General features: G+C 38.5%; 3 protein-coding genes, 3 non-coding genes and 3 pseudogenes across 6 annotated transcripts; 4 read left to right on the top strand and 5 right to left on the bottom strand.

Annotated features, from left to right (window-relative positions):
* Positions 1-45,901: 45,901 nt before the first annotated feature.
* SDC2 (syndecan 2) lies at positions 45,902-180,670 on the top strand. Its single transcript, XM_066266006.1, has 5 exons — positions 45,902-46,507; positions 155,080-155,191; positions 171,180-171,313; positions 178,311-178,446; positions 179,389-180,670. Exons 1-5 carry the CDS (start codon positions 46,448-46,450, stop codon positions 179,550-179,552), a joined length of 606 nt encoding a protein of 201 aa, XP_066122103.1. The 5' UTR covers positions 45,902-46,447; the 3' UTR covers positions 179,553-180,670.
* On the bottom strand, positions 119,972-120,185 carry LOC136332554 (small nucleolar RNA U3). Its single transcript, XR_010730769.1, has one exon. It is a non-coding gene; the product is annotated as a small nucleolar RNA U3 (small nucleolar RNA).
* A 40,322-nt stretch (positions 180,671-220,992) lies between the features above and the next one.
* CPQ (carboxypeptidase Q) lies at positions 220,993-818,441 on the top strand. The gene is made up of 8 exons (XM_066266010.1): positions 220,993-221,141; positions 327,803-328,264; positions 400,418-400,625; positions 462,133-462,340; positions 575,562-575,673; positions 662,677-662,768; positions 698,475-698,676; positions 817,934-818,441. The coding sequence occupies exons 2-8, from the start codon at positions 327,835-327,837 to the stop codon at positions 818,095-818,097; spliced, it is 1,416 nt and encodes a 471-aa protein (XP_066122107.1). The 5' UTR covers positions 220,993-221,141; positions 327,803-327,834; the 3' UTR covers positions 818,098-818,441.
* Positions 272,797-273,540, bottom strand: LOC136328502 (proteasome subunit beta type-6 pseudogene; annotated as a pseudogene).
* LOC136332786 (small nucleolar RNA SNORA73 family) lies at positions 321,557-321,760 on the bottom strand. Its single transcript, XR_010730924.1, has one exon. It is a non-coding gene; the product is annotated as a small nucleolar RNA SNORA73 family (small nucleolar RNA).
* On the bottom strand, positions 700,352-700,466 carry LOC136332717 (U6 spliceosomal RNA; annotated as a pseudogene).
* LOC136328567 (SERPINE1 mRNA-binding protein 1-like) lies at positions 732,351-733,036 on the top strand (annotated as a pseudogene).
* Positions 818,442-990,416: 171,975 nt separating the features above from the next.
* TSPYL5 (TSPY like 5) lies at positions 990,417-994,263 on the bottom strand. The gene is made up of 2 exons (XM_066266005.1): positions 992,060-994,263; positions 990,417-991,104 (listed from the first exon to the last, which is right to left on the bottom strand). The coding sequence occupies exon 1, from the start codon at positions 994,161-994,163 to the stop codon at positions 992,928-992,930; it is 1,236 nt and encodes a 411-aa protein (XP_066122102.1). The 5' UTR covers positions 994,164-994,263; the 3' UTR covers positions 990,417-991,104; positions 992,060-992,927.
* Positions 994,264-1,116,370: 122,107 nt separating this feature from the next.
* On the top strand, positions 1,116,371-1,116,504 carry LOC136332375 (small nucleolar RNA SNORA42/SNORA80 family). Its single transcript, XR_010730646.1, has one exon. It is a non-coding gene; the product is annotated as a small nucleolar RNA SNORA42/SNORA80 family (small nucleolar RNA).
* The last annotated feature ends 36,929 nt before the right edge of the window (positions 1,116,505-1,153,433 follow it).

Here is a 1,153,433-nt window from a genome sequence, read left to right as displayed (position 1 = left end):
TTCTCTTTGTCTTTAACTTTTTGCTTTTTAATTATGATGTGTCTTGCTGTGGGCCTCTTTGGGTCCGTCTTGTTTGGGACTCTCTGTGCTTCCTGAACTTGTATGTCTATGTGCTTCACCAGGTTAGGAAAGTTTTCCACAGTTTTTCTTTTCATATAGGTTTTCAATTCCTTGCTCTCTCTCTTCTCCTTTGTCATCCACATGATGCATATATTGATATACTTAAAGTTGTCCCAGATGCTCCTTATACTATCCTCTTTTTTTGTTTTTTGGATTATTTTTTCTTTTTGCTGTTCTGACTGGGTGTTTTCTGCTTCCTTATCTTCCAAATCTTTGATTTGATTCTCTGCTTCATCTAATCCAGGGGTCCCCAAACTACAGTCTGCGGGCCGCATGTGGCCCCCTGAGGCCATTTATCTGGCCCCTGCCACACTTCCGGAAGGGGCACCTCTTTCATTGGTGGTCAGTGAGAGGAGCACATTGACCATCTCATTAGCCAAGAGCAGGTCCATAGTTCCCATTGAAATACTGGTCAGTTTGTTGATTTAAATTTACTTGTTTTTTATTTTAAATATTGTATTTGTTCCCATTTTGTTTTTTTACTTTAAAATAAGATATGTGCAGTGTGAATAGGGATTTGTTCAAATTTTTTTTATAGTCCGGCCCTCCAACGGTCTGAGGGACAGTGAACTGGCCCCCTGTGTAAAAAGTTTAGGGACCCCTGATCTAATCCCTTATTGATTCTCTGTAATGTAATCTTCATTTCAGTTTATGTATTTTTCATTTGTGGCTGGGTTTTTTTTTTTATGTTTTCTAGTTCTGTTTTTGTTTCCTATCTCTTTGTAGAAGTTTTTACTAAATTCATCTAGTCTTCCCCTATGTTCATTGAGCATCCTTATTAAGCAGTGTTGAAGTCTGCATCTAGTAGATCATTCATCTTTATTTTGTTTAGTTGTTGTTGTTTTTTCCTGGAGTTCTGTTTTTGTTTTGTTTTGTTTTTTGTTGTTGTTTTTTTTTCAGTTGGGACATGTTTGGTTCCTCATTTAGTCAGGCTTCATATGTTAGGTATGTATTAGGTAGAATTACTATATTTCTCAGACTTGGTAATATGGCCTTATATATAGTAGGTGTTTTGTAGGGTTCAGTGGCATAGCCTTCTCTATCACCCAAGCTGAGCACTGCATATGTGCTACCCCCTGCCCCCCATATAGGCTGTGTATGTCCTCCTATTGTAGTTGAGCCTTGATTGCTGTTGGCACATCAATGGGAGGAATTTACCTCCAGGTAGATGGGCTACAAGGACTGGCTCTTACTGCTGTGGAGGATCAGCTGTGCAGGGCCAACTCCACAGAGCATGACTTACTTTAGTGGGGCTCTAGTGCTCACTGAGTCCACCCCTTGAGTGTGTCACTTGTGGAGATGGTTGGGTGGTTGTGTTTTGATGTGGTCTGAAGCTGTGTGTCCACCAGGTACACTGGCTCTGGGGTCTCATGTGAGGTGTAGGCCAAGGTCAGCTGCTTGTTGTATTCTTCCCAGAGCCATCTGGCATAAGCTCTGCAGATGGCTGCTAGTTGTGGTGAGTTTGGAGGTGCCCAGGAGAAGCTTAGTTGTGAACCAAGGCCAACTGCTGCTAGTGCCAGGCCAGGGACCACTTAGTGAGAGGTATAGGGCACACAGAGGCCAGGTGTTTCTTGTCTGAGAGATTTTTAAAAAGTCTTCAGCATGAGCCAAGATTGGCCATATGAATGAGGAAATAGCTGTCGTGGACCTGCAAGTTGGGTGGGACAAAGTCTCTGGGAATAATCAGGGTGGGGCAAACAGTGGTAGCCAGGTTGATGGAGACTCAGATATGGTGCTTGCCTGATGGCTCTGTTTGAGGGGAGGGCTCAGCAAAGGAAGAAAGGGCTTTGACAACACTCCTGTCTGGGAGAAAGCTGTCCCTCCAGTTTTCTCCTGATGCCAGACACTTCAGTTCTTCCCTGTATTTCCCTGGTGCCTTTCAAACAGCTGTCCCAGTGCTAGAGCTCAAAATGAATGAGTCCGAGTAAGTTTGTGATAGATCCGTGTAAGACAAATGTCTGGGACTCTAGTAGCCCTTTGTCTTACTCAGGCACAATTCTTGCTGTTTTTTACAACTAGAAGTTATGGGAACTTCTCTTCCTGGCACTACAACTCTGGGCTGAGGACCTGGTTTGGTCAAGGACCACTCACTCCTCAGAAGGAACCTACAGAACTGCGATATCCCTCCCCCACATGTGGGTGTGGGCCCAGCTTATGGTGCATATCTATGCCTTCCTATAAATCTTAATGTGGCTTCTTTTTTAAATCTTTAGTTGTAGGACTTCTCTTCAGCTAAATTTTAGGCATTTCTGAATAATGGTTGTTCTGTAGTTTAGCTGTAATTTTGATGTAATTGTGGTAGGATTCTAGTACTATATTTACATATGCTGCCATCTTGATTGGAACCCCTAATTTTTATTATTTTGATACCAGTTGAACTTATCTTTTGGAGAAAACACCAAGAAAACACTTTGGGTATCTGTCATACTGTATGATATCATCAAGTGGGGACACACACAGTGTTTTCTGTACACACAAGTCACTTCTACCCTTGGTGAACTTTCCTTAAAAACTGTGGGGGAACTTCCAATGCATAAATACGGTCAGTAAAATTATGCATTCTACCAGAGAATCCATTAGCCTTGGGCAGGTACTCTGAACTCAGTGTGGGCCTATAGGTTGGGATAAGGTGAATGGGTTTTGGAGAAAAACTGACAATTCAAACAGCGGACTATCATTGACTGGCTACACTTGCCACATACAACTGATGTCCTAGTTACTTCCATGCCAGCCTTTATGTTTCACCACTTATCTAGGGCCAAACTTTTTCCATCTGGAAGCACTGTTAGACAGTTGTGGCCCCCCACTGATGAAAGGTCAGGGCTTGAGTAGAGAGTAACAAGGTAAAAGATATATAAAACTTCATAGTTATTTCTGCAGCTTTTACTCGCCAATGCAGACCTGTTGAGAGTTTTCCCAGGAAGCTAAAAGAATCCTTCTGTCCTTTAAAGTCACACTGATGTGTCATTCTGGGGATCCCCCAGGAAGTCCTCAACCTATTTGAGCTATGAATTTCATGCCAATGGAATGAGTTACTGTTAATATCTGTTAGGTTCTTCCCCATTTATGAGCCATTGAAAAAATGTTCCAGACTTTTGGAATGTTGTTAACATAATTGGCATCATCATCACTGTCATCATTACTTAAGTAAATTGACTATGCAGTCTTCATAGCATTTTATAGCTATCCTTTGCTGAACAATTTTCTGAACAAAATCTTCCTAGGCTAACATTGGATGAGGTTTTAGAACACACAAGAAGGAGCTTGATGGGAGATTTAACAGGGTGTGGGAAATAAAAACTGGGAATACTTAAAAGAATTAGACAGTCATTAATAGCAGCTATTATTTACATAACAAATTCTCAATGATTTTAATATTTATAATATCAATGACTATTTATTTTACTTATAAAATTATCATGTAGTATAATTAACTTTGTTTTTGTTGTCCAGTGCTACAAGTTTTAACAGACTTAGGGATTCATGTAACCACCACCACAATCAGGATATAAAACAATTCTATCACCCCAGGAAACTCCTTGTGCCGCCCTTTGTATAAATACCCTCTTCCACTCCTATCCTCTGACCACAGACCATCTATCACTATAGTTTTTATCTTTTAAAAAATGTCATGTGAATGCAATTACACAGTATATAATGTTTTATGACTGGCTTCTTTGACTCAGTGTAATGCTTGTGGACTCTGAAGAAGATACCTACTAAGAAGGGCTCCTGGTCACTAACTAGGCTTAATTTAAAGAAAAAACAAAAACAGCCAAATAGTCATTTATAAACAAAAACATCTCACACAAGAGGTGCTTTGAAAGAAGCCTGCACTGAACTGCCTGCCTGCACTCTGTTCTTGCTGTCTGAGCCAGACCTTATAAAGGGGTTCCTGGAATTTTATTTTAACCAAAGGACTGAGACTTCCCCTGTCCAATAGGAGCTGTGCAGTTATATCTCAAATAGCACCTTCACTGACCAATCAGGGACCAGTGGTGGGACTGCCCTCTACATAAGTTAACTCCCCTCTGGCTCGCAGAGTTCACTTTTTCTTTCCACTGAAGACAGAAGACTGTTTCTCTAGCTGGAGCTGAAACACCAAAGACCTATCAGGACAGAATAGGGCAGAGCAGAGAAGGCAGAGTGAAGTAGACCAGAGCAGGTAGAATAGGAGCAGAGCAGAGCTACTTCACCCTAGGGTCACCTCATAGCTGTACTGTTGCATAATTGAGCTGTAACATATTGAGCTAATCCATGTTCATGCATTCTCATAGCAGTGCTATATAACAATTGAGCTGTTTACACAAAATATTTTCCTTCTTAAGGGCACCTGAATTTGGGGATTCCTTGCCATTGAGTTGACACTGATGACCATTGGTTGACATGTCTTTGAGCCTCACACATTTTGCCTGTATAATAGTTTGCTTCTTTTCATTGTTGAGTAGCATTCCACTGTATGCATGTACCACGGTTCATGCATCATTTGTTAAAAGGCATTTGGGTTGTTTCAAATTTTAGGTAGTCAAGAATAGAGCTGCTATAAATATTTATGTACAGTGTTGTTGTTTTTTGGTATGAACACAAGTTTTCATTTCTCTAAGATAAATACCCAGGAATAGGGACTACTGGTCATATGGTAATTCTATATTAACTTTACAGGAAAGTTCCAGGGTGGCTATATTCTTTTGTATTCCCAAATCAGCTATGTATAAGAGTTTTAATTGCTTTGCATCCTTACCAGTACCTGGTATTGTCGTATTTTTTATTTCAACTCTTGCATTAGGCATGTAGTGATTTTTCACTGTAACCACAATTTGCGTTTCCCTGATGGTTAATGATGTTAAAAAGCTTTCCTTATGCTTATTTTTATATCCTCTTTGGTGAAATATCTGTTCCTCTATCGCCTGTGTTTTAATTGGTTTGTTTTCTTTCTGCAGAGTTTTGAGGGTTCTAATGTATTCTGGATTTAAGTTATTTATGGAATATTTAATTTGCCAATATATTCTCTCAGTCTGTAGCTTGTCTTTTCATTCTCTTTACAGTGTATTTCATAGAAACAATGTTTTTAATTTTGATAAAGCCTAACTTATGATTGTATTTCTTTATGAATTATATTTTTGTGTAGTATCTAAGAACTAATTCTAAGTGATAAATATTTTACTGTTTCCTTCTAAGAGTTACATAGTTTTAAGTTTTTACTTATAGATCTGTGCTCTATTTTGAACTAACTTTTGTATAAAGTGTAAAGATAGGCCAAGGTTCATTATTTGCCTATGGATATCTAATCATTCCAACATCATTTTTTTAAAAGACCACTTTTTTTCCTGCATTGACTTGCTTTTGCACAGGTGTCAAAATCAAGTGGTTATATTCGTGTGGGTCTATTTCTGGATTCTCTCTTTTGCTTTATTGATCTATGTGTATTGTTTCACCAATACTTCCACTGTCTTGATAATTGTGGCTATATAGTAAGTCTTAAAATCAAGAAGTGTGGTTACTTTAACTTTATTCTTCTTTCTCAAAATTTCAACAACCGGTTTTCAATAAGCTTTTGCTGTGAGTCCAACACCATACCAAGCGTCTTACATGAATCATCTCATTTAATCTTGACAGTAAAGCTGTGAGGATGTGTGTCAGTTTAAGTCTGCTAAGAAGCAAGTGTCAAAGTGGATTTAGAAGCGCAATAGTTTTATTGGGTGAAATTGCTGTAGAAGCTAAAGAGGAGAGGGAGCAAGAGTAAGAAGGACAGCCTTTGGGTCATGTTGTTCATCTGTGAAAGGAAAGGAGAAGGACACTCAGTAGCTGGAGACTCAGATTGTAGCATGGCTCTGAGAAAACTTCAGCTAGGGTTATAAGGAAAAATCTAGAGCAAAATTTTCTGATTAGAAGAATACCATGTTAAGCAAGAATCACCAAGATTCTTATATCTCATGGTGCTCAGCCATTGGCTGAGATTAACCTGGGAAAAGTTTAGCTTGCTATGAATGCTGCAGAAGAATTAAAATCCAAAATGATCTGATTCTATTCTCATTATTTATCCAAATGCAAGTTACATCTCATGGTCAAATTTAATATTGCAAACATGTAGGATAATCTGAACCTTTCCTGCTCAAAAATAAAGATCTTGGGGTTAACAGAGTTAGACATTTTATAGCATTTTTTTCTGTTCTGGCAACAACAAAATAATAGCAGAGCTCAATATAGTGCTTTTCTAATGGCACTGAGATTCGTTTCTCTAGACACAGACAGGGGACTGGACTTAGAATCTATTTCTTGTCTTGTCTCCTTATGAATTGATATTTTTTTCTCTCCTTAATGTTGTTGATTCTTCCTCTTCTTCCTTTCTTACCCTTCTGTGTAAATTTCTTCAAAAATCAAAGTCACTATTTACTCATGTCCTCCTGTCTAGTTAAGCGGCCATCTGTTTTCTGCTTTATTACAATAGCACATTCAGAATACCTTTAATCAATGTTCTCATTTACCATTTGTAAAAAAGGCTAAAAATGATGAGGCCTCTAAGCAATGCCTATCACTGACTGGGAACACTGTCATTGCAATTTGATATTCTAGATGCTTCCTCTTGAACATTTTAAAGCATCTAAGTTTGTCCAACATATTTTTGATGTGTTTTGAATGTGTGTATTGACCAGCAACTGACAAATTAGGATTTTTTATTTACTAATTTTTCACTTATCTTTAAGAGAAAAAAAAACAGTAACAAAGGCAAAAGGTATTCTTTTTAGTAAAAACAATTAAAACATTGACTTAAATATATGTAGTTCTCTTTATTTGGGTATGTGCTTCCTTATTTCAGTCCTGAAATGAACCTGTGAGGTAGATGGGGCCAGTGATATTATCCCCACTTTACAGATAAGAGAAATGTAGCCCAGAAAGTTAAAGTGGCATCCAAGGTAGAATTGTAATGAAAGTTCAAGTTATGACGCAAATCATGTGTTCTCTTCTCTGTACTTGAAAGCCTGTATATAACATGTACTTGAAAGCCTGTATATGTAAACATAGAAGATATACAAACCTTTAAAAAAGTAAATAGTTGACAGAAGGCTTTGAGTGTTTGTGAACATGAAACATGCTAGACATACATATATTTTTAATTGATTTGAGAGAGAGAGAGAAACATTAATTTGTTGTTCCACTTATTTATACACTCATTGGTTAATTCTTTTTTTTTTTACAGAGACAGAAAGAGGGATAGATAGGGACAGACAGACAGGAAGGGAGAGAGATGAGAAGCATCAATCATCAGTTTTTCGTTGTGACACCTTAGTTGTTCATTGATTCCTTTCTCATATGTGCCTTGACCGCGGGCCTTCAGCAGACCGAGTAACCCCTTGCTCAAGCCAGCGACCTTGGGTCTAAGCTGGTGAGCTTTTCTCAAACCAGATAAGCCCGCACTCAAGCTGGCGACCTCAGGGTCTTGAACCTGGGTCCTCTGCATCCCAGTCCGAACTCTATCCACTGCGCAACCGCCTGGTCAGGCTCATTGGTTAATTCTTATATGTGCCATGACCAAAGATCAAACCCTCAACCGTGGTGTATCAATGTGATGCTTTAACCAACTGAGGTACCTGGCCAAGGCTTATACACATGTTTATGTGGCAGCCCAACCATCCACACTAGCGAAAGATTAACCTGGAGAAGGTTTCAAGACAGCTGAATGAATGAATGAATGAATGAATGAATGAGGTCCTTTCCCATATTGGGGCAAAGCATCCACTTTTAGCATAGGGTTTCAGAGGGTAACCACCAAGTTCTGTCTACAGTCATCCCTTGCCATACTGCGGTTCACTTTTTGCAGTCTCACTGTATGGTGGATTTTTATAATTTTATTTTTTTTAATGGGGTGACATCAATAAATCAGGATACATATATTCAAAGATAACAAGTCCAGGTTATCTTGTCGTTCAATTATGTTGCATACCCACCACCCAAAGTCAGATTGTCCTCTGTCACCTTCTATCTTGTTTTCTTTGTGCCCCTCCCCACCCCCCATCCCTCTCCCATTCCCCCCTCCCCCCCGTAACCACCACACTCTTATCAATGTCTCTTAGTTTCACTATTATGTCCCACCTACGTATGGAATAATACAGTTCCTGTTTTTTTCTGATTTACTTATTTCGCTTCGTATCATGTTATCAAGATCCCACCATTTTGCTGTAAATGTTCCGATGTCATCATTTCTTATGGCTGAGTAGTATTCCATAGTGTATATGTGCCACATCTTCTTTATCCAGTCATCTATTGATGGGCTTTTTGGTTGTTTCCATGTCCTGGCCACTGTGAACAATGCTGCAATAAACATGGGGCTGCATGTGTCTTTACGTATCAATGTTTCTGAGTTTTTGGGATATATACCCAGTAGAGGGATTGCTGGGTCATAAGGTAGTTCTATTTTCAGTTTTTTGAGGAACCACCATACTTTCTTCCATAATGGTTGTACTACTTTACATTCCCATGTATGGTGATTTTTAAATTGTATATATCTAATTTTGTATCACGGATTTTTCGCTACATCGCGAGATTTTGCGATATATAGGTATTTTTATATACTTATTTTAATTATTTTTGCATTAAAAGAAGCATTTTCTTGCCTAAAAATTTGAAAAAAATATAAAAATATGTAAAAATATTAATTAAAATATATTAGTATTCACTGGTGAGTACCCATATAGAATTTTTTATGTTGTTAAAGTTCCATAGGTTTAAGAGTATAGAAAGTGTTTAAGAGCATAGGAAGTGTTTATAAGAGTCTAGGAAAGGTTACTAACAGTGTGAGAAAGGTTTATAAGAGTTGGGGAGGGTTTATAAAGCCTTAAATATATATATATAAATAATAAGATAAAATATAAGGTTGCTACTTCGCAGATTTTCGCCTATCGTGGGATTCTAACCCCTGTGATAGATGAGGGACCACTGTATTCCAGAACATCCCTTCTTATGTCATAATGTCACATTTTTCTCCCATTTTCCCTGAAAGTCCTCCCAGGCAACCTCTGCTAAGAGTCAGGCAATGAAGGTAGAGTGTTTTCCCTACTCTAATATACCAGAATATGTGCTGATTACATCTAGCCTCCTCTGCCCTGTCATTTCCACCCTTATCATCTGACTCAGCATATTGCTTATGTGTTTGTCTCCATCATTGAGTGAACAACATAATTTCAGGAGCCCACACATTTATCTTTATATTCTAAACCGCCTATTACAGTTCCTGGGATAGTTGGCTCTCATGAAGCAATTTTCCAAATAAAGGAATGAGAACTTTATGTTCAATATTAGGGCTAGATTTTCTAGCATTCAGGTGAGGAGGAGGATGAAGATGAAGAAGAAGAAGCTGTCGGTTAACATTTATCTGCAATTTTTACAAGCCAGGAACTCTGCTAGATCTTTTTTCAATCCCATTTAATTCTCATACCAACTGTTCAGAGCTAGGAATTCCTACTAGCCATATACACATACTAGAAAACTGAGACTTATTGGGGTTAAATAATCTGCCTAAGACCACACAGTGAGTTTGTAGCAAAATTATTTCTTTTGGATGCCAAGGAGTATAGTCTCAACTTCTGTTATTCTGCTGCTCTTTCAAAGAAGACAGGAAAGATTCCTTGAAATCAAGCCACCTTAGATTTGGGGAAAGTATTTTAAGTAGAAGGCAGAGTCCCATCTACAGGTCTTCAGAAAGCTGATAGCTGTGATAAGGAGATGAGACCAATATACATATTAATGAGACAGTGATCCAGATGCATGAAGTTGACTATATTCACTTCTTTGTGAATAGTCACACCTCAACCAGTTAGTGAGTACTCTATATGCCCACATCTATTTTCTTAATAATCCTTCCAATGACTCAAAAATTATATATTAGCCTCAGTTTACAACTAAATAAATTCTAATTAGAAAAAGTAAGTAATTTATACTAGGTCACAGAGATAAAAGCAAGTGGTAAATTAGACTTCCACAGGACTGCAGAACCCAGATTACAAAGCCCATTCTTTTTGCATTCTGAACCAGAAGTGGTAGAGAGGTGGTAAGAGGAGTATGTTTCCAATCATACTGCTAAATGGAGACATCTTTGTGAAAAGTGAAGATCTTTCCCAAAGACTTGTAAATCTGGTATAAACTCTTTCAGATTAGCTAATAATTCAGTCAGGATATTATAGGCATGGAAGCTAGGAGAGATTAATATTTCATCTTCTATCCAAAGATGGTAGATCTGTATGAGGGCCACGTGAGGCGTCCTGAGTAGACAGGGGAAGGGGAGACAGGGAAAAGTCTGGGACATGAGGGGATGAAAGTACTGTAACCCACGGGTTCTTAAAGTTTGAAAAGTAGGTAAGGCAATAATGAAGTCACATTCACAGTTGCACCAGGGACTGGCCTTGCTTAAGGAAGTGAAAGAATTATGTCTTGGAGTCTTATTCTTGGAGGTAATTCTGCTTATTTTGTTATTCTGCTTATGTAAGCAGAAGATTAATAAAAGAACTAACATTTTTGGGCACTTTATATTTGTTCTAAACTGTGTTCTAAGTAAGTTTTGCATGAGTTATACCTCATTAAATTATCACAACCAACTATTAGGTAGTTGACTCTCAGCAAATATAAATTGAGTAAATGAATTCTAATTTATTAAACTGGCTTTTCAAAAATTTAACTTAATATGTTTGGAGTGATTTTCAGATGGAAAGATAGTGATTTGTTGCATTCTTTTATTTTATTTTTAATTTTTATTTTTTTTGTGATAAAGAGAGGGACAGATAGAGTCAGACAGGAAAGGGGAAAAAAATGGATGATAAAAGCATCAATTCTCCATTTCTTCAATGAGGAACTTTAGTTGTTCATTGATTGCTTTTTCATATGTGCCTTGCCCAGGGGCTAGAGCAGACTGAGTGACACCTTGCTCAAGCTGGTGACCTTGGGTTCAAGCCTTCCTCGAACCAGATGAATCCACACTTAAGCCAGCGACATCGGGGTTTTGAACCTGGGTCATCTGCATCCCAGTCTGATGCTCTATCCACTGCCCCACCTCCTGGTTAGGCTGTTGCATTTTTTTAAATGGACACACATTATTCTGTAGTTATCTTTCTTTCTTTCTTTCTTTCTTTCTTTCTTTCTTTCTTTCTTCTTTCTTTCCTTCCTTCTTTCTTTTTTTTCCTTCCTCCCTCCCTCCCTCCCTCCCTCCCTTCCTTCCTTCCTTCCTTCCTTCTTTCCTTCCATCTTTCTTTCTTTTTTTTTAAATTTTTTTAACCAGAAGAGGGGAGATAGACTCCTGTAGGCACTCTGACTGGGACCACCTGGCAACCACTATCTGGGGCCAATGCTCAAATCCACCAATCTATTCTCAGTGCCTATGGCCCATGCTTGAACCAATCGAGTAACTGACTACAAGAGAAGAAGAGCAAGAAAAGGGCAAAAGGGAGGGAAGAGAAGCAGATGGTTGCTTTTCATGTGTGTCCTGACTGAGAATCGAACCCAGGATATTTGCATGCCAGATATCTGCTAACCAGCCAGAGGTATTCTGTAGTTTTGATGTATTACAATTTATATAACCATTCTCCTATTGTTAAATGTTTAGTACGTTTCTATTCTCTTTATTCAAATAATAATTCAATGAAAATCTTTGTTCATGCTACCTTGTGTGCATTGGCAATGTTCCTGTAGGACAGATACCAAAAGTAGAATGTCATAGTTGTTTTTTCAAAAAAATTCAGGCTTTATTTAATTGCTGAATTGATGAAATAGCTCTAACTTCTGACCTAAACTGGCTTTTGAAACATTATTTTTCTGTTGTAATGTAAAGCTGAAAGACATTCTTTTTGAAGATAGGAAGTATAAATTATAGGCCTTCTATTTTAGATAATAGACCAAAAAGCTACATGTAATCATAACAGTGCTACAAAATTCTATTCTGTTCTTCAGCATGAGGCAAATAAAAATTTTCAGAGTAATGAATATAATTTTGTGTTTGATGTCAAGTTCAGGCTTTACTTTACATCTCATAGTAATGCCCTACATTACTCATATTTTCAACTATTTCTTTTTGTAAATTTATTTTTTATACCTGGAACACCAAAATATGAGAGGAAAGGTGCAAGTGAATACTCAGGTACCTTTCTTTTAACTCTATTTTGTATCTGCATATACGTTAATTCCACTATCCTCTAAACACCTGAATGTATCATTTTACAAGCAGAATGCACTTGGTGGGGAGTTCAATAGAAGGTGGAGAAATACAGAACTAAACTAGAATGTCACCTGTGAGGGCCTCCTCTATGGAGAAAGCTTTCAGACTCTGAGAGAACTACAGATAAGCAACCCAATGTCCATCGACAGATGTGTGGATAAACAAATGTGATTTATACTTACAATGAAATACTATTGAACCATGAATAAATATTGAAGACATTATTTTAAGTGAAATAAGCCAGTCAAAAAAAGGCATATTCTGTATGATCACATTTATATGAAGTAAGTAGAGAAGTTAAATTCATAGAATCAGAATGTGGAACATTGGTTGCCAGGGGCTAAGGGAATGAGGAAATTAAAAGTTACTATTTAATGGTTATATAATTTCAGTTTAGCAAGATAAAAAGTCTGTTTCACAAAATTATCAATATACTTAATACTACTGAACTGTATACACATAGAAAAGCATAAAATACTTAAAAATCTGTAATTTTAAAGAATTACAGATCACCTAACCCAAATAAAAAGAAATCTGCTAATTTTGTGTAACCTATCATCTAGCTTATATTTACAGTTGCATTCTCAAACTTATTTTATTTTTCAGTTGTGGGAGCCTAGACCTCAACAAGTTGACTCAAAATTTAAAACGACTAAAACATAACATTTCTCTCTCATGTAACAGCACATGGCAGGCACTAAGTAAATGTCTGTTCCATGGACAAATGAATAAATGTGGGTGATAGGATTTGCATACAAGCCAGAATATCAGCTATGAATCTCATTTTACAAATTCAGGTATGAAACATATGTGACTTTAGTCTTCCATAATTAAAATTAAAATATATTTTGAACCTTTCTTCTAGGTTAGGTGGCCAAAACTAAATCTGAAACAGCTCCTTGCCACCCTGTAGTAGGTAGAATAATGACCTCCCCAAAGATGTCCACATCCTAATTCTCAGAACCTATAATAGGCTGCCTTATATAGCAAAAGGAATTTTGCAGATGTGATTAGATTAAAGAATTTTGAGATGGAGAGATTATCCTGGATTATCTGGGTGACCCAATGTGATCAGCAAGGGTCCTTGTAAGTAAAAGAGGGAAACAGGAAAGTCAGAGTGAGAGATTTGCAGATGCTACACTAAGGCTTTAAAAAAGGAAGAAGAGAGGCACAAACCAAAGAGTGTAAGAAGCTTCTAGAAGCTGAAAAAACAAAGAAATCGATTCTCCCCTAGATCCTCTAGAGGAGCCCTGCTGAGCTGAAACCTTAACTTTAGCCCAATAAAACTTATTTCAGACTTCTGACCTCCAGAACAATAAAACCATACAAATATATTATTTTAACCACTAAGTTTGTGGTAATTGATACAGCAGCAATAGAAAACTAATACATACACCATCCCCACTTTGCTGTCAGTGGTAACTAAAGTCTAGACTGGAGGGGCAATGCTGAGGCAGAACAGCCATATAAAGTAGAGACCCCCTGGATTCAAAACTCAGCTCAGTCACCTGCTTGTTTTGTAACTTTAGTGAAGTTATGTAACCTCTTTGAAAATATCTTCTTCCTCATCTGTAAATTACTGTCTTCATCTGTAAATAGGGAATAATATCAGTATCTACCTCATTGGGTTATTGGGAGGAACAAAAATGTTCATATAAGGAAAGGGTTTAGAATAGTGTATGGATGCAAAAAACACTATACATGTATTAGCTATCATTGTGGTTACTCTTATTATTGCCATCTGGTCCTAGGCCTTGACTAGTCTATGCTGGTTCCTGCAAGTGAGCCCTCATCTGACACCACAGGCTGTCCCAGGCCTGCTTATATCTCGGTTGATTCTGTTCCAGAATGCTCCTCCCATTATGGAAAGCATGATGCTGATTTCTAGGCCAATATGAAAGTGAAGATGTTAGTGACTCACCCAGATCACTTAGAAACCCTTTTACTTTTTGGTTGATATTCTTGTCCTCCTAGCATCTGACAGTGCTTTTTCTAATGGCTCACCCCTGAAACCTTGTCCAGAAGATTAAACTTAAGCAGTGGAAGCCATCTTGCCCAAGTTAAGACGCCCTCATCTGAGGTCAGGAAACTTTGGGAAGTATACAAAAGTCTTGCATGCTTTTCTCAAGGCAGGACAAACTCTGCAGTACAATTTATGCTCCAGAGCTTCAGAGAGTCTGGGGAAAACCACATTCTTTCCCTGCCCTATCCTGTTGCCCTCACTACCTTGCAAATGACTCCTGAGAGAACTCCCTCAATATATCATGAGCATGTGAAATTTAGTCGTAGGATCTGTTTGCAGGGAGCTGAACTTAAAACATGGTCTAAGACCTCAAGACACTCGGTAGGGACTGTGTAGGGAGCAGTGGTAAGTAGCTTAGTCAGATGATAATAAAAAGCTGTGGATTACAGAGGAAGGAGTGATTGGGCTGGAGGAGGAGGAGAAAGTCCTCATGGAATGGCCTGAGCCAACATTCGGCCTGTATACATTTAATTTAAAAAGCATGCTTTTATATTAAGCTCCATTCTACCAGCCACCTTCAGATGTCATAGTGCCTGTGCACACAGAATGTGTAATGCTATTTTCAGCCCAACCTTATTTGTCAAAAGGCATTTTTTTTTTGCTCAAAAGCAATAACACTTCCTCCCCTTAAGGTTTCCTTGTGTCCTCATTCTTAAAAGTAAACTTAAACGCTCAAATTTTTGTTGTACCTAGAAACCAAATAAAAAGTTATTTAGGGAAGTGAAATTATGTTTGTACTTTTCTTGCATAAATTTGTTAAAAAGATGAAATAAACCATTAAAATTTGAGACATCTCAGCAGTTCATAGCATTATTTTTTTGTTTTATTTTCCCTTTAGTTGATATAACCTTTAGGTTTAATATATAAGCATTTATGCCATAGTGTCTCAGTGCTTTGCGGTTTTACTTCATTCTATTGTCTGTAGTTTACTAGTTTATATTTCTTCCTGACTTCCCCACTATCCAAAACACTTCTGTCCCCATTGAAACTTCTCTTTCATGTCATCCATACAAATGCTTCCCATGTACACTTTTTTTTTTAAACAAAGGAACTGTGGTCATTGGCAAGCTATTCTAGGAGTTGTAAGAATATCATATGGATTCCCTGAAAAACAAACAAACACTGATTATATGTCCCACTGGAGGAGCAGATAATAAATCTAAAGAATAGTGTCTTCCCAGGATATAAGTGTTCAATGGAAGGAGCCATCAACAATGACTAGTCATTTGCCATTAAACAGAACAAGGAAAATGGTAATGAGTGACTTTCCACTTCCCATTTGCTTCTTTATCCTCTTCCTTCTTTTCTTATGTGGACGGTTGTGGGAACCAAACACAACTCAACTGAGCTATGGGAACTACCCCTAAGCTGACTCTGAGGTGACTGGCCTGGAGAGGCTGCTTCTGCCCTGGCTGCCCACTGGCTGAAAGGCTGCAGGTCCTCCCCCTGGACCAGGGGTGCTTACTCCTCAAGAGACACTTGAAAGAGATGAAAGACAAGGTACTTCTTCCCTGCCCTTTCTGTCTACTTCTCACATAGAACCACACTGGCACCTAAGTTTTGACACTTTCACTTGGCAGTCTCCAATATAGTTCTCTGACTTTTGCTATTTTAGAATGTAAAACTGAAGCCTGAAAAACAGTGATAGGAAAGATACTTTTACTCCTTCCTCTAATTTCTCTCTTTAAAATATACTATATAGCCTGACCTGTGGTGGCGCAGTGGATAAAGCGTCAACCTGGAAATGCTGAGGTCACCAGTTCAAAACCCTGGGCTTGCCTGGTCAAGGCACATATGGGAGTCGATGCTTCCAGCTCCTCCCCACCTTCTCTCTCTGTCTCTCTCTCCTCTCTCTCTCCCTCTCTGTCTTTCTCTCTCCCTCTCTGTCTTTCTCTCTCCTCTCTAAAATGAATAAAAATAAAAATATATATACTATATATAATACATGCTTTAGGACTTTCACCTATACATTATTTTCTATAGTTCTTTACCCTTTTTAGTCCTAAACCAAAAATAGAGATAGAGCAGAATCCAGATGCTTTACAAATTACTTCAAGGGGAAATCATGAATTGTGTATAAACATAGCATGTAGTAGTTAATTATACCAACTATTTTTATTTCTAGCAAATCCTTAGAAAATGTGTTGGTTGTCTCCATTTAATATAGCAACAAAAACAGATTAAAATAAAGTGATTTGTTCAAAATTCATCACATGCATGGCAGAGGAAAAGCAAGAAACCAACAACTCTTTGATCTGAATCCAAAAGAGTCTGTATAGCTTCCAATTTAATGGAGGAAAAAAGCTGTGAGTACAAATCTTTGAACATAAAATTAAAACAGAAATATAACTTCTAGTCCATTTGCAAATTGTCAGAGAATGTAGCCTCCAGTTTTAGAATTTTAAAATAAGTCTCTTCCAACATTTGAATGGTTTTAGCACCTGCCTCAATTGAGCCTTTATTTAGATTGCTATTAGCAACATTACTATTAAAGAGATTTTTCTAATTAAAAAGAAATTAAATGCTTATATATCTTCTTTCAGTCCCCACCCCTAAATGTAGTTTGCTGTTTCCTATTGTCTATAAAAGCAATCATTTCCAAATTCCACCTCAAGCTAACATGTGCCTTTATGACTGACTCACTTCTTAGGTATCTACCTGGAAAGCACTGAAGCTATGTAGAAGAATGGCCACTTTAAAAAAAGTATCCTTTAGCCTAGTTAAAGGCAAGCAAACTGAGATGTACCAAGAAGAAAATTCCATCAGGGAAGGAGAACATCAGACCACAGTAGAAAGAGAGAAAATAATTGATGACTTCCCTCAGAATTATCATGTTTGGGTAAATTTCCTGGATTACATTATTTTAATTCTTTACAAAGATGAAGACACAACATTTTTATTACTAGATAAGATATCTACCCAAGGGTGTGATCTTATATTTTAATTTTAAGAAGATCTTTCTTGTTGTTCTGTCTTCAGCATGTAATTTGCTCAAATGGAACTACAGCTATTTTTGCCTCCTATTTCCCTGTTAAAAGGGGAATATTTTTGCCTTCTTTCCCTCCCTAAAGAAGTTAAAAAGAAAAAACAACCCTGAGAATTAGAGTTAAAGTCATTGCTTGTTATTAATTTTTTGGTTGTATTTGCTCCTGTTATTGTTTAAAATAGCTACCTTTTCTAAAGAGTTAGGCTCCTGTAAGCTCTTTAGGACTAAAATAAAATTGGGTTAGACAAATAAAATTAAATGAATGAAATATTATTGATGGAGTTAAAAGAGGACTACCAGTATTCTCTATACTTTTACAGACCTTTGCCGTCAACATATCTATACTATGACACGGTCCAAAAAAGAGGCAGATATTTTACAGGCTGGTAAAAGAACTTATGGACTCAGGTTCAAAATCTTTATCTGTAATACTAATTAAAACTAATTTGAGTTAATGATCCTTGGGGAGATTTGTGATCCATGTGCAAATTATTATTTTAAATTATTTTCCAGTAGGGTTCCACATAATGGAAATGAGTATGATTCTATGACTAAGCAGAGGTGAAACTTTATAACAAAAACAAGCAAGGACTGGAATGAAAAATATTTTCCCAGAGACACCTTGAACTGAATCAGGTACTTATTTGTTCTGAGTGATTCTGTTGAAGCGTGTCTGGAGGTTAAGTGATGGATTATATAACTCCAAAGGCTCTTCCCATTCTTGCAACCCAATGATAATTCTCTGGGCAGTACATTAGGTTTGTGTTGTCACAAAAATGGTGGCTTGGACTTCTTTTCTGTGACTCCAATAAGAACTATATATGTTGAGAGATTTTCTACTTTGGCTCTCTGTCACTCTTTCTTCCTGAAGACAATGAAGACAGATACAATTATCTATAAAGTAAAAAATGAAATTAGAGTCCTACCTTATACCAAACACGAAAATCAATTCCATTTGGGTAAAGATTGACATGTCAAATGCAGAACTTTAAAAATTCAGAGTTCTGTAGGTAAATTATTTTTGAGCATGGATATTTTAAACAATACCTCAAAATGTGCTAGGCATGCAAAAGAAGCTTGAGAAATTCAACTACATTAACACAAAGAACTTCTACTCATCAAAAGAGGCCTTTCAAAAGTGAAAAGATAAGCCACAAACTAAGAGAAGGTCTTTGCAACGTATAACACAAACAATATTGTCATTAGAGTTTAAAGAACTTTTTAAGTTAATAAGAAAAAGATAAACAATCCAATAAAATAATAAGCAAAAGAAATGAAGAGGTATTTTATAAAAGAGTAACATACATAACCAAAAAACATTTGGAGAGATGCTCAAGCTTATCAGTAAGAGGGGAAATGCAAATCAAGATTACAAGGTGCCATTTTATATCCATTTAATCAGCAAAACTTAAAAACATTTGATAATAACAAATATTAGAAAAGATGTGAATAAACAGAATCCTTGGACATTCCAGGTAGAAGAGTAAATGGATATACATCCATTTTGGAAAACAATTTGTCATTATCTTGTCAAGTCTATCTCCTGACTCAGCAGTTCTAATTCTAGGTCTATAACTGCGCACTCCCTGAATAATAATATTTTTGGAAATACCAATAAATAAATAAATAAGCAAACAAATAAACCCAAAACACAAATCATTTATTTGTTCTGTGGAATATTCACCCGATAGAATGAGTGAACTATAACTATCCACAACAGCATGGGTGAGTTTTAGGAATATAATATTGAGTGAAAAAGTGTGACTGAGATATAAAATAAGCAAAACTAAGTAACATTGTTTACACATGTATAAAAATAATTAACACAAAATTCAGGTTAGTGATTGTTTCTGGAGTTGAGGAAGAAAGGATATTGGTAAATTTAATTTGGGGGTTATTTGCACAGCATATTCATAGGTTTTTATTAAAGAATTAAACAAAAACAAACAAACGTAAATAAATAAAAAGAAGATAGCTGTGCACATACCAGAGATGATGGAGTTTGTAAAGCAAGGATTCTGAATTACCAGATTTCATATATGTGATGTCTCCCTAAACCCCCAAAGGAGAAATAAATAAAAATAAAATGTGATTTTTTAACTGATTTATTTATGCTTTTATGATATTTCAAATATTTTAAAGTATCTTACAAATTTCAATCTACATATTGTATACTATTTCACAATACTTTTACCCCCCCCCCCACACACACACACTTTGTCTGTTCTTAGTGTTTCCTTTTGGCCTTACAGTTGGAGAAATAGACAAAGAAAAAAATGGCTAAATGTTCTTTACAAAACTCAGTGGTGAGCCTAGAAAAATGACTTTCTAAGCTTTTATCTCTATATCCAACAATACACCAGTACATAATTCAACCTCACTAGCAGCAATGATGTGCATTCTTAGAGCTTATCATTTTTACCTGTAGGGTGACTTCTTTTCTTAACTAGGCTTGCTAGAGGCTTAATTCTTTTTAAAATATTTTCAAAAAATTGATTTATGCTTTGTTAGTTTTCTCTACTGCCTGCCTATTTTCTGTATTATTAATCTTGACTTTAGTATTCCCTTTTTTCTACGTATCCGAGTTTATTTTACTTACTTTTTATAGCTTTTTAAGTTGGAAATTTAGGGACCTGATTAGAAACACTCGTTTCTAATATATAAGCATTTAAAGCTACACATATCTCTCTAATCACTGCCTTAGCTATATTTCACAAAATTTAACATACTATTTTCATTTTAATTCAATTAAAATATTTAAAATTTACCTTGTGAATTTTTTCTTTGATTGATTGGTTATTTAAAAATATGTCATTTAATTTCTAAATGCTTGTGTCTTATCTAAGTACCTTATTGTTAATACTTTCCAATTGGTTATGAATTTCTAATTTGTTTCTGCTCTAGTCAAAGAACATATTCTGTCAGATTTAAAGTTTCTGAAATCACAGAGACTTATTTTAGGATCCAGTTAATGTTGTGCTTGGCTGAATGTTCCATATAAACTTGGAAAGAATGTGTATTCTACAGTTGTTGAGTATAGAGTTCTATAAATATCAGTAAGGTTAAATTGATTGGTAGTTTTGTTCATATCATTTATAGCCTTACTAACTTTTAAAATCTTTTTCATTTTTTCAGCTACTGACTAAGGAGTATTTAAATATGTTAGTTCTGTCAGTTTTTGGCTTCATGTATTTTGAAGCTCTTTTACTAGGTGCATACTTATTTAGAATTATTATTATTCCTGATGAATTGACACTTTAACATTATAAATGCTTTTCATCTTTTGTAATATTTTTTATTTGAAGTTTATTTTCTATTATATTAATATAGTTTTTACCAGGTTTATTAGGCTTACTGTTTTTCAAGTATATATATTTCTTATTATTTTACTTAAAAACTATTTGAATCTTTGTATATAAAAGTGCATTTCTTATAAATTGCTTATAGTTTGGTCTTACTTTTTTCATCCAGACTGATTTCTGCTTTAAATTTGTGTGTGCAATCCATTTGAATTTAATGTAAATATATCTATAATTGAGTTTAAGTCCATTTTACCAATTTCATTTTATTTATTTCATATGTGATAAAGGATGACCAACCAACCTGGGAAACAGGTCAATTTCAGGTACACCATAAGAACCGTTCACCATCAGATCACAATATGCTTCCTTACCTTATCAAAGTCTAATTCAAATTAATATTGTACCTCTTCATTTAAAATGTAAGATATTACTATAATTTTATTTCCTACCCCCTCTAATCTTTTTGCTATTTCTCTAATGGACTTTACTTATGTATACATTATAAACTTCAAACTAAAGAGATAATTACTTTTGCTTTAAACAGTCATTAGTGTTTTTAAGAAATCAAGAGAAAAAAATTAATGGTTATACTTATATAACATTCCTAGTGTTCTTCATTTTTGCTTATATATTTAGATTCCATTTGTTATCTAAATCCTTTATCTGAACTTCCTTTAATATGTTTTATAGTGCATGTCAGTTGGCAATGAATTCTCTCATCTTTTTGCTTATTTGAAAATTTCTCTATCTTCAGTTTGCAAGGATGTTTTTGCTAGATATAGAATCTTGGATTGACAATTATTTCCCCTCTTGTAGCACATTAAAGATAACTTCCCACTGTTTTCTGATCACCAAGTTTGCAGAAAAGAAGTCAGCTGACATTCTTACTGTTATCCCCTAATGTGTCTTTTTTTTTTTTTTTTTGTATTTTTCTGAAGCTAGAAACGGGGAGAGAGTGTCAGACAGACTCCCGCATGCGCCTGACCGGGATCCACCCAGCACGCCCAGGGGCGATGCTCTGCCCACCAGGGGCGATGCTCTGCCCCTCCGGGGCGTCGCTCTGTTGCGACCAGAGCCACTCTAGCGCCTGGGGCAGAGGCCAAGGAGCCATCCCCAGCGCCCGGGCCATCTTTGCTCCAATGGAGCCTCAGCTGCGGGAGGGGAAGAGAGAGACAGAGAGGAAGGAGAGGGGGAGGGGTGGAGAGCAGATGGGCGCTTCTCCTGTGTGCCCTGGCCAGGAATGAACCCGGGACTTATGCACGCCAGGCCAACGCTCTACCACTGAGCCAACCAGCCAGGGCTCCTAATGTGTCTTTTGCTTCAGACTTTTAAAAAACTTTTTTTAAACAAATGAGGCTATATCAAACTAAAAAGTTTTTGCACAGCAAAGGAAACCATTAACAAAATGAAAAGACAATATATTGAATGGGAGAACATTTGCTGATACATCTGATAAAGGGTTAATAACCATAATCTATAAAGAACTTATAAAATGCAACACTAGGAAGATAAACAATCCAATTTAAAAATGAACAAAGGACCTTCACATCCCAGTCTGACACCCTATCCACTGCGTCACTGCCTGGTCAGGCTAATGGACCTGAATAGACACATCTTCAAAGAGAACATACCGATGGCCAATAATCATATAAAAAGATGCTTGGAGTCACTAATCATCAGAAAAATGCAAATTAAAACAACAATGAGATATCACCTTACTCCTGTCAGATTGACTATCATCAATAAATCAACAAACAAGTGTTGGAGAGAATATGGAGAAAAGGGAACCGTCAGGCACTGTTGGTGGGAATGCAGGTTAATGCAACCACTATGGACTTTCCTTTAAAAAATTAAAATGGAACTGCCTTATGACCCAGCAATTCCACTTATGGAAATACATCTGAAGAAACCCAGAATACTAACTCAGAAGAATACAGTTTCCCCTCACCGTATCGTGGTTCACTTTCACAGTCTCACTGTATCATGGATTTTTAAATTGTATTTATCTAATTTTGTATCGTGATTTTTTCCCTGTATTGTGTGATTTTGCGGTATATACATATTTTTATATATTTATTATTTTAATTTTTGCAGTAAAATAAGCATTTTCTAGCCTAAAAAATTGAAAACAATATAAAAAGTATTAATTAAAACATATCAAGAGAGTATTACTGTATATTCACTGGTGAGTACCCATACACAATAGAATTTTATATGTTGTGAAAATTACATAAGTTTGAGTGTAGAAAGTGTTTAAGAACATAGGAAGTGTTTATAAGAGTGTGGGAAAGGCTAATAACAGTGTGAGAAAGGTTTATAAGAGTGTGGGGAGGGTTTATAAAGCCTTGAAATATATATAAATAATAAAATAAATATAAGGTCGTTAACTTCACGGATTTTTCCTATTGCGGGGGTTCTGGAACCTAACCCCACAAAGAGAAAGGACCACTGGACATGCACCCCTATGTTCATTGCAGTGCTATTTACAATAGCCAAGATTTGGAAGCAGCCCAAGTGTCCATCAGCAGATGGGTGTATTAAAAGAAGTATTTCATTTACACAATGAAATACTACTTGGCTATACAGAAAGGAAATCTTACTTTTTGCAACTGCATAGAATGACATGGAGCCTATTTTACTAAATGAAATAAGTCAGTCAGAGAAAGACAGATGCCATGTGATTTCACTGACATGTGGAATCTAATAAACAAAACCAACAAAAAAGAAAGACTCAAAGACAGAGAACAGACTGACAGCTCTTGGAGGGGAAGGGTGTTGAAGGAGAGGGTGAAATAGGTGAAGGAATTAAGTAAAAGCTCCAACAAAAGAAAACAAAAACTCCACAAACACCGACAACAGTGTGGTGGTTACAAGGGAAAGAGGGTTGGGGGGAGGATGTAGAAGAAGGTAAAGGAGGAATAAATGGTGATGGAAGGAGACTTTGGGTGCTGAACATACAATACTAAGACATGTATGTTAGACCACTTGATATTGTTTTACAAATTACTTTTTTCATCTTTAGTGCTTATGAAGAGAAGAGAGGAGATGGGAGAAGAGGAAAAGGTAGAAGAGTGAGAGACACACAGAGAGATAAGAGAGAAAATAGAGCAGAAAAAATATTTGAAGAAACAGTAGCAGAATTTTTTTCTGATATTTTAAATTTCAGTTTTAGAATTTTCATTTGACATTTTATAATTTCCATTTATGTGCTAATATTTCTTTTTTTTTTTAATTCTCTAGATCTATTATTCCCCTCAAGTTCTCAAATTATTTATAATACAGTGTGTCCGTAAAGTCATGGTGCACTTTTGACCGGTCACAGGAAAGCAACAAAAGGCAATAGAAATGTAAAATCTGCACCAAATAAAAGGAAAACCCTCCCAGTTTCTGTAGGATGATGTGGCAGCATGTGCACATGCGCAGATGAAGATGTAACACCGTGTATACAGTGGAGCAGCCCACGGCCATGCCAGTCGAGATGTGGATGGTACAGAGGAAAGTTCAGTGTGTTCTGTGGCTTGCTAAATTCAAATCCGTGACCAAAGTGCAATGTGAATATCGGCACGTTTATAACAAAGCACCACCACATGGGAATAACATTACTTGGTGGGCTAAGCAGTTGAAGGAAACCAGCAGTTTGGTGGAGAAACCCCATTCTGGTAGGCCATCAGTCAGTGACGAGTCTGTAGAGGCTATACGGGATAGCTACCTAAGGAGCCCTAAAAAATCTGTGCGTGAGCCCACATTGAACTGCACTGAATAGGTATGAAACTGGGAGAGTTTTCCTTTTATTTGGTGCAGATTTCACATTTCTATAGTCTTTTGTTGCTTTCCTGTGACTGGTCAAAAGTGCACCATGACGTTACGGACACACTATAGTTATTTTAAAGCCCTTATTGACTAACATCTTGGTAACCTCAGAGTCTATTTTTATTGACCACACTTTTTCCTTAATTATTCATCACATATATCTGTTTCTTTGCATGTCTAGTAATTTTCAATAGCACTTGGGATGTTGTTAATGATTGCTTTGCCTTCCTTCAGTGAATGTTGAGTTTTATTCTGTCTGGCAGTTGCAGGTCTTCATTTTCTGTCAGCTTGATTTTATACCCGTTTGGAGAGGCTCTATTTTAATTCTATCCATTGTCATAGGTAATGGATAGAATTTATTTTTTTAAAAAAAATTGATTTTAGAGAGAATGAAGAAGGAGGGGGAAGAGAGAGAAGCATTTATTTGTTGTTTCACTTAGCTGTGCACGCATTGGCTGTTTCCTGTATATGCACTGACTGGGGGTTGAACCTGTAAACTTGGTATTATGGAGGATGTGTTAACTGACTGAACTAAACAGCCAGGGACAAGAATTTATTCTCAAGAAGTAATCTTTATCTAATTTTAACTGATACCAGTGATGTTTCTCTGCTCTGGCTGGGACAGGACTCTAACACCTACTAGTACTGTGCAATCTCTAATTTCTCTATACTGCTTTTAGTTTCACTCCAGCTACCTTTACTAGGCTGAGGTCACTGGTCCATAACCTCAGGTTTTTCCAGTCAAATCACATATGGGGAGCAACTGCTTCTAGTTAATGCTTCCCGCTCCTCTCCAACTGCACCCTCCCCTTCTCTCTCTCTTTTTTCTCTAAAATTAATAAATAAAATCTAAAAACAATGCTAAAAATATGGAAACTATAAAACACATTAAAAAAGAAATTATACAGACCAGGTGGTGGCACAGTGGGTAGAGCATCGACCCGGGATGCTGTTGACCCAGGTTTGAAACCCTGAGGTCACTGGCTTGAGTGTGGGATTATAGACGTGGCCCTGTTGTGGCTGGCTTGAGCCCAAAGGTTACTGACTTAAAACCCAAGGTCCCTAGCATGAGCCAAGGTTGCTGATTTGAGCAAGGGGTCAGTGACTTAGCTGAAACCCCCCAGTCAAGGCACATATGAGAAAGCAGTCAGTAGACAGCTAAAGTGCTGCAACTACCAGTTGATGCTTCTCATTTCTCTTCCTTCCTGTCTGTCTGTCTCTCTCCCTCTCTCACTTGCTAGGAAAAAAAAAGAAATTATAAAGAGATCAATTTCTAAACAAAATAAAGAAATAAAAGATTATTAACAAAAACAAAAAAGGAAAGCAAATGAACACAAAAAGTATAAGGGTGATTAAATGTAAAATTTATGTTAAAAAAGATTAATAATAGAACAGATCAATCTCTGGAGCCTGGGAAAGAAGAATCAAAGAGACATGGTAAGGAATGAGAAAAGAATGCAGACCAAAATTTAAGAATTATATGAAATGCTTATTTTTCTAATATGGCAACAAATTTTAAAACCAGAAGAAAAATTACTTTCTGGCAAAATACAAATGACTGAAATTGACCCAAGAAGAAATAGGAAACTTGACTAGAACAATTATGACAGAAGAAATAGTGGTTAAAGAGCTGCCATTGAAACAGGCACCAAGACCAAATGGGTTCCCAGAGCAGGTGCTAACCTCTAAAGAACTAATTGTTTAATGCTGCTTAAATTGGTCCAGGCCAGAAAGAAGAAATAGAAAGTGCTCCAAGTTGTTTTATTTAGTAGTTACAAATTTAATGGCACAGCCTGATCCAGTAGAAATCACAACAAAAGAAGTATAGAACTATATATCACTTTCAAATAAGCTGTAAAAAATTCTGAATTAAATATTAGCAAGTATTATCAAGATATCAAAAACTGATGCACTAAGATCAAGCAAGTTTTATTCAAAGAATGTGGAAGTGACCAGCTACCAGAAAAGCACTGTCAGGGACCAACACAATTAATTATATCCATAAAATTTAAAACCCATAGAATTATATCAATAAATCTTGAAAGGACTTTGCAAAAATTAAAAAGTAACTATTGGCCCTGGCTGGTTGGCTCAGTGGAAGAGCGTCAGCCTGGCGTGCGGAAGTCCTGGGTTCGATTCCCGGCCAGGGCACACAGGAGAGGCGCCCATATGCTTTCCGCCCCTCCCCCTCTCCTTCCTCTCTGTCTCTCTCTTCCCCTCCCGCAGCTGAGGCTCCATTGGAGCAAAAGATGGCCCCGGGCGCTGGGGATGGCTCCATGGCCTCTGCCCCAGGCACTAGAATGGCTCTGGTCGTGACAGAGCGACGCCCCGGATGGGCAGAGCATCGCCCCCTGGTGGGCGTGCTGGGTGGATCCCGTTCGGGCGCATGCAGGAGTCTATCTGACTGCCTCCCCGTTTCCAGCTTCAGAAAAATACAAAAAAACCAAACAAACAAAAAAACAAAACTATTTCTGCCTGACCAGGCAGTGGCGCAGTGGATAGAGCATCGGACTGGGATGCAGAGGACCCAGGTTCGAGACCCCGAGGTCGCCAGCTTGAGCGCAGACTTATCTGGCTTGAGCAAAAGCCCACCAGCTTGAACCCAAGGTTGACTGCTTAAGGCCCGCTGTCAAGGCACAGACGAGAAAGCAATCAATGAACAACTAAGGTGTTGCAACGTGCAATGGAAAACTAATGATTGATGCTTCTCATCTCTCTCCGTTCCTGTCTGTCTGTCCCTATCCCTCTCTCTGACTCACTCTCTATCTCTGTAAAAAGAAATAAATAAAATTTAAAAATAACTTTCTAATAAAAAGTCATAATAAGTAAAGAAACATTTTGATCTTCTAAAGAGTACCCCCAAACTAACCAAAACTGTCATTGTAAATGACAAAACAGAACACACTAAATTGTTTCTATTAATTCAGGAGCCAGATTGGAATGTTTGGTTATCACCATTATTGTTTATAACATTTCCGTGGTCAAATAATTGGAATAGACATTAGAAAAGGTATTAAAATACTTTTTTGCTGATGATATAATTGTATACCTAGAAATCCAAGAGACTCTAGTCAAAAATGTGGTAAATTAATTAAAGAATTTTGTATGGTAGCAGTAAAAAAAGTAAATATCAAAAGAAGATAGTTTTTCTCTAGCAATAAGTTCCTCAATGAAAAAAGAGTAATTTCTATTATAATAATGCCAAAGTGTATATTAAAAAATGAGACTATATGTGTGAAGTTCACAAGATCTATAAGAAAACTATAAAATCTTATAAAAAGTCACTTAAAGATCTAAACAAAGTTGAATATAACATTTTCTGGTTTGAGAAGACTTAGTATTATAACAAATGTTCACTATTCTAAAACCAATACAGAAACTTAGAATTCTAAAATAGTTTAATTATCCAAAATAACCTTAGAATTTATATAGATGAAAAAATACCTAAAAATACCTCCCCACCAAAAAAACAAGAAAAAAGTGTGTAGTTAGAGAGAACAAGATGATTGGCTTTATAAATATTAGAGGGTACTAGAAAGCTGAGGTAATGAAATGCATATGGCATGACATGGAAATAGGTAAATAGATCAGTATATTTAAGACTATATATAAGATGATTTAATAGCACAGTTGTAGCCTGACCAGGCAGTGGCGCAGTGAATAGAGTGTCGGCCTGAGATGCAGAGAATCCAGATTTGAAACCCCGAAGTTGCTGACTTGAGCATGGCTTGTCCGAGGAGCTACAATGAAGAACTGATGATTCTTATCTCTTCCTTCCTGTCTGTCTGTTCCTGTCTGTCCCTCTCTCTGTCTCTGTCTCTGTCTCTGTCAAAAAAAAGTAAATAGCATAATTATAGATGAATATATTAATTATAGACTAGAACTATAAGATGGTAAATTATCATAAATATAGGATGTATACAACTATAGGCTACAACTATAGAATAGACGTAGATGAAGTAACAGCATAGTTGTTGATGAATATATTACAAGAGCTCTTACAAGAAAATGCATAGTACTATGTAGACAAATAGGAAAAAGATATGAACTGACATTGACAGATTAACTCCAAATATAACAAACACATGATAAGATTTTCTACAGACCCATAGTCAGAAAATTGCGCATAATACCAGCAATGAGCTATCACTTCATACTAATCAAATTGGCCAAAAAGAAAGCTAACACCTATGCTGGCTGGGATGTAGAAAAAGGAAAAGAATACTCTCAAACACTATTGGAAGTAGTTGTGGAGGTGTGAGGATTTTTGTTGTAAAGATAGCAAATAACATCTCATAATTGGTTCAGAGGTAGAGCGATGGCCCGGTGTGTAGAAGTCCTGGCTTTGATTCTGGTCAGGGCATACAGGAGAAGAGACCATCTGCTTCTCCCCCCCTTCTCTCTCTCTCTCTTTCTCTTTCTCTCTCTCTCTCTCTCTCTCTCTCTCTCTCTCTTTCCCTCTCCTGCAGCCATGGCTCAAATGGTTCAAGCAAGTTGGCCCTGTGCTCTGAGAATGGCTCCATGGCCTTGTCTCAGGTATAAAATAGCTTGGTTGCTGAGACACGAATCAGTGGCCCCAGACGGGCAGAGCATACAGGAATCTGTCTCTCTGCCTCCCCACCTCTCACTTAATAAAAAAAACAAAAAAAAAACTTTATGCTCTCCAACCTAACAATTCCAATCTTGGGAATCCAGCCTACAGAAAAAAATGCCATTAATTAATACAATATGAAAGGTATTTTCTGTTAGATTGCTTGTAGGGAACACTAGAAACAAAATGAATGCCTATATCAGCAAGATGGCTGGATTGACTATGAAATATGCAATCATTAAAAAAAATGAATGAAAGTTGTCAAGTGACTTGGAAGAGTTTCTACAAGATGTAGAAAGTGTTGAATGGTCCTCACTTTGTAATTTTTTTTTTTAGTGGTACAAGATTTGAGATTTGACAAGAATTACCTTTTGAATATCACATAGTATGAGTCTCAATAAGCCTTTGATGTAAATCCTAACATGGTTGCAGGAAGAATACATATTGATTCAATGCAAAATATAGTACCGCCTCCAACTTTGCTCTCCCTTTGATGCTACTTTTTTTTTTTCTGAAGCTGGAAACAGGGAGGCAGTCAGACAGACTCCCACATGCGCCCGACCGGAATCCACCCGGCATGCCCACCAGGGGGCGATGCTCTGCCCATCTGGGGCGTCGCTCTGTTGCAACCAGAGCCATTCTAGTGCCTGAGGCAGAAGCCATAGAGCCATCCTCAGTGTCCGGGCCAACTTTTTGCTCCAATGGAGCCTTGGCTGCGGGAGGGGAAGAGAGAGACAGAGAGGAAAGAGAGGGGGAGGGGTGGAGAAGCAAATGGGTGCTTCTCCTGTGTGCTCTGGCCGGGAATCGAACCCGGGACTCCTGCACACCAGGCTGACGCTCTACCACTGAGCCAACCGGCCAGGGCCTGATGCTACTTTTTAATAGCTATTTTATTTATTTAAAAAATTTTAAACTATTATTTATTTTTATTTTTTATTGATTGTATTAGGTTGGTAACATTGGTTAGTAAAATGGTATAGTTTTCAGGTGTACAATTCTATAATTCATCATCTGTATATTGTATTTTATGTTCACCATTCAGTCAAGTCTCCTTCCATCACCATTTCTCCCCTTATATCCCATTTTGTAAAACAAATAAGAACAAAACAAACAAAAATGTGTGTGTGTGTGTATTCATATAGTAGATGAATATATGAATAGAGATGGAAAAAAGACAATTCATACTGAGCACCTGGAGTGTGAGAGTGTGCCCGTCAAGAGTAGCAGGGCAGGAAGAGATGCTTTACAGTGCAACATGGGACTGTTATTCATATCACAATAGCTACAAGTAAAAGAACAAAAGTAGACATTTTGAGTTCTAACTCCTTGATAGATTGTATTTTTTCCCTTCCCCTTAGCAGTTTCCTATTTCTATCTAAATTTAAAGGGGTGATTTTTTTGTTTCACAATTCAATTTTCTTTATTTCTATTTCAGAACTTGCAATTTTAGAATTTTAGAATTTTTTTCTAGATTTTTATTTGAATTTAAAGTTGTTTATGCCCTGGCTGTTTGGCTCAGTGGTGGAGCGTTGTCCCAGCATGTGGAAGTCCCAGGTTCAATTCCCAGCCAGGGCACACAGGAGAGGTGCCTGTCTTTCCACCCTTCCCCCTCTCTCTCCATTGCTTTCTTTGCCTCCTGCAGCCAAGGTTCCATTGTAGCAAAGTTGGCCCAGCCACTGAGGATGGCTCCATTGCTTCTGCCTCAGGCACTAGAATGGCTCTAGCTGCAATGGCCCAGATGGGCAGAGCATCGCCCCCTGGTGGGCATGCCCAGTGTATCCCAGTCGGGTGCATGCGGGAGTCTCTCTGCCTCCCTGCTTCTCACTTCAGAAAAATAAGGAAATAAATAAATAAATAAATAAATAAATAAATAAAGTTGTTATTGTGTGTGCATGTTTTTAAAAGATAAAATGATGGTGGGTCCTCTTGTTTCTTATGCCCTTTCCAATGTCTCTTTGTGGTTAGCCACAACAGAACACGTTCTATGAGCAAGTGTTACCAATACTCAAATATTCTATCATTAGTTATAATAAGTGAGAATTATTTGTTTTAAAGGTGTCTTACCTAGGCTAGAAAAGTTAGGAAAGGCTACCTAGAAGAGGTGTGTGACACATAGTAGGGACTCAAATATTTGCTAAGAATGACACTTCTAAACTGACACTGAAGAGGTAACTAGAAATTAGCCAGCCAGGCAGTTGTGAGAACATGTAAGATATTCCAGGCAGAGGAAATACTAATAACAACAACAGACATTTATGACAACTGATATTTATTGAGACAACTTGCATTTACTGCAAGTTTACTAAAATAACTTGCTAAATACCTTATATGCATCAGCTCACAGACTCCGCACATTAACCCTATTTTCTCTAATCCATAAATGAAGAAACTGAGGCTTGCGTTCAGTGGCCTCCTCAGGGGTCAAGCTCTCTTAGAACACAGTAGGAGGTGGAACTCGGATTCAAACCTCAGTCTGTTTGTTGACAAAGTCTGAGTTGTCATCCCCTGTAGTGCAGAGCCTCTCCTAAAGGCAGGTGGAAAAGGCTGCATTATGTCTCTTGAATGTATTGGGTTACTTTACAGGCATGATTATCCTATTTGTTTCACATTTCACTACCTGAAATAATATAGTAAAATTTTTACTCCTGGACACATGTGTACTTTACTTTCTCAGTATTTTATAAAAATGTTTGATGAAGCAATTTTTCACATTAACCTGTAGATGATCCCAGTATCAATACCATTTTATTCAGAGCATCTGTGCATTCTATTCTGATTTTAGAGTCTAAGATTTCTATTTCTATTGAACATGGAAAACATTTTCCGCAAGGTAATTCAATAATTAAAACGTTTTAAAAGAAGTTTTCTTTCTGAAAATCGAAATATTTTTATAATAGTCTTTATTAAAACTGTTCTTTACCTATTATATATGCCTTATAAAGCATTAAGTGACAAGGATTTTATACTAGTTAGAATGAAGATAAGGTAGTCAAAACTATTACTCATTTTTTTTTTTTTTGTATTTTTCCGAAGTTGGAAACGGGGAGGCAGTCAGACAGACTCCCGCATGCGCCCGACCGGATCCACCCGGCATGCCCACCAGGGGGCGATGCTCTGCCGCAATCAGAGCCATTCTAGCGCCTGAGGCAGAGGCCACAGAGCCATCCTCAGCGCCCAGGCAAACTTTGCTCCAATGGAGCCTTGGCTGCGGGAGGGGAAGAGAGAGACAGAGAGGAAGGAGAGGGGGAGGGGTGGAGAAGCAGATGGGCGCTTCTCCTGTGTGCCCTGGCCGGGAATCGAACCTGGGACTCCTGCACGCCAGGCTGATGCTCTACCACTGAGCCAACCGGCCAGGGCAAAACTATTACTCATTTTCATCTGTCTTTTCCGGGATTATTGGTATAGCAGAAACAGAACTAATTAAAAACAAGGAATTGAAGGATATTAAAGTGTCTCAAAGATCCTATAGGAATACATTTGATTTGGGTCTTAAAATAAGCTAGAAAAGGAACTGAAAAAATAATCAGGAACCTACATTATTCTGAAGCTATGTGTCCAGTCCACCCTTTCTGCTTTTCTCTGGTCACCTGCTTTATTCTTTCCACAGTAGAGCAATCTTTTCAATTTTACCCAAGGACCCTTCACCAGTTTTGGATGACTCTCAGGTCAGCATACAATTTAGTTATACTCTGAATTCCTTGGCTAAAGTGATCTGAAGAGTGAATATGATTGACTACTGGCCCACTAATAAATTGCGACCCCTTACATCCAGTCCTACATAATTGTGATCAAGGCAGTGTAGTACCATTTATTATATAGTATATAGGAATCCTCTTCAGGACCTTGCAGAGGATGGATATTTTTTTCTTTTCTCTTTTCTTTCTTTTCTTTTTCTTTTCTCTTCTCTTCTCTCCTTTTTTTTTTTTCTTTTTTCTTTTTTCTCTTGTTTTCTTTTCTTTATTAAGTGAGAGGCGGGGAGGCAGACAGACAGGCTCTTGCACACACCCTGACCAGGATCCACTTGGCAATCCCTTTACTGGGGGATAGTCTGCTCACCTGGGGATACTGCTCCATTGCTTGGCAACTGAGTTATTTTAGAGCTCAAGGTGAGGCCATGGAGCCATCCTCAGTGCCCAGAGCCAACTTGATCAAACTATTTGATCTATGGCTGCAGGAGGGGAGAAAGCGAGAGACAGAGAGAGAAGGGGCAGGGGTAGAGACGTAGATGGTCACTTCTCCTGTGTGCCCTGACCAGAAATTGAACCTGGGACTTCCACATGCCAGGCTGATGCTCTACTGCTGAGCCAACCAGCCAGGGCCTAGAATGGATTTGTAATAACATTGAATGGGGTGGTAGCTAGCTGCCATTAAAGTAATAGTCTACAAATAGTAGTACCAAGAGTAGTACCATTTTACATAAAATCAGCCAAGATTAGATTTTTGTGTCCGACTGGATATATACAAATACAATGCAATAATTTGAAGATACCTTTAGGAACCCTCCCTAAATTCATATATCCAAGATGGCTCTTAGGAATGTTTGGTGTCAAATAGCAATGTGTTCTATAAACAATGTTTCCTTTAAAATTTCATATCTGATTTTTAGATGAAATTTAACATGCACCTTAGTCACAGACTCATGACTTGAGAGCACCTCCTAGTTTAAAAATGTATTAATTCTAACATGTTTCAATAAAATTCATGTACCTACGCAGCAGGTACCTGGCATGTGGCAGGTGACACATATGTTGTTGTTGTTTTTTTATGAATGAATGTCAAGTTTTACCAGTTTAAAAAATATATATACATGATTATTTTGCCTCCTCTGTTTTATTCAGGGGATAATTTATATATTGGAAAATTGTTTTACTTTTCTGCCTGTATCCTATTGCCCGACCTGTAACAATTTTGTTCAACGTTAGCACCAAATCAAATTGTGAAACTCAAATCATCCAATTTCCCTAGCAAAGGGTTAACAGAGGAAAATGGTGAGGACATTAGGAAGACTTAGGCTAAGCATAGATATTTTTAGCTCGCCTATAGGTTTTCATCATAACCTCAGCTCACTTGTCATTATTAGCATGGGTAATTAATAATTGGCTGTCTAGATTTCCTCTTATTTTTCAGGTTCTATCATCTTTAGATTTAGTCAGGGCTGATACTACCAAATAGATTTCTAGCCTAGACCGCCGGTAACATTTCAGGGAATGGCAAGAGGAAGAACGATAAAGCAACATCTTTCTCCCTTAGCAGTTTCCGGTCCTGACAACTCACCATGGAACACAGCACAGTGCTTGTTCATGGTTCCAATGTGATATCATTAGATACCGTAATGACAGAATCCAATGTGTCAGCTCAGGTTAAAAAATATGTCCCTACTAGCTTTCATTTCCATTATTTTATTCTGTCTGATTACCTTTTAGTTCCTGTTTGTTCTCCTTTTCTGCATTTTAGTTTTTTATTTGTTACATTTTCTTTCTTCTAGGATTTTGAGGTAGGATGTTTATTCTTTCAACAACGAGTGAAGCTATTTGGAAAGTGATTGGTTTTGATATTTTACTTGCTGTATCCCTCAAAGCACAACCCTCCAACAGAGGACCTGAAAACACATGGCAGTGAGAAATTTTGGCTCTAGTCACAAGCTAACACTTAGTGTGTTAGATATAATCCACAACATTCTACCAAAGTATAGTCTTTATGGGTTAAAAATACAATGATCAAAACACACAAGTAGACCACTAATAGATATTTGTGTCCCCCAGAGTTCATGTATAAAAATCCCAATTTCTGAGGCAATAGTGTAAGACAGTTGAACTTTGAGAAGTACTTAGATCACAAAGGCTGTTAAAAATCAAAAATTCAACTGAGTAAATTCTAAATATCTTATTGGTTCTGTGCAAACAATTCATGACTTGGAGAGCATCACTTCTAGCAGATAGAAAGGTGGTCGCAGGAGCTGAATAAAATGGGAGGCTTTTATAGGCAGAAAGGGGGGAAAAGGTGTATTGTTTTCAGACAATGTCACCTTCCTTTAGTGGAATAAAAGGTGTTTATCAATCATGTAGATGACCTCACTAATGTTGACCAGAAAATTCAAACTTAATTTAAAATTAAGTTTCCTGGGAGGCCTGACCAGGCGGTGGTGCAATGGATAGAGCGTCAGACTGGGATGCCGAGGACCCAGGTTTGAGACCCGAGGTCGCCAGCTTGAGTGCAGTCTCATCTGATTTGAGCAAAAAAAAAAGCTCACCAGCTTGGACCCAAGGTTGCTGGCTCGAGCAAGGGGTTACTCAGTCTGCTGAAGGCCCACGGTCAAGGCACATATGAGAAAGCAATCAATGAACAACTAAGGTGTCACAATGTGCAACGAAAAACTAATGATTGATGCTTCTCATCTCTCTGTTCCTGTCTGTCTATCCCTGTCTATCCCTCTCTCTGACTCTCTCTCTGTCCTGTAAAAAAAAAAAAAAAAAGACATTCCTGGGAAAGGCTGAAACTGCAATTAAATTAAGTGTTAAGTTTTGGTTTGATGACATGAGGCTTAGCACAGGTGACTCCATTTTGGACTTGTTGCCCCCCCTTTTTTTTTTTTAACAATTCCCTCCTTTTGATCAGACTCCCAGCTTAACTAAGAGATATGGCAAAAATTGAAGACATTATTGCCATTCCCATGTACTGCTCTAAAATTCTAACAGTTTTTCTTGATTTTCTGTGTGGCATTCAGAGGTCATGAGGGTTTTTTGTTTGTTTGTTTGTTTGTTTGTTTTTTTCCTGAATCTCTGTAATATTAATAGGTAACTATTTTAGGTTCACAATTTTTAATTTGGTCATTTTCTTCATTCCTTTTCTGAGGTTCCAGTGTTAGGGAGATCGTTTACTTCGTGGTTAGTGGTTGTGAATATGCATTTAAAGCTTTTGAGAGAATACATCATGTTTATGATTATTATAAACAGGATAATTCAAGGAAGTTCAAGGGCAATTTTCTTCTTAGAGATTCCAAATCAGAAAGATGGGAGAAAACTGGAAATATTAGTTTGGAGGTTCACAGCTAGGTTTTCAGGAAACTAGAGGAATTCAGAATCCAATCCATTTTATAGGTACATAACAAAACTTCAAAGACAATTAACAGGATTATAACCTAATATAGATAATGTGCAAACATAATTTTTCTCTCTATGATTATTCTCATTTTTTTCCATTGATAATTACAGAAAACTAATTTGTTTGCATTAGACTTGGCCAGACAATTTAATAAGTGCAGCAAGAATAGTGATTGACCATATAAGCTTGTTATAAGACTGCTCTGCTAGAACCTTGTAAGCAAGGTACCTGAGAGAATTTTCCAAGGCCTGTTGCAAGAAAAACAGATTTTTATTGACCTTATGCAACTAACTAACTGTATCACCATGAAAAGACTACTGAAAATTTTCCAAATTATGGTGGGATCATTAGGGAAAAGTAAATATTTCATATTTGTTTACAAAGGTATACTTTAACAAATAGCTACATTTTATAGTTTAAGAGGAGAGGTTTTCTTAAGTATGAAAAAATAAAACATTAAAGAACAAGCAGTATTTAACAAAAACTAAAATCATTCTCCTCAATCTATTCAGTTCTGATACTAATTCTTGTTTTATTTGAACTCATTTTTCCCCCTTAGTTCTGGAAATTCTTATTCAGTTTAGTCTTATGATCTTCAAGTTATCAGAAAATTGTTCTTGTCAAAAGTCCTTCCCTTGAATTTTCTTGAAGATGAAGTACTTTTGCAGGAACACTTTTGCAAAATATCAGAGTAAAGGAATAACTGTCCATAAATGACAAAAACTTTTTAAAAAGTTCAAAGGTAGAGATCTGATGAGAGCTCATTATAATGGACTGACAAGAAATTTGGTTATTTCTGTGACACACAACATTTTAAGATAATAACTGGAATTACGATTGATAACGTTAGACTAGGACATATCAGATTTCAGTAATTTCATATAATTTTTAGAACATTCATAACATATACCTGTACAAATACAACATAAAGAAGTCTTAATATTGCTTCATATTTGATAATGATTCCCATGTAATTTTCATTTATTCATTTTTAGAGACACAATAGAGAAAGAGAGAGAGAGGAAGAGAGATAGAGAGAGAGAGAGAGAGAGAGAGAGAGAAGGGGGAGGAGCAGGAAACATCAACTCCCATGTGTACCTTGACCAGGCAAGTCCGGGATTTCAAACCAGCGCCCTCAGCATTCCAAGTGGACACTGTATCTACTGTGCCACCACTGGTCAGGCCCATGTAATTGAACATATCAAATTAGCCTTACTAGTTTACCATCTCTCTTATAAAGAGAAGAGGAGAAAAACTTTTGAAATGTTCTAGGGCATCTTTGAAAAATCCCAAAGTTATTTCCAGGTAAAAAGACTTCATTTAGAATTTGATTCTTGAAAATTTGCCAAGCATATCAAAAGGTTTTCAAATATTTGGTCAAAAGAGATCATGGGTCACTGTGAAACAACACTTAGTTATCCATTTAACCATACTAACAAACACTTCTAAGGCAAAAACAGGAAGTAAGTAGTATAAAAAAGGAAAAACAACACTTTTAATAGAGAACATTCAACTTTCTTAAATAGCCAAACTCTAATAAAGAGAACACAGAAATTATTTTGAAAAGACACCAAAACTTTTTTCTCTAGACAGATTACTTAAAAGGTAAAGAAAAAGCTTTTACAATCTTATATCAAAAGTAGATAAAAAAAAAGAGTAGATCAATAGTCCCAAAAAAGTCTTTAACAGACAGAAAAACAAATTCTAATTTTGCACCAGTTTATATTAGATATTAAAATTCATTTACTGCAATAAATTGATTAAAATCTAAGTCAGCTCAACCATACATAAATATTTCTCAAAATTTCTTTTTCATAAACCTTCTACAACTTTTAGATTTTGTCTTGTTTTTTCTTTCCTACTTTAAAATAACCACGTTCTCTTTCAACAAAATTACTTCATTTTTCCTTAATGAAATGCATTTCCATTCCTTACACTGTCTTTTACTGAAAACAAATGGTTTACTTTCCTTGCATATGAAAATACTATCATTATCTGTAGTAGCTTTAATCACATATATTAGAAGTTTTTAAACCTTAGAAACCTTTTATCTCTAATGGAAACTTTAAGAAGTAAGTAATTGTGAACTGTCTTTTATATTAGCATTCTGTTAGTTGGCAAATTTATAAATACTTTTAATAATTTCCAGGAATATATCCTTCCTCATAATAAATTGCTCAACATGACACAAGATATGTTTACTAAAAGACTTATATATTTTTAGTTTCTCTGAAAATGTAAGCCAAAAGTAGATAAAGCTATGTTCCATAATTAATATTTCAGTATTTTATATTATTTGGAAATGATGTGGATATTAAATCAATTTAACTCAATGTAGCATTTAACTTAACCTAACAAATCTTTAAATTATGAAAAGATTTGGTTGGGTTACCAAAAAGATTTGAAGAAACTATTTTAAAAATCATCTAGCCTGACCGGGTGGTGGCGCAGTGGATAGAGTATCAGACTGGGATGGGGAGGACCCAGGTTCGAGACCCCGAGGTCGCCAGCTTGAGCGCGGGCTCATCTGGTTTGAGCAAGGCTCACCAGCTTGAACCCAAGGTCGCTGGCTCGAGCAAAGGGTCACTCAGTCTGCTGTAGTACCCAGGTCAAGGCACATATGAGAAAGCAATCAATGAACAACCAAGATGCTGCAACGAGGAATTGATGCTTCTCATCTTTCTCCTTTCCTGTCTGTCCCTCTCTCTGACTCTCTCTGTCACACACACACAAAAAATTCATCTAAAAACTTTCTATCTTCCATATACTTAATTTATTTTTCTTAACAATTATGTTTAGACACTCACAAAAACTTCATGAGACGTTAGATAAACTTGGCATCATCCCAAACTAAATCTCTTGCTGACAAATTTTGTAAGAGATAACATAAACTCTGTGACTTTTAGTAAGCCTAGGTAGAATAAAAGTGTTATATATAATGTTTTTTTTTAAGATTTTATTTATTCACTTTAGAGAGCAGAGAGAGAGAGAGAGAGAGAGAGAGAGAGAGAGAGAGAGAAAGAAGGGAGGAGCCAGAAGTATCAACTCCCACATGTGCCTTGACCAGACAAACTCAGGGTTTTGAATCAGCAACCTCAGCATTTCCAGGTTGATGCTTTATCCACTGAGCCACCACTGGTCAGGTGAGTGTTATATATAATATTGATAACTCCAAAAACAAGCCTTTAATTAAACCAACACATTTAAACTAGCTTTAGTACCAAATATTTCCCCAGATTATGTGAACCTAAATTTCATTTGAATTAGTTTCTGTTATATTTCTGAGAATTTAATTTATACAAGCTTTTAATTTTTAAAGCCAATTAAATGGAGTTCTTTTATTTTTTCTTTTTTTTCTTTTTCTCTTTTGTGTGTGTGTGTGTGTGTGTGTGTATGAGAGAGAGAGAGAGAGAGAGAGACAGAGAGAGAGACAGAGAGGACAGATAGGGACAGACAGGAAGGGAGAGAGATGAGAAGCATCACTTCTTCATTGCAGCTCCTTAGTTGTTCATTAATTGCTTTCTCATTTGTGCCTTGACCCAGAGGCTCCAACTGAGCCAGTGACACCTAGCTCAAGCCAGCAACCTTGGACTCAAGCCAGCAACCATGGGGTCATGTCTATGATCCCACACTCAAGTCAGGGACCCCACACTGAAACTGGTGAGCCCATGCTTAAGCCAGTGACCTTGGAGTTTTGAACCTGGGTCCTCAGCATCCCTGGTCTACGCTCTATCCACTACGCCACTGCCTGGTCAGGTTAAATGGATTTTTTCACAAATTAATTTTTGGCAATATCATCTGGGGGTAGAAAATACCATACCTTCACAATACATATATAGGGAGAGATTATATGTACAGACAGATGCAAACAGATCTTATAGCTTCTGTCTTACAATTTTAGCTAGGAATTAGGTACAGTAATACAAAATTCACCAGTTATAAAAAAAAGTTGGATTTAGATTTTTTGTTTGTTTTTTGTAAATGGAATAAGTTAAGGTTACCCTCTCAGACTGCTAAAGCATTTTAGCTGAGAAAAATAGATCAAAAAATGCCTTACAGTTCTACGAACCTTGGGAGGGATCTGCCTTCAAAGGTACATATGGGGGCATTTGAGTTGATGTTGAAGAAATGCAGAGGATCTATGAGGACTATTTTTTTTCCAGTGTCCCTGTTGATTACAATCAAGATGACAATCTCTGGGCTTGTATTTTGATAATGGACCCCTAGAAGAGTAAAATATGAGAGACCCAGATGTTATTTTAGTTCTCCGACCTTGAAGCTGTTGTAACTGTAAAGCCTATAGGTTGGAGGAATTTTGTGAATCTCAGGAGGTAATCCTTTACAAATAGAGAGGCTGGAGCAAGTTGGGTGAGCTCATTCATGGTCTGGAACCTGGAGAAGAGCATCTGGATGAGCTTTAAAATCTGCTACAGATTCACCTTTCTTTTGTTTGCATGTTTAAATAATAGACCTATCAGTGTGGGCAGAGAAAACTGTAGAAATGGCTTATAAAAGATCAGTTGTTATTTTGCCAGCTTTCTCTGAGTCCATGGGTGAATCCATGTTGAAGATCGAGGACCTCAAATATCATTCTTGGGGTTTTGTCATTTTGAGTCTTACATTCATTTTAGGCTTCACCTTCTTCTACCAGCATGTGCACAAACCGATCAAGATCTGGTAGTTCAGCATCGGAGACCTCAACAGTGACTCTAAATTCCTCAGAAAATTTCTGGGGATTCTCCCTGTCAACCTGGGTTTAGGAAATTCTTCTTTTTTAAAAAAAAAAAAACAACTTACTTACTTATTTATTTATTTTTATTGAGCTTTAAGAGAGAGAGATATATAGAAATTTTATTTGTTGTTCCTCACTTATTCATGTTATCATTGATTTATTCTTGTATGTGTCCCTACCGGGGATGGAACCCGCAACTTCCGTATGTCGGGATGATGCTCCAACCAGCTGAGCTACTCAGCCAGGGCTGAAAATCCTTTAACTACCGCTCTTGGTTTGGTCTTTTACCAAAGAGAAAAAGATATCTGAGGAGGACCTCACACAACCTGGGACGGTTTTATTTCAAAAGGTAATCATGTAATAGTCTTTTCAAAGTAGGAATATAGTTCACAAGAGAATTAGTAAAACATGAGTACTCAGGTAAAGAAAGAGCAGTAGGAGCCACATTAGTCTGCCTTTTGTTTTAAGTACTTCTTGTGTTTTTAATATTTCATTAGCCTTCTGCAAAAAAAATAAATCTTTTAATGAAGTTGTTTTGGAATCTTGAAGCCTTTTGGAAACTTCTACATACCAATTAAAACAGGTTTCCCTTTCTGTTTGATTTGGAAACATTTACTTTCAAGTGCACTTCTTAAATGAACCGTCTTATCTAATTGGCCCTATATTGGTTTTAATTCTTGGTTGTTTTTATTAAGCTTTTGCCACTTCTGTTGATATTTATAGCTTCTGGGACCATAGTTTTAGACATGAAATAAGCAGGTGTGCTGGAAGGTAGTACACTCAACTCTGGAATTTAAGGATCCTATTTCTTTTATATCTTTTTTTCCTTCTTCTCCTTTTCCAAGTAAGAGCAGGGGAGATAGAAAGCCAGATTCCTGCATGCTCCCTGACCAGGATCCACCTGGCAACACCATCTGGGGACAATGCTCTGCCTATCTGAGGCTGTATTCACAACTGAGCTATTTTTAGTGTCTGAGGCAGAGGCTCCAAGGACCCATCCTCAGCACCTGGACCAATCAATGTACTCGAACCAATTGAGCCATGACTGGAGAAGGGGAAGAGAGAGAGAGAGAGAGAGAGAGAGAGAGAGAGAGAGAGAGAGAGAGAAGGGGTAGGGAGAGTGGTGGAGCAGCAGATAGTCACTTCTCCTGTGTGCCCTGACGAGGAATCGAATCTGGTACATTCACATGCCAGGCCTGCCAGGCCAATGCTCTACCATTGAGCCAACTGGCCAGGGCAAGGATCCTATTTCTTTTAGCTAAGGCTTTGGGTCTCTTGGAGCCAAACTAATACCTAAAGGTGATATGTCTCTGTTTTGGGGATTGTGTGATGTTTTACAGCATACCTCATTGCACAAGGTTTTTCTTGAGGTTAGTAAGTGACTTAGTGTCAACCTAACCACATTATATGACCAACTTATCCTAACATGGGAGCATGGGAGTCTTAGAGTTAGGTGATGAGCATGCTAACAGCTCTATCCATGCCCACCAATATTGTTGGTTTTGGGGAGGTATTCTGTAATTTCCATTAGCAATAGTCTTTACTTACTGGACCCAGTCCAGCTTAAGTTTGACCCAGTCTAATCCCAGACCCAGTTTGGTTTTTGAATCAACTTCTACTGGTAACCACCAGCAGTTTCCAGTGTAGAATCTGAGGATTGAATGTGGACTGAACAAGCAAAGCTCCCAAAATGGGGACTGTAACTAGAGTTACATACAGGGGGAATTGCGGACTGAACCACCAGCAGTTTCTAGTGTGGGATCTAGGACAGAACCAAGGGATTTCCAATCAAATAGGGAACTAACTGGTAAACCAATTAGATTGGTGCAAAGAGAGCAGAGCTCAGAACTAAGAGAAAGTTACCCATAGATTCTGAAATAGTGAGAAAGAGTGTGAACTCAAAGCATTAGCAGAGAACCATGGCTGTGTTTCTAGTTCTCCCTGAAGCTCAGAAATTGACTTTGGATTCTATTGCTCTCACCAAATATGTTGTACAACAAAATTTAACTGAGTAAATTTAAAAGATCTTATTAGCTTTATTCAATGATTAATGAATTGAATGATTAACTGCATCTCATCGAGCAGTTAGAAAGAAGCTTCCAGGAGCTGGACAAAATGGAAAGCCTTTATAAGCACAAGGGAGAAAACAGTGGATTGTTCAAGGCAATGTCACCTTTCTTTAGGAAATAAAAGGGGTCTATCAGGTGGGTGACCTCAGTACTGCTGGCCAGGAAAATCCACATTGACTGGTTAAGATTACATTCCTGGGAGAGGCTGAAATGGCAATTAGGTTAGGTATTAAGTCTTGGTTTGGTGAGTGGGGTTTAGCAAAGTGACTCCATTTTGAGGCTATTGTCTCTTTTTTAACAGAGCTTAGACCTTATGGATGCGACTAATGTCCTTTTAAAAGAGGCACCACTCAGAATAGGCAACTTCTTTGTATCCAGCTCTTGTGTAAGTACATTCACTATTAGTGATTTTCATATGGTTAGATATCCTTTTGGCCACAACTGTTAATGCATTTGAACACAAGAACATCTTGAATATATAATTATCATATACCTGATATGTTCAACTGTCAAAATGGTACCATCCCCTTATACTACATATACTGTCAATGCTGCATGACCACTTATCAAGAACAAGTTGCTGAGAGTCTCATAAATGTCAAGAGCCTTGGTATATGTCTTTAGGTGCATGGAAAAATCCATTTCTTCAACAGATGCATCTACTTATTCAATTTTATCAATCTTTACCCAAGCTAAATAGGAAGGGAGCTACTATGCTGCTTTTTAGGTGGGATGCCTCAACATATAGCAATTACTGTGAGACCCAGTGAATGAATACATTTTCCCCTTCTATTAGAATTCCAATTTATTTGATATACACTAATTTTTGGAAGAGAATAAGGGGTGTGGTCTTGCTTGAAGGCTGAAGGGCAGATTAGGTCTCTTTTTGGGCTAGAGGTGATATTTTGTCGTTCTTTGTATTTCTCTTACATCGCTCTTTTTTTTTTTTTTTTAAATCTCCTTTTGGAAGTTTCTCCTTATGAAATTCTTCAACTCATAAAGAATATTTCCTGAAAATAGGGCCATAGTTCATTTTTCCAAATACCTACCTTGACCCACATTGATTCACAGGTATTAGCTCAATTTCTGTAGAATCAGAAGCATCTAATGTTACAAATTCCAGCACCCAGACCTTTTTCTTCTTTCGTCTTTGCTCCCTCTTCCATTTCTCTATATTATCCTTTTGGTTGACAATGCCTTAAATTTGCCCATGGGGAGGTTGATCGTTGGCACTCAGAAGCAAAGAACTGGATGTCTCCAATTTTGAGTTGTATTTCTCCAGTTCTCTAAAATTCTTTCTTTGAGCTATATTATGATGGAACATTACTAAGACATTGTAATTCTCACTTAGAGTATGACTGTATTTTATCCTAATATTAAGTTCAAAAATTACCATATGCTAGTGTTTATATATTTACATCTAAGTATCTTAAAGGGTCACAACTTTTATACAGTATATATTTTTAGAACAAAATTTATTCAAGAACTATTTATTGTGTCTTATGTACCAGAAATGAGAAAACTATGGTCAACAAGACAGAAAGGTCCCTGGCCCCCTGGAGTGGGCATTCTAGAAGTAGAATGGCTTCATAATCCACTTATTCCATAAATCAGAGAGAGCATAGTGTTAGAAACTGGAAGGGCATATGAGTTTTCCATGTTCTGTAGCATATTTTAGATATGGAATTGAAAAAACAAAACAAAACACAGGATCTCAGATCAATTACTTTTATTTGGGAAATACATGCTCATTATTTTCTTTAAACCAGAAATTACTTTATCCTTTTTTTCTTTGAAGTTCTCTTTAATCTGTTATTATTCAGGATCTCCATCCAAATTTTCACCAAAATACTGGATTTGTAGTTTTCAAATGTTGACACCTCTATGCTGAAATGAAGCCTATAAAATGCCTTAGGGGCTTAAATCTGTGGTTGGCAGAAATGGTATTTAAGCTCTTAATGAAATTATGAGCTTTGAAAGTGCTGCATTTTGAGTGTATAGGTGGCTTCTTCCACGTTTCTTTTTTTGAGAGGTGGGGGCTGGCGTGGGAAATACTATTTAATCCAGTGTTCTTTTGTTTTGTTTTGATTTTTTTTTTTACCTGTAGTGTGTTCTCTTAAAAAATTTTTTTGTGTGTGAATTAGAGATTTATGAACACTTTTAAAGGCACTGCTTAAAGGCATCTGTAAACTTTGTGTATATACACTGTATGTGTTTTTCCAACTCTCAAAGCAGTATTTTCTTACTGGGGTAATTCTTGCGGGCAGAAAAGCTAAATATGTCTACCGTTGTTTCACCAATCTTTCTCAAAAAATAAAATAAAATAAATAATTAAGAAAGTGAAGATAGCCTGACCTGTGGTGGCGCAGTGGATAAAGCGTCGGCCTGGAAATGCTGAGGTCGCCAGTTCGAAACCCTGGGCTTGCCTGGTCAAGGCACATATGGGAGTTGATGCTTCCAGCTTCTGTCTCTCCTTTCTCTCTCCCTCTGTCTCTCCCTCTCCTCTCTAAAATGAATAAATAAAAAAATTAAAAAAAAAAAGTGAAGATAAAATAGAAAAGAAAAGAGCATGGAGGAAAGAGCAGGGAGAGGGGAGAGGAAAGGCGGGTCGAAAAGGGGGAAATGGAATGAGAAAATTTAGGAGCCCTAGAGTACTGGATGCGGATGAGCCGACCCAGAGAGCCAAAGCACCAAGCCGCCCGTGCCCACTGGTCCCCGGGGCTGCCAATCGGGTGGTAATCCCGCAGGAATTTCTCCTGGGTTTAGCTGGGAGTCGTATTGCCGCCTCCTTTTTCCCCAGACACCCGGAGGAGCCGTAGCAGCAGGCTCCGGAGGGAGGGAGGGAATGAGGGAGGAAATGAGTGAACAAGGGAGGGAGGGGGGGAGGAATGGAGTGAAGGGGGGGAGGGAGAAAGGGAGGGAGGAGAGCAGGGAGGGAGGAAGGGAGGGAGCGGGAGGAGAGGAGGATAGGAGGAGTGGAGGAGGACCCCGGGAGGGAGGTGGCAGCGCAGATGGAGGAGGGGCGCCGTCGCTGAGCCACTAGACGCGCTCCGCCGCGCTTCTCACCATATACTCCCGGAGCTCCAGCCGCGCGGAGCGCGCCCCCACTACTCTGCCCCCAAACTTCAGCTGCAGCTACATTCCAAGCCACCTAATTTATTCCTCAAGAAAAGAAGCTGAGCCACGGGGAAGGAGTCCGCGGAGGAGTAAAATAACAGCAGATCAAGAAAAGCCTCATAGAGCAGCTCCCCCTGAGCAAAAACTCGGCGTCAGGAGTACAGAAACCAACAAGTGAGAAGGCGCTGCGTTCCCGGGGCGCAGCAGAAGACGGGGAGCAGGCGCAGGAGGACGCAGCGAGCGACCCCGAGCCCCGAGCCGGAGCTCCCGAGCCCCGCTCACTGTCGCTGCGGCTGCTCTGTGCCGGATCTCTCTGCGCGGGCTGCTCTCGGTGCTGGGCAAGAGGCTTCATTTTGCTTCCTTGCAAGCGGCAGTTCCCAGCCGGTCCTCGGGGAATATGCAGCGTGCTTGGATCCTGCTCACCTTGAGCTTGGTGGCCTGCGTGTCGGCGGAGTCGGTGAGTGGGCCAGGCGTGGGTCGCGCTCGCCATTTAGGGGTACTCGAGGTGGAGTGGTGTCTGCAGCGCCCGTGGGAATTAGGGACGCCACCTGGGGGTTCTCACCTCGACCTCCGGGGAGCTGCTGGAAAAATGAGCTCGCTCCTCCACCCTTCTCCACCTTGCCTTCCATCAGAAAAGCGGTGCTCTCTGGAGTTGTCCCGAGGTCCCCCGGGATGAGGGCGCGAGAATCGCAGTTTTGTCAAACCGCAGAGTACCCTGAAGTCATTACCAACTTCTTCGCCCTTGGAGGGTCTTGCTGCATTGCCTGGGGAGGACTGAGGGGGAAAGGCGGCTGGAGACGGGTACCCAGATAGGGTTTGCAAGGAACAGGTCCCCCTGCGCGTTACCCGAGACCCAGGGGCGACCAGGAAACTTTGAGGTCCCTTCCTCTGCAGATCATCTCCCCACACCAGCTTTCCTACTTGATTGAATGCAAGTTCTGGGAAGAGGTGGCCCTGATTTAAGAAGCCGCAAGTGTTGGGAGAGGAAAGTTTGCAAAAGTTCTTTTGTTTGATGTTCTCTGTGGTTGGGGCGAGGGAGCAGAAACGACACTACGTGGAAATGCTACCCGCGGAGGCGTAGTCCGCGTTCTGGCTGGGGGTGCGCCAAACCGCCGGAAAATGCTGATGCTCAGGCCACTGAAATTCCCTCCTTGAAGGACCGAGGGCGGCCCGCGGGACCTTGGGGGCAGGAGGACATTTTAATGATTGCACTGGAGAGCGTCATGCAGGTCGAAGCGGGGTGCCTGTGACACCGCTGGGTCGCCTGGCAGCACGGGGGACCGAGGCTTCCTGCCCGCCACGCTCTCGGTCGCGGGCCCTGGCTGGGGTGCGCCCAAGGCCTGGGGTAGTCCTTTCTCCTGAGGCGGCAGGCTGCAGACACTTTGGTTTCTGGGAGTGGAAACTTGGTTTCTCCTTTGGGTGGGTTTCGGTGGCTGGAACTGTTTCCCTACGTCGCCCAAAGAGCGCCCTCTAATGGGAACTGTCTCCTGATCTTCCTCTGGTCAGTGGCGGCCCCTACCTGGGCGCCCCGAGTTTTGTCTGACTAGGTGGAAACCCAAGCATCCCGATGACATCTGCAGCTATATTGCTGTCCGGAGTCTCGATTAGGGTGTGGAGCTGTTTCTGTTCCTTCTAGTTCCCCATATTTCCTCATTTTGCTAACTAATACCGTGTCCATTTCTAATGAACTGAAGTCATCTTCAGGGTGGTGGTGTGAGCTTTTCCTGTACCCTCGGGAATGTAACTTCCCCCTTCTTCCTTTTTCATGTTGAGGCAATTTAGGATCGGGAAAGCTCTTTGGCACTGATCAGCAGTTGGACATTTTTCGTCAATGTGGGAACCTCTTCTTGGACTAGCAGATCTCCAAAAGTTACTGGAGATTGGAGAGCAGGTAGAATTGTACACTGTTGGGTGCTCAGGCTGTAAAATAGAACTCCAAGCCTTATGGATATTATTTCTCTTTAGCAGATGTTCTTTAATCCGTTCAGATTGATAATCTCTTAGCCAGTTTCGAATTCTGTGGGTGGATGTGTTGTACAAAAGAAGGGATTCTCTTTCAGAAAAACATTAGTGCTCATCCTCCCTAAAAAGCTGTACGTGGTTAAGGACTTACTTTTTTGCTGAGACTTGTTCAGGACTTGCTAAGAAATATTATTTGGGGATCCTAGAAAAAGAATGTCTCTATCTTCTGCCTCTCTGGGTTTTTGCATAAATCAGGCAGTAGTGCTCCGCAAGGAAGCTTTCTGGTTGAACTATATATATACCTTGTTCTTCCCAGTGGCACCTCTCTCCCAAACTCATTTTTAGGATTCTAGTATCTCTGATTTCAAGCCAGAATTGGATGCTTTCTAAGTGAGCTGCTTCACTGTGGTAGATACTGTTTTTGGTAATTGGAATATCATCCAAAAGAATGATTAGATATTTTTAAAATGTCAACTTGGAGATTCTAACAGAGTAACAGAGTCCTTGTTAGGCAATGAGTCACTCTTTTTCAAGGGAAGCTGTTTCAAAGCCCAGGATGGCTAATAGTCCATTTACATTGTTTTTCAGTCTGTATTTGTTTCATGTACAGCAACCTAAATGTATGCAAAGTTGAAAGATTTAATTTTTAGTTCTTTAGCCATTATAGCACATTATTTCCAATACTTCTTCGCATTTCAACTTGAAAACTGCTACTGTTTCCTGGGAGTTAGAATTAGTCTTCTGAGCTTAAATCTTCTCTTTAAAAGGAAGAAAGGAAAAATGTTCTGTTAGTGAATTCTTTAGTTTAAGCTAAGCTCAAGGGTAAAAAAAAAAAAAATCTCAGGAACCAAGGTTCAAAGCCATCTGTGAAAAGAAACTGCTGGCTCTTTAAACGCTGGGAACAGCAGGGACAGCCTGTGCGTGGTGATGCATTCATACTTTCCACTGGCAGGTTAGGACTTTCACTGTGGGAGCCATGCAAGGGGAAAGACTGACTGAGTGTGGTGGTAGTGATATGCTGCCGTTTCCCTGTTTTTTACATGACTGTTATAAATGCATAATTTGAGCTGGAAATATGTTTTTCAAGAGGAAGCGTTCTGAACTAGTGGATTTATACCCATGCTTAGATGTGTGTAAATGAAAAGAAACTGTCAAGTCATGTGGACCTGTGCATTACCTCTCAGTGTTTTATGAAAGGCAGGGTTTGGAAAACTTTCATTAGAAGGCAAAATAAAATTAGAACCATATAACTTTTTGCAATTCTTTAAAAATATATATGTTGACTGTTTGAGTAATGAAACATTACTTTTAGTAGGGAATTTTATAGAAACGAGAGCTCTTTCAATGTTAGTTGGATAGTAGGTAGATATCATTTAAGAAGGATAGCTCTTATAAGATCAGACTTGCAGAAGATGGGTGCTCTAGAAGGAATTTGAGTATGCTTTCTAACCCTTAATTCTGGAACCTGGTCCATCTAGTTTTGATGGTGCTCACCTTTTGAAAGATTGTGTAACATGATTACTCAAATGGTGCCTTGAGTAATCATTAATTTGGAAAGGATTTCAAAAGTTCATCTAGTTTTTTGTTTTTTTTTCCCCCAAATGAGATTAGTTTTCAAGTCTCCAGAATCCCTTAGAGACCTTTCTGTACAGCTGTAGGTGGCCTGGTGTCTCTCCTCAGGTTGTCAAGGTCCCTGAGGCTCACCCTGCCACATAGAGCTTGGCCACCTTTGTCATTAAGGTTTATAAGGAGTCTGGTCAAGCCATTGTACTATTGGCATGTCAGCCAGAAGTGATTCAATGGGTCATGTGAGGAATGTTGTCTTAGTTTAGATGCTCATGAGATTGATCCTCCTCCATTTCCTAAAATCAGACTAAAAAGTGTTGCCCGTCATTTTCTTCTTCCCAAAACAGAAGACTTGCCCTTGCTACTGTCGACAGTACATTACAGTATCACAAAATCACCTAATTTTTTCATGGACCAGTAGCCAAAATAAATTTGTAAAGAAAAGCAAGAAGTAGTAAAGAAGAGCCTTTGCTGAAAACAAGCTACTCTTATTTGACTTTTTAGTCACATTTGCCCATATGATTTCTTAATTATAGTCTTTTGTATTTGAATCTTGAAGATGTCCTTGACTCATTTATCTTTGTTTACTTACACATCCAGTTGGCTTCTGAATACATCTATGTATTGTTCATTCCACAAATATTTATCCAGCCCCTAATAAGTGCTCAGGATAAAACAGTGAGCAAACCAAGCGAACCCCTCTGTCTTTTGGGAACTCTCATTCTAAAGATTTAGTTTTCCCCATTCAGTTTTTCTCTCTCTTGGAGCCTTGCCGGCTCATGCTTCCATGTCAACAGCCTTGTAGTTGCCCTTGCTGCCCAGATGCTCATCTCCTGTTTGATTTACCCTTATCACTTTGAACGTATTGCCTATGTCCCCAAACTACAGCCTGCGGGCTACATGTGGCCCCCTGAGGCCATTTATCCGGCCCCCGCCACACTTCCAGAAGGGGCACTTCTTTCATTGGTGGTCAGTAAGAGGAGCATTGTTCCCATTGAAATACTGGTCAGTTTGTTGATTTAAATTTACTTGTTCTTTATTTTAAATATTGTATTTGTTTCCGTTTTGTTTCTTTACTTTAAAATAAGATATGTGCAGTGTGCATAGGGATTTGTTCATAGTTTTTTTTATAGTCAGGCCCTCCAATGGTCTGAGGGACGGTGAACCGGCCCCCTGTGTAAAATGTTTGGGGACCCCTGGCCTATGTTCTTGTTATTATGGTGTAAGTCTAAATAGCTCTGCCAGATTTATAAGATGCTCCATAATGTTACTCTTTCCAGCTGTACCCCTTTGATCACTCTTGGTCATGTTTCTGGGCCTTGGCCTAATGGTCTTACTGTTGTGCATGATCCTGGGACACCACCTATTAACACTGCTTCTCTTTTTAAATTCTGTTGGTTCAAATCCAAGCTCCAAATAGCTTTACATGAATGGTCCAGCCCTTGTTTTTATCTTTCTGGACATAGTCAGGCAGACTGATGATTGAATCACTGAAACAATGTGAAAATACCAATTTCAGAGCTTCCTCTCAGATTTACACAATTAGAAACCTGAAAGGGGGTGGAGTGGTCCGTATTTTTATGAAGGATCTCACATGATTCTAATGAACCATCCACATGTGGGGACCACTGGTCTGGGTTACACTTTTTTTTCCCCCCCCAAAATTAGAAGCGAGGAGGCAGACTCCTGCATGTGTCCGATTGGGATACACTCGGCATGCCCACCAGGGGGTGATGCTCTGCCCATCTGGGATGTTGCTCTGTTGTGGCCAGAGCCATTCTAGCACCTGAGGTGGAGGCCATGGAGCTGTCCTCAGCCCCCCGGGCCAACTTTGCTCCAATGGAGCCTTGGCTGCAGGAGGGGGAGAGATAGAGAGGAAGGAGAGGGGGAAGGGTGGAGAAGCAAATGGGTGCTTCTCCTGTGTACCCTGACCAAGAATCGAACCTGGGACTTCCACTCGGGCCAACACTCTACCGATGAGCCAACTGGCCAGGGCCTGGGTTACATATTTTAATGCTGATTCCATGCTATTTTGGTTTAGTCCCAGGGCTCCCAGCATTTAAGTAGCTCTGTGATGCAGGGGATTAAGGTAGAGTTCAAAGAGGTTGAGTATGGGAGGTGAACAAGTCTGGGTTCAGATGCTGGTACTTTGCCACTTACTTAGTTTTGTCACTAAATTCTGATTCACTTAAAAAAAAACACTACACACATGTGTGTAAATTGGACCTAAGAATGCCTTTTTAACATGATTGCTGTGAGGATAAGATGAAGAAGCATAGAAATTGTTCAAGGCACAGAGGTACTCTTTTTTTTTTCTCTTCATTTTCTTTTTCGGCCTCTTTTTTTTTTTTGACTATGAAACCAGTGAGCTGCATAAGGTATTCTTTTTCTTTATATTTTTTTGGTTAGAGTATATTTTAGGAGATAGTTTGGCCGACTCCTGCATGCACTCTGACCAATATCCACCTGGCAATTCCATCTGGGGCTGATGCTCGAGTACCAAGCTATTTTTAGCACCTGAGGCTGACCTGCTTAGACTAACTGCAAAGCCTCAATGCCTAGGGCCATACTTGAACCAATGGAGCCACTGGTTGTGGGAGGGGAAGAGGGAGAGAAAGAATAGAGGTTGTGTGTGGAGGGAGGCGGATGGTCGCTTCTCCTGTGTCGCCCTTTCCTGGTCACCCTGACCAGGAATATAATATGACCAGGGATGTCCATATGCTGGACTGGAACTCTATCCACTGAGCCACCTGACAGGGCCTGCATAAAATGTTTTTAAGGCCTCTTAGATCTGTGACATTCTGGAGAGGTTGCTGTCACCTGAGGGTAGGGCCTTTGTTTCCACACCTTTGACACCTGCAGTGAACATCTGTTGATAGTGCTGTTTAAGTGCAGGTGCCTGTGGCCAGGGCAGTCTGGGTTGGTTGATTTTGCTGGTGCTTGTTTCCCCCTGGTTGCTTTGGGCAGTGTGGCCTGGGATCAACTAAATACAGCACGTAGTGGTGGATCTGGGCTAGTTTGACAGTTTTGACTCCCTACACCTCTGTTTCATCAACATTGCAGTGTTGGTATGAAGAATAGACAAGCTATTGATGTGAAGTTTCGCATATTGTCAGTGGACATTCATACTTCCTCTTGTTTCCTTTGGCTGGCTTGAGATTCTAGCAAGTAGGAAAGAGAGAGAGTTACATGTGTATTGCAATGAGGAGTGCCCCTGGTCATTTAGAATGAGGTGGCAGGGGTGATGAGTGAGTGTTGGGAAGCTGGGGGCCTTGAAAGGGAGTATTTCTTTAAGGATAGACATGCATGAAATTTCTCCTTTTAGTAATTTGAGCTTTGGATCTTACTGTTAAAAATCTTCATTGAGTTTTGACAAGTCTGTTTCTAGGGCAGCATTAGCTTTAGCAACAAGGCTAGAGGGGTGACTGCCTGTGAATAAGAAAGAATACTGCTGAAATAGAATTGTGAATGTCTGATTTTCTCAGCTATCTCAAAGAATTGGTAGGACTGAGAGAAGGGGAGAAGCCCTGAAATCTTTGGAGATTTCTCATTTAAATTTCGTATCAAATGAGGGAGGCCCACTGGTATGCAGTCAGTGATGTAAGAGTCAGTTCATGGTCTTGGATTCCAAGCTATAGAAAAATGCCGCTAAAGACAAGATGTGTTTTCACATTTCTTTCCTCTGCGTTTAAATATGCATTGTAAAAAATGTCAAAAAGATGCAGTAAATATGCCCTTTACAAAGTACTTTGATATTTATTTTCTTTTCTTATGGTGATACAGGTATATTAAATACTGATAGCACTGATATTTAAGGATTATGGGCAATTCATAGAATTTAGTCTTATGATAAGAATGACATATGGGACAAGATCTCCAATTATTAAAGCAAAGTTATTTTTTCAAGCTTTTACCCTCAAATGAGTAAAAGTTGAATATGTATTTGTGTGATTTATTATGAAATATAAAACTGTAAAAAGTATAAAATATTTAGGGAAGAAGTAATATTTTATACACATTTAATTAACTATCTTATTCCATCTGAGACCTTAGCTTCCCCATCTATAGAATGATGGAATGAACTGGAGGAACTTGCTGTCTTTAATATTTATTTTTTCTGTATGTTTCAGGGTATGATTAGGGAAAAGTTATGATTAACCTCCTCAATAGGTAATTACTAAGTTTCTGTCAAATACTTACTATTTTATTATTGAAGCAAGAAATTTATTCACATTACAGAAAAGTTAAGTCATTTCTCATAGCTGATCAATTAGTTATCTTGAACTAAGTATTTGTTGTGTACTAGGATTATATATTTTGCTCCAAATGTTTATGATCTTTTGTCTAACATTTTCCAATATATTTTCTGGTCTAAGCCAATGTAGCATTAAGATTAACTGATGTGGTAGAATTCGCTTTCATTGTAGATAGAAGACAACAGATTTGTAATCTAGAGCAGTGGTCCCAACCCCGGGACCGGGACCGGTCCGTGGGCCATTTGGTACCGGTCCGCAGAGAAAGAATAAATAACTTACATTATTTCCGTTTTATTTATATTTAAGTCTGAACGATGTTTTATTTTTAAAAAATGACCAGATTCCCTCTGTTACATCTGTCTAAGACTCACTTGACACTTGTCTTGTAAGTTCGACAATTATATTTAAAAATACCACAGTTTTTACACCGGTCGTATAATTTTATTTTGTGCATTTATCCGTCCCACCCTAAAGGCTGGTCTGTGAAAATATTTTCTGACATTAAACTGGTCTGTGGCCCAAAAAAGGTTGGGGACCACTGGCCTAGAGGGCTTTTAGGCATCAGTTATAGAGGGGTTTCAGGCTTCTCATTTAGTTTCCGGCCTAGACCTCCATTTATAGAGCAGGACCTTGAACTGGTGCCTTACCTTTCTCTCCTCTGTAGTCCTGGAGCTGAGTGTAAGTGCTGTGGAGACAACAAGCAATGTGTTTATTGAAGCTTTACTTATAATAGTTAAAAAATGAAAGCAACCTGAATATACAATAATGAAGGAATGGTTAAATAAAAGATTGTAATTTATACATTAAATATGATACCACCATTAAAAATGTATTTGAAGAATGCTTATAATTTGGAAACTGTTTGCAAGAGACAAAAATTTGGACATAAAACTATATAACAAAGCTGGTTATGGAAATAAATTGAATATATACATGTGGATATATATATATAGTATACACAAATTTGTATATATGATAAAATTGTACAGCAGTAAATATATACACGCACACACAAACAAATATGTATAATTAAAACTGGGGAAATTTGAATAAGATTTGTAGACTGTATTAATGCCAATATTCTTGTTGTGATATATTTATAATAGTTTTATAAGAAGTTACCATTGTCAGAAACTGAATAAAGACACACGAAATCTCCCTGCATTATTACAACTTTATGTGAGCCTACCATTATCTTAACAAAAATTTCAATAAACAAAATGGCACCAGTTTTACAAATAAGTTCTGCTGATTATTCAGAACAGTTAATAATTGTTCCAGATGTAGAGAATGACAGAAGGCTCTTCTATTTCATTTTATGAGGTTAGCATTAATTACTCTATGTCAAAACCAGACAAGGAGAGCACAAGAAAACAAGTCTGCTGGCCAGTTTCACTTGTGACCATAGATGCCAACATTTTAAAGAGAATATCATGAAACTAAATACTGCAGTGTATTAAGAGAATAATGATGCGTCCAAGTATGTTTTTTCAAGCAATGGTTCAACATTAAAAAAGCAAAGCAATGCAGTTATTAAGTTTAAGGGAGACAACAATATGATCATCTCAACAGACACAGAAAAGCATCTGGTAAAAGTTCATAAAGATGTTAATATAACGGTCTCTAATTTATGGTTAATTGAAGATTTACTATATCAGGGTTAGTACATCTCTGCTGATGGCTTAATTCATTTGACATGTTTAGGAACCAGAAGGACACTGTTTACTGAGTTGTTAAACAACAGTCTCTAGTTACATGGGTGACAGGTGTGTGGCAGTACAATAAAGTATGGATCATAACATATATAGATTTTAGTTCACATGAAGTTGTAGTCCTAGTATTGCCAAGGTTCGGTTGTGTGCTCTCTCAAATTAAGATAATGCAAGAGTATCCTGGTTGGTTGGCTCAGTTGATAGAGTGTCTGCCCAGAGTGTAGATGTCCTGGGTTTGATCCTTGGTCAGGGCACACAGGAGAAGCGACCATCTGCTTCTCCTCCCCTCTCTCTCCCCCTTCTCTTCCACTTCCCCTCCCACTGCCAGTGGCTCAGTTAGTTCTAGTGTTGACCCAGGCACCGAGGATAGCTTCGTTGATCCAAGCATCAGCCAGAGGCAGGGATTGCCAGGTGGATCCCAATCAATGTGCAGGCAGGAATCTCATTATCTCCCCTCCTCTCATAAAAAAAAAAAAAAAAAGATAATGCAGAAGATTATCTTGAAGGTTGGGAAATCAGGTGTATTGGGGTTCTGTTTTTGGTATTATCACCTAAAAGCTGTGAGACTCTGGGGAAGTTTCTTATAATCTCTGAGTTTATATTTTTAGTGTTAAACTGTGGATTATAAAATTTGATTTCTGGTTATGTTGAAGATTAGCCTCAGTAATGATTGAAAACTTCTAACACAAAACCTGACTCCTAGTAGGTTTCTAAAAACACATTTATTTCTCTTTCTTTCTAGCTTTAAGTTTTGTGATTCTAGAATATGCATAAATTTATATATGCATAAATGTGCATTTATATATGCATAAATATGTATGCATATGTTTCTTGTTTCTCACTTGCATTCTGACCCTTGACATTAAAAGATATAAATTTTACAAATTTATGATTAATTTATTTATTATTTTTTAACCTTAAAAAAAAATGACTTCAGAGAAAGGAAGGGGCGGGGAGACACACAGAAATATTGATCTGTTCCTGTCTATTCACTGACCAAGAATTGAACCCACAACCTCTATGTTTTGCTAACCAACTGAGCTATCTGGCCAAGGCTGCTCGATTTATTTTTTACCAGGCAAAGTGTGATGCTGAATTATATAATACTTTTTCTTTCCCCATCATCCATATTCCAACTTCAGAAAAACAATGCAGTTACTCATAGTTTTAGAGAGCTAAATTATACTCAGCTAGAGCTCAAAATTGACTTGTATACAAGTTGGAATTTAGTTAGGACTTGAAGATATAATGAAATACTTGAGATTATAATTGAAATATTCTTAAAGAATCTCAAATTGGAATCTTACATTGAAACACTGATTTATCTGTTTAATTTACTAATGAATTAAAATCTTAACTTTATTGTGTTCCACTTCTGAACTCATTTAGATAAGAGTGCTGTTTTATTTAATAATATCACTTAATTAGATTTTTGTCTTGAGTAATTAGTAAATGAAGTTTTATGTTTGCTAAGTCAGCTTGTTAATAGTGAACTATGTTAACTACACATTTAGGAAGGGCAAAACTCTGCTCCTATGTTAAAAAGAATTTATGAAATGCTACTTACTTTCAAGCAACTATTTACCTTTTGATTAGGGTAACTGAAGATGGGTCGGGCTCATAGCTAATATATACATTATATACACTATGCATACTTGTTTCTGTCTGATTAGATATATGTAGCAATCAAAACTGCCAGAGAACTACAATTGAGAAGGATAAGAACCCCTCGTAGAAGAGAAGTCACTGCTTTGCCAGAAAAACTAAAAATCCTGAAGCAGCGAAGTGTATTGGAAAAAAATAAGAATCCTATTGATGACTTGAAAACACTTGATTTTCACTTTTTTTCTTTTTTCCTTTACTTGTCTAAGGAAAGACTTTTGAGTGTTGAGATGCACAAAAGATACAATGAGCAAGAAATTTTTTAGAACCTGAATAATCTGTTGATGTTTATATCAGGGGGAAATGAAGCCTTACATTTCACCAGTATAATTCTCCACACTCTAGAAGCTGTGGGCTCTTGAAGGTGCTAGTGGGGCTTATATTATGTGTCAAGATCAAATACTCTTGGCTGATGAGTGAAAGAGGTATAAAGGTGGGGATGATTCTCATTATATTCTTTTGGATTCTTGTTTTTCAATATATAACAATGGATTAGAGAGATGGAATTAATTGACTTTTAAAAGGAAACATATCTAAAGGTGTTTAATCTATTTGTCCAAGAGTACATATTTAGTGGTAGAGTTATAAGTTGGACTATTTGATTCATTGTTATATTTTTCTTACCATGTAACAGTTCTTTCTGGCTCCTCCTTTTCCATCCCCCACATTAATGATTAGCACTGAACAAACTTACTTTGGGCACATGTTTGATGACTAAATGAAATACCAAATGGAGCATAAACTCTATGTTATACACTCTGTATCAGTGAAGTTAATGTGTTTTGGGAAAAATGAATAACTGAAGGTGATTAGATAATTTCCCAATTTCCAGTGAGAATTGTGCTTCGGCTAACTACTTTATTTGTCTGCAAACCTTTGGCTAATTAGGGGAGGAGTGCCGAGAGCGCGCTGGGAGTTGGAAGACCCTGAGCGGTCAGGTAGAAGTTAAGTTGCTTTGTAAATCTTAGGAAGATTCTGTAGACTTGAGGGCAGAAAAGGAGATAAAAGCTTCCTGGAGATAAGAATCAAAACTAAAAGCAAAATCTCATGAATTAAATGTGGAGTTAATGAGAAAAATTGCTGTTGTAGGATAAAGGAAGAAGAGCATTTCTTGGATTTATGTACTTAAAATATGACGGTGTGTAATGCAGGAGGCTGAGGCCTTGTAGGTTCACATTGGATTTGTGCGGACAGTAGGGGGACTGTAGAGCCAGAAAACCATGGGCCATTCCGGTTTAATAGATTCTCACAAGATGGAGAAGCGAACAGGCAGGGGAAACTGCTTCTCATGGCAGCAGGCAAACAGCAGAATGGCCCCTCACAGTGGTGGGCAAGTGATCTGCAATCCATCCTGAGGGCAGGCACTGGTAGCCTCACACAGGCTGTATGAACGTGTCTCTGCCACCTGCTCAGGCACTAATCAGGCAAAGTGCAAGCGAGCAAGCCTAACACAGCTGTTTCCCCACGTTCTAACCCCTTTAGGGTTGCTCGCCTCACAGTCTATGCGACAGGTACGTTCTGCGATGGTCCCTATGTGAGGAGTGAGGTACATTACACAAAGAGAAACAGTACAGCGACAGCAACCAAATTACAAAGGCACAAGCTAGACCAAAAATGACAGGAATTACCAAGGTGCCCTTCATAATGTCTCCCTGAGCACTCTACCCAGGGAGTTAACTCTAGCCCCCTACCCCACAGTGCCAACAAGGCCACCCATCGTAGGTGGAGGGCCTATACCATCCAGGGCCATGTCCATTGGAGCCGTTGGCCTTTAAGGAAGGTTATTGGGGCACGTAGGAGCACGTTGTCCTGCCGTCCAAAGCCCGGCTTGAGTGAAGTGTCCCGGCTTGAGTATCTGCACCTGGATGGGAGCGGCTGCCCAATGCAGTAGGTCCTCCACCAGAGCTGCTGCCCAGTCCGTGCAGGTCTCTCATTCAGAATCCAGAGTACTGTAAACAAGCAGCATGTCCAAATGGTAAGGGAGCTGGTGCCCCCTGTTGTTGCAGTCCCTGCTTAGCCCATTGCTTCACCATAGAACCAGTGAAATGAGTACTGTTGTCACTTTTAAGAACCAGAGGCCAGCTGTAGGCAGCACTCTGGGGGTCCAGAGCCTGTATGACTTCCCTCTGGTCTGGGTTACAGGCAGGGTAAGCAGCAGGCAGACTGGTGGCAGTATCTACACAGGTGACTCCTTACTGGTACCTGTCCGACTTTGTTAAGTGTCCAATGATGTCTATCCGCCACCCTGTCAGTGGAACAGGACCTCTCTGGATCTGTCCAGGTGACACCAGTGGTTTCTGAGGGTGCTCCTTGGAACACATTGCACATTGATTACAAGTTGCAAGTTCCTTTGCATAGGACACAGGCAAGTTCCATGCCTTAACCGAGGCCCACATAGTTTTCTGCCCCACATGGAGCAGATGCTGGTGAAGCCACTGCACCACATCACCTGTGGCACAGTCTCCAACCATCGCACCCTTGCCAAGGTGTGTGCCTCATCATTCTCAGCATGGGCTAGAGGGGCATGCTTGCGACATGATAGACTGTCACCTGCTTCTGGTGTCCTGTTTCTCATAAATCCTGCCACATAACCTGACCCAATAGTGGGCGGTGTGTTACCATTCACTGATTAACATGCCACATAGCTATCCAAAGGGTCAGTCCATGATAGCCCAGCTGTTGGTGCAAATCACTAGAGATGAAGGTACAGGCAGCTAGCCATACGACTCTTAATTCTTCCCATTGGCTGCTTTGGCCTTTACCTGTGCCCATCCAAATAATCTCAGTGGCCTTATGGAAGGCCATAGTTTTCCATCTGGCGGGTTGGGCCCTGACAGAACCATCAGTATACCAGGCATCCTCGGGGATGGGCACCTGCCCCTCCTGGTAGGGACTGACTTCAGGTTCTGCCTCCTGAGCCCCGGCTGCACCTGACTCTAAGGTTTCATAGGTGACTGGACCCAAGACTTCTTATAGTTCTCTTTTCAGTGGGCTGGTGCTAAGAGCACAGTGTTATTGCAAGTATGAACCCCACTTGCCAGGGTGGAGGTTTGGGCCGTACCACTATGTGGTTTGTTTGCCCAATTTCTCACCCATCCTGCCAGGGGGTACGTTGTCCTGACTATAACTGGAGTTGTGGTCGTAATAATCTCAGTGTCTAGGAGGAAGGCATACACAGCTGCTAACAATTTCTCCACTAATGAGTAATGGACTTTAGCGCCTTTCCACAGTTGGGACCAAAACCCAGTAGGTTGCCATAAGCATTCTGTCTCTTGCCACAAGCCCCATCCAGACCCCTCAGAGGTTACATAGATGTCAAGCTCATAGATCTTGGCAGGGTAAAATGCATTTAATGCCTGTGCCACCTAAACAGCTCTCTTAGCTGCCGCAAGACTGAAGCTACGTGGCTCAAACACCAGCCATTTTCTTGGCAGCTGCGAGCCCCATGCTTCCCCCATTTTTTAGTGGCTGGAACCTCTGTTCTGGCTTAAGCAACTGCCCAAGCTCTAATAGGACTCTATTAGGCCCTACCACGTAATTTTTCCCTGTGGAGAAAACTGCTGTGTTTGGCTTGCTCGCTTGCACTTTGCCTGAATAGTGTGTGAGCACATGGCAGAGACACGTGTGTGTAGCCTATGTAAATTTACAGGTGCTTGCCTTCAGGGCAGATTGCCTGCCCACCACTGCGAGGGGCCGTATTTGGTGTTTGTTTGCTTGCTGCCATGAGAAGCGGTTTCCTCCTGCCTGTTTTCTTGTACGCTGTTGTGAACTCTATTAAATGGGAATGACCCACCACTTTCCAGCTCTGCAATTCCTCTACTGTCTGCCAGGCGTCCCCAAACTACAGCCCCACAGGCCGCATGCGGCCCCCTGAGGCCATTTATCTGGCCCCCACCACACTTCTGGAAGGGCACCTCTTTCATTGGTGGTCAGTGAGAGGAGCATTGTATGTGGCAGCCCTCCAACGGTCTGAGGAACAGTGAACTGGCCTCCTGTGTAAAAAGTTTGGAGACCCCTGGCTGCCCAAATACAGTGTGAAACTGCCTGGCCTTGGCCACTAGCATTGTACTCCCTGTCTTCCCCTGCCTCAATCAAGTCTACCCACATGTGTGTTCAAGTAACCTTTACAGACTTGTTTCTCTTGTTAGTTGAGGGGGAGGGAAGCAAGGGCAGCAGCCCGCACAGCCTTGTGGTTCCATGCTTTTTCCACCTCTCCCAAATCTGCCACCATCTATGTAAGTGTTGATGGGCTGCCCCACATAGGGGCTCAAAAGAGCCACTAGTGACCCAAAAAGGGCTGATGGAGCACTACAAAAAATAATGTCCCTTATCCCTGCCATAAATACTTCCTCATCTGGCCCATGGGACCTCAGGTTGAAAGCAGCATTCCTCATACCCAGTTCCCAGAGGACCTGCTGCAGCTCAGTATATGACTGCCACTGATTCACTGGCCCCAGCAAGTCTCCAGCATTCTGCCAGACCGTATGAATGGCAGCCATCACCCATTCTAATAGGGTATGGTTTTCTGGGTTGTCATGGCAGTTTTGAAGACACTGCCTCAAGGAGGAGTGTGTGGTAATGGCTGCTAATTTCTTCAGCTGTGTTCTGGATACCATGATGCCATCCACCCTTGTATCCCACAATCACAGCAACCAAGCTGCTAGTAACTTGGTGGCTTTCTGCTTAAATTTTGCCCTTAATTCCATCAACTCTGTTGATCAGAGTGCTCAACTACTTGTGGAGGGGGCTGTGACTGACCCTGAAGCACTTTTGGCTGCTGGGTTTTTTTTTTTTTTTACAGAGACAGGGAGTGAGTCTGAGAGAGGGATAGACAGGGACAGACAGACAGGAATAGAGAGAGATGAGAAGCATCAATCATTAGTTTTCCATTGCACGTTGCAACACCTTAGTTGTTCATTGATTGCTTTCTCATATGTGCCTTGACCGTGGGCCTTCAGCAGACCGAGTAACCCCTTGCTGGAGCCAGCGACCTTGGTTGGGTTCAAGCTGGTGGGCTTTTGCTCAAACCAGATGAGCCTGTGCTCAAGCTCGCGACCTCGGGGTCTCAATCCTGGGTCCTCTGCATCCCAGTCCGACGCTCTATCCACTGCGCCACCGCCTGGTCAGGCGGCTGCTGGGTTTTTACCTTCTTCATGACCACCTGCCAGGCTCTGAGTCTGCTGATGGCAGTTTCAGCCCAAATCATCTCCTCCTTATTCAGTGACTGCTTTGGCTCTTGTGGCTGGCAGCTCTTGGCCTAAAGCTGAAACTCAAGCTCTTGAACCACAGCTGTGTTTCTAATAACTGCTGATGCCTGCATTCGGCGTCTAGGGCAATCTGGAGTTCTTGAACTTGGGTGGCCTCTTGCACAGAGCTTTCAGTTTCTGTTCACAGGGCTGTAAGAAACACCCAGCCCATAGCCCCCAACAGGGTAACCACAGCAAACCACATGGTCCAGAACAGCCACTCCTCTGTTCCACCATTTAAGGGTGGTGGCTCCATATTGACCTGATCTAAATCCTGCCAACTACATCAGATGTAATGCCAGTGGCTGAGGCAAGACAGGTTCACATTGGATTTGGGTAGATGGTAGAAGAACTGTGGAGCCAGAAAGCAGTGGGCCATTCCTGTGTAATAGATTCTTGCAATGTTGGACGAGCAAACCAGTAGGGGAAAACTGCTTCTTAGGCAAACAAACAGCAAAAACCACCCTTACAGTGATGGCCAGGCAGTCTGCACTCTGCCATTTGCAATCCGCAATCCACCCTGAGTGTAAGGACCCATAGCCTTACATAGACTATCCACATGTGGTGCTGCCACGTGCTCATGCACTAATCAAGCAAAGTGCTTGCAGCTGGTAAACCAGCAAGCAAGCCTAACACTGCTGTTTTCCCCCCATGGGAGAACTACATTTTATTGGGGGATCTCTTTAAGTCCCAGCTCTGCCAGTATCTGTATGACTTCAGGCAGGTTATATAGTTTCTCTGTGCTTCAGTTTTCTCATCTGTAACTAGGAGCTTAGTCACAGTAGCCACAATAGAGATGCTGTGTGGATGAGTCACTGCCTGTAAAGCATTTAGAAGTGTGTCTGGTGTTGAGTCAGCACTAGGCTCAGCGTTGAGGCTGATTGAAATGAGTGCCTCATTAGATATGCTGATCAAAGAAGAAAAGATCCTCTTTTGAAGTTTGAACCTGAGATTGAGAAGGGTGGTGCTACTGCCAGTTAGGAAAGACAGGAAAGACTGAAGTTTTTTCTCTTTTTTCTTTTATTCTGTTTGTTTTAGTGAAAAGGACAGGCATTTAAACCTCTCCAGCTCTTAGTTTTCTGGATAGTGAAGGGCATATTCTAAGTCAGTGGTTCTCAATCCTCTGCACATTAAATTCACCTGGGAGCTTCAAAAAGTTATCTGTACCTGGCCCCACCCAGCACCAGTTCTCAGAATTGATGGGGCCAGGGCCCAACTACCTGTTTACAGAAGTTCCCCAGGTGATTCTAAGTTCCAGAAGATTTGAAAACCACTGTTCTGGATACCTTCGTTGTTCTCCTCTAGCAGGTAAGATTTTGTCATCTTAAAGCATGTTCTCTTCTGCTTGTGACTAAGCCCCATGGAGTACACTGGCTTCACAGGACTGATGTGCTGCTGTCACAGTCTAAACTGGGCACAACTGGGAACCACTTTCTCCCCTTCCAGCTTCTTCCTTTTCTACTCTTCTCCTCAACATTTCTCTCTTCTGGCTCATGCTTTGCTGATAAACTATATTAGTAAATTATGATACGCATTTGAAAGCTCTTCACGTAAGAGATTATACATATATGTATATATTAAGTTTATCTGAGGATGTCTTTAAAAAAATCGAAAGGTTTTTTCTTTCAGAAGGTAAACTTTCCTTAATGGAACAAAGGATGCTTGACTTCTTGGCCTTGTTGCAGAAAAACATGTTTGATCAGGTTATTAGATTTTCCTGAGTTCATGCTTTGAACAGAGATTGTGTTCTACTGATTGGAAATTCTAGGACTTTTTTGAATTTACTGATCATGTATAAGTCCTGCACACGTGTTGTCATGATGGCCCTTTCATTGTAGCTGCACTTTAGTTCAGCTCCTTGGGCCTGGTTCAAGTCGAATTAATTCCATGAACTTTACGGTTTCCGGTTGAAGTAGGGAAGAGAGAGTGCTTTAGGCTGTCCTGTGAATAAGCCATCTGAGTTGTTTTTAGTTCTTGCTTCAGTAAAAAAGCAACCACCCATTATCTAATCTATTCATGGTTTACTTTGTTCAGATATCTAATTTGGGAGCATGTTTGCCCTCACTCATCTCTGAGATACAATTTTCCATCCTTTGAATCAAAGGGGATATCTTTAATTGACTTGGGGGAAGAAAAAGCCTCATTTAAGAACTCTAGAGTTCTTAAAGCCTTTACAAATTGCTCTGCTGGATAACATTAAAATGCTGACCCTTTAGAAACTTCTATTCAACATATATCTGACCTACAATAGAGTTGGAAGAAGTATCATTCTGAGTAAACTGTTAAAGTGGACCACTTGCTATGATTCATAGGCTTTTAAACTCAAGTAAGTCTCTAATATCCAGAATGTAGGTAGAGTGCAGAGTACATTCCTAGCAGCTGTGGCTGATGCAATGCTGTGAGAACACTCCAGCACCTGAAACCCTCCTAGGCACACCTAAGAGGGAGCTCACCCACTGTAAGGAAGTAACTCAGCGCCAACCAGGCAGCTCCCTGACCTTTTCAGCCATTGGCTGTGAAGGACACGCTGTAACACCCTATAGGCTGAACCTGTGTATACAAGCCAGCTTACTTCCTGAATAAATCTGATCTGCGTCACTGAACCTGGTCTCCGGAGTCGGGTCTCTGCGTCTCTGTCGTCTTCACCCCCAGTGGGCCTTGTGCACATAGAACATTACTGTTTATTATTTTGCTGACAATAGGGTTAAATGTGTCTGTTCCAGAGCATTGATATAGCATACAGTTCACAGATATAAGTGTTTGTTCTTGGTAGAAATTGAGGTTTATTACCGAGACTTTAATTAGGTCAGTGGTTCTTAAAGTGCAGACAAATCTGCAGCATCAGCATCACCTAGGAACTTGCTAGAAATGCAGACTTGTGGGCATCCAGACGGACCACATCAGAAACTCCGGGGGTGGAACCCAGCAGTAAGTTTTATAAAGCCTTCCAGGTGATTCTATTGTGCACTAGAGTTTGAGAACTACCAAGGGGTTCATACCCCTGCTGGCACAGACACTGTTAAATGAGAGCCCTAGATATCAGTATTTTTTAAGCTGCCTTAGTGACTCCACTGTACAGCCAGGCTCGCAGGCCGTAGCTGAAGGACCTTGCTTTTCAAAATGTGGGCGCCAGCCCAGCAGCATGAAGAGTAGCACCTGGGAGGTTACTAGAGATACCCACTCTTGAACTGTACCTAAGACTACTGAATTGTAATTTGCATTTTAATTGATTTCCAGTGACTCATAAGCACATTAAAGTTTGTGAAACACTACTTTATAGAAATAATGAGTTTCCTTTTAGAAGTCAGTTCCTCGAACACCATTCATTTAAAAGTGTTTTGGGAAGGCAGAATGGCTGCTTTGGCTTCTGCCTGGTGTTGACCAGGGAAGCAGCCATTGGGAGGAAAGGGATGGCTCCCATAGCTTCAGCTTAAAAGGACCCTGGACATTAGGCATAACAATAGTCTATAAGCCATTGCCAAGTGACTGATAGCAGTTAAGACACTTTCAGGTGCATGTAACAAAAATTCCAACTCAGATTGGTGTAAGCAATAAAAGCGAACTTTTGGCTCAGAAAATGAAGTCCAGAAGTAGTCTGTTTTCAGGCCTGGCTGCATCAAGAGGCTTAAGTAATGTTATCAGCCCTTAGATTTACATATCTTTCAAAGTAACTCCCTTTGTTGGATTTGCTTCCAGGCCTTATACTAATTAAGGTAACAGCTAACCTGTTGTTACAAAGAGATCCTCAAATATAGTGGCTCAGAATAAGTAGATGTTTTATTACTCTTTGACATAAAGGTCCAAAAATGGGGATGATGGGATGGCTCTTCCATGTTCATAGGCAGCTCTTACCTGTGGTTCCAACTTTACTGTCTCCCAACCAGGAGAAAGAATCAAGGGGAGGACATAGCCATTCCTTTTAAGGCCACAGCCTGGAAGTGTACGCATTACTTCCACTTACATCCCATTGGTCAGAACATACTCATATGGTCACAAGGTGCAGTGCAGGCTGGGAAATGTAGTCTCTGCATGGGTGGCCATGTACCCAGTAAAAATCTGGGGAGGTTGTATTACTAAAGAAGGGAAGATGTTAAGATATTAATGAAAACCAGGAGAGACCTTTCATTGTGTGGTGGCAGTTTGGGGACTGGCAACTCCAAGTGAACAGTATGTTTCTTGAGCAGGTTTAGTAGAAAGAGTTTCTTTTCCCCAGCTAATCTAGTGGGTTAGGAAAAAGCTTCTCTGTGATATAGGATTGGCCTGGCCTGACTGTCTCTGGCCTGGATTACATGCATCATTCCTGGAGCTATATGTGGAAGAAGACTTGCCAAAATCCTAAGAACTGAGATAGGAAAAAATTGGTCCCCAAGGAGGAATGGAGGGGGGAGAATGGATGCTGTCTGGAAGGGACACATTTTCTTCCCTTTACCTGTGCTCTGGCTGTTACTCTTGGTAAGCCTGCTCTTCACCTTACCTAATTTTGCCAGGGTAAGGAGTTTGGCCTACACCACAGCATGTCTTAGGGCTGACAGTCTTGAGGACCCATCTAGGGAATGGATGGGCTCAGGCATCACCCTCAATCCATGTGAAAACAACCCCTATTCAGTGACAAAGTATCAGCCGGTATAGTTTGGACACAGACAGTAAAACGAAGAAGTTGGCGGTGCTAAAGCCAGGAGTAGGGGAGGATTTACGGTCAACTCAGTCGCGTATGGAGTATTTGAAGATTATTAGCACATTAGATAAAAGGCATTTATGAACAGATTTACTTGATGAATTTAATAAACATAGGAAATGGTAACAATGTACCTTTGATGTCTTATTTTAATGGTTGGTAAATAAAGGAAATATAAATTTGTTTATTTTTGGCTGATTGGTAAATGCTTTTTCCAAAATACTCTTTTTTTTTCTTTTATTCAGTGAGAGGAGGGGAGGCAGAGACAGATTCCCACATGCTCCCCAACTGGGATCCACCCGGTAAGCCCACTAGGGGGCGATGCTCTGCTCATCTGGTGCGTTGCTCCATTGCTCAGCAACCAAACTCTTCTTAGTGCTTAAAGTGGAGGCCGTGCAGCCATCCTCAGCACCTGAGGCCAACTCACTCTAATAGAGCTATGGCTACAGGGGAGGAACAGAGAGAGAGAGAGAGAGAGAGAGAGAAAGAGAGAAAGAGAAAGAAGTGAGAAGAGGACACAGAGACGTGGAGAAGCAGATGGGCACTTCTCGTGTGTCCTGACTGGGAATCAAACCTGGGACATCCACATGCTGGGCCGACGCTCTACCACTGAGCAACCAGCCAGGACCCTAAAATATCCTAAATGAAATGTTTTTCATTTTTAACTGCTAAAGATTGAATAAATAGAGGGCTTCAATATATTAATAATGAGTGTTACAAAAACAATGAAATGCACTTATCTTTACCCTCTCATTTTCAAAGGTTTGTTTCCTCTAATATATATATTCTTATACCTTTCTCATTGTATAGAGGAATTGAGGTGATTTCCATGACTTCATCTTTTCCACAAACTTTAGAAGAAATGATGTAAACGGTTGATTATATTTATATGTGACCAGAATATTCTAAAAACATACTATGTAATACTCTTTTAAAAAAGTTATAGTCTTAATGACAGAAAACTAATACATAAAGATTCAGAATAACATGCTGTTTCCTAGCTTCTCAACTGAATGCTTATTGTCCTTTTAATAAAAATGTGGATTGAAGGCACATCTGATATAAATGAATTAAAATTTCATTTGCCTAGAACTTTGTGTATTACGTTAATAAGATTTACCCAAAACACTATTGTTGGTTTAATAAATATTAAGAGAGCATATGTGAGTTGCCTTCCGGTGTTTGCTATTTCTCTCCTTGGGCATTAACTACTCTTGTGAGTCTTTACCAGGCTGCTCTTGTTATTTTGTGCCTTGAGGTATAAATAGAGACAGAACCCAGAAGATTCAAACAAATTCCATATCATAAACTATTTGCAGATGTGTTTAGTATTCATCCAGGAGACCCTTTTAGTTTATTTAGTATAAAACTACTTTCTCTTAGCATTCTATGTGCACAAGAGGATCAGTTTTTATAATATTTTATTGGAAATTTAAGCATTAATCATAAAATATTTTATGGAAAGATTCATCATCTAACAAGCACCAGAATCTTATATTGCTTTGGACAATAGGGAATGAAAGGGGTGGAAACTTCCAATGAGACACATTTTGATTGAATAAAAGGGAGACCTTTCTAAAAGGCAGTCAGAAATGAACTAGATGGAGCAGTGAGGTCTGAGCCTGGAGGTAAGCACTCATGTTTGGATGCTTTTTATTTGGGTGGGAGTTTAGATGGTCTCTACAGCTACTTTCTAACCTCAGATTCTGTCATTTTATAGTATTTTGAAGTTCAGTGCTGAGAAACTTAACATATATATATTTTTCTTTTCTATTAGTGGGTCTGACTGAGACTAGACGTTCTTTGTTGCCTTTAGTTGAAGGAGTATGGCATTCTAGGACCAACTTTCTGTTAAACTGATGACAAGACTTCTATTTGCCAAATTTAGAGGGTACTATAACTATTGAAACTTGACATTGCTTCAATCTTCAAGTGATCCTGGTAGGTACTTAATCAGATAGAATAGCCAGCTTGACTGATGTGAACCATTGGGAGATAGGGCCAACTCAAGTCACAGTGCCTTAAATGGTCTTGATGGGGAAGTACTCCAGCAGGAAGAAAGATAGTCTTTAGAAGTGGGGACGTCAGAGGGTCTTCAAGCCAATATCAAGGGAAACAGGCCACTGTCCCAACCTGTCAAGGGTTTGGGGGTAGATACTCTGAGCTTCACAAGCATTCACTTCTTTACCATTTTACGACATATACCAGGTGGCTCTTAGACTGGTCAAGGACAGTCAGGCTGTGTCATGATCACCCCTAACTCATGGGTTATAGCACAAAACTTTCTTTATGAGACGTAGGTGATCATTGTGAAAAACCTTGCAGAAACAAGTGATGGGCAGAAGGACTGTAGGTTAGGAACCATTTCCCTGTCACTTTACTTTGACCAAAGAGCATTCGCTTTGTGTTTTCTTCTTTAATCTGGTGAAACAGGAGAATGCTGGACAGGGAGCATAAGAGTTGGGTTCTTATAGGCTGGCCTTTCTCTGCCAGACACTAGCTGTGACCTCTGGTGAATTACTCAACCTCTTTTGTCTCAGTTTCCTCATTTGTAAAACCTGTTGATCTCTTTAGCCAAACGTATTATATAGTTCTTTAATGGCTGCACTTTTTTTTTTAAGGAAATCTTTTTTTTTTCTAACTTCTACCTACTGCCTTGGAATAAAGTTTTTAAAATTCCCATTCACACATTAATATTGTGCTTTATTCTCATCACTTCTTCTTTGTCAGCCAAATAAATTGGTTACAGTTGTCATTTAGAGTGCAGTAATCTTTCATGACTAACCATTTCCTCTCAGAGATGCCACTCCATTGAGCTGCTGTAGCTCAAGTTTCTTCCTCCCAGATAGGAGGAATGGAGGTTACTTTGAGTATGGGAAATAGGAGTTGGAGTAGGAAGTAAAGTTCTCACAGCGGGGGGGGAAAATGTCCACCTGTTAGAGACAGGAAATAACTGTTGTGAAGGCCAGCTGCCCTTGTTCTGTGGATGACAGTTCCCAGCAGATTCCCCCCCCAGCATTTTAGGCTCTGGATATTGCACACTGGCTGTATGGTTTTGTTGCCCTGGAATATAATAGTTTTGTAAAGAACTGGGGGAGTGATGTACTCTGAACAGATCACGGGGCTGTGCGGAGCTCAAGTACTGCTTCTGGGGGACCCAAGGAGCTTGTGGCCCTTCTTTCTCTTCCAGAGACTAGCACTTCACTCAGCATGCTGTAGCCACAGATTTTCAAACCTGAAAACCTCCCAAATGCCTGTGAAATTGATGGCAGGAATTATTATGAGGCATGTGAAAAATACTGCCCAACTGTGATCATGCCACACCTACCAATTTACAGCTCATTAGCCCCAGGGAATGCCCAAAGGAGCCTTTCCAGTATGATGGGTCTTCTTGCCCAAATGCTGTCCTCACTCTGCTATTAATGGATTCATTCTGGGCATGTTTTGCTAAAAATGCATATTCTTGGTTCCCACCTACTATGTACATTTTAATGTCTAAACATACTGAAGTTACTCAATAACTGCTTTAGGCTGAGAGGCTGCAAAGCTCCGAATGGCTTTCTGTGGCCCCCACACTGATGCTAATTTTCCTGGTGTTTTTAGTTCCAGGTCTGAGGTCCTCAAGAAATGCAAAATTTGATACTTTTCGTAGGATCGAAATATACTTACCATTATCTGGAAATTACTTATTCATTAAAAAATTAGTTTGGCCATTCAATAGGAGAACTGTCAAAAGATATTTATTTTATGCTACCTGCAGTTGAGGTATATGTATCTACATAATATTTAACAGTTTCTTGAGATATAAATCACATATCACAAAAAGTCACTTATTTAAGGTATACAGTTTAGTGGTTTCTAGTATTTTCACAGTTGTACAACAGTCACCACAGTCTTCTTCCAGAACATTATTGTTATTCCCAAAAGAAGCAGTTGCTTCTCATTTCATCCCCCACCAAGTCCTAGTGGTTACTCATCTACCTTATGGTTTTATGGATTGTGTCTATAGGTTTGCCTATTCTGGACATTTCATACAAGTGAAATCATAAAATATGGGGTTTTGTCCTGACCTGTGGTGGCGCAGTGGTTAAAGCGTCGACCTGGAAATGCTGAGGTCGCCGGTTCGAAACCCTGGGCTTGCCTGGTCAAGGCACATATGGGAGGTGATGCTTCCAGCTCCTCCCCCCTTCTCTCTCTCTGTCTCTCCTCTCTCTCTCTCTCTGTCTCTCCCTCTCCTCTTTCTAAAAAAAAATGAATAAATAAATAAATAAATAAAATAAATTTCTTCTTTAAAAAAAATGTGGTTTTTTGTGATTGGCTTCTTTCACTTAGCATAATGTTTTTAGGGTTTTTTTTGTTTTGGTTCATACATCAGTATTGCATTTCTCTTTATTGACAAATAATATTTCATTGTGTGGATATACCAGGTTTTGTTTACTCATTCATCAGTTGATGGACATTTGGGTTGCTTCAATTTTTTTGGCTATTATGGATAATGCTACTTTGAACATTCTTGTACAAATTTTTGTGTGGACATATGCTTTTATTTTTCTTGGCTATATATCTAAGAGTGGAATTGTTGGGTCATATGGTACTTCTGTGTTTAACATTTTGAGGAACTGCCAAACTGTTTCCAAAGTGGCTGTAATATTTTACACTACCATCAACAGTACCCAACCATTCCAATTTCTCCACATTTTTGCTAATACTTATTAATGTCCATCTTTTAGAAGATAGTCATTCTAGTCAGTGGGAAGTGGTATCTTATTGTGGTTTTACATTTATTTCATGACTAATGATGTTGAGCATCTTTTTGTATTCCTATTAGTCATTGTTCCTTTTTGAAGACCTGTTTAAATTCTTTGCCCATTTTGAAAATTTGTTTATTTGACTCATTATTGAGCTCGGGAGTTTTTTATATGTTTTTTTTTTTTTTTACAACTCCCTTTTCTAATAGACAGTATGCAAATATTTTCTCCTATTCTGTGGCTATCATTTGTCCTTTGAAAGCACAAAAGTTTTTAATTTTTGTGAACTCCTATTTTTATTGTTGTTTTTGGTTTCATATATAAAGAATCATTTTCGTACTGAAGGTTATAAAGTTTTATTTTTATGTGTTCTAAGAGTTTTATGTTTTTAGCTATTACATTTAGGTTTACAATTCATTTTGAACTAATTTTTGAATATGTTGTGGAGTAGAGGTAAACTTTTTCTTTGCAATGTGGTATCTAGCCCAACACATTTTGTTGAGAGAGTATTTGTTTCCTCCATTGAATTGTCTTGGCACCCTATTGAAAATCAGTTGACCATACATGCAAGGATTTATTTCTGGCCTCTCATTTTTATTCCATCTATCTATATGATCTGTGTGTAGTACTATATGTACATAATTATGTAGACACCAAAAGGGATCTTAAAGCAAACTTGGTTGTGATCATTGTATTCTCTTGGCTTGAATTTAGGTGTTTAGAAAAATGGGAAAAATTAAAACATAGGAATTTAAGACATTAGCTTTGCTGCATCAGGAGACTTGACTAGGAGATCCCTCAAGCCTCAGTTGAGCCCACTGACCAGAGTGGTACAAAGAGTAGAAGAGTAGGTAGCAGAGCACTTGGTGCTATTCGCTTTTTTTCTTTTATTTTTCTTCCTCCTGAAGTGGAGTGCGTAACTGAATGTTTTGAAGTGGAGTACAGTTCAGTTCTCTCTGGTCTTGGCCTAGCCTTGAGTAGGGATGTGGGTAACTGACCTTCATAAGCTCTGAATTTCCTCCACCCTGTAAACTGATTCTAGGGCCTGGTTTTCTTCATCTGTGAAGTGAAGGAGCTTAACTATAATGCTTCCCCTCAGTCACTTGAAATTCTGTGATTTATGTGCATGACCACTCTTAAAAAATGGTATATTTTATTGTTGTCATCTGCACACATAACTAAAAGAATAAAGATATATACCATTAATTCTCTCATTTTACTGCTTATTCTACTGAAGCTTGGAAGCAGCTAAGTGGTAGGATTGTTTGCAACCATTTCTCTTAAATTATTTGGTTTTAATGGTATAAAAAGCATACTTGTTTGCTCTTTGTAATGTTTCTTGGCTATTTTAATTTTTAATGATGAAATGAATGACATAGAAAAAGGAAACACAAGATTTTGATGTGACACTATGCTTCTGCCTTGTGGATATACTTAGAGGGGTTTTCTTACCTTGAGAGCAACTATAGATAAATAGCTAAAACTTCTTTCAGAATGTCTTAATTTTATTCTTGGGTTTGTGGGAATTTAGAAATATAGGCTTTTAATTGTTCATTCACAACTGGTGCATGAATATAGTGGTAATAATAATTAAGAATAATATGGTTCACCTCTTAAGGTGTTAATTTCTAAAGAGTTTATTTATTTATTCATTTTAGAGAGGAGAGGAAGAGACAGAGAGAGAGAAGGGGGGGGGGAGCTGGAAGCATCAACTCCCATATGTGCCTTGACCAGGCAAGCCCAGGGTTTCAAACAGGCGACCTCAGCATTTCCAGGTCAATGCTTTATCCACTGCGCCACTGCAGGTCAGGCTTAAGGTGTTAATTTCAATCCACTAACTTTTTCTGATATGAAGTCTAGAGAAGTCTTCCAGTGGAACATTTGAAAGCAGTCCATCTTACTTTTCAGTCAGGAAGTGTGCAAGTCTGCCTTATCTTGCTGATTTGTCACAAAGATTTTAATGGCTTGATTTTAATGTCTTCCACCTAAAAGCCCACACTCAACAATATCCATGTAGAGTTCCTTACTGCAGAGCCCTTCAGCATAAGCAACAAATACCAAAGTTTGTATCAAGCGTGTGTGGGTAGCTAGCATCCACAGGTGTGACCCTCTGTGATGGGGACCAGACCTGATGGAGACGAAAGCCCTGTTAGGGGGGAGAATTTGTGTGAAGGCTCTTGTGAATAGAAGCTGAGTCCAAGTGTGGCACCCAGTACATTTTCGGGATAAAAAGAACTCTTCCAGTTTCCAGGATAATAGACTTGAAAATCATAAAGTTGATTTCATGTTATTCTGCCTTGTTCTTTGTAAAGAAATTGTAACTCAAATGCTAAAGTATTATGACATTATGACAATTTATTGGTGGAGTTTCTTATAGAGAAGTTTTTCAAAATGTTTTAAAATAATATTTATTAAAGAACAAGAATAACAAATAGAATGTGTATTCTTTGTGTGTGTGTGTGTGTGTGTATGTTTTTCTGAAGTGAGAAGCAGGGAGGCAGAGACAGACTCCCGCATGTGCCTGACCGGGATCCATCTGGCAAGCCCACTAGGGGGCGATGCTCTGCCCATCTGGAGCATTGCTCTGTTACAACCGGAGCCATTCTAGTGCCTGAGGCGGAGGCCATGGAGCCATCCTCAGTGCCCTGGCCAACTTTGCTCAAGTCGAGCCATAGCTGTGGGAGGGGAAGAGAGAGATAGAGAGAAAGGAGGGGGGAAAGGTGGAGAAACATATGGGCACTTCTCCTGTGTGCCCTGGCTAGGAATGAACCTTGGACTTCCACATGCCAGGCCAACGCTCTACCACTGAGCCAACTGGCCAGGGCAGAGTATGTATTCTTGAAGAATGATTTGGATGAAAGTTGTGTTCTAGGAAACTTTAAAACAATAACAGCATGACCTGTGGGGCAAACGAATGCTGAGGTCACCCGTTTGAAACCCTGGGCTTGCCTGATCAAGGCATATATGAGAGTTGATGCTTCCTGCTCCTCCCCCTCTTCCCTCTTTCTCTCTCTTCTCTCTAAAATGAATAAATAAAGACTTAAAACTTTTTCTTTGAAACAACAAAATAGATGTCTTATGAAAAAATGTAATTATATTAAATTATTTTTAAATACCTCTTTTATTCTGGATAATTTGAGGAGGAAAAAATCTTAAATTTATATCTCATATGTGAAAAAATACTTAAATCCTAATTCATTATGTTTTTTTAGAAGTAGTATTATAACATTAATTATATGAAGAAATTGATAGCTTCTCAGATTTTATGCTTACCATTTGTCTGAGTTAGCAAATAGTTGTTAAACAGTAAATAGTTGTTGGAACTAAGTGATTTTTTTTTTTTTTTTTTTAACAGGGACAGAGAGAGAGTCTGAAAGAGGGATAGATAGGGACACAGACAGGAACAGAGATGAGAAGCATCAATCATTAGTTTTTCGTTGCAACACCTTAGTTGTTCATTGATTGCTTTCTCGTATGTGCCTTGACCGCGGGCCATCAGCAGACCGAGTAACCCCTTGCTGGAGCCAGAGACCCTGGGTCCAAGCTGGTGAGCTTTTTTTCTCAAGTCAGATGAGCCCGCACTCAAGCTGGCGACCTTGGGGTCTCGAACCTGGGTCCTCCGCATCTCAGTCCGACGCTCTATCCACTGCGCCACGGCCTAGTCAGGCCTAAGTGATTCTTTAAAACATATCTTCACTTTTCTCACAGGATTTCCTGGAACAGATGACTTTTGCCAGGTAGAGTTGATGATATAAGAATCCTGACAAGAAAATTTTATAAGGCCATTTTTTTTTTTCTTTTAAAGTACACATTGTAAAAAGCTCTCTTGAATCTACAAAAATAACCCATTTTACAAAGTTAAGCTTTTAGTCACATTATATTTCCAGGAAAACAAGGTAGAATTGTGTTCACTTCAGAGGGCCATGAAACTGAAGTAGAGAGATGTTGTGACTTCATGGAAACACTAGATCAGATGAGAAATTAGTGTAAGATCCATAAATTTAGCAATTTCCAAATGGTTGATTTTTGCTGCTTTTCTCACTTCTACGTTTTTCATGAAATATTGTTTAAGTGAACAGAGAAGTAATGCCTTCGTTAATAAGGAGTCCTATATCCCTGCCTCTCAAAGGCCTCTTACCCCATCCAAGCTGTTTATATGTGATCAGCATATGGACACTGCATGCTTATGTTTTAAGTATTTGCTTCTGGAGAGCCAGCTTGAAAAAGCAAAGGAGAAAAATCCATTGGTATTTGAAAGTTCAATCTATAGAAGATATTGTTTGCAATGTGCCGAAAACATAAGGTCCAAGTGGTCGGAACAGGCCTAGTGCCAGACAATCTCACTGTGAGAGAAAGAGGTCTGAAGCAGTCCTTTTAGGATAATCTCCAACTCAGCAGCTGCTGTCTGAATTTGATTATGCACATCCTGCTCGGGAGACCTGCAGTAACCCTTGGGTCCTTGGGGAACTTCAGGGCTGTCTTGTAAACAAAGACTCTTCCCTTGGACACCCAAGGGCAGAAGTCCAAACAACATGGAGGTTAAAAGAAGGTGGAGCTTTTGATGATTGGATTTGAGAGGACAATCTAGGAAAGAAACCAATTGCTGATGTTGTAATTTTACCAATGAGGAAGCAAAGGCTTAGAGATGGTAATTGATTTGCCTAAAGAGAACCAGTCAGAACCGGAATCCAGGTCTGGTTTTCCGGTTAGAGTTATTTTATATAGTATCACATTCCTGATGCCATGATTCTCTCATCAATATAGAAAAAATGTTGTGTATTTTAGAAAATTGAGCTGAAAGTTAAGAAACTTTAAAAAGATATTTTGGAATTATGTGCTAACCATCTGTTAATATACTGTCCAGACACATTCAGATTTTTCCTTGAAGTGGTAGTATTTTATTAGCGTGTGAATCTTAACAACTGACCAATAAATAGATTATTCCAGTACATTCAATGTGTAATTCTTTTTTTTTTTTTCTAATTTTAATTTTTTTATTTATTTATTCATTTTTTAGAGAGAAGAGGGAGAGACAGAGAGAGAGAGAGAGAGAAGGGGGGAGGAGCTGGAAGCATCAACTCCCATATGTGCCTTGACCAGGCAAGCCCAGGGTTTTGAACCGGCAACCTCAGCATTTCCAGGTCGACACTTTATCCACTGCACCACCACAGGTCAGGCCAATGTGTAATTCTTAAAGGCAGAACAGGCATATTGGAGAGCTGTTGAGAGTGAAAACTTGAGTCTGGGAAGATTGCTCAGAAAACTAGGAAGAATGTTTATGCAACAGACTCTTTTGTTCAATTCTGGTTGTGACTGGGGCAGGGATGCTGCTTCTGAGGATTTATGGCCTTCAGTCTGGAGAAGGTAGGTGGGCTTTACATTATCTATGTTGGAGACCATGTGTGAGGTCTTTGAGCTTAAGGCTGTCCAGGTTACAAAAGGCTTTGTCCAAGAAGATGGCTATCTAGAATTCTTTGAGATTAATGTGTTGCTGTTTATTTCACATCTGTTCTAGGAACTGAAAAATTTCCCTGCTTTGTGGTTGTAGCAAGAGTTCTAGTTTTTCTTCCTTTTTTGGGGAGCTAATTTCTTGTAGGGAAGAATTCATAAAATCCAAGTATATCACTAGAATGTGGATGCCTTCTTTTCTTGCTCAGTTAAAGGATTGAACTGTTGGAGTTTTGTTAGATATAATGGACCTATGTTTTTTAGTAATGTTGACTTGAAGTGTTTTTGACTAAGCAAGACAAAAAAATCAGGATGATCTCATTCACTAAAGTTCTAAGTAGATTTGGAATCTGTTTTTATCTTTTTTAATAGTAGGGTTCCTAGTTGCTGTATTCATTTATAAAGTTTATGTGGAATATGCATTGAGTATCCTTCTCTGTGTCCCACCATCTTTTCTGAAAAACTTAAAAGAAAATACTACATTTAGAATGCTCTGTGGAGATGCAGTGGACTGTTTTTCTTTGCATTTATTCTCTTAAGATTTGGTGACATCTGCAACTGAAAATAGGTAAGGTGAGATCTGTAGTGCATAGCAGGATGAGACTATTTCTCAAATAGGCAAGTGTGAGCGTCTTCTTTTAGAGCTATGCCTTGGGAAATGTCTTTTATTTACTGGCCTAATTAGAACATGTCCGTGTCTGTTTATTGATTGATGAGCTTTTGAATACCTGTTGCCTGAAAGTGAATTTCTCAAGTGGTTACCTGATTTTTTCCCCCTGCTGACTGGAGAAAAGTTACAGCAGAAGGGAAAGCTATGTATTATTTTGTTCTTCACAAAAGAAACAGTTTTGGGTACTTTGGAAAAAGAAGGTATCAAAAGGTCATTAATCCTTTCCTCCTTTGTTTCCTTTAATTGATTGCAGGTCTTGGCCTCCTTAAGAAACACTCCCTGAGTGCTATTCTTATGCTGTAATAATATCAAAAGAGTCCACTAAAGTGATTTTGTTGGTAGGCAATTAATCTAGTTTATATGATATATCATAATTCTTTTTGGAGAATTGTCTGGACTACTAAGGTAGGAGAAGTAGCTTAAGGATCTATGATCTATATTTGAAATAGTTATTAAGTTATCTAATTAGATATTTAGAGAAGTTCAGGATGTACAGTGTCAGATAAAGCCTGCATGCATATGTACTGCTTCTGAACGTCACCAGGACCAGAAGTAACATTCTTCAGGTGGTGGCTTTCTCTAGGAAGGGGAAATATATATGTCTATTTCTGGATTAGTTTTTTACATAAATGAAGTGTATGTCCCATCTGCAGCTTTTTGCCTGGGTTCAGAATATTTTCTTTCCTCTACTTGTCACTTGGCATTTGCGTGGAAATATGTCCTCCCTTTCAGAGCCAGAAGATTCTCTGTAATTCATCAGGAAAAATTTCTCCAAGGGGGGGTATTCATTGCTCCACAGTAAATGGCTCACATTCCACTGATGAACTTCTGAATTTGAAATCTCTTTAAAAAAAAAATTTTTTTTTTAAATGTAAACAACAGATTTCTGAGCAACTAAAATCCAATACTGGATAGCATCATCATTCTCTATAAACTCTTTTTAGAAGATTTGTGGTGTTTTACTGTTCAAGTAAACCATGCTAACATGAAGCTTAGGCTTTTGAAGTGTAGAAGTAGTTCAGAAATAATAATAAGAGATCCCTTAGACCTCCTTGAAGAAGAAAGATGATTGTGTGGTGAATATACATGAGTATCACGTTTAAAAATGTTACTTAATAATTTTGGTTGTGAGTTAAGCTTCCTCTTGGTGGATTGGGCCTCTTGAAAGAGTAACACTTGGAGCCCGAGGAGCTATTGCAGAGGTGCCTTTCATTCTTGGCATTCTGGGAAGATTTACATCTGTAAGCCGGATAAAAATATGTGGTAAGGTGATTACTTTAATTGGCTCGCTATTATAATTATTTAGTGAGAGGTGATGGTGGGATAGCTATTACAGCCCCAGATGCCTGGTAGGAAGGGGAGGGAACTCACGGAAAACAGCAGCAACCTTATAAAATGTTGGTTTAAATATGGCTTTAATAACAAATTACAGTGGCATTTTAAGAGGGATGGGGGAATTCTTAACTATTTGGGATAAGAATTCACAGAAAAAGAGGGCTTTTCCAAGGATAATTGTAGAGGATTCTGCTAATAATTTCTCTTCCCTTAAAATAGTATACGGAGTAACAAGATTTAGTGGGCGTAAACTTGATCGCAGTGTTTGTAAATTTAAGATGACCACTCTGAAGTTGTTGCAACAGACGACACTCAGGGTGGCCCTCATGGTGGTAGTGTTTTAGCTTCTTCGGAAAAGAAGCCCTTGCAGGGTCATGTTGTAAAGCAGAGTATTTTTTTTCCCCCCACATCAAAGGGCAGAGAATGTTCTACAGACAGTGAGCTAAGATGTAGGGAGCAGGCATTCCAGTACTCGCATTGGGAAACTATGTGTGGAATGTCATAGTTCACAGACCAGGGACCCCCAGGGAATCCAGGTGCCTGCCCGCTGCTATTTTCCTAGAGAGAAATGAGTTAGAGGCAAAAATTGCAGCCAGATGAACCAAAAATAAAACTGATGGCTTTATTGGACATTCTTTTCAAGAAATTTAAGTTTCTAATGTGCATATACATCGCTCTGGGGATGTCATAAGTGGCTGACCTTTTATTTGGGGAGCTGCTTCCAGCTGGCTGTGCAGTCCCACTCAGCTCCCTTTGATTCTGGCCCACATCTGCTGAGCATGTGATCATTTTTTTTTTCTTTTTTTTTTCTGTGAAGCACACTGACAACTGGCTCAAAAGATTTAATGAAAACCAGTCAGAACTCATTTCAGTTAGCTATTCCAGCCCTTCTGGTTTCAGATGTAGAAGTTATGGCTTCCTAAAAGTTGCTGTTGAGGGAGGCATCAGGAAGTCCTTTTGGGCAGCGAACTGGGTTTCTTTGTCTTCCTCCCGCACCATGCCTGAGTTAATGATTGCAGAGTGGCTGGGAATAATGAACCAGTGCTGCAAAGCTTGTTATCAGCTGGCTCGAGTAATATTGAAAAATCGTTCCTCCCCCTCTTCCTCCTTTCCCATAGAAGTCAGATCATTGCTGTGGTTACACTTAATAAATACTGCAGACTTCATTGCGCTGTTTAATGGGACCTAATGTAGTATCATTTGTGCACCTCAGTGAGTGGTTCTTATTATTGTGTGGTGTACTGTTCAATCTTGAAAAGTTGTGAGGTCTGAGGACTTTCAAACAATTACTGAATTTTATGGAACCAGAATTTGAGTGAGGAGACTCTGGCCCTTAACAGATCACCTGGATTTCCATATGAGCTCAGGAGGAATTCAGTCACAATAATATAAAATTGTCTCCTGTGCTTTAACTCATTTTAGAAAAATGATTGGAACCCCTGAGCTCCCTCCCTTTATCACATAAATCCCATTCATGATTTCAACCTCTACCCACCGGCTTCTGAGTGTTCATGAGTATCCTGAGGGCCCCCCCACCCAGGGCATTCTCTATTTGTATTGGACCAGTCTAGAGGTAAGAGGTGGTAAGTCTTCTGGTCAGTGTATGATGTCATTGAGGGTAGGAGATGGCACCGTCTTGGTCATTCTGGAGAAGCTTCTGCTTCATGGGAAAAGCCACCTTCTTTGGTGTTGGTGCAGCCTCCTTTCCACTCCGGTAGGCTGGCCTCCTGCCTGTGTTCCGGTATACCAGAGGGCCTCAACTCCTATAGACTGGACTGGTCCACTGAGGTCACTGGACAAGCTCCTCATCAAAGCGCCTTTCCCGTTTTGGTGCGGCCTGCCCCCATCCTGCCGTTCCTGCCATGGTGGCTGCCATTACCTGTGAGCTGGTAGGGGCAGGGAGAAGATGCTTGCCCTAGCCCAGTTCCCCTAGTCTTTGTCTTTTAGGAAACTCCTTGTGAACAAAACTTTCTCTACTGTGTGCCCACTGGGCAGGTTCCTTGAACTCAGACAAATGAGAGAACTGGTACTTGGAAGAGCTGAGGACTGTCACAGACCACACCTCACTGGCAAGCTGGATTCTCCAGGTCCTTACTGATTTCTGGGGGTTCTCCCTTGCTCTCCCTTGATTTGTTGGATTCTCTTCTTGCCTCCATCAGGAAAAGCACTGCTTAGGCCTCAGTTTCTCCGTATGTAAAATTGTAATAGAACCACTACTTTTGTAACTGAGGGTACATCAGAGGATGGTTAGACAGTCTCCAGAGCAAAGGGTCTAGGATGTTTGCATAGCTGTTTATTATTTACAGAGAATTTTCTACACACAGTCAGGCTGAGTCCTCCCAGTAACCCTGTTGGGTAGGCATCATTAACTTTGTTTCTCAGATGAGGAAATTAGGTCCCAGAGATGTTGAAAACAGGCTTGTCAAAATTGAGCGTTTGGCCTGAAGTTTGTTAAGCCTCAGATGGTAGAGACAATGGCTTTGGGATGAGATCTGCAGGCGGCAGTAGGTGTGTTTTTCCTTAGTTATTTCCCAGTCTTTCGGTCCTATAGGCCTCCCCAGAGTGGCTTTGTAGCTATTTTTGTTATCAATCTAAGGAGGTTAAAATTCAGTAAATATATATTGAATATATGTGGTTTTGGATTTAAACATAGGAATCTTTAAAGGGAGTGCAAACTTTAAATTTTGCAGAAAAAGAAGTATCAAAAATCATTTTATATAGGCAAAAAAATTGCAAGTTTGCCTGCTTGGTATAGAGATAATCTCCCTAAAGCAGTTGCTAAAACTACCTCATTACCATTTAATGTCTGTTTCTCATTATGCAGTATATGACCAATAAATGGCATGACCAAATATTTCACAGTTGCAGGAATTTTTTCCCTCCCTTCCTTGAAGTTTAAAAAGGTGAAGTAGATGTCTCTAGTCTGTTTTCAGTGTGATGAGCGAGATAGAGAAAGCTCTAAGGCAGGGGTCCCCAAACTACAGCCCGGGCCGCATGCGGCCCCCTGAGGCCATTTATCCCTCCCCCCCCACACACACACTTCCGGAAGGGGCACCTTTTTCATTGGTGGTCAGTGAGAGGAGCATAGTTCCCATTGAAATATTGGTCAGTTTGTTGATTTAAATTTACTTGTTCTTTATTTTAAATATTGTATTTGTTCCCGTTTTGTTTTTTTACTTTAAAATAAGATATGTGCAGTGTGCATAGGGATTTGCTCATAGTTTTTTTTATAGTCTAGCCCTCCTACGGTCTGAGGGATAGTGAACTGGCCCCCTGTGAAAAAGTTTGGGGACCCCTGCCCTAAGGGATTGGTCTCCTGCTAACAGTGCATAGATTGTGCCAAGAGCTGTGGAAACCCTACTTCTATCAAGGGGGAGGAATTAAGTAGTGAGCAGGGTGGAAAATGCCACCTCCCCCCTTTTTGAAAAATTTTAATGGCCTTTGAAAGAACTTGGGATATATCACAAATATGAAGGGTCAAACCAGGAACCATAAATTGGGTTCTGTATTGATCCCCCCCCCCCCCCCCCCCCCCCGCACGAGGGCCTGATTTCACTGTCTCGGTTGATCCATCTGTAAAACGGACAGTGGTTCTGCTGTCTGGTGCCAAGAGGAAAGCTGAAAAGTCACTCACATGGCACCTGGACCTGCATGGAGAGCTGGGGGCCTGGCCATTGGCCTGGAGGGGAGGCAGGAATCTTCTGCGGAGGAGGTAGCTCCGTGCTGCAGTCTTTTCCTAATGTCGGGGAAACTCTGTTTTTTGATGGCAGAGTCAGATTTGTTCTTTATAACTCCTGCTGGGTTTTGGCATTGACCCATCCAGGATTTCTTTCAGCAGCAATTATGGATTGAACAAATGTGACCCTCAGCAGGCGGAGGGTCTGTGAGAGAGGAGAGACCCTGCTTGGGGACAGGTTCCTGAGCTTCATTATTTCTGCCTCTGGACTGTGCAAATGCACCCTCTGTAGCCATAGAGGCCATACTAGAATATATATGCCAATGGAGTCATTTTTAGTTTTCCAGTGTCATTGTCCTTGTCATTGCTTGTCCAGAATAGATACTACAGGAGACTCCTAAGTGTTCTCTCTGACTGGTGTTTGAACACTAATCTGGCCATCCACTCTCTTATCTCTATTCTGCTAAAACAGAAATCTGATCATGGCACTCTCCAACTTAAATACTCTCTGTCAGCTCTGCATTGGCTCCCTGTTGCCTCCAGTAATGTCCATACTGCTTGCTTACCAGGTCACAGAGGACCCTGTGTTCCCCTCCCGTGTCAAATCCCGGGGCCTGCATGTGCAGCCCTGCAGGCTGTTCAAGTGGGGGCTCTAATCTACCAAGTGGACTTAGTTTTTGGGTTTTAAATCTCCTGGTTTAAGCTGGGTCTCCAAATGCGCTTGGAATCAATATATTTGAGACATGTCAGTAAAGTACATTAAAAAAGAAGGGCATCATCGAATGTTTGGAACAGGAATGTCATAATTAATGTTAAGTAACTGGAGAAGACTGAGATGTTAAGGGATCTTTGCATATAATCTTCAGAAATCAATTTAATAAATATTTTTCAACTGATTGTGTAATTCATTTGGAAGAATATATAGGGTGGGGCAAAAGTAGGTTTACAGTTTGAGTTTGTGAAACAGTTTATTCTCTTTATTTTTTATTCTTTTTTTATTAATTTTAATGGGGTGACATTATTCAATCAGGGTACATATGTTCATCTCTAGGTTATTTTGACATTTAATTCTGTTGCATACCCATCACCCAAAGTCAGATTGTCTTCTGTCACCTTCTATCTGGTTTTCTTTGTGCCGCTGCCCTCCCCCACCCCTTTACTCCCCACCCCCCAACCACCACTCTCTTGTCCATGTCTCTGAGTCTCATTTTTATGTCCCAGCTATGTATGGAATCATAGAGTTCTTAGTTTTTTCTGATTTACTTATTTTACCCAGAATAATGTTATCAAGGTCCATCCATGAAACAGTTCATTCTTACATTGTTATTTATTACTGTATTATTTTATGTACAAACAACTGTAGACCTACTTTTGTCACATCCTGTGTATGTGTCTCTGTATAGATATACACGCATATGTACACACTTGTATACTTGACCCTTGAACAGTATGGTTTGAACTATGCAGGCCCACTTACCTGTGGACTTTTTTCAATAAATGCACAGTTGGCCCTCCATATACTGAGTTTCGCATACATGGATTCAACCAGTCATGGGTGGAAACACTATTTTTCATTTTAAGTTGGGAATTTGTGGATGTGGAAGGCCAACTGTATGCCCTGTATTATGACATTTTATATAGAGACTTGAGCATCCATAGATTTTGGTGTTTGTAGGGGTCCTTGAACCAGTTCCCTGTGGATACTGAAGAATGACTGTAAGTTTTGGGGGAGTCAAAAGTTATATGTAGATTTTCAACTCTATGGACATTGGCACCCCTAACCGCCCTCATTGTTCAAGGATCAACTGTGTACATATAGTATGTGTACATACATATTTTTAATTTGGCAGAGTATTTTACTATTGGAGATTAAATCATAAAGTGTGATAAAAAGAGTATGATGTGGGTATAAAAATATACAAGCAATGTAACAAAATAGTACATCTCAAAAATTTTCAGTATGTAGAATAACAATTATAAGTCATTGGTGGAAGGTTATCTGGTAAAATAAGTGAAATTGGATACTTAAAAGTATCGATACTTATTTAGGGCCTGAACAGGCGGTGGTGCAGTGGTTAGAGCGTCTGACTGGGATGCGGAGGACTGAGGTTCGAGATCCCAAGATTGCCAGGTTGAGTGCAGGCTCATCTGCTTTGAACAAGGCTCGCTAGCTTGAGCTCAAGGTCGCTGGCTTGAGCAAGGGATCACTCGCTCTGCTGTAGTCCCCTGGTCAAGGCACATATGAGAAAGCAGTCAATGAGCAACTAAGGTGCCACAACGAAGAGTTGATGCTTCTCATTTCTCTCCCTTCCTGTCTATCTGTCCCAATCTGACTCTCTGTCTCTGTCACACACACACACACACAGAGTACTTATTTAGGTCCTTGCCTCAGGTCATACACCAAAATATCATCCATGTGTATTGTAATTAAATATATGTTTTTAAAACCTTAAACTAAAAATAATTTGGAGGATATTTGATCTTTGAAAGAGGATATCTTTTTAAGCCTGAATGCAAGAAACTTTTATGTACTCAACTTGAGTACATAAAATTATTCCTTTTTACTTAAGAATTAAAAATGATTAATAATGATCACTAGGATAAAAAAATACACAGCAAAACAAGTATTCATTGTTCTACTATCATGTTAGGAAAGATGTAGAAAATGACAATACTCGGTGCTAATGAGGATATGCTTAGATATACCTTCTAGAAAGAAATGTAATTTAAAATTTTTAAACAAAATATTTAAAAATAGTTTGGGTATTATATGTATACCAGGGAATATTACTATTTAGAAACTAGTGTAAATTATTTAAAAGTTAAAATAATCTTTAATTTTAGTTCTGTAACCTTGGTTTTAATTTTAGTTTCTTTTTTTGTTTTAAACAACCTTTTGGCCTTGGGATATCTATAATTTACTACTGTTAATAATATATTTTTCCGGCCTGACCTGTGGTGGCACAGTAGATAAAGCGTCGACCTGGAAATGCTGAGGTCGCCGGTTCGAAACCCTGGGCTTGCCTGGTCAAGGCACATATGGGAGTTGATGCTTCCAGCTCCTCCCCCTTCTCTCTCTCTCTCTGTCTCTCTCTCCTCTCTAAAAATGAATAAATAAAATAAAAAATTTAAAAAATAATGTATTTTTCCATATAAAATATGGCAAAGAGATAATCCATTGGGGAAAACATACTTTATAAAGGGAATTTATGATCCTTAATGGCCCAGAGCATCATAGTGAGGTATCCTGCTATATAAAAGACAAGTCATATTGGACTGTAGTTCCTGAAATGCTCAAACTGTAATTTACTGTGTGACATTGAACATGCTGCTTTACCTCTCTGGGTCTTAATATCCTTATCTGTGAAATGAAAGAGTTGGGTTAGGTCACAGTTTAGCCACTGAGATACCCTTTGCCCTTACACAGCTGTGCCAAGATTCCGATGCCCCTGGCCTGAAGGTCATCTGGACAGAGCCCAGGGTGGAGACCGCATCACCTCCAGCCAAGGGTGGCCATTTGTTTTCTACAGTAAGTCGTGCAAATACTATTAAAACTGATACCGAATGCATAAAGCCTGTGTGTAGTGAGTTGTTTTAAATTCAAGAGATGAAAGCTAGTGGAAAAGGAGATAATTTTAAAACTCATAATGAACCACCCATCCTTCCCACTCATTATTCAATAAACATTTTATTTATTTATTTTAATTAATTTTAATGGGGTGACATTAATCAATCAGGGTACATAGGTTCAGAGAAAGCATCTCCAGGTTATTTTGACATTTGATTATGTTGCATACCCATCACCCAAAGTCATATAGTCTTCCATCACCTTCTATCTGGTGTTCTTTGTGCCCCTCCTCTCTCAATAACCATTTTAAAAAACCAAAGGGAGAAAATACATCAAAATGTTATCAGAGCCCTGGCCGGTTGGCTCAGCGGTAGAGCGTCGGCCTAGCGTGCGGAGGACCCGGGTTCGATTCCCGGCCAGGGCACACAGGAGAAGCGCCCATTTGCTTCTCCACCCCTCCGCCGCGCTTTCCTCTCTGTCTCTCTCGTCCCCTCCCGCAGCCAAGGCTCCACTGGAGCAAAGATGGCCCGGGCGCTGGGGATGGCTCTGTGGCCTCTGCCCCAGGCGCTAGAGTGGCTCTGGTCGCAACATGGCGATGCCCAGGATGGGCAGAGCATCGCCCCCTGGTGGGCAGAGCGTCGCCCCTGGTGGGCGTGCCGGGTGGATCCCGGTCGGGCGCATGCGGGAGTCTGTCTGACTGTCTCTCCCTGTTTCCAGCTTCGGAGAAATGAAAAAAAAAAATGTTATCAGTAATTATCTCTGGTGATGGGCTTATGGGTGTGATTTTTATTTTCTTATTTGTAATATTCTATATCTTTCAAATTAAGTGTGTTGATAGTGGGTTAAGTTTATAATAAGATTAGTTATTAAAAACAAATTCTCAACTTGTATCTTTCCTTATATTATTCCAACACTCCGTGAGTACAAGTGGCTGCTGTGCTAAGATTCTAACAAACAAACAAACACCAAACAAGGGCCCATTCTCATTATGTGAATATCCTCAGGCATTTCATCCCAGGGTTTCTTGCTTAGTACTTATTTTCAAGGCTGATTTAAAGTGTAAGAAGTAAACTCTGAGCAGAAAGTTTATCTTAGAGTCAGAATCCTTCTCCTTTACTGAGGGTAGCTTATCCTATTTTCCTCCCACAATTCTTTGCTCTCTTTTCCCTTCTCTGTGCTCATTGGAATTACTGAATAATTCTTCTGTCTTTGTGCTCTTGATCACCAGTGTGTACATAGTTAGATGTATGTCCCTTGTGCCCTCTTTGCTAAGTGATGGAGATTTATTTTTAACTTGTCCCTTGTATACCAGTCCCTCTAGTTCCGTAGTTATTACTGTTTTTCCTCTGCCAGCTCCCTCCTGCTTATTTACATCTTTCTGATAATGAATTTTCCAGAACTTTTCAACCTGTTAGTTTAAGCCAGTTTTTGAGCGGGGTGTGTGTAAATGTCTGCTTTTTTCCTGCCCATTGTTGGTTTTATTTTTCTTTGAGGATAAAACACCACATGTATTAAAGTTGTTTAAACCCTATTTTCTCTGACTTCTTAAACAGGTACTTTACATTGACTCCAAATATCTTCATTATCTGAAGACGTGTTTATTTTGTCTAAATGATGGAGGTGGTGGGCACATAGGGAATTGGAAGTGCCATTCTTTTCAGCAAAATTCTACAATAATTAATAGTGGGACTGCTGTGGCATACAGTCATTACACAGAAAAGTTAGAATATACTATAGGATTATTTGTATCAAAACTGGTAGTCTAGATTTTCTTTTTTACAGCATCTTAGTATCTTACAGTGTGCCTTGTCATTCTGGGCATAGCTAATAAACTAAGATATTAAGTAATAAAAATGTCCAATTGGGAGAATGACTAGTAAACAACATTGTAATTATATGTTTAATTTTTACAACAATGTTGATTTCTTACAGTGATGCCATTGCAGTTTGAACCGTTGCAACAAATTTGTTGAGTGCCCCCTAATTATAAAGCACCATGCTCTGCATTGCAGATGATAGAATCTTCACTGTAGTTGGCCATGAGCAGTAGCTCAGATTTGAAATGAGACAATTACAAAATGTCAGAGCTGATAGAGACCTTGAGGTCATCTGATCCAGTGCTTCCTAATCATTTGCACATCATGGCACACTTTGAAAAGTTTGCATGTCTCTCCACAGGGAAACAAATGGCCGCTCTTGGCTAGAGGTGATGGGTCTCCGACCTCCAGCTGCCCTGAGGGCTGCTTGGCATCAGAATCTTGGCACAGCTGTGCCAGGGCATCTTCATTGGAAAACTGTGATCTAATCCAATCCTCCTATTTTACAAATGAGGCACATTTGTATTGACTATTAAAATGCAGAGAGTTTAAGTTACTCTTGTCCTGGCCGGTTGGCTCAGTGGTAGAGCTTCAGCCTGGCATGTGGAAGTCCTGGGTTCTATTCCCAGTCAGGGCACACAGGGGAAGTGACCATTTGCTTCTCCACCCCTCCACAGAGTGAGTTGTTCTATCATTACCTAAAGATGTGTAGTTCTAGACTTGCATTACCTACAGTTAACAGCTATGTGACCTTGAAGTTCCTTAATCTTTCTCTCTCTGCCTCCATTTCCTCATCTATGTTGTGAAGGATAGTAATAACCTACCTTCTAGGTGTATTGCATTTTATAATTAAATTAATAAAATCAAAGTCTTAGGAATAGCATCAGGCACATATAAACTCACAATAAATGTTAGTTGTTACTATTATTTGCCACCATAGATTGTTATTGAGTAAGGGCCAGTAGGAGCCTTTAGGTATAACTGAGAGTTCTGTACTTTCCTAGGCTCAGACAACACCTTTTATAAAAACAGTAGTCACCTACTTGAGTTCTGGGGGCATTAGGGAATCTGATGACCCATAGATACTCCCAACTCTGCATATCAAGGGTACTTTTGTTGGCTTTCTTCTTTGGGGAAAAAAAGCCTACCTCCTAGGACATGGGTAAAAGACGTTTTTCCTACATAGTTAACATTAACTTCAGGTCACTCTTTTGCAGAATAAAAGGGGGGTTAAGATTCCAACTTTTGGCTTTTGTAAGACTGCCTATAATGAATATCAAGAACTCACAGTGCTTTTTCAGTCGTGTGCACCCCCAAAGGATGTGAGGGACAAAGTGTTGGAGCTTTGAATTCAGACAAGCTAGCTTTGGCGTCCAGTCTGTATTTATGACTGAGTACATCCTGGCTGTGCCTTTACCTTCTCTCAGAGTCTTCCAGCTTGGAGCCACCTTCTAGAGGTGTCGTAAGCCACCACGGATGTGGTGGCAGAGACGAGCGAGGTGCCTGGGAAATGGGCTGTTCACTATAAATGTGGCCTCTCTTTTCTGAGTTCATCATTGCTAAAGTAATTTTTTAAGTGCATCTTTGGGCAGTCTTGTTTGGTGGCCCATGTAAGGCTATTTTTTAATGCCAGTGGCTTTTTCAGGGTGACTTTCAATTAATGGTTCTGAATCTCTGCCCTTCTCCCCCATAAACTTTTTAGCATCATTCTGAGTTATTGAAGCTCCTTTAGTTTTATTACCCGGGTCCCAGCCCCCATCACAGTCTGCAGCCTTGCTGTGTTCCTTTCCCTCTCACTGATACGTTAGTATCCTCTCCCCACAGTGTTGCTGGATTAAATACAGGATGCCCAGTTAAAGTAGAATAATTATTTTCATATCATTAGTATGTCCCAAGCACTATTTCGCACATGCTATTATAGATGGCCCTTGAACAATGCCTGAGTTAAGGGAGCTAACCCCACTACCTCCTCTACACACTCAAAAATCTCCATGTAACTTGACTTCCCCCAAAACTTTACTAATAGCCAACTGTTGAGCAGAAGTCTTATCATTAACATAAACAGTTGATTAACATGTATTTTGTGGTATGTTATGTGCATTAAATACTGTATTCTTAAACTAAAGTAAGTTAGAGAAAAGAAAATGTTATTAAGAAAATCATAAGGAAGAGAAAATACATTTACAGCATTTTTGAACAAAACCCATGTGTAAGTGGACCTGCTCGTTTCAAACCTGTGTTGTTCAAGGGTCAGCTGTGTTAAATAGTATTCATTATTTGCAGTTCAGATTCAACAAATTTTTTTGTATTTTTCTGAAGTCGGAAACAGGGAGGCAGTCAGACAGACTCCTGCATGTGCCCGACCGGGATCCACCCGGCATGCCCACCAGGGGGCGATGCTCTGCCCATCTGGGGCGTCGCTCTGTTGCAACCAGAGCCATTCTAGCGCCTGAGGCAGAGGCCATAGAGCCATCCTCAGCACCCAGGCCAACTTTGCTCCAATGGAGCCTTGGCTGGGGGAGGGGAAGAAAGAGACAGAGAGGAAGGAGAGGGGGAGGGATGGAGAGCAGATGGGTGCTTCTCCTGTGTGCCCTGGCTGGGAATCGAACCCGGGACTCCTGCACGCCAGGCCGACGCTCTACCACTGAGCCAACCAGCCAGGGCCAACAACTTATTTTTAAATCTGGCAACCCTGTGATCCTTATGCTGTTCTAAGTCTTAGTCCTACAGCAGCATATTTAGGCTTTGAGAATACTGAGAGGAATAAGAGAGGCTTCCCAGGTTCTCCCTGAAGCCCGTTTTGACTTCCTTAAAAAAGAAAATGCCTTCAGGTTAATAGAGGATTTTGACAGTATTCTGTGATGTCAGGGCATGAGACATACATTTTCTTAGTTTTAGGAGACTGATATGGTATAAAAAAATGGTCATTCACCAGATAAGTGTTACATTAGACAGTTTTACGAAACGTAGAAATGTCTTTTTCATGCAGCTCAAAGGCATGGTGTTGAAGGAGAAAACCTCAACAGACATGATTTGTATTTTTTTTTAAGTGAGAGGAAGGGAACTAGTGAGACAGACTCCCCCATGTGCCCTGACTGAGGTCTACCCAGCAAACCCTGGGGCTGATACTCAAAACAATCAAGCCACTGGCTGCGACAGGGGAAGAGATAGAGAAGGGGAAGAGAAGCAGATTGTCACTTCTTGTGTGTGCCCAGGACGCCCCTACGCTGGGCTGATGCTCCGTCCATTGAGGAAACTGGCCAGGGCCAATTTGTATTTGTTAACCAGGAACATTTATAGAAATGTTTATGGGAAGTACTGAAGTAATCAGGGGTCATGGACTTGCCCCTCAAAGAATTTAAGTTATAGTTGAGATATTTGAAAAATAGAATGGCTTTCCCAACTTTTATTTTTCTCCCCCCTTTTTTTTTCTTTTCATCTCCCCCCTGAGAAACACACTAGGTCTGCTATGCTGTGGACAGGGATACTCAAGTGCAGGTGGGCTGTGGTCTGGGTGCCCCAGGCTGCACTCATGGCTCATAGTATTCTGAGTACCTGCTGGATGTGGGTCATCATGGTATTTATTGAGTGCCCTACGTATGCCTGCCAGGGCTCTAGGTGCTGGGGATGCAGCAGCGAGTGACACAGTCTCAGCCCCAGCCTCCAGGAGCTCGTGCTCTATCCAGTGGGTGTTTTAAAAAATAGAAAGATATCCCTGATCAGGAGGGAAGCCTGGCCTTGGGCAGTGGACTCAGGATGGATTCCTATGTGCTTTCCCTCAGTGGCATTTATAGAAGAGTCTGCTGTTGGCTAGTATACTAGAAATCTGTCCGTGCATTGTTGTTTGAAAGGTATATCTGACCTTAGGTCCCTCATTGAGGAATTTTTAGCAAAATATTCCATAGTCAGTCCAAGTTGACAGTGGCAGGCTTTAATAAAATAGCTAGTCAACCAGTCAGTCTCTCTATTGTTATAAAATAATGAAGGCACCCTCCATGTCAAGTCAGATAGAATGCCTCTTAGTATTGGAGCGTTATCAGTACCTTGTGGGGGGCTACTGTGAGGAAAAATGGTAAAACCTGATAAATTGTAATGACATCTTGATAAATTTTAGGAAGCTAAAAATAATGTACTGTGACAATAAGCTTTTTTGTCCTTACTAGAAGAATTTATAAACAGTAAAGAGTAAGAAAGAAGGCTAGTAGCTCCGGCAGTTCAGATTTTTTTTAAAGGTAAAAAATAAGCTTGATTTTAAGCCCCTTGGAATTTGAACTCTTGCCTATGTTCTAGAATCTTCTTGGGCTGCTTCTGATCCCCATCGTCAAGTTTACAGGTCCTCACAGTGTCCAGGTATCTCAGAGGTTACCAAAGTCTCAGAAAATTTTGACAGCCCTGGCTCAGCGGTAGAGCGTCGGCCTGGCGTGCGGGGAACCCGGGTTCGATTCCCGGCCAGGGCACATAGGAGAAGCGCCCATTTGCTTCTCCACCCCCCCCTTCCTCTCTGTCTCTCTCTTCCCCTCCCGCAGCCAAGGCTCCATTGGAGCAAAGATGGCCCGGGTGCTGGGGATGGCTCCTTGGCCTCTGCCCCAGGCGCTAGAGTGGCTCTGGTCACAACAGAGTGACGCCCCGGAGGGGCAGAGCATCACCCCCTGGTGGGCAGAGCGTTGCCCCTGGTGGGCGTGCCGGGTGGATCCCAGTCGGGCGCATGCGGGAGTCTGTCTGACTGTCTCTCCCAGTTTCCAGCTTCAGAAAAATACAAAAAAAAAATTTTTTTTGAAAGAAGTATACTTAATGACTGATTGCATACAGTGGAGTACTCTTCAGAGGGCTGGTTGGGTTCTCTGTTGGGGAAAATAGCAAATCAGGCAGTAATGAGGTGTTGTCTTGTCAAAAGATTGCCATAGAAATCAGTGGCTTTAGATGTTCAGGAAGTTAAAAGAAATTAGTAACTTTTCTTCTGAAATATTATTGCTTTGGGATATTTTGGTTATTTTGTACTGGTTTCAAATGAGTTTTAATGAGCCCAGCATGTTGTAGTGGGATTATAATTGCAGCCATGAATTTTAAGGATAACTTAGGAAAGAAAAAAAAGTTTGTTTTTCCATTCCTTAAGGGCTAACACACTTAAAAATATCTGTCAGTTTTGTCTTTAAAATCTTATGATTTACAAGTAACTCCAGACTTTAGGCCTAATTGGTTTCTGAATGTTTAATCTTCTGGCATGGCTATAACACAAACTCTCTTTTCCTGCAGGCTATGTGAAATGTAAAACTTATGGTATAATTGGGCCTCCATTACTGGAAGTTGGCTTTGTAATATTAAAAATAACAAAGTAGATATAAAATACATAAAAAATACAAATGTACCTTTTAAACAAATGTTTATTAAATATTTCAAACCAAAGATACTAAAAATAGTAACAAAAAGAAAGCATTGAGGTAAATGTTACTTTTGAGGAATTCTTTCTGCTTAGGTTGAATTGCCTGAAGGTTGTTAGAGTCCTATGTTAAATCCCAATAAAGCAAATATAGGTATCTTTTGTCCATTGCTTGACAGACCTCTCAATTGTGTTATATAATAGGGTTGTCTGTCTCAAACTCTATTGTGTGTGAAAAGTATAGAAATATCACTAAGTTTCTTAATTGCTAGAAGTTGAAGGAGGGGCAGTTGCCATGGCCACCCATGCTCTGATATTAGAGAAGGGTCTTCTTAGCTAAACTGTGAAGGAGATGTTAAGCATTCAACCAAGTCTTCAGAATGCGAAGGGCAATTGCTAAAGAAAGGCATTTGCCCTGAGCCCAGACAGAGGACTAGCTGGGTCTGTACTGTATCCAGCTGAGTAAGCCTTACCAGTTCACTGACCAAGTTGTTGACTCTGGGTCTGATTACCATCAGTTTTGGTTATCCCTGTGAGGATCTTATAAGATGCGAGGCAGTTGCAAGTTGAGCTGTCTTTGGGGTTTGAAGTCCAAACGTCATTAAGATGTTCTTTAATCTGTATGTGCTCGTGTCACAAGAAAGTAAGCCAAATAGAAATTTTAGCTAAAAGACCAAATTTAGGCTGTAATCATTTTATGGTTTTCCGTTTAAATAAAGGGACAAAGCAGGGTCTGGTTCTTTCAAAAGAATTTTATATGTCTGTGTCTATATGAGCTGTTGGAGTTCCCACAGTGACATTAAAGGAAGATCTTTTATCTCTCGTGTTTTCAAAGATGAAACACATCTAAGTGTGAATGAGATGATATAACAGTATTTTCTTCACTTTCAGGTACTTATTTTTTTTTTTACTGATCTTGACTGGATTGTGTGCTTTGCAGGATTACATACATAATAAAGTACATAAGTATTTGTGTATTCATGATATATCGACTCTCACTTCCTGAAATTTTTATTTTGTCAAGAATTACTGAATTATGTTAAGAAGGCAGAAAAAAAACCCCACCCCACAACAATCTTTTATTATTGCTCATAACTGAGTAAACATCAATTTGTAACTCAACATGTATTAAGTATAGTGGATATTTGCCCAGCCCTACACACCACAGGGACCAAAGGAAATGTGAAGAATGACTCTGGCTCCTTTTAAGTTGCCCGGTCTGATTTTTCTGACTACTTATTAGTGATTAAAAACCAGTATGACATGAATTTAATGAGATTTTCATGGCAATGCATTCTGTGCTACTCACATTTTTTCTTTTCTCTTTAATATTCATTCAGTTTTCTTGGGTTAAATAACATTTCTGATATTTTTAGTCTTGTGGTCACTCCTCTGCCCAGGTTTTCCAATTATCTAATAAGGTGTCATTTCTGGATCAAAATATAATCTGATCCTTTCCTACCCTTAGGACATCATATGATAGAAATTAACCAAAGCAGTTCTGACCCATGAACTTGGTTGGGGAAATAGGGCCATCTTGACAGGAAGAGTTGACAGAAGACATGCTTTTAAAACAAGCCATCATATTTAGCTTTATTAACATGGTTAGATCAAGCCACCAAGAAGTTCAAAGGAGTGGGAAGAAAAAGTGTAGCGTTCATTATGAAAATCACCTGTGATTATGCATTTCCGATGTCTGTTCAGAATCTCAAGGAGAGAGGAAGGAAAGGGGAAGCCCCCGCAGGTACAGCAGCAGTGACTTTGACGACCCTAAGAACGCACACAGTATTTCCTGTCGGGGCCTCCCATGCTCATGTGCTCATCTTGGGAGGTCGCCCTCCTGGAGACAAGGGGTTGCCCAGAGACCCCTCCCTTAACACTTCTGTTTTAAACTTCTGTGATTTATGGAGGTCAAGATTTGAAAAGATATAGCAATGTTTACTTATTCTCTAGTGGCTTTCTTTTTCTGGATGAAGAGGTTCTTTTTTTTGGCCTTCATGAAAATGGGTTTTAGCTCTGTACTGAAACAGAAGTGTTAAAATATCAGCTGATAAAATTAAGGAGGGTTACCCGAAAAATCTCAGTTCACACAGACCAAGTGAATGACTGAGTCATGCATTCTCCTGAGCGGTGGGAATTTCTACTTCTGCCTCACGGAAGCATTTTTCACCTGATTTTTGTATATTTTAATTGCCAGTTCATCTGTGTTTCCGTAAGAAAGTTTAAACATTACAGTTCAAGTAAGACACATTTTTTTTTTTCTTTTTTAAGTATGAGAAGGGGAGATAGTGAGACAGACTCCTGCACTCTTCCCCACCAGAATCCACCGGGCAACCCCATCTGGGACTGAATCAACCGAGCTATTTTTCATGTCTGAGGCTGATGTGCTCAGGCCAACTGAGCTATCCTCAGCTCCTGGGGCCCATGCTTGAATCACTGAGCCACTGGCTGCAGGAGGGGAAGAGGGAGAGAAGGGGGAAAGGAAAGAGGAGAGAAGTAGGTGGTTGCTTCTCTTGTTTCCCTGACAGGGAATTGAATCCAGGACATCCCTGTGCCACACCAATGCTCTATCCACTGAGTCATTCATTGGTCAGGGCGAAATTCTCTCAAATTTGAGGGAACTAGTTTCTAGTTTCTGAGGTATAGCTACTTCATTGACTCAAAAGGTATATATTATGGGAAAAAACCCAATTAAGTGTTATATATATATACACACACACACACACACACACACACACACACACACACACAATGGAATATTATTCAGCCTCAAAAAGGAAGGAAATTCTTATACTTGTTACAACATGGATGAGACTTAAGGATATTATGCTAAGTGAAACAAGCCCGTGACAAAAAGACCACTTATATGAGGTACTCATGCAAATTTATAGAGTCAGAAGGGTAGTTACTAGGGGCTGAGAGAAGGAGGAATAAGTGGATACAAAGTTCTACTTTTGCAAGATAGAAAGAGTTCTGGAAACTGAAGGTGGGCATGGTTGTGGAACAGTGGTCTCAACCTTTTTCATCTAATGGCACACATAAACTAATTACTAAAGTTCTGTAGGACACCAATATATATATATATATATATATTTTAATTTTTTTTTTGCTGATATGACAGAAGAAAAGGTATAATTTTGATTCATTCACATTAGACAGCTATTGCTGTGTTGGGTATTGACATTTTTAAATTTGATAATCTAAGGAAAAGAGGTCAGTGTACCTGACTATTTAGGTACTGCATGTTTTAAAAATTCTTGAGTCACACAGGTTAAAAATCTCTGTTGTAGAACATTGTGAATGTACTTAATAATATTGAACTGTGCACCTACAAATGGTTAAGATGGTAAGTTTTTGTGTTATATTTTATTAGTTTAAAAAAGGTATTTATTGAGCACTTGTCTTTTGGGTGCCAATTAGAGTCCAACGACCAACACACAAGCCCCAGGCTTATGGGAGCTCACAGGCCACTGAGAGTTGAGGGTGTGATGCTGCTGGTATAGGAAGCCCAAGGTCACACACTGTGGTTAAAGAATGCTTTGGTTCTAAACTGAGGGGAACCTACGGACCATGACAAGGGAACTGAAACGATTCTTTTTATAATTCCCAACGCTGCCCACTTACTGTCAGGGTGAAATGCTGCCTCCCTGCCACACCCCCAAGCCAGTGCCTTGGGAGCACTAGAACCAGCTTCTCCTTTCACTGGTTTGCTTTCTGCTCCGTCCTCAAATCTAGCTCTGCTCTTCCTCTTTGGCCTGCACTTTTAAATCTTCTATTTGATGTGTGAGTTTCTCCTATTTTAGGCCCATGCCATTTTACTTTCCTTATTGGACTTTAAATTCAGAGAGGATGTGAGCTACACAGTTTGACCTTTGCAGCACCCCGCACAATAAACCATACTTAATGAATGTTTGGGATGAGGGTGAGCCTCTGAAGTTGGAAGCGACATTGCTAATACCTATTTAATTGAAGGTTCTTAGTGCCTCTTTAGCAGTGAAGGATAGATAGTCTTCAGTTTACAGCCGAGAACAAACAAGCCCTTAAGCTTTTTCCAGTGGCCCTTGAGGAATTCGCAGGCAGGCATTACCCCAGTACACACTGACCTGGACTTTGCATCCCAGAGAGGAGAGAGAAACAATTGGAGCAGTGGGGGCATCTTCCTCTTTCTTGTGCATGGTCCACAAATGGGAACTTGGTGCTAGGGTGGGTCTGAATGTTGACTTCCTAGTTCACCTTATTAAATGTGCAATTTCCTTTCTCTCAGTGAATAGACCTTTCTTTCTACCCAGAATAATAGTTGTAAGTAGGGTTCCACATGTACTAGTGTTTTTATACCTGTTTTCCTGGCTTATTTAACAGCTTCCCCCTTTCACTCTCAAAAGTGCCCTGGTTTGGATAAAGTTTATTGCTACTCTGGTTAGAAGTGGGGAACAAGTAGGTAGAATCAGTTATTAGGGGAAGGTGGGAAAGAAGAGAAAGGGAAACATAGGTTGCTAGAGTTTCAGGAGGTGAAGAATTTGAGAAATGGCTATGCAGCCTGGTGTGTTAGATATTATACGGGGCGGGGAATTATTTGGCTTTTAAATTATAAGCACGCTAGCCTAATATGTTCAAGTTTAAAAGTCTTGAGGATTGCATGGGATCAAAGGAAGATTTATTTTAATTAGCCATACTATATAGAATCCTCTAGCACAGGTTAATATTTTAATTAAAGCTTCAAACATTTTTATGGTTAATGTCAAAAGAGTGCTGTGATATACATATACAGCAGGGGTCCCCAAACTACGGCCCCGTGAGGCCATTTATCCGGCCCCGCTGCACTTCCGGAAGGGGCACCTCTTTCATTGGTGGTCAGTGAGAGGAGCACATTGACCATCTCATTAGCCAAAAGCAGGCCCATAGTTCCCATTGAAATACTGGTCAGTTTGTTGATTTAAATTTACTTGTTTTTTATTTTAAATATTGTATTTGTTCCCGTTTTGTTTTTTTACTTTAAAATAAGATATGTGCAGTGTGCATAGGGATTTGTTCATAGTTTTTTTTATAGTCCGGCCCTCCAGCGGTCTGAGGGACAGTGAACTGGCCCCCTGTGTAAAAAGTTTGGGGACCCCTGATATACAGTATGTGTACAATCTCACATTTGTTCTTTAACTATGAAAAAGAATTCCAATCTGCTAACATTCAGTTTTATGTAATTTAGATAATTATAGTTGATATTCAGTATTGATTGACCTTAGGTATTAAGAAAAGCCAAGCTGGTATTGAAGGACCTTGGAGGTAAGACCCTGTAAAGCCAGTATCCACAGCCACCATCTCAGCCACCTGGCCCATGCAGGTTCAGGTTTGATTTGGACAGAGGGCAATGAAACAATGGAGCCAAGAACTGGTGGGCCATTAGCTTTAGTCTTAGCTTGCACCCCGTGGGCAAGAAATTTACACACAGTGGGAAAACACTTCCCTTTCCATTCAGGACTCCCAAAGCCACTGACTTAGCCAAGTTTCCTAGAATCAAAGATTTCTACCTCACCAGCTTTATTCACCTCTGTTCCCCATCTCCTTCTCCCTGCACAAACTCTGCACAAATTGGCTTCTCCTTCAGCACTCCACCATCTTGGCTGCTTCTCCTCTACTCCAGCATGGGCTCCTCCTAGAACATAATCCCTCTTCCCCAGAACAACGTGATCTCTTTTAAAACCTTTTGGCACGAAAGCCCTCCCCCAACACACATTAATATAATCTCGCCCATCCTAAGCAAGAAGGGCAACTAATATCACCTGGGTGATAGGCTTCCACATGGGCAGCGCCATCTTTAACAAAGTGAGCATAATATATTTTATCTGCTCAGCAGACCCTATGAAATCTTTACTAGTTTGAGCTGATTGCTGTTAAGGAGATGTATAGGTTTAAGTGAACAGAAAATCTAGCTGTCCAGGCTTTCCGGTTGGTTGAGCCAGCAACCCAACCATCTCAACTTCATCCTGTTTTTTCCTATTTCCCTGCTCCGGCATCCCTGGCATCTGCTTTAGCCTCAGCCTTGTTCTCCATTTGCTGTGACACTTACCATATTGCTTGAGATTTTTATCATGACAATCAGGGTGTGTTACTTGTATATAAAAATAACTTTTCAAAAACATTTTCAAAAGTTCCCAGTAATATTGTCTTCTATTCTGGAAGAGTTTTGCAATAAGATGTGAAGGTTCTAATTTTATCCATCTCTTTGGATCAGCTAACAATGTCACGGAGGGGAGGCATTATCATTTGTATTTGCATGGGAGGAAACCAAGTGTCAGTGACTTACCCAAGGTGGTAGAGCTGACATTATGAACTTGGACTCAAATTCAGGCCTTCTGGCTCTATAATCTAGCCAGGATCTTACTTTTTCGCACCCAGTTTATTTCAGAACAGTTCCTTTCCACTTAGGCTTAATTTAAGGTTGTGCCACACTATTCCTTATTAGGAAAGAAATAACTGAGGTGCCTTTGAGCTCAGTGGGCATGACTTACTCATCAGCAGGATGATTGTTTGTTCTTTTCAGCAAGATGATTTTATTGATGCAAAATTATCCCTATCCTCTGGATGTATCCAAGAGAATCATGGGGCCTTGTTCAAATATCCTTTTGACAACTCTGCATCGTTCGCCATCCCATTCCATTCCACGTGCTGGGGTTTTTCCGTCATTGTTCTTTAGCTCTTGCCCTTCTTGCTTACTGTCTACCCTCTCAATTCTGACCTCCACTTAACAGACTTACACTCATCCCTTAAGAACCAGTGAAATACTGCTTCATTGCTGTTTTCTCTGTTTATTCTGGTAATCACTCTTCCTCTCCCGAGCTCCTGGAGTGCCTTGAATTCCTCTTATGGCACTTAGCACCCGCTGCTTTGCACTATAGCTGTTTGTCTTTATTATAGTCCTCCCCACCAGCTTGTGCTGAGCTCCTCAAGGGCAGTGACCATTTCACATTCATCTTGGTGTCCCCACAGCACTTAGCCACATCCCTAGGAAACTTTTTTAGAATAAATGCATGGGTTTAGAGATGGGTAGGCCCACTCATAAGATTTGAGAATTGCAGATTTTTAAAACACATGGTTATTATAGGGAACCTTATTATTGATATAGTTATCACCCAGGTTGTACATAATTTAAAAATGTAATTTTATATTTTTATACAGTAGGTTACAGTTTTAAGTCTGCATTACTTTTTATGGGCCTACCATTTTAATTAAATGGCATAGGTGGTTTTTAGAATGCTGCTACCTAGAAGGGGGGAGGTGCAGAGTTGAGGGCTTTTCCAAAGCTTAGTGACCTGGCTTTTTGCCTTGTAGGTATATCCTGTTAGGCTAAGCCATGGCGCAGCTGTCTCGACCTGGCTGGTTTTCCTCTTATAGCTTACATTCATTGCATTAGCCAAAAGAACAAGTTTAAAGGATTTTAACTTCTGCCTGTCCTGGGTTTCAGAAATATTTTGGTGGTTTTGAGAGTTCTGTTTTATGTACACTTACATTTTTTTCATGTTTACATATTTGCATTCTACTTCATATCCCTCTATTTCTGTAGAACTTGGACTGGCCTAGGATTTGGTGTTTTTGAGAACCTCCTCATTTTCCCCCCAAGTAGGTAATTCTGTGTGGAGTCAGAGAAGAATCCACTTCGAGAAACACCAGAATGAGGGAATGAGGGGCTTTGAGATAGATAGACCTTTGAAAATGCAGAAGATTTAGGTCAATGGAGAGGAGACTATTTCTATGCATAGGTAAGGAATAGAACAGAGTCTAAGGTGAGAATGAGCAGGCAAAATTAGGACAGGTGGGCTTTTAACCAGGCTTCAATGGAAACTTAGTTTAGAGCGATGACGTGGGTGCATAAGCGGTGCCCAGTGAGCTGCTTAAACATTCACATTGCTGCGTCCCATCCGCACTCTGGACTTCTGTCAGATTGGGTGTTCTGAGGGTTAGGGTGTGTCCTGGGTATTTGCATTATTATTATTATTATTATTATTATTATTATTATTATTTTTGTATTTTTTCGAAGCTGGAAACAGGGAGGCAGCCAGACAGACTCCCGCATGCGCCCGACCGGGATCCACATGGCACGCCCACCAGGGGGCGATGCTCTGCCCATCTGGGGCGTCACTCTGTTGTGACCAGAGCCACTCTAGCGCCTGAGGCAGAGGCCATGGAGCCATCCCCAGCGCCTGGGCCATCTTTGCTCCAGTGGAGCCTTGGCTGTGGGAGGGGAAGAGAGAAACAGAAAGGAAGGAGAGGGGGAGGGGCGGAGAAGCAGATGGACGCTTCTCCTGTGTGCCCTGGCTGGGAATCGAACCTGGGACTTCTGCACACCAGGCCGATGCTCTACCACTGAGCCAACCGGCCAGGGCCGGTTTTTGCATTTTTAACAAACATGTGACTAACCTTGAACACTTGGATTGATGGGACTCCTGAGTTTATGGAGTAAAAGAGGATAAGCTGGTGGGGTAACAGGGAATACATGTTGGCAGTATATTCATTTTTGTATGAGCTTTTGGGAACATAAGAGAAGACTGGCTGGGGACAGTTCCAGGGTTGCTGAGTAATCCTGGTGGGTGATGTGTGCACTGAGTAGACAGGGAGCAGGGAGGATTAGGAGCTAAAGAGTAGGCCGTTGCCTCGGTAGAAGGTATAGACAGCTGAAAAAGGAGTTTACTCTTCTGTAAACTACAAAGAAATTGCAAAGAAAATTTACATTTGCATAAGCTCCAGAAATTTTTTAGAAAGGCAATCTATTTAATCTACCCCTTAGCTGTCCCTGACAGACATCCAAAATAGCCTAAGATTAGAGATTGGTCTAGTCTTGGGGTTGAACTTGGAATCCATGAACTCTGGACAAACCCTGGACAGAAGACTTTGTGAGTCAACTCTCTGGAAACATAGAATTTTGTGTACACACATTATCTGGACAGGGTCCATGTCTTGATCACAATCTTGACGAACCCCTTACTAGGATTTAGGGTCAGATAATTTTAGTACTTTTCTGATTGGCTGGCTGGATTTCTCTCCTTCTTCTTCTTCTTTTTTTAAAAAATCCAGAATAAATTCTTGTTAGTGAAAAAATTAGCTCAAACAACAAAGAAGGCCCAGTGCCTATGATGGGGTGATGGAAGAGCCCTGTACTTCTGTTGGGCAAATGAGTTTGTAAAATTTGTGTTTTTTGAATTTGCTCACTTTTATTGTTAAAAATGGCGCTGGGCAGCGCCAGGTATGTGATCTGTGAAGTTGCTAATTACCTTCCTGCTTGGGAAGGGCCATTGTTATACTAATGTTGCTGGAGGAGAGGTTTTTGTGCCAAAAATTTTTAAAAAGAAGAAGAAGAAAGGAGAGAAGAAGCCAAGATGGCAGGGAAAGAGAAGAAGCCATTTGGCAGAGTGAGAGCAGGGAAAAGGCAGAGTGCTGAAGGAGAAGCTGGACAACCAGAGGTGAGGGACTTTGGGACAGGTGAGACCTTTGATTCTAGGAGAAACTGGAGAAGGTTCTTCTGGTCGTGGAATCGGAAAATGTGTCAGTGGCTTTGTGAACTCTGACTGAATGAAAGGGAAGTGTGTTTTCCCTGTGTGTTTTCTTGCTGCTGGTGAGAGACTTGAATAAAGGAATGGCCCACCAGTTTTTGGCTCCACTGTTTCTTGACTGTCTGTCCGAATCTAATGGGAACCTGCATGGGAATGGCCGCGATGGTGATAGCAGTGACTACAGGCCCTACAGCTTCCCTGTGGAAGACCCTGCATCTGCTTCTTCATGCCTGTGGGTTGGCCATCATTAATAATAAACTGAACAAAAAGAGAACTGGTGCTTTTTGTTGAATGTGTGATGATTTTTTTTCTGTTCCTCATTGAGCAATTTCAGCGGTCTCAGCTGAATTAAGAAGTGAGCTATTGTAGTGGCAGGGAGGTGAATGCTAGCTGTCACTATCAAGTTTGGAGCTGAGGAAAAAAGCAGGTGTATGAAACAGGACAATGTGAATGGATTTCTCCAGTGTTCCATTAAAGATTTGTCAGAGTGCTTAACCTTCTAACCATCCTAGAGTCTCTGGCTTCTGATTCCTTTGTGGAATTAAAAAATGCTTTTGGGAAGAAGAGCTGAACAAATCTTTGCTGGATGGAATCCCCATATAATGAATAATGGGCCCAGCAGAGCGTCCTGCTGTTAGTTCCTTCTGCTGGTGGTAACCATCACAATGAGCAAAGCTTTTCTGAGCTGGCACTTTCTCTGTAGCCTGTAGGCTGCTATATTGGGTGTGACCATTTTTTAAAAAGCCACAGAGCTAGAATGAAAATGGGCCATTTCTAAATGGCCTATTGATTTGCAAAACCTTTTTGAGTCAGATTGAATGGTCTCTGTGTGAGTTGAGGGGAAAATGCAAGCTATTTTCAATTTATTATTATCTCTTGAAGGTTTGAGTTGACAGTGTTCCAGCAGTCAAGTTCACCTCCTGTTGAAAAGTCTACCTGCATCTCATGTTTTGGCTATATATGAACAAGAAAAAACTGGTCATTAGCTTATACTATAAAAGAGTTCTGCAGCTCCACTTACACGGTGAGTCATGGTCAGTAAATATGGATCTAGAAGGCCCAACTATATGACTCAAGTTCATTCATAAACTTGGAGACCACCTCCCCACCAGTGCTTTCCACCAGGCTATTTATGGAAGAAGCCAGCACATTTATTAGGTGTTGGCTTGGTCAACAGGGTCTGCGTTCATTCTCCTTGTTCATAGTATTTAATCTTGAGGCTAGTCTGGGCTCTTCATAAGAGTTATAGATGATAATAGACTATGTCAGTGTTTTTCCTGTTGCTAAAAGATATCAAGGTGGCTCTTATGCAAAAGTGTGGATCTAGGTTTAAAGGATTCTTTCCTTTTGTTAATATCTGGGCTGACTTGGCATGAATCCTAGTTTGACTTCTATTGCAAACTTTTTATGCAGCTTCTTTAGATGTTGATTACTTCCAACAGTAAGGACAGTAATAAAGGTAGTTGAAATATCTACTATTTGTATTTCCCCAAACATAAAGAGTCAAAGAGGAGGGAAATTCTAAGAACCACAGAAGCTCTTTGCTGTAGAAGCGCTGCCATGTGACACACCTTGAGGCGGGGCTTTTTCCCACCCTCGGGCAGTTTGTGGCCTGGACTGACTGAGGTGCCACCTTCTAACCGATATTTTACCCAGTCCTTTTAGTGCCTGCTTTTTTTCTTGAGGTGGCAAGAATACTGGTGAAAGGTGAGGAACTGTTGGAAATATCTATGGCCAGTGAAATTTCTGGTCAGCGCCTTCCATCTAGACCCCCATTTTTAACACTGAGAGTCCGATTTGCAATGAACGTGAAACAAGGAATTTGCCAATTTGATGGCTGTGTGCTTCATTGTCTTGATGATGTCAAGGTTGGTGGGAAGTAGAATCACAGCAGTAAAAAGGCCCCGAACCCCACCCTGCTTGGAGACAGAACTTCCAAGAGCATTCTAGGAAATAGCACAGGGAGCAGACATCATATTTAATGTGTGTTTGCGGCATATTGTGTTGTATAAAATTGTCTCTTGTCACTTAAATTGAACTCCAAGGTGCCTCTGTACCTTAATCCTCATCAGTCTGTTGTGGATCTCGGTGCTTCCCATCAAGGAAAATAAGGTTGGAAAAGGTCTTGTGTCAGTTCCTCTCCTGAGGGCCTGCAGTAGTAACTCCTATATGTTTGCATTCCCTGAAATGCCTTTGTGTAGGTACTTAAAAAGTATTTATTATTGAATTTAGTTTTTAATGTAATAAGCATTATTTAAAACACATAACATTCATGTCCTTATGTTGATCCAGAGCCTAGAAGCTGTTAGAATATAGGGATATGTGTATTCCTTTAGTTAAAAAAAAAAAAAAGAGAGAATAACCTTTCTAATCGATCGGTTTTGAAAGCCAGCTCACCTTTGAGACTATTCTCTTATTTAGGTTTGAAATTTTACTCTTGAGTTTATTTTTAATTATTTATATTTTATAAATTTTATACTTGGGTCTCCCTAATAGTGTATAGTACTTTTACACACAGGCTACATAGGTCTAGGCTGGGGCCCTTTCTATTCATATGAAAATGGGAACCCAAAATGTTTGTCAAAGATATCATATTTACAAGTGATTAAATATAATGAAAAAATGTAAAAATTAAAATAAAGATGGGAGATAGAATGATTGTTCCAGTCTTACTGTAGGATTTTGGATATAGTAATTATCAAGCATTTGGTAGCAAATGCTGACAGTCATTACCAGAAACAGACAAAGTCCACTGAAAAGGAAAGTTTAATGGCTGAGAGTAGTAGTATCATCATTATTGACACACTGACTTGTTTCAAAGATGCTCCTGAAACAAGGAGTTTTGATGTTTTGATACTCTCCAACATGTATGTATCACATGTCCACCGAATGGGGCTATTCTCACCGAATGCACAGATGCCTAGAATCCTGGGGGAATTACTTGGTAAGACAGCCCTAAACAAGTCTCCAGAGCTTTGTTCTCTAGGCACATTTTGTTTAAACAGAACAGTTCTATGGAAATATACTAAAGCAATTCTTGTTGAAACAGGCCAGTGATGACAGTCTAGTGCCCTTCTGTGATTAGTCCTTGTCAGCATTTGGAACGCCCAGCAGCTACCTGTATAGGTCTCACTCGTTGGGTGATAGGAGTCAAATTGTAATATTGTCAACTCTTGGTTCCTACCCACAGTCTCAGTGATTATCTGCCTGGTGGGGTCCCCAGTGTGCACAGCTCACAAGTTAACTTTTGAGGACTTGGACTTGGAACTTGCCTGCTGCTCAGCCAGTGATTAGCGTGCTCACCTCTGGAGAGCAGGGCTGCCGGAAGAGTTGGTGGCTCTTTCTGAGGAACTCCCTTGGGGAAGGTTTCATTGACCCACACTGGCCTATGCAGGTGGTGTAGGTGCACAAAGGTCCATGTCACAGCCTTGCTATGGGTTACACCGCAGTCCTTCTACAAGTACAAGCCCGAGACAGTTAAGCCTCACCCACATGAATGGGATTAGGAAAGAGAATCTGTCTGTGGTTATAATTTTCCTAATTAAACCGTCTCCCCTTCCTAGGACAGTATAAAATCAATCACTTACTCAGTAAATAATTATTAGTAACTAACACATACATACTGCTTACTTACTGTGAGCCAAGCAGCAATTCTAAGCAGTCTGCCCGTGTTAAGTCATGGAATCCTCACAGCTGTCTCATGAGTTGGTTATGCTATAATTGGCCCCCAGTTTCCAGGTGAGAAAACCAGAGACCAGGAGCAGTTAAGTTACTTGCCCAAGGTCACTGGGCTGGTGGAACCCAGAATAAACCGCACCTTTGTAGCTCCAAGGCCCTGTCTTGAACCGCTCGTACCTCTCGTTGCCAAGTGCAAGCTAGTTTCAGAGTGGTTAATTTGGATTCTAATAGGCTTTTTAGGTGATTAAGTTTGATCATTTATGAGAGAAGGCAGGTCATTTTCCAGACCTGTGGAGTAGAGATAGCAGGTAAGAGACCTGACTGGCTCAGCAAGTCTAGCAGTCTAGCAGGGACCAGGTGCTCTGTGACCTTCTTTCCTTCCCCCCTGGTTCCAGCCCCTGGGAACTTGGTCCCAAGTGCTGTGGTGCCCATTTCCTTTTTCTTGGAATAGATTTGCACAGATATCTACATCTTCCACTAAATATATTTTTTTCTCTTCCTCTTTCCTTTTCTTGAACAAGATCAGCCTGTGTTCTGTCATGGGGGGTGGGGAGTTTGTGCCCCATGAGTCAGGGACTTGATTGGAAGGGGGAGGTGCCGGTTCTTGCTGCCAGGTTTGGGGAAAGTAACCAATTACAGCATTCTTCACCAGGAGTAGTGACACTAGTGTGCATTTGGGTTTGAGTGTGGTTTGAAGTCGCTCTTCTCCAGCTAGGCTTAGCCCAAACCTCTGCTTTACCCTGACCTTGTTCCAGTTAAGGTCTCAGCCTCTAGGCGAATGAGGAATGAAATACAGGTTCTATCTAGTATCTAATATAAAAGTCTGACTTGTTTTCACTCAGAGCTCCGTCATGGGACTACATTGTATCTAGAGGCCCTGAGGAACTTCTTTCACCTTTTGTTTTGATATATTGAAGTTCTTGAATTATATTCCATATCATTGTTCTTGGCAAATGGCAGTTTCAAAATTGAGAGAGAAGTAAATGGTATAAGTTTACAATAGGCCGTGTTGTTACTATACATTTGTCTGAATTCTATCCAGTGTCTAAAAGAAAGGAATTATATGAAGCTAGAGTCTTTTCACATAAAATCGTTTACAATTTGTCTTTTTAAAAGTATTGATTGATTTACCACATTTGCTGTTTGCCGTATCTGAGAGAGTTTATTCTGATTCACGATCATTGTAAGGATCTAAATTTTACTTAGACAACATTTTCTAATAGTCTTACAGGCTGTCTTCCTCTACATTCAAGACTGGACAAGACAAAGGAATTTTAGGTTATTGTATGTTTATTGTATGTTACTAACTTAGAACATACAATTAAAAGTAGTTTTATACTGTTTTGAAGCCTCTTAATCTGGTTTCCTGATTATCCCATTCTTTAGAAGAAGGAACACATTACAGTCCCTTCAGTGAATTTAATTCACTTTTGGGAGTGTGGTATTCCCTCCCCACGTAGGAAGACTGAATGATGAAATTCCTGAGGAGTCCTGAAGCATCTTGCCTTTGTTAGGGAGTTTCTCTAATTCATTAAGCTTATTAGAGTTTTCTGGTATTGAATGAAAAAGAATTGTAGGTATTTCAGGAATTCCTGACTAGCTATTTTATAATCAGACTGAGGAAAAGAAAACAGTTTTAGGCTTAGAGTTCTATATAACCTAGATTTTAAAATTTGAAAATGATGCTAAAATTGGATACCTTTATTTTATAAAATGCTCTATTGCACTGAAGGAGAAATTCCTAAAAGGTGTAAAATGTTTCATTTGATAAATATTTTGAAATAAAATGTGTTTTGTGAGGCATACTATTTAAGTAAACTGAACCCCTATAAACCAGTATTTCTGTTGCTACTAATTTCAGAAAATTTGAATTACAGGCATTCAGTTTTGATAGCTAATCTCTAAGTATATATTCTGTCCACACAGGTTGTATATGAGAATATGTTTTTATAAAATTTTATTTTGTTTCATTATTTTGATTTAAAAAAAGTAATGTTTTAAAGATACCAACAACAGCATAGTGTAACTATAAATGACCTAGAAGTTACCTAACCGGCCTAAAAAGGTTTTTTGTTTTTTAATTTTTTTTAATTTTTTTTTTTTTTGGTGGGGGTCTACTGAGTCATTACTCTTGCTAAATCTGATTGCTGTGAAGCTTCCTTTTAGGGAAAGATATGCTTAAGGGTAACGGGAATTTGTAGAGATAAGCTGAACTCATACCAATGGCAGTCTTAGAACACCTGGCCCTTTTTCTTGCTATTTATTGGCAGTAAGAATTGCACACACTTGTGACAGAGTACATAATACAGCCGCTTAACCATCGTAAAGAGCCACAGATGCTTATATATATATTCTTCATTGCTCTACTTTAGAAAATTGCCCTCAGACCACAAGAGCCACTTGGACTTCAACTTATTTATGTTTAATTTTACACGAAAGGTTTTTTTTTTCTGTCTGGTTTGGCTCCAAGTGCTCCATATAATAAGGTGATTGATTAATGACACCCAACTTAGCGAAACATAGTGAAAGCTAGACCAATTTTGTATTTCTACCAGGAATATTTTGTTTTGAGGAGATTTTTATATGGTGATTACTTAAAATATAAGATTCTAGCACTATACTGAAATATATAAATATCTGATCAGCCTGCAGTCCATCTGTAAAAGGTCATAGGACAAGTTAGCTTCCAAATTTTAATATACTTGAGTTTTCTGAATGATCATCGCCTTCAGTGAAGGTCATCTGGGAGTATTACTATTTTATTATTATTATTATTTTGAGTATTACTATTTTAGAATGTTGTTTTCTTTGGGCACATGTTTCTTAATTTTATCTGATTTTAAAATGAAAAAAGATTTTATGTAGGTTATGGTTATGTTTCAGCACTTAATTTAAAAAATTATAATCTTACAATGTTAATTTGCCAACTTTACAAAGCAATTTCGCATCCTTTGACCTAATTTATTCCTCACAAGAGTGCTCTGAGGTGTAGGGTTAGTATGTATCTTCAGCGGATACACTGAGTGGGACAGAGGTCAGTCCGGAACTTGCATGACTCCCACCTGGTTCTTGAACTGGCACTTGGGACTCGGGTTTACCTGGCTGATTTGGAATCCGTCCATTATGTAATATGCCACACAAAGCTTTTTTATTTTTATTATTATTTATTTTTTTTATGTTAAGACAAAGACACATCCTTAGCAAGGCACACAGGTGTGCCCTCTGCCTTCTGCGCATTCTGCTTCCTCACCGCGTGTTGCCTGCTGCCGTGCCGTTCAGCCTGTTGGCTGCTCCTCAGCCTTTCCTGTGAGCCAGCGTCCTCCTTCCAGGGGCTGCTGTTTCCATGGAACTCTCATCCTTCCCCTCACTCCCCCTTTTACTTTTTCTGTTTTCCCCTATTTAAGGCCTTGTCATTCCTCAGGCCTCAGTACAAGTCCATTTTGACTTTATTCTCTCCTAATTTCACTTACTTTTTCTTGGAAGCACTTCTACAGTTTATTTTTGTGACACTTGCTTATCTTCTTCATTAGGTCAGGCTCTGGAAGGATGGGGAAGTATGTCCCTTTAGCGGGGTCTTTTAAGATCATTAGAACATAGCTGCAGAAATTGCACTTGGAGCCTGACCAGGCAGTGGCGCAGTGGATAGAGCATCGGACTGGGATGCGGAGGACCCAGGTTCAAGACCCCAAGGTCGCCAGCTTGAGTGCAGGCTCATCTGGCTTGAGCAAAAAGCTCACCAACTTGGACCCAAGGTTGCTGGCTCGAGCAAGGGGTTACTTGGTCTGCTGAAGGACCACAGTCAAGGCACATATGAGAAAGCAATCAATGAACAACTAAGGTGTCTCAATGAAAAACTAATGAAGGCCCTGGCCGGTTGGCTCAGCGGTAGAGTGTCGGCCTGGCGTGCAGGAGTCCTGGGTTCGATTCCCGGCCAGGGCACACAGGAGAAGCGCCCATCTGCTTCTCCACCCCTCCCCCTCTCCTTCCTCTCTGTCTCTCTCTTCCCCTCCTGCAGCCGAGGCTCCATTGGAGCAAAGATGGCCCGGGCCCTGGGGATGGCTCTGTGGCCTCTGCCTCAGGCACTAGAATGGCTTTGGATGCAACAGAGTGACACCCCAGAGGGGCAAAACATTGCCCCCTGGTGGGCATGCCGGGTGGATCCTGGTCGGGCACATGCGGGAGTCTGTCTGACTGCCTCCCCGTTTCCAGCTTCGGAAAAATGAAAACAAACAAACAAACAAAAAACTAATGATTGAGGCTTCTCATCTCTCTCCGTTCCTATCTGTCTCTGTCTATCCCTCTCTCTGACTCTCTCTCTGTCCCTGGGGGAAAAAAAAAGAAATTGCACTTGGAGAGGCATATGATATTAGAGTTATACTCACAGGTCCTAGAAGAGGGAGGCACAGTATGCCATGTAGGGGGCCATGTGGAAGGAGTGTCCAGGGAACACACTGAACCAAGCAGGTGGGGAGATGAACAAAAGTGAGGTCCTGTGGGAAATTTCTTTTTTGGGGTCAGGGTGGAGCACACAAGCAAAAGTCTTGAGAGGGTTTCATTGAATGTCACTGGATTATAGATGGGGAAGAGGGCAAGAAAAGGAACTTTTGGCAGAGATGGGCCTTATTATACTGGTGTAACTGGTCACCTGAGTGTGGTATTGACAACCTATTTGTGAGGATGTTGAGGCAAGAGGAACACAAACTAAGTTTTTTATTTTATTTTTTTTAATTTTTTTGGTGACAGAGAGAGAGGAACAGGTAGGGAGAGAGATGATAAGCATCAACTCTTCATTGTGGCACCTTAGTTGCTCATTAATTGCTTTCTCATATGTGCCTTGACCGAGGGGCTGCAGCAGACCAAGTGACCTTGCTCAAGCCAGCGACCTTGGGCTCAAACCAGATGAGCCTGCACTCAAGCCAGTGACCTCAGGGTTTCCAACCTGGATCCTCTACTTCCCAATCTGACACTCTATTCACTGTGCCACCGCCTGGTCAGGCTTAAAAATTTATAATATGTCCTCATTATATTCTCAGCCCCAGCCTGGTGCCTAGCCCATTAGAGGTCTCCTGAATGAATGAATGAATCAATGAATAATTCAGACTTTGTTTTGTCTCCTTTCTTAGACTTTTATAATCATGGGATGTTCGTGCCATTCAGTTAGCATCCATTAAGAGTAGCTTGCACTGACCTGTAGTGGCGCAGTGGATAAAGCGTCGACCTGGAAATGCTGAGGTCGCCGGTTCGAAACCCTGGGCTTACCTGGTCAAGGTACATATGGGAGTTGATGCTTCCTGCTCCTCCCCACCTTCTCTCTCTGTCTTTCTCCTCTCCCTCTCTCTCTCTCTCTCTCTCTCTCTCTCTGTCTCTCTCTCCTTTCTAAATGAATAAATAAAATAAAATAAAATAAGTAGTAAAATTAAAAAAAAAAAAAAGAGTAGCTTGCAGAAATCTCAGCTAGATTTGAACAAATCTGGAATCATTTGTTTTGTTTTGATTTAACTCCAATCAATTAACCAGTACTAATTAAGGGCAAGACAGGGCATGATCCTATACCTCTGTTGTCTTATTTTCTCCATCTTATTTTTCATGTTTGCAGAGCCAACGAGAATGATCCAGGTAGCTTCTGGAAGCCACCTGGTAAAAGTGCACAGATAATAAATAGCAGGATTTATTTAGGGGAGCTCTGCAGACATTTAGGTGCAAATATATATATTATTGGTAGAATTTAATAAAGTAGGCTCGATTTGAAATTTTTCATTTTTATATATAATACTTCATGTTCTTGGAAGTTTTTAAAAAATGAAGCAGGCCACTTCTCAATTACTATTGACAAAACTTACCCTTTAAATACAGTGATACCTTGGTTTTTGTCGATAATCCGTCTGAAAAACAATTGGCAAAATTAGAAACCAATGAAAACCGAGGCAATTATTTCCATATGAATCAATGTAAATCCAATTAATTAGTTCTACACACTCTAAAATACATAGCAAAAACACATTTTATAGAGAATAAATGCAGTTTATTCTTACTGATACTAAAAACAATAAGAAATTTATATAAAATGAATATAAAAGACTAATGTAAAGAATAAATGAACATCTAACATGGCATTTACCATTCTGAAGACTATTCTTGGCATATGGAAGACAACAAGGAGGGGAGAGAGAGGCGCAGATATTATTGTTTGGAAGGGGAATCCCCCTCCGTAAGGACCATAAGTAGCAAGATACTATCTGGGGTCACTTCCCTTCTTGGTCTTTTGGCACTAGGACCAGCTTCAGAGTCAGTGGACCCATGTCTCACAAGAAAGTTGTCCAAAGAGGACTGTTTCTGCCGCCTCTTTAAGATTTGCCTAAAATGGGACAAGACATTATCATCAAACAAGTCGCAAACATGGCCTGCAACAGCTTTGTCTGGGTGATTTTTCTCCACAATCCCCTGTACCTTACTCCACATGGAGAAGGTGTCCTTAATCTCTGAAGAAGGCACATTCTCCCTTGCCTCTTCCTCCTCATCTGAAGCAGCTTCTTCCTCTGCCATCTGCTGCACTTCTAAGTAAAGGTGTTGCAGCTCTTCAGTGATGAGTTCTTCACTGTGGTCATCCACCAACTCTTCCACGTCCTCACCACTCACCTCCAAAACCCATGGACTTTCTTAAACCAACAACTGACTGCTCCACATGTGTAGGGTCATCAGGGGAAGGCTCAAACCCTTCAAAATCTCTCTCGTGCACACATTCTGGCCATAATTTCTTCCAGGCAGAGTTCATGGCCCTGGATGTCACTCCCTGCCAAGCCTTATCTATGAGGCTAATGCAGTTGAGAATGTTGCAATGTTTTTTCCAGAACTCTCTTAGGACAGTTCTGTATCTGATGTCACCTCAAAGCACCTTTGAAACATTGCTTCTGTGTACAGTTTCCTGAAATTTGAAATGACATTCTGGTCCAGGGGCTGGATGAGTGGTGCGGTATTAGGGGGCAAGAACTTCACTGTGATAAAACTGAACGCCTCCAACAATGTGTCTTCCAAACCTGGAGGATGTGCAGGAGCATTGTCCATTACCAGGAGGCACTTAAGGGGCAACCGACTATCCTGGAGGTATTTTTTCACACTCAGGCCAAACACTTCATTCATCCACTCAGTGAAAATTGGCCTCGTGACCTATGCTTTCTTGTTTGCCCTCCACATCACACACAATTTACTTTTAATCACATTGTTTCTGCTAAACACTCTAGGAGTTTCTGAATGGTACCCCAGTAAGGGCTTCACTTACCATCACCACTAGCATTACCACACAACAAAAGAGTTAGCCTATCTTTCATAGGCTTATGTTCTGGCAGTGCCTTTTCCTCCTGTGTAATGAACATCCTCTTTGGCATTTTCTTCCAAAAGGAGCCAGTTTCATCATAGTTGAAGATTTGTTGGGGGATGAATCCTTCAGCCTCTACGTAATCTTTGAATTTGGACACAAATTTTTCGGCCCGAGACTTGTCTGAACTCGCACCTTCGCAGTGCCTAGTAACACTGTGTATGCCAGTGCGCCTCTTGAATTTTTCGAACCAGCCACTGTTGGCCTTAAAATCACTTAAGTACACTAGCACTTGTCCCAGGCATTTTCTTAATGAGATCGGCATACAACACAACAGTCTGGCCTTTTCACATATGATGGCCTCCAAAACAGAATTGCCATCTAACTGTTTTTAACTGATAATAACTGCCCGACATCTTCAATTGTTTGTGATTTCTATTTCATTAGCACATTAATGCCTTTCACTACATTCATTAGCCTTCTTTTTTGTTTTTTGGGTTTTTTTTTTATTTTTCCGAAGCTGGAAACGGGGAGAGACAGTCAGACAGACTCCCGCATGCGCCCGACCGGGATCCACCCGGCACGCCCACCATGGGGCGATGCTCTGCCCACCAGGGGGCGATGCTCTGCCCCTCTGGGGTGTCGCTCTGCCGTGACCAGAGCCACTCTAGCGCCTGGGGCAGAGGCCAAGGAGCCATCCCCAGCGCCCGGGCCATCTTTGCTCCAATGGAGCCCTGGCTGCGGGAGGGGAAGAGAGAGACAGGGAGGAAGGAGGGGGTGGGGGTGGAGAAGCAAATGGGCGCTTCTCCTATGTACCCTGGCCGGGAATCGAACCCGGGTCCCCCGCACGCCAGGCTGATGCTCTACCCGCTGAGCCAACCGGCCAGGGCTCCACATTAGCCTTCTTTATTGCTTCCTTTTTCGCCACAATGGAACTTATCATGGATGGCGACTTCCCATACATGTGGCTGATTTCAGCAATCTTGAAGCCACTCTCGTATTTTCAATGATTTCCTTCTTCAACTTGATCATGTTCCTGGACTTCTTCTTTGGAGGGCTGCTGGCTCTGGAAAGTTTCTTTGGTCCCATGGTGGAGCTAAAAGGAAAGGGCTAAGTTATTAGCAAGGGAGACATTTAACAGGGACAATGAGATTTGAGCACATGTGATTTTATCTCGTGTGTTACTTACATTTTGAAACTGAAAAACACAAAATAAACACATTACACTGAATACTATATATGCAGTAATCACTTACATGTAATTATAGTATTAGCACTCTCTTTTTTTTTCTTTTTTTAAATTTTATTTATTTATTTTAGAGAGGAGGGGCGGGTGAGAGAGAGAGAGAGACAGAGACGGGGGCGGGGGGGGGGAGGAGCAGGAAGCATCAACTCCCATATGTGCCTTGACCAGGCAAACCCAGGGTTTCAAACCGGCGACCTCAGCATTTCCAGGTCGACGCTTTATCCACTGTGCCACCACAGGTCAGGCCAGCACTCTCAATCAATAATAAGAGCACAAAAACACTGGAAAGCAATGAAATTGTTTGGCTAGATGCATAGGGTGATGATCACACAATGAGAAACAACGCCATACTGAGCAGGAGAACGTGTGGGCCGTCCTTTGTTTTCGCAGAATTAGCAGCAAGGTCATGTGGACACGCCGACGAAATCCAAGACAACCAATGAACACTGAGACAAAAATTTCACAGAAAAAATTGATGAAAACTGAAACCGACAATAACGGAAGTCAACGAAAACCAAGTCATTATTGTATAATAGCATTTTCCAAACCAATGTTCTTTCTTTGTTCATCTCTCAAATTCCTTTTATTGACCTTGCAAGTTAAGACAGTCACACAAAACCACAAATTTAACTTCTTTGCCTGCTGCAGAGAGGTTAGAGATGATGTCAGTTTTCTCTAAGTATAGTGTATTTCCAACTTGAGCTTTAATAAATTGCTAAACCTAGTGAAAGCTAGACCTGTCAACTTCCTCTTGAGCTTGATTATTAAAATAGAATTTGTTTGGAGTGAATTATTAGAATCACAAATACATACATATTCTCGTGTGATTAAGTGGCATTTTTGGAAGTCAAAGTTAAACTGGAAAGTTTATGGTCTGTATTATTTTTGTAATGTTATTTCAGATCTCCTGACATTATGTTCTCCTCTTTGGAGCCAATAATTTGAGAAATTTAACTATTTATAAACCAACTTCAGTAATAATTGACTACACCCCAACCTCCACCCCTGCATACACTCCTTTAACCAATTTTAGGATCATAGCTATTAAATATTTTGTCATGTGTCTGGTCAATTGGTGTTTCTGTAAGAATGATGCCATTTTTTTTTGCTGAACAGTATTTTTATCTCATTGATCCTTTCCTCAAACCCAAGAATGCAGTAGCTGTGTTGCGTGGAAGGAAGGTCCTAGAATACCAGGCTGGGATTTTTTTTAAAGAAGATACATAAGTAAGGAGGAACGCAAGTACATAAAACTGATCCTGAGGATAGATGTCAGGGCGTGTCTAAACCATGTCTGCATTTAGTGTACTTTGTAAATAAAGCCCATAATTGGTACACATGAGTAGTTAGAGCAGTTCTAATTGCATGAAGCAAGTCTGAGAAAGGATCTTGGCAGTTGAGGAGATTGTAAGTGCAGGGTAGAGCTGTGTGTCATTTAGAAACGGTTTGCTAGGGTTCAGACATGCTTCTCCTCTGGTGGGTGGAGGTGGGGTGAGGAAAGTAGCTGGATTTGCTCTGGTCATTGGGAAGGAGAAGGGAATTTGTGATTATGGTTCAAGATTTGGGTAATCAGGAGCAATGGTCAAGCAAAAGAGCCGGCCAACGGTGGTTTTGTAGCCAGCAGCTGACGGGCCTTTATTGGTAGGTATGTTGCCTGTTTAGGCACTTGTGTTGGTGTTGTCTTCAGTCACATCCTTTACATTTAGGGAGGAAATCTTTTTAAAGTAACCACAATGACAAAGAATTTCTGAATTTTGCCTCCAGAGATTGACTTAGGGTTCTGTGACTACGTTCCTGACACCTAGTTTTTTTCTATGAAATATTTATTCATTGAATGAATGAATGAATGAATGTGGTTTTTAAATGGAATGTCATATAAATCAAATATCTATTTTTTCAGCATTTCCATAAATTAAATTAAATTAAATTTGTGTAATAAACTATGTAATATATATTAGTATTAAAGCACCCAGGTGGAAAACTTTTTTTGTGTGTGTGACAGAGAGACAGATAGGGACAGACAGACAAGAAGGAAGAGAGATGAGAAGCATCAGTTCTTCGTTGCAACACTTTAGTTGTTCATTGATTGCTTTCTCATATGTGCCTTTACCTGGAGTGGGTGGGCTACAACAGAGTGAGTGACCCTTTGCTAAAGCCAGCTACCCTGGGCTTAAGCCAGTGACCTTGGGCTTCAAGCCAGCGACCTTTGGACTCAAGTCAGCGACCATGGGGTCATGTCTATGATCCCACACTCAAGCCAGCGACCTTGGGGTTTCAAACCTAGGTCTTGTGCATCCCAGTCCAATGCTCTATCCACTATGCCACCACCTGGTCAGGAGGAAAAGTCTTAAATTACGCACTATCTTAAAAGTCATATATAAAAATAATTTCCAGATTCTTTCAGGGATTTTTAGCTGAGGGATGGTTTTATTTTTAGACCTGTTTTTGTATGACTTACTGGAATTGGGGAGTAAATCTACTCATGGTAACTTAATTACTAAATTATCCTCCTTATTCTCTATTCTGGGCTAGGTTGTTGCTATGTGAGATCTCCACAGGAGTAATGGTGGAAGCAAGGTTGGCAAATTCAACACCAGAGCCAAGAGGGACTAGGTGTGATATAGTGACGTGGGAGAGAAAAGTCATGGTTTAAGAATGAGATGAAACTTAAAGGATTTAGGAGTTTGACAACTAGACAGGAGAAAGGAAGGAATTGCTGGGGCATCTCCACTAACATGGAGATGGAGCTGAGTGTGGGTCAGTGAGAAAGGTGATAACCTTCAGATTATGTAAAAGGAGAAATGAGCCTGGTTGTGGGTCAGAGGGTTGGGGATTAATAAGTAATGAGGCCATCAGAGATTTCTGAAGAGAGAAGTAGAGGAATGAAACTGCTGTTTGAAGATTAGCTTGAATGCTACGATCATGAATCCTTCTCATGTCATCAGTATACTTTGTTGTTTCTATAGCCAAATACCAGATGTTGTCTCCAAAAGATTTTGCCTCTTTTTAGCCTAGTGAATGATAATAATGATTCAGTGACTAAACTATTCTAAGTATTAGGTTTTTGTCTCAATTTTTATCTCTCGAAGTTTGAGTGCAAATAAATAATGCAGTCCCTGTTCCATAGGAAGGGAGGTAGATGAAACGCAAGCGTTCTGAAGACAGATTCTGACCATGCTGGAATCAATCCTAGAGTAGTAAGCCAACTTTTCTCATCCAGTTACTACTGGACATTCCTAATGTGAAATAAATTTTAAATGCTTGGGGAGACAAAACACCAAAGCCTTCATATATGAACAAATGTTAGTTTTTGAGTTGGTATTAATTTTGATCTAAAAGATTACAAAATATCAAAATTTCCCTCTCAATTTTCTGTAGAATTTTTACAGCTTTATTGAGATAAGTCTCATACCATACAAATCATCCATTGAAAAAGTATACAACTCAATTATTTTGTTTATTTAGAGTTGTGCAACCATTACCATAATCTAAATTTAGAACTTCTCCATTACCCCCATGGGGAAAATAAAGACATATAAACCTTTTGCAATCACTTCCTCAACCCTGCATTTCTTATTTCCTCTCTTGTTCCTCCTGCTCCTGCCCAATTTTAGCCAACCACTAATATAATTTTTGTATCCATAGTTCTAATTCTTTTTTTTTTAAAACCTGATATTTTATAGAATGTTACCATGAACTTTTGCCATCAGGAGACCTGGGTTCAAACCTCAGTTTATTAGTACTAGGACCGGAAGAAAATTTTTTTAACTTTGTAAAGTCTATTTCTCTATTTTTAAAACATGGGTAATAATAACTACTTCATAGCTTGTTGTAATGATTCAGGGATACTGATGTAAAAGTGTTTTGTTAAGTGCTGCATGAGTTGGTTCTAAAGGAGGTGTGTAACTGAATTATTAAAGGGCTTCAAATATTAATCCTTTGAAGTGTTTGATGAATAAGGGAGAGGCAGAAGAGGATAAAGGGGGTCAAATGTATGGTGACAGAAAAAGACTTTTGGTGATGAACACAGTGCAATATATAGATGACGTATTACAAACTTTATACCTGAAACTATGTGATCTTATTGAGCAATGTCACCCTAATAAATAAAATGTAAAAATAGTTGGTGGAATATAATAGAATGAATAACAAATATTTGGCTATGAAAACAACAGATTTTTATGTTTTGAGGCTATGGTTTTATTATTTATGTGAATTTAGAGTTTGACTTTTAAGATGAATTGGATGTCCCATTGAACCTAGTTTGTTTGTACTTATGCTGTTTTTGGGTCACAAGCCCCTTTGAAAATCTATGCACATATACTTGATTTTATTAAAGAAAAACAGGAGATTCACAAATCCCTAAAACCACCCATATACTCTCTACATGCCAGGTTAAGAGCCCCTGCACGCATTGTCCCCCCCCCCCCCACTCAGACTGCGTTCTCTCCCTCTTACTCTCCCAAAGGAAGAGAAGAACGATCATCAATGGCAAAAGGCAGTTGCACAAGCAACACCTAGAGCCGGCTTCACGCTCAGGAGAGAACACTGCAACTCCTCCTCGTGGTTTCGGGTACTCTACACGATCAGAGAAACCTCTCTAGTAACAAACTATAGAACTGATCCCTGAAAGTATAGTCTTTACACGCATGGTCTTTTAAAAGAGAGAGAACATAGCTCTTCAAAGCTGGGGTGAGCAGTCCCACACACTGGCAGGAAAACATAAGCATCGGCCCGGTGTGTTTGTTTACCCTCCAGTTTTTAATATCCACATAAAAGTGTGTCTAGTATGTGCTTGGATGAGCAAGGTGGATTTGCTTCTAGGTATAGAAAGGAAGAGTAGAGAAGAAATGAAGAGCAGTACCCCTGAAAAACAGAACTGGCAAGAGGATGACCAAGCAAGCAAAGATTCTTTTGTGAGCCAAGCTCCTCAGCCTACACCTGCACATTTTAGAACCCTGTGTCGTTAGTTATGACCCAGCAATCCCTCCACTGGATATCTACCCCCAAAACTCAGAAACATTGGTACGTAAAGACATGTGCACCCCCACATTCATTGTAACATTATTCACAGTGGCCAAGGCAGAGAAACAACCGAAGTGTCCCTATATAGAGGATTGGATGAAGAAGATGTGGTACATATATACAGTGGAAGACTACTCAGCCATAAGAAACGATGACATAGGATCATTTATGATGACATGGATGGACTTTGAGAACATTATACTGAGTGAAATAAGTAAATCAGAAAAAGCTAAGAACTGTATGATTTCCACACACAGGTAGGATATATTGATAAAACCAAGACTCATGGGTATAGATAAAAGTGAGGTGGCTACTAGAGGAGGGGTGGGGAGAGGAGGAAGGGTGCAAAGGATAAATATAAGGTGACATAAAATGATTTGACTGTGGGCGATGGGTACACAACATAATCAACAGTTCAAATGCTATAGAAATGTTTACCTGAAACCTATGTACTCTTGTTGATCAATGTAACCCTGTTAAATTTAATTTTCTAAATAAATTTTAAAAAAACCCTGTGTAAAGAAGAATTGCATTCTCAAGGGGGAGGGGAAGTGGGAATTCACAACAACCTTATTGTGCAAGGTGAGTGGGATGGCCTTGACGGGATACTTGCTATCACTATTGTGTATTTCATAGTGGTCAAATGGCCCAATGGTGCAGCATTCTCAATAGATTTAACAAAAGAAGTTCTTACCATATCTAAAAAGCAGATTTCTTCCTTGCCAGATCTGGTTTCCTTCCCTTAATTTGAAACACATTATCGTGAGAAGATATTTTAATACCAGTGGTAAAATAGTCCAACTAAGATCAAAACTCGGAAGGTTGGGACTGAGAGAAAAGATGAGGAGAAAGCCAAATCAATATTAGAGTGGCCAGGTGGTCCCTGTCAAATAAGAAAGATCACTTGTGATGCAACCTTTAGAAAATAGTCCTTTACCAGATATGTCTTTTGCAAGTATTTTCTCCCACTCCGTGACTTGTCTTCTTATTTTCTTAGCAGTGTCCTTTACAGCACAGAAGTTTTTAATTTTAATATCTCAAACTTATCAATTATTTTTCCTATGAATTGTGCTTTTGGTTTTGAATCTAAAACATCATTATAATACTCAAGATCATTTAGATTTTTCTCCTTTGTTACCTTATCTTTTAGGAGTTTTATGGTTCTGAATTTTGCATATAGGTATATGATCCATTGGAAGTAAATTTTCTGAATGGTGTGAAGTCTGTCTATGCTCATTCTTTTGGCCTGTAGAAGTTCAGCTGCCCAGCACCATTTGAAAAGACTAGTTTTTCTCCATTGTACTGGCTTTGTCCCTTTGTCAAAGATCTTTCGACTGACTTTGTTGGTCTATTTTCCACCACAACCTTTTATTGACTTGAAAATAAATGGACAAGAGGTGGCACCTTTCCCTGGAGTGGCTTCCCTTGCTTGCCCTTGGCAGGGTTTCTGAAGGCTGTGGTCAGTGCGGGGAGTCAGGGTGGCAGGGAGCTGGCTTGGAGGACACTCCCTGTAGGACTGGGAAGTTAGGGAAGTTTCTGAGGGAAAGACTCATTGTTGTCAGTGAAAGTGAGAGGCTTTGTATTACTGAAATGAGTCCAGTCCTTCGTCCTATTCTGCAATCTCCTTATTCCTAACACACTCATTCTAAGTGCTAAGATAATTAGAGCAAAATTTTGTGTAATTTAGAACAAGGGATGCCATTGAAGCAAATATAATTAGTAATTCTCACCTTTAATTCTTCATTCTCATGAAACCTAATAGAAAATTAAGGTTGTTTCAAGCAGATCTTTTGTGCTTAAATTGCCCCGTTTATCTCTTCATATATGCAGGCTAACCTAAATTCCAGATATTCCGCTTGGGGGCCTGGCTGACTCTCCTATGGAGGTCAAGGTTAATTTAGTGTTAGGTTAAGACCTGGAAGATGGGACATGTTCACAAGCAATTTCCATTCTTTTCTCTTTTCTTTTCTTTTCTTTTCTTTTCTCTTTTCTTTTTTTTTTCTTTTCTATTTTTCCCTGAGTGGTATTATTTAACTTTGTGGCTTCAGACCATCGTTTTCTACACACATTACTCCTAATTTGTTTTTCTGGCTCTGTACTCTTTCCTCTTTTAGGATTCCAACCACCTAGCACAGTGGTCCCCAACCTTTTTTGGGCCACGGACCGGTTTAATGTCAGAAAATATTTTCACAGACCGGCCTTTAGGGTGGGACGGATACATGTATCACGTGACTGAGACAAGCATCAAGAGTGAGTCTTAGACGGATGTAACAGAAGGAATCTGGTCATTTTTTAAAAACAAAACATCGTTCAGACTTAAATATAAATAAAACAGAAATAATGTAAGTTATTTATTCTTTCTCTGCAGACCGGTACCAAATGGCCCACGGACCGGTACCAGTCCGCGGCCTGGGGGTTGGGGACCACTGACCTAGCAGACATTTTCCCTTGGATTCCTGTTGGTACCTCAAATACCAAAAGCAGCATCTGCCAGTATTCTCCCAAACTTCCCTTTTCTAGTGCTCTTTCTTTAAATGGTGTTAGTGAGATGTCTCTGCTGCTAGGTCTTAATGATGTTTTTAGTTCTGAGGCCTTATAAATCTCTCCCTTGCTCATATTCCACGAATTTTCTCTAGATTAGACTTCTGGACAGCCTTCCTTCAACTCTTCCTAATGCTTCCTAATGTACCTTTCTAATGATCTCACTTCCTGCTTCCCAAGTTTTCAAGAGCTGACTATTTTTAGTGAGATAGAATTGGGGCTTCCTAAGCTAACACTCAGTGCTTTAAATTTCCTGACCTTTATATGCAGCTTTCATAATTATATCTGCATCTCCCCTCATGGTCTTCCGAATTAACTAAGCTGAGTATTCTCTCTGTACCCTCATTTCTTAAAGTATCTTGTACTTTTTCACTTTTCTGTCCTTGTTTTCAGACTTCTAAGAGAGTAGTCCTCAAACTTGAGTGTGCACCAGACCCACCTGGAAGGCTGGTTACAGCACAGATCACTAGGTCCCACCCCTGAGTTTCTGCTTCAGTAGGTCTGGGGTAAGGTCTGAGAATTTATATTCCTTAGCATCTGATGATTCTGATGCTGGTGGTGCAGGAACCTCACCTTGCAGCTTGAGAACCGTTCTTCAAAGGAAATTTTAAAGCTGAGATGGAAGTATCAATGGTCCATATTTAATTTATTTGGGTTAAAAGAGAAATTCAGTTCTTAAGGAGGCTGTCAGTTATTCAGATCTGAGCGTTGGAACTTATGTACAATTATGTTTTGAATTAAACACAAAAAAAGCAACTAAGCTCTCATTGTGTCAGCTGACAAGCCCTTTGCCTATAAAAGCACTGCTGAATTGAGGGTTATCCTTCTGTTTCCCCTGTACATATTGAGTACACTTGCTGTATTTACGTGTGAGCTACCAGTGTCCACACTCTGTCATTACAAAACAACAGGTCCTACAGATAGTCAACTGGCAATTACCAAACTACAGGCCTGTATTCTAAAAGCAGTTTAGCCAAGCTGTGCCAATGACTTGATGTGTCTTCTGTTACCAGAGCTAGGCATAGTCTTGGAGCTGGTTGGCTTGAGAATTATACCTTTTAAAGACTCAGGTGTCCCCATTTGTCCTTGTGAGATGGTTTTACATTTTAGTCTTGTTTTGATATGTAGGGATCATGTCCTTGTTCCAGCCTGAATGGAAGTGTAAGCACCTGTATCACTAATGGGGGTAGGAAAAGAAGGGTGAGGAGGCACTGGGTACTTGGTGCTCTTTCCTTTGCAAGAGCATTTCCAAGGGTGAACGCGGTTTGAATAGGGCATTTGGAACTTCTTAGAAGGTAACCAGAACCTAATAAAAGATTTTTCACTACTTTTCTCGTTATGTGTATATTCTGCTCTTCTAGACAGCAGACCACATAGAGCTATATATGCTGTTGTAGATAAATGACCTGTGATTCAGTGGTTGGGGCATTTCTATTTTATTTTATTTTATTATTTTATTTTATTTTATTAGCATGAGAGAGAAGAAAGACAGAGGTAAAGACAGAGACGGAAAGGGAGAGGGATGAGTAGCATCAACTCCTAGTTGTAGAACTTTAGTTGTTCATTGATTGTGTTTCATACATGCATTAACTGAAGGGCTCAAGCCAAGCCAATAACCCCTTGCTCAAGCCAGTGACCTTGGACTTCAAGCCAACAATCATGGGGTCATGTCTGTCATCCCATGCTCAAGCCAGTGACCCTGCGCTCAATCTGGTGAGCTTGTGCTCTAGCCAGATAAGCCACTGTTCAAGCTGGCAACCTTGGGGATTCGAACTTGAGACTCCAGTATCTCAGGTCAATGTTTTAACCACTGCACCACCACCAGTCAGGCAGTGGGGCTTCTTTTGTGAAGAATCCAAAAGTGAATGCCTGAAGGGTGCTCTGTGATTGGTGAACATACCTAAAATGTTTCTTTTACGCACTACTGGAGTTTTGATTATCTAACCTGCAATAAAATTTTCCAAGTAAATGCCTCAAGATTCTGGAGGTTCATTTTACAAGTTTTTTTTAAATCTCGTATAGGTAAGTGATGAAGTCATTCCTGCCAGAGCTTTGGGAAAGTGCCTTACCCACTGTTTTGGCAGTTGAAATTTTTTTTTTTTAATTTTTTTTACAGAGACAGAGAGTCAGAGAGAGGGATAGATAAGGACAGGCAGGAACGGAGAAAGATGAGAAGCATCAATCACCAGTTTTTGGTTGCAACACCTTAGTTGTTCATTGATTGCCTTCTCACATGGGCCTTGACCGTGGGCCTTCAGCAGACCGAGTAACCCCTTGCTTGAGCCAGTGACCTTGGATCCAAGCTGGTGAGCTTTGCTCAAACCAGATGAACCCGCACTCAAACTGGCGACCTCGGGGTCTCGAACCTGGGTCCTCTGCATCCCAGTCCAATGTTCTATCCACTGTGCCACTGCCTGGTCAGGCAGCAGTTGAACTTTTGATCCTTTGGAAAACTGACTTGTCTGCTGTTGCACTGTTCTTTGTACAGTTTTCATTCTGCCCCATAAACTTTGATAAGTTAGCAATGGGATATCCTTTTTTCCCCAGGTATATTTATTTATTCTCTAAATATTATATATTGAAGGCTGGCCAGGTAGCTCAGTTGGTTAGAGCGTTGTCCCAATATGCGAAGATTGTGGGTTTGATCTCTGGTCAGGGTACACACAAGACTCAATCAGTGAATGCATAAATAACTGGAACAACAAATAAATGTCTCTTTCTTCCTTCCTCTCTCAAATCAATAATAATAATAAAAAGGCTTAAAATATTGAGGAAAGAAAAGTAATTTTTAGGAAAATTACAAGGCATTAGCATGTGCATTAAAGGCATGAAGTGTATTGAGTATCTTTAGTTATAGGTTATTATGAATATTATATGAATTATATGAATGAATATTATGCTTTAATACATTAAGCTCTTATTTCTGAAGTTCTTTTAGAAATGAGATTTCTGTTTAGTGTTAGTTTGGTTAACTGAGTATAATTGCTGTTTGTTAATTGTCAATTCTTTAAAAATCCTCAGAATTTTTTTCTAGAGGCTAAAGTTCTATTAGAGATGTTCAAGTCCAGTCTGACATTTTATAGGTGAGCACATGAGGTCTTGATAAATCACACTGATCATTGAAACCACCCTGAAGTTGACTTCATCTCTGATTCAGAAGGTATCTCAGGGTCTTATTGAGATCATTGTTTTAAAAATAATCTTCACGGTTTCTCTGTGCTCAAGAAATGAATTTAGGTTACATCTTAGTTTAATAGGATTTTGAAGAGTAGCATTTAACATATCAACCCCAATACTATATTCATATATGGTCTACTATATTAGGCTAGGGGAAAGGTGGGAAGGGGGGAAGAGAATTAAATATTGGGGACACCAATAGCAGTTTCTTCTATAACTATAAACTTAAGAGTGTTGCCTGTGGCTGTTTCTCCTTTTCCCTGACACAAGTCATACCAACATCACACACAGATTGAGAGAGGCAGCATTTCCCCTCACAGGGCCTATAAAGGTCTGGTTGGAAAGGCTGTGTAGATAACTGCTATGAAGAAATTAGATACATTGGACTGCAATGGCATTTCCTTTGAGTGTAGGTGGTGAAAGGCCCATGGATGGATGACGTTAAGGAATCAATGACCTGAAGGTTGTGGAGCTGAAGTTCAGCAACCAGTTGAAAATCTGAGTTGCTCTTAACTCACAGAAGATTTATACTGTTAATAAAATATAAGTTGTCATACCACCCACAAGACCTTGGCTTGAGTGTTCCTTCTTTCCTACCCCCTGTGCCACTCATTAGTCGTGTATTGGGTAAGACCCTCATCTCACATCCTTTTTGATGGCGATAATGCCCACTGTGTAGTCTACCTCACAGGGGTTCAATGAGCTTTACTTTCACTGAAACATGTTGAAAGTGTGTCCCAGACATAAAGCAACAAAATGAAATGTCTGCTGTTTTATTGTGAATATCATGGTTCAATTACAGTTATTATACTGACTGACTTCATTGTGGACTTCTTAGATGCTTCTCTTAAAGAAATATGGGATTTTAATTTGAAAACATTTTGCATAGGAACATTGGAGTTGACTTTGGTAAATGAAGGAGCTTAAACACTTAAATCCTCTCATAGCCTTTAAATATTTCTTGATTATTTAAGAATATTTAATTTGTTCTAATGCTATGGAGTTATAAAACCATTAATGGTATTATAGCTCTGATAAAGAATATTATAGAAGGGTTTTCAAGCATTCTACTCACAACATTTCTGGGAAAAAAGAAAATGTGAACCGTAACCAATTTTAATTGGTCATATTTTACACGCCTTAAGAAGCACTTATGATAACTATTGTACTCATTTGTTTTATGTGAAATACAACTAAAAAGCATATCTACCATGCCAAAAATATTTTTTATTGATTATGTCCCTGATATTGGTATTTTTTTTTAAATCATTCTGACCTAGCTTGGGCATTATTTTCATACTTTAACATTTATATTTAGAGAGGGTATGCAGCTGTTTGTATGTTTTTGTGCGGTTGTTCCAATATATCTTTTCAAAGTTTACAGAAGTGAAAATTTATTAGTAAAATCTCATGGCTATAACAGTTTCTATAAAATGTCATTAAAGTCTGACTTCAGGCAAGTTGGTAGCAAAAAGACAGGGAAGAAGTACCATTTCTCAGTTTCAGTTTGAAAAGAAAATGGTGACTTATTACAAAATAAGTCCTAAATTTTGACATGTTTTGCTATCTTTAATCTCTCTGAGAGTTCACAAGAATAATTTAATTGTCATAGATATTTTTTCCTAAACTTATTCTTACCCTAAAAGCCTTGTTACCCACCTGTATTCTGAGAAGTGAAGTGGAAGTAATATCTATGGAACACCTACTAAGTGCCAGGGATTGTTAGACACTTATGTGCAGGTGGACATTATAACCACCATAGAGAGTAGTCATATAATCCTCACTTTTTAGAAGAAGAATCTCCTATAAAGTGTTGCTGTCATTTGAACCCAGTTCTGTCGCACACTGGAAGGTTCATATTTTTTCCACTGTTTCTTTATAGAGGCATACTACTGACTTTTTCTACTATGCCAGTAAAGCTTATTTTATGTTTTAGGATCAATAAACTTAAAGGAGTGTTGTCTCAGTTTTCTTTGTTTTGTCTTACAAAGTTATACAAAGTGGGAGCCAGGTAAACCCTCTGTCTGCAGTGAAGTCTGTGGGTTTTTCTCTCTTCCTCAGAAGTTTTTAATTACTCTTGGCACAGCTTGTAGTGAAAGAACAGCTTGTGGGGGTGGAAAATGGAATGTTAATTATAACAAATAAAATTGTTAGCCAACTTAAATAGTTGGTTTAAACGAAGAGGGGAGAAGCTTGAATGAATTTTTTATACTCTACCTTTAAAACATAAAAACATAACCAACTGTTGGAGATACTCAAACAACTGTCCAGTTGCTAAAATGGTCATATTAGTCCTTGGTGATGGTACCATGGCTCTCTGTCTGTGTTAGCTAGAAAGGCAAGGGGACTGAAGGGGTGATGTATGTGGGCAGAGAGGTTCAATGACTAGCCTAATGGAAAACCTGGAGGTGGAAATCTTGGTTGGAGTTCTTGATTTATAGATGGAAATAAATACCACAGAGATTAAGTTAGTGCCATTTGCTTGTGTCTGCAAGTCTGTAGAATGTGAACTGCAATTGAGCATGGGTCTACTGAAGCCAGTGGCCGGTTACTACAGCCTGGGTCTAGGACCGTCATTCAGGCTGCCATTTTGGAAATGTAGACCTTTAGTCATGAGGAAAACTAAGGGAAAAGTGAATTCATTCAATAAACATTGAATATTTTCAGTGCTTGGTAGAAGCACAGGTGATTAGGGGAACTCTTCATCTATTTGGGATAGGTAGACATAAGTCAGAGTGTAATATAAGTTAGAGGCATGAAGAGTGATGAAAAGCCATTATGTGATCAGGAAGAGTGAGAAGTTTCTGTGGCCGGTGCTTGGGTGAGATTGGTATAATATTCTTCCATGCTCATTTCTCTTCTTCCTGGTAGTCTCAGGCTAGATATCCTTTTCTCCGTGAATCCCTTTTCCTAATCCTACCCTAAGACTGGGTTAGGTTTTCTTGTTGTACGGTGTTAGAGGAACAGTGTAACACGCTTAGCAGACCATCTGCCCCTTGGATTATAAGTGGCTCTTACCTGTCCCCTACCTGCCAGTAAGTTCTCGTGAGAGGAAGAGCCACATAGACACAACAACCTGCATTTAGTAGCTATGTAAATGAAGTAGAACTATATTAAAGCTTGAATCCAGTTGTGGAGGGCCCTGTAATAATAACAGGTGATATTTATTGATTGCTTACTATGCGCCAGGCACTATAAAAAGTGCTTAGTGCACATTAACTCATTTAATTTTTCAACAACCCATAAAGTAGGCATGACTATTATTTCATTTTACAGATGGAGAACCTGAGACATAGAAAGCTGAATGTGTTCTCCAAGGTGGCTCAACTGAAGTGCAGAGCCTGGCTAGCCCTGGCCATTTGGATCTGCAGCCCTGCCCTTACCCACTGTGCCCCCTGCGTCTGGCTTGTGCTGCTGGGGAATTTATTTATTTATTTTTTGTTTATATTTTTAATAATTTTATTTTTTTAATGGGGCGACATCAATAAATCAGGATACATATATTCAAAGATAACAAGTCCAGGTTATTTTGTCGTTCAATTATGTTGCATACCCATCACCCAGAGTCAGATTGTCCTTTGTCACCTTCTATCTAGTTTTCTTTGTGCCCCTCCCCCTCCCCCTTTCCATCTCCCTCTCCCCCCTCCCCTCATAACCACCACACTCTTATCAATGTCTCTTAGTTTAACTTTTATGTCCCACCTACGTATGGAATAATGCAGTTCCTGGTTTTTTCTGATTTATTTATTTCACTTCGTATAATGTTATCAAGATCCCACCATCTTGCTGTAAATGATGCGATGTCATCATTTCTTATGGCTGAGTAGTATTCCATAGTGTATATGTGCCACATCTTCTTTATCCAGTCATCTATTGATGGGCTTTTTGGTTGTTTCCATGTCCTGGCCACTGTGAACAATGCTGCAATGAACATGGGGCTGCATGTGTCTTTACGTATCAATGTTTCTGAGTTTTGGGGGTATATACCCAGTAGAGGGATTGCTGGGTCATAAGGTAGTTCTATTTTCAGTTTTTTGAGGAACCACCATACTTTCTTCCATAATGGTTGTACTACTTTACATTCCCACCAACAGTGTATGAGGGTTCCTTTTCCTCCATAGCCTCTCCAACATTTGCTATTACCTGTCTTGTTAATAATAGCTAATCTAACAGGTGTGAGGTGGTATCTCATTGCAGTTTTGATTTGCATTTCTCTAATAACTAAAGAAGATGAGCATCTTTTCATATATCTGTTGGCCATCTGTATTTCTTCCTGGGAGAAGTGTCTGTTCATGTCCTCTTCCCATTTTTTTATTGGATTGTTTGTTTGTTGTTGAGTTTTATGAGTTCTTTGTATATTTTGGATATTAGGCCCTTATCTGAGCTGTTGTTTGAAAATATCATTTCCCATTTAGTTGGCTTTCTGTTTATTTTGTTATCAGTTTCTCTCCTGAGCAAAAACTTCTTAGTCTGATGTAGTCCCATTTATTAATTTTTGCCTTCACTTCTCTTGCCTTTGGAGTCAAATTCATAAAATGCTCTTTAAAACCCAGGTCCATGAGTTGAGTACCTATGTCTTCTTCTATGTACTTTATTGTTTCAGGTCTTATGTTTAGATCTTTGATCCATTTTGAGTTAATTTTAGAACAGGGGGACAAACTGTAGTCCAGTTTCATTCTTTTGCATGTGGCTTTCCAGTTTTCCCACTGCTGGGGAATTTAAACTGGTTCCTGGGGGCAGAGGGGTCTGTTAGTGCTGTAAGCAGGGGACTGTGTGGTCCTGGCACTGTTGTGTAGATAGATGGTACAGACAAGAAAGACGCCTGAAACAGTGCCAAGTCAGCCCTGATATGTGAATAGCAAGACATGTTATTGTGAGTTGACCTAATAAATTCACAGAGCACTTACTCTATGCCAGGCACTGTTCAAAGAACTTAACGTATGGAAGCAACCTTAGTGTCCATCAGTAGATGAATGGATAAAGGAGATATGGTATATATACAATAGAATATTATTCAGGAATAAAAAAGAAGGAAATCTCACTATTTTCTACATCATACATGGACCATGAAAGTATTATGCTAAGTGAAATAAGTCAGAGAAAGACAAATACTGTATGATTTCATTTATCTGTGGATTAAAAAATAAAACAGAAATTGACCCATAGATATAGAGAATGAGTTGATGATTGCCAAAGTAGAAGGGCGAGGGAATGGGAATAAAATTAAAAACAATTTTTTAAAATCTGATCACCAGTGACCTGGGCCCTAGCATACCTGACACTATCTCAGCCCTTTCATTTCTGCTCTGACCCTGACATGCTCCAGGGATACAAATCAGCCAGGGCAGAGTGGTGAGAAAATGTAAATATATATATATAAATGGTAACTGATTTAACGCTCATGGCAACCTGTGAGGTAGGCACTAGTACTACCTCCCCCACCCATCTTGTAGATGAGGAACCTGAGATTCAGAGCGGTCCCAGCAGCTGGCAAGTCGCAGAGCTGAGCAAGTCTGGCTCCAGGCTCATCACTGCTGCCCCATGCTGCTGCTGAGTCTTCCTGTAACTGGAGCGATTACTAGTGCTTGTCAGTGCTATTTCCACTCCACATGGTGCAGGATCTCAGAGATATTTTGGAGACAGATTCTTCCATTTGTAAAAGCATCTGCTCTAAAAATGTTTGTCTGGAACTATTTATATTCTATTTGATATACGCAGGCTTAAAGCAGGAAAATAAAAAAAAAAGACACAAGCCCTGCCTTTAAAGCATTCATATTCTGCTAAGGGGTGACAGAAAAGCATATAGATATATAAAGAAAAAAATAATTTCAACTAGCGAAAGGTAAATGAAAAAATAAAACCAAGTAATCTAATCAACTTGTGCTGTTCACTGTGGTAGCCACAGTCACACGTGTCCTTGGACCATTTGAAATGTGGCCAGTGCAAACTGAGAAGTTCTGTAAGTATAAAATACATATTGGAATTCAAAAATATTATATAAAAAGAAAATTATATGGCCCTGGCCAGATGACTCAGTGGTAGAGCATCCGTCCTGTGTGTGAATGCCCTGGATCCTTGTCAGGACACACAGGGGAAGCAACCATCTGCTTCTCCATCCCCACCTCTTCTTTCTTTCTCTTTTTATCTCTCTCTTCCGCTCTTGCAGCCATGGCTCTATTGGTCAGAGCGCATTGGCCCCAGGTGCTAAGGGTGGCTCCGTGGAGCCTCCACATCAGATGCTAAAAATAGCTTGATTGTGAGTATGGCCCTAGATGGGGGTTGCTGGTGGATCCTGGTTCGGGCGCATGCAGGAGTCTGTCTATCTCCCCTCCTCTCAACTTGGAAAAAGACAAAACTAAAAATAAATAAATAAATAGAAAATGATAAATACCTAATAATTTTTACATCGGCTACATCTTTTAAATTCTTCATATATTTTTAAAATAAATTATATTAAAGAAATGGCAAGTGAAGTAAGCTAAGCACAAAGGAACAATATACTGTATGACTCCACTTATATAAGGAATAATCAGATTCATAGAGAGAAAGTAGAATGTTGGTTACTAGGGGTGAAGGGCTCATTGGTACATAATTTCAGTTTGGGATGATGAAAAATGTATGGAAGTAGATGGTGATGATTTTGATTGCACAACAATGTGAATGTACTAATGATACTAATTATACACCTAAAATGGTAAAATATAGGTAAAATTTATGTATATTCCATTTTTAAAAAGCAAAAAATATGTTTTGACTATTAGAAAATATAAAATTATTAATACATGCATGGTTCACATTCTGTTTCTATTGAATCGTACTGGGACAGAGTGATGGTTAAGATGGTTAGGAACAACCTTTTTGAGGAGGTCTTCAAAAAGAGAAGTGATGACTCTGAAATGAGAAAGAATCGACCACACAGAAGCTTGAGGGGAGAGTTTCAGGCAGATGCAAAGGCCCTGGGGTGGGGAAATGCTGTATGTTTGGGTAGCTGGGATCAGATGAAGATGGAGGGGGGTGCAGATCATGCAGCCTTCTGGGCTGAGGTGACTGGATACTACTGATGCTACTTTGTTTAACTTGAAAACAGAAACAAAGTTAAAAAAAGAAATGCAAATTCTTTATAGACTAAACCAGGGGTCCCCAAACTATGGCCCGCAGGCCACATGCAGCCCCCGCCGCACTTCCAGAAGGGGCACCTCTTTCATTGGTGGTCAGTGAGAGGAGCACATTGACCATCTCATTAGCCAAAAGCAGGCCCATAGTTGCCATTGAAATACTGGTCAGTTTGTTGATTTAAATTTACTTGTTCTTTATTTTAAATATTGTATTTGTTTCCGTTTTGTTTTTTTTTACTTTAAGATAAGATATGTGCAGTGTGCATAGGGATTTGTTCATAGTTTTTTTTATAGTCCGGCCCTCCAACGGTTTGAGGGACAGTGAACTGGCCCCCTGTATAAAAAGTTTGGGGGACCCCTGGACGAAACCATAGGAAAATGCTGATATTTCTGATCTACAAAACAGCAAATTCTTCTGACTGAACCTGATACGTGTTTGTAGTTTGAATTTAATTGTTTCATCAGTGATGGGCTTGGTCTGCTAGTAAAGAACATGCTTTGTTTTCTAATTGTTTGTTTTTTGGTGGGCACCTCAGAGGACAGCACCACATTCTTTTGGCTTGTGGAGTATAATACCCAACAACAATCTGTGTTGAAATGGAAGAAGACCTAGCTGGCCACAAATAGAACTGTCACAAATGATAATAAAAAAATCCTGAAGGCAGTACCTTGAACATTTCTTATTTCATAAACCGTCAGCTTTTTGACCCTGATGGTTCTCGGAACCCAGAGGGAGAGATAATAGTATCATTAGCACCTTTGGATCTTGGCTCTCTCAGGGGGCATTTATTATTAACAGGTAGACTTTTTCATCTTGAAAGGTCTAAGCTCAGGACAAGTAAAGGCTCAGGTTGGCCTTCTCAGTAGGGGAGTGTTGCTAGGAACTTAAGTTGGGGTTTGTTTATTCTTATATAAAAAGCCCATCAGTGTGGCTCAGATAGTTAGTCTTGTGGCCAAGTTCTGTTTCCCAGGTCCATCTTGTTGGCCTCACTGTGTGTTAGCACAGCCTTTCCCTGAGCAGAGGGCCTGGGGCAATGAGAGCTGGCTCCACAGGAGGGGCTAAGGAACGAATCATTTTCTTCATAGTCGTTGACTCCAGATCATCTGATGGAAGTGTTTGTTCATATTGGAGGGAAAGATGGTTCATACTTAAAATCTTTTGTTTTGTGTAAATATTTTTGGGGTTTTTAAAAATTATTTATTTATTTATTCATTTTAGAGAGGAGAGGGAGAGACAGAGAGAGAGAGAGAGAGAGAGAGAGAAGGGGGGAGGAGCTGGAAGCATCAACTTCCATATGTGCCTTGACAAGGCAAGCCCAGGGTTTCGAACCGGTGACCTCAGCATTTCCAGGTCGATGCTTTATCCACTGTGCCACCACAGGTCAGGCTATTTTTTGGGTTTTGAAGTATCTCTGGCCACCAGCTGGGGACCAGCGAGTCCAGCCAGCTAGAATGATTAGCTGTTGTGTTCGAACCTGCTATAGAGCAATTCTGTGTTATGTTTGAGTTCCGCAGTGGGGCGGGTCTAGTGGCTCTGGGCTGCTTGGGTATTGTGAGAGGAAGAGGTGAGTGTGACTTCCCCAGGCTCTTTAGAGTTTAAAGTTTACTAGGTATTTGTGCTCTCCTGGGATGACTAGACATCATTTCTTGGTAGCCTAGGTACTATTTAAGCTCATTTTCTAAAAACAATGGAGGCGTGTTATGTCCTGATTGTGATTATTGATATCTAGAGCCACAAACTATAAATATCTGACACAACTTCTAGAGTTCTCATCTCTGCACATATTGTGACCCATATCTGTGGCATCATAGTTGTGTCATCTGTTTTTACTGCCAAATGGTCAACTAATGTAAGTCATTAAATAACATTAATTCAACACTGTGTAGACTCATGAGTAACTTCTATTTCAGTAAGTTCATTTGAGATAGAGTTACGTTTAGGCTTAGTAATAGATTCTCTATTCATTTCATTTTCAGTCCTGATCAGCTTCTTTCCTTTGTTTTGTTTTCTTGCCATGTTTTGCGGGATGATTGTGACCACCCGGTTTAGTTATGGCCGACTGACAATGCTGTAATCTCCCTGGAGGTGGCTGGAGCTGGAGGAACAGCTGGTCACGTTTTTAGTGTGGTCCTTGACCTGTGTAGAGCAAATGAATCTATACAAATGTAAACAGTTATTTGCTGGGTTTTCATTTTACAGTTTTCAGTAGCTGTTTCACAAATTGCATCGTTTTCTTTTTTTTTTTTTTTTTTGTATTTTTCTGAAGCTGGAAACGGGGAGTCAGTCAGACAGACTCCCGCATGCGCCCGACCGTGATCCACCCGGCACGCCCACCAGGGGGCGATGCTCTGCCCATCCCGGGCGTCGCTCTGTTGCGACCAGAGCCACTCTAGAGCCTGGGGCAGAGGCCATGGAGCCATCCCCAGCGCCCGGGCCATCTTTTGCTCCAATGGAGCCTCGGCTGCGGGAGGGGAAGAGAGAGACAGAGAGGAAGGAGAGGGGAAGCGGTGGAGAGGCAGATGGGCACCTCTCCTATGTGCCCTGGCCGGGAATCGAACCCGGGACTTCCGCACGCCAGGCCGACGCTCTACCATTGAGCCAACCGGCCAGGGCCGCATCGTTTTCATATTCATGTGAAACCCAGGAGATTGACATTACTGCTTTTTCATTCTGCCGGTAAGGAAATGCAACCTCAGAGTTTCCGTGCAGGAGCACTGACTTCAGGTTGGATTCTTTCCCACACCTACCAACTGCTGTGTGCCCTGACATTCCTGCAAGTGGCCAAGAACATTATGAGAATCCAATTATTCATCATAAGTTGAGAAACAATTATCTGTCATGTATCATTTCTGTTCTTACCTCAGTCACTCCTGCTGGTATGTCCTGCTTGTTCATTCTTCAAACTCCTGTCTCAACACAGCTTGCTATGTGACCGACCCCACACCTGCTTCTTCCTGTAGTCCTGAGTCAGTATAGGACTTTGCTCCCCTTTTCAGGGTCCAAATCAGAAACCTAGGTGTTAGATTTAATATTCAGGTGATGGTGGGCAGACCATGTGATTGCTAGGGTTCAGGTTTCTAGTTGTAAATTTGGAGTAAAACCTGTCTTGTTAGATATTGGTCATATTTTGAGATGAATACTCTATATGGACAGCAACTACTGTTGCTATTTAAAAAAAAAATCATCATATCCTCTCACTTCCCCCGTACTTAATCAGTTGGCAGGACTGGTGATTTTACTCACATTAACATCATTGACTCCGTTCTCTCCTTTCCAATTCTTCCACCTTAGATTCATCATCCTGATCTCTTTTAGCCCCTCTTATCCATTCTCTATACTACACCCAGCCTGGTCTTTCCAAATAAACAAATTTAAACTTCTCCTTGAAGTCTCGCATTTGCTTACAGAGTAAATGTAAATTCCCTAGTTTTTCCTCGAAGGCCCTTCAGGATCAGACCTTCCACAACCTCATCTCACGTTATAATTCCTGTTCCTGGACACACACCCTCCCCTTCACTGTGCAGAACTAGGTCTCCTTTGAGTTCCCCATATTGTCTTGATCGCCTGAAAGCTGGCATTCTCCATGACTCAGTTTCCCTATTTTCTTCCTGCCCATCACACCTCTTCCCCACTGCCCAGCTATCATACACTCATCTTTAGTGCTGTGGTCTTAGCACCCTACACATAGTAGATACTCAAAGAACAAATAAATCAACTCTTGGCTTCAATGGATACAGAGTGGCTAGCATCTTTAGACTAAGGGGATCTCTTAAGTCTTTAGCTTCCCTGGGGGATTGGCAAGGCTGGAAACAGATTGGATTTTAAAGGAAGACCCTGGTTGGTATCTGAGCCACCAGGAGACCTGGAGTCTGCACCTGGGAACTCGGGGTGAAGAGAAGTGGTATCATTGTTGCCATGTTTTTCTCTGCTATATTAGCAGCAAAAGAAAAAAGAAAACATGTGATTTACCTGAAGTCAAGTGTACTGTAGCTGTTCCATCAGGAATTTATCTGGAAATACTGTTTGGCTATTCGGAAATTAAACCATAATTACCCCCTACATATTCCCTACAAAAACAACAGTTCTTCCCCTAAACAACAACCAGCTGAGAGTGGTTGTCTATGGTTACCAGGTACAAAATCTCTACTAGCTGGAAAGCAACAAAGCCAGGCCTACTGTGCACACAGGCTGTAGGATCTTGCACAGGTGTGATCAGAATCACACCTGTGCATAGTCATTTGACAGCTTCCTATGGAAGGTTCTGAAGCACTCGTCTAGTCTTGGACTATTGTTCTGTGAGAAAGATATTTAAAGCTTCTCAAATTTATGTTACGCCTTACTTCTTTGGAAAACACAAGCAGCGTGAAAAAAAAATTATTCCATTACGTGTATACTCTAAGCAACTAAAAATCTAAGCCTTTCCCCTTCATGAAAAGTGTGGAGATTATTTGCTTTGCTCCTGTAAAAGGCAAAGCCTACTAAAGATGCTTGAGAATTGGCATCTCTTTGACAGATGCACCTGGAAAGGAACCACATGGTCCACCTGCTGTGTATCTGGTAAATGTGAACCTGTGTTAAAGAGAATTCTGGTACCCGGGACAAGGCTTTGTTTTCTAGATTGCTCTCTTTATGTGTGTTTTCTTTAATAATCCTTATGACTGAATTATAACACAGTCAGAAATATAAAAACATCATAGGCATACAGCTTGAATGTTAAAGTTGCCCCTTTAATATATATATTAAAATATAACACATTAATAATTTAGGATTTGGTCCTACCACCATATTTTGTTTAATTAAATTAAGGGGTTGGGGAGAATGGAGATAGGAGTGAATTTCTGAATGCCATTCTCTTGACATAGCTGTGTAAAAACCCTCCATGACTCGTGCTAAGGAGGCAAAGTTTTGTTTTCCTAGTGGTAATATCTGAGACACTCATAACCTGTAATTTTTATCACCAGTTCTGTTTCTTTAGCCTTTTGAATACATACATGAATTCCATTAAAGCCACACACCTATATAAGTGGTCTTCTTCTGTCTCTGTGTGTCAGGTAGGGACAATGTCTGCCACCTAAATCCAATAATTGCTAGTATTCTACCGTATTTACTTTATTTTCTTTTCTAGGTAGAGTTTGGGGTGTTGTATTATTGATAGTAAATTTGGGTCATCAGCAGACTTCCCCTTTGAATACTTCAGCATTCATCCCCTATAAGCAAGGACAATAATATCTTATGTTTGAAAGTTAATGATTCTATAATACTTTTCAATATCCAGTCTATATTCAGATTTCCTCAGTTATTCCAAGCATGTCTTTTTTAGTTTTATTATTTACCACAATATGCTAGAGTTTGTGTCCCCTGCAATAAATTAATGTGTCAGAGAGCACTCCAGTGATTGTGACAGCTTACTAGAGGAATAGCGGTTGCTCCCTTCACTTTATACATGCGGAGAAAAGAGCCGTTTTCCCAGGAGAAGAATGCATGGGCCTCTCTGCTGCTGGCAGCTTCCTTCCTTGTGATGCAGCAGTAGTGGTAGGAATGAATGAATGAATGAGAATTCGTAACACCCATTACCACTATGAATGGGCTGCTTACAACTTTTAGAAATCCATGAATGTTTATACACTAGGTGCAGCTAATTGAGTCTGATACCAAGGGCTGAGGCAGCCAAGTACACACATTGTTAAAGCAACTAGGAACCATTTCTTGTGTGCTGGTTTGCCAAAAACCTGGTGTCATCCTAGCAGGGAGAATAGCTCAGGGCAGAATATTTGGACAGGCCTCAGGCATTTTTCAGACATTTAGACTTCATGATAAAGTAGACTATTATTATTTGATGTACTTTAAAATTCATAGAATAATTGAACAAAAGGTACAATAGAGTTCCATATACTCCTGTAGCCTCCTCATTTTCTTTATTGTATACATTTGTTATTATCATGTGAATATTGCAAATAATGAGTGCTGTTGGTACATTATTATTAGCTATAGGTCACAGTTTGCATTCAGGTTCACATTTTGTGTTGTACAGTTCTGTGAGCTTTGACAAATGTATAATGTCATGTATCTGTCATTACAGTTTCATACGGGATAGGTTCGTTGACCTAAACACCTCATCCCACCTTACCCCTGAGCCCTGGGCAACCACGGATCTTTTTAGCGTCGCCATAGTTTTGCCTTTTACAGAATGTCATATATGTAGTTGAAACCATACATAATGTAGCTTGTGCAGACTGACTCTTTTTCACTTTGTAATACACATTTAATGTTTCTGCATGTCTTCTGTTGGCTTGATAGCTCATTTTATCTTACCTCAGAATAATATCCACTGTACCACATTTTGTTTATTCATTCACAAGTCTTGCTATTTTATTTTAAAACAAATGGTAGAACATTTCAGCACATCGTAGGTGTTTGATAAATAGTTATTAAAGGACCTAGTTAGATTGAATCCTTAATTTTTCTTGCAGGTGTAAAGTGCCAAGGGAGAGTTGTGATGGAAAAGCCAATTATGTTGTTAAGCATTGCTTTCTACTAATGTGAGGTTACTGTTTAAGGAGAGAGCATTTAACCCTGTAGTGGCTTAGCCCAGCAGCAGCAGATGGCTTTGATCTAAGCTTCCAACAGCAGTTTAAATAAAGTCCTAGAACTGCACTGTGTACTACAGTAGCTACTAGGCACACGTAGCTCTTTGAATTTAAAATGATTAAAAATAAGTACAATTTAAAAATCAGCATGTCTGCTGCATTAACCACACTTCAACTGCTCAATGCTCATAGTGGGTAGTGGCTACCATCCTGGACAGGGCACATACGAAACATTTCTATCATCATAGTAAATTTTATTAGACAGCCTTGATCTAAGAACATTCAAATAGAAAGGTGTAATTGCAATTAGTTGACCGGGCTGATTTCTGGTTTCAAAGCTTAACTGTTTTGTGCTGTTACAGTTTTAAAATGGCAGAGAGGAAGGCCAGAGATTTGTTTGCTGGAGAAAAGTTGCTTAAAATAACGTACTGGAGATAAAAAGGTTGCCCAGGCCAGTGAAGCTCTGAAATCCCCCTTGTGTGACAGCCCCAGGAGGTAGGGTTTGACAAAGGTTTAAGCTCTTGATCAGTCAGTGTTAAAGAATTTTACAGAACTTTCAGCTCTTGCTGCTTTAGTTTGGTGAAAAAGCAGAGGGCTTCTCTAATTTGAGGGGTTGGGATGGGTGTGGAGAGGGAGTTAAACTTCTCAACTAATAAATTGGCAAATTGTATACCCATCCCTTCTGTAAACTCCTGTGGTTCTTGGATGTCAGGAATGTGAAACCTGAATGAATACCAGATATTTGCCCCAGTAATTGTAGCTAGCTGCCTTGAAATTGAAATTACTCTTATTTAGGAACAAAGCAAAGAGTGGTTTTCTTGGGGTTTTTTTCTTCTTTTTTTCTTTTTTTGCCGGCTCCTTGGACTTGATCAGATCTAATTTCATTCCTGTGGTAGCCATGCTGACACACAGTATCGTGGGCTGTCAGTCTATTTGATTCCAGTTCTACGTGCATGTTACATATGGCTTTTTCATAGTAAAAGGTAAAATTTAGAGAAACCAAAGAATATATATGGCATTTTTATAAAGACTTTGTGATTTTTTTTTTCTAAATAGAAGTACAGATGACAGGCATTACATTAAATTATACTTTTCCTTAATGTCTAATCTGGAAATTGGCTCTTGATGCTGATGAGGGTTTTTAATATAATTTTTAAATGAATATGTCGAATTGTACTTTATGCGCATTGTAGCTTTAAATACTGACATTTTGCCTTTTGAAATGCTTGACTTTCTATGAGGCCTACTGTGAAAAGATAAATTTGACAGAATAATATAGCTACTATAATTCCTGTGAAATGACTTAAAATATTCTGGTATTTGGAAGCTTAGTCAGGATGTGACCATTTGGAATCATGACTGTCTATAAACACAGGCTTTAGAATTGATAGTTTTCTCTAAGAATAGGCACAGAGAAAATAGTATATTATTTTGCAAATGAAGAATGGGAGTGCCAGATCTCAAATGAAGACAGATTTCCCTTTAATTCTGCTAGTGTCATCTGCTAAACAACCCTTATAAGAGTTGCTGAGGTTTAATCAGTATTTAATAATTATGGCATTCGTTCAACTGACTTTTCTTTTAAAAGCAAACATGTTCCTCAAATGAAAGGCAGGATAACAAACGGAGTTCTTGTCTTTGCTATGGTTTAATTGAATTTTAAATATATATATTTTAATTTAGATGCTGTTTCTTGAAAGCAAAGTCTAGAGAAATTGATTATGGTTTCTTAGCATGAGATTGTTTTCTTAAAAGCCATGAAAGGGAAAAGAATCAATATTAGTGATTTCCGAGTGACAGGTTTTTACAGAGCCCTCTCCCCCCTCCGCAGCACAATTGATTGCTGCTTTTGTAAAGGATTTTCAAAGAATAATGTGTATTAAAAACATTATTCTCTGCTATGAGCTTCAGCAGTTACAAATGGGTTTCCATGGGGGTTGTGCTGCAATGTGACCACTTGAAGGGATTGTGGCTGTCACCGGTGGGCCAGGGCAGTGAGGCAGGGGAAGGGCTATTAGGTGAGGAGCTGTTGGCTTGCATACCAAAGAGGTTACCCAGGCAGCTTGCAGTCCCTCAGCCTCCACAGCAGGAGAGGCACGAAGCGAGTTATTTTTCTACAAGCCGTGTGTAAGGTTAAGCAGCAAGAAGAGGGAGTCAGAAGTATGTCTTTGTTCCATAACCTTGGTTGTAGGCAGATGTGTTCAGTCAGAGTGAGGGATAATAGAAGCTGGTAGCTCCCCAGCCTCCATATCCTGAGACCCATGAGGAGAGGATGTGTCTTCATGGCTATCTAACTAACACATGAGCACCAGGTTGTGCTCAGGCTGCACGCTGATCTTGTACCAATTAAATAATAAACGACTTTGTGGGTAGAGGCACTGTCTCCAGGCAGGGTGCCTGGAGCAGTTAACTCTATTAGAAACAGGCCCTGTCTTGAAAAGCAAGTGACAGGACCCGAATGAGAGACCATTAATGTGGACAGGGCTCCCACGGTTTTTAATTCTCAGTAAGACTCTGTGTCTGTGGGAAATGAAGATGTAACAGGTAGTCCAGGTGGCTTTCATCCTAAAAAGGGAGCTTTTATATAGACCTTGCCATTGATTGCCTCACAAAAGGCATTTGTAGAAATAGTGTGGTCCGTTAATTTGTGAAGAATAGAAGATCTTGAGGATGTGGGAATTTTTAGAAAATGGTGTTTGGTTTATCATCACTAATTTTTCTTTAGAACCTTTGGGTGTTAAATCAGCACAGGGGCCTCTCGGATGGCTCACTTCAGAACTGGTGGAACCAGCTGGTACTACTCTGCTTTCATTACTGGATTCACTTGGAGGAAAAATAGTTCCTTCAAATGGTCAGATGTGCTTCTGACTCATAACTATTTGCTTTTCTTTATGCTGCATATTTTTGGAAAACTAAATGCTATGTCTCTTATGAAATGGTGCTTTTGAATGTGTGTTCCAACTGAGACTTAATTATCACTGAATTACCATGAATCAAACCCTCATATGGGGGCAAAAAATAATAAATAATAATATGCTCCATTAGATAAAGTGTTTTTTAAATATTATTATTATTATTTTTTACAGAGACAGAGTCAGAGAGAGGGACAGATAGGGACAGACAGGCAGGAACAGAGAGATGAGAAGCATCAATCATCAGTTTTTTGTTGCGACACCTTAGTTGTTAATTGATTGCTTTCTCATATGTGCCTTGACCGTGGGCCTTCAGACCGAGTAGTAACCCCTTGCTTGAGCCAGTGACCTTGGGTCCAACCTGGTGAGCTTTGCTCAAACCAGATGAGCCCACGCTCAAACTGGCAACCTCGGGGTCTCGAACCTGGGTCCTCCGCATCCCAGTTCAATGCTCTATCCACTGTGCCACCACCCTGTCAGGCTTAAATATTATTTTTTAACTGAGCATGCAATTTGACCATCTTGCAAAGTTTCCTCCTTCCTCTCGCCCTCCAAATCCTTATAACATAAGAATAAAAGTAAAGGGTTCCATTAGCAGAATGTCTTCATGTGGAGATGCTGGTGGAGGTAGATCAGAAGACAGAAGGCAGGTTTGAGATGGATTAGGTTACGTTATAGGTTTTTGAAGGCTTTGGCCATGTGTTGGTTTGTACAGTCAATAAAGTGTTTATCGTTGGTAGAAAAAAGATTACTATCCACAAGTCTCCTTTCTCTTCATTTGGCAAAACCATAAATATTAATCTTCAAATAAATTACTCAGACACTAACCGAAGCACTTTCTAAAATGTATTTGCTTTGAGATGGCATAGGTACTGTGACTGTACCCACAAAATAATCTTTTGGGCATGGTTCAGACCTCACTGTGACTTGGCTTTGAGTATAAAAAGTTCAGAAGATCTTGACTTCAGTTTTGAAATCAGAGGTCACATTACCTTTTGATTTATCTCGTTTCTTCTTAGCTTTGTTTATTTCCAGCAAAAGGAACCAGTTGTAAATATCTTCTTTAGAAAAGCCCTCCTTGTTTAGGTAGGCACTGTGTCAACCCAAAGGGTCTCTAGAATCAGCAAAAGGAGAGGCAGAACAAAAGACTCCCCTTATAGACAGCCGAGGTAAGTGTAGTAGAGGGGTCCTGAAAACCAGGAGCAGTGTGGGACATCTGCAGGGCTTGCTGGCTTGGCTCCGCTGCTGGGGACTGAGCTGGAAAGGAGCATGTTCACTGGGGAACAGCAACATCACCTTGACATGGAATGGCCTCCTTGCTTCAAATGACCCAGGAGGAAAGATTAGCCAATGAGAGGGATAATTAGATTCAGGAAATTTTAGAACCAATAATCTTGCGATTGAATATCCATTTTATTTGACTTTTGTCTTTGTGACTTCAGATAAAATAGATCAGTTGTGGCCCAAGTGCTGTTTTGTCATTCTGTGGCACTTTCCTGAAGTGTGAACTTTTTTTTCATGCTTGTCACTTATACACCCATAAAGATTTTTATAATATAATGCACTTGTCTCTGTTTGAATACATGAATTGTTAAGTAATTGAAAATTAAGTTTTCAGAAGTCATTTATACTGTTTGGAAGCTGGTCCTTGGTCATTTGTGACCATGACTCATTGGTCTTGTACTTTCAGTACATTTAGCACTGTATGTATGGTTTATATATTTATTTAATTTTTAATTTATTGTATTGGTGTGCGTGTGTTTTCTTAATGTAACAGTAATATCGATTAGGAAAGAAAGCATTCACAAGCCTACTTCACCTTCACTTTCTTTGTTTTCCATTGCCATTTCAATGTTTGATCAAATGGTTATAAATTTGAATAGAGTTGTAATATTAGAAAATATTAAAACAACATATGCTTTTTAAATTTAATGTGTAGTCTACTCATTTTTCCTTGCTGCTCTATGGTATATGATTTTTAATGGCTATGTTGAGAAAATTTACATGTCATACATAATTTACATAGCTACCCCTCTATATTTGGCATTTAAGTTGTCTCATTGATCTTTCTTTTCTTTTTTTAAATTGAGGCATAATTGACATACGTACTTATTGATTTTACTTTAATGCAATAGTCAACACCTCAACTTTTCTTGTCTTTAGAATGTGTCCTTAGGATAATTCCTGAGAGTTGAACTATCTGATCAGATGGTATAAAAGATTTCAGATTTTTCTTAAAACACATTACCAGAGTGCTTCCCAAAGGGCTTGTGCCAATTTCCGTTATTTGGCATCTATTAAATAGTCCAAGCTTCTCTTTACAGGCCAGGAGTAAAGTGTCCATATTTGTATTAACATTCAGTCTCAGTGTTAGCTTAGACCTCTGCAATACAGGCTCATGTGGGAAATCCACTTACCAACTGCTGTGAGGCACAGCTTCTTTCTCTGCGTCAGCTGGAGCCTGGAAGGGCGAGGTCAGCCCTTTGGACTTAAGATCTTTCCCATAGGTTTCCTGAGGCATCTGCCAGCACCCCTATATAGGGTGGAGAATATAGGTGGCTGTGCCTTGGGGCCTAAAATTATAGTAAAAAACCCTTAGAGTGAATTATGAAATCTAAACCAGAGCCTATTGGCTTCCTGTGCTTGCCTTGGAATCTGTTCCATTATGGTAGTTTTTACAAAACACTTCTGAATTAGAAATAAATTCCAAATCCCTTTTTTTCCCTCCTCTCCTGCCAAACTCCACCAGGAAATAACATCTCGTCATTGCAGTTAGAATAGATTAATACTGACCCTATCCAGCACTGGGAACTTTTCAGGTTAGGCTCACACGGCTTCTATTTTTACTCTAGTCTAAACTGTGGTCATATGGATAGCAAAATAAATACTGGAATATTCTAGTTTGAGTGGTGGAGAGGCAGCATTGCTTATAATAACATGGCTACAAACCTCTTCTCTCTGTTTGATATTCCAAAAAAGGAAGAAAGCAGGACTTGGAGCACATCTGTAAGTAATGAACATTTTCCTTTTGTGTGTCATGCATATTCAACATAATCCCACTCGAGGTCCCAGGCGTTGCTTTCATATACTACATTGCTTCAGAGAACCCAGTTTTTGTTGCCAACAAATTTAATTCAAGACAAAGGTTGCTTCCCTTCTCCCTCTGGATCAGGATTCCGAACCCTTCACCCTACAAACTGAAGAATTGTTGCTGTGCTCTGCTTTTGTTTTTTTACCCCTTCCCTCCACATTCCCCCCACCACCACCATGTTGGCTTTTCTTATTGTGGAGGAAGAAGACTGGTTTTTGTTTAGTATTAGCAATATACCAATTTCAGGAGGAGCATATTTAAAAAACCTATTGATTGAATTTTGCAATTCATATATCTCAAAACTTTCAAAAGGACATAAATTAAAAGATCCCTCCAGGTGAGATATTAATTAGTTGTCTCTGTCATTTCTCTAGGTTACAAAGTATTGAGTCTGTCAAGAACTTGAGTGCAAAGTTTAGATTTCTTTCTGCTTGGTTTATTTAGTTAAGGTTCTTAGAACTTTATGAAATGGTGGCTTATAGGAACTGGGGTTTGGATCACAGGAGTTCGTAGGTGATATGCCAGTGATAGGATTCTTGGTAAAAAATCGTATTCTCAATGAATATCTGTGATTAGGGCTGTGTATTGTTACCAAGTCCCAGATTAAAGAGAAATGGAACTGGGGGAACTTGCATCCTACCCATTTGGTGTGTGTAATGCTGGAGAGAGGACAGGTGCAGCATTAAGTGAAATAAGCGTACAAGATCTGGATTGTGCCTGAGATGCTCTTAAATTTACCCAGCAACCACTTCCTGAGCCCACTTACTGCTCTGTAGACCCAACAGACAAACATAGGAAGAAAAAGAATTTTGAAGCAGTAACTATACCAACTGTGAGGTTGGTGAGGCACCTTTTCTGAAAATTATCTTGATTTTTTTTTTTTTTTTTTTTTACAGAGAGAGTCAGAGAGAGGGATAGATAGGGACAGACAGACAGGAACGGAGAGAGATGAGAAGCATCAATCCTTAGTTTTTCATTGTGACACCTTAGTTGTTCATTGACTGCTTTCTCATATGTTCCTTGACCATGGGGCTACAGCAGACCAAGTAACCCCTTGCTCGAGCCAGCGACTTTGGGTCCAAGTTGGTGAGCTTTTTGCTCAAACCAGATGAGCCTGCGCTCAAGCTGGCGATTTCAGGGTCTCGAATCCGGATTCACCACATCCCAGGCCGACACTCGATCCACTGCGCCACCGCCTGGTCAGGCTATCTTGATTTTGTTTAATCATAAATATATATTTAGATGAGCCAAGTGATCCTTTGGCAAGATTTGTTGTTGTTGTTTTTGTTAATGTGCTGATTATTGTGCTGAGCATTTTATTAAAGAAAGATTTTATTTGAGCTATGTTGGCTAGGAAATCTAACTGCTTTGAACCACATTCAGTTCTCAGGAGTTTGTCTATTTGTTTGTTTGTAGACAAAGAGGAAAATTTCTACAGTTAAGTACACCAACTCAGTGTTGTTTTTTAAAATGCTTTTCAACCATTTAAATGTCCTCCAAAGACTACAACAGTGCCTGGCCCGTCAGAGGCGTTCTTAAGGAGTTGGCTGTTTTTTCTGAGGTCATACTTTTCTTTCTGGCAGTCCTCCTCACAGTTAGTTATGAGGCTGAATTCCAGGCTGCCCCTTTTAAAGAGAACAAGTAAGAGAACATTGATTTAGTTTTCCCAGATGTGAGGTAACCGGGTAACTTCTTTAAAAAGTATGGTTATTTTCTTTCACAGTTCAGTTCAGCCTTTCGGAGAAATGTGATGACTGTGCTCTTTGTTGAGTCTTGACCATACGCAGCACAGTGATCTGCTGGTAGGGATGCAGAAAACCTCGCACCTGGTCCTGGTCTGGTCTTCTTCCAGAATGACATTCTAAGTGATGAGGAGGAGGCCCACTCCATGGGAAGCATCCACCAGGAAAATCCAGCCTGAGTGCTGAGTTCCAGTCACTTCACACTCGAATGTGATTCTACCTTTATATAACCTGATCTTTTTTTTTTTTCAGAATTGGATTTATTTTCCTAATGTGCACCAGTAAATAATTTAAATTCATTCCCCACTTTATGGGAAGAAAGTGTGCAGAAGTGTTTCTTAAAGGAAAAAAACCTAACTTTCTATGTAACTAATTAAGAACTAGGATAGATGTTTGAAGCACTTCTGAGCTACAAACCTTTCTTAGATAGGAATTTAAGAATTTTCTTTCACATGTGCCCTCGTCTTTGGCCTTGGCTTTTGTTTGTATTATATACAAAATGTGGAGGAAGCCTGGTACATGATTAGGTACCAGGTAGTTGTCTGAAAACAATCCCTTAACATAGGTATTTGTAAATACAACAATATTTGCTTTATAAACTTATATATTAGTCATAGCTCACATATTCAAAGACAACTGTTTATCTAGTTATAGACATAAGGTTCTTTCTAGTACATCTTTGGTAAAAAGAGGCACCTGGTAGAGAAGGAGGTATTACTAAAAATGAAAGAATGGCATTTGCTGTACACAGCTTCAGGCCTTTTCCATACAGGGAATTTATAGGACATTAGGCAGAGAAGAAACTGTTAAGCTAGAATTCTTAACTCTTAATGCAGAATTTTCCCACCTGTGATGCCAAGAATGTGATTTCTAAAAGATGTTAAATAGACATTCTCAGGGGAGAATTTCCATGGCCAAAGTTTGAAAGTGCTGGATCAAGCAGAGTTCAACGTGAGATTATTACTGTTCTTCTCAAGGCATTTTTACGATTATGTGCAAATCACAAGTAAAGGGGGAGGGGGGAGTACACAGCATGGCCAACACTTTCATTGAGTGTTCATGTTAAATTCTAAATGGGCTGGAATCCCCCCCCCCCAGTCTAAGCTGTAGTTGTCTGGGCACACCTTAGCTCCTTGGTCTGTAGTGGAGATTACTGAGATGATTAAATGTGCCAGTGCTTAGCCCTGGCCGGTTGGCTCAGCGGTAGAGCGTCGGCCTAGCGTGCGGAGGACCCGGGTTCGATTCCCGGCCAGGGCACATAGGAAAAGCGCCCATTTGCTTCTCCACCCCTCCGCCGCGCTTTCCTCTCTGTCTCTTTCTTCCCCTCCCGCAGCCAAGGCTCCATTGGAGCAAAGATGGCCCGGGCGCTGGGCATGGCTCTGTGGCCTCTGCCTCAGGCGCTAGAGTGGCTCTGGTCGCAATATGGCGACGCCCAGGATGGGCAGAGCATCGCCCCCTGGGGGGCAGAGCACCGCCCCTGGTGGGCGTGCCGGGTGGATCCCGGTCGGGCGCATGCGGGAGTCTGTCTGACTGTCTCTCCCTGTTTCCAGCTTCAGAAAAATGAAAAAAAAAAAAAAAAAGAAAAAAAAAAAGAAAAAAAAAATAAATGTGCCAGTGCTTATAAAACACACAGCACAAAAATGCCCGGCACATAAGAAATGTTTAACAGCCAGAGCTAATCCTTTGAACCCCAGGCTGAATGGCTCTGATATCTTCATGTTATAGGTCATTATAGTGCAACAGAAAAGGCGCAGAGGAAGGTAATCAAAGTTTTGGGCTCCATTTTGGCTACTAACTGGATGGTTTTAAGCTAATTTACCACTGTGGTGTTCTGTCTCTTTTGAAAAAAAAAAACAACACAAAACAGGTGATCTTGATTCCTATAATGTCTATTCATGCTCTAAGATTTTATGTTCCTTTGGGCTATACTGAGGCCAGAATTGGCATGTTCATCTTAAGGGCAAGCATATCATCTCTGAGCAACTGTGTGGGAGAAATTATTTCATTTAATACAAGGTGAGGTAAAAGTAGGTTTACAGTTGTTCATATGGAAAATAATACACTAACAAGAATAAACTGTGTTTCACATACTCACAACTGTAAACCTACTTTTGCTCCACCCTGTATATGTGTAAGCTAGCGATAAAATAACTTATCAAGTCTTCTTTGGAAAGATAAGCTACAGTTACAGCCAATTTGGCACTTTGTAATTACCATAAAAGTTAGTATGCATCTGAATCTAAATCAGGACTGGATGTGCCTTTATCCTAAAACTAAAAGGCATCATCTCAGTGTTGTTTTCTATGATGTCATACAAAAATGTAATATCAGGTAATACGAATATTGTACTGTTATGTCCAAAGGCTAATTGTCTGAAGGTTGGGTTCAGGGGTGGGTGGTGTTTGTAAACAGTTAAGTTTTTCACTCTCTGACTTTGTTATTAACCTAAGTTTAAACCCTGAAGTGAATTTAACACCTACTACTTTGAGCTTTCATTATCTTATCGTTTGCACTAGTTGAAGGCATTTAGAGGGCATTCATCCAGCAGATAAAAGAGTGTGTCTTTCAAGGAAGACCTAGGATTTCTAAATAACTGATTTCCACACTGACAGGTTGAAGCATGATAGTTGCTCAATGTAGGCTTTACTTACATAAGAAAAAGCCAACAATTCGATCTGTTCAGTTGCTATCTCACAACTTTTCTTTGCTGAGAAAATGGACAGGTTTGTGATATTTCTTTCTGAAACCAGTATTAATGTACCTGATGGTCTTTTATACCTTGAATTAATGCTTCTCTTCCTATTTATTATAAACACCATATACGTTTGGGTTGAATCATTTTATCAAAATATATAGTTTTCATCATCCTCAAGTATGTAGGACCTAGATCACCATTGCTTTCCTAAACTTTCCATCCTTAAAGGGGTATATTTCCTTTCAAGGGGTCTTATCTAAAGAAAATTGGACCACTGAGTTTTGGTCATGGAAACTGGTGTTTTGATAGAAGTGGCAGCACCTGGCACTGGAATTGCAGGTGAGGTCACATGGTAAAAGAATGTTCAAGACTAAAGATAGTCCCTCTGCAGAGAATGGATTCAAGACAATGGCTTAAGCAAGTGGCTAAGTAGGGAGGCTTGAGTAATGGTCTAGCCCAGGGGTAGTCAACCTTTTTATACCTACCGCCCACTTTTGTATCTCTGTTAGTAGTAAAATTTTCTAACCGCCCACCGGTTCCACAGTGATTTATAAAGTAGGGAAGTAACTTTACTTTATAAAGTTTATAAAGCAGAGTTACAGTAAGTTAAAGCATATAATAATAATTACTTACCAAGTACTTTATGTCGGATTTTCACAAAGTTTGGCAGAATAAATCTTTATAAAACAACTTACTATAGTTAAATCTTTTTATTTATACTTTGGTTTCTCTGCTATCGCCCAGCATGAAAGCTAGAATGCCCACTAGTGGGCGGTAGGGACCAGGTTGACTACCATGCTCTAGCCCAAGATGATGAAGTTGCTGCATTTTGGGATTAGAGCAGGAGGGATGGAGTTAGGAGACAGTGTGTCCCTTGCTTCCCTTCCAGGCTCTGCAGGGATACAGAACTGACTCAGAAGTGCATTCTCCTCCGGGAAGAACTGCCTTGTCTACGGAGGGTACTTAGTACTTCGGTCTCCTTGGGTGAACGTGGCAACAGCGCGCACCTCTATCTCTGTCTCCAGCAAACGCCCCCTCGTTGCACCTAGTTGCTTTCCACAACTTCCTTTTGCTCTCCTGTCTACACATCTTGCATCAGCCAAGGGGAAAAGGTCTGAAAGATCAGCTTTGTTTTTCTTCCAGCTTGTACGCCAAGCCCCATTGGCCAATAGTATTGACACTGCGTCAGTCTCAAATTAACCTCATCACGAAACCCTCCGGTCGGGTGGCTGCTCTGCAGTTGGGGCCCGCACCTCTGCACCCCTCTCTGCCATTACTTTCCTCTGGTGGCTCTGTCTCATCCAGCGACAGTTATTTGGAGTACGTCCTGAGGTATTCTGCTTCAGGAGGCAGACCCCCAGTTGGCTAGGTGTGAAAGCAGTTGTTTTGAGTCACCGTTTTGATGGGTTTGGAGAGATGCACATCTTCTTGTCCCAAGGGAATGTTAGTACATAATTCATTTCCCTTTCCAGACATGCTAACTGCAAAACTCCTTTCAGCGTTCTGTGGAGTCTTTACAAAAAGGAATTTGTCATATTTGCAAAGGTATTTCCTGTTTAAAGGAAGACACTGAAGGAACTCTTTGAGTGTTACCTGCTACAAAGTGAAAAGGGCCAACTTATCAATTGTACTCTGTAGAAAGATTTTGGTAATTCCTTCTATGTGCTTGGTATCCCTGACATCAGAGCAAGAGATGACTGTTAGTTTGATGTGACATTATTTATACCACACATATATAGGGTGATGGAGGAACAAATAGTTTTAGCTTCATTTAAGCACATTAAACCCTGCCAGCCCCTATACAACCTGCAGCCTTGCAGGCCCCAAGTAGCCAAGGGCAAATCAGCTTCTCCAGACATGCCTTGACCTCCACCCCATATCCTGTAGTAATTCAGGCCTGATAGCCTCTCCTAAGGAGCCAGTGGTCCTGGGGAAGTCAATTGCTTGTCAGGCTGCTCAGTGTGCTTGAACTGTGAGAACTGTGAGATAGCCAGAATCTCTGGGAGACGCTTCTGCCCATCTGCCTGCTTGTTGGGCAGATGTATCGATCCAGGCAACTAGATCACCTAATGAACAGAAATTTCATTTACATGCAGGGATTAAATATCTTAGTGTTACCCATGATACATCAAACTTCTTAGACAGAACCAAGAGGAAAATGAAAGTCACCCAATAGGTTGCTAAGATGTAGACGGAGTCTTTTACTTACTTTTAAGACTAGGTTACTTAACTGGATGTACTGAAATGTGCCTGGGACAGGTGATCACCCAGGGTTAGAAGTGAGAGATTTTAATAATAGGAATGAACCCTGCAGGTCTTATGACATGTGTTAACTCTGAAACCTGAGACAAAGGCTAATTTGTTTGAGGGAAGCTCAGTTGAGAAATATTTAAGTACCCATGCACTTTAAGAGGGACAAGGAACAACACAGGTCATTGAAGACCTGCCTTCAGAGAGTTGTACATATGACAGTTAAAAGTAGTGGTGACAGTTTATATCTTAAATTGTGCATATGCTAGAAAACCCAAAATATTAGTTTATAACCAGGGAACAAATAAGGAGTGGAGAAGTCAGAGGCTGTTTTGAAGTAGACAGGATTTTAGAAAGAACAAGAGGGCCTTCCAGATGAAGTGCATAGAACAAAGGTTAACCCAGGCAGGACTGAGAATTGCTCTTAGGTGGGAGCACATATAGTCCAGGCAGCATTAACTGAGTGCATACTGTCTGCCAGGCACTGTGAGTGGGTTAATGATGAACTGAAGTGCAGCCCCTGCGCTCAGGAGCTGTGAGTGTAACAGGGGTCATTGAAGTTGACTATAGACTATGCAATGCAGGGCTTCTGATATGGTTCACAAGCTTTGGGAATTACGGCCTGGAATGGTGATAGCCTTGGAAGCTGGTATAATCAGGGTGGCCTCAGATCACAGAGTTAAGCTCTGACCATTCTAGCAGAAAAATTCCAGCACACTCTTGGCTCAGCGTGGTCATTCAATGCCTGTAAGCCAGACCACTGGAAAGCTGATCCCTAAGGTTTCAGCTCTCAGAATGTGCTGGTGTAGTAGCTCAAATAAAATGGGTTCCCATACTTTCCTGTCAGCTGGCACCAAAGCCTGGTGGGGAATATGGGCTCAGGTTAAAGTGCTTCAGCGTCTCTAGCCAGCAGCTGAAACTTGAGAGAATAAAGTGGCAGTGTTGTGGAGGGCTTGGACCTGTCTGTCCTCCGAGGGAGGTTCCAGTCACAGAACAGACTTTTATTTTAAGAGGAAATCTGAGGAAAGCCAATGTAGTAGGGAAACATTTTTTTTAATAATTCCTGTCAAGAACAAGCATTCTATTTGAATTTTAAAAATAGGACAATAATGAGTACTACCTATTTCCAAACACAAATATTGTTTAAAAGCCGAGAGTCTGCTTTATTTGTTTCTGGGCTTTTCTAAGGCATTGGTGGCAAAATGTCAGTTTACTAAAACCATTAAAAAAAAATATGTCTACTCTGCTTTCAATTCATGCGTGTTATTCTTTTGGCAGGATTAGGTTGAATTTTAACACTCAAACTCTTATTGAAGAGCTAAGAAGCTGTGGAACTGGTATACTTAGTGAGCGATCTGTCATATCTAGTGTGTGACTTGCTGTTACCATGTGCCAGTAATACAAAAAGAACGTGCTTGTTGGGTTTATTTGCATTTTTCATTAAGGAAGGCTCTGCTAAGCCAATGAGCCCTAGGAGCAGGCTCAGTTGAGCCTCACTGGCACTGCTCCTCGGAGGGTGCCATGCCTGGCATCTGTCTGGCTCCGGACTGCCCAGGCGACTGGCGAGCTCTTGGCTGTAAGTGATCAGCTTGGCCAAAGCTGTGAGCATGGCCAGGCTTGCAAACACTCAGTGTGCCTTGATGGATCCCTGGGTGATGATTTAGCCTAAGGGCCATTGTATCTTTGTATTAATTCCCAAGAAGGTCTTAAATGATTGTAGTATTTTGTTGCTTTCACAGTGACTTTGTGACGAAGGGAAAGCTTGAGATGGTTTAAAACTAGCACTGAAACCACTGAAACTTGGGTTTAGTGCAGGGGTCTCAAACTCAACTCAGCATGTGGGCCGCAGAGCAAGATCACAGCTGTTCGGCGGGCCGCACTAGGTCTACAAAAGGCAACTGTTACGCAACACTTTTCAGTGTCACAAAACGACCAGAAACTGTAGTTCGCATCACAACTGCTGTTAACTAAGCTAATATCTAGCTAGGATGCTAGAGAAATGAAAAATACAAGTAGGCCCCTAGGCTTACTTAATTTTATCCAAAATATTTTGAACTTTGTGGATTAGTCTGCGGGCCGCACAAAATTGTTCGGCGGGCCGCATGCGGCCTGCGGTCCGTGAGTTTGAGACCTCTGGTTTAGTGCATGATAGGTGCTGAGGTCTATGTGCCTTCTTCATTAGATTCTACTAGATTAGATTACACAGGCTTCCCTCAGGGGCATTCATCTGTGGTCAGCCCTGCATACATGCTGTCAGGGAGTCTGGAGGAAGGGTAAGGCAGAAATGGGAGTTCAGAGGAATGGAGGAGAGGGAGGGCTGGTCACTGCAGTATAAGCCTGAAGAGAGATAAATAAGCATATTTCTTAATTCTCACGGAAACCCTTCTCTTCCTTTCACAGAGGGCAGAGCTGACGTCTGATAAAGACATGTATCTTGACAACAGCTCCATTGAAGATGCTTCAGGAGTGTATCCTATTGATGACGATGACTATGCTTCTGCATCAGGCTCAGGTAAGCCTGGCTACTTCCACACTCACCTCCATTCTATACACTTGTATATGTGCACACACTGTACATACACAGTGTCCTGGAACTTACTTCAAGGAGACAGGCAGGGTACCAGTGGTTACAAAGACAGGCATGCTCTTTGCAGTCCAGGTGCCTGGGTGTGAAATCTAGCTCTCCGTCACCTAAGCTGTGAGATCTCTGGAGTATATGTACCTTGGCTGAAGCTCAGTTTCCTCATTTATAGAATGGAAGGTTCCTACCACATAGGTTTGTTGTGAGGATTAGAAGGGCTGACACATCACTAGCTCTTGGAGTGTGCTGCTTGGCCTGCAATCAGTGTTCTGTCAACATCAGCTTTAAATTTTATTATTAAGTCTTCCAGTGATGTCATGAAAACCACCCTTAAATAAGTTCTTCAAACACTAGTTTTATAAAACTGTGAAGCCTTTGATAAAGATTATGGATGAGACCAAGAAGAGTTTATACTTTCTTACTCCTGGTATATTCCTTGAAAGTAGAAAGGAGCCTGACCAGTGGTGGCGCAGTGGATAGAGTGTCGACCCGGGACGCGGAGGACCCAGGTTTGAAACCCTAAGGTCACTGGCTTCAGCACAGGCTCACCAGCTTGAGTAGGGATCATCAAAATGATTCTATAGTCACTAATTTGAGCCCAGAAGTGGGTGGCTTGAGCTCAAGGTCGCTAGTGGCTGGAGGCTCCTGGCTAAGGCACATATGAAAAGCAATCAATGAACAACTAAGGGGCTGCAACTGCAAATTGATGCTTTTCATCTCTTTCTCTTCCTGTCTGTCTGTCTGTCTCTCTGTCTCTCTCACTCACTTAAAAAAAAAAGAAAGAAAGTAGAAAGGAGAATGTAGCAGCCAAGTAAAATGATTGTGCAGGGATATCCTCAGCTCCTTGCTGTATCAGTTCTCTGTTGCTTCAGTAATGCTATATACAAACCACCTCAAAATGCAGTGGCTCCAAACAACCATCATATATTTAGCTCATTATTCATGGGTTGGAAATTTGAGCTGGTCTAAATGCGCTCTCGCACATGTCAGTGGTCAGCTGCAGGTTGGGTATGCAGCTATGCTGACCTTGGCTGGACTCTCATATCTCTGGAGCAGCTGGGCAGACTTGGCTCTGGTCCACAGAGTCTCTCATCCTCTAGTAGGTCAGCCATTTGTTCATAGGGTGGAGGCGGAGATACCAAGAGAGAAGTGTGCAAAGCCTCTTAAAGCCTAGGCTTAGAACTGGCACAGCCATATTTGATTGGTCAAAGCAAATTATAAGGCTAACCCTTACTCCACCTCTTAATTCAATGAACTACAAAGTCACATTGCAGGGGATATGGATATATGGGGGAATAAATGATTCTGGACATTTCTGCAATCTATCATACCTTGTAATGTTTCACCTGTTCCAGGAGTGGCCCCCAAGAAGCTGAGAAAGAGGAAGAGCTTGTGCATATGTTTAATTAATGATCAGGACAGGAATTTGTGATCAGCAGCACGCTAGGAAAGTCTTATGCAGGACCTATCTTGCTTTAAATTTTCATTGTAAATTCAACAGATGGTCCGAGTTATGCTGAACATAGATGTCTGACAATCAGATCGGCCTGGGCTTCAGAATGATCCAAAACAAAACCGACTGTCTCTTTGGTATAGGTCTAGCTATATAAGAGTGAGTGCGTTAAGTTAGAAAATGGCAAGCCTGAAAAAGACAAGTGAGGCGGTGGCTGACCCAGTAACCATGAGCCTACAGTGCAATCCTAATGTAAAAATAGCCCTCATTCTCGAGAGAGTGATATATATTGCACACACAGATAGAGTGTGAAAAGAGTGGTTCTCCGTAGCCCGCAACTCTATTAATATATTTCACTCATGGCACCTCATTTTTTTTCTGTAGCACCTCAAAAGTGCTTTGTAACTCTCATCTTGAAAATATCTCAGGAAATAATTAGTATGGATAATTTTTTATCCCCATTACGCAGATCTTAGAATCTAAGAGTTGTTAGAGATCTGCAGCTGTTGTCCATGTCGTTTTGCTGATTTCTGTCAAGAAGGTCCTTAAGTTTAATATAAGAAAGCAGGTGCAGCAGTCCTGCTCCTCTGCTAATCCCCCCATTCCCTGTCGAAGTGAAAGAGGTTTAGAGTTGGTCATTTGAAATCCTGAGCCCTCTAATCAGACAGATCAAGTTGAGGCATAAATGTGGGCTGGCGTTGCGTCTGCCTGGGCACCGGCCTTGGGCAGGTGGTTGCTGCAAAGTTCATCATTTAGACTTTAAGAAGCCACTTGCACAGCACAGAGGATGTTGATTTTCAGCTTAAAGATAGTAGAAGTTGGAGTGACATCACGGAAATGGCGCCGTGAGAAGCACGTCCGACAGCTCTCCCCTAAATCACAACAAATTTATCAACTAGAAACAGAAAAATTTATCCTCGGAGCATTCCGGAGTTCCACACAAACTGAAAGCAAAAGGACTGTTATCACTTGAATCTGAGAGACGAGGGCGTGGAGGAAGCTACCGCAGCGACGCTCATTCAAGCCGCGAGGGAGTGCGCCTGCGGTGAGTCAGCTCATATACTTGGGAACCGCGAGCCGCCGCGAGCGGCCGACGCGAGCCGCCACCGCGAGCCGCCGTGAGCCCCCGTGAGCCGCCGCCGCGTGCGCGCCCGGTCCGGTTGAGCACCGCTGACGTGCCCGGAGCGCCCCATTCGCGCGCGTGCCTTGGGCATTCCACGCGCCCAGGGCGCCCTGCTGACCCGCACACCCAGGGGGCTCCATTATCCTGCGCCTGGTGCGGTCCAGCCGCCAGTGGCGGGGCGAGCGGGAGAGGCTTGGGAGATTCTCTCCGTGGGCGGGGCACCTCACCCAGCCATTCAAGCTAACAATCAAGCGTTGGGGGAGGGGCGTGCTTAGGCAGCCTAAAATACCTTCGGAAGCACAGCTGCGACCCAATCACTGAAATTAGCTTAACCCATAAAATCTGCGCACCCTCGGTTCTAATTGATAAGATCTCTCTCAGTTCAGCGATCCAAGACAAGAGGCGTGATATTTTTTAGTGCCTCTCGCTAAAGGGGCGGGGGCAACTTCTGATTAATAGAGCCTCCATATTCAGGGATAAACGCTAACAAGAAGGACTTGGCAGATAATAAGGTCTATACTACACTAGTCATAAGCAGAGACTAGTGCCTCTTCTTCCCTGCAAAAACAGGCTACAAAGTGTGGAAAGCCTGGGTTGAGAGGTCCAACTAAATGATAGGCGCTGAACAGTCACCTTGACAACAATTGACTCCCACCCCCGCCTGATTACACTGGAGGCCCTGACTCTCAGAGCCTTTCCCAAAGCCTTGCACTGAGTGGGGATAGAGTGGGGATTTCCCAGCTCTTTGAGCCTCTTACTCCCCAGGCAGAAGCAGTTGCAGCCTTATAGCTGGATCACCAGGCTGCTAATTCAGAAAGGGGGGACTAGGAGAGAGAATCCAGGAAAGCAAACTCTCTCATCGTTGGACCCTGCAAACGCCAACAAGCCTTTACTTCCAGCAAGACTAAAGCCAATTATATGACATTGCCATAGAATCCCATCAACTGCAAATCCCTACCTAAGAGTGACACAGGGGCAGAGCCTGGGGTACAGAGTCACCGACCAGGAAGAGGGAGAGAAAAGAAAAAGGAAGAAGTTAACCTCTCAACATCAAGAAAAACCCACAGACTTTACAACTTGATCCACTATTTTTTTTTGTTGTTGTTGTTGTTTGTTTCTTCTATCTTTTTGCCTTTATTTCCTCCACCTCGGTCCTTCTATTCTCTGCCCATCTTATGCTTCCCCTTTCTTGAACTACACTACCCATGAGTGTTGCATTTTATTTTTCTTCTACATCCTCACCCTCCTTTAAGGTTATACTCCAAAACACTTAACTCTCACTCTCTCCTCTTTTGTTTTTGTTTTTTGTCTTGCTTTATTTGGTTTTTTTCTCCTCCTATTTTATTTCTTCCTTCGTTTTTCTCTTTTTCTTATTTTTTCCTTTCTATTCATTTTTTCTTTTCTCATTTTACTTTCCTCCCATATAATCCTCAATCACGAACAAATTAGTTAATTTGGGACTCAAGGCTTTTTTTTGGCTTTATTTCTCTTTTTTGCTTTTGTTTTTATTTTTTTTCTCTTGTTTTTATTTTTTTTTTCTCTTGTTTGTTTATTTTTGTGGCATTTTGGGTCCTCCCAACCCAAGGTCTCCATTGTATTTAGTCTTCGCTCCACTTAATACAACAGATTTTTACTTATTATTTTTATTTTTTCTTCTTTATTATTCTTTTTTGGTCCTTTTTTATGATTCCCTCTTATCCCTCTCATTATATCTCTTAGGTGACCATCACTTACAAGCAAATCATCTTATGCTTGTATAAGATTTTCTTCCTTTTTTTTTTTTTTTTGCATTTAGTAGGTCCCTACTCCCTTTTTTTTGCCCCTTGAACTCTTCACCCCAAATCAGGCCCTCCATTATAGGCACGATATTTCCCTGAGGAGGGGAGAGGAGGGAAAGAGAAGAGAGAAAAAAAGGGGGAAATAATAAATTATTACTGTTTTTTTTTTGTGGGGTGTTTTACCCCTTTTTTTTTCTTTTTACTCTTTATTAATTCTAATTAGTGCTATCAATAAGACCACCCTCAGATGCCGATAAGAAAGAGGAAATCGAATATTATGGATACAAAAGAAAGAGAGGTAACACAAATAGATGTGGAAAAATCTATGGAGAAAACACTTAACATATTGGAAGCCTTGAAGCTAAATGACAGAGAATTTAAAATAGAAATCTTAAAAATACTCAGAGATATACAAGAAAACACAGAAAGGCAATATAGGGAGATCAGAAAACAACTCAATGAACACAAAGACTATATTACCAAGGAAATTGAAACTATAAAAACAAATCAAACAGAAATGAAAAACTCAATTCACGAGCTGAAAAACGAGGTAACAAGCTTAGCTAACAGAACAGCCCAGATTGAAGATAGGATTAGTGAAATAGAAGACAAACAACTTGAGGCACAACAGAGAGAAGAAGAAAGAGACTCAAAAATAATAAAAAACGAGAAAGCCCTACAGGAATTGTCTGACTCCATCAGAAAGAATAACATAAGAATAATAGGTATATCAGAGGGAGAAGAGAAAGAAAATGGAATGGAGAATATACTCAAACAAATAATAGACGAGAACTTCCCAAGCCTGTGGAAGGAACTAAAGCCTCAAATTCAAGAAGCAAACAGAACACCGAGTTTTCTTAACCCCAACAAACCCACTCCAAGGCACATCATAATAAAGATGACACAAACCAATGACAAAGAAAAAATTCTCAAGGCAGCCAGGGAAAAGAAGAGTACAACATATAAAGGAAGGCCTATTAGATTATCATCAGATTTCTCAGCAGAAACTCTACAAGCTAGAAGAGAGTGGACCCCAATATTTAAAGCCCTGAAAGAGAGGAACTTTCAGCCAAGAATACTATACCCATCAAAGCTATCCTTCAAGTATGAAGGAGATATAAAAACATTCACAAATACAGAAAAGATGAGAGAATTTATCAACAGAAAGCCCCCACTCCAGGAAATACTAAGGGGGGTTTTCCAACCAGATTCAAAGAACAAAAGAAAACAACACCACAAGTAACAGCTCCACCAAGAACACAATAAAACCAAACTTAAACTGTGACAACAAAGGAAAAAAAGGGGGGAGAGGATGGAGATTAACAGTAGCAAAGGATGATGAAGTGCAGAAATACTTATAAGATAGGGTACTACAATGAATATGGTAGGTACCCTTTTCATTACTTAATGGTAACCACCCTTAAAAAAACCACCACAAAAACACTTGACTTAAAAAAGGTAGCAACAGAGGAAAGAAGTATGGAACACAAACAAACAAAAACAAATGATAGAAAAACAAAAGAGAAGAATCAAACTAGATACAAAACTAACAGAAAGCAATTTATAAAATGGCAGTAGGGAACCCACAAGTGTCAATAATTACACTAAATGTAAATGAATTAAACTTACCAATAAAAAAGAGTAGCAGAATGGATTAAAAAAGAAAATCCAACTATATGCTGCCTACAAGAAACACATCTAAGCAACAAGGATAAAAACAAATTCAAAGTGAAAGGCTGGAAAACAATACTCCAAGCAAACAACACCCAAAAAAAAGCAGGTGTAGCAATACTCATATCTAATAATGCTGACTACAAGACAGAAAAAGTACTCAGAGACAAAAATGGTCATTTCGTAATGATTAAGGGGAAGTTGAATCAAGAAGACATAACAATCCTTAATATATATGCACCAAACCAAGGAGCACCAAAATATATAAGACAGCTACTTATTGACCTTAAAACAAAAACTAACAAAAATACAATCATACTTGGAGACCTCAATACACCGCTGACGGCTCTAGATCGGTCATCCAAACAGAGAATCAATAAAGATATAGTGGCCTTAAACGAAATACTAGAACACCTGGATATGATAGACATCTACAGGACACTTCATCCCAAAGCGACAGAGTATACATTTTTCTCTAGTGTACATGGAACATTCTCAAGAATTGACCATATGTTGGGCCACAAAGACAATATCAGCAAATTTAGAAAAATTGAAATTGTACCAAGCATATTTTCTGATCATAAAGCCTTGAAACTAGAATTCAACTGCAAAATAGAGGGGGAAAAACCCACAAAAATGTGGAAACTAAACAACATACTTCTAAAAAATGAATGGGTCAAAGAAGAAATAAGCGCAGAAATCAAAAGATATATACAGACAAATGAAAATGAAAATACGACATATCAGAATCTCTGGGATGCAGCAAAAGCAGTAATAAGAGGAAAGTTCATATCACTTCAGGCCTATATGAACAAACAAGAGAGAGCCGAAGTAAACCACTTAACTTCACACCTTAAGGAACTAGAAAAAGAAGAACAAAGACAACCCAAAACCAGCCGAAGAAAGGAGATAATAAAAATCAGAGCAGAAATAAATGAAATAGAGAACAGAAAAACTATAGAAAAAATCAATAAAACAAGGAGCTGGTTCTTTGAAAAGATCAACAAAATTGACAAACCCTTGGCAAGACTCACCAAGGAAAAAAGACACAGGACTCAAATAAATAAAATCCAAAATGAAAGAGGAGAGATCACCACAGACATCATAGAAATACAAAGAATTATTGTAGAATACTATGAAAAATTATATGCCACCAAATACAACAATCTAGAAGAAATGGATAAATTCCTAGAACAATACAACCTTCCTAGACTGAGTCATGAAGAAGCAGAAAGCCTAAACAGACCAATCAGCAGGGAGGAAATAGAAAAAACTATTAAAAATCTCCCCAAAAATAAAAGTCCAGGCCCACACGGTTATACTAGTGAATTCTATCAAACATTCAAAGAAGACTTGGTTCCTATTCTACTCAAAGTCTTCCAAAATATTGAAGAAGAAGCAATACTTCCAAACACATTTTATGAGGCCAACATAACCCTCATACCAAAACCTGGCAAGGATGGCACAAAGAAAGAAAACTACAGACCAATATCTCTAATGAATACAGATGCTAAAATACTAAACAAAATACTGGCAAACCGAATACAACAACATATTAAAAAAATAATACATCATGATCAAGTGGGATTCATCCCAGAATCTCAAGGATGGTTCAACATACGCAAAACGGTTAACGTAAAACACCATATCAACAAAACAAAGAACAAAAACCACATGATCTTATCAATAGATGCAGAAAAGGCTTTTGATAAAATACAACACAATTTTATGTTTAAGACTCTCAACAAAATGGGTATAGAAGGAAAATATCTCAACATGATAAAGGCCATATATGATAAACCATCAGCCAACATCCTATTAAACGGCATAAAACTGAGGACTTTCTACCTTAAATCAGGAACAAGACAGGGTTGTCCACTCTCTCCACTCTTATTCAACGTGGTGCTAGAAGTTCTGGCCAGAGCAATCAGACAAGACAAAGAAATAAAAGGCATCCATATCGGAAAAGAAGAAGTAAAGCTATCACTTTTTGCTGATGATATGATCCTATACATCGAAAACCCGAAGGACTCCACAAAAAGATTATTAGAAACAATAAACCAATACAGTAAGGTCGCAGGATACAAAATTAACATACAAAAGTCCATAGCCTTTCTATATGCCAACAATGAAATATTAGAAAACGAACTCAAAAAAATAATCCCCTTCACGATTGCAACAAAAAAAATAAAATACCTAGGAATAAACATAACAAAGAACGTAAAGGACCTATATAATGAAAATTACAAAGCATTGTTAAAGGAAATCGAAAAAGATACAATGAGATGGAAAAATATTCCTTGTTCTTGGATAGGAAGAATAAATATAATCAAAATGGCCATATTACCCAAAGCAATATACAAATTTAATGCAATTCCCATCAAAATCCCTATGAGATTTTTTAAAGAAATGGAACAAAAAATCATCAGATTTATATGGAACTATAAAAAACCCCGAATAGCCAAAACAATCCTAAGGAAAAAGAATGAAGCTGGGGGCATTACAATACCTGACTTTAAACTATATTATAGGGCCACGATAATCAAAACAGCATGGTATTGGCAGAAAAATAGACACTCAGACCAATGGAACAGAATAGAAAGCCCAGAAATAAAACCACATATATATGGTCAAATAATCTTTGATAAAGGGGCCAACAACACACAATGGAGAAAAGAAAGCCTCTTCAACAAATGGTGTTGGGAAAACTGGAAAGCCACATGCAAAAGAATGAAACTCGACTACAGCCTGTCCCCGTGTACTAAAATTAATTCAAAATGGATCAAAGACCTAAATATAAGACCTGAAACAATAAAGTACATAGAAGAAGACATAGGTACTAAAATCATGGACCTGGGTTTTAAAGAACATTTTATGAACTTGACTCCAATGGCAAGAGAAGTGAAGGCAAAGATAAATGAATGGGACTACATCAGAATTAAAAGTTTTTGCTCAGCAAGAGAAACTGATATCAAAATAAACAGACAGCCAACTATATGGGAACTGATATTTTCAAAGGACAGCTCAGATAAGGGCCTAATATCCAAAATTTACAAAGAACTCATAAAACTCAACAACAAACAAACAAACAATCCAATAAAAAAATGGGAAGAGGACATGAACAGACACTTCTCCCAGGAAGAAATACAAATGGCCAACAGATATATGAAAAGATGCTCAGCTTCATTAGTTATTAGAGAAATGCAAATCAAAACTACAATGAGATACCACCTCACTCCTGTTAGATTAGCTATTATCAACAAGACGGGTAATAGCAAATATTGGAGAGGCTGTGGAGAAAAAGGAACCCTCATTCACTGTTGGTGGGACTGTAAAGTAGTACACCATTATGGAGGAAAGTATGGTGGTTCCTCAAAAAACTGCAAATAGAACTACCTTATGACCCAGCAATCCCTCTACTGGGTATATACCCCAAAACCTCAGAAACATTGATACGTGAAGACACATGTAGCCCCATGTTCATTGCAGCACTGTTCACAGTGGCCAAGACATGGAAACAACCAAAAAGCCCTTCAATAGAAGACTGGATAAAGAAGATGTGGCACATATACACTATGGAATACTACTCAGCCATAAGAAATGATGACATCAGATCATTTACAGCAAAATGGTGGGATCTTGATAACATTATAAGGAGTGAAATAAGCAAATCAGAAAAAAACAAGAACTACATGATTCCATACATTGGTGGAACATAAAAATGAGACTAAGAGACATGGACAATAGTGTGATGGTTACCAAGGGTGGGGGGGGAGGGAGGACATAGGAGGGAGGGAGGGAGAGAGTTAGGGGGAGGGGGAGGGGCACAGAGAACTAGATAGAGGGTGACGGAGGACAATCTGACTTTGGGCGAGGGGTTTGCAACATAATTTGATGACAAAATAACCTAGACATGTTTTCTTTGAATATATGTACCCTGATTTATTAATATCATCCCATTACCATTAATAAAAATTTATTAAAAAAAAAAAAAGATAGTAGAAGTTGTAACTAAAATTTGTAGAGCAATTACTGTGTGCCAGACGCTGTTTCTATCATTACAGCATCTCTGTAAGGACATTTCTATTACTCTCTCTATTTTTTCCCATAAGAAAACCTAAGGTACAGAGAGATTAAGTAGCTTGCCTCAGGTCACACGGTTAGAAAGGAATTGAGCAGGATGTGGACCAGGGGGTTGGACTTGCGAGTGTGTTTTCTTTCATTGCTGGACTGCCTCCTTGTGTCATAAAGCTCCACTCTAGCATAAGGACACCCTACCTAGCCGGTGGGTGGTCCCAGCTGGAAACCGGGCTCCCCCAGGGATTTGGCAGATGTTATCTCTGTCATCATCATATCAAGCTGTGTACTGGGAAAGCAAATTGACTGAAGGAAAATGGCTGAAGGCTCAGAGGGTACTTTCCAGGTAAGGAGATGGAGCCATACTGTATATATGGACTTAGGATGGACATTAGCAAGTATGAGAACTTTACCCATTTACTTAAACATTTATGACATTTTCTGTGTGCCAGACACTTTGCCATGTTCTTGGAACACAGGGGCAGGAAAGACTTGGTTCCTGTCCTCAAGGAACCAAGGATACTATAAATAAAGATGAAAGAAATGAAGAAATAAGAAATGATTGTACCATTTCATGGATGACATAACATAGGAAAGTATTGTACATTAGACATTGAAGAGTTAAATGTAGAGCTTTGGGTAAAGGTGTTGGATTGAATATATACACCTTTAAATACCCAACTAAACTGACAGTAAAGGGATTGCACCTAAACTCACTGGGACAAACAAAATAGTAGACAAGACAAAAACCACAGTGTTTTTGAAAGCTGGGAATCACATGGGCTAGTAGTCAGGGTCTTGGCAGGTAAAAGAAAGCTGAGTTAGCCAGCAGTGGGGCTTGAGGACTGGGAATTGCTGGCACTAAGTGAAGGGTGAAAGTGGTACTGAACTCAGATGATTGATTGAAACTCTGTTTAAGAAGCAAGCAGTCGCCTGACCAGGCGGTGGCACAGTGGATAGAGTGTTAGACTAGGACGCGGAGGACCCAGGTTCGAAACCTGGAGGTTGCGGGCTTGACTGTGGGCTCATCCGGCTTGAGTGTGAGCTCACCAGCTTGAGCTCAGGGTCGCTGGCTTGAGCATGGCATGGCCACTGGCTTGAGCCCAAAGGTACTGGTTTGAAGCACAAGGTTGCTGGCTTGAGCAAGAGGTCACTTGCCCTGCTGTAGCCCCCTAGTCAAGGCACACATGAGAAAGCAATCATTGAATAACTAAGGTGCTACAGCAAAGAATTGATGCTTCTTATCTCTCTCCCTTCCTGTCTGTCTGTCCCTAGCTGTCCCTCTCTCTGACTCTCTCTGTTTCTGTCAAAAAAAGCAGTCAAAGGAGAACTGTGATGATATAAACTGTATGGTAGTAGTCAAGAACAAAGACCCTAGAGCCAGAGTGCTGGGTGAGCATCCCAGTTCTGCCATACACCAACCATGTCCTTGGTAAATTATATATAAACTGTGCCTCAGTTTCCTCATATGTGAAATGTGGAAAACAATAGTACCCACCTCACTGGATTAATGTATGTAAAGTGTTTAGAACAATGCCTCGCATATAATAAATACTATATAAATATTGACTGTTAGAAAAAAGAAGCAACAAACAGATTTCCTGATTTCTTCACACCTTAATACAGCAAAGAGACTCATGCTCTCAACCTCAAAAGAAAACTGGAAGTTGCTTATCTGGAGAGGATAGAACAGAGGGTGTTTGGACTGGGAGTGTGCCAGGCACAATGGGGCTGGGCTACCATATTGAAAATAGAGAGAACAAGTTCCTAGACTAAGAGTTATTTAATGCTCAATTATTCCCAGTTGTCTTCTCTGTATCAGTTCTGGAGCACTGACAGTTTGGCCCTTACGCTCTCTGGGAAATTGGACCATTTCAAAGGAAATAAGTCCATGATGCTGGCATTGAGAGCTCTCCAACCAAACTCACAGCTCTGTCTTCCTTCATGCACGATGCCCACGTTTGACAAACCTCTTTTGCATGCTAGAACTTCTGGTCAGCATTTCACTGTTTCCCTCTTAAATGTGAAATCAACCAAAGATCCTGGATGCTTATGGAAAATGTGAAATATGAAAGAGACCTCCCAACACCCCGAAATTGGGCGAGGACAGAAACTCACAGGCAGATGAGAACTTTCAGACAAATATATTACATTTGGAGGGTTGGAAGATGCTTTAATGAAGAAGAGGATACTATAAATAAAGAGCATTCTGGGAGCTTGAAAGAGCCCTTAGAGAGTGGAAATATTGTGTCAGAAATGAAAAACTCATCAGAAGATGAGAAGAAAGAAATATTTACTCATTTATTCAACAAGCATTTGTTAACTACCCATGATATGGGGGAACAAATACTATTCTGGGTATTAGGAACAGATCAGTAAATAAAATGTAACAATGCTTTTTCTGGTGGTGGAATAATTTTACCTCTTTTTTCCTATATTTTCTTAAATGTTTCTAATTTTAATCGGTGAAAATGTATTCTTTTTTTTATCATGTATTTTTTTTTTTTTCATTTTTCTGAAGCTGGAAACAGGGAGAGACAGTCAGACAGACTCCCGCATGTGCCCGACCAGGATCCACCCGGCATGCCCACCAGGGGTGACGCTCTGCCCACCAGGGGGCGATGCTCTGCCCATCCTGGGCGTCGCCATGTTGCGACCAGAGCCACTCTAGCGCCTGGGGCAGAGGCCACAGAGCCAGCCACAGAGCCATCCCCAGCACCCGGGCCATCTTTGCTCCAATGGAGCCTTGGCTGCGGGAGGGGAAGAGAGAGACAGAGAGGGAAAGCGCGGCAGAGGGGTGGAGAAGCAAATGGGCGCTTCTCCTGTGTGCCCTGGCCGGAATCGAACCCGGGTCCTCCGCACGCTAGGTCGACGCTCTACCGCTGAGCCAACTGGCCAGGGCTATCATGTTTTTTTTTTTATAAGTAGAATAAAATGTTTCTTGGAACATAGAGAAAGAAACATTTTCACAGTGGGTGTAGGGGCCATGCTGATTCTGAGCAGGATAGTAGAAGCAGGAGTCTCCCAGGTGGGAACATCTCGGCTCTGGGTAAGCTGTCTCCGGCGGAGAAAACAGTGAGAGCTGGAAGTCAGGAATGAGAGAGATGTGGTCAAGGGGGCTGACAGTTTTCTGGTTTTGGCAAGAGGGTCAGCGTTTTTGATAAAGATAAATACTGTTGAAGAGCTGCCTGAGGCAGATCAGTCTTCTGTCTTTGACTTCAGATATGCTAGCTTGAGGGGATTTTCTACCTGACAAAATGTTTTCTCTCTCACAACAGATTTTCCCTGTACTCCTAATTTGGTGATTCATATCTGTAGCCATTGTGAACCAGGAAGGTCTTGAAAGCCCTTAAATTTCTTTAATTTCTCACTGAAATATTTTTGTAAGAAAATGACACTTTGTAGGAGGAGCAAATCAAGCATAATATATGTAAAACCTTCCTAGAAAACTAGGTAAGCTGATATAAAAGAGCAATGTATTTCTGGAGCCCTCATTGCTAATGACATATTCACATAAGATGTTATGTGTACAAATGCTTTCAAAAATATATCACATTTGAACCTCTGAGACTGAGTTATGATTTCCCCCACTTTATAGATGAAGAAACTAAGACTCAAGGATTACTTGCCTAAGGTCACAGAGCTAAGAAACACCAGGACCAGCAGTCAGTTTTTTGGTTTGCTTGTTTAGTGCCAAATCCTATATTTATCTCAGTATACCCTGCCATTTCTTCCCTGTGTAATGAGTGTGTGTGCTTAAATTAAAGGAGATCATATACTAAAATATAAAAAAATGAACCACAGTCATAGCTATTGTACTATTTCCAGCACGTTATCTCAGAATTTCCCAACTGCTTATTACATTAACGTGATTCTGTGAGGAATTTGAGGTATTCATCATTTGTTTCTGTCTCAGGAAACAGGTTAATCTGAGTTAGAGTTAGAGTTTGAGATGTTACATATTTCACAAATGATGAACTTAAAAAGAATGTTGTATTTGAATGTCAGAAATTCTCGAGTGTTCTTCTGGTAAAAAGGTAAAAAGAGAGAGAGAGAGAGAGAGAGAGAGAAAAGAAAGAAAGAAAGAAAGAAAGAAAGAAAGAAAGAAAGAAAGAAAGAAAGAAAGAAAGAAAAAAACTAGTGCTAGATGGTAGTTAGTGGTTAGTTACTTGGTGAACAAATACTGGCTCAGTGCCTGTGTGTGCTGGGACTCTGTTAGGCACTCAGGAAATAAATCAGGTGCAACCCTGGGCCGTACAGAGCTTCCAGTCCTGGAGGGGAGACTTCAGTCAATAGTTATACAGATGTGGAATTACAAACTTGTGATAAATGCAATTGTGGTAAGAAAGATGGCACTAAAAATCCATTTAACAAAAGACTCTGGCATAGTATGGAAAGGAAGCCTTTCCCAAAGAATGGCTTTTGTGATGAGGTCTGCAGGTGAGTTCACCATTAACAAGACACCTTCTGGCAGAAGATAAGGGGACCACAGCTGGACCACATGGGAAAATGTCCTCAAGGTAGCTGGAAAGGTAGCCAGGGCTGGGCTTGAGGCACTTTATGTTCATCTCAAGAGCAGTGGAAAGCCACTGTGATAGTTTTAAACAGGAGGATGATGGGGTCACAGTCAGCTGGTGGACAGTGGACTGAAAGGGGGCTCTTAGAAAAAAGGCAGGTGTGGCGGTTCATGCAAAAGATTACAGTGGCTTGGGTGAAGGGGGTTGCCCTGGAACTGTAGAGAGGCGTTAGAGTGGAGAGATGTTAAGAAGATACAATCAATAAAACTGGGTGATGATCGATGGTGTGGTAAGGAAGAGGAAGTTAGAGTTGTGGTTTATAGGGTTGGAGGGTTCCATGCCCTGTAAGGTAGCACCAAGTGTGTGGGTCCAGAGGGAGGGAGATGGTGGTTTCTGTTTGGGATATATTAGAGATGTCTAGTACCTCTCGGTCATTTGAGTGTAAATGTCAAGTAGGCCAGTGGTGTATAAGTCCAAACTTTAGAGGTGATATAAGCTGACATATAAACTTAGGTTTATTTTATATTTTTGATGGTAATTGAAGCCATTAATGTGGGTTAGACAAAAAGAGTAGAGTAAGAAGAAGCCCAGGGCCAAATCTTAAGAAAGTCTTGGTATTTTGTGTCCAAATGAAAGAGAATGAATTGGCAAAGAAGACAAATAGCTGAAGAGGTGAGGAGAAAGCCAGGAAGTCAAAATCATCAAAGCCCAAAGATAATATATCAGGAAGGAGATGATGGTTGACAGGTGTCTAGTGGTGTTAGGAGGTATGATTAGATGAGAACCACTCTAGCCAATAGATCTAGAAATATGAAGGACATTGGTGACCTTAACAAAATAAGGCCAATAGTATGATCACAGGGGAAATCTGAGCAGAGAGAGTGGAGCAGATGGTGAGGAAATGTGCTAGTGAGAAGCCACCACTGAAAAAGTCTGGCTATGCAGAGAGGATTGAAGGCAGCCATGCCCTCAGATAAGTGGTTAGCCATTGAAAGTTCTCTTTTTTTTGGCATGTAGAAGGGAAGAAATCTCTTAGAGCAGAAAAGATTGAACGTTGCAAGTGAAAGAAGGACAGTTTGCAAATGGTCAGGATATTATTATTTTTAAAAATTGCCAGGCTACCCACAGATCCACTTTGAAATCACTTCTTCATCACAGTGAAGACTGATGAATTCCTGATAAGCAGGTATTTTGAAAGAACATGGCTCTTGTCAGTGTCAATCTTAGACATTATTGTCTGATCAAGTAGAAATCTGCATCATGATTCATGTACTCAGCTCATCTCTGCTTTCTGTTCCAGGAGCTGATGAGGACATGGAGAGTCCCGAGCTGACAACATCTCGACCACTTCCAAAGATACCGTTCACTAATGCTGTTCCAAAAGTGGAAACCACAACGCTGAAGATGCAGAACAAGATACCTGCTCAGACGAAGGTAGGTTTCGTTTTGCATTGCATTATCAGGTCACTGTGAATGCTTCTTCATTCAATTATACAGAATAGTTGTTTTTAAGAGGCCCCATTAAAAAATATGTAAGAACAAATGGTCTTTTTGTTACATTACTCTAAATATGATTGTTTTGAGTTTTACTCACCAACTATTTTGTTTCTGTTAAATAGATTTTGATGTTTTGGCTACAGCAAAATTGAGAAGTATAGAGTTCCTTTTTACACCTGGCCCCACATATGTACAGCCTCCCCCACTATCAACAATCTCCACCAGGTGGTACATTTGTTATAAGCAAGGAACCTACATTGACATGCCCTTACCACCCAAAGTCCATAGTTTACATTCTTTGGGTTGTAATTCTTTGGGCTCTGACAAATGTATAATGATATATATCCACCATTAAGATTATACAGAACAGTTTTACTATCCTAAAAGTCCTCTGTGCTCTGCTTTTCTCCCCCACAAAACCCTTACAACCACTAATCTTTCCACTGTCTCCATAGTTTTGCCTTTTCCAGAACACCGTAGAGTTGGAATCACATGCTGTATACCCTTTTCAGATTGGCTTCTTTCACCTAGTGATATGCATGTAAGGTGCTTCATTTATTTTCATGGCTTGATAGTTAATTCTACCTAATTTTATCACCCAGGCCTAGATTATAAATAAATTTATAATTTATTTTTGTTTTTTAAAGAAATTGTTTTGAGTTAAAACCATTGTGAACTTTATATAAGTTGAAACAGTTCATGGAATTAGAAACTCCAGAGACTAGTTGCAATAAGTTTTTTTCTCAAAAGTATCCACCAGCCCATCCTCGGTGAGGTATAAACTTTGACCTATTTCAATGATAATAATGAATCTGAGTTTATCTCTATATATTTATTTTTAGAGCTAACTTATTAAGAAATAAGAATAGAGCAAAGGTACTAGCTAATGAACACTGTAAGACTTGTGATTTTGCCCTTAGTAATGTTATATTGCAGTTAGCTAGCCACCCACTATTAGGTAAACTTTTTAAGTTGGAAAATACATATTAAAGTCTAGAGAGGCCTAGGTTTTAAATTCTGGATCTGGCCAAATTTCTGAGCTTCACTGAGCCCATTTCTCATGGGTCTTTGGGAAGATTAAATGTGAGGAGAAGATACATGGCCCCTGAGACCTAGCAAACATTCTGTAAGTCTTAACTGAATTGGTTAGGGCAGTCAGGACCAAGCCAACTGGCCAAATAAACATGTATAATAACTGCAGTAGTAGACCTTGTCATCAGTCCAGGACAGCATGCTGCTTATGAAAACTAAGAAACACAGTGTTCCCATCTGGAGCTTACCCATCTGTTGGTGCCAAGCTGTAGCAGCTAAGATGTGGAAGGCTGTGTCATGCAGGTAGTGACAGGCTTTCTCTGAAGTAAGAGGTGCCCCTTAGCTGGCAGGAACACAGGTGTGCTTCCTGCCCTTTCATTTCTTTTTCCTCACCAGAGAGCCTTTGACCTTCCCCCTTTGCTCCCCTTCCCCCCATCCTCCACCCTCTGTCCTCCCAGTGCCTATGAAGAGAATCCTGAATGACACAGCCTGAAGGGTGTGTGCAGATGTGGAGCAGCCAGGTCAAACCTCTCCAGACTCGAGTGCTCTCTGTAGGATTAAGAAGAGTCAGTTACTCTTAGTAACTGATCAATTTCACAGGCCAGGTGATAGGAAAGAAGGAAAGAGCTCTGTAAACCCTAAGACAAATATACCTATCATGTGCTGCTTGTGCATGGTAGCTGCTCTGTAAATGTATTAAGCTGAATGAATTTAAGAAAGAAGGGAGAAGTAGAGAAATACAAAGTAGCAGGTGCAGTTGATGGTAGGCTGGCTGAACACCTTAGACCACACGTGGCATGGCTGTCAGTGTGGCTGTTGAACATGCCTTGGCTTACCAAATCTTTATTTGAACTATTTGTCACCATTGAATCTCTTGATGTCAGTGACCATTTGGACTAACTAGATTGAGGCAAGAAACTCAGATTTGACTTTCAGTGATAAAAAATAGTATCCAAAGCCAAATCTAATTTGATGTAGAGTTCTGGTCAGTTGACAACAACAGATTGAAAATTAAGTTTTTTAAAAAAATGGCTTTAAGCCTGACCAGGCAGTGGCACAGTGGATAGAGCATCAGCCTGGGATGCAGAGCACCAGGTTCAAAACCCCAAGGTCACCAGCTTGAGCACGGGCTCATTGAGCCTGAGTGCTGGGTCACTGGTTTGAGTGTGGGATCATAGACATGATCCCATGGTTGCTGGCTTGAGCCCAAGGTTGCTGGCTTGAGCAAGGGGTCAATGGCTCATCTAGAGCCCCCTAGTCAAGGCACATATGAGAAAGCAATCAATGAGCAACCAAGGTGCTGCAACTATGAGTTGATGCTTCTCATCTCTCTCCCTTCCTGTCTGTCTCTCTCTCTTGCTAAAAAAGAAAAAAAAATGCCTTTAAGGAAGTAATTGTGTCAGATCAAGATAAAGCAGAAAAGCCTGACCTGTGGTGGCGCAGTGGATAAAGCGTCGACCTGGAAATGCTGAGGTTGCCGGTTCAAAACCCTGGGCTTGCCCGGTCAAGGCACATATGGGAGTTGATGCTTCCAGCTCCTCCCCCCCTTCTCTCTCTCTGTCTCTCCTCTCTCTCTCTCTCTGTCTCTCCCTCTCCTCTCTAAAATGAATAAATAAAAAAAAAAAAAAAAAAAAAAGATAAAGCAGAAAGATATTTGGCAGATGAGCTCAGAAATTAAGGATCTTCAAACATTTTAATACATTTTTATTCCTAGTATCAATTGTGTTTAATGTAGTAATAATAAATTTCATTCATTCATGGGAGATTTATTGGGCACTACTCATTGTGTTTCAACTACTATTCTAAGTACTGATAATTGATAATATTGATAATGAATAATATTAAAAATAGTGATTAAATTTTTTATTTTGTAGTTAAATGACACAGCTAAATTAAACATTCCCTCTAGGGTACCATTAATGTAGACTTTACTTTTGAATGGCTCTCAGTAGCATTAATGTTACTGTAACTGGTATTCTTTCTAGCTTGTTGTAAATTGATGTGACAAAAAATAAAAACCCAGTTATTTATTCAAGCAGAGCATTTCTCTTAATCTTTTCCTTCCATTACATTTCCATGACATTTAAACAAACAGACATGGATGTGACAGATCTTTAATTGGCTCATTTAAACATCTGTGCTGCCTTTCTGTACTTTTATTTTGTACATATATATGAGAACTTTCAGATTAGTTCTATACGGTAGAAAGAATTCTTCTTAGTCAAGCCCCTGCTTCTATACAATAAAACCTTTCAATTTAAAGAATAAATGTTCTATCCAGAGCACCTGGAGGCTTGTGCATGATGGACCATCTCTCCAAGTGCATGATGACCACAGTTCTGTGAAGACCTGTGATTCCACACTCACAGACTCCTGGAATGCAGGCTGCTTCCTGGCTGAGGGATTGGACTGAGTCAAGAGGGATTGAAGTGTTAACTCAAATGATTTTAAGGACTCAAAAGACCTGTGGGGACATTCATGTAACTTGTCATGACAATGGGACAGAGATGGTATGGATAAGTTAAACTCAGTCTCTGATATCCCAGTAGCTACTTAGGTCCATCTCATTTGCCATCAGAAATTGCTTATCTCTTTCCCTTGTCCCAAACCTGAGTAGCCACCTATTTGAGTTTTCTCTTCCCTCTTCTAAACTCTAGTGGCAATGCTAATGAGCAGTGAAATATTCCTGCATGAGAACCCAGATAATCCATTCTCCTATCCATGGAGTTGTCTGTACTTCTGTCAGACAGCTATTAGTGATGGTATTTCACAAGAAACATGGAGAAATCTCCAGCAGAGCATTGCCAGGGAGCTTTCCTCTGCTGCTTCACTGTAGTACCTGAAAGCCTGGGCACACCTTCCGTATTTTCTTACTAGGATGTGAGACAAAAGTGACATTTCGGGTACGTTTTGCACAACTGTGAAATAATAAGTTATCCACATGGCTTCTGTTTTTTGTAAATTAGAGCACATTGAGGTTTCAGTCAGTATGTGGTTTCTGTGTCTTGGGAGAGTAAGACACTTTATCACTCTTTACTATATACTATGTTCATTGGAAGCCTAGTACTCTGTTTATTGAGGCAAGGAAACATTGACCTCACCTGTTCTGGAGTTCAAGAGGATCTGTCTGATCTAGCTTATGATCCCTCCTAGAAATGCCCATGACCTTGAGACACTCCAAGAAGATGAGATTTTTTTCAAGGTTTTTTTAACCACCTAGACCAGTAGTAGTCAACCTGGTCCCTACTGTCCACTAGTGGGCATTCCAGCTTTCATGGTGGGCGGTAGCAGAGCAACCCGAGTATAAACAGAAAGATAGATTTAACTATAGTAAGTTGTTTTATAAAGATTTATTCTGCCAAACTTAGCGAAAATATGACATAAAGTACTTGATAAGTAATTATTATTATATGCTTTAACTTGCTGTAACTCTGCTTTATAAATTTTATAAAGTAAAGTTACTTCCCTACTTTATAAATCACCATTACTGTGGAACCGGTGGTCAGTTACAAAATTTTACTATTAACAGGGATACAAAAGTGGGTGGTAGGTACAAAAAGATTGGCTACCCTGATCTAGACTTAAGTAGCAGGCTGCCATTTGGGATTAACCCTGACCTTCAAAAAGTAATCAGTCACTTAATTGGGCCACAGCTTAAAGTTCTAATGAAGATTGTTGGCTGTTCTTAGAAAGAGCAGTAGATCTAAAGAGAATTATTGTCTTCAGTAATAGCCCAATTTGTTGACAGTATTTTCCATCAAGAGTGTTGACCAACAAGAACTTCAGGTTCACAGAAAATAAGCAACTCATAGAAATGTCTGGAGAGCTTTATAAAAACAACAACAGAAATAGTGATTAGTGGTAGCTTTCCCACCGCAAATCCATTAAACAGAATCTGTAGTGGTAGGACTTGCATTTTTTTAAACTCTCTAGGTTTCGTTGTAACCGTAAGGCATTCACACAAGATAGACAGTGATGGAACTGAATGTTAGAAAGCCAGCTAACGATTTATGTGTTAATGTTGGTGACTGTAAAGTGTTCTGGGGTTTTACAGAGGTGAAAGATGAGGGCGGGCTTTGTTAAGGACACATGGGCAATGAAACAAGTGAAAAATCTGGGTTGGAGTTAGGAGAAGTAAATGAACCAAGGCAGAGATGTTCAAATCAATTTTGGTAAGTAAGTGGCAATAGAGATAGCTGTGCCGAGGTTCCTACTGGGGATTAAGTTGGAGGCGGAGGGACTAGAAGCCACCCAATATACACAGTCATGAGGTGGTTGCAAGAAGTTGCGTGTGATGTGACAAAACTTGAACAAAGCTGTGAAAATAAGAATCCAAGGCAGGAACCCAGTTGGAGAGAATGGTGAAAAGCAAGTTGACAGGACTGTGACACAAAAAACTGTGATATAGTTTGGAATGTGCAAAAATAATAACTTTGGGGGGTGCAAAATTAAAGTTGGTACCATTAATGGAAATAGAAAAGAAGGTTGACCTGATTCAGTGCTGCAGCCAAGGGTTAGTGTCCTATAGGCTGCTGAGTAGATGCAAGTTATTATCTCAAATTTATACCTTAGAATTGTGGCATACCAAAGAGCCTGAAAGAGTTCTTCATTGGCTGAAAAAACCGAGGTCCAAAAAAGTGGTATGGCGTAGTCATGGTTACACAGGAGCTCCTTGCAGAGCCCAGGTCCTCTGAAGCTCCAGTTCAGGGCTCACTGAGGCCATAAGTACAGGGGACAATTATAGAGTAAGTCTAGGGGATACTCTCCACGGAGTGGGATCAGGAAGAACCCTTGGGGAGCATCTGGAGAGAATCTGAAAGGAAGCTGTCACAGTGCCCTGTGTCACAAAGGAATAGAGTAAGGAGAATTGAGACAATGCCACTGGGTTTGAGCAGCTGAAGTCAGAAGAGTGGTGAAAAAGTAGAGGTCTTATGAAATGTCAATTAAAACCACCTAACTATGTCATTAGAATTGTTATGAACTCACTATCTAACTTGCCTATACATGTGATGGCTATTACAGAAAACCATGAACTATACGGGTTTATCATAGGACTCACCCATTTGGTAAAAACATCCTGTATAGCCAGTATCCACAGCCACCATCACAGTCGCCTGGCCCATGCAGGTTTGGATTTGATTTGGACAGATGGTAATGAAACAATGGAGCCAAGAACTGGTGGGCCATTAGCTTTAATCCTAGCTTGCACCCGGCGGGCAAGTAAAACACACACTGGGCTCCAAAACCCACTCATTCAGGGCTCACAAAGCTACTGACTTATCCGAGTTTCCTAGAATCAAAGGTTTCTAGCTCACCAGACTTAGTCACTTCTGTTTCCCATCTCCTTCTCTCTGCACAAACTCTCTTCTCCTTCAACACTCTGCCATCTTGGCTGCTTCTCCTGGCCTCCTCCACGTGGCATCTCTCTGCTCTCCTCTCTGCTCTCTCCTCTAATGCTAATCTCAGGAATGGAGAGAGAGCAAGCTCTTGGTCTGCCCCACTTTTAGTGTAGAAATCAAAACCTTTAATCCAATATACAAACAAGGAAGTCTCTGATACAAAGTCTCTTATCTGAGGCATAATGGGATTCCTCATGAGAGATCACCACCCCACATCATGCAATCAGTCAAGAGTGTAGGGAAAAGCTTAGTCTTAAAACTAAGCCTTAGGCTATAACAACTGTGCCTGCTTACATCCTGTCCCCCACACACAATGCAAACTATAAGCGAGCAAACATACACATCATATTTACAAACTTATTTGACCAACACATTCCAATTACTTCCTGAACTCATTGTTTGGAGAAAAACAAAACAGACAAAGAAACAAAATCTTTGAAATGTACTAATCCTTTTTAACACATTAAGAAAATCTTTACAATCTTTCTCTTTTCCCATACCAGTCACCTGAAGAAATTGATAAGGATCAAGTTCTGCGCTCTGACTCGGAAAGAAAAATGGACCAAACTGAAGAGGATACAGATGTGTATACAGAGAAGCACCCAGACAATCTGTTTAAAAGAACAGAAGTCCTGGCAGGTGAGTTGCCTCATAGGGATCAGATGAGAGGGTTCTTAAAAGGGCCTCTCTAAGTGAAATTCAGAGGTGTAGTCAAAGCTAGCTCAATGTAACCTTTCTACTAAAAGCAACCTGTGGAAAGAGAGGGGGCTCTCCTTCCAGAATGAGAGGTAAGAGTTAGGCCAATGTTCTTTATTTTTCTGTCAGCTCCATAGCCTTGCCCCTGGCCAGCCATTGTGGGGGAGCTAGGATGGGGGAAGAAGAGGAAGGTTCAGACCTAAATTGTTTCAGAACAACTGGGAGTGGTGGTTGACAGCATGTGAATATCAATGTCTTGCTCCAAGTCATTAAGATTTTAAAATAAATTTAAGAGAAGTAAAAGTTCTTCATGGAGAACACAATAGATACAAATAACAATTAAGGCAATAAAGCTGTTTCTCTAATTGGAACTTATCTGATGAAAGTATTAACATTTGATTTGAAAGTAAAGATTTGTGAGATTTAAGAACGCTTAATCCTCGATAGTCCCAAATCCAAGTCTCAAAGAAAATATTGCTTGCTTTTTTCCCTATTTACTTTTACATAAATGAAGTAAATCATATCATGCTTTGTGTTTTCACTGAAAAAGCAATTAGAAGATTAGACTATGACATGTGAAAACTAAAAAGACTAAAGAATCTTAAAGTATGGAATTAGTTGTGCTCACAGCCAGATTTTTCTTATTGAGGCTTTTGGATGATATTATTAATACAAATCAAAGAAGAAATTGTACCATCCTGGGGAATGTCAGATTTGTACAATTTCCTGGGTGCTTCATTGAATCCAGTATTATTATTATTTTTTTAATGTTGAGGTTTTTCAAATTAAGCCTTTTACGAAAGTGTTGTAAAATAGATTGGGCTTCACAAAACTATTTCTGCAACCCTTGAATCTCTAAGTAATCTTCCTTTTGATGTGTTTCAGCTGTCATTGCTGGTGGAGTGATCGGCTTTCTCTTTGCAATTTTCCTTATCCTGCTGTTGGTGTATCGCATGAGAAAGAAGGATGAAGGAAGTTATGACCTTGGAGAGCGCAAACCATCTAGTGCTGCTTATCAGAAAGCACCCACTAAGGAGTTTTATGCGTAAGACTTCCACGTAGTGTCTCTATTTATGAGATCACTGAACTTTGAAAAATAAAGCTTTTGCATAGAATAATGAAGATCTTTGTTTTTTTGTTGTTGTTGTTATTGTTTTCATTAAAGAGCCATTCTGGCACTTTAATGATAAAATCCCATTGTATTTAAAACTTTTCATGTATTTCTTTAGAACAACATAAAATCAAAACGTAACATCTGCAGTGTTCTGTGAATAGCAGTGGCAAAATATTATGTTATGAAAATTTTCGATGTTCACGGAATTGGTTTAAACTTTTATGCGCAAATATGAGATCATGGTTTTTATTCAGTGGTTCAAAGATGAAAGCTGTTTAATTTGTGTCAGCATGTCTTCAACTGACCAGACCAAGTTGGTCTTACTTTGTTAATTTATCTGTTGTTCCCTTCTCCTCTGCTCTCCCTTCTTGTCCCCTGGAAAATGAAACAGAATTCTATGCCTTTTTGTAGCTGTTACAGTGCAATTTGTCTTTGAATAATTCAGATAATGGTAATTTAGTGTATATGTGATTTTCAAATATGTAAACTTTAACCTCTACTTTGTATACATTTTTAAGTGTCAGGCTATCCATTTTACACTTGCTCTGTTTTTCATTACCTATAGCTTCAGGCAGATTTGCAACTGCAAATTAATGTGTAAAATTGGATTGTTACCAGAAAACTGTTTAATCATACCTGATCAGATCTTCTTTTGTGAGGATTTGATGTGAGTTACTGACAAGCCTCAGCAAACCCAAAGATGCTAACAGTATTTTGAGAAGTTGCTGCAGATTTCTTTGGCCACTGTATTTGCTAATTTCTTGCAATTTGAAGGTACGAGTAGGGGTTTAAGGAAAAATCAGTTTTTGTCCTTAAAAATGCATTTAAGTTGTTAACGTCTTTTTAAGCCTTTGAAGTGCCTATGATTCTATGTAACTTGTTGCAGACTGGTGTTAATGAGTATATATAACAGTTTAAAAAAAGTTGGTATTTTATAAGCACAGACAATTCTAATGGTAACTTTTTTGTAGACTTACAAATAGACATAAATTGTAATTTGGGAACATAAAAACTACTGAATAAATCATGTGGCCTAATAATTGAAAATGTCAATGTTATAAATTTGCACATTTCGGTCAAACGTACATCTCCCCTTTGCTAATGACCGCCTGCTGGCAAGGATGACGTGGGTTTGATTTCCGAGTATTCCACAGCGTCTGTAAATCTCAACCAAAGAGCTCCTCAGTAATGCTGTTGTTACATATTCGCTTTTGAATTGGCCAGAGGAAATCTGAATATATCATCCTGTGTGTATTAGGATGTAGATATCAGAAAATGGCCAGGGTGGGAATTGTGAAGTTTGCAACCTTTATAAGGTAGCTGATGGCAATACTGAGACAAATGCCTGCTTTTGCAAACAACTTTTAGGGCTATAAATTCCAAAGAACTGAAGGGAGCTTTCTGGACTTTGGTATTTAGTTTTATAGATTGATCTACCCTTGAAACTGTGCTCCAAATCTCTCCGGAAGCTTAACTGAAGAACTAACAGATGGAACACCATAGTTCACACGGTAGGGAAGGAGAGAAAGGCATGGAGGCTCTGTGTATCAAAAGGAGACCTCATTGCTGAGGGTTGAAATTGGGGAAAAGCAGTGATGCCTAAGGAGGAGACAAGTATGAGGGTCCCGTGTGCGGGTACTTCTTTTTAACTGAACATTTCCTTTTTCTATTTCACCATTAATTTTGTCTTAAATTGTGAGCTGCCAAAATAGGAAGAAGACGGCAAAAACAGCAACCTTCCCAACATAGAATTTACTTTTATACATGAATTCGTCAGAACATTCCCTGGAATTGCCATGGAACTCATTTCTTTAGAAAAAAATTTTAAACAACACTTGGAACATGTTTACTTAAATTCTTAATGGCCTTCATTCTCAAATTCCTCCCCCATCACTTACAGAATCAATCCACTTTGGAGAGATTAAAGGGAAATGATATCACCTTCTAAAGCACGCTGTCCCTCAATTACTAGGCTAAGAAACTAGTGAGCATACTTCCAACAGTGCAAAGCATAATGAAATTCAGTTCGTAGAATAACAACTGCTTGGAAAACCTATGCCAGGAAGAGAAAATTTCTGGCAAATATTTTGTCACTGCTGTAAAGCAAAATATTTGTTAAAGTGCCAAAATAAAGTCTGTCATGCTGAAAGTAAAAAAAATCATTGTATAGACTGACATCCAGTTTTCTTCAACTGTATGTTTTCTGCCTAGTTTTATTTTTTTACTTTTAAGATGCAATAAATAGTGCTATAAAAAGTGTTAGTTATGATTACTGAGTGAAGGAAAAATTTGGTCAACTATAAATATTAAAGCCAATGTGAAAATCTCCTGTTTCCTTAACCGCATGTAAATGACTTCCTCTGTGTGAATATGCCTTTGTGTTTGAGAGACCTGCAATGTTTAAACTCCCATTTTCAGCATATGGGGGCAAGTGTGATAAGCTCACGTTGTTTTGAAAAGTTTCAACCACAGGTGAATAGTACCTGGACTTCAGGATTAGGACCTGGTTAATAAAATTAAATTGAGGTTGGACAAGTTTATAGAAATTGTCATCTATTAGTATTAAAAGTTCATAGTTTCAGATCAAATGTTTAATGAATTGCTGTTTTTGTAATCACTTCTTTTTGCAAAATAGATGAAATGTACTTGCTTATTGAGGATATAGTCTCTTTGTATAGGGTTGAGGAGACTAAGCTAAATAAGTAGAACATAATTACCTGATTCTGGTTGCCCTAGGGAACTAAAATGTCCTCCCGACAGTGCCAGTTCCTGCAAGAACAGGTTCAACAATAAATTCACAGTTTCTAGGAGCTTATTTATTCACTACCTTAGACATTTTGAAACCTTTAGGAAAATTTTGTTAGGAGCAAAAATATAAAACTTAGAAATATTGCAGAGTTAATTTTATAAGCAGGATCTTCTTTCCAGTATTATTATAATTATATAATGTGGTAGAAAAAATGTACAAAAGTATATTTTTAATACATTTGGTTTCAAAAGGCAGTGACTTTAGGCATCACAATCTATAACTTGAGTTTCTGGCTGAAAACAATGAGATCCTAAGAGGTTTCTGACTAAAAGCAGTCAAGCCAGATGATAAATGGAGTATTATGGGAGGTCCAAGATGGCGACAGAGTAAGCAGATGTTCCAACTGCCACCTCCCAGGACCAAATTGGATTATAACTTAATTTTAAGAACAATCATCTTGAAAAACCAACTTTGGACTAAACAAAGAGGAGTCTATAACCAAGGATCACAGAAGAAGCCACACTGAGACTGGTAGGAAGGGCGGAGACGTGGAAAAGGCTGCCTGCTCCTAGAAGTGAGTGGCTGAGGGTCTGGAGGGACTCTCACAGCAGGGTGGGTTGCCCTGAGAGGTGTGGGTCCTCAGCCCCAGGCTGGGAACCCCAGCCTAAAGCCCCAGAGCCTAGAAGAGGCGCCCACACATTATTTGGTGGTGAAAAGAGCAGGATTTCTGTCTGCGAGGAAAAGACAGGTTTCTGAGATGCAGACTCCCTCTTAAAGGGCCTATGCAGAAAATCTTGTTCACAGCCACTTACTTGGGGCTCCGGTGGAGGGAGAGCTGAAAGGACTGGAGTTGTGTTAGGAAAGTGTAAAGTTGGAGGCCCAGGGAGAAACTCTGTGGGGGACAGCCACTGGAACCCCTGCGCTGCGTCATTCTCCAGTACTACAGTAGCCATGATTCTTGGGCACAGCATCCCCTTTGTGTGGCATCAGCCAGGGAAAAGCAACTGCTCCTCCCTAGGGAGTCTCTTCTACCCCAATCATGATGATGGGCCTTTCTGAGAGGCCAGGAAGCAGGAGGTGCATCAGTGGCTCAGTTTTCTGGAGTTGAGACCAGAGCATTCCCCTACATGCTCCTGACTCTAGGACTGGTGCTTCCACCTCAAGGAGACTCAGTAGAAACTGTCCAGAGAGAGAATAGACCACACCTCTGGGTCTTGGAGGCCACACCCACCAGAATGCTGAGATCTATGAAAAAAGTCTGGACAGACTGACACCTGAGGCTGAAGGGCGGAGCCACATACACCACCCTCCCTAATCCCTGAATTGCTGCAGGTGCTACACTCTAGCAGAGGTTTCTTTAGCAGCTGAGCCCAAAATGCAGCCAGCAGACAGAGACTGCAGGAGGCAGGACTCACAGAAACTCGGCCTTTTAAGTGGTATTTGCTCCAGGCCTAGTGTGAGTAAAAGCCAGCCTAGGAGTGCAGCTTGATATTACCATGAACACCTGGGTCCAGCAGATGTAGCCACAAACTGTATTGTTTGTAGCTCCAAAACAATTGCTGAGGACCAGTCATGGGCAGTGTCTCCCACTGGTCTGTGCCGGGTTCCTGCCAGATAGGCCCAGGGCTGGCACATTCAGAGGTCAGCTGTAGAAAGCATCAATTCAGGACCTAACAACCCTTGCTAGAGTGGTATCCTAAGGAACGGCGCCTCATTCCTGGCCCAGCTGAAGGGAGTTCCACTCTCTGATTAGCACCTGCACAGCAGCTCATGTGCATTGGGTAGGGTGGAGCTTCACAGTCAGCCAGCCTGGGTGCTGGATATCCTGCCCTGCTGGCCTAGTACAGGGGGAAGAGAGAGAGGCTTGGAGCATGGACATTTAATATGTGGGTTCCTGTGAGTCTATTGTTGTATCTGGTTGAAGGGGTTAGACACCTTTGGGTGGGGCACAGTCAGCCCCAGGAGAGGACTCTCTCAGTCTTCCTCCTTGAGACCAGGGTCTCACTAGCTTAAAGAACTTCTGCAGAGAGGACTTTTGGCCACACTCAGTCTGAACCTGCTGCACACCTTTTCAGGGAGAAATAAAATTTGAGTATCCAGCAGTGGCTGAAGGATTAAGCTCTGGAGTAGGGGCCACATTCCCTGTACTAAGCTTCTGACCAAGAGACCCCTGACATAGGGGGTCCCATTAACATTGTATTCACAAACTCAGCTGCACTAACCCACCAAGCATGCAACCTGTAGAGAGATTGGTTGAGTGAAGCCAGACTGAGCCCACACTACAGTCTTACTACAGAAGACTCTGTGAAAAGACCAGGCAGTTGCAAGAGGAGGAGGAGCAGCTGAAAAGTGTGGACAAATCTTACTGAGTTTGGTGCTTTTACAGAGGTGCTGTCATCTCTAATTATGCAGAAGCTGATTCTAATACAAAGGTTGGCCCCTCCCACACTACCCAGGCACAGAAAACGCAGACACAAACAGTGAAAAGTGCAGTAGCAGCAGACTGGTAGCCCACAGCAAGTTATAAACAACAGCTGATGCCAATGCAAGAAGATCTAGAGCCAACACTACTGGTAGTGGGTGTGGCAGACAGCAGTAACCCTAGACTCAACTACCTACACAAGCAGTACACCCAAAAGTGGAATATAGCAGTCACCAGACACTGTGAAGAATAAGTATGCTCAACAGGACAGACTTTGCACAGTGTATAATACACATGATCAAGGTTGATTCTTAGAGACAGCCAGCCTGAAAGGATAACCGTACCCACAAAAGAACCAACTGCATCTAATACTGACATGCAACTAGAGGGAAAATAGTACCCTCAAGAAGCATTCTTAGAACAAGGAAAACAAGTGGCCTGGAGGACAGTACCACTGAGGCCATCTTTTTCATAAAGACCACACAAAAATTTCAAAGAAAGACAGCGCTACCTAATGCACAGACAAAATGGGCAGACAGAGAACTGTGACCAAAATAAATCAACAAGAGAAACCCCCAGAAAAAGAACTGAATGAGATGGAAATAACCAAACTACCGGATACAAAGTTTAAAATAATGATTCTTAGGATGCTCAAGGATCTTAGAGCAACAATAGATGGACATAATAAGAACCTAAATAAAGAGATAGCAAGCATCAAAAATGACATTGAGGCCCTGGCCAGTTGGCTCAGTGGTAGAGCATCGGCCTGGCGTGCAGAAGTCCCAGGTTTGATTCCCGGCCAGGGCACACAGGAGAAGCACCCATCTGCTTCTCCACCCCTCCCCCTCACCTTCCTCTCTGTCTCTCTCTTCCCCTCCCGCAGTGAGGCTCCATTGGAGCAAGGATGGCCCGGGCGCTGGGGATGGCTCCTTGGCCTCTGCCCCAGGTGCTAGAGTGGCTCTGGTTGCGACAGAGCGACGCCCCAGAGGGGCAGAGCATCGCCCCCTGGTGGGCAGAGCGTCGCCCCCTGGTGGGCGCACCGGGTGGATCCCGGTTGAGTGCATGCGGAAGTCTGTCTGACTGTCTATCCCCGTTTCCAGCTTCGGAAAAATACAAAAAAAAATGACATTGAAATCATAAAAAAGAACCAGTCAGAAATGACAAATACAATATCAGAAATTAAGACTACACTAGAAGGAATCAACAGCAGGCTGGATGAAGCAGAGGATCGAATCATAAAGGAAAGCATGGAAGCAGAGCAGAAAAAAAAAAGAAGCTCAGAAATACTGAGGAAACTCTTAAGAGAGCTCTGTCATAACATGAAGAGAAACAGCATCCACATGATAGGGGTTCCTGAATGAGAAGATAACGAACAAGGGATAGAGAACCTGTTGGAAGAAATTATAACTGAAAACTTTCTAAGTTAATGAAGGAAAAAATCACACAAGTTCAAGACGCACAGAGTCCCATTAAAGAGGAACCCAAGGAGGCCTACACCAAGATACATTAGAATTAAAGTGCCAAAGTTAAGAGACAAAGAAAGAATACTAAAAGCTACAAGAGAAAAGCAGTCAATTATCTACAGAGGAGCCCCCATAAGGATGACATCCAACTTCTCAACAGAAACACTTAAAGCCAGAAGGGATTGGCAAGAAACATTCAAAGTGATACAAAACAAGAACCTACAACCAAGACTTCTTTATCCAGCAAGGCTGTCATTTAAAATTGAAGAAGAAATAAAAAGCATCCCAGACCTCAAGGAACTTATTACAACCAAACCAGTATGCAAGAAATGTTAAGGGGCCTGCTGTAAAAAGAGCAAAGGGAAAAATATCTAGAAAAAGAAGACTGTAGATTTAAGAAATAAAATGGCAATAAACAGGTACATATCAATAATAACCTTAAATGTAAATGGATTAAATGCTCCAATCAAAAGACATAGGGTAGCTGCATGGATAAGAAAACAGGACCCGTACATATGTTGTCTATAAGAGACACACCTCAACAAAAAGATACACATAGACTGAAAGTGAAGGGATGGAAAAAATTATTTCATGCAAATGGAAATGAATAAAAAGCTGGGGTAGCAATACTTATATCTGACAAAATAGACTTTAAAAGAAAGGCTATAGTAAGGGATAAAGAAGGTCACTACATAATGATAAAGGCAGAAATCCAACAGGAGGATATAACCATTGTAAATATTTATGCACCTAATATAGAAGCACCTAAACACATAAAGCAGATTTTGATGGATATAAAGGGCAAGATCAACAGCAATACTATAATAGTAGGGGATTTTAATACCCCTAACATCAATAGATAGATCCTCTAGACAGAAAATTAACAAAGAAACAGCTGCCTTAAATGACACACTAGATCAACTGGATTTAATAGATATCTTCAGAACCTTTCACCCCAAAGCAGCAGAATATACACTCTTTTCAAGTGCTCATGGTACATTCTCTAGGATAGACCACATGTTAGGACACAAAACAAGTCTCAATAAATTTGAGAAGATTGAAATCATATCAAGCATCTTCTCTGATCACAATGGCATGAAACTAGAAATCAACTACAATAGAAATGCTGAAAAAAAATTAAACACTTGGAGGCTAAATAGCATATTATTAAATAATGAATGAGTTAACAACAAGATCAAGGAAGAAATAAAAAATTTTCTTAAAACAAATAAAAATGAACATAGAACAACTCAAAATTTATGGGACACAGCAAAAGCATTCCTGAAAGGAAAGCAAGAAAAAGCTCAAATAAACAACTTAACCCTGCATGTAAAAGTACTAGAAAAAGAACAACAAATAAAACCCAGAGGAAGTAAAAGGAAGGAAATAATAAAAATCAGAGTGCAAAAAAAATGACATAGAGGCTAAAAAAAAAAAATACAGTGAAACCAAGAGCTAGTTCTTTGAAAAGGTAAACAAAATTGACAAACCTTTAACCAGACTGATCAAGAAAAATAGAGAGAGGACTCATAAATAAAATTAGAAATGAAAATGGCGAAGGAACAACTGACACCACAGAAATACAAAGGATTGTAAAAAAATACTATGTATGCCAAAAAATTGGACAACCTAGGTGAAATGGATAAATTCCTAGAAACATAAAATCTTCCAAGATTCAATCTGGAAGAATCAGAAAACCTAAACAAACCAGTTACAACCAATGAAATTGAAACAATCATCAAAAAATTACCAAAAAACAAAAGTCCTGGACCAGATGGCTACACAGGTGAATTTTACCAAACATTCAAAAAAGAACTAACACCTATCCTTCTCAAGCTATTCAAAAAATTCAAGAGAAGGAAAGAATTCCAATCTCCTTTTATGAGATAAGCATTATCCTCATTCCAAAACCAGGTAAAGACACTACAAAGAAAGAAAACTATAGACCAATATCCCTGATGAACATAGATGCAAAAATTTTCAACAAAATATTAGCAAACCAGATCCAGTATTACATTAAAAAATATCATACATCATGATCAAGTGAGATTTATTCCAGGGAGGCAAGGTTGGTACAATATTCACAAATCAATAAATCTGATTCATCACATAAACAAAAGGAAGGATAAAAATCACATAATTATATCAATAGATGCAGAAAAAGCATTTGATAAAATCCAGCAGCCATTTATGATCAAAACTCTGAGAAATGTGGGAATACAGAGAACATACCTCAACATAATAAAGGTCATCTATGACAAACCAACAGCCAACATTGTACTCGATGCACAAAAATTAAAAGCAATCCCCTTGTGATCAGGAACAAGGCAGGGGTACCACTTTTCATCACTCTTATTCAACATAGTTCGGAAGTCCTAGCCACAGCAATCAGACAAGGAGAAGAAATAAAAGGCAACCAAACTGGAAAAGAAGTAAAACTATCACTATTTGCTGATGATATGATACTGTAAATAGAAAACCCTAAAGTCTCAGTCAAAAAACTACTAGACCTGATAAATGAATTTGGCAAAGTGGCAGGATATAAAATTAATAATCAGAAATCAGTGGCATTTTTATACACCAACAATAAACTGTCTGAAAGAGAAATTAAGGAAACAATCCCCTTCATTATTGCAACAACAAAATATAAAATATCTAGGAGTATATTTAACCAAGGAGGTAAAAAACTTGTACTCAGAAAATTATAAGACATTGAAAAAAGAAATCAAGGAAAATACAAACAAGTGGAGGCATATACCTTGTTCATGGATAGGAAAAATAAACATCTATAAAATGTCTATATTACCAAAAGCAATCTATAGATTTAATGCAATTCCTATTAAAATACCAGTGGCATACTTCAAAGATATAGAACAAATATTCCAAAAATTTATATGGAACCAAAAAAGAACACAAATGGCCTCAGCAATCTTGAAAATAAAGAATAAAGTAGGAGGTATCATACTTCCTGATATTAAGTTATACTACATCGCCATTGTACTCAAAATAGCTTGGTACTGGCATTAGAACAGTCATACAGATCAATGGAACAGAACAAAGAACCCAGAAATAAATCTATGTCTTTATGGTCAGTTGATATTTGAGAAAGGAGGTAAGAGCATACAGTGTGGTAAAAAAAAGTATCTTTAATAAATGGTGTTGGGAAAATTGGACAGGTACATGCAATAAAATGAAACTAGACCACCAACTTACACCATTCACAAAAATAAACTCAAAATGAATAAAAGACTTAAATGTAAGTCGTGAAACTATTAACATCTTGGCAGAAAATATAGTCAGTAAAGTTTCCAATATCTCTCGTAGCAATATTTTTGCTGATGTAGGTCCCCGGGCAAGTGAAATAAAGGACAAAATAAACAAATGGGACTATATCAAACTAAAAAGCTTTTGCACAGCAAAAGACAGCATGAACAAAATAAAAAGACAATCCACACAATGGGAGAACATATTCACCAATATGTCTAATAAGGGGTTAATAACCAAAATTTATAAAGAACTTCTAAAACTTAACACCAGAAAGGTAAATAATCCAATTAAAAATGGACAAAAGCCCTGGCCGGTTGGGCTCAGCGGTAGAGCGTCGGCCTAGCGTGCGGAGGACCCGGGTTCGATTCCTGGCCAGGGCACACAGGAGAAGTGCCCATTTGCTTCTCCACCCCCCCGCCGCGCTTTCCTCTCTGTCTCTCTCTTCCCCTCCTGCAGCCAAGGCTCCATTGGAGCAAAGATGGCCCGGGCGCTGGGGATGGCTCTGTGGCCTCTGCCTCAGGCGCTAGAGTGGCTCTGGTGGGCAGAGTGGCTCTGGTCGCAACATGGCGATGCCCAGGATGGGCAGAGCATCGCCCTCTGGTGGGCAGAGCGTCGCCCCTGGTGGGCGTGCCGGGTGGATCCCAGTCGGGCGCATGCGGGAGTCTGTCTGATTGTCTCTCCCTGTTTTCAGCTTCAGAAAAATGAAAAAAAAAAAATGGACAAAAGAACTGAATAGACACTTCTGCAAAGAGGACATACAGATGGCCAATAGGCATATGAAAAAATGTTCAACGTCATTAATCATCAGAGGAATGCAAATTAAAACCACAGTGAGATAGCACCTCACACCTGTCAGAATGGTGCTCATTAACAAATTAGCACACAGTAAGTGCTGGTGAGGGTGTGGAGAAAAGGGAGAGGATGTGCTGGTGGGAATGCAGACTTGTGCAGCCACTGTGTAGAACAGTATGGAGTTTCCTCAACAAAATTTAAAATGGAACTGCCTTTTGACCCAGCTATCCCACTTTTAGGAATATATTCTTTTTTTTTTTTCTTCTTTTTTCTTCTTTCTAAAGCTGGAAACGGGGAGAGACAGTCAGACAGACTCCTGCATGCGCCCGACCGGGATCCACCTGGCACGCCCACCAGGGGCCACGCTCTGCCCACCAAGGGGCGATGCTCTTCCCCTCCGGGTCGTCGCTTTGCCGCGACCAGAGCCACTGTAGCGCCTGGGGCAGAGGCCAAGGAGCCATCCCCAGCGCCCGGGCCTTCTTTGCTCCAATGGAGCCTTGGCTGCGGGAGGGGAAGAGAGAGACAGAGAGGAAGGAGGGGGTGGGGGGTGGAGAAGCAAATGGGCGCTTCTCCTATGTGCCCTGGCCGGGAATCGAACCCAGGTCCCCCGCACGCCAGGCCGATGCTCTACCGCTGAGCCAACTGGCCAGGGCCAGGAATATATTCTAAGAATATCAAATCACTGATTCAAAAGAAGATATGCAATCCCATGTTTATTGTAACATTGTTTACAATAGCCAAGATCTGGAAACAGCCTAAGTGTCTGTCAGTGGACGAATGGATTAAAAAGCTGTGGTACATATACACAATGAAATATTACATAGCCACGAAAAAGAAGGAAATCTTACCTTTTGTGATGGCATGGATGTACTTGGAGATTATTATGCTAAGTGAAATAAGCCAGGAAGAGAAAGACAAAGATTATATGATTTCATTTATATGTGGAATCTAATGAAAAAAAGTGAACTGAGGAACAGAACAGAGGCAGAGGCATGGTCACAGGGACCAGAGGGACAGCTGTCAGAGGGAAGGGGGATGAGGAGATGGGATCAGAGAAGGTCAAGGGATTAGTGAAATTATATATACATAACACATAGATACAGATAACAGGACAGCAAATCCAAAGGGAAGGGTGAGGGGCAGGCAATGGGGGACAAGGGAGTGGTGGTGAGGGAATTATATTGAGTGGAACACTTGAATTCATGTTAACACAATAAATTAAAATTAATAAAATAAAAATAAATGAATAAAAAATATAGAGTATTATGAATTATCACTAAAGTTTTGTTTTTTCAGTGCTAATATTATACTGTAATAATAGTAAAATTTGATATTTGACCATTTCTGGGCAATTAGATTTTGCTGGTATAGAAAACTTTAGAGAGGATAAAACAACTGTCTGTCATTAGCAGTAAAAATAGTATCAACATGACTTTTAGTCCCACCCTCCTAACTGGTGACTTCATGCTTACGATTTATGGTTCTAAAATTCCATTCCTTTTTGTTTATCTGCTTCATATGGCCTTTTGCAGGATGTTTTCTGATCAAGGAATCATAGTTGCTTTGGGAGCAACTTGGTTTTCTGGGAAATACCTGGAAGGGTGTAACCCAAGCAATAGTTCTAACATACAAGTGGTGGAGTCAAGCTTTAAGGCTTTAGTTCTTCAGATGTGTTGAGTAAGACTCATTCATTCCAGTTGCATTAGCAAAATAGCATTCAAGCAACAAATGCTTACATGTGCAAAGCATCAGAGGTGTAACCAGTAGATATTTGCCTACTGACTATACCCTGGGCACTCTTCTAGCAGCTGGGGGTGTAATGGTGAACAAAGTAAACAGAGAGCCTTAAAACCCCTACTCTCATGAGGTTTTAAGAGGGGTACATCATGGAAAATAGTTTCAATAAATAAAACAAGTGGTAATTATTCATCGGTGGTGATTTCCATGATGGACATAATGTAAGGAACTAAAGGACCGTATCAGCCCATATAGGCTGAATATGCTGCAGTAACAAAGTCTCAGCAACTTAAAACAACAAAGGTTTATATCTTGCTCATGCAATATGCTTGTGTGTTGTCAGGTCTCTTATTAGTTGTCATCCTCAGTCCAGGTCTCAGGCCAATGGAGTAGCCATTATCCGGAGCACTACACATCACCGTGGTAGAGGGAAAGTAGTGGTGAAGCACATGGTGGCTCTTCAGGCTTCTACGCACATTTCATTGGCTAAAGCAATTACTGTGGCCACACCTGATTTCCGGGGCACCAAGAAGTACCATCCTATTTTGTACCCATAGGAGAAAAATGATATTTGTGAACAGCTATAATTACTACAGCCTGGTCAAGTGAGATCTCAGAGGGTAAGGCTGAATGGTGTGGGGCCAGTTGTGTTAAAATCAGAACAACCATTCGGGGCTGCAGGAAGCCCTAACCAGAGAAGTTGCTTCACATGGCTGCTAAACAAGGGGACAGTGGTACAAGAGGTAGAACAAGAGAACTGAGGAGTGTTAATTACTTTATATTTTTGTTCCCTTATATTTTATTCCCCTCAGAAAGCTAGGCTGATCTCTATGATATAAATGATTTTATGTTATTCCCTTTAATTGCTCCTACAGCACTTAGAATGAACTCCTGACTCCTTACACTTGGCCTCAAGATCTTTAAGGCCCTAGCTGGTTGGCAAAGTGGATAGAACATTATCCCAGCATATGGACATCCTGGGTTTGATCCATACTCAGTGTACACAAGAGAAACGACCATCTGCTTCTCTCACCCTACCTCTCCGTCTTCTCTTCCTTTTCCTCTCCCCAGCCAGTGTCTTGATTGGTTCAAGCACTGGCTCCAGGCACTGAGGATAGCTCAGTTGGTTCCAGAGCGTCAGCCTCAGTCACTAAAAATAACTGGATTGATTCGAGCAACGGCCCCAGACAGGGGTTGTCAGGTGTATCCCAGTCAAGGAACATGCAAGATTCTGTCTCACTCTCCCCTCCTCTCACTAAAATCAATCAATCAATAATGACAGATCTTCAAGAACTGACCACTGGATAGTGCATAGTGAGGAGCACAGTGGGGAAACATGACCAGTTAGAAAGCCGTTATGGTTATTTCAGGAAAAATGGTGATAGCTTGGCCTCAGAAGGTAACAGCAAAGATGGAAAAGACTTGAGAGGAACTGTTTTGAGAGGTAGAAGCAACAGTTTGCTAAAATGTTGGAAGGAGTAGGGAGTAAGGAAATAAAGAAAGCAAAGGTGACACCCATGTTTTTGCCTGAGCAGGGCAAGTCACAATCAAAAGGGCAAAATCAGGGAGTTGGCTGGTAAAACAAGAGTCCCCTTTGGGCCACATTAAGTTAGGACTATCAGGCACCCAAGTGGAGGTGTCAGGTGAACAACTGAAACAAAGACTCTGGAGTTTACAGAAGAGGTTTGAGCCGGAGATACTAATTTAGGAGTAGTGTCCATCATTGTGCCTTTTGGCGTGCTGACTTATTTCCTCTCTCCCCTGCTCTGTTCTGTATAGGAGTCAGACTGGGGAGAGAATGGCCTATACAAGCTACATTTCCCAAGCTTATTTGCCCATGGCTTCCGGGAAAGTTTGGTCAATGCGAGGTACTGGCAGAATAAAGGTCAGGAGGAAAGGAGAAGCCCTTTCCTCTCCCTGCTTACCCTCTCCCTGCTTTGGGCTGCTTCTCTAGAAGTAATGAATCTCCTCTATGGCTGGAATTCCCAGTGGACTGATTCTCCTCAAGTTCCCAGCTCCCATTGTTCCTAAACTCTCATAAACCCCTTTCCCTCTTTGTCTCTCCAGCCTTAGGAGAGCAACTTCCTGCTGTTGCTGTTCTCTGGGTTATCTCACCCTCCCCAGTTGGCCCTTCTAGCTTTCCTGACATCTTTGTAACTATTTCCCTGGACTGAATGCCTTCTATGCATTATAGACATGGGTTATATTTCCTTTCCTGGACCCCGACTGATGACATCAGAGTGAACAACATTTAGACAGTATTAAAAGCCATGGGACCAGATGAGAATATCTGGAGATGTAAGTAGATAGAGAAGGAGGATAGCCCTGGGTCTGCCTTCTAGCACAGTCTATCTTTTTAGATGAACCACCCAGATTCACTCTTTAGCTCTGGTAGCAGGACTAGATTTTCATTTTAGCAGATGCTTAACAGGGAAATAATCTATAACCATGAAGGGGGAAAAAATCTCATAATGTATCATAGAGAGCTCATTTTTGAGCAAATTAATAAACATGTTAAAGTATCCACTTTTACCAGTTCATTAATAGCATACAGTAAAAACCATTGCTTTTTTTTTTTAATTTTTTTAAAGTAATTGAGCAGAGGAGTAAGAACTTTTGAATATTCTGAAAATATCTCTGTTATCTGTGTGTAATGAGAAAGTAGGAAACAAAACAGTAGTTCTTCCACTTGTCGCCTTGTCCTGGGATCACTGAAAGCAGAACTTGCCTCTTTGATGATATTCTGCTTTGGTAAACACCAGGGTTAACTTGGATTTCCTCTGTCGAGACAAGTTTCAAGGAAAAGCAGTAAAAACGGTACAAAATCTAGATGGACTTGGCTCCATATCAGACCCAGAATTTGGGGATCATAAAAAGTTTCTTTTTCTGATAAACAATTTCCATTTTTTCCTTTTTTAAATGTGTTACTCCCCCCACCCCCCCACTCCCACTTAGCTCATTTTTTTCATGTTTAAGGTAAAGATGACATCCACTACACTGGCTTCTGGGAATTTAATGATGCACATTTAATGAGGTGATGCACTTAGTAAGATATCTGGCATCTGATAGAAACTCAATACAAAATCTATTCATTCCCCCACCAGATGTTTCCCAGGCTCTCACTGTGTACCAGACACAGTTTCAGGTCCTGGGACTACAAGATCCAACAAAACAAAGTCCCTGCTCTCAAGGAACTTATATTCTAGTGGAAAGAGACAGATGATAAATATGTAATATATCAATCAGAAGGTGACACTTGAGCAGAGGTTTAAGGTGGTAAGTGATTGAGTCATGGTGGGTGGGGAAGGGTGTATGGGGAACTGGGAAACATTGCAGGCAGAAAGAACAGTAAGTGCCAAGGCTTTGAGTGTGGTCAAGGAGAAAGTGAGCTGGAAACTAGAATGGTGGTAAAGGATCAATGGGCCAGATGGTACAAGCATGTCCTTGTAGCCAATGATGCAATGACCTTGGGGAGTTGTTGCAGGATTTTGAACCAAGGAGTGACATTATCTGGCCTATGGTTAAAATTCATTCTTAAACCTTAGCAGGCATTGGAATCACTGCAAGGACTTGTTAAAACACAGATTTCTGGCCCTGGTCAGATATAGCTCAGTTGGATAGAGCAGTGGTCCCCAACCTTTTTTGGGCCACGGACCGCTTTAATGTCAGAAAATATTTTCATGGATTGGCCTTTAGGGTGGGACGGATAAATGCACAAAATAAAATTATGCGACCAGCATAAAAACTGTGGTTTTTAAAAAATTTAAAAAAAATTTTTAAATATAATTGTCGAACTTACGAGACAAGCGTCAAGAGTGAGTCTTAGATGGATGTAACAGAGGGAATCTGGTCATTTTTAAAAAATAAAACATTGTTCAGACTTATATATAAATAAAACAGAAATAATGTAAGTTATTTATTCTTTCTCTGCGGACCGGTACCACTGAGAGCATTGTCTGGAAGCAAAGAGGTTGCCGGTTTGATTCCTGGTCAGGGTACATACAGGAATAAATCTGATGTCCCTTTCTTTTTCTTGCTCTTTCCCTTCCTTTCTCTAAAATCAATAAAATAATATTTAAAAAACAAATTCCATGCTTAGAAAACAAAACAAAACAAACAAACAAAAAACATAGACTTTTGGGCGCTGCCTCCAGAGTTTTTGATTTTATAGGTGGGTAGAACTTGAGAACTGGTATTTCCAACAACTTTCTTAGGGGCAGCAGCTACTGCTAGTACAGGGAGCCCAATTGGAGAACCACCCCTTCAAAGGGACTGTTTTGAAATTGTGTTGAGAATAGATTGGTTGTGGGTGGTGAGGGGGGGCAAAAACATAACAGGATGACTGGTAAGAGGCTACTGCAGTATTCAAGGAGAGAGACAATCATGATGGCTGAAAGTGGTGAGAGGTAATCAGATTCTGGAGAACCCAGGTGGCCACCAAGTCTGGAAACTCAGGTGAAAACATAATAAGTGTTTTTCTGAGAGTATAATATACTCATCTCCCAGATGGGCACAAGCTCTAGACTCTTCCCCTCTTAGTATATCAGGAATCACTGTCTTTACCAAGTCCACACCAACCTCACTCCTTTCTCTTCTCTCCTATAGCCTTCAATATGTATATGTTATATGTACTTACTTCTGCCTTCAGTTCTAAGTATGCTGAGGACTCAGAATGGGTTTGATTCATCTTGCCACATTCCACCTGCCATTAGTACCTAGCCAAGTTCCCAGCCATGAATGATGGATGTATGCACACATCATCAAATCTCCTACCAGCCCCTTACTCAGTTTCTTTCTGAAATTTAGTAAGGCCCCATATGTCTGGGACCTTCAGCCAAACAGAACAAAACAAAAGATCTATATCATGTCAAAAGTTTAAACAGAATTCAAGTAAGTAGGTGTTCAGAGATATTTGTTAAAACCTTGGACTTGAACTTCACCTATTTAAAACACAGAAAGTGCTCTGATGGGTTAATGGTTTTCTTACAGATGCATTTTATCATTTTTAGATAAATATTTAGCATTTATACAGGGAGCTTATTAGTGTTTTCTTCCTTTGTTCTTTCAATATTTCCGTTATTGTGCCACATAATCACCACACTGGATCCATGCTGTCCTGAGATCAAAAACTACCCTTTTTATGAACCTCTCTCCCATTTATGTGAAGGAGGCTGGGCTGTAAACATGGTATGAAAAAAATTCTTATATGCCATCTTGATTGCTAACATCTGTTCAAATTTCCATTCATAAATTTAAAATTCAGCCTTCTGTAGCCATCTGTTTTCTTGCAACAATCTGAAAAGAAGAAAAGCCTGAGGCAGCTGTGCAGGTGGGAGAAGCGCTTCTGCTTGGCTCGGCCAACCTTCCTGAGCTTCACTTTGCTTTTTTTTTCTCTCCCTAGCAGAGTGAGGCATGCTTTTTTTTCCTCCAAGGTGGGATTTTAGTCTTAGTGGCGTATTTTCATGTCATACTGGGAGAAGAGATCAGGAAATGGACAGTATCTTTTTTTTCTCCCCACCTTTCTTCTTAGCTAATTTAATCATATTAATGCTGTCTCTGGACAATGTGGAAACACTTTATTACTCATTTTATCATTGCTTTTCAGTGCCTTCTGTCTCTATTTGTCTGTCTTTCTCATCCCCCTTCCACCCCAGCCGATATACATACACAATGAGTGGAGTGCCCATTTTATGAACAAGAAGGCAGGAACTGAAAATTTTCTACTGACTTGCCTCCAGTTGCCTGGCAATCTGAGCCGACTCTGGAGGACGGGAACCCATTGCTTGCCTAGATTGTAGGCAATTTTCTAGCTTCCTGAGCCAGTGGGCCTCTCATTGGGAATTTATCTGCGGATTACTTTGGCATGGTTAGTGGATATGACTTGGCAGCTGCAAGACCCAGATGCCAAGCTAGGCAACGGCCCTTTTTTATTTGCTCTTGGCAGTGTCATCTCTGCCTAAGGGACTGGGCTGCTTCTAAAGCCACTTGGCTTTATTCCAATGGTGCTCTTGCAGCAACTGTGAAATGCCTTCGAAAGCTGACATGACATTCTGGTTGCCTGCTGGGCTACTGTACTCTCAAACGCAACAGAGCTTGGGACTCACTTTTAACTTTATATACTTATTTTTTCTAGTTTATCTTGAGAAATAAGTCCTCAGCAAACCCCCACACAGAGTCTAGTTCACATTTTAATGTCCCTCTGAAAACCTCATCAGAATGAGTAAGGACCCACCCATCCAAAATCTTATTTTAATAGTCCTGCACATAAACTGGTGGTTTGTGGGATCACCATGCTGGGTTATATATACTTATTTTCATTCTATCTGAAATTGCTTTTATGTACAGCTCATGACTGCTGTTCTAATCTCCCTGTATGACCTGGAGCAAGTCATTTAACCATTCTGATAACTTCTTGAAATCCCACAAGAGTAGATGATGTCAAAACTTTGCTCTCTTATGCTTGCTGGCATGTGATTCATTGGGGTAATGTTGGTGAGTTTGAAGAAAAGCTTGGCCAGTATTGCTGACACAGGAATATTCAACTTACAAGTTACCCATAGTTCCAAACAGCTGTTGTCACCCCATCAGAAGAGTCCCTGCCACTGATTTTTCTAGGCCCTCATATACTGTCACAGAAACCAGGAGCCAAGCAGTTTCTGTTCCCCTCTTTGTTCTCAGAATCCATGCCCTGTCCCCTTCTCCTACTCTCTGGGCTCCTCACGCTCATATTGAGAAATCTTCAAAGACAAGGTCAGAAGCCTTAACTTTCAGCTTACTGTTGGTGTTTAAAGGGTATGAAACAGAAATGACAAATGCCTGGTTTTGGGGCCCCTCTTCCATCATGGCAGACATCATTAATTGTTCCTAGTACTCTTTTGCTAAGGCCAACCTCAGAACTCTTCCCCAGACAGCATCTGTGCAGCCACAAGTAACTGACTGGAATTGGATAAGAAGATGAAGCCCTATTCACCATTCTCTGCCCTGAGGGACACTGGTCTTGAAACCTTAGTTGTTCTGATTCAGTGATGTTGTTAGTTAAATAACTTATTTAAATAAGTTTGCCTAAGAATGAAACCTATTTTGCAATATTAGTTTGGCAGGAAATGCATTAGAACTTGAAACATGAGTTTACGAAGTGAACTTTTTGAAAGCAACTGATACATAAATTGGAGTTCTCTCAGGTACTGTACTTGGTTATGCGGTGGTAAGAATGACTGCGTGGGTCGAGGCTGAGAACTTGGACAGCCTAGTTCTTTCTGAACCTATTCCTGCTTCTTATTGGCTGTGTGATTTTACACAAGTTAATCCCTTTGTGGCTCACTTTTTTCACCTATAAAATGGGAAGATAATAGGATTACCATCCTCATAATATTATTAGTATGATAAAAAATGTATTATTTGCACAGCATTTAGAATAGTGACTACTATACCGAAGGTACATATGAATTAAAATAAATACCAAATCTGAACTGGGAGGCTATATCTGTTTCCTTTATTCTCTTCATCAGACAAAAAACAGAGTTGATCACAAAGTTTGTATTTGTGTAAGTGAGGTGCTATTGGTACCTATTCATAATCTATTCAACACTTCACAAATATATTAACTCATTTAATACTCCCAATAACCTTCTGAAGCAGGGTATTATTAGTCCACAATTTATAGGCGACATAACTGGCATTTCTTTATGGTGTTAAAATGGATTGATACTCCCATACACAACTCTCAGACATGTGTAGCAGAGTTAGTGACCTGATGCTTATCAATGGCCCTGAGTGTTTACATTACCTTCCCTCTGTCATTCGTGTCCTAATCTCTTCTAACAGTAAAATAGATTAGTTCCATCTTAAGAACCATGGTTTTCTTTTGCATTCTTTTTTTTTTAATGTTTATTTATTGATTTTAGCATGAAAGGAAGGGAGAAAGAGAGAGACAGGAACATTGATCTGTTCTTGTATGTGCCCTGACCAGGGATTGAACCGGCAACCTCTGTGCTTTAAGATGGTGCTCTAACCACCTGAGCTAACTGAACAGGGCCCTACGGACCTTGCTTTAGGGTGATGATTGAGTCCATAATAGGGACACACTCCCAAAAGACTAAAAGTCTTACATTTCTCTTTGTGTGACCAGTGCCTTATATAATGTAGATTTTTAGGACTTTCTTATTTAAATGACTAACCTTTTTATAAAAGCTTATTCTTTCTTATGTTTTTCCATCAAAATTTTTAATCACCAAATCTGAGGATAATAGTCTAAATATTTTGGTGGATTATAGAGGAAGTTTTGACCTTTGGGTTTCCTAAATAACATAAATTAAATCTAAGGACAACAACATCAAAGAAAATAAACACGTTAAAGGGACCTGAAAAACTTGCAATAGAGCCCTTTGAAGGAGACACAACTCGGTGGTTCTTGCTTATGGAGAGATGTCTGGCTTCATGGTCTTGGGCTGGGTGCAGTGGTTGGAGATACTGGCCCATAGGAATAATAAAAGGGTGCAGCTCAGGTTTTTGGAGAAACTACACTAAGAGTGATAGCTAAAATAGAAGGTCAGGCTCAATGTACCATGAAGTATCAATCAAAGAGATCCAGGTGCAAGATCACAGCATGGAAGTAGAGATAAGGAATCAGAGCAACACGTTTAGAGTAAGAAGTACAAAGTGGAACCTGGAGCAATTTTCTGAACCACCGAGACATAAATGTAAGTGCTGTTTATAGTTCCTCAATAACTTTAGCTGACATGACATTCTGGTGGGTGATGAAGGTACTGTTAGGGTAACCAAACCAAGTTAGGCACTCTGTAAATCAGGACTTTTTTGGAAGGAAATACCAGAAACTCTAACTCAAATAAGCTTAAATAAAAAAAGGAATTTATTGGTGCATGTAGCTGAAAGGGGCCAATCTAACTTCAAGTACAACTGATACCCAGCGGTTTAAAAGATGCCAGTACTGTACTTTTCACCTAATGTCTGTCTGCTCAACTCTGCCTCCATCTTTAGTTTGGCTACACTTTTCCCAACCACATATGTCCTTTTTAGGGCGAGGAGAGATGTTTGCAAATAGGGCAACTTCCACCCTCTTTCATCTGTCCAGAAGAATGCAATTTACCTCTTTCTTTTTTTTTTTTATTTATTCATTTTAGAGAGGAGAGGGAGAGACAGAGAGAGAGAAGGGGGGGAGGAGCTGGAAGCATCAACTCCCATATGTGCCTTGACCAGGCAAGCCCAGGGTTTTGAACCGGCGACCTCAGCATTTCCAGGTCGACGCTTTATCCACTGCACCACCACAGGTCAGAATTTACCTCTTTCAGTGTCCGTATTATATTATAAGGTAGACTCTAGATGAGTTTGAGCTATATTTATTCATAAACCAATCACATGGTCTAGAAAACGGCATACTCTGAGTGGTCATTTCAGGTCTAGTGGAAGATGAGCACAACTGTGTCAAAATCACGTGGAAAGAGAGAGAAGAAGTCCCTAGAAGGCAGCAAGTTGCTGTACCAGGAAAGGGAGAAACTGTGTATTTATCACAAACACCTATTCCAAAACCATGAAATGGACACACTTGACGTGCCCAGAACATGAAATATTCTGTGTGCTAGATTATTTCCAACATGCAGGAGAATGATCCAAAAGACTCAGACTGAAGACCCCATAAAACATCTTAAAGTTTCTAGCTATGGCACTGGTCTTCTTCTGAGGTAGGCCTTGTCACTACCTACTAAACCAATATCCACTATGACCACTTCTGCTTGTCATTTTATTGTTCCCGAGAAGATCAGTAAGCAGTCAGTTTCACTGTAACACATGTAGTAGGCAAAGTGCATCCAGGCTCAATCAAGAAAACAAGTGAGATGTCTTGTTTTCAAGACATCAGGTCTCTGGTGAGATGTCTTCTGCCATAGAGGCCCAGTGGCTGTTTCTTTCTTCGATAGAAAATGTTATAATTTACTCACAAATAAGGGGGGGGGGACATCAGTTTGTTCCTGATTTCATTTCTTCCCTTCCTTAGTTTTCTTTCCTTGCTACATCTATCTATCTATCTATCTATCTATCTATCTATCTATCTATCTATCTATCTATCATCTATCTATCTATCTATCTATCTATCTATCTATCTATCTATCTATCTACTTTTCTGTCTACCTGTCTACCTATTTTCTTTTATCATCTATGACACTTATATAGTACTATGTGCCAGGCACCATTTTAAGTGCTTTTTACAAATATTAGCTTCTTCATTTCACATAATCTTCAGATCCTAATCATTCTCTTTGTGTCCTAGTTGAGGAGAGACATTTTATTCCACAGGTTTATGGAAGTACACAAATTGATACTAAAGATTTGGAAAGTCAAAGTAATCAATAATTAAAACTGAGAAAAAGAAATTTAGCTCAGAACAAATCAGCATTACCACCTCACCCTCCCCCCCAAAAGGAAAAAATGTTAACTGAGAATGTACAATAAACCCTCACTTAACATTGTTGATAAGTTCTTGGAACTGTGGCAAAACAGTATATAAAGAAACCAGTTTTACCATAGGTTAATTAATATAAACAAGAGTTAATTTCCTACGGCATCTCATGAATGTTATAACAAAACAATGTTGAGTGAGACAATGTTATTTGAAGACTTGCTGTTTTTAGTCCTGGGTCTTCTGAAAATGATAATTTAAGACTCTCCTCTGGATTACCTTAAAGTGAGATAAATAAATGGAATTCAATCGAAGTTATTAAGAGTCTTCTATGTACTAGATCAGGGGTAGTCAACCTTTTTATACCTACTGCCCACTTTTGTATCTCTGTTAGTAGTAAAATTTTCTAACCACCCACTGGTTCCACAGTAATGGTGATTTATAAAGTAGGGAAGTAACTTTATTTTATAAAATTTATAAAGCAGAGATATAGCAAGTTAAAGCATATAATAATAATTACTTACCAAGTACTTTATGTCGGATTTTCGCTGTTTGGCAGAATAAATCTTTATAAAACAACTTACTATAGTTAAATCTTTTTATTTATACTTTGGTTGATCCGCTACTGCCCACCATGAAAGCTGGAACGCCCACTAATGGGCGGTAGAAACCAGGTTGACTACCACTGCATTAGATACTACACTATACTTATTTGTCCTTAGTGAATGAGACGTATAGTTCCTGCTCTCATAAAACTCTCTGTCTAGTGATAATAGTCAGTATGGCAGAGACTGATAATTATCTCCCTTTTTACGCTATCCTTCTTTACATTTATAATAGGACCTCCAAAATTTTAGCTGTGCATATAGCTTCTAAGCTAAGGACTACTTACCCCAGCACTTTTATGACTAGATTTGGTTATCACATTTTGGTCAACCAAGTGTGAGCAAAAGTAATGCATGCAATTCCCAGGATTATATTGTTTAACGAATCTCCCTTCTTCCACTTCTTTTGCCTCTCTTTCTGTAGTTTGGAATGTTCAGATATGGTGCAGGGATTTAGCTTCAGTCATGGAATGAAAAACACTCTAGCAGCCTATCTTAGCTGGAGTTTCCTTAAGAGAGTTAAACCCTAAAGAAAATAATAAAAGCAACTCTTATCTCCCTTATTCCAAGGACGCTACAAAGCTATACTACTCTAGATACATAGAAGAAAAGTTAATTTATTACCACAGTTAATGTTTGAAAGCATGAAAGCTGATTTATTTCTTGAGAAACCTCTTTTAAGAAATGGCTGCTTGGAGATGTTGAAGCAAGAAGATGGAAGAAACCTGGATTCCTGGATGTCTCCATGCACCACAGCCTCACACCCATTCCAGACAGCCTGTTCTCCTCTGGACTATGTGAGAAAGAAATTAAAGTTGATCTTACTGGTGCAATTATATTTTGTGGTGACTTTTATACAGGTACTGAGAATTAAGACTTCAACATGTAAATTTTGAGGAGACACAATTGAGCCTTTTCCTATCTAATTTAAACCAATAGGAGAAAGAGCATTGGTGTAGGACTCAAGAGGCTTGGTTCAAAGCACTGTGTGATGTTGGGCTAGTTGCCCTCAATGTGAGAAGATAAACAAGAGAACTTTAGGTATTTGGCACAGTCCTTCTGCCATGAAAGGCCACATGAATAGGGCAGTAGCTGAAGATTCAGGGAGAACAACTCTAAAGCAATGCCAGGAGGTCCCTTTTCCATTTGCCTTCTCTTCAGCATTGCTCTAGAACCCCTCTTATTCATGAACCAAAAATTCAATCTGCTAAGGAATAAAGCAGACTCTAAGATAGAAATTACTGTGCAGAAAGATTGTAAGAGAGCACTAAAGGGGAAGAAAGCAGGATTAGATAGAAGCTAATTCTATGGGAAGCTCTGAAGCTCAGATGGCTTTTCAGAGGTGTCCTCCTCTGGATGTGGTCTTGAGAGGGGCAACTGTTTTCAAAATGTGTGTTTGATTTTGTTAAAGGCAGCATGAATTTGTTCTAGAATCCAAGGGACTATATCATGATTCTTTCAATGGGACTTGTTATAAATTCTCTATGGTATATTTTCCACCACTAATAAATCCAATATCCCCAGGGCTACATGGTTTTGTGGTCCAACTTCAGTGTGCAGTGTTCCCTGAACTTTGGGTCTGCTGAAGGGCCTTTTATTGCTCTAATCTCAGTTGGACCTGGAAACATTTTGTGGCCCTCAGTTTTTGAGTTAGAGATACTCCCAGGTGGAAAACACTGACTCAAGTAAGCAAAGAAGCCTACCAAATGTAGTGCTTTCTTCTTCGTGGTGAGACGTGCAACATGCAATCATTTGCTATTTTCTTTGGAAGAATGTTCCAGCATATCCTAGACCACTGGTCCCTAAACATTTTACTGATGTCCCTTCAGCTGAGCTGGGTTAATTTTTCACTTTCTGGAGCTCTTTTATCTTCCAGTATTGCTACCGCTGTGAGCCATTTATTGCTCATCCACTTCAATTCATGTAATTGATATAGTAGAACAGGGTAATGTTCTGTGAGATGTGCAGTTCGCCCAGGTCCCTTTGGACTACATCATGAGAGACGGTGGTAGAATTAACATAGTCCTGGGGCAAGACTGTCCATTCAAAGTGAATGTAAGTTGTTCGCTGGTCCTCCTTTCTAAAGGGAATGGAGGATAATATATTTATCAGATTAATGGCAGTGTACCGTGTTCCTAAGGCCATGTTAAGCTGCTCTAGCAAAGGTACCACATGGAAAAGCAGCTTCAATTGGGACTACTATTTGATTTAATTCACCATTGTGTATACTCTTATCCCCTAACTATATTTGATTTTTGAGGAGATTAAGAGAAATTATGAAAACACCACTGCTGCATTCTATAGATCTTTAAGTGCTAACCTGAATTTACTTTATTATTATTATTATTATGTAAGAGGCAGGGAGGCAGAGAGATAGACTCCCACATGCACCTGGATTGGGATCCACCTGGCAAGCCCTCTACTGGGTGACACAATGCCCATCTGGAGCCAGTGCTCTACTTTAGTGCTTGAGGCGAGGTTATGGAGCTACTCTCAGCACCTGGGGCCAACTTGCTCAAACTGTTAGAGCCATGGCCATGGGAAAACAAGAGAAAGAGAGAGAGAGAGAGAGAGAGAGAGAAGGGTAGGGGAGGGATGGAGAAGCAGATGGTCACTTCTCTTATGTGCCCTGACTGGGTATTGAACCTGGGACTTCCACATGCCAGGCTGATGATGCTCTACCAAAGAGCCAACTGACCAGGACCACTATCAAGATTTTTAATTATGATAATTGTACTTACATTTTTCTGAAATTTAATTACCACTGTTGCGTCTCTATTATCATCTTGGAATTTCATTATCTTCTTAGGGAGTTTAGTTCTTAAAGAATTCTTTTTTTTTTTTTTTTTTGCATTTTTTTTTCTGTATTTTTCTGAAGTTGGAAATGGGGAGGCAGTCAGACTCCCATATGTGCCCAACCAGGACCCACCTGGCATGCCCGCCAGGGGGCGATGCTCTGCCCATCTGGGCCGTTGCTCTGTTGCAACCAGAGCCATTCTAGCGCCTGAGGCAGAGGCCATAGAGCCATCCTCAGCGCCTGGGCCAACTTTGCTCCAATGGAGCTTTGGCTGCGGGAGGGGAAGAGAGAGACAGAGAGGAAGGAGAGGGGGAGGGGTAGAGAAGCAGATGGGCGCTTCTCCTGTGTGCCCTGGCTGGGAATTGAACCTGGGACTCCTGCACGCCAGGCCAACGCTCTACCACTGAGCCAACCAGCCAAGGTGGGAGTTCAGTTTTTTAACAGCACCCTGGCCCACAAAAGGTAGTTACTTCTGAGCTTCTCATGAGAGTTCCTCTCTGATTAGTGCATTTTGATTGCTTTGGTAAATGGCTGGTTGGTGGGTTTTCTAGCCTTAAGTAATCTATCTTGTATGGCCACCTACCTCTCTGAGCCTTTGAGTCCTTCTCTTACTGTCAGCCTTGGCAATTCTGACATTTGTACTTCCTTTAGTGAGGAACATAACTGTTTTCAAGATTCCCAAAGAGCTAACCTAGCAGCATATTAACATCATGTATTAAAAGTTCTTGCCAGGTGTTAAATCTTGTATTGAGAAATGTACTACCATGTTGACGAACTGTGCTTTATTCATCTTCATGTTCTATCTTCCCTGATCCTGCACTTTTATGGTGGGCATCCCATAATATTTTCTGAACTCCTGTTGGTACATATTAGCCAGATCCTGTATCAGCCTTGAGTTATAATCCTTTATTCTCTTATAAGGTCAAGCACAGCCCTAACCAGAGTCTTGACCTTTGCATAGCAGGCCTTCCCAGATTAAGAATTTTACCTTTTGAAGATCTATGTAATGATTAAAGAGGGTCTTCATGTTTTTTTTTTAATATTTGTTTTTGTGTTTTTTCCTTTCCTGTATAGGAGATGAAAGCTTTCTTATACCAAAGAACATTCTAGATTTCACATTTGACTTTTGATTATACATTAATCATTCTCAACCACTGTCATGGCCTTAGCACAACCACTCAATTCCAGTGTTCTTATAATTTCTCCTTACTTATCTAATGCATCAAACCCTCTTTTTTGTGCTACAAATTAAGGAAGAAAATGAATGAGGCAAATTGCTACAAAGGAAATCCTTAAAGAGGGCTAACCACTCAGGGCTACTGTCTGCCAGCAGTTCTCTCAACAGTTAAGAGAATGAAGGCACAGAGTCATGAAACATTGTGGGAGGACCACAGGCAGTTTAGAACTAAGAGTTAGAGCTGGCACCAGCTCTAGTTGGATAGCTTAGCTAGTACTAAAGTCAGAACTTGTGTCTTCTGTTATTCTAGTCAGTATTCTAGTAGAACATGCAATCTCTATGAAGTCAAATAAAGAAGCTCACATTGGGGAAAATCCATGTGCTCTCTCTTCTGTTTCCCAATTCCACCACCCCTGGTCACAGGAACAGGACAGAGAGGCACAAAATTGAGACCCGAAAGGATACTCATCCTAAAGCCTTATTCCAACATTTGGAGGCTCTTCTTCATCAGTTATTAATGCTGCCTTGATGTTGTCTCCTTCCTCTACCCCCCATGCTCAAAGGTTCCTATACTAGCCATCCCTTCAGAGAAACAAGGATGGAGCCAATAACTAGTGATTGTGTGCTCCATCACCTCTCTCTTAAAAGGCAGAGGGCACTGGACAGGAAACTCTACTTTCCATCTCAAGGATTGCCACTACCCACCTTTCAGCAGAAACTCAAATTTATTAAAGAATTTACTCTAACTTATCAGTCTGTTTGAGAAGACAAATTTTTTTCAATGTAAAAGTAATAAAAATTATTTCTAGTAAATTGGAAATTCCATTCATGGAAAAAGAAGTAATAAACACATTCATCTCATTACAAAAATATATCACTATTACATTTTGGTACATTTTATTCCCATGTTTTTTATGATTTTTTTTATTTTTATTTTTCTGAAGCTGGAAACGGGGAGAGACAGTCAGACAGACTCCCGCATGCGCCTGACCAGGATCCACCCGGCACGCCCACCAGGGGCGACGCTCTGCCCACCAGGGGGTGATGCTCTGCCCCTCCGGGGCGTCACTCTGCCGCGACCAGAGCCACTCTAGTGCCTGGGGCAGAGGCCAAGGAGCCATCCCCAGCGCCTGGGCCATCTTTGCTCCAATGGAGCCTTGGCTGCGGGAGGGGAAGAGAGAGACAGAGAGGAAGGAGGGGGGGGTGGGGGGTGGAGAAGCAAATGGGTGCTTCTCCTATGTGCCCTGGCCGGGAATTGAACCCCGGGTTCCCCACACGCCAGGCCGACGCTCTACCGCTGAGCCAACCGGCCAGGGCTTTTGTGATTTTTTTATGCTTTTAATGACATAAAGTATTTTTCCTGCTTTAGACTTTAATATTACAAAATAAACATTTTCCAACTGTTTTAATTCTTGTGAACACAATCGTAAGTGAAATATTACACAGAAAGGAATGTGTTGCTTATTTGATCATATCCTTCTTTGGGGGTACATATATGACAAATATACAGTAAATTGTTGATAATTTTTTGGAAATGTGTCTTTGAGCAAAATGACATAATGAAACCAGTTTTACCATAGGCTGACATGAACAAGAATTAATTTCTTATGCCATATTTCTGATCACAAAAACATCACTAAACTTCTAAATAAAGACCCAAAACATTTCTAAAATTAAACAATGAAATAAATGTGAGCTATATATGCATTTAAGAAAGGTGAATAAAAACAAATAAGAGAATTCTTTTCCAACCTACTTATTCCAGTTTAAGGTCATGAGTAACCATAGCCTATCCAGCAGTTCAGGCCACAAGGTACAAACCAATCTGGGACAGGGTGCATTCCTACTGCAGGGCCACTCAAACACACTCACTCATACCAGAACAATTTAGACACTCTGAAACACATCATGTGCACATATTTGGTATGTGAAAAGAAAGCAGCGGCTCTGGCCTGTTGGCTCAGGGGTAGAGCATCAGCCAGGCATGTAGATGTCCTGGATTCAATTCCCATTTAGGGCACACAGGATACGCGGCCATTTGTTTCTCCACCCCTCCTCTGGGTCTTCTTAGCCCATAGTCATGGCTTGAATGGTTCAAGCACATAAGTCCCAGGTGCTGAGGATAGCTCCCTGTAGCCTCCGTTTCAGGTGCTAAAAATATCTGGGGCCAAGCATTGCCCCAGATGGGTAGAGCATCAGCTCCAGGTGGGGGTTGCTGGGTGGATCCTGGTGAGGGCGCATGCAGGATTCTGTCTCTCTTTCTCCCCTCTTCTCACCTGGAAAAGAAAAAAAAATGAAAGAAAGCAGAACAAATTTTTGGAGAGAATTCATACAGACATAGAAAGATATGCAAACTCCACATAGACATTGGTCTCATCCTAGAATCATTTTTTTTTTCAACACTATAATGAAATGACCTTGAATAAAATATTATTCAACAATCTTCTGTATTTATATAATTAAAACCACCTAAATATGAACCTGTATTAAGCTTTTTAATTTTGTTGCAATCATAAAAGGGATTTTTTTTTAGTTTATTTTCTGAAGTTTCATTGTTGGCATATAAGAAGGCAATAGACTTCTATATATTAATTTTGTATCCTGTGATCTTACTGTATGGTTTATTGTTTCTAATAGCCTTTCTGTGAAGTCTTTGGGGTTTTCTATATACAGCATCATATCATCTGCAAAAAGTGAAACCATTACTTCTTCTTTCCCAATATGAATGCCTTTTATTTCTTTCTCTTGTCTGATTGCTCTGGCTAGAACTTCCAGCACTACGTTGAATAGGAGAGGAGAGAGTGGGCAACCTTGTCTTGTTCCTGATTTTAGAGAAACGGTTTTCAGTTTTTTGCTATTTAATATTATGTTAGCTGATGGTTTGTCATAAATGGCCTCTATTATGTTGAGATATTTTCCTTCTATACCCATTTTGTTGAGTGTTTTAAATATAAAATGATGTTATATTTTATCAAATGCCTTTTCTGCATCTATTGATTGGATCATATAGTTTTTGTTCTTTGTTTTAATGATATGGTGTATTACATTAATTGTTTTACATATGTTGAACTATCCTTGTGATTCTAGAATGAATCCCACTTGATCATGGTGAATTATTATTTTAATGTGTTGCATTTGATTTGCTAGAATTTTGTTTAGGATTTTTGCATCTGTATTCATTAGAGATATTGATCTGTATTTTTCTATTTTTGTGTTGTTCTTGCCAGGTTTTGGTATAAAGGTTATGTAGGCTTCATAAAATATGTGTTTGGAAGTATTGCTTCTTCTTCAATTTTTGGAAGACTTTGAGAAGGATAAGAACCAAATTTTGAATGTTTGATAGAATTCACTAGTATAGCCATCTGGCCATGGACTTTCATTTTTGGGGAGGTTTTTGATAGTTGTTTCTATTTACTCTCTGCTTATGGGTCTATTTAGGCTTTCTACTTCATTTCATGATTCAATCTAGGAAGATGGTATTTTTCTAAGACTTTATTCATTTCTTCTAGATTGTTAAATTTGGTGGCATATAGTTTTTCATAGTATTCTACAATAATCCTTTGTATATCTATGATATCTGTGGTAATTTCTCCTCTTTCATTTTGGATTCTGTTTATATGAATCTTTTCTCTTTTTTCCTTAGTGAGTCTTGCCAAGCATTTGTCAATTTTGTTGATTTTTTCAAAGAACCAGTTTCTTGTTTTATTGATTTTTTTTCTGTTCTCTATTTCATTTATTTCTGCTCTAATTTTTATTATTTCCTTTCTTCTGTTGGTTTTGGGTTGCCTTTGTTCTTTTCTTAGTTCCTTAAGATGTGCTGTTAAGCTGTTTACTTGGGCTCTCTCTTGTTTGTTCTTATAAGCCTGTAATAATATGAACTTCCCTCTTATTACTGCTTGTGCTGCATCCCAGAGATCCTGATATGTTGAGTTGTCATTATTGTTTGTATATATATCTTTTGATCTCTGCTTTTATTTCTTCTTTGACCCAGTCACTTTTTAGAAGTATGTTGTTTAATTTCCACATTTTTGTGGGTTTACTTTTTTTTTGAAGTTGAATTCTAGTTTCAAAGCTTTATAGTCAGAGAATATGCTTGGTATAATTTCAATCTTTCTGAATTTGTTGATGTTAGTTATGTGGCACAACATAATGTCAATTCTTGAGAATGTTCCATGTACACTGAAGAAAAATCTATACTCTGACGTTTTGGGATAAAATGTCCTGTAGATGTCTATCATATCCAATTATTCTAGTGTTTCGTTTAAGGCCAATATTTCTTTATTGATTTTCTGTTTGGATGAATGATCTACTAGAGCCATCAGTGCTATATTGAGGTCTCCAAATATGATTGTATTTCTGTTGGTTTTTTATTTTTTGGATCAGTTAGTAGATGTCTTATATACTTTGGTGCTCCTTGGTTTGGTGCATATATATTAAGAAGTATTATGTCTTCTTGATTCAATGTCCCCTTCATCATTATAAAATGACCATCTTTGTCTCTGATTACCTTTGTTGTCTTGTAGTCAGCATTGTTAGATAGAAGTATGGCTACATCTGCTTTTCAATTTAAAATTACATGCTGATATTTTCCATGCCATGGAAAGTTATTTGTAAGCTTAGTTTTATTCATTTATTAATTTTTTAAAACAAAGCAGGATGGGTGGAACAGGGTAAACATGGGGAAGGGTGGTGGAAGCTACATCACACATAGGCCATTATAAACACTTTGCTTCTTACTTTGGTAAAATAAGAAGCCACTTGAGGGCTTTGAACAGAAGAATGACATTGTATGACTTTCACCATAAAAATTTCTGTTCATATAGCTATTATTGTGTAATAAACTACCCCAAACCTTAGTGACTTAAAACAAGTTATTTTTACCTCTCTTGAGTCTGTGAATTGACTAGACTCGGTTGGACAGTTCTTACTTGATGTTTCTTACTAAGGTAGAAATTGAAGCTCACTGTTTGTTGGGTCCTCAGCTTGGGCATTGACTGGAAGCTTGGGTTTCTTAAGCATAGACAGTAGGTTTCTAGGGAGAGCATCTCAATAGTGACTATTCCTAGAGACTCAGGTGTAAGCTGTGAGGCTTCATATAAATTAGCCATGGAGGTCACAGAATGTTACTTCTGCCTCAATTCTATTGCTCAAGCAAGTCTCCGAAGTTAGGCCAGATTTATTAAGAGGTATTTTAGACTTCACTTCTTATTGATTGGAAGGAAGAGTTGTATAGCAAAAGAGTGTATGGGATAGGAGGTATTACTGTCACTATCTTTGGAAAATATATATAATATGTCTCAGGGTCTCTGTAGCTGCTATGAAGAGAATAGATTGGGTGGTAGGGAAAATAATAGGAAGTGGCAAGTCTCAAAGCCAGACAGTAAGGTGTTATTGTGATAATTTAAGCAGGAGATGATGGTAGTATGGATAAGAATAACAGTATATATAATACAAAGTGGCTGGACTCTGGATTTGTTCTGAAGGTAGAGCCATCATTATTTACTGTTGCCTTGGATATGGGTGTGAGAAAGAGGAGTCAAGATATCACCAAATTTTTGGGCTGGGCAACTAGAAGGATACAGTTGCCAACAACTTGAAGAAGAGTGCAGGTAAAGCAGATTTAAACATGTTAAGTTTGAGATGTCTATGAGACATCCAAATGGAGAAGTTAGCTTTTGGTTATTAAAGTTGAGAGTGAGGATGGAAGATACTTTAACCCATTTCAAATACGAGTGCTCTGTGAATGCTTTCTAGGTCTTGAAAATATTATTGTTTTATATTCTTCATTTTGACCCTGGCCAGTTGGTTCAGTGGTAGAGCGTCGGCCTGGCGCGCAGAAGTCCCGGGTTCGATTCCCCGCCAGGGCACACAGGAGAAGCGCCCATCTGCATCTCCACCCCTCCCCCTCTCCTTCCTCTCTGTCTCTCTCTTCCCCTCCTGCATCCAAGGCTCCATTGCAGCAAGGATGGCCCGGGCACTGGGGATGGCTCCATGGCCTCTGCCTCAGGCACTAGAGTGGCTCTGGTTGCAACAGAAGCGACACCCTGGATGGGCAGAGCATCGCCCCCTGGTGGGCGTGCCGGGTGGATCCCAGTTGGGCGCATGCTGGAGTCTGTCTGACTGCCTCCTTGTTTCTAGCTTCAGAAAAAAAAAAATATATATATATATATATATATTCTTCATTTTAAAGTGCTATATATAGCACTAATTACAAAAGCCAAAACTAATTATACAGATACTTCCCAAACATCCAACAACAGTAGATGCATAAATATATGGTGGTATATGTACATAATGGAATAGTATATAGCAATGATAATGAATGATTCATAGCTATGTACAATAATATGAATATCTCAAACATGAAATTTTATTTTTTCTTTAAAATTTTTTAAATTAGAGTTCACATTCAATATTATTTTGTATTGGTTTCAGGTGTACAACATAGAAAAAACTTTCATTTTTAATTGTGGTTAAAAACCATGTAATATAAAATTTATTAAATGTACTTTTAAATGGACAGTTTAGTAATGTCAAATACATTCACATTGTTGTACAGCAGATCTTCAGAGCATTTCCATCGTGAAAAACTGAAAACCTATACCCATTAAACAATTTCTCATTTTCCCCTTTCACTGGCCCCAAGCAATGATCATTCTACTTTCTGTTTCTATGAATTTGACAACTTTAGATGCTTCATATGAGTGGAATCATACTGTATTTGTTTTCTTGTGATTGGCTTATTTCATTTAGTATAATGTTCTCAAGGTTCATCTCTATTGTTGTATGTGACCTACAGGATTGCCTACCTTTTTAAGCTGGATAATATCTGCATTTTTAAAATTTCATTTATTCATTAATGGCCATTTGGAGTACTTCTACATCTTGGCACTTATAAATAATGTGTGAACAATGCTGCTATGAGCATGCATATGTAAATATCTCTTCGAGACTCTGATTTCAGTTCTTTTGGATATTTTCTCAGAAGTGGAATATCTGGATCCTGTGGTAACTTTATTTTTACTTTTTTTTTTTTTTTGAGAAACCAATATGCTGTTTTCTATAACTACTGCAACATTTTACATTCCCACCAATAGTGCACAAAAGTTAAAGTTTCTCTATATCTTTGCCAACACTTGTTATTTTCTGGGTTTTTTTTAAGTACTAGTCCTCCTAATGAGGGTGAGGTGGTATCTTATAGTTTTGATTTTTATTTTTCTAATTATTAGTGATGCTGAGCATCTTTTCCTATGCTCATTGGCCATTTGTATATTATCTTTGGAGAAATGTCTTTCCAAGTACTTTTCCCATTATATTAATCAGTTGTTTGTTTTTGTTGTTGCTGAGTTTGGGAGTTCTTTATATGTTCTGAATATTAGTCTAGTACTGGATATATAATTTGAAAATATTTTCTTCCATTATTTAGAAAAATTTTTTCACTCTTTTGATTGTCTTTTGATGTACAGAATTTTTTTTTTTTTGTATTTTTCTGAAGCTGGAAACGGGGAGAGACAGTCAGACAGACTCCCGCATGCGCCTGATGGGGATCCACCCGGCACACCCACCAGGGGGCGACGCTCTGCCCACCAGGGGGCAATGCTCTGCCCCTCCGGGGTGTCGCTCTGTTGTGATCAGAGCCACTCTAGTGCCTGGGGCAGAGGCCAAGGAGCCATCCTCAGTGCCCGGGCCATCTTTGCTCCAATGGAGCCTCGGCTGCAGGAGGGGAAGAGAGAGACGGAGAGGAAGGAGAGGGGGAGGGGTGGAGAAGCAGATGGGCGCTTCTCCTGTGTGCCCTGGCCGGGAATCGAACCCAGGACCTCTGCATGCCAGGCTGATGCTCTACCACTGAGCCAACCGGCCAGGGCCTGATGTACAGAAATTTTAAATTTTGATGAAATTCAACATATCTATTTTTGCTTTTGCCGCCTTTGTTATTTTTGCTTTTGTTGTTTGCTTTTTGTTGTCATATCCAAGAAATTATAGCAAAAACCAAGGTCATGAAGACTTTCCCTATGCTTTCTTTTAGAAGTTCTATAATTTTAGGTCTTTAATACATTTTGAGTTAATTTTGTATACAGTATAAGGTAATGGTCCAATTTTATTCTTTTTCAAGTGGTTGTCCAGTTTTCCTCATATAATTTGGTGAAGAGACTTTTCTTTCCTCATTGGTCAGTCTTGGTACTCTTGTCAAAGATTGCTTTACCACATGCATAAGAATTTATTTCTGGGCTCTCTATTGTATTCCATTGATCTATATGTTTGCCTTTATGCCATGAAGTATATTTTTAGATAAAAGAAGCCAGAAAAAAAATATAAACCATGTGATTCCATTTATATAAAATTTACAAATGATTGAGGATATGATATTAGAAGTTAGGCTGGGGGATAGTCTTGTGGGGTGTGTGTGTCTGGAAGGGGGGATGAAAAGGAATTTTAGTGATACTGGTAATATTGTTCTTTGATCTGTGTGCTTATTATGCATGTGTATTTAATTTATACACAGATATTTAGCATTCGCACTATCAGAATTTTTATAATATTTAATATAATCTTAACTAAAAACTGTTGCATATAAATAAACATAATCAAAATCCATTGATGTTCTTTTTTTATTATTATTAAGTGAGAGGAAGGGAGGCAGAGACAGACTCCTGCATGCTCTGACTGTCTGGGCTGCTGCTCCATTGCTCAGCAACCAAACTATTTTAGTGCCTGAGGTGAGGCCATGGAGCCATCCTCAATGCCCAGAGTCAACTTTGTTCTAACCATTTGAGCCATGGCTGCAGGAGGGGAAGAGAAAAAAGAGATAGGGAGAAGGAGTGGAGAAGCAAATGGTCACTTCTCCTGTGTGCCCTAAGAATCAAACCCGGGACTTCCACATGCCTGGACAATGCTCTACTGCTGAGCCAACTGGCCAGGGCTCTATTGATGTTATATGGCTTTAAATTACTATACATGTTTTCTCATGCATAGAGACCTACATCAGAGAGTCATGTGAAAATCAAATCACATTAGCTGGGTGCATCAAGAAATGTTAGCTATTACCAACATTGAGTAACATTTATTGAGTACCAAGCTGGAGTGCCAGGCTTGCTAGAAATTTTTATGAAGTTTATTCAATTTAATCCTTAAATAGGCTTTATTATTTCCTATTTTATAGATGAGAAAAGTAATGCTTAGAAAGGTAAAATGACTCACCCATATCTACACAGCTAATAAATGGCAGAGCCAGATTTTAACTTCTGGGTCATGTAAACTCATGGTGTTCAAATGTTCTTGCTAATGTACTCCCTGGAACATTTTTTAAAAGTTACTTTTATAATTTTCAATATAAGTTTAATAATTACAAATAATAAAAGTTCAAGCATGTTGTAAATATTGGCATATCAAAATATAAAACTGTTATATCACTATTCCAAATATAGCCAATTAAACTTTACATCTTATGATGATTATATACTCATCATCTTGCATTTAAAAAATACTTGAGAAAACTCTTAATAGTCAGAAATTTTACACTGTTCATTTCCTTCCATGAAGTTGTTTTTCCATCCCAATGCCCTTCATTAAGAATTGTATCCTTTAAAAATCTTTAGGCTTCAAAATATCCTGTCAATTTCCCTATCATATTTCTCCACAATAAAATATACACATATAAATTTAATTAAAAAAATTTCTATTAAAATTTTTCTCTGAATTGATTATAATTGCTATACATAATTTATTAAAATGTAAATATATTACACATTTAATAATTAGTTATTAAACATAAATATAAGATTTGGAAATAAATTTTCTAGAAATAAATGAGTGTCACACTTATAGGACTCTGATTAAACAAATTAAGAAAATGTCCTTGGCTTGGTTTCTAGGTCATCTTTCCTCTCGGGTATTTTAGAGAGGTGTGGGATGTGTAAGAGGAATTCTTTCTTTTGTAAAGTAAAAGGAAGGCAATTATAAAAGACACTTTTCAAGAAAATCAATTTTGGGAAGTAGGAGATATTATCTTTGAGGTTCTGAATTTAGAAACTGGTGCTTTAAGACTCTTCATGTCTGTCATTGTCTCTTGTAAGTCTTTGAGCACTATGATAACCACACACTGAAGTTTATACCTGTTGTCCTTGTGTAATTATTAACACCCTCCTGTCACTCTCTAAGAATCTCAATTTGGGTGGTATTATTGGTCATGCCATCAAGTACCCCTTCTGGTTCCCCAAAGAAACACATATTCAGATTTGAAGACCACACTTGTAAACCAAGAAGTGCTGATTTATTTCTTATTTCTTTTTTCTTGTTAAATTTTTAAAATACTTATTGTATACTTATTATATGCCACCTACTTAAGTTACTTTGACATACCTTATTTTATCATCAAAATTATATGTGAATTTCTTTTATTGTGCCACATTTTTTTAACAGATAAGAAAACTGAAAACCCAGAAATTTCCATTGACCAGTCACAACTAGAAAGTGGCTAAACCGGAACCCAAGCCTTGGTGTCCTTGTTTCTAAAGCCTATGCTTACAGTCAAGTCTGGCTTCTGGGTCTTCAATGTGGGACACTGCCTTGGGTTGGTTTCCTTCCCAAAGCATGAGGTTCTGCCTCCTGAAACTAGGATTGTAGTTCAGGCCTGCTTACTGCCAGCCTGCTATTTTGCCCAGATCTCCATCTGAAACACCTTCTACCAGGCTCCCTTTCACAGTTGTCTGCACTTTTTCTACACATCTCTATCCTGGTTCTGTTCACCAGCATCTCTTTTCTGGGTGACTGCACAGTGTCTAATTTATTTGACAAAGGCAGCCAGAGCAACCTCTCTAAAATGCTAGCTTCAACATGCCACTCATCTGCTTTAGTCAGTCCAGTGCTTCCCATAGGATCAAGTCTGAACCTCTTATCAAGATTCACAGGGCTTTTCAAATGTGAACATTAGTCCTATTGAACTTTCTCTTCGTCTTTCTCCAAACCCCACCTGCCTTGCCAATTTTTTGTCCCACACGTATCTCCACCTCCCAAATCTGTCCTCTGCTCATACTTTTTATCTCAGCTTAGATCTCTGGGCTGCTTGCCTAGGCTCGGTGTGCTACTTTCTGCCATTCCAGTGGTATCCTGGAGCCAGCTGGTACAGGCTCTCAAAGCCGATTGCTCACATTACTTCCCAACGGCAGCACTGTGTGACTTGGTGTTGGCATCCACAATGTGAGTATTTACATCACAGAAATTGGCAACTAGGGCTTTAAAAAAGAAAAACTGATTGGTAAATATTTACCAGCAGAACACTGTGCCCCTCCCATATTTTCTGAACACCATTTACTTCTTTATTGATTCAATGAATGTTTACTCACTCACTGCCTACTACATGTCAGATACAGGTCTAGTTGTTGAGAACATAAAGATGGGCAATTTTAGTTCCTGCTATCATGGAACTTAAAGAGGAGAAATGCCTTATTCAAATATTCATATAAATAACATATAAAATGATAATTAGGTTAAGAAATAAAAATCCTTTTAGTAGGATATTTGATCTAGTCTAGGAAGGTTTCCTATGCTAAAATTTGAAGGATAATTTGGCGTTGAAGAAGAAACAAGGTGAGGGAACTTGGCCTATGATGGTAGGCCAAGGGAACAACATGTTCTTTGTTCAGAGGAAGCATGCTCTCAGGAGCAAGAAAAAGAAGACAAGAGGGAGCCAGGAAGTTGGTGTGAGATACAGCACAGGGCTAAGGCCACATAGAGTTTTATAGGCCTTATTAAACAGTGTCACCTTTAGCCTAAGAGCAATGAAAAATTACTGAAGTGTTTTCAGCAAGAAAAACACATGGTGTAGTGGGAACTCAGCATAGCATAGTGGTTCAGAAATGAACTCAGGATCCCGGTAGCCTGGATTGGAATGCTAATTCTGCTGCTTCCTAGTATCTCACTAGTAACTTCTCTGTGCTTCAGTTTCCTCATAGGTTAAAGGGTAATAAAATATCTACTCTAAAGGGCTCTTAGAGCAATGCTTGTTCAGTTAAATAAATAAGAATATCTTTGGTAAGATAGCTGAACGTAGCAGGTGGCCTGAGGTCTAATAGGAGATGCAGACATAAACAAATTATAACATAACATGAAGTAAGCACAAAAGATAGTCGTAACAGAAAAATGAGGGTGACCTTGGTTTCCAGAGGTTATTATGAGCAGAGTGGAGAGACTAGCACTAAGATTTGTGGAGATACACAAGTAACACTGTGCTCTGAAGCTTAAAGCTTAGTTTAGGAAACAGACATGAATAAAACAATGGGGAGAAAATCTTGTGGTAGACGTACAAGAGAGGAGTAATTAATTTCCAATAAAAAGCAAGTGGGGAGGCTTCGTGGAGGAGGGCCCAGCGCCATACTTACTGCATGGGCTCTGGTGTCCTAACAGTTCAGTTCAGAATGCTTTGTCCCTCATTAATTATATAATTTGAACTCTCTCAATGTCCTTATCTGTAGAGTGGGAATAATAATAAAAATAACAATAAGTTTATAGAGTTGATAAGAATTGACAGTTAATGCATGTAAAGTCTTAGCATAATGCGTGCAATAATTGTTGAGCTGTTATTTTTATTGCATTATGAGGTGAACCTTGAGCAAGCACTTTGATCAGCACTAAAGGAATAACAATAGAAAAGCCACAGAACTAAAAAACATCAGACGCAGTTAAAGAACATCAAGTGAGTGTCACTTAAAGTATCATTATCAGTACCACTCCATGAACTGATTTTATGGATTGTTGAGAAAAATATTGAAATTAAGAGTAAAAGCTGAGAAAGAAAAGGAAAACAAAAACAAACATATAGAGTAAGTTCATATTTGTATACTTGTATGTTCTTATGAAAACTGAGGCTTGTAGTTTTTTTGTCTTTTTTTTTCACTGTTTCTAGCATATTTTTAATTGCATCTTACAAAGCTAACAGTCCATGACAAATTGGGAAAAATAAAAACTTGTTCTTTACCCCAGATAGTTTGAGAAGAAAGTGATTCCGAGGAGCTAGATTTGCACCATGGAAATGGTCCTGAAAGGTGGGCCACGATTCTATTGAGAGGAACTGTCAGGCACCTTAACTGTCTTATTGTTCCTCCAACAATACTTTATTTGGTGGGCAACAGGGTTAATAAAAGTTTAGAGAAATTGTTAACAGAGGGTTATGTGTATGTCGATAGATAAGTGGACATTGCAGGTTTTGTGTCCCCCCCCCCCCCCAGTGAACATGTGGTTTTCTTTTTAAATTAAAAGATTTTTTTTTCTTCTGGTTAAGAGGAGAGACCTAATTGCACCATTTCTCAAAGATAACTGTTTGTGTTTGATAAGAGCGTTAAACAAAGGAATGCAAACTTATCAAAACATAGACCGTTGAAAATACGAGAACGCACTCTTTTTGACCAGCAGGGCGTGTGACTTGCTGAGATAAGCTATGCCGGCTATGCCGGCTAATCAGACGCTTCTCCTTTCTTCTTGGGCACTCTCATATAATTAATGCATAAACTAAAGAGAAATGACTCTTCTCTATCTCTCGGTTTGGTTCCTGTCCACCTTTCATCATCGCCGCCTAACAATCCTGCTCAGACAGGAGGGGAAATAACGGTTTAATAATCGCTTACTCGTGGGCGGAGGTTGACAGCCCACGAAGCCTGGAGTTTCCAGACACCATTAGGCAGGTTCGGAGCCACCAAAACTCTCCCTTCAGCTTCGCAGCCGTTTGCTTCCCGGCCCGCACCGCCGCTCATTAGAGCACCTGACAGCGGCTCCGCGGCTGCACACCCCGCCGCCCAGCAGCCAGGCGCCCGCGAGGGGCTGCGGGCGGCGCGCCAGCCCCGCACCCCATAGAAAGGAGCAGGGCCACGGGGCTCAGAACCCAGAGTGACACACAATTCTCTAGTTCCCAGAACCCAGAATCTGAGAGCCGTGGGGTCGCCCTGTCGCCCTCAGGCCCCCAGAGGCCCCGCGAGTCGTTCCCGCCCCGGCCCCTCCCGGCCCGCCTTCCCGCCGCGGCGCAGGGCAGGGCCGCGGGCACAGCTGCGTGACCGGCCCGAGCTGACGGCGGGCTGCGAGCCGGGCACCGCCGCCGCCCCCGCAGCCGGACCAGGTGCGTTCACCTCCCGGCCCGCCGGGCCTGGGGGCGGGCGGGCTGAGGCCGGCGCCGGCCCTGGCCCCCGGGATGCGACTCCTAAATCGGGACGGACGGGGCTGGGAGGTCACTGGGAGACCCGGCCTGCGGCTTCCGTGACGAGAGAGGCATCGGGCTCAGAACTGCGGGAGCCCCGGGGTGTCAGGGGGAGCAGGGGACTGAGAACCGCCGCGAGCAGACTGGGCGGTGCCTGCCCCCCTCACCCGCCCCCCGGCCAGCCCCCCCCCCAGCCAGTCCCCCCCACCCCAGCCAGCTCCCCCGCACCCCCCCCGGCCAACCCCCCCCCACTCCCCGGCCAGTCCCCCCCCCAGCCAGACCCCCCCGCACCCCTTCCCCCTGGCCAGTCCCCCCACACACACACCCCGGCCAGCCTCCCGCCGCCCCGGAGCTTCCCGCTCCCCCGTCTGCAGCAAACTCCCAGCCCCCCAGCCTCCAGGGTGCTTTATCCCGGCCCCCTTGAGGTTCTTTCCGCTTTCTCGTTGCACTTTCACTTTTGGTGACATCTAGGCTCCACTCGAAGGTGGCCGAGGGCAGAGCCCGTCGAAAGGGTCAGGTCCTCAGGGGGACTCAGTGCCAGAAGGAGTGAGGACCTCGAGCTGAGCTGGTGAACTCGGAAATGAGTCAGTGAACGAATCCACGTGGAGCAGAGCTGAGTGAGGGATACAAATACTTACGAAGTGGAAACAGGGGACGCACGCTTACAATTTATCTTCTGGAAGATAGTTTTCAGAAAAGTCATAAATGTAGTTATTCTAGTGTTGCTACTTTAAAGGAGTACTATTCTATGCCGGTTTTAAAGAAAATAATCACAGAAACATCCCCTCGTATTTACATTTAGATAGATTTTCGTATATGTGTTTCTTAAAACAAAATAGGCCTAGGCTTGTTCTTGCTTGTGTTTTGTTTTCTGCATGGGACCTTTGGAGAAGCATTGTCACCATAATATTATTTAATGTATATTTGAGAGATAAGGGTGAATCTGAAGGTAGAACCACATGACTGCTTTTAGTAATTTGCTTGTAAAACATTTCTCTTGCATTCAGGAATATGGCCCTGGGCTGGTTGCTCAGTGGATAGATCTTAGCCTGGCATATGGACCTCGGAGGTTCGATTACCAGGCAGGGCACACAAGAGAAGTGACCATCTGTTTCTCTCCCCCAGCTCTCCACCTTTTCTTCCTCCTCCCCTCCCACAGTCAGTGGCTCTATTGGTTCCAGCGTTGGCCCTGGGCACTGAGGATAGCTTGTTGATTCAAGCATCAGCCCCAGATGGGGATTGCCAGGTGGATCCCTGTTGGGCTCATGCAGGAAGGAGTCTCTATTTCCCCATCTCTCACTGAAAAAAAAAAAAAAAAAAAGAATTCAGGATTATGAAGAGTCTTATTTTCCTGAGACGCTGATTTTGAGTGACTGAAGAAGGCTGACTATACTCCAGAGAGGAAAGGAGAGATATTTATCTGTGTGTGGACACTTTGAAAGTTACATAGTTTGACACTGCTTCAATACAGTTGACTACTGCATCAGTCTTAGGTGTCTAGACCCAGGGTCTGGTAAAGCTGGATGACTTTGGACTTGTCACTTGATCTCTTTAGTTCTCAGTTTGTTAATCTACAAGATGAGGGAGATTTGGTGGGGCCCCTTACTAAATGAGACTTCTAGGAGTCTCTCTTATATCAGGGATAAAAGATGAAATTTCCAGTGATTTAGTGGAATTCTGTTTAGTTCAGCTGCTTTGCTTGGGGATTCTGTACAATTGTGGCCCTCCCTTCTTCTCTGCAAATTGCAACTTACTCCACTTCCTCTCCACATGTACTGCAAAAGGACCTTGGAGCTCAAAATGAGAATAATAGGCTCTGGGCTGATGGGGAGAAAGGAGAGCAAGATTTTATTTTGTATCACCACAGGTTCCCAGTCTGGGGGTCTAACTTCTTTTCTATGCATCCCAGCCTAACAATACCATATACTTTTAATGTATCCAGGGAATTGAAACACTATTAATTTGCATGCATTTAAGATTAGTTATCATAGATCACAACATTTTGAAGCTGAAGGACCTCAGAGATTTTTTCAAAGCACTTAAAAACTCATTCCACATACATATTAAAAAATATTTTGGATGCTATATTCAATAAAAACAAAGCCCCTAACATGTTAAGTTGAATAAAATTAATGTTACACTCTTCAGTTGTTTCAAGTCTATTGGGAGATGTGAAGTCAAATGTGGTGTTTAGTAAAAAAAACCCCAACTTTCTTGAACTCTTTCCCCAAAGAACCAGTTATGGGATCATATGTTGTTCATACAAGGAATGGAACAAACCTGATATTTAAGAGGGACTGACTGCTCACCAAGCACTGTTATATTTATTTTTTTACTCATGTAGCTCCATTTAATAATTAGTGTAAACCTAAGTGCTATTGTAATCCCTACTGAACTTTCCTATATAGAAACAGTGCTGAGAAAATGGGAGAGTCTAGTATTCAAAACACAGGCAAATGGAGGCAGGGTTTCTTCCCAAACGATAGACAATCTAGGGAAAATGTGTGTGATGTCGGAGAATGTGGTCTCTATTTGTGTTCCAGTACATCTATATATAAACTCTGGCTGATTGTGGATAAGTAAATTTAGGATGGGAACCAAGGGGCAGAATAATTAAGATTGAATTACAGAGAATTGGTCTTTATATCATTTTGAAAATTATTGAATTCCATTGGGACTCAGGTAGACTCCGATACTTTGACCTGGATGCACATGCATTCTAATTGTAAACATGTTCAGATTTACCAATTTAGGTAGTATAAAATGGGTGGCATCAAGAGCTGTCATTAGTGACAGGCACTTAGGGGCTTTGAACTATGAGTACCGAGCAATGTTGTTTCTTGGGCTAGCTTGGTGTTCTTGATAAGGTGCTGCCTCCTAACCTTTTTTTTAATGTTAAATATTTACAGTTACTCAAATTAGTGTAAAATTATCATCTACACTATGAAATACAATAAAGTTATATAATATACAACGCCCACTATCCTGTACTCCCTGATGATGCCAAAAAAATGTATCTTTTTGTATGTCTGCACATGCTTATGTTCACTCACAAACGAACTTCTTAATCTTTTTTTTTTTTTTTGTATTTTTCTGAAGCTGGAAATGGGGAGGCAGTCAGACAGACTCCCGCATGTGCCCGACCGGGATCCACTCAGCATGCCCACCAGGGGGCGATGCTCTGCCCATTTGGGGCATTGCTCTGTTGCAACCAGAGCCACTCCAGCGCCTGAGGCAGAGGCCACAGAGCCATCTTCAGCGCCTGTGCCAACTTTGCTCCAATGGAGCCTTGGCTGTGGGAGGGGAAGAGACAGACAGAGAGGAAGGAGAAGGGGGAGAGATGGAGAAGCAGATGGGCATTTCTCCTGTGTGCCCTGGCCAGAAATTGAACCCGGGACTCCTGCACGCCAGGCCGACGCTCTACCACTGAGCCAACCGGCCAGGGCCACAAACGAACTTCTTTATAAAAATGACAACTCTTAATGTAGAAAAGGTACAATGCCTGCATCCCTGTATCTAGGGACAAGAATGCAAGACAAGTTTTCAGGATTCTGATAATTAATCGACAAGTACAAAAGAGAGGCTAATAAAATAAGTGGAAAATTATTTTGTTTCTTCTTTGTCAGTCAAGTTTATCCTCATGGAAGGCGGAGACCAATTGTGGCTGCCTGAAAAACTGAGAGCTAATACCGGTTTGATTTAACTCAGGAGACTGAAATTTTATGCCCTGAAGGCTGGTGTGATGAAATAGACCTCCTCATTGCTCACAATTTATGAAAAAAACATTAGAGCAACAATTTTTATTGCTTTCCCTGGAGCTAGAACTTTAAAATGTACTTTCTTCCCTCCCTATCCTCTTTAAACCACTTAGCTTTTAAAAACAAACAGCCCATTCATGTGTTTGCCACAGCCAGATTATTAGTCCTTTCTCTTTATTCCCGAGCCCTGTTTCTTGAATGCAGCATGGAAGTAGAACTGGTGTGCTTCTGGATCTCTGGAATGTTTCTTCAGTTATTTTATTCAGCACATATTGATTTTAGTAGCCATTTTTTGAGTGTATACTATATGCTAGATAAAAATGAATGAGATACTGAGTTTACATCAGAAAGGAAAATAACTCATTCACAAATTGTACCATGGGTGATGTGGAAGTAGTGGCCACTCATTCTCCTAGGAGAGAGGTGTGAGTACAGCTGAGGAAGACTCTTCACTGAGGAGTACAGAGTAGGTGGATTTTGAAGCCTAAGAACCAAGGGAAGGGAGAAAGGTGTGCCTAGCACAGGCGTGGCCAACAGTTTTTGCCCCTGGGCCAAATTAGAAAGAAAACTTTTTTTCACGTGCTGGACAAAATATTAAAATTAAAAAATGTTAAATACAAAAAAGATTCGTTTAAGTAAACAAAATTTTATTATATAATTTGTTTATGAATAAATGTAAATGAGTTAAAAAAATTTAATATACAATATTATTTTAATAAAAATATAGTTACATATCGTATAAATATCCAAACTGTATCGAAATCAATTGAAACAATATTTAATTAATAGAATGAGCTTGAAGGGGTTATATCGCAAATAAAACAATTATTTTGTTTTACAAACAGCCTGGACACGTTTTCAGTTATCAACTGCAGCTGTTGTCTATGCTACAATGCCACTTGATTCAGCACACTTGACCATAGAAATAACGAATTGTTTGACCTTGGGTGCGCACTGGCAAACTCCGCCTAAAAGAATGTGGGTTTCACATCGCCACTAAACGTCAAACAGTTCATATCAAGTACAGACGAGTACAAAAGTTGTAAATCTTTATAATGGAATTTTTAAAAAAAACAAGTATCACGAATCCATTCAACCAGTTATTGGAAGTTAACCCTAGATTAGTCTAGTTGCACGCGGAATTTTTTTCCGCCTATCACTATCTTCTTAAATATCTCTATTTCTAATAATCAAAGACGCTTCCGCTTCTGAGTAGCTGAGATTTTAAAGTAGCAGAGAATATTAAAAATTTAACCGTGGTCCGCATAAACTCATTATGTGGGCCGGATGCGGCCCTTGGTCCCTATGTTGGCCATGCCTGGCCTAGCAGAAAGAACTATACAGTACATTGGCAAGGAAAAGGAAGGAAGTGCGAACTGGCACTCCCAGGAAGAGACAGCTTCTGTAGAGAGGCCTTGTGAGGTTGAGGCCAGAGTGTGAAGGCCCTTCAATGCCATGCTATTTGGATTTTATGAGAGACTACATAATCTTTTTATTTTTTATTTTTGTGACAGAGACAGAGGGAGACAGAGAGAGGGACAGCAGACAGGGACATACAGACAGGAAGGGAGAGAGACGAGAAACATCAATTCTTCATTGCGGCACCTTAGTTGTTCATTGATTGCTTTCTCATATGTGCCTTGACCAGGAGGCTACAGCAGACTGAGTAACCCTTTGCTCAAGCCAGCAACCTTGGGCTCAAGATGGTGAGCTTTGCTCAAACCAGATGAGTCCGCGCTCAAGCTGGCAACCTTGAGGCTTTGAACCTGCGTCCTCTGCATCCCAGTCTGATGCTCCATTACTGTGCCATTGCCTGGTCAGGCGCCTACATAATCTTTTTTATAAGTTTCTTCAAGCTGAATTTTTAAGCAGAGGATGCTATGTGGATTTTTTTTTTAAGAAAATGGTTTCATGAATAATGTTTCAGAAGAACTGGTGAGGGAAAAGCTGGAAGGTCTGAAGAAAATAAGCACACTGTTGCTATAATCCAAATGAAATAGGATAAGGGTCTAAATTAACCTAGGTTTCAGAGATATTCAGAAAATAGAGAGGGTAGTATTTAATGACTAGCTAGCTGGATATGGAAAATATGGTTGAAAATAATTCTGAGATTTTGGAATTGCTTGATTGAGTGAATGGAGATGCCACTAATGAGAATAACAGGTATATGATGAAGAGAGACAGTGAGTAAAAGTAACAGTGGAATCTTCAGGGGAGGATACAACCTTGACTATAGCTGTAATATGACATCATACAGTGGAGAACTGCCAAAGGCCATGGCAGGTCTTCAGTGTAAAAAGTCAAATCAATTCCATAATTCACTTAAACAGAAGGGAAAAAAACACAACTCCACATTAGACCTGACCATTACATCATAATTAAGATAAATTGCTCAGGACTCTAATTGTTATATACGTTTCAGTGGAGGAAAAATGGTTGGACACTTAAACAATTATAAGCCACCTAGAGAAACTGAACTAGAGCAACACAGGTGAGAGTAGCTGAAAAGAACAAAGAAGAGCAATTGGCAGGACTGTGGCAGAGGGGACCAATGGGTAAGGACACCAGTAAAGGCAGATTTGGAATACAGAGAAGAAACTTGAGCTGGTTCTTCAAATAACTGTACGTCTTTATAGTAAGAATATCACAAGCTTTGATTTCTCATCTTATTCAATGTGTCAGGAAGAGACAAATAGGAGATTGTTCAGAGGTACTGGGCAGAGGGTTTGATGTTATTTTACAGAGAAAATGTTGGAAGACTTTGAACTAAGGGAGAATAACAAAGTAAGATAAAATGAAAAGGATAACAGTTGGGAGGAATTTTCAGAACACGTAACAGATTCTATGACAATAGCTCCTAAAAAAGATGGTAGATTAATGCAGTGTCCTTTTAGTGTTGTGGTATTAGATTTGCTTGGAAAAAATAATTTATTAGTGGAGCGCTTTATACTTTAAAACAGCGGTTCTCAACCTGTGGGTCGTGACTAAAACCATCGGAAAATACATAATGCATATCAGGTATTTACATTCCGAGTCATAACTGTAGCAAAATTACAGTTATGAAGTAGCCACCAAAATTATTTTTTGGTTTGGGGTCACCGCAACATGAGGAACTGTATTGCGGGGCCACGGCATTAGAAAGGTTGAGAACCACTGCTTTAAAATATTTTTAAATGGTCATGAAGGGTTGTATATAGAGAATATCTGTGGAAATCAAATGACACTTCCAATATAATAAAGTCTATAATATAAAACAGTCTTATAAATAAATATTCTCTGAAGCGAAAGGCGAATTTAATGGCGGGCACACCAGGTGCATGCCCTGAGCCCTGACTTTTGAAGGGCCCTGCAAAACCCCAACTTTACACTTTGTTCTAATGTAAGGGACCCAATATTTTCTTCTGTGCCCAGGGTCTCAACCAACCTTAATCCACCTCTGTCTAAAGCAAATATCCCCTTTATAAAGTGAACTTAATAATTCCTTAATATATTGCCTGAATAAATTCAGATGTTCAAATACAGGGTTTGCTTAAAGCAAGACACATCTGCAGTAAGCTGCATCTACACTGATTTGTTATATGTGAAGACTTTTTACCTTGACTATCAAATATGAAGATAGGGATTGGAGCTGGATCCCTTAATCACTAGAGACCAATTTGAAACGTATTGAACATAATGATTTGCAGTTAAATCTATCTAGCTGCCTTTACTACTTATGAAGCACCTCTTAAGTAGAACACTGGGTGGGGCAAAGCTCAGTGAAGAAATAGAGAAACAAACTCAGTGCTGGCACTGCCCCTGGTTGCATGGTGGAACCCACAAAAGATAGTGATGAATGTAAACTCACCAACATGGCAGGCTGGGGTATGGAGACCAGAAACTCTTATGGGCCTTGAGTTTCATATTATTATTAAAATGAAACCAAGTATAATCAAGGCAAAGAGTACTAACTTAGGTCCAGAATTATTTTGTATTTTAAAAGGTAAAATCTATGAAGAAGACAGGCTAGTTGTGACTTTTTTTAGGCACTAAACATTTAAAAATATTTATTCTTAACATACATAAAGGAAATGGTTAGAGGTGAGGAAATAACCAAAACAGTTTGTAGGAAATCTTAAGATCTGTGTTTACATGACAAATCAAGTAGACAAAAGCCAAATAGTTATATATAATAGACAAATGGTAAGATTTGAATACTATCATTAATGAGGTTGAAGAATATAATTCATAAAAGTTAACAGGGATAGCCTGACCAGGCAGTGGCGAAGTGGATAGAGCGTCGGACTGGGATACCGAGGACCCAGGTTCGAGACCCTGAGGTCGACAGCTTGAGCGCAGGCTCATCTGGTTTGAGCAAAAGCTCACCAGCTTGAACCCAAGATCACTGGCTTGAGCAAGGGGTTACTCGGTCTGCTGAAGGCCCGCGGTCAAGGCACATATGAGAAGCAATCAATGAACAACTAAGGTGTCGCAATGCGCAACAAAAAACTAATGATTGATGCTTCTCATCTCTCCGTTCCTGTCTGTCTGTCCCTCTCTATCCCTCTCTCTGACTCTCTCTCTGTCTCTGAAAAAAAAAAAAAGTTAACAGGGATATAGGAAGTTTGAAAAATGATATATTTAATATTATTCAAATATAAGTTCATGATATATATGTATATGTGTGTATATATAATCTCTTAATTGTAGAAAATTTATTTTTTCCTTGAAACATTTAGGAAAGATTGTAAAAAAATTAAAACATGAGATGATGACTTCAGTAAATTCCAGAGTCTTTCTGGTCTTGTGTCTCAGTCCTCTGGTTTAGCTCTTGTTTGAAATGCTGAAAACATTCTTTCATTGTTATCATGCTGTCAAACCGTTCATATAATTCATAATCTACCTTCATATACATATTCTTTTTGTGCCTAGAACATCATTTTGTAATTTTTTTTACTATTATCAAAAAATATGGAATCTATGTTATCTGTGATTACTCTGAAGATGCTTTGTTGCATTTGACTGTGTCCTAAATCATTAATGTCATATGTATTTTATTGCAGAATTTGCCATCTGAAACATCTGGCTGTTCTTTTAAAGATTTTTCTTTTCATTAGCTTTTCTGAGCTGAAGCTTAAGGAAGAAAATCTGCAGCCATAGAAAGACTAGAGAATGAATGGAAGGTCACAAACCCCAGTTACGGTCTTTGAGAAGCAGAAAGCAAATAATGGAATTCAGCGGTATGCTGACTCCATTTTACTACATACTCATTTCAAATTTTAGAGTTTAGTATTTAATCACTCACTAGCACCCTATATTTTAATGATTATGAATATGGGTTTTGAAGTGATTTTTTGGGGGTTCAAATCTCAGTGCTACCAATACCTGAGTGACCTTGGACCAACTAAGTATCTGTCCTATGCCTCAGTTCCTTTATCTGTTAAGTGAGGGTAATGATTATAACCAAAGATGTCCATGCCCTAATCTCTAGACCTTGTGAATGATAGGTTATGTTCCCAAGGAGAATTTAGGTTGTAGATCAGGGGTCGGGAAGCTTTTTGGCTGAGAGAGCCATGAACGCCATATTTTAAAATGTAATTCCATGAGAGCCATACAACAACCCATGTATGTTACGCATTATCCAAAAAAATTTGGTGTTGTCCCAGAGGACAGCTGTGATTGACTCCAGCCACCCGCAGCCATGAACATGAGTGGTAGGAAATGAATGGATTGTAATAGATGAGAATGTTTTATATTTTTAACTTGTTATTATTATCTTTTCTCTTAAAGATTTGTCTATGAGCCAGATGCAGCCATCAAAAGAGCCATATCTGGCTCGCCAGCCATAGGTTCCTGACCCCTGTTGTAGATGGAATTAAGGTCGCCAATGATCTGATTTTAAAGTAGAGAGGTTATCCTGGATTATCTGAATGAACTTAATTACCAGTGGAAGAGGGGTACAGAGAGGAGTCAGAGAGTTAGGGAGATGTGACTATGGAAGAATGGCAAAAGAGATACAGTGTTGCCAGCTTTGAAGATAGGAGAAGCTGCCCATGAGATGAGGACTATGGGTAGCCTCCAGAAGCTGGAGATGGTAAAAATTCTCTCCTTAGAGCCTCCAGAAAGGAATGCAGCCCTGCCAACACTTTGATTTTAACTGGTGAGTCTAGTGTTGGACTTCGGACCTCCAGAACCATAAGATAATACATTTGTATTTACGCCACCAACTTTGTGGTAATTTGTTTCAGCAGCAATAGAAAACTAAAACAGGAATCTAATGAACGGGATAAACTAACAAAATAGAAACAGACTCATAGATACACAGAACGGATTGACAGCTGTCAGAGGGGAGGGGGTTGGGTGCTGGGTGAAAAAGGTGAAGAAATTAAGCAAAACAAACAAACAAACAAAAACAAAGACACAGACAATAGTATGGTGACTGCAAGAGGAAATGGGGAGTGGAGCGAGGTAGAAGAGGTTATAAGAAGGATAAATGGTGCTGGAAGGAGACTCGAATAGGGGTGGTGAACACACAGTATACAGATGAGGTGTTATATATAGAATTGTACATCTGAAACCTATATAATTTTATTAACCGTTGTCACCCTAATAAACTAAGAATAAAAAAGTTAAAATGCGCCAATATCTTACCATTTAAAAGAAAAAACTTATGTATTACCCTATAGGTTTGTTGTTACGGTTAAAAAATGTAGACATTTAGGATAGTGCTGTCTCATGGTCAGTGACATCAACAACAACCACCATTACTTGTTGGTACTTTAGTTTCTTCTTTTTTGCCCTTTTGTCAAAATTGTCTTCTGATGACCCCAAATTATGCCCTTTCCACAAGAATGTGGTCCCACGAGTTTCTCATTCTTATGATTGTTCATAATTAGTTTCCAGCAATTTGCAAAATAGCTACTAAACTATTCCCACCCGTTTATGGCTCCAGAGGCTTCTACACACAGTACCTCTATGCTGCAACTCTGGATTTCCCTATTTTTCTTTTTTTTCCTGATTTTAAATTGGTGGTTCTCTCTCTGCCCTCAGTTCTCTGCTAGGTGCAAGGAGAGTTGTTGGTTGCCATGCTATTCAGTTTTTCTTATTGTTGTAAGGACAAGAGTGATGACTTCCAAGCTCTTTACATGTTTGAGCTAAAATGAGAAGTGAGGGTAATGCTTAAAACCTATAGCTTTAAGGAACTCATCCAAACTCAAGAGCTCTTCATCTTTACATTTGTCTTAGTTATGATTTCTACTCTCTGGTTTTTAATTCACTAATTTCATTCACAAACACGCTCTTTCTGTGTTTTCTATTTTGGTTAATGGCATTCAATCTATGGGATAGTAGATAATGTGATGTGTCTAAAATACGTGGTTCAAAACAGGCTCAAAATCTGGGAGGTTATGCTTAACTCTCCCCCTTTCTTCATCCTCCAAAATGATTACCAGTAAGTAACCAAATGCTGCTATTTCTACCTGTGATAGATCCTGAATTTTTGTTTTTATTTTCTACTCATCTTTTCTTTTTCTTGTTTTTAAGATGTAAAAAAATTTAAAGTTAGCATGATCAGCAGGCATTTTTGTAGTATAATGGTAATGGGTTTTATTTTCTATTTTATTTACTTTTTATTTATTGGAGTGACATTGGTCAACGAGATCCTATAAGTTTCAAGAGTAAATTTCTATAATACCTGTTCTGTATATTGCACTGTGTGCCCACAACCCACAGTCAAATCATCTTTCATCACTATATATTTGGCCCACTGTACCCTTTACCACCCACATCCCACCTCCTTCCCTCTGGTAATCACTCCACTGTTGTTTGTATCTGTGAGTTTCAGTTTTATACTTCACTTATTAGTGAGGTCATATCGTTTTAAGCTTTTTCTGACTTATTTCAAGTAGCATCATATTCTCACGGTTCATATTGTCACAAATGGCAGTATTTTATCTTTCCTTATGGACGAGTAGTATTCCATTAATATATATATATAGTACATCATCTTTATCCAAGCCTCTGTCATTGGACACTTTGGTTGTCTCTAAGTCTTGGCCACTGTGAATAATGCTACCGTGAACATAGGAGTACATATATATTTACAAATATTTTTTAGTTTTTTGGGGTAGATACCCAGAAGAAGGATTGCTGGGTCATATTGAAGGGTAACTATTCTTAAAATTTTGAGGAACTGTTATGCTGTCTTCCATAGTGGCCATACCAGTTTACATTCCCACTAGCAGTGAATGAGGGTTTCCTTTTCTCCACAACCTCTCCAACACTTGTTATTACCTGAATTGTTGATAATAGTGATTTAACAGGTATATGGTTGTTATCTCATTGTAGTTTTGATTTGCATTTCCCTAATAGCTAGTGAAGTTGAGCATCTTTTTATATGTCTTTTGGCCATTTGTATGTCTTCTTGGAAGAAGTGTCTGTTAGGTCCTCTGCCCATTTTTTAATTGGATTGTTTGTTGTTGAGTTGTATGAGTTCTTTATATATTTTAGATATTAACCTCTTGTTGAAGCTGTTGTTTACAAATATCATCTCCCAATCAGTTGATTGTCTTTTTGTTTTGTTGATGATCTCCTTTGCTGTGCAGAAGCTTTTTAGTCTAATATAGTCCCATTCATTAATTTTTGCCTTACTTCTCTTGCCTTTGGGGTCAAATTCATAAACTGTTCTCTATGACCAAGGTTCATAAGTTTAGTACATATGTTTTCTTCTATGTAGTTGATTGTTTTAGATGTTATATTTAGATCTTTGGTCTATTTTGAATTAATTTTTGAATATGGGAACAAACTATAATCTAGTTTCATTCTTTTGCATGTGACTTTCCAATTTTTCCAGCACCATTTCTTGAAAAGATTTTCTTTGTTGTGTGTTTTTGATTCCTTTGTCAAAAATTATATGCCACATACATTTGATTTTATTTTTGAGCTCTTGATCTGTCCCATTGGTCTGTGTGTTAATTTTTCTGCCAGTAACATACTGTTTTGATTGTTGTAGTTCTGTAGTATAATTTGAATTCAGATAATGTGATACCTCTGGCTTCATTCTTTTTTCTCTGGATTGCATTGGCAATTTGGGGTTTTTTGTGGTTCTATACAAATCTGATGATATTTTTGTTCTATTTGTTTAATAACATTGCAATTAGATGAAGATTGCGTTAAAGCTATGTATTGCTTTGGGTAATATGGTCATTTTAATTATGTTGATTCTTTGAATCCATTAACATGGAATATCATTCCATTTCATTGTCTTTTTAAATCTCTTTTAATAATGCTTTGTAATTTTCAACATATAGGAATTTCACATCCTTTGTTAAGTTTATTCCCAGGTGTTTTATTCATTTTGTTGCAATTGCAAAAGGATTTTTTAAAATTTCTTTTTCTGAAGTTTTATTGTTAGTATATATGAAAGAGGTGGATTTTTGGACATTGATTTTGTATCCTGCAACTTTGCTGACTATATTTATTTATTGTTTCTAAGAGGTTTTTGTTTTGTTTTGTTTTTGTGGCATCTTTAGGGTTTTTCATACAGAATCATGTCATCTGCAAAAAGTGACACTTTTACTTCTTTATTCCCAATTTGGATGCCTTTTGTTTCTTTCTCTTGCCTGGTTGCTATGGCTTGAACTTCCATAACTATGTTGAATAAGGGTGGTGAGAGTGGGCATTCTTGTTTTGTTCCTGATTTCAGAGGAAAAATTTTGTTTTCACCATTGAGTGTGATATTGCCTGAGGGTCTGTCATATATAGCCTTTATTATGCTGAAGTACTTTCCCTCTATACCTAATTTATTGAATATTTTAATCATAAATGAATGTGTCTTATCAAATGCTTTTTATTGATAAGATTATATAATTTTTATCCTTTGTTTTGTTGATGTGGGGCCTCTTCATCTTTTCTATCATTGCTCTAGTCTTATCCCTTATTGTCTCTTGCCTTGGCTAGGTGAAATCTTTTAAACCACTCTGTTCTCCACACTGCCTCAAGACTTGGATCATAGGCTAGATCATATTACTTTTATTCTCTAAAGACCGGTGTTTTGATAAATTGTCTGTGGAATAAAGTCTAAATTCCTAATATGGCATTTAAGGTTCTTAAAGATCTGGTATTAAGGTATATCTCTTGGTACATTTCTGGTATACTTACTTATTGTGTTTGTTTTCTAGGTCTGCCATAACTAAATACTGGGTGTCTTAAACAGCAGAAATTAATTTTCTCACAATTCTGGAGGCTGGAAGTCAAAGATCAAGGTGTCAGCAGGCTTAGTTTTGTCTAAGGTTTTTTTTTTTTTTTTTTTGGCTTGTTGATGTCCATCTCCTAACTATTTCCTCACACTTTTTTCTGTTCACACACAACCCTGTTGTTATTGTGTCCAAATTTTTTCTTCTTATAAGGACACTAGTCAAATTGTATTGGACCCAGCCTAACACCCTCATTTTAAGTTAATCATCTATTTAAAGATCCTGTCTTTAAATATAGTCATATTCTAACTGGGGATTAGGACTTCAATGTATGAATTTTCAGTGTGTAGGACACAATTTAGCCCATAACACTGACTATATTTTTCCATGTATTTCATATATGTATATCAGATCATATCATGAGTGCACATCATGACTTGGGAAGGTTTTAAAAACACTAATTCCTGGCTCCTACCCAGCTCTGTAGATTCTGAATTGCTAGGCTAAAATGGGACTGGGAATACATTTGTTACATAGGTGTGTGTTTAATTTCTCCTGGGTGCTTTATAATATTCCAGCTTCCCTAGATGTTTCACCATTTCTGGGAAACATAAATGTACACACCTTAGCCCATGGCTTTCTTTAATTAGAAATACTCTTCCCACAATGCAACTATGAAATGCATCTGTTCTGCAAGGCTGAGCTGAAATACCATCTTCTCTTTTATTTCTTTCTTATTCTTTGCTGCAACAATCTTGTAATACTTTATCATGATTTTATTACACATACTTGATAATTCATTTTATTCTGCTTTGTATAATAATTTGTCTTCTTTTTTCACTAGCTTCCTGAGGCCAAGGATGACATATTCTTTATTTTCATATGTATGAAATAGTTGCAATTGCTCTGAGCATAATAAGCAATCAATTTTTGTAGTATGAACAAATAACTAAATAAATGAATAAATGCTAGTAATATTCTTATGATATTTTACACAGTAGAGCTCATTGGCTAAAAAGAGCTTATGAAATATAAAATGAATGACAGAACTTTTATTCTTGTATAACATATCCTTAACACGATTCATGAACAATGTTCTTAACATGTATTTCTACTTTAGGATTTTAAACACTGAAAAATTCCTCTTGAAAAAGGCATTTGATAATAAAAAGAGAATATAATGAAGGCATCATGCTAATTTGTGATAATGGCATCTTTTTTGTGTTGCATTTTCCAAAGCAGAATATGGTCCCACTCTTAAAGGTGAATGGATTCCCCCATTCATGGTATATCCTTGTTTATTCTCCCAAAGTGTTTTCTTATAGCTAGCATGTTTAGGTGGACTTGTCTATTAGCTGAGTTAATAAGCTGTATTTTCCTGCATCAATGAATAACAGAAACAATTCTTGAAATAATTATATCACTAAGACTCAGTTTCTGAACAGGGATCTAGAGTGTGGAATTTCCTTTCTGTGAATTTCCCAAGAACTACAGTACTAAAACTTCAACTCTATGCTTTCCAGAGATGGAATAGTTACCTATCAAATAATTTTTCCAAAGCCATTTCTGAACAAGGGCAGATAGTAACAGAGATTGGCAGAGGAAGGACTATGTCTACTCATAGGGGAGGAAGGAATCAGCTTTGCAAGCACAGATGAGCCTTTGGATGTGGAAATTTACAAGGCCCAAAGAGCCCTGAAACATCTTTAGAAGCTGAGTCCAGCAGAATAATGGGAGGCTGTGTGCTGGCTTGGCATTGGAGCCTGTCTGGCACAAACTACACTGTAAACAACTCTTCAAACATTTGCATCTGCATACATGAAATTAGATTCCGAAAATGTCCAATTAAACACTTGTCAATGGAAGAAATGTTTGTTTCCTCCGCTGACCTGGTGTCAGCCTGGCCTTTCTGAAGGGGAAGCAGTTTCAGCTGATACTGCTGTATGTTTTTCCTTTGTGGACCTGATCTTGTCCTTGTTCAGAATAAATTCTCCTTGAAAGCCACAGAGACTGTGCCAAACTGTGAACTGTGGAATTAGGTTAGGTGGCTAAAGAAAAATATCCAGGCTTGTGAGTGCTTTTCAAATCCAAGAAAACTACTCAGGGCTTTAGTTTCTTTTGTATAGTTCTAAACTCATGGTGCTTAAAAATGATAAAAGCGATAGCAGCTGAGAAAAAGAGAAAAAGAAAAAAAGAATATGTTGAAACATTTTAAAAAATATAATTCTCATATGGACCAAATTTATTTATTTTAACATTTCAACAGATATATATTGAGCCAATGTTAACAATGGTGTTGTGTATGTATGTGTAATATATGTGTGTCTCTATCCTTGTCAACAGACACAGAAATGCTCAATTATAAGTCACTGTGAATAGTTAGGACACATGATGTAGAAACATAGAGGAAGAGAGGAAGGAATAAGGGAGAAGAATCCAATTTAAATTATTCTTTAGGTAAGTTCAAGTGTATGAGGAAGTAGAAAGCTTTGTGACCTTGAGTAAATTTTGTAATTCTACTACCCTGAGTTCCCTAATTCATAAAATAGGAAACATAATAACAGGAGCTCAAAGGTTCTTGTTAGGATTAAATAAATGTAAACTGCTCACAGTAGCACTTGCCACTTTGTAAATGCTCAGTAAATGTTAGCAGGAAGTTTAAGCATTCCACTGTGGTGAAGGGAAGGAGCCAAGGAGAGGGAGAGAAATTAGAAAATTGTTACACTGTGGAAAATTTGGCTTTGGAAAGGGGAGTGGGTAATGCTTTCACTGGGACATGAGTTTAGAAGGACTCTAACTTTGTGGTGAGGAGGAAGAAAGCCAAACCATCTCATGGTCATAATATTAACTCTTTACTCATGTAGATGTAGAACGCTTTTGTTGAGCATGAGGGGAGTAGGGATAGAATTTGGGGCTTAAGTAGAATGGAAAAACTTTTTAGCAGCTATTCTGGGAAATTTAATAGGGGTCAGTTGGCGATGAATATAAAGGTTACCAAGCAATGCGAAGGACTCGAGATCAGACATGAAGACATTTGGCGTAATTATTGGTGGTGTCATGTTACTATTTGGTAAATATTGGTGGTGGTGTCCTGCACCCTGATCAAGTACAGAGAAAATTCTAAAGTTCCTAGACTAATATTAATATGAAATGGTGGGTTGGGTGGATAGAAGTACAGATAGACTGAAGGTGAGCTATCTTAGTCTGGGTTGCTATAACAAAGTGCCATACACAGGGTAGCTTATAAAAACCAGAATTTTTTTTTTCAGTTTTGCCAGCTAGAAGTCTGAGATCATGGTGCCAGCATGGTCAGATCCCGGTGAGGATCCTCTTCTGGGTTTGCACACTGCTATCTTTTCATGTCTTTACACGAATGAAAATAGAGGGTACAAAAGCTCTCTGGTATCCCTTTTATTAGGGCACTAATACCATTTATAAGGGCTCCACCCTCATGATCTAATTACCTTCCAAAGATTCCACTTCCTAATACAATCACCTTAGGGTTGGATTTCAGCATGTGAGTGGCGGGGGTGGGGGATACAATCAGTTTATTGCATGAGTCTCTTCATCAAGACAGCCAACATCAGTTTAGCTGCTACTCTGTGCCAGACATGTACTGAGTGATGGTGATACATGGATGAAGGAAACACAGTTCACATTAAAATCTTGAAAGTATTTCTTGGGTTTATACTATATACTAGGAAGATAATTCAGATGACACTGATCTTTCTCTTGAAAAACTTTAAGCTTAGTGACAAAATTTGGATAGTTTCAATTTAAAGTGTGGTAGACTTAGAAGGAGGTAAGCAGGTGTGCTAGGAAATGAAAGACAACATTCAACACGAACTGTGAGAAGAGGAACCAGGTCAGGAAAAATATGCTGGAAAAGATTGTGTCTGAGCTAACTCAAGATAATTGTAGGAGAGTGTGGGTAATGAATGACAGCCAGGGAGAAGAAAAAGTAGAGTAAGGTGAGTGATTAGGGAAGAACAGGTAGGAAAAGGTTTTAGAGAGAGGGTGTTTAAGATTCCAATTACCAGTTCCAGCATATGTGGGTCCCCCCTGCATACACACATCCAAACAATTCTCAGACATCAACTGGCTGTCTTGTAATTCAACTCAATTCTGATGCTATTGTTAAAAAAAACAAAATTCAACCGAATAAATTGAAAGATAAAATTAGACTTCCTCAACCATTCATGGCTCAGGCAGCATGCCATTTAGCACATAGAACGCTCTGAAGAGCTTTAGAAAGGGAAAAGATTTTAAAAGCAGAAAGGGGGTGAGAGACAAAGAAGTTACTTAGCAAAGAGTAGATTATTTCAGGCAAGGTCACCTTCTTCTGGAGGATAGCAGGGGTCTGTCCAGCAGATGACCTCACTAGTGCTAACCAGGAAATAAATTCCTTACTGACTGGTTAAAATTACATTCTTAGGAGAGGCTGACACTTCAGTTCAACTAGATATTAAGTCTCAGTTTGGTAATGTGGGCTTAGCACAAATGACTCCATTTTGAGCCTCTCTCTCTCTTTCTCTCTCTCAACACATTCTACTCAGATATAGCATCAGTTTCTACAGGTTGAGCACTCAGCCTCACACTGTGGCCCTCCGCTCACATGTTACCTGTGCTTCAACCAACTAGCTATAGTTTGGAGGTTCCTACAACCCCATCCTTGGATTTGATTAATTTGCTAGTGTGGCTCACAGAACTCAGAGAAACATTTTGTTTATTAGATTACTAGCTTATTAGAAAATAATATAACTCAGGAACAGCCAGGTGAAAGAGAGGCATGGGGCAAGGCTGGGAGCTTCCATGTCCTCTCACAGTGTACATCTCCGTGTGTTCACCAACCTGGAAGATCTCTGAATTCTCTCTCACTCTTTATTTATTTATTTTTTCTTATGTAGGCCTCATGACATAGGCACAATTGATTAAATCATTGGCTGTTGGAAGTTGAACTCAATCTCCAGTCTCACTCCTCTCTCTGGATGTTGGGCAGTGGTACTGATAGTTCCAATCCTCTAATCACACGGTCCAAAAATCACCTTATTAACCTGTATTGCTCTCATCACTTAGGACATTTCAAGGATTTTAGGAAGTTTGTGCCAGAAATAAGGAGGAAGACCAGATATGTATTTCTTATTATGAATCACAATATGAGAGTATGTGACTCTTGCTAAGTGAGGGAAACAGAAAAGATCTAAATTAAAGTGTTAAAAATTTTGTTGGTAGAGGCAGGGGATTCCTCTTTTTGAATCAGAACATTTTGGGGAAGAGATGAATTTGGAGATGTTGAATCAGAATATTTTGTTGTAAGTGAAAGCAATCCGATTAAAATGAGAACAAACCAAAAGAGGTAATGTGTAACTTTTATAACTGGAAAGTTTAAAGATACAGCTGGCTTTAGGCAAGACTGGATCCAGGGCTTGAACAGTATGAGTCATCTCTAACTTTATTGTCTCTACCTCTTGATTCTGCAGACAGGCCCTCAGCATAGGATAGGCAAAATGAGTGTTATGGATTCTTGCTGTATTGGCCAAGAGTTTGCTTAAAGGCTTTTAATCACTGTAAAAAAAAAAAATAGAGGACTGGATGAAGAAGATGGGGCACATATACACCATGGTATACTATTCAGCTAGGAGAAATGATGACATCGGATCACTTACAGTGGAATGGTGGAGTCTTGGTAGCATTGTGCAGGGTGAAATAAGCGAATCAGAAAAAAACAGGAACTGCAGGATTCCATACATTGGTGGGACATAAAAGCGAAACTAAGAGGCATGGACAGGAGTGTGGTGGTTACGGGGGGTGGGGGGAGGGAAGGAGGGAGGGGGGAAGGGGGGTACAGAGAGAACTGGATGGAGGGTGGGGGAGGACAATCTCTCTTTGGGTGATGGGTATGCAACAGAACTAAATGACAAGATAACCTGGAAATGTTTTCTTTGAATGTATGTACCCTGATTTATTGATGTCACCCCATTAAAATAAAAATTTATTTATAAAATAAAAAAAATAATAAAGTTCTAGATTCACATCTTAGCCACCCCAGTGGAAGAACTTTCATTAACAACATGCATATGTTTCAAAATATGTCCTATTACTATTCAGGTGTGGTAAGGCCAACAGATCAGGAGATAATAGCCATTGAAAAGGTAGTTTGTTAGTCAGTTCCCAAGAAGAGGGGGTGTGTGGCATGTCATACAGGGCTACACAGGGAAGCACCAAGGTCAGTTAGGAGGCAGAAGGAGTGATAGAGGGAAAAAGATAGGCAAAGACTATCTGGTTTTGGTGAGTAAGAATGGTTGAGGCAAGGTAAAGTCTTATGATTGGCTAGATTGAGTAATTTCATTGGGCTCTGAGGTGTAGAGACCGTTCCAAATTATCCAGTACCTGGTTCAGGGTTGATTATGGCAGGAGAGTATTGGCTTGGCATGTTAGAATTAGAGAAAGGCAGGAGTTAGAACAGGGGTCTCAAACTCGGGCCCGCTCACCAATTTTGTGCAGCCCGCAGACTGGCCTTTAGACTAATCCACGAAGTTTGATTAGTCTGTGGGCCGCACAAAATTGGTGGGCGGGCCGCATGCGGCCCGTGGGCCGCGAGTTTGAGACCCCTGAGTTAGAAGGTATGGCTTTTGGATTGATTGTTTTGCATGTGAAAAGAATGTTCACAGGGTAGTCTTGGATTCAGTTAATGCTAAGAAGGGCAATTCTTCCTGGTCAGTGAGGCCTCAAATGCCAGAGCATTAAGAATATAGAAAATAAAAAAATGTAGTTAATATACCATATTAGCATATCAATGTCAGAGAAGTTTTTGATAGGCCTTCCTTGGTTTATTTTATCTCTATAGTTTGGGTGTAGAGTATGGAGTGACGAATTCTATTATAATTGACAGCCAAACCAGACCAGAGTGTGAGGATCAAGGGAGGATAACCTTAAATAAAAAGGAAATAGAAAATGGGAAAACATGCTTGGAAACCAAACACTACAGCTACATGGTGCCTAGTCATCATGCCTGAGCCAACCATGTTGCAGTTCAGATTGGTTCTGGGGCGTCTAGACATCAGAGAGACTCAGGTTTTTGTTTGTTTTAACAGTTCTCATTGTACAACATGCACTGCTCCCTGTCTTGATGCCTTTCTTTTGTCCTGCATTTCTATAAGCCTACAGAGTTCCTGAAACTCAGTGTCCAAAAGTAAAGTCATTGTTTTCCAATTCCCTTGACTGGGTACCAGCATTTTCCTCAATGCCTACAACAAAAACCTTAGCTTTTTCTTTGATTTCTTTTCCCCACTATCAAGTCATCTATCTCCTGAAATATCTCCTAGATTTACTCCTTTCTTTCTCATACGTGCTGCTGCCTTTCTAGTTAGGATCATTTTTCTTAATATCGTCAGATTTATTTCATGGGGGGAAAATCATCCTTACGCCCCCAAGCCCCCAGTTATTTGAACATTGCAGAGGGAAAGAGATGTGTGTACAAAGCACAAGGGTGAATAAATGACTAAAGATCTAGATTCAAGTCACTACATTTCATCAAAGATATTTGGTGGCTTAAATGAGAAAATGCATGTTTGAAAATCTTTGTAAACTGTGATATAGTTCAGATAATGATGATTTCTTTATTTCTTATTCTACGCCAGGGGTCCCCAAACTTTTTACACAGGGGGCCAGTTCACTGTCCCTCAGACCGTTGGAGGGCCGGACTATAAAAAAAACTATGAACAAATCCTTATGCACACTGCACATATCTTATTTTAAAGTAAAAAAACAAAACGGGAACAAATACATTATTTAAAATAAACTGACCAATATTTCAATGGGAACTATGGGCCTGCTTTTGGCTACTGAGATGGTCAATGTCCAGTTCCATATTGTCACTGCTAGCTGTAACAAGTGGTATGATGCGCTTCCAGAACCCTGACGTGTGCGTTCTGCGTCACCGGAAGTAGTACTATACGTGAGCGATGCCGCACTTTGTGGCGCTGCCACACACAATACTCCTCTCACTGACCACCAATGAAAGAGGTGCCCCTTCCAGAAGTGCGGTGGAGGTGGATAAATGGCCTCGGGGCCGCATGCAGCCCGTGGGCCATAATTTGTGGATCCCTGTTCTACGCTGTGTGAATTCTTTTTCAAACTCTACTTTTCAGCCTTATCTCCTCTTTCTAAGTGAATTCCTCTCTGACCTCCATTTGTTCCTATTGTATCTTTCGGTACTGTTCACAAACCTGAAATGCTCTTCTTTCTGCTTTCCTTTGTCAACCAGATCTTAACTATCCTTCAAAATCTGACTAAAATCCTACATCTTTTATGGAGTCCTTTTTAATTATTCATATCACCCATATTCTTTTTTACACTTAATTTTGATTACTGGTTATTTACTCTTTAATTTTTGCATATCTTTTAGTCTCCACAATATATTTTCTATTTCTGAAGGCAGGACTCTTCATTTTTACATTTTTGGACTATGCACAGTTCTCGCATATCGTTTTTAAAAAATAGTTGCTAATGAGTGATTGTTTATTGGGAAAGAATACTAACCTGAAATAATTTCACTTTGGAAATACTTTGTGAGCTTCTCTTTTCTCCATGGGAAGAAATAATAATTGTGCATTGATTAGACTGACATGTGCTGAAACAATTTATGCAATTTAACAAAGCTTTATTGAATTCTGAAACATATGGGCAAATGCTGTTCATTTGTTTACTTATTCAGTTAACAAATATCTACTGAGTATCCACTATTTGTCCACACTGTGAATTATTATAATAAATGTATACTATTAGACATTCAGACCTTGAGAATCCAAACATAAATCTGACATGGTCCTCATTCATAATTTGCTTTATTTACATGATGATTTGCTTTATTTACTTGACCAATGATGACATAATTGGATAATTATAAGGCATTTAGAAAAAGTAAATGATATGCTGTGGACACACAGAAAGGAGTAATTCATTCATCTGTCAGTTCTCTATCTCTGCCTTTTGTATCAGTCTCCAGGTGGCTTCTTCTTTATATTCTTAGTTATAGGATTTCTGTTCAGCTAGTGTTTAGGTGGTTCTTAGTGATAGTTGTTCTATAATTCAGTTGTAATTTTGATGTGTTCTTAGGAGATGAGTTCAGGATTTAGGTACTCTGTCATCCTGACTCTGCCCTCTTGACCTGATTTAGATAATCTAGCTATCAGGTCTTTTTATTTTATGTGAGAGGAGGGGGGATAGAGAAACAGACTCCTGAATGCATCCTGATTGGAATCTACCTGGCAACCCTGGTTTGGGGCCAATGCTCAAATCAACCGAGCTGTCCTTAGCACCTGAGGTTGACGCTCCAACCAACTGATCCATTGGCTGCAAGAAAGGAAGAATGAGAGAAGGGGAGAAGGAGGGAAAGAGAAGCAGGTGGTTGCTTCACATGTGTGCCCTGACTGGAAACAAAACAGGGGATGTCTACTCATCAGGCCAATGCTCTATCCACTGAGCCAACCGGCCAGGGCCAGTTTTTCTTTTTATACCAATTATGGAATAGTTCACTTTTTCCATGGTGTTCAAATTCATTTCTAAGTTTAAAATTTCTTAAAGTACTTGAATTTATTTGTGGACTTTCTATTGTTTCATTAATCTTTTTTGTCTATTTACAAACCATTAACTCATCATTTAAAATATATCTTTACAATAGGTTTTAATATTTTTCTGTGTTTATTTCTGATCATTTGTTGTATTTTTCAATAGCTTCCTGGTTATCTTTTTTTATTTATCCTGTGAACTTTGGAACCAATTTGTCTAGTTTTAAACAATCTTAATTGTGTGTGTGTGTGTGTGTGTGTGTGTGTGTGTGAGAGAGAGAGAGAGAGAGAGAGAATCATGTTAATTTTATAAAATACCTTAAGAAGGACTGACATCTTAAATATACTCAGCTTTTTTACCCGTGACATGCTTCACCATTTTATTTGTTCAATTCTTGTGTATCCTTCAGAGAAACTAAAAATTTTTTTCATATAGATTGTATATAATTTTTGTTATACATTTTAATGTTATTTTATAATTTTTGGTTAAATACAATTATTCTTTTTTATAACTCATATCAGTGTTGTTTGTATATATATAGAGAGTAGTATGTTACTATATTATGTTCACATTCATCTACTTTAGTGAATTCTCTTCCCATATTGATTATAGTTTTTTAGTTGGTTCTCTTGTGTTGTCCAGGTAAAATATTGCCTGAAAATAATGATAATTTTACCTCATCCTTTTAAACTGTACACCTAATTTGTGTGTGTGTGTGTAATGTTAATCTAGGGTCTTCAAAAAATTAATGGTGGTTATAGTGGACATCCTCATCTTAAAATTGGCTTTAAAAATAGTAATAGTGTTTTCATTAAGCATGATATGCTGGCTTTTGAGATGCAATAGACATATTTTATCATGTTAAGGAAAAATCCATTCTTAGGGTAGTATACAATAAAAATTTTTTGTCAAAAAGGATATTGAATTTTATCAAAAGCTTTCTTATAATCTATGAAATGGTCATTTATTTTTCTTAGTTGAAGTTTACTTTTTTCTATGCTATCTTTATTGGGATTTTATATCTTCTTTTTTCTATGTGCTAAAATAATTCGAATGGCAATGATGTTAGCTATTTCTTAAGAATTGTCAGAATTATCCTGGTTAACTCAACTGTTTTGAACTATTCTGGTAGGAGAAAATGACAATCTGTCCTAATTTTTCTAAGAACTTTGTCAAATGTTTAAACTCATATGGAGTAAAATTTCTTAGAAAATAATCTATTTATCTTAGTTGTCAAATTCACTCACATTGAATAAGCAAAGTGGTGTTTTAATATTATTTTAATTTATTTTGTTTCTGTGATATTTTTCTCCATTATTTTTTTCCTCCTAAATAAAAAAATTAGGCAAATTGATGGTTCTCTTTTCTATTCCCTCTCTCCTTCCAGCTAAGAAACTGCTCTAGGATTTACTTATTAGTTCTTTCATGTTGTTTTTGTAATTCATTAATTTTAATTTTTATTAATGTCTTACTTCTTTCTTCCCTTTTATTTTAACTTCTTGGGCTGAGTGCTTATATCATCTCTTCCACTCTTCCTTGTTTCTTTTTCTGTTCTTTTTTTTAATTTTTTTATTTTTTGTATTTTTATAAAGTGAGAAGCGGGGAGGCAGAAAGACAGACTCCCTAATGTGCCTGACTGGGATCCACCCAGCAAGCTGACTAGGAGGTGAAGCTCTGCCCATCTGGAGCATTGCTCTGTTGCAACTGGAGCCATTCTAGTGCCTAAGGCAGAGGCCATAGAGCTATCCTCAGCACCTAGGTCAACTTTTCCTCTAATGGAGCCTTGTCTGTGGAAAGGGAAGAGAGAGATAGAGAGAAAGGAGAGGGGGAGAGGGTGGAGAAGCAGATGGGTGCTTCTCCTGTGTGCCCTGGCCGGGAATCAAACGTGGGACTACCACATCCCAGGCCGACACTCTACCACTGAGCTCTTCCTTGTTTCTTAACTTTTTAGCCATATCCCCTAGATCAGTGGTCGGCAAACTCATTAGTCAACAGAGCCAAATATCAACAGTACAATGATTGAAATTTCTTTTGAGAGCCAAATTTTTTAAACTTAAACTATATAGGTAGGTACATTCCTTATCCAGGTAGCGCCTGCACATGGTATTTTGTGGAAGAGCCACGCTCAAGGGGCCAAAGAGCCGCATGTGGCTTGTGAGCTGCGGTTTACTGACCAGGGCCCTAGATAATAGTTATCTTGTTTTTCTATATAGTTTTAAAAACTATATATTTTTTCTGCATTAGTTTAGGTATCCTGCATTTTAAGTTTTGATTAAGCTTTGATGCAAAAGTTTACAGAATTAAAAAATGTCCTGATGGTAGAGTTTTTCTATTTTCCAGTTTTGTTGTTTTTAAGTTTTGCTGCATTATGATTACAGATGTCTATATTGCTTCTACTTTCTTAGAAGTTGAAGGTATTTTTTGTTTTTTTTTTCAATTAGTCAGTTTTGTGAATTTTCCTGGGGAAGATAGTGAATTCTCAATTTTTAGAGCATATCAGTTAGGAATACTATATTTTATTTACATTTTCTGTATTCATATATATTTTGCCTGCCTGTTCTGGTATGTATGGAAGAAAAAGAATTAAAGTTTCCTATTGCTGAGATTTTATTTTCTACTTTGAAACTTGATTTTCTGTGGATTATTCTTTATGGGTAGTGATGCTATATTACTGGGTATTTAGATATTCATAACAATCTTCATTTTGATTTGTACCCTTTAACATTATAAGCTATCTCTTTTTTCATTTAATTTATTCTATTCTGCACTCAAACTCATGGTATTGATATCATGAACCTTGTTTTTCTTTTTGTTTGCTATTGGCTATTATAGCCTTTGTTTTTCCTTTTAGTTTCAGCCTTATTTATTTATTTATTTGTATTTTTCTGAAGTTGGAAATGGGGAGACAGTCAGACAGACTCCTGCATGCACCCGACCAGGATCCACCCAGCATATCCACCAGGGTCCGATGCTCTGCTCATCTGAGGCGTCACTCTGTTGCAACCAGAGCCATTCTAGCTCCTGAGGCAGAGTCCACAGAGCCATCCTCAGCGTCCGAGCCAAGTTTGCTCCAATGGAGCCTTGGCTGCAGGAGGGGAAGAGAGAGACAGAGAGGAAGGAGAGGGGGAAGGGTGGAGAAGCAGATGGGCGCCTCTCCTGTGAGTCCTGGCCAGGAATCAAACCCTGGACTCCTGCACGCCAGGCCGACACTCTACCACTGAGTCAACCAGCCAGGGCTGTTTCAGCCTTCTTGAGTTACATAATTAAGGTGTTTCTTTTGTATGCAGCAGATAGAATTTTGCTTTGAGATTCAATCTAAGAGTGCTTTCTTTTTTTAAAATAGGTATAGTTAGACCGTGTGTATTTATAGAAATAAATGGTTGGTTTTAGTTCTCTCATTATATCTTATTTTTTATTGTTAAATTGACAATATTAACTAAATTTCTGCTTCCTTTTGTGTGTGTATATTTTCTGATAACTTGGAAGATTTGTATTTTTTTTAGCAGCTACCCTTATAGCTTTATATATTTTATTTCTTATTATGAGCACTGATGAATTTGATAATTTCCACTTCTTTTGATCTCTAGTATATCAGAATATTTTGGAAACAAGCAACTGAAAACCCAACTAATGGTTGCTTAATCAATAAAAACATTTGTTATCTCAATAATAAGAAATTTAGAAGTAGGTTAGTTCTAGTATCTCAGTCACATCATCAGGACTCCGGTGCTTCTGTTTGCCATCCCTCAGCATGTAGGCTTTGTCTTCGTGGTTGTCTCTTCCTGGTTGCATTTATATAGGTATGAACTTGGTATATAGCTGTGGCAAGAGACTGTAGGCAGTGCTGTTTTATCTTCTTATATTTCTTCATAAGAGCACAGATATAAATATTTCCTCAAGTTTCACTGGCCAGAGTTTAATCAATTGTTCATGTGGAAACCAGTTATTAAAAGAAGTATATTTATTAAGTTATTAAGACTGGCTTAGATTAATCAATGATGATTCCCTGGACCTGGGGAAAGCCTGCTCCTAGCTCTAACAGCAATGGAGCAGGGAAGGACAGATTTGCATAGGTCCCCACTGGTATCTGCTACCCCTGCCTGTATAAACTGAGGAAATTACCACTTTCTTGACCCCTTGCTCTCTCAGCTTTTGTTAATTATATATTACTACACATTAGGGCTTTTTAACATACTCAACTTATCCTGTAACCATAATCTCATATTTGTTTTGCTTTTAGTATAGTGAATTCAGTACTACGTATTATCAGTTATTTTGTAAAAGGTTTTCATTCATACCTTGCTTGGCTGAAGTTAATAATCCTAGTAAATTTCTTCCAGGAATGGTGAAGTGGAGGGAGTGCATGCTCAAAAAATGTTTGTCAGCTGCCATTATATCCAACAGTTCTATTGGATATAAAATACCTGGTCTCAATGTATTTCCTTGAGACTATTTCTCTAGCGAGGGGAAAAACATGGATTCTATTTGATTTGGCTTCCATAGAGAGTCTATTTATTTGATTATGCTGTTTGAGGACACTAGTTAGGCATATGTTTGTTTTACATTTTTTGGCTTTTATACTTATTGCTATAATTATTATAAAATTTTATTTTTCTGTAATCATTTTTAACTTGGTCATTTATATCTTATTCTGTCACTTTTTCATTGTGTCCTTCATAATTCTTACTTTGCTTTCAGCAATATTCGGTCTCTTTAAGTTGTCTCTAATTTCTCTGATGGTATATTATTCTCCTCAATTTCTGAAGCCTGGTAATGGATAACTCATCTATTTCTATGCCTCATTTTATTACATTTGAGCTTTTCTGTATTAATACTGAATTTTGTTTTATAGAGGCATTGCTTATTTTTGGTTTCATGGCATTGTATTTGTCCATAATTTTTATCTGTTCTGCAGCAATATTTTATTATGTGCCACTTTTCTTCCTGTTCCTTTTTTGTTTTTCCTTTTGTGGCTTGTATGTAACTTTTTTCTCTTTTCAATAGTCATCTTAAAAATGAAGAATGCTCTTTCTGGATTGTCTGTTTGAATAGTTTACAAGGGAGAGGGATCTATGCTGTGTTTCAGGCTAACAGCAAGTGTTCTTATAACACAAGTTTTTATGTACGAGCATTATTTTTTATCTTTTATTTCTCTCCCTTCTCCATTGCCTTTACCTTTTTGAAAATATGGCATGTGCATGTGATTTGTTATTAATTCCCAGCTACCTGCTTTTTTTGTGCAAAGTTTAGTCCAGAAAATCTCTTGCTGCCAGTTATGTACCAACTGTCATTATTCCAAACAAGGAGTGGTTGGTTTCTCCCATGAGGGTGTGACACTTTGGAGAACCATCCTCTATTGGTTTTGTCTCAGGTCTGTGGTCATAGATACTCTTTTTGGACATCTTTTTGCAACTCCATTTGAGCTGTGACACAGGGTTTACATGTCTAGTGCAGGGGGAATAATGTGTGTCCTGCTCTTTTGGATGCTATAGTTGTTGACTTGTCCAGTTTCTATGATCTCTCCTGATAATAGTAGGCATTAGGAAAGATTGGCCTAGAATCCTCTCCCCACCTATAGTTCTAGAACCACATTATGATTGCTTGTTTTCATGACATAAAAATACGACTACATCTGTGGTCTTTTATGGAACACAAAATAAAATATCCTACTAACAATTGATACCCCAAATCTAGGAGGTAATCAGAATTTCTTAGAACTAGTTTCTCCAAGAAAAGATCCATGTGTAAGACATCTTTATATGTCTAAAATGTCCAGCGTGGTGTCTATTTTTTATATCACAACCTCCGGAGGGATATTTTCCTAATGGAAGAATAAATATATAGAAGCTGGTTATATTATGGAGTTGCCATAACATATTAGCACAAATGTGGTAGCTTAAACTAACAGAAATGTACTTCTTCACAGTACTGGAGGGCAGAAGTATAAAACCAAGGTGTCAGTGGGGCTATGTTCCCTCTGGAGGCTGTAGGGGAGAATCCTTCTGCCTCTAGAAGCTTCTGGTGGCTCCCGGTATTCTTTAGCTTGTGACAGCAGAACTTCATTCTCTACATTTGTCTCCATATGGCCTCCTCCTGTGTTGTGTGTCTCTTCTTCTTATGTTTCTTATAAGGACAATTGTCATTAAATTTGATGACCACCTGGTAATCCAAGATGACATCTCAAGATCCTTAACTTAATTAAGTCTGCAAAGGCTATTTTTCCAAATATGGTTCTACTCATAGGTTCTAGGGTTAGGATGTGGACATAAATTTTGGGGATTCCATTTAATCCAATATACTGGTATCTTCTCTGTGTGTACTTCTCTTCATTAAACAATACTGCCTTTGTGAATAACATCGTTCTAGGGGTTTCAGTGTATTGACTGTTACTACTAGTATTATTAATATTGCTACTAGGATCCTTCAAGATGTTTATAATTAATTGAATACTTAAGATCTACATTTGGGCAGTAATGAAAATTTAAAACAAAGTAGAATCATTTTGGTAACTGGTATGAGAGTTCCTTTGCTGAAAAAAAAAGTCTTTCTTGAGAAATTGACTTGATAAGCTTGGATAGGAGTCAGCCTCCAAGGCCTGGCTGGTCATCAGGTTTCTCAAAGAAGCAACTTAAAAGGCCAGAAGGTTAAGAGGGTCACTGACTGTGGTATGAGAGGTGGCTTTTAGGGAGAGACAAGCCAAATGGGGATTTTTTTCATGTGAAATGCTTGTGTTCTGTACAATGTGACCCTTCCTCATTACTCAGCAAATATTAGTAAAATCATAGAAACCACAATGAAAATTTGTTGAGTAGATGCTCTTTGGAAATAGTTGCACTTGATTAAAAGCAAGACAGTGAAACTATCTCTACATTCTAAAATTTAGAAGAACAAGGTTTCTGTGACTGGCATTGTTCCTGGGAAATGTATCTTGAGCTAAATTGTAAAGGCTGGATGCAATATGATTGAGAGAAAGGGCATTCCAGCAGTGAGAATCACATTGGTAAAGGTAGGCATGTACTTAGGGGAAACCTGAAACAAGTCAATGGTTAGGTCTGGTTGGACTGCTGCAGATTCCCATAGAGGTGAAATATTGCAAACTTTTTTCTTAATGATTATAGGACCACCCTGAATAAAACTATAGTTCTTAATAATGTGTGAGCTTTTCATAGTCCATTGCTTTCTACTATACTGCACATTTAGGACGACCATTCACTTTATACTGAGATTTGGCCTTAGCAAGGTTAAAGAGTAGATTGAGGTGCCTGGCCAGGTGTTGACATAGTGGATAAAGCATCAGCCTAGGTTGCTGAGGACCCAGGTTCAAAACCCCAAGGTCTTTGGCTTGAGTGGAAGTTCACAGGCTTGAGTGCAGGGTTGCTTGTTTGAGTGTGGCATCATAGACATGACCCCATGGTCTCTGGCTTGAGCTCAAAGGTCATTGGCTTGAACCTAAGGTCACTGGCTTGAACTTGTTAAGGCACATATGAGAAAGCTATCTGTGAACAACTAAGATGCTGTAACTATGAGTTGATGCTTCTCATCTCTCTTCCTATCTGTCTATCTGCCTGTCTCTCTCTTTCCAAAAAAAAAAAACCCCAAAAAACAAAAAAAAAAAAACACAAAAAAAAACGTAGATTGAGGAAAAGAAGGAAACAGAGAAGAACTAGTTAATAGCATGAGAAAAGAGGCCACCAGAGGTGGGAAAACTAGGACAGATTGGTGTCATTGGAGCTAACTTAGGAGAATATTTTGAGAAGCATGTCTTGATCCATAAACCACATAGCTTAGAGAGGTTGTTGCTCTTTGGCAACATAGAGTTATTCATTTTTAATAACACGTTTCAACACTGTAGATGTGTTATTTGTTTTAGAGCTCTAAAAGTCACAGTACTGAGATTTAAAGAGGAAGAGAGTAGTGAGGAAATGGAGATATATTGAAAAGTGTGGTAGTGAATGGAAAGAAAGGTAAGGAATTCTATGTTGAGCAGGCAATCCAGCCGAGAAGTCTGTTACCAGCCAGGGAAGGTTTGTAACCACTGAGTACAGAGTAGACCTTTAGGGATGGGGGACTAAAGATGCATAGGGGAACAGAGCATGGCATTAGAAATGGTGGGCAAGACCTGGGCCAAGGGGGCAAGTAGAGCTGAGTTGATATGGCAAAAGTAGGGACATCCTTCCTCTGATGTCTCCTTCAGTAAGTGGCTCTGTGAACAAAAATACCAGAAAAGGGGAGAGTAGAGCCTTGACCCCTGAAAATCAGAAAAGGATGGAATCAGGGTCTGTGCTCTGATGTACAGTGGTTTAATCTTTCAGGAGATATGAATTCTGGCAGAGAATACAGACTAAGGAATGTATTAAAGGAAAACATGGTTTGAATTTATTTGATTACTAAAGTTTTGGTGCAAGAGTAATTGAGTGAAAAATAAGCACTGCAGAAGGACAAGACAGAGAAGCGCCATAGCAGGGGCAACAGGCAGCACCGATGGGGTCAGCAGAGCACAGATGAATGGAGAGGGTTGGTAGTGAACTGAAGAGATTGTATCCAGCCTAAAGGGAAAGCCACATGAAACCTTCGGTAAATTGGCAATTACTTCAAATTTTTTAAAATGCTGTATGGCTCAGTGGAAATGCCTAGTGTCAATCTTTGGTCCCTGGGGCATGAGTTTGCCACTTCTGTTAAGTTAGGGCTGAAGAAGCCTTTTGTGTGACCACTTTGGCTTTCTGATGGGTGGCTTTCTTTTTTTTTTTTTTTAACAGAGACAGAGAGAGAGTCAGAGAGAGGTATAGATAGGGACAGACAGGAATGAAGAGAGATGAGAAGCATCAATCATCAGTTTTTCGTTGTGACACCTTAGTTGTTCATTGATTGCTTTGTCATATGTGCCTTGACTGCAGACCTTCAGCAGACCAAGTAAGCCCTTGCTCGAGCTAGCGACCTTGGGTCCAAGCTGGTGAGCTTTTGCTCAAACCAGATGAGCCCATGCTCAAGCTGGCGACCTCGGGGTCTCAAACCTGGGTCTTCCGCATCCCAGTCCGATACTCTATCCACTGCGCCACTGCCTGGTCAGGCTGATGGGTGGATTTTGTTTGAGGTTGACACTTATGATGGACAGTAGGGACATTTCATAAGTTTCAATTTCAGTGATATTCTTCTGACTGCACTGACAAATTGATAAAACTAAAATATAGTTTTCACTGAGAGTCTAGACTTTGAACATTTTTTTGAAATAACCTATAACCATAGCTTCATGATAATATGCCACTAAGTTCAACTAAAATTTGGAAGGCATGGTACTTATAGAGCAATTGGACAGAATTTATGTTGCAATTATTGAATGGGACTTTCCCTATTACCTTGGAACTGGTGACGTAGGTCCAAGATGAGGACAAAGAGGCCTAAAGCACCCCCTATTTTAAAGTGAGCTTCAAATAACTGGACTCAGACACCCAGAGGTCAGTAAGAGATGGCCAAGCTGTTCTTACTATTCTAAACTATCACCACATGTCTCCCCACCCCTTCCCAATTGATAAAAGAAGATATGAGGCAGAGAGGAGAAAGAAGACATTGTTACAGTTTTGAGTTGCTGACCAAATGACCAAATGTTATAGCACTTCCTTCCATTCCCCATGGGGCTTCCTGTATACTGCAGAGCCCTGTGAAAGTTAAATTACTAGACAGGAGTGAGCGGTGTCACAGAAGACTGGCTTCTCACTCCTGGCTAGATGTTGGGTGAGATGAGGCAGCAGAGGCCCTGCTTGGTGCTGTCATTAGCATAGAGTGGAGCTAAGTCTGGTGAAGGAAGGAGAGAGCCTGACAAGTATCAGGTATATGTGAGCTTGAAATTGGTGCCTGCTTCTTGCCTGACTGCTGTGGACCACCAAAGCTGGTAAAGAAGGGACCTCAGGCTAAGTTGTCTAAGAAGACAGAGAGAATACCTCACCCCACTTGGAAGGCCTGGAAGAGAGAGGGTTTTCATGGCTCCTAAGGCCCTACAGTAAAAGCATAGAATACAGAACGGGAGGCCTGAGTTTTCAGACTGACATCTAGTTGGGAGATGCCCCATTTGGTGAGATGGTTGGGAGCATGGGCCACTGGCAGAGACAACATAGAAACACGGTTGCTTCCCTCTCTGAGGGCATGCTCAGTCATGAGGAAGGAGTGAAACAGAGCATTTCTCCAAGTAAATTGTATGTGTCTGCTTAGGAATTGCCAAAATAGTGAAGACCACCAAAAGCCAAGAGAACCAGACCCAGCTAGAAAGGAAACAAGTAGTTCCTCCCCTCCCCCATGCAGCTGGTCTGGTAAGTCAATGCCTGCCACCTCTCAGGTTCTCTCAGGTTTCACCCTCCTTCTCTAACACACTGATGGACTTAGGCTGCAAGACAGAGGATGGAAGAGGGACACTGGACACTGACTATATCGCGTCTTTAATTAAAGAAGGGGATGGGGGAGCAGAAGAGCAAACTAGGCCCCTGCTCCCTCCAAGCCCTGACTTGAAACTTGGCTGGCCCTGGGGATACAAAAAGGAAGAGCTTTAAACTGGATGTGAAACTGGAATTTAAAACATAAATAGATTGAGTCTTAAATACTGGAATGTGTTTCTTCTAATAACTGAAAGTGAATGGAAAGTAGTGGACCCTTCTCAGATATTTTTAAGGGATAGTAATTCACTACAGCAAAATTGGCAGGAGGGACTGGGGAAAATAAAATCCTTTCAAGTTATCCATTGAGTTCAGACCATACAATTACCTGGTTATATACAATATAGTAGAAAGAATATAGCTATTAAAGTCAGAATGACTTGGATTTGGTTTCTTGTTCAGCCTCTTACTTTCCACATCATTTTTGGTAAATTACTTTCCATACAGTTTCTCTAACTGTAAAATGCAACATCTACCTTTCAGGAATTTGGGGAAGATTAAATGAAATAAATTCTAGAAAGTGTTTAGTGTGATGCCTGTAGCATAGATCTCTGGTAGAGGAGTGATAATTGTTATAACTGGACACAGATCTGTTAAGTCAAGGACTAAAGGCCAAACAGCTATCAAATGTGTTTTGTAATAGTTATATATGTCGAATCAGATAAGTAGTTGATATTTTCTAAGTCCAAAACTACTCTTTCCGATGAAGTTCAGTACATTTTCAAAGTTTTTTTTTCTGCTTAATTTGAAAGTTTAAGTGTATCTAACTGAAAGTTAATACTAGGAAAACCGTGAAAAGCGGCCTCTTGTCCTGATCAGAAAGATGAGGAAGCTCCAAAGAGAAGATCTGACACAGGGTTTCTGCCAGCCTCCAAATGTGCCACACACATTTCATTGGGAAGATTCTGTGAATAACATACTCTTGGCCTCGTGAGCATGTTCCTTGGCAACCTTGGCAGGAGGGGATTTTCATGTTGCCAGCTAAATCCCTACCACTTGGGTTTGGCTTGAGTGGCTCTGCTCATGATCCTTACCCTACCCCCAACCCAAGGAACTTTTGTTTGTACAATGGCCATTGTATCTCTTCCTTTCTACTCACAGGCTCTGGTCCAAACTTCCTGTCCACATCCTCCAGCTGAGACACGCACATGGGAGATTTGCTTGTGAAAGTCCAACCTTGGATTTGTCAGTTTCACATCTGGCTTCTCAACTGTCTCTTTATTTTGTTTGGAGCCTTGCTTCTTTGGTGATCCACTGAAACCCAAAGTCATGCTGGCAAGGTGGTGACTGTCTAGTCTGTTGCTGGCATAGACAGGGGCAGATGCAGAGCTCCAGAGTTAACAAGAAGGCTCCTTCTGCTCGTGGATGGTCAGTGTGTCCTTGGCAGAGCCATTGGATATAAGCATGGAGGAGTGGTCATCCCAGAAGCTGTCTAGTCTGCACTTGAAGGAAGTGTCATCTTATTCTGGAATGAAAGCTCCCCTCTCCCCTTTCCTCCCAGGTCTTTTCTCTTCCCTTCCATTTCCCTGTCTCTTCCTTCTTCTTCATCCTTCATCTTCTTCTTCTTCTTTTTTTTTTTTTAGAGAGAGAAACAGATAGACAGACAGGAAGGAAGAGAGATGAGAAACATCAATTTTTTGTTGTGGCACTTTAGTTATTCATTGATTGCTTTCTTCTGTGTGCCTTGATCGGAGAGCTACAGCCAAACCAGTGATCCCTTGCTCAAGCCAGAGACCTTGGGCTTAAGCCAGTGACCTTGGACTCAGCAACCTTGGGCTTCAAGCCAGCAAGCCAGTGATCATGGAATCTTGTCTATGATTCCACACTCAAGCCAGCAACCCTAAGCTCAAGCTAGTGAGCTCACACTCAAGCTGGTGACCTTGGGCTTTCGAACCTGGGTCCTCAACATCCCAGACCGAAGCTCTGTCCACTATGCCACTGCCTGGTCAGGCTGTCTGCTGTCTCTTCTTTCTTCTTTCTTTACCAATGTTTTCTTTGTGGTCTATTTAGTGCCACATTTTTCCCCCACATTTTTGTGCTTTTCTTGGGGCAGAGTGATTACATTGTTTAAAATGATCCTTAAGTGAAGTACTGAAGTGCTGTCTAAAGTTCTTGAGTGTGAGAAGGCTGTGGTGTGCCTTATATAGAAAATGCCAGGTAAACATTTTCGGGTGTGAGTTATAGTGCTGTTTACTGTGAGTTTAAAGTTAATAATACAATAGATATTAAATATGGTGTCTTTAAAAGAAACAGACATAAAAGGAGGTTATGTATTGATAATTTGACAACAATGTAACTAGCAGATTGTAGGAACCTAACCCTGTATTTCCCTAGGAGCCATGGTTCAGTATTCTCTAATTCAATGTTTGTGGTGACTTTATAGAAGCTAACTACCATGAATGATGAGACTTCAATATATATCTTTCTCTGGCAAAGGAGATACTATTAATAAATATTTCCTGACATATAAGTTTGGCTAGATACACAGCCATCTTCTTAAGCAATATAGTAATTTTGCTAAGCCACTACCTAGATTTTATTTCCTCAGTGCATAAAATCCTATACACAGTATCTTAAATAGTGCCTGTTAAGTAGTACTCAGCAAATGTTTTTTTTATTTATTTTATTTTATTTTATTTTTTTAATTTTATTTATTCATTTTTAGAGAGGAGAGAGAGAGAGACAGAGAGGGAGAAGGGGGGAGGAGCTGGAAGCATCAACTCCCATATGTGCCTTGACCAGGCAAGCCCAGGGTTTTGAACTGGCGACCTCAGCATTTCCAGGTCGAGGCTTTATCCACTGCGCCACCACAGGTCAGGCAGCAAATGTTTATTGAAAGAAAGAATGAATGAATGAATAAATGCATTTTTCAAGACTACAAGTCAACCTAGTCTGGTATTCTACATCTTAAGAAATACATGAATGGCCTGATCTGTGGTGGTGCAATGGGATAAAGTGTTGACCTGGAATGCTGAAGTTGCTGGTTTAAAATCTGGGCTTGCCTGGTGAAGGCACATATGGGAGTTGATGCTTCCTGCTTCTCCCCCATTCTCTCTCTCTCTCCTCTCTAAAAGTAGAATAAATAAATTCTTTAAAAAAAAGAAATACATGAATGGACTTGAGAATCAATTAGGACATAAAGCTTATATGATAAGCAAGTTTTTCTAAATCACTTTCTAGTTGATTATGTATTGTTTGTTTTGAGCATTTTTTATGTAGATTTTCTCTATGGAATTGTATATATTTTTTGCTCTATAGATTGTTTATTTTCTCTAGTCCTGTCTGATCAAATTGGAGCCCATCTGTCATGGATAAGAGTGAACTGCTGACTTAACCAATAAAACTTTTATAAATAAAAAAGTTAGCAACCACTTGTGTGGGTACCCTGTAGTCTATTTGGCTACCATAGGGTTAAGAGGTCAAGAAATTAAGGACTTAGAGAGGTCGATTATGTAAGAGTGTTTTGACACATGAAGTAACTTATATATGCCTAGGGACATTATACACACACATACACAGATATATATACACACACATATATTCAACAAGTATTTTGAAGAGGTACTGGTGATGTAATTTGTAATATAAAAATGTGACATTCCTGAGATTGTAACTGTTCTTTGGCATATTGGAAAGTAGTTCTATTTACAAAGCAACATCTTTCATACACTTATTCCTTAAATATTATTTAGCACCTGTTATGTCTGGCATCTGGGATATAGTAGTAGAAAAAGTCACCACCTTTTGAAGTTTATATTCCTTCAAAAAAAGCAGACCCTGGACAATTCATCTAAGGCAGTACTCTCTCCATTGTCCCTGTTCCTGACTCAGCCACTTTCTAACAGGGGTCCCCAAACTTTTTACACAGGGGGCCAGTTCACTGTCCCTCAGACCCTTGGAGGGCCGCCACATACAGTGCTCCTCTCACCACAAATGAAAGAGGTGCCCCTTCTGGAAGTGCGGCGGGGGGGGGGCAGATAAATGACCTCAGGGGGCTGCATGTGGCCTGCGGACCATAGTTTGGGGACCCCTGTGCTAGCATATCACTTGTTGTATTGTCCTCATATTATTGCCTGAAATTAAATTGCTCTTTCATCACTTGTTGTATTGTCCTCATATTATTGCCTGAAATTAAATTGCTCTTTCTTTTTTTTTTTTTTGGTCTATTTGTTTCTCCTTATATAAGTATGTAGTTCCAAGAGAGCAGCTACCTTGTTTGTCTTTTCTGTTGCTGAATCTCCATCACCTGAAATAATGTTTGGTCCAATAGTAGATATTTAATGACTGTTTGACTTTATTTAATTATAATTATTGTTATACAATGAAGTGTATTATAAAAGATCTTGACTTTGTGCAGGGAATGGGTCTTTAAGGAAATACTGATTTAAACTCTGAATAAGTAAAAATTAACTAAAGGGGGCAAGGAGGGTCTATTCCAGGCAGAAGAATCAAGACAAAGCATGGAGTGTGAGATAAAATCAACACATCTGGGATTTAAGACTAGGAGAATGCATCAGATGAGCCTAGAAAGATAGAAAAGGGCAAGACCTTTGGGGATAAAGAGGCTGTGTGTAAGGATTTGGAGTTTTATCCAAAGAGCAGTGTGGAAGCAGTTGAGCTGTAAACAGAAAATTAATCATGTTGCTCTACAGTTTGAGGGGAGACAACCAAACATGTGACTGTTCATGGTCTTGAAGAGCACGTGTTCAGTTTTGGAAATTTTCAATTTGAAGTACTTATGAAACATCTAGTTGAGGATACCAAATCTATATACATGTTTTGGTGTTCAGAGAAGATGTCTGAGAAGAGTATAAACATCTGAGTAATAGCACTGTAGATGGTATTTGAAGTCAAGTGCATTGATGAAATTGTCTAGGGAGAGATTGATTATACAGTTAAAAACTAGGATCATTTCATCTGAGCTTTGGGGAACTTCAACTTTTAAAGACTTGATGAAGAAGGATGAACAGGGAAGAATCTTAAAACAAGAGGGGGCTAAATTATTGATGCTTTATTTCTACGGCCTTTCTACACAGTTCTGTCATCAGTTGCCCAAAAATAGTTTCATCCACCTTGAGCCTACTCTATAACGTGATTCAATTTAACTTCCTGTATTTTAATCATGATTTTTTTTTGTCTGCTCCTCATATTATCCTTGAGAGTAGGGACTTTGTCTCTTAAAATCATGCTTGAAATGTTAACACCTAGCACACTGATTGCTCATGTAGGCATGAAATGTGTCTGTGTTTGAGTGGGAATAAAGATCCTCCTTCGGAAAGATGAGTAATAAAAAAAAGAATTTTTCTCACATAGCTTCTCTCTGTAGTAGACCACAGATGCTTTATTTTAAGCGTTTTTGTTTGTAAATGTGAAATGGTGACATGCAGGTTATCTGCAAGCAGATGGTAAACTTTCTGAGGGGCAGAGGAGTCCAAATTCTTTCTGTGTGCTATCTTTGCATGCATTTTCCCCTGCCTTAAGATCTGTGGTTGCTAGAAGTTACTCCTAGAAGCTGCTGCAACAGAGAATTTGGTGCCCATTTGAGTTTGGAGCTTAGGTCTACCGGTAGGTTTTTCCTTTTTTCCCCTCTCCCTCATGATTGCCACTACCACTCCCCCAACTTTATCTGAAACCCTCTTTTTTTTTTTGCCAGAGAATTTCAGGAGCTAGTTTTATAATTACAGTAATTTTTTACTCAGGATTTAATAATGTTTTGTGTTATTACCAACTCTCCTCTTCATTTTCTATTCTGATATACTTTATTCCGTGTCATATGATTGTTACTTTGGCAAAGAGGTTTCTGTATTCTTTTTGATAATGGATCTAATGATAATGTGACCAGTGTGCAAAGGTCAGTGGGCCTTTCTCTTCTCCCCACAACTTTTCCATTCTTTCTGTATGCCTGTGATAGATAAGCCATCCCCATGCTTGGTTCTTTTTTCTGAGCCAGAGCAACAGCTGTAATGTTGAAGCCTTGCTGTTAGCTGATGATCCAGTCCTTGTTGCCTGGACTCTGTTTTAGTTCATGATCTTTGCTGCCTATTTTCTTTTCTTAAGACTTACTGTTTGTTCATGACCTGTAGAATGTTACGCTTACTTGATTTGTGGATTTTTTCTTTAGCCCCTGGTTTTGAACCAATGACTCTGTTATTTTAAGCCAGGTATGTGTTCTTCAGACTGTGTCTGTTATATTTTGTGCTGCCTGTTATATTTCTCGTTTCTGAGTAACTTGGATGACTGAGCATTTTGTCACCTTTGGGGAAAGCACTGGCATGACTTATGTGTTACTATAGAAGAGAGGGGCTTAGCTATTGAAAGTTGAGGGTCAGTGCCTAGAGAGTATCAGAGGTAGAGAATCTAGCTGAAAAGAGTTGAAGATTTTCAACAAAAAAATTTTATTGATTTCAAAAAAGGTGACTATGAAGTTCTATATACATGAATTAATTGAGTGAAGATCAATTTTGAAAACATTTGAAAGCATACACTTAAAATGACAGCTCAGTGTTAAAATCGGAACTTATGATTTATTCTAAATAATAGTATAATTTTAAATAACATGACCTCATTTATTGACACTAATTGCTTTACATCTTTAGGTTTCAATATATTATTATTGTTAATGAAACCCAGAAAAGTTATGGAGGAGGAAATGATTTTGATTTTTTTATATAATAGTCATTACTTACATCCCTTTGTAATTTTTTTTTATAAATTTTAGTTTGTAATGGTCTCACTATTCAGTTTTTCTATTTTGTTCAACCATGATATTCTGGAATAGTCACAAATATAGGATTAAACTGAAATAAAAACCACTGAGCTCAGTGAAAATATCATCTACCATGCCCATGGCTTGACTCAGCAAAACCTTAATGACATTTCTTTTTTATAATAAGCCCATGTTAGGGTTTTGAGTGTAATTTTAAGAAACGAAGTCCCCTCTCTCAAAGATGAAAGAAGGAATGAACAAGAAAGTTAATTATTAAAATACAGTAAATTAAGTTGAATACCATTCTAGAAATAGGCTGAAAGTGGATGAAACTATCTCTGGCATCTGACAGTAGAACTGTTTAGAGAGTCCATAGAAATAAAGCATCAATAATTTAATGCCTTCTCATTTTAAGATTCTTCCCTGTTCATCCTTTATCAAGTCTTTATCTTTAGAAGTTAAAGTTCCTCAAGACTCCAGCTGAATGAAACCTTTTTTTCTTGACTTTATACTCTCTTCCTAGATAATTTCATTAATGCTATTGACTTCAAATACCATCTATAATGCTGTCACTCAAATGTGTATATTCATTTCAGACCTCTTCTCCGAACCCCAAAGTATTTATGTCCAATTGTCTATTTCTTATAATCCCAGACCTGTCTGATTTACTTATATCTACTGCATTCTACTTATTTTTTCCTGCAGACACATATTTTTTATTTTAATCTAGGAAAAAAATAGGGTGGTTATATTTTTACAATAGCCCTTTAGGCCTTAAAGCATAATTAAGAAGAGACACTGAAGAGATCATTTCTGTCTGATAGAAATTTCTGTGATAACAAAAGTGTTTATCTGTACTGTCCAACATAGTGGCCACAGGTGGCTATTGATCACTGGAGATGTGGCCACCGTGAGCGAAGAATTGAATTTTAATTTTATTGTAATGAACTTAAATAATAACATGTGAATAATGGCTACTATATTGGATAGTACACTTCTAGATAACTGTTTTAATTTCCCATTGCTGTTATTAAAAAAATTACCATCAACTTAATGGCTTGAACAACTATTTTATTTAATGTTTTTATTACTCTATAGTCCCGTAAGTTAGAAAGCTGGCACAGGTTTTACTGGGCTAAAATTGAGGTGCTGGCAGGGCTGCTTTCATTTCTAGAAGCTCTAGGGGAGAATCCATTTTTTTGCCCTTATTAGCTTTTAAGCAGCTGCCTGCATCCTTTGCTTTCACACAATGTTACATCTCTCTGTCCTTTTCTTTCACAGTCGCTTTGCTCTCTGAGTCTCTTCAGCTCTGTCTTCCATTTTTAAAGACACTTGTGATTTTATTGAGCTCACTTGGATAGTCCAAGATACTCTCCCTGTCTTGAAGTCAGCTGTTTAGCAACGTGAATTCTCATTTACCATATAGCCTAACATTTATAGGTTTGGGGATTAGGATTTTAACATTTTAAGCAGGGGGCATTATTCTGCCTACCACATCATCTCCTAAATATAGACCCATTTCATGGAAGGGTAGATTTAGCCCTATATATCTTTTCCAAATTATTTGTTAAGCTAGGCTCAAGGCTGGTTGGCTCAGCGGTAGAGCGTGGGCCCAGCTTATCGAAGTCCCAGGTTTGATTCCTGGTCAGGGCACACAGGAGAAGCAACCATCTGCTTCTCCACCCCACCCCTTCTCCCTCTCTCTCTCTCCTCCGCCCCCCTTCTGCAGCCATGGTTCCTTCGAAAAAGTTGGCCCCAGGCACTGAGGATGGCACCATAGTCTTGCCTCTTGCACTAAAATGGCTCGGTTGCCAAGCAATGGAGCAACCACCACAGATAGGCAGAGCATCGGTTTATAGGGGCTTGCCAGGTGGATTCTGATCAGAACACATGCGGGAGTCTGTCTCTCTGCCTCTCACTTAAAAAAATAAAAGACTGTATATCATTCACCTTAGTACAGGAGTCTCATAATGATTCAAGAACAATAGAATTTTAATTTTAAAAGGGAATTTATATGCTATGTAAGTCTAATGTATCCCATAAATTGTTATTTTCTTCTGTAGAATCTGGAGTTCATTTAGCTTCTGTCAGTAGTTTCCTATGAGGGGTACTCCCTATTTAGCAGCAACATCAGTTACATTGTTGTATAGCTCTAACTATTGTTATTCCAACATCTGGCCCTTTATTATCGCCACACAGTAGCACTCTGGTTTTGATTTTTGGAACAATATCAACTAGTTTTTCCTATGATGTTACCTATCTTAAGACATGGCACTATCACCCACATAGTTGTCTGAGAAAATTTTTGGGAGACCCCTTTGCTTTATCTCTTATCACCACTGTTGAATATCCTAAATACATAACTCCTAAACTATCTCATAGATTTATCCACTTCTTTCATTTTAGTTATTGTACTTTCCAGCCCTAGAATTTAAATCTGGTTCTTTTTTATATTTTCCATTTTTTCTTCTACTCTTATTTGTTTATCAATGAAGATTATATTTCCTTTTAATTTTTTGAACATATTTATAATAACTATTTTAAAATATTTGGTAAATTCAATACCTGGGCCATCTGGGGATTAATTTCTTTTGATTACTTTTTTCTTAACTCTGGATCACATTTTCTTTTTTTCTTGCAGATCTAGCAATTTTTTATTTTATGCTAGATAGTGTAGATGATACATTTTAGATATTCTATGATCTGTTATTGTACTCTGAAAATATCTTCCTTTGAAGAGAATGTTTTTAAGGCAGCTGATTACCCTCAACCTGGATTATACTGGGGTTATGCTTCACTCGACTGGTTGTGTGGAAATCTCGGGTGTAGCCTAAACTCTTTTAATTTATTAGGACTTATCTTTCAATCTCTCTTTCCTCTGAAGAGCTTGTCAAAACATAGTTTTAGGCTTTTCTTGGGCATGTCTAGAGTAGTCTGTACTCTAGGGCAATATTTAAAATTTTTTTTTCTTTATTGCTCTCCAAGGAGATTTTTAAGGCATTCTTCCCCACCCCACTCATTGACCCTTTACACTCCTCCTGTGAATGTTTAAAAGCAGAGATATAACTACATATAGGTATATCTGTTTATGTGCTGTGTAACATGTAAGGCTTTCTTGCTCCCTCTTCCACCCAGGACTGATTTTTCACCCTTTTTATTATATCACCCCTGTTGAGAATGCATGCTTCAGGGTGTGGTCCCTATTCCTGAAGTGAAGGCTTTCTGGTGTTTCTGTGGGATGCCTGTGGGATGAATGAGGTGTTAATGAAATTTTTCCACTCTGGCTGTGCCAGGATGCTAATGTCCTCCACCAGTGCTCAAACCTTTGTGTTTCTGTTCCTTCTTCAACCCTTTAGCAGCCATTCTCTAGGAAGTTCTAGGTCATCTCACCCTATGTGCATATAGGCTAACCTTTAGCAAGTCCTTACTTGCAGGGAGAGCCACATGGGTTTTTGGGGACTGTTATTTTACAGCTTCCTCCTTTCTGGTGCCTGCCTTGTAGATCCCAACTCTTCAAAAACTCCTCACTGCCTTCTCGGCCCAGTGAGCCTACTGTGTTAAGCTTACTGCGCTGTAGATGAGAGGTGTCCCTAGGCAAAAAGCAGGGCAAATGGAGTCCCTTTGTAAGTTTTCCTTCTCTCAGAGATTGTAGTCTTGTGTGACTATTTCTTTCCTAATACCTGAAAATAAGTGTCCATTTTTGTTTGGTTTTATGGTTCTATGGTCATTTATGGTGGGGGTGGGGTTAGTCCTGCACCAATATCTCCAGTCTCCCTCATTTATATTGGAAGCAAAAGTTCTCCCTCTAACACTTTCAGCTCACATTTATAGTTAGTACAATTAGTGATCATCCTGTTGGGATTACAACATCAGCCTTTAACAGGTCTCCTGACTTTTAGCCTCCATGGAATCAACAGAGTAAATTTTCTAAAACATTAGTCTCTTGTTGTCATTCCACTGTTTGAAACCATCTTAGGCATTCTATTTCCCTTAGGATAAAGGTTAAACCCTTTAAAGGGATTCATAGGCCTCCCTTCCTGATTCATCTCCTATCTCCCTCTTCACTGTTGCTTTTCTTGCTCTTTCTTGAACCTTTATATGTGTCACACTGATCTTTTGTAGTTTGTCAAATGTACAGTTGTGTCACTTGCCTTTGCACAACTATTTTCCTACATTGGGAATCCCTATATCCCTGACTCCCCACTTTACATAACTAATTCTGGCTCTCTTTTTAGTTTACAGCCCAAACTTAACTTTTTCTGGGGGCCTATATCAGGATAGAGCCCCCTGCTTTGTGCTCCATTCACTATGTTAATGTATTATTTAACATTTCTCTTGTTTATTCTTCTTATGCCCACTGAAAATACATTCTATAAAGACAAGGATTTTTTTTATCTATTTTGTCCAATGCTATAAGACCGAGCTTAGTACAATGCCAGGTGCATAAAGTTATTCTATTAATTTTTACTGAATGAATGAATAAACAGATCATGTTCATTTCCTTTTTTTTCATAGGACTGTTCTCTAAATAGACAGGATAGTTATTGTGGTTCCTTAGTCTTAATTTCTCTGGGCTACATACCCAGGGATCATAAAGAAAAAGCTGACATGTCTATAGTAGGGGTTGGCAAATTATAGTCAGACTGGGCTTGCTGTCAATTTTTGTTAAGTAAAATTTTATTGAAACATAGCCATGCCTATTCTTGATATATTGTCTATGGCTGTTTATTTTTTTAAATAAAATAATTCAGAACCACTTTCTTTAAAATTGGAGTCTATCCGTTCAATGCTGGTGGCTGAGACCAGGCAGGTTCACAATGGATTCAGGCAGATGATAGAAAAACTGCGGAGCCAGAAAGGGTTGGGCTATTCTGTTTAATAAAGTCTCACAATGGTGAACAAACACACAGGCAGGGGAAATCGCCTCTCAGGCAAACAATAGCAAAATGGCCCCTCACAGTGGCAGGCAGGCTATCGGTCCATCTGCATTCCCCCTGAGCAGAAGCACCCATAGCCTTATATAGGCCATGCACACGTGGCACCACCACATGCTCACGCACTAATCAGGCAAAGGGCTTGTAGCTGGTAAACCAGTGAGCAAGCCCAATACAGCTGCCCCACAATCTGTTTTTAAATATTGACTTGATGTTTAAATATTCAATTGACAAAAGTTCTCAAGAATATGCCAATCATGAAATTCACCAATATTTCTTAATGGCCTGAATGATCTCCCTGACACAAGGGGGCCCTTTTACAACTGTTACATGTAGACTGAAAACTTATTCTATTAATGGGTATTATTATTTAGAGTGATGGTTTTTAAGGCCTCCCACCACCCTTATTTGTTTGCTTTAAGCAATGGAATCCTTTCAACAAATGAAACTTAGAAGAGGCCAAATTATGAAACATGTAAAGGGAGATTCTGTGGTTGAAAATGGCTGTCTTCAGATCCCCGCTTACTCAGTTCATTTTTTATTATCTCATGTCTCCCTTCCTAGGTGGGAAAATCTGTGGTATCCTTGAGAAGTGGAAACCACTGCTTAAGGCATCTACAGAACAAAATTTTAAGGTCTGGTTAGCAGTTCCTGCTCCTGACCTGAGATATGAAGTCACTGGAGGGACAGTCTCACTCAGTGGTGATATTCAAATAATTTAACAACTGGTTCTCTGCTCTAATGACTATTTTATATATCTATATATCTATATCTATATCTATCTATATATATATAATCTGATAGGTAGTTTATTATTTCATGCATTTAATACTTAAATAAGAACAACAAAATAGGTACACAAAATAATAATGAAAAAATACTAAATAATACCTAACAAAAAAAAATAAAACTGCTATTTAAAATATTTCCATATTGCATCTTGATTGGTGTCCTCACTTGCAATTTTTTCAGCCATGGACGGAATGAACATTCCTACTTATGGGTGCTTAGAATACGCTGTTGTGCAGATAAATTTTAAAAAAGAGTAAAGGCCTGACGAGGTGGTGGTGCAGTGGATAGGGTGTGGAACTGGGATGCAGAGGATGCAGGTTCAAAACCCCGAGGTTGGCAGCTTGAGCACAGGCTCATCTGGTTTGAGAAAAGCTCACCAGCTTGAGCCTAAGGTCACTGGCTTGAGCAAGGGGTTACTCGGTTTGCAGAAGGCCCACGGTTAAGGCGCATATGAGAAAGCAATCAATGAACAACTAAGGTGTCACAACAAAAACTGATGATTAATGTTTCTCATCTCTCTTCGTTCCTGTCTGTCCCCATCTAGCTCTCTCTCTGTCTCTGTAAAAAAAAAAAAAAAAAAAAGAATTGATACTTTTCATCATTCTCCCTTTCAGCATGTCTGTCCCTATCTCTCTCTCTCTCTCTCTCTCTCTCTCTCTCTCTCTCTCTTTCTTTCACACACACACACACACACACACACACACACACACACACACACAAGGGTAAGAAATGTAAATTTATGACTTTCACATTGGATGACTGCCCAGGTGCCCACCTTAAAGAGAACGCTGAATACAAGTGCCATTTTAACAACCAGTTCTCCAAACTGAACAAAAATTTGGTATTAGCTCTGCTGAACTGGTGCAAACCAGCTGAATTCCACCACTGGTCTCACTGCTGTGTTCTGTGAGACTGCCATCTTGATTTTCCTAGATGCTTGATTCCTGACAGTTCTTTTATATTTCACCTAACTTTCTGGCTTCAAGATCCCTAGCTTGCAGCTAAATGTTGTAGAAAGCTAACTCCTTGGGCTCAATGAGTTTCAGACGCCTGGTCTTGTCTCATCTTTGGCAGCTGAGGAATCCTTAAACAAGGGGTGACATATACCAATGCTTATGTAGTCCAGGATGTGAACACTAATGAAGGGCCCAGGAGCCCAGGATCAGTGTGACACTATTGGCAGCGGTGGGACTATGGTCACCTGATGATGGGGTAGCCTCTTCTCGTGAGGTTGCTCCCAGATCTTTTGATTTTTCCAGAAAGAAAAGAGAAATTCTAGATTTTTATGTGTAGTCTCTTGATCTCTTAATGTCATCAGTTGGTTTGATATTTGGAAAAATACTGTGTGGGCCTAACAAAATATATCTGACTTTATGCAACCCACAGATGACCTTTGCTTCAATTTTTGGCTTGTCTTCCTTTTGCTTTGGCTGTTGCCTGGTTCCAGCCTCCACCTGGCTGTTCCTGCCAGTGTCACACAATCCCTGGGGTGACAGTTCATTAAAACAGCTGTCAGGTTAACCTTGACTTCCAAGTGATCTGCTACTGAGAGCGGGCAGGAGAATGTCTGATTACTTAGCCTTTGCATCGCGGTTGCCTTAAGTGTTTCTGCCAAATATTGGTACTTTGGAGGCCTGACCTCTTTTGATAATTTTATGTAAGTATTTTTTTAAGTGTTGAAAAGTAAGCATGACAAGAATTCAGCATTTTATTTTTTGATGATTTTCTAACCTGTTTGCTTTTTAGGGTTTCTCTGTTTAATCTTGCTTTAATATTAATCAGGTAGCCCCAATTTAATTAGGAGCTGGATTCCCACCTGTCCATCCTTATCCTAATAGACCCATGGAACAAAGAGTAGTCAGGTTTTGGTTATTGTTTAGAAAAAGAAGGTGTTTAACCTTTCACCATCTTGGAAATTTTTACTATCTTTTGATTTGTGAATTTTAGGCCTTTGTGCTTTCTAAGTATAGCCTTCTTGAAGCAAAAATCTTTGCTTTCCTTGGGACTATTTGGTACATTCTAATGGTGGATGTGGCCAATACTAAGTTGAGAAATTTAGAAAGTACTTCATAAATCACAGTTTTCTTTCATCTTGAGTCAGTATTAGACACACATACTTTCTGGGCCGGCCCACCTGATCTGCCATGTGTGGGATTATGGATGCAGTCTCTGAGATTGAGCTGGTGGAGTTCATTAGAGCAAGGTTCTAATGAGCATGGGTTCATGTATTTGATTCACATACATGTCTGTTAACTTAGCCCAAGGAGAGACTCCTGAATCAGCCACTCTGGCAAATGTATGGTCTTAGACCCAAGAAGAAGGATTGAGTTAGAGTAAGTAATGCTGGTGGCCAAGACCAGGCAGTCTTACATTGGATTCAGGAAGATGCTACAGAAACTGCAGAGCCAGAAAGCATTAGGCCATTACTGTTTGTTAAAGTCTCACAACGGTGGATGAGCAAACAGGCAGGGGAAAGCCTTCTCAGGTCCCTCACAGTGGCAGGCGAGCAATCTGCCATCTGTAATCCACAACCTGCCCTGAGTGCAAGCTTACATTGACTATCCATACATGGTGCTGCCATGTGCTCATGCACTAATCAAACAAAGTGAATTTTGTTTGTGCTTGCAGCTGGTAAACCAGCGAGCAAGCCTAACACAGCTGTTTTTACCCACATTAAGCAAATCCATCATCACCAAGGGAAAAGGAACTGGAAGCATACGTGCTGCTGGATGTGGTAAGTGATGTCATCTGTGGGTGGTTGTGAGCATTTTATTTGTATCTCATGAAATCTCCTAACATATATAATACTGGGAACACTAATTTTAAATGACAGAAACCAGTGGTTTCCCAGAAATCTAGAAAGGGATAGGGAATCTTAGAGCTAATGGAGCTTGGGGACTTCATGGCCAAGTTGGAGCTTAGTGACTATGCTGAAGAGCTCTTGTGTGATTCCTTGCTAGGTGTGAAGCCATGAATACGTACCCTAAGACAATGCTCTCTTCTCATTCAGGGTGAGAAAAAGAACAGAGAGTTGCGTGTGACACTTGACCCATGGCTGTGATGCATATCTGCTGGTTTCACATTTCCTGAGTGTTTTCCTGTGGATATCTTCATTATAAGAAGGACAATATTTTCTAGCTATACCTATTTTTCAAGAATGAGAATTTTTAAAATTATTTTTATTATGAAAAATTTCAAATAAATGAGAATATAATATAATGAGAATATTATAATGAATATCCATATACCCATAATCTTAATAATTTTTAACCTTTGCCATCTTTGTTTCATTTTCAGTGTTTGGTATTTTTTTTGCTAATCTTATGTCACCCCTACATATTTCTCTAAAATATGACTGTTGTCTGCACCCCTGCATACTATTATGATTCTTATTTAAATAAGATTATCAGTGAATGAGAGACCTATCCACAGAGGGCCTCTGGTAATGATAATAAACACTAAGGCAGTAAACTGTTCCATGTTTCCATGTTCTGCTCTCTGTCAAAGCTCACAGACACAGACTCAACTGTGGACACACAGGGCCATAGTCCTTTCGTAAGGAAATTTTCCTTTTTGCTGGCCATGGCACAGAGTTTGAGAGTATAATAATTATATTTAATATATACTTTGAATAATGTAACCTGAAAAAAACAAGTTAGAACCAAGAGATAGAAAAATGAAAGGCAATGAAAGCTACGAGAAGGTCATGGAAAATTTTCAGTGGCCTGAAAGTTGGAGTTTGTTCTCCTCTCTGGAAGTTTACTCATCTCTCTTGGGGGTAAAGAGGACCCAAATTTGCAATAAACATCTGCAGAGTGCTGAGTGTTTTGGGAGAAACTGATGACAGGCATTAGGGGATTAGATTTGGAAAGAAGAAGACAGCCAAAGAAGGAAGTTTAGTACAGAGAGGCAAACAGTGAGAGGGGCCAGCTCATCTCTTTTCTCCTTTCCCCAAAAGACTGGTTGTCAATGGGCCCATAAAATGTTCTCTGATCTTAAAGGTGTTTTGGGAGACTAACTCAACCCTTAGCATTCTTAATCTCTAACAGAGGTTCTGAAACTTGAGTGCACGTGGGTTTCAGCTGGGAAGCTTTAAAAACTACTAATTCCTGAATCCCACTGTCAGGAATTCTGATGTAATTTGTCTCAGATGTGACCATGGCAACAGGATTTTTAAGGACTGCTTCTAAGGAGATTCAAAGACTCATTTTCCAGTTGATTCTAATGTGCACCTAAGTTTGAGACCCACTGACATAGGGCAATTAACTGTATATACATTACCCCCCACTTTTTAAGATGCATTCTATTCCCTCTCTCCTATTAAACCTCACGGAAGCTCAATGCATAAAGAAGATAAAGGTGGAGGTTATTTAGTTAAGATAGTCCTGTAAACTTGCTCATTTGGTACCACTTGCCACTTTCAATGCCCATTTCTTTCAGACTTTCTCATTTACTCCCTATAGCAGCATCTTCACTGAACTAGGATTTGAACAGTGAACTACTAGAAAAAAAAAAGCAGTCTAGACTTTACTGGATTTTAATCATTTACACCTGAATTTGAACCTTGGCTCCATCACTTAACTTAATAACTGTGACTTTGGACAGCTATGCCTAAACTCTCTGTCCTCCAGTTCTTTTATCTCTTAATTAGAGGTCATACCTATCTCACAAGTTGTAGGGAAGACTAAAGTTGGATATAAGTTAGTGTATTGTCAATAGAGATTAGCTTCTTCAACAGCGTAGGCTTTTCTTGAGACGACCATAAGCTTTCAAGTCTGTGATAGGACCAATGGTTTGGTTTAATATTCAAACCTCTAGTTATTCTCGTATTGTACTTGTATTATAGGATGAACACTGATTCTATCCATGCTGGGGCTAAAATTCTTGATTGACTTATAGCATTATAGAAAGAGATGGGGAAGGAAGAGAAGTTATTTCTTGCTGAGTGATGAAGGATGTTGGGAAAACAGCTGTATTAGGCTTGCTCACTTGTACTTTGTCTGATTAGTGCCCGAGCATGTGGCAGCGCCTATGTAAGGCTAGGAGCACTTTGACTCCAGGCAGATTGTGGATTGCCTGACTACCACTGTGAGGAGCCATTTTGCTGTTCTTTTGCCTGCTGCCATGAGAAGCAGGTGTTTCCTGTCTGTTTGCTCATCTGCCGATGCAAGACTTTTTTTTCCTCTTTGATAAACTGTTTATTGAATTTTGTCAGTATGGGATGTCTCTTATTGTATCCTAGAATCCCAGGATCCAAGGAGGTAGTAAAGTGGCAATGGAGAATTTGGGGATCTGGTCTCCCAAAAGTACCTGCCACTCTACCCCCGATTCTGCTATGGATGCCGGGCGGATCACTCCTCCACTGGAGCCATCTCTCTCCACGGACAAAGCATGAGCATTAGCAGTGAATTGCAGACATTCTTCCTTGGTCATGCCTTCCCAGTAGGTAGCATCAACATAGCCATAGATTTAGGAGGTCCCAGAGCCTCCAATGGCAAAGGACTGCCTTACCATCATGCCCCCATGGGCACTGAGTATACCTGCCCTCCTTGGGGGTCCCAGATGGCAATAATGATTCCTGCCATGAGGTCTTCCCAGTATCAGTAACACATCTCTTTAAAGAGGCTGGCTGCAGTGTGAACCAGTGGAGGCTCATTCAGCTCAATACTGTAGAAACCAAGCTGATAGGTAACAGCATCAGCAACTGCCTGGGTATCAGCTGTGGAGCCTGAGTGGCAGCAGAAAATATGGTCATGAATAGAAGTCAGCATGTCAGTCTCTCCGTTGGCAATGTAGGAACCAGTGGTTGTTCTGGAATCAGCCCCAGAACCACACCCCCGTCAAATTGCACCACCTTGATAGTGGTCCCTGTGGAGACTTCCTGGTTTTCCCAGTTGGGGATAAGGACCTCTGGCCCCCAGGCTGGGGCTGGTCCCACTCCTCTTGCAGCTACTAAGGTAGCCACCATCTTAATCCTCTGGATTGAAGACTTTATTAAACGGGTATGGCCCAACGCTTTCTAGCTCCTCAGTTCCTCTACCATCTGTGGGAATCCAGTGTGAACCAGCCTGGCCTCTGCCATCTCATTAGCATTACAAAGAAGAAGCCAGGAGCTTTCATAAAATGCCTCAAGAAATCATGCATAAGTCCCCTTTTCATTAGAATAGCTATATTAAAGAGGTATTGAGAATCCATATGGTGGTGGTGGGTTGGTTGGGGAGTTGAGGTGGGAAGGAGTTCTCTGAGAACCAGAGGTGCACTTTCATGATTGAGGCAGGAATTCTTTTTTTTTTTTTGGACAGAGACACAGAGAGAGTCAGAGCGAGGGACAGATAGGGACAGACAGTAAGGGAGAGAGATGAGAAGCATCAGTTCTTCATTGTGACAACTTTAGTTGTTCTTTGATTGCTTTCCATATGTGCCTTGACTGGGGGACTACAGTAAAGTGAGTGACCTCTTGCTCAAGCCAGGGACCTTAGGCTCAAGCCAGTGACCACGGGGTCACGTCTATGATCCATGCTCAAGGCAGCCACCCCGCGCTCAAGCTGGTGAGCCCCTACTCAAGCCCGATGAGCCAGTGCTCAAGCCACTGCTCAAGCCAGCAACCTTGGAGTTTTGAACCTGGGTCCTCTGTGTCCCACCCAGTTCGATGTTCTATCCACTGTGCCACCACCTGGTCAGGCATGGAATTCTTGAATTTTATTATTTTATTAAAAACAGCAACAACAACAATGGAGCCCTGGCTGGATAGCTCAGTTGGTTAGAACATTATCTGGAAGCTCAGAGGTTGCTGGTTTGATCCCCAGTCAGGGCACATACAGGAACAGATGATGTTCCTATCTCTCTCAGTTTCCCTTCCTCTCTACTAAAATCAATCAATTAAAAAATTAAAAAACAGCCTAATCTGTGATGGCGCAGTGGATAAAGCATTGACCTGGAATGCTGAGGTTGCCGGTTCGAAACCCTGGGCTTGCCTGGTCAAGGCACATATGGGAGTTGATGCTTCCAGCTCCTCCCCCCTGTCTCTCTCCTCTCTCTCTCTCTCTTTCTCTCTCTCTCTCTCTCTCTCTCTCTTCCTCTCTCTCTCCTCTCTAAAATGAATAAATAAAAATTAAAAAAGAATTATTAAAATTTTTTTAAAACCAATAAAAACAATGGAATTTTCAGCAGGCATGAAAAAATATGAACATATTTTTTCCCAATTTAGTATTCAAATATTGATAAACAAAACTCTCAGATAATATAGAAACCTTACTTTTCCTCTTAGGAATATTTTACAGTGTTACTAAGATGTGAAATTGATATGATTTTAACTACCTCCTTCTTCTTCTCACCCAGACATTAGTAAGTAGTGAAATGGCTAGAGGTGTTCAGGGAGATGACAAAGAGAAATCAGAGGCTTGGGGAATTAGAAAGTTAGATGACCAGTAATTGAATAATGTTGAGTAGGATACACAAATCAAAAGTGTTTAAAATCTGTTAAAGGGAAAACTCATTAGGGTTTGGCCCTGTCTCAATGACATTGAACTAATGATTGAAGTCTAAACATGGCCATAGGTAGTATTTCCTGTTTATCTTTCACAAAGCCGGCATCAATTTCCACATCGTGTTCTCTGCATACTCCTGACCTCTATAGAGTGAAAAATGCTTTTTAGTTTCCTCAGAATTAATAATGAAGAACCCTCCAGAGGATATTTCTTTCTGGAGTATGGATAAATGGAGGACTAACACCCAAGGGCAGGTGTCTGAATTAGTTTGGCTGTTTGCTGGGTGCAGTGTGAATTATCTTTAGTCCTTAAAAATGTTTTTGAATTACTTTATTCACATATTATTATTCAAAATATGTGGGGTTGGCTTCTACTCCACCTTAATATAGCTGCTATATTTTAAAATTCCATTCTTAATAGACAAATGAGGTAAAACAACCACAAAAACTCTCAAGAAAAGTGAAAAATACTCACTTGTGACAATAAAACCTGTTTTTGTAATTTGAAATTAAGACTAAGGCAATATCTCTATCAAAACTGTGATACTGTTTCTGTGATGGCCTTTTTCTCATGTTATCCTCCTGCTATCTGGACACCTCCACTCTCATCCAGGTGCTGAGCAGGGCCCCCATGTGGCTCTGCATCAGAGTTTACTTGTCCTGAGGGCCCCACTGAGAGCACCACCTGCAAAGCTATGTCCTTTATGATTTCCCTTCTGGAGAAATTTTCTATTTTTTATAATGCCTTAGTGAGTTGTCCGAGGAAAGAATTTGATAAAAAAAAAATAGCTCAGATTAAGGTATGTATGAGAGACTAATCAATGGTAGGATTTAGTGGTTTTTCCTGATATGTATATACATTTCACAAGGAGTATTCTGGAAATCCCAACTAATGTATAAGTTAACAGGAATTTTAAGGAGTCCAGGTACAGATTTGATGGCTGGGGCAGAGCGGTACGTAAAATATTTCCTGTAGATTCTGTTCCAAATCTATTTTAAGGACAGGACCTATTTAGGTTTTACTTTAGTATCACTAAAATCCATTTTCCTTTTACCTACCATTACCAGGACATTTAAAAGTCCCTTTTCTTCCTCCTCATGCTAAGGCATTGATGACATTTCAATCCTTTCGACTTGTGACTTTCTTAGTATTGGTGGAGAAGTGAAATTTGTAGATTATAGGGATTTTTATTCCTCACTTTACATTCAGTTAACAAATGACTTCATTTATTATCATTCTAATTTTTCAGTTTGAGGCACATCTTTCTTTTCCTTCCACCAGTTTTAACAATGAAAAACTTCAACCCATTATTACTTAATGAAGACATGAGTAATAATAAATACATGGTTCAGTTATTTCTTAGGATAGTCCTGTTTAATAGAAATATAATGTCAGCTCCATACCTAATTTTAAATTTCCTAGTAGCCACATTAAAGAATAAAAAGAAACAAAATAAATTTTTTGGTAATATATTTTATTTAATACATTGTCAAAATATTTTCACAATATGTAATTAATATAATTAGTGAGATATGTTGGGGACCGAAAAGCCAACAAGGTTTTTGCAGTTTAGATTTTTGGGGGACAGAGGTGCAGGGAACTGGCTCTAAACTGACAGTCTGCCCATCTCCCCACCTCAGTTGCCTGATTAAGTTGCAAAAGGCTAAACTCTTCCCCACAACCTCTGACTGATTGTTGAAGATGGTAAAGGCAATTTACATGCCCTTCCCCACAACTCCATGTTAGCTGCCCCCCCCATCCTCTGGAAAGACTGGAGGCAAGGTTCTTCTGTCCTTTGTTTTATGTGCAGTTAAGATGTTATGTATGGTGGGGGTTTTCTGCACTTGGTAAAATTCTTGGATTGCCTTGGAAATATAATCAGAGATCTCATTGATTTGCTAATGGCCCACTTGGCCCTATAAATAAAGCAAGAAGAGGTCGTGGAGCACTCTCTGTTCTTGCCATCAGCAATTGCAGAAGCCTCCTACCCTATCCTTTTATTCTTTAAGCGTATTTTTTTAATTCCAAACTGCTCCCACTCAGGACCTGGAATTACTAGCTGTGCTGGTTCACGGCAATCTTATATTCTTTTTTTTCCCCTGCACTTAGTCTTTGAAAGCTAGACTGTATTTTATAATGACAGCACATTTCTGTTTTTAGTAAAGACCAGATTTCAAGTGGTCAATAGCTACATGTGGCTAGTGACTACCATATTCATAGACTTAGAAAATTTCTGAGTAAGAAGAGTGTAGAATTGTAAGATTATGCCTTGTTTTAATTAGACCATCTTTTCTGTAAAAAAATGTTTAAATCTAGGTATTGATTTTTCTCTTTAAGTTTCCTTCTCCTCTAGTGTTGTTCAATTCAGTAATTTGTCACTGACATGCCTGACATATATGGTTTTACAGGTAAGACATTGTGTACCTCTGAGAGGAACTAGTTATAATACACATGGCTATGTTGTCCGTGCCAGAGAGGGAGTTATTTATGATACTTTATCACCTTTATTTCCACTCTCCATCTTTTCCAATCCCGTCTTTCATTAAGTTCTATTGGTTCTTCCTCCAATGTACACCTAGGATTAGACCATATTTCTCAGTTCGACTACTATCTCTTTAGAGAGGTTGCTACCATGTGGATTATTGCAGAAATATCTAACTGGCTCCCTGGCATTCACTGTGAGTGGTCTTCAGTCAGTTCTCCATGCAGCAGCCTGTGTTCTAAACTGCAATGCCTCACTTCCAGTTAAAACACTCTACTATCGCCTGACCAGGCGGTGGCGCAGTGGATAGAGCATCGGGCTGGGATGCAGAGGACCCAGGTTTGAGACCTTGAGGTCGCCAGCTTGAGCGCGGCTCATCTGGTTTGAGCAAAAGCCCACCAGCTTGAACCCAAGGTCGCTGGCTCCAGCAAGGGGTTACTCAGTCTGCTGAAGGCCCACAGTCAAGGTACATATGAGAAAGCAATCAATGAACAACTAAGGTGTTGCAACGCTCAACGAAAAACTAATGATTGATGCTTCTCATCTCTCTCTGTTCCTATCTGTCTGTCCCTATCTATCCCTCTGTCTGACTCACTGTCTCTGTAAAATACAAATAAATAAATAAAATAAAAAAAACACTCTACTATCTTCCCATGCTTTTCGAAGAGAGTGCCCCTATACTGAGGTAGTCCACAAGCCCTGTGTGATCCGGCTATTACTTATCTAGGACACCTTCCATCTCTATTTTTTCCTGTATGAGGATTTACATACACTCTTGTACTATGACCTGTAGTGCTAGTTACCCTTTTGCTTTGCCTGGATAATTCATTTTTTGCCATCTTTGTTAAGTATGTCTTCCTCAGGAACACCTTCTCCATCTTCCTGACTCTTGAGTCCCCATTCTATATATTCTCATAGTACCACTATTTTTCCCATATAACATTTGTCACAATTCTATCTGTATGGTTATTTTTGTAGTTTTTATACAACCAATGTGAGCTTTCTGAGAAAAAGGGAACCATATCTCCCTTGTTCATGACCTTTATGTTTAGGACTAGCCCAGGGCTTGCCATGTAGTATTAAGCCTTCAATACATTCCAGCTGAATTTATAAATGCACATGCTTAGCCTGTTGTTTCTAGCAGTTTGGTAGCTTTAGGAGGCTTTTCAAGGTTGCAGAACCTTTTGTTGATATGAATCAGTGTTCCAGCTTCTGTTTCAGTTGCAGATATTAGAGTGTATCCAAAGAGTGTTTCTTTGACAGACTGCTAAGAAGCCTGGGAAAGTTCCAGTAGGCATTGAGATGATCACAACATCATCAACTTAGCTTTGTACCATAAGCATAATCTTAAGCACCGACCTCACTTGGCCCCCATACCGGCTAAGGTTGCTATAGAATTGCTAGGTCAGAGGTGTGTGCATGTTCTGGTTACCATTTAATTCCAAATTGTTTCCCAAAGAGGATATATCAATTCACACTGTTGTCAAATAGGGTAATAATTCTTCTTTTATTTCATATGCTCTCCCACACTTGTTACCAGACCTTTATGTTATTGTAAGAATTGTGGTGTAAATGCTGTCTTGTGATTTAAATTTATAATTCCCTCATTACTTATGAAGTTAAACATCTTCTAATTTTTTATTCACTATTCCTGTTTCTCCTTGTGTAATAATAACTTTTGCCATTTTTCTATTGGATTGTTCATCTTTTCCTCGTTAGTTCTCTAAGAGTTACATGTAGTCTAGGCTCTAATCCTTTGTTAGCATTTATATTAGTGATTTTTTTTGCAGTTTTTTACTTTCTTTCAGTCATTCTGTGGTCCTTTTATGAACAAAGGTTATTAATTTTGATATAGTAATTAATATTTTCTTCTATGGTTCCTGCTTTTTACAACCCATTTAAGTAAATTCTTCCTTATTCCAAAGTTATAAGTCAACCTCTATCTGCAAAATTTTACTAATTTTGATCAGTGGTATTTTTGTTATTTTTCAGTTCTTTGTATTTTCTAATTTCCACTCTTAAAAACTAGGAGTAGGCCTGACCTGTGGGGGTGCAGTGGATAGATCATCTACCTGGAATTCTGAGGTCACCAGTTTGAAACCCTGGCTTCCCTGGTCAAGGCATATATGGGAGTTGATGCTTCGTGCTCTTCCTCTCTCTCTCTCTCTCTCTCTCTCTCTCTCTCTTTTTCTCTCCTCTCTAAAATAAATAAATAAATAAATAAAAATCTTTTAAAAATTTAAGTAATTTTGAAGTGTTTAAATTTCAAATTTCCTTTTGTGCTTCTTTTTGTAGCTGACTTTTAGTTTAACTTTTTATTATCAGATAATGTAATTTGTGAGATAAGAAAACCTGAAAGTTGAGATCTATTTCATGGGCCTATTATGTGATTAATTTTCATAACCCATATGTGCTTTAAAAGAACGTATATTCTCAAGTTGTTGGATTCATTATTTGATAGGTACACTTCAGATCAAAGTTGTTATGTTGTTCAGAGTTTTATATCATTAGTGATTGTTGTTGCTTGGTATGTCAGCTAATGAGGTATGTTAAACGTTGTAAAGCCAGCAGCCAGGGCTGCCATCACAACAGCCTGGCCCATGCAGGTTCGCATTGGATTTGGACAGTCAGTAAGGAAACAATGGAGCCAAAAACTGTGGGCCATCATTTTAATCCTAGCTTGCACCTGGCAGGCAAGTAAAACACACACTGGGCTCCAAAACCCACTCACATTCAGTGCTCACAAAGCTACTGACTTATCCGAGTTTCCTAGAATCAAAGGTTTCTAGCTCACCAGACTTATTCACCTCTGTTCCCCATCTCCTTCCTTCTCCCTGCACAAACTCTGCACAAACTGGCTTCTCACTCAACACTCCGCCATCTTGGCTGCTTCTCCTGGTCTACCCCACATGGCCTTACTCTGCTCTCTCCTCTAATGATAATCTCAGGAACCAAGAGAGCAAGCTCCGTTCTGCCCCCATTTTATAGTGTAGAAATCCAAGCCTTTAATCCAATATACAAAATAGGGAAGTCTCTAATACAAAGTCACTTATCAGAGACATGATGGGATTGTGCCACCCCACATCAAAAAGGGTGGGAAAGGCTTAATCCCAAAACCAAGCCCCAGGCTACAAGGATTCTGCCTGCCCACAGCCCGCCCCCAACACACATTAATATCACCTGGGTGACGGCCTCCACGTGGGCAGCGCCATCTTTAATAAAGTGAGCACAATATATTTTATCTGCCCAACATACATCTTCCATTTTTATTTGAATTTGTTCATTTTTTTCTGTCGTCAAACATTGTTAGCTCAATGTACTTTTGAATAGATGTTATTAAATGCACATCTATATGTAAAACATGTTATATATCTCTGGTGAATTAAGCCTTTTATGTAGTGATTCTCTTAATATAGTGGGCAGTTAGACACATGCACAGAGCAAGGACTATAGGCCAGGCAGAGAAGTCACTGGTGTGGAAAGCTCCAGATGCTTAGCAACAGGCAAAACTGAGAAAACAAGGATCTTACCCCAGGGTAACCTTTTCTCTACTATTATATTGCTAGTCATGCAGGTTAGACCTCTTAGCAGGGAAGTAAACAAGGGAGTAGCCCTTAAGCATTAAGTTCCCAAAACAATGAGGTTCTGAGCCACATCAGATACATCTAGGCTTCAGTTGTGTTTCAGCTCCAGGACCAGAAAATCAGCAGAACCAGACTGGCAAGGGCATGGTTGGCCTCAGGACCAGCTGCCTTGACTAATGATCCTGGCACCTACCAATCACTAGAGACTATGACCTTAAAAGGATATACATCTGGAAAGCTGATGAATATTCTATTCAAATTCTCCTCTGGGACTTCCACTAAAATCTCCACCCTTAAAAGCCCTTAGGACAGAGGACCCAGTGCCTCTCCCTCCCAGGATTACACACATGACTTCCTCCTCCTGTTCTTTTTTGCAGGCACGTTTTTTCTTGCCTCTTTTTTTTCCCCTAAGCTCTAAGGGACCCCACAAGACTTGCAACCAGGGGAGCAGTGGACAGCAGCAGCTTTCCCCATGCTAACCACTTGAACTTTTCTTTAAGGTCCCCTTTTCTCTGACTTTCCAGTGAGCCGATAGCACCCTGTCTTGGCTCATTTCTTTCCTGTAATATTTCTGGAGAACTAAAGCAGGCCTGCCTAGGCTCTCTCCTGTTGCTTCTTTTATGCTACGTAGGCCTTTCTTGTTTCACTGTCCAACACTCTGCAACTAATCAGGGCATGTATTCTCTCGAGTGAGTTGCCTGCTCAGTTCCTTCTGAGTTGTAAAGCCAGAAGCCACGGCCAGGGCCACCATCAGAGCAGCCTGGCCCTTGCAGGTTCGCATTGGATTCGGACAGTCGGTAAAGAAACAATGGAGCCAAAAACTTATGGACTGTCATCTTTAATTCTAGCTTGCACCCGGCGGGCAAGTAAAAATATACACTGGGCTCTAAAACCCACTCACATTCAGTGTTCACAAAGCCACTGACTTATCCAAGTTTCCTAGAATCAAAGGTTTCTAGCTCACCAGCCTTATTCTCCTCAGTTCCCCATCTCCTTCCTTATCCCAGATACAAACTCGGCACAAACTGGCATCTCACTCAGCACTCTGCCATCTTGGCTGCTTCTCCTAGCCACATGACCTCCTTCTGCTCTCTGCTCTGCTCCCTCTGCTCTCTCATGCTTGTCATCCCAGGAACCAAGAGCCAATCTCCTGCTCCATCCCCATTTTATAGTGTAGAAATCCAAACCCTTAATCCAATATAGAAAATAGGGAAGTCTCTAATACAAAGTCACTTCTCTGAGGCATGATTGGATTGTACCGCCCCACATCAAGATGGGTGGGAAAGGCTTAATCCCAAAACCAAGCCCCAGGCTACAAGGATTCTCAATACACATTAATATCACCTGGGCGACGGCCTCACGTGGGCAGCGCCGTCTTTAACAAAGTGAGCATAATATATTTTATTTGCCCAACATGAGTGTATTCCTACATAGCTGTGAAGCCAGTATCCAAGGCCACCATCACAGCCGCCTGGCCCATGCAGGTTCGCATTGGATTCGGACAGTCAGCAAAGAAACAACGGAGCCAAAAACTGGTGCGCCATCATCTTTAATCCTAGCTTGCACCTGGTGGGCAAGTAAAAACACACACTGGGCTCCAAAACCCACTCATATTCAGTGCTCACAAAACTACTGACTTATCCGAGTTTCCTAGAATCAAAGGTTTCTAGCTCACCAGACTTATTCACCTCTGTTCCTCATCTCCTTCCTTCTTCCTTCACAAACTCTGCACAAACTGGCTTTTCTTTCAGCACTCTGCCATCTTGGCTGCTTCTCCAGGCCTCCTCCACATGGCCTTCCTCTGCTCTGCTCTCTAATGCTAATTTCAGGAACTGAGAGAGCAAGCTCCCATTCTACCCCCCATTTTATAGTGTAGAAATCAAAACCTTTAATCCAATATACAAAATAGGGAGGTATCTAATACAGAGGTCCCCAAACTTTTTACTCAGCGGGCTATTTCACTGTCCCTCAGACTGTTGGAGGGCCAGACTACAAAAAAAACTGTGAACAAATGCCTATGCACACTGCACATATCCTATTTTAAAGTAAAAAAACAAAACGGGAACAAATACAATATTTTAAAATAAAGAACAAGTAAATTTAAATCAACAAACTGACCAGTATTTCAATGGAAACTATGGGCCTGCTTTTGGCTAATGAGATGATCAATGTGCTCCTCTTACTGACCACCAATGAAAGAGGTACCCCCTCCGGAGGTGTGGCGGGGGCCGGATAAATGGCCTCAGGGGGCCGTAGTTTGGGGACCCCTGATCTAATACAAAGTCACTTATCTGAGGCATGATGGGATTGTGCCACCCCACATCAAAAAGAGTGGGAAAGGCTTAGTCCTAAAACCAAGCCCCAGGCTACAAGGATCCTGCCTGCCCAGAGCCCACCCCCAACACACATTATTATCACCTGGGTGACAGGCTTCCACGTGGACAGCGCCATCTTTTTTTTTTTTTTTTTCCATTTTTCTGAAGCTGGAAACAGGGAGAGACAGTCAGACTCCCACATGCGCCCGACCGGGATCCACCCGGCACGCCCACCAGGGGCGATGCTCTGCCCACCAGGGGGCGATGCTCTGCCCATCCTGGGCATCGCCATGTTGCGACCAGAGCCACTCTAGCGCCTGAGGCAGAGGCCACAGAGCCATCCCCAGCGCCCGGGCCATCTTTGCTCCAATGGAGCCTTGGCTGCGGGAGGGGAAGAGAGAGACAGAGAGGAAAGTGTGGCGGAGGGGTGGAGAAGCAAGTGGGTGCTTCTCCTGTGTGCCCTGGCCGGGAATCGAACCCTGGTCCTCCGCACACTAGGCCGACGCTCTACTGCTGAGCCAACTGGCCAGGGCTGGACAGCGCCATCTTTAACAAAGTGAGCATAATATATTTTATCTGCCCATCAATAGCCAATAAATTCTTGCTTTACCTGCTGCACTTTGTCTCTTGACTGAGTTCTTTCCTTTAAGAAGACAAGAACTGAGGTCTCATGATTTTACTGATAACATTAATACCTAGTAATCCTTTTGTTTTTAAATCTATTTTGTCTGATAAAAATACGACTTTACTAGTATTTTTATTAGTATTTTGTCTTGTAACCAGATAATTAAGTCTATTCATATTGATTGTGATTAATGCTATCTTTGGATTTATTTCTTCCATCTTGTTATGGTTTGAACTGAAGTATTGATCTGGATTGTGTCATGTCCTTGGTTGATAGATGTTCCAATTATTCACTCATGCAATCATCATTCATAACCCATTATGTTGGACTGTGACCCCAATAAGTACAATAGTTTAGGATTAAATGTCACCATAAAATGATGCAGAAACTGGATGGATATGGTTAGCTGGATAAAGACCAGTGTCAGGAAGAAAAAAGTTCACCATCATAATATATTTAAAGGACTATCATATGCATATAAAGAGGAAATAAAACATTAGAAGAAAACGATAGAGCTAGATAAAACAAAGGAATGAAATAATACTTTGTTCACTGAGCAACTATTATAAGCCAGGTAAATTGCTAAATACTTTTCACACTTAATTCACATAACAAACCACTAAGGCAGGAGGTTATCCTCTTATAGGCAAGGATTCTGAGTTTCAGAGAGCTTAAGGAAGTTGCTCAAGGTCAAACAACTAATAAATGGCAGAATTAAGAATCAAACTCAGTTATGTATGATTCTAAAACTCTTGCTCTTTTCACTGAATTATAATACTGAGCAGTGAACTGGTAAATACCAAATAAAGAAAAGCTCTCTTTACTTAAAATTGGTCAAAAACATAATTAAACCCTTATTGGAGCTATTATTTGCAAATATAATCACCCATTTAGTTGGCTGCCTATTTGTTTTGTTGTCAGTTTCTTTTGCTGTGCAGAAGTTTTTTAGTTTGATATAATCCCATTCATTTAATTTGCCTTTACTTCCCTTGCCTTTAAGGTCAAATTAATAAATTTTTCTCTACAGCCAAAGTCCATGAGGTTAGTGCCTATGTTATCTTATATGTAATTTATAGTTTCAGATCTTATATTTAGGTCTTAGTGACATTTACGACAACATGGATGGAACTTGAGAACATTATACTGAGTGAAATAAATCAGAAAATACTAAGAACTGTATGATTTCACACATAGGTGGAATATAAAACTGAGACTCATGGTGATAGCTAAAAGTGAAGTGGTTGCTTGACCAGGCAGTGGCACAGTGGATAGAGTGTTGGACTGGGATGCGGAGGACCCAGGTACGAGACTCGGAGGTCGCCAGCTTGAGCGCGGGCTCAAGGTTGGATGCAAGGTTGCTGGTTCGAGCAAGGGGTTACTTGGTCTGCTGAAGGCCCGTGGTCAAGGCACATATGAGAAAGCAATCAATGAACAACTAAGGTGTCACAACGAAAAACTGATGATTGATGCTTGTCATCTCTCTCTGTTCCTGTCTGTCTGTCCTTATCTATCCCTCTCTCTGTCTCTCTGTCTCTCTCTCTCTGTCACCAAAAAAAAAAAAAAAAAAAGTGAAGTGGTTACCAGGGAGAGGAGGTTGTAGGTGAAAGGGGTGGGGAGGAGGGTATAAAGAGAGACAAATATAAGTTGATGAAAAATGATTTAACTTTGGGTGATGGGTATACAACATAATCAACAGTTCAAATGCTATAGAAATGTTCACCTGAAACCTATGTAATGTTCAGAATATATAGGTTATTAATCAATGTCACCCTGTTAAATTTAATTTTCTAAACACATGACAACACATAATTAACTATCATTTGTGGTAGTGAGTTTCCCATCTTGAGATGTTTCTAAGCAGGTTCAGGTGGCCATATCAAATTTATTATAGTGAAAGTTTTACTTTTGAATAGGAAGTTGTACTTCAGATCAGATGACCATTAGGGTCTATTTCAGTTTCCAGGACCATGTGGATACTGTCCAAAGCTTAACAAATGTCTTTCAAAATTTCCCCTATTTTTTGGAAGTAGCCACAATGTGAACTTGTCCTTTCTTCACTCAGCCTCCTTAACTCACTGAAGTGTTAAAAGATGTGTACAGGTGGGGACTTAATAAAATGCTACTGGATGATAACTTGATGAAAGTCAACTTGGTCTATTTAGATCAAAGAAAAAAAAGTTATGTGCATCTTATAGCATGAAAACATGATTGCAGCATAAGGTTTGTTAATTTGAAATGCTGAAGCCAACAAATGCAAAAGCTGAGAGACTCTATTTAAAAGAGAATATTATTTTGTAGATAGCTTTTAGCAAGTAGCCAGAATTCACTGGGGGAGAAATAAAGTTCTGTTCTCTGTGTCTTGCTTTGTTCATACGGTTTGCCTTGTGAAAAAGAAGGAAAAATTGTTTCTCTCGGCGGCCCCATCAGGCTGGCCGTTCTGTAGCTTCTGCTTCTGTCCACTTATTTTTTTATCCTCATTGCCACTTCATCAGTAACCACTTCCTCTTCTTTAAAGCCCTGTCAAAACATATTTCTTCCAGATGCTTCTTTTGACCCATGCCTCTTCCTGTACCTGTACATCTCCAATTATCCAATAGTGCCAGCTGAAATATACAGAAAAAGGATTTTGCACATTCTTTACTTTGGAGTAGTTCTTTAAAAATTTGTAAAAGTAATTTCACAATTAACTTCTTCCTGCAACATGTGTCTGAGGTGTAGGAAGGATCTTACTATAGGCTTTCGATGCACAGAAAAACTGAGGCACAAGGTTATGAATTGCTAAGTAGTCAGTAGCACAGTTTTGGCACCTTTCATCTCCACAGCTCTAAAAGCCAAATGTTGTGTTTCAAAATATTTCCCATGAGGTTCTGACTCTTAGAGTTTAATTTATGATGTGGATAATACCTGAGATTTGGTATATTTGCAATTGGCTGAGCTCATTATTTCATGTGGGCCAACCAAGTTCATCCATGTTGTTGCAAATGCAAGGCTTTCTTCCTTTCTTTCTTTCTTTCTTTCTTTTTTTCTTTCTTTTTCTTTCTTTCTTTCTTTCTTTCTTTCTTTCTTTCTTTCTTTCTTTCTTTCTTTCTTTCTTTCATCTATCTTTCTTTCTTTCTTTCTTTCTTTCTTTCTTTCTTTCTTTCTTTCTCTTTCTTTCTTCTTTCTTTCTTTCTTTCTTTCTTTCTTTCTTTCTTTCTTTCAGGCTGAATGATATTGCATTGTATGTAAATACGACATCTTTATCCATTTCTTAAAAAAAATTTCCTTTATTTATTTAGAGAGAGAGGAAAGGAGAGAGAGGAACAGGAACATAAATCTGTTCCTTTATGTTTCCTGGCCAGGGATCCAACTGGCAATCTCTGCGCTTTGGGGCGATACTCACAAATGAGCTATCTGGCCAGGGCTCCATTTGATTTTTCATGTATTGGCTATTGTGAATAATGCTGCAATGAACATGAAAATGTAGTTATCTCTTTGTGATCCTAATTTCAATTCTTTTGGGTATATACCCAGAAGTAGAAATGCTGGACCACGTGATAATTCTATTTTTAATTTTTTGAGGAACCTCCATACTGTTTTTCATAATACCTTCATAATTTTTTTTTTTTTTTGTATTTTTCTGAAGCTAGAAACAGGGAGGCAGTCAGACAGACTCCCACATGCGCCCGACCGGGATCCACCCGGCACGCCCACCAGGGGGCGATGCTCTGCCCATCTGGGGCATCGCTCTGTTGTGACCAGAGCCACTCTGGGGCAGAGGCCAAGGAGCCATCCCCAGCGCCTAGGCCATCTTTTGCTCCAATGGAGCCTTGGCTGCGGGAGGGGAAGAGAGAGACAGAGAGGAAGGAGAGGGGGAGGGGTGGAGAAGCAGATGGGTGCCTCTCCTATGTGCCCTGGCCAGGAATCGAACCCGGGACTTCCGCATGCCAGGCCGACGCTCTACCACTGAGCCAACCGGCCAGGGCCCTATACCTTCATAATTTTATAATCTCATTTATCATGCACAAGTATTTCCTTTTGCCCATATCCTCACCAACATTCCTTATCTATGTCTTTTTGATAATAGCCATCCTAACAGGTGTGAGGTGATTTCTCACTTTGGTTTTGACATGCATTCCCCAGTTATTAGTGTTGAGCACATATTCAAGTACCTGTTGATCATATTGACTGTTCTTCTTTGATATCACAGACTCTAATTGCTTTAAATTTGCCAGAAATCTGCTAATTAGCAAGTGATGACAATATACTATTTTTATTATTTATGTCTCTTTCCCAGCATATAATCTGCTTTGGTTCTGTTTCTTTCCTGCATACCTACAGTAGCCTTCAATCTCTTCTCATTCAAGTCCATCTTTTATGCTATCATCAGAGGTATTTTTTGCTGTGTATCTATAAAACAACAAGAACAAAGAAGTCCTTCACATAATTATTTCTTTGCATTACAAAGTATTCAATTTCTCAGCATGGCTTCCTAGTCCTTTTCTAGTATTGGATCATCCTTATGTTTGTGTTTATCTCCCAATTTTATCTCCTTATCCGTCCAGGAATCCTTTGTTTCTCATACTAGTGTAAGATAGCTGATTACTTAGGGTCATCTTATTTTTGCTTTTTTTTTTTTTTTTTTAATATGCAATAGCTTTATATTTTACTCCATTGTTGGATCCAGGGATAATCATATTTATAGAAAATATGCTAAAATATTAATATCTATTTATTAATAAAGAAAACAAACACTAGATTTAGTGTGGCCCTTTAATTTTTTATTTAATACTTTTGTGTACTTATTTTTACTATTTATTACTTCTTGCTATTAGAAAATTAAAAGCAAATATCAAAGAAATCTTAGTGCAAGGATAACTTAAAATTAAGAATATTCTATATATACATATATTACTTAAGAAAAAGTATTTGTCACAACAGATTGTCATTCTATGATTTAAAAAGGAAAATATCGTAATTTGGTTTGTGGAGCATCAGTGTTCTCTGTGGACAGTACTGAGCAGCAGGGCCTGCGTACTTATGTTCTCTCTTTCTGGAAGGCCTTTTGGAAGCCTTTCTTCTTGAGGAACTTCAATACATTGTTAAAGATCCAGCGGATTTTTCACCTTCTCTGCAGAGCCTTCTCTGACCCCTTCTGATACCAACTTACTACTCTACATTTTCCCTGCTACTGGGGATATTTGTCTGTACTTTTTTGTAAATCATATTGAATCATTATCATTATTCTTTCTGCATTTCTTGCGAGGTTATATTTCATTTAGCTTTATACCTCAGGGCTGCTACGGGGTCTGGCACAAAATTGATGTTCAATAATTGGCGTTAAATGAGAGTCTTGTTTTGACTAAGGTATTTGTTCGGTAAGAAAGTTATGCCTCTTATTCTTATCCTAGACCGCAAGGTCTTATATGTACTAGTTAGTGAGAACAGATTGGCCAAGTGATTGGCTTCTCTCCTTGTTCTGGGAAATAGTTCAACTCTGTCAAAGAGCAGTCAAGAAAATTTCATGTATTGAAGGTGATGTGATGATGGCAATTTGCAAAACTTGGAACTAACTACCTTCTTGCTTACTAGACTTGTGTCAGCCTCAAATATGGATTAGGGCCAATGCTTTGATATCTCAAGCAGCAAGAATCAGAACTTTGGAATTTATGATCTTTCATTCTGATCTGAAAATCGCTGAAATGATTTTTGTCATTAAACAACACAGACCTTCAAGGACTGGTTGTAACAGGGAGGAAGAGGCCTACAGCTTGGAGGGAGACTTCTGTCAGCATGAACTAGACTGTGAAAGACTTAGTTCAGGTCTAGTAAAGAACTTGAGAAGGAGGGAAATTCAAGGACACTAGTCAAGAATGTATACGATATTTTAATGCTAGAGGTTGGTTTGGGTATGAGGAAACAGGTACTTTGCATTGTTGGTGAGGATAGTTAATTGGTACTACCTTTCTAGAGAATAGTTTTGCAATGCATATGAAAATTCTTAAAGCTGTTTATAATTTCTTTTCTTTCCAACTCTATTTCTAAGCATTTTTAATGAAATAACCCAACAAATGTATTAAGAGGTTTATATAAGGATATTTATTGGGAACCAACCTTAAGGTTCAAAAACAAAGAACTGATCGAACAAATTGATTCATCTATGCAAGGTAACTTATATAGGCATTCAAATGGTGTAGATCTATAATTATGGAAAAGGGAAGAAGTATACGAAATTTGTCAAATAAAAAAAAGCTGTCTCTTAGACCATAGATAATGATTAATTTTCATAATATATAAATTTATGTATATTTGTATTAAACAATTACTGGAAATTATACACTGAAACTTTTTTTTTTTTTTTTTACTGAAGCTGGAAACAGGGAGAGACAGTCAGACAAACTCCCGCATGCGCCCGACCGGGATCCACCCGGCACGCCCACCAGGGGTGAAGCTCTGCCCACCAGGGGGCGATGCTCTGCCCATCCTGGGCATCGCCATGTTGCGACCAGAGCCACTCTAGCGCCTGAGGCAGAGGCCACAGAGCCATCCCCAGCGCCCGGGCCATCTTTGCTCCAATGGAGCCTTGGCTGCGGGAGGGGAAGAGAGAGACAGAGAGGAAAGCGCGGCGGAGGGGTGGAGAAGCAAATGGGCGCTTCTCCTGTGTGCCCTGGCCGGGAATCGAACCCGGGTCCTCCGCACGCTAGGCTGACGCTCTACCGCTGAGCCAACCGGCCAGGGCCTGAAACATTTTTTTTGTTTTATCTTAATGTTATAAATTTTCTACAGAGAACATAGAATACTTGAATTAGGAAGGGTAATATTTTATTTTTTAAAATTATTACCTATAAAAGGATAATTCCTTTAGATTGGCATTCTCCAGATTTAATGAAGAGTGCTTGTAAAGTAATGACTGAGTGAACAGGTAAATGGCTTCACTCCCAACTTGGCTGTATTAGGTGATATTGGAGAATTTTTAAAATTTTTATTTATTCATCTTTTTTCACTGGAACTGCTTCTGCAGAGAGCTGCTTTTTTGATTCCTGAGATCTTTCCTCCTTCCCTGCCTGGTGTTCACTTTTCAGACACCACCATATGAGGTTACATCCCTGCTATTGTTGAGATTGTGCCCCTTTCTTTGTCAAAGTATTGCTGATATATTTCTGGCTGGCTCTTGTTTTTGTTCATTTCATTAAAGGTTTTGAGAGTCAGGTTTTATAATTCAGTGTCATTCCATCATTTTACACTGAGTCTTTCTCGTGTTATTAGGTTTAGAAAATTCTTCTCTTTAAAATTTGGCAAATATTTACCTATTCTACTTCAATAGTACAGTCATCCCTTGCCATATCATGGTTCACTTTTCGCAATCTCACAGTATCGCGAATTTTTAAAGTGTATATATCTAATTTTGTATTGTGGATTTTTTGCTATATCTTGGGATTTTGTGGTATATAGCTATTTTTATATATTTATTATTTAAATTATTTTTGTGGTAAAATAAGCATTTTCTAGCCTAAAAATATAAAAATATCAATGAAAACATATTAAAAATATTAAATTGAAATAAAGCTTTAAAATATATATAAATAATCAAATAAATATAAGATTGCTACTTCGTGGATTTTCACCTATCATGGAGGTTCTGGAACCAAACTCCCATGATAGATGAGGGACCACTTTATTTTTATTGAGTTATAAAATTTATTTGAGGCCCTGACCAGGTAGCTCAGCTGGTTAGAGTATCATTCATATACCCCAGAGTTGTGGGTTTGATACTCCATCAGGGCACATACAAAAAACAACCAAGGAATACCTAAATAAATGGAACAACAAATCGGTGTTTCTCTTTCTCTCTTTTACTTTTTATCTCTCTCTCAGAAAATCAATAAATTTAAAAAATTATTTGAGATTAATATTTATACAGTATGAATTGAGACCATAAGTTGATATACTTTTTTTCATAATACTTAGCCAGCTGTACAGAAACCATTTATGGAATAATCCATTTTCCCATATTGTCTTATGATATATACTTTCTCATAAATAAATTTATAATATATACAAGGGTCTATTTGTTTTGTTGCATTGATCTATTGATTATTAAGCCAGCATTATACTGTGTTCTTTTTCTTCTACGTGAGAGGAGGGGAGATAATGAGACAGACTCCCACATGAGTTCTTACTGGGATCCACCCTGCAACCCCCATTTGCAGCTGATACTTTGCCCATCTGGGGCTGCTCACAACGGAGCTTTTTTTTCGTGCCTGAGACGGAGGCTTGATGGAGCCATCCTCTGCACCCAGGGCTGACATGCTCAAATCAATCGAGCCATGGCTGTAGGAGAGGAAGAGAGAGAAACAGAAGGGGAAGAGGGAGGGATGGAGAAGCAGATGGTCGCTTTTCCTGTGTGCCCTGACCTGGAACTGCACCAGAACTTCCATATGCTGGGTTGATGCTCTACTGCTGAGCCAATTGCCCAGGGCTGACTTATACTATTTCAATAAAAGATTAAAATTCACTTTATATCAAGTTTGGGTACATTTCCAGTGATTTTACTTTTTAAATATATTGCTATCTTCACACAATGTTTGCCACATACAATGTTTGGCATTATATTAAAAATACAAATTTATTTGTGAGTAATTGACATTTTCCATTCATGTTTAGTTTTCCCCTCAAGAAGCGTATTTTATTTTTTCATTTGTTTAAGTTTCCTTCTCTGTTTGATCTTCAAAAATTGTAGCTATTGTGAATTGGACCTTCCCCTCATTACATTTTCCAACTAGTTATTGCTAATATGTAGAAAACTGAATCTTGAATATATATTTCAAAATTAGCCAATTTGTTGTTATTAGTGTTAACAGATTTTTGATTCTCTTATATTGTCTAGAAAAACAATCATATTATCTTGCACAAATAATTATAATTTCCATCCTGTTTTTAAAGATATATATATATATATATATATATATATATATATAATGCTTTCCTCAGGATTTTAGAGAGAGCAACTTTAGTAATTTGCTGCTAAGAGGTATTGGCAAGTAGTATAAGAGAAATTAAGAAATATATTTTGCTTCCTAGTTCACTAGTAAGATTAAACTTTAAAAATGTGTTGAATTTTATCAAATGATTTTAGCCTTTTTTTGATAATTATGTGCTCTTTCTCATTTGGCCTAGTGATGTAATGTGATATATGAAAATAATTTCTAATATTAAATTATCCTTGCTTTCCTGAGGTGATCCCTACTTGATTGTGTTGGCTTATTATTTTAATATACTTCGACTTAATTTCACTGGCTCTCATTTAGGATTGTATCCATAAATGAATCTTGTCTGGAGTACTATTTCTTGAAGTGTTTTTTAAGAAGGAATATTATGAGAAAAAAAAAAGTTCTATGGTCAGATACATTTGAGAAAGACAGACTAAAACATTTAAATAAATTTTTTTGCTTCAAGTGCCTGGGAGACATTAATATGCTAACATGTGCTATAAATTTTTGAAAGAGTTTTTTCAAACTAGTTCACAATATGGTACCCTCCCCCGCAAATGACACTAATTTCCACAGAACCCACTTTGGAAAATACCGTCATTGGTATATTTTGGTTTGAACTACATATGTTGACCACATAAAGTGAATTGGGATAGCTTTTCTTTATTTCATATGCTCCGAAACAGACTTTACAAAATGGATGCAAATCAGTTTCTTAAAAACTTGAAAGTCCTATAATGTTTTCCATGACAGTTTTGCAAATTACTCCTTGAGAACATTTGCTGTATCTTTCTTGGATATTCAGCTTTCCTAATCCATTAAATTAATTTTATTAATTCATATTTCTAGAAAATTATTCATTTTACAGAATTTTAAAATTTATTAAAGTGTGACTGTAGATAGAATTCCCTTTAATTCTTAAGACAATGTTTGCTCACCTGTTGGTAAATAACATGAAAGGTAATGATATGCCAAATACTTGAAACATAAGTGTATAGCATTTAGTAAATGGTGACCTCTTTTATTTTCTATCTCCTTTTTATTATGTTTCTTTTTTATTTATATTTGTCAGAACTCTGTCAAATTAACAACTTTTCCCAAATAACCACCTTTCTACTTATTTATTTATCTACCTAGTTATCTATTTTTTTATTATTTTAAAATTCATTAGTTTTGTTCTTAGGATGTTATTTTATTCTTCCTGCTTTTTTTGTAGTTGTTTCTTCTTTTCTTCCTAGTTTCTTGAATTAGTTGAATAGTTCATTTTAACAATATTATCCATTAGTACTGAAAATATTTAAGTCTGTTAATTTGAACTAAAAATAATTCTGTGTTTTGTGGTCCTTTATGCACATGGGGAAATACTCAATATTTACAAAAGGGCTTACAGAGAAAAGCAAGCCTCATTCCTTCTCCACCTCGGTCTTCTCAGGAGGTAACCACAGTTCCAGGTGCTTCTAGAGCTGCTCTAAGTGGATTTGGCTCTGAGTATAGCTTTTTCAGAAATGCATATATTAATACTTAGTTATTATTTTCAGCAGGTTTAAGTAGCTCTACTTTTAATTTAAACTTGTCATTTGATAAAATAATAGAAGAGTGGCTTTAAACTTTTAAATTGGATGTTACATTACTTTGTTATTAATTTCTATTTTGATTGAATTGTGATTAGAGAATGTAGTCTATAAATTTATTTATTTATTTATTATCTTTTATTAAGTGAGAGGTGGGGAGGCAGACAAACAGGCTCCAGCATGTGCCTGCCCGGGATCCACCTGGCAACTCCCCTGCTGGGAGATGCTCTCCCCATTTGGAGCTGCTGCTTTGTTGCTCGGCAACCAAGCTATTTTTAGCATCTGAAGGGAAGCCATGGAGCCATCCTCAGCATCAAGGGCCAACTTGCTTAGACCATTTGAGCCATGGCTGTGGGAGGAGAAGAGTGAGAGAAAGAGAGAGAGAGAAAGAGAGAGAGAGAGAGAAGGTAAGGGAGGAATGGAACAGCAGCTGGTCACTTCTCTTGTGTACCCTGACTGGGAATCAAACCTGGGACATCTACACACTGGGCTGATGCTTTACCACTGAACCAACCAGCCAGGGCATATAAATGTATACTATTCATTTATAAACCTCAAGACTTTCCTGAGATTCATGTGATCAATAACAGAGTCAATTTTTATAAAAAATTTTATAGATAATTTAAATATATTATCTCTAAAGTTACAAAGTATATTATTAATTCAAAATAATTTTTATTTATTTTACCTTACTTGATTTATTATTATAAAGTGGTAAATTACTTTTCTTATTAAATTGAACTTTTTTTAGTTTTTATTTATATTCCTGATAATTTTTTTATATTTTATGCTATAATATTTGACACATAAAACTTATTGAGTCTCATATACTTATTTTGCTATCCTGAAAAGTAATGTTTACTTTTTTAAAAAAAATCCTAAAAGTAACAGCTATTCCTGCAAATAATTCAAATAGTAGAGATCATCATATAAAATGTAAAATATTTTTCAGACTCCCTATCTGCAAATTCATACTTTAGTGGTAATTACTTTTTAATATTTTTTATTATTTATGGTTTTTTCTGGTGGTTACTTTCATAACTTTAATAATGTTTATATCTTTCTTCTTTATTTATTAACTATAGTTATTATGTATTGTATTGATTCTTTAATATGAAAGATTAGTTATACTAACTAGTTTTCCCTCTCCTCAAATCCCTGCCGATTTTATTGTTTTTTGTAACCTTTATACTTTTATAAAATAGTTAAACTCCAACTTCTTGATTCATCAGCTTTAAAAGTTTTAAACTTTGTTATTTAAGATGGGAAAATCAAATTTTCAACTTAACATCTTTCATGTTTTTTTTTTCTACCATCCAACTATGTTATCACTTTTATTTGGAGCAGATTTAGACTATTCTGTTCTCTAACTATAAAACATCTTTTATACTGTGTCTATAAGTTAACTCTGAAAGTTAAAAGCTAACTTAAAGATAGCATTTTAATTTTAATAATTATATCACTATTCACTGAATTATTTGGTAGTAATACTGAGTATGTAAAGAAGGTAATGTGATTCAACATCTATGCCCCTAAAAGGGTATGTTTCAAAGGGAAAGATGAAATGGATTTTGTGTTTTAATATTACATCTCTTACTTAGAATTATGTTGTGATTTCATTGTTTTGTATTTGGACAATTTTGGAAAACGTTTTTGTTTTTTCTTTCTGGAATTTTTAATTTTCTTTCTTTCCTGCTCTCTCCCACTCCTTCCTTCCCTCCCTCCCTCCCTCCCTCCCTCCTTTTCCTCCCTCCTTTCCTTTCTTCTTTTCTTCGTTCTCTTTTTTCTTTGACAAAAGAAACATGCCTTTCCACATATTACAATATCTTGCAACTGTTAGTTATAATATTTGTTAAATCCTTTCTTATGTCTGTCTATAGTTGCTATGCTGGGAGTATTCTTCATTTTATTTATAGATTAGTTCCACTGTTACTTACATTCTATAGCTTCCTCTTTTTTCACTGCCCCCCTCCAGCAATACGTATTCAACTGATTTATTTTCCAGCAATGGTACATGAAAGGTTAAACTTTCTAGAGCCTAGCTTTTCTGAAATTGTCTTTATTTTGACCTAATGCTTGAGTGGTATTTTGCTAGGGATAGAAAACTCTAGATTTAAAATAATTTACTCTTAGCAACTTGGAAGTACTGCTCTTTTGTTTTTTAGCATATCTGATTCCTGATAAAAAGTCCGATGCCAAGCTGATTCTATTTATTTTCTAGGTAACCTGAATTATTCCTTCTAGAAAATTTCAAGATTTTCTTTCTACCTTCAGTGCTGTGAATTTTGTCAAAAATATCTAGGACTTGCATCTTTGTACTCATCCAGTTGAACATTTGTAGATTTTTTAAACCAAACGACAGAAATGTTCAGGTTTGAATTTTTTTTTTTTTTTTTTTTTTTTTTTTTTTTTTTTTTTTTTTTTTTTTTTTTTTTTAAAGTGAGAGGCAGGGAGGCGGAGAGACAGACTCCTGGGTGCATCCTGATCCACCGGCAAGCCCCCTACAGGGCAATGCTCTGCCTATCTGGGTCCGCTGCTTTGTTGGTTGGCAACCGAGGTATTTCAGCACCCGAGGAAAGGCCATGAAGCCATCTTTAGCACCCCAGGCCAACTTGCTGGAACCATTTGAGCCATGGCTATGGAAGGAGAAGAAAGAGAAAGAGCGTGAGAAAGGGGGAGGGGTGGAGAAGCAGATGGTTGCTTCTGCTGTGTGCCCTGACTAGGAATCGATCTGGAATTTCCGCAAGCCAGGCTGGTGCTCTACCACTGAGCAAACCAGCCAGTGTGAATTTTTAAAAAAATACTTTTATCTTCAATTATTTTCTGCTTTTTTTATCCTTTGTATTTTTTTAAAATTACTATTATTTCAGTGGGTTTTTAGGAAGGAAGAGTTATGTACAAGTAATTAGTCTTCTTCCTGAACTGAAAATTTGCATTGTAACTTTTGTCAATATTAAATTATCTTTTTCTATTTAATAATTTTAGCCTTGAAATCTTAGTTTTTGTGTCTACAATGCCATTTCCACTTCTTTTTTTCTACTTTTGCCTGGTATAGCTTTACTCAACCTATTAGTTTATACCCCACTTTTTAAGATGTTATTTTTAAGCCACATCAAGTTGAATTAATGCTTACTACCAGTCCTTTAATATTTACTCATCAGTTATTTTTTCATAAGTGAAAAGCAGGGAGCAGAGAGACAGACTCCCACATGCACCCCAACCAGGATCCACCCAGCAAGCCCATTATGGGGTGATGCTCTGCCCATCTGGGGTGTTGCTCCATTGCTTGGCAACTGAGTTATTTTAGCAGCTGAGGAAAGGCCATGAAGCTATCCTCAGCACCCAGGACCTACTTGCTCCAACAGAGTTGTGGCTGTGGGAGTGGAAGAGAGATATAGAAAGAAGGGAGAAAGGGAGGGACGGAGAAGCAGATGATTGCTTCTTCTGTGTTTCCTGACCAGGAATTGAACCCTGGACATCCACAAGCTGGGCCAATGCTTTACCACTGAGCCAACAGTCAGGGCCACTATTCATCAGTTCTTCATTTTGATTAAACCTTGAAGGCAAAATATCTTTAATATTTCAGGAAGTATGCATATGTCATAATATTTGTTAAGTATATTTACATCTGAAAGTGTTGTTCTCATGTGTTGGGAAATCCACTGTATTTTGAGTGGGTGTCAGTTTTTTTGGGCACAGATTTTGTTCTCTAAATGTACACATAAATTGATACCCTTTTCTTCTTGATGTTTAGTGTGAAGTCTGAGACCAGCCTTTTCCTCCTTTCCTCCCCTTTCCCTCCTATTTCCCTTTGTAGCAATTATTTTGTTGCCTCAATTCATGTGTGTGATTATGTGTGTGTGTTTTCATAATAAAATTAGTAATTGATCTAAGTATGATTCTTTTAATGTTTTTAACTAACACTGGAACACAGTCTATTCATTTTACTGGCTTTTCTTAGGTCAAGAAAAATTTTGATTATTGCTTTTAATCTTATTCGTTTTCCCTCTAGCATATCTACAATAAATTGGATATGTATTCTGTGTTCATCCTTGTTATTATCTTTCTTCTCACAGTTTTTGTTTCTTTGTATTCCGGGAGAATTTTTAAAGCTTGTTCTCTATATATTTGTACGTGATATGTGGACCACAGTTTTAACATCACCAGGATCTTTTTAGAAATGCAGAATTTGGGCTTGACTCCAGAGCTACTGAATCAGAACTTATATTTTAACAAGCTCCTTAAGTCATTTATGGGCACAAAAGTTTGAGAAGTGCTGCTGTATCACAAATTCTATTTTCTGCAATGTCATTCTATTCTTCATTGCTGTTAATATGTTTTAAACTCCTGATTACATTTTGGGCTTTCTTATAATTCTTTTGGCAGTTTTTTCTCTCTAATTATTCTGTTCTAATCTTATTTCATAGAGATGGTAAACTTTCACATTTCTATGAAGACAACAAAATATGGTTTTCTGTTTCACCTGTTGTAGAAAACTCTCTTTAGAAGTTTCTCTTTCTTTGAGACTTTAGAGTATTATCCATTTTCTCTTTTAGTGGATGGAGTGTTTTCTTTTCTTTCTTTCACCCCCATAGGCCTATTGTGTTTTGTTTTTTTTTATCTACTTTCTCATTCTTGACTTATGCGACATCTAGCCAGTCTTTGTGTTTATTAGCAAAAAGAATAAGTGGATTATTTATTTATTTATTGTGAAATAGAGACAGGCAGGAATAGGCAGACAGGAAGGGAGAGAGATGAGACGCATCAACTTGTTGTTGAGCCACTTTTTAGTTGTTCATTGATTGCTTTCTCATATGTGCCTTGACTGGAGTCTTCAGCTGAGCCAGTGACCCCTTACTCAAGCTAGCAACCTTAGGTTTCAAGTCAGCAACCTTTGGCCTTACATCAATAACCATGGGGTCATGTCTATGATTCCACACTCAAGCCTGCAACCCTGTGCTCAAGCGGCCGACCTCAGAGTTTTGAACCCGAGTCTTTAAAATCTCAGGTTGACAATCTATCCACTGCACCACTGCCTGGTCAGGCATGAATTATTTATTGCTCCACTTACTAGTCCCATTATTTTGCTGAAGTTTAACCTAAAAATTTAAATTAATGTGTTCTTTGTTTCTTATTTTTATATCTAATAAGCATTCATCTATCATGGGTTTAGATGAATTATAGTTAATATCATTTTGATACATACAACTCTTGCATTTCTAACTCTAAAGGTACATGAAATGTGTAGTTATTTAAATAGTATAAACATTAAATACTTTTCATATGCCCTCCCAGAATGAGAGCTCCTCCTGTCTTTGCTCCCATTTATAAAGGTTTTTCTATTAAACTTTGCTTCCATCTCTATTCATTACTTCGCCAAGTTAGGAGAGCCAAGTTCTCTTAGCAAAAGTAGAGTAGGCAGAGATATTGAACAGGAAGACTGGTTTGATTGGGAGTTCATGACTACAGAAGGGTCCTATGAAACAGATGCTGCCATTTACCATATTTCTGACCACTGCAATCACTGTGTTCTGAAATTTTGTTCAGACTCTAGAGGTGATCAACATATTTTTCTACATTCTTTGGAACCATCCTTTCTGTTTGGTGTGAGAATTGTGATATGTAGTCTAAGAATGCACTTTGCATCTCATTCCCATTGATGCTATATTAAATAGAATTTTTACACTCACAGTGAATGTATCTTTCTTCTCATTTTTGTCTTTCTGTGCTTTGCCAGTTGTTGCTGTTGTGTAAATATGCTTCTGTGTGTGTGGTTCTTATGGTGAGAAGTGAGGAGAAGCTCTACATGCACATCTAGCCTACTACCATGTTAAGAAGTTCAACTATTAGCCTGTTAGTAAATTTTGGTGAGCTAGGTATCTCAGGTGGCTTTTGGTTTTTGCTTCAGTTGTTATTATTATTTTATTATCATGTTTTTATTTTTATTTTTTTTCATTTTTCCGAAGCTGGAAATGGGGAGGCATTCAGACAGACTCCCACATGCCCCCGACCGGGATCCACCCAGCATGCCCACCAGGGGGTGATGCTCTGCCCCTCTGGGGCGTCGCTCTGTTGTATCCAGAGCCATTCTAGTGCCTGAGGCAGAGGCCACAGAGCCATCCTCAGCGCCTGGGCCATCTTTGCTCAAATCGAGCCTTGGCTGTGGGAGGGGAAGAGAGAGACAGAGAGGAAGGAGAGGGGGAGGGGTAGAGAAGCAGATGGGTGCTTCTCCTGTGTGCCCTGGCCGGGAATCGAACCTGGGACTCCTGCATGCCAGGCCGACGCTCTACCGCTGAGCCAACTGGCCAGGGCCTACTTATCATGTTTTTAATTTATCCTCAGGGGCTAAATTCTCTCTCATCTAATTCATCTTGGCTTTCCTTCTAATCTTTTACTTCAGATCTCCTTTATGAGACTTATTATTGCTTCCGTATCCCTTTTCCATTTGCACTGATAAATATTTTAGGTACTCTTATCACCAATGAGACTACTAGCCACTTCCTTAAAGGTAAGAGCTAAGTCTTAATTCTTTGGATTCCCCATATAGTAAATGTGCAATCCATATGTAATAAGCTGGCCAGCTTCATGAAGGAGATAGAAATGAGTTCCCCTTACTCTTCTGTCTTCCACCAATGCTAGACCCTGAAAAAGGAAAGTTGTGAGTAATATTTTCGAAGAAGAATTTGGAACCCCAAAACCCACTATGGAAGTTTCATTCCTTGTTTCCTGGTCTTTTGATCAGAGAAATAATGTATCATCTAGTCTTGTCTCCTGGGACCAAGTCAATAAGTGGCTCCAGGGTCTGCAGGGTGAGCTCACTCACCTTGTTCCATCCTGTGCTACCTTAAACCTGCCTTCACAGGGCACAACTTCTTCTCTTGTCTCCTCTCTTTGAAACGGCCAGTGAAAGAAGAGACTTTAGTATTAGGAAAATGGGCTGTAGAATTCCCAAGTTAGAAATAGACCACATGAATATGGATGAAGCATTAAAACTTCTCTTTGAAGTGTGATTTCCTGACTAATGGATGCTTCTGGGCTGATATTTTTTCTTCTGCACTCAGATAAGTTCTATGCAGACCAATTTGCCTTTTGGATGAACTTAAGAACCTTATGATTAGCATTCATTAGCATTTCTACAACATTTCATATTATAATAATACCTTCTAAAATTTCTCCAACATATTTTTTATCCGAGTGCTTTGCACCTATTATTTTATTTAATATTCCCAACAAATCTATGAAGAATGTTGGGAATCTATTATCATTCCCATTTTACAGAGAAGGAGACTGAGGTACCAATCATGTAAGTGACTTGTCCAAAGTTATGCAGTGAGTAACATAGCAGCATGCTGACCAGGAGCCATGTCGTTAGCTAGCATGGCAAGGGCATGTTGCATGTCACTGTTAGTGACAGGAAATGCTCACTAACATTAAATATTTACAACATACCACCTATTATGTTAGGCCCTTTATATACATTCTGTCATTTAATACTCATTACAACACTGCAGAAGAGGCTACTACTATTACCCCCCCCCCCTGCAATTACAATCAAGGAAACTGCAATTTTGCTAGGTTAGGTAACTTGGTCAAAGTCACACAGTGAGTACTGGTAGAGCTTCAGTTTGAACCCAGTTTCTCCTGATTTCATAATCTAAGTTCCTAGCCCTTTCTTCCTCCTAGTTTTACTGGGCCTAACCCATGAAGGTGTTCAAAACAGCATAAGTTAGGAAAGGCTCTTCCACTTATTATGATTTTCAAGTCACACAGTGAGTACTGGTAGAGCTTCAGTTTGAACTCAGTTTCTCCTGATTTCATAATCTAAGTTCCTAGCCCTTTCTTCCTCCTAGTTTTACTGGGCCTAACCCATGAAGATGTTCAAAACAGCATAAGTTAGGAAAGGCTCTTCCACTTATTATGATTTCCAGGCTCCATTCTCCTCCTATGACTTCTATAGGTCTGGAGCCTATTATTAGTGGTAGAATTGGGAGCTGCATGGCTAAGAAACAGAGAAAGTGAAGGGAACTAACATTGACAGAATATCTATTCTATGCCCTATGGCCGTTAGAAACTTGTATCTCAAGCACCCTGTACGTCTGGTGTTATTATTCCAACTTTATGGAGGAGGAAAGACAGATGCAGGGAGTTTGCACAAGCTCATAAGTGGAGGAGTCAGGATGTTCATCCAGCTCTATCAATGGAGTGGTTTTAAAGGTGAATGAGGAGAACTATTTCTCAAAGGCATAAGGAGGACTTTCACCAACAGAGATGAATTTAGGCCTTGTTGGTTATAGGAATTATAATAGACATTCTGGAGCCCTATAAAAGTATACAATGAAAGAACTCATGAGAAAATCCAAAGAGAAGAAAAACTGTCAAATTTTTAGTCTATATTGCTTAGCTTATGATATCAGCAGGCCTTTGACTGAAATACATGGGAACTGGGACTTAACCAGAAAAAACACATTGGTAAACATCATAATGACACACACATTTAGGAAAATGATGTTTTTAATTTTAAATGCTATGTCGCCTTGCCATATATAGTCAATGCTGGGAAGCTGTGGTGTACCAGGAAATGATTTGCATTTTAACCTTAGGGCAAAAATATGGAGCTTGTAATTATGTCAGAGAGAAGCATAATCTAACAAAAAGCTAAAGCTATATAAGACTCAGGATGTGTGTTGATTAAACTATTGTGTGGCTAAGCATTTTGCCTGAAACTTTATAGGGAACTTTCAGATAAAAACCTTCCTTCTGAGTCTTCAGTGCTCTATTGTTAAAGTACAGAAGTTTGTGGGTAGCAAGCATTTTCCCACTCCTTCTAAGACCTTCCTGGTCTGAGATAGTTTTGAGCAAGACTGAAGAGCTGGGTTTTCAGCTCATGGGAAGAAAGCTACAAGTGTGACCCCATATGCACAAGCCAGCCTGAAGTGTATGATGCTGATAAAATTCAAATAAATTGCTATAAAGACAAGTCGCCTCACAGATACCACTTCACCACCCCCAGGGCCAGGGCTTTCTGCACCTGTGATCCAGCTGCCCTAATTTTCCTCTCTTATCAGCCATGGATTGACTTCTCCAATGGAAAAACTCCCATCTGTAGGGTCTATGGAAGAATGAGAGGAGTGATTGCCCTACCCAGAGAATGGGAGAGAAGGTGTACAAGTGAGAGTTTGGAGAGTTTCCCTTTTTTGTCCATCTTCTCCCTAAGAAAGGTGGACAATAGACATAGTTCAAACAACTGGCTGGCTTTGCATTCACAGATCTAGGTACAAATCATGGTTCTGTCCCTCATTTACTATATGACACTGACCATGTCATTCATCTTTGCTAAGCCTCTTTTCCATTTATGACACTGTGATAATGATACCTAGCTTACAGAGTTGTGAGAATTAAATGAGATAATATGATATAGAATCTATAGGATCTGGAAAAGATACTATAATACTTACCTTCACTAATAGCATCAAACCTTGGCACTTATCAGGGCTTAGTCTCTTTGCTGTTTGTATGAGAGTGATATATTGATAACCACTATGCATTGTGCTGCCCCTTTGAATGAGGCAAAGTTAATGAGCTTATTTAGACCTTTAAACAAATGAAATTTATTAGGTGCAGACCCCCACATTCCACTTGCTTGATAATAAGGAAAGCATGTGTGTGTCTGAGAGATGGGGCTTGCCAAAAATATTTGCTCTATAGCTATGTTATCCTACGGTCACCTGCTGGTGTGGCTTCATAGGATGTATATTCTGGATGTTTATTATGCTATATTTTTTAGCTGGAGTTTATTTGAAAAGTATACAACTGATACAGGACATACATTAAGGATATATAAAACATTCTAAGATCTAAGTAATAAGAAAATAACCCAATGAAAAAACAGGTAAAGGATTTGAACATATTCTCTATAAAAAAAAGACAATATAGATGTCTAATAAGCACATGAAAATATATTTAACATCGTTAGTCATTAGAAAAATGGAAAATAAAATCATATTGTGAAACTATTACACACGTATTAGGAAAATAAAAAGACTGACCATATCAAGTATTGGTGAGAATATGGAGGAACTAGGACTGCTACACCATTGGTAGGGGTGCTTTGGAAACAATATGGCAGTAATAAGCATACACTTATTATATGGCCCATCATTTCTATTTTTACAGCATATGTCCATACAAAGAATTGTACACAAATGTATATAGTAACTTTATTTGTCATAGCCCTAAACTGGAACAACCCAAATGTGTCCAGCAGCAATTGAATGGGTAAATTAACTGTTGTATATCCATTCAATGGAATATAACTTAGCAATGAAAATGGATGAACTATGGATACATGTTACAACAAGTATGATTCTAAAAATATTTATGCTGGGTCACAGATGTTATACATAAGAAGAATAAATACTATGATTCCATTTATATAAAATTCTAGAACATGAAAACTGATGTATGGTAATAAAGCATATTAATGGTTTCCTTGGGCTAGGGGTAAGATTGAAGGATTATCAAGAAACATAAAACTTTTGAGACTGTTGAATATGTACATTATCTTAATTGTAATGTTGATTTCATGGTTGTAAACATGGGTAAAACATCAAATTGTATACTTTTAAATGTGAAGTTTATTGTATGTTAATTATACCTCAAACAAACTACTACAATTAATTTAAAACTTTTGAAATAATGGCTTCAAGAATCAAAAAATAAGGTGAAAAAAATGAGTATTAGCCATCAGCTTTTAGGTCTACTAAAATTTCTATTATCCCAACATCATTTGAGTGACTATTTTTCTTGTATACTTTATAAAATATTCAATCCAAGCTATCAGGAGACTGAGAAGAAACTCCTTACAGTGTTGGCAGCCCTAAAATACAGCATGGAACCACACCAATGCCAAGACTGATTGAGAAAGATTGAGCTTTGTTCATTGAGTTCAGTACCTTTGAATTAAATGCATGCTCAGCTTTGGTTCTGATTGCTAGAGGCTACTTTTTTCAAGCTGCCTCCCCCCCCCCTCCCATTGGATGTGGAATTCAGTAAAACCAGCTTTTGCACATGCCTTTATTAAAGTATGCACCTAGATATGCTTGGAACAGGAGAGAAAAGTAACTAGAAGCAGATTTACTGCAGTCTGGACTTAGTTGTTTGGCTGACCTCTTTCTGGTGGTTTACTGGGTTGATTAGACTTTGCTAATTGATTGGGCTTCAGGGATGATAGCCCAGCAGAGCCACCCTACTCTGGACTTGGACTGAGTACAAACATTCCTAGTGGTCAAGTCATGCATTTTGTTCTTTGGAAACAGGTCTTGGAATAGGATTGCTGGAACAATTGCATGGGTTCTATGGTACAGAAACCATAATGACTTCTAAAAATATGGATGAAGGTAATTTGGCTCTCTTTTGTTCCAGTCTCTAAAAGAAAGACCCCATCAAAGTTCAGAGCATCTTAACCATTTTGAAGTTGTGACATTAAGTGTGAATAATTGGTGTCTGTGGAACTGAGTGAAAGCAAGGCTTACCGGTATTTCTGATTACTATATAGAAAAGAAAAACCCTATAGTTAGACATAAAGAGTTCCATCTAACATTTTCAACCAGGGAATAGCAAGTGCTACAATGCTGAATAGTCACTTGCATTTAAACACCCTATTTTACAATCCATAACCACATTCCACATAGTAATGTTAATACTATGGAGGTGATACAGTAGGAGCTTGAAAGTAGGACATGTTAAGTCTTTGTAACTACTCTTTTTTATTTTGTTAAGAACTTGGTTTAATTAAAACTACAAAACTGCAAGAAGTATTATTCAGAGATAGTGTGGCATGATGGACTCTTGTTTCTGGCCCAGCGTTTCGTAAGCACAGATAGACCAGGTATTGTATTTAGCACTGAAGGGTACCAAAGAGACAACCTGTGTTTTCAATGAGCATTCAGCCTAGATCCAGAAACTGAGAGAAACAGGCAATTATAATGCAAAGTGGTAGAACTGTGGAGAAAGTGCCTAGAACAGGGACCTGAAGGAGGATCACCAAACACAAACTGTGACAGTCAGGGAAAGCTTTTCAAGGGGTGAGTCAAAATTTCCTCATGAAGAAATGGAGGAGGCCCTGGCCGGTTGGCTCAGTGGTAGAGCGTCCGCCTGGCGTGCAAAAGTCCTGGGTTTGATTTCCGGCCAGGGCACACAGGAGAGGCGCCCATCTGCTCTCCACCCCTCCCCTTCTCCTTCCTCTCTGTCTCTCTCTTCCCCTCCCGCAGCCGAGGCTCCATTGGAGCAAAAGATGGCCCCGGGCACTGGGGATGGCTCCTTGGCCTCTGCCCCAGACGCTAGAGTGACTCTGGTCGCAACAGAGCGACGCCCCGGATGGGCAGAACATCTCCCCCTGGTGGGCGTGCCAGGTGGATCCTGGTCGGGCCCCTGCGGGAGTCTGTCTGACTGCCTCCCCCTTTCCAGCTTCAGAAAAATACAAAGAAAAAAAAAAAAAAAAGAAATGGAGGAGAGACTCTTACTATCCATGTGACAACGAGCAAATCATGTTCTCTGAGCCTCCGTTCTGGAAGTAATAATATCCCAATAATATTCCTCAGTGGTTGCTTATGAGGATTGAATCAGACCACGTACATGAAAGCACATAGAAGTGTCACTTGCCAGGGCAAAAGTCCTTACTTTTTTTCTCCTTTCTGCCTCCACCAAGTGAGGAATGTGACTTCCGCAGTGGACTACACACAGAGGTAACATCTGGATGATTTTCAGTTGTCATCTCTGTCACTTTAGCTTATGTTCCCTCTTCTGATTCATTAGGGTCTATCCTCTTTGGAGCCAGTCTGGCCATACTCATGTACAATGCGAGGTGTCTCATGTCCTGTCAGTGACACTTCATTAGAGGAAGTAGCTGGCCTCTGAGTAAGTGGTGGAGGGTGACAAATGCAGCCCCTCAGGGCTGTGTTGAACAGAACAGCACTGTGGGCCTGTGTGGGAGTGGTGTCAGGCAGCAGCCATCATATGCTGTCATGGTGCGGGGAGCTGTGAGAGCAGATTGCCTTAGTAATCAAGTGGAAAGAAGAGAGGACAAATAGTGGAAAATCACTTTCAGATATAATTCAGCTTTGCTCTTGATCTCCATATCTTGTAACTATTACATTTTTCATATTCTGCAATGAAAATGAATGGTGCAACTACTTTTGGGGGATATTCTGACTGATCAACAGGCATATTCCATGCAAGAAAACAATGCTCCAAACTTCGCTACAAGGGGGGCATGCTGTGTGTTCGGCTCCTCTGTTTCCTTTTGTTCATTTTTCTGTGCACTCTTCCCTTCCTAAAACGACTTTGCATTTTCAAAACCCAAATCGCCTTCTCCTATTGCAAATCCACCTAACCTTCAGACATTTTTTTTCTACTCAGCTGTCACAACAAACTTCCCCTCATCTGCTACTAAATGTATCAGACACTATTGTGCAGGCTGTGAGTTGCTGGCTCATTCCTGGGGTTTTCCAGTAGAATCTGATGTTATCCAAAACTTCTCATCTGTTTCAAAGGGTATAATTTCCTGCATTCTCTGGAGAGAAATCAAATGCTTTGCGTTTAGGAAATAGGTTGATCCTTCACAAATTTAGTAGACCTCTAGGCAATTATGGCATGATTATTCTGAATTTAGTGTTTCCTCACCTCATTTCCCATAACAATGACTTGAATGACCTGACTTTGGGCTTTTGTTCATCTTGCCAGTGAGATATCAGGAAGTAAATCACAGAACTTGAGACAAGCCACGGCACCTCTGGTTTCTCTGCTTGCTCCCAAGCCTTACCGTCTCTTCCCCAAAGTAACCAGTTCTCAGTTCCCTTTTTATTTTGTAGTCTCTCCTGAGATCCAAGAATATTTTTCTTTAAGTCTATCTTTATAATCCTTTAAATTATACACCTAGTCTCCTGATAAGTATGATTGTCTTCAAAAAATTGCATTTTGGATTTAGAAATTGCTCATTAAGCAAAAATCACTCTCAGCCGGTTTCCCACACCTCCTTTGTCGTTTCTGTCCCCTCCCTTCTCACCTCTGGACAATGATCTTTTACTCCACACCCTCACCTCTCTCCCAGTGTCTCCCCAATTCCCTTTTAATTTTTTAAAGCTATCGTTTCAATTTCCTGCTGTCAAACATCTGCTGTATCACCTTGCTTTCTCCACTTCCTAGAAAAACTGTTTTATGAATGCGCCCGCCCCTGCCCTGACCCCCCCAGGATAGTTGTGTTGGCTGTGCACTGATATGGCGCTACAATGGTTTTATTTTACATTGACTGATTAGGCACTTTGAATCATTGTTTTAGCTCCATTGCTGTGAATCTACTTGGCTTAACACTTTTCTTTTGCTACCTTTGATTAATGTCTGACCGTTGGGACGAAGAAGAATTAGCGCATTAATTTTCCCTCTTTGAGGAGTGCTCTCTTCCTGTGCAGGAGCCTGAAGCAACAGATGCTGCACGCTCCCGCTACAGAAGCAGGGAGCGCGCACTGAGGCAAGCGCACTTGTGCTCCCAGCTGCTGTGTGCTAGCATGGTGTGTGGCAGCCATCTCGCCACAAGGAGCACATGTTAGGATTTGGGAAAACACGTACCCGCATATCGGATTTTAAAACGGAATGGTGAATCTCTGTTGAGTTTACAGTATATGTATAGCTAGATGGCAGTTTCTTTTTAAGTTCATGAAACTTAACAGCTGTTAGTGAAGCAGCATTTTTATATATTATATGTCTATTTGACAAGTTTAACGGCACATTCTGTGGGTAAATGACTTACTGAACAGGCCTGCCTTGCTTGGGATGTAACAACAACTGTACGCAGCAGCAAGATTCATTGAGGGTCTTTCTCTTTTTTGTTTATGTGGGTGGGGGAAGTGGCTTAAGTGAGGGGAACTGAACGGCATGTTCCAAAGGAAATTACTAAGACCTCTGTCAGAGTGTTCCTTGGAATTTGTTATTAACCAGTTCGGGGAAAGATACAGGAGGCAAACATGCTGTTCAGCAATAAAACATATTAGTACAGTCAACTTACTGTAACCCTAGTTTGGCAAATGGTAATTAAATCTATATATCTCTAGCTTTGTAGTTTTTTGCAGCTGAATCATTTGAAGACTTCTGCACTTTGATTCAAGGAAGGCCATATTCTCTCTCTGGAAGAGGCTGCTGTGCCTTGTAATAGCTTTTTAATATCACCAGATTGAAGACAAATGCATCACTGGTTTTACTGGCAGAAATAAAGCAGTTCTGATTACTCTTTTGTTGGGGGGCCAAGTCTCAGAAAACTAGGACTTTACAAGGTTACAATTCTATTTCCTTTAATCCCCCTTTTTATAAGTTCTTTTAATTTGTAGGACCTCAGAAATTCTAACCTCTAGGGCTACCCACTTTATATTTGGCCCCAAAGGGCATAAATTGTATTCTTCATGATTTATCTGTTCTTTTATCGACTGTACAAGCTTGGTACGGCTGCTGACTGCAGACTTGTGGACACGTGACAGAATCACAGACATAAACCCCTGTTTGCAAGACCATCCATCTTCATGGTCAGCTAACGAAGGAACCAAGAGCTGTTTTCATATACTTTTTGAATTTCAGTACAGGTTTTGCAAGTTAAGAATACAATGTTCTAGAGTTCGTGATTGATTTCACGTATTGGATTTTTAATTATGTTATTTCACTTAACATATAAAGGAGCTTCATACTTGTTTCTCTCAACCCCATCATTGAGGAGCCCTGAGGAGCCACTGCGCCACCTCACCTGCAGGTGTTGTAAAGTACCAAAAGTTACAGAATTGATATTACTATTTTAATAGGCTTAAAGAACATTTTATTAATTTGGGTTAAGGTGTGCAGAGAAATTTTGTGAATAATCTCTGTACTGTGTGATTGGCATAAAATGAGGATGGCCCTTGGCATTGTATTGTAAATGCAAAGGGAAGGAAAACATGGATTCCTTGACATCCCACCACATCTGTGAGGAAAGGGGTGAATGGCTAGCCAGGTGCAGGAAGAGAAAAGCCAAAATAAACCTTTTCTTATAGTAATGAGCCATTTGCGGGCATTTGTCCCCACGGAAACTACCTCTCCCATATGAATGCATATAGTTAATGTGTATGACTCTGGACAAAGAGATGGCGGATACACATTAGAAAATATAGGAATGTCTCTTAATATGTAAAGAGACATCTTTCTATCATTGTGTTGACTTGTAAATTTTGTTTTCTCCAAAATTATGTATGGCTTGCAAATTGAACATGGTCCTATCATGTTAAAGGGCATATGACTATAACCAATAGTGGTAAAGGGCACCTAATTTCAATTTTTGCATCTATACTTCCCACTTGTAAAGCTATAAAAACTAAGTAGAACAAAAGGCCGGCGCGCTCTCCCTCAGATTTCTGTTGGAGTTGCCACCGCTTGGCCAAGCTAGACAATAAAGCTTTGATGTGGAATCGAGGAATTTTGTTCGTGTCTTCAATGTTTCGAGTCCCTCCGGATTAGGCTTAACATTATGATGTAGGTCAAAAGTTATTACATTCAGGTGTATGTACGTTAAACATGTCTACTTTTGAACAGTAATTTTGTTTTCATTGTTTTATACACTCAAGAAACTTGAGAGAGAGATAGAAATCTGGGAAAAAGATAAGTAAAGTAGGTTCAGTTAATTTTCTTAGATGAAAAATGAAAAAAAAATCACTGGCAAACAGTAAAATATCAGGGACATAGAAAAAGTCAGTTCCCTGGTGGATGGGAAGAAAAGGACACTTGACTTCTGTAGAGTGGGGCCATGAGTGATTCAATGTGAGCTGAGGGTCTGCTAGTGGACTTCTCCCAGCTGGTTGTTGTCCCCACACCTCCCAACCCAGAGCTCCTGGGGTTCCCTCTGCAAAGGAGACTGCCAGTTGATTCCCTTTGTCTGCTTTTATCACCTCACTAGCCTGCTGTCAGTGGATTAATTCCCAGAAACAGTGGGTGAAGAAAAGGGAATATCATGCACTGGTTTCTTTCCCACCTATTAGAATTTGTCTCCCTTCAGTCATCCTCCCTTATCCCTACAATGCCTATACCTTATCTGGGATGACAGGTTCAGTAGCAGGGACATTTGAAATGAAGCCTTCTTTTTATGTAATACATGCAGTTGTTTCTTTAAAAAGTTAACTTGTACTTAAAACTACAAAAAAACACTATTTTTGTTATATTTGTATGTGCAATAGAGTTAGACTCAAGTCTCAGATAATAGTGTTTTATCTTTAAAAAAAATCTGTGTGGAATGCAGAAGAATTCGTAGTACAAAAGATTGTCCTTTACATAGAAGTACTGCTAGAGTCACTGGCACCTGCCAAGTAATTACTAGTAGGGCCCATATACTCTTACCGCAACCAAAAATGCCCTCCCTTCAAAATTCCTCCTGGGGCAGTACCATCCATATTGAAAACAACTGACTGAGATTAGTGGGGCTGACACTTTGTACTCCAAACAAAATTGAGGTTTGATTAGCGAGAAAATAGAAGATGATTATTGAATAGGAATTAACAGTGCCTGCTAATAGTAGGAACTGAGTCTTGCTTATTTTTGTATCTTCTCCAAATTCTTTCACAGTTCCTGGCATACAGTAACCTCTTAATGCGCTTTCTGGAGTGGCAGAATAATTGTAATATAAGCTATGGAAAACAGAAATCCACTATTACTTGAATTTTGAAATTAATAAAGAAACAAATCTTCCTTCAGATGGTTTAAGGACTAAACATTATAAGTCTAGGAGAGTGAGCAGGAATTTGGAAGTGGACTTCAACGTGCCACTGTCCATGCTAGAACTTATCATTTCTGGTCCTTATATCTGCTATCCTCTCTAGATTGAAGTCTAAAAGTTAAATTTATAGCAGTAAATTTTGTTCAGCAGCATAAGGTTTAGGGGAAATATTTAAGTTTTCATGTAAGTAATATATTCAGTCTTTAGAAAAAAAGTGACACAATAGAATGTCAATAAAAATCTCAGATCCTAAATCCTATGCCTTCTGTCTTTCAGCACATTCTCTTTTCATCGTGTCCTTTAAACTTCACTTAGCCTATCCATTCTGACATTTCTAGAATCGCCCAAGACATTTTCAAACAATAATATTTTAGGAAAATATTTAGAAACAGAAGCAAAGATATTTTCAAACAATATTATTTTAGGAAAATATGTAGAAGCAGAAGCAAAGGGTTTTGTTTTCTCAAAATATAGAGCTATTATTAGAAAGAATATAATTCACAGTAGGCGAAAAATTGGCTTTGCTTTAGTTTGCTTCCAGATTTAAGTAGAAAGAATGAAAGTGACATTATGAAGAATTTTATCTCTTTTTGTGAAAAAGATAATTTTCTGAAAAAGATAATCTGTAACCATGGATTGTGACGACAATGTATGAAAAGCAAGTCTTTTCAAATAGTTCTCCAATGTTGCCTTTGAATATGTATTTCTGAATTCAAAAGCATGATACAGCATGGGTTTTTAAGGTACAACATTTTGAAGTATATAATACTTAATGTTTCCATAGTTTGAATTCAAGTAAAGGAACAGTGACACAAAAGGAAACTTTTGTGTATAAGAACAAAGAATATTTTTTAAAAATGTTGTACAGTTTAAGTTTAGACATTTCAAATGTCCTATAATTGCTTGAGAATACACTGGATTTATTTATTTATACACTGGATTTATTTATTTATTTTTTGTCAATTGATTTATTAGTAATTTAGGGATTTTAAATAGAAAAAGATCTTAATTGTCTTTGTAAATAAATGATCTGAGTAATGCATCTTTTGTAAGCATGGGTTATTTTTCCCTCTGTGGACATTCCAAGAAATAACCAGATATGTAATAAGTAGTGGCTTCTTTGGAGATTTTGAAGTACTTCTTTATATGCTGTCCTTTCCTGATTTGGCACCTGAGTGAATTCTCCATGCTAGGAGATAGAGGGTAGTGAAATTTACAAGGAAAGCTTCCTCTCCTTTCCTGGCTGCATGAGGGTTGATGATTGTTCACTGTATGCCCTTACAGCACCCTAAGGCATTTTGTTCCCTTCCTATTATTGCTATATCTTCCTCCCCCACAACCATCAGCTACTTGCTGTTATCTCCAGAGACTGTGTTTAAAGCCTCTATGTCTTTGTATGTGTTGCTCCTTCTCTTGGTTGCCTTTTCATCAGTGCAATTTCCACCTTCTTCACATGCCCATCAGTAAATTCCTGTTTACCCTTTACAGATCTGGTCAAACATATGTCCTCTCCTCCCCTCTGTTCTCACAGAATCTTGTAACTACCTCAGTTACAGGGATATTTACATTACCTAGATCCCTATAATACTTGGTAGTCCTTTGAGGTTGTGGGTATTATCCTATACATTTGTACCATCAGTGCTTAGTAGGTACTCAACAACTTTTTGTTAAATGAATGGAGAATGAAGTTATGACTCAGAACAAAACATCTTTTAAAATTAGTAAAGAGGAAGCATTTTAGATGACTAATACTATTTCTTTGTTGATCAACAGAATTATTTGCTCCCTTTGTAGACTAAAAAAATAGTGCTGTAGCTTGCTTATTTTTATTTGACTGAAATGAATGTATAGGGACATTTGTATTTCTGAGATAGGGCAGACTCATAGTCTTTCAGATGAGTAAACCTTTCTGGTGATCCCATAGTGAACTTTACTTGAGTCAGTATGATGCCAATGGTTTGTGCTTAGATTTAAAGAGTTCAGCTTCCAACAACTGTATCATTCATTGTTTTATCCAGTCTTCTCCTTTTTTAGGTAAACTGTTTCTGTTAATATTTTCTATTAAAAATGTGCATTTTTATTTTCCTAAAATTAGCTCTGGGCTACTAAAGCTATCTCTTGGTACTAATACGAAAAGATTTAGTAGTAAATATGCATTCATCTTATACAAACCCTTCTTGCTTTTATACAACAAAATATTTCTACTTTTGGCCTAGGTCTTTTCACTCTGAAAAAGTGTTCTTAGTCCTTTTATGCAAGTAAATTGGTGCCTTTGATCATCTTCTCCTTTCAGTAGACTCCAGGTCTAGAATGAATTATTTTCCTGTATGGTGACCCTAAATTTTTCAATTAAGAGAGAACTTTTTTAAGTGGTCCTCAGTTATTGACCTCTATTTGGCTTTATATAACATTTTGCCTGTATATCTTACTATTTTAATTTTTATTATAAATCTCTACTTCTTGTTTGGAATGTATAAATTAGGTATCAGGTTATAATCTCTTTGTAATTATATATTATATTTTAGTGTTTTGTAAAGTGGAATGTGATATAGCAATATTTTGTTCCATTTTTTGTTACCTTTCCTAATATAGGTAGTTAGTGATAATTATTATTTTATTAATAAAAAATAATATTATTTTCTATTTATTAATAAAAACATTTTAGTTGGGCTAATGTACATTTCTAAAAACAAAAATAATAAAATATTTCAGTAGTATGCCATTGGAGAGATATATAATTATTCATTCTAGCCAAGAATTACATTAGTAATTTTCAGATTATTCCAGGAAAGTCTGGGCTTAGAATCTACTAACATGCATTTAGTGTTTACTTATGTAGAGCATTCTGGGTGATTTTTTTTTCTAGATGATTTTTTGTGTATTTTGTTGTTTTGTGTCTTTGACCTTAGTAAACTTTCTAGTGAGTGGTATTATACTCATGAGAAAACTGATTCACTAAAAGGTAACAAGCCATCATCTTTTAAGTTAACCTACTTTTAAAAAAATAAACATTTATTGCATTGTGGGATTTGAAGGTACAATATTCCAAACAACACAAAAATATCAGTTTTTGTTTTTAAGTAATTATATCTTTTTTTGTGTTTCAAAATTAATTTAATTGATCATGTTAGGAGGCATTAATATTATTATCAAAATGGCATATCATCCCCTAATTCAATTGACATGCATGCAAAAAGATGTAATAATGATAGACTTAGGCACTGTTATTCTCTGAACATACCTTTAAACCAGAATGTAACCTAAGGATGATGTTTCGGTGATTCCGCAAAGGGGTATACCATTCTTTCTCTAAGCCATTTAAAAAAAATTTATTTAGAAAATTAAATTTAATGGAGTGACATTGATTATTAGGAGTACACAGGTTTCAGATAAATATTTCTATAGCATTTGATTGTGTTGTGTGCCCATCACCCAAATTCAAATTATTTTCTGTTATTGTATATTTGTTCCTCTTTACTCCTCATCCCTACCTCCTTCCCACTTCCCAATTCCTTCCCCCTGGTAACCACTTTACTTTTATCTATGTCCATGAGTCTCAGTTTTATGGCCCACCTATGTGTGAAATCATACAGTTCTTAGCTTTTTCTGATTTACTTATTTCACTTAGTATATGGTCTCAAGGCCCATCATATTGTCATAAATGGCAATATGTCATATTTCTTATGGCTGAGTAGTATTTCATTGTATATATGTACCACATCTTCTTTACCCAGTCTTCTTTATCCATCTTCTTTTATCAAAGGGTACCTTGGTTGTTACCATGTGTTGCTCAACCACTTTTATGAGGCTGTCTTGAGATAGATCTTCTCTATAGCTTTTCCTGATCCCCTTTGTTCTTCTCTGTGTTCTCATGCTACTCTGTGTATGAACCTGCTTAAGTATATAGATTTTATTATAGTTATTTGCTTCTCAAACTGCATTTGGGTATCTATCATTGGCTTTCTATCATATATAAATGCATTCAGTTTCTTCTAAAAACTCAATTCTAGTCCTGTGGGAAGTCTATGCTAGTTTCCCCAGTTACATGGTTGATTGTAGCTGCTGGTTTATCTGCTGTCTGGGAATCACAACAAAGGCCTGATTAACTTTCTAAAAATCAGAAGTATGAATTAGGATCCCTAAGCTCTCCTGTATCCCACAATGCTGTCATTATATGAATCTAATCTTTCACTAGCAATGTACTGTGAAATCCTTAATGAATATTTGCAGAATGCTTAGAGAATTTTTAATGAGAAGTAAATACTTGTAGTTTGTCTTAATTAATAAATGGCTTACTAATCTTTTTACTTTTTTTATACCAATAGTACATTGGAAAATGTCCTTCCAAGAATAAATTGCAATCTTGTGAAATATTTTTGATTGCTTAATAAAATTTCACTTTTAAAAAGAAACATTTTTATGATCTCTGTAGAAACCAAGAATCTGGGCATGTATATAGATATAATAAAAAAGAAAGCAGCAGCAATGTACAGTTTTCATGATTTTCAAAATATTTAAATATGATAGCTGGTTTGTATTCCTAAAGCTTCATTGTGAAGGAGGCATGATAAGTACTTTCATACCCTAGGGAAGCTAAGACCTACAGAGAGTAAAGGCTCATTCATCTCTTAAATAAAAATATTGAGTGCCTATATATGGCTACAGTGATAGTTTACTCAGTTTGAAGAATCAGACAGATTTATAAACAAATGAATTAGTTTATAATATAGTTAATTATGGTAGAAATGCAGAAAATGGTGCACATTGCTTTGGGGTATCGTTTGAGACTCCACAGAAACATTGATTTTTAAGGCATTCTCATTAAAGGAGTGGAAACATATGCCAGAAGAAGGGGAGTAGGGTGAAGAAATGGGCCTGGCAGTAAAAGAGAATAAACCTTTGTAGAGACCCAGAGTTAAGAAAGGGCCTGGGCATTTGAAGAAGTGTTAAATTCAATGTAGCTAGAACATTACTGTCAGATAAATATAAATATAAGTATAAAAGTATAAATATAAATATAGTTAAAAATTTCTAATAAATATATTAAAAAGTAAAAAGAGACTGGTAAAATCAATAATATGTTTTGTTTAATCCAATACATATATTTATGTTTTCTTACTTAAATATGAATTATTTGATTTTAAAAATCAAATCAGGTGGGTTTTTTTTTCTTTTTTCCCCCCTTTTTCAAGTGAGAGGATGGGGGATAGAGAGACTGGCTCCCACATTCACCCTGATTGGGATCCACCCAGCAACCTCTTCTTGGGCTGATGCTTTGCCTATCTGGGACTATGCTGGTAATTGAGCTATTTTTAGCACCTGAGGTGGAGGCTTCACAGAGCCACCCTCAGTGCCTGGGACCAATGCACTCCAGCTAATCAAACAATGGCTGCAGAAGGGGAAGAGAGAGAGAAAGAGAGAAGAGGGAGGGGGAGGGGTGGAGAAGCAGATGGTCACTTTTCCTGTGTGTCCTGACCAGGAATTGAACCTGGGACATCTACAGGCTGGCCGAGGCTCTGCCACTGAGAAGAGCAGACAGGGCTAAATTGGGGTTTATTTTACACTTATAAAATATCTCAGTTTTGGCTAGCCACATTTCAAGTGCTCAGTATCCAGAACCTTAAAGATGTATGTATGTGTGTGTGTGTGTGTGGGGGGGTATGTGAGAAAGAGAGAATAAGAATGAAAACGTGTGCACTTTAGAGGGGTAGGTGGGGAGATGAGGTTGAAATAGTTTGAGCCATATGTTGAAAGGCCCTATATGCTGCCTGAATTTGAAATTTAACCTTATATTATACTAGTTTATGACTGTGCTTTTCTAATTATTTGTGGGGAAGAACCAGTTTTTAAAATTTCAGATTTGTTGCAGGCTGATACTTTTACAAAATACAATAGCAGTGTGTTGGTAAAATGAAATACAAGGGACATACAAAGGAAAGTACTATTTCTTAATTATTAAATTTGCAAGATGTACAGTTTTCTTTCAATTGTCATTAAAGATGTCTCAACAGGTGCTATACAATGTCATGTATTGTGATAATAGAAATGATCTGTCTATGGTGTTCAATATGAAAGCCACTAGTGACATGTGGCTACTAAGCATTTGAAATGCAGCTAGTATGACTAAGAAACTGAATATTTAATTTAATTTAAATTAATTAAAATTGAAATAACTACATGTGGTTATTGGCTACTACGTTGCACAGAACTATATACTTTTACTTTTTTTTCTAAATTGAATTTTACTGGGGTGACATTGATTAACATAATATACAGATTTCAGGAGGGATATGTTTATTCTTAATGTCTGGCTCGCTCTACTGTGGACTAGAGCAAAACAACCATGCACCGGTTGTGGTCCACAAACTGTACTTTGAATTACACTGTTTAGTGTGTGGACTCTAGAGGTTTTGTGTGTTCGGCGAGTTACTTAACCTTCCACTATCCCTGGATCCTCGTTTGTAAAATGAAAGTAATAATGGCATTGCTGTGAGGATTAAATGTGGAGGGGGATGCTTAACAAAAGCACAAAGAAGGATGACATCTGAAAGGGCCCGAAAAGGATGAATTCAGTAGGCAAAGAGGAAAGTGCATAACAGGTATGGGAACACTGAGACCCAGGCGGATCTTACTCTACTTTGAGGAAGGGGCAGCAGATAACCGTCCTCGCCCTGTTCCTGCTACCACTATGTCTGTCTCTCTTTCCTAGTGATCTTCAAACAAAATTGTTTTTCTTTTTCTTTTTAAATTTTTAAAAATTTCAATTTACATTTAATGCTATTTTTTATTAGTTTCAGTTGTACAACACAGTGGGTAGATAATCATATGCTGTTAAGAAGGTAGATCTTGCTTGACCTGCAGTGGCACAGTGGATAAAGCGTTGACCTCGAATGCTGTGGTTGCCAGTTTGAAATCCTGGGTTTACCTGGTCAGAGCACATATGGGAGTTGATGCTTCCTGCTCCTCCTTCTCTCTCTCTCTCCTCTGTCTCTGAAAAATGAATAAATAAAATCTTAAAAATAAAATATAATCATATGCTTTACAAAGTGATCCCCTGATATTTCCAGTACTCACCTGGCACCATACATAGTTATCACAATATTATGACTATATTTCCTATGCTCTATTTTATATCCCCATGACTATCTTGTAACTACCAATTTTTATTTCTTAATCTCTTCACCTTTTTAACCCAACCCCCAACCCCCAACCCCTCCTCTCTGGGAGCCATCAGACTGTATCTATGAGTCTGTTTCTCTTTTGTTTGTTTGTTTACTTTGTTCTTTAAATTTCATGTATAAGTAAAATCATATGGTATTTGTCTTTTATGGACTATTTCAGTTAGCAAACGTCATCTAGGACTATCCATGCTGTCATAATGGTAAGATTTTGTTCTCTTTATGGCCAAGTAATATTCCATCATACTAGAGCTTTTCTGTTCACTTATCTACATATTAATGGGCACGTGGGTTGCTTGCATAGTTTGGCTATTGTAAATAATGCTGCAATAAACATGAGGTGAATATATTCTTTTGAAAGAATGTTTTAGATTTCCTCAGATAAATACCCAGACGTGCAATCACTCAGTCATACGTCAGTTCCATTCTTAATTTTTTGAGGACCCTCCATTCTGTTTGCCATAGTGACTAAACTGATCTATATTCACACAACAGTGAACTAGAGTTCCCTTTTCTCCACATCTTTGCCAACACTTATTATTTGTTGATATATTAGTGATAGTCATTTTGACAGGTGGGAGGTGATAACTCATTGTAGTTTTAATTTGCATTTCTCTGATGATTAGTGATGTTAGCAACTTTTCATATATCTATTGACCATCTGTATGATATCTTTGGTGAATTGTCTTATCAGGTGCTCTTCGCATTAATAGGTTGATTTGTTTTTATGGTATTGAGTTGTATGACTTCTTTTTTTTGTATTTGTTTTTTGTTTGGTTTTTTAAAATAAATTTTTGTTAATTTTAATGGGGTGACATCAATAAATCAGGGTACATACGTTCAAAGAAAACATGTCCAGGTTATCTTGTCATTCAATTCTGTTGCATACCCATCACCCAAAGTCAGATTGTCCTCCGTCACCTTCTATCTAGTTTTTTTTGTGACCCCTCTCTTTCTCCCTTCCCCTCTCCCTCCCTCTCCTCCCCCCTAAATTTTAGATATTAACTCCTTATTACATGCATCATTGCCAAATATGTTCTTTCATTCAGTGGGTTGTCTTTTCATTTTGTTGATAGTTTTTTTTGCTGTGCAAAGCGTTTTAGTTTGATATAGTCCCATTTGTTTATTTTCTCTTTTGTTTTCCTTGACCAAAGAGATAAATCAGAAAAAAATATTGCTATGAGAAATGTCCAAGATTATAATGCCTGTGTTTTCTTTTAAGAGTTTTGTGGTTTCAAGACTTACAGCTTGTCACCCTGCACAAAAATTAATTCAAAATGGATAAAAGATCTAAATATAAGATCCAAAACAATAAATTACAAAAAAGAAAACATAGGTACTAAACTCATGGACCTTCGTCATAGAGTACAATTTATGAATTTGACCCCAAAGGCAAGAGAAGTAAAGACAAAAATAAATGAATGTGATTATAGCAAACTAAAAACTTCTACACGGCAAAAGGACCTGACAACAAGATAAATAGGAAGCCAATCAATTGGGAGGTGATATTTGCAAACTACAGCTCTGATAAGGTGTTAATATCCAAAATATATAAAGAACAGCAAAGCTCAGCAACAAACAAGCAAACAGTCCAATTAAAAAATGGGGAGAAGACATGAACAGACACTTCTCCCAAAAGGACATACAAATGGCCAACAGATACATGAAAGGATGCTCATCTTCACTAGCTATTTGAGAAATGCAAATCAATACTACATTGGGATACCACCTCACACCTATTAGATTGGCTGTTATCAATAAGACAGGTAATGACAGATGTTGGGGAGGCTGTGGAGAAAAAGGAACCCACATTCACTGCTGGTAGGAATGCAAATTAGTACAACCATTATGGAAGAAAGTATGGTGGTTCCTCAAAAAACTAAGAATAAAACTATTGTATGACCCAGCAATCCCTCTACTGAGTATCTACCCCCAAAAGTAAAAAATATTGGTGCGTAAAGACACATGCACCACCATTTTCTTTCTTTTTTTTTAAAGAATGTTTCTTGCATGGCTTTTCTCTCAGTCATTGTCCACAGGACTCAGAGAAGCTGTAGAAATATGCAGGCACAGATTCAGGGCCCGGCTTTCTCTTCAACATTGTGGAAATGGACTGTACATCATGTGGCAGAGCTTTATGCTCCCCTTCGCCACCTGGACAGAGAGCACCTCCATTTTCATTGCAGCTTTATTCTCAGTGGCCAAGACATGGAAACAACCAAAGTGTTCCTTGATAGAATATTGGATAAAGAATATGTGGAACACATATAAATGGAATATTACTCAGCCATAAGAAATGATGACATAGTGACATTCATGACATCAATGGACCTTGGGAATATTCTACTGAGTGAAATAAGCAAATCAAAAAAAGCTAAAAACTATGATTTCACATATATGTGGAATATAAAACTGAGACTCATGGACATAAATAAAAGTAAAGTGGTTACCAAGGAAAGGGGACATGGGGGAGGGGGACAGGAAAGGAAGGGAAGGGTGTAAAAAGGGACAAATTTAAGGTGACAGAAAATGATTTAACTTTGGGTGATGGGTATACAACATAATCAACAGTTCAAATGCTATAGAGATGTTTACCTAAAACCTGTATACTCTATTGATCAACATTATCCTGTTATTAATTTTCTAAATAAAATTTAAAAATTGAAAAAGAAGACATTTTTTTTGTTTGTGTGGTTTCTAATTATCAAATTTTAATTTGTTACAAAATAAAAGTGTCTACATTAAAATAGAAAAATAACTCAAAATAGAACTTATAAATAAATATAAAAGATTAGTACACAATAAACCAGAAGTAATTCTATTACAGAGAAAAAGTACCAGAGAGTGACAGAAGAGTGAACAGAAATGCAGAGCTAAATTAGACCTTTAAGCTCATTCCTCACATCTGGGCTGATGAGTGAAAAATATTTGTAGAAGAAAACAGAACAGCATATGTACTCCAAGTATGAAAGAGAGAGAACTTTAGAACTGCCAAAAGGTAAAATATTATCACAGGAAACATATCTTCAAATAGAAAGAAAATTTCTATCCCCCTAAATATATCAACTATCAAATATATCAATATAACATAATTATTAAGTATCTGAAGGACAGAATACCTAAATGTGATAAATATGGTGTAAGATTACTATCCATGACATAGAAATAAAAAGAGCCAATAACCAGATTTTACTTAAAAAAGTGGCATAAGAACATGAACCATAGAAAATGTACAACTTTTATTTATTTATTTATTATTTTTATTTATGTTTTTTTTATTTTACTAGGGTGACATCAATAAATCAGGGTACATATGTTCAAAGAAAACATGTCCAGGTTATCTTGTCAATCAATTCTGTTGCATACCCATCACCCAAAGTCAGATTGTCCTCCGACACCTTCTATCTAGTTTTCTTTGTGCCCCTCCCCCTCTCCCTTTCCCTCCCCCCCCTGTAACCACCACACTCTTATCAATGTCTTTTAGTCTCGTTTTTATGTCCCACCTACGTATGGAATAATGCAGTTCTTGTTTTTTTTTTCTGATTTACTTATTTCACTTCGTATAATGTTATCAAGATCCCACCATTTTGTTGTAAATGATCCGATGTCATCATTTCTTATGGCTGAGTAGTATTCCATAGTGTATATGTGCCACATCTTCTTTATCCAGTCTTCTATTGAAGGACTTTTTGGTTGTTTCCATGTCCTGGCCACTGTGAACAATGCTGCAATGAAAATGGTGCCACATGTATCTTTACGTATCAATGTTTCTGAGTTTTTGGGGTACATACCCAGTAGAGGGATTGCTGGGTCATAAGGTAGTTCTATTTTTAGTTTTTTGAGGAACCATCATACTTTCTTCCATAATGGTTGTACTACTTTACATTCCCACCAACAGTGTATGAGGGTTCCTTTTTCTCCACAGCCTCTCCAACATCTGATATTACCTGTCTTGTTAATAATAGCTAATCTAACAGGTGTGAGGTGGTATCTCATTGCAGTTTTGATTTGCATTTCTCTAATAACTAATGAAGATGAACATCTTTTCATATATCTATTGGCCATTTGTATTTCTTCCTGAGAGAAGTGTCTGTTCATGTCCTCTTCCCATTTTTTTATTGAATTGTTTGTTTGTTTTTGAGTTTTATGAGTTCTTTGTATATTTTGGATATTAGGCCCTTATCTGAGCTGTTGTTTGAAAATAACATTTCCCATTTAGTTGGCTGTTTATTTTGTTGTCAGTTTCTCTTGCTGAGCAAAAACTTCTTAGTCTGATGTAGTCCCATTCATTTATTTTTGCCTTCACTTCCCTTGCCTTTGGAGTCAAATTCATAAAATGCTCTTTAAAATCCAGGTCCATGAGTTTAGAACCTATGCCTTCTTCTATGTACTTTATTGTTTCAGGTCTTATATTTAGGTCTTTGATCCATTTTTGAATTAATTTTAGTACAAGGGGACAAACTGTAGTCAAGTTTCATTCTTTTTCATGTGGCTTTCCAGTTTTCCCAGCACCATTTGTTGAAGAGGCTTTCTTTTCTCCATTGTGTGTTGTTGGCCCCTTTATCGAAAAATATTTGACCATATATATGTGGTTTTATTTCTGGACTTTCTATTCTGTTCCATTGGTCTGAGTGTCTATTTTTCTGCCAATACCATGCTGTTTTGATTGTAATGGCTCTATAATATAGTTTGAAGTCAGGTATTGTAATGCCCCCAGCTTCATTCTTTTTCTTTAGGATTGCTTTGGCTATTTGGTTTTTTTTATAGTTCCATATAAATCTGATGATTTTTTGTTCCATTTCTTTAAAAAAATGTCATTGAAATTTTGATGGGAATTGCATTAAATTTGTATATTGCTTTGGGTAATATGGCCATCTTGATTATAGTTATTCTTCCTATCCAAGAACAAGGAATATTCTTCTATCTCATTGTATCTTTTTTGATTTTCTTTAACAAAGGTTTGTAGGTTTCATTATATAAGTCCTTTACATTCTTTGTTATGTTTATTCCTAGGTATTTTATTTTTTCTGTTGCAATCGTGAAGGGGATTATTTTTTTGAGTTTATTCTCAAATGTTTCATTGTTGGCATATAGAAAGGCTATGGACTTTTGTATGTTAATTTTGTATTCTGTGACCTTACTGTATTGGCTTATTGTTTCTAGTAGTCTTTTTGTAGATTCTTTGGGGTTTTCGATGTATAGGATCATATCATCTGCAAAAATTGATACCTTTACTTCTTCTTTTCTGATATGGATGCCTTTTATTTCTTTGTCTTGTCTGATTGTTCTGGCTAGGACCTCTAACACCATATAAAAGAAGAGTGGAGAGAGTGGACATCCCTGTCTTGTTCCTGATTTAAGGGGGAAAGCCTTCAGTTTTGTGCCACTTAATATGATGTTAGCTGATGGTTTATTATATATGGCCTTTATCATGTTGAGATATTTTCCTTCTATACCCATTTTGTTGAGAGTCTTAAACATAAAATTGTGTTGTATTTTATCGAATGCCTTTTCTGCATCTATTGATAAGATCATGTGGTTTTTGTTTTTTGTTTTGTTGATATGGTGTATTACATTAACCGTTTTACGTATGTTGAACCATCCTTGAGATTCTGGGATGAATCCCACTTGATCATGATGTATTATTTTTTTAATATGTTGTTGTATTCGATTTGCTAGTATTTTGTTTAGTATTTTAGCATCTGTATTCATTAGAGATATTGGTCTGTAGTTTTCTTTTTTTGTGCCATCCTTGCCCGGTTTCGGTATGAGGGTTATGTTGGCCTCATAAAATGTGTTTGGAAGTATTGCTTTTTATTCAGTTTTTTGGAAGACTTTGAGTAGAATAGGAACAAAGTCTTTGAATGTTTGATAGATTTCGCTAGTATAACCGTCTGGGCCTGGATTTTTATTTTGGGGGAGGTTTTTAATAGTTTTTTCTATTTCTTCCCTACTAATTGATCTGTTTAGGTTTTCTGCTTCTTCTTGACTCAGTCTAGGTAGGTTGTATTGTTCTAGGAATTTATGCATTTCTTCTAGGTTATTGAATTTAGTGGCATAAAGTTTTTCATAGTATTCTATAATAATTCTTTGTATATCTGTGATGTCCATGGTGATTTCTCCTCTTTCATTTTGGATTTTGTTTATATGAGTTCTTTCTCTTTTTCCTTGGTAAGTCTTGCCAAGGGTTTGTGAATTTTGTTGATCTTTTCAAAGAACCAGCTTCTTGTTCTATTAATTTCTTCTATAGTTTTTCTGTTCTCTATTTCATTTATTTCTTCTCTGATTTTTATTATCTCCTTTCTTCGGCTGGTTTGGGTTGTCTTTGTTCTTCTTTTTCCAGTTCCTTAAAGTGTGAAGTTAAGTGGTTCACTTGGGCTCTCTCTTGTTTGTTCATATAGGCCTGAAGTGATATGAACTTCCCTCTTATCACTGCTTTTGCTGCATCCCATAGATTCTGATATGTCGTGTTGTCATTTTTATTTGTCTGTATATATCTTTTGATCTCTGCGCTTATTTCTTCTTTGACCCATTCATTTTTTAAAAGTATGTTGTTTAGTTTCCATAGAAAATGTACAACTTTTAAATATCAATTTATTTTGAGTTCATTCCTATGTATGGCGTAAGAAGGTGATCTACTTTTTTTCATATATCTGTCCAATTTTTCCAACACCATTTATTGAATAGTTTTTTTTTCTTTTTTTTTTTTGGTGACAGAGAAGAGAGAGGGACAGATAGGGATATACAGACAGGAAGGGAGAGAGATGAAAAGCATCAATTCTTTGTTGCAGCACCTTAGTTGTTCATTGATTCATTGATTGCTTTCTCATATGTGCCTTGACCCGGGGTGGGGTATACTACAGCAGATTGAGTGTCTTCTTACTCAAGCCAGCAACCTTGGACTCAAGCTGGTGAGCCTTGTTCAAACCAGATGAGTCCTTGCTCAAGCCGGCAACCTCAGAGTTTCAAACCTGAGTCCTCCATGTCCCAGTCCGACAATCTACTGTACTATCGCTTAGTTAGGTGAATATTTTTTCTTTACCCCATTGTATGTTCTTTCCTCCTTTGTCTAATACTAATTGACTGTATAGGCATGGGCTCTCTGTTCTATTCCGTTGATCTATATGTCTGTTTTTATGCCAGTACCATACAGTTTTTATTACTATAGCTTTGTAGTATAAGTATAGTTTGATATCAGGTAGTATGATACCTCCACCTTTATTATTCTTTCTCAAGATTACTGTGGCAATTGGGGATCTTTTGTGGTTTCATATCCATTTTTGGATTATTTTTTCTAGTTCTGTGAAGTATGTCTTTGGTATTTTTTATTGTGTTGAATTTATAGATTGCTTTCAGTAGTATGGATATTTTAACAATGTTAATTTTTTTCAATCCATTAGCATGGTATATGTTTTCATTTATTTGTATCTTCTCCAATTTCTTTCTTCAGTGTCTTATAATTTTTAAAGTACAAGTCTTTTACCTCCTTAGTTAAATTTATTCCTAGGTATTTTCATTTCTTTGAGACATTTAAACATGGGACATTTATAAATTAGTTTCCCTTTCTGATAGCTTATTATTGGTGTATAACAATGCAAAAAATTTCTGAATATTTATTTTGAACCTTGCTACTTTACTGAATTCATTTATCTGTTCTACTAGTTTTTTTATGGACTCTTAAGGGGTCTCTGTATAAAATATTATGTCATCTGCAAATAATGACAGTTTTACTACTTCTTTCCAGTTTGGAGGCTTTTTATTTCTTCTTTTTCTTTGACTGCTGTGGCTGGAAGTTCCAGTACTATGTTCAATAAGAGTTGCTATAGCAGACATCCCTGTCTTGTTTCTGATCTTCAGGGAAACACTTGTAGGTTTTAGCTGTGGGTTTGTCATATATGGCCATTATTATGTCGAGATATGCTCCCTCTGTTCCTACTTTGCTGAGAATTTTTATCATAAATGTGTGCTTGCGTAGTTATATTTTTATTTTAATCTTTTTGTATATTTTAACAGAATTACTATGTAATATGTGATTGTACAGTTTTAATAAATGCTGCCTTATTAATAAAGTCAATCATTGCCTCTTTACTTTTTCATTCCTGGGAGTAATGGTACCTGAATTTGATAGTGGAAGTTGGGCAATGGGTGAGAAGGGAGGGGCAATCCTGTTTGAAAAGCAACCCTTGGGTATGGGTAGATAGCTGTGAGGTTCTTTTCCTAAAACGTGTTTCTTATTTACATAGATTATTTTAGGAAGAAAACAAAGTGGAAGAAAATGAAGTTTCTTCTCTTCATACTTGTTGGTATTCACCTTTTATCCTTTAACTCTGGCAAATCTATATACAAAAATGATATCTTGCAAAAGACTTTTCAGGAAATAAAAGAAGAAATAGCCCACTATAGAGATGTTGCTAAAGCTATCATAGACCTTGCTGTTTATGGTAAAGCCCAGAACAGATCCTATGAGCGATTGGCACTTCTGGTTGATACCATTGGACCCAGATTAAGTGGTTCCCAGAATCTAGAAAAAGCCATTCAAGTCATGTACCAAAACCTAAAGGAAGATGGGCTGGAGAATGTCCACTTGGAGCCAGTCAAAATACCCCACTGGGAAAGGGGAGAAGAATCTGCTGTTATGCTGGAACCAAGAATGCACAAGATGGCTATTTTGGGCCTTGGAAGCAGCATTGGAACTTCTCCAGAAGGTATTGCTTTCTTTTTTTTTCAAGTCAAATTGCTTTATACTTTCTAAAACTAATTTCATGTGATATAATTTGTTATGGTATGCATAATTCATATAATTTGGGTGATAAATAGGAAAGTGTAATCATTTCTTATTCCATTTGTTTGAGTTCTCTACTGTACATTCTTTTTTCTCCTTTCTTCCTTTTCTTACTTTCTTCTGTTACTTTTCTTAAAGAAAGCTGATTGTGTAGGGTTACTTTTTAAATGAAGAATATACAGCTCTTGGAACATTGTATTTATCAGTTCTATTACTTGATAATTCTTCTCTAGTATCACATTAGTATTATTCTGTAGAACATTGAGATATATGCTATAGGATAGACATAAAAACTATGACTTCTTGCAAATGTCCTCAATATGCAGAATTTCTTAGAATTAGTGAGCTGGGGAACAGAATTTTGTTCTGTGCATTGAGTTGATTTGAGTTAATTATTTTATAGAACCTGAGGCCTCTACTGCAAGGAATTATCCCGGGTGGAATTCTACCTTTACTTATTAGCACACTGGCTCAGCTTCATTAAACAGTATAAATGCCTAGATCAGAGATATATTACAAGTCAAGGTGAGCTATCGGTTGGTTTTGAATATAGTCATGGATGTTTTTCATGGCAGAGGAACTAGTTCATAGAAATGAGTTGACTTTCTCTAAAAATATTTAGAAATATTTAACATTGCCTAATGCCAAGAGAAAGACCAGATAAAGAAGTAGATGGTCAGGTTTAAAAAAAAATCTGTTTTTGAAATATAATTCACATATTATAATATTTATCCATTTAAAATATACAATTCAGTGTTTTTTAGTGTATTGACAGAGTTGTGCAATCACTATAACAATGCAATTGTAGACTATTTTCATCAGCCCAAGAAGAAACTCATTAACTCTTACTCTCCATCCCTCCCCTACAAACCTCCTAAGCCCTAAATTCTCTGTGTTTATAAATTTGCCTAGTCTGAATATTTCACTTGCATGAAATAATGCACTCAGTATGTGGTCTTTTGTGGATGGCTTTTTTTTTTCATGTAGCATAATATTTTCCAGGTTCATCCCTGTCATAGCATGTATCAGTATTTAATTCATTTTTATTGCAAATAATAATCCATTTTATAGATATACACATTTTATTTATCCCTTTATTAGTTGGTGAACATTAGTTTTTTTCATACCTTTTTGCTATTATGAATAATGATATAAACATTAGTGCATAAGGTTTCATGTGGACATATGTTTCATTTCTCTTGGATATATCAAGGGGTAGAATTGCTGAGTCATATGGTTACTCATGTTTAACTTCATGAGGAACTGCCAGACTTTTCAAAAGTGGCTATACAACATCACATTACCATTAATGTAGTCTTATTTTTTATTCATACTTGCCAACACTAGTTATTATCAGTCTTTTCAGTTATAGCCATTCCAGCGGGTATGAACTAATATCTCATGTGTCTTTGATTTACATTTTTCTAATGACTAATGATGTTAAGCATACATCTATATTTTTATTGGCAATTTTTATATCTTCTTTAGAGAAATATATATTCAAGTGATTTGCCAAATTTTTAATATTATGGGCTATTTGACTATTTTTTACAGAATTGTAAAGCTCTTTATGTATATGGATACATGACACTTATCAGATTATAATTTATTAATGTTCTCTCCTATTATATGATTTGTCTTTGCATTTTCTTGATGGTAACATTTGCTGCAGAAAAGTCTTTAATTTTGATTTAATACAATTTACTTAAATTTTCTATTGTTGCTAGTGCTTTTGCTATCATATATAGGAAACCTTGCCTAAACCAAGATCACAAAGATTTATTTTTATTTTTTATTCTATGAGTTTTATAGTTTTAATGCTTACATTTGGGTCTTTTTTTTTTTTTTGTATTTTTCTGAAGCTGGAAACGGGGAGAGACAGTCAGACAGACTCCCGCATGCGCCTGACCGGGATCCACCCGGCACGCGGGCGACGCTCTGCCCACCAGGGGGCGATGCTCTACCCCTCCGGGAGGTCGCTCTGCCGCAACCAGAGCCACTCTAGCGCCTGGGGCAGAGGCCAAGGAGCCATTCCCAGCGCCTGGGCCATCTTTGCTCCAATGGAGCCTCAGCTGCGGGAGGGGAAGAGAGAGACAGAGAGGAAGATGGGGGGGGGGTGGAGAAGCAAATGGGCGCTTCTCCTATGTGCCCTGGCCGGGAATCGAACCCGGGTCCCCTGCACTCCAGGCCGACGCTCTACCGCTGAGCCAACCGGCCGGGACACATTTGGGTCTTTGAACTAACTTCTGTATGTTGTGTGTAGTAGGGATCCAACTTCATTTTTTTGCATGTGGTAATTGAATTGTCTCGACATTGTCTTTTGAAAAGACTATTTTCCCCCCACTGAATCGAGTGTATTAAATTAATTGATTTTTAGTTAGACCAACATTGCATTTCTGTATAAATTCTACTTAGTTATGGTGCCTAATCTTTTATATGTTACTGAATACAGTTTGCTAATATTTTGTTGAATAGTTTTACATTTCTATTCATAAGGGGTATTGGTGTGTAGTTTTATATTTTTCTGAGATCTCTGACTGGTTTGTTATCAGGATAATTCTGACCTCAAAGAATCAGTCAGAAACTACTACCTTGTTTTCTCATTTGTTTGTTTGTTTTTTGAAGAGTTTGTAAAAGATTGGCATTAATTGTTTTAAGTTTGTGGTAGAATTCATCAGTGAAGCCCTCTGGTCCTAAGCTTTCCTTTGTGAGAAGATTAATTATTAATTCAATATTTTTTCCTGCTTTAGATTTATTTAAATTTTCTATTTTTTCTTGACTCAGTTTTAGTAGATTATGTCTTTCTAGGGATTTATTCATTTTATGTAACTTGTGTATTTTGTTGGATACAGTTATTTATATGATTTCCTTATAATTATTTTCATTTTGTGAGGATAGGGATCCCAATTACTGTTACTTGCTTTCAGCTTGAAGAGCTCCCTTTACTTATATTTTAAAGCAGATCTGCTAGCAGCAAATTATATAGGCTTCTATCTTTTATTTTGTTATGTAATCTTTATTCTTGAATTATATAGTTTCAATGGCTATGAGATTTTTGGTTGATAGTTTTTTACTTTCTAACAATGGAAAGTCATTTTATTGTCTTCTGGCCTCCATTTTTTATGATGAGAAGTCAGCTTTAAATGCTATTGGGATTTCCTTGTATTTAATGTCATTTTCTCTTACTGATTTCAAGATTTTTTTCTTTTTAGTTTTCAGCATTTTGACTCTGATGTTCCAATGTATGGATCTCTTTGATTTTATCTTACATTGAGATTGTTGAGCTTTATGGATGTGTAACTAATGTTTTTCATTAACTTGGGAAGTTTTCAGCTAGTCTGTGAATATTTTTATGCCTTTTTTGTTGTTCTCTTCTTCTGGTACTTCCATTATAAATATGTTGGTGCAGTTAATGATGTCCCACATTTCTCTGAAACTCTGCTCAGTCTCTCCCCTCCCCCACATGTTCTTCAGAATGTATAACCTCTATCAATATATTATCAAGATCATTGATTTTTTTTTCTGCTAGCTCAAATATGCTATTGAGCCCCTCTACTGAATTTTTCTTTTTCATTTATACTTTTCAGCTCCAGAATTTCCATTTGGTTTGTTTTATAATTTCCATCTCTTTACAGATACTCTTTATTTAATGGAAGATTGTGATGATACCTTTCTTTAGTTCTTTAATAATGGTTTATGGTTTTCTTTAGCTCCTTGTATATAATATAACTGTTTGAAGCCTTTATCTGATATATTTGCTAACTAAGCCCCCTCAAAAACTGTTTCTATTGTCTACTTTTATTCTGTGTATAAGTTATACTTTATTGTGTCTTTTCATGCTTCATGTTTTTTTGTAGAAAACTGAAAAATTTGTATAATATATTCTTACAAGTCTAGGTACTAATTCTTCTGTATTCACTGCCTCCTCACCACTGGAGGTTGATGTATTTCTTCTTTGTTTTGTTCTTTATTTGTTTAATGACTTGGTTGTACTAAACCTGTGAAGTCTATTTCTCCCACAGTGTACAGGTTCTGTTGTCCCTGTTCAGAGTGCTTTTATTTTCCCTTATTTTTACTTTTAGTCCAGCTTCCTAAGAGTCACTGCTAGGTCTGCATAAGCCACTTATTGGTCAACACTCGCACTTCAGTTCTTTTAGCAAGTTATATTTTTACTCTTTACTACCGGGTATTTATGTATGTTGGGGTCTATTATTAAAGCTTAGGGAGTTTATGTTTTTGCTCCAAGTTCAGCCAGGGTCTGGTAGCTTGGAAATTCCCTCTCGAATTAATCTTTAGAGGGCACAGCCTTGGGCATCTACATGGTTATCTTCCCTGTTAGGATACATGTGATTGTATTATTAACCTTAACTTTATAGTAATTTCCCCTGGGTCAGAATAGTTTATTTTGTAGCCAGTGTTTGGTCAGAGGTTTTGCTTAAGCCTTTTATTCCAGTGAGGCTTTTTTCCTTTGCTGATGGATCTGTGTGCAGCTTGAGAGTGTTTTCAAGTCTTATCCATGTTCTGCTTTAGTTTTTCCCAAGTAGAAACTTGTACATAGGCTTTCCAATTGCTGTGATTCCCAAGAGGGATTCTCTTGGTTGTTTATTTCCCTAATTCTTTCTATTAAACCTGTCAATACTCTGACATTTTGCTTATTTCTAGCAATATCATGAAGCTACCAACAATCTCTTAATTGCTTTCTACTAAGCTCTCCATTATTTTCAACAATGCCCTTATACACTGCTCACAGAAATTAAGAGTGATGTCCCTTAATTTTTGTGAGCAGTATACATGAAATTCTCAATGTTTTGCTCCAAATAAAGTCACTACTTGGATAAGAATTGAAAAGTTATTTATCCTCTTCCCCTGCTTCTTTGCTGGGAGAACTTCTGAGCTACCTTTTTAGGAGGTAGGCACATAGATAGTGGCCTGCTTCTCTAACAGTGAAATCTCTAGCAGGTGCTAAGTGTGGAGGGTGGTATATCCTGATCTTCTCAGCTTACCTCTCCCAGTGTAAAACCAGTGGCTGAGAGTGGGTTAAGACAGGGATGATCAGAGCCCCACTATTCTTGGTGCTACTTAGGGTAGGGTTTTTATAATATGAGTAGAGACTAGGTTGAAGAAATTAGACCTTAGTCCTTTCCCAGCAGAGTTCCCATAATAGAGTTTCTGTAACATGGAGCTGGGTATTAAAGAAGAAAACAGGTCATGCCCAAATGCTACAAATTCTCATTATTCTAACTCAGATTTAGTAGGTTTCCTTGAGTAAATGTTTCTCCATTCATATGCCCTGACCACAATTTTAAGAGACTTTAAGTGATTTTTAAAAAATAATTTTTCTGATTGCAGAGGAGAGGCAGCCAAGATGGCAGAGTGCTGAAGGAGAAGCCAGTTTGTGCAGAGTTTGTGTAGAGAGAAGGAGATGGGGAACAGAGGGAATTGTGAATTAATTGAGCAATGCAGTGATGGATACGAGAAAAGTACAAAATACAGAAGAGAGAAAGAAGATGGCAACAGAGTAGCCAGATGCACAGACTCCCAGCTCACACCACCAAACTGGATTACAAATTAATTTAGGAACAGTCATCCTGAAAAACCTACTTTGGACTAAAAAAACAAGTCTCAAAAACCAAGCAGCAAAGGAGAATCCATACTGATCCTGGTAGGGAGTGCAGGGGTGTGGTGGGGGCTCCCCTGCTTTCAGGAGTGAGGGGAGGCTGAGGCTGAGAGCTGAGAAGGGCTCTCATTACAAGGAGAGAGACCCTGAGAGATGTGGGCCCTCAGTCTCAGAACTAGAGACCCAGCTTAGAAATCCAGGTACTGGAGGAGACAGACAGAAAGCATTGAGAGGGGGAAAGAGCAAAGTTCTCTATGTGGGAAGCAGTGGGGGTGATGGGCAGAGGAATGCCTGAGTTGACCTGAGAAGCTGACTCATCCAATGTGGAGGTGGCCATAGCTGGAGGAGGTGTTGATCCCTCCACACAGGACAAGCCTAAAGTGGTTCTGGGTGACCCACCTCCAGAAAGCTCTACAGCTCCAATCAGCGCAAAAGACACAGCTGAAAGCAGGAAGTGGGGTGGAGGGGCAGTAACTCAGGTCTTTAGGGAGATCTGAGATACACCTCCCCCTACTGAAGCTCAGAAAGTGCCCACCCCTAGAGAGCAGCTGGCAGAACCCGCCTTCAGATTCTCAGAGGTCACACCCACTGCGTTCCTGGATACAGTGTCAAATAAACCCCCTGATGAGATCTGTAAACAAGCCTACCACTGAGTTAAGTAAACTGAAAACAAACAAATCAAGACTTCAAAGTGGCTATACTAGGTAAGGAGACCACAACTGGAACAAGCCTGCAAGCCACACACAGAATCAATGGGAAGACAGAGAAACATAAGTCATATGATTCAACAAGACAAATCCTCAGAAAAAGATCTGGATGAAACAGAAGTAATCAAATTACTGGATGCAGAGTATAAAATAATGATTGTTAGGATGCTTAAAGATCTCAAAGCTACAATGAATGGACTTAATGAACACCTCAATAAAGAAATAGTAAGCATCAAAAGGACATGGAAATCATAAAGAAGAACCTGACAGAAATGACAAACACAATATTGAAATGAAGACTACACTATAAGGAACTAAAAACAGGCTGGATGAAGCAGAGGATTGAATCAGCAACTTAGAGGACATGATAAGTGAAATCACAGAAGCAGAACAGCAACAACAACAAAAAAAGAAAATCACAAAGTCGGAGGAAACTCTAAGAGAGCTCAGTGACAACATCAAGAGAAACAATATCTGCATAATAGGGGTTCCTGAAGGAGAAAAGAAAAAAGAAGGTATAGAGAACCTGTTTGTAGAAATTATAGCTAAAAATTTTCCTAAATTGATGCAGGAAAGAGTCACACAGGTTCAAGAAGCAGAGAGAACCCCATTAAGAAAGAACCCAAAGAGACCCAAACCAAGACACATCATCATCAAAGTACCAAAGCTAAGAGATAAAGAAAGAATTCTAAAAACTATAATAGAAATACAGTCAATCACCTACAAAGGAACCCCCATAAGGATGACATCCAATTTTTCAACAGAAATACTTGAGGCTTGAAGAGAATGGCAAGAAATATTCAAAGTAATGCAAAAGAAAAACCTACAACCAAGACTTCTTTATCCAGCAAGACAATCACTTAACTGAAGGAGAAATAAAGAGCTTCCTAGACAAAAATAAACTCAAGGAATTCATTACAACTAAACCAATGCTACAAGAAATGTTAAGGGGCAGGGTGTAGACAAAACAAAGCAGGAAAAAAAATCTAGCAAAAGAGGAATGTAGATTTAAAGAAAAAAATGGCAATAAACAAGTACATATCAATAATAACCTTAATTATAAATGGATTAAATGCTCCAATGAAAAGACAAAGGGTAGCTTCATGGATAAGAATACAGGACCTGTACATGTGCTGTCTACAAGAGACTCACCTTAAAACAAAAAATGCACATAGACTGAAGATAAAAGGATGGAAAAAAATATTTCACGCAAATGGAAATGAAAAAAAAAGCTGGGGTAGCAATACTTATATCTGACAAAAGAGACTTTAAAACAAAAACAATAGTAAGGGATAAAGAAGGTCACTATATAATGATAAAGGGAGCAAGCCAACAGGAAGAGATAACCATTTTAATATCTATGCACCTAATATAGGAACACCTAAATATTGATATATAAAGCAGACTTTGATGGACATAAAGGGCGAGATCAACAGCGATACTATAATAGCAGGGGCTTTCAATGCCCACTAACATCACTGGATAGATCTTCAAGAAAGAAAATTAACAAAGAAACAACAGAATTAAGGGACATACTAGATCAACTGGATTTAATAGATAACTTCAGAACCTTTCACCCTAAAGCAGCAGAATATACATTCTTTTCAAGTGTGTATGTTACATTCTCTAGGATAGACCAAATATTAGGGCATAAAATGAGTCTCAACAAATTTAAGAAGATTGAAATCATATCGAGCATCTTCTCTGACCGCAATGGCATGAAACTAGAAATCAACTACAATAGAAAAAATGAAAAACACTCAAATACTCGAAAACTAAACAGCATATTATTAAATAATGAATGGGTCAACAATGAGATCAAGGAAGAAATCAAAAATTTTCTTGAAACAAATGAAAATGAGTATACAACAACTCAAAATCTGTGGGACACAGCTAAAGCAGTTCTGACAGGGAAGTTCATAGCATTACAGGCATACCTTAAGAAGCTAGAAAAAGCTCAAATAAACAACTTAACTGTGCAACTAAAAAAACTAGAAAAAGAACAGCAAATAAAGCCTAGAGAAAGTAGAAAGAAGGAAATAATAAAAATCAGAGCAGAAATAAATGACATAAAGACTAAAAGAAAATACAGAGGATCAATGAAACCAAAGCTTGTTCTTTGAAAAGGTAAACAGGATCAATGAACCCTTAGCCAGACTCACCAAGAAAAAAAGAGAAAGGACTTAAATAAATAAAATTAGAAATGAGGGTGGAGAAGTAATAACTGACATAGCAGAAATACAAAAGATTATAAAAAAAAATACTATGAAGAACTGTATGCCAAAAAATTAGACAACCTAGGTAAAATGGACAAATTCCTTGAAAAATATCATGTTTCAAATATCAATCTGGAAGAATCAGAAAACTTAAATAGACCGATTACAACAAATGAGATCAAAACAGTTATCAAAAAACACAACAAACAAAAGTCCTGGGCCAGATGGCTTCACAGCCAAATTCTACCAAACGTTCAAAGAAGAACTAATTCCTATCCTTCTCAAGCTATTTCAAAAAATTCAAGAGGAGAGAAAACTTCCAAGCTCCTTTTATGAGGCAAGCATAATTCTGATTCCAAAACCAGGCAAAGACAACACAAAGAAAGAAAACTATAGGCCAATATCCCTGATGAATTTAGATGCTAAAATCCTCAACAAAATATTAGCATACCGTATCCAGCAATACATGAAAAAATTCATACATCATGATCAAGTGGGATTTATTCTGGGGAGGCAAGGCTGGTACAATATTTGCATATCAATCAATGTAATTCATCATATAAAAGGAAGGAAGGAAGAAAACAACATGATAATATCAATAAATGCAGAAAAAGCATTTGATAAAATTCAGCACCCATTTATGATCAAAACTCTCAGTAAAGTGGGAATACAGAGAACATACCTCAACATGATAAAGGCCATCTATGACAGACCCACAGCCAACATCATTCTTAATGTGCAAAAGTGAAAAGCAATCCCATTAAGATCAGGAACAAAGCAGAGTGCCCCCTTTCACCACTCTTATTCAATATAGTTCTGGAAGTCCTAGCCACAGCAAGCAGACAGGAAGAAGAATAAAAAGGCATCCAAATTGGAAAAGAAGAAGTAAAACTATCATTATTTGCTGATGATATGATACTGTACATAGAAAACCCTAAAGTTGCAGTAAGAAATCTATTGGACCTAATAAATGAATTCAGCAAGGTGGCAGGATATAAAATTAATACACAGAAATCAAAGGCATTGTTATACACCAACAGTGATCTGTCTGAAAGAGAAATTAAGAAAACAATCCCCTTTATTATAGCAACAATAACAACAAAAAATAAAGACCTAGGAGTAAATTTAACCAAGGAGGATAAGACTTGTACTTGGAAATTATAAAACATTGATAAAAAATCAAGGAAGATACGAAGAAGTGGAAGCATATACCACTTCATGGTTCATGGTTAGGAAGAAGAAACCTCATTAAAATGTCCATATTACCCAAACAATTTATAAATTTAAAATACAATTCCTATTAAAATACCAATGACATACTTCAAAGATATAGAACAAATATTCATATGGAATCCAAAAAGAACACAAATAGCCTCTGCAATCTTGAAAAAGATGAATGAAGTGGGTGCTATCACACTTCCTGATTTCAAGTTATAATTCAAGGCTATTTTACTCAAAACAGCTTGGTACTGGCATAAGAACAGGCATATAGATCAATGGAACAGAACTGAGAACCCAGAAATAAACCCACACCTTTATGGACAATTGATATTTGATAAGAGTGGTAATAGCATACAATGGAGTAAAGACAGTCTCTTTAACAAATGGTGTTGGGAAAATTGGACAGCTACCTGCAAAAAAATAAAACTGGACCACTAAATTACACTATTCACAAAAATAAACTTAAATGGATAAAACTTAAATGTAAGTCATGAGACCATAAGCATCCTGGAGGAAAACATGGGCAATAAGCTCTCTGACACCACTCGCAGCAATGTATTTGCTGATTTATCTCCATGGGCAAGGGAAATAAAGGACAAAAGAAACAAATGGAACTATATCAAACTAAAAAGCTTTTGCACAGCTAAAGACAATATGAACAAAATAAAAAGGCAAACCACACAATGGGAGAACATATTCAACAATACATCTGATAATGGGTTAATAACCAAAATTTATAAAGAACTTGTAAAACTCAACACCAAGAAGATCAACAGTCCAATCAAAAAATGGGCAAATACATGAATAGACACTTCTCCAAAGAGGACATACATATGGCCAATATGCATATAAACAATGCTCAACATCACTAATCATTAGAGAAATGCAAATTAAAACCACAATGAGATATCACCTCGCACTAGTCAGAACGGTGCTCATCAACAAAATAACACAGAATACGTGGGAATGAGGATGTGGAGAAAAGGGAACCCTCCTGCACTGCTGGTGGGAATGCAGACTGGTACATCCACTGTGGAAAACAGAATGGAGATTCTTCAAAAAATTAAAAATGAAACTGCCTTTTGACCCAGCTATCCCACTTTTAGGAATATATCCCAAGAACACCACATCAATGATTCAAAAAGAAAAATGCACCCCCATGTTTATGGCAGCATTGTTTACAGTAGCCAAGATCTGGAAAGAGCCTAAGTGTCCCTCAGTGAACCAGTGGATTAAGAAGTTATGGTACATATACACAATGGAATACTATAGGGCTATGAAAAAGAAGGAAATATTACTTTTTGTGACAACATGGATGGACCTGGAAACTGTTAAGTGAAATAAGCCAGGCAGAGAAAGAAGAGTATTATATGACCTCATTTATTTGAGGAATTCAATGAACAATGTGAAGTGAGGAACGGAATTGCGACAGCAGCGGGATCAAAGGGTCCAGAGGAAAAGCGGACAGAGGGAAAGGGAATGATAGGATGATAGGATGGGATGAGAGCAGAAAAGCAAATCTGGGAGGGTCGAGGGAGGGCATTACAGGAAAGGGGACAGTGGGTATGTCCTGGGGAACATGGGGGAGGGAAGGATGTATTCAGGGGGACACTAGAATCTATATAAACACAATAAATCAAAAATAAATAAATAAAAAAATAAAAAATAACTTTTCCCAGTTAAATGTTTTATAGGCGATATCTACCAAGTTTCTCACTCTACCATTCTGGAAGTACCACTGCAATGGCCAGTTTTGATCTCTCTGAGACTACATAAATAGGTGGCAGAATCCCTTAGCCTGAGCTGTATAGTGTCAACCAGGAGTTTTGTTCAATTGTCTTCTGTTACACACCAATCTCTTAGGCACCAGCATAAACTACTGTCACTCCAAAAAATTCAATAAAAAGGAAGTTAAATACACACACACACACACACACACACACACACACACACACCAAAAGTTTATTTAGTTTGCTAAAGGTTACACAATTAGTAAGAGACCAAATTCAGGCATGAACAACTGTCAACTCCAGAGTTTGTGCTTTTAGTCACTAGACTATATTGCCTCACATACAAATATTTTTATGTTATTTCAATTTATAAGATTTCCCTTTCAGACATCTGTCTGAAGCAGATCTGTCTCAAAATCTGTTGATATCTGTACTGTGATGGCATAATGTATTGGTGTTTGTATTTTTTTTTTATGTTTTCTCATTTCTGTTTATCTTCATTTTTAATTCTGTAGCTGGGACTGCTCTTCTCTGGCTATCTGCCTGGTGTTGATAACTAAGCCAAATTACTGATTGCTCCTGGGGCCTTCAAAACCCAGGAAAAGTGAATTTTACTCACTGGAAACTATTGTGTTGTTCTAACATTCATTTTCACTCCACTCTTCATTCCCTGGGGCTCAAAGTAGTTAAATGGTTGTCTGGCAACTGGACTATTTGAAGCTCTGAGGATACTGAGAGTTAAGCTGGACCAGGTGTGGAAATATTCCCTCAGGAGGTAATGTGAAATCAGCATAAAGTGACTTGACTACCATGCAGAGCTCATCTCCAAGGAAACCCATGATATAGCCTTGGTATAGCCACCAACTACTTATGACTTTGGTACAGTCATTTAATCTCTATGGATCTTAATTATGTCACCTGTAAAAATGAGAGTTGGCTGGAATATGAATCTGTCAGGTTTCTTCCAGATTGAAAAGGGTGTGATCTTTATGAGAATTCACAAGGACTCAATGAAACCACTGTTCATGAGAGCAGAATTCTCCCAGGTGTACGCTACAGAGCAGATTGTTTATGTAACCAAAGATAACTTTTCAAGTCTAGACTTGAGTATTATAGTATGTATTAGTTTATTCGTGTCAGAGTTAGGGCTCTGTGAGCTATCTGTGAAGAATTAGAAGAAGACAGATATGCAAGCATGTCAAGTAAGATGAAATGTTGAGCAAAATTTAGTCTTTAGAATTAAGACAGGAAAAGTTTAAAGTCCAGACAGTACTGAAATAACACAGCAGACATCAGATTTAAATGGACCCAGTCAAAGAGTGAGAACCAGCAGCCTAACTGAGGAGAGGTTTACATATGGACAAGAAAAAGAAACTTGGGCAGAATATTGTTGCTCTTCTTCAGCACACATAACTTTGTTGATCTTTTCTAAACCCAACACAGCAAGTCACTAAGTACTTAATTAATCCTCTGTGGAGACTGGCATCCCTATAGAGGTACTGGGCTTTCCCAAAATAGTATATGTTACAAGCTAGGTGTTTTCTATTAGTTTGGGAACCCATGTGGACTGGCCTACATCTCACCCATTTCTCTCTCCTCAGTTCACCTACTGCTATACTCAGTAAAGAGTAGTTATTCATTCATGTTTGAGGAATAGTGCACTTTTTAAGGTAGCTCTTTCTTTAGAGTGTTAGTCACTTGTAATAATGAAAAAAATAGTGCTTCATTCTACAAACTGATGATGTTGCTGACCCATTGTCATTTGCTTAGACAATGGATTATTTCTGATTATATGTCACATGAAACTTCTTTTCCCCTCCTTGCTGTCACATCTGAGTTCAGGACCTAGCATTACCTGCCTATAGTGTTATAATCATCTCCTAAATGGTCTTCCTGAGTCCAGTCTCATTTTAATCAATTTCCATACTGCTGCTTCAACTGTCTGTAAATTATAAATCTCATTATGTCATTCTCTTTCTTAGGATATTTCCATTGTTCATGGTATAGTTTAAATTCCTATGATTTTTAAAAAAGTGACCCCTGGCTATTTCTAGGCTTATGTTTAAATTTTGCCTGACCACACACTTTCTTATGCCTCAGTCACAGGAGCCTAACTGCTATTGCCTTGACATCTTCATACCTACTTGCTTTAAAAGTTGCTTCTTGTACCTCAGCTAACCAAACCCTAACCCTAATCCAGCACAACCCTTCTTTGCTTGTAGAATTTCTACTCATTTTTATAGACTCATTTAAAATGAATCTTTTTTCTAAGGTCTTTTTTTTTTCTATGACAGGAGAGAGATACACAGACTTCCGAAAGAGCCCCAACTAACCCACCTGGCAACCCAGTGTCTAGGGCCATTGTTCACATTTGAGCTATTTTTAGCACACGAGGATGACACACTTGGACCAACCAAACTTTCCTCAGCACAAGGGTCATGCTCAAATCAATTGAGCCACTGTCTGCAGGAGGGGGAGAGGGAGAGAAAGGGGAGAGGGAGGGGAGAGAAGCAGATGGTCACTTCTCTTGTGTGCTGTGACTGGGAATTAAACCCAGGATGTCCATATGCTGGGCCTACATTCTATCCACTGTGCCAGCCAACCAGGGCCTTTTCTAAGGTCTTTTGTGAACACAAAACTAAATAAACTTAATTGTTTTTTTTATTTCTATTCTCATAGCAGTTTGTTTGCCTATATTATACAATGGCCACACTTTATTTATTTTTTAATTTTTTTATTGATTTTAATTTATTGTGTTTACATAGATTCTAGTGTTGCCCCGAATGCATCCCCTCTCCCCTGTATTCCCCTCAACATCTCACTTGCCCCCCTCTGCATAGTGCCCTCCCCCATTCCCTTCAGGTTTATCCCATCCTACCATCCCCTTTCCCTCTGTCCTCTTTTCCTCTGGTCCCTTTGATCCCTCCTCTGTCTCAATTTCGTTCCTCAGTTCACATTGTTCATTTGATTCCTCAAATGAGTGAGGTCATATGATATTTTTCTTTCTCTGCCTGGCTTATTTCACTCAACATAGTAGTTTCCAAGTCCATCCATGTTGTCGCAAAAGGTAAGATTTCCTTTTTTTTCATGGCCCCATAGTATTCCATTGTATATATGTATTACCGCTTTTTAATCCACTCATCCACTGACAGACACTTGGGCTGTTTCCAGATCTTCACTATTGTAATCAATGCTGCCATAAACATAGAGATGCATTTCTCCTTTTGAAACAGTGCTATGGTGTTCTTGGGGTATATTCCTAAAAGTGGTATAGCTGGGACAAAAGGCAGTTCGATTTTCAGTTTTTTGAGGAATCTCCATACTGTTTTCCACAGTGGCTGCACCAGTCCGCATTCCCACCAGTAGTGCAGGAGGGTTCCCTTTTCTCTACATCCTTGCCAGCACTTATTCTGTGTTGGTTTGTTGATGAGTGCCATTCTGTCTGGTGTGAGGTAATATCTCATTGTGGTTTTAATTTGCATTTTTCTAGTGATTAGTGATGTTGAGCATTTTTTCATATGAATGGCCACACTTTATTATAGTTTGATAATAAAGTTTATTTATGATTGTTCACATGGTTATTTCTTCTGAGAAACTATGGGGTAAAATTTCAGGGTAAAAGTCTTACCTTACTTGTGTTTGTATGTCTTTTCGTACTGGTGCCTGGTATGTCAAAGATCCATATTAAATATTGATTTGATGGGTAAATTGTGAGACATAGCACACATTTAAAAAGAATCTGTTAAAACTCATACATATTAAAACAAGCTTCCTTTAGCCCTGTGTCATTTGCAGAGGCCTTTTGTCCTTGTATATCCAAGCAATGTTTTAGTTTGCATCTGAAGTGAAGGCACATAAGAAGGAAGAGGATAAATGAACTTCAATCAAATCATGATTAGGCTGTTCATCATAGTCTATTCTTTCTGAAAACTTAAACAGCATGGATTGGAAAGTCTGGAAAGTTTCAGCTCAAGCTTATTCCACACTCTCACTGTATTCATTTTGTAAGAATCTAAAAGAGCCTTCCTACATACTCCTAGCACAACCACCAAAGGAAGACATTCTATAGCCAATACTTTCAATTTATTTCTGTGTGCTAATTTTACTCACAAGCTCTCATATCAGATAATCAGTTACTTACACTTGTCTTCTCCTCCTTTGGTCTCATCAGGGAAATAGAATGTGCACTGTTCTTTTTCTTTTTCAGGGCTTAATCTTTGTCTGATATCTAATCGCACTCTGAACAGAAGCGCTCTAGAAAGCCTGAATCCACAGGTGATACTTGGAATTTGGAGGTACAGGATCAGCTGAAGGATCTGATTCCAAAGTGTCAGAGGTTGCAAATTTCCTCTGTTTGCATTGAGTCAGGAGTGGGAATGAGGAGGAAGGGAACAAAGAAATTCAGATTTCCTAGTGAGTACCTATTCTAAGCTAGTCATTGTGCAGATTATTTTACCTACACTATCTTTTTTGGATGGGGGTCACTCTTTACAAATGCCAGGCTGTGGGTGGTTTAGTGCTTTATTCAAGGTCACAGAGCTAATATGTGGTATAGTCTTGCCCCAAGTCATAGCTTCCCAATTGCCTTTGCTCTTCACCTTGCCTCATGGTGGACCTTTCTGCCTACAGTTCTCTGGTATTACCACTTCCCACTTGGCTACTTCTTCAAGAATAGGGTCACCACATCTCTCTCCTATATGCCTTCACATCTCACACAAAGCCAACTTAAAAAACACAAACCTTAAGAAATAAAACATTGCAGAATTTGATTGCATCATAATTAAGGATATTTATTTAATGAAGGATACCATGAACAAAGCTGTTATACAGATGGCAAACTGGGAGAAGATATTACACTGTCTAACATTGCTATGAGATTAATATGTAGACTATGAAATATTGAAAATTAAAAAAAGGCAATAACCCTATTAGAAAAATGGACAAAAATCTCTGAATAAACTATTTAAAGGAGAGAAGCCTAAAACATAACAAGTATATAAAGAGATCTCAACTCCTTACAATCAGAACAATGTAAATTTTTTAAAATAACAAGGTTATTTTACAGAAGAGGTATAAAATGTATTATAGGGGCAGTAAGCACATAGAAATTTATAAAATTTAAACTCTTTACTTTTACTTATATGTTTTTAGTTTTCATGTAATGTGCAAGGTGCGGCAAAAGTAGGTTTACAGTTGTGAGTACACAAAAGAGTTTATTCTTGTATTGTTGTTTATTAATTATCATATTATTTTCTATATGGACAACTGTAAACCTAATTTTTCCACCCTATATAGCTTTGTCATTGTTATTGTCTTAGTTTCAAAGCTTCTGGAGGCAGGGATGATGTATTTTTATTTGCTTTGTATAGCCAGCAGTATAGTCCAACCTTTAGATCACACTAGTAATAATCCAAGTTTATTTTATGAAGAATCTTCCAGGAAGAGGTTTTCTATGAAATTCTAAAAGTAAAAATCATGTTCCTAGGAGAATTGATGATGAAATTATGTAGGTTGATAAAACCCAGGTATCCTGTTTAATAAACACCCTTATCCAGATCACATTGTATCTTTGCCTTCCCTTTAGCTGATCTCTCTGACTCCTTTTTCCTAACAAAATATCATTGGTTAATAATTATAGGTTTTTGATAACTGATTCTGTGGGTAAATGTAAGAAGTATATTCATTAATCAAAAAGTTATAATTATTGAGCTTAATCATGTAGAACTAGAAAATTTAGATAATTCTTCTCAATAGTTGTGATTATTTATCTTTATTTCTCTTTCTCTTTGCTGTTTGCTCTCCCTTTCTCTATGTCTTTTTCTCTGTAACTCTTTCTACTATTTCTGCCTTTCTCTCTAGTCCTCTCTTTATCTCACTCTTTCTTTTGGGATCTTTCATTGTTTTAGACTCTGTGTCCTTGTCTTGGTCTCTTTTGATTTTCCACCCCGGTTTATGGTTTTGTAACCTCACAAATAGTCTAAGGCTGATGTATTTACAGATATGTCAAGTTATTGCTCTAGTTTTAATTGCAACTTCTCTTCTTTAGTCTGTGAAAGTTCTCTTTGACAGCCTCATTGTATTCTTAGAATTACAGTCACTTGAAGCAAGCTGGTAAGAACATATTTTGTACTCTTACTGTAGTAAAGAAACATTTTTGTGATGTATTTCACATTGAAAATGGTTTCCTAAGAGTGAGTGCCATTTGATGGCTCTTGGGAAAATGCATCAATAATATCAATAATTTGAAGACATCAATTTCTCCAAGAGAACTCATAGGCCAAGGCCTTAATGGGACTGTATACGTTCTTGATTTTGTTTGTCTTGAAAAATTGCATGTAAAATTTCCAGGAAGTTTATATCATCAAATTAAAACTTTTTTTCTCCTGAGGGAAAAATAGATAAAATCTGCCTTCTTTAGAAATTTTGGCTTAGGGGTTTTAGACCAATGACTGGTAAATGTATCAAATGCCCAAGACCTGATTAACAATGTGGGTTGTGGGTTGCATCCCTGGCTGGTGGATGCTCAGTGGATCGAGCATCGGCCGGGTATATGTTCCTTCCAGGTTCCATTCCCAGTCAGAACACACAGGAGAAGTGACTCTCTGATTCTTAGCCTTCCTTCTCCCCCTTTTGTCCCTCTTCCCCTCCCACAGCCAGTGGCTCAGTTGTTTCCAGCATGGCTCCGGGTACTGAGGATAGATTAGTTGCTCCCAGTGCCTAAGCCTTAGGTGCTAAAAAAACAAAACAAAACTCAGTATTTGAGCCCCCCAGACAGGGCTGGTTGGGGCATATGCGGGAGTCTGCCTTACTATCTCCCCTCTTCTCACCTAAAAAACAAAACAAAACAACCCCAAAAGAATGTGGGCTGCAAATAAATCACCAGGATCAGATGATATCTACCCAATGTTTCTGGAGGAACTTGAGGGTAAAATTATTAAATCTTATTTAAATTGTGTTTAGCCCTTGCTATTTGCCTCTGTGTCCAAAACTTACCAGGTTTTTCATGGGACCATGTTCCATAGGAATTCTTCTAAGAAGACCTTTAGAAGTGTATTTTGTTGATGATCATTACTTTTTTACTTCATACCGTATATATGACAAAACAAAGTACAGAGCATTTCTAAAAGGTTCATATAGATGATATGTTACAAGGAAGATGGTGACTGGATGTGGCAGAAACCTAAGATAGGGACAGATCAGATTTTTAGCCAGTAGAAAGTATTGCACACTTATAAATGGGGAGATTTACAGATAAAATTTTTTTCCAAAAAACATTCTTTGTTCTCTGACAAAAGGACAGAAAGGAGAAAGATCATAGAGAGGATGAGATTTGAAGGATGAATAGTTTGAACTAATTACCTTAGAAATGGCGTTCTGAATATTAAATAAAAATCAGTTAACACATTTTGGATATGAGAGATGAGGAATTGGAAGAATCAAAGATGACGAAGCTTTCAAGTCTAGGTTAGTAGAAAAACCATAACGATATCAGAGAAAGATGAGTGCTGGGGTGGTAAGATGATTGAAGACAGTGAGTAATGGTCTCAGTTGGTAATGATACACTGACATTTTCAAGTTTACTCCATAGAAAGCAGTCATGTCCCCTTATACAATATCCCCAAATGCCTCTTAGTGATAACAATGAACTAGGGTCGTCTCTGATCTCACACCTGTGGCATTTTCTGTTTTCTTCAGTTAAATTCTACAAACTGTGAATCCTCTGTAGATATCGCTACAACAGTGATTCCTGTTTACTTATCTGTCAAATTAGTGTACTGTGAATGTGACTCAGACAAGGGCTCACTATAATCTCTGTCTCTTCAGCTCTTAAGGTAGCTCCTATTGGTTATTGCATTGGCATCCACTTTAAACCCAACACAGGGGTAGGGAGAGATGAAACACAGATGAATCAAACAAGGACAAAGCACTTGTGTAAGTAAGATAGGAACAGGGAGAAGAAGGGATTAATTCTCTCTGTGGGTGGAACAAGCCTTCAGAGTGGCATGACATTGAAAGATAAAGGATTCACTGGGGGTATGAAGGGAGAAAGTATATTCTTAGGACAGGAAAGAAGAGCAAATACATGAAGTTGTGAAAGTATAAGATGTACTTGCCCAGTGACTGAAGGAACACATTCATGGTGAGACAGAGTGAGGGAATGGTGATAGGACTGGATGCTACAAAAGTAGACTATAAATAACTTGACTAAGGCCATCTTTTATGTTCTTACTTTTCTTAAGGCAGAAATTACAATATTTCCAGAGTGAGGCTAGAAGGGGAGAGAGATTAGATGGTAACCTAATTTGGTACTTCATTTATTTCTTTTTAAATCTTTTTTAAATTGAATTTGTTGGGGTAATACTAGTTAACATAATTATAAAGGTTTCAGATGTCCAATTTTACAACACATCTCTAGACACTATAGTGTGTGTTCACCAACCCCCACACAAAGTCAAGTCTTTGTCCATCACCATTTATCTATCCCCCTATACCCTCCTCCACTTCTGCCCTCCATAGCAATCACCACATTTGCCCATGTTCATGAGGGTTTTTTTGGTCCTTATTAGCTCTATCCCTCTACTTCCCTCACCCAACAACTCCTCACCCCCAACAGCTGTCAGTCTGCTCTCTGTGTACGAGTCTGTCACTATTTTGCTTGTTAGTTCATTTTGTTCATTAGATTCCACATATGAATGAATCATATGGTACGTATCTTTTTCTGACTGGCTTATTTCACTTGGCATAATGATTTCCATGTCCATCCACACTACTACAAAAAGGTAAGATTTTCTTCTTTTTTTGTGTCCATGTAAGAATTCCATTGTGTAAATGTACTATAGCTTTATATTTATACAGTAATCTACTAATGGGCATGTGGGCTGTTTCCAGATCATGGCTATTGGAAATGATGCTGAAATGAACATAGGGGTTCATATATTCTTTGAATTAGTGTTTCGAGATTCTTAGGAATATTCCCAGAAGTGGGATCTCTGGGTAGAAAGACAGTTCCAATTTTAATTTTTTGAGATAATTCCATAGTGCTCTCCATAGTGGCTGTACAAAGCTGCATTCTCAACAATAGTGTACTAGGATTCCCTTTTCTCCACATGTTCACCAGCATATATTGTTTGTTGATTTATTGATGATTGCTATTCTGACAGGTGTGAGGTGATATTTTATTGTGGTTTTAATTTGCATCTCTCTGATGATTAGTGACATTGAGCATCTTTTCATATGTCTATTGGCAATGTGTATATCCTCTTTAGAAAAGTCCTTTGTCCAGGTCCTTTGTCAATTTTTAAATTGGATTATTTGGGATTGTTTGGTGTTGAGTTATAAGCCTTTATAAATTTTGAATGTTGATCCCTTATCAGATGTATTGAGGAATATGTTCACCCATTCAACATGCTGTCTTTTCATTTTGTTGACTGTGTCCTTTGCTGTATAAAAACTTTTTAGTTTGATGTAGTCCCAAGTGTTCATTTTTTCTTCCATTTCCCTTGCCAGAGAATATATATAAGAAAAAATATTGCTACAAGGAAATGTCTTAAATTTTACTGCTCATGCTTCCTTTTAGAATTTTTATAGTTTTGTTTAATATTCTAGTATTTATTTTAAGCTTATTTTTGTATATATTGTAATAAGGTGGGCTAATTTCATTTTTTTGCATGTATCTGTCCAATTTTTCCAACATCAGTTATTGAATAAACTGTCTTCATTCCATTGTATGTTCCTGCCTCTTTTGTCAAATATTAATTGTCCACATAGACATAGGTTGATTTCTGGGTTCTCTGTTCTGTTCCATTTTTATGCCAGTGCCATGCTGTTTTGGTGCCTATGGCCTTGTAGTATAGTTTGATGTCAGGTAGCATGATTTCTCTGACTTGTTCTCCTTTCTAAAGATTGTTGTGACTTTTTGTGGTTCCATATAAATTTTTGGAATATTTGTTCTAGTTCTGTGAAATACCTCATTGGTATCTTAATAGGAATTGAATTGAACTTATAGACTGCTTTGGGTAATATGGGCATTTTAATGATGCTAGTTCTTACTATCAATGAACACATTATATGCTTTCACTTACTTGTGTCTTCAATTTCTTTTTTTAATATCTTATAATTATCTGAATTCAGGTTTTTTACATCCTTGTTTAAATTTATTCCTAGGTATTTTATTCTTTTTAAAGCAATTGTGAATAGTATTTTTTGTTTGTTTCCCTTTCTGATAGATCATTATTGGTATATTAAAATGCGACTGAATTCTGTATATTTGTTTTGTATCCTGATACTTTATTGAATTCATCGATTGGTTTTAGTATTTTTTTTCGGTGAAATCTTTAGGGTTCTCTATGTACAGAATCATGTTATTTTCAAGTAATAACAGTTTTACTTTATTCTTTCCAATTTGGGTGCCTCATTTCTTCTTTTCTGAATGCTGTGGCTAGGACTTCCAGTACTATGTTGAATAAGAGTGGTTATTGCAGATTTTAAGGAAAACACTTGTGGTTTTTGCCCATTGAGCATGATGTTGGCTTAGGTTTGTAATATATGGCCTTTATATGTTGAGGTATGTTCCCTCTTTTTCCAGTTGCTGAGAGTTTTTAATGTAAATGGGTGTTACACTTTATCAAATGTTTTTTATGAATTTATTGATATGATCATGTGGTTTTATCCTTTATTTTGTTTATGTGCTATATTATGTTTATTGATTTGTGAATGTTATACTAACCTTGAATCCCCAGAATAATTCCCACTTGGTCATGGTGTATGACTTTCTTAATGTGTTGATGGATATAGTTTGATAATACTTTGTTGAGAATTTTAGCATCTATGTTCATCAGGTATATTGACTTATAATTATTCTATCTTTGTGGTGTCTTTATCTGGTTTTGGAATTAGGATAATGCTGGCCTCATATAATGAGCTTGGGAGTCATCCCTCCTCGTGAATTTTTTGAAATAGAGAATAGTTGTTAGTTCTTTGAATGTTGGTAAAATTCACTGGTGAAGCAAACCAGTTCTGCACTTTTATTTGTTGGAAATTTTTTGATTACTGTTTCAATTTCACTGGGTGTACTCTGTCTATTTGGATTCTCTGTTTCTTTCTGAGTCAGTTTTGGAAGATTGTATATTTCTAGGAATTTTTCCATTTTATTCATTTCATGAAGCAGTTATTCAGCTCTACTTCCATATTGTTCAATTTATTGGTATATTGTTGTTCATAATATTTTCTTACAATGCTTTGTATTTCTTTGGTGCCTGTTGTTACTTCTCTTTCATCTCTGATTTTATTTATTTGAGTTCTCTCTCTCTTTTCTTTTTTTTTTTTTACAGAGCAGAGAAGCATCAATCATCAGTTTCTCATTGTGCGTTGCGACTTCTTAGTTGTTCATTGATTGCTTTCTCACATGTGCCTTGACCGCAGGCCTTCAGCAGACCGAGTAACCCCCTGCTGGAGCCAGCGACCTTGGGTCTAAGCTGGTGAGCTCTTGGCTCAAGCCGGCAACCTCGGGGTCTCGAACCTGGGTCCTTCCGCATCCCAGTTCGATGCTCTATCCACTGCGCCACCACCTGGTCAGGCTCTCTCACTTTCTTTTTATTGATGAATCTGTTTAAAGGTTTGTCTATCTTTTCAAAGAGCCAGATTTAGGTTTCATTAATCTTTTGTATTATTTTACGTCTCTGTTTTATTTATTTCTTCTCTGGTCTTTATTATTTCTTTTCTTCTACTCACTTTGAGCTTTATTTGTGTTCTTTTTCAATTTTCTTTAAGTATAAGGTTAGATGTTCATTTGAGATTTTTCTTGTTTCTTGAGGTAGGCCTGTAATGCTATAAATTTCTCTTTTGGGACTGCTTTTGCTGTGTGTCCCATAGATTTTGCGTTGTTGTGTTCTCATTTGCATTTGTTTAAAAGTATTGATTTGTTCCTTGATCTCATTATTAACCCATTTATTGTTTAGCAACATGTTATTTAGACTTCCTGTCTTTGTGTTTGTTTGTTTTTCTTCTTGTGATTGATTTCTAGGTTCATATCATTATGGTCAGAGAAGATGCTTGATATGAATTCAAACTTCTTAAATTTATTGAGGCTTCTTTTTTGTCATAATATATTGTCTATCCTAGAAAATGTTCGATGTGCCCTTGAAGAGAATGTATAATCCTGGTGCTTTGGTATGAAATGCTCTGAAGATATCAATTAAATCCAGTTGATCTAACATGTCATTAAAGTTCACTTTCTTCTTGTTGATTTTTTGTCTGGAAAATCTATTCATTGATGTCAAGTATGTGTTAAAATACCCTACTATGACTGTATTGATGTTGATTTCTTCCTTTATGTCCATCAAGATTTGCTTTACATATTTATATGCTAATACCTGGGTGTTTACAAGGGTTATAGCCTGTTGTGGATTTTTCCCTTTATCATTATGTAATGTCTTCCTTTATCTCCTGATAGCCTTTGTTTTAAAGCCTATTTGTCAGCTACATGTATTGCTACCCAAAGTTTTTTTGTTTTTTTAATTTTCATTTGCATGAAATACCTTTTTCCATCCCTTTCTTTTAATCTCTGTGTATCTTTCGTTCTGAGCTGGGTCTCTTGTAGACAGAATATTTTCTTATCCATTTAGCTACCCTATGTTTTTGGATTGCCACATTTAAGTAATTTATATTTAAAATAATTATTAATACATATTTATTTCCATTTTGTTCTTTTAAGTGTGCTCCTTTTTTTCTCTTTCTTTTTTCTTTCTTTCTTTCTTTCTTTCTTTCTTTCTTTCTTTCTCTCTTTTTTCTTTTTTTCTTTTTAGGTGAGAGGAGGGGAGATTGTGAGGCAGACTCCTGTGTGCACCCCAAACAGGATCCACCTGTCAACCCCATTTGGGGCCAATGCTTGCATACTGAGCTATTTTTAGCACCTGAGTCTAATGCACTCCAGCAGAGTCATATTCAGTGCCCAGAGCCATACTCAAACCAATCAAGCTACTGGCTGTTGGAGGGGAAGAAGAAGAGAAGGTGGAGAGTGAGTGGAGAGAAGCAGATGGTCAATTCTCCTGTGTACTCTGACAAGGTATCAAACCTAGCACAGGTTTGATCCATGCACAGGTCTGATACTCTATCCACTGAGCCACTGGCCAGGGTCTGCTTTCTTAAAGAAGGCTCTTTAACATTTCTTGTAATACTGGTTTGGTGTTAAACTCCTTTTACTTTTTCTTGTCTGGGAAACTCTTTATTTCTCCTTTGATTTTAAGTTATATTTTTGCTTGGTAAATTAGTCTTGGTTGTATGTCCTTGCTTTTCATTACTTTGAATATTTCATGCCAGTCCCTTCTGGCCTGAAATCTTTCTGTAGAGATCAGCTGGAAGTCTTATAGGTACTCTCTTGTAAGTAACTAACTGCTTTTCTCCTGCTGCTTTAGAGAGTCCTTGTCTTTAATCTTTGCCATTTTAATTATGACATGTCTTGTTATAGATATCTTAGGGTCCATTTTATTAAGCTAGGAAAGTTTTTGGTCATTGTTTCTTCAGATAGGTTCTCTATTCCTTGCTCTCTTTTCCTTCTGGTACCACTAGGACACGAATGCTGTTGCACTTTATGTTATCGCCAAAGGTCCCTTAAACTTTGTTCATTATTTATAATTCTTTTTTATTTTTGCTGCTCTGATTGGGTATTTTTTCTACCTTGTCTTCCAAATCACTGATCCCATCTTCTGCTTCATCCAAAAAGGTCCTCTGTCCTCTTTTATACTTGCTATCTCTTTGTTGAAGTTCTCATTTTGTTCCTTAAGCATTAATATAACCATTACTTTGAACTCTGTATCTGATAAATTGTTTATCTATTTTGTTAGCTCTCTTTCTGTAGATTTTTCTATCACTTGGGTCCTGTTTCTTTTTCTCCTCTTTTTGATTGCCTCCTTGTATTTATTTCTATGTATTCAATAGATCTGTTCTTTTGGTGTAGTGGTACAATCTCCTTTATACCTGAGCTGAGTATTCCAGGAATGACCCTTGTGTGGGTTATATGGGTCTTCCTTTTGTAATTGAGACTTGCTATTGCCCATTTAAGACTATACTTTCAGGTATGATTTCTATAGTTCATTCGCTATTGGCCCATTGTGCCTGAGATTGACCCTCAGGCTAGCTGACTGTGAGGCTCTACCTCCACCAAATCTTACAAGCTTCAATGCAGGTGCTGACCACAGGAAGCAGAATTCTCCTCAGATTGTTTTGATGCCTGATGAGGTCTGTCTTTTGATCTGAAGGTTGTGAAGCTAATTGGATCATGCTCTGATGATGTCTGAAGCTGGCCACTGCGTGTGACGGTTTTAAGCCTCTTGGGAGGGACTTTGGTGCAGGCCAGTGTGAGATGCTACCTATAACTGGCCCTCTGCAACCTGTTTGGAGCTACAAACAATTTACAATTTGTGGCTGTCTTGCTGGGCTTAGGTGCACTCAGAAAGGATGAAGCTGCCCACCAATGTTGGCTTTTACTAACACTTGGCCCAGGGGCAGTTCAGCAAAAATCCCCAAGCACCCTGAGATCTGCCTCCAGCTGCCTCTACTACTGGCTGTCTATTAGGCTCAGTCACTGAAAGAGCCTCTCATGGTGTTGGGTGTATAAGATTAGTGCTTTTCCCTGATGAGTAGATGACTGTCAGGCTATGAGTAATGTGGTAGGTGTGACCTTCACCCCAGAACCACTGGTCTTAATCTGTCCCTTTGAAGCCACGAGAATAGTTCTACTGAATCTCTGGGGAAGTACCAGTCAGCTTCATAGAAAAGTGGAGAGAATGTCCTCCTGCCATAAAGCCAGATAACTGAGTGTAGGTAGAGCACGAGCGCATTCCTAGCAGCTGTGGCTGATGCAATGCTGTGAGAACACTCCAGCACCTGAAACCCTCCTAGGCACACCCAGGAGGGAGCTCACCCACTGTAAGGAAGTGGTTCAGCGCCAACCAGGCAGCTCCCTCATCTTTTTAGCCATTGGCTTTGAAGAACACACTGTAACACCCTATAGGCTGAACCTGTGTACATAAGCTAGCTTACTTCCTGAATAGAGCGGATCTGCATCACTGAACCTGGTCTCCAGAGTCGGGTCTCTGCATCTCCATCATCCTCACCCCCGGTGGGCCTTGTCCACATTTTGGTGCCTGGACAGGGACCTAACCAGCATCCAAAAGACGGGTGAGTGACCCTCTGCAATGGGAAACCTTCTCCTTCACTCCCGAGCTCTGCAAGCTCGAGCCCTCCATGCCCTATTGCAGAGTAGGCGAGTTAATGAAAAGGATCTTTGTACCTACTGGGAAATTCTCTCAAGTTTCAACTCTTGGCTTTGGGATGTGCCTCTTTGGGACCCCGATACTTGGGCCCGAGCTCTCCAGCGCATCTGTTCAGCAGAAGTACACCAAGGGCAGTCCTTCCCCCTCAGTCTCACTCCTGCCCTACTAGCCATCTCCTGCCGAAGACCCTCCCCCATTACAAAAATATTACAGGCTACCCCTCTCCCTGAGGCAAGAGAGAGGTTATGCTTGTGTATTTCCAGAAAACAGCCCACAGCCAATTTGGATCCCAGGAGGAAACATAAGGAAGAAACATAAGGCCAGTCCCAGTGTCCCAAGATGGCCCCTTCGACGAACCCTCCAACCCAGGAAATGGTGAGTCGCCAGAAGAAGACCTCGCGGCCAATGTGTGTACCCCATCACCTGGGGGGACATGAAGGCTTTAGCAGAGCAAGACCAGAAAATGGCCCCTGATGGGCCCCCAGACCCTAGTACTCTGTTCCTGCTTATGTGTGCTATAGTAACCACTGACTCCCAGATGTGGGCAGATCCCCACATCTGGGCTGCTTTTCCCCACCCTGGCATTATCCTGCCCAAAAAGACAACAACAGCAAGCTGTCATTCATCAAGTCCAATTGACCCTAATTAAAAGAGAAGGGGGAAATATAGGTAGAGTGCAAAGCACATTCCTAGCAGCTGTGGCTGATGCAATGCTGTGAGAACACTCTAGCACCTGAAACCCTCCTAGGCACACCTAGGGAGGAGCTCACCCACTGTAAGGAAGTGGCTCAGTGCCAACCAGGCAGCTCCCTGATCTTTTTAGCCATTGGCTATGAAGAACACACTGTAACACCCTATAGGCTGAACCTGTGTATATAAGCTAGCTTACTTCCTGAATAAAGCAGATCTGTGTCACTGAACCTGGTCTCCGGAGTGGGGTCTCTGCGTCTCCGTTGTCCTCACCCCTGGTGGGCCTTTTCCACAACTGAGTCACTGTCACCCCCTGGCCCAGGATACTGACTCCTCAGCAGAGTCTAATCTCCTCAGGGTGGGGTGAAAGGAAGCCCAGAGGGAGGGGAAATTGCTTTCCCTAGACTGATGCAGTGTGAAAGGGAACACTCTACTTAAGAAAGATGGCTACTGGAGCACTGGAGAATGACTCAGCACAGAAATCCTGGTGGCCATCCTCTTCCATCACTCTCCAGAGCTGTGAACCCCAGTCTCCCAACAAGCCTCTAGTTGAGCAGCTCTCCTTCCAAAACCACAGAACGTCCTGGCTGTACATCCTCTCCTGTCTCTTTGCAGGGGTGAATTCAGCTGCATTGGTGTGCTGAGCATTTCAACAGGTTGGGGAACGGGAGGGTGTCCACCTTCCAATTTCATGGAAAGTCCCAGGTCTGTGCAACTCTGTAGTCTCCCCATGACACCGTGAACTCATTTTCACTAGTTGGCCAAGTATCCCTCCAGGTCAGGGGTATGTGTGTGGCAGTGGGAGGGGGAGGATGTTGCTATGTGCTCAAGGTAGGAGAGATGGGCTCTTTATCCAAAGCCTTACTGCCCAGTCACTGTCTGTATATTCTCCACAAGCCCCCCAACCCCAAGAGAGAGCATTCCCAAAAGTCACTGCTGGTTGCAGCCTGCAGTTCTCTCTGCAGGACCGAGCAGGAGAGAGTGGCTGTGCCAGCAGTCTGGGATGGGGAGTGCACTCCCTGTGCTGGCACTGTAACAACGGGAGGCTCACCCTTGTGTAGGTGGCATCTGTGTGACTCAGGCCTGTCATGTCCTCTGATTTTCACAACCAAATGCTTTGTGGGCTCCTCCTCTTGCTTCCACTGCTCTGGGCCAGAGATTCCTTGCTTGGGTCTGAGAACCCTTGCTCCTAGGGGTGGGAGACCTACTGCCGCAGCCAGTGCACTGGGACACAGAGCTGCCTTTCTTCATCTCTGCCCTTCTTACCAGTCACTACATGGCTTCTTCTGTAAATCCTTGGTTATAATATTTTAGTTCAGCTATTCTTCAGTTGGTTATGTGGGTTGATTGCAATATAATTTAGCTGTAACTCTGATTTAGAACCAGAAGCAGGTGGTTTTATCTTTTACCTACTCTGCAGCCATCATGAAATCTCTAATTTGGCATTTCTTAGTAGAAGCATAGAGAGGTAGGAGTAAAGAGTTTTGAGTTTTAATTATTGCTACTTACTAATGTGACCAGGACAAAGTTATAAAAATACTCTGAGTTATCTGGGATCAGTTCTTCTGTATTTTTAAATATTGTTAGTGGTAACATATTTTGTATTTGATATGAGTATTGCTGAGAGGTTTTCTTTTTCAGTAAGATATATAGTTTTTAAAATTTTATTAAGTCAAATAATAGCTCATACTCTTTTGATCCATCAGGATTAATGAGATAATTTCCAGTCTAACCTTCTTAGGCAACTATTATCCTCATTGCCTACTAATGTTCCCCTCCTTCCTGCTGCCCTTTGTAAACTATAGCAGTCTTACTGTGATGCAAATGACTTTAAATGTAATGGGTTTTTATGACAAAACTAATTATTTGTAAAACATAATTTTTAAAAAAATTCGGACTGCCATATAGTGCTGTTCTGAACCTTATTTTTCCAGTCCATTTTCTCTACTTGCTTTGTGAGACATTACCACAAACATTCAGTGCTTTTTTTTTTTTCAGGAGGCTCTTGGCTTTCTTTATTCATGGGACAGAACATTGGTCCTTGGACTGCATTTATGCATTATTTGCATCCTGAGGAACATTTATTAACCACTTAGTGGTCAGCACTATGGGTGATACACCTGGTCCGAAAAAAAACTAAATAGCTATTTATGTGCAAGTAGGAAGTTCCACACAGTCTTTTAAAATAGCCTTCTGATATGAAAGAAAAGGAGAGATATGAGAAACATCAACTCATAACTGTGGCACCTTAGTTGTTCATTGATTGCTTTCTCATACGTGACTTGACCAGAAGCTCCAGCTGAGCCAGTGACTCCTTGCTCAAGCCAGTGACCTTGAGCTCAAGCCAGTGACCTTTGGGCTCAAGCCAGCGACCACAGGGTCATATCTATGATCCCATGCTCAAGCTGGTGAGCCTGCACTTAAGCTGGATGAGTCTGTGCTCAAGCAGAAACCTTGGAGTTTTGGACCTGGGTCCTCAGCATCCCAAGCTGATGCTCTATCCACTGTGCCACTGCCTTGTCAGGCTTCTCTCTCTCTCTCTCTTTTTTTTTTTTGTATTTTTCTGAAGTGAGAATTGGGGAAGCAGAGGGACAGATTCTCGCATGCGCTTGACTGGGATCTACCCAGCAAGCCCACTAGGGGGTAATGTTCTGCCCATCAGGGGCATTGCTCTGTTGCAACTGGAGTCATTCTAGCACCTGAGGTGGAGGCCATGGAGCCATCCTGCGTGCCTGGGCCAACTTTTTGCTTCAATGGAGCCTTGGCATGGGAGGGGAAGAGAGAGATAGAGAGAAAGGAGAGGGGGAGGGGTGGAGAAGCCGATAGGCACTTCCCCTGTGTGCCCTGGCCAGGAATTGAACCAGTGACATCCACATGCTGGGCTGACTCTGTACCACTGAACCAACCAGCCAGGGCTAGGCTTCTCCTCTTTTTCTTTTTTACAGAGACAGAAAGAGAGAGTCAGAGAGAGGGATAAACAGGGACAGACTGGAATGGAGAGAAATGAGAAGCATCAATCATTAGTTTTTTGTTGTGACACCTTAGTTGTTCATTGATTGCTTTCTCATATGTGCCTTGACTGTGAGGCTACAGCAGACTGAGTAACCCCTTGCTCGAGCCAGTGACCTTGGGTCCAAGCTGGTGAGCTTCCCTCAAACCAGATGAGCCTGTGCTCAAGTTGGTGACCTCGGGGTCTCAAACCTGGGTCCTTCGCATCCCAGTTCGACGCTCTACCCATTGCGCCACTGCCTGGTCAGTCCAGGATTCTCCTCTTTTTAATGAGAGTACAGTGTCATTGCTCAGAACCTAACTTTGAGGTTGAGTCATGAGTCAGTTGCTAATTGGCAAGCCATCCTTTATCAAATCATTTAACCTTTCAAAGACTCAGTTTTTTGTATGCAAAATAAGGATAATGATAGTGTTTGCCTCACAGAGTTAGAGCCAGGACAAAATGATAAAATGTACTTAAAGCATTCAATGTCTGGCACATAGCAATTTATTATATAAGCCCTTCATTATCAAATATTTATTTATTTCTTCTTTTATTCTGTATATACAGTAATATTTTCTATGCACAGTTAGTGACATTAGAGTTGTTATCACTCTGGTATTTATCTGTGCTCAATTTAGTTGCAAAAAGAATTGCTGAGCCAGAGTCTCATCCCACTGTACCACGTGGAAGGGTTTCCATTGATTTCTAAAACAGGACTCCTCTAAGTTTTTCCTTCATGTGGATTTGGTTACACCAAATGACCTCACTTGGTGCCATGGGAAATATTTCAGTAATAATGACACACTCTCACATACCCTCTATGATAAGACTTGATGGAATGAAATTGGCTGGATGGGGCTGGTAACAGAGATGCACATGACCTTCTGGCTAGACCTAGAGATAATGGGGCAAGTCATAAAACTGTATATGAGTGGCCACCAGAGCTCTTTTAAGTAAGGTACTGAGGTTTGGGAATTAAACCAAATTGCAATGGGGAATCAGATATCACCGGCATGGTGGGGGATGGATGAAGAGATGACGATAGCACAGGTTTAATGTTTGTAGACAAATAGCTCAGAGTTTCTTCAGGATGTCTTAGAGCCCTCATTCTACTCCTCCCCAACCCAAACTTATATATTTATTGCAAATATAATAAAAATCAGAGAACACTTAAGTTGTTAGGTCCTATGGTAGTTCTATTATTAGTTTCTTGAGGAACCACCATAATTTCTTCCATGATGGTTGTTCTAATTTGCATTCCCACCAGCAGGGAATGTGAGTTCTGTTTTTTCCACATCCTCTCCAACATTAGTTATTATCTGTCTTGTTGATAATAGCGAATCTAACAGGTATAAGATGGTATCTCATTGTAATTTTGATTTGCATTTCTCAAATAGCTAGTGAAAATGAACAAAATCCTAATCAAAATAATAGCAAATCAAATACAACAACACATTAAAAAATAATACATTAGGCCTGACCTGTGGTGGCACAGTGGATCAAGCATCGAACTGGAATGCTGTGGTTGCCAGTTTAAAACCCTGGGTTTGCCTGGTAAAGGCACATATGGGAGTTGATGCTTCCTGCTCCCCCCATCTCTCTCTCTTCTCTAAAATGAATAAATAAAAATAATTTAAAAAATAATACATCATGATCAAGTAAGATTCATTTCAGGAGCACAAGGATGGTTCAACATATAGATATTGATCAATGTAATATACCACATCAACAAAACCAAAACCAAAAACCATATGATCCTATCAGTAGATGCAAAAAAGGCATTTGATAGATATGATAACCATTTATGTTTAGAACACTCAATAAAATCAGAATAAAATGAAATCACTTCAATATAATAAAGGCCATATATGACAAATCGTCAGCTAATATCATACTAAATGGTGAAAAAATTGAAGGCTATTCCTCTAAAATCAGGAACAAGTCAAGGCTGCCCATTCTCCCCACTTTTATTCAACCTAATTCTGGAAGTTTTAGCCAGAGTAATCAGGCAAGAGAAAGAAATAAATGGCATTCATATTGGGAAAGAAGAAGTAAAGGTATCACTTTTTGCAGATGACGTGATCCTGTATATAGAAAACCCCAAAGACTCCACCAAAAATCTATTAGAAACAATAAACCAATACACTAAAGTTGCAGGATACAAAACCAATCTACAAAGTCTATTGCTTTCTTCTACACAAGTGATGAAACTTTGGAAAATGAACTAAAAAAACATTCCTTTTACATTTTCAACAACAATAAAAAATAAATGAAATACCTAGGAATAAACTTAACAAAGAATGTGAAGGACCTATATACTGAAAAGTATAAAACATTATTAAAAGAAATCGGAAAAGACACAAATTCAATGTATTTTTGCTAAAAGTCTCTAGAACTTGGGAACATCAGAGGACAGACTCCTCATGCAAGACCTGTAGGAGGAACAGTACTTTCTTTAACAATTTAATTATCGATCAAATATTTACTACACTCACCTGTTTACTCCTTCATGATGCCCATAAGGTGTGGAAAGGACAGGAGCTTGGAAGTTCCAGGTAGGAGTCCTCTTTCCTTATGCTTTCCAGGGCCTCATGGTGGTCAGGATTCTTAAATTCTTTGAGTCTCAGTTTCCTCATCTTCAAATGGACTGATACTATTTACTTCAAAAGGCTTATTCAAAATATCTGATAGCCAGTGTGGCCTGGCTTTTGGCCACATGCATCTGGTAAGGTTGTACCTGACACTTACCAGATGAATGTCAGCCAGAACTACAATATTTTACAGAGTTTCTGCAAGGGTAAGATAAAACCATGCATGTGAATGTACTTTAAAAACTGCAAGGAGGTACATATGTCTGTGCTGTTAATGCAAAATACATGCATTGAGCAGGACATTTGAGAAATGCTTTGGGCTGTTTGACCAAAAGATCTTTAATGAGAATAAAGAATCATTGCCCTATAGTTCTAACATTGTTACAGACGACAGTATGGAGATTACAAGAGGGAAAAGGTGTGGGGGAGGTAGAAGAAGGTAAAGGAGGGGATAAATGGTGGTAGAGGAAACTTACTTGGGATGGTGAACACACAGAACAATTTATAAATGATGTATTATATAATTATACACCTGAAAACTATATAATTTTATTAACGAATGTCATCCCAATATCAATAAAAAATTTTTGTGAGAATACTAAGAAAATAAATATAAAGAAAAATAAAAATCAGTTTTCTTTAAAATTAAATAAATGCTTATTATACAACCCAGCAATTTTACTTGTAGATATTTTCTCAAAAGAAATCAAAACATATGCACACACAAAGGCTCGTCTATGGATATTCATTGTAGTTTTATTCATAATAACTAAAAACTGGCAGTCTCACATATCCATGACCTGGTGAATGGATAAACACACAGTGATGTAACCATTTAGTAGAATACAACTCAACGATACAAAGGAATGGGTGACTGATGGACACCACAACACATGAATCTCAAAAGCATTATGCTGAGTGAGAAGAGACCGATACAAAACATTATATACCGTATGATTCCATTTATATGAAATTTTATTAAAGCCAAAATTTTACTGACAGAAGTTTGACTGCAAGGCGCGCATGAGGAAACTTGTATTTTTTTTTTTTTTTTTTTTTTTTAGCAAGAGAGAGACAGACAGGAAGGGAGAGAGAAGAGAAACATCAACTTCTTGTTGTGGCACTTTAGTTGTTCATTGATTGCTTTCTCATATGTGCCTTGACTGGGGAGCTCCAGCTGAGCCAGTGACCCCTTGCTCAAGCCAGTGACCTTGGACTAAAGCAAGTAACTGTGGGCTTCAAGCCAATGACCTTTGGAATCAAGCCAACAACCATGGGATCATGTCTATGGTCCCACAATCAAACCAAGGACTCTGTGCTCAAGCCAGTGACCTTGGGATTTCAAACCTAGGTCCTCAGCATCATGTTGACACTCCATCTACTATGCCATTGCCTAATTAGCCACATCAGGGGTCATTTTGAAATAGTGGAAATTCTCTATATTTTGATTATGGTGGTGATTACATGACTATATATACAGGGTGGGACAAAAGTAGGTTTACAGTTGTTCATATGGAAAATAATACAATAATTAATAAGACTAATAACAGAATAAACTCTGTTTTATGTACTCACAACTGTAAACCTACTTTGCCCCACCCTGTATTTATCAAAATTCATTGAACTGTATATTGAAAATTGATCAATTTTATTTTGTAAATTATACTTCAATAAAAAGCTGATTGTGAAGTAGATAAAATTGCTTGTAAAAAGTTAGAAAATATGTTGTTGAAAGAGAAAGGAAAACATTTTATTATAAATCAAAATAGCTCCCCTTTATAGTTTATATATTTCAACTTTGGCTTTTTAATAATAAATTTCCAGCGTCATTTCTTGGATTGAGCATTAGTGTCTAGTAACACAAATTTTCTAAGAAGTCCTCCAAGCCCACTGTATTTTTCTCTTTGCTGAACACTTCCCTTCTCTTCCCTTCTCCCTCATGAGGCTTACTCCTGCTTACCCTTTAAGATTCACTTTGGAATTCACTTTTCCTCAGAGGCTTTCCTTGATTTCTCTTCACTCCTACACAAGGGGATACTTTTTGGTATCTCTGTTGGCTAGCTTTATCATTCAGTTTGCCAGATTACATTACAATTAGCTTTTTTACTGAAGGAAGTAATCCTTTTTAAAAATTACTCACCGCATCTTACACATTTTTTATCCCTGGTGCCCAGCATGTTGCTGTTGGTGTATAAGTGTTTGAGAATGAATGAATGGGAGTATCTCAGAGTATTGTGATTGGCAGTGTTAGATTGTGAAAAGAATGGAAAAGAAGGAAAGTCTCATTTAATCTTAATTTCTCAGTGGTTAGAGTAACTTGTTTAATAATTTACTTTTTGTTTAATAAGTTGTTTACTGTGTAGGCCCCAGCTTTCTCCAACAGGAAAATAAAAGAAATAGCCTTAGTGATTGGATAGGATTGCTGTGAGACATGAATAAGAGGATGTATGTGAAAGTGCTGTATGTAGTAAACAGTTTGTACATGAGTTATTATTATATCATTAGAAGAGTGTACTTTCTCAGCTGTAGGATATAGTGTACTTTCTCAGCTGTAGTGATGTCAAACCAAACCAAATAGGTAATGTGGATTCATTTTTAACTATTTAGGCATAGCTTCAACATTATATTGATACATTCATCTGATTCCTTATTACAACATCCTTATTAGAACATCAGGCCCTTGCTGGTTGGTTCAGTGGTAGAACATTGGCCCAACACATGGATGTCCAGGGTTTGATTCCCGGCCAAGGCACATAGGAGGAGTGCCCATCTGCTTCTCCACCCCTCCCCCTCTTGCTTTTCTCTCTCTCTCTCTCTCTCTTCCACTCCTGCCAAAATGGCTCAATTGGAGCAAATTGGCCCCATGTGTTGAGGGTAGCTTCATGGCCTCCACCTCAGGTGCTAAGAAGAGCTCAGTTGCTGAGCAACGGAGCAATGCCCCAGATGGGCAGAGCATCACCTCCTAGTGGGCTTTCTGGGTGAATCTTGGTTGAGGCACACGCAGGAGTCTGTCTCTGCCTCCTCTCCTCCTACTGAATAAAATGGGGGAAAAAGGAACATCTAGATAGAACATTCCTCTACTTATAAGGGACATCTATAGTCTTGTCAAATCTATTCAATCTGTGTTATTTCTTACCGAAGGAATTGTCAAACCAGTCTGTAAAATTTTTGAAGACTTGGTTCCTTGTTTTATTTATCTTTGGGTTCTATATAGTAGTTAATAGAAAGCACTGAACCCAGAAATGTTAAAATGACAAACCAAGTAGAGCATAACATAGAAGTCTAGAAAGTCTAGAGAAATCTTATTCAGTTTTCTTTAAGAAGGCTAAATTTCAAAATAAAATTGTAACTGGATTTTATTCTTAGAGTCTGTTAAAATGATTTTGGGTCACCACAGAAATCTTCCAAGTTTAAGCTAATAAAAATATTCTGAATCTAGGAAAGTCTACTGATGTCTTCATTTGGAACTTTGTAAGATGGAAGGATTTTACTGTATCTAAGAATAATTTCCACACATCTCAAAGTCTAAACTACAGCATATTATCTATGTGCAATTCTTCCAGCATTTCATAAACATGCATAATAAAGAACTCTTTTTGAAAATAATTGCTGTAAAATATTGCTTGGGGAATCAAAATGTTAGTGTGATTGGGAAGTAGCATTTAAAAAAATATTTTGCCTTGATTATATAGAGAATTAGAACTACACCTTATTTTTAGGTAACAGACCAAAGCCTATACCCTTGATCCACTTTAATTGACTCGATTTGTCATTATTTTTAGTCTTTACTAACCTTAATATTGTTTGGAATAGAATGGGAGAAAACCTAATTAGATATATACATTTTAAGATACATTAAGAATGCATCAAATAATATTGTAGGTAGTATAACTTTTCAGAAATAGTATAAAAAAATACATGAAATTGACAAGCTATGTGAAAGATAGGAAAATATTTTCGTGGCATAGTATGTTATGTGAATATTTAAATTTATGAGATAAAATAATAATGGAAAGCAAAAATTCTATATTATAGTTATTTTCATAAATGAATTTTTATTTCAAGGTGATTTAAACCTATTCTCTAATCTTGGTAAGCAATTTAAAATAATTTGTTGACTTGTTGATTTAATCTTATAAATATGCCAAGGGCCACTAACTTCTTTCAGCATTTACAGCTATTTATCCAAATGTGTTTTTGGTTAGGATATGAAAATATCTGGGGAATAAATGCGGTACTTGTGCTTATTTACTTTATATAAATTGAAGTTTCCTATGAGTGACTGTATAAATTGAAGGAAGTAGAAAGAAAGAGGAACATGAATACAAACCGAATATTTGTTTATGGGCTTTAGGAGGTCCACATCAGTGATTCTGATATTGGGATATTAACCCAATAATTACTTTTCTTTGTAGATTATTAGTTTTATATACCTTTAAATATTCTTTTTTTATTTTTTATTTTTTAATTTTTTTTGGTATTTTTTTGAAGCTGGAAACGGGGAGGCAATCAGACAGACTCCCGCATGCGCCCGACCAGGATCCACCCGGCACGCCCACCAGGGGGCGATACTCTGCCCATCTGGGGCATTGCTGTGCTGCAACCAGAGCCACTCTAGCACCTGAGGCAGAGGCCACAAAGCCATCCTCAGCGCTGGGGCGGGCAAACTTTGCTCCAATGGAGCCTTGGCTGAAGGAGGGGAAGAGAGAGACAGAGAGGAAGGAGAGGGGGAGGGGTGGAGAAGCAGATGGGCGCTTTTCCTGTGTGCCCTGGCCGGGAATCGAATCCGGGACTCCCGCACACCAGGCCGATGCTCTACCACTGAGCCAACCAGCCAGGGCCACCTTTAAATATTCTAATGAGGTAATTCTCTTTGGAACTCAAAAAGAAATATAACATTTATTACCAAATGTGTTCTTTCCAGTATTCAAATATATTAATATTTGTACTACTTTATTTCAGAATAGTTTTTTTTTGCACAGGTATTTTCCTGTTTATATCAACCCCTTCCTCAAACAAACAAGCAAACAAACAAAGATAGCAGCATCATAACTTCTCAGAGCTTTGTGTGCTTTCAAAACACTTGGGCATGCTTACTGGGTTATGAGCCATAGCAAAGATGTTTCCCAACCATTCATCTTTAATTACATTTAACTTTCCATTAATTTTTTAAAGGATTAAAGGCCCCTTCAAAAATGATGTGCTTATTGGCCTGACCTGTGGTGGTGCAGTGGATCAAGCGTCCACCTGGAATGCTGAGGTCACTGGTTCAAAACCCTGGGCTTGCCCGGTCAAGACACATATGGGAGTTGATGCTTCCTGCTCCTCCCTCCCTTCTCTCTCTATCTCTCTCTCCCTGTCTCTCTTCTCTAAAATGAATAAATAAATAAAAAATAAAAAAATGATGTGCTTAAGCACTAAACAGCATATATTAATTTATAGCCATTTATTTAAAATAATGTGGTTAGGCCCTGGCTCGTTGGCTCAGTGGTAGAGCATCAGCCTGGCGTGCAAGGGGTCCGGGGTTCGATTCCTAGCCAGGGCACACAGGAGAAGCGCCCATCTGCTTCTCCACCCCTCCCCCTCTCCTTCCTCTCTGTCTCTCTCTTCTCCTCTCGCAGCGAGGCTCCATTGGAGCAAAGATGGCCTGGGCGCTGGGGATGGCTCCTTGGCCTCTGCCCCAGGCGCTAGAGTGGCTCTGGTCGCAACAGAGCAACGCCCCGGAGGGGCAGAGCATCGCCCCCTGGTGGGCGTGCCAGGTGGATCCCGGTCGGGCGCATGCGGGAGTCTGACTGTCTCTCCCCATTTCCAGCTTCGGAAAAATACAACAACAAAAAATAATAATAATGTGGTTAGTCTATGTCTCCTGCCTCATGCCTAATAAAGAATTCTTTTTAAAAATAATTGCTATAAAATATTGCTTGGGAAATCAAAATGTTAGTGTGATTGGGAAGTAGCATTTTTGCACCTAGGCAGACTGTTTTGAATGTCTTAGGTACAAACATAAAACTGGATAAGAATAGTTGAGTTTGGGAATGATCAAGCAGTTAGAAGAGATCTTAGATAATGAAGTCCTTAAGAACAGGTGTGGGGTCTTCTGCAGTGCTTGGGGCAGCACCATTCACACAGGAGGAAAGGACAGTGTTGTTAGCTAGGACAGGCAAGAAACAGACAAATCAGAGGTTGACCTTAGAAAATGCTAAGTCCCCCTTCTCAGCGTTTTCCTTTCAAGCTGAGCTGGTGTCTGGTTTTCTGATCACATGTTATTTCTTCCCTATAAAAAAGAAACAACGTACTCATTTGAAAGAAAGTGAAAATGTTAGTCATCAAATCTTACAGCGATGTGGCCCCTCACTCAAACAGAGTGAGAGACTTCTTCCTGTGAATATCATCCTGTGGTGTTAGGTCAGAAAGATGTGGTTATAAAATAAACTAAAATTTTATCTTGTTCATTTCCTACTTGTAAATCTCCAGTGTTTTCTCTTTCCCCAGAATGACAATAGGAAAACGTCTGAACACTGCCATTTACGTGGCAGGTGGAGGCCTTCTAGAATTTGTCTCCAATTTAAACATTAACTTTTACCACCTTTCAACCTGAACCTCAATATTGTGCCACCATTCTTCTATCTAGTCAAGAGATATTCCAGGCATTTCAGTGGAAGGAGAGAATAAGCTAAGACTAGAAGAGGTGAGGCCTGGGGAATGCTAACAGAGATCATTAATTCAGGGCAGCCAGGGGAACTGTGCTGCTGCCCCCACAGGTGATGTTTCTGAGGTGCCTTGCCAAGGCGAGGGAACAGTGCTTGTTTAAGTGACTGTGTTCAGAGAATGTGACATTCCTTGTTGCCGGGCTGTCATGTTACCTACAGATCAGAATATATTCTGTGAGATGATATATTGGATTTCAGAAGAAGAAGCCAATCCCAAAAGACAGATAAGAATTAAGTGAGCAATTCAGGACACCAGACTGTCAGTCTGGTGTTCAGGACTGGACTTGAGTCCTTGAGGAAATTGCTATGAAAAGCATGGCCTGAGGGATATGCAGTCAGACAGGCCTCAGTAAGTAGGGGGTGGGATGGCAGTAGATAGGAAGATGGCAGCTCACCTTGGTTCTGAAAGCTCATATCACCCTTGGCATATCAGACAACAGATAAAATGCATCATACTCTCCCAGAGATTTTTCTGGCATACTGCAAGGGTCCTAGGTAGAGTAGAGCCTACAGGTGACTGGCTTCTAATTTTGACAGCTCGTCAGGGCAAATTCTTTCAGGAACTGACATCCATCTGCTCTGGATTCTTTTAGCATTATAACAAGCCTCTTTATGATATATGGGCAGTCATAATGATTGTTTCATCATTTCCAATTAGTTTATGTACATCAGACTAAGAAATTTCTTATATTTGTTTTGTTCATTCATTCAAGGTACCTCTTGAATGAATAACACATTTGGGGACATTATTGTGTCTACTTACCTAAATCAAGGGTGAGATCAAACAAAAATCCCAATTTTATTTAAGTGAGTTTAAATTTTCTTTAATGGACAGAAAACTAATCTATTGGTTTTCTAAGCTCTATTCCCACCACACCCACACCCCACGTCAATGGAATACAAAACTCAGGGACTCTTTATCATTTAAATTGGGGATTGTGAGTTCTGTGAAGGCAACTAAGTGCCCCCTTTCCGCTGATTATTTTGGAAACAACATATTTTCACTGAGAATACTAGAAGATTGAAAGTCAAAGGCTTTTGGCACAAAAAGGGGCCTTTAATTCCAACTTAAGAATTTCAGACAATATTGAAGGAAGCAATCTATTTGCTTTGGTAAAATTAGTTATAGCTATCTAGGGCTAAAAAATTAACTATGTTAATCTGAATTAGTTGTTTTTATTTCTCTAAATCTTGCCCTCAGGATATAAATTGTTTTAATAAATAATTTGTGAACTTCTTTTATTCTTTCATTCCTCAAATAGACTTTTACTGAACACCTGCTATATGCCAGTCAGGTGCACGTACTGTCAATACAGAAATGAGTAACATACTGTTGCCAACATCAGGGGTCTACAGTGCTCATTGGCATCATGTGATGCACTCTAGAGGATACAGAGATGACCCCATTAGCAACTAATGCATGTATTTTAAAAAAGTGGTATATTTTATACAATAGAATATTATTTGGCAATAAAAGGAATTAATATTAATGCTAAAATATGGTGAAACTCAAAAGCATCAGGACAAGTTTAAAATTCCTGTTACAGAAAACTGTATTTTGTATGACTTTGTTTACATAAAATGTCCAGTATAGGCAAATCCACAGAGACAGAATGTAGATTATGAGTGCTAGGAACTGGTGGTGCATTCGGGTGGAGAGTAACTACGAATGGTATAGTGTCTGCCTTGGGGTTGTGAAAATGCTCTTCAATTTATTGTGGTGATGGTTGCATGACTCTATGAATATACTAAAACCATTCAATAATACATTTTAAATTGATGAATTGTATGTTAAGAGAATTTCATCTCAATAAAGCTATGAGAGAGAGTGAGAACAGAAATGGAAGGGGTAGATAGATCTTTCAAAAAATTTGCCCTTACTTTCATTTCCTCTGGGGTCAAGCTCTACTCCCAAAAATTGAAAACATTTATTCTCAAAGATATAAGCACCCTTATGTTCACTGCAGTATTATTCTTGGTATCCAAGACATGGAAAAAACATAAATGTCTTGATAAATAATTGAATAAATAAGATATGGTACATATATACTATAGAATACTACTCAGCCATAAGAAAAGATGAAATATTGTCATTTGAGACAAGATGGATAGACCTTGAGAATATTCTAAGCAAAATAATTTAGACAGAAAAAGTTCAGAACCATATGATTTTACTCATATATGGGATATAAAACTGAAAGCAACAAATTAACAATCAAGAAAAATAAACAAACAAAAACTCATAGAAACAGAGAGAACAGTATGTTGGTTCAGAGGGAAAAGGGTTGGAGGTGTAATAAATGGCAAAAGGAGTTGGATATATGTTGACAGAAGATGATTTGACTTTGGGTGGTAGGATACAATGCAATATATAGATCATGTATCATAGAAATTTACACTTAAAACTTATATAATCTTATTAACCAATTTCACCCCAATACAGTTAATAAAAAATAAAAATATATATGTAAAGAACTCATTCAGCAAATGTCTGCATGCCAACTATTTGCCATATACTGTTCTTCTATTGACTAGAAAAATTCTAATTTTTTATCATGACCTATGAGGCCCTTCATGATATGCACTTTGCCTTCTCAAATTTTATCCCATGTTCCTCTTCACCCTTCTGTATTACACTCTAGCCACAATGATCTTTCTTTAGTTCCTCAAATAGTTTTTCTGCCTTAGGGCTTCTGGAAGAAGTACCCCTGTCTTTACTTTTCTTAGTGATAGCTCCTTAGCATAATCCTTTATTTCTCAGTTTAGATGTCTCTTCCAAGAGGTCTTTCCTGATCACCAAATCCAAAAGAGATTTCTGTCCCCTTCATTCTTCAGTAAGCTTAGAATGGAAAAATAATAATAATATGGCTCAAGCAATATAAAAGTTTCGTTCTCTGTCATGAAAAATTCTAGATAACTGAGCAATAAACAAGCAATCAATCCAATAAAAAATGGTAAGAAAACATGAACAGACAATTCTACCAAGAAGAAATACAAATGGCCAATAGATATATGAAAAGATGGTCTTTAGTAGCTATTAGAGAAATGCAAATCAAAACTACAATGAGATACCACCTCATACCTGTTAGATTAGCTATTATCAACAAGACAGGTAATAACAAGTATTGGAGAGGCTGTGGAGAAAAAGGAACCCTCATGCACTGTTGGTGGGAGAGTAAATTAGTACAACCATTATGGAAGTAAGTATGTTGGTTCCTCAAAAAGTTAAGAATATAACTGCCATATATATGAGCCAGCAACCCCTGCTCTACTGGTTATACACCCCCAAATAAAAAACATTGGTACATAAAGAGACATGCACCCCCGTGTTCACTGCAGCATTGTTCATGGTGTCCAAGACATGGAAATAACTGAAATGTCCTTCAATAGAGGATTGGATAAAGAAGATGTGGTACATATATACTATGGAACACTACTCAGCCATAAAAAATGATGACATAGTATCATTTACAATGACATGGATAGACCTTGATAACATTATACTGAGTGAAATAAATAAATCAGAAAAAAATAAGAACTGTATGATTCCATACATAGGTGGGACACAAACTTGAAACTCATGGACATAGATAAGAGCGCAGTGGTTACCAGGGGGAGGGAGAAGGAAGAGAATGAGGTGGGTGAGGGGAAGGAAGAAAGGCATAAAGAGAAACAAATGAAAGGTGAAGGAGGATGATTTGACTTTGTGTGATGGGTATACTATATAATCAACTTCCAAATGATGTGAAGATGTTTTCTCTAAATCTATGTACTCTAGTTGACCAATGTCACCCTGTTAAATTTAATTGTCTAAATAAAAATAAATAAATAAAATAAATAAAAGTAAAACATTCTAGATAACTATGATCCATGAGTTATTAACCCAGACTCCTGTCCAGATGTTACTTTCCATCTCTACCTTCTAGCAAGATGGCTTCTCCCATCTGTATTTGAGTGACCAGGAAGGAGTCCAGGGGAGGATAAATACATGCCCCTACCTCTCGTAATGTAACATGGTCACACTTAGCTATAGAGAAATTGAAAAATGAAGTCTTTTTCTTTTTAGGTAATCATGTTTCCAACAATATTAAAGGTTCTGTTATGAAAGGAAAAAGAGAAATGGACATGGGGAAAGAAAGAACAATGACTATCACATGGAATTTTTATTTTTTATTATTTCTATTAAAATACTTTATTTAAAGCAAAAAAAGGACATTATCATATATAAATTTTATATATAATGGCTATGTATACAATTTTGAATATAATTTAAAAATAACAACAGGGACAGTTAGCTTTTGTCTTCACAAAGTTACAATTTTTTTTAGTACTTTTTGATTCCTTAAAATATTCCCTAGAGTTATGTAGAAAACTTTTGTACATGCTCTGAAGAACATCTGAAGTAGTGAGTCTGCACCTTGGCTGCACATTAGAATCACAGAGCTTTTTACCTTTTTTTTTTTGTATTTTTCTGAAGTTGGAAACCGGGAGGCAGTGAGACAGACTCCCGCATGTGCCCGACAGGGATCCACCTGGCATGCTCACCAGGGGGTGATGCTCTGCCCATCTGGGGCGTTGCTCTGTTGCAACCAGAGCTATTTTAGTGTCTGAGACAGAGGCCATACAGCCATCCTCAGCGCCCCGGCCAACTTTGCTCCAAAGGAGCCTTGGCTGCGGGAGGAGAAGAGAGAGACAGAGAGGAAGGAGAGGGGGAGGGGTGGAGAAGCAGATGGGCGCTTCTCCTGTGTGCCCTGGCTGGGAATTGAACCCAGGACTCCTGCACACCAGGCCGATGCTCTACCACTGAGCCATCTGGCCAGGGCAGAATCACAGAGCTTTTTAAAACCACAATACAGAGAATGTAGCCCAGAATAATTAAGTCTGAATTTCTGGAGGTGAGACACAGGAGTATTGATTTCTTAGAGCTGCCATAACAAATTGCAACAAACTTGCTGACTTAAACAACCTAAATTTATTTTCTCACAATTGCTGAAATAAAAGTGTCAGCAGGGCCATGTTGTCTCTCAGGGCTCTAGGGAGGATTCTTCCTTGCTTCTTTCTAACTTCTGGTGGTTGCCAGCAATCCTTGGCATTTCTTGACTGGTAGTTGCATTACTTCAGTCTCTGTCTCTGTTATTATAGGGCCTTCTTACCTGTGTCTCCTGTTTCTGTGTCCAAATAATCCTCTTTTTCCTCTAATAAGACACCAGTTAGGTTTAGGGCTCCCTATTCCAATTTGACTTCATCTTAACTGTATTACATCTGCAAAGACCTATTTCAAATTAGGTTAATTCACAGCTACTGGAGGTTAGGACCTTAGCATATCATTTTTGAGGAATCTAACTCAGCTCATCACACCAGGCATCAGTAATTTTGATTCCCTAGATTCTGTGCCTTAGTAGCTAATGCAAAGAGCCATGTATTCCAGAACAGTCTCAAACTTTGATAGGCACATGAATAACTTGGGTGAGGGGTGGATCTTGTTGAAAGGCAGGATCTGATACTCTAGTTCTGAAGTGGGGCTTGAGACCCTACATTTCTTATAAGCTCCTAAGGGGTGAGTACTCAGAGTGAAGGCTTTGTAAGCTTCTCTGTAACTCCACCTCTCCCTTCTAGACTCAGGGGCACCTTTGTATTAGAAGACTTTACAAGAAACTACAATTAGGTAAAAAAAAATTAGTGCTAGCTGAGGAGGGGATTAATTTTTCTTTTTAAAACAATTTATTTTTTATTTATTTGTTTTTTCATTACAGTTTATTTTCAGTGTAACTTTGAATTGGTTTCGTGTTTACAGCATAGTAATCAATTATATACCTTACTTGTTCCTTCTGATCATTCCAGTACCCACCTGGCACCATACATAGTTATTGCAATATTATTGACTATTTTGTAATTGCCAATTTATACTTTTTTATCCCTTATCCTCTTTCACCCAGTCCCTCAAAATCCTTTCTCTCTGGTAATCACCAGCCTGCTCTCTGTGTCTGCATTTGTTTCAATTTTGTTCATTTATTTTGTCCTTTAGATTCCATATATGGTGTATGTCTTCATCTGAATTCTTTCACTGACCATAATACCTGCTAGGGCCATCCATGCTATAGCAAATTGTAAGGTTTCATTCCTTTTTATGGTCAAGTGATGAGCACTTGGGTTGCTTTCATAGCTTTCATAGCTTGGCTATTGTAAAGAATGCTGCAATTAACATAGGGGTACATATATTCTTTTAAATTAGTGTTTTAGATTTCCTCAGATATATACCCAGAAGAGGAATCACTGGGTCATAAGGTAGTTCCGTTTTTACTTTTTTGAGACCCCTCCATACTGTTTTCCATACTGACTGTACCATTCTGCATTCCCATTAATAGCGCACAGAGTTCCCTTTTCTCCACATCTCGCCAATACATGTTGGTTGATTTATTGATGATGACCATTCTGAAGGCTTGAAGTTATATCTCATTGTGGTGTTAATATGCATTTATCTGGTGATTAGTACTATTAAGCATTTTTTCATATATCTATTGATCATCTGTATGTCCTCTTTTAAAAATGTCTATTCAGGTTTTCTGCCCGTTTTTTTAATTGGACTGTTTTTCTTGGTGTTAAGTGGTATGAGTTCTTTATAAATTCTGGACATTAATTCCTATCAATATATCATTGGTGAATATCTTCATTCATTCAGTAGGTTGTCCTTTCATTTTGTTGATGGTTTCCTTTGCTGTGCAAAAATTTCTTAGTATAATATAGTCCCATTTGTTTATTTTTCTTTTGTTTCTTTTTCCTAAGGAGAGATATCAGAAAAAAATATTGCAAAGCTAAATATCTAAGATTTTACTGCCTATGTTTTCTTTTAGAAGTTGTATGGTTTTGAGTCTTATATTTAAATCTTTGATCCATTTTGAGTTTATTCTTGTATATGATGTAAGAAGGTAATCTGGTTTCATTTTGCATGTAACTGTTCAATTTTCTTAGTATCATTTATTGAAGAGACTATCTTTACCCAATTGTATTTTCTTGCCTCCCCTGAATTAAATCTATAGATAGCTTTGGATGGTATGGACAATTTTAATGACATTAATTCTTGCTGTAAAATTTTAAAATTTATTGTGTTAATGTGGTTTCAAGTATCCCACAGAATATAATACCCTCAACCCCCCATATTATGCCCCCTGTGCTCCATGCAAAGTCTTTCCAGTTCTACTTCCCCTCCCCCCTGTTGGCCCCTTTCTCCTTCTTCCATCCCCCCTTTCTCTCTGTGACTTGTTGCCCTTTTCTCTCTATCTATATGTTATGTTTATATAATTTAGCTAATTTCTTCATCTTCTTTGATCCCATCCCCTCATCCTCTGCCTGTTTCTATTTTGTTCCTCAGCTTATGGTGTTCACTAGATTCTACATATAAGTGAGATCATATGGTAGTTGTCTTTTTCTGTCTGGCTTATGTCCCTTTGCATAATAATCTCCAGGTCAATCCATGCCATTGCAAAAGGTAAAATGTTCTTCTTTTCCCATGGCTACATACTATTTTATTGCATATATGTACCACAGCTTTTTTATCCATTCATCCACTAGTGGGCTGTTTCCAGAGCCTGACTATTGTAAACAATGCTTCAATAAACATAGGGTGTGTGTGTGTGTGCATATCTTTCTTTTATTAGTGTTTTGGAATTCTTAGGATATATTCCTAAAAGTGGAATAGCTGGGTTATAAGGCAGTTCCATTTTTTTTAATTTATTTTTTTTATTTATTATTTTTTTTTTTGTGAGAGGAAGGAGGCAGAGACAGACTCCCACATGTGCCTTGACTAGGATATACCCATCAAGCCCACTAGGGGGTGATGCTCTGCCCATCTGGGGCCCTTGCTCTATTGCAACCAGAGCCATTTTTTAGCACCTGAGGTGGAGGTCATTGAGTCATCCTCAGTGCCCAAGGCCAACTCACTCTAATTGAGCCATGGCTGCAGAAGAGGAAGAGAAGAGAGAGAAACAGAAACAGAGACAGAGAAAGAAGCGACAGGATGAGGGGTGGAGAAGCAGATGGGTGCCTCTCCTGTGTGCCCTGACTGGGAATCGAACCTAGGACTTCCACAGGCTGTACTGACTCTCTACGACTGAGCCAGCTGGCCATGGACCCATTTTTAATTTTTTGAGGAAATACAATTCTGTTTCCACAGTGGCTGCACAAGTCTGCATTCCCATCAGCAGTGCAGGAGGGTTCTCTTTTCTTGACACCCTCGCCAGCACTTGTTGTTGATTGATTTGTTAATGAGAGCCATTCTGACAGGTGTGAGGTAGTATCTCATTGTGGTCTTAATTTGTATTTCTCTGATGATTTTGACATTGAACTTTTTTTTAAATATACTTATTGGCCATCTGCATGTCTTTTTTGAAGAAGTATCTATTTAGGTCCTTTACCCATTTTTTAATTGGATTGTTTACCTTCCTGATGTTGAGTATTAGAAGTTCTATATACATTTAGGTTATTAATTTCTTAATAGATGCATCAGCAAATATGTTCTCCCATTGAGTGGGTTTTCTTTTTTATTTTATTAATGATGTCTTTTGCTGTGCAAAATTATTTTAGTTTGATATAGTCCCATTTTTAATTTTGTCCTTTATTTCACTTGCCTGTGGAGATATATTGGCAAAAATGTTGCCACAAGAAAAAATGGGAGTTTACTGCCTATGCTTTCTTCCAAGATTTTTATGGTTTTGTGAATTACACTTAAGTCTTTTACCATTTTGAGTTTGTTTTTGTGAATGGTGTAAGTTGGTAGTCTAGTGGCATTTTAGTAGTCTAGTCTTTTGCATGTACCTGTCCAATTTTCCAAGCACCATTTATTAAAGAGACTGTCTTTATTCCATTGTATACTCTTGACTCCTTTTTCAAATATTAATTTACCATAAGGTGTGGGTTTACTTCTGGGTTCTCTGTTCTATTCCATTGATCTGTATGCCTGTTCTTATGCTAGTACCAAGCTGTTTTGATTACAGTGGCCTTATAATGTAACTTGATATCAGGAAATGAGATACCTCCCCCTTTGTTCTTTATTTTCAAGTTCGCTGAGACTATTCAGGTTCTTTGTTGATTCCATATAAATTTTTGGAATATTTGTTCTAGTTCTGTGAAGTATGCCATTGGTATTTTAATAGGAATTGCATTGAGTCTATAGATTATTTTGGGTAGTATGGACAATTTAATGATGTTAATTCTTCCTATCAATGAGCACAATATATGCTTGCATTATTTGTATCTTCTTCAATTTCTCTCTTTAGTTTCTCTTAATTTTAAGTATGGATCTTCTATCTTCTTGTTTTAATTTATGCCTACCCATTTTATTATTTTTTGTTGTAATTATACATGAGATTGTTTTCTTTTCTGATAGTTTATTATTGGTGTATAAAACTGCAACTGACTTCTGAATATTTATTTTGTACCCTGCTATTTTACTGGATCATTTATCAGTTCTACTAGGTTTTTGGTGGAACCTTTAGGGTTTTCTATGTACATTATCATGCCATCTACCAATAATGATAGCTTTACTTCTTCCTTTCCTATTTGGATGCCTTTCATTTCTTTTATTTATCTGATTGCTACAGCTCGGACTTTCAGTACTATGTTGAGTAAGAGCAGTAAAAGTGGACACCCCTGTCTTCTTGATCATAAGGGAAATGCTCATAAATTCTTCCCATTGAATATGATGTTAGCTGTAGGTTTGTTATATATGGCTTTTATTATATTGAGATATGTTTTTCTCTATTCCCACTTTGCTGTGAGTTTTTATCATAAATGGGTACTGAATTTTGTTAAATGCTTTTTCTACATGTATTAATATAATCATATAATTTTTATTTTCATTTTGTTTATATGGTATTTCATGTTAATTAATTTGCAAATATTGTATCAACCTTGCATTCCAGGAATAAATCCCACTTGATTGTGGTGTATGATGCTTTTAATGTATTGCTGGATTCAGTTTGGTAATATTTTGTTGAGGATTTTAGTATCTATGTTCACCAGGGTTATTGGCCTATAATTTTTTTTTTTTTGGTGAGAGGAAGGGAGGCAGAGAGACAGACTCCTACATGTGCCCTAACTGGGATCCACCCAAAAAGCCCAGTAGGGGGCAATGCTCTACCCATCTAAGGCCGTTGTTCTGTTTCAACCAGAGCCATTTCTTAGCAACTGAGGCTGAGGCCATGGAGCCATCCTTATCGCCCAAGGCCAACTTACTTGATCCATGCAGGAGGGGAAGAGAGAGAGGGAAGAGAGAGAGAAGGAGGAGGGGTGGAGAGCAGATGTTTGCTTTTCCTGTGTGCCCTGGCCAGGAATCGAATCCAGTCCCTCCACATGTTGGACTGATGCTCTACCACTGAGCCAACTGGCCAGGGCAATTTTCTTTCTTTGTTATATCTTCATCTGGTTTTGAAATTAGAATAATGCTGGCTTTGTAAAAAGAGCTTGGGAGTCTTTTCCCTTTTTGAATTTTTTGGAATAATTTGAGATGAATAGGCATTAGTTCTTTGAATATTTGGTAAAATTTACCTGTGAAGCCATCACATGGAACTTTATGATGAGCTACCAAATTATTTTCTTGTAGAAAGTTTGTGCTTCTTTTGGGCAATTGCCTTGTTTTCTTATTATGAACACTGAATTTTGTTCCTGATTTTGTTTTAGTCTTTGTTTCATTATGTTTTCACAACAAACTCAGACAGTTTGTACCTAAACTTACAGTCCTCTCTAGCAATTACACAAACCTCATGATTATATATATATATTTTTTTCTATAATATTAACCCTGGCATTACTTTATTTTACTATACTTTTTCTCATTTCCTTTTTCATTTATTTTAATGCATTTTTGCAAGTCTCAAAATTTTTGTAATAAAGTAGGAAATAAGTAGAATACAGTTATAAACAAATAAGTAAAATACCTTATATATAATGAGGGTAATAAAAATACCTACTTCAAAGAGCTGTTGAGAGAACCAAGAGTTAATATAAATAAATCACTCAGAATAGTGTCTGGTGCATTGTAAGAACCATATAAATGTTTGCTAAGTTTTTCTTGGCGGGGGTTGTTGGTTTTTTTTTTTTTTTTGAGAGAGAGAGGGACAGACAGGGACAGATAGACTGGAAGGGAGAGAGATGAGAAGCATCAACTCATAGTTGTAACACCTTAGTTGTTCATTGATTGCTTTTTCACATGTGCCTTGACCAGGGGGCTCCAGCCGAGCCAGTGACCTTAGGCTCAAACCAGCGACCATGAGGTTTCCAACCTTGGTCCTCATCATCCCAGGCCAATGCTCTATCCACTGTGCCCCTGACTGGTCAGGCTAAGTATTTTATTGTAATTAGGTCTTTACTGAAATAACTATCAAGTAACCCTGTTTGAAGAGACAATCTTATAAGCACTCTTAAAGTAAGTCAAATAAAGAGGAAAAAGATAATGTCCTATATTCAAGAGCCATTCATTTTCATCTGGAGATTATAATCTCTGTCACAGCTAGCAAATGCCTTGTGCTTTGCGAGATAATATGCTAAAAATATTTGTAAAGATGACTTCTAATCCATTTTCTATTTTGTTGTTAGAAGTTTTTTAGACACAAACATAAAAATGACTAATAGTATGAGGATTCAATCACCAGAAGTAATGTTGCTCTCTCTCTATCATATTAGAGACAGTAGGTCTCATCCATTAGATAGGCCTGGGTTTGAACCTGAGATCTGCAGCTAACCAAACTCTGTGACGTGGGTCAAGTAAACAGAGACAGCAATACCTACCACACAGAGATATAGGATTCCATAAAATAATACATGTGAAGAGCTTTGCATGATGCCTGAGCAGAGTGTCGATATAATAGTCATTTTTTTTTTCATTTTTCTGAAGCTGGAAACGGGGAGAGACAGTCAGACAGACTCCTGCATGCGCCCGGCCGGGATCCACCTGGCACGCCCACCATGGGGCGATGCTCTGCTCATCCTGGGCGTCACCATGTTGCAACCAGAGCCACTCTAGCGCCTGAGGCAGAGGCCACAGAGCCATCCCCAGTGCCCGGGCCATCTTTGCTCCAATGGAACCTTGGCTGCAGGAGGGGAAGAGAGAGACAGAGAGGAAAGCGCGGCGGAGGGGTGGAGAAGCAAATGGGCATGGGCGCTTCTCCTGTGTGCCCTGGCCGGGAATCGAACCTGGGTCCTCCGCACGCTAGGCCGACGCTCTACCGCTGAGCCAACTGGCCAGGGCAATCGTCATTTTTATTATCATTGGTTTTATGTAAACATTTTGAGCTGAATCCACTTTTTGGATTTATATTGAATATAGAAAAACTTGATATTTTTACTTTAATATTGATAGACCTGCCATTATTACTTTAAATATTTAAATATGCTGCCCTACACCTGCTGGAAAGTCTGCAAATGCTAAATTTTTACTTTTTCATCATGAGGTTTTATAAATAGTGGCTTCTCAGATATGATTCAATAATTATATATGTCCTATATGGATTCATGAGAACTCTGTGACCTATTGGCTCCTGTCCCATTATTGTTTTTATTATCATAGCATTTCTGCTTAAGCTTCTGGTGTGGATTAATAAACTATTAATGGTGTTAAATGAATACCTGGTTTTTACTAGTGGATAGCTCTTCAGAAGCTCATCAAAAACTTTTTCACTCATTTTTTGAGTTCAAATGTTTGTGGATGAATACCAGAGGGGATCTTTACAATGCCAGAGTGGATCATGAAAAATATTGTCAATTTAATTAAACTTAGCATATAGTGAATTTGGCATATGAAAAAACTAGAAAGCCCAGCAGTCATATGAAAAGACCGCTGTTCTAGATATTATAAATTGTAATTAAAATGATTTGTGCAAAGGTGTCTGCTAATTCAAACTGAATTACCCAGGGCAGGCAGCGAGGATGCCCCTTTGCTTAGTGCCCCACAGGGTTTCCCCCTTCTACTTGCTTAATTGCTTAAAGTAGACTGCAATGAAGGAAACCACTGGCGGTACATTTCTTAAGAGCCACCGCTAGCTCAATAAATAAAGGTGATTTAAATAATAAAATGTTAATTCACATGTCAAAGATCTCTTTGTACACAACATTTCATGTGTAGATCTTTCCATCATTTTTAAGCTCTCCTTGCAGAGGACCATCAATTATTTTTAATTTTACGTCTGTTCTTTCACGAACTCTTGAACAGGCAACATAAAGTTGACCGTGTCCAAATGCAGGCTCAGGTAAAAAAATGCCAACACACTTAAGTGTTTGGCCCTGAGACTTATTGATGGTCATAGCAAAGGCAAGTTTTACAGGAAATTGTCTATGTCTCAATTGAAACGGCAACCCTGTTTGAGATGGAGCCAAATCAATTCTTGGAATGACATGTATTTCACCTTTAGAGGAGCCAGTCAAAGACTTAGCTATTATGACATTATTTTTCAATTGGAGAACCTCTAGTCTTGTACCATTGCAAAGACCCCTTCTGGTGTTAAGATTTCTTAACAGCATAATAATTGCTCCAATCTTTAACCTCAATTTGTGAGGTGGCATGCCAGAAGGCGACAGACTATTTAAAAATTCCGTTGGAAAGTTGTTGGCACTCGCTTTATTATCAGCTACAATGGAATCAACACTTAAATATGTCGTGTTGTTCCCTTCTATGATATTTGCTCTGCGACTGAAGCAAACCTTGTCTTTCTCTGCTCAGTGATTTCTTTTTGTCGAGAAAGCCATTTTTGTGCAGCTTTAGCTCCTTTTCTCTCCTCTTCAGTGCTGTATTTTCTAGGAGGCATTCTTAAAAGAAATTACGTTAAGACGTAGTTTTTATGTAAAACAGATGATTGTCAATGCAAACAAATGTTCACCTTCCCCCTGACCCGCTCAATTTGCGTTCAGCCATGGCAACTTCACCCCATTGGCTAGTACAGTTACACAAGCAACCAATAAGCTATCGGCAACAAACAGACACTTAAGCCGCATATAATAAAGAAGCATTGTGATATATACTGTGGCAATATGAAAAGACCTATCCTGTGGTGGCCATCTTGTGTTTGCTAACCAGCATTTATTCCCTTTTATCTGGAAGTGGGTAGACTTTACCCATTTTCAGCCATATAGTTTGGGTGGGATTGACTCCTTACCCAAGTCTACAGTTGGGTTTTGCTTGGCCTAAGGTAGTCAGCATATTCCATCCTCTCAGAGTGGGCATATAATCCATGAGTCTGACACAGACTTGTTACCTGGGGCTTCTGGGAAAATGAAGCTTGCTCTGTCTTTCCATGGGAATTGGTGGAAAAAACACTCTTTCCTGGGTGGTATAATAAGGATGTGAGGTCTAGGAAAACCTGGAGCTGTGAAGGGGCAGAGCACAACACAGATGCTGAAGATGAAGGAAGAAAGTACCAGGAGCCAGGAACTTTATATATTCTGGATATTAACCATTTATCAGCTATATTGTTTTAAATATTTTTTTTTGTATTTTTCTGAAGTTGGAAACAGGGAGGCAGTGAGACAGACTCCCGCATGTGCCTGACCAGGATCCACCCAGCATGCCCACCAGGAGGTGATGCTCTGCCCATCTGGAGCGTCGCTCTGTTGCAACCAGAGCCATTCTAGCACCTGAGGCAGAGGCCACAGAGCCATCCTCAGCACCCAGGCCAACTTTGCTCCAATGGAGCCTTGGCTGCGGGAAGGGAAGAGAGAGACAGAGAGGAAGGAGAGGGGGAGGGGTGGAGAAGCAGATGGGCACTTCTTCTGTGTGCCCTGGCCGGGAATCAAACCTGGGACTCCTGCATGCCAGGCTGACGCTCTACCACTGAGCCAACCAGTCAGGGCTTGTTTTAATTTTTATTTATTAATTTTTAAAGTGAGAGAGGAAGGGGGAAAGAGTGCACTCAAGAGAGATTCATTGTTCTACTTATTTATGCATTCATTGGTTAATTTTTTTGTGTGCCCTGACTGGTTATCAAACCTGCAACCCTGGGATGTTGGGACGATGCTCTAACCACCTAAGCTAACCAACCAGGGCCCCTTCATCAGCTATATTATTTGCAAATATTTTTTATCATTTCATTGGTTGCTTTTTTAACTCTCATGATTGTCTTCTTTGATGCACAGAAGATTTTACGTTTGATATGATCCTAGTTGTCTATTTTTGCTTTTGTTACCTATGCTTTTGATATTATATTTTAGAAATCATTGCCAAGTCCAATGTAATAAAGCTTTCCCCCTGTTATCTTCTAGAAGGTTTATTGTTTTAGGTCTTTAGTCCATATTGAATTTATAGTTTAAGTCTTTACTCCCTTCTGAGTTAATTTTTGTATATGCTATACAGTAAAAATCCAATTTCTCTTTTATGTCTGGATATTTATTTATTTATTTATTTATTTTAAGTGAGAGCAGAGGAGAGAGAGAAAGAGAGATTCCCTCATGCACCCTGATTGGGATCCACTCAGGAAGCCCCCAATGGGGCAATGCTCTGTTCATCTGGGGCATTGTTCCATTGCTCAGCAACCCAGCTATTCTTAGAACTTGAGGCTGGAGGCCATGGAGTCATCCTCAGCTCCCAAGGCCAACTCTCTTAAGCCAATTGAGTCATGGCTGCGGGCAGAGAGAGAGAGAGAGAAAGAGGGGTGGGGGTGTAGAAGTAAATGGTCACTTCTCCTGTGTGCCCTGACTAGGAATCAAGCCCAGAACCTAAATTATAAGTGGATATTTAATTATCTCAACATTATTTATTGAAGTGGTCTTGGCACCCTTGTCAAAGATTATTTAACCATACACACAATTTTTTACCGCCCCCCTCCATGCTTTCTATTATATTCTATTACTCTATCTGTCTTCCTCCCTGTATGACATTGTTTTGATTATAGTAGCTTTGTAGTATGTTTTGAAATCAGAAATCAGAAGGTGTGAATTCTTCAGCTTTATATATAATTTCATCCCTTGCCATATCACAGTTCACTTTTTGTGGTCTCACTGTATCATGAATTTTTAAATTGTATATAATTGTGTATCACAAATTTTTTGCTATATCACAGGATTTTGAGGTATATAGGTATTTTTATATATTTATGATTTTAATTATTTTTGCAGTAAATAAGCAAAATAAGTGTGGGAAATGTTAATAACAGTGTAGAAAAGGCTTATAAGAGTTTGGGGAGGGTTTATAAAGCCTTAAAATACATATACATATATATATAATAAAATAAATATAAGGTCATTACTTCGTGGATTTTTGCCTATTGAAGGGGATTCTGGAACCTAACCCCTGCAATAGGTGAGGGACCACTATATATATATAAAATATTATATATATATAATTTGAGTATTTGTGGTCCCTTCAGGTTCCAAATGAATTTTAGGGTGAAGTTTTCTATTTCTACAAAAACTGATGTTGGGATTTTGATAGTGATTGTGTTGAGTTTCAAAAAATGTATATGTACATGCTGACTTAGTTAATTAAGAGGGAATCTATGTGGATCGGAATAACAAAAGCACTGATTTAGAGTTAGTCGGACCTGGATTCACATCCAAGCACTGCTACTTTCTAGTTTGGTAAGATTTTTAAACTTTCCTAAAACTTCCTAAAATTTATTTTTTACCTATTAAATGTGATTAATGCTCTTGTACTTAAATCTCTCCTGCTTAAACTGTATGTTAATGGATTTCTATTGTAATTGTAATGGTACTGATTTTGATAGTTGGATTTATGTTCTTTCATTTAGTGGACTTTAATAAATGGCACCCACAAAATTTTTGTATAAGTTATTTGTTTCTGATACTTCTATCATGTCTTGATAATCTTCTAATGGCAAATTGCTATGTAAAACTGAATCATGAAACTGAGTCAGAGCCCTGGCTGGTTGGCTCAGTGGTAGAGCGTCGGCCTGGCTTGCGGGGGACCCAGGTTCGATTCCCGGCCAGGGCACATAGGAGAAGCGCCCATTTGCTTCTCCACCTCCCCCCTCCTTCCTCTCTGTCTCTCTCTTCCCCTCCCGCAGCCAAGGCTCCATTGGAGCAAAGATGGCCCGGGCGCTGGGGATGGCTCCTTGGCCTCTGCCCCAGGCGGCAGAGCGAAGCCCCGGAGGGGCAGAGCACTGCCCCCTGGTGAGCAGAGCGTCGCCCCCTGGTGGGTGTGCCAGGTGGATCCCGGTCGGGCGCATGCGGGAGTCTGTCTGACTGTCTCTCCCTGTTTCCAGCTTCAGAAAAATACAAAAAAAAAATTAATAATAATAAATAAATAAATAAATAAATAAAAGAAACTGAGTCAGGCTTTAATTATGGAGGGCAGAAATTCTGTTTTCTTACAGTCTCCCAAGGTTTGCTTCTCTAAATAGAGCATAGGACAATTAATATTTCAAAACATAGCTAAATTAAAAAGCCCATTTTAAAATGCCAAACTGTCGTTGAGTTATTTTATGTCTCTGATATAACACTATAATGACATTATTTTGTACTTCAGTATATACATAAGCACACTAGTTTTTATCACTTTTGCCCTTGGTGTTTGAAGATGGAATTTAGAAAGAAATACATTCTGATGTGAAATATTGAAATCAACTGAAGTATATGGAATTATTAACAGTACAACAAGCATGCTTGTTCGTTTTAGAAGTAACATCAGGTGGGTTATCTAACTGAAGCTTCCAGGACTATATTTTAATGATCTCTAGCATTTATCTGCTATTTAAAATTATTTATCATTTAGTCTGTATGTATTTAATCACTGACACTTGCTAAATTCTTCTTCAGATTTGTTTGTTTTCTACTGTTTAGTGTTCATCATTTGATCAGTCTGAGATGTAATAGGGGAAGAAAGAAGTTATCTTATTTTCACAGAACAATCTTCCTCAAGGTATTAAATAAATTTATTCTGTATCTCATCTGTCATTAGCTACAGATTGTGAAATGCTCTGATAGAAACTGAAATTCAGAACATAAGAATAATAGGTATATCAGAGGGAGAAGAGAAAGAAAATGGAATGGAGAATATACTCAAACAAATAATAGACGAGAACTTCCCAAGCCTGTGGAAGGAACTAAAGCCTCAAATTCAAGAAGCAAACAGAACACCAAGTTTTCTTAACCCCAACAAACCCACTCCAAGGCACATCATAATAGAGATGGCACAAACCAATGACAAAGAAAAAATTCTCAAGGCAGCCAGGGAAAAGAAGAGTACAACATATAAAGGAAGGCCTATTAGATTATCATCAGATTTCTCAGCAGAAACTCTACAAGCTAGAAGAGAGTGGACCCCAATATTTAAAGCCCTGAAAGAGAGGAACTTTCAGCCAAGAATACTATACCCATCAAAGCTATCCTTCAAGTATGAAGGAGATATAAAAACATTCACAAATACAGAAAAGATGAGAGAATTTATCAACAGAAAGCCCCCACCCCAGGAAATACTAAAGGGGGTTTTCCAACCAGATTCAAAGAACAAAAGAAAACAACACCACAAGTAACAGCTCCACCAAGAACACAATAAAACCAAACTTAAACTGTGACAACAAAGGAAAAAAAGGGGGGAGAGGATGGAGATTAACAGTAGCAAAGGATGATGAAGTGCAGAAATACTTATAAGATAGGGTACTACAATGAATATGGTAGGTACCCTTTTCATTACTTAATGGTAACCACCCTTAAAAAAACCACCACAAAAACACTTGACTTAAAAAAGGTAGCAACAGAGGAAAGAAGTATGGAACACAAACAAACAAAAACAAATGATAGAAAAACAAAAGAGAAGAATCAAACTAGATACAAAACTAACAGAAAGCAATTTATAAAATGGCAGTAGGGAACCCACAAGTGTCAATAATTACACTAAATGTAAATGGATTAAACTTACCAATAAAAAGACACAGAGTAGCAGAATGGATTAAAAAAGAAAATCCAACTATATGCTGCCTACAAGAAACACATCTAAGCAACAAGGATAAAAACAAATTGAAAGTGAAAGGCTGGAAAACAATACTCCAAGCAAACAACACCCCAAAAAAAGCAGGCGTAGCAATACTCATATCTAATAATGCTGACTACAAGACAGAAAAAGTACTCAGAGATAAAAATGGTCATTTCATAATGATTAAGGGCAAGTTGAATCAAGAAGACATAACAATCCTTAATATATATGCACCAAACCAAGGAGCACCAAAATATATAAGACAGCTACTTATTGACCTTAAAACAAAAACTAACAAAAATACAATCATACTTGGAGACCTCAATACACCGCTGACGGCTCTAGATCGGTCATTCAAACAGAGAATCAATAAAGATATAGTGGCCTTAAACGAAATACTAGAACACCTGGATATGATAGACATCTACAGGACACTTCATCCCAAAGCGACAGAGTATACATTTTTCTCTAGTGTACATGGAACATTCTCAAGAATTGACCATATGTTGGGCCACAAAGACAATATCAGCAAATTTAGAAAAATTGAAATTGTACCAAGCATATTTTCTGATCATAAAGCCTTGAAACTAGAATTCAACTGCAAAAAAGAGGGGGAAAAACCCACAAAAATGTGGAAACTAAACAACATACTTCTAAAAAATGAATGGGTCAAAGAAGAAATAAGCACAGAAATCAAAAGATATATACAGACAAATGAAAATGAAAATACGACATATCAGAATCTCTGGGATGCAGCAAAAGCAGTAATAAGAGGAAAGTTCATATCACTTCAGGCCTATATGAACAAACAAGAGAGAGCCGAAGTAAACCACTTAACTTCACACCTTAAGGAACTAGAAAAAGAAGAACAAAGACAACCCAAAACTAGCCGAAGAAAGGAGATAATAAAAATCAGAGCAGAAATAAATGAAATAGAGAACAGAAAAACTATAGAAAAAATCAATAAAACAAGGAGCTGGTTCTTTGAAAAGATCAACAAAATTGACAAACCCTTGGCAAGACTCACCAAGGAAAAAAGACACAGGACTCAAATAAATAAAATCCAAAATGAAAGAGGAGAGATCACCACAGACATCATAGAAATACAAAGAATTATTGTAGAATACTATGAAAAATTATATCCCACCAAATACAACAATCTAGAAGAAATGGATAAATTCCTAGAACAATACAACCTTCCTAGACTGAGTCATGAAGAAGCAGAAAGCCTAAACAGACCAATCAGCAGGGAGGAAATAGAAAAAACTATTAAAAATCTCCCCAAAAATAAAAGTCCAGGCCCAGACGGTTATACTAGTGAATTCTATCAAACATTCAAAGAAGACTTGGTTCCTATTCTACTCAAAGTCTTCCAAAAAATTGAAGAAGAAGCAATACTTCCAAACACATTTTATGAGGCCAACATAACCCTTATACCAAAACCTGGCAAGGATGGCACAAAGAAAGAAAACTACAGACCAATATCTCTAATGAATACAGATGCCAAAATACTAAACAAAATACTGGCAAACCGAATACAACAACATATTAAAAAAATAATACATCATGATCAAGTGGGATTCATCCCAGAATCTCAAGGATGGTTCAACATATGCAAAACGGTTAACGTAATACACCATATCAACAAAACAAAGAACAAAAACCACATGATCTTATCAATAGATGCAGAAAAGGCTTTTGATAAAATACAACACAATTTTATGTTTAAGACTCTCAACAAAATGGGTATAGAAGGAAAATATCTCAACATGATAAAGGCCATATATGATAAACCATCAGCCAACATCCTATTAAACGGCATAAAACTGAGGACTTTCTACCTTAAATCAGGAACAAGACAGGGTTGTCCACTCTCTCCACTCTTATTCAACGTGGTGCTAGAAGTTCTGGCCAGAGCAATCAGACAAGACAAAGAAATAAAAGGCATCCATATCGGAAAAGAAGAAGTAAAGCTATCACTTTTTGCTGATGATATGATCCTATACATCGAAAACCCGAAGGACTCCACAAAAAGATTATTAGAAACAATAAACCAATACAGTAAGGTTGCAGGATACAAAATTAACATACAAAAGTCCATAGCCTTTCTATATGCCAACAATGAAATATTAGAAAACGAACTCAAAAAAATAATCCCCTTCACGATTGCAACAAAAAAAATAAAATACCTAGGAATAAACATAACAAAGAACGTAAAGGACCTATATAATGAAAATTACAAAGCATTGTTAAGGGAAATCGAAAAAGATACAATGAGATGGAAAAATATTCCTTGTTCTTGGATAGGAAGAATAAATATAATCAAAATGGCCATATTACCCAAAGCAATATAGAAATTTAATGCAATTCCCATCAAAATCCCTATGAGATTTTTTAAAGAAATGGAACAAAAAATCATCAGATTTATATGGAACTATAAAAAACCCCGAATAGCCAAAACAATCCTAAGGAAAAAGAATGAAGCTGGGGGCATTACAATACCTGACTTTAAACTATATTATAGGGCCACGATAATCAAAACAGCATGGTATTGGCAAAAAAATAGACACTCAGACCAATGGAACAGAATAGAAAGCCCAGAAATAAAACCACATATATATGGTCAAATAATCTTTGATAAAGGGGCCAACAACACACAATGGAGAAAAGAAAGCCTCTTCAACAAATGGTGTTGGGAAAACTGGAAAGCCACATGCAAAAGAATGAAACTCGACTACAGCCTGTCCCCGTGTACTAAAATTAATTCAAAATGGATCAAAGACCTAAATATAAGACCTGAAACAATAAAGTACATAGAAGAAGACATAGGTACTAAAATCATGGACCTGGGTTTTAAAGAACATTTTATGAACTTGACTCCAATGGCAAGAGAAGTGAAGGCAAAGATAAATGAATGGGACTACATCAGAATTAAAAGTTTTTGCTCAGCAAGAGAAACTGATATCAAAATAAACAGACAGCCAACTATATGGGAACTGATATTTTCAAACGACAGCTCAGATAAGGGCCTAATATCCAAAATTTACAAAGAACTCATAAAACTCAACAACAAACAAACAATCCAATAAAAAAATGGGAAGAGGACATGAACAGACACTTCTCCCAGGAAGAGATACAAATGGCCAACAGATATATGAAAAGATGCTCAGCTTCATTAGTTATTAGAGAAATGCAAATCAAAACTACAATGAGATACCACCTCACTCCTGTTAGATTAGCTATTATCAACAAGACGGGTAATAGCAAATGTTGGAGAGGCTGTGGAGAAAAAGGAACCCTCATTCACTGTTGGTGGGACTGTAAAGTAGTACAACCATTATGGAGGAAAGTATGGTGGTTCCTCAAAAAACTGCAAATAGAACTACCTTATGACCCAGCAATCCCTCTACTGGGTATATACCCCAAAACCTCAGAAACATTGATACGTGAAGACACATGTAGCCCCATGTTCATTGCAGCACTGTTCACAGTGGCCAAGACATGGAAACAACCAAAAAGCCCTTCAATAGAAGACTGGATAAAGAAGATGTGGCACATATACACTATGGAATACTACTCAGCCATAAGAAATGATGACATCAGATCATTTACAGCAAAATGGTGGGATCTTGATAACATTATAAGGAGTGAAATAAGTAAATCAGAAAAAAACAAGAACTACATGATTCCATACATTGGTGGAACATAAAAATGAGACTAAGAGACATGGACAAGAGTGTGGTGGTTACCAAGGGTGGGGGCGGAGGGAGGACATGGGAGGGAGGGAGGGAGAGATTTAGGGGGAGGGGGAGGGGCACAGAGAACTAGATAGAGGGTGACGGAGGACAATCTGACTTTGGGCGAGGGGTTTGCAACATAATTTGATGACAAAATAACCTAGACATGTTTTCTTTGAATATATGTACCCTGATTTATTAATGTCATCCCATTACCATTAATAAAAATTTATTAAAAAAAAATAATGTTAAAAAAAAAAAAAGAAATATGTAAAGCCTGAATAAATAAAGTAGAATTGAGTTAAAAAAAAAAAAAAAGAAACTGAAATTCAGGGCTCCTTTATTAAGTCAGCTCTCACTCAGTTGTAGCAAACAATGCCCAAGATCTCAGTGGCTTACAGCCACTTAGATTTATTTCCTGTTCACTTCATGTATATGTGTGTGTGTGTGTGTGTGTGTGTGTGTGTATTTATATTATATATATATATTTACCTGACAATACACCTGTCCCTTAACATTTTATATATATAAAGTTGATAGTGTCTTTGTTTCTGCCTCAGATATTTTTTCCACTTCAGGATCCAGGCCAAAGGAGAAGCCCCCATCTAGGACTCGTCATTCTTGTGGCTAATGGAAAAGGGCTCTGAAGAGTCAGTCAAAGCTTGCAGTGGCTGTTAAAATTTCCCCTCAGCTGTAGCTACACACCTGTCTGCTCACATTTCATTGTCCAGAGCAAGTCCCACGGTCAAGCTCAGTGTCAGTGCTTTCGGAGAGAGACATTGCAGTTACAAGGCATGTGATGGACATATGTCATTCTCTTATAGAGAAGGGAAGAGGAAATAATAAAATACAATATAGGGCCACTGGCATCTATTTCTATTATGCCCTGTTCATCTCATGTTTCTTCAAAGAAGTCCCTTCCCTCCTCCTCTCACCCTTCCATTCATCACTCCTTTGCCGCCAAGTAGACCCATGAAACCTACGTAACATTTTTGCCAGACTGATGAGGGATCTTTGTGATATAGTGCCTAAATTATTGCTTTAGTCAAAACTGACAAGAGATCACACAGCCTCTGTCTGATGTGATAAAGAACAGCTCTGCTCTGAGCTGAGTAGGCTCCATATTCTGAAACCATACCCACTATATTGTTTTTACTGTTGGTAATTAGTTTGAAGTGAATTTTTAAATAAACATTTCAGGTAATTGCTGTTTATACCTATTTGATATATGTCCAGAACTTTTCATAACTTACTCTTATTGTCTTATAATGCTTTAAAACAGAGAAAGCAATTTTTACCTCTATCATCCCATCTGATGCTCACAAGAATCCTGGTGTTGTCAATATCACTGTGATTCTCAGTTTACGGTCTGGGAAAAGTCAAGTAACTTATTCAGGCTCAAAGGCTAGCGAGCTTTATAGCCAGTATTCAAGCCAGGGTACATGATGATGGACATTTCTTATTACTGATAAAGAAATACTCTGTTTAAAAAAATGTTTTGAAGATGAATAATGTAATATAGTAAATACTTTATAAAACAATGTTTTAGAGGAAGGTACTTGGTTCACTGATAAGATTCACCTTAAAATTAAATAATGTTTTCATTTAGAATTATCTAATTACTAAATTTCAGTGTACATACAACCTTCCCAAAGGAAACAGTCATTGTATAATTTGAGCAGTATGGTTAGTAGAGCACAGAAGGCCAGGAGGCCCGTCTCTCTCCTGCAGTAGATGGTGTTCCTTCCCTACTATTGCTCAAGTGACCCATTAGTCTTCCTCCACTGCCATGCTCTAGTTTAAACCACTGTCATCCCTTAGCCAGACAGTTTCAGTAGTTCCCTAAATAGCCCTTCATACCTTTTTTCCTCCTCCAAATTCTTTCATTATACTAAACCTAGCAGTATTTTCACAATGTATGTATGAGCTTGTTTGATTTCTCTATCCCCACTCAAATTCTAATAGAGCTACAGGCTTCCACCTGATGTTGCCCTACAAACTTCCTGCCTCTTGTGCCATTCTCTCCCTGCTTACTTTAATCACAGTCCTTTTTTCCTCCCCAGCCTTCCAGTTAGTGTCCCCAAATCCATTAGCCTTCATTTTACAGATCCTACTTTTCAGCAAAGCCAGCTATGACCCTCAAACCCTGATAACTAGTCTTCTTTTAGTCTCCCGCAGCCAGAAACTCACCTCTATAATCCTGCTACTGCTAAGGCCTGTGAATTTTACCACTTAGATACCACTGGAAGCTGACTGAGGTACAAAGTACCTCCCAGCTGCTCACTTTAAAAGATGTATTGATGACTGGCTTTTGTGAAAGCCAGCACTCACTCTCAGCAGTCACCGTTACAAGGAAATACTCAAGGTCGGGGAGAAAGCAACCATGTTCAAAACGACCATTGTTTCAAACACAACGTAGCTCGTGCTGGAGAATAGAAATACTTCCTGTGATAATTGGTAAATTAATCAAGGTTCCCTGAATTTAATGTTGAGACCTTTCCAATGGAAGCAGTTGGGATTCTAAGTGATCAGACTGCTAAGTGTTGGTCTGTGCTCTACGCTTGTTGCTGCTAATGTTGCTGAATTGGGTCTCTGTACACCTTCAGCATTCTATGTCACACATCAAGTTAGACATAATGATCCCATGGTAGGGACCTCTCCATTATACAACCAAATGTGTAAATCTTGTAGTTTAGAGGTTAAAGTAAACAATTGCTTCACTTCTGGCTGTTCCTCAGGTGTCAGTAAGGAAGGTCAGCTTGTGGCACACTGCTCTGTCGGGCAGACAACTGCCTCTCTAGAAATGATGATCAATGTTTCTGAGTTTTTGGGATATATACCCACTAGAGGGATTGCTGGGTCATAAGGTAGTTCTATTTTCAGTTTTTTGAGGAACCACCATACTTTCTTCCATAATGGTTGTACCCCAAAACTCAGAAACATTGATACGTAAAGACACATGCAGCCCCATGTTTATTGCAGCATTGTTCACAGTGGCCAGGACATGGAAACAACCAAAAAGCCCATCAATAGATGACTGGATAAAGAAGATGTGGCACATATACACTATGGAATACTACTCAGCCATAAGAAATGATGACATCGGAACATTTACAGCAAAATGGTGGGATCTTGATAACATGATACGAAGCGAAATAAGTAAATCAGAAAAAAACAGGAACTGTATTATTCCATACGTAGGTGGGACATAATAGTGAAACTAAGAGACATTGATAAGAGTGTGGTGGTTATGGGGGGGAGGGGGGAATGGGAGAGGGATAGGGGGTAGGGAGGGGCACAAAGAAAACAAGATAGAAGGTGACAGAGGACAATCTGACTTTGGGTGGTGGGTATGCAACATAATTGAACGACAAGATAACCTGGACTTGTTATCTTTGAATATATGTATCCTGATTTATTGATGTCACCCCATTAAAAAAAATAAAATTATAAAAAAAAAAAAAGAAATGATGATCATTCACTGTGTCTATAGGTGTTAATGAAGTCGGGGCTGGGCTTGCTCGCTAGACTGCCAGACACGGTTTAATTTGAGCCTGATCTCAGGGGACAGGGGGAGGGAAGGGCCACGGACCCCCAGCTATCATTTGGAGTTGTGCTTTGCCTCTTGATCTTCTAACTTTCTCTCAGCTAAGAGCTGAGTTGAACATTCTTTTGTCCTGAAAACTGTTTCAAGGAGACTATTTTCCTTGATTTTTTAGAATTAAAAGAATGAGGATAAGGGTTCATACATATCTTGATTAAAAATTAGACTATTTTAGAGCGCTCTCCTTTCTGTTTCTGGGCATGGCAGGAGGCCTCCTGTTTACCATGAATGAATAGATGTTTCATCTTTATTTTCTTCTTTTCTTTATTCTTTACCTAAGAATGCCCTTTTCTTCATTTTCAGGCAATTGAAATCCTCTAAGGCCACTTACAGTTTTGTCTTATAGAAAACTTCCTTGATTTCCTCCATCAGAATTAATATTGGTTTATGTTATTATTTTGTGAAATTGTACTTTGTACTTTTATTTAGCACATATATATTTTTTTCACATGTGACATTCACCGCTCCTTTTAAAGTTATTGTTTACCTAGTAGTCTTTTCCCCCAGATTATACAATTTTTAAGGATACGAATGAAGTTACTCAAATTTGTATTGTCTCCAATGCCCAGCACAAAACCTGTCTAGTAGGAGGGCTGTCAATTTGTTGAATGAATTTGAATCTCTAAAGCTTGTCCTTTCATGAAAAAGATGTTGTGCAATCACAATATTCTCCATAAACAATGGACACTCAGAAAGCATTGCTCTCATGTTCTTTTATTTGCTTTGTCAGGAATTTGCAATTTCCTTACATTTCAGGCTGAAACATTGTTTCAAAAAACAACTCTTTTCCTTTCTCCAGAACTGAGTTTAGGAAGAGCCAGACATTTTACTGGACCTAGTTGTATTGTGCAGTGTACTTGGAATAAGATTATGTGATAAGAGTAAGAAACCAGGCTTCCGTTTGGGTGGGCCTGAAGTGTTTTCTGTTTAGGGTTGCCTTCTGAAGTCATAATCAATTTCCTAAAACATAGCACATTTAATTGAGCCCCAGAGACGTTTTTCCCTTTCTCGTATTTTCCTTTTAACAACAGAAAACATAAAATTCTCACTTTACAATCTTCCTATTCTTTGTGCGTATGTGTTTTATGTTATTTGTTTTTAATTGAATTTATTAAGGTGATACTGGTTGACATAATTATACAGGTTTCAGGTGCCCAATTCTACAACAGATTGTGTGTCCCTCCCCCCAAAAATCAAGTGTCCATCACCATTTATCCCCCATACACCTTACTTTACTTCCCCCTCTGCCATAATCACCACACTGTTGTCTGTGTCCAGGAGTTTTTTTGTTTTGTTATTTTTTGTGTGTGCTTTTTTTTGCTTACTACCTCCATCCCTCTTACCCATGATCTTATTCCATGATCTTCCTATTCTTAACTGTTCTTGGGAGGAGCCAAATCAGAAGAGACTGCAATTGGAATCTTTTTATCAGATTCTCCCTAGAATAAATGACTTGGACCAATACCACAGCAGTCAGCATCTGTTGCCTCTGGAAGGAGACTGCAGCAGTAATTATGCACAGGGTAAGTTTTGCTTAAAAATAAAGTGATCAATTTTGATAATTAGGTATGGAGAATAAAAAGGAACCTGAGGATTTTATGCTATTTTTATGATATAATCAACTGTAGCCAAAATAGTCACTTATTAATATGAATTTTTAAAAATAGCAGTCCCAACATTTTCTTCAGAATTAACTACCATAATCCTTCTCATTACTCTAATAGACTCTGATGACTTTTGTCTTGGAGTGAAGCACCTTCCCTGCCCCCTATTAATAGATTGGGACCTAGAATGATAACAGCATCCTGATTGATGAGCAAAATCCTGGGTAGAGTAATAAAAAAACTGATAACATAGGTGGACTTTAATATATCTATTTATTTTCCCCTATTAGTCCTACTAAAATAAAAATACTCAGATTTTCTTTTAACATATTTCACATTTTTGTGACAAGATAGCATTGCAGTTAGTAGGGGAGCATAACCTTGGATTAAGAAATCTCATAATTAAAATCTAGGCTTCAGTACCTAGTAGTTGCATAAATGTATTTTTCTGCACATCAGTTTCCTCCTAATAACTAATTTGCAGAATTGCTACGAGCATTACTATAATTATACAATAGATACTCAAATATAGCTATTGTATTTTCATTATTATCATTAAATATTCTGACAGAATATACAGAAATACACAATTTCCTTGGAATTATACATTTTTGGAGTGTGAGCAGGAATAGGATATTACTGTACTGTCATATTTTGGGTTTATTTTAATTCATTCAGTATATGCATGTGTGCATGTGTATATTTGTGCCTGTGAGTGTGTGTGTGTGTGTGTACTTCATACATCATGTACCAAGCACTATTTCAGGCATTTTGATAATATTAAGGAATAAAGCTGACAGACATTTCAACCCTCTCTCCCCCATGGAACTAGCATTATTGTAGTGGATGTTGCTGGCAGCTGATGAATTCTATGGACAAATTAAGCAAGAAAAGAGGAGTGAGGTTTGGGAGTGGTTTGTAATTATATACTGAGAGGTCAGGGCAGGCCTTACTGTGAACATGACACTGGTTTTGAGTTCTTAGAAGTCCTCATGTACTACGGTTTAGAATGGGAAAATGGGAAGAAGGGAAATCCGAGTAGGGAAAAGCACAGGAGCCTGATGACTTGTAGAGCATGAGTATTTCCCCGGTGCAATATCTCAAAACACAAACTGATTTTGAACAGTGAAGTTTTCCACATGGCCTATCTGTATTTTATTAAATTAGAGCAAAAATCTTCCTTAAATGTTTGTACATAGTCTGCCTTTTCAAATGAGGTATATTGAACACAGTCCACCTGGTCTGTGACCTCTGTGGGAGGTCATCACCACGGTTGTCAGGCCTGCTAAGGAACTGTCATGAAGCAAGGGCCTCAGGGTTGGCGGAGATGCTTTGGCTATTTGCCTACATAATGGCTGAGCCCGTGGTCATTGTGAGCTCCACATAGCAGCCACTGCACACATGTGTCTGTTTAAATTTAAATATAAATTAATTAAAATAAATGACATTAAAAATTCAGTTTCTGATCACACTGGTCACATTTGAAGTTTTCAATAGCTATGTGTGTCTAATGGCTAGTGTGTTAGCACAGAGATGGAACACTTTCAATGTTGCTTAAAATTCTATTAGTATTTGTTATTTCACATGTTGTTTTCTTGTAATATTTCTACCAGCTCCCAAACCTCTCTGTTCTTTTCAGTTTGTTGTTTCTCATAGTTCATAGGCTTAAATACTAGATTTCAAATTTTGTGTGAAGTGGGGGTAACTGGGCTCTAAGAGAGAGAAAGAGAGCCTTCTGGGTTTCCATACTTGTAATCTTTATCTCTGTTCTGACTTCCCCAGGGCCTTGTGTGCTTGACTATTGTTATATAGTTCTCTGAATGATAGAAGAATCAGACTTCTGAGTTGTGGGAGAAGCGCTATCAAACCTCAAAAGTAAAATTTCATTTTTATGCAAATGCTCTATGCGCAGTCAGTTGTCTCTTATTTTAAGCAGTGCTATACAAGAAGGCATTTATTGGTTAACTGCCACACAGACACCAAGCACTGTTAGGCCCAGGAGATTCAAACAAAAATGAACATGGTCTCAAACCCTGAGGAGAGCACAGTTTAGGTAGTTGAGAGAGTCATAAATAGGCAGAGTTTCACTGTCCAATGGCTAGGTATGTCCAGGACACTGTAAAAGTCCAGAGTAGAGGAGTGCAAGAGCCAGCCTTCCCTGGCGTTGGAGAGGAGAAATGAGATGAGAGGCCAGAGGCCAGGAAATGTTCCCTAAAAGAGTTATTTTTAAATGGTATCCTGAGGAATAAATAAGTGTTTGTCACATGATGAAGTTAGGAAGATGTGGTCAACAAGGCATGATGTACCATGATGTGAACAAGGATACAGAACTAAACCTGTATGGTGATTGGGAACTTTTATGTTTACTATTAATGGAATTTGAAAGCAAAGGGATCCTGTGTCTATAAAGATATACAGTCTTTGGTATGTAGATGGAAGGGAGGCAGGGCATTGGTGACTTAGGCTGATCTGACTTTTCAGCATTTCAAATCGCTCACTCTGGCAGCTCTGTTGAGGATTAATTTGAGGGACCTGGGCTGGAGCTTAGAGCACCAGTGGTGGTGGGTGACTGGAGAAGTGATTCGTAGCAATTCAAAAGAGAGATAATAAGGACTTGGTATGAGAGTGTTTTTAAAAGGTAAAATTACTAGTGTTTAAGGATTGACTAGACATGGGAGATGTAACAGACAGAAGAATCAGAAATGACACTAAGCTTTCAGGAAAACAGATTAATTTGAACTCTTCTTCTAAGTTCATGCTGATAGGTTTTGACCTGTAGCTATTACTGATGATTTTCATTGGCAACTGCCATGTTTAGGTTAGGTTTTGGCTCTTTAGCATTCCGTCACTCTCTTGTTTGTTAAAAGAACATGAAGCAGAGACCATAGGGAAGTACCACCCTTGAATGACTTTAATTTTGCAGTGGCTTATGAAAATTTATAGAAATTTGGTTTCATTTCTTGTGGCTCCAATCCAGATGCCAAAATCACCCTATTGCTGGGACATCCCTTAGGTAAACCATTGAATCTGTTTTTCATTAGGAACAGCTGAAAATCATCAACAAAATTCTTATACTATGCCAATAATAATGCCAGTCAAGACTCAAGGTAACTCTAGGTTTCAGAAAGTTATGATTCTCAAAATATGTCTAGCTGAACCCTTACTTGTATTTCTGCACATATTTATCTTGTGGAAAAGCTAGTGGCTTTGTTACTTTCCATAATTGTACATTGCTTTTTTTTTCAGATTATAAATTAAATTCTGAATTCTGAATATTGGTGGAGTCAATCACTTTAAAGTAAAAGTACAAATTCAGTTCAGATGGTGGAAATAGAGTAGGAGAAGAACCAGCCTGGAGGGTCTATTATGATGGAGTCTATATTGAAAGCAAGATTTTCTTATGACTGCAGTGTATTTTAAAAGGATTTTCCAAGTTAATAGTTATATTTTAATGGCATCTGTTAAGTTTCCAGAACAACCCAGTTCTTTAGTTTGCAAAATTAAAGAAGGATACCAAATATATGTTGATACTTTAGTTTTTACTGATATATTTTATGACTGTGTCTAAAGCCACAAACAGTTGGCGCCTGCCACTTTCTTTTAGATATTTATATTTAGCCACTACATCTGGTCTTTGTTGCTAAATTTTTTGTTGTTGTTGTTACTCTAACTGCTCCATAAAATTGGGTCTTCAGTGGTCTGGCAGTTTTTGAATGACTTCTTAGAACCTGTGAAACTCTTCTTAACCGGGAAGCTATGGGCAAGACTTGTGATATGAGGAAATATAACATGTCTCTTCTAAGTGAGAAAATAGGATTATAGGACAATTATTTAGCATCTTCAGGAATGTTATCTGAAGAATAGTAGTGTTATGTTTGGTGTGAACAGTACTGTAAATTGAGAAGTTTGAGAAATTTCCACATCCTTTAAGAATGTTTTGTACAAAAGAGGAAAGAAAACAAGCTGACTTTTTGTGGTTCTTGGAAGAGATTACATTTACTATTTGTTAAAAGTTAATGAAGATCATTGGCTTTTAAGAACATTCATCATGATGAAAGTTGTATAGAAAAATGTCAAAATAGTTTTATGAAAAGATAAATGTGTTTATTAATCCCAAGGGGAGCTTCATAAAATGCATTTTCTTTTAAAATAATTAGTGTTATTCTATGAAACTCATGACTTCTTAGGGTAGGAAAGAAGGAAAAAAAATCTAAGCCATTTGTGATTTTATACCAGCTAAGTGAGTTGAAAAACCTTATTAGTTGTATGTTATATTATTTTCAAAACCTTTTCTCTCTCTTGGGAAACTGGCTAACTCCCATAACCTTTCTTCCATGGCAAATGGTTGTAAAACTTTGGTCTACTCACACCAGTTTTCCAGATGTAGCAGATAGAGCATATGTGACATTTCAAGTGCCAATGCAGCCTGGCTGATTGAAAACCATAAGTAAATCTTATATGACTTTTATTTATAGGCATTATAGCAGAAATTCTTGTGGTGACCTCTTTTGATGAACTGCAAAGAAGGGCCCCAGAAGCAAGAGGGAAGATTGTTGTTTATAATCAACCTTATACCAACTACTCCAAGACAGTGGAATACCGAGTCCGGGGAGCAGTGGAGGCTGCCAAAGTGGGGGCTCTAGCATCCCTCATTCGATCAGTGGCTTCCTTCTCCATTTACAGGTTGGTCATGATGTTCATTTGAAATCCTTTAAAAAAATCAGGGTATTTCATGAAAGAGAAGTCTTTATGAAATAAAAACAAACCATTCCACGAATAACTGATTGCTCATGGAATTTTCCCCCATTCTACATTTGGTCATTTGTTTGTAATATTTTCCTTGCCCTTTTCAGGATTCCAAGCATCATTTGCGCATTCCTTTAAAAAGTTTTTCACATCCCTGATGGTCCTATAACATTTCTTATATAACCAATATTTTATGTATTTTCATTGGCAGGAGAACTGAATTCACGTCTGTGTCTCATCAAAGGCTCTTAAAGACTTCAGAGGAAGTCAAGCTCTTTCCATTGTTGTTAAAGAAGTGAAATAAAAACAAAGTGGGTTAGATGGGAGCCATTTATGGTATAGTGAAAGGAGTTGAAGAAGCAAACGACCTTGGATATAGACCTAGTTTGAACAACTGTGAGGCCTTGAGATTGTTCTTAAACTCTCTGGGTCTCAGCATTTCCTTTTATTAATTGGTGATAATGAAGAGTAAAAAATTAACAAAATTATTTTAAGAATAAATGAGGTAAACTTCTGAAAGATGCTTAATTTTCTGGAAAGGTCTATATAAATGCCTCATGGCATTAAAGACAACTTAAATTTTGTCTTTTTCTTTGTGGTTCTGATTGAGGTAATTTACAAAGTATTTTATTGACTGTCAGCCTTAGGATGAAATTCAGCATTGCATTAGATTAAAGGTCTAAAAATTGACCAGCAGACATTTGCTCTTGTTGAATAGCTACATGTGGTAGTGTCACACATTAAAGATAAAATGTGTGAGAAACATGGATAAAAGAAGCACCATTTTAGTGTTGCAGTTTGGTCTCTATCAGATAAAAATAAAATTGAAAATAAGGTTTTGGGGGATCTCAAGACAAGGTCTTTAGTATTTATTGTAAAGGAAAATTTATTCTTCACAGTCACTATTTGAAAATGGAAACACAACTACTTATGGTAACCTCAATTAGCATCCTACACCTTTGAAAATAAAATAACTGAGAAAGATACATTAGCAACTAGGAAACCAAGTCAGGAGGAATTGTCCAAAAGTGCAGAGAAAAAAAGAAAGCGACTTTTTTCTTTTATGGGTTTAGGTATCTTCTCAGGGGAAGAAGATGGGACACATTAAGACCACTTGTTAGAAGTTTTGTGAGAGGAAAACTAGTTCCACTGATGTCATAGTGCTAAAAGTAATGTTTTCTGTACAGTCTTTAAAGGTTTGGTAGCTAGTGAAATAATGATTAGACAACATTCTTTGGATGGTTCATCTTCCCAGGAGAGAAGTCCTGAAATGGCTAGCTTTCTTCCCAGAATACCTTCATCATGCCTTGGAATAACATACTCAGCAAGCTGTGGCCATTCACCATGACTTCACTGGTCATGAGACCTAAATTGTGGAACTAGTCTTTTGCTTTGTGAAACTGGGTGACTGCCAGAAATATTATTTAAGAACTACTACTCATAGGACTAATAAATCCCCAGATGACTTAATGCACTGCAGTCTCCCAGGATTAATAGGCTTTTTTTCCTCTTTCTGGTGTAATGAAGATGTTTGGAAACCCAGACTGTAACCTAGGCACCCAGAAGAATTTTTTCCAGTGTAGGACTTAGAAATCTGTTGTTAGCCTCTAAGATTTGGGACCAGCAACTTGTAATGTGTATTCATAACACATTTTCTTAGTATTTCTAGGTATAGACTGATTATATTTTTCCTTGATTTTATAGCCAACCATATTTCACTGGACTCTTGACTTTTATAATGCCATATTTTCAACATTTATAAATACATAATAACCTGGCCCCTTTTACATAGTACTTATATTAGAATCTTTCACATATATTATCTTATTTGTCTGACAACAACCCAACGGACCAAGCAGAAGGAGCATTATTATCCCTATTTTATAGGTACGGGAAATAAAAATTTAGAAAATTCAGCATATTTACATGTTTGAGTCTTATATGCTGAAAAATTAAAACCAAATGAAACATTCTATTATTCACTTCTAGCTAATTGTTTCATAGGGTCAATTTTCCTTAAAAAGTATTTTAGAGGGGCGGCAAGATGGTGATGGAGTAGGCAGATGTATCAACTTCCACCTCCTAGAACAAAAGTGGATTATAACTTAATTTTAAGAACCATTATCTGGAAAAACCAACTTTGGACTAAACTAAAAGAACTTTTTAACCAAGGAACACCAAAGAAGCCACATTGAGACTGGTAGGAAAAGCAGCACTCAGGAGCGAATGGCAGCCCAGAGAGACTAGTGTGGTGGGAAGTGAATTTAGCAGAGAAGGAAGGGTCCTGGGCCCCAGTAACAAAGCCGCAGCCTGCAGCCCCAGAGCCTAGAAGAAGTGTATGGACAGTATTTAGCTGTGAAACAAATCAGGATACTGTTTGTTTGAAAGAGACAGATTTCTCAGACCCAAGATTCTTCTTAAAGGGACCATGCTGAAAACCTCTTTCACAACCACCCACCTGGGGCTCCAGGGGATGGGGAGAGATGAGAGAACTAGAGTAGTAGGAAGAGAATGTAATCTAGGAGGCACAGGGAGAAACACTTTGAGGGACAATCACTCTAACCCCTGGGCCGAGTCAACCCCAAATCTAAAGTGAATATTTCCCCTGGAACCAGCAATACCAGCAAAGAGAAGCAGGACACCAGCCAAACAAGCACTGCTATGGCACTCAGAGAAGAGTTGCTTAGAAAGAGGGAGCCACCAGGAATATAGTATTGAGTACTTAGGTCTGAGCTGCAGCACCCCCACCCACACTGCTGAGGACTCACCAGAGAGCAGGCAGTGGTGGGGGCAGAAGCCGGGCCAGCCACAACTGAAGCCCGGTGTGAGCTCAGTCTCACCTGGCAGGGGTAGAAGGATATACAAAAGTGTTCTGGGGGGATGACGTCAGAGTAATGGCGGAGTAGGAAGCGATACCGATAAATCTCCCCCAAAACTCAACAAGATCTTCAACCAGAAACAGAAAAACCTATACTTGGAGCTTCCAGATTCTTCGCAATACACCCAAAGGTATGATTGAGTGAAAAATTGGCTAAATATATAACCAAACCCCGAAGGAAATAGGGAGTAAGAAATGCTCCGCCTTCCTCACTAACCTAAACAGGGTGGCTTTCTCTGGTAACTGTGAATATAGAAACTGAGGCGGGCAAAGGGGGTGAATAGATCCAGGCCGCCGCAGCAAAAACGGCCGAACCAGGCTGTGGCTCAGAGATCCAAGCCGAGGAAAATCTGATCCTGTGGCAACCCGGGCAATACAAGCTAACACTCACGCCAAACCCAAACAAAGAAAGACAAGCGGAGCGGCCATTTTACCCGGTCTCCTGGTCGGTGCGCAGTTAGTGGAAGAGAGATTTCTTCCTAAGCCGCGGAAGTGGGTGCCCGTGTTGCCCCACGGAGAGGCAGGGTCAGAGGCCTTTCTGTGGGCTGAGGGCAGAGTCTCTGGGCAGCCCCAGCGCCCTGGGAAAGCCACGCACGGGAGGGAGTGAGAACTAATCCCAACGGTGGAGATTTTCCGTGCTGGAGGCTGTTTCACTCAGAGGGAACCGCGGCTGGCCTCATATCCTGGTTTGCGCGCGCAGATAAGGAGTGAGCGATTCCTCCGAGTGCCTCGGTAGTGCGCGCCCGTGTTATCGCACAGAGGGGCAGAGTCAGGGGCCTTTGTGTGGGCCAAAGCGGAATCTCGGGCCGCCCCAGCGCCTTGCAAAAGCCGCACACGGGGACGGAGCGAGACTCAATTCCAACGCTGCAACTTTTTCCTGCAGTTGGGGGTTTCACTCAGAGCGTGAGACTGCTGGCCGGATATCCTGGTCTGCGCGCGCAGATAGTGAATGAGAGTTTCCTCCAAGCGCCCCCCGGAAGTGGGCGCCCGCTTGTGTTACCGGATAGAGTGGCAGAGCCAGAGGTCTTCGAGTGGGCGGAAAGCCTGCCTGATTATGCTAGCAGCTCTGACTGACTGAGCCTTACCCAGAGCCCTGTGCTGAATGGAAATAGAGTGGGGAGTTGCCAGCAATTTGAGCCTCTTACTATCCAGGCAGAGGCAGCAGCAACCCCATACCTGGACTATCAGGCTACTAATTGAGGAAGGAAAGACTAGGAGAAAGGCTCCAGGAACACGGACTCTCTCACTGTCGGAGCCTATAAATGCTAATGAGCCTCGACTCCCAACGAGAATAAAGCACAATACATGACATTGCCATAGAGACTTATCAACTGCAAACCTCTACCTGAGCGTGCCAAAGGGGCAGAACCCGGGGTACAGAGTCACCGACCAGGAAGAGGGAGAGAAAAGAAAAAGCAAGAAGATAACCTCTCAAAATCAAGAATAATCTGCAGACTTTATAACCTATCCCATTTTATTATATTTGTTCGTTTGTTTCTCTTATCTTCATTCTTGAGACTTTTTTTTCCTCCTCCAATTTGGCCGATTAACTTTCTACCGGTCTTACTCTCTCCTCTCCCTGAACTACACTACCCATAAGTGTTACATCTCCCATTATCATTTCTCTTCTCTTCCTTTCTCTCTATGAGGGTTGCACTCCAAAACCCTTAACTCTCTCTCTCTCTCTCCTTTCTTTTTTCTTCTTTTAGTGGTTCCCTCTTTTTTTCTCTCTCTCTCTTTCTTTTCTCCCTCTATATTAGTTTCTTCCTTTCTCCTTTACATCTCCTCTCATTCAAACCTCAATAACAAACAAATTATCTTATCTGGGACTCAAACCTATGTTTGTGGCATTTTGGGGGGGTTTTACTTCACCTTTTTAACTCACTAGCAGTGCTCCCATCCCTGGCTCTCCATATTATCTAGTTCTTGTTCCACTAAATACAATAGTTAGTTTTTAATTTGTCCCCCCATTTTTCCATTTTCCTCTTATTCCTCTCATCATAACTCTTAGAAAACCAACACCTAAAAGCAAATCATTTTTTTCTTGACCCAAATTTTTTCCTTATTTGCTTTTTGTGGGTCCATACGTTCTTTTTTTTTTCTTTTTTCTTTTTTTTTTTTCCTTTTTTTTTTTTTTTTCTTTCTCTCTTTTTTGCCCCTTTATTACTTTTCCCCAATTCAGGCCCTCCATCACAGGCATTGTTTGTTATAACTCACAGTCCACCACAAGATTTTCTCAAGAAAGAGGGGAGAGGAGAGGAGAGGAAAAAAAGAGGGGGGGAATAATTTCCTTTTTTAAAAAATTTTTATTTTATTTTATTTTTCTTTATTTCATTATTAATTTTTTTTAAAAAAAAACAACTCTTCGATTTGTTATTTTTTTATTTTTTTTAACTTTTTATTATTTATTAAATCTCATTAATACTATCAACAAAACCACCCTCAGATGCCATTAAGGAAGAGAAAATCGAATATCATGGATACAAAAGAAAGAGAGGTAACACAGCTAGATGAGGAAAAATCTATGAAGAAAAAATTTAATATATTGGAAACCTTGGAGCTAAATGACAGAGAATTCAAGATAGAAATCCTAAAAATTCTCCGAGATATACAAGAAAACCCAGAAAGGCAATATAGGGAGCTCAGAAAACAACTCCATGAACACAAAGAATATATGTCCAAGGAAATTGAAACTATAAAAACAAATCAAACAGAGATGAAAAACTCAATTCACGAGCTGAAAAATGAAGTAACAAGCTTAGCTAATAGAACAGGTCAGATAGAAGAGAGGATTAGTGAAATAGAAGACAAGCAACTTGAGGCACAACAGAGAGAAGAAGAAAGAGACTCAAAAATTAAAAAAAATGAGATAGCCCTACAAGAATTATCTGACTCCATCAAAAAGAATAACATAAGAATAATAGGTATATCAGAGGGAGAAGAGAGAGAAAATGGAATGGAGAACATACTTAAACAAATAATTGATGAGAACTTCCCAAGCCTGTGGAAAGAACTAAAGCCTCAAGTTCAAGAAGCAAACAGAACTCCAAGTTTTCTTAACCCCAACAAACCTACTCCAAGGCATATCATAATGAAATTGACACAAACCAACAGCAAAGAAAAAATTCTCAAGGCAGCCAGGGAAAAGAAGAATACAACATATAAAGGAAGGCCCATTAGATTATCATCAGATTTCTCAGCAGAAACTCTACAAGCTAGAAGAGAGTGGACCCCAATATTTAAAGTCCTGAAAGAGAGGAACTTTCAGCCACGAATACTATACCCATCAAAGCTATCCTTCAAATACGAAGGAGAAATAAAAACATTCACAGATACAGAAAAGATGAGGGAATTTATCATCAGAAAACCCCCACTCCAGGAATCACTAAAGGGGGTTCTCCAATCAGATACAAAGAACAAAAAAAAAACAGAGCCACAAGTAAAAGCTCCAAGAAGAACACAATAAAACCAAATTTAAACTGTGACAACAACAAAAAGAATGAGGGGGAGAAGACGGAGATTAACAGTAGCAAAGGACGATGGAGTGCAAAAGTACTCACAAAATAGTTCGCTACAATGAACAGGGTAGGGACCCTTTTCATTACTCAAAGGTAACCACCATTGAAAAAACCACCACAGAAGCACATGAGATAAAAAAGATAGCAACAGAGGAAAGATGTATGGAATACAACCAAATAAAAACAAAAGATAGAAAAACGAAAGAGAAGGATCAAACAAGACACAAAACTAACAGAAAGCAAGATATAAAATGGCAATAGGGAACTCACAAGTATCAATAATTACACTAAATGTAAATGGATTAAACTCACCAATAAAAAGGCACAGAGTAGCAGAATGGATTAAAAAAGAAAATCCAACTGTATGCTGCCTACAGGAAACTCATCTAAGTAACAAGGATAAAAACAAATTCAAAGTGAAAGGCTGGAAAACAATACTCCAAGCAAATAACATCCAAAAAAAAGCAGGTGTGGCAATACTCATATCGGATAATGCTGACTACAAGACAGGAAAAGTACTTAGAGACAAAAATGGCCATTTCATAATGGCTAAGGGGACACTGAATCAAGAAGACATAACAATTCTTAATATATATGCACCAAACCAAGGAGCACCAAAATATATAAGACAGCTACTTATTGATCTTAAAACAAAAACTGACGAAAATACAATCATACCTGGAGACCTCAATACACCGCTGACGGCTCTAGATCGGTCATCCAAACAGAGAATCAACAAAGACATAGTGGCCTTAAACAAAACACTAGAGCACCTGGATATGATAGACATCTACAGGACATTTCATCCCAAAGTGACTGAGTATACATTTTTCTCCAGTGTACATGGATCATTCTCAAGAATTGACCATATGTTGGGCCACAAAAACAATATCAGCAAATTCAGAAAAATTGAAGTTGTACCAAGCATATTTTCTGATCATAAAGCCTTGAAACTAGAATTCAACTGCAAAAAAGAGGAAAAAAATCCCACAAAAATGTGGAAACTAAACAACATACTTTTAAAAAATGAATGGGTCAAAGAAGAAATAAGTGCAGAGATCAAAAGATATATACAGACTAATGAAAATGACAATACGACATATCAGAATCTATGGGATGCAGCAAAAGCAGTGATAAGAGGGAAGTTCATATCGCTTCAGGCATATATGAACAAACAAGAGAGAGCCCAAGTGAACCACTTAACTTCCCACCTTAAGGAACTAGAAAAAGAAGAACAAAGACAACCCAAAACCAGCCGAAGAAAGGAGATAATAAAAATCATAGCAGAAATAAATGAATTAGAGAACAGAAAAACTATAGAAAAAATTAATAGAACAAGGAGCTGGTTCTTTGAAAAGATCAACAAAATTGACAAACCCTTGGCAAGACTTACCAAGGAAAAAAGAGAAAGAACTCATATAAACAAAATCCAAAATGAAAGAGGAGAAATCACCACGGACACCGTAGATATACAAAGAATTATTGTAGAATACTATGAAAAACTTTATGCCACTAAATTCAACAACCTAGAAGAAATGGATAAATTCCTAGAACAATACAACCTTCCTAGACTGAGTCAAGAAGAAGCAGAAAGCCTAAACAGACCTATCAGTAGAGAAGAAATAGAAAAAACCATTAAAAACCTCCCCAAAAATAAAAGTCCAGGCCCTGACGGCTATACCAGCAAATTTTATCAAACATTCAAAGAAGACTTGGTTCCTATTCTACTCAAAGTCTTCCAAAAAATTGAAGAAGAAGCAATACTTCCAAACACATTTTATGAGGCCAACATAACCCTCATACCAAAACCAGGCAAAGATGGCACAAAAAAAGAAAACTACAGACCAATATCTCTAATGAATACAGATGCTAAAATACTAAACAAAATACTAGCAAATCGAATACAACAACATATTAAAAAAATAATACATCATGATCAAGTGGGATTCATCCCAGAATCTCAAGGATGGTTCAACATACGTAAAATGGTTAATGTAATACACCATATCAACAAAACAAAGAACAAAAACCACATGATCTTATCAATAGACGCAGAAAAGGCTTTCGATAAAATACAACACAATTTTATGTTTAAGACTCTCAACAAAATGGGTATAGAAGGAAAATATCTCAACATGATAAAGGCCATATATGATAAACCATCAGCTAACATCATATTAAATGGCACTAAACTGAAGGCTTTCCCCCTTAAATCAGGAACAAGACAGGGTTGTCCACTCTCTCCACTCTTATTTAATGTGGTACTAGAGGTTCTAGCCAGAGCAATCAGACAAGACAAAGAAATAAAAGGCATCCATATCGGAAAAGAAGAAGTAAAGGTATCACTTTTTGCAGATGATATGATCCTATACATCGAAAACCCCAAAGAATCCACAAAAAGGCTACTAGAAACAATAAGCCAATACAGTAAGGTCGCAGGATACAAAATTAACATACAGAAGTCAATAGCCTTTCTATATGCCAACAATGAAACAACTGAGAAGGAACTCAAAAGAATAATCCCCTTCACGATTGCAACAAAAAAAATAAAATACTTAGGAATAAACATAACAAAGAATGTAAAGGACTTATATAATGAAAACTATAAACCATTGTTAAGGGAAATCGAAAAAGACATAATGAGATGGAAGAATATACCTTGTTCTTGGCTAGGAAGAATAAATGTAATCAAGATGGCTATATTACCCAAAGCAATATACAAATTTAATGCAATTCCCATCAAAATTCCAATGACATTTTTTAAAGAAATAGAGCAAAAAATCATCAGATTTATATGGAACTATAAAAAACCCCGAATAGCCAAAGCAATCCTAAAGACAAAGAATGAAGCTGGGGGCATAACAATACCTGACTTCAAACTCTATTATAGGGCCACGACAATCAAAACAGCATGGTATTGGCAGAAAAATAGACACTCAGACCAATGGAACAGAATAGAAAGTCCAGAAATAAAACCACATATATATAGTCAAATAATTTTTGATAAAGGGGCCAACAACACACAATGGAGAAAAGAAAGCCTCTTCAATAAATGGTGCTGGGAAAACTGGAAAGCCACATGCAAAAGAATGAAACTGGACTACAGTCTCTCCCCCTGTACAAAAATTAACTCAAAATGGATCAAAGATCTAAACATAAGACCTGAAACAATTAAGTACATAGAAGAAGACATAGGTACTCAACTCATGGACCTGGGTTTTAAAGAGCATTTTATGAATTTGACTCCAATGGCAAGAGAAGTGAAGGCAAAAATTAATGAATGGGACTACATCAGACTAAGAAGTTTTTGCTCAGCAAGGGAAACTGATAACAAAATAAACAGAAAGCCAACTAAATGGGAAATGATATTTTCAAACAACAGCTCAGATAAGGGCCTAATATCCAAAATATACAAAGAACTCATAAAACTCAACAACAAACAAACAAACAATCCAATAAAAAAATGGGAAGAGGATATGAATAGACACTTCTCCCAGGAAGAAATACAAATGGCCAACAGATATATGAAAAGATGCTCATCTTCTTTAGCTATTAGAGAAATGCAAATCAAAACGGCAATGAGATACCACCTCACACCTGTTCGATTAGCTGTTATTAGCAAGTCAGGTAATAGCAAATGTTGGAGAGGCTGTGGAGAAAAAGGAACCCTCATACACTGTTGGTGGGAATGTAAAGTAGTACAACCATTATGGAAGAAAGTATGGTGGTTCCTCAAAAAACTGAAAATAGAACTACCTTATGACCCAGCAATCCCTCTACTGGGTATATATCCCCAAAACTCAGAAACATTGATACGTAAAGACACATGCAGCCCCATGTTTATTGCAGCATTGTTCACAGTGGCCAGGACATGGAAACAACCAAAAAGCCCATCAATAGATGACTGGATAAAGAAGATGTGGCACATATACACTATGGAATACTACTCAGCCATAAGAAATGATGACATCGGAACATTTACAGCAAAATGGTGGGATCTTGATAACATGATACGAAGCGAAATAAGTAAATCAGAAAAAAAACAGGAACTGTATTATTCCATACGTAGGTGGGACATAATAGTGAAACTAAGAGACATTGATAAGAGTGTGGTGGTTACGGGGGGGAGGGGGGAATGGAAGAGGGATAGGGGGTGGGAGGGGCACAAAGAAAACAAGATAGAAGGTGACAGAGGACAATCTGACTTTGGGTGGTGGGTATGCAACATAATTGAATGACAAGATAACCTGGACTTGTTATCTTTGAATATATGTATCCTGATTTATTGATGTCACCCCATTAAAAAAATAAAATTATAAAATAAAAAAAAAAAAAGAAAAAAAGAAAGAAAGAAAAAAAAGTGTTCTGGTCCAGCTGCAGGGCCAAGAGAGCAAGAGTGGTCCTGCCTGCAATCCCACTTGCAGGCAAAAGGCAAAAGCCTGGGAACTGCAGAGACCCATGGCTGAGCACAGGCACGCAGCCCCACCTGGCCCACAGAGCTGAAGCTTGTGGCCCAACACATGAGCACAGCTCCTCCTGTGGGGACATGGCAAATGCTTGGGGACAGGCGGAAACCCATGGCTGGCATAGGTGCACAGCCCTGCCTGCAGTGCCAAAGCTTGCCGCCTCACACATGGAGGCAGGGTGAGGGCTGAGGCCAGCTGAGGCTTGTAGACCCAGGCATGTGAACACAGCCCCTTCCATGAAGAAGAGGCAGAAACCGCAGCACAGCTGCAGCTGGCCAGCAACGCAGCAGTTGAGGGGGTCACAAGCCTGCAGATAGACCACACCTAGGGAACACAGAGGCCATTGGATGCCACACCCTTCTTATACACAGACAAAATGAGAATGCAGAGAAATGCAACCCAAATGAATCAAGAGAAATCCCCAAAAAAGGACTTGTATGAGTTCGAAATAAAAAAAATTACTGGATGCAGAGTTTAAAATAATGATTGTTAGGATGCTCAAAGATCTTAGAGCAAAAATGGATGGACATAATTAGCACCTAAATAAAAAGATAGCAAGAAAGGACACTGAAATAATAAAAACGAGTCAGTCAGAAATGAAATATACAGTATCAGAAATGAAGACCACAATGGAAGGAATTAAAAGCAGGATGGATGAAGCTGAGAATTGAATCAGTGAGATAGAGGACAAGATAAACGAAGGCATGGAAGCAGAGCAGCAAAAATAAAAGAGACTCAAAAAGTCTGAGGAAACACTAAGAGAGCTCTGAGACAATAGGAAGAGAAATAACATTCACATTGTAGGGGTTCTGAAGAAGAAGAGAAAGAACAAGGGATAGAGACTTTGTTCAATTATATCATAGCTGAAAAATTTCCTAAACTGATGCAGGAAAAAGTCACACAAGTTCAAGAAGCACAGAGAATTCCATTAAAGAGAAACCAAAAAAAAACTACACCAGGACACATTATAATTAAAATACCAAAGCTAAGAGATAAAGAGAAAATATTAAAAGCTGCTAGAGAAAAAAAGCTATCACCTACAAAAGAGCCCCCATAAGGATGACATCCAACTTCTCAACAGAAACTCTTGAGGCCAAAAGGGAATGGGAAAAATATTCAAAGTTATGTAGAACAAGAACCTACAGCAAAGAATTGTTTATCCAGCAAGGCTATCATTTAAAATTGAAGAAGAAATAAAAAGCTTCCCAGACCAAAAACAACAACAACAACAACAACAAAAACCCTCAAGGAAGTCATTACAACCAAACCAATGCTGCAAGAAATGTTAAGGGGCCTGTTTTGAACAGATCAAAGGGGGAAAAGAATATAGAAAAGAGAAATACAGCTTTAAAGAAAAAAATGGCAATAAAAAACTACATATCAATAATAACCTTAAATGTAAATGAATTAAATGATTCAATCAAAAGACATAGGGTAGCTGTGTGGATAAAAAAAAAACAGAACCTAGGCCCTGGCCAGTTGGCTCAGCGGTAGAGCGTTGGCCTGGTGTGCGGGGGACCTGGGTTCGATTCCCGGCCAGGGCACATAGGAGAAGTGTCCATTTGCTTCTCCACCCTACCCCCTCCTTCCTCTCTGTCTCTCTCTCTTCTCCTCCTGCAGCCAAGGCTCCATTGGAGCAAAGATGGCCCAGGTGCTGGGGATGGCTCCTTGGCCTCTGCCCCAGGCGCTAGAGTGGCTCTGGTTGCAGCAGAGTGACACCCCAGAGGGGCAGAGCATCGCCCCCTGGTGGGCAAAGCGTCGCCCCTGGTGAGTGTGCCGGGTGGATCCCAGACAGGCACATGCGGGGAGTCTGTCTGACTGTCTCTCCCCGTTTCCAGCTTCAGAAAGAAAAAAAACAAACAAAAAAACCCCAGAACCTATACATATGCTGTCTACAAGAGACACACCTTAAAACAAAAGATGCACATAGACTGAAGGTAAAAGGTTGGAAAAAAATATTTTATGCAAATGAAAATGAATAAAAAGCTGGAGTAGCAATACTTATATCATAAAAAAATGGACTTTACAACAAAGGCTATACTCAGAGATAAAGAAGATCACTACATAATGATAAAGGGAGCAATCCAAAAGGAAGATATAACCATTATAAATATCTATGCACCTAATATAGAAGCACCTAAATATATAAAGCAGACTTTGATGGATATAAAGGGTGAGATCAACAGCACTACTATAATAGTAGAGGATTTTAATACCCCACTAACATCACTAGATAGGTCCTCAAGAAAGAAAATTGACAAAGAAATAGCAGACTTAAAGGACACACTAGATCAAATGGATTTAATAGATATCTTCAGAACCTTTCACCCTGAAGAAGCAGAATATACATTATTTTCAAGTGCTCATGGTACATTCTCTAGGATAGACCACATGTTAGGGCACAAAAGTGGTCTCAACAAATTTAAGAAGATTGAAATCATATCAAGCACTTTCTCTGATCACAATGCCATGAAACTGGAAATCAACCACAACAGAAAAACTGAAAAATACTCAAACACTTGGAAACTACATAGCATGTTATTAAATAATGAATGGGTTCACAATGAGATCAAAGAAGATATAAAATGTTCCTAGAAACAAATGATAATGAGCATACAACAACTCAAAATTTATGGGACACAACAAAAGCAGTACTGAGAGGGAAGTTCATAGCATTAAAGGCATACCTTAGGAAGCAAGAAAAAGCTCAGAGAAACAACTTAACCCTGCATCTAAAAGAACTAGAAAAAGAACAGCAAGTAAAGCCCAGAGTAGTAGAAGGATTGAAATAATAAAGATCAGAGCGGAAATAAATGACATAGAGGCTAAAGAAACAATACAGATGATCAATGAAACAAGGAGCTTGTTTTCTGAAAAGGTAAACAAGATTGACAAACCTTTAACCAGACTCATCAAAAAAGAGAGAGAGAGAGAGAGAGAGAGAGAGGACCCAAATAAATAAAATTAGAAATGAGAGTGGAGAAATAACAACTGACACAACAGAAATACAAACGATTGTAAGAAAATACTATAAAGAACTGTATGGCAAAAAGATGAAATGGAAAAATTCCTTGAAACATATAATCTTCCAAAAATCAATCTGGAAAAATCAGAAAACCTAAACAGACCGATCATAACAAAGGAATTTGAAGCAGTTATCAAAAAACTCCCAACGAGAAAAGTCCTGGGCCTGATGGCTTCACAAGTGAATTCTGCAAAATATTCAAAGAAGAAATAACTCCTATACTTCTCAAGCTATTTCAAAAAATTCAAGAAGAAAGAAGACTTTCAAGCTCCTTTTATGAGGCAAGCTTAATCCTGATTCCAAAATTAGGCAAAGACAACACACAGAAAGAAAATTATAGGTCAATATCCCTGATGAATTTAGATGCTAAAATCCTCAACAAAATATTAGCAAACCAGATCTAGCAATATATGAAAAAAAAATATATCATGATCAAGTGGGATTTATTCTAGGGAGGCAAGGATGGTACAATATTCACAAATCTATCAATGTGATTCATCACATAAAGAAAAGAAAGGGGTAAAACCACATGATAATTTCAATAAATGCAGAAAAAACATTTGATAAAATCCAGCACCCATTCATGATCAAAACTCTCAGCAAAGTGGGAATACAGAGAACATACCTCAACATGATAAAAGCCATCTATGACAAACCCACAGCCAACATCATACTCAATGGGCAAAAATTAAAAGCAATCCCCATAAGATCAGGAACAAGGCAGGGGTGCCCCCTTTCACTGCTCTTATTCAACATAGTTCTGGAAGTCCTAGCCACAGCAATCAGACAAGAAGAAGAAATAAAAGGCATCCAAAATGGAAAAGAAGAAATAAAACTATCATTATTTACTGATGATATGATATTGTATATAGAAAACCCTAAAGTCACAATAAAAAAACTATTGGACCTGATAAATGAATTCAGCAAGGTGGCAGGATATAAAATTAATACTCAGAAATCAGAGACATTTTTATACACCAACAATGAACTGTCAGAAAGAGAAATTAAGGAAAAAATCCTCTTCACTATTGCAACCAAAAATATAAAGTTCCTAGGAGTAAGTAAATTTAACCAAGGAGATTAAAGACTTGTACTCAGAAATTAGAAAACATTGATAAAAGAAATCAAGAAAGATACAAACAAGTGGAAGCATATACTGTGCTCATGGTTAGGAAGAATAAACATCATTAAAATGTCTATATTAACTAAAGCAATTTATAAATTTAATGCAATACCAATTAAAATACCGACGACATACTTCAAATATATAAAACATATATTCCAAAAATTTATATAGAACCAAAGAACAACACGAATAGCCTCAGCAATCTTGAAAAGAAGGAATAAAGTGGGAGGTATCACAGTTCCTGATATCAAATTATAGTAGAAGGCCATTGTACTCAAAACAGCTTGGTACTGGCATAAGAACAGGCATATAGGCCAGATCAGGTGGTGGCACAGTGGATAGAGCATTGGACTTGGATGGGGAGAACAGGCATATAGATCAATGGAATAGAACAGAAAACCCAGAAATAAACCCACACTTTTATGGACAACTGATATTTGACAAAGAAGGTAACAGCATTCAATGGAGTAAAGACAGCCTCTTCAACAAATGGTGTTGGGAAAATTGGACAGCTACCCTAAAAAAAATGAAACTAGACCACCAACTTACACCATGCACAAAAATAAACTCAAAATGGATAAAAGACTTAAATGTAAGCTGTGAAACCATAAACATTTTAGAAGAAAACAGGCAGTAAGCTCTCTTACATCTCTCGCAGCAATATATTTGCTGATTTATTTCCACTGGCAAGTGAAATAAAAGACAGGATAAATAAATGGGACTATATCAAACTAAAAAGCTTTTGCACAGTTAAAGACAAGAACAGAATAAAAAGACAAACTACACAATGTGAAAACATATTCGACAATATGTCTGATAAGGGGTTAATAACCAAAATTTATAAAGAACTTCTAAAACTCAACACCAGGAAGATAAACAGTCCAATCAAAAGATGGACAAAAGAAATGAATAGACACTTCTCCAAAGAGGATATACAGATGGCCAATAGGCATATGAAAAAATGCTCAACATCACCTTCTATTTCCTTTCACACTGTCTTGGTGTCCCTCAAGATTCATCTCAAATGTTTATTCTTCTGGGAGCCCTCCCTGACAGCCAACTCCAGCCCAGGTGAGATACCTCTTTCTGGTAGTTGCCCATCATCCTGTGCGTACTCTATATCAGTTATGGTAGGGTAGAGAAACTTCCATACAAACAACTTCAACTCTTGGTCATATTACACAACAGGAGTCACTTTCTTGCTCACTGAATAGTTTTAAGAGTGTGATCAGCTGGTAGCCTTCTGCTCCTCTCCATCCCATGGCTCCATCACCTCTAAGATGTCAGAGTCCTCTACATCAAGCTGGCAAATAGGGATATAGAGAAAGTTTATAATCAAAAGGGAGGTTTTCCATGGCCAGGCCTGAATATGGCATACCTCACTTCTGCTCATACTTCACTGGCCAGAATGTAGTTAAGGTGAGGCTGGGGAACGTATTCTACCTTGATGCCCACAGTGAAAAGTAAATGAGTTTGGTAAATTATTCCAGTCTTCTCCAGTTGCCCGATTTCACTCTAGACTATAAATTTCAGAAAGACATGGATTTTATTTTTTACTTCTGTATCCTCATAATTTAGTATAATGTTTGTTACATAGTGGTCAATCAGGACATGTCTATTGAATAAATGAACTCATCTAAGGTTTTATTGTCAATCATGGAAGGGCTCTTATGGCAAATTGATTTCAAGTGCTCTCTGACCAAACTGTATAGCTTCTGTAGAGTAAATTCAAAACAACATGAACTTTTAGATAGAGCACTTTGCTCTGTATTGGGAGGAAAATATGCCAGACTGCATCTTTTTTCTGCCACAACATTTATGAACAATAATGTTTTTAAGTTGCTAATTGAATAAAACAGCCCCCCTCTCTCTGACAGGCAGTTCACATTTAGCTCTGTGGGAGTGGGTGATATTGGATGCTGTCTAGGAGTTGTGTAGATGTCAGCAACACAAGAGAATAGAATATAAATGATAACTTGTTGCTGCTTGACTTCTAAATTACAGAATCTCCTAAAGGACAGGAAATATGCTTTACCAGTTTGGTTTGACACTTGTCAGTGCAGTATCAATATTTGTCAGCCATTTGGGAAGTCTGACAGTCACACAGTTACACAATAGATAACCTCAAAAACTGTATAAAAAGTCCCTTACTTCTTACCAGCATTACCTTCAGTTTCATTGTTGTTATTTTTCTGTATTCACATTATTAGTGCTCTTGTGTACAAATTTACTTCAAAGAGAAAATTATTTTCTTTATTGATAATTTTCTAATAATTTTTTTTGTTCACCTATGAAGTTCCAACTGGATTCCCAATTAGATATTTTTCAGTTTTTCTAAAATATGTAAAATTCCTTTTGCTTTTGTCATGAGAGAATATTTTAAGGATAACTGTAATTATTAAGGGGTATAGCTTCTGCAGAGGAAAGCCTCCTCTTTATAGAACAATTTTTTACATCATGTTTCAGATAAATCAGTTTTTTAGTAAACAGTTATTGAGAGCTCACTAGTTGCTCAGAAGCTGCCTAGTTCTAGGGTTACTAAGATGAATTAGACATCTATTTTTGTCCTGTAGGAATATTCTATCTCTGGCTAAAACAGAGAAAGAGAAACTTAAAATATAAATGGTTAATGTAATATATTTTTTATTTAGTGCTAAATGTGTGTGACTGGGGGAAACAAAAAGGGAAGAAAATTAACATTTATTAAGTAACTTTGTACTACGTACTCTTTGTATTATGCTTCTCGAAAGGCTTAGTTTGTTTCAATTAATTGTTTATGCAACTCAATAAAAGTAGATATTAATATCTTTCTTTTATTGAGGGAGGAGCTAATTCAAAATGGATAAATGGCTACTCAAGTTACACAACTAATGAAAAAAGTAAGAGTCATACTCAGAGTCTCTGGATCTAAATTCTGTGCACTTTACATTACACCAAGCAACCTGGAGAGCTATGCTATGGGCGTCTAGAAGAAACAGAAGTCTGATGAGGGCTGGCTTCATTGAGATGTGGGTTTGTTGTACTCCATGAAAAAGTTACTTGAATGAGAGAAGAGAAGCAGAAAGATATTCTATGCAAGATCTAGGCAGGGAAGTGGAAGTACATAACGTACTTGGGTATACACAAGCAGACCAGTTTGGCTAGAGCCAGAGGTTTCATACAAGATCAGAGAATATTGTTCTAATAATGCAGATGTGAAATGGTGAAAGCATAGGTGATGGCAGGGGGAACAGAAAGGGATGGCAGGAGAGATAGTGTGAAAAAATTATAAGAATTTGGGACTGGTTACATTTCATGGAGACAGGAAGAGAAGTCAAAGTTTATAGTAGGCGAGGATAAAAATGATGTGATGAATCTGCATTTAGTTCAGCCCAATATTTAAGACTCACAAGTTTTACATAAAAATAGTGATTGTGGTTTTAAGGGAAAAACCAGATCTGGTGACATCAGCAAACTTCAGCCAAGTATATTAGCCACCAAGTCCTTTTGTGATGGGATGCGCCCTCTCCAGTCTGCTGGTTTCCCAGTTTCCCTCCACCCAGCTTGGAGCCTGGAGAGTGATGGTGAGGTTTTAGGAGAGGGAGCTATTTGAAAGCAATATGGTAGTTTAGTTTTTAGGCATTTTGAGTCTGACATAACTATGAAACAGCCCAATAAAAATCCAGTTTTTATATTTTGTAAGAAAAACAGTTAAACATTTCGATTTCTCTATCATCCACTTTTTGAATCACCCAATGCAATTTAAAATTCTAGGCTGGCTTTCTTGAAATGTAGTACACTTTCGGATTTCTGTCTCCTGCTTTCTCAATATGTGAGCTCAAGAATGCAAAGTAATTTTTATATTAGTCCAAGTAAAATATAATTTAGAACGTAATTCTATTGAGGCCAAATTGTCTGTTGTACTCCCGTTGCCAATTATACATTTTTTTTCTAGTTATTTTCTCCATTGCCCCAGATAATTGAACACAGATTAAATTTTAATCAGCAAAGGAAGCAAAAGGCTGTCCCTTCACTTTACTGTGAAAATTGCATCATCACACTGGGTAAAAATTCATTGAGGTGGGAATGAGTTGTTGATAGATCTTGGCTTCATAAATACTACTAGTTTCTGTTTTCTATCATTTGGCCATTGTGTACTGTACTGAGAGAGGATAGTGAAGAGGAGGAGGAAGAGAAGCAATGCAGAGTGAAGATGACTAACATCTGATTAAACATTCAGCTGGAGAGACATGAGTGAGTCCAGGTGATGTTTATGAAATGTCTGAGAGGGACGATGTTATACCATCTGGTGAGAATGCCATGGAAAAGGATAAATCAATTCCAATAATGATAATTAATAGTCAATAAATGACATAATATAAGCACTGGTTGGGCTACATTGTAAAGTTAAATAGCTTCAAAGGGAGCTCTGATTAAAGACATTACAATCTATAAAACATTCATCTTGATGAGATTTAACGTGAACATTTCTGTAATCAGAGAGCCAGCTTAAAACATTCAGAATAGAGATGAAATGTCTTAAGAGGTTTATTCTGGATGATTTTTGAAAGCTATTTGTTCTCAGAGAGTAAAAAAAAAAAACTGTTCCCCCTCATGCTGCTTTTTAATGGGAGAAAATTAATGCTGCTACTTCACACTTCAACTTTCTAGGATTTTTGATGTCCCGGTGGTCAGTTCTTTGGTGTGACCTTACCATAATTAGGCTGTCAAGCTTGATTTATATTGTTTTGAAATATTGTTGCATTTGGGGGGGAGCACATGTGCCTGCCAGTGATTACAGAATAAGGAAAATACCAGTAACTCGCAACTGCGCCAGCCTCAGTTAGTAAGTAGGCCCCTTCCTCCCTCCCTTCCTTCCTTCCTTCCTTCCTTCCTTCCTTCCTTCCTTCCTTCCTTCCTTCCTTCCTTCCTTCCTTCCTTCCTTCCTCCCTCCCTCCCTCCCTCCCTCCCTCCCTTCTTTCCTTCTTTCCTTCTTTCCTTCCTTCCTTCCTTCCTTCCTTCCTTCCTTCCTTCCTTCCTTCCTTCCTTCCTTCCTTCCTTCCTCCCTCCCTCCCTCCCTCCCTCCCTCCCTCCCTCTCCTTCCTTCCTTCCTTCCTTCCTTCCTTCCTTCCTTCCTTCCTTCCTTCCTTCCTTCCTTCCTTCCTTCCTTCCTTCCTTCTTTCTTTTTTTGGCTGAATTCATTCTGAGCCTCCTGACAGATGTGCAGTAATCAAGCAGAATGCCAGTGCTCATCATTTGTGCAGGTGGAGGGCCACTGTGCTCCCGAGGGGGGAAACCAGAGAAGACTGACATTGCTTGCTGCCATTTTTTTCTTCTCATCATCCTTTTTTCCCCTCTGATTTCTGAAAGGCAGATTCTTTGTTGAGAAGTCCACTGTTAGAAATTCCAAAATGTCCTTTAATCACTAAATCCCTATTATTGCTTCAGGTAATGTGACAGGCATAGCACCTCATGATGGAGAGACTTGGGCAGTGTACTCCAGAGCCCCAATTCTGCAGTCGCAGTGCCTGGGTCTTTGTTCAGCCACTTGACAGATGTGTGTGACCTTGGCAAATCGTGTATTCTGTGTTTCAGTGTCACCCATACAATGGGGGAAATAACTGTACCTTCTTCCTGGCATTTTGTAAATTTTAAGTGAGATGTTATTAGTGCCTGGCTCTTAGTGGTACATATGCATAAAGTACTATTATTATAGTTTTGCTAATATAGTTATGACTGATATACTTATTGAAAAGAAGAGGGAGGAAAGAAGAGTGAGAAAGAGATGAAGGACAAAGAAAAGAAGGAAGAAGGGAAGGAAGGAAAGCAGAGAAAGAAAATTTTAATTTATATAACACCACCTTGTAACTGCAGCTAACTGGTTGGGAGACAAGCCCGAACATCATAATGCTATTTTGACCTCCATCTCTTTAGTTTGTCCAAACTCTGTTGGGCTGTTGAGGTTCTCTGATTACTAGTCTGTTTATCTCTCTAGATTGGAAGTCCTCCTGGAGGCAGACTGTGTTTTTTTTTTCTTTTCTTTTTTAGCAAGACAGAGAGAGGGGGACAGACAGGGACAGACAGGCTGGAAGGAGAGAGATGAGATGCATCAATTCTTTGTTGCGGTATCTTAGTTCATTGATTGCTTTCTCACACTGTGTTTCTTATTTATCTGCTCATCCCCAGGGTCATGCACAATGCCTAGCACACAGTCATGCTGAAATGAATTCGAGTAAAAAGAATTTAGAAGCCTGACCAGGTGGTGGCACAGTGGATAGAGCGACGGACTGGGATGCAAAGGACCCAGGTTCAAAACCCCGAGGTCACCAGCTTGAGTGTGGGTTCATCTGGTTTAAGCAAGGCTCACCAACTTGAGACCAAGGTCACTGGCTCCAGCAAGGGGTCACTCGGTGTGCTGTAGCCCCCAGTATAGGCACATACAAGAAACTAATCAATGAACAACTAAGGTGCTGCAAAAAAGAATTGATGCTTCTTATCTCTCTCCCTTCCTGTCTGTCTGTCCCTATCTGTCCATCTCCCTGTCTCTGTCTTTGTCACAAAAAAAAAAAAAGAAGTTAGAGGCAGCCAATCTGCTTTGATAACATGTAAATTTAAGGAGTTACCACTTCACATACACAGAAGTTGAATAATAATATAGATGAGGTATCTAACCTTTTGAATTGCTACTTATCAAAAATAGAATCTCTGGAATCTGAGAGGAGGCTATATAGTTATGTAAATTTTGTTTAAGTATTGCAAACTGCATATTACTATGGTGCTTTGTGAAGCTGCTATAATTAATGGTCTGTTTGCATTCCTAGTACAGACTGTCATTTTTTATCTGCTTATAACCTTGATATAAAAATGTATTCTTGGCTTCTATTTTGCATTCATAATTTTAAAATGTATATAAATGTTCTCCTTCTATTTTCTAGCTTTCTGATTATTAAAAGCAAAAGCTTAAGAACCATATCACCATGCCATGTTTTTCTGAATCTCTACTGGTAAAAAGAAATTAATACATTTTGAATTTAGGTTTCAGGATTAGACAATGTTGTTTGCTTGTGCAGTGCTCTTTGAAAATGTCTAGTGTAGCATATGAACCAAAATTATTCTGAGTAGCCCCAAGTCAGTTTTTTACAATTGCATGAGCTTTTGTTCTCTCTCTCTAACATCAAAGCTAAAGAGGAGTCTTGCTAAAGTCTTTTTGCATCCAAATGACCCTTCAGCTTCTTTAGTCTTCTGAAACTACCAACAAGAAAATACTACCAGGATTATTTGGAGATCTACAAAGGTAACCATATATAGAGTGGGGTTTGGAATCAGACAGACATGGATCAAATGCAGGCTCTGCTACTTAGCGGTTGTGTGACCTTATGTGCATTACTTAACCTGTTTTCCGAGCCTGTTTCCTCATTTGTAACATGGAAGACTAATGTTTACCTCTTAGAATTCTTGAGATAATTAAATGAGATTGAGCACTAGACATATAACCTGACACATGGGAAGTAATCAATGAATTATAACTGACATCTTATCTTGATCATGGTCATTATCATTGTTATATCAGATAATGATAAGACTAAGCAGGTAGTTTGATATGATCTATATATTTTAAAAAGCAGCAGAGGTCCTGGCCGGTTGGCTCAGTGGTAGAGCATTGGCCTGGCGTGCAGGAGTCCTGGGTTCGATTCCCGGCCAGGGCACACAGGAGAAGCGCCCATCTGCTTCTCCACCCCCCCCTTCCTCTTTGTCTCTCTCTTCCCCTCCCGCAGCTGAGGCTCCATTGGAGCAAAGATGGCCTGGGAGCTGGGGATGGCTCTGTGGCCTCTGCCTCAGGCGCTAGAATGGCTCTGAATGCAACAGAGCGACGCCCCAGAGGGGCAGAACATTGCCCCCTGGTGGGCATGCCAGGTGGATCCAGGTCGGGCGCATGCGGGAGTCTGTCTGACTGCCTCCCCGTTTCCAACTTCAGAAAAATACAAAAAAAAAATAATAATAATAATAAATAAAAAACCCCACAACAAGCAGCAGATCCAGAACTCTCCTCAATGTGGGCTTCAGAGACCTTGGGTCTGTTTACCTCCTGGTTTTAGGAACTCATTCTTGTAGTCTCCCTCTGTCTTTGACTTAAAACTCTTCCCTGTCTTTTCCACCCTTTCTGGCCTACATTGAATGCTTGATATTGTTCTTGTATGTCATGCCAAACTGTGGTAACTTGAACCAGGTATCAGTAGTCAGCTGACCAAGATGCAGCAAGTGTTCTACATTTTTTTTTCATATTTCTTTTTTTTTTTAAATTAATTTTAATGAGGTGACATTAATCAATTAGGGTACAGAGGTTCAGAGAAAACATCTCCAGGTTATTTTGACATTTGATTATGTTGTATACCCATCACCCAAACTCATATAGTCTTCCATCATCTTCTATCTGGTTTTCTTTGTGCCCCTCCTCTCCTCCCACCACCTCCCTTCCCCTCCCCACCCTCATAACCACCACACTCTTATCCATGTCCCTGAGTCTCATTTTTATGTCCCATCTATGTATGGAGTCATATAGTTCTACTTTAAACAGCTTCAAGCTATTTTCTACCTCTGGGCCTTTGCACTCACTTAACCCTTCAACTTCCCCAGTTTTTTGTATGGTTGACTGCTTTTCAATATCAGATCTCAACTAAAAGGTTTTCTTTCTTTTTTTTTTATTTTTCCTGAAAGGCTTTTCCTGATGACCCTAAGTAAAGTAGAACTCTCTCTCAAATTCTCTTACCTATCACCTCCTCTGTATGTTCAGAGTCCTAACAGCATTTGGTAACCTTTTTCTATTAATCCACCTATCTACTTGTTTGCTATGTGTTTCTCGATGAGAATATAATTTTTATGAAGGCTGGACTATGTATTTCCTGTATAACATTATATTATCATTATAGGAGATAGCTAGGCACGTAACAGTTACTCAAAACATATTTTTTGGATGATAGCACGGGGGTAGATGGTGATGGAGGGAGATTTGACTTGGGGTGGTGAACACACAATGCAATATACAGATGATGTATTGTGAATTGTACAACTGAAACCTATATAATTTAATTAACCTATGTCACCCCCATAGATTCAAAAAATATTTTTAAAAAACAAAAAAGGTTAAATATCATCTAAGGTCAAAAGAATGGAGAACCAAGTATAAATTAATATATACTGACTCATGTCTATTTTTTGAAACCACATTCTAAAGCATCACAGATTTTTTTCCCAAGTATTTTTTTTTGAAAATTATAAATTTATGGTAAAGTTGAAATGACTCATATCCTCTTTAAAAAAAGTTGCTTAACTTCTTCCAAAGAGGTGACACCATTTTACATTGCCACCAGCCATGTGGGATGGTTCCAGTTGCTCCAAAATCTCACTAAAATGTGGTGTTCTCAGCCCATTTAATCTAAGCCATTCTGGTGGTGTTTATTGGTACCTCATTGAAGTGCTGACCTATTCATCCCTGACGACTAATGATACTGAGCACTCTTTCACATGCTGACTGGTCAGTTTTGTTTTCCTTTGCGAAAAGTCTGTTCAAGTATTTTGCCCATTTTATAACTGGGTTGTTTTAAAATTGAGTAGTAGGAATTCTTCATATATTCTAGATACAAGTTCAATGTCAGACACATGTTTTGCAAATATTTTCACTCAGTAGGTGTCTTGCCTTTTCTGTGTTTGTTTGTAGATAATGGTGTGTCCCTCCTATCGCATTACATAAGAAAGCAAATGTCAGTTTTTCTTATTAGTGAAGCTGTTTGATCACTTATCTAAGGCAGTATCTTTGATTTTGTTTTTTAGAAAAGTACCTATAGTGAGATGTTTTGAGACTTTGTAAATCTTATTTTACTCAATCAGATTTTGCCCAGTGAAAATTTAGCATGTGTAAATGATTATTGCCTGAATCAGTCATTACATTGCTGCTTGTAAATGCTTTTTCTAATTCATTATCCCTTTTATATTTATTAACTGGCACACTTTTGTAAATAAGAGCTTCTACCCTTCTTCCTTTTTATGGTTTCATGAATTTTTTTAAAGTGTATGTATTAAAATTTATCACTGTCATTCTTTTGATAAAATATCAAAAAATGTCTAAGAGCTTAATTGTCAAAGCTAGTATTTCAACCATAAGATCAAATATTTGAAGCATTGAAAGGAATTCACTTTTTTTAATCCAGAGGAATCCAAACTATCCCAGATAAGTCAACTAATTAACAGGTGTAATCAATACTATTTTTTCTAAACTTCTCCATTAACAATATGGGCCTTGGAATAATAACACCTGGATAATTTTTGAGTTTACCATTACCAATGTATACCATATGCAAATGAGAGTCTTCACCCAACACATAATTGCTGTTAACCGTTAAATGGGCAAAACCCCCAAATTCAGCAATCACTTCTAAGTTTATTCAGATTTTTTTCTCTCTTTTTTAAATATGCATTTGCTCATTTTGAGGAATGTGTTATCAAAGAGCCCTTTCCAGGAGAAATAGTTATGTCAGTATGGATTTGAGGAAACCAACAAGGATGTTTCTTTGGGGATAGGGGAAGTTACCTAGTTTCTGTGATACTGTAAAGAAAACTGTGTTTTCTACCCACTCCAACTTCTCAACATCAGCAGTGATCATGATGGGGTAACTAGCCTTGGCTAGTGAGTCAACAGTAATAGTTTAATTGTTCAATAAATGTTAGTTGTTGCACTGGTTGCTGCTCTAGAAATTACATATTTGAAATCTAGAAGACTGTAATTTTTAACATTTTCCAAGTTTATTCATTCAGTAAACATTTATTAAGAGTCTTTTTTTAAAATAATTTTATTTTTTTAATGGGGCGACATCAATAAATCAGGATACATATATTCAAAGATAACATGTCCAGGTTTTCTTGTCGTTCAAGAGTCTTATATTCCAGCCTGACCAGGTGGTGGCGCAGTGGATAGAGTGTCGGGCTGGGATGCGGAGGACCCAGGTTGGGGTCCCTGAGGTCACCAGCTTGAGCGCAGGCTCATCTGGCTTGAGCAAAAAGCTCACCAGTTTGGACCCAAGGTCACTGGCTCAAGCAAGGGGTTATTTGGTCTGCTTAAGGCCCATGGTCAAGGCACATATGAGAAAGCAATCTATGAACAACTAAGGTGTCGTAATGAAAAACTGATGATTGATGCTTCTCATTTTTCTCCAATCTTGCCTGTCTGTCCCTGTCTATCCCTCTCTATGTCCTTGAAAAAAAAAAAAGAGTCTTATATTCCAGACCAGGGTAGGACCCAAGTCATGTAGGGCTAGGCACTTACATAATTTTGTGGCAACTTTAAGAAAATAAATACACCTGGCCTGTGTGGCACAGTGGATAAAGCATTGACCTGGAACACTGAGGTTGCTGGTTCAAAACCCTGGGCTTGCCAGGTCAAGGAACATATGGGAGTTGATGCTTCCTGCTCCTCCCCTTTCTCTCTCTCTTTCTCTCTCTCTTTCTGCCTCTCTCTCTCCCCCCCTTTCTAAAAAAAAATGAATAAATTAAAAAATACAAAGTTGCAAATACAAATTTACATGTAAACTCAACAAATTAGAACAAGTTAAAATTTTAAGAAAGCTGCCAAATACTACAAACATTAAATAACTACCTGTCAAACGTCTGTATTTTAAAAATATTTTTACTTAAATAGTCTTTGATTGGTCTTTATATGACAATGCCTTAGTATTTTATTTTTAGGATTTTTTAATTTAAAAATTTATTTTTTAATTACACTTTACATTTAATGTTATTTTATATTAATTTTATTGTCCAACATAGGAGTTAGACAATCATATACTTTATTAAGTGTTCCTACCACTATTTCTAGTACTTATCTGGCATCATACATAGTTATTATAATATTCCCTATGATGTACTTTACATCCCTGTGACTATTTTGTAACTACCAATTTGAACTTCTTAACTCCTTTTCCTTTTCCACCCAGCCCCCCAAGTCTCCTTCCACTGGAAGCCAAGAGTCTGTTTTCTGTATCTATGAGGCTGTTTCTATTTTGTTTATTTGTTTATATTTGTTCTTTAAATTCTACATGTAAATGAAATCATATGGTATTTGTCTTACTCTGACTGATGTAGTTCACTTAGCATAATACCCTAGGTCTATTCATGCTGCTGCATATGGTTAGATTTCATTCCTTTTTATGGCTGAGTAATATTTCATTATGTGTATATATGTACCATAGCTTCTTTATCAACTCATCTATTGATGAACACTTGCCTATTTCCATATCTTTACTATTGTAAATGATGCTGCAAAGAGCAAAGTGGTGTACATAATCTTTCAAATTAATGTTTTTGGGTAACTTTGAATATACAGGCAGTCCCCAGGTTATAAACAAGATAAGTTCTCTAGGTTTGTTCTTAAGTTGAATTTGCATGTATGTTAGGACAGATACATTTACCTATTAAATAAAATTTAGATGTTTGTCTTAACATAGTGTTTATTTTTACCTTTTGATGCATATAAATGCTTAAACATTTTCAAATACAACCTTCCACAATCTTGGATGATGCAGAATCTGATAGACTTACTGGAGAGACTAGAGCTGATGTTAGAGTCAGAGTTTGATTCTTCTGTTGGGGTCAGTTTCTTGAAGTAGGCATCAAGGGAGTTTTGTACAGAGCTTTTCTTTTTCTCATCATAAATGGCCCTATAGCATCTCAGGCCTTCGGTAACTGTACAGTCAACTTTGGTGAACCTCTCCTTATGAGGATCTTCCTCCTCTAACTTTTCCATTCCTTCTTCAATGAGATGAATATCATCAGCTAACTGTTTTGTAGAAAACCTTTTCAGTTCTGGAGTCTCTAGGTCTCTGTTTTTTTTCCCTAGATGCTATCATCTGCTGTTCTAGTCTTATAAGGTCTTCATTGGTTAGTACTTTGGAATGGGAGTCCAATAACTCTATGATATTATTTTCACTGATGTCCAACTGCAGTGATCACCAATAGCCCTTATGGCACTCCATTTGTAAGTATGAGTTGTACATAAGTTGGATGTCTATAACTTGGGGACTTGCTGTATATCCAGAAGTGGAACTGCTGGATCATAAGGCAGTTGCATTTTTAAATTTTAGGGCACCCTCTGTACTGTTTTCCACAGAGGCTGTACCAATCTATATTCTCACTAACACTGCACGAGGATTTCCTTTTCTTACATCCTTTCCTACACTTGTTGTTAGTTGATTTATTAATGATAGTCATTCTGACCTCATTGTGGTTTTTATTTGCATTTCTCTGATTAATAGGCTGTCTTTAACTCATTGTATGTTCCTGTTTCCTTTGTAAATATTAGTTGATTGGTTTATTACTGGTCTCCCTGTTCTCTTCCATTGATTTATGTGTCTGCTTTTATGGCAGTACCTTGCTGTTTTGAATATTATAGTCTGTATTATAGTTTAATATCAGATAGTATAATACCTCTGCTGGCTCTTTTTTCTTCTTAAAATTATTCTTGCTATCTTGGGATTTTCGTGCTTTTATGTAAATTTTTGGATTATTTGTTGTGGTTCTGTGAAGAATGTTATTGGTATTTTTTGTTATTATTGTTATTGGTATTTTGATAGGAATTGCATTGAATCTACAGATTGGTTTGGGTGCATGGACATTGGACACTTTAATGGTGCTAATTCTTTTTATTCATAAGCATTATATATGCTTATATTTATTTGTATCTTAAATATTTTAAAAAATATATTATTTTCTAAGCACAGGTCTTTTACATCCTTGGTTAAACTTATTCCTATGTGTTTTACTTTTTTGATGCAACTGTAAATGAGATTGTTTTTGTAGTTTTTCCCTTTCTGATAGTTATTGGTATATCAAAATGCAACTGATTTCTTGATATTTATTTTGTATCCCACTGCTTTACTGATTCATTTATCAGTTCTAGTTTTTTTATTTGTAAAATCTTAAGGGTTCTCTCAATATAGTATCACATCATCTTCAAGTAATGGCAGCTTTACTTCTTTCTTCCCAATTTGGATGATTTTTTTCTTTTTCTTACCTGATTACTGAGGCTAAAACTTTCAGTACTATGTTGAATAGGATTGAACATCCCTGTTTTATTTCTGATTTTAAGTAAAGTACTTGTTTTATTTTTTAATTTGGTGTTGATTTACCCTAGAAATAAATCCCACATGATTATGGTGTATGATCTTCTAAATGCATTGCTGAATTTGGTTTGATAATATTTTGTTAAGGATTCTTGCATCTATGTTCATCAGGCATATTGGCTTACAATTATTTGTTTGAATAGGCTCTTCATTCTTTTCTCCCTCTCTTTTTCTTCTGATATACCCATTATTCTTATATTGCTTTTTCTGATGGAGTCTGATAATTCTTGTGGAGCTCTCTTATTTTTTTTAATTCTTGAGTCTCTCTCTCTCTCTTCTTCTCTCTGTAATTTTGATTGTTTTCTGGAGATTTTTCATTATCTATCTGAACTACATCTCTGTCTTTGTATCCATGATACTTGATTTATTTTTCCTTGGTTTATTTTTAGACAACTAAAATATAAAAAATAAAAATTGAAAAAATACAGTGAAAAAATAAAAATTCTAAAAGAATTATAAGTAGAAAAGAAAAACTACAGAAAACAAAGAGCAAGAAACAAGAAAAAAGAAAATATAAATAAAAACAAAACATCACAAAAGAGTAAAAATATAAATATTTGAAGGAAAATTAAATTTATATGAGAAAAATAGAAATAAAAAGAACTAGGAAGAAAAGAAAAAAGAGTAAAAGAAAAAATATCAAAAATTAAATGGTCACAAAAAATAAGAATAAAAAATATAAAAACTAAGAATAATGAAATTCAAATGGAAAAAAGAGAAAGAAGAAAAAAAGAAAAAAAAAGGAGAAAAAGAAAATAATTATATTTTTTCAATTTTTACAGGTTACCATTTTCTCTTCCAGTAAGTGTTGCTTTCCTACAAGTTTTGGCTCTGTGAAATTCTTGGGCAGAATTCCACTGAGACATTGCTGCCATAATGATGTAGGCAGGGCCATAGTCCCATTAGGGGATGGGGTGTATTTTGGGGGCTTTATAGTTTCAGCTTTATGGCTTTGCAGCTTTACGTCCTTGCATTTTTATAGTTCTAGCAATGGCAGTTTCAGGTCTCTGGGTACTCCTCCCCATGTTTCAACAGACCAGGGGATCAGACATAGAGCCCTCTGCCTCTCAAGGGAGAGAGTAGCCCCAGAGAGCCAGCTGTGGAGGGTTCACCATGGCCACTCTTCATACTGCAAGGGGAGGGAGGCAGGATCTGGGAGGCTGTTGGGGGGAACACCTTGGCCCTCTTCAACACTGTGCATAGTATGGGGCATAGGTAGAGCACAGGCTGCATACTGTGGGCTGAGCACACCTGTGTGCTGTGTGGGCTAGCTCCATGAGCTAAGCACACACCAATCGAGTGTGCCTGAGCACTGTGCAGGCTGAACTCCATGGGATAAGTGCATGCCAAGCATACACGCCCCAAGCGCCCCTTGAGCCTATAACTGTGGGTCCAGTGTGTGTCCATTGAGCAAGCACTGCATGTGCTGAGCACTGGCAGATCACAAGTGGAGCTAAATGGTGCAGGCTGATCATGAGAATGTGGAGCATGACCCTGCACTTATCGATTTTGCCTGCTTTAATTCAACTCCTTCCCCTTTGCCTCTCCCAGCTCAAAAATACCCCAAGTCAAATGAGCTTTTCTCTCTCAGTCCAGCAAAGAAAGAGAAAAATTTGATTTGATCATCAAGTTTTTCTCCTTTCCAGAGTCCATTGAGAAAGTATTTTATCTTTTGCCCCCCTTTCAACCTGTCCCACCTTCAATCCCTTTGCTGCACAGATCTTTTAGGAATGGCTGTGAGCCTGGCTGGGTTATTTTGCTGCACTATAGTTGCTCAATTTGCTGAAATTTTAAGGGGCAAGACCAGGAGTATCTCCCATGCTGCCATTTCTCTGATGTCACTCTGATATGATTTTAATGTTTTTGAATGAATTAAGACTTGTTTTGTATCCTAATGTCTCATGTATGTGAAAAGAATGTATATTGTGTTGCTTTGGGGTAAAATACTCTGTAAATATCAATTAAATCTATCTGATCTAGTGCATCATTAAAGGCTGATTTGCCTTGTTCATATTTTTGTCTGAAAGATGTATCCATTAATGTCAATGGGATGTTATAATCTCTTACTATGGTTGTATTATGGTCAGTCTCTCCCTTTATGTCCACCAAGATTTTCTTTATATATTTAGATGCTCCTATGTTGTGTGCTTAAATATTTACAAGAGTTATAATCTCTTGTTTGATCAATCCCTTTAGTATTATGTAGTGACTTTCTTTTTTCTTTTGTTATAGCCTTTGCCTTGAAGTTCATTTTTTCAGATATAAATATTGATATATCAGATTTTTTTAAAGTTCCATTTTCATGAAATATGTTTTCAATTCCTTCACTTTTAGTCTGTCTGCATCTTTTGTTTTGAGGTGGGTCTTTTGTAGACAGCATATATTTGGGTCATATTTTCTTATTCAATTAACTATAGTATGTATATATTTTGATTGGCGCATTTCATTAATTTAAATTTAAAGTGATTATTAATAGGTATTTATTTATTTCCATTTTATTCTTTATACCTGTTACCTATATTCCTCTCTCTCTGTCTCTCTTTCTATCTATCACTGTATATCTATATCTATATATATACACCTATATATCTATATCTATATCTATCTATCATCTATCTATCTATCTATCTATCTATCTATCTATCTATCTATCTATCATCTATTTAAAGCAAGCCCTATAACATTTCTTATAATACTGGTTTAGTGGTAATAAACTTCTTTAGCTTTTTTTTTTTCCTTTGAAAGCTCTTAATTTTGCCTTCAATTTTAAGTAATAGTCTTGTTAGTCTTGTTGGATAGAGTCATCTTGGTTGTAGATCCTTGCTTTTCATCACTTTGAATATTTCATTCTAACTCCTTCTAGCCTGAAGTATTTCTGTCAAGAAATCAGTTCACAGCCTTATGGCAGCTCCCTTGTACTTACTGTCTTTCTTTTGTTGCTCTTAAGATTTTTTCTTTATCTTTAAATTTTGCAAATTTTTAATTATAATATGTCATGGCCTCTTTGAGTTTATCTTGTTTGAGACTCTCTGTGCTTCCTGAACTTGTGTGCTTGTTTCCTTCACCATGTTAAGGAAGTCATTATTTCTTTAAATAGATTCTCAATCTTTTGCAGTCTTTCTTCTCCTTCTGGTACCCCTATAATGGAGATGTTGTTACATCTGATGTTGTCCTAGAGGTTTCTTAAACTATCCTTATTTTTAAAAATTCTTTTTTCTTTTTGCTGCTCTGATTAAGTGTTTTCTGCTATCTTTTCCTCAAAATTGCTGATTTTAACCTCTGATTCATTTAATAATTTGTTTTCTTTCTAGTGTATTACTCATTTCAATATTGTATTTGTCATTTCTGAATGGTTATTTTTTATGGTTTTCTATCTCCATTTAAATATTTTCTAACTTTGTTGAATTTCTCACTGAATTCAATACATTCATTCTTACCTTAAGTTCCTTGAGCATCCTATAACCATTGTTTTGAACTCTGTATCTGGTAAATTCCTTGCTTTCATTTCATTTAGTTATTTTTCTGGGGATTTCTCCTGTTCTTTCATTTGGGACATATTATTTTGTCTCCTCATTTTGACTGCCTCTCTGTATTTTTTTCTGAGTATTAGGTAGATTTTTATATCTACCAGTCTTGGTATTGTCAGTGTTCTGTGGGGTTCAGTGATGCAGTCTCCCTGATTATCAGGAGACATTTCTGAAGCTAGGTACTTCTGGAATGTCTCTAGTGTGGTTTATGTAAACCCTTTTGTTATAGTTGAGTTTTGATTGCTGTTGGTATATTCATGGGTGGGGTTGACCCTCAGGCTTGCTGATGTGAGGATTGACTATGACCATAGTGTATATGCTGTACATGTTCTGACCTCATAAAACAGATTTCATCCCAGCAGATCTTCTCCCAAGATCTCCATTTCTTGTGTGCCACCTGTGGAGTCAATTTTGTTGTGCTCTAATGTCTGATACCAGCCACTGGGTATGTTGATTCTAGGGCCTGTTGGGATGGGCTCTGCTGGAGGTCAATGTCATACATTGATATATCCCTAAATTGACTTTCTCTTAGCTATATCCTCAGAATACCTGTATTAATTACTAGTGTTGTCCAATATGGTGGGAAGTATGACAGAAAAGAAATTAGAATGGATTAAAGAGTTAATACCTGTGAGGTTCATGGACAAGTGTTGTATGGTAACACCATCTTCATCTTCATTCTCATTCTCTTCATCAGCATTTCTATACATGTTTTAGTGGTCTTTTCAGTTTTATAGTTGTTTGGCTCTTGGAATTCTTTATAAGCATCTTTTTTGTATTTCTATTTCTTTTCCCTTTTAAAGTCTAGATTTTAAAAATATTAGACCTCAATGAGCCTTTAGAGAACATCTGCTCCACACCTTCATTTTATAGATGAGGAATTGGGACTGAGGCCACTCAGCTAGTTAATAGCTGTACAAGGACACATGAGTTTTAGCTCCTAATACCATATTTTTTTTCTCTCAACTCTCATGGGTTGATCTCTATCAGACTACACTCCACCTCCCAGGATTAAGTGCAAATTAATTTAGGCATGCATTGATTTAATCTTTGTGAGTCCATCCCCACCAAATTGATATTTTTAAAGTTAGAATATTCAATAAGCTTCTAAATGCCACATAATAGTGCTGCTTTGCTCATTTTGATAAGACTTTTAAAAGCAAAGTGAACCATGTCATGAACACTTCCACAAGAAATGAAAACTTACCTTGTGAAGAGGTAAGTTTTTCACAGGCTTCATGTTTCCTTTCCTTACCAGGACAAGAGCCTGTATGTCAGCTGCCTGACTTTCCTCTGGGGCTTGGTTTTTAATCTCCAGGGAGGCGAAGCCGATGAAATGTCATCTCTTCTCCAGCAAAGGAAAGAAGCTGTGAAATAGATCTTCACTACTTATATGCCTCAGCTTAGCAGCAACTGTATCCATAACATCACGGTGTATTTTAAATACTGTTCCATAATTTTTTAAAGAGACTTCGATTCTCATAAGTACCCTAAATAGGCATTGTGATGTTGTACCAACTTTTATTTTTAATTGGATTTATTTCCCTGAGAAAACAAGTTTATGGATGTATGCCTAAATACTGCCCATTACTGCTCTAGATTTTTCTGTTGTAAGTTCTAGGAATCTCTTAATTCAAGGAGGGGACAAGAAAAGAGTTGACAGATAGTCAACAGATTTCCAGTGTTGGGTGTTTTGTAAATATTATCTTAACTGAACACTTACAAGTGTTTTAGGAGGCAGAGAGCTTTAGGAACATTTTACATTTGCATAACCTGATCAAGGTTGTATTCTAGGACATTTTGAAAAAGTTCATTTTTTAACTAAACTTGAAATAAAGGAAAAATATTCACAGATAAGCAGTTTTAGTGAAGGTTGTAAAAGAAACCAAAGTTGTGTGTTCCAGCTAAGAAGACCAAGTTGTGAGAATGAAAGGACAAAAACTGCCATCAAATGCATTAACACTAGTATTAATAATATTGGTCAGATTTGAAGAGACCTTTACAACATTGGGAACTTTGATTTGTATGGTGAATTTTGAAGGACATCTTTGGTTGTTTTCCTGTGAGGCCCACTTGTTTCCAATCCTTCCCTCTTGTCCCCATCCTCCTTCTCTTTATTCAGTACTTTCCTTACCACAGTTAATAAATTAGAATTCCTGATACCTTCCAACTTGAAAGGCAAAAGCACAGGCAGTACCCTCCTGGCAAATATTAGTGATAACTTACCTTCTAAAAAATTTTCTCTATGGCAGCTTCAATCCATTATCCTCATTTCCTTTGCCCATATGGGCAGCTCCCCAAGACCTAGGGTAGAAAAAGCAGATCTACAGATATGCTAACCTCAAAATTAAGACCCAGTTAATGAAGTACCTAAGCCACTTGCCCTTGCCTGTTACTGCATCCTGTTCCAGCTGTTGTGAAAAAAGAGCATTGGTCTGCTGTCAAAAGCAGATCAGATTTCTTCACTGCTGTTTCTTTCTTAACTAAAAAAAAAACACCCACAAACATAAACAACAGACAAAAATGAGACTAGGTTAGATTGAAGGTAGTTTGTACTATTTTCATATGTCATGTGTTCAAATGGAAAATTTGTCTTAGCAAATATGATTGAAGTGCTGCTTTTTCTTCTTTTCCCACCTTCTGGCATTAAATTTTTAGGTGAGAATAAGAATGCACTGACCCTCAAGTAAGAGTTTCTTTTGCTTTGCAAATAGCCCATCTTCTCACTCTTACCCTTGCCTCTGTTCACCTGTCTCTTTTTTTTCTGCCTCACTTTCTCTTTCAATTCAGGGCTTAGAAAAATCTTTCACTCTTCTTTTGAGATATGTCAGATAGATAATATGAGCTCATTTAAGCTGAGCTATCTAGAGGAAACGAAGTTTGTACAGGAGTACAGTAATTTGGATGACAAGTGTCAGGACGCACTAGATAGCACAAATGGAGACACTCTTATCGTGCACCCAGCTCACGTTCCCAGTGGCCTGTCTCTGTCTCCCTTATTCTTATTTGTTCACAGTTCACCCAAATGGAAACCTTGAAATACAAATGAAGTTCTTCTTGGAAATTGTAAAGAAAAGTAGTTGTCTTTTTATGAACTTATGGTATACATTTTAGCCAGAAAAGAATTTTTGGCTGTAAGGTAGTCAATAATTATTTATCATATGCTTCCTATATGCTAGTCCTCCATAATGACTCAGCAGCATAAAATGCCTACATCCTCCCAAAAGTATAAACAGTACTTACTAGTACTTATGCTTACTATCACTGGTGCTTCCAGACCTGTTTGGACACATATTTGTTTAATACATAAATCTGTTACCTAAAGTTAAAAAATAATTGACATTTTGGACAATCACCTGTTCTGGCTAAAGTCTGGTAATTCTTGCCAAGATATGACTGAAATGTCCTTAAACATTCTTCCCCATTTGCCAACAGTCTGTTTGCTTTTGTTGGCTCTCAATTGCTGGAGAAAATCTATAGCCATAAATGTCATGGAAAGGTATTTAGTGGAAGGTGAGATTTTCCTTGGTCCATGTAGAACATTCTAAAATTCAAGGCCAGAGTACTGTGGCAGACTCTAATCTATGAATTATTAAATTCTTAACATACCCTGAGAACAGGAAGAAAGAGATCAACCTTTATAGACACAGGCGGAATTTCTCCTCTGAACACTGGTAATTCATATGGCATTTGCTGTTTGCTTATGTTTACAGTGAAATTCTTTCTCTTGGCCTCACACTGTTCTTTTATTGGTCATTTAACAGACCTGAAAAGCCAATAAAAGTTGATGTATAAGGTGCACAAACAGAACAGATTATTTTAATGCTGAGCATCAATTTTCTTTTTTTTTTTTTTGTCAATATTTGGTTCACATGAGAACCTTTATTTTTCCAGCCTGTATACTTTTTGGCTCTGAGTCTGTGTGTTTTGGAAGATTTGATTTTGTTTGTAATTCAGTGATGCAACTTATTTGTGGAAAAGGCTTATTGTGAATAAAGAAAGTACCAAATAGTGTAGATAATAAATACATACTTCTCTTTATTATTAATTTTGTACTAAATGGTACATGTGCTTGGTATCAGAAATCCCATAGTTGGGCAAAATCTGCGTGAAGAGCCTTTTGAGCAGTGGTAATAGCTAGTGCAAAAACTCAGCAGAAGTGGGAAATGGTTGACCAGAGAGGTCAGCAGGGCCACATCTTTAAGAAATGTCATAACGGCCCTGGTTCAGAGCTTGCATTATACTCTAATGGAAATGGTTTTCAATCAGAAGAGTGATATAATCTGATTTGTGCTCTAAGAAATCAATGATCCCTGGCTTTGTTAATGCGCATGTCCATCCTACCTTTGGATTTGCCCAGCCACACACAGCCTTGACAAAAATATGGCAGCCAATAGTGCCTCAAGATCACTGGAGAATAAGTAAATCTGTAAGAGGAATTTAATATTGAATGCCAACTGTAATTGAAAAAAAAAAGAAAAGGGTTAATAAACTGTAAAAAAAGATAAATAAACTTAGGCCAATAAACATGGAACACCAGGAAGCAGTGTCCAAAAGGATCCAAGGAGCATTTACATGTTTATTAAAAAACAACAATAACAAAAAAAACGCCTCCTTCTCTGCTTGAGGAACATATATAGACCTTTTAATGAAGTCATAGCTCCCATGGCATTTGCTTTGAACAGAAGATTTTCAAAAGAGCTTTGTTTGCCCTTAAGCAGTCTTTTCCTTGGATAAAGATGTACAATCAGGATATTTTTCATTGGGTTTTGGTCAGCTATCAAGATGAGAAATCTTTCCTAACTGGAGTGGTATGGAATGCCTTGGTAGCACAGCATTTTTCAGTTGTCTTTTTATGAACTTATAGTATACATTTTAGCCAGAAAAGAATTTTTGGTTGTCAGGTAGTCAATAATTATTTATCATATGCTTCCTATATGCTAGTCCTCCGCTGGGAACTATTCCTCAAAATTTGCCTTTTTGTTACTTTTCTTTTCTCTGTGTTCCCCATAACTCAAGATTGCTGACACATTCAGTATTTTAGGAGAAAAGAAAAGCAAAACTGATCAGAAAGGCAGACAAGGAAGAGATGAGTCATGACAATCTTTATGCTACAAAAAACTGAGTTTAGCATAATTCTAAGTAGAGAGTAGATACTCAATTTATAATTCAGAACCAATTATTTCAATGAATGGTGTCCTGCAATGTGAATGCCTGACTGTTTTCTTGCTGATGAGAACTACAGTCAGAAATATTTTCATTTTGGCTTAGTTGATAAACAAGCGTGGAGCACGAACCATGTGTAGACATTGCTGGGAGTGAGGCAGGATGGTCAGATCCATTCAAGGCAATGTCTGTCCTCTGGTACCTCAGGGTTGAGTGCAGAGAAGATGTGGACATGAACACTGTATCTCAAGGAAGAATGTCCTAAGATTAGTAAGAAAAATAGGAAGTCTTGTGAGAACACAAGAGAGGGAGGTATAAATACTTCTTGGGGGAATCCAGGCCTTGCTAGGAATCTTTCTACACACTTTTCCCGGCTCCTAATTGTGAATATTCTTAGATTGTTATCTCAAGTTTGGGCCAGGCCTCATCAAGATGGGTAGGTGTGTCAGTTTGCCTTATTATATAATCTACCTACTATAAATTTAACCTTATTTTCCAATTTCTTGCTTAAGTTCTGAGTTCTTTGCACAGCAGTGTCAAATATCCTGAATGTCACTCCTTTCTCTACCCAAATGAAAATCACTAATGCACAACTGCATTAGTAATTGGCTATCACTAAAATCACCACTGCTGGGCACCTAATAACATACGATCTCCCACCCCCTTTACTCCTACCAGTTTCTTTCCTATAAAACTAGGAGCTATAAAATAGGAAGCTCCTTCACTAACCTCCCAGCTTTTGTAATCAATGCCTTTTTTTTTGTTGGAAGTGGAAAGTTATGTGTATTTCTCTGCTTCCAAGGTAACTAAACCATTTTGAGAATTAATTACTTAAAAAAATAAGATTTTAAAAATCTTAACACAGATAAATATACCACTTGACCACTCCCTACTACTATATTCCAGTCAGTATCTTTAGATAAAAATCACCAATGTGAGTTTGGTGTATATTCTTCTAGACTTTTCTTTCCATGCATTGACATATGCATGTATGTATGTAAGTAGTATGTATGTATGTATGTATGTTATATAAATATATAGTTTTGTATTTTGCTTGATAATTTTTGTTTGTATGTTTTAAAAAGCTATAATAGATTCAAAGGTTTACCTTTCTTTCCTTTACTAGACAGGTCAACATGAGAGACTGATCACCATGATCCAATCACAGACTAAGTTGCATCAGGATAGGCTGCAATCTTGTTAAGACTCAGACTACTCTGGTATTCCCTATTTCTGGAGCATGGCCCTCCAGGACTTTAATTTAAAAGCCTGGTAGATCTTTGAATCTGTAGCTCTGGTAGAATACAGAATTTCTGGTCTTCTTTCCAGAGATTTTGCTTTAGCTCCATAGTTTTCTGCTCTGTGCAGCTTTAGAAGTTGACAAACAACTTGTCCAAGAGACCAACTCTGTATTCAAGGCCCCTCAAATCTCCACTTTTATCCCTGAAGGCTGAAAACCTGCCAGAGGATCTGATTGTTTCTCTGTCCCAGAAACTATTCTCTGCCTAGTCCTATCCAAATTCTATCCTCTAGATCCTGAATGAACCAGCTCAGAAGTGGCATGACACCCCATGCCTATACTCAGGCCAACTCTGAAATTGTCTCTTTAATTTTACTTTTTTTAGTCTTCTATGCTTTAACATATGTATATATTAAATATACAATATATTTATTCGATATATGTGTATATATATATAGTTTCTAATAGCTTTAAATATATGAATTTTGTAATTTACTTATTTATTTGTTTAGTGGAAATGTTGGCCTACTATGAATAATGCATTATACCTAGAAGTAGAAATTTTTCCTCAATGTTTTTAACTCCTGCAGATTATTTGATTGCATAATATACTGTTTTCTATAGTTTATGTAGCCTTTTCCCTACATAAACTCTCTCTCTATATATAAATAATATGCTGATTATTTCCAATTTTTTACCTTTATAATCTTACAGTTAAAATTCAAGTGTATGCATGTTTGTGCACTTATTTATGAAAATTACTAATATCTTGAATTTCTGGGTTAAAAATATGGATTTTTAATTTTAATAGAAATTGCCAAATTATTCTCCAAAATGATTAAAATTAGAAGCTTATCTTCGAGGCTTCTTTTCAACTGAACCAATACTTTCTAGGTCTCTGTTCAATCTAGTAGCTTGGTTGAACCTAGTACCAAATAGTTCTGTTAGGTACTAGGGGATGCCTGTTGACTGTTTCAAAGACACTGAGCACACTGAGGGCTTGATTGCTGTGTTGCCCTTGCCCTTTTGACCCTCGTGATATCTTGAGGTGCATTTAGTACCTTTACAATGTGTTAGATCAGAGGTTGGGAACCTATGGCTTGCAAGATGTGGCTCTTTTGATGGCTGCATCTGGATCACAGACAAATCTTTAATAAATAAAATAATAATGTTAAAAATATAAAACATTCTCATGTATTACAATCCATTCATTTCCTACCACTCATGTTCATGGTTGCGGGTGGCTGGAGCCAATCACAGCTGTCCTCCGGAACAACACCAAATTTTTATTGGATAATGCATAACGTACAGGGGTCGTTGTGAGGTCAGGAAGTAAACTTCCCTCCTTTTAATCAAATAGTCAGCTAGCTAATTGCAGAAACCCTTTTGATGAAGAAGATGGCTAAAAGAAAAAAAGATGAGGAGTATTGTACTTTTCAGCAGGAATGGACAAAGGAATTTGCCTTTGTGGAGAGAGTAGGTTCTGCATTGTGTCTAATATGTAATGATAAAATTGCATCGATGAAACGGTCAATTATAAAGTGGCACTTCAACACATGCCATACTACATTTGCTTCGAAATATCCAGTGAGGGACAGCAGGAAGAAAGCATGTCAAGAGCTACTGTGCAGAGTGCAAGCTAGTCAGCAGCAACTCCCTGTTTGGACCCAACAAGGTGACTGGAATTTGGCTAGCTTTGCTGGTGCTTTTGCAATTGTGAGAAACAGAAAGCCATTCGCAGATGGGGAGTATGCCAAAACATTCATGCTTAATGTTTCCAATGAACTATTTGATGACTTTTTGGATAAAGACAAGATAATCAAATGAATAAAAGACAAACCTATGTCTGCAAGAACTGTTCATGATCGTACCATCATGATGGCAAATCAAATTGAGGCAACACAAGGAAGGACATACATGAAGTCCCATTCTTTTCTCTCACTTTGGATGAGTCAACAGACGTAAACCATTTATCCCAGTGAAGCATGATTGCAAGGTATGCTGTCAGTGACACATTACGTGAGGAAAGTCTTGCTGTTTTGCCTATGAAAGAGACAACAAGAGGGGAAGATTTATTCAAGTCTTTCACTGAGTTCACTAAAGAAAAAAATCTACTGATGGCTAAACTTATTTTGGTGTGTACTGATGGTGCTCCGTGCATGGTGGGGAAAAACAGAGGATTCATAGCGCTTCTTCGTGAACATGAAAAGAGACCCATCCTAAGTTTTCACTGCATCCTACATCAGGAGGTGCTTTGTGCTCAGATGTGTGGCGAGCAGCTTGGTGAAGTGATGTCACTGGTCATTCGGGTGGTCAATTTTATTGTTGCCCAAGCTTTAAATGATCGCCAGTTTAAAATACTGCTGGATGAAGTTGAAAATAATTATCCTGGTCTGCTTCTGCACAGCAATGTGCGTTGATTGTCAAGAGAGAAGGTGCTCGGCTGTTTCGCGGCTTGTCTGAGCAAAATCCAGACTTTTCTTGAAATGAAAAACGTTGACCATTCTGAGTTAGCTAACACTGAATGGCTCCTGAAGTTCTACTATCTCGTGGACATGACTGAACATCTGAACCAGCTCAATGTGAAAATGCAAGGCGTTGGAAATACAGTCTTATCCCTTCAACAAGCAGTGTTTGTATTTGAAAACAAGCTGGAACTCTTCATTGCTGACATTGAAACAGGTCGTTTACTACACTTTGAAAAACTGAGAGAGTTTAAAGATGCATGCACAGCAAGTGACCCTGCTCAACATCTTGATCTCCAGCAGCTAGAAGGCTTCACATCTAATCTCCTGCAGTCATTCAAAGCGTGCTCTGGAGAATTTTGTGAGCACACTCATCTTTTTAAGTTAATCACCCATCCACATAACTGTGCAGTGGACAGCGCCAACCTGAATTACATCTCCGGTGTCTCCTTCAGAGATTTTGAGCTACAAGCTGCTGACCTGAAGGCCTCAGACATGTGGGTGAATAAGTTCAAGTCACTGAATGAAGATTTGGAAAGACTTGCTTGACAGCAAGCAGAGTTGGCGAGCAAACACAAGTGGGGAGAAATGAAAAAACTTCAATCCGTGGTCCAGCTGATTGTCAAAACTTGGAACGCACTTCCCGTCACATACCACACACTGCAGCATGTGAGTATTACTGTACTGACAATGTTTGGCTCTACATATGCATGTGAGCAGTCTTTCTCACATCTAAAGAACGTTAAGACCAACCTACAATCACTTTTAACAGATGGAAGTCTCAATGCCTGCATGAAGCTTAGCCTCACCATGTATCAACCAGACTACAAAGCCATCAGCAAAACCATGCAGCACCATAAGTCACATTAATGGTAAGAAGTACTTTATTCATCATTGGTTAGTAACAACATAACAACATTATTAAAAAGAATTCAGAGACTTATTGTACTTTAAAAGTGTTGTTCTTACATAAAATGTACACATTTACTTGTATTTAGCATTGAACATATTGTATGACTCTCACGGAGTTACATTTCAATATATGTGGCATTCATGGCTTTCTCAGCCAAAAAAGGTTCCTGACTCCTGTGTTAGATGATCATGCAATGGATTATAAGCCTTCAACACATTCTCTAAGACCTCAGGAAAATAACGTTAGCACTGAGTAGACATTCAAAAAAAAAATCACCACCAAGAATAGTTTATTTTCAATACAGGCAATTTCCCAGTTGAAAGTTTAGCTTTTATTGCCCTGAGAGAATACCAGCCATTGCTCTAAGCCAGTGGTAGTCAACCTGGTCCCTACCGCCCACTAGTGGGCATTCCAGTTTTCATGGTGGGCAGTAGTGGAGCAACCAAAATATAAATAAAAAGATAGATTTAACTATAGTAAGTTGTTTTATGAATATTTATTCTGCCAAACTTAGCAAAAATCTGACCTAAAGTACTTGGTAATTAATTTTTATTATATGCTTTAACTTGCTATAACTCTGTTTTATAAATTTTATAAAGTAAAGTTACTTTCCTACTTTATAAATCACCATTACTGTGGAATTGGTGGGCGGTTAGAAATTTTACTACTAACAGAGATACAAAAGTGGACGGTAGGTATAAAAAGGTTGATTATCACTGCTTTAAGTGGTGGGGCCTACTCTTTATTCATATCAGTCTTTGTCCCACATGCTTGTTATAAAATCAGTCCTGTGGATGGTGGCTCCTCAGTGTATTTGAATGTCTTTTCAGATTCTCTCAAGCTCTTTGGTTCAGTAGCAGTTCCTTTCCTTGCCAGGGAAGATAGCCTTTTCTAAGCATTTATCGGTATTGAGCAATGGGAAAGGTTGAAACATGGGATGTGCAAATATGTTTAGCCTATGGGAGCTCCACCAGTTCATGGCACAGATCTGTTAAGATAGTTGTCCTGGGTCTCCTTTCACTCCAGGGTAGAATTAAGTTCTTTGCTGAATAGTTAGGAGGTCAAATGTCTCAGACCTCTGGATACTAAACCTACCATTCTAAAGAAAAAAAAATTTATTTCTCTTTTCCTTTATACTGGCTTAGCTTTGGCAGCATTCATATACTCTCTGCCTTTCTGAAAAAAAAAAAGAAAAAAAGCTGTAGTGCTTAATTTCAAGACCAGTAAATGAATTTTCAAAGTGAGTTTCCTGGTAATCAATGCTAATTTATTTTGAATTAAAAAAAATTGAATTTTGATTTATTTTAATTTTTTGAAATATAGTAGGAGAGGGGTCAGGAAGTCAGGAATAGAGCAGTGTCTCTTCTGGAGTCATTCATTTATTCATTCTTTATTCGGCAGTTGTTAAATCACTACCCAGCATTAGACATTGGCTTTGCATTGGCCATTGAGAAATGGATAAGGCTGTGAGACTTTTGTTGATGCTGTCATAATAATGTCTATATTAAATCCTAAGCCAGCATGAGCATTTTAGACTATAGAAAGTAGAAACCAAACAAAAATACTCCAGTTAATAGCAAAATTGTATGTCCAGTTATCTAAAAAGTGCTCTGCTTTTCACCAGTAATTTGAAAGTGTATGACTAAGACTAAGCAGAAAATTGAGAAGAACAATGAAAGAGGCAAGAAGTTAATGGAATGGGGACAGAGCTGAGGAGACAAAGTTAGAACAGAAAGAGGAAAAACAACAAGGGTTGAGGAAGGTTGTCTGGGTCACTAGGCTTGTAGATTTTCTATTTCCCAATCAGTACATTGTGACACTGACGACAAAAGGGTATGACGAGGGTATTAGTGGGTGTAATAAATTTTTCATGTTCTCACTTCCCTTTGCTAATTCTGGCATCAGAGCTGTTGCAGGAACATGCTCCACAATGTATGGAGATACATCTTAAAACAGGGGTACTTATTCTTAGGCATTTTTCATATGTTTATATCCAGATTTATTTACTTCACAAAAACTAGGTAATTACCTAGAATACCTGGCACTCATTGCTACCCAAACTGGGGATGCACATGACAACAATGCTGGTCCAGTACACTGGCAATGAGGAGCCTTCAAGGAGAACAAGGTGGGATATAAACAGCCATGATATAAGATATGATATAATTCAGACCTTAAAAAAAATACAGACAAATATCATGGGCATTTGGTGGAAAAATCCTTCTGGTTGTTGCAGAATTGAGTAGATAGAGGGAGGCTGAACAAATCAGAAAAGTCTTCAGAAAGAAAAAAGTATTTTAATCAGTCATAGAAGATGGCTTGGATGTCAACAAATGATGGAAGCTGCAGGAATGGAGAATATGGACATTATGGGTGAGGTAATAGCAAGGAGAAAACCATAAGAAGAAAAACATATCTGATGACTATCCATGTATTGCAGGGTGAGGGTGGGGAATGTACTTTGAAGTCATACAGATATGTCTTCAAATCCTCCTTTATTTTTAAATATGGGACTATGCTCATGTTACTTAACTTATCAGAAGCTCAGATTTCTCATCTTTAAATGGGAAAATAATGATTTAGCTTGTGTGTGTGAAGATTAATCATAATCTATGTAAACTCTCTGGTCCTCAATAAATGGTAGCAAATATTATGGTATGTAGTTAGGTTGTCACAATTTTGGTGATGGGATTACTTATGACCAGGGAAGTAGTCTATGATCAAATTTTGGTTGGTCTAAAGAAGTTAGGTTAGGAATATGGACTTTAATTTATATATAGACATTGGAAAGCCATTGACAGTTTTTGACTAGGGAGTGATATAAATAAAGTCTAGAACTGGAAATTTTACTCTGATAGCAGTGCTGATGCTAGATTTATTGTAGTCATAAAATGTAAAAGATATGCGTATGACTGATTAGATATAGAAAATGGTGTCAGACTCTGTTAGTCACATCTGAGTATCTGTTCTTTCCCCTTTCACGACAATAAAAACCCTAATATTTAACTGTAAACATGGCCATCTAAAATAAAAACTGTATTTTCCAACTTTCTTTGTAGCGATTTGTAGCGATGTGACTGTGTTCTGACCAGAAGTGTCATACAATATTATGGTACACACACATCTTTTCCTTCTATCACTTCTTCTGTCTTGCTACTTGGATCTGCTGCTCAGATCACCTTGATCTACTTCTAGCTGCTCATTTGGATCCTAGGAATAGTGAAGGCATGAACTAAAAGGAACCTGATTTCTTGAACAGAACTGTCATATCATACCTAGGTTAAATTTCATAAGACTTCTCCATGAGGGAGGATTAAATGACCTTGTTGAAGCCACTATTTTGACATTTTGTTACATGGAATAGAAGTAAATCCTAGCCAATTAAGATCCAAGGGTAAAACAAACAAACAAACAAACAAAAAAACACTTTAGTTTCTAGAAATTTGAGCCCATAGCAGTTACAGAAATATAAAGGAAACATGCTTTGAGCAGGGAAGGATGATGCTTTTAGCTTGGGGTTCAATCCATGTAGAGATGTCAGATAATTGAAACCAGTGTTAGGAGCCTGGAAGAAAAGTCTGAGTTGGAGAAAGAGACTTGGAATGGGAAGCTGGCCTCTAAATAGCTCTGATAATTGAATGTATTGGAAGGAATGAAATTTCCATGGGAGAAGAGTGTAGAAAGAGTGTAAAATGAGTGCAGAAGAATGGAAGGCTAATCTTGAGCAACATGGTGTTCATAGAGTGGAGGAGACAACAGAGATACCAAAGTTGGGTAAGAGGAGATACCTGACAATGGTGGAGATGGGGTAGGGTGGGAGTAAAGCAAAGATGAGTTGAGACTCAATTGGAGAACTTTTTAAAATTTTTATTTATTTATTTTAATTTATTGTATTAACATTGATTCAAGCATCCCATTGAATAAAACACCCTCCCACCTTCCCACCCTCCCACCCTCCCCCATGTCCCTATCTATTCCTCCTTTGTCCCCTTCCCCCCAACTCCCTCCTCCCTTCTCTCTGGGACCTGCAGTCCTGCTATCTGTATCTCTGTGTTATTTATATATAATTTCACTAATCCCTTCACCTTCTCTGATCCCATCCCCTCATCCCCTTTCCTGACTGCTGTCCCTCTGTTCCCTGTGACCCCACCTCTGCCTTTATTTTATTCCTCAGTACATTTTGAAATACTTACTTCTTTTGTGCATGAAAAAATATGTGGGAAAAGAAAAGAAACTCCCAGGTTTGTTATAGTCAGGAATATATTGGTTATATATCTTTGTTAATGAATAAAATGTTATTTTGTTGACTGTTTCTGGGAGAACTTTGATTCCAGCTCATAGATTTGTTTTCTGCTTTTAATGCTGGTTATAGCTTTGTTAGGTTACTGTGAGTAGTGGCATACCAATGTGTCCATTAATGAATTATCAAGGAATTCCATAGAGGATGAATGGTCTTAGTTGAGAAGTCATTTAATGGCTTTTAAAGTTGTGAGCACATGATCATGCTGCTTAAGCAACAAACTGTGAAGACAGAACTCACGAACAGTTTTGATGTTGACATCAAGTAAAATTAATAACACACTGGATTTGATACACATTGTAATAGTATACATAATAATAATTGCTTTTTATGATAACAGCTCATATAGTAATTAGCTGTAACTGATAATAGCCAGTATTACTTGTGTCTGGACACAGAGTAGAAATTTATAGAGATAGCTGTAAGAAGAAAGATAATGAGCAGTGTAGGAGAAAAGATGGTTTGTACTAAGAGGAAGTACTGGTAGTAGGTGGACACTGTTATTTCACTTCCTAACCAGCTGGTGCTGGAGGCTAAGAGTGCCTTGCCCCCAGTGAAGCCAACCTAACAACCTAGTGTATCTATCTGCACCAGTCCCCAATCTCCAGGGCCAGAAAATCTGTTGGCCATATTCTCTCAGTCAGAGAAGATGGAAAATATTGTCATCTGGGGTTCCCTGATTTTCTGAAAGGTTTTCAGGAATATATGCATGGCTGTACCCATAGCTTTTCTTTCTCTTCAACAGGAGAGAAGGAGGCTGAAGACTACAGAAACTTCAGATATTATGATTATCTGTACTCATTAGCAGTCTAAAGGGGCAGGTCTGTGTTCATGATATTAGACAAATTGCTTAAATTTGAGCCAGTGTCTCCATTTTTAAAAATCTGGATAATAATACCTTCTTCATAAAATTTGTATGAGAGAACCTACTTAGTAAATTCTAAGTGACAACTAAAATGTAGCATGTTATTTTGATACTGATAGCAATAGTAATAATAACAATTGGAGCACTGCCAAGATGTGGGGTCTATGGAGGAAGATGTGGGGAATGTGAGTGGAATATTTGTATGGTATGTATGGGCTTTGGCCTCTTGGTGTGTAGAAAGGCAGGGGACTCTAAAAAGTAGGATAATACTGGTGGATACTATTTTAAATTACAATGTGCTGGGCATTTTGTATACACTATTCTGAATACTCATCAACAGTCTGAGCTAGACATTATCTCCGTTTTACACATAAGAAATCTGAGGCTGAACCTGATTATGAAAGCTACTCTGGGTCATACTATTTCTTAGTTTCAAAGCTGAATCTCTGGTTTCTGGTTCATATAACCTGCCTTTCCAGGACTCAACAGAATCAAAAGTTCCCTGAATATAGTTGAGTTCCATTCAATGCAAATAATTAAAAGGCCTCAGTGAGACCCTGTGAGAGTCTGTCTGGAGAGGCAGGTGTTGAGAATAAACCACTGTTGTGTGCTGGATCTGTCTTGAGGCAGAACAGAGAAGGAGTCTCTTATAGATCTGACTTGCCTTTGAAAAGCACAGAAATGATGTGCAGAGAGAACCACCAGGTATCTTTTTCCTTGATAGTACATGTGAAAAGAGCCTGTTGTCTGGTCAATGTGCTACCTTGTAGAAGGTGGTAATTTATTGAATTCCTATTCCACTCAACGTCACTTCATTTGACTTTGGAAGGGATGTAAAATGTCCTCATTTCTTAAGCTGAACTTTCTCTAGAGTTGCTGTGTAACTGATTCTTTGTCAGACTTTGTTAGAAATTCAAATGACAATGTAGTATTTATAAAATAGATTAAACCTATGGAATATTCCAGTGCGATCTGAAACCACAGCAAGTTTTCGAAGTTTTATGTTTAAAAAGTATTTTAATTAGTGATGGATTTGGAATTATTGCCAGCTGATTTCTGAATTTTTAGACATAGGCCTTAGGAACACATTATCCAGATGTTTATGAAATGCCATTTTACTAATGTCCTGTTTATACTTTGATTTGTGGTTAAAAAAAAAAACTACTTCAAAGTACCAGATGAAAGTATTTTACATCAACTAAATATTACACGCAAGCTGCTCAACAACCCTTCACCCCCTAACCCTTTCTTCCTTAAAGGGACCGCTTAACTATCATAACCTATTTTCCCAATGACATACAATAAGAATTTAGCTTGTCTTGTGAATTTCATGTGAACCTTAAGTCTTTGGTAATGATTGTTATGTCTCTTATTTCTTCTATTTTCCCTTAAATATATTTTCTCTTTGAAAGAAAAGTTTAATTTTTAAATTTAAGCTAGATTATTAGTTAAAACTATGAAAAATAGAGGAACACCTACTAATTCTCTAAAACTTAAGAACAGAATCTGAACCTTTGAAAAATCTATCTTTTTTACTTCTCACTATTAAATAGTTTAAGATGACTTAGAAACATGTATTGAAAGAAATAAATAGCAAAAAGAGGAAAATAGGCTATATTGAAACTATGCTTTTATATTTAGGCTAAGAGAGTAAAAAAACCACTTTTATCTCTTCATCTATTTTTGAGTCATTTTTGATTGAATAAACTCATATATATACTATTGGGGTATATGCACAATTTGAAACATATTTTAACCATTTCCTTGTATCATAAAACATGCTTCAAAATATGGTGTTTAATGGGTATAATTATTTGTGATGACCTTACCATCTTTTATATGGCTTCTCTTCTCTTATTATAGTACCCATCTCAATCCCATTGTGATGCAATTCACCATCCCTCTTCACTAGGTCCCATTTGGCTCACACTGGTGTTCATTAGTTTTGATCACTAGCTATTTCTAGCTCTTCAACTGCTACACATAAAGTATTACTGTGTCTCCTGAAGCCATGGGGTTTTGGTGAGACCATGTAAATTTTTATAGCCAATAAGATGTGAACCAAGCATTTACTTATTAATTAATTAGAGATATTTTCTAAAATGCTTTCCTTCTGTAATAGTAACTTGTAGTGTTCCAGCAAGTGGCTGATCTACAAGCCGGGATCCCAGAGTAAAAGTGAGTCCAAGGTGAGCACCTAGAAGATTTGTTATGGATAGGTAATGTAAGAAGAAAATAAAATTTTATTATTAGCGGAATTCTAGTCAAGGATGTAAACCTATGTTCCTAAATTCTTTTTATCCAAAATACACACCAAATAAGCAGATTCACATGGTTCAATTACCTGTTAAAAAAATCTTGAAACTGGCTCAGCAACTACTACATATCAAATAAACAAGTAAATACCCACATTGGAACAGGTAGAAAAGTCTGAGGCACACATTGGGCAGCTGCCACCAAGAGGACATCACCTGTTTGTCTGGTGGTGAGTGGAGCGCGTGCTTTTGCCAGTTCCAAAAAGAGAGTAGAAAACAAATAAACAATTCTTAAACAGTGATTTTTCCCAGGACTGAATCAAGAAGAAACAGAAACATCCATCTATCAGTCTTTTTCTGAAAAAAAAAAAAAAAAAAAAGCCTATTTGCACAATTCAAAAGCTAGTGTCTGAAGGTCTGACTATTGATTTGTCTGCATATAGGCGATGACTGAGATTTTTCCTTGGGAAACTAACAGGTATTGGCACATTTCAACTCTTGGAAGTCACTATGAGCAAAGATGGCAGGTGGATATTCACAAAAATTTGAGACAACAAAGAGCTTGGGCCACACCAAACAATAAGATTCATCTTCTACTTGAGAACATTCTTTCAAGACTGGGAGAACTAGATGTTTTATCAAATGCACAGAAGCCTAAAAATGAAAGTAAAAAAAAATGAAAGAATGACATCGGAACATTTACAGCAAAATGGTGGGATCTTGATAACATGATACGAAGCGAAATAAGTAAATCAGAAAAAACCAGGAACTGCATTATTCCATACGTAGGTGGGACATAAAAGTGAAACTAAGAGACATTGATAAGAGTGTGGTGGTTACGGAGGGGAGGGGGGAATGGGAGAGGGAAAGGGGGAGGGGGAGGGGCACAAAGAAAACAAGATAGAAGGTGACAGAGGACAATCTGACTTTGGGTGATGGGTATGCAACATAATTGAACGACAAGATACCCTGGACTTGTTATCTTTGAATATATGTATCCTGATTTATTGATGTCACCCCATTAAAAAAAATAAAATTATTAAAAAAAAATGAAAGAGAAGAATAATTCCAAACAAAAGAACAAGATAAAACTAAAATAAATAAATAAATAAATAAATGCAGATAAGGGACTTTCCTGATAAAGATTTGACAACAATGGTCATGAAGATGCTCACCAAGGTCAAAAGAACTATGCATGAACAAAGTAAACATTTCAACAACTAGAAAATACCAACAAATTATAGAGCTGAAAAATACGATAATTGGACTGAAAATTTTAAAAAGAGTTAAACAGAAGACTACATCAAGCAGAAGAAAGGATCAGAAAACTTGGAGAAGGATAGTAGAATTCATTTAATCGGAGTAACAAAAAGAAAAAAAAAATCAAAAGAATTTAGATAGCTTCAAGGACTTATGAGATACCATCAAGAGGACCAATATTCATATTACAGAGGACCCAGGAGGATAAAAGACAAAGAGACAGAAAGATTAATTAAATAAATATTGGCTAGAAAATATCCTAACCTGAGAAAAGAAATAGACATCTAGATCCAGGAAGCTCACAGAATTGCTCTGTAGAACATAAAGCCAAAGATAAATTCACACTAAGACACATTATAATTAAAGTGTCAAAGGTTAAAGACAAAGATCTTTAGAGAATTATGAGAAAACCTTTTATGTGCAGGAAACCCACATAAAAACTAAAGGTATACATATTTTTAGAAGAAACTTTGCAGACCAGCATGATTTTGTCAAAGTGTAGAAAAATATAACTGTCAACCAAGAATACTCTACCTGGCAAAGTTGTCCTTCAGAATTGAAGGATAACGTCTTTTTCTTTTCTTTTCTTTTTTTTCTTTTCTTTTCTTTTCTTTTCTTTTCTTTTCTTTTCTTTTCTTTCTTTTCTTCTTTCTTTCTTTCTTTCTTTCTTTCTTTCTTTCTCTTTCTTCCCATTCCTTCCTTCCATTCTTCTTTTTTTATGTTTCCAAAGAAAACTTTTATAAAATTTTTTAGAAAATTAAATTTAACAGGGTGACATTGATCAATAAGAGTACATAGGTTTCAGATAAACATTTCTATAGCTTTTAAACTATTGATTATGTTGTATACCCATCACCCAAAGTCAAATCATTTTCTATCACCTTATATTTGTCTCTCTTTACACCCTTCCTCCCACTTCCTCCTCTGTCTTCCTCCCCATATCCTTCCAGTAACCACTTCACTTTGTCTATGTCCATGAGTCTCAGTTTTATATCCCACCTATGTGTGAAATCATGTAGTTCTTAGCTTTTTCTGATTTACTTATTTCACTCAGTATAATGTTCTCAGAGTCTATCCATTTTGTTGTAAATGTCACTATGTCATTATTTATTATGCCTGAATAGTATTCCATTGTATACTTAGTACCACATCTTCTTTATCCAACTCTCTATCATGGGATATTTTGGTTGTTTTCATGTCTTAGCAACTGTGAATAATGCTGCAAGACAAATTGTAGTTTTCTAAATAAGCAAAAGCTGAAGGAATTCATCGCCATTAGATCATCCTGACAAGAAATGTCGTAGGGAATTCTTTAAGCTAAAATAAAAGGATAATAATCAGGAATAGAAAAACATATGAAAGCATTAATATCACTAGTAAAGGTAAAAATATAGTTTAGAATACTTCAGTGTTGTAACAGTGGTGGGCAAAACACTTCTAAATCAAGCATATAGGTTAAATACAAGTGGAAACAATAACTAAAACTAGAATAATTGATTACTGGATACATGAGATAAAAAGATATGAACTGTGACATCAAAAACATAAAATGGGTGTGGAGGGATAAGAATGTAGAGCTTTAGTATGTGTTAAGCAGTTATCAACTTACAATAGACTGTTATAAATATAAGATGTTTTATGTAAGTCTCACGGTAACCACAAAGCAAAATCTATTATAAATATACAAAACATAAAGAAAAAGCATTCCAAGCATACCACTATTGAAAATCATCAAATCAAAAAGGAAGAGAGCTAAACAACAAGAAAGGAAGAAAGGAATTACAAAACAATCTAAAAATGACAATGGCAAGTCAGTACAAAACAATAATTACCATAAATGTAAATATAAATGGACTAAAGTCTCCAATAAAAAGACATAGAGTGACTGAACAAAATTAAAAAAAGAAAGAACAAGGCCAAACTATATGCTGCCTACAAAAGACTCATTTAGCTTTAAGAATGTGAACAGACTGAAAGTAAAGGGATGTAAAAAACATATTCCATGTAAATGGAAACCAAAAGAAACCAGAGGTAGTGAAACTAATATTGGACAAAACTGACGTTAGGCCAAAGATTGTAACAAGAAATATAATATAATGTTAAAGGGCTAATCCAACAAGGGGATATAACATTTTTAAATATTTATGCCCACAAAAGCATATAGATATATAAAGCAAATATTAACATAGCTGAAAGGAGAAATAGGTACATAAAAAATGCCAACAGGTACAAAAAAATGATGCTAGTAATTAAGGAAATGCACATCAAATCACAATGAGATACCACCTCATATCTATTAGAATGTCTGTCATTAAATAGAGAAGAGATAAGTGTTCACGAGGATGTGGAGAAAAGGGAAAAAACCCTTATTCACTGATGGCAGGAATGTAAACTGGTGTAGCTAGTATAGATAACATTATGGAGTTTTCTCAAAACATTAAAAGAGAACAACCGTATAATTCTAGGTATATATTCAAAGAAAATGAGAACAGGATATCAAAGAGTTACCTATACTCCCATGTTCATTGCAGCATTATTCACATTAGCTAAAATATGGAAACAACCTACCTATGTGTACTTCAAGAGGTGAATGAATAAAAATATTGAGGCATATATACACACACAACAGAATCTTATTTAGCCACGAGAAAGAAGGAAATCATGCCACATGCAACAACATTAATGGACCTTGAAGACATTATGCTAAGTTAAATAAGCCAGACAGGGAAAGACAAATATCGTATGGTATCACTTATATATGGAATCTAAAACAAGAGTAGGAAACTATCAGCACATGGGTCATGAGAGTGCAATAGTGATTGGTAAAAGGCTTCAAACTTTCAGCTATAAAATGAATAAAGTCTGAGCATCTATTGTAAAACATGGTGACAATAGTTGATAATACTTTGTTGTATAATTGAAATTTGCTATGAGAGCAGAACTTAAGTGTTCTCATTGTGAAAAAAAGATGAATATTTAAGGTAATAGATTAACTAGATGGGGAAATGTTCCACAATGTATATGCATATTAAATAATTTAGATATATACCTTAAATATCTTATAATTTTATATGTCAGTTATACTGAAAGAAGTCTGAAATTAAAGAAGCCTTTATTATTTTTAATAAATGGACTTGGGCTATTTGTTAGCACAGTACCATATACATTTAGATTGGCAATTTGGTATATAGATTGGACCTTGTGATCATCAAGCAAACACATGCTTACCTTTCTTTCAATGAATTACGTACAAAGTCACTGTACATTCAGGGGTCCCCAAACTACAGCCCACGGGCCACATGCGGCCCCCTGAGGCCATTTATCCGGCCCCTGCCGCACATCCGGAAGGGGCACCTCTTTCATTGGTGATCAGTGAGAGGAGCATAGTTCCCATTGAAATACTGGTCAGTTTGTTGATTTAAATTTACTTGTTCTCTATTTTAAATATTGTATTCATTCCCATTTTGTTTTTTTACTTTAAAATAAGATATGTGTAGTGTGCATAGGGATTTGTTCATAGTTTTTTTATAGTCCGGCCCTCCAACCGTCTGAGGGACAGTGAACTGGCCCCCTGTGTAAAAAGTTTGGGGACCTCTGTTTAGATTCAAGTGATTGGGAAATACTTTTTCTTACACGTCTGTTTACAAATGTTCTTTCAGCTGGCTTTAGGCATATGTATTCAATAACTCATATTATGTATAAATCAAGAATTTACACCTTCATTCTCACAATATTTGATTATCCCTACCCATATTTTTCTGTTGGTATGGCAAATATCTATAGCAACTTTAAGATAAAGATTTTTTTAAGTCTAAATTTTGTAGTTTATGATTGAGAAAGCTCAAAAGAAAAAATTCTGTCAGTTTTTCTGCCATCTAAACTTATTTCTCTTATTTTATATATTTTTTATTCTTTGTGTATAAAACTCTTGTAAAACTTGGCATTTTCTCTATATTCTATCAAAATTTTTTTGGTGTATTACAGATTTCATAATTAAGATTTGAAAGACTATAATATAGTCCATTGATATTGAACACCATATTTTGTATTACAATTTCTTTATTATTGAGGTTTGTGGTTGCTTTAATTTTTTAAAATAAATTTTGTTGGAATAAATAATTTTATGCAAATATGCTAGAAAATAGGAATCCAATTAGCATTATTATATAAATAGATTCCAAGTCTAAACCCATATTCCCAAACAGGTACCATTGATCCAAACATTTTTGATACTTCCTTTTTGAAATTATCTTTAGAACCAATTAATTAGCCACAGATTAAAGGATAATTTTATAACATATATTTGATCGGGCCCTAAATCATTTATTCATTTTGTTCATAATATTTTGACTATTTCCCAAAACCAATTCTAATTAAAAAACAAACAAACAAATCTTGTCTCTATTTAGACCATTTATAAGACTCCCAAATGTTCCAAAGGCAAGTGTAGAGAAAAAAATTCAAATAGCTTTTAAAGCTATGGGCAATTACTACTATCACTGTGCAGCCTCCCACAGTAAGGGCTTTGGAGGAGTAGCACTCCTTTTGTTTAATGAGATGAGTAAGTTTGTTACTATATTCATTGTCTGTAACTCTATAGTCACACTTTTCATAAAACTAATATTCCAAATAATTGTCAGTTCTTTGAGAACAGGAACTGATTCTTTCAAAGCACCTCTATTGGTGTCTGTACTTAGTACATAACTGTGTATATTTGTGAATATTTCTCTAGAAATGAATACTCTGTTGAGGATAGACTTCTTTCATTGATAAATATCTATCTTTGAATAAACCCTTTCTTCCGAGGAAGGCTTAAACTGTCCAACACTTGTGACCGACAATTATGCCTCACCTGGGAATTTGTTAGAAATGCATCCTCCCTGGTCCCATCCTGAACCTACTGAATCAGAAATTCTGGATATTAGGCTCAATGATCCATGTTTTAGCAAGCCCACATATGATTCTGACACCTAATATATGATCAATAAATAGTAAAGTTTACCTAAAGAAAAACTGAAAATAAATTTAAGGAGGTTAAATTATAATTAGAGAAAGTTGATGTCAGAGGTCATAGTTACCAAATTCAATAATGTTTTCTGAGCACACATGGGTCAAAAATTATGCTGTAACACTGCTTACACAAAAGCAGAAGAGATAATGTCTTTATTCTCATGGAGCTAATGGTCTAAGAAATAAAGATTGTAAGGGTTATAAAATGTGTAAATAAATACAATGTTTTGTGATACTTTAATACAGAAGTATATGCAAAATATGGTGGTGATGATTATTGTTACCATTTATATAAGCCACATGTTATCTCTCAGGCACAAGTGCTTTTCATAACAATATATCATTTCTTTCAGTCTGCCCATAAGAAACAATATAAAAGATTAAAATGTGCTATGGGGCTTGAATTGGTTTTCTTGAGTCTGGAAGGAATAAAAGCTTGGTCTCAAAGTTAACTATTTCTTGCTCAGAGCACTTGAGGTATTCATGAACTGTTTGTTAACTCACTTCAGAAATGGGTATATGGGCATCTATCTCAGAATTGATAAGCAGATCCAATAAGGTAATGGATAAAATTGCTAAGCTCAGTAAATATCTTAAATGTTCAAAAGATAGTAATTATTTTTATTGCTGTTAACAGTATTCATCATTATCACCATCACCATCATTTTCAGGGTAATCATCACTCTTATTAGTGTGATGAGTGGCAGTGGACTGTAGTAGCTTCTGTATAAGTTAAGAGGATGTACTCAAGCCAGGCTTCCAGCATTAATTCTGGCTTTGTCTACCTCAGTTTGCTCATCTGTAAAGTGGGGACAATAAGAGTCTTTACTTCATGGGGTTGTAGTGACTGGCAAATGAATTAATATATGTACAGCTCTCACATCCCCCTCACAGCCCTGGGGCAAATGCTTAGTAAGTGCTCACCATTGTTATTATTAATCTCTTTGGAACATTCCATGGACTACTCTGTCAGAGTTTAAACCTTGTTGGTATTTTGTGATTTTCACGGATGGGCTTATGCTTTAGGAGTCCATGGAACAAGAACAACACCTCTCCTTAAGTCTGTAGGGTTCAAAGCTTCATTAGTTATTTGAGTAAAGGCCTTTTAATGGTGCCCAAAAATAAGGGGGAAAACTGATGTCAAAGTAAAACTTCAAAAAAGCAAAGGAGAGTAAAGTTTTAAATCAAAGGGCTGGGCATCCACTTTTATTTCATGGGAATGTATTATTTAAGCAAATTTACTGATAATGATGCACAGATGCTATTGGTAGACATTATTTTCCTCCTTTGAAGTAACTGAGTGCTCATTTCCGATCTGCATCAACAGTCTTTAAAAAATTAATTCTGTGCCCCTCTTTATCATTGTGGAGCTGCAATCTCATATATGACTTTTATGAAGATTAGAAGACTGAAACATGGACCTATTGCCTCAGAGGCTGAGAAGATGTACACAAATGCGAATAACAGATAAAATACTACCAGATGTACAGGAAGAGTCCTTGAACACAAATGTGATTGACATCAAGAAAATATTTGCTTTGTAATTCTGCCTGGATGGCACATTGATGGATCAACACTGCAGAGGGATTCAGCAGAAAATATTTCACATAATTGATGGTGGAAGAAAAGAAAATTTCAACAGATATTTTTTTACTAATTTGCCACAGGTGCTCAAATTTCTGTGACCTAGAATTTCAAGGATTAATATTGCTACTGTGATAGCTTCAGGCTTTGCTTTCAGGTTATTTTATAGGCCGTTGCATGGACTTTTAAGAATTTAATTCTTTTATTGGTAATGCTATAGTTCACATGATTACAGTCTAACAGGATGACTATAGTTTCTCAAAGAATCAAGGGAGTATTAGCTCAATTTACATCACTCCAAATTTATGTTCAATCTCTATCTCGTGTGTACAATGCATGTTCAGTTATGTTATTTTAATTTAGCATTATGTCATCTACATGTTTCCACAAAGTGATTTTGGCCATTTACTTTTCACGCGTCAATTTTCTTTCTATTTCCCTGAAATTTCTCTGCTGGATTATTTCTAGAATTTTATATTTATACACAGAGATGCAGGGAACATCTTAGTATAAATATATATTTTTTTAATTTATAATATTGCCAAGGAATTGATTCTCCATAGCAGGATAACCAAAGTAAGAAGTTTTATAGTTCTTGCTACATATTGAAAGATCACACCTAGAAATATCTAATTTATAGTATCATCAGCATGACATGACATATGTATACTTTCCCCAACAGTTTATAAAATATTGGATTATATTTTAATTTATATATGTAATGGCTTTTCAAAATACAAATAAGGTAAAATTCACCACCTTAACCATTTTAAGGGTATAATTTAGCGGTGTTAAATATATTCATAATGTGTGCAACCATCAGAACCATTCATCTTCATAACTCTAATCTTTTTAAATTGAAACTTCTATACCCATTAAACAATAATTTCTTATTTTCTGCTCCCCTTCCCCCTTGGAATCCACCATTTTACTTTTTATCTCAATGATTTTTACTAATCTAACAACCTCATGTAAATGGAATCACACAGTGTTGTGTTTTTGTGACTGCCTTATTTTATTTAGCATAACACTCTCAATACTCATCGTGTTATATGAATTTTCTTCCTTTCTAGGCTGAATAATATTTCATGTATATCTGTATCACATTTCGCTTAGCCATCAACGAACACTAAGATGAACAATGAAAACATTTTAGCTCTTGTGAATAATATTCTGATAAATACAGACATACAAATACCTTTTTGCAATCCTGCTTTTAATTATTTTGGGCATATGCCCAGAAATGGAATTACCAGATCAGATGGTAATTATATATTTTGAGAAACCATCATATGGTTTTCCAAAGACACTGTATCATTTTAAATTTCCACCAATAGTGCACAAGTGTTCTAATTTTTTTATGTCTTTGCCCATACTTGTTATTTTCTGTGTTTTGAAAGTAGACATCCTAATAGATAGTAAGAAATAAGCATCTTTTCATATATCTGTTGACTTTTCATTCTGCCTGTTTCTAAAATTAGGGCTAGATACTCTACCACTGGGCAATATGCTTAATTGTAGAAACAAATTATAAGACTTTTATATCTTGAATTCAAAACCATAGGTAGGATGCCTCTCAGTATCATTTTCCTTATTCATGCCTAGGCGCATGCCCAACTCACTATTCCATAAGAACACTTAGCTGTAGCTTATTACTACAGATTTGTTTAGAAACATTATTTAAAGAGCTTGTTCAGAAGTGTTACACTGACCTCCTCCTGAGTAAGAGAATCTGAGAACAAGGAGAGTTTGTTGAATCTCAGACATCATGTATGGTAACATGAATAATAAATATTTAGATTGTCTCTCTACATGTTTTAAAAGACTTTTGGTCTTTAATTACTCTACCATTCCAATGGGAAAATGAGCACTGAAGAAATAATATATCAACTGATGTCTACAAAATAATTACTATATGCCAAACCTTGTTTTAAATTCTTTACATATATTATATTTCTTATATCTCATAGCAATCTAATGAGGTCAATACTGATATTATTATCCACTTTACAGATGTGGAAACTAGAAACAGAGAGGTAATTTGATTTCTTGGTGTTATGCAGGTAGAGAATGTTAGAAGCAGGAGTTGATCTAGGTCATGTGACTTCATAACCTGCCCTGAATCAAAAGTTAGAGTTGATCAAGCATATTCCACAGTAGGACTTCAGATTCAGGGTTTCTGTATTATATGTCTTGAGTTGATAAGTCATTTTTCCTCTTGATAAAGAATAACATGTTCAGTCAACATTTAAGGAATATTCATAAAAGATGTACTCAGATGCTCGTAAGAACTTTAGATTACACAATCTTAATAGGAATGATATAATGGAGAAGTTAACAAAATAAATATTTAACATTTATTGAGTACTTATTATTTTCCAGAGTAACTGATTAACTTGTACAAATTTATTGAATGTGTAAAATAATTCTATGAAATAGATATTATTATTACCTCCATTTATAGATGAAGCCACTAAAGCAAGGATAATTTGACTAATATCAATTAGCAGTAAGTGGCAGAGCTCTGATTTGAATCCAGACAGATTTGCTCTTGATCCTGTTCTTAATCACTTTGTTATGCAATTTTTCTAAGTAAGTAAATAGTCACCTGACATATGGTTACAACAATGCAGTCACACCAAGAAAGCAATGATAATGGATTATTGTGTTTATGCAGGTGGAGGTTGGAGTCAAGTCTATAAGGGAGAAATGTATTGGGGCTGAAAGGAAGAGAATAAGACAATCAGAAACAAATATGAAGAGAGACATTACTATTAAAAGGAGGGCTTTTAGCTTGTGCTTTGACAGAAGACGGGACTGGATGATGCAATGAAGCGTTCACTCAGAAGCCTTGCCTACTTGGTCCTGAGCGAGCTGTGGTCTAGAAGGGCAAACAGGGACAGTTTGAAAGAGAAATTTTAGAAAATGAGTTTAATAAACTTTATTAGCACATACAGGTTCAATCAACAGTAGATTAATATAAACTTCATTTACAAGTGTTTCTAGTAATGTAAGAAATATCTGGAAATTAGAAGAAAAAATTTGACCAGTTGGGGTAATATTTCTTCTTTAGTGCCAAAAGTATAATAGTTTTCCTTTTTTTTCTATAGCAATACAATCAGGGACTTGGGTTTATTCAGCACTTTTCTTCATGAGAACACAAATGTTCCCATTGTTCTACAGTTTTCTGCAAAGTGTTCTACTATTAAGTCAAGGCTACATATTCAGACCTCTGTGTTTGAGTGAGAAGAGAGTAACCTCAGATCTAGTCTGTGACTAGAAATCTGGGTGTATCTGGACCAGTATTCTTCCATATGTATGGGTCTTCTCGTCTACAGCTTTGATGGATTTCAGAGCTCCTTTTATCTCCTGGAAATCATCTGTTCACCTCTTGGCCACAGAGGCACTCCTAATGTTCTTTCAAGTTTGAGGCAATTTGCAACTAAAAAGTTTATTCAAATTATCAAAAACAAATTTCATGTAATATTTTCAATGAGGCAATCATTAAATTGAAGTTTCTAAGTTATTTTTTGAATCACTATATTTACATCAAAAGCTATAAAACAATATTGCCTACTTGTCTTATTTCTCATATGCAAACAAATATCAGTGAAAGTCTAATGTCAAATATGGACACTTAAAGCAATACTTGTGGTTTATAACTACTTTTAAATTAACATGGTGGCCTATTTTCTCAAGTCCCCACACAGGTATTCAGGAATACCAAGACGGTGTGCCAAAAATCCCAACAGCCTGTATTACAGTGGAAGATGCAGAAATGATGTCAAGAATGATTTCTCGTGGGAGTAGAGTTGTCATTCAGCTGAAGATGGGGGCAAAAAACTATGCAGATGCTGATTCCTTCAACACTGTAGCAGAGATCATTGGTAGCAAGTATCCAGAGCAGGTGAGTGAAAGAGACAAAAGGTTGTCTTAGAATAGAGAGTTGTGGTCAAGAGATAACATGAGTCTGAAGAGATGGTCCTCATAAACTACTAATGGCAGATGCTATATATTATATATATTTTCCCCATCAAACGTTTTACTATACTGAGTAAAGAAAAGACAGACTAGTTGAAGAGTAGAATGGGATCATAGTGTAGAATAGCTGGGGACAATAATTGATATATGTGTTGTATTTTTTTCACTTAAAGCCAATGTGGCATTTGAGATTATACCAATAGGTAATAGTTATTGTGCTTATTATGTGAATTATTTGTGTCCTTTCAAAACTTAATGAATAAGATCTGTTTTCTTCAATTCATAGTTAAGGAAACTGACACTTATAGGTAAAGAGAGAAACACTTGCTTAAAGTCCACACAAAAAGTAAGTGTCTGAGAAAGAACTTGAACCCAGGACCTTATGAATAGTAAACTGAGCTTTAAAATACAGTTTATGTTCAATGTTCAGAGATTTTATTTTTTAGCTAAGTTTGAAATCAAATAGTGCTAGGGTAAGGTCCAGAATATATATTACCTTCAGGTTAAATAACTTTGGCAAGTTACTTATTCTCTGAGTCTTAGAAAACAAATCTGTGCAGAAAGGGATGGTATATATAACTAATAGGATTATTGTGAGAGCCAGATTAGATAATGCAAATCAAATGGCCTAGTAAAGTGTTTAACACATCACAGGTGGTCACTGAATGTGAATTTACTTCATGTGGCATGAAGTGTACAAAAATCAGTCTTCATAAGGTTTCTGGTGCAAATCTACTTTATTGTTAGTTATTAAAATTCTGAAAATAGCATATTATTTTAAACTTATATAAAATAGCTTCTTCTAATAACTTAAAAATAAAATTATTTAGAAACTTCAGACTTGCATTTCATTTAAGAGAGTAATCAGGTGAAGGCAAAAAAGAATAATAATGGAGTTTGGTGATGGAAAAACAAGCCTGTACATATATATGTCTTGCTCAGGACCTCTTCTATACTTGTTTTATGTTCAGGGATCTTTTCTTCTTTCCCAAATTACCTGTTTCCAGGACTTGGGTATGAATCAATCAACCATGAGGTTATATCCACAGGGATAATAGAAAGTAAGATCTCAGTAGGCTCTCATTCACAGCCACTCACCCTGTGCTGCTGGGGAGGGAGGGCAGAGCAGACTAAAGTCATGTGAGGAGAGACTGGAGTTTGTGGTTCAGGAGAGTTTGGGGTACAGCTGTGAAGATTTCTGTGCTGAGTCACTCTCCTGCACTTCAGGTGCCATCTTTCTTGGGTGGAGCACTCCCTCCTTATGGCATCAACCTGGGATAATGCAATAGCCCCAACTTCTGGACTCCCCATAGCCCCACCCTGCAGAGTTCATGCTGTAATGAGAAGTCAGCTGTCAGGGCCAGGATGTGGAGGCCTGTGTGGACTTAGGGATGTTGGTGACTGAGAGGTGTGGTTTTGAGGTGGAAGCCATTCCCTCCACTTTTCTATGAACCTGACTGGCACCTCCCCCTCATGAGAGATCCTCTAACCCCATCCCCCAGGTTCCAGGTGGCCCTACCCTCTCAACATTTGATGGCCCTGCGTTGCCAAGGTCTGGGCAGAATTCCAGACAGACTGAGCTGTGTGCCTTTGGGTTGAGGACTACTCCTCACACCTTCTTCCAAGTATGACCAGCACTTCCCCCTGATGGGATATCCAGTAGCTCCATGCTCCTTACCCCTGGCTGCCCCACCCTGTTGATCCTGGGCTTTTGGAAGAATCTTGGAAAGATTGAGTTATGTGACTTTAGAACAAGTGCCATTTTTTCTTCATGCCTGACTGGTGTAGAGCCCTCCCTTCATGAGGCCAAATCCAGGTCTATTTGGGCGTGATAAACTCTGATACCCTTACCCTGATGATTTCCTGAGCCCCCACTCTACCATAAAGTCTTCAGGCACCTGGAAGAGGCAGCTAAACTTAATATACTCTGAGATATTTGCTAGTTGGCCTCACACCCAGCTCTGACACTGAATTTGAATCTGTATTGATCTGGTGAATACCATTAGTCTCTACCTGGTTACTCAATGAGAACCTATCTCACACAACTCCAGTACTGCCAGAGGCTTTTTAAATGACTGAATCCATCATGAAGCTGACATGTGGAGGTAGGTGCAGGCAGATCTCAGGGTGCTGTGGTACTTTTGCTGAACTGCCCCTGAGCCCAGCACTGGTAAGAGCTGTCCTTGGTGTATAGTGTGGTTCTTCATGTGCACACCCAGGCCCAGCAGAGGCAGCCACGAACTGTGGTTCACTTTGTAGCTCCAAACAGACTTCAAAGGGCCAGTCATAGGCAGCATCTGACATCAGCCTGCACCAGAGTCCCACCCAAAAGGCCCCAGAACCAAGACACCCCATAGCCAGCTTCACATATCACTTAGCTTCATAAGCAGCATATCCAAAGGGAAATCTCAGCAGGCACCAGATCCTGCTAAGGCAAATTCTGCCTCATGTGGTCAACAGCTGCACAGCAGCTTGTACACTATTGTCAGGGTCAATCCTCACAGTCAGTCTGGAAGTCAACACCACATACAAACAGACCAGTAGTAATAAAGGCTCAATTACAATATAAGAGCTCACATAACCCACACAAGGGACATTCTTGGAGCACCCAGATCAGGTGACAAAGGAGACTGTGCCACAGGATCCCAAAGGACACCTACTATATAAGACCACCTTACCAAGGCTAGGAGTCATAGTAGATCTATGTAATACATAGAAACAAATACAAAGATGCAGCCAAAATTGGGAGATAAATTAATATGTCCCACAATAAAGAACAAGAAAAATATCCAGAAAAAAAGAACTAAATAAGTAGAAGCAAGCAATTTACCAGATATCATATTTTAAAAAATGGTTATATGGATGATTATGGGGAGAACTTCAATAGAGATAGCAAGCATAAAAAAAGGACAAAGAAACCACAAAAAAGAACCTGTCAGAAATGAAGAATACACTAGAAAGAATAAATAGTAACATCTTCTTAAAAAAAAAGAAACATAGGGATATAGTTATAAAAATAAAATGGCAATAAATACATATGTATAAGTAATCACTTTAAATGTAAAAGTATTAAATGTTCCAATCAATATAATAGATAGCAGAATGGATAAGACAACAAGACCAATATATATATACTGTCTGCTAGAGACCCATCGCAACATGAAAGATACACACAGACTAAAAGTAAATGGATGAAAAAAGATATTTCATGCAAATAAAAGTAAAACTGATGAGTAATACTTTTATCAGACAAAACAGAGGTTAAAATACAGGCCATAACAGGAGACAAAGGAGAACATTACATAATGCTAAAGGGATCAATCCAACAAAAAGATGTAAACCTTAAAAACATTTATGCACCCAACATATGAGCACCTAAAGATATGAAGAAAATCTTGGTTGACATAGAAAAAGAGATCGGCACTCATATAGTCATAGTAGGAAATTTTAACACCTAATCAGCTTCAATGGATATATCTTCCAGACAGAAAATTCCAAGAAAAACAGTGGCCTTAAATAACACACTAGATCAGTCTAATTTAATTAATATCTTTAGAACATTTCACACCAAAGCATCAAAATATACATTCTTTTCAAGTGCACAGGGAACATTTTCTGGAATAGATGACATGGTAGGACACAAAATGTCTCAGTAAGTTTAAGAAGACTGAAATTATATAAGGTATCTTCTCTGATCATAATGGTGTGAAACTAAAAATCTCTCTCTCTCTCTCACACACACACACACAACCCAACAAAGACATAGAGGCTAAATAACATGTTACTAAACAATAAATGAGTTAACAATGAGATTAAGAAACAAATCAAGATATCTTGAAACAAATAAAAATGAGAACACAACAACCAAAAATCTATGAGACACAGCTAAAGCAGTTCTAAAAGAAAAATTCACAGTATTGCAGGCCTATCTCAAGAGACAAGAAAAGTCTCAGGTGAAAAATCTAAACTTAAAAGATCTTGAAAATAAAACCAAAGCACAAAGTGAACAGAAGAAGGAAATAACAAATACCAGGGCATAAATAAACAAGATAGAGTAAAAAAAAAACGTACAAAAGAACAATGAAACCAAGAGCTGGTTCTTTGAAAAGATAAACCTGATTGACAAACCTTTAACCAGATTTATCAAGAAAAAAAGAAAGGACCAAATTTTAAAAATTCAGAACTGAAAGAGAAGTAACAACTGACTCTGCAGAAATAAAAGGGGTTGTAAGAAAATATTATAGGCAACTAAATGCCAACAAAGTAGACAATCTGTACCTAATGGATAAATTCCTAGAAACAAACAATTTCCAAAACTGATTTAGAAAGAATCAGACAATCTGAATAGACGAATTACAGCAGTAAAAGGAAGAAGCTGTCAGGGCCCTTTGCTGTTTCCTAAAGGACAAGGTTATGACCAAGGTAAGTGGGCTGAGTGATCAGAGGGAATCAAAAGAGACAAAGAGGGTGGGGAGTTTGGAAGGGTTAAATAGGAGGCAATTATAGTTAGAGGAAATTATATAGTTGTGTTCATAACTGAGCAGAAAATAAGAATAAAGGAAGAGGGAAATGAAATGAATGACAAATTCAAATGTCAACTAAAAACTGTTCTTTTATTGGCTGATGAGGGAGTTCAACTCTCTTAAATTGTGGCAAACTTTTCTGAAGTCATTTAAGTACATTTTTAATTATCAGTAATGCTAACAGTGACATAAACATTGGTTTTGAAGTTTACGTTGACTAGGTTATCTCTGATACATCCTTGCTATCTCACTTCACATTATACTGAAGAATGGGGCTAACTAATGCTGAGCAGATTAATTGCAATGGAAATTATCTCTCAAAAAGAAGATGTTATATAGAAATTATAATTATTCTGCCTGCAGGTTGAACATCCTGGATGACTTGGAGGTAGATAACAGTCATGCAATGACAGATAGATACTGTTCATTGCTAACAGCCAGCACAACCCTTTATATCTCATTATTCATGCACAGCACCTTAATGAAAGGAAAGCAGTTAGCACATAAAGAATTCCTTTGATTCAGCCCAAGAACCATGGACAAGGTGCGGTGGAATTCAGCTCTGGAACGTACATATATGATTGATGAAGCATTAATACATTTCAAAATCCTACTGTATAATCAAGCCATAAGCCTGGACTGAATTAACCACAGGCTTTTAAAAATGCCAATAATACTAAACCTTTATTGGGGTTTCATATGTAAAAATGGCAGAGTAGGGGTATTACATACATTAGTCCTACCCTCTTTGTAAAGAACCCACTGTGGTATGTTTTGACTCCTCTAAGCCCCAAATTCTCTTTCCACTTGACCTCTTCAGAAACTGGTCCTCTGTGATTTGGACATGCTCTGAAGGGTTCTGCAGACCCTGAACACTTCAATGGTGTGCATTTCATGGGGGGAGAGCAGTCATCATGGAACTCTGACATTAGTTATCTAAACTCCATTCTCTCAGCTTAATCCTTGAGAAATCATTGTATAGTTGAGGCCCTTCTACGATTGAGAATGAGTCTTGAGAGTGAGAATGAAAGCTCTTTGACTTCTGAACTGATACTCCCGAGTGCTAAAAGAACAAAGTTTTATCTTCCTCCATTCATTAAAGAACTTAATTGCATTGGAAAATTCATAGGAAACTTGTTGCCATTCATAAACAGGTTTTATTTATTTTTTATTAAATCAATGGAGGCTATCCTAACACTTAAAATAGTCTTGATGAGGTAGAGACAGAAAGGTGTGTGTGTGTGGGGGGGGGTGTCTTTGTAATTCAGTACCAATTCCCTGAACTTTAGATGAGCAAACTGAATCCATGAGTGACTAGTCCCAGGGGACACAATAAATTCATAAGACGAATGCGTGTAGAATCTGACTCCAAATTTTCTGACTCCCATTTCTTTTAGCCCCAGGGATATTCCATTATGCCTAGGTACACCTTAGCTGGATAGTGTCTATATCTGAGGGATGTAGATTGACTCAGGACACAGGCAGAGCCATTCCTACTGATGCATTACATAGGAGAAATTGTGTTATTTTTATGCTTTTTCTCCTGATGTCTCTCTCTTAGGCACAAAGAACTCTCATAAATACTGTTCTTTGTTGTCTCAGAGTTTCCTTAGTGCTCTCATGAGGGTTAGGACCTGGAAACCCACCTCTGCTTGGTCTGTTTCTTCTTCACATCCTCCTTCCATCAAATGTTTCTCAGATTTTATTTCTTTTTAGCTCCTTGTTGCTTTGGAAGAGGATCTGATGAGTGTTAAGGATTCTTTATGATTCCTTATTTTCCTATGCCCCTGTTCATATCTTTTCACTCTCACCAATCAGGCAATCAGGTGTTTCTGTTTTAATAGAGTACTGCAGATAAATCCAAAATTGATCTACTACCAATTACATCATTAAAACATTAACCTTTTTATTTTGAAATAATTTTAGACTGACAAGAAGGTGCAAAAATAGCATTGAGAGTGTGAATGTCCTCTTTGACCAGCTTCCCCATGATGATGTCTTTCTTATCCTTTGTGTATTAACCCGCAGAGGAAACCAGTGAGAAGATACTCTTGAAAGCCCGCGATTCCTTGTGATGCAGAGCTACCCTGTGGGCATCCCCTAAGTAGCACCCAGGGTGAGGGAACACCGTTATGACAATATTCCAAATGGTTCTTTCCTCTATATGATGCTTTCAGTGTTTTCCACTCAAACAAGCAAACAAATACAGAAGGGTGGCTGTGTTCAAACTCACCCGACGAGAACAGATGACCAGAAACTAGGGGTTTAGTACACCTGTAGAAGAGACTCTCTCACAATGTTGAGTTTTGAAGCTGGCCTGTTTCTTTTGCATCTCAGTAATTTTCTATGTCTTATTTTGAGGCTTGCACAGTAAATACAGAAAATGCAATATTTAAAAATGCTAACATATTCAAGAATTCTTATGAGGGAATTGTGTGAAAAAGAAAAGTGTTTGAGATTTTTTTTCTTTTGGTGGATAATAATCCAAATCCATTTTGATAAAGCCCCGATGAGTGGAACTGCTTTTTATATGTGACTTTTTCATTTTTTTTACAGCAGTTATATTCATGGATTCAAAAAACAATTTCAGTTTCATATGCCAGTATTATTTCAAATTTAATGCAGCACTATGCAGGCAAATGGGAGAGACATTGAAATGAAAGCTCTAGTTTCTTAACTGAAGAATTCACTTTTTTAATTTTTTACTTTTTTTTAGTGTGGGTCCAGGTTTTTCAATATCATCATTATTGACATTTTGGGCCAAATAATTCTTTGCTGTGGGAGTATGTCCTGTGTATTATAGAATTTTTAGCAGCATCCTCCCTTATGTCCTATAGTAGTAACCATAAAGATGTCTCTAGACACTGCCAGATGTCTGGGACAATGGTCAATCCAGGCTGAGTATCCCCCATGGGGAGTAGTGGAAAGGACATTGGCTGGATTTTGTCAGGCTTTGGGCCTGGTTTTATTTTGTCACAAATAAGCTGAGTGACCACAGGACTAAATCCTTCATCTATAGAATGAGGGACTTTGTCTGGAAAATCTGAAAGATCATAAAACTTTATTATTTAAAGAAATACTTAGAGATTATCATCAGATGGGTGCTATACACTATAGACCATTAGATAGTTACAAGACATAATGGGGCCCTTTTATTATTTCACAGAGTGGGGGTGTTGGTAGGTGTTTTAATTTGTTTTTATATTCGGTATTCAAGCACAGTTAAGCAGCTCTTTTTTGAAAAAGTTAAACAAACTGCTCTTTTGTGACATTTCTTAGTGTTTAATGGGCTCATGTGCACTAGGAAGTTTTAAGAGGTAGTCTTGCAATATTCCTCAAACTTTTTGAGAAACAGTAGGATAGAGGCTTAAGATCCATCGGATAGCTTATACTTTGACTTTTTTATATTCATTTTTCTAACTATTTATTAATTCAACACACATTTATTAGCTGGTATGTATCAGGCATAAGGGTTGCAGCAGTAGCCGTGGTTAGGCAGTATAGCACAGTGCTTATTTAGAAACATGGCCTGTATAATTCAAATCCCACCTCTTACTTTTTTTTTTTCTTTTATTTCTGAAGCTGGAAACGGGGAGAGACAGTAGACAGACTCCCGCATGCGCCCGACTGGGATCCACCCGGAATGCCCACCAGGGGCGACGCTCTGCCCAGCAGGGGGCGATGCTCTGCCCCTCCGGGGCGTCGCTCTGCCTCGACCAGAGCCACTCCAGCGCCTGGGGCAGAGGCCAAGGAGCCATCCCCAGCGCCCGGGCGATCCCCGCTCCAATGGAGCCCCGGCTGCGGGAGAGGAAAAGAGAGACAGAGAGGAAGGAGGGGGGGGTGGAGAAGCAAATGGGCGCTTCTCCTATGTGCCCTGGCTGGGAATCGAACCCGGGTCCCCCTCACGCCAGGCCAACGCTCTACCGCTGAGCCAACCGGCCAGGACCCCACCTCTTACATTTTATTGGTAGGTTATTTTGCCTTTCTGGCCCTCAATATTAGCTTTCTCTGGAGAAGAGAGATCTATACAAAAGCAAAGAGTTGATAAACAGTGGAGGCATATCAGGAAGGACTTCAGGGGAGCTGGCAGGCCATGTGAAGGTTGGGACTTTGTTCTATTGGCAGAAGGGAGTAAGTAAAGGGTTTTAGCAATAGATTTTTATATTAGTTCACTCTGGCCACTGTATGCATTTGAAGGGGTAAAGACTCAAATCTAGTTAGGAGATTATAGGACTTGAACTGAAACAGTTGGCATAGTCAGGTGGGAAAGAGGAGAAGGATTCAAGAAATAAAATTGGCAGGAGTTGTTAAAGTTGGCATCTAGGGAGAAAAAGAAGGATAAATCAGTTTGGGTAGAAAGAAAATTCATTCATTAATTCTATAGGAATTTATTGAGCTTCTGATATATGTTGGATATATCAAATTGCCCTCATAGCACTTGGGGTTTTGTGGTAGCGATTGGAAAATAAATAAGTTACTGCAATAAAGATGGTAAATGTCACAATATGGCAGCTACATGGTACAATGAGGACTCATTTCAGGGGACTCATCCAAGTCAAGAAGGCCAAGGAAGGCTTTCTGAAGAGATCCAACATACTCCTCCAGCACAGCTGGTTAACCATGAGAAGTTAATCATGCTTTAAAGTTATGGAAATGGGGTTGGGATGAGAAATAATCCAAGCAGGTGGACTAGTATTTATGGAAGCCCGAAGAGTGGTGTTATTTCTTTTTAAAGAAATGTGATATGACCTCCTATAATTTTTTAATCCATTGGATAATGAACCCTGTTTTCATGGAGTTATGCTATAAAATAATCTAAAGAAAAAGACATGGCTTATTTCATGTATATGCATTTTAAAAAATAAATTATTGAAAAACTTAATCCCTTTGGGAACAGTTTTAACATAGATGCTGTCAAGACCCTTGTTGAAGGAATAAACAAAACCTCATTGACCTGGTAGACAAACTCATTACATACATAATTGAATAGTTAGAGGCTGTGCAGCAAATGCAGCTTTGCCTTTCATCTGAATATGTAGTCTGATGATTTGTAAAACCTTCCCAATGGGTACAGCAAGTTATTCTGCCTGGGTGGGAGCTTTTTTACTAACTTAAGCAGCTGTTTAAACTTTCATAAGCAAAGTAATTATTAAATCTTTCATGAACATGTTGGTTGGAGCATTAGTTCATATCTTAACCTTGAGTTGGAAAGTTTTGGGAGGTGGGGGTCAAAGAATTTTAAGTTAGCAAATTTTATTCCTTTTTTTTATTATTATAAACATTTTATGGCTTCGAACAGCCAACCTAAATCATGGAAGGAAAATACATATGTGGAAAGCATGAGACATTTCATTGTTTGTTTTTCAAATTTCTGCAATGTGATCATAGCTGTGCCTGCCTCCGGGCTTATAACGACAGCAAATGGAAATAGCCTAAGCTAGACATGCTATTTCAGATAGATAGCCACCCAGGTAGGCAAGGCAAAGCCTGGAGAGTTTACACTTTCCTGTGCTCAGTAAGTCGTTTTAGTATGTCAAAATGGGACTTGAAAGCAGTAGGATGCTATCTTTCGTAAGTTTGAACATCTTTCCCTTATTAATAATGGAGCTACATAATATGAATCATAATCATAAAATGAATGATAATACACATTTAGGGAGCACTTACTATGTGTCTGGTAGTATTCTAGATACCTCTCATGCATTTTCTTCTTTAATCTTCACTATGACATTGTCAAATAAACAATACTGTTATCCCCATGTTACAGATGAATAAACTATGGCTTAGAGTGATCACAAAGTTTACAAAGCTTCTGTGAGGCAGGTATAGTAGTTAAATTCAAGTTTGTCCTATCCCAGGACCCATACTCTTTAACAATTCATTATCCTGTACTTGTTAGCCCTTTTATATTCTGTAAAATACTACTACCAAAAGAGTTTCCTGTTTTACCCTAAATGAAAAGAAAACCAATAGCAACAAAAGCTTTTGAACACCTACTGTATGTAGAATTCTATGGGAACATAGAGTTGGGAAACTGTATGTAGAACTCTATAAGCTTGAGAAATATTTTGAGACAAAATATTTGAGGAGAGATAATAAAGAGGCCTTTACCAGGTGGCTAACTAAAGCAGTCAGTGAATCGTGGACCTCAGACTCTACCACACAAAGTCAGGGACTGCAACACTGCATCCTGCCTGGTCCAGTACTAATGTATCGTGTTATACTTTACAGGTTGCAATATACTCTCACCTAGATTATCCCATTTAATTATAACAGCAGAGCTGATTATTTCAGTTGTTACTTTAAAGATGAGGAAGCTGAGTTCAGAGTAAATGACTGTCAGACTCACCCCCAGTAAGTGGAAGATAAAATTCAAAGCTTGATTCTTCTATAACGTGCTATAGTCACTGCCCAGACAGAGCCCTGCAATTTAATATAGCATAAGCAAATGTTTTAGGGATGCCCTAAAAAAATAACTAAACACAAATATTTTAAAATAAATAATTATGATATAATACAATAAGAGCAATTGTGGTGAGTTTAAAATATGTCCACAAATTCTTTGATATTCTTTTAAAAGTACATGTAGGCCATACATAGTGATTTACTTCCCGTGAATGGAGTGTGGCAGAAATGATGGTGTGTGATGTCTGAGGTTGAATATAAAGAGCAACGTGGCTTCCTCCTTGCTCTTTCTCTCTGATCACTCACTCTGGGAGAAGCCAGCTACCATGATGTGAGGATATTCAGACAGCCCTGTAGAGAGGTCTGCATGGTGAGGAACTGAGGCCTCTGGTACCAACCAGCACAAATCAGCCGGCAAGTGGAACCAACAGCTCTAGTCAAGTTTTCAGATGAGTGCAACTCCAGTTACCTTGACCACAACCTTATAAGAGACCTGAGCCAGAATCACCCAACTAAGCTACTCCCAAGTTCTTGACATGAAGAATCTGTATGATGTAATAAATACGTATTGTTTTGAGCCACTAAGTTTTGGGATGAACTAATAAAGCAATCAAGGAGCACAGATACACAGTAAGGACTGAACTGTCAGGAAAGCTGGCTACTAAAAGATAAGAGAGATGAACAGGAATTTAATAGATGGACAAAAAAGATTTTGGCAAAGAGAAAATGTGTGCAAAAAAAAAAAAAAAAGTACAAAGTTTCGCCAAAGCAAGGCACATTATATAAACTGCAAGTAAAAGGCAGTACTAAACCTCACAGCTCAAAAATAGCCCTTGGGGTATGAGAATCTCACCAAGAACTTACTTTATTATAAGATAATGTAGCAACTAATGTTCCCAGGAGTGACTTAAATCTATAAGGCATTAAGTTCCATGTGAACTATTTAAGAAGATAGGAAATCAATTAAATATTGACTTCAAAAAATTAAAATACAAAGAGTACTACTGTATATAAATCCTTAGTGAAAGGGAAGCCCAGGCTCTCCAAAATGGCTACCTATTGATGTTATTACTTCACTAAACTATCTGGGTCTGTGTTTTGAAAACTTTGAGCTTAAATAGAGAGGCCCAAAAATTAGCTAATGAAGAACACCTGGATTTTCTTCAGGCTTTTCTTCTACCAATTCTGCTACAACAATCAGGTAGAAATTAACATTTTATAACCAATTATGTGTTTTGCTTGGCATCATGCTAACCAACTGAATTTTTAAAAAAGAGATTTGCCCAAATTGACTTGTTATTCTAGGACATATCCCATTCACTGACTATTTATTGAGTGCTACCCATGTGTTACCCATTGTGACAGGCCCATAAACCAAACCTTAATATTTGTGTTGCAAAAATCTCTTTGCATCCCAGTTCGAGCTCCACTGTTTTCTAGAGTTAATAGCAGCTCCTGGTAGAAAGACTACATTTATTATTTAAGTTGGATTTCCATATAAAATTAATACTTACTCATTTCATTTTAAAAATATAGAAAAATGAGAAGAATTTTTACTCAGAGACACATTAACTCAAGACAATTGCTGTTAACCTCTTGCTGAATTTCCTTCCCCATATTTCCTTCTATGAATATTTTATATAGTTATATTTTATAGACAGTGTCAGATCCAATTTTTGTTTAACAGACAAAATAGCCCTCGGAATAGAAATTTTAGATCTTTAAGTTATTCTAACAAATGGATATTCTGTAATTTACTTAACCTGTCATTAAATGTTTTGATTATACATAGATTTTTCAGTAAAAATGATGATATACATAAATAAATATGCAGCTAGGGAATTTGGAAGTTGTCTTTTGAACTGTTTATGGGATTTGCTAGGGGTGGGGTAATTTTAAGTAATAATCAAAGGGCAGCTCAAGAGAGGTTAACATGGTTTCTCTCCTTGCCCAAAGAACTGCCTTTTGAAAGTCCTAAAATGACTGTGTGGCCATGTGCCGAATGTGCAGTCATAGTTATGCTGTTAGTTAAATTAAACATGAATAATTGGATGAGGAACATTATTATTCTGTGCACAGTCCTGACTCTTAATTTAAGGTTAAACTAACTTAAATTAATGTCATGTGAATTCTTAGCAGCAATTATGGCCAGTTAATGCATATTCTTTCTTAGTCATGCTTCATCTCTTTGCAAAATTACAATATCTCATTCCAAATTTATTCTGACCAGACTGTAAGTAGCACTTTCTCCTATTTTTTCTGTGTTTATATCAGAAGGCTTTTGAGTTTATACTATAAACCACCATTTGTGTATTTTCATAAGAAGCCTGTAAGGAGTAGGCCTGGATATGAGAGCCAAGACTCAGTGCAAATCAGGGTATCAGACCTAGTCCTTTCTTTATTCTTCAGGGAATATTGTGTGGACAACAGAGATGCCATTTTAACATCTCTGTTCCAGTATTGTCTCTTTACATCTGTCTGGTATATGACCATCCAAACTGTATTCCTTAAGTAAACCTCTGTGTAGAAGTTGCCTCTGTCAATCCTCTATTTAAAAAAGTCTATGGCTCCCCACTTCTTGTAAGATAATAGCCAATACTCCTTAAACCTAGCACTTGAAATCTTGAATCTACACACTGTTATACTAGTTATACCTTTTCCCACAGGTAATCTATATTCTAGAAACCCAAGAGTCTCTGTTCCATGCGTCTTATGTCACTTTCCTATTTCTTTGTCTTCCCCATACCGAATGCTTCTTCTGTATCTACCTATTGAAATCTAACCTACTCTTTATTTGTTAATTTATATTTGTTGTTTAATTTGATCATTCAGTTACATTAATTTCTTTAATATATGTTTATTGAGTACCAACTGCATACTGGATGGTGTTCAAGGGCCAGCTCACATGCCACCTCCCCTAAGAAGCCTTTCCTAACCACCTCAGGCACGTGAAGTTCTCTCTTCAGAACTTCCACTGGCCTTCCTTACACTTCTCTTTTGTCACAAATACATATACTTTATTGCTGTGTTTATAGTAGACACTCAAAATACTTTTTGAATTAAAGAAAAAAAATGAATGACAGAATAGATGAGTAAACTAAAATGTGAAGTTGTGCCTTGTCTACCAGGAAAAGCTAATAAATAAGATAAAATGGTTAAATTGGAATAGAAAGTTCATATTTTTATGGGTTTTGAATCTATGAAACACACTCAATATGGTTTTCATATTGGATCATTTCAAACAGAGAAAGAAATGTATAGGATCTTCATCTTCTGATTTCCAAATCAATGTGGTAGCATGCTACAACATTCTATACACTAGATATTGAAGTTGAAGAAAGTATTATACTTCATCATAGCTTTTCATTTTAAGGCATAATATTTTAAGGATATCATTGAATAATTCTATTTTCAGAGTACCAGTAACCTATTAGCCTGAGTAGTGAGAAAAATATAGCAGATAAAATAATTTTGAAATACCATTTTTTTGAACAATGAGTCAGAGAAATATTGATTATTTCCCAACATAAGTGAGCCATCAAAATAATAATAATGACCATCAGCTCATGTTTACCTTGCGTCATAAATTTTATTGTCCAATTTCTCATTTAATCCCCTAAAGAACTCCGAATCAGGGTTTTTATTTTCTTTACTTTACAGATGTGCAATCAGAGTTTAAAGAGATTATATAACTTGTCCATGCCCACTGTTCTAGCTAATGTGAGGGTGGGTAGATAAAACCTTAGTCATTCAATCTCTAAAGCCTATGAGTTTAAGCTCTGTGCTCTGGTTCAACTTTTGTGTTCTTCTTTGTTTACTAGTGAGGTTAGAAAATCTGTGGGCTTTGACAGTGAAACTACATATTATAGTTCCTTTCTGTTACCTCAGATGATTTGTATTTACATAGTTATTTCTGTACTAGCTCTATGAGTAATGAATAAGAATCTGGGGTTAATTTTATTTTTGCAGAAAACTATTGAAACCACAGAAAGGGTGAATCTCAAAAAAATGTGCTCTTGAGTGGTTAGAAGTTCCCTTTCAATATGTACACCATTCTGAAGTGGAGTATGTATGAGTGTCCTGAAGATAATGATTTCTTTTTCAAATTCTGGAGCTTGAGTTTTGTTTTCTTAAAGTTAGGGCAAATAAATAAAAAAATAAAAAAATTAAAAAATGGTAGGCTTCTAATTAAGGAATCAGAGCATGAAAATAGTGTTTTTGACTATGTAGGATCCCTTCCTTTGGGAATGGTTCTTCCTCCAATATTTGTGATTCTGGTGGACTGCCAACTCCCACTACTAAGAACTGGAATGTTGAGCACAAGGACACAGAGATAGAGGATGTTGGGGTTGGGTCACTCTTGGTATTGCCCTGCAGTTTAGGATCTCTGAGCCTCCATTTTTCTTTCAGCAAAATGATATACAAACCTCATTGAGTTGTTTGAGGATTCAGTGAGATATTGCCCATGAAAACTTTGGCTCTGAGTTCTTATTCAATGAATAATAGTTGCTATACTTTGAGATTAGTTGTCCTAGGGACAATTCTTTCTTCTCTGAAGGAAGGAAAGGCAAAACTAGACTCTACTGAGGAGGCAGAAGATAAAGCATTATTTATGGTACTTGAGAAGAACATCTGCTATTCAAATGACGAATTAGCAAAAGATAATCAAGGTGGTTATGAACTGTGGGGTGATACACTGCTGCTTTCTTATGATACTGTTGTTAAAAAAACTCATAATACTTCATTGTTTAAAAAAATCAATGATATGAAGAAAATTCAGGCCACTTGGAGGTAGAGGGTTTGGATGGGGACGAGAAAGGAGTAAGAACAACAGTATTCCATAAAGGCGTAACCATTCAGCCATCCAGTGGCCAGTCTCTCTTTTAATGAATAGAGTGATGGTGAGACTCCAGCACATTAATAAATGTTCCACTATGGGTGGTGATAACTTCAAAAGTGAAACGGTGCATATTGTATTTGATAATAAGAATATAGAGAATTATAAATGAGATATCCAGGAGGCATCTGTGTTAAGAAAATCTAGGATCAAACATTCCATATTGCACCTGATGAAAGGTGTGGGCAACATTAAGATGCTGTGGTGGAAAAAAGAAGAATCCTGCTTGCTGAGAGAACACTGATGTGAAGTGTTAGGGGAGTTTTGATCAAGCATGTATCTTTGATCTTAATATAGGGGCTTGGAGAGAGTATTAGAAGCCATAGGTGCAGCTACATATCTACTTAAAATGTGACTTTTTGTTATATTATTTCAAGTTTGAACAATCACTATACCAGAAGTTATGCCAAAAGTGAGTCATATGTAATTTGTAATGCATTTCCCCATAGACATGAGGCTGAAAATGACTGTTTTTAAGTCACCTTCTGGAATTAGGTATACCAGAACAAGGTACAAGGGTAAGAAAAAGTCACCAGATGATGAAGAGACTATCCTCTGTAATCTTGGGACTTTGGACCAACTATTGGGAAAAAAAATAAAAAAAAGTGATGTTGTCTTTGATGGCTTCTCTTTTTTTGTCCTCTTCTTCTAGTTTCTGGTACCATACTTCCATAACAGAATCCCCATGTTGCAAAACAACCTGATAAAACAGGTATCATCTCAGTGATATAACTGAGAAAAAATGAGGCTCACAGGATATAACTTGCTTATATCCATATAATAAGTAAATGGTGAAAATCAGTTTCATAATCAGGTATGTCTACTTGTAAAACACATGAATTCCAACACTTTTTGCATAGGATGTCAAAATAATGGAAATCTACCAAAATAAAGGAATCTAGAAGTAATACAGTTTGGAGTGAGGTGTGGGCAAAAGAAAGGTGAGCTTAGGTATAGTTATGGTATAGATATGATATAGATAGAGATATGATCATTTTGAGTTGCCTTTGGATAGCTATGTCTTGCTGTCTGGTCACAAGAGGAATCTTGGTTTGTTGCCCAGTGGTAGAGATGGGTACACTAGAGTGTTTTCTTTGTTGCAGAACAGTGGAGGATAAATAGGTGGATACATAAATGGACAGATGGAGCCAACTAGCTAGGTAGGTTGGAAGGTAGATAGGTAGATAGATTGATAAATAGATGATAGATAGATAGATAGATAGATAGATAGATAGATAGATAGATGATAGATGATAGAGATAAAGAGATGTTTGTTGGTGAGTTGTGCGTTTGGAAGTTAGAAAATATCTTGAGTCTCTAAGTCAGTATTTGTATTGCTTAGCAACTTTATTTTTTCATGTAGCTATGACAAATAGAACTTTCATATTTATTTTTAGTGCCTAAGGGCTGATCGTGCTGCCTATGAATGATGCATAAGTGACACTTTTATATTATGAGCATTACTCTTATTCTTGAAATCATACAATCTCAAGGTTAGAAGGGAACTTAATACTCTCTGATTTGCTCTATATTTAAACTTTGCTTTTACACCTACATTAGAGCCTTACTGACGTATCCCAGTCCTTTAGATAGCTCTCTCTATATGAAAGATCTCACTTTTGAAGTAAAATCTTCTTACCTGAAGCGAATATTCATCTGTTGTTTCTAGTTCTGCCCATCAAGGTCAAACGCCAGTATCTCTTTCATATGTGCTCATTGCACATTTGGAAACAGCCTATATGTCTCTCCTGATGTTCTCTTTATTGAGCTGAGTTTCTCCTCTGTCTCTTCAGAGACTTTTTAAGGGACATATTACTTCAGGGAAGGACTTGTTGGCCCAGATTCTGGCAATGCACTCAGCAGATGGCCTCCACTGTCATTTCTTTCAGGGATTGTTTCACTGGCAGAGAGCCACACTCATCCAAGGTCACACCCTGTCCTGGTGTGGTCCACATCCAATGACTGATTCATATGAGGATATAAAAGCCCCATTATTTTGGCCAAATATGTGATAACTCTGACAAGAGAGTTGGTTTTAGAGCTGTCAGTGGGGTCAGCCGAGGCCATTGTTGGGCTGCATTAGGTTGACTTTTCATTCTGTTCCTTTTTGTGCCCTTCCCTTCCCATTCTCAGGTGTTTATCCCAAGGGTATAAACACTCTGCATGTGAAACTCTGGTGCAGTCTGCTTCCTGCAAAGCTCAATCTGTAAAGCATGGCTTCAAGTCTTTGTATTAACCATTTGCAATGCTGGTGGTTGAGGCCAGGCATGTTCTCACTGAATTTAGGCAGAAAGTAGAGGAACTGCAGAGCCGGAAAGGATCAGGCGATTCCTATTTATTGGAGGCTCACAAAGACAGGTGAGCAAATAAACAACAAAAGGAAAAGAGTTAATAAACAAAGAGAAACATTCTTTTTGCAGTAAAGGGCAAGGGAGCAGGGAAAACTGCACCTCACAGTGGTGAAAGAGCAATCTGTGAGAATCACTGCCCAGAGAAAGCATCCTTAGCCTTACATAGACCACACATGTGGCACTGCCACATGCCACACACCAAACAGGCAAAGTGCTTGAAGCTGATAAACTCAGGAGCAAGCCTAATACAGCTGTTTTCCCCACACCACTCCAATTTGTTTATGGACTTAGACACTTTGGTAGGGTTTCTGAAGTAGATGGATACTGAGGGGTAACCTCCTGTATGTTCATAATACATTTAGCTTTGAAGAATATTTAATTGCTAAGAATCTAATATATAAAACTGACATAACAAGAGATAAATTATTCATGGAGGTGTCTTAGCTTTGGTTACCGCTCAGAAACAAAGCCTGAGACAAGAATTACATGTAAGTATTTTATTTTGAGAAGTTATTTCAAAGAACAGAAGACTGGAAACAGTAAAGGAGAGGAAAGTCAATACAAGGGTTCATTATTGAGCTACTTGCCACTATGGGCAAGTGGGATGAACTCCCACTGCAAACTCTTGAGAAGCCAGGTCAAGTTGTCTGCTGAATGAGGAGAGTATTTATCTACAAGGGTCCGATCTCCATTGGTGGAACCTTGCCCCTTGAAAGTCTCATATACTTTCAAGTTTGTACATGACTCATAACAGCTGTGAGCACCTGCTCTTTATACAGGAGGCAGGCACAGAAAGCTCTGCCTAGAAATTCCAGGTGTTGCTGAGGCAAGATATTGTCAGGGAATATCTGTGTACAATTGATTGCTGCAGCAATCATGAGACTAAAGAGTTGAATAGAGGAGGTGTAAGACAGGGTGCAAGAGGAGACCAATACAGGCTGATAGCCACAAGTGATAGCATTGTGTTTCAAAGACTGTATTTATGCAAAGATTTTATGAAGGACAGGCTTCATTGGACTGAACTTTTGCAAGGCTTCTCCTTTCTGATCATAAGAGGTAAAAAAACTTTCTAATGAATGGAAGTCATGGAGTGGTGTGCTCACTCACGAATAAAATATTGATCTTGGCTAGTTAGACTTATTGACAATAAAATATCATAAAGGGAAACTGCAGAAAACACTATTTAAAGGCTCACATACTCCTTGTGCTGTGCTACCAATAGTGGTCATTTACTGCCACGCATTTTTACAATGATTTGTCTAATAGTTCCTTTAATGTCTTTGATGTAGCTGCTCTAGGTTCAGTGCATTTTCAATGTCTCAGAGATTTGACTCTGATGGTGTTAAACTATGTAGCAGTTTATTGTTAAATTGGGGTGAAAACTAAGGGAATTGGGAGGTAGCTGGAAGTGTGAGTTAGGCACTACTAATTCAGCTCTGAAATGGTTAGTCACAGTGATCTCCATCATTTCATCGCCATAGTTTTTTAGTGGCAGCTTCCTAATGAGCTCATCTTTGGAATGCCAAGTGGCAGAGCTATGAGTTTTCTTCAAGAGATTTGAGAGATGCAGTGAGACAGCCAATTAGCATTTTTATTTACTTTGGGAGATCTCTGAGTCCCAAGACCTGCCTCAGGTTGTCCTGGTAGTACATGCACGATCTAATAAAACATGTTGAAAATGTCATACTTGTCATCCCAGGGATTTGGAAGTAACAGGACTGAGCCGACCAGGACTGAAAACTTGCTGACAAAGAATATATCAAGGTATGGAAGGAGAAGGGTTGGTTAAGGCAAAGAGGGAAAGACTGGGTAAAGTTTTTAAAGCTCATCTCAAAATTAGGGAGCCGGTAAGGAGACTGAGTGAAAAGAAAGTTGGGGCCCTAAGATAGAAAGCCTAGGAAATCAAATCAGACTGCAGAACAGATGTCTAGTAATGGCAAATATTTATTATGTGTCATTTACTACATGGCAAGTGCTGTTCCAATCATTTTGTTTATATAAGTAATTTCATTCTTATAATAAGTCTATGAGGCAGGCACAATTATCAAACCTATTCAGCAGATGGGGTGACTGAGGCTGAAAAGAGTCAGATAACTTGTCCAGTGTCTTTCATACATGGTTGTGCTTGGCTTCTACCCAAATAGACTCTTCCCAAATTTCATGCTCTTATGAATATTGCTTATCTTTTACATACATTCTTCTGATAAAGAAGCTTCTTATACGTTTATAAATTTCCTTGATGAGAGGCCAAGACTGTCTCTGAAGGAGGTGGGTGTGTCAGACACCACATTTTATATGGCTCCTCAGATCCACCCAGGCCAACTGCATCTTACACACTACCCCAAAAATGAACCAGTCACCTACCCTCGAGAGCGGAACCCTTACCTATCACTGTGCTGTAGGCTAGCCAGTCCCTTGCTTGGAGTTTCTAGCTTTTCCTGCCACTTTAGGACTTGGATGAGATACCAAACCATAGGGCCTAGGATGAAACTCTGTGAGCATTGGAAGAAGCAGGATGATGGAATCTGGAAATGCAGGAGCATTAACACCCTGTGGGGTAAAACTCGGCCTGAGGAAAGTAGTGGACAGGAGGGAGGCATCCAGATAAATTCCCTCACTTCCTCTGTCCCATCAACCATGATGAGGTATGCATCTCCCCTTTTGCACATCCAGAAAAGTCACTTGTGTTAAGTGGATTCATCTGCCTAAAGACCTGTTCTATCTTACTGTTCTTCCTCCACAATATCTCTCCTGATAGATGTCCCTAGAGGAGCCAATTTTTCTTTAAAACTATTTATTTGAACCTAAAGGTCTTCTTTCCCAACTTTTTCTTCTTGGTAAATCCCTGTAGTTTTGTGTTCATGCATAATTAGGACCACCTTTGCCATGGAAGAAAGCTAAGGTCCAGGAGATTCACGCAAAAGAAAATACAAATAGCATTTCATATTTAACGTTGAGATGTCTCATATCGCTTTTTGCCCTCCTAGTGATGTTTTGTTGTTGTTTAGTTTTTTTCTATTATTTGTTATTGTTTAAATGATGGAGAAAAAGGTCCTTGTTGAAAGTCATGAGATCTGAGGTAGGATTGAAGCTGTGGCTTACCAGTTGGGTGTGACTTTGATCTGTCACCTAGTTGTTTGGGGATTCAGATTTATTCACCTGCAAAATGGGAGAGTTGGGTGATCTTATTTATTCCTAAACCATATGACCATTAAAACCACCACAGATGCTTTTTAAAAAGGCCTCATCTTAGACCTATTAATCACAACCCAAGTGAAAGGAAGAGGAAGGAGAATGGGGAAGGAGCAGAGGTCCAGAATTTATAATTGAAACAAACTGCCCAGGTCATTCTGATACATAGTTTAAGAATGTCTTTATGCTGTATTGCCAGTAGAACAGCTCTAGTGGTATCATTTGCATTTGTGAACTCCATGGGCACCATTCACATGGAATAGAATATGAATGGTGCCTCTTGAGGTTGTGCAACATAGTAGCCCTGTATGAAATACAGTCATTTCCAAGTATACATATTTCTTGATTTTAAGACAGTAGCCTGGAGTGAGGTACTAAGTGGCTCAGAACCACATGAGTAAGGGGAGAGGCACAGTAGCTTTGCCAATAGGATAGGAAAGTGGAAGGCAGCCTAAGAACAACTAATAATCATTGCCCCATAGGAAGCTGCCAACAGATTAACTCCAAGGTTAGAGCTGGTACCCATTTGAGAAGAAGGATAGATATATAATGAAGCAGGGCTTGGCCCAAAAGTGGGCCTTGAGTTAGGATTCCCCAGACAGGTTGAGTTGAGTTGAGGAAGAAAGATAGAATGCAGTTTGATTAGATTAAATTTTATAAATAATTTTTCCTCATAAGCTAACAAAATGTGACTGAGCTGGCTTAAGGTGTGTCCATTGTTTAGGACAAAACTTTGCTTCATTTGCTGAGAATCAGATTCCTGCCAAGCCCCAAGCCAATTCTGACTCAGTGGGTGTGGAGGGGACACCTGGGCTCTGCATTCTACATGAACATCCAGGGATTACACTTTGAGAGTGCTGTCCTAGGCTATGAGAACCCGTATTCCTCGGGAATTATATGAACTCCTTTAGCCTTTGTTTTCCTTCATATAAAATGAATAGTGGATACTTTCCATGACCAGAATCACAAGTCTTATAAAAATATTTCAAAATTAACTATATGGATAAGAGAGAGATGGTGCTAATTACTTAAAATAGAAATTTACATAAGTAAGTCTATGTCGCAAACTTATGGAGACCTTTTCTTAACCCCCACACTTAGTATGTATGTGACTATGAATATAGAAAATACCATATATACCTGATTGAATTTGCTTAGGAAACTTTGAAAGATTTCTAGTGTGTCAAAGTGACAGAACTATTAGCTATGTCTCTGTGCCTGTTAAAAAATAGACTCTGCCTAAGTAATGTCAAAGGAGAATTTGCCAAGGTAGGTTGATAGAAGGAGCTCAGTATTTAAGGAAAATAAATACTGACCAATGAATTAAATTCATAATATATTTTATATTTGCAATATATTGTGTTCCTATTTGGAGAATGTATTAGTATAAGTCTAGCTATTTTAACAAAGAGACCCAAAAATATAGTGGCTCAAATAAACAAGAAGCTTATTTATTGCTTGTGTAGCAGGTCTGCTCTCAATGATCCGTATCTGTTGAGTAGCTCAGCTCCCCATCATCATTCAGAGTACAGTTTCCTTCCATCTTATTGCTCTGTTATCACTCAGGGCACTGTCATCATCTGCATTGCAGAAGTTGGCTTGTCACCTGGTAAAGAGAAAGAGAACGTAAAACATCTTAAGGCTCAGACCTGGCACATATTTTTCCCACTCATAAGCTATTGATAAGCTTAAAAACACCACCATATCTAAGTGAAAAGGAGGTTGGGAAATCTAGCCTGGCTGAATAGCAATAAGCCCAGCTATACATCTATTATTAATGCTGTAGAAGAAGAGAACAGAGTTGGTGACTAACTAACAGTCTCTGCCACAGGAAAGGTATATGGAACTTTGAAAATGAAGCCAGTCTTTACTTTTCATGCTTCTCTAATTGGCCAGAGCTGCTATGCTGTGGAGTATCCTATTTCCTGTGATGTCCTTGCTGTTCTCAGCCTGCCTAAAACCTCATTCCTCGGTCCAGCTAAGCCTGCAAGTTTTTCTGGGCAATGTGAATGCTGGAATTTCCTTTTCTAAATTTCAGGGTTCTTCTACTATGTTTTATGAAGATCATGAGAAAAATCCTGTTGAGTCCTGTCCTACAGTTACTAAAGGTGCTGTTGGTTGGAAAATACTGGCAAAAGCACCAGTATGAATTGTCTTTCATTTACATTTTTCATAGTTGTGACATAATGAATGTTGAGTGTGACTATTGTCACATAATGGGAAGCTCTGAAAATTAAGTACATTTTCTTAAAGATCAATCAGGCAGAAAATGAATTCACAGATTTTCAACATTTTTACTGATGATTTTCAAGTCTGCACCTGTTTCTGCACTCTCTTTATTCTATCCTACATTTCTACTTTATTTCTCTCTCCCCCTCCTTCCCTCCTCTTCTCTTTCTCTCTCTCAAGTTTTACCATGACAATGTATTTCTAAATTCTTAAAGATATTTCTTATTGTTTTGTGATATATATCACTATTTATAACAGGAAGTTCTTATAATTAGCCTCCTTGGGATGTTCTAAAAGTGAAGCCGTTCTCCTCCTATGCATCTTTCAAGGTTAGTGATTTAGACTTGGTATTGGCAGGTGACAGGCCCTGTTAAGGAGAATGGAAGCAAATTGATATTAGTGAGAGCTGCTGTCTGGATGGGTATGTTGGTTTAGAAAGTGCCCTTCCCAGTCTGGGAATTGGATCCCTATGAGATTGTGGTGTGACTCTAGTGAGATGAAATTACTTCAAAGAACAATCTGAAGGCAGGTTGAGTGCTGAGAAATTGTCCAGGAAGCTCAGATTACTAAAGGCAAAAACATTCATGTGTATCAGTGGAAAAATAGGAAATAGATTACTTTTCTAACAGGTAGTTGAGATTGTCATTAAAGTTTGTCTTACTGGAAAAATTATACAGCCATTTCTCTTTTTAGTTTTACACACACACATACCACATATAAACATACATTTGGGGGGAGGAGTGTTTTGTTTTGTTTTGATGTCACAATCTAACAGCCCCTTACATTCTCCAGGAGACTGAGGCTGCCAGCCATGTTCCCACAGTCTTCTGGAACTCTTTCCTCAACCCTTAGCCTGTCCCCCCCACCACCTACGCGACTTTAGTGGTTCTCTAGTGCCTCACCCACTGCATTTCTGTAACGTGGTGAATGTTCTGTCTTGGATTTCATGTTTTGCCACTTGTGATGAAAATTTATAATAAAACCAAGATGTGACCTATTTTGTGTCCAGCAATGAATGTGTCCAGGAGTCTGCCTATGATATGCAATGTGCCTCTAGTGCGGGGACAGCTGTGATGTGAATGGATTTTTGAGGAGAAAATGGCCTTTATTTCTTTTCCCATGGATATAAAACTTTGTTATAGTAAACTAAACCTCTGATGTCATATACAACTGCTGGCATTCTAGATTACTTTAATGGCCACTCCTATTGCTTAATACTAAGTATTACCATCTGTTTCTTTCTTAATTATAAATGCAGCAGGAATTCACAATTCCATCAGTAACAGTGGAAATAAAATGGAGTTAGTAGCCTTGTACTTAACGCAAGGCAGCCTTCCTCTAATGCTTTCCTTCTGTCACGGGCAGTGGGTCCCAGAGACTTGCTAAGTGATTTTCTCCCTCCTCTCCTCCATGTACTTACCATGAGAGTATCATACTATAGATTCAGCAATTTTCTTTTAGTGAGTGAGAGAAAAAGAGCTGTGTTTTTCCATCCATGGAGCAGGATGTGTGGGCAGATCTTTCTCACAGAAATGGAAGCCAATTATGATAGCCCTGCTGTTTTGGCCAGTGTTTTTGTGAGAAGAGAGATGAATTGTAATAGCCCAATGACATGAGTCACATCCATTCCCCAGAGAAGAGTTGGGAGTGAACATCTAAGGAACTTTGATCATCCCACTAGAAGTCAGTCTGCCTGTCTCTGAAACACAAGGGAACATTTGTGAGGGAGATCGTGTAGGAAATGAAGAGATATTTAACTCTGCAATACTTAGGCTTTTATTTTTCGTTAAGCAGAAAAATGTATCAAATTTAACCTCATATTTTAGAATTAAAAGAAATTCTTAGAAATCATCTACTTCAAAGCCATGGTCACTCTTTTGTCTTTGTGTGTTGCTTGACCAGGTTGAGCATGAGCTTTGGCATCAGCAGAACAAGGTTTGGTTTTGAGCCACCACTGTGGGCTGCTTATTCTCCTCACTGAGTTCTCAGTGTATCAGTTCTCATCTGTCACAGTGGATATCATGTGCTTCTGGTGAAGCCTACTGCTTGAATTAAATAAGAGTAAAATGTAAATCCTAGCCCACTATATGGCCCACGGTTTCCTTCCCTTATTTCTATTCATGTTTATGACAGATGAATAAATATTGGTCCGAGAGGTTAAGTACCTTGTCCAATATTGTACATCTAGTTAATGGCAGGCCTGGAAATGGAAGTCATATTTTCCAAGACCAATGTATTCCTAAGACTTTTTCTCACTAAGGCATATCTAGACCTGATGCTGATTTTCTCTGTCTACATCAACCATTGTACTTTTGTACAATAATAACCTTAGTAATTATCATTTGTATAATACTTTTTTTTATCGGTAAGTACTTTTTAAAAAGCCTATTATCATTTAATATGCAGTTGGTGAAATTATATTATAATAGTATCATTACTCCTATTTTACACTTGGGGAAACTGAAACTCTGAACATCCAAGTATTTTCTTGAGGTCACACTGGAGATTGAGTGAGAGACTTCAGTGTGTACATGCTTCATTCTGTTCTAAGTGGACCCTTGCTGTTAGGCCAGCACATGTAGGAGAGAACTCAGAGATGAAACAAAGAGGAATCAAAGTTGTTATCTTTAATTTAGTAGCTCTAGTTATAATATTTTAGGATGAGGGTACTATAAGAGAAACAAAACCGTTTTTCTTGAATTGTCAGGATATTTTAGTGACCATGTGCCTTCTAGGCACCAGAAGGATTCCCCAGATAAGTAAAGAGGTAGAATAAGAGGTGGAGGTTTCCACTGGGAGTAGTAACAAAACCAAAGCAACCCAAATGTATATTAGAATGCCGGGAGAAGCCCTTGCTCTAACCTATGAATAATTATTTTGCTACTTCAAAATTGTAGTTCATAAATGAGATCATCTATGTTATTTGTTCCTGCCAAGTTCAGGGCCAGGCCAGTGAGGGCCAAGCTGGTACATGTTCTCAAAGGGCAGCTGAGAGTGCAATGAGAGGAGTCTGGGGCCTTGTGCTTGCCTTTTGTCCTGGCCTCTGGGTCATGTGTTTTGTCTGTTTCATACAGTGTGGTTAATTATTCTTGGTGATAACAGCATCACAAACATTCATGGACATCCAGTCTCTCTGAGGTAAGGCCCACACTCCCGTCATACTGTCCCTGAGCCAGCCAGGCCCACTACATAATAAGCAGGCTTACTGAAAAGCAGTGCTTCCTGGCAATAAAACGAAATCTTTTCATCTCAGAAACTCTCCTATTACCCATGTATAGAAAATCATGCAAATTTTTAAAAAATGTAAATATTGTCATTCTGAGGTTTTCCCGTGTAGCCTGATTTAGTCTGATTTTCCTATGATTTCAGTGAAAATTTTACTGAGTCCAGGTTTGTAAAGTAGCACAGAGACAGCATTATTCAGAAGGTAGGAGTAGAGTCAGCCAGTCCTGAGGTCCAGTTCTGGCCCTGAAGGTGAACTGTGTGACATACTGTTCCCCATGTGTAAAGTGACAGTTATGGTACCCACCCACTTGCTAGTGCTGTGAGGAGCAAATGAGCTGCTGCGTGCAAAGTGTCGTAATTCAGGAACCACATTTTGCCTGATCTTGCTCCCCAGAACCAGATGCGTGTTTTATTTGTGATGCTTTTTCCTGATTAGGAAGCTTCAGCTAGACAGAGGTCTTTCAGGATTCTTTTTAACATAGGAAATTCATTCATTTTATTGAAAGAGAAAAAAAATAGTACTTTTAAAGCTTTGTACTTTACTTTAGAAGTCAAGTTTTATAACATCAGTGAATTTTCACTTCAAGTTACTTTTATTTCTTATCCTTTCACTGTGAGCAAGGCAGCAAGAAAGGCATTCCTCCTGTTATCCTGCATCCGAATGTGAAAATATCCTGTGTGGCCAGTACATCTCTGTGAGCAGATTAGGTTTTTTTTAAAAAAATTTATTTAGAAAATTAAATTTAATAAACAGAAAAATATTATTTGTTTTAATCTAGCCTTTTAATGTCAGAAAATTCTCAAAGTTCCAGGATAAAAATAATGACTAAAATGCTTATTAAAAAGTACATTAAAAGATAAGACTTTGGAGGGTCACAAAGAATACCAAACAGAAGGTGACAAAAGACAATTTGACTTTGGGTGATGGGTATGCAACATAATCAAATATCAAAATGACCTGGTGATGTTTTCTCTGAATCTGTGTACCCTAATTCATCAATGTCACCCCATTAAAATTAATTGTCTAAATTGAAAAAAAGACTGTTTTTGAGGAGTTGGGGGCATATAAACAGGTTATTTTTTTCCATAATTGTAATAAATAAGGCATGTGCCAGCCAAATATCAATACTTTACTTTCTATCGATTTTGTTTTTATAAAGAGGTTTATGAAAATCATATTAAAATAAAAGAATGTGAATTGCTTTGGCAGTTCTTTGAAGGAAATAGTAGAATCCGACCTACCTCGAAAGAGTATTAAGAGAAACAATGTAGTCCTATTGCTGCCGGTTTAGAATCTTTAATCTCAAAGACCAAATCAGCCTTAGCTACATAGAGTGATCCCATATGCTGTCGTTTGAAACCTCTTTTATTTTTAATCAGTAAGTGGGGCTTTTCTGAGCCCAGTGTGAGGAAAAGCAGAGGAACAGAAGTGCTCTGATCAGAATGTGCAGAATGTGCCACACATAGGCATCTCAGCCGGTCATGCATCCTTGGTGTGGCTGAAGCCAGGACCGACTGCTTTCTCCTTGCTGCTCCTCTCCTCCCACACATCACAAGCTCATATGCTTTAATAAGCATATGTCCTTCTTCTCTTAGAAATGAGAAAATTAAGAAATTATATTCTTGGGGAAAAGATACCACTATTCTTTAATATAAAGAGGACTGTCTAGTAAACCCTTCCTCATATTCTTCTAAATATGCCAAAGCATTGAACAGGGAAATCAGACAACCACATGTAGCTCCAGATGTACCTTACATATGGGCCATTGTCCACACTGCTGGTACAGTTGGCAGCATTTTAGAAAATAGTCATAACACATATGTTTCCTTGCTTTTTGCTCCTGAAGTCTTGCTGATCCAACCACATCATCCTTATAATGTTTCCAGGAGAGCCAATGTTTATCAGCTCCCAAGTTGTAAAACTCAGTGTGCTTCCCTACTGGAGGGTGGTAGATAAGTTAATTCCAAATGAAAGTTAGGGGCATGGAGCTTTGCCATAACCCTACCCTTGCAAGAAGAAGGAGCATCTGTGAGGCTTCAGAAGAGAAAGTTAAATGGACTGGACTGTCCTCTCTCAACTCAGGTTTTGGACCCCCACCTATTATAAACTTTCAAGTTTTATGAGATTATACTTTTCAATTCCCTTTCTACCCAAGATTCCAAGTTGTGATTTCAGGATGGAGAGTGAATTGTATTTTATAAATTTCCTATTTCCCATCTCTCGGAAGAATTTCTCACTAGCTAAAATTTCAAAAAGACAATTTAGAAAAGTTGTTTCAGTGGTCTAGCTATTATATATTATTATTATTTAGTCCAAAGCCTTGCCAATTGCTGAAAACTTTACAAAAACAATATTACGGTCATTTGCTTCTCAACTACTCCTTTGCTGTTTATACACCCACATGATTACCTTGAACACCACTGAAAAGAAATTGCAAAATAATGCTTCTTAATCATATGTTAGGTTTAAATAGTGATTATAAATGGCCTTTAAAGAAAACAATTCCTATTCCTTTTATTATGTTAAGCTCCTCTATGTAATTGTGCTGAGTGTGTGTGTGTGTGTGTGTGTGTGTGTGTGTGTGTGTGTGTGTGGCGTGTTTGGGAACTGTGATAATAAATTGCAGTACATAGCCAAAACAAAACTAGTTGTTTTTCAGTAAACAAGTTTATATTGGTGCTGCCTATACTTTCATTTATAAATTTATTTGACAAACATTTAGTAGCTTCAATGTGTCATAATTAAGGAAACTTCACTTCTGTTTGGTTTGAGGTTTTTGTTTGTTTTTTGTTTTGATTAGTTCTGTGAAAGAAGGCAGCATCCCAAGGACTTTATGAATATGCAAAGGCAGCAGTAGATACTCACGGCCACTTAGATATGAGAAAAAAATAGTTTTGATTCATGCCTTGATGACTCCATCACAGAGCTATTTATAGCAATGGTAGTAAGACTGAAAGGAAAAGAACAGAGCCCTGTATAGAATTCCAGGTACTTTCAGCAAGTATTGGGGGTAGTCAGCTAATAGATATAAACATGTGAGGTTGGCTGGCGTTTTATCTATCCTTTGAACAGGTTTAGGAAATATAATTGAAATGTGCTCAGCAATCTGAAATACAATTTTTGTAACAGTGATTTTTCTCTGCAGCTTTGGCATTTTCCTTTTCATTAAACTTCTTAGTTTTCAGGGAAGTTAATACAGCCCTGGTCCTACTTTGTCATTTGGGGCTGATTTATTTTAAAATTACAGAAAGAAATTTTTTTTTGTCAGAATCCAGCAAGCTAATTTTAAATCAGTCTTGCTGACTCCGATTAGCAATAAATAGTCCCCACTCCAGAGAATGGAACAGGAAATGGCATGCTAAAATCCCAGGAATAAGGCGATTGCTCAAATGGAATAATGCCTGGCAGTTTGGAGGAATTTGTTGATATAAACCTAAATCATAGGTTAGACTGACTTGTGGGATGCGTTTCTGCCAATTATGGTCCATTGTGCCCATCAAAAATGGGAAAAATTACTTACTGCAGCTGGATCTTTGGCATTGAAATCACTGACAGAATAATCAGAAGGAAATCTTCTGTGTTACCAGAAAAGGATTACGACACAGGATGGTGGCTTCCTGGGTTATCTTCTTTACCTCTCTCACATGACATAAAAGGAGCGAGGAACAAAAGAGCCAGGAAACTGTTGAGTGGTCCTTAACATTGACTTGACCGATGATGACTGATGCCTGCCATAGCTCTTTACGTCACATCACTGTAAGGGCCTATGTTTTTAAAAGTGTTGGGGACTTAGGAAGATTATTTTTCAGTATCTCTCCTGTGTCCAAGGCTCTTTGCATGTAGGAGAGATGGAGACAAGCTCCCTGAAGTATCTGTAACTTCCAATTCTAGAAGTCTGCAACTGCAATGCTGAACACTAGAATAGCTATAACTGATCATTAGAAGCATGCCTACAACTGAACATAGTGTTTCTTTTTCATTCGTAGATTTGTGTGTATTCTAAAAACAAATTTTAATCTAAAAAGAAGATTTGTAAAAGAGGAGATAAGAGAAAACACACCACCCTCAAAGACCAATCCCTTCATTGATTACCTGAATTATTTGAGTTTCTCCATACTTATTTCTCATTGACTGCTCCTTTCCCAGAGGAGCTCACAGTTGTTTGTGCCCTCCACACCAGGCTTGAAGACAGATCTTGCAGATTTGTTTTTGAGATTCCCTCTTCTCTGCTTTGTCACTTGCCACCTCTGTTCTCTATTTCTGCATGATTGGGTATGGGTCCAAATATTCTGCTCACCTCAAACTTTCTTTTGGATTGTAAGTTTTTTGAAGGAAGAGCTACAATGGACAGCTGATATTTCGGCCTACCTAGCACCTGCTCCCCTTTCCTTTGGAAATAGCACCATAATTACTAGGGAGAACTTCTTCTCCTATTTTTACACATACAGTTAAGATATTCTGCTCTACTCTGCTTGGAGGTGGCCACATGAATCAAATGAGGCCACCCAAACTCTACCTCTGCTTTGAAAATATGAGCTTTGAGCAGGGTCCCTCTAAAACAGTGGTAGTTAACCTGGTCCCTACCACCCACTAGTGGGCGTTCCAGCTTTCATGGTGGGTGGTAGTGAAGCAACCAAAGTATAAATAAAAAGATAGATTTAACTATAGTAAGTTGTTTTATAAAGATTTATTCTGCCAAACTGTGAAAATCTGACATAAAGTACTTGGTAAGTAATTATTATTATATGCTTTAACTTGCTATAACTCTGCTTTATAAACTTTATAAAGTAAAGTTACTTCCCTACTTTATAAATCACCGTTACTGTGGAACCGGTGGGCGATTAGAAAATATTACTACTAACAGAGATACAAAAGTGGGCAGTAGGTATAAAAAGGTTGACTACCCCTGCTCTAGAATATAGAGCTGAATGCTCTCAGAGAGGTCTCTGAAGAGAAAAATTCAGGGGGTCTTGTTGCCTGCTTCCACACTGCCATTCCACATGCCATTCTTTATGAAGCATGGTTAGGTAGCATTACCTTAGATTGTGTGAGACATCCTATATCACTCCATGATACATTTTTTTTCTCCCGGTTGACCAAAATTGGTTGTTATTTGCTGATAAGATATCCTAACATGAACTCTACCTTCTGGTGACTATTTGTGTGTCTTGATGTTGGCATGCATAGTGAAGATTGTTGCCTACCGCTCAGAATGCCTTAGGGTTCAAGGGGATCTTGGCTATGAATTAAAACAAAGAATACTGTCACTTATACCACTTCGTTTCTCCCAAGAGTTTTAGAAACTTATGTTTTAAATGGAGAATTAGCATAGAAATTATGAAAATTTATGATCATTATGCTTTTTAAAGTAAACTTGTTATTTCAGAACAGTTTTAAATTTTCAGAATTACTTTGAAAATAGTGTGGAGTTCTCATATAGCCATACAATTTCCCTTATTATTAACATCTTACATTAATATTGTACATTTGTCAGAGTCAATGAGTCAGTATTGACGCTGATCCATGCTTTCTTAAGACTTCTTCAGTTTTCCTCTACAATACCTTTCTGTTCCAAAATCTTACCCAGGAACCCACCCTACATTTAGAAGGCTCATCTCTTAAATTCATCTTGCTGTGATGGTTTCTCAGACTTTCCTTGTTTTTATAGCCTTTACAATTTTGAGGATTAATGATCAGATATTTTATAGAATGTCCCTCTGTTGGAATTTGTCTGATACTTTTTATAATGAGTAGACTGTGGTGATGTCTACAGGGAGGAAGAACCTTAGAGGCAAAATGCCCTTCTCATCACATCACTAATGACATGACTTATCACTATTGTTATTGATCTTGAAAACCTGGCTCAGGTTGTGTTTGCAAGTTTTCTTTACTTGAAAGTTATTTTTTTTTCTCCCTTTACTTACTGTCTTCTTTGGAAGAAAGTCACTGTATGGCTTATACTTAAGGAGTAGGAGAGTTGTGCTCTACCTCTTTCAGGGTAGAGTATCAATATAAATTATTTGTAATTCTTCTGCATAGGAGATTTGGCTTTTGTCCTTATCTATTTATCTATCTATCTATCTATTTATCATCTATCTATCTATCATCTATCTATCCATCTCTATCTATCTATCATCTATCTATTCAATAATTTCTTTCCATTAGTATGGATGCATGGATATTTATGCTTTGGGTTATAATTTAATACTGCTTTATTTTATTGCCCAAATTGCTCTAGTTTTGGCCGCTGAAGGCTCTTTCAGTTGGCTATAGTGTCCCTTTAACACAGCAATTTTCAACCTTTTATATCTCACAGAACACTATAAACTAGTTACTAAAATTCTGTGGCCCACCAAAAACTATATTTTTTGCTGATATGACAAAAAATAGGTATAATTTTGATTTATTCACCTGGGACAGCTATCGTTGTGTTGGCTCTTGTTGTTTTTTATTTGACACTCTAAAGAAAAAGAGATCAATGCCTCTGACTAAATAGTCAGGTAAGGAATGTTTTAAAAATTCTTGTGGCATACTGGTTAAAAATCACTGTTTTAACATACTTTGATTATTGTGTGTGTGTGTGTGTGTGTGTGTGTGTGTGTGTGTAATACTGCCTTGCTTTCTGGCACTACAAAATGTTCTAAGTTTATTTTGTGTATTTTCTGTTCATGTTCTAGAATTATCCATTTCTCCGAAGAGCCCTAGTTCTTTTTTTTATTGGAGATGGCATTACAAATCAAGGTCTGAAACTCAGTATGCTCATTACTACTGGGTGTGGTGTCATTGCTTCTATATCCTCTCAGCTGAGAGAGCAAGGAGATATGTTTGTATACTAACCCATTTGTATACACATATCTATAAGTATTTCCATCTGTAACCATATATATCTATTATATATTGAGCATGAATTCATACTGATGTCTTCAACTCTGATCCTTTACCACATTCTAGCCCTATCTTTTTACTTTTCTGTAACCTCCTACTCCAACAATGAGAAAATTGGTTTCATCACCTATCATCCATTTACTTAATTATTCACTTCCAGTATACATGTATTGCTGTTGCAGCATTGCTAATTTATTTCTGTGAGGAAAACCTTTATCAACTAGAGTTTGGTGTGTATAGTGCAGTTAATCTTATCTTTAGCTTTAATGGATTTCACTCATTCCCAAAGTTACTTAGATAAATACTTTATTGCCCATCTTCTACAGTGAGATTGTTTCACATCATTGTCTTTTAAAAATTGTGTTTTATTTGTATTCATGGGATAAATACATAGCTAAAGCTGTAAAATACTGCTAAAAGACTTATAATAAAAAGAAACAGAAGTCCTCTCTTTTTACTCTCACTCCAACCTGATCTGTTTTCCAATAACAGCACTTTCAACTGTAAGCTATTTATATCAGATAGATAAATAATATGCCTTTATAACTATCTCCTGAGACATCAATTCTAAACATTATCCATTGATTTTCTATTATTGTAGATAGGATTTAGCTTTATTTAACCTTTCTTTAGCTCATTTCTTTCTAACATCATTATTTAACACAATTTTTAAATTAAAGCAATATTCAGTGTTTACATTGTTTACTTTCTTGTTAATTTTTAAAATCTGTATCTATTTCTGTGTCCCATCCTACAGTGTTTTTCTCCCATGTGATTGAACTTATTAGATAGTGTTCAATTCTCTCAACTCTCCTTATTACCTTCCAGGATCCTCTGTTTCCTGAGCTACTTCATTGAGAATAAGTATGCAAAGCCAAGAATAAGGCTTCTGATATCTGAGAAATAGATGGAAAAGGAGACAGAGGGTCTCATTGTTTTATATGATTGCCTTCACTTAATCTCTCTCAAATTGATGCCTTCCCTGCCTTTCACTTTACCCAGGTTGCTGAATCCCAAGCCTTTCTGAGATACCTTCTATAAAACTTATACTCCTACTTGCTGGGAGAATGTGGGTTGCAGTTGCTTGAGTGGGCATGAATGTAGTAGGAATCTAGGGTATGTGTACAATAATTTCAAGCAAACTTACTGCTTCCAAGCTTATGTCTTACCCCTGTTTCAGAGGAAGCTGGTACCTCTAATCACTGTACCTTCCTTAGGTCCTTTGCAGTAATACAGCTTGTTTCTCTTAGGTCTACCTTCTGCAGGTACATAGGTTCCTCTTGCTTTATTCTGCCACATCAGTAAGAATCCCTATATCTGCTTTGTACCTTCACTTAATATGGTTCAGGGTTACAGATGTCTTCAAATTCACCAAAGATGGAGTTTGTATTTGTGTTTCTTGAGCTGTTGGTTGTTTAGAGGAGGAGTGATTTTGAAAAGAAAAGGGATCCCAACTTAAACAAAAAGTTTCATGTCTGGTCTGCAATGTCTGTGACTCACACTAGGCTCAACTTATGTTCCTTCTTTGGAGAAGATACTTCTGAATCCTTTAAGAAAAATAAGCTACATTGTTCTTGGCTTCTACAGCATTCTGTCTATACCTCTGTCAGGACACACGCCATACCCTATATCTCTCTGTTCATTTACCCCTCTATATCATGAGCCTGTCCAGGGAAGAGACCATATCTAACTAACGTGTGCACTATGAGCCTTTCCACCAACCTGACTCTGCTAGGTATATTCAATACATGCTTACAGAATCTAAGAATAAGTGAACAGCACTGTGTTTGCCACATTCACTCTAAATAGGTACTAAGACCTCTGAGTACATTATAGTTGCTCAGGTACCATTTGAGAAGTTAAACTATAATGTTATGCAGAACTAGAATCTTACGTTCCCAAGTTTTAATCCAGTTTTAAGTTTCCAAACAATGCCACCTCTAGGAGGTATTCTTGGATGATCTGGCAAAGAACTGTAGCAAACTGAGGATACTGTAAATTGGGAGATACCCAAATGTTTTTTTTTTCTAATTAGATAGAGACTTTCATACTATAATATCACTTATGTGCAGATTTTTTTTTTATTTTGGTGTGGGTTAATCTTTAAAAATAATCACTTTAATTTAGTTAATCACTAAAATTAACTCTGAAGTCCAGTAAGAAGAGAAGGTCATATGAACTAAGAATATAGGCTCCAGAGCTGAGCTTGAATCTTAGCTCATTCACTGACCAAATAGGTAAGCCCTTGACTTCTCTAAGCCTTAGTTTCTCTACATTAAAATTGGGATAATAACAGTAGATACATTACTGGGTTGTATGAGGATTAAACAAGATAATGTATATAAAACACTTAGTATGTATAGTGCCTGGCATGTGATAAGCTGTCAATAAACTTTATCTATACATATTCGTTATTATCTCTATCATGACTGCTAATATAATTCCAAGCAAGTAATTGGTAGTTGTCTAAAATAACTTGAAAAAGCTTAATAAAAAAATTGGGGTTGGGGGTTAAAGATTGGGCATAGAAAATATAACAGTCTAAGGAAGCAATGGTACTTTCCCCACTGAGTCCTATTAAATTGAAAGATTATGTTCTGGAAGCAAAGGAAAAGAGCAGCTTAGGAATCATTTCTTATGATCTAAAGTCCATTAGCTACTTCATTTAGCTGTTAATGTTGTGTGGCCATTGGTGTAAATAAATGTGTTATTTGGTAATGGACTTGTTTTCTTAACAATTATGATATATTGTTTTCTCCAATGCTATAATTTAGCTCTCTCATTTTGCTAATTATTTAGCAGATCAGCCTTCAACATTGTCTCAATATTTCATTTCCACACATTTTTATATTAAAACATATATTTAGTTGGTGTTATTGACTGAATTCTGTTCCCTCAAAATTTGTAAATTGAATTCCTAACTCCCAGTACCTCAGAAGATGACTATTTGGAGATAAGGCCATAAAAGAGGTGATTATGTTAAAATGAAACCCTTAGGGTAGGCCCTAATCTAGTATAACTGGTGTCCTTATAAGAAGAAATTTGGGCATGCAGAAACACCAAGGGTGCACATGTATAAAGAAACAACCATGTGAAGAGATAGAAAGAAGCCAAGGAGATTGGTCTCAAGAGACATCAAACCAGCTAGCATTTTGATCTTAAATTTGCAGTTCCCTGAGTATGAGATAATAAAGCTTCTGTTGTTTAAACCACTCATCTGTGGGGTTTTTTTTTTAGATTTTATTTATTAATTTGAGAGAGAGAGAGAGAAAGGAGAGAGAAGCAGGAAGCATCAACTCATAGTAATTGCTTCTTGTATGTGCCTTGACCAGGCAAGCCCTGGGTTTTGAACCGGTGACCTTAGCATTTCAGGTCAATGCTTTATCCACTGTGCCACCACAGGTCAGGCATGCTTTTGATGGCAGCCCTCAGAAACAAATACAGTTGGCACTGAGGAGCAAAATTCACTCTGGAATGTCTGGTTTTATTTCATTGTAGTTTATAAAGCACTTATTACACACATCATTTGAATCTCACCCAGCCCTTCAGAGTAAGTGTTATTACTAATTCCATTTTACAATTGAAATGACTGGGGGCTTCAAAAGTCTATACAAATCATAGCTACTCAGGCAGTCGGTGAGATTTGAGGCTAGGCTATTTGAATTAAATCTCATTTTCTGTTTATTTTATCAATGTGTTTCTTACTTATCTCTTCTTATTACCATGAGCAAGACACCTATTTCTTCTTAGTGGAGTTTATACTCTTGATTTCTTTTAAGATTGCTTGACAGTTTACCACTGGTACACCACAGGTTACTTCTCCCTACAACTGATGGGTTACTACTGATACTGTGGATTTCTGCCTAACGCTAGAATGAAGAAAATAGTAAACTTGAAAAATAGAGTATTTTTATTTATTACTCAACTTTTGGAATCTAGTGATTTTCAGTTTTCTATTATTGTTTCACTAAAAGTGAAGAATGGAATATTGATATGCCAGTTAGGTCTCTTTTTTCTCTGTTTTTAAGCCATTCCGATGTGGATAGATCAACTTTTAGTTGTTCATTCATTACACAAATATATATTGACCACCTATTATGACTCCCAAGTTTTTGAGGTAGAAATGAACTTGTCAAGCATGGAGAGATGTGGCTGAACAGAAAACTGTTGGCTCTTGAGCTAGCGAGGCCTCTCCTTTCCATGAGATTACACTGTAGTTTCTTTGCTATATTGAAAATATACCTTTCCCAACCCCCAAATTGAACTTTCAGTGTTCTTCATTCTTAGTAATATTTTCATGGAAATTTGTTGTCTTGCCTCAAAATAATAGAGTAAGCAATCTAATATTGCTGCTCTTGTATATTTTAATTCATTATTATAGTTATTAATAAATTAAATTATAACTGTTTTCTCATACATGAAAGTATTTGGGGAGGAGAAAGTAAATAGATAGGGAGGGGACATTTAAGTAACCATTATGATTTGGGATTCTTTCCCTATTATTTTTAGACTACAATTTAAAGAAGTTTTTGTGTATTATATTTCTTATCAAAAAAATTTTAAAGCTTTTTATATTAAATTAAAACTTAAATTTTAGAGATCTTTTAATTCTTGTATGACAACACAGAGTATGCAACTTTAATTCTCTGGTTGTGTAATTAGAAGGATGTTTCCTAAGTATGATCAGCATTGGAATTGGTCCAATCCCATATTTATAAAACAGTAACTATGACAACCCATTCTTTCTAACCAAACTCAAACCCTAATAGTTTCCCAACTGTCTGTTCTACAAGATGACATAAATAGAGGGTTTGGAAGAGTGGGAAACTTTATGATAACCAAAATTCTTTTTGCAAACAGAGCCTTTAAATCTGTTTGCTCAGCAGCATGTGATCCGGACAGTAGGAGTTCATCAGACAGCAAGGATTAACCCACTAATTTGTTTCTTTTTTTCTTTTTGGAAAGGGATAGACTGCTGTGAATTCCATGTACTCAGCCTGAGCTGCCAAATGGGATTGGAAACTCTTTGATTAATTTGTGGCCAAACCATGAGGCAGGAATAATTCATGTTTTCCTGTTCTTCATGACCCTATGTAATAGGGTTTTGTTTTGTTTGAAAAGAAGCAAACATATATTACAACTTTCAAATCAATGTCTTCCTGAACCTGAAAGACTTTTAAATATTTCATTCTTTTGTAATGGAATAGAATGATGACACTTATTTGTGACAATTTTAATCAAATTCCTTATATATAGTTACCTCTATCTCTAATGGAGAAACTCTTCCTAAATAAATACTTAACACAGATCATAGTATGCTTCAAGGGCCTGTTTCTTTGACAATAATAGTGTGCATAGGGCTCCGTGTTCAAAGCATGATCACAACAGTTCTCTGAGGCTTGATTGGATGGCATATCCCATAAAACTAGCTGACCTTCAAAACTGAGGTAATGACAGGACTATGCAATTAAGACTACTCCTAACATTGACCCCTTCCCTCAGTCCATGTCCATATGTCTTAGTGAGAAGGAATTCCCTTCAGGGATGGGGACTTGGAAGCACTGTCTCTAACAGACAGTTCCTCTTTCCTTGTGCCACAGTAGAAGTACTACGCTACAAAAGTTCGGCCATATCTCCATGAGACCTTGTTCATCATAATAGGCCTAAGGGCTCACTTAGACAGGTTGACTTTCTGATGTTCCTTCTTCCCTTGGCTTTTGTAGTATCCGTGCTTGATATTTTTTTATATCATCTCTATGGACATCAGAACTCTAATCTGCAGGTTAAAAGCATTGCATTAAATTGAAAATTTTAAGATTATAATGCAAATAAGTATAAGTAAGCATTGTAATATATGAACTTGAATCATTAGTGGCTGTACAGTTAAACACATTGTCTGAGTATTAAAAGAAAGCACTTTTTAATGTGCTTGTCCCCCATAAAATACCTCCTTTTTATATATTTATACACTGGCATAGCTCTTTCTTTTTTTATATATATAATTTTATTTTTTTAATGGGGTGACATCAATAAATCAGGATACATATATTCAAAGATAACAAGTCCAGGTTATCTTGTCGTTCAATTATGTTGCATACCCACCACCCAAAGTCAGATTGTCCTCTGTTACCTTCTATCTTGTTGTCTTTGTGCCCCTCCCCACCCCCTTTCCCTCTCCCATTCCCCCCTCCCCCCTTGCAACAAAAAAAATAAAATACTTAGGAATAAACATAACAAAGAATGTAAAGGACTTATATAATGAAAACTATAAACCATTGTTAAGGGAAATCAAAAAAGATATAATGAGATGGAAGAATATACCTTGTTCTTGGCTAGGAAGAATAAATATAATCAAGATGGCTATATTACCCAAAGCAATATACAAATTTAATGCAATTCCCATCAAACTTCCAATGACGTTTTTTAAAGAAATAGAGCAAAAAATCATCAGATTTATATGGAACTATAAAAAACCCCGAATAGCCAAAGCAATCCTAAAGAAAAAGAATGAAGCTGGGGGCATTACAATACCTGACTTCAAACTATATTATAGGGCCACGACAATCAAAACAGCATGGTATTGGCAGAAAAATAGACACTTAGACCAATGGAACAGAATAGAAAGTCCAGAAATAAAACCACATATATATAGTCAAATAATTTTTGATAAAGGGGCCAACAACACACAATGGAGAAAAGAAAACCTCTTCAATAAATGGTGCTGGGAAAACTGGAAAGCCGCATGCAAAAGAATGAAACTGGCATAGCTCTTTCATCAAAATCATTCAACTAGATCTTAGAACCTAGCCAATGAGAACAATTTAGTGTTCTTCTTCAACTCCTATTTCTTTCTTTCTCTAAATATGATTATTCCCCGTGACTACAGTATTAATGCTATTATTTTGTCCATTTTCTCCAATAACACACTTTTTTTGTCCATCCATCCATCCACCCATCTACCCATTCTTCTATCTATTTACTAAGCGACTACTAATATTCTCAAACATCATTATTTCCCTGGTCAAACTAGAAAGATCATGATGCCTGACCAGGTGGTGGTACAGTGGATAGAGCATTGGACTGGGATGTGGAGGTCCCAGGTTTGAAACCCTGAAGTCACTGGCTTGAGTGGGGGCTCATCTGGCTTGAGCGGGGGCTCACCAGCTTAGCGTGGGGTTGCTGGCTTGAGTGTGGGATCATAGACATGACCCCATGGTCTCTAGCTTATAGCCCAAAGGTCACTGACTTGAAGCCCAAGGTCACTGGCTTGAGCCCAAGATTGCTGGTTAAGCAAAGGGTCACTTGCTCTGCTATAACCTCCCCTCCCCCCATCAAGGCACAAATGGAAAAGGAGTCAGTGAACAACTAAGGAACTGCAACAAAGAATTGATGCTTCTCATCTCTCTCCCTTCCTGTCTGTCTGTCCCTATCTGTCCTTCTCTCTGACTCTCTCTCTGTCTCTGTTAAAAAAAAAGGAAGATCATGAAAAATTAGCTGCTGTGTTCTTATTCCAAGTCTTCAAAAGTATACAGTATAATAAAGAATTGCGTGCAGGTAGTTTATTTTATAGGCAATTCCAAGAAGCCAATATGTGAAATGTGTGGTAAAGAGGGAAAGAAAGAAGAAAAAAACAATAAAGGATGCATTATGATGTGAGTAATTTCTATGGGAATATGGGCTCAGTTCAGCAGAGGATTTTTTGAGAAACTGTAGAACATGCTTTTGAACTGCCCCACTAAAGAATGGGAAGCCTGAGATGTTTACCTACTAGTTCTTTTTCTCATTGGTTGAAAGTTAACCTGGGAACCCTGGCATTTTTAGGAATCTCTCCTAGCAGGCTTTTAGTGCTAAAGGAAGCCCTCAGTCATAAAAGTAGAGGACAGGAGCACAAACAAATTCTGTTCAACAAAGTTGCAAGTGAACTCAGGGGTGGGGCTGGAGACTCTAGGGTCTGGTATCCATTGCATGTGCTTTAATCTACATGGACATCCAGTTACCTTCAATGGAAACAGGGAAATGCATGGGACTTTCCGTTTTCCAGTAAGGCTTACCAGAGTGGGCATTTACTTTCTTTCACATGCAGAAACACAACATTATGTTTAAAACTGGACTTACTCAGTTCCTGAATATATATAGCTTCCCTTTTCTCTATAACCTCTTTTCAGCAGATTTATGCAGACAAAGAAAAAAAATTGCAACTGAAAGCACCATTACAAATTTTTCTTTGCTGACATTAATCATGCCCATTTGATTTATCATCTATCATTTGAAAAGAATGTTTTGCAATGCTTGTGTAATGATTTTTTTTTTACAAAGAATGATTACTTCCATGTAGCGTAACTCTTCTAATGGCTAATGTAGTTTGCTTTATCACCCATTCACTCCCTAATTATAGTGCTAGTAAGCAGATGCTATACATGGAAAGCTGAGAAGGAAACATTTGATTCAGTTGATCTTTCAGAGAAGGGGGGATAAATATAAAACCAGATAGATATAGTGACTAATTATTGAGTTGTTTGTTTGGTAGACTTAATTTACACTAATTAATTTTAAGATAAAGAAACTTCTGTACCTCTTAATACTTTCAAATGTCAAAGTTTGAATGTCCCACCAAGTCTGTCACAATTTATTAGAGCAGCCACAGGAAACTAGTAAAAAATGCCTTGAGAAGTCTTGCTTGAAGTCAACCCATTAAGATGTATAACCCAACTAACTATTCCCAAATTTGGTTGACCATTGCACTCTTTCCCCTATAAAGCTCACATCATATGCAACCCAGTTGAAAATGCTGCCTGAGGGAAATCCTTTGTTAATTACTAAGTCCATCACTGTTCTTCTGGGGACAAAGCTGCTCCTACTTAATGTAGGAGCACAGCTCAGTGGGTGTAGTCTAATCACCAGCTGTTTGCTTTCTCTGTTCTGGAACTGACCAATCAGAAGCCAGGATCTTGTCCTGCCACTCTCACACAGCAAAGACCAGGGGCTATATTTATATAAGACTCTCCTGAAGGCTGGGACAACAAAAGAAAGCAAAGAGAGATATAAATATAAAACCAGATGACTAAGCTACCAAAGGACTTTCAGGAGTGTGTCCATTGGGTACATGGAAAGATACTGCCTTTCCTAGCTTCTAGCTACTGCCATATGGCCCAGAACATCTACAAACTCTAATACCCTGCAGCAGACTAAAATATCTCTAGCTTCTCTCTGGAGAGCAAAGCCTATCTGTGTAAGGAGTCTTGTCTGATGTGGCTCTTCTGAAATGACTAAGACTTGGACAATGGACTATGGGCCTTGGTGAAATAACTGTGTTGAACTGTAGTGGGGAATTTCTGGGATCAGTGCAAGAGATAAACATAGTAGAATGTGAAGAGATCTACTACTTCAAAAAGAAAAAAACTGAATGTCATCTACTTCAGGTCTATTAAAAAGATTTTCACAAGTCCTTTGTAATTGAATTAACTAACCTTTTGCTTTTTTAACAATTCAGCCACCTACCCTTTTGCCTAACTCTTTTACTCTATAAATTACTGATATGAGGACAAAAGTAACTATGAGGGACAAACATGTTAGAAATATTTATTAAATGCATGAAAGAAATTACAATTTATATCTAAAAACAAGATGCCCTTTGACCTTTTTAGATTCATTTATAGATGCTCTAGAATGTGTAGTTAAAAAGCACATACCAGGTTATGCCAAGAATATCTTTCTCTTTCTCTCCATTTATTCAAATATTGTCCAACTTTTAAGGCCCAAGCATATTTTTTTCTTCTTTGATGCAAGTTCCCCAATTTCTTCCAATTCAGTGTTTCTTAAACTTGACCGTAGTTGGGGAGCTGTTAAAAATATTTTTGCTCTGGTATCCCCAATTATTTAAATATGATTATTATCTGCAGGATGAGATTCAAGTTTCTGTGTTTTTAAAATCAGATGGTTACAACATGCACCTAAGGTTGAGAAACACCACTGTACCTGGTTGTGATTTCTCTCTTCACTGAAGACCCAGAAAACCTTGATTGCACCTTTTAATTGGCCTTGTATTCTAGTTCAAGATACTTTGAATATCGATTACCCCAAGCACTCTTCCAATTACCAGATACCTCTTAAAATGCTCTAGTTGTCCAGCTTGAATACCTGCAGTGACATGAAACTCATTGACAATGCAGGCTAGTCCCGCTTTGGGCAGTTGTGAATAGTTTAGATCCAAGGTGTCTCTTTGTACCTTCAACCTGTTCTTCCTGATTCTACCACTTTGCGGGGGGGGAGGAACCCTCCCAGAAAGTATTTTTATATGTTTGAACAATCCATTCATTCAAAATAACACTTAAGAACCTAGATCTTCCTTTCCCTCAAACAAATTCACTCTTAAGATGATCAAATTTCTAGTTCTAATCTGTTTATCAGTGCAGCAAAATGTGTACTTTGTTAATTAATTGTGGTTTATTTTTAGACCCTGGCATGATTTATCCTGTTGTGTGTGTTACACCAGGAGATAGTTGTGCTCTCCCCACAATTTCATCAACCTGGAAGCAGACACAAGCACTGAAAATATGCAGGGTCAGACCAGCAAATCCTGTCCAGATCAAGTTCATCATGGTGTTTAACTACCAATCAATTACTCAACTCATTTTGTGGGTTGACTGTGCCCATGTCTTACTCTCAGGAAACACTTTCTAATATTATAAGACAGGGCGTGAGGAAAAGTGCTCTTTCTGTTCCAAACCCCAAGGCATTTATGCACTAATAACCTTCCTTCTTTGTGTTTTTCACAAGAACAGAAACCAAAGCAATTAAATTAAATGGAGTTAACATTAGCATGGTAACATAAATCAAATGCCAGAAGAGTCAATATTAAGGGGTTAACATTTCATTCCTATGAGTTGTCTATTATCTACTAACTTGGAATTAAGGATAAACCAAAAATTAGTCCTTGGGGATTTCAAGAGAGAAAGAGGGAGATGCTGAGCTGTGTTAGGCAGCAGATAGGCAGTCTTGTGATTTGTTAGAGATGCATGTTTATCAGATTCTTGTTTTTTCTCTGGCCATAGGCCTCTTAATCAGGTTCTCTTGCCCCCGGTATTCTGACCAGGCAAACACGATTAAGCAGTTTACCTCTGTGCTCAGCAGTTCCAGAACAGAGAAAGCAAACAGCCGGTGATTAGACTACACCCACTGGGCTGTGCTCTGAAGAGCTGCCAGATTCTCAACATCACTGCCATACACTCCCACTGAAAAGCAGAAGGCTCTCCACTTTTTCCATGGACTGCGAGCTGCTTGCAAGATGGGCTTCCAGAGTTCAGAGCTCGATGATGCAAAATTATGCTCCAACTCCGAGGGTGGTAAATCAGAAGAAACAGTTTGCTGGGATTTGAGTCTGATTTTAATTTGAGGAGCCCAGGGCCTTAAGGTTTTATGCTGAGTCTGAAAACAGACAAAACCCAAACTCCTCGATCCAGGTCACTTTTAGAAATTTGTAAATTATTTAAAACCATTACTTTTATTATAATTTATTCTCACTGAGAAGATGCTCTCCCTGTCCAATCTCATTTTTACACATGACTTCCTAATGAACTGTTAACAAACATTTATATTAAGAGCTTATACAGGCTTTTGAATGATGGGAGAGCATTCTGATTTAAAGGAGTGATAGTTTAAAATCCCAGGTACTGCCACTCTATTTATTGGGGAGAGGCAGGAAACAAACTTCCTAGGGAGAACCTTTCAAAGGCAAAGAAATAAAATGTGTAACATTCATTTTGTTGGCATGAGGAAGGCCTTCTTGAAGTCTTGATGAGAAGATGTGACCCACTGGATCAGTTAGGAGCAATGTCAGAAGATGAGAGTTTTGTTCAGCTTGAATGTGTGTTTTTAGCCGTGTTGTGCTTTAAAGAAGTTATGTTCATAACCCTTTGACCTGCTTTATAAGATTAAACCAGAATGCTTATCTTTCTGGGCTTTCTTGTATACTTCCCCAAGTACAATTGCTCAGTTCCGATCTTAGAGAGTTGGAGGCCATTGTCCTTTCTTGTTACTCCTCTTGGGTTTAATTTCAGAAATCCAGTTGATATTTCTGCAGTTTTCTTTAGCATAGTTCAAATCATAGCTTCTCACCAATTCTGACTGTCCTTCTGAAACATGCGTAATTTTTCCTATATCTGTCTTTAAACAAGAGAGTTTGGGTTAAAAATGTGCTTTCACTATATCCTCATATTTTTTAGGAGTGTGTATGTAAGCACACAAATGAGATATACTCAGATACAATTGCTCATGCTTGCTTCCAAATGAAAGCATCTACTGAAAAATGTAGGTAGAGAATTCAGTAAATCCGTGTCTCAGAGGCAAAACCTTCTGACAAAATGCTTTGCTTTGAAAACAGCCTTTTCTGTATGCTGGGAACTCCAGGGAAACTATTTTTAGCTCATAAGGTATATCAAGGAATACTCCCAGCTGAAGCAGTCAAAAACCAAGAGGAAGAAGCTTGTCCTTTCTGCACTTCCCTGTTAGGAGATCAAGAGGGATATACAGTTTTTTTGAGATGTATTTAGAAACTATAGGTGTTTCTATGGCAACAGAAATGAACACAGAAAATCTGGTGTTATCTTCTCTCCTTATGATCCCTCAGCTTCACATGAGCCCAAGATCAAGGAATCCAATACACAGAAAGTCACAGAGCAAAGAGGGACAGGAGTTTCTTTGAGCTCAGCAAATGGCTAACAACTAAACTCCTTAGATCTTCAATGGATGACGAATTGAAAAGTGTTATATTTCTTTTTTTCTAGAGAGATTTTTTTGAGATATTGAAATGTTAATTCTATTTATTTGTTTTGAATAGAGAATTTACTTCACATGAAGCTACCCTAAAGAATGAAATATATAGAATTGCTGTTTTAGAAGTTTGGTTCTTTGGCCAGCTATTTCTAAAGTATAAATTGAGACCTCACAAATGCTGTTACCAAAAAGTTATGTTTCTGGCAATGAAGATGGTACTTCTTGGTGATTTTTAGTTTTAAACCACCTGTTTACTGGAAGCATAATGTACATGCACCCACTTCCCAGTGGCTAGACAGAAGGCTTCATTGTCCTCCTGGTTCTCCCACTGCTGACTCTTCAGGTCTGCAGAGCGTGGAGGACAATGCCAGCTCCCCTCATAGGAAGACCCACAGAAGTTCAATTGTCCCTCAGGCAAAAGGGTAGGAATAGAGATAGTTATAGCTGGCTGGACTTCAAGATAAGGAAAGAATTCTGATGAGCAATTGGAATGCCAGACAGACTTGTTTCTCTCTGGACTTTGGCTTGTCAACACTGCCAGAAGGAAAGAGAGGTTTTTCCTACGGAGATACATTCACAGAGCAAAGATGGGCATCAGTGTGCTAAGTCTTATTACCTTCTTTTGCATCAGCTCCCTTGGCAGGTGGTTCCCAAACAGGTGCTGAACTTCCTGGCAGAGAGATGAGATGAAACCCAAGACTGTTCCCCTCTTCTGTCAGTGGCTGGGTACACACCAAAGGCCACTGATGAAAGGCCATTGACCTTTCATCAGACTCATATGCACGCTTCTGCCACTCTTCCTCACAACAAATTTGTTGAAGGAAAAATCATGTTATTGGATAGGATGTGACTGGCTTTCACTTATGGAGTATTCTATGGATCGAGGCTAGTCTCTAAGGTTCAGCACAGCTGGTCTGACCTTTTTGCACTTTTTACACTCTAGCCATGCTAGGTTTAAAACTTGAAATAGGTAACACAGTTTTATTTCCAACTTCCTTTCTTTTTACTTCTCTTTCAGTGTTCTATTGAGACACAAAGAACAAGTATGTCTCCTGCTTATCTAAAGAAGTTTTGGCAAAAATTAAGTCTCAGTCCAGTAGTCTTTTGGTAGTCCTGGAGAAATTGTTACTCTACTTCCACACACCCTTGTTTGGTTTATTACAGCCCCACTCTTTTGCTGCTGTTTTATTTACCAACCTGGCAGCTACCTCTCCTGGGCACTCTACAGCTGTGAGCATGTAGGCTGGGTGGAGCCCAGCCTTCAGAGAAGAAGTAGACACAGGAAAGATGCGTACGAGGCTGCCCTATGCTTAGCTTCAGTAGTGGGATTCAGTCGGTTCCCACCAGTTCAGCAGGACTGATACTTAATTTTTTTGTTGAGTTTTTTAGCAAACTAGTTGTTAAAATGCCACTTGTAATCAGGGTTCTCTTTAAGGTGGCTGCTTGAGCAGCCATTCAATGCGGAAGTCACAAATTTACTTTTCTTACTCTTTTTTAACATTCATCTGCACAACAAAGAGCATATTCTAAGCACCTGTTGTAATGTTCATTCCATTCATAGGTGAAAAAAAAAGTGCAAGTGAGGATACCAATCAAGATGTAATATGGAAATATCTTAAATAACAGTTTTATTGTTTTTTTCAGGTATTATTTAATTTTTTTAATATTTTAACTCTTTTTATAACATAATTTACTTCTGTGCACCTCTTTTATTGTTCTTATTTAAGAATTAAATGCATGAAATAATAAACAACCTTTTGGTATATCATTTTTTTTTATACTCAAAACAGTCATTAGGGCAGAGAACCAGTTGTTAAATTATTTGAATTCTGCCACTGCATACCTTACTTCTCTATGTCTCCCCTTCCCCCTTTTTTTTAATCAGAGTGCCTACCTTAAGCACCTACAACTATCTCATAGCTTGGCATCATTAAGCCCAAGGCAGTGGTCAGAGAGACTTAAACTTTGAGACTCTTTTTTTTCTTCTCGAACCCAACCATACAAACCCTATTTCTCTCAACTCCAAAAAGAGTTCTGTGAACAAAATTGCTCCAAATAGAAGGAGCTCGTTTGGTAGTGCTGATAGGAAAAGAGGGACCAGATACCATTTGGTAGGGTGATAGCTTTGAACAGACCAATATCTTCCTGCTACTAATTATGCCTATTGCCTCCAATGATCTGTATTCATCTTTGTGGAATTTTTCCTTCTATCTAATCAGTAACTTCATTGGGGTAACCTGAGATCTTTTAATTCAGATTTTCTAAGTTGCAACCCCTAGCTGGTCTCAATTTTGATTTCTTTTTTATTACTTTTAATTAAAACTTTTAAACATACTAGAAATCCACAAAAAATATAAAAAGATAAGAATGTAATATTTACCACCCAGATTGCAGATATTAGCAATTAGCTATATATATTTTTAGATACTTATTTAATAGAAGGAAAAAAGAAGGAAGGAAGGAAGGAAGGAAGGAAGGAAGGAAGGAAGGAAGGAAGGAAGGAAGGAAGGAAGGAAGGAAGGGAAAAAGAAAGAAGGCAAACAGTGTAGATATAAAGTTCTAGCCATCTCTCTCTTGTGTCTTCCCTTTCTTCCTCATAGAATTTAATTCATCATTCCTATGAATAATTTGATTGTTTCAGTACACATGCATGTTCTCATACAAATTAGGTCATTGATTTTTAGTATTAAAGCTTTAAACCAGTAGTATCATAAAGGTGCACCCTTTTGCAACTTGACTAATTTTACTGCACATTATTATTACATCAAAAAAAATTTCATGATGATGTATATAGCTCTAGTTCATCCACTTTGACTATATGAACAAACCAGTTTACTAAATGTCATTGTTGCTGTAAATAGCACTTTATTACACAAAAGCTAATTATGTTCTTTCCGTACTCTTCACAACCTGGCCCCAAGCCACCTTTCTAGTCATCATGAATGACTTGGTCCAGTTTCTCCCTGGTCCTGCTTTTCAAAAGAACCATTAGTTTGTCTAAAAAAGTAATTTTTTGTACTTTGACCCTAGTGATACCAATAGCCTAAAGATCAGCCTCTTTCAGGTGAGGGAGTTTTTTTGAGATACCAGGTTTTCTTTGTTCACTAGTATCTTTCCAACATCTAGAAGAGTGCTTGATTTTTAGTAGATTTGCAATAAATACTTGTTGGTTGAATGTCTATGTGTTTGAAAGTAGATGTCTATGGAATAAGGTTTTAATGTGATTCTCAATGCACATAAGAGGGTATTAGACCTTTTCTACAACACCCACACCACCCTTCAGCAACCATTGGTAGTTAGTTTATTCTTCAATTGCCCCAAGATTTAAAAAAATGATTTTTGTCAGCTACTGAGATTGTACACTCCTTTTGCATGGCTCAGTGAGGAACACTAGATGTTTCCAAAGTACTACCAAAAACTTTTGCCTTGGGGAATAGATGATTCAAAAGTCCTGACAGATGTTATATTCTTTAGCCATCTTTCTCTTGGAAGTAGCTTTGATTTGACTATGACTAGGGCTCAGCAAGGTCATAAGACGAGATATGATAGGAAAATGCCAAGTGTGTAGCCACAGTCAAAGGGAGACAATTTTCCCCTAACACTGTTATTCTTGGCAGCCCAGGGCAAGTTGTTCTTGCTCCTCTGGAAGTGAATGTACCCTCCTTTAATGAATGGTTGGAGAGGCCAGGGTAAAATGGGAAGTATTTCTGTCATCAGCAAAAGCTTCCTGTGGACTTTTGTCAGCGTTATTTATTCAACAATTATTTACCTTATAAGCAACTGACAAGGCAATGTCACTGTCCCCAAATTGGTTTAATTCAGTGGAGGAGACAGAAAGTGGTATTTGGGGCAAAAGCTAAATAACAGAACAGGGAAAGGAAGCACAGGGTGGTCGGGAAGTGCTTAGGAACGCATTAACCTCGTCTGGGGTATGGTGACCTCACCTGTAAAATGAGATTAATACCCACATTGCAAGGTTGAAAAAATTTAAGGTAATGTCTTTAAATTGCCTGTTCCTTGCCAAATAGTAGCAGTGATAAGAATGTGGTATTAGTGGGGATAATGATGATGATGAAGGAAAGAAATGACTTTAGAACTACATAGCCCTAGATTTAAGTCCTAGCTCTCTCTGTTCCTAGCTCTGTGATCCTAAACAAGTCACTCAGCTTCTGTGACTCATCTGTAAATAGGGAGTGATGCTGTGTTCCTTCAGGATGATTGTAATTATTACAGAAAATGTTCCTAGGACCCTAACACAGTGCCTAGCCCATAGAAGGCACTCAACAAAAATTTGGGAGGGGTATTTAAGTGAACATTAAGTAAAAAGACAACAGGAGCTTGGAGAGAAGGTAGCACAGGTGTCCTTAGTGATTATGAAGGGACAAGCTCTGTATGTGAAGGCTCGGGTTCCAAGTTTTCACCCAATTCTGTCAACTTAGTTGTGTCCTTTCTGGCATCTTCTGGAGTCTCTCATAAGTGCAGGGAGACCCATCCACGATCTAAAATCAGGTAAGTTTTCAGTGAGAGAACCATGTAACAAATGACCTCAGTATAAGGACAACAGAAAGATCACTGTGATATGATGATGCAAAAGGGCTTTCTAAAGGAGAAGGGCAATTGGCTGGGTGATAAAGGTCAGGTAAGCTTTAGACAGGAAGAGTTACAAGAAGAGGGCACTCCATGCAGGGGCACAGTGGTGCAAAGAAAGCCAAATCACACATCACATATGTCAGCAGCTCCCTTCATCTCCTCACCTCTGGGGCAGCCTTGCTTCTGGAAGAGAATGGATAATACAAAGGTCTTGACTTGGCTCAGATGTTTGTTTCTTTGATAGTCAGAACTGATTCTGGCAAAATTGTCCTGTCATTGATATTCATATTTTTATTATTTATTTTCCTGTCACCAATCCACCTTCCTTTGACTGTACGTCTCCTCCAGCCCAGCTAAACAGGACCCCCATTGCCACCCCACTTTGCAAGCTTATAAAACATGCATTTTATAGCATTCTTTTTTCTGGTTCTTCTATCTACTCTCAAAAAACATATCTATATTCATAATATATCAAAGCTTAATGGGAGCTTAGAGTTCATTATTATAACTTCCCCTTACTTTATTATGAAGGGACATGCCCAAGGCTAAGCATTGCATTTAGGAATAGAATCAGGTCCTTGTGATCTGCAGTTATGTTTTTTTTTTTCCTTCTCTGCAGCTTGTATTTTTCTCTACCATGCATTCTGATTAGGGCATTAATACCTATGTATTAATCAGGACTCATAGAATTTTAATTTTCAGAAACTTAATAAAACTGGTTTAATAAGGAGAAAATGTCTTGGCTCGTGTAACTGAAGAGTTTTGGTAGGGCTGACTCCAGGTTTCTGTAAGATGTCAAGTGTTCGTCTCACCTACACAAGGGTCTACTTTTCTCAGTATGGCTTTATTCTCAGACAGACTTCTCACAAATGGTCTCCAAAAAAGACCTCGATAGCACCAGGTTTATGTCCTTCTATCTTAGCATCCCAAGAGAAGCTAAGAAATTTCTTGTGCAGAAGTATTAGATAGGACCATCATTATTTTGACTTGTGTAATTTGCCCACTTTTATTGTTGTGGAGGGTTATAGATGTGTGATTATCCAGGGCTACATATGATGCTCACTACTGGAGCCAGGGGCTGTAGTCAATCTCACCCAAATGATGGCTGAGAATGGGGAAGAAATGGTTCTCATAAGGAATCCAGATTTCTGTTTTCAAAAGGAAGGGGAATGGTTATCGAGCTTGTTTGTGTGTACCACTCACACCTCATCCACATACAACCAACTGCAAGCTAAAAACAGGTTAAGGTAGTGTATCCTTCATAGCATTTGCCTCTTGTGAAGAACTGTCAGTGTTTTAATGTGTATAACATTGGACTTTTGTGGTAAGGCTAGTGAAGGTGAAAATTTTGGATTTTAGGATTTTTTAGGCTCTCCCAAATGATAGCACAAAGTAATTGTCTACTCTGTCCATTTTAAATCTTAGCCTGATGATGTCCCAGGACATCAGCCTGAGATGAAAATATCATCACTGGTTAACCACATGCAAATAATTGAAAGTTGACACTAATTAACTGTCCTTCCAACTGGGTATCCCAATCTGTTCCACCTTTATTTTTCCCTCATGTGTTGCTTGCCTCACTCATGAGCATAATCAATGTCTTATGAATTAGTAGTGAGCATTAGATAGGAAATTATAACTTTGTATGTTCGTGGTACTCTTTCTCTCCTTTTCATGGCCTCTTTCTGTAGCTCTCACATGATTGGAGAAAGTGCTGGACTTGTTGGTTGAGAATAAAGTGATTATATATCTCTTCCCCTTTTGCAGTGTGGCAGTGTGCAGTACAGTGGGTATGTATTAAAAGGGGGGTAAGAGTGCTGAGAGGCAGTTATAAGGTAGCATTATTTATTGTGGCAGAACTAATGTAGTATTTCTGGATTGAATGGAATGGAATTTTTGCCTAAGGTCTTTTAAAAATAATATTCAAGCCTGTTTTAATTTCTAATGTTCTCTTATATGATTTCTGACTCATTTGCTTAATGATTTCATTTGTGTTTAAAAAAGGAACAACTAACCTTCATTATTTACTTTCCCTGATGCTTTTCAAATACCACGGAATTCTGTAAAGCCATCAGAGAGACAGAGGGGACCAACATTAAACATTCATTTTTGTTACTTTGGCAAAGAATTCCTGAGATAATTTAACACAGAGAAACCAGTACAGGACTCTGATAGCTGTACCTAATGATAACTAACTCACTCAGAAAATCTCTTGCCTGATAACAATTAGTAGAAATAAATGGAAATATCTAAATATTCTAAAAATCTCACAGTGGCAGGCAAGTGATCCACCAAACGGCCCTCACAGTGGCAGGCAAGTGATCCTTCCAACTGCCCTCACAGTGGCAGGTAAGTGATCCACCAAACGGCCCTCACAGTGGCAGGCAAGTGATCCTTCAAACTGCCCTCACAGTGGCAGGCAAGTGATCCACCAAATGGCCCTCACAGTGGCAGGCAAGTGATCCTTCAAACTGCCCTCAGAGCGATGGGCAAGTGATCCACCTCAAGAGAAAATACCTATAGCCTTATAAGGCTATACACACGTATCTCTGCCACATGCTCACGCCCTAATCATGCAAAGTGCAAGCAAGCAAGCCCAACACAGCTGTTTTCCCAAAAAGCACTTAACAAAGAACTGAGGGAATTAGAAAAAGTGATATCTAGTCTGAGTTTTGAAGGACAATTTGAGTCAGCCAGACCTGTTCCTCTATGGCTGGGTGGCCCAGATGTGGGAGGGCCTGGGACTGGATTTAATGTCCCTGTTTGTCATCATCCCCAGCGTTAGGTGCTTAGACAGAGTCCAGTCCAGCAGTCATAGCTGGTATCAAAGGGTTTGACTGTGAAGTTCATAGTTCAGAGGAGCTTCCGGACTCAGGTACCAAGAAGGGAGATAATCGTACTGCAAGTCTGTCATACCCAAGGAGAGACACCTGTTTGAGCATGGTCAGGTGAAGTTCTCCTGTGCAGAGGCCATGGTGCAACTAATTCTGTGGAGGGCCCGAGGCTCAGCCATGAGCACACAGTGAGACCAGGAACCAGGCTGCCAACCCAGCAGCAGTCAGCGGGAGCCCACTATTACTCTAGGAGCTTTTTATTCTTTCCCTCTCATAACTTAACTCCATAGAAGCTAACCTTGCTTCTGAAAAACACTTTAAGTCCAAGGTTCACTGGATTACAGTGTCAGCATCCCTTATCAACACCTCCTTTATGGCCGGCACTGTCTAGACATGAGTGTAGAAAAGTAAAAGGACTTGGTTTGTTCCTTTAACTAAACTGGTCCAGCTTTGCATTAAAAAAATCTTTTTTTTTTCAGATACTCTTAAAATTTGTTTTGTTCAAATAATGCACAAATCTTGCTTCTTAGAAATAAATTATACAATACAGAAATGTAAAGACTAAAACAGTAGTGTTTCCTTTTTCTCCTAATTTTAGCTTCTTCCTAAATGTTAACCACGGATAATATTTCTTGTGTATCTTTCTAGTCCTTTCTCTATACTTGTATATCCATTTATAATAGTATCAGCTGGGGTCCCAGCAGGAAACAGATGGTACATTCAAATTAGGATAATTTTAGTTTAATAAAGGAATTATTTACTTGCAATGTGTGGAGTTGAAGGAAGAGAACCATAGGAAATAATGATTACTACTCCCAGACCTAAAAGGGAGTGATCATGGAAACCTGGATACAGAGAAGGTGCTAGAAAAAGGGTCCTCTCATGGCACTGAACCCTCAGCTGGAGTGATGCAACTAGTCCTCTGGGTGCACAGGAATTTAGCTCTTTTCTCTCCCCCCAGTCTCCCTCTTTCTCTCCCTCCTCTCTCCTGCTGAAGCTCCCATTGAATAAACCCTATTAGAAGCCAGGGGGCAAAAATCCCTATTGATGCAATCCTTTTACATTAGCCTCCTTGGCCAGAGAGCAGGCTGAAAGGTAGATTAGAGGGGCAATCAGAAGGTTACCAGTACAATTGCATACTTATTATATAATTATGAGCTTTTAGTTTATTTGTTTACTTGTTACAGAAATGGGATTGAACTATGGTGGTGTTCTGTGTCTTGCTTTTTTGTTAACCTAATTTGTCTTGAGATCTTTTTCTACCAGTACATATGTATACAATTAATTTATTTTAATGTCTGCATAGTATTTCATCATATGGTATATCAGAATTAACAATTATTCCTATGCACAACAGAATATGTAACATCTATATAAATTATGAAGCCTAATAATTATGAAGCCTCAAGACAACATTAAGACAACATTAATTCCCAATTACCTGTCAATTTACCTTTCAACCTAAGATCACTGGTCCCACTGACTCTAGCTTGAGGTTCTCTCTTATGCAATCTCCCTGCATCTTCTCATCCTGCAAATGCTAGTCTGATTTTTTTAAAAATAGCTTTCCAGCCTGACTGGGCAGTGGCGCAGTGGATAGAGTGTTGGACTGGGATGCGGAAGACCCAGGTTCGAGACTCCGAGGTCACCAGCTTGAGCGAGGGTTCATCTGGTTTAAGCAAAAGCTCACCAGCTTGAGCCCAAGGTCGCTGGCTCAAGCAAGGGGTTACTCGGTCTGCTGAAGGCCCGCGGTCAAGACAGGTATGAGAAAGCAATCAATGAACAACTAAGGTGTTGCAATGTGCAATGAAAAACTAATGATTGATGCTTCTCATCTCTCCATTCCTGTCTGTCTGTCCCTGTCTATCCCTCTCTCTGACTAGCTCTCTGTCTCTGTAAAAAGATAAAATAAAATAAAAAATAGTTTTCCACATATGTCTGCATCTCTAAATAATATATTATATCATTTTTCTTTAAAAAAAACTTTATAAAACTGCTATTTAAATTGTATATAGTTTTCTACAACTTATTTTTTTAATTTTATTTAGAAACTTAAATTTAAGAGGGTGACATTGATCAATAAGAGTACATAGGTTTCAGGTAAATATTTCTGTAGCATTTGAACTGTTGATTATGTTGTATACCCATTCTCGAAGCCAAATCATTTTCTATCACTGTATACTTGTCTCTCTGTACCTCCTCCTCCCATCTCCCTCCCTCACATCACCCTTCCCTTGGTAGCCACTTCACTTTTATTAACTTAAAAAATAACAAGCACAACATCTATTTTGCAGTGTACAGATGTGTTTCATTTATTTCCATATTTTAATACTCCATTGTGTGACTGTGCCACCACTCACCTCTCGATATGACTGATGATGGATTTCTGGATTTTTTCCACTTTTTACTGTTTCAAACAGTGCGGCTTATGAACACTGTTGTCCTTGACTCCTGGCACATACATGTAAGAGTTGCTCTAAGGGATATACGTAGGAGTGGAATTTCTGGGTCATATTCAACTTTGCTATGTAATATCAAATCGTTTTCAATGGAATTGTGCCAACTTACATTCCCAGCAGAAGTACGTAAGGTTGTTGCCTAGCCTCCTCAATGCTTGGTATTTTCCAATAGCTTAATTTTTACCACTAATATTCTTTTCAGGGATGCCAAGTGAAAGCTTAATGAGAGTCTGGCTCTATTATTATAATAAATATTTTTCTATATATTTTTTTAAATTTATTATGCTGACAAGATTTTAAGCATCCCACTCAAGACAACATGCTCTGTACAACACATCTTGCCCGCCTGGCCCCCTGCAAAGTCTCTCTCCACTCCTCTTCCCCTCCTTCCCCCTCTCTTTCCCTTCACCCCCCTTTCGTGCTGGCTATTGCTGCCTTATTGTCTGATATATATGTTATGTATGTATGATTTTGGCTCTTCCCTTCTCCTACTTTGATCATGTCCGCTCTTCCCCCTTCCCTCTTACAACTCACTGTCCATCTGTTCCCTGTGTCCCTGCCTCTGTTTCTGTTTATTCCTCAGTGTATTGTGTTCACTCGATTCCACATATAGTATAAGTGAGATCACATGGTATTTGTCTTTCTCTGCCTGGTTTATTTCACTTTGCAAAATAATCTCCAGATCCATCCATGCTGTTGGAAAAAAGGAAAGGTAAGATTTCATTTTTTATGATTGCGTACTATTCCATTGTGTATATGTACCACAGCTTTTTTATTCACTTGTCTACTGATGGACGCTTGGGTTTTGTCTGGATCTCGGCTATTGCAAACAACACCGCAATGAACATGGGGGTGCAAATCTTCTTTCAAATTAGTGTTTTGAGATTTTTAGGATATGTTCCTAGAAGTAGGATAGCTGGGTCAGAAGTTAGTTCCATTTTTAATTTTTTGAGGAAATGCCATACCGTTTTCCACAGTGGCTGTACAAGTCTGCGTTCCCACTAACTATGCAGGAGGGTTCCCTTTTCTTTATGACCTCCCAGCACTTGTTTGTTAATTGGTTAATAAAAGCCACTCTGGTAGGTGTAAAGTGATATCTTATTGTGTTTTTAATTTTCATTTCTCTGATGATTAGTGATGTTAAGCATTTTTCATATGCCTATTGGCCATCTGTATGTTCTCTTTGGAGAAATGTCTGTTAAGGTACTTTGCCCATTTTTTAATTGGATAGTTTGTCTTCCTGATGTTGTTTTATAAGTTCTTTATAAATTTTGGTTATTAACTGCTTATCAAACATATCAGTGAATATGTTCTTCCATAGAGGGGTTGTCTTTTCATTTTGTCAGTGGTGTCTTTTAGCTGTGCAAAAGTTTTATAGTATGTTATAGTCCCATTTGTTTATCTTGTCCTTTATTTCACTTGCCTGAGGAGATATACTGGCAGAGATATTGCTTCGAGAGATGTCTGAGAGTCTACTGTCTATGTTTTTTTCTAGGATTTTTATGGTTTCATGACTTACATTTAAGTCTTTTGTCCATTTTGAGTTTATTTTTGTGAATGGTGTAAGTTGGTCTAGTTTCTTTTTTTGTTTTCCATGTACCTGTCAAATTTTCCCAACACCCTTTATTAAAGAAACTGTTTTTACTCCATTGTATACTCTTGCCTCCTTTGTCAAATATTAATTGCCCATAAAGGTATGAGTTTTTTTTCTGGGTTCTCTGTTCTTTTCCATTGATCTGTATGCCTGTTTTTATGCCAGTACCAGGCTGTTTTAATTACATAATAAGTATTTTTAACACAGTTATCCTAAAAAATGAATTCTACTCTTTTCTGTAAAAATTGTTTTCCCTTTGTTGCTCTGTTTGATTTACCTGTTTGTTCCCTGACTGTGACATTTAAATACATGTAAAGGTAGTTAGTACATGGAAAACAAATCTGGTAAAGGAGTATTTAAATTCTTTTCTAAAGTGAATGTGATTCTGACAGGGCTCCACTGTGAATTATGGTTCATTAAGCTGAAGATTAAAGTTGGAGCAGTTAGCTTACAAAGAAAAAAGGAAACACCATGAATCCTTTTTACCATATTCTAGACCTCCTAGACTTTTAGAGCAAACTTGATTATGTGCTCTTTGAAAGGAATTGTTTCCCCCTCCATCTCCCGCTCCCTCCCATCCATCTTTCTTTTTGTAATGTATTCACTCACGGACTAGCTAAAGCTAGTGGAGAAGATGAATGAATTATCACTATGTTGCTTGCAAATGGGATGATGCAGGATGGACAGTCGGCTTCGGGAATGCAGAGCAGGAAACTTGACCTCTGTGGTGCTTGAGTCCACTTCCTTTCCTAGAATGGGACAAACTATACTAAGTATTTGATGAATAAATGAATACTATTAAAAGTTTTTAGTTTTTCATTCATTGTAGTAGGAGGAATTTATAGAGTTGAATTCTCATTAACTATTTCACTATTTACTATGGAGTTAGTCTTCTTTGATAATTTAATATTTGGAGCACATTATATGATCTTTTGATTGATTCTTTCAGGATATGTAAAATATTCTATTAGTATTTTGCTATTTATAAACATCTTTTACTTTCTTTCAAGCACTCATTCTCCTTTTCCCAAATCTTGGGAATTGGCATTAGCTTCTCATAATGAGCTGATATATTTTTCCCCTTACATACAATTAAGACTTTATCACCTACTGTTTCTCTAACCTGGAAGAGATGAGAAATTAACATTAATGAAAACACAAACGCTTATAAAACTGATCTCAGCCCTCCCCCTAGAAGAATGACTGGCGCTTGGTAATTAGCTGGATGGAATGTGGGTAAAGGATAGATTGCGGGGCTGCTGCTACAGAGAGGGTTATGTAACTTTGAAATCAGGAAATACATCCAGTGGGGTAGGGAAGAACTGCTTTTAACAAGCGGCTGGAATTGGTTGAACTTGTGCTGGCCTTGCACTCTTACTATTATAACCATAGTGTCTTTCTCATTTGTACACTTTATTTGCATTCCAGAGCTCAGCTGAATTTTCCTGGGTCCCTCATTGCTTTAATCTTCGTCCTGGCTGGCTTGAATGTAAATCAGTTTCAGACTTTCAGCTGCTCATATATTGCCCCAGTTCACACTCTGTAAAGAGCTCTTTCTTTGTAGGCTCCTGTGCAAAGCAAGGAAGTTTATTTTTACACTGGACGATATGGTTGCTATTGGTAGTGAGATGTTGAACATCAGGATGGGGTCAGAAGATGGAGTGACTGAGATGGCTCAGGTCTGAGGATTTCCTGGCTGTGGAGCCTGGAGAATTTTCTAAGCCTCTCCAGGTTCCCTATTTCATTCCTGCCAGATGATTTCCTTTCTCTACGAGGAATGTCATGAGCCAAACTGAGAACCACAATTCTAAAACTATTGGAGTCAAAGTCTGTAACATTGTTCTGTGCCCCTCACAGTAGTGGGGTCAGTGCCTTGTGCAGCATGTTCCCCTCTCATACCTGTGAATCAAAGGTAATCATTTTTATTTTTAAATATACAAATACAAGAAAATTGAACTGATAAAATAAGATAGGTAACATTGAAAGAGGAAGCTGTTTAGTCACTCAAGCTACTATTGAAATATTGAATTTCTTTAATGGTGACACATGTGCTAGAATGGTTTATGATCCTATCTTTTCTTTTCTTTTTCTTTTCTATGGAGAAGGTTAATTTATTCTGCAGTATCTATGTAACTGAGAGAAGAAGAATATACTGATGTATAATTTAGAGAAACAATTTGGCTATTCTTCTTAACAAAACCTGAAATAACATTGTTCTTCAAACACTGCCTAACTTGATTTCATAAGTAAACCACAAAAAGCAATTATCTGGTACATTTTCTATATGCTGCTTCCTTCTTTCATCCCTATAAGGCAGAAGCTAAGATGGTATTTTGCAAACCTACTATCTTAGCCTAAACCTCTATGGTTGTTTTTTAAATGAAAATGTGGAAATCTTGCCAGAACCATGTTAAGGAAGGAATCCTACAAAGGCAGTATTCTTGAAACCAAGCTCTCAGGGTGGCCAGCTCTACCTAGCTGCCTCCTTTGGTCTCAGCATGGCTTGTAGAGCTGGATTTTCTGTTTCAGATTAGGGTGGAGTACAGGGATGAAGCAAATAAAAGTGACCTGTGGGTGTAAGAGAGGTAAACCAGAGATCAACCAGAGATCTTGCTTACAAAAAAGATCCATGACCAGCAGCACAGATTTGTGGCTCAGTCCCATAACCTGAGCTGAATTTTCTGGATTGGTTTTCAAAATTCAGCATGCATAGAAATCATCAGGGTGCTTAATAAATATGTAAATTCCTAGGACCCATGCTCAGATGCAGATTCAGTAGATCTGGGGTGGGATCCAGGAATCTGCATGTGTACATGTCACAGATGCTGGTGGTCTGAGGACCACACTTAGGAAAACACAAACCTAGTGTCTCTTGTCTCTCTTTTCCTTTGGCACTTTGGCTCTGCTTCAGAAAGTGACTTTGAATATGAATTTTTTAATGTCACTACCTGGAACTGGTGATGTGCTATTATCTACCTTAGTTGAACTCTCTCTGAGAGGACTTTAGGTATATTATTTACTGGATATCTGCCTTTTTCTGGATGTCTAGTGGTTTAAATAATAGAAAGCTGAAGTTAGCTGCTCGCCTTCCAGACCTACCCAACTACTCTACCTTTGGAAAGTCCTCTAGTACTCAAAAGTAAAATAAGAGATACGTTCCGGCTGCAATTTTAGATAGGAGAGTTGAACAACTGTGAAGTAAATTATCAAATCTGAAAGGTTTCCCATATATCATGGTGGGACCTATTTTCATAAATCTATATAAACCACTGAAATAATAAAAAATACAAATAATAGGCCTTGTTCTACCTGACTTACATAATTATTATTATTCTTTATTGATAATATAGATAGGTAGATAGATAGATAGATGATAGATAGATAGATGGATGGATAGATAGATAGATAGATAGATAGATAGATAGATAAACTGTTCAACTAAAAATAGTAGTCTTGACCTCTTGGTTTGTAGAAGTAAATATGAAATTATTAAATAAACTAGAAATCAAAGAAGCCTTCTTTTCAAACAAGAAAAGAAATAAACGCATGAAGGTCATTTTAAAGTACAACACAACCACTTGTGAGGAGTATTGTAGCTTTTTTTTTTTTTTAAGTTTTTCAGAAACATATCTAGGCACGGTAGCTATAGCCTTTAATGCATACTGGAGTTAATTCCAAGACTTTTATTGTCACTCAGGATTTGACAATGTAATAGTTATTTGTGTCACTAAACCTTTTAGGCTGGAAGGTTTTGCACATTAGTAGCTGTTAAAGATTTTATTGAAGAAATTACTGTCACAATTATGGAAGCCCTAATTTAACCCACATTGATCATAATATGTTTCTGGCATGGTCAAGAAGTTTTTCCTGATTCAAATAGCTTTATAAAGTGTATTAAAAAGCTGGCTTCAATTTCTCTGGAGTTACATAGCCCTTCTGTTTTGTTAGTCCTAGTAAAATATCTTTTGAGGATTTTTATTTAAAGTATTCTAGAAAAAAAATAGAAAGAAAATTGACATTACTTAGTGCTGAATTCCAGAATCCTGTCCATGATAAAAATGTCCCCTGGCCCCACCTACAAAAAGTGCAAAATTGGTCTCATTAATCTTCATGTCCCTTTTTTGTATCCTATGGCCCTGATTGAAGAGCCCAGGTTTTCAGGTATCCCTAAAAATCCCTTCCAGGTTGTTGTCAGAGTTCCCAGTTCTGTCATGTTCTCAGTCCCAAGTTTGTTCATGACCACCTGCTCTGGTTCTTTCTTAATGTATCCTTAGATAACAAAAGCTTGAATGTATAATCAATGACAATAAGAAACAGAGACCTGTGCTTTTTCATTTTTTTTCTGAAGAGTGGTTTTGTTTTTTCATTTATTTCTAATTTATTGAGATGATATAGTTCACCAACCCATACAAGTTTCAAGTATACAATTTAATATATCACCATCTACACACTGCATCATGCACCTGCTACCCCATGCAAAGTCTCTTTCCACCCCCATGTCCCCCCTCTTTGTCCTTCTCCCACTCCTTCCTCCCCTCTTGCCCTCTGGTACTTCTAAAAGGCTATAGTGTTTGCATATTTTCTCTTCAACTTAAAAAATTTACCCAGTGGCACAAGTAGTGGGAACTATCTTTAATTTCTCTTTTTAATAGATTGCATTTCCTCGAGAGTATAAAAGAATTTTCCTCCAGATCCAGTGCTTCTCATTCTCTCGCAGGGTGGGGAAGTTCTTTTCAGTGCCCCCCCCAGAGGTAAGTATAGAATAGATTGTGTAAAGATAATAAACATATATTACCCATGTCTGGTGTCAGCCCCCTGGGAAGTACAGCGCTCAAGGGGCAATGGACACTTGTTGAGTACTTTAACGCACTGGACATTGGCTGATAAGCAAGGCAGTCATGGGCCTGCCCTTCTGAAGGTCATGGTTGTAGTTCAGCAAGAATCAGCATTGCCAGAGAAGACAAACATCTCTAAAGTAGATATGGGAGATCCATGAAGATGTTGGAAAATATACTTAAATTTTAGTTTATCTCCTTTTAAATTTCTCTTGTTGTGAATGTTTCAAAATGCAGATAGAATGTCAGTGTTCTGAAGCATTTTTAAATAATACACTTAATTATTTTGTATACTTATACACAGATCTGCTTAAGGACTGTCTGCTTAGTTTTACTGATCTTAGCTGATATCTGTAAGAAAGATTGACAACTATGTTGAAAAAATCTAATCTAGCTAATAAGGCAATTGATTTAATCAGAACACTCCATTCTATAAATAATTTGCTTGAGCATTTTTTTTTCTCAAGATGAAAGAGTAGCCAGCAGCATGGTTTTTTTTTTTTTTTGTACTTATATCCAGTTTAGCACCTCTTTCAAGTTAGATTTTCAATTGGAGGAACTTACCATACATTTCTGTAAAACAATCTGTTATAATACTACTATATTCCAGTTTTTAAGAAAACACAACCTCCTCCTTATCTTATTTACATGTCCCCATTTCATCCTACTTAGCCTTAACTGGTTCCACAATATGCTCCTAATTTGTGACCTCTTCTTGAGGAAGCTCCTTGAGTTTTCTCTCTCCCTAGCACTTGTGATCTGTGAATTGTAGTCAGCCAAAGCGACTTGCAGGTGACGTGCCTTGAGCAGTGGCTGCTTGTTTCATGTTCTGCAGAGCCCTGAGGTACACTGACCAGTTGACCAGTGCCACAGACTCTCCCAACAGGTTGCTTTCTGTGATGACTTTCTGAATAACTTTAGGAAAAGGTGTATCTCAGTTACGTCCCAAGGTTATCCACCTCTTTCTCATTTGAGCCTATCTTCAGTGCTCAGCCCTTCCCAAATTTTCCCTAGTATTTTAACTTTTTTTTTTTCAAAAATGATCTTTCCCCTTTGGTTCTTTTCTATAGGACTTCTTTGACAATTACATATTTGAATTATTTTCATTTCCAAAACAAAATAACTTGACTGTCTATTATTTTAAAAAATATATAAGTCTACAAGAGACATCTCAGTTTGCTGTATTGACTTTTTCTTGGGACTTTAAATCTAATTTGGTGTATTTTACTGCTTGAAAGGGAATTATCAGCATTTCCAGATAGATCTGTTATGAGATCTGTTTAGTAACTTTTTTAGTCTACTAAATTAGCATGCCTGTCTATAATTCCTAAATTCAAATTAAAGCAGCATATTCCTGATACCTTAAGTATTTCCTAAATGAGACTCCCCAGTTCACTATTTTGCTTAACACTAATTGGTTGTTGTAAAGAAAGGCTTAAGAATTTAATTTTGTTCTGACCCCTGGGCCTTTGCATCAGCTGTTCCCTTTGGCTAGAGTTCTCTTTCCCTCACTTTTACATGCCAGCTTTCATCACTGAGGTCTCAAATCAAACTTTACTTTCTTAAAGAAGACTTTTTTGGCCATTGAACTATCACCATTCTGTCATATTATTATATTTTAAGAGGACTAATTTAATTTGTATTTTTATTTTATATTATGTCTGAAGTTTTCTTTGTTCACTTGGTCATTACCTGTTTTCTACCAGAATGGAAGTCAGAAGAACAGGAGCCTGGTCCATCAAGATCATTGCTGTAGTCTCAACACATACAGAGAATGGTATCTGACACATAGTGGTTTTGGTAAATCTTGCTGAATGCATGCATAAAACATTTTGGGAATTCTGGATTATATATAATTATATATTTGTGTGTGTGTGTGTGTATATATATATATATATATATATATATATATATATATATATATATATGGAGAGAGAGAAGAAAGAATGTGTTGAGGGGGTGTAGAGGAAATGGATGTGCCCACCTTAACCCAGGATATAGTGATATATTATAAGCACACAAGGGCATATGGGTTACAGGAATATAATCTTCATTTCAGGCTTATAGTAATTAATGGTCCCCATACTTAAAAACTTCATTATAGAGTATGCTTAAAGCAGAAGCAATATCAACTCCAGAGGGTGTAGAAGACCCCTCCCTTCCTTGTTCCCTGCTTTGTGTATCCCAAGATTATTACTATTCACTGCAGCTCACACATTTTGAGTAGGTTTTAGAACCAAACCAGGTCAATGTAAGCTTCTCTCACTCTGATTATCCATGTAACTTTGGCTTAGGAGCTGATTTTGGTATAATTATTTGTATCCATGATAGCAGGAACTGGTTTCTCTTGACATACCTGGTATTAACCTCAACAACTCTATACAGAAAGAATCCCTGAGCCTGCTTTCCTAAGGAGAAGCCTGTGGGAAGGGCAGGCACTTACTGCTTCAGGGCACCTCTCTGGTATAAAAGGCAAATGGAACACAGTCCTACATTTCTGTTTCATTGTTGTTTTTGTTTTTAAGATTATTGAGTATTTCACTGATAGTGCAATACTATATATATAAAATAAATAGACTGAGATGCTAGGGTATACTGCTATAGGCTTTATAGGCATGGGTAGTGAAGCAGAAATAAAGGAGTGAATGTGTTCCTTTTTGGCTGAACATAATTCTTTAAACTTTCTGCAGTAACCTTCAGTTGATCATTCAAGATGTCACATCTCCATAAATTAATCTACAGAATCCTCCATGTGTATAATCAGAATTGTAGATTTTATTTTCTCATAGAGAATCACCAAATTATATTTTACATTTTGGACCAAGCATAAGATATTTCTTGGTTTTATGTTTGCTTTTTGAAGAATAATGAATTCATTTAATGATAATATATTATATAAATTGACTGGAATCATAAACCCCCTTTTTACCTTTATTGTCTGTATTCTAACTTTATCTATGGAAGCTGGAGAAAGTGTTGCCTCATGTTTAATTATTTGTTTAATGATTTCACTCCTAAATAAATCTAAAATTTACTCTTACTTTGTTTTGTTATCAATGTAATACCTTGATAAATGAGTTGACTTAGTTTGAGGATTATCTATTCCTTTAAATTTGGTAAAAACTCATCTGTAAAACCTTTTGAGTCTAGTGGCTTAGTTTGTGTGTCTGTGAGAAGGAAAGAAAGTACTTTCTGATTTTAAATTGAATTTCTTAATGTTTATTGATTTTTTTCCAAGTTTTCTATTTCTTCATAAGTCAATTTTGGTCATTTTTGTTTTTTTAGAAAAGGATTTCTTTCCCTAAGTGTGGGGAAAATGGCTGCAGTTAGGCTTGCTCACCTGCTTTTGCTTGTACAGCCATAATATCTAATGTAACCGAGGACACAGGACCTTGTGAAATGCACTGCCTTAATGTAAACACCTTATGTAATTAAGGACAAGACTCTTGGTTGAAAGCCACTTTTATTTAGGCAGCCTATCGGAGGCAGCAGGCACTTGTCCCATGGGCAGTTCTTCCCTTGCCTGGTCTCTTGCATACCCCGTGAGACTAAATCAATGAGACACTGACCTGTGACTCCATGTGTGTTCTTTGATCTGACCAAATCCAGTGTGAGCCTCCGGGCTTCAACCTCCTGCATTGCACTAAACATTATTTTTAAAATGTTATACAGTTTTTTCATAAAATTAATTTAATTTGGAGTAGAGGTTTTATTCAAATTGTTGATTTTATCGGTATTTTTAGCAATATATGTCTTCAAGTGTATAGAAATTTTGGTTTGCTGACTCATTTCAAGTAGGATATTTTAAAATTGAGTTTGTGTTATTGTTTGTATTGTTTTCTCTCCCTCTGACATCACGGTTCTCTCTAGAGGTTTGGTGATTGCTTTCACTTGGCCTGCAACACTACCAGTCTAGAATTAGGTTTTATTATGTTGTATCTATCACACACCCTTACCAATAGCGACAACATGGATCTCATATTCTGTTACAAAGCCAGTGGGTGGCTAGCTTCAGTTCCTGGTTCTGATTCATGTCTGTGTGTTTTTCCTGTATAAGCTCAAACTTTTTACAAAGTTATACCCCTTGGCATTTTTGTTGCTGTTGTTTTCAGCCTCCTGTCAGGAGCTCAATGGCCTTGCTTGCTTCCAGGCAGTTAATCTGGTTTAGGTCTCCCTTTCTTCAGTGAAGTGTTTAGATTCTCTTTTGACTACAGTAGTAAACTGTCCAGCAGTCAGTGCTAGCTTCTAGATCTGGAGCCTCTCACTTCTCCTGGCTTCAGACTCATTGACTGTTTGTGATTTGAAGCCATTTTTAGTCCACAGAGATGTTTTATCTGGTTTTTGGAGCCGAACTACAACCTTTATGTTTTCATTTTTTTATATTTCATCTTTATTGCATGTTTAGAACACAGTAGGCTCATAAAGGTGTGAATTTACTGTATCATGGTGACAAGAGATTTAATTATCGGCCCTGGCCGGTTGGCTCAGCGGTAGAGCGTCGGCCTGGCGTGCAGGGGACCCGGGTTCGATTCCCGGCCAGGGCACATAGGAGAGGCGCCCATTTGCTTCTCCACCCCCCCTTCCTCTCTGTCTCTCTCTTCCCCTCCCGCAACCAAGGCTCCATTGGAGCAAAGATGGCCCGGGTGTTGGGGATGGCTCCTTGGCCACTGCCCCAGGAGCTAGAGTGGCTCTGGTCGCGGCAGAGCAATGCCCTGGAGGGGCAGAGCATCGCCCCCTGGTGGGCAGAGCGTCGCCCCTGGTGAGCGTGCCGGGTGGATCCCGGTCGGGCGCATGCGGGAGTCTGTCTGACTGTCTCTCCCCATTTCCAGCTTCAGAAAAAAAAATACAAAAAAAAAAAAGAGTTTTAATTATCAACTTTTAAGCATTATTTTATTTCTGGTCCAATTTTTTGTGTGTGTATCCCTGTATGGCTCTAACCTTTGAAGATGCATGACAAGGTTAATCTTTATAAGTTGTACAGGGAAAAAGGGAGTTACACTCTATGGTAGTTGGGAGTAAACTTATTTAATGGGTTTTTGTGGATAAAATTGTAAAGGTCAAAGAAATTAATGAGAATCTGTTTTAATTGTGCATTGATCACAAAAAGAAATATAGTTTTCTTTAAGGAACTGAACTAGCTTGATTCTAAGTCACATCTTATTACTAAATGGAAACAAATCAATTCAACTTGACTTGTTGATTATTGACTGTTTTTCAAATCTTGTGAGAAATACATATGAAGGTACTAAAAAGATCTCTGTCCTTAGCAATCTTCCAGTGTAGTCTTTCTCAGCTGAGAGGTGGATTAGAAGGTATTATCCTTCCCTATTGCTAGTAGAAATGCATCAGATCAAGGATGGGAGGCTTCTTATTTTCAAACTCTGCACACGACCTCCCCTTCTCAGCCTCCCACTACCAAGGCAATATATTCTTTTGTCCCCTTAACTGCTCGAGAATAACCCACAGGGAAAGCCACTTTTACTAAGAACATACACTTATATCCATTGGGGATTCTGATAACAATAAAACATGTAATTAAATGCTTAAATGGATTAGGAAACTAGATGGATTGAACCTGTACTAGGTGCAGGCAGTAGCATTCAACTCTTTCCTTGCAATTGAAAGAGATGAAACAATGCTTTGTTGATAGGCCATTTAATTTTTTTTTCTTTGACCTATAAATAACACTACACTGAAATTTGTCTACAGTAGCATAAAATATTGATAATTGCCCTTTATAATCCAATCCCTATTCTTGTAAATCTTTATACCTTCTCTCCATAAATTAGGCTCAACTGTGATGTTGGGGTATGCTTTTTGTTTCTGTTCTAAGCTTCTTATTTCTCCATGCAATATGCCAGACTTTTGATACTTTCTCCAAGACCCTGTACTGGACTCTCTCCCTATATTCAAGGCACTCCTAGGGAGAGAGTCATTCTGTTCCCAATCTTTCCAACTCTGTATATACAAGTGACAGTGGGGTCCTTCATTAAATTAGCCATTGTCAGGACAAAACTCAGGTGGATAAGAAGCTTCAGTACATAAAATTAATTCAAAATGGATCAAAGACCTAAATATAAGACCTGAAACAATAAAGTACATAGAAGAAGACATAGGTACTAAAATCATGGACCTGGGTTTTAAAGAACATTTTATGAACTTGACTCCAATGGCAAGAGAAGTGAAGGCAAAGATAAATGAATGGGACTACATCAGAATAAAAAGTTTTTGCTCAGCAAGAGAAACTGATATCAAAATAAACAGACAGCCAACTATATGGGAACTGATATTTTCAAACGACAGCTCAGATAAGGGCCTAATATCCAAAATTTACAAAGAACTCATAAAACTCAACAACAAACAAACAAACAATCCAATAAAAAAATGGGAAGAGGACATGAACAGACACTTCTCCCAGGAAGAGATACAAATGGCCAACAGATATATGAAAAGATGCTCAGCTTCATTAGTTATTAGAGAAATGCAAATCAAAACTACAATGAGATACCACCTCACCCCTGTTAGATTAGCTATTATCAACAAGACAGGTAATAGCAAATGTTGGAGAGGCTGTGGAGAAAAAGGAACCCTCATTCACTGTTGGTGGGACTGTAAAGTAGTACAACCATTATGGAGGAAAGTATGGTGGTTCCTCAAAAAACTGAAAATAGAACTACCTTATGACCCAGCAATCCCTCTACTGGGTATATACCCCAAAACCTCAGAAACATTGATACGTGAAGACACATGTAGCCCCATGTTCATTGCAGCACTGTTCACAGTGGCCAGGACATGGAAACAACCAAAAAGCCCTTCATTAGAAGACTGGATAAAGAAGATGTGGCACATATACACTATGGAATACTACTCAGCCATAAGAAATGATGACATCAGATCATTTACAGCAAAATGGTGGGATCTTGATAACATTATAAGGAGTGAAATAAGTAAATCAGAAAAAAACAAGAACTACATGATTCCATACATTGGTGGAACATAAAAATGAGACTAAGAGACATGGACAAGAGTGTGGTGGTTACCAAGGGTGGGGGGGGGGAGGACATGAGAGGGAGGGAGGGAGAGCGTTAGGGGGAGGGGGAGGGGCACAGAGAACTAGATAGAGGGTGACGGAGGACAATCTGACTTTGGGCGAGGGGTTTGCAACATAATTTGATGACAAAATAACCTAGACATGTTTTCTTTGAATATATGTACCCTGATTCATTAATGTCATCCCATTACCATTAATAAAAATTTATTAAAAAAAATAATAAAACTAAAATTTAATAACCACAAAAAAAAAAAATAAAGTGACCACACAGCAAAAAAAAAAAAAAAGAAGCTTCAGTACAAATGCCTGAATTCAGTTTCACCCAGCGCTACCTGGTTACCTAGTAACTGCAGAGTTATTTAGAGAGGGCTGTGTGCTGCTGATGGCTTGAGCTATAACTTTTTCCCCTTTGCATCTGTTATTGAAATGAAAATATAACTTAGCTATTTTATGGCACATGGATATTTCAAACAGAATAAGATCATGCTGTTTTAAGTTAGGCTCACCAAAAACATTTTTAAAATACTTGTCATATTTCTAAATACCATGTGTTATGATTGATTCTCTCACTAATTCAAACTGGCAGTACATAGTACCCTGAGCCTCTGCCTACTGAAGCAGTCTGCATGCAATCTTCTTATGTTCTTCAACTTCCCGAGAGTCTTTCCTAGACATAATTGTTTGTAATGTTTGAGGTCATCTCAAAGTAATTATTATAATCAATAACAGTGACCATTTAAGGAGTTCGTATTCTGTGCCAAGGACTTATAACAGTGATGAATAGATTATGTCGTTTCATTTAATTCTCACAACACACTTTAAAAGTAGGTTTATATTATTATTCTTACTTTACAGATAGGGAAGCAAGGATTAGAGAGGCTAAATAACTTGTGCATGTCAAGCAGACAGGGATTTTGTTGAAACACTCATTAGACTATATGTGCAAATAAAAAGTAGCAGATTAATTTTAGCAGAGTCAAGGTAATACATTAGAAAAAAAGTGATCACGCCTTGGCTGGTTGGCTCAGTGGTAGAGCATCAACCTGGCATGTGGCAATCCCAGTTTTGATTCCCAGTCAGGAGACACAGGAAAGCGATCATCTGTTTCTCCACCCCCACCCCCAACCCTTTCTCTTCCTCTCCTGTAGCCATGGCTCGATCGATCAAGCCCAGATGCTGAAGATGTCTCCATTGAGCCCCCACCTCAGGCACTAAAAATAGCTAGCTAGGTTGCCAGCAGCCCCAGAAGGGCAGAACATTGGCCCCAGATGGAGGTTTCCAGGTGGATCCAGGTCAGGGGGCACATGTAGGAGTCTTTCTCTGTATTTCCCTATGTTCCTTACCTCACTAAAAAAAAAAAAAAAGAAAAGAAAGGAAGAAAGAAAAAAGAGATCACAAGTGGTCTCTGCATCATTTTTTTTATGAAGCAGGAAGAGGGATATAGTGCAAATAACCCATCACTCTTGGTCAGCAGTTCTGGGGTCTATTTTCAGGCCCTGCCACTTGAGCAAATCACTTCATTTCTCTGAGTAAAAGGATACTGTTCTTCATAATCCCTTAGTTTCTAATTCTGATTTTAATTGAGTGTGGATGCAGGAACATGAAAGGAATCCAGAGTCATTGTAGGTTTCTTAATTTATATAATTCTATGCAATTAAAGAGACCAGTAAATTCTGGGAACTGTCAGGAAAGTTGTTACAGTTTCTATACAACACACAAAAGATTATGGTGTATATACATTACATATTTGATTGCTACATTTACAAAATCTAGTAGAATTACAGAAAGTAAAAAAAGGAAACATCAAAATGGTATGATGCGACTATTTTAATGAGGGTAGCAATCTTTACCCTGCAAAGGGGAAAAAAAGCCTCATTTAGAAATGTCTAGAGTCAGGATTATTATGTATTTTATACTTAAGAAGGCAATCTTAGAGAAGATAGAGAGAAATACTATTGGTAGATAATAGATAATAAACACATGGAATTTTTTCCCTTGGATACAAAAAATAAAAATAACTTTGAGAACATTTAAGCAAATGCGGACATGACAGTACATCCTTAATTATCAAAGGAAACTGTAGGTGTGAAGTTACCCCTGTAATGACGATGACCATAATTATTGTGCCCTTCCACCTTATGCCCTAAGTTCCACGGGAGGTTGATATAGCATGGCTTCAATTCAAGAAGACAAATTTTAAGTCCTAAAAAGTTCTATTTACTATGGCAGATTTTCTTAAGAATAAATTATCAGGCCCTGGCCGGTTGGCTCAGAGGTAGAGCGTCGGCCTGGCGTGAGGAAGTCCAGGTTCGATTACCGGCCAGGGCACACAGGAGAAGCACCCATCTGCTTCTCCCCCCCCCCTTCCTCTCTGTTTCTCTCTTCCCTCCCGCAGCCAAGGCTCTATTGGAGCAAAGATGGCCTGGGTGCTGAGGTTAGCTCCATGGCCTCTGCCTCAGGCGCTAGAATTGCTCTAGTTGCAACAGAGTGACGCCCCGGATGGGCAGAGCATCGCCCCCTGGTGGGCGTGCCAGGTGGATCCCGGTTGGGTGCATGCAGGAGTCTGTCTGACTGCGTCCCCATTTCCAACTTCAGAAAAATACCAAAAAAAAAAAAAAAAGAACAAATTATCTGCAATATAATTTAAAATTTTATTTTGAGTTAAATTGAAAAACAAAACCATGAAAATAGAAATTTATGGTACAAAAACAATCTAGTATCCCAGGAAAACATTAACAGTTCCTTCTCACTGGATAATGACCCAGATAGCCCACTTTTTAGAATCATAGACTCTTAGTGTCTACTGTGCCCTTGGAGATTATCAAGCTTGGTGCCCAGCTCAGGTCAGATAGCCATCCTTTACCTCAGTGGTCCCCAACCTTTTTTGGGCCACGGATGGGTTGAATGTCAGAAAATATTTTCACGGACTGGCCTTTAGGGTGGGACGGATAAATGCACAAAATAAAATTATCTGACTGGCATAAAAACTGTGGCATTTTAAAATATAATTGTTGAACTTACAAGACAAGCATCAAGAGTGAGTCTTAGACGGATGTAACAGAGGGAATCTGGTCATTTTTAAAAATAAAACATTGTTCAGACTTAAATATAAATAAAATGGAAATAATGTAAGTTATTTATTCTTTCTCTGCGGACCAGTAACAAATGGCCCACGGACTAGTACCGGTCTGCGGCCCGGGGGTTGGGGACCACTGCTTTATCTGACAGGTGTTCCCTCCAATTTACTTAAGCACTGCCGGTGTTTGGCAGCTTACTCCTCCAAGGAATGCTGTTCCCTTGCTGGACCTATCAGATTTAATCTTCTAGTCAGCTAAAATCTACCCTCACATACCCTTCACTTAATGACCTGGTTATACACAGAAGGCAAATTTACTCCTCTTTTATGTGAAGCATCTAGCCCTTTGAAGCCCTCGTTTCTCCAAGGTAAACATAGTATAGTTGCTCTTCAAACAGTGCAATTTCTAGACACTGTAAAATTCGGACAGCTCTACTCTGACCAGTCTGTTTTTCAGAAGGTCTCCTTAAGTATCAGAATGGGAGGAAAGAAAAAGTGGGAGTATTACTTTTCATAGTCAGAATTCCATATATATGTCAGTAAACTGTAGCTTTTGTTGGGTATCTCAGTTAGTGAGAGTGTCATCCTGATATGTCAAGGTTGTGGGTCAGGTCCTGGGTCAGGGCACATACAAGAATCAACCAATGAATGCATCAATAAGTGGAATAACAAATCAATGTTTTTTTCGCTCTTTTCTTCCTCTTTCTCTCTAAATCCATCAATAAATAGAACTTTTTTAAAAAAAAACCTACACTTTTATTAACTTTTTTCATAGTTGAAACATACTGTTAGTTCAATATGCTTTGGTTTGGCTTACCTGAATTTTCTACTCATCACCAGATAAACTGCTATCGATATATCATATTAAAGTACAGGGTGCATCTTTGTGTTAATTCCTGCTGACTTATTTTGTTAGCTATAAGCTATTATTTCTGCCTCAGAATTTTTTAGAAATTTGACTATTTGATCTAACAGATTAATGATTCACTTATATTTTTATCATCTTAAATTTTTTTATTTAAACAATTAATTTTAATGGGATAGCATTGATCAATTAGAGTACATACAGTGTGTCCGTAAAGTCATGGTGCACTTTTGACTGGTCACAGGAAAGCAACAAAAAACAATAGAAATGTGAAATCTGCACCAAATAAAAGCAAAACTGTCCCAGTTTCATATCTATTCAGTGCAGTTTGATGTGGGCTCACGCATATATTTTTTAGGGCTCCTTAGGTAGCTATCCCGTATAACCTCTACAGACTCATCACTAACTGATGGCCTACCAGAACGGGGTTTCCCCACCAAACTGCTGGTTTCCTTCAACTGCTCATCCCACTGAGTAATGTGGTGGTGCTTCGTTATAAACACACCAATATTCACGTTTCACTTTGGTAATGGATTCAAATTTAGCGAGCCACAGAACACATTGAACTTTCCTCTGTACCGTCCACATCTCGACTGGCAGGGCCATGGGCGGCTCCGCTGTATACACAGTGTTACATCATCATCTGCGCATGCGCACATGCTGCCACATCATCCTACAGAAACTGGGAGGGTTTTCCTTTTATTTAGTGCAAATTTCACGTTTCTATCATCTTTTGTTGCTTTCCTGTGACCAGTCAAAAGTGCACCATGACTTTACAGACACACTATTGATTCAGAGAAAACATCTCAAGATCATTTTGACATTTGATTATGTTGTATACCCATCACTCAAAGTCAAATTGTCTTCTGTCCCCTTTTATTTAGTTTTCTTTATGCCCTTATCCTACCCCCTCCCTTGGTTCCCTTCCCCTCCCTCTGGTAACCACTGCACTCTTATCTATGTCCATGAGTCTCAATTTTGTGTCCCACCTATGTATGGAATCATACAGTTCTTAGTTTTTTCTGATTTACTTATTTCACTCAGTATAATGTTATCAAGGTACATCCACGTTGTCATAAATGATCCTATGTCATCATTTCTTTTTCTTTTTTTTTTTTCAGAGACAGAGAAAGAGTCAGAGAGAGGGATAGACAGGGACAGAAAGACAGGAACAGAGAAAGATGAGAATCATCAATCATTAGTTTTTTTGTTGTTTTTGTTGCGCATTGCGACACCTTAGTTGTTCATTGATTGCTTTCTCATATGTGCCTTGACCACAGGCCTTCAGCAGACTGAGTAACCCCTTGCTTGAGCCAGCAACCATGGATCCAAGCTGGTGAGCTTTTGCTCAAGGCAGATGAGCCCATGCTCAAGCTGGAGACCTCAGGGTCTCAAACCTGGCTCCTCGGCATCCCACTACGATGCTCTATCCACTGCGCCACCGCCTGGTCAGGCTGTCATCATTTCTTATGGCTGAGTAGTATTCCATAGTGTATATGTACCACACCATCTTTATCCAGTCTTCTATTGAAGGGCTTTTTGGTTGTTTCCATGTCTTGGCCACCATGAACAATACTGCTATCAACATGGGGCTGCATGTATCTCTACATACCAGTGTTTTTGAGTTTTGGGGGTATATACCCAGTAGAGGGATTGCTGGATTATATGGTAGTTATATTCTTAATTTTTTGAGGAACCACCATACTTTCTTTCATAATGGTTGTACTACTTTACATTCTCACCAACAGTGGATGAGGGTTCCTATTTCTCCATAGCCTCTCCAACACTTGTTATTACCTGTCTTGTTGATAATAGCTAATCTAACAGGTGTGAGGTGGTATCTCATTGTAGTTTTGATTTGCATTTCTCTAATAGCTAGTGAAGATGAGCATCTTTTCATATATCTGTTGGCCATTTGTATTTCTTCTTGGGAGAAGTGTGTGTTCATGTCCTCTTTCCATTTTTTTATTAGATTGTTTGCTTGCTTGTTGTTGAGTTTTGTGAGTTCTTTGTATATTTTGGATATTAAGCCCTTATCTGAGCTGTTGTTTGAAAATATCATCTCCCATTTAGTTGGCTGTCTGTTTGTTTTGTTGTCAGTTTCCTTTGTTGTTCAAAAGCTTCTTAGTCTGATGTAGTCCCATTCGTTTATCTTTGCCTTCACTTGCCTTGCCTTTGGAGTCAAATTCATAAAATGTTCTTTATGGCCAAGTTCCATGAGTTTAGTACCTATGTTTTCTTTTATATAATTTATTGTTTCATTTCTTATATTATGTCTTTGATCCATTTTGAATTTGTTTTGGTACAAGGGGACAAACTGTAGTCAAGTTTCATTGTTTTGCATGTGGCTCTCCAGTTTTCCCAGCACTGTTTATTGAAGAGGCTTTCTTTTCTCCATTGTGTGTTTTTGGCTCCTTTATCAAAGATTATTTGACAAAATATATGTGGTTTTATTTCTGGGCTCTCTATTCTGTTCCATTGGTCTGAGTGTCTATTTTTCTACCAATGCATGCTATTTTGATTATCGTGGCTCTTTGTAATATAATTTGAAGTCAGGTATCGTAATGCCCCTAGCTTCGTTTTTTTTGTTTTGTTTTGTTTATTTTTTTGTGTGTGTGTGTTTTTTTAGAATTATTTTGGCTATTTGGGTTTTTTTACATTTCATATACCTGGTGATTTTTTTGTTCCATTTATTTAAAAAATGACAGTGGAATTTTGATGGGAATTGCATTAAATTTGTATATTGCTTTGGGTAATATGGTCATTTTAACTATATGTATTCTTCCTATCAAAGAACAAGAGATATTTTTCTATTTCATTGTATCTTTTTCTATTTCCTTTAATAATGCTTTGTAGTTTTCATTATATAGGTCCTTTACATTCCTTGTTATGTGTATTCCTAAGTATTTAATTTTTTTATTGCAACCATAAAAGGTATTTTTTTAGTTCATTTTCTGAAGTTTCATTGTTTGCATATAAGAAGGCAATAGATTTCTGTATATTAATTTTGTATCCTGTAACGTTACTATTTGGTTTATTGTTTCTAATAGTCTATTTCTGAAGTCTTTGGGGTTTTCTATGTAGAGAATCATATCATCAGCAAAAAATGAAACCTTTACTTCTTCTTTCCCAATATGAATGTCTTTTACTTCTTTTTCTTATCTGATTGCTCTGGCTAGAACTTTCAGCATTATATTGAATAAGAGTGGAGAGAGTGGGCAGCCTTGTCTTGTTCCTGATTTTATTATTATTTTTTTTCATTTTTCCGAAGCTGGAAATGGGGAGGCAGTCAGACAGACTCCCGCATGTGCCCGACTGGAATCCACCCGGCATGCCCACCATGGGGCAATGCTTTGCCCTTCTGGGGCGTCGCTCTATTGTGTCCAGAGCCATTCTAGTGCCTGAGGCAGAGGCCACAGAGCCATCCCCAGCGCCCAGGCCATCCTTGCTCCAATGGAGCCTTGTTGCGGGAGGGGAAGAGAGAGACAGAGAGGAAGGAGAGGGGGAGGGGTGGAGAAGCAAATGGGCACCTCTCCTGTGTGCCCTGGCCAGGAATCGAACCCAGGACTCCTGCATGGCAGGCCGATGCTCTACTGCTGAGTCAACCAGCCAGGGCCTTGTTACTAATTTTAGAGGAAAAATTTTTAGTTTTTTGCCATTTAATATGATGTTAGCTGATGGTTTGTCAAAAATGGCCTTTATTATGTTGAGATATTTTCTTTCTATACCCATTTTGTTGAGTGTTTTAAACATAAAATGATATTGTATTTTATGGAATAAATTTTCTGCATCTATTGATAGGATCATGTGGTTTTTGTTCTTTGTTTTATTGATATGGTGTATTACGTTAATTGTTTTATGTGTGTTGAATCATCCTTGTGATTCAGGGATGAATCCACTTGATCATGATGCATAATTTTTTTAATGTATTGTTATATTTGATTCGCTTGTATTTGGTTAAGGATTTTTGCATCTGTATTCATTAGAAATATTGGTTTGTAGTTTTCCATTTTTGTGTCGTCCTTGCCAGGTTTTGGTATGAGGGTTATGTTGGCTTCATAAAATGTGTTTAAAAGTATTGCTTTCTCTTCAATATTTTGGAAAACTTTGAGTAGAATAGGATCCAAATCTTTTTTCAGTGTTTGATAGAATTCACTAGTATAGCCATCTGGCCCTGGAATTTTATTTTTTGGGAGGTTTTTGATAGTTGTTTCTATTTCCTCCTTGCTTATGGGTCAGTTTAGTCTCTACTTCTTTGTGACTTTGTCTAGGAAGATTGTATTGTTTTAGGAATTTATCCATTTCTTGTAGATTGTTATATTTGGTGGCATATAGTTTTTCATAGTGTTCTACGATAATTCTTTGTATATCTATGATATCTATGGTAATTTCTCCTCTTTCATTTTGCATTCTGTTTATATGAGTCCTTTCATTTTTTTTTTTTCTTAGTGAATCTTGCCAGGGGTTTGTCAATTTTGTTTATCTTTACAAATAATCAGCTCCCTGTTTTATTGATTTTTTTTCTATAGTTTTTCTGTTCTCTATTTCATTTATTTCTGCTCTGATTTTTATTATTTTCTTTCTTCTGCTGGTTTTGGGTTGCCTTTGTTCTTCTTTTTTTAGTTCTTTAAAATGTGATGTTAAGTTGTTTACTTGGGCTCTGTCTTGTTTGTTCATATAAGCCTGTCATGATATGAGCTTCCCTCTTATTACTGTTTTTGCTGCATCCCAGAGATTCTGATGTATTGTGCTGAAATTTTCGTTTGTCTGTATATATCTTTTGATCTGTTCTTTTATTTCTTCTTTGACCCACTCATTTTTTAGAAATAAGTTATTTAATTTCCACACTTTTGTGAGTTTGTTTACTTCTTTTTTGAAGTAGAATTCTAGTTTCAAAGCTTTATGGTCAGAGAATATACTTGATATAATTTCAGTCTTTCTGAATTTGATGATATTAGTTTTGTAGCCCAACATATGGTCAATTCTTGAGAATGTTCCATGTACACTGGAGAAAAATGTATACTCTGATGTTTTGGGATGAAATGTCCTGTAGATATCTATCAAATCCAATTGTTCTAGTGTTTCTTTTAAGGCCAATATTTCTTTATTGATTTTCTGTTTGTATGAACAATCTAGTGCCATCAATGGAGTATTGAAGTCTCCAAGTATGACTTGGTTTTTATTTTTAAATTAGTTAGTAGATGTCTTATATACTTTGGTGCTCCTTGGTTTGGTGCATATATATTAAGAAGTGTTATGTCTTCTTGAGTCAATGTTTCCTTTATCATTGTGAAATGACAATCTTTGTGTCTCTGATTACCTTTGCTATCTTGTAGTCAGCATTGTTAGATATAAGTAAGGTTACACCTCCTTTTCTTTGGCTATTATTTGCTTATAGAATTGTTTTCCAACCTTTCATTTTGAATTTGATTTTATCCTTGTAGCTTAGATGTGTTTCTTAAAGGCAGCATAGTGTTCAATTTTCTTCTTTGATTCACTCTGCTATTCTGTGTCTTTTTATTGGTGATTTCAATCCACTTACATTTAGTGTAATTATGGACACTTGAGGGTTTTCAATTGCCAGTTTATATATTTCTTTCTGATAGCTCTGTATCTTGTTTGGTTCTTCTCTTTTGTTTTTCTGTCATTTGTTTTTGTTTGGTTGTATTCCATACCTTGTTCCTCTGTTTCTTCTTTTTCTAAGCCAAGTGTTTCTGTACTGGCTTTTTCAGTAATGGTTACCATTAGGTAATAAAAAGGATATATATCATATTCATTTGTAGTACATTATCTCATGAGTGCTTCTGCACTCCATTTTCCTTTGCTACTGCTAATCTTTGTCCTCTCCCCCTTTTTGTTTTAATTGTCACAAGTTATTCTTATTTTTATTGTGATCTTGTTGAAGCTTTTACTTGTGATTTTGTTTTGTTTTGTTCTTTGTATTTGGTCAGATAACCCCCTTTAGTATTTCCTGAAGTGGGGTTTTTCTGAGATAAATTCCCTCATCTTCTCCATATTTGTGAATGTTTTTATTTCCCCTTTGTATTTGAAAGATAGCTTTGATGGATATAGTATTCTTGGCTGGAAGTTTCTCTATTTCAGTACTTTAAATATTGGGGTCCACTCTCTTCTGGCTTGTAGAATTTCTGGTGAGAAATCTGATGATAGCCTAATAGGCTTTCCTTTATATATTGTATTCTTCTTTTCCCTGGCTGCCTTAAGTATTTTTTTTTGTCATTGGTTTGTAATAATTTCATTATAATGTGCCTTAGAGTAGGTCTGTTTGGGTTAAGGTAAGTCAGTGTTCTTTTTGCTTTTTGGATACGTGGCTCTAATTCTTTCCACAGGCTTGAGAACTTCTCAGCAATTATTTGTTTAAATATGTTCTCCATTATTTTTTCTCTCTCTTCTTCTGATATACCCATTATTCTTATGTTGCTATTTCTGATGGAGTCAAGAAAATTCCTGTTGGGGTTTCTCATTTTTTTTAATTTGTGAGTCTCTCTCCTCTTCTCTCTGTAGTATCTCTAGTTGCCTGTCATCTGTGTCACTAGTTGTTTCCCTTATCTGACATGTTCTATTAACTAAACTTGTTAGCTCATATTTTAGTTTATGTATTGAGTTTTTTATCTCTGTTTGGTTTCTTTTTTAGTTTCAATTTCCTTTATGAAGCATTCTCTTTATTCATTAAATTGTCTTTTGATCTTTCTAAATTGCCTTTCTGTGCTTTCTTGTATTTCCCTGAGTATTTTTAAGACTTTAATTTTTAATTCTCTGTCATTTCACTCCAAGGTTCCCAAGGAATTAAAATTTATTTCTAGAGATTTTTCATCATCTATCTGAGTTAAATTTCTGTCTTTTTATCCATGATATTTTATTTCTTTTTTCTTAATGGCATTTGAGAGTGGTATTGTTAATAACACCAATGAGATAATTAAAAAGTAAAATAAAAATTTAAAAGATACAGTGAAAAAATAAAAGTTTTATAGTGATAACTGGAACAAAAACTATAGAGAACAAAGAGCAGGAACTGAGGAAAATGACAAAAGAGATAAAAAATGAAGTAAAAAACACATAAAGTGCCACAAATTAAAATATGTATCTAAAGTATAATAATTTGATGATAAATGATGATTGTAATAGCAAATGAAAAAGAAAAAAAAGTAAAGGTTTCTGAAATGAAACCTTCATAAAACATAAGAATAAAAAATATAACATCCATGGATAATAAAGTTCAAAAGGAACAGGAAAAAATAAAAAGAAAATAAGGTAAAATGACCAAAATGAAAAAAAAAGTTATAAAAATATAACTATTTCCTGATTTTGAGAGGTAGCTTCTTCCTTTTTTTATGGCAGGTGGCGCTATTCTACAGTTTTTGCCCCTGTGGGGCTCTTGGGCAGTGGTTTGCTGGTATGTCGCTGTGGCAATGATATAGGCTGGGCCTCAGACCCATTGATAGGTGGGGCTTGTTAGTGTTTGAAGGCTCTGACAATGGGAGAATCAGTTTTCCAGGTGCCTCTTTCCACATCTCTCCCACCTGAGCTAGCAGTCTGGGGACTTAGCTGTGAGTTTCGCCCCAGCCACTGCTTGCAGAGCAAGAGGCTCTAGGAGCAGCCAGATCCTTCCTCCAGTACCACACAAAGCACATTTCTGGGTAAGGCTGTACCAACCTTAGCCACCAGCGAGAGCAGGCAGAGCTGGGAGCTGATTGCAGATCTAGTGCCTTTCTAAGGGCCCAAAGACAGGTCTAGCATGACTCTGTGTGCTGTGGACTGGGAGCCAGTTGCAGATCAAGCACCATTCTAAGGGCCCCCAGGCATGTCTAGCACATCTCAGCATGCCATGGGTCTAATCTCCACAGGCTTCTCCCTTGTGCACTGTTTGGTAGCTTGTAGCAAGTAATATGCACATCCAGCCCCCACGACTCCAGCAATGCACACAGAGGCCTGTACCTGCCCATTTAGGCACACAGCACCTGTGATCTCAGTCAGAACTGGTAATGCACTCTGATGCCTATATCGACCCTGCGGAGGTGCCCTGCCTGGGCATTCCCAGGCCCAGGGATTCCAGCCTGTTTGCATGCCCTGTGCTGGTAATCATGGAGCTGGGAATGCACAAAGATACTGGCAACAGCCCACGCCGATGTCCATTGCTGATAATCTTGGGTTAAGCCCTCCAGCCAGTGCGTGCACGTGCCCACACCAGTGGTGCCAGGTGAAGCCACTCGCACACCACTGGTGATCGGGAAGCTGGGAATGCCCAAAGCTGCTGGCACCAGTGCCCACCCACATGGGTACCCTGCACTCGTAACTTTAGTTGGAACCCACCGCCTGTGCATGTGCCCTGTGTCTGCAATCCCAGGCAGAGCTGGTGCATTCTTTCTTCTGCTTGATCATCACCCTAAATCAGCTCCTTCCCCTCTACCTCTGATCCTCCACTTTGCTCGACTTCAGACAAAAAGAGTTCCTTCCTCAGATCAGTGAGGAAAGCGAAATACCCTGTTCTCCATCTTATTTCCTTCAGAGAGGATTATAGGATTATATATTCAGCCACCTTTTCACCCAATCATACCTTTGTCTGGTGTGTGTATATTTCAGGTACTCCTGAGATTTTTTTCTCTGTATTTAGTTGTTGAATTTGTTTCAATTTCAAGGGGAGAGATCAGGAGCACCCTTCATGGTGCCATTTTTCTAAAGTCATTCCCATCATCTTAAAATTTATAAGCAGCCCCTGGCTGGTTGGCTCAGTGGTGGAGGGTTGGCCCAGCATGTAGAAGTCTTGAGTTTGATTTCTGGTCAGGGCACACAGGATAAGCAACCATCTTCTTCTCCATCCACCCCATCTCTCTGTCTCTTTTCCCTCCTACAGCCATGGCTCAAATGGTTTGTGCAAAGTTGGCCCTGGGCACTGCGGATGGCTCCATGGCCTCGACTCAGGTGTTAAAATAGCTTAGTTGCCAAGCATCAGAGCAGCAGTCCAGATAACTGAGCATTGCCTGACAGGGGGCTTGCTGGGTGGATTCCAGGTAGGGTGCATGTGGGAGTCTGTTTCTGCCTCCTCACCTCTCACTTAATAAAAAAAAAATTATAAGTATATCTCCAAGGTAATGGCAATGTTGAACAAGATTGAACTAGGGCTGAATTAAAGCATGTGTTAACATTCAGAATTTAGTGAGAAATATAGTTTATGAGAATTGTACTTGGATACTTGTACTTTTTTAAATCTTGCTCTAATTCTATAGGCTGTAAAATATACTCTTCATGCTAGTAAATGCAAGTTAAATTAATAAAAACTTGTATCTTTTTTCTGAGCATTTATGTTTCATCAGAAAATGCACTATAAAGGAGAAAATAGTTTAGTCTTTCTTCATCCCTTTCTCTTTTTCTCCCCTCCTTCTTCCTTCCTTTCTTATTTTTTTTTTAGCTTTCCCTAGTTGTCTGACTATTCAAAACATGTAGCTACAACCAACATATAACTGATGAGAATATAATCTCATGACAAGTCAAAATACTTAAGGGAATGTGGACAATGTTATGGGTGCTGACATTAAAAAATTAAAGCCCACAATGTGACAGTAATGTCACAATACCTATTGATAGAGGAAGTAAGCAATATTTTTCCTTGATGTTCTTTTATTTTAATTAATTTCATTTGGAGAATGGAAAGCTAAACCATTCTCCTTTGTGGTCTCTGTTAAGTTCTAAAAATTACCTTGTATTTTCATTATGTTTTTTTCTTATTTTTCAATTACAGTTGACATTTAGTATTATTTTGAATTAGTTTCAGGTGTACTACATAGTGGTTAGACAATCATATATTTTACAAAGTGTTTTTCCTGATATTTTAAGTACCTACCTGGGACCATACATAGTTATTATAATATCATTGACTGTATTCCCTATGTTATACTTTATATCTCTATGGCTATTTTGTAACTACCAATTTGTGCTTCTTAATCTCTTCCCCTTTTCACCCAGTCTCCCATGTCCCCTCTCCTCTAGCAACCATCAGTCTGTTCTCTGTATCTATGAGTCTGTTTCTATTTTGTTTGTTTATTCTGTTCTTTAGATTCCACATGTAAGTAAAATCATATGGTATTTGTCTTTCTCTGACTGACTTATTTTACTTAACAGAATACTCTCTCGGTCTATTCATACTATCACAAATGGTAAGATTTCATTTTTTAAGTCAAAGAATTCTTATTCTTCTGAGAGCAATTCCTCATAGACTCTCAATCTCTAGGGCCAATTTTTATTCCTTTTTGTCCAGTAGGTAAGTTTTTTGTTCTGTACAGAGTATGACCATGTTTCAAAGTTGTTTTGGACCTAGAAAAAAATAACATCCATCTATTGTTTTTGAGTTGTGATGTGCAAACATCACAAGGTTAACCGGTCTTTTAGCTATAGTAGTTTTTGAATCTCATGAGAATATAATTGCCACTTTTCTTCATGCAGATATGTTTATTGTGAATAATGAAGTTAAGCTTCAAATTGATATATTTTCAATGGAAAGGGAGAGCTGTTTTTTGTTTTGTTTGTTTTTATAAATATACATACTATGCCTTTTCCCTGGCTCTCATAGCATTTGTATTAGGTACAATACTAGTTTAGATATGTCTACTCTGGCTTTTTATTTTTTAAGACAGTAAATTCAATTTAAAAATAAGACAATTTGGATAATGAGAAAAATAGTATTATTTTACACAGAGATGCAAAAAATAAAATGTCCAATATTTGCCTCGTCTTTCTCCTAAAATAAAGTATATCAATGGAAATTTGGCTTTTCCTAGAGTCTAAACACAAAGATTAATAACATAAATAAGCTGGTAGATAGTATATGACATCAGGTATAAAGAGAAGATTAAAGATCAGGAAGTGCTGCCTGACCTGTGGTGGCGCAGTGGATGAAGCGTCGACCTGGAACACTGAGGTTGCCGATTCGAAACCCTGCACTTCTCTGGTCAAGGCACATATGGGAGTTGATGCTTTCTGCTCCTCCCTCCCCACTCCCATTCTTTCTCTCTCTCTCTCTCTCTCTCCTCTCTAAAATGAATAAATAAAAAGAAAAAAAAAAGATCAGGAAGTGCTATGCTTGGACAGCAAACCTGCTGTTGTGAAGACTGGGGCCTTTAAGAGTAAGCTTGACTTCTTGACACTGTCCTGAAGCTAAAAATTAGATTATTGAAATGTCCTCTCTTAGGCTTGTTGGTAACATTATTTAACTTTATTTTGTTTTAGCTATAATTTATGCATCAAAATTAAAGTTTTCTTAAGGCATTTTCATCTTAGGAAGCCATTCAATTACCCCAGAATTCATTGCCAAATCCTGGGACTTGGGATGGTTGACTTCTGATTCCCTGTTGCCATTGCGGTCCAGGGACATGGCAGGCAGGAGACAACACAATAACTAGGATGTTTGAGGTACTTTATCTAAACTACACTGGCTATCATAGGTAGGTAGTATTTCTCAAAAACTCTTTCCAGCTTCTCAGTTTACCTACTCCTAGCAACACCCATGATGACATTAAGCTAACACACATCAGAACATGGAGGAACAATTTGTATTGGCTTTGTCCTGTGAACCGCAGCAACCTGACACAGCCTGGATTCACATCTTGACCTGAATTTACTTTCTCTTTTAAAGGATGTGCAGTTCTCCTCCTTTCTGCTCTGTCTTCTACTTCATCTCTCTTTCTGTGCTAGTCATTCTTTTGCTCCCATCTCTCTCTGCCTCCTCTCTCTTTCCCTTCATCCCTTCCTTTCTCTTCCCTTTTCTAATCATTCACAAAGTATCTAAGAAGTCCGCCACCACAAAACAAGTTTCCTTTTATTAAGGAAAAAGTACACAGAAGTAAATTCATAAACTAATTCACACTAATTTGGCCTCCTTTTTATGGGACTTGGTGGTATTGAGACTTGAAGGCTGAAGAATAATGTAAAGACAGAAGCTTTCAGCTGATCTTGCTGACTGACTTCCATGGAGCACATTCAGAAGATGACAGGAGGTTAAAAATTGAGAGCATTTTTACAATCAATAGACACACAAGCATAAAAAACAGAAGCTGCATAGGCTTCTGGGATTTAAAAAAAAATGTTAGAGGCCAGGAAGAATCCTTTAGCTTGTAAACCTAAATGTCAAAAAAAAACTTTTTAAAGTTATTTTTTAAGTAGGAAGTACCTTGTAATCTAATCTATAATGAAAATTTGATGATATATGATATATATTATCTTGTCTAAATTGAACCATAAAGGATTCTGTAGACTAATATTTATTTTTTTAATCCTAAACACTATCCCAGAACATGGGGTGAGTGAATAGTTGTAAGAAGAGAGAAGTTATTGCTATGCCCTGTACCATCATTTGATTTAACCATGAAAGGATAATTATTATTGAGGTGGAATTTGCCTAAGCTCTCTTTCTTCCTTTCTTCCCCTGCAGAAGTTAAAATACGGTGTTGTAATTCAATTCTTCTGCTCCTCTTCTCCTCTCAAGTAAGGCAACTGACCTCACCTGCGGTTGCTTAGGCCAAAGGATAAGTCATCAGAAGCATGGTTCTTTCACTTAAAAAAGTATCATCTCTAGGTGCAAGCAGTCATGACTTCTGGCTGAAACCCAAACAATTCCATTTAATCAGAATGATTTCCTTCCATAGACACTCTCTGCTGTGCCCCTCTCCACAAATCAATGTTTAATAAATTTCAGATGTTTCTTCTAAACACACTGCAATCATATTTTATAAATCTACCTAAGGGGTAGGTTCTATGAGTCACAGATAAATTAGACCCTTCTTGTTTTATCCTCAGATATATGTCTAATAATGTACTTCAACCAGGAATAGTTATGATAATATTTCTTTTATAAAGTCAATCTTAGTGTCCTGCACAAATAAGTAAGAGGGGACCATCTGGAATGAAACAGCTCTTTTCAGGAGCAGCTGTGGTGATGTGTGAGCATTTGGACAGATGGCCTATTTTCTCGTGAACGAAATATCCCACAAGCTGATAACACCCAACAGCTTTACTAAACAAAGCTTGAAGATAAGAAATCAATTCAAGAGGTTTTCAGATGTTTGCTCTGTCTCTGAACACACCCTGTTTGTCAGGAGCCTAGTTTTATTCTGTAGACCACTTAGTCTGCTCATTAGGGAGGACAACATTTGTCAAACATAGTCCCTTTAGTCTGCACTGGGCAATAGTATAACACAGTCAGCAACTGCCCTCTGAAAACCAAGAAGGTGTCTTCGACAGGATTATAAAACCATGGAATTCTTGAGAAGTACCTTCCCACCTGTGTTTAGATTCTAAATTGTGGAAAGATCTTGGCATCCAGGGTATCTAGGAGATGCTCAGAGAAAAATCTGTTGAGGTTATAGAGACTGTTCAAAGGACAAGTTCCACTTTAAAGTGATTTGAATAGAGGAATTTCTGAAAACAGTCATGGAATATTGGACTAGATGTAACCTTTAAAGATTTTATTTATCCCTTCTATGTTAAATTTCCATCTAAGACCTAAGAATGTATTCTATTTTAGAAACCCTCCAAGGAAAAAATTTTTCATAGCACTTTCCCCTATTAGCACTCTTTTAACTTCTACAAAAGCCTTCCACCAGAAAATTCTTGGTCGTTTGTATGATTATAATGCTCACAGCTCAGTTCAAACCTGGTTCTTTTGTTTTATTGTCTACTGTTCTTCTCCTCTATAGAGGGGTCTGTCACTGCTGTTATGGGGAAGGCCATCATTGCATCACTTCTTGGCTTCTTCTCCAAGGCCATATAATGAAAGGTTTTTCCCTCCTCTTTTTTCGTAGGTCATATATTTCAAAAAATTAATTATTTTTGTTGAAAATTTTATTGGGAATTTCCATTGTCTGGCATTAGGCATTGAACTTTGTACCCAAATCTTCCTCCCATTACCTCTTAAAATACACCAAGTAAAATGAGATTAAAAGAATGAAGCAGCTGCAAGGAAAATAAAACATCATAAAAGCAAAAAATAAAACCACTGGGTAGTTATTTTTCTGTTTTTTTGTGTTTTTTTTTTATTGAGCAAGACATTTGTAAAATGAAGTATGCTTGAAAGTTAAATGGGCATCTCATTTATTGAAGATTGACAAGCAAATACTTGGTTAGGTTTAAATAAATACTCAACAATACCCAATAGAACTCACCATTTAAAATGCATAATGTTAAAAGCTAGTCATGCCAAGAAGATAAATATGACCAAAAATATGTATGTGCATGTATGTGTGTATTGTATGTGTGTATGTATCTATCTATTTATTATCTATCTATCTATCTATCTATCTATCTATCTATCTATCTATCATCTATCATATATCTATCTATTATCTATCATCTATCTAACTTCTAGTTACTGTGGGCCTTTGGAAATTGTTGAGCCATTATAGCAATAGCTTTCAGTATGCTGCTAGATAAAATTATTTCAGATTTTGATCTCTAGTTGGTTTTTAGGGGGGGGGATACAATCTTTTTCAAATTTTGGGAACAAGACAATTGTAGTAAAGGTTGACATTTTCATATATTTTCCCTTTGCTTTGGAACAGTTGATATAGCGTGAGATAAATCTGATATTTAATGTTTGTATTTACTTATAAAACTATCTGAGCCCCATGTCTTTGAAAGATATATCCTCAATTACTCTTGGTATTGTTTAGTGTAGCACTCATGCAAAAAACTTTATTTACATGTGCATAAAATCTAAATAAAGCTAATGAAAGAATTACATATGTTCCTATCTCTCAGTTTCAGAGATGGAGCACTACTAGTGCCTTAGAAGGCTGCTGGGTGCTTCTCTCTGATTATCTCCTCCTCTCTGCTCCAACAAATCTGATATAAACACTATCCTAATTTTGGTTTTCCATTACTTTGCTTTTCTTCATGATTCCACCATCTTTATATTCATTACCAAAGATTGTATTACTTAGTTCAACTGAATTTTGAAATTTATAAATAGGGAATCATACTCTTCTGGGTTTTTTTTTTTAATGATTTTCTTTGTTGTTTTTTCTTCCATATTTTTGTTTTGACACTTACTTATATTGATATGTGTAGCTATAGATCATTTTCACTAGTTTATAATATACCGTTCACAAAAATTAGGGGATATTTTTAAATGACTATGAAGCAATAAAATATCCCCTAATTATTGTGAGCAGAATATTTCATTGTATGTCTATACCACAATTTATTTACTTATTCTACTGTTAATGGACATTTAGGATGGTGCCAGTTTGAAGCCTTATGATGCTTCTAAGTGACCATTTTGGGACATATCTCCAAGACTCAAGTTGCAGAATTCCTCTATGTATGCACCTAAAGTGGAATTGTTGAATTATGAGATACATATTTGTTCAACTTAAAGAGATATGCCCAATTATTTTTATAAATGATTTTAAATGCCTGACCAGGTGGTGGTACAATGGATAGAGTGTTGGTCAGGGACACTGAGGATCCAGGTTTGAAATCACAAGGTCGTCAGCTTGAGTATAGGCTCATTTAGCTTGAGCATAGGATCATAGATGTGACCCATGGTAGCTCGCTTGAGTCCAAGGTCACTGGCTTGAGTCCAAGGTAACTGGCATGAGCAAGGGGTCAGTCACTCTGCTGTAGCCTCTTGGTCAAGGCACATATGAGAAAGTAATCAATGATCAGCGAAGGTGCAGGAACTATGAATTGATGCTACCATCCCTCTCTTTCTTCTTGTCTATCTGTCCTTGTCTCTCTCTCTGTCTTTCTCTCTCTCTCTTGCTCTCTCACTATAAATAAATAAATAAATAAATAAATAAATAAATTTATTATTTTCTGCTCCTAACAACAGTAGATGAGAATTCCTGTTCCTCTGCACCTTGATAGGACTTCATATTATCAGATAAAACTTTTTACCAGTTAGATATGTAAAATATGCTATTTTTTTGAAGATTTAATTTAGTGTTGGGATTCAGCCAGTACACACCAGTTCAGCAGAACTAATACCTACTTTTTTGCTAAGTTGGGCAAACCAGTTATTAAAATGGCACTTGTAATCAGGGTTCTCTCTAAGGTGGGTGCCTGGGAAGCTGCCCAATGTGGAAATCACAAATTTACATTTCTTAATCTTTTTTTAACATTCATCAGTGCAACAGCATATTCTAAGCACCCATAGTAACATTCATTTCATCCATAGGTGAAAAAAATTGCAAATGAGAATGCCAATTAAAAAGCAGTATGAGACCCTGGCTGGTTGGCTCAGTGGTAGTGTCAGCCTGGCATGTGAATGTCCCAGGTTCAATTCACGGCCAGGGTACAAAGAAGTGCCCATCTGCTTCTCCACCCTTTCCCTTCTCCTTTTTTTCTCTCTCTTCCCCTTCCGCAGCCAAGGCTCCACTGGAACAAAGTTACCTTGGGCACTGAGGATGGCTCCCTGGCTTCTGCCTCAGGTGCTAGAATGGCTCTAGTTGCAACAGAGCAACACCCTAAATGGGCAGAGCATCACCCCCTAGTGGGTATGCCGGATGGAACCTGGTTGTGCGCATACAGGAGTCTCTCTGCCTCCCAGCTTCTCAATTCAGGAAAAAAAAAAAAGGAAGAAGCAATATGAAAATATCTTAACAGTTTTATTGTTTTTGTCAGGTATTATTTAATATTTTTATTAATATTTTAAAACTCATAACATAATCTAGTTTTATATACCTCTTTTATTGTTCTTACTTAAATATTAAATGCATAAAATAATAAATTACCTTTTGGTATATCATTTTTTTATATTTAAAATGGTCATTAGGACAGAGAACTGGTTGTTAAATTATTTGAATCCCACCACTGATTTAATTTACTTCTCATTGATTAATAATGAGTTTGATTATATTTTCAATTGCTTGATTTCCATTCATAATTTTTCTGTGTAATGCCTTGTTCTGTCTTTTGTTTCCTTTGCCTTTTAAGTTGCTTGTCTTTTCCTTGTTGATTACTAGAAAGTCTTTACATACTTTCAATATAAACCATTTTTGTTATAGACATTATAAATATCTTTTCCCAATTTATAACAACTCCTCTCATTCTAAGATTTTTCTTGAACATAAATTCTTTCTTTTCTTATAGTTAAATTTATGCATATTTTCTTCATGCTTTGCATTTTCTATGTCTTGTTTAAGAAATCTTCTGGATGTCCTGGTTTTGATTTCCAATCAGGGTGCACAAGAGAAGCAACCATCTGCTTCTTTCCTTCTTTCCTCCTTCCTCTCTTTCTCCCTCCCCCCTTTTCACCCTCTTCCCCACTTGTAGCCAGTGGCTTGATTGGTTTGAGTGTGGTCCCCACGCAGTGAGTATAGCTCAGTTGGTTCGAACATCAGCCTCAGGCACTAAGGATAGCTCGGTTGATTCGTGCATCGGTCCCAGACAGGGGTTACCAGATGGATGCCTGTTGGGGCACATGTGGGAGTCAGTTTCACTATTTCTGCTTCTCTTATTTAAAAAAGAAAAAAAGAAATCTTCCTCCCAAGAAATAAAGGTATTTGTCTTTCTTACAAAAGCCTTAAATTTTACTTTATTTAAACACAGTGCATCTATAAATAATTATATTTCTCATTTTTAGCATTTACATTTGACTTTTTTTAATAGTCTTCATCTCTCTGATGAAGTTCTTCCTCTTTTCTACTAGATCCCTAATCATAGTTAGGTTTGTTTGTTTTTTAGTCCCAATACTTTAAATATTTGGAGGATATTTTGGTCTGGTTCTATGGAACACTATATTTTCTGACAGTAGGTTTTTTAATTTTTTACTTTTATACCTCATAATTTTTTATTGGATGCTAGACATCATATTATGAGAACAGCAGAGCCTGAAGTGAATATTATGTGTCCAAAAATGACTATGACACTAGGTTTTGACTTCGTTGTTTCTGTTCTTACCCATGGTGCTCACATACCTCAAATTTCTTCCAGCAGTGGGCTGTTGCTACTCCGTTTTTAGTATAGAGATTGGGTTCTGGGAAATTTTTCAGTGTCTTGCTTCACCCTCAGCTTTGAGCAGCTTTGTCTTCCCATGCCACAGCCAGTGTCTATTTATGTGTCCTTGTCCTTGCTGTGGCTATGAATTGTTTACCACTCTTCCTGTTACTCACTGGAGGCTTCTCATGGGGACAGGGTCATTTCTGGGTTCTCTTGCCCCTCAGTCATAGTGAATCTCTGTGCTGAGCTCAATCAAGGGTGTGGCTTTTTAAAAAAAAACATTTCTGTCCCTCCTCCTGTAGAACATGAACTCTGTCATGTATCATAAGAGTGTGTATTCGACACCTCACCCAGTGGCAGCAACACTCTGCTTCACATCAGTGTAAAATTCTGGGCATAAATGGGTTTCCTGAGCTCTCCCAGGGAATCTGTATTTTTCTTAGTGTCAGTGCAGGATGGAAGTGCTATTCAGGGGTTCCCAAACTTTTTACACAGGGGGCCAGTTCACTGTCCCTCAGACCATTGGAGGGCCAGACTATAAAAAAAAAACTATGAACAAATCCCTATGCACACTGCACATATCTTATTTTAAAGTAAAAAAACAAAACATGAACAAATACAATATTTAAAATAAAGAACAAGTAAACTTAAATCAACAAACTGACCAGTATTTCAATGGGAACTATGGGCCTGCTTTTGGCTAATGAGATAGTCAATGTGCTCCTCTCACTGACTACTAATGAAAGAGGTGCCCCTTCTGGAAGTGCGGCAGGGGCCGGATAAATGGCCTCAGGGGGCCGCATGTGGCCCGCGGGCCCGTAGTTTGGGGACCCCTATGTTCTACCTCTTTCCCTGTGCCCAGCACTGCCATGCAGGACAGCTTTCTGTCTCTCCCAGAGGTAAGGGCCATGGAAACAGATCTCTTTGCCTCCTGCTTTTCCAACAGCATCCCATCACTTCGGCACCACTGAGGTGGGCTCTCCCACGCCTTCTTTCCTGTTCCTGCTATTTCCTGTGAGCACCAGAGGAGGCCTGTAGAAAAGAACTGGGAAGCAGGTACAAGAGCCCTTATGCGCGAGTCTCCAGGGGTTCTAAACTTCCATGTGAGCCCGCATTTATCCTTTCAGAATGTGTTAACATTTTGGTTGTCTTCTTTGTTCCTGCTTTTATAATACTACCAATCCCCTCATCTTTACCTCCCCATCCTGTCACTGCTAAAGGCAAATTAGTTCAAGTGTCTCATGTCCCCTTGGATGAACTTGTCATCTTCTAGAATTCAGTTCCTCCTGTTGAAGTACAATCTCAGATTTCTGATGGAACTAATAAAAGTTATGACTTTATAGAGTATCAGCTTTCTCTCACCGTTAGAGTGGGAACAGAATTCTCCTGTGGTAATCTACACATTATGGGAGAGGAGGCTGACTTTTCTCGCTCCCTGCCACAAGCATTCGCTATTCTCTTTCTCTGACTTTTTAAAATTTCTTTACATTTTTATTTAGAATATTCAATTTAACAGAGTGACATTGTTCAATAAGAATATGTAGATATCAAGTAAACATTTGCATAGAAATTGAACTGTTGATTATGTTGTGTACCCATCACACAATGTTAAATCATTTTACATCACCATATATTTGTCCCTCTTTACTCTCTTCCCCTATTTCCTCCCCCATATTTTCCTCCCTCTGGTAATCACTTAACTTTTGTCTCTGTCCATGAGTCTCAGTTTTATATCCCACCCATGTGTGAAAACATACAGTTCTTAGTTTTTTCTGATTTACTTATTTCACTCAGTATAATGTTATCAAGTTCCATCCATGTTGTCATGAATGTCACTATGTCATCATTTCTTATGGCTGAGTAGTATTCCACTGTATATATGTACCACATCTTCTTTATCCAGCCCTCTATTGAAGGACACTTTGGTTGTTTCCATGCCTTGGCCACTGTGAATAATGCTGTGAACATTGGGGTACATGTGTCTTTTTGTACCAATGTTTTTGAATTTTTGGGGTAGATACTCAGTAGAGGGATTGCTGGATCATATGGTAATTTTATTCTTAATTTTTTTTAAATACTGTATTTATTGATTTTACACAGATAGGAGAGAAAAGGAAGTATGGAATGGGAAATATCAATTCATAGTTATCTCATGTTTGTTGTTCATTGCTTGCTTGTTGCATGTGCCTTGACCAGGGAAGCCCAGGGTTTTGAACTGGCAACCTTGGCATTCCAGGCCGAAGGTCCATCCACTGTGCCACCACAGGCCAGGCTATTCTTAATTTTTTGAAGAACCACCATACTTTCTTACATAATAGTTGTAGTAATTTGCATTCCCACCAGCAGTGAATGAGGTTTCCTTTTTCTCCACAGCCTCTCCAACACCTGTCATTACCTGTCTTGTTGATAATAGCCAATGTAACTGCTATGAGGTGGTATTCGATTGTAATTTTGATTTGCATTTTTCAAAGAGCTAGTGAAGATGAGCATCTTTTCATATACCTGTTGGCCATTTTTGTGTGCTCTTGAGAGAAGTGTCTATTCAGGTCCTCTCCTCATTTTTTAATTGGATTGTTTGCTTGTTTGTTGCTGAGCTTTGTGACTTCTTTATATATTTTGGATATTTAACCCCTTATCAGAGCTGCTGTTTGAAAATATCATTTCCCATTTAGTTGGCTGCCTATCTGTTTTGTTGTCAGTTTATTTTGCTGTTCAGAAGACTTTAGTCTGATATTGTCCCATTCATTGATTTTTGCCTTTACTTCCCTTGCCTTTGGGGTCAAATGCATAAATTGTTCTCTATGGCCAAGGTGCATGAGTTTAGTACTTATGCTTTCTTCTATTTAATTTATTGTTTCAGATCTTATATTTAGGTCTTTAATTCATTTTGAATTAATTTTTGTGCAAGGGGACAAACTAGTCAAGTTTCATTCTTTTGCATGTGTCTTTCCAATTTTCCCAGCACCATTTATTGAAGAGGCTTTCTTTTGTCCATTGTGTGTTTTTAGCTCCTTTGTCAAAGATAATTTGTCCATATATATGAGGTTTTATTTCTGGGCTCTTGATTCTGTGCCATTAGTCTGTATGTCTGTTTTTCTGCCAATACCATGCTGTTCTGAATATTGTGGCTTTATAGTATACTTTGAAGTAAGGTAGTATGATACCTTCCACTTTTCCCTCAAGATTGCTTTGGCTATGTGGGCTTTTTTATGGTTTCATACTAACCTGTTAATCTTTTGCTCTAATTCTTTAAAAAAATGACATTGGAATTTTGATGGGGATTGCATTAAATTTGTATATTGCTTTGGGTAATATGGCCATGTTAACTATGTTGATTTTTCCAATACATAAACATGAAATATTTTTTCATTTCATTCTGTCTTTTTCAATTTTTTTCAATAATGTTTTATAGTTTTCAGTATATACATCCTTCACATCATTTGTTAAGTTTATTACTAGGTTTTTAAATTTTTTTCTTGTTGCAATTGTAAAAAGAATTGTTTTTCTTTATTTATTTTCCAAAATTTTATTGTTGGCATATAAAAAATCAATAGACTTTTGTATATTGATATGTATCCTATGACAATACTGTATTGGTTTATTGTTTCTAACAGGGTTTTGTTGGGGTCTTTGGGGTTTCCTATATAAAGGATCATGCCATCTGCAAAAAGTGATACATTTACTTCTACTTTTCTGATATGAATCCCTTCTATTTCTTTCTCTTGCCTGTTCACTCTGGCTAAAACTTCCAAAACTATGTTGAATATGAGTGAGAGAGTGGGCATCTTTGTTTCTAATTTTAGAGGAAAAACCTTCAATTTTTCATCATTTAGTTTGATAATAGCTGATGATTTGTCATATATGGCCTTTCTTATGTTGAGCTACTTTCCTTCTATTCTGATCTTATTGAGTGTTTTAAACATAAAGGGATGTTGTACCTTATCTAATGTCTTCTCTGCATCTATTGATGGGATTATATTTTTGTTTCTTGTTTAGTTGATGTGTTGTATTATGTTGATCGAATTTCATATGTTGAACCATCCTTGTGCTCCTGGAATGAATCCCACTTGATTGTGATGTATTATTTTTTTATTGTGTTATATTCGATTTGCTAGTATTTTGTTTAGAATTTTTGCATCTGTATCCATTAGAGATATTGGTCTGTGGTTTTTTTTTTCTCTTTTGTCCTCACCAGGTTTTTGTATGAGAGTTATATTGGTCTCATAAAATGTGTTAGGGAGTATTACTTCTTCTATTTTTTGGAAGACTTTGAGAAGGATAGGTGCCAAATATTCTTTGAATGTTTGTAGAATTCACTAGAGTAGCCATTTGGTCCTAGACTTTTGTTTTTTGAGAGGTTTTTGATAGTTGTCTCTATTTCCTCCCTACTTATAGGTCTATTTAGTTTTTTCACTACTTTGTGACTCAGTCTATAAAGATTGTGTAGTACTAGGAATTTATCCAATTCCTCTAGATTATAGAATTTGATGGCATATAATCTTGCATAATATTCTGCTATGATCTTTTATATGTCTTTGAAGTCTGATTTCTCCTCTTTCATTTTGAATGTTGGTTATATCAGTCCTTCCTCTTTTCTTCTTAGTAAGTCTAGCCAGAGGTTTGTCAATTTTATTGATCTTTTCAAAGAACCAGCTCTTCATTGTATTGATTTTTTGTAATACTATTTTTGTTCTCTATTTCATTTAGTTCTGCTTTAATTTTGACTATTTACTTTCTTCTGCTGACTTTGGGTTGCCATAGTTCCTCTTTTTCTAGTTTCTTAAGATATGATGTTAGGTTGTTTACCTGGGATATCTTTTGTTTCTTGAGATAAGCTTGTAATGATATAAATTTTCCTCTGATTACTGCTTTCATGCATCTCAGAAATTTTGACAGGTTGTGTTGTCATTTTCATTTGTCTGTATACAGTTAGTGCTCTACTTACGACCATGATTGGCTCCAACAGACTGGTCGTAACACGATTTGGTTGTAAGTTGAGTAGGCTATATGTACAGTACTGTGAAATATGTTATAAAAGCCTTTAAGTCATATTATATCATAATTTTCTTTCATTATTGTTATATATCATAATTTTTTGTTCATTTTATGCCATTTGTATCATCTCTACACCATTTTGTTTCTTATTTTTACATTCATCAGGTTTAAGTAAAACACTGCATTACCAGTACAACTGGTTTAATATTTGCAAAACATACAAAATTATAAAATACAGGTGCATATAAAAATACAAAATACAGGCCCTGGCCGGTTGGCTCAGCGGTAGAGCATTGGCCTAGCGTGCAGAGGACCCAGGTTCGATTCCGGCCAGGGCACACAGGAGAAGCACCCATTTGCTTCTCCACCCCTCCACGGCGCTTTCCTCTCTGTCTCTCTCTTCCCCTCCCGCAGCCGAGGCTCCATTGGAGCAAAGATGGCCTGGGCGCTGGGGATGGCTCTGTGGCCTCTGCCTCAGGCGCTAGAGTGGCTCTGGTCGCAATATGGCGACGCCCAGGATGGGCAGAGCATCGCCCCCTGGTGGGCAGAGCGTCGCCCCTGGTGGGCGTGCCGGGTGGATCCCGGTCGGGTGCATGCGGGAGTCTGTCTGACTGTCTCTCCCTGTTTCCAGCTTCAGAAAAATGGAAAAAAAAATACAAAATACAGTTGTAAAAAATACCATAGGAAACATTTTCCCAATTACAAAATATATAAACATGTAAGAACATTTAATTGGCCACTGGTGCTTGGCTGTGAATCGTTGATGTCATCATCTGAGGCAGCAGTTGGGGTTACCAGCGTTGATTTTTTCATAAACATGTGCGATCACATTCACTTTCTTTCCTCCTTCATACTTGTTCATTGATTGCCTTCTCATATGTACCTTGACCAGGGGGTTACAGCAGAGCGAGTGGCCCCTTGCTCAAGCCAGTGACCTTGGGCTCAAACTAGCGACCATGGGGTCATGTCTATATCCCATGCTCAAGCCAGCACCCCTGCACTCAAGCTGGTACACCCATGCTCAAGTTGGATGAGCCTGCACTCATTTTTGTGTCAAGATCAATGGCCTTTCTTTCCTTCTTGGCAGGCTGAGGCATAGACAAAGACAATTTCCTCTTGGTAGACATCTTGGGAGGGGTTTGATAAAAAATATCCAGAACACAAATTGCTCTACTGAGTCTAGGATAACAGTTTAAATGGTGCATGTGGAGATGGTAGTGCTGCCGGAAGCTGGTCCACACTGCCGTACACCCAGCTGGGCAACACTTGTGCTGCCAGACGTGGAGCAGTGATTATGGTCGTAAAGTCAAATGGTCGTAAGTTACATAGGTCGTAAGTTGATCAATAGCTGTATATCTTTTCATCTCTGCCTTTATTTTTTTCTTTGATCCATTCATTTCTTAGAAGTATATTGTTTAATTTCCACATTTTTGTGGGTTTCTTTACTTCTTTATTGCAGTTGAATTCTAATTTCAAACCCTTATGATCAGAAAATATGCTTGGTATAGTTTCAATCTTCCTGAATATTTTGATGTTAGTTTTGTGGCCCAATATATAGTCTACCCTTGAGAATGTTCCATTCACACAGGAAAAGAATGTATAATCTGATGTTTTGGGAAGAAATATCCTGTAAACGTCTATTATGTCCATGTGGTTCAGTGTGTCCTTTAAGGCTGATTTTTATTATTAATTTTATGTTTGGATGATTGATCTAGACCCCTCAATGGTGTGTTAAAATCTCCAAGTATGATTCTGTTTATTGTTGGCTTTTATTTTTAGATCAGTTAGTAGAGATCTTATATATTTTGGTGCTCCCTAGTTTGGTGCATATATATTAAGTGTTATATATTCTTGGTACAACATCCCCTTTATCATTATGAAGTTTCCATGTTTGTCTCTGTTACCATTGTTGGTTTCAGGTCAGGGTAGTCAGATACGAGCATGGCCTATACCTGCTTTTCTTTGGATATTGTTTGACTGGAGGGTTTTTCCCAACCTTTTACTTTCAGTTTACTTTTGTCCTTTCAGCTTAGATGTGTCTCTTAAAGGCATATGGTTGGACTTTGCTTTTTGATCCAATCTGCTACTCTGTGTCTCTTTATTGGTGAGTTCAGTCCCTTTACATTTTGGATAATTATTGACACTTGAGGATTTTCTATAGCCATTTTATCTATTGTTTTCTGGTAGCTCTATGTCTTGTTTGGTTCTTCACTTTTTTGTTTCTGTCACTTGCTTTTGTTTGGTGAAAATTCTTCTTTACCATGTTTCTTCTTTTTTTTAAGCTGTGTATTTCTTTTTTTTTTTTAATAAATTTTTATCAGTGGTAATGGGATGACATTAATAAATCAGGGTACATATATTCAAAGAAAACATGTCTAGGTTATTTTGTCATTAAATTATGTTGCATACCCCTCGCACAAAGTCAGATTGTCCTCCGCCACCCTCTATCTAGTTCTCTGTGCCCCTCCCCCTCCCCCTAATTGTCTCCCTCCCTCCATCCCACCTCCTCCCTCCCCCCACCCCTGGTAACCACCACACTCTTGTCCATGTCTCTTAGTCTAGTTTTTATGTTCCACCAATGTATGGAATCATGTAGTTCTTGTTTTTTTCTGATTTACTTATTTCACTCCTTATAATGTTATCAAGATCCCACCATTTTGCTGTAAATGATCTGATGTCATCATTTCTTATGGCTGAGTAGTATTCCATAGTGTATATGTGCCACATCTTCTTTATCCAGTCTTCTATTGAAGGGCTTTTTGGTTGTTTCCATGTCCTGGCCACTGTGAACAGTGCTGCAATGAACATGGGGCTACATGTGTCTTCACGTATCAATGTTTCTGAGGTTTTGGGGTATATACCCAGTAGAGGGATTGCTGGGTCATAAGGTAGTTCTATTTGCAGTTTTTTGAGGAACCACCATACTTTCCTCCATAATGGTTGTACTACTTTACAGTCCCACCAACAGTGAATGAGGGTTCCTTTTTCTCCACAGCCTCTCCAACATTTGCTATTACCTGTCTTGTTGATAATAGCTAATCTAACAGGGGTGAGGTGGTACCTCATTGTAGTTTTGATTTGCATTTCTCTAATAACTAATGAAGCTGAGCATCTTTTCATATATCTGTTGGCCATTTGTATCTCTTCCTGGGAGAAGTGTCTGTTCATGTCCTCTTCCCATTTTTTTATTGGATTGTTTATTTGTTTGTTGTTGAGTTTTATGAGTTCTTTGTATATTTTGGATATTAGGCCCTTATCTGAGCTGTTGTTTGAAAATATCATTTCCCATTTAGTTGGCTGTCTGTTTATTTTGATATCAGTTTCTCTTGCTGAGCAAAACTTTTTATTCTGATGTAGTCCCATTCATTTATCTTTGCCTTCACTTCTCTTGCCATTGGAGTCAAGTTCATAAAATGTTCTTTAAAACCCAGGTCCATGATTTTAGTACCTATGTCTTCTTCTATGTACTTTATTGTTTCAGGTCTTATATTTAGGTCTTTGATCCATTTTGAATTAATTTTAGTACATGGGGACAGGCTGTAGTCGAGTTTCATTCTTTTGCATGTGGCTTTCCAGTTTTCCCAACACCATTTGTTGAAGAGGCTTTCTTTTCTCCATTGTGTGTTGTTGGCCCCTTTATCAAAGATTATTTGACCATATATATGTGGTTTTATTTCTGGGCTTTCTATTCTGTTCCATTGGTCTGAGTGTCTATTTTTCTGCCAATACCATGCTGTTTTGATTATTGTGGCGCTATAATATAGTTTAAAGTCAGGTATTGTAATGCCCCCAGCTTCATTCTTTTTCCTTAGGATTGTTTTGGCTATTCAGGGTTTTTTATAGTTCCATATAAATCTGATGATTTTTTGTTCCATATCTTTAAAAAATCTCATAGGAATTTTGATGGGAATTGCATTAAATTTGTATATTGCTTTGGGTAATATGGCCATTTTGATTATATTTATTCTTCCTATCCAAGAACAAGGAATATTTTTCCATCTCATTGTATCTTTTTCGATTTCCCTTAACAATGCTTTGTAATTTTCATTATAAAGGTCCTTTACATTCTTTGTTATGTTTATTCCTAGGTATTTTATTTTTTTTTTGTTGCAATCGTGAAGGGGGTTATTTTTTGAGTTCGTTTTCTAATATTTCATTGTTGGCATATAGAAAGGCTATGGACTTTTGTATGTTAATTTTGCATCCTGCGACCTTACTGTATTGGTTTATTGTTTCTAATAATCTTTTTGTGGAGTCCTTTGGGTTTTCGATGTATAGGGTCATATCATCAGTAAAAAGTGATAGCTTTACTTCTTCTTTTCCGATATGGATGCCTTTTATTTCTTTATCTTGTCTGATTGCTCTGGCCAGAACTTCTAGCACCACGTTAAATAAGAGTGAAGAGAGTGGACAACCCTGTCTTGTTTCTGATTTAAGGTAGAAGGTCCTCAGATTTATGCCATTTAATATGATGTTGGCTGATGGATTATCATATATGGCCTTTACCATGTTGAGATATTTTCCTTCTATACCCATTTTGTTGAGAGTCTTAAACATAAAATTGTGTTATATTTTATCAAAAGCCTTTTCTGCATCTATTGATAAGATCATGTGGTTTTTGTTCTTTGTTTTGTTGATATGGTGTATTACGTTAACCGTTTTGCGTATGTTGAACCATCCTTGAGATTCTGGGATGAATCCCACTTGATCATGATGTATTATTTTTTTAATATGTTGTTGTATTCGGTTTGCCAGTATTTTGTTTAGTATTTTAGCATCTGTATTCATTAGAGATATTGGTCTGTAGTTTTCTTTCTTTGTGCCATCCTTGCCAGGTTTTGGTATGAGGGTTATGTTGGCCTCATAAAATGTGTTTGGAAGTATTGCTTCTTCTTCAATTTTTTGGAAGACTTTGAGTAGAATAGGAACCAAGTCTTCTTTGAATGTTTGATAGAATTCACTAGTATAACTGTCTGGGCCTGGACTTTTATATTTGGGGAGGTTTTTAATAGTTTTTTCGATTTCCTCCCTGCTGATTGGTCTGTTTAGGCTTTCTGCTTCTTCATGACTCAGTCTAGGAAGGTTGTATTGTTCTAGGAATTTATCCATTTCTTCTAGATTGTTGTATTTGGTGGCATATAATTTTTCATAGTATTCTACAATAATTCTTTGTATATCTATGATGTCTGTGGTGATCTCTCCTCTTTCATTTTGGATTTTATTTATTTGAGTCCTGTGCCTTTTTTCCTTGGTGAGTCTTGCCAAGGGTTTGTCAATTTTGTTGATCTTTTCAAAGAACCAGCTCCTTGTTCTATTAATTTTTTCTATAGTTTTTCTGTTCTCTATTTCATTTATTTCTGCTCTGATTTTTATTATCTCCTTTCTTCGGCTGGTTTTGGGTTGTCTTTGTTCTTCTTTTTCTAGTTCCTTAAGGTGTGAAGTTAAGTGGTTTACTTCGGCTCTCTCTTGTTTGTTCATATAGGCCTGAAGTGATATGAACTTTCCTCTTATTACTGCTTTTGCTGCATCCCAGAGATTCTGATATGTCGTATTTTCATTTTCATTTGTCTGTATATATCTTTTGATCTCTGCGCTTATTTCTTCTTTGACCCATTCATTTTTTAGAAGTATGTTGTTTAGTTTCCACATTTTTGTGGGTTTTCCCCCTCTTTTTTGCAGCTGAATTCTAGTTTCAAGGCTTTATGATCAGAAAATATGCTTGGTACAATTTCAATTTTTCTAAATTTGCTGATATTGTCTTTGTGGCCCAACATATGGTCAATTCTTGAGAATATTCCATGTACACTAGAGAAAAATGTGTACTCTGTTGCTTTGGGATGAAGTGTCCTGTAGATGTCTATCATATCCAGGTGTTCTAGTATTTCCTTTAAGGCCACTATATCTTTATTGATTCTCTGTTTGGATGACCGATCTAGAGCCGTCAGCGGTGTATTGAGGTCTCCAAGTATGATTGTATTTTTGTTAGTTTTTGTTTTAAGGTCAATAAGTAGCTGTCTTATATATTTTGGTGCTCCTTGGTTTGGTGCATATATATTAAGGATTGTTATGTCTTCTTGATTTAGCTTCCCCTTAATCATTATGAAATGACTATTTTTGTCTCTGAGTACTTTTTCTGTCTTGTAGTCAGCATTATTAGATATGAGTATTGCTACCCCTGCTTTTTTGGGGGTGTTGTTTGCTTGGAGTATTGTTTTCCAGCCTTTCACTTTGAATTTGTTTTTATCCTTGTTGCTTAGATGTGTTTCTTGTAGGCAGCATATAGTTGGATTTTCTTTTTTAATCCATTCTGCTACTCTGTGTCTTTTTATTGGTAAGTTTAATCCATTTACATTTAGTGTAATTATTGACACTTGTGGGTTCCCTACTGCCATTTTATAAATTGCTTTCTGTTAGTTTTGTATCTAGTTTGATTCTTCTCTTTTGTTTTTCTATCATTTGTTTTTGTTTGTTTGTGTTCCATACTTCTTTCCTCTGTTGCTACCTTTTTTAAGTCAAGTGTTTTTGTGGTGGTTTTTTCAAGGGTGGTTACCATTAATTAATGAAAAGGCTACCTACCATATTCATTGTAGTACCCTATCTTATGAGTATTTCTGTATTTCATCGTCCTTTGCTACTCTTAATCTCCATCCTCTCTCCCCTTTTTTTTCTTTGTTGTCACAGTTTAAGTTTGGTTTTATTGTGTTCTTCTTGGAGCTGTTACTTGTGGTGTTGTTTTCTTTTGTTCTTTGAATCTGGTTGGAAAACCCCCTTTAGTATTTCCTGGAGTGGGGGCTTTCTGCTGATAAATTCTCTCATCTTTTCTGTATTTGTGAATGTTTTTATATCTCCTTCATACTTGAAGGATAGCTTTGATGGGTATAGTATTCTTGGCTGAAAGTTCCTCTCTTTCAGGGCTTTAAATATTGGGGTCCACTCTCTTCTAGCTTGTAGAGTTTCTGCTGAGAAATCTGATGATAATCTAATAGGCCTTCCTTTATATGTTGTACTCTTCTTTTCCCTGGCTGCCTTGAGAATTTTTTCTTTGTCATTGGTTTGTGTCATCTTTATTATGATGTGCCTTGGAGTGGGTTTGTTGGGGTTAAGAAAACTCGGTGTTCTGTTTGCTTCTTGAATTTGAGGCTTTAGTTCTTTCCACAGGCTTGGGAAGTTCTCTTCTATTATTTGTTTGAGTATATTCTCCATTCCATTTTCTTTCTCTTCTCCCTCTGATATACCTATTATTCTTATGTTACTTCTTCTGATGGAGTCAGACAATTCCTGTAGGGCTTTCTCGTTTTTTATTATTTTTGAGTCTCTTTCTTCTTCTCTCTGTTGTGCCTCAAGTTGTTTGTCTTCTATTTCACTAATCCTATCTTCAATCTGGGCTGTTCTGTTAGCTAAGCTTGTTACCTCGTTTTTCAGCTCGTGAATTGAGTTTTTCATTTCTGTTTGATTTGTTTTTATAGTTTCAATTTCCTTGGTAAAATATTCTTTGTGTTCATTGAGTTGTTTTCTGATCTCCCTAAATTGCCTTTCTGTGTTTTCTTGTATCTCTCTGAGTATTTTTAAGATTTCTATTTTAAATTCTCTGTCATTTAGCTCCAAGGCTTCCAATATGTTAAGTCTTTTCTCCATAGATTTTTCCACATCTATTTGTGTTACCTCTCTTTCTTTTGTATCCATAATATTCGATTTCCTCTTTCTTATTGGCATCTGAGGGTGGTCTTGTTGATAGCACTAATTAGAATTAATAAAGAGTAAAAAGTAAAAAAAAACAAAACAAACAAAAAAAAAAACAAAAAAGGTAAAACACCCCACAAAAAAAACAGTAATAATTTATTTTTTCCCCCTTTTTTCTTTCTTCTCTTTCCCTCCTCAGGGAAATATCATGATGACCTGTGAATTATATTATGCTAAATGGAACAAAAACTGCCTAGAATGGAGGGCCTGATTTGGGGTGAAGAGTTCAAGGGGCAAAAAAAGGGAGTAGGGACCTACTAAATGCAAAAAAAAGGAAGAAAATCTTAGACAAGCATAAGATGATTTGTTTGTAGGTGATGGTCGACTAAGAGATATAATGAGAGGGATAAGAGGGAACCATAAAAAAGGAGAATAAAAAGAATAATAAAGAAGAAAAAAATAAAAATAATTAGTAAAAATCTGTTGTATTAAGTTGAGCGAAGACTAAATACAATGGAGACCTTGGGTTGGGAGGAATGCTAGTGAGTTAAAAAGCAACGTAAAAAGTACCCAAACTGCCACAAAAATAAACAAACAAACAAACAAAAAAACAAAAACAAAAGCGAAAAAGAAAAATAAAACCAAAAAAAAAAAACCTTGAGTCCCAAATTAACTAATTTGTTCATGATTGAGGATTAAATGGGAGGAAAAGTAAAATGAGAAAAGAACAAATGAATAGAAAGAAAAAAATAAGAAAAAGAGAAAAACAAAGGAAGAAAAAAAAGGAAGAGAAAAAAACAAAATAAAGCAAAACAAAAAAAAACAAAAGAGGAGAGAGTGAGAGTTAAGTGTTTTGGAGTATAACCTTAAAGGAGGGTGAGGATGAAGAAGAGAAATAAAATGTAACACTCATGGGTAGTGTAGTTCAAGAAAAGGGAAGCATAAGATGGGCAGAGAATAGAAGGACCAAGGTGGAGGAAATAGAAATAATAATAATAAAGGCAATAAGATAGAAGAAACAAACAACAACAAAAAAAAAATTAGTGGAACAAGTTGTAAAGTCTGTGGATTTTTCTTGATTTTGAGAGGTTAACTTCTTCCTTTTTCTTTTCTCTCCCTCTTCCTGGTCGGTGACTCTGTACCCCAGGCTCTGCCCCTGTGTCACACTTAGGTAGGGATTTGCAGTTGATGGGATTCTATGGCAATGTCATATAATTGGCTTTAGTCTTGCTGGTAGTCAAGGCTTGTTGGCGTTTGCAGGGTCCAACGATGAGAGAGTTTGCTTTCCTGGATTCTCTCTCCTAGTCCCCCCTTCCTGAATTAGCAGCCTGGTGATCCAGCTATAAGGCTGCAACTGCTTCTGCCTGGGGAGTAAGAGGCTCAAAGAGCTGGGAAATCCCCACTCTATCCCCACTCAGTGCAAGGCTTTGGGAAAGGCTCTGGCAGTCAGGGCCTCCAGTGTAATCAGGCGGGGGTGGGAGTCAATTGTTGTCAAGGTGACTGTTCAGCGCCTAGCATTCAGTTGGACCTCTCAACCCAGGCTTTCCACACTTTGTAGCCTGTTTTTGCAGGGAAGAAGAGGCACTAGTCTCTGCTTGCGACTAGTGTAGTATAGACCTTATTATCTGCCAAGTCCCTCTTGTTAGCGTTTATCCCTGAATATGGAGGCTCTATCAATCAGAAGTTGCCCCCGCCCCTTTAGCGAGAGGCACTAAAAAATATCACGCCTCTTGTCTTGGGTCACTGAACTGAGAGAGATCTTATCAATTAGAACCGAGGGTGCGCAGATTTCATGGGTTAAGCTAATTTCAGTGATTGGGTCGCAGCTGTGCTCCCGAAGGTATTTTAGGCTGCCTGCATGCGCCCCTCCCCCAACGCTTGATTGTTAGCTTGAATGGCTGGGTGAGGTGCCCCGTCCACGGAGAGAATCTCCCAAGTAGGGAAGACCACCCTGGCGCCTCTCCCGCTCACCCCGCCGCTGGCAGCTGGGGCGCACCGGGCGCAGGATAATGGGGCACCCTGGGTGTGCGGGCCAGTAGGGCGCTCTGGGCACGTGGAATGCCCAGGGCTCACGCGTGAATGGGGTTCTCCGGGCACCGGTGGCTGGGGACTCTCCCTCGCAGTGCACGGGCCGCTGGGAACGTTAGCGGTGCTCGCTCTGCAACCAGACCGGGCGCGCGCTGGCGGCTGCTCGCCGCTCCGAGTGTGGGCTGACTCACCACAGGCGCACTCCCTCCGCGGCTTGAATGAACGTCCCTGCAGTAGTTAGCTTCCTCCACATCCTCATCTCTCAGATTCAAGTGATAATAGTCCTTTTGCTTTCAGTTTGTGTGGAACTCCAGAATGCTCCGAGGATAAATTTTTCTGTTTCTAGTTGATAAATTTGTTGTGATTTTGGGGAGATCTGTCGGATGCGCTGCTCACGGCGCCATTTCCGTGACGTCACTCCTGAAGTCAAGCTGTGTATTTCAATAGTGGCTTTTTCATGGATGATTGCCATTAGGTTATTAAGAGAAAAATGTTCATATATGCAAGTCCTTTGTTTTATAAATTTTCCTGCACAGCTTCCTCCTTTGCTACTGCAGATCTTTATTCTTTCTCCTTTTTGTTATTGTTGTCACCGATTATCCTTGTTTTTATTGTGGCTTTATGGGAGCTTTTACTTATAGTTTTAATTTATGTTGTTCTTTGTATCAAAAGAATAACCCCCTTTTGTATGTCCTTCAGTGGGGGGGTTACTGGTGATAAATTTCCTCAGCTTCTGTATGTCTGGAAAAGTTTTTATTTCTCCTTCATATTTGAAGGATAACTTTAATGGATATAGTATTGTTGGCTGATAATTCCTCTCTTTCATTACTCTGAATGTTTGGGTCCATTCTCTTCTGGCTTGTAGTTTCTGCTAAGAAAATAGGATGATAACTTAATGGGCTTTCCTTTATATGTTTTGTTCTTTTCCAAGTTGCCTTGAGGATTTCTTTCTTATTATTGATTTTTAAAAAAAATTATTTTTTAAAATTATTTTTATTTTTTGTAACTGAGACAGAAGGAGGGACTGATAGGGACAGATAGAAAAAAAGGGAGAGAGATGAGAAGCATCAATTCTTTGTTGTGGCACCTTAGTTGTTCATTGATTGCTTTCTCATATGTGCCTTGACTGAGGGGCAATAGCAGACCAAATGATCCCTTGATCAAGCCAGTGACCTTGGGCTCAAGCTGGTGAGACTTGTTCAAACTAAATGAGCCCATGCTCAAGCTGGCGACCTTGAAGTTTTCAGCCTGGGTCCTCCACATCCTAGTCTAGTGCTCTATCTACTATGCTACCGCCTGGTCAGGCTTTCATTGATTTTTAACAATTTTATTACAGTGTGCCTCAGAGTAGGTGTGTTTGGGTTGAAGTAACTCGGCATTCTATTTGCTTTTTAGATTTGAGGTTCTAACTCTTTCCATCAGGTCAGGAAATTATCATTAATTCTTTGTTTGAATAAGCTCTTTATTACTTCTTTCTCTTCTTTTTCTGATATACCCATTTTTCTTATATTGTTTTTTATGATAGAGTTAGAACATTCTTTAAGAGCTGTCTGATTTTTTAAATTTGTGAGTCTCTCTCCTCTTCTCTTTGTAATATGTCATTGCCTGTCTTTGATGTCACTAATTCTCTCCTCTAGCTACCTTGTTCCACTAGCCAAACTTGCTGCCTCCATTTTCAGTTCATGTCCTGAGTTCTTCATCTCTGTTTTTAAATATTCAATCTCCTTGATGAAGTCTTTGTTTTGTTTTCTGGGCTAATTAAGTTGCCCATTGGTTTCTTCTTGCATCCTTTTGAGTAAATTTAGAACTTCAATTTTGAATTCTCTATCATTCAACTCCAAGTTTTCCATGTGATTGAGATTTTTTCTGGAGATTTTTAATTTTGTTTCTGAACTACATCTCTGTCTTTTGTAGCCATGGAATTTGATTTCTTCTTTCTTGATGGCATTTGAAAATGGTGTTCTTAAGAACCCAATCAAAAAATATATATATAATAATGAAAAAAATTTACAAATACAATAAAATATAAATGTTTGAAAAAGTATGACAAGTAAAGGAGAAAAAACACAGAAAAAAAATTTAAAAAATCAAAAACAAAACACCTAGAAAATGACAGTAAATTATATAATAATTAAAGAAAATGAAATTCAAAAGAGAAAAAAAGAAAAAGGAAAAAATTAAAGAAAGAAAAAGATAAGTTTTGGTTTTGAGATGTTTCTTCTAGTTGGTGTCACTTTATTACATGTTTTAGCTCTGTGAATTTCCTGGGCTGTCCTTTGCTGAGACATTACTGTCACCATGAGGTAGGCAGGGTTGCAGTTGCATTGGTGGGTGGGATGTGTTGTGAGGGCTTTCCAGTTTTTTCTTTTTGAATTTGGATTTTTGGCTTTATAGCTCTAGATATGGTGATCTCAGACTTCCAGGTGTTCCTCCCCATGTCCCAACAGACCTGGGGAGCACATCTGTTCTTTAGCGAAGAGAGTGGCTCTGGAGAGCTAGCTGTGGGGTTTGTCTCTGCCACTCTCCATACTGTGAGGTGAGGAAGTTGAGATCTGGGAGGCTGGGTGCTTCACTTTAGTTTTCTCTGTCTGTGTTGACTTCAGACAGACCATAACAACACTGGCCATGACCCCTTGTTCTGCTCCCACTTTGGTTTAATATCATTTCATCTTTCCCTCAATCTCTTGGTTCCTCCCAGCAAAAGGAGACCCAGTCATTTTAGGCTTTCCTCTCAATAGGCCTGGAAGAAAAAACCCAGATAGTCTGAGCTTCTCTCCTCTCTGTAGTTCTAGCTACAGAGTAGTAAAAAACCAAAAACCTTCACTCTGGGCTTCTCTCTAAAGGGGACTGTGAATGCATTGTATCTTTTGCTCCCCTGTTTAACCCTTCCTACTTTTAGCCCATTTGGTGTGCAAATCTTTCACACATGTCTGTGAGCCCAGTTGGGGTTTTTTCACTGCATTATAGTTGTTAAATTTGTTGAAATTCCAAGAGGAGAGATCAGGAGTAGCTCTCACACCACCATTACTCTGAAGTCATCTCAACTGACTTTTTCTTAATAACACTTAAAACTACAATTATATTATATTTATTTATTGTCCATCTCCTTCATCAGAATGTAATCTACTTTGGCAAATATTTGCTTGGTTTGTTCCTTTCTGTATGTGGGTAGATGAGTGCGTGCCCCATTTCTCTCTTGGTCCTAGGTCATGTTATTGCTGTAGGTGTTCCAATTTTACAACTATCAACAGAAGTAGTGAAGAGATTATGCATTTTACTCTCTTTTATCAAGTAGTCCTTTTTTTAAGATCTGTAATTTACTATATCTCTGGGTAGTCTTTTGTTTTTTGATTGCTTAAATCAGCTGCAAATATATTACAATTAACGTTCATTTCTACCTGACACTGACACAGGCATGGTGAGTTTGGTTGTTTTGCTGTGTTATCCCCTGTGAGGCTACATTAAGGAATGCTAGCCAGGCGCCATGTAGAATGACATCTCATGCACTACTATTTTCTAAGGATATATAGAAGAAGTTGCTCTTATGGTTAGGAAAATAAAGTTTATTAAATCTTCTACTGAATTAGAAGTAGCTTTTTGACATTACTTATTTTTTAAATCAACTGTTATTAAAATTACAACTACTATCTCATGGTGGCCTCCAATTTTTTTCTGATTTAAAAAATATATTAAAACAAGCTCTTATAACCCAAATGGTGTATGATCATTCCTCCATAGCATTGTGCCAAAGACCTGGCTCTGTGGGATATCATTTAACTTCTTTTTATTCAAAACTATTTCCCTTCTCTTTTAACTATTAGTTCAAATAATAATTCTGAATTGGAGAATTGGAGACATTTCTAAAAACATAAAGAAATATGATTTTAAAACAACTTCAGTTATTCTGAAAGAAATCTGAAAGATAAAATAATAGCTGCCTTGATTTAGTTACTCTTATGTTATCTGAGAAAAAGTTTATTAAAATATATGTTGACAGTTTTTATCCACTGGAACTTTAAATTCATTGGGAAAATGGTTCTGAGGGTGGTGACAATGTTGATTAATGTTCATTCCATGTGTGATTACACCACTTTCTGAATCAGAGTTTTTTGCTACTGCAATATAGATTTTTTTCCCTTGGAAACAATCCATTTGGGTTCATTATGGTAATTTGTAGTCTGAGGCATTGTACTTGTTTGTGACAATAATGAAGTCTTGGTTGATTCGGTCTGTGTATACAAAGTCAATGAGAGATCCCTTAGGTGCTCAGGGAAACAGGAAGCGTAAGGGGTCACCCTAATATTTCAAACCAAAATCCTATATTCCCAGAGTCATAAGATTTTCATTTATTATCAAGAAGATTTGTTTAATTTCAATTTACTAACTACATGCTGAATGTAGACATCAATCTGTTGAACTTTTTTTTTTAACTCTTCATTGAAGTGTAATCTTCTAAGAGAAAGTACACAAACCCTAAGTGTATATCAAGATGAATTTTACAAACTGAGAACACATGTGTGACTGGTACCCAGATCAGGACCAGAACATGACCAGTACCACAGAATCTTTCCTATGGCCCCCTTCCTTTCACTACCCTCCTTGCCATGATGAACCACTCCCATGTTTTGCTTGTTTTTTATATTTTCTACAAATGGAATTATACATGATGTATTTTTTTTGTCTGGCTTCTTTCATTCTTCATTACATTTATGAAATTCTTATACATTTATCATGTATTGTGTTTGTTTATTCTTACAGTTGCCCAACGCTGCACTGATCGATATAACACAATTAATTCATTCTGCTGTTAACAGGCATTTAAGTAGTTTTCTTTTTGAGAAGGGATGTAGGCTATTGTGAATATTCTATGAATATTCTAGTCCATCTCTTTTGGGGAAAGTATATGTACACATACATTTCTGTTGGCTATGTAGGTAGGATTTGAATTGCGGAGTCATAGAGTTCTAATTGCTCTACTTCTTCACCAATATTTGGCATTTTCTGCCTTTTCCTTTTTAGCCATTATGTTGGATATGTATTGAATGTGGTGTAGTTTAAATTCTTTGATGATAATGAACCTGAGTACTTTTTCATATGATTATTAGTAATTTGTATATTTATGTTTGTGAATTGACTGTTCAAGTATTTTGTCTCTTTTCTTATCAGTTGACTTTCTTTTTGTTACTCTTTCATAGAAATTTTATATAATCTGGATATGGGTCTTTGCTGCATATATATAAATATATCAGAAATATTTTCTCCTATTCTGTGGGAGTGAAAAGGGTGCCTTTTCACTCTTGCAATGGAGTCTTTTGATAAACAATTATTCCTAATACTTAAAAGTTTAATTTATTGTTTTTTTCTTTTATGATTTGTAATTTATGTGTTCAGTTTAAGAAATCGTTTTCCACTTCTAATTGTCAAAGCAGTTCTATGCTTTCCTCTAACACCTTTATTTACATTTATAATTCATTTGACTTGACATTCATATATTATATAATATAGAGATCAAGATATTAATGACCTTGACAGGTTGGGGACCCAAACTAAGGCCTTTCTGCCCAATGCCATTCATGCCAATAAAAGGAGACTAAGTTTATAAAGCAGAGCAGAAACTTTACTCCTTGATGAAAGAATAAAAAAGTGTGAGCTTTCACTATAACAGCACCTTCTCTTTGACTGGGAAGAAGCTTTCTGTATTTATAGGCTATGGCATGGAGTGATTAAATGTTTTTAGAAATGCATACTTATTCTTCTGTTGCAATAAGCCCTTTTGTACATGGTCTTTTTTTGCATATAATGTCCCATCACCATCTTGGTCTTTGCATTATGCCCTCTTCATTCTGCAGTGGGGAATCTTTTTCAGTTCCTGTAAGCAACCATAGTTTGTGACATACTGTAGGTATTGAGACCCAATAGAGTATTTTGGGTAATAGTCCAGTGACAAAGATACTTTTTTACAAATGGATATCCTAACCAAGCACTATTTTACTTAATTTTAAGCTTGTTTAAATCATGTCCATGAAATGTATTCCATTGAATTTTTTTTTCTTGGAGAGAATTGCTAAAGATTCTAAAAAAAACCCCACCAAACTTGAATCTATATTAATGTAAAATTTATATCCTGTAGATTACTTCACACTAATATAAATTGAAATCTTTTTTAAAATTTTTCTGTTAATTAGAATTTAGTTTGTAACACCAACTAATTACTTATTCAACAGAGTGGTTTATAATGTACAAAGCACAAGCACATTAAAAAATAAATATTTTTTTAGTTTTATTTGAATCCAATTTAACACGTTTATTATGTGTTTACTAGAATTTGAGACATTTGAGAATATGGTTGAAGTTTTAAGCTCCATATTTTTGTCAAAGAATAAAGTTGTTAGACATCTGTCAGTTATAAGTGATTTTTCTTAGTATTCAAAATTATATAATAAAGAGAAATATAAGGTGAGAACTTTTATTGCTATTAGGATGACCTTACACCCTTTTGTGAAAAAGGCCTCTATATTAAGTTTTCCACTAGTAACGGCACAGATCTTCTAAGGAATAAAAACAACAACAACAAATAGATATATTTATTTGCATATAATATATATATATATATATATATATGAGCTTTATTTCTGTATTTGGAATGCCTGTGAATCTTCTTGTTTTATGTCATTTCTGCTTAATCTTTTTTTCTTCTTTTTATTGTTTGTTGCAGGTTGTACTGGTCAGTGGACATCTGGATAGCTGGGATGTTGGGCAGGGTGCCATGGATGATGGTGGTGGAGCCTTTATATCATGGGAAGCACTCTCACTTATTAAAGATCTTGGTAAATATTTATGAGCACTGAATTTTGTTCCTGATTTTGTTTCAGTCTTTGTTTCATTATGCTTTCACTACAAACTCAGACAGTTTGTACCTAAACTTACAGTCCTCTCTAGCAATTGCACAAACTTCATGATATATATATATATATTTTTTTTCTATAATATTAACCCTGGCATTACTTTATTTTACTATACTTTTTCTCATTTCCCTTTTCATTTATTTAAATGCATTTTTGCAAGTCTCAAAATTTTGTAATAAAGTAGGAAATAAGTAGAATACAGTTATAAATAAATAAGTAAAATACCTTATATATAATCAGGGTAATAAAAATATCTACTTCAAAGAGCTGTTGAGAGAACCAAGAGTTAATATAAATAAATCACTTAGAATAGTGTCTGGTGCATTGTAAGAACCATATAAATATTTGCTAAGTTTTTTTTGGGTTGGGGTGGGGGTTGTTTGTTTTTGTTTTTGTTTTTTTTTGAGAGAGAGAGAGGGACAGATAGACTGCAAGGTAGAGAGATGAGAAGCATCAACTCTTGGTAAATATTTAGAAAGTTATTAACCAATGTGTGATGGTGTTGGTAGTGACATGTTTAACTTAATGCACAAAATATTTAAAATATTAATTACTGTGGTATGTTCAAAGATTCTCCTAAAGTTTGTATGTTTATTGTCAGTTGATTACCAGAAAAGAATACAATGGTACCTTGAGATACAAATTTAATTTATTCTGTAACTGAGCTCGTAAGTCAGTCAACTCGTATATCAAACTGCCAACAGTGGACCCGTGCGCTAACATGCCAACTAGGGGCAGCTTCCTGAGTCACGACTCGTATCTCGGAATTTCGCTCGGATCTCAAACAAAAATACAGACTGAGTCACAGCTTGTATCTTAAAAATTTGTATGTTGGTCTGTTCATATCTCAAGGTACCACTGTAATTTGTCCAGAAATTTTTATTTGAGTGTCTGCCAGAAAGTCAAAGTATCCAATATGATCAGCCACTGGGGAAAATGAACAAGGAAATAAAACTGTAGCAACTGTAAACACATTAGCTAAAGACTATGTAAGTAACTATGACAAAATGCAAAGAAAAATCAACAGCTCACTCTACTTCCTTTTCCTTGTTCATTTTTTCTTTTTTTAATTGCATTATTTTATTTCCATCTCCCCACCTCCCTCCCATTTGGAAACTATCAGCTTGTTCTTTATATCTATGGTCCTATTCTCTTGTGTTTTATTAATTCACTTGGGTTTTTTATTCTACATATATAAGAAATAATATGGTGTTTTTCTTTCTCTGTCCAACTTATTTCATTTAGCATAATACACTCTATGTCTATCCATGATTGTTGTTGCAAATAACAAGTGTTCATTCTTTTTTATGGCTAATAGTCCATTGTGTGTGTGTGCATGTGTGTGTGTATACGTACCACATCTTCTTTATCTATTCATTTGCTGATGGACTTTTAGGTTGCTTCCATACCTTGGTTGTTACTAGTGCTGCAATGAATATGGTATGTGTGTGTGTGTGTGTGTGTGTGTGTATACCTTTTGAATTAGTGTTTTGTGGGGGGTTTTGGATATATATCCAGAAGCAGAACGGTTGGATCATATGGCAGCTCTATTTTAATTTTTTTGAGGACTATTCATATTGTTTTCCATAGTGGCTGCATCAATTTACAGTTCCACAAATAGTGCAAGAAAGTTCCCTTTTCTCTACATTATCATCAACATTTGTTATTTGTTAATTTATCAGTGAAACCCATTCTGACAGGCATGAGGTGATATTTCATTGTGGTTTTAATTTGCATTTCCCTGATGATTATTGCTGTTTAGCATCTTTTCATACCTATTAGCTATCAGTATGTCCTATTTGGAGAAGTGTCTATTCAGGTTCTTTGCTCATTGTTTAATTAGATTGTTTGTTTTTTAGTGTTAAGTTATATAAATTCTTATATATCTTGGATATTAATTCCTTATCAGATGTATCGCTTGGAATACCTTCTTCAATTCAGTAGATAGTTTTTTTTGTTGTTGATGATGGTTTTCCTTTATGTGCAAAAGCTTAGTTTGATTGTTATTTTTTGTGCCCTTGCCTAAGGAGACATATTCAAAAATATATTTCTAAGTACCTTCTTAAATAGTTGACTGTCTATATTTTCTTCTAGGAATATTATGGTTTCAGGTATTACATTTTTTTTTAAGTGAGAGGAGGGGAGATAGAGAAACAGACACATTCACATGTGTCCTGATTAGAATCCACCTGGCAACACCATCTTAGGCTGACAGTTGAACCAACTGAGCCACTGGCTGCAAGAGGAGAAGAGAGAGAGAAGGGGGAGAGGGAGTGGAAAAGAGCAGATGATTGCTTCTCATGTGTGCCCTGAGCAGGAATCGAACCCAGGAAGTCCACATACTGGGCTGACTCTCTATCCACTAAGCCAACCAGCCAGGGCCAGGGCCAGGGCCAGGTCTTACATTGAAGTTTTAAATTTATTTTAAGTTTATTTTTATAAATGGTGCAAGAAAATGGTCCAGTTTCATATTGTTTATTGTATCTATCCAGTTTCCAAATACCACTTATTGAAAAGACTGTTTTTACTCCCATTATATATTCTTACCACTTTTGTTGTAGATTAACTGACCATATAAGTGTGAATTTATTTCTGGTCACTCTATTATATCCACTGATCTAGCTATTTTTTCTATTATCTGTCTATCTATCTATCTATCTATCTATCTATCTATCTATCTATCATCTATCTATCATGTATCTATCTATCTATCTATCTATCTATCTATCTATCTATCTATCTATCATCTATCTATCTGTCTATTTATCTATCATCTATCTACTGTTTTATGGCAGTACTATACTATTTTGATTATTGTAATTTTGTAGTATAGTTTAAATTAAGAAGTGTGCTGCCTCACACTTTGTTCTTTCTCAAAATTTCTTTGGTTATTTGATGTCTTTTTGGTTTTCTATAAATTTTAGAACTACTTGTTTTAATTTTGAAAAAATTTCATTGTTATTCTGATTGGGATTTCATTGAATATGTTTAATTCTTTAGATAGTATGGATATTTAAACAATATTAATCCTTCTAATTCATGAGCAAGTTTTATCCTACCATTTATTTGTATCTTCTTCAATATCTTATAATTTTTTAGAGTACAGGTTTTTCACCTCTTTGTTTTAATTTAATCCTGGGTATTTTGTGCTCTTTGTTGCAATTGTAAATGTGATAGTTTTCTTAATTTCTCCTACTGATCATTCTTTATCAGTGTATAGAAATGCAACAAATTTCTGTATATTGATTCTACATTCTCCCAATTTACTGAATTCATTTATTAGTTATAACAGTTTTATGGTGGCATCTTTGGAGTTTTAGTATATCTGCAAATAATGAGAGTTTTACTTAATCCTTTCCAATTTAGATATCTTTTATTTCATTTTCTTGTCTGATTGCTGTGACTAGCACTTCTAATACTATGTTAAATAGAAGTGGTGATAGTGGGCATCCTTGTTCTTAATCTTAGAGGAAACACTTTCACTTTTCTTACCTCTCAGTATATTAGCTATGTGTTTGTCATGCATAGTCTTTATTATATTGTGATATCTTCCTTCTATACCCAATTTGTTGAGAGATTTTATTTTAAAAAGTTGTTTAATTTTACCAAATTCTTTTTCTCTACTTATTGAGATGATCATATGGTTTTCATTCTTTATTTTGTTAATATAATGTCTTACATTAATTGACTTACAGATGTTAAAACATCCTTGCACTGCTGTGGTAAATCCCACTTGGTCATAGTATATAATCTTTTCAATGTATTGTTGAATCTGCATTGCTAATATTTTGTTGAGAATTTTTGCATCTATGATTATTAGGAATATTTGCTGGTAATTTTTGTTTTTTGTAATGTCTTTGTCTAGTTTTGGTATTAGGGTATTTCTGGCTTCATAGAATGAGATTGGAAGAATTTTTTCTTATTCAATTTTTTTAAATTTCTTGTTCATGTTGAGGATATTATCAGGCTGTTAAGATATCTTTACTACAGTTTTTTTCTCCATGACAGAAGAACAATGCAGAACTGAAGAAATCTATAGCTACAATAAGGACTCTAGGTTTAAATATTGGAACTTCTGCATAAACCTAGATGTGGGAAAGATGGACAGACATTTTAGAAAGCTAATAGTAAAAGGATTTTATTTTGATGACCTTATTGCCAAACAAAAACATACATTTTTTTTCTTTATGTGCTGGTCCAATAGATAAATTTTGAGTGAGGTTAGAAATAATAAAACATAACGTATAGATACAACAGGGTAGTGATTTCCAGTGGGAAAAAGAGGATGAAAGTAGAAGGCAGGGGTGAAGAGATGAAATATGGGTGGAAAGAGATTGCATGGGGCATAAAGTGCATGATGTGGTGGGTAGAGGACATTATATTGAGTGGGACACTTGAAAACATGTGAACACAATAAATTAAAAATTAAGTAAAAATAAATTGTTTTTTTAAAAAAGACATAATAACAGTCTGAAGTGAGAGTTCCAATCAGAAGAACATGTATGGTTTTAAAATGTCTCTTCAACAGAATGTTTTATATTATAACTGGAATAGTCTCAGTTTCAGATGTAGTGAAGATCAGAACAATTTCTTTCATGAAGGTTTTCCATTGCTTATGTATGTACATATGTGTTTACATGTATGCTTTTGCTTCAACTTTTAATAAACCCCACTAATCTTATAAATTGGTCCATTAAATAATTGTTTATCTTAACAGTAGATTGATGAAATGATCTTGCTTGGGATAAATATTTGTTGTACCATTTTGACTCATGTTGTACTTGCTTGTGTTTTAAAGATGGGAAAATGAAAAGGTTGCTCTCCACTTATTCTTCTATTTTTTTTGTATATTTTTCTGAAGTGTGAAGTGGGGAGGCAGAGAGAGAGACTCCTGCATGCGCCCGACCGGGTTCAACCTGGCAAGCCCACTAAGAGGCAGTGCTCTGCTGATCTGGGGCATTGCTCCATTGCAACTTGAGCCATTCTAGCGCCTGTGGTGGAGGCCATGGAGCCATCCTCAGTGCCCGGGCCAACCTTGTTCCAATGAAGCCTTGGTTGAAGGAGGGGAAAAGAGAGAGAGAGGAAGGAGAGGGGGGAGGATGGAGAAGCAAATAGGCTCTTCTCCTGTGTGCCCTGGCTAAGAATCGAACCTGGGACTTCCATATGCTGGACCAACGCTCTACCACTGAGCCAGCTGGCCAGGGTCTATTCTTACTTCTAAAATAAGCCAGTGTCTTCTAACCTTGGCACTACTAACATTTGGGGCTGGATAATTCCTTGTCCTAAAGTCTGTTCTGTATATTATGAGATGTTTAATGGTATCCCTGGCCTCTACCTACTGGATGCCCATAGCACCATCTCCTTCCCAAACTGTGACTATCAAAAGTGTCTCCAGATATTGCCAAATGTTGCCTGGCAGGTTGCAGGTTAAGGAAGCATAAAACTGTCTGAATAGAATAAACTAATAAAAAATCTCTAGACCTAAACACAGGCTTAATTTTTGGGGGGGAAAGAAATCTAACTTGAAGCCTTACATACACTTTTAACATCATGACCATACTGAGCACCTACTAGGTAAAAACATTTTGTGAAAGCTGTGCATACAGAAATTTAAAGCTTGTCCTCTATTCTTTTTTTTTTCTACAGAGACAGAGAGAGAAAGTCAGAGAGAGCGATAGATAGGGACAGACAGACAGGAATGAAGAGAGATGAGAGGCATCAATCATCAGTTTTTCATTGCAACACCTTAGTTCTTCATTGATTGCTTTCTCATATGTGCCTTGACCATGGGGCTACAGCAGATCGAGTAACCCCTTGCTCGAGCCAGCGACCTTGGGTCCAAGCTGGTGAGCTTTGCTCAAACCAGATGAGCCTGCGCTCAAGCTGGCAACCTCGGGATCTCGAACCTGGGTCCTCCACATCCCAGTCTGACACTCTATCCACTGTGCCACTGCCTGGTCAGGCCCTCTATTCTTTTTTAATTTAAATTTTATTTTTCAATTACAAGTTATAGTCAATATTATTTTAAGTTGAAGACATAAACATGAGCTACACAAATAAGTATTAATAAAGACATAATTTCAAAATCTGCTTTCAGAATTGGGTAAAGTTTGAGAGAGATAAATTGTTCAGAAAATAAAATTAAAAAACACATATTTCTCCATAGAAGATCTGATAGCCTCTATATGTGAATTCTCTTCTCCTTTTCCTTCCTTTAAAAATTATTCCCTTAGCTATTTGTTTTTTCTATCCTTTACTTCAAATGAAGTGGGTTCTAGAAATAAGGCAGGCAGATATCAAACATTTCCCTCCTTATAAGTCATAGATCATTATTTCAGAATTTTATTTCGGTGTGTTCAGTCAGCTTGATTGAAAGCAGAATGGTCAAGTGCAAAGAGAACTGGACCAATTCAAATTGGATTTTAGGTCAGTCTATGCCACAAACTATTTTTTGGCCTCGGGAAGGTCATTTGAACTCTCTGGGCTTTTATTTTCTTCATCTCTATTCAACTGTATTCCAGGGCATTTTACCTGATTTAGATGGGAATAAAAAGCATGTCTTCTCTAGGCTTTGAATATTACTTCTTTAGCACTTAGCATGAGACTGTAAATCACTGCTAATTGAGTTGAATTCAACTGCATGGATAAATGTCAAACACCATGCAAAGGTGATGTATTTTTTCCAGCTCTGAAAATACACCGACTTCAGTAGCTTTTGATAGCTAGTAAACACTCTCTTTAATTCAGGGCTTAACTCTCATATATTTCTGAAAGTATATGTAAACATATGAATAAAAATATAAAATAAAAACTACTATTTCTCTTGAATAGGTGTTAAGAGGCAGTGTGCATGGCATACTGTTTAAAAAGCATAGAGTTCTGGAGTCAGACCACCTGTGTTCAAATCCCAGCTCTGCGACTTACTACCTAAATAAGCTTATGCAAGTTCTTTGCCTTTCTGTGCCTCAGTTCTCTCATCTGTGAGATAATTATAGTTCCTGTCTCATATGGTTGCTTTGAAAGGATAATGATAGTTCCTAACTCATAGAGTTGCTTTGAAAAATAACTAATATATTAACATAATGTACTTAGAACAGAATGTGACCCAACCCAAGTACTTAATAAATGTTAACATTTATTATTTAGTAAGCATGACTATGACATTGCCATATTTTTATGTAAGGGAGGGTGATCATTTTTTTAGCCTCACTGGTGATTACTTTGCCTCCTAACTTAATACGCTAGTTATACCGTTGTAACTCTAGAGCCAGCTGTTGTGGAATTTTAAAATATCTTTTCCCTTTACTATTTAAGCCTCCATCCCTTGTATGATGAAGATCTAGTAACACCTTTATGTTTTTCATTTCATTCTAAATTTTTGGGAGTCTAAATTTATTCTTCCTTCTTAGGTTGAATGATAGTCTCCATTCTGTTGCTCACTTCCTGTGATTGTACCCATAGAGTTTTACTTTTTAATTTTAAAATCAAAATCAGATTGTGGATTTATATTTGTAGATTTCTTATGTGTTCTAATATGAAGAAAAGGGTCCAATATATGACATATAATTTCTAGTTGACAACTACTGATATACTTGAATAAGAAATAGGACTTAGGCTAGAGGCCAAGAAATGGGTTCATAATTATATTACTTAATTACATTGAGCCCTAACTGTTTAATTGGTGAAATATGAAAGTTCTGTGGCAACCTCTTTTTCCTGGAAAATGAGGCTCCTTTTGGCTGCTGTTCCTTGGATGAAGTCATGCACCATGCATGACAAAGTCCCTCTTTGGGGCTTGTTCATTTCAAGTGTTGGTACAACAAGGCTTCCTTATACAGTATTTAGCAATATTGTTCTATGCTCCATCCTTGTTTCTTCTCCTTTGTTCTCTTCTTTCACAATTCTTATAGATTTACTCTTTTTCCTAAACCATCAGCTAAAATTATATTTAATTATTCTAACAGAAGAAATATCTGTACTTTGGAGATATAATCAGTCATTCCTAAGTACTGTCAACAGAGGCTATTTGCTATGAAATGCTATTCAATATTTTTTATGTTTGCGGTTTACTGGATTTGAAACTGTTTATTTGAAATCTCACTTATTGGAATTGGAATTCATTGGACAAAGCCTATGGTGAAAGATATTATCCTTCAAAATGTTCATTTGGCATTAAAAAATAAGCCATCATCCATCCCAAAATTATTCCAACTTTACCATTGTCTATAAAGTTAGAATTTTGAGTTTTAAGCTCTCACCAAGGGGGGAGGAAGTAGAATTAAAAGTACTACCTGGTTGTTGAAATGTGGGACATAAATGAAACATCTTTCTAGAGAAATTTGAATGTGAGCATTCTGACAGTAATCGTCATAAAGCTTGATAGTCTATATGTTAGAAAAATGTTTTACTTATATATTCTTTCACTCATTTATTCAACAATTCAACAAATACTTATTGTGTTCTTACTGCATGTCAATGTGCCAAATGCCTTATACTTAAGAGGAATGAGACATGGTCCTTGAAGCCCTTAAAGTGGGAGAAATTTAATTTAAAAATCACAACAAAATTGTCAGAAGTTCTTTAACTGAAGTATAAAAATTTTTTCTTTGGGCACCTGGGGAAGGGAAGGACTAGTATGGGTTAACTAGGTCAAGTTACCTTCACAAAGGTGTCATTTGAGCTTTCTTTTATAAAGATAAACATATGGAAGCTGTACGGAACAAAGAAGTATTCCCAGTAGAGTGTAGAGCTTCTGGTCCAGTACATTATTAAAAATGAAAAGAAAGTTGTTGTTAGTAACATCCTTGAAATTGTGAGGGGAGAGAAGATTAATAGAATTGTAGGAGATGGTCACTTTTTACCTGATATATTTATAGAACATTAGATATTTTTTCAATATAATAAGCATGTTACTTTAATGAGAAAAACCTTCAAAAACAAAAAAGGCAAGAAAATTCTTAGTATTGCTATTACCACAAGCACTGTGTTCAGGGAACAGGGCAGAGGTAGAAGCAGGAGGAGTCACTCAGGAGTCCACCATGCCTCCAGGCCAGAGAACACCAGGAAGCACAGCCCAACACTGGGGTGAAGCTAGAGCTTTATGCAGCCATTTCTTATGCAGTGGGTTATCTCTTAAGAGATGGCGATCCATCCAGAAAGAGGTTTTCTTCTCCCAGGTTCGGGTCATACCTTCCTTGTAAATGTCCCAGGAAATCCAATCCAGATTAATTGGGCAAGGGAAATGAACAAACTTCTAGTGAACTGGAAGCTAAAAAGTGGAGCTAGAGCCCTGAAGCCAATTTGAGACCAGCCCAGACCTAAAAAGAATGTCCTACTTGGAAAGGACTTCCCCCCTTGGCTTAGCTTACATCTAGGTATAACAACAGTTGTAAAAAAAAAACTGACATTTGCTGAATATTACTATGTTGTAGACATTATGTTCAGGATACCACTATGTACATGCTCTATTTGCTTCTGGACAATAACAACAAGCAGTAGATACTCTTGTTATATCTGTTTTACAATAGAGGACTCCGAAGAAAGAAAAGCTAATAACCTGTCTAAGGTAACACAAGTATTATGTAAAAAATTTAAATCCAGGCAGGCGACTCCATACTCAATACTCTATGAACCTTATAGTACTGTTTACTGGAACAACATTCCCAGTATGTTCTACTAACACTCATTCTTAGGATATCAAGATGTTATGCAGAAAAAGGGTCCTATAGTCAAATAAGTTTGAAAAAATCCCTGTTAGTAATTTTTCTATTCATCAGAAAAGATCTGTTGGGACAGTCTTCCATGGATAGGATTTGCTTTAGGAAACAATGTTCTGGGGCATTATTGGTGTTGGAAGTACTGAACAGGAATCCAAGAATACTTGATTAAATATATTTCTTGGGCCTGAGTAGAAATAGCCTTGGGTTTCTTTTTATTCTAGACATTCTAGGCTACCTTTGAGATCTTGCAGTTGTCAGAATATTGACAAGATAGAATCGTTCAATGGTTTCTTAATTAGCATGATAGAGATTACTCTTGTATTTCTTTTTGATAAGCACTTGGACCTACCCACCCTAGGGGAAGTGGTACCCAACAAATAACTTCCTATCTATACTATCTGAGCCTATTTTATTAAAATGAATATAATATTATTTAAAATGTCTGACATATGCTAAGAGCTCTCTCTGCCAAGGATTTTTATGGCCCTAAATGAATCAGAATTTGGTATAATTTTTCTTTTCTAGAAGGATTTTTTATCTTAAAACATAGCACACATTCTCCCTACTCTAATTTTAAATGCTCTTCATCCACAATTGTTTTATGAACATAGAAGCCTGATAGCCCAGGGAAAGGTATCCTGTTAAAATCGCTGTTTCTCAATACTTCTAAGCAATAATTTATCTGCTTGTAGAATTTTCTAAGACTAACTTGCTTTAAGTCTGGGAAAAAAATTTCTCTCAGTATTAGGTTTAATTTTTATAAATTTAAATTTAAAAAAATGTTGGTTTGCTTTTAGTTTTTCTGAGCAAATTTTGCTTTTGACTTTTTAAAATTAATTTAATTTATTCATTTATTAATTTTTACTTACAGTTTATATTCAATAATTTTATATTAGTTTCAGGTATATAGTGTAGTAATTAAACATTTTTATAATTTATGAAGTAATCCCTTCAATAATTCTAGTACCCACCTGGCATCATATATAGTCATTATAATATTATTAACTATAATCTCTGTGATGCCCTTTACATCTCCATGACTATTTTGTAGCTACCAATTAGTACTTCTTAATCTCTTCACCTTTTTTACCCAGCACCCTAACATCATGCCATTCATCAACCATCAGTCAGTTCTCTGTATCTACGAGTCTGTTCCTGTTTTATTTATTTTGTTCTTTAGATTCCACATATAAGTGAAATTAAATGATATGTGTCTTTATCTGTACTAATTCTTTCATTTTGATAATACCCACTAGGTCCATTATGTTGTTGCAAATGGTAAGATTTTATTCTTTTTATCGGTGAGTAATATTCCAGTTTGTGTTGTTTTTTGTATGTGTGTGTGTGTGTAATAACAATGCAATGATCATAGGAGTGTAATAGGAGTATGTATATCTTTTTGAATCAATGTTTTGGATATCTTTGGATAAATACCCAAATTTATCCAAATTGCAATTTTTAATTTTTGAGGAACTTCCATACTGTTTCAATAGTGGCTGCACCAATATACATTTTCATCAACAATGCACAAATGTTCCCTTTTCTCCACATGCTTGCCAACACTTGTTTATTTATTGATGACAGCCATTCTAGCAAGTGTAAAGTGATATCTCATTGTGCTTTTAATTTACATTTCTCTGATGATTAGTGATGTTGAACATCTTTTCATATGTCTATTGGCATGTGTATGTTCTCTTTGGAGAAATGTCTGTTTAGGCCCTCTACTCATTTTTTAATTAGATTGTTTGGGTGGGTTGGTATTGAGTTGTATGGTTGTATGAGTTCTTTATAAATTTTAAATATAAACCCCTCATCAGATATATCACTGGTGAATATCTCATCCATTCAGTAGATTGTTCTTTCGTTTTGTTAATAGTGTCTTTTACTGTACAAAAGCTTTTTAGCTTGGTGGAGTCCCATTTGCTTATTTTTTTTATTTTGTTTTTCTTGCCTCAGGAGTTATATCAGAAAAAAATATTACTAAGAGCAATGTCAGAGATTTACTATTTTCTTCTAGGAGCTTTATGATTTGAGGTCTTACATTTAAGTCTTTAATGCATTTTGAGATTCCTCTTATATATCAATATATGGTGTAAGAAGGTTGGCTAACTTCAATTTTTTTTCATGTATCTGTCCAGTTTCCCTAACATCATTTATTGATTTACTGTCTTTATCTTATTGTATGTTCTTGTCTACTTTGTCATAGATGAATTGACCATATAGGTATGTGTTTATTTCTTTCTTTCTTTTTTTTTTTATCCCTCTGAAGCTGGAAACGGAGAGAGACAGTCAGACAGACTCCCGCATGTGCCTGACCGGGATCCACCCGGCACGCCCACCAGGGGCTACGCTCTGCCCACCAGGGGGCGATGCTCTGCCCCTCCGGGCATCGCTCTGTTGCACCAGAGCCACTCTAGCGCCTGGGGCAGAGGCCAAGGAGCCATCCCCAGCGCCTGGGCCATCTTTGCTCCAATGGAGCCTCGCTGAGGGAGGGGAAGAGAGAGACAGAGAGGAAGGAGAGGGGGAGGGGTGGAGAAGCAGATGGGTGCTTCTCCTATGTGCCCTGGCCGGGAATCGAACCCAGGACCTCTGCACGCCAGGCTGACGCTCTACCACTAAGCCAACTGGCCAGGGCCAGTATGTGTTTATTTCTATGTTCTCTGTTCTGTTCCATGGATCAGTGTGTATATTTTTGTGCCAGTACTATGCTTTTTTGGTTACTATGACCTTATTGTATAGTTTCATATCAACTAACAAGATACCTCCAACTTTGTTCTTCTTTCACAAGATTGCTGTGGCTACTCATGGTTTTTTGTAGTTCCATATACATTTCAGGCTTATTCTAGTTTTCTGAAATATGCCATTGATATTCTCCTTATCCATAAGCACAATATGTACTTCCATTTATTTATATCATGTAATTTTTATCATTTTTAAATTTATTTTTAATTACAATTTATATTCAACATTAATTTGTATTAAAATGGCTTCAAGTGTGTAGCATAGTAATTGACAATAATATATACTTTACAAAGTGTCCCCCTACCCAAAATTTCCAATACCTACCAGAGACCAACATTGATTATATACCCTATTCAGGCAGTCAGTACTTAAGTTAGGTGAGGCAGAGTCTCAAGGAGTCACTAGAGTGATGAGTTGGTATTCACCAGGTTAATGAAGATTCAGATTTTGGACCAGTGCTGAGCCTTGGCCCATTCAACAAAAATCACAGGGTACACAAAAGCTAGTCAACAACCAGGGGCCTGCAGGCCTTTGAGTTGTTTGTTTTTTTTTAAATGATAGCAGTGGGGGCCAAGGTTGGCTGTCTGATGTTAAAAGTGCCTCAAGTAGTAAATGATTTGGTTGAGGCAAGCTCTCAGGGAGTCATAAGGGTGGAGAGAGTAGAGTTCACCAAAGTAATGGACATTCAGGTTTCACCATTGAGACGAGGTATCAACAGAGAGAAAATGGCAGCTGTCCCTCAAACCCTAGCCTACAGCCACACAACTCAGATTCTCTTTGTCTGTCTCTGGTACTCTCTCCTCTCTCCAGCTGCTGCTCCTCTGCCTGAGACCAGAACAAGTACCTGCAAGTAAGAGTGTGTGCTGTGTGGGCCCTTTCAGAAGACACCTAGGTTTTTCCGCAGCTTTTCATCTCACCCAGAGGGACAGAATACCCATTGATTTTTCACAGCCAGGTGTTGTGGGATCACCTCTTCCTGGCACTGATGCTCTGGGCTGGGGAGCCTAGTAGGGGGCTCTGACCCCTGGTTCCAAGGGGAAGTACGGCTGCTGAGATGAGATATCCCTCCCAATTATCAACTACCATATGTGGGTGTGGGGCCAGCCTGTTCTGTGTCTCTGTTCTTCCTACCAGAATTGATGTGGCTTCTTTAAATTATTAGTTATAGGATTTCTGTTCAGTTAGCCTTCAGATGGTTTTGTAGGTTGATTTTTCTATAATTTAATTGTAATTCTGATGTGGTCATGAGAAGTAGCAAGCACAGCATGCACCTACTCCAACATCTTGACTGAAACCTCCTGGTTGACTTATTATAAGTGTATTTAGTGAGCTATATACCTAGAAAATAGGAAATTAGAAACTAAGAATTTTCTTGTAGTTTTTCCTTTTTTGTTACTTCTAAAATTAAGTTTCTGGTCATAAGGTATTGTGGCTCCTTCTCATGGTCTTTTAAGGATGATGATCTCGTTTCATATTCAGATGTGTTATTTCCTCTAGTGGCAAGTTTTGGTATACTTTGTTTTATCAAAAGACCTGTGGCACATACATACTTTTTTAGCTGAAAATCATGGAGAACTATTCCTGAGGTCTGAACACATTTACAAGTTTCACTGAGACACTTAGCATCTTTATATCTTGGTCAGCTAACATAGACATTTCCACTGGCATGTATAAAAGACAAACTGTGTACTGTAGATTGATCATCCAAATACCCATGAGATAAAGTAAGATTTGTTAAAAGTGAATTACTTAGCATATGTTTTACCTTTTAGTTTAGGTGTGGTATAGGAAATTCTTTAGTCATTTTAGAGCCTTATTCTGCATGGATATTGCTGTTATTATTTTATCATTTTGTTAGAATATACTATTTCTGTGTAAACATAGACAAGACCCAATCCCAGTGGCTTACAAGATTGCTATCAATTCCTTCTTGGCTGAAGAGTCTGGAGGGGTGGCAGAGGCTGCAAAAAGAAGTTTCATGGGGCCCCTTTATCCACAGAATGCTCAGCTTCTTTTGATTTGACATGTATGGCTTAGAAAGTTAATAAATGTGGTATTCGTAAAGCAAGCAGAAGTTTTAAAATGTTGGTATTATTTATCCTGAAGAAAAAGAGCTATAAGAAGACTTAATAATGGTATTCTTGGTGTCATGGTGGATTTCCACCCATTAATGAATGGGATTCATATAAGTCCAGAATATGAATGTCTAGAAAATGTAGACTATCTCATTAAAATGGTATTAGTTTTGGTATTGCACAACTTTGGTATGGCTCACAAGGAGACCTCCTATTTCAGTAATAAATATTGAACAACAACTTTATGTCAGGCAAATAATATGGATAGGGCACAAATCCTTCCATCAAAGAACTTAAAGTCAGGCAGCAATATCTTTACATGGACAGAGACATTTGACTGGGTAATGGGAGAAGAAAGAATAAAATCAGAGCTCATGAAAGTACATAGTTTGGAGAGTGGAGGAAGTTTTTGTAAGTCTAGAGTAATAGGTGATCAAGAATGAGTGGGAAATGAGTCAAATGAAAGATGAGAACCAGTTTGTAAAGGGCATTGGGTGCAAAACTAAAGTTTGGAGATGGTGTTATAGGAAATGAGAGCCGCTGAAGATTTTAAGCATGAAATTGGCATGATAAGATTTCTTTCTAAAATGAAGAGAACTGGATTATCCTTTTAACTTATAGAGAAGTGTGATGAATAGAATGGAGGCACAGAAAAATGGAGTGAGGAGACCCAGTTATACTGAGTCTAGAAAACCACAACGTTGGAGTTACTAGGGAAATTTTATCTGCTATGGGAGTGACAAGCCAGCTTCCACCTCTCTATGTTAAACCAAAGAGGAAGTAATGGGATTCTCAAAAATGCTGTTCTTTGCCTACACACTTCTGTGCATCATGCTAATACTGCATTTTGCAAAAGCTGTGGTTTACCCAGCTTAGAATGATTTATCTTCCAGTAAACTTGTCTAAAACAGAAGTCTGCAAACAAAGAAATAAGAAAGTATACTATGAATGGCTGATTTAATGGTTGTGGTTAACTGGATTTTTAAAATTGTGCTGGAATATAAGGAAGGGCTTAGTTTCGTTCATTTTTAGGCCCCTTCTACCCTGTGAATATCTTCAAAATCAAGCACTAGGAACAGAGTTTCTACAAAGTATATGATGATAACAATAGGCCAAATAAGTAATGAGATAAGTTCACTATTATAAAATTACTTATTTGTAACCCTGCTAATGATCTCCTAATATTCATACTCATTATTGATGAGCTGATTCCCAGCTCATGTTTCTGCCTAATACAAACATCTCCAGGCTATACAATGTGACCCAGATCTCATGGATTTTTTAAGTTCTTTAAAAACCTCCTAAAATAAAACAACCTGACAACAAAACAAAAAGGCAGCCAACCAAGTGGGATATCATATTTGTAAATAACAGCTCCAATAACGGGTTAATATTCAAATTACATATATAAAGAACTCACAAAGCTCAGCAACAAAAAAGGAAACAATCTAATTAAAAAATGGGGGGAGCACCTGAACAGACACTTCTCCCAAGAAGACAAACAAATGGCCAACAGATAAATGGAAAGATGTTTATATTTACTAGCTAATCAAGAAATGCAAATAAAAACTACAATGAGATATCACCTCACACCTGTGAGATTAGCTGTTATCAACAAGACAGGTAATAGCAAGTGTTGGAGAGGTTGTGGAGAAAAAGGAACCCCCATTCACTGCTGGTAGGAATGAAAACTAGTACAACCATTGTGGAAAAAGCCATGGTGGTTTCTCAAAAATTAAGAATAGAACTACCAGCCCTGGACGGTTGGCTCAGTGGTAGAGCGTCGGCCTGGCGTGTAGGAGTCCTGGGTTCGACTCCTGGCCAGGGCAAACAGGAGAAGTGCCCATCTGCTTCTCCACTCCTCCCTCTCTCCTTCCTCTCTGTCTCTCTCTTCCCCTCCAGCAGCCAAGGCTCCATTGGAGCAAAGTTGGCCTGGGCGCTGAGGATGGTTCTGTGGCCTCTGCCTCAGGTGCTAGAGTGGCTCTGGTTGCAACAGAGTGATGCCCCAGATGGGCAGAGCATCGCCCCCTGGTGGATGTGCCGGGTAGATCCCGGTCTGGCGCATGCGGGAGTCTGTCTGACTGCCTCCCGTTTCCAACTTCAGAAAAACACACACACACACACACACACACACACACACACACACACTAGAACTACCATATGACCGAGCAATCCCTCTACTGGCTCTCTACCCAAAAAACTTGAAAACATTGGTACAGAAAGATACACCTACCCTGTGCTTAATCGCAGCATTATTCATAGTGGCCAAGACATGGAAATAACAAAAGTGGCCTTTGATAGAAGACTGGATAAAGAAGATGTGGTTGGTACATATATACTCAGTCAAAAAAATGATGATATATTGCCATTTTTGACAACATAGATGGGTCCTGAGAACAATATACTGAGTGAATTAAGTAAATCATGAAATGCTAAGAACTATATGATTTCATACATAGGTTAGATGTAAAAATGAGATACATGGGCATAAATAAAAGTGAAGTGGTTACCAGGGGAGGGGGCAGAGGGAGAGGAGAAAAGAGGGACAAGTATGTAGTGACAGAGTGATTTGCCTTTGGGTGATGCGTACACAACACAATCAACAGTTCAAATGCTACAGAAATGTTTACCTGAAACTTACATACTTTTATTGACTAATGTCACCCCGTTAAGTTTAATTTTCTAAAAGAAAAAATTTATTTTCTTTAGTTCTTAAATAATTCAAAATATGCTGGTAAATGAGAGACAGCATAGATAGTAGAGTAAACATATACTCTGTTACAATATATTGGATTCAAATTATTTTGTGCTACTTAGTAGCTGTATTGCTTGACCAATTAACCATTTAAATCTCAGTTTACTCTTCTTTACAATGGAAACAATTTATCTTAAAAAGTTGATAAGATGATTTGAAATAATTTAGACAATTTCTTCCCTCCCCACTGCATCCTGCAAAACCATTAATAATAGTAAACATTATTATTAGTTGTCTTGTCAAAAACAATGGTTAAGTATGTTCAGCAGAGAATTATTCTCAGAATTGTCTTTACCTCTCAAGTTATAATGTCTGTATCCTATTATGCCATTCTGCTTAGTCCGGGCCATCTCCACATAGAAAATCCCTCATAATAAAAAAACAATAGTTGGATGAGCCAAATTTATAAACCATCACCCTACTATAGCCACATAAATAATAAGTATATTTACGACTGTCTCCACATTTCTGTTGAGAAGACACTTAATAGATGCTTCATAAATGTTATATAGAAATACAACATTTATAGGACATGGAGATGGAGGAAGCTTCTTTTTTTTTCTTTTAAATTTTAAGGTTTTTAAATTTTTGTGACGTTGCTTAATAAAATTATATAGATTTCAAGTGTACAATTCTATAGTACATTAATTGCATTGTGAGTTTATTACCCAAAGTCAAGAGCTTTATTTTTTTTTCTGTCTGCTTTGCTCTGGCCAATGTCCTTAACCTGGTAACAATGTATATGTAAAGATTTATAACGCTCTAAAGAAAAAAGCAGTAAAAACAGGAAATAGTTGTTGAAAGCATCATCATTTACTACAATGTAAATTGTAATATAGAAAAAAAGGGAGAGAAAACAAAGCATCTAACTTAGTGCTTACTATTTACAATTGTCCCTGCTGAGTGAATTCTCAAGTAACCTTTCTATTTTATAACATAGTAAAAACCCTACAATTTCTAGGTATCTCAGAAAATCCTCATGCATGTAAAACTGAAGATGACCACTGATGCTTGTATTATTGTTTTTTTCTCTATAATAATGGTATTTTTAAAAGGAATATGTTTAAAATGTAAGTGAAACTATTAGGAATTATTGCATGATTAATGTGTAAGAGAGAATATAAATCAGGAAATTGTTTCAAAGGCTATAATTCTGTTCTCATCACCATAGACCATATATCCATTTAGCCATCCCATATTGGCTGTTTCAGGCAGCACATTAGAACAAAGAAATATTTTATGAAGTGCTTCATACTGGAATTACCCTCTTTCTGAAAGAGAGAAATGTAAATTTATCTTTTATAGTTGAATAAATTTAGATGAAATCATCTGAAACTCATCATTGGGCACAAATGAGGAGTAAGAGGAATTTTTGAACTGATGACCTTTCCAGAACTTTAATATATGCATAAAAACAGTGATTAAATTTATAAAACAGAGGTTTTTGATTAAAAAATACAAAATATATACCAAAAGAGCCCTGTATCTTATATTTTCATTTAATATAATAAAGACATATATTGAATAATATATCAACAAACATTCATTGAACACCTGGTGGAAGAGAGGAGAGAACCAATATTTATGGAATATTTTCAGTTACTTTACATGACCTATGAGGTTTGCCTTATATCTGGCAAGTTACTAGACCTATCTGAGTTTTAGTTTCTTATCAGTAAAGACAGTATGCTTACAAAGCTGTTATAGGAATCAAACATGTATCTATCTTAATCTGTATATCAAGTTGCTGGCACACGATGCTGAGGAGCTAAGATGAAAATCCATGGCACATGATGCTGAGGAGCACCGCAGTGGCAATGCTGTGCCTGACCCTGTGATCTCACGAACTCGGAATCCAAATATAGCCCTTGGGTGAAGTGATATGGAATTCAGGGAGACAAGATAATATGAGAACAATTATAGTAAGGAAAACTTCAATAATGTTCCATAACATTTTATTATAACAGTAGCATCATTTTTACTTGTTATAAAAGTATAAAGTTTCATTTGTTAAATAATTGATGGTAGCAGTTAATACCTTTGCTTTAGGACTTAAGTAAAGTAGGATCAAATAAGATTTCTCATCCTGATCTTAGACTGATGTGGAGAGTAGACTTTCCTATTTTAGAATAAAATGACTATGACAATTAGTACTGTGGAGTGCACTGTGCCAAGCTCTAAGCTAAGTGCTGTATATGCAGCTGTCATTGAGTCTAGAAGATAAGAATTAGTGATTATTCCTTTTCCTGATTCTACTTACAACTGACAGAAGAGAAAATATAATTTTTTTTTAATTTTTAATGTTTCTCTTTAGATTTTTCTTTACCTTTTAATTTAAAACTAGAAAATACTTCACCTGACCAGGTGGTGGCGCACTGAATTAGAGAGATGGACTGGGACACGAAGGACCCAAGTTCGAAACCCTGAGATCACCAGCTTGAACGCGAGTTCATCTGGTTTGAGCAAGGCTCACCAGCTGGGACCCACGGCCGATGGCTCGACCAAGGGGTCACTCAGTCTACTGTAGCCCGCCAGTCAAAGAACATATGAGAAAGCAATCAAAGAACATCTAAGGTGCCACAACAAAGAATTGATGCTTCTCATCTCTCTCCCTTCCGGTCTGTCTGTCCCTATCTGTCTCTCTCTCTGTCTCTGTCACAAAAAAACAAAATATAAAAAACTAGGAAATACTTCAAATATTTGGAAAGCAACATAGAATAATAATACTGACATATCCTCCACCTAGACATCATAGATGTTAATAATTTCAAATATTTGTTCCAGATCCTTAGTTTATTTTTTAAAGTATTATTTTATTTTACTTTTAAAACTTATTTATTAATTTTAGAGAGGGGGCAAGGGAGAGAGAAATACAGAGAGAGAGACAAAAACATCGATCTGTTCCTGTATGTGCTCTGACTGTGGATCAAACCAGCAACTTCTGCATATTGGCAAGACGTTAACTAACTGAGCTATCCAGCCAGTGTTCAGATCGTTAGTTTAAAAGAAATAAAAATTACCAATACAATTGAAACCCATTTTGTACCTCACTTCTTCATAATTTATCTCTTTCTCCCTCTGCAGTTAGAACCAGTGTTCTCATTTTAACATTATTTTGTAAGTGCATATATTCAAAAACTATCATATAATTTTTGTGATTCTTGAATTATACAAAAATGGTATTATTTTCTTCTCTATTAGAGTTTGTTACTTATTTCTTTTATTATCTTGAAATGAATATTTAACACATTAATTTTTAGTCCTTATTTTCTAACATATACATTTAAGGCCTTACATTTCTCAGTAAGAACTGGCTTAGCTGCTTTCAACAAATTTTGAAATACTGCCTGAATGGCCACCCACTTAAATATATTAGAATTTTCTTTATCATTTCTTCTTTGACTCTTTAATTATTACAGTTTTCTTTGTTTTGAAAAATATGTAGTTATTATGGAATTACTGAGTTTCAGCTTTGTTGAATAGTGATTTCAAACATGGTTGATACCATACCACTTCTTTGGTATAAGTTGAGGTGTCATTTTGTTTATTACATGGTCAGTTTTTAAAAATTGCATTGTGAGGACTTGAAAAGAATTTGTAGCCTTCTTTTTTCCAAGGAAAGATGTTCATTAGAGCAATCTTATTAATTGTGCTGTTTAAAACTAGTCTCACTAGTTTTTTTTTTTTCTGCCTGATTCATTTGTTTTTCAGCAAAGTATAATAAATATCCCACTAGAACTGGGATTTCATAAATTTCTCCTTGAATTTCTATATGCTTAACTTTATTTAGTTTGAGGCTTTGTTGCTTGATATAGTTGAGCCTAAAAGACATTTATCCTTTTTATTTTTAATATAGGATAAAGGCAGCACTTCGGTTTTTTGTTTGTTTTTTGTTTTGTTTTTTTCATCTGTTAAATTCAAGTAACTTTATTTGAAATGGTTAATATTATGCAGTTGTTACTTTATATTTGAAAAAAAAATTTCATGTGATGATTATTATGACATTGATGACACAAAATCAAATACAGATATGAAACTACAGTTGACTCTTGAATGACTCAGGGATTAAGGGTGCCAGCCCTGACACAGTTAGAAGCACTTTGGTTTTTATGTTGAAATTGCAGTTTACATTCAATATTATTTTGTATTGGTGTCAGGTATACAGCATAATAGTGAGAAAATCATATACTTTACAAAATAAGTGTTACTCCTAATATTTTCAAGTACCCACCTGGCACTATAATTATACCTGGCACATAGTTATTACAATATTCTTGATTATATTTTCTGTGATATACTTTACATCCCTGTGACTCTTCTTTCACCTTTTTCATCTATCCCCCAAACCTCCTTCTGTTGATAACCATCAGTTTGTTCTCTGTAACTATGAATCTGTTTTAATTTTATTTTTTATTTTTTTTCTTTAGATTCCACATATAATTAAAATCATATGGTAATTTTCTTCCTCTAACTGGTTTAGTTCACTTAGCATAATACCCTCTAGGTCCATGATGGCGAACCTTTTTATAAAAACTGCTCACTTTTGCAGTGCTGGTCAACCTGGTCCCTCCTGCCCATTAGTGGGTGGTCCAACTTTCATGGTTGGCCAATCACGGCACTGTTTGGTTGCTCTGCTACCACCCACCATGAAAGCTGGACTGCTCACTAGTGGGTGGGACAGACCAGGTTGACCAGCACTGCAAAAGTGGGCAGTTTTAATAAAAAGGTTCACCATCATGTCTCTCGGTCCATCCACACAGTCAAATGGTAATATTTCATTCTTTCTATGGCCAAGTAATATTCCATTGTATATATGTGCCACAAATTTTTATCCATTCATCTATTGAATAGCACTTGAGTTGCTTCCATATCTTGGCTATCCCTAATATGATTTTCTTCTGCAAGTATATTTTACCTTACATTAATATGATGGAGTCTATTCTCTTTAGGTTTCTCTTTCTTTTTTTCTATTCTTTTACTTTTTTATTTATTTGAGAGAGAGAGAGAGAGAGAGAGAGAGAGAGAGAGAGAAAGACATTGAATTGTTGTTCCACTTATTTATGCATTCATTGGTGGATTCTTGTATGTGCCCTGAGTAGGGTTTGAAACCACAAGGTATTAACTAATACTTTGCTGTATTGGGATGAAGCACTAACCAACCGAGCTACCCTGCTAGATCTCTTTACTTTGGATTTACTAAAGTTATTGTGTCTGATTTTGTTGTAAACAGCATGTAGTTAAGTTTTAAATATCCCATATCACAATACCAATTAACAGAGACCTTTGTTCTGTTTATCTTTATTGTGATTACTTATATTTTAGTAATTTTCTTTTTTCTATTAGTTACTATTTTTGTTTTCTTTTTTTTTCTATTGGATTCACTTATTTTTCTTTCACTCTCTTTCTATTTTTCCATCTACTAGTTAGAAACATACATTACCTTCTATTCTTTTAGTGGTTACTATTAAAATGTCACAGGTATATTTGTCTTAATTAAATAGTATAGCAATTATAGCCTGATCAGATGGTGGCATAGTGGATGGAATATTGATCTGGGACACTGAGGACCCAGGTTCAAAATCTTGAGGTCACTGGCTTGAGCACAGGCTCATTCAGCTTGAGCACAGGCTTACCAGCTTGAGCACAGAGTCACTGGCTTGAGAGTGAGATCACAAATATGATCCCATGATCACTGTCTTAAGCCCAACGGTCATAGGCTTGATTCACAATGTTGTTGGCTTGAGCAAGGGCTCACTATCTCACCTGGAGCTTTCCCACCCCTAACCCCAGTCAAGGCACATATGAGAAAGCAATCAATGAATAACTGAAGTGCCACAACTATGAGTTGATGCTTCTCATTTCTCTACCTTCCTGTCTCTCTCTCTCTGAGTCTATCTCTTGCTAAAATAAATAAATAAATAAATAAAGTACATAAATAATATAACAAGTATAAATTTCTCTAATATATATACTCTACCATTATATATATTATATTATTATTGACTAGTATTTTAGTTATGCCTTATTTCTAAACCCTGGGATTTGTTGTTATTTGGTTATTATTATTCGTGGCTTTGCCACTTAGTGGCTGTTACTTTTAAAGTTGTTTATGTGTTATGCATCAGTTTCTTCATATATATAATGAGAATTATAATAATATCTACCTATAGGTTTATTGTGATAGTTAAATGATCTTGTTAAGTTCTTGTCATATAATAACTGCTCTGTGAATTTTAGCTATTATTATTATTTGTATCCAGTACTTATTAGAAAGTCAATACTTTTGTTGAAATTTTTATTAATTATTATTTCTTTCTTCTGGTTCAGTTACCTTCTTCATAAAGTAGAACCCAAAGTAGTTCTTTTAATACATTCTGTGAGTAACAAGCTCTCAGTTTATTTGAAAATGTCTTTAATTTTTAACCTTTGAATGATGTCTAGTTGTGTGTGGAATTATGGATGGCAGTTATTTTCTTTCAGAAATTAGAAGATATTATTCTGTCTTCCTCTTGTTGCTCTTGAGAAGTCTAATTGTGCCTATGATGATTCATATTTTTACTATGGTTTGAGGGCATCTTTGTTTTTATTTTTCCCTGATCTACTTTTTTTTTTTTTTTTGCTTCTTTAATCTGAGAATTTATCATCTTTTTTCTTTTTGAATTCTGTAAGGTTATAAGCTATTAACTCCTCAAATATTGCTTTCTCTTAGTCTATTCTTTTCTTCTACAATCCTCATAAGATAACTATCTCATTTCAAAGCCCATGTCTCTCAATATCACTTTCATATTTTTCATCTTTCCATCTCTCTTTGCAGCTTTCTGGGTGATTTCCTCAGATCCATTTTTAGTTCATAGTATTTCTCTTCAATTGTGCCTGTAACTCAACTTATCCTTTTCCACTAAGATTTTTGTTAAAAAATACTTTTAGAGAAGTCTTAAATTAACAGAAAAAATACAAAGGTAGTTCATAGAGTTTCCTTATACTTTACAGTTTTTTTATTATTAATATCTTACATTATTAGTGTGGAACATTTATTATAATTAATCAATCAATATTGATACATTGTTATTAACTAAAGGTTCATAGTTTATTCAGATATTCTTAGTTTTTACCTAATATACTTTTTTGTTGTTGTTGTTCTATGAGTCCATATAGGACATCATGTTACATTTAGTTGTTATGTCTCCCTAGGCTCCTCCTGACTGTGACAATTTCTAAGATGTTTCTTGTTTTTGCTGACTTTGTCAGTTTTGGGAAGCAATGGTCAATATTTTTGTTTGTTTGTTTTTTATTAAATGAGGGGCAGGGAGACAGAGAGCAGACTCCCACATGCACCCCAACTAGGATCCACCATGCAACCCCAATAGGGGGCAATGCTCTGCCCATTAGGGGTTGTTGCTCAGTTACTCCTAATGGAGCTATTTTAGTACCGGAGGCAAAGCCATGGAGCCATCCTAAGTGCCCAGGGCCAAACTGGAGAGGGAGGGGTGGAGAAGTAGATGGTCACTTCTCCTGTGTGCCCTGACCGGGAATCAAACTGGGGACTTCCACAGCTGGGCCCATGCTCTACCGCTGACCTAACCGGCCAGGGCCAGTTGGTTTTTAGATGCCACTGATGGTGATTTGTCTGTAACTCTGTACCCATTAAACAGTAATGCTCCATTCTCCCCTACTCTCACTTCCTGGTAGCCACCACTCCTTCTGTCATTTCCATTGAGTTTTTAACTCATACTACATATGGTTTAAGTCATATATTACTATATAAAGTTTTGGTGTGTAGTTTTTCGTTATGGCTTATCTTCATTGAGTCCTTTTTTATTTTTTCCTGAGTGAGTGAAGTGTGGAGGTGACTGCATGGAAAATCAACACTTGTGTGGCTTGATCTCTTTGGGTTTCTGAGATCTTAGACTGGTCTCACAGCTGAAGTTCTCAAGTTGGGGTTTTCAAAAGCCATGGGTTACTGTAGCATCAGCTTCTCCTTCCTGCTGTAGCTTAAATTCCTTAATTGTTTCTAATATCTGGGGATTTGTCTCTTTCTTTTTCTTCCTCTTTCTCTTTTATTTCTTCCCTCTCTTCCTCCCTTACTTTCTCTCTTCTTTTCTTCCTTTATCTTGTTGTGAGTTATGCTAGGCATTAAACATAGTTTTTAAAATGCACACTTTCTAAGCATTTCTATGTGCCTTATGATAAAGGGATCCGTTCTGCATCAGCCTGAGCAGCCATAAGTTGTCCTTGTTCTTTACTAAGATAACAAAACACCTTTCATTCAGCCTGATGCTTGGTGTCTGGAGAGACAACAACTGATATGTCAGGACAGCGACCTATTTATGGCATCCATTGTCATGGAATAATGAGGAAGGAATGAGGAAAACTGTGAAAAACATTACTCTCTGGGGATAGTGGTCTTCAATCATTACAGCTTCAAGTTCCTCTTGTTTTGTCATCTTTGTTTGCTTTGCAAGATGTTAAGAAAAATATATAGATAGATTATTAATTAATGATGACTTGTGTTTTTAAAAAGATTTTATTTATTCATTTTAGAGATGAAAGAGAGAGAGAGAGAGAGAGAGAGAGAGAGAGAAAGAGTAGAAGAGCAGGAAGCATGAACTCCCATATGTGCCTTGACCAGGCAAGTCCAAAGTTTCAAACCAATGACCTCAGAATTCTAGGTTGACAGTTTATTCACTGTGTCACCACAGGTCAGGCCAATTATTGATAACTTGTTTTAAAATTTTATTAATCACAAAATTTTATAACAACCACATGTAACAGGTGACCAATGTTACTATATCAAGTTGATATTCTTCCAACCAAGAGCAAAGAAAAAAATTACCAGTTAAATTTACTCAGGGAACCATTTCATCTATAAAGGTTTAATCTTTTTTATCATTTTTAGAAATTCAATTATACAGTCCCTTTCATGATCCTAGGTTTGGAAACACCAGCATAAATGTATTCATTAGAACTCTAGAAAGACAAGAGTTATTCTTGTTTACCTCTTTCTGTCTCAAGGTTTAGCGATTGCTTGCTGGTCTATAACTACAGCTGCAGAAGCTGCTAATACCTGTACTGACCTAAGTCACAGCCTCTATAGAAGTTGGTGAGGCAGCTTCTAAGTGGTCTAGGTACAGGTATTTATTAGCTTTCAGAGGATATTATTTGGACCAGCAGGATTATCACACAAAATTATCTTCTTGCCTTTCTTGAGAAATGACCCCAATTTTCATTTCAGGTTATAAAGTTCTGGGACAATCAGGCAAATGTATTCTTATCAGTGATTCTGCCCAGCTTTAGTGAATGCAACTTAATATATTCATCCCACACTTAACAATTTTCACTATAGGTGTTTGGTTGTCTATTTATTTTTCTAAAATAGTGCCTTAGAAAAATTTATACTGATTTTTCTTAGCAATTACTAAGCAGATTTCCTCCATCTCCCATCTCTCAGCCCCCAACACCCAGCATTGAAGAAGAAACAGATCTCTAATTCCAAATCTTAGCCACTCATGACACTATCCTAATCCGGAGGGACCCAAAACATTGAAGACACGAACAAGGTCTGACGATTACACACCAAAGCTTTACTGTCTAGCTTGGCCAGGCGGCGGGAACTCCGACAGAAATCTGAGGGAGAGAGCACCGGCCCTTTGTTCTACTTAGTTTTTATAGTTTTGTAAGTGGGAAGTACAGAAGCAAAAATTGTAACTAGGAACCCCTTACCACTATTGGTTATAGTCATATGTCCTTTAACATGATAGGACCATATTCAATTTGCAAGCCATACATCATTTTGGAGAAAACAAAATTTACAAGCCAACACAATGGTAGAAAGATGTCTCTTTACATATTAAAGGCATTCCTATATTATCTAGTGTTTATTTGCCATCTCTCTGTCCAGAGTCACATGTGTTAACCACATGCATTTACATAGGAGAGGTAGTTTCCGTGGGGACAAATGCCCGCAAATGGCTCATTGCTATAAGAAAAGGTTTATTTTGGCTTTTCTCTCCCTGTACCTGGCTAGCCATTCACCCTTTTCCCCACAGGCATGGTGGAATGTCTGGGAATCCATGTTTTCCTCCCCTTTGCATTTACAATACAATGCCAAGGGCCATCCTGGTTATACCAATCACACAGTACAGAGACTATTCTCACAATTTCTCTGCACACCTTAACCCAAATTAATAAAATGTTCTTCAAGCCTCTTAAAATATTAATATTAATTCTGTAGCTTTTGGTACCTTACAACACCTGCGAGTGAAGTGGCTCAGTGACTCCTCAATGTCAGGGCTACTCTAAAGTCAGCCTGTCATCGAAAGACAGCAGGCCAAGCACTAGTCCCTGGAGAGCCTGGGGAGACAAAGGGAAGGTAGACTAGGAAGTCATCAGGAGGGGCAGCCATCTCTTTATTGCTTTAATGATTAGAGAGAGCATATTTTTAGAGTGGATTTTTCTAGAGGGGATAATACAGTTCTATTATCTAGACTTTTCAAATCATATGTCTAGCCTTGTAACCTACTTGATTGACCTCTGTGTGCTACTTTTCTTTGTAATAAAGAAAGGTCATTAAGCAAGAGATGGGTATATCAGTGAGTACACTTAGGGTTACTACATTTACATGTGGGGAATATGGATAGAGAGAATAGAATGGGAAGTTATTTGAGTCAGTGGCCTGGAAGGAGTAGGGGTAGGTCTCTGAGTGGGCACAGGTAGGAATCCTAGGGAAAATGGACATCTGTGTATCCTTCAATTTTTCTACAGGGGCTTCTGCCTGCTGTGTGTAGTATTCAAGGGTATTGTATGTTGTATATCTACCTTAAGTCCAACCCTATCCAATCCTCTACTGTTTTACCTCTCATCATTTGCCTGTTTCCATATGTGCACTCATTATTTCCACTGTCAGATTTGAGCCCCTAAAGTATGGCTTTTAATCTTTCCAAGTACAGCACCCAAGACAATATAATACTAATAATAATATTTGCCAGATGTAGCAGAAGTATCTCCACTCAAGTACTTTGGGCCAAAGGGAAGCTTTGCTTTGGGGAGTAGAGAGGTCAGTCCCTAGAGGCCCTCTGTCTCTAACAGAAACACAGGACTGGTGAGGTAGCGTAACTATGAATGGAAGGGTAAAGGAAAGAGAGCAAGAGAGAACGTAGAGACATGACCAAGTGAAAGAGAAGCCTGCTTTGGTTAACTAGTCAGTGGAGGAGTGATGCTTGGGGCGCACGTCATAAAATCAGATGGGAAGTCCAGGTATGCATCTGTTTAACTGGTCACCATCATTGCACTGTCTCTGTAGTTTAGCTTTCTTGTTAAGCATTTATTCTTTATTTAACCGTTTAATGATTTTTCTTTTGTCCTTTCTTTCGCTCCATCTTAAACATCACATTAGTTTTAACTCAGAAAGTTATTTTTAACCTAGATAGCCTCTCAATGAGCAACTTTCAGGCCCTTTGGATATGCACATGTTTACAGTGACAGCCATTTCCTCTTATGGAAGAAGACAGAATTTATTTAATAATTTTTCAAGTCAGGGGATTAGCTGTGGTCACAGTGGCAAATTTTTCCTAATTCTCCAAGTGCTATAAAAAGTAGCTTAATGGCATGAAGTAAATTCCCATGTGGAGTTGTCCTGTCACTGTGAATTGCTGTGGTCATCTTTGAAGTGATATTTCTTTCCACACTGTCTGTCAGCAACTATGTAGGGTTTGTTTTAGATTCAAAAATGTGTGAGATGAGTTTGTCTTCATCCAAGTGATTCAAACATTTTGTTGTTTTTGGATCTTATTGGTATTCACTAGTTCAGTTGTGGGAGAGTTTTGTAATGTATAGCTGCCCCGAAATTTTATATTTAAATGCAGTTTTTGCACACACTTTTATTTTTTGCTTCACTTATTGAAGGATAGCTAGAGAAAAATATATATTCTTTTATCTCTCCTCATTACATTCTATTTTTTAGTAAATCGTGTTCCTACTATTCTACACAAGTCATTTCTAAAAATTTTAATATATATTACTTAAGATTGGCATTTCCCTACTATATACACATCTAGAGTTTTTGTTGGTTTTTTTTTTTCAAATCTTTTAGACTGGAAAAAAGTGTACTATTTGTAAGCCAATGGTTTAATTCAATAAATGTCTTTTTATTTTTCTCTCCCTGTGATTTATTGCTTGAGACTGTGAGAAACATCCAAATACAGATGTTGTTTTCCAGCTTTGACAAAACCTTGGTTGTTAACCTCAAACTTCGGAAGATTTATCTTATGTGATTCAATGGTGAAAGTAATAATATTAGCAGTTAAAAACTTGTAAGATACTCTCAGGAAAAGAAAACCTTGGTCGTTCTGCTTCTTAAGAATAGCTAGAAGTTTAAAAGAGCAGACACTTGCTCAAGAAGAGGAGATAAAAATAATCAAACAGAAATGCCTTCTTTTTTAGGTATATATGAACTGAGGATGCTACATATAGTAATAAAATTAAAATCTTAGAATCTTCCCCTTGATAAGTGTACCTATATATGCATATTTTTATTTGGTCTTCAAAAAATAAGGTTTCTTATGTATTTATTTTCTTGGAAGGAAATACATCTAGATCCAAATAATTTTTACAAAACATTTGTTCTATATAAAAGCCTATTTAAGATATCATGTTTTCCCTGGCTGTGTTGAGACCCAGACAAAATTATCTGCTGTGTGAGTTATGTCTGTGAAAGATAAGCTATTGCTAAGCCTTCTGCACAAGGGTCCCACTCACCTGCCAGGAGGCAGAGGTCATTCCATCATTCTGAACGCTGTCCATAGAAAGCAGGCCCTTTGCAAGGCCCAGTTCTGGGGCACTAAATGAAAGCTACAACAGTGACCAGTAAGTTCCTTGATCATAGAAAAGCATTTTCAAGAGGAAATAATTCTGAGCCCTAGCCACATAGTTCAGTTGGTTAGAGTGTTGTCCCCATATGCCAAGGTTGAGAGTTTGATCTCTGGTCAGGGCACATACAAGAATCAACCAATTAATTCATAAATAAGTGTAACAACAAAATGGTGTCTCTCTCTTTCTCTCACTTTCTCTCTCTCCCATTTTTTCTCTGTTTCTAAAATTAATAATTTTTAAAAAAGAAATGTGCATGACTATTTTTATAGGATATGACTAGTAAGCATATCTTCCTATCAAAAGCAGTGAAAGAGAGAAGAAATGTCCATGTGAGTTGGATTTCCTCAAACTCCGTCAACCTTGATAGTGAGTTCTATGAGGAAAATAATAGTGAACGTCAGCATCTAACATTAAATCATCCATATTTCTTCCTTCTGGTTTAAGGAATTACAGGGAGTCCCAACTATGCTAAAAATAATAGGACTTTTCTGTTTATTCTTCATGGCATTGGTTCCCTGTTTCTCCTTGGACCTTTAGCCTGAAGTGGAGATGTATCCTTTCTTCCCCAGTCACTTTGAGGATCAAAGCATTTTCATTGGAAGGAGATCTCAAAGATCATCTAGTGGAACAATCTGATTGTCCACAGGAATAGTGAAACCCAAAGAGAATGTGCTGTAAGAGTATGGACCACAGTGTATGTCAGACCCCAGTTTTCTGACTTGTGACCCAGGGCACTCCACTGTAAACTGAACCAGCTGAATCCCATTCTCTCCAAGACACATTGTCTACTTCGCCAACTGGGTCTCCTCACTGTGTCTTTTATAAACCCTCCTCATTCCCACCTTTACACCTTTGCTGATACCATGAGCCCTGATAACTTGCCTTTTTCCAACTCCTCTACCCAAACCCATCACATTCTGTACAGCCCAATTTCATTTCCAAAATAAAAGTACTACAGTTCTTCTAGCCCAAATTAACATTTTATCTCTCTGGATTCCTTCCAGGTCATTTTTATCCTCTGTTTCAGGTTTGATCTCAATTTTCTAGCCAAGCTAAGCTCCTCAATGTCCAAGTTTTTGTCTTTTGTACTGTAGATAGTCTTCCCAGGGCCTACGTCTAGGATGAGAGCATATAGGCTCCCAACTTGTTGATGGAGATGTTAAATAGTCTTCTGTTGGGCAGGGAGAAGAACGGAGAGAGAGACCCAAGTGCACAGAATTCAAGTGCATGGATGTTCAGGTCTTCCTCAGAATCAGTCTCCACACTGGTCAAACATTTTCAGCACCTGCATCAGCAGCCATTTTCATTTATCCCTTAATTCTAAAGACATTTCAAGCAAGTGATAGTTATATCATTGTTGGGATAGAAGTCTCCTTAGGGTCTTGCCAGAATTATAGAGGGTCAGAGTTTCATTTAAAACTTTCATTTTAGGAGAGAGGGAAACCACAGAATAGATATTATGCTAGTTGTTTAACATAGACATTTACTGCCTTGGTGACAAGTGACTCCTAGAAAAGTCACAGATGTCCTGATATATTTTAAATGAAAAATAATAAAGGCTATAGTTATCTTAAACAAAGGAGCTTTTGGAAATCAAAGTGCAATGCACAGACGTGTTTTGTAGCTCCTGTTTAAAATCCTTTCTAAAATAATAGTCCCATTGTTTCAAGTTAAAGGGAAGGACTCAAAGTAACCTCCAGCACCATTGTGATCTACTTCATCTTTTCCCATTCTTATTTATGTTCACCATGTTCAACCCTCAGTTGGTTAGAAAGGGATTCTTAGAGACAGCCAGCCAAGCAGTATAGCAATATAGAAATAGCTCTGGACTGAAAGTATAAACACCCAAGTTTGAGGCCTGAGTCTGCCACTTACTTTTTTGAAAACATTGTTCAGACAGTCCAAGCTTCCTTCAATCTGGAGCACCCACAGAAAAACAAAACAAAACAAAACAAAAAACAGTCAAACCAGGCTTCTACCCTCTCCAGAGCCGACTGTGAGTGCACGTTAACTTTCGCCCCCCTTCTCAACCATTCCCACCTTTAGTCCATTTCATACGCAGATCTTTCAGGTACGCCTGCAAGGCCAGCTGGAGTTGCTTTACTGAATTATAGCTGTTTTTTCAATTTGTTGACATTTCAAGGGGAGAGAGCAGGAGTATCTCTCATGCTGCCCTTACTTTAATGGTTGGTAGGGGCTTCAGAAAGGGGAGAAGCCCAGACTATCTGGGGTTTTCTCTGTGGAGGCTATTGAGAGGAGGAGAAAACTGGAGTGAATGGGTCTCCTTCTGCTGGGAGGAGTGGAGAGATTGAGGGGCAGAGAGAGAGAGATACTTAACCAAAATGGCAGCAGAATGAAAGGTCAAGGCCTTTGTTCCCATGGCTTCCCAGCAACCCTCACTCAGCTCAGAGAAAAAATAAAAACCAAAGTGTGGCCCTTCAGCCTCCCAGATCCACCTTCCTCACCTCGCGGGTATGGATAGTGGCAGAGACATACACCACAGCTAACTCTCCAGAGCACTCTCTTCCCTGAAGAAGGGAGGTGCTTTGTGTCTGGTCCCCTGGTCTATTGAGACATGGGAAGCAGTGCCTGGAGGACTGAGTTCACAATTGCTAAAGCCATAAAGCCCTAAAGCCCTCAAAACACACCTCACCCACCAATGTGACTGCAGCCCTGCCTATATCATTGTAACAGCAACATCTCAGTGGTGTCAGCCCAGGAATTTCATAAAGCTAACATGTGTAATACAGCACTACATACTGGAAAAAACAGTATAAACTTTCAAAACAAATCTTTTTTCTTTTTTTTTCTATTTCTTTCTCTTATAAATTTTATTTTAATTAATTTTTATATTTTTTGTTCTTACTTTTGGGGTGTTTGGTTTCTTTTTTTTTTTTTTTTTTTTTTTTCATTTTTCTGAAGCTGGAAACAGGGAGAGACAGTCAGACAGACTCCCGCATGCGCCCGACCGGGATCCACCCGGCACGCCCACCATGGGGCAACGCTCTGCCCACCAGGGGGCGATGCTCTGCCCATCCTGGGCGTCGCCATGTTGCGACCAGAGCCACTCTAGCGCCTGAGGCAGAGGCCACAGAGCCATCCCCAGCGCCCGGGCCATTTTTTGCTCCAATGGAGCCTTGGCTGCGGGAGGGGAAGAGAGAGACAGAGAGGAAGGTGCGGCAGAGGGGTGGAGAAGCAAATGGGCGCTTCTCCTGTGTGCCCTGGCCGGGAATCGAACCCGGGTCCTCCGCACGCTAGGCCGACGCTCTACCACTGAGCCAACCGGCCAGGGCTGGTTTCTTTTTTATTTTTGGTTTTCACTTTGTTATTGTGGGTTTTTTCTTTTTTAGTTGCCATTACTTTTTAAATTTTTATATTTTTATTGTATTTTTCAATTTTTATTTTTCAGTTTTTTAGGGTTTTTTTTGTTAGAGTTCTTAATAATACCACTCTCAGATGCCATCAAAAAGGAAAATATTGAATACTATGGCTATACAATATAGATTAAAAAAGTAACTCAGAAAGAATATGAAAAATCTGCAGAAAGCTATTTCAATCATACAGAAACCTTGAAGTTAAAGGATAGAAAATTCAAAATTGAAGTTATGAAAATACTCAGTGAGATACAAGAAAACACTGACAAGCAATTTAATGAGCTCAAAGAAAAACAAACAATGAAGTAAAACAGTGGAAAGAGTTAGATCCTCAAATCCAAGAGGCAAATAGAATGCTGAGTTACCTCCATACAAAAAGACCTTCTCTAAGGCACATCATAATAAAATTCTCAAAAATCAATGACAAAGAAAAAATCCTCAAGATAGCTACGGAAAAGAATATAACATATAAAGGAAGACCCATTAAGTTATCATCAGACTTCTCAGCAGAATCTTTATAAGCCAGAAGAGAGGGACTCAAATATTCAAAGTACTGAAAGAGAGAAATTACCAACCAAAAGTACTATATACATCAAAGTTATTTTTCAAATATGAAAGAGAAATAAAACTTTTATGGTCATACAGAAGCTGAGGGAATTCCTCATCAGAAAACCCCCACTGCAGGAAACACTCAAGGAATATTCAACCATATACAAAGAACAAAACAAATCAAAACTACCAGTAAAATCTTTAATAAGGCAATAGTAAAAACAAGGATAACCTATGACAACAATAACATAAAAAGGAGAGGATAAAAATCTGCAGTAGCAAAGAAGGATGGAATATAGAAGCACACATAAGACAAAGGTCTTTTGTACATATGAAAATTTTTCTCTTAATAACCTAATGATAACCACCTATGAAAAAGCCACTACTTAAACACATGGCTTACAGAAAGAAGAAACAAGAGAAAGAAGTATGGAATACCACCAAACAAAAACAAATGACAGAAACACAAAGGAAAAGAACCAAATGAGACACAGAGCCTCCAGAAAACAAAACATGAAATGATTATAGAAAATTCTCAAGTGTCAATAATTACCCTAAATGTAAATGGACTAAACTTACCAATAAGAGGCACAAAGTAGCAGATTGGATCAAAAAGCAAAACCCAAGGATATGCTGCCTTCAAGAAACACATCTAAGCTACAAGGACAAAAGTAGACTCAAAGTGAAAAGTTGGAAAATGATTCTTTAAACAAATACCCAAAGAAAAACAGATGTAGCCGTACTTATATCTGACAATGCCGACTTCAGTATAACAAAGGTAACAAGAGAAAATGATAGACATTTCATTATGATAAAGGAGACATTGTGTCAAGAATATATAGTATTGCCCTGGCTGATTGGCTCACTGTTAGAGCATTGGCATGGTGTGGGGAGGTCCCAGGTTTGATTCCTGGTCAGGGCACACAGGAGAAGTGACCATCTGCTTCTCCATCCTTCCCCCTCTCCCATCTCTGTCTCTGTCTCTCTCTTCCCCTTCCACAGCCATGGCTCAGTTGGAGCAAGTTGTCCCTGGGCAGTGAGGATGGCTCCATGGCCTTGTCTCTGATGCTAAAATAGCTCAGTTGCTAACCAATGGAGCAATAGCCTCAAATGGGTACAGTGTTGCTCAGTAGAGGGCTTACCATGTCACTATCAGTTGGGACACATGTGAGAATCTGTCTCACTGCCTCCCTGCTTCTCACTTAAAACACAACAAAAAATATATATAACACTTCTTAATATATATGCACTGAATCAGAAAGCACCAAAATATATGACATCTACTAACTAATCTAAAAATAGAAACAGACAAAAACAGAATCATACTTGGAGATTTCAACACACCATTGATGGCTTTAGATAGATCATCCAAACAGAAATATCAAAAAGAAATATTGGCCTTAAATGCCACACTAGACCAAATAGACATAATAGACATTTACAAAACATTTCATCCCAGAACATCAGGTTATATACATTCTTTTCCAGTGTGCATGAAACATTCCATATGTTGGGCCACTAAGTTAACGTCAACAAATTCAGGAAGATTGAAATTATACCAAGCACATTTTCTGACCATAAAGCTTTAAAATTAGAATTAAACTACAAAGAGGAAGTAAATAAACCCACAGAAATGTAGAAATTAAATGACATACTTTTAAAAAATAAATGAGTCAGAGAAGAAACAAAAGCAGATATCAACAAATATATACAGCCTGATCAGGTGGTGGCACAGTGGATAGAGAATCGTACTGGGATGCAGAGGACTCAGGTTCAATACCCCGAGGTTGCCAGCCTGAGCGCAAGCTCATCTGGTTTGAATAACACACAATGGAGAAAGGAAAGCCTCTTTAATAAATGGTGCTGGGAAAAGACCCATAGTGACTCAACAGAGACCAACAGATTCTTTCTTCATCTCAGTGCCTGGATTCTTTTTATCTTGTCTCAGGTCTGATCTACATGTATTGATGCATATGTGCTAGCAGTCATGAACTGTAAGTGACCTTCTCTGCTTATCATCAGTAGTCATACATTATTACAGATAGTTTTCATCCTGGCCAAAAGACTGATGGAAATTGCGATGTTAATCTCCCATGGCTAAATGGGTTAAAAGCTTGTATGTATTTTTTTTCTTCTATTTTTTTTGTGACAGAGGCAAAGAGAGACAGAGAGAGGGACAGATAGGGACAGACAGACAGAAAGGGAGACAGTTGAGAAGGATCAATGCTTCATTGTGACTCCTTAGTTGTTCATTGATTGCTTTCTCATATGTGCCTTGACTGTGTGTGTATGTGGGGGGGGGGTGGCATAGCAGACTGAGTTACCCCTTGCTCAAGCCAGCGACCTTGGGGTTTAGAATCTGGGTCCTCTCCATCCCAGTCCGATGCTCTATCTACTGCGCCACTGCCTGGTCAGGCGGTATGTATTTTCCAACCCCTGATTGCTCCTGGAAGCAACTTTAGGGAAGTCCAGGGATGCAGTTACTAATATTCAGAAAATCATAATGTATGAGAACTAAAGAAAACTGTCACTAGTGATCTCAGCAGCCCACAGCACCAGAATGAGTGATTTGTAGGAAGATACTTGGGAGCTGTTGGCAAAAAAAAAAAGCTCACATGTGCTGTCTACTAAGGCCCATGTGACTACCCGCCTCAATAGAATAGTGATGTTTTCTACTCATTTGTTGTCTTTGAGCTCTCACAGAAATGAAGTTTATTGTTTGTTTTCATCTAACCCCATAACATTGCTAGCATAGTTTCCAGGAAATGCACTTTTCAGGCTTCCAATCCCTGTAATACCAAAGAAAGTATGGAAGGACTCAGTGGTGTTGAGCTGCCAAAAAAGATAATCTAGCATACATTGATAGCCCAATTATTAGAGTGATGCTATGTCTCAGTGTTGGGCAAATGAGTTTGTAAAATTTGTATTTTCTGAGTTCACTCTCTTTTATTGTTAAAAAATGGTGCTGGGCAGCCACATGTGTGCTAGCCCTCAGAGCAGGGCAGTTGATTGCAAATTGCAGATTTCATTTCTGCTTAGAAGGGGCCATTGTTTTGCTAATGTTTGCTGGAGGAGAGGTTTTTGTGCCAGAAAGATTTGGAAAGAGGGAGCAGAAAAAGAAGGAGAGGGAAGCCATGTTGGCAGGGAAAGAGAAGGTGTGCAGATGTGGAACCAGAGCCGAGGGGCTTTGGGAGCCCTGCTGAGTCTGGTGGGGCCTTTGATTCTAGGAGGAACCAGAGAAGATTCTCCTGGTTGTGGAACTGGAGAATGTGTCAGGGATTTCGGAGTCACTGAAAGAGTCGGAAGAGGTTTTCCCTGCCTGTTTGCTCATTAGCCAGTGTGAGACTTTAATAATGGAATGGAGCTATTTTTTGGCTCCCCTGTTTCTTTACTGTCTGCCTGAATCCAATAAGAACCTGCATGGCCATGGTGGTAGCAGCCCCTGGCCACTCAGTATATACTCGGTATATCTGGACCAGTACCAACTTATTCTGTTGACCCAGAGTAAATATTTATAATGTTCTGTTTCAATCTCAAAACTTTCCTTGTTTGGAGAGTAAAGTATATGACCAGCTACTCATGGTGAAAATACTTTATTCATTTTTTCAGCAGATGCTTTCTAAGAATATGCAAAATGCTAATCATTGTGCTAAGTACAGGAGTCATTGATAAACAAATGCACAAGTGATCCTGGCCTTTATAGAATAACAGTCTAGTTTGGTGAATGATAAGGTCCTAGACACAGCAGTAGCTATGAGGATGGAGCAGAGGAGACATATAGAAATATGTTGAAGAATTAAGCTATGGAAATCTTTATAACTAATCAGTAGAGTGATTACAAGCTTTAGGCTCTTGAGTCAGATTGTCTGGGTTTGAATACCAGCTTCACCACTTATTAGCTATCTTAATTTGGGAAGTTACCAAGTAATCTCTGCCTCAATTTACTAATCTTAAAGATAATAATAATTGTTGTAAAAAATAAATGAGATAAAACCTTATAAAGCTTAACTGCCTAACATAGAGTAAACACTAAATAAATATTTGTTATGATCACAATAATGAAGAAGAAAGAGGAAAATTTTTTTGTAAGACCTGAATCTGAGAGAAGTATCTAAGAAAATTTCCAGGTTTCTGACTTGGGTGTCTTCATGGTTGTGTAAAATAATAAATGCAGGGGAAGCTTATTTATGTAAGAAAAATAATGCATGCAGTTTGAATGTATTACTAGAAGAGTAAATACAGGAAAAGCAAATTTTGATGGGGCAAGTAATGCATTTGGTTTGATTATGTTTTGTTTGAGGGATCCAATGGCAGTGTCTAATAGGCAGCTGAATATCTAAGTTCACAGCTCAGATAGAGTTCTGGGCTGAAATTTAGTTTTGTGAGTCTTACGGATTTAGATTGTTGTTGAAATCAAGAAAATGTGAGGATCAGTTAGAGTCGTCAGAGAAAAGGGCCATTACTGGGTATCTGAGGTAGGCCAGTATTTAAAGGAAAGAGGATAAGAAGCCTTTGAAAAAGTCAAGGATAATAGGCAGAGAGGTAGAAGAGAACCATCAAGGAAGGAGAAGGAAGAACAGGGTGGACACAGTGTCAAGTGCCAAACACAATTCAAGAAGATGAGAACAGAATAGTTTCATGGTTTCAGGAATTAGGGGCTATTTGTGATTTTAATAAGAATAGGTTCAATAGAATAAGGAAAGTGGAAGTCTGGTCACAGAGAGTTGAGGTGAGAATGAGAAAAAAAGATGTGGAGATAATAAATCATTAATCTTTTCTTCAGGGCACTTAACTGTGAGGAAAGGAAAAGGTCAGTTGGTGGCTAGAGGCCCTTTAATAGCAAAGACTACAGGATTATTTGGCCCCAGAGTTGCAAAAGGGCTTTGCAGACAGGAAAGGTTTTAGATTTCATGACCTTCAAAGTCCTTTTCATCTTGAAGTGTTTATTTTCCCATGATTCTCTATTTGATAAGTTTCTGGTTCAGCTTTTATTTTCACAGGGTGATACCTATAGATGGCATAAAATCTGTCTTATCCTAACAAATTTAAGTTAAAATTTAATTTGATTTTTATGAGTCTTTAGGGAAATATATCTTAGGATTCAAAACATATATCCATATATAATATATTTATGAATAGAGTTTTTAATATTTTAGTATCACATGTAGTCAGTTGCTTTACAATTCATTATTTAACTGATTCATCTTTTCAATCAATTGCTTATATCATATGTAATTTATCTTTGTGATCATTTATGCTTGTTTTTACAGCTTTTTACAAAGGATAATTATTAAATCATTAGATCATAACACTGTGTGAAGTTTCTGAATGATAATTCTTTTCAAAGTCTCTAACATTTTCCTCCAGAGACTTGGTTGGTTTATTGACTACAGCAAAACAGTTCGTTTGCTGCTAGTGGAGTAAGGTAGGCTAAGCATCTGGAAATCTTCTACCAGGAGGAGCCAATGGCCTCATTTTTTAAAGGTCCCAGGTCTCCCATCTATCACCTCTAGTCTTGCTAGGGTATAAGAGAATCAGAATATATAACTGCATCATAATTTTGGGCTACAGCCTTTTATCTGAGATCTTCTATTTGGGAAGTCTCTTCAAATCTTTTCTTAGCCTCAAGAGAATAGTTTCTTTGACAGAAACCTCAGCTTTGATCAAAAGCATTCACAAATTCCCATTTAGCTTTTTCTCTACCTATTAAGTTCCTCTTATCTGAGTAGAATATACCCATAAACATGGGTCCACTGGTTTATTAGAAAACTCACGTCAGGTAGAAGAGTTAAAGTTGCTCATAAGACCATACCCAAGGGAGCTAGGAAAAGGTTATTTTCCTCCAGAGTTCAAGACCTATAATTTAATTTTCTTTTGCTTTTGACCAAGCTCAGATTTGTTGCTGACTTTTCAGTACAACATAGCCTATTCATTTCAGTTAAGGATTTGTCTCCATTGTTCCCATTTAATTTAAAATCTTCAAATTGTTGATGTCATTTTATTTCTTTCCATGCATGTATGTAAAGCCTTTTTAGAATTTTTATATCAAAATATTCTATTTAATTCCTGATAATATTAGTTGAAAGATGCACCTTTGATATAAGAGATTTTCAAGAGAAAAAGTATCCTTCTGAATGAATTTATACATTTATCATAAGACTATTCTAATTTTTAAAATATTAAATCTAAAAAATATATGCTTTTAGAATTGAAGAGATATAACATTAATGACCATTTCACTTGACTGAGTCTTTCCACTTGTGAAATTCATTACTACTTAGTATTTTTATGTCTATTCTTCATTCATCCATTCAACCTGCAGTTATTGAGAACAGTATTAAGTCTTAATCTCCTGCTAAGCAATAAACAATGAAGATTACTTGGAAATAGTCAGCATTTGAATTTTTAAAGTAAGCCATTTATTATGTGTTTTAACATAGTATATATTTTAAAAGAATTTAATATTTTTTAAATATTTTAAAATCCAATTTGAGAAAAATGGAAATAATATGCTGGACTTCTCACATATTCTCCATCATATGCATTTCTCTTCTTATATTTTTCACTCAGTCTACATTTTTTTATGCTGTCTAGCATCCTGAGTGCATATCTGTTATAATAGGCTGTATGAGCCCAGTCATCATAGGGTGCCATGATTATGATAGGAAACTTGAAAATAAGAAACAAGTATGTTAAAATTGTTTTTTAAATAAAAAAATGAATAGCATTTATTACAAAAAAAACACAATAAAATAACAAGTGATAATAAAATTAGATCATATAAACATAAAGAGAACCAATTAAAATTATTAGAAATAAAAATGAGTTTTTAAAATGTCAAAAGAAGAAATGCTGTCAAAGAGAGATAGCATTTGAATTGGAACAGGTAAGTTATAAAATTACCACATTGTGTAAAATAGAAAAAAGAGAATTGAAAATATTAAAGATTCTGGAATATAATAAGTTCTAACAGGTATGAGGTGGTATCTGATTGTAGTTTTGATTTGCATTTCCTTAATAGCTAGTGAAGTTGAGCATCTTTTCATAAATCTGTTGGTTCTTTGTATGTATTCTTTGGAGAAATGTCAATTCAGGTCCTCTTTCTATTTTTAAAGTGGATTAGTTGTTTGTTTGGTGTTGTATGAATTCTTTATATATAAATATTTTGGACATAACCCTTGACAGACTTGTTGTTTGTAGATATTTTCTCCCATTCAGTTGGTTGACTTTTTGTTTTGTTGGCAGTTTCTTTTGCTGTGCAGAAGCATCTTAGTTTGATATAGTCCCATTTATTTATTTTTCGCCTTTAATTCCCTCACCTTTGGGGTCAAATTCATAAAAGCTACCCTAAGATCAAGGACCATAAGTTTAGTACCTATGTTTTCTTCTATGTAATTTATTCTTTTAAATGTTATATTTAGGTCTTTTATCCATTTTGAATTAATTGTAACAGGCCCTGGCAAGTTGGCTCAGAGATAGAAAATCAACCCAGTATGTCTCAGGTTTGATTCCCGATCAGGGCACACAGGAGCAGCGACCATCTGCTTCTTCCTTCTTCCCCTTCTCTGTCTCTATCTCTCTCTCTCTCTTCCCCTCCTGCAGCCTGGCTCAATTGATTCAATTGCACTGGTCCTGGGCACTAAGGGTGCTAAAAATAGCTCAGTTGCTAGAGGTCCCAGACCGGCAGAGCACTGCCCCCAATAGGGGTAACTGTGTGGATTCTGTTTGGGGTATTTTTAGGAGCCTGTCTCTGTATCTCCCCTCCTCTCACTTAAAAAAAAAAGAATTAATTGTACATAGGGACAAAGTGTATTCTAGTTTCATTCTTTTGCATGTGGCTTTCCAATTTTCTCAGCACTATTTATTAAAAAGGCTTTCTTTCTCCATCATGTATTTTCAGTTCCTTTTTCAAAAATGATTTGCCAATATACATGTGGTTTTATATCTGGGCTCTCAGTTTGGTTCCATTGGGCTGTGTGTCTGTTTTCTGCCGATGCTATGCTGTGTTGATTATCGTAGCTCTGCAGTTTAATTTTAAGGTACCATTTTATACCTATTAGAATAGCTATTATCAATAAGACTAGTAATAACAAGTGTTGGAGAATATTGTAGAAATAAAATAATTCTTTTTTTGGTACTTTTTCTTTTTTTTAATAATTTTATTTTTAATGGGGTGACATCAATAAATCAGGATACAAATATTCAAAGATAACAACTCCAGGTTATCTTGTCGTTCACTTATGTTGCATACCCATCACCCAAAGTCAGATTGTCCTTTGTCACCTTCTATCTAGTTTTCTTTGTGCCCCTCCCCATCCCCCTTTCCCTCTCCCCTCCCCCCTCCCCCCGTAACCACCACACTCTTATCAATGTCTCTTAGTTTCACTTTTATGTCCCACCTATGTATGGAATAATGCAGTTCCTGGTTTTTTCTGATTTACTTATTTAACTTCGTATAATGTTATCAAGATCCCACCATTTTGCTGTGAATGATCTGATGTCATCATTTCTTATGGCTGAGTAGTATTCCATAGTGTATATGTGCCACATCTTCTTTATCCAGTCATCTATTGATGGGCTTTTTGGTTGTTTGCATATCCTAGCCACTGTGAACAATGCTGCAATGAACATGGGGCTGCATGTGTCTTTATGTATCAATGTTTCTGAGTTTTGGGGGTATATACCCAGTAGAGGGATTGCTGGGTCATAAGGTAATTCTATTTTCAGTTTTTTGAGGAACCACCATACTTTCTTCCATAATGGTTGTACTACTTTACATTCCCACCAACAGTGTATGAGGGTTCCTTTTCCTCCACAACCTCTCCAACATTTGTTATTACCTGTCTTGTTAATAATAGCTAATCTAACAGGTGTGAGGTGGTATCTCATTGCAGTTTTGATTTGCATTTCTCTAATAACTAATGAAGATGAGCATCTTTTCATATATCTGTTGGCCATTTGTATTTCTTCCTGGGAGAAGTGCCTGTTCATGTCCTCTTCCCATTTTTTTATTGGATTGTTTGTTTGTTTGTTGTTGAGTGTTATGAGTTCTTTGTATATATTGGATATTAGGCCCTTATCTGAGCTGTTGTTTGAAAATATCATTTCCCATTTAGTTGGCTGTCTGTTTATTTTGTTATCAGTTTCTCTTGCTGAGCAAAAGCTTCTTACTCTGATGTAGTCCCACTCATTAATTTTTGCCTTCACTTCTCTTGCCATTGGAGTCAAATTCATAAAATGTTCTTTAAAACCCAGGTCCATGAGTTTAGTACCTATGTCTACTTCTATGCACTTAATTGTTTCAGGTCTTATGTTTAGATCTTTGATCCATTTTGAGTTAATTTTAGTACAGGGGGACAGACTGTAGTCCAGTTTCATTCTTTTGTGTGTGGCTTTCCACTTTTCCCAGCACCATTTATTGAAGAGGCTTTCTTTTCTCCATTGTGTGTTGTTGGCCCCTTTATCAAAAATTATTTGACTATATATATGTGGTTTTATTTCTGGGTTTTCTATTCTGTTCCATTGGTCTGAGTGTCTATTTTTCTGCCAATACCATGCTGTTTTGATTGTCGTGGCCCTATAATGTAGTTTGAAGTCAGGTATTGTAATGCCCCCAGCTTCATTCTTTTTCCTTAGGATTGCTTTGGCTATTCAGAGTTTTTTATAGTTCCATATAAATCTGATGATTTTTTGCTCCATTTCTTTAAAAAATGTCATTGGAATTTTGATGGGAATTGCATTAAATTTGTATATTGCTTTGGGTAATATGGCCATCTTGATTATATTTATTCTTCCTAACCGAGAACATGGTATATTCTTCCATCTCATTATATCTTTTTCGATTTCCCTTAACAATGGTTTATAGTTTTCATTGTATAAGTCCTTTACATTCTTTGTTATGTTTATTCCTAAGTATTTTATTTCTTTTGTTGCAATCGTGAAGGAGATTGTTCTTTTGAGTTCATTCTGAAATGTTTCATTGTTGGCATATAGAAAGGCTATGGACTTCTGTATGTTAATTTTGTATCCTGTGACCTTACTGTATTGGCTTATTGTTTCTAGAAGTCTTTTTGTGGATTCTTTGGGATTTTCGATGTATAGGATCATATCATCTGCAAGAAGTGATACCTTTACTTCTTCTTTTCCGAAATGGATGCCTTTTATTTCTTTGTCTTGTCTGATTGCTCTGGCTAGAACCTCTAGTACCACATTAAATAAGAGTGGAGAGAGTGGACAACCCTGTCTTGTTCCTGATTTAAGGGGGAAAGCCTTCAATTTAGTGCCATTTAATATGATGTTAACGGATGGTTTATCATATATGGCCTTTATCATGTTGAGATATTTTCCTTCTATACCCATTTTGTTGAGAGTCTTGAACATAAAATTGTGTTGTATTTTATCAATGCATCTATTGATAAGATCATGTGATTTTTGTTCTTTGTTTTGTTGATATGGTGTATTATGTTAACTGTTTTACGTATGTTGAATCGTCCTTGAGATTCTGGGATGAATCCCACTTGATCATGATGTATTATCTTTTTAATATGTTGTTGTATTCGATTTGCCAGTATTTTGTTTAGTATTTTAGCATCTGTATTCATTAGAGATATTGGTCTGTAGTTTTCTTTTTTTGTGCGGTCCTTGCCTGGTTTTGGTATGAGGGTTATGTTGGCCTCATAAAATGTGTTTGGAAGTATTGCTTCTTCTTCAATTTTTTGGAAGACTTTGAGTAGAATAGGAACCAAGTCTTCTTTGAAGGTTTGATCAAATTCGTTGGTATAGCTGTCAGGGCCTGGACTTTTATTTTGGGGGAGGTTTTTAATGGTTTTTTCTATTTCTTCTCTACTAATAGGCCTGTTTAGGCTTTCTGCTTCTTCTTGACTCAGTCTAGGAAGGTTGTATTGTTCTAGGAATTTATCCATTTCTTCTAGATTGTTGAATTTAGTGGCATAAAGTTTTCATAGTATTCTACAATAATTCTTTGTATATCTACGGTGTCCGTGGTGATTTCTCCTCTTTCATTTTGGATTTTGTTTATATGAGTTCTTTCTCTTTTTTCCTTGGTAAATCTTGCCAAGGGTTTGTCAATTTTGTTGATCTTTTCAAAGAACCAGCCCCTTGTTCTATTAATTTTTTCTATAGTTTTTCTGTTCTCTATTTCATTTATTTCTGCTCTGATTTTTATTATCTCCTTTCTTTGGCTGGTTTGGGTTGTCTTTGTTATTCTTTTTCCAGTTCCTTAAGGTGTGAAGTTAAGTGGTTCACTTGGGCTCTCTCTTGTTTGTTTATATTGGCCTGAGGTGATATGAACTTTCCTCTTATCACTGCTTTTGCTGCATCCCATAGATTCTGATATGTCGTATTGTCATTTTCATTTGTCTGTATATATCTTTTGATCTCTGCACTTATTTCTTCTTTGACCCATTCATTTTTTAAAAGTATGTTGTTTAATTTCCACATTTTTGTGGGATTTTTTTTCCTCTATTTTGCAGTTGAATTCTAGTTTCAAGACTTTATGATCAGAAAATATGCTTGGTACAACTTCAATTTTTCTGAATTTGCTGATGTTGTTTTTGTGGCCCAACATATGGTCAATTCTTGAGAATGATCCATGTACACTGGAGAAAAATGTATACTCAGTCACTTTGGGATGAAATGTCCTGTAAATGTCTATCTTATCCAGGTGCTCTAGTGCTTTGTTTAAGGCCACTATCTTTGTTGATTCTCTGTTTGGATGACCGATCTAGAGCCGTCAGCACTGTATTGAGGTCTCCAAGTATGATTGTATTTTTGTCAGTTTTTGTTTTAAGTTCAATAAGTAGCTGTCTTATATATTTTGGTGCTCCTTGGTTTGGTGCATATATATTAAGAATTGTTATGTCTTCTTGATTCAGTGTCCCCTTAGCCATTATGAAATGGTCATTTTTGTCTCTGAGTACTTTTGCTGTCTTGTAGTCAGCATTATCAGATATGAGTATTGCTACGCCTGCTTTTTTTTGGATGTTATTTGCTTGGAGTATTGTTTTCCAGCCTTTCACTTTGAATTTGTTTTTATCCTTGTTACTTAGATGAGTTTCCTGTAGGCAGCATACAGTTGGATTTTCTTTTTTAATTCATTCTGCTTCTCTGTGCCTTTTTATTGGTGAGTTTAATCTGTTTACATTTAGTGTAATTATTGACACTTGTGAGTTCCCTATTGCCATTTTATAGATTGCTTTCTGTTAGTTTTGTGTCTTGTTTGATCCTTCTCTTTTGTTTTTCTATCTTTTGTTTTTATTTGGTTGTATTCCATACATCTTTCCTCTCTTGCTATCTTTTTTTATCTCATGTGCTTCTGTGGTGGTTTTTTAAATGGTGGTTACCTTTAAGTAATGAAAAGGGTTCCTACCCTGTTCATTGTAGCGCACTATTTTGTGAGTACTTTTGCACTCCATCATCCTTTGCTACTGTTAATCTCCATCCTCTCCCCCCCTTTCTTTTTGTTGTTGTCACAGTTTAAATTTGGTTTTATTGTGTTCTTGGAGCTTTTACTTGTGGCTTTGTTTTTTTTTTTCTTTGTATCTGATTGGAGAACCCCCTTTAGTAATTCCTGGAGTGGGGGTTTTTTGATGATAAATTCCCTCATCTTTTCTGTATCTGTGAATGTTTTTATTTCTCATTCATATTTAAAGGATAGCTTTGATGGGTATAGTATTCGTGGCTGAAAGTTCCTCTCTTTCAGGATTTTAAATATTGGGGTCCACTCTCTTCTAGCTTTTAGTTTCTGCTGAGAAATCTGATGATAATCTAATGGGTCTTCCTTTATATGTTGTATTCTTCTTTTCCCTGGCTACCTTGAGAATTTTTTCTTTGCCGTTGGTTTGTGCCAATTTCATTATGATGTGCCTTGAAGTAGATTTGTTGGGGTTAAGAAAACTCGGAGTTCTGTTTGCTTCTTGAACTTGAGGCTTTAGTTCTTTCCACAGGCTTGGGAAGTTCTCATCTATTATTTGTTTGAGTATGTTCTCCATTCCATTTTCTCTCTCTTCTCCCTCTGATATACCTATTATTCTTATGTTATTCTTTTTGATGGAGTCAGATAATTCCTGTAGGGCTATCTCATTTTTTTTAATTTTTGAGTCTCTTTCTTCTTCTCTCTGTTGTGCCTCAAGTTGCTTGTCTTCTATTTCACTAATCCTCTCTTCTATCTGGCCTGTTCTATTAGCTAAGCTTGTTGCCTCGTTTTTCAGCTCCTGAATTGAGTTTTTCATCTCTGTTTGATTTGTTTTTATAGTTTCAATTTCCTTGGAAATATATTTTTTGTGTTTGTTGAGTTGTTTTCTGAGCTCCCTATATTGCCTTTCTGTCTTTTCTTGTATATCTTGAAGGATTTTTAGGATTTCTATCTTAAATTCTCTGTCATTTTGCTCCAAGGTTTCCAATATATTAAATTTTTTCTCCATAGATTTTTTCCTCATCTAGCTGTGTTACCTCTCTTTCTTTTGTATCCATGATATTCGATTTTCTCTTCCTTAATGGCATCTGATGGTGGTTTTGTTGATAGTATTAATGAGATTTAATAAAGGATAAAAAGTTAAAAAAAATAAAAAATCGAAGAGTTGTTGTTTTTTTTTTAAAAAAAATTAATAATGAAATAAAGAAAAATAAAATAAAAATTTAGAAAAAAATGAAATTATTCCATCCCCTCCTTTTTTTCTCTCCTCTCCTCTCCCCTCTTTCTTGAGAAAATCCTGTGGTGAACTGTGAATTATATTGTACTAAATAGAACAAGCAATGCCTGTAATAGAGGGCCTGAATTGGGGAGAAATAATAAAGGGGCAAAAAAAAAGGGCCTATGGACCCATGAAAAGCAAATATGAAAAAAAATTGGGTCAAGAATAAAATGATTTGCTTTCGTTGGTTGACAGAGAGTTATGATGAGAGGAATAAGAGGAAAACAGGAAAATGGGGGGACAAATTAAAAAATTACTATTGTATTTAGTGGAACAAGAGCTAGATAAAATGGAGAGCCAGGGATGGGAGCACTGCTAGTTTGCTAAAAAAGTGAAGTAAAAAAAACCCCAAATACCACAAACATTAGTTTGAGTCCCAGATAAGATATTGTTCATTATTGAGGTTTGAATGAGAGGAGATGTAAAGGAGAAAGGAAGAAACTAATATAGAGGGAGAAAAGAAAGAGAGAGACAGAGAAAAAAGAGGGAACCACTAAAAGAAGAAAAAAGAAAAAAGAGGAGAGAGAGAGTTAAGGGTTTTGAAGTGCAACCCTCATAGAGAGAAAGGAAGAGGAAAGAAAAGATAATGGGAGATGTAACACTTATGGGTAGTGTAGTTCAAGGAGAGGAAAGAATAAGACTGGCAGAGAGTTAAATGACCAAATTGGAGGAGGATTAAAAAATGTCAAGAATGAAGATAAGAGAAACAAATGAACAAATATAATAAAATGGGATAGGCTATAAAGTCTGCGTATTATTCTTGATTTTGAGAGGTTATCTTCTTGCTTTTTCTTTTCTCTCCCTCTTCCTGGTTGGTGACTCTGTACCTCGGGTTCTGCCCCTTTGGCATGCTCAGGTAGAGGTTTGCAGTTGATAAGTCTCTATGGCAATGTCGTGTATTGTGCTTCAGTCTCGTTGGCAGTCGAGGCTCATTAGCATTTATAGGCTCCACCAGTGAGAGAGTCTGTGTTCCTGGAACCTTTCTCCTAGTCTTTCCCTCTTCAATTAGTAGCCTGATAATCCAGCTATGGGGTTGCTGCTGCCTCTGCCTGGATAGTAAGAGGCTCAAAGAGCTGGCAACTCCCCACTCTATTCCCACTCAGCACAGGGCTCTGGGTAAGGCTCAGTCAGTCAGAGCTGCTAGCATAATCAGGCAGGGCTTCTGCCCACTCAAATACCTCTGGCTCTGCCACTCTGTGGGATAACATGGGCACGCACTGCCGAGGCTCTCGGAGGAATCTCTCGCTCACTATCTGCGTGCGCAGACCAGGATATCAGGCCAGCTGCCTCACCTTCTGAGTGAAATCCCCACCCGCACGGAAAAGTTCCAGCGTTGGAATTGGCTCTCGCTCCATCCCCATGTGTGGCTTTCCCAGGGCGCTGGGGCGGCCGGAGATTCCACTTTCGGCCCACACATAGGCCTCTGACTCTGCCCCTCTGTGGGGTAACACGGGCACCCACTCCTGAGGTGCTGGGAGGAATCTCTCACTCACTCTCTGCGCGCCGACCAGGATATCAGGCCAGCTGCCTCACCCTCTGAGTGAATCCCCCAACCGCACGGAAAAGTTCCAGCATTGGAATTAGTTCTCGCTCCCTCTCTGTGCGCAGCTTTCCCAGGGTGCTGGGGCGGCCCGAAGATTCTGCTTTCGGCCCACACAAAGGCCTCTGACTCTTCCTCTCTGTGGGACAACACGGGCTCACACTCTCGGGGCTTTGGAAGGAATCTCTATCTGCGCGCACCGACCAGGAGGTCGGGGAAAATGGCTGCCCCGCTTGTCTTTCTTTGTCTGGGTTTGGTGTGAGTGTTAGCTTGTATTGCCTGGGTTGCCACAGGAACAGTTTTTCCTCGGCTTGGATCTCTGTGCCACAGCCTGGTTTGGCCGTTTGTGCCACGGCCTGGATCTATTCACCCCCTTTGCCTGCCTCAATTTCTATATTCTCAGTTCCCAGTGAAAGCCGCCCTGTTTAGGTTAGTGAGGAAGGTGGAGCATTTCTTACTCCCTATTTCCTTCGGGGTTTGATTATATATTTAGCCATTTTTTCACTCAACCATACCTTCGGGTGTATTCCGAAACACCTGGAGGCTCCAAGGATAGGTTTTTTTGTTTCTGGTTGAAGATCTTGTTGAATTTTGGGCGAGATTTATCGGTATCGCTTCCTACCACACCATTACTCTGACGTCATCTCCTCTTTGTACTTTTTCTGAAGCTGGAAATGGGGAGGCAGTCAGACAGACTCCCGCATGCGCCCGACCGGGATCCACCCAGCACGCCCACCATGGGGCGATGCTCTGCCCATCCAGGGTGTCTCCCTGTCCCCACCAGAGCCACTCTAGCACCTGGGGCAGAGGCCAAGGAGCTATCCCCAGCGCCCGGGCCATCTTTTGCTCCAATGGAGCCTCGGCTGCAGGAGGGGAAGAGAGAGACAAAGAGGAAGGAGAAGGGGGGGTGGAGAAGCAGATGGGCGCTTCTCATATGTGCCCTGACAGGGAATCGAACCTGGGACTCCTGCACGCCAGGCCAGCACTCTACCACTGAGCCAACCGGCCAGGGCCAATAAAATAATTCTTATTCTCTACTGGTGGGAATATAAACTGGTATGGCTACTACGTAAAACATCATTGCAGTTCCTCAAAAAATTACAAATAGAGTTACCATATGACCCATCAATCCCTCTTCTGGGTATCTAACTGAATATATTTATTTGAGAAAATGTATGTGCCCCTATGTTCATTGCAGTACTATTCAAGGTGGCCAAGACATGGAAACAATCAAAGTATCCTTAAAAGGATTAGATAAAGAAGATATGTTACATATATACTATGGAATATCACTCAGGCGTAAGAAAGGATGAAATACTGTCATTTGTGACAACGTGGATGGGTCTTGAGAATATCATGTTAATATAAATAAGTTAGTCAGAAAAAGCTAAGAACGGTATGATTTTTTTCACATGCAGGATATAAAACTGAAACTCAGACAGAAGCAACAGTATAGTGGTTACCAGGTGAAATATAGTAGAAGAGTAAGAAAAGGTAAAGAAAGCCAAATATATGCTAACATAAGATGATTTATCAGGAAAGAAGAAGTAAAAGTATCACTTTTTGCAGGTGGCATGATCCTGTATATAGAAAACCCAGAGACTCCACTGAAAAACTATTAGAAACAATAAACCAATACAGTAAAGTTATAGAATACAAAATCAATATACAAAATTCTATTGCTTTCCTATATGCCATGATGAAACTTCAGAAGATGAAGTAAGCCCTGGCCAGTTTGCTCAATGGATAGAGCATTGACCTGGTGTATGGATGTCCTGGGTTTGAATCTGATCAGGGCACACAGGAAAAGCAACCATCTGCTTCTCTCTCCCTCCTTCTCCCCTTCCCTCCTTCTCCCCTTCCCTCCTTCTTCCCCTCCCATAGCCAGTGGCTCAATTGGTTTGAACATCAGCCTTCTGGTACTGAAGTTGGTCCCAGTGTCAAACTCAGACACTAAAATTAGCTCAGTTGATTTAAACATTGACCTCAAATGTGTTGCCAGGTGGATCCCAACCAGAGCGCATTCAGGAGTCTGTCCCACTGTCACCTTTATTCTCACTGAGAAAAAAAAAGAAAAGAAACTAAAAAAAAAACAGTTTTTTTCACAATTGTAACCAAAAAAATTATAAAATAACTAGGAATCAACTTAGCAAAATATGGGAAGGATCTATATACTGACAACTACAAAACATTATTGAAAAAAATTGAAAAAGGCACAATGAAATGGAAAAATATTCCATGTTCATAGATTGCAAGAATTGACATAGTTAAAATGGCCTTATTATCCAAAGCAATATACAAATTTAATGCAATGCTCACTAAAATCCCAATGTCATTTATAAAGAAATAGAACAAGCCTTGACCAGGTGGTGGTATAGTGGATAAAGCACCAACCTAAGAAACTGAATACCCAGTTTCAAAACCCTGAAGTCACCAGCTTGAGCATGGGGTCGCTGGCTTGACCATGGGATTATAGACATGACCTCATGGTCATTGGCTTGGGCCTAAAGGTTGCTGGCTTGAACAAGGAGTCACTGGCTCACCTGGAGCCCCCCATCCCCAGTCAAGGCACATATGAGAAAGCAATCAATGAACAACTATGGTGCTCCAGCTATGAGTTGATGCTTCTCATCTCTCTTATTGCTTGCCTGCCTCCCTGTCTGGCTATCTGTCTCTCTCTCACAGTATAAATAAATAAGAAAAAAGAAATAGAACAAAAAATCACTGGGTTTGTATGGAACCATAAAAACAACCCTGAATAGCCAAAACAATACTGAGAAAAAAGAATTAAGCCAGTGGTATCACACTACCTAACTTCAAATTATACTACAAAGCCACAATAATAAAAACAGCATGGTATTGGCAGAAAAATAGACATACAGACCAATGGAACAGAATTGAGAGCCCAGAAATAAAACCACATATATATGGATAAATAATCTTCGACAAAGGAGCCAAAAACACACAATGAAGAAAGAAAAGTCTCTTCAATAAATGGTGCAGGGAAAATTGGAAAGCCTCATGCAAAAGAATGAAACTTGACTAAAGTTTGTCCCCCTGCACAAAAATTAATTCAAAATGAAACAAAGACCTAAATATATAAGATCTGAAACAATAAATTACATAGAAAAAAAACCCATAGGTACTAAACTCATGGACCTTGGCCGTAGGGAACACTTTATGAATTTTATGTCAAAGGCAAGGGAAGTGGAGACAACAATAAATGAATGGGACTATATCAAACTAAAAAGTTTCTGCAGAGCAAAAGAAACTGACAACAGAACAAAAAGGCAGCCAACCAAGTGGGTGATGATATTTGCAAACAATAGCTCCAATAGAGGCTAATATCCAAAATATATAAAGAATTCACAAAACTCTGTAACAAACAAGCAAACAATCCAATTAAAAAATGGGGAGGGTCTGGCTGGTAGGCTCAGTGATAGAGCATCTACCTGACATGTGGATGTCCGGGGTTTGATTCCCAGTCAGGGATCAAAGGAGAAGTGACTATCTACTTCTCCACCTCTCCCTTCCCCCTTCTATGTCTCTCTCTCTCTCTCTCTCTCTCTTTCTCTTTTTCTCTCTCTCTTGCACTACCACAGCCATGGTTCAATTGGTTTCAGCGCATCAGCCCCAGGTGTGGAGGATGACTCTGTGGAGCCTCCATATCAGGTGCTAAAAATACCTTGCTTGCAAGCATGGCTCCAGATGGGCTGAACATCAGCCCCAGATGGGGGTGACGAAGTGGATCCCTTTCAGGGTGTGTATGGGAATCTGTTTCTGTAGCTACCTTCCTCTCATTTGAAAAAAGAAGAAAAAGGAAAAAAATGGAGAGGATATGAACAGATACTTCTCCCAAGAAGACATGCAAATGACCAACAGATATATGAAAAATTGCTCATGTTCACTAGCTATAAGAGAAATGCAAATCAAAACTACAATGAGATACCACCTCTCACCTGTTAAATTAGCTATTATCAACAAGACAGGTAATAAGTGTTGGAAAGACTGTGGAGAAAAAGTAACCCTCATTCACTGTTGGTGGGAATGCAAATTAGTACAACTATTATGGAAGAAAGTATGATCGTTTTTTAAAAAATTAAGACTAAAACTACCAAATGACCCAGCAATCTCTCTACTGGGCATCTACCCCCCCCCAAAAAAAACCCCTCAAAAGCATGGATACGTAAACACACATGCACCCCCATGTTTATTGCAGCATTATTCACAGTGGCCAAGTCATGAAAACAACCAAAGTGTCCTTTGATAGAGGATAGGATAAAAAAGATGTGATACATATATACAATGGAATACTACTCAGCCACAAAAAATGATGATATATTGCCATTTACGACAATATGGATGGAACTTGAGAACATTATACTCAGTGAAATAAGTAAATCAGAGGAAGCTAAGAACTATATGATTTCACACATAGGTGGGATATAACACTGAGACTCATGGACATAGATAAAAGTGAAATGGTTACCAGAGGGAGAGTGATGTGGGGGTGGTGTTGGGGGAAGAGAGTGAAGAAGGATAAATATACAGTGACAGATAATGATTTGACTTCTATTGATAGGTACACAGCATAATTAACAGTTCAAATGCTATAGAAATATTTACCTGAAAGCTATGTACTCTTATTGATCAATGTCCCAGCATTAAATTTAATTTTCTAAATAAAATTTTTTTTAAAGAAAAAAAGATGATTTGACTTTGGGTTATGGGGACACAATGCAATATGCTGATCATGTATCAGAAATGTACACTTGAAGCCTATATAATCTTATTAACCAATGTTACTCTGATAAATTTAATATAAAGTTCTATTATACACCATTAAATCATTCCAGTCTGAGAGAACAGAGAAAATTGATGAATATTTTCTAGAATTAAGGCAAGACATCAGTATTCACATTCAAAAGAATTCATTTCAAAGAATGCCACGCAAGATTACATTTAAAAACTTATGTTTACATTATAGTGAAGCTAAAAAAACATCAAAAGCAAAACATATGCTTTCTTGAATAGGAAGATATGAAATAACACTTATGCTTTTCTTAGTTACTAGAAGTTCATTCTTACATTTTGTTGTGATAGTACTTTCTTGTATATTGACTTAGTTATTTTCTTAGTTGTTGACTTCTCATGTAGTCATTGTTCTGTTCTCCAGCTCATTTTAGTTTGCTGCTATTCTTTGTTGTTTACTGAAAAAATCCAAAAACTATATTTATCAAGAAATATTTTGTGGCCTTGGCCAGTTAGTTCAGTTGGTTAGGACATTATTCTTATATACCAAAGTTGCAGGTTTGGTCCCTGGTCTGGGCATACACAAAAATCAACCAATGAATGCATAAATAAGTAGTACAAACAAACAAAAGTGAAGTTTCTCTCTCTCTCTCTCTCTCTTTCTAAAGTCAATTAAAAATTTTTAAAGAATTTTTTTTGTACGTAATAAATAAGAATAGCCTATAAAGCAAAGGCTTTGCTTTAAAACAACACATATTAAAACTATCATAACAATAGGATGCTTACTATCTACTATACACTTTTATAAAGTGTTTTTTGTTTAATATTAACAATATCCCTATGATGCTATTACTACTGTATCATCGTCATTTTCCAGACAATGACCCTTAAGCTTTACCATGGTCATGCTGCTTCTTAGATTTTAACAACGATAGTCTAATTCTGAGCCCAAATTCAAAAGGGCTATTCTATGATAATATTTATGAAAAAGAGAAGTCGTTAAGAAAGCTACTGGGACTTACAGTAATCTTGCTCAGCAACCTTTCTCTTGTGGGGTTGTTTTCCAGAACAATGACCTGGATGGAGTTCTGTTCTTTAGATAGGTTACTGTTTGTTTTATAGATGTTTCACTTTTTCAGATCTACATGTGGCCAAGATCATTTTGATTGCATAATTAAAAATACTCTCACAGGCAGACTAGTTACCCCTATTATTTATTTCTGGGAAACTAGAAACCCTTTAGGCTCCTGAGGCATTGAATTTACTTGCTTTTAATGGAACCCTAAGAACTTTCTGTTGCCAGAACTTAAAGGCCTTCCCAAGCTGTCTAGTAGGTTATTACAGAGGGGCATTTCCTCTCTCTTCTCATGTCTCTCTCTTGAGAGCAGATGCTGGTTCTACTTTTGAATTTTTAAGGTCGAGGCTTTCTGTTGAGTCTACAGAACAGTCACTTACAGAAGGCCAAACAGCTTTCATCATCAGGAAAGTGCTTCAGACAAGCCTCCTTTATTGTGGTTACCTCAATACAGTCCTCATGGACATTTCCCTATCTCAGCAGAGGACAGTTGAGATTGTACTGAAAGAAAGAATAAGGAAATTTATTCACCAAAATATTAGCTATTTGTACCCGAATTTCCACTTAGCATTTGTAGGGAAAGGTCATCTTTTGTTAACTTTATATGATTAAAAATTTTATATATGGTGAAATTCCTGGAGAAAACTGATAATTCAACCAGAGAAGAAGGGCAGTAGCCAGCCTAGGCATCACTGATGAGGTTACAGAGCTGAGTGGTCTTACAGTCTCTAACTCTGACTTCATTCCCTGCTTCGCAAAGGATTGTGAATACTTTAATGAAATTCTCTTAGCTACTGTATCAATAAAAATTATTATAATTATACACACAATATTTTGGAGGATTGAGTAAGAAAATTAATGTTAAAACCCTTTGAACTATCTCAAAGTACTATGTACATGTTCAGGGGTCGGGAACCTATGGCTCACGAGCCAGATGTGGCTCTTTTGATGGCTGCATCTGGCTCGCAGGCAAATCTTTTAAAAAATAATAACAACCAAAAAGGTTCCCGACCCCTGCATTAGCTGTTATTAACCTGTGGTTTTTGTTTTATACGACTACAATTGGTCTGCAATTCTTTCACTTTACTTCCTCAGATTCTACACACTATATACACTAAAGTCATGGTGCACTTTTGATTGGTCACAGGAAAGCAACAAAAGATGATAGAAATATGAAATCTGCACCAAATAAAAGGAAAACCCTCCCAGTTTCTGTAGGATGATGTGGCAGCATGTGCGCATGCGCAGATGATGACGTAACACTGTGTATACAGCGGAGCAGCCCATGGCCATGCCAGTCAAGATGTAGATGGTACAGAGGAAAGTTCAGTGTGTTCTGTGGCTCGCTAAATTTGAATCTATGATTAAAGTGCAACATGAATATTGGTGCATTTATAACGAAGTGCTACCACATAGGAATAACATTACTCGGTGGGATAAACAGTTGAAGGAAACCGGCAGTTTGGTGGAGAAATCCCATTCTGGTAGGCCATCAGTCAGTGACGAGTCTTTAGAAGTTATATGGGATAGCTACCTAAGGAGCCCTAAAAAATCTGTGTGTGAGCCCACATCGAACTGCACTGAATAGGTATGAAACTGGGAGAGTTTTCCTTTTATTTGGTGCAGATTTCACATTTCTATCATCTTTTGTTGCTTTCCTGTGACCAGTCAAAAGTGCACCATGACTTTACGGACACACTGTACTTAAATACATCTATCTACATCTCTTAAAGTTTGAAAACCTTGGCCTTTTTCTCCACTGTAACTAGTTTTGCTGCACTTTGAGGCCCCATTACTAGATTCCCTCTGTGGGGTTATTTACCTCTTTTCTATTTCTTTGGAAGCCTGAGGGTTAAGCAATATAGTAAATTCACAGAATTTAATTCAAAATACATAAGAAATGCCAATGAAATAATGACCAATTGCATCATTAATAGATAAAACATTTAAACAAATAAATAATAAAGAAATTCAGGACTGCAATAAATAAATGAGCAAAGGCCCCCAATATATAATTTTTTTAAAAGTTTGAAATTTTAAATACCAATAGCAATCAAATATATGTAATACAAGACAATGAAATAGCAATATTTGTCTTCTAAATTAGTGATTAAACAAACTTGAGAATAGTGGTCAGAGCACAACAAAAAGAAATGTTTATAAACTGTTTATGGTATTATAGTTTAATATCAACTTTTTGGAGAGCAATTTGGCAATATATCAAGAGCTTTAATATCACCCTTTAACTAGTTTAATTTTCATAATATATTTGCAAAAAAAATATAAATATCTAAAACAGTTTTATGTTCAAAGCAAATCATGACAATGTTGTTGAAAACAAAAAATGTAACAAGTGAAAAACTGTTCATTTATGCTTCATTCTTATCTGGCCTGTGGGGGCACAGTGGATAGAGAGCACCAAGTAGGAATGCTATGGTCACTGGTTCAAAACCCTGTGCTTGCTAGGTCAAGGCACATATGACAAACAACCAATGAACAGCTAGAGTGAATAAAGTACTTCTTATTCCCTCTGTTCCTCGTCTGTCTGTAAAATCAATACATAAAATCTAAAATATATATATATATATATGCTTTATTCTTATAATAGAATAATTTGTAACGAAATATAAATTAAAGACACTGTAAAATGATATAGATAAATATTTGGGTTGTGAAAAAAAAGTATGCATGTGATGGATCAACTTAAAGAAATTTAGAAACATGATAAAAAAGAATTGAAGAGGCCCTGGCCGGTTTGCTCAGCGGTAGAGCGTCGGCCTAGTGTGCAGAGGACCCGGGTTCGATTCCGGCCAGGGCACACAGGAGAAGCGCCCATTTGCTTCTCCACCCTTCCACCGCGCCTTCCTCTCTGTCTCTTTCTTCCCCTCCCACAGCCAAGGCTCCATTGGAGCAAAGATGGCCTGGGCGCTGGGGATGGCTCTGTGGCCTCTGCCTCAGGTGCTAGAGTGGCTCTGGTCGCAACATGGCGACGCCCAGGATGGGCAGAGCATCGCCCCCTGGTGGGCAGAGCATCGCCCCATGGTGGGCGTGCCAGGTGGATCCCGGTCAGGCGCATGCGGGAGTCTGTCTGACTGTCTCTCCCTGTTTCCAGCTTCAGAAAAATGCAAAAAAAAAAAAGAATTGAAGAGGCCCTGGCCAGCTGGCTCAGTAGTAGAGTGGCGGCCTGGCATGTGGATGTCCTGGTTCAATTCCCGGTCAGGGTACACAGGAGAAGCACCCATCTGCTTCTCCACCTTTCCCCCTCTTGCTTCTCTCTCTCTCTCTTCCCCTCCTGCACCATGGCTTGATCAGAGCTACTTGTCCTGGGTCACTGAGGATGGCTCCATGGCCTCCGCCTCAGGAACAAGAAAGAGCTCAGTTGCTGAGCAATGGAGCAGTGCCCCAGATGGACAGAGCATTGCCCCCTAGTGGGCTTGCTGAGTGGCTCCTTGGTCAGGGCACATGTGAGAGTCTGTCTCTGTCTCCTCTACTCTCACCGAATTAAAAAAAAAAATTGAAGGAAAATACCAATATGTTAAATTTTATCTCTTATTAATAGTGTTATCTGTGTGACTATTGTTTTCTATTTTCCAAGTCTTTTTTTGATTAATATGATTAATTCTATTTTAAGAGAAAAGTGACATTTATTTTTTTAAAGAAAAATATAATCAAAACAATTTCTAATGGGACTGGGGAAGGGCCTTCATAAATTTGGTTTGAATAAAAAAGCTTGTGAATATTTTCTCTAGCAACTGAGTATTTCTAATCATTTTATATGGATTAACTTAAAGTCTGTTTTGAATAGCCAGCAAAGACAACTTCTCCTATGCTAACATTAAGAGTGTGAAGAGGATGACAAAAGAAGTTTTATCATAGCTAGATCCTAAACTATGCTAAGTGCCTTTTTTCACGGGCTTTGACATGTTAACTGCATATAAATTTTACTAATTACAATTGAACCTTATCTCTTTATTGAAGAGATTATCAGCTTAATGGGGTGAAATCTAAATGTGTGAGTGTGAGTATATAGAGTTGAACTTTGAAATTTTTTGTTCTGAATATTAAATATCAGTGTGCAGTCTCTCAGGGCTAATCTGCTCACTCCAGAGGTATATATACCCAATATGTGCACATGTTGCTGTATTGAGTAATAAGGAAGTTAAAATGAAAAAGATCATTGCCTATTTCATATGTTCTATAAAATGTGCTGATCATAACTACCAGTATCCCAAATACCCTCTGCAGTTTAAAATCTTGAATACTTTCCCTAAAATTGTAAGGTGTGATATGCAAAGTCGAAATAAGCCTGACAATGCCTTTTGGTCAGTGGTGGGATTCAAATAACTTAACAACCATTTCTCTGCCCTAATGACCATTTGAAGTATAAAAAAAAGATATACCAAAAGGTAGTTTATTATTTCATGCATTTAATATTTAAATAAGACAGTAAAAGAGGTGTGTTATAAGAAAGAGTTTTAAAATATTAACCTTTTGTGTAGCACGAACGTTCATATACGTCCTTGTGCTTCCTGACCATCCAGAGTACGATCAATTTATTTTAAAAATTTGGAAGGCAACATTAAAAAAAGGCAAATGTATCTTCTTCTTGTTTCCATAAATTGGTTATCAAACAAACATGATTTTAAGTTAATAAAACTGTAACTGTAACTAATTTCATTTATTGAAAAAAAAAAAAACAACAACTCACTCCCAGGGGTCAGTAAGCATGAAAAAAAACTCACTACTCAAAGGGTTAATGAAAAAAATATTAAATAATACCTGACAAAAAACAATAAAACTGTTATTTATAATATTTCCAGTGACACAGCTCGTCACCCCCTGGTTGTTTGGCACTTTTTCTGTTTATGTTATGTGTTTGTTTACTGAAGTAGCAAACATGAGGGGATTAAAATGTAGTATTCCATCTAAAGTATAATGAGTTTTATTAAATGAAAGAATAAATATTATAAGCATTGTTCCATCAATTTTTTTTTCACCCATGGTTGGAATGAACATTACTACAGGCACTTAGAATAAATGTTAAAAAAGAGTAAGGAATGTCAATTTGTGATTTCCCATTGGGTGGCTGCCCAGGTGCCCACCTTAGAGAGAAGCTCGATTATAAGTGCCATTTTATCAACCGGCTCACTAAACTCAACAAAAAGTTAGGTATTGGTTCTACTGAACCAGTGCAAACTGGCTGAATCCTACCACTGCTTTGGTTTTAGGCACCTGAGTCTGAAATCCTGAGACCTGTGATTTTCTGAGGGTGTTTTTGTGGTTGTCAGAGGAAGACCATCAGAATTTCAATTTGAGAAAGAGATTTGAAACCAAAAAGAACATTACACTTTGCATAAGAGACAGAAGTAAGATTGAATTAGGAGTCAAGAATCTAAAACTTGAGTTGTCTTTTCTGAATCTCTTCCTGTGTATATATTCTGTTGTTTCTTAAATTTACCCAAATCTGACCTAAGAAAAGGTGTCCAGAGCTTGAATCTCACAGACACTTTCTTCCACAGGGATCTGCTACTCCACTAGACTTGTTATAGTCAGTAAATAAGATGACAGGGAATTGCTCTGTGTACAAAAAACACATTTGTCACCTCCTAAATATTTTTCCTATTTAAAAAATTCCGGCTCTGATTTCTTAGTCCAAATTGCAGTTTGGCTGATTCTATCTTATATAAATTGGATATTTTTTGTGTGTGTTTCCCTTTCTCAGACACCCTCGAAACAAACAAACAAAAGTAATAAAAACAAAATGCTTATTAAAGTGTAAAACTAGCAGCTGGATCCTTGATATGAGATGCCAATAGCCTCGCTGGCAGCCAGAGGAGCCAGGTGCGCAGGGACCTGACTTATCTGGCCACAGAATGGCACACCCTGGAAACTGACAGGCTCTGAAGGAAGCCTTTTGTTACCCGACTTCTATAGCAGGCTGCTGGCTCATTTTCCTGTGTGGAAGAGTTGAAACTTGTCTTTCAACTAAATAAGGGTCTTTTTAGTTTGGCAACCTAAGTATATCACAACAACCAGAAAAAGCCACTACAACATAGCAGGAAAGCATGAAAAATACTTTATGAAGACACATAATAGAAAACCAGAGGAAAGCATTTCAGCCCGAGTCATTAAAAAACACACTACTGCTTCCAGTCCTGCCACCCCCACCCCAAAATTTGCTCACTTGAAGAGTTGTTGTAGAACTCCATACGGGCCCCAAGTATACCACTGTCTTTAACGGCTGATTCTGGAATGAGAAGGATTTCTTTTAAGGGAGAGAAAATCTTCCATTGTACTTGGAATTTTACACAACTTTTCTATGTGGCTTAATTTTGGGGGTCTGTTTTAAAAGAAGCTGTGTGGTGTGTTTTTTTTAGCCAGGTCTTTGAGTGTGAGGATCTTCCCACAATGCCCTTGGCAGCTGCTGAAAGAAGGCCACCCTGCAAAAATGCCACAGGTACCGCCTAAAGTGACGCACATGAAACCCACGGGGAACTCGTTTGCCTCCTGACTCGGATTTTATTTTCCATAAAGAGGCTGTTTTCAAAACTGACGGCGTCTGTAGCCTGGTAATGGAAGACAAAGAGTACTATCAAAACTGGAGTAGTGTGGGGTTCTTTGACCCTGTCCTTAGAAAAATCCTTTACTTACTCAAAAGAGAAAGCAAAGACCTATTTCTAAAATGACGAAAATCTGTCAATTTTTAAAGTGGATTGTAATTTTACCAAAAAACACAGGCAGCCAGAACAAGTTATGATTTTACAGTCCAAGGTGATTGATGTAATTTTTGAAATAAACTTTATTCTGGCCAATGACATGCATTTTCTTGATAGCAAGGGAAATTGTTATTGCTTATAAAAAAGAACAGGCTGTTTTTCTTATTTGGAAATTTCAGGGGGATGATGCAACAGTTTTAATACTATAAAGGAGTAGGCTGTGATACACTTGGGTAAGTCTTGTTTATTTAACATTTAATTCCCATGATCTGTTAGGCACTAAAAGACTCACTTTGGTGCTATTATTTAATGCTGAAATAGTAAAATAGTCTGGCTAAGATTAGAGCAGTTGACTCTAAGTATTCCAGTTCAAGGCTCAAAAATGAACAAATCAACATTGTTACCCTACAGAACTCTTGAACATGTCTGTCTGGGGTGTTAGGGTAGCGAATCATCCTCTCTCTTTAGGTCCTTGTGAAGTCCAACACTTGAGGAAATGACCTGATATCTCTATTATTTTTAAACCTCTTTAATACCAGTTGTCTTTTGAAGAATTTAAGACAAAATTATTTGCTCAGAACAATTTGATATTTGGTGCTATTGATCTCCTATACACTGAAATAGAATTAAGCAAAGTGGTGGTGAGTCAAGTCAAGTAAAACCTGGAAGCTGGGATCGATAGCCTAGTAGAAAATGTAATAATCTGTCGATTTATGCTCCAACACTTTAGGTTGTCTGTTTATACAAATGTATAAATGTACCTTCAACATGTGACCAGAGTAAAACCAATGCCAAAAGAAGAACTCTTCCTTTGGGTTGGGTTTCTCTTTTCCTTTTGTGACTGGCCAAGGTTGTAACTTTGTCATTGGAGTCTTATACATGTGTATCATTTGATTTCATCTGTTATCATTATCAAATGCCTAGGCCCACCTCCCACAGAACTAATCACCAAGTGAGTCAGCCTCAGCTTGCTGGGCTCCCTGAGGCGACCCACATACAGAATAGGCTCAAACCATGGGCTTAGGACTCAAAAGAGCCTGGGTTCAAGTCTCAATTCTGCTGTTACTATATATGTGACTATGAGTGAGTTGCTTTACCTCCCTAAGCCTCAGTTTTCTAATCTGTAAAAGAGGGAAATTAATACCTACATCCTTGTGCTACAGTGAGGATCAATTGAGAAAAATTAAAAGAACTAACGTACATAAAGTGCTTAGCGTACTGCCTTAGCACATAATAGGCGCTCAGTAAACACTAGCTCTCATTTTACTTTGCTTCATTAGCAAACATTTCTGTTTTTTAGTTCATGTTCTCCTTTCCCATCAGTTGTCAGCATGATGCCATGGAACTGCCTCTGGTTTATATTTCTCACCTAACTGCTTCTTCTCATGCTGACCTGGTTAACTCTCAGGTATGGGCTGCAGACTCTCCTTTCTGTGTCCCCTGGCTTTGGAGACCGTCTGTTCCTATGCACATAGTGTGCTTACCATCATCCAAAGTGAAACTTCCCCAGTCACTCTGCACTAGCAGCCTCTCTGCAGCCAAGCACTTGGGCCCAGGAGATCAGCCCCTGGGCCCTTGCTCTACATCTGGATCGGCCTCATGCTAGTCTCTGGCAGCCACAGTGCACATCCTGATGCCTCAGAGAGCTGGGCCAGATGAATGCTTTCGTTTCTGATTCTTGGTTTCTAAATATGACATATTCTAGCATTCTTTCTACTTTGTCCTAGACATTGTCCACCTTAATTCCTCCATGTCATATCTCACTTGTCCTTATTGTAGACGCTGGGTGTGGGGCCTAAGGGGTGAGTGTGGTTTGCTGACAGCTATCCCAACCACGGCAATGTTGGGAGGAGGTGCACGAGGAGACACAATAAGGTGTTCACATCTTCTCTTGATTTATGACAGTGCTACTTAAAGTCACCCATTCCCATTTAAGGAATTATTTATCTACTAGAATAAAAGGTATTCTTTATTCTAAATATTCTTTAGAGGAAACACAACTTACCATCTGGCTTTCACCATTTTAAATGGGACTTAAAAATGTCTTTATCATCTATGTCTGAGTCATTTTGCTCTCAAGATTTTTAAATTCTTGATTAATGTTCTTTCTTCCTTCCTCTCTCCATCCCTTTCTCTCCTTTATTTCTTTTTTCTTCCTTCCTTCTTTCCTTCCTTTCTTCCGTCCCTCCCTCCCTCTCTTCTTTCCTTCCTTCTTTCCTTCCTTCCTTCCTTCCTTCCTTCCTTCCTTCCTTCCTTCCTTCCTTCCTTCCTTCCTTCCTTCCTTTTCTCTCTCATTCAGTCATTTATTATTCATTAAGCCAGGTGAGGAAGTAAGTCCTCTAAATTAAAAAAGAAGGTAAGAGTTTATTTTAAAGATTTTATTTATTGATTCTAGAGAGAAGAAAGAGAGAATGAGAGAGAAAAAAAGCAGAGTGAGGGACCAGAAGCATCAACTCATCATAGTTGCTTCTTGAATATGCCTTGCCTTTTGTATGTGCCTTGACCAGGCAAACCCGGGGTTTCAAACTGGCAACCACAGTATTCCAGGTCAATGCTTTGTCCACTGCACCACCATAGGTCAGGCAGAGAAGGTCAGACTTTTATCATAGCTTTGTATATGGCATGTGGTAGAGAGCATGGGGTATGGTGGTCCTCAAGGCCTGTAGCCCACAATGTGATTTTTTCCCCTCCTTTTCTATGTAAGAAGAGAGGAGATAGAGAGACAGACTCTACCATGCACCCCAACCAGTATCCTCCTGGCAACCCCTGTGCAGGGTTGATGCTCTGGCCATCTGGGGTCATGCTTTCAACTGGAGCTATTTTTTTAGCACCTGAGGTAGAGGCTCCACAGAGCCATCTTCAGTGCCCGGGGCAATGCAATTGAATCAATCTAGCCATGACTTTGGGAGGGGAAGAGAGAGTGAGAGAGAGAAGAGGGAGGGGGAGTTGTGGAGAAGCAGATGGTCACTTCTCCAGTGTGCCCTGACTGGGAATCAAACCTAGGACATCCAGCCAGGGCCACAATGTGATTTGTATAATTTCTGTGATCTGCAAGTAGCAGCCTGGTGGTGTTTGATTTACTGTATCTGTCTTTCTATTGCTTTTTTTCTTCCTATACTTTGTGTTTATGTCAGTCCTCCTTTTCCTGGGGAAGATGGCACTGGAAATTTGAGAAGGGGTTAGAAGGAGGGGTTAGAAGGAGGGGTCCTAGAGTAGGAAGACTTGAAAACAGGCCCAGTACTCTGCTGTAGTGCCTCGTGACAACTCTGATGCTTCTGTACATGGCCAACTTAGTGAAACACACATTAGAAAGCTGCTCAGTAGTTATTTTCTCACTGTTACTGAAGTTCAGTCTCTAATACCTATCCTAAATTAACTTAGTTTTTTTATTTATCAGAGGATGTTGTCAATGTAAGGAATCAGACTGATCTAGTTGAAAAGGCACAGGCACTGAGGTAAAACAAACAAACAGAAAACCAAAACTAAAACCTTTATTCATATGCAACCTCTAGCACTTTTAGTCTTTGTTTGCTTATCTGTAGTTTGGGCATAACGCCCCCAGGTATTACAATACTCCCAGTATTATGGATTATTGTGAAAATTAGCGAGATAATATTGTGAAAATTTAGCACAGTATCTGGCATACTGGTAAGTATCAGTGGGACTATAAATACTTTCACTGATGTAATTGCTCTCCACCAATCTGTTCTTTGCTCATCTTTCTGCTCTCCCTCCAGATCTGTTCCTAAGGTCGATTACAACTCTCCTCCTGGTGTACTCTCCCTCTTTGTGGAGAATAGTGAAAACTTGATGTTTAAAAAATCATTTTCCATAGAAGAACTTATGTAAAGCCAGGAGGCAGGGCCATGGCCAGCATCAGAGCTGCCTGGCTCATGCAGGTTCGCATTGGATTCGGACAGTCGGCAAAGAAACAGCGGAGCCAAAAACTGGTGGGCCATAGTCTTTAATTCTAGCTTTGCACCCGGCGGGCAAGTAAAAATCATACACTGGGCTCCAAAACCCAGTCACATTCAGTGCTCACAAAGCTACTGACTTATCTGAGTTTCCTAGAATCAAAGGTTTCTAGCTCACCAGACTTATTCACCTCTGTTCCCCATCTCCTTTCCTTATCCCAGATACAAACTCTACACAAACTGGCATCTCACTCAGCACTCTGCCATCTTGGCTGCTTCTCCTGGCCTCCTCCACGTGGCCTTTTTCTGCTCTCCTCTGCTCTCTCTTCTAATCTCAGGAACCAAGAGCCAAACTCCCGCTCCGTTCCCATTTTATAGTGTAGAAATCCAAACCCTCAATCCAATATACATAATAGGGAAGTCTCTAATACAAAGTCACTTCTCCGAGGCATGATAGGATTCTACCACCTTACACCAAAAAGGGTAGGAAAGGCTTAATCCCAAAACCAAGCCCCAGGCTACAAGGATTCTCCCTGCCTTTAGCCCACCCCAACACACATTAATATCACCTGGGCAATGGCCTCTTTAACAAAGTGAGCATAATACATTTTATCTGCCCAACAACTTAATACCCCAACAATGTTTTTTTTGTGAATTTTTGTTTTTCAACTGGATTTATTGTTGACAAAAAAATTAATGTATTTACATTTAGAGTTTGGTTTTCACAATAATCATGACAGTAATATTTTCCTGATTTTTTTTGAGAAACCTTGTGATTTTTGTGTGCATAGAATGTATTCTGTTGATTTGTCTAAGTAGGTGGTAGGCTTATAATTTTTTAGATTCAGTTGAAAATTTCTTGAGCTCAAGTGCCCAAAATATGAGTCTTGAACCCATATAGAATGTAAGTTATTTTGCTTCTCTCTTTTATACTTATTTCATGTTAGTGAGGATTTTCAGACCCAGAAATTCACTACTTTTGTCATTCCTATTGCTATAAGTTTAAATTTTCTAGTGTTGTTCAGCTTTTGAATGTGTTAGAGTCTGATTGCTTATCTCCATCAGCTTAGAAAATGTCCTTCTTTGCATTGGTCCCAGTTCTGACCTCTATTGACCAAAACATTACTCAACCAGCTGTCTGCAGGCCATGTTATTGTCACTTTGTCTCTTTGAAATTGGGCAGTTTTAATTGGAATTTGAAGATGCTAATATGGATCCAGTAAGTTTGTTAGATTATATTCTCTAATGTGAGAGTTTCAACTAAAATATATATATTTACAAAGATATATGCAACCCTATATTCGTTGCAGCATTATTCATGGTGGCCAAGACATGGAAATGACTGCAGTGTCCTTTGATAGATGATTGAATAAAGAAGGTATGATATACATATATAATTGAATAATAGCCACAAGAAAAAATGAAACCTGCCACTTGCAACAATATAAATGCATCTTGAAAATTTTATGCTAAGTAAAATAAGTCAGACAGAAAAAGTAAAAAAACCATATGATTTCACTCATCTTTGGGATATAAAACTGAAAGCAGCAAATAAACAAACAAGACAAACAAACAAACTCATAGCCACAGACAATTGTATGGTGGTTACCAGAGGGAAGGGTTAGGTAGTAAATGGTAAAAGGGATCAACTGTACTGTGATAAAAAATTTTACTTTGAGTGGTAAACACATGCAGTATAGAGATGATACATCATAGAATTATATACTTAAAACCTACATAATTTTATTAACCTATGCCACCTTAACAAATTACATTTTAAAAAGGTAGAGGTTAGATTGATCAGATCTTTCCAAGCACTTTATTTCTTGGGAAACCAGTAGCCCAAACAGTTAATAGCATGGAGTGGGCATCAAATAGTCTCAGGTTAGAATCCTAACCCTGCCATTTACTAGTTGTGTAGTATTGGACAAGTGATTTGATTTTTGTACTTCTCAGTTTCATTAGTTGTAAAAGGGGAAGGCAATATTACTTGCTTTGTAGAATTAAATAAGGTAATGTTTCTAAAGCTATATGAGATATTGTCTGGGAATATCTGAGTACAGTGTCTGGTACAGTACCGAGTGCCCAATAAATCTTTGCCCCTCCTTCTCATCTTGTGCTGGGTGTTGGCCATCTCTAAGATGGAATTAGTGATGCTGTAAGTGCTTTTACCACCATGTCATTACTCTCCTCCATTTCTTTTCTTCATTACCTTTCTGTCCTACCTCCCAGTTTTATCCCAGAACCCAGTTCAAGTCTCTCTTTCTGTAGTGTAACCTCATTCTCCATCTAGAGGAATAAGTTAATTTTTAAAAAAGTCAGTTTTCTTTAGTTGAATTCAAAATGTTTATAATCATTATAACATTATAAATCACTATAATGTTATAATGTTATAAATCATTATAATGAAAGAATACTGTGAGGATTTCTTATGCTCTTTGTTTTCTAGATTATAAATTTCATGAGTACAAAGACAATGGCTGCCTTTTTTAGCCCTAAATCCCTCAGTTTCTAGACCAGGAATAGTTTTTGAATAAGTGAGTCTGATATTTCAAGTACTTTTGATAGTGTCATTTTATCTTTTGGACTTCTGCACAGTCCAAATGAATATTTGTTGATTTGTGTGTTCACTTATCCTATGAAAGAATTTTAGTTTCTTCTTTTATGGAATAGAAGTATTAAATGTGTGCTTGTACATCCAAAGATGGACAATAATGATGTGTTTTAACAAGTATTAAATGTGGCAATAATTTATAAATAAATTAGAACAGAATAAGAAATAATGTTCTGGGAATATTAGTATCTACACAGGGAGGAAATCTAGTGGACTGCTTTTAAGATTTGAGGACATGAGGTCCTGGGAAACATTCTGAGAATGGAGGCATCACATTCCTTCCTGCACTAAGCACATTAACTCTGCATGGGTTTGATTTCATTTCAGAGGTGGGGTGTTCGCCGCAGACTCTGAACACACCCCTGTGAATTTGTCCCTAGGAGGGCAGCAGATGAACTTGGGGAGTCTTCCTAAGATGACAATCCCCTGAGGTCAGAGGTAAATTTTACAAGCTTCAATAAATATTTTTTTTAACACACTATATAAAATTTCTCCCCTACCCTAACAACTATTGTAAATAAGATGTGACATAACGACCTGGAAAAGCAAAAGCTCCAAAAGGTCAGATAATCCATTACCTTGGCAATGTAAAATTTATAAATTTTGAAACATTGAAATTATCTGTAGAACACAATTGTGTCTCACATTTTTCATAATTGAGGCATGAAAATGTTTGAAATGATCAAAACTTCTCCTGGAAGGCCAAATACTTCTTTGAGAAAATTCGAGTCCCATGTCCCTATATTTGCAGAGTCACTGTTTGTAATATGCAGATCTAACAGACTCAAGGATCCCAGTCTATTTCCAGGCGCGTCATCTGCCCAGGCCCAGCTTTATTTTCTGGCTTTACTCTCCCGTAGGCAAATGTAACTGATAACTGATTTAATGTAAAAATATCCTCTGTTCAAAAGTTCTTTTTATAAATTTAATCTATGTCTTCTTGCAGCTTAAAACATTTACATTAGACGTGCTAATGCATTCATTAACAAATATGTATAGGGCTCTGTGATTTACCAGGAGCGGTGTGTGGAAACTAAAAGCAGAAAGTGCGTTATTCATAATTAATGGCCAAATGGGTGGAGCAGAAAATAATATCTTTGAAGTTCAGAGGAAGGATAAAGTAGAACAGGAGGGAAGGGAACTGGGTCTTAAAAGGTAGTTGGGATATAGATAAATAAAGAAAAAAAAAGGAAGGGCAAATTATATGGGATAAATTGCGTGAGGAGAATCACAGATAGGAAGAAAATGAAGGGACCGGTTTCCTGGAAATGAGGCTTTGGGAAAGGGTGGAGTTGGAGACCAGTCTGGAGGAGCAGATTGGAACCAGTCTGCATAGGACAGTGAGTGGCATACTACAGAGGATTAAGTCTATGCTATGACCAGTGGCCTCCAAAGCTAGCCACTATGTAGGACCATCATTTGGGTATAGGAAAATATTTATCCTTTATCTAAAAAAAAAAAAAAATCACTTTAGTAATATTTATTATGTGTATTGACAATATTGAATTCATATTATTTATACATAAATATACATATGTGATGATGAATGTACAAAATTGTTTTACTAATAGAGATGCATGTTTATAAAAGTTTGGAGGCAGACTATAGATGATAAAGAGTGATTAAAGATTTTCATGCAGACAGTGACATGTTCAAAGCAGTATTGTAAGAAAATGAATCTGGCAGCAGTTATGCAGAGAGGACTGGAGGAAGCAGTTTAGTTGTCTATTACAGCAATTCAAAGGGCTTAGATTATGGTAGCCGCAGTGGGAATGGAAGGGAGGGAAAAGTGCCAGAGACATTTGATGATCTTATCCTTCCCATGATGAGATTTTCCCTTAATGAGAGCATTCAGCAATTGTTTTGGGAGCTGAGAACAAAGCAATGCTCAAGATGAGTTTTTTGTTCAAAACTGATTGCAAAAATGTATTGATACTGCCAAATGGTCTGTGGTCTAAAAACCTAAATGTAAATAGAACAAAGAATGAATATCATGATTAATTATTGGTCAAAAACAAGTTTAGAGGACTTCCTAACTGATTTTATACACTCAAGGAAAAATTTTAAAAATGTAGATAACATCTTCTCCACCCTAATCCTAAAACAGAGGTCTTGAAAGAGTTTATAGAAGCAGCGTAATGATGCCCCTACATTATAACACAATTTAGGCTTTAGATCTGCTGTTTGGTATTGAAAAGGGATCCCAGAAATTTTCTCATTTCAGTTGCTTATTGGAGATGTGTTACTTTCTGATAATCACTGACTCAAATACAAACACATTTGTTCTTCCTCACACAGCATGATTTTCACAGGAAACTCAATTTAAATAACCATACTGGTGACTGTGAATTTGTAAGAGAAGTTTTAGTACTTGTACTTGATTTACCATCATTTTCTTAAAAATTGTACTGTTAAACTCTCCCCACTTGATGTTTTTGCAGCATAGAACTCTTAACAAAAGTGTGATTTAGAGTTCAAATTTATCATTAAGGAGGCTTCTCAGTTTCTCCTTGCAGGTAAAAAACATCTAAATAATGACAGAGAAGGAGAAATAGTATGTTTTAAAATGCCAAGTAGATCAGGCTTCTGACCCATACATGATACTAATGTTATCTTCAAAATATATTGATGAAAGAGCTCTACTAGCAGGCAATTTAAATATAAGAAACAAATGGACATATTTAACTCTAGTCAGGCACCAGATATAAATGTACTATTTGTCTCAATCAACTAAAAATTACTAAAGATTGAGTGTGCATGTGTATAATAATTTTGGCTGAAAATGAGTAGAATATAGTATAGAAAAATAAGTATAACATATTAGCCCACATCAAAACAAAGGAGTTAAGATAAAAAGTTTCACATATAAGTAGAAAGGAATATTCTCATACCATGTTAATGGGAATATAAATTGGTCAGCTTTCTTTAGGGCATAAGTGAATGTTTCTACAATTTAGATACTCAGAAATGTTTATACTATTTAGATGTGGTATTTCTACTTTTATTATTATTTTTTAAATAAATTTTTATTAATGTTAATGGAGTGACATTAATAAATCAGGGTACATATATTCAAATAAAACATGTCCTGGTTATCTTGTCATTCAATTATGTTGCATACCCCTCGCCCAGAGTCAGATTGTCCTCCATCACCCTCTATCTAGTTTTCTTTGTGCCCCTCCCCCTCCCCCTTCCCCTCTCCTTCCTTCCCTCCCACGTCCTCCCTCCCCCCACCCCTGGTAACCAACCACTCTTGTCCATGTCTCTTAGTCTCGTTTTTATGTCCCACAAATGTATGGAATCATGTAGTTCTTGGTTTTTTCTGATTTACTTATTTCACTCCATATAATGTTATCAAGTTCCCCCCCATTTTGTTGTAAATGATCCGATGTCATCATTTCTTATGGCTGAGTAGTATTCCATAGTGTATATGTGCCACATCTTCTTTATCCAGTCTTCTATTAAAGGGCTTTTTGGTTGTTTCCATGTCTTGCCACTGTGAACAATGCTGCAATGAACATGGGGCTACATGTGTCTTTACGTATCAATGTTTCTGAGTTTTGGGGGTATATACACCCAGTAGAGGGATTGCTGGGTCATAAGGTAGTTCTATTTGCAGTTTTTTGAGGAATCACCATACTTTCTTCCATAATGGTTGTACTACTTTACAGTCCCACCAACAGTGAATGAGAGTTCCTTTTCTCCACAGCCTCTCCAATACTTGCTATTACCTGTCTTGTTGATAATAGCTAATCTAACAGGTGTGAGCTATCTCACTATAGTTTTGATTTGCATTTCTCTAAAAACTAATGAAGATGAGCATCTTTTCATATATCTGTTGGCCATTTGTATTTCTTCCTGGGAGAAGTGTCTGTTCATGTCCTCTTCCCATTTTTTTATTGAATTGTTTGTTGTTGAATTTTATGAGTTCTTTGTAAATTTTGAATATTAGGCCCTTATCTGAGCTGTTGTTTGAAAATAACATTTCCCATTTAGTTGGCTGTCTGTTTATTTTGTTTTCAGTTTCTCTTGCTGAGCAAAAACTTCTTAGTCTGATGTAGTCCCATTCATTTATCTTTGCCTTCATTTCTCTTGCCTTTGGAGTCAAATTCATAAAATGTTCTTTAAAATCCAGGTCCATGAGTTTAGTACCTATGTCTTCTTCTATGTACTTTATTGTTTCAGGTCTTATATTTAGGTCTTTGATCCATTTTGAATTAATTTTAGTACAAGGAGAGAAACTGTAGTTGAGTTTCCTTCTTTTGCATGTGGCTTTCCAGTTTTCCCAGCACCATTTGTTGAAGAGGCTTTCTTCTCTCCATTGTGTGTTGTTGGCCCCTTTATCAAAAATTATTTGACCATATATATGTGGTTTTATTTCTGGGCTTTCTATTCTGTTCCATTGGTCTGAGTGTCTATTTTTCTGCCAATACCACGCCATTTTGATAGTCATGACCCTATAATATAGTTTGAAGTCAGGTATTGTAATGCCCCCAGCTTCATTCTTTTTCCTTAGGATTGCTTTGGCTATTCGGGGTTTTTCATACTTCCATATAAATCTGATGATTTTTTGTTCCATTTCTTTAAAAAATGTCATAGGAATTTTGATGGGAATTGCATTAAATTAATAAATTGCTTTGGGTAATAGGGCCATTTTGATTATATTTATTCTTCCTATCCAAGAACAAGGAATATTTTTACATCTCATTGTGTCTTTTTCGATTTCTCTTAACAATGCTTTGTAGTTTCTGTTATATAGGTCCTTTACATTCTTTGTTATGTTTATTCCTAGGTATTGTATTTTTTTTGTTGCAATCGTGAAGGGGATTATTTTTTGTGTTCGTTTTCTAATATTTCATTGTTGGCCTATAGAAAGGCTATGGACTTTTGTATGTTAATTTTGTATCCTGTGACCTTACTGTATTGGTTTATTGTTTCTAGTAATATTTTTGTGGAGTCCTTTGGATTTTCGAAGTATAGGATCATATCATCTGCAAAAAGTGATACCTTTACTTCTTCTTTTCTGATATGGATGCCTTTTATTTCTTTGTCTTGTCTGATTGCTCTGGCCAGAACTTCTGGCACCATATTAAATAAGAGTGGAGAGAGTGGACAACCCTGTCTTGTTCCTGATTTAAGGGGGAAAGTCCTCAGTTTTATGCCATTTAATATGATGTTGGCTGATGTTTTATCATATATGGCCTTTTTCATTTTGAGATATTTTCCTTCTATACCCATTTTGTTGAGTGTCTTAAACATAAAGTTGTGTTGTATTTTATCAAATGCCTTTTCTGAAGTTATTGAAATGGTCATGTGGTTTTTGTACTTTGTTTTGTTGATATGGTGTATTACATTAACCGTTTTATGTATATTGAACCATCCTTGAGATTCTGGGATGAATCCCACTTGATCATGATGTATTATTTTTTTAATATGTTGTTGTATTCGATTTGCCAGTATTTTGTGTAGTATTTTAGCATCTGTATTCATTAGAGATATTGGTCTGTAGTTTTCTTTTTTTGTGCCGTCCTTGCCAGGTTTCGGTATGAGTGTTATGTTGGCCTCATAAAATCTGTTTGGAAGTATTGCTTCTTCAATTATTTGGAAGACTTTGAGTAGACTAGGAACCAAGTCTACTTTGAATGTTTGATAGAATTCACTAGAGTAACCATCTGGGCCTGGACTTTTATTTTTGGGGAGGTTTTTGATAGTTTTTTCTATTTCCTCCCTGCTAATTGGTCTGTTTAGGCTTTCTGCTTCTTCATGACTCAGTCTAGGAAGGTTGTATTGTTCTAGGAATTTATCTATTTCTTCTAGATTGTTGAATTTGGTGGCATATAGTTTTTCATAGTATTCTACAATAATTCTTTGTATACCTATGATGTCTGTGGTGATTTCTCCTCTTTCATTTTGGATTTTATTTATATGAGTCCTTTCTCTTTTTTCCTTGGTGAGTCTTGCCAAGGGTTTGTCAATTTTGTTGATCTTTTCAAAGAACCAGCTCCTTTTTTTTATTAATTTTTTTCTATAGTTTTCTGTTCTCTATTTCATTTATTTCTGCTCTGATTTTTATTATCTCCTTTCTTCGGCTGGTTTTGGGTTGAATTTGTTCTTCCTTTTCCAGATCCTTAAGGTGTGAAATTAAGTGGTTCACTTAGGCTCTCTCTTGTTTGTTCATATAGGCCTGAAGTGATAGGAACTTTCTTCTTATTACTGCTTTTGCTGCATCCCATAGATTCTGATATGTCGTATTGTCATTTTCATTAGTCTGTATATATCTTTTGATCTCTGTGCTTATTTCTTCTTTGGCCCATTCATTTTTTAAAAGTATGTTGTTTAGTTTCCACATTTTTGTGGGGGTTTTTCCCTCTATTTTTAAGTTGAATTCTAGTTTCAAGGCTTTATGATCAGAAAATATGCTTGGTACAATTTCAATTTTTCTAAATTTGCCTATGTTATTTTTGTGGCCCAACATATGGTCAATTCTTGAGAATGTTCTATGTACACTAGAGAAAAATGTATACTCTGTCACTTTGGGATGAAGTGTCCTGTAGATGTCTATCATATCCAGGTGCTCTAGTGTTTCGTTTAAGGCCAATATGTCTTTAGTCATTCTCTGTTTGGATGACCAATCTAGAGCCATCAGCGGTGTATTGAGGTCCCCCAGTATGATTGTATTTTTGTCAGTTTTTGTTTTTAGGTCAATAAGTAGCTGTCATATATTTTGGTGCTCCTTGGTTTGGTACATATATATTAAGGATTGGTATGTCTTGATTCAGTGTCCCCTTAGCCATTATGAAATGACCATTTTTGTCTCTGAGTATTTTTTCTGTCTTATAGTCGCATTATTAGATATGAGTATTGCTACACCTGCTTTTTTTTGGATGTTATTTGCTTGGAGTATTGTTTTCCAGCCTTTCACTTTGAATTTGTTTTTATCCTTGTTGCTTAGATGTGTTTCTTGTAGGCAGCATATAGTTGGATTTTCTTTTTTAATCCATTCTGCCACTCTGTGTCTTTTTATTAGTAAGTTTAATCCATTTACATTTAGTGTAATTATTGACACTTGTGGGTTCCCTATTGCCATTTTATACATTGCTTTCTGTTAGTTTTATATCTTGTTTGATTCTTCTCTTTTGTTTTTCTATCATTTGTTTTTGTTTGTTTGTACTCCATACTTCTTTCTTCTGTTGCTACCTTTTTAAAGTCATGTGCTTCTGTGGTGGTTTTTCAAGTGTGGTTACCATTAAGTATTGAAAAGGGTACCTACCATATTCATTGTAGTACCCTATATTATGAGTGTTTCTGCGCTTCATCGTCCTTTGCTACTGTTAATCTTCGTCCTCTCCCCCCCCCTTTTTTTGTTGTCACAGTTTAAATTTGGTTTTATTGTGTTCTTGGTGGAGCTGTTACTTGTGGTTTTGTTTTGTTTTTTGAATCTGGTTGGAAAACCCCCTTTAGTATTTCCTGGAGTGGGGGCTTTCTGATGATAAATTTCCTCATCTTTTCTGTATTTGTGAATGTTTTTATATCTCCTTCATACTTGAAGGATAGCTTTGATGGGTATAGTATTCTTGGCTGAAAGTTCCTCTCTTTCAGGGCTCTAAATATTGGGGTCCACTCTCTTCTAGCTTGTAGAGTTTCTGCTGAGAAATCTGATGATAATCTAATAGGCCTTCCTTTATATGTTGTACTCTTCTTTTCCCTGGCTGCCTTGAGAATTTTTTCTTTGTCGTTGGTTTGTGCCATCTTCATTATGATGTGCCTTGGAGTAGGTTTGTTGTGGTTAAGAAAACTCGGTGTTCTGTTTGCTTCTTGAATTTGAAGGTTTAGTTTTTCCACAGGCTTGGGAAGTTCTCATCTATTATTTGTTTGAGTATGTTCTCCATTCCATTTTCTCTCTCTTTTCCCTCTAATATACCTATTATTCTTATGTTATTTTTTTGATAGAGTCAGACAATTCCTGTAGGGCTTTCTCATTTTTTTTTAATTTTTGAGTCTCTTTCTTCTTCTCTCTGTTGTGCCTCAAGTTGTTTCTTCTATTTCACTAATCCTACCTTCTATATGGCCTGTTCTATTAGCTAAGCTTGTTACCTCATTTTTTAGCTTGTGAATTGAGTTTTTCATTTCTGTTTGATTTGTTTTTATAGTTTTAATTTCCTTGGTAATATATTCTTTGTGTTCATTGAGTTGTTTTCTGAGCTCCCTAAATTGCCTTTTTGTGTTTTCTTGTATATCTCTTTGTATTTTTAAGATTCCTATTTTAAATTCCCTGTCATTTAGCTCCAAGGTTTCCAATATATTAAATTTTTTCTCCGTAGATTTTTCCACATCTATCTGTTACTTCTTTATCTTTTGTATCCATGATATTTGATTTCTTTTTTCTTAATGGCATCTGAGGGTGGTCTTGTTGATAGTACTAATGAGAATTAATGAAGAATAGAAAGTAAAAAAAAGTAAAAAAAATAGAAAAAAAGAAAAAAACCCACAAAAAAACAATAGTGATTTATTATTTCACCCCTTTTCTTTCTTGTCTTTCCCTCCTCTTCCCTCCTCCTTAGAAAAATATCATGATGACCTGTGAATTATATTATGCTAAATGGAACAAAAACTGCCTATAATGGAGGGCCTGAGTTGGGGGGAAGTGTTCAAGGGGCAAAAAAGGAAGTAGGGACCTACAAAATGCAAAAAAGGAAAAAATCTTGGTCAAGTGTAAAATGATTTGCTTGTAAGTGTTGTAAGTGATGGTCAACTAAGTGATATAATGAGAGGGATAAGAGGGAAACAGAGAAGAGGAGAAAAAAAAACTATTGTCTTAAGTGGAGCAAAGACTAAATAGAATGGAGATCCTGGGTTGGAAGGAATGCTAGTGAGTTAAAAGGCAAAGTAAAAAGCACCCAAAATGCCACACAAAAAAAAACTTGAGTCCCAAATTAAATAATTTGTTCATGATTGAGGATTGAATGAGAGGAAAAGTAAAAGAAGAAATGAAGAAACTAATAGAAAGGGATAAATACAAAAAAGGGGAAAAAGAAAGGAAAAAAAGGAAAAGAAAAAAATCAAAAGAGAGAGAGAGAGAGTTAAGGCTTTTGGAGTGTAACCCTCATGGAGAGTAAGGAAGAAAAAAAGAAATAAAATGTAACACTATGGGTAGTGTAGTTCAAGAAAAGGGAAGAATAAGTTGGGCAGAGAATAAAAGGACCAAGGTGGAGGAAATAGAAATAATAATAATAATAAAGGCAAGAAGATAAAAGTAAAAAAAAAATAGTGGAACAATTTATAAAGTCTGTGGATTTTTCTTGATTTTGAGAGGTTAACTACTTCCTTTTTCTTTTCTCTCCCTCTTCCTGGTCAGTGACTCTGTACCCCAGGCTCTGTCCCCATGTCATGCTTAGGTAGGGATTTGCAGTTGATGAGATTCTATGGCAATGTCATATAGTTGGCTTCAGTCTCATTGGTAGTCAAGGCTTGTTAGCGTTTGCATGCTCCGACAATGAGAGAGTCTGTTTTCCCGGAGCCTCTCTCCTAGTCTCCCCTTCCTGAATTAGCAGCCTGGTGATCCAGCTATGAGGCTGCCGCTTCCTCTGCCTTGGGAGTAAGAGGCTCCAGGAGCTGGCAAATCCTCACTCTAACCCCACTCAACACAGGGCTCTGGGTAAGGTTCTGGCAGTTAGAGCTGCCAGTGTAATCAGGCGGGGCTGGGAGCCAATTGCTCTCAAGGTGACTTTCAATGAGCCTCCAGGCCTGTTCATCATGCCTAGCACTCTGTGGGACCACTCTCCCCAGGCTTTCCACACTTTGTAGACTGTTTTGGCTGGGAAGAAAATGCCTTATTCACTGCCCACAGTATAGGTCTTAACATCTGCCAAGTCCCTCTTTTTGGCATATATCCCTGAGTATGAAAGCTCTGCCAATCAAAAGTTGCCCCCACCTCTTTAGCAAGAGGCACTAAAGAATATCACACCTCTTGTCTTGGATCGCTGAACTGAGAGAGATCTTGTCAGTTAGAGCCCCATAGGTCAGTTGGGAGGTATGCAGACTGTGGGTTAAGCTAATTTCAGTGATTGGATCCACAGATGTGCTCCAGGATGGACTGCAAGCTGCCTGCACCCCTCCCCCAACACTTGATTGTTAGCTTGAATGGTTGGGTGAGGTGCCTCACCTGCAGAGAGAAGCTCGAGCATAGGAAAATTCACTTTGGCGCATGTTTTCTCACGGCACTGCGGTCGGCTGCTCTTGGCGCGTGGGCTGTTGCTTCTGGAGTGCGGGCAGGCAGTTGCTCACGTGGGCTGACTCACCACAGGCACACTCTCTCCTCAGCTTGAACGAAGGTCAGTGCCACAGTTAGCCACCTCCACACCCTTAGCTCCCTCCCGACTCTCAGTTCCAAGTGAAAGGAGCCTTTTCGCCTTCAGTGTGTGTGGAACTCCCAAATGCTCCAAGGATAGATTTTTCTATCTCTAGTTGATGAATTTGTTGAAATTTTGGGGAGATCTGTCGGACGCGCTGCTCACGGCGCCATTTCCATAATGTCACTTTGGTATTTCTACTTTTAAAGACTTGTCCTTAGGATAAATATCTTTAATGTTTGATAATAAGGAGTAAACTTAAAAAATTATTCATTTTCTTGAAAATTAATTGATTATAATGGATGAAGACCATATATTCCATGATTTTAAGTGGAAAAAGTGTATAAAACTATAAAATGTCACTGTTTTACATATATGTATACAAATACATTCATTAAAAATTATAAGGAAATATAGCAATATGCTAATAGATTATTGTTGTTTTCTAATTTTTATTATTTTTCTTATTGAAAGGATATATATTATTCTTATAATCAGAAAAAATATTAAAGAAAAAAGTTAAAGAGAACTGCCATAATTTAAAGTGCAAATATCTATAATTTAACTAACTGATGAAAGATTTCAGTGAGAGTAATATATTTATTTAATGACTTGATGAACAAGAGCTCGATGTACTAAATTTTTACTAGACCCATCTGTGCTACAAAAGTAGGTAAATTAAATAGCAACTGAAGAAAATGTAGAAGTTAAAGCACATCTGATTATCTGCGCTAGTGGGTGTTTTAACCTGTGTTATCTGGACTTTAGTTTCACCAAAAGTGCATATCTCAGCAACTTTATGAACTGAAGAGGTACTGATACACCTTAGATTAAAGGAAAAGGCCATAGATTTTAATTAAATTATATAAATATAGTCAGTCAGTCAGCCAGGATGATTAAAAAGATAAATGAGTATCAGATAATTAATGGTCCAGCGGAGAGAACAACATTTAAGTGCATTTGAAAATGGAAATAGAGGTATGTTTGATGCTTAGAGGAACAATGAGAAATGAGTAACCAACTTCCCCAGATTTGGGGGAACCTTTCCAGAGAAATTAATGTTAGAGGTGGGCTTTGTTGATTAAATAGAAGTTTTTCAGATAAAAACATGAAGATGCATTCTAGGTAGGAAAAAAATCATATACAAAGAACCAGAAATCTGAGATATCATAGCATGTAGAAAAAAATGATGTGGCTAGAGTTTAGGATGAGGGACAGAAGCAGGATATGAGCATGGAAAACTGGGTTAGGGCCAGATGGCCTTCACACACTGGTAGCTAACAGTGTTTCTACTTCAGCAATAATAAATTATTATTTTCAGGCTAGTAGAATTCTAGTCATTGTAATGAGGTAGGATTCTATATTCTGTTCCTTTGAATTATGGAAATTATAACTATTATGACCTGTTCCACAAAACAGGCTATAAAAATGATCACATTTCTTTAATTACTTTACAGAAATTACAGTAATTTTGCCTTATTGGCAAAATGTAGGTATTTCCTCTTCAGGCCCTCCCACTGTCTCTGAATGGTCCATGAATCCTGGGACCTTACTTAGGCAGAATACGTCAGTCCTGCTCCAGACCTGCAGCTGAATGTGACTGCTGTTCCCTCTGACTGCTGCATGGCATCACTCATACCCTGAAATCAGAGAGGTGCCCATATTGGGCAACAAGCTTACAGCTCCCCTTGTTTACATTCCAATCCTCAGCCATCATTCCCTAAATCATAACTTCTGTGCCACAATTGCTGGATCTGGAGGAGCTCTGGCGATGGACACAGGCTAGGCTGAAATTAGCTCTTCCTCAAGCACCTTTGGCCACTGTGTTGAGCCCGAGTCAACAGCCCAGACTCCTCTGCTCGTCAGTGGTTCTCAGACCTTAGTGATTGTCACCCTGACCCAACATTTCTCTCATGACTAGCCCCCAGTTCAAGGAAGCAGGGTTGAAGACACTGGGACTTTTCTCTCAGAAGGCCCCGGGCTCCTTTTACACACTAACTTGTCTTTTGCTCAGTGTCCAGGCTGTTCCTCCAGATAGCTCAAGAGGTAGCCACTTACAAGATGGGGTTTAAAATACGGTTGTTGCCCCACCCCAGTGCCCCTGCAAAATTGCCTCATTGCTTTATGTGTACATAAATAGAAAAGCTATCAAGCAGTTCTTCTAAGGACAAAAGATTTTCTTAAGTGATTTTCTGTTTCTGCCTTTAAAGAAAAGTTGCAACTTAGCTCCCTAAAATAAATAATCTTTTTCTAATCATACCCCCTATTTTTTTAAAAAAAGATAATGCGCTTATATAGTAAATAACAAATTATGTAACTTGCCTAAGGTGGAACTAGATCTCCACCCCCAAATCCATGTATTTAATTATTATGCTGACTGCCTCTTCTCTGATTTGTATGCTAATGTAATTATTTAGTCTATTACTCAGATACTACACCTATATTAGTGAAGTTTGTTGTGAGAATAGAAATATCTAAGTGTAGACACTCTCTTCTGAGCCATTGATAAAACAGAGCTAGATAATAAGTGTATTGATGAACAACTAGTTTATTTCTATGGAAAATGAGTATATTACAGTAAGAGAAAGTTGTGTGTTCTCTGCAAAGTTAGGTCACAGGAGGGAGAACAGTACTCATACCTAGTTCGGGAGCAATTGAGACTGAGCAGTATACGGGTATTTGAATCAATACACATTGTTAACCACTAGCATTCTTTAGAAATTCATGATTTGGGAGAGCTATCTACAGGACTGGATTAATCTGAATTTATTTTGATTTACTCCATTCTTGGTGGCAGTGTAAGACAGTCAGCCAACCGTTTCAATTTATCAGTTTAATGATAGTTACCTCTCAGCCTTCTCATCTTTAAGTATGGTAGTAATGAAAAATAATATCCAATCAGATTATTTTTACCTTTTCTCATAGGCACTACTTTCCCAATAGCATTATTACTTTCCTCAATAAAATGAAAGTGAAATGCATTTATGTCAATATTTCATAAACAAAACATGACTCTGACACATTATCAAAAGTTTATGTTTTTTTAGAGAACAACCAGGATGCTGTAAAATGTTTGGTGCACTATTTAGACTTCTTAACCCTGTGAGTAGTACGAACGCTTATGTATGTCCTCGTGCCTCCTGACCATCCAGAATACGATTGTACAAAAATTTTTATTAAAAATGTGTAAGACAACATTAAAAAAGGCAAATGTATGTTCTTCTTGTTTTCATAAATTGATTATAAACAAACATGATTTTAAGTTAATAAAACTGTAACTTGAACTTACTTTATTTAAAAAACAACAACAACTCACTCCTGGGGGTCAGTGAGCATGAAAAAAACTCACTACTCAAAGGGTTAATAGAAATTAGTAAAATTACATATACATAACACAGAGATATAGATAATAGGACAGAAAATCATAGAGAGAAAAGGGGAGGGTGTTAAGGGGAAGGGGCAAAGGGGTATAAAAAGGGACACAGGGGTGGGGGTGAGGGAGTTATATTCAGTGGGGCACTTGAATCTATGTAAACACAATAAATTTAAATTAATAAAAATTTAAAAAAATAAAAGAAATTCCAAGAGGTTGAAAGATTGGGCACTTTGTATGCATACATAGGGGAACTAATTGCCTACCTTCTGACAAAACCTCAGGGAGATCTGTGTCTTAGCCAGCTAGTACCAGGGTCTTCTCTCTCACTTCTGATTCTAAGTCTCTGTTTCATGTCCTTGCCTTAGACTGATACTGTCTGTCACAGAGCTAGGACCAGAGTTGTGAGCCAGAATTACTCTTGAGCTATGTCACTTACCCTACTTCTACTACAAAATAAAATCCCTACATCTGACCTCAAATGACTGTTGTGTTGCTATTGTTATTTTTGCTTTATTACTGTTGTTATTTTACATACTTAAAATTCTTAGTTTTTACATCTAGTTGGGATTTGAGATGCACAATAAATTTTGTTTAAAAATGGTATATATAGATAGCTTATATTAAGTTTTTTCAGTTTTCAGATTTATTAAGCTTTTTAACTTTATCCAGAAACTAAGAATTCTGATTGGCCCTTACATTTAAAGTGAGGAAGCTGTTTCTATTTCTTTGAACTGGTATATGCTCTATGTTGAGATTAAGGAACATTTCATACTGAAAGAGGTTATGTGTTTATCTACAAGGTAGATGAAATTTGTATTTTTCCCTTGGTTGGGAATGCATTCTATATAAACAGAAATGTTCTATGGCTCCTAAAGAAGAGGAATGAGCCTGACCAGGCGGTGGCGCAGTGGATAGAACATTGGGCTGGGATGCCGAGGTCCCAGGTTCTAGAGCCAGCTTGAGCATGGGCTCATCTGGTTTGAGCAAAAGCTCACCGGCTTGGACCCAAGGTTGCTGGCTCAAGCAAGGGGTTACTCAGTCTGCTGAAGGCCCACAGTCAAGGCACATATGAGAAAGCAATCAATGAACAACTAAGGTGTTGCAATGTGTAATGAAAAACTAATGATTGATGCTTCTCATCTCTTCGTTCCTCTCTGTCTGTCCCTGTCTATCCCTTTCTCTGACTCTCTCTGTCTCTGTTAAAAAAAAAAAAAAGAAGAGGAATGAGGAATAAATATACTTCTTGTGGGAATAAGATTTTCCTGGTCATTATTAGCACAGACTGAAATGTGTTGAGTGATGTAGAGAAAAACTAACAGTTCTTGAAAACATACTATGTGCCAAAGACAATTCTTGGCATGCAGTTGCCTTGTCTTACTTTATTTTTTTAATAACCTCATAGGGCAATTATCATTTTCCTTATTGTATAGATGAAGAAACTGAGGCTCAGGGAGATTAGTTAACTAATCTGAAGTCACAGAGCCAGGAGTAGCAGAGCAGGAAATCAAACAATGCTTATTCAGATTCCAAGGCAATCCCTTTCTGTGACCCTCACTGTCCATGTATGAACTAAGGTGGCCTAGGGGTCTGAACCCCACAGTAGTGTGTAGTCACTGAATGAAGTTCCATGTATTTCTGTTAGGTTTAGGGAGAATAAGAATGTCAAAGTGGAAAGAGACTTCGGGGCCCAGTCAGGTCTTCGTTTAACCACTGGTTTTTTTAACCTCTTTCATTGGACCCTTCACCTTGAATGTGGAGTGGGTGCTGGTATTCTGTGCTGATGGATACTGAGCTTCTCAAGAGTTTGAAAGTGGCTCTATTTGCCTTTTTAGGGCCAGGCACGCTGTTGTTGTTTGGAAGCCATAGTATCCCTTTACCTCAAATGAATTACTCCTGATTATTTTAATATAACATCACTGGTCATCTGGCTGATATAAAATGTGAAGGAGACTAATCCTGTATGATACTGACTTTCAAGTGGAATATCAAATCTATAGGGATATTCCAGGCATTTACTTTTAAACCTGTGCTAACTGTCTCTTTACCCTTATTTAGAGAATTTCACTATTTTAATGACTTGGTACTGTTTCACTTAGGTACAAGGATATATAATAAGGAAGTATATTTTTGCCTTTTTCTGGGATTTAAAAAAATGTTCAGAATTTTTATTTGCTGTCATTTTTTTTGTCTTATATTTTTCTTTTTTAAAAAAGAATTATTGATTGATTTTAGCGAGAGAGGAAGGGAGAGAGAGAGACATGAACATCGATCTGTTCCTGTATGTGCCCTGACTAGGGGTTGAACTGACAACCTCTGCACTTTGAGACAATACTCTAACCAACTGAGCTATCTAGCCAGGGCATATTTGTCTATGTTGTGAATCAAATGTCATTTGATTTAAATTGACATAAGCAAGCTTCTTTTAGAGAAACCAAAGATCATGATCTTTAGATACACTAATTAGATTTCTTCTTCTAACAATTTATGTTTGTGCCATGAATGTGAGCAAGTGGTTTGACTCTGAAGCAACAAGTATACACCCTAGGGTTCTTGTTTTTTTTCAGCAGGCATTTGAATGTGTTTGGCAGAACTTCCTCTCTGAGTATTTAAATTCCCCTTCTTTCTTCATTATGTAGTTTATAGTTCACTTATCATATGTCTAATACATACTAGGCACAGGATTGTCTTACATACATTCACATCTCATTTAATCCCCACACCCACCTGTGAAATAGGTATGGCATAGGCCTACAATATTCTCTCCACTTTTCAGAATAGGAGGCTGAAGTTCTGGTAGATCCATTTCTCAGTTGTTACACAGCAGGTGCCTAAAGATAGCAGGGCTCACCAGATCTGTCTGCTTTGCTCAACTATTAGCTTGTCTGCACGTGAGTAAACTATGAGATGAAGCTGGTAAAGCGATGGATGACTTTGAATTTTATTCTAAATGAGACACCAAGTTTTGGATCAAGTTATTCATTTACTCCCTATTGATTGGACACCTATTGTGTCTAGGCATTGGGGGGGCATCATAGAGAATCAAAAAAACATAAGCTGCCTGACCTGTGGTGGCTCAGTGGATAAAGCGTGGACCTGGAAATGCTGAGGTTGCCGGTTCGAAACCCTGGGCTTGCCTGGTCAAGGCACATATGGGAGTTGATGTTTCCAGCTCCTCCCCCCTGTCTCTCTCTCCTCTCTGTCTCTCTCTCTCTCCTCTCTAAAATGAATAAATAAATAAAAAAAACATAAGCCCCTGCCTTCTAGAAGCTCACATTCTGGCTATTGGAGCTTTTGAACAAAGAAGTGAAGTGATGTGGTTTCAGTTTAACAAAGGTCCTTCTGGCTGTCTTGTGGACTATCACCTACAGCAGGGCGAGTACTAAGGCAGGGAGGTCAGTAAAAAGTGTCTATATATTCCAGGAAAAAGAGATGGGGGGCTTTCACCACAGTAATACCAGAAGTGAGAAATTGGATTCTAGATAGACTAAGAAGAAAACATCAGTGGGATTGGCTGAGCAATTGGGTGTGGAAATGGCTTGCCCAGGCTTTAATTGGAACTCGGGTCAGCCTGCATCCTAAACTTGTTTTGTTTTTTTATGTTAAAGTGCTCAAGTGTAAGTGGCTTTACAGTATTCAATTTAGTGCAAAAGGCAGCTCCTTTTCAGCTCCATAACACTCAGCTTATAAAAGGAGAATATTGTTGATGCTAGAGGAGGCAGGAGAACACTTTATTTCCCAGGAGCATTTATCATCCAGGCTGCAGTCCCAGCCTGCTCCCTTAAAGGCCAAGGACCTGGGTGGCAGCGCTTGTGTGGGTACTTGGGATTTTCAGTGAGTCCATCTCAGAGCCACTCACTGCCTTGCCTGTGGCTCCTCAGTGGTGATGCAGGGGGGCTGCTTCTTTTATAAGACTTAGCCCTAATTCACGATTTTCTGCCTGTGTTATTTCTCTGAAATGACATTATGAAGTCTGAATCACACCAAGTTTTCATTCTTGGTCACAAAGTGGGACTTTCAGTGTATTGTGATCTCATTTTTTATAAATTTAGGAAACAGAGCTTCCTTGTAGTTAGATTTTACTGAGCAGACATTGTCACTCAAAAATGGTTCTACATACATCAGATCTGTCAGTAACCTTAATAAATTCAAGCTCCAAATTTGTATTTCCCAAGTTGATGAAACTGCCATCCAGCTGTTTATGCAGCAATCGAGTGAATAAAATGTCATTCTTACTCAATTAATTTTCATTGACCTTAATGAATGACCTCGTATTTCCAAGTCAGAGAGGAAAATGATGAGGGGTAAATACAAAGGTTGCCTCTGCTTCACAGTGATTTTATTTCTGAGAATAATGTGGGCAGCCAGTTATATTTATGGATTTAGAATAAAAAGCAATCTCCTACACACCTGATCTTGAAATAGAGTAAAATGATTTGGTTTCAGGTAATCACTGGAAGGCCCTAAGAACTACCTAGAGTCCTCCTAACTGCGTCTTCCATACGTGATCTAATTTCCCACTGAATATTGCTATGTGGGGCAGGATGTCCAGTTAAGGATATGATCAGATCTCTCACTCCCTGGCCCGCAGCAAACATTTGCGCAACCCCTTCCTCCATGAGCCTGCCCTGGAGAACAGCTCTGAGGCTTCCCTTGTCTGGCAGCCACACCAGCTAGAGAGGAACATGCATGCCTCTGGGTCCTTTCTGCTTCCAGAATGCAGAGGAGAGGCCATAAAATTGCCATAAAATTAAAAGTAAAATCAACTGAGCCATCTCTTATTTCATTATTTTTCTCAGGGCTGCGTCCAAAGAGGACTCTACGTTTGGTGCTTTGGACTGCAGAGGAACAGGGGGGAATCGGTGCATTCCAGTATTATCAGGCACACAAGGTAAGCGCAGCACGGATCGCTGAGCATTTTTACATGTAATACCAGTGTAAACCAAATTCCCTCCGTTATCCTGAAGACTCTCAAGAACACTGTGGTGTGCTAACCCCAGCAAGCATCACTGCAAAAGCTTTCTTCATCCAGTCCATAAAGGGGAATGCCCTGGTGAGCTGGTGGTGCTCGGAGGTGGCGCTGAGAACTCCGCATCAGTCTGTGGTCTCAGAGCAATCCTAACCGCCAAACTGCCTTTGTCTCAAAGGCTGTCTAGCTCTGCTACACTAATATATGGCGAAAAATAGAAACAGGGTAAATATCCCCTCTTCCTGTGAGCCTACTCCTGTACCGTGATGCTCTAAGTCCTCCTGGAAGCACTGGTATTTACGAAGGAAGTCCTGAGGCTCCGAGTTAGCCAGGGGCACTGATAATGGCGAAGAAATGGCAGCCGGAGGCCTCGGACACTGACTGTAAGAGGAAAGCGAAGCCTGAGGCCAGCAGGTGATAGTGGAAATTCATGCTTAGAAATATAAGACCACATTTAAGATGGAGAACAGGGAGGTTAATATCACGAACAATCTTTGGGGAGAGGAGAGTGTACAAGCTCAGAAATACTCTGAATCAAATCAAAGGGTCAAGGAGGAATTCCAAGATGGGTGGGTGTGCTGCTGAGCAGTGATGGTAGGCAGAGGGGCAGTCGGGCTGCTCCTGCTGCACCTCCAGATTAGCAGGAACAGATCTTGCCAGCTGAAATGATTAAAGTCAAACAGAGGTTTATTTGTTTTCTGAATTGTATTTATATCATTTTGGATCATTTTACTATCAGTCTGTATTACCTTATTTCAGTTGGAGCTTAAGAATGAATTCAGGGGCCCTGGACAGTTTGGTTGGCTCAGCGGTAGAGCGTCGGCCTGGCGTGCGGGGGACCCGGGTTCGATTCCCGGCCAGGGCACACAGGAGAAGCACCCATCTGCTTCTCCCTCCCCTCCCCCCTCCTTCCTCTCTGTCTCTCTCTTCCCCTCCCACAGCCAAGGTTCCACTGGAGCAAAGATGGTAAAACAACAGCCTGAACAAGAAGAACATATAAATCATGTTTAGAGGTTTGTACTTCCTCTTGAGGGAAGTAGAATAATTTATTATTTTTAAGGAGGAACTTTTAGGATCTACATCTTGGACCCTATTTTCAAAAATAAAAAGAATATCTGAAGAACTGTTTGAAGCATGTTTGTTCTTGACAATCTACTCTACTTGAAGAAAAAAAATTGGATTTAAACTGCAAGAGATCAAGCTTGAAATTTCTTCAACCACGGAACTTTTTTAGATCTGATAAAAGGAGGTTTATTTGTCTCTAAGTTTTTGCAATTCACTATAGCCTACTAAAATACATGTGTGAAATCATAAACTCCCAGAGACTGGCCAGTTTTGAAGAACTTATCTGGTGTTCTTATGATTACCATATTGATAGAAGCACTGACAAGAGCGTAATCACTTCTGGGGTGGCTGAGTTTAAGTGAATATAACAAGCAAGTTGCATTTGGGGAGGACAAATCAGATTGTCTTTAGACTTCTCTATAGCATTATTTAATACTAGAAAATAGTCAAGCAGTTTTTATTTCAATCCAGTTACAACAGAGATATACTCTTTTCTAAACAAGGATCTGCTGAAACAAATAAGCTCTCAAATTTTAGTGATTTAATATAATAGATATTTATTTCTTGCTCATGTGACATTCAATGTACAGGAGGGCTCTGCTTCACGTAATTATTTAGGAATCCAGTCTGTTAGGTTCTTCAGCAACATAGCTTTTAACATTGCCTTGGGCATCAGTATCCAGCTTGCAGTCAGAAGGGGCGTGGGAGGTTTTCATGGGGCAGTTCTGGAAGTGGATATGGGGAGGCAAAAAGAGAGAAGTCTGAAAGGAGCTTCATCCACCAATAACCATTTTTCTAAGGGAAATCTAGAATTAGATTTATATAGAGTTATATAACTGTATTGTGTTAATTTTTATGAAATAAAATATTATTCTTATAATGACAGGAAAAATTAATTAAAATAACAGGGACATCAGTAAACATTTACTTGAAAAAAATTTACTTCATTTTAAGGTGAATGTTCTAATTTATTAACCACAAGTGGCAGACAAGGATATATATCCTTCCTCTTCCTACCAATACTCACCAAAACACTTGAAGTACAAACATAGACTGGTTACCACATCTAAGCTGTCAGGCCTTGCATTTTGCCTTCTTCCTTTAAATAAGAAAACAAGTACACCACTGGCCAACAGTAGAACTGATTCTAGTCTTTGTTCTATCTCTAACTACGTACTAGGAATCAACAATGAGTTCCCTCAGCCTCTTAGAGACTCTGCTTACTCATCTCAACTTATTAAAATGATCTCCCCACTCAACCTTCACAACAAAGACAGAATCATGGGTAACCATTGTGCTTTGCTCTGAAAACATAAGCTGTAGTATTATTTATAATTAAAATGTAAATTTTACCGTGCCATTCTAAGTTCTGATATTACTGTGAGAAAACAAAGGAAATATTATCTTCAGCATTATAACCACAGATTGGTAAACTACTATTATTGAAAACTTACTCTATCATAAACAGTCCAGCCTAAAAGAAGTTAAGTCTATCATCTCTGTCATATTTGCTTCTCCTTCTCTATTCATTATTTCTATTAATGAAAGCATCATCCTCTCCACCATCACGTATCAAAATGTCACTGACATTTTTCCTTCTTCTTCTTTGTTCCCTATATCTAATCAGCAGTAAAACACTATTGATTCTACATTCTTTCACTTTAGATGCACCCTTCATGTCCAGGCTCTCTGTTGTTTTTCTAGTTTAGGTTTTCCATTATACCTACCATGTCAAGTTCATCTTCCTGAAGACCAGCTCAAATTCAATACACCTTCTGCCCCCAAACTTTTGGTTATTTCTCAGTACTAATAGAATCCAGTCCAAATTCCTCAGCTTGTTGGCTACTGTGGTCCTCCATGCCATGGTTTCTCACCATTCTTCCCCCATGTTCTTTAGTCTAAAAAAAATGAGAGCTCTTGGCCTTGGCCAGTTGGCTCAGTGGTAGAGCATCAGCCTGGTGTGTGGATGTCCTGGTTTGATTCCCAGTCAGGGCACACAGGAGAATTGCCCATCTGCTTCTTCACCCATCCCCCTATTGCTTCTCTCTCTCTCTCTCTTCCCCTCCTGCAGCCATGGCTCAATTAGAATGAATTGGCCCCTGGTTCTGAAGATGGCTCCATAGCCTTCGTCTCAGGTGCTGAGAAGAGCTCAGTTGCTGAGCAACAGAGCAATGTCCCAAATGGGCAGAACATTGCCCTCTAGTAAGCTTGCCAAGTGAATCCTGGTTGGGGTATATGTGGGAGTCTGTATCTGTCTCCCCTCACTGAATAAAAAAAAATGAGAGTTCTTTACACATCCCACACTAGCCTTTCTTTGCGTCATTAATTGTATGGCTCCTTTTCCTTGAATTTTCTTCCTTCCCATTCTGCATGTTCTTCAAAGACAAACTCAAAGGCCCTCTTTCCCATAGAACTCTCCAGCCCCTGACAGAACATAATCCCCCTGTTCTTGAAATTAATATAACACCTTGTCTAGACATTTCTAAGAATGTAGACTATTTTCTAATTTATAAGGAGGAAAGAAAGGAAGAGAGAAATAAGAGAAAAGAAGACAAGAGAAGAGAAGAGAAGAAGAGAAGGGAGAGAAAAGAACAAAAAAGTTATAATCTTAAATTATAAGAACCTTGTTTTCTTCTTAAAAATTAACTTTAAACACAAATAAAAATGTAGCATAACAAAATATTGATATAATATGTTCTAAATTATTTTCTAAAACTTTCTTATTTTTTTGAAAAAATGTCATTGACAGGGCACAGAGTGATGCAAAACCTAATTTAGTATATATAAAGGAATCAGAAAAGCGATAAGTGGCTATGAAATATTAGTCATGAAGAAACTCAGGACCTGCCTGACCTGTGGTGGCGCAGTGGATAAAGCATCGACCTGGAAATGCTGAGGTCGCCAGTTCGAAACACTGGGCTTGCCTGGTCAAGGCACATATGGGAGTTGATGCTTCCAGCTCCTCCCCCCTTCTCTCTCTCTGTCTCTCCTCTCTCTCTCTCTCTCTCTCTCTCTCTCTCTCTCTCTCTCTCTGTCTCTCCCTCTCCTCTCTAAAAAAAATGAATAAATAAATAATTAAAAATTAAAAAGAAACTCAGGACCTAATCTTTGAGGAATACATGGATTTGAGTGAGTAAGCAGGATGAGAGTAAAGAGAAAGTTAGTCCCCTTCATAGTGATGAGAATTAAGTTTCCCAAATATATCTTTGGCATCAGTATGACTGATATAAAACATGAATAGACATTTTATTTGGGGAGGATCTATTTTGTGGTTATAAATGTAAAATATTTGGGCTTTTAAAATAACTTTGCTAATTTGGATATTTATGAAAAAAATTAAGTATAGAACTACCATATAGTCCAGTTATTTCACATCTGAACATTTATCTAATTAATCTGAAAACACTAATTGGAAAAGCTCTGTGTACAGCATTATCTACAATGGTAAAGATATGAAAACAACCTAAGTCTCCATTGATGGATGGATGGATGGATGGATAAATAAGATGTGGTATATACATTTACACACAATGGAATACTATTCAGCCTTAAAAATTGAAATCTTGCCATTGGAGACAACATGGATACCCGTAAAGGTATAATGCTAAGTGCAATAAGTTGGAAAGAGTCAGACAGATACCATAGGATTTCATTAGTATATGGAATCTTTAAAATATAAATAAAGCAAATAAACAAAATAAAACAAAACCAGCCTTATAGATATAGAAAACAGACTGGTTGTTTTCAGAGCAAAAGGAGGTTGGGATGGACAAAATGAGTGAAGAGGAGTCAATTGTGTGGTGATGAATAGTAACTAGACTTTTAAAGTGATCACTTTGTAGTGTATACAGATGTCAAATTATAAATTGAAACATATAATAAACAAATGAATATATATACTTTATATATATATAAAATAACTCTGCTAGTATTTTTATGGTACAGTTATGGTTATTAATGATCTATATTAGGGATCAGTACATTATGGCCTATGGGCCAAATCCAGCTAGACACCTGTTTATGTATAGACTTGAAGCTAAGAATGTTTTTACATTTTTAACTGACTATAAGACAGATATTGTACATGGCCTCCAAAACATAAAATATTAAATATCTGACCTTTTACATAAAAAGTTTGCTGACCCTTGACATATATGTGATAAGAAAATCATAAAACATTTTACATTGTTATTTTTTGCACCCTTTTAGCAATCTCTTCACATTTCCCCCATCCCAATACTGAAAACTCTCATCTTACTCTCTGTTTCCATGAAATTTTTTTTAGAACTTTAATGGGGTAATATTAATCAATAAGAGTACATAGGTTTTGGGTGCACATCTCTATAGCATTTGAAATGTTGATTGCATTGTGTGCCAATCACCAAAAATCAAATCATTTTCCGTTTATATATTTGTCCTTTTTTAGTCCCCTCCCTGCCACCCACTCACCCATTAACCACTTCACATTACTTATGTCCATGAGTCTCAGTTTTTTGTTTTTGTTTTTTATTTTATTTAGAAAATTAAATTTAACAGAATAACATTTATCAATAAGAGTACATAGGTTCAAGATAAACATTTCTATAGCATCTGAACATGTTGATTATGTTGAATATTCCTCCTTCAAAGTCAAATAATTTTCCAACACCATATATTTGTCCCTCTTTAGTTCCTTCCCCAAACCTCTGTTCCACACCACTTTCTCCTTGGTAACCACCTTACTTTTACCTATGTCCATAAGTCTCAGTTTTATATCGTACCTATGAGTGAAATCATATAGTTCTTAGCTTTTTCTGATTTACTTATTTCACTCAGTATAATGTTCTCAATGTCCATCCATGTTGTCATAAATGACCCTATTTCATCATTTCTTATGGCTGAGTAGTATTCCATTGTTTATATGTACCACATCTTCTTTATCCCATACTCAATCGAAGGAAACTTTAGTTGTTTCCATGCTTTGGCCACTGTGAATAATGCTGCAGTGAACATGGGGTTGCATATGTCTTTACATACCAATGTTTAATAGTTTTTAGGATAACCAGAAGAGAAATTGCTGGTTCATATAATAGTTTCATAATTAATTTTTTGAGGAAGTACCATGTACTTTATTTCATCATAGTTGTACTAGTTTACATTTGTACCAGCAGTGAGTGAGGGTTCCTTCTGTTGCTTTTCTATACAGCAATGATGAAACTTCAGAAAATGAACTTAAAAATAATAATTCCTTTAAAATAGCAACAAACCAGGTTTTTATGGAACCATACAAACCTTGAATAGCCAAAGCACTCTTGAGAAAAAAGACCAAAGCTGGAGATATTACAATACCTAACTTCAAATTATACTACAGAGCCACAATAATCAAAACAGCATGGTATTGACAGAAAAATAGACACACAGACCAATGGAACAGAATTGATAGCCCAGAAATAAAACCACATATATGTGGTTAAATCATCTACAGCAAAAGAGCCAAAAACACAACAGAGAAAAAAATCTCTTCAATAATTGGTGCTGGGAAAACTGGAAAGCCACATACAAAAGAAAGAAACTTGTCTACTGTTCATTCCTCTGCACAAAAATAATTCAAAATGGATCAAAGATCTCAACATAAGATCTGAAACAATAAATTATATAGAAGAAAACATAGGTACTAAACTCATTGACCTTAGCTGTAGAGAACAGTTGATAAATTTGATCCCAAAGGCAAGGAAAGTAAATGCAAAAATAAATGAGTGGAACTACATCAAACTAAAAAGCTTCTGCACAGCAAAAGAAACTGACAACAAAACAAATAGGCAGTGAACTAAACAAGAGATGCTATTTGCAAACAACATCTCCAATAAGGATTTAATATCCAAAATATATCCATATAAAGAACTCACAAAGCTCAGCAACAAACAAGCAAACAATCCAATTAAAAAATGGGGAAAGGACCTGAACAGACACTTCTCCCAAGAAGACATACAAATGGCCAACAGAAATATGAAAATCTTCTCTTTCATTTCAGATTTTGTTTATATGAGTCCTTTGTCTTTTTCCTGTAGTGAATCTAGCCAGGGGTTTGTCAATTTTATTGATCTTTACAAAGAACCAGCTCTTTCTTTTATTAATTTTTTCTAATTTTTATTAAATTCTTCTTTTGCTCTCCATTTCATTTAGTTCTGCTCTAAATTTTACTATTTCCATTCTTCTGCTGACTTTAGGTTGCCTTTGTTCTTTTTTTTTTTCTAGTTCGTTAAGATGTGATGTTAGGTTTTTACTTAGGATCTCTCCTGTTTCTTGATATAAGCCTGTAATGATATAATCTTCCCTCTTACAACTGCTTTTATTGCATCCCAGACATTTTTATATGTCCTGTTTTTATTTTCATTTGTTCATATATAGCTTTTAATTTATGCTTTTAATGTTTTATGAACCAGTTATTTTTTAGAAGTATGTTGCTTAATTTCCACATTTTTGTAGGTTTCTTTACTTCCTTTTTGCCATTTAATTCTAATTTCAAATCCATATAATCAGAAATTATGCTCAGTCTAATTTCAGTCTTTCTGAATTTGTTGATGTTAGTTTTGTGGCCCAACATATGGTCCATCCCCAGTCATGTTTCATGCACACTGGAAAAGAATGTATAACATGATATTCTGGGATGAAATGTCCTGTAAGTGTCTATTAAATCCATTTGGTTTAGTGTGTCCTTTAAGTCAATATTTTTGTATTGATTTTCTGTTTAGATGATCTATCTAAAGTCATCAATGGTATGTTGAAATCTCCAAGTATGATTCTGTTTTTATATTTAAATCAGTAAGTAGATGTCTTATATATTTTGGTGCTCCCTAGTTCAGTGCATAATTATCTATATTAAGAAGTGTTATGTCTTTTTGATACAATGTCCCCTTTATCATTATGAATTGTTCATTTTTGTTTTTGGTTACCTTTGTTGTCTTGAAGTCAACATTGTCAGATATGACAATGGCTATAACTGCTTTTCTATGAATATTAATTGCTTGGAGAATCATTTTTCAATTTTTAACTCTGAGTCTACTTTTGTCCTTGTAGCTTATATGTGTCTCTTGAAGGCAGAATATGATTTGGTTTTGCTTTTTTGATCCAATCTGCTACTCTGTGTCTCTTTATTGGTGAATTTATTCTATTTACATTTAGGGTAATTATTGACACTTGATGGTTTTCTATAGCCATTTTATGTTTTGTTTTCTGGTACCTCTGTGTCTGGTTTGGTTCTTTTCTTTTGTGTTTCTATCACTTGTTTTTATTTGGTGGTAGTCCATCCTTCCTTTTCTGTTTCTTTTTTTTTTTCTTTAAGCTGTGTGTTTCAGTAGTGGCTTTTTTGTGGGTGGTTACAATTTGGTTATTTTTAAAAAGATTTCATATATATAGGAGTCCTTTGTCTTAGGAGTGCTTCTGCACTCCATTCTTGTTGTTGTAGATCTTTTATCTTTTCCTCTTTTATGTTATTGTTTTCACAGATTATCCTTGTTTTTTTTTAATTTTTTTTAAATTTTTTTACAGAGACAGAGAGAGAGTCGGATAGAGGGATAGATAGGGACAGACAGGAACGAAGAGAGATGAGAAGCATCAATCATCAGTTTTTTGTTGTGATGCCGTAGTTGTTCATTGATTGCTTTCTCATATGTGCATGACCGCAGGCCTTCAGCAGACTGAGTAATCCCTGCTCGAGCCAGTGACCTTGGGTCCATGCTAGTGAGCTTTTTGCTCAAGCCAGATGAGCCTGCGCTCAAGCTGGCAACCCTGGGGTCTCAAACCTGGGTCCTTCCACATCCCAGTTCTATGCTCTATCCACTGCGCCACTGCCTGGTCAGGCTATCCTTGTTTTTATTGTGACCTTGTTGGAGATTTTATTTGTAGTTTTGATTTGTTTTGTTCCTTATTTCTAGTCAAATTACCTCCTTGAATATTTTCTGAAGTGAGAGTTTTCTGGTAATAAATTTCCCAGTTTCTGCATGTTTCCAAAAGTTTTTCACTCTCATTTATATTTCAAGAATAACTTTGATGATTATAGTATTCTTGGCTGGTAATTTCTTTCTTTCAGTACTTGGATGTTTGGGTCCACTCTCTTCTGGCTTTTAGAGTTTCTGCTGAGAAGTCTGATGATAATCTAATGAGCCCTCCTTTATGTGTTATTTTTTTTCCCTAGCTGCCTTGAGAATTCTTTTTTTGTCATTGATTTTTGACAGTTTTATTATGATGTGCCTTGAATTAGGTCTGTTTGGGCTGAGGTAAATCTGTGTTCTCTTTCTTTCTTGGATTTGAGGCTCTAACTCTTTCCATAGGCTTGGGAAGCTCTCATCAATTATTGGTTTGAATAAGCTTTGCATTTCCTTCTCCCTGTCTTTTTATTCTGATATACCCATTATTTTTTATATTGCTCTTTCTGATGTAGTCAGACTATTCTTGTAGAGCCCTATCATTTTTTTTTTAATTTGTGAATTTCTCTCTTCTTCTCTCTGTAGCATCTCTAGTTGCCTTTCTTTGATTTCACTGATTCTTTCCTTTATCTGGACTGTTCTTTTATCTAAACTTGCTACTTCATGTTTTAATTCATGTATTGAGTGCTTCATCTCTGTTTGGTTCTTTATTAAAGTTACAATTGGTGGTGGGGCATGTTGTGAGGGCTTTATGGCTTTAGCAATGGTGATTTTAGGTGAAGTATTCATTTTTTTCATTTATTTGTCTTTTTTGAGGTCATTAAATTGCTTATCAGTGTTTTCTCGCATCTCACTGAGTAATTTATAAACTTCAATTTTGAATCCTCTATTATTTACCTCCAAGGTTTTCATATGATCGAGATTGCTCCCTGGATATTTTTTATTTTCTTTCTGAGTTATTTGTTTTTCTTGTATAGTGATGGTGTTTGATTTTTTTCTTGATAGCATTTGAAAGTAGTGGTGTTAATAACTCTAACAAAAAAACCCTAAAAAATAAAAAGTAAAAATTGAAAAACTACAATGAAAATATAAAAAATTAAAAATAATGACAAATTAAAAAGAAAAAACACAAAATATGAAAAGAAAAAACAAACACCAACAAAAAATAAAAATATACAAAATAAAATAAAATGAGAAAGAAAAGGAAAGAATATTAAGTTTGAGAAGTTACTGTTTTCTTTCAGTAGATGTAGCTGTATTACAAGTTTTAGCTCTGTGAAATTTCTGAGCTGACTTATCCGGAGATGTTCCTGTCACAATGATGTAGATGGGGCTGTAGTCACATTGGTGGTGGGGCATGTTATGAGGGCTTTATGGCTTTAGCAATGGTGATTTTAGGACTTTGAGTTCTCTGCCCCATGTCTCAACTGACCAGGGCACCAGATGCAGAGCACCTCTGTTCTTCAGGGAAAATAGTGTCTCTGGAGAGTTAGCTATGGGGTGTGTCTCCCCCACTCTCCATGCCCTGTGAGGTGAGGAAGTTGGGATCTGCGAGGCTGAGAGTGGCTGCTCTTGGTTTTCTCTGTCTCTGTACCAAGTGTGGGCTGTGGACAGACCGGAGGAACACTGGCCATGACCCCTTGTTCTGCTGCCACTTTGGTTTAGTATCACCCCTTCTGCCCCTCAATTTCACTGCCCCTCCCAGCAGAAGAAGACCTAGTCACTCCAGGCTTCCTTTTTCATATCCCATTTCCTGGCAGTCAAAACCCAGATAGCCTGAGATTCCTTCCTTTCTGTTATCCCTGAAGAGAAAAACAACAACAACAACAAAACAAACAAACAAACAAAAACAATTAATTTGGGAGTACTATGTGTGCATTTTATCTTCCACCCCTCTTTTCAACCCTTTCCACCTTTAGTCATTTTGGTGCAAAATGCCTCCAAGCCCAGCTGGGGTTATTTTGCTTAGTTATAGTTGTTTAATTTGTGGAAATTTCAAGGGGAGAAATCAGGAGTATTTCTAGCCGCCATTACTCTGACATCATTCCAAGTGTTGAGTCTCAGTTTTATATCCCACCTATGTAGGTTGTACATTTGTCCCTCTTTACTGCCTTCTTCCCTTGATAACCACTTCACTTTTATCTATCATTATTTTTATTTTCATTACATTGTTATTTTTATATACAATAATTTTTTATAGCTCTGCATGACCTAAATGATAATTTTATAAATTTTGTTTGGAGCCAAATAAGTATTTTGCAGTAAGATAGTATTGTGATAATATAAATGTACATGGACTATCCTTTTTCTATGCATTCTTATTTGGTAAATTTTAACAGTAACTTTGGCTATACTTCCATACCATCAGTTATGGAGAAAAATTATTATTTCTTTTTTTGTTTGTTTATCTGAATCAATACTTTCTTCCTCCTTGGAGAATCTTTACATCAGAAAAATTCTATAAAAGCTATTTTAATAGATATATATAGCTAAACTGATGGGAGAATAAAATGGACATTTATACTTAGTGAATGTATCTCTGCTTACAATTTACTTTAATTCATATATACATAGAAAAATATAAAATTAAAGTGATTTAAAATTATATGATAAAACTTATTGTCAAACTGTTTTCAAAATTATAATGATATTAATAGCTACCTTTACTTCATAATTATACTTTCTTATAAAATATTGGTGAATTTATTATAATAATTGTTAACTTTACTAAACTGTTATAAAATATGCAAGGCTGTGGTTTATGTATAAATTTTAAAACATATACATCTCTTATTATGTCTAAGACTTTTTTTAAGGAAACAAACTGGCTCAAAAAAAGTTTATAAGCATGTTGACAGCTCTTACTAAGTAAAATAATTCAAACAATAAATATTGAGTTTTTCATCATATTATGGAGTTAACTGGAACAGAAATCATTCCTGAGCCCACCCATCATACCTATAACAATTCATGGGAGAAAGGTTCGTAAAGGAAGTGTATGCATTTTTTTTCCTATTAAAAACAAATGTGGCCCTGGCTGGTTGTCTCGTGGTAGAGTGTGGACCTGGTATGTGGATGTCCCAGGTTTTGTTCCTGGTCAGGGCACACAGGATAAACAACCATCTGCTTCTCCCCCCCACCCCCTTCTCTCTCTCTCTCTCTCTCTCTCTCTCTCTCTCTTTCTTCCCTTCCTGCAACCATGGCTTGATTGGTTTGAGAGCATCAGCCCCGAGTGCTGAGGATGGCTCCATGAAGCCTCTGCCTCAGGCACTAACAATATCTTGCTTGTGATCATGGCCCCAAATGGGCAGAACATCGCCCAGATAGGGGTTGCTGGGTGGATCCTGGTTGGGACATGTGCAGGAGTCTGTGTCTCTTCCTTCCCTTCTCTCACTTGGAAAAGAAGGGGAAAAAAATGCTACTTTACATATACTTTGATAAGTTGTTAAATTTTCTTTCCCAGTTTTAAAATTCTTTCCACCTCCTCTCTTTCTTCACATGATCACATAAACTTAAGAATTATTTAGCCTGACCAGGTGGTGGCGCAGTTGATAGAGCATTGGACTGAAACACAGAGGACCCAAGTTCAAAACCCAAAGATTGCCAGCTTGAGCACGGGCTCACCAGCTTGAGCATGGGGTTGCTGGCTTGAGAATGCGATCATAGACATGATCCCATGGTGGCTGGCTTGAGCCCAAAGGTCACTGACTTGAAGCACAAGGTCACTGGCTTGAGTCCAAGTTTGCAGGCTTGAGCAAGGGGTCACTCGCTCTTCTGTAGCACCCCAGTTCAGGCACATAGGAGAAAGCAATAAGTGAACAACTAAGAAGCCACAACAAAGAATTGATGCCTCTCATCTCTCTTGGTTTCTGTCTGTCCCTCCCTCTGTCTCTCACTCTGTCACAAACACACAAAGTAATTATTTAAATGTAGATTATATGTGCTTTATGTTTATTGAGTTTTTAAGAAGTAATCCTTTTATGCTACAAGTGTTTTATTGAGGTATAATTAGCATTCAGTAACAAAATGCACAGATCTTAGGTATAGAGCTCAGTGTATTTTGTAAATGTATACTCCTATATAATCATCACCCAGATCAAGCTGTAGAGCATTCCTGTTACCTGGGAAGATTCCCTATCAGAACAACCTGTAGACCCACCAAAGGTAACTGTTATGCTGATTTTTATCATCACATTTTGGTTATTCCTATTTTTGAACTTCATATAAATGAAACCACACAGTATGTGTTCTTAAGTCTGGCTTCTTTCCAGACTTCACAATATGGTTTTTGTGATTCATTAAGCTGTTGCATTAACAGAGGTTTGTCTCTTTCTACTGTGGAGTAGTTTTGTATTTTATGTATGTGCTCTGTGCCACAACTGCTTTATCCATTGTTCCTATTGACAGTCATTTGAATTGTTTCTAGTTTTAGCTTTTATAAATGTTATGGACAAAACGTTATGGACATTTTTGTACAAATCTTGGTGGGCATATGCAGTTCTTCTTTTTTTTTTTTAGAAGTAGAATTGCTGATGTATGTCTGACTTTGTTAGAAACTACAAGAGGTGGGAGACAGTACCATTCCCACAAACTCCCCATCCTTCCCTATACAGTGTATTGTTATATTATTTTATTTCTGGCCATTCTTATGTAACTTACATTGTTATATTTTTCAAGGTACAGTTCTGAAAAGTTATGCCTCCACCTCTGATGGTCTTCATTTTTTTCCTTTTCTGTTTCCCTGCCTTGAGACTACCACCTTCACTCTGTGTCTTGCCTTATGAGGACCAAAGGCCTTTCTTCCCTGCATGAGGTTTGGAGACTGTTACTGGTTAGATTGACCTTCTTTCACTTTGGGGGAACACTTGGAAGAACAGGAGATAGAAATTCCATCCTGCTCATAACCACAGCTAACTCCCTGGAACACAGACTTCACATGGCGGCTGATAGCAGTTGGAACTCCACTGGAGCCAAAAGAGGGCCTGAGGAGAGATTGCCCCCCCCAGAAGGGTTTGGAGAGGAAACTTTCTCTTATGCCTGATAAAGAGGTTATTCTATAAGGGGGGGCAGGAAATTCTCCTTTGTGTTATTCTTTTTGTGTGAAATTATCTTATAAAAATATGATTTATTTTATTTTATTTTATTTTATTTTTTGCTGGTGGGCCATTATTTTTAATTCTAGCTTGCACCCGGCAGGCAAGTAAAAACACACACTGGGATCCAAAACCCACTCACATTCAGTGCTCACAAAGCTACTGACTTATCCGAGTTTCCTAGAATCAAAGGTTTCTAGCTCACCAGACTTTATTCACCTCTGTTCCCCATCTCCTTCCTTCTCCCTGCACAAACTCTGCCCTAACTGGCTTCTCACTCAACACTCCGCCATCTTGGCTGCCTCTCCTGGCCTACTCCACGTGGCCTCTCTCTGCTCTGCTGTCTCCTCTAATGCTAATCTCAGGAACCAAGAGCCAATATGAATTTCTTTATTGGTTGAATTCAGCCTGCATTCACTAAAAAGAAATGGCACCACATATGGAAGGATATTATTGTGCTCTAGTAATTTTTAAGGCTTTACTTGTAAGAGAAGAATTTAACTTTGGAATTAAAAAAATATTATAAATTATTTTATTGAATTTTCAAATCAGGGAATAAAATGAGTGTTGTCCAGAATCTATTTGCATAATCTGTTTTTCATGGGAACAATGTTTCTTTCTTCTCTACTCTTGGAAGGAGAACAGGATGTCATTTCTCATGTCCTGAAATCTACGGAAGGAAAAAAACACCCTAAAATAGTTTCAACTGTATTGCTGGCATTTTAAAAACTCTTTTCCATTTTAAGCAAAAATATGATCTGGCATAATTATAATGAGTAAGGTAATCTGGCCTGGAGAAAGCCTCATTACACAAGATAATCAAATAAAATAGATTGATATGTTCTATCTGGCATGAAAAATATTTTAACCTTTTCATGATTTATTGCACAAACTACTGGAATTGAATTACAGGGATTATGAACACTGCTGTGTTCTGGTAGTCATTAATAAGGGCAATATTTTAAATAGGTTTTATTAAATGAGGGATGGAAAGTATGGTCACTCTAAATACATCAGTTTATCCTAACTCTAGCTAACTCTAAATTTGAAAACGTTAAAATGAATGTGTGTAATATTTTGTTAGAATTTTTTGTGTTGCAATGCTGAGGAATAAAATTTATCTTATATAAATATTTAAAAATTCTAGCTTCTTTTAGTAGTGAACTCCTTGCCAACTCCGCAGCCCACATTAGGTTCATATTTCACTCCAAAATAAAGGCATATGTGAGAAATGCTTTTGAGACTTCTTCATGTTATCTGAAAAAATAGTTTTCTTAGGATTTTTATTTCACCAACCCATTGCCTTTATATATATAATGTTAATTTAGCTATGGTGACACTGCTAGAGGGAGAACAGTTTTGTACTCATCTGCAGCTCTGGTTGTAAAAATAATAGCCTTGATATACGCATTCAGCATAATCACATCTGGACTACATCTCCAGAGAAGCCTTTCTTATAGCATTAATGTTCTGTGCAATATAGACGCACTAATCAGATGTTACTGTCTCAATCATTAGTGCTGAGCTTTTATGCATCCTGTGTTTGTCTGTCAGTGCCTAGATGTTTGCATTAGTCTGTCATGCACATAATAAAATCTGTTTAAATTTTATTTATCTCTGTGTATTCTTGGTCTGGACTCCCTTATAGTTCCAACATTCACATAATTTCTACAGCACACCTGGGACATCGTTGGAGTCTTATTAGTATTTGTGAATTTATTATTTTTAAATATTTTTATTTTTTTTAACTTTATTCAGTTTTTTTTAAAGACAGAGAGAGAGAGAGAGAGAGAGAGAGAGAGAGAAGGGAGAGGAGCAGGAAGCATCAACTCTCATATGTGCCTTGGTCAGGCAAACCCAGGGTTTTGAACCGGCGACCTCAGCGTTCCCAGGTCGACGCTTTATCCACTGCGCCACCACAGGTCAGGCAAATTTATTATTTTTAGAAAGACTGCCTTTTGCATTTGTTCACTTTCTTCTGTGTAGGATTCCATTATGAATATGGGACTTCAGAATATCTGTTTGTAGGGTATTTGTATACAGATCTAGGTCAGCCTGAGAAGAGATGTCCCTTTGATATTAGTACAATCACATTATACAACCTTCCAAATGAGCATGAGTAGGCTTTGACTGACCTCATCCTCTCTTTTTTTTATCTCTCTTTAGAAGGGAATTTTTCTTAACTGGTTTTCCATATAACTTAAAATAAAAAGACTATAGATGTGACAACTATGATGGAATCTTTCCATGTTCTTAAAATGGCAAGACCTTGGCTACAGTTGTGGGGCACATTTATCAATCTCACAGTAATACCTTTTGAAAGCAAGAGGTTTATAACACGTGGTAGAATTCTAACAGACACTTAGAGTGTCTTTTGGGGAGTATCTTTAACTTATTTTTTTTATAGTATTTTTAAATATCTTTTTAAAATATAATTTATTGGAGTGACATTTGTTAATAAAATTACATAGGTTTCCCATATACTATTCCATAATATATCATTTATATACTGCACATCATGCATTTACCACCCCAAATTCAGTCCCCTTTCGTCATTATTTCCCCCTCATTTATCCTCTCTACCTCTTCCCCTTTCCTCCCATAATAACACACTATTGTCTGTGTATCTAACATTTAGCTGTGTCTTGGTTGGCTTTAATATTACTGTTGTTTGTAAGCTAAGCACTCAGAAGGTTGTGTTGTTTCCCCTGAGGTATTTGGCCAACAGAACACACCATCAGCAGGTTAGTTGGTTGCTTAATTATAGTCCAATGGGCCACGTAACACATAGTAACCTGCTTGGAGGAAGGGGATAATATACTTTCCTATTATTTCTTAAAGCAATAATAATATTCAAAAATATATATTTTAAAGGGCACATTTTCTAAAAGTCTATACATATATAAGGGTCTTTTAAAGAAATGAACACTCCAATACATTTTGGCAATGTTCTTATTAATATTTAATAATTGTCATTCACTATTTAACCACATCCTAGTTTTCTTTTTCTATTGATTTTAGAGAGAGATAAGGGATGGGAGAGTGAGAGAGAAAAAGAAACATCAATTTGTTGTTTTGCTTATTTATGCATTCATAGGTTAATTCTTGTATGATTGAACCCACAACCTTGGTATATCAAGACAATGCTCTAATCAACTGAGCTACACAGCCAGTTTATTCATAGATTTACCTACAGTATATCTTTTTTAAACCTGAATTATTATCTGAGAAAGAAGCTCTTCCCAGGAGACCCCAGTAGCTTCATGTCTTTTGATAATGAGTGGCCCTTCTGAAAATTTGTTTCCTACTTCTGGCTGCTGTGGTTTTTGTGTAAATGGCCCATTTTTATTTTTTTTGTATAGGAAAATCTATTCCTTTTAATAAATATAAAAATATAGTACTAGGGAAATTTTGGATAGACATGTACTACTATATTTTCCCTTATTTCATACATAAAAAAAGAGGCTTAGACAAGTAAAGAATGAACCTAAGGTTACACAGCATAGTTATGAGGTACAGAGACTAAACTTGAACCTTGCTTTTCTGTATCCAGACTATTTAGCTGGACAATAGAAGATTAAAAAAAATTCCAAAAAGAACTTATAGTGATATGAAACCCCTCATCACACTAGTAAATGATAAGATCATTCCACAATTTGAAAGATTGTCTTCAGCTCAGAGGTTCCCTGGGGTTCCACCTTAGGACATCTCCCACTGCCTTTTCTTTTAATCTTAAAAGGAAAAAAAAAATGAAAAAACAACTCCAACCCTTGAAAGATGGAAATACTATATGTATTTATCTGTTTACAATGTTTTCTACATGTGTAGAACTTAAACACCTCGGAAAATATATCAGGACCCTCCACAAATCAAGTCCAGTTTTCTTTTTCCAGGATGACTGTGCCTGATACACCAAGGACAGGGATCCAGAAGGTTGGATTACTCATTGTGCTACTTTTAAAGATTTCTGAAGAAAGAGTACACTTGTGTAAATATATTTTTTAACATTATTAGACAATAGCATATTCTAGGCCATATCCACTTAACTTTGTCTTACTGTAAGGGTACAACTTAGAATACTGGAGGAACAATTATAGAAGGTAGCTGTAAGATTCTCAAGGTATAACTTAATCTTACCTGCCTTAGTAGTTTCTTGGTGAAGACACTAAGAAAGGATAGGGGAATTAGGGGGCACAAGGGTGAATTGTGAATTGCGAAGAAATATTCAAACATTATTTGCAAACTAAACTCAAAGGACAAATAACATTTTTTCTGTTTTTTTTTAGTTTGCTTTGGTTTTATGTTTTTAAGAAAGAGACTCTAATTTATTCTTTTTGTGGTCAGGAGATAAAACAATCTATAATAGTTAACATGTTATTCTTTTCTTTATAATTGAGAGTTCAATTTTAAGAACTTTAATTGGCAAGCTGTTTTCTGAATGTGTTGGAAAGTTGTGTCTGCCAAAATGGACTGGTGTTTCCTCTTCTTCAGCAAATGGTGGCTGTGATCAAGAGCTTCCCTCTTGGGTAGTTCAGCCTGCCAAAGTCTAATACAACAGAAATGAAAAGAAAAATTAAAATGAAAGACATATTCAACAGTGTAACAGATAGTTGGGACATACAGCAGTAAGGTATTTCCCACACATGTTATTGCTATCTTCTCATTTTTAGGCAATTAACAATATGATACAATGTAGTGATGACTTTCATTAAAAGGCTTTCTTTAAACATCTTTTTCTAAATCACAAAGATAAGGGGAAATGTATTCACTTGTACACAAAGCTTCTACATTCAATTCTCTAAAACTATAGTTAATGTCTATTTGTATTGACACTCCAATTGTACAAAAATATTGAGATTGCATACATAATTTCCCAGCTAATTGTTTCACTACATGGAAGTGACATGTATGAAGTAATAGCTTATTATTGTCTTCAGAGGAGCCAGCAATTGTGGACTTTCATATTTAAACTTTCAAGTGGAACGAAGTATACTTTTCTCATGACTATTTAATTAACTGAAGAATAGCTTTTACATGTATCATATATAAATAATATAACCTTTTTAAAAGCAAAATATTTACCATTAAAGCAAAGTGGTAATATTTATGTGACTAAATTATTACTGATGGGGGAACCAAAGGATGGCAAGGGGTATGGAGGTGGAGTATACTTTTTATATTAAATGTGGTTCAAACAGTCGATGTATGAATAGTAGTGAAAGAAACTTTCTTTTACTTTTAAAATACACAACCATTCACATGTCTTCAGCTAGAAGAAAAGAATGTCAAGTTTTGTACTTTCAAATTTAAACTAGAAATTAATAGTGAACCTGGAAGAGGGGAACAGTGGACTGAAGAGTGATGTAAGGCCAAGGACCACCTTGTGGCCATGCACATGCAGGTTCCCATTGGATTCTGGCAGATGATAAAGAAACAGTGGAGCCAAAAAATGGTGGGCCATTCCTTTATTCAAGTCTCGCACAGGCTGGCGAGCAAACACACAGGGAAAAAACACTTCCCTTTTACTCAGGGATCCCAAAGCCACTGACACATTCTCCAGTTCTGCAACCAGGAGAATCTTCTCCAGTTTCTCCTAGAATCTAAGGCCCCACCAGTCTCAGTGGAGCTCACAAATGCCCCTCACCTCTGTTCCCCATCTCCTCTCTCTCTCTCTCTCTCCCTCTGCCAAAACATGCCTTTTTCTCCTTCAGAAAACATTAGTAAGATAATAGCCCTTCCCATGCAGGAAGGTAATTTTCAATTTCGCAGACCACATTACTTTGTGGGAGGCAGGCTAGAGCTTAGTTTAAGACTAAGCTTCTCCAGCCTTCTAATACTAAGATCTTCCACACACCCTTTTAAGACTAAGATCTTCTCAACATCCTTTTAATACTAAGATCTTCCAAACACCTTATAATACTAAGATCTTCTCAACACCCTTCTCAAAACTAAGCTTTTCCCCATACCCTTGACCGTTGCATGATGTGGGGTGGTGCACTCTTATGAGGAATCCCATTTATGCCTCAGATAAGTGGCTTTGTATCAGAGACTTCCTTATTTGTATATTGGCTTAAAGGCTTTAATGTCTGCTGTATAATAAAGCTAGACCGGGGGCTCTCTCTCTGTTCCTGCCATCAGCATTGCAGAGGTCTCCCAATCCCATCCTCTTTTCTCAGTGAGTCTATTTTCTTAATTCCATACTGTTCTCCCTCAGGACCTGGAATTACTAGCTGTGCTGGTTCATGGCATTACCTGGCGCTCCCAGCACCATTTTTTTTTAACACTAAAAGTGAGCAGTCTCAAAAAATACAAATTTTACAAACTCATTTGCCCAACATTCCACCCCTTTTTCTCACTTTGCAATCCATACCACAGGCATTCCTATGCAAGGAATGAGGTACATTACATAAATTACAGCAACAGTACAAATCATACAATTTTAATAATTACAAAGGTGCCCTTCACCAGAGCTGCCCCCCACATCAGGCTCTCTCACATTGTCCAAAAGCCGCATGTCCATCCAACAGGGTAGTTGGTGCCCCCCTGCTACCAGTCCAAAAGTCAGTCCATGCACATGAGGTCTCAGGCCTCCCCCTTCATCCCTGCCATCCTGGCGCTCTGAAGATGCTGTCCCAAGGAGGAGCACATGGCAATGGTGGCCAACATCTCCATCTTTGCTCCAGAGCCATCCATCCCTATGTTCCACAATTACAGCAAACCTACCAGGGGCTTAGTAGGTATTCTTTGCTGCTGGGCTTTTACCTTCTGGAGTTTGCAGATGGCAGTTTCAGCCTTCTCATTCTCAGAAGAGGAGCTGGAAATGCCTGCTCCTGCCAACTCAGATCCTCTTCACCAGCACAGCTCCATCTTAGGCTCCTGCGGCATCCAACTCTCATGAAGCTAACCCCACAGTTGTTCCTCCAAAAACTGCCAGTGCCAACACTCAGCTTCCAGGGCAAGTTGCAACTCACAAATCCATAATTCCTTCTCCATAGACTACTCCATTTTCAGGCAAAACTCTAGAATCTAGTCGGCTTCCTTTTCCAGTGCTTGCTTCAATTCCAGCCTTTCCTTCCATTTGATTTGCAATTAATTCATCCTGGAGCTTTCAACCTCAGGTGGCTTCTCACACAGAACTCCTGGTTTCCTCTTGAGTAAAATACACCCAACCCACGGCCCCTTAAAGGACAGCCATGGGGAACCATAACAGCAACCAGTCCTCTACCCCACCCCTCAAGGGTGGTGGTAGCACCATACCAATCTGATCCGAATTCTGCTGCAAACTACATTAGTTTTAAGACCAGTAGTCACCGCCGTCATGGCCATGCACATGCAGGTTCCCATTGGATTCGGGCAGACAGTAAAGAACAGTGGAGCCAAAAAATGGTGGGCCATTCCTTTATTCAAGTCTTGCACTGGCCAGCGAGCAAACACACAGGGAAAAAATGCTTCCCTTTTACTCAGGGATCCCAAAGCCACTGACACATTCTCCAGTTCTGCAACCAGGAGAATCTTCTCCAGTTTCTCCTAGAATCAAAGGCTCCACCAGTCTCAGTGGAGCTCGCAAAAGCCCCTCATCTCTGTTTCCCATCTCCTTCTCTCTCACTCTCTCTCTCTCTCTCTCTCTCTCTCTCTGCCAAAACATGGCTTTTTCTCCTTCAGCAAACATTAACAAGACAATGGCCCTTCTCAAGCAGGAAGGTAATTTGCAACTTCACAGACCACATTACCTGGTGCTGTCCAGTGCCATTTTTTAACACTAAAAGTAAGAAAACTCAAAAAATACAAATTTTGCCCAACAAGTGATTTGGGAGATCTCACTTTAAAAAAAAGAAAATAAAATTGCAATCTCTATTTTTTTTTAATTTAAGGATTTCTAAAGAATGTAATTTGCATTAATAAAGCTTTCCAGGCAAAATAAGACTGCATTAAAGTACAGTTTTTTAAAAACTGACCCTAGCACACAGTAATATCTCACATCTTCATTGTTAGAATCAAAGTCTAACACTGCAAGTCTAAAGATTGCTCTGAATCCCTTTTGGTCATTAGCAGGGAAACCTCAGTGAAAGCCTGAGAGGCACTTTATGTAACCTGTGCTCCTTGTTTTCATTAAGAGCTAAAGATGCACCTTTAACGCTGATAGTCTGAATCTGAGCCATATTGAATACAAGCTTCCCTCTGTTTTCCAATTTGACTAAGTTTCTTTTTTAAATTTATTTTTTATTTTACTGTTTCTAAAAGCCATACAGCTTCTCCTGAAACACTAAGAATGCTTTTGACAAACTCCCAGGACCCAGTGGAGGCCCATGATAGATGTTTGATTACAACAGTTGTTTCTAACCTTGAACACTGGGATCTATTATGAAGATCTGGCAACTTTTACTGCCTTTAATTGTTCTGCCTCGTGTGTGGAAAATCATCTTCTGTGTGTGTAAAAAGTTTATGAAAAATTTTAATCAATAATTAGGAACTCAAATTTAAAATTTAGTGGTCTGTGTTGATACTAATGTAAACAACTGAGATATAAAATGAATTCCCAGAGGCCCTTTCTGTGTAATGAACTTTGCACATGGATGAGCAGTGACAACTAACATATGGTAGACTTTGTTTGTCTGCTAATTGTATTGTAGACTGTGTTTGTCTTTTCCAATGTATCAATAGCAAGATATGGCCCTGGCCAGTTGGCTCAGTAGGTCGAGTGTCTGCCTGGCATATGGATATCTCAGGTTTGATTCCCAGTCAGGGCACACAAGAGAAGTGACCATTTGCTTCTCTCCCTCCTCTCTTCCCACAGCCAGTGGCTTGGTTCCAGCGTTAGCCCCAGGCACTAAGGATAGCTCAGATGGTCCAAGTGTCAGCCTCAGGCACTGAGGATAGCTTGGTTGATTCGATCATCAGCCCCCGACATTCGTTGCTGGCCATATTCCAGCTGGAGCACATGCAGGAGTCTGTCTTACTATCTCTCTTCTCTCACTTAAAAAATAAAAATAGCAATAAGTATTTCAATACCAAAAATGCTAAAATGGAAGAAAAATGTGATTCTTAATAATCAAGGAAATTTGTTGTTAATCTGTTGAATGCTATAGTAGCCTAAATAGGAGATACAAAAATAAGCAGAAAAGTAGTATTTAAGTATCTTACTGGTTCCAGATTTACCTGGGATTGTCCAGTTTCCACCCATTGTTCTGCCATAATTATTGATCTTTTACTCTCATAGGTGTCCTGGCTTGGGTGATCATTTATATGGTGATTCTACTTATTAGACAGTCTTGTTGGTAATGATAGCAATAAGTCTCATGAGAACTGAATAGTTTGATATACAATGTACCTTTGAATACATATAATAACTTCATATAACCCTCAGGAATAAAAATCCAATTATAAGTCTTTTTCTTTGTTGAGGAGGACATGAAGCTTAGTGAGATTAAATGACTGCCAAGGTCACTTAGCTGTTATGTGACAGAACAAGGGCTCTAGTCCAGTACTCCAGGGAAAACTAACTCTACTGAGTTTAATAATAACAACAGGATGATTATCGTGATCATCATCATTACCTTAATAATGATGCTACCACTTACTCAGCAGAGGTTCATAACCATTATTTATGCTGTGAACCAGTTATGCAGTCTGGTGAAGCCTATGGATATCTTGTCAAATAATCTTTTTAAATGCATAAAATAAAATGCATAGCATTACAAGAATATGAATTCTATTAAATATTATTATTAAAAATTTTAACTGACATGTAATATAATCATATGCTTTTTAAAAATTTATGAAATAAGATTCTGCAATATAACCTAATTACTGTAATTTCAAAGTAGTAATAAACTGTAATGCTAGTGGTTGAGGCCAGGCAGGTTCCTATTGAATTCCAGCAGACGGTAGAGGAACTGCAGAGCCAGAAAGCATCGGGCCATACCCATTTATTGGAGATTCACAAAGACAGGTGAGAAAATAAACAACAAAAGGGGAAGAGCTAATAAACAAAGGAGAACCTGCTATTTGCAGTAAGGGCAAGGGAGCAGGGAAAATTGTACCTCACGGTAGCAGGAAAGCGATCTGGGAGAACTTCTCTCAGGGGAAGCACCCATAGCCTTACATAGACTATGCACACAAGCCTCTGCCACGTGCTCATGCACTAATCATGCAAAGTGCTTGCAGCCAGTAAACCCCCAAGCAAGCCTAACACAGCTTCCCCACATGATCATAACATTATTTTGCGATTTCTACAACAAAGTTGATGTGATATGAAAATATCTGTAAATTTTAGTGGCAACAAAGTGACACGTGTTGCTAATATTACTGTGGTTCGTTATTTATGGTGGTTGTTATTTACAAGAGGGTCAGCTCTTAAAAGAAAATTCTAAATTTTATTTAGAGGTTAATAAAAATAAAGACATTATTTTTTCCCATTTAACTTCACCTCCATCCTTATGAACCCTGAAAGGATGCCAAATTAAAAACTCCTGTCTTAGAATAAACCTGCAAAATAATTATTATTGTCCTCATCTTCCAAATGAATAACTGAGGCCCAAAGTAGGCCAGGCAGGTTCACATTGAATTTGGGCAGATGGTAGAGGAACTGTGGAGTCAGAAGGAGTCAGGATATTACCCATTTATTAGAGGTTCTCAAGAGACAGGCCAGCCAGTAAGCAAAAGAAAACTGCTTTTCAGTGGAGGGCAAGGAATCAGAAAAACTGCCCCTCATGGTGGCAGCTGAGGGAATCAGGGAACCGTACCTCAAAGTAGCAGGAGAGAGATCTGGGAAAATTGCCACGGAACGAAAATACCCAAAGCTTTTCCTAGAGACACACAGGTGGCTTGATGCCACGTACTCACGCACTAATCATGCAAAGTGCACACTAATTGTGTAAAGTGCTTGCAGCCAGGACACCAGAGAGCAAGCCTAACACAGCTGTTTTCCCCACACAAAGCAATTACATACTTGCCTAATAGTTTTCACCTAATAGCCAATAAGGGTGTCAAATGATATTAGCATGTGCACATCACCTCCTCTAGCTCCTCAGGAGCAATCATTACTGAAGTGGGAACTGTTGTATTTATATCCACCCCACTTGTAGATTCACACCCCCCTCAGGGTTGTTACCCTAATCACCTGTACCTCCTTCATACAGCAATGAAACCCTTGATGAAGAAAGCAGATATCCAGAGGGAAATTTGAGAGAGGTCTGTGTGGCTGACAAACTGCTTTTATTCAATTTGCCTGGAGCAATTCTAGTGTTCAGTCTCCCTTGAGTGGTTCTCAGGTGGCTTCCCAGAAATGATCATTGTTTCTGACATATGTGCTGCTATTTCCTACTGTCACTATTTTCTTCTTCTGCCTGTAGGTGATTATATTTCTGTTTATTACTATTCTCAGATGAGGGAAATTGTTTTTCTACACCTCCCTTAGCTCAATACAGGTTTCTATTTGGATATTTTTCTGTAATCGCTAAATTCCTTAGCTTCCTTTTGTCTAACCTATACCTACATACTTACATAAATTATCTTAACTCTTCTCAAAGCTAAATTGCCTCATCTGTTCATTATTTTTCTTCATTTTGTCTGAATACTTTGAAACTTACAAAGTATGGGAAGCAATTGTGGAAGCTCTAAGTAGTCCTGGGATACATTTCTGAGTTTCTGTCACTGAATCTTACTGATTACACTATGTGTTATTAGCCTCATGTTGTACTAACTATAGCATATCAAAACTTAAGGGTACTTTTTAATGCTTTTTATATTTTCAAAATTTTATTTAAATGGCCACTGCAGTTCTTCTAGAAACGATGGTCATTTTATTTTGGCAAGTCTTGCATATCGAGTGTTCTCATCTTTGATGGTAAAGTGATGAGGACAGGCTTTGCCAGCGATGTGGTCAGCTCAGTTTTCACCTGATAAAGAGATGACTTTTGTCATAGCTCCCAGAAGAAGAGTATCTTTTTATTCCATTACTGAAGAAAACTTACAAGTTTTATTTATATTTTGATAATTGAAGGCCATTTTTTTTTTGTTCTCATTCTATATAGCCTTCTTGGAAGTATTTATTTTTAGCATTTATAATGGATGTAAAAATGTATACTTTTAAGGGCCTTATGAAATATGTACTAAATATTCAGCTTACAGAACTAGTTGTTGAACCCTATGCTTTCTTGAGAAGATATAAATAAAAAAAAGAATCTGAAAAACCGATGTTGCCTTATCACCAACACTGGCAACTACATCATCATCATTATTTTCACCATCACCAATCATCCAAAATAACATCTAGTTATGTGCTTGAATGGTTTACATATACATACATATATTTACACACACATGTTTTAAATACATAACTACACATATTTATTCATTTACTTAGCATATGTTTTTCAAAAGCCTTCTAAGTTCTAGCCACTGTTTTGAACTGCCTTATCTTGCTTTCATTCTAGTGCATCAAGACTGATAACAAATTAGATAAGTAAGTAAAATGATATGTTGGCAGGACAGAGCAGCTGATGAGAAAATAAAACAGGGAATAGAGATAGGGTATGTGGGAAGGGGTGGTTTGAATTTTTATTGAATGAGGAGTTAAAACCTGAAGAAGATAAAGAAGTTGGTGATGTGGATGTCTGGAAAAGAACCTTTTAGACAAAGTAAAGAGTATTGCAGGCTTGACATTCAGAAAATAGCAAGGATGCCCATCCACTTGAAGTGTGGCAGTGAAGGGAATTAGTAGGTTAGAGATCATCAATATCAAGGAGCCCAGATTATGTCAGGCCTCCTGGGCCATCTTCTCTGAATGAGATTGGAACTATGTGGCTTTTGAGCAGAGCACTCACATGATCTGAATTAACATTTGAAAATTATCACCCTGGAAACTGGTCTGAAAATAGACTGGAAGGGGGTAGGCTAGAAATAATCAAAGTGAGAGAAGATGGTAGCTTGAACTGGATGCTAGCAATGGAAAGGGTGAGAAGCTGTTGGACTCCAGATATATTTTGAAAGAAGAGCCAACAAGATATGATAATGGGTTTTATGTTGAGTGTGAGAGAAAGAGAGGAGTCGGATGTGACCCTACATTTTGAAGCCTGAGCAACTAAAATGGGAGAAATTGGGTGGTGGAGACAGCGAGGTAGTGATCAGGAGCTCAGATTTGGACAGATGAAAGGAGGTAGCAGACATCCACATGTAAAGTTCAAGTAGATGGCTTGGTAAAGGAATCTGGAATTCAGAGGAGAGGTCTAAAGATAGCCCTGAGCATGGAGTTTTCTCCATATAAATATTCCATCTGCGTTGATAATAATTCTGTTCTCTCAACACCTCTGCAGTAGTAGGAAACTAATACATGATTAGTCATTTAAGTAGAGATTCTGAGTTGCTGTTGGATATGAGTGTGGAGTTCATGAGATATGCATGAAATATGAATTGGAACTCATCACTTCATATCTTTATTCAAAACCATAAAGCTAGATGAGGGCACTGACAGAGCAAGTTGTGGACAGAAGGAAGAAGATGCCTTTGGACTGTTTATAACCACCCCAACATCTGGAGGTCAGGTAAATGACAATACCAACTATGGAAAATGAGAAATATCCAGTGAGGCATGAGGAGAGTCGAGAGTGTGGGGTCCCAGAAGCCAGGGGAAGAAACTGTCAAATGCAACTTTATCAAATATTTGCCATTTAAGAATCTCAATCTTGAATTTTTTGCTAACTCTACAAAAATTCTAGGAGGGCAGTTGCTATTTGAGAGTAGGATACTTTATAGATCATATTTGTTTTTATTCTTTTATAGATTGCCTAAATTCTGGTCCTCTAGTAGAAAGCTACATATCTGGACAACATTATTTGGACACTTACAATAGTATCATTCATTCATTTGATGAGTATTGTGAAATGCCTCTTGCTAGGCCCTGGGGATACATTAATGAATTAACAAGATCTCTTCTCATTGGACATTGAGGCCAAACATTACCTCCTCTATCAATCTCTTTCCAACTTTTCTAGTAGTTGTCCTACCCCCTTTCTTTTAACATATCTCTTTCATAAAATTTATTACATTTAATATAACAACCAGTTAACACTGCTCTTCATAAGGAACCAGTACTATCTTAGTCATCTTGGTGTACAAATTTCTTCATAGGTGGATTGGCAGTGTGATTTATTATTAAAACCAGGAAACATTCATTAGAGACAGGAGGTACTCTTAATGACCATACCAAGATAAAAGATATATACGAACACTGTCCAGGAAAAACGATGATGAATGACCACACAATTCCTGTGTTTCTATCTCAATAAGGGTTGAATAAACACACTTTACTCTTTAAAAAAAATTCTTTTACTGAAATATGACTTAATACTTTGCTTTTTGGTTTAATTGAAGATCAATATATAGAAAATAGTGTTTGTAAAAATAAGTGTTTCTGCCTAGTTTGTAAAACTGTTATTGAAGACTCTGTCCATTATTTTGTTCAATGTTCCTTATACAAAGAGCCACACAATTATTCCTCTGAGAATTGAATGCTGGAAAAATTATTGCTTTTTTTCAAGGAGCTGGTACTTTTCTTTCTTTTCCACAATAACGAGAGCTTTCTTATACATTAGTCTTTTCTCTTACCTTGGCAACATGTGCTGGAACTAACTTATATCCTCATATGCTATTGGAGAATTGTCAAATTTTCCTGGTGTGACTTTTTTTCCTTCAGACATTTATTGACCACCTACTATGTGTTGAGCACTGTTATTGAATCTAAAACTATGGCAAAGGTCCTCACAGATTTAGTCCCTGCCTTCAGGGTATTTTCTTGGTTCTTGAATGTTTACAAAAGATGGTATTAGGATCTTTTCTTATATGAAGCCTTGAATTCTTTCAGGAGCAAGGTAGGAAAACTGAAACAAAATTGAATAAAGTGAAACAGCTTAGCATATCAGATAGGGGTATAGCAGGTTAGGCATGGAAGGCTAGGGTAGAGATAAGGCATGAAACCACTTGAGTACACCAAAGGCCTCGAAACTCCTCTGTGGGCATTGTTTTTCATGATGTTTCAGAAATACTATTGTGCTCTGGAGAGAGAAGAAGGAAAAGTATGCTTAAAAATAAAATTACTTCTAAAACTGTGTTTGTAATCTCTACTAATATTAGTAAGAGTGCTTGATCAAGTAAAACATATGAGAATATTGTCATAATCCAAAACTGTTGTAGGTTATAAAGAAAGGAGAATTAATGATTTATTATATGTTATATGATATGCTCTAGGATTGAGTGACTATTTCAGTTTTTGAGTACAGAGTAGCCTATGTTTCAGGATAAGAAAATAAGTGTTATATTTAAAATTATAATTTGACTACTGTACTTATAAAAAGATGAACTCATTTTTCTGTTGTAACCTTAGAAAGGGACTTAAAGATGTTGGTAGTCTTCCCAGACAACAGAAAGGGGTTAGAAGTAAATCATTGTGTTGGCTGGTTAAATAGCACTATCAAAAACAAGAAACATGCTTTATTCTTAGTTAGCATGTAACAGTGTCAAAAAATAAAGGTAAACTGATGGAAGGATTCCTCATTAGGCAATTCGGATCTTACATTTTGAGCCTGGAAAAGGATGAGAATGTAGTAGGAGTAAAAAGATAAACTGACAGGAACACACCGGGAGGGGGAGGGGTTGAGAGGGCTAGAGAATGAAAAGGTGAAAAGGCAGGGAAGGCTGCTTTCACAAAGCCAGCAGCTGGATTGGAGATTTATCTTCTACCAAAGCAATACTGAAATACATGAAACTGGTAATGTGGAAACTTGACCAATATATTAAAGGAGTCAAAATTTAATTGTGGAGACTTTGAGTCTCACTGCTTCTAACTATTAATTATGTTGTTTCAACATGCAAGAATAAAATAAAAACAAACATTAACTTGCCGTGTAAGTGTATTTCTTTTTTCCTAAAAGAAATGTGAATGGTCATATTTCCTAGATAACATAAAGTTTTTATTTCCTTTAGCCTATATTTATGTCATATTTTTAGCCTCTGGCTCACTAGCATTACCATAGTGACATTTATAGTGGAATCATGTGTTTTCAGTAAGTTTAAAGGCTATCTGTGGACTTCAACCAGCTCAGGAGGAGAATTCACTGAGATCTAGAGTGCTTCAGATTATGTAAAAATTGGGTTGCCTGAAAACACAGGTTTGCATCACAACAGAATCCTTCTATACAAACACACAGAATCATAGAGCTGGAAAGAGGCCTCCAGAAGCCATTTATTCTGTTCCCATTTCCAGGCAGAATGGTGCCTGAACCACTATCGGTGGTTTTAGTACTAATGCAATTTTAGTGTTAATGTAACTTCCCCAAGACTGCCCATTTCCCCAAGCTTCAAGTAGTTTACTTGTCAAGTGAAAGTAACTTATAGCACTCCCTTTGTCAACATCCCTTTCCTGGCTCTCCCTCGGGTACCCAAGGCTGTTCAAAACCGAATGCTAGAGACTGTCGGAAATAACAGTTAGAACTTCAGGGTTGATCTGAACAGAAAGTAGAACTTGTTTTTGGCTTTGCACAGCAGGGAGATACCTCTTTATCCAGCCCCCAATCATGACAGGTGTTTGATCTGCTGCTGTGTGAAGAAACCGCTCCTACCAGCTTTACCCCTTGAACTGAGAATTCCAGCTGGAAGAGATCATTACAATAACTCAGCACACAATGTCATTAGATGATTTTGTTCTGAGCAACCACCTGACCAAACAGTTCAACCACCATCATTTGTAAACTGTGGGGAAGGACAGTGCTACTGAGAATGATTGCCCTGGGTTGGGACAGAGTTTACTTTCTTGAAGATGAAACTGAGGAAGCTAAATGATTAACTCAATTATTTAGGAGTCTCTTTTGCTTCTCATTTAATTTTGGGACTGCACTGTTATTTTACTTCAAAACCAAAGATTGTTACCTATGTTATGAGAAAATAAAAGCTTTAAAACAAGAAAGCAGCCAAATTTTTAGGACATAGAGATGTTGAACTTGGGTCTGTATTTCTAAAAAAGAATCACCTGGAATTTTATTTTTTAAAAAACACAAGTATCATCTTTGTGTTTATATTAGGGAGTAAGCATTTTAAAACACACAGTATGTATTTTGAACACTTTCCTTCTTTTTAATCTTGCTTTGTACCCAAAGAATGCTAATGGTTACTAAATTGTTTTTTGGAAGAGTAAACTGACCCTTAAAGAAAAAAAAAAAGAAAAAAAGTATGATAGGATGTGATTCTAGCACAAGACAAAGTTAAGAATGCTCAACCCTAAGAAGATATTGACTAATCTAATGATCCCAAGCTAGGAAGTTAGCCAGGAGAGGTTCTCCACATTGCATTAGGTACATTACATGGCAATGAAGGATAGTTTCCACATCTTGTAATAAAGAGATGTTTCTCTTTATGAAGAGAGCAAAGTGAGGGTTTTCAGGTCATAGATGAACTTATCTTTGAACTGCTCGGCCTCCTCGTCTATATGCTTCATCTTGTCTCAACCAGTGCTGGTTGTCTCAGCAATAAAGCATTGTTTCTAGAAGGAGGTTTCTTTCAGCACCCTGTAAACAGGACAGATATCTTGTTATGTGTGCTAAAATGGGTTGAGTGAAATGAGCGTGGCCCCACTCCACTGTCACTAGCTAGAATCAACTTCTCAAATCTACATTGCGTCCCCAGTGACTATGGCATAGTAAAGAACACAGATGTTTGTGACAACACATTCCTGAGAAGCAGCAGGTCTAACAGCCCAGTGACCCAGCTTATTCATATCAGTTTCTTTGTCCAGAGACACTTTGTTTTCCCAACTCCTTCACCATGTGCTAACAATTAGACAATGACTCCATAAACGAGGAGGAAAAAGCAGTGTCATGGATGGTGGGTGGTTTGTTTTCTTAAATTTTTATTGAAAACATATGGAGATGTTTATATATAAATAGAAAACAATAGAATGCTGCTATCATGTTAACAGCAGCTAATAAAATTCTACATGAATAGAATCAAACAAGTTTCTACCTACGTCAGAATTCTAGTTTACTGACATCTGCACATCCTGTCTAATTTTGCTTGAAAAGATATTTTATTATTTCAGACTTTTTATTCCTACTTGGAAGCTGTAGAGCAATAGTTTTTATGTTTTTGGTTTTTTTCTTTCTTCTCTCTGCTTAATTAAATTACTTTATTAGTACAGACGATAAAATCTGTCCAAGTAGATATTGTATTCTATACATATGTGTAACTACAGTCTTTGTATTTTACATTAAAAGTGAGGACGTGCAGCCTGACCCTTGGAAGTACTGGCAGACAGAACAGTGCCTGGGCTGAGAGCACAAGTGTAGGGGTCAGACCTATGCATCTGAATCCTGGTCGCCCCGTTAACTAAGTAGGTAGCCCTGGGAAAGTTAGTTAACCTGACTAAATGTCAGATGTTTCACCTATAAGGAAGGAACTAAAATAGCATTTATCTTCATAGAATGTGAGCACTACCTGAATAGGCTCTAAGCACATCCTGCAAAATACTGCTGATTATTGTTATAAGCAGATAACAGAATGGTTTCAATGGAAACCATTCTTGAAAATTTGAGAGGTAAAGATACTTAGCGGTAAGAGCTATAACAACTATTTATTATGCACCAGGCTTTACAGCACATTCTTTCTTACAACTCCATGAACTAGCTGCCATTCTCAGGCCCATTTCATAGAGAAAGAAATTGAGGGGTTACCAAACTGGCCAAAGTCACAGAGCCAACGGTTAATCTGAGGATGAAGTCCAGTCTGAAGAATTCCAAAATTCACACTATTTCTCTACTACACCAGCTGCTGTGTTTGGAGCTTAGGACACCTTTGAAAGATACTTTATATATACTTTATTATTCTTTATATTCCTATCAACATCCTGTAACATCGCACAGTGGCATTCACAAACCAGAGTTGCCAGTTCCTGGAACATTTGATCATTTGCAGCTGAAGATGGCTAAGATGCCCTTCATGCACATTTTGTTAGGTGCTCTGGCAAGTTCATCCCAAACAACCACTTTCACTTTGGCCTATAAAAGTATTTTCTTTGAAGGAGCTCATAGTTCCATATGCACAGACTCATTATTCAAGCTTTGGAGAAGAGCATTTGTCTCAACCTACAGATGGAGAAGCCAAAGGCCAAAGTGACATAACATGGACACAGAGGGTGAGAGCCAGTTGTCCCCCTTGGCAGGCCAGCACGTCCAGTTGCTGAGTCAGAAATAGAATAGAGTAAGTCCAGCCCTGTGTCCACTTCTCCAGGCTGCTTATTAGTGTTAGATCTGACAAGCAAACTGTGACCTAGCTCCACTTTAAACCTAAATTGTACATAATTAAGAGTGCTTTGTTTAATTTTTTTGTTGGAAAGGTGGGATTTGCCTGCATGTGATAACCCTCACATATGAGATTACTTAATGCTGTTTTCATTTGCAGAAATGTCATGAGGCTTCTGTTCTCCTTTTTATAGGGGACAGAGAGAGTTTGTGGTGGGGGTTAGCAGGGCATACAAGGGGAGCTGGTTAGGCCATGTCAACCTGCTGACCTAGCATCAGTGTGCTAGTTAAATGAGCCCTACATGTACAACATTAATGTATAGTTTGCACATTATTAACTCTAATGATGCTACCATTGTATAGTAGCCACTGTGGAAAACTGAGGTGGTACTCTTCATTATAAATGCCTTGGGTCTTTCTCTGAAAATCATCATGAATACAAAAATCCCTTAGAAGTGAGAGTAGAAGTATGAGCAGACTTCTGCTTTGTTAGTGTCCTCATCATTAACAACAACAACAACAACAACAAAACGTTGGTATCCCAAGGCGATCCCCACCCTTCAGCCCTTATAAATGTTGGCAATACCTTCCTTTAAAACTTGCCAATGCTTTTGTCCTTATGACAACATTTACACTTCCATGGCAATGGTTAGGAAATCATTATAAAAAGGACTCTTTTTAAAAAGTTAATAATTATGTAACCCTCAATTGGTTGTGTAAGTGAAAAATCATTCCAATTCAGAACAAGCATTGCTTATCACTCTACCCCATGGCAGCAGTGGCAGTGTGGGGTTCTGGAAAGCATGAGATTTCGAACCCAGCTCTACCATTTGCCAATTGAGTGACATTGAGCAAATCACTTGACATTTCTGATCCTCAGTTCCATATATATATATATCATATTTTTAAAAATCAACCATTAAGCTGCTTTGTCTACTTTATAGGTTATGGAAGAAGACCAAAGGAGATTACAAACATGAAAGCTCTTAAAGACCTGTATAAATGTTGCTATTGATTTTTACTAAGTAAAAAATGAAGATTGAATACAGTGCCATCCAGGAATAGCTTGGGAATACTCAAGCAAGTAGTTGTTGGTAGTAGTTGGTCAGTCTTGAATAAGTAGATGGCTCCTGGGAAATAAATGGATATACTAGTTTGAAGGACCTTAAACTCACAAGTCTTAGGTCAGTGTGGCAATTTTTAAGAACCTTTTACATTCAGAGCTCTTATAGTGCCAATATTGGCTACATGAAATTACTGTGTACTTTCCTTCCAGACTCTGTTTGGAAAGAGTTTACAAACTAGCCTGACAGAGTTGCCAGGGTTTATAGAGTTCTGTGGCTATACTCCAGAGAGAGCAGTGTTTCCCATACTGTTCTGTTACCTCTCTCCCCGAAAATTCAACAGATGGAACAACAATAGTATAAGAAACTCAAGACAAACCTGTCAGCCTGATGTCTTTCAGCTTCAACAGAACTCACAAAATTTAAAAAAAGAATATCTATTTAAAGGAAAGAAGTGCATAAAATAGCCCACAGAGCATTACTTCTTTTGTTTGAACATCACTAATACTATCTGAAGATCCTCTACCATATAGGAGGAATTGTGTCCTGGTACACAGTAACAAAACTGATTGAAAGAATATTATGGCTAGTAGAAATAATTGTATAACTTTTATATTTCTGTTTATTATATTATTTATTTATTATTCTTTTTTAAGAGAGAGGAGGGGAGACAGTGAGTCAGACTTCTACTTGCACCCTGACTGGAATCCAGCAACAACTCCATCTGGGACTGATGCTTGAATCAACTGAGCTATTTTTAGTGCATGAGGCTGACAGCTCAGACCAACTGAGCTATCCTCAGTGCCTGAGACCGATGATCAAACCAATTGAGCCACTGGCTGTGAGAGGGGAAGAGGAAAAAAAGAGGGAAGGAGGGAGAGAAGTCAATGGTTGTTTCTCCTGTGTGTCCTGACCAGGAATCAAACCTGAGACATTCATATGCTAGACCAACACTCTATCCACTGAGCCAAATGGCCAGGACCTTTATATTTCTTTAAATCCTTCCAAGTAAACTCAATTTTGGCAAATACCAAGATGAGTAATTGTGCATCTCAGGACAGTTAGGTAATATGCATACCAGACTCAAGTCAGGCAGAGCAAGATGTGTTTTGGCAAGAAACGGTGAAAAGATAAAGTATTTGATTATTATTGTTGACAGCTCCCAAGGAGAAAACAAAGAAGCAACAGAAATAAATCAAATGTTTTGTTCTTTGTTTAGGCAAATATTTCCAACTACAGCCTGGTAATGGAGTCTGATTCGGGAACCTTCTTACCCTCTGGGCTGCAATTCACTGGTAGTGAAAAGGCCAGAGCCATCATGAAAGAGGTCATGAGCTTGCTGCAGCCCATCAATATCACACAGGTCCTCAGTGCTGGAGAAGGGACAGACATTAACTTCTGGATCCAAGCTGGAGTGCCTGGTAAGATGAAAAAATATAGCTGGGGTTCCTTATGTACACTACAATTTAAAATAAACTTTCCATTCTTAGATGCTACAATGAATACTGATAGGCCAATTAATGCATGGAGACTCTAAGCTTTTTATCTATAAGGTAAATCTGATTATTTCCTAGATATAAGCTTAGAAATCTCTTGCTTTTTTTTTACAGGCACCTTTTGTGATTATAGTAGTGATGTCACAGTCAAAGTTTGAGAAATTGAGTAGAATGTAGTTATCACTACTAATGCACTTCTAGTTCTAGTCCTATACTAGGAAATCTCCAACTCAACTAATTCCCTACCCAAATATGGCAGTGTCTGAAAGTTTACCCTCAGAGATTTATTCTTTGAGGGTGTGATATTTCTTGATAATTACTTTTGTTCCAATGCAGCGATTTTCAACCTTTGTGCTGCAAGAAGTTTTAAAACATGCAATACCTGACTATTTAGGTAGGGCATTGACAACTTTTCCCTTAGAGTGTCAAATAAAACAATGACAGCAGCCAACCCGACAATAGCTATCTGATGTTAATGAATCAAATTTTACCAATTTTATTTTGTCAGTATGCAAAAATATGTTTTTTGATGTGCCACAGAATTTTCCTAATTAGTTTATACATGCCATGTGATAAAAAATGGTTGAAAATTGCTGTTTTAATGCAAAGACTCATGGAAAAGATTGGACATAAAACTAATTTAGCTTGATCAGTGATTTATCACGTTGATATTTTTAAAAGAAGTTCTGTATAGGACTAGAAAGTGGAACAGTCTTAAAGAAGATGAACTTAACACTACTTTCCAAATGTTCCCTAGACTGGCCATGGAAGAGGTTCATTGATGATATTAAGCATCTGTGACCTGAGGTTGTTCCCTTAACACCATTATATATATAACCATAAACATTGCTAAGGGATCCATTTGCAAATTATTTTGTCTTTGTATTATGCAAGTTGATTTCAGCTTTTGAATAGTATTTTTTATCAGTTTAATTGACTTTAATGATTATTTCTCATCTACAAAGATTAATAATGCATTCATTAAAAATTAATCAGTACAAAATAAACTTGACCTTCCCAAGTTGCTCTCCACATGCTTCCTCTGATGCAAGACATGTCTCCAAAGTGTCCTTGTTACATGGTCTGGCAGAGATGGAGCCCTTACTTTTATTCCTATGGCCAGAGTAATTGATACAGGAGCAGGGTAGGTCAGAGGGCAGCAGGACCTGTGCCCCTTTCCTCCAGCAGAGATGACGTGATGGATACCCCTTCCTGTTGGCCAGGTTACTTCCCTTGAAGGATGTGGTGTTCTGATTGGCTGGTTACATGCCCTGAGAAAAAGGACTTGAACCATTAACATCTACAGAAAAACAGGTGTGGTCACATTGGCAAGAAGTGGGAAGGGACTGGGTGGGGAGAAACAGGAGAAGAAAGGGGAAAAAGTCTGACAAGTCCACTGTCCCCTCCTAGGAAGTGGAGAAGGGAAGGTTTCCTTTCTTATATTCCTGTTTTAGTGTCCATCTCTTTGATCAATGGCAATAGAGAAATGAAAATTCCTAATACCTAGCACTAATGTCTGACCCAACTTTGAATAGTTTTAATATTACTGTTTCCAGAAGTATTTCTGTGGCTACAAAACATTTCACAGGTTAAAATAAATAAAAGTGTCTTTCTAGTTCTACCTCACTCCATCTTTATTTTCATTTTGCACAGGGGCCATGCTAATCTTCTCTGTATCGTTCCAATTTTAGTACATGTGCTGCCGAAGCGGGCACTTTATTTTCAGTTTGAAAAGCAGATTTCAACAATAGCATACTACGTCGAGTTCAGATTTTAAAAAAGCTTGTTCTTGATATATTGTAGGTTTTTAAAGCATATTTTAGATTTTAAGGTTCATAAAAATCTTTCATAACTAAAGATAAAAGGAGCTATCTTTTATTCTAACGCAAGGACCCAAGTTCTCTCCAGTGTTTTTTGTTTGTTTGTTTGTTTGTTTGTTTGTTTTTTTCCTGAAGTTGGAAACGGGGATGCAGTCAGACAGACTCCCGTATGCGCCCGACCGGGATCCACCCGGTGCCCACCAGGGGGTGATGCTCTGCCCATCTAGAGCATTGCTCTGTTGTGACCAGAGCCATTCTAGCTCCTGAGGCAGAAGCCATGGAGCTATCCTCAGCACCCGGGCCAACTTTGCTCCAATGGAGCCTTGGATGTGGGAGGGGAAGAGAGAGACAGAGAGGAAGGAGAGGGGGAGGGGTGGAGAAGCAGATGGGTGCTTCTCCTGTGTGCCCTGGTGGGGAATCAAATCTGGGACTCCTACACACCAGGCCGACGCTCTACAACTGAGTCAACTGGCCAGGGCCTCTCCAATGTTTTATATGTCTTAATCATATTTTGAAATATCTTAGAACAGCACTTCCATTTACAATACTGTGTATAATGTGGACAGGTCTGAGGCTCTCTATGTATATATTGTTTTTAATTATGGTGAGGGTCTAGAAGGAAAAAGTTTGCTCTTTAAGTCATATAAAATGATTTATTTGAATAATATATTTTCCCCCATCCTTAAATTTTTAAGTAGAAATCTTCTTAAAATTTGAGAAAAACTAAATAAATTTGCTGGATGGTAGAAGTGAGAAAAAGACTGATAGATTGTGGATGAACTAGACTGGAAACCGAGGTGGTTAGAGGAGAGGTGAAAAGCTTAAACAAAAGACAGAAGTAGAACAAAACAACCTGTACTCTCTCCTCCCAGGTGCCAGGGTTCCCCCTTATCCACTAGGGATACATTACAAGACCCCCGGTAAATTCCTGAAATGCAGATAATACTACATATATACTATATAATTTCTGAGACAAACATACCTATGATTAAGTTTAATTTATAATTTAGGCACAGTAAGAGATTAACAACAATGACCAATACTAAAATAAAATAATTATAACAATATACTGTAATAAAAATTATATGAACATGGTCTCTCTCTGTTTTAAGTTTAAATATATATTTTTTTAATTTTTAAATTAAATTTAATAAGGTGACATTGACCAATAAGAATACATAGATCTCAGATGAATAGTTCTATAGCATTTGAATTCATGATTGCATTGTGTGCCCATCACCCAAAATTAAATCATTTTCCATAGTCATATTTTGTACTTCTTTACTCTTTTCCCTATGCCCCTTACCTTGGGTAAACACTTCACTTTTATCTATGTCTATGAGTCTCAGTTTTATTTCCTACCTATGTGTAAAATCATATAGGTTTTAGCTTTTTCTGATTTATTTATTTCACTTACTTTAATGTTCTCAAGGTCCATCTCAAGGTCCATTGTCATAAACAACAATACTGTATTTCATCATTTCTTATGGCTGAGTATTATATATACGTAATACATCTTCTTTATTCAGTCTTATACCAAGGGACAATTGGTTGTTTCTATGCCTTGGCTACTGTGAATAATGCTGCAATGAACATGGGAGTGCATGTCTCTTTGCGTGCCAATATTTTCAAGTTCTTTTGGGTAGATACCCAATAGAGAGATTGCTGGATCATATGGTAATTTTATTCTTAATTTTTGAGGTAGGCCTGACCTGTGGTGGCGCAGTGGATAAAGCGTCGACCTGGAAATGCTGAGGTCGCTGGTTCAAAACCCTGGGCTTGCCTGGTCAAGGCACATATGGGAGTTGATGCTTCCAGCTCCTCCCCCCTTCTCTCTCTCTGTCTCTCTCTCTGTCTCTCTCTCTCTGTCTGTCTCTCCCTCTCCTCTCTAAAATGAATAAATAAAAATAAATAAATAAATAAAAAATAAAAAAAAAATTTTTTTTTGAGGTAACACCATACTGTCTTTCAAAATGGCTATACCAGCCTGACCTGTGGTGCCGCAGTGGATAAAACATCAACCTGGAAATGCTGAGGTCGCCGGTTCGAAACCCTGGGCTTGCCTGGTCAAGGCACATATGGGAGTTGATGCTTCCAGCTCCTCCCCCCCTTCTCTCTCTCTGTCTCTCCTTTCTCTCTGTTTCTCCTTCTCCTCTCTAAAATGAATAAATAAATTAATTAATTTAAAAAATGGCTATACCAGTTTACAATCCCACCAGTAGTGAATGAAGATTCCTTTTTCTCCAACACTTATTACCTGTCTTGTTAATAATAGCCAATCTAACAGGTGTGAGGTGGTATCTCATGGTTTTTATTTGCATTTCTCTAATAGCTAGTGAAGATGAGCACCTTTTCATATGTCTGTTGACCATTTGTATGTCTTCCTGGGAGAAGTGTCTGTTCAGGTCTTTTCCCCATTTTTAAATTGGATTGTTTGCTTGTTTGTTGTTGAGCTTTGTAAGTTCTTTATATATTTTGGATATTAACCCCTTATCAGAGCTGTTGTTTGTAAATATCATCTCCCATTTGGTTAGCTGATTTTTTGTTTTGTTGTCAGTTTCTTTTGCTGCAGAGAAGGTTTTTATTCTGATATAATCCCATTCATTTATTATTGCCTTTACTTTACTTGTCTTTGGGGGGTCAAATTCATAAAATATTCTCTTTCTGTCTTTTTATCTCTATCTGATACCTGCTCTAATAATTGAGGTGATACTAAATAACTAAAAGGCAGGTGGCATATACACTGTGGATATATTGGATAAAGGGATAATTCATGTCTCAGCCACTCCGACTTTTGCAGACACTCAGACTTTTATCAAATACTCAGGTTTTTGCAGACACTGATTTATCTGTACAACTGTTCTAAGAGATCATTTCACCATGCTACTCAGAACTGAACACAATTTAAAACTTATGAATTGTTTATTTTTGGAATTTTTTATTTAATATTTTCAGACCACAGTTGACCACCAGTAACCAAAACCATGGAAAATGAAACCTCGTATAAAGGGGGAACTACTGTATGTCTTGCTTTTGTTGTACTAGATAATTGAGAATTAGCTCTAGCTTTATTCTTTACGTGTAGATATTCCATCAGAATAGAATATCTGTTTGGAATTAATAAGTTGGTTTGATTCTATTCACAAAGGTAAAGAGGCCTTTCTCTCTTTCCACAGTGGAGTAAAGAATTTGAGGCCTATCATGGTTGCTTAAGAATACAAATTACAGTTTCTTGAGCTCCTACTGTTTATCAGACTCTCTGGCTTTTGCAGACACTGTCTTTTATATCTGTACAACCATTCTAAGAGATAATTATGGTTATCCCTATTTTTCAGATAGAAACAGACTCAGAAACTAAATGACTTGCTCAAGGCTATCTTGCTCTTAAATACAGATGTCACTGAGAACAGGCCACTTTGGTTGCAAGGCTGGTGGCCCTTTTCCCACAATATACAACACAGGGTAGTCTGTAATGCTGAGATAGTCTTCCAAAACTATGACAGTGTCTGAAATGTTTATCTTACTTTGTTCTTGCTTATGCAAAGGATTTCAGTTCATTCCTGCTCCAGAATAACTTACCCTGGGGAAAGGAGTTTGTTATTGTAAATAACTACTTACTTCTTCTCACATTCTTTGTTCCACTCCCCTCTCTGCCTCTGTCAATCAGGAAGGTTTATATAAAGTCGGTGGTTCATTTAGACCGCAACTAGTATTTCCTGAAATTTATTTTTATTTTCTTTAGAGTATTGTAAGATTAAATCAAATTATTGATGTTTTCAATCATCACTCTTGAGATATTTTTTGATATTTTAAGTTTGGGCCATTCCTGAAAAAAATAATAGAAACACTTATGTTATAATTCTTGTTCCCTATTGAAAAGTTCAGAAACTTTAGAAAAAGATAAAGAACCATACTTAATCTGAAGAAAGAAAATAAAAATATACCAATTGTATACCCTATATTCTTAAAAATATGGAAAATTATAATGAATTAAATCTAAAGATAGGATTCAAAATACTAATTTGTTACAATATAAATAATTGCTTACCTAACATTTGAAAAATTAATTAGAAATAATATTTTCAAACTTCATCCTTTTTTTCTTCTTCTTTTTTTCCTTTTTCCCATTGAGTCAATAAATATTTATTGAGATTCTACCATGTGCTTGGCCTATCAAATTTCTTCCTTTTTTTAAATTAATTGAGAGGATGGGAGGCAGAGAAACAGACTTTCTCGCATTTGCCTCGACCCAGATCCACCCCACAAGCCCCCTACCAGGGGACGCTCTGCCCTTCTGGGATAGCTGCTCCATGGCAACCAAGCTATTTTTGCACCTGAGGCAAGGCCATGGAGCCATCCTCAAAGGCCAGGGCCAACTTTGCTCAAACCATTCGAGTCATGACTGTAGGAGAGGGGGTGGGAGAGAGCAAGAGAGAGAGAGAGAGAGAGAGAGAGAGAGAGAGAAGGGGGAATGGGTGGAGAAGCAGATGGCAACTTCTACTGTGTGCCTGATCAGAAATCGAACTCAGTACTTCTACATGCTGGGTGGATGCTCTCTTTCACTGACCAGGGCCTGTCATTTCAAATTTCTATAGTCTAATAGCTAGGCTCTAATTTTTTTAATGTTCCTCATGTACTCGATATCAAAATGCTAATTATAAACACAGATAGAATAAAAAAATTCAACATGATTTTTATTAATTATTGAAGCCAAATATATAGATCAATTTATGAAAGGATCATCTTTGGAGAGGAAATACAATGTTTTCAATCTAGATGATGTTCATAATTGACATATGTATAAGGCTTTGTGGGATAAAATTTTAAAATAAATATCTTAGATGCATTTTTCATATAAACTGTCTGTTCCAGATATCTTTATACTCTAGCCTTCTCCCATTTTAACCTCCTTTTATACTCCTTCATATTCTTCCCCTCTAAATCCTAGAAGCTTTTTAAGTCTCACTATTTATCAGTGTCCAGGAATTCTTCTCTAATAACTCCTGAAGCTCTGTTTCTTTTCTAAATTTCTAAAACACTTCAAAAGTCCACAATCTGACCCTTGAATTTCACACTAACATTTTTCTGAAATTAGTAGGTTAGCTTCTATTCACTCACCTAGTGAAGAGGCTTTAAATCTTATATTTTTGCATCATTCTCCATTTATGAGCTCCAGGTTAGAATGAGAAGAGTATATTTCATTAGATTATGTCAGTAATGAGATAAAATTCATGGTTCTCAGATGTCCTTAAATACACCTTTCTTGAACATTTTCTTTATAAATATACATTAATGGAAAGAAATTAGAGACTCTTTATGTGACCTAAGAGAGTGAGTCCACCCTTATTCCAAATTGACATATAATAGTTTTCTTCTGTGCTTCTTAGAGTCAACTTTTTTCTGATATTGTTGACATGTGGTAGACGGTATGCTAGAAAGAATTAGAAACCTCAAGTGTGTTTTCTGACTTCACAACTTCTTTTGTGTGTATGTGTGACAGAGACAAAGAGAAAGAGACAGAGGGACAGATAGGGACAGACAGACAGGAAGGGAGAGAGATGAGAAGCATCAATTTTTGGTTACAGCACCTCAGTTGTCCATTGATTGCTTTCTCATATGTGTTTTGACTGGGAGGTTACAGCAGAGTGAGTGACCCCTTGCTCAAACCAGTGACCTTCGGCTTCAAGCCAGTGACCTTTGAGCTCAAGCCAGTGACCATGGGATCATATCTTTGATACCATGCTCAAGTCAGTAACCTCACACTGAAGCCACATGAGTCCACACTCAAGCCAGCAACCTCAGGGTTCCAAATGTGGGTCCTCTATGTCCCAGTCTGACACTCTATCCACTGTGCCACTGCCTGCTGAGGCTGACTTCACAACTTAGAATTGCATGTGCTATCTTAATTTTTCTAACTTCACTCATTTATCTTTAAGCATCCTTACTAATCATCTACTAAATGACAAAGGGGAATCAGTAGTAAGAGATAGACAAGATCCATAGTCTCATAGCTATACAATCTAGTAAATGAGACTTGGTTATTTCATTAGCAAAATGGGTATTATAACCTATATGGCATCATTTCCACCAAGTGTCCACATGTGTTTCTCCTCTTCTGTCCCCTATCTTATTAATTGACACCACCATCTAGAAACTGCTTAATCATTTATGACTTACCTACAACCAGTTGTCCTAGAAGTCGTGTTCACTCCAAATTCCTTCTATTTCTTAAACCTATTTTCCCCTCCCCACCCACAGACCTTGTCTTCTTATCACTGATTCTTGAAGCATCCTCCTACTAATATTCTGACCTGCATTTTTAGTTCCCTTCCACCTAATTGTCTCACTGTTGCTATAGCAAACTTTCTGAATAGAAAATCAGTTTATCAATTGGGATGATTTGGAATACAAAATAAAACATTAGGCCCAATTCAGAATGGCAGCAAGGGGTTTTTTTTCTTCAAAAGAACTCTAGAGTGGATAGTTGTACAATGCTTAATTTAGTCATCAACAATATCAAGGCCCTGGGTTCTTTACATCTTTCAACTTTACCATACTCGGCATGTTGACTTCTGTTTTAGACTTGTTCATGGTTTCACAATGGCTGCAGTGGTTCTAAGCAGCAAATTCTCATACACTGTGCAATAACAGAAAAAAGAATGTCCACAATGGCTATCTCTCTTTAAGACTGAAGAAATCTCTTCCAGACACCTCAAAGAAGATTTCTCCTTAGTCTCATAGTCCAAAATTGGGACACATGTCCTTGGCTAAATCAGGCAGTGCTAATGGAGTAGAATTACTAAGATTGGATTCTATTGGTCAAATTTTATCTTCTGGGATAATGGTAGGGTTCAACTTCATTGAAAAATGTATTCTCCTGCCTGACCAGGTGGTGGTGCAGTGGATAGAGCATTGGACTGGGACTCAGAGACCCAGGTTCGAAATCCTGAGGTCACCTGCTTGAGCATGGGCTCACCAGCTTGAGCACAGGGTTGCTGGCTTGAGTATGAGATCATAAACATGACCCCATGGTCGCTGGCATGAACCCAAAGGTCGCTGGCTTGAAGCCCAAGGTTGTAGGCTTGAGCAAGGGGTCACTCACTCTGCTATAGTCCTCTGGTCAAGGCACATATGAGAAAGCAGTCAATGAACAAGTAAGGTGCCACTTGATGTTTCTCATCTCTCTCCCTCCTGTCTGTCCCTATCTGTCCTTCTCTCTGTCACTGTCACAAAAAAGAAAGAAAGAAAGAAAAATGTAGCCACTTGATGTATGAGAAAAACTGGGATTCTTTAGGAAGAAGATGAGGATTTCTACTTCATAAGCATCTAAGAATAACTGCAATATCTAATCATCTCTCCTCCTTGTTTAAAATCCTGCCCTGGCCGGTTGGCTCAGCGGTAGAGCGTCGGCCTGGCGTGTGGGGGACCTGGGTTCGATTCCTGGCCAGGGCACATAGGAGAAGCGCCTATCTGCTTCTCCAACTCCCCCTCTTTACTCTCTGTCTCTCTCTTCCCCTCCCGCAGCCGAGGCTCCATTGGAGCAAAGATGGCCCGGGCACTGGGGATGGCTCCTTGGCCTCTGCCCCAGGTGCTAGAGTGGCTCTGGTCGCGGCAGAGCGACGCCCTGAAGGGGCAGAGCATCGCCCCCTGGTGGGCGTGCCAGGTGGATCCCGGTTGGGCGCATGCGGGAGTCTGTCTGTCTCTCCCTGTTTCCAGCTTCAGAAAAAAAATAAAAATAAAAAATATAAAATAAAAAAAATAAAATCCTTTAGTGTTTCCCCATTGTTTCCCAAGTGTCATGCTTTTACTTAGCATGGAATTCAAGCCTCTTCTTTTTTCACTCTCTGGCTAATGTGCATCCTCCTCTCTCATGGCTCCTCCATCTCTCATTCATACAAGTCCAATTAAAATTCCTGGCACATTGCCCTGTTATCACACTTCCTTGCTATTGGACCTACCTTATTCTGTCTTCTTCACCAGCTAATTTCTACTCATCCATGATTCAATTTCTTAATCTCCTCTCACAAATCTTCCTTGATGTCCAACAGTCTGGGTTGTGTCCCTTGAGTACGCCCATGATACCCTGTGCTCATCCCTCCTCATGGCCCTTAGTGTTTTCTTATAATTGTGATTGATTGTGAATCCCTCAGAATTCCCAGTGCCTGAGAAGAAGGGCCTGGCCCTTGACAAAATGTCCATGAGTCAAATGCTGAATAAGTAGGGTCTAGGTGTGTAGGAAGAGTAAGCTAATGTAAGAGATGTTTGTAAACAGTAATGCCTGTTTACTTTAGTAATAATTGTTTCATTGAGTTGCTTTCTTTTGTTACATATTGAATTGTTTTTAAAAATCACATTTTAACTTTTTTCATCTTTTCTCTAATAGTTTAGATTCCATATCGAAGTACCAAATATGCAGATTACTCAGATTTTTACATATTTTACCTCTTGCTTATTTTTGTCCCATACCTTATATGGCATTAAGCAGAACTAAATTAAAACTTTTATTTCTACATTTTTGAAGGTCTTTCTTCTAAAATGTTCCAAGATGGAAAGATCAGGACATAAGTAGGAATGATACAGAGTAAATAGAAGGTTCAGCCTCTGGATCCAGGACTCTGTTTTCAATCCAAAGATGGAATAGTGCACCCAGTAGTTCTATGTCCTCATTGTCACTGATTAAAAGATGCCTCTTTTATGGTGAAAACACTCTGTGCGGTGATATTTGGAGAGATTGATGCTGCGTGGTAGGCAGACTCAACCCAGCCTGAACATGAAAAGAGAACACTCAGTTTTTTCCTGTAGCCCTCATTTAAATAGGCAGACAGTTTTATTCAACTAACAAGCATGGCTTGAGTGCTTACTATAAACAAGGCACTCTAGACACTGAAAATAGGATATGAAAAAAAAAACATACCATGCCTCTACTCTTGTAGAATTCAAACTGTAATGCCGTAGGGGGAGAGGTCAGTGAGAGGAGACAGAATATAACAAATAAATCTAGAATGGAGAGGCCCTGGCAAATTTGCTCAGTTGGTTGGAGTATTGTCCCAAAACACCAAAGTTGTGGGTTCCATGTCAGGGCACATATAGGAAGCAACCCATTAGTTCACAACTAAGTAGAATGATAAGTTGATGCCTCGTTCTCTCTCCCCTCCTCCCCTCCCACCTTTTCTTTGTCTCTCTAAACAAAAAACAACAACAAAAAAAAATCCCCCCCAAAAAAACAAAAAAAAAAAAGAAGAAGAAAAAAGGAGAAAAATATATTAGCATGATAATGGCTATGCAGGGAATTATAACATTATAACGGGTGGCTGCCTCTTAATTCTTTACCTTAGATGAGTCACAGGTCTTGCTTTAATATTTCTGGATTGCTGTATGCTAGAGAGTTATGTATAATATCCACAGCTATGGGAAAATGCTCATCAGAATAGCTAATAATCTTTTTCTGCTTTTCTGCCTTACATTAGACTTGCTTCAGCTTGACAGAAGCCATTAGTTATCTTCACCAAACCACACCTGGTGAAAGCTCTTTAGTATGACTGCAGCCTTGAAGATAAGGGCATTGTTTTTACCATTGCATAGTTAGCCATGCTCTGCCTTATGAAATCTCTTCTATTGTTGCCTTACACTATGATTTAGAGCTCATACTCTCACTTAAATACTTGGTATTTTATCTCCTTAAACTGGATTGGGGACCAAGAGAGAACTTTATTCATGTTTATATGCCCACAGCACTCATTATTACCTGGTACTCAATAAGTACCCAATAAATGTTTGCTGATTATAAGTATTTATTTGAAGATAAACACAAGAAAAGTTAAGTAATGGTAAAAAGGAAGCTTTTGGTACAATGTCAAAATAAGTAATACATGTAGAATAACTACAGGAGCTCATAGAATAGACAAACTGGATATTCAAAGATATGTAGTATCAGAATAGAGGGATGTGGTAGAGAAGGGCATCCATAATGACAGAAATAATATGAACAAAGGCAGGTGTCCCCACTGGGGATAGTTAGGAGAATAACTTCACTGTGCCGAAGACTCAACTTGGAGAGCAATGGGTGGAAAAAACAGTTGACTTTCTCTGGGTCAGTTGAAGAACAACCATAAATTTCAGGTGAAAAACTATTGTAGTTGATGCAAAGTCACCAGTAATCTTTAGCAGAAAAATAACTTGATGAGAGTATTGTTTTTAGAATGGAGTCCATAAAGCTAATGCCAGGGCATACCCCAATCACACTCAAAGAGAAGGCTTCAAGTGAGAGGACCTGGAAAGAAAAGGGAGCTTAAGGAAGTAGCACAGGGTTGAAATAATTACTTTAGAAAATTAGAGGCTAACACTAAATTATTGCTTTATTTTCTGCACTATAAGGACTCAGAAAGCAGTATAACTTAATTTCTGTCTACTCTTTCCCATGCCTTCTAATAATGAAACCTAGAAGTTTCACTTCTCTAGCTACTCCAGTTAAGGTTTAAAGATTAGTTCTTCTAGGATTCCCCTCCTATGCATTTGGCTTTCCATCAGTTTCACTTACAGATTCTTTGACTCCTTATGTAATATTTCATTGAACTATATTATATATATATATTATAGAGGATACAAAAATAAAATATGGCCTCTTTTTCCAAGGAGCTCCCAATCTAAGGCTGTAATTTGGTTTACTTATTAATAATGAAAACAAGAGGAAAGACTTCATCATGAAAAACTAAAAGCTGCTTTTGAAATTTCTAAGAAAAAAGTCTAAAAATTGCTTAAAATCAGTTAGGATTTCAAAAGTTTCCTCCTGTCAGCCATATGAACTTTATCCAAACCAACATTAAGTAATTAGAGAATGTAAAATTCAATACAGCCTATTTTATATTAGATGATTGTAGAGTATGGTTTTAAAAATTATTACAGAAGATGTTAAACATAAACAAAAGTTAGAGAGAATAGTCTAATGAACTCTCATTTATTTAATCATCACTTAGATAGAGTAATTTATATTCATAGGAAGTCTTTTTTCATTCATATCCCACTAACTCCTCTATACCCAGATTATTTTAAAGTAAATGTCCAACATCATATCACTTCATTAGTAAATATTTTAATTTATATATCTAAAAGATAAGGACTCATTTTTTATAGTAACTATAATACTATTTCTCCTAAAAATATATTAAAAGAATTTCTTAATATCATATCCAATATATGGCCAGTTTCCAAATGTTTCCAACTGTTTCCAAGGATTTTTCCCCATTGATTTTTTTATTGCATTTTTATTTTGTTTTGTTTTGTCTTTTGAATGGATTGCTTTTATTCCTTGGGATCAATGTGGCCAGCTCATGTCTTCCTTTTTCTAAATTTTAATTTTCAATTACAGTTTAAATAAAATATTATTATAATAGTTTTAGGTGTACCCAACATGGTTAGACAATCATAAACTTTACAAGGTGATCCCCTCAATATTTCAAGTACCCACATGGCACCACTTAACATAATACCCTCTAGGCCCAAAAATGCTGACTCAAATGGTAAGATTTTATTGTGTTTTTTTTTATGGCTGAGTAATATTTCATTATGTACATATACCACAGCTTTTTTATCTCTTCATTTATTAATGAGCACTTGGGTTGCTTCCATATCATGGCTATTGTAAATAACATTGCAATGAACATAGGGGCACATACGTCCTTTCCAATTAGTGCTTTGGTTTTTTCAAATATATACCCAGAAGTGGAATTGCTGGGTCATAATGCAGTTCTAATTTTAATTTTTTGAGGAAACTCCATACTGTTTTCCATAGTGGTTTCACCAATCTGCATTCCTGCCAGCAGTGCTTAAGGGTTTCCTGTTCTCCACATCCTTGTCAACACTTGTTGTTTGTTGATTTATTGACAATAAACATTCTGAAAAATGTGAGGTGGCAACTCATAGTTTTAATTTGCATTTCTCTGGTGGTTAGTAATGTTGAGCATCTTTTCATGTGTTTATTGGCCATCTGTATGTCCTCTTCAGAGAAGTGTCTATTCAGGTCCTTTGAGCATTTTTAATTGGATTGCTTAGAGTATTTTTAGTATTGAATAGTGTGAATTTTTAGTAGATTTTGAATATTAACCCCCTTATTAAATATATCATTGGTGAACATGTTTTCCCATTAAATAGGCTGTCCTTTCCTTTTGTTGATGATATCCTTTGCTTTGCAAAAACTTTTTAGTTTAATGTAGTCTCATTTATTTATTTTGTTTTGTTTTGTTTTCCTTGCCTGAGGAGCTATGTCAGAAAAAAATACTGCTAAGAGAAATGTCTAAGATTTTACTAACTAAGTTTTCTTCTAATATTTTTATAGTGTTGAGTCTTAGAATTAAGTCTTGAATCTATTTTGAGTTTATTTTTGTATATGCTGTAAGAAGGTGGTTTAGTTTTATGTTTTTGTCATGTGTCTTTCCAAATTTCCCAACATTTATTGAATAAACTCTCTTTACCCAATTGCATGTCCTTGCCTCCTTTGTCATAGATTAATTGACAATTCAGACATGGTTTTATTCCTGGGCTCTGTATTCTGTTCCATTGACCTATGTGTCTTTTTTTACGTCATTAACATGCTGTTTTGGTTACTATACCATGTTATTTTGATTACTATTGCTTTGTAGTATATTTTGCTATAAGGGAGTGTGATTCTTTCAATTTTGTTCTTCATTCTCAAAATTATTGATTGCATTGAATCTATAAATTGCTTTGGGTCATACAAACATTTCAAAGATGTTAATTATTCCTAGCCATAAACATGGTATATGCATATATTTATTTGTATCTTTTTCAACTTCTTTCTTCAAAATACAAGTATTTTACCTACTTGGTTAAATTTATTCCTATGTTTTTTGTTTGTTTGGGGTTTTTTTGATGTAGTTGTAAATGGGATTGTTTTCTTAGTTTCTCTTTCTAATAGTTCATACTAGTGTATAAAAATGCAACCAATTTCTAAATATTTATTTTGTATTCTACTACTTTACTGAATTTACTATGTTGAATAAGAGTGAAAATGGACTTCCCTGTCTTGTTCCTAATCTTAAGAAAAATTCTTTTAGTTTACCCCATTGATGGTAGCTTCATTTTTCTGATATTATTATTAGGTTGAATTATGTTTCCTCTATTCTTAGTTTTCTGAATGTTATTATCAAAAATGGATACTAGATTTTACCAAATGCTTTTCTGCATCTATGGATAGAATCATAAGATTTTTATTCTTCATTTTGTTTTTGTAGTGTATCACATTAATTGATTTGCAGATATTGAACCAACCTGGCATCCAGAAATAAATTTCAATTGATCATGATATATGATCTTTTTAATGTATTGCTGAGTTCAGTTTGGTAATATTTTGTTAAGAGATTTTGCATCTATGTTCATCAAAGATATTGGTCTATAATTTTATTTTTGTGTCTTTATCTGAATTATCAAGATAATCTTGGTCTTATAAAATGAGCTTGAGAGTATTCCCTCCTCTTGAACGTTGTGGAAGAGTTTGAGAAGGATAGATGTGAGGTTTTTGAACGTTTGATAAAATTTGTCTGTGAAGCTATCTGGTCCCAGCCTTTTGTTTGTCAGATTTTTTTTATTACAGCTGTGATTTCATTGGTTGTTATCTGTCTGTTCAGATTTAGTCTATTATCTTTCTACTTCATTTAGTTTTGGAAGATTATATGTTTCTAGAAATTTATCCATTTTTTCCAGTTGTCCAATTTGTTAACATAGAATTATTCATAATATATTAATCATTTGTATTTCTGTGGTATCAGTTGTTTATTCTCCTCTGTTATGTCTAATTTTATTTATTTGGGTCCGTCCTCCTTCTTTTTTTCTTGATGAATCTTGTTAAAAGTTTATCAATCTAGTTTATATTTTCAAAGAACCAGCTCTTGGTTTTATTGATCTTTTGTATTGGTTTTTTAGACTTTCTTTTATTCCTGCTTTAATCTTTATTTTCTTCCTTCTACTCACTTTGGGCTTTGTTGTTATTTTTTTAGTTTTTGGATTTTTGCTTTTGTTTTAGTTGTAAGGCTACATGTTTATTTGAATGTTTTCTTGTTTCTTAAGATGGGCCTGTACTGCTATGAATTTTCCTCTTAGAACTGCTTTTGCTGTGTCTCATAGATTTTTGAGTTGTGTGTTTTTTATATTTTTATTTTTGGAATTGATTTCTACTTTAATACCATTGTGGTTGATATGATTTCAATCTTCTTAAATTTAGTGGGACTTGTTTTGTGGCCTGACAAATGATCTATCCTAGAAAATGTTCTACATGCACTAGGAAGAATGTACATTCTTCTACTTTGGGGTGAAATGCTCTAAAAATATCAATTAAATCCATCTGAACTAATGTGTCATTTAAGGCCACTGTTTCTTTGTTGATTCTCTGTTGGGAAGATCTTTCTATTAATAACAATGAGGTGTTAAAATTCCCTACTGTGACTGTTTTACTACCAATCTCTCCCTTATTGTCTCCAATATTAGTTTAAATATTTGGATGGTCCTATGTTGGGTGCATAAATATTTACAAGGGTTATATACAGGGTTAGGTCCTCTTATTTGATTGATTGTTTTCTCATTGTGTAATGTTTTTCTTTGTCTCTTACTATATAGTCTTTGTTTTAATGTCTATGTTTTTATTAATACATTAGCTTTTTATTTATTTTTATTTTTAATGAAATATCTTTTTCCACCCCTTTACTTTTATTCTGCATCTTTCAATATTAAATGTGTTTTTTATAGATCAGTTTTGGTTTTTTATTCATTCAGCTACCCTGTGTCTTTTGATGAGAGCATTTAAGCCATTTACATTAAAAGTGATTATTAATAGATATTATTTATTGCCATTTTATTATACATATTTATGTTTCTCTTTTTTCTTTCTTCTTTTTAAACAAGTCCCTTTAACTTTTCTTAAATACAAATTTGGTAATGATGAACTCTTTAGCTTTTCTCTTGGAGAAGTTCTTTATGTCTCCTTCTATTTTATTTTTTATTTATTTATTTATTTTTTTTATAATTTTATTTTTTTAATGGGGTGACATCAATAAATCAGGATACATATATTCAAAGATAACAAGTCCAGGTTATCTTGTCGTTCAATTATGTTGCATACCCACCACCCAAAGTCAGATTGTCCTCTGTCACCTTCTATCTTGTTTTCTTTGTGCCCCTCCCCACCCCCTATCCCTCTCCCATTTCCCCCTCCCCCCCATAACCACCACACTCTTGTCAATGTCTCTTAGTTTCAGTATTATGTCCCACCTACGTATGGAATAATACAGTTCCTGGTTTTTTCTGATTTACTTATTTCGCTTCGTATCATGTTATCAAGATCCCACCATTTTGCTGTAAATGTTCCGATGTCATCATTTCTTATGGCTGAGTAGTATTCCATAGTGTATATGTGCCACATCTTCTTTATCCAGTCATCTATTGATGGGCTTTTTGGTTGTTTCCATGTCCTGGCCACTGTGAACAATGCTGCAATAAACATGGGGCTGCATGTGTCTTTACGTATCAATGTTTCTGAGTTTTGGGGATATATACCCGGTAGAGGGATTGCTGGGTCATAAGGTAGTTCTATTTTCAGTTTTTTGAGGAACCACCATACTTTCTTCCATAATGGTTGTACTACTTTACATTCCCACCAACAGTGTATGAGGGTTCCTTTTTCTCCACAGCCTCTCCAACATTTGCTATTACCTGACTTGCTAATAACAGCTAATCGAACAGGTGTGAGGTGGTATCTCATTGCCGTTTTGATTTGCATTTCTCTAATAGCTAAAGAAGATGAGCATCTTTTCATATATCTGTTGGCCATTTGTATTTCTTCCTGGGAGAAGTGTCTATTCATATCCTCTTCCCATTTTTTTATTGGATTGTTTGTTTGTTTGTTGTTGAGTTTTATGAGTTCTTTGTATATTTTGGATATTAGGCCCTTATCTGAGCTGTTGTTTGAAAATATCATTTCCCATTTAGTTGGCTTTCTGTTTATTTTGTTATCAGTTTCTCTTGCTGAGCAAAAACTTCTTAGTCTGATGTAGTCCCATTCATTAATTTTTGCCTTCACTTCTCTTGCCATTGGAGTCAAATTCATAAAATGTTCTTTAAAACCCAGGTCCATGAGTTGAGTACCTATGTCTTCTTCTATGTACTTAATTGTTTCAGGTCTTATGTTTAGATCTTTGATCCATTTTGAGTTAATTTTTGTACAGGGAGAGAGACTGTAGTCCAGTTTCATTCTTTTGCATGTGGCTTTCCAGTTTTCCCAGCACCATTTATTGAAGAGGCTTTCTTTTCTCCATTGTGTGTTGTTGGCCCCTTTATCAAAAATTATTTGACTATATATATGTGGTTTTATTTCTGGACTTTCTATTCTGTTCCACTGGTCTGAGTGTCTATTTTTCTGCCAATACCATGCTGTTTTGATTGTCGTGGCCCTATAATAGAGTTTGAAGTCAGGTATTGTTATGCCCCCAGCTTCATTCTTTTTCTTTAGGATTGCTTTGGCTATTCAGGGTTTTTTATAGTTCCATATAAATCTGATGATTTTTTGCTCTATTTCTTTAAAAAACGTCATTGGAAGTTTGATGGGAATTGCATTAAATTTGTATATTGCTTTGGGTAATATAGCCATCTTGATTATATTTATTCTTCCTAGCCAAGAACAAGGTATATTCTTCTATCTCATTATATCTTTTTCGATTTCCTTAACAATGGTTTATAGTTTTCATTATATAAGTCCTTTACATTCTTTGTTATGTTTATTCCTAAGTATTTTATTTTTTTTGTTGCAATCGTGAAGGGGATTATTCTTTTGAGTTCCTTCTCAGTTGTTTCATTGTTGGCATATAGAAAGGCTATTGACTTCTGTATGTTAATTTTGTATCCTGCGACCTTACTGTATTGGCTTATTGTTTCTAGTAGTCTTTTTGTGGATTCTTTGGGGTTTTCGATGTATAGGATCATATCATCTGCAAAAAGTGATACCTTTACTTCTTCTTTTCTGATATGGATGCCTTTTATTTCTTTCTCTTGTCTGATTGCTGTGGCGAGAACCTCTAGTACCACATTAAATAAGAGTGGAGAGAGTGGACAACCCTGTCTTGTTCCTGATTTTAGGGGGAAAGCCTTCAGTTTAGTGCCATTTAATATGATGTTAGCTGATGGTTTATCATATATGGCCTTTATCATGTTGAGATATTTTCCTTCTATACCCATTTTGTTGAGAGTCTTAAACATAAAATTGTGTTGTATTTTATCGAAAGCCTTTTCTGCATCTATTGATAAGATCATGTGGTTTTTGTTCTTTGTTTTGTTGATATGGTGTATTACATTAACCGTTTTACGTATGTTGAACCATCCTTGAGATTCTGGGATGAATCCCACTTGATCATGATGTATTATTTTTTTAATATGTTGTTGTATTCGATTTGCTAGTATTTTGTTTAGTATTTTAGCATCTGTATTCATTAGAGATATTGGTCTGTAGTTTTCTTTTTTTGTGCCATCCTTGCCTGGTTTTGGGATGAGGGTTATGTTGGCCTCATAAAATGTGTTTGGAAGTATTGCTTCTTCTTCAATTTTTTGGAAGACTTTGAGTAGAATAGGAACCAAGTCTTCTTTGAATGTTTGATAAAATTCGCTGGTATAGCCGTCAGGGCCTGGACTTTTATTTTTGGGGAGGTTTTTAATGGTTTTTTCTATTTCTTCTCTACTGATAGGTCTGTTTAGGCTTTCTGCTTCTTCTTGACTCAGTCTAGGAAGGTTGTATTTTTCTAGGAATTTATCCATTTCTTCTAGGTTGTTGAATTTAGTGGCATAAAGTTTTTCATAGTATTCTACAATAATTCTTTGTATATCTACAGTGTCCGTGGTGATTTCTCCTCTTTCATTTTGGATTTTGTTTATATGAGTTCTTTCTCTTTTTTCCTTGGTAAGTCTTGCCAAGGGTTTGTCAATTTTGTTGATCTTTTCAAAGAACCAGCTCCTTGTTCTATTAATTTTTTCTATAGTTTTTCTGTTCTCTAATTCATTTATTTCTGCTCTGATTTTTATTATTTCCTTTCTTCGGCTGGTTTTGGGTTGTCTTTGTTCTTCTTTTTCTAGTTCCTTAAGGTGGGAAGTTAAGTGGTTCACTTGGGCTCTCTCTTGTTTGTTCATATATGCCTGAAGCGATATGAACTTCCCTCTTATCACTGCTTTTGCTGCATCCCATAGATTCTGATATGTCGTATTGTCATTTTCATTAGTCTGTATATATCTTTTGATCTCTGCACTTATTTCTTCTTTGACCCATTCATTTTTTAAAAGTATATTGTTTAGTTTCCACATTTTTGTGGGATTTTTTTCCTCTTTTTTGCAGTTGAATTCTAGTTTCAAGGCTTTATGATCAGAAAATATGCTTGGTACAACTTCAATTTTTCTGAATTTGCTGATGTTGTTTTTGTGGCCCAACATATGGTCAATTCTTGAGAATGATCCATGTACACTGGAGAAAAATGTATACTCAGTCACTTTGGGATGAAATGTCCTGTAGATGTCTATCATATCCAGGTGCTCTAGTGTTTTGTTTAAGGCCACTATGTCTTTGTTGATTCTCTGTTTGGATGACCGATCTAGAGCCGTCAGCGGTGTATTGAGGTCTCCAAGTATGATTGTATTTTTGTCAGTTTTTGTTTTAAGATCAATAAGTAGCTGTCTTATATATTTTGGTGCTCCTTGGTTTGGTGCATATATATTAAGAATTGTTATGTCTTCTTGATTCAGTGTCCCCTTAGCCATTATGAAATGGCCATTTTTGTCTCTAAGTACTTTTCCTGTCTTGTAGTCAGCATTATCCGATATGAGTATTGCTACACCTGCTTTTTTTTGGATGTTATTTGCTTGGAGTATTGTTTTCCAGCCTTTCACTTTGAATTTGTTTTTATCCTAGTTACTTAGATGAGTTTCCTGTAGGCAGCATACAGTTGGATTTTCTTTTTTAATCCATTCTGCTACTCTGTGCCTTTTTATTGGTGAGTTTAATTCGTTTACATTTAGTGTAATTATTGATACTTGTGAGTTCCCTATTGCCATTTTATATCTTGCTTTCTGTTAGTTTTGTGTCTTGTTTGATCCTTCTCTTTCGTTTTTCTATCTTTTGTTTTTATTTGGTTGTATTCCATACATCTTTCCTCTGTTGCTATCTTTTTTATCTCATGTGCTTCTGTGGTGGTTTTTTAAATGGTGGTTACCTTTGAGTAATGAAAAGAGTCCCTACCCTGTTCATTGTAGCGAACTATTTTGTGAGTACTTTTGCACTCCATCGTCCTTTGCTACTGTTAATCTCCATCTTCTCCCCCTCTTTCTTTTTGTTGTTGTCACAGTTTAAATTTGGTTTTATTGTGTTCTTCTTGGAGCTTTTACTTGTGGCTCTGTTTTTTTTTGTTCTTTGTATCTGATTGGAGAACCCCCTTTAGTAATTCCTGGAGTGGGGGTTTTCTGATGATAAATTCCCTCATCTTTCCTGTATCTGTGAATGTTTTTATTTCTCCTTCGTATTTGAAGGATAGCTTTGATGGGTATAGTATTCGTGGCTGAAAGTTCCTCTCTTTCAGGACTTTAAATATTGGGGTCCACTCTCTTCTAGCTTGTAGAGTTTCTGCTGAGAAATCTGATGATAATCTAATGGGCCTTCCTTTATATGTTGTATTCTTCTTTTCCCTGGCTGCCTTGAGAATTTTTTCTTTGCTGTTGGTTTGTGTCAATTTCATTATGATATGCCTTGGAGTAGGTTTGTTGGGGTTAAGAAAACTTGGAGTTCTGTTTGCTTCTTGAACTTGAGGCTTTAGTTCTTTCCACAGGCTTGGGAAGTTCTCATCTATTATTTGTTTGAGTATGTTCTCCATTCCATTTTCTCTCTCTTCTCCCTCTGATATACCTATTATTCTTATGTTATTCTTTTTGATGGAGTCAGATAATTCTTGTAGGGCTATCTCATTTTTTTTAATTTTTGAGTCTCTTTCTTCTTCTCTCTGTTGTGCCTCAAGTTGCTTGTCTTCTATTTCACTAATCCTCTCTTCTATCTGACCTGTTCTATTAGCTAAGCTTGTTACTTCGTTTTTCAGCTCGTGAATTGAGTTTTTCATCTCTGTTTGATTTGTTTTTATAGTTTCAATTTCCTTGGACATATATTCTTTGTGTTCATTGAGTTGTTTTCTGAGCTCCCTATATTGCCTTTCTGTGTTTTCTTGTATATCTCGGAGGATTTTTAGGATTTCTATCTTGAATTCTCTGTCATTTAGCTCCAAGGTTTCCAATATATTAAATTTTTTCTCCATAGATTTTTCCTCATCTAGCTGTGTTACCTCTCTTTCTTTTGTATCCATGATATTCGATTTTCTCTTCCTTAATGGCATCTGAGGGTGGTTTTGTTGATAGTATTAATGAGATTTAATAAAGAATAAAAAGTTAAAAAAAAAATAAATAAAAAATCGAAAAGAGTTGTTTTTTTTTAAAAAAATTAATAATTAAATAAAGAAAAATAAAATAAAATAAAAATTTTTAAAAAAAGGAAATTATTCCCCCCCTCCTTTTTTCCTCTCCTCTCCTCTCCCCTCTTTCTTGAGAAAATCTTGTGGTGGACTGTGAGTTATAACAAACAATGCCTGTGATGGAGGGCCTGAATTGGGGAAAAGTAATAAAGGGGCAAAAAAGAAAAAAAGAAAAAAAAAAAGGAAAAAAGAAAAAAAAAAGAGCGTATGGACCCACAAAAAGCAAATAAGGAAAAAATTTGGGTCAAGAATAAAATGATTTGCTTTTAGGTGTTGGTTGTCTAAGAGTTATGATGAGAGGAATAAGAGGAAAACGGAAAAATGGGGGGACAAATTAAAAACTTACTATTGTATTTAGTGGAACAAGAACTAGATAATATGGAGAGCCAGGGATGGGAGCACTGCTAGTGAGTTAAAAAGGTGAAGTAAAAACCCCCTAAAATGCCACAAACATAGGTTTGAGTCCCAGATAAGATAATTTGTTTGTTATTGAGGTTTAAATGAGAGGAGATGTAAAGGAGAAAGGAAGAAACTAATATAGAGGGAGAAAAGAAAGAGAGAGAGAGAAAAAAAAGAGGGAACCACTAAAAGAAGAAAAAAGAAAGGAGAGAGAGAGAGAGTTAAGGGTTTTGGAGTGCAACCCTCATAGAGAGAAAGGAAGAGAAGAGAAAAGATAATGGGAGATGTAACACTTATGGGTAGTGTAGTTCAAGGAGAGGAGAGAGTAAGACCGGCAGAGAGTTAATCAGCCAAATTGGAGGAGGAAAAAAAGTATCAAGAATGAAGATAAGAGAAACAAATGAACAAATATAATAAAATGTGATAGGTTATAAAGTCTGCAGATTATTCTTGATTTTGAGAGGTTATCTTCTTGCTTTTTCTTTTCTCTCCCTCTTCCTGGTCGGTGACTCTGTACCCCGGGTTCTGCCCCTTTGGCACGCTCAGGTAGAGGTTTGCAGTTGATAAGTCTCTATGGCAATGTCATGTATTGTGCTTTAGTCTCGTGAGAGTCAAGGCTCATTAGCATTTATAGGCTCCAACAGTGAGAGAGTCCGTGTTCCTGGAGCCTTTCTCCTAGTCTTTTCTTCCTCAATTAGTAGCCTGATAATCCAGCTATGGGGTTGCTGCTGCCTCTGCCTGGATAGTAAGAGGCTCAAAGAGCTGGCAACTCCCCACTCTATTTCCACTCAGCACAGGGCTCTGGGTAAGGCTCAGTCAGTCAGAGCTGCTAGCATAATCAGGCGGGCTTTCCGCCCACTCAAAGACCACTGGCTCTGCCACTCTGTCCGGTAACACAAGCGGGCGCCCACTTCTGGGGGGCGCTTGGAGGAAACTCTCACTCACTGTCTGCGACCAGGATATCCAGCCAGCAGTCTCACGCTCTGAGTGAAACCCCCAACCGCAGGGAAAAGTTGCAGCGTTGGAATTGAGTCTCGCTCCATCCCCGTGCGCGGCTTTTGCAAGGCGCTGGGGCGGCTCAAGATTCCGCTTTGGCCCACACAAAGGCCCCTGACTCTGCCCCTCTCTGCGATAACACGGGCACGCACTGCGGAGGCACTCGGAGGAATCGCTCACTCCTTATCTGCGTGCGCACACCAGGATATGAGGCCGGCCGCGGTTCCCTCTGAGTGAAACCCTCACCAGCACGGAAAATCTCCACCGTTGGAAGTAGTTCTCACTCCCTCCCGTGCGTGGCTTTCCTAGGGCGCTGGGGCTGCCCAGAGACTCTGTCCTCGGCTCACAGAAAGGCCTCTGACCCTGCCTCTCCGTGGGGCAACACGGGCACCCACTCTCGGGGCCTAGGAAGAAATTCTCGCCCACTAACTGCGCACCGACCAGGAGACTGGGTAAAATGGCCGCTCCGCTTGTCTTTCTTTGTTTGGGTTTGGCGCGAGTGTTAGCTTGTATTGCCCGGGTAGCCACAGGATCAGATTTTCCTCGGCTTGGATCTGTGTGCCACAGCCTGGTTCGGCCGTTTATGCCGCGGCAGCCTGGATCTATTCACCCCCTTTGCCCGCCCCAGTTTCTATATTCACAGTTACCAGAGAAAGCCGCCCTGTTTAGGTTAGTGAGGAAGGCGGAGCATTTCTTACTCCCTTTTTCCTTCGGGGTTTGGTTATATATTTAGCCAATTTTTCACTCAATCATACCTTTGGGTGTATTGCGAAGCATCTGGTAGCTCCAAGTATAGGTTTTTCTGTTTCTGGTTGAAGATCTTGTTGAGTTTTGGGGGAGATTTATCGGTATCGCTTCCTACCCCGCCATTACTCTGACGTCATCTCCCTCCTTCTATTTTAAATGATAGTTTTGCAAGGTAGAATAATTTTGGTTGTAGGTTTTTACTTTTAATCACTTTGAATATTTTATGCCAATTCTTGTGGCCTGAAGTGTTTCTGTTGAGAAATCATCTAACAATCTTATGGGAGCTGCTTTGTAGGTGACTCTTTTCTCTTGCTGCTTTTATGATTCTTTTTTTTTACTTTAACATTTGTGTCTTTAATTATGATGTGTATTGATATGGTCGTTTTGGAATCATGTTGTTCTGGACTCCGCATTTCCTGGACTTTTGTGTCTTTTTTCTCTATTGGGATAGGAATGTTTTTGTCCTTATTTCTTCAGAAAGTTTCCCAAACCCTTGCTCTTTTTGCTCCTTCTAATACTCATATTGTGTAGATTTGTTATGCTTGATGTTGTTCCAGAGGTCCCTTAAGCTATCCTTATATTTTTTAATTTGTTTTTTTTTCTCCTACACTTATTTGGTATTTTCTTCTATCTTGTCTTCCAAATCATTGATTTGATCTTCTTTACACAGTCTGCTTTTGATTCTTTCCAGTGTATTTTTTATTTCAGATATTGTAGTTGTCATTTTTTATGTTTTCTATGCCCCTTTTATGCTTAGTATCTCTTTGTTTAAGTTCTCAGTGAGTTTATTTCTTCTTTATTTTTATTCCTTAGGCATCCTCATAGCTATTGTTTTGAACTCTGTATCTGGTAGATTGCTTGCCTTCATTATATGTTTCCTTGTCTCTTCATTTTTTCTTCCCTGTTTATATATTTCTGTGTATTAGGTAGATCTACTATGTCTACCAACATTTGTAGAATGGCCTGATGCAGTAGGTGTCCCATGGAGATCGGTGCACAGTCTCTCTCATCACCTGACCTGGATGCTCCTAGTTTCCCTTGTGTAGCTTATGTGAGCCCTCCTGTTATAGTTGAGTTTTAATTGCTGTTGGCCTCTCTGTGGGTGGGGTTGACTGTGAGGATTAATCATAATCACAGTGTTTGAGCTGCTTTTCAGGGGCTAACCCCACAAAATGTAATTCACCACAGTAGGGTCTGGTGCCTTCTGACACCATTTTTTGGTTGTGCTACTTATAAAACTAATTGTGTCATGCTCTAATGTGGTCTAAAACCAGTCATAGGGTTGTTAGCTCTGATGCCTCTTAAAAGGAACTCCAGAACAGGTCAATATCAGGGACTGCCTATGACTGCCCTGGACTACATGTTAGGAATTACAAAGTAATCCAAGGTTAGTTGCTGTTTGTGCTAGATCTCGATGCACATGGGAGAGGAATAGTTTTGTATCAAGGCTATCTGCCACCATACTGGGCCTCAGTCAAATCAGCAAAGGCACCTTGATGGCTGCTGCCACTTCTAGCTACCTGATAGGCATAGCCACTGAAAAATCCTCAAGTGATATGCAAGTTGCATGAATCAGGTTCTCAGTGAGTCACCAGGCAAAGGCAAATGTGTACTGGTTAATACAGATTCAGATTTATCACCAATAGTGGGTCTGAGGCAGGCCACTAAGCAAAAGTCTCTCTGTATTCCAAGGCAAGCCATCACCCACATGGAGCCTATGGACCTTTGGTGGTGGAACAGGGTCTCAGGGAGTGGTCTGTGTAGATCTACTAGAGTTTGTCAGGCTAAAACAGATTAAGAATTGGCAATGTGGAGGGAGGACTCATCATAGGAATAATGATACCTGTTAGGTATGTAGAAAGATGTCTCTTCCCCGATAGCCCCTCAACTCAGCTTCACACTGTATCTCTCTAACATCATCCCCCACTAAGCTTTCCCAGAATTTCTGGAGGGTTTAAGAAAGAGCAACATGGGCCCAGGCTAGTCACTGCCAGCAAATTCCACAGTCCTTTTTAATCTTGGCAGGGCATAGCCTCAGGTAGCCAGCTGGGTAAGTCTTGTATAGCTCTCCAGGCTAATGTTATATGGGTAGAACTGCTCAGCTCATGAAAGATGATGTCTGTGGGCAATGTGGGAAGTGGACTCAACACAGGAACATTGGCAGTTGTCCCTCCAGCCCTCTCCCCAAAGCCACATAGTTTATGTTTTCTCTGGTTTCCTCTAAGCCAGTGGTCCCCTACCGTTTTTGGGCCAAGGACCGGTTTAATGTCAGAAAATATTTTCACATACCGGCCTTTAAGGTGGGATGGATAAATGTATCATGTGACCGAGACAAGCGTCAAGAGTGAGTCTTAGACAGATGTAACAGAGGGAATCTGGTCATTTTTTAAAAATAAAACATCGTTCAGATTTAAATATAAATAAAACAGAAATAATGTAAGTTATTTATTTTTTCTCTGCGGACCGGTACCAAATGGCCCACAGACTGGTACCGGTCCGTAGTCAGGGAGTTGGGGACCACTGCTCTAAGCTGCTGTGCCTTCAGTGGGACCAATAGTGAGTGTGTATATTTGGGATTTTGTGTCATGGCCATTTAAAGAGAGCACCTGAGTTTCTGGAAGTCTCTCATTTCACCAGGATGGATGGAATACCCACTTCTGTCCATAGCCAGATGTTTTGTAGGCTCCTCTTTCTGGCATTGGTGGTCTGGGCTTGCTAGCCTGGCATGGGGTTGAAACCCGTCTCTCTTCATGAACAACTGAGATAGCCCTCTGGATTCTTAACTGCCATACATAGGTGTGCGGGCAGCTCTTTTCATATGTCTGCCCCTCCTATCAGTCTTGTGGCTTCTTCTGTAAATCCATTTATATAAAACTTCTTTTCAGCTTTTCTTCAGATAGTTATCTAGTTTGATTGTTTTATAATTTATATAGTTGTAATTTTGAAGTGGTGCTGTGAGAAGGTGAGTGTAATTTCCACCTACTCTGCCATCTTGGATCCTCCATCCCCCTCACCTGCATTTTTTTTTCTTTAAATCAGGAGTCCAGTAAGGTTCAAACAATGCAATTGTTTGATATTTATTAAGTATCTTTTAATTTATAGATTCTCCCTTCACCTTTCTTCTTTCTTGACACTTATTTGTTACAAAGAAACAAATAAATTTTCCTGTGGAATTTCCTACACTCTAGATTTAGGTCATTCAATTTTCATGATGTTATTTAATGTGTTCCCACTTTCTCTTATATTTTCTGTGTTGGAGAAGCTGTGGAGATAAAGGAACTCTCATTTCTCCTGTGTGCCATGACTGGGGATCAAACCCAGGACTTCCATACACCAAGCTGACACTCTATCCACAGAACCACTGGCCAGGGTTCAGTTAAACATTTCTATAGCATTTGAGTTGCTTAAAACAAATCATTTTCCACCACCATATACTTGTCCCTCTTTACTTCCTTCTCCTCACCCCTCCCCCTCAAACTCCTCCCCAAGGTAACCAATTCACTTTTATCTATGTCCATGAGTCTCAATTTTATATCCTACCTATGTGTGAAATTATATAGTTCTTAGCTTTTTCTGATTTACTGATTTCACTCAGTACAATGTTCTCAAGGTCCATCCATGTTGTTGTAAATGGCAATATGTCATCATTTCTTATGGCTGAGTAGTATCCCATTGCATATATGTACCATTTCTTCTTTATCCAATCCTCTGTCGAGGGACACTTTGGTTGTTTCTATATTTTGGCCACTGTAAATAATACTGCGATGAACATGGGAATGCATATGTCTTTACATATCAATATTTTTGAGTTTTGGGGGTGAATACTCAGTAGAAGGATTACTAGGTCATATGGTAATTCTATTCTTAATTTCTTGAGGAACCACCATACTTTCTTTCAAAATGGTTGGACTAATTTGCATTTGTACCAACTGTGAATGAGGGTTCCTTTTTCTCCACAGCTTCTTCAACATTTGTTATTATCTGTCTTGTTGATAATAGCCAGTCTAACAGGTCTGTGGTAGTATCTCATTATTTTGCTTTGCATTTCTCTAATAGTAAGGGTGAGCATCCTTTTATATATCTGCTAGATTTTTGTGTGTCTTCTTGGGAGAAGTGTCTGTTCAGCTCTTCTCATTTTTTTAAATTAGATTGTTTGTTGCTGAGCTTTATATATATCTATATAGATATATAGATATATACATATATATATATAGAAAGATAGATATATTTTAGATATTAACCCCTTATCAGAGCTGTTGTTTGTAACTATCATCTCCCATTTGGTTGGCTGATATTTTGTTTTATTGTTGGTTTCTTTAGCTATGCAGAAGCTTTTTACTTTGACATAGTCCCATTCATTCATTTATTATTGCCTGTACTTCCCTTGCCTTTGGGATCAAATTCATAAGTTGGTTTCTACAGCCAAGGTCTATAAGTTTAGTATCTATGTTTTCTTCACTGTAGTCATTATTTCAGATGTTATATTTAAGTCTTTGATTCATTTTTAATTAATTTTTGTGAGGGGAACAAACTGAGGTCAAGTTTCATTCTTTTGCATGTGGCTTTCCAATTTCCCAGCACCATTTATTGAAGAGGCTTTCTTTTTTTTAAGGTGTATTTTTAACACCTTTGTTGAAGATTATTTGTCCATATGTATATGGTTTTATTTCTCTGGATTCTGTTCCATCTGTCAGTTTTTCTGCTAATACTATGCTGTTTTGATTATCATGGCTCTGTACTATAATTTGAAGTCAGGCAGTGTAGTACCTCTGGCTTCATTCTTTTTTTTCAGGATTGCTTTGGCTATTCAGGGTTTTTTATGATTCCATACAAACCTGGTGAGTTTTTGTTCTATTTCTTTTAAAAAATAACATTAGGATTTGCATTTAATGGGCATTGCATTAAATTTGTATATCACTTTGGGTGATATAACCATTTTAACGATGTTGATTCTTCCAATCCATGAACATGGAATATTTTTCCATTTCATTGTCCTTTTTAATTTATTTCAATAATACTCCTTATTTTTCAGTATATAGGTCCTTCATATCTTTTATTAAATTTAGTCCTACGTACTTTTGTTGTTGTTGCAATTTTAAAAGAATTTTTTTTTAGTTCATTTTCCAAAGTTTCATCTTTAGTGTATAGGAAAGCAATAGATTTTTGTGTATTGATTTTGTATCCTGCAACTTTACTCTATTGGTTTACTGTCTCTAAGTTCAGTAGAGCCTTTGGCATTTTCTATATACAGGATCATGTCATCTGCAAAAAGTTATACCTTTATTTCTTTTTTCCCCAATATGGATGCCTTTTAGTTCTTTCTCTTGCCTGATTGCTCTAACTGAATCTTCTAGAACTATGTTGAATAAATATGGAGTTGGCAGCCTTGTATTCTTGTTCCTGATTTTAAAGGAAATGCCATTGTTTTTTCACTATATAGTATAATATTAGCTGATTATTTGTCATATATGGCCTTTATTATGTTGAGGTCTTTCCTTCTATAGCCATTTTATTGAGTGTTGTAAACTGAAAGGGATGTTGTATCTTCTTGAATATTTTTTCTTCATCTATTGATAGAATTATATGAATTTTGTACTTTGTTTTGTTGATATGATATATTACGTTGATCAATTTACATTTGCTGAACCATCCTTGTGCTTCTGGAAGGAATCCCACTTGATCATAAGCTATTATTTTTTAATGTATTATTGTATTTGATTTTCTAGTATATTGTTGAATTTTTGCATCTGTGTTTATTAGAGATATTAGTCTGTAGTTTTTATTTTTTTGTTGTTGTTTTTTCCATGTTTTGGTATTAGGGTTATTTTGGCATCATAGAATATATTCTTTCAAATTAGTGTTTTGGGTTTCTTTGGATAAAACTGAAGTGAAATTGCTTGGTCATTAAGCAGCTCCATTTTTAGTTTTTTGAGGAATTTCTATAGTGTTTTCTATAGTGGCTGCACCAATCAGCATTCCCACTAACAGGGCACAAGAGTTCCCTTTTCTCCACATTCATACCAATGCTTGTTACTGTGGATTTATTAATGATATCCATTTTGACAGATGTGAGATGATATTTCATTGTGCTTTTAATTTGCATTTCTCTGACAATTAGTGACTTTGAACATATTTTGATATGTCCATTGGCCTACTTGGAAATATGTCCATTCAGCATCTGCCCATTTTTTAATTGGATGGTTTATTTCCCTGTTTTTTGGTGTTCAGTAGTATGAGTTCTTTGTACATTTTGGATATTAACCCCTTATCAGATGTATCATTAGCAGATACATTCTCCTATTAGGAGGTTGCCCTTTTATTTTGTTGATGATATTCCTTGCGTGCAAAAAATTTTTTAGTTTGATGTAGTCCCATTTGTTTATTTTTGTTGTAATTTCCCTTGTCTGAGAAAATATATCAAATATATATATATATATATATATATATATTTCTAAGGGAAATGTCAGAGATTTTACTGCTTATGGTTTCTTCTAGAAGTTTTATGGTTTGAGTCTTAATTGAAGTTCTTAATCCATTTTGACGTTGTTCCTGTATATGCTATAAAAAAGTAGTTTAGTTTCATTTTTTTGCATGTATCTAATTTTTCTAGTACTATTTATTGAATAGACCATTTTTACCTCATTGTATGTTCTTGCCTCCTTTTTTCAGATTTTAATTGACCACATAGGAATGGGTTTATTTCTGAACTCTTTATTTTTGAAGTATTTATTCTTATTAATACTCATATTATCCCATCTTTGGTTAGTGATTGCCTATTTAAGTTGGTCTTTGAGTCCTTTCAACATGACCGTTGTAGTCCTTGATACTATCTTAGCTTTATGATGTACAAAAAGAAATGTTTCAGATCATCTTGTACATTTCCTACTCTAGATGTGAAATCAACTATTTCTCCAAAAAAGCCCAGCTTCTTCTCATGGAATAAAAAGGCCATAGTCTGAACATTTAGTACCCTCATTCTTATTGGTTTTTTCACTGTTTCTAGGTCTTTTCAGTGGATATAACTAGGAAATTGTATTTGTTTTTCTCTATAGAAGAAATATATCATGAATTGAATAATATTTCCAATTCAGGTTTAGAACAACAAGGTTTTACTTTACCCCACTGGTGTTATTATATCTGTTCCTCATTTTTCCCTGGCTAAAAATCCTACTTCTTAGTACAACAATATAACCACTCATTTGTTGTATATACACACAATATAATAGACATACAATGTTGTAATAATAATACCAACACAATTATCAAGAGCATGATTATTTAAAAGTTTGTTTATTGCATATTTTTTGTTTTTAGTATGTATATTTCACTAGAGATATACAAATTTCTGTTAACCTCTACTGCAAGTTACTATGAATGTGATATCATTTTCACCTTTTATATTTTGGTTTTAAATCCTGAAACTACTGATTTTTAAAATGTTTAAATGCTTACTTATGACTTTTCTTTATATAATAGGAAAGAAATTGCAAATAGGAATAATTTAGGATCTTATTAAAATAAGTACATCCTCTGTATTCATTCTTTTATTTATATTTTTATTTTTTATGGTGATGGCTGAATTAGTCTAGGTGAGAGAAGAGTCTTATATAGAGATAGGGCATGACCTTCATCAATACCCCAAACTATCCATTAATGGAAGGTTTAAACCTAGGTGAAAATATGTACTGGACATATCTTTACAAAACCCACATATTTTTGCAGAAATAGTTCATTAATTATTGTTGATGTTATATTGAAATAATGAGGACATCCATAGATATCACTTTAATATCTTTGTCAGTGCTACAAAGTGCAGTACAGAAGTAGAGCCACTGTCTAGAGGGGTCAGTGATTGATTTCACATTCACTATTCCTGACAGATTTTATATGAGATACTCTGATAATGTAGTCATTTGGCATGTTAGTTTCAATCACCCCACAATAAGATTTAATTTTTCATTTTATGTTAGTATAGGGCCAAAGGACATATAAACCCAAGATACATGTTTAGTTTATAGTTGTGGTTCACACCCTTGACTGAACTTTAAAATCACCTGGGGAGCTTTTAAAAGTATCAACACTTGGGCCCCACTCCCAAATATTCAGGTTTTATTGGTCTGGTTGCAGGGCCACAACAGTTGCACAAGTGCAGGGAGCACCACTTACTGAGAAATTATTCATCCCCTGGGTGCCCCCACCTCCTGGAGCACAAGTCCATTGTATTCTATGTGAATGACACCTACTATACTCGTGTAAACTTGTATAGGCTTAGAGAGAGGGCTTGAGCACACCTGTTTCCAGAAGCTCCACAGGTGACTCCAATATGCAGCTAGAATTGAGAACCACTTTGAGATACAAGCATACTTTGAAGATATTGCAAGTTTGACCCCAGACCACTGCAATAAAGTGAGTATCACAATAAAGTGAGCTGTAATCTTTTTTGCTGGTGGAGGGTCTTGCCATCAACTTTTTTAAAAATTAAAAAAAAAAAGCAACATCTGTGAAATACAGTAAAGAGAAGCACAATGAAACTGAGTTATGCTTGTATAAATTGGAGCATGGATTTAGAAGCCATGGAAAAATGGATTCAAACTTTCATTCTGGCCTGGCGTGCGGGGGACCCGGGTTCGATTCCCAGCCAGGGCACATAGGAGAAGCGCCCATTTGCTTCTCCATCCCCCCTCCTTCCTCTCTCTCTCTTCCCCTCCCGCAGCCAGGGCTCCATTGGAGCAAGGATGGCCCAGGCACTGGGGATGGCTCCTTGGCCTCTGCCCCAGGCGCTAGAGTGGCTCTGGTCGCGGCAGAGCGACGTCCCGGGGGGGGCAGAGCATCGCCCCCTGGTGGGCAGAGCGTCGCCCCTGGTGGGCGTGCCGGGTGGATCCCGGTCGGGCGCATGCGGGAGTCTGTCTGACTGTCTCTCCCCGTTTCCAACTTCGGAAAAATACAAAACAAAACAAAACAAAAAAACAAACAAACAAACAAACAAAAACCAAACTTTCATTCTAATCTTGTGGGAAGAGCTGACGCAGGCTCTCTTGGCTCGCAGGCTGCAGCAATCCCTGGAGGAATGCGCCAAGGAGCCACCATCATGCCTGGGCATTTACAGGAAGGCTTCAGCACATGGTTATCAACCGATTCAACCAATTATTTGACAATGAATCAGACCCCTTGGAGGTGTTGAAAGCAGCAGAGAAGAAAAAGATGTCGTCAGTAGCAGCTTTGGGGTCCCTGGGGACAAGAACACAGCTCAGGGTGCAGCCCAGACTTGTTCTGATGCTATAGGCAAACAGCTGCATCGAGTCCCAGAAATATCACAAGAACCCACTGCAGTCCAACGTTGGCATGGCTGACAAGAAAGAGGAGCCACAGCCGCTGGTGGCACTTAAGAAAGAAGGACTAAGATTTGTTGGAAGACCAGATCAACAACTTCAGGTGAAGAGAAGATAACTGCCAGAAGACCAGAAAGGCAACCTCCTCATGAACGATGATTTGGAAAGCCACTCAAAGCAAAGGGTAAAGAAGGAGATGTTCAACTGATAAACCGATTACTGATCAGCCTTTCCGAGGCTGTGGTGGTCATGGAAGAGGTGGAGGAAGCTGTGGATGTGGAAGGGGCCAAGGGGTTGGATTTGATAGGCATAATGGAAGTGATAGATCTGGCATGAAGAGGACAAACTGGGAAGCAGCAGATCTCACAACTGGGAAACTGTCAAAGGTGAACTAACAGTCCCCCAAATAAGTCAAAGAGTGAAGAGGCTCATGCTGAAGATTTAATTATGCATTACCATTTATAGAAAAAGCCTTGCTGCAAATGATATAACGTCTCAACTGGAGATCAATTTTGGAGACCATGGCCACCCAGTACAGTGGTGGCAGGGGAGGAGACGTGGCCATGTGTGTGGAGGATGTCCAAACTGTAGCAGCAAGACTGACAAAGTGCTTCTGCTGATGTAGATAACCCAGAAGTATTCCAAACTCTGGCTTAACTGGACAACCCTGGTTCCTTTGTAGGCCCTACTTCTCTGAGGTTGTGCATGCATAAGGATCCCAACCTACTAAAAAAGGCTGTTTTTCATACCATTTACACCTGCAGACTGAATTTTATCTATTTGAAAAATGAACTCTCTCTCTACACAGAACTAACAAAATGGTAGTCAGTTTTGTATTGAGAAATGTATTGGTAGCATGAATGTTTTCATAATTTTCAGAGATTATGATTTCTTCATGAATATATTGCTGCTTGTAAATATGCATTTCCAAACTTGAAATATAGGTGTGAACATGTTTATAAAATAAAAATCTCACTCTATTACTCGTTAGCTGTGTGACCTTAGGAAAGACATTTAACCTCTTGGAGCCTCAATCTCTTCATTTTAAAAATGATGATATAATGCAGGGGTAGTCAACCTTTTTATACCTACCGCCCACTTTTGTATCTCTGTTAGTAGTAAAATTTTCTAACTGCCCACCGGTTCCACAGTAATGGTGATTTATAAAGTAGAGAAGTAACTTTACTTTATGAAATTTATAAAGCAGAGTTACAGCAAGTTAAAGCATATAATAATAATTACTTACCAAGCACTTTATGTCAGATTTTCGCTAAGTTTGGCAGAATAAATCTTTATAAAACAACTTACTATAGTTAAATCTACCTTTTTATATATATTTTGGTTGCTCCGCTACCACCTACCATGAAAGCTGGAATGCCCACTAGTGGACGGTAGGGACCAGGTTGACTACCACTGATATAATGCTTCATGAGATATATTGATGAAAAAATAATGATACTCTCGCCTGACCTGTGGTGGCGCAGTGGATAAAGCGTCGACCTGGAAATGCTGAGGTCGCCAGTTCGAAACCCTGGGCTTGCCTGGTCAAGGCACATATGGGAGTTGATGCTTCCTGCTCCTCCCCTCCTTCTCTCTCTCTGTCTCTCTCTCTCTTCTCTCTCTCTCTCTCCTTTCTAAAAATGAATAAATAAAATAAAAAAATAAAATAAAATTATAAAAAAAAATAATGATACTCTAAGTGAGATGCTTGGCACAAAGTTAATGCTCAACAAGCCACTATTACTACTTCAGTTGTTATAGCAATATTTCTGTATTAGTCCAGATTTCTCCAGTACTAAGCAACAGCAATCTAACTCAGATGACTTGAAGCAAAAATGGGGGATTTAAGCAAGCTGCAAGAAGGTAGGGCTGGATATTACACACTCAACAACTACTTACAGATTCTGGAATTTGTATGCTGTTAGAACACATATTCTATCTCTCTGGTACATATTCCAACTTCATTCATGGTGCCTTCATTCTCTCAAGCCAGCTGTCCCCTCAGATGCTAAACTATGACTATAGGCAGCTTAAGACATGTCTTTAAAAGATTCTTAGCATAGAAGAGCCAAGTAATCCATCATATCTAGCTCACTGGGAAAATCAGTCTTCTATGTCCATCCCTGTGGTCAAGATGTGTAGTCCTTGAAATAGAAAGAAGGGATAATGTGCATATGAACACAAAAACCACCTTTATTTTCACTGTTGAAATCTGATTCAAAATATATAAAATACATAAAATCCCTTCCATCCTAGGATCTATTAGCAATTAAGAAAAGACAGTAGTAAGGTCCCAGAAGCAATAAAAAAAATCTGAATTTAAAACACCTAGTCTTTCTGCTTTTCATGACCTATGTATGATAATCATCCCAAAGATGGGAACAACACAAGCATTCCTTAACTTCTCTGGTTTTCTTCACCTGAGACACTCAGGTGGACATGCATATGAGGAGTTGGATAAATTGATGCCACATTTCCAGCAATCTGTATTATCTAATAGGTCCTGCTCCCACCCCACAGTCTCTCTACAAGTGGGAAAACTTAGCAGAGTTATTTACACTCTCTACAGCTTAGCAGAAAGAATCATATTACATGCTCAACAACTAATCTACTGTATACGTTATCTGAGAATAAGGCAATGAGAAATAATGATCACAAAAAACCAGGGACATCCTTTAACATTTGGATTGTTTTCACCACTTACCTAATACTTGTGGTGAAGAAGCAGCAAGATTGTAAAAGAGGAACAGGATTCATCACTTTATACTAATGTGCTTTTGAAAAATTATTTAACTTCTTGGATCTTCAGTTTCCTGATCTATGAAATGAGAGCAATAATATTTCACAATACTATTGTGAAAATGGAATATATTTGATAAGTGACAATGTATTCAAAAATTAATTACACTCTTCATAGTTGATCTTCAATAAGTAGTTTCAGAGTTTGAAGAATAGTTTTATATTTAAAAAATTACTGAAGAGTCCTTACTATGAACATGCACTTATATTAGATCCAGTAGAGAAGATGACTGGGCATGTACTTAAGTATCCTAGGAAACATTGCAAAAGATGCACAAGTATTATTGGTATTCACTGATCTTTGGGTCTTAGCACACTTTCTTTGTGGTTACAGATATGATTGATAAAGCTGCTGACATTCATTTTAAATTGCCCAACTACTTTAATGGTTCCATGGCACTATTTAGGAAAGCACCTGACTCACTTCACCATAACCTCATTCAACACTTTAGCAAAGAAAGCAATGGAAAAAAAAGCCAAATATTAATAGCATTACTAGGACTTCTATGTCAAATGATGCTTTGGGGGATTTTGAGTCCTCTTTGCATTTCCTATTCAGGCACAGTAAACTAATTATAGGTTGATCAAAGTTGGGCGGAGGAGTATATGAGTGAATGTGAAAAAAATAACTATCTCATGGCCAAGGACACAGATGGCACTCTAGTTAGCTCTCGTGGGCAACATTAAGTTCTAGATTATGTACGAGAATAACTGACCAGTTAGCCTCTATAGGCAAGGACCCTCATCCCAGATAGTAAGATAGTATGAATCAAAAAATATAGATAGTACATCTTATCTGACCTGAAAATGAAGGAATTATCTTTCTAAGCCTCTTCTAGTTTTAAGACTTTATAACCAAAAGTTCTTATTTTTCCAAAAGTGAACATTGCTTTCACTGTAGTAGTTAGAGTGCTCATGACCCTCTCAGCAGCAAGAGGTGAAATAGCACAGAATTTTCTAGATCAAAAATTACAAATAAAGGTCAACTATGGATTTCAAATTGTTTAAAAGGATAGGTACTTAAACTTCACTGAAGTGTAGGGAGCAAATTGATGAAAATATCTTAGTATTGAAGAAATATGTATTCTTAATTTTTTAAACATCAAGTCTTGGTACCAATTTTATTTCAATTTCTGCTAATATGGCCACATATTGTAGATGCCTGATTTATACAGTTTAAGTATCCCTTGGCAACATGATCTCTTGCTTCTCTCTTTTGTTTCCTTTCTACTCCTCCCTTATGTTTTTTCTCGAGAGAATCAGGAAAAGGTTTCCTGTTTTTCAACTGTTGAATCTATTTATGAACTAAACAGTTTAGCACAATTAAGCAGGATACCTCATTCATCAAACCTTCATTTTTCTAAGACTCCCATCCTGCCAGCCACCAAAAGCATGTGTTAAGTGGAAGCTGTGTTTCTAGTCTGTTGGCATGCCACATCTGTTGACAATTACAGAGGCACATACAGTGCCATTCATACTGTGACATGTGCTTCCCTATGCCTCAGGTCACAGGTCTTCAGTGACATTTACAAAGTGTATGCTTTTTAACTGTCCTGGAACTAAAGAGTTTAATTTTTCCTGAGACTGTGTTTATGTACCTTGTAAACAAACTAGTATTCCTTTTTGCTTTCCCTTACTATGGGGTGTGTGTGTGTGTGTGTGTGTGTGTGTGTGTGTGTGTGTCTACCAAAGAACCATGCCAGATAATAAGCATAGGCTTTCTTTTAAATATCTATCAACTTTGTAAATTTCTGCTTTTATTTTCTTTATTCATTCTCCTCTTTAAACTGCTGCTTTTGTGTTTTTATTCATTCTTTTATTTAGCATATTTCTTGTCATCTCTTGGATTTTGTCTTTTTTTTTATTCAGGAAGTATCTAGAACTTAGTAAAGTACAGCTTCATCTTCAAGTCATCTATGGAGGTATTTTTTTTTCTCTAATCTTAAAACCTTGAATTTGGCAACATTCAAAATATAGACCTTTTTTCCTGTTTGCATTCAAATATTTAACATTGGATATCTGTAACCAAAGTAACTTTTTTTTCACTTAAGACAGGTACTGCTTTTGAACATTGAGAGCATCTCTTATACTTACTATGAACAAGCAAATAGATTCTAGTAAAAGAGCAACCTTAGGGGTTAGTTGATGGCTGAAAGGAGAACTAGAAGGGAAACAAGTTGAGACAAGGTTGAAGCAATGATAGTTTCATACATGATGGTTAATAGGTTTTTTAAATTTTTAAACATCATGTATGTCATACTGCTTAATTATCCTTAATATCTGTATGAATTACCACCATACTAGAGAAAAGAGAAAGTGACCTACAAATTATTTAGTGTTTACTGAAGAGAAGTTTGAGAAGCTTTGAGAAACAAGAAAGCTGTAGATCTTAGGCTGCCTCCTTCTTCAAATGGGGAAAACAGGCTGCACGAGTGCCCCTGCCCCAGAACTACATTTTGCGCTGGTTTGCTGTTAAACTCAAGGCCATGTGAAAGAAGCAGTTTCAATTGCTTGGCACTTAAAAAACCTGCTCCACTGTTCAATAAGTCAAAAATAATTTAAAAATCTGATTGCATTTTGAGGAATGCAAATTTACCTATATATAATAAAGCTTTGCTGCCCTGACCTGTGATGGCGCAGTGAATAAAGCGTTGACCTGGAATGCTGAGGTCATTGGTTTGAAACCCTGGGCTTGCCTGGTCAAGGCACATATGGGAGTTGATGCTTCCTGCTCCTTCCCTCCTTTTCTCTCTTTCTCTCTCTCTTCTCTCTAAAATAAATAAATCTTTTAAATCTAGAAAAAAAAAACTAAAAAACTAAAAAAAAAAAAACTTTTGCTGTGCATTCAAATAACCTGTCACTTAAATGCAACTATAGAATTCTCAGAGGGGAAAGGAAAGCTAATGGTTATTGAAGAACTACATGGTGCCAAATGTATCATACTTATTATTTCATATACTCCCCTTAATATCCATTGTGAGTAGATATTGCTGATTCTGCTTTACATGTGAGGAAACTGAGGCTAAGACCAGCTAAAAGCACTCTTCTAATGGTATGAGATGCAGTACAGGTCTAAAAGTGACTGACATTAAAACCTGTTATTCTCAACAGTCTTTAAAACCTTTGAGATTATGTTAAAAACAGTGAAGAATGGCAGCTTCCCAGTTCATAAAGGCTTTGCAATCAGTGCAGTCTTATTCACCCAAGACACAGAGCCTCACACACATAAATCCTCTTGAGTCCTGGTTTATCTGGGTTTGTGTCTAAATTATCCCATATATCAAATATGCTGGTCCTCTCTTTAGTTTCTGCTTTGTAACCAGCTTAAAATATCTCAGAACTAGCATTGTCCCAGAGGAATACTAAGACTGTTGTCTTATGTTAATCAAGTGTGGGCTGTGCTGTCTTGTAGTAACTAAATTCATGCTAGTTAAAGAATCCTTCAGGTTGGCTTTTGAAGTATGCTGTATTTCTTTATCTCTGGGAAGAGCACACTTTAAGATTCTCCTACACAGGCCCTGGCCGGTTGGCTCAGTGGTAGAGCGTCGGCTGGCGTGCAGAAGTCCCGGGTTCAATTCCCAGCCAGGGCACACAGGAGAAGCTCCCATCTGCTTCTCCACCCCTCCCCCTCTCTTTCCTCTCTGTCTCTCTCTTCCCCTCCCGCAGCAAGGCTCCATTGGAACAAAGATGGCCCGGGCTCTGGGGATGGCTCCTTGGCCTCTGCCCTAGGCGCTAGAGTGGCTCTGGTTGCAGCAGAGCGACGCCCCAGGAGGGGCAGAGCATCGCCCCCTGGTGGGCAGAGCATCGCCCCCTGGTGGGTGTGCCAGGTGGATCCCGGTCGGGAGCATGCGGGAGTCTGTCTGACTGTCTATCCCCGTTTCCAGCTTCAGAAAAATACCAAAAAAAAAAAAAAAAGAAAATTCTCCTACACAAATGAGAAGAAAGTTACTTCCAGGTATTGTTCAGAGCCTTTTCAACTGATCCCCAAACATAAGAGGAATTTAGCTTCTCTAGAAGTGTTTAATTAACCTCATTATTTGACAATTAGTCAAATGTCCAGAATTCAGCACTTCTTCATTATGTATTTCTCAATGTATGGTTATGTTTTAAGGCTCTTTTGATGTTGTTGGGGATGGGGCAGGTGGTTATAAATTACCATGACTGCTAATAGGCTGGCTTCCACAGGCACCTGCTAACAACAGCTTCATAAATATTCAACAGGGGCATTCTGTGTGAAAGGCTGGGGAATAGGTGACCTGCCTTGTCTCTCCACATCTAATATCTATGATAATGGCTGCAAATTATATGAGGCAGAAGAAATGGCCTTGCACTGTGAAAATAAATAATGACAGGGAAACAAGACAGACTGGGGCTCCTGACTGGGGCCAGCACCGGCCTGGCCAAGTGCTCTGCTCCCAGGTGCGTGCTGCCGAGGTCATGGGCTTCACCCTCCCCCAGGAGCAGTCCTTCTCAGCAAGTCCCTACCACCCCAAAGAGTACCGGAATCTTCTCTTTATTTTAATCTTCTGTTATAATGGTAGTTAGCATTACATCTTGAATAGTAAATTAAGAAATCCAAAACAGAATTTTAAATTTGAAAAGCTTTTTCCACTAGGTATCCAGTTGCATTAATTTTGTGGACTAAGGGTAAACTAAATCACCTAAGTTTGTGCATTCATTACCTCATTTTAATCCTCAGCATCACAAATGCAAAAGGCTGTCATTAAATTTGAGAACTGACAAGAACTGGGATTTCTCAATGTGGATGTTGAAAGATTAATTTGAAAATCTCTCACTAAAAACACAAAAGGTTATTGCTAACATGGGACATTTTATATTCATAGTCTGTACCTGGTTTTTAAAATGCCTATTTGCAGTAAGTGGTTTAAAAAGAAGTTATACATTTAGAGCACTTGATCAGATTTTAAACTGGAATACTTACAATTATTATTTTGTTCTGATAATATACAAGTACAGTTTATAAAATAATATTTAAAATTTCTTCTTTCATCAAAGGATATTTGACTTCTAGTTATTAAGCATTTTATCTCCAAAAAGAATGCATAAACAAAGAGGAAAAAAAGAGAGAAAAGGAGCTTTTCTTTTTACCCATTTTCTCATATGATTTCAAGAAAGGAAGTTCTTACTTCTCTGGCAATATTTCACAATTGATATGTGTTCTAAAAATATTGGTGGCAAAGAAGAAACGTTAGTGATGAAAGTAGTGGTAATAACTTTCATGTAAGTATAGTTATCAAACTAGTTGCCAGGCTGGTAGTGGTTTAAAAATGTAAATAATTTATCTTTGATCACGAGACTTTTAATTTTATAAACAGCTATATGTCTTAGTTTATACATCTCTAGCACATTTTAAACATCTGTGTTCAAAATAATCATTTGGGAAAATGTAGCGAAAACATTCATGGCTTCTTCTGATACCTGTTGTTTAGTTCTACATACTGCATTTAAATCCCACATGAATCTTTTGTAAATAGAAATGTTACACAATTTGCTTACCTTATTATACATTACATAACCTAGAATGTCGTTTTATAAACCAAAATGTGATTTTACTCTGGGTTTTCAGGTGTTATGCAATTGTTAAAGAATTAAAACTTAACTGTTTCAACAGTGAGATGAGAATAATTGAGAGGAAACGCAACCAGCTGCCAGTTCCCTTAGCTGTTCTGCAGGATCCCATCACTCCTTTGGGCTGCGTTTATTAGTTTGAGAGATTATTCACTCAGAACCTAGGGTACGGTTAAAAACAAAACAAAACACAACTTTAGGGCAACAGACTGATTTTTAACATTTTTACCAAAGTTGATTAATTTTAGCCATGGGTAACTAAAAAATACAGATTGACTAAGATTACTATAAACACAGGAAGAAAAGAATAAATTGCCTCTAGTTTTGCTGTAAAACATGAAGTCCAAACTACGCTTGTAATTACTTTTATAGGTGACCCTCCTGTTTAAAAAAATAATACTTTATAATATTACGCCTTCCAAAATACCTAAGCAGCCATTGTTATTAAGGAAATGGCATTACCGTGTATCTCCGGCTTTCCTACAAGCACAGGCCTTGGAGCTATTCTGATGACCTAGGATATAGCCCAAAGTCTCCCCTTCAATCAAGACTCGACCTAAGGCCACAGATTTTGCTACCCTAGAATAGTCTGCTACTTGCTTTCATCTGCTATTAGTAGAGGATTTTTTTTCTCCCTTTTTATGAGCATAAGAACAGAAGCTTTGTTACAAGAGGATCTGAAAAAACTCTGAAACCTCTTCTGCTGGAGATCTGTTTGTTTTGTAGTCAATAAACAATAAAGTAGCCCCTTCTGAAATTTTGCTTGGTGACTCCTAAATTGAACATTTTCTCTCTCGACGCTACCCTTTACATGTATCAAACTCAACGTAGGGGGGTTTAGGCGGTTGATCCTTTCTTCAACTTTGAGTGGCCTTTAGAAACACTTATTTACCCTGGACTAGTAGTATCCAAACAATGTAATTAAGACTGTCTTGTAAAACTTGTTAGAAGTGCAGACTCCTAAGTCCCATACCCAGAAATACTAATAAAGTAAGTCTAGGGTGGGACCTAAAACCTTTATTTTTCTTAAGTTTCCCTGCTGATTAAGATGTAGGGCATCTGGGAACCATACTTTGAGGAATAGAATGAGTTCTTGCTCATGTGTTCACACAGCAATTGTAACCACAGAAGAATTATGTAATCTAGGCAGTGTTTTCCCAGGTGTGTTAATATCAAGTTCAGACCCAAAGAGATAACAACTAAGCTATTTGGCATGAACAGTGTTTGGTGGATACTGAGAGTGCTTTGGGGTGGGAAGACCTGGTGAGTTTCAGGGTCCAGTTGATGAAACTTTGGCAGTGCTGACTTATTACCACAACTCATTTTTCTAGTGCGTAAGTGGAGATAAATACCTTTGCCTTCTACCCATATAATACCGATGCTCTGACAAATGTTGAGATACAGCTTGTCAATATAAACTAATTTCTACATGGTAGTGTAGTTATATAACTAACATATTTCCAAAAACCCAATACCCCTAGAAAACAACATTTTCCTTATGTTTATAGTAATTTTCCTCAGTTTTAGATGATGGTTTGTAAAACCACTTTCTCAAAGACTTTCTTCATAACTTTCTACTTTACCTTCATACGATCTCAATTCATTTCTATGAAGATATTGGGATCCCAGATTACACATCACATTTCTAACCCCCTACCCTTAACCCCCTCTAAGTGCTGCCCTTGGAAATCTTACAGTTTCCATACTCAGAGCTCAATCATATTTGACTTGCCAAAAATAACAAAGAGCTGCTGAGCTAGCCTGGGATGTTGTATAGGATAAAAGTCAGATTAAACCACAAAAGCCCTCCAATCATGAGTTAGTGTGTAGGTGCAAGAGAGAAGCTGCTGAGCGGGCGAAAGTTCTCAAAGGCTTCTTTGAAATTAGAATTTTTGAGAAGCATCCTTGTCCAAACTCACTAAAGAAACCTTTGTCATTGTCTTACCTACTTCATCCTTTCCAAACACTAGATGTACTTAATATCAAAGCAGTGTTTGACAGGACTCCCTATAACCTCTTCTTTGTCCAAGACCAGGAAGGCACTTATGGTTGAAATGTTGGTTTCATTATGCATGACAGTGAGGAACACGTACCATGAGGAATCATGAGGCATCTAAGTCAAAGGATATTAGAAAGGACCTGGAGGATTGGGTTTTGGTTAGGAGTGCATTTGGTGAGGGTCCAAAGAAGCAAGGGTTTGCTTTTAGATTACATGCTCTCTGGAAGGGAGATAATTCTATGACTGGAAATCTTTATAACTGTGTATCTTATCAAATCTTATCTATAGGGAGAGGAGAACAGATGGAGACTAAACTTGTAATGAGTAAAAAAACAGCAGCCACTCACATCATTCAGAAAAAGAGAATGTTTAGTATTTTGTGCTTTACACAGTGCCTTTGTTTTAGTCTGGGCTTTCACAAAAATATAAAGTAGCTTGTTTTTATTCACTTCATTATAGTCACAGAACATCCCTCTTTGATACCAGGGTTCTCTAAGGTTCTTTATGTATCCAGCAGGAGGACAAGTCAGCTAGACATCATTAACAGCCCGGCTACCTACTGTGTCACCCCAATTCCAAGATGTCCGGGGCTACTTTATTCTTTTTCAGATCAAGTATCCTTGTAGTATAAAATGTATTTTAGAAAAGTATGATTTTTTTTTTGTCATGAACATTTCAGGCTCTCTTTGTAGGTACTGTTTTTTAATGTCCAGCTTTGCCATTGTTTATGATCAATTTATCTGATCTTGAGTTGCATTTTCCTAGCATTTAGGAACTTATGCATTAGGGCAGTGGTTCTCAACCTTTCTAATGCCGTGACCCCGCAATACAGTTCCTCATGTTGCGGTGACCCCAAACCAAAAAATAATTTTGGTGGCTACTTCATAACTGTGATTTTGCTACAGTTATGATTCGGAATGTAATCTCACTGCTTTAGGCGACCCCTGTGTTTTGGTCGTTCGACCCCCACCAGGGTCATGACTCACAGGTTGAGAACCGCTGCATTAGGGAAATATGGAGATTTGGGAACAATAAGAAAACTGAAGAGAGGCTTCTTTGCATGAATCATTGGACTAGTAGGAAAATTATCAGGAAGAGCAAGGAGAGTGAAATGATAGCCAAAGCCTTCTCAAATGTGAAGGATGGATGTATGAATGGCTGGATATAAAATGAAAGGCCCATAAAAACCTCTTACCACCCCACATAAGCTGCAATGATCCTGAATACCTCTAGTACAAAAACCCACCAAAACACATGATTTCTACCATTTTGTTATATATTTATGTTATGTAGATACATATATATGTAGGTATTGCATTTGGTATTGACACATAACACTGAAATTATGGGCTGCTAAAACTATGAGAAAAAACACCAAATGCTCCAAGAAGTATTTTTTTTATTCAAAACTAAGGAGGAAAGAGGCAGGATAAAAATGTGGCAAAAAACCATATGCAACACTTAGTTTTAACACCCATTACCTTTGAAATCTGTCAGAAAGCTCTTGTCAGCTGTGATTATTCTTAGAAACACCAGGTTTAAAGCCTACTAAATGTTCATTTCTGTGTAAACATGGAATGAAGTCAGAGTGTTGGAGTGAGATTTGCATTGCTTTTTTCACAAGTTCTTCTGCAGGAACTGTGGCGAGGGAGCCTTCCTCAAGAGGGGTGGGGAAGCCCCCAGTTGTGCCACATGAGTGAACTAGATAACTATAGAGACTCACATTTGAAACCTGGCAGAGAAGACAATGAGACCTCTTACTTTCTGTATTCTTTGTAAGGAATAAGCCTACTGAGAGGTTAAACTACCAACTAGAATATGAAGTATTTAAGGGAAAACATTTGCCTGCTATTACTTTGTCTTTTACTTTAAATCTAAAGTCTTATCATAGCCAAGACCTAGAGTCCCTGGCACCATAAAGTACGAGGCTTCACAAATAAGCATAGGGAATGTCTTGGTAAGCCCCTCATTCTCTTGTTGGAGTTATGTGAAAGCCTCCTTGCTGCTTTTTTTTTCTTTTTCTTTTCTTTTTTCTCCAAGAATGAGTATTCTAAGAAGAACAAAACTTTTCTCTGATAACTCTTATAAAACACTTTTGTGCTTGGCTCTCCGAGGATTAAGAATTGGACACATAATTCTCCATTCATATCTCAAGTGTCACGAGAGAATTGAGTTTAAAGGCTCCGATTCCCTTGCAGGTTATACTGTCTATCTAGATGAATTAGTACTCACCACAGCTTTGGGAAAATCTCAAATGATTTGCAGCTTTGCAAATTGTTCAGACTCATAATGAAATCTTAGGCGGAGGAGATCACTGAACAGTTCACAAGCATGAGCTTTCTCCCAGATGTCTATAAATTCATTCATCTGCCTTCTTTGGCTCATCTATACTGGAGAGGCAAGAGTTACTTGAAAAAGTCACATACACACTAACTTGGTGCTACTGCCACCTTAGCTGGGCCCTCAGTGAGGCCTCATACTCCTGCTGCATGGCTTCAGTCAGTTCCTCTCCCAAACTGTCACCACAAACTGCATTCTCCCATCTGCCATTTCCTCCCTTGCTCAGCAAAGGGCAGTTTATTATCCATCCATTCACACTCTTTCTTTTGGATACAAGAAGATAAGTGTTCCTCTTCTTATCAAGGACTGTATTTTAGGTCGTGTACTCTTCTACCCCATAAGCACCTCAAACTGGCAGTTATTCCTATTTACCTAATGGGTGAAAATGGTCAAGGGATGAAGAGTGAATGGAATTTTAAAGGTAGTTGTAGCATATAGAACAACCTGTTATTACCTTGTTTTTTTTGTTGGTTTTTTTTTTTTGTATTTTTCTGAAGCTGGAAACAGGGATAGGCAGTCAGACAGACTCCCTCATGCGCCCGACTGGGATCCACCCGGCATGCCCACCAGGGGGCGACGCTCTGCCCACCAGGGGGGTGATGCTCTCCCCCTCTGGGGCATCGCTCTGTCGCGACCAGAGCCACTCTAGCGCCTGGGGCAGAGGCCAAGGAGCCATCCCCAGCGCCCGGGCCATCTTTGCTCCAGTGGAGCCTCGCTGCGGGAGGGGAAGAGAGAGACAGAGAGGAAGGAGAGGGGGGGGGGGTGGAGAAGCAGATGGGTGCTTCTCCTGTGTGCCCTGGCCGGGAATCTCACCGGGACTTCTGCAGGCCAGGCCTACGCTCTACCACTGAGCCAACCGGCCAGGGCCTATTACCTTGTTTTATGACAAAAATGTAAAACAAAGGCAGGAGACTTTAGCAAAGGTTTTCTTCTTGTAGAGAGAGGAATAGGGGAGTGTAGTCACTCTCTAGGAATCCCTTGATTGCTGCTATGCAGGCATCATGGAAGTACACTCTAGGAAACTTGAAACTGACGCATGCTTTGCTCCAGAAACTCAGGCCATTTCTGTATTATTGGTGCCTTCTATCTGTACACACTTCCCTAGGCAGAGTTGACCTTTTCTGAAAGGTAGCTTAACATTCCAGGAAAAATTGAGTTATCCTAAGACCTCATATTTGCACACCTTGAGAAGGTTGTTGGTACCCTATTCACAAACTTTAGAGTTGTACTGCTCCTGCCCAGGAAGCAGCCTTGGCTCTTTCTACTCTATGAATCTCTCATGAAACTGCAAGTGTTTTTACTCAGTGAGTCTGTTTCCATTTTTTAGTGGAGAAAAATGTTATGGATGCATTTTCTTAGGGGAAATAGCTAATGATCACAAGCAACATGAAGTTGGTAGTGGCCAATTCTGACATGACTACTTAAAGAATATATCAACCTTAGACTTTCTTTAAATTTATGAGTACACAAAGACTATATTAAAGTGCCTTGCTTGCTATTTATTTGATGCCTTACATACAGAAAATGCTTAATAAATTGAATTTGTAAGTCAGTATATACATATCAAAATATGTATATGATTGTATCCCCCATTTTCTAGCCCTAATCTGTCAAGAATCAGAGTGTTTAAGGTCTCAGTAACTAGCACATAATTCGGTGGCCTCCATATTAGTCAGGGAGAGTTATGATGGCAGCTGTAACAAACAACCTCCTTTCAGTGGCTTAACTAATAAACATTTAGTTCTTGTTCATGTCACCATCCAGTAGCCATCAGTGTTTGGAAAGGAATGTTGTGCAGCACCACACAGTTATTTAGGTACCTAGACTCCTTCTTTCTACTGGCCTTGCTGTATGCTAAGGCATAAGACCCTTGATCATCTCCACTGAAACCTTTCATCTGGTCAACCAGCTAAGAAGACAGAAAGGGTGGGGAGAAACATTGAAGATTACACAAGAACATTGAAGATTACAAAAGAAGAAGTTCTTGACAGAGCACACATGGCCTCCATAGCTTCATCTAGGTGCAAAGAAGTTATGAAATGTAGCCTTTCTGTGGTTTCAGGAGAAAAACAAAAAGCTTTAGGCCTTTTAAATATAAGTTTATTTTAACACAGCAACCAAGTATTTTTTAAAAACAGTTAAAGAACATTTGTGATGCCAAGTTTCCCAAGATGAATTCTCTGAAAGAATGGCAAACACATGGCGCTGTCTTTATCATAGCTTTTATCTTCTTCTTTATGCCAGTTAGTCTGAGTAATTTGAAAGTTTAAAATTCCTCCCCATACTTCTCTCACATATCAATGGGCCCTCATGATACATTGGTGGAGAGAGCTGAGAGTACACAAATAATACAATCTCCCCAACTTTGCACCAACCACTTTTTTTCTTAATTATGGCTTTCTCCAGCTGCTTCCTATTTAGTCCAGTTCAAAAACATTAATTGAGGATTTACCATGAGCCAATCACTGTCCTAGGTCCTGGGAGTCAATAATCAATAATATAGTCTCTGCTCTCAAAATGCTCAGTCTAGTGGGGGTTAGTCCTACTGTGTTGTCTTATCACCAACTCAAAAAAGCTTTCTCCAGTACCTTTCTTCTTCTTACACTGCTTCTAAGTCCTTCAGAGAAGAGGCATATTGCCCTCTCCACACCAGCTCTAGACAACAATCCTCTACAAAAGCCCTACTTGTCCTTCCAGGGACACTCTGTGTTTTCAAAATATTTCTACAAGCATCCCTAGAATTAATTTTGAGAGATAAGTCTAGATAGCAAAACTCAGTACCATACCCCTGTTTACTACTCAAACTCTCTTTAGATTGCAGCCTAGAGTTTGAAACAAATCACTGTGTTCTCTGGCACAAAGTATGCTCTTTTATTGTCTGAGTGGATCTGGCCATCTTAGAAGTCACATCACATGCCTCTGGAGGACATTATTTGTTTTGGTGGGTTCAACTCCACCCTTGTTCATTTTGGTTACAGCAAAACGTTTTAAAATATGCTTTTCTGAGCAAGTGGTTTCTCCTAGTGCTAAATTCTCACCACCCCTGAAATGTTGTAAAAGCAACTTCAGTTGTCCTGAAGGAAGACATCAAAGGAGGACAAAACATAATAATGAGCACAGTAATTCAAAACCTCTTAAAATGTTGTTCCCAAGTGTAGTGGGGGTTTATAGGCATGTCTGAGAAAAGGATATTTTGGATCTTGCTTTTGCATACATAGGAAACCAATCTTCAGGTAGTTCCTCCTTACAACTCCTTTAAAAATTCCTTCCTAGAGAATTCCTAGAGTACCTTACTCAACAGTAATGTAGATTTCCTAGAGTGAAAAATTTCTGGGAGAAAGAAGTGAGCTGGTACCTCAAGGTAATTTACTTGCCTACTCCCCTGACATTAGCTAGCTACATTCATACACCACCAGGACAACCACTTTATCAATTTAGTGATACAACAGTGAAATTATATTGCCCCTTCATAGCATAGAGAAAAGATAAGCACGCTTACTACTATAAAGAAGCCTAAAAATCTAGATGTGAACACGAGAAGCAGGAGCCCCATCTATAATGTAAACTCCACGAGAGATAGACATTTTCACTGCTGTCTCCCTTCGGCATAAATAGTAGTAGGAATGTGGTAAATCCTCAACTATTATTTTTTGGATGAGTGGGGATCAAACAGCATACAGGAAATATCATCAGGAACTAAAAATATAAAAGTGGAAGGTATTAAGAGAGAACAGTGAAGATGTATGAAGATGGTAGAGTAGAGAAGAGCTATGGAGAATTCTAGAGTTTGAATAGTTGGAAGAGAGAAGGGTAGGAAGATCAGGCAAAGAGAAAAGAAAGAAATAATAGAGAAGGAGATTATCATGGTTCAGTGGGGAAATGTGTTACACTTAGGTCATGGGACTCATAAGAGGATGGAATAGAAACCAGGAAGATCAAGGATGGGAGTATAGATTCAGTCACACCATCTGGATTTGTGTCCTAGCCCTGCCATTTATTAAATAAACTCTTTTAGAATCATTTAATGTTTATATTTTAGGAATAATACTGTAGGACAGCTGTTAAATAAAAATCCAGAAAGACCCTGGCTGGTTAGCTTAGTCGGTTAGAGCATTGTCCTGATTTGCCAAGGTTGTGGGTTTGATCCCCAGTCAAGGGACATACTAGAATCAACTAATGTATGCATGAATAAGTGGGAAAACAACAATAAATCAATGTTTCTCTCTCTCTCTAAAAATTGAGAATTTTAAAAATCAGGAAGACAACAGATGAAAAACTTTAAACTTTAGCTACTTAGAAAATAGAATTATAGCTATTGTTGATGAAAACAATGTCCTGGATGGCCTATTGATTCTGGTGGTTTTCTTTAAAATTTTTTTTATTATTTAGTGATTTCACAGAGGGGGTGGAAGGATGAAAGAGAGAGATAGAGTGAGATAGAAAATATTCATTTGTTATTCCACTTATTTATGCATTCCTTGTCTTTTTCTTGTATGATCCCTGACCAGGGTTCAAACCCATAACCTTGGTATACAGGGATGATGCTCTAACCATTTGAGCTACCCAGCTAGGATTCTGGTGGTTTTCAGAGACTGGGAAAATGATTCATAGAATGGCCCTATGATGTGTGTCTGGAAAGAAATACTAGGTAAAAAGAGGAAATCTAATGATAGCTTGTTAAATAATTTCAAAACAGGACAAGTGACAAAATTCTTTTAAGGTTTCTAAGTAAGTTTTAGAAGTAATTTTGAAGTTAAATTTGTGTAATTAATTTAAATTATCAGGGATTGTATACATTCATTTCACAAAATCATTATGTGGGAAGTAAAAATTCATTTATTCACTGAGTCAATGGAGGAACTTGATTAGAACAATACCAAACCACTCTTGTATTGTTAAAGAATGTTAGACAAAGCTTTATTGTTGTTAATGAGTCTCAGCACATATAATATTTCTTATCTTCAGGGAACTTGACAAACATTGATTTAAACTTCTTTTCAAATATATTCTCAAATTAAAGTCATTGTTTTTGAGTATGCTTAAAAGCAAAAAATTTTGGTTGTCAGTTAAAGAAACTATTGAAGAAGCAGAAATAAAAACTGCATAATCCTGGAGTAGAGATTGTTTTAGTGATGCTGGCATTGTCTTAAAACAAAATTGGGCAGTATATTGTCCCCATAGTTGATCAGATTGTATAGATGGCTTCAGCAAATGCACAGCACTCCTATCAACTCTGCTATTCTGACTCCAAAGCAGACATCACTAATCAATCACTTTATTTCTACCTGAGTTTCCTTTTTTTCTGTATCAGAGACAAGGAGAGAGAGACAAAGAGAGAGGGACAGATAGGGACAGACAGGCAGGAAGGGAAAGAAATTGGAAGCATCAATTCTTCCTTGCGGCACTTTAGTTGTTCATTGACTGCTTTCTCATATGTGCCTTGACCAGGGGGTGCTACAGCAGAGTGAGTGACCCCTTGCTCAAGCCAGCAACCTTGGGCTTCAAGCCAGTAACCTTGGGCTTCAAGCCAGTGACCTTTGGGCTCAAACCAGCGACCATATTGTCATGTCTATGATCCCACGCTCAAGCCAGCGACTCCTCACTCAAGCTGGTAAGCCTGTGCTCAAGCTGGATGAGCCTGCACTCAAGCTGGTGACCTCAGGGTTTTAAACCTGGGTCTCCTGGGTCCCAGTCCACTGCTTTATCCACTGCACCACCACCTGGTCAGGCCTGAGTTTTCATTTAGCCATTTATTCTCTTTGCCACATAGGATTCTAGAAGCCAATGCAAATAGGTCAGAGTAGCATAGGCAAAATGAACTCTATCTACTATCTACTTGGAGTAAAGGATGGCTCTACAAAGTTTAAACAAAGAAATTGCCTATAACTATTAGTGACCTGTAAGTGTATAAGTGCATATGATTCAAGTAAATTGATCCAGGACTTATACAAAAATATGTGTCAACCTCCCTTCCCATATATTGCTTTATTTATGTATTTGGCCTTTATTATTGACTTCTTTGATTTGTGAAATCAATCTTTTTCTCTCTCTCTCTCTTCCTCTTCCTCTTCCTCTCTTTCTTTCCCTCTCCCCTGCATCTCCATCTCCATCTCTATCTCTGTATTATCTCTCTATCTCTATTCCTCTTTCAGTTTACTGCTAAGTCACCTTATATGGGGTGCTAAAGGGAGAGAGAGAGAAAAAAAGTACCATATATCAAACCTACTTCCTGCTCTGGACAACCATATAGCATGATATAGTGAGGGAGACAAGATCTAGTAAAATCCTGCTCCTTATAAAAATGAATGTGATCATGTGAGCTTTTTGTTCATTTTAAAAATGGAAATCCACTTAAACTGAAAAAAAAAGTGAAAAGAATGTGTTTCTTTCTGGAGTTTTAGGGCCACCTCTGATTTCAAAAATACTGCTGGGGAAATTTCTTGTTGACTCAATTCTGATAGAAGCTAGAGGCTAAGAAGACCTTAGAAACCAAAACACTTAATTACTAAATTATCTCCATCCAACCACTGTGCTATTTGGGTTAAGCCGCCCTCTTCCAGGAACACTGAAGGAAACGGGGGAAGAGGTTCTGTAATGGGAAAATTAGATGAGGCCAGAGTGACTTCAGTTCAACAGGGAAATTGCATATGTTGCCGTTTCTCCTTTCTCCCAATTAAACATGTAATTGAAGGCCGGCTGCTTTGCCACATTGAAGATGTCTCCTTTCACTTACCTCCTTTTACTAGTGGTTTCAAAGATTCAGGTTTTGGTGTTTTTATTAGAAAGATGTTTGGGGATCAGAAATACCTGAGTTCAGGTATTAGCTGTGTAATTGAGACAAGTTCTTAACTTCTCTCTCAGTGTCATTGTGGGTCAAGTAAGTTTGTAAATATGATATATATGTTTGCTCGCTTATAGTTTGCATTGAGTGTGGGGGACAGGCTGTAAGCAAGCAGGGTCGTTATAGCCTAAGGCTTAGTTTTAAGACAGCTTTTCCCTACACCCTTGACTGTTGCATGATGTGGTGTGGTGCATTCTCATGAGGAATCCCATTATGCCTCAGATAAATGACTTTGTATCAGAGACTTCCTAGTTTGTATAGTGGATTAAAGGTTTTGATTTCTAGACTATAAAATGGGGTAGAGGAGCCCATGCTGGAGGAGAGCAGAGAAAGTCACATGGAGGAGAGGAGAAGCAGCCAAGATGGTGGAGTGCTGAAGGAGAAGCCAGTTTGTGCAGAGAGAAGGAGATGGGGAACAGAGGCGAATAAGGCTGGTGAGGTAGAAACCTTTGATTCTAGGGAACTCCGATAAGTCAGTGGCTTTGGGAGCCCTGAATGGAAAGGGAAGTTTTTTCCCTCTGTGTGTGTTTCTTGCCTGCTGGGTGCAAGCTAGGATTAAAGCTAATAGCCCACCAGTTCTTGGCTCTGTTGTTTCATTACCGTCTGTCCGAATCAAATGCAAACCTGCATGGGCCAGGCAGCTGTGATGGTGGCCTTGGCTACTGGCTTTACAGTTCTCATCTGGAAAATGAGCAGTTCATTAAAAATAGTTACTCAAGAGGGCTGCTGGGAGGCTGAGGCTAGATGGTCCACTGAAGTACCCAGTGATATGCCTAGACATTGGAAAACTGAATAAATACAACCTATTATTATCACTGTGATGCTTAGCTGGCATGTTATATTCTTATTGCCTCTGCAACAAGTCACCTCAAACCTAGTGGCTTAAAACAACCTAGAGTTGTTCTCTTACAGTCACAGAGATCACAAGTCAGAAATCTGTTTCCTGGACTGAAGTTGAGATGTTTACAAGGGCTGCTTTTTACTGGAGAGTCTGAAGTGAAAATCCACTTCCTTGCCTTTTTCAGCTCCTGGTGCCTGTGGCCCTTTCATCCATCTTCAAAGTGTATCACTCTAATCTTTGCTCTCCTCATTACATTGCCTTCTTCTCCAACTCCTAGGTCCCTCTTATAAGGATCCTTGTGATTACATTGGCTACACTCAGATAATCCAAGATTATCTCCTCATCTAAAGATTTTTAATTTGGTCACATTTGCAAAGTCCCATTTGGCATACGAAGTAACATTCACAGGTTCTGGGGACTAGGATTGTACACATTTTTGCGAGCCATTATTCAGCCTACCACTTTGACTAACCAGATTATTGAACATCACTGAAGTAATCTGCTTCATATTGCTGTTATGCAGGGTTGTGGGTATAAACTCTGAGGACATGAGAGTTTGAGATGCCAAACAAACAAATCATTTAGAAAACTCAAGGGTGTTTTCTGTAACATCATTTTCCCTCCTTCCATCTTTGTCTTATCTCTACTGAGTAAGAAAAAGAGGTGTTCATTCAAATATGTGCAACAGAAGAGCATGATCCTCAAACTCAGATTGACCTGGGTTTACAGCTCTGCAACCTGACAGCTGACTGGGCACATTAGGAAAATTACATGATTGCTTTGGGTTATATCACCCCAAACATTTTCTATTAAATAAGGATTTTGAGGAAAGCACTGACAGGCAATAAGGAAATGAGTTAAAGAATGGAAGGAAGCTAATAAGAAAGTATAATTGAGCGGGTTACTTCTGTGGGCCACTGGGTGACCTCTGAGATCTGGAAGACAGTGTAGAACATGCCTCACAGGTTCCAGCCTGAGGGGAGGAAGCTTTCATCATTGGCCCACGGCTGATCCAAGGGACTTTATTTCCATCACTGTCAGCTGCTCTGCTCCCGGGAGAGTTTCTGAAGTGGGACACACCCCATCTCCTAAGGAAGCTGAGTGCTATGGGGCGGGGGTGTGACACTGACAACATCTGCTCCATTTGCCTCCCCCACCACCCGCTCTGGTAGCCTCCACTCGACACTTCTGAGATCCCAGTTTTTTTCTCTCTAAAATGAGAGCAGAGAGCAAACTAAATTACTTCATTGTGGATTCCCAGGACTAATGATCTGATTCTTCACAGTTTGGTTTCCCATGTCCTTTGTCACTAGAATTTTCCTCTGGCCTCTGCGCTGGTGACTGTGACCTGACCTGGGCTGATTTGGTCATGTGTGATCTTAGGTTATTTTATTTTTAGTGAGGTTTTTATTTTTTATTTATTGATTTGAGAGGAGGAGGAGAGAGAGAAACATCAATTTGTTGTCCCACTTATTTACACTTTGATTGATTGATTCTTATATGTGCCCTGACCTGAAATCAAACCCACAACCTTGGCACATTAGGATGATGCTCTTGCCACCTGAGCTACCTAGCCAAAGCCTCTTAGGTTATTTTTGATAAGTCACAGTAGCCTCTGAAGAAGTTTGAGGTAAGGGTTTTCTACTTACCTAACAACGTCACTACTAGGTTATAATGAACAAAACTCTCAGGTGAATACTGTCACAGATAAAACATTCTTTCAGTACACATGTATTAGCAAGTACACACAGACATGCAGTTCATGCGACCTGTTCTATCTACTTGAGTATGGTCCAGCTCTCTATATTTAGCTGCTCTAACCTCCTCTTGCACAAGATAGTCACTGAACGCCATAATGAAGATTCCTGGGGTGAGGTTTCGTCACCCTTATGGCTAGCATCAATGACCAGATATTGTCAAGTGATCCTGGCTAGACATAGGACTGTTTAGGGATTTAGCCTATATTTAGCATCACAAATGAGGCTAATGGCTATAGGGCCTACCTAACTAGATTTTATGCCCTGTGGAATAAGAATGGGCAATGTCTCTAAAATATTTCTGTTGACCCACTTATGAATATAATGAAGGTTTTCAGTTTCACTAATCAGAGCCTATTTCTAATAGTCACCATGCTACAAAGCAGACTACTAATTTCATCAATTAAAACAACCATTTCTGACTTTCAGTATGTTAATTGGCAAAGCATTGCCAGTGAATTGAGATACAGAAAAGAGAACCTGTAGTCACTAATTGGGAAGATCACTCCTGCATTGTGTTTTCTTGATTAGCATGCAGACAGTAGTCGGGCAATAGCTTAATTTAAGTAATGGCCACACACTATCAACCTGCAAATGCTGATACATTTTTTAAGTTGTGATAAAATATACATAATATGAAACTTATCCCTTTAAGCATTTTTAAGTCTACTGTTTTCTGGTATTAAGTACGTTCACATTTTGTTCATCACCATCATCTGTTTCTAGAACCTTTTCATCTTCTTTTTTAAAACAAAATTAATTTATTGTGTTTACATGGATTCAAGTGTCCCACTGAATACAACTCCCTCACCCCCCACTCATGTGTCCCTTTTTATATTACCCCCTTCCCCCTAACTCCCTCTCCACTTTCCTCTAGGATTTGCTATCCTATTATCTATATCTCTGTGTTGTGTGTGTGTGTGTGTGTGTGTGTGTGTGTATATATATATATTTTTTTTTTTTTTCCCACTAATCCCTTTACCTTCTCTGATCCCATCCCCTCATGCCACTTTCCTCTGACTGCTGTTGCTCTGGTATGTCTGACCACATCTCTGCCTCTTTTCCATTTTTCAGTTTACTTTGTTCATTAGATTCCACATATATGTGAGGTCATATGATATTTTTCTTTCTCTGCCTGGCTTATTTCACTTAGCATAATAATCTTCAGGTCTGCCTGACCAGGTGGTGGCACAGTGGATAGAGCGTCAGACTGGGATGCGGAGGACCCAGGTTCGAGACCCTGAGCTTGCCAGCTTGAGCGCAGGCACATCTGGCTTGAGCAAAAAGCTCACCAGCTTGAACCCAAGGTCGCTGGCTCCAGCAAGGGGTTACTTGGTCTGCTGAAGGTCCACGGTCAAGGCACAAATGAGAAAACAATCAATGAACAACTTAAGTGTCACAACAAAAAGCTGATAATTGATGCTTCTCATCTCTCTCCCTTTCTCTCTGTCTGTCCCTATCTCTCTCTCTCTCTGACTCTCTCTCTGTCCCTTTAAAAAAACAAAAAAATAATAATAATTTCCAGGTCCATCCATGCTGTCACAAAAGGTTAAGAATTCCTTCATTTTCACAGCTGCTTAGTGTTCCGTTGTATATCTGTACCACAGCTTTTTAATCCAGTCATCCACTGATGGACACTTGGGCTGTTTCCAGATCTTGGCTATTGTAAACAATGCTGCAATAAACATGGGGGGGGGGGTGCATATCTTCTTTGGAATCAGTGTTTTGAGATTCTTAGGATATATTCCTAAAAGTGGGATAGCTGGGTCAAAAGGTGGTTCCATTTTTAATTTTTTGAGGAAACACCATATAGTTCTTCACAGTGGCTGCACAAGCCTGCATTCCCACCAGCAGTGCAGGAGGGTTCCCTTTTCTCCACACCCTCGCCACCACTTCTGTGTTGTGTGTTAATGAATGCCATTCTCACAGATGTGAGGTGGTATCTCATTGTGGTTTTAATTTGCATAGTGACATTGAACAATTTTTTATATGCCTATTGAACATTTGTATGTCCTCTTTGGAAAAGTGTCTATTCAGTTCTTTTGCCCATTTTTAATTGGATTGTTTACCTTCCTGAGGTTGAGTTTTAGAAGTTCTTTAAAAATTTTGGTTATTAACCCCTTATCAGACATATTGGCAAATATGTTCTCCTATTGTGTGGGTTGTCTTTTTATTTTGTTCATGCTGTCTCTTGCTGTGCAAAAGCTTTTCAGTTTGATATAGTCCCATTTGTTCATCCTGTCCTTTATTTCACTTGCCTATGGAGAAGAATCAGCAAAAACATTGCTACAAGAGATATCAGAGAGTTTACTGCTTATGTTTTCTCCCAAGATGTTTATGGTTTCATTACTTAAATTTAAGTCTTTTATCCATTTTGAGCTTATTTTTGTGAATGATATAACTTAGTGGTTTAGTTTTGGGTTTTTTTTTTGCATGTACCTGTCCAATTTTCCCAACACCATTTGTTAAAGAAACTGTCTTTACTCCATTGTATGCTCTTACTTCCTTTGTAAAATATCAATTGACCATAAAGGTGTGGGTTTATTTCTGGGTTCTCTATTCTTTTCCATTGATCAATATGCCTGTTTTTATGCCAGTACCAGGCTGTTTTGATGACATAATAAGTATTTTTAACCAAGTTATCCCAGTATAACTTGATATCAGGAAGTGTGATACCTCTCACTTTATTCTTCATTTTCAAGACTGCTGAGGCTATTCATGTTCTCTTTTGGTTCCATATAAATTTTTGGAATATGTGTTCTGTATTTTTGAAGTATGCTGATGGTATTTTAATAGGAATTTAATTTAATTTATACATTGCTTTGGGTAATATAGGCATTTTAATGATGTTTATTCTTCCTATACATGAACATGGTATATGCTTCCACTGGTTTGTATCTTCCTTGATTTCTTTTTAACAATGTTTTATAAATTTTTGAGTATAAGTCCTTTACCTCCTTGGTTCAATTTACTTCTAGGTATTTTATTTTTTTGTTGTTGCAATAGTGAAGGGGACTGTTTCCTTAATTTTTCTTTCAGACAGCTTATTGTTGGTGTATAAAAATGCCACCGATTTCTGAATATTGATTTTATATCCTGCCACCTTGCCAAATTCATTTATCAGGTTCAGTGGTTGTCTGACTGAGATTTTAGCGTTTTCTATGTACAGTATCATGTCATCAGCAAATAATGACAATTTTACTTCTTCTTTTTCAGTTTGGATGCCTATTATTTCTTATTCTTCTCTGATTGCTGTGGCTAGGACATCCAGAACTATGTTGAATAAGAGTGGTGAAAGTGGGCACACCTGCCTTGTTCCTGATCTTAAGGGGATTTTTTAAAAATTTTTGTCCATTGAGTATGATGTTGGCCGTGGGTTTGTCATACATGGCCTTTATCATAGTGAGGTATATTCCCTGTATTCCCACTTTGCTGAGAGTTTTGATAATAAGTGGGTGCTGGATTTTATCAAATGTTTTTTCTACCTCTATTGACATTATCATATGATTTTTTATCCTTACTTTTTTTTATGTGATGAATCACATTGATTGCTTTGCGAATATTGTACCAGCCTTGCCTCCCCAGAAAAAAATCCTACTTGAACATGATATATGATTTTTTTCATGTATTGCTGGATCCTGTTTGGTAATATTTTGTTGAGAATTGTAGCATTTAATTTCATCAGGGATATTGGCCTATAGGTTTCTTTCTTTGTAATGTCTTTATGTGATTTTGGAATGAGATTTATGCTTGCCTCATAAAAAGGGCTTGGAAGTCTTCCCTCCTTTTGAATTTTTGAAATAGCTTGAGAAGGATAGGTATTAGTTCTTCTTTGGATATTTGGTAAAATTCTCCTGTGAAGCCATTTGTTCCAGAACTTTTGTTTTCTGGGAGTTTTTTATATAACTATTTCAATTTCATTTATTTTAATCAGTCTGTTTAGGTTTTCTGATTCTTTCAGATTGAGTTTTGGAAGGTTATAGTTTCTAGGAATTTATCCATTTTGCCTAGGTTGTCCAATTTCTTGGCATACAGATCTTCATAGTACAATCCTTCTTACAATCCTTTGTATTTCTCTGGTTTTAGTTGTTACTTCTCCACTTACATTTCTAACTTTATTTATTTGAGTCTTCTCTCTTTTTCTCTTGATGAGTCTCATTAAAGGTTCATCAATCTTGTTTACCTTTTCAGAAAAACACCTCTTGCTTTCATGGATCTTCTGTATTGTTTTTTAGACTCTATGTCATTTACTACCACTCTGATCTTTATTATTTTCTTCTTTCTACTTCCTCTGGGCTTCATTTGTTCTTTTTTTTAGTTCTTTTTGATGCAGAGTTAAGTTGTTTATTTGAGCTTTTTCTTGATTCTTAAGGTATGCCTGTAATGCTATGTACTTCCCTCTCACAGCTTTTGCTGTGTCCCATAAATTTTGAGTTGTTGTATGTACATTTTCATTTGTTTCAAGGAAATTTTTTATTTCTTCCATGATCTCATTGTTAACACATTCATTATTTAATAACATTCTATTTAGCCTCCCAGTATTTGAACGTTTTTTAGTTTTTCTATTGTAGTTGATTTCTAGTTTCATGCCATTGTGATCAGAGAAGATGTTTAATATGAATTTAATCTTCTTAAATTTATTGAGACTTGTTTTGTGCCCTAACATGTGGTCTATCCTAGAGAATGTACCATGAGCTCTTGAAAAGACTATATATTCTGCTGCTTTGGAGTGAAAGGTTCTGAAGTTATCTATTAAATTCAGTTGATCTAGTGTGTCATTTAAGGGTGCTGTTTCTTTGTTAATTTTTTGTCTGGAGGATCTATTCATTGATGTTAGTGGGGTATTGAAATCCACTACTATTATAGTATTGCTGTTGATCTTGCCTTTTATGTCCACCAAAATCTGCTTTATATATTTAGATGCTCCTATATTAGGCACATAGATATTTACAATGGTTATGTCCTCTGGTTGAATTGATCCCTTTATTGTTATGTAGTGACCTTCTTTTTTTTTTTAATTTATTTATTTATTTATTCATTTTAGAGAGGAGAGGGAGAGACAGAGAGAGAGAGAGAGGAGAGACAGAGAGAGAGAAGGGGGGAGGAGCTGGAAGCATCAACTCCCATATGTGCCTTGACCGGGCAAGCTCAGGGTTTTGAACTGGCAACCTCAGCATTTCCAGGTCGACGCTTTATCCACTGTGCCACCACAGGTAAGGCATGTAGTGACCTTCTTCATCCCTTACTATAGCCTTTCTTTTAAAGTCTATTTTGTCAGATATAAGTATTGTTACCCCAGCATTTTTCATGTCCACTTGTGTGAACTTTTTTTCTTCCCTTCACTTTTAGTCTATGTGTATCTTTTGTTCTGAGGTGGGTCTCTTGTAGACAGCATATGTACAGGTCCTGTTTTATCCACACACCTACTCTATGTCTTTTGATCAGATCATTTAATCCATTTACATTTAAGGTTATTATTGATATGTAGTTGTTTATTGCCATTTTATTCTTTAAATCTAAAATCCTCATTTTCTTGATTTTTTTTCCTTTGCTCTTTTTACAGCAGGCCCCTTAACATTTCTTGCAGTACTGGTTTGGTTGTAATGAATTCCTTGTGTTTTTTAATTTTTTTTCTTGTCTGGAAAGCTTCTTATTTCTCCTTCAGTTTTAAACAATAGCCTTGCTGGATAAAGAAGACTTGGTTGTAGGTTCTTGCTTTGCATCACTTTGAATGTTTCTTGCTATTCCCTTCTGGCCTCAAGTGTTTCTGTTGAGAAGTCAGATGTCATCCTTATGGTGGCTCCTCTGTAGGTAATTGATTACTTTTCTCTTGCAGCTTTTAGTAATTGATTACTTTTCTCTTGCAGCTTAACTTTATCTCTTAAGTTTGGTATTTTAATTATGATGTATCTTGGTGTAGGCCTCTTTGGGTTCTTCTTTAATGGGACTCTCTGTGCTTCTTGAACTTGTGTGACTTTTTCCTTCATCAATTTAGGGATATTTTCAGCTATGATTTCTTTAAAGAGGTTCTCTATTCCTTGTTTATTCTCTTCTTCTTCAGGAACCCCTATGATGCGAATGTTTTTCTCTTCATATTGACACAGAAATCTCTTAGAGTTTCCTCAGACTTTTTGAGCCTTTTTTTTTTTTTGCTGCTCTGCTTCCCTGCTTTCATTTATCTTGTCCTCTAAATCACTGATTCAATCCTCTGCTTCATTCAGCCTGCTATAAATTCCTCCTAGTGCAGTCTTCATTTCTGACATTGTATTTGTCATTTCTGACTAGTTCTTTTTTATGATTTCAATATCCTTTTTGATGCTTGCTATCTCTTTATTTAGGTGCTCATTATGTCTATCCATGGTTGCTCTAAGATACTTGAGCATCCTAAAAATCATTGTTTTAAACTCTTTTTCTGGTATTTTGGTTACTTCCACCTCATTCACTTCTTTTTTGGGGATTTCTCTTGTTGATTCATTTGGGTCGCATTTCTCTGTCTTTCTATTTTGTCTGTGTTTTAGGTAGTGCTGTCTGACCTTGAAATATTTGTGTGTTGTTTATGAAGAAGATGGGCTTGGTGGTACTGTCCTCCAGGCCACTTGTTTTCCTTGTTCTAGGAATGCTTCTTGAGGGTACTGTTTTCTCCCTTGTTGTATGTGAGTATTGGATGCAGTTGGTCTTTTTATGAGTATGTTTATCCCTTCAGGCTAGCTGGCTCTAATGGTCCATTTTGATTATGTGTATTACACACTGTGCAATGTCTGTCCTGTTGTACATATTTATTCTCCACAGTGTCTGGTGCCTGCTAGACTCCATCTTTGGTTGTGCTGCTTGTGTAGATAGTTCTAGGGTTCATGCTGTCTTCCACCCACTACCAGTAGTGTTGGCTCTAGTTCTTCTTTGGTTGGCATCAGCTGTTGTTTGTAACCCACTGTGGGTTACCAGTCTGAAGCTACTGCTCTTTTCATTGTTTGTGTCTGCATTTTCTGTGTCTGGGTACTGTGGGAGGGGCCAACCTTTGTATATATTAGGATCAGCTTCCTATTGCTTAGAGATGACAAGAGCTCTGTAAAAGCCCCAAGCTCTGTAAGATTTTTCTCTATTTTTCAACTGTTCCCCTCCCTCTTGCAGCGTCCTGGTCTTCCCACAGTCTTCTGTAGTAAGACTGTAGTGTAGGCTCAGATTAGCCTCACCCAACCGACCTTTATAAAGCTTGCACACTTGGTGGGTTAGGGCACCTGATGTTGTGAATACAATGTTTTTGGGACCCCCTACTTTAGGAGTTTCTTGGTCTGGAGCTCAGTACAGGGAATGTGGCCCCTACTCCAGAGCTTGATCCCTCAGCCACTGCTGGATACTCAAATTTTATTCCTCCTCAACAGGTGAGGAGCAGGTTCAGACTGAGTGTGGTTGACAGTCCCCTCTGCAGAAGTTCTTTCAGCTTTTGAGATCCATTCTCAGGGAAGAAGACTGAGAAAGTCCTCTATTGGGGCTGACTATGCCCCTATCAAAGGTGGCTAAGCCCCTCAAACAGATCCAACAATAGACACACAGGGACCCAAATGTTAAATGTCCATGCTCCAAGTCTATTTCCCTTTTCCCTGTGGAATCTAGCCTAGCAGGACAGAATATCCAGTGCCAAGGCCAGCTGACTGTGAAGCTCCACCCTATCCAATGCACATGAGCCACTGTGCCTTTGCCGATCAGAGAGAGTGGAACTTGCCTCAGCTGGGCCTAGTGTGAGGAGCTTTTCCTTAAGATAATACTCTAGACCCTGGCTGGTTGGCTCAGCGGTGGAGTGTCAGCCTGGCGTGCGGGGGACCTGGGTTCGATTCCCGGCCAGGGCACATAGGAGAGGTGCCCATTTGCTTCTCCACCCCCTCCTTCCTCTCTGTCTCTCTCTTCCCCTCCCGCAGCCAAGGCTCCATTAGAGCAAGGGATGGCCCAGGCGCTGGGGATGGCTCCTTGGCCTCTGCCCCAGGCACTGGAGTGGCTCTGGTCGTGGCAGAGCTGCGCCCCGGGGGGGCGGAGCATCGCCCCCTGGTGGGCAGAGCGTCGCCCCTGGGGGGCGTGCCGGGTGGATCCCGGTCAGGCGCATGCGGGAGTCTGTCTGGCTGTCTCTCCCCGTTTCCAGCTTCAGAAAAATCCAAAAAAAAAAAAAAAAGAATAAAGATAATACTCTAGTAAGGGTTGTTAGGTCCTGAACCAATGCTTTCCACTGCTGGCCCCTGGATGTGCCATCCCTGGGCCTCCCAAACAGGAACCCAGTGCATACCAGTGGAATACACTGCCCATGATTGGCCCTCAGCAACCTTCTTGGAGCTACAAGCAATTCAGAGTTTGTGGCTGCCTCTGCTGGGCCCAGGTGTACATGGAAATACAAAGCTGCACTTCTAAGCTGGCTTTTAATCACTTTGGGCCTGGGAGAAAGTCTGCTCAAACAGCCAAGTTTCCCTGTGTCTCTCCTCCTACAGCCTGTCTGCTGGCTGCTTGTTGGGCTCAGCTGCTGAGAAAACCTCTGCTATAAGTAGAGCCTGTGTCATTTTAGCAATTAGGAAGGGTGATGAATGTGACTCCGCTCCTTGGTCCCAGGTGTCAGTCTGTCCAGACTTTTTTTAAAAATCTCAGTGGGGTGTGGCCCCAGGAGTTTGGTGGGTGTGGACTCTGAGACCCAAAACTGTGGTCTGATATTCCCCCATTCCAGACAGTTTCAGCTGAGTCTCTTGTGATGTGGAAGCACCAGTCATAGACTTGGGAGTGTGAGAGGGAGTGCTGGTCTCAACACCAAAAAACTGAGTCACTTTTGTGCCCCTGCTTTCTGGCCTCTCAGAATGACCCATCGCCATCCCTGGGGTAGGAAACACTCCCAAGGGCAGAGCAGCTGCTTTTTCCCAGGCTGATGTGGCACAAAGGGGATGCTCCGCCCAAGAAATATGGTAACTGCAGTACTGGAGAATGACTCAGCACAGGGGTTCCAGTGGCCATCCCCCACAGTGTCTCTCCCTGGGCCTCCAACTTTGCAATCTCTTCACACAACTCTGGTCCTCTCATCTCTCCCTTACCAGAGCCCTGGGTAAGTGGCTGTGAATGAGGTTTTCTGCATGGGCCCTTTAAAGAGAGTCTGCGTCTTAGAGGTGTGTCTCTTTCTCATGGACAGAAACCCAGCTCTTTTCATAGCTAAATGCTGTCTGGGCACCTCTTCTAGGCTCTGGGGCTCTAAGCTGGGGTTTCAGGCCTGGAGCCAAGGACCCACAACTCTCAGGGTAACCCATCCTGCCATAAGAGTCCCCCCAGACCGCCGTTCACTCCTGGGAGTGGGGCAATGCTTTCTATGTCTCCACCCTTCCTACCAGTCTCGGTGTGGCTTCTTTGGTGATTCTTGGTTATAGATTCCTCTTAGAATCCATAGGTTGGTTTTTCAAGATGATTGTTCTTAACTTAAGTTGTAATCCAATTTGAACCTGGGAGGTGACAGTTGGAACATCCACTTACTCCGCCGCCATCTTTCTTCCCTCCAGAACCTTTCATCTTTTGAAACTGAAACTCTGAACTCGGTACCAATCAAATAATAATAACAATAACTCCCCATTCTCCCCTCTACTCAGCCTTTGGTAACCGCCCTTCCACTTTCTGTTTTTATGAATTTGACTACCCTAGGTCCTTCATTTAAGTGGAATCATATTATATATTTTTCTTTATGTCTAGCTTATTTTATTTAGCATAAAGTCTTTAAAGTTCATTTATGTTGTAGCATGTGTCAAAATTTTATTACTTTTAAGGCTGAATAATATTCCATTGTACGTATAAACCATATTTTGTTTATCCATCAATGGACATTTGAATTGGTTTACCCTTTGGCTACTGTGAATAATGCTACTATGAACATTATTTCACAAGTATATGTTGAAGTATTTTTAAGTGAATTACAGACATAGCAGTCTGATACTTGTACTGGGAACCTAAGGGACTAAGCAGATAAACCAAATAGAATATTACCTAATCTTTAGTGTTACTGCCATGCAGTAAAGCTCTTGTGAATTCTTTGATACCTCAGTACAACGGCAAACACTGTTTTTATGGATTTTCAAAGTAAGATTTTGGAAGGAGACAGAAAAAAAATACCAAATAGTTGAAAATTTAAAAAATAATAAAATAAAATAAAATATATATTTTAAAAAGCTCTTGATGGCCTGACCTGTGGTGGTGCAGTGGATAAAGCATTGACCTGGAAAGCTGAGGTCGCCAATTTGAAACCCTGGGCTTGCCTGGTCAAGGCACATATGGTACTTGATGCTTCCTGCTCCTTCCTCCCCTCCTCTCTCTCTCTCTCTCTCTCTCTCTCTCTCTCTCTCTCTCTTTTCTCTTCTCTCTAAAATGAATAAAGTCTTTAAAAAGAATTTTTTAAAAGAATCTTGATTTGATATTGTCTGAATAATTTTATATTTTATCTTCAGAATAGCTTTTCAAATATCACTCAACATAATTATTTAATTTCCTGCATAGTACTTTCATTCTACTAAAATCACATAAATTTGTACGGCTATTTGGTAATTCTGCTTAGTTTCCAGGATGTAGTTACATAAAACATTATATTCTGTGACCTCAGAATCAATGGTCACAGAATATAATGTTTTTGATCAGTGAAAGCTGAAATGTGCCCTATTTTCTGTACCATTGGGATGGTGCAGTATTTTATAGATAGATGTATATTAACCTCCCTCTGAAAGACCATAGTGGTAGAGAGTGTCTGCCTTGTGGTAGAGAATTCTGATAATAGCCACAAATGAACCTAGTGCATTACATATTGCTTCAGATGGGAGGGTTTAGATTTTGTGCAAGAGGGATTGTTTCCTTAATTTATGTGTGTGAGCATAGATATTTGAAAATCAGGAAAACCAAGGATCAGGCAATGTGCTGACTTGTAGGATATGCCTGCCAAAAAGCGTCTGACCAGTCTTCTGGATCTGTTTATCCATCAATCAGTTTATACTTGATATGCTGGGATAGAGGAGGATTTCCTAAGAGTCCTGTCCCTTTCACTTTAAGCAATAGACTGAAAGGCCTTGGAAAAGCTGGTTTTGGACTTGGATGATATGTATTTTAGCACATTACTGAGCACCTGTTCTGTGTCAGGCACTCTACCAGAGGCTTCAGAGACCTTGCTATATGAAGCATAGTCCCCTGATCTCATGGCACACAGACTCTAGGTCTGTTCCTGACATAGTAGCCCCTAGCCACATGTGTCTATTTAAATTAAAATCCAAATTTAAAATAAGTTAAATTTTTATTTATTTATTTTGTCTTAAGTGAAAAGCGAGAGGCAAGGAGACAGACTCTCACGTGTGCCCTGACCCGGATCCACCCAGCAAGTCGCCTACCCCACTACACTCTATCCATTGCTCCATTGCTCATCAACTGAGCTGGTTTAGCACCTGAGGCAAGGCCATGAAGCCATCCTCAGTGCCTAAGGCCAACTTGCTCCAAGGGAGCTATGGCTGTGGGAAGGGAAGAGATAAATAAAAAGAAGGGAGAGGGGGAAGGGTGGAGAAGCAGATGGTCACTTCTCCTGTGTGCCCTGACTGGTAATTGAACTCAGGACATCCACATACCAGGATGACACTCTACCACTGAACTAACCAGCCAGGGCCTAAATTAAATTAAAAATTTTAAAAATTCAGTTCTTCATTTGTACAAGTCACGTTCAAAGTGTTCAACGGCCAAATGAGGCTACTATGTTGGATTCTGATAATCTAGAATGTTTTTATTGCAGAGAGTTCTATTGGGTAATGATATAGGAAAAATAGATAATAAATAAGTAACCTATAGAATGTTAGAAGTTAATAAGTGCTATGGGAAAGAGAAAAGTAGAGAAGAGTAAGATGGATTAGGAGTTCTGGAGGTGGATGGAGACAGCTTGTAGTATTAAACAGGCTGGTCAGGATAACTGTTTTTGAGAAGTGAGATTTACATAGACTTGAGGGAGGTGAAAATGTTAGCTAAGCAGATACCTGAGAGAGGGGCATTCTTCTATGGCAGCAGGTGGGAGGCAGAGTGTGTGGGTTCTGATGCTGGTAAGAAAATAGACATGATAGGAGGGTGCAGAAGTTCTCATTGCATTAATCACCACTGTTTCCAGAGAATTCCTCATTATGAATGCCTTGCTAGAGTGCTGTTTCAGATCAAGGTTGACTTTTTCCTTAATTTAATTTCTTTTAAAGACTCACTGATGATTCACTGCTTTAAAAGTATATTTAACACTTATATTCCACATTTATAGCTTTTTCACTTGTACAATTTCTCCACATGAAAAATGAGACACAAAAAGACAATATTTTGTCAAGAGATACACAATCAGTAAGTGGTAGAAAGAGTTCTGTTACCATTTCCTCTGACTCATGATACCAAAAAACTCCCACTGGCTGTTTGAATATATTTCTTGATGCAGTAGTCTGGGAGTCCTTAAATAATAACTCTGATTTTTAAAGGTATGAAGGAATTATTTCAATAAAAAAATAAGTTAAAGAAAGATGAATAAGAACAAACCAACTCCTTTCTTTTCATAAATTTTATTTTTTAAGTGTCAAAATGTGTGACTTTTTTCAGACAGTGAGGTCTATGACAATTCGTGCCCTTTGTCTAATGGAATCACCTTCTAAATAGTCAACTGATTTCCGCAATTACTTCTGTACACCCCAATTCTACCTCAATTAGAAGGCAGGCTTTGGGGAGGGGTGGTATAATGAGGCACTGAAGTAAGACTTCATTTGTAAAATGACTTTTGTGTCACTCAAAAGGACTTGTTTAAGATTAACTTTCAAACATACCCTGAAGCACTTTCAACTTCAAGGAGTTAAATATAGCCAGTGACATAATATTTAAAACAGCTCCTTTGGCTCAGGCTCTCTCCCTACACATCTTTTGTCATCCTCCTATTGACTTCCACTTGCAGTGCTGAATGCTATTGCCCTTCAGCCCATCCATCAGGATACCTTGAAACTCATCATTTGGAACTGCTCTCCTCTGAACAGCTTGATCCATAAAACCACCTTCACTTATCAAAACTGCCTTATGAAATTTCTTATGCCTCCTGAAACTTCTTCTCTTCCTCCTGACTCCCAGATCCTTGACCCTTTCATTATCTCCATTGGCCCCACCTTGCTTCATCCCCACATCCAGCCATGACCTATTTCAAGAGTCTTCACAACAGTCACCATATGCTTTCATTCTACATTCCTTACTAGTGCCAAGCCTGGGCAATTATTTCCATTATTAATTCATGCTGTATAACACAGAATTTTCCATCCCTCTCAGGAAAACCCTCTTTCAAAGTTCCTATAGGTGTTCTCAACCCTTTTTCATGCTCTTCAAGCTTCAGCCCAACCTCGCTGTCACTCTCACTGAAGCTCTCTCCCCTCCCACTGTATTGAAATGTTAGAGTGCATCACCCATGAGCTCTCAGTTTTCTTCTCCTCTGAACCATCTGAGTATTTTCCTTTACATGAACATTCTATAATTTCTTGACCCATTTTTCTGTTAAATACACATTTAGCTTGTTTTCAGTTTGGGGGGGCACTTATGCATGATGCTACCATATACATTCTTATTCAAGTTTTTTGTGGATATGTATATATAATTTTTTCCCCTTGAGAAAATATCTAGGAGTGGAATTGCTGGGTAAAAGGGTGGGTGTATATTTATCTTTGTAAGAAAACTGCCAAACAGTTTTTCAAATTGATTTTCAATTTCCACCAACAGTGTGTAAGAGTTCCAGTTGCTCCACATTTATTTGTATCCTTACTCTTGCGTCCTCATTCATGTTTTCTTTTCTCCTTTTTTTTTTTTGACATGTTGTCCTGTTTTATTAGAGCATCTCATTTTATCTCTACTTGAGCAGTACTGCAATTGTGCTTCAATCATCTTTGCACACCCACAGTCTAGCCTTTCTCAGAGCTGGCCTTCTCTAAGGCTTTACAAAATGGAGTAAAATGGAACCCATTAAAGGAGCCAGGGACTCTGGGAATTCTGTACAAACCATATAGGGACTGAATGATATCATTATGGTTGGACTCTCCCAGCAGTGTATTATAATACTGCTGCCTGAATGGAGGGCTCCTGTGGCCATTTGTACAGTCTTCAGGAAGGGCTTTTTACCAGACTCATAGCAGCAAGTGATACCAATGATTGGATTTCTTTTCCAACATAAAAAAAAGCTATTTGCAGCCTTTTGAAGCTGGGTAAATGAGTCATTGATCTTACCTGTAGAACACTGTAGGGTATTTCTCTCCTGTCGTAGCTTCCAATATTCTCTGACAGGATAGCACCTCTCAAGCTCAGCTGGTCTAATTGTTATTCCCTGGGCATACACTGTTTATATCCTCCTGTGTGTCTTTTCTCACAGAATGAGGAAAAGTCAGACATGGAATGCCTTTTCTTTATCATTCTTAGAAACTAGGTCTTCAAGGACTGACGCAAACGCTAATATCTCTATGAAGCTTTCTCAACTGCTTCATCTTCCAGTCACTATTTTCTCTTCATCCCAGGGTAGGATGATGGCCCCCATCCTAGCTTCCAGGGCTTGTATATTATAGAGGCATCCCAGGGCAGAAGCAAGCTCCCTAAACAGCAAGTGCATTTCAGATGTCTGTGGTCAGGCTCCACAGTGCCAGATGCTATGCAGACTTCTCTTTTAACATCACTGTCAAAGAGCTACTACACTTCTAGCCAGCATCTTGAAGCAATAACTTGCTTCAGACCACATTTCATCACTCACCAGTCAGTGGAGAGCTTGAGTTGTTGTATTCAAGAGCAAATGTTAAAGAACTCGATCCTCTGAGTGTGTGGGAAGGGTAAGTAATATGGCTCTTCCTCACGCAGTCAGTACAGGATGTTCATTTTCCAAGGGAGACATAACAACAGTCAGCTGAAACTTGGCTAATATCTCGAACATGACAAAAAAAAGGGGGCCTAACAACCCTCTAGATTTTCTTTGATCTTTCTCAAAACAAATGAGTACCTTTCTTTCCCCTCATCTACTCTGGGAAGTTATCCCATGTCTTCCTGAAAGGCAGCCCGGAAAGCAGAGTCCTCTCCTCGCATTCCCATTGTCTACCCTGAACTCCAGAACAATCCTTTGTCTTTAATGCTGAAAAACAGGATCTGAGTACCTGGTAATTTTTTAACCTTTTTTTTTTTTTACTAGATACTATGGTAGGAGTTAGAAGCCCAGCAATAGTCAAGATAAAAACTGTGCTTTCTTCAAGAGTTTATATTTACTAGAAAATATAGGTATACAAAGAGACAACAGTATGTTGACTTCCATCTTATTAGAAGTACAGGGAGCTGGAGGGACACATGGAAGGAGCACTGAGTCCTGTCTTTGGAGATCTGGGAAGGCTTCAAATAACAGGTGGCATTTGAAATAGTAAGCGTTACCCAGAAGTCAGTTGAAAGATTTGAGGGTAAAGGTGGGGTGCTTTACATAAAGGACAAGTATAGGAACACCCAGAAACTGGGAACGTGGCACAGTAAGGAACTGAAAGAAGTTTGGTGTGCTTGGACATCAGAGAGCAAGAAAGAGAGATGAAAAATGAAGCTAAAAGACAAAAAAGGGCATTATCATTAGCAGGCCTTTTGTATATGTTTTGAGAAGCAATAGTGACTTCTCATAGCAAAGGGGAATGATTCCAAGGCTTAGATAGGGGAGTGAGAGGGTCCTTTTGTGTTTGGAAAGGTTACTCCAGCAGTAGCTTTGATAAATGGATTAGAGGGGCAAAACTGGAACAGACAGGAAGACCAGACAAGGCCTCAACCACAAGGGGAACAGCAGGATGAATGGTGATGGATGGATGGATTGGTGATACCACAGCCTAGAGATGAGATTGAGGGAGAGGAAAGCATTAAAGATGAGGCCAGGTTTCGGGCTTAGATTATGGCAGTGCATTCACAGAATTAGGGAACACAGGACAAAACAGTTAGGGGGCAGAGACAAAACATCCTTTAGGTAGTCTGATTTGTGTCTGGGCTTCAGGTGAGAACTGAGCTGGAGGGGGTGTACGTCATCAGAACTCCATGGTCATGATGCCATAAAATAGAGGTTAGACCATGCAGAAGAGTAGAACTGAGAACACAAGGAGAAACCTATAGAGAAACCTGAAAGGGGGCAGCAGGGAGGGCAGCCAGGAAGAGGAATCACCCTGACAGGAGCCAAGGGAAGCCTTTCAAGGACAGATGGTCAACCAAGTTTTACATCCCAGAAAGATATTCTTATACTCATTGGATTTTACAACCGGAAAGATGAGATTGGCAAGTGCAATTTCTGGAATAAGTGGGGTGAATTAGATTGAAAACTGAGTAGGAAAAGGGGGAAGAAAGATGGCAAGAAAGAAAACTAAGGAGTTTGGCTCTAATGGGAAGAGACAGCAAGAGCAGTAGCTAGAGAGAAGTATGGGGTAAAAGAATGTTTGTTGGTGTTGTTTTTTTTTAAGTTAGGCAAGCATAACCAGGACTTTAATGTATTTTAAAATAAGGTAGGGAGGTGAATAAATAAAACCTGTGGTGAGAAGCAGTTGTAGAAAATAAAGCACATAAAAGATGGGTTAATATAGGCACTATTGCCTGACCTGGTGGTGGCGCAGTGGATAGAGCGTCGGACTGGGATGCGGAAGGACCCAGGTTCGAGACCCCGAGGTCACCAGCTTGAGTGCGGGCTTATCTGGTTTGAGTGAAGCTCACCAGCTTGGACCCAAGGTCGCTAGCTCCAGCAAGGGGTTGCTCAGCCTGCTGAAGGCCTGCAGTCAAGGCACATGTGAGAAAGCAATCAATGAAAAACTAAGGTGTTGCAACGCGCAATGAAAAACTAATGATTGATGCTTCTCATCTCTCTCTGTTACTGTCTGTCTGTCCCTGTCTATCCCTCTCTCTGACTCACTGTCTCTGTAAAAAATAAATAAATAAAATTTTAATATAGGCACTATTTTTGATTGATAAAGACAAAATTCTCTGATGATGGGCATAATATCTAATTTGCAAAAGGACTAGCAAATCCAGATTCACGTGGTAGAAGCAGGTCCTGGAACGGTTCATTCCTAGCTGAGGGTGGCCTTGGACTAGTTACATATGTATTTCTCTATTGAAGATAAACACACCCACCTGCAATTTGGTAAGACATATAAAGTGGCTAGAACAGTGCCTGGCACACAGTAAGCAAAGGCTCAGTTGATGTTAGCTATAATCATCTACTGTAACTGAAAGTTGCAGGAAAATAACTCACCACAGCTACTAAAAATACTGAGAAACATGTCCTTGTGCCACTGTTTTTGAAATTGTTAGAAATCAGACCTATCTTCCAGAGCTGTTCTGTCCACAGAAACAATGTTTGTATTCAGTGGTGGGATTCAAATAATTTAACAACCAATTCTCTGCCCTAATGACCATTTTAAGTATAAAAAAAGATATACTGAAAGGTAGTTTATTATTTCATGCATTTAATACCTAAATAAGAACAATAAAAGAGGTGCACAAAACTAGATTATAAGAAACAGTTTTAAAATAGTAATAAAAAATATTAAATAATACTTGACAAAAAACAATAACACTATTATTGAAGATATTTTCATATTGCTTCTTGATTGGCATCCTCACTTGCAATTTTTTTTTCACCTATGGACAGAATGAACACTACTACAGGTGCTTAGAATATATATGCTGTTCTGCAGATGAATGTTAAATGAGTAAGGAATGTAAATTTGAGGTTTCCACATTGGGCAGCTGCCCAAGCATCCACCTTAGAGGAAACCCTGATTACAAGTGCCATTTTAACAACCAGTTCACCGAAATCAACAAAAAAATGTGTATCAGTTTTGCCAGACCAGTGCAAACCAGCTGAATCCTATCACTGTTTGTGCTGATTGTCTTCAGCAGGGGCAGCACAAGCATCCACCATTATGAAGGCAGTGTGCGCATAGCCAAGAAATCTCTTGGGTTCCTACCCTGTTTATTTCCAAAGGCTTTTCTTTGGTTTTCTAATGAGATTTCCCTGTTTAGGAGGGGGAATAAATGTTGAGGATTTCATAATACTTTCAACCGCAGGCACCAGATTTGTGTAATTGCAGTGGTGGAGATTAGAATTGTCCTTTGAAGGGGCCCCATACAGTTTTTCTGTCAAATCCTCTGTATACTGGTGGAGCTGAAATTATTGGAGATGCAGAATGTGAGAGTATGTTTTAAAGTAGCTGGCACATGTTCGGTGATCCACAAGTGTTCATTTCCTTTCTTGAAGGTACCTAGGCTGTGTTCTCATGTGGTATCATGACAGCGTGGAAGCCATATGGGATTCGTTGAGCAGCTGTACGAACCTGAGCTATTTACATATCTTTTTGAGCCTTATTTCCTCATCTGTGAACAAAGCCTAATAATACCCACTGCACCAGTGTGTTTTAGGGGTTAAATAATGTGACAACATGTGTGGAAGTATGTGGCATACAATAGGAATTCAGTGTTTTTTCTTCTCCCTTTCTGTATCCCTGTTTTTACTAATAGGTAACCAGCCATATTTACTTTCACAGATCTGATAATATCTCTTCACCTCACATCAATATATCGAGTATTTGGTCATACCTCCTCTTGACATTAAACCACTGCACAGAAGTCACACCATCCTAGACTCTCCACTGTTTTGTTAGACACCAGCAGAGCTGTGTGTGGCTGCCACAGAGATGTTATCGCAGTTGTCAGTACTGACATGATGTGTTGCTTCATTCTTCAATAAATGTACGCAGGCATTCTCTTTCCTGGATGAACATTTTGCAGCCTCCTTTAAAAACAATGCCCTCATCTTGTTTCCTCTCTCTGACTTGCCTCTCCTGCCTCCCAACCTCCTAAACACCATCTTGTTTCCCTGGATTGTTTGCTTAATGGGCAATTTAATGAGTGTAGCATTACCATTTTGAAATGCGCAGAGCACAAGACAAAAATCGGTTTCTTCCTCACAGTTTCCACCTCCCCCCTTGTTTGCAGCTTTCTCCCTCTTTTCCATTCTGCAACACAACTGAAATTTGATGAACCAGAAAGGAGAGGAAGGAGGTATGAAAGGGGAGGAAATCTGCCTTCTCACTGTTTCAGGGACAGTATTAATGACCTGCTCACTAGAAGAACACAAGTATTCTAAAGATACTCCCCCGCATCTTCTGTTTCCACAGAAGACCAGGGTCCTGAGTGTACAGGGATGGACAGAATTTAATTACTGAGATAATTATTGTTACCTGCACTGCCCAACTGTTGTGTTTTGTAATCAAACACTATATTGGCCGGCGTGGGTTTGAGTCTTCAATGACTCAGAACTGATTGAAGGCTTCATTCAACCTGAAACGGTTTCATTCTAACTAGTGGGCCCCTGTTGTTCAGACTTTATGTTAGCAGAATGTTTGGGGATGTGTAGAATACTCGGAGCACTTTGATCAATGCACAGACATCAGTCACCCTGTAGGAATAGCCTCAGCTGGCTCAAGTACCCATGTTTCTGAAACTGGACTTCATAGCAATTTCAGAAAGATTTGTGCCATTTTTGAGTTTGTTCCCTTTAAGTAGTTGATCAGTACCTGACTTCTACAGCCTTCATTTGGCATATAATGAGGAGAAATAGATTTTTCTCTGGGCACAGACAGGCTGTATATATTTGATGAGTACAGTGTGTGCTAAGCTGGATGTGGGTATGTGTTCATCCCTCGCCACCTGCTTCACAGTTTCCTGACACAGAGCTGGAGACTGGCTCTCTGTTCCCCACTTCAGCCAGCTCTGGTTAATATATGCCTTTACCTCTCTGCCACAACCCATTAAGGAAACGGAGTTTCCACTAAAACTCAAGTTTCCTAAAAATTAAGCAACATGGTGATAATTGGCTTTTTAAGTGCTTAAAGACATTCCAAGTGAAAAACAAGGAACATATTGCAAAAAAGGAGTAGACATTAGATAATAAAGACAGGACAACTAAAAAGAAAGAGTAAATAACAAAGAAAAGTAGGTGAGGTAGACAGAAAGTAATTGGAAAGGGAAAAAGCAAAAGGGGAAAAAGGAGACAGAAGAGGTTAAATCATACCCCCTTGCATAATGGACTCAGTGAAAGAAATAGAAAAAGTAAAGGCCAAAACAGGAATTACAGAGAAAAAAATATCAAGGCAGGAGAACTGCAGGTTATCAGTGGCCTGGGGTGATGTGGAGACTATCCTTAATAAAAGTAAGTGCCTGAATTCCTTAGGACACTGACAGTCAGGGAGACAGTCCCTGCATATCCTAATTAGACTCTGAAATAAGACCAGCCAGACACATTACTGGGTCTGGCCAGTCAATGGCAACTGAATTCACTGATGCATATATATTTAAACTGAATTTTCAACCAAGGTCTTAAATAAACAGTCACCAGATGTAACTGGAAATTAGAATAAGGCTTTCAGTGGTGAGTGTTTCTATAAGAAAAGTCTGAAAACCCTTTACGTAGCTTTTTCCTAAGTTTTTAGTCATTTGCGGTTTTTAACCCTGTCTAATGTGCTAGCAACTGTTACATTAATGGACAGTGTGAATCCTTTTAGTATTTACTTTTAACATTCTGCAGAGCAGGGAGAGTAGCTGACACCTGGGGTAGAGGCGGAGCCCCTTGGCAGGAGTATTAACTCTATTAGCAACAAAGAAACCTTTGAGCAGCTGGGGCTCTAATGCGACCACCTGAAACCCCTCTCCCCAAAGATGGGAAATCCAGAGCACGTCTTCTTAGACAGCCAAACTTGGAGAGCCAGTTGTCAGAGGAAGGTAGAAATGGTGGGAGGCCTAAGAGAAATCTCAGGAAGGTGTCATTTGGTCTACAGCTTCAGATCCAGAGTCTGGACACTGGGCTCACCTCCTAGGCTTGCTATGGGTCCTGTTTTAGCAGCTGGCTACTCTGTTAAGTCTAAAATTTGATAATCACCAGTAGCTTGTGGAGGGTTTTCCATGTTGAGAAATGGCTTTTTTTTATCTGTTTCTTTGTTTTTATTTAGAAAATTAAATTTAATAGGGTGACATTGATCAATGAGTACATAGGTTTCAGTTAAACATCTTTATAGCATTTGATGTTGTGTTCCCATGACCCAAAGTCAAATCTCTCTCTGTTATAGCATATTGTCCATCTTTTTTTTTTTTAATAAATTTTTATTAATGGTAATGGGATGACATTAATAAATCAGGGTACATATATTCAAAGAAAACATGTCTAGGTTATTTTGTCATCAAATTATGTTGCAAACCCCTCGCCCAAAGTCAGATTGTCCTCCGTCACCCTCCATCTAGTTCTCTGTGCCCCTCCCCCTCCCCCTAACTCTCTCCCTCCCTCCCTCCCATGTCCTGCCCCCCCCCCCCCCCCCACCCTTGGTAACCACCACACTCTTGTCCATGTCTCTTAGTCTCATTTTTATGTTCCACCAATGTATGGAATCATGTAGTTCTTGTTTTTTTCTGATTTACTTATTTCACTCCTTATAATGTTATCAAGATCCCACCATTTTGCTGTAAATGATCTGATGTCATCATTTCTTATGGCTGAGTAGTATTCCATAGTGTATATGTGCCACATCTTCTTTATCTAGTCTTCTATTGAAGGGCTTTTTGGTTGTTTCCATGTCTTGGCCACTGTGAACAGTGCTGCAATGAACATGGGGCTACATGTGTCTTCACGTATCAATGTTTCTGAGGTTTTGGGGTATATACCCAGTAGAGGGATTGCTGGGTCATAAGGTAGTTCTATTTGCAGTTTTTTGAGGAACCACCATACTTTCCTCCATAATGGTTGTACTACTTTACAGACCCACCAACAGTGAATGAGGGTTCCTTTTTCTCCACAGCCTCTCCAACATTTGCTATTACCTGTCTTGTTGATAATAGCTAATCTAACAGGAGTGAGGTGGTATCTCATTGTAGTTTTGATTTGCATTTCTCTAATAACTAATGAAGCTGAGCATCTTTTCATATATCTGTTGGCCATTTGTATCTCTTCCTGGGAGAAGTGTCTGTTCATGTCCTCTTCCCATTTTTTTATTGGATTGCTTGTTTGTTTGTTGTTGAGTTTTATGAGTTCTTTGTAAATTTTGGATATTAGGCCCTTATCTGAGCTGTCGTTTGAAAATATCAGTTCCCATATAGTTGGCTGTCTGTTTATTTTGATATCAGTTTCTCTTGCTGAGCAAAAACTTTTAATTCTGATGTAGTCCCATTCATTTATTTTTGCCTTCACTTCTCTTGCCATTGGAGTCAAGTTCATAAAATGTTCTTTAAAACCCAGGTCCATGATTTTAGTACCTATGTTTTCTTCTATGTACTTTATTGTTTCAGGTCTTATATTTAGGTCTTTGATGCATTTTGAATTAATTTTAGTTCACAGGGACAGGCTGTAGTCGAGTTTCATTCTTTTGCATGTGGCTTTCCAGTTTTCCCAACAGCATTTGTTGAAGAGGCTTTCTTTTCTCCATTGTGTGTTGTTGGCCCCTTTATCAAAGATTATTTGACCATATATATGTGGTTTTATTTCTGGGCTTTCTATTCTGTTCCATTGGTCTGAGTGTCTATTTTTTTGCCAATACCATGCTGTTTTGATTATCGTGGCCCTATACTATAGTTTAAAGTCAGGTATTGTAATGCCCCCAGCTTCATTCTTTTTCCTTAGGATTGTTTTGGCTATTCGGGGTTTTTTATAGTTCCATATAAATCTGATGATTTTTTGTTCCATTTCTTTAAAAAATCTCATAGGGATTTTGATGGGAATTGCATTAAATTTGTATATTGCTTTGGGTAATATGGCCATTTTGATTATATTTATTCTTCCTATCCAAGAACAAGGAATATTTTTCCATCTCATTGTATCTTTTTCGATTTCCCTTAACAATGCTTTGTAATTTTCATTATATAGGTCCTTTATGTTCTTTGTTATGTTTATTCCTAGGTATTTTATTTTTTTTGTTGCAATCGTGAAGGGGATTATTTTTTTGAGTTCGTTTTCTAATATTTCATTGTTGGCATATAGAAAGACTATGGACTTTTGTATGTTAATTTTGTATCCTGCGACCTTACTGTATTGGTTTATTGTTTCTAATAATCTTTTTGTGGAGTCCTTCGGGTTTTCGATGTATAGGATCATATCATCAGCAAAAAGTGATACCTTTACTTCTTCTTTTCTGATATGGATGCCTTTTATTTCTTTCTCTTGTCTGATTGCTCTGGCCAGAACTTCTAGCACCACGTTGAATAAGAGTGGAGAGAGTGGACAACCCTGTCTTGTTCCTGATTTAAGGTAGAAAGTCCTCAGTTTTATGCCGTTTAATAGGATGTTGGCTGATGGTTTATCATATATGGCCTTTATCATGTTGAGATATTTTCCTTCTATACCCATTTTGTTGAGAGTCTTAAACATAAAATTGTGTTGTATTTTATCAAAAGCCTTTTCTGCATCTATTGATAAGATCATGTGGTTTTTGTTCTTTGTTTTGTTGATATGGTGTATTACGTTAACCGTTTTGCGTATGTTGAACCATCCTTGAGATTCTGGGATGAATCCCACTTGATCATGATGTATTATTTTTTTAATATATTGTTGTATTCGGTTTGCCAGTATTTTGTTTAGTATTTTAGCATCTGTATTCATTAGAGATATTGGTCTGTAGTTTTCTTTCTTTGTGCCATCCTTGCCAGGTTTTGGTGTGAGGGTTATGTTGGCCTCATAAAATGTGTTTGGAAGTATTGCTTCTTCTTCAATTTTTTGGAAGACTTTGAGTAGAATAGGAACCAAGTCTTCTTTGAATGTTTGATAGAATTCACTAGTATAACCGTCTGGGCCTGGACTTTTATATTTGGGGAGGTTTTTAATAGTTTTTTCTATTTCCTCCCTGCTGATTGGTCTGTTTAGGCTTTCTGCTTCTTCATGACTCAGTCTAGGAAGGTTGTATTGTTCTAGGAATTTATCCATTTCTTCTAGATTGTTGTATTTGGTGGCATATAATTTTTCATAGTATTCTACAATAATTCTTTGTATATCTATGATGTCTGTGGTGATCTCTCCTCTTTCATTTTGGATTTTATTTATTTGAGTCCTGTGCCTTTTTTCCTTGGTGAGTCTTGCCAAGGGTTTGTCAATTTTGTTGATCTTTTCAAAGAACCGGCTCCTTGTTTTATTGATTTTTTCTATAGTTTTTCTTTTCTCTATTTCATTTATTTCTGCTCTGATTTTTATTATCTCCTTTCTTCGGCTGGTTTTGGGTTGTCTTTGTTCTTCTTTTTCTAGTTCCTTAAGGTGTGAAGTTAAGTGGTTTACTTCGGCTCTCTCTTGTTTGTTCATATAGGCCTGAAGTGATATGAACTTTCCTCTTATTACTGCTTTTGCTTCATCCCAGAGATTCTGATATGTCGTATTTTCATTTTCATTTGTCTGTATATATCTTTTGATTTCTGTGCTTATTTCTTCTTTGACCCATTCATTTTTTAGAAGTATGTTGTTTAGTTTCCACATTTTTGTGGGTTTTTCCCCCTCTTTTTTGCAGTTGAATTCTAGTTTCAAGGCTTTATGATCAGAAAATATGCTTGGTACAATTTCAATTTTTCTAAATTTGCTGATATTGTCTTTGTGGCCCAACATATGGTCAATTCTTGAGAATGTTCCATGTACACTAGAGAAAAATGTATACTCTGTCGCTTTGGGATGAAGTGTCCTGTAGATGTCTATCATATCCAGGTGTTCTAGTATTTCGTTTAAGGCCACTATATCTTTATTGATTCTCTGTTTGGATGACCGATCTAGAGCCGTCAGCGGTGTATTGAGGTCTCCAAGTATGATTGTATTTTTGTTAGTTTTTGTTTTAAGGTCAATAAGTAGCTGTCTTATATATTTTGGTGCTCCTTGGTTTGGTGCATATATATTAAGGATTGTTATGTCTTCTTGATTCAACTTGCCCTTAATCATTATGAAATGACCATTTTTGTCTCTGAGTACTTTTTCTGTCTTATAGTCAGCATTATTAGATATGAGTATTGCTACGCCTGCTTTTTTTTGGGTGTTGTTTGCTTTGAGTATTGTTTTCCAGCCTTTCACTTTGAATTTGTTTTTATCCTTGTTGCTTAGATGTGTTTCTTGTAGGCAGCATATAGTTCGATTTTCTTTTTTAATCCATTCTGCTACTCTGTGTCTTTTTATTGGTAAGTTTAATCCATTTACATTTAGTGTAATTATTGACACTTGTGGGTTCCCTACTGCCATTTTATAAATTGCTTTCTGTTAGTTTTGTATCTAGTTTGATTCTTCTCTTTTGTTTTTCTATCATTTGTTTTTGTTTGTTTGTGTTCCATACTTCTTTCCTCTGTTGCTACCTTTTTTAAGTCAAGTGTTTTTGTGGTGGTTTTTTTAAGGGTGGTTACCATTAAGTAATGAAAAGGGTACCTACCATATTCATTGTAGTACCCTATCTTATAAGTATTTCTGCACTTCATCATCCTTTGCTACTGTTAATCTCCATCCTCTCCCCCCTTTTTTTCCTTTGTTGTCACAGTTTAAGTTTGGTTTTATTGTGTTCTTGGTGGAGCTGTTACTTGTGGTGTTGTTTTCTTTTGTTCTTTGAATCTGGTTGGAAAACCCCCTTTAGTATTTCCTGGAGTGGGGGCTTTCTGTTGATAAATTCTCTCATCTTTTCTGTATTTGTGAATGTTTTTATATCTCCTTCATACTTGAAGGATAGCTTTGATGGGTATAGTATTCTTGGCTGAAAGTTCCTCTCTTTCAGGGCTTTAAATATTGGGGTCCACTCTCTTCTAGCTTGTAGAGTTTCTGCTGAGAAATCTGATGATAATCTAATAGGCCTTCCTTTATATGTTGTACTCTTCTTTTCCCTGGCTGCCTTGAGAATTTTTTCTTTGTCATTGGTTTGTGTCATCTTTATTATGATGTGCCTTGGAGTGGGTTTGTTGGGGTTAAGAAAACTTGGTGTTCTGTTTGCTTCTTGAATTTGAGGCTTTAGTTCCTTCCACAGGCTTGGGAAGTTCTCGTCTATTATTTGTTTGAGTATATTCTCCATTCCATTTTCTTTCTCTTCTCCCTCTGATATACCTATTATTCTTATGTTATTCTTTCTGATGGAGTCAGACAATTCCTGTAGGGCTTTCTCGTTTTTTATTATTTTTGAGTCTCTTTCTTCTTCTCTCTGTTGTGCCTCAAGTTGTTTGTCTTCTATTTCACTAATCCTATCTTCAACCTGGGCTGTTCTGTTAGCTAAGCTTGTTACCTCGTTTTTCAGCTCGTGAATTGAGTTTTTCATTTCTGTTTGATTTGTTTTTATAGTTTCAATTTCCTTGGTAATATATTCTTTGTGTTCATTGAGTTGTTTTCTGATCTCCCTATATTGCCTTTCTGTGTTTTCTTGTATATCTCTGAGTATTTTTAAGATTTCTATTTTAAATTCTCTGTCATTTAGCTCCAAGGCTTCCAATATGTTAAGTCTTTTCTCCATAGATTTTTCCACATCTATTTGTGTTACCTCTCTTTCTTTTGTATCCATAATATTAGATTTCCTCTTTCTTATCGGAATCTGAGGGTGGTCTTATTGATAGCACTAATTAGAATTAATAAAGAGTAAAAAGTAAAAAAAAAAAAAAAGGTAAAACACCCCACAAAAAAAAAACAGTAATAATTTATTATTTCCCCCTTTTTTTCTCTCTTCTCTTTCCCTCCTCTCCCCTCCTCAGGGAAATATCGTGCCTATAATGGAGGGCCTGATTTGGGGTGAAGAGTTCAAGGGGCAAAAAAAGGGAGTAGGGTCCTACTAAATGCAAAAAAAAAAAAAAAAGAAGAAAATCTTAGACAAGCATAAGATGATTTGCTTGTATGTGATGGTCAACTAAGAGATATAATGAGAGGGATAAGAGGGAACCAGAAAAAAGGACCAAAAAAGAATAATAAAGAAGAAAAAATAAAAATAATAAGTAAAAATCTGTTGTATTAAGTGGAGTGAAGACTAAATATAATGGAGACCTTGGGTTGGGAGGACCCAAAATGCCACAAAAATAAACAAACAAGAAAAAAAAATAAAAACAAAAGCAAAAAAGAGAAATAAAGCCAAAAAAAAGCCTTGAGTCCCAAATTAACTAATTTGTTCGTGATTGAGGATTATATGGGAGGAAAGTAAAATGAGAAAAGAAAAAACGAATAGAAAGGAAAAAATAAGAAAAAGAGAAAAATGAAGGAAGAAATAAAATAGGAAGAGAAAAAAACAAAATAAAGCAAGACAAAAAAAAAAGAGGAGAGAGTGAGAGTTAAGTGTTTTGGAGTATAACCTTAAAGGAGGGTGAGGATGAAGAAGAAAAATAAAATGCAACACTCATGTGTAGTGTAGTTCAAGAAAGGGGAAGCATAAGATGGGCAGAGAATAGAAGGACCAAGGTGGAGGAAATAAAGGCAAAAAGATAGAAGAAACAAACAACAACAACAACAACAAAAAAAAAATAGTGGATCAAGTTGTAAAGTCTGTGGGTTTTTCTTGATGTTGAGAGGTTAACTTCTTCCTTTTCTCTCCCTCTTCCTGGTCGGTGACTCTGTACCCCAGGCTCTGCCCCTGTGTCACTCTTAGGTAGGGATTTGCAGTTGATGGGATTCTATGGCAATGTCATATAATTGGCTTTAGTCTTGCTGGAAGTAAAGGCTTGTTGGCGTTTGCAGGGTCCAACGATGAGAGAGTTTGCTTTCCTGGATTCTCTCTCCTAGTCCCCCCTTTCTGAATTAGCAGCCTGGTGATCTAGCTATAAGGCTGCAACTGCTTCTGCCTGGGGAGTAAGAGGCTCAAAGAGCTGGGAAATCCCCACTCTATCCCCACTCAGTGCAAGGCTTTGGGAAAGGCTCTGACAGTCAGGGCCTCCAGTGTAATCAGGCGGGGGTGGGAGTCAATTGTTGTCAAGGTGACTGTTCAGCGCCTATCATTTAGTTGGACCTCTCAACCCAGGCTTTCCACACTTTGTAGCCTGTTTTTGCAGGGAAGAAGAGGCACTAGTCTCTGCTTATGACTAGTGTAGTATAGACCTTATTATCTGCCAAGTCCTTCTTGTTAGCGTTTATCCCTAAATATGGAGGCTCTATTAATCAGAAGTTGCCCCCGCCCCTTTAGCGAGAGGCACTAAAAAATATCACGCCTCTTGTCTTGGAACGCTGAATTGAGAGAGATCTTATCAATTAGAACCGAGGGTGCGCAGATTTCATGGGTTAAGCTAATTTCAGTGATTGGGTCGCAGCTGTGCTTCCGAAGGTATTTTAGGCTGCCTGCGCACGCCCCTCCCCCAACGCTTGATTGTTAGCTTGAATGGCTGGGTGAGGTGCCCCGCCCACAGAGAGAATCTCCCAAGCCTCTCCCACTCGCCCCGCTGCTGGCGGCTGGACCGCACCAGGCGCAGGATAATGGAGCCCCCTGGGTGTGCGGGCCAGCAGGGCGCCCTGGGCACGTGGAATGCCCAAGGCACGCGTGCGAATGGGGCGCTCCGGGCACCGGTGGCCGGCGACCCCCACTCGCAGTGTGCGGGCCGCTGGGAACGTCAGCGGTGCTCAACCGGACCAGGCGCGCGAGCGGCTGCTCGCGGCGGCTCGCAGTTCCCAAGTATATGGGCTGACTCACCACAGGCGCACTTCCTTGCGGTTTGAAAGAACGTCCCTGTGGTAGATTCCTCCACACCCTCGTCTCTCAGATTCAAGTGATAACAGTCCTTTCGCTATCAGTTTATGTGGAACTCCGGAATGCTCCGAGGATAAATTTTTCTGTTTCTAGTTGATAAATTTATTGTGATTTAGGGGAGAGCTGTCGGACGCGCTGCTCATGGCGCCATTTCCGTGACATCACTATATTGTCCATCTTTATTCCCCCCATTACCCCTCCCCCTGGTAAACACTTCACTTTGATCTATGTCCATGGGACTGTTTTATATCCCAATTATGTGTGAAATCATATAGTTCTTAGCTTTCTCTGATTTACTTATTTCACTCAGTATAATATTATCAAGGTCCATCCATGTTGTTGTCAATGGCAATAGGTCATCATTTCTTATGGCTGAGTAGTATTCCATAGTATATATGTACCATATCTTCTTTATTCAATCCTCTATCAAAGGACACTTTGGTTTTTTCATGTCTTGGCCATTGTGAATAATGCTGCAATGAACATGGGCGTGTATATGTCTTTATGCACCAATGTTTTTGAGTTATTTGGGTAGATACCCAGTAGAGGGATTCTGGGTCATATTGTAGTTATATTCTTATTTTTTTGAGGAACCACCATACTTTCTTCCATAATGGCTGTACCAGTTTGGAATCCATTCCTACCAGCAGTGAATAAGGGTTTCTTTTTCTCCACAGACTCTCCAACAATTGTTATTACCTGTCTTGTTGATAATAGCCAATCTAACAGGTGTGAAGTGGTATCTCATAGTAGTTTTGATTTGTATTAGAAATGCCTTTTGTTATAGCATTAATGCATGTTAATGCCTTTTGGAGCTAAAGGCATTTTTTGTTTACATGTTTCTTACATTGAGTGATAAATTACACTATTCTTACTAATGAGTGAGAAATGTAGCAAGAATAACCCAAACTTATTTATATTTGTCAATGGACAAATGGATATACATTTTGATATTTTAATATAATTAAGTTTGATTTTTTTACAAAATCATAAGGCCCTAACATGCTCCTATTGCTAAGAAGTTGGACAGCCCTCCTATTCTTGTCCTCATCCCCAGTCCCTGTTTCAGATGAGGATCATTACCTTGAGGCATGCAGAGTTATGGTTAGTGGTCAATTCATTCAACACATATTATTCAGCACTCAGGATGACCAACACATCCTGATTTGCCTGGGGACTTTTCTGGTATCAGCAATGAAAGTCCAGCATTCTATGAAACCCCTCCATCTCAGCCAAACTAGGACAATTGGTCACCCTATCATTTACTATGTGCTGATAAAGCTAGAAGAGACCCCAGAAATCAAGATGGTTCCATTTCTACCTACTCATTTTAAAGTGCTACTTAAAACAAAGGAGTCTTTATCAATTTATTTTATTGTTTGATGTACACATTCTCTGGATTGGAGGAGATAATTAAGTACTATGATTGAAGATGTAGTTGTTAGACTGCTTTAAAGAATGCAATTAAACAAAAAGTACACAATATGCCCATTAAAGTGTTATAATCCAGATTAGGATTTGAAAATATATAGTCAAAATACAAAGTGAATCAAAAACATTATTCTGTATTTGGATACTATTTAGTACATCAAAGAGATAGTTTATAAAATGGTATCATTTCAGAAAATTTAAAGAATAAAATTTAATGGACACACCATCATTCTATCTAGTTACACTTTTTTTTCCCCCAGGAAAATGTTCACAATAATGTGAAGGGATAGATGATGACCAGCCTGAAACCCAAAAGAAACTCCCCAGGTCCTAACATTTCCTCATTGAAAGTGAAAGTGTAGTTAAGAATTTCCCGCCTGACCTGTGGTGGCGCAGTGGATAAAGCATTGACCTGGAATGCTGAGGTTGTCGGTTCAAAACCCTGGGCTTGCCCGGTCAAGGCACATATGGGAGTTGAAGCTTCCTGCTCCTCCCTCCTCTCTCTCTCTCTCAATCTCTCTCTCTCTCCTCTAAAATGAATAAATAAATAAAAATAATTTTAAAAATGCCACTAGGTTTCTAAAAAAAAAAAATTTCCCATGGGACAGTTAGTAGTGAAGAAATATTAGAAGTCAGGAGACTCATGCTGCAGTCTTCACTCTTTGTTTAGAGTCATGTGGCCTTGAACAAGTGAGTTAACATCAGTTTCCTCCTATGTAAAATAGAAAGTCAGAGAGAGACAGAGAAATTTATCATAAATTCATTATAACTAGTCATGCTCATTCATTTACATTTCCACTCTATTGTTGCTTTAATGCTACAACAACAGAGTAGAATAGTTATATTGCAACAGAGACTATATGTCCCACCAAATCTAAAATATTTAGTCTAGTCCTTTACAAAATACTTTACTGACCCTGATCTAGCAGAAGGGTTGCTAGATTGGTGTTCCAAGGTCCAAGATTTTCTTGGGTTCTATGTCACAATATATAATCTCAAGTAAATGATTTACTCTCTGCTGTCCTCTGGTTCTCATACTAATAGGAGAGGACTACAAAATCAACCTCTATATTTCCTCACAAAAATAGTACTAAGATACATAAGAAAACAAAAGCATTAATCTTTTCTTAAAAAAAGATAATTTATATTTAAATTATTATTTATGAGGTAGACACTGTTATATGATTCAGAAATAATAACTGGGCCCTGGCCGGTTGGCTCAGTGGTAGAGCGTTGGCCTGGCTTGTGGATGTTCCAGGTTTGATTCCCAGTCAGGACACACAGGAGAAGAAACCATCAGTTTCTCTACCCCTTCCCCTTTAGTTTCTTTGTCTCTCTCGCTTCTCCTCCCCTCCTTCAGCCATGGCTTGATTGAAGTAATTTGGCCCCAGGTGCTGAGGATGGCTCCATGGCCTCCACTTCAGGCACTAAAAAATGGCTCTGGCTGCAACCAAGCAAGGGCTCCAGATGGGCAGATCATCACCCTCTAGTGGGCTTGCCTGATGGATCCTGGTCTGGGTGCATGTGGGAATCTGTCTCTGCCTTCCATCACTAAAATAAAAAAGAAAGAAAGAAAGAAAGAAAGAAAGAAAGAAAGAAAGAAAGAAAGAAAGAAGGAAGGAAGGAAGGAAGGAAGGAAGGAAGGAAGGAAGGAAGGAAGGAAGGAAGGAAGGAAGGAAGGAAGGAAGGAAGGAAAAAGAAAAAGAAAGAAAGAAAGAAAGAAAGAAAGAAAGAAAGAAAGAAAGAAAGAAAGAAAGAAAGAAAGAGAGGGAAGGAAGGAAGGAAAGAAAGAAAGAAAAAGAAAATAAGAATAACTGATATTGTTATTCTGTGATAGTTCTGTCATGTACCTCAGTAGGATGGGGGGGGCATTACTTAGATCAGTTATAGTCTACAGACCTCTGCAATGTGGTTCTACATCAAAAGCTAACTATGCATCAGAGTCTAATTTAATCATAGTATCCAGTCAGGAGAATGAGTTTTAATTGCTTCTTTATCCCTTTATCCTCTGAAGACTATCACTAAACATTTACAAGACTTGAACTTTCAGATCATGCCAACATCTTTGCTGGGGGTCACCTGACAGCTGTCCATTTTGATCCAGGACCAAGAGGGAGGGGCCTTTAGAAACATGAGAGAGGACTACTCCCAAGATGGAAGAATAGTGATAGTGGTATCACAAGGGTTGTTTTACAGAGCAAATACCAAAGATGTTTATGTTAAAACTTTAGTTCTTCCTTGATTCTTGAATGCATGACTGATATCCAGGCTGGTTAAATACATACACAAGTGATTAACAAACCCTTGCCTAACACATGTAAATATTGGGACCTTCTGTTCCCAAGAACTCCCTCAAAGCTCAAGGGAGGATTTCCTTAAAGCAGGAGCTCTTTTATGTTTAAAAACAGCCATCTAAAGAGGCTAAGCCCTGTCTTTGAAATTAATATTATTCCATGTGCAGTCCATTTACAGACCTTATGTATAAAAGTCAAGATTTATGGGATAGATAAATTAGTGGGTAATCATTTGCTTTATAAAAGGAGTCTTCATTTTACAAGCCAGTTCACTGTTGTGTTCCTTTATTGATCTATTGTAGCAAGTGTAGTTCCAATAAAATTTCATTGTTAGAAATGCAGCACACATATACCTTTTCATTGCTAACCTGAATGGAAAAATGAAGAGCAGGATGAATTTATATGATAATTCCCTTAGATTTTAAGATGTAGCTTTTGTTAAGATCTTTTGTTTCAAGCTTGAAGCCTAATGACAAGTATGTCACCTAAGATTGACTGACAGAGATGGGATGCATAATTCTTTGATATAACAATAATGAAAAAGTATTATGTGATTTCATGGACTACCTGATTATTGTCATGAGATTTCAAAACAATGAAAGATAAGTTATATGGGAATAAGCTAACTGGCCTTTTGATGATGTGTCATACTAATATTAACAACAGCTACCAGACTAAGCATTACCATATACCAAAATCATTCTAAGTTATTAGTTCATTAAAGCTCAAACAAACCTAAAAGTTAGCTATAATTACTATAATTCCTATATTATAAATGGGATAATTAAGGCACAGAGAAGTAAAATATCCCCATTCCACAAGTTGATACATGCAAAGTCAGGTTTCAAACTCAGTAAAACTGGCTCTATAATTTGTGCTATTAATCACTGTGCTATATTGATAAGTAGAGCTACTTTCAGGTGCTGAAATGTAAGAGCAAGGGCACCATATGACATATTTTTTACCTTCTAAAAGTTAAGAGTATCGGCTTCAGGCCATAAGAGAAAATTATTAGACTTGTCTTTTGCCATAAAAAAAGAAAAACTAGACAAACTATATTAAACAAATAATCATTCATTGGACAACATAAAGGTGAAGACTGTGACCCCTGAGGTAAAGAAAACAAAAGATGACCCCAATTGCCCCAGTGTTCTGCCTGGAGGCATAGTCTAGTCCATGCAACAGGGAGGAAAATCTCTAACACAGCACAGTGGTCACGCTCAATTGCAGAGACAGAGATTAGAGTTCAGGTTAGTCTGAGGCAGCTATATTTTATGGAACAGAGTAACAGAGAAGAAGGAATTACACAGAAAAAGAACTCTAGGTCCTGGCCAGTTTGCTCAGTGGTAAAGCATTGGCTCAGCATGTGGATGTCCTGGGTTTGATTCCTGGTCAGGGCACAAAGGAAAAGCACCCATTGCTTTTCCATCCCTCCTCCTCTTGCTTCTCTCTCTCTCTCTCTCTCTCTCTCTCTGTCTTATCATCCCTTCCTGCAACCATGGCCTGATTAGAGTGAGTTGACCCTCAGCACTAAGGATGGCTTCATGGCCTCTGCCTTAGGCGCTAAGAAATGGCTCCACCTAGCGTGCGGAGGACCCGGGTTTGATTCCCGGCCAGGGCACACAGGAGAAGCGCCCATTTGCTTCTCCACCCCTCCGCCGTGCTTTCCTCTCTGTCTCTCTCTTCCCCTCCTGCAGCCAAGGCTCCACTGGAGCAAGGATGGCCCGGGTGCTGGGGATGGCTCTGTGGCCTCTGCCCCAGGCGCTAAAGTGGCTCTGGTCGCAACATGGCGACACCCAGGATGGGCAGAGCATCGCCCCCTGGTGGGCAGAGCGTCGCCCCTGGTGGGCGTGCCGGGTGGATCCCGGTCGGGCGCATGCGGGAGTCTGTCTGACTGTCTCTCCCTGTTTCCAGCTTCAGAAAAATGAAAAAAAAAAAAAAAAGAAATGGCTCCAGTTGCAATAAAGCAAAGGCCTCAGATGGGCAGAGCATCACCCCTAGTGGACTTGCCAGGTGGATCTTGATCAGGGCACATGCAGGAGTCTATCTCTGCCTCTCTTCCTCTCACTATGAATAAAAATAAATTTAAAAAATAAAAGAACTCTAGACATCTGTAAAAGAGGTACCCTCATGTCTTTTGCTGCATACTAAGCTGAGAATGTATAGGGTAAAATTCCTTAAGATTCAGCAAAGACCAGCCATGAGGTTGCTGGAAGCTGAACAGAGTCCACAAAGGTAGAAAGAAAATTCTGAATTCTGATTAGCCAAAATGGAAAAAACTTGAGTATGTGGTATATTCAATAGAGACCACAGAAGGGTCTCACTTTAACTGTAGGGCTAAACTAGTTCTAGAATCGAGACAACTGTAGACTCACCTTAGCAAAACTTAAAGACTATCCTTGAAAGTATCAAGCACATTTCTAATCATAAAATCAGCATTCAACATTCGCTACAGGAAGACAAGAAAATCTAGAAAATATGTACAATTTACAAAGTCTGTTATCCAATCAAAAATTTACTAGACATGTGAAAAAACAAAAAAATGTGACACATTACAAGAATACTCAGTTAAGAAAAACAGACCCAGGAATGATAGTGATGATAAAACTGGAAGACAAAGAGTATAAACAGCCATTTAAAATATATTGAAGAATTTAGGAGTGATGTCAGAGAAATGGTGCCGTGAGGAGTGCTACCGATAAATCTCCCGAAAATTTCAAAAAGGTCTTCAACCAGAGACAGAAAAATCTATCCTTGGAGCGTCTGGAAGTCTCATACACTGAAAACGAAGTGCTATCAACAAAACCACCCTCAGATGCCACTACAGAAAAGGAAATCGAATATCACAGCTAGAAAAGACAGAGATGTAGCACAGATAGATGAGGAAAAATCTATGGAGAAAAAATTTAATATATTGGAAACCTTGGAGCTAAATGACAGAGAATTTAAAATAAAAATCCTAAAAATACTCAGATATACAAGAAAACACAGAAAGGCAATTTAGGGAGCTCAGAAAACAACTCAATGAACACAAAGAATATATTACCAAGAAAATTGAAACTATAAAAACAAATCAAACAGAGATGAAAAACTCAATTCATGAACTGAAAAACGAGGTAACAAGCTTAGCTAATAGAACAGGTCAGATAGAAGGTAGGATTAGTGACATAGAAGACAAGCAACTTGAGGCACAACAGAAAGAAGAAGAGAGAGACTCAAAAATTAAAATAAAATGAGAAAACCCTACAGGAACTGTCTGACTCCATCAAAAAGACTAACATAAGAATAATAGGTATATCAGAGGTAGAAGAGAGAGAAAATGGAATGGAGAACATACTCAAACAAATAATACACGAGAACTTCCCAAGCCTGTGGAAAGAACTAAAGCCTCAAATTCAAGAAGCAAACAGAACACTGAGTTCTCTTAACCCCAACAAACCTACTCCAGGGCACATCATAATGAAATTGGCACAAACCAATGACAAAGAAAAAATTCTCAAGGCAGCCAGGGAAAAGAAGAATACAACATATAAAGGAAGGCCTATTAGGTTGTAATCGGATTACTCAGCAGAAACTCTACAAGCGAGAAGAGAGTGGACCCCAATATTTAAAGTCCTGAAAGAGAGGAACTTTCAACCAAGAATACTATACCCATCAAAGCTATCCTTCAAATACAAAAGAGAAATAAAAACATTCACAGATATAGAAAATATGAGGGAATTTATCATCAGAAAACCCCCACTCCAGGAAATACTAAAGGGGGTTTTACAACCAGATACAAAGAACAAAACAAAACAAAACCACAAGTTTAAGCTCCACCAAGAACACAATAAAACCAAATTTAAACTGTAACAACAAAAACAAAAAAAAGGGGGAGAGGATGGAGATTAATAGTAGCAAAGGACAATGGAGTGCAGAAGCACTCATAAGATAGTGTACTACAATGAACATGGTAGGTACCCTTTTCTTACTCAATGGTAACTACCCTTGAAAAAACCACCACAGAATTACATGACTTAAAAAAGGTAGCAACAGAGGAAAGAAGTATGGAATATAAACAAACAAAAACAGGATAGAAAAACAAAAGAGAAGAATCAAACAAGATACAAAACTAACAGAAAGCAATGTATAAAATGGCAATAGGGAACCCACAAGTGTCAATAATTATACTAAATGTAAATGGATTAAACTCACCAATAAAAAGACACAGAGTAGCAGAATGGATTAAAAAAGAAAATCCAACTGTATGCTGCCTACAAGAAACACATCTAAGCAACAAGGATAAAAACAAATTCAAAGTGAAAGGCAGGACAACAATACTCCAAGCAAATAACATCCAAAAAGAGCAGATGTAGCAATACTCATATCTAATAATGCTGACTACAAGACAGGAAAAGTACTCAGAGACAAAAGTGGTCATTTCATAATGATTAAGGGCAAGTTGAATCAAGAAGACATAACAATTCTTAATATATATGCACCAAATCAAGGAGCACCAAAATATATAAGACAGCTAATTATTGACCTTAAAACAAAAACTGACAAAAATACAATCATACTTGGAGACCTCAATACACTGTTGACAGCTCTAGATTGTTCATCCAAACAGAAAATCAATAATGATATAATGGCCTTAAACAAAACACTAGAGCACTTGGATATGATAGACACCTACAGGACATTTCATCCCAAAGTGACAGAGTTTACATTTTTCTCTAGTGTACATGGAACATTCTCATGAATTGACCATATGTTGGGCCACAAAAATTAAATCAGCAAATTAAGAAAAATCAAAATTGTATCAAGCATATTTTCTGATCATAAAGACTTGAAACTAGAATTCAACTGCAAAAAAGTGATTAAAAAAACCCACAAAAATGTGGAAACTAAACAACATACTTTTAAAAAATGAATGGGTCAAAGAAGAAATAAGCGCAGAGATCAAATGACATTTTTTCAATTTTTACTTATTTTTAATTGAATTTATTAGGATGGCATTGATTAACATAATTATACAGATTTCAGATGCCCAATTCTACAATACATCTGTATACCATATTGTGTGTTCATCTGCCCATTACTCTATCTAGTTTTAAGACATCTTATCTGCAATAATCAAAGCGGTACAGTATATTGGCATAACAATAGACAAATAGACCAATAGGACAAGGTGGAGAATCAAAACATAGATCTAGGTATCTATGGTCACATAATTTTTTATAAAAGTACAAGGTTATTTAACAAAGAAAGAATAGTCTTTAAGACCAATAGTAATGAAACAAAAAGATATCATTAGCAGAAAAATAAATCTTAACCCTTACCTCACACCATACAAAAAATTGATTCAAAATGGATCATAACCTAAATATAAAATTTGAAACTACAATAATCCTAGGAAAATGTGCAAAAGAAAGTATTTCATCTCAGTTTAGGCAAAGATTTCTTAGATTACAAAAAAACCCATAAACAAAACATTGATAAATTGGACTTCATCAAAATTAAAAATATCTGCTCTTTGGAAGACATCATTTAAAAAAAATGAAAGATAAGTCACAGATGAGAAAATACTCCATACAGATATTTGGCAAAGGACATGTAACTCAGTTAAAATGAGCAAAATATTTTAACAAACATTCACAGAGAAAATACATGAATGTCCAATGATTACATGAAAAAATGTTTGACATTATTATTCATCATGGAAATGCAAATTAAAACCAAGATGAGACATTGCTACACACTCACTAAAACGAAAAAAAAAAAAGGATGAACAGTGCAGCCATATAGATGTGCTTCAAAATCATCATGCTGAGTGAAAAAAGCCAAACATAAAATATTACATATTTTGTAAGTCCATTCATATGAAATTCTAAGAAAGGAAAATTTAATCTACAGTGACAGGAAGCAAATGAGTGGTTGCCTGAGACTAAAGGTAGAAAGGAATGCACTAAAATGGGGTACAGGAGGACTTTTTTAGGAGTGATGAAAATGTTCTACTGATACATATGTACATTTGTCAAAACTTGACCAATATACACTTAAAATGTATATATTTTATAGTATGTAAATTATGTATGTGTAAGAAGCTAATTATTCTGTTACATAAGCACTATTAGCACTTACTATTATCTAGCTTTTTCCTATGGTTATGCAGTATTAGTTGTCTTGGTTCAATTGGGCATGATAATTGGAATTGACCTTCCTGTCTCCTGAGATGTTATAGAACTCTGGACCTCATGCTCTAGCTGTTATGTACCTCTAGTCCCCCTAGTTGGGCTTTCTCAAGGGCAGGAGTTTGGTACTTCCGTCACAGTCATTTACTTAAAATCTTCCCCTCAGCTAATACGAGAATGTGGTTCATGTTGAATGAAAGCATTATTGGAGCGTAATTTGGATAGGATGTCCCAAGTTTCTTGTCGATAGAGATGTTCAAGAGAAGGCTGAACATCCCTGTATTAGAAATCTTATGAAATGATTCAAAATTAGATGATGGTTTGACTAGGAAAGTTCTTCTCAGCTCTGATTCCTGGGGGGAGGGGGGCTTCCAAGGTGATGAAGCATTTTTTTCCACAGAGAAAAATGATCCTAATAAGAGGAACAGTGGTCCTTGTGACAATCCACTGACCAAAGGTAGAATGGGGTCACCCTACACCAACAGAGTGGAATTAGTTGTCTTCAAGCATGTGAAGTTGAATTTGGAGCAAGGGAAGGATATAATTTTGGAAATATACAAGTCAGACAATTTGTTATGTAATCTAATAGAAGGAATTTCAAAAAGCAAGGCTTCATATGAGAAGTTCCCTGGAAAGAAAAACTGAGTGGTGTTATGGGTGTGGGTCATCTGAGGATGGCAGAGTCATAGAATTGCCCTTTCACTTCACTCTGCAAAGCCAAGACTCTTCACTCCTGTGCTCTTGAATGCGCTGGTACATTTACACACTGGATATTACTCAGCCATAAGAAAGAAGAAAATCTTACCTTTGTGACAGCACAGATGGACCTAGAGAATATTATGCTAAATGAAACAAACCAGTCAGAGGGAGATTTCACTTGCATGTGGAATCTAATAAACAAACAAACCAAATGGTTAAAAAGGTTAAGGAATTAAGCAAAAAAAAAAAAAAAAAAAAACCTCATAGACACAGACACAGATGGTGATTACCAGGGGGAAACAGGGGTGGGGCAGGTAGAAGAGAGTAAAGGAGGGATAAGTAGTGATGGAAGGAGACTTAACTTAGAGTGGTGAACACACAGTACAATATACAGATGATATATTATGGAGTTGTATATCTGAAACTTATATAATTTTAACTAATGTAACCCTAATAAATTCAACAGAATTTTTTAAAAACTTAATGTTCAGATAACAAGATATAAAATAACTATAGATTAAAAAAAAAAAAAAAAAAGATGGCCCCAGCCAGGTAGCTTAGTTAAAGCATCATACTGATACACCAAGGTTGCAGATTCTATCTCCAGTCACGGCAAATACAAGAATCAACCAATGAATGCATAAATAAGTGGAAAAACACATCAATGTTTCTTGCTCTTGCCATTCCTCTCTCTCTACAAATCAATAAGCAAAATATTTTTCAAATAAATGCGGATGGATGAATTCAACACGAGGTGAAATGATCTACAGATACTATCACCTGATTCTTTTATTTATAATCATTATCATAACCTTAAACCCTTAGTTTATTCATCTGTAAAATGAGGATAATAATAATAATTATAGAATCATTGTGAGATTTTGATAAGACAATACATGTCAAATATTTAGTTAAGGCCATGTCACATAGAAAGTATTTAGTGAATCCTGGCTATGATTATGGTTATGATTTTGTAATCCTTTTCATTATTAAATAATATTTCATTTTACATAACCAATACTTCAGAGACAGTCAGTAATAGTGCTCTCTCTCAGTCTCTGTACCATGCCAAATGTGAAATAGCCTGTATCATTCTCTAACACACTAATTTAAGCAATTTTACTACATTAGCATCAGAAACTTGAGGAGCTTCACCTGTGGAGTCCCAAGCAGTTTTGGATGTGATCTTTTATTTTCCAGTCAACCTCATTTCAACAGAAACATACTATACTAGATTTGAAAGTTCCATGAAATTTCATGAGAGCAGACAGTTGTAAGCTATGCCCACCATTGTTCACCCAAGGCTTAGCTAGGTACTTCGCTTTTAGTAAGAGCTCAATAGGTATCAGATGAATGAGTTTGGTCTTCTTTCTAAAAACCTTGTACACAAGTCACATTGAAAGAATTCCAAGTAGCTGCCTTGCAATGCATCAATAAATGCAAGGTTAATACATTGTAAATGTAGCTGTGATCATCCTGAATAGTCTTTAACCTCTTTAAATTAACAAGGATCATTTCTCAACTGTATAAAATTAAACAAGAAATAATTCATGCTTCTTGTTCCACGTCCTTCATAATGAGATCTTCTTATGGATTTAATTAGTTTGTAAAGGACAGCATACCTTCCTTTCCACCTTTTGTCAAGAATTCTAAAGACAGCAAGAAGAATAACTCAAGAGGTGAAACAGCAGTGTTCCTGGTGTTTATAAACTCTGTGCTGGAAACTATTTCAGGGTTGGTAGCAGCAAATCTCAAGCATCATTTACTTTACCCCATAATTCTGTAGTTTGAGTATAAATGATGGAACTAATGACATGTTACCCCACAAAGTAGCATTACCTTCCTTTATCATCATCAGTCTTTTTTTTAAGAGAGTACACAGAAATATGTAAATTGCAGTTTATCTCACTACAGAAGCATTTAATCAAAGGTATTATAGTTATATATTGGGTGGCTACTGAGAATAATCACTGTTTCTTCATTATAATGATTGCCCTAAAAATTACATTAATGAAAGTCAACCATAATAGCTTTGTGTACTTCAATGCACTTAAATGTTAAATTTGAATCTAAGCCTTGTCAATTCGCTATAAATGGATTGCCAGGGGCCAGGATCTTTTCATGAACATTGTATTTAATGAATATCCTTTAAACTGATGTTTTAGTTTAAGTGAAATATGTCTGCATTAAAAGCATATTCATTCACAGGCTCCTTCTTATATATTTGTTTCCTTTGTTTTGAAATTCACCAAGCTTTTTATATTTAGCCCCCCTGCTGTACAATTATTTTTAGAAGGTTATATTTTAGAAGTTTGGTGTAAAATAACAACTTGCATCCCTAGCAGATAGTCAGTTAAAGAGGATGCGTTTGGCTGCCAAGTGGGAACCTGCTAGGTGACTAAGGAAGAAAAAGGCTATTTGCATAAATAAATTGAAAGCATATTAGAATAACTGAGTAACGTTCACTAAATTTTTCACCATTGTCTACATCTAACTTTGTTCCATCTTCAAGAAGTAGGGTTTGAGGCAAGGATTACTCACCGTGTTTTTGTTCTCCTTATAGTCTTTCTCTGGATGCTGAGCTGGAGAAAATTTCACTAATATTTTCTAGCACTAGCCAAGTAGTTTGTCATCTTTTTGTAACGAAATGCCTTATGCAAAAGCATGCACTCACTTATGTTGGATAAATTTATGCTGTCTTACACATAAACAAATATGGAAAACAGACAAGAATTCAGAAGGCTCTTACTCCCAGATCAATTTTCTTCATTGGCCTGAGCTGCCTCTGCATTGATTCACAGTACACCATACCCCTAGCTTCTAAATATAATATATGCTATTCTTTAGTACTTAAATTTTATTATAGTTTTAATATTGTATCATTTTAGATAGGATTATTTTAGTAGTAAAATTTCTTCAATATATTTAGTTCCTATTTTCTATGGTATATTTTCTTGTGACCTTGACACTAAGGTATTCAGAAATGAAAAAAAGCCCACATCAGTGCATACTCTTGAACTATCCAGTGCATAATTCTACTATTAAAAATGGCCCCCAGAGACATTTTATAGAGGGCTTTCCATGCTCACCTTTCCATGACCTAAAATGGTTGCATGCACCCCCTCAAAATAGTCTCATTTTAATATGTAACCCAGTGTAGCTTAATCAGCTATAAATTTATACTAGATCCTTTTTTTTTTTTCCTGAAGCTGGAAACGGGGAGAGACAGTCAGACAGACTCCCGCATGTGCCCGACCGGGATCCACTCGGCACGCCCACCAGGGGGCGACGCTCTGCTGCGACCAGAGCCACTCTAGCGCCTGGGGCAGAGGCCAAGGAGCCATCCCCAGCGCCCGGGCCATCTTTGCTCCAATGGAGCCTCGCTGCAGGAGGGGAAGAGAGAGACAGAGAGGAAGGAGAGGGGGAGGGGTGGAGAAGCAGATGGGCACTTCTTCTGTGTGCCCTGGCCGGGAATCGAACCCAGGACTCTTGCACACCAGGCCGACGCTCTACCACTGAGCCAACCAGCCAGGGCCTAGCTCCCTTTCTAAGGGATAGTTTTAACCAGTTCTGCATATTGGGGACATACTGGAGATGCATGATGTAACTAGAAGAGCCTTTGCAGGTTCTCAAGACCATCCAAGTGACACACAAGCTCAGGTGGACCGCCTTGTAGAGAAATACCTATTGTTTATGATTTTGTCTCATACCATCTAGTTTCTTATCCAGAGCAAAGCATTCCCTTCAATTCCACAGCAACTGAACTTTTTTGGACTGTCGGTATAGTTTAAATAAAGTTTCTTTGAATAGTTACTGTACCCTTCTTCTCCTTGCTTACAACATTTTTTTGACCCTTGTAAACATTATAAAGATTTTTTAAAAAAGCCAACGCTTCCTCTTACAAAAGCCATGATCTATTTTTTCCGTATGAACTATGTGCTTAAGTGTTTAATAATCAACATTGAATAATATAAATCCATTAGCCAGGACATGTGGAAGTGAGAATCACCGGTCAGGAGTTCATAGAGCCTCCCTTGTAAACTTTCTTATGAATATTTCTATCAACAAGTTGGCCAACAAAACTAGAATCATTTAACAGTGGGTGACAAAATTGGGACTCCAGCTTGACCATGTCACCCAGGTATCTCTGCAATACTTCTGCCAACTAGCCTGGCAGAATTATTACTATTTGGTATGGGAAGTAGGTATAGAACAGCCTGACCGTGCAATATGTCCAACTTGTGCATTCCTTTGTCTCTGTTTGCCAAAAGAATGGGAGGTTTATATCTACTAACACCTGCCTTTCACTGCACAAAAGCTTTGTAACCTTTCTGTAACTGTAGCCAGATATTAAAATCTGTCACTTTACATACAATTATATAAAGACCATGATGACTTTAAGGATTTTATTATAAACTCCATACTGCAGTCTTTAGAATCTTTTCAAGTCAAAGACCATATGCACTTTGGTGTATTAGACAGAGGATAGAATAAAGAAGACATGGTACATATATACAATGGAATACTACTCAGTCATAAGACATGATTATATATCGCCATTTATGACAACATGAATGGACCTTCAGAACATTATACTGAGTGAAATAAGTAAATCAGAAAAAGCTAAGAACTAGATGATTTCACACATAGGTGGGATTTAAAACTGAGACTCATAGACAAAGAAAAGTGAAATGAATACCAGGAGGAGGGGTGTGGGTGATGGGCCCAAAACAATTAACAGTTCAAATACTATAGAAATATTTACCTGAAATCTATGTACTCTTATTGATCAATGTCACCCTATTAAATTTAATTTAATTTTCTAAACAAAATTTCTTTTAAATTCTAAAAAAATAATAATAAAGACCCATATACATTGAATATTTTCACAGTGTGCTCTGTCAGACACAATTTTTAGTCATGTTTTCTAGTGAGCGTCCCCCCTCAGGTATGGAGAGAACTGCAGAAAGGCATTGACAAGGAGTCACACTGACTCAGACAGATGGGAACTTTATTGACATCAGGCTGTGAAAAAAGAGTGGGCTACAAGTTCCATATGGCACAGGGAGAATAATAAATTGAGACTGATATATAAAAATAAGTAAGATTCAAAATTACCCCTCTCAGAAAAAGTGTCAATATTAGTATCTGTTGCAAAAACAGGTAGAAGGAGGGAGTTGTGGTGTTTCATTTATTTATTTATTTATTTATTTATTTATTTATTTATTTATTTATTGTGTTAATGCAGATTCTAGTGTCTCCCTGAATGCATCCCCCCGCCGTATTCCCCTCAACATCTCTCTTACCTCCCTCCCAACAGTTCCCTCCCCCCTTCCCTTCAGGTTTAATTCCGTTCCTCAGTTCACATTGTTCCTTGGATTCCTCAAATGAGTGAGGTCATATGATATTTTTCTTTCTCTGCTTGGCTTATTTCACTTAACATAATAATTTTCATGTCCATCCATGTTGTTGCAAAAGGTAATAATAGCTCTATATAAAGTTAGGAATACACATACTCACACATGAAATTATGTCCACAAAGATAAGAGCCTTATTACATATGAATGTGATTATTCTTTTAAGGTTTATACAGATGATGTTAAATTACAATTTTCTAAAACATAAAATCATCACTTACATGTGGAAGGTGTGAATCAAGTCAGGAGAGAAAGAAGAATATTAGAGTAGGTGGTGAGGACAAGTCTAATATTATACACATAGAGACACAGATATATAAATGTTTTCTATATATACATATAGATACATATACATAACATTTATATGTATGTAGGTGTGTGCATACAAGTTATATTTATTCTCCTCCTACCCAAGAATCCTCCTTATATTTGGAGAACATCTATCACCATACAAGGAGAAGACAGAAATCTAGCCCTCAAGGTGGTAACCAGTTTGCTCAGTGCTTTTGCTTATTAGGGCATAGATAAAATCATAGAGGGATGACTTTGTGAGTCCTTAACTTTTGAATGGAAACATGAATGGAATTGTTCTTTTAAGGTGTGTAGGTAGGTGGTATTAAAATTTAACTTTTTAAAAGGTAAAAATCATGATTTTATGCAAATATAAAATGAACACATATCACATGATTAAATTATTAATAAATGATGGAGTCAGACATTCACATCAATTTATGGAACATTTGAGAAGTTAAGTTTATGTGATTTAATAAAGAAATACTAAAATAGCATTGCTAGGTTAGATAAAACTGGTTAATGTCTCAGAGGACAATAAGCTAACTTTTGGGAGTATCTGTTCCATGGGACAGAAATCATTTTCATCTCTATTAGCCTAGTAAAATCTATGAGTTCACATTTTACTTCACTAAATCTGGAACCTTCAATCAATAGTAAGCTGTGAGTCAATCTAAATACATTCTCCTAGACTATCCTTGAGGGGACTCTGCCTCTGAATGACATTGAAAGGATGTGCTGCCCACCTTTATGCCTTATTTTCAAGTTGTGGATAATTTTCGTAACAGTGGTGAAAGGTAACATTTACATCTATCTTGTATATAATATATCCCATGTTTTTTTGTGACAAGAACCTACTTGTCATTCTCCAAGGCAAGAGCACAGAATAGGATCCCCAGAAAGTAGGATTTATTTACCAGAGGTCGCTGTAGAGAGGGAGGATAAAGCCAATGTTCATCTTAGCTTTTATCCCATGAGATATTTAACTTTTTCATTTATTCAACAAATATTTATAGAGCATCTATTATGTGCTAGGCATTGGGGATTGGGGTGACAAAGTCTCTGCTTTTATAGGGCTTATGTTTAATGGGAAAGATAAGTAGAAAGTAATAAAACCATTTACAAGAATAAATAGTTTTATTTAGTAGGAAGTTTTATGGGGGGAAAAAAGCAGGATAAGGGTGATACAGAGTGAACATAGAGAGGAATGTGTTTTATATAGAATAGCTAGTAACTCACAGGAGGATTGTCTGTCCTTACAGAGTATAGACCAGCCCGTGGTGGAGACCTGGTGTCAGGTGAAACTCTGCTATTCATCTTCCAATAGGTAATCTCAGGCTGTCTGAGCCCGCTGTGTGAATATATCAAGTCTTCACTCTGTTTCACGGCCCAAGATACCTGCAACTCAGATTTCTATTTCCTCGTCATGATGTAAAAATGAGGATGGGGACCACTGAGTCATGCAAATGTTTTCCACTGTGGGAAAAGTCATTACAGATTTCCTGGGATGTGACAATGAGAGAGCAAAAAACTGGTTAGGAGCATGGTTTTTAGATCTAAGACACCTGGGTTTGAATCCTATCTCTACTACTTCCTACTGTACAACTTTAGAAAAGTTACTTAAATCTATTTTTCATTTGTTAACGCTACACAACCATTTTCTCAATTAAATGAAATAATCTCTAAAGCCGTAGGCACACAAGAAACATTAAACAAATAATACTTTTTTTATTCCACATTTGGAGAGTCTAGTATCACCTTCACATAGCAGTGATTATTTTGTCTTACTACTGCCCTACATTTCTTTAGCTTTATGGAAAGATGAATCATTATTACAGAGATTGAGGTACATGTGAACTGGAGGTCCTCCAAGAATATTGTGTTGACTGAAACTATGTAGTCAAAATTATCCCAGCAACTTCTCCAAGTTTTCCAAAGAGATAAAAGTTTAAGGGGCTCAGTGGCACACATGAAAATTTTTTAGCATAGGCTTGGAGATTCTTGGGCAGGTTAAGAGTTTAGAAATTAAAATTAAAATAGTTTTCATGGCATCTCCATCAAGGATGTTTTGCATTCTCTTTCCTGTCCTGTCCTTTTCTTCATTTTATTGCTTTTTCCTTTCCCTCATATAAGTTGCTTTCTCTTCTGGAGAGCTATGGGTTATGAAACTATTAACTGCTTCTCATGCACATGTTCAATTAGATTTAATCCAGTAGGGATAAAATTCTCCCTTTGAAAAGAGAAATTAAATGTCTACAAATTCCAAGAATTGATTTTTAATTGTTTTGGTAATGATGTTTTTTATTTGATAATATTACTGAAAGAAATAACAATTTTAATTAAATTTTAAATGTATTTTTATATTTTATAGATTTTAGGGAGACTGGGTTTTCTTGCAGGGTGTAAGTTAAGACCATAATGTTCTTCTCTAACTCCACAATTATTATGATCAGGGCAATGTCTGTAATACATTCCATTGCAATTAAACTGCACACCCAGACTGTTCAAGACATGTTTATAAAGGAGAAATGGATTTTCCACAGCTGCTTGCCTGTAAGTGCATTCTTTATGCAACATTGCAGCAGCCAATGTATGCACTGAAATAACAGGCTTCAATGTAAACTTTCAAATATTTCAGATGTCTTCCAAGAACTTCACATAACACAAATTGCTTAATTTGTGTACATGAAAACCCACTGATTATATGAATGAGTCAAACTACAATAGCAGGGGGGCTGTGAGAAACTTTTGTGTATTCACCCACCCATCTCTCCAGGAATTAGCAGGTATTCAATCTTGTTCCTATATCCCACACAGAACAGCCATTACTGGGATGTCTCTGTGAAGATTGGAATCTGCTGAGAACAGCATGGGGCATGTTGGATATTTCTTACAATATTCATTGGACCATCGTCACCCAGTCACACAGCTGGAAAATATTTTCTGAGATGAATGTTTACAAAAAAGATTTAGAGAGTAGAGGAAAGAAAGGGGAAGAGAAGGAGGAGAAAGAAAAATAATCCCAACAAGGGTCAAAATGGGGTCACACGGAATAGATTTCACAGTTCAACTGTCCCATCTTTGAGAATAATCATCATAACTTTGATTTGTTAAATTAGAATTTTAAAACCTTTAAATCATATTTAACTGATCATCCTCATGGTTATATAACATCTGTAATAAAGTACGTAATTAAGTGCCTACTAATTTTCATGAGCATCTTGAGAGGCGGGTATTATTAGCCCTGTTTTCATGAGTAAGGAAACTAAACTAAATAGCTCTCTATAACTTGCCCAAAGTCCCCCTGTTATTTAGTAGAAGAGTGTGAATTTGAATCTAGGCCTATGTGACTGTAACCCCTGTGTTCTCTCAGCTGTATCTCCTTGCCTAGGTTCAACTTCTCCCTGGCTGACATACTAAGGATATTGTCTTTACATCCTTACATTCCTTCCTTAGAAATAATTTTCTAACAGCGAACTGTCTTAATAATGCTGTACTTTGTTTCAAGGGGGTGAATTTGGGCCTTCAGAGCAGGCTCCTTCTTGCCAGCTTTCTATTTCTAAAAAGCATTTGATGATTCCCTGTTCAGAGCTCATATACCTGTCAAAACACACTGTGCAACTTACACCTAGAGATAGGATAGTTAACATTCCCCCCACTCCAGATGTCAGGTGCTCTCAGAGATTGAAATTCAGGCTTTCCCTCAGTGCTGGTCTTTTAGATCAGGAGCTGTCACTGATAAAATGTCTCCTTGGAATTGCAGAGACAATGCTGCAAAACAGCTAACAGGCCCACCCGTATTTCTCCTGTGGTTATCAGCATTCTCATTGGTGATGTCAGATTTTCTGGAGTTGTTTTAGTTTTGTAAAATGTTCATGGGAACTTAGACGATCTCTAAGGAAATGCCTTCCTTAAATCACTGACTCTAAAAGGCAGGCAGCCAAATTTCCACCCATCTGGCAGTAAAGTTCTTTCAGTCAGAGACAGAAAGGGAATTTTCAGAGGCCTGACCAGGGCATGCACATTCTATTTCTTGCCTCTATTTTTTTCAGTATGGAATTTGGAGCCTTTTCTGCCAGCCACAGGCAGTGTCTTTAAGATGCTTGAGATGGGAAGAAAACAGCCCCAAGTGAACCACATTGTGTCTGCTGGGATTAAATGTCCTTTTCTGTCTCTTGATTTCCACAATTCTGATTCATCTTCAAACTATCTACCCATTGTGACTTCTATCCTTTAAACTCCTTGGTTTTGAGCTTAACTTGTATATGAATTTTATATCCCCTGAGACTCTCTGGGATACAAAAGCATATGCTCCCCACCAACTTCAACTAGTTCTAAAAGGTCATGGTTTCTGTTTAAATGCTTCCAGCTACTATCAAAATAAACACCCAGATTTGTCTCCTGTTGGTGTGTGGGGAACTCATAGCATAAAGACTCTTCTGGTTTTAATATGGACTTCTGGCCTTTCCACTGGGAAGTTTGGTTGCCTCCATCCATGTGTTTTCTGAGAATATCAGAGGCTGGAATGTCATCATTTGGCCCAGGTCTTTATTACCTGTCCCCCAGAATATCTTCCCCAGCTCTCTCCTCATCTCTGTGATCACCCACATTTTTCTGAACATTTTCATAAGGAGAAGTTCCCATCTCCCCACATTCCTTCCCATTGGGCCCCCATGATTTCCCATTTATAAATATTTAATCTATTTTTAGCTTTATATTTAGTATCTTCTATAGTTGGTTGCCAACTTTACCTGCCAATAATTAACCCAAGTTACCCCCTAGATCACTCAACATGCTCACATAAGCTATTCACCTTGAATGTCTGTGCCCCCTCTGTGTCTGTTGCCATCCCAAGTGCTTGTGCTGGATATGCTCTACTACCGCTTTCTATCATTCCTTGCCTTTCTCTGTGAGATACTGTGCCCCTGGATGCTAACTGTGCTAACTGTTATGGACTGCATTAACAAGTCATACATGCCCTCTGGCTTATGATTTGGGTTTGGCCAAGGGCAGACCCCATAAAATGTGGGAGGCACAGCAGGGGAATGATTTCCTGGCTTCTATAGACACCACGGCTCCTCTGGTGACCCTTGTCTACAGCTATAACTGCAGTTACAGCTGTTTTCTTCTTCTTTCTTTTAGACATACTAGTGGTAAAAACTGTTGCTATCCCTGGGGCACTCATTTCATCAGCCCTTATTGGCCGTGGTGGGCTTCAAATAATTTAACAACTGGTTCTCTACCCTACTGACCATTTTAAGTATAAAAAAATGATATTCTGAAAGGCAGTTTATTATTTCATGCATTTAATACCTAAATAAGAACAATAAAAGGGGTATACAAAACTAGATTATGTTATAAGCAAGAGTTTTAAAGTATCAATGAAAAATATTAAATAATGCCTGACAAAAAACAATAAAGCTGATATTTCAGATATTTCCAATGACAGCTTGTCACCCCCTGGTTGTCTGGCACTTTTTACATTATGTGTTTGTTTTACTGAAGTAACAAATGCAAAGGAATTAAAATGTAGTATTTTATCAAAGGTATAATGAGTTTTATGAAGTGAATAAATAAATATTACAAGCATAGTTTCATCAATTTTTTTTTACCTATGGACAGAATTAACATTACTATGAACACTTAGAATACACTGTTGTGCAGATGAACATTAAACAAGAGTAAGGAATGTAAATTTGTGATTTTCACATTGGGCGGCTGCCCAGGTGCCCACCCTAGAGAATCCTGATGACAAGTGCTATTTTAACAACTGTTTTGCCAAACTCAAAAAATTAAGTATTGGTTCTGCTGAACTGGTATAAACCGGCTGAATCCCCCACTGCTTATTGGTCTTATTTAACCCTGACCACTCTGTAAATTACCCTTTCATTAAACTCTCCAAGTTACATTCTTGTAGTGTTTTGTTTACTACAAATACTCTTGCTCTCCAGAGCAAGGAGTTTGGAGAGATAGGTAGGGGAAAAACCTTGCCACGATTTTCAAGAAACTTGGGTTGGGGTAGGGAAAACTTAGATAGCATCATGAAGTAACAAAAGGCTCAGGAACAATGAAGTGTCTAATCCACAAGGTAGGAAATAAAAGATTGTGAGAAGAGAGCTCTGGCAATGTGGCAGATCAGAAGTTTACAGGTACATTTCTTACCCCAAAAATAATTGTAGATAAAACAGTATCTCTTTTTCTGTAATCCATGGTTTAGCAGGAGGCAAAGTAAAGGAATTCCTTAGAGGTGAAAAATGATAAAGTGAGAATCTATAGGGGTAAGAAAATTCTGGAGCCTAGTATTTGTTCGATGGTCTCAAACAATATTTATTTTCCTAGAGTGTGGGTTTAATAAACCATGTTTTCCTAGGGCATGTGGGACAGGAAACAGAACATGGAACCCTAGTGTCCTTATATAAGATACTGATTAACTTTAAATTTATTAAGATGAATATGAGATCTATGATTTCTAAAGTTTCTATTGACAGAATTGAAACGATGTCTATAACTTCAAAACTAGTAGAGTGTGAATAAGAAAAGAAATGATAGAAGGAAAAAGAATCAAATAGAAGAAAACAAGAAAGGTAAAAAACAAAACGGACAAATGGAAAGCAAATACTAAGATTGTATAAATTAAACATTTAAACAATAGTCACAATCTACATAAATGATTTATACTCTGCAGTTAAAAATCAAAGGTTTTTAGACTGGAGTTTTAAACTTTAATTTTAAACTGTTTATTAGAGAACCCCTTAAAAACATAAGGACAGAGGAAGACTTCAATTAAAACGATGGGTAAAGTCATACTAAGTTAATACTCTGCAAAAGGATGCAGGACAGGCTATATTGAATATCATGAAAAACTAAACTTTAAGACCAAAAGCATTACTACAGATGAAGATGACTACATATTAATAAAAATATTCAATTTACCAGGAAGATGTAATTCTAAATATGTGTGCTCCTAATAGCATAACTTTGAAGTATATAAAAAAGAAATTGTTAGAACTATAAGAAAAATTATTATTCCCAAAATCACAGAGGGGCATTTTCACCCATCTCTTTCAAAATTTGATAGATCAAATAGATAATAAATCAGTAAGCATTTGAAGAACACAATTAATAAGCTTGATCCAATGGACAAATGCAATATACTGCGAACACATTCTTTTCAACACATGGAACATTTATAAAAATAGATCATACAAAAGCCCATAGAGAAAATCTAAACAATGTTCAAAGAATCTATATTGTACAGCCCACATTCTCTAACAGTTAAATTAAAAATTAATAATGAAAAAATACCTACGGTGACCCCATACTTTTAAAAATTAAAAAACGCATTCTAACACATGAATTGAAGAAAAAAATCAAGGTAAGACTTAGTAATAATATTTAGAACTAAATTATAAAAATATTCATATGAACTGGTGGGATATAGATAGTAAAGCCATATCAAAAGTAAGACTTACCTTTTGTTAGAGACAAAGAAAGTCTACAATGTAATAAACTGAGACTTCAACTCAAGAAGTTAGAATAAGAAAAACAAATAAACCCAAGAAAGAAGAAGGAAGAAAATAATAGAAATAAAAGTAGAAATCAATGATAGAAAAACTACTATACAATAGAAAGCATCAAAAATATTATCTTTTTGTTGTTATTGTTGTTCAAAAGACTAATGCAACCTGACCTGTGGTGGCACAGTGGATAAAGCGTCAACCTGAAACACGGAGGTCGCTGGTTCAAAACCCTGGGCTTGCCTGGTCAAGGCACATATGGGAGTTCATGCTTCCTACTCCTCCCCCTTCTCTCTCTCTCTCTCTCTCTCTCTCTCTCTCCTCTCTGAAATGAATAAATAATAAAAAATAAACAAAATCTTAAAAAAAGAGTTTAGTAATAATTTGTAGCCATAGGCTCTCTGAGAATTAAAAAAAAAAAAAGACTAATGCAACTGAACAGCTTCTGGCAGGATTGATAAAAAAAGAGAAAAGGCACCAATAACCAATATCAGGAATGAGGAAAAAGGGCATCCTTATAGATTCTGCAAACATAAAAAAGTAAAAACAACATATAATTGATCACTTTATGATAATTATTTTGAATATTTGGGCAAAGCTCACAAATTCTTAGAAATATATAACTCCCAAAATTAAGAAGAAATACAAAATTTAAATCACCCAATAATGAGGAAAGATAATGATTCATTAGTTAAAATTTTTACCATAAATAAAATGTCAAACTTAGGCCCTGGCCGGTTGGCTCAGTGGTAGAGCGTCGGCCTGGCGTGCAGAAGTCCCAGGTTCGATTCCCGGCCAGGGCACACAGGAGAAGTGCCCATCTGCTTCTCCACCCCTCCCCCTCTCCTTCCTCTCTGTCTGTCTCTTACCCTCCCGCAGCCGAGGCTCCATTGGAGCAAAGATGGCCTGGGCGCTGGGATGGCTCCTTGGCCTCTGCCCCAGGCGCTAGAGTGGCTCTGGTCACAACAGAGCGACGCCCTGGAGGGGCAGAGCATCACCCCCTGGTGGGCAGAGCATCGCCCCCTGGTGGGCGTGCCGGGTGGATCCCAGTGGGGCGCATGAGTCTGACTGTCTCTCCCTGTTTCCAGCTTCAGAAAAATACAAAAAAAAAAAGAAAGAAAAAAAAAAAAGAAACTGTCAAACTTAGATGGTCTTGTAAGGAGTTCTACAAAATAACCAGTAAATGAATCGTTCTAGTCTCATACAAGCTATTCCAGAGCGCAAGAAGATAAAGAAACACTTTCCACTTTATGAATCAGAGCTATCTTTGATACTACAAACAAAAAGTGAAAAAAATTTAAATGCATTATTTACAGTTATCAAAAAAAGTAGAAACCATGGAGGAAAGTAACAAAAGCTATGTAAAACTTTGTTACAAAATTTTAGAGACATTATAAAAGACATAAATAGAAACACCTCATTTTTCATAAATACGAATTCACTATCCTAATTAAAGATGTTAATTTTCCCAAAATTGATATATAGATAAACACAATTCCCATCATAATTAAAAAGTACTTTTGTAATATTAAAATGATTCTAAACATTATCTGGCAGATTAAATGGTCAAGAATAGTATGACACTTCTGATAAAGAAGGAAGAGAAGAAACGAAGGGAACATGCCTTGCTGGAAAGCAAAGATTAGAAAACAGCAGTAAACAAGATGCTATGGTATTGCCACAGCAAATGCTAATAGACCAATGGAACGGAATTTTAATGCCTGAAAATACACCCACACATATAAAGAAACTTGATATATTAGAAAATTGATCAGTGGAGAAAAAAGATGTACTAAGTCAGTAAATTTTGCTGGGACAATGAAAAATAAAATAAAGCCTACCATACACAAAAATCAATTTCAATTTTAAATGGTTGAAGAACTTAAAAATGAAAAGCTAAACCTTAAAAGGTTCAGTACATGCCCTGGCTGGATGGATGGATAAAAACATTGTCCTAGAGCACTAAGGTCACAAGTTCGATCCCCCGTCAAGGCACATATGAAAAGCACTCAATGAGTGTACAACCAAGTGGAAAAATGAGTTGATGCTTCTCTCTCTCTCTCTTTCTCTCTCTATCTCCCTCTGTCTTTCTCATCTCTTTCTCTCTTTCTCAAATCAATGGAAAAATTAAATAAATAAATACATAAATAAATAAATAAATAAAGTTTCTGTATATCACGGAATATTGTTATAATATTAGGGTAAAAGAATTTTTAAAAACAAGATAGAAAAAAAATCCTAAAGGAAAAGATTCATAAATTTCACTACATTAAAAGTGAGAACATCTATTCACCAAAATATATCTATTCACCAATCAGTAAAAAGAGCCACAAACTGGAAAATTATGGATATGCAAACTTAATACTAGCAAAAGATAAATATTGAAAATATGTCAAAAACTCCTACAAATGAATAAGAAAAGACTAACAAATCAATTGAAAAATGGGCAAAAGTATAGACAGTTCACAAAAGAGAAAACATAAATGACCAAAAACAAATAGATTAAAACATACCCAATCTCATTAATAATTTTAAAAATTAAAATAAAAGCCATAATATGATATTTCACACCCAACAGAGTAGCAAAAATTAGCTTGATAATACCAAGTGCTAGAAGGAATGTGAAACATGGGAGACACATATATTGACTGAAAGTATAATTTACAAAGGAAAACATTTTGAAATTGCATGATAAAATTAAACACACACATACTATATAACCCAGCAATTCTAGTCTTATATTTAGATGCCAGAGAATGCTGATAGCAGCATATAATAGCAGAAAATTGGAAACATTTTAAAAGCCCACTGCTAGGCAAATCAGTAAATAAATATAATGAGATAATGTACAGCAATAAAAAAAGAAAATACTAAAGGTATACAAAATAACATAGATATATTTTATATATGATTGAGCAGAAAAAGCAAGTCACAGAAATATATCTCTAAGAATATAGTTCAAAAGCAGACAATATTAAACAATTTTACATATATATAAAACATGTAAAATTTTTATATTTTTATAAAAAGAACCACAAAAGGATAGTGACCTCTAGAAGGAAGAAAGTATCTATAAGCAGTGAGAAGGGAGGCTCAGGGGTGAACATGGGTTCATAAAATAGGCTTCACAGGTACTGATAATATCATTCTTACATTGAATTGTGCACATATGTATATTTTTAATATTATCTCCCTTTATAATATACATTTAAATGTCTGCAATCTTAAGTATGTATGGTATTTTCCATAATAAAACAAGAAACAAATAAATGAATAAATAAACAAATAAACAAACAAGATCAGAAACTAAAGAACTACAATTTAAATCGCTAAACTGGGGACAGTAGGTTCTGAAGGATGAATATGAGACAACAAAGATTCCTTGAGGCTCTGCTCCATGGTTGATACTAGAGAAAAGAAAGCTTCACTAGAGTGAGAGATAAAGCTTTCAAGTAGGGCCTAGACTTTTGCTGTTGCCCTTACAGGTTGCCAGGGAGCTTCACAGGAAGTAAATGAATCATTTCAGATGGAAAACTTGAGTCAAGGAATGTTGACCTTCTTCTGTGTCCAGGAAGGTATATAATTTGCATCTTGCAGATATAAAAAATATACCTTTTTTCTATATATATATGAAGACATTGGTATCAGTTCCTTAAACAAAGTACAAATGTTTATTTCCCTTCACTTTGCAGGAAGTCCAGAAATAGGGAATGCAAAGCTTGGTTCTTGGGTTAGCAATATTTTCTAAATCCCAGGCTCCTCTGGCTTTCTACTTGGCCATTTTTAGTGTGTGTGGATCTTTTGTCTCATGCAGCTTCAAACTTCTCATCTATCTTTCATGTATTAGTAGGGTATTTGCCTGGCTCTTTTGTCAGTAAACATTTTCCTAGAACTTTTCCATAGCCTTCCATTCATATACTAGTAGTCAAAATGGTACCACATGACTGTTTATTGCTGCAAGAGAGCCTGGGGAAATATTTTGCCACTGTGGCCTAAATAGAAGGAGCAGGCAAGAATTAAGCAGAAAGGAAAGGTAGTAGTTTCTGAGTAGCTATTCAACAGTTTTTGTCAAAAATTCTTCACGAGTGTCCTTCACTAAGAATATTTTTATTTTATTATTAACTTTAATGGGGTGACATTGATAAATCAGGGTACATATGTTCAGAGAAAACATCTCCAGGTTATTTTGACATTTGATTGTGTTGTATTCCCATCACCAAAAGTCAAATTGTCTTCCTTCCCTTCTATCTGGTTTACTTTGTGCCCCTTCTCTCCCCCCTCCCTCTCCCCCCCCATAACCACCACACTCTTGTACATGTCTCTGAGTTTCATTTTTATGTCCCATCTATGTATGGAATCATCAAGTTCTTAGTTTTTTCTGATTTACTTATTTCACTCAATATAATGTTATCAAGGTCCATCCACATTGTTGTAAATGATCTGATGTCATCATTTCTTATGGCTGAGTAGTATTCCATAGTATATATATACCAAATCTTTTTTTTTTTTTTTTTCTGAAGCCAGAAACGGGGAGAGACAGTCAGACAGACTTCTGCATGCGCCCGACCGGGATCCACCCGGCACGCCCACCAGGGGCGACGCTCTGCCCACCAGGGGGCGATGCTCTGCCCCTCCGGGGCGTCGCTCTGCTGCGACCAGAGCCACTTTAGCGCCTGGGGCAGAGGCCAAGGAGCCATCCCCAGCGCCCAGGCCATTTTTGCTCCAACGGAGCCTTGGCTGTGGGAGGGAAAGAGAGAGACAGAGAGGAAGGGGGGGGATGGAGAAGCAAATGGGCGCTTCTCCTATGTGCCCTGGCCGGGAATCAAACCCGGGTCCCCCGCACGCCAGGCCGACGCTCTACCGCTGAGCCAACCGGCCAGGGCTATGTACCAAATCTTTTTAATCCACTCGTCCACTGATGTACACTTGAGCTGTTTCCAGATCTTCACTGTTGTGAACAATGCTACCATAAACATGGGGGTGCATTTCTCCTTTTGGAACAGTGCTATGGTGTTCTTAGGTTATATTCCTAAAAGTGGGATAGCTGGGTCAAAAGGCAATTCAATTTTTAATTTTTTGAGTAATCTCCATACTGTTTTCCACAGTGGCTGCACCAGTCTGCATTCTCACCAGCAGTGCAGGAGGGTTCCCTTTTCTCCACATCGTTGCCAGCACTTATTCTGTGTTGTTTTGTTGATGACCGTGCCGTTTGACTGGTGTGAGGTGATATCTCATTGTGATTTTAATCTGCATTTCTTTAATGATTAGTGATGCTGAGTAATTTTTCATATGCATATTCGCCATATGTATGTCTTCTTTGGAGAAGTGTCTATTCATTTCTTTTGCCCATTTTTTTTTAATTTCTTAAGCCCATTTTTGATTGGATTGCTTGTCTTCCTGGTTATGAGTTTTACAAGTTATTTATAAATTTTGGTTATTAAACCCTTATCAGACATATTGTCAAATATGTTCTCCCATTGTGTAGTTTGTCTTTTTATTCTGTTCTTATTGTCTTTAGCTGTGCAAAAGCTTTCCAGTTTGATATAGTCCCATTTCTTTATTCTGTCTTTTTTTTTGCCCGTGGAGATAAATTGGCAAATATATATATTGCTGCAAGAGATGTCGGAGAGTTTACTGCCTATGTTTTCTTCTAAGATGCTTATAATTTCATGGCTTACATTTAAGTCTTTTATCCATTTTGAGTTTACTTTTGTGAATGGTGTAAGTTGGTGGTCTAGTTTCATTTTTTTGCAGGTAGATATCCAATTTTCCCAACACAATTTGTTGAAGAGGCTGTCTTTACTTCATTGTATGCTCTTACCTCCTTTGTCAAATATCAGTTGTCCATAAAGGTGTGGGTTTATTTCTGGGTTCTCTGCTCTGTTCCATTGATCTATATGCCTGTTCTTATGCCAGTACCAGGTTGTTTTGAGTACAATGGCCTTGTAGTATAATTTGATATCAGGATGAGTATACCTCTCACTTTATTCTCCCTTTTCAAGATTGCTGAGGCTATTTGTGTTCTTTTGTTGGTTCCATATAAATTTGAAGTATGTCATTGGTATTTTAATTGGTATGGCACTGAATTTATAAATTGCTTGGGGTAATATAGACATTTTAATTATGTTTATTCTCCCTAACCATGAGCACGGTATATGCTTCCACTTCTTTGCATTTTCCTTTATTTCTTTTATCAATGTTTAATAATTTTCTGAGTACAAATATTTAATCTCCTTGATTAAATTTAATCCTTGGTACTTAATTTTTTTGGTTGCGATAGTGAAGGGGATTGTTTCCTTAATTTCACTTGCTGATAGTTCATTGTTGGTGTATAAAAATGCCTCTGATTTCTGAGTATTAATTTTACATCCTGCCACCTTGCTGAATTCATTTATTTGGTCCAGTAGTTTTTTGACTGAGACTTTATGGGTTTTTTTTATACAATATCATATCATCTGCAAGTAATAATAGTTTTACTTCTTCTTTTCCAATTTGGATGCCTTTTATTTCTTCTTCTTGCCTGATTGCTGTGGCTAGGACTTCCAGAACTATGCTGAAAAAGACTGGTGAAAGGAGGCACCCCTGCCTTGTTCCTGATCTTAAGGGGATTGCTTTTAATTTTAGCCCATTGAGTATGATATTGGCTGTGGGTTTGTCATATATGGCCTTTATCATATTGAGGTATGTGCCCTGTATTTCCACTTTGCTGAGAGTTTTGATCATGAATGGGTGCTGGATTTTATCAAATGCTTTTTCTGCATCTATTGAAATTATCATGTGGTTTTTCTCCTTCCTTTTGTTTATGTGATGAATCACATTGATTGATTTTCAAATATTGTACCAGCCTTGCCTCCCCAGAATAAATCCCACTTGATCATGGTGTATGATTTTTTTTTTGTATATTGCTGGATCTAGTTTGCTAATATTTTGTTGAGGATTTTAGCATCTATATTTATCAGGGATATTGGCCTATAATTTTCTTTCTTTGTGTTATATTTGCCTGGTTTTGGAGTCAGAATTATGCTCACCTCATAAAAGTAGCTTGGAAGTCTTCCTTCCTCTTCAATTTTTTGAAACAGCTTGAGAAGGATAAGAGTTAGTTCTTCTTTCAATTTTTGGTAGAATTCACTTGTAAAGCCATCAGGCCTAGGACTTTTCATTGTTGGGAGTTTTTTGATAACTGTTTCAATCTCATTTGTTGTAATTGGTCTGTTTAGGTTTTCTGATTCTTCCAGATTGATTTTTGGAATATTATATGTTTCAAGGAATTTGTCTATTTCATCTAGGTTGTCTAGTTTTTTGGCATTCACTTCTTCATAGTATTTTCTTACAATATTTTGTATTTCTGTTGTGTCAGTTGTTATTTCTCCACTCTCATTTCTAATTTTATTTATTTGAGTCCTCTCTCTTTTTTTCTTGGTGAGTCTAGTTAACAGTTCATCAATCTTGTTTACCTTTTCAGAAAATGAGCTCCTGGTTTCATTGATCCTCTGTATTGTTTCTTTAGCCTCTATGTCATTTATTTCTGTTCTGATCTTTATTATTTCCTTCCTTCTACTACCCTTGTCCTTACTTGCTGTTCTTTTTCTTGTTCTTTTTGATGCAGGGTTAAGTTGTTTATTTGAGCTTTTTCTAGCTTCTTAAGGTATGCCTGTAATGCTATGAACTTCCCTCTCAGGACTGCTTTTGCTGTATCCCATAAATTTTGAGTTGATATATGCTTATTATCATTCATTTCTAGGAATTTTTTTTATTTCTTCTGTGATCTCATTGTTAACCCATTTTTTATTTAATAATATGCTATTTAGTTTCTAAGTGTTTGAGTATTTATCAGTTTTTTTGTTGTGGTTGATTTCTAGTTTCATGCTATTGTGATCAGAGAAAATGCTTAATATGATTTCAATTTTCTTAAATTTATTGAGACCGCTTTTCTGCCCTAACATGTGGTGTATTTTAGAGAATATACCATAAGCACTTGAAAAGAATGTATATTCTGCTGCTTTAGGGTGAAAGGTTCTGAAAATATGTATTAAATTGAGTTGATCTAGTATGTCCTTTAAGTCTGCTGTTTCTTTGTTAATTTTCTTTCTTGAGGATCTATCTAGTGATGTTAGTGGGGTATTGAAATCCCCTACTATTATAGTATTGCTCTTGATCTCTCCCTTTATATCCATTAAAGTCTGCTTTATATATTTAGGTGCTCCTATATTAGGTGTATAGATATTTATAACAGTTATATCTTCCTTTTGGATTGCTCCCTTTATTATTATGTAGTGTCTTTCTTTATCTCTTACTATAGCCTTTGTTTTACAGTCCATTTTGTCTGATATAAGTATTGCTACCCCAGCTTTTGTTTCATTTCCATTTGCATAAAATATTTTTTTCCATCATTTTACCTTTAGTCAATGTGCATCTTTTGTTATAAGGTATGTCTCTTGTAGACAGCATATGTAAAGGTCCTGTTTTCTTATCCACACAGCTACCCTATGTCTTTTGATTAGATTATTTAATCCGTTTACATTTAAGGTTATTATTTTACATAGTTTATTGTCATTTTATTCTTTAAAGCTGTATTCCTCTTTTGCTATATTCTTTTCCCATTGATCTGTTTACAACAGGCCTCTTAGCATTTCTTGCAGCATTGATTTGGTTGTAGTGAAATTCCTTGAGTATTTTTTGTCTGGGAGGCTTTTTATTTCTCCTTCAATTTTAAATGGTAGTCTTGCTGGATAAAGTAGTCTTGGTTGTAGGTGCTTGGTCTGCATTACTTTGAATATAACTTGCCATTCCTTTCTGGACACAAGTGTTTCTGTTAAGAAGTCAGATGCCATCCTTATGTGTGCTCCTTTGTAGGTGATAGCCTTTTTTTTCTCTAGCAGTTTTTAATATTTTCTCTTTATCACTTAGCTTTGGTATTTTAATTATGATGTGTCTTGGTGTAGATTTTTTTTTGGTTTCTCTTTAATGGAGTTCTCTGTGCTTCTTGAGCATGTGACTTTTTCCTGCCTCAATTTAGGGAAGTTTTCAGCTATATTTTACTGAACAACGTTTCAATCCTTGTTCTTTTTCTTCTTCTTCAGGAACCCCTATGATGCATATGTTACTTCTCTACATGTTGTCACAGAGCTCTCTGAGAGTTTCCTCAGACATTTTGAATCTCTTTTCTTTTTTCTGCTCAGCTTCCATGCCTTTGTTTATCTTGTCCTCTAACTTGCTGATTCGATTCTCAGCTTCATCCATCCTGCTTTTAAATCCTTCCATTGTGGTCTTCATTGCTGATATTGTATTTCTCATTTCTGACTGATTCCTTTTTATTATTACAATTCCCTTTTTTATATTTGCTATCTCTTTATTTAGGTGTTTGTACTGACCATCTATTGTTGTTCTAAGCTTTTTGACCATCCTAACAATCATTATTTTAAACTCTGCATCCAGTAATTTGGTTATATCTGACTCATTCAGGTTCTTTTCTGGGTATTTCTCTTGATTCACTTGGGTTGCATTTCTCTGCCTGCCCATTTTGTCTGTGTATAAGAAGGTTTTGACCACTGGAGTCCAATGAGTGTGGCCTCTGTGTTCCCTAGGTATGGTCTGTCTGCAGGCCTGCCACCCCCTCTGCTGCTGCTGCCTAGGGCATTGGGGTATGGACATTACTGGCACTGGCCTGCTGCAGTGGTCACTGCAGTTTCCATCTCTCCTCCATGGGAAGGGCTGTGCTCATGTGCCCAGCTCTACAAGCCTCAGCCAGTCTTGGCCTTCACCCCGCCTCTGTGGGTGGGGTTGCATACTGCGCACATAGGCCACAAGACTTCACACCAAGGCCAGGGTGAGCACCTTTGCTCAGAGGTGGATCTCTGCCTGTTTCTGGTCTTCCACCCCCACTGATGGAACTGTGGTTCTGCATCCCACTGCCTCCTGCCTTTCAGCAAGCCCTCAGCCCTGTAGGTGGGGGTGCTGCAAGTCAGACCCTAACACTCCATACTGTAGTCCTGAAAGCTCCCTCCTTGTAAGCAGCTCTGCTTTGAGTGCCATGGGGGAGCTTGTTTGGCTGGTGTCCTGCTTCCCTTTGCAGGTATTGCTGGTTCCAGGGGAAATATTCTCTTCAGATTTGGGGAGTGACTCAGCCCAGGGGTTAGGGTGCCTATTCCTGAAAGTGTTTCTCCCTGGGCTTCCTAGATTATACTCTCTTCCTGCCACTCCAGTCCTCTCCTCTCTTCCCATTTCCCAGAGCCCCAGGTGGGTGGTTGTGAAAGAGGTTTTCTGTGTGGCCCCTTTAAGAAGAATACTGGGTCTGAGAAATCTGTCTCTTTCTCACATACTGTATCCTGACTTGTTTCACAACTAACTACTGTCCATACACCTCTTCTAGGCTCTGGGGCTGCAGGCTGGGGCTTTGTTCTTAGGGCCCAGGTCCCTCCCCTCTCCACTAAACTCTCATCCCACCACACAAGTCTCTCCGGACTGCTTTTTACTCTGAGGAGCTGGGAAGCCCTCTCTGCAATTCTTTAGTCCAAAATTGGTTTTTCCAGATGATGGTTCTTAAAATTAAGTTGTAATCCACTTTGGTTCTGGGAGTTGGAAGTTGATATGATTGCCTACTCCATCGCCATCATCTTTACTAAAATTTTTTCTCTTTTCTCCCCAGGAGCCAGTCTACTTGATGACTTATATAAATATTTCTCTTTCCATCATTCCCATGGAGACACTATGACTATCATGGATCCAAAGCAGATGAATGTTGCTGCCGCTGTTTGGACTGTTGTCTCTTACGTCGTTGCAGACATGGAAGAAATGCTGCCCAGATTCTAGCAAGAACAAGAAAGGAGGCATTTTAGCCCTTTCTAACCAGGAATTCTGGGTCTTCAGCTTCGGGAAGCCCCTCTTCACCTAACAATTATATTTGATTCATTTTTAAAACACACTTTCATATTATTATCATCTTTAATGATACTTTCTTTTTCTAGAATAAGAAATGAATTTCACCCCCAATTAAAATCAACATATGGTAGGAACCACATTGGAGGCAATTTTTTTTTACCACCTGTAAAAAATATTGTTACTACTTTGAAAGTGGGATACTAAAGAGATCTTTGGATGGCCTCTGATTTATATATGTGTATTTATGAATATTAAATCAAATACAGTGACACTAATTTTTTGTTTTATATTATTTATTGAAGATTTAGAGGAACACACAGTTATGATATGGTCTTAATTGAATGTATGGAGGTATTTGGTTTTCTAATTTTTATATTTTTGTTAAAATATATGAATATTTTAATTAAGAGAAAAAACATCATTTAGGGGAAAAACAAGTATATATAAACCCATTGTCTTATTAAAGATGAGTGTGAGGATCTATCATCAGATAAATGATCATACTATCATCATTTTGTGTCATATATTTCACAAAATATTTAATGAGGTTGGAACTTATTCACATTTTTCTGATAAAAGTATTGAGGCTTAGAGAGTCTAAACAATACTCGCAGTGTCCTATACAGCAAAAATATTAATTCAAATCCAGTCTGGGAACAATCTCTGTATTCTTCCACTCACAATGCCCAGTATTTAATTAAAAAAATTACAAGACACACAAAAAATGCAAATAAATAAATAAACTTCTTGTCAAGAGTTGAAGCAAGGAAGAGAATTAGACTAAGAAATAACTCAGATGTTGGAACTGTCAGAGTTAGAGATTAACATAACTATGATTAATATGTTAAAGAGCTAGCAGGGACAACATACATAGATTTTTAACAGAAATTAAAAGTTTGAAATAAAGTCATATGCAAATGTTAAAATGAAAAATACAACATCACAGATGAAGAACACCCTTGTTGGTTATCAGCAGACTGAAAAACACCAAGGAAAGAATCAATGAACTTGAAAATAGGTAAAAAATTATCTAAACTAAAACACTAGGAAAAAAGTGAAGAAAAACAAATACCAGAATAAATCATGCAAGACTTGTGACCTAACATGTATGTTGGTCTACTACTATACATGTAACTGAATATCAAGTGCCCTAATATGTGTAATTGAATTCCCAGAAGGAAAAGACAAAGTATCAGTTTTATTAATAGTAATAATTAAAATGATTGAAAGACACAATAAGTTATTTCATTTCTGGCAAGGTAGCAGATAAGTACTCTGGCACTAGTAATAAAAAGAAAAATGCTGAAAAGCATCTGAGAAACACTTTCTTAAATATATGGACTAATTGGTTAAAGGTAAAGAATATTAGACAAAAAAACTAAGTGAAAGCATGAAGAGAAATATGTAAAACAATAAGCCATCTTACTTTTAGAAAAAATTTGAAAAACCAGTTGAACATAAATTCAATTCTCACAGCTTTTTAAGGCTCAGGGGACATAGTAAAACCCCAGATCCTGCCACAGTATAATTACTAGAAAACCCCAATAAACTGGGAATCCAAGCATTATACTTCAATAAATGGTACACTAAAAATAACTTAGTGGACGACAAAAAAAAATTATTATTATTGACTTGACAAACCCCTGACTAGACTCACTAAGAAAAAATAAGGTCTCATATAAACAAAATCCAAAATGAAAGAAGAGAAATTACCACAGACATATAGATATACAAAGGATCATAGTAGAATACTATTAAATATTATATACCACCAAATTTTACAACTAGAAGAAATGGATAAATTCCTAGAACTATACATTCTTCCTAAACTGAGTCATGAAGAAGTGGAAAACTTAAATAGACCAATAAGTAGGAAGGACATTGAAACAACCATCAAAATCTCCCCTCCATCCCCAAAAATAAAGTCTGAGATCAGATGGCTACACTAGTAAATTTTACCAAACATTCAAAGAAGATCTGGTACCTATTCTTCTCAAAGTCTTCCAAAAAATAGAAGAAGAAGCAATATACCCTAACACATTTTATCAGGCCAACATAACCCTGATACCAAAACCTGAAAAGGACAACATAAACAAACAAAAAAACACAGACCAATATCTCTAATGAATATAAATGAAAAATTTTAAACAAAATAGTAGCAAATAAAATACAACAATACATTAAAAAATAATACATCATAATCAAGTAGGTTCATTCCAGAAACACAAGGTTTGTTCAACATACAGAAATCAATCAATGTAATACATCACATCAACAAACAAAGAATAAAAGTTATATGATCTTGTCAATAGATGCAGAAAAAACATTTGAGAAGACACAAGATCACTTTAGGTTTAAAACACTCAATATAATAGAAGGAAAATATCTCAACATAATAAAGACCATACATAACAGACTATCAGCTAATATTATACTAAATGTTGAAAAAATGAAGGCTCTTCTCTACAATCAGGAAGAATACAAGACTGACCACTCTCTTAACTCTTATTCAACATAGTTCTGAGAGTTTCAGCCAAAGCAATCAGGCAAGAGAAAGAAAGAAAAGGAATCTGTATTGGGAAAAAGAAATTAAGGTATCACTTTTTGCAGATGACATGAACCTGTATATAGAAAACCCCAAAGACTCCATCAAAAACCTATTAGAAACAATAAACCAATACAGTAAAGTTACAGGATACAAAATCAATATAAAAGTCTATAGCTTTTCTATACATCAAAGGTAAAACTTTGAAAAATGAACTAAAAAATTCCTTTTACAATTTCAACAACAAAAAAATAAAAAGCCTAGGAATAAACTGAACAAAGTATGCAAAGGACCTATATATTGATAATTACAAAGCATTATTAAAATAAATTGAAAAAGATGCAATGATGTAGAAAAATATTCCATGTTCCTGCATTAGAAGAATCAACATGGTTAAAATGGCCATTTACCCAAAACAATATACAAATTTAATGCAATCCCCAACAAAAACCCAATGTCATTTTTTAAAGAAGTAGAACAAAAAAATCACCTGGTTTGTATGGAACCATTAAAAAATCCCTAAATAACCAAAGCAATCCTGAGAGAAAATAGAATGAGGCTAGAACTATCCCACTATCTGACTTCAAATTATATTACAAAGCCATAATAATCAAAACAGCATGGTTTTGGCAGGAAAACAGACATACAGACCAATGAAACAGAATCAAGAGGCCAGAAATAAAACAACATATATATGGACAAATAATCTTCCACAAAGAAGCCAAAAGTACACAATGATAAAAATAAAGCTTCTTCAATAAATGATGCTGAGAAAATTGCAAAGCTTCATGCAAAAGAATAAAACTTGATGATACCTTGTCTTCCTGCACAAAAATTAATTCAAAATGGATCAAAGATCTAAATATAAGATCTGAAACAATAAATTACATTGAAGAAAACAGGTACTAAACTCATGGACCTTGGTTGTGGAGAACAATTTATGAATTTGACCCCCAAAGGCAAGGGAATTAAAGACAAAAATAAATAAATTAAAGACAATATCAAATTAAAAAGCTTCCACCCAGCAAAAGAAACTGACAACAAAACAAGTAGCCAACTAAATGGGAGATGATATAGCAAGCAGGTTTGATAAAAGGTTAATATCCAAAACATGAAAAACTCACAAAACTCAGCAAAACACAATCCAATTAAAAAATGGGGAGATGGAAAATATGGGAGTGGGTGGCAAGATGGCGATGGAGCAGGTGGATGTACCAACTTCCACCTCCCAGATCCAAAGTGGATTACAACTTAATTTTAAGAACCATTATCTGGAAAAACCAACTTTGGACTAAACTAAGAGGACCCCTTAACCAAGGAACACTGAAGAAGCCACACTGAGACTGGTAAGAAAAGCAGAAACATGGAGAGGGCTGCCTAGCTCCTGGGAGGAAACAGCAGTCCAGAGAGACTCACGTGGCGGGAAGTGAGTTGAGCGGAGAGGGAAGGGTCCTGGGCCCCAAGAATGAAGCCCCAGCCTGCAGCCCCAGAGCCTAGAAGAGGTGTATAGACAGTATTTAGCTGCAAAACAAGCCAGGATACTGTTTGTGAGAAAGAGATAGATTTCTCAGACCCAGGGTTCTTCTTAAAGGAACTATGCAGAAAACCTCTTCCACAACCACTCACCCGATACTCTGGGGAATGGGGAGAAATGAGAGGACTAGAGTAGCAGGAAGAGAGTGTAATATAGGAGGCACAGGGGGAAACAATTTAAGGGACAGCCACCCAAACGCCTGGGCTGAGTCACTCCCCAAATCTAAAGTGAATATTTTTCCTGGAACCAGCAATACCAGCAAAGGGAAGCAGGTCACAAATTAAACAGAAGCTCTTCCGCTACACTCAGAGCAGAGTCACTTAGAAGCAGGGAGCCGTCAAGGATACAGTATTGAATACTAAGGTCTGAGCTGCATCGCCCCTCCCACACTGCTGAGTGCTTGCGGGAACACAGTCTCATCAGTAGGGGTGGAACCCAGGGGCTGGTCATGGCTGTGGTCCAGGTGCAAATGCAGTCCTGCCCATGGCAGCAGAAGCTGGGGCCAGCCGCGACTGAGGCCCAGGATAAGCGCAGTCTGGCCTAGCATGGGCAGAGGCTGAGAGTGGCCATGGCAACAGAAGGAGTGCACGACAGCAGTCCAATCCACAGCTGCGGGCTAGGTGAGCAAAAGTAGTCTGGCCTGCAGTCCTGCCTGCAGGGGCAAGGTGAAAACCAAGGAACTGGCTGACACCTTCAGCTGAGCGCAGGTGTGCAGCCCCACCCATAAGGCTGAGGTTTGTGGCCCAAACATGTGAGCACAGCCCAGATGGTGGGGGCTGGGCAAAGGCCAAAGCCAGCCAAGGCTTGTAGTACTGACACAAGAACACAGTCCCGCCCGCAGAGGCGAAGCGAGAACCACGGTGACTGCTGCAGTGAGCTAGCACTGGCAATGCCCATGCCAGAACACCAGAGGCGTTGGCAGAGGGGTGGCAGGCCTGCAGGCAGACCACACCTAGGAAACACAGAGGCCACACCTATAGAACTCCCGTGGTCACACCCTTCTTATGCACAGACAAAATGGGGAGGCATAAAAATGCAACCCAAATGAATCAAGAGAAATCCCCAGAAAAGGACTTGAATGTGTTGGAAATAACCAAATTATCAGATGCAGAGTTTAAAATAATGATTGTTAGGATGCTCAAAGATCTTAGAGCAGCAATGGATGGACATAATGAGCACCTGAATAAAGAGATAGCAAGTATAAAAAAGGACATTGAAATAATAAAAAAGAATCAGTCAGAAATGACAAATTTAATATCAGAAATGAAGACCATAATGGAAGGAATTAAAAGCAGGATGGATGAAGCTGAGGATAGAATCAGCAAGTTACAAGACAAGATAAACAAAGGCATGGAAGCAGAGCAACAAAAAGAAAAGAGGCTCAAAAAGTGTGAGGAAACTCTAAGAGAGCTCTGTGACAACATGAAGAAAAATAACATCTGCATCATAGGGGTTCCTGAAGGAGAAGAGAAAGAACAAGGGATAAAGAATCTGATTGAAGAAATCTTAGCTGAAAACTTACCTAAATTGATGAAGGAAAAAGTGACACAAGTTGAAAAAGCATAGAGAGTTCTATTAAGTATGAACCCAAAAAGGCCAACACCAAGATACATCATAGTTAAAATAAAAAAATTAAAAGATAAAGAAATACTAAAAGCATTAAGAGAAAAGCAGTTTATTACCTATAGATGAGCCCCCATACAGATGACATCTGATTTCTCAACAGAGGCATTAGAGGCCAGAAGGGAATGGCAAGAAATATTAAAAGTAATTCCAAACAAGAGCTTACTACCAAGAATTCTCTATCCAGCAAGGCTATCATTTAAAATAGGAGTAAAAAAAAACTTCCCAGACAAAAAAATCAAGGAATTTACGACATCCAAACCAATGCTACAAGAAATGTTAAGAAGCCTGCCATAAACAGAAAAAAGAGGGGGAACCTAGTAAAAGAGGAATGTAGATTTAAAGAAAAATGGCAATAAACAACTACATACTAATTATTACCTTAAATGTAAATGGATTAAATGATCCAATCAAAAGACATAGGGTAGCTGCATGGATAAGAAAACAGGACTCATACATATACTGTCTACAGGAGACCCATCTCAAAACAAAAGATACACTAGACTGAAAGTAAAGGGATGAAAAAAATATTTCATGCAAATGGAAATGAAACAAAGCTGGGGTAGCAATACTTATATCAGACAAAATGGACTTTAAAACAAAGGCTATAGTAAGGATAAAGAAGGTCACTACATAATGATAAAGGGAGCAATCCAACAGGAAGATATAACCATTATAAATATCTATGCACCTAATATAGAAGCACCTAAATACATAAAGCAGAATTTGATGGGCATAAAGGGCAAGATCAACAGCAATAATATAATAGTAGGGGATTTTAATACCCCAGTAACATCACTGGATAGATCCTCAAGAAAGAAAATTAACAAAGATACAGCAGACTTAAAGGACACACTAGATCAATTGGATTTAATAGATATCTTCAGAACCTTTCACCCTAAATCAGAAGAATATACATTCTTTTCAAGTGCTCATGGTACATTCTCTAGGATAAACCACATGCTAGGACACAAAACAAGTCTCAACAAATTTAAAAAGATTAAAATCATATCAAGCATCTTCTCAGATCACAATGGCATGAAACTACAAATCAAATACAGAAAAATACTCAGTCACTTGGAAACTAAATAGCATGTTATTATTGAATAAATAACAAATGGGTTAACAATGAGATCAAGGAAGAAATAAAAAACTTCCTTGAAACAAATAAAAATGAACATACAACTCAAAATTTATGGGACACAACAAAAGCAGACCTGAGAGGGAAGTTCATAGCATTACAGGCATACCTTAAGAAGCTAGAAAAAGCTCAAATAAACAATTTAACTCTGCATCTAAAAGAAGCTAGAAAAAGAACAGCAAGTAAAACACAGAGGAAGTAGAAGGAAGAATATAATAATGATCAGAGTGGAAATAAATGACATAGAGGTTAAAAAACAATACAGAGGATCAATGGAACCAAGAGTGGGATCTTTGTAAAGGTAAACAAAATTGATGAACCTTTTACCAGACTCACCAAGAAAAAAAGAGAGAGGACTCAAATAAATAAAATTAGAAATGAGTGACGTCACGGAAATGGCGCCGTGAGCAGCGCGTTCGACAGATCTCCCCAAAATCACAACAAATTTATCAACTAGAAACAGAAAAATTTATCCTCGGAGCATTCCGGAGTTCCACACAAACTGAAAGCGAAAGGACTGTTATTACGTGAATCTGAGAGACGAGGGTGTGGAGGAAGCTACCGCAGGGACGTTCATTCAAGCCGCAGAGGGAGTGCGCCTGGGTGCTATCAACAAGACCACCTTCAGATGCCAATAAGAAAGAGGAAAACGAATATTATGGATACAAAAGAAAGAGAGGTAACACAAATAGATGTGGAAAAATCTATGGAGAAAAGACTTAACATATTGAAAGCCTTGGAGCTAAATGACAGAGAATTTAAAATAGAAATCTTAAAAATACTCAGAGATATACAAGAAAACACAGAAAAGCAATATAGGGAGATCAGAAAACAACTCAATGAACACAAAGAATATATTACCAAGGAAATTGAAACTATAAAAACAAATCAAACAGAAATGAAAAACTCAATTCACGAGCTGAAAAACAAGGTAACAAGCTTAGCTAACAGAACAGCCCAGATTGAAGATAGGATTAGTGAAATAGAAGACAAACAACTTGAGGCACAACAGAGAGAAGAAGAAAGAGACTCAAAAATAATAAAAAATGAGAAAGCCCTACAGGAATTGTCTGACTCCATCAGAAAGAATAACATAAGAATAATAGGTATATCAGAGGGAGAAGAGAAAGAAAATGGAATGGAGAATATACTCAAACAAATAATAGACGAGAACTTCCCAAGCCTGCAGAAAGAACTAAAGCCTCAAATTCAAGAAGCAAACAGAACTCCGAGTTTTCTTAACCCCAACAAACCCACTCCAAGGCACATCATAATAAAGATGACACAAACCAATGACAAAGAAAAAATTCTCAAGGCAGCCAGGGAAAAAAAATAGTACAACATATAAAGGAAGGCCTATTAGATTATCATCAGATTTCTCAGCAGAAACTCTACAAGCTAGAAGAGAGTGGACCCCAATATTTAAAGCCCTGAAAGAGAGGAACTTTCAGCCAAGAATACTATACCCATCAAAGCTATCCTTCAAGTATGAAGGAGATATAAAAACATTCACAAATACAGAAAAGATGAGAGAATTTATCAACAGAAAGCCCACACTCCAGGAAATACTAAAGGGGGTTTTCCAACCAGATTCAAAGAACAAAAGAAAACAACACCACAAGTAACAGCTCCACCAAGAACACAATAAAACCAAACTTAAACTGTGACAACAAAGGAAAAAAAGGGGGGAGAGGATGGAGATTAACAGTACCAAGGACGATGAAGTGCAGAAATACTCATAAGATAGGGTACTACAATGAATATGGTAGGTACCCTTTTCATTACTTAATGGTAACCACCCTTGAAAAAACCACCACAAAAACACTTGACTTAAAAAAGATAGCAACAGAGGAAAGAAGTAGGGAACACAAACAAACAAAAACAAATGATAGAAAAACAAAAGAGAAGAATCAAACTAGATACAAAACTAACAGAAAGCAATTTATAAAATGGCAGTAGGGAACCCACAAGTGTCAATAATTATACTAAATGTAAATGGATTAAACTTACCAATAAAAAGACACAGAGTAGCAAAATGGATTAAAAAAGAAAATCCAACTATATGCTGCCTACAAGAAACACATCTAAGCAACAAGGATAAAAACAAATTCAAAGTGAAAGGCTGGAAAACAATACTCCAAGCAAACAACACCCCAAAAAAAGCAGGTGTAGCAATACTCATATCTAATAATGCTGACTACAAGACAGAAAAAGTACTCAGAGACAAAAATGGTCATTTCATAATGATTAAGGGCAAGTTGAATCAAGAAGACATAACAATCCTTAATATATATGCACCAAACCAAGGAGCACCAAAATATATAAGACAGCTACTTATTGACCTTAAAACAAAAACTAACAAAAATACATTCATACTTGGAGATCTCAATACACTGCTGACGGCTCTAGATCGGTCATCCAAACAGAGAATCAATAAAGATATAGTGGCCTTAAACGAAATACTAGAACACCTGGATATGATAGACATCTACAGGACACTTCATCCCAAAGCGACAGAGTATACATTTTTCTCTAGTGTACATGGAACATTCTCAAGAATTGACCATATGTTGGGCCACAAAGACAATATCAGCAAATTTAGAAAAATTGAAATTGTATCAAGCATATTTTCTGATCATAAAGCCTTGAAACTAGAATTCAACTGCAAAAAAGAGGGGGGAAAACCCACAAAAATGTGGAAACTAAACAACATACTTCTAAAAAATGAATGGGTCAAAGAAGAAATAAGCGCAGAGATCAAAAGATATATACAGAGAAATGAAAATGAAAATACAACATATCAGAATCTCTGGGATGCAGCAAAAGCAGTAATAAGAGGAAAGTTCATATCACTTCAGGCCTATATAAACAAACAAGAGAGAGCCGAAGTAAACCACTTAACTTCACACCTTAAGGAACTAGAAAAAGAAGAACAAAGACAACCCAAAACCAGCTGAAGAAAGGAGATAATAAAAATCAGAGCAGAAATAAATGAAATAGAGAAAAGAAAAACTATAGAAAAAATCAATAAAACAAGAAGCTGGTTCTTTGAAAAGATTAACAAAATTGAGAAACCCTTGGCAAGACTCACCAAGGAAAAAAGGCACAGGACTCAAATAAATAAAATCCAAAATGAAAGAGGAGAGATCACCACAGACATCATAAATATACAAAGAATTATTGTAGAATACTATGAAAAATTATATGCCACCAAATACAACAATCTAGAAGAAATGGATAAATTCCTAGAACAATACAACCTTCCTAGACTGACTCATGAAGAAGCAGAAAGCCTAAACAGACCAATCAGCAGGGAGGAAATAGAAAAAACTATTAAAAACCTCCTCAAATATAAAAGTCCAGGCCCAGACGGTTATACTAGTGAATTCTATCAAACATTCAAAGAAGACTTGGTTCCTATTCTACTCAAAGTCTTCCAAAAAATTGAAGAAGAAGCAATACTTCCAAACACATTTTATGAGGCCAACATAACCCTCACACCAAAACCTGGCAAGGATGGCACAAAGAAAGAAAACTACAGACCAATATCTCTAATGAATACAGATGCTAAAATACTAAACAAAATACTGGCAAACCGAATACAACAACATATTAAAAAAATAATACATCATGATCAAGTGGGATTCATCCCAGAATCTCAAGGATGGTTCAACATATGCAAAACGGTTAACGTAATACACCATATCAACAAAACAAAGAACAAAAACCACATGATCTTATCAATAGATGCAGAAAAGGTTTTTGATAAAATACAACACAATTTTATGTTTAAGACTCTCAACAAAATGGGTATAGAAGGAAAATATCTCAGCATGATAAAGACCATGTATGATAAACCATCAGCCAACATCCTATTAAACGGCATAAAACTGAGGACTTTCTACCTTAAATCAGGAACAAGACAGGGTTGTCCACTCTCTCCACTCTTATTTAACGTGGTGCTAGAAGTTCTGGCCAGAGCAATCAGACAAGACAAAGAAATAAAAAGCATCCATATCGGAAAAGAAGAAGTAAAGGTATCACTTTTTGCTGATGATATGATCCTATACATTGAAAACCCGAAGGACTCCACAAAAAGATTATTAGAAACAATAAACCAATACAGTAAGGTCGCAGGATACAAAATTAACATACAAAAGTCCATAGCCTTTCTATATGCCAACAATGAAATATTAGAAAACGAACTCAAAAAAATAATCCCCTTCACGATTGCAACAAAAAAAATAAAATACCTAGGAATAAACATAACAAAGAATGTAAAGGACCTATATAATGAAAATTACAAAGCATTGTTAAGGGAAATCGAAAAAGATACAATGAGATGGAAAAATATTCCTTGTTCTTGGATAGGAAGAATAAATATAATCAAAATGACCATATTACCCAAAGCAATATACAAATTTAATGCAATTCCCATCAAAATCCCTATGAGATTTTTTAAAGAAATGGAACAAAAAATCATCAGATTTATATGGAACTGTAAAAAACCCTGAATAGCCAAAACAATCCTAAGGAAAAAGAATGAAGCTGGGGGCATTACAATACCTGACTTTAAACTATATTATAGGGCCACAATAATCAAAACAGCATGGTATTGGCAGAAAAATAGACACTCAGACCAATGGAACAGAATAGAAAGCCCAGAAATAAAACCACATATATATGGTCAAATAATCTTTGGTAAAGGGGCCAACAACACACAATGGAGAAAAGAAAGCCTCTTCAACAAATGGTGTTGGGAAAACTGGAAAGCCACATGCAAAAGAATGAAACTCGACTACAGCCTGTCCCCATGTACTAAAATTAATTCAAAATGGATCAAAGACCTAAATATAAGACCTGAAACAATAAATTACATAGAAGAAGACATAGGTACTAAAATCATGGACCTGGGTTTTAAAGAACATTTTATGAACTTGACTCCAATGGCAAGAGAAGTGAAGGCAAAGATAAATGAATGGGACTACATCGGAATAAAAAGTTTTTTCTCAGCAAGAGAAACTGATATCAAAATAAACAGACAGCCAACTAAATGGGAAATGATATTTTCAAACAACAGCTCAGATAAGGGCCTAATATCCAAAATTTACAAAGAACTCATAAAACTCAGTAACAAACAAACAAACAATCCAATAAAAAAATGGGAACAGGAAATGAACAGACACTTCTCCCAGGAAGAGATACAAATGGCCAACAGATATATGAAAAGATGCTCAGCTTCATTAGTTATTAGAGAAATGCAAGTCAAAACTACAATGAGATACCACCTCACCCCTGTTAGATTAGCTATTATCAACAAGACGGGTAATAGCAAATGTTGGAGAGGCTGTGGAGAAAAAGGAACCCTCATTCACTGTTGGTGGGAATGTAAAGTAGTACAACCATTATGGAGGAAATATGGTGGTTCCTCAAAAAACTGCAAATAGAACTACCTTATGACCCAGCAATCCCTCTACTGGGCATGTACCCCAAAACCTCAGAAACATTGATACGTGAAGACACATGTAGCCCCATGTTCATTGCAGCACTGTTCACAGTGGCCAAGACATGGAAACAACCAAAAAGCCCTTCAATAGAAGACTGGATAAAGAAGATGTGGCACATATACACTATGGAATACTACTCAGCCATAAGAAATGATGACATCAGATCATTTACAGCAAAATGGTGGGATCTTGATAACATTATAAGGAGTGAAATAAGTAAATCAGAAAAAAACAAGAACTACATGATTCCATACATTGGTGAAACATAAAAACGAGACTAAGAGACATGGACAAGAGTGTGGTGGTTACCAGGGGTGGGGGGAGGGAGGACATGGGAGGGAGGGAGGGAGAGAGTTAGGGGGAGGGGGAGGGGCACAGAGAACTTGATAGAGGGTGGTGGAGGACAATCTGACTTTGGGTGAGGGGTACGCAACATAATTTAATGACAAAATAACCTAGACATGTTTTCTTTGAATATATGTACCCTGATTTATTAATGTCATCCCATTACCATTAATAAAAATTTATTAAAAAAAAAAACAAAAATAAATAAATAAAATTAGAAATGAGATAGGAGAAGTAACAACTGACACAGCAGAAATACAAAGGATTGTAAAAAATACTATGAAGAATTGTTGCCATAAAATTAGACAACCTAGGTGAAATGGACAAATTACTCAAAACATATAATCTTTCAAAAATCAATATAGAAGACTCAGAAAACCTAAACAGACCGATTTCATCAAATGAGATCGAACAGTTATCTAAACACTCCCAACAAACAAAAGTCCTGGGCCAGATGGCTTCACTGGCGAATTTTACCAAATATTCAAAGAAGAACTAACTTCTATCCTTCTCAAGCTATTTCAAAAAATTCAAGAGGAGGAAAGACTTTCAAATTCTTTATATGAGGCAAGCATAATACTGATTTCAAAACTAGGCAAAGGCACTACAAAGAAAGAAAACTATAGACCAATATGCCTGATGAACTTAGATGCTAAAATTCTCAACAAAATATTAGCAAAGGGGATCCAGCAATACATGAAAAAAAAAACATACATGATGATCAGGTGGAATTTATTCTAAGGAGATAAGGCTGACACAATATCCCCAAATCAATCAATGTGATTCAACACATAAATAAAAGAAAGGATAAAAATCACATGATAATTTCACTAGATGCAGAAAAAGCATTTGATAAAATCCAGCACCCATTTATGATCAAAACTCTTCGCAAAGTGGTGATACAGGGATCACACATCAATATAATAAAGGCCATCTATGAGAAAGCCAAAGCCAACATCATAATCAATGGACAAAAATTAAAAGCAATCCCCTTAAGATCAGGAATAAGACAGGGGTGACGCCTTTCACCACTCTTATTTAACATAGTTCTGGAAGTCCTACCACAGCAATGAGACAAGAAGAAGGGATAAAAGGCATCCAAATTGGAAAGAAGAAGTAAAACTATCATTATTTGCTGATGATATGATACTATACATAGAAAACCCTAAAGTCTCAGTCAAAAAACTACTGGACATGATAAATAAATTTAGCAATGTGGCAGGATATAAAATCAATATTCAGAAATCAGTGGCATTTTTATACACCAATAATGATCTGTCTGAAAACGAAATTAAGAAAACAATCCCCTTCACTATTGCAACAAAAAAAGTAAAGTACCTAGGAGTAACTTTAACCAAAGAGGTTAAAGGTTTGTACTCAGAAAATTATAAAGGAAATCAAGGAAGATAAAAACAAATGGAAGCATATACCGTGTTCATAGATAGGAACAATAAACATCATTAAAATGTCTGTACCCAAAGCAATCTATAAAATCAATGCACCTCTTATTAAAATACCAATAAGTTACTTCATAGATATAGAATAAATATTTCAAAAATTTATATGAATCCAAAAAAGAACACGAATAGCCTCACAATCCTGAAAAAGAAGAATAAACTGGGAGGTATCACACTTCCTGAAATCAGGTTATACTGCAAGGCCATCATACTCAAAACAGCTTGGTACTAGCATAAGAACAGGCATATAGATCAGTGGAACAGAACAGAGAACCCAGAAATAAACCCACACCTATATGGACAATTGATATTTGACGAAGGAGGTAAGAGCATTCAATGGAGTAAAGACAGTCTCTTTACAAATGATGTTGGGAAAATTGGACAGGTACTTGCAAAAGAATAAAACTGGATCATCAACTTACACCATTCCCAAAAGTAAACTCAAAATGGATAAAAGGGCCCTGGCTGGTTGGCTCAGTGGTAGAGCGTCGGCCTGGCGTGCAGGAGTCCCAGGTTTGATTCCTGGCCAGGGCACATAAGAGAAGCGCCCATCTGCTTCTCCATCCCTCCCCCTCTCCTTCCTCTCTGTCTCTCTCTTCCCCTCCCGCAGCCAAGGCTCCATTGGAGCAAAGCTGGCCCAGGCGCTGAGGATGGCTCTGTGGCCTCTGCCTCAGGTGCTAGAATGGCTCTGGTTGCAGCGGAGCAACACCCCAGATGAGCAGAGCATCGCCCCCTGGTGGGTGTGCCGGGTGGATCTCGGTCGGGTGCATGTGGAAGTCTGTCTGACTGCCTCCCTGTTTCCAACTTCAGAAAAATACAAAAAAAATGGATAAAAGACTTAAATGTAAGTCGTAAAACCATAAACATCTTGAAAGAAAACACAGGCAGTAAACTCTTCAATATTTCTCATAGCAATATTTTTGCTGATTTATTTCCACAGGCAAGTGAAACAGGACAGGATGAACAAATGGGACTATATGAAACTAAAAAGCTTTTGCACAGCAAAAAATATCATAAACAAAATAAAAGACAACCCACACAATGGGAGAATATATTCGCCGATACATCTCATAAGGGGTTAATAACCAAAATTTATAAAGAACCTGTAAAACTCAACACCAGGAAGATAAACAATCCAATAAAAAAATGGGTAAAAGAAATGAATAGACAGTTCTCCAAAGAGGACATACAGATGGCCAATAGGCATATGAAAAAATGCTCAACATCACTAATCATTAGAGAAATGCAAATTAAAACCACAATGAGATGTTACCTCACACCCATCAGAATGGTGCTTATTAACAAAACAACACATAATAACTGCTAGAGAGGGTGCAGAGAAAAGGGAACCCTCCTGCACTACTGGTGGGAATACAGACTAGTGCAGCTCCTGTGGAAAACAGTATGGAGATTCCTCAAAAATTTAAAAATGGAACTGCCCATTGACCTAGCTATTCCACTTTTAGGAATATATCCTATGAATACCAAATCACTGATTCAAAAAAAGAAATGCACCCCATGTTTATTGCAGCATTGTTTACAATAGCCAAGATCTGGAAACAGCCCAGGTGTTCGTCAGTGGACGAGTGGATTATAAAGCTGTGGTACAAAAAAAAAAAAAAAGAAAAGAAAAAGCTGTGGTATATATACACAATGGAATACTACACAGCCACGAGGACAAAGGAAATCTTACTTTTTGCGACAACATGGATGGACCTGGAAACTATCATGCTAAATGAAATAAGCCGGGCAGAGAAAGAAAAATACCATGGACCTCACTCATTTGAAGAATCCAACGAACAATGTGAACTGAGGAGCAGAACAGAGAAAGAAGTGGGATCAAAGGGACCAAAGGAAAAGCGGTCAGAGGGAAAATAGAAGAGAAGATGGGATCAGAGAAGGGAAAGAGAGTAATGAAATTATGTATACATAATACAGCATTATAGAGAACAGGACAGGAAATCCTGGAGGGAAAGGGGAAAGGCATTGGGGGGAAAGGGACATAGATGGGGCTGAGGGGGAATAAGGGAGTGGGGGGAGATATATTTGGTGGGACACTTGAATCTATGTAAACACAAATTAAAATCATAAATAAATTTTAAAAAATGGGGAGATGACCTAAACATACACTTCTCTAAGAAGACATAAAAATAGCCAACAGATATATGAAGAGATGCTCATCTTTACTAGCTATTTGAGAAATGCAAGTCAAAACTACAATGAGATACCACCTCACACCTGTTAGATTAGCTATTATCAACAAGACTGGTAACATGTGTTGGAGTGGCTGTGGAGAAAAAGGAACTCTCATTCACTGCTGGTGGGAATGCAAATTAGTGCAACCATTATGAAAGAAAGTATGGTGGGTTCCTCAAAAATCTAAGAATAGAACTACAACATGATCTAGTATTTCCCCTACTGGGTATCTACCAAAAAAAAACAACTTGAAAACATTGATATGTAAAAACACATGCACCCCCTTGTTCATCACAGCATTATTTACAGTACATGGAAACAAAGTATCCTTTAATAGAGGATTGGATAGAGAAGATGTGGTACATATATACAATGGAATACTACTCAACCATAAGAAACAATGACATAGTGACATTTACGACAACATGGATAAAACTTGAGAGCATTATACTGGGTGAAATAAGTAAATCAGAAAAAGTTAAGAAGTATATTAGTCCACACATAGGTGGGATATAAAACTGAGATCATGGACATAGATAAAAGTGACATAGTTAGTTACCAGGGGAAGGGGGATGTGAAGGAGGGAGATGTAAGGGAGGAAGAGGAGGAAAGGAATAAAGAGGGACAAATATAAGGTGACAAAAAATAATTTGACTTTGGGTGATGGGTATGCAACATTATCAATGGTCAAATGCTATAGAAACATTTGCCTGAATCTACGTACTCTTATTGATCAAGGTCACCCTGTTAAATTTAATTTTTTAAATAAAAATTTTTTAAAATGCTGAGTTGTATGTTCAAAGAAATTCCCACAGATAAAGTTACAATAATCACAGCTCAAGTAAAAAATAATAATAATAATAATGAGTAAAAAATAAAATCCATAGCTTTCTGAGCTACAGCAATCCAAATATATATATATATATATAAAAAATCAGAATGAACCCACAGTTTCCTTCTGATATTGTGATTTTAGATTAAGACTTTCTTCAACTATGTCCTTTATAAGAAATTAAAAGAACTGAATACAGAACAATGACAGATGAAAGAATTTATGAACTGAAAGAAAATAGTGAAGAAATTAAAGGGAATTGCATGAAGATAGAAAAATAAGAAAAATCTCTATGTGAGGTTAAGAAATATGAATGATGATTTATAGCATCTAATAATGTTTTGTCAGGATTCCAAAAAGAAAAAATGGAACAAACAATTATATGAAGAAATAATAAATAAAATGCATTTTTTTAAGTGAGAAGAAGTGATATAGAGAGACAGACTGCTGCATGCACCACAACTGGGATCCACCCAGCAACACCCCCGTCCTATTTGGGACCAATGCTCAACTCAACGTAGCTATCCTCAGTGCCTGGAGGCTGATGCTTGAACCAGTTAAGCCACTGGCTGCCAAAGGGGAAGAAAGAGAGAAGGGGAGAGGGCAGGAAAGAGAAGCAGATGGTTGCTTCTCATGTGAGCCTTGACCAGAGATCGAACCCCTGACGTCCACAGTGGGCCAATGCTCTATCCACTGAACCAACCACCCAGGGCCAATAAATGAAAATTTGACATAAATAAAAATATGTATCAATCTATAGAATTAACAAACTTGGTGAATTCCAAACAGAATAAATATAAAAGGAAATCTATTCTGGCATATTATAGAGAAATTACCGGCCACAAAAGACAAAAAAAAGTTTGAAGAAAGAGAAGAGATGGATTATTTAAAAAGAGCAACAATAACAGCTAACTCTAAATAACAATAATGCAAGCCAGAAAATAGTGAATGACATTGTCAGCATGCTAAGAGACAACAATTTACACCCTAAAAATTCTATAAGCAAAAATATCTTTTAAGAACAAGAAAAATATAAAGATATTTTCAGAAAAACCAAAACTGAGAGTTTACTACCAACAGACCTACACTAAGGAAAATCTAAAAATGTGTACATACTCTTGGCAAAATGAAATGACCCTAGAGTGAAGACTAATAGACAAGAAGTAAACAACCTGGCTTCAGACCAAAATCTGTATGTCATCTTTCAGGTCCAACTATAGGAAATTAATTACAAAGGCTTTGCCTGGCAGCCTCTTGGGGAAAAGTTGTCCCCACACCAGACTTGGTACACAGTGAATGCACCATAGTTTTCAGTAAGGAGTTGCCATCAAGGACTCAGGTCCTTTGGGCCAGCGAAACTCATACTCATATCTGCATTCCTAACTCAGACACTTCCATTCACAGGCCTCCTAATTGGGAGTCTTGACTAAGACACTTTTGTCTATTCTCATGCAGTTCTTTTCCACTTCTAGTCTTTCCTCCTATCCCTCTCCCCGCCCCCACTCCAGCACCACCACAGTCATAAAATGTTAGAAGTCCTCCTTTCAGAGCTTTTGGCAGTGAAATGATTCTACTCCATCTGCCTGATTTGTCTGACCCTTGCCCAGAGCAGCTCTGTGGGGGGAAATGGAATACGGGGAGCTGGTGCCTATTTTTGCTTTTTACTTCAACTATCTCAGTATGTGATAAAGGCTTGATAATTACTTTCAGTTTGTCCTAATTGATTACCTCAACCTGGCAGCTCACCAGAAATTAAGAGCAAAGAAAGTGGTACTCATTTTAAATAAACATGGACTAAATAAAACAATGACAATAATGTGAAAAGAAGATACTTGGCTTGAATAACATATAAATAAAAAGAGAAGTTACTGGAATTAGTGTTCTAAGTTTCTATATTGCTGAAGAAGAGACTAAAGATATCTAACTTTAGGCTTTGCTAAGTTAAGTATGAATGTACATTTTGTTGGGTAACCACAAAAAAATAGTGGTGGAGTGTGTTAACAACCAGACAACCCTCCAAAGAATGAAAAGAAAAACAAAGGCTCAACAAATTTGATACTATATTCAGTAACCACAATGTCACCAATAAACTCTAAAAAACTCTCATAAACTTGGAAAATAAGAAATGACTTAATAAAATGAGATAATACCATTATGTAACCCATGAATCACAGAGGAAATTATAATTAAAATTAAAACAGTTCTACAGTTCTACAACTGAATAATACCAGTAAAAAACTAAAAACACAACTACATCTATATCAAGATTTACAGGATGAAGACAAGTAATTTCTTAAAGGAAAAATTTAAAGTTCAAAATGTTAAAAATAAAAAGGCAAAATACTTAATGAACTAATCCAGTTGTAGAAAAAGGATAGCAGAATAAACCTGAAGAAAAAAAACAGAAAACAAATAATAAATATGAACAGAAATCAGTGAAATACACAAGTGTTCAATAGAATCAACAATTTTTAAAGTTGGTTCTCTAAAAATACTAACAAAAATGCTTCTAAAATCTTTACACCAATAATTTGGAACTTTGAATAAATGGACCAGTTTCTAGAAAAATGTGAATTACTTAAGTTAGCTTATGAATAAACCGAATGTCTTAACAACTCTACAAACCTTAAAGAAGTTGAATCACTCATTTAAAATGTTCTCCCCTCTCCAATTCTTTGGCCCAGACAGTTATGCAGGCAAGTTTTACTGAACTTTACATAAACAAATATTTCCAATTTACAAAATTATTCTGGAATATAGAAGAGGAACTATCACCTCATTTTATGAGACTAGTATAATCTTGATTCAAAAATCTGATTAAGAGTATGGGAAAAAAATCACAGGCCAGTTTTTCATTTATGATCATTGATGAAAATAATTTAAATAAAATATTAACAGAATATCTGTTACTGAATAAAAGGAGAATATATTATAACAAAATTGAGTTTATACCAGATATGCAAGATTCTTTGTCATTAAAATATCAACTAATGCAATTCACCAAATTACCAAATTAAAGGGAAAAATTTATCATCATTTTAAAATGCAAAAAGGGAGTCACTTCTGGGAATTTATCTGAAGAAACCCAAAACACTAATATGAAAGAATATTTGCACCCTTATGTCTGTTGCAGCATTATTTACAATAGCCACAATATGAAAGCAACCCAAGTGACTATCAATAGACGAATAAAAATGCCATGGTACATTCATACAATAGAATGTTACTCAGCCATAAAAAGAATGAAACTTTAACATTTGTGATGGCATGATGGTCCTGGAAGGTATTACGTTCAATTGAATAAGTCAGTCAGAGAAAGACAAATACCATATGATATCACCTATATGTGGAATCTAAAAACAAAATAAATGCACAAATTGAAACAGACTCATAGACACAGTGAAGGCACTGGTGGTTGTCAGAGGATCGGGGAACTAAGGGGTTGGGTGAAACAGGTGAAAGAATTAAGAAGTACAAATTGGAAGTTAAAAAATAGTCACAAGGATGTCAAGTAAAGCATAGGAATACAGTCAATATTGCAATAACAATACGGTGCCATGTGTGTACTGGAAATATCAGGGGGAATGCTTTGTAAAATATATGAATGTCTAACTACTATGCTATATACCTGAAACCAATACAAAATAATACTGAAAGTAAACTTTAATTGAGAAAAAAGACCCAAAATCCATTAATATTAAAAACTAAAGAGGACATTTTTAACCTAGTTTTAAAAAAATTACAAAAAAGCAAAGCAATATTATAACATAAGATAGTAAAAATATTTCTTTAGATAAGGATCAAAGAAGTATGTCCACTAGAACTACTACTATTCAATAGTATTTTAGATGTTCTACCCACTACAGAAAAGTGGAAGTGTGAGACAGGGAAGTATAAGCAATGGAAAGGAAGAAATAAAACACTTTTATTTGTAGATAGAGCTTGCTGAAAATTCAAAAGAATCTACAAAAATTAAAAGTTTAGAAAGAGTGCTCTAGAAAAGAAATGAAGTATAATGAAAAACATTTCTATAAAAATATAAACAAATGCAACAGATACCACTTATATTAACATGAAATAATATTAAATGTCTAAAAATAACTTTTATAAAAAGATATGTAAAATTCTTTTAGAGAGTGCATTAAAAAACTTTATTGAAGTATATTAAGGTAGAACTAAATGACAGAAATGTGTTATGTTTATGTTTTGGAAGACTCAGTTGTAAAGTCCATTTTCTACAAATTTTTAGAGTCAATACAATCTCAATGAAAATTTCACAAAGAGATTTTTTGGTGTTTGCGTTCTCAATTTTGGTTTGTAAGTTTGTTTGTTTAATATGCCAAGTTGATTCTAAAATATAATTGAATGGAAAGACTAACAATAGCCAACCACTTCTAAAAAAAGAAATAAGAATAAGGATCACAGTGACTATTAATATGATTGCCAAATATTTTATATTTTCTTTCTAGGCAAAATTGCACCTGATCCCTTGTATTTGGAATTCCCATTTGCTTTTGGCAAAGAAATATGAGCAGAAGTGGTTACATCTGGGTGGATATTTTAAGACCCAGTGCATCATATACCACACTCTCTCTTTTCTCCTATCATGGCAAATGACAGTGTTCCAATAGGGCTTGTTCCCGGAGCCTAGATCCAGAGTGATGGCCAGACATGGCACAACTGCCAGTCCATCCATTATAGACATGAGGCATAAGCAAAAACAAATTAGTAGTGTGTTAAGCCACTGATAACTTTGTAGGAGTTTTGTTAGCATAGCCAATTCTGGTTCATTTTATCTTACCTTGCCAGATACCAATTTATTATCAATCTGTAGTATTTGAGATAGCATGGCATTGAACAGGGATAGATAAATAGACCAATGGAATAATCAGATCTGCACACACATAAAGAATTAATTTATGTGGAGGTTGGTTTAGAAGATCAGAAAAAAAAATGGCCCTGGCTGGTTGGCTTAATGGTAGAGCATCAGCCTGGCTTGTGGATGTCACCAGTTTGATTCCTGGTCAGGGCACACAGTAGAAGAGCCCATCTGTTTCTCTACCCCTCCCCCTCTCGCTTCTTTCTCTCTCTCTCTCTCTTCCTTCCTGTAACCATGGCTTGATTGGAGAGAGTTGGCCCCAGGTGCTAAGGATGGCTTCATGGCTTCTGCCTCAGGCACTAAAAAGAGCTTAGTTGAGCAATGGGGCAATGCCACAGATGGGCAGAGCATCGCCCCCTAGTGCACTTGCCGGGTGGATATCTGGTCAGGGCACATGTAGGAATCTGTCTCTACCTCCCCTTTTCTCACTGAGTAAAAAAAAAAAAGAAAGAGGAAAACTAGAAAAAAGTAGACTTTTCAAAAAAATACTAAAATAATTATTTATAAGTAAATAATTAAATTAGATTCCTACCTTCTACCTCTTCTATAGAGTCTTTTGTCTAGAAAGAGTTTGAAAATGAATTGATTCACTTTCCTAATTTAAAGGCACAGACCCCTGAAACCTACCTGAAAGCACCAAAAATAGTGTCTACCCAGTCCACACAGTAGGCTCACCTTAAATGTCCTCTGATTGGAGAATGTCAGATACTTCTATTGTATGGCAAATCTATTTCTCAGTTTCTATTCATTCCTTCTTCTCTTCCTTGAGGTAATGATAGAAGTGAGCTGAAAATTCCCAGCATAAAGCTCTGTGAAGAGAAAGCCAGTGGGAAACTCTTGGAATCCTCTCACGGGAAGGGAATGAGCTTAAACAGGAAATGTGGAAACTGCCAATAAAGGAAGTCTTTAGCAAGGTTGTACTTCGGGTAGCACCATGTGAACCCTTTCTTCACAAAAGAAGATGAGTAGCCATAAATGGAAATTTGGATTGGAAGCCACCACTTAATAACCCATATAGGGAACAATTTCTACTACAGTGGTCCTGGAGAGACGTGAGATTTTCTGACTGAGTAATGTTGGACATGCGGCTTACACCATGATGTCTTCTAACTCATCCAAAATCCAGTCACTACCAAGTTCATGCTGTACTGAGAAATGTAGCTCATACAAATTCTTTAACCAAGCTCTGCAAAGTAGAACTACAGCAGTATTTAGTCTAGGGTTAATTTTCCCAAATACTGAAGCTAAACCTCTGAGTATCTACTTGCTCTCCACGAATTATAAGGTTTTCCTCTGACTGGAGGAACAAACTGGGTTTTTTTTCTTACTTGAGCTCCTAATATTATTTCCTCTAGCCCTTTCAGCTGGTTCTTTACATAGCTTCTGATAATTTCCTTCAAGACATGTGTTGATCAGCACTCAGCTGGAGTCCTAGGGGAAGGGTGGAGAGAGATTCAGATGGCTGACATTCTCACTCTGTGAGGCCCTCTCCTTTTGGAAACTGTATCCCATGAGCGCTAGCTGTCTGGGCCTCCCTCGACATTCAGATTCCTCTCTTCAACTCATAGCGGTTACTGAGTTCTGCTTGGCTTTCCCTTCCCTGAACTGCAATTGGTAACTCTCTCAAGGAAGTAAGCTGGGCCATCAAAGAGCTCCTTTCATTTGTTTTCTGTCTCTTGTGCACCATTCTTCTTTATTTCCTGATGTTTAGTGTCTTAAAACCATTGTTCCATATATTTTATTTAGATTTTTGTTTCACTAACAAGTCAGACCTCTGTTACTCCTACTTGGTCGGAAGTGGGTGTCAAGTCGCTAATTTTTATCTAAAATATACTCCCTATTCTTTTTATGTTGTACACATTGATTTATTATTTTCTCACTAACTGATTCCAATTTGGGAATGTAGATTCTAAGGAATTTCATGAACTACCTATCCAAAGACTGAGCTAAAATTGATGGTGTCTATCAATTACTTGAGTCAAAGTATAATCTGTGGTTCATCTTTCATAGAGTCATCCATAATTTCAAGAATTATTTTCTAGAAAGAATGTATTCAGTTTTATACTTAGCTCTAAAACTCTTGGACTAAGTGGATAACTTTGTTCTTTTTCTAAAATGGGACATTTATACCCTATTGAACCAGTTTCTTCCCTTTCCTTCAAGATCAGCAGAGAGGAAGTCCTCAGTAGGAATACAGTCACACTCAGCATCTCCACCTCCCTTTGACTTGGAGCTACTGTGCTTTCTGCTTGTCAGCGCTTAACAGTATCATTAGATCACAAAACCCAAAACAAGTTCCATTTTGTATTCTCAACTCGTTGCCACTTACACTCTCCCTGCTCACTTCTCAATTTTAAAATTCAGAGCAACTCAGAAAGAGAAAAACTGTCACAAAGTTGTTTTCTAATCTAAAATTCCCAACAGGTGGCAAAAATGTCTTTTTTTTTTCCATCACCAACTGCCTCCTGAGTCACTGCACCCACTTGTTTTTTCCAGGAAAGTAAATCCTTTCTCTACCCTGCCTTCCAAACAGGGTTTGGGATTGTACAGCCATTGCCTATATCCTAAAGGTAGTTCTGAGGAAATGGATCTTATTCTACCTCTTTGACCTTCCCTATAACGTTGTCTATTTCTTTGAAAAAATATTTATAGAGGGCCAAATGACGGCAGAAAAGACTAATTTCTCAGTTGGGGCATTTACTGCTGCCTTACTGGAGGAGTATGGAGAGGCTGTGTCAGGAGACAATGTGAATATGAGCTGCTTGGGGAGTGTGTTTGTGAGTAAGGGAGTCAGTAGTGCTAACAGTAGGGAGGAAGTGCATGTCATATGGAAAATAGATGGGTAGAAGAAGACACATGAAGAAAAGAGAGATCTATACAGTTTTTTCTCATGATAACTCCACCTGCATGGTCATACATACTTAGGTCTAGCAACCAGCCGTGCAGCCTGGCACATGTTATAGTGATAGGTGTTTTGAAGTACAATTCTCTTATTTCCCACAAATCACTGTAAAAGTGGCTGTTTGTCTGCATAGAAATGATGTCTCATTTGTGTGGTGGCCTATTTCCTGTGCTTGCAGTAGCTTTCCAATTTGACCTTAGAGTCAAGTTGTTTATCTGATTCATTAGTCTCAGTAAGTTTAAGTGCAAATTGAGAAGAGATACCCATTTAAATATTGTATAATGTGAAAAAGGTGAATTCTCTAACAGAAGAAGGAGGGGATTAGAGGGAAAGGAGATCAGTTGCTGATTCGCCCTTCTCACTGTTAAGATGTGGTTTTGAGGGTTCTGGTGTGTCTGTGAATGATTTGGAGTTTAAGTTTCCAAAATGTTCCACCTTCCTCACAATAATTACACAAATGACACCAAAGTGTTTTGACGGTCCTCACACATCTATACTGCAGGCATTTTGTTGCCATGCGGTACTATTTGCTCAGCATGCGCCCTTCATAATAAATTGAGATGCTTCCCATTAACCTTGAGTAAATATCAGGCAGATCTTGATATCTATATCTGTCTCATGAAATATACATCCTCTCTAACAATGCCCAAATGATTAATTTACTGTTATGCAATGAGTAGCATAAAATCTCATACAACACAAGATAGAAATGTGATCACTAATTGCCATTTGAAGTGAAGAATTTTTTTGCATAGAAATTAATGATACATGCTTACTTCTCAATTCTATTATACCAGAAAGCCTAAAACTGTTCTGGAGCAGAAATAAATTACCTTTGAAGTTTTTTTTTCTTTTCTTTTCTCTCCTTGATATGATCCACAGTTCAGCAAGAGAGTGCTGTAAGGCAATGGTTAATGAGCTTTATATTTATACATAAAATGAGACATGAACTCGGCTCTCAACTGATCAGCTCTTTCAATCAATCAATTATTAAACTTCAGACAAAGACCTTCTCCTTGGACTTTAGGGCCTCCCTATAGTGTTGAAACTTGACAGATACACACTTTCATATTTGCAGCATATCCTAACAAATCCCAAGTCCTTAATATCATTGGTGGCCATTCCAGGTCAGCTCAAGCAGCCACACAACCAGTGTGAGCTTGACGGTACCTTAGAAAGCTTTGCTGGGCCCTGGCTAGTTGGCTCAGTGGATAGAGAGTCTGCCCAACATGCAGATGTCCCAGGTTTGATCCTGGTCAGGGCACACATGAGAAGCAACCATTGTTTCTCTTTATCTCTGGCTCCCACTCCTCTCTCTCTTTCCCTCTCTCAGCCAGTGGCTTGACTGGTTCCAGTGTGCATGCTGAGAATACACTGATGATAGCTCAGTTGATCCTGACCATCAGCCTCAGGCACTGAGGATAGCTTGGTTGATTCGAGCATTGGCCCCAGACAGGGGTTGCTGGATGGATCCTGGTCAGGGCGCATGCAGAAGTCTGTCTATCTCCCTTCCTCTCACTTAAAAAAAAAGTTTTGTTCTATTTTTCAGGTTTAAAGAACACTTAGCTGTGTCTTAGATCTTTATAATTAAATTGCACCCTAGTCCAATTAGTTCTCTTAATTCCTTGTAAGTACCAGCCAGTCTATTCAGAGATTGTAATGAAATATGAATTGTCCTCAAGCTCTGTCTTGCCATTCAAACTGTCACCATTATTGCTAATACCCATCCTGGGCAATTATGCTGCTAAGAACTTTATACTATGCATTTTCCCATTTAATCTTCACCCAATACAATGAGGTAAGCCCTATTTTAATCCCCATCTTAGAGATGAGAAAACCTAGATATACAGCTCATAAGTAACGTTTCCAAGGTCACAGAGCTGATAAAATGTGGCAGAAATCTAGAAATTCAAGCTTGAATATCCTCCTGAAATAAACATAATTTCTCTGGCTAGGGACCCTTCTAGCCTTCACTGTGTGGATAGATCCAATCTAACTGGTACATTTCCACATGGTATAAAAAGTACAGTTTGAACAATGCCATGCTTTGGCCCAAGAAAGAGAACCCTTATGCTCTTAGAGGTTTCTACATATCACAAACACACATCAAAAATAAATGTATTGGCCCTGGCCGGTTGGCTCAGTGGTAGAGCGTCAGCCTGGCGTGCAGGAGTCCTGGGTTGGATTCCCAGCCAGGGCACACAGGAGAAGCGCCCATCTGCTTCTCCACCCCTCCCCCTCTCCTTCCTCTCTGTCTCTCTCTTCCCCTCCTACAGCCAAGGCTCCACTGGAGCAAAGTTTGCCCGGGCGCTGAGGATGGCTCTGTGGCCTCTGCCTCAGACACTAGAATGGCTCTGATTGCGACAGAGCGACGCCCCAAGATGGGCAGAGCATTGCCCCGTGATGGGCATGCCTGGTGGATCCCGGTCAGGTGCATGCGGGAGTCTGTCTGACTGCCTCCCCATTTCCAGTTTTGTAAAAATAAAAAAATAAAATAAAATAAAATAAAAATAAATGTATTAAGGGATATATGGATTATTCTGTCACCACTAATCTGGCACTCAGAATTTGCACAGCATGGCTCAGGACTCTCAGCATCCACTTTCAAGCTAATGTCATTTAGGCTACAAAGAAACACTTCTGCGTATGTCCTGCCTTTAAGAGAAGACTGTGTCTGAATGTTGTGAACATAGATGCTGCTTCAGAGGGCAAAGATTTGAAGAACAAAAGTACTGAAGAAGAAGACAAATTTATTGACTTGTCAAATCTTTTCTCTCAGAGAGCATGAATACAATAGATACTTGCAGAATGAGGTATTATTTCCCAGAAATGTTAAGCATTCATTTTCTTAATTCTCATCAAGTTTCAATTTTTGGTTCTGAAGGAACTCATAAATAGGCATGGTATTCACAACAGTTGTATATGGTGGTATATTGCATTATACCTATAATATTTGTGATATCAAATAATCTGTATTCCCCATAGATTTGGGTATTGTTTTGTCTTGGTATAGCAGTTTTGAAATCTGATATTTAGCATAACCAGGCAGTGGTACAGTGAATAGAGCATCGAACTGTGACGTGGAGGACCCAGTTTGAAACCCCGAGGTCACCGACTTGAGCGTGGGCTCACTAGTTTGAGCATAGGTTCACAAGCTTGAGCGTGGAATCATAGACATGACCTCATGGTTGCTGGCTCGAGCCCAAAGATCATTGGCTTGAGCCCAGGGTCACTGGTTTGAGCAAGGGGTCACTCACTCTGCTGTTGATACTTCTCATCTCTCTCCCTTCCTGTCTGTCTGTCTGTTCTTATCTGTCTGTCTCTCTCACTCTCTCACTGGCAAAATAAAAAAATCCTATTTATTCCAATATAGTTTTTTTAAATCAATAGTTAATTATTTTTAAATGTATTTTAAAATACACATAACAAAGTTGATTATCTTAACAATTTTAAGTATATAGTTCAATGGCATTAAGTACATCTGCATGTTTGTGCAATCATCACTAACATCTATGTCTAGAGACCTTTTCATTGTACAAAACTGAAACTCTAATGAAATAAAAAAACAACAATAACACCCCATTATCCTCTGGCCTCAGTCCACAACAATCACCCTTCTACTTTCTGTCTTTATGAATCTAACTACTCTGGGTACTTTTATATAAGTGGAATTCTATAATATTTTTCCTGTGACTGGCATTTTACTTCATATAATGTCTTCAAGGTTTATCCATATTGAAGGATGTGTCAGAATTTTCTCCCTTTTAAAGGCTGAATAATATTTCATTGTATGTTTATACCACAATTTGTTTATTCATTTATCCATCAATGTTGATGGACACTTGGGTTGTTTCCACCTTTTGGCTATTGTGAATAATGTTTCTATGAACATGAAAATATATATATAAATATATGTATATATATCTTTAATATATATATATATTTTTTAGACACTGCTTATACTCAGAAGTGGAATTATTAGATGATATGGTAATTTTATTTTTAATTTTTTTGACAAACTGCTATACTGTATTTCACAATGACTGCACCATTTTACATTCCCATCAACAGGGTACAAGGGTTTTGATTTTGCCACATCCTCACCAACACTTGTAATTATTCTGGTGTTTGTTCTTTTTTTTATAGTGGTCATCTTAATGGGTGTGAAGTAGTATCTTATTTTAGTTTTGATTGGCATTTTCCTAATGATTAGTGGTGCTAAGTCTTTAAATATGTTTATTGGCCATTTGTATATATCTTCTTCAAAGAATGTCTATTCAAGTTCTTTGTCCATTTTTTAATTGAGTTCTCTTCTGTTATTGAGAATTAGGAGTTCTTTTTAATATATTCTGAATGTTAGCTTCATATCAGAAGTGTAATTTGCAAATATTTTCTCTCATTCCATGAGTTACCTTTTCACGCTATTGATTGTGTTCTTTGATGCAGAGAATTTTTATATTTTGATGTAGTTCAGTTTATTTTTTGTTTTTACCTGTTCCTCCATTGCCAAATCCAGTATTATAAAGCTTTTCCACAGTTTTCTTTAAAGAGTGTTATAGTTTTAGCTCTTACATGTAGGTCTTTGATCTATTTTGAGTTATTTTTTATGTATAAAGTAAGGATCCAATTTTATTCTTTTGAATGTGTAGACATCTCATCTGGAGAAATTACTCTAATGAGATCACCTCTTTCCTTACACTGTGGCCAGGATGATATTTACATATTACAAATCTGATTATGCACTCCCCTGCTTGGAGGTCTTTAGTAGCTTGTCTTTTCTCTTGGGATAAAGTTCACAGTATAGAAGTCTCTGCATGTTCTAGCCCTATCTTCCTTTCTAGTCTTTGTTTATATATACTTCTCCTCTCTTTGCTCTAGCCACATTGGCTTTTGTTCTAGTCTTTTCAACATATCCCTTCCTCCCCAAGGCTTCTGCACATGTGATGCCTTTTCCTTTTGATGTCCTTCCTTTATCCTTCTTTTATCTAGTTAACTTCTGCTTTTGCATTGATTCCATCTCCTAAGTCCCTTTCTCTAGAATGTCTCCTTTGAATGTTTGGACTAGATCGATCCCAGTGATAACAAAAATAATCATTATTTTGATGGTCTTGCGTAAAGACTAGCATTTATTGTTTGCTTTGCTGTAGGCAGAGAGGTATGTACATGTACTAACTCTTTTCATTATCTCAAAACTCCCCCCTCCATTTTTACAAAACAAAGAACTCAAGATTAGGCAACTTAAGCCACACACCCACAGTCACATTATTAATGAGTTGGTGCCAAGATTTTAATCAAGGCTATCAACCTAGAGCTTATATATTTAGCTTCAATGACATATTGGTTTCCTCTGTTAAGGGAGTTCATTCAGCCCATATGTTTATTAAATTTCTACCACATGCCAGGCACTGTGAGGCACTGGCTCTATAATAGTGTATAGCAAGACAGATAAAGTTTCTATACTTAAGAAAATTTAGTCTAGTGGATGAGGAAGACTAAAAAAAGTAAAATTAGACAAACAAGATAATTCTAATGGTAGAACTGATTGAGATCAACAGGTTCTGTGATAAAGAATGATGGGGAAGGGTATTACTATTGACAGGATGAGCTCAGATGATTTCTCTAAAGTGGGAATATTTGGCTCAGTCCTGATAGAGGATGGGTGGAAATAATTGTTATTCAAAATCCATTCTACCTTTTTTATGATAACAGAGCCCCTAAATTTTAGCTGGACTATATTCTCCCATCCCACCTTGTATCAATAATTAGGGGTAGCTATGTGACTAAGTTCTGGCTAATGGGTTATAACCAGAAGTCGATGAGAAACTTCCAAAGTCTCCTTAAGGAGAATGAGGGGAATGTGCATGCTCTTCTCCTCTTCTCCTCTTTCTTGTTGGAAGGTTGAAGAAACTGCAGCTGGAGTTGATTTGGACCACAAAGTGAATTTGGGAATGGAAGTCACACAGTAGAGAAGCAAATAGTAAGGAATATGGGTCCTCGATACTGTGAAGTACCATACCAGCTTTGGACTGACTCCCTCAGATAAACTGTATTGACGTCATATTTCATACTGAAGGAAAACTGGACTTCTTTATGATCCTAAAAATCTAATACCTCTCCTTATGAAGTATAGACTACAGGTTTCGAGCACAAGCTTTCAGCAATAGTAGTGGTTAACTAAATATCTTCAGGAAGTCATTAGAGACCCCTTTGATTGCCTCTAAGTCTTAATCATAAGAAATGGCTGGTTTCCCTTTTTCTCTGGATGCCTTTGAAAGGTGTTTGGAAAGCATTTGGCATGCCGGAAGGACCACTCACTTGATCAGGTGGCAAATGTCAAAATGACATAGATAAAAATACACCACAATGCAGATCTCTGAGAAATGCCTCTATGACATATTAGCTATTTCACAAACACATGCAAAAGCTCAGATAAAGTTTTTGATGTCCCTGATCTTTGCACTTTCAAATGCTGGCTGAGCAAACAGAAATCAGTCTTCTTTGAAATCATTCAAAACAGTGGAATTGCCTAAATCAGTTTGTTGACTATTCTCTGACTTCCAAAGGTCAATGATGGTTTTCTGTTTGTTCATTAATCCAGAGACACTTTCATATTATTTTCTAGGTTCTTTTGACCTAGGAAATTTAAATCTATCATTTTTCTATTTCATAATAAGTTTGAATTCCCAATAAAGATTTGGCCAACTTTTCTAAAGACTGCAAATGATTATTTTTGAAATGAGTGTATAAACATTCTATTAAGAAATAGTAAATAGAACTTACCAGCATGGAGGTAAATGAGTGAAGGCAGGAACTGATTCTCTTGCCAACATATTTAAAGCTTATGAAATACCAAATATGTTATTACGCCAGAAAATTCTGTGTAAAATCCAGTGTGCTAAGGTTGGTATATTACTGTTTGTGTGAATTGGGGGTTAGTCATGGCTGTAGGAGTTACAGAATTTTTTACCTGTTTTTCAACAATTTCTAACTCAGTAATTAGCACTTGAAGATGACTCTCAATCTTTATGTCAAGGAAAATACCATGAAAGTAACCATGTGTGGAGATGAGCTAAGAGGCTGAGCTTTGGGGCCTTCTCTCTCACTATGACCCTCTTAATCAGGATTCTACAGAGAAAAATAAATTTAAACTGACTCAGTTAAAGAGAGAGAGAGAGAAAGAGAGAGAGAGAGAGAGAGAGATGAAATGAAAAAATAATGAGGTATCATGTGAACTCAAAGTCTTGTGTATAACAATATTTCAGGAATCAACCCGGGACTGATTCCTGCATAGCAGTGCTTCCAGACATTTTCACCTCACAAAAGTTATATTTATATGACCCATGAGAATTAAAAATGAGACTTCTCCATGAAATGCAAAGTGACTGACTCCTTGGCATACTTACCAGCCCCCAGATAAAACCTTTTTTGTTTTCCAGGTCCCAAGTTCTTAGGAAACAATCATGGCCAATTTACTGAGTCCCTCTTGTGTGGCAGGCAGTGTTCTAAACACTACATATACATTCCATTCACTCATTAAATCTTCATATCATATAAGACAGATATTATATTTTCCCATTTTACAAACAAAATCAAGGTACTTAGCAGCTAAACCATATCAAGTTCACTTCAATGGTGGCAGAGGTGGGATTTGAACCTACTTTGGCTTCAATTTTTTCTTAATTCTTAGCTATAGTGCTTCTATTGGATACTAAAACTGTCTGTAAAAGAAAGTGACTTGATTGGCCAAGCTTGAGAAAAGTGCCCACCCACTCCTGAACCAATCAACCATGAGAAGGGAATGGGATCACACTGTGGAAGCAACTTGATCTTCCTGCTACACCCTGTTGAAGGAGGGAGGAAGCAGAAAATCCTAGCAAAGGAGTTCTTAGCAAACACTCATAAGAATCATCTTCCTGTTTCCACTCCTCTCACAGGAGCCTAAGGTTTCTTAACTATTCTCTTCATTTCGTAGCACATTATTATGCATCTTTTGCCTTATTTCATCTTATGCCTCTTCTCCACCTCTGTCTTTTCCCCTTTCCCAAAGGCAACTATTTTAATTTGTCTAGGAATCTTTTTTATTTTCTTTATATGTGTCTTTATATAATGAATATTGCCCGTGTACATGCATATTCAATTTACACGTGTGGCATTGAGCTACAGGTCCCACCCTGTGTTTTTCTTTGCCACTCAGTCTTATGTTCATAAGCTCTCTCCATGTTGCCATGCTGCCAGCCCACTGATTCTGACCACAGCATGTACTCCATGATGTGCCTGCACCACATTCCACTGTCCCCCAACCCATATCTTGTCTAGTCATGGACTAGTGAATTCTATGGATTACCTCACTCAGTTTGGGGAGCCCCCTCATCTGGAAAGTCTTATCTCTGCCTAGTGGAGTGTTCCACTTCTGTGCTCTCACAGTCTTCTGTGCCTTCCTCCAATATGGCAGAGGCCACAGAGCACCCTAGTTAGAAGTACAGGATTAGGGCCAGACTGCCTAGACTCAGAATCTTGTCTCTTCCACTGAGAGCTAACTCACATAGTCTCTTGATGCCTCTACTTCCTTGACAGCAAAATATTAACCACAACAGTTCATGAGATTAAATGAGAAAAAAACTATGACAAGTGTTAGGAATAGTGCCTGGTACAAATTAAGTGTTATTTGTATCTATTAGAGTAGCATTTGTTATATATTTTGGAATGGTCTGTTTCCTTGTTTGTCTCTACCACCAGATTATGAAATCTTTGAGTTCAAGGACCTTGACAATTTTATCTCTGTGTCCCAGAGACGCACACATTGCAAGAACCTAATGTATGCTTGTTGAATGATGCTCTCATATTCACCTTCTGGTTTGACATGTCTGCAAGATTTGTATCTAGAAACCAACTAGGTTGAGGAGAGACTCAGAAAGAACAGCTTTTCTTTAAGGTTTTAAGGAGATATAGCTTTAAAATAAAGAATTCTTCTGAACCTATAATCCCGCACAATAGAAAATGAGCATAAACAGTCACATACAGCTAGAAAGGTCCACAGGTCACTCAAGATTGTCCTTCTGAGGCAGCTGTATGAAGTTGGCTGGAGCATGGCCAGAAGCCAACACTTCCTGGCTTTATGTGTGTTCACCTCAGTGTCCTCATCTGTAAAACAGGACTAATAGTGTCCATCTTAAATGGTTGTCTTGAGAATTATGTGAGTGAACAATTATCAAGTGCTTAGAACTATGTCTGGCATGGCCTCAATTGGCAATAAGTGTTAGCTATTCTTTGTATGATTATCCCAAATGGATTACCCTTACAAATAGAAATGCTTTTCTTTCTTGTTTTAGGTTCTATCAATTTTTGTTTATCCATTTGTATGTTTGCTTTTATTTTTATTTATTTATTTGACATCCCGGTGAGAATTATTTTTCAGCAGGTTGACTGTCAGAAAGTTCTAGCCCTTTTTCCTTAGCCTCAACAAATGTGTCCCCAAACTCACCGGTGGCCAGCATTGTTTTTCTGTCTTTGAAGGCTTCCTGAGGACACAATCACTCTCAGGTTGGAAGTTCTCTAAAATCCCAGCTTCCAGAGACTTACAGTCTGATATTCCCAGGTATACGAGAGGCAATGTTTGCAATCACAAAACACACTTAAATGGAAATGAACTTGATTCTTTTTGTTAAAAATAAATAAATAAAGGAAAGAAGAACAAAGAAATCAAACACAAATCTAGTGGGACTGCCCTTAGAGTAATGAAGGCTTTTCCTATTAGCTTTCTAAGTGACTTTCAGGCTGCAGCTGTGCCACAGAAGCACTGTTTTAGAAAATGCTTTGGCTTCCCACATGGAAAAAAGCCCTCAGGGTGAATTACTGACTGCCCTACATTAGCCGCCTAGCTGTAAGAACAATTAGCTATAAAAAGAGAGGTTAATTATTAGAACATCATGGCCTAAACTGAATGTTCTTGTGATTTGCAGAGAGGGTGCTAACCAGGAGTCCATGTTTGGTGGCAACAGCTCTCTTCCTGGCAAAGGCTCGCTGGAGAGTCTGATACCATGTGCAGTGTTTGAACTTGTGTGGGAAGGAGGAAGCCTGTGTGTGTCTGTGTTTATTAGCTGTAGGGATTATTGCCTGTGGAGATCATTAACTAGTGGCAGTAGAAAAAGGGCAGGGGCAAGATGAGCCGGTAGACTCAGCAAAATTTCTCATTCTATAAAATTAGGATCTTGGGCAACTTCACACAGACTTTGCCCAGGGCTGCTCCCTGAGCCATTGTATTAGAAACTAAGTGTAGGCAACATTTTATCTGATCTTACTCGCCACTCTCATCCATTCCTGATGATTCTGCATTCAACTATACCCCAGAACATGCTCAGGTATAATAAGAAACACTGATTGCCAAGACACTGCAGGAGTCCTTCTGGGATAGCTTGCCTAATAGTGTATTTAGAAGTTACCATTTCATAAACATAGAGACAGTTTCCCATCTGACATGTCTCATCTACATCATTTGTTGTGCTGGGTACAGAGCAGGCATGTATTTGTCAGCTTCTGCATAGAAGTGCCACATGAACCACCCTGTTTTATTCTGAATTAGAAACAATCTATACAAGTGGCAACAGGAGAGGGAAAAATAATGCAGTGGGATAGAGAGGCAGAAACAGATAAAGCCAATTTCTGAGAGTATTGGTATGGCGGTTATTTTGTTCATTGCCTCTAGGCTGTGCTGACCACAGTTTTGCCTCTGGTTCACATATATGAATGGGCAAAAGCCCCACGCACCATGCCAAACATTCTAGAAGAATTATCCTTTCAACAATCAGGAGAGAGGTATTGTTTACACCTTCAATATTTTTTAGATGAATAAATAAAAGCACAAAGGAACTTGTGTGAGGTCATGCACTTTCTCAATTGTGGAACAGGATTCAAATACAGGTGACAGAGTTCACACTGTTACCTGATATACTGACTGCTTAGGCTCTGAAATTGGTTTATCTTGGCCTCAGGGCCTAGCACAGAGTAGACAGAACTCTTTCATTTGCAAGTGACAGAAACCAAGTTAAAAGTGACTTACATGAAAAAAGGTATTCATATACTCACACATTTGAAAAATTTAAGGGGTAGAATTTGAAACAGAGATTCCAAGAGGGCTACAGAGCAAGTGAAAGCTACACTCACCTGCCCTGGGAACCAAATTGGATTTACAGCTAAATTGTAGAGCAATCAACCTGAATAACCAATCTGAAATGTAGCTGTACTAAAATATTATAACCAAAAATTTACAGAAGTTACATAAAGAATGGTAAGAAGGGTAGCGATGCAAAAAAGACTGGCTTCCACACCCAGATACAGTGGCTGAAAAGCCAGAGGGATATCTCAGCTGCAAAATTCCCTCCCCTCAAAACCATGAGGTCTTAACTTCATACAGGGGTCCTCAACCCAGAGCAATAGTGATAGAAAGAAGAGCTCACATAGTATCTGGTGGTGAAAAATCAATGGGGATTCAGACCACCTGGGAGGGAAGTGACTCTGATAGATACCCAGATGCCACATTCTCAGAGTCAAGTGTTCTTATTCTTAAAGTAACAGCTTGGGGAGTGCACTTTTCAGTCTTCCAACTACTGACAACACCACTCTGTTATGCTAAGGTCCCACGGAGAGCTCTGTAGTTGGCAACCAGCAGGGACCTTTGAAGTGCTCCTCATTTTCTGGAGAAACTTGCTGGAGACCCAGAAAATGAATAAACTGTGTAGTTTTATTTTTTTGACAGAGTCAGAGAGAGAGAGTCAGAGAAAGGGGTAGATAGGGACAGACAGACAGGAAGGAAGAGAGATAAGAAACATCAATTCTTCATTGTAGCTCCTTGGTTGTTCAGTCATTGCTTTCTCATATGTGCCTTGACTGGAGGGCTACAGCAGAGCGAGTGACCCTTTGCTCATGCCAGCGACCCTTGGGTTCAAGCCAGCGACCATGGGGTCATGTCTATAATCCCACACTCAAGCTCAAGCCAGTGACCCCTTGCTAAAGCTGGTGAGCCCGTGCTCAAGCCAGATGAGCCCATGCTCAAGCCAGTGACCTCAGGTTTTCAAACCTGGGTCGTCTGCATTCTAGTCCAATGCTCTATCCACTGCACAACTGCTTGGTCATGCTAAACTGTGTAGCTTTGAAAAGAAAACCATTCTTCTCCACCTTGAGTGCACAGCTGGCCCATGTCTGCCACCTATTGAATCATTTCACCTGCCCTGCCACTCTGTGTTCCCACCTCACTGAGTTCAGTCATGCAGATGGATCAGAGTGCTGCACAGAGCTGGAACTTTTGGAGCTCTGTCTCCCAGGGAAGCTTTTGTCTGGGAATCAGATGGATAGATGCTGGTTGTGTGGCTACATCACAGCAGGGCTACTCCTATCACCCTGCAAGCTCAACTCATGCTATCCTAGGAAGGGGAAAAAATGCTCATTCTCTTCCTACAGGCTTGCAGACATCATCTCCAATAGGACGCTATTTGAATCTGCCCTACCAAGTCCTAGTGGGTCTGCCTTACTGAGCTCAGTTCTGCAGGGGGGAGGGGAGGCTGCTTGGAGCTGGGACATTTGAAGTGTGTCTCCCTCGAAGCCTATTGCCTGGGACCAGGATGAAGTGCTTGGCCTCCTTCTGTGAGCACAGCCTGCACCACACTCAATGGTAGACTCTTATCTTTCCTCTGAACCCCAGTGATTTCACTATGTTGAAATTGCTCTTGCAGAGGGGGCAGCTAGCTGCACCAAACCTGAACCTGCAGTATGCTCCTCTTGGGAGAGTCAGGGTTGGATACTCTGGCAAAGACTGAGTGATTTGGTTCTGGAGTATGGGCTACTCTCCTCTCATTGAGTACTCAAATGCATGGCCCTCAAGTAGGAAACCCATTATCCCCATCTTCTAAACCCCAGTAACCTTACCCTACCAAGTTCACAAACAGTGGAATGATCTGTGGGTCACAGCCAGTCTGGTCCCACACTAAAGTCTTTCTCTGGAAGGCTCTAAAGGAAGATCAGGCAACCTCAGGGGGAAGTAGAGTGGCTGACAGGTGAAGGTGGGCCTCAGGCAGACTTAAACATTTTGCAGATATCCCCCCTCCCAGCTCTAAGCTGGATGAAGCAGACCTTTACACACAGATTATCCCCTCCTTTGTACACCCAAGCCCAGTAGACATAGCCACAAAAGTGTATAGTATAGTAGCTCCAGACAGGTAAGCCAAGGCTGGTTATACACAATATCACACATCAACATGTACCTGAATCTGGCCCAAGTGGATCCAGACCAACACAACCAGTGGTGGACTTCAAATCACACCAGAGCTCTACCCAACTACCCACAAAAGTAGCACAGCCAAAGGGGGATTTTAGCAGGCATCAGACCCTGCTGGAAATAAATCCATCTTGGGGGAGCAACAACTGCACAGCAACTCATAGACGATGATCTAGCTTTACTCTTATAGTTAGTAACTTAAAGGGTTAATTCTATCCATGAAAGGGCCAACAACATTCAATACTGAACTACAAGAGGGTGCACATTAACCACAAGAAACATTCCTGGAACACCAAACTCAGGTCTTCTGAGAGGTTGTGCCACCGAGCCCATCAAGTCACCTATATCATAAAGCCATCATAACAAGTTTGGGAGTCATAGGAGATCTAACTGATACAACAGAGACCAAATAGAAGGGAAAGAAATATGCCACAGAGAACAAAGAAAATCCCCAGAAAAAATTAAATGAAATGGAAGCAACCAAAATACCAGATGCAGAGTTTAAAACAATAGTTATAAGAATGCTCAAAGACTTTTTAGGGAAATAATGAATGATCTCAATGAGAAATTAAACAAAGAGCTAGTAAGCATTTTTATGTTTTAAACATAAAAAGGAACCAGTCAGAAATAAAAAATACATGACCTGAAGTGAAGAATATACTAGAAAAAATCGATAGCAGGTTAGATGAAGCAGAGGATCAAATTAGAAATTTAGAGAGAGAAAAAAAATAGTAAGCACCCAAGCAGAGTATCAAAAGAGAGAGAGAGAGAAAGAGAGGGGTTTTTTTTCTGAAGTTGGAAATGGGGAAGCAGTCAGACAGACTCCCACATGCACCCTACTGGGATCCACCCAGCACGCCCACCAGGGGGTGATGCTCTGCCCATCTGGGGCGTCACTCTGTTGCAACCAGAGCCATTCTAGCACCTGAGGCAGAAGCCACAGAGCCATCCTCAGTGCCCGGGCCAACTTTGCTCCAATGGAGCCTCGGCTGTGGAAGGGGAAGAGAGAGACAGAGAGGAAGGAGAGGGGGAGGGGTGGAGAAGCAGATGGGCGCTTCTCCTGTGTGCCCTGGCCGGGAATTGAACCCAGAACTCCTGCACGCCAGGCCAATGTTCTACCACTGAGCCAACCGGCCAGGGCCAAGAAAAATAGAGTTTTAAAAATGAGGAAAGTCTAAGGGACCTCTGGGACCACATCAAGCATAACAACATCCGCATCATAGGGGTACCAAAAGAACAGAGTGATCAAAGGATAGAAAACCTGTTTAAAAAAATAACAGCTGAAAAATTCTCCAACCTGATTAAAAAAAAAGTCACACAAGTTAAGGAAGTACAGAGGGACCCAACCAAGATGAAGCCAAAGGACCCACACCAAGACACATCTGAATTAAAATGCCAAAGGTTAAAGACAAAGAGACTCTTAAAAGTAGCAAGGGAGACACAGTTACCTGCAAGAGAGCTCCCATAATGCTGACAGCTGATTTCTCCACAGAAACACTTCAGGCCTGAAGGGAGTAGAATGACATAATCAAAGTGATAAAAAGCAAGGACCTGCACCCAAGACTACTTTATCCAGTAAGGATATTACTTAAAGTTGAAGAGAAATAAAGAGCTTCCCAAAACAGTTACAACAACAAAAGCTGAAGAAGTTTATTACCACCAAACCAGTATTTCAAGAGATGTTAAAGGGCATACTTCAAAAAGAAGAAGAAGAAGAAGAAGAAGAAGAAGAAGAAGAAGAAGAAGAAGAAAAAGAAGAAAAAAAAAGAAAAAGAAGAAGAAGAAAAAGAAGGAAAAAGAAATATATAGAGAGAAACATAGGTGTAAAAAAATAAAATGTCAAAAAGTAATTACCTATTAATAACTTTAAATGTAATTGGATTAAATACTTCAATAAAAGGACATACAGTAGCTGAATGCATAAGAAAATATGACCCATATACAAAATATGCTATCTACAAAGGACCACATCAGAATGAAAGGTGAAACACAAAGTTAAACTAAAGAGATAGAAAAAAATTATTCTGTTTAATTAGAAACAAACAAAAGAAGCTAGGGTAGCAATACTTATATCAGACAAAATAGACTTTAAAACAAAGGCCATAACAGGAGACAGAGAAGGTCACTAGATTATACTAAAGGGATTGATCCAACAAAAAGATCACCTTGTAACCATATATGTACCTAACACCTAAATATATAACAAAAATCTTGGTAGACATTAAAGGAGAAACTGACAACAATGCAGTCATAGTAGGGGATTTTAACACCCCACTGACATTAATAGATAGATTCTGTAGACAAAAAAATTAACAAGGCAACAGTGACCAGTGACTTAAATGACACACTGAATTGCATGGATTTAGTGATATTTCAGAACATTTCATCCCAAAGCAGCAGAATACACATTCTTCTCAAGTGCACACAAAAAATTCTCATTTGTGTCATGATAGGACACAAAATAAGTCTTAATAAATCCAAGAAGATTGAAATCATATCAAGCATCTACTCTGAACACAATGGTATGAAACTAGATATCATTTACCATAAAAATTATCTGAAAAACATTCAAACACATAAAAGCTAAATGGCATGTTATTAAACAATAAATGGGTTAATAATAATAATAGAATAATAGAAATAAAAAGTTACCTAGAAACAAATGAAATGAACACAAAACCAACCAAAATTTATGAAAAACAACGCAAACAATCTTGAGAAGAAAGTTCATAGCATCACAGGCCTACCTCAAGAAGAAAAAAAAAATCTTAAATAACAATCTAACCCTACACTTATAAGAACTAGGGAAAAAAACAACAAGCAAAGCCCAGAAAGTAGCAGAAAGGAAATAATAAAAATTAGAGTGGAAAAAAAATGATGTAGAGACTAAAAATATGTATATATTCAAAAGGTCAGTGAAACAAAGAGATGGCTCTTTAAAAAATAAGCAAGACTGATGAAAGTTTAGCCACACTCATCAAGAAAACAAGAAAGAAAACCCAAATAAATATAATGAGAAATTTAAAAAAAAGAAGTAACAACTGACACCACAGAAATACAAAGGAGTATAAGAAAATACAGTGAACAACTATATGCCAACAAACTGGACAACCTAGGTGACATACAATCTTCCAAAACTGAATCTGGAGGAATCAGAAAACCTACATAGACTGATTATAACTAATGAAATTGAAACAGTAAACAAAAGCTCCTAACAAACGAAAGTCCTGGACTAAATGGCTTCACAGGTCAGTTTTTTCAAGCATTCAAGGAAAAAGTAACATTGATACTTTGCAAACTCTTTCAAACAATTCAAGAGGAAGAAAGATTCCCAAGTTCTTTTTATGAGGCCAGCATTATCTTTATTCCAAAACCAGCTAAAGACACTACAAAGAAAGACAATTATAGGCCAATAGCCCTAATGAACACAGATGCTAAAATTTTTGACAAAATATTAGCAAACTGGACTCAGCAATACATTAAAAATATCATATACCATTATCAAGTAGAATTTATTCTGAGGATACAAGGTTGAGACAATATTCATAAATCAATAAACACAATACTCATATGAACAAAAAAAATTAAAATTATATGATCTTATCAAGCATTTGATAAAATATAGATGTAGAAAAGCATTTGATAAAATCCAGCACCCATGTATGATAAAAGCTTTCAGCAAAGTGGGAATAAAGGGATAATACCTCAACATAATAAAGGTCATGGTCATGTATTACAAACCCACAGCCAACACATACTCAATGGGCAAAAACTAAAAATGTTTTCCTTAAGATAGAAACAAGACAGGAATATTCACTTTCAACACTCCTATTCAACATAGTTCTGAAAGCCCTAATGACAGCAATCAGACAAGAAGAAGAAATAAGTGGCATTCAAATTGAAAAGGAGGCAGGAAAATTGTCATTATTTACAGATGACATGCTATTGTATATAAAAAACCCTAAAGACTCCACAAAAAATAAATTAAAGGTACTAGATATAATACTTTTGGAAAAGTAGCTAAATACAAAATTAATATTCAGAAATTAGTGGCATTTTTACACACCAGTAATAAACTATTAGAAAGAGAAATTAAGAAAACAATCCCAGCCTGGCCAGGTGGTGGCACAGTGCATAGAGCATTGATCTGGGACACAGAGAATCCAGGTTTGAAACCCTGAGGTTGCTGTCATGAGCACGAGCTCATCAGCTTGACAGTGGGGTAGCTGGCTTGAGCATGGGATCATAGACATGACCCCATGGTTACTGGTTTAAGACCAAAGGTCAGTGGCTTGAAGCCCAAGGTCACTAGTTTGAGCAAGGGGTCACTTGCTCTGCTGTAACCCCCTGATCAAGGCACATATGAGAAAGCAATCAATGAAAAATTAAGGAGCTGCAATGAAGAATTGATGCTCTTCATCTCTTTCTCTTCCTATCTGTCTGTTCCCTATCCGTCCCTCTCTCTGACTCTCTCACTGTCTCTGTCACACACACACAAAAAAAGAAAACAATCCCATTTACTATTTCAACAATAACAAACTGTAGGATACCTAGAAATAAATTTAACCAAGGAGGTAAAACATCTGTACTCAGAAATTTTTTAAATAGTGAAGAAAGAAATTGAGAAAGTTACAAATAGTTGAAAGTATATACCATGTTCATGGATAGGAAAAATTAACATTATTATAATATTCATAATACCCAAAGCAATCTACAGATTCCATACAATTCCTATTAAAATATGATGGTGTATCTCACAGATATATACCAAATTTTCCAAAAATCTATGTGGTACCACAAAAGACACTGAATAGCCTCAGCAATCTTGAGAAAGAAAAACAAAGGCCATGGTATTGGCACAAGGACAGCCTATAGATCAATGGAACAGAATAAATAGCACAGAAATAGAAATAAATGCAGGACTTCATACTCAATATTTGACAAAGTAGGCAAGGACAAACAATGGGGTAAAGACAGTCTCTTCATCAATAGGTCTTGGAAGAATTGGGCAGATATATGCAAAAAACAAAAAATGAAATTAGACCACCACTTATACCATACACAAAAATAAAAACAAAATGGATTAAAGACTTAACTGTAAATCATAAGACCATAAAAATCCCAGAAGAAAACATAGACAGTAAAATTTCAGACATTTCTCGTAACAATATTTTTGCCAATATATTTCTTTGGGTAAGGGAAACAAAGGAAAAAATGAACAAATTGCACTATATCAAATTAAAAACCCTTTGTACAACAAAAGAAATCAACAAAATGAAAAGACAACCCACTGAATGGTAGAACATTTTTTACTAGTGATAATCTGATAAGGGGTTAATTTTTAAAATACATAAAGAATAAAGAACATATACAACTCAATATCAAGAAAATAAACAACCCAACTAAAAAATGGGCAAAGGACCTAAATAGACGTTTCTCCAAAGATGACATACAAATGGTCAATAGACATATGAAAAAATGCTTAACTTCACTAATCAATCAGAGAAATGCAAATTAAAACCACAATGAGATATTACCTCAAGCCTGTCAGAAGGGTTATTATTAATAAAACAACAAACAATGAGTGCTGGAGAAGATATGGAGAAAAGAGAACTCTCATATACTGTTGGTAGGAGTGTAAACTGGTACAGCCATTGTGGAGAATAATATAAAGTATCCTCAAAAAAATTAAAAATATTTGCTTTTGACTCAGCGACTCCACTTCTGGAAACATATCCAAAGAAACCTGAAACACTGATTTGAAAGAATATATGTACCTCTGTGTTCATTGCAGCATTATTTACAATAACCAAGCTCTGGAAAGAGCCCAAGTGTCTATCAGTAGATGAGTGGATAAAGAAAGCTGTGGTATACTTACACAATCAAATACTACTAGGCCATAAAAAAAGGAAAATGTATCCTTTGCAATAGCTTAGATAGACCTGGAGATTAGTACGCTAAGAGAAATACTGTAAACCAGTCAGGGAAAGAGAAATACCATATGACCTCACTTATATGTAGAATCTAATGAACAAGATAAACAATATAGAAACAGAGAAATGGATATATGGAACAGACTGACAACTGTCAGATACAAAGTGATTTGGGGAACTAAATGAAAGAAAGTGAAGATATTACACACAAAAAAAGAACCATATGTGTGTATATAGGCTGATGATGTTTTATTGAGTTGTATGGTTGGGACCTATATGATTTTGTGAACCAATGTCACCCCCATAAATTCATTTAAAAAAAAAAGGAATTTGAAAAACATGACTCAGGGACTCAACCAAACTGTCAAGACTTGACTACCTACTCCCCATCATTACCTCTCAGTTCTATTTCTTTTCTTTGGCTTCACTCTTCCATCATGGCTACTGGCAACTCTACTATGACATTCCTATAACTTGGTAACATCAGCTATATGAAATATTCTCTGTTCCAAAAGTCCTAACCATAAACCAAGGAGTCAGACTGACTCTGATTTGCCCAATTCATTTAGTCCCTGAGGAAGTGACCAGGCCTGAGTCATGTACCCACCCTTGCTGCTGGCTGCTGGGGTCAGTCCCATTTGAATTACATGGATTGAAAATGAATGAAGGCATTTCTCCCATGGGAAAATGGGATTATTTCCAAAAGAAGAAGGAACAGTTCTGGGAACAACCAGTATTCTCATAGAATTTAGAAAATTCATGAATATTGGATAGATGAATGGATGGGTAGATGAATGGATGATTGGGTGAATTAATGTGAAAATACAAGGCCTCTGTGATGAAAAACTTAAAAGGAAAATACATTTTTACACATCCAAACAGTAAGAGATGTCAAGTTTATAGTACCTTGGGGTTTTTTTTCCCACAAAAGAGACACCAGGAGATTTGAACAGGTGGGTTGAGAAGACTTTTGAAAAATAGGTACATAAAACAAAGAATGGGAGCATGGGGAGGCATTTCTCTAATGGAGACAATTACAGCTTTAATAGGACATCTGCTTCAAATAGTGTGAGTTTCTGGTAGCTGCTTTTATTGGAATATCTCTTTTTCTTGGTGCAGTAAGAAGACTGCAATTGTCATGAGCAATTACAGTTCAATGCACAAGTCTCATATCCCATCTGGAGAGACCGGTCACTTCAACTGGCACAAACCAACAGGATCCTCAGAAAATATGAGCTCTCTCCACAGGGATTCCCAGATGCTCTTTAACTTCCGAACTCAAGCCGTTCCTTGGGTTGCTCCCTGGTTTTCAGCATTTTTTGTGTCCTCTTAAAGCTGCCATTTCAAAAGTTGATTTTTAGAATGGGATTTGGCAGGACAAATAGAGTTCCAGTTGGGAGAGTACATCTACCCTGCAGAGAGGGTTATAAAAAAGGACAGGACGATAGATTTTACCAGCAAGCTCAGGGAGAGAGAAAAAAAAAGAACTGTGCACACACTCACATAAGCACCTTGAACTGCTTTTACACACAGTTTGGGTTCAGCAAGCCCTCAGCACATTTCAACACAAAACTCCTGCCTTTTTTTATTTTTCACCATGGATATCAGGGGAAATGAATTCTGCATTTTTCTAATTTGCCTGTACTTCAGTTTTGCCCTTATGATTTACTAATTCATCTTTTATTTATTAACTCATATAGCTATTCCAGTTTTCTATGACTAGTGTCTATGTGTTTAAACCAAGGATTTATGAAAGATTTTTGTTTTTTGGGTTTTTTTGTTTTGTTTTGTTTGTTTGTTTGCCTTCAAGAGATTGAGGCTTGTTTTTCAACACAGAAATTTCTACGTGTCATGGGCATCTGGGCTGCCAGGCTAGAGAGTTCAAGCCAAAGTGCCTTTTGAACTACCATGCTTTATCCCTTTAGCTCTGATAGAAAGCTGTTTGCTTGCTATCTGGGACCCAGCATCCTGACCTGCAACTGGGACATAAACATCCTCCTCCAGCAGGCCTTGTGATGCCAATTTCAAGCCATTAGATTTGAATGTAAGAAAATGGAATATAATTCACCAATCTAAAGTGATGCCAAAACTAAAATCAAGGGAAGAAGAGGCAAAATGGGGTCACTTTAGAAATTGGGCTAAATGAGGCACAGAGAGGGCAGATTTTCCAACTGAACATCAGGCCGGCTGAGGAACCTAAGTTCTACAGGTGTCGCCCTCTGGAGGGAGGAAATGAAGACTCAGTTTACCCTCATCTGTGAAGAACCTGAGCCCAGTGAGGGTGAGGCACTTGGCCAGTGTGAATTATAAACTCAGAAGGAAGGCCCTCGTCATTCCACATGCTTCCTGGAAACACCATGTCTGAGGGCTCCAGAACCAAACCAAACAAGCTTCCCTGAAGTACTTTAAGTTTCCACCCCGGCCATAAGTTAAAATCAATGCAGAAAGTGAAAGGAAAGAAAGAGAGAAAGAGAAAGGAAGAAAGGGAGGAAGGAAAGAGGAAGGAAGGAAGGAAGGAAGGAAGGAAGGAAGGAAGGAAGGAAGGAAGGAAGGAAAGGAAGGAAGAAAGAAAGAAAGAAAGAAAGAAAGAAAGAAAGAAAGAAAGAAAGAAAGAAAGAAAGAAAGAAAGAAAGAAAAGAAGAACAAGAGAAGGAAGGAAGGAAAGGAAAGGAAAGGAAAGGAAAGGAAAGGAAAGGAAAGGAAAGGAAAGGAAAGGAAAGGAAAGGAAAGGAAAGGAAAGGAAAGGAAAGGAAAGGAAAGGAAAGGAAAGGAAAGGAAAGGAAAGGAAAGAGGGAGGGAGGGAGGGAGGGAGGGAGGGAGGGAGGGAGGGAGGGAGGGAGGGAGGGAGGGAGGAAGAGAGAAAACTGTACATTTGGCCTCACCCAGGTCACTTATATCAGGTTCTCGGGGGTGAGCTAGAGACATCAATATGTTTTTTAAATCTTCCTAGATGATTTGAATGCACAGATAGTTTGAGGACCAAAGTATTTATCTTGGCTAAGATGAATCTACCTAAGTGTATTGTCAGCTAAAATGAACCAAGAAAATATGTTTTTAGTAGCGGTGTGGGGCAGGGGGAATATCTATGAATGTCAGACATGGATGAGGAAAACCACAGCCCGGAGGCTATGGAATGACTGATGAGTTTGTCCCTGTAAGAGCGAGAGGAGAGGACACTGTGACAAGGGTATCTGAAAGGTATCTTCCACCTCTGAAAGACAGCTTTTTCTCCTGCCTTGCTAGCTTCTCATGACAGATCATTCTAACCTGCCTTTCGCCAGCACTTTTGGCTGGTGAGATATTTTGCAGGATTTTCTGCCTTCACTTATTTTATAATAACCTATCTCTACTCCTTTCAGGTTTGAACAGATATAATTAATGGCAACAAGGGCTTTCCACCTATAAATTTATTATGAAAATAGTTGAAATAGTGTCTTGATGACAGAGGAAGAAACATCTCTTTATAATTTGCCATGCAAACAATCTGCTACATCTATAACTGTGCCTTTTCTGGGACAAATCTGCGAGGTGATGTGGTATTTGATCTTAATTGGGCCTCCCTAGGGAAGTATATCATATCTGAATTTGGCTTTGTGAACTTCTATCTCCATTCACCTTAGTACATGAGTCAAGCTAACACTTTCTAAGTAAATGTCTAACTATTTCTTCTCTCCTCTTGCAATCCCTCCACCACCATTTCATTTGCACTCAACTCTCATAGTCTAGATATTAATTCTGACCGTTCACTTGACTGTTTAAATTACATTTTATAAGGGAGATAATTTTCCACATACAGAAACAGATAACCCACTTTCCCAGACTTGATGAATTTCAGTGCATATCTTGGTCTTATACTGATTATGACAGGTTAAGGCTGGGCAGACTGGTTAAGGACAAAAGCCTTGCCAAAAACTTTAGAATTAATTCTTCATCTTTTTATTTTTTATTATTATTTAAATTAATATTTCAATTCTATTCATGATGCTCTTTGAAAAGAGAAGAAGTTGCCAGACTCAAAAGAACCAGGTGTCATCAGACAGATAGCTTTTCAGTTACAGAGAGAAATCAAGAGCTGCCAATTCATTTCCCAATATTCTCTACAAATGGAGCTGTCCACACTCTACCTAGCATCTTACCACAAAGAGAAGAATTGGTCATACCATTCCTTTATCCATAAATGACTAAATGACATTAACTTTTTCTTCATTATATAACTTGATAGACTTGATCAATAGTGCTCCTGGTGAAGCTCAGTCACCCTTGCCCTCCTGCTTCTGCCTATTAACTTGCAAAGTTTTGTCATTGAAATGTCCGGGCTGAACTTAGGCAAGTCATCCTCCTTGGCTACTTCACTTCCCTTTCTGTACAAGGAGTCAGACAGGACATCTGAAACACTTCCACTCTGCCTTCTTTAAGTAATTGATCTGTGAATGATCCAGAAGGACAGTTAAAGGGCTGGTCTGACTCTCTCCTGCATTCAGTTAAAGGGCAGGTTTTAACTCTCTCCTGCACTCAGTTAAAGGGCTGGTTCTGGCTCTCTCCTACACTCAGTTAAAGGGCTGGTTCTGGCTCTCTCCTGCACTCAATTAAAGGGCGGGTTCTGACTCTCTCCTGCACTTTAGCTAAAGGGCTGGTTCTGGCTCTCTCCTGCACTCAGTTAAAGGGCTGGTTCTGACTCTCTCCTACACTCTTCTACAGGAGTGGCATTACATCAGCTGCTTTGGCTACATGAAATACTTGATGTATCCGTTAAGGACTAACCTGCTTGTCTATTGTCCCAGTTGGGTACTGTACCCTGCCTTTCTTTGGTGCCTTTCATTATGATTATCTCTCCTCCCATACCCAATGGTAACCTTACTCATTTGCAGGATAAAAATCCATTGAGCACTTCTACAAATGTGGCATGGCAAGGCCCTAAATTTCAACCTTCAGAGAGGGAAAAGATAGTGACCAAGGGCTGGAATTCAAGCTATAGGGTTCAGGAAAAAGGAAGTCACACAGCATAAAGAATTTTTTCCAGGAAGCAAATAGAAAGAGCTAGAAAAGAGTAAGAGAAGTTTATAGAGATAGCCTCAGAACAGCTTTCCATGAAAAACGTCCAGAAGCTATTTCACATTGCTCTGTTTCAGCTTTGATTTCTTTTTTAATTTTTAAATTTTATTTAGAAAATTAATTTTAACACTGTGACATTGATCAATAAGAGTAAATAGGTTTCAGGTAAACATTTTTATAGCATTTGAACAGTTGATTATGTTGTGAACCCATCACCCAAAGTCAAATCATTTTCTATCACCTTATATTTGTCCCTCTTTACACCCTCCATCCCCTCACCAGTTCCCCCCAAAATACCCTTCCCCCTAGTAACCATGTCATTTTTATCTGTGTCCATGAGTCTCAGTTTTATACTCCACTGATGTGTGAAATCATACAGTTCTTAGCATTTTCTAATTTACTTATTTCACTCAGCATAATGTTCTCAAAGTCCATCCATGTTGTCTTAAATGGCAATATGTCATCACTTCTTATGGCTAAGCAGTAATCCATTGTACATATGTACCACATCTTCTTTATTCAATCTTCTATAGAGAGACACTTTGGTGTTTCTATGTCTTGGCCATTGTGAATAATGCTTGATGAACATGGGGTTGCATGTGTCTTTGCATACCAATGTTTTGACAGAAAGGGGTAGATGCCCGAGGTATTGCTGGGTCATATGGTAGTTCTATTCTTAGTTTTCTGAGGAACCACCATACTTTCTTCCATAATGGTTGTACTAATTTGCATCCCCACCAGCAGTGAATGAGGGTTTCTTCTTCTCCAAAGCCTCTCCATCATTTGTTATTATCTGTCTTATTGATAATAGCCAATCTAACAGGTATGAGGTAGTATCTCATTGTGGTTTTGATTTGCATTTCTCTAATTGCTAGTGAAGATGAGCATCTTTTCATATACCTGTTGGCCATTTGTATGTCCTCTTGGGAGAAGTGTCTGTTCAGATATTCTTCCCATTTTTTAATTGGATTGTTTGCTTGTTTGTTGCTGAGCTTTGTGAGTTCTTTATATATTTTGGATATTAACTCCTTATCAGAGGTGTTGTTTACAAATATCATCTCCCATTTAATTGGCAGCCCATTTGTTTTGTTGTTGGTTACGTTTGCTGTGCAGAAGTTTTTTAGTTTGATATAGTCCCATTTGTTTTGCCTTCACTTCTCTTGCCTTTGGAGTCTAATTTATAAACAAATTGTTCTCAATGGCTAATGTACATGAGCTTAATACCTATGTTTTCTTCTATGGAATTTATTATTTCAGATCATATATTTATTATTAGTGTTTTTGTGATAAAGACAGAGAGAGTGACAGACAGACAGGAAGGTAGAGAGATGAGAAGCATCAATTCTTCCTTGTGGCACCTTAGTTTCTCACAGACTGCTTTCTCATATGTGCCTTGTCCAGGGGGCTACAGCAGACCTAATGACCTCTTGCTCAAGCCAGCAACCTTGGGCTCAAGCTGGTGAGCTTTGCTCAAACCAGATGAGCCCACACTCAAGCTGGCGACCTCGGGGTTTTGAACCTGGGTCCTCCACATCTCAGTCCAATGCTTTATCCACTGTGCCACCGCCTGATCAAGCCAGATCTTATATTTAGGTCTTTGATGTATTTTAAATTAATTTCTGTACACAGAAACAAACTATAGACAAGTTTTATTTTTTCATATGTTGCTTTCAAATTCTCCCAGCACCATTTATTGAAGAGGCTATCTTTTCTCCATTGTGTCTTTTTTGCTCCTTTGTGGAAGATGATTTGACCACATATATGTGGTTTTACTTCTGGGCTCTAGATTTTGTTCCATTGGACTGTCTGTATGTTTTGCTGCCAATATCATGCTGTTTTGATTATTGTGGTTCCATAGTATAATTTGAAGTCAGTTAGTATGACACTTCCAGCTTCTTTCTTTTTTCTCAGGATTGCTTTGGCTATTTGGTTTTTTTTATGGTTCCACACAAACCTGGTGATTTTTTGTTCTATTTCTTTAAAAAAATGACATTGGGATTTTGGTGGGGATTGCATTAAATTTCTGTATTGTTTTGGGTAATATGGCCATTATAACTATATTGATTCTTCCAATCCATGAACATGGAATATTTTCATATGTCTTTTTCAATTTCTTAATGTTTTGTAGTTTACAGCATATAAATCCTATACTCTAGTTTCTCTTCAGATTGCATAAATCTTTAACCTTTTACAGTATATAAGTCCTTCACATTCTTTGTTAAGTTTATTCCTAGGTAGTTGTTGCAATTGTAAATGGAATTGGTTTTTTGAGTTTATTTTCTGATGTTTCAACATTGGCATCTAGGAAAGCAATAGACTTTTATATATTGATTTTGTCTCCTGTGACTTTACTCTATTGGTTTATTGTTTTGAATAGTGTTTTGGTGGAGCCGTTAGTTTTCTATATACAGGAGCATGTCATCTGCCAAAAGTGATACATTTACTTCTTCTTTTCGATATAAATACCTTTTATTTCTTTCTCTTGCCTAATTGCTCTGGCTAAAACACTCAGAACTATGTTGAATAAGAGTGGAGACAGTGGGCAGCCTTATCTTCTTCCTAATTTTAGAGGAAAAGCCTTCATTTATTCACCATTTAGTGTGATATTAGCTGATGGTTTGTCATATATGGCCTTTATTATGTTGAAGTACTTTCCTTCTATTCCAATTTTATTGAATGTTTAAAAAATAAAAGGATATATTATCTTATGAAATGCTTTTTCTGCATCTATTGATAAGATCATATGATTTTTTTCTTTGTTTTGTTGATGTGGTATATTATGTTGATCAATTTTTGTATACTGAAACATCCTTGTGCTCCTGGAATGAATTCAACTTGATTATGATGTATAACTTTTTTGTTGTATTTGATTTGCTATTATTTTGTTTAGGATTTTTGCATCTGTATTCATTAGAGATATTGGTCTGTAGTTTGCTTTTTCTGTGTTGTCCTTTGCAGGTTTTGGTATGAGGATTATGTTGGTCTCATAAAATGTGTTGGGGAATATTGCTTCTTCTAATTTTTGGAAGACTTTAAGAAACATTGGTACCAAATTTTCTTTGAATGTTTGGTAGAATTCACTAGTGTAGCCATCTGGTCCCAGACTTTTTTGGAAGGGAGAGATTTTTGATAGTTGTTTCAATTTTCTTTCCACTTATTGGTCTATTTAAGTTTTTCACTTCGTGAATCAGTCTAGGAAGATTGTATAATTCTAGGAATTTATCCATTTCATCTAGGTTATTGAAATTGGTGGTGTATACTCTTTCATAATATTCTGCTATTATACTTTGTATATCTACGATGTCTGTGGTAATTTCTTCTCTTTCATTTCAGATTTTGTTTATATAACTCTTTTTTTCTTTTTTCCTTAGTCTAGCTAGTTATTTGTTCATTTTATTGATCTTTTCAAAGAACCAACTCTTTATTGTATTAAATTTTTCTATGGTTTTTTTTTGTTCTTTATTATATTTAAGTCAGCTCTGATTTTTATTATTTCCATTTTTCTGCTGACTTTGGGTTGCTTTTGTTTTGTTTTGTTTTTTAGTTTCTTAAGGTGTGATGTTAGGTTGTTTACTTGGGATTTTTCTTGTTTCTTCATATAAGCCTGTAATTATATAAATTTTTATCTTATTACTGCTTTTCTGCATCCCAGAAATTTTGATATGTTGTATTGTCATTTTCAATTGTATATAACTTGTAAGCTCTTTATTTTTTCTTTGACCCAATCATTTCTTAAAAATATGTTATTTTCAAACCATTTTGTGAGTTTCTTTACTTCCTTTTATCAGTTGAATTCTAATTTCAAAGCCATATGATAAAAAATTATGCTTGGTATAATTTCAAACTTTCTGAATTAATCAATGTTAGTTTTGTGGCCCAACGTATGGTCTATCCTTGAGAATGTTCCATGCACAGTGTAGAAGAATGTATAATCTTAGATTTTTGGGATGAAATGTCTTATAAATGTCTATTATGTTCATTTGGCCCCTTGTGTCATTTAAGGCCAATATTTCTTTATTCATTTTCTGTTTGAAAGATAAATCTAAAGTGGTCAATGGTGTTTTGAAATCTCTAAGTATGATTGTGTTTTTGTCTGCTTTTATTTTTAAATCAGTTAGTAGTTGTCTTATATATTTTGTTGCTCCCTGGTTCAGTGCATATATATTAAGAAGTGTTTTGTCTTCTTGATATAATGTCCCCTTAATCATTATGAAATGTCCATCTTTGTCGCTGGTTTCCTTTGTTGTCTTGAAGTCAGCATTGTCAGATATGAGTATGCCTACACCTGCTTTTTTTGGGGGGGGGATATTATTTGCTTGGAAAGTTGTTTTCCAACCTTTCATTTTGAATCTAATTTGTCCTTGCAGCTTTGATGTGTCTCTTGATGGCAGCATATGGTTGGGGTTTGCTTTTTGATCAAATCTGCTACTCTGTGCCTTTTTATTGATGAGTTCAGTCCATTTATATTTAGGGTAATTATTGACACTTGATGATTTCCTATAGTCATTTTATGTTTTGTTTTCTGGTAGCTCTGTGTCTTGTTTGGTTCTTCTCTTTTGTATTTCTGTCAGTAGTTGATGGTATCCCATACTGTTGGTGGTACTCCATACTTCTTTCTTGTTTGTTTGTTTTTTAACTATGTGTTTAAAGAGTGGCTTTTTTTGTGAGTGGTTCCTTTTAGGTTATTAAGAGAAAAATGTTTCTATGTACAAGAGTTCTTTGTCTTATGAGTTCTTCTGCACTCCATTTTTCTTTGCTACTGCAGATCTTTATCCTCTTCCCTTTTATGTTGTTGTTGTCACAGATTATCACTGTTTTTATTGTGACTTTTATGGAGCTTCAACTTGTAGTTTGATGTGCTTTATTCATTGTATCTGGTAGAATATCCTCCATGAGTATTTCCTGTAGTGGGGGTTTTCTTGTGATAAATTCACTTGGCTTCTGTATTGTCTGTGGATGTTTTTATTTCTCCTTCATATCTGAAGAGTAGTTTTGATGAATATAGTATTCTTGACTGATAATTCCTTTCTTTCAGTTTTTTAAATGTTTAGGTCTACTGTCTTCTGGCTTGTTGAGTTTCTGCTGAGAAGTCTGATGAGAACAAAATGGACCTTTCTTTATATGTTGTGCTCTTCTTACCCCTTGATGCCTTGAAGATTCTTTCTTTGCCATTGGTTTTCTGACAATTCTAATATGAAATGGCTGGAGTTAGTCTGTTTGTGTTGAGGTAACTCGGTGTTCTGTTTACTCCTTGGAATCGAGGTTCTAACACTTTCCATAGGCTTGAAAAATTCTTGTCAATTATTTGTTTGAATAGGCTCTCCATTCCCTTCTCCCTCTTCTTCTGATATACTAATTATTCTTATATTGCTCTCTGATGGAATCAGACAATTCTTGTAGAGCTCTCTCAGCACCTTTTTAATTCATGATTCTCTCTCCTCTTCTGTCTGTAACATTCCTGGAGGCCTGTCTTCAATGTCAGTGTTTTTTTTTTCTCTATCTGGCTTATTCTATTAGCTAAACTTGCTACCTCAGTATTCAATTCATGTATTCAGTTCTTCATCTCTATTTTTAAAGTTTCAATCTCCTTGAAGTAATCACCATACTCTTATCAATGTCTTTTAGTCCCGTTTTTATGTCCCACCTACATATGGAATCATGCAGTTCTTGTTTTTTTCTGATTTACTTATTTCACTTCGTATAATGTTATCAAAATCCCACCATTTTGTTGTAAATGATCCGATGTCATCATTTCTTATGGCTGAGTAGTATTCCATAGTGTATATGTGCCACATCTTCTTTATCCAGTCTTCTATTGAAGGGCTTTTTGGTTGTTTCCATGTCTTGGCCACTGTGAACAATGCTGCAATGAACATGGGGCTGCATGTGTCTTTACGTATCAATGTTTCTGAGTTTTTGGGGTATATACCCAGTAGAGGGATTACTGGGTCATAAGGTAGTTCAATTTTCAGTTTTTTGAGGAACCACCATATTTTCTTCCCTAATGGTTGTACTACTTTACATTCCCACCAACAGTGAATAAGGGTTTCTTTTTCTCCACAGGCTCTCCAAAATTTGCTATTACCTGTCTTGTTGATACTAGCTAATCTAACAGGTGTGAGGTGGTATCTCATTGCAGTTTTGATTTGCATTTCTCTAATAACTAGTGAAGATGAGCATCTTTTCATATATCTGTTGGCCATTTGTATTTCTTCCTGGGAGAAGTATCTGTTCATGTCCTCTTCCAATTTTTTTATTGGATTGTTTGTTTGTTGTTGAGTTTTATGAGTTCTTTGTATATTTTGAATATTAGGCCCTTATCTGAGCTGTTGTTTGAAAATATCATCTCCCATTTAGTTGGCTGTCTGTTTATTTTGTTATCAGTTTCTCTTGCTGAGCAAAAACATCTTAGTCTGATGTAGTCCCATTCATTTATTTTTGCCTTCACTTCCCTTGCCTTTGGAGTCAAATTCAAAAAAATGCTCTTTAAAACCAAAGTCCATGAGTTTAGAACCTATGTCTTCTTCTACATACTTTATTGTTTCAGGTCTTATATTTAGGTCTTTGATCCATTTTGAATTAATTTTAGTACAAGGGGACAAACTGTAGTCGAGTTTCATTCTTTTGCATGTGGCTTTCCAGGTTTTCAGTTTTCCCAGCACCATTTGTTGAAGAGGCTTTCTTTTCTCCGTTGTGTGTTGTTGGCCCCTTTATCAAAAATTATTTGACCACATATGTGGTTTTATTTCTGGACTTTCTATTCTGTTCCATTGGTCTGAATGTCTATTTTTCTGCCAATACCATGCTGTTATGATTGTCGTGGCTCTATAATATAGTTTGAAGTCAGGTATTGTAATGCCCCCAGCTTTGTTCTTTTTTTTTTTAGGATTGCTTTGGCTATTTGGGGTTTTTACAGTTCCATATAAATCTGATAATTATTTGTTCCATTTCTTTAAAAAATGTCATTGGAATTTTGATGGGAATTGCATTAAATTTGTATATTGCTTTGGGTAATATGGCCATCTTGATTATATTTATTCTATCTATCCAAGAGCAAGGAATATTCTTCCATCTCATTGTATCTTTTTCGATTTTTCTTAACAATGGTTTGTAGATTTCATTATATAAGTCCTTTATATTCTTTGTTATGTTTATTCCTAGGTATTTTTGTTGTTGTTGCAATCATGAAGGGGATTATTTTTTTGAGTTCATTCTCAAATGTTTCCTTGTTGGCATATAGAAAGGCTATGGACTTTTGTATGTTAATTTTGTATCCTGCGACCTTGCTGTATTGGCTTATTGTTTCTAGTAGTCTTTTTGTAGATTCTTTAGGGTTTTCAATGTATGGGATCATATCATCTGCAAAAAGTGATACCTTTACTTCTTCTGTTCTGATATGGATGCCTTTTATTTCTTTGTCTTGTCTGATTGCTCTGGCTAGAACCTCTAGTACCACATTAAATAAGAGTGGAGAGAGTGGACAACCCTGTCTTGTTCCTGATTTAAGGGGGAAAGTCTTCAGTTTTGTGCCATTTAATATGATGTTAGCTGATGGTTTATCATATATGGCCTTTATCATGTTGAGATATTTTCCTTCTATACCCATTTTGTTAAGAGTCTTAAACATAAAATTGTGTTGTATTTTATCGAATGCCTTTTCTGCATCTATTGATAAGATTATGTGGTTTTTGTTCTTTGTTTTGTTGATATGGTGTATTACATTAACCATTTTAGGTTTGCTGAGCCATCCTTGAGATTATGGCATGAATCTCACTTGATCATGATGTATTATTTTTTTAACATGTTATTGTATTCGATTTGCTAGTATTTTGTTTAGTATTTTAGCATCTGTATTCATTAGAGCAGTGTTTTTCAACCAGTGTGCCGCAGCACACTAGTGTGCCGTGAGACATGATCAGGTGTGCCGTGGGGAAATTAAACATGGGTCCCCAAAATCCGGCCCACTGCCAGCCGCCTACATCTGAACATAAACATTCCCCTCACAATCCTTCCAGCTATCAGCGACAGGAAGAGGGGAGGCACAGGGAATGCTCACTGATCAATCACCTTCTAGGATTCATCTTGACCACTAGTGATGAACCAATAGTAGGCCGCCTCTCATCCACACCCAGGAAGGTCCCCGCTTGGGTTGCCACGCACTTGTCATTGTGTGGCCATGGGGAGTAGTTGAAGCTGCTACTCCTCCCCATGGTCCCGATTTCTAATCCTAGTCAGGACTGGAGTTAAATGTTGCCACCACTAGAGGAAGCCTCAGCCTCAGCTGGTTATGTCTATCCTGATAGTGTATATAGATATTTGACCTTTTTCTTTTTAAAAGAGGCCCCTGCAGAGGGTGATATACAGTGCATCACAATGCATCACAATGTTATCTAACTTTAAAGCTAAACTTTGCTAATCTTCCTTTGGACAGTTTTTGGTTATCTGTTGCCAAGGAATTCCCCATTCTGGCCAACAAAGCTATTTTGATATTGCTCCCGTTTTCAACCACATATCTATGTGAGCTGAGCTTCTCAAGCTTGACTGCGATAAAAACTAAAAACAGAGAGAAACTGAGAACTGTTGAGGAAGAGCTTCGTGTGTGTCTTTCTACCATTCCTGCCAGGATATCCCTTTTGTGTTCATTGAAACAGGCCCAGGTTCACACTAAGGAAGTATAAATACATTTAGATATTATATTATTAACTATATGTATAATATGTACTGTGTTGGAGTGTCATTTTGTGTCATTTTGGTAGGTGGTGTGCCCAGGATTTTGTAAATGTAAAAAATGTGCCGTGGCTCAAAAAAGGTTGAAAATCACTGCATTAGAGATATTGGTCTGTAGTTTTCTTTTTTGGTGCTGTCCTTGACCGGTTTCGGTATGAGGGTTATGTTGGCCTCATAAAATGTGTTTGGAAGTATTGCTTCCTCTTCAATTTTTTGGAAGACTTTGAGTAGAATAGGAACCAAGTCTTCTTTGAATGTTTGATAGAATTCACTAGTATAACTGTCTGGGCCTGGACATTTATTTTTGGGGAGGTTTTTAATACTTTTTTCTATTTCTTCCTTACTAATTGGTCTGCTTTCTGCTTCTTGACTCAGTCTAGGAAAATTGTATTGTTCTAGGAATTTATCCATTTCTTCTAGATTGTTGAATTTAGTGGCAGAAAGTTTTTCATAGTATTCTACAATAATTCTTTGTATATTTATGATGTCCATGGTGATTTCTCCTCTTTCATTTTGGATTTTGTTTATATGAGTTCTTTCTCTTTTTTCCTTGTTGAGTCTTGCCAAGGGTTTGTCAATTTTGTTGATCTTTTCAAAGAACCATCTCCTTGTTCTATTAATTTTTTCTATAGTTTTTCTGTTCTCTATTTCACTTATTTCTGCTCTGATTTTTATTATCTCCTTTCTTTGGCTGGTTTGAGTTGTCTTTGTTATTCTTTTTCCAGTTCCTTAAGGTGTGAAGTTAAGTGGTTCACTTGGGCTCTCTCTTGTTTGTTCATATAGGCCTGAAGTGAAATAAACTTTCCTCTTATTAATGCTTTTGCTGCATCCCATAGATTCTGATATGTCGTATTGTCATTTTCATTTGTCTGTATATATCTTTTGATCTCTGTGCTTATTTCTTCTTTGACCCATTCATTTTTTAAAAGTATGTTGTTTAGTTTCCACATTTTTGTGAGGCTTTTTCCTCTTTTTTGCAGTGGAATTCTAGTTTTAAGGCTTTATGATCAGAAAATATGCTTGGAACAACTTCAATTTTTCTGAATTTGCTGATGTTGTTTTTGTGGCCCAACAAATGGTCAATTCTTGAGAATGATCCATGTACACTGGAGAAAAATGTATACTCTGTCACTTTGGGATGGAATGTCCTGTAAATGTCTATCATATCCAGGTGCTCTAGTGTTTTGTTTAAGGCCAATATATCTTTATTGAATCTCTGTTTGGATGACCGATCTAGAGCCATCTGCGGTGTATTGAGGTCTCCAAGTATGATTGTATTTTTGTCAGTTTTTGTTTTAAGGTCAATAAGTAGCTGTCTTATATATTTTGGTACTCCTTGGTTTGGTGCATATATATTAAGAATTGTTATGTCTTCTTGATTCAGCATTCCCTTAATCATTATGAAATGACCATTTTTGTCTTTGAGTACTTTTGCTGTCTTGTAGTCAGCATTATCAGATATGAGTATTGCTACAACTGCTTCTTTTTGGATGTTATTTTCTTGGAGTATTGTTTTCCAGCCTTTCACTTTGAATTTTTTTTATCCTTGTTGCTTAGATAAGTTTCTTGTAGGCAGCCTAGAGTTGGATTAACTTTTTTAATCCATTCTGCTACTCTGTGTCTTTTTATTGGTAAGTTTAATCCATTTACATTTAGTGTAATTATTGATACTTGTGAGTTCCCTATTGCCATTTTATAGATTGCTTTCTGTTAGTTTTGTGTCCTGTTTGATTCTTCTCTTTTGTTTTTCTATCTTTTGTTTTTGTTTGGTTGTATTCCATACATCTTTCCTCTGTTGCTATCTTTTTTAAATCATGTACTTCTGTGGTGGTTTTTTCAATGGTGGTTACCATTAAGTAATGAAAAGGGTTCCTACCCTATTCATTGTAGTGCACTATCTTGTGAGTACTTTTGCACTCCATCATCCTTTGCTACTGTTAATCTCTGTCCTCTACCCTTTTTTTGTTGTTGTTGTCACAGTTTAAATTTGGTTTTATTGTGTTCTTGGTGGAGTTTTTACTTGTGGTTTTGTTTTGTTTTGTTCTTTTTATCTGGTTGTAAAACCCCCTTTAGTATTTCCTGGAGTGGGGTTTTCCCTCATCTTTTCTGTATCTGTGAATGTTTTTATTTCTTCTTCATATTTCAAGGATAGCTTTGATGGGTATAGTATTCATGGATGAAAGTTCCTCTCTTTCAGGACTTTAAATATTGGAGTCCACTCTCTTCTAGCTTGTAGAGTTTCTGTTGAGAAATTTGATGATAATCTAATGGGCCTTCCTTTATATGCTGTATTCTTCTTTTCCCTGGCTGCCTTGAGAATTTTTTCTTTGTCGTTGGTCTATGCCAATTTTATTATGATATGCCTTGAAGTAGGTTTGTTAGGTTAAGAAAACTCGGAGTTCTGTTTGCTTCTTGAATTTGAGGCTTTAGTTCTTTTCACAGGCTTGGGAAGTTCTCATCTATTATTTGTTTGAATATGTTCTCCATTCCATTTTCTCTCTCTTCTTCCTCTGATACACCTGTTATTCTTATGTTATTCTTTTTGATGGAGTCAGACAATTCCTGTAGGGCTTTTTCATTTTTTTTAATTTTTGAGTCTCTTTCTACTTCTTTCTGTTGTGCCTCAAGTTTCTTGTCTTCTATTTCACTAATTCTACCTTCTATCTGGCCTGTTCTATTAGCTAAGCTTGGTACCTAATTTTTTAGCTTGTGAATTGAGTTTTTTTCATCTGTTTTATTTGTTTTTATAGTTTCAGTTTTCTTGGTAATATATTCTTTTTCTTCACTGAGTTGTTTTCTGAGCTCCCTAAATTGCCTTTCTGTGTTTTCTTGTATATCTCTGAGTATTTTGAGGATTTCTATTTTAAGTTCTCTGTCATTTAGCTACAAGGTTTCCAATATATTAATTTTTTTCTCCATAGATTTTTCCTCTTCTATCTGTGCTACCTCTCTGTCTTTTGTATCCATGATATTAAATTTCCTTTTCCTTAATGGCATCTGAGGGTGGTTTTGTTGATAGTATTAATGAGAATTAATAAAGAATTAAAAGTTAAAAATAAAAATAAAAATAATAAAAGAAAATTATTATTCCCCTCACCTTTTTTTTCCTCTCCTCTCCTCTCCCCTCCTTCTTGAGAAAATCTTGTGGTGAACTGTTAATTATATTGTTCTAAATAGAACAAAAACTACCTATAATGGAGGGCCTGAGTTGGGCAGTAGTGATAAAGGGACAAAAAAGGGGGTATGGACCCACAAAATACAAAAAAGGGAAAAATTTGTTTCAAGAATAAATGATTTGCTTTTAGGTGATGGTTGACTAAGAAATATGAGGAGAAGAATAAGACAAAAACAGGAAAAAAGGGAAAAATTAAAAAATTACTATTGTATTTACTAGATAAAATGGAGAGTCAGGGTTGGGAGCACTGCTAGTGAGTTTAAAAAGCACAGTAAAAAAACCCCAAAGTACCACAGAGAAAAATTTGAGTCCCAGATAAAATAATTTGTTCATGATTGAGGATTGAATGAGAGAAAAAGTAAAGGAGAAAAGAAGAAACTAATATAGAGGGAGAAAAAAAAAGAAAGAGGAAAACACAAAAAGAAGAAAAAAGAAGAATAGGAGAGTGAGAGAGAGAGTTAAAGGTTTTGGAGTGCAACCCTCATAGAGAGAAAGGAAGAAGAAAGAAAAGATAATGGGAGATGTAACACTTATTGGTAGTGCAGTTCAAGGAGAGGAGAGAGTAAGACCAGCAGAGCATTAAACGACCAAATTGGAAGAGGAAGAAAATAATCAAGACAAAAAGATAAGAGAAACAAATGAACAAATATAGTAAAATGGGATAGTTTATAAAGTCTGTGGATTATTCTTGATTTTGAGAGGTTATCTTCTTGTTTTTTCTTTTCTCTCCCTCTTCCTGGTCGGTGACTCTGTACCCCGGGTTCTCCCCCTGTGGCACACTTAGGTAGAGTTTAGCAGTTGATAAGTCTCTATGGTGATGTCATATATTGGGCTTCAGTCTCATTGGCAGTCGAGGCTCGTTAGCATTTGCAGGCTCTGCCAATGAGAAAGTTCGTGTTCCCGGAGCCTCTCTCCTAGTCTTTCCTTCCTGAATTAGTAGCCTGATGATCCAGCTATGGGGTTGTTAAGAACCCTAACCAAGAAAAACAATTTAAAAAATCATAATTTAAAAAGTACAATAAATATTTTAAAAGTATGATAAGTAAAGATGAAAAATCACAGAAAAAAAGATCAAAAGCAAACAAAAAAATAAAAAATAAAACACCCACAAAAAGTAAAATTAAAAAATATAAAAATTAAAGAAAATGAAATTAAAAAGAATAAGAAGGAAAAAAAGAAAAAAGGGGAAATAAAGAATAAATAAAGTTTGGTTTTGAGAGGTTTCTTCCAGTAGATGTCACTGTATTACCACTTTTAGCTCTGTGAAGTTCATGGCCTGTCCACTGAGATGTTGCTGTTGTGCTGTCACAATGATGTAGGTGGGGCTGCAGTCACATTGGTGGGTGAGCCATGTTGTGAAAGCTTTATGACTTTAGCCTTAAGGCTTTGGCTTTATGGCTTCAGTTTTCTGGCTTTACTGCTCTCACAATGGCGGTTTCAGGTTTCTCGGCACTCCTTCCCATGTCTCAACAGACCTGGAGACCTAGCTGTGGGGTTTGTCTCTACCACTCTCTGTACCATAAGGTGAGGGAGGCTGGATTCGAAAGGCTGGGAGCCACACTTTAGCTTTCTCTGTCTCTGCCAAGTGAGGGCTGCAGTGAGACTGTGGGAACACTGGCAATGACCCCCGCACTCTGGACATTTTGATTTTCCTTTCTGCCGTGCTATCTCACCACTCCTCCTGACAGAAAGAGACCTGGTCACTCTGAGTTTTCTTCTCTGTACCCTTCAGACAAAATTCAGATAAGCCAGGATTTCCTCCTCCCAGAGTCCAGAAGAGGAAAAAGAAAACCCAGTCACTCTAGGTTTGTCTCTTCTCCTCTCCAAAGCCCACCATGAATAAGTTTTAATTTCTAGCCTCTTTTTCACCTTGTTCTACACCTTTAGTCCGTTCAGTGCGTGGATCTTTCAGGTGTACCTGCAATCCCAGCCAGGGTTTTTTTGCTGCATTATAGTTATTCAATTTGTTGACATTTCAAGGGGAGAGATCAGAAGTATCTCTCACACCACTATTACCCTGGTGTCATGTCTTCTGTGTTTACCTTCTCTGGTAAAACCAGAAGGCTATAAAACCAGGTTGCAAAGCAACTCTCACTTTTTGCCTTCAAGAAACAAGGCTCTAGACCACTGAATATGGAAACATTTTGTCAAGGTTTTGCCCTCTGAGAGAAAGGGAAGAAAATGAGATATTAATAGGCTGTTCTGTAAGTAAAAGTAGATGGAAGGAAGAGGGACAGCTAATAAGTGAATATTGAACCCTACACTTGTAGACCTGCATCAACAGCACAAAATGATTAGTTCCCATACAACTGAATCTTCACAGATACTTAAATTGGTAAGAGAAGAAGCAAACAAATCCTCATTTTTATATTTTCAGACAATACCTGAATTTTCAGTTGGATGATAATGGGGACTTCCAGTGAGATAAATGATGCCTTGAACAATTATAGTTCCCCAGCCTATTCTTCAAGCAAGCACACTTCTTTCTTGTCCTCCCTGCAATGACCACCAGCAAGCAGTGGTATATGTTGTTCACTCTATTTATGTCTGCAAATTTCCCTGCCCTAAGCAAGGGGACTTGCAGCTGAGCACTGCTACTTGGGTTTTGGAACATGTTCTCTTTTATGCCATACAATAAAAAGTGGACCACACAGCAGTGGGGAGCTTGCTAAACCAGAGCTTCTTACTTTGAATCTGAAATTATCTTTTTATATATGTATTTAATTGTCTGTTTTGATATATCTTTGGCTCTCGGAAAAGTCTTAGAGATATAATAGATGCACAATAAATGTGTGTTGAATAAATGAATGAATCAGCATATTGCATATGCTTGGTAATGGTGGTTGGTTTAGGAAACATGATCAACATAGCCCAAGTTATTCAGACCAAATTCAAGGTCTAGTACTTTTGTTAGGAATGAAAATTTCTTCTATTCTTAAGATCAATAAAAGAACTGTAGGATGGTTTTGCCTGAGAATAAAGCTAATAAAGGAGAAAGTAGAGCCAAGAGATTGAACCTGCTGAAGCCATGGCAATATGGTCTCTATTATTACAGACGACCAAGCCTTGACTTTCAGACTTCACCAGTGGTTTATCCTCAGGAGCCACATGCTCAGTCTGGGCTGCAGCTTTTTATGAGCAGAGAGTGTGTCTTTTATTTTTTCTATAAGTCTCCTGCTCCTATTCTCTGTTCTTGAGACTTTAATGCAAGGCAGGGATTCTCTGCACCTTTATAATTGTTATAATTATTATGAGAAATTAATTTTGGAAAAGAATTAAGAATTTACAATTTCTTTTGTATCTATTATCTCATTTGATATTCTCAACAACCCATAAGTCAGCAGTGGAGAATATTCTCCTCCAGTTTACAGGTGGGAAGGCTGATTCTGACAGAGATTGAGGGACCAGCCCCAGGATGAGATAGCTCAGGGGTCGGGAACCTATGGCTCGTGAGCCAGATGTGGCTCTTTTGATGGCTGCATCTGGTTTGCAGACAAATCTTTAATAAAAAATAATAACATTAAAAATATAAAACATTCTTATGTATTATAATCCATTCATTTCCTACCGCTCATGTTCATGGTTGTGGGTGGCTGGAGCCAGTCACAGCTGTTCTCTGGGACAACACCAAATTTTTATTGGATAATGTGTAACGTACACAGGTAGTTGTATGGCTCTCATGAAATTCCATTTTAAAATATGTGGCATCCATGGCTCTCTCAGCCAAAAAGGTTCCCAACCCCTGAGATAGCTGATGCCATGGCAGGTTCTGACCAGGATTTTAACTCAGGCACTCTGATCACAAAGCCTTTACTTTTACACATTGTATATATGCCTCTTCTTATGGAAAAATAATAGACCTAAACTTCAGTCAGTTTTTCCTAATGGAACCATAAACTCCAGTCAGAAAGACAATGATGATTCCATAGGTCTTGTCAGAGATGCTGTCAGGCCACACTCTTGAATTTTGTACAAGGAGCACATCTCCAGCATGATGATACTCAGGCCCAGAATACTCACTAGAGCGTCCAGTTACCTTAGGATGGGAAAGCAGTCGTGGCTATGTTGATGGAATTTTTCTAGACAATTCCCTGGTACATGTGGTATGGATCAAGACAAGTGTGGGTTGGAGACAGCACTGTCACTGTGTTTAGTAAAGAATTGGCATGTTTCAAGACTTTTACCCAAACAACATGCCTAGGCACAGGAGACAATTCTGCCTCAAAATGCCAGTCCCCCACACCTGACCAGGCAGTGCTACAGTGAATAGAGCATTGGACTGGGACATTGAGGACCCAGGTTTAAAAATCCAAGGTCACCGACTTGAGCACAGGCTCATCTGGCTTGATCTCTGGCTCACCAGCTTGAGCATGGGTTTGCTGGTTTGAGTGTGGGGTCATGGCTATAGTTGCTGGCTTGAGCCCAAAGATCACTGGCTTGAAGCGTGAGGTCACTGGCTTCAAGCAAGGGTTTACTCACTCTACTGTAGCCTCCATGTCAAGGCACATATGAGAAAGCAATCAATAAACAACTAAGGTGACGCAACACCTTAGTTTGAGAAGAATTGATGCTTCTCATCTCTCTCCCTTCCTGTCTGTCTGTGCCTATCTGTTCCTCTCTCTGACCCTCTCTCTGTCTCTGTCAAAAAAAAATGCCAGGCCCTTTTAAAATACCTTATGCTAACTGTTCAGAAGCTGGTGTTAATCAGAGCCTAACCACATACACACACACACACACGTACAGTATAATCTATTAAGTTTTTTTAAATTGTGCCCTGTAGGAAATGACTATGGATGCAAGCCCAGGTGTAAGATATCAGTAAAAAGCAAATGTAAATATTATACTAATTAAAACTGTAGCAAGATATAAAAATCAGCCAACAAACACAACCTTGTTGAGAAGAATCAGTACAAAGACACAAATCATAATATAAAGACTGGCAAACAAGTGTTTGTACTTAGGAGGAATAAGAACTCAGAGAGTCCTTTATGGAATTGAAATTTGTCATTGGAATCAGAACTATATTCATAGAATATTCCTTGAAAGTTATTGATAATGTAGTAATAGTGATGATAATAAATATGTAATCTAAAATAAACAATGAATAATGCTTTATAATTAGCAAAAAATTTGCTCTCCACATAGCATCTCATTTGATAGAATAGTCTTGATGAAAAACAGAACTTATCACAGGTAGTTCAGAGGTAATCACATGTATCCACTGATGTTCCAAATTATTGGATCTCAGAAAGAGAAGGAAACATTGAGTTCAATAGATTGTTCTACAGATGATAACAATAGGCAATGTCTATTGAGTCAGGCTTAGTGCTGCACAATTTATATTCAGTATTTCATTTAATCATTACAATCCTTATCCCCAATTTACTGATGAGAAAACTGATGCTTAGCCAAGATTAAGGCATTTGCTCATAATGACTCAACTAGCAAGTGAGAGAGCAGGGAATGTGGCTCCAAGATGAAATATTATAGCTCAAGATACCCAGCTGATCACACCCCACATTTTTTTCTAGCAGGGAGCCAAGGCAGTGACAGATTTTCTGCCTTGGATGCAGGATCCAGAAGGAGACAAATGAGAGACAGAAGACCTGTATTAACTAGCTGTTTGACCTTTTGAAAATCAGACTACTACAGGCTCATTTTCACCTCCTATAAAACAAGATACTTAGACTAAATGCTATTTAAAGAATCATTCAGTTCTGACATTCAGTGATACATGAAATATATCATGTCTACTGATAGCCAAGTATAAATGGAAGGGAAATTCTACTATTAACAAAAAGAAGAAAGAGAAGAATTACATCATAGAGATGCTGAAAAATGTACTTTATTGAGCCTTTTGGTTTTTAACATATTTCATATAAAATAGTCTTATAAGTCTTCTGGTGCCCATAACTAAGTGAATATAGAAGTTCAGAATCCTTTTCAACACAGTGCCACAAGTGGCCACCAGTAAATGAACAAAGTACACATGCAAGATAAAAATGCATTTTTTAATCACTTCCATAGAAGAATAATCTGAGGTGTTTTTTTTAAGTATATGCCTTACAGCTGTCTCTAGGTTATACTGTAGTGATCAAACAGTAGGTGGGTGGTAGCCTCTTGGACAAGTGCAGGGCTTGCTAAATGCATTTAGCAGGGACAAGATTGAAATGCATTTGAGACAGCCCAAACTGCAGTCATCAGTCAGATCTGGCAGTCACATTCATAAACCCTCAGAGATTAACACCTCTGGGGATAAGAATCTGTCTGTTCACTTTCAGCCAGGAGAGAACGAGAGCAATTTCTCAAGCAGAGGCCACCCAGACCATGGGATTCTTCCTGGGGGAGTGGCAGCTGCTCTCAGTATGCCAACTCCCCCAAGGCTCAAGGACAAAGCATAACAACTCTCAGGCACATGAAAGCACCCTATCAATCTCTTTCACTTCTTTCTCCTTTGAGAGTAAAGATAAGCTTGTGGGAACATGGCAGCAAGCTGTAAGTAATGGTTGAAGGGAAAAATGAACGATGAACAATGAGCAAGGGTAGGGCAGGGTCCTGGCTGTGGGGCATTCCAGTTTCACTGCTTCAGTGACCTCCAGAGCTGCCTCCAGAAGTGGTGCCCTCCCATATTCTATCTCTACCACACTTTGTCTTCCTGTTCTCGCTGTCCTTTCTCTGTGAAAGTTAAATGATGCAGCCATAAGCAAGTAAAAACACAACCTGCAAATCCCGCTTTCTTCTTAAAAATCAAGCACTTGCATGAGGCCCTTTGATACCCTTGTGTATGTTCTCAATGAGAAGAGGAAAGTTTGTCAATCAGAGTCTCATCAATGGTCAGTCAACACATACTCAATGCCATGTATAGGGGATACCAGTAATTTATGTCTACAAAGAACATTTTTAAAATACCAGTAATTTACATCTACAAAGAACATTTTTTAAATAAAGTAATATTATGGTTCCTGGAATCAAGGCCTGATATCTTTGGAAACCACTGTTCAGGCTTACACAGCTCAACTTTCTGGGCTGGGCTGATGGCTTGAGTTCAGAGGAGTTCACATCACGCCCTGGGTAACAGCAAAAGTCAAAGCCGCACTGATGAGAAGTCGTACCTGAGAGAGCCAGCCCAACCCAGTGGATGAATGGGGTATGTCTGCTAAATAGACGTTTCCCAGCCCTGCTCATTCTTCTGGGGAAAGGGTGGGGAAAAGAATGACAGAGTCAGCCCAGCAGAAATGCATTCTAATCCAGGAATTTATTTGGAAAAAATAGTTTCACTACTAGACTACTTAACAGGAAGACTCAGAGGTTCTTTTTTTTCTATTTATGGAGTTTTTCATGCCAACAAAAGCAGCTTAACTTTTTTGACATGGCCAACTTTTTTTCCCATGTCCAGTCCTATTCTCAAGAAGGAGAAACCATTTATCTTATCTACCAGCATGATATTCAGCCTGAATATGTGGAGTGCCTGAATTATTGAGCCCAGTGGACAGTATAAGATTATCCTTTTTCATGGGAATGAGCAACAGGCAAGAAAATTCCAGACTTCAGCTTTCTTGCTCTGGTTCTCACACTGGCATCTTTGGTCTCTCATGAACTTGCTTCTTTCTCTATAGACATTTATTTCCATGCAGTTTTATTTAGACTCTCTTTTCTCTTTCACCACCTCCCTTCTGTTTATCTGGTAGCACTTGTACTCATAAAACCATAATCCTTAGATTTTCACTCCCAACATGATCCTTCAGAGGATGCCCTGTCATAGATGTGTCAGCATCCCAGCCATCTCCCCTCAACATTCACTGTTGCCATAAGCACCTCCCAACTTTAACTGGAAGTGAGCACCTGTGATGCTTGGCTCTCGCTGGCTGCTAAAACTCCTTGTACCTGCCATGACCACTGGAGCTCATGGGAAAATGTCCTTAATCAACTGCTAACAAGTGGTAGGTAAACACCCCAGCTCCCTCTCTCCTTGGGCAAGACAGATCTAAGGCTCATGTTCTCTACTGGCCTCTAGTATTCTTGGTCAGATTAAACTATGTTTGTCACTTCCTTGATAATGTCCTTTTGTCTGGCTATTTTCTCATCTCAGTCTCACCTACCCACTCCCAAAATGCGCTCTACAATCACCTCCCTTAATCACTATCTGCACTCAAATACTTGTCTCAGGGTCTGCTTCTGAGAGAAGCAAAGCTAAGATATCCTCCTGTCATCAATTTGGGATTGCAGGTGCTCTTCATCCACTCGAGAATATGATGCCTTGGAGAAGCAAACTTTCCTTTCCACTATTATAGGTCCACGCCCTGAAATCTGGCCCCTTTGGCCATAAAGGAAGAAAATGGATGTGGCTCCACATTTCCTTACTGTTCTCTGTCAAAAAAAGACTGTTCCCTGTTTGCTTATTATCTTATTTTTATACCCTAGTTTCGCTTTTTCCAAAACAAACACAAACATACTTCCTTTCAGAATCTATTCCTAGGCTCTTATAGTAAACCTCAAGTTTTCCTTGTTATTTTGCTTCTTTCTCATTTTTTACTCCTTTCTCCTCCTCTCTTTCTCCTTCTTCTGTTCATTTTTTTCTTAGAAGAGACTGATTAATGATGTCTAGAACAATTCAAGTTGATCACTTGACCTCCTTCCTCTACTGTCAATCCAAATACAGGTAAATGGCTCTCCTAGGGACCCATCCATCATCATTTGCCAATGCAAATCTGTAAAATTAGAAACTGGGTTTATAGAATCAAACCCTTCCAATGCTGTTATTATTTATCTTTTTGGTCTCTGAGTTCCCTAAGTTAATTGACATTGTTTTAATGCAGACAGCCTTGAACCTCATTGACTTGCACAAGGTTGCTTCCATCAATGACAAGACTCCTGCATCAGCTTTGCCCCAAAGTGACCTACAACCTTAGTAATTATTACTCCACTTCTGGGTGTCTCTCACTGTGTATTGCCATTGACTCCTGGTTAATAAGAATGCTTTCTCATTACTTTTGTGATTGAAAAAATCAAAGCCAACTATAAATAGCTATCTCAATTGTTGGTCACTTGATCAAACTCCCTTAATGTTAACCCAACAGAACCTGAATCTCTGGAAAAATCCTTGACTTGGGTTTTAAAAAGTGAGATCACTGTTCAACACAGCCCCCACATATCTAGGTCTTCTTTTCTACTACCACACACATTTCTAAATGACAATGAGGTTGGTAATGTAGGAAAGCCATGAATGCCCGTTCAAATCACCTGGGCTTGAAAATCATGCCATTCTGGGTTATAAACTGGTTCTACCACAGCATATGACCTAAGCTGAGTAATCACTCTAAACCTCTATTTTCTCAATTGTAAAATAAGGAAGATAAAATCTATCTTGCCGTGTTGAGTGAAAATTCAAAGAGATAAAATATATCTTGTTTATGGCTCATATGGGAAGGAAAATATTGAAACCTTTCACTATGATAGTGGGTTTGTTGATTTCTTCTTGAAGTTCTGATAAATTAAATAGAGAAGCTAACACAGAGGCAACATTCAATAAACACACACATTTAATAGGAAAAAAGCTAAAGCAGGCCAGTACACATGCAAATTTTATCTTTAACAAGATATCATTCTAGACCAAGGGTCACCAAAATGACCTATTGACCAAATCTAGCTCACTATCTGTTTTATATGATTTGTGTTGTACATTTTAAAATGTCCTTTTAAAAAGCAAAAATAAGAACATTTTGTAACACATAAAAATTGTGTGAAGTTCAGATTTCATACATGAAGTTTTATTAGAACTCAGCCATGCCCACTCATTTATATGTTATCAATGACTGCTTTCCTGTTACAAACACAGTAACTGCAACATATTTAATGCATACAAAGTCTAAAATATTTTCTATCTGGCTCTTTATAAAAAAAGTTTAAAACCCCTAATCTATATCAATATTTTATTTAAGTTATGTTGACTCTAAGGAATGTCTTGAAATTACCTCAGGTAATGAGAGTTTACTATAAGTCTACTATAAGTAGAGTTTACTCTAAGTTTACTATAAGTCTATACATCATGATCAAGTGGGATTGATTCTAGGAGTACAAGGACGGTTCAACATACAGAAATCAATCAACATAATATACCATATCAACAAAACAAAGAATAAATACCATATAATCCTATCAACAGATGCAAAAAGGGCATTCAATAAGATACAACATTCCTTTATATTTAAAACTCTCAATAAAATTGGGATAGAGAGGAAATACCTCAACATAATAAAGGCCATATATGACAAACCATCAGCTAATATCATACTAAATGGCAAAAAATTGAAGACTTTTCCTCTAAAATCAAGAAGACAAGACTGCCCACTCTCTCCATTCTTATTCAACATATTCTGGAAGTTCTAGCCAGAGCAATCAGGCAAGAGAAAGAAATAAAAGGCATTCATATTGGGAAGGAAGAAGTAAAGGTATCACTTTTTTCAGATGACATGATCCTGTATATAGAAAACCCAAAAAAACTATTATAACAATAAAGCAATGCAGTAAAGTCTTTGGACACAAAATCATTATACAAAAGTCTACTGCTTTCTTATATATCAATGATGAAACTTTAAAAAATAAACTAAAAAAATTCCTTTTACAAATGCAAAAAATAAAACATATTGAAAAAAATATTTTATTTTCATGGATTGAAAGAATCAACATAGTTAAAATGGCCATATTTCCCAAAACAATATATAAATTTAATGCAATCCCCACCAAAATCCCAATGTCATTTTTTTTAAAAATAGAACAAAAAGTCACCAGGTTTTTATGGAACCATAAATAACCAAAGCAATCCTGAGAATAAAGACTAAAGCCAGAAGTGTCACACTACTTGACTTCGAATTATACTATGGAGCCATGATAATCAAAAAAGCATGGTATTGGCAGAAAAACAGACACACAGACCAATGGAATAGAATCAAGATCCCAGAAATAAAATCACATATGTATGGGTCAATAATCTTTGATAAAGGAGCCAAAAACATACAATGGAGAAAAGAAAGCCTCTTCAATAAATGATGCTGGAAAAATTGGAAAGCCACATGCAAAAAAATAAAACTTAACTATTGTTTTCCCCCTTGTACAAAAATTAATTCAAAATGGATCAAAGACCTAAATATAAGATCTGAAACAATAAATTACATAGAAGAAAACTTAGGTACTAAACTCATGGAGATTGGCCATAGAAAACAATTTACGAATTGACCCCAAAGGCAAGGGGAGTGAAGGCAACAATAAATAAATGGGACTATATCAAACTAAAAAGCTTTTGCACAACAAAAACAACTGACAACAAAACAAATAGGCAGACAACTAAATGGGAGATGATATTTGCAAACATTAACTCTGATAAGGAGTTAATATCCAAAATATATGAAGAACTCACAAAGCTCAGCAACAAAAAAAGAAATAATCCAATTAAAAAATGAGGAGAGGACCTGAACAGACAGACATTTCTCCCAAGAAGACATACAATGGCCAACAGATATGTGAAAAGATGCTCATCTTCACTAGCTATTAGAGAAATGCAAATCAAAACTACAATCAGAAAAAACAACAACCCTACAATCAGAGACCACCTCACATCTGTTAGATTGGCTATTTTCAAGAAGACAGTTAATAACTAGTGTTGGAGAGGCTGTGGAGAAAAAAGAGCCCTCAGTCACTGCTGGTGTGAATAAAAATTAGTACAACCATTATGGGAGAAGGTATGATGGTTCCTCAAAAAATTAAGAATAGAACTACCATATACCCAAAAACCCCTCTACTGGTTACCTACCAAAATAATATGAAAATATCGGTACAAGAAAGACACATGCACCCCCATGTTCTCTGCAGCATTATTTACAGTAACCAAGATATGAAAACAACCAAAGTGTCCCTAGATAGAGGATTGGATAAAGAAGAAGTGATACATTTATACAATTAAATACTACTCAGCCATAAGAAATGATGACATATTGCCATTTACAACAACATGGATAGACCTTGAGAACATTATACTTAGTGAAATATGTAAATCAGAAAAAGCTAAGAACTATATGATTTCACACGTAGGTGGAATATAGATAAAAGTGAAGTGGTTACCAGGGAGAGGGGATTGTGGAGGAGGGGATTGGGAAACAGAATGGGTAATGGAGTTAAAAGGGACAAGTTTGCAGTGACAGAGAATGATCTGATTTCTGGTTATGGGTACACAGCACAATCTACAGTTCTAATGCTATAGAAATGTTTACCTGAAACCTACATACTCTTATTGACCATCGCCATCCTGTTAAATATAATTTTCTAAATCAAATTTTAAAAAAAACCACAACACTGCCTGACCAGGCGGTGGCGCAGTGGATAGAGCATCAGACTGGGATGCGGAAGACCCAGGTTCGAGACCCCGAGGTCACCAGCTTGAGCATGGGCTCATCTGGTTTGAGCAAAAATTCACCAGCTTGGACCCAAGGTCGCTGGCTCAAGCAAGGGGTTACTCGGTCTGCTGAAGGCCTGCGGTCAAGGCACATATGAGAAAGCAATCAATGAACAACTAAGGTGTCGCAATGCGTAACAAAAAATTAATGATTGATGCTTCTCATCTCTCCATTCCTGTCTGTCTGTCCCTGTCTATCCCTCATTCTGACTCTCTCTGTCTCTGTAAAAAATAAAAATAAAAAAATAAAAAATAAAAAACAACAACACTGAAAGTCATCTTTTAGTTTAAATACTCCAAAAGCATATTAAAAAAAATTTTTTTTTGTATTTTTCTGAAGCTGGAAATGGGGAGAGACAGTCAGACAGACTCCCGCATGCGCCCGACTGGGATCCACAAGGCATGCTCACCAGGGGGCGATGCTCTGCCCCTCCAGGGCGTCGCTCTGCCGCGACCAGAGCCACTCTAGCACCTGAGGCAGAGGCCAAGGAGCCATCCCCAGCGCCCGGGCCATCTTTGCTCCAATGGGGCCTTGGCTGCGGGAGGGGAAGAGAGAGACAGAGAGGAAGGAGGAGGGGGGGTGGAGAAGCAAATGGGCACTTCTCCTATGTGCCCTGGCCGGGAATCGAACCCGGGTCCCCCGCACACCAGGCCAACGCTCTACCACTGAGCCAACCGGCCAGGGCCATATTAAAATTTTTTTTAAGTATAAAAATCAAACAGCATATTTAATGTTATAAAACTTTTTCTTTCAATAAAACTGGAAAAAATTGTGTTGTTTCTGAGGTCCTATTTCAAACTATACTAACTCCAAAATCAATTGTTAAAGCAAAAAAAATGAAACATTTACTACCGATTTACATTAAAAAAATGTTCATTTGGAGAGAAAATGAAGTTTGGAACCACATATTAGAGAATGGCTTATTCTTTTTTTTTTTAAAGAAGTAATATGCAATATGTGCCAAATACAAATACCAAAAAAAAAATGACCAAAAAAACTCTACAAAACAAATAATTAAAGTTAATGGTTATAGGATGCTGTTCTATGCCTAATGTGGCCATTGTGAACTTCAATCTTAGACCAGGTGGAGGCAATTTCCTTCACTGAGGCTTTTTTGGAGTTCTCAGGGAAACAAGCCAGTCTGAAAGGCAGAGAGACTTGGGAGGGAGGTGCAGGGGCTAGCTCTGGAAAGTCAGGGATAAAATGAGTCTACAAATGGTAGGTTCATCTAAAAGACAAAGCACAGCCCACACTCCTGTAAGTAGTATATGGGCAGAGTGGGTCTTATTTCTCTGTCTCACCCTCACACTCATTTCTTTCCATCCAATTTCAGCCCTAATTACAGGCTTTTCCAAACACTGTAAGGCAGGGGTCCCCAAACTACGGCCCACGGGCTGCATGCGGCCCCCTGAGGCCATTTATCCGGCCCCCGCCCCACTTCCGGAAGGGGCACCTCTTTCATTGGTGGTCAGTGAGAGGAGCACATTGACCATCTCACTAGCCAAAAGCAGGCCCATAGTTCCCATTGAAATACTGGTCAGTTTGTTGATTTAAATTTACTTGTTCTTTATTTTAAATATTGTATTTGTTCCCATTTTGTCTTTTTACTTTAAAATAAGATATGTGCAGTGTTCATAGGGATTTGTTCATAGTTTTTTTATAGTCTGGCCCTCCAACTGTCTGAAAGACAATGAACTAACCCCCTGTGTAAAAAGTTTGGGGACCCCTGCTATAAGGGCTTGAATCAGTAAAGCCATCTATGTGCCTTGTTCTTACAATCCTCTCTTTAATTAAAAAAAAAAATTATGACTATTGCCAACACCTATTATCTGCTATACTTTCATAATATGCTGTCCTAGCACACTCCAAGGACTTGGACCAAAGTCATACCATGATGTACTTTGGTCCTTCTAGGGAACCTGACATATAATTTCCAGTGGGAAAGCAAGTTAGCTGTAGGGGAAGTAGGTGAGCATCCAGGTGATTCTCCTGATTGCATCTAAAAGCTCTGGACACAGAGTCAGGCTGGGTGGCCAGAAAGTGGTGAGAAGTTCTGGGTGGAGTGAGAAGACGATGGCCCATTTCTCCTACCCAGTGAGACCACATTAAGAACCCTACCTGAGAGATGTCAGTGATTGCCCAGGATAATAAAATAGGCTGTATCTGTGGGCAATTCTCCATTGTGGGGATGGGTTATGAAGTCATTCTTAATAATTCAATTATGTTCACCATTCATTCATAAGCACTTGCTCTATTCCAGTGCCATGCTCAGCAGCATCTATCCAAAATTAAGTAAGAGTACCATGCAACATAGGGTAGAAGCTCAGCAATTGTTTGAATTGTTTGTTGGAGGGATGGATGGATGGATGGATGGATGGATGGATGGATGGATGGATGGAGACAGTCTCTTCCCTCAATGTTTTCACACTATAATAGAGGAGAAACAAGCATGGAAAATTCAGTGCTAAAACAATAAAGTTATAAAATGGGAACGATACCAAAGCAAAGGAGTGACAATTACTTCTAGTTGAATGGGTCAGAGTATTGGGTCTGGATTTTGAAAATGAGTAGAATTTTTTCAGTTGGAATCCAAGTAGAGAAAATAATATCTGTAAAACTATAAAGGTATAAAGTAGCATGAACTACTGCCAAGTGCAGAGTAGTTCACCATGGCTAGAGAAATAAGTACAATAACAGGGATCCTGAAGAGGGAAGTGTAAAGACTGAAAATTTCAGGGATCAGATCATGGAAGACTTTCTGTGTTATCCCAAGCTGTATGAACTACCAGAATGAGAAATGGGATTCAGGCAGTACCATCCCTTAATGTCAGAGTAGGCACTCACACCCAAACACTCCTGTCACATCATGCCCAAACACTTGGTTGTATGTGATGACTAAGTCACCTATACCCTTTGAGGGCTCAAAAGTAGAAGAACTCAACTGCCTCCTGACTCCTCTTTGGCACCATTAGGTCTGTGTGCAGCAGTGGCCAGTGCTATGCAATGCCACGCTGTTTTCTTCATGCTGGAGCAACATTTTCTCTCGCATTCAGTCCTGCCTCAAGACACAGGCCAAATGAAACTGTCACAGTTGGCCCCTTTCCCAGAGAAATTATATTTAGCCCCCCAAAGCAGTAGGCTTCTAAATGGCTATCCGGAAGGAGCTAAATGTGGAAAGCAGTCCAAGGACGAGAAATGGGCTACTTAGAGTAAACAATTATTATGTGCTTCAAGGGGTCCTGTTCTCAAGTCCTTATAAGCTGGGCCAAATTAAAACAAATGGGCACAGATGTCCTCCCATCAGAGGCAATCATAAAAGGGGCTTTTCTATATGGCCCCAGGCCCAGAGCTGAAGCTAGTCAGTGCAAATGTCACCCAGCTCCAAATCAAGCTCCATAACACAGATAGTATTTATTGTGTCATAATATAAAGGCCTTTTAGGGCAAAGGACATGAACAGGCATTATACAATGCAAGTACTAAAAACATCAAGCACACGTTTTTGAAAATTCAACTTTTGCAAGAAGTGAAATATAAAATTATACCATTTCTAATAATTTAAAAATAATTATATAAAATATTAGAGAACATTTTGAAAATAGATACTCCTGACAATGCTAATAGGAATATAAATTGATCTACCTATTCAGTTTTGTCTTGGAAAGAGCACTTTGACTATAGAGGACAAAATAGATGGGAAGCAGCAGAACTCTGGGCAAGGAGATCACTTGGGGTCAGGACTACAGGCAGAGGTGAGGTCACCGGAATAGAGTAGTGGCAGCTGGGTGAAGAAAGTAAATAAACTGAATAGGCAGAATTCACAACTCTTGAAAATTGATTAAACTGAGCAACTGGATAGACCATGTCATTTACTAAAATAAGTCATCATCATTATCATCACCATCATCGATGAATTTTATAAACCACTGAGTATAGATAGGCATTCTTTTGGGCACTTTACAAGTAATAATGCATTTCATTCTTATAACAGCTCTATGGGGAAGGTTAGTCTTGTCCCTATATGACAGATAAGAAAACTGAGGCACAAGAGTTGAAAACCTGCCCAAGAGGTCATACATTGAGATTATTCTCTTTACCTTTATTTATATTTTTTAAATGGGAATAGCTTCAAAATACAGTAATGTTATGTTGAGTACATAAATGGTATTTCTTCCATATAGTTGAATGTATGTTTTAAAAGAAATTTTGATGAATAGAAAAATACATACAATTTAAGGGGGAAAAATCAGATACAGGGTTTTGGGAGTAATATATATATATATATATATATTTAAGGAGAAAAAACATATGTATATTATATATAAGAAAAAGGTGTGTGTGTGTATAATTTTGGGTGGAAATATTAACTGATGAGAAGAGGCCACTTAAAGAAAATGTATTTAAAACTTAAGTGTTATAATGAATAGCAAATAAAATATTGATTAGAGTTTTATCTAGAGAAACCAAACTAAAAATTATAAGATTTTATTTTCCTTTATATTTAACACTACATGGGTTATAATTAAAAATTAGAGCTAATTCTTGGAACCCAGATTTAAAGGAGGGCTAGATATATTCTTTTCAATAAACTATATGATAGAGACTTGAGTTTTCCCAAAGTGAAGCCAAAGTCAATGACCTGTGTACTGCTAGTTGACTCAGGAGGAGATCCCAGATAGCATGACTGAAAGACCACAGAGAGAAAGGGCAGGAAGGATCACAATGTAGGGCGCATTATCAGGGTCACTTCTGGGGCAACTGGAGCATAATCAGCAACCTTCTGAGGAGGGCCAAGAATGCCTCTTAGAGTTGTACACCTGGGCACTGACCACAAGGACTGTTTCTCCAACAATGCCGTGCTCCACATCACTTGTTGGTTGTTCTTGGGGGCCACTAATTCTCCAACACTCTGAGCCACTTGTGTTTGTTGGAAGAGCAGCACTGGTGTTGATTGCATTAGAGTAGCCCAAGAAGAAAGTAAAGTGTAGGAGCCATCAAGGTGAAAGTCCCAAGATACCTTTTTCCATCCTGGAAATGGTCACGGCGAGGCACATGAGCCTGGCTGTCTGCAGTGACTGATACAATAGCATAACACAATAGTGCTCTCATTTGAATTGTAGCAGTCACAATGAAGACCTTTGCAAAAGCATCGCATAGATGTTTGAGGTCTTCATCATTTTCTCCAAAGGTCTTTCTTATTCTTTAGTATTCTACTCTTTTAAACATAGCCTTCTATGGCCTCCCCTTGTTGAGTTTTTTTTTCATTCATTGTTAAGTGTCCTGACCCTGCCAAACAACATTTGTCAATGGCTTTGTATGTGATTCTAGCAATTAACCAACATTGTGTTTATTGACTTCACACACACACAAAAAAATGCATCTTTTCCAAGATTTGCAACTTCTCTCTGTAGTAAACTTACAATGTATTTAAAATTAGTAGAAAGGACAGCCATCAAGTGGCAATGTCCTCAGAGGACACAGCTTTTCTCTTTTATGTCTTAGAATGGAGAGAGGGCAATCCCAATCTCCCTGACTAGCTGAACCTAATTCAAGTGAGCCTGCTTAGGATGACCAAGATCACAGAACATTATTAACAAGTTCCAGAAACATCACTGATAAATGGGCTGTTATACAGAATGAAAGAAATGTCCTGCCACTAAAATCCTGGATACAAGCAGTCACCTGGACACACATTACCTCAAGCTGCAGTCCTCGGTTTTCGACCAGCCCAGGTGTGCAGCGTGTGCTCTCTCATGCAGGAAGAACTTGCAAGTGGATGGGAGGTAAAGGAAGGTGGGACAAAGCATTCTCCAAACACCATATCTGGAAGCAAAAATGCAATGGCAGGAGAGACTGATAAGAATCAGAACAGTACAGGAGCTTTTTCACCTCATTTTATAAGAGGGATATAAAATCTGAATTGCCTCAGAGCTTGGGTGTCCCGGAGTGTTTGTTTCATAACGTGACACCAAAAGCATTCAGCTGAGTCAGGCTGTAATTGAGTGCCACCAATGCTGCTGCTAGCAGCTCACAAAATAAAGTAAGATAAACAGAATAAAATATCAAGAGCTTCTTTCTGAGTCGGGAAAGGCACAGGTAAAATCCTCAGGGTCTTGGCCTCCCTGAAACAGAAACTTCCCCTAAAGAGGGCTGGCCTTATTTTTGTAAGAGAAAGTGATTATACCAGTTGATCTAATCCAGGCAGGGCTGTTTTATGGCAAAAGGAAGCCCCTGCCAAGGAAATTGATGCTGAAGCCAACACAGGTGGATGGGCCCTGTCTAGTGTTGCTGATGTGGCCATTCTTTCTGGCCACTCCCTTCCCACCTCTGCAGCTGTAACTCATCGATACACCAGTTTCTAAGGCCTGGGATGCCAGCCCTGCTTCCCAGCATTAGATAGTGTTCAGGCATAGTTGATGGGTCACCACTTGTCTGTAACCATCAGCTTCCTATGACTACTTCAGGAAGATGCATTGCAGGCAGTATCTTTTTCCTCCCTCTGAAATAAGAACTGCTATCCACTAGGGTCTATCCAGAGCCAAACTCCTTCTTGAAGCCAAATAAGGATCCTGTGAGGTATGATCATCCTCATTTTGTAAATGAGAATCAAGGCTCAGAGAGGTTAAGTAATGACCACAAGGCAGCCTAAGCAAGTAAGCATCAGAGTGGAGATTTCCACTCAGGTTGTCAGTGAGACAGATGGTGCTCTTCCCACTATACCTGCCATCACTATAAGGTATGAACCAGTATTTCCCAGTGGGATATTATTGGGATTCTAACAGAGCAATTTGTCCTTAACATTAGCATTCTGACCTGCAATCCAAGTACCTGCAGCATCCTCCTGTCATTGTAACAACCCAAATCACCCCACTCATTTCCAACACCCCCATGTGGCCGCTGCTGTCAAAGACATCTGTAGTATAATAAAATATTTTAATGAAATTAAGATACTTTATGTACTATGTGATTTTAAATGTGTGTGTATTCCCAAGTTAATAGATTAAATACTTAAAAAGACATCTAACAAGTTGACCTATACTTATACCCTAGAGTTTGTATAATCAATTGGGAAAAATAAAACACTTTGGGGGAAATATTCTCATTGAAGAAATGGAAGCTTGTCTTAACTTTTAGATCAATGATTTTCAACCAGTGCACCACAATAATTTTTAAAACATGCAATACCTGACTATTTAATCAGGGGCACTGACCTCTTTTCCTTTATGTTGTCATAAAAAAAAAAATCTGACAACAGCCAACACAACAATCACCATACTGTGTGAATGCCCAGTCTTGACCCATAAATACTATATAGGTCATATAATAGAGTTGCATCTTATTAGTCACAAGCATAATAAGGTTGCATCTGATTGGGTAATTCTTGGTACCAGAAATCCCTATATACAAGTATAAGCACCTGGTTTCCTTTTTTTAAAAAACAATAATCTTTACACATTTTTTTATTTTTTAATCTTTATATCTAATTTATTGTGTTGAAATGGTTTTAATTGTTCCACTCAATATAACCCTCTCAACCACATTGTGCCTCCCATGCACCATGCAAAGTCTTTCCATTCCCATTTCACCCCTTTGAACCCCTCCCCTTACCTCTATCCCTCCTTTTCCTCAGGAACTTCTAGCCTGTTGTCTGTATCTATGTGTTATGTATATATAATTTTCCTAATCCCTTTGTCTTCTTTGATTCTTCCCCCTCTACCCCTTTTCCCTGTGACCTCGCCTCTGCCTCTATTTTGTTCCTCAGTTTATTGTGTTCATTAGATTTTACATATAAGTGAGATCATATGTTTGTCTTTCTCTACCTGGTTTATTTGACTTAGCATTATAATCTCCAGGTTCATCCATGCTGTAGCAAAAATTAAGATTTCCTTCTTTTCCATGGCTGCATAGTATTCCATTCTGTAAATGTATACCACACCTTTTTTTTATCCATTCATCCACTGAAACACTTGGGCTGTTTCCAGATCTTGGCTATTATCAACAATGTTACAAAGAACATGGAGGTGCATATCTTCTTCGGAATTAGTGTTTTGGGACTCTTAAAATATATTCCTAGAAGTGGGATAGCTGGGTCATAAGAGAGTTCCATTTTTAACCATTTAAGGAAACACCATACTGTTTTTCACAGTGGTTGCATTCCACCAGCAGTGCAGGAGGGTTTCTTTTTCTCCACAACCTCACCAGCATTTGTTGTTTGTTAATTTCTTAATGACATGGGGGTGCATTTCTTTTTTTCAGTCAGTGATATGGTGTTCTTGGGATATATTCCTAAAGTGGGATGGCTGGGTCAAAAGGCAGATCCATTTTTAATTTTTTGAGGAATCTCCATACTGTTTTCCACAGTGGCTGCACCAGTCTGCATTCCCACCAACAGTGCAGGAGGGTTCCCCTTTCTCCACATCCTTGCCAGCACCTATCGTGTGTTGTTTTGTTAATGAGCACCATTCTGACTGATGTGAAGTGGTATCTCATTGTGGTTTTAATTTGCATTTCTCTAATGATTAGTGATGTTGAACATTTTTTCATCTGTCTATTGGCCATCTGTATGTCCTCTTTGGAGAAGTGTCTATTCATTTCTTTTGCCATGTTTATGGCAGCATTATTCACAACAGCAAAGATCTGGAAACAACCCAAGTGTCTGTCAGTGGACCAGTGGATTAAAAAGCAGTGGTACATATATACAATGTAATACTATGGAGCCATGAAAAAGAAGGAAATATTACCTTTTGCAACAACATGGATGGACCTGGAAACTATTATGTTGAGTGAAATAAGCCAGGCAGAGAAAGAAAAATGGCATATGACCACATTCATTTGAGGAATCCAAGGAACAGTGAGAACTGAGGAACAGAATTGAGACACAGGAGGGATCAAAGTAACCAGAGGAAAAGAGGACAGAGGGAAAGGGGATGATAGGATGGAATAAACCTGAAGGGAAGGGGGAGGGTGCAGTGGGAAGGGGGGAAAAAGAGATGTTGAGGAAAATATGGGGGAGGGGGATGCATTCTGGGTGACCCTAGAATCTATGTAAACAAATTAATTAAATTAAAATAATAATAATAATTTCTTAATGACAGCCATTCTGGAAGGTGTAAGGTAGTATCTCACTGTGGTTTTAATTTGCATTCCTCTAATAATTAGTGATATTGAGCACTTTTTCATATGCATATTGACCATCTGTATGTCCTCTTTGCAGAAGTGTCTATACAGGTCCTTTACCCACTTTTTAATTGGATTGTTTGTCTTCCTGGTGTTGAGTTTTATAAGTTTTTTATAAATTATGGTTATTAACCCCTTATCAGATATGTTCTCCAATTGAGTGGATTGTCTTATATTTTGTTAATGGTGTCTTTTGCTGTGCAAAGCTTTTTAGTTTGATATAGTCCCATTTGTTTATTTTGTCCTTTTTTTCGCTTGCTCACAGAGACATATCTGCAAAAACATTGTTACAAGAGATATCTGAGAATCTACTGCTTATGTTTTCTTCCAAGATTTTTTTTCCTGTTTTATATTTAAGTCTTATCTATTTTGAATTTGTTTTTGTGAATGGTGTAAGTTGGTGTCTTGTTTCTTTTTTTTTTTCATGTACCTGTCCAATTTTCCCAACACCACTTATTAAAGACAGTATTTTTACTCTGTTGTATACTCTTGCCTCCTTTGAAAAATATTAATTGACCTTAAAGGTGTGGGTTTACTTCTGAGTTTTCTGTTCTATTGATATGTATGTTTGTTCTTATGCCAGTACCAAGCTGTTTTAATTTTAATGGACTTGTAATATAACTTGATATCAGAAAGTGTGATGCTTCCCACTTTGTTCTTCATTTTCAAGATTGCTGAGGCTATTCAGGTTCTTCTTTGGATCCAGATAAATTTTTGGAATATTCGTTCTAGATCTGTGAAGTATGGTATTGGTATTTTAATAAAAATTGCATTGAATCTATAGATTGTTTTGAGTAGCAAGGACATTTTAATGATTTTAATTCTTCCTACCCATGAACATGGTATATGCTTCCACTTGTTTGTATCTTCCTCAATTTCTTTTTTTAATGCTTTATAAATATCTGAGTACAAGTGTGTTACTTTCTTGGTTAAATTTAATCCTAGTACCATTTTTTATTGAAATAGTGAATGGAATTGTTTCTTTCATTTCTCTTTCTGACTGTTTATTAGTGTATAAAAATGGCACTGATTTCTGAATATTAATTCTATATTCTGCCACTTTGCTGAATTCAGTTATCAGATCTAGTAGTTTTTTGGCTGAGACTTTAGGGTTTCTAATTACAATATCATGTCATCTGCTAATAATGACAGTTTTACTACTTCTTTACTAATTTGGATACCTTTTATTTCTTCTTCATGTCTGATTGCTGTGGCTAGGACTTCCAGTACCATGTTAAATAAAAGTGATAAAAAGGGAACCCCTGTTTTGTTTCTGATCTTAATTTTTGCCCATTGAGTATGAGGTTGGCTGTCGGTTTATCATTGATGGCCTTTATTATGTTGAGGTATGTTTCTTGTATTTTCACTTTGCTGAGAGTTTTTGATTATAAATGGGTGCTGGATTTTATTAAATGCTTTTTCTGCATCTATTGATAAGAGTGTGTGATTTTTATCCTTCAGTTTGTTTATATGATGAATCACATTTATTGACTTGCAAATATTGTACCAACCTTGCCTCCCCAGAATAAATCCCACTTGACCATGATGTATGATCTTTTTAATGTATTGCTGAATCTGGTTTGCTAATATTTTGTTGAGAAATTTAGCATCTATGTTCATCAGGGATATTGGCCTCTGGTTTCCTTTCTTTACCTTTCTTCCTTGGTGTCTTTACCTGGTTCTAAAATTAGCATAATACTTGTTTTGTAAAATGAGCTTGGAAGTCTTCCCCCCTATTGTTCTTTATTTATTTATTTATTTTTTAATAGCTTGAGAAGAATAGGTGTTAGTTCTTCTTTGAATGTTTGGTAAAATTCACCTGTGAAGCGATCTGGTCCAGGACTTTTGTTTGCTGTGATTTTTTGATAACTGTTTCAATTTCATCTGTTATAATCGGTCTGCTCGGGTTTTATGATTTTTCCAGATTGAGTTTTGGAAGATTATATGTTTCTAGAAATTTATCTATTTTGCCCAGGTTGTCCAATTTTTTGGCATATAGTTCTTTGTGGCATTTTCTTACAATCCTTTGTATTTCTGTGACATCAGTTGTTACCTTTTCTCTTTCATTTCTAATTTTATTTATTTGGGTGCTCTCTCTTTTCTCCTCCATGAATCTGGGTAAAAAATCTCAATCTTGTTTACCTTTTTAAAGAACTAGTTTTGGGTTTTATTGATCTTTTATATTGTTTACTTTAGCCTCTATGTCATTTATTTTTACTCTGATCTTTATTATTTCCTTCCTTCTACTTTATCTGGGCTTTATTTGTTATTGTTTTACTAATTACTTTAGGTACAGGATTAGATTATTTATTTGAGATTTTTCTTGTTTCTTAAAGTATGCCAGGAATGCCATGAACTTCCCTCTCAAGACTGCTTTTGCTGTGTTCCATAGATTTGGGGTTGTTGTATGTTCATTTTTAAATGTTTCAAGGAAATTTTTATTTCTGCCTTGCTCTCATTATTAACCCACTCATTATTTAATAAGATGTTATTTAGCCTCCAAATGTTTGAATGTTTTTCAGTTTTTTCTATTGTAGTTGATTTCTAGTTTCATGCCATTGTGGTCAGAGAAGAGATTGATATAATTTCAATCTTAAATTTATTGAAACCTGTTTTTTGTCCTAACACGTGATCTATCCTAGAAAATGTACCATGAACACTTGAAAAGAATGTAATATATATTCTGCTGCTTTGGCTGCTTTGGGGTGAAATGTTCTGAAGATATCAATTAAATCCAGTTGATCTAGTGTGTCATTTAAGGCTGCTATTATTTCTTTGTTGATTTTCTGTCTGAAAGATTTATCCATTGATATGAGTTATTAAAATCCCCTACTATTATTGTATTACTGTTGATATTGCTTGCCCTTTCTGTCTATCAAAATTTGTTTTATGTATTTAGGTGTTCCTATATTGGTTTCATAAATATTTACAATGGTTATATCCTCTTGTTGGAATGCTGCCTTGATCATTATGTAGTGACCTTCTTTGTCCCTTACTGTAGCCTTTGTTTTAAAGGCTACTTTGTCACATATAAGTATTACTATCCTAGCTTTTTTTTTTTTCATTTTTATGTGCATAAAATATTTTTTTCCTTCCCTGTCTATGTGTTACTTTGATTCTGTTATGGGTCTCTTGTAGATAGCATACATATGGGTCTTGTTTTCTTACCTATGCAGCTACCTTATGTCTTTTTTTTTTTTTTTAATGAGAGGAGAGGAGATAGACAGACTCCCACATGCACCCACTGGAATCCACTTGGCAACCTCCATCTGGGACTGATGCTCAAATCATTTGAACTATCTTCAGCACCCAGGGCTGATGCTCAAACTAACTGAGACTCTGGATGTAAGAAGAAAAGAGAGAGAAGGAGGAGAGGGAGGGAAAGAGAAGCAGATAATTGCTTCTCATATGTGCCCTGACCAGGATCAAACCCAGGATGTCTGCACACTGGGCTGATGCTCTGTCCATTGAGCAAAACAGCCAGGGTCTACGCTATGTCTTTTGATTGAGGTATTTAGTCTGTTTACATTTAAGGTTATTAATATGTATTTATTTATTGCTATTTTATTCTTTAAACCTATAATCATCTTTCTGTTGATTTTTTCCCCCCTCTTCTTATAGCAGGCCCTTTTACATTTCTTGCAGTACTTGTTTGGTGGTAATGAACTCCTTTAGCTTTTTTTGGTCTGGGAAGTTCTTTATTTCTCCTTCAATTTTAAATGATAGCTTTGCTGGATAGAGTATTCTTGATGTAAATTTTGTTTTGCATCACTTTGAATATTTCTTGCCAATCCCTTCTGGCCCAAAGTGTATATGTCGAGAAGTAAGATGTCAACCTTATGGGGGCTCCTTTGTAGTTAATTAATTGCTTTTCTCTTGCAGCTTTTTATATTCTTTCTTTATTTCTTAACTTTGTCATTTTAATCTAATGTGTTTTGGTGTGGGCCTCCTTGGGTTCATTTTTAATGAGACTCTCTTTGCTTCATGAACTTGTGTGATTCTCTTCATCAATTTTGGGGAGTTTTCAGCTATGATTTCTTCAAACAAGTTCTGTATCCCTTGTTTGTTTTTTTCTCCTTCAGGAACCCCTATGATATAGATGTTGATTCTCTTCATGTTGTCACAGAGATATCTTAGAGTTTACTCCATCTTTTTGTGCCTCTTTTCTTTATTGCTGCTCTCTTTCTGTGCTTACATTTATCTTGTCCTCTAAATCACTGATTCAATCCTGCACTTGATCTATCTTGCTGTTGATTCTTCTAGTTCAGTCTTTATTTCAGATATTGCCCTTGCCATATCTGACTGGTTCTACTTTTTGTTGTATTTTTTTAAGTGAGAGGAGGGTAAGAGAGAGACAGACTCCTGCGTTAGCTACAGTTTGGACTCACCTGGCAAGACCCCTACTGGCCATGCTCTGCCCATCTATAGCTGTTGCTTGGCAACCAAGCTATTTTTAGTGCTTGAGGCAGAGGTTCCACAAAGCCATCCTCAGCATCTGGGGCCAACTTGCTCAAGCCAATCAAGCCATGGCTGCAGGAGGGGAGAAGAGATAGAGAGAAGTAGGAGGAGAAGAGGTGGAGAAGGAGATGGTCACTTCTCTTGTGTGCCCTGACTGGGAATTGAACCCAGGACATCCACATGCTGAGCCAATGCTCTACCACTGAACCAACCAACCAAAGCCTTTATATGGTTTCAATATCTTTTTTATTGCTTACTTAGTTCTCGCTCTGATCATCCATTCTTACACTAAGATCTTTAAATCATTATTTTAAACTCTGTGTCTGGTAGTTTGATTACCTACATTTTACTTAGTTCTTTTACTGAGGATTTCTCTTGTTTCTTCATTTGGGTCATATTTATTTCTTTGTCCATTTTCTCTGTGTATTAGATGACTCTGCTCTGACTACTGAATTTGTTGTGGCATCTTAATGAGAGAGACGGGCTCGGTGATACTAATATGGAGGCCACCTGAGTTTCTTGCTCTAGGAATGCTTCTTGAGGACCCTATTTACCCTCCCATTGTATGTGAATCTCGAATGCATTTAGCCCTTTCGTGGGTGAGATTATCCCTTCAGGCTGGCTGACTCTACAGGTCAATCTTAATCATGTGTATTAGACCCTGTGCAGTGTCTGTTCTATGGGGTGCATTTATTCTCCCCAGTGTCTTGTGCCTGCTGGATTCCTCCTTTAGGCATGCTGTGTGTGTAGCTGAGTCTAGCATTGGTGCAGTCTGCTACCCACTACTTGTTGTATTGATTCTGCATCCTGTTGGGTGGGGTTCAGATGTGGGTTGATGTCATCTGTTGTTTGTAACCCACCATGGGCTTCCTGTTTGGAGCTATCACTGTGTTCGCTGTTTGTATTGGCACATTCTTTGCCTGGGTGTGTGTGTGAGGGGCCAACTTGTATATAAGAATCAGCTTCCTTTTTCTTAGAATTGACAGCAGGTCCATAAAAGAGTCCAAGTTCCATAAGATTTGCCTCCACTTTTCAGCTGCTCTACCTCCTCTTGCAACCGCTGGTTTCCCTCAGAGTCTTCTGTAGAAAGACTGTAGAGTGAACTCAGACTGCTCTTACCCCACCAACCTCTCTACAGGTTTCAAGTTTCTTGGGTTAGAGCAGCTGAAGTCAGGATGATAATGTTAGTGAGAGCCCTTATTTCAGGAGTCTCTTAGTCAGGAGCACAGTATGGTGAAAGTGGCCCCTACCTCAGAGCCTAAGTCCTCAGACACAGCTGGATACTCCAATTCTATTTCTCCCCAGTGAAATGAGCAGCAGATTCAGGTTGAGTGGGGCCGACAGTCCCCCTTGCAGAATTTTTTTAGCTAGGAAGCCCCTGGTCTCAGGGAGGAAGACTGAGAGAGTCCTCCACTGGGGATAACTGTGCCCAGGAAATGACTGAGCACCTTGAACGGTCCCAACAATAGGCTCCAGGGACCCACACCTTGAATGTCTGTGCTCCAAGCCTCTTTCCCTTCCCCCTGTGTAACCTAGCCCAGCAGAGCAGGCTATCAGGGACACAACTGTGAATCTCCACCCTGTCTAATGCACATTTGAGCCTCTGTGAGGTGCTGAGCACAGAAAGTGGAACTCACCTTAGCTCTACCTGGTGCCTGATGAGCTCTCCCTTCAGACATGCTGCCAGCAAGGGTCAGTGGATCCTGTTCTGATGCTCTCCACATCTTTCCACTGGATATGCTGATCCTGGGCTTCGCAGGAGGGAACCTGGTGCAGACCAGTGTAAGACATTGTCAGTGACTGGCTCTCAGCAACCTTCTTGGAGCTGGAAGCAAACCAGGGTTTGTGGCTGCCTCTGCTGGGCCCAGGTGCACATGGAAATACCAAGCTGCACACTTAGGCTGACTTTTGCCCACACTGGGACTGCTGCTGGAAGGTCAAAAAAAGGCCTAAAGTTCCCTTGTTGGGCTCAGCCACTGAAAAAAGAAACTCTGGTAGAGTTTAGAGCCTGGGGCAATTCAGGGATTAGGAAAAGTGGTAGGTGTGGCTCCTACTTCATGGCCCCAAGTGTCAGTCAGTTCTGACATTTTTTACAGACCTTTGTAGGGTGTGGCCTCTGAAACCTAGAGATGTGGTCTGCTCACAGTCTGGACAGTTTCTACTGAATCTCCCCTGAGGTGGAAGCACCAGCCATATTCTTGGTAGAGTGTAGGGGAAAGCTTTTGCCTCAATGCCAGAAAACTGAGTCTCCTACGCACTCCCTGCCTCCTGGCTTTCTTCTCAGAACAACCCAGTCTCTACAGGATGAGGCAAGAGAGATTCCCAAAGGGGGTGTAAGGTCGGTGGATACAGGGATGGTCACGTAGGAACTCAGACCCGCCCACTTTGGCTAGGACTGCCCACAATCAAGCCCACCAAAGGAAGCTTCCCAGGAACCATTTGGAAAGAAGCGATCGTCTGCCAGCCAGTGAAAATTCACCACGTCATAGTAGCTCCACTTCCCTAGAGGGACCCTTTAAATATCTCCCATGCGGTTTAATCCGTGCAACTTCTCTGGCCTCCATCTTTCCTCGGGGCCAGGGAACCTTGCTGGGCGGGGTGTGCGCTCTGTACTCAATAAAGCCGTTTATTATTCCACACTTTGCGGCTCCGGCCCTCTTCCTTCCTTCTCGGCAGGTAAAAATACCTTACATTTTTGGTGCCGAAACCTGGGACCGAACCAGGACCATTCTGACCTTTTGTGTTAAATAGAAAAAGGGGCGCCGTTTATTCATCTGGCTACTTCCTGCTGAATAGGGGCATCGTGGGGAGGGGGAGATCAGAAGGTGGTGGCTTTGAGGGGTGTTAGGAGGAACATCTGTGTGGCTATGACTGGAGAAACTTCGCAGATGCAGTCCTGTAAGGATTTTTTTTTAAAAAAGAGAGGAGTAATAGGGGTTTTTGCAGGGTCCAGCCTTTTGGTGAGCTGGAGATAGATGGAGTCCAGTGGTTCCAACTGCCAGAGGTCCTATAAGGAGGCAAGCTTGAGGCAGAACTGTATGTTAGGAGTGGTGTAAAAAGGGGAAAGGAAGAGGGTCCCATCCATTCCCATAACCAAAACCTGTGAAGGAACTAGAGGTCCAGAGTATGAAGGCAAAAACAGAGAAGGCAGTCTCCAAGTCCACAAGAAATGAGATGGACTGACTTACCCACTTGTTGCAGAACCCTGGGTTCTCCGAATCCAGGCCGTGTCCTAGGAGTTCGAGTGATGCACCCACCTGGCTGGATTGGCCATCCATTTGGGCGGCTTGTCCTCCATGTAGAGGCGCTGAGGAAAAAATCTGTTGCCCAAAGAGGCAATCTCCCTGCCAGTGACTGGGCTGCTTGCAGTCAGGACAGGGCTCAGTGGGCAGCCATGGGCAGGGGCCCTGCTGGGACCAGTGGTCCTGCTTGCCACACTTAAAGCAAGCTGCTGGTGGCTCTGCTGGTCTCAGGGTTGCCACAACAGTCGGGGTTTGGAGCGTTACCTTCTGCTGCATGCGGGGCCTGGCAAACAGCCTTGGCCTGTTGTAGTTGGGACCGTTAAAAACTTTAAATGCCGTGTTCACAGGTTCCGGATAGGGGTTTGGAGATTGGGAATAAGAGGAGGGGGGCTCGTGCGGAGCCCAGCACCCAGATCCTGCAGGAAAAATGCTGGAGCCAAAGGCAGGACAGGGCAGGAACGTCCTGTAAGAAAATTGGGGATGGATGTCATGAAAACCGGTGTAAGAGCCAATGCCAGGCTGAGAAAGGCCTGACGGAGGAGGGACTAGAGAACACAGTGAAGGGAGGGGCCCCTGGCCAGCAGGGGAGAGATAGAGAAGGTAGTAGATGGCGAATAAGAAACAGGTTTTTGCAAAGGGAGGGGAGAGTTTGGAGTCCGCAGAGAAGGAAAGATTAGGAGTAGAGGTTTTAGGTGAGGTTTCTCTGGCCAGAAAAATGCCCGTACAGTGGAACAGGCAGCACAGAGATTAAGGACAGGTGCGCAAATACTTAGGAGCCATGTATGTAAGAGATCTCCAATCAGTTCCCAGCTTTTTTGGCGATAGTTAAATTGGTGAGGGTGTTAAAACCGAAAGTCCCTTCAGGAGGCTAATTGAGTGGGTTCTGTGGCCTGGCCACAGCGGAGAAGAAGAACAGTTTCTTCTTCCTTAGGGAGGGAAATTCCTGTGCCCTCACAGCCGCACTCAGTTCTCGGAGTGGTCAGACCTGAGCATTAGCGTCCTAAAAACTCAATGTCCAGCCACGGATGAAAGTGGATGTGCTTGGGGAGGTCTCCACAAGCACACGCTCACTCAGACGGATGGAAAAGACTTCCCTGACATAGCTACGGTTTTGGACAGGGAGTCTCGGAGGAAAGAACTGAGAGGAAACTGGAGGCAGGGGACTTACCGCACTGTGCGCCGAAGTGGGTTGGAGATCGGAGATCCTGGTTCTTTCTCGGAGGGGTGGAGAAAGGAGTGGTCCTTGCAGACTTCTAACTCCTTCCGGGTTTTCAGTACCAAAAATGTAAGGTATTTTTCCCCGCTGAGAAGGAAGGAACGGGGCCAGAGCCGCAAAGTGTGGAATAATAAACGGCTTTATTGGGTACAGAGCGCATATCCCGCCCGGCAAGGTTCCCTGGCCCCGAGGAAAGAAAGAGAGATGGAGGTAAAAAATGGAGGCTAGGGAAGTTGCACGGATTAAACTGCGTGGGAGATATTTAAAGGGTCCCTCTAGGGAAGTGGAGCTACTATGACGTGGTAAAATTTCACTGGCTGGCAGATGATCGCTTCTTTCCAAATGGTTCCTGGGAAGCTTCCTTTGGTGGGCTTGATTGTGGGCAGTCCTAGCCAAAGTGGGCGGGTCTGAGTTCCTACGTGACCATCCCTCTATCCACCGACCTTACAGGGGGGATAGTTGCTTTTCTCCAGGTTGATGCTGCATGGAGGGGACTGCTCCACACAAGAAAGATGGTGACTGCAGTACTGGAGAATGACTCAGCATAGCAGTACCTATGGCCATCCCCTACAGTGTTTCTCCCTGGGCCACCAACTTTACACTCTCCTCATGCAACTCTAGTCCTCACAGCCCTCCCTCTGCCTGAGCCCAAGGTAGGTGGCTGTGAACAAGATTTTCTGTATTGGCCATTTAAGATGATTCCTGCATTTCTGAGAGCTCCCATTTCTTTCTTGCAGACAGAAACTTTGCCTCTTTTCACCACCAAATGCTATGTGGGCACCTCTTCTAGGCTCTGGTACTCTAGGCTGGGGCACCCAGCTTGGTGTTTAGGACCCACATGTCTCAGGCAAACCTCCTGCAGCTGAGAGTCCTTCTGGACCTACAGCTGCCATTCACTCTTGGGAGCAGTGTTAGCCTTTTTTGCATTTCTGCCCTTCCTACAAGTCTTAATGTGTCTTCTTCTTTGATACCTTGGCTGTTTTTTTCAAGATGATTTTTCTTAAATTTACTTATAACTTCAAATTGGTCCGGAGAAGCAGAAGTTGGAAGATCCACCTCCTCCATGGCCATCTTAAAATCTCTTCAACACCTGATTAATTTTTAAAGTCACTTTCAGGCCCTGTCTGGTGGCCCAGTATATAGAGTGTTAGCCCAGTGTACGGACATCCCAGGTTCAATTCCCAGTCAGGTCACACAGGAGAAGCAATCATAAGATGAAAATGGTTGAGAATCCCTGTTCTAGGTTGACTTTCATTTGGGCATAACAAGATGTCTTTTTGGCAACTTGGTCGACAACAAAAATGTATTGAGTGCCTACCTGGATACTGTGGAGACTACTAAAAGGACACTAAGGCCCCTCTAACTCAGGAAACCACACACATGGTGGAAAACGATCAGACCACAGGAGATGGTGGGGTGGAAGGGCAAGTCTCCTATGGCCTTGGCATGGCCTTTCATAAAAGTATGTTCTCAAATTCAGCTCCATTATGCCTTGAACTTGGTAAAATACTGTGCCTATGGGGAGCCATCAAAGAATTCACAGGCAAAGAAGAAGGAACAATTAACCCAGAAGGGCTCTGTCTTGCCAGTGCAACCCCAGGGAAATTGGGAGTTGATGCAGTGGTCCCTGAAAGCCAATTCCTGGCAAGCAAAACAAGGAATCACAGGGAGCCTCCCCCACCCCTGTCTGCTATGTTGTCAAGCACAAGCCATTCTTTAGGTTTCTTCTGAACCAGGAGGTCCCCAGGACCAGATTCTGGCCCTCTTCAAGCAGTCTGACAGTGCCAGGAACCTCCTGTGCCATAGCTCCTGGCATACTTGTGGCTGTACGAATGCCACAGACAAAGCAAGTCTGAACTGAAAATCAGCTGTGCCTTCTGCCTATACCCACAGGCACCTGACCACTGTGCCAGTGGTCCTCTAACACAATGCTCCAGTGTGAGCTCACCACTGGGCATGAGCATGGCTGACCTGGCAGTCGACAACAATCCCCTGGACAAAGCAAGCAAAACCAATTTGTTTTACAGTCACTACTTTGCACATGATGTGTTTCCTCTTTCCAAAACATGCACTATTGTTCACTTCTATCATGGGAATATACTGGGCAAATCACATACTGACATGATTATCTTGTTAGCTGTCAAAGATGAGTTAAGTATACACATTGAATGCCATCATTCAGCCTGAACCAAAAAAAATGCCTACTCAAGAAAGTTGATAAAATAAATACATTTCTTAATGTGACTTATCAGATTATATTAATACTTTGTTCAGAGCTTGTCATAATTGACCTTAAGTAAACCTATGACAACCCAAGGACATGGAAACATCAAGTTCTCGTGTGCTCCATATATTAAAGCCATGAACTACCATCGGGGCTCTGTAGAGCTGTGTGATGGAACAGCTACCCAACATGCCTCTGTGTAGTTCACTTGTCTTTTAGTATCTAATTACCCCATAAGAGCCACTAAAAATCATATGTTCAGGCCTTCCACCAATGCAAGCAAAAAGACAAGAGGTGGGTGAGGTAATTACCACATTCTTAACCATCCTGTCCACCTTTTCAGACAGCCAGAACAAAGCCCTGAAGTGAGGCCAAATGGAGAAAATGATAAGAGCATGATTCTGGGGAGATGAAATGTGAGGATATTGAAGAAGTCCAGAGTGGAGAAATGAATTTCACTGCCCCTCCCCTTCTCTCTGATCAGCTCTGGTCTGGCTGGAGGCAACAGATTGATTTTAACTCATCTGTGACAATTCAGGACTTCCTAAAATAAAAGGCACCCCACCCCATTCCCTAGGACAGCATTCCTGGGGGACAAACCCTGTGAGTGAGATCAGGAGCCCAGGAATCTGCATCTGTTAAAGCTGCACAGAGCAGGGCCTGATGTGCAGACTTGAAGTCAGAAGAAGGTGAGCTTCCAGTCTTCGGCTGGGGACCCCAGAGTCAGGTTCAGAAAGGGCAAACCAGACATTGAAAGCACAATTTTATTTTCATGAAAGACTCCCTTTTATCTTTAAATTTATCAAATATTTACATCATGTGTTTGCTTTATTAAAGTAATCACAATTCAAACTTTCCCAATTCTCTGACTCAAACTGATTTTCCAGGAAAAAGTGTATTTAGTTTATAAAGTGGTCCTTGGCTCTGGCCGGTGGCTCAGTAGATAGAGTGTTGACCCAGAGTATGGATGTCCCGGAATCGATTCCCAGTCAGGGCACACAGTAGAAGTGTCTATCTGCTTCCCCCTCTTTCCTCTCCCCCTTCTCTTCCTCGTCCCCTCCCACAGCCAGTGGCTTGACTGGTTCAACTGTGGCCCTGAACACTGAGAATGGCTCAGTTTGTTTAACCGTTGGCCTCAGGCACTGAGGATAGCTCGGTACTCGAACATTGGCCTTAGACAGGGCTGCCAGGTGGATCCTGGTCAGGGTGTAAGCAGGAGTCTACTTCGACTATCTTTCCTCCTCTCATCTTAAAATTATTTATTTAATTAATTGATTGATTGATTAAAGTGGTTCTATGTCCTGATAATAGCTAGAATTTCTGTGAAACATTCTAAGAGCTTTACCTATCCCCATTCACTTACATGTCGCAATTGCTCTAGGAGGAAATAGCATAATCTGTATTCTGCAGATGAAGAAGCTGAGGCCTGGTGAGGTGACATGAAATCTCAGACAGGAGAAAGAAGCAGAGTTGGAGACTGTGTTTAGTTTTCTTTGACCCCAACACTGATGCCCTTGAACTTCCAACATGAGAAATATAGTCTCAGACTGGAAGCTGTTTTCTTTCTGAAAGGGAACAGATTTGCAATGACTCTCACAATGACAATAACAGCAATGCACATAACAAACAATGGCGTGTGCAAGGCCAGGCAGAGAATGTGTGGAAGGACTGAAACTCAGCTCTCCTTCCTCTAAGTCAGACCCACTTCAGCCGTTCCCCAAAGAGAAGACTGGAGAAATTCAGGGTGACAAGCCCATATGGGAGCCAAGGCTGCCACACCCAGCCTTCCTTCTCAGAGCAGGTCCAAAGACCTGTCAGGAAGTCCACCATGGGAGGAACACACCTGACCTCCCTCAGCTGAATGTAAAACTGCAAGCCAGAGGGTCTGTACCTGGGACCCACTAGGCAGCACAGAATGACTTTCACATCTAAGAATGTGTACACTTTCAAAGGCCTCATCTCAAAAGAAGTTTCAGTACCTGCCTGCACCAAACATTTTTCCTCAAATTAACTCTCTTGCAGGTGACCTCTGAGAAAATTATCTTTAGGGAAGTTTCTTTGTTTCCTTTGAAAATGAGAGGCACCATACAGATGCTTCCCAAGATGCTGACTTGAATGTGTAGCTGAACAGAAAACATGAGAGATGAAAGTTAACCAAGATACAGTTTAGTAAAAAGGAACATGTATCCTTTGATTTGGAGGGCAGCTGCCATTCATTCGTTCTTTCATTCATGGGCTATTTATTGAGCATCTACTAGGTGCCATGCACTGTGGTGGATGTTGTATAGGTCCAGATACATAGGACATAGTCTTTGCTTTTATGACTTCAAAGTCAAACAGAGAAAAGTGATAATAAATATTTGCCTACACTTAGAGTACAGAAGAATCACATGGCAATAAACAGTAAGTGCTATCAGTTATTGAACACTTGCTATGTCTCAGAGGCTGCCTGTATTAAACCACTGTCATCAATTAATGTATTTCAGATTTACAAAACCTTTTGGTAGGGGTCCAGGTAGCATCTTATTTTATGGGTGATGTTACTGAGGCTTACCATTATGGAGCTGGTGCATTTCAGGCAAAGCTTCTCAGAATTTGGTTCAGATATGTCTGATCCCAAAGCCTCAACCTAAAAAGGCCTAGATTTCATCCGAATGTGGCCACTCTGTAGCTATAAATCAGTGTCTACCTCACAAGTGTGCCATAAGAATTAGGTGTAAGGTATGTCCTAAGTCTGTGCATCCTTTAGCCATCAGCCATGAATGCAGAGATCTTCATGCTCTGTGTAACCAGGTATGAAATACGTGCCTCTTCATCTATGAGTGAGTCCAGTTGACAGGCAGTCAGGAAAGACTTCAGAGAAGTGACCTTCAATAGGGTTTTTTTTTTCCCTAACCCTAACCCTAACCCTAACCCGACCTTCAATAGCATTTTGAAGGAGCTGTACAAGTTTACCAAACAATGCGTTGTGTAGTGCAGGGAGAGTAAGAGGACACAGATATTCTAAGCAGTAGGAACAACATGAGGAAAAGTAGAAGTAGTTATGTATGGCTTGAGGCTAAAGAAGGATTGGGGTTGGGAGAATTAAAACAAGAGAACTGAAGCCCTGGCTGGTTGGCTCAGTGGTAGAGCGTTGGCCTGGCGTGAAGGAGTCCCGGGTTCGATTTCCAGCCAGGGCACACAGGAGAAGCGCCATCTGCTTCTCCACCCCTCCCCCCTCTCCTTCTTCTCTGTCTCTCTCTTCTCATCCCACAGCCAAGGCTCCATTGGAGCAAAGTTGGCAGGGGCGCTGAGGATGGCTCCATGGCCTCTGCCTCAGGTGCTAGAATGGCTCTGGTTGCAACAGAGCAACACCCTAGGTGGGCAGAGCATCGCCCCCTGGTGGGCATGCTGGGTGGATCCCGGTCAGGTGCATGCAGGAGTCTGTCTAACTGCCTCCCTGTTTCCGGCTTCAGAAAAATACAAAAAATAAACAAACAAAAAAAAAACACACACAAAAAAAACAAGAGACCTGAGAGGTAGGCGAGGCCAGACCTAGATCATGGATGTCATGCTACCAAATTGCACTTGACCCTGAATGTGACAGAGAGTGCAATGGAAAAGTCACTGCACCAATATAGAGGGTGAATTAGAAGGAAGACCTGTATGGCAGTAGGAAGCCCAGTTAGAAAATTATTTACATATTCCAATGAGAGAGCCATTCTTTCATTTGTTTATCCATTCAGTCAGCCAGCAAAGTCAATCTGCACGTATATAATAATTGTTCATAGCGCAGTTTTTAAAGTAGGATCTGGGGGCTCGAGGGAGGTCTTAAGACCCTTTCAGAGGTTTCCAAGTGATCAAAACTATGTTCATAATATGACTAACACACTGTCTCTTTCACCCTCCTGCTCTCACAAATGTCCTATGGAGGTTTCCAGAGGCTACAACAGAGAAGGCATGGACAGATATGAGAATACTTCGGCCTTTTATTAACTCAGACATAAAGAGATTTGAAAAACTATAAAACTCATTAAATTTTCTTGATGTTGGAACATACAGTCATTTTTCATAAAATACTGGGCCTTCCTTCGCCACCCCTGACAGTCACGGTGGATGAGCCTCCTGCCCCCAAGACCTGCCTCCCGGCAAGCTCTGGCTGCTCAAGGCCATTCTCTCAGCCGTTGTCTCATCTCTTTCCTGCACTAATCATTTTTCACTCTTTACTAGAACTTTCCCATAATGCACAAATAAAATTTCTTACAAAAAAAATAAAAATAAAAAAGCAGCTCCCTTTACTTCTATTGCTCTCTATTGCCCTATTTTCTGCTCTCTTTTACAGAAAAAAATCTTCAGAAGTATTGTCTCTACTTTTTGTTTCCAGTTCTCCATCCCCATTTATTCCTGAGCCCACCTCAGTCATAATTCTTCTTCCACCATCCCACTGAAACTGTTTCCTGATGACTCCCAAGTCTCTCAATTAGTCCATGTTCAGTCCTCATTGGACTTTTTTGTTGTTTGTTCCCCAGTTGATCTGTTCTGGTCTTTCAGACACATTCTTTACCAAAACATCACACACTCCATGGCTTTTTCTACCCTCATCCTTGGTCTCCCTTGCTGGTTCCTCCTCATCTCCCTGAATTTTATTAGTGTCTTCCAGGGTTCAGCGGTCAGACCTTTTACTTTTCTTTCAACTATAGTCACTCCCTAGATGATTTCAATCAGTCCTAGTGTTTTTTAAACACCATGTGTATGCTGCTGGTTTACAAATTTATATCTCCTGCCTGGACCTCTCTTCCATTAACTACAGACTCATAAATCTTACTGTCTAATAGCCATCTCAAACTTCACATACTCAGAACTGAATTCTTACTCTAGCCCCTCCCCTCCAAAACCTATTTCTTCCAATTTTTATTTTATCTTCATAAATGACAACTCCAACCTTGAGTGCTCAGGCCAAAAGTTTTGGATTGACCTTGAATCTTATCCAGACACTGAGAAGGTGGGGAGTTAAATTTAATTAAGTTTGAGGTTTTACCACACAAGTACCACAGAGGGTAAAGGAAGCAAGGAGGCTAGAATGTTCCCACAGACACTAAGTTACATAAGGAAGAAACTGAGAACACAAAGAGATTGGCAGTAACTGAAAAACTGGCTGGGTCCATGGACTGGCAATTCCCATGCAGTCAAGGGTTGTTGATGAATAAACGAGGTAGTGGTCTGATAAGATACTTGAAGAGAAGACTTCAGCTCTTGTGCAGCTGTCATATATGGCATCCATACAACAGTATCACCATGGGAGCAAAACACTGACAGTGATGCTGTCAGTGTCCTGAGTGGCCAAAGATTGCTTTTCTGAATGTTGATGATGAAAACAGTCAGAGTTCTTTGTGCATTCGTTATCAGTCTACTGTTTACATATCTGCCTCCCAGTCTAGAAAACAAGCTCAGGAATTACATCCTGTCCAGTGCCTACCACAAAGCCTGGTTTACTGGAGGTGTTACATACATGCATTTGATTCCTTTTAAAATCAAAGGGGCAGAAAGGAGATCATTGGATGTAGGCCCTTCACCTCAAGAAGGAACAGATTATTGAAATCTTCTGAAACCAAGCTGATCTTAATTAAGATTTGTGGACCACATCTCCTGCAAAGTGAGCTGCCTTTCTTAACTCTGTGTGGTCACGATCTGAACCTGCACATACTTTACATTTAAGAAGGTAGCTGTGAACGCTCTCAGGAGCTCTGCCCTATGCAAGTCAGCTAGTCTCTTCCCTAGGACTCCAGATTCAATTCCATTCTAATTCACACGTCTTTACTGGAGGGCTACTGTATGCCAGACTCTGAAGCGCTGGGGACAACACAGCTCATATACCTCGCCCTTCATTTGATGAAGGCTGGGAAACTCAGCAGAAGAAACTCAGCAGAAGAATAGTGTTTCTTTTCCAAGATAATTACTTGCAAATAATTTCTTTTTCTGGGATTGGAAAGGTCTCTCCAAAACTTGAAGCAAACACAATGACTTACTAAATTTCAGCAAACAGAGAGAGCCTTTGTAGTCAAGTTTGTCCTTCATAAGCTGGTTCCTGCTGGTTCTTTTATTATTGCAGGAGGACTGGATAACAACAGCACTTTCCCTGAAGGACTGAAGCTAATGCACAACAACTTGACGTAATAAACACAGGAGAAGCATAAATAGCAAATGCAGAGCTTTGCATTCCAGTTGTCACTGGGTACCATTTAATCCACAGCTCCCTGGAAACTGCTCCCTTGCACACTATGTCACTGATCAATCTTGGGTGAAAGGTGTTACACCATTTTCATCTATTCTTTCACAAACCTTAGTTTATTATCACTCATATCTCAAAGAAAATATTCCAAAAAGCTTATTACCATCTTTATTCAGCATCCCGAAAGTCTAAGATAAACTTCCCCAAGTTGCCTCTTAACTCCTGCAATTGAAAAGGAATATTTTATCATAAATGGATAGACCTTGAGAACATTATACTGAATGAAATAAGTAAATCAGAAAAAGCTAAGAACTGTATGATTCCACACATATATGAGATATAAAATTGAGACTCATGAACACAGATAAAAGTGAAATGGTTGCCCAGGAAAGGGAGACGTGGGGGAAGGAGTGGAGGGGAGGGTGTAATGATGGACAAACATATGATTACAGTAAATGCTTTGATTTTGGGTCATAGGTATATAATACAATTAACAGTTCAAATGATATAAAAATGTTTATCTGAAATCTATGTACTCTTTTTTTTTTGTATTTTTCTGAAGCTGGAAACGGGGAGAGACAGTCAGACTCCCGCATGCGCCGACCGGGATCCACCCGGCACGCCCACCAGGGGCGACGCTCTGCCCACCAGGGGGAGATGCTCTGCCCCTCGGGGCATCGCTCTGCCCCTCAGGGCCTCACTCTGCCGCGACCAGAGCCACTCTAGCGCCTGGGGCAGAGGCCAAGGAGCCATCCCCAGCGCCCGGGCCATCTTTGCTCCAATGGAGCCTTGGCTGTGGGAGGGGAAGAGAGAGACAGAGAGGAGGGAGGGGGGGTGGAGAAGCAAATGGGCGCTTCTCCTATGTACCCTGGCCGGGAATCGAACCCGGGTCCCCCGCACGCCAGACCGACGCTCTACCGCTGAGCCAATTGGCCAGGGCCCTGAAATCTATGTACTCTTATTGATCAATGTCACCCTGTAAAATTTAGTTTTTTAAATAAATTATTTTTAAAATAAAGGAATATTTTTGGAGGATCCAAGATGGCAGCAGAGTAGAGGTGGAAGGTACACTCACTTCTTCCCAGGACTAAATTATAAAACAATCACCTTGAATAAGCAGCTGAAGACTAGGTGAAAAGAAGTCTGATAGCCAAGGATTTACAGAAGAAGCTACATTGAGACTGTTAGAAAGAGAGAACAACATGCAAAAATGGCTGACCTAAAACCCATGGGCAGTGGCTGAAGTTCTGAAGGAATATCTCAGCTGCAAGGTTTCCCCCAGAGATGTGTGAGATCTCAACCCCAAGCCAGAATCCTCAGTCCAGAGTGCCAGCACCAGGAAGAGGCACCCATATAATATCTGCCTGTGAAGATAAATAGAGATTCCACACACAAGAGTCTACAGGTACTTGAGCTTTCTTAAAGGGCCAACAAACAAAATTTTGTTCACAGCCACTTTTTGGTCTCTGGAAGAAGGAAGGCAGACAGGACTAGAGTTGTATGAAAAGAGTCAGAGGTTTGTGCCTCTGGGGAGAGAACTGAAGAGATAGCCACTAGGATCACTGTATGCTGAGTCACTCTCCCACACTGCAGATACCATCTTTCTTGAGTCATGTACTACTCTCCTTATAGCATCAACTTGGAGAAGTGCAATAGCCTCACCCTTTGGACTTTCTGTCACCTCATCCAATGGAGCTCTTGTTCTGCTGAGTCAACTGCTTTGTCAGGGGTGTAAGCTTGGTAAGACTCAGGGTGTCAGTGACTGAGTTGTATGGCTTTGGAGCAGGGGTCACTCCCCCACTTCCTCATGAACCTCACTGTCACTTTCTCCTCATAAGAGATCCACTTGCCCCATCCTCCTGACTCCTGAAGGCCCAACGCCTCTGAGCTCAGTCTCCTCCCAGCAGAATATAGGACAGACTGAGTTGTTTGACTCTAGCACAGGGGCCATTTTTTCCCTCACATGTCTGAGCAATACAGAGATCTTCCTTCACATGTCCAAATTTTGGTCTGTTTGGGCCTGATAATCTCTTCTGGCCTCTACCTGACAACTCCCTGAGACCTTGCCCCAAAACAAAGGTATGTGAGCACCCTGCAGGCGACATCTAGACTTTGTATACTCAAGGACTTTTGGTGAGTAGTCTCACACCCAGTATTGACACTGAGTTTAAACCTATATCAATCTGGTGAACACCACTCTCCTCTACCTGGTAACTCACTAAGCACCTACCTCATGCAACTTGAGTACAACAACCAGAGTCTCAGTGACTGACCCTAACAGGCAGTGGGCAAGCAGAGGTAGGTAGAGGCAGGTCTCAAGGTGCATTGGGACTTTTACTGACCATCTTTTGGGCCTGGTGCTGGTAATAGCTGGCCTTGGTCCTTCCCACATTTACCCAGAACCAGCAGAGGTAGCCACAAACTGTGGATCACTTTTTAGCTACAAATAGGTTGCTTAGGACCAGTCACAGACAGCATCTTACATTAGCCTGCACCAGAGTCCCAAAACCAACACAACCAGTGGCCAGCTTCAGACAACATCAGAGAAGAATTCAATGAGCTTCAAAAAAGGCATATCCAAAGGGAGATCTTGACAGGAACCAGACTCTGCTGAGGTGAAATCTGCATCATGTGGTCAGTACCTGCACAGCAGTTCACACTCTATGGTGGTCAAGTTTGAGTCTCACAGTCAACCAGCCCGAGGGTCAATCCCATGCACAAATGAGCCCATAACAATCAAGACTCAATTACAACAGAAGGACCCACATACCCCACACAAAGGACATTTCTGGAGCACCCAGCTCAAGTGATCAAGGAGACTGCATTAGGTCACCCTACCAAACTGGGAGTCATAGCAGATTTACCTAATACATAGAAACAAACAGAAAGAGGCAGCCAAAATGGGGAGACAAAAAAAAAATGCTCCAAATGAAAGAACAAGAGAAATCTCCAGAAAAAGAGCTAAATGAAATGGAGGCAAACAACTTCTCAGATAAGAGTTCTGAAAAATGGTTATAAGAATGGTCAAAGAACTTAGTGAGAGCTACAGGTACTTGATAAGAATTACAACTGCATGAAAAAGGACATAAAAATCACACCAAAATAACCGTTAAGAAAGAAATACACTAGAAGAAATCAACAGCAGATTAGATGAAACAGGATTAAATTAATGATTTGGAAGACAAGGTAGAAAAAAATACCCAGTCAGAGCAGCAAAAAGAAAAAAGATTTTTTTAAAAAATAAAGGTATTTCAAGGGACCTTTGAGACAACATGAAGCATAACAACATCCACATTACAGGGTATCAGAAGGAGAAGAGAGAGAAAGCAAGGGATCAAGAACCTATCTGAAGAAATAATGACCAAAAACTTCCATAACCTGGTGAAGAAAAAAAGACATACAAATCCAGGAAGTGCAGAAAGTCCCACAGAAGATGAAACCAAAGAGGCCCACACCAAGACACATCATAATTAAAATGTCAAAATTTAAAGACAAAAAGAGAATCTTAAAAGCAGCAAGAGAAAAACAATTACATACGAGAGAGCTCCCATAAAACTGTGAACTCACTTCTCAACAGAAATATTTCAGGCCAGAAGGATTGTCATGAAATATTCAAAGTGATGAAAAGCAAGGACCTGTGACCAAGACTACTTTACCCAGCAAGGCTATATTTTAAAATTGAAGAATTAAAGGGCTTCCCAGACAAGAAAAAGCTAAAACTGTTTGTTAATACCAAACCAGTATTATAACAAATGTTAAATGGTGTTAAATGGCCTGCTTTAAGAAGAAGAAAGAAACTAAAAGAAAAAAAACATACTTAAAAAAATAAAATGTCAATAAATATGTCTCTATCCATAATCACTTTAACTGTAAATAGCTTAAATGTTCCAATCAAAAGATATAAGGTAGCTGAATGGATTAAAAAAAAACCATGACCCATATATATGCTGTCTACAAGAGACCCACCCACCTCAGAATGAAAAATACACATAGACAAAAAGTGGAAGAATGCCAGTGATTCCATTTCTGGGAATTTATCCAAAGAAACCCAAGACACTAATTCAAAAAAATAAATGCACTTATATATTCATTGTAGTTATTTACAATAGCCGAGATTTGGAAGCAGCTTAGTGTCCATCAGTGGATGAGTGAATAAAAACCTGTGGTTCATTTACACAATGGAATACTACTTGGCCATAATAAAGAAGGCAATCTTATCCTTTGCAGCAGCATGGGTGAACCTGGAAAGCATTATGCTAAGTGAAATAGCCAGCCAGAGAAAGAAAAGTACCATATGATTTCATTCATATGTGAAATCTAATAAACAAAATAAACTAACTAATAAAGTAGAAACAGACAAAGAGAACTGACTGACTGCTGTCATTAGTGAGGGGGTTGCAGAGCTGGGTGAGAAAGGTAAAGAGGTTAAGCACAGAAAGTAATAATAACTTCATAGACACAGACAACAGTGTGGTGATTACAGGAAGGAGAGAGGGTAGGGAGATAGAAAAGGGTATAAGAAGGAGAAATGGTGATGAAAGGAGACTTGAGTTGGGGTGATGATCACAAGATACAATATACAAATGATGTATTATAGAATTGTACACCTGGAACCTATATAATTTTATTAATCAGTGTCACCCCAATATATTCCACTAAAAACATATTTTTAATTTACTAACTCTGTTCATCATTATTTCTTCATCATTTCCATGCCAGGCACACTACACACTGTCAAGTGAGCAGGCAGGCATGCGGAGCACCACCTGCAATTCTAACGACAGCTGTTGAAATGGGGGCAAGGCAGGGTTCTCAGTGCTTCTGCTGTTGCACGTGTGTTTTCTCTCTGAAATAATGAACGCTAAGATCTATAGAGCACTTAGTACCCAGAAACAATGCTCGATTTAATTTTCCTCAGAAGTGAATATAATAACTACTTAATATCTTTTTGCCTTGGTTTCCTTATCTAAAAGATTACTGAAGAATTTTAGCTCGCTAGGCACGAACATAACAGTTTTATTTCTTCAGTAACTTCAGGCAGCAACACTCTGCCGCCACTTTTGTTTCCTCTGGTGGGACTTGATGCCAGCTCCTATTTGTTTCAAAGTTCTCCTGCCTGCCCTCCAGTCTTGACTTGATTCCTAGCTCCTATGGATTGAGGCCATGGGCAGAAGCAGGTCAGGATCAGCTTTTTCACCACCCTCTCCCTCGCAATCTCTAGGTACTCATTTTCCTGTGTTGAGCAGGGAGTAGGGAGAGGGGAAGTCACCTTCTTCTGTGGTTCACTTGAAGAACATATACGCTGATAGATAATGCAAGGTTGCCAGAAACTAATGAGTATTCCAGGGAAAGAAAAAAAGCACTTCATGTTCAAATAAGTTTGAGGAGCACTAGGTTATAGAAAGTTAAACCTTTTTCTTTATATCAGGAGCTTGAGGGGTCTTTAATATGCTAATATTTGACTGTCCAAGACAAATATCAGTAGTAATCTCTCTTTCTTCCTACCCAGCCAACACCTTACTTGTACCAGGTGTCCCTCTGTTTCTGCTGGAAGAGTATTTTGAATTCTGAATGGATTTCCATTTTATTTTTAAGCAAAACATGAGCCAAAGGCATCATCTTGTGAGCTGTAAGTCTGTGCCGGCTTGGCTTGAAGATGCAGACAGGGCCCTAAATGTCACCGCGTGTATATTAAAATCCTCAGCTTTTCCCATTCCACAGCACCTGCGGGACCTTTTACCAAGTCCTTTACAGGGGAAAATGGGCACAGGAAATAGATTACTATGGCATTGCTTGACAGTCACCTAGGAGACCTGGTGCACCTCTCAATTCTGAGCACAGCCCCAAATAAATGAGGCTCATATGCCTGCAAGCTAAGCAGTGGGACCACTCATTTAGCATGGTGGGCTGTTGAGAATGCAGACACTTGGAACTCACCCCTCTGCCCCTGCCACTTTAGAGAAGAGGTCAGGAGCCCAGAGAGATGAGGTGGCTTTCCCAACATCATGGAACCGATGCTCTTCTCATTAAAACCTAAGTCCCAGCCCGGGGTTAAAATGAAAATTTAAAAACCCATTATTAAAAAATACTGTATTTTTTTCTAATCACTTCATAAATAAACATATTCACTCCAGGACCTCAGTCTGTGGGAGGGGAAGAAAAGAAAAGGCAGCCATTGTTGACCATTAAGATGGCAATAGATTCACAGGGAGAGGCAAAGTTGATGTGCTTTCTCAAAGTCTCAGCTGCATTCACGCCCACTTTCCACTTGCTCTGGAAGAGTCCCACTTGCTCTGGAAGAGTCTTCTCAAAAGCAGAGATTGAAGCCCTGGCCGGTTGGCTCAGTGGTAGAGTGTGCAGGAGTCCCGGGTTCGATTCCCAGCCAGGGCACACAGGAGAAGCGCCCATCTGCTTCTCCACCCCTTCCCCTCTCCTTCCTCTCTGTCTCTCTCTTCGCCTCCAGCAGCCGAGGCTCCATTGGAGCAAAGATGGCCCGGGAGCTGAGGATGGCTCTGTGGCCTCTGCCTCAGGCACTAGAATGGCTCTGATTGTGACAGAGCAATGCACCAAGATGGGCAGAGCATCACCCCCTGGTGGGCATGCCCGGTGGATCACGGTCGAGTGCATGCGGGAGTCTGACTGCCTCCCCGTTACCAGCTTCGGAAAAATACAAAAAAAAAAAAAAAAAAATGCAGAGATTGGCAACCACCAGGGATTTGGGAGAGGCTTTCTCCGGATCCATGGAGCCGCTCACCCATTCCTGAGCGTCTGCGGAGAACTGTGTCCACAGGCACTCAGAAGGAGTTCAGGGGCACCTCACTTCCTCTCCGAGGCTCTCCCTTCCAGCATTGAACCTGCAGCTGCAGCTGCAGGTCGGAGTCCTTCTATCCCAGGGTAGCACCCAAAGTGAACAGACCTGCTAAAACGTGACTCCAGGGGTTTCTTTTTCCTAGTTCCCAGGGCCACCTTGTCCCCTGTTTCCTGCCTGATGTTTCAGCTCTGCCCTTGGTTCTATGAGTTCCTAATCTACCTCCTAATAAACCCCTTTCCCTCGCTAATCAGAGTCACTTTCTGTCACACAGGATCAAGAAACCCGAAAGGACACAAATTTATGCACAAACATCAGCAGATGTGGTAAATGCTAAAGGTATCTCCAGGTGGCTCCGAGAGAGGGAAAATGTGTACTGGGAAGAGGTAGGAAGTGGGCGGGGTGGAAATCCAGGAAGCCTGCAATAATAGGTCCTGCAATTATCCCAGGAGACATCCCTGCTGCTGCTGCTGCTGTTTCTGTGTGAGAGCCGCAGAGACCTCCCTCTCTGAGCTCCCTCCTCACCGGAGATCTGAGCCCCACAGATGCAGCCACACAGATGCATCCAGCCCTTCCTTCCACCTCTGCACAGGGGCCGCAGGAAAAGGGGGCGGTCCCCTGTGGTGACAGTCATGCCAAGGAGGGTGAGGGCACATTTGGCAGCCTTGCAAGCTCACAAGCAGTTGCTCCCAAGCCCCAGTCCAAACCTTCCATTCAGCACATCTTGGGCCAGGGCAGCCTTCGGTTATGGGATCTCCCACCCTCTCTCACCCCAACATTCTGAGAAACTCCCCCCTTGGTGTGTACCATTCTCCAGTTCCCGCAGGGCCATATTGTTCCATATCTAAGTTTTATGCTTTCACGGGGACTATGCCTGTCATACACAGGATTAGTAATTTCCATAGAGATTCTAGAAAAAACAACAAATCCAAGTGAGTTAACTCTGACAAAATTCTAGCCAAAAAAAAAAAAAAAAATGGAGGGCGCCAATACCATATTACAGTCCTCAAATTCCAAACCCACAGCTTAACTGGGATCCCCCAGTGTCAGGGACAAAGGTGAGATAAACCTATCCTCCTTCATGCCTTCCTCCTTCCTAATGAGGGCATTGGTAATAAGGCCTCAGAAGGATTTGTTCAAGGTTTAAGCTATTGGCTCCTAGACAAGAAGGGATTTGGGGAAAAGAACATTATAATGCAATTGTGACGAAAAGCTCTTTTCAATAGAAGATTTGCAGAACATTAAACACTATGCACAGACAGTTTTGGATGGAGTTCCCCAAGGAAGAGAACTCAGAGGCTTTTGAATCTGGGGTTTGTTTTTTTTTTCCTTGTTATACTTGAAACATCTTCTTCCACTTGGGATGTTGTGTTTGAGGTTTGGCAATGAAGTGGCATTTCCTTAAAAGGGAAATTAAATACATATTTTAGTGGCTATGGCTCAGGTAGCCCATGTTCCCAGAGGAAACAAAAGTCTTTGAAAAGAATGTTTGCCTCATTCAGTATAAATAATGTTGATTTGTTTATGTCTTAACCTCTGTGGGGTGATTAATGAGCTAAAATATATCTTCGGAGACTTGGAGCACACTGGATTCCTTTCAGTGAGCCATACTGGGGTAAATAAAGATGAAAAGAAGCGAGAGCCACTGTGACGCCAATGAAATGCAGTGTTCCTAATTCAATTAATCTGAAGTTTGGATGACCCAGCTGTTCCTGGGGAAAATATCAGCTCTTTCATTGGTCTTTTTTATTCTTTCTCTGGAAATCCTGACTTCTGGAAATTTGAAATGACTTTCTAGTGTTTAAAAGCATAAGCAAGTGTATCATTTAGTTTGGACGTTGCCTGTTATGGTAGAATTAGGAATCAGTCAAGGCTGTTAGATTTTGGGAAAACCATGTTTCCTTCTAATCCTTCTAAGTTACTACAGGTGTGAAGGGGATGATAAAACCCATCATACTTTCTAGGGCTACTATACAAAACAGGTGAAACAGTGAATTAAAATTGCTTTGGTAATTGCAAAGTATGTCACAACCGTAAGAGAGTTGGAAGAGGAAGCTAAGGTTTACTGTGTACCCAGTTTGTACCCAGCACTGTCAAAACTGACTCTGGCAATGGCCTCTACTGAGTGCTCCCTACACCTTCAACCCTGCCACCCGATCTCCCGGTGGCAGCCAAAACAACATCAATCAGATCATGTCATTCCTAGCTTTTAAATTTTTTCTCATTGCAGTTAGAAAACAGTACTTTACCTTATCTACAAGGGATACATTCCAAGACCCATAGCGGATGCTTGAAACCACAGATAGTACCAAACCTTATATAAACCGTGTTTGTTCCTACATACTTATGCTCATGATAACGTTTAATTTGTAAAATAGGCATAGTAAGAGATTAACAACAATAACTAATAATAAAATAGAATAATTATAACTATATATTGTAACTATATATTGTAATATATAGTTATAATTATATGCATGTGCTCTCTCTCTCCTTTTCTAACTGATCTGATAAACTAGAGAGTTACTAAGTGACTAACAGGCAATGAGCACATACAGCACAAACACAGTGTACAAAGTGGTGATTCACATCCAGGACAGGACAGAACAAAACATCAAGAGATTTCATCACACTACTTAGAATGACATGTAATTTTAAACTTATCCATCATCTATTTCTAGAACTTTCTATTTAATATATTCAGACTGTGATTGACTGCAGGTAACTGGAACTGCAGAAATCCAAACCACAGATAAGGAGGGACTACTGCAGTATCCGAACTCTGCAATGGCCAGCTCCCACCGCGTTGTCCCCTCACTCTCTGCTTTAGTCACTCTAGCCTTCCTTCAGTCCTTTGGCCATACTCAGCTTCTTTCTGTCACAGGGCCTTTGCATATGTCATACCCTCTTTAGAGAGGTCCTTTTACTTTCTTTACCTGGCCAATCTTTTTCATCCTTTTTAGTTTCATGTTATTTCCTTTCTCTCAAACAGGACTGCCACATTGACCAGGTAGGCTGTACAATACACAACTCCCAGGGTGCCATTTACACGGACTACCATTTGCACAACAGCACATGGTGCCCCTGTTTTTAGCCTCCACCACTACTTCCATTATAGCATATTTGACTTGCACTGCACTGCTCCAGAGCAATTTGAACATTTATATAATCATTTATTTATTAAATGTTCATCTTCTGTACTAGACCATCAGGGTAGGAACTTTCTTGCTCACCTTGGAATCCTCAGCTCCTAGAACAGTGCCTGCAAGCAAAAAATACTCAGTAAATATGTATGAGCTGACTTTCCATAACGTGCAGAAGAGTACATGTCATGCTGTCTCTATCTGTCACCGAACAAGCATGATCATTGAGGTTTGATAAGCGTCTCAGCAGCTATTCACTGTCCATCTCCTTCCCCAATGCCAGCTGAACCTGGAAGCAGAGGAGTACATAGATGCCACTGGCCAGGTTCAGAGGATCCCAGAGGAACAAGGACACGAGGACACTGGGGACTGGGCCCTGCCTCTTGCTACTAAAGGACACGTTCCTGCCAGCTAAAAGTACTTAACTTCTTTCTCTAGAAATGAATTATTCCAAGAAAAGTATGTAAGAGCAGAGTCTAAATTTTTAAAGATCTGAATTTTAATCCTGTTATCACAGGATTCTCTAGAAATACAGACAAGTGAAGATAAAATGTGTTGCCCTTTATTCTTGCTAGAATATTTTTAAATTAAGCAAAGCAGGTTATAAGCTCTAAAAAAAAAAAGGCTGAATACCAAAGAATGGCCCTAACAATGTGATGTACCCTTACTATTTACAGTTGATTATAAACCTCTCCAAGAATGCAGTTGTCATTGCTTCCTTCTCACCTGGTTCTTAGGCTGCAGCTGTCATCATTAATCATAACTTTTGATTAATCACAAACAAATTAATGGCAGGAGATAATGTTCACTCTGTTTTGCATGATATAAAAATAAGTAACACTAGCAAATTCAGGATTGTTGCTTAATGAGCCCTCACTCATTCACTGATTCTTAGAGCAAATATTTACCAAATGCCTTCTCTTCATCAGGGGCTCTGTTATGAGTTGGAAAGTGTTTCCTGCTTTTGAAAACCTCACCAGCTAGTTCAGGGAAGTCAGGGAGAAGGGAGGGACCGCTAACATGCAAGCAGAGGGGAAGTCTGCTCTGATGGAGCAATGAACAATGTCTTATAGTAGCATGAGGGCAGGCTGATCGACTCTGCCTGGGCCAGGAGATGATTTTCAGGGATACCTTCTTGCAAACCCATCTTGGGTCTCACACAATGAAGAGAAACATCTGCAAAGGAGGGGAGAGGGAGCTGACTCTCTGGAGCTATTCCTGGGTGGTGGAAACCAATTAGATCCCCTCTGTTTTTAGTTATCTGCATCAAGATTCTTAGCTTCCTTTCATCAGCCCAGGAAGAAGAACAAACAGGGTAAAAGTTGGCAGAGCACCAGCCCCTCCTGGTCTCTGAGGCTCAGGCCCTCCCAGGTGGGCTTGTTGATCAGATGCCTGTGGGAAGCAATGTGACTACAAATTCTCATTGAATGTGTGGGGTTTTGAAGGGGGCACTTTGCCCAGCTCATTTTCCTCAATTTTAGTAAACTTGTTTATTTCAGATGAAATCTTTCTTGGGTTTCTGAAAATGTCATTTTTTTTATTCAAGATATGAGAAGCCTCTATAAACCCCCTTTATTTTTAATTCCCCCAAAAGACTGGGTCTTTGAAATCCGAAAGTCCAGAGTGTGGTCTTCAGCTCTAAACCTGAAAAAGGAGGGAAAGTTTGAGTTAGATCCATTCCCACGTCTGACCCGGTGGGTTTTTACAAGGCTGCCAGGGAGACTGTGGGTGGGTGAGAGACTGCTGCGGACCCTGTGCTTGTGCTGAAAGCAGGGTCCTGCTCTTATCATCACACCTGGTCAGAGTCAGGGCTGATGCTCCATGGAGCTTTGGGGAACTGGATGTGTCAGGAAATATTTTAATAAGATGTCTGGAGGAAAAGTGAGAGTCAAGGAAACAAACAGGATACCTAAATGTTCCTCATTAGCCATGTGCAGCAGAAACTTGGGGATAAAGAAAAAGACAAGAAGGAGGATGGGAGCAGAAGAGGTGAGAACTAAGGCAAACAGTGGTGGCTAAGAAATCTCAGAAGCAGGATGCATGACACTGTGTTGTGAGTCATTTTTGATCCTACAGAGCTATTCCCTTCATCTTCCCAAACCCTCAGTAAAGTAACCTATACTCAGAAATGCCTGTGTGAGCTCCTCGTCTGAGGGAAGATAAAAGAAATGTTAAAAAAAAAACCAAGTGGTATGGCGAGACAATGACTAAACAGACTAACTTAGTGGAAGCCAATGCTCACAAACTAAGGTGACTACAGTTACTAAAAAAATCCCCATGAGAAACTAATTAGATGCACCATAATCTGTAGACTGGGGGTTTGAACAATCTCATCTAGCCCTTAAGGGGCAAAGGACCCCACCTAACAGCCAGATTTTACACTTTTATTATCTTCTTTGATCATGCAAAATATAGATATAATTAATCTCACTTCCCAAAGGAAAAGGCTCAGAGAGAGTAAGTAATTTCCCTAAGTCCCATACATAATAAATAACAAATCTGGCATTTGAACCCAAGTCTTTAGCTGCACTTTTCTTTACACTTTGTTTTGAAATTATTATAGATGCACACAGGAAGGTGTGAAAATAGTTCCAGAGAAGCCCAGCTTCCCAGCCTGTGCTTCCATTCATTTTCTCCTTACCATCTACAGAACTAGGAACAAAGAACGGAACTGCAGGGAGAGAGTTTTGCGCTAGTGCAAGGCTCTTAGTGCTACAGATAGTCAGGCACTGGGTCTCTGGATGGGAACCAGGAAGAATCATAAAAAGGTTTCATCCTGAAGAAGTTCAAGTCCTGGAACAATAGCACAGCCCTGGCTGCACATTTGAATAAGCTTATGGGTTCTTCAAAAATACCAGTTCCTTTTTTTTTTCTGAAGTTGGAAATGGGGAGGCAGTCAGACAGACTCCCGCATGCACCCGACCGAGATCCACCTGGCATGCCCACCAGGGGGCGATGCTCCGCCCATCTGGGCCATTGCTCTGTTGCATCCAGAGCCATTCTAGCACCTAAGGCAGAGGCCATAAAGTCAACCTCAGCGCCTGGGCCATCCTTGCTCCAATGGAGCCTTGGCTGCGGGAGGGGAAGAGAGAGACAGAGAGGAAGGAGAGGGGGAGGGGTAGAGAAGCAGATGGGCGCCTCTCCTGTGTGCCCTGGCCAGGAATCAAACCCAGGACTCCTGCACGCCAGGTCGATGCTCTATCACTGAGCCAACCGGCCAGTTCCTACCCCAGCCTTGCAGGCTTTAATATAATCAATAAAGTCTGAGTCTTAGGCATCTGTACTTCTCCAAGCCCCTCGTGTGTATCTAATACTACATTCAAGGTTGAGAAAGGCTGCTCTAAAGTGATCACAGGTATTGATAGGCTCAAAGTGATCCCACCCCCTCATACAATCCTGGTGTCAAACTACCCTCCTTCATGGACTCCATCACTGAGGCCGGAGGTACTTGTTAGAGAGGCCAGGGATAAACTGGCAGGGTCTATTTCTCTGTTGTGTTTATTGCAGAGCTCTGTGGTCCTGCCACTCAGATCTGTGCATTCCTTTCTGAAATAGTAAATCAGCTCTGGGCACATCAAAGGAGATTGTCATTCCTCTGACACCACTGTTGTTTCTAACACATCTAAAGGAAACAGGTCCATTTATCTCCAGAACGCTTTCCCAGACAGCTCAGAAGCCTGCTGTGTGAGGTCACTGGTCCACAATTTGCATCCATCACACCTTGTAGGAAGTGGGGAGGAATTGGCTTCCTTTGTTTTCCAGCACTGGGGAAACAGATTTTTTCTTAAGCTTCAAACAATAAATTGTATTAAATCTTTTCAGCAGGGTTTCCATGGCTATGTGAATACAAAATTGTACAGTAATTGTTTTAAATAATACAGCAGGGTGAACCAGAAAGTACATCTTAATTTTTGTCATCTGTGCAGTGTTTCTGTTTGTATGGAAATGTTTCTGAGGCAGAAGGAAGGTTTCTGCATTCATGGGGAGTCTCTTTGTGAATGTAGTGCAAGGTCAAATATAGATTGGAGTAAACAGACCTCCTAAATCCCTCAGCCTCTGCTCTGGCCATGTAAGTCCTGGGCTGGTTTGCTTATTTTAAGTGGAAAGTCAAATGCATTTATCTCTTTGCTGCTTGAACACCAAAACCCACTCTCCCACTGCGTAGCCTGGCTGTTACTTCTCAGCCCTCCACAGGAGAGTTGGGGGTAGATTAAAGTGACAGCTGATAGCATCTCCAAATATCAAGTTGTTCCCTGGTATCTGGCATGCTTTGCAAGGTTGGGCCCTCCCAGTAGTCTTAGCCCAGCATCCACTACACAAAACCATGGATAACAGACAATCTTCAAAACTGACCAACCTAGATTCAGGTCTAAGCCCCATCAACCAGGCTGTTTTATAAGTTGCCTCAACTCTGAGATTCCATTTCTTCCTCTGTAAAATGAAGGTACTTACATACTGGAGGTTTTGAGTCTCAAGTGAGGTGATGCATGTAAGGTGCTTATCCTAGTACTTAACAGAGAATTAGGGCTTGGTAAATGTTATTAGTTTTTAATTACCATTATCATTATTCCTTGTCTATAAGAGAAAAATCTCCTGATAATAAGGTGAATCTGGGGCTTTGTCTGCCTGGATGGTATTCAGGAAAAATTCAACTATTACTAATGAGTACCTTCCAGATGTACTCAAAGAGTTCTCACACCAAAATTAGTTTTTCACCAGCTGATGCTAATGGGCATGCATTGGGAGTGTGTGTGGCCATGGCTGCTGGCCCACACTGTGTTATTACTGCAGGGTAAAATCAATTCCTGACTCAGGTGGGAAGGAAGAAGATAGTTCTATACCATTACTGAGAGAAGTATCAACTTGGGCAAGAATCCCATGTAGGCAATTCAATTTCCAAATACGAGTATAAGTAAGTCCCTCAGCCAAGCCCCAGAGAGAGTCCAGGGTAAACTTCACCCAGGGTCTTGTCCTTTGGCCACAGCTGATGTTGATGAGAACTTCATGTGCCTGGACACTGGGGGAGATGAGAGGAAGGGGAAGATGGGAGTGGAGAGACATAGTTTCACTAAGTATGTATGAGATCACTTGGGAGACAAGCTGACATTGGAAGGAAGGGATATTGGCTCTAATCACAGTCTGCCATTTTGAACTTTGTGGAAGTTTATTTTAGCTTTTTAATGTTTTAAAACATAAACAATAAGTACAGTAATTCATGGGGAAAAAGATTTGCCCACATATAAGTCATTTTTGGAGCCAAAACCAAGACATAGTTGAGATGTTTTACCTCCATCTGTGTCTGTGAGAGATGCTCCCTTTCTACAGGCCCCATGGGAAGCTTGGAACAGACTCACCAGATTCCAGGGCTAAACCTCAAAAGGGGACATTCCATGGTCCCCAAGAGGCCAGTGGGGCTTGTCCTCTTGTGTCTCTGGTTTGCTTATGGCCTCTGCCTGCAATTCCCTCTGTCGATCCTGAACCTGTCATTGTCTCCAGATAGCTCATGCCCCACCCATTGCTTCTTTTAGAACTTCATCACAAGGTGGAGTGGATTGATGCCATGATTGGGGTCTCTCTTCTGTGCTCTCACATCATCTTTACTGTGGTATTTACCCTCTGGTTATATTCCTTGTTTACTTGTCTGTCTCCCTCACTGGATTATGAGTCTCTTATGGAGGGACTATCTCTAATAGATTATAGGTCTCCAGAGAACAGCAGAGTCTGGTACATAGAGGTATGCAATAAATAGTTGCTGAATAAGTGAATGAATGAATGAATGAATGAATGACAACACATGCTTCAGTATAGTGATGCATTGATACCAGTATGGTGTTCCTTTAGATCTCTCTGCAGGGCTCCAACTCCTTTGAGCATGCCCTCACTCACTGTGAAATTCCAGCACTCCCTCTCCACTTCCCTCATACACACACATACTGGACAACAGCCCCATCCTAGACCTCCAGGGATCTTTAGAATCTTTCTCTTCTTCTCTATGCTAGGAAGCCCACAGATTTCACTGTAACGAGGACCAGGCTTGCTCAACTGTTCATTGTGCCCTTTCTGAAGAAGGCTGCTCAGTTCAGGTGGTGGTGGTAAGAGCCACTAAGGGATTGAAGTGGCCACATTTTCAAAGGCCAGAAGGTTATATTTCTTCTGACCTTAGGATTTCTTTGAAACTTTTCTTCAGTGACTCCAAGTCTCCTTTGCTCATGAAATAAATGGAAAGTAAATACAAAGATGTTAATGACATAATCTTACCCTTAGGTTATTAGCCAAGAAAAACCCAGACTCTTAAATTAATTCCTCCTACATGCCCCAAGCTCTTCATCTACATTTTGGATAAAAGCAGATGACTCACACTGATATACTAACTATAGTAGCTATGTATTTAGCCATCCACTAAGACCCTGTCACTGTGCTATTGCTTTTCATACATTATGTCTTTTAATCCCAAAGCAAACCTATTAAGTATACTATGATTCTCACTTTATAGATGAGGGAAGCGAAGTGCAGAGATTTTAGGTGATTTGGCCACAGTCACATAACTAATTGAGGAACTTGATATTTGAAATCATGACGTTTCTCTTTAAAGTTTAGTTTTGTCTGGTTATCTATTGCTATATAGCACACCACCTCAAATTTAATGACTTAAAACAACAATTTATTGTTATCTCCCATTGTTCTGTGGGTTGACTAGGTTTTGGTAGCAAGTTTTTTCTTATGGTCTCTTATTTGGTTAGAGTGAGATGGTAGCTGGGGCTACAGTCATCTGAAGGCTCAACTTGGCTGGATGTCCAAGATTACAACTCTTATGGCTGTCAGTCAATATTGGCTGTGGGCTTGGTGCTCTTCTAGGATCACTGATTAAACATGTGTACACGGTCTCCAATGAGTTTTCAACTTCTTACAGAATGGCAGTGGATTCTAAAAATAAGTGCTGTAAAAGTAAATTCTCCAAGAGGCTCAGGCAGGAACTTCGAGGCTTCTTATGCCATAATCTTAGAAGTCCCAAAACTAAACTTCCTGCACATTCTGTTGGTTTAACAATTTACCAAGATGAGCTCACATTTATAGGAGGGAAATTACCACTCAAAAAGAAGTTCAAAAAGTTTGCAATCCTCTTTAAGAGGAATTTTACTAAAAAAAAAACTGCAGTGCCTGACCAGGCAGTGGCACAGTGGATAGAGCGTCGGACTGGGACGCAGAGGACCCAGGTTTGAGACCCCGAGGTCACCAGCTTGAGCACGGGCTCACCGGGTTTAAGCAAGGCTCACCAGCTTGAGCCCAATGTCACTGGCTCGAGCAAGGGGTTACTCGGTCTGCTGTAGCCCCTCTCTCAAGATATATATGAGAAATCAACCAATGGACAACTAAGGAACCACAATAAAGAATTGATGTTTCTCATCTCTCTCCCTTCCTGTCTGTCTGTCCCTGTCTCTCTCTCTGACCCTCTCTGTCTCTGCCACAAAAAAACAAACAAACAAAAAAGAACCAAACTGCACCCAGTGAGACTCATCTGCATTAGGACCTGATTTAGATAATAAAATCCCGGTTCTCAAGCCTGCCATAATGGAATGAAACTTTTGTGCCTTAGGAAGGGATACATGTATTTTTCTTACAGAAGAATGTAAATAATAATTCTACCAGAGGGAGGACTGTGGCAGATTAATCTGGAGACCTGTGAAATGAAAGGACAGATTGTCTAGTTTATCTCCACACACAAACACACACAACATATAATGGTGACCTGAAGATCGAGTAACTTCACTAAGATTTTCTTCCAAAATGGGAGAAAATGAGAGGCACATAGCAGTCACTGGCCACAGCAATTCTGAAAGACAGCCAGGCACATGTTGACAGGTCCTAAATTAGTGCGAGCCCAGTCCCACTTCCCCGGAATGATTTTCTGTGGCTCTTGGCTCCACCCACTGGGGTTTTGATTCTGTGCTCTTAATTATTCTTCCTTTTCCAAAAGAAATGACCATGTTTGTAATTTAGAAGCCTTCTGACACATAGGTTTTTTGTATTTTGAACTGTCTCTATCTTTTTTAGTCCAAGTGTTGTACATGCTTCCACATGTATAACACTCTTAAATTTATGTGAGCTTCTTAAGGACTCTTCAGAGTTCACTCTAATAGTCAAAATACACAGCCACAAATGTCTTTGAGATGGGCCCTTTCTGCCTTGGACTGAGTCAGGTGCTGTGAAACAGTGTCCTTCAGATTCCTTCAAATCTTTTCTGTCTAGTATGATGCATACTCTTAAAACTTTCTAAAAGCTTAACAAGTATCTCTAGCCATACTTGAGAGATTATCAATATCCACATTATCATGTGTTACTTCGAGTGCCTTTTTCCAAATAAAAAGCCTAGGAATAAGAAACTACTTTATTTCTAAACCTGGAAAGTCTGCTTCTTTATAGTTCATCGAAGTTTGTTTGAAACTGAATAGGTCAGTTTCTGGCTCATCTCTTTGTATCCATACTTTGTTATACCTGCATAAAAGAAGCCAGTAGACACTTTTCAACTTTCTGACTAGAAGTTTTCTCAGCCAAATCTGTTATTTAATAGGTATAATTTTTTTTGTTTTTTACATTATTATAAGCAACAGTGTACTAAATTATTCATCATTACAAAATATTTCAGCCTTCAATAACAATTTTCTCTTTTTCCTTCTCATTTTATTCATAGTTTCCTCAAAGACTGCTCGCTTCTTCCTGCTTCTTGTCCCAAACCTAATGTCCCATGTTTTAAGTTTTTACTATGACAGAACTCTATTTCCACGTACCAAATTATGTTCTAATTATTTGTAGTTGCATAGCAAGCCACCCCCAATTTAGTGGCTTAAAATGACAATTAATATCTCTCATGGTTTTATGGATTAACTGAGCTCAGCTAGGTGGTTCTCAGTTGGGGTTTCTCATACAATTGCAGTCAGATGCCATCTGGGGTTGCAGTTATCAAAAGGCTGGGCTGTGGTGAATATTCAAGATGTCGCACTCAAATAACTGGCAGCTAATGCTAGTTCTGGGCAGGGAGCTTAATTGGAGAGCCCACATATGGCCTGGGCTTCAGACAGCAAAGCCACTGGTTCCAATAGGGAGCTTTCTGAGAGGGAGCAATATATATAATGTTTCTTATGACCTAACCTCAGAAATCCCAGATCATCATTTTCACAATTTTTTATTACTCAAACAAGACACTATGGCCAGAAGATTCAAGAGAGTTGGATCTCGTCTCAATGGAAAGGGAGTCAAAGGATTTGTTTCTATATTTAATTTGTCACAAAGCTTCTAATCACTAAGATCTGTGTCCTTTCATCTGTACTTGTGAAAATTATGTCAGCTTTGCATACCTGGTAATTTATTCTTTTAAATGTTGATGTTTATCCTGCTACCAAAGACATCTTTCTGTCTCTCATCTGACAAAAATATATATACAGCCTAGAAATATATGGACCCAATTTGCCATTCTTCTGAGCTTTACATCTGCAAAACTTCTGTTAACGTAAATGCCAAAATGGACAATGGCTTTGTCAGTCACCCTTGAAGAACAGATGAAAAATATTGCTTCTCTTTAGATAGTTTCTCCAGGAATAATTAGGGTGAGCTCTAGAGAGAATCTACTCCATTTTCTCTTCCAGTTTCCGGTTGCTCCAGCTTTCTTTGGCTTGTGATCACATCACTTTAATCTCTAGTTCCATGGTCACATTGCTTTCTCTTCCCCTCTGTGTGTCTGTATTATAAGGATGCATTAAATTGCATTTAGTGCCCACCTGGATAATCCAGGATAATTTCCTTCTGTCAAGATCCTTAACTTAATCACATATTTTTGCCTTAAAAGGTAATATATACTTTTTTTCCTTTTTAAAATTTTATTTTTCAAGTACAGTTGACATTAGTTATTATTTTTGTATTAGTTACAGGAGTGCAGCATAGGGGTTAGAAAATCATATGCTTTATAAAGTGGTTCCCTCTATAATTCAAGTACCCACCTGCCATAGTTCATAGTTACCACAGTATTACTGACTGTATCTCCTATACTGTACTTTATATCCCATGATGATTGTGTAACCACCAATTTGTACAACTTATTCCCTTCACCTTTTAGCTCAGTCCCCCAACCACTTTCCTCATTGACAACTATCAGTCTGCTCTCTGTATCTACGAGTCTGTTTCTGTTTTGTTTGTTTTGTTCTTTAGATTCCACATACAAGTGAAATCATATGGTAGTTGTTTTTCTATATATGACTTATTTCACTTATCATAATGCCTTCTAGGTCCATCCATGCTACTGCAAATGATAAAATCTTACTCTGTTTTATGGCTAATATTCCATTGTACACATCTGCCACAATTTCTTTATGAAGTCAACTGTTATTATATACTTGGTTTGCTTCCATACCTTGGCTATTGTAAATAATGTTACATTGAGTATAGGGATGCATATCTCTTTTCAAATTGTATTTTGAGTTTCTTCGGATATATTCCACCCAGAAGTGGAATTGCTGCATCACAAGTTAGTCCCATTTTTAATTTTTTAGAAGTAATTCCATACTGCTTTCTATAGTGGTTGCATTATCTGCATTTCTACTATGAGTGCACAAGGGCTCCTTTTTTCAAACATCTTCACCAACACTTGTTGTTTGTCAATTTATTGATGATATTAGACATTCTCACAGGTGTAAGTGATATCTCATTACAGTTTTAATTTGCATTTCTCTGATGATTAGTTACATTGAGCATCTTTTCATGTCTATTGGCCTTCTGTATGTCCTTTTGGGAGAACTGTCTATGCAGGTCCTCTGCCCATTTTTAATTGGATCATTTACTTTTTGAGGTTTTGAGGGTTTGGGGGTTTTTTTTGGTGTTAAGTTGTATAAATTTTTTTAATAAATTGTGGCTATTGACCCCTTACTAGATATATCATTGGTGAATATCTTCTCCTATTCAGTAGATTGCCTTTTCATTTTGTTGATGGTTTCTTCTGCTGCACAAAACTTTTTAGTTTAATGTAGTCACATTTGCTTATTTTTTCTTGTTTCCCTTGCAAGGAAATATATCAATAATGATAATAATAATTGCTAAGAGAAATATAAGAGAGTTTATTGACTATGTTTTCTTCTAAGATTTTTATAGTTGTTTTTTTTGTTTCTTTTTTTTTTTACAGGGACAGAGAAATCAAGTCAGAGAGAGGGATAGACAGGGACAGACAGACAGGAATGGAGAAAGATGAGAAGCATCAATCATCAGTTTTTTGTTGTGAGACCTTAGTTGTTCATTGATTGCTTTCTTATATGTGCCTTGACCACAGGCTTCAGCAGACTGAGTAACCCCTTGCTCGAGCCAGTGACATTGGGTCCAAGTTGTTAAGCTTTTGCTCAAACCAGATGAGCTCAAGCTGGCAACCTCGGTGTCTCAAACCTGAGTTCTCAGCATCCCAGTCCGATGTTCTATCCACTGCGCCACTGCCTGGTCAGGCTAAGATTTTTATAGTTTTGAGTCTAGCATTTAAGTCTCTAATTCATTTTGAGTTTGTTCTTGTATATGGTATAAAAAGGTGTTTTAGTTTCTTTTTTATTTTTGCATTTTTCTGTCCAATTTTCCCAACACTATTTACTGAATAGATTGTCTTTAGTCCACTGAATGTTCTTGTCTCCTCTGTCATATATTAATTGACCTTATAGGTGTGAGTTTATTTCAGAACTCTCTATTCTGTTATGTTTATTTCTGTGTCTATTTTTATGCCAATACCATGCTGTATTGATTACTGTAGTCTTGCAGTATAGTTTGATGAAATTGTATTACTATAACCTTGTAGTATAGTTTGATGTAACTGTAAATATCATTGTCTTCTTGGTTTCTCTCTTTAAGAGTTTATTATTGGTATATAAAAATGCAACCAATTTCTGAATATTTATTTTGTATCCTGCTCCTTTATTAAATTCATTTATCAGCTTTAATATTTTTCTGATGGAATCTTTAAGGTTTGCTGTATGTAGCATTATGTTATTTACTAAACAATGACAGTTTACTTCTTTTTTTTTTCCAATTTGGATGATGCCTTTTATTTCTTTTTGTTGTCCAATTGTTTTGGTTTACTTTTTTTTCATATAAGATAATATTCACAGGTTTCAGGGATTAGTACACAGACATAACTTTTGAATGCAACCATTGAACCCACTACAATGTGGTCAAAGAATAAAAGGAAAGATTGGGCAGTGCCTTTCAACCAAGCCACAAGAAGCCATTGGTGGTCTCAGGCAGGATTTGTATTGAGATACGTTTTATAATGATCATTCTTACTGCTCTGTGAAGAATAGATTTGGAGGGAGGGCAAGGAGAATGGCAGCAGGAAGACCAGTTAAGGGGTTATTGCCAATCTAAAAATATAAGTATAGAGCAAATTTGCCATTCTCAAGTAATTCACAATAATTCTTTGACAAAGCCTATAACACAATATGACTGTTAGAACAACTTATTGGCAAAGCCAATTATAATTCTAAATGCTGCCAAACAAGACTATGTCCTAGCTCCATTTTATTTTACCTTAAACCCAAATAATTTACTTTTTTTTTTTTTGTATTTTTTCTGCCTCCCTGCCAGAAACGGGGAGGCAGTCAGACAGACTCCTGCATGCGACCTACCGGGATCCACCCGGCACACTCACCAGGGGGCGATGCTCTGCCCATCTTGGGGCATCGCTCTGCCACAATCAGAGCCATTCTAGCTCCTGAGGCAGAGGCCACAGAGCCATCCTCAGCGCCCGGGCAAACTTTTGCTCCAGTGGAGCCTTGGCTGTGGGAGGGGAAGAGAGAGACAGAGAGGAAGGAGAAGGGAAGGGGTGGAGAAGCAGATGGGCACTTCTCCTGTGTGCCCTGGCCAGGAATCAAACCTGGGACTCCTGCATACCAGGCCGACACTCTACCACTGAGCCAACCTGCCAGGGCCTTAATTTACTTCTTTTATTAACTGAAATGAACTCATGCTATCTCTGACACAGCATTTAGGGACTTCCTCTATTATATATACTGATGGCATGGTTTTATGGTGCGGAACTCAAGTGGCCTTGAGAAAAAACGGAAACATTTGGTTAATTACAGTCAGAAAGAACAATTTCATATGAGCTGTGCTACATTGAAAGTATTTGCAATGCAGTGGATAGACAATGGACTGAATACATCCTTGGCCCCCACCCTACCCTGCAGGCCTTGCTTCAGTCCTTGCAGCCTTTTCAGTTGGTGGATCCACAGCTTACAGATGTACTCAGAAACTGACGTTCAACGGAGATGAGACTGAGCACTTTTGTGACTTAAAAAAGCATGCTTTGTTAATTTTTAAGCCAAAATTGTCCTTTTTATACATACGGCACAGATCTCTGATGGCTTAACCAAGTACCCAGTCTTTCGTGTGCTCAATCTAGCCTCAAAATTTTATTTCAAAAACAAATTTTGACTATGCTAGCAGTTACTCCTGTCACTGCCCTCTGGCTTTGCATTGCCTCCTAGAGAAGAGGAAGAGAGGACCTACATTTATTAAAAACCCACTCTGAGAGGCACACTTTCACACAAGCTCTTAGGGCAGAGACTAGCTGTCCCTGATATTTGTTCCTCTTCTACAACTCAGTGATGCAACCCTTGGTTTTCTATTTTTTTAAAATTTTATTTAGAAAATTAAATTTAACAGGGTGAAATTGATCAATAAGAGTACATAGGTTTCAGTAAACATTTCTATAGCATTTAAACTGTTAATTTTGTTGTATATCCATTACTCCAAGTGTATGGCCAGGGGCCGCCATCATGGCCCTTTACATGCAGGTTCGCACTGAATTCGAACAGACGGTAATGAAACAACAAAGCCAAGAACTAGTGGGCCATTAGCTTTAATCCTACTTGCACCCGGCAGGCAAGAAATACACACAGTGGGAAAACACTTCCTTTTCCATTCAGGGCTCCCAAAGCCACTGACTTATCCAAGTTTCCTAGAATCAAAGGTTTCTACCTCACCAGCCTTATTCACCTCTGTTCCTCATCTCCTTCTCTCTGCACAAACTAGCTTCTCCTTCAACGCTCCGCCATCTTAGTTGCCTCTCCTCTCCTCCACATGGCCTTTCTCTGCTCTCCTCCTGCATGGGCTCCGCTGCCCCATTTTATAGTGTAGAAATCAAAACCTTTAATCCAATATACAAACAAGGAAGTCTCTGATACAAAGTCACTTATCTGAGGCATAATGGGATTCCTCATGACTGTGTACCACCCCAGATCATGCAACAGTCAAGGGTGTGGGGAAAAGCTTAGTCTTAAAACTAAGCCTTAGGTTATAACGACTCTGCCTGCTCACAGCCTGTCCCCCACACCCAATGCAAACTATAAGTGAGCAAACATATATATCATATTTACCAACTTATTTGACCAACACCAAGTCAAATCATTTGCCTTCATCTTATATTTGTCCCTCTTTACTCCCTTTCCCTCACTCTGTCCTCCACATCCTCCTCCCCCTGGTAACCACTTCATTTTTATCAGTGGGACCCTTGGTTTTTAATTGGGCTAGAGTCAACAGATAAAATACAGGACTTTCAGTTAAATTTGAATTCTAGATAAACAATAAAATATTTCTTATTAAAAGTATGTCTCAAATATTAAATAGGACATACTAAAAAATTATTAACATTTCTAAAATTATAATTTAACTGGATATCCTTTACTTTTCGTTGTTGTTAAATCTGGCACTAGACTGCCCTGGTTAAAGATGGTATTTCTATTTTCTTGGAAGTTAGGTAAAACCATGTCACAAAACTCTGACCAAAGGGATGTAAATAAAAATATATTTTTAAAGGAAGTGATGTGTTATCCCTCTTCCTGCTTCCTGCTTGATGGCTGAAACAGAGCTCCAGCAGCTATTTTGAACTATAAGTGATCTTACAAATGCAAGCCACTTAAGGTAGAGCTATAAGCTAGGAGGAGTCTGGTACCTGGTCTAGAACATAAGTGAGAGATAAACTTCCATCTTATTTGAGCCACTGATATTTGTTTTTGTTTGTTTTTGCAAGCTGCAGTTGAAACTAGTAGTAACTAATACACTATATCATCTAATTTTCAGTAAACCTTGAAATAAGGTGTATTATCCACATTTTAGCAAATGGAATTCTGAGAGTGAGAAAAGTTAAGTAGTTCAGGGAAGGTGACCATGTAGTGATTATTGAGCTAACTTTGGAAACCCAGTCTATTTGAACAATGTCCCAGATTCCTATTTTTCTATACCACAATACTTTTCTGGGTGAGAATTTTCATCAAATTTTTAAGATTTTGTAAAATAATATCTAATTTGCTTTGCATTTCTGGTATTTAAAACATTTAGCTCTTCCGTTCATTACAAATACAAGAATATGGATATTTTTAGACATTCTGAGTTGTTATCTGGCCTAGACCTCCATCCTTATATCTAATATTTTAGAAAACTGCACCAAAGGACATATTATGTATATATTTCTTTTAGGGTCTCTAAAGATATGTGTCTGGTCTATATTTTAACTGTTCCCTGCAAAAATGTCTTCACTGAGTTATGTTTCAATAGGAAGTCTTCAGCTTTTTTAGAGAGTCAGTATTAAAAGGTCTATTTGAAGAATGTTTCTGTATCTGTTGAAACACATTGTGTTGTTTTCTGTTTCTTATAAAATATATTTTTCATGCAATAACTTTCACCTAGAATTTAGCGCCAGAAGAAAAATTAAAAACATATATTCAGGTGCAACTTTATAGGTTTTTTATTTTTGCTTTTTGTCTTGTTTTGTTCTTTGCTCAATATTAAGAGAATAAGTGTCTAACAATTACTGTTTTGCTTTAGAGCTACTGTATTTCCCCATGTATAAGATGCATCTTAATTTGGGGCCTGAATTTTTTTTAAATGTATTGCATAAAGTTATTGAACTCAAGCTTTATTCATTTACGACAATGAGCCCAAATACAAGCACAGAAAAAGTTGGAAATGCAATTAAAAAAATCTACAACCACTGTATGAAACACACTCAGTTTCTAGACCCCAAATTTTCAAAAAGAATGTGTCTTATACATGAGAAAATATGGTAAATCTCATGTTCAGTTGAAAGTCATTCATTAAACCACCCCAACTACTAAAATATACTTTTTTCTTTCTTTGTTTATCTATTTTTTTCTCTAATATTTTTATTTCTTGTTTCTTGTAAGTAATCATTCATCTAACCTTGAACCCTCTGTGACTTGGATTAGGGAACTTTAGTTAAAAGCACTGAGTAAATGTCTCTTGGATGCAAACACCAAGAAACTGTATGAGTGACCTTTGTGCAGACACAAAGGAATGCATGTGAACAGGCTTTAGAAAATTAGCCTAGAGGTTCTCAATTGCCCCTTCCTTTGTGCTTGTTAATTAGCAAAAGAAAATAATGCACTGACCCAAATTAGCCCTTTCTCTGTTGTAAGGTATCAGAAAGCTGAAAATTTAATATTGATATTCTAGGAGGAAAGGTCATGCTTCCCTGTCAGGCTTTCCTGCCCTGGCCTTTCTTTGGGGAGGGGAGGGAGAAGATTGTAGAAGTTTCTGGCTTGCAAGAACAATGGGTCATTTAGTTTTAAATCAAAAATAAAGGTTAACTGAGAAACTTCTTCTCTTTCAATGGGAGACATAATTTACATACCACCTTACATTGATTGTAGTTCTCCCCCCCCCTTTCCTGGAATCTTGAGAGTAAAATATCTCTAGGCTAGTGAGGGAAGATGAACCCTGAAAGATTTATAAACATCTTTGATTGTGTTACCTTGAAAGTCTTAATGTTTCTGTATATCCCCTAAACAAATGTTGTCAGCTTGTGCCATGATGTCATGCTCTCCCCGCTGGTATGTGATCAAGGGTGTATAAACAGCCCCTGAAATATTTTGGGGGCCGGTAGATGATTTGGGTCTGCTGCCCCGAGTCAGCTATATGCGGCAGGCATATTTAGTAACTCTCCTCCTCTAATAAAACTCTGCAAAATTCATCTGGACTTGGTGTTTCTACGTAAACCTGATGGAGTGAGATACAGTGCCTTTCAGAATCTGGGGTACGGTACTTTATAACATCTCCATGTCAGCAAAATGGCCATTAGTCATTCTTTCTGCTTATCACCTGGTCTCCCTCCCTTCTAATCCTGTTACCTCCGTTCTGCTTCTGATCAATAAAACCTAAGGGAGAAGGAAATTCAGGAGGTCTTTTTTGCCTCCCTTGGAAGACCTCCCCCCTTCCTCTTGACCTAAGTTTGTGTCTTCAGTAGGTTTCTTCCATGCAACACTGGTAGTTCCCAGTGGGCTGGAGTACTACAATTTCTAATTACCCATTTTAGGTATACTTTTATTATCATCCATTATTTCAAACTTACCTTCATTTATTTAACAAATGGTTATTCATTGTCTTCCTTCCATAAAGCCCTTGCCTGGCAGTGGATGAGCTACAGGCTATAAATTCCTAATTGAGCCTCTGCTTGTAACTCAAAACCACTACTTTCTTTTGAAAGGGGCTTACATATCTATACCAAGTAATTGACTCTAAAATTTAGGTAAGGTTCAACAGTAAACCAAATATTTCCCAAAATTCATATATTTTTTTCTTATTTTGAAAATTGAAATATTAGCCCCGTCACTCCAGAAGACCTATGGCAGCCACAAATTTCAGGCACCACTAATAGGACTAATCTTGTGAAAAGAGCGGCATTCTGACAGCAGTCTTTCTGCCCCCTTCTCTTTTTGCCAGGGGCCCCTTCCCTGAGTTCCCAAACACTGAGAATTCCTGGACCTCCTTTTCATCCGCTTTCAAATATCAACATCTTTCGCAAAGTACTACACAGAACATTATTTCCATCTCCTCTCAAACATCGCTCTTTTCTCTCACCAGAAACAAAGGAATCTTAGCCCTTCTAGAATATTAGAAAACAAAAGACTTTATCCTCATTATAGGAAATGTAAACACTAGCGAACAGGTCAAAAAAATGTGAAAAGCAAGCCCTGAGGACCTTAGAGAAAGTAAGAAATTGAAGGCTCCCTGGTGTCTGCAATCCGACCATGGAGTCAGGTGGCTTTGGAAGCCTCTGTTTTCCTGCCCAAGGATGCATCTAGCAGATTCACGTCTCCATGGTGATGCAGCCTCGTTTGTCAAATATTACTGAGCTTTTAGAGTGGAAAAAAACAACAACAAGCAGACAAACTGAGTCTTTTTGTTAGGCCAGGGAGGTGGGATTGGAAATTTAATTTTTGACTCCCACTCCTAGAAACTAGTGACCCCGTCATCTTGAAGAACCTGAATTTTCTGCTATTTTAAACTGAAAGTAAAGACCCACAGAGTCTGTATTTCTGAAGCAGGCTCCTGGTTGTCAGGCCTTGCAGGAATCCACCTGACTTCCGCATGAATCCGCTGCCCTGACTCAGTGCTTCCCCTCAGTCTACATTTCACAGCCTACATTTTCACAGAAGGTGCACCCTGAGGCTCTCTCTTTCCAGCCTCCCAAGGTAACCAGTTATGGCTTACAAAGCATGTAACACACTCTGTGAGGAAGGTTTATAAGCTCTGCTTGACTGTGGAGAACAAGCTCAGGAAAATTTACTGACTGGCTTAAGGTGAAAAGCAGCAGAGTTGGGATAAAGAAACCATAGTTTTAACTCCCAGTCTTCAGCTAACGATGTCTGCTAGGAGCCAAGCAGGTTGGCCTTCTCTCAGGAGTCTGGCCTGGTGGATCCATACTATGCCCCTCCCTCCCCCAGTGCTTCACTCAGGCCTCTTGCATCCTAGTTAGCAGTTTGTGGTGCTCCATCCTTAGATTGTGAGTTTGTCAGTGACAGGGACGTGTCTGGTTCAACTCTGACAACCCCATGCTTTACATGATAAGTGATTAATAAATAACAAATAAATGAATAAGTTTGGGGCCCTGGCTGGTGGCTCAGTAGATAGAGCATTGGCCTGGTGTATGTATATCTCAGGTTCTATTTCCAATCAGGGTACACAGAAAAAGCGACCATTTGTTTCTACCCCTCCTCCCCCTTCTCTCACTCTTCCTCTCCCACAACCAGTGGCTTGGTTGGTTTGAGCGTGGCCCTGGGAGTTGAGGATAGCTCATTGGAGCACATCAACCTCAGGCACTGAAAATAGCACAGTACTCAAGCATTGGCTGGTTGCTGGGTAGATCTTGGTTGGGGAACATGTAGGGGAGTCTGCCTCATTATTTCCCCTTCTCTCCCCTAAAAAAAAAGGAATGATTTTGGGGCTAGGCCCCCAGTGCTGTTGGATGCTGTATAGAAAAAAACAAAATCTTTTCTTGGCACAGTTGTCTCCACTGCTATATCCATTGTATAAATAAGCAGGCTTTGGGTACTGTGGGATGTTTTAGTGGGAAAGATTTAAGACCCTGGAATAATGTCTGCCTCATCAAGTCCACATCAGAAAATCAAACAAACCAAAATATAAGTGGTTTTCTGTTTTTGTCTTAATGGTTTTGGCATTATGGTCAATGGAAACTGCACAGTTTACAATAAAAATGTTCCTGGCTAGCCAAGTGACACATCTGGCTAGTCACGACCAAGAAGAGAAGGAGCTCTTTCATTCCCAGCAGCCTAGGAGAAGGCATCTGGGTGGGTCTGCCCTGAGAGTGTTTGTGAAGTGTCATTCGAGAAAGTCTAGGAGAACTGGAATGATGAATTTCATAAGTGAAATCAGGAATCTGGTCCAGAATAAAGTTAGGACATTTTTATGAAATCACAGAGCAGAAGAGAACCTAAGTGAGGACGATTCATCCAGCTCTCCACTGCTCTGCAGGACAACACTGGCATTATCCTAGAAAATTTGCTATCTTTGTTTTTTTTTTTTAATCTCCAGAATAGGAAACTCTTCAAACTTCCCCGGATGATCCCTTTAACTACCTCACAACCTTCCTAGGAAAGAAAGTTTTCCTTCTTTTCAACCTAAATTTCTCTTGCTGGAATTCAGATTTATTCTTTCTTCCTTAAGGATCAGACCAAGAATTAAATGCCTTGATCAATTTGCATCAATACATAAAGTAAACTTACCAGTATTTTTTAAGATGTGCTGAAATATATTTATTAGAATTCTTTGTTGTAAGTTCCAAATACCCAACTCAGTCATCAAAACAATAAAGATCCTCTAAGCTGAGGATGCCCAGTGAAGGAACGGAGTCCCATAAACTAGGACATGAGAAATATTGAGCAAAGCCCTGGGATAGTGAAGAAGGTGAAGATAAGGATCTTTGATCCCCACAAACAGAAAGTATAAGCATCAGTTGAGCTCTGGAACTTTAATAATGTCTATAAGGGCTTGGATTCTTCTCTTTTCTATTCTGCTTCCCACAGGATCAGGGTCATCTGAAAGTTATTTCCCTCATGGTAGCAAAATAGCTGCAGCACTTACAGACCACACATCCTTATACCACACCGTCCCTCCCAAGCAACACCCTTGAAATTACCATTCATGAGACCAACTCAAGTCACATGCGCACGCTAGAACCAGGAGTTGGAATGTATCAATTGGCTTGATTTAATCAGGGTTCACACTTGGAGCTGGGGCGGAGACGGTCAACTTCCCAGAAGCATTAGGTCTTTGTGGGAAACAAAAATAAAATAGAACAAAACTCTCAGTTCAGTTAGGGAGAAAAAACGTGAGCAATTGTGTGTTGGGTAATTTTGAAAACATAAATTCCTCAAGGTTAAAACACGGTATGATTTTTTCTTTTTACACTGAAGATGTCTCAGACCTGTGCCTTGTGCACTTAGAGAAAGGATTCTATAATTCCTACAGATCAGTGTTTTTCATTCTTCCCTAATAAAGAGAATCACCTGGAGCTATTAAAGATGCAGCCCCTCAGCTTCTCCTCTGAAGCTTCTACTCCATGGGTCTGCGATGGGTCCTATAGATTCTTACTCAACACAGTTTTCAGTTGATGCGGGTGAGACAGGCTCACAGCCAGAATCACTCCTGCACATGTTCTTCCTGCTCCTAAAAGCAGGGGTGTACACTAACATGGCAAAGTTCAAGATAGAAGGACATGCTCTAATTATGACAGTTCAGTATTCATAGAATAGACTTTGGAAAGGTATTTCTGGAACTGGTCAATGTGAGTACTGTTCATGAGTCAGTGGGTGGTGAAAAAAAGCTAACCATTGCTGAGCATGAAGGAAGGCTGTGAGGAGCGCTGAGCTGAGCGCTTGGCATGGATTCTCTCCTCTAAGTGACGCATCTCCTTCTGTAGAGAATTTTCAGGCAAAGCAGAGACCACCGCCCCTTTTAAGCCATTCCTGTTAAGAATTAAGGCAGCTTTATAGTATATAAATATCAGAATCCCACATAATGACAGTTTTGTCTAGTATCTACAGGGGTAGACAAAAGTAGGTTTACATAATACAAATAAATAATGCAATAATTAATAAATTATAATACAAGAATAAACTGTTTTGCATACTCACACTGTAAGCCAATTTTTGCTATCCCCTTGTATTGTATGAGAAAACATATAATATACATAACTTACTATTTTGTCAATGTTTCTTTGGTTAAAATTACCTTAATCAATTTTTATTGTATTGGGAGGATTTTGGGGATGGCCAGAAGAATTCAAGCCTCCAGGAGGACAGAGCCAGAGTGGAGAGCAGTCAGGAGCCAGCTGCCACTGCCTCTATTTCTGCGCGCGTGTGTGTGTGTGTGTGTGTGTGTGTGTGTGTGTTTGCAACACTTCTCCCCCCCCACACACACACACACACCTGGGCTCTCCATGCTTAAATCAGGAAGACAATACTGCCCCATAGTCCTCTGTTACACAGGACCTCCAGGCCAGTCACCTGCACCTAAAGACTATTTTTGAATCCCAATTCCAAATTCTAAAAGAGAGACTCTGATCAGCTAAACATGGGCCAGGCATCTGCCCAGATCCAATTAGCTGCGACTGGGAAAATGGGGGCTCAAATGATACAAAACATGCCAGAGGCCATTTCTACTCTTAGGACAAACAGCACTCAGAGGAAAAGTCCTTGGAGGCTGAGAAGGTGTCCCCAAAAGGCTATTGATACAACTAACGTGAATTCTGTAGCTCTTAATTTTTTATTCTTCATCCTAAAGGCATCTGGAAATGTTTGAAAGTTTTCAGCGCATACAGTGCTGAATGCACTTATGGCTGCCTGATGTCCTGCTATACCCCTCTGCCCTCCCAGGTCAAAGGTCAGCACCTGGGAGCCAGTGCTAAAGAAGAGATATACACGATGATTCTTGAGAGCCTTTGACCGCTCTGGTCACATACTTGTAAAGAAACGGGGGAGAGAAAGAATGCTTTGTCTGCTAGATGTGATTAGAGGAAGAGAGACTGCTTCTTCCCCCTGGTCCTCCCCCTGCCCCAGATCCTTTCAAGGTGGAGGTCCCCCATCCCCCTAGCCTGCCTCAGAGACAGTCTGGCCACTGTGCCTGTGTGGCTACTTGTAACATTTCGGCCTTGGCTGGCAGCAGACTGCCCACTTCCTGGCAGCTCCAAGCTGCAGGAGACTAATAAAATGAGCACTAATGAATGGATGGCTCTGCAGTAATATTGAACTCACAGACTTATTCTTGTTGATAATTTGAGTAGAGTAGACCAAAGGGACTCTTAGCAGTATAATTAGGAGATAAAATTCTGATGGATGAAGCACCTCCTTGTTGCTTAAGGGAGAGTGCATAATTAAGAGGGTGTTGACCCTAATTGAAATGATGTTGCCAAGGTGAACCAAATAGCAATTTTGGACCAGAGAGAGGGGTTCTTGCCCACAGAGGACTGTTTTTGCAAGCACAAGAACTAACTTTGGTTTTGGCAAAGTTTAGCAATGAGCTTAGCTAACAGGGCTTTTTAACCTGGATATGGAACTAGCTCTGAGGAGTGCTCTGTGTCAGCTCCTGCCTATGACAGGCTTCCTGGCTCAGCAGAAGGGACCAGGACAGAATCCAGAATCTGTGCAGTCCGGGCCTCCATTCAGGATCTGCAGTTGCTTTGGTGAAGAATTTCCAGAGAATGTAAGCACCAAAAAGAAATACAATCCATAACAATATGTAATTTGAAATAAATAGAGCTGTATAACTTAAAATTAATTCAAGAAATTCTAATGGTCTTCTGCTTTTTTCTTCTATAACTTTGATGCATTTTTTAGATACATTAAAGTCATTCTATAAAAGGATATGTCAGCTCCCCTCCTGGGTAAACCAGCACTGCAGATGAGTGAGAGGAAGGTCCAGGACTGATAACCAGCATACCTGGGTTCCAACCCTGGCTCATCTTCCCAAGCACCTGTGGGACCCTGGGCAAGTGACTTAACCTTTATGGCTCTCAGAAAGGTCATCCAGAAAATGATGGTTCCTCACCAGACAACTGTGAGGACAAAATGAAATGCCATTATAGCTTCATAAACTTTGAAACACTGTACAGATACGCAGAAAGGGCCTGATACCGGAATATTTATTATGCAACTGCCTGAAATATGGAGTGGCACTAGAAGGCAAAAGGTTTCATATCACAAAAATATTCACAGCTAAATCACAGCATTAAAAAAAACTGGTCCCCGCTCCACAGCTCCTTACTGCTGGAAGAGGAGGTCAGCCCCTTCCTGATGGTCTGATACCCACAACATCTGACCATATTTGCAAAAGCAATGTGAATGGATGGCGAAAAACATTTCAGACTTTGCAATAAATGAGGGAATTCATGAGTTTTACTTAAAGTGATGTTGGAGACCACACATTCAGTCAGTTAAGCCACTGACCAAGTAGTACTGACAGAGGTGGCCAGTTACCAAATGAGTAAAGAACAAGATTAGTGACTTAAAAAGAAAAGTTAAAAGGCTTTAGGAAAAAATATTTTTAAAAACTCAAGTATTCTGACCAGGCAGTGGCGCAGTGGAAAGAGTGTCGGACTGGGATGCAGAGGACCCAGGTTCGAGACCCCGAGGTTGCCAGCTTGAGCACAGGCTCATCTGGTTTGAGCAAAGCTCACCAGCTTGGACCCAAGGTCGCTGGCTCAAGAAAGGGGCTACTCGGTCTGCTAAGGCTGGCAGTCAAGGTACATATGAGAAAGCAATCAATGAACAACTAAGGTGTCGCAACGAAAAACTGATGATTGATGCTTCTCATCTCTCTCCGTTCCTGTCTGTCTGTCCCTACCTATCCCTCTCTCTGACTCTCTGTCTCTGTAAAAAAAAATAAGTAAAATAAAATAAATTAAAACTCAAGTATTATATTAAATTACTCTTTCTGGACTGTGCTACAAAAATTAAATGTGAAGAATTTAGTATCAGATAAACATTATTTGGGAATTTTTTACATATAAAAATTATGGTATTCATTCTTTAATAATTAACTTTATTTTCATTTTTTAAATTTTTTATTGATTTTTTAGAGTGAGAGGGAGAATGAAGGGTGAGAAGTGAGAAGCATCAATTCATAGTAGTGGTTTCCCGTATGTGCCTTGACCAGGCAAGCCCAAGGTTTCCAACCAGTAACCTCAGTGTTCCAGGTCAACACTTTATCCATAGTGCCACCACCAGTCAGGCATTAAGAATTATCTTATAGTTGGCATTATCACCTAAAATTTGTTCAATAGAAAATAAATTTATTTTTATGGAAGTTTTTATAAAATATCATTTTTCTAAGCAAAATTAACAAGACTAGGGTTTCGAACCAGCAGCCTCAGAGTTCCAGGTTAACTTTTTATCCACTGCACCACCATGTGTCAGTCCATCTTCTTTTTTTTTTTTTTTTTAACTATTTATTATGATCTTTTGGTCAATGTTTTAAGTGGATTCACTTTTAAGTATTTTTTTGTTGTTGTTTTTTTTTCATTTTTCCGAAGCTGGAAACGGGGAGGCAGTCAGACAGACTCCCGCATGCTCCCGACCAGGATCCACCCAGCATGCCCACCAGGGGGCGATGCTCTGCCCCTCTGGGGCGTCACTCTGTTGCATCCAGAGCCATTCTAGAGCCTGAGGCAGAAGCCACGGAGCCATCCCCAGCACCTGGGCCATCTTTGCTCCGATGGAGTCTCAGCTGTGGGAGGGGAAGAGAGAGACAGAGAGGAAGGAGAGGGGGAGGGGTAGAGAAGCAGATGGGTGCTTCTCCTGTGTGCCCTGGCCGGGAATTGAACCCGGGACTCCTGCATGCCAGGCCGATGCTCTACCGCTGAGCCAACCGGCCAGGGTAAGTGGGTTTTTTTTTTAATTTCTGATATCAAGCATTCTCAGATAATGAGGACTTTTTATACTGCCTGAATTATTATTGTCAATTTTATTATTTCCTAGTCTCCTTCAATGAAAATCGTGCTGAGTCTCCTGAAGCCCAAAGAGGCAGAGAAGTTAGCTTCAAGCTCTTAGGAAATGAGAAGGCCTAGGGTGTTACACTCTCAGAAATAAAACCAAAATGGCTTGGAAACACAACAGTGAGGAGTGAGCCTAATTTTCTGGGCAGAGTTGATGCTCGTACTCCGAGCCAGGCGCAGCATGCTGTGGGAGAGGACATAGCAGGGACTAGCTGTAAGGCACACACACTTTTCTTGGCCTCTGTACCCTCTGACCACCTGGACTTGGCTGGACTTGGCTACCCAGGCTGGCTGGACAAATGCCTACCGCATCCTCTCTAGTCGCTCTATTGCCCTCCCCAAACTGAAGAAGACCAAACCTCAACAAAAGAGTTGGGGTTTCAGAATACCCTTGATGACCCTTCATTGAGGACTGAACTTGGATGTGCTCCTCAGTGCCCCTTCAGAAACTATAATGCCCCACCTGACCAGCAGGTTGGTTGAGGAATTCAACACAGCAGAGTTCTTGGTTCTTTATCCCTGCAGATCCTGGGCCACCAACCAGAGAAGATACCCAGTGTAGTGTACAATTTACAAGGTGCTGCTAGACCTGGGTTCAAATCATAATCTTACACATTCTGGTTGTATAACCTCAAATTACTTGACCTTTCTAAACTTTAATTTTTCTTTTGTAAAATGGGAATGGGGTTGCTAATAGGTTTGCTCCCTGAAAGGAGAATTCATGTACAGGTGAGATATTTAGGCCATGCTCCCATCAGGGGAGGAGGGGAAGCAGGCAGGGATAGGGGAAAGTCAAAGCAAAGTCGTTTCGCAGCCTGATCCTCTGGAGCATGAAGGAGGATGTTACATCACTTTGTTTCATCTCTCCCAGGAAGATGGGCTTTTGTATGCCTGCACTGGTCACTCATTGGCCAAGGGCAATGGGGTCAGTAGCTCCAAGCACTCAGGCTCCCTGTGCTGTGGGCAAAGTGGCCCCAGGAGCCCTCAGGCAGACCTCTTATGAGAGTCACAGGTACCAGCCAGTGAAATGGTCATTATGGTAAGATACCCAAGAATCTGAGTAGAGGGCAAATGGTTAAATGAGATGATTTGTATAGAACACCTAGCATAGTACCTGGTGCAGAGGAGGCAGGGGATCCATGTCCACTCTTATTGTTGCTATTGCTGCTGTGGTTGTAGCTATAAAAATGATTGTCACCCTTTTAGGCATTCTGCCAGGGAATTTACACAATGGGTCACAGCTGAATAGATGGAGTTCAAGGTCTCCATGTTGGTAAATAACCCATTCTAATGCCCAGGAAAGAAGAAGGGCACTAACATTTATTGAACACCTACTATTGATATTTAAATGTCAGGCCCTGGCCAGTTGGCTCAGCGGTAGAGCGTCAACCTGGCGTGCGGGGGACCCGGGTTCGATTCCCGGCCAGGGCACATAGGAGAAGCACCCATTTGCTTCTCCACCCCGCCCCTCCTTCCTCTCTGTCTCTCTTCCCCTCCCGCAGCCAAGGCTCCATTGGAGCAAAGATGGCCCGGGCACTGGGGATGGCTCCTTGGCCTCTGCCCCAGGCGCTAGAGTAGCTCTGGTCGCAGCAGAGCGACGCCCCAGAGGGGCAGAGCATCGCCCCCTGCTGGGCAGAGCGTTGCCCCTGGTGGGCATGCCGGGTGGATCCCGGTCGGGCGCATGCAGGAGTCTGTCTGACTGTCTCTCCCCATTTCCAGCTTCAGAAAAATACAAAAAAAATAAAAAAATAAAAAAATAAATGTCAGGCACTACGTGAAGTGCTTTACATGAGCTGTGTCTTCTACTCCTTACATTAGCCCCATCAGGTGGATTAGTATCTTCACTTTTAAGGCTAACAAAACAAATCTGGAATATCCAAATAAATTACCCATTGTCACATAGCTAAATAAACAATGAAGCCAGAATTCCAATGCAATTATGTCTAGGTTCTAATCTAAAGCAATACTCTTTCCACCTACCCTTCAGAGGTTGCCCCAGTAGATGATATGGCAGAGCCTGCCTGTTGCCTGCCCAAAATAGTCTCAGTAGCAATGTGCCCAACTAAAATAATACATTTAACTTCCCTTGAAACTAAGGAAGCTCAATAAAAGTAAATGAAGTCATTGTGTGACTTCAAATGAAATGGATTCCATCAGGAGGCATTCTTCTTGTTCTTCCACCTCCCTTCCCCTGCTGAGAACACAGATGCAATAGCTAGTGCTCCAAAAGCCATGTTGGGCCATGAAAGATAGAGACTACACATGAGCTCTGAACGTATTTTAGGTATTTGTACTTATTTATACAAGAGAAAATGAAGCTATGCTATTGAAGACTCTTTTATTTCTGTTGTCTGTTTCTAGCAGCTGGATCGAATTCTAACAGCTATAGATCATATGGTATTTTGGGTACTTTTAAGGAAGACTTTGCTGTTTTAAATCAAAGTAAACTACTCACTTGCCCCAGGCCCTCTATCCTTGGAAAATGTTGATACATCTCAATTGCAATTGAACACATAAAATGCCAACGTGTTGCTTTCTAAAAATCAGATAAGCTGCGAGCAGACTGAGGTCCCAGAATTTCCAGGGCGGGTATTCCTACCTTCGAAACTGGGGAAACTGGTCACATGCTGAGAGACAAACCCTGATCTGACAGGAGACCCCGGAGTCACTACCAGCTCCACCTACGTTTCTATGGCTCCCCACACATGACTCTTTTATGGTCCCCCCAGAAGTAACATCTGGTTCTCCCCAGGAAAGCAGCAGCATTTGCCCTGTACCTTACAGCCCTTAATTTCCCATCATTCAGCAGCTTGTTTCTCTGATTACAGTCCCCGAAAATGCCTCATGGCTGAAGACATGACAGTGACTTCAATCCATATTCTGCCATTTATAGGAAGAGTTGATCAGAAGCTTCTGTCAATAACGGCACCTCCTCGGGCATGAGCACAGCAGAAAGCTTACACAATCAGGGACCATCTGTCAATGCAAATTTCACAAGCAGCTGATTCCATCACCTTGGGACCCACTGGTGGAATAAATAATCACCATACACATTTTGTTAGCTACGCCTCGTTAGAGATGGATGTTGAAAGACGGCATCTTGAAGGCTGCTTATCTGTCACTGCTTCTTTTTAAGCATGGTAAGCATCCCAGATTGGCTTTTCTAAAAAATTAGCCTGTTGCCATGGCAAGGCGCAACTCGTCATGGTTACTGGTGCGGTGTGGGCCAAGGGGAGGGATGTGAAGGGCTGAGTCAGCGTCAGCACTTGCAGCTTCAAGTACCTAAGGAAAGCTGGGGAGAAATTTCTTTGCAAAGTGAAAGCTTCATCAGAACTCTTCCAGCTCAAGTTGCCATGTATTTCTGTACCTTTCTTCTGAGTGTCTTGCTTGCCCTATTCTTTAGGATACGTTTGACTAACTCTGCCAGTACCACCTCAATACAACAAAAATACATCAGTGGAAAATGGCCCTGCCCCCAATGGGCCAAACGGAGTCAGAGGTAGAGAGAGTTACTCTTGATTATTTCCAAGCTGGGTTCTGACCAGGGCCCTCCCTTAGGGACCCTTGCTCCTTCCCACCACCTGAGGACAGGGATGGATCACTGAGCTCTCATTCCCCAAGCACAGTACTGCACCTGGTACAGTGTAGGTGCTCAGTACAAATTAGCTTGAAATGGATTGTCACACCCTCAGTTTGGGCTTTTTTGAACTGTGCAGTTTCTTTAACATGACAACCACTTCCCAGGCCCTCTTACACACACACACACACACACACACACACACACACACACACACACACACTTCTAACCCCACAGAGTCCATCCAGACAAAGGCTTCCCAGCTAACATCAGCAACGGGCGAAGGGTAGAATGAAAAGCGTTAATAATATTGGTGCTAGGCAATGGGACTAAGATCTCCTTTATGGCCTGGCAAGTTACAACCTCACAATGGTCCCATCAGCCTGTGATGCTAAGCTGAATAGCTACTGGCGATATCATTCATACTTCTATGCTTTATTTCCCTAAGGGGAAAAATGAGGGTTAGATAAAGCAATTCTATGTTCTTGTCAAACCTTGATATTCTAGAATTCTTAATCAGAAGGAGCAGAGGCGGGGGACGGACGAGGTTAGAATGAGCTAGAAGAGTCACCTGGTGCAAGAAAGAACGAGATGAAAACCTATTGTTCAAATTCCCACCATGCCTGACAAGTGACTGTAACATTATCCGTAAGAACACACTGGCCAAATATGTTCTCCCTAAACTCTCCTTGAATTTGAAGAGAGTGGTGTTTATGAGGATCCATTTCTTAGCATCCACCAGGGAAGTTATTCCATTATCAGTTTGGGTTCTAAAGCAGCAAAGGAGAGGTTCTTGTTGTGGGTTGGAGAAAACGAGGGTTGGATAAGGCAATTCCCTGTTCTTGTCAGACCTGATATTCTAGGCTTCTAAATCAGAAGGAGCAGAGACAGAGGGGCAATCCGGAGAAATTTCAGGTTCTCTCCCCAAGTGAAGTTGTTCAGGTTAATTGTTTTCTCCACAGAAGCCAACCCGCTGACATGTGACAAGATGAACAGTGACAGTGTGCAGCACTCATGGGGCCAGGATCTATGAGGGGCCCTTAACTTACACTCTCCCCTTAAAAAACAAAGGCATTAAGTTTATGAATGTGTCCATGAGCAAGAAGGCCTCGTAAAGAAAGCTTCTAGGACGTAAGTAATGGCCAGCGACAGAAGCAGCTTTGGGAATTCCTAGCAAATTAGTGCTCCCTGCATTTCCATCTGTCTGCTCAGCCCACAGCCAGCTGCCCCGACCTGTTCAGCTTCTCTGGGAACAGAGAGTTGTGTCATCACTAAGGTTCCAGAACCCAATCCTGCAAGCAAGGAAGGAGAGGGGGTGGTTTCTGTGGGGCTCAGCCTGGGGGCTGCCTTTTTCCGAAGGGCCTCTCTCCTTTTCCCTGAGACGCCTACACATCCATTCTATCTTAAGGTGGATCCCACTGAGTGGAATGAAGGGTGAGCAAGTCCCGTGGTTCTACCTGCTTTCCACATGCCTGTGAATCCAAGGGATGTGGCAGGGATGCCATGTGGCACAACTCAGAGGGCTCCATTCACACCTAAGCCCCAGGATGTGGTTTGGGCTTTTTTTTTTAATTTATTTTATTTTTTTGTATTTTTCCAAAGCTGGAAACGGGGAGGCAGTCAGACTCCCGCATGCACTGACAGGGATCCACCCGGCACGCCCACCAGGGGGCGATGCTCTGCCCATCTGGGGCGTCGCTCTGTAGCGCCTGAGGTAGAGGCCACGGAGCCATCCCCAGCGCCCAGGCCATCTTTGCTCCAATGGAGCCTCGGCTGCGGGAGAAGAGAGAGACAGAGAGGAAGGAGAGGGGGAGGGGTGGAGAAGCAGATGGGCGCTTCTCCTGTGTGCCCTGGCAGGGAATCGAACCCGGGACTCCTGCACGCCAGGCCGACGCTCTACCACTGAGCCAATCGGCCAGGGCCTGGGCTTTATTTTTAACCCCACTTGGCACCTAATATTATCACTGAACCACAGTCTACATTTTTAATCTTAAAATCTAGCTCTAGGTCCTTCCTCTCTGTCTCTTTCTTCCCCTCCCGCAGCCGAAGCTCCTTTGGAGCAAAGATGGCCTGGGCGCTGGGGATGGCTCCGTGGCCTCTGCCTCAGGCGCTAGAATGGCTCTGGATGCAACAGAGCAACGTCCCAGAGGGGCAGAACATCGCCCCCTGGTGGGCATGCCGGGTGGATCCTGGTCGGGCGCATGCGGGAGTCTGTGTCTGACTGCCTCCCCGTTTCCAGCTTCGGAAAAATGAAAAAAAAAATTTTTTTTTAAAAATCTAGCTCTATTTGCTACCTGTGTACTCGGTATTTTTTCTGCTCAAGTTATAATGATATTGTATACCGCTCTTGTTTCCTAGGCTGCATCTGCCTCAAGAAAACTCAAGTTCTTAGCTAATTAAAAGGTCATTGGCTCTAGACCCCACCCAATTCTATTAACAGGCTAACTATTACCGCTCACAAAAATTAGGGGGTATATTACCTCCCCTTCAAGGCATGCCTCCACCCTCACTCATGTCATAGGAAGACCTTTGTAGGCCTTAGACCACTCATACATATATCAAATATATTAAAATATATCCACAGCTTTCGTGGATAGATGGTTTGATAGATAGATAGATGATAGGTAGATAGATAGATGATAGATACATAGATAATAGATAGATAGATAGATAGATAGATAGATAGATAGATAGATAGATAATAGACAGATACTCATATAAATAGGGCAAAGTAGGTTTACAAAGTTTATTCTATTATTATTTATTAATTATTGTATTATTTTCTATATGAATAACTATAAACCTACTTTTGTCCCACTCTTTTAGTTTTTTTATGTTAAATATTTTATATTGTGCTATAACTTTATATTTTGAAAGGATATTTAATTTTTCATAAATTTGAGTTTTTGAGGAATGCGTTGTTTTATTTTTATGATCCCAACTTTTTATATTTGTGCATAATTATGAGACCTACTATTAGATGACATGTTATATTTTATATATACTTATGTATTTATTTCAGCTTTGAAATTTTCTTTACATATTTATAGCTAATATATATTTCTACAAACCCTGAAAAGTATGTAGGTCTAGATATGTGGAATAATAAATAGGGTCTTATACTTCTTCTCTAGCCCTACATTATGCCAACCAGCCCCAGATCCCTTTCTAGTGGATCCCAAGAACCTTGTACTCCTCCCCCAGCCGCATACTACCCCAGCCTGCCTCAGATCCCTTTCTAGTGGATCCCAAGGACCTTGTACTTCTCCCCCAGGTGCATACTACCCCAGCCCGCCCCAGATCCCTTTCTAGTGGATTCCAAGGACCTTGTACTCCTCCCCCAGCCACATACTACCCCAGCCTGCCCCAGATCCCTTTCTAGTGGATTCCAAAGAACTTCTGCTCCCATAGCTTGGTTACTAGGGGGATATTGCAACTAGGTTCATATTTATGCTGGGTTCCGTGGCTACTTCAGATAATCACACCTCAAAGAGTTGTTACTCTTCCTCCTCTTCTAAGAATTAAGGGTCTTTCTTATGCAGAGTTTATATTAAGTTCCCTAAACATTGGGCCACAAAATTGTGTGGCTTCTCCCTGTACCACCTGCCCAGAAATTGTGTCTCAAAAAAGACACCAGAACTTGACTCTTCCTGCATTGGGGTGAAATTCAAACTCCCCACAGTAGCCTTCACCTCCTCACTTTGCATCATAAGTACTCCCAGTATTTGAGGTGCGACTACATCCCAATGCTCTTCCTCTCCAAAGGGTCTTAGAAATCTGTCTTGGCATTCCAGTGTGACCCACACTAACATTTTCTTAGCATTCTGCATTCTTCAAAGAATAGTTATAAAAGAAAAAAAGATGGTTTTACATAGAAAGATGCTCTGTCCTGAGGATATTTTGACTCCTAAGAATCTACCATTTAAACCATAATTATATCATCATGGATACATTTTTGTACTGAAACTATTTTCTGAAATAAACTCCATTAAGTCCATTTAATACCTTGATCAATTTTTAAAAATAGCCCCATTACATCCTTTCCAATTCTTTACATTTTTATTCATATTACATTTTACATAAATTATTACATTGGAATATTACATTTCCCCATACAAATTTTACAGTAAGGCTTTGACCCATTGATCAGTGTGCTTTGTTTATATAAATATTTTATTGTAATTTCTACCTTTGAACATTTATTTTATAGATATTATCTCTACAAACTCAGTGTTCCTAAATCAGACTTCATAGTGTATTTTTTTTAATAATTTTATTTTTTTAATGGGGTGACATCAATAAATCAGGATACATATATTCAAAGATAACAAGTCCAGGTTATCTTGTCGTTCAATTATGTTGCATACCCATCACCCAAAGTCAGATTGTCCTCTATCACCTTCTATCTTGTTTTCTTTGTGCCCCTCCCCCTCCCCTTTCCCTCTCCCATTTCCCCCTCCCCCCCCCCGTAACCACCACACTCTTATCGATGTCTCTTAGTTTCACTTTTATGTCCCACCTACGTATGGAATAATGCAGTTCCTGGTTTTTTCTGATTTACTTATTTCGCTTCGTATCATGTTATCAAGATCCCGCCATTTTGCTGTAAATGATCCGATGTCATCATTTCTTATGGCTGAGTAGTATTCCATAGTGTATATGTGCCACATCTTCTTAATCCAGTCATCTATTGACGGGCTTTTTGGTTGTTTCCATGTCCTGGCCACTGTGAACAATGCTGCAATAAACATGGGGCTGCATGTGTCTTTACATATCAATGTTTCTAAGTTTTGGGGGTATATACCCAGTAGAGGGATTGCTGGGTCATAAGGTAGTTCTATTTGCAGTTTTTTGAGGAACCACCATAATTTCTTCCATAATGGTTGTACTACTTTACATTCCCACCAACAGTGGATGAGGGTTCCTTTTTCTCCACAGCCTCTCCAACATTTGCTATTACCTGTCTTGCTAATAATAGCTAATCGAACAGGTGTGAGGTGGTATCTCATTGCAGTTTTGATTTGCATTTCTCTAATAGCTAAAGAAGATGAGCATCTTTTCATATATCTGTTGGCCATTTGTATTTCTTCCTGGGAGAAGTGTCTGTTCATATCCACTTCCCATTTTTTTATTGGATTGTTTGTTTGTTTGTTGTTGAGTTTTATGAGTTCTTTGTATATTTTGGATATTAGGCCCTTATCTGAGCTGTTGTTTGAAAATATCGTTTCCCATTTAGTTGGCTTCTGTTTATTTTGTTATCAGTTTCTCTTGCTGAGCAAAAACTTCTTAGTCTGATGTAGTCCCATTCATTAATTTTTGCCTTCACTTCTCTTGCCTGTGGAGTCAAATTCATAAAATGCTCTTTAAAACCCAGGTCCATGAGTTGAGTACCTATGTCTTCTTCTATGTACTTAATTGTTTCAGGTCTTATGTTTAGATCTTTGATCCATTTTGAGTTAATTTTTGTACAGGGGGAGAGACTGCAGTCCAGTTTCATTCTTTTGCATGTGGCTTTCCAGTTTTCCCAGCACCATTTATTGAAGAGGCTTTCTTTTCTCCATTGTGTGTTGTTGGCCCCTTTATCAAAAATTATTTGACTATATATATGTGGTTTTATTTCTGGACTTTCTATTCTGTTCCATTGGTCTGAGTGTCTATTTTTCTGCCAATACCATGCTTTTTGATTGTCGTGGCCCTATACTATAGTTTGAAGTCAGGTATTGTAATACCCCCAGCTTCATTCTTTTTCTTTAGGATTGCTTTGGCTATTCGGGGTTTTTTATAGTTCCATATAAATCTGATGATTTTTTGCTCTCTTTCTTTTAAAAACGTCATTGGAAGTTTGATGGGAATTGCATTAAATTTGTATATTGCTTTGGGTAATATAGCCATCTTGATTATATTTATTCTTCCTAGCCAAGAACAAGGTATATTCTTCCATCTCATCATATCTTTTTTGATTTCCCTTAACAATGGTTTATAGTTTTCATTATATAAGTCCTTTACATTCTTTGTTATGTCTATTCCTAAGTATTTTATTTTTTTTGTTGCAATCGTGAAGGGAATTATTCTTTTGAGTTCATTCTCAAATGTTTCATTGTTGGCATATAGAAAGGCTAGGGACTTCTGTATGTTAATTTTGTATCCTGCGACATTACTGTATTGGCTTATTGTTTCTAGTAGTCTTTTTGTGGATTCTTTGGGGTTTTCGATGTATAGGATCATAACATCTGCAAAAAGTGATACCTTTACTTCTTCTTTTCCGATATGGATGCCTTTTATTTCTTTGTCTTGTCTGATTGCTCTGGCTAGAACCTCTAGTACCACATTAAATAAGAGTGGAGAGAGTGGACAACCTTGTCTTGTTCCTGATTTAAGGGGGAAAGCATTCAGTTTAGTGCCATTTAATATGATGTTAGCTGATGGTTCATCATATATGGCCTTTATCATGTTGAGATATTTTCCTTCTATACCCATTTTGTTGAGAGTCTTAAACATAAAATTGTGTTGTATTTTATTGAAAGCCTTTTCTGCATCTATTGATAAGATCATGTGGTTTTTGTTCTTTGTTTTGTTGATATGGTGTATTACGTTAACCGTTTTACGTATGTTGAACCATCCTTGAGATTCTGGGATGAATCCCACTTGATCATGATGTATTATTTTTTTAATATGTTGTTGTATTCGATTTGCTAGTATTTTGTTTAGTATTTTAGCATCTGTATTCATTAGAGATATTGGTCTGTAGTTTTCTTTTTTTGTGCCATCCTTGCCTGGTTTTGGTATGAGGGTTATGTTGGCCTCATAAAATGTGTTTGGAAGTATTGCTTCTTCTTCAATTTTTTGGAAGACTTTGAGTAGAATAGGAACCAAGTCTTCTTTGAATGTTTGATAAAATTTGCTGGTACAGCCGTCCGGGCCTGGACTTTTATTTTGGGGGAGGTTTTTAATGGTTTTTTCTATTTCTTCTCTACTAATAGGCCGGTTTAGGCTTTCTGCTTCTTCTTGACTCAGTCTAGGAAGGTTGTATTGTTCTAGGAATTTATCCATTTCTTCTAGGTTGTTGAATTTAGTGGCATAAAGTTTTTCATAGTATTCTACAATAATTCTTTGTATATCTACGGTGTCCGTGGTGATTTCTCCTCTTTCATTTTGGATTTTGTTTATGAGTTCTTTCTCTTTTTTCCTTGGTAAGTCTTGCCAAGGGTTTGTCAATTTTGTTGATCTTTTCAAAGAACCAGCTCCTTGTTCTATTAATTTTTTCTATAGTTTTTCTGTTCTCTAATTCATTTATTTCTGCTCTGATTTTTATTATTTCCTTTCTTCGGCTGGTTTTGGGTTGTCTTTCTTCTTCTTTTTCTAGTTCCTTAAGGTGGGAAGTTAAGTGGTTCACTTGGGCTCTCTCTTGTTTGTTCATATATGCCTGAAGTGATATGAACTTCCCTCTTATCACTGCTTTTGCTGCATCCCATAGATTCTGCTATGTCTTATTCTCATTTTCATTAGTCTGTATATATCTTTTGATCTCTGCACTTATTTCTTCTTTGACCCATTCATTTTTTAAAAGTATGTTGTTTAGTTTCCACATTTTTGTGGAATTTTTTTCCTCTTTTTTGCAGTTGAATTCTAGTTTCAAGGCTTTATGATCAGAAAATATGCTTGGTACAACTTCAATTTTTCTGAATTTGCTGATGTTGTTTTTGTGGCCCAACATATGGTCAATTCTTGAGAATGATCCATGTACACTGGACAAAAATGTATACTCAGTCACTTTGGGATGAAATGTCCTGTAGATGTCTATCATATCCAGGTGCTCTAGTGTTTTGTTTAAGGTCACTATGTCTTTGTTGATTCTCTGTTTGGATGACCGATCTAGAGCCGTCAGCGGTGTATTGAGGTCTCCAAGTATCATTGTATTTTTGTCAGTTTTTGTTTTAAGGTCAGTAAGTAGCTGTCTTATATATTTTGGTGCTCCTTGGTTTGGTGCATATATATTAAGAATTGTTATGTCTTCTTGATTCAGTGTCCCCTTAGCCATTATGAAATGACCATTTTTGTCTCTGAGTACTTTCGCTGTCTTGTAGTCAGCATTATCCGATATGAGTATTGCTACACCTGCTTTATTTTGGATGTTATTTGCTTGGAGTATTGTTTTCCAGCCTTTCACTTTGAATTTGTTTTTATCCTTGTTACTTAGATGAGTTTCCTGTAGGCAGCATAGAGTTGGATTTTCTTTTTTAATCCATTCTGAGACTCTGTGCCTTTTTATTGGTGAGTTTAATCCATTTACATTTAGTGTAATTATTGATACTTGTGAGTTCCCTATTGCCATTTTATATCTTGCTTTCTGTTAGTTTTGTGTCTTGTTTGATCCTTCTCTTTCGTTTTTCTATCTTTTGTTTTTATTTGGTTGTATTCCATACATCTTTCCTCTGTTGCTATCTTTTTTATCTCATGTGCTTCTGTGGTGGTTTTTTCAATGGTGGTTACCTTTGAGTAATGAAAAGGGTCCCTACCCTGTTCATTGTAGCGAACTATTTTGTGAGTACTTTTGCACTCCATCGTCCTTTGCTACTGTTAATCTCCATCTTCTCCCCCTCTTTCTTTTTGTTGTTGTCACAGTTTAAATTTGGTTTTATTGTGTTCTCCTTGGAGCTTTTACTTGTGGCTCTGTTTTTTTTTTGTTCTTTGTATCTGACTGGAGAATCCCCTTTAGTAATTCCTGGAGTGGGGGTTTCTGATGATAAATCCCCTCATCGTTTCTGTATCTGTGAATGTTTTTATTTCTCCTTCATATTTGAAGGATAGCTTTGATGGGTATAGTATTCGTGGCTGAAAGTTCCTCTCTTTCAGGACTTTAAATATTGGGGTCCACTCTCTTCTAGCTTGTAGAGTTTCTGCTGAGAAATCTGATGATAATCTAATGGGCCTTCCTTTATATGTTGTATTCTTCTTTTCCCTGGCTGCCTTGAGAATTTTTTCTTTGCTGTTGGTTTGTGTCAATTTCATTATGATATGCCTTGGAGTAGGTTTGTTGGGGTTAAGAAAACTCGGAGTTCTGTTTGCTTCTTGAACTTGAGGCTTTAGTTCTTTCCACAGGCTTGGGAAGTTCTCATCTATTATTTGTTTGAGTATGTTCTCCATTCCATTTTCTCTCTCTTCTCACTCTGAAATACCTATTATTCTTATGTTATTCTTTTTGATGGAGTCAGATAATTCTTGTAGGGCTATCTCATTTTTTTTAATTTTTGAGTCTCTTTCTTCTTCTCTCTGTTGTGCCTCGAGTTGCTTGTCTTCTATTTCACTAATCATCTCTTCTATCTGACCTGTTCTATTAGCTAAGCTTGTTACTTCATTTTTCAGCTCGTGAATTGAGTTTTTCATCTCTGTTTGATTTGTTTTATAGTTTCAATTTCCTTGGACATATATTCTTTGTGTTCATTGAGTTGTTTTCTGAGCTCCCTAAATTGCCTTTCTGTGTTTTCTTGTATATCTCAGAGGATTTTTAGGATTTCTATCTTGAATTCTCTGTCATTTAGCTCCAAGGTTTCCAATATATTAAATTTTTTCTCCATAGATTTTTCCTCATCTAGCTGTGTTACCTCTCTTTCTTTTGTATCCATGATATTCAATTTTCTCTTCCTTAATGGCATCTGAGGGTGGTTTTGTTGATAGTATTAATGAGATTTAATAAAGAATAAAAAGTTAAAAAAAATAAAAAAATAAAAATCGAAGAGTTGTTTTTTTTAAAAAAAAATTAATAATGAAATAAAGAAAAATAAAATATAATAAAAATTTTTTAAAAAAGGAAATTATTCCCCCCCTCCTTTTTTCCTCTCCTCTCCTCTCCTCTCCCCTCTTTCTTGAGAAAATCTTGTGGTGAACTGTGAATTATAACAAACAATGCCTGTGATGGAGGACCTGAATTGGGGAAAAGTAATAAAGGGGCAAAAAAAAGAAAGAAAAAAAAAAAAAAGGAGGTATGGACCCACAAAAAGCAAATAAGGAAAAAATTTGGGTCAAGAATAAAATGATTTGCTTTTAGGTGTTGGTTGTCTAAGAGTTATGATGAGAGGAATAAGAGGAAAACAGAAAAATGGGGGGGGACAAATTAAAAAAATACTATTGTATTTAGTGGAACAAGAACTAGATAAAATGGAGAGCCAGGGATGGGAGCACTGCTAGTGAGTTAAAAAGGTGAAGTAAAAACCCCCCAAAATGCCACAACCATAAGTTTGAGTACCAGATAAGATATTGTTTGTTATTGAGGTTTGAATGAGAGGAGATGTAAAGGAGAAAGGAAGAAACTAATATAGAGGGAGAAAAGAAAGAGAGAGAGAGAAAAAAAGAGGGAACCACTAAAAGAAGAATAAAGAAAGGAGAGAGAAAGATAGAGAGAGAGAGAATTAAGGGTTTTGGAGTGCAACCCTCATAGAGAGAAAGGAAGAGGAGAGAAAAGATAATGGGAGATATAACATTTATGGGTAGTGTAGTTCAAGGAGAGGAGAGAGTAAGACCGGCAGGAGTTAATCGGCCAAATTGGAGGAGGAAAAAAAGTATCAAGAATGAAGATAAGAGAAACAAACGAACAAATATAATAAAATGGGATAGGTTATAAAGTCTGCAGATTATTCTTGATTTTGAGAGGTTAGCTTCTTGCTTTTTCTTTTCTCTCCCTCTTCCTGGTCGGTGACTCTGTACCCCGGGTTCTGCCCCTTTGGCACGCTCAGGTAGAGGATTGCAGTTGATAAGTCTCTATGGCAATGTCATGTATTGTGCTTTAGTCTCGTTGGCAGTCGAGGCTCATTAGCATTTATAGGCTCCGACAGTGAGAGAGTCCGTGTTCCTGGAGCCTTTCTCCTAGTCTTTCCTTCCTCAATTAGTAGTCTGATAATCCAGCTATGGGGTTGCTGCTGCCTCTGCCTGGATAGTAAGAGGCTCAAATTGCTGGCAACTCCCCACTCTATTTCCACTCAGCACAGGGCTCTGGGTAAGGCTCAGTCAGTCAGAGCTGCTAGCATAATCAGGCGGGCTTTCTGCCCACTCAAAGACCTCTGGCTCTGCCACTCTGTCCGGTAACACAGGCAGGCACCCACTCCCAGGGCGCTTGGAGGAAACTCTCGCTCACTATCTGCGTGCACAGACCAGGATATCCGGCCAGCAGTCTCACGCTCTGAGTGAAACCCCCAACCCCATGGAAAAGTTGCAGCGTTGGAATTGGCTCTCACTCCGTCCCCATGCGCGGCTTTTGCAAGGCGCTGGGGCAGCCCGAGATTCCGCTTTGGCCCACACAAAGGCCCCTGACTCTGCCCCTCTGTGCGATAACATGGGCGCACACTGCCGAGTCACTTGGAGGAATCTTTCACTCACTATCTGCGCGCACAGACCAGGATATGAGGCCGGCTGTGTTTCCCTCTGAGTGCAACCCCCACCAACATGGAAAATTTCCACTGTTGGAATTAGTTCTCACTCCCTCCCATGCGTGGCTTTCCCAGGGCGCTGGGGCTGCCCAGAGATTCTGCTTTTGACCCACAGAAAGGCCTCTGACTCTGCCTCTCTGTGGGGTAACACAGGCACCCACTCCCAAGGCTTAGGAAGAAATCTCTTGCCCACTAACTGCGCACCGACCAGGAATCAGGTAAAATGGCTGCCCCGCTTGTCTTTCTTTGTTTGGGTTTGGCACGAGTGTTAGCTTGTATTGCCCGGGTTGCCACAGGATCAGTTTTTCCTCGGCTTGGATCTCTGTGCCACAGCCTGGTTCGGCCGTTTGTGCCGTGGCCTGGATCTATTCACCCCCTTTGCCCGCCTCAGTTTCTATATTCACAGTTACCAGAGAAAGCCGCCCTGTTTAGGTTAGTGTGGAAGGCGGAGCATTTCTTACTCCCTATTTCCTTCGGGATTTGGTTATATATTTAGCCAATTTATCACTCGACCATACCTTCGGGTATATTGCGAAGCATCTGGAGGCTCCAAGTATAGGTTTTTCTGTTTCTGGTTGAAGATCTTGTTGAGTTTTGGGGGAGATTTATCGGTATCGCTTCCTACCCTGCCATTACTCTGACGTCATCCTCTCAGACTTCATAGTGTATTGATACAAATTTTGAACATTCTGGCTTTAATTTCTGTTGATTATTTCCACCAGCGACATTCATCATAAACTAGATAGAAGACTGAGAGTGGTGTCTCTTTCATAGTGAAGCCACAGGCTGTTATGGGCTCACACTCTTCCATCCTCCAGCTCAGGCTGATGGTTTAACCCAGTGAATGGGTTAGGCATTAGCGCTGGAATCAGATTGTCTGGGTTAAACTGGGCAAACTATAATATTTAATCTCTCAGTTTCAGTTTTCCTATTATAAAATGGGATAGTACTTAAAACACAAGGTTCTTATGAAGATTAAAGCATACTACATGTAAAGTATTTCATATAGTAAATGGCATGTAGATACTATACAAGAATTGATAGCTCTTGTTATTACACCAATCTTTTTTAAAACTTCATCAGGTATCTATTAATTACTATAGTAACAAAACATCCCAAAACCTAATCACTTAAGATAATAGCAATTTATGGATTAATGATACTTCATTGTCTGTATATACCAAAATTTACTTATCCCTTGATGGACATTTGGGCAGTCTTCACCTTTTTGCTATTATGAATAATGCTGTAAATAACATCCACATACAATTATTTGTTTTGCTTCAAAAAGGAATGAAGTACATACTAATACACATTATAACTTGGGTGAATGTGGAAAACATTATGCTAAGTGAAAGAAACCAGTCACTAAAGGCCTGTCTCCATAGAGACAGAAAGCAGATTAGTAGTTGCCAGGAGCTAGAGGGACAGGGGATGGGGAGTGCCCACTTAATGAGTGCAAGGTTTGCTTTTGGGATGATGAAATGTTTTGAACTAGAGAGAACTGCTGGTTCCACAACTTCATGAATGTACTAAATACCACTGAATTGTACACTTTAAAATGATTAATTTTGTTATGTGAATTTCACCTCAATTAAAAATAATTATTCCTTATGATTCTATGGCACAACTGCTGGCTTCCCCTAGACACCATTCAGCAAGAGGGTTGAGTAGGAGGATGAGGCCTCTCTTTCCACCTGGTTTTTCATCCTTAAGGAGTCCAAACCCCAGCAAATCCCAGCACTCAAGCATTTACCAAGTCTCTGCTTGTGTAATATTTGCTGATATCCCAATGTTCAAAAAAGTCACCTGGCCAAGCCCAGAGCTGGTGTGAAAGAGAGACTACATAGGTTGACCACCAGGAGGCAGGATCCAATGAAGCCATCCTTGTGACAACCTTCTACAGGCATCTTTCTAATCATCAACTGCAACTCAGACTTGGGTCTGAAATGACTTAGATCCTGCAGGGAGATGCTAGCCTTAAATATATTCAGAGATTTCATCTCAGGATGGAATGCTTCCTTCTTGCCCACAGCCACATAAGCAGACAGCAAAAAACTCTCCCCTGAAAAGAGGCAGATGAAAAGCAAAGCAAAGAGGTCTTTTTTAATTATTATTATTATTATTAATTTTAATTTATTGTGTTTACATGGATTCAAGTGTCCCACTAAATATAACTCCCTCAACCCCACCCTTGACTCTTTTTATAACCCTTTTACCCCGCCCAACTCCCTCACCTCTTCCCTCTAGGATTTGCTGTCCTGTTATCTATATCTCTGTGGTATGTATATAATTTCACTAATCCCTCCACCTTCTCTGATCCCATCCTCTCATCCCCCTTCCCTCTGACAGCTGTCCCTTTGGTGTCTGTGACCCCACCTCTGCCTGTATTCCGTTCTTCAGTTCACTTTGTTCATTAGATTCCACATATAAGTGAGATCATATGATATTTTTCATTCTCTGCTTGGCTTATTTCATTTAGCATAATAATCTCCAGGTCCATCCATACTGTCACAAAAGGTAAGATTTCCTTCTTTTTCACAGCCACGTAATATTCCATTGTGTATATGTACCACTGTTTTTTAATCCACTCATCCACTGATGGACACTTTGGCTGTTTCCAGATCTTGGCTATTGTAAACAATGCTGCAATAAACATGGGGGTGCATATCTTCTTTTGAATCAGTGATTTGGTATTCTTAGGATATATTCCTAAAAGTGGGATAGCTGGGTCAAAAGGCAGTTCCATTTTTAATTTTTTTGAGGAAACCCCATACAGTTCTCCAAAGTGGCTGCATAAGTCTGCATTCCCACCAGCAGTGCAGGAGGGTTCCCTTTTCTCCACACCCTCACCAGCACTTATTGTGTGTTGTTTTGTTAATGAGTGCCATTCTGACAGGTGTGAGGTGGTATCTCATTGTGTATTTCTCTGATGATTAGTGACATTGAACATTTTTTCATATGCCTATTGGCCATTTGTATGTCCTCTTTGGAGAAGTGTCTATTCAGTACTTTTGCCCATTTTTAATTGGATTGTTTACCTTCCTGGTGTTGAGTTTTAGAAGTTATTTATAAATTTTGGTTATTGCCTGGCCAGGTGGTGGTGCAGTGGATAGAGCATCGGACTGGGATGCGGAAGACCCAGGTTTGAGACCCCGAGGTCGCCAGCTTGAGCACGAGCTCATCTGGGTTGAGCAAAAAAAGCTCACCAGCTCGGACCTAAGGTCGCTGAGCAAGGGGTCACTCAGTCTGCTGAAGGCCCACGGTCAAGGGCACATATGAGAAAGCAATCAATGAACAACTAAGGTGTTGCAACAAGAAACTGATGATTGATGCTTCTCATCTCTCTCCGTTCCTGTCTGTCTGTCCCTATCTATCCCTCTCTCTCTGTCCCTGTAAAATAAATAAATAAATAAATAATAAATAAATTTTGGTTATTAACCCCTTATCAGACATATTGGCAAATATTTCTCCATTTTGTGGGTTATCTTTTTATTTTGTTCATGGTGTCTTTTGCTGTGCAAAAGCTTTTCAGTTTGATGTAGTCTCATTTGTTCATCCTGTCCTTTATTTCACTTGCCTGTGGAGATAAATCAGAAAAATATTGCTGAAAGAGATATCAGAGCTTACTGCCTATGTTTTCTTCTAGGATTTTTATGGATTCACGAGTCACATTTAAGTCTTTTATCCATTTTGAGTTTATTCTTGTGCATGGTGTAAGTTGATGGTCTAGTTTCATTTTTTTGCATGTAGCTGTCCAATTTTCCCAACACCATTTATTAAAGAGACTGTCTTTACTCTATTGTATGCTCTTACTTCCTTTGTCAAATTTTATCAATTGACCAGAAAGGCATGGGTTTATTTCTAGGTTCTCTGTTCTATTCCATTGATCTGTATGCCTGTTCTTATGCCAGTACCAAGCTGTTTTTTTTTAATTTATTTATTTTATTTTTTTTATTTATTCATTTTAGAGAGGAGATAGATATAGAGATAGAGAGAGAGAGAGAGAAGGGGGGAACAGGAAGCATCAACTCCCATTGTGCCTTGACCAGGCAAGTGCAGGGTTTTGAACCGGTGATCTCAGCATTCTAGGTTGACACTTTATCCACTACGCCACTACAGGTCAGGCCCAAGCTGTTTTGAGTACAATGGCCTTGCAGTATAACTTGATATCAGGAAGTGTAATACCTCCCACTTTATTCTTCATTTTCAAGATTGCTGAGGTTATTCGTGTTCTTTTTTGGTTCCATATAAATTTTTGAAATATTTGTTCTATGTCTTTGAAGTATGCCATTGGTATTTTAATAGGAATTGCATTGAATTTATAGATTGCTTTGGGTAATATAGACATTTTAATGATGTTTATTCTTCCTAACCATGAACACAGTATATACTTCCACTTGCCTTCTTTCAAAGGCAAGGGGAGCTCATGGCAGAGCCCTGGACTGATCTACAAGAGCCCTTTAGAGATGGAGCCCAGAGCAAGGGCTCCTGGGAGGGTGGGGCTCACACAGAGGAGACAGGGATGGCTAGGCATCGCCAAGATCACACTCCCCAAGAAGGGCCGCTCTGGGGCTGGGTCTTCATCTTCAAATAAACAGGGTTGCAGCACCGCTCAGCACCAGAGCCACAGAGGCAGGAGCTGCCAAAGTTTCCACTTCAAACCCTCATTTTTTGTACTGAAACATGGCTTTCAGAGGTTATTCTGGGTTGAGCCTTTACAGTGTAATCTTGAAAGCCAATTTTTAATTTACTTTTCTTTAATTTAGATTCTCCATTGATGAAGAACTCCCTTACCACCCCTCCCCCATAACACTTGTCCAAAAATAACCAAAACAGAAACCCTAGCTGTTTTAAAATGGTTTCATTTTTTGTTTTGGACCTTTTTTGTTTTCCCCTGTTTTGTGCTATGGAAATTGGAATAAAGCTTAAGGGAACAAATAGCCCCTCTGGGTTGGGCTGGAGTGCTTTATGATTAGAACTGTGTGTATAGATAGGGGTGAAGGGTTGAAGGATGACTTCACAATGGCCCTTATGCAGGGAAGAAAAGAAGACATAGACCCTGCTTTAGCCATAGGCAGGCTAACTCTCCAGGGGGCGCTAAAAGGGCCTTCAGGGGTCTTCCTGTAATACCTTTTATGGTTTTCCAGTCTCCGCTTGCCCTGCACTCTCCCTCAGGGTCACATCATCTCACACCTGTCCTCACACAGCTGGCTCAAGTACAGAGAGGTGCATGACCACAGACGAAGGAAATAGAGGTATTCAAAGGTCTGAGATAACTGTGCAGAGTCCCCTGGGTTCCCTGCCTGGGGACAGGAGAGACTCTTTTTTTTGAGTAGTCTCTGTTCCCTTCACTCAAGCCTTTCCCTAAGAGCAAAGCTTCCCTCCTATCTCTGGCCCAGGGCTAGGCATCTCCTTTGAACTGATTTTGATTGCTGAAGGAGCCAATGTCTTCCCCACTGGTTCCCAGGCCCACCTCTTGTACTCCTGGTTGAAGTTATCTGGACCCCACCTACCCCAACCAGTCAGCCATGCCCCTTCTATATCCTGCCTCCTTTTCCCTTATCCCACATTTTGAACAATTCATTAAAAATTTTTTCTCTCTCTCCTCTCTCTCACCTCCTCCCTCACCCCACCTCACCCCAGAGGGAAGTACTACAGAGCTCACCAGCCCCACCAGGTAGAATCCAGCTCTTTCTCTGACTGATGTTCATACAATAAGTCTGTATAAAACAGTTCTCATGAAACACTCTTTTCCACATTGTTCTAAATGCATTCTAATTCTGTCCTGCTCTATGCCCTAAGGTAAAACTTGCCGTCTCTCTGAGCCTCAAGGACTTCACCAGTGTGGCAGTCTTACAAGTCATCCCTTAACTGGCACTGTCCAAAGTTGGAAGATGACTACCCCCTTATGTGTCCGTATACCACCCACTATCCCAAGAGGCAACCTGTGATGGCTTATTCCCAAAGGAACAGATGCACTGTATAGAGAAGACAAGAGGAAGCTACACAAATGTAACGTCCATAGTGGGAGCACTGAGGAGAATGAAGGGAAGGCCACTGGCCTAGGGAAGGGGGAATGAACACCTCCTTAACCTGGCCCTGGCCAGTTGGCTCAGTGGTAGATAGTCAGCCCAGCATGTGGATGTCCCAGGTTCAATTTCTGGTCAGGGCACACAAGAGAAATGACCATCTGCTTCTCTCCCCTCCCTCTCCATTTCTCTCTCCGTCCCTCACAGACATGGCTCAATTGATTCTAGCACATCGGCTCCAGGCACTGAGGATGGCTCTGTGGAACCTCCACCTCAGGTGCTAAAAATAGCTCAGTTGTGAGTATGGCCCCAGATGGGCAGAGAATCAGCCCCAGACAGGGGTTGCCAGGTGAATCCTGGTCAGGCACATAAAGGAGTCTCTCTATCCATCTCTTCTCCTCTCACTTAGAAAAGAAAAGAAAAAAAAGGAAAGAAACCCTCCTTAATCTCTCTGATGGGATGGGAAGTCCCATGGCTCCCAGGAAATCCCATAATTTCATCCTGAGTCTCTGAGACATCAGCCTGTGTCAGCTGACTCTGAGAGCTTCAGATGAAAGGCACTGAGCCTCTGCCTCCTGACAAGCCCTCTTTATTTGTCAGTAGTAGCTGCTGGCCTCACTTTTGAGATTTTCCAGTTTCGCATGCTCACAAGTCAGCAGTCACTTTCTGGACTATCCAGAGCCAACACACACATCAGAAAATGCAAAGGAAAGCTACCAAAACCTCAAGAGGAGGAACAGGAGGAGGAAGATGGTGATAAAAACAAGGCTTGATGCCTTGAGAGCTTAAAGCATGTGAGTTCTATGTCACATCCACGTTGCAACCAAATTTCTATAGTACAAATAGAGTCATACTGTGAAGGCAAGGCAGGGAGTTGTTGGCGCTTGATCCTTGTAAGTAACAGCAGTTATTTTGTTCCTGCCTTTCACACTTTCTTATTAACAAGTATGAACTGCTCTTCCATGGTACCTATTGTTTTTGCCTGCCCAACATACATTCGCCTTCCTCCTCCTCTGGCACTGGCATCATAATTTCTTTTCATTTGGAAAAAATCATTCCTACACTGGTATCAATCCTTGCAGCTTGGGTGGGGCTGAGCCCATTCCAGACTCTAGGGCTGGGCAGTGACCAGTTCTTAGCACCTGGGTCAAGTGGCACAATGACCTAATGCACCAAGAGAGGCAACCCTGGGGCTTTTTTTTGGAACTGGCGAGGAAAAAACACTGTCTTCATTAGCTAAAAGGGTAAGCTTTGTGGGTCTAGAGCAGTGGTCGGGAACCTATGACTTGCGAGCCAGATGTGGCTCTTTTAATGGCTGCACCTGACTTGCAGACAAATCTTTAATAAAAAAAAATGTTAAAAATATAAAATATTCTCATGTATTACAATCCATTCATTTCCTAGTGCTCATGTTCATGGTTGCAGGTGGCTAGAGCCAATCACAGCTGTCTTCCGGGACAACACCAAATTTTTATTGGATAATGCGTAACGTACACGGGTCATTGTATAGCTCTCATGGAATTACATTTTAAAATATGTGGTGTTCATGGCTCTCTCAGCCAAAAAGATTCCAGACCCTTGGTCTAGAGCATCAAGGAGCCATTCTGTCACCAGAAGAGAAAACCTGCCTGAGAATGAAGTTAACACAGAAAGAAAAGCTGAGAGGTGTGAAAAGACATCATTTCAACCCCTGCATTAAGGCCTGTGAGAGGCCCAGATCATCCTGGACTTTTCAGTTGTACATGCTAGATAAGTTCATTTTGTTGTTGTTGTTTATTTACATCTTGCTTTTTATGACTTCCACTTAACTTATAACTTTTGTCTCTATTTTACAAGTAAGTAAACTGGAGCTTAGAGAAGGTAAATGGCCTATCAAGTGGTGTGCAAGGTTTGGATATGAACCCAGATATGCCTGATTCCAAGTCTTAGCTGTCATACTCTAAAACCTCCCATTCTAGCCCTTCCCCTACTCTCTGGGATCCAGCCTAACTTTGGTAAATATTTATCAGTCAACCATCTTGGAACATTTGGCATCACCACTAGGTACTCAAAACCAGTGACTCTAGCCAGCCTTTTTTAAACTACATTCCATACCCACTGCTCTTTCTTAGTTTCAAATGGAGTTCCAGTTTGGGTTTTGAAGGCCACTGTTTTCAAACACATACCTATAAGGTGAGCATGTGCTACAATCTGCATCTTACCCTTTCCTCTTACCAAGAGACCTACAACATTTTCCCCACTTACTTGTCGGCCAGAGGCTACTGGAGCAATCAGGGGCCCAGAACGACCCATGGATGACTGTTTGACAGACAATCTCTTTTTAGATTGGCGCGCGTCACTGTGGCTTAGGCTCAACTAGAGTTGAGGAGTATTTAAAATGCCCTATTGGGTGGGATAAGGTGGCAAAACACTCCACTCTAATTAGAACGGTACCTGAAAAGAGAGCCTGAGAAATGCCATGCAGGGTATGTCCCTCCCCCCTCCCCCCTCCCCAACCCCAAACCAAGAAGAGGCTGGGAAAAAATAAGCTCTTCTTCTCTGGGAGGTCATGCAACAAAAATACAAAAACAAAAAATGGATGGGACTATTCCCCAAATGGTGACCTCAGCAAAGTGACTGGGGCTACGGAAAAAGTTCCCTAATTGGAAGCCTAGAGAAATTAAAACCGTGTTCTTGATCATCATTTAGGGATTTGGGGTTTCAGATGACATTAGCTACTTCTAACCAATTTATTACAGATCAACACACAATTATCAGTAAAGTATGTGTTTATGTTTAATCTGTTCAAAGGATTACTCCAGGAACTGAGTCCAGATTGAGAAGATTGCCTTTAATCAGAGGCCAAATGAAAGTTTTGGCTGCTACGGTGCCTTTTGCTAAGCAGTGTTCAAATGCCGCTAATGTAACCACTGAAACGGATGTTTGTGCTTAATATGAATACTGCTTAGATCCATATGGAAGTCCCCAATGTTAAGAAAAAAAAACAAAAACAAAAACATAAAAGTTCAACCTTACATAGTAAAGCTACCAGAACTGATACTTAAATTTATAACTGGTTTAGAGCTCTTGCCAAAAAAAAAAAAATCAATTTTTTCCTCGGAGGCCGGCAATATTGTATTTAACACCTAAAAATAATTTCCTTAGCCAGAAATATCCTCAAGTCGTTGAAAATTTTATTCATTTTCTTTGGAAGGAAATAATAAAAACCAGCAGAAGATACAAAAATAAATCCTGCTGGTTGAAAAAGAGTTTAAAGTGTTTCCATCCAATCATGAATACAATAAAGAAACACAAAATACTTTCAGAAAGATCTGCTGAATTGCCCTATGACCTGGAGAGCATTTGGTCACATGCTGGCTTTTGTTAAATTTTGGTTCCATGCTTTCATTCAACTGTTCGAGTTATTTAACTCCTCTCCCATTTAGATTATAAAGTATGTACAAGCCTATTGTAAGGTCGGTGGATAATGGGGCATGGTCATATGGGGAACTCAGACCCGCCCACTTTGGCTAGGACCGCCCACAATCAAGCCCGCCAAAGGAAGCTTCCCAGGAACCATTTGGAAAAAAGCGATCGTCTGCCAGCCAGTGAAATTTCAGGACGTCATGTTAGCTCCACTTCCCTAGAGGGACCCTTTAAATATCTCCCATGCGGTTTAATCCATGCAACTTCCCTAGCTTCCATCTTTCTTTCCTCGGGGCCAGGGAACCTTGCTGGGCAGGGTGTGTGCTCTGTACTCAATAAAGCTGTTTATTATTCCATACTTTGCGGCTCTGGCCCATTCCTTCCTTCTCGGCAGGGAAAAATACCTTACATTTTGGTGCCAAAAACCCGGAAGGAGTTAGAAGTCTGCAAGGACCGCTCCTTTCCCCTCCCCTCCGAGAAAGAACCAGGATCTCCGATCTCCAACCCACTTCGGCGCACAGTGCGGTAAGTCCCCTGCCTCCAGCTTTCCTCTCAGTTCTTTCCAAGACTCCCTGTCTGAAACCGTAGCTATGTCAGGGAAGTCTTTTCTGTTCCGAGTGAGTGTGTGCTTGTGGAGACCTCCCCAAGCACATCCACTTTCATCCGTAGCTGGACCTTGAGTTTTTAGGACGCTAATACTCAAGTCTGACCACTCCGAGAACTGAGCGTGGCTGTGAGGGCACAGGAATTTCCCTCCCTAAGGAAGAAGAAACTGTTCTTCTTCTCCACTGTGGCCAGGCCACAGAACCCACTCAACTAGCCTCCTGAAGGGACTTTCAGTTTTAACACCCTCACCAATTTAACTATCGCCAAAAAAGCTGGGAACTGATTGGAGATCTCTTACATACACGGCTCCTAATTATTCGTGCACCTGTCCTTAATCTCTGTGCTGCCTGTTCCACCGCACAGCCCTTTTTCTGGCCAGAGAAACCTCACCTAAAACCTCTACTCCTAATATTTTCTTCTCCGTGGACTCCAAACTCTCTTTCCCTCCTGCCTGACCCCCAGGGGCGCCTCTCTCCCTCACTCTTTCTCTCTCTTTCTCCTCCTCTCCCTCTTTCCTCTGAGAGCCTCCTCCTCTCCCTTCGCAAAAACCTGTTTCTTATTTGCCATCTACTACCTTCTCTTTTTCCTCCCCTGCTGGCCAGGGGCCCCTCGCTTCACTGTGTTCTCTAGTCCCGCCTCCCTCAGGCCTTTCTCAGCCTGGCATTGGCTCTTACACTGGTTTTCAGGACGTCCAACCCCAATTTTCTTGCAGGAAGTTCCTGCCCTGTCCTGCCTTTGGCTCCAGTGTTTTTCCTGTGGGATCTGGGTGCCGGGCTCTGCACGAGCCCTCCTCCTCTTATTCCCAAACCCCCAAACCCCTATCCGGAACCTGTGAACACGGCATTTAAAGTTTTTAATGGTCCCAACTAATACAGGCCAAGGCTGTTTCGCCAGGCCCCCATGCAGCAGAAGGTAACGCTCCAAACCCCGACTCTTGTGGCAACCCTGAGACCAGCAAAGCCACCAGCAGCTTGCTTTAAGTATGGCAAGCAGGACCACTGGTCCCAGCAGGGCCCCTGCCAGTGGCTGCCCACTGAGCCCTGCCCTGACTGCAAGCAGCCCAGTCACTGGCAGAGTGATTGCCCCTTTGGGCAACAGGTTTTTTCCTCAGTGCCTCTACATGGAGGACAAGCCGCCCAAATGGAAGGCCAATCCAGCCAGATGGGTGCATCACTCAAACTCCTAGGACATGGCCTGGACTCAGAGAACCCAGGGTTCTGCAGCAAGTGGGACCGCATCTGCGAAGTTTCTCCAGTCACAGCCACACAGATGTTCCTCCTGACACCCCTCAAAGCCACCACCTTCTGATCTCCCCCTCCCCACGATGCCCCTATTCAGCAGGAAATAGCCAGACGAATAAACGGCGCCCCTTTTTCTATTTAACACAAAAGGTCAGAATGTAAGGTCGGTGGATAATGGGGCATGGTCATGTGGGGAACTCAGACCCACCCACTTTGGCTAGGACCGCCCACAATCAAGCCTGCCAAAGGAAGCTTCCCAGGAACCATTTGGAAAGAAGCGATCGTCTGCCAGCCAGTGAAATTTCACCACGTTATGTTAGCTTCACTTCCCTAGAGGGACCCTTTAAATATCTCCCACATGGTTTAATCTGTGCAACTTCCCTAGCCTCCATCTTTCTTTCCTCGGGGCCAGGGAACCTTGCCGGATGGGGTGTGCGCTCTGTACTCAATAAAGCCATTTATTATTCCACACTTTGCGGCTCTGACCCGTTCCTTCCTTCTCGGCAGGGAAAAATACCTTACACCTATATCCTACAGTGTTCCTTCAACACGTGGTAGTGCCTAACTCACACCTCAGATCAGAGAGGGTATTAAACAAGCATGCTGTCTAAATCTACAAATAGTGAATGTCCTCAGTTACCCTAAGTATTCTGTTGCAGCTATGGTGGGCACAGAGTCTGATAAGCCCTTGGCTTCCCTGTCGTGTGGCAAGTGCCTACCCAACAGCCATGCTCCCTTCTTCCTTGTAGGCATAGCCTTGTAGGCAATGTCATGGAACAAGTCCTGGGTAATCTAAGCCAGTCATGGCAGTGATATTTCTCTTCACCAGGAATTGAATTTGTGTGTGTGTGTGAGAGAGAGAGAGAGAAAAAAAATGTATGTGTAAATATATATATAAGACCTCATGATAGCCAATGAGTTGCTAGGGAAGTACAGTAGAGTCTTTAAGAAATATTTCCAAAAAAAGAAAAAAAGAAAAGAAATATTTCCTCCCTGGTAACAGAAAGAGAGGGCTGTACAGAAGCCCCTATTTTTCTCCTTTTCTACTTTGCTATTTTGGACACTGACTATGATGCCTGGAACTGAAGCAAACATATTGAGACCATGAGGCAAGTCTGAACACAAAATGGACTTGCTGAGTCTATGCCAAGGATGTTAGAAGAACTAGAAGGATGAAAAGAGTCTGAGGACTTGAAAAAATAACTGAGCAGCTAAACTAATGTGGAATCACTTGCCTCCAAATTCTTTATTATTGTTCTTACCCTTGGGCCTCATTAATCAGAGTGTCTGTCACTTCAAGCTGAATGTACAGTATTCTCATTCATATCACTCTCATTAAAATTAGAGTAATTATGTCTTTCTTCCTCTTCTATGAAGGGCAGTATGGTAGAATGGATAGAACAGAGGTTTTGGCACCAAAGACACTAGCAAAAGTCAGAATTTTGGCTGAGAAACCCTGATCAAGTTTTTTTAACTTTAAAAGTTTCAGTATCGTTAACTGTAAAATGTAGATAACAGTGGAGACTTCATTAGTTGGTTACTGTAAAAAATAAAACTAAAACAATTTTGCATGTAAGTCACCTAAGTCTAGTATGCAGTTTATTCACAATAAACATTAACTACCTTGCCTCCTTTCCTTCCCTATAGTCTCTATTTGCAGTAGAACATTCAGCGAATTTTCTGTTAATAGGGAAGCAACCCTTATAGAAATATCAAGAAGGAAAGATTTTTCACCATCTTTCTCATTAGGAGGCAAAAGCAGTGATAGGGAAGGCTGTCTGTGTCGGAGGCTGAAGCTCAAAAAACAGCTTCTGACCAGCAGGCCTATGCTGCCTGTACGCAAACAAATCCCTTCATTCAGCATCTGTGATGGCCTTTGTTGAGATGGTGCTGTCTGTGAGTCAGCCCCTCCGTCAAACCATCTGCCCCTGGCCTCAAGAGAGGACCCCGTCTTCTGAGCTGCTTCACACAGGGAGAGTCTTTTCCCCGCCATCTGCCCACAGCTGGGAGCCTTAAAATGCGGACTCAACTGCTCAGTGAGGGTGTGTACTCTGGCCGCCTCAGGGCACCGTGGGCCTGTGGACAAGCAGAAAATAGTTCATAGGTTGTGTTCCAAACGCTTACTTGTTGACCACTCTCATGCCCTCCCTGGACACTCACCCAGATATGTTATAAAACCCACACACACACACACACACACACACACACTAAACAAAACCATGCACACATACTTCCCCACCCAGTGAGTGGGCACAGTGACAGCCACCCTCTGGAAGCTTATCTGCAGCCACATACCCTCGAGCCTCCCTTCTGAAGTCAGGAGATAATGTTAGTCTAAATCACAACCCACACTGCGATCCCCAGGCTGAGAGAAGGGCAGAATAGTGGTTAAAGGTCTCTACCCCCAGGTCTAGGAATTATAACTTACATAACTGAATAAGTCACTAAAACTCTCTTGTGTTCTTTCATCTTATCTGGAAAATGAGGATAACAATAGAATTGTGATGATATAGTTAAATGTGCTATTAAGCACTTTTTTTGGCATGTGGTATATGTTCAACAAAAATGGTCTCTCCAAGTTCTAATGCATACATAGCAAGAAACAGCTCCTCCTGCCACAGGACATCTCCAAGGTATGGCCCATGCTACCTGCTATCCTCAACATGCTATAGCTCGCAAGACTAATACTTCCACTGGTCCAAAATATTAATCAAACACTTCTTATGTGTATGCCCTTGAGATTCAACAGTGAACAAAGATCCTTGAGAGCTTATCATCCAGAGAAAAGAACAACCTCAGAGACAAAACCAGAGTCATGAATTATGATAAACCCTATGAAGAAGAGGGAGCTGTGAGAAGGAATACAGAGTGGGCAGTGAGGGCGGGACTACCATTTTATCAGCAAGTCAGAAAAGACTGCCTGCTGAGAGAATGACATGTAATGTGTAGGGGGAGCTCAATGTCCCTCACATAAATGCTCCCCAAGCCAGAAGTGGTACTGATGACATAATGGGTTTTCAGTGTGGGAGATAAAAAGCTCTCACAATACACCAGGCCCTATATCCCCTCTTTCTGAGGGATTTCTTCTGTGATCGTAACCTTCTCAGAATGTTACTGGGTTTCAAAGGCCTGCTCTTTCACCTTTCTCCTCCTCAGCATTTTTTTCATTAAATATCTGATGACCCAGCACTAAGCTTGGCAGCACTGGTCTTCGATGACTATATTTTCACATTTATCCTAGAATTTAGGCTATTTAATGCTGAAGCTCAAGGTAACTTCTTCCTAGATCCACTCACCATGTTCCATTCTGTAGGTTTAATCTCTTTTACAACTTCCTCTCTGGTGATATGACTCTTCTAGTAAAAGGTGAAATATTTATGCCATCTGAAGAGAAACCAGGGTATGATATCCCTTATTTAAGGACTGCCTTTATTCTAACCTGATTTTTTGAAGTTTAAATTCAAGGGACCTGTTAGGAGAGCTCAGACTATTTATATAGTCCATATATAAAAAGAGGGAAAGATCCCCAGGTAAAGTCATTGCCAGAATCCTGTTGGCTTTGCTTTTTCTTGTTTTTGATTATAAACTCATATGCTGTGGAATATTGCTAAAACACAGCATACATGGTACATTTCCAACATTCTTCATTTGCTTTCTTGTTCACTTCCATTTTCCTACTTGACTCCTAATATGTTGTGAGAGTAATTTGGTGCCACTGTGTCTTTGCCTGGAGCTTTGTACAGGTAATAGCTTCACAATGCCACCATCCTTTAATCCATTTGTTCTAGGTTCATGCTTCTACTGCGCTTGAAATGATTTCCAGTCTCTACTTCCGGGAACTTCTAACAATGCTTTCATGAATCTTGAGGTCATTTATTTGCTCACTTGTTCAGTGCTTAATGAGCACCTATTATGTATAGATATAAGCCCCTGAGCTATAGGAGTACAAAAATGGTTGACACACTGCTTGTTATTATTCTGCAGCGTCAAGGATCTTATAGTCTCTGGCGGGAGCAGATAGGTAAACAAATAAGAACAAGTCACAGCCTGACCAAGCGGTGGTGCATGCAGTGGATAGTGCGTCAGCCTGGGATGCTGAGGACCCAGGTTCAAAGCCCCTAGGTCGCCAGCTTGAGCACAGGCTCACCAGCTCGAGAGCAGGATCTCTGGCTTGAGAGTGTGATCAGAGACATGACCCTGTGGTCGATGGCTTGAGTCTAAGGTCACTGGGTTAAGCAAGGGGTCACTTGCTCTGCTGGAGCCCCCCAGTCAAGGCACATATGAGAAAGCAATCAATGAACAACTAAGGTGCCGCAACAAAGAATTGATGCTTGTCATCTTTCTCCCTTCCTGTCGGTCCCTGTCTTTACCTCTCGCTTGCACTCGCTCTCTCTCTCTCTCTCCCTATCTCCCTAAAATAAATAAATAAATAAATAAGTTACTTTGTAAGGTTATATTAGGTGCTGTGATTTGAAAAGTCAACACAATATTATTATGGAAGTAAAGTGATGGAAGGGACTCATTCAGCCTTGAAAGATAAACAACCATAGCACAGAACAATGACATCTGAGCCTTACCTGAGCATCTGACAGGGGCTGCAAGGGCTTTCTTACTGAGTAATCGGCCCGTGCAAATGTGTGAGATCCAGGAGTTCACGGGATGGCCAGAGACTCAGCAGTGGCTCACACTGGTAGAGCACAGTACATGGGGGCAAGGGGAGAAAATCTGGGACAAGGACAAGAGGAGTCTGGTAAAAGTTACTTAGCAGCAAAATTCAGATCAATTGAGTGGCTAAAAGGAAGATGACCATAATGAAACAGATAAATAAAAATCCACAGTGATAGTAAAGAGACAAGAAGAAAAACATGTCCTTATTTAAGACCATTATAGATAATTATTATACCAACTTTTGACGCTGACAATTGGCAACTAAAGGTAACAAGTTAGCCCTGGCCAGTTGGCTCAGTGGATAGAGTGTAGGCCTGGCATGCAGCAGTCCCGGGTTTAATCCCCAGTCAGGGCACATATGAGAAGCTACCATCTGCTTCTCTTCTCTATCACAGCCAGTGGCTTGGTTGGTCCAAACATCAGCCCCAGGCACTGAGGATAGCTTGGTTGATTCAAGCATAGGCCCCAGTTGGGGATTGCCGTGTGGATCCTGGTCAAGGAGCATGCAAGAGTCTATCTATCTCCCCCTCTTCTCACTTAAAAAATAGGGGAGGAGGGTGTGGGAGGCTGCAAGTGGTAAAGCCTTTGTAGTTCAAGGCTAGCAAAAGGCTAAGTTCTCCTCCCAACCAACATCTCCACATCGGCTATGAAGCTGAGTATTTGCACTCAATCTCATCCCCCACTTCACTGCTTGCTTAAATTGCTAGAAGCAACTTAATTGCCCTTTCTCTCACCCTTTGTTCTGATGTTGGTTGATTTCAGTTATGCAGGGTGGAGGGTTTCTGCAATTAGGAGAATTCTTGGGTTGCCTTGGAGATGTGTGACTTTGTATCGGAGACTTCCTTATTTGCATATGGCTATATAACATGCAAACCAGGGACTGTTTTGCTCTTGTGAGCTCAAGGTGTTGCAGAGATCTCCCGAGCTCATCCTATTTCTTTTTAAGTTTATTTTCTTCATTCTGCATGGTTCTCACTCAGGACCTGGAATTACTAGCTGTGCTGGCTCACAGCAGGAGGGGAACAACTTAAGCATTTACACTACCTTTTCAAAGCAAGTAGAGTTAATGGCCAGATAATGAGGGTGAGGTCTTTCTTATACAATACCAGCTAAAATATGTAAAAGAAATGCCAAATTTAGAAAATCACTATTTTGTAGTCCTCAGTAAAATAACGGATTTATCATTAATGGCTGCTGAAGCCTTGGGATGAAAAGTTGATGCAATAGGATATTTCCACAGTGACAAAGTACAATTAGAGATTATCTGCTAATTGGATGTTAGAAGTTTATCTTTACAAAGGAAAGATCTAGTGTTCACCATCTGAACCAAGAGATTAAATTAGGAACACAACAGTGGGACAGCCTTTCCATGTGCCTCCTGAAGTGATGTGTAGTTGAAGGACACAGTCTCATTCATATATATATGAGTCATTTATTGACTGCCTCTCTCTCTCTCTCTCTCTCTCTATATATATATATATATATATATATATATATATATATTTTTTTTTTTTTTTTTTTTTTTTTTTTTTTTACAGACACAGAGAGAGAGTCGGAAAGAGGATAGATAGGGACAGACAGACAGGAATGGAGAGAGATGAGAAGAATCAATCATCAGTTTTTTGTTGCAACACCTTAGTTGTTCATTGATTGCTTCCTCATATGTGCCTTGACCGTGGGCCTTCAGCAGACTGAGTGACCACTTGCTCAAGCCAGCGACCTTGGGTCCAAGCTGGTGAGCTTTTGCTCAAACCAGATGAGCCCGTGCTCAAACTGGCGACCTCGGGGTCTTGAACCTGGGTCCTCTGCATCACAGTCCGACGCTCTATCCACTGCACCACCTGGTCAGGCTGTAGTATTCTTGTTAAAGGTGTTTCACCCAATTGTTTTTTGAGAGGAAAGGAGGGAGGGAGCTAAGAAACGAAAGGAAGGGGGAAAGAGAGAGAAAGAGAGAGAGAAGCATTAACTCATTGTTCCGCTTAGTTGTGTTATTAATTACCTCTTATATGTTCCCTGACTGGGATTCAAACTGATCAGCAACTCTGGGATTGAGTCGGCAACCCTGGGATCAAGCAGATGACCTCAGTACTCTTGGATGACACTCTATTTACTGAGCCACCAGCCAGGCCCCAAATCTTCAGTTTAGAAGAAATACAGAGGACGAAGTTAAATTACACCATAAAGCAGCAATCAGACAAATCCTGAATGTGGACATCCTATGAGATATTTGGCCTAACTTCAGAAAGTCAATGGCGGAAAAAAGGTTGTTTTTGTTTTAAAAAGACTAGCATGATAACAACCAAATGTAATGCCTTAATATTATTAGATAATATATACTATAAGATAATCTTGGGAATAATAGAGAAATCTATTAATAAATATGGACTGATACTAAATAGTGTTTGGGAACTGTAATTTTCTGCAGTCTGAAAATGGTGTTTGTGATTATGTAGGATAGCAGTCTTTTTAAATGAGATGGATGCTGAGTATTTAGGGGTGACATGTCAAGCAATTAATTTTCAAATGGTCCAGCAATATATATATATAGACACACATAAATAAAATATGGCACAAAGTTTAACATTCACTGAACTTAAATGGTAGATATATGGGTTCTCATTGTACTTTTCTGTCAACTTTTATATACATTTGAAATTTTTCATAGTAAGTTTTGAAAGAAAAAAAAAAGGGTCAGATAATAAATGGCCTGCTATGAGCTTCTTAGGATTTTGGACCTTAACCCTGAAGGTTTTGAACTGATGATTGACACAATCAAATTTACATTTTAGAAAGATTATTGATTTATTGCATTCTGGCAACTAGCATTTATTGACTGCCTACATCAAATACTGAGGGAACACTTAGCTAGGTGATGTGGGAGATAAGAAAATCAAAAAGGCATCGCCTGGCCAGAAAAGCCCTTACCGTGTAATAGAGATGAGACACAAAGCACTGAGCACCAGTAGAGCTTTCCTGTCAGAAGAGGTGAGTGGGACAGCCGAGGCCGGAGACAGGCAGATGCACGGTGCCTCCACTTATTAGTGTTCCATAACCAGCCCGAGTCACACATCATTCCAGAAAGGACCAACCTACAGGTTACTATAATCCTCATCAATTCTAGCCCCTTGATCTCTTTCTTATTCCTTGATGGCAGAGACCCACTCCCACGAGAGATGCTAAAATGTGCCACATTTCCTTGGAGTGTGGGAGTGTGACCCATTTCTGGCCCGAGGGACCTGACTTGGATCTCCTAAAACCCACCAGGAACTACTGGCAAAAATTTTCTTCCCTGTTAACAACAGACATGTGAAAAGATCCCCTCCCCTTCTATATGCCTGTCTTTAAGTGCAGCTGGGTGAGGATGCAACGCTTAGAGCTGGGGAAACATGAAGGGAAAACAAAGAGTAGAGAAGCAAATTATTGTGCAAGCCTGCAACTTCCTATCACCAGACTGCTTGCTACAGAGGAAAAATTATCTCATTTTTTCCAAATCATCTATATTCAGGTATTGGTAGTTATACACAAAAACCTCCTTACTCAGCCTCCGTATGTATCTAGAACCAGTGATATGTGTCTAGAACCAATATTAACCTTAGAACAAAGCAGTTAAAGGAAGTTAGAGCCACCATTCTGAGTCACCCATCCAGTCAGTCCTGCTCCCAGTTGAGCTCTGAGAGCGGGCAGTTCACATTCATATGCCTAGTCTGACTGATTGGCAATGACTGACTACTGTGCTGTGTGGAGGGGTCTGCTGTACTGTGTGAAGGGTTAAGTACAGGTTTTGTGGAAAGAAATGCCTAGATTCATAGTGCCAGGTTATCAGTTTGGGCCTCATATTTACCACCATATATATGGATGGAGTTTGGAATGAGAAGACCTGAGTTTGAGTCCCAGCTCTACTGCTTACTAGTTTTTTGTTTGTTTGGTTTTTTTGGTTGTTTTTTTTAAAGAGACAGAGAGAGAGTCAGAGAGAGGGATAGATAGGGACAGACAGACAGGAATGGAGAGAGATGAGAAGTATCCATCATAAGTTTTTTGTTGTGACACCTTAGTTGTTCACTGATTGCTTTCTCATATGTGCCTTGATGGGGGGGGGGGCTACAGCAGACCAAGTTACCCCTTGCTCAAGCCAGCAACCTTGGGTCTAAGCTGGTGAGCTTTTGCTCAAACCAGATGAGCCCGAGCTGGCCGACCTCGAGGCCTCGAACCTGGGTCCTCCGCATCCCAGTCCGACGCTCTATCCACTGCGCTACTGCCTGGTCAGGCGACTGCTTACTAGTTTTGTGCTTTTCGTCATCATTTAACCTATTTGAACCTTCTTATAAGATAGTTGTTATAATTGAGATAATGTAAGATAATATGCTTTGTAAGCTATGAAGTATCAGTCACATAGATAGAAAGCTATTATGCCTTATATTTGTCAAACCTAGCAGAGGGTCAGGTTGATTGGAGGCAAGGAGAAAAAGAAATTCAAGGTTCAAGACTTGGAGAGTCAGTTAACCGAATACTTGATCAGGGGCACAGAAGCAAAACTAATCCAAGGTCAGCGTTTCAGGTGAAAGTATATCCACAACACTGAGTTGTGAGCCTGAATGGTGAAACAGAGTTGGGGAGGATTCCAAAAGCAGAAGTGGAGATGCTGAGAACAAAGAGAGATAGGAACCAGACTGGATAGCCTGGGGCTGGCTCTCTGCTGTTTTTGATAGTTTGTTTTCCTCCTGCCCTAACACCCAAGGGCTGAAGCCCCACCCATCAGTAACTGAGGCTCACCAAGGCCGGGGATCTCCAGCTCTTTCCACTGCTCCCAGACACACACAGAGACAACACCCATCTACAAGCTAACAAGAGAGGCCTTCAGAAGAAACCACCCCGCAGACACCTGGACCTCAGACTTCTAGCCCCCAAAACTAAGGAAATACATTTCTGTTGTTTGAGCCAACCAGTCTGTGGTACTTTGTTACAGAAGCCCTAACAAGCTAATACATATGTCCTTATGAAATAAATTTGGCCCACTTCACAACTTTAATTATCAGCCTAGCCCTGAGGTATCTTGACTATAAACTATGTTTATGTTCATTCATTCACTCAACATTTGAGCACCTAACATGTGTTGATTCAAGTACTTCATCATCCAAACCAATTTTATTCTCATTTTACAACCCACTCCTAATTTTTTCCAACCATTTTCTGCTGGACAGTTTTATTTGGTTGTCTGATACTGCTTCCCCTGATTAAATGAAAATGACCCCTGTTATGGAGCTGTTATAAACAGCGTCAGAGGCCCCAGTTCTCAACTCTAGCTAGACATCAGAATCACCCAGGATGCTTTAAAAATTCCTATACCTGCACCAACCTTTCCCCTCCCCTCCTCTAGTTCTGATTTAGTTGGTATCTGTGTGGAACTCAAGCAGTATATTACTTTCAACTTCTCAGATAATTCTAACATGCAAGCAAGGATGAGTACTGCTATTCCAGCCTGAGAGGGCCTTGAAGGTCACCTTCTTTGCCATGTGTGGTTCACAAACCACCAGCGTCGGCATCACCTGGAAGTTTGTCAGAAATGCAGAATCTCAGGTTCCAACCTAGACTACTGAGTCAAAATTCAGTATCTTAATAGGATTTTAACAGGACCCCACACAATCCAGATGAACTCAAAAATTTGAGAAGCACTGGATTTCCACTAGAATCACCCAGGAAGCTTGTGAAAAAAAAAAACAACAAAAAAAAAAAAACCAGACTACCTGGCTTCTTGCCAGAATCGCAGAATCTTAATCTCTGATAAAAGCTTGGGAATCAGAATTTTATATATTGTTATACAGCTAGTCATACAAGGGCCTGAGGCTTAGGACTCACTCATCTAGGCCAATATATACATCCCCTCCTCAACTACCCAGCCTCTGAGTTTTTTGTGGTTTTTTTTTTTAAATAAAAAATGTAATAGAGATACAAGCTTTTATTTTTCCAATATGCATGCAAGTTCACAACTGTTATTGTTTAGGAACAAAGATATAATTGTATTATTACCAGGGTGTCAAATTAGCAAGTTAAGACAACCAGATACTGATTATTTTGCGGAGGTTATTTTCACAGAACACAGCAACAGTTTGCAAATTATACTTCCAAGATTGGAATTATGAGCCCAGAACAAGCTGGTAGTAATTCTGTTTCTTGAATCTCTGTCTTACACAGGAAACAAAGACTAATATTTCGGTAAAGGGTTTTAAGTAAACACAACAACCTATCAGTCTTTGAAAGAGTTTACAACAGAACAGTACCCCCCCCTCCTGCTCCTTTTGTGGATGCGAGTGAAAGGGAGCATCCCCCTCATCCCTTTCTGAGACTTCTTGTTAATTCTGAAAACCTTCCATTCTAAGGTACATCTCTGGAACTTCCTTAATTAACATTAACAGCAAAAAACAGACCTGATAGTGTACCATCACCACCAAAAGAAAAGTCCAAATCTCCCAGAGCAGTCACAGTTGAATTGGCACAGTGTCTTAGACTTCCAATAATACAGGCAGGCAAAGGAGATACAGATGAAACCAGATTGATGATAATTGAGAATTGATGTAGCTAGATGACAAGTACATAGGGTCCATGGAATACCTCTTAACTTCTGTGCCTATCTGAAAATGTTTGTGATAAAGAGAAAAAAGTTTAAAAGAAATAAAAAGCAGACCTATAGAGCTCTATGTTCCCATTAGACAAAAATGAAGCCTGTGGTTAAGATTTTACTTAAAGGCAAAATAAGCAGCATATAGAATTAATCTTCCACATACATAAGGCCATACCTAGACAAGAGAAAGCATCCTAAGTAACATCCTTCTGTTTTTGGTTTGTTTCTCTTATTTATAAAACACACTAATGATGAAATGGAGATTGGATAAAACTTGGGACATACCCTCTCCTTTAGTGGATGCATCCTGTTACCCTGTATTTGCAGCAACTCCTTGAATTCTCCCATCCCCACCCTTGGAAAGGTCCCTCTATGTCCCTTCCATCACTGATTCATATTCTCCCTGAGGCTTCTCAACCTATTCAATATTTCTGTTTTACAAGCCCACTCCACACCAGACTCATTCCTACACTACGTTTTTGCTCCAACTCTCATGCCTCGCACACCCTCTCTACAAGACCTCCACAGCTCTTGAAAAACTCAGAATGAGGCCCTCTATAAGGAAAGGGAAGTTAGGAAGAGGGCAAATATAGATAGTCTTACTTCCCCACCCTCAAGTATGGGACGGGGAAAGAGAACACTGAGAAGCCTAGGCAGGGAGGGCCCAGCTCAGTTTTCACACCCAGTGGAAATGAGTCTGGGAGGTCCAGAACAGATTCTGCCCACCCATATCCCCGTCCCCCCAGAAGAGAGCCTTGGGATTCCCCCAGACTGTAGACTAAAGCCTACTCCTATGGGTATTCAAAGGCAGAAGCAAAGAAGGAAAAGCAAGTAAGAAGATACAGAGGTATGAAATGAAGTAGACACAGGCTCACATATCAGAAATACCTCTTCCCCAGAAATCCTCCTATAGCACTCTGGTTATGTGTGGTAAAGAGATAAGAAGAGTTGAGAAGGATACCTACATTCTCTGTGACTCTAGTCCCCACCCTCATCTGGAGCCACAGCATGATGACATGTCCACATATACCAGCCCACCCATCAGTCTAATAGCCAACAGGATTCGTGGAAGGCTGGAGAGAGTAGGTATGTGTCTCATGCACTGGCAGGGGTCATGGATCCACAGGAAGTTCTTGAGGACCGATGAACAGGAAGCCAACTGGGTCTGATAATCACTTGGACAAAACTCAGTGACCTGATAGTGATGACGCATGTGCAGAGCTTGATGAAAATTCACCAGTGGAAAGACCCAGAGGCAGGAGACACATGATGGTTTAGAACACACAGCAAACTGCAGAAATCCTGAAAATGGTACCTTGTCTAATGACTTCAGAGCCATTGAACAATCAGTTCTGGCTGATGGCCAGTACCATGTGCACTAGCTTCATTTTGCAGTTGCAACAGGAAACCTTGCCTTATATATAGCATGCATGGCCAGCATGAAAACAAAGTCCACCAAAGTCACCGGCCCTGAAGGAGCAGGGCTTAAGGATGCACTGGTCTTCTTAGAGAATGACTCATGAATGTCCATGTTAAAGACAGGTGGGAAATGCCAAAAACAGGTTCCAGGCATGTAAAGGCAGCATACATCTGAAGCATGTGTGCTTAACATATAAATTGTAGGAGTGACATCATATAACCTGTGACACTAATGTAGAAAAGCAAGGCCATGGGGAAGCAAAGGAGCATGGTCATAAATGTCATATTCTTGTAACTGAAGTTCAAAGAGAAAAGCGTGCACAGAGGCCAATATGAACAAAAGGCAGATAGCCAAACACACGTGGTCAGCCGGGCACCAGTCCAGCAGGAGGTAGAAGGGATACTTGCGCAAGATTACTTGGATTTGTTTACCCCAGGCTCAGCGGCCGGCACTGGCTGCCTTGCTGGACCTTGCCGGCCCTCCTTTCCTTTCTCTGTGCGGGCTCCTTCACTCAGAAGGTAGTACTGCAAGGGATTGGGCCACAGCTCCTCATTAATTATCTCGACAATCTTGTCAGACTCAATAGAGCTGTGGTTTGAAAACCATCCAAAGAAGCTAGGGCTGTTGTCTGAGCATCCCTGGCTCTGGCTTAGGAACTGGAGCTCCTGTCCTGGGAGCCACTGGACTGGAGTGGAACGAGACACCACCTGGCCTGAAGGGCCACACCCATATTCCTTGATGAGCACCTTATTTTGGAAATAGGGGTTGCGCCCGAAATAGAACTTGATTTTGTAGCCCAACCTGGCGAGGCCAAGCTCTTCCACCTCCAAGCTGTTCAAGTAGCTGAGTACTTCTTTATCTTCGTTGCTCAGAAAGGATGCTAGCTGGGGGTGGTTCTGAAAAGCTTGCCCCCAGAAGCCCGGGATACTCTGGATGAGGAGGTTCCTGCGCTCTAAGTGGTGCAGCCGCAGCTGCCCAAACTTGCGAGAGAGCCGAAGGTAGGCCCTGTCCGCCTGAGCGTTCATGGTCTCCAGCTTCAGCTGGACGGTCTCCAGCGTATCCATGCTGCCATCCGAGGCCAAGAGCCCTGACTCTGCCTCCTCCTCCTCCTCATCCAGGTTCGTGTTCTCTACCTCTGGGACAGACTCACATTCCCCAGTGGTCCCCTTGTTGGGCTTCCCATCAGCCTGAGGCCCCTTCCCCACGGGGGCCTTCTTCCCAGCAGGCACACGCAGATTTCGAATGCGGGAGTTATTTTTTGGCCTTCCCACAGTTCCCACGGTTCCTACGAAGACAGTGTCTGTCATCAAGCGCTCTGTGAGGGCTGTGGCCTTCCCCAAGCCGAGCCTGGTCGCAGCCTGCCCGCGCTCCCCAGCCGCTCGGAGCGCGAGGCCACAGTCCAGCGGGAGCCGGCTGGCAGCCTCCTCCCCCAGCCCGCAGGCCTGCAGGGACGCAGCGGCTTCCAGGCCACCCCACCCCGCGCCAGCTTGCACCTGTGCTGCCTCGGTTTCCTCCTCGAGGCTCTGGCACTCTGGAGGGTCCGGGTCGTGCGGGGTTTGGTCAGGCGCAGCGCGAACTCGGGCTTTGGCGCGGCCTTTGCCCCTGCTTTTGGCGCGGGAGGACTTTTTGCCCCGACTTCGGCCGCTCATGGTGGTAGCGAACGCGTCTTCAAAGCCACGCTCCAACCTCGCTGCCTGTGGCGCCAGCTCGCGGGCCCCAGAGAGCCGGCCTCTCCATGGCAACCACAGACTTCACGACTATATCACTGTACGGTCGCGCGAGGACCAGCCGTGCCCAGTGATTGGCTACATCGCCGCAGCTGCGCAGGAGCAGACCCTCACAGACCCCCGCACCCTCCCTCTTCTCACCCTAACTGCTTCGGCTTTAGCAGGGGGTGTGTTTCTCTTTAAGGGCTCTGGTCTGTGAATCGTATAGCGCACGTCTAATTCCTCACATACAAGACAGCCTGAAGGCAGTCATCACACTGCCCCTTAATCTACTAAACCAAACACCTTCGGTTCCTTCAATTATTTCCTGTGACATCTATTTTGATGAAACTGCTATTTACCTCTGTGTCTCGTCTTTGAAAGCCTCTGGTACTTTAACTCCAGGGTATGTAGAGGTGAGTGCTATAATATCCCTCCACAGAGCGATTTGATACGTGGTGGGATATTAACAGTATTTACAAAAACAGCAACTAGTATTTTGTATCATTAGACACTTTACTAAGTGCTTTATATGCATTTTATCAATATATGAGGGAGGTGTTGTTATCATCTTATTTGCAGATGAGGAAACTGTGGCTCAGAGTCGCCAAGAAACATTCCTGAGATTACACAGTAAGGGATGGAAATACAGTTCAAACCCAAGCCTATCTGACTCATAACCTATGTATTATATTCACAAATCCTTCCAGGCCTGCTCAGCTATAAGTTATTTTGCTAGCTCTTAAGAAGGCCAGCTTTGCCTGTTAGACATCAGCAAAGCATCTCTTCTGCTTGGGGAGCGTCACCGGAGTCCTCTAGCTGTGTCAGGCCCAGTTTACAGAGCTGGGCTATCACTCAAGGTGTAAGACCTGGAGTGAAGTCCGCAAGTCAGAACTCCTGGGGTTGGAGTAAGACAGGATTGTGGTTAGAGAATCTAATTAGCATTCAAGGAGTAGAGCAGGGTTTCCAAGGTTGATGTTCAGAAGTAGAGACTCCATAGTGGCAGTGAGGAGGCTGTAGAAATTTCTTAGTACCTACATGGAAACAGCCAGACAATCTATCTGTGATACCAGAGGGAGCCCTGAACCATGTTCTTACTAGTCAGGTGATAGGACCATGAAATACTGAGGTCAGAGTGAGAACATGACCAATATGAAAGTGGAATGGAAACCTTTGAAGTTGTCCTTTCAGGCTTACAGGGAACAAGAAGTCCCTTGAAACCACCTAAAGGAAAGATAAGCTCCAAAGCCCCGGGCAGCCCAATACCTCTCATTATTATGTGTGATAGTAAAGCTGCAGCCTGTCACCACCTGGAAGCTTGTTTAAAATGCAGAATTTCAGGCCCTACCTCAGACCTATCAAATCAGAATTTAAATATTACCAAGGTCTCAAGTGATTTGCATGCACACTCAAGTTAATGTATAGGAGACAGGGAAAAAGAGGAATTGTTTTGATACAGACAGACCAACACAAGTGACCTCTAACTTTCTCAAAGGCTGTGCAATGAATAGCCTGCAAAGCTCTACAGGATATAGCAAGTTCGGTCCCTACCACTACCCAACTTACCTCTGACTTTATGTTATCTTTTCCACCCCATTCCAATAGCCTCCTCGCTGTTCTTCAGACTCACTAGGTAGACTCCTGCCTGCCTTGCACTGGCTTTTCCTTTTGCCTTGAATATTCTTCACCCAGCTATGGGCAGTCATCTTGGCTGGCTACCTTCACACTTTGCTTAAATGTCACCTTCTCAAAGATTATCCTATTTTAAATTATCCATCCCTCTTACCCTGCTCTACATTTTTTTTTAGATTTTATTTATTCATTTTAGAGAGAGGAGACAGAGAGAGAAAGGGGAAGGGCAGAAAACATCAACTCCCATATGTGCCTTGACAAGGCAAGCCCGGGATTTTGAACCAGCAACCTCAGCATTTCAAGTCAATGCTTTACCCATTACACGGCCACAGGTCAGTCTACATTTTCTCTTTCTTAATCACTGTCACCATCAACACCCTATACCATTTATGTTTAACTGTCTCTCCTCTCTAGAATGTCAGCTCCATGAGGGCAAGGATCTTTTTGTTCATATGTGACTACAACAGTGTCTGAAACATGAAGAATTCTCAATGATTAATTGTTGAGTGAAAGAACCAATCAAGGAATTTTCAAAGATGGGTTTAGACACTGATTGTCTGAAATTCTTTCACACAGAAGCTCCTTTTTCACACAGAAGCTATGTTATAGATCAGTGGTCCCTGCCCCTGGCCGGTTGGCTCAGTGGTAGAGCGTTGGCCTGGTGTGCAGGAGTCCCGGGTTCGATTCCCAGCCAGGGCACACAGGATAAGTGCCATCTGCTTTTCCACCCCTCCCCCTCTCCTTCCTCTCTGTCTCTCTCTTCCCCTCCCACAGCCAAGGCTCCATTGGAGCAAAGTTGGCCCGGGCGCTGAGGATGGCTCTGTGGTCTCTGCTTCAGGTGCTAGAATGGCTCTGGTTGTGGCAGAGTGATGCCCCAGATGGGCAGAGCATCACCTCCTGGTGGGCATGCCAGGTGGATCCCCGTTGGGCACATGTGGAAGTCTGTCTGACTGCCTCCCCGTTTCCAACTTCGGAAAAATAAATAAATAAATAAATAAATAAATAAATAAATAAATAATAGATAAGTGGTCCCCAACCTTTTTTGGGTCACAGACCGGTTTAATGTCAGAAAATATTTTCACGGACCAGCCTTGAGGGTGGGATGGATAAATGTATCACGTGACCGAGACAAGCGTCAAGAGTGAGTCTTAGACGGTTGTAACAGAGGGAATCAGGTCATTTTTAAAAAATAAAACATCGTTCAAACTTAAATATAAATAAAACAGAAATAATGTAAGTTATTCATTCTTTCTCTGTGGACCGGTACCAAATGGCCCATGGACCGGTACCGGTCTGCAGCCTGGGGGTTGGGGACCACTGTTATAGATGAAAGTGTTATGCTCTGATCAACACTGGAAACCTATTATAATTTATAATTTAACCTAAAAGTTATTTTTTGTTATGGGCACAATTCTGGAACTGTTGTTACATGAAAAATCTAAAGTGATAAATTTTTAAAAAATGAGAGGAGTTAATATTTGATTTAAAGGGGATTAACCCAAGGATTACCTTAAATTCCTTTTGAAGGCCCTTTTATAATCACTTCTTCCCAAGGCCTTTCATGATCATCCCAAACCATAATAAGTAGCCCTGTCCTTGATCTCATGGGGAATTCATTAACTGTAATACTCATTTGGCAATTAGATATGCAGTTTTGTGCTAGTCCTTGTACATATTTGCGTCTGAAGTAGAATAAGCAGTCTGGAACTCTCTGTAAATCTCAGAAAATATTTTAAAAACTGAAAGTCATGTCCCTCTATAAACTGAAAAACTTGATGGGTTGGACTACTTCTCAGAGCACTCACAGTTCAATCAACCTATGTTGTCAGGAGCCGTAATCCAGCATCAGCATCTGTGTCATTTAACACTCACCCAGGGCTAAACCACTGCAAGATTAACATAGACTGGGTCACTGCAAAACGATGTTTATTATACAATCTCCTTGAGCCTTTATTCATCATGTCAAAGAGATAATCACCAAGTGAAGAAATAAATATGAGACTATCACCTTATATAAAGATACTTCTCTGGTCCAGGTCACCCAGCCCCCATAGCTTTTATATCTAAGAGACTGGTCTGTGCTGTTGAAGTAAACATTAGTTTTCTTCTGTGGTGTTAAAATTTAACTTTAAGTGGGACTATAGCTTGGGTTCCCAAATAGATAGTAAACTATATAAGAGTAGAAACTCTTTTTTTATCCCTCAAAGTATGTGGCATGGGCCTTGTACATTTTATTAATTATAATAAGGTGACCAAGTGTCCTCCTTTAGGGAGGACATTCCTTCTTTTATAAGTTCCGTCCTCCCTCGAATAGCATCCTCCTACATGTCCTCCTTTTTGATATTGGAAGACTAATCTGTAAATGTCTGTATTTGATTGATGCCGAGTCGATCCATTGCATGTGATGTGACATATTTGTATTTGACATGACAATTCATCAAGGAATCAAGGATCAGTACAGAGACATGATTATGAGATGCATGCGCTCCTCACAGGAGTCCTTGAGAGAGCGCACAATATACTGAGCACACAAATGGCTTTGTATACTTCTTACTGAAACACGACATGGCAGCACATATGTCATTGTAGACTCATAATTATTACTTTCTCAGTGAATATTCAATCATAGGTAAACACAATTCATGTTTTATTAATTCATTATCTATTTAATAATTTCCAAATATGTATAATTTTATTTACAAGTATTTTCCCAAAATTTGAGTTTTAAAGTAGAAAATTAACCTCAAGCCATATCTATTAATGATGCATTTTGATTAAATAGTTGCATAAAACAGATTAGAAAATGATAAATATACCTGAATATCACCCCAAATTAGTGGTTTTGTTTTATATTTAGTTTTGTTAATTTAGCTTCTGGAAAATTCACCTATCATGATGTAACGTTTTTCGTTCCTAATGTGCTTGCATCGTTCTTGTAGTTCGATACAGTATTTTATTTTTAATTTTAAATTTCATTTAAAAGGTGGAAAAATCCAAAAAGAGAAAATGCCATTTCAACAATAAATTGAAAAATGAATTTCCACTTCTCATATCAAAGAAAGATACCATTGTTTTCTGCAATATTTGCAGCAGAGAACTTTGTATTGCAGTTAGGGGCAGAGCACTGATAATAAAACACTTGACCACCAAAAAACATAAGCAATCATTAGATGCATCAGCAACTAATCTCCAGTTGTAAAGTAACAAGTTTTATTAAAACTTTAAATTATTCTGAAGATGAAAAACAGTGGGCTGCAATGGAGGGAACATTTGCATTTCATACCATAATTCACAAAGTTTTCATAGTATGGATTGTACAACTAAATTATTGAAAAAGTTTCACAACGCAAAATTTTCATGGGCCAGGACAAAATGCGAGACTATTTTGAAATCAGTATTTAAAAATTACTGTGACAAAATACTTACAGAGGACTTGGAAACTGCAGCATTTGTAATGATTTTATCTAATGCATCAAGTCATAATGAAATTAAATTGTATCCAATAATAGTAAGATATTTTAATGTTACCAAGGGCATTCAAGTAAAAATTTTAAATTTAGAATCCATTGAGGGCGAAACTTCTGAAATTTTGTCAAACTATCTGTACAGAGTAATAAATGAAAACAATTTGAAATCCAAAGTTGTTGCACTAACAGCTGATCATACAAATATAAATTTTGGTGGGTGAAGACACAAAGGGGTGAATAATGTGTATATAAAATTACAAGAGTTACTCCAAAAGAAAATTCTAGGAATAGGTTGTAATGCACATATTTTGTCAAATGCAATCAACACAGCATCATATGCCATGCCAATTGATGTAGAAGTAATAATAACTACAATTTATTTGAATTTTAGTCGTTTTACCATTCGTGTTGCTACTTTAAAACAATTTTGTAAAGAAGCAACTGTTGAATACAAAAAACTTTTAGGATATTTAAAAGTTAAATGACTTGCTCTAACACAGGGGTTGGGAACCTTTTAGGCTGAGAGAGCCATGAACGCCACATATTTTAAAATGTAATTCCGTGAGAGTCTTACAATATGTTTAACACTAAATACAAGTTGTTTTATGCTGTTGCTAACCAATGATGAATAAAGTACTTCTTACCATTAATGTGACTTCTGGTGCTGCATGGTTTTGCTGATGGCTTTGTTGACTGGTTTATACGTGGTGAGGTCAAGTTTCCTGCAGGCATTGAGACTTCCATCCATTAAACGTGATCGTGGGTTGGTCTTAACACTTTTTAGATGTGAGAAAGACTGCTCACATGCATACATAGAGCCAAACATTGTCAGTACAGCAATACTCACACGCTGCAGTGTGTGGTATGGGACGGAAAGTGCGTTTCAAGTTTTGACAATCAGCTGGTCCGCAGGTTGAAGTTTTTTCATTTTTCCTCACTTGTTTTTGCTCGCCAACTCTGCTTGCTGTTGTGCAAGTCTTTCCAAATCTGCATTCAGTGACTTGAACTTCTTCACCCACATGTCTGAGGCCTTCAGGTCAGCAGCTTGTAGCTCAAAATCTCTGATGGAGACACCGGGGATATAACTCAGGTCAAGGCTGTCCACTGCACACTCATGTGGAAGGGTGATGAACTTAAAAAGATGAATGCACTCACAAAATTCTCCAAAGCACGCCTTGAATGACAACAGGAAATTAGATGTGAAGCCTGCTAGCTGCTGGAGATCAGGATGTTGTGCAGGGTCACTTGCTGTGCATGCATCTTCAAACTCTCCCAGTTTTTCAAAGTGTAGTAAATGACCTGTTTCAATGTCAGTGATGAGGAGTTCCAGCTTGTTTTCAAATGCAAACACTGCTTGTTGAAGGGATAAGACTGTATTTCCAATGCCTTGCATTTTCACATTGAGCTGGTTCATATGTTCAGTCACATCCACGAGATAGTAGAACTTCAGGAGCCACTCAGTGTTAGCTAACTCAGGATGCTCGACGTTTTTCATTTCAAGAAAAGTCTGGATTTTGCTCAGACAAGCTGCGAAATGGCTGAGCACCTTCCCTCTTGACAACCAACATACATTGCTGTGCAGAAGCAGGATAATTATTCCCAACTTCATCCAGCAGTGTTTTAAACTAGCGATCATTTAAAGCTCAGGCAACAATAAAGTTGAGCACCCAAATGACCAGCGACATCACCTCACCAAGCTGCTCATTACACATCTGAGCACAAAGAAACTCCTGATGTAGGATGCAATGAAAACTCAGGATGGATCTCTTTTCATGTTCACAGAGAAGCACTATGAATCCTCTGTTTTTCCCCACCATACACGGAGCACCATCAGTACACACTGAAATAAGTTTACCCATCGCTAAAGAAAAGACTTTTTTCTTTAGCGAGTTCGGTGAAAGACTTGAATAAATCCTCCCCTCTTTTTGTCTCTTTCATAGGCAAAACAGCAAGACTTTCCTCACTTCCTGTGTCACTGACAGCATCCCTTGCAATCACGCTGAACTGGGATAAATGGCTTACATCTGTTGACTCATCCAAAGCGAGAGAAAAGAATGGTGCTGCATTTCTGTCCTTCACTTGTGTTGCATCAATTTGATTTGCTATCATGATGGTACGATCACAAACAGTTCTTGCTGACAGAGGCATTTATTTGTTTGATTATCTTGTCTTTATCCGAAAAGTCATCAAAAAGTTCATTGGCAACATCAAGCATGAATGTTTTGGCATACTCCTCATCTGTGAATGGCTTTCCATGTCTCACAATTGTTAAAACACCAGCAAAGCTAGCCAAATTTCAGTCATTTTGTTGGGTCCAAACACAGAGTTGCTGCTGACTAGCTTGCATTCTGCACAGTAGCTCTTGACATGTTTTCTTTTTGCTGTCCCCCACTGGATATTTTGATGCAAATGTAGTATGGCATGTGTCAAAGTGCTGCTTTATATTTGACCATTTCATCGACACAATTTTATCATTGCATATTAGACACACTGCAAAATCTGCTCTCTCCACAAAGGTGAATTCCTCTGTCCATTCCTGCTGAAAAGTATGATGCTCATCTTTTTTTCTTTTAGCCATCTTCTTTGTTAAAAGGGTTTCTGCAATTAGCTAGCTGAATACTTGATTAAAAGAAGGGAAGTTTACTTCCTGACCTACAACCACCCATGTACATTATGCATTATCCAATATAAATTTGGTGTTGTCAGAAGACAGCTCTGATTGGCTCCAGCCACCTGCAACCATGAGCATGAGCAGTAGGAAATGAATGGATTGTAATACATGAGAATGTTTTATATTTTTAATGTTATTATTTTTTTTATTAAAGATTTGTCTTTGAACCAGGTGCAGCCATCTAAAGAGCCACATCTGGCTCGCAAGCCATAGGTTCCTGACCCCTGCTCTAACACCGGCTATAGAGTGTGTTCTACAATTATTTTAGCCTCTCCATTTATATTTTTTAAGTTTAGACAAATGTCCTAAGATCCTGGAATCATTTTTCAATAATAAAATATCTGAGATATTAATATATTTTTTACATAATCAAGCATCTATTTTTCAAAAAATGATTGAAAAGATTCAAGGTGAACACATTTCAGCTACAGAATTTTGTCTTATTTTGAATGACTTTTATCCTTCAATATAAATCTCATTTTGAAGAAAAATGTCTTTCTTTAATTATAAAAAGAAAATGGTCAGACTTAGAGGAATCAAGTCTGGGCATAACAGAAAAGTTCATCAAAGAAGTGCAGAATTTTTATCAGACATGTTTTCAATATATCAAATGGTCTGAAACAAACATCATAGGAAATAACAGTTTTTAATTGTGTTTTTTTACTTCATCGCAAGTATATTGGATAGATATTGAATCTTGCCTTGAGTTTTTATCTAAAGAAGTGCCAGGCATCAAAATAGACAACAATTGTCTCTTTGAAGAAATTAGAAGACTGAATGTATATTTAAATTCTGAAAAATTAATACAATGGGAAAATGAACACGTCAAAATTGATGAAAGACCCTGACCTGTGGTGGCACAGTGGATAAAGCGTTGACCTGGAAATGCTGAGGTTGCCGGTTGGAAACCCTGGGCTTGCCTGGTCAAGGCACATATGGGAGTTGATACTTCCAGCTCCTCCCCCACTTCTCTCTCTCTGTCTCTCCTCTCTGTCTCTCCCTCTCCTCTCTAAAATGAATTAAAAAAAATTGATGAAAGATGGGTGAAAATATTCAGCCATTTCAAAAATGAACATATAAACATATTCCATGTGGAAATTTATTTATTCTTGTCCAATTTACATTGTGCTGCCCTGGAACTAATGCAGAAGTTGAGTTTTTTTCAATTGCTAATGATTTTTGGACAAGTGAGAAATTGAGATTGAATGTTGATACTCTTTCTAGCTGCAGCACTTGCTGTAAAATTCAATATGAAGGATATTTCTTGTTCAGATACTTCCAATATATTGTTACAAGATGATACATTGACAAAAAAGATTCATTCAATTTTTTCTTACAATTATTATTAAAAATTAATAGGCATGTAAGCATAATTACAATATAAAATATTATACCTTTTATTATGTATTTATCATATTATAGTGTATTATTGTTGCAATGAATAAAATATTTCTTTTATTTACAATATTGTTTTCTTCTATTTATTTTTGTCCTTTCACTGTAATTAAGTTCACCTTAATTATAATAAAAGTTCACATTTATTTTCTACTTTATATAGTGCCATCTTCTAATTCACTTAACACACACATGGGAGTGAGGTTAAGATTACATTACTACTATACAAAAAGTTTCAGTACCTTGCCCAATATAACACAGCTAAAAAATAGTTTTAGCACAGGTAGCCCAATTCTAGAACACATGCTTTTATCCACTACTCCATGATGTAAAATTAGTGTTTGAGAGATTGAAACATCAAACTCTCCCTAATGGGTAAAAATATCTTTCAATTTCAAACACATATAATTTTCAATAATTATACATACACCTACATACACATAAACATTAATGTAAATATAAACACCATATTCAGTACATCCATCAATTAGTCATGAATCATTTTTCTGGGGTATATGCTTGCTATGGTAATACCTAATATAAGTGAGTTTAGTTTCAAGAGTTAAATACATCTCTATTTGTACTACATTTGTCATAAGCATTCTGTGAATAGTATAAGAAAAATATTTTTAAAATAATAAATAATAAAAAAAAGGAAAATACAAGTTTACTATCATGAACTCAGAAATCTGGGAGTGTTTTGACATTTTCTCAGTAATTAGGAGCTTAACTCCATGATAATAAAAGCAGTTAATTGATTCTTTTAAATGTGACATTTCATTGTTAGCAAATATTAACTACTAATAAAAATACTTTTTCAAAATATTAGTATAACTAGTCTTTATTTTTGTTCTCTGAAAATTGTACTTTTTCCATTCCTTCTAAGGTCTATTTTCCTTGAATCAGAAGTTAACAAACTAGGAAAAAGACTTTTAAGTTATCCAACTTATTTCCCAGCCAAGAGAACACTATTCCCCACAGTTCCTCTGATAGAGCTTTAAGATCCCAGACTTGACATTTGAGCCACAGGACTTTTTCTCCAAGGAGACAGTTCAGTCTATTAGATGACAGTATTGTTTACTGTATGGAATTTTACCAACTAAACCTCACAAGTTATGGAAGATCATGGAAAAGAAAGGAGTTTCATAGAAAATATTTTTAGAGCCAAGGAGAGAAAAATCTGCTTCTTATGGTAAATTTCAAAAACTATTTGAACTTAACATTTTGAGAAATGTGCCTCACTTCTTCCCAGTTCTCACCAAAAGAGAAAAATTTTATAATAGACAACCTAGGTCATTTGGTTCATACCATATAAGTAGCTTTATGGGATTTTGAAATATTGACTGATGTATTCTTCCTCTTTGGCATTTCCTTTTTTACCCTATAACATTTTCATCATTAAAATTAGATCTTTAGCATGAGGCTTTTGTTCTAGAGAATGGAAAACACAAAATAAGACAGCAGAATTCAGCAAGTCATATTCTTAACTTTGAATTTCAAAATAGGCTATTGAGAGGGGAAGATACAACAGCATTGAAAAAGAAAAAAAAAAGCTCTTCAAAGGCAAATCCTGGGGCACTAAGAGCATAGAGTTTTTAACATAAACCACCGTGGAAGAATAATGTGTTATACAAATAAGATGATATACAAGCTATATCTCCACCACTCAAAGAGGAGGTAAGAACCTTTTCTGACCTGGGGTTGAGGAGCATGGAGAAAAATTAAAGTATTTATACTTGATGCAGTATCTTGAGAAGATGTTCTCACAGTTACCCCTTCAGTGGTCAAAACCCTTGGGAAGTGGTAGAGACCATCCTTTCTGGAAAAAGTAGACATCTGAGAGTAGAGAAAACTAGTTCCCAACTTGAGAACTGGAATTCAGACAAGAAATCCGCCTAGAGGACAACATTCCATCACAGGGCAGCCAGGAGAGTACAAAAGTAAGTACAGGGTAACTGTTGCCAAAGGAACCTCTGAAATGGCCTGGCCCATTCTCTATCTGCCCTCCTCACAATCTCTTCCAGCCCCAGCATGAAATGCAAGAGCAGACATACATTCCATATGTTTAGTAGAGAGAGGAAAGGTGGTTGGCTGAGAACCTAAGGGGACTCCAGATGGTCCTTGCATTATCAGCAAAGAAGATACAGACTAAAGACTTGATAAACAGAAAATGTGGGGGACTTGCCACCTTAGTGGACACAATGGAAGTAGAGACAGATTCCCAAGGCCAAGCAGGTCCAGCTAAGGCACAGCAGAGACCAGAGTAGACAGAAAATAAGATTCACACCAGATCCTCCTCCATCAATGACAGGATGGAAAATCCTTAGCCCTGGAGAGATAAGAAAAGGAACAGGCGACATCCTAAATGATTAAGTATTTACCTAAAAGAAACTGAAATATTAAGTATTAGGTTACCAAGTCACTTGGAATTCCATGTTTAAGTTCATCTGAATTTTATAAATTGCTGCAACTATGAAAATTTATACTCATTACAATAGTATTACCTAGACCTGTGATGGCGAACCTTTTTATAAAAATCGCCCACTTTTGCAGTGCTGGTAAACCTGGTCCCTCCCCCGCCCACCAGTGGGCGTTCCAGCTTTCATGGTGGGCCAATCACAGTGCCGTTTGGTTGCTCTGCTACCACCCACCATGAAAGCTGGAAAGCCCACTAGTGGGAGAGAGGGACCAGGTTGACCAGCACTGCAAAAGTGGGCGGTTTTTATAAAAAGGTTCGCTGTTGCGGATCTAGACTATACCCAACAACTAATGGATTTAGGCATGCAACATCAAAGATGAGAAAGCTTAAGATTGGAGATTTTAAAATTCCTTAGAAGAGAAGTGACATTGATAATTTTAGAAACTAACAGCAGATATTAAAAGAAGGCCTCAAAAAATGCATGGTTATGAGTGAAAAAATTAAGAGATCCATGAAACTCCAATCACCAAACATGAACATTTTCACTACACTTTAGGGAGGGACCCCTAATGCAAAACTAAGAAAAGTTTTCCTAAGGAAGTTGAATTTAGAACTTTGGGTGCATCTTATTTATTTCAGTTTATACATCACTTTTATTATTAATATTACTTTTAATATATAATTTAGTAATTTATCATACACTTGAATCATTTCCAGTTGGGTTCCATATGCAAGCCTTTGTCTCCAACTAGATCAGAAGCTCTGGGACTTAAAGGCCAAACTTGCCTTATATGTGAGCTACACAACGCCCCCTTCCTGAATTACCTCACAGCCATTTCTACACTAAACAATATTCATCAGTTTACAAACCGAAAAAAAAAAAAAAAGTGTCCTCAGCCAACATTACCCCGTGTTTCCAAGTGCAGAGAACAGTGGGAGGCAAGGTTTCTCTCCTCCTTACCATCTCTTTTTATGCCACTCAGGAATGTTTTGTTCATGTCATACCTATCATTTTTTATTAATTTATTATTCCCTTTCTTATAAGTACACACAGACACACTCTTAATATTCTTACTCCTCTTCTTTCCCAACAACACGTTAATAGTACAGAAATTTTCTAGAGAAAGAAGTGAGGTTGGTGAATTTTCACTTGGAAGATTAGTTGGGAAGAAAGATCTCAACAGGTCTTAGATATGAATCTTGAGATGTCCCAGAAAAAAAGCCCTTGAACACCAGCACCATGGAAAAACTAAAACTGGATTACCTTCACTTTGTATAATCTAAGATCCTGCATGGGTCCTGGGTTGAAGAAAGCCAGGATCTTCATGGAAGACAAGGAGCACTTGCATGGAATTAGGGTCAGGAGTGGGTATAGGGGAGTGAATCCTCTCGTATCACCCACTACATCTCAGACACCAGCCAGGTAGCTATAGTGCTGAGATAAACCAGTGAGAAGAACCCCCTTTTATCAAACAAGCCATCAGTTTTCATGAAGCTAGGTATTTCACATTGAAGACACGGAGAAAATAAACAAGGATAAGATTAAATTGAATTTTAAATTAATGGGCAAGCATACTAGAGTTAAAGTGTTCAACTATAGGTTGTAATCAACTAGTACCCATCAGCATGGGGTTTTATTGTTTCATTTTCTTTTACCTTGGCTAATTTAACTAAAGATACTCCATACCTTCTGGAATGCCTGCTTTGGTTATTCATTCTGTATTTGTATAATATCTGATAGCAATAAGACATTTTCAGAAGCACTTAAAAATAAATAGTCAAAGAAAAAGAACACAGTAAAATTAAGGGCTGGAAAGTTTTTAAAAATAAAAAAAAGTGGCCCTGGCCGGTTGGCTCAGCAGTAGAGCGTTGGCCTGGTGTGCGGGGGACCCGGGTTCGATTCCTGGCCAGGGCACATAGGAGAAGCGCCCATTTGCTTCTCCACCCCCCCTTCCTCTCTGTCTCTCTCTTCTTCTCCCGCAGCCAAGGCTCCATTGGAGCAAAGATGGCCCGGGCGCTGGGGATGGCTCCTTGGCCTCTGCCCCAGGCGCTAGAGTGGCTCTGGTCGCGGCAGAGCGACGCCCCGGAGGGGCAGAGCATCGCCCCCTGGTGGGCAGAGCGTAGCCCGTGGTGGGCATGCCGGGTGGATCCCGGTCCGGCGCATGCGGGAGTCTGTCTGTCTCTCCCCGTTTCCAGCTTCAGAAAAAAAAAAAAAAAACAAAGTGAAATACCTAAATGCATTCTATTCCATAAGTCTCCTATACTTGCTAAAGGTTGGCCACAGATTTGATTCTGACCTTTTATACACCAGTGCAAAGAGAGAAATTAGATGTGGTGTAATTTATAATGTTTTTAATATGGAAAAAAAACAGATTCTTAGAGAAAACACTTTTATTTACAATACTGAATCCAGAGAGGAATATCAGAATTGAAAGTGCCAGTATTATCCTGACCCTGAATCCGACACCATAAGCATGTCCTATAGCACCTGCTTTATAGGCTGGCAAGCAGGACAGAGGGCCACTTTTTAAAAGTACTTCCATGGTGGTTCAAGTCCATAGCTAGAATGGCTTAATTCAAGGAGAAAAAAAAAATAGTTTGTAGAATTTAGAGGAGAAGATAGGCATAGTGTATCCCAAAGTCATCTTCTCCAAATATGGTCTTCCTCAACTTACATGATGCCAGGAGCCTGTTTTTTGTCTGTTGTTGACAGCATCACCTGACCAGCAGACTGGTGAATTTCATTCTGTTCCCTGCTTCCAAAAAACAAACAAACAAAAAAATGCATACGGGGTTCTCCTGAGGCCCTTCCTCTTACATCTCTTCATCTTTTCTTCTGTCTCCCTTACTTTCCTGGCTTCCCCCACGCAGTGATGTGTTTAGAGAAACCTATCCAGTTGCTTTTAAAGCTATTTTTCCTGTATTGAATCCTCCCCCATTCACACAGAGACTGAGCTGAGTCCCCATAGAGTTAGCTGTATTTTGCTCTAAGTGACTCTGTACCTCAATGTCTCCATAGTGTCAGAGGTGGTTCTTCAGAGTAGTTTAGGCACAGGACTAGGCAGGTACTGTAAGTGAATGAAGAAGGCCCAGTGTATGTTCTTAGAGAACTGAGGAGGGGATTGGGCCCCATCTCAGGCTGGCAGTTGTCACTCAACCTCAGCTGATTGTAGCTATAGAGAAATCTGCACTTTTATGTGAACTTTCTCACTGTAAAAATCCTGTGAGAGCCAAACAACACAATTCTGCTTATGGGCTGCACTTTGTAACCCCATCTTCTACACTATTATTTTTTAAACTTAAGTTTGTAAATAAAATTATGAATAAATGTCTGGAAATTATTTTAATTCCTCCAAAGAAAACAGAGTTTTATAAAGAGTGGTGATATGACTCAAGGTAGGACTCTTCCTGGTATTAAGATTGGTGAGGATTTGATGACAACTGGGAGACAGCTGTCACTCAATATGGGTACCAGTTAAGGAATGATATTTTTATCAAGCCAGATTTTCATCTTTTTCATTTTAAACTTCAAAATGATGATGGCTATTTTTAACTGGTTTTATTTTTTCATGCATAGGATTCTCTGCTACCACTGATTTCTTAACATGTGTAATGTATACTCCAAAAGTATTTCTTTACATCATGAAGGCTTTTGAAGACCAGCTTAGAGACACATCTAAGCTGCTGGCTGTCCCCAGAAGCCATATCTGCAGATCTTTACTGAGTGACTAACATACTTCTGACATAAATGGTAGACCTAAGTGACTAACTGCCTCTCAGGACTATATTTTCTTCCCCTTCTTAGTTAATACCCACATAATTGATCAGGTGGGTCATATGGCTCCTCCAATTCACACATTAAGGCAGAACAGCAGCCAGGTAATTACACAAGCTGGCATTTCCCCTAAGACAAGAAAACCTAATGCTTTGTCTTCTACAGGAAAAAAAAGCCAACTCCATCTGGTCTTGAATATAATACAGTACTAATTTATAAAATATCTAGCTAAAAGTGGGTATAACCATATTTAGAGAAAATATTGCATAAAAGTGAATTGTGTGTCAGTACGTTTCCCACTGAAGAACTCATGCTGAAATGTGATAGATAGTAAAAATCTAACATGAGAAGAGTGAGTATACTATGTATACTAAGATTTTACATACACTCTAAGAGGGAGATGCTGATCACTGGAGAATAACTAGAATCCCCTTCTCAGGGACAAATGTCAGAGAGGAAGAGTTTGGAGGCTGGGAGATCCTCACAGCTATGAGCTTCAAAATAATGTGGGGGTAAAAAGACTTAGAAATACAAGGCCAAGTTTATAGAAAGATAATAGATATTATTTTCTGGACCAGGACTTATAGAGGGTTCCCCTCCCATGCTGCAGCCCTCTTTTAATAACAAAATAACTAAAGCTAAAGAGTATGACGTGGTTGAGGAGATTTGTAGAAAGTTAGCTACTCCCAGCCTGGGATCTGTGAGTCAGGAGTCAACAGGAAGCAAAACAAGTAGCAGTTTGAACATGAATTTATTATTTTATTTAGAACAGAAAGAGAATGCTTACCATTCTGTGGCTAAACACACGACCTATATAATTGGAGGGGCCAGAAGATTTCTGCTTCCCTATGTGACATGTTCTCTTAACTCTAAGTTCATCCCCACTTCCACCCCCGGCAGGAGCAGTAGAGGAGCCAAGAGCCACTGCAGCAGGAATAGTCCTGGAAATGACAGTGTGTACTGAACAGGCTCTTGCAGAAGGTTAACAAGCATACGAGAGGCCGATGAAGTACCCAGGCAGCCTACTCACCACTCCACAGGAGAAAACTGAAATTAAACAAAAGTGCTTCTGGAAGAGATGGCAAATATTCCTCTTGTCTCTTGTATTTCATCACTCAAACCAATTAAAAAGTATAACAAAACTACCTAAAAGAAGCAAACAACATCAATTTTTCTAGTTTATAATAAAACAAGATTTTAGCAACCGATGATGTTAAAAAAAAATTACTGCCATATGTCTCGTGCATTACTCTAGTAAATGAACTCTTTCATCATCAAGAGAACTTATATGACATTGTCTTAGTGATGAAAGAACTCATTGAATAGAAGAGAATCCTGGAAAAAGTAATATTAAGAATCATGGTAGCATAAATCAGGTCTAAGAGCCTGTCCTTCTGGCCTAAATTTTGTCATTCAGTAATGACTAGAAAATATTATACACCACCCCAAAACTACACACAGTTTAACAAAGTAACGTATCACTTTAAAATTAAAATAGATGGTTGGCTCAGTGGTAGAGCATCGGCATGGCATGCAGGAGTCCCGGGTTCAATTCCTGGCCAAGGCACACAAGAGAAGCGCCCATCTGCTTCTCCACCCTTCCCCCTCTCCTTCCTCTCTGTCTCTCTCTTCCCCTCCCACAGCCAAGGCTCCATTAGAGCAAAGTTGGCCCGGGCACTAAGGATGGCTCTGTGGCCTCTGCCTCAGGTGCTAGAAAGGCTCCGGTTGCAACAGAGTGACACCCCAGATGGACAGAGCATCGCCCCCTGGTGGGCATGCCAGGTGGATCCTAGTCGGGTGCATGCGGGAGTGTGTCTGACTGCCTCCCCATTTCCAACTTCAGAAAAATACAAAAAATAAAAATAAATTAAAAAAATAAAATTAAAATAGAAATTTTATTTTATGATTTTGAGATTATTTATGTACATGGGAGGGATAGGGTGGGTTTATATGTGATAAAGGAGGGAACTGGCAAGGAAGAGTGGCCACAGGCAGGGACCTGACTTATGGGTCAGTGTGCATTGTGATCTAAAAAAATCTTACCCAGACTTGTATGATTTTGAACTCAGAAAAACAAGCCTACCTATTGATAAGAAGCAGCAATGCTGAAATAAGAGATAAAGGAATTGTTCCCGACATAGTTGCCTATTATGGCTGGTAATAAATTAGTGGCTTAACACAACATAAATTTATTACTTTTCAGTTCTGGAGGTCAGAAGTTTCAAATGGTCACATTGGATGAAAATCCAGGTGGTGGCAGATCTGTGCTCCTGATGGAAGTTCTAGAGGAGAATCCATTTCAATAGTTTCTCCACATTCCTTGGCTCTTCCAGCCAGCAGTTTTTGTCATTCCTAACTTTGCTTCCATCCTTACACTGCTTTCCAGCCTCCCTCTTTCACTTATAAGGCCCTTATGATTCACCAATCCTGCCTGGATTATCACGGATAAGATCCTCTCTCAAAATTCTTAATTATATTTGTAAAGTCCCTCTTGCCATACAAGATGACAAATTGGCAGTCCTGAGGATTAGGATTTGGACATCTTTGGGAGCCATTATTCTGCCTAACGTAGGGTCATAAACTACTAACTTGTTTCTAAAGGATGCACTAGGAGATTTATAATCAATTATCATGCTTCATAATTGTTCATTTCTTTCAAATACACCCATATTTTTATTCTTATGCCCTAAGTCTATTTTATAATAATAACAGATAACATTTATTGAGTATTTTCTCAGTACCTGGTACTGTGCTAAGCAGTTTACCTGCATTGTCATTCAATCCTCTCAATAACTCAGTGAAATAAGTACCATTATCTTCCCTATTTCATAAATGAGAAAACAGAGGCTTAGAGAAGTTAAGTAATTTGTCTAAGGTTATACCGCTAAAATTTAAAGCTAGGTATGTCTGGTTCCTAACCTGTAAAAAAACAACTCAAATAGACCAAGGCTTACAATGACAAAGGTGTGTGTCTTGCTCATGTTCCATATCCACTATATGTCTGTTGTGGGTCTACTGCATCTTCTCATCCTCATTCTGAGACCCAGGCTGAAGAAACAGCCCTAGTCTGGGCTATTACCCTTCTTGGTTACTGCCCTTTGTTAGAAGAGAGAAAAGAGCAGTGTGGTAAAGTTTTGCATAGACTTTCAGATTATTTTAGATGTGACATGCAGGACTTTTGCTCTCACATTTCATTGGTCAGAGCAAATCAGCAACTAAACCTGACATCCATGTGGTCAGAAGATATTAATCTGTTGCCAAGTGGCACAGCATATATTTGCGAAGAATAATACAATTTATAACAGCTTTAAGTATGGTGCTATGCCACTCATTGAAGATAAGAGAAAAAGTTATCCTTTATCTACAGAGTCTAGATGATTCGAGACGTCCATTAGTGGCACAGCACTTATCTCTAGACAAGCTGGACTCCTGGGTCTACAGGTAGAACTCACCTGGAGGAGGGGAATTCTGAGATATTAAGCTTTGCTTTCACTCATATGCTCAAAGTATCTACTGCTCCATGAGAAAGTTGTGCCCCCTGAAGATAGCTATGTGGTACTATCTATCTAATACAGGTAAAGAGGAATCATCTCTGAGGACAGTTCTATCACACCCAAGGATTGGGGGTGATGATTGCATCTTAGACTGTGTTCCAAGGTGCTCCCAAGTGCCATAAAGTTGTCTCAGAAAGGGCCAGACATTCATACATGGCCTTACCCTCATTTCTGTGACGGGGTAAGAAATGAGGCTTTCAGTAATGAGACTCAAGGGGGGAAGAAGAGACAGAGAGTTCATTTTGCTATAATAATACTCAGAATCTGCTGAGAATGCTCCATTTTAGTAGTCTAGGAGATTTGTCTGCCAAGTATTTGTTTCACCTAAGGTTATAAATGGTTCACTCTTACTCTATGTGATCCTTTCAGAGAAGATGGAACTGAATGACTGGCCGGCCCTGCAGGAAGCTAAGAAGGTAAAAGGGAGGAGAGCATGGGAGGAAGTTAAAGAGACAGTTCCAGGGGAGGAACAAAAAAGAGAGAGTATCAATGGGGGTGGTTTGTTCTGGGCCACTGAAAGGGTGGCCCTGTGATTAAGCCCACAGCTCTTGAGGTGAGGATGGTTGAATGCTGGACAGGCACACCTCTGAGGCCCTTACCCTTCCTTTGAACTCTGGAAACCAGTGTGCTCTGGAATGGCTTCTAGTAAGACTGTTTAACAAAACACTGTTAGTATGTATACCCCTTCCTTTCACAGTAGTAGTGAATGCATGTATATATATAACAGGTTTCCACTTAAGAATGAGTTTGAGTTTTTAAAATAAAAGCTAGAAATTGCACAATTTCACCCAATTTTAATTTCATGGAAAAAGAAATAGGAGCCCAGATAAAAAGGCTTTCCTAAGGTCATGAAGAAAACCAGTAGAAGGTTGGAAGCAGAACCAGGACTTTTGGCCCCCAGTCCAGAGTCCCTTCCCAACAGCTCTGTATCCCTGATCCCGGGCCCCTATCTCTGGTGCTCACAGCCATTAACTGCGTAACCTCATTTCCAGTTCACATGGAGGAGGTTAAGTTGTTCAAAATTAGCAACAACATCACCCTGCTTTGAAAGAAACTGAACCCTCATCTTTCGATGTTAACTGGGCTCTTCTAAAAGCCTCAGCCCTGGGGGGTGGGGTGATCCTCTGCTCCACCTGGGTTCCCATCACCTCAGGCCCCTGCCTTTCTGGCCTGCCTTGTACTCCTCTGAAACGCCTTCCTGCGTGTCAGGATGGTTCAGACTGCTAGCTGGCAGCCAGTTGGATTTTTTGTGGGTCTGCCACGTTGCAGTGACAGGACTGTGTAGAGGCCCAGATGCTTCAGCATAAGCAAATAACACATCTGGGATCTGGAAGGGATCCAACTGCATATTATAGAAAAAGCCAGGGTGGAAACAGAGCCAAATGATACACAGCTGGAAACTGTTAAGTTAGGAGTGAAGCAGGGAAGCAGTTCAAGAAAAGAGAAAAAGAAAGAAATGGAAAAGGAGAGAAAAAGATCAAACCAGGAATTACTGTTGTTTGGAAGACTCTGAATTTTAATTGCTGAGAAGCAGACCCATCCATGGTTTGCACAACAGTTGAAGTAAGAGCATGCCTACAAAAATGATAGTTTATAACAACCGACCCCACAGCGGAGAGGCTGAGCAGAGCTGGGAGGCTTGACTCCTGGACATCTGGGTGTCTTTGATGTGTCAGTTTGGTCACCTCCTAGCTATTTGAATTTGTAAATGGCCTCATGGTGAGCCGGGTGAAGGAGTTCAGCCCTGCACTGGTGAGAACCCCAGGCTCCCTGCCCAGGATCACCCTGTGTTTGTGAAGCTTAGTGAGTTCCCAGGCTCCTGGGCAGACTCAGCTGAGCACGCCTGTCATGACCATGCTGAGAATTTAAAAATTGGCAAGGGAGAGGGAGGAGGGTGTACAGTGATGTCACTCCCTTCCAGCCCAGAGGCCCAGACTGATGATTCACCGAGTGAATGAGCAATGGCTGCAGAGGGCGCTACTCACACCTGCACCCACAGCCTGAGATGAGACTAAATGCTACAATGACATCACCAGGCCGAGGAGAGGAAGTTTAAGTGAAGGGGAAATTAGGGCAAAAGGAAGAGAGTGAAAAAATATCCATTTGTCTTTTCCTAATAGAAATCAGATTCATGGATTACCTTCTTAATGGGGTAGCTTGACTTAATCTCCTAGATGAAAAATACCACAAATTAAGCCATCATTAAGAGATGCCCAAATGCAAGCTTTCTAAGCAAAGCATATTACAGGGCAAAGCTTTTCTAGATCCTTCCAGCCCCTCCCACCTAGTCTTTGTCAAGTGGCAAGTGATGCTAGGTGAATTCTGCTATTCTAGAGGGAATAAGGAGCTACTCTAGTCCAATTGGGGCTGACCTTTGATGGCCTTAAAATGCAGGCTTGTTGTTTTATTAAGTAAAGTGGATGACTAAACAAAATGGCCCTTGGGCAACTCCTACACTTCGTTTGGTCAAGATTTCAGGTGTTGGATGTACACAGGAAGGGGAAAATTTCTAACTGGCAATGGTTACACTTTGGAGAAGTCTCAAAATTATTGAACCAAAACACAAGGACTAATCTTGGATACTAATTCTTAGTTTGTAGGTTTCCAGCATTCCAGTAGAAAGGAGAAATCAGTTGACCTTCCCAATATCATTTATAGTGATTCTAAAATATTATAATAACACATACTTTGGGAGTATGTTGGAAGTTGATATGATGCAGTTACAACCTACGCATAAGTTAAAAATCTTTGTTCATTTATTCAAGAAATAATTATTGAGTACTTTGTAAGAACCATGCATTATGCTGGAGGCTGGGGATAAATTACTGGATGAAAAAAGTTCCTGCCTTCACTGAGTTTATAGTCTAGCAACTGGAGTTCTGCAACTATCGTGACAGTGAAAACACAGCTGTTAATTTCATTCAAAAGTAATTTCTTGGAGAACCAATAAATTCTAAAGTAAGAGGAAAAAAAGGCTGCAACACTTTGAAAATATCCCATGCCTCAAAATACAATTATACTTAGAAAAACCTTAATTTTGTAGCATTTCAAGAACACAGAAACTGCATAAGGGGATATAAGCCAGAATTCTTCCTGTAGCCTGATTATTAATTTGTAGCTTAAAATCTCCTACAGGAGACTCCAAACCAAAGTGGTATTTTGGGGAAGAAGGCAAAATGGGGAGGGGTTAAATTTAAAGGAAGGCATGTTCCCTAAAAGCATCTCATATTTCAAAATCCAAACAATTCAAGAGTATTCCTGACCATGAATAGCTATGTGGAAGATGGAGGAGGAGACGTGTGAGTGTTGTTATCAGCTGAAATGACATTGACATAAGCAATAACAGACACACCATTCACAATTTGTCCTGCTGATGTTAGATGATTCTTGTTCATTCCTTTTTGGTTCAGTTTGGGGGCTTTCCAGATCCTCCCCCACCCTGTTCTGCCATGGACCAGTGTAGCTCCTAATAACAGTGCGTAATTAAGGAAATACACTTATTAAGAAAAAATGGGACCAGGAGGACTCTTCAAATGCTGATGGCAATATCCAAGTGCCCCATAGCCCCAGTTTGCTTTATTATATAGCCATATGCAGGTCAAGAAAGTCCTTGATACAAAGTTACACATCCGAGACTAAAACAGGAACTCTCCCAAGACATAAACAGGAATCCCCCCACCATGCATAAGCGAAATCAACCAACAACAAACAAAGAGTAAGAGGAAGGGCATATAAATTGCTTCCAGCAACTTAAGGAAGCAAGTGAAGTAGGTGCAAATACTTAGCATCATAGCCAATATGGTGGTGAAGGGGAAGAACTTAGCCTTTTGCTAAGCTTCGAATCTACAATGGCTTTTTGCCATTTAAGGTCCACAGCACTGTTCCCTACTTCAACAAATCTCCTTGTCTTCTGGCTTCCAGGCAGGTTCCACCAATGAGCAATACCTGCAAGAAATCAGCAGCATAGAGGGGAGAGTTTGGGGCACCTGTCACCAGGACTCCCTCCCTGCCAGGCTGCTGTGGGTCAGCAGTACCTCTCCACTAAAGGCTCCAGCTCCACACACCTTCCCTTGCAAGGGGTTCAATAATTGCTTACCCTGTGCCTTCTGGTCTGGAAGGGAGATCTGTATTATTCCTTGCAGTTAGTTCCCCCTACACTTTGCTCACACCTTTGTAAATAGTTCTTTTATCCAGTTTAAGTGTGCCATATATTTCCTGCTGTGACTATGACTGATAGAGGAATTTATATTATCTCAAATGTTGTACCTGAAGGGAGACTTTATTTTCATATTCTATGACTTCAAATTTGTTTGATTCAAATTTGCATGAAAAAGCAATAAATTTCAAAAGATCCACAGGCCCATCCGCATCCGCAAAAAGGAAGAAAATCAAGGTTTACAACAATCTGTTTTAGATTTCTCTCTCTGGCTTAAACTATTATCTTTTATGACTTTGCAGACTTTTCTTTCTGCTTTATTTTTAGCTTGCAGAGATGTGAGGTCACCCAATAACAATCGCTTCTGCCCTCGCTTCATTAACTCCTTGGCAAAAGGACAGACAGACTTTATGGTCAGTGCATCAAGGCAGTCATCCCTCTGCATTTCTAGTCATTGGGATTCCATTCCCAGGCAACAATAATCCCCGAAATATTCAGAAACAGGCATGTGACATCTCTTCATCTTCTACCACAGCACGAGATTTGTTTTTTTGTTTGGCTCGGTTTCACCATTACAGTCCCTCTCGTTGGGTCACTGATTCAGCAGTAGACAGTTTAGCTTTCACTACAGCTCAGCAAAGATAAAACAGGCAGTTTGGCTGTGGGGAAAGTGGGTGTCTGTCACCAAGAGCTGTGGCACATCTGCTGAATTATGGACAGGACTCAGCATTTCAGCATTCCTCACCTCCTTCTGGAATTCTCCGTCCATCCATTCATTCTTACTCACTGCTGACATTTCCACTTCATCATTTGCAAAGCAACACATTATGGATGCATGGTGGGCAAGGTCAGTCAACAGTTTCTTGAGACCTATGTTTGCAGGTGTAAATGAAAAAGCAGGAATACCAGTGACCCACGTTCTAAGGGGCTGACAATGTAGTGCACATGCTGACAGCACTAACATTTTTACATGAATTAGTTGCTTGATCCCTAATGCTTATTATTTCTCTGTCAATTGTGGGTATTATTAATATCTACTTCAGTGGCTGTTATGGAAATTAAATGAAACAATAGCAGTAAAGCTCTCAGCACAGTGTATGGCACAGTGAGCACTCAGTAAATGACAGCTATTTCAGTGGGCCCCATGGTGCATTTTGCTCTCTGAACCTCTTCAGATGCAGCACACATTCCACCTTCCAATGCATGGTTTAGCTTAGCCTATAAAAGGCTACGAATACTCTCCTTCAGTGTGATCACCTGCCAACCACTGGGAGGGGTGCGATTTTCCTGATTGCTCACCTGCTGCCCCAAGAAGTGGTTTCCCCCTGTCTGTTTGCTCACCCACCATTGTAAGAATCCAATAAACGGACAGGTATTTTCCCTCTGCACAGATCAGTGTGCCTGCCTCCCCAAGTGAATGTTTTTCCCTACCTGTTCACCTGCCCGAGAATGGCCCAGTGCTTTTCAGCTCCACAGTGCTGTAGCCTGCTTAAATCCAGTGTGAACCTGCCTGGCCTTGACCACCAGCATTATACCTGGCATAGTTGGCAGGATTTGGTTCAGACCATTATGGAGCCACCAGAACCCTGGACGAGTGGGATAGAGGAATGGTCATTCTTAAGCATGTGGGTCCCTGTGGCTACCTTGTGTGGGGCTGTGGGCTGGGTGTGTTTTACAGCCCTGCAAGCAGAAATAGAGTGTTCTGTGTAAGAGGCTGCCCAAGCTCAAGAGCTCCAGTGTGAGCTGCAGGCCAAGCCCGGCAGCAGCAGTCACTGGAGGAGGAACAGCATTTGTGCCGGTGGAGTGGCTCTGAGCCATTGGTAGAAGTCATTTCTGACTCCTCTAAGGAGGAGAAAGAGGAGGAGGTTAGGGCTGAAACTGCCTTTGGCAGACTCAGATCCCAGACAGTGGTCACCCAGAAGGTAAAATCCCAGCAGCAGAAAGTAAATCAGGGGCAGGCACAGCCTCCTCAATAAGTAGTCTGAGCACTCTGTGGTCTGGTCCTACCCCCAGATAAAGTTGAGGGAGTTAAGGGTGAAATTCAGGCAGCACCGAGTCTCTGGTAGCTTCATTGCTACCAGACAGTTGTGAGACATAGTGGTAGACAGTATCATGCTCTCTAGAACACAGATGAAGAAATTAGCCACCATCACCTAGCACTCGTCCTTGAGGCAGCACCTTCAGTACTGCAATGACAACCCAGGAAACCATACCCTATTAGAATGGGTGATGGCTGCCATTTGTACAGTCTGGCAGAATGCTGGAGACCTACCAGGGACAGTGAGTTAATGGCAGTCATATGCAGAGTTGCCGCAGGTCCACCGGGAACTGGGTATGAAGAATGCTGCTTTCAACCTGCAGTCCTGTGGGCCAGATGAGAAAGGATTTATGGCAGGGATGAGGGACTTTATTCTCCAGAGCCACCTGCCTGCCCTTTTTGGGTCACTGGTGGCTATCTTGGGCCCCTGTGTGGGGCAGCCCATCATTGCTGTTACAAAGGCAGTGACAGATTTGGGGGAGGTAGAAGCAGTGTGACACCATAAGGGTGTGGGCTACTGCCTGTGCTTCCCACCCCCAACTAATGAGAAACAGGCCTGTACAGGTTACCTGAACACAGATGTGGGCAGATTTGATTGTGGCAGGAGCAGATAGGGAGAAATTAGATGGCAAATCTAATAAAATCCTTTTAGAGTTTTGGCAGCAGCTTAGGTTAGAACAGAGGTTCCACCTGCTAAAAAAGCAGGGGAAACGAGCAGACCTGGCATCTGCCAAGAAGACATATTAGTTGCCACTCACCTGCATGGTGGCAAAATTACACATTAGTGGAAGCAGCCAAGAGAAAGGTCAGTGCTTGTGTCACATGGCTGCAAGATTACATGTTAGAGGCAGCTGAGGGAGAGGAAGATTCCCAAGACCAATTGTTCCAGTTTGAATAGGGGAAAGGTCGAGTGACCCATCTAACAGAGATGGGTAGACACTCAAGGCCCCAGATGGAATTGGCAACCCACTGGTCCCCTTTTTTTTTGTATTTTTCCGAAGCTGGAAATGGGGAGAAACAGTCAGACAGACTCCCGCATGTGCCTGACTGGGATCCACCCGGCACGCCCACCAGGGGGCGACGCTCTGCCCACCAGGGGGCGATGCTCTGCCCCTTTGGGGCATCGCTCTGTCGTGACCAGAGCCACTCTAGCGCCTGGGGCAGAGGCCAAGGAGCCATCCCCAGCGCCCGGGCCATCTTTGCTCCAATGGAGCCTCGCTGCGGGAGGGGAAGAGAGAGACAGAGAGGAAGGAGAGGGTGGAGAAGCAGATGGGCACTTCTCCTGTGTGCCCTGGCCAGGAATCGAACCCGGACCCCTTGCACGCCAGGCCGACGCTCTACCACTGAGCCATCCGGCCAGGGCCTTATTTTTTTTTCTTTTTTAAAATCCAGTAGATCCCTAGAGATCACCAGTTTTCTTTTTTTTTTTTTAATTTATTCATTTAGATAGGAGAGAGAGTGAGAGAAAGAGACAGAGAGAGAAGGGGGGAGGAGCAGGAAGCATCAACTCCCATATGTGCCTTGACCAGGCAAGTGCAGGGTTTCAAACTGGCGACCTCAGCGTTCCAGGTCAACACTTTATCCACTGCGCCACCACAGGTCAGGCCTCTGGTCCCCTTTTAATGTGCAGCAAGTGCTGGCCTTAGTAAATATAGGTGCTTTTGCAGCAGCTAAGAGAACGGTCCAGGTGACACAGGCCTTGAATGTCTTTGACTTTGCAAGACTTTATGAGCTTGACATTCATGTAACCTCTGAGGTGTTTGGATGAGGCTTGTGGCAATGGACAACGTGCTTATGGAAATATATTAAGATCCATTATCAAAGAGCTGTATGGATAGTTTCCTGTACTGAACCTTCATTTTTGGTGATTTTTACAGGCACTGAACTGTCTATTGTGGACTGATCATTGAGTGGTATAAGGGACTACTGAAGCAGGGACTGTAATGAGAGGGGCACTGGCTCCCTTGCTGGATGGACATACCACTTGTGGACAGAATGAGAGACCAGAGTGGGGGGACCCAGAACCTGTGGAGGCCCTCTGGCACTGGGTAGCTGCTCCAATCCAGTTGCAGATATGCACCAAGGACACCAGGGCAACATGTACCTGCCTGCCCCAACAGCCCTCCTTAAAGGCCAGTGGCTTCAATGGAAATTGCCCTGGACTGTATAGGCCCCCACTTATGCTGGGTGGCCTTGTTGGCACTATGGAGTAGGAGGATAGGGTGGGCCTCCAGTTAACTCCCTGGGGCAAACAACACCTGGCCACCTAAGGTAGAAGTGTATTATTCCTTGAGTGCTCAGGGAGATAGCATTGCAAAGGGCACCTTTGTAATCATTGTCATTTTTGGTCTAGCCTGTGCCTTAGTAGTCTGCTGCTGTAGTCTCTACTGTTTCTGTGAATGTATCTCACTCCTTGCACAGGAACCATTGTGGAAGATATCGTATTTCCCCATGTTTAAGACACTCCCATGTATAAGACACACCTTAATTTTGGGACCCGAAATTTGAAAAAAAAAAATGTATTACATAAAGTTATTGAACTCAAGTTTTATTCATCATGAAATTCATACAACTCCTCATCACTGTCAAAACTCTCAGCCATTAGCTTGTCCTCATCTGTGTCTGATGATGAATCAGTCTTCATATATTGCCTTGTCCTAAGTTCCATCTATGGCATTTGAAATGCCACATTTCTATAAGCACTGTATAGGATGCACACAGTTTTTAGACCCCAAATTTTTTTAAAAAACGGTGCATCTTACACATGGGGAAATATGTTACCTGTCATGTAGATTGTGAGGTAAGCAACCCTAAAGGAGTGGAGTGTAGGAAAAACAGCTGTGGTTAGGCTTACTTGCTTGGTTTCCAGCTGCAAGTACTTTGTATGATTACTGCATGAGCACATGGCAGAAAGCCACATGTATATAGTTTATATAAGGCTACAAGTACTTTCCCTCTATATGGATGGCTTGCCTGCCATGGCAAGGAGTGGTTTCCTTAATCCCTCACCTGCTGCCACAAGAGGCCAGTTTTCCTATTTGCTTTCCTACTGCCACAAGAAACAATGTTCCCCTGCCTGTTTGCTTGCCCCCCATTGCAAGAATTCAATAAACAGGAATGGCCTAATGCCTTTCAGCCTCATGGTTCTTCTACAATCTACCCAAATCCAGTGTAAACCTACCTGGCCTCGACTACTGGCATTACACCTGGTGCTGTGAACAAGATTTGCTTCTATATGGAACTGGCATTACATGCACCTAGAATTTCCAAATGCTTGGTTTTTGTTTGAGGGTAAAGAAAATGCTAAGTTTACCAATCATAGTTTAGTTATTGCTATCCAACAATTTCAGACTGTCTTTAAGGGGCTACCAAATCAACATTTTTAACTAAATGTTTTTAGTTGAATAAAATAATGAATCAGTTCAGTGAAAAAGTATGTCACCATAATAGTACTGACAGTTCAATCTAATGCCCCTTGTAAAGAAAGACTGAGTATCAGAATGTGAAAGGTCCATTTTTCCTACCACATCTTCTTTCCATAGTATGCTGTGAAAGTGAAGCCATTGACCTGCATTCCCTGTTCTTTGTCACTCACATATTACTGAGATACTCAAAGACCAATATTTTGCTAGTTCAGGTAAAAAATTCCTGATCCACCTCTTGGAGGAATCCTTCATTCTCTTAAATCAGAGATTCTCAAAGTAAGGTCCCTGAACCAACAGCATAAGCACTACCTAGAAATTAGAAATGCAGATTCTCAGGCTGTACCCCAGACTTAGTGAATCAGATTCTGGGGGTGACCCAGCAATGTGTTTTAACAAGTAATCCAGGTAATCGAGTTTGAGAACTGCTATCCTAAACTTGGGTTTTCAGGTGAAAAAACTTTCCAGGTGGAGTGACTGTCCTGCTGATTTGCCCTCCCCTTTAGAAAGAGTCTATGTCTAATTGCTGTATTGGTCTGGGAAAAAGAATTGAGCAGTTTGGCTTCAGCCCCTCCTGGAATCACTGATTCTCGTCTTCCTTCCCATAGAGGTAGCACTCTGCTTGCTTCCACATGGGAGGAATGGTCTGCTCTGTGGGGGATGACTGTGTCCCAGCTCTGCCCGAGAATGGCAAAGTTTAATTCTAAGAAAATTATCAGGAGACCCACTGTGGCAGAAAATTTGAACCACCTCTCCAGTGAGTGATAAAGCTGCTATTTGATCTCTGTATCTTTGTTTCCTATGTCTTATTTCTCAAAAGACCCAAAATTTGGGGGAACAAAAGAAATGTTCTTTACTAAACCTCTTAAACCTCTATATATTGTTGTATGAATAATAAATCATGAAAAATAATAATAGTTAACATTGCTGTACTGTGTGCCAGGCAAAATTTTAAGCCTTTTGCATCAATTAATTCTCTTGAATTCTCACAATTCTCTATGAAAGGTACAGTTATTACCACAATCTCTTACAAAGGAGCAAACCATAGTAAAGAACAATGGTTAAATAACCAGTGCAAAGTTTCGCAAACTGGAAGTGTGGGACTGTAACTGTTATATTGATATGGATTGCTACCTGGGGAGCAAATAAGGCATGTAAATTATCAAGGGTGAGAAGTTTCAGTTGGATATCAGAAGTTTCAGGCTTTGTAAGTGCTCAGGTAGGTGTAAAACATATAAGACGCAAGGATTTTTAAACTTGAAAATGAACGACATCCTTTATTGTGGCTTGGTAACTGCCTCAGAAGTGTACTAGCTTTCTACTGCTGAGTAACAAATTAACACAAACATAGTAATTTGAAACAACAAACATTTATCACCTCTCTCTTTCAGGGTTCAGGATATCAACACCTTCTAACTGGGTCCTCTGCTCAGATGTCATAGAGCTGGAACCAAAATTTTGGCCAGGGCTGTGATCTCACTTGAGGTCTGAAGTCATCTTCCAAGCTCATATGACTATTGGCAGTATTCAGTTTATTGCAGTTGTGGGACTGAGGCTCTTGCTCCTACAGGAAATTCCATATGCAGTTCACAACATGGCTGTTTGCTTCTTCTAACAGGAGAATCTCTTGCTTTGAAGGCTTTCACCTGATTAAGTCAAGCCCACCCAGAACAATCTCTCTTTTGGTTAAAGTCAACTGATTAGAAACCCAAGAAAACCAGTTAGAAGGTGACGGAAGACAACTGGACTTTGGGTGATGGGAATGCAGCATAATCAAATGTCAGAATAACCTAGAGATGTTTTCTCTGAACATATGTACCCTGATTTATCCATGTTACCCCATTAAAATTAATTTAAAAATACAAAAAAAAAAAAAAAAAAAAGAAACCCAATCACAAGTGTGACATCCCATCAATAGTCACAGATCCTGCCAATACTCAAGGGTAGATTATATGGGTGTATAAACCACAGAGCACAGAGCAGGAATATTCTTTTCATTTTTAAATTTTATTTAGAAAATTAACTTTAACAGGGTGACATTGATCAGTAAGAGTATATAGGTTTCAGATAAACATTTCTATAGCATTTGAACTGTTGAATATCCATCACCCAAAGTCAGATTATTTTCCACACTTTATATTTGTCCCTTTTTATACCCTTCCCCCCACCACCTCTCCCATCCTGCTCCCCTTCCCCCTGGAATCTATGTCCATGAGTCTCAGTTTTATATCCCACATATGTGTAAAATCACTCAGTTCTTAGCTTTTACTGATTTACTTATTTCACTCAGTATAATGTTCTCAAGGTCCATCCATGTTGTCGTAAATGGCAATATGTCATCATTTCTTATGGCTGTGTAGTATTCCATTGTATATATGTATCCCATCTTCTTTAATTAGTCCTCTAACGAGGGACACTTTGATTGTTTCCATGTCTTGGCCATTGTGAATGATGCTGCGACAAACATGGGGGTGCATGTGTCTTTACGTGACAATGTTCTCAAGATTTTTGGTAGATACCCAGTAGAGGGATTGCTGGGTCATGTGATAATTCTAGTCTTAATTTTTTGAGGACCCACCATACTTTCTTACATAATGGTTGTACTAATTTGCATTCCCACTAAAAGTGGATGAGGGTTCCTTTTTCTCCACAGCCTCTCCATCACTTGTTATTACCTGTCTTGTTGATAACAGCCAATCCTACAGGTGTGAGGTGGTATCTCATTGTGGTTTTGATTTGCATTTCTTGAATGGCTAGTGAAGATGAGCATCTTTTCATATATCTGTTGATGATTTGTATGTCCTCTTGGGAGAACTGTCTGTTTAGTACCTCTCCCCATTTTTTAAATGGATTGTTTACTTGCTTGTTCCTGAACTCTGTAAGTTCTTTATTTATTTTGGACATTAATACCTTATCAGAGCTGTTGTTTGCAAATATATTCTGCCTATTTGTTTTGTTGTCAGTTTCTTTTGCTATGCAAAAGCCTTTTAGTTTAATATAGTCCCACTCATTTATTTTCCCTTTACTTCCCTTGTCTTTGGGTAAAATTCATAAATTATTCTCTACAGCTAAGGTCTATGAGCTTAGTACCTATAATTTCTTCTATGTAATCTATTGTTTCAGATCTTATACTTAGATCATTGATCCATTTTGAATTAATTTTTGTGCAGGGGCACAAACTGCAGTCAAGTTTTTTTGTTTTGCATGTGGCTTTCCAATTTTCCCAGAATCATTTATTGAGGAGGTTTTCTTTTCTCCGTTGTGTGTTTTTGGCTCCTTTGTCAAAGATAATTTGTCCGTTTATATGTGGTTTAATTTGTGGGCTCTCTATTTTGTTCCACTGGTTTGTATGTCTCTTTTTCTGCCAATACCATGCTGTTTTGATTATTGTGGATCCATAGTATAATTTGAAGTCAGGTAGTGTGATACCTCTGACCTCATTCTTTTTCTTAAAGATTGCTTTGGCTATTGGGTTTTTTCTGTAATTCCATAGAAGCCTGGTATTTTTTTTTCTATTTCTTTTAGAAAATGACATTAGGATTTTGATGGGGATTGTATTAAATTTGTATATTGCTTTGGGTAATATGACCATTTTTTAAATTAATTTTAATGGGGTGACATTGATATCTTCAGAGAAAACAGCTCTAGGTTATTTTGCCATTTGCTTATGCTGCATTCCCATCACCCAAAGTCCAATTGTCTTTCGTCACCTTCTAACTGGTTTTCTTTGTGCCCCTCCCCTCCCCCATCCTCTTTCCTCTCCTCCCCCCCACCCCGTAAACCCCACACTCTAGTCCATGTCTTTGAGTCTCATTTTTATGTCCCATCTATGTATGGAATCATATAGTTCTTAGTTTTTTCTGATTTACTTATTTCGCTCAGTATAATGTTATCAAGGTACATCCATGTTGTTGTAAATGATCCGATGTCATCATTTCTTATGGCTGAGTAGTATTCCATAGTATATATATACCAAAGCTTTTTAATCCACTCGTCCTCTGACAGACACTTGGGATGTTTCCAGATCTTCGCTATTGTGAACAATGCTGCCATAAACATGGGGATGCATTTCTTCTTTTCATACACTCCTATGGTGCTCTTAGAGTATATTCCTAACAGTGGGATAGTTGGGTCAAAAGACAGTTTGATTTTTAATTTCTTGAGGAATCTCCATGCTGTTTATCACAGTGGCTGCACCAGTCTGCATTCCCACCAGCAGTACAGGAGGGATCCCTTTTCTCCACATCCTCGCCAGCACTTATTCTATGTTGTTTTGTTGATAAGCACTATTCTGACTGGTGTGAGGTGATATCTCATTGTGGTTTTAATTTGCATTTCTCTAATGATTACTGATGTTGAGCAATTTTTTATATGCCTATTGGCCATCTGTATGTCCTCTTTGGAGAAGTGTCTATTCATTTCTTTTGCCCATTTTTGGATTGGATTGTTTGTCTTCCTGGTATTAAGTTTTACAAGTACTTAATAAATTTTGGTTATTAACCCCATATCAGATGCATTGTCAAATATATTCTCCCATTGTGTAATTTGTCTTTTTATTCTGTTCTTATTGTCATTAGCTGTGCAGAGGCTTTTTAGTTTGATATAGTTCCATTTGTTTATCCTGTCTTTTATTTCACTTGCCTGTGGAGACAAATCAGCAAATATATTGCTGTGAGAAATGTCAGAGAGCTTACTGCCTATGTTTTCTTCTAAGATGCTTATGGTTTCATGGCTTACATTTAAGTCTTTTATCCATTTTGAGTTTATTTTTGTGAATGGTATAAGTTGGTGGTGTAGTTTCATTTTTTAGCAGGTAACTGTCCAATTTTCCAAACACCATTTTTTGAATAGGCTGTCTTTACTCCTATGTACAGTCTTACCTCCTTTGTCAAATATCAGTTGTCCATAAAGGTGTGGGTTTGTTTCTGGGTTCTCAGTTCTGTACCATTGATCTATATGCATGTTCCTATGCCAGTACCAGGCTGTTTTGAGTACAATGGCCTTGTAGTATAACTTGATATCCGGAAGTGTGATATCTCCCACTTCATTCTTCCTTTTCAAGATTGCTGAAGCTATTCGTGTTCGCTTTTGGTTCCATATAAATTTTTGGAATATGTGTTCTATATTTTTGAGGTAAGTCATTGGTATTTTAATCGGTATTACATTGAATTTATAAATTGCTTTGGGTAATATAGACATTTTAATGATGTTTATTCTTCTTAACCGTGAGCATGGTATATGCTTCCACTTGTTTGTATCTTCCCTGATTTCTTTTATCAATGTTTTATACTTTTCTGAGTACAAGTCTTTAATCTCCCTGGTTAAATTTATTCCTAGGTACTTTATTTTTTTGGTTGCAATGGTAAAGGGGACTGATTCCTTAATTTCTCTGACAGTTCATTGTTAGTGTATAAAAATGCCTCTGATTTCTGAGTATTAATTTTATATCCTGCCACCTTGCTGAATTCATTTATCAGGTCTAGTAGTTTTTTGACTAAGACAGGGTTTTCTATATACAATATCATATCATCTGCAAATAATGATAGTTTTACTTCTTCTTTTCTAATTTGGATGTCTTTTATTTCTTTTTCTTGTCTGATTGCTGTGGCTTTGACTTCCAGGATTATGTTGAATAAGAGTGGTGAAAGGGGGCAACCCTGCCTTGTTCTTGATATTAAGGGAATTTCTTTTAATTTTTGCCCATTGAGTATGTAGGCTGTGGGTTTGTCATAGATGGCCTTTATCATGTTGAGGTATGTTCCCTGTATTCCCACGTTGCTGAGAGTTTTGATCATGAATGGGTGCTGGATTTTATCAAATGCTTTTTCTGAATCTATTGAAATTATCATGTGGTGTTTCTCCTTTCTTTTGTTTATGTGATGAATCACATTGATTGATTTGCAAATATTGTACCAGCCTTGCTTCCCAAGAATAAATCCCACTTGATCCTGGTGTATGATTTTTTTCATATATTGCTTGATCTGGTTTACTAATATTTTATTGAGGATTTTAGCATTTAAATTCATCAGGGATATTGGCCTATAATTTTCTTTCTTTGTGTTGTGTTTGCCTGGTTTTGGAATCAGAATTATGCTCACCGCATAAAAGGAACTTGGAAGTCTTCCTTCCTCTTGAATTTTTTGAAATAACCTGAGAAAGATAGGAGTAAGTTCTTTTAATATTTGGTAGAATTCACTTGTGAAGCCATCAGGCCCAGGACTTTTCTTTTTTGGGAGCTTTTTGATAACTGTTTCAATCTCATTTGTTGTAATTGGTCTGTTTAGGTTTTCTGATTCTTCCAGATCAATTTTTGGAAGATTATATGTTTCAAGGAATTTGTCCATTTCATCTAGGTTGTCTTGTTTTTGGATGTTCAGTTCTTCATAGTATTTTCTTACAATATTTTGTATTTCCGTTGTGTCAGTTGTTATTTCTCCACTCTCGTTTCTAATTTTATTTATTTGAGTCCTCTCTCTTTTTTTCTTGGTGAGTCTGGTTAAAGGTTCATTGATCTTGTTTATCTTTTCAAAGAACCAGCTCCTGGTTTCATTGATCCTCTGTATTGTTTCTTTAGCCTCTATGTCTTTATTTCTGCTCTGATCTTTATTATTTCTTTCCTTCTACTAGCTCTGGGCTTTACTTGCTGTTCTTTTTCTAGTTCTTTTAGATGTAGAGTCAAGTTGTTTTTTGAGCTTTCTCTAGCTTGTTAAGGTATGCCTGTAATGCTATGAACTTGCCTCTCAGGACTACTTTTGCTCTGTCCCATAAATTTTGAGTTGATGTATGCTCATTATCGTTTGTTTCTAGGAATTTTTTAATTTCTTCTTTAATCTCATTGTTTACCCAATCATTATTTAAGAACGTGCTATTTAGTTTCCAAGTGTTTGAGTATTTTTCAGTTTTTCTGTTGTGGTTGATTTCTAGTTTTATGCCATTGTGATCAGAGAAAGTGCTCAATATGATTTCAATCTTCTTAAATTTGTTGAGACCGCTTTTGTGCCCTAACATGTGGTCTATTCTAGAGAATGTACTATAAGCACTTGAAAAGAATGTATATTCTGCTGTTTTGGGGTGAAAGATTCTGAAGATATCTATTGAATCGAGTTGATTTAGTATGACCTTTAAGTCTGCTGTTTTTTTTGTTAATTTTCTTTCTTGAGGATCTATCTAGTGATGTTAGTGGGGTATTGAAATCCCCTACTATTATAGTATTGCTGTTGATCTCACCCTTTAACTCCATCAAAGTCTGCTTTATATATTTAGATGCTCCTATATGAGGTGTGTAGATATTTATAACGGTTATATCTTCCTGTTGGATTGCTCCCTTTATCGTTATGTAGTGACCTTCTTTATCTCTTACTATAGCCTTTGTTTTAAAGTCCATTTTGTCTGATATAAGTATTGCTACTCCAGCTTTTCTTTCATTTCCATTTGCGTGAAATATTTTTTCCATCCATTTATCTTCAATCTATGTGCATCTTTTTTTTTTAAGGTGTGTCTCTTGTAGACAGGATATGTATGGGTCCTGTTTTCTTATCCATGCAGCTACCCTATGTCTTTTGATCGGATCTTTAATTAATTTACATTTAAGGTTATAATTGATATGTAATTGTTTATTGCCATTTTATTCTTTAAAATTTTATTCCTCTTTTGCTATATTCTTTTTCTCCTTTGATCTGTTTACAACAGGTCCGTTAGCATTTCTTGCAGCCTTGGTTTGATTGTAGTGAACTCCTTGAGGTTTTTTTGTCTGGAAAGCTTTTTATTTCTCCTTCAATTTTAAACAATAGCCTTGCTGGATAAAGTAGGCTTGGTTGTAGTCTCTTGTTCTGCATTACTTTGAATATTTCTTGCCATTCCCTTCTGGCCTCAAGTGTTTCTATTGAGAAGTCAGAAGTCATCCTTATGGGGGCTCCTTTGTAGGTGATAATCTTTTTTTCTCTAGCAGCTTTTAATATTTTCTCTTTATCACTTAGCTTTTGTATTTTAATTATGATGTGTCTTGGTGTTGATTTCTTTGGGTTTCTCCTTCATGGAGTTCTCTGTGCTTCCTGAACATGTGAGATGTTTTCCTGCCTTAATTGAGGGAATTTTTCAGCTATTATATGCTTGAACAAAGTCTCTATCCCTTGTTCTTTCTCTTCTTCTTCAGGAACCCCTATGATGCGGATGTTATTTCTCTTCATGTTGTCATAGAGCTCTCTTAGAGTTTCTTCAGACTTTTTGAGTCTCTTTTCTTTTTTCTGCTCTGCTCTTGTGCCTTTATTTATCGTGTCCTCTAACTCACTGATTCCATTCTCAGCTTCATCCATCCTGCTTTTAATTCCTTCCATTGTGTTCTTCATTTCTGATATTGTATTTGTCATTTCTGACTGATTCTTTTTTATTATTTCAATGTCCTTTTTTATATCTGCTATCTCTTTATTTAGGTGTTCGTAATGACCATCTATTTTTGTTCTAATATCTTTGAGCATACTAACAATCATTATTTTAAACTCTGCATCTGTAATTTGGTTATGCTGATTCATTCAGGTCATTTTCTGGGAATTTCTCTTGACTCATTTGTGTTGCATTTCTCTGCCTTCTCATCTTCTCTGTGTAAAAGAAGGTTTTTGCCACTGGAGTCCACTGGATGTGGCCTCTGTTCCCTAGCTATGGTCTGACTGCAGGCCTGCCACCCCCTTGCTGTTTCTGTCTAGGGCATTTGGGTATGGGCATTGCCAATGCCTTTCCACTGGGGCTGTTGCTGTGGTTTCCGCCTTTCCTTCACGGGGTGGCTGTGATCATGTGCTTGGTGGCCTTGGCCTTTGCCCCACCCCTGTCAGTGGTGTAATGCTCGGCCCTGAGGGCAGTGGTGAGCTTTTTTGCTCAGTTGCAGGTCTCCACCTGTTTCCAGGCTTCCGCCTCACCCCTGCAGGAGGAGCCCACTCATGGGACGGCTGTAAGCCTTGGCTCCACAGGCCCAGCAGGACTGTGTGCCCGCACTCAGTAGCGAGACTCTGCCTGTTCTGGGCTTTTGGCTCCACCCCAGCAGGAGGAGCCGGCTCCCAAGTCAGGCCACAAGCCTCAGTTTCCTCGTGCAGAGCAAGGCTGTGCTCCTGCACCCTTGCTCAAGTGTGGTTCTCCACCCCTTCCAGGGCTCCTGCCCTTCTCCCGCAGGCTGGATTACAGGTGGCCCACAGCTGGGCTTGACCACTTTTGCACACCCCCTCCTCCCCACCTGGGCAAGACTGAGCTCACACCTGGGCCCAGTGGTGGCTACCCGGCTTCCGCCCTTGGTGACAGAATCACGCTTCTGTGTCCCACCGCCGCCTGCCCTCGGGCAAGCCCTCAGCCATGTGGGTGGGGGCGCTGCAGCTCAGACCCTAACACTCACTACTGTAGCCCCAAAAGCTCCCTCCTTCTAAGCGACTCTGCTATGAGTACCATGGGAGACCTTGTTTGGTGTCCTGCTTCCCTTTGCTGGTATTGCTGTTTCCAGGGGAAATATTCACTTCAGATTTGGGAAGTGACTCATCCCAGGGGTTAGGGTGGCTGTCTCTCAAAGTGTTTCTTCCTGTGCCTCCTAGATTACACTCTCTTCCTGCTACTCTTGTCCTCTCCTCTCTCCCCATTCCCCAGAACCCTGGATGAGTAGTTGTGACAGAGGTTTTCTGTGTGGTCTTTTTAAGAAGAATCCTGGGTCTGAGAAATCAGTCTCTTTCTCACAAACAGTATCCTGTCTTGTTTCCAGCTAAATACTGTCCACTCACCTCTTCTAGGCTCTGAAGCTGCAGGCTGGGGCTTTGTTCCTGGGACTCAGGACCCTCCCCTCTCTGCTAAACTCACTTCCCACCACGCGAGTCTCTCCCGGCTGCCGTTTGCTCCAGGGAGCTGGGCAGCCCTCTCTGCGTTTCTCCTTTTCCTACCAGTCTCGGTGTGGCTTCTTCAGTGTTCCTTGGTTGAAGAGTCTTCTTAGTTTAGTCCAAAGTTGGTTTTTCCAGATGATCGTTCTTAAAATTAGTTTGTAATCCACTTTGGTTCTGGGAGGTGGGAGTTGGTACATCTGCCTACTCCATCGCCATCTTGTCTTCCTCAATATGACCATTTTAACTATGTTAATTCTTCTAATCCATGAACATGAAATATTTTTACATTTCATTGTATTTTTTAAATTTTTTTCAATAATGTTTTTTACTTTTCAGTATACAGGTCCTTCACATCCTTTCACTTTACTCCTAAGTATTTTTAATATTTTTGTTGCAATTTTAAATAGAATTTATTTACCTCATTTTCCAAAGTTTTATCATTGGCATATAAAAAAGCAATAGACTTTTGTATATTAATTTTTGTATCTAGCAACTTTATTCTATTGGTTTATTGTTTCTAATGGTTATTTGGTGGAGTCTTTGGGGTTTTCTATATACAGGATCATGTCATCTGCATAAAGTGATACTTTTACTTTTTCTTTCCTGATATGGATGCATTTTATTTCTTTCTCTTGCCTGATTACTCTGGCTAAAACTTCCAGAACTATGTTGAATAAGAATGGAGATAGTGGGCAACCTTGTCTTTTTCCTGCCTTTAGAGAAAAAGCTTTCATTTTTTCACCATTTAGTATGATATTAGCTGATGGTTTATTAAGGCCTTTATTATGTTGAGGTACTTTCCTTCTATTCCAATTTTATTGAGTGTTTTACACATAAAGCAATGTTGTATCTTACCAAATGCCTTTTCTGCATCTATTGATAGGATATGATTTTTGTTCTTTGTTTTGTTGATATGGTGATTATGTTGATCGATTTCTGTATGTTGAACCATCCTTGTGCTCCTGGAAAAAATCCCACTTGATCATAATATATATTTTTTTAAATGTGTTCTTGTATTCAACCTGCTAGTATTTTGTTTAGGGTTTTTGTATCTGTATTCTTTAGAGATATTGGTCTGTAGTTTGATTTTTTTTGTATTGTCCTTGCCAGGTTTTGATATGAGGGTTATGTTGGCCTCATAAAATGTGTTGGGTAGCGGAGGACCCGGGTTCGATTCCCGGCCAGGGCACACAGGAGAAGCACCCATTTGCTTCTCCACCCCTCTGTCATGCTTTCCTCTCTGTCTCTCTCTTCCCCTCCCGCAGCCAAGGCTCCATTGGAGCAAAGATGGCCTGGGCGCTGGGCATGGCTCTGTGGCCTCTGCCTCAGATGCTAGAGTGGCTCTGGTCGCAACATGGCGATGCCCAGGATGGGCAGAGCATCGCCCCCTGGTGGGCAGAGCGTCGCCCCTGGTGGGCGTACCGGGTGGATCCCGGTCGGGCGCATGCGGGAGTCTGTCTGACTGTCTCTCCCTGTTTCCAGCTTCAGAAAAATGAAAAAAAAAATGTGTTGGGTAGTATCGCTTCTTCCATGTTTTAGAAGACTTTGAGAAGGATAGGTACCAAATCTTCTTTGAATGTTTGGTAGAGTTCACTAGTGTAGCCATCTGGTGCTTGACTTTAGTATTCGGGGAGGTTTTTGATAGCTGTTTCTATTTCCTTCCTGCTTATAGGTCTATTTAGGTTGTCCAGTTCTTCATGATTCAGTCTAGGAAGATTGTATAGTTGTAGGAATTTATCCATTTCCTCTAGGTTGTTGAATTTGGTGGCATATAATTTTTCATAATATTCTACTATGATCCTTTGTATATCTATAATGTCTGTGCTAATTTTTCCTCTTTCATTTCATATTTTGTTTATACAAGTCCTTCTTATTTCTTTTTTAGTGAATCTAGCCAGTGGTTTGTTGATTTTATTAATCTTGTCAAAGAACCAGCTTTTTGTTGTATTCATTTCTTCTATAGTTTTTTGTTATCTATTTTATTTTTTTCTGCTCTAACTTTTACTATTTCTTTTCTTCTGCTGATTTTGGGTTGCTCTTGTTCTTCTTTTCTAGTTCTTTAAGGTGTGATGTTAGGTTGTTTATTTGGGATCTTATTTCTTGATATAAACCTGTAATGATATAATTTTTTCTCTTATTATTGCTTTTGCTGCATCCCAGAAATTTTGCTATGTCATGTTGTCATTTTCATTTGTCTGTACATATATTTTAAGTTCTGCTTTTCTTTTTTGACACAGTCATTTTTTTAAAAGTATGTTAATTTCCACATTTTTGTGGGTTTCTTTATTTCCTTTTTTTTTACAGTTGAATTCTAATTTCAAAGCCTAATGTTCATATATACAAAAGTTCTTTGTTTTATGAGTGTTTCTACACTGTATCCTCCATTGCTACTGCAGATTTTTATCCTCTCCCCTTTTGTTATTGTTACAAATTATGTTGTTTTTATTTTGACCTTGTTGAAGCTTTTACTTATAGTTTTGATTTGTTTTGTTCTTTGTATCTGGTCAAATAACCCCCTTGAATATTTCCTGTGATGGGTATTTTCTGGTGATAAATTCCCTCAGCTTCTGTATGTCTGTAAAATTCTTATTTCACCTTCATATTTGAAGGATAATTTTTATGTATATATTATTCTTGGCTGGTAATTCCTGTTATTCAATACTTTGAATGTTTGAGTCTCTTCTGGCTTGTAGAGTTTCTGCTGAGAAGTTTGGTGATAACCTAATGGGCTTTCCTTTATATGTTATGTTCTTTTTTCCCTAGCTGCCTTTAGGATTCTTTCTTTCTCATTAATTTCTCACCATTTTATTATGCTGTGCTTTGGAGTAGTTCTGTTTGGGTTGTGGTAACTCACATTCTGTTTGTTTCTTTGATTCAAGACTCTGTTTTCATAGGCTTGGGAAATTCTCATCAATTATTTGTCTGAGTAGGCTCTCCATTTCCTTCTCCCTCTCTCCTTCTGATATACCCATTATTCTTATATTGCTCTCTGATGGATTCAGTTAATTCTTGTAGGGTTCTCTCAGTTATTTTTAATTCATGAGTCTCTCTCCTCTCTATAGCATCTCTAGTTGCCTATCTTCAATGGCAATGATTCTTTCTTCTATCTAGCTTGTTCTATTAGCTAAACTTCCTACCTCAGTGTTAAGTTCATGTATTGAGTTCTTCAACTCTGTTATTAAAGTTTCTATTTCCTTGGTGAGTTATTTGTTTTGTTCACTAAATTCTTTTCTCTGCTCATTAAGTTGCATCTCATTGAGTATTTTCAGAACTTTGAAGTTGAATTCTCTGTCATTTAACTTCAAGGTTTCCATGTGATTGAGATTTTTTTCTGGAGATTTTTTATTTTCTTTCTGAGCTACATCTTTGTTTTGTGTAGTTATGGTATTTGATTTCTTCTTCCTTGATGGTATTTGAGAATAGATTGTTAAGAACCCTAACAAAAAAAAAACTAAAAGAATAAAAAAAGAAAAAAAAGCAATATAAAATATAAATATTAAAAAATTATGACAAAAACACAGAAAAAAGATCAAAATATATATATATAAATTTTAAAAAATAAAATTTAACAAAGAAAAAGATAAAAAAGAATAAGAAGAAAATAAGGGAAAAATAAAGAAAAATAAATTTTGGTTTTGAGTGGTTTCTTCCAGTAGGTGCTGCTTTATTACAACTTTTTAGTTCTATGACTGCTGAGATGTTGTTCCAATAATATAGGCAAGGCCGCAATCATGTTGGTGGATGGGGCATGTTATGAGGGCTTTATGGCTTTGGCCTTATGGCTTTGGGTTATGGATTCAGCTTTTTGGCTTTATGGCTCCAGCAATAATGATCTCAGGCTTCAAGGTGCTCCTTCTCATGTCTCAACAGACCTGGAGACTGGACATGGAGCAACTCTGTTCTTCAGGGGTGGGAGTGGATCTGAAGAGCTAGCTGTGGGGTTTGTCTCCACCAGTATTCATACTACAAGGTGAGGGAGGCAGAATCTTGGAATCTGGGTGCCATACTTTAGCTTTCTCTGCCTCTGCTGAGTGTAAGAACACTGGCTGTGACCCTGTGCTCTAGCCACTTTGGTTTATCTACCCCTTTAACCCTCTATCTCACTGCTTCTCCCAGCAGAAGGAGACCAGTCACTTCGAGTTTCTCTCTATATACACCTTAGACAAAGTACAGAGAGCCTGAGCTTCCCTTTTCCCCATAGTGCAGCAGAAAAAAAAAACCCAGCCACTCCAGGATTGTCTCCTCCCCTCTACAAATCCCACCATGAACACATTTTATTTTCTGCCCCCCCCCTTTTCACACTATTCCACCTTTAGTCCATTTGGTACATGGATCTTTCAGGTGAGCTTGTGAGCCCAGTTGGGGTTTCTTCACTGCATTATAGTTATTCAATTTGTTGAAATTCTAAGGGGAAAGATCAGGACTATCTCTCATGCTACCATTACTCTGACATCCCAGAGTAGGAATTTTGAGTGCAGAATCTTAGAATTCTGCCTCTCACAGTAAACAACAACTGTGAGGGCCTCTGAGGCTGACCTTGATCTGACACTTCAGGAGCCCTTTATGTCTGAGTAGACATGGCTGCAGCATGAATTTTATGAAAGAATGAATGCTTTAGACCTAGTTAAAGCTAATCCTAAAATTTGCAGAGTGCAGTATACATGTTTTTTAGACTTTGGGAAGGAAAATTTGTTTTTCTACTTGAATTATATTTCTTAAACTTTGTTTTTATCAACCTGGTCTTTAATTTACAAAAGCAGCTGGGATCATCTAGGCTGCAGAGCACTAGTGTGAGTATCATACCAGATGTTGAGAGGCAGTGCTAGGTTAGCTGCTCAACATTCTGTACCATTCTATTATTTATTTTGGGTGTTGTTAGGAACTGTGCTCAGGAACAGGGAAGAGAAGGGTGAAAACAGGTGGCTGGTCCATAGACTCAAGTCTCCACAACCATCACTCCTCAAGTTTGTCCTGATTTAGTAATTACATAAATTCTGGCCCTAGCTTTATATTTTAAACTCACTAACATTGGTGACATTCCAAAAGGAATTTAGATTTCATTTATAAATACATAAAAAAGGAATAAGAGCCATTGTTTCATAAAGACTATTCCATCTTCTTGGATTTACATTTAAAAATAAACAAAACACCCCCACAAAGAAAAAAAGTCAGCTAAGATGGCAATTTAGAAGGCCTGAGCCTGAAACTGTGTATCTGAACCAGTTTTTCTCAGAAACTCAAGGAGGAACTGAATTGGCTGTCAATATACACTTCTGTCTTATTATCTAAATAAGAGCAAAGGGAGAATGAAAGACAATACAAGCAGATGGGCTGATAAATCAGGAAGAAGATAAAGATTTCCTTAGGAAAAATATTAAAGTTTTAACCTGACTAGTGGTGGTGCAGTGTTGACCAGGGATGCTGAGGCCCCAGGTTCAAAACCATGAGGTTGCTAATTTGAGCATGGGCTCATCCAGCTTCAGTGTGATGTTGCTGGCTTGAGCCCAATGTCACTGGCTGAAAGCCCTTGGGCTTTAGCAATGGGTCATCCACTTGGCTGGAGCCCCCCCCCCCAGTCAAGACTTGTGTGAGAAGCAATCAATAAACAACTAAAGTGATGCAAATACAAGTTGATGCTTTTCCTCTCTGTCTTTCTCTCTTGCAAAGAAAAAAAAAGGATTGGGATTTTAGAAACAAGGTAGATGCATAGAAAGGGCATAAGGAGACACTTCCACCTCTACCTGCTCATAAAAAGATTAGGAAGAAAAGTGATGAACTCTGACTGAGCTAGCTAGAATGACCATTCCTCCACCCCACTTGCAAAATTTAAGAAACTAATTGAGACGCATGCTCTTATAGCTCTAGGAATAGAGTCTATAATGAGAGAATGTGGGAAAATCACATGCAAGAGGAATATTCATCTAAATACTCAAAAGAATTACCAGGTGAGTTTCCAGGTGGTACCATCATTGTAAGTGAAGATGTAGACAATACATGTGCCCTGAAAGAACATGCCCAGGAAGTCCATGGAATTCACACAAGAAAGACACACAGAAAGTGAAACCTTCCAAAAAGTAGGGAAGCAGGGCCTGACCAGGCAGTGGCACAGTGGATAGAGTGTCGGACTGGGATGCAGAGGACCCAGGTTTGAGACCCCAAGGTCGCCAGCTTGAGCATGGGTTTGAGCAAAGCTCACCAGCTTGAACCCAAGGTCGCTGGCTCAAGCAAGGGGTTACTTGGTCTGCTATAGCCCTCAGTCAAGGCACATATGAGAAAGCAATCAATGAACAACTAAGGTGTCACAACAAAAAACTAATGATTGATGCTTCTCATCTCTCTTCATTCCTGTCTATCTGTCCCTATCTAACTCTCTCTCTGTCTCTGTAAAAAATAAATAAAGAAATAAAATAAAGAAATAAAAACTAGAGAAGCAGGAGAAAAATCAGGTGCGGGCCTCAGGTTACATGTTGGTTTGATGAACTACACTCCTAGGCTGAATTATCCCACGCTTGAAAGTAAAGATAGAAAACCTCTTTTTGAAGAATGGATGCTGGAAAGATTCAGAAACATTTTATTTTTTTATCTCTCAGCACAAGGAAACACAAAATAAAATAATAGGAGAGCAATCTTATACTTTCTAAGTTTTAATTTGCTTCATGGAAGAGAAATAAAACTTGAGTTAGACTGGGACTGGGACTGTCACTGATGTCAATTTATTAACTTGGCAAGAAAGCAGAAACATTTCAACAGCCAATCTCAAAGAAAGTGGTATTTATATGTGGATTTCACTTCCACTTACCCCAAGTAAACAAGCACCACAGATAATCTTTTTTTTTCTTATTGAATTTACTGAGGTGACACTGGTTAACAAAATTATACAGGTTTCAAGTGCACAATTCTACAACACATCATCTATACACTGTATTGTGTGTTCACCCCCCCAAGTCAAGTCTCTGTCTATCATCTTTTATCCTTCCTACCCTTCCCCATCTCCCCTCTCCCTCCCCCAGCAATTACCATACTGTTGTCCATGTCCATGAGTTTTCTCTTTTTTTTTTTTTTTGCTCAGTTCCTTCACCCACCTCTTCTAGGTCCATCCCACCTCCAACAGCTGTCAGTCTGCTCTCTATGAATCTCTCTCTCTCTCTGTTTTGATTTTTAGTTCATTTCATAACTAACCTCTTTATGGAGTTGTCTCCCAACTGAGTTTAAATTCATAGGTTATATATAAATCATGGAAAAGTGTCTTGGATAGACTTGATGGCATTCTGATAAAAGTGAAACCAAAACCCTCTGTCAACCCTCTTTGGCACAGTCCTCTACTGTGATATTGCACAGCATTAAATATAGAGCTGTGGAGATACAATGCCTGTGCTATAGGATGATTATATGATTATGTTTCTCTAAAATACGGTAACTTTTTCTAAAAGAAAGTACTTGATAATCTTGAATATATTATTAATACTTTAAACTTATTAATCTAAGATACTTTGAGTTGAATTAGTTCACTCCAAATGCACCAAAGGAACCACAAGTCATCCACTTGAAGGAACACTCCTACCCCGAGGCCCTGAGAATCCTTCTGGCCCAGCCTGGATCAAACATATCCAAGCAGCACAACTCTGACTGTAGTGCTGAAGATGCCCCAGCAAACTTACCAAGCACATTTGGTCTTGATGCTTTTCTGCTTTCAAACTCTTCTCCCCAATCTCCTATTCCCAGCCACTTTCTATTGACTCCCAAGAGTTCCCCATTTCAGTGCTTCCTCCTCCTTCTCTATTTCCCTTCCTCATTCTTTCCCTCTATGACAACTGGCCTTCACAATCTGTTCTATCCAATATGGTAGCCACATGTGGTGACTGGACACTTCAAATTTGATTCTTCTGTATTAAGATTTGCTGTAAGATTAAAATGCTACTACATTTTGAAAACTTAGCATAAAAGATGTAAAATATCTCATCAATTTTATTTTGATTACATGTTGAAATAATATTTTCTGATAATTTTAAATATAATATTTTAAAATTAATTTCACCTGTTTCATTAACTTTTTTCAGTGTGGCTCTAGGTATTTTAAAGTTACATATGTGATTCACATTATATTTCTTTCTTTTTTTGTAAATAAATTTTTATTAATGGTAATGGGATGACATTAATAAATGAGGGTACATATATTTAAAGAAAACATGTCTAGGTTATTTTGTCATTAAATTATGTAGCATACCCCTCGCCCAGAGTCAGATTGTCCTCCGCCACCCTCTATCTAGTTCTCTGTGCCCCTCCCCCTCCCCCTAACTCTCTCCCTCCCTCCCTCCCATATACTCCCTCCCCCCACCCCTGGTAACCACCACACTCTTGTCCATGTCTCTTAGTCTCGTTTTTATGTTCCACCAATGTATGGAATCATGTAGTTCTTGTTTTTTTCTGATTTACTTATTTCACTCCATATAATGTTATCAAGATCCCAACATTTTGCTGTAAATGATCTGATATCATCATTTCTTATGGCTGAGTAGTATTTCATAGTATATATGTGCCACATCTTCTTTATCCAGTCTTCTATCGAAGGGCTTTTTGGTTGTTTCCATGTCTTGGCCACTGAACAGTGCTGCAGTGAACATGGGGCTACATGTGTCTTTACGTATCAATGTTTCAGAGGTTTTGGGGTATATACCCAGTAGAGGGATTGCTGGGTCATAAGGTAGTTCTATTAGCAGCTCTTTGAGGAACCACCATACTTTCCTCCATAATGGTTGTACTACTTTACAGTCCCACCAACAGTGAATGAGGGTTCCTTTTTCTCCACAGCCTCTCCAACATTTGCTATTACACATCTTGTTGATAATAGCTAATCTAACAGGGGTGAGGTGGTATCTCATTGTAGTTTTGATTTGCATTTCTCTAATAACTAATGAAGCTGAGCATCTTTTCATATATCTGTTGGCCATTTGTATCTCTTCCTGGGAGAAGTGTCTGTTCATGTCCTCTTCCCAATTTTTAATTGGATTGTTTGTTTGTTTGTTGTTGAGTTTTATGAGTTCTTTGTAAATTTTGGATATTAGGCCCTTATCTGAGCTGTCGTTTGAAAATATCAGTTCCCATATAGTTGGCTGTCTGTTTATTTTGATATCAGTTTCTCTTGCTGAGCAAAAACTTTTAATTCTGATGTAGTCCCATTCATTTATCTTTGCCTTCACTTCTCTTGCCATTGGAGTCAAGTTCATAAAATGTTCTTTAAAACCCAGGTCCATGATTTTAGTACCTATGTCTTCTTCTATGTACTTTATTGTTTCAGGTCTTATATTTAGGTCTTTGATCCATTTTGAATTAATTTTAGTACACGGGGACAGGCTGTAGTCAAGTTTCATTCTTTTGCATGTGGCTTTCCAGTTTTCCCAACACCATTTGTTGAAGAGGCTTTCTTTTCTCCATTGTGTGTTGTTGGCCCCTTTCTCAAAGATTATTTGACCATATATATGTGGTTTTATTTCTGGGCTTTCTATTCTGTTCCATTAGTCTGAGTGTCTATTTTTTTGCCAATACCATGCTGTTTTGATTATCGTGGCCCTATAATATAGTTTAAAGTCAGGTATTGTAATGCCCCCAGCTTCATTCTTTTTCCTTAGGATTGTTTTGGCTATTCGGGGTTTTTTATAGTTCCATATAAATCTGATGATTTTTTGTTCCATTTCTTTAAAAAATCTCATAGGGATTTTGATGGGAATTGCATTAAATTTGTATATTGCTTTGGGTAATATGGCCATTTTGATTATATTTATTCTTCCTATCCAAGAACAAGGAATATTTTTCCATCTCATTATATCTTTTTCGATTTCCCTTAACAATGCTTTGTAATTTTCATTATATAGGTCCTTTACGTTCTTTGTTATGTTTATTCCTAGGTATTTTATTTTTTTTGTTGCAATCGTGAAGGGGATTATTTTTTTGAGTTCCTTCTCAGTTGTTTCATTGTTGGCATATAGAAAGGCTATGGACTTTTGTATGTTAATTTTGTATCCTGCGACCTTACTGTATTGGTTTATTGTTTCTAATAATCTTTTTGTGGAGTCCTTCGGGTTTTCGATGTATAGGATCATATCATCAGCAAAAAGTGATAGCTTTACTTCTTCTTTTCCGATATGGATGCCTTTTATTTCTTTGTCTTGTCTGATTGCTCTGGCCAGAACTTCTAGCACCACGTTGAATAAGAGTGGAGAGAGTGGACAACCCTGTCTTGTTCCTGATTTAAGGTAGAAAGTCCTCAGTTTTATGCCGTTTAATAGGATGTTGGCTGATGGTTTATCATATATGGCCTTTATCATGTTGAGATATTTTCCTTCTATACCCATTTTGTTGAGAGTCATAAACATAAAATTGTGTTGTATTTTATCAAAAGCCTTTTCTGCATCTATTGATAAGATCATGTGGTTTTTGTTCTTTGTTTTGTTGATATGGTGTATTACGTTAACCGTTTTGCGTATGTTGAACCATCCTTGAGATTCTGGGATGAATCCCACTTGATCATGATGTATTATTTTTTTAATATGTTGTTGTATTCAGTTTGCCAGTATTTTGTTTAGTATTTTAGCATCTGTATTCATTAGAGATATTGGTCTGTAGTTTTCTTTCTTTGTTCCATCCTTGCCAGGTTTTGGTATGAGGGTTATGTTGGCCTCATAAAATGTGTTTGAAAGTATTGCTTCTTCTTCAATTTTTTGGAAGACTTTGAGTAGAATAGGAACCAAGTCTTCTTTGAATGTTTGATAGAATTCACTAGTATAACCTTCTGGGCCTGGACTTTTACTTTTGGGGAGGTTTTTAATAGTTTTTTCTATTTCCTCCCTGCTGATTGGTCTGTTTAGGCTTTCTGCTTCTTCATGACTCAGTCTAGGAAGGTTGTATTGTCCTAGGAATTTATCCATTTCTTCTAGATTGTTGTATTTGGTGGTATATAATTTTTCATAGTATTCTACAATAATTCTTTGTGTATCTATGATGTCTGTGGTGATCTCTCCTCTTTCATTTTGGATTTTATTTATTTGAGTCCTGTGCCTTTTTTCCTTGATGAGTCTTGCCAAGGGTTTCTCAATTTTGTTGATCTTTTCAAAGAACCAGCTCCTTGTTTTATTGATTTTTTCTATAGTTTTTCTGTTCTCTATTTCATTTATTTCTGCTCTGATTTTTATTATCTCCTTTCTTCAGCTGGTTTTGGGTTGTCTTTGTTCTTCTTTTTCTAGTTCCTTAAGGTTTGAAGTTAAGTGGTTTACTTCGGCTCTCTCTTGTTTGTTCATATAGGCCTGAAGTGATATGAACTTTCCTCTTATTACTGCTTTTGCTGCATCCCAGAGATTCTGATATGTCGTATTTTCATTTTCATTTATCTGTATATACCTTTTGATCTCTGCACTTATTTCTTCTTTGACCCATTCATTTTTTAGAAGTATGTTGTTTAGTTTCCACATTTTTGTGGGTTTGTCCCCCTCTTTTTTGCAGTTGAATTCTAGTTTCAAGGCTTTATGATCAGAAAATATGCTTGGTACAATTTCAATTTTTCTAAATTTGCTGATATTGTCTTTGTGGCCCAACATATGGTCAGTTCTTGAGAATGTTCCATGTACACTAGAGAAAAATGTATACTCTGTCGCTTTGGGATGAAGTGTCCTGTAGACATCTATCATATCCAGGTGTTCTAGTATTTCGTTTAAGGCCACTATATCTTTATTGATTCTCTGTTTGGATGACCGATCTAGAGCCGTCAGCGGTGTATTGAGGTCTCCAAGTATGATTGTATTTTTGTTAGTTTTTGTTTTAAGGTCAATAAGTAGCTGTCTTATATATTTTGGTGCTCCTTGGTTTGGTACATATATATTAAGGATTGTTATGTCTTCTTGATTCAACTTGCCCTTAATCATTATGAAATGACCATTTTTGTCTCTGAGTACTTTTTCTGTCTTGTAGTCAGCATTATTAGATATCAGTATTGCTACACCTGTTTTTTTGGGGGTGTTGTTTGCTTGGAGTATTGTTTTCCAGCCTTTCACTTTGAATTTGTTTTTATCCTTGTTGCTTAAATGTGTTTCTTGTAGGCAGCATATAGTTGGATTTTCTTTTTTAATCCATTCTGCTACTCTGTGTCTTTTTATTGGTAAGTTTAATCCATTTACATTTAGTGTAATTATTGACACTTGTGGGTTCCCTACTGCCATTTTATAAATTGCTTTCTGTTAGTTTTGTATCTTGTTTGATTCTTCTCTTTTTTCTATCATTTGTTTTTGTTTGTTTGTGTTCCATACTTCTTTCCTCTGTTGCTACCTTTTTTAAGTCAAGTGTTTTTGTGGTGGTTTTATCAAGGGTGGTTACCATTAAGTAATGAAAAGGGTACCTACCATATTCATTGTAGTACCCTATCTTATGAATATTTCTGCACTTCATCGTCCGTTTCTACTGTTAATCTTCATCCTCTCCCCCCTTTTTTTCCTTTGTTGTCACAGTTTAAGTTTGGTTTTATTGTGTTCTTGGTGGAGCTGTTACTTGTGGTGTTGTTTTCTTTTGTTCTTTGAATCTGGTTGGAAAACCCTCTTTAGTATTTCCTGGAGTGGGGGCTTTCTGCTGATAAATTCTCTCATCTTTTCTGTATTTGTGAATGTTTTTATATCTCCTTCGTACTTGAAGGATAGCTTTGATGGGTATAGTATTCTTGGCTGAAAGTTCCTCTCTCTCAGGGCTTTAAATATTGGGGTCCACTCTCTTCTAGCTTGTAGAGTTTCTGCTGAGAAATCTGATGATAATCTAATAGGCCTTCCTTTATATGTTGTATTCTTCTTTTCCCTGGCTGCCTTGAGAATTTTTTCTTTGTCATTGGTTTGTGTCATCTTCATTATGATGTGCCTTGGAGTGGGTTTGTTGAGGTTAAGAAAACTTGGTGTTCTGTTTGCTTCTTGAATTTGAGGCTTTAGTTCTTTCCACATGCTTGGGAAGTTCTCGTCTATTATTTGTTTGAGTATAATCTCCATTCCATTTTCTTTCTCTTCTCCCTCTGATATACCTATTATTCTTATGTTATTCTTTCTGATGGAGTCAGACAATTCCTGTATTACGAGGGCTTTCTCGTTTTTTATTATTTTTGAGTCTCTTTCTTCCTCTCTCTGTTGTGCCTCAAGTTGTTTGTCTTCTATTTCACTAATCCTATCTTCAATCTGGGTTGTTCTGTTAGCTAAGCTTGTTACCTCGTTTTTCAGCTTGTGAATTGTGTTTTTCATTTCTGTTTGATTTGTTTTTATAGTTTCAATTTCCTTGGTAATATATGCTTTGTGTTCATTGAGTTGTTTTCTGATTTTCCTAAATTGCCTTTCTGTGTTTTCTTGTATATCTCTGAGTATTTTTAAGATTTCTATTTTAAATTCTCTGTCATTTAGCTCCAAGGCTCCCAATATGTTAAGTCTTTTCTCCGTAGATTTTTCCACATCTATTTGTGTTACCTCTCTTTCTTTTGTATCCATAATATTCGATTTCCTCTTTCTTATTGGCATCTGAGGGTGGTCTTGTTGATAGCACTAATTAGAATTAATAAAGAGTAAAAAGTAAAAAAAAAAAAAGGTAAAACACCCCACACAAAAAAAACAGTAATAATTTATTATTTCCCCCTTTTTTCTTTCTTCTCTTTCCCTCCTCTCCCCTCCTCAGGGAAATATCGTGATGACCTGGGAATTATATTATGCTAAATGGAACAAAAACTGCCTATAATGGAGGGCCTGATTTGGGGTGAAGAGTTCAAGGGGCAAAAAAAAGGGAGTAGGGACCTACTAAATGCAAAAAAAAAAAAAAAGGAAGAAAATCTTAAACAAGCATAAGATGATTTGCTTGTAAGTGATGGTCAACTAAGAGATATAATGAGAGGGATAAGAGGGAACCAGAAAAAAGGAGGAAAATAAAGAATAATAAAGAAGAAAAAAATAAAAATAATAAGTAAAAATCTGTTGTATTAAGTGGAGCGAAGACTAAATACAATGGAGACCTTGGGTTGGGAGGAATGCTAGTGAGTTAAAAAGCAATGTAAAAAGTACCCAAAATGCCACATAAACAAACAAACAAAAAAACAAAAACAAAAGCAAAAAAGAAAAATAAAGCCAAAAAAAATCCTTGAGTCCCAAATTAACTAATTTATTCGTGATTGAGGATTAAGTGGGAGGAAAGTAAAACCAGAAAAGAAAAAATGAAAAGAAAGTAAAAAATAAGAAAAAGAGAAAAATGAAGGAAGAAAAAAAAAGGAAGAGAAAAAAACAAAATAAAGCAAAACAAACAAAAAAAAAACCCAAAAGAGGAAAGAGTGAGAATTAAGTGTTTTGGAGTATAACCTTAAAGGAGGGTGAGGATGAAGAAGAGAAATAAAATGTAACACTCATGGGTAGTGTAGTTCAAGAAAAGGGAAGCATAAGATGGGCAGAGAATAGAAGGACTGAGGTGGAGGAAATAGAAATAATAATAATAAAGGCAATAAGATAGAAGAAACAAACAACAACAACAAAAAATTAGTGGAACAAGTTGTAAAGTCTGTGGATTTTTCTTGATTTTGAGAGGTTAACTTCTTCCTTTTTCTTTTCTCTCCCTCTTCCTGGTCGGTGACTCTGTACCCCAGGCTCTGCCCCTGTGTCACACTTAGGTAGGGATTTGCAGTTGATGGGATTCTGTGGCAATGTCATATAATTGGCTTTAGTCTTGCTGGTAGTCAAGGCTTGTTGGCGTTTGCAGAGTCCAACGATGAGAGAGTTTGCTTTCCTGGAGTCTCTCTCCTAGTCCCCCCTTCCTGAATTAGCAGCCTGGTGATCCAGCTACAAGGCTGCAACTGCTTCTGCCTTGGGAGTAAGAGGCTCAAAGAGCTGGGAAATGCCCACTCTATCCCCACTCAGCGCAAGGCTTTGGGAAAGGCTCTGGCAGTCAGAGCCTCCAGTGTAATCAGGCGGGGGTGGGAGTCAATTGTTGTCAAGGTGACTGTTCTGCGCCTAGCATTCAGTTGGACCACTCAACCCAGGCTTTCCATACTTTGTAGCCTGTTTTGGCTGGGAAGAAGAGGCACTAGTCTCTGCTTGCGACTAGTGTAGTATAGATCTTATCTGCCAAGTCCCTCTTGTTAGCGTTTATCCCTGAATATGGAGGCTCTATCAATCAGAAGTTGCCCCCACCCCTTTAGTGAGAGGCACTAAAAAATATCATGCCTCTTGTCTTGGATCACTGAACTGAGAGAGATCTTATCAATTAGAGCCCGTGGGTGCGCAGATTTCATGGGTTAAGCTAATTTCAGTGATTGGGTCCACAGCTGTGCTCCCGAAGGTATTTCAGGCTGCCTGCGTGCCCCTCCCCCAACGCTTGATTGTTAGCTTGAATGGCTGGGTGAGGTGCCCCGCCCACGGAGAGAATCTCCCAAGTAGGGAAGACCGCCCTGGCGCCTCTCCCGCTGGCCCCGCCGCTGGCGGCTGGGGCGCACCGTTCACAGGATAATGGGGCACCCTGGGTGTGCGGGCCAGTAGGGTGCTCTGGGCGCGTGGAATGCCCAGGGCATGTGCGCGAATGGGGTGCTCGGTGGCTGGGGACTCTCACTCGCAGTGCGCGGGCCGCTGGGAACGTTAGCAGTGCTCGCTCTGCAACCAGACCGGGCGCGCGCCGGCGGCTGCTCACCGCTCCCGAGTGTGGGCTGACTCACCACAGGCGCACTTTCTCCGCGGCTTGAATGAATGTCCCTGCGGTAGTTAGCTTCCTCAGCACCCTCGTCTCTCAGATTCAAGTGATAACAGTCCTTTCGCTTTCAGTTTGTGTGGAACTCCAGAATGCTCCAAGGATAAATTTTTCTGTTTCTAGTTGATAAATTTGTTGTGATTTTGGGGAGATCTGTCGGACGCGCTGCTCATGGCGCCATTTCCGTGACATCACCACCCACATTATATTTCTAATACAAGTCTATTGTCCTGGGACTCAGGCATCTCACTGTACCCTCTCTTACTCCTGGTCCTCTAGTCTAACGTACCCAAACCAACCTAACTTTCCTTCTTCTGAATAAGTTTCCAGTTTTCTTAGTTGTATAATTATTTTCTAAATGAACCATCCTACTATGGTTCTAGTGATTGACTATGCTTAGGTTAGGCTCTTTACAAGTACTTATTGAACACATACCCCATGTATTATACTTGGGCCAAGGGGGCATACTAAGGAAGCATAAAATAGCCCTATCATCCAGCAACTAACAATCTAGTTGGGTATCATTATTTAATCAGAAAATCTAAAATTTCGTATATCTTCCCTTAAAGGAATGAATCCTATAGAAATTCTAGGCACATGGCAGAATGATAGAAACTGTTTGTATCATGATTATAAAGTTTCCTGGAGCCTTTCAATTCATATCATTTATGTCTACATACTTCTGGTCCACTGCACTCAAGAAGTTGGAGGAATTTTTTTTATTATTTATTTTATTTTGTCTTTTTGTCCCTGAAAGAGTTACACAGATACCTTAGAAATATTGTGGGCTTGGTTCCAGACTACAACAATAAAACAAATATCACAGTGTGAGTCAGATCGTTTTTTACTGGTGAAGTCTTGCCTTCAATTTGTAAAAATGCAACATCTTTGTAGCACAACAAAGCAAAGTACACTAAAACAAGGTATACCTGTACAGAGAAATTGCATTTTTCTGGTGTAGCCAGGATCATGAAGAAAAATAAATTACTTGAGCCAAGAGAGAAAAAGAAATTCTACTTTGTCTCTTCTGACAAAGATAAGACAGGAGTTTGGGGCTGAGCCTTGAGTGGTCCACCCTGTAAGCTTTTCTTCATATTTTCTCACAGAAAATTAGAGCAAAATCAATTAAACAGAAACCCAACATAGAGACAAAATACATTCTGACAAAACAGTTCTTCTTTCTCTTCTCTCCTTTCATTGAGGAAGCAAATCATGTCAGTTCAATAAGCTAAAGAATAATTTTATTTATAAATTATATACTTTGACCACATATTTTTAAACATAAATTAGGGATGGAATTTAATTTCAATTCTCTTATTTTTTAATTTGATTCTTTTAAGAGTTACGTTTTACTTGAAACTTTTAGTATTTATAGCCTAAACATTTTCTGTTCACTACTGTCTACAGCAGCGGTTCTCAACCTGTGGGTCGTGACCCCGGCGGGGGTCGAACGACCCACAGGTTGAGAACCGCTGGTCTACAGTGTTGCCTTTTGGATATAAAATTCCCTAATAGATCATAGTTTGGGGCTTAAAATGTTTATGTTTATCCCCAAATGTTAATTTTCTTTCTCCTTCTACAGGCACTATAATCAATTTCTTTTCCAACCCTTTTTATCTCAGAGAAAACAAGCTTAATTATTTGAAAGGCCATGAAAATCAGGTCAGCTTAATTACATCACAGGCCATGAAATCAGGTCAGTTTTAAGAGAAGAGTGCCATCACAGAGAAAGGTATCAGACACAAAATGCAGGATTTCGAATATGGAGACACAGTGATTTACTGCAAAGAAAAAAGAAAGCAGAGCCCAGGCCTTGGTGTGGGTATCTTATTTATTGAGATCTGCACATTAGGACTATGTTCCCACCATCCAGGAGGGAGAGGACTTTACTCTGTCTACCTTCAGCTGCTGTTACGTTTGAGTCCCAGGTTCTGATTAAAGTCAATCATCAATTTATTTTCCATGTTTTGACAGACATTCCCATATGGACAGTCCTCCACTTTCTCATATCTCCTGGTTTGTATGGTCTGTGCCCTCTCTCTGCCTAATGCTCTTCTCCTCACAACACCACCAACCTATCCCCTCTCCCTCTTCATCCAGGCCTCTCCACTGACATTTCCTCCTTTCTCCCTGAGGACACTCATGTCTCTCCAGGTGAGATAAACATAGCCCTCTCTGAGCAGCTTTCTCTGACTAACCTTCCAAGCATCCACACTTTGAACCCCAGGCAGACACATGCTTACTGCCCTATGTAAAGACCACATGGTAGTACTTCAAACCAATGAGACTGGTTTGATTACTTGTATGTAGGTCTGCCTCCACCCTAAATGGTAAACTCTTGAGGTGAGGACCTAGGTCTTATTTAACATGGTATCAATGACCTAGTTAGCACCTGGAACTAGCAATATTCTGCCAATATTTTTTGAAGGAATAAATTGAGCATTTAATTACACTTTCTTATTTGTTTGGGACTATGACAGATACCAAGGGCAATTCAAGAAGTCAATTAAGCAAAATCTCTTTCTATGAAGTCTATCTTGAGAAGGCGTATGTACCCAGCATCATGGTGGAGCAGGTGAAGGGCTCCAGAGTTGGAGGGAGAATGCTTTAGGAGCTGACAGCAGAGATATCACAGTGACCTGGAGTAATAGCCAGAGCACAATGTGAAGGTTCATTCATTCATTTTATAAATATTTATTGGGGGCCAGATAATGATTTAGAACCTGAATATACATGAGAAAATAAAACAGACCAAGTGGTAGCACAGTGGATAGAGCATTGGCTTGAGATGCTGAGGACCCAGGTTCGAAACCCCAAGGTCACCGTCTTGAGCACAGGCTCACCAGCTTGAACGTGGGGTCGATGGCTTGAGTGTGGTATCATAGACATGACCCCATGGTTGCTGACTTGAGTTCAAGGTCACTGGCTTGAGCAAGGGGTCACTGGCTCAGCTGAAGCTCCCTGGTCAAGACACATATGAGAAAGTTGTCCACACACAATCAATGGACAACTAAGGTGCCGCAACAAAGAATTGATGCTTCTCATCTCTCTCCCTTCCTGTCTGTATCTGTCTGTCTCTCTCTCTCTCAAAAAAACAAAAACAAAAACAAAAACAAACAAAATTTCCTGCCCCCATGGGCTTACTTTCTACTGGGGGCAATAGATCACCAAGTTCAAACAACCCCCAAGAAGGCACATGCTAGCCCAATAAGGGAACAGAGACACTGGGTTTTGTTAATCTGCTTCTTTCTGTGGCTTATACTATAATATGAACCATCTGACCTGTTCAGATGACAAAAAAATTAATAATGATAATAATAATAATGGAAAACCTGTTTGCAAATGCCTTTGTGCCCACATCATTTGGAATTATTTCTGTTTCATTCACATTCTCAAAGAGCTACTTCCCCACTCCAACTCTCCTGGCCTTATCCAGTGAGTTAGCTGCTCAGATGACCAGCCTGCCCAATGGAATCTGGGCTACACATGAGTACTAATTTTCAATTTCAGTTTCTAGGTTCTGTGGTATTGATGAATCAAGTAGGAAGTTGGATGTGATATGACATTGTGGAAGGCCTCTAGTTTCTCACTTCTTTCAACAAGTTTTTGAGCATCCTAATGATCCTTTCTGAGCACACCAAGATAAATGAATAAATCACTCATTCATTTAAGAGGTGTTTAATGAGCACCTACTAGAGTCCAGACAGTAAGTTTGTCATTGGAGATCAAACAGTGAGCAAAATAGAAAAGGCCTTTGCCCCCTTGGAACTTGTAGTGTAGTAAAAGGAACAGATGTAAACAAGAAAACATCGGGCAACGCATCACACAAATGACAGCCCCCTAGCCCCTGAGGAGCCTCCACAAGGAGAACTAGAATAATATAGCCAAAAGAGGGATCTCCCCAACTTCCTCCTCTCCCTGAAGTTACAAACCCCTCTATATATCCTTAGAGCATCCACTCCCCTCACAGAAGACCAGCTCCATTTCTTCACATTAAAAGTTGAATTCTTTACCTGTGTGTCTGTCTTGACCTCTTCCTTTTCTCTGAGGGTGGAACACCTTCCTCTAGCCTGCTTTTCCTAATACATAAGCCTTCCTCCACTGCACAGCTGAGTTTGCCAAAGTGTAATCACAGCAGTAGTTCTCTAATTTTAAAAAATTAGTAGAATTGTGTGGGGGGACTTTATACACCTCGTATCCAGGATACTGCCCAGACCAATTAAATCAGACTCACCAGGGCTGAGACCTGAGGATTCCAATGTGCAGCCAAGTTTGAGAACCTGTGATTTACACCTCTGCCTTCATTTCCTTAGCTCCTGCTCCTTCCCCACCACAGCACAAGTCTATTTCTATCCCCACAAGTCCCCTGAAATTGCTTTGTTAAAGATGGTTATGAGTCCCCTCCTGAAAACTCCCCTGAATTTTTCTCAATGTCTATCTGACTTGACATTTCTCTGGAACTTAACACTATTGAGCCTCCTTTTTTCTTGAAACAATCTTCCCTTTGCTTTCATTGCATGATTTTTCTCCTGACTTTTCTCTTGTTTCTCTGGTTTAAGCCTCTAGGCCTCCTCTTTTCTCACTTTTTCTTATATTTTCCTCTTTTTTGTTTCTACAGTTTAGGTGTTTCCAGAGACAGCTGTCTCATTTCGTAATATGCAGTGTACACCCCCAACAAGGTTTCAACATCATCTCTCTGCTGAGGACCCCATATCTCTCCAGATGAGACCTCTCCTCAGAGCACCAGGCTTCAGTCCTACATATGCAGCTGGCCCCCGGAAATTTCCTGTTGTTTTTCCTTAAGTATTCTCAAGTGTAATATTTTCAAGTTAAATTTATTATACTTGGAGAGAAGACAAGATGGCAATGGAGGAGGCAGATGTACCAACTTCCATCTTGCAGAACCAAAGTGGATTACAAACTAATTTTCAGAACCATCATCTGGAAAAACCAACTTTGGACTAAACTAAGAGGACTCTTCAACCAAGGAACACTGAAGAAGCCACACTGAGACTAGTAGGAAAAGCAAAAACGCAGAGAGGGCTGCTCAGTTCCCTGGAGCAAATGGCAGCTGGGAGAGACTCGTGTGGCGAGAAATGAGTTTAGCAGAGAGGGGAGCATCCTGAGTCCCAGGAACAAAGCTCTAGCCTGCAGCCCCAGAGCCTAGAACAGGTGTTTGGACAGTATTTAGCTGGAAATAAGTCAGGATGCTGTTTGTGAGAAAGAGACTGATTTCTCAGACCTAGGATTCTTCTTAAAGGGAACGTGCAAAAAACCTCTCTCACAACCACTCACCCAGGGCTCCAGGGGATGGGGAGAGAGGAGAGGACTGGAGCAGTGGGAAGAGAGTGTAATCTAGGAGGCACAGGGAGAAACACTTTGAGAGACAGCCACCCTAACCCCTGGGATGAATCACTCCCCAAATCTGAAGTGAATATTTCCCCTGGAAACAGCAATACCAGCAAAGGGAAGCAGGACACCAGCCAAACAAGCTCTCCCACGGCACTCAGAGCAGAGTCACTTAGAAGAAGGGAGCTTTCGGGGCTACAGTAGTGATTCATAGGGTCTGAACTGCAGCGCCCCCACCCACACAGCTGAGGGCTCGCCCGAGGGCAGGCAGCGGCGGGACTCGGAAGCGCGGTTCTGTCGGCAAGGGTAGAAGCCAGCTGGCCACCACTGAGGCCCAGTTGTGGGCTCAGTCTTGCCCGGCAGGGAAGGAGAGGACGTGCAAAAGTAGTCAAGCCCAGCTGCAGGCTGCCTGCAATCCAGCCTGCGGGGGAAGGGCAGGAGCCCCAGAAGGGGTGGAGACCCACACTTGAGCAAGGGCACAGGAGCACAGCCTTGCCCCACCCACAGAACCAAGACTTGTGGCCTGACTTGGGAGCCAGCTTCTCCTGCAGAGGTGGAGCCAAAAGTCCAGAACAGGCAGAGTCCCGCTACTGAGCATGGGCATGCAGTCCCACCTAGCCTGTGGAGCCAAGGATTGCAGCAGTTCCACAAGTGGGCTTGTCCTGCAGGGGCAGGGTGAAAGCTTGGAATCAGGTGGAGACTGCAGCTCAGCAAAGGTGCTCACCTTTTCCCTCAGGGCCGAGCATAATGCCACCCGCGGGGGTGGGGTGAAGGTCAAGGCTTGCACAGCCGAGCATGAGATCACAGGCACTCCCGTGAAGGAAAGGCGGAAAGCACAGCAACAGCCTCAGTGGGCAGGCACCAGCAATGCCCATAACAGAACACCATAGGCAGCAACAGCAGAGGGGGTGGCGGGCCTGCAGACAAACCACAGCTAGGGAACACAGAGGCCACACTCAGTGGACTCCAGTGGCCAAAACCTTCTTTTACACAGACAAAATGAGAAGGCAGAGAAATGCAACATAAATGAATCAAGAGAAATCCCCAGAAAAGGGCCTGAATGAGTCAGATATAACCAAATGACCAGATCAGAGTTTAAAATAACGATTGTTAGGATGCTCAAAAATATTAGAACAACAATAGATGGTCATTACAAACACCTAAAGAGAGAGCAAATATGAAAAAGGACATTGAAATAATAAAAAAGAATCAGTCAGAAATGACAAATACAATATCAGAAATGAAGAACACAATGGAAGAAATTAAAAGCAAGATGGATGAAGCTGAGAATAAAATCAGCGAGTTAGATGACAAGATAAATGAAGGCATGGAAGCAAAGCAGAAAAAAGAAAAGAGACTCAAAAAGTCTGAGGAAACTGTAAGAGAGCTCTGTGACAATATGAAGAGAAATAACATCCATATCATAGGGGTTCTTGAAGAAGAGGAAGAACAAGGGATAGAGACTTTGTTCAAACATATCATAGCTGAAAAATTCCCTCAATTAAGGCAGGAAAACATCACACAAGTTAAAGAAGCACAGAGAACTCCTTTAAAGAGAAACCCAAAGAAATCTACACCAAGACACATCATAATTAAAATACAAAAGCTAAGTGATAAATAGGAAACATTAAAAGCTGCTAGAGAAAAAAAGACTATCACCTACAAAGGAGTCCCCATAAGGATGACTTCTGACTTCTCAACAGAAACACTTGAGGCCAGAAGGGAATGGCAAGAAATATTCAAAGTAATGCAGAACAAGAACCTACAACCAAGACTACTTTATCCAGCAAGGCTATCGTTTAAAATTGAAGGAGAAATAAAAAGCTTTCCAGACAAAAAAAACTCAAGGAATTCACTACAACCAAACTAATGCTGCAAGAAATGCTAAGGGGCCTGTTGTAAACAGATCAAAGGAGAAAAAGAATATAGCAAAAGAGGAATACAGCTTTAAAGAATAAAATGGCAATAAACCACATATTAATCACCTTAAATGTAAATGGATTAAATGATCCGATCAAAAGACATAGGGTAGCTGCGTGGATAAGAAAACAGGACCCATACATATCCTGTCTACAAGAGACACACCTTAAAACAAAAGATGCACATAGACTGAAGATAAAATGATGGAAAAAAATATTTCACGCAAATGGAAATGAAAAAAAAGCTGGAGTAGCAATACTTATATCAGACAAAATGGACTTTAAAACAAAGGCTATAGTAAGAGATAAAGAAGGTCACTACATAATGATAAAGGGAGCAATCCAACAGGAAGATATAACCGTTATAAATATCTATGCATCTAACATAGGAGCACCGAAATATATAAAACAGACTTTGATGGATTTAAAGGGCGAGATTAAGAGCAATACTATAATAGTAGGGGATTTCAATACCCCACTAACATCACTAGATAGATCCTCAAGAAAGAAAATTAACAAAGAAACAGCAGACTTAAAGGACACACTAGATCAACTCAATTTAATAGATATCTTCAGAACCATTTACCCTAAAGTAGTTGAATATATATTCTTTTCAAGTGCTCATGGTACATTCTCTAGGATAGACCACATGTTAGGGCACAAAAGTGGCTTCAACAAATTTAAGAAGATTGAAATCATATTGAGCACTTTCTCTGATCACAATGGCATAAAACTAGAAATCAACCACAACAGAAAAACTGAAAAATACTCAAACACTTGAAAACTAAATAGCATGTTATTAAATAACAAATGGGTTAACAATGAGATCAAAGAAGAAATAAAAAAATTCCTAGAAATGAACGACAACAAGTATACATCAATTCAAAATTTATGGGACACAGCAAAAGCAGTCCTGAGAAGGAAGTTCATAGCATTACACGCATACCTTAAGAAGCTAGGAAAAGCTCAAATAAACAACTTGACCCTGCATCTAAAATAACTAGAAAATGAACAGCAAGTAAAGCCCAGAGCTAGTAGAAGGAAGGAAATAATAAAGATCAGAGCAGAAATAAATGACATAGGGGCTAAAGAAACAATACAGAGGGTCAATGAAACCAGGAACTGGTTCTTTGAAAAGGTAAACAAGATCTTAACCAGACTCACCAAGAAAAAAAGAGAGAGAACTCATATAAATAAAATTAGAAATGAAAGTGGAGAAATAACAACTGACACAATAGGAATACAAAATATTGTAACAAAATACTATGAAGAGCCCTGGCCGGTTGGCTCAGCGGTAGAGCGTCGGCCTAGCGTGCGGAGGACCCGGGTTCAATTCCCGGCCAGGGCACACAGGAGAAGCGCCCATTTGCTTCTCCACCCCTCCGCCGCGCTTTTCTCTCTGTCTCTCTCTTCCCCTCCCACAGCCAAGGCTCCATTGGAGCAAAGATGGCCTGGGCGCTGGGGATGGCTCTGTGGCCTCTCCCCCAGGCACTAGAGTGGCTCTGGTCGCAACATGGCGACACCCAGGATGGGCAGAGCATCGCCCCCTGGTGGGCAGAGCGTCGCCCCTGGTGGGCGTGCCGGGTGGATCCCTGTCGGGCGCATGCGGGAGTCTGTCTGACTGTCTCTCCCTGTTTCCAGCTTCAGAAAAATGAAAAAAAAAAAAAAAAAAAAAAAAAAAGAAAATACTATGAAGAACTGTTCGCCAAAGAACTAGACAACCTAGATGAAATGGACAAAGTCCTTGAAACATATAATCTTCCAAAAATTGATCTGGAAGAATCAGAAAACCTAAACAGACCAATTACAACAAATGAGATTGAAAGTTATCAACAAGCTCCCAAAAAAGAAAAGTTCTGGGCCTGATGGCTTCACAAGTGAATTCTACCAAATATTCAAAGAAGAACTTACTCCTATCTTTCTCAAGGTATTTCAAAAAATTCAAGAGGAAGGAAAACTTCCAAGCTCCTTTTATGAAGTGAGTATAATTCTAATTCCAAAACCAGGCAAAACCAACACAAAGAAAGAAAATTATAGGCCAATATCCCTGATGAATTTAGATGCTAAAATTCTTAACAAAATATTAGCAAACCGGATCTGGCAATATATGAAAAAAATCATACACCAGGATTAAGTGGGATTTATGCTTGGGAGGCAAGGCTGGTACAATATTCGCAAATCAATCAATGTGATTCATCACATAAACTAAAAGAAGGAGAAAAACCACATGATAAATTCAATAGATGCAGAAAAAGCATTTGATAAAATCCAGCACCCATTCATGATCAAAACTTTCAGCAAAATGGGAATTATAGGGAACATACCTCAACATCATAAAGGCCATCTATGACAAACCCACAGCCAACATCATACTCAATCGGCAAAAATTAAAAGCAATCCCCTTAAGATCAGGAACCAAGCAGGGGTGCCCCCTTTCACCACTCTTATTCAACATAGTTCTGGAAGTCCTAGCCACAGCAATCAGACAACAAGAAGAAATAAAAGGCATCCAAGTTGGAAAAGAAGAAGTAAAACTATCATTATTTGCAGATGATATGATATTGTATATAGAAAACCCTAAAGTCTCAGTCAAAAAACTACTAGACCTGATAAATGAATTCAGCAAGGTGGCAGTATAAAAAATTAATACTCAGAAATCAGAGGCATTTTTATACACTAACAATGAACTGTCAGAAAGAGAAATTAAGGAAGCAATCCCCTTCACCATTGCAACCAAAAAAATAAAGTACCTAGGAGTAAATTTAACCAGGGAGATTAAAGACTTGTACTCGGAAAAGTATAAAACATTGATAAAAGAAATCAGGGAAGATACAAACAAGTGGAAGCATATACCATGCTCATGGTTAGGAAGAATAAACATCATTAAAATGTCTATATTACCCAAAGCAATTTATAAATTCAATGTAATACCGATTAAAATACCAATGACTTACTTCAAAGATATAGAACACATATTCCAAAAATTTATATGGAACCAAAAGCGAACACGAATAGCCTCAGCAATCTTGAAAAAAAAGAATAAAGTGGGAGATATCACACTTCCAGATATCAAGTTATACTACAAGGCTATTTTACTCAAAACAACCTGGTACTGGCATAGGAACAGGCATATAGATCAATGGAACAGAACTGAGAACCCAGAAATAAACCCACACTTTTATGGACAACTGATATTTGACAAAGGAGGTAAGACTGTACATTGGAGTAAAGACAGCCTCTTCAACAAATGGTGTTGGGAAAATTGGACAGTTACCTGCAAAAAAATGAAACTAGACCATCAATTTACACCACTCACAAAAATAAATTCATGCCTGAGCAGGCGGTGGTGCAGTGGATAGAGCGTCAGACTGGGATGCAGAAAACCCGGGTTCGAGACCCCGAGGTCGCCACCTTGAGTGCGGACTCATCTGGTTTGAGGAAAAACCCACCAGCTTGAACCCAAGGTCGCTGGCTCCAGTAAGGGGTTACTCGGTCTGCTGAAGGCCCGCGGTCAAGGCACATATGAGAAAGCAATCAATGGACAACAAAGGTATTGCAATGCGCAATGAAAAACTAATGATTGATGCTTCTCATTTCTCTCCATTCCTGTCTGTCTGTCCCTGTCTATCCCTCTCTCTGACTCACTCTCTGTCTCTGTAAAAAATAAAAAAATTAAAAAAAATGGATAAAAGACTTAAATGTACGCCGTAAAACCATAAGCAACTTAGAAGAAAACATAGATATTAAACTCTCTGACATCTCTTGCAGCAATATATTTGCTGATTTATCTTCACAGGCAAGTGAAATAAAAGACAGGATAAACAAATGGGACTATATCAAACTAAAAAGCTTTTGCACAGCTAATGACAATAAGAACAGAATAAAAAGACAAACTACACAATGGGAGAATATATTTGACAATATGTCTGATAAGGGGTTAATAACCAAAATTTATAAAGAAATTGTAAAACTCAATACCAGGAAACAAACAGTCCAATCAAAAAATGGGCAAAAGAAATGAATAAATTCTTCTCCAAAGAGGACATACAGATGGCCAATAGGCATATGAAAAATTGCTCAACGTCATTAATCATTAGAGAAATGCAAATTCAAACCACAATGAGATATCATCTCACACCAGTCAGAATGGCGCTCATCAACAAAACAACACAGAATAAGTGCTGGTGAGGATGTGGAGAAAAGGGAACCCTCCTGCACTGCTGGTGGGAATGCAGACTGGTGCAGCCACTGTGGTAAACAGTATGGAGATTCCTCAAAAAATTAAAAATCGAACTGCCTTTTGTCCTAGCTATATCACTTTTAGGAATATACCCCAAGAACACCATAGCACTGTTGGAAAAGAAGAAATGCACCCCCATGTTTATGGCAGCATTGTTCACAATAGCGAAGATCTGGAAACATCCCAAGTGTCCATCAGTGGAGAAGTGGATTAAAAAGCTTTGGTACAGGCCCTGGCCGGTTGGCTCAGTGGTAGAGCGTCGGCCTGGTGTGCAGGGGTCCCAGGTTCAATTCCCGGCCAGGGCACACAGGAGAAGCGCCCATCTGCTTCTCCACTCCTCCCCCTCTACTTCCTCTCTGTCTCTCTCTTCCCCTCCCGCAGCCAAGGCTCCATTGGAGCAAAGATGGCCCGGGCGCTGGGGATGGCTTCTTGGCCTCTGCCCCAGGCGCTAGAGTGGCTCTGGTCACAGCAGAGCGATGCCCTGGAGGGGCAGAGCATCGCCCCCTGGTGGGCAGAGCATTGCCCCTGGTGGGCGTGCTGGGTGGATCCCGGTCGGGCGCATGCGGGAGTCTGTCTGACTGTCTCTCCCCATTTCCAGCTTCAGAAAAATACAAAAATAAATAAATAAATAAATAAAAATCTTTGGTACATATATACTATGGAATACTACTCAGCCATAAGAAATGATGACATCAGATCATTTACAACAACATGGCTGGACCTTGATAACTTTATACTGAGCGAAATAAGTAAATCAGAAAAAACTAAGAACTATATGATTCCATACATAGGTGAGACATAAAAATGAGACTCAGAGACATGGACAAGAGTGTGGGGGTTATGGGATGGGGGGGAGGATAGGGAAGGGGATGGGGGAGTGGAGGAGCACAAAGAAAACCAATTAGAAGGTGACGGAAGACAACTGGACTTTGAGTGATGGGAATGCAGCATAATCAAATGTCAAAATAACCTAGAGATGTTTTCTCTGAACATATTTATCCTGATTTATCAATGTCACCCCATTAAAATTAATTTAAAAATTTATTATATTTATTCCCCCAAAACTCATCCCATGCTTACCATCTATTTCCCCCAGTGTCAGAAGCGCCCTGTGGATTTCCAGTTGCAATAGCAAAAACCTCTGTCCCCGTAGATACCCACTACACACCCTGGAGTTGGCCTTTCCACCTCCCCACTTTCAGTCAGCCCTGTGGGCTCTGCCTTCTTGACATATCCCAAACCTGTTTCTCCTCTGCATCCCCTTCACCACCACCCATGCCATTTCCTTTAGGATTGTCTTACATACTCTCTGTTTCATCCCAATGCCCCCCCCATTTCTCCTCTTTCTGGCCACCAGAGTCATCTCTATGAACTGCAAATTGATGAGAACTCTTCAGTGGCCCCAGGTTATTTTAGGATACAATTACTTACTGCTGCTTCTCAGTGCACACAGGTCCTGCACCTCTCTCCTGCCCCATCCTGTGCCACAGCCACACTGAAGTCCTTGTGATTCCTCAATGTGCTGCCATCTGTCTGGCTCAGATCCTTTCCACCTCTATCTGCCAGGAACACTTTTACCACTTTTTGTCTGGTTAAGTCTTCCACACTTTTCAAGATTCAGCTCAGAACTTCATTCAGGGAGACTTTTATATCAGTTTGTATGCTTTCAACTTTTACTAACAAATTATTAAGCTAGATATTTAATAGAGTATAATATAGAGGTTTATTATCTAGCAAGAAATGCACAGCTGGCAGATCCAGAGCTAGTTAATTTAGCAAATAGGTGATGTCTGAGCTCTAAGCTGCCTTTTCTTTGTTTTGCTTTCCCCACATGGTCTCAAAATATGTGCCTTGACTCCAAACATCAGAGCCACACAAAACTGCATTCAAAAGCAGAAAGAACTGAGGGCTTCCCCTTGAACATCTCTCTTTTTTATCAGAGAAGACAATCTTTCCCAGCAGAATTCCTCTGTGGTCCCGATAGTTAGGTCGGGTCACTAACTCACCCAGACCAATCACTGTTGTTAACCTATGACTGAGGGAGAAGCTCCTCTTCTTTGAAAGCATTCTGCTTCATACAGAACAAAAGTAGCGCTCTATTGGCAAGGATGAATGAGGGAACGGTGTTTGGGTAGGTTACATACAATTTGAGCCACAATCCCTTACCAGAGGGAATTAGGTGCTTTTCAAGCACTCGGTCATTGGACATTCCAAACTATACTGTTGTATTGGTTTACTTATGTTTCCTTACATTGACCTTTGTGTAGTCAGGTCCTGTTCTATTTATCTTTGATTCTTTAATACCTAGCCATGGGCTAGTGCATAGTAGATGCTCAATAAAAATTATTGTTTCATGATTGAATTAATTAGTAAAATGCCCAGGACACTTTCCATATAGTCAAGAACTATGGTTGCACAATGGCCTGGTGTGCGGAAGTCCTGGGTTCAATGCCTGGCCAGGGCACACAGTAGAAGTGCCCATATGCTTCTCCACCCTTCCCCCTCTTCTTTCTCTCTATCTCTCTCTTCCCCTCTCACAGCCAAGGCTCCATTGGAGCAAAGTTGAGCCAGGCATTGAGGATGGCTCTATGGCCTCTGCCTCAGGTGCTAGAATGGCTCTGGTTGCAAAGGAGCAACGCCCCAGATGGCAGGCATCACCCCATAGTGGGCATGCCTGGTGCATCCCGGTTGGGCACATGCAGGAGTTTGTTTCTCTGCCTCCCTGCTTCTCACTTCATAAAAATAAAAAATAAAATAAAAAAAGAAAAAAAGAACTATAGTTGCATTAGTGCTAGTAACTTGACCTATCTATGGAGTAAAATAAAAATTAGACTAATGTATAACTAGACAGTTGCTATTTGCTTCGTGCAATTTGTACTGTCTTACTGCTTTTATAGTTCAGCCCTATGGTTCACTGCCTTCTGCAGTAGCAACCAAATGACTACTTTCTTCATTAAATAGATTCCATGTCTGCTGGGTTTGAGCTGTCCTTTTTCTACTACTCCCTTAGTGCTCTGCCAAGCCAGCACAGATAAACACCATCAACTTCCCATCTTTGGGGTTTCTCTTTCTGGGTCAAATTGACCCATAACTTTCATCTTCTTTATCCCAACTGTCCCTCTGTGAAACTGCATCATCTCCATGAAGTGATGAACAGCTTCTTACCCAGTGCCTTAGCAAACATATATTGAGGGAGTTAGTAAATTAATCATTTAATTGACTGTGTGTAATCTTCAAAAACAGTCATAGCAGACAGGAGTTCTTATTTAAAAAGTATGTGCCACAGCTGAAGCAGCTTTTAAACTAACCAGATTAGCAGCTTTTTACAATGTTGACATTTTGTTCTCAAACTTATTATCTGCTTATGTAATTGACCTTATTAAGGCCTGTTGACACCTTCTTAAATTATCTCTGGAAATCAAAATGAAACCCAAGTACAATTTATGATCTTGCCACTTTCAAACACTGATATTTTGATGTGGCCAGAATTTCCTGTTGAATTCAGAAATCCAACTCTAATTCTTAGTGGGAAAAGGAGGGAGTGAATCAAATCAACAATGGAATAATGAATAAAATGGTTATTGATTAACTTAGGTGTGAAAATAAAAATAGAAGTGTCAACTGAAGCACAAACTGCTAATTTTCTAATATAGGATAACATTAGCTAGTTGATAGAAATTTTGTTTTTGACATTTAGATGTCAGATGATTTCTTAGCAAAACAAATAACTGCAGAGCAATATCATGTCAATATCTTATGTGACAATAAGCATTATCTCTGTGACAGAAATCATAGCCAGCATCTGGAACACAGCACAGCCAAAATATCAAATAAGACGTTCTATTAGAAGTTAAGGTCCATGAAAACAGTCATGGGCTCATGCCCCATACTGCCAGGCAGGGGTCTATGTTGACACTGGTCCCCTGAGCAAGACTTGTGATTGATAAGACCAAGATGGCAGCCTAGCTATCAGGTATGGTAACCCCTGCTGGAATAGGAACAACATTCTTGTGAGGACATGTGCAGGCACAACTTCAATAATGAAGTAATGAGAAATGGGCTCATTTAGACCAAGATGTAAACTAACCTATGAGACAAAGGAGCAGAACTGCTAGCAAACATTGCCAATGACAACAAACCAATGACCAACCTTGGCTCAGCAGCTTGTAAACTCCTAGACAGCAGAACCAGCCAGAGATGATATTATTTATAAATATTATTAAGGTTTGGGCTGACTCTGAAATGCATGTTCATAAAATCAAGTGAAAATGAGCTTTAACACAAACTTCATTTAACTGAAGAAGAAGCCAAGTTTTAAAGAGGGGAAGGGACTTTCCTAATCTCATGTGACTCTCCCTGGGAGAGTGAGTACTATACCTCTGGAACCCTATCTCTAACCAAGGTCTCTTCCTGCTTTAATGCTATACCTGCAGTTGGTCTTCAATAAAACTTCAATAAAACTCATAAATATACTATAATGTTCTTATTAAACAATTGCCTAGAACGTCATACTTTCTTCCATCTTTGGCTTCATATTCTCTGATTAATTCCTTATAAAATAACAATTGTACTATCTTTTCTGGAGAGAAAAAAAATATTATCTTCCTTCAGGCAAAAAAAAAGTTACTGTGTATTAATAATAGTTTCAAAAGTTACTTTCGGCCTCACAAATTAATGATTTTACGTAAATTTTTAGGATTGTCAGAGCTAGAAATACTTTTATCTAGTTGCTTTCATAGTGAACTGTAGAACTTCAGGTCATTTCTTGGCTATTCTTAAATAATTTTAGAATTCATGACACACATTCAGCAGACAAAATTCACTTTTAAAATGGCTGTTGTGTTCTAATGAGCTACATAATTGTGCAACAAATTACTCTTACATTGCACTATGATTCAAAGATAAATATGGGTAGATATTTTATGCAGGGGAACACTTGTTTCTGCAGGATGTTTCTTGCATGCTGTTTCATCTGGAACCACCAGACTTCATCAGGACAAGACATAATAGATTCACAAAAACATGATCTAATATGCATGTAGAAAATATGCAGCTTTATATACAGAATAAGCCCAACATTTGTAGTATTGCTATAGATTTGTGCCCTATAAATACAAGAATCCATATTAAATTCCATTTTATGAGACTCCCATTACAATATTAAAAAATGTAAGAAGTGTTTATCACTGTATATATTATATTATTGAAGTATATTTTTGGCAGAAGAGAACTTCCATTTTGATGAAGAGTTGATGAGCACTGAATTCTCCAATAACACTAAATATATGGTTATTCAAAGAATTCTTCACAGACTAATATCTGGATTTATCTCTAGATTCAGGGGTGAGCACTGAAGGACACAAGCATACCATGGTGTGGTCTTTGCGCCTGTGCTTTTGTGTTACTTTGCTGAATTAATACAGTGAGTGAGAGAAAATTTTCATAAAGTCATCTATACTGGACAAGTTAGCAATACTTAAAACACATGCAGCAAGTGATTGAAAACCACATTAATATATTCCACTAAACCAAACTAAATGTATCTCCAAGTTACATCCTCTTAGTAGAATCCCAAAAAGTTCACAGCTAAAATAATGTCCCCTGACCCAAGAGAAAGTCAGAGAGAAAAAAGACAGTACTCTTAATTGATTATGGTTAAAATACCATTTTGAAAAAGCTATAAAAACTTAAAATCATGTGAACACAAAGATGGAAACCTTCCCGAGTCCTTTAAAATGAGACTCATTACTGAGGGGCCCTTGCAGCTTAAACTTTATGAGTTTCATGGTCCTTGTGCCCCTACATACTGACCTTTGCGTCATCCCTATGCAAAGACAGGGAGACAGTCAGCAAGGTCATTATTCAATATGAGAGACAAAAATTGATCATATGGTCTGATGGAAAGTGAATTAATTTTGTAGGGCTGCTGTAACAAAGTGCCACAAACTTGATGTCATAAAACAACAGAAATTTATTGTCTCACACTTCTGGGGGCTGGAAGCCCGCAATCAAGGTGTCAGCAGAATTATGTTCTTTCCATTGTTTCCAGAGAAGACTCCTTCTTAGTCTCTCCTGGCTTCTAGGGGTTCCCAAAAATCCTTGGCATGTTTGACTTATAAATGCCTCACTCCAGTCTCTGCCTCTGATATAGCATGAACTGTGTGTATCTTTCTCTGTGTCTGTTCTCCTTTTATCAAGATACCAGTCACATTGAATTAAGTGCCCACCCTAATCCAGTATGACTTCATCTTAACTAATTATATTTGCCAAAACCTTATTTCTGAATATGGTTACATTCTGAGGTACTGGGAGTTAAAATTTTATCATGGGGCGGTGGGAGACACAATCAACCCATAACTGAGCCTAACCAGGTAGTGGTGCAGTGGATAGAGCTTTGGACTGGGATGCGGAGGACCCCAGTTCGAAACCTTGAGTTGAGTGAGAGCTCATCCAGCTTGAGTGTGGGCTCACCAGCTTGAGCACAGGGTTGCTGGCTTGAGTGTGGGATTATCGACCACATGGCCACTGATTTGAGCCCAAGGTCGCTGGTGTGAGCAAGGGGTCACTCACTCTGCTGTAGCCCCCCAATCAAGGCACATATGAGAAAGTAATCAACAAACAACAAAGGAGCCACAATGAAGAATTGATGGCTCTCATCTCTCTTCCTTTCAGTCCGTCTATCCCTATCTGTCCCTCTCTCTCTGTCACAAAAACAAACAAAACAAACAAAAAAACCCAAACCCATAACAGAAAGAAAACAACACAGATGCTCTCAACTTACAACGAGGTTACTTTCCAATGAACCCCTTTAACTTGAAAAAATAGTAAATCAAAAATGCATTTGACACACCTAACCTACCAAACATCATAACTTAGCCTAAACTACCTTAACCAGTTGAGAGCATAACAGGCCAAAAATCCAGCAGCACACTATGCTGTATCAGCTGTTTATCCTCATGGTCGCGTGTCTGATGGAGCTGTGGCTGGCAGTCGCTGCATAGCATCGTGAGAGAGTACTGCACTGCATATCACTAGCCGGGGAAAAGATCAAATTCAAAATTTAAAAAGGGTTTCTATTGAATGCATATCACTTTTGAACCCTCATAAAGTCAGAAAATAAGTCAAACCATCAATTCAGCAGTCTGTACTCTTCTCACTGTGCATTAACCAGCTGTGCGAGCCTAAGAAACTCAAGCTTTTCATTCAACATGAGTGAGTACCGAGTGCATGCTGGGGATACCCAGAGAGTATGATCAGACAGCCACTCTTAGAGAGCTCCCAGCCTAGGGGAGAGACTAGTGAACTAACAATACACTCAGAAGGCATTGCTGAACCAGCAGCACGTGTGCAGGGTGAGCGAGGCTCGCTAAAATGATGGCCTGCAAGCGTGAGGTTTGAAGCGGCCTATCTGTACTAACTCTTTAAGAATGCCTAGAGGTTTACCAAATGGATAACAGAGAAAAAGAAGGCAGGAGTAATAGTGCATGGAGATTCTTGGGTTAATGGAAAATCATGTATTCAGGGAGAATTTTGTGTAACTTTATATGGTTGGAAGCACAGTGGCATTTGACAGAATGGCAGATTAGGCCAGAAAAGTAGGAGGAGCCAGGTCATGAGCAGCTTGTGAACCATGATAAGGAGTTTGGTGTCTATTGTACAAAAGGGAGTGGGGGGGCACAGTACAGAAAGAAAAATAACTTGATTGGGTTTGCATTTCAGAAACATGGTTGCAGTGTCAGTGTGAAGAGTGGACTAGACAGAGAAAAAGAGTGAGATGGTCTCACTCTCCGAGGCCCTTCTGGGATGCACAGGTTCACCTCTTCTGAAATCTCTTCAAGACCCTTTCAGGTCCACTTGAAAGCTGTGGGAACTGGGCACTGAGCACAGAGAGGGGAAGGAACTCCCACAGCTCAGCAACACGGCTAATGCAGGTTTGGTCCACATGCTTAAACTAGGCTGTGTAGTCCAAGAAGAGGGGATCAGAGCCCAAGAAGGTAGGATGAAGCATGATAAAGAGAAGACACCCTTGAAAGATGCTTAAACAAGGCTCCTAACCTGACCAGGCAGTGGCGCAGTGGATAGAGCCTCGGACTGGGATGCAGAGGACCCAGGTTCAAAACCCCAAGGTCGCCCTAGCCGGTTGGCTCAGTGGTAGAGCGTCGGCCTAGCATGCGGAGGATCCGGGTTCGATTCCCGGCCAGGGCACAAAAGAGAAGCGCCAATTTGCTTCTCCACCCCTCCGCCGCGCTTTCCCTCTCTGTCTCTCTCTTCCCCTCCCGCAGCCAAGGCTCCATTGGAGCAAAGATGGCCCAGGTGCTGGGGATGGCTCTGTGGCCTCTGCCCCAGGCGCTAGAGTGGCTCTGCTCGCAACATGGCGACGCCCAGGATGGGCAGAGCATCGCCCCCTGGTGGGCAGAGCGTCGCCTCTGGTGGGCGTGCCGGGTGGATCCCGGTCGGGCGCATGCGGGAGTCTATCTGACTGTCTCTCCCTGTTTCCAGCTTCAGAAAAATGGAGAAAAAAAAAAAAAAAAAAAAAAAACAAGGTCCCCGGGTTGTGCATGGGCTTATCTGGCTTGAGCGTGGGGTCTCTGGCTTGAGTGTGGGACCATAGACATGACTCCATGGCCGCTGGCTTCAGCCCAAAGGTCACTGGCTTGAGCTCAAGGTCGCTGGCTTGAGCAAGGGGTCACTCAGTCTGCTGTAGCCCCCTAGTCAAGACACATTTGAAAAAGCAATCAGTGAACAACTAAGGTGCCGCAATGAATTGTTGCTTCTCATTTCTCTCCCTTCCTGTCTATCTGTCCCTCTCTCTGACTCTCTCTCTCTGTCTCTGTCAAAAAAATAAAATAAAATAAAATAAAATAAAATAAAATAAAATAAAATAAAATAAACAAGGCTCCTGTATATATGTGGAGTATAAGAGAGGGGAAAAGTCCATTGCCTCTTTGGGCCTTATTTGCTTATCTATCACAACAGGATAATCATCCTTGCAGCCTCAAGTTGAAGGATCACCTCTGACTAGAACACCATGAGGAAATGAAAACACATAGCACCACCAAGTTTCACCATGAAGAAGAGGAGGTGTGTTCTTCTATCCTTGGCCTCTTCTTTCAGAGTCCTCACACCCAAATAAGACCAAAGCGGGTTATTCCAGGGATAGGGAAAATATCAGGGAAAGGGAAAATACCAGGGACGGAGGCTGAGGGCCAGTGCCTTGGAAATATACTGCCCACAAAAATTAGGGAATATTTCAAAATAAATATGAAGCTATAAAATATCCCCTAATTTTTGTGAGCAGTAGAGTTTGTGTGTGTGTGTGCACATGCATACACACACACACATATGAACCCAAGTTAAGAAAATCAAGGCTTCTTTTTTCTGTTGGTATTTGTGTTTTCCTTTGCCTTTTCTTTCCTTACCTATTTTTTTTTAATGCTCTTTTTCTTTCTTTTATTGTCTCAGGTCTATTACTCACTGGAGCATTTTCTAAAAAACCTTGAGTAAAGCAAATATCTTCCCAGACACTAGTCTGAGTGTGACAGACCAGTGATAAACTTGTTACTATCATTAGTCTCTCCAGACCCCATAAGGAAGGAAGGGCCTCAGGGAGTGGGCTGAGTCTCCTATAGCCCCCATCTCTGGAATTGCTTAAGGTTTACACCTTATTAATTATGTATTTCCATACGCCTATAAAATGCATCAGATTAACCCTATTATAAAGTTTATTTAATTGTAGTATCTTCACAAATTCTTAATCTTTGTGTTGCTTATAATTCATCTATTCACAAAAGTTAAGAATTGAGGAATTTGGTTTCTATCCTAACCTTTTGTTTATTCATGCAGCCACACATCATTCTTCATTTAGCAAGTGTGTATTAGTAAACTGCTATATGCAATGCTAAGATTACGAACATAAAACCATACTATAAAATGACATAAAATATGAATTTAGCAGAAAACGCATTGAACTCTTAAGTCCTATATAACCATGTTGTTATGTATTAGTTTATCTTTTCTTTTATGTCCACAGATGAGCTCACCAGCCTGCCATCAGGGATACATGTACTTTGAGCTGCTTTCTGGGCATGGCATGGGGGGGGTCCCTAAACCATCCCTTTCACACCCCAAGTACTTTGTGATCTTAGATATGTGCAATGATTATATCCTGAGACTGCATTCACTCGTGAACTCCAGGCTTGAGTCTCCACAAACAGTGATTCTGATGACTTTCAATTCATTTAAAGGTTATCTCCTATTATTCTAGAAAAAGTATCTAAGGTACGTATCTTTCCTTTAAACATAATGGTCAATGAGTTGTGCATAATGAAATCATTGATTTTGCAAATTAGTACCTACATTTTACACTGAGAGTAACCCCGTAATTGCTATAAAACCAAGGAATATTGGGAGAAACCTGCCGATGGGGGTGCAGCAGATGCTGGGCCCAGGGACTCTGGGTGCAGGTCCACTATAGCAGACAGACCCTTGTGGCATATTTAGGACTAGGTCCAGACAGCAGGGAAGCAGGCACACTGATGCATGACCAAAACACAGAGAAAAGGTGTATGGGAAGAAACAACACTCAGAAACAGGCAGGCAGTAGGGCTAAGTGAAGGCTATTGGCAGGCAGAGGCCAGGCTAAGCTGCAGGGGCAGGAGGCAAGTCTCATATGGACTCACATGGGGAACAGCTCACATCGGGAGACAGAGGGAAAGAAAGCTGACTCTGAAGATAGGCAGTCTTGGGTTTGAATCCTCTTCTGACCACTATGTAACTGTGTAGGAAACTGCTGGCTGGTTCCATACCTGATTCTCTTCTCTCTGAGCATTCACCCTTTGCCATTAGTTGTGGCCACACAACTGCACGTTTTGCCAATGCAAGGTGAGTGTACGTGATCGGAATTGGTACATTAAAATTTCTCACACTCAAGTCTCCATTTTGCCATGCCCTGGGCTTGCCCTCGGTATTGAGAGGTAAAACTCTAAGATGGAGAGGGCTTGGCCTCTGGATCACTACTTGGAGGACAGGAACATGTTCTGGATTTCAGGTGAGCAACAAATACATTTCTATCATGGTAAAATCCTGAGATGTGGGGATAACCTGTTACTGCAGCTCATTATATCTTAATACAACTTACATTTCCTCTCCAAAACTCATGTGAAAATAGAGGAATATTAGTCAAATGATTCCCCATTGTCCTGAACAACCTAGATGCTCCTTCCCAGATAGTTCCCTGTGCCACCCTTTGCCTCACACAGGCTCTGCTCATATATTGCTTCTACTGGAGAAGGGGTGCCCTGGCTATTTTTCCTGAAATCCTGCTCCCTTTATATGCCAACCACCATCATTTTTCTTCTAAATTTACTTTCCCCCTCAACTTTATTGAAGTGTAATTGAAGTACAGTAAACTGCACATATTGAAACTGTGAATTGAATCAGTTTGGGCATATGTGTATACCTTGTCTTGCTTTAATTTTTTTTCTTCTTGGCATTTATTACTATCTGATTCATTTATTTATAATCTGTCTCCATCATTAGAATATAAATTCCACTAGAATATAAACACAGTTCTAGCCAGTTTGCTCAGTGGATAGAGCATCAGCCCAGCATGTGGAAGTCCCAGGTTCAATCCTCAGTCAGGGCACACATGAAGAGCAACCATCTGCTTCTTTTTCCCCTCCATCTCCCTCTTCCCTCTTTCTTCCCTTCTCACAGCTAATGGCTCAATGGTCTGAGTATCAGCCTCAGGTGCTGAGGACAGCTCAGTTCATTTGAGCATTGGCCCCAGACAGGGGTTGCAGCATGAATCCCTGTCGGGGCGCATGCAGAAGTCTGTGTGTCTATCTCTTCTCCTCTTACTTTAGAAAAAAAGGAAAACAATAAAAAGAACATAAGTGTAATACCTTTTGGGCTGAGAAGAGTACCTGATCTATAGGATGCACTCAATGAATGAATGGATGGACGGAAAGATGAGTGGATGGAGCAGCACCCACTTATAAGAATAGGAACACACACACACACACACACACGAATAGGAACACAGTGTCAGGGACAGAGTAAGCAGAATATTTCACTTAATGTGAGAGCTAGAGTCCTAAATTGGCTCTTTTTATAGACTTTCACATCCAAATTAGTCCAAAGCAGGAAAGCTGAATAAGTTTTCTCCCACGTGCCAATCCAAGGCTATTGGGCATAGCTGCCTGGAACACTCTGAGGACTCTTAGGCTGCAGTTATCTGGGTCTAGTAGAAACGAGGATGGCGATTCATTACTGATATCTATCTTGAGTAGAAAAGTGGAAGTAATGGCAGGCACATTTGCAGTCCTTTTCCTAGAAAATACTGTGGGGGCAAAGCCTATTGATGGGGGCTGAATCTTCTCAGCTGTGGAAGGAAGTGAGCCACAGAGTCTGGGAGAAGGCAGGATCTGACAGTAGCATTTTGAAATGCCATTTGCAGCCTGTGCTGGCTGTGATTACACTGAGGCTGACAGTTTTGTGATTAAATGCACTGAGATGATTAGTCTGAATGGGCTTTAGGTTTCTGGCTTTTTTTCCTGGTGATTTTCAATGGGTAATAATAACACTCTGATAACTTCTACATAGAAAAAGGACTCAAGGGCACCGAAGGACTTTTGTTCCCTTAACCAGGCTTGTGTTCCCACCTTGACAATGGCCACATTCACTAAATTAGTACTTGTGCTGGCTCCCTTTTTCATTCCTGAAGTATGATCTCTTTTCAACGAATGACTTGAAGCAAAGCACCTGGAGTCTGATGAAGCCTCATCTAACAGTAATCGAAGGTAAAGATTGAGCCTTCAAGTTGTGACGCTTGCTGCAATTCAGCCTTGTTATAGCAAGCCGTAAGGCTAAGGGGTCTGCTATTAACATAAACTGCCTCTTCCAAAATCATTTTCTATTTGTCCAAGACTGAGCATCTCTTTCTCTATTAGAAAGAAGAGAGCCACTTTCCTCCAGTCAGATTTAAAGCCTAGATGCTGCCTAATATTCTGTAAAATCTTAGGATTTGAATAGCTCAGAGGCTGAATCAACACAATATAAATGAGGTGTTTAACTTCTCAAGACTTTCCCCCAAAGTCTGACAGACTTTCCAACCAGATTTCAGTGTTATTTGCAACCCTTTAATGTATGTGGTGGCCAGGCTTGGGGATTCTGTCACCCTTGGTATTGCCATGATGACACCAAGACACAGCTGGTATGTGTTTGTGTGTGTGTGTGTGTACATATCTATATCTATTTTTAGGTCTTTTAACTATATTTCAATACATTTCTATTATATTTTTCATAAATTTTTTTGTATTTTTGGATTTATTACTAGTTACCTCTTATTTTTGAATGCTATTATGATTTCTAATCTCATTTTTAAAATATGTTGCAGATCGATATGTGTAATGCTAGTGGCTGAGATCAGACAGGTTCACATTGGACTCAGGTAGATGATAAAGGTACTGCAGAGCCAGAAAGCTTGGGGCCATTCCCATTTAATAAAGTCTGGCAACAGTGGATGAGCAAACAGGCAGGGGAACCAACAGCAAAATGACCCCTCACAGTAGCAGGCAAGCTATCCGTGTAAAAACCCCCTGCGTCAAAGCACCCATAACCTTACATAGGCTATGCACACGTGTCTCTACCACATGCACAAGCACTAATCATACACAGTACAAGCAAGCATACCTAACACAGCTATTTTTCCAAAAATGTGAATTCAATTGCTTTGTTACTATTTTTGTTCTTGCTTTTGTCGGTTGCATATCTAGCCATTTTGCTAAACTTTCTTATTAATTCTAATAATTTTTGTTGATTCCTTTGGATTGCCTACATAGACAATATAATATTCTGTTGTTATCACTTTTAGGATCCTTCTATAATAATCTTACTTGCTTCCTTTACTAAACTAGTTAGGACTTCTAATACAGTATGAAATAGAAGTGGAGATGGTAAACCCTCTAGTTTTATTCCTGGTATTAAAAGGAAAATTTTCAATGCTTTATTATTTATGATTGTAGGGAAAACATCTGTGGTTAGGCTTGCTCGCTTGTTTCCTGGCTGCAAGCACTTAGTACGATTAGTGCGTGAGAACATGGCATAAATTCACATGTGTATAGCCTTTATAAGGCTATGGGTACTTTCCCTCTGCTGGATCAATCGCTGGCCACCGCAAAGCGTGTTTTTCCTGATCACTTGCCTACTGCCAGGAAGAGTGATTTTCCTCTTTGATGGGGCACAGCTGGGGAAAGTGGGTTTCCCCTGCCTGTTCACTTGACTGCTTCAGCAAGAATCCAATAAATGGTAATGGCCTAACACCTTTGACTCCCCAGTTCTGTGGTCTGCCTGAATCCATCATGAACCTGCCTAGTTTCAGTCACCGTCATTACAATATTTTCTGTTTGAGTGCTTTTAGTAGATATTTTTGGAATTAATGAAGTTTCTTCCTAGTGAGAAATCTAATGTTCTCAGCCATATCTAATATATTTTTAAACACATGAAATTTTACATTAATTTCAATTGTACATATATCATTTTGAGTCCTACTTTATTCTGATTCAAAGTTGCTTGCCTTTTCCTTCTGACGTTCATATTTTCAAGCTTTTCCTATATTAATTATATTTAAGAATTTCTCAAGTATCTATAGGTCTGTTTCTGAAGTCTGTTTTATCTGAGGATGCCTTATATCCTTGTAATTTTTTTTTTAGTATGAGGTACTCATTTTTCTTGACACTTTATCACTGGGGAGTTTTTGAGGCCTGAGAAGATGGGTTCCTCCAGAGATGATTTACATTGGCTTCTACCAAAGCTCCTGGAGGCACTGCCATTTTAAGTCTAACTTTAAATTAAATTTTTTATTCAGTGTTTTTTGATTAGCCAATTTTATATGAAGTCAGACTTCAAATTAGCATGAGGTTCAGCTCATGACTAAAACTGCTGAGAGAACTTCTTTTCCCTCAGATTAGTACCAATTTTTGAGACAAGTAATCTCCTCTGCAGCCTCAAATAAAAGAAACAAGCCCTTTAGTTCCCCACTTTAAACTTACCCTAAATTTTTTCCTGTCTCTTTTTCCTATAAGTCCATGAAAAAAAATCACTTTCACCAGGATCAGAAACTTTTCACAAAACATCATAAACCTTCTTATTTTCAAAGTAAAACCATGTCATCCCATGCTTTTATAAGTTACTGTATTATCTTTTTAAGAGGTGAGAGAGTGCTTGACATTATCTTTTTAGTGTACTAATTTGACTCAGATTCAAAGATAGTATACCTATTTCAATAATTAAAACATCACTTTAGGGCTTTATCTCTAAGTATAAAAAAATAGGCACCTACAAAAGTTGTCACTGGGAGGAATATTTTGTGATACAGGCAAAATGCTTGTAATATCATAGAATACAGGTAATATAGAAGAGAAAAGCTTAGACTTTAGATATCTGAAGTGAAGCCTCTTCATTTTACAAGTGGAGAAATTAATGATCAGAGATTCAATGTCATATAATAGATTGTGCAGCTAATAAATGTTCAAGACAGGGCCACAGATCATCTAACTTAACTTTCATTCCTCTTAAACCAGTGTCTCCTGTAATATATATATATATATATATATATATATATATATATATATATATATATATATATATAAAATGTGAAATAATTTCACCATGAATTGCTCCCTAAAGGGTCTCTGGTCAAATATTGTTAAGAAATTCAGCATATTATTATCCCTTCTTGGAGACTTACAAAGCATATAATACACCCAAGGCTCAGAGACATTTGAAGTAAACCATTCTGTTTAACTATCACTTCCTAAAGTAATTTAACCAAAAAAAATTTTTTTTCTACAGAAAACCTGTTAAAACTTCACAGGGAATTTGTGTTCCCCAAATTGATTTAGAAAATAGTCTCCTGATGAAAAGTCATCACTGCCATTTTCTAAGTAGCATAAAACTCTGTGTAGTCATTACATCCCCAACAAAACAAAGAGGTCCTTTTGTATATATTATTTTATTACATTTAAAGTTATCATGCTGAATACATGCATCAAAAATTATCTCTCATCATTTATTAAAATTTTATTTATTGATTTTTAGAGAGAAGAAATACAGACAGAGAGAACGATGGGGGGAGAAGGAAGCATCAACTCATAGCAGTTGCTTCCTGTATGTGCACTGATCAGGCAAGCCCAGGTTTTAGAAGTAGCAACCTCAGCATTCCAGGTTAACACTTTATCTACTGTGCCACCACAGGTCAGACTCTCATTATTAATTTGAACATGTGATTATATAAATAAAAAATTTTAATCTTTGAAAAGTGGATTAGAGAGGACTTCCACTTTGAACTATGATGTAGTATCCTTTATTAGGCCACCCCTCCTGCTATGGACAATTATAAATGTTTCATAAAATCTTTTTTTAAAAAAACCCATCTACTTCAAGATATTGTCAATCAATTAAGCCAGCCAAAAGTTGATAGACCAAGACCCCAGAGAAGAAGAGGGGGGCACTTCAGTGAGCTTGACCTTCTGCACTTTTAATCTGTAAATAAAGTGGGGTCAATGGGCCAAGCGAAAAGTAACTTATCAGAACTGTTAGTAGTTTCATGGGGTTACAAAAATAAAAGTCAGGGTTTTATGTGACCAATAAATGAAGACCTAGAGTCTTAAAATTCTGGAGAAAAGGAAACAATAGATAAGTAGGCCCATTATTCTGCCTGTGTGGATTTTTTAATGAGGAATTTGCTGATGCTCAAGTAAAACCATACATAAAGCAACAGGTATGAGGTGAAAAGCTAAGCAGAATCCTTAGGATGCTCCTAGTTCTGAGGAACAAATACTACAGGTATACTTCTATCAGATATAGACTTTCAAATAACTATGTTTAAGATTCTGTTGGGACATCAGAATAATGGCAGCTTGAGAGATACTCTTGATCTCTACCCTTGCAATTTCAACAAATTGAACAACTACAATGCAGTGAAGGAACCCCAGCTGGGCTTACAGGTGTGCCTAAAAGATACATGCACCTAATGGACTAAAGGTGGATGGGTTAAAAAGTAGGGCAGAATATAAAACACATTCATGGTCGGCTCTGGGGAGGAGACAAACACAGTATGACTGGGCTTTGTTTTTTTCTATTGGACTATGGAGAGGAGGGAAGCCGACTATTTGGATTTTATCTGAAGGGTACAGAGAGGGAAATCCAGAGTGACTGAGTCACCCTCTGCTGGGAGGAGTGGTGAGATAAAAAGGCAAAGGGAGAGATAAACCAAAGCAGCCAGAGCACAGGGACACAGCAAGTGTTCCCACAGTCTACCTGCAGCCCACCCTCAGCAGAGACAGAGAAGACTAAAGTATAACCCCCCCAGGCTCCAAGATCCTGCCTCCAAGATTCCACCTCCCTTACCTTGCAGTAGGGAGTGTTCAAAGACAAACCTCACAGCTAGTTCTCCAAAGCCACTCTCTCCCCTGAAAAACAGAGGTGCTCCACATGTGGTACCTGGGGTCTGTTGAAATATGGAGAGGAGTATCCAGAAGCCTGAGATCACTGTTGCTAGAGCTGTAAAGCCATAAATTCCTCAAAACATGCCCCACCCACCTAAGTGACTTCAGCCCCACCTACATCATTGTGACACCAACATCTCAGCAGAGAATAGCCCAGGAACTTTACAGACCTAAAACTTTTTATACAGTGAAACCAACAGGAAGAAACCTTCCAAAACCAAAATTTATTTTTTCTTTTCTTTACTTTTTTCCATTTTTATCTTCTTATGTTTTCTCTTTTCCTCTTTTGAATTTCATTTGCTTTAATATTTATATTCTTTATTTTTATATTTTCATGGGTGTTTTATATTTTATTTTCTTTGGGGGAGTTTGATGTATTTTCTGTGGTATTTCTTCTTGTCATTATTTTTTAAATTTTATATTGTATTTTTTAATGTTTTATTTTCTTGTAGTATTTTTGTTAGGGTTCTTAACACCATCAATGAAGAGGAAATGGAATGCCATGATTACACAAGACACAGATGTAGTTTAAAAAAAATGAAAAATCTCAAAAAAAAAATCAATCACGTGGAAACCTTGGAGTAAAAAGATAATTCAAAGTTGAAGTCCTCAAAATACCCAACATAATGTGAGAGGACACCTATAGGCAACTTAATAAGCCCAGAAAACAAAACAAACACCTCACCAAAGAGATTATAACTTTAAGAACAGAAATGTAGAACTCAATACATGAACTTAACACTGAGATAGAAAGTTTAGCTAATAGAACAGGCCAGATATAGGAAAGAATCAGAGACATCAAAGACAGGCAAGTAGAGATACTACAGAGAGAATAGGAGGGAGACTCATGAATTTAAAAAAATCTTAGAGAGCTCTACAAGAATTAACTGACTCTCTCAGAGAGCAATATAAGAATAATAGGTATATCAGAAGAAGAAGAGAGGGAGAAGGGAATGGAGAGTCTATTCAGACAAATAATTGATGAGAATCTCCCAAGCCTATGGAAACAGAGCCTTGAATCAAAGAAGCAAACAGAATGCCGAGTTACCACAACCCAAACAGAACTACTCCAAAGCACATCATAATAAAATTGTCAGAAATAAATGATAAAGAAAAAATTCTAAAGGCACCTAGGAAAAAGAAGAACATAACATAGAAAGGAAAGCCCAATTAGGTTATCATCAGACTTCTCAGCAGAAACTCTACAAGCCAGAAGACAGTGGACCTAAACATTTAAAGAACTGAAAGACAGGAATTACCAGTCAAAAATACTATATCCATCAAAGTTATCCTTCAAATATGAAGGAGAAATAAAAACATTTACAGACATACAGAAGCTGAGGGAATTTATCACCAGAAAACCCCCACTGCAGGAAGTACTCAAGGGGGTTATCTGAACAGACACAAAGAACAAAACTACAAGTAAAAGCTCAAACAAGGTCACAATAAAAACAAAGATAATCTGTGACAACAATAGCATAAGAGGGAAGAGGATAAAGATCTGAAGAAGCAAAGGAGGTTGAGTACAGATGCACTCATAAGATGAAAGATTCTTATACATATGAACATTTTTCTCTTAATAACCTAATGGTAACCACCCACATAAAAAGCAATGACTGAAATACACAGGTTAAAAGAAAAAGAAATGGGAAAGAAGTAAGAAATACCACCAAACAAAAACAACTGACCGAAAGACAAAATAGAAGACCCAAACAAGACACAAAGGTATCAGGAAACAAAACAAAATTGCTATAAGAAATCTTCAAGTGGTCAATACTTACACTAAATGTAAATGGACTAAACTCATCAATAAAGAGGCACAGGGTAGCAGATTTGATCAAGAAGTAAAACCCAACCATGTGCTGCCTTCAAGAGACACAAGCTCCAAGGACAAAAGTAGATTCAAGGTGGAAGGTTGTAAAACAATTCTCCAAGTAAATAATATCCAAAGAAAAGCAGGTGTAGCCATACTCATATCTGAGAGCACTGACTTCAAGACAACAAATGTAACCAGAGACAAAAATGGATGTTTTATAATGATAAAGCATACACTGTATCAAAAAGACACATTTCTTAATATATATGCACTGAACCAGAGAGCAACAAAATATATAAGACATCTACTAACTGATCTAAAAAAGAAACAGACAAAAACACAACACACTTGGAGATTTAAACACACCGTTGATTTTAGATTGATCATTCAAACAGAAAATCAATAAAGAAATATCAACCTTAAATGACACTCTAAACCAAATGAACATAATAGTCATTTTACAGGACATTTTATCCGAGAACATCAGATTACACATTCTTCTCCAGTGTTCGTGGAATATTTTCAAGGAAAGACCATATGTTGGGCCACAAAAGTAACACTGACAAATTCAAGAAGATGGGAATTATACTAAGCATATTTTCTGATCATAAGGTTTTGAAATTAGAATTCATGCAAAAAGTAAGTTAAAAAAACCCACAAAAAATGTGAAAATTAAAAAACATACTTCTAAAAAATGACTGGATCAAAAAAGAAATTAAAGCAGATATCAAAAGATACAAACAGACAAATGAAAATGACGACACAACATATCAATATTTCTGGGATGCAGCAAAAGCAGTAATAAGAAGAAAGTTTATATCATTATAAGCTTATATCAAGAAACAAGAGAGGCCCTAGCTGATTGGCTCAGTGGTAGAGTATGGACCCGGTGTGCGGAAATCCTGGGTTCAATTCCCGGCCAGGACACACAGGACAAGAAACCATCTGCTTCTCCATCCTTCCCCCTCTCCTTTCTCTCTATATCTCTCTTCCCCTTTTGCAACCAAGGCTCCATTGGAGCAAAGTTGGCCTGGGTGCTGAGGATGGCTCCAAGGCCTCCATCTCAGGCAATAGAATGGTGCCAGTTGCAATGGAGCAATACCCTAGATGGGCAGAGCATCAAATCCTAGTGGGCATGCCAGGTGGATCCCGGTCAGATGCATAAGGGAGTCTGTCTCTCTGCCTCTCTGCTTCTGACATCAGAAAAATAGAACGAATGAATGAATGAATAAATAAATAAAACTAGAGAGATTCCAAGTAAACAATCTAAGATCACAGCTTAAGAAATTAAAAAAAGAACAAAAGCAACCTAAAGTCAGCAGAAGAGAAATAGTAATAATTAGAGCAGAACTAAATGAAATAGAGAACAAAAATCTATAGAAAAAATTAATACAACAAAGAGCTGATTCTTTGAAAAGATTAATACAGTTGACAAACCACTGGCTGAACTCACTAAGGAATAAAGCAGAAAGCCTCATATAAACAAAATCAAAAGCAGAAGAGGAGAAATTACCACTGACATCATAGATATACATAGTAGAATATTATGGAAGATTATATGCCACCAAAATCAGCAACCTAGAGGATATGAATAAATTCTTAGAACTCTACAATCTTCCTAGACTGAGTCATGAAGAAGTGGTAAAACAAATTAGAACCTAAGCAGGGAAGAAAATAAACAACTCTCAAAAATCCTCCCCAAATACAAAAGTCCAGGACCAGATGGATACACTTGTGAATTCTACCAAACATTCAAAGAGATTTGGTACCTATTCTTATCAAAGTCTTCCGAAAAATAGAAGAAGCAATATTCCCCAACATATTTTATGAGGCCAACATAACCCTCATACCAAAACCTGGCAAGGACAACACACACACCCACATACACACACACACACACACAAACCACTACAGACAAATATGTATATCTTCAATGAATATAGATGCAATAATCCTAAATAAAATACTAGCAGATCAAATATAACATATTAAAAATATTATGCATCACGATCAAGTGGGATTTATTCCAGGAGCACAAGGATGGTTCAACATATGAAAATCTATCAACATAATATACCACATCAACAAAAAAAGAACAAATATCATATAATCCTATCAATTAATGCAATAAACACATTAAATAAGAATCAACACCCCTTTATATTTAAAACACTCAACAAAATTAGAATAGAAGGAAAGTACCTCAACATAATAAAGGCCATATATGACAAACCATCAGCTAATATCATACTAAATGAGAAAAAAAATAAAGGCTTTTCTTTTAAAATCAGGAACAAGACAAGGCTGCCCACTCTCTCCACTCTTATTCAACATAGTTCTGGAAGTTCTAGCCAGAGCAATTAGGCAAGAGAAAGAAATAAAAGACATCCATATTGGGAAAAAAAGAAGTAAAGTTATTACTTTTTGTGGATGACATGATCCTGTATATACTATAGAAAACCACAAAGACTCCACCAAAAAAACTATTTGAAACAATAAACCAATACAGTAAAGGCAGAGGATGCAAAATCAATATACAAAAGTCTATTGCTTTCAAATACACCAATGATAACACTTCAGAAAAAAAACTTAAAAAATTTCCTTTTACAATTGCAAAAATAAAACACCTAGGAATAAATTTAACAAAGGATGTAAAGGACCTATATACTAAAAACTACAAAACATTATTTTAAAAAATTGAAAAAGACACAATGAAATGGAAAAATATTCCATGTTCATGGATTGAAAGAATCAACATAATTAAAATGGCCATATTACCCAAAGCAACATAAAAATTTAATGCAATACCCATCAAAATCCCAATGTCATTTTTTAAAGAAATAGTACAAAAAAATCACCATGTCTGTATGGAATCATAAAAAAAAAACCAATAGTCAAAGCAATCCTGAGGAAAAAGAATGAAGTCAGAGCCATCACACTACCTGACTTCAAATTACACTATAGAGCCACGATAATCAAAACAGCATGGCATCAGCAGAAAAAATTGGACATACAGACCAATGGAATAGAATTGAGAGCCCATAAATAAAACCACATATATATGGATAAATAATCTTCAACAAAGGAGCCAAAAACACACAATGGAGAAAAGAAAGCCTTTTCAATAAATGGTTCTGGAAAAACTGAAAAGCCACATGGAAAAGAATGAAACTTGACTACAGTTTGTCCCCCTGCACATAAATTAATTCAAAATGGATCAATGACCTAAATATAAGATCTGACACAATAAATTACATAGGAGAAAACATAGGTACTAAGCTCATGGACCTTGGCTGTAGAGAATAATTTATGAATTTGACCCCAAAGGTAAGGGAAGTAAAGGCGAAAATAATGAATGGGACTATATCAAACCAAAAAGCTTCTGCACAGCAAAAGAAACTGACAACAAAATGTATAAGCAGCCAACTAAATGGGAGATGATTTTGCAAACAGCTCTGATAAGGGGTTAATATCCAAAATATATAAAGAACTCACAAAGCTCAGCACACACAATCCAATTAAGAAATGGGTAGAAAACCTGAACATTGCTCCCAAGACATCATACAAATGGCCAACAGCTATAAAAAAAAAAGATGCTCATTTTCACTAGTTATTCAAGAAATGCAAATCAAAACTACGATGAGATACCACCTCACACCTGTTAGATTGGCTATTATCAACAAAACAAGTAATAACAAGAGTTAGAGAAACTGTGGAGAAAAAGGAACCTTCATTTACTGCTGGAGGAAGTGTAAACTGGTACAACCAATATGGAAGAAAGAATGGTGGATCCTCAAAAAATTAAGAATAGAATTATCATATGACCCAGCAGTCCCTCTACTGGGTATCTACCCAAAAAATTCAAAAACATTGGTACCTAAAGACACATGCACCCCATGTTCATCACAGCATTATTCACAGTGGCCAAGACATGGAAACAACCAAAGTGTCCCATAATAGAGGTTTGGATAAAGAAGATGTGGTATATCTGTACAATGGAAAACTACTCAGCCATAAGAAATGATGACATATTGCCATTTTTAACAACCTGGATGGACCTTGATTACATTATACTTCATGAAATAAGTAAATCAGAAAAAGCTAAGAACTACATGATTTCACACATAGGTGGAATATAAAACTGAGACTTATAGACATTGATAAAAGTAAAGTGGTTACTAGGGGAGAGGCTTGTGGGGGAGGTGATGGGGTGGAAGGGAGTAAAGAGGGATAAATATATGATGACGGAAAATGATTTGACTTTCGTTGATAGGTCCACAGGTAATCAACAATTCAAATGTTATAGAAATGTTTGCCTAAAACCTATATACTCTTATTGATCAATGTCACTCTGTGAATTTTAATTTTCTAAATAAAATTTAAAAATAATAAAAAATGAATAAATAAATAAATGAAATGGAAAAAGTCCTTAAAAATTTTAACTTACTAACTTACTCAGAAATAAATAGAAATATAACAACAGACATATAAATGGCCCTATATTTCTTAAAGACATGGAGTCCATAATAAAAACCTTCTAAACCACACACACATACTAGGCCCAACGGCTTAACCATAATTACTTTTAAATATTTAAAACATAAAATTAATTTAATATATAGCCTTTCAGATAAGAAAAAAATGTATACAACCTGTTATGAGAAAAGGATAATTTTGGTATCAAAGCTTACAGAACAATTAGACAGAATCACTTTTGCGATGTAAGCACAATATTAGCAAATCCAGTTGAGCAATGGGTAAAATGTATAGTACAACCTAATTATGGAGATTTATTTCAGGTGATTGAACATGCTAAATCAGTCCTTTAATTCGCTACACTAACAGAATAAAGGAGATAATGTCTATATTCATCTCAATAGAGAGAGAGAAAGCATTAAATAAAAATCAACATTTATTTATTACAAAAATTCAATAACTAGGCATAGATGTGAATTACCTATAAAGTAAGCTTAGATAATAAAGGTATATACAAAAGCCTGCAGCAAGCACTATCATCATTTTTAGATTATTAAGCTATTTGATAATTATGAAGCCAAACCCACCTGTCTTTACTGCACTTTGTGTTTCAGGGGCTGGCCTCTGCAAATCACAGTTTTGTTTTGCCAGTGCTCTCCCTGTTAGGCTTTACCAACAGGGGAAGGGGTAGGTACCAGGCTGGAGCAGGAAGGAACTTGCTATTTGATTTCTTCCTATTTCTGTTTCTATTGATGCATATGAACTGGCAGTGACAATTGTTTCCAATAGCAACGCTTGTCTGCAGTTTGAAGTCTTTTCATATTTCACATTTGGTCTCACCAAGCCCCCTCAGAGCTAACAATACCAGCTCTGGAGTTGCCCCCTTCTCACAGGTTTGAATACCAGCTCCAAGAGGCCTTATTCAAGATTCTCAAGCAATGTCCTTCCCCAGGGGTCTGCAATCAAATCCATGGAGACCCTCACCTAAGTTTTAAGTTTTACTAATATGAATCTCCCTTACATTTCCCTGCCCAACTCCAAGGCAGTGGTAGCTGCTTCTGATGATTACAATCTCTGTAATAGCTATTATCTCCACTTTGCCTTTGCTCTTTTCCAAAATATGAGTACCAATTCTTTAAATTAAATTTTCTCTTTTAAAATAATTGGTATGTTTCTGTATTCTAACTGACCCTGACTGATATAATACTTAACGGTAAAATAGTGAAATCTTCTCCAGGAGACTGGGAATTAGCAAGGATATCTGCTGATTCCCATCTATAAAACATTATACTGGATGACATAGCCAATGCAGTAAGAGAAGAAAAAAAAATGTAAGGGCATAAGAATTAGAAAAGTGCCTGACCAGATGGTGGTGCACTGGATAAAGTGTTGACCCAGGACATTGAGGACCCAGGTTTGAAACTCTGAAGTTGCTGGCTTGAGTGCAAGGTCATCCAGCTTGAGCATGGGGTCACTGGCTTCAATGTGGGATCATAGACATGATCCATGGTTGCTGGCTTGAGCCCAAGGTCGCTGGCTTGAGCAAGAGGTCATTGGCTTGGCTGGAGCACCCCCTAACTCCTGCCACCTGGTCAAGGCATGTATGAGAAAGCAATCAATGAACAACTAAAGTGCCACAACTAGGAGTTGATGCTTCTCATCTCTCTCTTCTTGTCTGTCACTGTCTCTCTCTTGTCTCTCACTAAAAAAAAAAAATTAGAAAATAAAAAAAAAACATTTTGACAATAATTGTACACATAGAAAATATAAAAGGATTGTATAAAGTATTAAAATGATTAAGTGGATTTAGCCAAGTGGCAAGATAAACATATCAAGTTCAATATCTTAAAATATATTTCTAAATACTGGCAAACAATAATTAGAAAATAGGATTTTTTAAAAACTCTCAAAATAATATTTAAGTGATACAGTATCTGTAAATTTAAAAAAGAATGTACAAAGCATTACTGACAAAATACTTTAAAGACCTGAACAAAATGATGGATTCCTACCCACTGAACAGAATACCTGTTTTATATTTATATTGCTGTGGATGGAAAATAAACTTCTATTGTGCTACATTAGTGAAATTTGGGGATTTATTTTTTACAGTTGCTAGTGTTATTCTAATGTAAATGTTTAGCTGAAAATGCATGCCAAGATGACACAATTTTCTCAAAAATGAAATAACTAATTATATAAACCCTAACAATGTGATTTTTATTAGGTTTCATTTCAGAGTTTTAATTGAAAATTAGCCTCTCTTTCTTCAGTTTTCACCCTGCTGATCTCAAAAGTCAAGAGGCTTTCCTATTTGTTAGGTTTCATGGATGAGTTGAGACAAACTGGTCCCAAAACAATTCTCATGTCCAAGGCAGGAAGTCCTGAGGAATAAACCTCTTTCATCTTCTTTCTGTCCTATTACTCTAATACAGTCCCATTAAGGGATACAGTAACAGAGATAAATATGCCACCCCTGCCCAATGGTGAATGGACAAGCTGACAATGGGATCCTTCCCCCTCCATAAACTTAGGTGGGTATGTGACCCAAATCCAGATGATTTATTGATTTGTCATGGATAAATTAATTCCTTGGGCTGGAAGATTATTCAGATCCATTTTAAGCAACATTCATGTTAAGAAGTGAACAGGAAAATGAATCTATAAAGAAGCCAGAGAGCCTGACCAGGTGGTGATGCAGTGATAGAGCATCAGACTAGGATGCAGAGGACACAAGTTCAAAACCCCAAGGTCACTGGCTTGAGCGCAGGCTCATCCAGCTTGAGCTTGGGGTCACTGGCTTGAGCATGGGATCATAGACGTGACCCCATGGTTGCTGGCTTGAGTCCAATGTCACTGGCTTGAGCAAAGGGTCACTCACTCTGCTGGAGCCCCCCAGTCAAGGCACATATGAGAAAGCAATCAATGAACAACTAAGGTGTTGCAACAAAAAACTGATGATTGATGCTTCTCATCTCTCTCTGTTCCTGTCTGTCTGTCCCTATCTATCCCTCTCTCTGATTCTCTCTCTCTGTCTCTGTAAAAAAAAAAGAAAAGAATTGAAGCTTCTTATCTCTCTCCTTTTCTGTCTTTCTGTTCCTATCTGTCCGTCTCTCTGTCACAAAGAAGAAGACAGAAGAAAGAAGAAGAAGAAAAAGAAGAAGAGAAGGAAAAGAAGAAGGAAGAAGAAGAAGAAGAAGAAGAAGAAGAAGAAGAAGAAGAGGAGGAGGAGGAGGAGGAGGAGGTGGAGTAGGAGGAGGAGGAGGAGGAGGAGGAGGAGAGGAAGAAAGAAAGGAGAAAGAAGAAGTTGCCAGAGAGTAGTCCTCATATCTAGAGAAAGTCAGGGGCCAGAGGGCATTTGAAAAGAGAGAACATGACACTGCCTGACAGTTTTCCACTCCCTTAGAAGCCTAGTTCTTCTTCCTTTAAATGAGTCCCATGAGATGGCCACAGGGATCCCATAAATTCTTTCTTATTTGTGCTAATTTGAGTTAGCTTCTGTTGTTTATAACAAATAGACCCTGATTGAGTCAGAGAATGCTATGACAGTATTTAGCCAGGAGTCTGAAGAAGAAATGAGTCCTGTCTTCCCTCAATTATCCTTCTGCCAAAGTATAGTTCTCAAAATATTAAAAAACCTAATTTTCATATAGATAGGTAAGTAAGCAAATGTCAAAGTTTTATTCAACTCATTAATGAGGGAACCAGGAAGGTGACAAGGCTAGATCAAAAGAGAATATGAGAAAATATGACTTCTGTAGTCGGTGCGTGAAGAAAAAAGTGCTGAGGTAAGATTGCAAATTCAGATTCAAAACTAGTTAATACACAAGAGAGCAAAAACCATAATATTTAGTGTTGTCTTCTCTACTGGAAAGAAAATAAAACCATCATCATCTGCCTAGTATTGAAAAAGGTCTGAGCAAAAACCAACAATACAAATACATTGCATTCTCCTAGAGAGTAAGAGGACCCTCAGGCAAGCTTCTCTAGATCAATGCTTCTCATACTTTATGAAAATACTGATTTCTGGGCCCTGCTCCCAGAAATTTTGATTCAGTAGGTCTTGGGCTGAGACTGAAAATTTCATTTTAATAAGTTTCCAGGTGACACTGATAGTCAGCAAACTACACTTTCAAATAACATGGCCTTAGATGACATTGAAAGGCCATGCAGTAATCTTTTAGCTTATTTCCAAGTTTTGAATTTTTTTCTTAAAATCTTCACTCAAAGTCCCCAAGGGAGAGCTAACCCTCCAGATGAAGAAAACAAAGTAAGGCAAATAGCACTTCACTTTTTGCTGAAGATTAAATTCAAAACTGAACAAAAGACTTAGATGGACAAAGATAACTCATATGGATAGTCTTTCTTTTTTCCTATGCTAGGCAGGTCTCAGTAACATTGAATTAAAGCTGTCCCTTGGACTTTTTTCCTAAGCTCATATTTGAGTCTTATCATTGAAATGCAAGTAAAATCTTATTCAAACAAACACCATCCTGTGACAGAGGAGACAATACTAAAGACAGTGGGAGAAAGTAAATTCCTTCTGAAATCAGGAAACACTGATCTAGGCTGCCTTCCAAGAACTCCTAGCTTGGTGCCACAGTAAAGAAGAGGGATTCCACTTAGGAGGGGAGAAAAGACAGTCAGGCCTTCTCCTAAGAAAGCAGTCCTGATCCTCTTACTTTTCTGGTTTCAAGGGATAACCTTGTCTGATAAATTACAGGACACTTAACTAAATTTGAAATTGAGATAATGAATACTTTTTAATATAAGTATGTTTCAAATATTACATGTGACAACACTAAAAAAAGTATTCATTGTTTATATAATATTCAACTGTAACTGGGCATCCTGTATTTTTATTTGATATTATTATAATGCCAACTGTATATGGCTATTGTGAGGATTAAGTAAGATAATAAAATATAAAGTATTTAAAACATAAGAAGCATTTGCACCTGACCAGGCGGTGGCATAGTAGATAGATCATCAACCTGGGAAGCTAAAAACCCAGGTTCTAAACCTCTAGGTTGCCAGCTTAGGTATAGCCTCATCTGGTTTGAGCATGGGCTCACCAGCTTGAGCATGGGGTTGCTGGCTTGAGCATGGGATCATAAACATGATCCCAGGTAGCTGACTTGAGCCCAAAGGTCGCTGGCTTGATGCCAAGGTCGTTGACTTGAGCAAGGGGTCACTCTCTCAACTGGAGCCCCTCACTCCTAGTCAAAACACATATGAGAAAGCAATCAATGAACAACTAAGATGCCACAACTATGGCATCTTATCTCTCTCCTTTAGATGGCATCGCCATAGATGCCTCTCTTTAGATGCATCTTATCTCTCTCCTTTAGATGGCATCTCCTTTAGATGCCTCTCTCCATAGATGGCATCATATCATCTATGGCTCCTCATCTCTCTCCCTTTCTGTCTGTCTCTCTCTCTCTCTCTGCCTTTCTCTCTCTCTCTTTCATGTGTGCTAAATAGAAAGCATTTGATACATGTTACTTATTAACATCTTTCTAGTTGTGCAGAAGCTAAATCTTGGAGAAAGTAATTTACCAATAGTGAACAGCAGATGTTATAGGTTGAATTATGCCTCACCTCATATTTATATGTTGAAGCCCTAACTCCCAATACCTCAGAATATGACTGTATTTGGAGACAGAGCCTTTAAAGAGGTGATTCGGTTAAAATAAAGCCATTAGGGTGGGGTCTTAATATAGTCTAATGGTGTCTTTATAAGAAGAGGAAATTTGGACACAAAAAGAGGCATAGAGAATTTATGTACATAGAAAAAAGACTATGTAAAGACACAGCAAGAAGGTGGTCATCTTTAAGCCAAAGAGAGGGAACTCAAGAGAAACTAAGCCTGCTGACACCTTGATCTTAGATTTCCAGCCTCCAGAACTGTGAGAGAACAGATTTATGTTGTTTAAGTCACCCAATCTCTGGTATTCTGTTATGACAACCCTACAAAACAATACAGCAGGTAAGGGGTCAAACTGGGGTTCAAACTCAGGTGGTTGGCACCAAATGTTAAGCAGTAATCAACAACTAGACAATACTATCTAAAATGTGAAGTCAGCATGGATTCACCTCAATATCTAAAATGAACTGTCAATTATGACAATAAATTTCTTTCAACCCTCCCCACTCTCTACCCTCCACCATCTCCTCCAAGGTTCACAGTCACTATCCTGGTTGATTCTCTAATCTAGATTATCCTCTATTGCACCTTCCAGCTCCCCGAATATTTCTGACTGCTAGAAACCCCTATTGATAATGACTGAAGTTATTGTCTGACGGTTCCCAGTTCACAGAATAGTACTCAATTAACAGTCACCATGCTGCTGCTACAGCTTAATGCAAAGATATTGAATGAGCAGGTGAGTGACTGAATAAATGGTGTCCATCTGGATCTCCCTCTCAGACTTCTCCAAAACTTCCCTATCTTCATGCCTAGACTGCCATGCAGTTCCTACCAACTCTATCAGGGTAAAAAGTCTGTGATTGGACCATATTTCTTATAGAACTCTCTGAGCTTTGCAAGTGTGTGTGTGTGTGTGTGTGTGAGAGAGAGAGAGAGAGAGAGAGGAAGGGAGAGAGAGAGAGAGAGAGAGAGGAAGGGAGAGAGAGAATTGGGGGTATTGCCCATATTCTCATCAGGTTACTCAGTTTTTCATAAGATCAAATGCTGATACAGGCAACATCGACTAGTTTTCTTTAGTCTTACCAATATATATATGCGGGTGATGTTGGTCAACAAGAGTACATAGATTTGGGGCAAACATCTCCACACCATTTGGGCAGTCGATTAAGTTGTATACCCATCACCCAAGTCAAATTATCCTCTATCACCTTATATTTGTCCCTCTTTAATATCCAAAATATATAAAGAACTCACAAAACTCAGCAACAAAAAAGCAAACAATCCAATAAAAAGAAATGGGGAAAGGACATGGACATACACTTCACCCAAGAGGAAATACAAATGGTCAGCAGATATATGAAAAGATGCTTATCTTCACTAGCTACTAGAGAAAAGCAAATCAAAACAAATTACTTAACTCTGCTAGAGGGAAAGATGTTCTCCAAAAGAACAGCCATTTGGCTGCTATCTGACCTCTCACTTGGCAAAGTACATTTGGGTTTAATTGTATCCCTTCCAACATATATTGAAGTCCTGACCTCTGATATCTCAGATGTGATTTTACTTGGACATAGAGTCATTGAAGATGTAATTAAGTTGAAATCAGGTCATACTGGAGTAGGGTGAGCTCTTAATCTAATCCAACTGGTATCTTCATGTGAAGAGAAGAGAAACACAAGGTGAATACCATGTGATAACAGAAGGTACTAAAGTGATGCAACTACAAGCCAAGGAACGACAAGTATTGATGGCCACCCCAGAAGCTAGAAAGAGGCAAAGAAGGATTCTATCTGGAGTCTCACAGGGAGCATAGGCCTACTGACATCTTGATTTTGGATTTCTGGCCTCCAGGACTTTGAGACAATAAATTTCTTTTGTCTTAAGCTACACAGTTTGTGTTCCTTTGCTTTCCTGGGCTTGTCTGAATAAAAATGTTTTCAGCAGTTTTGTAAAATTTTATAATGGTTTTGTTAACAGTTATCTATTGCTGAGTAACTTTTGAACAAAAATTTAGTAGCTTAAAACAATTAATGATTTTATCTCAAGGTTCTGCTCCACAATGTCTGAGGTCTCATCTGGGATGACCTGTTTTCTGGGAATGGGAATGTCTGAGGGGTGCTCTCTCTCTCTCTCTCTCTCTCTCTGTCACTCTCTGTCCAATCTTCTTTCTTTATCTCCTTCCCTCTCTTCCTCTTCCCTCTCTTCTCTCTCTTTCTCCCTCCCCTCCTTTCTCACAGGGTTTCTCCATTGTTGCTAGCTTGGAATTCCTCATAGCACAGTGGTTTTAGAGTAATCAAAACACCTTAATGTAGCCTCCAAGAGAGAGTAATCTGAGAAATCAAGGTGGAAGCTGCCAGTTCTCATGAAAGCTAGGTACAGAACTTCAGCCATATTTTACTAGCCAAAGCAGTCACAGGCCACGCCCAGATTCAAGAGGAAGAGAAATAGTCATCCTCTCCCACAGAGGGAAGAATGTCAAACCATCTTTACTATGTAGCCATCTTTAATATGCATACATTGACTGTTTTATATCATTCTAGAACATGAACGGACACAGTCAAAAACAATTTAGAAAATCAAAATGCAAACACAGAAATGAAAAAAGAAATTCTTATTTCAAACTTATAAATTATGTGGTGTGAATAAGCTCAAGAAACACTGCGCAGAACCTGGAGTGGAGTAGACAGGAGGGAGCAGTATTCAATATTCAGTTCTTGTCTGGAAGTCTCATGTGACTCCTGAGATGTAAGAAACCTTCCTAGACAGGATCTTCTACTTTGTCTTCACTCTGTAATTCCTTTGTAAGCAGACATGGAAGAATTGAGAGGAAAAGCAGGAACAGAAAGAGGAAGAAAGCCCTTTCTAATCCATCTTCTTGCAATCAAACTATGGGGTCAGGTAATCCTGGGATTGAATCCCAACTCTGCCTCTTCCCTGTTGTATCAACTTGGCATGTAACTTCATATCTCTAAACCTCCATATCTTTATCTGTAAAATGGGGGTAATATTGCTGGCTTTGTGGGATTGTTATGAGGAATAAATCCGATCACGTTGGAAAATGCATGTAATGCAATTAGCATAGGATTTGACTCAACCCATGTTTGTTGTAATGGTCATCAGTTTCATCTTTATCATTGTTATTATCAGAACCATGTGATAAAAGATGAAAATCTAAAGTAACTGACTAATATGGAAATAGTGAATCAATTTGGGAGTTGAAATTACAGGTGCTTTTTATGTTCTAACTTTATCCAAAATGAACATGCATTATTTTTCTAATAAGACTAGAGAAGTAATATTTTGAAAAGCTAATAAATGTCCTTTTGGGATTCCCTTTAGTTCACACTGGTTAAAACTCTTTTCTTATTTCTCACCTCTTTCTGCCCAGAAGAGGAACAGCTTTATAGGTTGCAAGCATCCATAGCAACGGGGCCCTAACAGCCCCTTCTTTAATGGTAGCCACAACCTTGTAGGATTCTGGAAGTGGCAGAGAATAAAACAACTCTTCCCACCCTGATGCATTCCAGATTTACCCACAGCTTCTCTAGACACCAGACAGAAACATGGACTCCAGACTGCCTTGGTTACTACCAAATGTGGCCCAACAGAACTTGACTCCAACCAGAGCTAGTACTAAGGTGGTGTGAGTTGGGTGCTTTGGGAGCTGAATGGAAGGAGGTGCTGATTGTGCACTTCCTTGATGATGCTGAGAGCAAGTGCCTCCCTACAGTTTGCAGCCTAGGCACTTCATGCACCCCACCCTCCTGCCAGTCATAATCCCAATATGTCACCATGTCCAGGAAGACAGCTAGAACCCCTAGCAGCTCCCACAACACCCCTCCCCAACCCTGCAAGAGAAAAAGGGGTTATTAAACAGTTCCTTGCTATGGGGGTACTACCTAAACACCTAGCAGCACAGCTACAGTTTAAAAACCTGAGGTTGTATGCACTGAAGGGCACAGGTCAGCCTTGGCTTCGTCCCACATAGTGACAGTGTTGTCCTATCTTGTCCATCCCCTGGGATTATAGTACCCTCTGGCACTGTCAGCCTGTCCCACAAACTAAATAGGGTATGCCTTTTCTCTGCCCACAGGATTCTGCAGGAGGATTTCTGGGACCTAACCAAACAGCTCTCCTTGCCAGGAGCTGAGCTCATCGCAGTTATGTTCTTCTCAAAGGGGAGCTGGACCCCTATTAGTACTGACCCTCTCTTCCTTGTTGTATACAGGAACTTCCCTTCTCTCAACTACACAAAGATCTGTGATATCATTTCCTCTGGAGCACAGACCACCTGGCAGCCCTCTGCTGCCTGCCAGGACAGCAGCCCCCACTGCAGAAGCCCTCAGGCCCCAGAGCCGTCCTTCTGGCTTTTTATATGGTCTTTCTGGTTTGTGTAGGTCAGTATAATTTTTAGTGTTGAAAGCGATGGATTATTAATTTCTGCTAATGATTTTCTGCCTTGACTCTTAGACTCCTTTCAGTAAATCCAACCCTAATTTCACATTAAATGACTCAGTGATTCACTTGTTTGTCTAAGAAATTCTCTGCCTGGTTTATCTATGTGGTTCACTGAGACCTCCCTTTGTCCTTAACTCATTTCCCTCACTTCTTCTCTGACATTTAGGGTTTCTTTTCTGACATTAGAGCCTTCTTTTCTGGCCTCCAGAACTGCCCATTGTCACTGCTCCACATGCCACCCCCACCTCCAGGAGTAAAAAAAAAAAAAGGTCTAATTCTTCTGTCTTTGGCATGCTTCATGAATCACTGTCAATAACTAGCAATTTAACAGGTGTCACTTTTAGTAAAGATCATCGTTAGGAATTCTGCTTCCCCCAGATGGGTTCTCTGAATGGCCCTTGCTGTCATTCCTCTTGTCATGTCTGCTGGGCTTGTTTACCTTTCTCAGCAATGAGCGGCACTTGGGTTTCAGAAAACAGACCCAGGTACGTCCTGAGGCTTCTCATGCCATGTCCAAACTGTGAAGGATTCCCTATGGTTTCCACATAATGCCAGGATTAGCACTCAGAATGCAGACCTTCAGCTTGAATTCACTTTCCCATTTGTCTCTCAAGCCATGAAACAACCAGTGAAGTCCTGCCTCCCATTCCTTTGGCAATTGCCATGGTTTGGGAGCCAACATTACTGTCCTAAAAGCCATCTCTTTCTCTCAAACTCAAAGCCCCAGATATATGTAGCCAAGCTACCTGAAAGACAGAGAAACGGCACTGATAAAATTCATAGAGGAGAATTAACACTTATCGTGAACATGCTGTGTTCTGACTCTTGGACTAGTGTGAGTCAAAGTCCTTTTTCCACTTGTTCGTGTTTGTCCATACAGCAGAGGGAACATGCTGAGTAATGGGGAGCTTATGAGTATATTCAAAGCCTCCAAGAATTACCTTCTACCCCTAGCATGAGAGGAGGTGGTTGGTGACACAGATGGTGTAAGCATGTCTTAATTGGTATCTGGCCAAAGACTATCAATGTTTTTGTGAGGTAATCATCATAATGGTAATTTAAGATTGGCGGTATATTGGCTTCATTAACTCCAAATCAAGATGAGCAGTTCCTAAATTACTTTCTCCCAGTAAACAAACTCATGTCTTGAAGAAAAAAATTAAAAGGGATTTGTGTGGATGAGGAAATGTCCCCAGGCAGAAAAGTACAAACAGACCATGCTTATTTACCACTGAATAAACGGTTGGAAAGGTTCAAATCTATTTGGAGCGATGACTAAACAGACTGATGTCAGACTCTGCCTAAAGCAGCTGAATTCAGGGGTGTTTTCACCCCATCACTCTGAATCTGGCACATTAAAAGCATGACTTGTTTTGCCTCTCTGTACCCTCTTCTTCTAAGTTCTCATAAGTTGGCCTGCTCTAGATGAGTCGATATTTATTATTCTACCAGTTTATTCCAAAAACATTTCTTGAGCACTTATTTCATACATAGCACTGTGTGTTGAGGTCAGAAGAAATGCAGAGGTGTAAAAGCCAATGGTTACTCTCAGATATTAGGGCCTGACCTGTGGTGGCACCATGGGTACAGCATAGACCTGGAACACTACGGTCACCAGCTCTAAATCCTGGACTTGCCAAGGCACATATGGGAGTTGATGCTTCCTGCTCCTTCCCCCTTGTCTCTATCTCTTTCTTTCTCTCTCCTGTCTCTCTCCTTTTTCTCTAAAAATGAATTTAAAAAAAGATATTAGAGTAACCAGGGAAATACACAAGAGTACAAATAACTAAAAGGTAAGAAAATAGGTTTGGAATATAAGAAAGCAAGAAAACACCCAATTAAAATACAAAAAAATTAGGTGTAAGGAGCCTCTGGGACAACTTCAAGTGTACCAACATTTGCATCATGAGGATGCCAGGAGGAGAAGAGAGATAGCAAGAAATTGAAAACATATTTGAAAAAAGTCATGACAGAAAACTTCCCTAATCTGGTGAAGAAAATAGACACACAAATCCACAAAAAGTCCCAAGATGAACTCAAAAAGGCCCTCCTCAAGACACATCATGGTTGAACATCAGAAGGTTGGGGATGGGGAGGAAATCTTGAGAGCAGTGGGAGAGGGGCAATTGGTTGCCTACAAGGGAGCTCCCATGGGACTGTTGGCTGATTTCTCAATGAAGGTTTGCAGGCCAGAATAACAGAAGTGTTCAGAGTGGTGAACAGCTGGGACCAATGACTGGGATGGCTCTGCCCAGCGAAGCTGTTGTTTGAAATTGGGGGACATATAGAGGGCTTCCCAGAGAGGAGGGATCTAGACAGGTTTATCACCACCAAGCCAGTATTGCATGAGGTATTGGCAGGGAAAGTTCTTCTTTGGGAAGAAGGAAAATAAAAATAAAAAATGTAAACAATAAAATGGCAACAAATACATATCTGTCAACAATTGAATCTAATAAACAAAATTAGACTCGACGAGAACATTTTGACAGTTGCCAGAAGAGAAGGGAGGCAGAGGATGGGTGAAAAAGGTAATGGGATTAAGAAGTACAAACTGGTAATTACAGAATAGTCATGGGGATATAAAGTAGAGCACAGGAAATATAATAAATAATATTCTAATGACTAGGTATAGTGTCATGTGGGGGAAAAAAGGTTATTATTGTTATTATAGAAACATAAGAAAGAACACAGGAAACAATTCATTCTGACTTGATAACATCTATTCTGACCTAAATCATGTTAAAGTTAGCTGCCTACCACGAACATAGTGATTTTCCTGGAGGGAGTTATGGTATGCTGTTTTCCCGACTTGTGCTCATGTTACACAGTGCCTTGATCTATAGGACAATGGTGAACCTCTCCCTTAGCTCAGTTTATAAAATGCTGGGTAAAGACATCTACTGTGAAGAGGAAGATATATTTGGAAGGGATGTGGTGGTCCTGGAAATGACCAGCTCAGTCTCCTTCTCTGTTGGGGTTTCTCTGAGGCAGAAACAATTGTCTGTTAGAGCCTGCTGGTGTTTCACATGAGACAGAACACATGGTTCCTTGGGTTTAACTCAGCCTGAATACAGATAGAGGGCTTCTCTCTAGAGCCTTTATTTTCTTTCGCCAGTTAATGCTTACCCACACGTCAATAGGCAAAAAACAAATGTTTGCAGTCAAAATTGACAACAACACATAGTAAAAGCAAAACCACCTCATCCCTGCTGCTAAAGAATTCATCTGTAAAGGACACATTTCCCATTTGCAAGTCCAAACATGCCAATCACAAAGGTAAATAAAAACAGTTCAAAGGAAAAACAAAGCATTCTAACCCTTTGAAAAATGAATTCATGTTCCAGATGATAAAAAAGTAAAATTTGTCAGAATATTACTTTTTATATAAAATTAGTCTGTAAATTTTGTTTACAATCCAAAGACATTTTCTAAATCTGTCAAAACATGCCTGATTGAGTAATAGTCCCCTTGGGAAGAATGACCATCGTAGGGCCAGTTCTCACTAACGTTCCTAACAGCTATCATGTTTGCAGTTTACAAAGTACTTTTGTATTCATGACCTTTCTTAATCATCAGAGTGTTCCAGTTAGGAAGTAAGAACAACTATTACTCCCACTTGACACATGAGAGAACTGAAGCCTGAGAAGTAGTGATCTGCTGTCTGAGTGCAGCAAGCTCAGCTGGGAATATCTGTGATTGAGCATCAGAGTTGGCCCTGACACTGAGCTCCAGCACCCTTTCCATACCCCCATGCTATCTTTAAGTGCCAGCTGCTTAAAGTACCAGACATCCCAATGGGGCAAGGAATATCCCAACACTCTCATTAATTTAATTATTCATTTGTTTAACGAGCCCTCACTGAGTGTCGCTAGGCACAGAAGATAAAGTAATGACACAACATACATATGCCTCCATTCTCATTCAATTCAAAGTCAACTGGGGGGAAACACGCAACTAAACAAACATTAATAGTAGAGTGTGGGTATGCTGTGACAGGGAAGCTGAGGAGTCATTGCCCTAAACTCAGTGTCCCCATTGTGTGTACCATTCAACTACCCCTGGACTTTGCTGCTTGATATAACAACAATGACCATTTACTAAGTGCCTACTATGAGCCAGCACTGCATTTGGCTTCAATACATTCTTTCATTGACTTCTTGCTACAGCTCCTACAAGTTGGTGTTAGGATTCCATTTTATGGAGAAGGACACTGGAGCTCAGAGAGATTGAGTAACCTGGTGTGTTTACATATTTTGTATTGCCACATAAAAACACTCCTCCAAAACTTAGAACAAAAGCACTTATTATCTCACAGTAACTGTGAATTAAGAATCTTGGCATGGCTTAGCCGGGTTCTCTGGCGTAGAGTCTCTCACAAGGTCGCAGTCAAGTCAGCTGGAGCCACAGTCAAGTCAAGGCTCCTTGAAGGATATTTTTTCAGCTCACTCACATAGTTGTTGGAGGATCAACTTCTTTATGTGCTGTTGTGTTGAGGGCACCAGTTCCATAGCAATTGGATGAAGGTTGCCCTCAGTCACTTATCACACAAGCGTCTTTGTCACAACATGGCAACTTGTTCATCAGAGTCAGAGAGAGAGAGTGTGTAATCATGACAGACCAATCTTTACAAGCTAATCCCTGAAGTGTCATTGGGTCCATCACTTTTGCCAGATTCTGTCCATTAAGTCACTAAGTCCAACCTCCCACACCCAGGAGGGGGTATTTACACAAAGGAGTAAATATCAGGAGGTGGGGAGCACGGTAAGACATTTTAGAAGCCGCCTACCACACTTGCCAACAGCAAATTTGTAATATGTCCAGAACTCAAATCCACATCTGCCTGACTTGTAACATCCGTGCTCAATCCACCACCTGGCACAGCCACACAAGTTTCCAACATGTACACACTTAATCATATTGCAGTTTCCAAAACATTAGTATGTGATTTGTTTCGCTCAAGATATATACAGATAGATATTTTAATCCTCATTTCATAAAGAACAAAATTTAAATTCATAGGGCATAAATAACTCACAGACTTGTAATGTTAATGCCTTTTTAGTGTTGGAGCTTAAATAATTTTCCCAAGCTCACCCCAGTGGAGACTGGATGCATGTTTTCTGCCTCCAAATCTCAAGACCAATGCTTCAATTATCTAAGTCAGTGGTCCCCAACCTTCTTTGGGCCATGGACCGGTTTAATGTCAGAAAATATTTTCATGGACCGGCCTTTAGAGTGGGACAGATAAATGTATCATGTGACCGAGACAAGCATCAAGAGTGAGTCTTAGATTTAAAGTTTGTTTCTGGAGATGACGTCAGAGTAATGGCAGAGTAGGAAGCGATACCGATAAATCTCCCCCAAAACTCAACAAGATCTTCAACCAGAAACAGAAAAACCTATACTTGGAGCTTCCAGATTCTTCGCAATACACCCAAAGGTATGATTGAGTGAAAAATTGGCTAAATATATAACCAAACCCCGAAGGAAATAGGGAGTAAGAAATGCTCCGCCTTCCTCACTAACCTAAACAGGGCGGCTTTTTCTGGTAACTGTGAATATAGAAACTGAGGCGGGCAAAGGGGGTGAATAGATCCAGGCCGCCGCAGCAAAAACGGCCGAACCAGGCTGTGGCTCAGAGATCCAAGCCGAGGAAAATCTGATCCTGTGGCAACCCGGGCAATACAAGCTAACACTCGCGCCAAACCCAAACAAAGAAAGACAAGCGGAGCGGCCATTTTACCCGGTCTCCTGGTCGGTGCGCAGTTAGTGGAAGAGAGATTTCTTCCTAAGCCGCGGAAGTGGGTGCCCGTGTTGCCCCACGGAGAGGCAGGGTCAGAGGCCTTTCTGTGGGCTGAGGGCAGAGTCTCTGGGCAGCCCCAGCGCCCTGGGAAAGCCACGCACGGGAGGGAGTGAGAACTAATCCCAAAGGTGGAGATTTTCCGTGCTGGAGGCTGTTTCACTCAGAGGGAACCGCAGCCGGCCTCATATCCTGGTTTGCGCGCGCAGATAAGGAGTGGGCGATTCCTCCGAGTGCCTCGGCAGTGCGCGCCCGTGTTGTCGCGCAGAGGGGCAGAGTCAAGGGCCTTTGTGTGGGCCAGGGCGGAGTCTCTGGCCGCCCCAGCGCCTTGCAAAAGCCGCGCACGGGGACGGAGCGAGACTCAATTCCAACGCTGCAACTTTTCCCTGCGGTTGGGGGTTTCACTCAGAGCGTGAGACTGCTGGCCAGATATCCTGGTTGCAGACAGTGAGTGAGAGTTTCCTCCAAGCGCCCCGGAAGTGGGCGCCCGCTTGTGTTACCGGATAGAGTGGCAGAGCCAGAGGTCTTCGAGTGGGCGGAAAGCCCGCATGATTATGCTAGCAGCTCTGACTGACTGAGCCTTACCCAGAGCCCTGTGCTGAGTGGAAATAGAGTGGGGAGTTGCCAGCAATTTGAGCCTCTTACTATCCAGGCAGAGGCAGCAGCAACCTCATACCTGGACTATCAGGCTACTAATTGAGGAAGGAAAGACTAGGAGAAAGGCTCCAGGAACACGGACTCTCTCACTGTCGGAGCCTATAAATGCTAATGAGCCTCGACTCCCAACGAGAATAAAGCACAATACATGACATTGCCATAGAGACTTATCAACTGCAAACCTCTACCTGAGCGTGCCAAAGGGGCAGAACCCGGGGTACAGAGTCACCGACCAGGAAGAGGGAGAGAAAAGAAAAAGCAAGAAGATAACCTCTCAAAATCAAGAATAATCTGCAGACTTTATAACCTATCCCATTTTATTATATTTGTTCGTTTGTTTCTCTTATCTTCATTCTTGAGACTTTTTTTTCCTCCTCCAATTTGGCCGATTAACTCTCTACCGGTCTTACTCTCTCCTCTCCCTGAACTACACTACCCATAAGTGTTACATCTCCCATTATCATTTCTCTTCTCTTCCTTTCTCTCTATGAGGGTTGCACTCCAAAACCCTTAACTCTCTCTCTCTCTCTCCTTTCTTTTTTCTTCTTTTAGTGGTTCCCTCTTTCTTTCTCTCTCTCTCTTTCTTTTCTCCCTCTATATTAGTTTCTTCCTTTCTCCTTTACATCTCCTCTCATTCAAACCTCAATAACAAACAAATTATCTTATCTGGGACTCAAACCTATGTTTGTGGCATTTTGGGGGGTTTTTACTTCACCTTTTTAACTCACTAGCAGTGCTCCCATCCCTGGCTCTCCATATTATCTAGTTCTTGTTCCACTAAATACAATAGTAAGTTTTTAATTTGTCCCCCCAGTTTTCCATTTTCCTCTTATTCCTCTCATCATAACTCTTAGAAAACCAACACCTAAAAGCAAATCATTTTATTCTTGACCCAAATTTTTTCCTTATTTGCTTTTTGTGGGTCCATATGCTCTTTTTTTTTCTTTTTTCTTTTTTTTTTTTTTCCTTTTTTTTTTTTTTTTTTCTTTCTCTCTTTTTTGCCCCTTTATTACTTTTCCCCAATTCAGGCCCTCCATCACAGGCATTGTTTGTTATAACTCACAGTCCACCACAAGATTTTCTCAAGAAAGAGGGGAGAGGAGAGGAGAGGAAAAAAAGAGGGGGGGAATAATTTCCTTTTTTAAAAAAAATTTTATTTTATTTTATTTTTCTTTATTTCATTATTAATTTTTTTAAAAAAAACAACTCTTTTTGATTTGTTATTTTTTTATTTTTTTTAACTTTTTATTCTTTATTAAATCTCATTAATACTATCAACAAAACCACCCTCAGATGCCATTAAGGAAGAGAAAATCGAATATCATGGATACAAAAGAAAGAGAGGTAACACAGCTAGATGAGGAAAAATCTATGGAGAAAAAATTTAATATATTGGAAACCTTGGAGCTAAATGACAGAGAATTCAAGATAGAAATCCTAAAAATCCTCCGAGATATACAAGAAAACACAGAAAGGCAATATAGGGAGCTCAGAAAACAACTCCATGAACACAAAGAATATATGTCCAAGGAAATTGAAACTATAAAAACAAATCAAACAGAGATGAAAAACTCAATTCACGAGCTGAAAAACTAAGTAACAAGCTTAGCTAATAGAACAGGTCAGATAGAAGAGAGGATTAGTGAAATAGAAGACAAGCAACTTGAGGCACAACAGAGAGAAGAAGAAAGAGACTCAAAAATTAAAAAAAAATGAGATAGCCCTACAAGAATTATCTGACTCCATCAAAAAGAATAACATAAGAATAATAGGTATATCAGAGGGAGAAGAGAGAGAAAATGGAATGGAGAACATACTTAAACAAATAATTGATGAGAACTTCCCAAGCCTGTGGAAAGAACTAAAGCCTCAAGTTCAAGAAGCAAACAGAACTCCAAGTTTTCTTAACCCCAACAAACCTACTCCAAGGCATATCATAATGAAATTGACACAAACCAACAGCAAAGAAAAAATTCTCAAGGCAGCCAGGGAAAAGAAGAATACAACATATAAAGGAAGGCCCATTAGATTATCATCAGATTTCTCAGCAGAAACTCTACAAGCTAGAAGAGAGTGGACCCCAATATTTAAAGTCCTGAAAGAGAGGAACTTTCAGCCACGAATACTATTACCCATCAAAGCTATCCTTCAAATACGAAGGAGAAATAAAAACATTCACAGATACAGAAAAGATGAGGGAATTTATCATCAGAAAACCCCCACTCCAGGAATCACTAAAGGGGGTTCTCCAATCAGATACAAAGAACAAAAAAAAACAGAGCCACAAGTAAAAGCTCCAAGAAGAACACAATAAAACCAAATTTAAACTGTGACAACAACAAAAAGAAAGAGGGGGAGAAGACGGAGATTAACAGTAGCAAAGGACGATGGAGTGCAAAAGTACTCACAAAATAGTTCGCTACAATGAACAGGGTAGGGACCCTTTTCATTACTCAAAGGTAACCACCATTGAAAAAACCACCACAGAAGCACATGAGATAAAAAAGATAGCAACAGAGGAAAGATGTATGGAATACAACCAAATAAAAACAAAAGATAGAAAAACGAAAGAGAAGGATCAAACAAGACACAAAACTAACAGAAAGCAAGATATAAAATGGCAATAGGGAACTCACAAGTATCAATAATTACACTAAATGTAAATGGATTAAACTCACCAATAAAAAGGCACAGAGTAGCAGAATGGATTAAAAAAGAAAATCCAACTGTATGCTGCCTACAGGAAACTCATCTAAGTAACAAGGATAAAAACAAATTCAAAGTGAAAGGCTGGAAAACAATACTCCAAGCAAATAACATCCAAAAAAAAGCAGGTGTAGCAATACTCATATCGGATAATGCTGACAACAAGACAGGAAAAGTACTTAGAGACAAAAATGGCCATTTCATAATGGCTAAGGGGACACTGAATCAAGAAGACATAACAATTCTTAATATATATGCACCAAACCAAGGAGCACCAAAATATATAAGACAGCTACTTATTGATCTTAAAACAAAAACTGACAAAAATACAATCATACTTGGAGACCTCAATACACCGCTGACGGCTCTAGATCGGTCATCCAAACAGAGAATCAACAAAGACATAATGGCCTTAAACAAAACACTAGAGCACCTGGATATGATAGACATCTACAGGACATTTCATCCCAAAGTGACTGAGTATACATTTTTCTCCAGTGTACATGGATCATTCTCAAGAATTGACCATATGTTGGGCCACAAAAACAATATCAGCAAATTCAGAAAAATTGAAGTTGTACCAAGCATATTTTCTGATCATAAAGCCTTGAAACTAGAATTCAACTGCAAAAAAGAGGAAAAAAATCCCACAAAAATGTGGAAACTAAACAACATACTTTTAAAAAATGAATGGGTCAAAGAAGAAATAAGTGCAGAGATCAAAAGATATATACAGACTAATGAAAATGACAATACGACATATCAGAATCTATGGGATGCAGCAAAAGCAGTGATAAGAGGGAAGTTCATATCGCTTCAGGCATATATGAACAAACAAGAGAGAGCCCAAGTGAACCACTTAACTTCCCACCTTAAGGAACTAGAAAAAGAAGAACAAAGACAACCCAAACCCAGCCGAAGAAAGGAGATAATAAAAATCAGAGCAGAAATAAATGAATTAGAGAACAGAAAAACTATAGAAAAAATTAATAGAACAAGGAGCTGGTTCTTTGAAAAGATCAACAAAATTGACAAACCCTTGGCAAGACTTACCAAGGAAAAAAGAGAAAGAACTCATATAAACAAAATCCAAAATGAAAGAGGAGAAATCACCACGGACACCGTAGATATACAAAGAATTATGGTAGAATACTATGAAAAACTTTATGCCACTAAATTCAACAACCTAGAAGAAATGGATAAATTCCTAGAAAAATACAACCTTCCTAGACTGAGTCAAGAAGAAGCAGAAAGCCTAAACAGACCTATCAGTAGAGAAGAAATAGAAAAAACCATTAAAAACCTCCCCAAAAATAAAAGTCCAGGCCCTGACGGCTATACCAGCGAATTTTATCAAACATTCAAAGAAGACTTGGTTCCTATTCTACTCAAAGTCTTCCAAAAAATTGAAGAAGAAGCAATACTTCCAAACACATTTTATGAGGCCAACATAACCCTCATACCAAAACCAGGCAAGGATGGCACAAAAAAAGAAAACTACAGACCAATATCTCTAATGAATACAGATGCTAAAATACTAAACAAAATACTAGCAAATCGAATACAACAACATATTAAAAAAATAATACATCATGATCAAGTAGGATTCATCCCAGAATCTCAAGGATGGTTCAACATACGTAAAACGGTTAATGTAATACACCATATCAACAAAACAAAGAACAAAAACCACATGATCTTATCAATAGATGCAGAAAAGGCTTTCGATAAAATACAACACAATTTTATGTTTAAGACTCTCAACAAAATGGGTATAGAAGGAAAATATCTCAACATGATAAAGGCCATATATGATAAACCATCGGCTAACATCATATTAAATGGCACTAAACTGAAGGCTTTCCCCCTTAAATCAGGAACAAGACAGGGTTGTCCACTCTCTCCACTCTTATTTAATGTGGTACTAGAGGTTCTAGCCAGAGCAATCAGACAAGACAAAGAAATAAAAGGCATCCATATCGGAAAAGAAGAAGTAAAGGTATCACTTTTTGCAGATGATATGATCCTATACATCGAAAACCCCAAAGAATCCACAAAAAGACTACTAGAAACAATAAGCCAATACAGTAAGGTCGCAGGATACAAAATTAACATACAGAAGTCAATAGCCTTTCTATATGCCAACAATGAAACAACTGAGAAGGAACTCAAAAGAATAATCCCCTTCACGATTGCAACAAAAAAAATAAAATACTTAGGAATAAACATAACAAAGAATGTAAAGGACTTATATAATGAAAACTATAAACCATTGTTAAGGGAAATCGAAAAAGATATAATGAGATGGAAGAATATACCTTGTTCTTGGCTAGGAAGAATAGATATAATCAAGATGGCTATATTACCCAAAGCAATATACAAATTTAATGCAATTCCCATCAAAATTCCAATGACATTTTTTAAAGAAATAGAGCAAAAAATCATCAGATTTATATGGAACTATAAAAAACCCCGAATAGCCAAAGCAATCCTAAAGAAAAAGAATGAAGCTGGGGGCATAACAATACCTGACTTCAAACTCTATTATAGGGCCACGACAATCAAAACAGCATGGTATTGGCAGAAAAATAGACACTCAGACCAATGGAACAGAATAGAAAGTCCAGAAATAAAACCACATATATATAGTCAAATAATTTTTGATAAAGGGGCCAACAACACACAATGGAGAAAAGAAAGCCTCTTCAATAAATGGTGCTGGGAAAACTGGAAAGCCACATGCAAAAGAATGAAACTGGACTACAGTCTCTCCCCCTGTACAAAAATTAACTCAAAATGGATCAAAGATCTAAACATAAGACCTGAAACAATTAAGTACATAGAAGAAGACATAGGTACTCAACTCATGGACCTGGGTTTTAAAGAGCATTTTATGAATTTGACTCCAATGGCAAGAGAAGTGAAGGCAAAAATTAATGAATGGGACTACATCAGACTAAGAAGTTTTTGCTCAGCAAGGGAAACTGATAACAAAATAAACAGAAAGCCAACTAAATGGGAAATGATATTTTCAAACAACAGCTCAGATAAGGGCCTAATATCCAAAATATACAAAGAACTCATAAAACTCAACAACAAACAAACAAACAATCCAATAAAAAAATGGGAAGAGGATATGAATAGACACTTCTCCCAGGAAGAAATACAAATGGCCAACAGATATATGAAAAGATGCTCATCTTCTTTAGCTATTAGAGAAATGCAAATCAAAACGGCAATGAGATACCACCTCACACCTGTTCGATTAGCTGTTATTAGCAAGTCAGGTAATAGCAAATATTGGAGAGGCTGTGGAGAAAAAGGAACCCTCATACACTGTTGGTGGGAATGTAAAGTAGTACAACCATTATGGAAGAAAGTATGGTGGTTCCTCAAAAAACTGAAAATAGAACTACCTTATGACCCAGCAATCCCTCTACTGGGTATATATCCCCAAAACTCGGAAACATTGATGCGTGAAGACACATGCAGTCCCATGTTTATTGCAGCATTGTTTACAGTGGCCAGGACATGGAAACAACCAAAAAGCCCATCAATAGATGACTGGATAAAGAAGATGTGGCACATATACACTATGGAATACTACTCAGCCATAAGAAATGATGACATCGGAACATTTACAGCAAAATGGTGGGATCTTGATAACATGATACGAAGCGAAATAAGTAAATCAGAAAAAAACAGGAACTGTATTATTCCATACGTAGGTGGGACATAATAGTGAAACTAAGAGACATTGATAAGAGTGTGGTGGTTACGGGGGGGAGGGGGGAATGGGAGAGGGATAGGGGGTGGGAGGGGCACAAAGAAAACAAGATAGAAGGTGACAGAGGACAATCTGACTTTGGGTGGTGGGTATGCAACATAATTGAACGACAAGATAACCTGGACTTGTTATCTTTGAATATATGTATCCTGATTTATTGATGTCACCCCATTAAAAAAATAAAATTATAAAAAAAAAAAAAAAAAAAAAAAAAAAAAAAAGAGTGAGTCTTAGATGGATGTAACAGAGGGAATCTGGTCATTTTTTAAAAATAAAACATCATTCAGACTTAAATATAAATAAAACAGAAATAATGTAAGTTATTTATTCTTTCTCTGCGGACTGGTACCAAATGGCCCACAGACCAGTACCAGTCCACAGCCTGGGGGTTGGGGACACTGATCTAAGTCACTGATTATCACCTGTTTTCTATTTCTATGAAGCCTTCCTATGCAGTTCCTAACATTTATTCATGTGAGAGGCAGTATCAGAGATCTTAAAGTCTCCTAAACCCCATCAGAGGGATTCTTGCTCCCACAGCTTCCCTATGTGATTGCAGCATAAGGCCACCATGATGGTAAGATTGGGGATGAGGTGAGAGGAGGCACTCCAAAAGTTTTGGGATGGACCCCTGTGTGTTGGAGGCACATCTCATTGTCCTCCCCATGGGTCACAAGGTACCTTTTGCAAAGAGTTAGAAGTGAAAATGTACCCCCAATACTCAAAGGGAACACCAATCTTACTTTCATTCTTTTGTGGGTAGCTTTGACCCTTCTTCCTCTTGAGTCCCCAGTCACAACCCATCACTAAGAATGCCTAAATAGCTTCTAAATCCATTCTGTGTTTTTTGGTCAACATAACAGTTTTGTTTATTTTTTACTGAGTCATTTCCCTGCCAGGGGTCCCCAAACTTTTTACACAAGGGGTCAGTTCACTGTCCCTCAGACGGTTGAAGGGCCGCCACATACAGTGCTCCTCTCACTGACCACCAATGAAAGAGGTGCCCCTTCTGGAAGTGCGGTGCGGGGCCGGATAAATGGCCTCAGGGGGCCACATGTGGCCTGCGGGCCATAGTTTGGGGATGCCTGCTACACCTTAAATCTGTTTTCCATAGCCTATAGAGTAAGCTTTCTAAACTCAGATCTGACTTTGAAATTCTCCTGCTTAAAACTTTCAGTATACAAAGTGAAATAAGTAAATCAGAAAAAAACAGGAACTGCATTATTCCATACATAGGTGGGACATAAAAGTGAAACTAAGAGACATTGATAAGAGTGTGGTGGTTACGGGGGGAGGGGGGAAAGGGAGAGGGAAAGGGGGAGGGGGAGGGGCACAAAGAAAACTAGATAGAAGGTGACAGAGGACAATCTGACTTTGGGTGATGGGTATGCAATATAATTGAAAGACAAGATAACCTGGACTTGTTGATCTTTGAATATATGTAACCTGATTTATTGATGTCGCCCCATTAAAAAAATAAAATTATAATAAAAAAAAAACTTTCAGTGCATTCTCATTGCTCTTGTCATAAAGTGATACTCCTTGCCATAGAAGGCAAGGCTCTGCTGATGTGGCCCCTTCCTCTCCTTGCCTGCCTTAGCTCTCACCGTTGTCCTGTCATCATTTCTAGTTTAGTCACACTGACCTGGTATAGCCAATGTCTCTCGTGTACCATGAACTCTCATTTTCTGACTGTTCCTGCACCAATCATCCTCTTTCACCCTTTACCTGGTCAAGACTTCCAACCATCCCTCATAGGCCCATTCCTCATGAAAGCTATCCCTGACTGCTTCCAGGTCTGTATCTTGTATTCTTCTTTTGTCATTCCATGGCATGCCTTATGCCTGTCACACATGCTGGCAGTACCAGAAGGACAGAGCCTGTATTTGCCTTGTCTTTTATATTCACTGTAGCCAGACTAGCATCAGGATCATAGTAGTGACTTAGTAAAAATATGTTGAATGAATGAGTGCGTAAATGCAACCTCTGTTACCATGTTCCTGGGATGAAAGCCTTTCATCTGCTTACTCACCAACCCACAGTTCACTGAGCTGCCTTTGATCTTGATGCCTGCTGGGAGACTGTCCAGTGGAAGAGGAGATCTCCCACAACTTGAAGCAACCTAGTCATGCATTTGTTCTGTCAACAAACATTTACGCCAGGCATCGTCTAGATGCTGAAAAAGAGTAAAAAATGAACTAAGCCCATACAAGTACGAATCGAAATGAGTTCTCAGTCTGGTATCTACAGCTTATGCTATTTTAGAGAGTACCTCAGAGTAATAATAGGTTCATGTTTATAAAGAACCGTAATAAGACACTACCTTGGTATTACTATTCTTTCTCAAATACATCTGGTCTTTAATCACTGTAACATTAACAGCCTATCCTAGAAAATTATAATCATGTACTGTTCCATTTTGCTTTCTCATTTAAGTTTTGGGGTATGTGGCCAGTAGGTAGTAGTACCCCCTTCAGAATTGATGACAGCATACACACCAGCTGCAATATTGTTTGGAATTGTTTTGGAGATGGTAATAATTTTAGGAGTTACTGTTAAAAAAGTAATATGGGTCAGTAATATACTTAAACATTTTATGACCCTTTCTCCATTTCCTTCTAGTTAAAACATAAAAAATAAACTCCTTCTCCTTTGAGGTATAGGGATTTGTGAACATTAGTGGGTTTTAAACCATTATATTTAGGGTTTGTACAGTTACTTCTGAAGGCTGCCTCAGCCCATGGGAGCAGAGGACATGGCCCAGCAGGATGTGACAGACTTTCTTTCCTCCAAGATATTAATTTATTAATGTATTTATTTATATTCCCTCACTAGTTTTAATATTAACAATAGTAGTAATTATGCAACATCTATTCAGTACTTAATATATATACGCCAGGCACTATATTAAGTTTTTCATTTACTTCCCATAAAAGCTTAGAAAATTGATACTCTCGTTATCCCATTTTACAGATGAGAATGATAAGATTGAAGGTCAGATAAATTTAACCAAGGTCACACAAGTCTTAAGTGTCAGGGCAGGAATTTGACTTCAGATCATCTACACAAGAGCTCACCTTTTAACCACTGCACCCTTCTCAATTTCCTTAATTCCAGAAATATTTTATGTGATTTAGCAAAACACACTCAGTACACAAGATAAAAATAAATCAGCGAAGTAAAGAGATAAAGAAGAAATTTAAGGTAGAAACAAGTAAGATGAAGTTGGGACTAGCATACAAAATATATACCCATAGAATTCTGTGTACTTTGGAGAAGAAAGCAACAGTATGGTTCTAAATTTCCTAGTCAAAGAGAAAAATGTGCTTATTTACATGTTTTACAGTATTTATAAAATCAAAAATGAACTAAGTACTTTGTGAGATAGAGGGATGTCTATCATAGTACTGAGAAGTACAGGAGATTTCTCACTTGAGCCTCTTAAAAAGGACTGTGTGATGTAATGATAGGCTGTTGCCCTCAACAGCATGCCTGCAGGAAATTCTGCAATGGTCCTATGAGGCCATTTCATAGATCCATTTACAACGCATCTCAGCATAGTGAAATGACTTAACATCAAAGCACTCATGAGAGTGAAATCCAGACTTTACAGCCTCCCAATAACCTGGCTGAATCCCAGGAGGCAGAGCTCCAGAAACACATTTTCTGACACCAAGGGCACAGGCGTTCCACAGCACCAGCTAAAGGCAGCCCTAACCCTAACCCTTAAATAGGTCATCTATATAATGACACTGTTCTATGAAGAATAAGCATTTCAAGACAGGCACCTGGTACCTGTGCCCCATACTAACTCTCTGTAGAGATAGGCACTGGAAAGCAGGGCTCATATACCCACAAAACAATTCTGTGTGTGCCATCCAGATGCCACAACATGCCTGGGGACATGAAGAGGAGTTAATGATACTATGGTCACCAGGTGATGTCAATAAAGTCCCACACTCTTCTCCCTAACCTCCCATGTTTGGTGGGCTTTTAAGGAAAAACACACATGGCTAAGGAGAGACATGGTAAATCCATCTATTTTGCAAGTATCTAGTAGCCCTAGTGTAGGAGGCTCTCCAAAGATATTAGGTCTTAATCCCTGGAACCTGTGAATGTTACCTCATGTGGTAAACTAAGGTGACAATATTACAGATCTTGAAATAAGAAGAGTGTCCTGGATTATCCAGAAGGACCTAAATGAAGTCAGAATATCCTTGTAAGAAAAAAACAGAGGGAGGTTTGACAATGAGAAAATGGTGTGACCACAGAGGAAGAGCTTGGCATGATGTAGTCATGTGCTAAGGAATGCCAGCAGCCACCAGAAGCTGGAAGAGGAAAGGGAACAGACTCTCCCCTAGAGCCTCCAGAGGGACCATGACCTTGTAGACAACTTCACTCAGCACAGTGATATAGATTTCAGATATCTGGCTTTCAGAAATATGAAAGAATAAGTTTCTGTTGTTTGAAGCCACCAAGTTTGTGGTAATTTATTATAGCCGCCACAAGAAATAATATACCTAGTAAGAGCTTGAGAGGAAGGAGATAGGAGCTAATGATAACTTAGGCAGAGTAGCCAGTACCTCTCCAGTCTTACGCATGCCCAAGACCTAGACTGCTGGTTTTCAGGGAAATCAGGGTCCCTCCCAGCACCAGAAACTCCACTTCTTTGGAAGACCATTAGTCCTGGTGGTGGATGAATATTTCTCAGATGATCACATCACTGTCACTCACCAAGGTCCAGCAAAAAATAATTCTTTTTGAAGCTTTTTAGCCAGCAAACCCATCATGACCTCATACTTGTTATTACTATTAAATATAAGTTTCTACAATACCCTAAATTCATTTTCATCACAATACTTCCTTGGGTTTTATCTCTATAGACCCAAACTCCCACTGTTCCTGAACCTTCCACATGGCCCACTGGGCCACTATCTCCCTTAAAGCATCTTGCTGTATTCTCAACCTCTCCCTCACTCCTTTCCACTCAGATGGAACTTGCATCTTCCCTAAGTGCTTTCTCTGGACTAAAAGTTGCTGATTCTTCATGTACCTTAGAGTTACTTAACAATGCCACTTCCAAAACTATTATTCTTACACTTTCCTGTGTAAACATTGATTATAACATCTTCTCTATCTCATGGTCACTGTCTTCTAACAAGGTCCAAGTGACTCTTTTATTCAGTAAAGAGCTGGCATCAGGCTCAGAGTTTTCTTCTCCACCTCCTCTCTTGTTATCTTCTTGGGTAACATCATCAACCAGAGGGAAAACTCCGTTTCTGTGACCTTCAACTCTATGCTAAAGCAGCCACTCTCTCCCTGAGTTCTGTGTTCAACAGAGGAGCTCCACCACAAAACACAGTAATATTCCACTTTCTAACCACAGAATTCTATTCTTCCAGCTTTTCCAATTAACTACTCTCACTCCCTCTGGATATTTTCTACCACATTAAGAACTCCAAGCCATTGATCCTTTCTACTGATCATTCCCTCCTGTCTTCATTTCTTTGCCCACTAGCTCATTAGATCTCACATCTCATTAGTTCAGCTACCTTCTTGCCCATATCCTCAACTTCCTTATTCATTTGTCCTGCTATGGCACCTGCCAGGCAAAATCTCAAACCCAAACCAACCCAAACATTTGGCATCTTGTGTCTCTATCTAGGCTTTTGAGAACTACTGAAAAAAAATAAAAGAAAACACCCATCAGAACTCCAGGTAATTATGGTCTCCAGCCTCACCTGGGCTCTCAAAGTAATACAACATTCTTTGTGTATCTTTAGTTGACTTTCTCCACCAGTTTCCACAATGGCTATATCAAACCTCTACTGTCACCAAACCTCCTACTTTTTTATTCCCTCAATCTTTTCATTTCTTTACCCACTCATTGACTCTTAAAAGAAATATTTGAGTGTCTATCATGTGCCAGGCACTGTACTAATGATAAGGAACACACAATGAAAAGTCAGGCATGGTCCCCATTCTAATGGGATTTACCGATCACCAGAAAATAGTCTCAGCAGATCACCTTGCCTGCTGTCTGAGAGGTGAAATTGAAGCTACCTGAAGGGAATCTCCAACTTCCTGTCACCATATTTATATCACTGCAGCTTCCTTTTCTATTCTCTTTTATAAAAGAAATAGTGTTTATCCTTCTATCTACAACCAAAATCCCTAACCAATGATCCATGGCCCCTCACTGCCAACTCATTAGGCTCCTCATTCTATAAATTACCCCTCTCTCTTGAATAGTCACTCTTTCTCCTCATCAATTCCTCTAATGTATTTTTCACCATCAGCATTAAAACAGTCTTTGGTCCTTTCATCTTAAAACAAAACAAAACCCAGAAGTCTCAAGCTATTATCCTAATTTCTTCTCTTCAGTGTGTAACCAAACTAAAATGGAGTCACGTATGTCAGGAATAAACTGGAGATGGTCAACACAGGCACATAAAAGAAACAACTTTACAGGAATGTGCAGCTCTTCTCTGTAATCAATAGAGGACATGCACCAATCTCCAAATGCCAAATCTATTCATGCCATCTCTGGATTTTCTTCTTCCCCTAACTCAACTATCCTGATCCAAATAAGAAAGTAGACAACTAGGCAACCAATCAGCTGAAAAACTCAAATAACTTTCCCATTTATCTCACTAAAGTCCTGTAGTCTGTGAGCATCTCAGAACTCATTGCTGCTAAAGCCTTCAGTCCTGGCTTGTCAGTGGAAAGCCTTTATTCAGTGTGTAGAGTTTGGTTTTTGATACAGCTAAATTGCTCTAAAGAGTTGACTGAGTTTTAGTCTTACTTCCTTGCTTTCCAGGCCTACAAACACCTACTCTATAGCTTTGCCTATTCCCCTCATCCACACCCCATTTTTACTGTGATTGGTCACAATAAACCTGTTGGACATATCACAGTTCTAATCTTTCTTTACCTCTGTGTAGGATTTGATAGTGTTTACTATTTCCTTCTTTTTGAAATACCCCTACTTTTGTTTCCATATACTACGCTCTTTTGGTTTTTCTTTATCTCTCTGTGGTAGGCAGAATTCTGAAGATACCCCCTCTAAAATTCCATCCGATTATTCCATCAAACACTAATTTAGATACTGATGTGAAGGGACTTTATAGGTAGAATTAAGTTTAACAATTAGCTGACCTTCAAATAGGGAGATTAACCTGGATTATCCAGGTATGCCCAACGTAATCACTTAAAAGCAGGAGAGTCAGAAAATTGTGGCAGGAAAGATAGAGCAGAAGGGAGTCAGAGAGATTTAAGTACGAAAAGGACTTAGGACACCATTGCAGTCTTTAAAAGGGGGCATGAGCTAAGTAACGTGAGTAGTGTCTAGTATCTGAGAACAACTTCCAGCCTGCAAGAAATTCTGCCAACAACTTGAATGACCCTGGAATTTGACTCTTCCCTAGAGCTTCCAGCAAGAAAACTTGATTTCAGACTGATGAGACTCTAAGCAAGGAACCAGCTGACCCATGTTGATCCCAGACTCCTGACCTACAGAAACTGTGAGATAATAAATGGATGTCATTTTAAGATCATAAATTTGTGATAATTTTTATATCAGTGATAAAAAATGAATATATTCTCTAACTGCCCCTTTGTGGACCTCTCTTCCTGTATCTGTGTCACATTGATTCACATTCTACTCATTCTCCCTGAGTAAATTACTAATTCCATGACTTGAATTTCTATCCATATTCTACTATATTTCTAAGCCATAATTCTATATCTGATACTTTTGCTGAGTTCTAAATGTATAGATCCAATTGTCTGCTAGCTGTCTCCATTCGTATATCTCAGAGGCATCTGAAACTAGTATGTCCAAATATGAACTCATTTTCTTCCACTAAAGCTGTTCCTACTTCTGAGACCCCTGATCTGCTAGGAATGGTATCATGCCAGATGTCAAAGTCTAATGCTCATTCTCATCCACATCTCCTCCCTTTTCTTCAGTGCTAAATCCAAGGCCCAAGTCCTATTTATTCCTACTCCTGATATTTTCTAACCCATCTACTTTTCTCCATTTTCCCAGTACAAGTCTCCATTATCTCTCATCCATGCTGCTACAACTGCTCTTTACTTATCCCCTTCTTACCAGTACAACCCGTTTTCCCAGCTCAGGTTAAAAGATCATTCCTGAGATACATTCTCTATTTGTGGAGAGAATATAATCAAATGGAAATGATTATAGACCAGGTTAGAATTCTAAAGGATAAAGTCAAGAAAAACATCCATAACTAGGGCAAAAAGTTAAAGAAGTAGAAAAATACAAGGGAAAAAGTAAATGATACAGAGGACCATTTCATGAGGTCCAATTTCAACTATGACTTTCAAAAAGGAGGAGGTGTTCATCAACAAATAAATGAATAAAGAAAAGTAGTATATATAATAATACAATGGAACATTATTCATCCTTAAAAAAAAAAAAGAAATCTTATCGGCACTGGCGGGTTGGCTCAGTGGTAGAGCATCTGCCTGGCATGCAGGGTTCGATTCCCGGCCAGAGCACACAGGAGAAGCGCCCATCTGCTTCTCCACCCCTCCCCCTCTTCTTCCTCTCTGTCTCTCTCTTCCCCTCCCTCAGCCAAGGCTCCATTGGAGCAATTTGTCCGGGTGCTGAGGATGGCTCTGTGGCCTCTGCCTCAGGCGCTAGAATGGCTCTGATTGCAGCAGAGCGACACCCCAAGATGGACAGGGCATCGGCCCTGGTGGGCATGCTGGGTGGATCCAGGTTGGGCGCATGCAGGAGTCTGACTGCCTCCCGGTTTCCAACTTCAGAAAAATACAAAAAAAAAAAAAAGTAATTCCATGAGAGCCATACAACAACCCGTGGACTATACACATTATCCAATAAAAATTTGGTGTTAAAAAAAAAAAAGAAATCTTGTCATTTGAGAAAACATGGATGAACCTAGAGGACATTATGCGAAGTGAAATAAGCCAGTCACCAGCAAATACTGCGTAAGTCCACTTTGCTATGGTATCTAAAATATTCAAACTTATGGAAGCAGAGATTAGAATAGCAGTTTCCAAGGGCTGAAGAAAGGGAGAAATGGGGAGTTATTATATAAGATGAATAAATTCTAGAGATCTGTTGTATAACACAGTATTAACAGTTAAAATGCACTATTGTGAACTTTGAAATATGCTAAGATGAGCCTGTTCTGTGGTGGTGCAGTGGATAGAGCATTGACCCAGAATGCTGAGGTCCTCAGTCTGAAACTCCAAGTTTGTCACTTGAGCTCAGGTTCACCAGCTTGAGCACCGGATCATAGACATGATCCCAAGGTCGCTGGCCTGCGCCCAAATATTGTTGGCTTGAAGCCCAAGGTTGCTGGCTTGAGCCCAAAAGTTGCTAGCTTGAAGCCCAAGGTGACGACTGGCTTGAGCAAGGGGACACCAGTTTGGCTTGAGCCCCCAATCAAGGCATGTATGAGAAGCAATCAATGAACAACTAAAGTGAAGCAATACAAGTTGGTGCTTCTCCTCACTTTCCTCCCTCTCTCTCTGCCTCTCTTAAAATCAATTTAAAAATAATATGTTAAGATCCTAAATCTCATGTTAAGTGTTCTTACCATTTTTTTTAATGCAAAAGAACACAAGAAAATTTTGTAGATGATGAATATGCTTAGCACCTTGATTGTGGTGGTAGCATCATATGTCAAATTCATAAAAATATCGCCGGTCTGTCCCCCTGGGTCACTCATAGTGCCCCATGCCAGAGCAAACCGTGGCCCTGAACCATTGCCTGGCCTCTGCCCATAAACTGCTGGCACTGAAGTGGGCTGCACAGTGGGGGAAAAAAATTCATAAAAATACATACATTAAATACCTGCAATTTTTTATATCAATCATACTTCAACAAAAATTTTTTAAATTTAAATTAAAAAGTGAGAATTGGAAGTAATTTTTCTAATAAAAGGAAATATCCTAAAGTTCTAGAAAGGAGTTTCCAAGCACCCAAGAGTATTAATGTAAAAGACCTATGCCCAAGCATATCCTAATAAAATTTCTCCCTGGTAATCTTGAATGCCTAAAGACAAAAGAGAAATTCTGATATCAGCATTTCTAATAGAAAATTATTTTAAATCTAAAATTCTTAGCTGAACTAACTTGAAAGTAAAACAAAGATGTTTTTCAGAGGTACATAGATAAGGTTTCCACATCTCTAAATAAATGGCTTGTGATGAAACTTAACCAATATTTCAATTGGCCTCCTACAACTCTAGAAAGTCAATTCACCTCTGACACATCTGATCTAATCAATATATAATGGTTCATTCTACTCAACTAGTAAGCAAAGAAACCAGAACTATGATCAAATCTAAATGAATTGGTACACGTTTTACAGTTGACCAAATTTTAGAAATTTGCTATCTCTAGAATAGGTTATATTTTGCCTGACCAAATGGTGGAACAGTGAACAAAGCATTGACCTAGGACACTGAGGACCCAGGTTCGAAACTCCAGGGTGGTTGGCTGGCTTGAGCGCAGGCTTACCAGCTTGAGCACAGGATCACCAACTTGTGTGTACGATCATATATATGACCCCATGGTCACTGGCTTGAACCTAAAGGTCACTGGTTTAAACCCAGTCAGCAAGGGGTCTCTGGCTCAGCTGTAGCCTCTCAGTCAAGGCACATATGAGAAAGCAATTAATGAACAACTAAGGTGCCACAACAAACAATTGATGCTTCTCATCTCATCTCTCTCCCTTCCTGTCTGTCTCTCCCTGTCTGTCTCTCTCTCTCTTGCTTGATGCTAAAAATAAAAAATAAATAAAGGTTATATTTTGATTTTTTGAAACATGAGAAAAATTTCAAGACATCAAGACATGGGCTGGTCAAAGAAAGGCACTCACAGCCCTTTTTTCACTGTCATATGTAGTGCTTAAATGATATTTAGCTGCCCACATTGATTTCAGCCCTTTGCCCAAACAATGGGAACACAAATTATGTAAACAGTACTAAAACCCAGATCTGGGATTGCTTGCACTGTGACTAATGGTGGAGTGTACAAGGTATTCCAGGAGCCTAATGTTAAGCTCTGTAGGGAATTTCCAGGTTATAATTTCAGAAAGTAGTTTATAGACCTATGGTGAAGTACTCTAGAAGGGAAATCCATTTTGAACTGTAGCCATAGCAAAAATTCCTTACAACTTTCTTGTGATAAAAAGGTATACAACAAAAAAACAAGCAATTAAAAATCCCAAACGAAAACTGCAAATAGGGCCTTGCAAATATTTTCCTTCCTTTTTACAGATATTGTAGAATAAGACTTTAGAAAGCCCTTGGCCCATACTGCTGAAAAATAATGGTCACAATTAGCATCCACTGTGGATTTCAGGGTTTTGTTTTATTATTGACTTTCACACAGTTACACTAATGGCTGCTTAGGTACCTTAATGACACAGTGGAACCCTTTTCAAAGTTGTAAACTTACGCTGATATTTCCATTTAATTCTAATTTGTTAAGTCTATTTTCATGTGAATTTATATAAGCATTTCCTGATTCATTTTTTTCTGAGATGCCAGCTTTTCTTCTGTCTTCTGTATACAATATATTCTTACCAATTTTAACTATTGTTACTATACAGTTCCACAAGGTATGTAAATTATAATATTCTTCAAAACTTTAAATACAGCCAAAAATTTGTGGTAATTTATTATAGTGTCAGTAGGAAACTACAATGCCATCTCTCAACAACAAAAATATCTACTTGAAAATTTATAATCAAAGTAATTATTTAATTAATAGAGTAATTATATACTATTTAAAAAGACAGAGTGAACTACATATTAGAGGCTAAGGGATTTGGCCACAGTAGTAGCAAAAAGAAAAAGTAAATAATTAAAATAATTGGAAATAAATTTAGTGTTCAATTCTAGGACCTAAATTAAAAAAGAAAAATAACCCAAAAGAAAAAGTAACTAAAAAGTAACTAAAATAAGTGCTTTTCATTTTAAAATACAAAATGAAAAACAGCAGAGTTAAACTCTAGATTAAAAGTTGTTTCTTTAAAAGATCAATAAAATAAACTTTGCGAAGTCTAGTTAAGAAAAAGAGAAGACAAATAAATAATTATAAATTAGAGAACATTATAGATACATAAAAAATCATTTTAATACATGAAAAATATTCTATACAACTTTATACCAATAAATCTGAAAGTTTATGTGAATTGTATGTTTTTCTATAAATGTCTATGACTTAAGAAGAGTTAGGAAAAACTTAGTGGACCCATGACAATATAATAATTGTTCAATTGTCATAGATTTAAAAATGTTTTTAGACTTAGATGGTTTTAACCACAAGTTGTGCCAAACATACAAACCCTGTTTTCTAAAGTATGTATGAAAAAGGGGCCACCTACTAAACCTGACAAGCTCAGGGGAGGCCTTCATGGTGGCCTTACAAACTCAGAGGCTAAAAATAACCGCATAGAATGGTCTGAAATGAACACTTTTTAGTTAAAAGCAAGTCATGGCAGGTAGTCAGGTCCTATGCTGGTATCTTCCCTGACAAAGATCAATCTTGACCTTACCTGAGTCTCTCTAATAACTTTTTGTTATCTGTGATAATATAGGTTTGAAATGTCAAGTTAATTTCCTATTTTCTGCACCCATCAGAGTTCAACCACCCACCAGAGCAGAGACCACAAATCCCCTCATTGTTATTGTTATCATGTTAACTTTGTTAAGTATCTTATACTTATAAATGTAAATGAAGTACTGTACCTGTTTCTTTTACTTTTTATCCAATCCCAGGGATTTCCTCTGCTTTGCTTTCTCCTGTCTCCCTAATCTATCACCAATAAATTTCATGTAACCCCCTTATTTCTTCCTTTTTGATTGTGATGTATAAAATAAGTGGTAAAACTGCCATTTTCCAGATCATTTTCTCAATCCATTGAGATTTTGCTTCCTGGAAATTGTCATAAGTTTGACTCAAATAAATGCATAAAAATTCTCTACTGGTTTCAACATCTCTTACATTGACAAAAGCAAACCATAGCATGAGTGGCATATAACCCTGCCACCAAGATGAAAAAAAGATAAAATAAATAAAGAAAACTATTGGCCAACCTTTCTTAGAACAATAAATGTAAAAGTTACAAATAAAATAGCAGCAAATGTAACACAGTAGTACATTTTTTTAAAATACACATAATGGTCGAGTTGAGTACATTGTAATTATGCAAGGATGTGTCAGTATTAAAATATCTATTAATTTAATTCAACATATTATTAAGGTAAAGAAGAAAAACCATAAAACCAACAGATTTTAAAAGAGTATTGGATAAAATAATCCCTATTTTGCTTTTTGAATGGAAAATAATCTTAGCAACCTAGGACAGAAGCAAATTTACTTAACATGATAAAGCTATCAGAAAATTCTACCAAACTGTGTATTAAAAGCATTCTCATAAAAGTCAGATAAAAGACAAAGAAGCCTACTGTCCTCACTGTGTTAAAGATCCTAGTTAATGCAACAAGACAAAAACAAGTATTATTTGCAAGAGTCGAGAGTACCAGAGGGGCTTTTATTCACATCTGACCCATGGAAAGCTTACAAAGAAACAGGAAAGATGAGGTAAAGAGCCAAAACCAGGCCAAGACATAGAATTTCAGGCAATCAGGTTCAGTAGTTCCTAAAGTCAGCTGAATTAGTTTGTCAGAGTTGTACCCTTCTCCCTTCTCTTGCCTCTCTGAATAATCCAAATGGGGGTTTTGGAGAAAATTTATCAGGTACACATACATAAACATCCACAAAAATATCATTATTTGCAGTGGATTGATGCCTTCTAAAGAATCCAAAAATAATTGTTAATGAAAACTAAGAACAGATTTATCAAAGGAACTGGATACATGATAACAAAATCTAATTTTTTCTAGTGTTAATCAGTCAGAAAATTCACAGAAAAGGCAATTCAATTTATTACAGCAGCATATAAAATGTGGAAGAAAAGGGTAACAGAAAATATTCAGAAAGTAATATAAAGAAATTTTTTAAGTTAATATTAAGAATATTTTTAAAGGACAAAACTAAATGCATATCTATGTTTCTGAACTGAAATATTTATTATTATAAAGGCCCTAATTCCCCTCAAATTAAATATAAATCAATGTAATTGTTGCTGGAGAAAATGAGTCTTTTGCAATGTCATGAGAAAGGAATTTTAAAGGGCACACACATGGAAAAAGTTTAAATGTAGTGGTAAGATTTATTGGGGCAAACAGAAATAATACACCCTTCGGGATGCAGAGGGCAGACAAGCTCTACCAGTAACTGATAATTCTCCATACATTTTCTCGGTTCTCAGTAAGCAAGCTGTCATTAGAACCATCCAACCCACTTTCTGATAGCTCCCAGGCTTGAGTTGGGACCTCCCACTAACCAATCCCTTTCGTGAACCTAAAGGGGGTGGGGGATTCCACACCCCCAACCAATCTGATCCTTTTCCCAGATTTCCCCACGCTAGATTTAGCCCCTTTATGTCTCAGTTTTGGCTCTTACTGCACATGCCTCAAAGTAGAAGCACCTCTTCCTGCATTATCTTGACTTCTATTGTGCATGTCCAAAAGTTCTGCTGTGTCAATTGGTTTCTATTGCACATGTGCTCAACAGAGGAATTTTGCCTCCACTTCCACCCCCTAAACCACCAGGCAATCCAGTGGTAGGCTGTCAGTTCCCCAGAGAGATTTTTCACACTCACTTTGAAGACTAAGTCCCCTCAGTAGAGGATGTGGTGGTCTCCTTCAGTGTGTGAATGAGTCTCTGAATGCTATAGCTTCCTAGTCAGGCTTAATGCAATGCTGTAACTTCCTAATGAAGAAGGCCCGGTATCTGACTCAGCTTCCCAATTTATTAAGCCTAATATCTGCTTAATCCCTTAATTCTACTGCTTTCTTCCTTTATTAATACAAACTACTTGCCTATGCTCACATATTTACAATCAAAATTCCAAAAGAATTTTTATGTTATTTCACAAACTGTATCTAAAATTTCATCTGGAATAAAAAACACATTAGAATACCCAAGAAATTTTTGAAAAAGAACAAAGAAGAGGGACATGCTCTATCAGCTTTCAAAACAAGCTAAAAATATAAGATCATTTAAAATAAAGTATTGGAGCAAGAATAGGTAAACATATCAAAAGAAGAAAATAGAGACTATAGATATAGTCTAACGTGCACATGGAGGTTTAGTATATAATTGTAGGGCCAGTGGCTGCTCCCATTGTGGCCATGCACATTCAGGTTCGCATTGAATTTGGGCAGATGATCAAGAAATAGTTGAGCCCAAAAATAGTGGGCCATTTTTTTTTTATTAAAGTCTCACACCAGCCGACAAGCAAACACACAGGGAAAACACTTCCCTTTCACTCAGGGCTCCCAAAGCTGCTGACACATTCTCTGGTTCCACAACCAGGAGAATCTTCTCCAGTTTCTCCTAGAATCAAAGACCTCACCAGTCTCAGTGAAGCTCACAAAGCCCCTCAGCTCTGGTTCCCCATCTGCACACCTTCTCCTTCCCTGCTAACATGGCTTCTTCTTCAGCACTCTGCATTCTCTCTGCTCTCACTCTGCAAACATGGCTTCTTTCTCCTTATCCTTCTGCTGTCTCTCTTCAAAACTTTCTGGCATGAAAACCTCCTTGCTAGCAAACATTAGCAAAACAATGGCCCTTCCCAAGCAGGAAGGTAATTTGCAATTTCACAGACTACATCATATACCTGGCACTGCCCAGGCCCCAATACAAACTTTAAGCAAGCAAACATAAAAATCAAATTTTACAAACTTATTTGACCAATACCAACAATAATAAAGGGCTATGATGATTTTTCTAAATCTTTTTTTGTCATATTTTTAAAATGTTTTTCTTTATTTATTTATTTGCAGAGACAGAGAGAGAGTCAGAGAGAGGGATAGACAGGGACAGACAGACAGGAACAGAGAGATGAGAAGCATCAATCATTAGTTTTTCGTTGCATATTGCAACACCTTAGTTGTTCATTGATTGCTTTCTCATATGTGCCTTGACTGTGGGTCTTCAGCAGACTGAGTAACCCCTTGCTCAAGCCAGTGACCTTGGGTTGAAGCTGGTGAGCTTTTGCTCAAACCAGATGAGCCTGTGCTCAAGCTGGCGACCTTGGGGTCTCGAACCTGGGTCCTCTGCATCCCAGTCGGATGCTCTACCCACTGTGCCACCGCCTGGTCAGGAGATTTTTCTAAATCTTGGTGAAATAAAAAATGGTCTGTAAATACTCATTCAAAATACTCACATCCCTATAATATGCTAATTACCAAAATTAATTTAGATGTATTCAAGATTAAAATAAGAAACAAAACCATAAAATTATTAGTGGGAAAAAAATAGTGGAAAACTCAAAAAGTCATAAAGGAAGAAATTAAAATGTGGACTAGATAAAATTTTATAATTGCTATAAGGTAAAATATACTGCTCACAAAAATTAGGGGATATTTCAAAATGAATATGAAGCGATAAAATATCCTCTAATTTTTGTGAGCAATGTAAGTCATTAAAAGCTTAAAAGCTAATGGAAAATTTTTATTAAAAAATAATTTGCAATAAATATGGAGACAAATGATTAATATCCAGACTTTGTAAAGAGATTCTACAAATCAGTAAGATAATAACCCAGTTTTAAAATATATAAAAACAGGTATTGCACAGAAAAAAATATACAATGACCAATTAAGAGATTGAAAGATGATAATAAACAAAAAATCCCAAATTAAAACAATTATGAGATATATTTTTATCCATTATATTGACACAAATTCTTAAGTATGAAAACCCAATGCTACTGAGAGGTTACAAAAAAGTACATTCTCATATACTTTTCATGGAATGATAAATTAGGAACACTTTTTCATATCAAAATTAAAACATGCCTACTCTTTCACTCAGCATTTCCAATTAAAGCTATCTACCTGGGAGATATGCCCATGTGTGTGAATAAATGTTCCCAGTGAAAAGGACTCCTTGCAGTATTTGACAAAGGAATTTCAAAGAGCACGTACATGGGAGAAGTTTAAGCATGGAGGTAAGATTCATTGGGGTGAAAAGAAATAACATGCCCTCAGGGATGTAGGGAGTGAGCAGGCTCTAGTAGCAATTGTCCCTAGATTCTTGATAATCCTCCATATATATTTTCTTGGTTTTCAGGAACAAGCAGACTTGTCATTCAAACTATCCAACCTACTTCCTGGATTTTTCCAGGCTGAGCTGCACCTTCCTCCCTACTCTGGGAAATGGAGGAATGTTAATCCTGAATATCCTGGGGTTTTGTGCCCTTATCCAATCTGATTCATTTCCCAGATTTTTCCAGGCTAGACTCCTCCCCTTTATGTCACTACTTTGGCTCCTATTGCTCATGCCCCCAAATTCTGCTTTGTCATCAAGTTTCTATGGCCTATACACTTACCTCCCCCTGTGCCATGTTGGCTTCTACTACACATGCACTTAGCAAAGGAATTTCCCTCACTGTTTTATCCCTCCCCTGGTAATCCCAGCTAATGGACTGGTTGTCCCCTGGGGAGATTGGAAAACTGTTCCTTCCTCCCTACTCCAGGAAATGGGGGGATATTAATCCCATTGGTGGGTAATGTAGCTGTCTCCTGAGGAGTCTGTAAAATGCTGCAGCTTCCTAGTAAATTAGTCTTAATGTTTGAGTCAGCTCTCTCTTTAATTAGGTTTAATGTCTGATTCTATTTGCTGATTCCTTCATTATTAACTAGACACCTATGCTAATACAAAGACATATGTTCATTGCAACATGATTTGTAATAGAAAAAATAGGTGAAAAAAACACTAAATTTCCAGTAAAAGAGAAATGGATGAAAAATTTGTGAAAAGGTAATATAAATAGCTAGGTTTCTAAGCCAATACTTTTACTAAGAAAAACTAAGATGCTAGGCGAAAATACTATAATTAACAAAGGCAAAGAGAGCTAAAAATTATTAAGAAATATTAAAGACAGATCATGAGTAAGCGTGAAAATTGGGAAATGTAGGCAGAGCCCAGAATCTGGCTTTCAACCTGGGGACATCTGTCTAACCTAGAGCACTTCTATTTCATTTTTACAGTGTGAAGAAGACCAGGACCCACCAAAAGTAGGAAGACTGATAGAAAATTTGCATCCTATAAATCTAGGGCCCAAAAAAGAGGAAAAAAATTTACAAGTTATATGCACAAGCCATTTTTCACACAAATCTATTGCCCAAACTCACAAGTGTCAGAGATGATTTAAAATTTTTCTAAAAAAAAAGAAAAAAGAAAAAAAATATATATGTAAAGTGGTTTTGAACTCGTAATGCTCTCAGATGCATTGGAAAGGCAAATACTGGAAAAATTTACCTTCATTTCTATATCAAGAATTTTCACACACACAATGAGAATATATCATCTTTTCTCAATAAAAGTTTACTAATCACACAAGAGTCCTATTACCAGGACTAAAAAGTAGCTTTAACAATAAATAATAAAAAAAGACTCCAAAGAATTTTAGATACAGAAGTTATCAGTCAGAAAATTTAAAACAGCTATGCTTAGTATGACCAAAGAAATTAGAAACTTGAAAAATATGTATAATAAATAATATACATCCCACATTAATGGGCTATAAAACTGAGACTCATGGACATTGATAAAAGTAAAATGGTTACTCAGGGGAAGGGGTGGAGAGGAGAGGAATACAGGGGGGAAAATATACGGTGACAGAAAATGATCCGAATTTGGGTGATGAGCACACAATACAATGAACAGTTCGAATGCTATGGAGATGTTCACCTGAAACAAGTGTGTTCTTATTGATCAATGTTACCCCATTAAATTAATTTCAAAATAAAAAATAATAATATAAAAACTATTTTTAAAAAGACTAGAAGATTTTAACAAAACCAAACAATGTATCTAGGCATGAAATTTAAGTAGCATTTAAAGCTCAATAGGTAGATATAACAGCAAAATAGATTCAACAAAAGAGACAGTAAACTTGAAGATAGACTAAAAAATTGTCCAGAATAAAGAATTAAAAAGAAAATATATGAAAAAAAATGAACAAGTTAGTAAGAGGTACAGAGGATCAATTCAATATATAACTGAAGTTCTGGAAAGAATAGCAGAGGAAATACTTAAAATATAATTTTCCAATAGTATTGAAAGACACAGATGTATTGATTCAAGATGCACAAAGATTCTGAAACAGAATAAATAAAAATCAATTCATACCTAAATATATCAAGGTAAACTGTGGAACACAACATGGGTCTCTATGTTAAAAAGAGAGAAAAGATAATTATTTTCTTATCAGTTAAACTGACAGCTGAAATGCCAACAACCACAATGAAAGCTGGAAGTCACTCCAACACAAGAGAAAATCACTATCAACTCAGAATTTAATACCCAGAAAAAAAAACTTTATAATACATCCATACAGTGAATTATATGTGGCTTTTAAAAGAATATGGTAGACCTGCCTATAAGTACTGAAAAGAGAAAACTCTCTAACGCACATATCATCATGAGGAAAACCATTTTACAGAAAATACAGTATACTAATACATGAAAATATAATATATTAATATACATATACCTATATTATATAACTATATTAAAGTAATGAAAAAGGATGGGAACAGCCATTAAATAGTGAATACCTCTGAGGAGTAGTGATTTATTAGATTATTGATACAGGGAAAAGACAAAGGAACATGTTTGGCTCAGCCAGGGCTCTTTTTGGTCTAGAGGCCAGACCTCTGTATGATCTCTACACATCTGTAGAACACATTGCTTCTTCCCTCTTCCCGGCAATAAGCTCCAGGCCAGACTTTGCCTCACACGAGGTGCAAGGTCATGGGCCTGCCAATGCCCAGCAGCTCCATCCTTACCTGGATGGACAAGTTCCACTCAAGATGGGTGAAGCATATTGCTGCCTTCATTGACCTTGGTCCAAATAGCACTTTCCAGTCCTGTATTGTTAAAAATAAATTTTATATTTTGATCCCAATATGATTACTGTGTCTTTTTCTCAAAAGGTTCAGCAATTGAACAAGAGATAGACAAGAATAATTAGCCACTTCAAAACTCCACGAATGAGAACATATTTGGCCCTGGCCAGTTGGCTCAGTGGTAGAGCATCAGCTGGGCATGTGGATCCCCTGGGTTTGATTCCTAATCAGGGCACATAGGAGAAGCACCCACCTGCTTCTTGCTTCTCTCTCTCTCTCTCTCTCTCTCTCTCTCTCTCTCGTCTCCTCCTGCAGCCATGGCTCAATTGGAGCCAGTTGGCCCTGGGTGCTGAGGATGGTTCCATGGCCTCCACCTCAAGCAGTAAGAAGAACTTGGTTGCTGAGGAATGGAGTAACGACCCAGATGGGCAGATCATCGTCTCCTGGTGGGCTTGCAGGGTAGATCCTGGTCGAGGCACATGCAGGAGTCTGTCTCTCTGATTCCTTTCCTCTCACTGAATAAAAAGTAAAAGAAAGAGAGAGAGAATATATTTATGTACTAACTTGAAGAGTCCATATCCATAGCATAATTTCAAACCATGGAAAAAGAGGCAGAATGACTCTCAGTTCCATTCAACACTCAGATAAGAACACCTACTATAAACAAGCAAAGCACTACTTTTGGCAGATACTCGGATGAGTAACACAAGGTCCAACCTGAAAGAACATTACAGTGGAGGAGAGGAAGAAATGCAGCAAGCAAACTCGAATGCAAAGCAGAAAGAAAACAAAAGCTCAAACAGAGGTAGAATCCAAGTTCTGTGGAGCAAAGAGACTGGTTTATTTGTTGCACTTTGAGACAATTTGACAAGACTTCACAGAAAAGAAGGCATTTGAGATCATTGGAAAGATGAGAGAAATTGTTATGAACAAGACGCAGAGAAATAAGTAGATGCAAATGTGCAAGGCAAGAAAATGCATTATGGGTTTGTAGAACTAGGATTTGTATGACACAATAGAAACACAACAGAATATAAATAAGAGTGGAAGTGAAAAAAAGGAAGTGGACAAAACAAGTTTCATTTAGGTATCTCCAAGAATTCTAGAATGTCCATGCCATGAGCCTCCCCTCCAAGTTTTCAAAGCCTCCCCAGTAGAGGTTTCTTTGATCCCTCTAAAGGATTTTAATTACACAAAGATCTGAATCACTTGATTTGTCTTCTATATGCATTAAAAGCTTTTTATTTCCTTCAAACAAAAACACTCTTCAGAATCCCAAACAACTACTACCTTCACAATTTACCACCATCATTTTATTACAACTATCTTCAGGGACTCCAGCTTCAGGTTTTAAGGTGGGAGTTTTAAAAAAAAATAATTGCCTTTCTTTCACATTTCTGTGGCTGCCATACCAGGATCCAGCCTCCATAATTCCCCCACACCCTGACCCTCTGGCCCTCCCTGTGAGCATCCTACCCACAGATGAGCTGGGAAGTGGCCAAACCACAGCTGAGGAAGGTTGGCTGCATATGCCTGACCTTGGCAGCTGAGATAGTGCATGCTGTTCAGGAGGCCTGTGTTATAATAGCCTCAGTGTTGGAGGACAACGTGCCGGCAAAGTGCTGAACAAAGGGTTGCTTGTATGAGCTGGCCCACATTTGCTGCTGTTGCTGTTAGCTGGCTCCACTGGCCATCAGATCCTCCAGTTCTCTCTCCACTCCCTTCTCTTTTCTCCCAAGGACTGTTTCAGTGTTACCCCACACACCATTGCTTCTTCCAAACTCCTGTTCTTGATGTCAGAGCAGGTGATCAGACCCAGAACCACAGAGAAATGCCACCATAGTGATGCAAATAGAGCAGCTCATATTTACCGAACACTTACTCTGTGTGTGCCAGATATATGCTTGCCCATGGAATCCTCACCACAACCCCAGAAGGGAGATCTCATACTATTTAAATTCATGAGGAGACTGAGGTTACAGTGCTCCATCAACCTGTGCAAGGTTGTATTGCTAGTAAATAAAGGTTCTAGTCTAGGGCTGCTGATACCGGTGCTGGAGCTTATAACTGCCCCTCTACACCTCCTAAGTTCATTGAGTTTCATATTTCTTCATTCACATTCTCTACTCCACTTAACAGCCCTCAAGAGAGGCAAAGGGAAGACAAAAGCTACCCTCCTTTGGTGTTGAGATTCTTTAAACTTTGGCCACGGTGGAAATTTGGCAGAGACATGGTATAGACTGCCTCACTGAGCCAGAGACTAAAATAATCAGGGAAGGGTTAGAATAATGGGTAGACTCTAACAAGGTGGAGTTTCACAAGGACAGAACCCTACACCGGACTTCAAAACACCACAATGGTAAATATAGATGCCCTATAAGAACATCATGCAACAAACACCTAAGTCAACACTGATACTTAAAACAAGACTAATAATTGTGCTAATAGCTAACTATTGCACATATACTAGACACCAGCACTGTGCTAAATACTGTCCTTGTATTAATTAATCTAATCCCCACTTAAAACAAACATATAATGTTGTGAATGAAGTTAGGGCTGCTCTGGCACTCTCTGCACTTTATAGAGGTTCATGAGATAACGTGGTGCAATTGTAGACTGCATACAATGTAGTTTTTACAATGAGGAAAGTGTGTCACGTGCTGCCATGTGCTATGCCAGGCCACACACAGACGATTACTGCATCCAGTCCAGGAGGCTCATACTAAAGTAACAGCAATCGAGTCAGGAGCTCATTCAGAGAAAAGTTACCAGCGTGGCAAAGGAGCCTGAACCACATTCCATGAGGAAAATCGAAAGAAGTTGGCCATAGTTCCCTGAAGAGGATACTGCTTCATCTTCTTCAAATACCAGTAGAGCTTGTTTGTGGAAAGGAACCAGATTTGTTTCTGATGGTCTTAGTGGTTGGATCTAACACCAGAGGCTGGAAGTTCTAGGGAGACTGCCTTCAGCCCAGCAGTCTGTCAGATCTGGGGAAAGTGGGAGAGACAGGACTTGCACTTCACTAGAAGGGCTCTCACAGCCTGGACCACTACATGGCAAAGTGTAGTCATGAGAACCCCAAGCAGCAAAAGTGCCGCTGGTCAAGATACAGTAGTGTGCCCTGTACACAGGGATTCCCCCATCTCTGAGGATGGTCAGTACCCACCTCTCCATTCTCAAAGATGACCCATCTATAACCATTCTGTATTGTCTGAGCCCTCAGCTGTCATTCCACAGATTACAAAACAGGGGCAGATGCCTGATCTAAACAAAGCCATCCGATGCCCCACTCTGGGAATCTGGGCTTGAAAATGGACAGTAGTGGACAACATCCTAGTGACCAATCCTAACTCCTGTAAGCTTGAGAGCTCTAGCATAGCCATGTTCTGCCCAGGAGCCAGAGAAGCAAAGAAATCTGTCTACAGGAACAAACAAGGACATACAAGAACAATCTTCCAGGCCCTGGCCGGTTGGCTCAGCGGTAGAGCGTCGGCCTAGCGTGCAGAGGACCCGGGTTCGATTCCCGGCCAGGGCACACAGGAGAAGCGCCCATTTGCTTCTCCACCCCTCCGCCGCGCTTTCCTCTCTGTCTCTCTCTTCCCCTCCCGCAGCCAAGGCTCCATTGGAGCAAAGATGGCCCGGGCGCTGGGGATGGCTCTGTGGCCTCTGCCTCAGGCGCTAGAGTGGCTCTGGTCGCAACATGGCGACGCCCAGGATGGGCAGAGCATCGCCCCCTGGTGGGCAGAGCGTCGTCCCTGGTGGGCGTGCCGGGTGGATCCCGGTCGGGCGCATGTGGGAGTCTGTCTGACTGTCTCTCCCTGTTTCCAGCTTCAGAAAAAGGAAAAAAAAAAAGGAAAAAAAAAAAAGAACAATCTTCCAGTTGTATGTGCCACAGGTGCTGTCTGAGACCAGCTTCTCCCCTGCCCCTACGTCCTTTTACAGAACATTCCCCTGGGAGCTTTGACACATAACTAAAAGAATCCCTATTAGATGGTGGCTAGCCAGTCAGTTCCCTTCACAGGGTCTGTAACTGGAGCACCTGTTCCAATTCAGCCCTTTGAAGTCAGTTCCTGGACAATATGCTTATTGAGATAAGATCCTGAAATATTTATCTTGGGTTTTTTTCTTTTTTCCCTCACTTGCTGACCTTGAAGGGAGCAGAAGGCCTTGAGTGGAGTGGAAATTCAAAGATTGGAGAGAGCCTCTTTTCTGATTAGGGCACAGGCATCTAAAGATTTTTGAGCTGAAAGGATACAGAAAGAAGAAAACAGGTAATATTCAGACTCTTTTACTTCCAAGCAAACTCTTGGAAATTAAAAGACAAAAGAGAAAGTCCTGAGTGGAAGAGACCACAGAGTTCATGCTGCAATAAAGAGCAGAAAGTGATGGAGGGGAAAGGGCAGCCAAGCAGCATCCCCCTTCCCTGGGAGACAAGCTGCAGGTCACCAGGACTGGGAGAGGGGACTAGCATGGTGGGTCTGGGACCTTGGGGCACCCTGTAGCAAGAGATAAGAAGACTAGAGCTGGTGCAGGGTATAGGAATTACTCTCAGAGAGGGAAGTCTGTGCTGAGAGGGTTCTAAGCCTCTACTAAGCCATTGGAGTGCCTCTAAATCATCCTGCCCTTCAAGGTAGAACTCTGGAGCAGAGAATGTGTCCACCAATCACTGGCCTGCCAGGCTCTTCTGTTGACAGCAGGCTGCACATCCCCTACTCATCCGGCAGTCTGTGCTACAAGACTTTGCAAAGCCCTCCTCAGAATTACACCATATGATCTCCCTCTCTTATCACCTGCCCTGAATGCTCTAATGTACCTAAAGCAGAAAATGGAGCTGTACTCATGGGGGAGCCATGGTAGTGTGCAAGTAAGTCCCTCGCACCTGGGCTAGGTGGTACAGACAGTGGGGAACCCCAGCCCCACTTCTCTGTACACAAAGTTCAAAGGTCCAATGACTGGATTTAGAGACAATTTGAGACCCATCTTCAGAGAACATCACACAGGAGGGACCTTAGTGTATGGGTACTGAGGCAAAGAATGACATGAAATCAACTGCCTATTTTTCTGCTCATGAGTAATATACAAAATCAGTCATTTGGAATCTGATTTCTATGTCTTAGGGATTAAGCATCTAAAGATATTCTACCAAATTTCATGGAGAAGTTGAAAACCACAGGCTAAGTTGTTAATTGTATTAAAGTAGCCACATTGAAGAGCTGATTTTTAAAATATTCAAAGATTAGAGCTAATTGTATCCACTTACTGAATCATCCCAAAGGGTCTTTACGAGGGAAAGTGTTAGCAGGACGTTCCAAAATGAAATGTACATTTTTCTAATTGAGAAACAGTATCATTTGGCAATTTTTTCAAAGATGATGCTTGTTAATAAAATTGCCATTTTCAGTGTACTAAATTTGAAACCATAGAGGAAAATCAACAAGATACTCAATATACCCAGGGGTTTCAAAGAGAACATTACTAGTGAACATAGCCCAAGTGAAATAGAATTAGAAATTTGTTACAATTCTCTTCTACCCCAAACTTTTAATTGTTAACTTCCCAATAAAGAAATTCAAACATTAAAGAAAAACACTTGAGCAGCCCTGGCCGGTTGGCTCAGTGGTAGAGCGTCGGCCTGGCGTGCAGAGGTCCCGGGTTTGATTCCCGGCCAGGGCACACAGGAGAGGCGCCCATCTGCCTCTCCACCCCTCCCCCTCTCCTTCCTCTCTGTCTCTCTCTTCCCCTCCCGCAGCTGAGGCTCCATTGGAGCAAAGATGGCCTGGGCGCTGGGGATGGCTCCTTGGCCTCTGCCCCAGGCGCTAGAGTGGCTCTGGTCTCAACAGAGCAACCCCCCGGAGGGGCAAAGCATCGCCCCCTGGTGGGCAGAGCATCGCCCCCTGGTGGGCGTGCTGGGTGGATCCCGGTCGGGCACATGCGGGAGTCTGACTGTCTCTCCCCGTTTCCAGCTTCAGAAAAATACAAAAAAAAAAAAAAGAAAAGAAAAACACTTGAATTACAAATCCATTTTATTTTCTAATTCCTAATTCAGTGATTGAGCTTAACTTCATGTTGTCCAAAGAAAAGAATAAATTATTAGCCATTTGCATTGAAAAATAATTATGAGACTTATCTTTATATTCACTATTTTGGATTAAGATTGAACAAGAATCTCTTAAATTTAATAAAGTATAAGGTCTACTGGAAAGTTCTGTCCATTTTTGGAATAAAACAAAATACAAATTTTTCTCATTGTTAATAAACTTTATTAAATAATATAATTGCCATTATTATTAATGATTTCTTGCCAGTGTGAGGGCAATTTGTATATCCCATTTTTGAAAAATGTTTTATCTTTTGATGCGAAAAATTGAACCAGTGCTTGTTTGATATCTTCTTCATTTTTGAATTTTTTGCCCTTCAAAAAATTTTGTAAGGACAAAAACAAGTGATAGTCGGTATTATTCCTTCACCAAACACTTTCAATAAATTTCTACATGCTTCTGTAGCATTTCTTCCTTGTTGAAATTCGTAAAAATTACAGTGGCGTAAGTGAACTTTATCAGTAGCTATGGGTACACTATCGCTTCACACATAAGACTAATGTGAATCAACTTTGTTTTAGTTAATTTGCTACGTTAGTATGTATACATTAAGTGATAAAAATAGAGAGGCACACATGAGCCAAATAAACATGTGCTTACGTGTCGAAACTTGTGATAAAAATGGACAGAACTTTCCAGTAGACCATATATATTGCTAATATTATCATTCATAGTAACCCATTTGAGCAAACCAAAGTTTTAATCTTGACTGCATTAAAAACAAAGAAAAATTGTGATCAACAGTTCCACAGATTGCTTGAAATCTTGTCTATATGTGTCTTACAATGAATTTGTTAATGGGTAAGCACAACTATCTCATCATACCACCTTTAGTCATTTGAAATTATAAAATATTTATTTATTCTAAATTATTTCTATGTTGCATTTAAAAACTAATGATACCAAATTTGATATTTAACTTTGTTTTTCACTTTATCTACAAAGTTAGGATAAGTATTGGGTCGTGAATAATCTATATCTGTGTGAGTGCATACGCGCATGCAGTACTGGGATGAATTAAAATACATTCCATAAAGACTACTTTATTCATCCTTGCAGCACTATACCTTAAACTATTCATGAAAATAAGGAATGTGGCCAACATTAAAACAGCCAAGTGTCTGCATAACCTGGCTAGGAGTTACATGGCCACAACATAGAGCTATAAACTTAAAATAACAATTTAATTGTTCTTGTTTTTATTCAGCCTACTGAATTCCTTTTGGATCTCTAAATCCTGCAATGTGCTGACTCTTCTCCTCTCTTTTCTATCCCTTCTACTCTCCATCCTCTCAAGCCTAGTTCTCCAAGAGACCCTCAAAACAAATGCATTTCATGCTATTAAACTCAGTCTTTCTCAATTCTCCTTAGCATATCCAGCAACCAGCACCCGCTTAAGCATATCCAAAGCCACACAAAGTCTCAGCTAAACAAGTGTAGGCCCACTTCCCTCTGGTAGAGCTCTCCTCCTTCACATTTTTAGGCCCCACACCCATCTATCCATCCTACCTTCCCTCATCAGTAGGATTCCAGCCTTATTCCCTCAAACATAAATCTCAAAGCCACGTCCTCCTGCTTGACTTCCTATTTGGCTCATCCTGCTCACTCCAGCCCTGTTTCTCTGCCCCCCCTTTTTCTTTTACCAGGCCCTGCTACGATGTCCCTTTGTAATCATCAATGTCTTATGATCAAATACTTCTACGACCAGGACCACTTTGAGACATTTCCTTCTTCTACTGAGACCTGAAACTCTCTCCTTCCAGAGCTGTTTTCTCCTGGATCTCTCCCAAAAATGGCTCTACAAGTAATGCTTACCAAGCACTTAACGCTCACTGATGCCAAGTGGTTTATACAGATTATCCTCACAATAGCCCAGCAAGGTGGATGTGATTAGTTCCTGCATTACTGGAGAGACAAGTGAGGCTTAGAGACAAAATAATTTTTCCATTTATGCAGCTTTTAGTGGCGTAGCTGGGATTTGGAAATGTCCTTGCCCTCACTGACAGCCATGCTCAGTCCTCTGTCCTAACATTCTATACCACTCCTCTGCTGTGTAGAATACTGCATCTTCCACTTAAACCACTTCTTAGTGAAACTGGAGCAAAGCAGACAAAAAAGAGAAAAAATATCTGATCAGAGAACTTTCAAGTCCAGGAAGACAGGAACTTGGCTTATTCATAGCTGTCTGTATCCCCCAAACCTTGAATCCTGAATGTAACACATACAGGGGTTCAGAATTAATTGTGGAGCAAATGAATAAAATTTAAATTGTTATCCGAGTTCATTTTTCAGCAATAAGAGCAACAGTAAAGGTCTTTGTATACAGCTCACATACACATCCATGACCTGATCCAAGACTCACAGCCCCAATTTAGCATTCTTACCATCCTGTTTAATGAGCACTCACTGTCTAAGCCAGCTCAGACTGTTGTAACTAAATACCATAGACTTGGTGGCTTAAACAAATATGTTTATTTCTCCCAGTTCTGGAGACTGAGAAGTCCAAGATCAGTGTGTTGGCATTCAGTCCTTGTTCAGGGACTTCCTCCTGGCTTGAAAACTGCCTCCTTCTTTTTGTGTACTCACATGGCAGAGATCAACAGGAAGCAAGCCATCTGGAAGATCTTCTCATAAGGGTACTAATCCCATCAAAGGGGCTCTACCTTTACGACCTCATGTAAACTTAATTTCCTCCCCCAATACCATCAAACAACACCTCCCAATATCATCACATTAGAGATTGGGGCTTCAACACAGCATTTGGGGAGGGGTAGACACAAACAATCTATTAATAATATCTACTATCTGTGTAATACTAGAACATATGCTAGTGATGTGAAGAAGTGTAGCTGTGCTTCTCATTCATTCATTCATTCATTCATCCATTTAACAAGTATTTATTTACTGAGCATCTGTTCCATTCCAAACACTGTTCTAGATGCTGGGAATTCAATGATGAGCAAGACAAAGTCCCTGTTCTCATGAAGTTTATTTTTTTTTAATTTATTGGTATGACATTGGTTAAAATTATATGTACAGGCCCTGGTTGGTTGGCTCAGTGGTAGAGCGTCGGCCTGGCGTGCGAGGGACCCGGGTTCGATTCCCAGCCAGGGCACATAGGAGAAGCGTCCATTTGCTTCTCCACCCCCCCTCCTTCCTCTCTGTCTCTCTCTTCCCCTCCCGCAGCCAAGGCTCCATTGGAGCAAAGATGGCCTGGGCACTGGGGATGGCTCCTTGGCCTCTGCCCCAGGCGCTAGAGTGGCTCTGGTCACGGCAGAGCAACGCCCCGGAGGGGCAGAGCGTCGCCCCTGGTGGGCATGCCGGGTGGATCCCGGTCGGGCACATGCGGGAGTCTGTCTGACTGTCTCTTCCCGTTTCCAGCTTCAGAAAGATAAAAAAAAAATTATATGTACAATACTATAATACATCATCGGGATATTGTATTACATCTTCACCACCCAAAGTCAAGTTTCCTACCATCACTATTTTTTCCCCTTTTTCCTCTTTGGCCTCCCTACACCCTTCTTTCCCTCTGATAATCACCATACTGTTGTGTCCTTGTTTTGAGTTGTTTTTTTTTAAGACTAGTGGAGAAAGTAGAAAAACAGATAAGAAAACATTTGTAATACAATGCCAATGAAAGACAGTATTATTAAAAATAATAAAGTAGGAGAGAGGTAAAGGTTATTTATTACTTTATGCAGTGTGGTAACACAGCAAAGCCTAGAATGACCTGAATAATCAGGGAGTCAAACACACACCTGGATGACAGGGCTGAGACAAGGGGAGAGCAGTGTGCAGGCACAGGCAGGTGTAGACTTGGCTTGCTTTAAAACAGGCACAAAGGAATATGGTAGAGCAGGGGTTGGGAATGTTTTTGGCTGAGAGAGCCATGAACACCACATATTTTAAAATGTAATTCCGTGAGAGCCATACAATATGTTTAACACTAAATACAAGTAAATATGTGCATTTTATGTAAGACCAACACTTTTAAAGTACAATAAGTCTCTGAATTCTTTTTAATAACATTGTTATGCTGTTGCTAACCAATGATGAATAAAGTACTTCTTACCATTAATGCGACTTCTGGTGCTGCATGGTTTTGCTGATGGCTTTGTAGACTGGTTGATATGTGGTGAGGTTAAGCTTCCTGCAGGCATTGAGACTTCCATCTATTAAACATGATTGTAGGTTGGTCTTAATGTTCTTTAGATGTGAGAAAAACTGCTCACATGCATAAGTAGAGCCAAACATTGTCAGTACAGCAATACTCATATGCTACAATGTGTGGTACATGATGGGAAGCGCATTCCAAGTTTTGACAATCAGCTTGTCCACAGGTTGAAGTTTCTTCATTTCTCCCCACTTGTGTTTGCTCACCAACTCTGCTTGCTGTTGTGCAAGTTTTTCCAAATCTTCATTTAGTGACTTGAACTTATTCACCCACATGTTTGAGGCCTTCAGGTCAGCAGCTTGTAGCTCAAAGTCTCTGATGGAGACACTAGGGATGTTACTCAGGTAGGCGCTGTCCACTGCACACTCATGTGGATGGGTGATGAACTTAAAAAAATGAGTGCACTCATGAAATTCTCCAAAGCGCGCTTTAATGATGCAGGAGATTAGATGTGAAGCCCGCTAGCTGCTGGAGATCAAGATGTTGAGCAGGGTCACTTGCTGTGCATTTATCTTTAAACTCTCCCAGTTTTTCTATTTTTTAAAATAAATTTTTATTAATTTTAATGGGGTGACATTAATAAATCAGGGTACATATGTTCAAAGAAAACATCTCCAGGTTATCTTGTCATTCAATTATGTTGCATACCCATCACCCAAAGTCAGATTGTCTTCTGTCACCTTCTATCTGGTTTTCCTTGTGCCCCTCCCCCACTCCTTCCCCTCTCCTTCCCTCTCCCCCCCCCTGTAACCATTACACTCTTGTCCATGTCTCTTAGTCTCGTTTTTATGTCCCACCTATGTATGGAATCATGTAGTTCTTAGTTTCTTCTGATTTACTTATTTCACTCTGTATAATGTTAACAAGATCCAACCATTTTGTTGTAAATGATCCCATGTCATCATTTCTTATGGCTGAGTAGTATTCCATAGTGTATATGTGCCATATCTTCTTTATCCAGTCATCTATTGAAAGGCTTTTTGGTTGTTTCCATGTCTTGGCCACTGTGAACAATGCTGCAATGAACATGGGGCTACATGTGTCTTTACGTACCAAAGTCTCTAAATTTGGGGGGTATATACCCAGTAGAGGGATTGCTGGGTCATATGGTAGTTCTATTTTCAGTTTTCTGAGGAACCACTGTACTTTCTTCCATAATGGTTGTACTACTTTACATTCCCACCAACAGTGAATGAGGATTCCTTTTTCTCCACAGCCTCTCCAACACTTGCTATTACCTGTCTTGTTGATAATAGCTAATCTAATAGGTGTGAGGTGGTATCTCATTGTAGTTTTGATTTGTATTTCTCTAATAGCTAAAGAAGATGAGCATCTTTTCATATATCTGTTGGCCATTTGTATTTCTTCCTGGGAGAAGTGTCTGTTCATGTCCTTTTCCCATTTTTTTATTGTATCATTTACTTGTTTGTGGTTGAGTTTTGTGAGTTCTTTGTATATTTTGGATATTAGGCCCTTATCTGAGCTGTTGTTTGAAAATATGTCCCATTTAGTTGGCTGTCTGTTTATTTTGTTGTCAGTTTCTCTTGCTGATCAAAAACTTCTTAGACTGATATAGTCCCATTCATTTATCTTTGCCTTCACTTGTCTTGCCTTTGGAGTCAAATTCATAAAATGATCTTTAAAACCAAAGTCCATGAGTCTAGTACCTATGTTTTCTTCTATGTACTTTATTATTTCAGATCTTTAAAGTATAGTAAACAACCTATTTCAATGTCTGCGATGAAGAGTTCCAGCTTGTTTTCAAATGCAAACACTGCTTGTTGAAAGGACAAGGCCTTGCGTTTTCACATTTTGCTGGTTCAGATGTTCAGTCATGTCCATGAGATAGTAGAACTTCAGGAGCCACTCAGTGTTAGCTAACTCAGGATGCTCGACATTTTTCATTTCAAGAAAAGTCTGGATTTCACTCAGACAAGCTTAGAAATGGTTGAGCACCTTCCCTCTTGACAACCAACACACATTGCTGTGCAGAAGCAGACCAGATAATTATTCCCAACTTTATCCAGCAGTGTTTTAAACTGGCGATCATTTAAAGCTCAGGCAACAATAAAGTTGACCACCCAAATTACCAGCAACATCACCTCACCAAGCTGCTCACCACACATCTGAACACAAGTGCCTCCTGATATAGGATGCAGTGAAAACTTAGGATGGGTCTCTTTTCATGTTCATGAAGAAGTGCTACAAATCCTCTGTTTTTCCCCACCATGACAGAGCACCATCAGTACACACCGAAATAAGTTTATCCATCGGTAGATTCTTTTCTTTAGTGAACTCAATGAAAGACTTGAATAAATCCTCCCCTCTTGTTGTCTCTTTCAGAGGCAAAACAGCAAGACTTTCCTCACATAGTGTGTCACCAACAGCATACCTTGCAATCATGCTGAAATGGGATAAATGGCTTATGTCTGTTGACTCATCAAAAGCGAGAAAAAAGAATGGTGCTGCATTTATGTCCTTCACTTGTGTTGCATCAATTTGATTTGCCATCATGATGGTATGATTGTGAACAGTTCTTGCCAACAGAGGCATGTCTTTTATTCATTTGATTATCTTGTCTTTATCTAAAAAGTTGTCAAAAAGTTCATTGTCAACATCAAGCATGAATGTTTTGGCATACTCCCCATGTGTGAATGGCTTTCCATTTCTCACAATTGCTAAAGCACCAGCAAAGCTAGCCAAATTCCAGTCACCTTGTTGGATCCAAACATGGAATTGCTGCTGACTAGCTTGCACTCTGCATAGTAGCTCTTGACATGCTTTCTTCCTGCTGTTCCCCACTGGATATTTTGATGCAAATGTAGTATGGCATGTGTCAAAATGTCGCTTTATATATATATTTGACTGTTTTATCAATGCAATTTTATCATTGCGTATTAAACAAACTACAGAACCTGCTCTCTCCACAAAGGCGAATTCCTCTGTCCATTCCTGCTGAAAAGTACAATGCTCCTCATCTTTTTTTCTTTTAGCCATCTTTTTCATCAAAAGTATTTCTACAATTAGCTAGCTGACTACTTGATTTAAAGGAGGGAAGTTTACTTCCTGACCTCACAATGACCCGTGTACGTTAGGCATTATCCAATAAAAATTTGCTGTTTTCCCAGAGGACAGCTGTAATTGGCTCCAGCCACCCGCAAACATGAACATGAGCAGTAGGAAATAAATAGATTGTAATACATGAGAATGTTTTATATTTTTAACATTATTATTTTTTTATTAAAGATTTGTCTGCGAGCCAGATGCAGCCATCAAAAGAGCCACCTCTGGTTCGTGAGCCATAGGTTCCCGATCCCTGGGTAGAGTATAGCCCAATGGAGTGAGTCATAATAACCATGTCTTCTAGTCCACAAAATGACTTGGTGCAAACTAGAAAACACTTATCAACTGCCAGAAATTTATGTTCATAAATATACAAAACTATGATTACTACTAATATCAACAGTATCCCTGGGGTTATACAAGGCATAACTTGTACAAATTTAAGTGTGACCCTGGGCAGGACATAAGATTGGGGAGAGGTTCAGATGAGAGATATCAATTTAGGAGTCATCACCCTACAGATGGTCTTGAAAGCTGCATACCTGGATGAGATGATGAGTGTAATCTAAAGTAAGGTGACCAATCGTCCTCCTTTAGGGAGGACGGTCCTTCTTTTATAAGTTCCATCCTCCCTCAAAAAGTGTCCTCCTACATGTCCTCCTTTTTGATATTGGAAGACTAACCTGTAAATGTCTGTATTCAATTGATGCAGATTCAATCCATTGCATGTGATGTGACATATTTGTATTTGACATGACAATTCATCAAGGATCAGTACAGTGCAGCAAGATGCGATTATGAAATGTATGCACTCCACATGGGAAATTTTGAGAGAGCCCATGATATACTGAGCACACAAATGGCTTTTTGTACTTCTTACTGAAATATGACACAGCACATATGACATTGTAGACTCACAGTTATTTCTTTCTCATTGAATATTCAATCAAAGGCAGGTAAGTACAATTCACATTTTATTAATTCATTATCTATTTAATAATTTCCAAATACATAGAATCTTCTTTATAAGTATTTTCCCAAAATTCAAGTTTTAAAGTGGAAATCTAACCTCAAACCATATCTATTAATAACGTATCTTGGCCCTGGCTGGTTGGTTCAGTGGTAGAGCATTGGCCTGGTGTGTGGAAGTCCCAGGTTTGATTCCCAGCCAGGGCACACAGAAGCACCCATCTGCTTCTCCACCCTTCCTCTCTCCTTTCTGTCTATCTCTCTCTTCCCCTCCTGCAGCCAAGGCTCCATGGGAGCAAAGTTGGCCCGAGTGCTCAGAACGGCTCCATGGCCTCCACCTCAGGCACTAGAATGGCTCTGGTTGCAGTGGAACAATGTCCCAGATGGGCTGAGCACCGCCCCTGATGGGCATGCGAGGTGGGGCACATGAGGGAGTCTGTCTCTCCGCCTCCCCTCGTTTCTCACTTCGGAAAAATACAAAAAAAAAGTATTTTGATTAAATACTTGCATAAAACAGACATTTTTTTAATTAGAAAATGATAAATATACCTGAATATCATTCCAAATTAGTGGTTTTGTTTGATATTTAGTTTTCCTAAATGAGTACTTTTTTCTTACAATTATTATTAAAAATTAATAGGCTTGTAAGCATAATTACAATATAAAATATTACAAATGTTTTTTATTATGAATTTATCATATTATAGTGTATTATTATTGTTGCAATGAATAAAATGTTTTTTTATTTACAATATTATTTTCTTCAATTTATTTTTGTCTTCTTTTTCATTGTAAAAGAGTTTGTCACTTTATCTAAAGAGAAGTTCAAGACAGAGCTCAGGCACAGTACTCCATCTAGCAGTCCAGAATGCATTGGGCTATACCCTACCATATTCCTTTGTGCCGATTTTTAAAGTGATCCAGAATGGAAAGACCCAGAAAATGACACTGGGGAGGAATGAAAAGTGAAGTGGTAAAGAAACCAGGAGAGTGTGTAGCAGAAAGCAATCCAATGGAGGACAGACACTCAAATAACTTTATTAAAGGAAAAGAGAATTTATTAAAAGCTAGTGGAGCACGCGAGGTTAGTAGCTCCAAAGACACATGCTCCCCGAAGTTGATTTTCTTACAGGTTATATACCTTTTAAATAATACAGGGTTTCATGCAAGGGGCTCATGATCTCTTTATCTAGAGTAGTGGTTCTCAACGTGTGTGCCAGGGTGCACTGGTGCACCATAGAAGATTTCTAGGTGCACCCTATGGTATTCCAGAGAAATATGTGCCTGTTGGGGACCAAAAAACCAACAGGGATTTGGAGTTTAGATTTTGGGGGGACAGAGGTGTGGGGAATTGGCTGTAAGCTGACAGTCTGCCCAACACCCCATCTCACTTGCCTGATTAGGTTGCAAAAGGCTGTTAAGCTGTGGTGCTGTATTGTTTACACTACCCCCCATGTTCCCCAGAAAGACTGGAGGCAAGTTTCTTCTATCTTTTGTTTGGTGTAAAGCTAAGATGATATGTATAGTAGAAGTTTTCTGCACTTGGAAAAATTATTGGGTTGCCTTAGAAACAGGATCAAAGATCTCATTAATTTGCTAATGGCCCACTTTGCCCTATAAATAAAGCAAGAAGTGGTTTTTGGGTGCACTTTTTTCTTGTCAGCAGCAATTACAGGGCCCTCCCGACCCCGCATTTTCTTAATTCTGCATATTTTCTTAATTCCACACTGTTCCCACTCAGGACCTGGAATTACTAGCTGTGCTGGTTCATGGCATGTGCTCAGATATAAATATAAATATAGTTACTCTATTATACCATTTTATTATGGAAATACCACTCTTTTTGTTAACACATCATTATTATATTTATTATTAACACATCATTATATTATTTTTAGATAAATACACCAAAATAAAATGGATAGACTTCTCAAAAAGAAGCATGATATTGAAGAATCTGATTCTGGAAGTGAGCAAAAGTTAAGTGTAAATAAAATAGGACTTGAAGGATGAAAGACGGAATTTAATTTATAGCATTTTCCATCACTTAATACTGAACAATACGATTGGATTAGAAACCCATTCATGGAAGCTTTAAGTGATTTTGGTTAAACATTAACAGAAGAAGAATAACTGGCAGCTATATCTACTGATCATAGATTGATGATTAAACATAAGGAATTGTCTCATGAAGCCTTTTAGATTTCTATAAAAAAGAATATGTGGCAATATCTAAAAAAGCTTTGAACATTTTACTACAATTTTCAACATCCTATTTATGTGAATTAGGATTTTCTACCCTCAACACAATTAAGAGTAAAAAGAGAGGAATTCTTCAATGTATTGACGAGAAAATAAGAGTTTGCCTTTCAAATATATGCCCAGACATTGAAGAAATCACTAGGACACATCAGTCTCATGTTTCTCATAAACACAAGAATGAAAAAACAACACATTTGTACCAGGACCTGCTGAATTTACTAAATCTTACTAAGAATGTATCTATATATATAAAACAATAACTTTTTTGTCATTTTTAAATTTTTTAACCCCTTTTTTACAAACTCTAAAAAGCCTAACTCGAAAAATGTAATATGAAAATGTTTTTCAATGTCAGAATAAATTTAATTTTGTTGTATTTATTTCATTTAATTACCATAAAAGCACGCTTGCACTTTATTTTTTTCTTTAATATTTGACTTAATTATTATAATATATTTCTCAAAATTTGTATATAGTGCTCCTACAATTATTTGTAGGATTTTAAATGCACCCTGAGTTCAAAATGTTTGAGAACCACTGGTCTAGATGTATACATCACTCTCATGACTCCAGGATAGAGAGTGAGTTTAGGTGGGGTCAGAGAATAAGTGCTGGAATTTTTAAGCTTTTAAGAAAAGACAAGGGGAAGGGGTTTTCAGGTAAGTTCTATCTTTCTTTCTTTGTGTAGCAAGTGGCCCCAGACACCCTTCCAGAGAACTATAGGAAGTAGTGAATCTATAACTGGTTGGTTCAGTTGCCCCTGCAGGCTCCTCTTCCTTTCATTATTCTTGTTTTTTCCTCCTCAGGGACGAAGGGTAGGAGGCTTGACTTCTCCTTCCTTGGTGCAGCATTCTACAAGCCAAGTGAAGGAGCCTCAGAAAGGAAGTACATGTCAGAAGAGTTCATAAATTGAAAAAGGGAGAGAGAATTTTTCACTGGGTTGGTTAGTATGGACATAGAGTTTTGGAGAAGTAATGAGGATCAAAACCTGACGAAAGTGTATTAAAGAGAGACCAAAAGTAAGGAAATAGAGATACCAAATAAAAACAGCTCTCTGAGGAGTTTTGTTACAAAAAAGGAGAACAAAATGGGACTGTCACCTAAGCAATATGTGGGGATTAAGATGTCAATGCCTGCTAAATAAGAAATGAAGATGCAGAAGGAAACAGACAACAGCAGGAGCAGGGTCTTGAAGCAGGCAAGAGGGGACATGATCCAGTAAACAAGTGAGAACCAGCCTAAGGTAGGAACAAAGACATCTCATTCAGATTAGAGAAAGAGGCAGAGCACATGGTATAGATGCATGGGGTATGATGTATAGATCTGATGGTTGAAGCCTACTAGCATTCTCTTTTTGAGTTCATTTTCTCAGTGAAGTAAAAGCAAGGCTATGAATAGTGGTAAGAGCATTGGTGGTCTGAGGAAAGATAGGAGACATGTGAAATAGTTTTCTCAGAAGGTAGAAAATAAATTGAACAGGTAAACAAAGCAGCTATGCCAGGCAAGGCTGGGAGCCTGCTAAGGTCCATGGTCATAAATTTAAAGCAAGGCCAGTCACAAGTTGTGTTCTCTTTGCAAGCCATATTCAGCTGTTTGGTGCAGATGTAAACCTGGCAGAAGTTTGGATCAAACCAAAAGTAGAGTTTGGCAAAGTAAAAAACAATAAAAAATAACTAAAGAAATTAAGTGGTATGCAAGAAAATGTATGCAAGACAGTCCATGAGTAGTGACATCAGAGAAATGGTACTGTGAGAGATGCTCCCAATATCTCCCCTTGAAATTTCAACAAATTCAATAACTAAAGACAGAGAAAAAAAAATCTCATGAGTACCTGAAATATACACACACCAGACAAAGGTATGATTGAATATATTATATAATCCAGTCTGAAGGAAATAAGATGGAAAACAGAGTATTCTTCTTTCCTCACTGATCTGAGGAAGGGCCCCTTTCATCTGGAACTGAGAGAAACAAAGGATCTGAGGTAGAGAAAAGAAGCTAGGATAGGGTGGATGATCAAGCAGAGGAGAGAGCGTGCAGGTTCAGCCTGAGATGGTGGACATAGGGCAAGCACAGGAGGCAGGCACCCACAGAGGTTGCTGGTACGGGGTGCCCATGGGAGCTGGTGTTGGAGCAGCTTTGTGCGCTCCTGGTCCACAATCACAGGAAGTGTGCAATTGGCTCCACCTGGCGCCAATAGCATGGGCATACATGTTCACAGGCTGGAGGGCTTAACCCGAGATTGTCAGTGGTGGACATCTGCGTGGGCTATAGCCAGCATTTTTGTGTAGTCCTGGCTCCCCAACCAACAGCACAGGAAGTGTACAAGGGCCAAGATCCCTAGGCTTGGACCTGTCCAGGCAGGGTGCCTCCACGAGCTGATACAGGTTTCAAAGTGCATTCCTGCATTCCCTACTCTAACTGAGATCACAGGCGCTGTGCACCTAAGTGGGTGGGAGCAGACCTCCATGTACACTGCAGAAGTCATGGGGGCTGGGTGCACATGTGGCTTGCTGCAGGCTACCAAACAGGGAACAAGGGAGAAGCCTGTGGAGATTAGACCTGTGGAGTGCTGAGGTGTACTTGATATGCCTGGAGGTCCTTAGAAAGGCACCTGATCTATAATCAGTTCCCAGACTGCGGTACGCTGAGATGTGCTAAACTTGTCCACTGGCCCTTAAAAGGCGCTAGATCTGCAATCGGCTCCCAACCCATCCTGCTCTCACTGGCAGCTCTGGTTGGCTCAGCCTTACCCAGAACTGTGCTTTGAGCAGTACTGGAGGAAGGAACTAGCTGCTCTTAGAGCCTCTTGTTCTGCAAGCAGTAGCCGGGGAAACCTCACAGCTAAGTCCCTAGGCTACTAGCTCAGGTGGGAGAAACATGGGGAGAGGCACCTGGAAAACTAACTGAGTCTTTCATTGTCGCAGCCTCCAAGCCCTAATAAGCCCTGCCTACAAATGGGACTGAGGCCCAGACTACATCATTGTCAAAGTGACACAACAGCAAATCTCTGCTCAAGAGCCCCACAGGGGCAAAACCTGTACTACAGTGCCACCTGCCAGAAAAAAAAGAAGCTACCTCTCAAAACCAGAAAAAAATTACATTTTTTTATAACTTCTTTATTTCACTTTGGTCATTTTATCTTCTTTCCTTTTTATTATTTCCTTTTCTTTTTGAATGTCATTATCCATAGTTGTTATATTTTTCATTCTTTTTTTATGAGGGTTACATTTCAAAAACTTTAAATTTATTATTTTCTTTTCTCTTTTTTTTTGTTTTTTTTCTCATTCAATCATCATTTATCAACAAATTATTTTATTTTGGACTCTTTGTGTCATTTTGCATGTTTTTTACTTCACTTTTTATCTCTTTGTCAGTTTCCTTCAGTTCCTGCTCCCTGTTCTCTGTTGTTTTTGTTCCACTTATAATTATGAAATTTTCATTTTTTCACTGTATCTTTTCAATTTTTATTTTATTTTTTTAAATTAATTCTTATTAGTGTTCTTAACAGTACCACTCACAAATGCCATTAAGGAAAAAGAAATCAAATATCATAGATACAAAAGATAGAGATGTAGCTCAGATAGATAATGAAAAATCTCTAGAAAAAAATTTCATTTGCTTGGTAACCTTGGAGTTAAATGACAGAGAACTAAAAATTGAAGTCCTAACAATATTCAGGGAAATCCAAGAAAACACATAAAGGCAATTTAGAGAGCTCAAAAAACAATTCAATGAACAAAAAAAATACATCACCAAGGAAATTGAAACTATAAAAAGGAACCAAACAGAGATGAAAAACTCAATACATGAACTGCAAAATGAGGTAACAAGCTTAGCTAATAGAACAGGCTAGAGAGAGGAGCTAGAATTAGTGACATAGAAGACAGGCAACTAGAGACACTATAGAGAGAAGAGAAGAGAGACTCACAAATAAAAAAAAAATAAGAAAGCCCTACAGGAATTGTCTGATTCCATCAGAGAGAGAAACATAAGAATAATGGATATATCAGAAGGAGAAGAGAAAGAAAATGAAATGGAGAACATATTCAAACAAATAATAGAATTTTCCAAGCCTGTGGAAAGAATTAGAGCCTCAAATTCAAGAAGCAAACAGAACACCGAGTTACCTTAACCCAAACAGACCTACTCCAAGGCAAATTGTAATGAAATTATCACAAACCAATGACAAAGAAAAAATCTTCAAGGCAGCCAGGGAAAAGAAGGATACAACATATAAAGGAAGGCCCATTAGGCTACCATCATATTTCTCATCAGAAACTTTACAAGCCAGAAAAGAGTGGACTTCAATATTTAAAGTACTGAAAGAGAGAAACTTCCAGCCAAGAATACTATATCCATCAAAGTTATCCTTCAAAAATGAAGGGGAAATAAAAACATTCACTGATATAGAAAAGATGAGGGAATTTATCACCAGAACACCTCAATTCAGGAAATACTAAAGGGGATTATCTGACCAGATACAAAGAACAAAACAAAACAAAGTCACAAGTAAAAGCTCCAACAAGATCACAATAAAACAAGATTAATTTGTGACACAAAAAAAAAAAGAGAGGAGAGGACAAAGTTTAACAGTAGCAAAGGAGGATGCAGTGTAGAAGCACTCATGAGATAATATACCACAATGAATATGATATATATCTTTTTTATAACCTAATGATAACCACTCCTAAAAAAACCAGTACGGAAACATATGGCTTAAAAAAAGAAGAAACAGAGGGAAAAAGTATGGAATACAATCAAACAAAAACAAATGACAGAAAAACAAAAGAGAAAAACCAAAGATACAGAGCTATCAGAAAGAAATATATAAAATGGCAATAGAAAACCTTCAAGTGTCAATATTTACACTAAATGTAAATGGATTGAACTCACCAATAAAAAAACACAGAGTAGCAGAGTGGATCAAAAAAGAAAATCCAACTGTATACAGCCTTCAAGAAACACATCTAAGATACAAGGATAAAAATAAATTCAAAATGAAAGGTTGGAAAATGATTCTATAAGCAAATAACATCCCCCAAAAAAGCAGGTATAGCCATACTCATATCTAACAATGCTGACTATAAGACAGCAAAGGTAATCAGATACAAAGATGGTCATTTCATAATGATAAAGGGGACATTGAACCAAGAAGACATAACACTTCTTAATATATATCCACCAAACCAAGGAGTACCAAAATATATAAGACAGCTACTGACTGACTGAAAAACAAAAACCAACAAAAATACAACCATACTGGGAGACCTCAATACGTTGCTGATGGCTCTCATTCATCCAAACAGAAAATCAATAAAGAAATATTGGCCTTAAATGAAACACTAGAAAAATTGGATATGATACACATCTATAGGACATTCCATCACAAAGTGCCAGAGTATACATTTTTCTCTAGTATACATGGAACATTCTCAAGAATTGATCACTGCCCTGGCTGGATGGCTCAGTGGTAGAGCGTCAGCCTGGCATGCAGGAGTCCCGGGTTTGATCCCAGCCAGGGCACACAGGAGAAGCGCCTATCTGCTTCTCCACGCTTCCCCCCTCCTTCCTCTCTGTCTCTCTCTTCCCCTCCCGCAGCCAAGGCTCCATTGGAGCAACGTTTGCCCGAGTGCTGAGGATGGCTCTGTGGCCTCTGCCTCAGGCATTGGAATGGCTCTGGTTATGACAGAGCGACATCCCAGATGGGCAGACCCCCCGGTGGGCATGCCAGGTGGATCGCGGTCAGGTGCATGCGGGAGTCTGTCTGACTGCCTCCTCATTTCTGGCTTCAGAAAAATACAAAAAAAAAAAAAAAAGAATTGACCACATGTTGGGCCACAAAAATAACATCAACAAATTCAGAAAGATTGAAATTATACCAAGCATATTTTCTCATCTTAAAGCCTTGAAACTAGAATTCAACTGCAAAAAAGAGGTAAACAAATTTACAAAAATGTGGAAACTAAACAACATACTTTTAAAAAATGAGTGGGTCAAAAAAGAAATAAGCGCAGAGATCAAAAGATACATACAGGCAAATGAAAATAACAATACAACATATCAGAATCTTTGTGATGCAGCAAAGGCAGTAATAAGAGGGAAGTTCATATCACTACAGGCCTATATAAACAAATAAGAGTAAACCACTTAACTTCACATCTTAGGAACTAGAAAAAGAAGAACAAAGACAACCCAAAAACAGCCAAAGAAAGGAAATAATAAAAATCAGAGCAGAAATAAACAAAATAGAGAACAGAAAAACTATAGAAAAAAATTAATAAAACAAGGAGCTAGTTCTTTGAAAGGATCAACAAAATTGACAAACCCTTGGCAAGACTCACCAAGGAAAAAAGAGAAAGGATTCATATAAACAAAATCCAAAATGAAAGAGGATAAATCACTACAGATATCATAGACATAAAAAGGATTATTGTAGAATACTATGAAAAATTATATGCCACCAAATTTAACAATCTAGAAGAAATGGATAAATTTCTAGAACAATACAATCTTCCTAAACTGAGTCATGAAGAAGCAGAAAGCCGAAACAGACCCATAAGCAGGAAGGAAATAGAAAAAGCGATTAAAAACCTCCCCAAGGATAAAAGTCCAGGGCCAGACAGCTATACTAGTAAATTCTATCAAACATTCAAAGAAGACTTGGTTCCTATTCTACTCAAAGTCTTCCAAAAAATTGAAGAAGAAGCAATATTTCCAAACACATTTTATGAGGCCAACATAACCCTCATATCAAAACCTGTCAAGGACAACACAAAAAAAGAAAACTACAGACCAATATCTCTAATGAATACAGATGCTAAAATACTAAAAAAAATTCTAGCAAATTTAATACAGCAACACATTAAAAACATAATTCATCGTGATCAAGTGGGATTCATCCCAGAAGCACAAGGATGGTTCAACATACATAAAACAGTTAACATAATACACCATATCAACAAAACAAAGAAAAAAAACCATCTATGATCTTATCAATAGATGCAAAAAAAGGCATTTGATAAAATACAACATCATTTTATGCTTAAAACACTTAACAAAATGGGTATAGAAGGAAAGTATTTCAACATAATAAAGATCATCTATGATAAACCATCAGCTAACATCATATTAAATGGCATAAAACAGAACTTTTCCCTTAAAATTAGGAACAGGACAAAGTTGTCCACTCTCTCTAGTCTTAATTCAACATAGTGCTGGAAGTTCTAGCCAGAGCAATCAGACAAGAGAAAGAAATAAAAGGCATTCATATTGGGAAAGAAGAAGTAAAGGTTTTACTTTTTGTAGATGATATGATCCTGTACATCGAAAACCTCAAATACTCCACAAAAAGACTACTAGAAACAATAAAACAATACAGTAAGGTCGCAGGATACAAAATTAGTATAAAAAGTCCATTGCCTTCCTATGCCAACAATGAAACATCAGAAAACGAGCTCAAGAAAACAATCCCCTTCATGATTGCAACAAAAAAATAAATAAAATACCTAGGAATAAACATAACAAAGAATGTAAAGGACCTATATAATGAAAACTACAAAGCATTGTTAAGGGAAATCGAAAAAGATATAATGAAATGGAGAAATATTCCTAGTTCTTGAAGAGGAAGAATAAATATAGTCAAAATGACTATATTACCCAAAGTGATATAGAAATTTCATGCAATTCCCATCAAAATTTCAATGTCATTTTTTAAAGAAAAGGAACAAAAAATCATCAGGTTTAGATGAAAGTATAAAAATCCCGAATAGTCAAAGTAATCCTATGGAAAAAGAATGAAGCTAGGGGCATTACAATACCTGATTTCCAATTATATTATAGAGCCATGATAATCAAAACATCATGGTGTTGGCAGAAAAACAGACACTCAGACCAGTGGAACAGAATAGAGAGCCCAGAAATAAAACCACATATATATGGTCATATCTTTTATAAAGGAGCTAAAAACACTCAGTGGAGAAAAGAAAGACTCTTCAATAAATGGTGCTGAGAAAACTGGAGAGCCACGTGCAAAAGAATGAAACTCAACTATAGTTTGTCCCCTTGTACCAAAATTAATTCAACATGGATCAAAAACCTAAATATAAGACCTGAAACAATAAATTACATAGAAGAAAACATAGATATTAAACTCATGGACCTTGGCCATAAAGAGCATTTTATGAATTTGACTCCAAAGGCAAGGGAAGTGTAGGCAAAGATAAATGTATGGGACTATATCAGACTAAGAAGCTGTTGCACAGCAAATGAGACTGACAATAAAACAAACAGACAGATAATTAAATGGGAGATGATATTTTCAAACAACAGCTCAGATAAGGACCTAATATCCAAAATATACAAAGAACTCACAAAACTCAACCACAAACAAGTAAATGATACAATAAAAAAATGGGAAGAGGACATAAACAGATACTTCTCCCAGGAAGAAATACAAATGGCCAATAGATATATGAAAAGATGCTCATCTTCACTAGCTCTTAGAAAAATGCAAATTAAAACTACAATGAGATACTACCTCATACTTGTTAGGTTAGTTATTATCAACAAGACAGGTAATAACAAGTGTTGGAGAGGCTGTGGAGAAAAAGGAACCTTCATTCACTGTTGGTGAGAATGTAAATTAGTACAACCATTATGGAAGAAAGTATGGTCGTACCTCAAAAAATTAAAAATAGAACTACCATATGACCCAGAAATCCCTCTACTGGATATATACCCCCAAAACGCAAAAACATTGTTATGTAAAGACACGTGCAGCCCCATGTTCATGGCAGCATTGTTCACAGTGGCCAAGACATGGAAACATCCAAAAAGCCCTTCAAGAGAAGATTGGATAAAGAAGATGTGGTACATATATACTATGGAATAGTACTCAGCCATAAGAAATGATGGCATAGGATCATTTACAACATAGATGGACCTTGATAACATTATACTGAGTGAAATAAGTAAATCAGAAAAACCTAAGAACTGTATAATTCCATACATAGGTGGGACACAAAATTGAGACTCATGGACATGGACAAGACTGCAGTGGTTACCAGGGGGAGGGAAAGAGAGAAAAGGGAGAAAGGGGAGGAGAGAGGCATAAAGCAGGGGTAGTCAACCTTTTTATACCTATTGCCCACTTTTGTATCTCTGTTAGTAGTAAAATTTTCTCACCGCCCACTGGTTCCACAGTAATGGTGACTTATAAGGTAGGCAAGTAACTTAACTTTATAAAATTTATAAAGCAGAATTACAGCAAGTTAAAACATATAATAATAATTACTTACAAAGTACTTTATGTCGGATTTTTGCTAAATTTGGCAGAATAAATCTTTATAAAACAACTTACTATAGTTAAATCTGTCTTTTTATTTACACTTTGGTTGCTCTGCTACCACCCACCATGAAAGCTGAAATGCCCACTAGTGGATGGTAGGGACCAGGTTGACTACCACTGGACATAAAGAAAACCAAATAAAAGGTGACAGAGGACAATTTGACTTTGGGTGATGGGTATACAACATAAGTAAATGTCAAAATGATATGGAGATGTCTATGTACTCTAATTGATCAATGTCACCTCATTAAAATTAATTGTCTAAATAAAAATTTTTTTAAAAAGACAGCCCATGAAATCTCAGCTGGATAAGTAGTAAAGAAGTGGCAAAGAAAAAGAATAAGATGGATTGGAGGTCTGAGAGGGGCCAAAGGACTGTTGGAGTTGAGTTTCTGGAGAGAACTAGATGGAGTGGAAATGATGACCAGAAAGCACTTGAAGTTGAGACTTTCAGGTGGTGAGAAATGGGTAACTCAAAGTCAAGGGAAGAGTCATGGTAATAAAAGGTGTCTCATGGGACAGAACACGAGATCCTTACAACCTAGAAGCTGAGTTGGATGAATCATCTATCTGGATATTCAGAACACTAAAAGCAATGACAAAAGCAGTGGTGAAAAGTCTGAAATCCAGGTGCTAAAATTATAAGTGAGGGGCCATGAGGAGGAGGAAGGTAGATGACACAAAAGGAGGAGTAGGACACAAAGCTCCATGGCACGTGTTGCAAATGCACTGCAATACTTCAGAGAGTGGGAAGAAGAAAGGACCAGAAGCTGGGATGGGAAGCAAGGAGACCTCACCCACCTTCAAGCCCAGGGTTTGAAGAAGGT

Source organism: Saccopteryx bilineata, chromosome 3, assembly GCF_036850765.1.
Source record: "Saccopteryx bilineata isolate mSacBil1 chromosome 3, mSacBil1_pri_phased_curated, whole genome shotgun sequence".
Taxonomy (NCBI): domain Eukaryota; kingdom Metazoa; phylum Chordata; class Mammalia; order Chiroptera; family Emballonuridae; genus Saccopteryx; species Saccopteryx bilineata.
Note: the sequence above shows the minus strand (reverse complement) of the source record. Positions and strands in the feature narration are given on the sequence as shown.

What these genes read in the sequence shown, in the direction of transcription:
- SDC2 (XM_066266006.1), top strand. Translation starts at nt 46,448, where the DNA reads ATGCAGCGTGCTTGGATCCTGCTCACCTTGAGCTTGGTGGCCTGCGTG. An exon ending in CCTGCGTGTCGGCGGAGTCG is followed by an intron (nt 46,508 to 155,079) that starts GTGAGTGGGCCA and finishes TTCCTTTCACAG; the next exon opens with AGGGCAGAGCTGACGTCTGA. An exon ending in TGCTTCTGCATCAGGCTCAG is followed by an intron (nt 155,192 to 171,179) that starts GTAAGCCTGGCT and finishes TTTCTGTTCCAG; the next exon opens with GAGCTGATGAGGACATGGAG.
- CPQ (XM_066266010.1), top strand. Translation starts at nt 327,835, where the DNA reads ATGAAGTTTCTTCTCTTCATACTTGTTGGTATTCACCTTTTATCCTTT. An exon ending in CATTGGAACTTCTCCAGAAG is followed by an intron (nt 328,265 to 400,417) that starts GTATTGCTTTCT and finishes TTTTATTTATAG; the next exon opens with GCATTATAGCAGAAATTCTT. An exon ending in CTCACTTATTAAAGATCTTG is followed by an intron (nt 575,674 to 662,676) that starts GTAAATATTTAT and finishes TATTTTTCTCAG; the next exon opens with GGCTGCGTCCAAAGAGGACT.
- TSPYL5 (XM_066266005.1), bottom strand. Translation starts at nt 994,163, where the DNA reads ATGAGCGGCCGAAGTCGGGGCAAAAAGTCCTCCCGCGCCAAAAGCAGG.